Source organism: Anas platyrhynchos, chromosome 19 (assembly GCF_047663525.1).
Source record: "Anas platyrhynchos isolate ZD024472 breed Pekin duck chromosome 19, IASCAAS_PekinDuck_T2T, whole genome shotgun sequence".
NCBI lineage: Eukaryota > Metazoa > Chordata > Aves > Anseriformes > Anatidae > Anas > Anas platyrhynchos.
The window spans coordinates 3,463,850-4,470,538 of record NC_092605.1 but is presented as its reverse complement, the minus strand read 5'-3'; the positions used below and the strand labels follow the sequence as shown (position 1 = coordinate 4,470,538).

Here is a 1,006,689-nt window from a genome sequence, read left to right as displayed (position 1 = left end):
CCTATGCCACGTTCTTTTTGAGCTAAAGGTTTATTCTGCCTGCAGGATGATCAGATCTTTAGAAAACATAACATTCTTATAAACATTTTAGCTATGACCAGATTGAGGGATGGAAAGGTCAGGAATATCTCCACCACCTTTTCAGTTCCATCTTCTAACATCTGTTAGATTGCCTGATAAATACTTGAAATAATAATATAGTTTTGTTCTTCATATCCAATTTTACATAACTCACAACCCAACAACACTGGGGTCTACTCATTAAACATGTGTGCAAGGTTTAGTCTGGCCAAATATTCTACATATTAGAATCCTTTAAGAGACAAAAGTCACGGACTATGACATGCACTAATATGTTATTACTTAAAAGAATAACTAGAGCTAGAAAGACATTAGATATGGCTAAGCAAGAAAGCAAGAAGTTGTTCATCCTGGCAAACCTGGACTGGATTCCTTTTTTTACAAAAGTATACATTTTTCACCTCTTGTGTTTTTGCCTATTATGTCTCCAGAGTCATCTGGAACTGACATCTAAAGCTGCTGTGTCTACATGGGGCTGCTGGACCCAGAGCAGAGACAACCTCGTCCTGGCCTCTCAGATGTCCTGTGCACAGCCAAGCTGACAGTCAAGTTGGACAGGGAGCACCTGGAGGATTGTTTCTGCAAGTGGAAGGCAAAACAAATGAACTTTGTTTTCACAAGATTAAATGTTTGTAAGTTGAAGGGATACGTGAGCACCCTGCTAACATGAAGCAGCAATAAGACATGAATGCTTTTCACAATTTTGCTCTAGAATGTTATATGATAGTTTAGGACTTAGCAAAGGGAAGCAGTGCACTCCATTTCTACACAAAGTTCAAAAACTGTGTTACTTATAAGAGTAAAGGTGGAAAGACCTGTTGAATTCTTTCACAAAGGGAAGTTCTATGCAGCGTGACTTGCTCCAAGTCCATGCTCTGCTTGCTGCCTCTACTTTAGCCCTTTATTATTAGCCTTCTGTCTCTGGAAAAGTTTGACTTGGCCAAAATTGCACAAATTATAAAAATACAGCTTAGGAAACACAAACCAAAGTGTTCACCATTTTTTCTACCCACGATGTTTGTCATTCAAATGCAAAGCGAGCACATAAGGGCAATTCAACATAGTCCCCCAGTGGGATAAAAGATAATGGTTTCAGGGCTAGCAGTGTGAGCACTGGAATGCTAAAATCCTCTCACTTCTCATCTTCTTTCTCAAAATCTTTCTGTAGCCTTAGAAAACAAGGATAAGTCACACAGAGATGTGTTCAACATCTGCTGATAGCTCTAAGTATTCAGCACTTAAAAGAAAAAAAGATTCTGTACACAAGGAAAAATCCATTTAAGTGTTATTAATCTGGTGGTTGTTCTAACCTACTCTGCTAGGACTCAATAATAAACAAGGAAATGTGATGATAAGAAAGGAAAATATTTGTTTACCTAACCTTCCTCCCCCAGTCACGATTTGAAATGATATTGGAAAATACCGGCTTATCACCACTGCCCCCAGGATAAGATGGAGAGTTTTAATGGACTCGTGCAAGAAATTCACAGAATTCTATCTGCAGTAAACAGCTCTTCTTCCTATTCTATCAAAGGCTATTTCAACATCAAGCACCACAGCCACCTCCCCTGGTGAATCCAATTTTGTCTCTGCAATCACTGCTCCCAGATGGTGGATATTATCAGTCAGGAATCTGTTTTTAATAACAACTTGTTTGATCTGTACAGCCTATTGCAAAGAGCAGATCCCTCCGGCAAAAACTATTTTTCACTAATATTTTCCAATTACCATAAAAGAGAGCTGTATAACCCCATCTCAAAAAGATTCTTCACAAATTTCATTTAAAAGAGCAGAAAACAAAAGCAGATACCAGATTAGGACTAGAAGAACTGGATGCTTTCCAAAATCTTGTTAGCAATGGCTCAGGTTTAAGGGGCAAAATCTCCGCAGAAGAAAATAAATGCGTACAACCCAGGCCACCTAGACTCTTGCTCTCGTTTTCCAAATGCAGGTGAAAACTGTAAAACTGTAATTCATTTTAGTTTCTTATTCAGAGTCAGAACTTCAGAATCAGCTAAATTTTGGCATAAGGTTAATAAAAGAAAAACATTATAGCATTAAGTATCATTAGCCTGAGCGTAAAGAAATTATTGACTCACTTGAGCTGAGCTTTACACATCTCTGCCAGAAGAGATGTGGTATCCAACTTTTCCCATACCCTGGAAAATTTAAATACTACAGATTTTCCTGTTTTGGCCAACTCCCTCAGGAAGACAAATGCAATAAATAGAAATGAACAGAACTTCCCTGGTTAAGCCCTCATGGATTTATTAGGCAAAGCTACTTTGTCATCCTTACTTTTTAGCAGCACCTCCTTGAATACATAATTCCATTAAATCTTTTTTCCTGCAGCATCGCTATCCTTCAACACAGCACATTTCAAATGGAAAAAGAGCAAAAACTCAAATGTATTTAGAACCAAGTATAAAAAAAAGACCGAAGTGTAAATGAATGAAATCAAGTGCTAGCTCTCTTCAACCACATTTGCACCAAGATAGGAACTGCAATTTTAAGATGCGTTTCATATGTGATGATGATTTATTAAGCCAGCACAGTAACTTCTGCAGCAGTAAAAGACAGAATGAGTATCACTAATGTTATTTCATATTTACTGATTTGGTCAATATACAGTGTTTTAAAACACTCCCCAACCCCCAATACCATTTAATACTAGAAACTGATTCAGATTAAACCTCTTCCTCCAACATGATCTGAGCATATATGGAAGAATTAATTACAGAAAAGAAGACTGTATTCAAGGTTTGAAGCTAATCTGGCTCTTGGATATACAGATAGGTGGGATAGGTGGTAATATCAACACTATTGCTAAATAATGCTATTTTGCAATAATAATAATAATGCTATTTAGCAATATTGCTAAATAATCCTATCGATTCACAGAATATTTGCAGCTATCAGGATAAGGAGGGCTCCACTAATCATAATCAACTACACATATTGAAAATAATCTGTGTGTTTTTCACACTAAAACCGAAAAAAATCAAAGTTAAAAGACCGGTTGGTTCTTGTTCTCTAGATTTATGATTCCTGTATCAATGCTAGTCTGTTATTCTACTAGATGCAGTATGAATGAATACATCTTCATAGAACGATCTACATTTTGATTCTCAGTTTTTGTATTTAGACACATACACATTTTATATATTTATACATATATAAATATATAAACAAAATCAAAGTCAAGTCCCAATTTCATGTTTGAAATCCAACAGTCTGGGATCAGCATGCATTGAATTTTAATAAATCCCTTCAGGGCAGTTACAGGTTATGAATACAGAAGACAAGTTCTGCACACACATTTCCAGAGCTATATTCTCATTTAAGCTTTTTATTATTTCCTGCCATTAGGTTTTGAGTATAAAAAACCCTTCCATTTTAATTTGAGCTCATACTCTCGATCAAAACCAATGACCAGTAAAACAAAACCTTTACCATGCTATGAATCAGCTCTGTACCTTAAAGCATATGACATGCCAATACACAGTAATACCTAGTGCAAACGGACATCATGGTAAGAACAGAAAGAATTTAGGATGCGGAAATGACAAGCAGCAGTGTTCACAAGAATAACAGACGTTCCAGGACTTCTTTGTTTGCTGCTTTTTTTGTTGTTTCTTCTTAAATATACAAAGTCCAGGAATTGTATTTTCAAGTCACAGATGATGAAAACCACGCTCTCTCTAGGGTATACAGAACTCCACAAAGCAGTATGGAGTCAGGGAAGGAGCTCAACATGCGGAGGAAAAAAGCCTACTCGTAATGTGTTATACCTTCTCCATGGAGAGGTACATCATTGTTTTCATTTATGAGCCCTCAGTGTACACTTCAGAAATCTGCCACGACAAGTTAGGACAGCAAGGTCTGTGTGTTACAGCATCTACATTTCAGCCTCGTTAATACAGGTGATTGCTTAGCGCTCAACTATGCCTGCGCAGTTTCCTCATGTTCTTCTTTTCCCACATTACAATAAAAATTAAGTACTCGCAAGAATAAAAGTGATAGATTTTGTATCAGTGCAAAAGTTTGGAAGAGAAAAAAAGAACTGTGTTTGGGGATGTACATAGCTTTGTTATTAGTTGCCTTCCTAATTCAAATGAACACAATTTCCTCCACAAAGATGTGCAGTGTGTGGAACAAAACGGGAACTTGGGCAGCTGTCTCGTGGATCAGTTCCCTCCTAGTCCCCCATGTAAGATCAGTGAGGAAAGCGAGTAAGAAAATTGCTTAGCTAAGGACTTGCCAGTAACTAGGGCATCAGGTAATCTTAATGGCCAAGCGCTAACATCACCATCTTTCCAGGACCTTACCAATACATACGAATACTTGAGGTATCTTTTTCCTCTGTTCCAGTCTTCTAATGAAAGACCATTACATGAAATCCTGCCAACCTATTTCCCAGTATAATAAAAATTGAGTATTTCAAAAGCTTTTATTACCTGATACCTTTTATAAAAGCTTAGCTAAACAACCACAACCACTAAAATAGCCCCTTTACAGAAGCTCAAATCTATGTATAGTAAAAAGGCTTAAATTGTCATATTCATCAAAACAAATTAATTACATGAATTACAAACACTGAAGGTTCATCTATTATGGAGTTTTCCTTTACAGTTAGCCCAGCACTGGCACAATTGGACACATTAAGGCTCTTCCAAACAGTGAGGGATAAATTCCTCTCATGAGTGAAGTCATGCAGATGATTCTCAGCTGGATAGTTTTCTTTTTTCAAATTGATATTTGTTGTGCTCAGGGGACATTAGCAACACAGCACGCAACAATGGAACCACCACTCCTAATACTTCCTAACTGTTTTATAAAAATTGGTTACAGCTTACATTATTTCTATATTAAAGTATGTGTTAAAAATAAAGTTTTGGCTAATCCTCAGTGGTGAGGGGAATGAAAGGAGACACAGGGATGCCATAGCATGTAGATAGGAAGATGGGGAACTATGTTCCTAACACTCTTCAGAAGCCTTTGCTGCAGAAATTGCTCTCACACGAGTTACATGACCAGCCTCAACTACATGACTGAGAACAGGTAACAAGGACAGAGATGTTGAGGTGAGACAAGAGAGAAAAGTTCTGCTGCTTCCTCCAGCCCAGGACAGGGTATTTTCCTTCTGTTTTTAATGAGGAGAAATGGATTTCTTTGTTTTCATCTCCATTCCTTCATCTATGTGCAGAAGAAACCATTCCCTTATGCATTTCCTTCTTTTTTGATGTAGCATCTGTAATTCCACAAAACATGGTGCAAATGTTTGATGCAGAGGTGAGATGAGCCGTGAAGCTTATAGAAGCAGAGCAAAGCATGCGGGTTTGTACCTCTGCCTGTTGGGCAGGAGCGAGCACAAAGCCCACACTAGGAGAATTCACGAGTGGTATCATTGCACGAAGTTTGCATTTTAGACATACTGAACTATGGTCAGGACTGAGTCGTCGTCGTATGATGAGGTTTTCTTGGTTTTCCAGTACGTACATTCAGTCTACACTATGTTAGCCAATTACAATTTGTTCAGCTAGCACAGTACAAACTGAGCCACATCATTTAACTTTTGGATCATCGTTTATTAAGTGACTAACAGTATGTTACAGACTACAGGCTATTAAAACTGCTTGAATTAGAGTCCTCTTAAAGAAGTGTTTCAATGGACACTTACGTATTTATTCTGGGAAAGCTTCTACCCCCACATCCCACGATTAAAAGCTTACAGGGTACAGATTTCATGCACCATTCTCCCTTTAAATTTATTGAACAGATGGTCACAATAAGAAGCTGCATTAACTCCCTTGATAAAACGCACACCTATTGCAGTTAAGAAAAACATTTTTCTCACCACTTCTATCGATGGAACTGAGCAGCAGCACTGACAAGCATGAAGGAAGCTGCAGGTCTCTTCACATACAGGTTGCTCTAGTTATTTTTGCAACCCAAACTCAATTGTAGTCTTTGGATTAGGGCACAGAAATGGGATCAAACACTGAAGAATCGCTTTCATGGCTCAGTAGGTTTGCTGTGCACCACTGCTCAACTCTCTTCACCATTTTGCGCCTCACTCCTGTGGTGGAGATTACACTCGATAACCCTTAATACAATAGGGCTAAAGCATAATTAAGGTACTTTAAGATCCCCATTAAGGCACTCACAGGAAATGCAAACTATATGATTACTTATCTAATGGCATCCCTGTCCTCAGCATGTCTGTCAGGAATGTGACCCAGGAGGTTCAGGCTTTAAAAGCTCTAAATCTAACTAGACATGGCAAATGGCTTGATACTCTTGTCTGCTCTCAGCAACCAAGCAGTAAGTTTTTTGTGCATCAGAAATTAGTCACCAGTCACTATTAAACTAATAGATTTGTCTTTAAATCCCCAGCTAAAAATGTGCCACCAGTGTCCTGTATTGGCAGAGTTCTGGTGCTTTACTTAGCACAACATAAGGCAGCTTCCTTGACAAAGCCTTGCACGGTATTTCATCAAGTTCCACATATTTGTTTTAAATCAAAACAACCCGAATCAACATGCTTCAAAATTTTGTATGCCTCCACAGAAAAAAAAACACATTATGAATGCAGAAAACAAACTTGAGTACGTGATTCCACTGTTATAGGTACCTAAAAAATAAAAGCACGTAAGACTTCCTGTTACAGTTTGGCTTCAAGAAATACGAAGCTGACAAAAGGAAGCAAAATATAAAAATTATTTTCTCCCAATATATGGCAATAGTTCTGATCTTTATCTAGAAGCAGTTACAGATGAAATACTGTGACCCTTCTGGAGTGATACAACCTGGTTAAATTGCAAGCTGCGCTTTGGTTTTGTCAGGAGCTATAGTAAAGGAAACATTCAGTAAGTTTGATGCGTCTCCTATAAAAACAGCCTCAAGAAAATAAGTAGTGTCAGGTAGAGAATGCCAGGCTGAAACCCAGCCACCATTAAATCTAAAAGGATAGCTAGCTTTTTTTTTTGTTTGTTTCTTACAATGTCACTTGCTATTTGGTGTTCTCCAACAGTCTGAGAGGAAAAAGTAATTTGTATATAAAGACACAAACATCTAAAATGTTGCTTCTTTGGAGGGAAAAAACGTTTTGCTTTGTAGTCTAATGCTGTTGTTTTTTCCTCTTTTTAAAACACAACATTTGCTAGAGAACTGCTTAAGCTACGCAACTCAGTACTGAGCTTTCTCCAAACATCAAGAGTATTCCAGTACCACAAAGTCGGACTTAAATCTCCACAAAACACAAGGTCTGAGCTGAACTTGTTAGGAAGGCATTTTCCAGCCTTTTCATGGTCTATCCTAGGTTTGTACCCCTAAGCGTCTAAAGGAGAGGAGACCTTGAGCACTCCCAAGTAGGTTCATTCTTCAGCATCACAGAGCTCCCAAGCTGTTTTCCTTTTTTCTTTTCCATGTTGCTGAGGGGTAGGAGCAGGAGAGCAGAGCTGACTGTAAAGGTTTCTTCTGCGTATGAAAGCCCTTAGGAAGCCTATGCCAGCAAACGAAGGGTGACTGCTCTCTAGCAGCTGGGAGATACAAACGCAATCACTGAGTTTCTTGGACTGTTCCCAGCACACACCTACCACTGAGGAAAATTCAGTCTGATTAAACCAACAGTATTTAAAACCCTTGCTGTATCATCACCACACTCCCTGAGAGAAGCCAATACCATCACAACAAAGACAGAGTTTTCTGTGCAAAATATCAAAACTATCAAAAAAAAACAATTCTTCACAGCTGGCAACACACGAAGAAAGACTGCCTACATTTTTCTGACAGCTTTTAAGAAGAAATTCACAGCTTAAGGTCCCCAAAATAACTTCAGTCCATGCACATTTAAAAAAATCACAATGCTATGACAACATAGAAGAGTTAGCAAGAGACAAGCAAATTGTTTAATACATTTTCAGGAGATCAGAACACATCACTACAGAAAATTCAATATAGTCAACTCCACACATTCATAAACCATGAGCAAAGCCACAATGATTAGGGTTTGCTTTTTTTATTTTATTTAAAAGTGAAATTCTTGTTGTTCCAGGAGCTTGGGTTTTAGTAACAACAGCAACCACTGCAATCAGCTTAACTGCCAAGGAATGTGAAGTGATGCAGTCGCAGACTCCTTCTACTTTGTTCAGTTAAGTTCATTTCTGTAGCTACCTTTTTTTTTTTTTTTTTTTTTGTGTTGAGTTATTGCACAAAGTCCTGAGCTGGTTGCCGGCTACCTGCTATCAGTGTAAAAGTCGCAATAGTGTTTCCTAGGTACTGACAGATATAACCTAACACCCATTTCTTCAAGAAAGAGAAGTGTTATCCCCATTGTGCTGAAGACCATGTAAGGCACCACTAGTTGAAATGACATGTTCAAGGTCACTAAAAAAAGAAAAGAGTCCAAGTTCAAATCTTACTCTTCCATAACCCTGTCCAGCAGTCCAGGGCCTGACATTCATCTCCTAATTAGAACTTCAGTGTTTATTCAGTTGTATGCTTTCTAAAACTATTATTTTGAAGTACAGAAAAAGTCACGAAAAAAAAGAGAGAAGATGCAACATTAAAATTCATTGCTTTTGACCAGAATCATCAATACCTATTTTTACTCAAGCATGGATCCCACTAGATACCACATAATATTGTCACTGGTTATTATGTTAAATCCCTTTTACCAGCAAAGCCCATCAGTTTATCAGTTGATGTATAGCTGGTAGACATTATTTGACATTTGCACTTCAACCTTGACTCTTTAAATAAAATAATTCCTTTAATACCACTGAAATGATTCCTCCAGGTAGCACAAGAATACTTTAGAAAGCTATCTAAATACATTCTTCAGCCTTGGCACAATCAGATTCAGAGCAAATTTGTTAAAAGGAAAAAAACAAACGTTTTTTAGCCAGAAAAAAAAAAAAAACACATGGATTTATTTCATAACTGTAAGATAAAGCCATATTACAATATATATGTAATTATTTATTTTTTTTCAAATTGTGGTATATGTTTGTACTAGGAGAGATTACTGCAAATGTTTCAAATCTTAAATCAGGCACTGCTTCAAATAAGGTCACTGATGATGGGAAAAAATATTATGAAGATGTGTAACCCTAACTGATACACACATGTAATACAAATGGCTTGGACCTGCACCAGTACAGCAGAGATGACCAATGCTAAGTTGCCTGCAATACAATTGTCAACTTGACTCAGATTTTAAAAAGCACCATCTGCTGAAACTCCATTTCACAAGAGCTGCACCAAAAGTCTCACTCCCAAAGCCGACCTTTCATTTCTCTTCCCTATCTTTCTGTATACCTTCCACCATTAATCCATAAAGCATCACTTACAGACCACATATGCTATTAAATATTGCTATGATAATGCACAGCAGTTAGTTTCATCATCCCAGCATAACTTAAATCATGCATTGCTGGAAGAGCACATCATGATTTAGCAATATTAAATTTCAGTTCAGTCATAGCTTGGATACTACACTGAGAAGTTAGGTTTTCCTCCTAGAAACCAACAGGAACATTCCAAACTTATTCAATGGAACTCAAACTTAACCTTTAGTGGAACTGCTCACATACACATGCCACAACCACAACAGCTCACTTCCAAGCCATATATACATGGATTGATGTCTTAGGGACCATATATAGTAAAAATCTAAACAGACAATCCAATCAGTTCTTAGGCTTACTTTTATTTTGAAATATATGACATTTTGATATTTATATTAACAGAAAACACTTGGAAAAATACTTCTCTGGATTCAAACTGGCTACAGTTTATGCTGAGACAGGAAAACATTTCTGGTCTTAAGAGGTAGCCCTATACCTACAGGGAGCTAAAACACAAGCTGAAGACATTGGGTACAGAAAGTATCTACATTTTTTAGAGTCTGAGACTCAGCTGAGCTAACCAGAAAATTTTCACAGAATGTAATTGTCTTCAAGTTTAGAGTTAAATGCTGATTTAAAATATAAATACTGTACAGTACAAATACTGTCATTAGACAGTATCATTTTCAGCACTCTGTACCTGAAGATCCTCTCTGCAATTAACACAATTTAAGTTTAAAGTCATTTCCTCTGCTGCAGAAAGGAAGCAAAATAGCTAATACAAAGTATTTTCCTAGCGTTGTACTGAATACCTTGTATCAGTAAAGTGTTTTAAAATCTTACCGAATTGGAAACATAGGTAACATACTGTCAAAATGCAAAGTCTGTATTTTCATCAGAATTATAACAACTAGTAACATCCTATTATTCTTTCTCAATTTATAAAGCTGCTTCACTGAAGTGCTGTATTATTTAAGCTGAGATTGTTCATGAACTCCTGTTTCCCAGCTTTACCATTCCAGAGTTGAAAGAGTTCTTCAGACATTTCTTGTTGGGTAGGATGAAAAGGAAATGGGGTTCAGGGCTTAAGGAGGACGCTGAGACCAGGTTGATTGGGTGCTTTTTATAATCATCTTCCTGGTGAACATGGGCAGGGAGTTTACATCTTCCGTAAGTACATTTATGCAGACAAAAGCACCCTAAATCACAATCAAAATACTAACTGTAACCATTACAACATACTACTGATTTCATTCATTGAATATTATAGCATTGTATAGCAGCGATGCACCTAGCCCATGTTTGGGTTCACAACTGATGACATGGGCCAGCTGAGCCAGCCTTGCCTCCAATCCACCTCATTTTCAAGTTACTGAAAAAGTGCCTCAAGAATCAGTCATGCTGAGTTCCTGGGTTCTCTGATGTGAGCAAGCATTTAATGAGATGCCGTTTGCTGCTTTGAGGATGAACCATGCTCTGCCCCACATGACACCTTCCAGCTGCCATTCCCCACCAACTAACTTGCACCGACTCCACCTAAGCTATGTGAGAAGCACACCCTTCAAGTGTGCCTTTTTCCCCCCCCCCTCCCAGTATGTTGGTGAAGATTAGCAGGCAATGCAATTAATTCTTCACGTCCAAACACCAAACTGCATTTGTACAGAAGCAAAAGGCAGGAAGCAAGATGGACTTCGCTGCACGGAGACTGTAATCCTACAGCAAAAGGTACACTTCTGCCAAAAAGCAAGCATCTCTAGCCCTGAGCAGGCTGCCAACACAGCTTAACCCATCCCTGGGTCATATTTGTCCCTCAGCAAAGCTGGCATATCACCTTCTGAACAGGCTTCATACCTTTATAACAAGTTTCAGTATTTATAGCCAAGTGTTTATTTGTTCACCCTGGGTGCTTGGGGATGGAGTCCAAGCACTGGATCCAATACAAAAGCTTTCGCTTTTGAACTTGCAACACCTGTAGCTTGAGGGATGTATGCTTGCTGTACACACACAGAGAAAGATTATTTTGGAAAAGTTTAGAAATCACTTCTGCACTGAAGGTGGAGTTTTCTGACCAATGAAACATTTCCAAGTCCACAAGGTGACAGGAAGGCACGGCTAATTTAGCCATGTTGCCAGACTTCAGAAAGCTGCTTGAAAAGCCCTGTTTGGCAGTCTTGACATATGGAAGGACCCGTGTCTTCTAAAGAGAGCTCCACTTTTCCTCAACTTTACTCCACATGCAAATAAAAACTACTTGGCAATAGTGTGGCCCAGGACACAGGATAAATAAAAACAAGAGCCCATCCACTACTGGGGGTCACCGTCTGGACAGTAATGCTTTGGAACCAAATCAGCTCTTCAAAGGTTAACCACGGAAATTTACTCCAGTTGCTTTTCAGTGCAGATTTGTATCTTATTTCACTTCAGACTAGAGCTTTGCCATTGACACTAAAACTTGCACTTCTAAAACTGATGCACATTTGTATACTCTTGGCTGTGGTGAGTACAATGCAGATGAGATTTGGGAAGCTGTGCTCAGTTCAGTCTCATGTGAGCCCAGGCTCTATGATGGACAATGAGAGGCAACATCTAGGCTGATGCAGAAAAACAGGTGCAATTTCTGACATAAACTCAAATTATTTGGGCCAATTTTCCTATTTAAAAGGATCCTCGAGAGAACCACAATTGTTATCGCAAATATAAGTCCTTACGGTGAAACAATGAGCTCCAATGGACCTCTCAAAATTTAATGTTTATATTTTAATTGGACAAGCTGCAAAATAGGAGAAGTCCTTAACTGCACCTAAGCAGCAGTACTGGCAGAAGACTGTGGAAACACTTAAAATGCTTTCAGGGAAGAAAAAAAAAAAGGGACTGCTGATTTAAAGTCCCTTTTATAGCCATGTTTATTGCCATTCCTATTGTAATGTCTAAGCTTGCTATACTGCATGAGCCTCAGGCTTCTCTTCTCACCAGCTTCAAACTGGGAATTCATAAAGTACAGCTTTGGCCCAAAAAAGTACATGCAGAACACTGCTCACAGCATGCAGACCTAATTACGAAATGTTCACAGTATAGCCCTTTACAAAGTCAGACCAACAGAACTAATAAGCAACCATCTTTGTTATTTAGAACACCTAGTAGCGTATTTCCTCATTACAAAGCTGCAGATTATTTTCAATTTATTGATGTTGTACCATGGAAAAAAAAATGTGATAGCAGCCCAGCAGAGGTTAGATGCTTCTCTGATGTCAGAAGGTCTCTACCCTTCCTGTGCATCTGGTAGAACTCTTATTAATGGGAAATAGAATGGATTTCAAGTCCACTGGATCAGGAAAAAAAAATGGAATAAATGATGTAGCATGTCTAGGGACGAGGCTTCTTTTCAAGCCAGTGACAGATGAAGCAGCCTGGCTTTAGTATCTCACAGGGTCAGGGATAAAATGAGCCCGTAGCAGCTGGAGAGGAATCCCAGTGCAGACAACGTTTTTAACCTCTGCTGTAAGCTTCCAATAGAATAAAGCAAGAGATGATAAAAATGAGTATGTAACGAGCCAGTGTGCCTTGATGGCTCAAGCTAGACTTGACACTGCCAGGACAGCCATATCACCCTGAAATTGTGCCAGCTCTATTAGGGAGCCTGAGCCATGTTACATTCAATGTCAAAACTGAAACAAAACAGAGATGTGCCCTGGATAGCAACTACAGTGAAAGATCGAGATAGCGTGTTCTGTGCTCAGCTTTGATCTGCATATTTCACTTTGCCTACCTTGTTTACAACTTGGATCACACAATGGAGAAGATTCAATGCAACACCTTATTACTCTACCTTCTTTTAATCCAAACAATGAAGCAAGAGACAAGTTCTTAAAAACCTAAATCTTCTCATACCTGCCACATTCCAACCAAGTTATTTCTTTCAAGACCACCATGTCTACTGTGCCTTGATTCCTATTCTACATAAACTCATCAATATTAAATTTGAGATATTAGTCAACAGAATGGAGCTGCTGGCACTATCACTACTCATATTTAGGCTTTGTAGAATTCGGACTATGTTTACTTAAATATATGTCAATATTTATAAATACATATTTGAGCTGCTGTTTATTGTACATGGCTAATTTATTGTTAAATTCAGAGTTCCCATCTCCGTTGGTGCTTCTTTCCCATACTGCCCCTAGACCTACCTCTTGAATTCTGGTTTCTCCTTCTAACTCTCTTCATTATACTCCTGCCTTGTCACAAGGTCACTTCTGCCTCCCTATTCCACTACATTTTTCCAGGTGCTCTCTATCTGCCCATTAATTAGAGCATCCAACTTGTGGGACCAGAGAAGGACAGCAGAAGGCAACTGCAAGTTCTGGGCTGCAGAGAGGAGAGGCTGAAATCAACTGAAAGGAAAACACCCAGAAGTGCATCAATAAATTCCGTTTTTTCCCAGTTATTGCCTAATGGTATCTATATAGATAAGTACACATCTATATTTAGCCTGCCAGTATCGCACATGCACCACATAAAGCCAGAAAATGTCATTCTTCCAGCTTTCAGTCTGGCACAAGTTTACGTATGAGCAATATAACTGAAATAATGCCAGAGAGCAGTTAAAGGAGAGGTCAGGAAGCCTCTGCGTGGTGTTCCACCAAGCCACAAGCTAAGTGTTAGAAAAGCCAATGCAAATACCAGAGAAACAAGCTGGACTTCCTCTGGCTGGTGTTTATTTCTATAATTGTTTTCCCAGATTCACCAAAATGATGAGGGTGCTTACGGGCACTGTGTCTGAGAGCAGAGAGAAACCCCTCACTCCCTGCTTTGACCCTGCAGTGAAGCGCTGCAGCCTGGTACATGCCTGGCCCAGCAGCTGCAGATTTGTATCCTCTTTGTCATGCCCTCACTATCCTACCACGTCAGCCTACATCAGGCTGAAGACAGAAACAGACTAGACATCTTATTCGGTGCCTTTTATTTTAATAGCATCATAGGTAAGGCAGGCTAGCTTGCAAGCTTAAGAAGTCACCCAATAAAATCCACCTGTCAGTATGTTACAAGGCTGTTCTAGCAGCAGTGCTACTAAACAGAACTGTATCAGGACTCTGAGGGATCCCTTCACTCAGAATGAAATCTGGTACGAAGTCTATTGGAGTTGCTTTCTCATACCATTATCTTTATTCAAGACAAAAGGAAGAAGCACATCCTGTTGCCTCACACTTTCCAAGAGCTATTTTGCAACCATTTCTTCTAGTAAGCAACAGCACAAGACCACCAAGTATCAGATCCTAAGTTATCCCTATTTTGGGGGCACAAGGGTCTTCTTCTACTGTGAGCAGAATGGAGTTACATGAGAAGGTGCTTATTAAACACTGAATCCTGCCTCCAGAGGGGGAACAAGCCTGTGGGTAGGCACTGTGCCATCCAAGTAGGTAGGTGCGCATGCCGAGGTAGCCAAGAGACTGCACATGCACAGCCTGGGGGCTGCAACCAGGTTTTCCAACCAAGCTAACAGAAATACCTAGCTGCCCACCCCGCAATGTGCCTCTGCTTCAGAGGACAATGGCCTCTGAAGGAATATCCTGAACTCCAATCATTTCTACAGCCACATGAAGTGATACCTGACCTTTGCAAATTAACAGAAGCAGACACAAGATGGAGAGAGATGTTTTAAAGCAGTGATCACATCATGGGAGCTCTCTACTCAAGTCCCAACAGAAGAGGCTAAAGCTCACTGTTGTTTCTGTAATAGTTTCATCAAAATCAGCACACAGCACCTCAGCCAACTTGGGTAATACTTCTATTTCCATTCTCACAGCAATAAAAATGGGGAAAAAGGAGAGGAACTATTTTGCAGAACGTGAAAATGGAGCCTATAGCAGTGACATACTGCAGAATTTGTTATTTTCTCTGTAGAAATATTTCATGTCATGCCTCTGACCCATGAAAATAGTTTAACAGGGAACATTCCAAACCGATTTTTACAGCGATTTTTTTCCCCTCAGGACTGAAGTATGAAAGTAACCAGACAATTTGTGCAGCTTCTAGTGAAAAAGCTGGAATAAAAAGGCCACTATTAAGCAGCTTTAAGGCAGCTACAGTATACTGGAATGATTACGCATATATTAATTTAATGCCACTTGCTTTCCACTTGCCTCAGTCCTAAAGCGATCAAGATTAACTGAGAAGAGCTACCCCTGGTGATTTCCTTAATCAGCGGAAGGTATATTTACACATAGCACCACATTTTTGTGGGGTTTAAGGAAGAAATACCATTTAAAGAAACACATGTGCACTTTACGTATACATTGCACAGTAACTTTCCCCACCTGCTACACTATTTTTGTTTTATAGGCATCTGTAATTCAAGGAGCACAGTGCTAATTTCCATCATGCATGCTGCAAAGAGCATCAGTTTGAAGTTTGCTCTGTGATTGCCATCTTGTGGCCACACAAACCTGTCTTCCTTGCTGTTCACTGCTCAAAACCAAATCCATCTTGGAAAATATTCACATTTTTGCCACTCCTTGAGCAATAAGGGATAGTTTAGGGCTCTGGCTATCAAAGAATCAGGGTGGAGCTTTTCACTAGGACACCACACCAAATCCCATGAGCCCTGCGCATTAGTTCAAGAAATGATTAAGGTGAGCTGCTCCCAAACATCTGCTCCTTGGCTCCAACAAAAGCGGAGCAGTGGCAGAAGCTGCCTGCGCTTTCCCAGGGGCATGGAACTGAACCATGCCTAATCTAGAACCACCAAAACAAAGAAGCAACAACAACAAAAAATCAGATTCCTTTTTTTTTTGTCATCATCTAATCTTCAGTAATCCACCCCAGCCCAGCTGGCCAGCTGAAGACTTTTCCATGTTGCTTTTACTGCCAACCTGCTGGCTGTCAGAAGGTCATTTGGACAGTCTGAACCACTTCAGCACTCATTACCAAGAAGCAGGTAAATCTTTCTTTTTTTCTTTTAAATACAGCTCGTTTAGCACCTCCAACAGCAAATGACAACAATAATATTAATATTAATAATAGAAATAAACTTCATGACACGTGAAAATTATCATTTGATGACACAAAACACAGCTAGGGACACACACCTCACCCTTTAGAAGGTCAAAAGTCAGAGAGAGATCCAGGTTCAGAGATCATCACAATGGGTCATAGATATGCTGGAAAAAAAGGATTAGATAAGACCTAAAAAAAAAAAAAAAAAAAAAAAAACACAAAGCGAACACAGGGAAAAGGAGGAGGTCAGAATGAAAGATCTGACAATGCAGGGGGAAAAAAAAAGGTCAAAAAGAGAAAAAAATGCCAAGAAGATCCAAAAGAATCCAGGCAGGTTAGGTAACAGAACATCAGACAAAAAGAAAGGGAGAAGTGGAGAAGTCTAGGAAGAAAAGAAGGTCAAAGAAGGTCAAAGAAGGTCAAAGAAGGTCAAAGAAGGTCAAAGAAGGTCAAAGAAGGTCAAAGAAGGTCAAAGAAGGTCAAAGAAGGTCAAAGAAGGTCAAAGAAGGTCAAAGAAGGTCAAAGAAGGTCAAAGAAGGTCAAAGAAGGTCAAAGAAGGTCAAAGAAGGTCAAAGAAGGTCAAAGAAGGTCAAAGAAGGTCAAAGAAGGTCAAAGAAGGTCAAAGAAGGTCAAAGAAGGTCAAAGAAGGTCAAAGAAGGTCAAAGAAGGTCAAAGAAGGTCAAAGAAGGTCAAAGAAGGTCAAAGAAGGTCAAAGAAGGGTCTGAGACAAGAATATTGGCCAACATTAGAAAAAGGGAGGCCAAAACAGAGCAGAGAATGAGAGAAAGGAAAACATCACAAAACCTCACAGCTTACCAAAAGAGAAGAAAACAGAGCAGGGAAGAACAGATTTATTTCTATTTTAGTGTTCATTGGCAGGTGTTATATAGAAATAATTACACTTTTAAAAAGATGCTGTTATCCTAATGATTCACTGCATGATGGCTTTGCCTAACTCTGTTGGGGTTATCTGGTAGACTTTCCTCCTTAGCACTCCGAAGATCTGCAGTTACCATTGTGCTCCAGAGCTACCCTAGTTTTGTCCAACTAGACCAGTTATTCTAATAAATTATATCACAAGCATATCATACCCTGTGTATCACTGCAGATATAGCAAAATACCACAAGACACTTTCCCGCATTTCTTTCTCATCCTAGTATCTTCCAGGTATTCTCTTCCTCAGTTATGCAAGTATTTATTATAAATAACTTCCTCAGCTATTTAAAAACTACGTTAGGTAGAGCTTGCTTTTAATTGACTGAGGTCAGCACTGATCTGCCAAGCACAAAAAAGCAAGGCTCTTCAGGTTCACTCTGCTTTCTAACCACAAGGGAGCAAAATCTACTCTTAAGCCTATTGCTGGTAAGTGGTGATGACTGCACACACGTTGTGTTCCCAAATTTACATGATTAGCAGGAACAGGAAAAGAAATCCTGAATATGCTGCAGCAGGTCAAGCTTTGGATTCCTGTTGTAACCAGATGTTGAAAAACCATAGCATCATAATCTCACTCATAAAACCACCAAGCATTAGCCTAAAAATTGGATTTCTTCCTTCACTACTGAGATGAGCAAAGGGCAGAGATACCTTGTGTTCCCTACACACATCTAGAGAACAGGCAACATGAAGCTCTCAAAAGGGAAATGCAAAGCTTTAGTCTCATTTTTCATTGTTTCCTCAAGCTGTGTGATTAGAGCACCTCAAGTATCTTGCAATACAAGCTTCGTTGTATTCATCTTAAGACACACATTGCTTTAACACCCAGCCAAACCCACCCAGTCAGCACTCCTTTTTCCTACACCACACATACTCCCTAACTTTCAGATTAAAAAAAAAAAGTCTTTACAGACAAAAGGCTCCACAATGTTAGGAGTGAATTTGGCTCTGTGAAAAAAATCTCTGATTATAAAGAAAATAAAGCTTTGCAGTACATTAGAAAGAAAAAAAAAAAAAAAGCAAAGAAAAGCTGTATTAAGAAAAGCAACTAGTAATAAATGTAATCAAAAAAGCCACTCAGTTCTGCACAGTCTGGGCTGTGCCTCAAACACACATGAGGAAGTAGAGAGAGCTCAGGGCTTTTCTCCTGGAGCTGTAGCTCCCTTCAGCCCCCAGCTCTGTATAAGCAGCTACTTCTGCTTCTGCAGTAATTCCTTAAAACAGCACCACACAATATTTTATTTTTTTTTTACTGACCTAGAACAATAAACTTCTTACAGTGGTATGTAATATCCTCTTGCCTCTGGCATAGCCAGGCAAGGCAAAGACAACCTTCCCCTCTGCTGCCCAGTCACACCCTTCCTAAAGGAATATAAACACAGACTGCAGAGCAAATAAACCAGCTATCTTTCATTAAAACCCTGCTCTGAAAGGTCCCCTTGGTTCAAGAAAAATCAAGGGCTAAGTAGAAAGTCATAATTACAATATAAAATCAAGTTTTGGAGGCTACAGAGAGCTGGAATTGGAACTAACACCGCCCTCCAGCCTCACAGTCACTTTACCCCCAGGAAATGGGAATCTTGCAATTATATCTCAGTCTTCTAGCAATCTAGCATCAAGAAGCAAGAAACAGAGCAATGCAACAGAAACACACTTGGGTAAATCCCTAAGCCCAATTACAATAGTGACAATACAGTGTCTGGAGGATTTACCATATATAAATGATGAACACATTAACAACTCAAACAATGAGCATTGTTTAAACAAGATAACAACAAGGACTCCCTTAGGGGACAGCACAAATCATGAGCTGCTTTTCTCAAGTACATTCAAAATGCAATAATATAACTTCCATCAAAGAAAGATAAACACTAAAGTAGGATTAGCAACGGCCAGTATTTAGACACACGTTGTGTTCCCAAATTTACATGATTAGCAGGAACAGGAAAAGAAATCCTGAATATGCTGCAGCAGGTCAAGCTTTGGATTCCTGTTGTAACCAAATGTTGAAAAACCATAGCATCATAATCTCACTCATAAAACCACCAAGCATTAGCCTAAAAATTGGATTTCTTCCTTCTCCAACTTCAGCAGGAAGGTTGATTCAAAACTTCATTGCATCAATGGTTACCACTTTCTCTTCTAACATAAATTTACCTATGAACAACATCATGCAGAAACACTTCTGACTTCTGTCCCTGTACCATCATTGTCATCCTGTTTGAATACCACACATGTATTTCCTTTATTTGTTCTGTTGATTCAATTTTGTGAAAGGATGCCCAACACAGCAACTGTCCACCTAGAACTCGTGACACCAATGGTCCCTGCAACACTCTGTGTAGATTAACCACTACCATTTCAATCCCTTCCCCAAATTCCAGATGTCAATACATAGATAGCACTGAGTAATCCTTTTTCCCTGACCTTAGCCAGAGCCTAACCAGATTAAGCACTGTCCTATTACTGACAGCGTAGCCGAATGATTTATTCTTTTCGCTAGGTTTAAATACCCTCACTTTACTGTATTCTGCTACAGCAATACTGAAGGCAGTGGTTATGAAGCAGTCAAATTACATCCATGGAATCCCTTAATGGAATTCCCCAACAAGGCTAGCTTGGAACGGCACTATTCCACCTCTCCCTAAAAGAAAAACTGTTCAATAATAGTCAAAGATTAGAGACCCTCTATTATCAGTGCAATTCTGCTGAATTACCATCCCATAAAGATGCAATATTGAAAGACACTTTCAAGGCAGTAAGGTATCGTATACAAGCAAGCATAAAATATGTAGCAGAAGTCTGCAACAATAACAAATACATAATGATTCATCCATCTATTTTCTACACAAATGAAGAATTGGAGCAATTAATTTTAATTGCAAGATACAAGAAAAATATTAGTTAAAAGCATGAGAAGCTTGTTCACCTGTTTCTGATCTATTTTTCCATTATTCAAAGGGAAATTATTACACTTCATTTACAGCTTCTAATTTATACGTGCTGACATCATTAATATACAGAGATTACCTAAGATCTTTACGGTCCCTTCCAGCCAAAGCCTTTCTACGATCTTGAAGTTTGACTCGTTCTGCCATGCTGACTCCCAAACTGACAAGTAAACACCAGATCCCAGCCCACAAAATGGAACTGCCCTCAGCTTCTACTTCTAGCCACTACTTAAAACCTAGCAAGATGAGTCTCCACAATGCAAAGTTAAAAGCTTTAGAAAAAAGGACATCAATCACAAGCAATGCTCCTAGATCACGCATGGTCCACACTCCAGTGTCCAACAGGCTGCAAGCTGTCTGCAACTTGCACAGACAACCTGCCTGCTCTGGAGCACTGTTTCTCCCAGTCCCACAGAGCCCCTAGAAGCAGGTTACAGCACTTGCTCCAGCAGCAGCAGCCACCACCTGTATCTGAACACACTCCTTCCAGTAGTCAGTATGAGACAGGACTGCTAATCACCTGTGAAGGTGCGTTGATGCCATGGGTGCATAAGCCTGAAAAAGCACTGGCAAGTGTTACAAGAATGCATAGACCAACTCCAGGATTCTCTCCTAGAAGGATATTTCTTCTGCTGAGTTACAAGAGAGGAGGGCAAGAGGATGATACTAACTACTATTGTTTGTTTGCATTTTTTTTTTTTTGTTTAAAGTTGCTTGCAATATTCAAGTGTACTGTATGTTTAAACAATATATAAAGAGAACATATAGTCCCATTCCCATGTGTGAAAATATTTCTGGAATTTGAAAGTCAAACTGCACTTGTTATCTCAGGCACTAACTACCTACCCTCCTATTTACAGGCTCATCTGAAAGGGACAACCCTTAAAAATATTCAATTTTAATAAATGCATTTCTGCCTATCTTTAAAGGGCTAACATAAACAAATCCGATCTATTTTTCATAATTTTATTCAAAACTAAGGGGCTAGTGCAAAGACTTTCAGTATAAGTGTTGCTTTGGTAAAGACGAAAAGAGCCTACTTCTACAAATGAAAGATGCTGCTATTTCTCCTTAAGACTTGTTTTGAGAAAGTAACTAAAAGACATAGCAGTGCTCTGTCCAGTGTTTGAAGACATTTGTAGTGATAAAATTAATGACATTATTTAGTTGTTTTACTAACCTGAATTTACAATTGCCCTGATAATGCCAGCACTTTCCCATGTGAGCTGCCCTTTTCAAAGGCTCTATCACTATTAGCTTGTTACAGTTGAGCGATTTCAAAGCCCTAACTTTCTGTTCCTGTCATATTTACCATTTTATAATCTTTTAAAGAAAAAGGAAAGAAAGTCTATAAAAGCCTATAAAGTATTATTTACTCAAGAGGCGGTTGGTTTCTTTCAAGCAGTCACTACCTATCTTTCCATATAAATAGAAGTATAGGAAAACCTCATACAGTGTTTCTGGAAAAAGTAGTGTTTCTGTGAACAATAACCATCTTCAATATCACTTTTCTTATACCTATAAAGACTTCCATTACATTTTTTCCCCTCACCCAAAGAATATGGGAGAGCAGGTGCCAGTGACCACACTGTGCATCAGTGCAAGAATATGACATGACACTGAAGCCTGTACACTTAATTTCAGACTTAACCAACTATGACATAAAACAACTAAAACCAACAAATGAAATGAAAAATGTTGAAAGATATTGATCCCAGTCTTGTGTAACATGCTACCACGTTTGAAAGACTGAAGATCACAGGGGATCTTTCCCTATCTGTACGAATATCTGCTTAACGCTAACAGCAAGAACAGCAAACAATGCTTTCCCCAGACAGCATTTTCCCTGGGAGGTTTAGCATGGAGCACAGGGGATACAGACAGCATCTGCAGACAAAACTGCAATAAAACCTCCAGGCCAATTCCTTCTGCCCTGTACTACTCTGATACGCACCACCCCTACAGCACACCGTGCTGCAGCTGCTGAGAGATTAACAAGTTGGGAAGATCTTAGACTCTAGCCCAACACGCAATCCAAACTGATCGTTCAGCCATCAACCGTTCTGCAACGGGTAGACGAAGAACTATTTATCACTAAGTCTGGCTAACTTATAATTGAAAGCTTTTGTTTGATCTATGTTAATTTAATATTACACACTGAAATGCAAAGTGTTCAGGTTCTGGCCATCCTGAAAGCACAAGCTCAAACAGAGGATTACTGGGACACGAGAGCAGCCACCCAGCAGATAACCCTTGTTTACACCTGTATGGACAAAGAAAGGAAAGCAGGAACCCAGAGACACAAAGAGATCCTAAAGGAGGTGGGGGTATGCCTTGCTGATACCTGCCAGCCCTGTGCAGGCCCTTTCAAAGAGCCCGATAGCTTCAGTCTTAACTGCAGAACACTGATATCCACTGGTAGAAGTTCCTATCAAAGAAGTCTTACTCTATTAGTAATAATTTAAACACCTGCCAAGTCTGGGGATTTGAACAAGGTACATGGAGTTACTTTATCAAACTAAGTTCCTTATTGAATGAATGGAGATTCATAAGTTCTGCACATTTGGTATCATGCTCTTACAGTTTTTATCTTCAAGATGTAGAAAAAGACATGATTGCAATGGGCTAAAGTAGGTTTACTTTCCTGGTGTTGTTCAGAATGGATATCTTGCATGATTGAACAGCGCTTTGTTCAATTCTCAAAGCAATTTACTAGAATTGAGAACAGAACGTTTGGTAGAGCAAGTTGGTCAGTCCTGGATGATTACTTCTTATTCCAAAACAATTACAATAAAGGGAAAATGGGTTATGTTGCTGTAAAAATATGACTCCTTCCAAATAGCAGCAGAGAAACACATGGATACACAATCACAGCCGTAGCAGTCAGTACAGGAAACAGAGCAAGTCCATGCTATGCCACGAAAAGCCTAATTTGCAGAAATTGCTTAATGAGCTCCTTTTTAATATTTAAAGTGCTATATAAAGTCGGATACACGCCCCATAGTAACAGGAAATGTGCTTCCCCACCCCCATTTTACATTTGCTCCCTCTGTAGGTTAGAAGCAGCTGATGCAATGCCACACCACGATGCAAGCACTGCAAGGGCATTCTTGGGACTGTACTGTCAGTAAATTATTGGATCAAAGAAAATGAAAAGCCATTGCTTCTCACTGCACTCATTCCATTGCCAGACAAAGGACTTCTCCCCAGCTCTGCAAATAGGGCTTTGTAAATGAAAAGCTCTGTGTTGTGTTCCCCATACTGCTGCACACTATTTACTGTCTGGAACTTGAAATGGGGGAATGAAAGCAGCCTGAATTTTCAGAGGTTTCTGTGCCTGTAAATGAAGCCTATTTGGAAAATTGAGACCTCATCAGTTTCTGTCTGAGGAAGGAGAAAAGGGATAAATTCATTTCAGTCTGTGATAACGCTATGGCATAAAGTAAAATACAATAAAAGTCATTTAGCAGTCAGAAAACAAAGAGACAAGTTAGGACTGTCAAGGTTTTCATTAAGCCACTCAAATAGTCAGCGGAGTTTTAAAATTCACAAAAATATCTTGCTTTCAAAAGTGTTCTAAGCCAACACCCTGCATACATGATTGCATTAAGCTACCAATACATCACCACCTAAATCCTGTTCAATATCACAGGTTTTGATATCACCTGAAGCACACAGGGCCCCGTGTTTCCCTGATACACTTGTCTGGAGAACCCTTATCTGCAAGGAGCACTTGGAACAACTTGGAGAAAGGGAAACTTCCAAAACAGGACTGCAATAATTAAACATTTTTAAGGACTGAAAAGAACAAGGGATTTACCTGTGTTTAGGTCTGTACGAATGCTGAAGATACATTCCAATGCTCACAGCACTCCCCACATATTTGCTAACACCAAGTTCCTCCAGTGGAAGGTGTTCATACACAATAGGAAAAATACAAACATCTTGGAGGGATGTGTCAAATTTGCCTCTTTTCACAAAGTTCTTCTGCATACCAGACTTCAACAGAGCTTGCAAAAAATCATCCACCCCCATGAGTTTACCTCACTAAAATATCCCACCTGCAAGCCATCAGTAACACTTCTGCCCACTGGGCACCAGCCGATCACAAGGCTTCATAAAAACACATTACTTAGTGTTTGCAAAAGTCACATTACTGAAAGAAAAAGGAAAATATTACAAGTGGCAGCCATGTGAACTCTACATGTTGCCAACTCCCCACGTCCCTTCTAGAAATACCGTGCCCAGTCCTGCACTGCCTTACACCTTGTGCCATTCACAGCAATTTCCACAGAAACGTAAAAATGATGGATCACATTCTTTAACCTTCACAATGCACAGATGTAAGTGACAACAAAGTACAAGACAAAAGGAGCAAACTGAGAATAAAAGGATATTTTAACATCTGCTGTCCTCTCACATCTCACGTCTCTGGGCAAAGACTGCCAGCAAGGCAGCTAATTAGCACTAACTCTGGTGATCACTTTTTTGTATGAGTATACCTGTCTACTAAAGAACAAAATGAGATCAAGAGCTTATTTTGAAGACTGGAATGAGAAGCCATCAAGTGGTAATTATTTTGCATTTACCAACATGAAATTGTCTTGGAGAACCTCTCTCTTGTGCTGGTTTTGAACTATTTACTGCTTCTCGGCAACGCTAGTCCAGCAATAAACTCACACATTGGAAGTCCAGAAAAGTTGCAGACCAGTACTTGTAGAGACATTTCTGCTCTTCAATGGTTTTGTCTCAAATAGCTGTATCTATATATACGCTAATTAGGTGCCACTGAAGTGCTGCTGGTTGAATACTAAAATAAAACATCTGCTTTCACCACCCATTTGTACTGAGGAGCACGTTGTAGTGTCAGGTTATTGTAATGTCAGGTTATCATAGTTTATATGCCAGCCATGTACAAAAACAATTACTTTCAAATGAAGCTGACATCATTTGCCCTCCTGTACTGGAGCTGTTCATCAGATGTCTTACCTCTGCCGTGTATCACTTGATTCCCTCTGAATTAATCTGCTAGGTCATGAAGCCTGCTCATTTTAAATTTTTAGAAGATGGTTACATTTTCTTAAACCCTCATCCACATTCTTCAAGTGACTTCAGAGCTTTACACTGGGCTAAACAGCAGACTAGATCAACTTACCACCCCCAGAATGAAAACTAAAGCTGCAGAACTGGACTTTTGCAAAAATATAACCTTCAAAACCCTTCAGGGGCAGAAGACAGCATTTTGTGCGTGCCTAGAGCAAGGGGACTCTGGTCTCTAGCTGGACTTAGAGATTCCATCTTAAAGCGCAGTACAAAAAATACAAACAAAACAAGCTCAGGGCAAAGCCAAGACTCCCGTGCAGAGGGAAGGCAACACATGGCAAAGGAGAAATAGATTTTGTGGAGCAAGTGGATGGGGAGGGGGAGAGACAGGAGGCCAAACAACCAAAAACAATGAAGCTACCTTCCACACAGCAACCCCTTTAGCCCTCCTTTTCCAACCTTTGTCAAGCAATCCCACTAAGGCCTCCCACCCCTTCCTCAACAGAAAGCACTCTTTGGGCAGGGGGGAGGCACAAACCTGTCTCATTATTATTAAACTAAATTTTGCATGAACTCTGGAAAAATCAGAGACAGCCTTGGTACATATATATGTGCTTGGGACCACTTTTAAGATTTAAAAAAAATTCAAAGCTCTGTGCCATTACTAAAACTGCTGCAATGAGATATTACAGTGGCATGTCTGGGGGAAGACTGCTCAGTCTTTTTCCCCTTGCCAGCAGCAGAGCATTAGGGCAGGTTATTAAACATTTGCTTCTTTAAGCAACAGTCCCAGGTTAGGATTAACATCCCGAGCCACAGGAGCTTTTCAAAAGCTATAAATTTCACCTAGGGTGTAGCAACTTGCTCTTTGCCTTTATCCCACCTGTGCTAGTTATATTAAAAAGAAAGAAGGGAGGTTGGAAGGCAAAGATGCAGAAAAGAAAAAATAATTTATCACAGTGAGAAGGATTTAGCCTGCAAATGAGTTTTATCAGAAGCAGGAGAGCCAGAACCCCTTGGAAGGGAAGCCCCACAGCCAGACATGGAACCCACGACCAGAACAGCACATGGGATCACGGCCACAGCCACAGAGACAGTGTCTGAAAAGAGAGCCCAGCGCAATCCCACAGGCTGTTTCACCCACATTCACAGGGATCCAAAAACCATATTGGGACATAATTTCTGCCACCTGACCTAGAGCTCCTCCTGAGTATTAGGTGGCAAAAATCTTATTTCCTGATCCTCAGATGATCCTGGATTCACAGTGCTGTCCCAGCAGACAAGCATCTCTCGTTCCCTATCAGCCTGTACAGGCCTAACCCAGCTAAGCAGTCCCTAAAACTTTTTTTCCCCCCTAATCGAGGTTTTCATCCAGTTGAATATTTACCAGAATAAGAATCCTTCTGCCTGAGCAGAGATGGAAAGATGAAAAAAATACCCTACATGAGAGCTGTGTGTTTGTACGTACTATTAGACAAGAAGAGCATATGAAAAATTTAAATTCTGATTTGAACTTTAAAGAACACCCTGTTCCCCCGGGTAGCAGGGTTCAGCTGAGGAGGTTTATCCACACTGACTACGGTACATATAGCTCTTCTGAGTAAGCATACCAGAAGGTTTTGTTGTTTTTTGTTTTTTGTTTTTTTTAAATAAAAACTTGATTTTTTTCCCCCCTGAAATTTTCCAAGACGCTCACATGTAAAAATTATGAAGCCTCTTTGCAGACCTGGTACAACTTTTTCCCCCCACCTGACAAATGGAGGTCTTTTTTCAGGCTTACAAATCACCCGTTACTCTCTTAGCTTTAGAGGGACCATGTCAGTAAAAAATACTGCAGAACAGATTACCTAGAATGCACTCAGGTATTAGTGACAAGTCTGTGCAGCAGCTCATCATTGCCTTTGCAAGAGCTATACCCCAAACAGCCTGCTGTATCCGTAAATAGGCAATAGGCGCTGTAAAGCAACATTAGGCAACCTCGTCACCATAATTCAGGGAAACACACCTAGCACGGTTAAGAATTACTACACAGCAAGAGCTTGTGGTAGCATTTACACACATCAAAAGCAGTGAAATGGCTCCATACTAATAAGGCAAACTATACAATAGCCTTTTAGAGTAGGGTGTAAGGAATGCATCTCTGCTCCTGCACGCGCTGCTGCAGCACTTCTGCCTCCCTCAACGGCTGCCTGTCTCTCCTGAGCCCTTCCTGATTTTAGAAGCCCTGCAGTTAAGCACACTGCAGGCATGGCAGGGCTTACTCAGTCACATATATACAGTGATATAGTCCCATCAGTACGTTAACATTCATTTCTCTGTTCTTTAACCGTTCATTAATCTGCACTCACAAAAAAAAAAAAAAAAAAAAAGAGCTGTTTCAACACATTACACCAAGGAAAGCCAAGAGGAGCAGCCAGGTGAGAAAGGAGCATGACTTCTCCCTCTTCTGTAAACCAGCAGCCTGCAGTTCAATGGGGATGGCCACAAAGCCAAAACCACCAGCAAGAAACCAGGAATTAGGAAAAATACCAAGAACCGGGTACACAAGAGACGCAATTGCTCATCCTGGCAAGAATTCCCTTCAGCCTGCATCCCCATGGCTTTCCTATTATAAGTCTGAGAAGGCAAATATCTCTCAGGAAAGTGGTCCTGTTTCAATCCGTCTCTGCACGGGCAGTTTCTACAGCGATAATAAGAACACTACATCCCAAACAACTCGCTAAATCTAGATTAATGGAGCTATCCCTAGAGCTTTCAGAAAACACACTTTAGATTCCCTTAGGGATACCTTTCCCAGAACTCAGCTATTGTCAAACTACTGAAACTAAAACTTGAAGAGAAATAGCAGCTCAGAAGGACTGTCTGGACTTCCAGCTCCAGGTCGCTGCAGAGAAATTCACCACCATCACACAAATATACAGATGAGCAAAGCTTCACCCCCCAGAAAAAAGATTCAGAAAAGCATTATACCATAAGGGAACTCTTACCTTTCTTCCCACACTCAGGCATACCTTGACCCAAGCTGAATTCATCCGTAAAAAAGAACCTCTGCTCTGCTTCCACTCAGCTATAGCTGCCTGCCTGCACAGGTGTCCCATCACATGCCACTTCAAGACAGGCTTCTCCACTTAACTTGTCAACTTGGTTTTAACAAGCTCAACCTGTCCTTATCTTCAGACAAATCCATTTACGTAGCTGTTTCTAAAATACCTTGGATGGGCATAGTTCTTTGTACTACTAAGAGATGCTTTTTGACCACTGTGATGAAAAATCTGAGGCTATAATTAAAGAAAAAGTCTGAAATGGAAGAATATGTACTTGTTCCTTCTGAATTCTGTGGGAATAAGACACAGCCTCATCATTATGAAAGCTTTTTTTACTTTTTGAAAGGACTTTGTGCTTCACTTAGAAGGTTTAGAGATGAATGACTGACAGTAAGTAGACCTTCAATGTTTAACCCCATGACTGCTCCATCCAGTGAGCACAAAGAGCGAATGCCAGGCCCCCACAACAGCACAGTGCAAGTGCCTCCTGCTGCATCTCCCCAGCTTCAACCAGAGCACAGGTGTCCAGCCTCTAAGAAATGAGGGATTGCTACAATCTGAACCATGACCCCATAAATCATCATCCAACCCAGAAACACCTGACATACCCAGCTGATATTTTGCTGGGTAAAAACTTCAGAATAAGGCATTTGTATACCTGATTATGGAAATGCAGAACTCCTTGAAATAGTTTTAAAACTCCCATGAATTCACAAAATTGTTCCCCAGAAAATAAATGCATCTCCTTTGTTTAGTGATCTCACTTCTGCTACAACACATGTGTGCGAATGTGCACTCCAGCACTTAATGATGGTTATAAGTGTTATGATACTGCTCTGTGTGCAGGGACTAGCATTTGATATTTATGAAGTCTTAAGTAATTTTGCCTAATAAAGTTAATGAAGTATAAGTTAGTAGCTGGAGTATATCAATCTCATCATTTTCACTACCACTATACATAAGCACTTATGAGTTTATTAAATTTTTATGGTAATGATCTTTTTTTGCAAGTTTTCTTCCCTAACCCTTCTTACTAGGCTGATCTCTGAAAGTGGCACGGACACCTAGAAGATGAAATGCATCTGTAGGTGGCATCACCATGTGTTTCACAGAAACATCAGCCCTGGCTATGTCCTTGAGAGCAAAGGATCATTTGCTATCAAAATGCAGGAAAACTATGAGGGGAGAAACCTAATGAAGCAATGACACGCTCATCAGGAACATAATCTAACTGTGAAGTAGCTCCATTAAAAATATTGGCTAACTTTCCATGAACTTAAAACTGTTATGAGTGTTAACAGCAATTACGTGCCTCATATTTTTAGATTAAGAGTGCCAGCTGAGCTGAAGACTTTTTTTTCCAGGGGACTTATCTAAGTCTGTCTGAAAAACCAAGGAAGAAGTTCCCAGAATATAGATCAGGAAGACAACAAAGCTCAGAAGAAAAAGAGCAGCCTGTGCCACAGAGCTGTGACCAGCGTCAGGCACTCGGACATGCAGAGCTGGGGCAGGGGGGTCCTGTTCTCGCAGAACCCTTCAGCAGATCTGGCTATTTTACTGCTGTTGGAAGTTACTCAAGTCTTCCAGACTCAGGAAAAACTAGAGACCTGACCCATTCGTTAATTTACCATATTTCACCTTCATCTGTTCTTGGCCATGTTTTGCATAAGCACACAATCTTCTGAGCTGAAAATGCTCCTGAAAACATTGGACTTACTCCGTGCAACTAAAAAAACAAATTATCTAAGCCAGCTTCAGAGATTCATATCCTTTCACATCTCAAACACCCACTCATTTATTATTCTATTTGGAAAAATGTTACATGATACTCTCAGATTTTCTCCCTCCAGGAGAAATCAGCATATGGCAAAACCAAGAAAAAAGCATTAAATGCATTCAAGTGAAATTCTGTTCTACTGTTTTAATTGCTCAGAGGTGAAGACATGATTTGCTGGAGGATATATTCAAACAAACTCAGGGAGTTATTACAGCTGCATTATTATTTTTTTTTAAAGGTACGCCCCCAAAAATGCAATTTCCAAAGGTATTTCTTGGTTAGCTTCTGTAGGGCAGAATTCTGTATGTATTGTTACGAGACAGTTGTTTACAGAGACACCCTGAGTTTATATCAGCACAACAGTATCAAGCAATTATTTTAGCAATAAATACAACTGACTACGTTACTGAGCACTTCTTTTAGTTTGTCATTGCATTTTCTGCAGTGCACCGATGTAACCTATAGAAATCGTCATACTGAATCTCTCACATCTGGATTCTTCCAGACATTTTGCTAACTGCTGGGGATTTTTCTGCTGTTTAGTATGTCACTACCCCTAATTATTGGACTTACCCCTAGCATCACCAGAGTTTGTTTTATTGACAGGAATCCAGACAGCTAATGGTCTCCTTTAAGCTGTGTGAAAAAAACTGACTTCTCAGAGATTTGAAGGGAAGTTTACTGCACATCTCTTAAAGGCTTTAATTAATGTCTCATATCCAGAGTGAAGACAGATGGTCACAAAGTGTTTAGAAAATTAGACAAGTAAAATTTCACTGTGGAAAAGCAGCTCTGGCATTATTAAACACACAAGATAGCAAGATATTTATGTAAGTTTATAATAAAGGTAATTATTTTTAGATGGCCCCTGACTATAGCCAACTTTATGACATCCCCCCCTCCCATTTTCCTGGATTGTATTTTCATCCATATTCAGAAGAGATGCGGGAACCTATGAATTTCTGTGCAAGTTTTAATTTTCTGCAACAATCTCAACTTTAGTGACTGTCTTCGCAGAAACCTGCCAAAGCTGACAGGTTAGAAATACTCTGACCTGAACATCAGTTCCCAGAGAACTAGTACTCCTCACAAAATCTAAACACCATATTCATCAGCAGAGTCACTTTAAAGTATCTGCAGAAGGAAAACAGACTGGAGAATGAAAGGAACACCTTAAGTATCATTCCAGAACTGCAAGTCAGTAAAAAAAAAAAAAAAAAAAAAGGGAATAGCAGGTGCATATGCAAAAACAGGCCAAGGCATAACAACCCAATGAGAGAAGCTAATCCAATGTTTTAGAAAAAAATGACAGGAAATCAAGCAACTAAACTTAAGATCCCAGTTCCAACTCAGCATATCATTTATTTCACCTCTGTACCTCTCCCCTCCCCTTCCCCGCGAGACAGACCTAATATTACTTACTATACATGATTACATCCCTTAATAAAGCTCTTTTAGATCTTCAAACTGAATGGGCTGCAAGTACAGATGATTACAATCAAGGAAGAACTAACATTTTTCCATAATTTAGCCCTGCTGGGCTTCAAGACACTGTTTTGAATTATATAGCACCTCCACTTTAAGATTACTAAGTGGACATTGTACCTACAAGTACAAATTGCTATTATGTTAATCACAATAGGATGAATTTTAAGCAAAACACTGGTTTCTCTTCTGACCATAATAATCTGCACCTTCCTGCTCTATGCCTGTCACGCCTTTTACTCAAATACCTTGAGGGAAATTAGAAACACAATTCAACTTTGCCACAGTGAAGCTACAGCATCTTTTTCAAAAATCTACAAGAAAATAAGATCTATAGATCTAGATCTAAAATAACATCTATAATCTCCATCCTACACAGGGAAAGCATATTGTTTATAGTCCTGAATTTGAATAAAAGGTTTTCATAAGCCCTCAGCAACTCACGCTTACTCCAAAATTACATAGTTCTGATTGGAAAGTTTAAGTACACAGTTTTAAAACTTTTCCTTGACTTTATTATAGTCTGTGTGTTTCTGAATTCTTCAGTATCTTTAGAGAAAGCCTTGCTATCAGGCCTGATGCGACACATCACTTAAACCGTGAATAAGAGTCACAAATCTCAAGAGTTTTCCATTCAACTGGAAACAGCATTTAAACTTTGCTTTTTCTGCAACTGAAACCCGTACCCTCGAGGGATCCCAAGGACAGCCTCTGTTCCACAACTACATTAAAGTCGTTATATCCAATTCAAATAGGTCAAGATAAATTTAGACACAGAAAATCAGCATTGTTCTGCCAAACAGCATTCTTCGAGAAAGAAAAAAGGAGAAACACTTTAATTGAAGATTTGCTCAATTTTGACCAGCTATCCGTCCATACTAAATCTTACAATAATTAATCTTAATTGGTATACATCACTTTATAGCCTCGGCTCAGTATGTGGTATAATACACAGCTGAAATACACCAGCACTAAGTGGTTTGAGAACTGACAGCTGGATTATGTTAATATAGATATAAACATTTTTATAAGCAATAAAGGGCTTTGTTAAATAGAAAATTAACTTACACAAATTTGCCTGTTATTCTTGAATCCCATGTGACTGCTATATTTACCCAGACATTTCTTGTGTCTTCTCAATTAAATGTAACCTTGAATTTCCTATTAACAAGGACTTTTCCACTCATTTCCAGTCTTCATCTCAGTACAGTGATCTTGAGTTTTCAGGCACATATTGTAATATATATTATGAAAATCAAATCAGGCTGCAGTCAGTTCAAAGTGTATAATCAGCTTATAAGATTTTGTTCAGGTTAAGGGGGCTCAAAGTAATTTGACAAGATCTGTAACTTAATAGTTTTAGTCACCAGAAGAAAATACACAGGTGCAGACTGCCTCAACGAGTGCCCCAGAATGGGTTAGACTGTATTCCCTGGCATACAAACACAGGACAAATATCATGTCTGAGCACCCAAGAGATGTTCTGTTCCAGAAAACGTAATCTTTGTTCCATGGTCTCATCAACAGAAAGCCAAACAACAGTAGGAAGTCATTAAGTGCCTAGCACATTGCTGCTCAAAAATGCAGTGTAAATACACAATTTAGTGACTGTGTGGCCTACTGAATGCCAGCTGGATGCCTAGACGTATCAGATAGCAGTAACCTGAGCATTTTGTCCAGTACAGCCTTTTACTGCTGACATCCTTCAGAAGAGCTCCATATCCTCCACCAGGACTCACAAAGCACAGCCCCCCTGCCAAAACCAACAAAAAAAGGGGCGGAGAGGGGTGTGTGTGTGTGTGTGCACATTAGGGTGTTACCTGAGACCTTTAAATACTTTGAGAAGCACTGTTAGGTGAGAAACCAGCTTCTTCTCAAGGTGTTCTCTAACTGCCACGTCTACAGCACTGCATCCAGAGAGGAGATTCTTACTTGCTCTCCCTAATCAGCAAATAGCTTGGAAAATCAGGTAGTGGTTGAAGCAGTTCCACAGCGATTTATGGAACTAACTTTCCAAACAATTTTGAGAGAAGCACTCTTGGACCTTGAATTAGACACGGTGAAAATCATTTTGATCCTTTAAACTTTTGCTATTCAATTTCACCACAAATCTAGTTCCAGAATCAGGAACAAACTGTTTCAAGACAGACTTAGTAGTAAACCTAATAATTTAAGTAACCAGTGTTACTCCAGCATCTAGTCAGTCTTTTTTTCCTTTCAGATTTCCTTTCTAAGCATCAGACTAATTGTCTTTAGCTTGCAAAATTGGACAAGATCACAGCCTGAAGGGGAAAGGCTGTGGTGATAAATATTTAATGGGCTACATCAATAAAATTTATTTTGCCAAGGAGAATGGAAGAGGAAAAAGCAGAGAAATAATTCATTAAGAGAACTTCAGCTGAGCAATGCCAGTAAAAAAAAAAAAGCCACACTAGGAAAAAAGGAATTAAACGCAAAGGTTTTAAATAGGTCAGAAGTATAAGTACTATTAACACATAGCAAATTGACAAAGCTGAATTTTTCATTTGAGATGAGTACTGTGATATGTTTATCTAAAGTGCGGTAATTCATCCACAAATGAACTACAAATTAATTGCAAATAAATATCCTGGACACATCAGTAACAACATCAACTTCTTGCGATACTTATCAACATCCCTCTTTTTAAATCTGGTTATTACCTGAAAGAGTCATTACTGAAAACACATTACAAAATGCCACAAACACACTGAGGTTTTTTTTCATTTCTCAAAAGGCAGAAGTCTTCACTATTCTATGTTGAATGCAGCTGTAAGCTATGTTTTGCAGAAGACAAAATACAACAGCAAGAACTAAGATATTTAGTGCAAAGGTTAAACTTGCTTGTTCTCCAGTGCTCCTCATTGTAAAGCTTCATATTTGCTAACCACATCACAGAATTTGTTTAAAATGTTTAATCTCTCCTTTCTTTCTGGCATTATTTGGAAGCATTTGCAGTGACACAACAGCATACAGCACCACACCACACTATGTAACACCTTTTCCATTCGCTTTCCTGTCCCATTCAACCTTAACCACAAATCTGCAGGATGTACAGGGAAGGGCATTAGAAACTGTTGGACTTGTTAACTTAACAAGGCCAGGAATCCCTTAATTCCTAGTCTGAGATCTGTTAACGGCTTGCTATATGGTTTTGTAATACTAGATTCAGAATTATTTCTTCATGGAAAGAATGGAGACACACTGGAAGAAGAGGGGCAGAGAGACAAGTGGATTAAGTGTACTAAAATACTTCACAGCTACTTTCATGTGATTGGTCAATCTAACTTATTAAAAACCTACCTTTTTAGAAGTCATGGCACCTATCTGAAACAAGATGCAGTAGTTTTGTGGATTAGGTCATGCTATTTAAACCTAAGGCTGAAGTACAGAAATTATAAAAAAAAAAAAAAAAAGGCTGAGTCATGTTGAGAACCACAACCCTACTCAGGAGCAGGGCTGTCACAGGAGAAACTGATATATTGCGTAAAGCCATCGAATGTCCAAATAAGTGATTAAGTGCTGCCCTCTAGTGAAGTATCAACCAGTTTCAGCTTCTAGTTTTCTGAAATTCAACAGATTTTCAGTCCCATCTAGATTTTAACTAGATTTGGTTGTAACAGAAAAATCCTGTATCAAGCTTCTTAGTAAAGCGTGCTTATTTTTTTTTCCTCTTCCAAAGATATTTAGGTTTAACACTTCAATAAGTTTAAATACTCTAGTCAGTTTAACACCTTCATAGCATATTCTGCTTTTCCATGATTTGTAAAATGCACCATTAGTAAAGCTGTGTTTAAAAAAAACAGTACTTCAGAGAACACTATCCTGTTTTTGAAAACAGTTATGACAAGTATTTAGCAGTAAACTCATACCTTTGACAGGTTTCTAGAATTAGCTTTCCTCATGCTCAGAGTACCTTCCTTGTAATAACACTTTCACTGACTGCTTAATATCGACCTTCACTAACGCTTACTGGAACACCTTGCTCTTGATGTTACTGCTCCAAAAGCTCCCTCCTGTGAAGTGGACAGATGTTATTAGTCACAATTTATTCTCAAAATAGAGATTTCACTAATGTTGCAGCAGACTCCTAGCCAACTTTTTCCTGTATGTATTTGAAAATACGTGGCCAATTCAGGAAAAACAATGATCAGAGGCACATCAGAAAGAACCAGCAACAGCAGCTGTAATGAGATCAGGATTTTACAACTGATTGAAAAAATCAAATGAAGTAACATTTGGGATTATTCAGGGTGCTTTACTTTCACAGAAAGATAAGAATGGAGTCTTCCTGAAGAATTAAAACCACAGTGCAACAGTTGGTCTGGTGATACGAGACATTAAGCACAAAGGATGGTGGCTGGCGTTCCTCCTAAGCTATAGCTGGCCCACTGCACCAACAGGGTTCTTCAGGTTACTTCTTTGCTACCCTGGTCAGCAAAACCATGTTTCCAGCCACAAATGTATCTGACTGGTGGCAAAGCTCAAGCCAAATGCACAAAGCAGAGCTTACAATTTATGTAAAACCAATACTTGTGTTTAACAGTGGAATACTTTATATTCTCATAATAACTGAGGACATCAGGTATTTCTTGAAGACATTAACTTGAGTAGCCACCATGAAAGTCTTTAGTCATTTGCTTACACAGAACATTGAAAAAAGTTGGAATAACATGCCTGAAAACTTATCAGGTACATTTATTAAGTAAAAACATTCAAAAGCCACAGAAGTTATATTATTTTTCAACTTCCATATAAAAAATTTGCTTGATTGTGTAGTTCCATTCTTGCAGTTCCAGGTTACAACACCTGCGGAAAGATCAGTACAGAGAGATTTGTTAGTATTTTCAGAATATTTAGCCATCCCGAAGTTTTACACAAGATAACCCGCACACAAACTGTACTTCAAGCTTATTTATGTAACCTAAATTTTTGAATATGCAGGCTTAACATGACTTCACAACAGGATCAAGCTAAGCCAGCCCACAGTTGCTTTTACCACCACTGCCCAGGAGTGTGAGTTAAATATGGTCAGATTTTCTTTAAATTGCTGTCAACAGGACTGGGCAAGTTTTGTTAAACTACCTACTACCTTTAAGAGTATTATTAGAAAAGATGAGATTAATAAAACAAGTATAAATCTTGCCCACTAAAGTAGCCCACTGTGTGTACGAAATCCAAACAAGACCATTTCAGATTACACACTAAGAACTTCTTGTTGCCACCTATGAAGTAGTGGAAACAGCAAAACAAAACCAAGATTCCTCAAGACAGTCTTATCAATAGTTCTAGTGCTACTCCTACCTGAGTTACTAGCCCATTTTCTCCTCTATCTTTTAAAAATCTGAATAATGTTTCAGCCTGAAAAAAAAAAGTTGAGACAGGTTTAAAACTTCAGTAACTTGTTGAGCAAACACCGAAAGAAATAACAACTATTCAATAGTTGAAATATGTATGTAGTAAAAGACAATCATCAGGTTAATAGATTTACCCGAAGTGCCATTACAACATGCAGTTCAGATTTAAATAAAGGACAATTACATTACAAGATTTATTCTCATTTTTACATTCTTCCTTAGTTTTTTTTTTCCCTCCCATAAGTTCTCCCTGTCAGACCTCACATTAAAATCAATTTTATCTTAAGCTAGTCAACATACATTCTGATTGCTTTTAAGTATCTCAAAGGATAGAGATTGAACAACCTCTCTGGACAACCTGTGCCAGTGCACCCCCCCCCCCCATGGATGCTCTTCATCCTACCTTCACAGCTAGAACAAACCATGGCAGATGTGGATGCTAGTATAGAAACTCATATCTTGTTTTAGTCTAATTATTTTTTTAAATCAAAAAAAAAAAGGGAAGAACATCCAGTATCTGGCTTTTTCTTTCCTAGTTATTTCAGCAAGTTATTTCAATAAAATTTGATGTAGATTTCTGATTATAAACTATATTTTGCTGCAAACAACTAGATTCATTCCCCCAGGATAGGAAGTCAGCATCACACTCCCTTCAGTAAAATTTAGATCAAGTAGACCAATTTTTTTTTATTTTTTTTTTAAATCATTTACCAGTCATCTGCCCCACCCTGAAAAGGTAAGTGTGCTACCTAGCATTTATCAGCCTAAGTTAGTACATACCTATATAATAAAGCTTTGCCTTTGTTGTTTGCTATAGAGAAAAATCCACTTCTAGGAGAAAAGTCCATAGACTGAGTAAGATAAATTTGTTTTCTTCTGAACACTGGGAAGTTTGAGAATACAGTATACGACGGAATGTGTATCTATTAAGAAATAGGTAACTCATCAGTTAGGAGCAAAAAAAAAAAAAAAATCACATTAAAGTAAAAATTTAACATTTAAGTTCAACACTCATTTCAAATGATCAGTTCTATTCCTATCCTACCCCACTCTAGGTTTTCTACTGAAGAAACAAGGTGCAGGGAACACACTAAGAAATCATTTATTGCACCTAATTTATTTTTGAGTAATTACATCTAAGGAGTAAAAAGAGGCTTTCAAATCCTCAGATTAATTGATTAGCTCATTCAGAATTCTGGTCAACAGTAGATCTATTACCACACAGTAAGACTGTAACAGTTAACAGATACTGGAAAATCAGATTTGTTGCTAAGTTGTTTTATTTAAAGCACTGTAAAAAAAAAAAAAAAAAAGGCATTTTAAAGAAAGAGAAGTAACAGGTGAAGTAAGCTACATTCAGAACATGCTTCAAAGAAAGAAATAATTTTCTTAGATATACGGTCCCTTGTACACATCCTGATCTGCTCTGTCTAGCAAATTCTGCAATATACTTATCTACTCAGCATCAGTTTTATTATATCAACAGGAATTTTTTTCCACCAAGATACCACGCAAGAAGCTGAACATACCAATTTGACAGCCTCATCAGCTTCGTTAGAGGCCACAGCCAAGATTTCCGTGGTAGGATTGAAGGTCACAGATGTAGCAGATGTAACTAGATTCATTATGGCTTTAACCGGTTTAGGATTATTTTCTTTGAGGCAGACATCAGTAGTATATAAGTTTACAACTCCAGAAACTGAACTAAAAAGAGAAATTAACAAAGACTATACTAATAAATAGCACTTCCAGTACATGTTAATTTGTTATCCATAGCCAACATTCAACTTAAAAAAGATCACTGTTCATTATTTAGCACAGTTTGTAATATTCTGTCTGAAGCTTGCATTTTGCTTTAAAGTTTGCAACAGTATTTAATGGAGGGTTGCAAGGAATGAGTGGGGTGACAGTGACACTTACCCGGAGATACTTTTTTAACTGGTCTCTTATATACAAGGAATTTAAAGCAGTGAGAGCTTACTATCAAAGATTCAGAAATCATTGAGCTCTTGTGTGTTTGTTTTTATGCAAAATATGCCTAAAAACACCCTCCGCACAGAACAAGTCTGCTTAAAAATCCTCTTCTGCAGTGGGCTGAGAAAACACATATCATAGAATCATAGAATATCCTGAGTTGGAAGGGACCCTTAAGGATCATCAAGTCCAACTCTTGACACCGCACAGGTCTACCCAAAAGTTCAGACCATGTGACTAAGTGCACAGTCCAATCTCTTCTTAAATTCAGATTGCAGTCTCATTGTAACGAATTGATACCACTAGCTGAAGTTGCACCTCAGCAAGCTTATTTCAGAAATACTTTCAAGCAATATTACAGCTCTGTTGCTGCAACTGAGTTAAGACATCTTTTGCAGTGATAACGTTCTCTTACAGTAATCAAATCAGAAGTATAAGAGTAAACTAGAAAAAAAAAGTGAAAGAAATGGGGCACCAAACTGGTATTTATATTACAGATTATGCAATTTCACTCCATTGATTTTAAAATTCACTGCTTGTCCTGGTTTCAGTTAGGACAGAGTTAGTTTTCCTCCTAGTAGCTGGTAGGGTGCCATGATTTGAATTAGGATGAGAAGAGTGCTGATAACATGCTGATGTTTTAATTGTTGCAGAGCAGCGCTTACGTCAAGCCAAGGATGTTTCAGCTTCTCGCTCTATCCTGTTAGCAGGCAGGCTGGGTGTGCAGCAAGAGCTGGGAGGGGACAGACCCAGAACAGCTGACCCAAATGGGTATTCCATACCACCTGACCTCATGCTATATATATACACATATATACACACACACACACATATATATATATAGGGGTGGCTGGCCGGGGTCGGGGGGGGGGGGGGCTGGATTGCTCAGGGTTATGCTGGGCATCGGACAGGGGGTGGTGAGCAATTGCATTGTGCATCACTTGTTTTGAACACAGTAGTAGTAGTAGTACTATTATCATCATTATTGTTATTATTTTTCTGTCTTAATAAACTGTTTTTATCTCAACTCATAGGCTTCACTTTCCCATTTCTCTCCCCCGTCCCAGAGAGGGATGGGGGAGGGTGAGCGAACGGCTGTGTGGTGTTTGGCTGCCAGCCAGGTTAAACCACAACACTGCTAGACCTATTGCAAGGCAATAGTAATACACTAGGAGTGATACCAGTATTCAGTGTGTACGGTATTTTATATATACATGGAATAAAATAAATGATTATCACAAAAAAGGCAATGGTTCATCCATTCACCTCTACTACAGCTTCATTAGAAGTGAACTTTTTCTGTATTCCTACATTCCTACTCTCCTACTAGCCCCAAACAAATTTACTGAAGAACTTCAAAATGATAAAGAAACTGAAACATCCATGTTACTCACCCACATGCCACATATTGGTTATTTTTTGAAACAGCAATACTCTTTCCTTCCAAAGAGCCTTCATCTTCGAATTTGTGTAGACACTTTCTGCTTCTTACATCCCAAATGAAAACTTCACCTTCCTCTGCAGGATGAAATAGAAGATTACAGAAACCACGTATACAGAAAGCACATTGATTTGTCTGTCTTGATAAAATAAGTTTCAGAAGACAGCTGTTAACTCATTTACAAGTATCAAACATAGGATTTTTTTTTAATGTAAGAATATACTAAAGCAGTTCATTTTTTACCTGATCACTCAGCAAAACAGTTGATTTACAGAAAACAATATAAATGGAATTACAATTAGTACTATTAGAGAGAACACTTACTTGAATAGCTATATACTTTACTGCTGTCTGAAGTGAAAGCAGATGCAGTTGATCTTCCATTTACCTTCATAGTGCTGATCAGTTCCTTTGTCTGTAGGATGAAATTAACAATGGTGACAATGAATCAGGTATTTCAACACCTTTTGTTTTGCTCCCTCAGAGGGATCTTACTACATAAAGGAACCAAACTTTATTTTTAAAAGTTATTTTTCCTAGTTAGTAAGTTGCTATCATATAGCCCTTCCCAGTTGCTACCATATGGCACTTTAAAATATAACTGAAAAAAAGTTCTGGATTCATTATGCACCACAGTAGGTAGGACAATTCATGACAAAGGTACACCAACACACACAAGCACTATTCCAAAAAAACAAGTCCTGTATCATCCACCTTCAAATTCCTATTTCCATACCAAGGCCACTCATTTTGTTAGCAGGGTTTATACAATAAAATGAAACACATCACTGACATAGGGCTTTTTTTAAAAGACAACAAAAAAATCCACAATACTGTGGATTTAACTCCATTATCAGTCCAAAATACAACTTCATTGAAAAATTCTAAACATCCACAAATCATTTTCTAATACTATAGGTAGTTAATAGCTCACTCTCAAAGGCTGTCAACAGTACGTCATACCTGTTTTAACTAAAAACCTAGATGGCAAGCAGGCTTAAAAGGAAAAGGGAACCAAGAAATGGAAGTTAAATGAATAACAGAACTAAAAACTACCTTCATTGACAGCAAGTGAAGATAACCCGAAGTTCCAGTTAGAAGCATAAATGATCCATCTGGAGAGACTTCAAAGTTTTTGACAAATTTGTCCTCCATGCCTTTAAAAAGAAAGAATTAGAACATCATGCTGGCAGAATTTATTCTATTTCCTCAACATTCACATCTACAATGAATAAGCAAGACCTGATCGTACTTCAGCTTTTTGTTTCCATAACATACTGCCCCCATAAACCATGTTATTAGTTAGATGTCACACAAACCTAGTGTTATATCCTTGATGAACTAAAGTTAAACATACTCTAAGTATCAGTACTTCCAACAATTCACTACACTTCCTTTTAAATAAATTCATATGCCATCTAAACGGCAGTTATATCTATTTAACAATACTGAAAAGACTTGAAGGTCTAACATACCTCTTACTTGATGTACAGGAATAATGCTTCCACCCATCATGTCGTACACGTAAAACATTTTATGGTGAGTACCAGTGGCTATAACTTGTTCTCCATCAGCACTGAAACAAGCTTTATAGATCGGAAAACTCTCTAAATAGATGCTCTGTATTTTTGGATTCCTTATACCATCAACCTTCAATAGAAACATCATCATATTAAGGAACATATCACATAGTTCTACAGTAAATTCTTATTGACTCACCAGTATAAGGGAAAGTAAAAACACACCAGATAGAAACAAGTCTCTCCCTTTCTTCCAAATTTACAAATATCCCATGTCTCACCCCTCACCCTATACATTAGGAACTCCCAACCTTTCTGGATTACCTCTTACCCTTCCTGTCTATCCCATGCTTTGTTCAAAATGTCATTTCTAACACACTTTTCCAAATGGAAATGTTTGCTTTGCATTCTCCTTTCCTGCAGACTTGTGGAGGTCAAATTCAACTTGTGTCTATGACCATTTCACTGATGCTGAGCCACACAGAAAGTTCTTAACAGTTACGATTTTTAGTGTTCTGAGGAGCAAGTCAGGAGTGCCCCAGGACTACCTTCTGCAGTACAGTATCTCCATCCCTGAACTAATTTCTCAGCAGTATTACACGTAAGTGGATTGCTCCTCACAATACAGGTTTTACAAACAACTTAAGAAAAAAAAAAAAAACGCCACAACCTCACCAGCCCTTGTTACTCATAAACTAAAAAGCCTGATGAAACTAATTTGCTTATACTCTGCAAATAGCTGGTATGAAATCACTGACTGAAGTCTCCCATTGAAATCTTCCAAAAAATTTCAATTCACAGACATTTGAAATTGCTTTCTAATCACAGACATTACAACCACTCTGTGCATGCCACCAAAGGAAGAATGAAAAGCAAGTCTATCATCCCAGCCTGTTTCAGGTACATTCAACAAAAGAGTATTCAGTATTAGTGGCCATCTACATCATTTCAATTGAAATTCTTCACCTGAAAGAGTGACACGGATCGATCACGTCCAGCAGTCATAACAACTTGAGCAGATGGATGGAATTGCACAGTTGACAATTTTCCTTCAGCAAGACGTTCCTGGTTAGCTGGCAAGCAGCTCTTCATCTAGAAAACAGATCAAGCAGTCTGAGAAAACAACAAAATTTATGCATTTATTTATGCTGATGAACAGTCAGCTTAACCATTCTTTGTTCTATAAGACATCTCAAACTATATGCTGACATTTAGGCAACCGATACAATCAGAACTCACACACACAGTAAGCTTGGTAAGCTGTTTCCACATGGCAGACATAATAAAAAGCTACTTGGACTATTGGTTGTAGCAGAAAGCCTACATAAAACTATCTACATTCTCACTCACCTAAAATAATTGCAAATGAGATGATATAAGAAAGAAAATAATTGTAAATGAGATGGCATAAGAAAATCTTAAGGCTCACTTTTCAAAGACCACTTCAATAACCTCAAAGGTATGGGAGACTTCCATCCTTCCCATACAGATTGAAATCCCAGTAGCAGATATTATTTAAGGATACATGAAGTAATCCCTACAGCAAACAATACACCTCAATTTGTTTCATGCTTTTATAAGGTGACCTATCAAGTTGTGTGAAGTGTAAATATTGAAACATTACGGTTACAGACACAAACAAGAAACTCATGCAGTCACTGATCTCTGCCCAAAGAGCAAAGCATGTATATATAGCTCAGACTAAGGTGCAAAACCAGGCTTGCCTTTACCTCCAAAATACCTCTTGGCAGGGATTCCGAGGTTGTTATGAAATTACCAGTTCTGCACAGCAGATCATCATCATCATCACTGCCACCTAATTAAAACAAAGCATATTGAAAAGGTTAATTCCCCAAACACTCACTGATCACAACCTATAAGTTCCATACAGAAACAATAAATCAAATAAAAGCATGCTAAAGAAAACTAATTAACCCAGCAAATTTTCACACCACAGGAATCAACCGAACATCAAGCAGTCATTTTCTAAGCAGCTGAATAGGAAAGCACAGAAAGGCATATTAGAATTGTAATGGGTTTCTTTACTATCACTTCTAGTCCGCTTGGATTTCTTCCTGTATTCTCTGTCAGCCCAGGCAGGAACTCCTCCCATAGCTCGTTGAAACCTAGCAAGATAATGGTGAGGAGTGAGAAGGATGAAAAGCTTTAATACAATTATTTCTTTCTACACATCAGATACGTTTATGTCTTGCAACACAGATGAAAATTTGCAAGATTACTTTCACTTAAAATGCTATGTGAAGTTCTCCTCAAACTTCATTCAGCTTCCTTTATTAGTGTATTTTGTTAACTTGTAAAATGTGAAGCTAAAGCAAAATTGATACCAAACATTAAGGCACTGCTCTTCAGAATGATGCACGCTTACACCAAGATAACTGAAGCCCATCTGAATTTCTACATCGTTATGCTATGGCTATTCTTTCTTATATTCTATACTAAGTTAAGGTATTTCATCACCCTAATTAAACCACAACAGATCACTACAAATAGTTTTTGGTATAATTTCGTAGAAGAATTAGTTTACCTCTACAAAAACAATTTAACGAAGAGAGACCAAATTCATATTTTATTTACTACTACTTTAAATATTATTTCTGGATATAAAAATACCAGAAGCACCATAAGAAGCACCAGCTCTAAACAATTCACATTAACATGATAACATTTCCATGGAGATCAGCCCACAATGGGACCTGGAAAACCACACACTCTTAATTTAATAAAGCCTGCCAAATAAGTATTAATGATACTTACTGTTCTTCAAGTCTTATTTTCAGCTTTTTCTTGGTAAGAATTTTCTCAGCATCGCTTTTCATCAGGTCTCTCCTGTACCTATGTGTCATATCAATCCTAGAGAACAAAAACACACAGAACACGAAGATCATTCCCGCTGAAGCCCTTTATAGCAACTCCTACCCCCGAGCCTGGACTTACTTTTCCTCAGCTTCATCATCCTCATCCACCCAGGCCGGCGCTTTAGACACAAAAGCGCTTTTCGCTTCATTCTCCACCTCCGAATCGCTGGAGTCTCTGAGAAGGCTCCCTCCATCCTCGGCAGCGCGCTGAAAACAACCGAGCGGCCCCTTTCAGCCCAGCCGCGGGGCGACCACCGCCCCTCGGGGGGTACCCGCACGCAGCAAGCTGCCGCCACCGCAGCTCCCACCCGCCCCATAGCCCTACCCGCGGCGGGCCGGCCAGGCGCTGCAGCAGCTCGCCCTCCTCAGCGGCGAGGCAGTCCCCGAAGAGCAGCTCCTCCAGCTCCCGCTCCGCGCCCGTGGCTCCGGACAGGGCCTGCAGGTGCCGGCCGCGCTGCTCCGCTTCCTCCGCCTCCAGCGCCGCCGCCTCCTCTTCTGCAAGCCGCTGGAGCTGCTTCGCCATCTTCTTCTTCTTCCTGCTGCCGCCCATTTGTGTTTTCCTCACCGAGGGCTGCAGCGGCCCCGGCCCGGCCTCCCCCCCGCGGGGCGCCCCCGGCCCCGGCCGCATCGCTCCTCACGGGGCCGCCTCGCGCACCGACCGGAACCGGAAACCCCGCTGGCTGCTCACGTGACCGCCCCGCCTCCCTCCCCCGATAGGCCCCCGCCGCGCCGCCCCCCCCCGTCCCCTCACTCGGCCCACGTGAGTTCGGCTGCGAGGCGCGGTCACGTGGCCTCCTTTCTTTGCCTCCCTTTCGCCCCGCCTGCCTCGCGTCCCACGTGACGCGGGGGCGGTCGGGCCGCACCACTGCGTGCGCGGGGGCATACTGCACCCCGGGGCGAAAAAATGAGCCGCTTTCCTTCCCAGATTAGCAGAGATACCTCATTCCTCACTATCTATCATAAAATCAAAGCAGTTTTAGGCTGGGATGCTCCTCTTTTTCCCCTCTTTCTCACTCTTTCCCCCCCCCAGATTCCAAATGGTCTCTCCCATAGGTCGGGGGGGGTACGGCGAGCGAGGCAGCCCCATCCCGCGGGGCGCCCAATGAGGGCGCGCGGGGGGCGGGGCTCAGCGCCTGCGCAGTGCGCGCCCGCTCATGTTGTTGCCGTCCCGGCGCAGGGCGCGGGGCCCCGCTCCCCCGGCGCGGCGCTGAACTCCGCGGGGCCGCCCCGGGGCCCCGGCAGGGGCTGGGCTGGGGGGCGGGCGGGGGCGCCCTGAGGGGGCCGAGCCCAGCGGAAGGGGCCGCGGCGGCCGCTGCCTGCTGCCCGCCAGGGCCTGATGGAAGACACAAAGGAGCTGGTGAGCGTCGGGGGCTGGCGGGGGGAGAGGAGCCCGCGGGGTGCGGAGCGGGGGTGGGGGGGAGAGGGGGGCTGCGAGGGGCTGTGAGAGCGGGGAGCAGCGGGTGAGGAGGGGGACGCCCCCCCCTGTATCGTGATCCGTCCTCCTGTCGTGATTCACCCCCCTTTGTCGCGATTCCCTCCTTTGCCGTGCCCCCACCCCTTGTGATTCATTCTTCTGTCGCGACCTGCTCTCTGTCGCGATCCCCCGCCAGTCGCGGCCGTGTTGTTGTTGTGGTGGCTTTGTTCCCGTGCGGCCGGGTCAGCCTCCAGCCCGGTTCCTGAGGGGCTCCCCCGGGTTCTGTCAGCTCCCGGGAGAAGCGGCCGCGTGTGGGAACGCGACTCCTTCAACAAAAGAGGAAAAAAAAAAGTTCAAAGCCCTTGTGGCAGCCGCTGGGATCCTTAACTTGCAGTCCCAGTCAGCTCTGTGAAGGCTGCAGGGCAATTCTCCGGGTTTTAGGTGTTTTGCATGTTTGAGGAGCCGCGTTTGTTTGTTTGCTCGTTACATCTGGTTGCAGCGCTGCAGTCCGGTCCTGACTTGTAGGGAGCGGAGCAAAAAGGGTACGGGAGAGACTGATCTGGAGCGTTAAATGGGAACTAAAAGCGTGTTCTTTAAAAAAGCCGACAGAGCTGATCGATGTGTGCAGTTGCTTTTGCTTGTTAGTTCTGCCGAGGGATCGGTTTGAGGAACCGTGTAACCTGCGCTATAGGGGAACGTAGCTGAGATAAAAATTCCCCTAGGCGGATGTCGCTGCTTTTGCTACAAGAACGGTTCAGGTGTTCCTGAGAGCGTGGAGACCTGTGCACATACAACAGGCTTGTACCCTGGAAATAAGAACTATCTTCATTTTTGCTCCCTAAAGAGCTGGATGACATTAGCGGTGTTAATAATGTTTACAAAAGAAGTTCCTCCTCATTAGCTTTCATTTCTCTTACTTTCTAAAATGTGATTTAATTTTGCAAGGTTCTTGATACCTTCTACATACTCCAACATACCTTCACTTCTCAGGTAAGTCGGCACGCATTAGACCCATGTGATGTTTTGCTGAATCCAGCTCTGAGCACGTAGAAGGAATTCAGGTGTAGCACACTATGGTTTTGGGTTGGTGTTGGGTTTTTGGTTTGTTTTTGTTTTTTAATTTTAACAGGATGGTTAAAACAAAGTATTTGCCTTCTAGACTTTGCCTCTTCCGGGTACTCCTGTGTATAAGAGCTTTGTAAACACATAATGGAATTTGTAACAGATTTTCATTTTTTTTTTTCAAAACTCAGATATTTCACATATTTACATCACCCCTCCCCTTCCAAATTGCCTGCTAATTTGATATATTTTTTTGTAAAAGAGTCTCCCCTCTTCTTGTGTGAAACCCCCTGGGGAAGAGGCTATGGACAAAACCATTGGCAAACAGCAGAAACTGGCTTCAGACAAAATGCTGTCATACATAGCAAATGAAGAGACAGGAAAAACATTTCTGTAATTTTCCAGCTGAGATTTTACTTATTATAAGAGTGGAAGGCACATTTCCAGATAGAGGTGAGTTGCTTATATAAAAAAAATAAGTTTGGTTGGTTCTGATTTCCAGGAATCCCAAGATGTTTAGCTTTGGAGTGTTTTGCTTGTTTATTTTTAATGAAAGCTGAAAGTGTGTTTTCTTTAAATTGGTCCTGTTTGAATTTTCCGTTTTTGTCACGCTCTGAGGCATAAGTAGATTTTCAGTTCTGTCAGGGGTGAGCTAGTATTACTGCACTAAATTGCTCTGGCCAGCTTAAGTTCAGAAGAGTTGTAACAAGTAAGTTTTGTCGTGTCGGTGCTTTAATGCTGACATCTGGAGCTAGAACTGAGCTTGTGGCATAAAACATTAATGAGTGAATTTAAAAGCCGTGCATCAAATTTAATACTGACTTCGAAGTACATTATGGGAAATGTATGATCTGTTAAGGATATGTGATTAAAGTAAACGTGACTTATCACAGACCCATGGCCTGAAGGTTATGGTGACCTCATTGTTGACCTTGGCCTCAAATACCATCTGCTCCAACTTCTGTCACGTTTCTGGGAGTCAGATCTGAGCACTGAAAGAGATGCCTATCTGTGTAGGTGCTGGCAGGCTTCTGTTAAGCTACAGCTCTCCTACTCACTCCTAAACTACTGCCTTTCTGAATTCAAGCACTAAATTGATTCAGAAGTAATGACAATCGTTTTGAGCAGGTTGAGACCTTTCTGTGATTTTTGTATCAACCTCCTTTTGCCAGGGTGTGCTTGCTTGGAGGCAAGGGGTTTGGTCACTTAATAACAGGGTAAAATTTCTATAGCAACTTCTCACCTTCAAAAACACTCTCATAAATTGTGGCAATACTTGAGTATAGTTTTCATTAGAACACTAAAGCAATTTCCAGAGTAAGTATTTGATGTCTAATTAACATTATGTGGTTTTATTTTCTGATTTAACTCTGCGTTTAAGCCCTTTGTGACCATCGTTTTGTGCTGAAAAAGTAGCTACTGTTCTCCGAAAGCGTGTGCTATAATGTGCTGACTAAAATCAACTGTGTAACTATATGCTAAAGGAGTTAAACTAGTTATTAATCATATTTGTTTATAGTTTGCCTTCCTGCTTTTAGGGAAACCGGTTTTCTTAACTATATTCTTTTATCATGCCATTTGCCTTGTGTAATGGTTAATTAAGAGTATTTCTTAAAAATACATCGTTGCCAAGTACTCACAGAGGGGAGAGGAAGAACAGGAAAATGAGAAGTTGGGTAGAATACGAAAGCAGCTTTTTAGGGCTCCTTTCTCCACCCACCCCTTCAGTAAGAACTATGCAAGAACCCCCCCCCAAGCAAATACTCGTGCAGACTTGGATTTGCCAGTCCCGCTTCGCCTAGATCTTGTATCGCTGTGTCTAAAAAACATTCCTGTTGAGGAACTGGTAATCTCACTAGGAAAATAAGCTTAGCCAGTATACCTAAATGTTTGGCCTGTATGTGCATTGCTTCTGCTCGCTGACCTACTGGGTTATCCTGTAGTGCAACAGCTACTGCTCTTTGGCTAATGACTGGTTGCACAGCTCTGAGCTTTATGGTTAGCCAGGCCTCCTGCTCAGAGCAAGCTTTGCAGATGCATTCCCTCACGTTTAGAGGTGAAGAGCACTAATCTGTTTCAATCTTGAGGGAAAGGTAATTTTCCCCCTCAATGTAATTTTTCATGCTAAATCCAGCTCCTGAGAGTAGGAAACGTTCTTTTCTTTGGATGCCTGTGTTGTGAAACATGGGGATTCATCTTGTTATGGTTGGATCAATTTCTGCTACTGTCTCTAGTAGCTGGAAAATGAATTTTAGGAGAAATATTACTAAATGTTGATTATTAAAGCCTGCAAACATACATATAATGTAAGCTTACTCCCCCCCATTGACAGTGATGACCCCCAGTTTTGTGTCTATGACAGGCCACTTCAGCACTGTAACTATTGTGCTACTTTTTTGGGTGGAGGACTGCATTCTCATGGACAGTGTGTCTCAAAATCCAGTGGGAGCACCTGGTACAGTGTAGGCTGTTCTCTTCAAGGCTTCTATTCACAGGGGTGCTGCAGGTAGCAGCTAAGTGCTCCCCTGTCAGATGGTGTGGCTAGTCAGCTGGTAAGGCACGCTGCTGCTCAGCACTTGGAAGAAGACAGCAGGAGTTGCAAGCTGCTGCTGTTACTGAAGCAGATGCTTTTTCCTCAGTTATGGTTCTGTTGGAGACATCTGTTGCCCTTTATGTAAGGATGCAATTGTTGACCTTTGAGTTCAGAGTTGTACCCTAACTATTTTCTGTTTCGGATATTAAAGCTTGGAAAAGAATAGGACCTTTCATTTCAGCAGGAAGGGCTATCAGAGATCCACACATTACTCATTTGTTTCTACAAATGCTGTCTCAACATGGGTTGAAAAGAACCTTAGAGGTGTTTAGTATCAAAATAGAAGTGTTTTGATGTACTCTAGCAAAATTCCAGCATAGGTATTTGCATATTTTCTTCCCTAGCTTCCACCTACTTCTATAAACAAAGTAGTTGGTATTTTTTCTATTGAAAAACTGTGTGCTTTCCAAGTTACACAAAATGTATTTTGAGTAATTTCCCAAGAATTACAATCCAGATAATAACTATAAATTAACATTAGGAATGTCCTATGCAAATTATCTGGCAAGCATGCTTATTTTCTTGCAAAAGCTTGGATGAAAATGTTTTAAAATAACACTGTAGTTTTTGTATAACAACTAGTAAAGTTAATGTTTAGAGTTGCTCATAACTTGAGCTGAGACAATTTGACCGAATATAAAGTAAATGGAAAGGTGGAATATGAGACTTCTTTTGACATTTTAGTTAAGCTTAACTAACTCTTGATGATTGCTCCTTAGAAACCTCTGTAATGCTGAAGAACGATTTTTTTTAGAGGTCCCAATTTCTCTAGAGAAATTGGAAATGTTTTCTTTCTCATCTCTGAATGTTTTGGCAGAGAGGGCTTGGCAGTGATGCTGAGGGTCCAAATGTATGTGATAGCAAAAATAAAAAATAAATTAAAAAGAGCCAACCGTTCTGTTGTGGTATCTGCGATTGCTATCTTGCACCATGCTTCAGCTTGCCTGCCGCAGCCTTTCTTCCTTTCCTCCTGTGCTACTGGAGCTTCAGCTTGCCTCCAGCTTTCCATTCCTGCTCCTGCTCTCACAGTGGGAGCTGTGCTGGCTCTGCGGGGCTGGGAGCAGAGCTGTGCTTCTCCTCCTCCTCCTGAGCTGCACTAGCATTTCACAGCCCTGGCAGCAAAGCACTGGGTGAACAGAACGGCCACGTGTGTCCAGAGGTCTCAGGTTTGAAAAGAAAAAGGGATGTGCTGAGACCACCCCGTGCTGCAGCTTCTGCTAAAGGGTCGAAGCCCTCCTTTGTGTGGGACAGGGCCCTGGTCCCTTAATGAAATGAGGTCAGATGATTGATGGAGGATGCATGGCTGAGGCTGGATATCCTGTCCATGGGTTCTGGTACACCACCAAAATCTGCCCCAAAAATGAGGAGGCAACACAGCGTTACTGCTGTGAATGGTCAGGCTGGTGTTGTGTCTTATTTCCTGCTGCAGGCAATGGTCAAGGAAAGCCAAGCTGGGGCACGACAGAGTTTGAGATTCTGGGGAAGGGAATGAGTCTTCATGTTCTGATCTGTAAATTACTGCCACTTTTTGCAGAACACTGTATCCATGGCAACGTGTTCAACTTCTGTCTTAATCTACGCACACGTGCACACAAACGAATAACTGATCTTGCATCTTGCTGGTAATAGTATCAGTGATAGTGTTCAGGTAAGGCTTGCTACCAGCGCAGCTTAGGACAAGGGTTTGTTCTGCCCTCTCCCTGCGTTTCCTCTGATTGCAGCTGTTGTCCTAGCTGCTTCAAGCAGCTCTCAGCTTCTTCAAGGAGATGTGGAGTTATGCCCTGTCCTAAGTTTTGGTTGGTTTGAATATAACTTTGAGTGGTTGGCTGTGGGGTGTGTGTACTGTTAACATTACATTGAATTTGTTTAAGTTTCAGAGCTGCTTTAAGTGATTTGTGTATCTTATTGTATAATCTTTTATGCTCACAGGATGTGGGTTTTGGTTTTTTGTTAGTGGGATACTAGGATTGAGTCGGTGTGGGAATCAGTTTTCCCTTTTAAATATGAAGAAATCCTTCTATAATAGGACTTAGATCGAAAAGGAGAAGAGAGAATACTATAATAAAAGGATAGCAGGGCAGAAAAAGGCTTGGATAAAATCCAACAATAAAGATGTTCAGGCATATACTCTCTAGGAAAGGGATTTGGGGAATTACTGTGATGAAATCTTAAAGCTATGAATCCAAATGCAATTTAAGAAGGGAAAGTCGAGTCACATTTCTTTTTGTCTACAGTGATTTTTAAATAAAACTAGCTCTTGGATGGGAGTGGGAAGGAAGTAGAAGCAAAGACTTTCTTATTTATTTTTGTTTTCTTGCTGTACTTCATTCCCCTAACCTGTGCTTCCATTGTAGATTTTTTCTTTTATTTATTAATGCCTCTCAATCTTAGTAGATATTGTTAAGAGTAATGGAAATACTTTGAAATTTGTTTTTTTATATCTTGATGAGGGCAGCTCACTTACGTAGCAGTAACCTTGTTTCAGTAGAGCTGTTTAAAATAGTGATCGAGTGAAAGATGTGACTATTACAATGCATGTAGTGGATGTGCATCAGAAAAAGATCAGTTAATCTGTTGTTTATGCTTTAATGTTTTCGGAAATTGCTCAACTGTTTTGCATTCTTCAAATCTGTATGTTTTCACTTGACCTCAGATTTATAGGTTATAGCAAAACTATTATGTAACAGGGTTTTGTAGATGACAGTGGCAAATTAGTCACCTTTCTATCTTTTAGTATTTATTCAGACCCTATTGCCATAGTAACTGAGCTCTTCATAATTGTTAATGTATTAATCCTCAGAACATCCCCGTGAGGTACAGAAGTATTCCTGGTTCACCCATGAGAAACTGAATCCTAGGGAAAATGAGTGATTTATATGTAACCCTGCAAGCCAGTAGTAGCAGAGAGAGCCTCGTTCTTGCTCGGTGGAATAGTGCCCTCCTCATTGAACTGTCTATTCTCTGCCCAGCTTTCTGAAATGAATGAATTCTGGTGAAATTGGCTGCAGCCATCTGGAAGGTGCTCATTTGCATATAAGATCTCTGTGGCTGTCATTAATCAGCACATCAGGATTAATGAACTTTGAAGATACCAAGAAAAAGGAATGTATGGGCTGCTACTGTGTATTCTCAGTGGACCGAGAGAGATTTTTCTTCCTGTTTATCCTAATACCAGAAATTGGCTAGTTTTGGCTCTACTAATACTAATTCAATTAGCAATATGTGGCTCATATTTCTGTGCTGATTGAGCAGTTTGTAGTAGTTCTACATTTAAAGGTTGACTTTGACCGTTGAAACTTCTTAAGTTTGCCTTTGAATTTTTTTGTATTCAGAATGCTCTGGTATTTTTTGTTTTGTTTGCTTTTATTTTTTTATTTTTTAATTTATTTTTAGACAGAACATACTTCACGAACAGAAAGGAAAAGACGCGATTCATTCGGGATGTTTGACGGTTATGATAGTTGTAGTGAGGACACCAGCAGCAGCTCCAGTTCAGATGAGAGTGAAGAAGAGGTTGCTCCTTTGCCATCCAGTCTCCCAATCATAAAGAACAATGGACAGGTCTATACTTATCCAGATGGTAAATCTGGCATGGGTAAGTAAGTGATGCGTGAATACCAAGACTTTGTTTTTCAACCTATGCTGTGATTTCTGAGGGACCAGTCCCAAGTGTTTGTTGCCCTTGAAATTTGACCGAAATAGCTGAAGGGGAGTGGGTTGTTTGGGTTTTACAAAACTGTAATAAGATAGAATTTGAATCTTGCTGTCAGGAAAGAAATAGTTGATGAACATTTCCCCCCTTTTAATATGTGTTGTGTATAAAATTCACACAAGTATGTGTTCTCATGCGCATTGTTTTCGTGCTTTGAGCTCTTCTGTAAGTGTCATTCTGTTCTCTTACACTTGGAAGTATATCTACCCTTTATCTTGTTAATATATACAATATATAAAAATATTTCTTCCAATACTAGGAAAACTTCATTACCACTGATGCATGAAGCCTGTCAGTGTGTCCCTGTTCAATATTACCTAGCTATGAACTGCAGTTTACAAGAAAAATAAAAGGACAGGGAGGAGGGGAAAGATTGCTTTTGCCAATGGGGAAAAATATTTTGGACAAGATTATTAGTGATTAGCAGAGATTTCTCTGGGTAGAATTTTGGATTTGGTAGAAATGGATCGGTTTGGTGCCACCTACAGGACCTTTTTCATGCTGCCTTTGTTCTGAATTTTTACTGTGGCTTTTTTTACACCCCTAACATTTTGTTCTTTCTGCCCTCTGATTAGCTACATGCGAGATGTGTGGAATGGTTGGTGTCCGTGACGCTTTTTACTCTAAAACGAAACGCTTCTGCAGTGTATCATGTTCCAGAAGCTATTCATCGAACTCCAAGAAGGCCAGCATTCTGGCCAGACTTCAGGTAGCGGTACAGACACCATTTTCTTTATATACTTATTATAGTCTGTCTTTGTAAAATGTGTATGCTTGTAAAACTTGCATGATGTTTTTAAAACAACCAAGTCAACTTTCTAAACACAGTAAAATTGTCACATAAATGATTTCTAAGCCAAAATTCAAAACTATATCACTAATGAGCAAATTGCTTTGCTCAGCAGAGCAAATTACACAGAATATTGACTCCTTATTGCATTTCTGCTGCAGTGGTACACTTTTATTTGCAAGAAAAATATAATGTAATCAACAATTAGGCTATATATGTAGTGATTTGAAAATCCATGAGTCTCATCCCTAAGATACTTTCAGGCTTCAGAGAGAATAAAGGTTTATTTAGCACTGTTGTGTTTCCTTTTGAGGATTTTCTTAACTTTACAGTCTTACAAAATGGGATTTGAACTGTTCACCTAAAATATTAATCAAATAATCAGGAAAACATTTCTGTAACATTGAATAAAGGAACTGGACATGTCGAGAAATATTATATCCTATTTCATGCTCATTGCATATGCAACAAAGGCCAAGAAACTGTGCATTGATATAAATTAGATTTAAAAAATTCTTCCTTCTAACCTGCTTTCCAAAGATATCTTTTTTTTTTTTTTTCTAGGTAAAACAATGAGTATATATGTTCTTCAAATTGGAATACTAGTACAAACGTAATCTTTTAGGAGTTGTTTTCCTGTTGGTGTTTGAATGTCATTAATATTATAGGTAGTTTTGTGTACTTGGTCAACTTCCATACCATGTTGTGTTAATTTTAGTTAAATCTACCAGAGAAAAATATGTGATAAATTATTTTTAAAACTTAAGTGTTTTTTGTTGTTTTTTTTTTTTCCCCCCCACAGTGACTTTTTTCAAAAAAGTTGCATCAGAAATATGCTACAGATCTATGGAAATTTTCGGGTTGGAGTTTGGAAAGGCTTTATTTACTTAGCTTTTTGTTGTTGTTTTAGGGTAAACCTCCAACAAAAAAGGCTAAAGTTCTACAAAAACAACCATTGGTGGCTAAATTAGCAGCATATGCTCAGTACCAAGCAACTTTACAAAACCAGGCAAAGACTAAAGCAGGTAATGGCACATAAACATCTTATATCACTCAGAATTTGTTTTAGCTTTGTTTCATTAGCAGCTTCCTAAATGAAATAACTTTCTCTTAACAGCTGTCCCTGTGGAAGGCTTCAGCTGGGGTAACTACATCAATAGCAATAGCTTTACGGCAGCTCCTGTGACCTGTTTTAAACATGTAAGTATTTTTCAATGCATTAGTCTTTTGTGTGTGTTTATGTGCCTGCATGCATGAGAGAGAGAATCCCCATTAATTCTTGCATTTGTTTTTGCAAAACATGCATATCCAAACTTGTTTCCAAGCCTTGGAGTGTGAAACCTGTAAACTGTATGAGTATGACCACTTTTTAAGATACATATGTATATTTCTGTTTGTTCTTTGAATCATTCTGAATGCTCTGTCACACCCATGGTGCATGCTTTCACAAAGAAAAAAAATAAAAGGGGTCTTAAACACTTGTGAAATTATTTTTCAAATGTTCTGGGCACAAAATCATGCTATAGAGTATCAAACCAACTAGGTTTCATGCAATGCTAGATAATGTTATAAAATACTTCTTATACTGGAGCAAGCCCCAATCTATAGGAACTGATCTTTCCATTACATATTTGGGTTTGATATTTTTTTAATCTTGGTTTTTAGTCATTCTTCCTGTCAGTTGTGCTGCTAGGTACTGTAGAAATAAAGGAAAATTGAGCCTCTTCATAAATCTGAAATGAAAAAGTATACTTTTATTTGCATTATAATTATGAATATTCCAAACAAAAGGTCCTCATTCATTCTTGTCATGACAGAATGTAGCTTGGGGAATTAGGAAAATATTTATCAGCATTTGTCTTTAATGTGTTTGTTGAAATCCATTGATTATATGTTTAAAATACTGCCAGTAGTTTCTAGTGTAAAAGTATCTCTAAGTAAAAACTTTCACAGTTTCTTTTCTCAGCGTGCTGTTGTGTTTTTTTTTTTATTTTATTTCAGAAGCTAGTGTTTCAGCTTCTTACACAAGTTTTATTTTGCTCGAGATTATCTGCTGAAAATTTCAGTCAAAATAAACATTTTGCTTCACAGAAGCCCTTCATAAGGGAGAAGAGAGACACATTTTCTGGCCAGTTCTGGAATTCATGCTGAGCCCTGTCAATTCATAAATCAGTAGGAGTTGAGGGCTCTTGGCAGTTGGCACTTTCTGAATAGTACCCTTTATGCTTAGAGGCCTTAACTCCTGCCCAGAACAGAGCCTTGTATTAGTATAGATTCATGAATTTGTATCAAATTCCATGTGCTTAAGTAAGCATGTTTGCCCTTTCCTTTCACAATTATGTATGTGTTGTAACAAGTAATTTCATAAGTACATATCAAAAGGTGTTGTTTGATAATGTGACCTGTGCAATTATAACAGCAAATGCTTCATGCTTAATTAGGATACATCTACAATAGTGATACATTGGTAAATTAAGCTGTAACTTTCCATATGAAAAAGGAGTCAGATCTTCCTTTCTTACTGCTTCATTCATTGACCTGAATAGTACGCCAGTAATGTGAACAGGTACAATACTAATGTTCAGAATGGTGTTTCTTTACTCCCTACATTTTCCTTTTTTGTCGAAGTAAAATGCAACTGCTGCAGTCTCATTTGAAACTTCTACTTTTTTGGTGGATGTTATTTAGCTTTGGAATAGTGTGATTTACATTTACCCTTACTGTAGTTATTTCTATGAAAAGCATTATTTATTATACCAGTCAAAATCTGAAAACACATTAGTACCCTTTTCTTGTTAGATCCCTCTCTCTCTCTCTCTCCCGTTCTCTCTGTTGATAATTAAAATAAAAAATATTCCCTTTGTCTGTCTGGAAAGCTCGTTGCCATTTTTTCAACGTGATAGATTCTTTGATTTGTAAAACTTTGTATTAATTGACGTTTGTTTACAATATATATTATAGATGACATGCACGTTTTGTGTGTGTCCACAAGACTGAGTATATCAAGTTTACCCTGTCCAAGATAAAGGTGTAGAATTGACACTACAGTAAAATAATGATACATCTGCCCCTAAGTTTATTATTAGATGAATTATGTACCTGATTATTTATCTGCTTGGATATTTAATAGGGAACATTGGGATCAATGTTAAAGAAAACTTAAGCAAAATCCCATGTCTTACTCCCTTATTTGTTTGTTTATTCGTTTCATAACCCAGTGTACTTCAGTATTTCAGGTCTGGTGTAATTTTCCCAGATTTGCCATTTTCTTGTATAATGTGGGGAGTTATTTATTCTTCCATTTATCACATTTTAGAAACAAAATAATTGAAATTCTCTTCATTTCTTTTTCTGTACGAGAGGAATTAATTTCAGAGGCTTTTTTGATGCACTTTACGTGGCTTTTGCACTTCCTTGTTACCTTCATTCCAGACATCCTGACATTTCAGCCTTGACTAACACTAACGAAATTCACTAGCAATATTACTGCCATATCTGCTTTCTAGGTCAGTAAACTGAAATAGAGAAGCTGTTTTGTTTGTTATTTTTTTGTGCAGGAAGACTGTGGCAGAGCCAGAATTACAGTTTGTGCACCTTGCCTCTTTTTTATTTGCTGAATTTTTACTCTATTTTGTTATAATTTAGCAATATACATTGTGCTCTGTTTGCTATCTCCATTGGTAACTTGCATTCTGGTTTCATGATCTTAAAGTTTCTACTTTTTTTATACTTTTGCTTTTATTAGCTGAAAGCAAATAGTGATTTGAATCATGCATCAGTACTACTTAATGGTGCATTAACTTGTACATTAACAGTAATTATTCTTTTCCTACTCTGCTGGTGAGACACGTACTTTCTGAAGTTAAGTGTTTTATCGGTCTTTATTCCCGTTGAATTATATTCTGAGCTGAAGTATTTTTACTCTTTGTTTCTTTTGTTACTAAAAAAAAAATTATTTGGGAACATTTCCAGGATTTTGCACTAGGTGGCAGTGCTTTGCTTCTAGCTTTTAAACCATTACACACATTGTCTTCTCTGCATTACCTTTTGTGGGGTTAGAGTTTACACATGGTAGCAGCATTGTATCTTTATGCTTCAGGAACTGGTAGCATTTCTTTGACATGAAAATCCTGATTCCAGTTTCAAATCTGAAATCATGGCAGTATCGATGCCATCCAAAACCTTTAGAAGCAAATAATTTAACCTATGAGCTCTTTGTTCAGCTAAGCATGTGGGGATACTGAGCGCTCAGGCATTGCTTTCAAACCCTGTCAAACAGGACCTTCCTGATTGCAACTTACCTTGCAGAAAAGGCAGCTGCCGCTCACAGATAAACCCTCCCAGGTCATCTCCCGGAGCAGGAAGCGATGAAGCAGATCTTCCTTGTTTGGGAGTAACGTGAAGCGGATCTCTTCGTCATGAGTCTGAAAGGTAAATTTGTTCTTACCTGTAAATTATGGTTCTGCTAGTTCTTATTATGCCAATCCAGACTTCAGAGTTACCATTCCAGCCAGCAGATAAATCAAACTTGACACTTACATAGTGCTTTGATTTTTATTTTTCAAAGCATTGTGCGAATGTTAATTAATTGGACAAAGACAGAGAAGACAATAAGGAAGATGGCTGCTATAGCCCTGGTTTATCCAGTCTTCCTCCTGTAAGAATATTAAGAGTGAAAAAGGAAAAGATGTGCAGTATACCAGGTATACTGTAAACTATCACTTCAGGGCAGTAATGTTATCTGGCTTGTCAGTAATGATGCTACACAGGATGGCTTCCTTCTTCTAAAGGGTGAGCCACATGGATTGGTGTAGGAGAACTAGCAGAACCAATATTTTCACAGACAAGGACAAATTTAACTTTCTGCTATTTCCCTCTATACCAATCCACGTTCTAGAAATAAAAATATTTGTGACATTTCTATTATCGGTTGATGGGAGGAGAAGTGTTTTTCTATACTTTTCCTCTGAATCAACTGAATAGATGAGCAGGCAGTAAAATATTTTTTAATGTAGTGCAGCTGGATTAGGAAATTATTCAGCACTGCTATTTTTGATTGTTTGGACTCATCTGTATCTCTATACAAGGCAACAAGATTTACTAAAATATGCAATTTGAAAAGTTTATTTCCCCATTTCAATTCAAAAAGCTACAAATCTCAATTTAGAGATGATAGTGAATATGCAATAGGACTTGATTAAGAAGCTGCATCTGCATGCTTTGTACATGAAAATAAAGCATCAGCTTGCAAGTTTTCTTTCTGTCTGCCAGATGGCAGAAATGAGCTCTCCAGTCTAGACTGGTGTAGATGGGACATAGCAGAACATGAAGAGACCAGGCTTCAAGAATAAGAAATTTGCATACTTGCTCGGACTAACTTTAATAGGTTAAAACTTGTTTTAAGTTTTGCATGCCTAGCCTCAAATATTTCTACAAGTGAATGGTATCCCCTTTTAAGATAACTTTAGTCTTTAGAGCTACTAGGTGGCCATTGCTGATTGCCAGCAAAATTCCAGTATTGCAATTACCAATCGTTTAGGCAGGATTAGTCCAGTTTTCATCTCCTGTGGCTCACAGCCAAAAATCAGTGAAGTTAGAGGCTATTCCCAGTGAGCTGTGAAATTCTCTATGTTTGCAAAGAACCTTGACCTTGTAAATGAAACACAGCCTTAGAATACAATACGTAACCAGGGGTTCCTTTAACTGTCCCTGTATATGGACATTGAACTGATCAGAATTTACTTTTGTCAGAATAGATTACATTTGATATACCTGTTGTTTTAAAATAGCCAAAATCTGAATCTTCCCGTTCTTAGTGGTCTCTAGCTTAGACTGGCTCAACTTGTTACTGTTAACTTTAGCTGAGTAACTTTTAAGGTATTCAATTCTTTAGCACTGTGCATTTCTTGTATCTCTGCTATACCATCTTTGGCTATCTTTCATGATGCTCTGTTCAACAAAACATTCTTCCTGGCAGAGCAAACTAAATGTTGTTTTTTGTTTCCAGTTTCCTAGGTTCCTTAGGAATTCGTCAAGTTTCTATTTCTTTTTGTTATTAACACATTAGGCTAAGCTTTCAGGACAGTGTATGTGTTTCCCTTCATTATTCATTAAAAAGTGAACCTCGGCCTTCTGTTATTTTAATTTATTATTAGAATAATTACTTGCAGATGATATGAAAGCCTGTTCTTGTGAGAGGATCTGAACCAATAGGTGATAAAACCCACCATAATAAAACTTCAGAATAGACTCAAGGAATAACTTGTAAGCATTTTTCGTGCACATTACTGATTTACAGAATATAAAGATTTTTCTGTCTGTGGCACAAGTATGAATTTGAAGTGCCATAATTTTCTGCTAATAGAGTTGAAGAGGAGTTACATCGTTCTCACTAAAATCAGTAGGTAGCACCTAGTTGAAACATAATGGAACAAAGCTGATCTCTGAGCATATACAGTGTGTGCTTGTGCTTTACAGGTGTTTAAACTTGGAATCCTAAAGCTGGTAGGAAATACACAGTGATTGTAGCATAGCAGAACTACACATAAGCTTTAAATAAATATCCAAATTAGGTTTTCATTGATTATTTTCTAACCATGTTTGTCTTATGTATATCAATTGTCATATTTTATTTGAAAGTTACTCACAAAACACTAATATGACTTAAAAAAAAATTATTATTTTCATGTGCTATAAATAAAGTGGTGAACTGTTCACTTTCCCCCCCCTACCTTAAACGTTAGGCACCTATGGGGACATGCTGGGGTGATATCTCAGAAGGAGTACGAGTGGAGGTTCCAAACACGGACTGCAGCCTACCTACCAAAGTCTTCTGGATAGCTGGAATTGTAAAATTAGCAGGTGAATATATTTTAATTGAAATTATTGAAATACTCAAAATAATTCTGTGAAGGGAGCTGATACTATAGTCAGTAGTCACCTGGTTAGTAGAATATCAGCACTAGTTAGGGTGTCAGTGCTGTATTGCTAGGTTACATGTTATAGCACTATCACTGTCACACTTTCACAGTAGCTTCAAAGAGAGTTGAAAGCATCTGGTTTTTATATTGCTGGAATTCACTAAAAGCAGTGCCAGATGAGAGGATAAGCAATTGTATGATAGCAAGCCTTGTTTAAAAAAAAAAAAAAAAACTTGGTTAAAAGTAAAATTAAAAAATCAGGGTTGTATAGCTAAAATACAAAAAGCACAGACTGTGGGTAAAGAAACAATTATTTCTCAATATATAATTTCTAAAAGTTTATAGTACAATAATTTTAATTTTATTTAAAATATGATAACATAGAGCAATGTGCCTTAAGAATAATGTTCTAGAAAAAGTTCTGGTCTAGAAAATCCAATGTAATTTATACTGAGTAAAGAAATACTAATATTTTTTTTTATATTATTGTTTTATTTCAGGCTACAATGCTCTGCTAAGATATGAAGGCTTTGAAAATGATTCAAGCCTTGACTTCTGGTGCAACGTTTGTGGGTCTGATATCCACCCGGTTGGTTGGTGTGCTACCAGTGGAAAGCCTCTAGTCCCTCCTCGAAGTATGTAAATAGTAGCCTCACTGATTGCTATAATTAAAAAGTCTTTTCTTAATAAATTTGCTTATGGTTCTGATATCCAAGTGTTTCTTTGTTTTTTTACCATTATAATGATTTCAACAGTTAGAAATAAATCATTAGATCTGTTGGAAAAATAAGGATTTGGCTTGCAGTGAAAGTGTTTCTTGTGGTAGCTCCTCTGGTACAACGTAGTTTTTAAGATCAAGGTGGAAGCAGTTAGCTAATCAGTGATGTGAACATGCACTGATTTATATCTATATTTTGTTACTAAATACTTTGCCCTGACATACCCATACATTTAATCTTGGGTAGCATTTATTCTCTAAAGAGGTTTTTGTCATTATTTTCATTCAGGCTTTTTAACAGTCATCTAGGATTTCTTCTTTACATATTCCAGACTATAACATTGTCTCTAACGGACACAATTAAAAATCAGTGGCTTATTTTGTCCCCTTCATTTGCAACAGCCATCCAACACAAATACACAAACTGGAAAGCTTTTCTAGTGAAACGACTTACTGGTGCCAAAACACTTCCTCCTGACTTTTCTCAGAAGGTAAGGCTGATGCAATATCAATGATGTACTGTGAACAAAATTGCAGCACAGAGTGAAGAGCTGAAATATTTTACAATGGCACAGTAGCTCCTTTTGTAGTGAAGATGATAAAGTAGTTTCTTCACTTGAAACAGTTTTCCTGGGTATCTATTCTTCGTTTACCCCCACACTTGTCAATGTGATGCTGTTTGGAAAACTGTTTCCTCTAACAGAAGTAATTTTCTTTTAGAAATTAGTTAGTCTACTTAATTTTAAAATACACCAATTAAAAAAAAAAAGTGCTAATAAGCTACCCTGTGATATAAGAAAAAATAAATCTGATCTAATTCAGCAGTGGTTTTTATTGTGCACTGTTACAAGAAACTAAGCAAAATTAGTTAATATAACACATTTCTAGATGCAAAAAAAAGATGCTTTTAATATTTTTCATCTGCACTAGATTAGATTTCCTGTTTTTAAGTTGTATGGCAGCTGCCTATATGGTATGCTCTAAGTTAACTTAATTATTATGAGATGGTACATAGATTTTAGTAGGAATATAGGAAGTATTGTTTTGTTGTCTTAACATTGCATCTAATAACCTCACCCACCTCGTTTTTTTCTGAAGGTGTTCATTTGTATTTAAAAATAGGCTCTGTTGGAAGCCAAATTAAGTTGGCAAAGTCTTGAGGCAGGATAACATCTATTTCCATTCTGTTCCTTTCTTTTTGGTATATGATGAAATGTTTGTACGTGGTCAGTTTTTATTATGTTTGAACATTCTTTTTCATGCCTCATAATAATTTTAATTCTGTGTTTAAAGATGCCAAAGCAAAAGGGTTTTATGTTGTTAAAATTGTTACTCAAGGTAATTTTATTCATTGTTATTAACTGAACAAACTTTCATTAAGTCAAAAGAATTAATTTAACCTTTATGAGAGCTGTGTTAAGGCTGTACTTGATAAAAGTTACACCATTGTAGGATATATTCTAATTAGTCTTGTGAAAATGTTACATTTTGGCAACAAAATACAAGAGAAATTCATTCGTGTCATTTCTCCAGGTGGATTAAGAAGTTACTTGAATTAAAGGGAAAATGCTTTGATGTGCTTTAACAGTAGAAGACAGATGACTAAACTGAAACATTTTTACATAATTTCTTTTTTCCATTTTAAGGTGTCTGAAAGTATGCAGTATCCGTTCAAAACTTCCATGAGAGTAGAAGTTGTTGACAAAACACACCTTTGTCGAACAAGGGTAGCGGTTGTAGAGAGTGTCATTGGGGGACGGTTAAGATTGGTATATGAAGAAAGTGAAGACAAAACTGATGACTTCTGGTGCCATATGTACAGTCCACTCATTCATCACATTGGTTGGTCTCGAAGTATAGGACATAGATTCAAAAGATCTGGTAAGCCTTTTGGATTTCAGAAGTGTCTTTGGGGGCAGTATTGACTTGGAGAAACCTGACTTAAGCAACACTGCCACTTCATAAAGCTAATAAAACTAGCTTTAGCAATTATCTTTAAAAGTACATAAAATGGGGTATAGGAACTTTTAACAGTTATACTGTCATTCAAGATTTTCAGTTAAAAGTACAACTAGCGTTTTCTACAGTGTTGAAAAAGCCATAAGTTTTAGTTGAGTATAGTATATCAATATCTAGAGGGCTTCAGTCTTAAGTAGTGGTTAACAAGTTGTCTCTGCAGGAAAACCTTGAGCTGCAGTATTCAAGCACAGTATCACTTTTCATGCTGATACCTGGAATTGCACTGTCCTGCTCCACTAGTTTCTCTGTGTTTGTCTGTTATACGCTACAACATGAACAAGTATCCTATGGGATACGATTTTTTCCCCACTCAAGTTTAAGGACTATTTTTTTTTTTTTTTTTTTTTTTGAAAGATTTTGTGGTTTAGAAATTTTTGGGAAGGGAAGATAAAACAGTATAATAGATGATACATGGTTAAGACCCTTATTATCTAAAACACAAAAGTGGCTGTAGTTTGAAATATTTAAGGCTTCTAAATTGAAAAAAAAAAGTCTGTTTTTGAATCTTTCCCTGTTGCACTGTGACTGTGTCCCTTGTCTGAAAGAGAATTTCTGTAAAACAATTCACAAGGCATCCCTTCAGGACAGTTTTAGCACTTAAACTTTTACTGAAACTCATTATAAATAAGAGTAGTTAGAGAAATCAAGAACAGTGCTATTTCCTAAATATAATGTCTCTAGTGGGGTTTCAGGGATTCAGCAGCTGGCAAAAATCAGTTATGTATATGGAATGATTAGACATAATTGTATACAAAATTATATGTAATTACATAAATGTAATTTTCTGTCATAACATAGCTCAGAGAGGTTAACTTGCCTTTTTTTTTTTTTTTTTTGCAAAAGCATCTATTTATTAGTAGCAATTTGGTGATGTAATTGAGCTGTCTTGTGAACACTGGATTTTATTTCTTTTTTCCATAAATGAGGTTGTGTTAGAGTTTTTTCAGGTAGAAGTCAATGAGGAAAGCAGAGTATGTCCCCCAGGTTTTTATAGTGATCTTACCATAAACTGTGGGCCTCCCACACTAATAAGGTGATTGCTTTCTAGTAGTTCACATATTCAGAGAAAAACATACTTTTTGCTCTACTAACAAAACCTCCAATTAACATGTACTCTTATTCCTTGTAGATATTACAAAGAAACAGGATGCACATTTTGATGCACCCGCACACTTATTTATGAAGGTGAGTCTGCTAGCAAGAGCAGTCTTTTCTCTGAGTCAGTCGAGGACCTTTAGTTCCTGGTATTTATAAAAATAGACCTGAAACTACTGTGTTTAAGTCCTGGAAATATGCCGAGAAAAATCACTGGTGTTTTTTATTCATACAGTTAACTCATTTGACCTTCTTAACATAAACAGAGGTGACAGTACAAGTATTTTAATCTGTTCTTTTGACTGTGTGTGGTTTTATATTGTTCAAAGCTTATTAGGTTCTTAGCTTCTGATGCTGTTACCTGATTTTTTTATTATTCTTTTTTTAGGTAAAAGAGGTTGACACAGCTGGAGAATGGTTTAAAGAAGGAATGAAATTGGAAGCTATAGACCCCTTAAACCTTTCAGCAATATGTGTGGCAACTATTAGAAAGGTAAGAAAACAAACGTGTGTATGGGGAAGATGGACAGGAGTCTGTTTTTCATTTACCTTTATTCAGGTTTGAAACAAAGAAAAAATAAATTAATTTTTTATTGAATGCATCCATTAATTGTTTATATGCAAGTACTATGAAAAGGAATATACTCATGTAACTTTTTCATTTTTGATCTCTGGAAATTCAGCCTTATCTTTAATTTGGATGTAATAGCTTGTGAGATTAATTTTCAGGACAGTCTTCTGCTAACTATCTTAAAAATTTTGCAATTCCGTTCCAAAATGAAATAAAGCCTCATCTTGCTTACTTGCTGAAGGCTACGAAGACACTTCAAGGATGATCTTTTCTTCCTAGCATAGTTGAAAAGGACCCCATACATGCAATATTCTTACTAAAAGGGGGAAAAAAAAAATAAAAAGTAGCTGAGCAGCCTAGAATAACCTTACCAATGATTGTGGTAATTATTTTGAATCTTTTTTTTTTTTTATTAATAGTGTGCAGAATATCCTTACAGGTTAGAGTAAACTGAATTATAAAGCTTTAAAAGTAGAAGTGGTGTTCAGAGAAATAAACAAACTAGAGCTCAGTGAAAGGAAATATTCATCTCATAACTTTGCAGTTAACAAAGGTACATTTGACAATAGCATACACCATCGTGGAGACAGGTATGATTTTTTTGTTTGTTTTATTATAATTGAATGTTCTTCTAAGTATTTTCATTATTACTCAGTTATTTTTTCACTCTTGAAACATGGCATGCTTTCTTTCTAGCCTTATCACACAGTTAAAGGTATTTAATGTAAAATTTTGTTTTTCTTTACAAAGGTTTTAGCAGATGGCTATCTTATGATTGGGATTGATGGCTCAGAAGCAGCAGATGGGTCTGATTGGTTTTGTTACCATGCCACTTCCCCTTCTATTTTCCCTGTTGGTTTCTGTGAAATTAACATGATTGAACTAACTCCACCCAGAGGTACATATAGCATTCTGACCACATTTTACTTTGAATATTTTTTCAGTGATATTGTATGTGCCATATGCTTTGTTTCTTAATTCAGTCTACAAAATTCATGTCACTTTTTAGGACTCAAGTCAGAAACAAATACAACAGCGTAACTTCAAAGTAATCTTAAAACAAAGAAAAACTTTAGTTTAGAAAAAGTGAAATTGAACATCTGTATAAATCACTGACTAAAATCTCCTCTTGCTGTCATAAATTGAGGATAGCCACTTGAATAGTATAGCCATGAAGTGAATGGGAAGTGTAAATATGTTAGTCACTGAGCAGTTCATAATGTGTCATTGCTTGGGTTGTCCTGACTGCCAGAGGATTAACAAACATTGTTAAATTATCTCAAGTTTAGGTTAATTGATGACAACGACAGGAAATTTCTAGGAATATGCACAAACTTGAACTTCAGGGAAGTAGCCTTTAGAGCTGTATGCTTCATAATCCCTACTGTAAGGAAAAAGCTGTCTGTCCACTAGCATATGTGCCTATAGAAATATCTTACTGCCTTCATCTTTCCATTTTATTATCTTGCTCCAGCAATTTATAAAGAGGATTGCAATTAGGTGTGTCACAGCAAATGATTTTTATGGATTTTTTCCTTCATTTTCCTTCTTGCAGGCTTCTATTTATATTTACTGAATGATTTTCTAGGTAACTACACACGAAGAAAATAATTTCATATCATTTTCATTACTGCACACTAAAGGGTTCCTTAAGTATTTGTAAACTGCAGTTAGACAGATTTACTGTTTTTTCAGTCAGCTCATTTAGTGAATTTATTGCATAAGAATTCATGGGCATGATCACTCCTCAAAAAATGTGCTGCAGGAGTCCCTTGCAATAATAATCATTGTTGCATGGGGAAAAAGTGTGTATATCAATATCACTTAGTTTAGAAATAAATGCATTAAATGGTACAGAATAGAAAACATTCCCTTTTATGATGACCTCCTTTTTACACTTCAAACATTATTTACACAGTGTGCAAATTGTATTATTTACACCTTACCATACTACTGTTTTTTTGTATTGTGGCAACTTTTTTACCTACATGTATTTTTTCCCCTTTTATTGCAGTTTTCCACAACAGTCCTGTATCGTCTGCTGAGAGACGATTTAAAATCACACATGCATTAATCTAAATGTCATTTGAAAGAGGAGTTAGGAGTAAAATACAGACCATAAAATTCATTAATATACTTAAGCATTTTGTTACTGATTTAATAGGATCAAAATGACCAGAGTTTTAGTTCTTATGATGTATATTCCACTCTTGACATTATGAGCTAGAAAAGGGAGTTTCTTAAATCTGACTACTTTAACACAGACCACATGCACGTGTCTCTGTGTGGTGAGAAGTAAATTAAAGGGCTCGTATACAGATATGTTGGTCTAGCCAGAGGAACTGTACATAAATGAGAAAAGTATTAGCACGCAAAAAGTGATATATTACTACCATTACCAATTGCTAGCTATCCAGCTACATCTATTCACGCAGATACCACATGCCTGATGTGAACACCCTTTTTCAAATTACAGTTAGCTATGTGGATAACTTAAATGAGTTGATATGAAGTTACTGGACTTCTTGTTTGTAAGCTCATTCCTTCCAAACATCTTGATCCCTTGCTGAAATCAGCAGAAGCTGAAGATGCTTAGACACTTCTAAGGCTGAGATTGTATTTTGTGTTGTGAGTGGCAGCTACCTGTTGAGTCTGGCCCTTCAGTACTGAGCTGTGACTCAGTGGGAGCTCTCTACCCACACTCAAATGAGATGAAAGCATTTCCCATAGCTTTCTCCCCATGCTATACCCAATGCACCATGGTTGTTCAGAATGTCCAACATTGCATGCTACCACAAAGAAATCTTTCAAGCTGTTGTTGCTACAAGAGTTAGAATTTGAGAATCTAAGCAGCTGTAGGAGTTGCAAACAAACAGAAAACCAAACAAACCAAAGTAAAACCAAACAAACAAAGAAGTCCTACATCTTTTAGGCATGTTCATTAGATGAACAAAATCTGAATATAAAAGAAATTTTCTTACCTTTACAATAGCTTTTAAGATTGGAAAAAAAATCTTGTAATTTATCCTATTCTTGCTATCTTTAACCTCATTATTTAAGTTTTAAAATATCTCTACATGTTCTTACAAGTCTGTTCCTAACGCATCAAATTTTTCAATAGTGGAGCTCTTTCCCCACAGGAAAGACACTGGATGTGCTTAATTACATGATCTGTTCTGGGTCATTTGTGTGGGGCTTGTAGAGATCAAGGATCTACGTGGACAGAAAGCTTCAAGTGTGAATGATTAATCTTAACATCAAATGACACTTTCTGTATTATCTAGAAGTTCATTCATCTTTGTTGCAAATGGGCAGTGTCCGGTTGATTGTCTTGTCCCTTAGACGAAAGCTCAGAGAGTGGAAGTTTCTGATGTTAATATTTTGCTTCTTTGTTGTCTTTTTAGCCATAACACAGTGCCAATATACTGTTCTTGTTGATGTTTCAATGCGTGAAGTTTGCAGTTGATGTATGAAAATGTTGTTTAAAATTCACAGGGTATGCAAAACTCCCTTTCAAATGGTTTGACTACCTCAGGGAAACTGACTCAATAGCAGCACCTGTAAAGCTCTTCAATAAGGTAATAAATATTATGCATGTGTATTTGAAGTGCAGTTAGTATTTTCTTTAGATTTGTCTGCGTACTCCATGGGATTGACCCAGTTCTTTGAGCAGAATTGGGGAAAACTAGGGCAACAGGGACTCTTTAGAAATAGGAACCGTTTGAGTATAGTAAGCTTGAATATTTCTGAAATGTTAAATACAGGGCAACATGAAACTTCATAAATGATATTTGCTTTGAGTGTGCTTTACTCATGTGTAAACGTGATATAACGTGATATAACATGTTTGTTTGTTGATATTCGACTTGCCAATGTGCTTACTTTTCCAGGAAGTTCCAAACCATGGGTTTCATGTTGGAATGAAACTGGAGGCTGTTGATCTGATGGAACCTCGCCTGGTATGTGTGGCCACAGTAACTCGCATTATCCATCGTCTGTTGAGGATACACTTTGATGGGTGGGAAGATGAATATGATCAGTGGGTGGATTGCGAGTCCCCAGACCTCTATCCAGTGGGATGGTGTCAGCTAACTGGATATCAACTACAGCCTCCAGCACCACAGTGTAAGTTCTGTCATGTAAATAAAAACAGTTTACTGGTCCTTATCGACATGTTATGATTTTCTTAACTGCATCCTTTCCAAGTTAGGTCACCAGGCATTACAAAAATGGAACAAACTCTTGTTAATGCACAGGAGTGCACAGTTCTAATCTCTTCCACATTGACTTTCAAAGTACTTCTCAGCATTTCTGTGGCTAAGTTTTTCTATTTTTACTGCCAAGTGCTTATTTAATCTAGGAAAAAAAAATGTTATTTACTTACGAGGTCTGGAGACAGAATTTATATTACATGAAGTTTGCAAGTATATGTGCTTTACATACTGAATTTAATGGAACTCAGTGTGTTCATAGTTATTCACTTGCATAAGTATTTATGTGAGAAGACTACAGTTCATTTACCTGCATCAACACATGGCCTGTCAGGTCAAGTTAAACGATAATTGTGTTTCAAGAACTGTTAATTGTTTATTGGGAAGGTAATATTAGTTACTGTTAGTAGTTTAATGAGAGGTTTTTTTTCCTCAATAAAGGTGTTCTGCTTTCGTTCAGTCACTACGGAGAAATCTATAGCAGCTTTGACACATTTTGAAGTGTTTTTTTCAAAGTAGTAAACTTTAATTTTGTACTCCTAATTATTTTTTTTTGCAGCATCAAGAGATAACCAGTCAAGTTCATCAAAACAGAAGAAAAAATCAAAATCGCAACAGTACAAAGGACATAAGAAAAGTGGGTGACAAAATAGCATTTGCGTTTTTCTCATTGTTTAAAAAGCTTGTGGTCTCTCCTTAAGTCCCTTTTCTATTTGGAAGTGCTGTTTGTGTGTAAAACAGATGTTAAGCTTAAAGGTGCAGTATGCCATAAAAGGAACTCTTAAAATAACTAAGAACATAGATATCTATATTTAACTTGCAACAGGATTGATACTGTTAATCATCTGTGAATAGTAGATGGATAAATGTTATAGTATTTTCAGAATCCAGACATTATTGTAAAGAATACGTTAAGTAAGTTGCAAGAGTGCCTTATACAAAATCCTCAGGTATCCGTTAATACGGTTTTGACTCTGCTTTTGTAAAACAGATGTAAAAATAAGATTCAAGTTACTTGAATCTGAAAGAACTACATGTAGAAAATTGTAATTACTGTCTAGCTGGTTCCTTTTGAAAAGAAAAAGCAACTTTTTTGATGAGACATCTGTGGGAAGCAGTATGTAAATAAAACTACTTTTGTGTGACTACTTTCAGAGACAATAAATAGCATTGCAATTTGTGACTGTTCTTGTCACAGTAAAACATTGTAATGACAATTTTTAAGAATCTGAGCTTTTTAACAGAACTACTCAGGTTCTTCCCATAGTTATTGTTTCCCTCAGGATCAATTTTTCTTTAAAATCACAACCAATTTGAAGTTTCTTTTGCACAAATGCACATTTTGCATTCCTCCATATTTATTTCCATGACACTAACTGTTTAAGCAGGAAGTCTTTTTTGTATGAGTAAAATAGATGGAGCAGAGATAGCCAGTCACAAGAGGACCTTGTGCCTTTTCCCATCATCGACTGAAAATCAGCTCTGCTTTCTGTCCTGAAAGAAGAACCAGCTCTGCCACATAAGAATGGTTTGATAGAAGTCAGGGGCTTAGTTCAGAACAGTCTAACTATGTTTATTTGTATTTGGAGCATCAGCTCTTTATGCAGATTCTTTCTTTTGGTGTTTTCTTAGAAAGAGTGGAGTGTTGAAAAGAAGGTGCAGTATTTTATGTTGCTAACACATGGACAGATCAGCTACAGAAAAGGTCTATAATCTGTTGTCTTCATTTGGCCTTGCTTCTTGGTCAAACTATTTTCTAGTGTGACAGCCTAGAAAATAATAAAATCAACAGTTTTGGTAATGTTTAAAGTTTGTTTTTTTTTATTCCCCTACAAGTTAGCAAACCAAACTAAAAATCTTTAATAGTCCATAAGGTAACATCTGGAGAGATTTCATTATACAAAATCCTGTTCTAAGCAAGAAAGTTAGGCTTTTCATACTATTAGAATCCAATCTTGACTTCTTTAGGCTTATTTCCAGAGATTTTTTTTGCTATGAGACTTGAGTTCATTCAAGAATAGAACTAAAATTTGAAGTCTGAAAGACAGAACAGTTTTCCCCCATCCCTTTAAAACTGACCTTATAATACAGAGGCTGTTGAAATCTGAACTATGCTATTCTATATATGTGAAGTACAGCTGCTTTCTTTTGAGGTCTTTCTAACTTCTGGCCAGTCTTATCTAACAAAGCATGAATTTTGATGATTTCAATGTTACTGCCATTGCTGTCATCAGAGTTCCAAAGGTGGATTTCTAAGGGTTTTCAAGTGCCTTTGGCCACAGGTCCTACGTAAAGAGTGGGTGTGAGAGGAAAATAAGGTAAGGTAAAATTTCATAAAAATACAGCTTTAAACGCAGTGAGGGGGAAAATACTCGCATACAGTTCAAACACTCAATTGTAAAGTACAAGGTGAACTAACTGCCTCTGAGAAAGTCCTCATTGGAAACATGGAACAGTGGGTCTATAGACAGCTGCCGATGTATCTTAAAGTAATTTGGTTTCAATCAGAATAGTTATTAAATATTTTTTTCAGGGAATCAATTAATCTTGAGGTTACTGGAAAAAAAAATAGACAACTTTGTCTGAGCTAAAAATAAAAACTCACCTGTCACCAATCTCCCTTATTTCAAATCTTTAAATCTTTGACTGGTAGGTGTTGTATTGAAATAAGCTGCATCCACCAATTTTTGTTCTATCACAGATCTAGCTATAACGAAAGAGGCCCTTGGACTGGGACAGGGAAAAAAAAAAGATACCTGAGTAGGACCTGAAGCTAAACTGAGTTATGCCTGTTCCAGCTTCCTACTATCTAAAAAGCTCAATTGGGGTCCCCACACTGAAGCCTTCTAGTAAGAAAAATGTATGTGTGATACCTTGAGCGCATGCATAGTCTCATTACTTTTTTACTTTAAGGGATAGGCTTTTGTTAATGATACGGTCTTTATCTGACTGTGCTGAGAATACTTGAGCATTACAGTGTTTGGTTTTGATATAGCTCAAAGTATTGGAGATGATGTATTAAAGTGATTGCATCCCTGCTATTGTAATGAGCGGTTTCCTCAGTCACGGAATCAGAGCGTCTCCTAGGTAACATAGGAGGAACAGATCCACAACTGGCATGGAAAATGGTTTCATAACATTTTTTCATGAAAGCAATGCTTACTAATTTAAAGGAATTTAAATTTAATTAAATAAATAAATTTTCTAAACACCAAAAGGCTCATCAATGCTCATAAGGCACTATAAAAATGGTAAGCATCATTCTAAAGTAACCATGCGTATATATTTTTAAACCTAGGCTTTAGGAGAGGATAAATCTTGTCTCAACTGGATTTATTTTCCAAGAACCACATTTCCTGTCTCTGCTAGGTACACACACAGAAACAACTACAGCTTCAAACTGTATGACCAGAGGATTGTATAGTGACTGTGTGGCGTAGCTGCAGCAGTAGGAATTTACAGCAGTTGCATTTAATTGATAGCATGATGTGCATAGAGTCCTACCATCCAGTCTCTAGAATTCAGTAAGTAAAAATGTGGTGGTTGAGAAATGGAAGAATATGCCCACTAATAAGGAAATGGTACCATTGTATATGAAGGCCCTCATTTTCCAGAATCTGTGAACACGAAGCAGAGCCATTTCTCAGTTGAACAGTCTGAGTTACCTAATGCACTTTAACCCAAGCGTTTATTGTAGTTTGACTTGATGTTTAGAGAGGAAGATACCAGTTGGGAAGAAACCTGTCAGTTTGTCCAGCCTACCCATGGCAGGTGGGGTGCGGAGGAGCTTCTCTGGTGATGACGAGTTGACTCCTCCTCCATATCGAACCCTTCCAGCACAGACAGCCCCGGAGGCCTTCCAGCCTCCCAGGACTAGCCAAGATTTCAGTCCCAGCCTCAAAACAGGTAACTAGACACATCAGCCTTGCTTACTGCAGAGGGAAGTGATGGACAGGGTGGGGAACTGAGCATGGGCTAGCAAGGAACATGCTGACTCATCAACTCTGTTTTTTTCCTTTCTCTTTCTTTTATTTTATTTTATTTTTTTTTTAATTCCCCCACCCCACCCTTAGAGAGCTTTTCATTCTCACTGATGCACCATATCACTGAATTAATTGTAGTAGAAAAGGACTCTAATTGTTTGAAAACTTAATAGCAGGACAGCTGAAGGTTATTGGGGGACAGAAGAGCTCTACAAAGTTTTAAAATACAGAAGTGCATTCTGTTAAGCCTAACTGAATGGCAGTGTGTTTTGGGAATATTTGACAGCAGTAAGTTAGTGTGCAACATCTTTTGTAGAGAAAATAGCAGTACATAATAGATAAGGAGTGATATTTGCCTTTATGTCAGAAAAAGACAGTTATCTGGGAAAAGATAAACATCCTTGGAGAATGGAGATGTTAGTTGACATTTTGTGAGTTACTAATGTAGAAACTATATTTGAAATTAGTTTGTCCTTTAAGATGAGTCTTTTTCCCTCTTTGCTATAAAATCTGTTCTGTTTAAGTATCAATGGTATAATCATGCAACTATATGAGTGAGCAGAGAAAAACACTAAAATCATCAGTGATATTAAAATTTTATTAAATTTTTATGATATTAAAATACATAAAAATATTATAATTTTGAGCTTATTTAAGGATAGCTTCTGTAATGTATTCACTCTTTTTTTCAGTATAGATTACTATACAAGATCTGGTAGCTTTTCCTCTCATCTTTTCCTATTATGTATGGAAGTATAGCAGATACACTAAATATCGCTGACTGATAAAGTGGAGAGGTACAATCCATCAGACAAACCAGATTGTGCTCTACGTGCAGGACAGTTGCCAGGTTAATACATACAGCTTCAAATTTCCTTGATTTACGTTTTTTAAAACTTTCTTTAGTCTGATTATGCTGCGGTGTTGCCACTTTTCATTGACTGCAGAGTACATCCAGAACAGTTCCTTTGTCCATGTGGTATACTTTCATGGCCTGGGATGCTATAACCCACATGCCTTTTCAAAGCTTGGAGGACAAATCTCGACTCTCTTCTGTGTACCCCCCAATGTTTCTCAGTAACTGATGTACACGAGTAGCAAACTGAAGTAAAAAGAAATGTCTCTTTTCTCTTTTGTACCAAGGATGCTGTAAGCCTGGTGCAGGAGAGAGGATTTCTGGATTGTGTTTTTTGCACAGCTTGTCTTCTCTGACTGTAAATCTACAGCTCAGGTGTTTATTTAGTGCACTGACGTGCACATGCTGAGTTTTGTGTGTCATTAGATCTCTGAATTCCTACAAAACCCTGGTGTTCTTTGGGTTTTGGGACCTGATGCTTTCCATTAACATCTTCAGGAACTTTTCAGATGCCAAAATTCTGAATTTTGAAGTGTTGGGACAAAATTAGTTTTGTGGTGTAGCTTTGTCCTTGATCGAAGGTGTTTAAATAGAAACCAGAAAAAACACACCTTTTAAGTCTAGGGAAGAGGGAAGTATACCCCAACAACATGTAAGCTCAACACATTTGAGGTCAGCCATAATTAATAAATTGCATATCTATTCTGTAACATTTAACACTGCCTTATGTTTTGGTAGTCATAGCTAGGATGTAGGCACTTTGCAGGAAATACCTGTATGGCTTAGAATGAAAGTAGTGGAAGATTACTGACAAGACAGATACCTACTGTAAAACTTCTTGTCTATCAGAGAACTTGGTAAGATTCACTAAATGTCTTTTTCTCCTTTCCTACTGCCACATGTTGGAGAAGGTTTCAGTAGTGCCTCATAGCATTTGGAATACAAAGTGCTTTTGTTCTCTCCGAAGTTGTGCTGCTTCTTCGATGTAGATTTGCAACTTTGAGTCATATGAAATGATCCTTAAGCACTGAAATGCAATTGTAGAACAGCATCACTTTAAAAAGAGACAACAGCCAGTGTCTTGGAGAAGGAGGCTGCTCTGAGAGACTCACCCTACTTGTCTACATATAAACCATCGCTCCGTGCTGTATTGATATTTTGGGTGTAGCCTTTGCTTACGGTACTAGCAGCATACCCAAGTAAACAATTGTGTGTCTTGCGATTTAGACAGCACTTTTGTTGTCTCCACAGACTAGAGCTCTTGATCAGAGCTGGACATAATGCAGGGAGAAGTGGTTTTTTGTTTGTTTTTTAAGGCAAGAGAGTGTGGGCTATGTAGCCAGTGAGAGGGCTTCTGTTAAATAAATGAGGAGAGCTTGTGTTATGTTGCAACTTCTGGACGTTTTTTAATATCTTTATTTTCAAATTTTATTTTTATTTAGCACGAGTGTTTCCAACATGGAAGATGACAGAAAAATAATAAAAGAATTATCAAATGGCTTGTAAGTTATAGCAGGGCTACAACTAGTAACAGGTTATGGAATTTATTTTTAGTTTCACTGCATAATATTTCTGCATTTCAAGGTACATTGATGTGCATATAAACTTTATATTCAGTAATCATAAACTTTAGTAGTTTTCTCATTCATTTGGTCACAGCAGATCATTTATTATTGTATAATCAACCCTTTAATGTGGGTACTGCACCTTTAATGAAAGTACTGGCATACTTTGTTTTCAGTGTCCTTTTCATTGTGCTCATATTTCGATAATTACCACTGTCCATTAGTGAAATTGGAGAAGTAATTGTGACATTATTGCTATTCATAACATCGTTCTTTCTATGTCTCAGGTCTCATTTCTATCTTCTTTATACAAAAGAAATGGGAGAAGATTACAACTACTAAAAATGTCTTGAATGAAACCTCTGGGATCCTAAAAATTTAATGATATATTAAGAAATCCTTATCAATGTTTTTTCTTGTCTTGTATAGACTGTTTACAGTAATCAGGCAAGTAATGTGATTCTGAGATTGGAAATGGCAACTAGTTCATTGTAACTAGGCTAAAGACTAAATTGGAAGTAGACAGTAAACAAAAAAGTGAGCAGTAAAAAAAAAAAAAAGAATTCTTCTTAGCAACATTTTGTTGCCCTCTTAAACCAGAGTTTTAAAATAGTAAATTCTTGGAAGAAAAATTATATAGAGAATATATGATTGTGAATTGCTCACTCACATGTATTAATATTAGAGCATAACAAAGTTCAGTGTAAGGTCAGAAAAGTTCTGTTTTCTGTGGGATATTGCATGATAAAAGAACAACCACTAAAATGCAGAATGTAAGAAAATGGGAAATCTTGGAGCTGTTGCCAATTTAAATTATATAAAGTAAATTTAAGAGCAAGTTTACTTCTTTTCAATGTTACAGATCTTTAATGTTCGTCTTTTGTTTTTAGTGTCTTCATTGCAGCTGAAGGAGGAGTTGCTAGACGGAGAAGAATATAGCTTCCTTCAAGGAGCATCTGATCAGGAAAGCAACGGATCTGCCAGTTACTACATTAAACAAGAACCATAAAGCAGCTCAGAAAAGTGAGGGGCAGATTATTGGTGATAGGAAAAGAGCCTTTCTCCAAGACTGACTGATCTTGTTCCCACTTTGATGGTGCAGTTTGGATGACTGTACCTGGGGCACTTTGCTAACTGTAGAAGAGTTAGACTCAGTTCAGAATTTTTTGGAAGGGCGGGGAAACTATTTTAGTGAAAGAAGATTTTTCAATTTATTAAAAACAAGAATGGACACTTTTGTGTTGTATTTGAAGCTTTTGAAAGAATTTTGTAATATTTTCAAGTTCAGATTTATTGTGCATTGTTAACAAGAACTGAAAATCTAATTTTTTTGGTAAGATTAAAGTTTAATTAGCACGATTGTGGGAAGCGGTTGGAGGAAGATATAGTTGCAAGTACAGATGAACTGTCATGACAAATGAACCTTTTTGGTACAAGTTGGGAGACTTACAGACTCTTGCGAACTGCACTGGTCACGCCTCTGTTTTCTTATGGTGAAAATAAGGCATTTAAGCTCTGATTTAGAGGCATAAATTGTATGTGGAAGATAGTTCTGTAAAGCTCTACTCAGTGAGTAGCCCCAGTTGCAATGGAGCCATCACATGAGGGAGGTTTTTAACTTTTCAAGATGTTTTTATTTAGTTTTAAATGCTTTTTTTTATATAAGACGTTTTGTAATTTTAAAAAGTTCCTTAGGGTCTGAATCAGTGCCCATTAATATCAGTAGCCTTGTCTTCAGTGACTGCAGTGGGCATTGGATTGGGACTATAAAGCTCTTGTCTGTACGTGGATGTGTGTAGTCTTGGAATGCTCCAGCAACTGTTTACAGAGCCCTATGCCAAACTGGAACTTCAGAAAATTCCCACATTTGGAAGATTAAGTTTAGCTCTGAATTTAGGCTAAAGAAACTTACTTAGTAACTCAGGCCTTCCCTTGGGAGTGGGAAGGAACTTCGGAGTATTCTTCTGATTATTTTTTTTTCCATTCAGAAAGACCTAGATGTTTCCTTGCCATCTTAAATATTTATTTCTGAACATTCAAAACTGATATTCCATGTGATTTCAGTTGAGCTAAAATGAGCCAAGCATTGCAAATTAAGAAAAGAAAAAGTTCACAGCCTGCACAGCCTACAGAGTTCCTTTCTTGCTGCAGTAGTATAATATGGAAGTTGAGATTTGGAAAGTATATAAATCATATACAACCTAGCATATAATTCACAAACTGGATTTGCTTATTGCCTGGAATCTTTGTGTCGAGTATCCCATTAACCCCACCTGTTTAACTGTCCAGTGGTTTTAAAGGCAAAAGTCACGCAGAAGGGTGAAAATGGCTAATAGTAAAATACAAAGTACTTTTGCATGAACTCTGAATTATTTGGATTTTATTTCCATATTTTTAAACTTTGTATGTTTATTTAGATGGCTTCATTTATGGAGTTGATTAGTGAAGTTATTTATCAGCCCTGCAGAGCTGTGACTGGAAAAATGTGCATCAAGAGCTTTAGCTTTTACCAGTAAGGTTCATTAACTAAACTCTCAGGAATTAATTGCATATGTTCTATAAGTGCTTCTGGGTCTTAGTAGGTCCCCTTCAGAGCAGTACAATGATCATCTGACTCTTGACTATAAGTTAGGGCTTAAAAAAAAAAAAAAAAGTAATTTTTTTGTTCCTACAGCCTAAGAAATGCTTTAAGGATATCAACCCACATAGCCCCAGGAGACCATTTTTTTTTGTATATTGTTGTTTGAATTAAAAAAAAAAAAAAGTGCATAGAAAGTTGAAAACCAGCAATTTGATTATTTTCTAAAATATTGCTCTAACTTTGGGTACATAGTATTGGTAATATGCACAGGTTTACCTCATTCTATGCAAGAGGGGTTAATTATGTAAAGTTTTGTATTTACTACTGGAATTAAAAAATGTCCTGTATAGCGTAGGAATGTCTGGAATTTTCTCCTCCCTTACTAGTGAAATTTCTTTAATACTGACCCCCTTTTAACAACAGCTTCTTACATGAACAGAATCTGGTTATCAGACTATTACGTTTCTGTAACTTCAGGTGGTAAAGACACTTTCGCTCTCTAAAATAGCCACAGTGAAAGGACTTTATCACGGTTGGTAGACTTCAAATACGTTTTCTCAGATTCTGACCCACGTGACATTTCTTTTAAACAGCCTGGATTGGAGAAATAGGATTAGAGACCATTGTTAATGACACTTTGGTGAGCCTTGATTTTTATTTTCCTGTGCTCTCCATTTATTCTGCTGTAAAATCCAGTTCTGCAAGCATTGTTTTGGTTTGGTAAGTACATGAATATTCATTTTATTATGATTATTATTTTTATTGTTTTATTTTTTTAATGTGACAACTTGCAAATTGTCACAGCTGGAATGAGGTTGGCACAGTCTTGCATTCTTCTCTCATCGATAGCTTCTGAATACAGTAGAAAAATTTGCATTAATTTGTGTTTCATAATGTGAAAACTTGGGCTATAATGAGCAAGGTATATTGCAAAGCCAGGAAACCTGGAACCTTGGACTTCTGCATATTGCCCAGACTCAGAACTTGGTTTCCCAGTCATGTCTGACTTTTGAGCTATAGTCTTCAAATGTGAAGAGGCAAAAATAGCACTTAAGATGAACACACTTCCTGTGTTGGAAGGATAACAGAATCAGATTTGAAGTCTGTCAGTCTTTATAATGTTCTTTAAAAACAGGTATACTTTTAATTAAAACACTAAAGTACAGGAGTTGACTTGCATTCTCAGATACACAGGTGACTACGCTAGAAGTTGCTTGTTGAGACTTACGGATGAAATCTCTCCTCTGTTTCTGAATTCAAAATATACCCACATTGTTTGTCAAGTATAGTGAAATCTGTCCTAAGTAGACCATGTGAGGAATTAATTGAAGTCATTTGCTCAGGATAGGTTTAAGGAAAGGCTGAGCAAAAGTCTTCTAGGTATTGAGAATAGATTCCCCAAAAAGTGGGTTACAGATTGCCTGTGGTATCCATAGTACAGGCTTCACTGTATTTGTAAAGCATTCGTTAGTAACATGGCTCTAGGTATTTTTTATTTTCACTTTAAGCCATGTTACTTGGCTAAAGGAAGAGCAGTGTTAGACATCTGAAATCTTCAATGGGGTCAAACTTCATTATTTGGCATAGCAATTTTTTTTTTTAACCATGAGGTAGCACAAGTTATGCACCTTTGCAGCTGCCCTTCTGTTGCTCAGAATCTTTCTGCTGATCTGTTATTTTAAATACAACTCTTTAACCTTTTCCTTGCTGCATCTGAGGAAAGCTAAAGCAGTTATCAATTCTTTGTTCTACGGATACTAACACGGGTTTCAGTGTTTGTTTGTTTTTTATGATTGTTGTTTTATGTGATGTGAATACCCTCTCCCGTCAATATTTGTACGATGGTGCTAATATATTTGGTAACAATCCTTTATTGGGAAGGGATTTTAAAAAAACTGTGATTTAAACTGAATTTTTCTTCCTTTTAATTTTCATATTTAAAACAAAAAGCCACAGCCATTTATACAAAAGGCGTCAGCTCTGGCCCCTGGGAAAACATTGGGGCGGGAATCAAGATTAAACAGATAGGGTTTTTACATCATTTCTGTATGTATTTGATATATAAATCAATATCTGTACAAATTTAATCTTTTATTTTCTTGGTAATTTGTGTGGTCAATGAGAGAGTATTTAAAACTTTCTCATGCAATGTACATAACTAAGTGAAAAAATGCTTTTGGAGAAATTAATGTTCCTTTCATTTTTATGAGACCGCAGATTTTCAGCATGGATGTGAAAAGCATTAAAATTATAACTTTGTGTACAAGATGAAAATAATTCACTAAATTTGCCTTTTTTTACACAAAATAAAAATGTTAAAAAATCTCTTCCTGTATGTTGTTTTCTTACAGGGGATTGGGGCACTAGATAAGCATTTAATACAGTGCAAGCTTCGTACTTGGCCTTGTATTTCACAGCTGATATAAATAGTTGTGCATCAGGATAGAAATTTTGTCACGGGATAATGTCATTCTTCTCAGTGTAGTTCCATGCTTGAAGTAGCGCCCCCACCCCTTCCCTCTGCAAGTTGGCTTTGGACTGCAGCTGAAGGTGTTTCAGTAGTCTGCAAAGCAACTTCAGTGACCATTCACTGCAAAGTTTTATGCTTAAATACCTGTATAGGGAAATCAGTATTCTAACACCACTCTACCTTGTGCACAGGGAAAATACTGAAATACTCATCCCACTTTACTGAGTAGTTCAATAGGACAAGTCTGTCACAGTAAATGCACCACAAGGAGTTAGTTTGTATCATCCTTTTATTTGATAATGCTGAAAAATGACTAAGCTAACCGTGGTGATAATTGCTCCCAGATCAATGGCTGGAATGAGATGACACGTTAAGAGGCCCAATTCCTTGTGGAAGCTCACTTCACTCATAGATCCAGTCGTGTGCACAAGACTTGAAGTCAACGAGTTCCGTAGGTTTAAACCACAGGTTGATCTCCTTCTGAGCACTTTCTACGGAGTCACTGCCATGAATGATGTTTCTGTGGAAGAAGACAAATACTGTTTTGTAGGAGAAAAAAAATTTAGTAACCTAGTAGTAAATGGAAAAACGTGGATGAAGCACCTAGAGCTACAGGGCTACTATGTCAGCTATAGTACTTAAACAGCCTCACTGTAAGAGCTAATTAAACCTAGCAGGGGGGACTAGGGCTATTTGACTACAGCAGCCAATGCCACTGACTGATCTTACATGAAGCTCGGATGAGTAGCTAATGAGTATTTCAAAAAAAAAAAGTTTTATACCAAGCCATTTTCCTAAGTAGCTGTTACAAAATGCAACCTGCAAATAAAAAAGAATCAGGCTAGTGTATCTATCAATAATTTGACTTTCTTGAAGAAAAGACTACCACTATTAAGTTTCTCAATAACATTGATACTGAGCACACAAACCTTCCTACTTGAATGCAGAAGTCACCACGGATGGTACCAGGCTTTGAGTCTGCTGGGTTGGTTTCCCCTAGCATTACTCTACCAGTTTTAACCACGTTGAGGCCTTCCCATACCTTCAGGGACAAAAAACAAGAAAAAGACAAGACAAACCAAACCTATTAATTCTTGCATCTACAACATTTCAAGGATTAATCTTTAGTAATAATTCACATTTTGTAAAGAAATAAGAGTTTTATCTCAAAAAAAAAAAGTCTAGACTCTCTCCTTAGCTTGTTTAAAGAGGGGGAAAAACATTTAAAAAAAGTTCTCCCTAGATAAGAAATTCCAATTCAACGGCACTGTCATTCCAGTTATGTGAAATACCTTAACAAGCCTTAAAATTACTTGATATGTAAAGCCAACCTTAAAACACTTCTCTTTTGTTAGAAAATGAACAACCCAAAGACTTGCAGGAATGTGTAGTTACATGTATGTTTTCTAGTCACAAGATGAGATGCTTCTAGGGTGGTTTGATTGTTCTGAGGAAAGCATAAAGAATGACACAGAAGATGAACATCTATGGAAGAAAGCAGTAACTAAACTTCTCTCTCTTCCTCCTCCCCCCCCAGTAAAAGGTTCTTTGGGGCAGAAATGAAGCTGTCAAGAATCTTCAAGTATTTTAACTGGCATTTTAAACATGCACATCTTCCTTCTTTTTAATAAAGAACTCACACTAAACTGTCTTAATTGTATTAGTATCACAACTAAGCAGTTTTGTAGCGTTCCTGTAACAACCAGTACATCTTACTATTTTAAAACAACTTGCAGCACGGGACAAATACACTTAAGAAAGCAGTTTCTAAAAAAAAAAAAAAAAAAAAAAAAACAAGCCACATACCATTGCCACAATAGGTCCAGAGTTCATGTATTTAACCAAACCAGGGTAGAATGGTCGATCTTTCAGGTCAATGTAATGTTGTTTGAGAAGGTCTTCAGAAGCCTTTAAAAGAGCAGATGTAACATTAAATATATTGCTGTCAAAATACCATGACACAGAAGACGTTACTAGTGTTAGGAGATGAGTTCCTGCTATAAAATTAAAGGAGTGCAGGATGGGGGGGGGGGCGGGGATTAGGGCCTTCAGTGTTTCAAGTGGGCAAGATTACTTTTTTGTGTTACAGTAATCCTGGGCCAGGAGCTATGGACAAGGTGTCTGATGCATGTTGTTGGCTACAACCTTTCAGTCAAGGTCACTTCATCTCAGGGGCTGCATTAAGCTAGCAGAGCCCTTTCCTTAGGAAAAGGAAGAAAGAGCTCAGGTGTTCGTGGCTGGTAGAAGGCTCAGCCTGACTGGCGTCCAGCTGTTGTCCAGATTCCCGTTGCAATATGAGAACGGCAGCATGGGAAAACGACAGCATAGGAAAATGGTACCTTTACCTATCGTGGCAGCTGAACGAAGGCGTTTAGAAGCGAGCCAGCAGCGCGGGGACTTACGTGCACGAACTTCATGGCGACCAGGCGGAACCCCTTCTGCTCGAAGCGCTTGATGATCTCCCCCACCAGCCCCCGCTGGACGCCGTCGGGCTTGATGGCGATGAAGGTGCGCTCGCAGTTGGCAGCCATGGTGCTGCGGGACACGAATACACCCCACTTACACCCCCATTTACACCCCCACACACGCGTATTCACACAGCTCCCCGTGCCGAGGGGCGGCTCAAGGTCGGCCGGCAGCCGGCAGCCCCACGTCCATGGCGGCGCCCTGCCCGCCCCGCCCGGGCCCACGTGGCGCCGGGCCCGTTCCCGTCCCTCATCCCCTTCCCCTCCGCAGCCACCGGGGCTGAAGCGAGACGACTCCCCCCGACCCCCCTGTGAGGCTCCGGGTGCCGGCGCGGCGCATCCCGCTCTCCCTCCGGCCTCGCCTGCCGGAGGGCCCGGCCACCGCCTACCTCGCCGCAGCCTCCCGCTCCGCAGCCGCCGCAGGAAGAGGAGGAGGAGGCGGGCGGGCGGCTCCTCCTCTCCTCACGGCCGCCCCGCGGCGCTTAGGGGCGGGCCCGGCGGGGCTGGGGGCTCGTCTGCGCCTCCCGCCTGCTGCCGCCAGCCCCTGCTCGCTGAGGGGAAGCCGGGCCGGGCCGCTGAGGGGAAGCCGGGCAGCCGCCGGGCCTCGCGGTGGCCGCGCTGCCTCAGTGCCTGGCGGCCCGCCCGGGAGGGAGGCAGCTGTTGGGGCCTCGCTGTGGCAGCCGGAGGCACCCGGCCTCCTCCACAGCTGCCCTCGAAGCCCCTCAAGGCTCCCGTTCCCTGCTCCTCCTGCCCCCGTTCTCCCCCCACAGGGGTGCAGACCCGAGCACGGGGCTGTAAACTGAACGCTTGGTAAACAGCGGCTAACGCCAGGCATCAAAACGCGTTTTTCACAGTGAAAAGTGAGACGATTAAGGATGTTGAGCCGTGCTAAATCTTTTCTTTACTAGGAGGCCTTGCTTGGCTATTTTCTCAGACAGCCCCGCTGTCTCTTATCAGGTGGTGGCCGAATTAGCTCAGCAGAAGCAGCACGCCTCAGGCCGGCTGGGTGTTGTGTCCCCCAGAAGAGAGATGTGGTAGCTGGAAGCCGGGGAAGTTGCCTGGGATATTTCTTTGGCTAGGATATCAGAAGGTGAAGCTGAAAAGTGTCAAAACATACATGTAAAACTTAACAGTTCCCGAACCTGCACCTTAATGAGAATAAAGAAAAATTTTATTATTTTTTAAAGTGCTTACTAGCTGATATAATTTACAAGCTACGTTTTTTCTTCCTGAACTAGTTATAATTCAATACCAGCACTGTGGCTGTAACATGAAAGCAATACCCTCCGCAGTACGTACGCAGTCTCCTATTGACAGGCAACTTAAATTAGTGAAACTGGAAACGCTGAGTCAGGCAGCTCAGATGTGCAAGAGGAATACTGCATTTCTTCCAAGAGGTGGCCAACTTCCACCTCCTCTCAGTCTAAATGCATTAGACACTAATCAGTATCTTTCTGACAACCCCCCTCACCTCCACGTGAACCACATTTCTTCCCAAATTTCTGTTTTGTAGTAAGCAATCAAGAGAAAGAAACATAATCCTTCAGGCAAAAGTGGAACTCAGGAATACTACTCATCCAGTGCACAGGTTTGTTATGTGTTCCCTTTGTTCTAACAACCTTTAACTTAATTATTTGCCTTCTGTAGCACTGACTATTTTTAGGAAACAGGCTACAAACATCATCTGCAGTTTGGTAGGTAGGGAATTTGTTCCCTCTCCTTAGACTCATTAATTAGCCCTAAGGCAATATAATGAACAAACCTTTTGTTTAACTTAAGAAACAGCAAATATTTTATTTTGGAGCATCTCATTAGGAGTTGGTTACCTTCATAACGTATCATAAGCATCAAATTCAATATTCATTGCAGTTTACTCTTTGAAACAACAACTCACTGTAGGCAAAAATATGGGAGTTTGAACAAGTAGTTTCACAAAACTCCTGCTTTTAATGAATACAGTGTTACAAGGAAATACATTACATTGACTCCAGTGCACTTTTTGTTCCTACATCCCAAACCTCTGTTGAGTGTTTGTTGCAAAATATTTCAGCAAGAGGCTGTTTCCTGTGATGGAAGCAGATGCCTCTACTGAAATAGGTTTAGCATTATTACAAATGTATTTGTTGACATGATTAAATAAATAAATAAATAATGCTGGAGCCACTTATTAAGTATCTTATCCAAAATCACCTTGCTCCTTGCTTTGGAGTTCCAGCTATTAAGGAAGTACGGATGTAGAAGTACAAATGAAGCTAAATTATCAGCTCTGTGGTCAGTACAGCAAACATCACTCCATTGTTCCTCTATGCAATGTTAGAGGACCGCTACAGTACAGTGACTGAAAATGGATCACGCTCATCCATTCTCACATTAATCTTCTTTTCACATAAAAGAGCATTTCAAAAAGCCTGGCCTATTAATCCTTCCTTAAAATGCTAAATAAATCGTGCAGAAAAAAATGAAACCATGTCAATGTAGAGAAGTTATTTTATCATGCTCTGTGTACAGGCACAGCACCTTTTGGAAAGAGAAATAAAGCGTTTTTCTGCACCCCCTTTAGGCATGAGGATTCACTTGATTTGATATCAAGTTCAACCCTCAACATCTGAGCACACAATATATTTACATACCACTTGTTTGACCACTAACATTTTAACAAAATGATGCACCTTTAACACTGAGAGATTTGCATTAGCTTCTATTTACTAAAACCTCCTCTTTGACTTTGGGGAGTACTTCAGGAAAATACATGTTCTGTATTATTAACAAGGAATGTTTTGCTTCTCTGTGTTTGAATCTCACCTCTCTCACTCCCATAGGTAGCTAAAAAGTTTTTAAAAATACAATCCTATCCATAAATTGATAGCTTTTTAACCAAAACAGCAACAAACACTGATTATATTTAATATTCACAACAGTGAATACCACAGGTTTCTGAAAATGGTTTCTACTAGTTGATATGAAGGACTTTAAAATAACTGATAACAACTGATTACAGATAGTAAGGATATCAAAAGGTATAGGCTCAGTTCTACTCATAGATCCATTCATGAGCACAGCTTCTGTAATCAACCAGTTCTTCAGGAGTGAACCACAGATTGATCTCTGTCTCAGCACTTTCTACAGAATCACTTCCATGAATGATGTTCCTACAAAAAGAAGAGGTGGATATAAAATTAATACAATCGTCAAGTGCAAAGCAAAGTCAACTTCATTTTGAAGTGGTCACCATTACAGAGAGAAGTCGTGAGGAACTGTAAAGTAGTTATAGGCATGGAGTGGGCCATGACAGCTTTGCTCATCATTTTTGTCAAAGAGAAGACTGCAATTCCACTTCCACCTTTAGATCCAGTTACATTATCCTGGGGAAGGCAGCTCCACGCGTAAAATGAAGAAGGCTGGAGCACTCTTCCTATGTGTATCACGACATACCATTGGAGCTTTAGGGGCTTCAGTTTAAATCAGTACTTTCAAAATATACCTTCCAACTTGAACACAGAGGTCACCACGAATAGTGCCAGGCTTTGAATCCACTGGATTAGTTTCCCCCAGCATCACCCTTCCAGTTTTAACCACATTAAGACCTTCCCACACCTTAGTAAAAAAAAAAAAAAAAAAAAAATCCATTGAGATTATATTGCAGTAGACAAAGTAGCAAGAATTAATTACACCTTCCAGAATTATTCAGTGCTGTCCATCATAACACAAGTCACCATCCCTATATTCCTAATAGGGAGTCATATTTTATTTCCAATTTCTCTGTCAAATTCTTGAAGCGTTTAGTGCAGTTCTGCCCTTCCCCGCCCATCTGCAACGTACCTTTCCTCCCCAAGGATGGGAAGAGAACTATTTTAAATCTCAGTACAGTAAACAGCCTTCCAAAGTTCTCTGCTCGTTGAAGATCTAAACCTCCAGCTCAACTATTCAACCAACACACTGTTAAAGGAAAAAATTAAAAAAAAAAAGGAAAATTCCTTCTAATTAAATTAGACTAAACAAGATTTTCAAAGTTACTTGAACGTGAGAGTACTGTAAAAATATTTCATCATCACTTCTCAGCTTGATTAATACATGGCATTCCACGGTGTGTTTTTTGGGTGCAGGTTTACTGTTTATCAAAGTTTCAGCTTAAGCTCTCCCTTTTCCCCTGCCCTATTCCTCAACATACTGACTCAAAGGATCAAAGGAGAGAAAGACTGTGATAAAAAGATACATAGAAAAACCAAGTCAGAAGTACATCTTCCAAACTATATTATTTGATTATTTGAATCCTTTCAAAGGTAAACTAGTACTCATTAGGTACCACAAGCTTATTTACAGGTAAGACAACTAAACAGTGTATTTTTCTTAGCTAAGCTTTGTTTTTAAGAACTCACCATAGCTACAACAGGTCCAGAGTGCATGTACTGCACCAGACCATCATAGAATGGACGGTCTTTTAGATCAATGTAGTGTTCTCTCAGAAGGTCTTCAGAGGCCTGCATTAAAAAACAACCAAACAAAAAGCTTCTTCTACGAACTTAAGAGCGTACTGAAATCAAAGAGATTAACTGCAGAGCACTATCAATCCTAAAACATGCCTACACCTCAAAATTCATCATTTCTAGCAACTTCCTGTAAGTAGTTATAGTAAACATGAATTTGAGCTGTTTGTTTTAACCACACCTGAACTCAAAAAAGATCTGTTGCTAACACGGGTATGTGAACTGGTATTTGTTGAAGATATCCAGAGATAGTTATTAGGCATAGGATGCACCTAAAAGAATATTCTCTTCGGGCTAAGGACATCAAGTTACTAAAATTAGCATACTTAGCATGTCTAAAGCATTTAGCCAGAGCTGCGAATTGGAACTTCTCCAAAATAGCCAAAGACTTACCAAAAGTCCAGGTTTAAATTTTCTGAATGGTCAATTTCTCATTATTGTCTGCTACTTTATTTTTAGGTTGCTGTTTCTATGAAAAGGAGATGTGCAAGTTAAAGACAGCTTACGTGTATCAGTTTCATGGCCACCAGTTTGAATCCTTTTTGCTCAAACCGCTTGATGATCTCTCCCACCAGTCCCCGCTGGACCCCGTCAGGCTTGATGGCGATGAAGGTGCGCTCTGCAACAGCAGCCATCGTCCTAGCAAGGAAGAACAAGAGTTGTTATTCCAGGACCAGCAGGCAAGTGTGATCCCAGCCCCGAGTCGTGTGTGCCATCAGCTATGCTATTGTAATGACTGCATTGGCTGTGTCTGCAGGCTGTCACCCCATGATCTGCGCTGATTTGATAAATCAATCACTCCCCACCAGGGTTTTTACAAGCGCTACAAATGTAACCTTAAAACAATAATGGTTTGCCAGATACAGAACTAAGCAATTAGCAAATATTAAATTCAGAAAAGCTCTAAATGGAACCAAAGTGAAGAGCTCTACTGCTGGTGCAGTGAGGGGCTGCCGCCGGCAATTTAGGACAAAGTAGGTTGAATAAATCCATAAACATTTTAATCTATAAACATCTCTATTTTTTTTGGCACACGGTTTGCTGCAAGTACAGCATGTGCACACACAAGTGCAGCCACACACCTGTGCACACTCACAATGCGTGCACACACAAGTGCTCTCACACGCAAGTGCACTTGCACGCTTGTGCACACCCCCCCCCGTGCTCAAGCACACCCCCTTGCACACTCACCCCCCGTGCACACTCACACAGTCAGCCTGCTGCGGGCTGCCCCCTCGCACCGCCCCGTCCCCGTGTGAGCGGAGGGGTTCCCGGCCGGGCCATGTCCCCCTCATCCCCTTTTCGCCCCCCGTTATCCCCCTCGCCCCCCGTTCCCCCCGCCCCGTCCCACCTGCTCCGGCCCCGGCGCTCCCTCGGCGGCCGCTCCCGGCCGAGCCCGGCTTAGCCCCGAGCCGCCCCCGGGGGCCACGCCGCTGCCGGGCTGCCCCTTAACCCTTCCCGGGGCCTCCTTAGGCCTGCCCCCGGGCCCTGATCCGCTCAGGGGATTTGGTGTCGCCTTCCCGTGTCATCCCCCGCCGGTGGCCTGGCCCGCCGTGACCCTTCACCCGCGGACATCCCCACGCGGTTCCTATGAAACCCGGAGTGTTTTTGGGGACGGGGTGGTGCCGTCATCTGCCTGCTTGCTGCTTTTCGGGTTTTTTAAAGTGGGGTGCAAGGGAAATGCTTTGTTGAGCATTGATTCTTTGCAGCTCAATTCCGTTTTTTTGCATTACAAACCATGCACGGAATTATTTCAATAAGCCTCGCTATTGCAGTGTCTCTTTTCCTTTATGTTTCTCCTCTAAAGAAGGCATCACATTTTACATATCAGCTCTCAGAGGCAAACCCCCCTTCACCACTTACCTGTTTCTTCTTGAGGGTTTTACGCCCTTTGACAGATGTGAGGATAAAACATCTGCAACACCCTAATCTTCACGGTGCATGTGCTGCCGAGAGGAAACCCATTCTTGTCCTGTTCTTGTTTCTGAAACTGGGATGAATTTCCTGGGCTTTACTCCTTGGATCTTCCTGAAAGCAAATCAATGTGGGCTCCCCTTCCTTCTGGGCAGGACTGAGCTGCCACTTAACAGGAGTAAGTTCAGCTTTATCAGGAGAATACTCAGAAATTCTAGCAGGTATACTCCATTGCTCCAATACACCTTTATTTCAGATATTTCACATTACTAATGCACACCCTAATGTATGATCCTCACAAAGGCAAAACCGGAATTTATAAATAGAAAAATGCCCCCAGAAACAGGACGTTTAGAAAAATATTTAGTCAAAAGCAGCAATAGGACATCTATTTATAGCCTTCCTAAAACCATGCTATTTAATGATTAAAGCTTAGGACTTGCCGTAAGGTGGGCAAGAGCTGTCTGCAGCTTTACCATAGGCCTGCCATGTGATCTTTGCCAAGTCTTTTAACCTCATTAAATAAGGGTCATCTTTGTCACGTTTGAGATTAATCCATGATTAGCAGAACATGTTGTACATTATATAGTACATAAACCACCACAGAAGTATACTTACTTGTTATGTTTAATATAGCTTCTTTTTGCTATAGCTAGAAATTCTACCAAAATTACTGAGTAGATTGAAATTACATGTTCACCTAAAAAGCGAGGTCTGAGACAGTCTAAATAAATAATCTTCTAAAAGTGGAGAGATCATGGGAAGAGAAAGAAAAATCTTCATTCTTCAATTTAGAGAGTGAATGTATGAGAAATGCCATTACTGTGCTCAAGCCATTCACCCTTTACTTAAAACTAGTAGAGAATTTTTTAAATGGGCCTGAGGCAACAGGCTGACTGTGAATGTCTCCAAACTTCAGGAGAATTTAAACATAGCTCTTGGCTTTTACATTTTGGCCCAAGCTTTAGGAAGATCTCAGATAAAAGCCTGTATCTGTACCACTCCAAACAGACACCTGGTGAGTTCTCGTCTGGACTTGTGTTCTGTGCTATGCACCTCTTGCTGCTCATAACCAGACTGGGAAGTCTGACTTGCTTTGTTGCTCTTGGCTATGCAACTCCTCATTTAGCTACGTATTGCTGCCATTTGATTATTGTAACCATGATCCTTTATCTTCTTCTGGCTTGATTTCTGTTGTGCTTTAAGACATAAAGGACTACAGAACTAATTTCTTCTGGGTAAAGCCCAAGTTAAGTTCTTCTCATCCCCAACTGATTCAATGGCTAATGGTAAATTACAAATCAATTTACTTTCAAATAAATTGATACTTATAGGAATGCACAATATAACTTTTATTATCCAGAAAACTGCTTTGTTTCTCAGGTAGTTCTTTCCCCATGTCTATGAATTGTATTTTACTCTAGTTGTCACCACAGATGGTCACTGTTCTCAAGCAACACAGACAACACTATTGTGTCTCTTGTGCCATTTCTTATGCATGATTAGTTTACTAAATTGACAGACCATTGAGGTTTCTTAATATTTCTGCAAGCAGCTAGGATATACTTTCTTATCTTGTTGTATTTTTAATCCAACCTTGAGTTTCTGATCTCACACTGACTGTGAGGTACACATAATAAAACATGATCAGAATAGTAAGACTACCCACAGGATACATCTTTACACCAGTTGAAACTTGTCCTGGGTAGTTTTTCTAATGTTCATATTTTTAAATATTTCATTTATCCATGGTAGAAAACTTCCAGGTTACTAGACATAAAACAAGAGCACAAATGGAGCACAATGGAGCGCAAACAGAACAAATGGAGCACAAACTCTCTTCCCCCTGTACTCAGTCTGACTGCAACCCTAGCAGCAGCAGCTTGCCCATTCACTGATGGACTTGCTCCAGCTATTTGAAAGAAAACCACATCTATCAATTTTGCTAATAGAAAGAGGATAAAAATAGTATATCCTTAGAGACCCCTTCCCTTAAAGGCTGTCAGCGGACACCTTGACCCATTTTTGCTGTCTGCCAAAACGAAAGTCTTTTGAGCTAATGTATTTGTGCAATTTGCCAAGCATGATGACAATAACTATAAAACCATATAAACAAAAGAGCATTTGCAACAACTCAAGATGATCAGTATTGTTAGCCTTATAATCATCTGCAGTTGTTTACAGATGTCCTCATGTCATGCAGTATTACACATGAATAATGCAGTAAGGTCTAGGTTAAGAGTCCACTGCAATTAGATATGGCCTACCAACCTTGTCCTGAGAGGAGAATGGAATTACTTTGGATATCTGCACTCTTCCTACAAGATTTATTCAGGCTCACTTAAAGAAAAATAACAAACACAAGCCAGCAACCCCCACACCAAAGACTTTCAGCATCTTCCTCAATACAAACTGAGGCAAATGTTGAACTGTGGTACAAAGGGAGAGAGAAATTCTGAAAGACATTGCCCCTCAACACCCCAGCATCAAGTAAAGACAGTAATCCATGGCAGACAGCTGGTAAACATGGAGAAATTGCAGTTTTTCTCTGAGTGGACAACTGCTAAAGAGAAATACAAAATAATATTTTCATAGGGGTCATTTCCAATAATTCAAATGAAAATTTCACTTGAGATGATTTGTGTATGACAATATACTTTTATTTTTTTATTATTTTTTTTTAAGCTAAAATGACTTAATTTTTTGGTCATAATTCAGAGGCAAACAACTTTTATTTCCTTTTGCCATGTTTACAAACAAATGTGTAGTTTAGCTGTCCTGTCTGCATTATATTAAATATTATCTTAGTTTAAATATGAACTATTAGTTATGTCTGAACAGAACTCACATGTAAACCCAACACAGGGGACTGAAATCTTTATCTTTGTCCTTCCTATGCAGAGCCATTAGCTTAGTATGTAAACACAATGCAGTATATGAATTTAAGCATATTTACTGCCTTAGAATCAGCCCAAATGAGGGAAAATACAGTGCAAACCTCTACTGCACTCCAGTGGAAATTACTGCAGTCACTGCAGTTGAAGTTTCATCACTTCTCAAGCTTTTGCATTTTTTTATTTCTGTTGCCGTACTGCTGCTAGGCCACCTGGTTCCTTAGCTCCACTGCACATGAACTACATTCACGTAATGAAAAAAGGTGATTTCCCCAAACGTGAATTGCATGATAAAAATGAAGAATGTGAAGCTTCTCTAATTTTTTATTGAATCTCTGTAGATGTTCTCAAATTTACAGTAAGTGTCTGAAATAGCCGGCTTCGTTCCCCTGACAAAACACATGATCACCATTCCAAACCCCAGGAAAACCAACCTCTCCTGCCAAGCACAACATGTTTCTGAACCATGTTCCCAGTAACAGAGCAGGTTTTCTGACACGAACTGATCAGGCATTGAAAACAAGAGGTCTTTTTGTTGTCGGAAATGAAGAAACACAGAGAACTCAGCTTTGCTGCAGAGCTGCTAAGTCCTAAAAAAATAGTTTTAACTCTGCCAGTCATCCCTAACCCATTCACTTGATCTATTTATGCCTCTGTACATGTAATAAATAATAATGCTTTCACGGGAACTGTTGGAAGGCATTTCTGCAAGTCTATTAAAAGAGAAGGATTCCCCGTGCCACCACCCGCCTGCCCACAGGGGCCGCCAGCACCCAGAGCCACATGATTATGGTTTGGATTTGGGTTTGAGAGAGAGGAAGCTCAGAGTCCTGGTGTGTGGGGAGCTGTGTAAATCCTGCCAAAGGAAGCTGAGGTCTCCCAAAAGGCTTTCGTTGTGAGGACAGTTTCCTGGGAGACTTGGGTGGGCTTAGTGTGGGGTTAGGATCATGATTAGGTAACGGGTAAGGTTAGGGTTAGAGTTCAGGTTTGGGGTTTGAAGAGAAAGAAAGCGCAGAGGTTGGACTAGCTGATCTTGGAGGTCTCTTCCAACCTAGATAATTAGGTGATTCTGAGTGCTGTTGTGAGCGGGGCTGCGTAAAGGCTGCCGAAAGGCTTCTGTTGTGAGCAGTCATGGGAGACTGAGGTGGGCTTCGTGTGGGGTTAGGGTCATAATTAGGATAACAGGGTTAGGGTTTGAAGAGAAAGCACAGGGTGCTGTTGTGTGTGGGGCTGCGTAAAGGCTCCCAAAGGGCATTCAGTTCTCCCAAAAGGCTTCTGTGGCGAGCACTGCTTCCTGGGAGACTTCTGCGGGCTCAGGATGACCATTAGGGCAACGGTTGGGGTCGGGACTTAGAGAGAGAAAAAGCACAGAATCCTATTGACAGCGTCGTTGTATAAAACACTACCAAAAGCAGCTTAAATCCCCCCAAACCCTCCCGTTGTCCGCCCTACTTCCTGACACACCCCCCGCCTCCCCCCTGCAACCATTCCCCTCAGGCGGGGCGCGGCCCCTTCCCCCCCCTCACCCCCCCTCCTCGCCCCCTTCCCGCCCATTCCCCACCCACGTGACCCCCCCCACCCGCGTGACGCGCGGCCCCGCCCCGGCGCGGCGGCTGAGGTCAGTGCCGCGCGCCGCCGCCGTTGCTCTCCGCCCCCCCCCCCCGCCCCGCTCCCCCCCCTCCTCCTCTCCCGGCCGCAGCTGAGGCACCGCCGCGGAGCCGCCTCCACCTCCCCCCCCCCCCCAGCCCCTTCCCCGTCTCCGGTCCCGGCGCTCCCCTCAGAGCCATGGAGCTGGCGGACGGCGTGGTGTACCAGGAGGACCCCGGCGGCCCCGGCCCCGCCATGATGTCGGAGCGGGTGTCGGGGCTGGCCGGCTCCATCTACCGCGAGTTCGAGCGGCTGATCGGGCGCTACGACGAGGAGGTGGTGGCCGAGCTGATGCCGCTGGTGGTGGCCGTGCTGGAGAACCTGGACTCGGTGTGCGCCCACAGCCAGGAGACCAGCGTGGAGCTGGAGCTGCTGCGGGACGACAACGAGCAGCTCCTCACGCAGTACGAGAGGGAGAAGGCGCTGCGCAAGCAGGCCGAGGAGGTGAGGGGCGGCCGGGCTGGGGGGGGACTGAGGGGACTGGGGAGGGACCGGGGTTTGACAGGGAACCGGGGGGATCGCTGCCCCTGATGGGCTGGGGCTGCGCTGCTGTGGGTGCCTGCTGTGAGCCCCCAGCCTTACTCAGCAGTCTAGAGGAGAATCCTGGAATTGTTAAGGTTGGAAAAAGCCTCCAAGATTATCTGGTTCGACCATCCCCTACTGCACCACCACCCACCAAGCCGTGTCCCTAAGCACCACGTCCAACCCTGCCTTGAGCACCCACAGGGATGTTGACTCCGCCACCTCCCTGGGCAGCCCGTCCCAACGCCTGACCACCCCTTCTGAAAACAAATGTCTCCTGATTTCCAACCTGAACCTTTCCTTACCACCTTGAGGCCGTTCCCTCTAGCCCTGTCACTAGTTACCTGCGAGAAGAGGCCAACCCCCTGCTCCCCACGCCTTCCTTTCAGGTAGTTGTACGGAGCAATAAGGTCTGAGTCTTCTCTTCTCCAGGCCAAACACCCTCAGTTCCCTCAGCCTCACCTTGCAGGAGTTGTGTTCCAGGCCCTTCTCTGGACACACTCCAGGGCCTTGGTGTTCTTCTTGTAGTGAGGGGCCCAAAACTGAACCCAGTGCTGAAGGAGGAGCCTGTGAGGCCTCAGCCCTGCACAGCTCACACAGGCCTGGGACCGAGAGCACAGCCTCTTCCCTGCTGTGCTTAATGCCTGGCGGGAGCTGGCCAGCGCTGGGCTCTCTGGGCTCAAGGTTTGACAAAAAGGATGCGCTGCAAAATGTATGGAAATAGGCGCTGTCTGCACTGGTGCTGTGCAGGGTCTGTATCTAAAAGCTGCAGCTGGCAACAGGTGGTGTGGGTTGCTCAATGGCAAGCTCAGAGTTTGGATGCGACTACAAAAAACGAAGTGAAAATGCCAGAGAATTTCCTACTCGTAAACTTATTAACTGGATTTTTTTGTCTGCTGGGTTATGAGGAAATACAATAGAAGGCAGCTGCACAGGATAGCTGCTTTCAGCCCATTGTCCTGCCAAACTCTTGTAGGAAATTGGATTGACAGCATTATCTGTAATAGAACAAGTCATCTTATAAGTCTATTTCCAGACCTCACGCCCCATTCTTGTCTCTGTGGTTGTGCTTACCTTTTTCCAGATTAGAAAAATAACAACGCTGAAGGTGAAGGCAATCATGATGAGGAAAAGTTAATTTGGAAAACATTGTTTGCCCTGTGCAGATGTTTGCATTCAGTATGCCTATAAGTGAGCGAGAAATGTTGTCTTTCAAGTTGCTCCAGAGCTTCAGTAGTTTGCTGCAAACTAAGGTGCTGTCAACAGCGTCCCCAGACTCTTCTACCCATGAACCATTTGTTGTCCTTGTCAGGCATTTAGTTGTTTTACAGTGCTTTCTGGACTTCAGTCTAGAGAGACTGTTGCCATAAATCACTAATTCTGACACAAACTGCATGTAAAAGGCTTTTATTTAAATATATATTTTTATTAAGAGTGTCAGTAGAAGGGACAGATACAGATGTTTTTCTGAACTAGTTGATGAGCAAGTCAATCAAGCTTGAAACCCAGGAAGCACTTTCCAGATTGAAAAAATCAGGCCTTGGGCAGCTGAACAGAAACCATAACAATATGATGAAATAGAATATGGCATATATTGTGTTATTCGGGCTCTTCAGAAGCTGCATGTACATATTTGTACCTCACTGTGATCACCGTTTCTTTGTGTCATGGTAAATTAAGGGGAAAAGAGTTAACACTGTCTTAAAAACTACTACTTGTGCTGCAAGACAGCTCACTGATGCTTTTTAAAGAGCAATTAGATCAAAGACAGCATGTTCCATTGTGAGCACCAGGGTCATCTTTTTGGTATGTGTTGGGATCAGTTCTGCCATACGTTTGTGAAATTGTCCCATAAAGCTTGGTACGTTCATGAGGGGTGTGTTTTATTCAGACTTGATTGATCGTTGTGACTTATTTTTGAATGTTGAGGTAACCTGATGGGTGCTCTATTAGTGAAACGAGAGGGAGGGAACGTGAATGTAGCGCTGTTTTTCTCTGACAACAAGTTATTGGCTTCATGTTTCTCTTTTCTTTCATTTTGGAGGTTGTTTGTGTGCTCTGATAGCAAAATGGAGACCTGTGAGCTACAAAGTTCAATGTTCCATACTGTCTGTTCTGACTACCCCGGAGAAGTAATGTCCCTTCTTTTTACTTTCTGTTTGCCACTGTAGGAGTATTTATTTGTGGTAATATCTCTGGGAAGATAAATGGTTTACTGTTTGAATAGCAATCTCTTTACACCGCTGTCCTAATTTGCCTCCTTTAATTCTTGAACTTAAAAAGAGCTAGGAAATGTTCTGGAAGCTGTTTTCGCTTCTGTTGCGGTGACTTTAAAATAAAGGAAGATTTCAGAAATACCAGACCTGCTTCTCAGTCCCTCAGATAGTAGTCGAGATCTTGTTAATTGCTATAAAGTCATTTGCCTTTTAACATAGTGTGCTTTGTGTAGAGCTGGAGAAATAGAGGAACTCGCTAGTCTGCTGTTCTGCTTACAGTAGTGCATAACTTATCTTCCCACCTCGTAAACGAGAGGCGGCGTGCCCTGTGACAGAAGTGGGAGAGGAGGAAGGGTTTGGAGTTCTGCTCTCTTACCCATTACTTCTGCAGGAAGCCAAAATCACTATGCCACTTTGTACTTCGGTGTGCATTGCTAGCAGGAGTTTCAGGTGGACTTGGAAACAGACGAAATGCGTCACTGTCTAGCAGTGTCAAGCAGCCTAACTTCCCTTTCAGTTTTTCTGCTGGTGGTGGGATTAAGCTGCTTTCCAGGTCTGATATTCAATATGTAGCTGCTACTTCTACAGTCATGAAAAAGGACTCACCACCATGAAGATTAGTTTAAGTAATAGCATGAACTTGATAGCTAACTTCTGTTATAGGTCTCAGAGCTTACTAAAATAGCATCAGCTCTATACTCAGTTGTTTTCAGCTCCACATTATCTACACCAAGTCTAGCTGAGCTGGTTTTTGACTGTTCCTATCTATAGGATACTCAAGGAAGAGCATGCCTTTGGCTGAAAAACTAGCATCGCTGCAATAAAAGTTACTCAAGTCTGTGTCATAGGGTAATAAAGGGCTGCCAAGTAGGTGGTACCCTCAAATCAGATGTGCTCAGTACTGCACATGGATCATGTGACAAGAAAACAAGTTAATATAGAAGGAAACAGAAGATGAAGACACACACAGGAAGAAATGTTTAATTTTGCTAGTGCTATATTACCAAGTCACTAAATGGACATGTGCTTGAGAGACTGTTCAGAATGTATAGTATATGCTTTGCTGTTTTAGTTTGTGATCTGAGTTCATGTCTATTGCAATGACTATTGCTCTAAATTTTATATAATCAATTTTAAATCTGTGTGAAGGCTTCTGGAACTTATTTGCAAAGCACTCTTATACTTTATACTGGAAGTCTTTAAGAACAGGTCAGACAAATGCCTGTCTGAAGTGACGTAGTTGATACCGCCTAGAGAAAATGGGAAGGATTAAATGGGAGTTACCAAACATAGCTTGTGAAGGTATCTCAGGCTTGAATTTCAGCGGTAGGCACATGCAGAAGGAAGTGTGCATCATATCCTGTGCTTACACATCGTTATATATCAAAGTTAGGATGCAGACACCGGCATTGATCATTGCAGATTAAGAGCCTGGAAACAGGATGACCTCCTAAGGACAGTTTGAGCCTTTAGATTAGAGTCTTCTGTAATCACTCATTCTTTTAAAGATGCACTGGTGTCCTTCAACTTGTTCTTCTCTTTTTTTATTTCTTTTTTTTGGAAAAAAGCCCCCAAACTCACTTCTCATTAGATTGGTAAGATACGGCTTTGTGGCCTATGGAGGAAGTTGCATGAGACGAGGAACGCTAGCTTTTCTGTCTGCCTGAGTATTTTGTGTAATTAGCAGCTCAGGTTGAAATAAGAAATCCATATATCGAGTGGCCAGTATGTTCCTATGTGTGCTGCTGCATTTACTTTAAGCAGTGCAGAGAGCGTGCTGGATTTAAGTGTGCTGTCAATGTGTTTGGCTGCAGTGACTGCTTATCTGACTGGTCTTTCCATCCTAGTCATACAGGCTTAGTCAAGGCAGGGTGACCAGCTCCCGGGGCTCTGCCTGGGCCTGCCCCGTCACAGGAAGGGGAGATGAAACAGCGCAGACACACTCAGCCTCAAGGACTTGGTCTGTGGCTTGATCTTGTACAGTTCTCAGCAGAGGGAGAGAAAAAAAGATCCGTCTTGAATCAGAAGGTTTTCTGAAGAGATTTAACTTGAATGCTTACTCTAACAAAGTGAAGGTAAATGAGTGAAAATCTAACAGATCATTTATTTAACTTTAATGCAAAACCACTTCTCTTGCGTGCAGTTGAAGAACATGAGAGGAAATAGGAAATAATGAAGGACTCTGTCCACAGTATTGTGAGCAACAGTGGCATTGATGGCTTTGAACGGCTGCTTAGTCAAAAGTATAATTGTCACTGGCCTTTTGCAAATTCTGAAACACATCTGACTTTAGTTGGTTCTCTGATGATTTCCCAAACAAAGATGTTATAGTTCTGTTTCATAATTCTTCTTTCATGTTTTCCCATGTTTTATGTACCAGACCATGGTGGTATTTAGCCCTGGTGCCAAATTTGCGTCCAACTTTGAAGCCCTCCTTAAAAAGGAAGTCTGCTAAGAATGAATAAGCCAGACTTGACTTGAATTTTCAATATAAAAGGGGCAAAACTATTTTATCATCTGCTGCAAAGGAGAGATTGAGCAAGTTTTAAGTTTGAGGTTTTTGGTCATACGCTGTCAAATTAATATTCCTAAACTTTTTTTGGAGGGCGTGATGTGCAAAGACTTTCACATCTGTCTTTTGGAAGTGGGGGAAGAACTAACTTTTAAATTGCAGAACCCGAAGCAGTCCCACCTGGGTTAGTGTCAGCTGCTCCTCGATTGTTTCATGACTTTTGCTGCAGGCACAGTCATATGAACGCCGTTTGGAGTCCTGTGATAGCCATGTAGAGCTTGCCTGAAAGGAACTCTTGTTCTTCTGCATAGATTTTGATGCATTTGTACATTTGAAGTCATTTTTAATAAAAATCTCTTCTGATGACCGTGCTAAGCTGAAGCCCTTTCATAGGGTAAGAAGCTGTAGTCCATATGTTTGTTAAAACTTACCAGCTTATTAAAAGTTGGTGTGTCAGTGTCTGGATTATTTTTTTCCACTAAATTCTCCTAGAAACACACAGGACATGGTTATATTCAAATCACCTGTAGTATTACTATTTGAAAAGCTGGTTTGTAACAGGCTCACGTGCCTTTCCTTCTGCTTGTGCACTTTGCTTTTCCTTCTGGGTGTTGTTAAAGGTTACCAGTTAAACTGATCCCCAGTGTGAAGATAGCTCGTAACCTTGTGACTGCTCCAAGGGAATCCTTCCCATTAGACACCACCTTCTGCTCAGTCCCATCAAGTGGGTGATTTTCCCACTTCAGGGGGAGGACTGAAGGAAAGGAGGGAAGTGGGCACTGTCCTTTTTCCATTAATCCTGCTGGCAAGATGAAATTAATGATCCTTTTTTAACTTTCTGCCTCTTGCCTAGTATCTGGGCTCCTTTTCTTTGCTTCCATGTGGTATCCAGCTGCAGCTTTCTTGCTGAACCCCATTGCTGTCTGGGCTCTTATTCTCCGTGAGGGCCTCTGGTATGCTTTTCCTCGTGTCATTAGCTGTCTTTGTAGCTTCTCTTCATGCCTTGGCCTTTTTGCAGTGCTGAATGGAGCTCTGTGTGACCTAATCCATCTTTGGCTGTTCGAGGTAGTCTTTGTGCTGCCAGGACATGCTCAATTTCTTCAGGTTTTGGTTAAGATAAATAAGGGGGGAAAAAAAGCTTTTAAAACTTCCATAGTGACGAATTGTTAACTTGTATGTTACAGAATATAAATGCTGATACTTGTTAGTGAGCTCCAGAATGTTGAGTGATGCTCCTTGGTAAACCACAGTAGCAGAAGGTGGTGTGACCAGCACTATTGCAGTGTCTGTAAGTGGTTGGCTAAGCAGTTGACAGATTGGAGGAGATGGTTATTAAGCTTTTGATAAAGACTCAACGTTTTATAACCTGTTGGACACTAGAAGCAATTGGGTGGGGATGGAAAATGTGTGATATTTTTGGCTGGCATTTGGGAGGTGTGTACTGCAGTGGCTGTGTTTTCATTTCATGGCTTTCTGGTGAAGGTGTGCTTCATAGATGTTCAGTCAAATCAAAGGATACTGAGGCCTTCTGTATTCCCATGTGGGGTTGGCAGGCAGTGTGTGAAGCTGGGATAGAATAAAATAATTCATGTTTGTGTTAGTACTGAGCGGGATTCTCTGAAGAAGCTGGTACTTAGATGATGGTGATTATGCAAAGCATGCTGGATGGATGGGATACTTGACCAGTGGACACAAGAGTGAATGTGGGCTGTAGAGGTGTTATTCTGGGAACCCAGTTGTACCCTTCTTTGCTGTGAAGAGCTCTGTATTGTCTCCTACACGCTGCTTGAAGTGAAAGTCTTTCTACTTAAATCTAGGAATGATCGTGCATCTGTTGCTTCAATTTGATGAAATAGAAATGAAATTTGCTCATGCCTTTTAAAGTTTTTTGAACTCAAGTCTAATTTGACTATATTTTCCTGTCTAGAAATTCATAGAGTTTGAAGATTCTCAAGAACAAGAGAAAAAGGACTTGCAGACCAGAGTGGAAGCATTAGAATCACAAACTCGACAGCTTGAACTAAAAGCAAAAAACTATGCTGATCAAAGTAAGTAAAATATATATTGCACCGTGTTGAATGTGATAATAGTGTGTTAGAATTTTGTTCTGTAGAATGGTAACATACGTGCCGAATATCTATACTGATTTGTGCATTTTGACAAACAACTTTTAACTCCTGTGCAAGTTTGTTTTCCTTACAATTAAGGCAAAAAAAAAAAATAGATACATGCATATGGTTTATAATGTGATTCTTCTTCTATCATATTTGTTTTCCTTTTAAATCGTGCTATCTTCTTCTTTAGCAACTTTTTCAAGAGCTTTTAGAACTTGTTTTGCAATCAGTAACAAGAGAATAAGCTAACTTTCTTCCCCACAAATAAATTTGCATCTTATTAAACTGTTGCCTGTGCTAAAAATAAATGTAGTCTTTGGGTTTAGAAGTGTTACTGGATAAGAATACCTCTGCTTCTGATTCTAGTGAGCATTTGTAAAACTTTGCTGAATTATTTTTAAGTCATTTAGTATTTACAGAAAATGAGTTGAGGAAGTGTACTTCTACTTTGAGATGTTCTGTGTAATTTACCAAACTTTGTGTAAGTTTTGGAGAAACACAGCAATGTTTAGTTTGTTTGAAATATGGAAAGTTACAAAATGAATGTAATGTAGCTCTTGGTTGGACTGGTTCTTATCCAGATGGATTCAGTGGTTGATCATTCATTCTTCATTGTGGGTTTTTCTACCTCTAGTTGAGGAAAGGGTAAAGAAAAAATAATAACAAAAAACCTCTAAACCACAAAAATATTCTCTCATTCCATATCTTCCACCCCCAGTCTGAAAGTGAAAATGAAAGCTCTGTTGCTAATCATGGATTCATTTCTTTTTTTTTGCTTTGAGTCTGTTAAGTGTTCAATGAAGGTTCTGATCTTTGTGTTTTCATTTAACATTTTTGGGCACACTATAGAGATGTTGATTAACGTCAATTGATGTTTTTGTCAAACTGATGAGAGGTGCTTCTGAGCTCACTTCTGTTCACCTAAGACGAGTATGCCTGGCTGTTAATATACAGCTTTTATTGCTGGCCCATGCACAAATGCAGTGACGGAGTGTTATCAAGCCTGATCAGGCTGGGATAAGATCAGCTTCTAAAAGCGAGCTGCCACTTGTCGAATAGCTCTCTTTTCCACTGTTCTTTCCTCCTCTGTTTCTTGTCAGCCACCTTCCATGTCTGTAATGCAAGAAGTTAGAGCTTTCTTTTTTCATCCTAAGATATAATAATCTTCTGTGAAGTTTGGTTTTCAGTGTTATGAGTAAGGGTAGAAACGTAACTTTTGAGAAACAACAGAGCTGTATGGAACACTGGGTTTGGCTTATGATGTGGCTTGGTAGCTTGTCTAGGACAACATGAAAGTGTTACAAATATTTGAAATGCTGCTGATGCAGAGTAAGATCAAAGGAGCCGTAAACACAGTTGTGAACACCTAATGAATATTATGCAACTGAACTGATTTTTTTAGTGATCTAAATTTCTAGGGTATGAAAACGATGCAGGTATACAGATTATTCAAGAAGTCTAACTTTGCAGTATTACCTCTTCTATTCCATAGGAAAGGAAATTTGTGTGTCCTATGACACCAAAAATAGAAGTATGTCACTTGAGTTCACTGGATGCAGATATGAACCATCTAGTTATATTTCTTTGTCTCTACGTCTGGTACTGTCTGTGCACTTAAATCAGTCTGTGGTATTGCCAGCTGTTACCACACCGACACTCTGAATAGTGGTGCTGTTATCACCTGTAATGGGACGTGCCAATTCCTGGCACAGGGTGAGTAAGCTAGTGAAACCTGGCCTGGCCCTTCTGGGTCAGAGTACAGAGGCTGAGATAGCGACATCAGTTTATCGGAAAATGCTTCATGTATTACTTCGTACCTAGTATCAGTGGAATGTGATATACTAGTTTACTTAGTATCAGTGGAATGTGATAGATACTAGACCAACCATTTTTACATCCCGTTTTCTTAGGGATCCACTTCCCAATCTCAGAATCAAAGCACTCTTGAGCCTGGCAACCATCTTCGTGAGACACCATGCAGTTTTGCCACAGGCACAAACCTAGGGTTTATGTTTAAGCACTTTCGTGCATATTACATTGGAAAAATTCACCAAGTGGCCGTGCTGGTGTTTGGCTGCTGTTGAACTGCCTCAAAGTATGTGGGAGGTCTGTTTTGTTTTTCATCTGAGAATAGTGGTGTGGGTTTGGTCAAAGATGGAAATGCCAGTCTTGTGAACTAAATGGAGACCCAGGGGTTTATGCCTTGTATATTTTAATTCTTGCTGTCAAAATACAAGACAGACACAAGAGTTCAGATGTTGGGTGACTTACTTTGTGCCTCCTGGTGAAGAATGACAGCAAGAATGAGTCATGGGTTTGTTTTGACTCAAAATAAGTTTTTTGTTTTTTTTTTTTTTTTTGTCAGTAACATAAGTCAATAAGATTTTGACTCAATATCTAGGCTTTTACTTACATGTAAGTTACAGATAACACTGAAGTTCAAGTTGGTAAAATTTCACAATAGAGCTTATTGGCATTTTCATAATTGACTGATTTTTAGAATAAAACTCAATTAAGACATGGGGCTACATCTTTGAAGGTAGTTTCATCTGCTAGATGGTATCCAAACCTTGAGCAGGATAAATAGTACTCCCTTCTGCTAAAGAGTTCACATGTTGCTCCTCACAGAGATTGAAATGCTTTACAAATAAAATGAACTGCTTTGAAAACACTTAATCTCAGTGATCTTCACACTAAAAATAATATTTCTTTCAACTGAAGTATCATGTGGCATTATGTTCATAGCCACATATTTAACCAGCTGGGCTGGAATAAGTCTGCCATTTGAAATTAAAGAAGTGGAAAAGGAAGCTTAGTTTTTGTCAACTAGTTTCTACATTATTGTGGTTCACTTCCCACCCACCACGTTACCGATTTAAACGTTTGCTGTCAGCTGCAGCCTAGACCAGTGACCTACCATGACAAAACATTTCCTGGAGGAATGGGGAAGGGGCAGAGGGGGACAGCTTGGCCTGGTGGCAACGCTGAGAGTGCACGGAGCTGCTGTAGATGGTGAAAGCCTGTGTGGCAGGGGCAGATGCACGTCTAGCTATCACTTGCACAATATAAAGCACCTGATCCTTGGTTTTGATGGGTTGTGGTGGTTGTCGAAGTCAAGTTTCCTGCCAGAAAATAGCAGTGGCAAGTTGCATCCTGGGATATTTTGGTAAACTTTACAACTGCTTGAAGTAGAGCAAAGGTGTAAGGATTTGTGACTTCTATTTGAGTGCAGGAATGTGCTGCTGTGGCATGGCTCTTTGACCTGTCATCCATCTACTCGTCTCATTTTGCACTGCTGCTTTTCTCTGTGACTTTGCATTGTCTGCCCCTCTCCAGCACTGCGTTGGCGGCCTTGGCTGTCATTGTTACCTGTGCAGGGAGCACAGGGAAGTCTGGCCCTGTGGCTAGTGGAAGTAAAAGCAAATTAAATCTCCAGGATCTATCTTCATGATACTTGTCTTGGGATGATGTCAGTACAGGCAGTTTCAGAAGCTCTTGCTGTCAGTCTTAAGAAAAATTTTACTCGGAGAGCAGATGTCTCTTTGGCTTTATTGCTCAAGTAGACTTCTGGATTTTTTTCTCGACAGCAGAGGGCACCTGTGAACATTGCAGGGCTGTGCCAGGCATGGACGTGCTGGTGTTTCTTTCAAATTAGAAGCTTTAACACTTCAATTCTTCTCTTCTCCTTCCCATCCCTCACACTTCAGACAAGTGTCTGAGGCTGACACCAGTCTTTGATAACCCTGAACGACTTTATCAAGAGCTTTAGATAACTGCCTAACAGTTTCACATTATTTTAAGTCTTGATTGTAGCGATGCCACTAGCTCTGCTTGTAACTAGCTTGCAGCTTTAAGAAGTTTCAAATTTCAATCTTGAATCTGGAAAATCAGGCTCACAGAGCTGTTTAAAAACTTGTAGTACAAATGCATACCTTGCTTGTCCAGCTGAGCTCCACAGTGGCACATGCTGTGTTGCTGTGGGTGTTGCTTGGTCTGGTTACTAAATGGGGTGTGAGCCTTGCGGTGCTCCCTTGGTGCCTCAGTGAATTCTGTGGGAGCTAGAGAAGTTTATTCTTTTCCCTCCTTGCATCACTCTTTGGGAATATCAGGTGGCTTGGTTTGTTTGTTTTGTGAAAGGCAACTATAGTGTATCTTGTGGCTTATTGCATAAGTGAACGGCTTTGGGATGTTCTTTCTGGAGGAATAATTTTTCAGGTTAACTTATTCACAAGGATAGTCAGGTTTAATCCCAAGAGAAATTGGGGGAAAAAAAGTCATCTGGATGGATCAAGTGCTTTCTGAAAGTGATGGTAGGCTCTGGGAGTTGAGAGATTTGGTTTCTTTTCTGGATCTGCCTAGAGCTTAAATATAACCAAGGTATCATGCCACATTTGACAGGACAACTGAAGCACAGATAGGTTTCCATACCTCATAAGTTTATCAAACATAAACTTCCTAAGTATGCTTGTTAGATTTTATTTGGAAAAAACTACATATAAAATTAAACCTCTGTCTTCAGAGCTGGGGACATTGTGCCACAACTGTTGGGTTGACTATTTCCCACATCAGGTGACATAACCCAGCAATTGATACTGCTGGCCGTAGGCTTTATTTGGGATATGAGGCAAATGTTTTGGCAGCTGATGTAAACATGCAGATTTGTTTTCCTCCTATGCTAAACAGAGCTGTTGCTTTTACTGACTTCCAGAGATCGCAGGACTGGTTACTGTTGTGAATCTTCTGCAGATGTTTGCTATTCATTTTCATCTGAACTTGCCAGATACCAGCATTATTACAGCGTACACCGAGATGGACATCTTGATATACAATCTGAAGGCACCCAGCGCCAGAGATCTGCTGACACCTTACTGCAGAAGCAATTGGATGTAGATGTGTGTAGTTAACAATGAAACTTTAATATGAACTTTCACCTGTGAAACCTAACATTGGTTTGAGACGTGACTCGTGACTTGAGTATCTGCACACGTGATAATGTCAGCAACTGGTGTGAAATACAGCTGTTGGTAATGCTATTTCTAGGGACAGCTCAACTGGAGTGGTTTTTCTAAGGAGTTCAAGAGACCTTTTTGGTAGATCCTCAAGCTGAGAAGCTAAGGCTTGTTCAGGGGAGGTCTTTATTCCCATGTATTTCTCAAAGACTGAAAGCAGGCTCTTTTCCAATAGAATAGGAACAGAGCATATCAAGTTCTTGTGTTTCTTGATTAATGAATTTGGACCTTAGTTTGCTGGGTTCTCCTCAGCGTTGCTCATCTACATTGGCTTGTTGACAAGGCACAGATACTCCCCCTCCTTCTACACTGTGCTGTGGGTATCGTTTACTAAACTTGAAGAACCGTTCTGTGAGGAGGAGTGTGAGCATCAAAGTGTGCCAGAAACAAACACTTGTTTTTGACTAAAGCCTTTCTCAGTTGCTTGGAGAGGTGACGAGCCTGGCAGCGTTTCAGGAGCTCCCTGGGTACCTCCTGCTGCTCTTGCACCAAGGGGATGTTTATATCCCAGCTCTGCCACTCCAGCCAGAGCATCTGTGACAAGGCACTGCTGTTACGTAGGAAACAAACAAGCTCCTGCCGTGGGGAGTTCAGACCTGAAGGTGTCTGGTACCTTTCCGCTTGAATGCGAGCGTGGAATTATCATCTATACCCCCTCTGTTAGTTCTTTATGCTGTGAAAAAGGTGAAGACCAAAAACAGTGCTATTACAGCTTCAGTTATGGTTCCTTTTTACCTTCTTAGAATAGTTTTCCAATGCTTAATTTTTATGGGCATCTGTGGGCTGCCTTATGTTGAGAAGCTATAGCAGTATCTGGTGTTTCTACGTTGTGGGAATCAGTTGTCCACTAGATGGAGCAGAGGCTACAGTTAGCTCGGGAGGTTGCACTAAGTCACGCTACAAGGCTGGAGGCTAAACCAAAATGGAGTAGAAAATGAGAGCAGTGATTGGTCTGCTGTGAACTAATCTATTAATATACCTGAGCAAAAGTGGTCAGAGTAGGTTGAAATCTTCTGACATGTAATTAACTGCTTGTGGAAATCTATTTTTTAAATTGAGTGGCATGCCAGTGGTTTGGGTGCTGAATTTTGTTATAACTCTATCATTGTTTTTCTCTAACAATGGAGAAAAGCTTTAAAAGCTTTTTTTTTTTTTTTTGTACTCCTACATTCCCAAGTTGTCTGGGTTATCTGGCTTTAAACACAAGTCCAGTCTGCTGTCCTCTGCATTTATGTTGACTCTGGATTTTTTTGGAAAAAGTGACTTGCTTCAGTAGCCAAATGTATAAGCAAATATATTACTTTTCAAAACAAACATCCAAAACTTTCTTCAGTGAAACACTATTTTGGCCAGAGAACAAGGGAGAAGATCCAATTTTTGATTTGATTTTTATAGAAGTTGGCTTGTACATATCCTTGTTCATTTGAATTTCAGTCTCTGTGAGGGAGCCGGGCAGTGCAGCTGTCTGCATTAATATAATGGAAAGGTGGTAGCAGAAAGTTGAAGGAGCGTTTTTGAAGTTATGTCAAGCTTTTGATGATAAATTTCTGTGATTTGGAGGTTTGATTGATGCAGTGGGTACTTGAACAGTCCAGAGATGGCAGCAACAAGATCTTGGAGTTTTGTGTGTTATTTGCAATCAGTAGAGCATTATCTTGACAACGAAGTTACCTGATTTAGTGCCCTATTTTTGAACTGCGAAGTAGATCTGCAGTTCACAGCGGTAAGAGCAACTCGAAGATGCTGGTTGACAAGGAATTGAATTTGCCACTTGTATTAAGAATTTGTTTTCTGTGCTGATTATTTCCTGGTCTTATCACTTTTGGGTTAAATAATTGCTTGACAGCTTCAGTGCTGGTTTCAGGCAATGGCTGATGTCCGTCCTTTAGCAACTTACTATATCATGAGGTCCTACTGGCTCATAGAATCGGTTGTGCTTGGTCTGTAAGTTAACTCTGCTATGGGACTTGCTTTTAAGAACAGATCTGGATGAGAACTGTTCAAGGAGAGCTTTCAGATGGCTTCAGTGCCAGGAAGGGCTTGTCGGTGAGCTGGATCTGTGTCCTGGTTTGTGTAGCAGGAACTTGCCATTCCTCTTGAAGGTGCCACACAGGTTGGATTTGGCATTCTAGCAGGTCTGTTTCTCTTTCTCCCCCTCAGGCTTATCAGCAGTTTGAGGCAGAGGACAACATACAGATGGAGGGTGTTCCAAACTTGGTAAAAGCCATCAGACTTGGGAGGTAAGCTCTGATTTTTGAACAGGCAGGGTAGGCAGCTGTGCTGCTTAATTCTTTGTAATGCTGTCAAGTGGTAGAAACTCCAGAGGCTTGTCTAGTTTAATGTGTAACCTCCTTTTTTTAGGTTCAATTGGTTTGATTTGAGAGGACTTCAGTTAAGACTGGTGCTTCAGGCCATTGAATGTGTTAGGATATTGATAGTGCTGGAGAAGGTTGCAGACAGACCTTGAGCGTGAATTTGTGGTGGTGTGCCAGTGGGATGCTTTCACATTGGCCTAAAAATAGTAGGGTACCTGCATTTTGTGCTCTTCCTTTTAAAGCTGAGTCTTTTTTGTTGTAGAATGTCAACAAAGCCCACAGTGACGTAATATGAAGACCTTTCCATTTTTGAAAGGTAGACTTGCAGCCATGAGCGGTGGCACTCTTTCAGTGTTTATTACATTTTGCCCCTGTAGTATCTATCATAAACTTGCATTGTATCTCACATGATGTAACAAGGATATAATGGCTTTATAAAGCCATTATGACAGAGGTGGTGGATACTTTGCTTTCAGGTTGTGCTCTTGCATGGCAGAACACATGGGAAACTTCATAGGTATGGCAGTGATGGCAGCTAAAGGGTTTTTAGCTTTGTTCCCTGAAGCATTCGGACAATGTGCAGCATCAAACTGATTTCATCAGCTACCCATTAGGAATTCAACATCTTAGGAAACATCAGAGGTGTTTTTAATGTTGTTACGTTAAACAAAAATGTGACCTTTGCTTGGATCCCTGGCTGGCTGGCTCTTTGCAGACCCAGCGGTGTTAGGCAGTGCCGGCACTGTTTCTGCTTCGGGTGGATGTTATCAGGGCGTTTCCAGACTTCCACTCTTTTGTTTGGTGGAGTGAAACAGAGCGGACAACAATTCAGTTTAAATGTGCTTCTGTGTGCCATTGGAAGGCATTTCTTCTGTCTCCTATTTCATTGCTGTGAACTTCCTCTTGCTGCTGACAGGAGTGTTTATTTAATGGTGACTTTATTAGTTCCTCTAAGGTTTGGGGGCCAGAACCTGATGGTCTTCCTCAAAAGTCTTCTAGCTGTTCTTTGCCAGGTGCAGGTATCCTCTGTGTTTAGGAGTGTGGTGATCTCTGATCCCAAGGGAATATCTGATCTCTTCCATGGTGTTTAACTGGAAAAGGGAAGTGTGCTCTTTTGGCTGATGTTTCGTTTGGATCATCTCTTTGGGGAAACATGTTCTGTGTCAAATAGGTTTCCAGTGTTTATTGTCCTGTTGGTATTGGAAAAGCTTGTTTTGAGGACTGTTAATATGGTATCGGAGGTACATAAACTTAGCGTACATCTGCTTGTGGCTGAAACTGCCAGCTGTAGAAGTGTGATGTGAGCATTAAGAAACTGGAGACAACTCCCAGAAGAAAACTGGGAATGAGAAATGCAACTTTCTAGGGCATTCATATTATTTTTAAACTTCTGATATCTAAACCTGATCTTGAGTAACCATTTTTATGAATATATCCTTCTTAAATATTCAGTAACTGTATTTATGTACTCCTGTTTTCTATTACTTGATTTCAGGAACTAATTAAAATTGGATGATAGGAGAAAATAGCGTGCTTCATTATGGAACCGCAACCCTTGTGGAAGTGTTTGCTATGTAGCTGTTTCATCTCCTGGACTCGGTGTTGGTTGCAGTGCCCAGACACCAGTGTATCAAGCGGTTTGGGGGTGCCCCACCATTGTCTCCACCAAACCCTGCTGTGGTTGCCTTGAATCGTAGCCTCAGTTGCCGTCAGGAAGCAGCAGGGATCCACGTGGAGCTCGTGTTAGTTGGTGCGGGGCTGTGGAGGGCCCCTGGGCCTGTGCCGGGGCACTTGGAAACCGTTTCTAGGGAAGGGAGCAGGTTTCACAAAACATGAAGCTAATTAGCAATGCAGTTTGCATTTTCATCATTTCCAGGCCGTTTGCCTGTCCTAAAGCAAGGCCTTGTGCAGCTGAAAGGCTTCCAGGTCTGTGGGGGGGCAGAGAGGCAGTGGGGACTTGAATGTGGAGCCCAGAGATGGACATTGCCAGGAGGAGCTGCAGGCGCTGCTGGGGCCATGGGGAGGTAGAGCTGCTGCAGCCCAGCCTGCATCTTCTCCCCGGGTATGGCTGGGATGCCTCCCATGGGCATTTCATGCAAAATGTAGTTTTTTTTCTGACTATTATGCCTGCCATTTTAAGATACTGGGTAAAATTTTTATGTCAAGCTTTGTAATTACACATTTTGACACTTGTTTCTGTAGGCACTTCCATGGGCTTCCCTTTAACTGTATGAGGAGGTTTAAAATGTCTATCTAAAAATAATAAACTAAATTCTTCCATTCATTAGATATCATTTTTGTGTCCTGCATTGCCTCTCAAAACTGTGCATTGCTGTGTGTATTGTGCTGTAAAATATATGGTAGGATGGAAATACTTTTACATCGCTTCCTGTTATTTGACTCGAAGAGCTTTTGTTCAGTCTGATAATGGTGCAGAATTGGAAGCATTCAATCTTGCATTAGTGTAAATAAAGTTTGATTTGATACTTTTGGTGAGGTATTTATAGGTAGAGTGCAAAAGGTTGTGTCAAGAAACTTAATGTTCTTATAAGAGCGAGATTAGATTAGGAGCTAAGTGTGTTTATACAGATTTGGGTGAACAGACAATTGCGTATTTTGGTTCCAGCATTTAACTCTGGCAAAGGTTTTTTGATTGGAACCTACTTGCAATAAAGCACTGTGCCAAAATACAGATGTATGGAGCCAAAAAGAGATGAGAATTGACTTTCAGTATACCCAGTCAGCAATGGCAAAATGTGCAAATACCAAAGAAAATGCTAGCATTCATCTTCAGATAATGTGTTTGGCAATGAGTCTCTGGAGGTGAGTAACTATAAATTCTAAGTTTCCCAGGAGTATTTAAACAAATGGAGTATGGGAAGCTACTTCATGGCAAATGGAATAAGGGAACTGCAGTTACAGAATTTGAGACTCATCCTTATATCCCATAAATACCATGTCACAAAATACCCAAAGAAAAAGATGTCTTTCCCATTTAAGACTGGCAGCAAGAAGTGTTTTCTGTTTTAATGGGGGGAAAAAAGTTGTTCTTTCAGTTTTTTCCTGAAGGGGAGAAAAAAAAATCAGTTTGTTCCAGCTCGTCTCCTCTTTAATATTATGTAGTTTCTGAAATGTTACTTTAATCTGCTAGACATATCTTTAATTTGGAATGCCTACACAAGTATTCAAATATTTTCTTTCACTGAATTTATTGTATTACTGCATTATTATTACCTCAGTGGAACATGAGTAAATGCTAGCATAAAAGCCTTAATTTCTGTACCACAATGCGTGACTTGAAGCTATTTCAAAATACCTTGTTTATATTTGTACCAGTTAAATGCCTCTGGAGATGTCTGGTCATATTTTAGGAAAGCAAGGTAGAACTTTTACTGGAGCTTGCAATTTTCATCCTAGATTGAGTGTAGCTATATGATGCGGTTTCTGCCTCTTGAGTTTATGTTCATGTGTGGAAAAGATCTGGATTGATACAAGCTGTTCTTGAACATAAAAATCCCCTGTCATTGAACTAGCATCAGCCAGGGAAAATAGTGCTCTGTCTTTCTTATGGGGCCTGCAGTTTGTAACATGGTGCTCCTGTTGGTGTGTTCAGGAAGCTCAAGTGATGAGAGTGTAAGGAGGAACCGATGTACTTTCTATTCTGCTCTTTGCTATTCATTGCCAACAATATTCTTGTCTCTGATTTGTCCAGGATTAAGCAACTAGATCAGAAGTTTTTTAGGTTTATGAATTTAATTTTAATTCCCTTCTCAATTTTTGTCTTCTAGTTAGCAGACTGGAAGAGAGGGAAGCAGAACTCAAGAAAGAATACAATGCTCTTCATTCAAGACACACAGAGGTAGGTCATTATAAAAAGATACTGTAAAAAAGTATATCTAAGGAAGACGTCCTATTCTGAGCAACTGAAAATTATTGGGTATTTAATCTATTCAATGATACTCTGATACTTGGCTATTTATTTTCTTAATGTTGGTTGTAACCAGGTGTCACTTGAGATTTAGTTTTCATCTCATTCATATGCACGCATATGTTTTTTTTTACCATGTTAGTTTGATTATACCTTCTGTAGCTTTCTCACACTTTCAGAATCCAAAAAAAAAAAAAAAGGAATTTGCTTTTTTGTATTTTAAAGACAGTTTTTGAAAGCACACTAGCAGATTTCAAAGAAATAGAAACAAAATCACAATCTCAGTTCTCTTTCCAGCATTTTTCTGTGTTGGTCTTGTAGTGTTGAAGAAGCAAATACCTTCAAAAGTTGTCCTTCTACTGAGCATCATGATCAGAAAACCTTGCCATACTTACAGATAGCTGTTTAAAAAAAAAAAAAAAGTTATTGCTGATAAACACAGGACAAGTTTGACTTTGTCTATTAAGTTAAATAAAAACAAATAGCCATGCTGCTAAAAGAAGATTCTGTAGCATAAAGGGACTTGCAATGTTTTGATTTTTAGCTGCAGGTTGTTTTTCCCATGCAGGGATGCTTACTGCCTAGTTAGCATATTTATTTTAGTAAGGAAATCCCTATGTTCTCTGAATAATTCTGCTCAGTCTGAAGTACTCAAATAGCACAATTCTCGTTCTTCCCTTTACTCTGATTGCTTTGTCTTTCTTATTTGAAAGATCAGATAGCTGGTTTGGGAACATTAGTAACAGAGGGGAATGTGATATTGACTATTTGTAATTTGAAGGATGTGGGGGAAGGAGAAGCAAGCATTAGTGTTGGGTTTGGTTACCTTTTAATACGTAGCATACTCATCTTAAAATTGCTTTAATACTGACAACAGCTGAAAGTCATTTGGAACGGCAGCCAGCATATAGCATTCAAGTATTGCATGACAAGACCTCTGCTTTTCGTATTTTTATAATGTTGCATTTACTGTAATTTTAATGTATTTAAGATCACATTTGTTACTAAATAGTTACTTTAGAATGCTGCAGCTGTTGAAAACTGGAAACTTAAGTAAAACAAGAAGTGACAAAGGTTAATGCTGCTCAGTTGTAGGCTTGCTTCCTTTTGAGTTGAAAGTGCTTCATAGTACTGTGTGCCTTCACAGGTTTGGTTTAGTTCAGTTAGACCCTACGAGTTACTACCACAATAGAAATGGCACAATTTTTTTTTTTATGAAATCTTCTTTTGCAGAGTTTGAGTTAACTAAATGTGTGGGGTACCAGTAATTCAGTGAAATGCTGATGAAACATTCTGAATATCTTTTTATGTAGGTTTTGCTCCAAAATGGACAACAACCTTTGCTGGTTTGATTCCAATTTATTAAATGCTTTTACATCTTACATTCACTTTCTTTGGTGTAGGGAGAAGGTTGTCTTGGGTTTTATTATCACTGAGGTGAATATGTCCTTCCTTCATAAAGAAATGAGTTGTAATGTGATATGGCATATCCATATCTCCGTGCTCCTAAAACCAGGTCTCATGTTTTCTGTGCTTCCTTTCAGTATGCTTGCTTCCTTTGTTCTTCATTTGTTCCCTTGTTTTAGGATTTTTACATGTTTCACCTCTTTCTTTGTTTAGCCAACTTCTTACAATTCAAAACACTAAGGAAATCAGGGTGATGCAGAAAAAACATGTTTTACATAGTTTCTAAAAACAAACACCCTTGCCATAGGATATTTCTGCTTTTGTGTATGTAGACTTTGATTTCTGTCTTTAGGTGACATGTATATATGTTACAAAGGCATACAAAACTCTCAGGCCATCAGCTGACACCTACTGAAATACAACAGTATATATTAAAGATAAAGCATGGAGAATTGACGGGGTAATGGACTTGTAGGCTGAGAAAACTCAGCTCTGGAGTGGAGACTAAGGACAAAGCTCCCAGCAGTACAATTGTTTTTAGAAGGTTAGGGGTCTTTTTAACAGCTGTGACAGTCCTCAGGAAGTAACTAGGTATTCCTTATCTGTGCTCTTAACTATATTTTTGATTACAATTAGACCATTGCCAATTTTGTAATCTGTGAATTTGTGAGACAGTCTGAGGTATGTCAAGAAGATCAGCATTTTATTGCAGGTTTCTGGTGTGTGTTTGAGACTTAAAAGACTGGAAGAGTCTGATAATAGTCCCCTTCTTCCCTCTTCGCCTTTGTGATTTCCTGCTTCCCCTTCTCCCAACAAATCTTCATGTTTTAGGTCTGTGCAGGTCCTAATGCAAGGTATTTTAGCAAATACTCAATCTACTTTAAGCAGTGTTATCAAGCGCACAGATTTAAATACTTCGATCACAATACATATTTCTAAAACCTTTTGTATGTTATTTTTTGTAGGAAGGAGTACTTTTTTCCTTCTGAATCAGCTTCACTGTTGTCTTTGCAAGTAATCTGGTTTTGGTACTTACTGAAATGACAATTGTTTTCCTTTCAGTTGACCAAATAACGAATGGAATAATAGATTTTTTTAGTGAAGATGTTGGCAGTGATTGCTCTGACAGATGTCACATAAAAGATGCAGCTTGCCTGTATTTTCTGCCATCTTAATTTCTACCAATTTTTCTCTATTCTCCCTGCCTTTGCTATTTGCTTCCTTTCATCCTCCTCTGCCCAGCTTCTTTAATCACGATTTAATATCTCAGACTTGGATGGCTTACTCTAACTCTGGACTTCCCTGAGGCTCCGTGGCCATGCTGTCAAGTGCTAGGAGTGCACAGCAGTGCAGCCTGCTAGGGACGGTGCTCTGCATTGCAGCCAAGGGCACCAGCCTGCCCTGGCAGTGAGGCATCTGTGCAGCTGCAGAGGCAGCAGGACTGCCCTGACTTGTTAAAGCTCACAGAAGAGGCTTTAGCCCTCTTCATCCTTCTGTCAAATTAGCCTATGTCTGTCTTCCCAGTTCTACATACACTGGGAGATGAGCTAATGGGTGTGAGTGCCATATATTCTGTAAGCTTCCTTCCCTTCTAAGCCTGTGCTTGAGCTAACTGGCTTGATTTTAAATGGATTAGGGTGTGATAACCTCAGCGTTTAGTTGGCACATCTTAAGGTGGAGCATAGCTAGGCATGTGTAGCAGGTACTTGAGATGTTGGCTTGTTGAGTCAGAACAGAATGCATGAATGCAGCCTGAACGTGCCCTCACATCCTTGTGGTGATTCCCTGTTTAGCTAATGTGCTCTGCTCCCTTGTCTTTCCTTTGCTTACAGCTGGTTTTTGGTTTTCCACTAATATTTGCTGTGGTTTAACACTCAGAATGGATGAGCAATAAAGCAGCATGCTGGAGTTCCTGGATTCTAACTTCTGGAGATATATATTGTTTTCCTCTTCTTAGAGCTGTAAAGGGACAGATGCAGGAAATGGTCACACAGCCATGATGACAGTATGCTAAAAAGCTAAAGGGTTGGACATGGTCTAATTCAAAAATCTCTTAATCTTTTTATAGAATAGAGAAAAAAAATTCTGGTACGGAGTTATAACTTAACTCAAATACAATTTTGTTAAATATAAAATTGACTCCTGTATAAGAGCAGACCTGTTATCTGCACGTACCTTCTGGAGATTGCTTACCTGTGCTGCAAAGAGGTGATGCGCTGCTTCTCGGGACTCAGAGCAAACCCCTAAAGTAGCATGTAAAGGGGCATATTTTCTTTTGCTATGTAGTTGATAGGGCACACTTAGTCTTCAGACACAACCTTTAAAAAATTGTTACATGTTCATTATGCAGGAAACCAGGGCAAAGCACTTCTTACTATTTACTTGCGAGTTGACTAACACCTGTAGCACCTCTCTGCGCAGATTTCCAGAATAAAACTTCTGCTTAAGCAAGCACTTTTTTATCTTTTGGGAAACACAAGGCTCAGATGGTTCGATATCGCTCTTCCTGACACAGAATATGGGCTTAGTTTAATGAAGCATAATTGGGCCATGCAAATTTCTCACTGTTTTGCACTGATACAATGTGACAGAACAGTGAGCCTATCCCTGGCATTGGGTGTGCACTTTGTCAGGTTCAGTTGGATAAACAAGTGTCCTGGGCAGGTCACAGTGTGGGGAAACAGGAAGAGAAGGCTAAATGGAGAGGGATGCTTCCAGCTTTGGCTGAGCCTGGGGACCACACTTGGTGTCTTTGAGGTTATACTTTGGATATTTGTTCCAACGTATTGTTTTTCTCAAGCCTTATGCTAAACATTGGCACCTAGATGTAAAAACCTGGATTTAGCATCTTTACATGTTATTGTAACTGCCAGCAACATCGTCTTTTATATGGATAAAGAAGCATCTGGTTCATCAGTGGGAATGTTACCGAGGTGACAAGCTCATCACAAACCCTTAAAGGTAAAAGAGTTACATGGAGTTCATTTAGGACTCATGTACTAAATCAAGGAGATTCTAAAAACGTCCATTACCTTAATAGGTCTAGATTATGTGGGACACAGAAATGTCTATATATACACAGTTGGTCACCTGTTCCCAAAGGGAAGAGCTGCTTGTGCCAAACCTGGCTGGATCTGCAGGCTGAACAGTGAGCACTGTCATGCAGAGCCTCGTCTGACAGTGAGAGAACTGCCAACTGCTGTCCTCAGGGGGCTGAAGCCTTGACAGGAAAAGGAACGAGAAGAGAAAGGAAGGCATGAAGGAGATGCTTTTAACTCGGTTAAAGAAAAATGCTCAGACTGGGGTTATGGATTTATACACCTTTGTGGCAAAAGAAGTGAAAGGCTTGTGTATATTGAGGGATTATTTGTAAGGGTAGGAATACAAACTAGTGCCAGGATGTTCGTCTTTCACTGAGCACAGAAGTTTGAGGGAGAAAAACCTGTAATATTTCATACTTCTAGAACTTGTCACATGCCGTATGTGTTAACGAAACTGAGTGTTTCTTGAGATGGGAAGACATTGGATGGCTGTTGCTTCTGTTCAAGGGGAATGACTTGAGTATTGATGTAGTAAGGTGTTCAAGCACTTGTTATAGTTGTCTATTTCATGTGCCCTGAAATGAGCGAATAGGAATTTTGAAATACTGTTAACTATGGAAGTTAACTTTTCCAAGTTTTGAGCTTTCTTTAATCCCTTCATCTATTGGTAACTGAGCAATGTATTTAATCACAAAAATGATGAAGAGTGGTTGGTATTTATTATGTTGTCTTTGGAGCAATTGGTCATATTCAAAATACTTGTGACCTTTGGAGGCAGCAAAGTGAGCTGTCAGTAGGAGAAGGTTATGAATGATTGAATATTGACTGCAACTTCTGTGAAAGACAACAGTAGCTGTGGTCTTTTATTTATTATCTGTCCTTTTCTATAACTTTGTAAGAACAGTAGATACTCCATTTCTTAAGTTATCAGTAACATTAAAACTTGAGATAATGGAATATTCTTAACATTCTTGATTGAATTTTGAGCGCCCTGACTTCTAGCATGTTATTTCATGAGACATTTATTTGGGTGAAGATGGTGCACTTCAAGGATATGCTGAGGCTCAGTAATTTCGGTTGAAAGGGCCACTGCATGTCGTCTAGTTCAAATCCCAGTGGTTTTGGAGGGAGTCTTCAAAATTTTGTTGCAAAGGAGCACTTTGAGATAACTTCTCAATGAATTACAGCATTTATCATTTCAAGGCTTTGATTATACCGATTTCTACAAGTTGAGAATCCATGGGCTGTGTCTCACATTATGTGATTTCTGGCACCAGCTGTGTAGCCCCTCATCCCGTGTGTAGGGAAGGAGGGTGAGGAATTCAACTCCTTGCAGAAGATATTCCAATATTGCCAAGTTTCATACACGTGACCCTGGATCAAGGCAGTGTGTAAGCTTTACATAGTTTTTTCTGACTGTGGGGACACGGCAAGCATCTGTACCCTGAATCTGTGGGGAAATTGCTGTGCTGCACTGCACGTGCATGAGATGCATACGTTTGCCTTTCTCATCTTACTTTTGTGTTCTTATAGCTTATGCGCTTTGTGCTGAAGCATGAGATCTATGGATATGCTGCTTTCACCATCAGCATTATTTTCATCTGCAGAGCAATACTAAACTGCTTAGTCCTTTAAATTGACCTGCCCTCTAGCTGCTGTATGTGGGTAATAAATATGATGAGACATTTCAGTAAACAAAAGAATAACAGGCTGAGGGGAGGGAAGAAAGTAGGTTAAACAACATATTTTGTAAAACATAGAAGTTAGACAGATTTTACTGACCCTAGTCTTTTTTTCCCATGTTGTAACTGTTCCTTGGAAAGGTACTAGTTCCTTAGCTTCTGTTCAGTGGCTTAAAAAAAAAAAAAAAAGAAAAACCAGATGTTCTGTGTAAAACTTTATTTTTTAAAAATAATGCTGCCCTACAAATTGACATTTTTCCAGGTAGGATGAGTTTTGTGCAATAATTCCCTTCTATGGTGGGTGGAGGCATACAAACAATACTGAATGGTCTTACATACATTTCAAACTAATTCATGATTGTTTTTTTCTCTGGGATTTCTAAATTATAGACTTGTTATTATGTACAACCCTGCTCAGGAAATATTGGAACACCTGATTTTGATTCCTTGATGTAAACAGGAAAAACAAGAAACATTGGGTAGTTGAAAGTGGAGTTTTCAGTTCTTTTTGATTGCTTCTGTGTATAAGCAAGCATTTAAAAATAATTCAGAAAACAAATGAGGTGGTTGTAGTAAAATGCTGCATTTGTATCGTTTGGGAGGATAAATTTTGTAAGCTTTTGACGGCAGTTAAAGTACATTATATAATGTTTCTCTAAAAATAGCAAGATAATACAATTCAGAGCAGAAAAAAGTATTTCGATTAAATGCAGGGAAAAGATCTGTCATGTAACATTGATTTATATGATGCCTATCAATCAGGATATCTTAAATCTGTTTGTAATATGAGAATTTTAGACTAAGAATATTTATCCATATGTAGCTGATGCTGTCAACTGGTGTGTGCATTGAACTCCTGTCTTAGTAGCCTTGGACACATGAAGCCTGACTTGACAGAAACATGTAGGTGGAGGTTTCTAGGTCTTGCTGAATTTAGTCCTGATGTTTGAACATATCCTCACAAACATATATAGTATTAGTACATATATAGTATTAGTACATATATGTACTAATACTATATATGTACTAATACTATATATAGTATTAGTTGTATAGGTACTTGTTCATAAAGGTGTTCTGAAAGTGCATCCACAAAAGTTGGACATGGTGGTCCTTATTGGAGCCTTTCGAACTTGGAATATTTTGTGATTCTGAGAAATTCTAGTTTTACAGAATAGGTATAATTTCCAGAAAGAAGCCTTTGACATGGCTTGAATATGTTTTGGAAAAAAATTGCACTGAATTCTTGTGCAATATACCTATGATTTTTTTTTTCCCTTTTCTGAGTGCCCTATTAATGTTGAATGTGAGCACAGAAATGCTAAAAATAGTCATGTAGGGTTCTCTCCAGGCTTTCAATGCTCTTCAGACTTTTCTATCTTTCATTCTGAAGATGTGTCCAAATTAGCCTTTTAGAATGATGTGGCAATACCTGCTACTTCTCTCCATGCACGACCCAGATCAGTTGTCTGCTGAGCAGCATTGTCCTTAGGCTGATTGGAATCAGGGTTCATTAAATAAGTCATGACTGCAGGAGTCAGCATGTTGGCCCATGGCTGTCTCTTCACAGAAGGAGAGGAAGCGATCGGAGCTCTTCTCAAGGACTAATCACAGGCACTCCCTCCTTTTTATGAGGAGTCCAACTAGGTGATTTGAAACCAAAGCTTTCTGTGTTCTCTATAAGAGAAGTTAAATTTATTTAAATGTTGGGAGAAAGAGAAGAGATTGCAGATCTTTTGCAGATTTTTTGCAGTTAGGCAATAAAATGTCATGTCAAGCAGATATTCTAATTTACTATAATTAGAGGTTTTAGCACCTAAAATGGATTTGAATATGGTGCTTATTATAAACAAGAGTTTTGAATTTACTACATGCACTTTGGATGCTATTAGGATATTTCCTGTGCATGAATGCACAAGTTCTCTTTTTTTAAAAATTATGGGATTCTCTGCTGGTTTGTGGCCTTACACACTATAATTTTACTTCTTTCTTTATCTATTTAACGTTTCTGAATGCTTTTACTATTTTCAGCATTACAAGAAAAAACTATATTGTATTAGCTAAGAATTATGCAACTGTACTAAAAGCCAGTAGTATTAATTTTACTGTTTCTGTCATTTTAAACAGATGATTCACAATTATATGGAGCACTTGGAAAGAACCAAACTTCATCAGCTAACAGGGGGTGAACAGTTAGAATCCACTACACACAGTAGAATTAGGTAAGCTATTTATTATGCTCTCACCCTGAAATGAAAGAAAAATCCATTCGTTTGTGTTTGCAAGACTTTGTTCTTTAATCCTACAACAACGATTTGGCTGAATCAGAAAGATTTGTTGTATGATTGGAATGCAGTAAGAGAATAGCGTAGAAACTAGTAGAGAAAAGCTTTTGCTGTTGTACTGCTAAACATTAAGGCTAACGTACAAAGTATATCTCAATTTCAGCTTTTTTTTGGTGTTTACATTCAGGTAGGTAGGAAAAAAAATGCCAGCAGCTGTGACAAAATAATTGATACCGTGCTGTTGCTTTGTGTTCAGGTTGGTGGTGTGTATCTTGATACCCACTTGTTCTAAGGGCTCAGTGTGAATATATTATGCAGATTTTGAGCTTTCTAGCCTATGAACTCTGCGTGGAAGGAGGGGAGAAGAACTCCTGGGCTGGCTGTGTCTCTGCGTCGCTGCATAGATGCTGCGAGGAGCCCGGCGGCTCGGTGCGAGGGGGAGGAGAGGTGATGTCATTGCTTTGGAGCTGCTGCAGAAGAGTGGAAAGCTGCTGCTGATGGCATTGTTTTTGTGGCAGCGGCTGAATGACAGACTTTGCCTACAAAGATACACCCTCGGCCTCTGTGTAGCCTTCTTGGTTCCGGCGTTTCACCATGCCAGCACAGCGCCATGAATCCTGGATGCATGCTGCTATTTGTGTTTGGCTTCGTTGGCGGGGCGGTGGTCATTAATTCGGCTATCTTGGTATCTCTCTCTGTTTTGCTGCTTGTGCACTTTTCTATTTCTACTGGTGTGCCAGCTCTGACGCAGAACCTACCAAGGATACTCAGGTACTCTGACCCACTGAACCTTAGCTTCTCCTGCTCTTTCTTTTTCTCTGCTTTCTGTTTTCTTGTCAAACAAAAAGAGCAAGGACAAATTAAAGATGCAAATTGTGCATAAATTTCAAATTCTTCTATAAACTTAATGTTTATGGACTGGGATGTGATAATATTTTTAAACATTCAAATGTAGGTGTTTTTTGCTTAAGCAAGTTATAAGGTCTGTTAATGTATTTTTGTTCTTTTAAGAAAGCTATTGTTTTGGTTGATGGTAACCTGCAAAAAAAATGCTGTGGTGACAATCTCATGAATCAAGCTCACATTTGTTGTATTGTCAGGTACTTGGCTGATTGTGTGTAGCCATAAATATATGCAGACTGAGACCTTGTACTAATACATTCCATTCATTTTTAATCTAAAGAATTGCATAAGAACAGCAAATTGATAATTGTTCAAATACATACTAATTAGTTGATTACGCTATTGAAAAAAAAAAAATGTTTATTGGTTCGTGGGGGGAAAAAAATCTTTAATTATTTAAGCATTAGAGCTCTTAAAGCCTATTCACTATTGTTCAGCCAAATGTTATCCTCTCCTCTTTTCTGTACTTGTATGGCAACCTGCCAGCTCTCTGTCCTCCCTCAAGTTATGTTCTGTGCCCTAGTTGCCTGGAGCAGTACCAGACATACATAAGAATATGGTTACCAAAAGTAATCCTGATATGCTTTTGTACCATAATTACAAAAAGAGAGCAACTGGAAAATTTTAATGTAGCTTTCTGACCTGAAAACTTGACATGCTTCCCACTGTTGGTGAACTTAATTTCAAAAAAATAAAGGGCAAAAACAAACTTTGAGTGTGAAAAATGCTGGAAATGTCCTCTGAAAGAGCCATGTGATGTTCTCCTTGATACACAGCACATGTAGATGCTGTATGGTAGTATGCATTTCAGTTTAGGTCTCTGAGCAAAGAAGGCTTTTTCCAAAGCTTTCAAGTCCATCAGTAGCTTAAAAACCATGTGTTGTTACTGATGAGAATAAATATGCATATTAAATACAGAGAAATAGTGTAACTATCTAGACTGATTTAGTTGGGCTGTTTTTGTTTAAGAGGAGCAAAAAACCTGAACCCATATTCAATAACCCCCAACTCTTAAAAACAAAACAAAAGCAGCACAGCAAAATACAGAGCTTCAGGTTCAGAAAACTTCATTACAGTTCCTACATTTAAGGAGTCAGATAGGTTAAGATGTTTTTGTAATGTGCTTTTCCTTCCCTGGTAAATATTTCATGGATTTGAGTGTTTTTTGGAAGCTGTTCCCCCCCCCCCCCCCCCCCATCAACTCTTCCTAGTAATATATTTTAAGAATTATGGGAATTGGAGCTTAGTTCCTTAGTCTATTATTCATATCAAAGGGGTAAAAACATAGGGTGAAGGAATCCAGTTGTAAAAGAATTGTCTTGTTTTTCACATTAGCCAGCTGTTAAAACAGAGCATCTGGTTGTTTATCGTAAAGGTTCCTGTGAATGCTCCAATGCTTTATTTCAGAATAGTCAACAACCTGTGAATAAGTTGAGATTGCTTTAGTCTAATTAGATAATTTCTTTTAACGCAGGCATCCAGCATCACATAGGAAGCCTTAATGTCCAAAATAAGGCCTCTTTTCAAACTTCATTTACAGTGCAGTCTTGCAATTCACCTGAACAGTATTTTAAGCACATCAAAATAGTTTCAAATAAATTTTATAATGAACCTATTCCACCAGAAAAGCACTTCTCAGCTGAGAACTCTTTTTCCAGTACCTGTTTTGTTTCAATTCTCTGTTCTGAAGACTACAAAGCAAACAAATCTGTCTCCTTCGAACCATTGCTCCAGGAGGCGTTTTCCAAAGCAAGGGGCCCTTCACAATGCATGCTTTATAAGCTTTCTTTTGGACTGAAGGGATTCTTTTTTCCTTTTTTTCCCTGCCGGATTTCTTAACCAATGAAATGTTTTCAGTCTTTTATCATAACTTAAGCTTATGTGGTGTCCTTTGTTCCCTGCATGCATTAGAGTTGTGGGAAATCTAAAGAAAAGCAGCACCTATCACAATAGCGGTAACTGCTGGAATCCAATTCTCTTTAGCTCTTTGGCTATTTTTTTCATGAAAACTTATCAGAGCAGTAACTTTGAAAAATGCAAGCCATATGATGCTTTTTATTTTGTAACCCTGATTAATTTTGCTTTACTTGCTTTGCTGCCTGATTTGCTGTGCTAAACTACTCCTGAATTAACAACTGAAGATGGAACGATATTTATGAAAGACCAAGACACGAGCAATGTGAGAGTTTGAGACTCCTATGACAGGGAATCTTTGTATCTCTGTACTGCAAAGGTTCATGCCAAACCGTTTACTATTAAAATATTGCTATTTTTGCTGACTTTTTCATTGATTAAATTCTAAATACAATCCATTCTTGACTAACTTTCCTTCTTGGTTTAAAATTTAAAAAAGTTTTTCCTATGCTTTTTAACATTCCTTTTTGTGGTTTTGCATATAGCTTATAAGTAGGTACTAATTCTGCATAGAATTGTGTCACGGTTAAGTTTAATTTGTGAAAAGCCTGGTTTTTAAAAAGATGAGGTGGTGATTTGACTCATTATAATGCTAAAATATACAAAATCTCTCCGGTTGCAATATTGTCTGGATTATCTCCGTAGGAATAGTTAACGGCAATATTTTCTCATGAAGCTCAGTCTTCTGCCATCACTTGTGTGCACTTTGATCTTTTGGTCTACAGTATACTGAAAACTTTGCTTGAGCTGCACTGGTTGATTACGGTCCCATTTTTTGCTTCTGTATTTCATTGTTCTAACTCAACAAATACATTGTTTTGTCTCAATTCTATGCCTGGCTGATATTTTTCCTTTTCAGGGCTGGCTCTAGCATCCCATGAATTGCATTCTACACAATGTTTTTGTCTCTTGCTATCAGGAAGTATTAATCTTTTTCTGTTTACTGATACCACTATTGATAGCAAGACTGGATTTGGGAATCTTTTGTGGAAGGGATCAACACACAAAGCTTTGGAACTTCCAAATGTTGTTTGTTGTAGAGAAGGGATAAAGTTAGCAAAGGTAGTGAGGAGTTAGGATGAAGTTATTTATCTTCCATGTTGTTGAAGTAAATCTTAAGCTGTAGTTGATGTAACATTGTCAGTACTGCTACTTATGGAAGCAGTCACGTCATGGCATTGGTTGCTCTTTTCTTGCTGTTTTCAAATTTTTCTGTGGCCCTACAGTAAAGCAGAGTACTGAACTGGTCTTAAAAAGTTAAAACTATAAACTTTTAAGCTGGGCTGGTTTTAACACTTGTAATTCCTTGACCTGTTTATTTTACCCAGTTATACAAATGAATATAATTCATGTGACCTTAAATTTGAACTTTTGGTCGACGTCTTACAACTTTCCCAAATGCTTATATTACTGATATAGTTGTTGAAGCTGTTAGAGAGTATCTTGCAAAAAAAAAAAAAAAAAGTGTTTTGAGTGGCTGCTGAAAACTAATTTTTCTGAAGTAGATATTTCTGTTTTAAACTGCTGTTTGTGTTATGTTTCTGTTAGTTTGCTATAGATTAGATTCAGTGCAATCAATGTTGCTGCCTAAAGCCATGGAATAGCCCAATCTGCAATTAATCAAATCATGTGAAATGTGGAATTAGTATGTGCTGTAATACAAACTGCATATGCTGCATTGTATGTTCAGTAGAGAACAGGTTATGAACATTTGAACCTGTAATTTTACCACTTCCCTGCTGATTTCAGAGGTGTACAGGAAAAGCTATGTGACATCTGAAATAACTGACAAAATCTGTCCTTTTTCAAACAGAAAGGAGCGTCCAATATCACTGGGCATCTTCCCGTTACCTCCAGGGGATGCACTGCTTACGCCTGAAGCTCAGAGAGAAGCAGGAGAAACACCTGGGTCAGAGCACTGGAAATTCCACGAGCTAAGCCAGCCACGGTCCCACACAAGCCTGAAGGTAAGTTGTTAGTGTGGCTGTCCTGTGCATTAGGAGAAACCCCTATAAAAAGGTTACACTTTGCTGCCGGTAGAGAGGAAAATGGAAATGAAAGAGAAGAGGCAGAACCCTGAATCACGTTCGTTTACACGGCTGTGTATTTTGCAAACAAGCGGTAATGCAATTCTTTTATTCCCAAGAGTGTTTTTTCCTGACCGATGACCATTTCTAAAGGCCAGTCACTATTTCTTTACAGCCTAGGTATGTAACTAGGTAAGCAGGTCTGCCAACTCAATATGCTTTTTGGAAGGAAAGCTTTGGCTACAGGCAGTACTCTAATGCAGCCGCTGCCTTCTCTCAGACTACCGTAGAGTTGAGTGACCTAACTTTCCTAAATTAGCTTGTGATGTGATTTCCCTTACGTGTAGCTTGGCTATAATTTCTCCAATTGTTCTGTGTCCCAGCAGTGGGAGGTGGCATAGAGCAAGCTGCAGAAAGGGGAAAAATAGAGGAGTGGTGTTGGTGTGTGGTGAGCTTAGTGGTTGGGAGTAGGGTGCACGAACACAGCAGGAGCAGCGGGCTGCAGGTTGAAGAACTCCAAACTGTGTAAAGACTCAGCCTCCTGATGCTGCCAAGGTGTCCTAGGAGATATGGATGTGCTGTTATTTCTGAAGATGTGTGCAGCTGAGGGGAAATTCCTAAATGAACTTAATATACAGCAGAAGAATACTAAACTGATAATAAATAAAAAGCAATCCAGAAGTAACTGGAACTTGATTTTATTTTTTTAATCTAGAGGTCACATGGAGCTAATGGGAAGCGATGAACTATAAAAAGGTATCAGTGACAACAGGAGTTTGAATCTAAAAAATTGTCACTTACCACACTATTCCCATTGTGCCATCTTGGATTTTAGTTTTCTTGTTCCCTTTGTCCCATGCCAATTGATTTCAACGAATTAACAGAGCTCTTTAAGAGAGCTGACTGAAATACATATTCTTAGTTATGACTAAGAATAGGTGGAGTTGGAATAAAAAGGGGAATTTCTGATCCCATCCTGTGCCCTTAGAAAGATTATAATGGCTACTATACGTCATCAAAAAAAGGTTTCTTGGTATAGTTCCACTCAACTCTACTAGAAGAATGTGGAAAATAATGCAAACTAACTTTTAAAGCCTATTCAGTCAGAGTAAGTTTCTTTAGTCCAAAGCAGATTTATATTTGTGAACATAAAATAGTTCTGAAGTGAACCTGTGGGATGACATGATACATTGAGATCATAACCAGAATTTGAAATTTTTTCTTTTAGTTCTGATTTTTCTCTCTAAATACTTTAACAGCAAGTACAAAGTAAGGGTCTGCTGCTTTCAGGCATGTTTGCAATTCATTGATGGACAGGTATTCCTCGTAAAGTATCACAACAGTAAGTGTCAGGGAGAAACCCAGACTAAAAAGGCAAAGTAATCTGTAGGAATACAGAAGGAACAGTACAGAAGGAACATTACCTTGTCTTCCAATATTACTCAGTACAGTTGTGTATGTTCCATTCATTCTCTTCTACTTATTTCTGCAAGGTATTGCAGGTGAGCCACAACTACTCCAGTTTTAATGATATAATTTTTAAACTAATTTTGCAGTATTCAGGGAAACTGGCAACACTGCCAAAAAGGTCAGATTTGCGAAGTTAGCACTGACTTCCAAATGCTTGGTCTTTGAGATATTCTGATTTTCCTGCACTTCATGGAGTTGCATTTTGTTTTTATTAGTTTTTGGACCAAACATTCACAATAGTTTAATGAGCATTGTTTTTGAGAGTTATCTACTGCATTTTTTTCTTTAGCTAGCTAAGTCAGAAATGTAAAGTATGGGGTTACTTGAAATTCCTTTAAGCAAAGGGCTGTTCTCTTCACTATTTTCTTTGTCTATCAAGACGTGTTTCTGGAGTTTTGTGTGTGAAAGTCAGTGGTCAGTCTGTGCTGCATCAGTCAGTGGATGCTTTTGGAATACAAAGATGTAGAAATGTTTGAGGAGAACCATTGGCTCTGTTAAGGCTTGATTCTGTTTGTATGATCTCTGGATTCCCTTGGTAAGAGGTATCATTTCCTCCTTTCTGTAACTACTTGGTAAAGTATGAATCATTATCCAGTGGCTGAACTTAACAAATTCAATAAACAATTGGGTAGATAGTGTAGTTGTTTTTTTGTTTTTGTTTTTTTTTTTTTTTTGGAAATGGATACCAAATATCTCATATAACACCTTAGAATCTTGGTTTCGTTTTCTTGAGTAACTGTGGAATAATGTATTCTTTTGGGGGTAATTTCAAGATCAATAAGTCAATTGCTATCAATTTCCTAACTGATAAGAAGATATTGAAGGAAAGAGTTTATTTCCATGCTTGCAAATTCCAAGTGGAGATGTTACTATGTGATGCAAGCTTTTCATTTATGCAGATATACACAGATGTGTGTATTCCTGCCCTCAGAAAATGAAGTCTTACCTTGCAAGGAAGTAGCAAAAGTGTAAAATAAATAAATAAAAATAAAAAAATTACAACTCCTAGTAATCTTGCACTTGCAATGAATGTTGCACTTAATGCAAATCTAAGAATGTGTGTCTGCTTGCAAGGTTTTTTGTTTTTTAAGCAACCTTAAACTTCAGCTTCACTTCCTTCTTGAAAAAGGATGCGAGCAGTACAATGAATTAAAGCTTCACAAAATATAAACTTCCTTCTTTCTTGTCATGTTTTGGTTTCCTGAGCTAACAGATGAGTGCTGTTAGATGTCACGGGATGCCTAGGAGCCTTGCTTTCACCTCTGATTCACAAACAAGACCATAAAAGAGCTTTTTGTCAAGACTTGCTTTCCTGCCTTCGTTTTGCATGTAGCAGTCTCAGTATTTCATCTGTTTCCCAAGGATATTTCTCTAACACTTTGGAAAACAGTGGCCTAAATAACCAGTTGGTGTTTGTATCTACAGAGAGATCTTGTTCACTGGTATGCTGCTGTTTAAGTCACGGTTAAGATGCTGGTACAGTTCTATGTGCTGTAGTTCTACACTAGTTTAATGCGTGTTCTGCATCAGTACTTGAGTATCCTCTGAGAGGCTATTTTTAGACATTATACGAGTTTTGGAAAAGCACATTTTAGAGCAGCTTTGGGAAGACTGTCAGCAATTTACTGTGCAGCTAGAAGGATTACTAATACGGGAATACACACTGCTGTGTAATACTTAATAGAAAAGCATCATAAACCTGTTGGTATACTTCATAATCTCAGATTTTAAAATAATATTAAAATAAGGATGTGTATTTTGTAGTTACAACCTCTTTAACAGGAGCAAAACCACAGCCTTAGCTATTCACAGCCATGAATCTGGTAATACTGGCTTAAGTTACTCTTTTCGTTCCTGTTTCTTTAGATCTGCATATTCTTCAGAAAAATGGAGGATTTTTGGCACTTGTTCTTTAGAAACAACTATGACTCTTCTAATATTTTAACTTATGCTGATTTTTCAATGCTAATTCATCCATTTTAGGATGAGCTCTCTGATGTTAGCCAAGCAGGCTCAAAATCTACTACTCCAGCATCCACGGCTGCTTCTGATATACCTGCATTGCCTGCTGAAACTCCTCAGAAGGAAGATGTTGAAGGACTTGCGAAGGGCACAGATAAGCAGAGTGAAAAGCCAGACGTAAGCAAGAATATTGAAGTACAGGTAGCTCAAGAGACAAGAAATGTGTCCACTGGTGAGCCGCATATACTTTTTAGTAAATGAATTATTATGGACCTATACGTAACCCTTAATGAAATGCCTTAATTCTGCCAGAAATGATAAATATTTTTTACTTGATATTTTTAGGAGAATGAAATATTGGTGAGAGATACAAGTCTGTTGTTTATTGGTGGTATTAGTCCTTATTTTTCTAGAATCAGAGTCATAAATGACATTCCCTTGTGAGCAGCAGAAGTAACACTCATCTAGACACAAAAAGTCATGAAATGAGGTAGATGTTCCTTGATTGCTAATATAAAGGAGTGGGAAATAATGACCATTTAGTGATTAGAGAAAGGCCTTCTCTAAAAAATGATTTTTTGCCTATTACTGGTGAGAGTTGCAGCCGGAACTTCAATTCAGTTACAGGCAAGGATAGTGTTTACTCAGTGTGGATGCCAAAGAAACTGAAGCCTTCCAAGAGTGCTGATAAACTACATTGAAATAAACTTCTGCTGTACAATAACTTTCTTAAATTTCACTTGATCTATAAGAGAGACTTGCTTAGAAATTCCAATGTCTGTGCTAGGGTATCAAAATCCATAGATCTTGTTCAGTTGCTTAAACAAGTCTCTGAACACAGATCTGTTAAGTTGATGATCAATTCAATATTAATTTAATGTGTGTAATGTGTGTCACAATTTAAAGTGATTTTTGATTTATGGAGACATACTACTTGATTTTACCTAGGTGGAAATGAAAATGAAGAAAAGTCTGAAGTTCAGGCCATCATTGAGTCAACTCCAGAGCTGGATATGGATAAAGATCTCAGTGGATATAAGGGTTCTAGGTAAGTTGTGTGATGTGATTTGAGTAGGAAAACCAGTTTTAGAAGGTACCAGACTTCAGTTTTCATCTCTTTACTTGTTTTTGAAATTTTAAGACCGAGGTCATGCATTATATAATGAATCTCCTACTTCTGTGACCCTGTTTCTTTCCCCAGATTCCTCAGGAGGTTTTAAGTGTAACAGCAGTTCTTCATTCTGTCACTATACTTCAAGTGAACGTGCAGGGTACTTCATATTACAGCACGCTTAATACTACCTAAATATTCTTTTCATATTTTGAGGGTCTGTACCAAGAGGCCTTTTGCCCTCGAATCTGGGTTTCAAGATATTAGCGTTTGTTAAGCTGACCTCTTGTGATTTTACCCAGCCTTCAAAATCTGGATTTAGGACTGACTCCTCAAGTGCTACAGCATTCTTCAGATTCTGATGGGAGAATCCCATTGCTGGTAGAGTGCCTTTGCCTGAGTCTGCTTCTTGTAGGCATTTGCTTATGAAGGGTAACATTAGGAAAACATATAAAAATAGAATTTAGGACTTTAAGACAAAAGCTTCTAAAACTTTTATTCTGTTTTTATAGGGTAACAAATGAACTACTGGCAAAAAAAAAAAAAAATCTGGAGAAAACATTCTTCAGAGTGGGAATGGACTTCTGCCTTTTTGATATGTTTGTTCTAATTCTTTAACAGCACTCCTACCAAAGGCATAGAGAACAAAGCATTTGACCGTAATACAGAGTCACTCTTTGAAGAGCTGTCATCTGCTGGTTCTGGCCTAATTGGAGATGTGGATGAAGGTGCAGATTTACTGGGTAAGAATGGTTCTTTAAAGATCATGTTCAGAGGAGTTTTCTTTGTTAGTGGAGTGTATAATTGTCTTCAGTAGACTTACTGTTAAGAGTCATTTGCATGAAAATATCTGACTGTCATCCTAAGGTGGTTATTGGAATTATGCAAAAAAATGACATATACTATCAGCCATAATGTTTTTAGGTACTTATAGGGAAAACTGAAATAGAGTATAGTATAATATAAAACCTTTGTGTCAGAAAACATCTTCAACCAAAGTAATCTTCAGTTTTAGGTAGTTTAATTCACGTTATGCCAGTCTGTAATGCCCTGGCTTTATCACAACCCTGTGGAAGTTGTGTGGTTTGTAAGAAAATTGCAGTATAATGCAGTGGTGGTAATTGGAGAATCAAACTATTAATTAAAAGCAGGGGAAGGGGAAGAAACACATTTCCCTCTTTCCCACCAAATGTCTTGCTGCTGCTTGTATGCTAACTGAACAAAGTGAAGGTTTTGGGGACATGCATTGATCAGGAGCTAAAAGGTCATGTGGGGGGGAAAAATGGATCTTTCCATAAATGACTATCTAGTATTATCACAAGTTATTTTTGGACATACCACTGTGCACGCCTCATTTTGAAGTAATGAAAGTTGGTACTATGGAAAACATATAAAATACAGATGCATCTCGTGCATGTGTTAGGTTGCATATAGAAAATCATTAATTGCCCTGTCAGAAGCCAGAAATCAAGATTATTAATAATTTAGAACTGCTGTGTGTGTGGTCTGGATTTCTGGTGGTTGCTTTCTACCAGAAACTTAATATAACGTAGGGGGCATTTCTGCCAAGTATTTCCCACTTGAGTAATGGGCCTAGTCTGAGAGAGGAGTTTTCATGGATGTTATTCTGTACTGCTTTGAATCCTGAGCAGTGAGGACCATCCCATTCTTGCTGAACATATTTCATCCAAAACTCTTGCCCTCTATCACAGGGACAACTAATGGCACATTCTGTGTGCAAAAAAATGTAGGTACCGGAGAAATATTAAGATATAGCAACTTCTGTCTCTTATCTGAATGACAAATTGTTTAAAGAAATCCAATTTCTGTCAGGGTGTCCTGATAATACATACTTTTCCATATGCAAAAATAATACACTTTTTAGAATAATGTAGCAAAGGTTTTACTGTCTTAATTAGCATTTTCAGTAAAACCCTCTGCTATAAATACCAGTATGTGGAAAATGAACATACTGCTATAAATGTATGTTATGCAGAATGTGATCTAATAGTTTGACTATATAATAACCATGTAACTTAAATACAACCATAGTCTGAACTACTTTGTGGTGCTTAAAAGCCACATCTGCATTCAGGATAGTTGGTGTGTTTCAAGCATTTGGCTCCACTTTAAGTGACCATTTATTTTTAATTTTGAGATCTGTAAAAATAGTTAATTGGGATTCTCTAATCTGTTTTCTCTTGGGCTGCATACCCAGGGGAATATTCTGGTGTGTATGCTTCTTTTTTAAAAAAAATTCTTTGAAATCTGTTGCTTCTACAGTTAGGCGTTCTTGGCTGCTGCTCTCATAAAATACATTCTCTGCATTTTTTCCCTGCTTGGTAACTTTTTTTTTTGCCTTTGCACTCTTGGCTTTCTAGTTTTTGTTCTTGCATTAAAAAGGATCCTGAAACCTGTTGGAAGTGATCCTAGCTAGTTTTATCTATGCATACTGGAAACATATAAAAAGCAATAGCTGTTTTATTAAAACCCTTGGACTGTAGTGTAAGGAATTTCTGTAGTTATTGATAAAGTAACCTCAGGTGATCCAAGTTCCTTCAGTTTTAAATGTCATTTACTTCTAATCCTAAACTCTTAGTGAGGAATTTCAAGAGAGGAAATTGACTTGCATATCTATTTAAGTACCATTTCTTGTTATCAAAATATCTTTTAAGTCTATCAAAGTTGCTTGAAAGTTTGTGTTTATAGAATATTTTAAAAGGCCTCCACCATTAAGAGACTTCTTTGTTGTGTTGATCTTGAATTAGCATAATTTCTATTTTCATCAATATGATAACAGTGGGAGGTTTAATTGGAAAATAATTTTGCTGTGCAGGATAAGATGTAAAGTGATTATTCTTCTAAAAGTTGCTTTTTAAAAAAAAAACAAAACTATAACTGACTACTTTATGCATGCAAGCATTAGGGGGTTAGAAACTAATTTCCAGAATTTTAAATAATATTAAATTAGTTACGTAGAGCTAAGTGTACTTTTTTGTAGTAGCATATTTCTTTGAATCTTGTACTGAATGGTTTAGCATTTCAAAGTATTGTGCTTCTAAACTATTTCACAGAAGCCAAGATGAACTTCTATTAAATTACTCTTTTTTGTAAGAGGTCCAACCAATAGAAATGGTTGTGATGAGCCTAACTTTTTTTTAGCATCTTCCATGTAAATCCTGCTTCTAATCACATCACATTTCACTTCAAATTATTGGTGGTGGCTTTGTTTTAATTCACTCTTATTTCATAAATCTAAATATTTTCTCTTCACCCATACTACACCTTACATGAAATATTTCTTGTTCTTGTTTTTGCTCTACATGGAATGCATGGGCTTTAAAGACCATAATTTCTTTGGTAAGGTATCATTTGCTCTGGGGAGGTCTGCAGGGCTTTTGCAATCTGAGCTTTGTTCAGCATGTTTTATATATCATCTATATGCTTTTGAATCTTACATGGTATAAAAGACAGATAAGCATTTTAAACTTAACTTTTCATGGAGTAGTACTTCCCCGATGATGCTTTTTTTTTTTTTTTTCTTTTTGTTTTTTAATTAGTAATACTGTAACATCTTCAAAATGTATAGAATAGGTGGAGGTAGCTCTAGCCTGCTGTCAGCCAAGGGTGCTTTTAGTCTTTAATTGAAGGCAGGTTGAGAAGGTGGAGGGGAAAGCTAATTGTAGAAGGTAGGTCCTGAAACTTCAGATAGCTCAGTTCTCTGCCAAGCTACATACTTAACGTTCAGTTGTTGTTAGACAAAAAGTAAAACATAGCTTGTAAAAATAACCATTTCATCTGCTAATCTCATGTGTTTGTTTCCTTTGGAAAGGAATGGGTCGTGAGGTAGAAAACCTTATTTTGGAAAACACTCAACTGTTGGAGACAAAGTAAGTGTGAATGTGTATGTAAAAAATTCCTGCTCTTCTCTGATACTTTGTTATGCTTCCGAGTAAATCCTCAGATACATGTCATCAAAGAATGCTGAACTCTTGCCACTTCAGTGTTAAACGATAAGCATACCTGCTCAGAGCTCTCCATAGCTGCACATTTTACACATGCAGTGTAAAATGCACATTTTACACATGCAGTGTGTAAAATGTACCTGAAAGTAACCATATACCTGATTTGTCCTTAATTTGTTGGCATGCTTCCTATGGAGACCTGTATTAGTCTCTGAATGTTTTCCGACTTTAACGTGGAACAGAGGTAGTTGTGAAACCCCATGTAAGAGAAGTGCAGAGACCACTCAGTTACACCATAGTAGTACATAACATGATCAGGACAGAAGACAGGACACCAAGTTGTGTGAAATGGGTGGCTGACAGTCTTCCTTTCTACTTCTCATTTAAAAAATCAATAGTAATTTGTATCTTCATGCATGAAAATCTGAAATATGCTCTTTTGTAAGAGCATATAAGTATTTTTCATTTATAGGTAGATCTGGCTAAATACATAACTTAAATGGGTACTCAAGAAACTAAAGACCTCGTGAGCAAAAGATGACTTTTCCTTGTAAGGATACGCATTGCTATGCCCTAATGAGATCAACTTCCTACCTTTTGTTAGAAACACACTTGTAACTGTAGAATCTAATCCATTGGAGGCCTGTTGAGGAATGCAACCTGTAAACAAACTGTTCTGAGTTGTCTCTACTTCTTTCAAATACAGTGGTGCAAATGTATTTTGCCAGTGTTTGAGATTTGTGGAAGGGTTTAATCTGTTGAAGAAAGCTAACTTTTTATAGTAGCTTTATGTAAGAAACTTAAATTTTGAGGATCTTTAAGTTCACGAATAAAGCTAACTTAACTATGAGACCATAGTCAATCCTTGTAATGATGTGTTTTAAATGTTTGTGTAGAAATGCACTGAATGTTGTGAAGAATGATTTGATAGCAAAGGTGGATGAACTGACCTGTGAGAAGGATGTACTACAAGGTGAACTGGAGGCTGTAAAACAAGCAAAGCAAAAGCTTGAAGAGAAGAATAAGGAACTGGAAGAAGAGCTCAAAAAGTAAGTTAAATACCACGGTTATGAAAAAGAAGGAAAAAAAATATTGTGGTATCTAATGCAGCTATTTTTTATTTTGTATTTAGAGCTCGTGCAGAAGCAGAGGAAGCAAGACAGAAAGCTAAAGAGGATGATGATGTAGGTGTATGTGTGCATCTGTATTTTGTATAAATAATTCAGAATTGGATGTTAGAAGTCCACGTGTATTTAGTGAGCGCAGTTAAGCTTTATCGCTTAATAAGTAATAGCAGAAAACTTCCGCCACATTAAGGAAACAGAAGACCTAAAGAGCACAAGTAAACTTAACATCTCTAGCTTTCCTTCTTTCCTCTCTGCCTGTTATTATGTCACTTTCTTCTTGAACTGCTTTTTATTCAGATTAAACTACATTACAAAGGATGGGAGGAGAGGAGGGTGAAGGTAGAAGGTACTGGGTAAAATAAAGTTTTACAAAGCCCCAGTGACTTGGAATCTGGAACTGTGCCCTAAACTGACTTTTGTCTGAAGGCAGAGGCTGACTCTGCAATGCTGTACTGTGCTCCTTTGTTCATTTTGTGTGTGTGTGTGTGTTCAGAGTGATGTCCCTACCGCTCAGCGGAAGCGTTTTACTCGTGTTGAAATGGCTCGTGTTCTGATGGAAAGAAATCAGTATAAAGAGAGGCTGATGGAACTTCAGGAAGCTGTCCGATGGACTGAGATGATAAGGTAAGACTCTTGAAATCTTTGGAGCTCCTTAGATTTCACAAGTTTTTTTTAAAGGAAAAAAACAACTGCAGAGCGATCTGATCAGTAGGCTGAGGCCTTAATCAACCTGCTGCTTGTCTCCCCACTTGTCTTTGAATAAGTTTGTTCTAATGTTACATGCATATAACTTACCTTGTTAGAATGGGTTCTTGATGAAACCTTTGTGAAAATGTGTTATTTCATGTGATGTAAAATAAGCATGCCTTGAAGAAATGCATGTTCTTTAGAACAATTACAAACCTTTGAAATCTTACTATTAATTGGGTGTACAGGAAAAAAAAATACTGTATGCATGCACAAATCTTTAAGTGTGCCAAGTTATCAGCTGAGATATCAAAATACTAACACGGTTCTTCAAGATGGAGTGTAACTCATTTAAGAACTTCGGTAGATCAGGAGGGAACAATTTGAAAACTGCAAGGTTTATTAAATATTAACCAGTAAAGATGCAGTTTGGTCTAATTTGCCTTCTGAACACTGAGTTGTCTGGAAGGGATGATGTAAAAAGAAAACTCAGCCCCAATTTATTCTTGCCACATCCCCTGAGTCAGTTCCATATCCAGTAGTAAGTGTCATTTGCTGCCGCCTGCTGGTCAGGTACAATGGTGACATTTGTTTTTGTCATTGTCTTTGATATCTGTGAGCCATTTTCTCTTTGAGTCTGAGAGAGAAATATGTGTTCCCAGGCAGCCATGGCTTGCTTTTTTGTAGCTGTTCTCTCTTGTAGAAATCTTCTTGGCTTACCTCTGTTTGTGTGTGTGTCTTCAGGAGCAATCACTTTATCATTTATTTACTAATGTGTTGAAAAACAATATTTTTAAAATATAAAGGCAATGATTAAAATACCTTAAAAAGCATTTTAAAGTCTTCCGCTTTCTAGCTGTTTTCGTTGTAAAGTGTTATACAGACTTATCTTTTCTGTCTGCAGAGCACTTGCCAGTTGTTTGCAATGCAAATAAATGTAAATGTTTGTGTTGCTTCATTCTGTGAAAATTTGTATGTTGTGCTCTGGTTAGAAATGCTAATGTGAAGAAATAGGGTTACAGATAGTGAAAGTATCAAAGCCTATTTTTTTTAAATAAATTGAACACTGTGTTCCTTTCCTTTTTATTAATGCTTACTCAGTAAATTTAAAATTCGTCTGTTGTAGAGCATCAAGAGAAAATCCAGCCATGCAAGAAAAGAAGAGATCAAGTATTTGGCAGTTGTAAGTATTGAAACACAACTCACGGACAAAATAAATAAAAGACCCTAACCAATTAGCTGGCACACTTTTATATGTTAGCTAATTATCTTTTGGCAGATAGAGATATCTTAATTGTTCTCCTCTTGTTACCTAGCATGCCAGCTCGGTAAGACTGTTCTTGAAGACAAAATATATCGTAAGCTGCATCACTTAATGAATGGCTGTGCACTTTGAAGTTAAATGCCAAAGTGCTGTAATTTTCCTAGCTGACTATGCACCAGAACTTGTTCTGAACATTTTAATGGATTCTTTTTTTATTATGAAAATAGAAACTTGAATAGCTTGTGTGGATTGTCTTTATTTCAGCTTCCTTTTTCTCTGTGAAGTCTAGTTGACTGTCAAGTTTTCCTTTCTAACCTGAAGCTCTTTAAATCTGAAATGGTATTATTCACAACAAGTTATTTATCAAATAATCCTCTTAATGTTGTGGTTTGCTGATAACTAATCTATTTCCTACCTAGGAGTCTGTGGGGCTTTTAGAATGCACTGTGCATGAACTAATATGCATCATAAGACTGTCTTCTAGCTGTGATGTTCACATGCTAATTTTATTGGTTTCTTATAGACATTCATTCAAGATGAAGATCCCAATAAATTTAATAAACAAATGGGATAGTAAATCTTCAAGAATTTTTAATACTGACATCAGTGTCTGTTCTTTCAGAGTGTTTCTGTGTGTGCAGTAGCTGCTGTGTTGGGCTTCAGTTTTAGTCTTAACTGGCTTGAAGGCTAGCATGTGTAGTGTTTTGCCTGCACAGGAAAGTCAGGATGTATATTAAAAATCTTAACTGTTATCTATCTTCTTTTCCTTTTTTCTTACTCCAGTTTTAGCAGGCTCTTCAGTTCATCTAGCAATACAGCTAAGAAACCAGAACCTCCTGTCAATGTTAAATACAATGCTCCAACGTCACATATTACTCCATCAGTCAAGAAAAGAAGCAGCACCTTATCTCAATTACCTAGTGACAAATCTAAAGCCTTTGAATTCCTCAGTGAAGAGTAAGACGCTTTGGTTTTATAATGCTAGATATGGTCTATCAAGTAATTACTCTTTTAGTCTTCTGAGATAAACAACATTGCTGCAAAGTGAAGTATAATGTTCTCCTGAAGTGAATGTTGATACTTAAGAAATCAACATAGTGCTAACTGAAATACTCAGTGGTGGATGATTATTCTGGCAGTAGTGTTTTGTTTGGCAAATATCACTGCCTTTCATAAAGTGCATTTAGGCACAGGAGGCAGCATTCAGTACACTTTTATTCCCAAGCATTGTAGCTAAGCAATAGCTGTATGAATACTATCACTTGAAATTCGGTAGAAAAATACAACATGAGTTAGGCTAACTGCTATCTGTATTTTTTTCTCTCATGTGCATCTTTTTGGCAATACACAATTTTGGTTTACAACTTCACAGCTTCCTGTAGAAGTGCATAACCTGTGCACTTACTCTTTTTTTTAAGAATACTAACAATAGAGATACTGACGGTAGACTTCCTGATTTTTGCTGCGTATTTCCCAGGTCCCTTAAAAATAGCCTACAGGAAGCCTGGTGTTGTACAGGTGATGTTGCAAAAGTTTGATAATCTGATACTTCCAGACATCTTTTCATTGGAACTTCCATTAAACTCAATAGACACAGAATTTTGAAGAGCCTAAGTAACAGGTTTTTTTAATAATGATTCTTCTGTAGAACTGAAGCCAGTTTAGCCTCACGCAGAGAGCAGAAAAGAGAACAGTATCGCCAAGTGAAAGCACATGTCCAGAAAGAGGATGGTAGAGTACAAGCATTTGGCTGGAGTTTACCTCAGAAGTACAAACAGGTATTATGCTTATGTTTTCAAATATAACAGTAACAACTTTGTTCTGTAAAATTCTAAGAGATTAGGGAACGGTGGCATTTCACAGCTGTTTGAGTGATTCCAGCATTTCTGCTCTTCTCAAATTTGACATTTAAAAGTCAGTTGTCTTGTGGTTTTAAAGAAAACCAGAACTAAGCATGTTTAACAAAATCTAATCAACTAATTATGAAGATTGTACATGTCTTCAAAGGGGAAAGTTTTTCTGATTATTATTTATTTTTTTTTGCATAGGTAGCAAATGGTGGCCAAGGTGACAATAAGATGAAAAACTTACCTGTACCTGTTTACCTGAGACCTTTAGATGAAAAGGATACCTCTATGAAGGTAGGATGTTTGGAGGTATTATACAAGACTGTACTTTGGATGACCTATAGCTTGATGATTTTTTCAGCTTTAGATTTAATTATTTTCTGTAATAAAGCTTATAAATTTAATAAGATTTATAAGTTGTAATAAATCATAGATGAATCAGAACTTAAGGTTCAGTGGAAATATACATAGCTTTAATGTTAATGAATTCCTTAAAGTGGACTGCAGAAAGATCATAATTTTGATATTAGCAATCTTTATCTTTCTGTAGTTTAACATTTAAATGAAATATTTATTTTTCTTTCAAGCTGTGGTGTGCTGTGGGAGTAAACCTGTCAGGAGGGAAAACGCGAGATGGCGGGTCTGTTGTTGGTGCTAGCGTATTTTACAACGATGTGACTGGTACAGATGCAGATGGCAACAAGCAGCGCACAGGATCTCAAAGTAGCTTAGATAGACTAGACCAAGAGCTCAAGGTAAGCTCACCATAAAGGATGTTGAATAGTTTTTATAGTTAAACGCCTTTACTGTGTATTTGTAGATTAATAATATATTTGGTAATCGGTTTTTGTAATAGATTTTTCTCAGGAAATCATCAACCCAAGATATTTAGGATATTGAAATGAAAGACTAAAATATTTTTGCCTTTTTTTCTGTGTCAGCTTGTTGGTAAATGAGGAGCAAGGCAATTTTACATTAAAATGATGCACTGCTTATGCCAGTACTGTCTGTTTTGGAGGGGAAGGAAAAAATTAGAATGCTGAAGTATACATTAGTTTTCATGAGTTTATGAACTTAACACAATGAATGGAAATCACGCTAAAACTTTGGTGTGAAGTGCATTGGGACATCTCAATTGCTGGTGATAGCAAACATGGTAGCTGGCATGTAAATAGCATTGTTTTGTAGCATTATACTTTTTAGCTGTATAATTGTGCAGTTGTAGCTATTTTGTTGTTCTTATACAAGAATAAAATGTTTTTCTTGAATATTCAAACTCCATAGAGGACAAGTCAGTAACTGTAACTTTACAATGGCATTAAATCTATATAAGCATGCGATAAGTATATTTCTGTAGTTGATAATGTAAGATCAACAGCAATAATTCTATTCTTGTTTCTTTTTCTTCTGTTGTTCATGTCTACTATGCCTTTATTTTGCTTCAGGACCAGCAGAAGGAGCTGAAACATCAGGAAGAATTATCCAGTCTAGTTTGGATCTGTACTAGCACACATTCTGCTACAAAAGTTATCATTATTGATGCTAATCAACCCGGAAATATTCTGGACAGTTTCATTGTTTGCAATTCTCATGTGCTTTGTATTGCTAGTGTACCAGGTAAAGACTTATGATATTTTAGCTCCTACTTTTTTTTAAGTGCGTCTTGTTCAGTTTTTCTTATGCAAGGGAAAATCGAAGATCAGTGTGTTAAAAATAGTTCTGTAACACAGCAATAAGAAATGTTTAGTTAAAGGGAAAGCTATTGGATTTCTGCTCTACTGTTCCACTCTTGAATTGGCTCTTGACCTAAATTAACTCCAAGGTAGAGAGATGTTAGTAACTAGGACCAAGTTTTTTGTCTGCTATATTACAAATCGTGCTGTAGTGCCACTGTTTTGTGGAATTAGTTTGTTATTCGGTACAAAAGTGGCTCTCCTTTTTGCCCACAAGAAACATGCAAGTTTAATCTTGTTCAGGGGCAAGGGAAACAGACTATCCTGCAGGAGAAGAAGGGTCTCAAGAAGCAGATCCCAGCCAAGTGGACAAGTCATCTCTGTGTGGAAGTATGACTAGCAACAGCTCTGCGGAAACTGATAGCTTGCTTGGAGGAATAACAGTGGTTGGCTGCACTGCAGAGGGTATTGCAGGAGCACCTATAGCTCATGATGCAAATGGTGGCTCACCAATGGCAGATAAACAGTCAGGTATGAAAACTGTACACATATCCCAGGGGTGGCAAACACCATTAGGTGCAGCTGAGGAACAAATGGTGCATGTTTATTTAGTATAATAGCATGTCTTTAAATGGTGGTGACATAAAAACAAGTACTGTATGGGAAATGGCTTACAAGTCTGGCTTGCGTCGCATATTTGGAGCGGAAAACTTTGTGGAAGTGGTATCAAGTGGGTGTAGACAGTTGCTTCTTTCAATTCCCTTTGAGTGAAGTCTGTCTCATGCCTGGTCTAAAGAACTTATTATTAAGTTGTCCAGTATTGAAACACTGATCTTGTCTTGACAGATGACTCCAAAGGATAAGGGTATTTGCTTTATCCTATGAAATCTTAATAGAGATTGAAGTGAAACCATTTACTTAGTGCATTTGACACCTTGTTGATACTGAAACTTCAGTAGGTTACTCTGTTTCTGATCGGAGGGTTTTTTTAGATGACACATTTGGATTGTGATTGTCTGGTTGTTACAGCTCTTCACTTATGTTCTAAGTATCACACTGGCTGTTTTGAACAGTTCAGAATTCTCTTGCAGTTCTTTAAGTCTTTGTTCCACAGATACTGCAACTGAAAGTAATTCAGCAGATGACAACATTCCAACTGCAGAGGAGGCAACAGAAGCAACAGAAGTAAATGCAGGGACAGGAGAAGACCCAGCTGATATTACACAAACCGGAGTCTACACAGAGCATGTCTTTACAGATCCACTGGGAGTACAGAATACAACAGAGGCATCTCCAGTGTATCAGCCTAGGTACATAGTCAAAACTTACACCTCTTAAAACGTATTTAAAAATAAAAATATTATGTTTTCAGGATCACAGGTGACAGAAGTACTACCCTTTTCCTTGTAGGGGATATTGAGCTTTATGTAAGTAGTCTTGTTATAAAATGTTCTGCGTGCATGAGGTGGTATAGTCTTTTATCTGTGAAATACATAGGATGTGAGTACAAACACCTACAGAATGCAGTAGTGGGTGTCTACCAGTTTGTCACTAAGGTCTCTTACAGACTTGATGGCACTGATCTAGAAATGCCTATTGAAATTTCCTGTTCTGATGTGAAACCGTCATTTTCTCCTGACCAATTGGTTGTTCAAATATGTTTCCTTTCTGAGAATAATCAGAGTAATTACAGCAGTGGAGAAGCTTGAAAGTAAACAGTATTTCAAATGATAGCAAGTTTGAATTCTTCCTCTGTGCATGCAGGCACAACTGTATTACTGGGAGTTCAGGGTGTTTCAGCCTTTCTATAAGTATTTCTCTTACATGCCTCTGATGTTGCAACTCTTCTGCCGTTGCCCTGGAGAGATCAGTAAGACCAACAGGCTTGAACGAAACCTAAACTTTCCTTTTATAAGTAAATGTCCACTTGAAGAAATTCATTCTTATTAGGTTTGTTTGTACGATTGACATACTTTTATGTGCTGTTACTATTTTTTAAATATTTTACATACTTATAAATAACTGTAGATGCCAACAGCAAAGAAGTAAATACCCATGTTATACTCTGAATAATCTGTGCACTTTATTCAATGTATTTTAACTGTGTTTTTTAGCACTGACTCAGAGTTATATAAAGATGTTGCAATTTTGCCAAATGAGCAAGATCTAGTGAGAGAAGAAGCACAGAAAATGAGTAGCCTTTTACCGACAATGTGGCTTGGAACACAGAATGGATGGTAAGAAAATCATAATCTTTTAGATTCATTTAAAAAATTATTTTAAAGGTACTTCTTGGCCCTACAGGCTGGTAACTGTCTCAAGTCAAAATTAATTGCAAAAAGCCATCTAGAGGCAAAACCTTGTATGTTTGGCTACATTTGGGCATTAGAACTCTCAAAGTTTTGTAAGTAATCACTTACAAAAGCAAGCTCTTTTTGGCAGATAACACTTAACTATAGAAAAATCTTTTTGTAGTGAAAGGAATGGTTTAGTAGTTCTTACCATTCGATATTATATTATGCTAGAAAATATTGTCTTTTTTACTGTAGATGTGCCTACAAGGGACTTTGTAATGTTTTAGGCATCTGGAAAAACTGTTCCGCCTGCTAATGTAGCTTTCTTTCAGTCTTTATACAATGTTCAGTGGAATGTGAAAACCTGTCTTCTTTTTAATTGTGGATTTCAGTTATAGGTGTTTTACCTGTTTTTTTTTTTTCTCCTGCCTGGTAGACCTTTCTTAATGCTTTTAATCCTTCCTGATTTGTCTTTGCAGCCTGTATGTTCATTCGTCAGTGGCCCAGTGGAGGAAATGTATTCATGCCATTAAACTTAAAGATTCTATTCTCAGTATTGTGTAAGTCCTGAAAGAATGTCATGTAAATTACAATTAACTTTTGTTCAAGTACATATGAAGTAGATTTTTATTTCCTCCCTAGCTGTTGGGAATGTCAGCTGCCTTAAGTGAACACATTCTTTGAGGGGGGGGCAGCGGAAAATGCTTAGGGTGCAAGGAAAAATAAGAGATCTTGTATATATTGAAAATGCTGTAACTCAAATGTTGAGTTTCTTTGTAGCTGCATACTCAAAGCAGTTAGAGGTTGTTATCCTTGATGTTTCCTTCAAGCATTGTAGCTTGGTATGTGAAGCTATCTGAACTAGTTTTTAAGTCACTGTTACTATCTGCTCTGTTGAGCGGTATTGTAGAAATCAAAACACTCAGGCTAATGCAAATATAAAAAGTATACTGAAATGTAAAATGTATGTTTAAAGTAAATTCTAAACGTTTTTAGAAATGCAATTTAACACTTTATATTCTTGTACCTCCTTTCTCTTAACAGACATGTAAAAGGAATAGTATTAGTTGCACTAGCTGATGGAACACTAGCAATATTTCACAGAGGAGTCGGTAAGCATTCTGTTAGGTCTTGAAACAGAGAAGTTATAATAGTACTTTTTGAAAGAAATATGCCTTTTGTAAACAGTGTTTTGAAAAAGGGTCTCCCAACGTCTGTTTTGCAGATTGTATTGAGAAATCACTCTTACTTCAGTTGCAATCTCAAGTCTGATGTAGATATTCAATACTTTAACCAAGCATAACACTTGGTGTAAGTTCAGGGAAATTTTAAATGTAGCAATTAGGAATCTCCTATTCTCTTCCTCTTGCTCTGAGACACCCAGGTTCTTCTATTTGAAATTGCCACCACAGATTCTGACTCGAAAGTTCCTTTCTATTGCTTAAAGGACTACAGAGTGAATGAAGCGTTGAATGCGGTATATGAAGTGAGAGCCTCTGGCCCACTGCTTTTGTTAATACCACCTTCTGTGCATCCTCTGCCTCTGTACCTATACAACACAGTTACATTTCTTTATAATTTACTTGGCTGTCTGCTGACAGATGCTCTTTCACATGTTAAAGTACTTAACTCTTAAGTACTCTTATGGCGTATTTAAAAAAGTCTTAAAGCACTGGCCAACATTTCTATGCTCAGCATAGTCAAGCAGCAAGTGCCTAGCGTTGTGTGGGTAGTTGCTTGTTATGTGTATATATACTGATGCCTATCCAAGTAAAGCATTTAGCAGTAGGTAACTTGCTGTTTTAAAAAATGTTTTGACATGTTTTAAATGTGAGTCATGGTTCAACCTTATTATATAAAAACAAAGTAGCAGTTGGGATGTTAGTAGTTCATACAACTAATAGCCGCTTTCTTTAATGCGGAGCTTAGACATAAATTTGTATTGACTTACCCAGATTATTACAGTGCTTTTAAGAAATGAAACTTAAGATATTTGTGCTTTTAACTTTTAAACTTATATGAACCTATTTTTTTAATTTTACTTCTGTTTTTAAAGATGGTCAGTGGGATTTGACAAACTATCACCTCTTAGACCTGGGCCGGCCACATCATTCTATAAGATGCATGACAGTGGTACATGACAAAGTCTGGTGTGGCTACAGGAACAAAATCTATGTTGTTCAACCGAAGGCCATGAAAATAGAGGCAAGTTTAAAATGGTGTTTCAAATAAATGTTTTAATGCTTTCTCATGCTCCAGCTCAAACTCCTGAGTAACTCTGGAGAACAGTTATTTTTTCGTGATCACAGAAATAGGCAGACAAATTTGTTTTAGGAAGTAGTTTTAATTTTTCTTAAGTTGTTTTCATTGTTCTCAAAGAGTTTAAGATATGACAAGATGGCTTTTATTTGTAGAAAGTGATTATTTTGGAGTTTAGTTCTCCATTTCAACCTGGCCAGAAACTAGAAAATGTCTTGTAGATCCTTGCAGAACTTGTAAGGCTAGCTCCCAGCTCATTCTTTGCATTCATGCATACTTACATATTCATTATGTTTTCCACCCCCCTCTAACCTTCTCTGGAGTCTGAACACTTTAGAGGTTTGGAAGTGTTAATCTTGAAGGTACTCTCTCACCAGTTAAGGAATGTTTTGTTTATGTAAGGTGTGTAAGCTGTTTTCTGCAGTGCTTTATGTATGCAACTACAGGAAGCTGCTATGTTTTCTGAAAGCTCTTAGCAATATTAGTACTTCAGCTTCTGGTACTTGGTCTGAGATATGGACCAGACTTTCAGGGTGACTGCTTAGCTCTTTGGAAAATATTAAGCACCCAATTCATAAATTCTTTGTGACAAGTTACATATGTGGGAAACCTGAGAGGAAAGAATTCATACAATAAAGAATTGAGTTGTTTTGCTGGTGGATAAAATGTATTCTGCAGGGGTGAGCTTGTATGCAAGAGCAAGGCTTGACAAAACTAGGAGGAAAAACACCTTTGGGGCATATGTATCTTGTGCAGTGTCTGGAGGACCTCACAAAATGGCCTCTGGATAAACCAGATGGAAATCAGAGTAGGCTGGGAATGTTATTTACATAAGAATGTAGTAGGAAACTATGTCTTTGAGATCACGCTTTAGGGCAGGGAATCGGCCTGTATTATTATTACTTTATCAGCATCATATGGTAATTGTCACTAAGCTAAGCAATGTTTTTGCTAGTAATCTCTCAAATCAGGGAGCAGTAGATGACTTGAGAAAATTGCTGATATTGACAGTGTTTGGGTAGTAGAAAAGTCCTTTGTACTCTTCTTTATTTCATTTTCTAATTTAAAATCCAATCTTTTGTAGAAGTCATTTGATGCACACCCAAGAAGAGAAAGCCAAGTGAGACAGCTGGCATGGGTGGGTGATGGGGTATGGGTGTCTATTCGCTTGGACTCTACTCTGCGTCTCTATCATGCGCACACGTATCAGCATCTGCAGGATGTGGACATTGAACCTTATGTAAGCAAAATGCTAGGTAAGTTGATAAGAAACTGTAGTATTCTTACACCTCTTTATGTTTGGAGCTTTCATTTTCTGTTATGAGCCAGTCAATTCCCATTGCAAACAAACCGGATGGGTGGGTGGAAGTCTAGTCAATTCCTGTTTGATGTGAAAACTTAATTTTGGAAGTAGAAGTCTAAGTCTGTCCGATAGGTCTCTAGTATAGTCTGATTCTACCAGGTGTCTAAAGTGTCCTTGGAAACTCGGAACTATTGACAAAAACGGTATTTGGGCAGGAATCAATAGATACAGTAAAGTCCTTCCTCTTTATTACTAGAATGATGCCTCTTTTAGACTGAATGGGAAGAACCCAGTACTTCTCTGCAGAAAATGCTGTTTCTTTTCCAATACAAGTGCAAAATATCAAATTCCTACTGTTGTGGAAGCTAATAAGGCTTCTCATTTTTCATTAATGTATATATAAGAGCAATTTGACTACCTACATAACAAATATAGGTAATCAGGCCTTTGGAAATCCTTCACAACTAACTATTTTGCCATCAGTGTAAGGGGGGCTAGTGTAGCATACATTCCTCTAAGCTTGGCAGCTTTCTTCTGATCCTCTCATAGCATTAGTGATAGTCTTTGAAACTTCTTCACTTCCTGAAGAAACAGTACCATTTATTTTAACAAGCAAGAAACTATTTCACACTGATGAACTCACCATCTTTTGTTTGAAAAACAACAGAAAAAGCTTCCATGGCGCTGCAAGCCCCAAAATAACTTATTGTGCAGCATTGTATAGTTGTTGTTGTATCTTTTTTGCGTTCTCGCAGTTCACGTTAATCTCTTTCTGTATAGGTTCATGACTTTATTCACAGAAATGTTGTAACTTTTATTTTACCTTTACAACTTGGATGTGCTCCTCTGCCTTATTTGTTTTAAGTGGGAGGGAATTACTTGTCAACATGAGTTGGGAGTTGAAGTTAAGATTATATTATGGAAGTAAAATTATTCTTGCTCATAATTTTTGATGAAAAGCATTTTTTGTTTTTAGGTACTGGTAAACTGGGATTCTCATTTGTGAGAATCACAGCTCTTATGGTGTCTTGTAATCGTTTATGGGTAGGAACAGGAAATGGTGTCATCATCTCCATTCCATTAACAGAAAGTAAGTAAAATATAAATGAATAGCACTGTGCAATATGCTGTAGTTGCAAAAATAATTTTAAGGTCATTCAGATGCTTGATAACAGATAGAAAATTTTACTGCCAGGTCTGAATTTTTCAGGTTTTAGCACCTAATCTGTGTCCTTGGTTACAATACTGAGCAAAAAATCCCATCTCCAAAATTGCGCTTCAATTTAAGTGGACTGGCTTGAATGCAAGAGGCACCTTGAAGCCTTAGTACTAGCAGTGTTTGTAGGAGTTGATTGCTTGTAAGATAGAGCTGTGGTGTTGTAACTAATGTTATGATTGCCATATGATCACCGGAGTAGGTTTTCTGTTTGATTTGAGCAAGTTGGTTTTGTAGCAGTACAACTTAGCTACAGTTTTTGAGAATTCTTCACAAAGTTTGTATAAAGGACTGGAACAGCACTAGTACCAGCTGCTTCTAAGGACATGTTTAAAGCTCTGGGAGTTCTAAATGCTTTCTCTAAATAGAACACCAACTTCTAGGTAAAATTCCAATACTGTAGATCCATCTATCTGCTTAAAGACAGACCCTAAACTCTTGTCGTAGACTGAAACTACTTGGGGATGGGGGTGGAAGTACTCTGCCGTGGGCAGTTGAACCCTGAGAGAAAGTGATGGTCCAGTTCAAGGGCAAAATGAATCTTACAGGTTAAGCTTCAGAATAATTTATTTGTAAATTGGTTGCTTGAAGCAAACAACAAAACAACGATTCTTGTCTAAAACTAATAAAACATATGGACAGAAATTTCAGAAAATTAAAAGTAGCGCACTGGTAGTCTTAATTGTACTGTGTTTTGTATCAAAGTTAGTGCAATCTGTTGAGTAGATTTTAGGGTAACTTAACAGTGAAAGGTCTTCATGTTGTATCTGCTTTGTTGAACAGCACATACATGCGTTTTTCATACTGTTCCATTACATTGTCTGTCCATTCAATAAATGTCTTTTTTTGCATTGCATGAGTCTGCTAGGAAGGGACAGGTTTCCTATCAAGGAATTTGAAATAGTTTAAGTTATGCTTTAATAAATTATAGCTCTTAATTTGCATCAAGCTTAATTTAATGTTTCCAGAGGAGTGTTTTTTAAAACAGCGGTGACATGGAAAAAAAAAAATCCCTATTAAAGTTATGTGGTTTAATTTCAGTGTTGTTAGTAGCTTGTGAATTGGAACAACCATTTGTGGATAGCTTGATTGTGGGTTTGAGAATCCTTGTTATAAATATTCAGGGTTTCAACAGCGGTCACATCCGTGCATAATCAATTGCATATCTGAGCTCCCTAGGTCTCATTAGCAGGGCACCTTCCAGATCTGCAGATACTGTTTCAAAAGGGCACTTGAAAACAAGAGTAGTTATATATTACTTTGGTAGTTTCCTGCCAAGGAAAGAGAGAAAGGGGAAACATTGCTAATCAATGATAAACTCTATAGCAATAAAGCACATGAAGGTGACAATGCTTTTGTTGTCCATTTTGTACTGAAACTTTAATAACAAGATGCTGTTCTTTGACTTAATATTGAATCTTCTGTAATTAGATATTTACTGTTTTAGGAGCTATTTTAAGCTCTATCTTATCAAAACCAAAATACAAGAATGGTGGGTTCTCATTAATCCTTCTCCTCTACTGTCGTACCTATCCATTTCCCCTTTCCTCCTTTCTCACTTTAGCTGTAATCCTCCACCAGGGACGTTTACTGGGGCTGAGGGGTAAGTGCAGATCCTGAACAAAAATCTATTTTCAGGCTTCTAATAGCCACTTTGAGGCTGTTTTCCACTCCCTATAGATTTACCCTTTGTATGTTCCTAAATGTTTTTCCACTTGCAGTTACTGCATTGCAGCAGTTTTATGTTTGCTAAATGGCCACCAATCTGCTCAGCAGTTTAGTATATCATCCTGTGTTGCAGCTGAACTTTCATACAGACTTTGTTTTTCTTCCAGCCAATGTGATACCATATCTTATAACTTTGTCATTAATCCACATTGTTTACTGTCTTGTTACAAATCACTGTTTCTTTCACTTCTCTGATAGCCTTTGGAATGGAGATGGCTTGTATGTCTAGCATGAGTACTTTTCTGTTTTAATGCATTTTAAAACTTCTCAGTAAAAATTAGACATAGAATTATAATATGGTAGCTTCTTCATGCCCACAGGTGGCTATTTTTAGTTTTTTCACTTGCAAGGGGATACCCTATGATTAGTTGGAATGAACGTGTCTTTAGTTATGTTATATACATTAACATATTTCAGTAAGAGCAAATTCAGAGGTACTTATTTCCTATGAAAGATATAAAACTTTCACAAATTATTTATTTTCCAAAAGTAGGATATTAAAATTTGGTGATTATGCTAGACTAATAAGAATCCTGCTCCATTTTCTGATGTACTTAAAATAACGAAGCATGCAATCTTTTTTCTTTCCAGCTCTGTCTTGAATTGGCATTGCTGCCCTCCTGTTTCATTTTTATCTAAGTTGGCTTTAGCTTTTAGATGGTACCATAAGGTTTCTTAACAAATAACCATTTCTGTAATTTGTTCTTTCAAGTAGAAAACAGTTCTTTTCTTCTTTTACAGCTAATAAAGCAGCAGCAGGCTCCGGAAACCGTCCAGGGAGCGTAATACGTGTATATGGAGATGAGAATAGTGACAAAGTGACTCCAGGAACATTCATACCATATTGTTCAATGGCACATGCACAGCTTTGCTTCCATGGGCACCGTGATGCTGTTAAATTCTTTGTTGCAGTACCTGGTGAGCTTTTATTGTTATTCCTCAAATTAAGTTGTTTTTCTTTCCTCCTTTGCTTCTTAAGCCTAGAGTTCAGGCGAAGATAGCAAGTATATGAAATTGTGTCCTTGGAAACAAACTTAATACTTTTTGCAAGACTTTTCTGATTCATTTATGCAGTACTGTTTAGTGGGGCAAAAAAGGGGCTGGCCAAAAAAAAAAACAACCAAACATTTTTTTTGCTTTTGTCTGGGGAAAGGTAATGTGGGAACCAAGTACTTGCCTACTGAAAAGGTGGCCAACTGCTAGCTGACACAAGGTCTGATTTAAGAATCTGACATCCTGCAGGAATGAAGAACTACTAAGGGAGTAGTGCCCAGAAGAAAGAATCTTGTTTGAAAAAGCTTAAGTTTTCTAGGAACTGTGGTGCTGGTGGAATTACCCTCTCAGCAACTGCATATACATGGTGTGCTGGAAGTATATGACAAGTTTACTTAATGGGCTGACGTGCTGAATCATTTCGGTTGTCTGAAAAAAGTCCTTAAGTCTGTTTCAATGTCATTCTCTAGATCTGTATGCCTGTGCTGTGAATTCTGTCAAGAGGCACTTAATTCTGACTTGCATTGGGCTGATCTGACTTGATCTCTTTAGAGAGAGGTGAAAGCAGAGCATAGCTAGCTTTTTTTTGCTGCTTGTTAGAGAGATAATAGAATCCAAAGTTAAGTGTATTATTAGGCATTAGGTATGTCAGCCAACAACCGAATTAACAGGTGGTCTAATTCTGTGAGATGGGGCATAAAAATGTGTTCTGTATGTTTTTATACAGGTCAGGTGGTTTGCCCACAGGGTAGTGGTGGAACAGAGCTAACGGGTGATAAACCAGCCCCAGAGTCCTTCAACCAGAGTTCCTTAAAATCCATGTTGGTGATAAGTGGTGGAGAGGGATATATTGACTTCAGAATGGGTAAGAAATACTGAATTTAAAATTAATTCTAATTTCATACTGGAAGCCTTAAATAAGGTCATAAGCCATATAAAAACTTCCATTGTGATCATGGAGTGCATTTCTGTGGTTGCTCAGTATGTGCGTGTTTACTAAGTGTATAGAAGCCTCTTTATTCTCATATACACACACCTTCAATTTCCTCTTCTCCCAGTAAACCATGACCTCTGAGAGACTACTGTTTGAAAAGGCTTATTTGAAACTCTGCTTTGGAGTCATGTACCACCTTACCTTTTATGTATTCAGTCTTATTTTGAAAAGTTAAGCTCTTCCTTCTCAAGCTGCTGAAAAATATGTCTGTAGTTAAATGACCTTTTGTGGTCAGTTTGCATATTTAAGTATTACATGAACAACACTTAAACATGAGCAAATCTTGGTTTGAGGAAAGATGGAGAGAGTAGTTTACTGTTATCTTTAGATGCCCTGCTTATTTTGATCACTGATTTTTATTTTTTTTGGACAGCACTTTTGCACGATCTAGCCAATAAATGATCTCTTGTGCAAGCCTTTTTATTTTTAGTTGAAACTTTTGGGGAAATGTAACAAAGTAAGTGTTATAATTCAATGTTTAGAATCTGCAGCTGGAGAGTTTGAGGAAAAAGTGCCCCAAAGGAAGTCCAACTCCCGATTTAGAACTCCTTTTTGCTTTAATCTGTTTCTAGTGATCTTAAAAAATAAAAAAATAAATAAAATAAAAATAAAAATCCAAACAACCAACCACCCCAAAACCAAAAAAACAAAGGGCCAGCTCAAGTGCTGTTATTCCCAATGCAAAACAAGTTCCTGCCAGTAACCCTGGTGGAGTGTACGTAGGAGGCAGGACATAGCAATTCTGTGCCATGTTGCAGTGAGGTATTGAAAACGCTGCACTTGTTCTAAACAAGCTGGTGTAGCCACATACCAAACGTGCATTTTGCTGTCCTTGTGGCATGATGCAAAGACTTGAACTTAAGCATAGTGTAGTATAAGCTGCATTAACTCAGCCCTCACCACACTAGTGCAGCAAGCTGACTCAAGAGCAAGTTCAGTCTATTCCGTGTTTAGATTCCTCAGAGCTCCAAAGTAGTCTAACCAGAATCCCAGCCAAATTGTGACTTGAAACCTTCCTGAAGTTGTCAGTAAGTCGCCATTTCATCTGATTAAACTGATCTTCTGTACCACAAGACTGCCTCTGTACCAATGTTTATTGCTGTCTACATGCGGTTTTGTTAGTGGTTAGTCGATCACCTTTGATCCAAGTTGGCTCACGTCACAAAGTTTAGATGCAGTTGTAAAAATGCTCATTTCTCTTTTGAAGGGTTATAAAGGAGAGTAGGTTTAAGGATGCCGTGTGCCAGTGTGTGCAGTGTTGTGACAAGCTAGGTTAACTAGAACAAGAGGAAAGAAGAAAAGGACCATTGTTTATCAAACACATGGATGTTGTATTGTCTTATTTGTTCTCAATTACTGCTCATATTTCTAGAGCATTTTGTGGTTTGTGTGTTTATGCTAATGCACTTTGTAGCATAACCATCTCCATTTCCTCCTGAAAGATGCTGCAGGTTTGCAAGTTAGGCCGTTTCTTTCTTGCATCAAAGAGCTAGGGGTAATGAAATGTGTAGAGTTGAGATACTCACAAAACTCCAGTTAATTTGTGGTGGGGCTAGGTCTGCAGAATGTAACTGTCAGAATACTAGGCTCAAAATAATTAGGCAACAAACTTTCAGTTTGTAACTTACATATTGAAGATTGTGAATATTCCTTTAAAGGAGCAAGTGGCAACTACTATCTGTAGTGAGCTGTAGATCTAGATGTCATTTATTTTGCTCCTTTTGGTGTTAAAAATGTTTTTGTCTGTCTGAATCAAAGCTGCTGTTTTTCAGGTGATGAAGGTGGAGAATCTGAACTCCTTGGAGAAGCTCTACAACTAGAACCTTCTGTAGCCAAAGCTGAGAGGAGTCACTTGATAGTGTGGCAAGTAATGTATGGCAGTGAGTGAGCCTGTAGGATGCAGCTGGAGACCTTAAAAACTAAAAAGGAAAAAAAAAAAAGCTTCTGCATGTTTTTTTATTTTGTGAAACATGTTTCACTACATGATGTTGAAGCATTTCTTTGCTGTTTAACTTTATATTGCAAATCTGTCATACCTTTAACTATACAGGAATTAGCTTGTGCTGTTTTACTGCACCGTTGTTACATGGAACAGTATAATGAAATCAGAACTTTCTCAAAACTGGTGTGCACACCATAGTAAGCAATCGAGACATTAGTTTTACTGTACCACAACAATCTAATATAGTTCACTTCTTTGGCAGTCTCACTTGAGTTTGGCTTAATTTCAACTGAGCTTCATTTCACTGTATAATGTATTGAGTAGTAAAACAGCAAAGTTATTCCCAGAGTATTAAAAAAAAAATTAGATGGATTATCAAGGCTCGTCCAAATATTCAGTGAGGGCTAAAGCAAACTGTTTCAGCTTTTGTTTTCAAACTTGGAAAGTCTTGCTTACCTAGTGTATACAGATTAATTTGTTACTTTCATCAAAAATTGTGGGGGGAAAGGGGTTGTATAGAAATTATGACAATATTTAAATAAAACAACATGTTTTCACTGTTGAACCATAAAGTTTGAGAACTGCTGCCCTCCATCAGCAATTTTGAGCATAGTGTTTTCCCATTTCCCTGACATGGATACATGTGAATGACTGTTTCCAAAGTGTATCCTTAGGATTATTTAAATTTGAAAACAATTGCAGAATTCTTGAACCAGGGGATACATTTTCTTTTTCTTGTCTTAACTCCTTATGTCCTAAGCACTAGAATGATCTTCTCTGCCTAGCTGGTCAAACTCATGAGGCACTACATGTGTGAAGGTTAAAGACCTCAAGTAGAGCATGAGAAAAGACTGAGAGTGTACAGGAAAAATGCATTCTGCCCAAGTGAGATTGTAAAGGAATTTTAGCGCCAGATAATAGGGTACAAAGTGTATTTTTTGTAGCTGCATACTCCCATTTAGTCCCACCCAAAAGAAGTTTAACCATTAGCAGGATTGAGTAAATTGTTGAAAGTCAGGAGACTCTAATATCAGGCTGACATTCTGTCTACTCACCATCTATTTTTTTAACCATAAGTGTGAGTTGAAGACTGTCTTCCTTTTACATTGAATTTCCTACATTAGCATCAAACCTAAGTTAAATGCTTCATGACTTCTGTTCTTCAGACTATTTTAAAACCTAGATTTGCTCTTTCATTTATTTGCTAGAATATACAAGTTTGAGGGGTTTTAATAAACATCCAGCATTTACCCCCCAAAAGCTGGGACTGTTCTGTTCAGATTAGCAGAAGAATTAGTAAATTGATATGTGAGAGAACTGAACAGTTTCAGAGGAGTAAATGTAGAAACACTTTTTTAAAACTGCCTAAACATTTTTATGCAATAGGAGCAGTTCTGGTCTATCAGGCAAACATGTGTTTATATATTTTCTTAATTTTTTAAATGAACACATTTAGCTGAGGTCTATTGTGTAAATATATATTTAGGCAGCTTTTTCAAATGCATATCATAGCTGATAAACCAGAAAAACTCCATTCAGGTCTATTGGTTAGATTTATATGTATAAATACTTTTTAAGCAACATATTTTGTACACAGCTGTTCCTCTCGTAAATATGTATTTAGGACATGAACTATGTAGTAAAAAAAAATCCTTATTAAAGAAGTCTAATATCTTGGTAGTATTTTTCTCTTCAGAATGCCAAAAGTGATGAGAGCATGTTGTTCATAATTTGCTTTCCAAATTCATCTTTAATGTCACTCAAACTACTTTGGCGTAATTATGAAGTCTGGGAGCTCTTAAAAAGTATACAAATACAGAAGGTAAACTGACTTAATGCTCTTATAGAGGCCTATTTAAAACTCCTGTAGAAATGTATGCTGAACTTGAAGCACATCTGAATTAACTTATGAAATTAGACGTCTAAGAAAAATGCTGTCTAAACTTTTACAGTTGTGCAGAATCTTCACTGTGAGTGGTGCAGTTTCGTTGCTTCTCCTGTCATCTTAAATTCATTTTTCTTCAGAAAGCACAGTCTCCAAAGCTTTTACTCACTGGTTGATTGTCACATTCTTGTGTTCTCAAAAAAAAACAAACAACCAAACGCACAATTCCATTCCTTGGTTCTTGTATAGCATTTTATTTGTAATTATTAATGAAATTATCAGTTTTCTTTGAATGGCTTTACTGCTGTCAAATAGAGCAGTAAAATCTGGCAAGTGTGTACCTGGTCTTTTGCCAAATGTATCTGGTCCACCGTGCCATTTTAGTCACCTCAGTGGACCAACTTCAGCAGATTTTTCAGCAACAGCTGTTTCTGTCCAAAAGTAGACAGGTTTTTAAAGAAAATAATAGATTAACTATGTACCACTGTGGGTGTAGATAAAAGGCATGTGCACTTCTCTGTATTTCTCATCTAAAAACTATCCCCTGTCCTAAGGTACAGTAGATTAAATGGATCCTTATTCTCATCGCAGTGCACTGGGGTTTATATGCTTCTGACTTAAGGTCACTTTGAATGGTGAGTAAAACAAGGAAAGCCCCAGGCATTGAGATGAGAATACACCCCTAAAAATCAGTCTCCAGAATGTTTATGCATACACTCATATATGATTAAAGCATCATATAAATAGGAGCTAATCTTTTGATAGCTACAGCTTGTTAATAGTTTGGAAACATTTCGAGCACAAAATATGCAGCACATTACTTGCCTGGGTAAGGGTGTTTGCATGGTAAAGGTGAAATGCATTGTATAAGCTGCTGCATTGTCCATTTCTTGTAAAGGTCTTCCTGCGTTGGATCAGATAGAGCTGGCAGAGCGTAGACACTTTATCATAGGCTGCCTTAGTAACAAACAAATGTTAAATCTGTTTTATTATACTAACTGTTCTAAAGAACGTGCGTCTTTTAAAATGCTGTGTAACTGAATATTTATTTCCATGTGAGTATTATAAAAGTTACCAAAGGATTAAACCTGATTTAGCACTCTTGTAAGTGACCCTGTCTCAACAGGGTCTTGTGAAGGCCCTGATCTGTAAAAACAAGACACGGTAAACTCAAATACAGTTCTTTAGGGAAATTAAATGTTTTTTTCTAACAGGGTTATGCCATATTGTAACAACCTATGTTGCACCTCAAAGCATTTTTCTATACACTAAATGTCTCTCCCGCCCTCTAACAAGATTAAGTTTCCTTTATTAATTTTGTTGATGCACATTTCTCAATCTTTTAAACATATTTTAAACATTTTATGGTCTGTAATTTTTGAAAGTTTTGTCTGTTGGACACTTTACGCTGAATTTTACTTGCCTCTGTAATCCAAGATGGATACTACAGCGTTAAACTTGCTGTCTGTTAAAACTTGAGGCTTCTGTGAGCAGAAAAGCTCATATAGCAGTGTAGTTATTTCAGTATTTATTTCTATTATTGAATCCATGGGGTTCAGAATGTAACTTTGTACATGAAATATATATAAATATGTATATGAAACATGCATCTGATTGGTGTTTTCTTTGTGGTCTTGTGTTAAGTTCAAAAGCTTCTGATGCTACCAGAAGGCATCATACTAGCAGCTAAATATTGCTGTCATAAATACGGGTAATCTATTTGAGTCGTCCCACAACTGCTCTAATCTTGGTATCTCATACTGGACCTAAGCAAAAAGCTCTGAAGAAAAACTGCATACACTGACTGGATCCTAAATGCTGTCTTCATCTCTTGTATAGCCTACAAACCTGCTGATTCATAGATTAAGACTAGAGGATGGATAACCACTGAACTGCAGCTCAGGTGAGGTAGCCCCTGACACTGGAATTTATTTTCCAAATTTCTTAGCACCTTACAAAAGAACTGGCTTAATTCATTTAAGCCCGAAAGCACGTTGGTTAGTTACTGCACAGCACAGGAAATGATATATTTACAAGGCAGAAGAATGAGGGCTGGGTGACCGATTTCTCCTGCAGAAGCAAAGCTCTTGGCTAGAACCAGGTTTTCAGTTGTTTCCTGGGTTATCTGCCACGTTCTACCCCCATTTGTCCCAGCACTTTATCTTGAGTCTGTAAGAACTGGCCATGCCACTGAAAATATTTGGTTAACCTTTGTTATAATGTGGTTCTGGTGGCGCCCTCCTTGTGCAACAACATTTTTTCCCCTTGTGTGCTGGTGGCATGTTGCTGCCTTGCCTGTTCCCCCTGCCTGTGTGTGCTGATGTACTCTTGCTTCTCTCAAACCATATTGAAGAGCCTATGTAAAGTTGCTTTTGATTACCTCTAGGATGCAAAGACCTTGTATTAACATACACAGATTCTTTTTGATCGTTTACTGGAATTTTCTTGCAAGATCTTTGCCTTGTTGCCTTTCCAGAACAGATGTACTGACATTTCCCTCAGTGTTTACTCTCAGGATGTGTCTGTTCACATGCATGTCAGTGCACTGTGCTCATAAGAGTGTGTGTATTAAATATGAAGAAGCATCAAGAAAAATCTTTACTGGGGAAATGTTTAAGCTTTCTTCTCCTAGCCCTGCTGTGCATGTGGATAAGTAGTTTGATTCTTCAGATTTTTCATTTAAAAAGTGCCTATAGCACCATAGTTTACAATTCTATCAAATGATATGTGGAAACTGAAGTTTTAAGCTGTGATAAATGCCCCAGCTATTCACCAATGAACATGATGGTAACAGGAAAAACACAGCTTCTGTAGCAGATTTTTAAAAATCTCAGTGGTCTTTCTCCTATAAGAAGAAGCAGCCAACTTCAAATCACAGTATGTAAAATGTTAATAATCAAAAGAAGTGAAAATGTTTGCCTGAATGTGTTTTTTATTTATTGGAAAGTTCTTTGCTGGAAATTAAACCTCAGGCTTACTGAAAGAGTGAATTTCCTTTTTTTTCTGCAATGGGATGTTAAACCAAAATGAGGCATTCTTTTTGCCATCACTTCCCTTTCACCATCCTGTAATGTGTTTGAAAGCTGTTTGAGCAATACAGTCTGTGAACGTTACTTAACTTTATGATCATCTCTGAGGCAGGAGTGCCCCTTCAAGTCTTCTGCAGAAGAATGAAGGGGGCTTTTTGGCCTTGGACTGTGCTCCAGATTCAGGACTTGTAGCAATCTTGCCTGGTTACAATTAACTTCTTTAAAAGACATTGAAGTGACAAACCTAATTCTGAAAAGAATCGCTTCCTTGCTTTTCAAAACACTTTTGTAGAGAGTGGTGTGATGTGGACTGTTAGCTGCTTGTGCCTGTAGGTGGGATGAGAACCCTCAGGACTGCCTGTGTTGTGTTTAAACACAAGGTGGTGCTCTAAGAATTCAAAGGCTCCTTGCAGACCTGGAGGAGAAGTCATTGTGCTGGGGTACGGCTCTTCTGCCTGCCAACATGCAAGTTTTGGGTTTCCTCTAAGAAGGTGGAGATCTTGTGTCAGCGGTCGAACAAAGAAAAGGAGAATTGGGGTGTTTGATCATCAAAGGGTTCAGAAAATTGCTTGCCCTTGCCTTCCCCTTGGTTGTGGTTAAGTTGTGTTGTGGGGATTTCTCTGCCTTGGGTGCGGCCGATCTGTGGTGTGGAGCCCCTGTGCTGGGACCTCTTCAGCCCCTTGCAGCTGGGGCATGGAATAAAAACGCTTCTCCTATTTTAAAGATTATGGGAGCATGAGCCCGGCTTAATTAGGAGGTGCTCCTCTTGCCTCTCTTCAAGAACAGAAGCACCACAGCCCTCCTCCACCCCACAGCCCCAAGGCTTTTGGGCTTGCAGGTGGCTTCTGTGGCCAAGGGAAGGACTGCTGCCTTCCCCTGCTGCTGCCCTCTCTGCACGAGATGTTTGTGCCCGGCGGCTTCTGCTTTGTTAATGGCTCAGGGCTGGGGCTTAAATAAGGAGGAGGAAAAAAAAAAAAGTTGGAAACCGTCCTGGATTCCACATCTGCTTTTCACTTCCACCTTGGTGCAGAGGGGCCGGCACTGGGAGTGCTGTGTCTGAGTGGCCACAGGGCCACCAGAGCTGGGGTTTAAACCTCCCTCTGGGGCCACCAGAGCTGGGGATGGGGTTTTAACCTCCCTCTCTCCCTTCGTGTTGGTGGGGACGGGGCTGCCACCACTGCCTGCCTGTGTCTGGACCAGTGCTGTGGTGGCCAGCAGCCTCTTCACCCAGCTGGGAGCAGAGGGTACATGGGGATGAGTGTGGTGTGTGTGAACTGTGGCTCTCTTTGGGTGCTGGTGCGGTGGCCCTGTGTGGGTTTTTGAGAGCACCAACTTCTAATCATTGTGGTACCCTGGGGGCTGGGGGGCTGTGTGGAGGTGGGGGCTTCATGTGGTGCTGCCACTGCTTGCTTCAGGTCATGGTTTATCTCCCTGGGATGGCAGAGAGACCTTGAGGGATGACAAGAACTGGGGTCAAGTGAGAAGGCCCAGCCAGCCTCCTCAAAGCCTAGAACCAGGGAGGATTTGGCTCTGCCTCTTCATGGGCTGCCTTGAATCCTGGAGACCCTGGGTTCACTGGGCTGTAGGCCTCAGGGCCATGCCCAGGGAAGGCTGGCACCACTTTGGGTGGGTAATCATGTGGGGAAGGGTGTTTACAGCTGAATGCCAGAGAAACACGGCGCTGAGGAGATTTTTGGCTGCTAATTGATGTGCTCAATGAGAGAACAGCAGGATGCGTGTGTGGGCAGGGAAAATTGAATTCTTGTCAAAATTGCCCAAAAGATAATGAAAATCCCCGGGATAAGAGAGAGGTGAGTTGGGTGGCATCCACAAAACCATTACAGCCGGGTTGACTCAGCTTGCAAATAAGCACTGTGTGGGTGCTCCCTACCAAAAGTGCTCTCCTGGGTTTTGGGCTGTGGCCGTGCTGCGTTCCTCCTGGGGAGGGAAGATGCTGCAGCCCGGCCTCTGGCCTCAGGGCAGCTGCCCGTGCTGAGCACCAGGCCTGAGGTGCCTGTCCTGGACCTCCTGTAGGGCTGTGGTTTTCTGTATGTGGGAAGAGAAAGTCTAAATGGGGGGAGGTGGCACCGGGAACATCCCTGGCAGTGCCTGGCCAGTGAACCTGCACCCCATGCTCCCCACTGGTGCTACTGCTTATTGAGAAAGTAAAGATTTAAGGCTTGCAAAGAGGGGCAGGGAAACAGCTTTGCTGCCGTTTGGGTACCGACGTGCTGCCAAAACGACCTGTCGTCAGCTTGAAATAGCAAAGTGGTTGTCTGGCTTTTGCAAGCATTTTTAAGAGTTGTTTCTCAGCCAAATCTCTGAACTTTTCAGGGTGCTGGGAAGGTCATTTCACCATAGCAACCTGGACCTGCGCTAAAGCCCCAAATGTCAACTTTGGGCCAAAGCTGTGGCTGAATCGCTGTAAGTGAGCTGTGAACAGAAGTGGATGTGCTGCCGGCTGCAACCAGCTCCTCTTCCAGAAAGGTGCAGGTCCCCAAGAGGGGCTGCAGCTCGTGGAGGAAGGTGAGTGGCACCACCGGGGCTCGTGCTACCCATGAGTGGCAATTCACTGTCTCTGATCATCTCCGTAACTGACTGTCGTGTGCAGGACCTGCAGCTGAAGCAAGGCATGGTTTAGAGGCTTTTCCATGCTGCTCTTCTCGTCCTCCAGCTGCTCCATCCCCAAATACTGGCCCAAGAGTGCCACATGCCTTCCTCCAGGGAAGGTTGGTGTTTGGGCAAGAGGCACAGCAGTCTTTGTTAATCAACCTGGCTGCTGCAGTTTCCCCTCATGTTTGTACAAATGACACTTTTTAAGCAAATCTCATGCCTCACCTCTGCTGATCTTGGGCAGCTCTCATCACTTCTCCTTTAAAACAAACAAACAAACCCCCAAACTCCATGATGCTGCAAAGCCTGGTGCATCCAGCAGCCTGGTCCCACAGCAGAGCAGCTGCAGTGCCCTGGGTTACCTCCTCCTTGGGACCAGCTCCTCCTGCAGCAACCCTATGGGGAATTTACTCCTTCAAAGATTTTGATGGAAATAGAAAGAAATCTCTCTTGTCATTCCTCACAGCAAGCACTTTGCATCCAAAGCAAACACCAGGGCCAGAGGTTGACGTGTTTGTTTTTCATGTGCTGCAGCCACGCTGAACGCTGGCACTGTCTGCTCGCAGTAGCTGCCCACCTGTCTGTAAGCCCCCGTTTCTGAACCCTCCGTCAGCCCCCCATTGCTGTGCTTTTAGCAGAGCTCAGAGAAAGAAATGCCACAGAATGAGCTTCGCGGGTGCCTGGGATGGCAGCCCCATCTGAGTAAATAAAGTTACATAAGCCAGTAGGTTGTAGCTCTAACTAAACCATTTATAGGTCATAAATCCACATTTCCTGGATTTTATAGCTCCTGTTTAAAAATACAAACAACAACAACAACAAAATAGTATCTGATTGGAATAAGCCTGAGCATTGATCATCCCTTAACACAAATATTGGCTCCAAAGCACTCCTCACCCTGCGTGCAGGCACGCTGCCCCGGCCCTGTGCTGGCAGCGCCCTCCAAAAGCCTGGTGATGCTCAGAGGGGAAAGCTGGAGGTGAGCAGAGCGTGGGGCACAGCCGTGCACACAGTTATTGAGGGACTTGGCCAGCACCACGTCACCATATGGTGACACGGCGATGGCACAAACAAGACGTGCATTGTGCTCTTCCTTTAAATAGCGCCAGCATCCAGAGACTCTATTTCTGCAGGTTTTATGGCTGTGGAGGGTGCAAGAACCCACTGGCTTTTAATAGCTTGGAGTTATTTAGAGATTTTATTTGCCCAACAGCGCTGTGCTTTCTGGGATGCTTTAGGAAGTGTTTGCAGTAGTAATGAAATGTTTCTATCAAACGTCCTCACTTGGGGATTGCTAAACCTTTTCTGTTGGTAGCAGCTGTGCAGGGACTGTCCTGGTCCACTTGGGGCTGGGATGAGCACCAGAGATGAGCAAAATGCTGAGAGCTGTGCTGGTGGCACAAGGACGGGTACCTGGACCACGCCGTGCATTGAGCTTCCAGGGGCAGGCTTCAGTCAGCGTGTTAGCTAGAAGGGTGGCTTTGAAAGCATGGTCTGGGGATGTTTAGGATGCTGCGGGTGACGCTTAAGCATTCATAAATAGTAATTAAGCAAAGCAATGTTGTACGGCTTGTTGAGCTGTCTGTAAATTTTCCCTGGGGTCTGCACGCTTGCTGGAAACTGCATAAGCCTCCAGCAGTCAAAACAGAATAAAATACCCACAACCAGTGCTCGGAGCATTGGGGAGACTCTTCCTAAAAATGACTCCTAGGCTTGACAGCATCAAGTCTGCAAGCTCCAGAGCATGCACGTAAAGTCACTCCAATCCCTGGGGATTAGGAAAGCTGCAAGCCTTGAATCAAGGGCACAAGAAGGAACGAGAGGAGTAGGATTTGGCCCCACAGTAACCTTGAGTTGGTTGTTGAGGGCCCCTGGCACTTGTCCGAGGCCGTGTTTTATTACCACAGACGAACAACAAGTGCAGCAACAACGAATGAAGTGTAAGGAGCTTTGGAAAATGGGGGGAAACGTCTGATTTCTTTGTTCCTCCTCCTGTATGTGGCTCAATGAAATGAGTTATTCACAAGCCTGTGTGCTCCCATTTCCCAGAAGATGGATGTTGGCCTGCCTCTTCCTTGCCATGCACAGGTGTGATGGGCACTGCCCGGGGCAGGCACCGAGCCGCTTGGTTATAACCTTGGTTTGCCTTCTTCTCCCTGCTCCCTCAGGCCGTGCTGCCCCCTGTGCTGTCCCACACATCCCGTGGTTAATCTCAGTTACAACGCTCCGTGCTCACGCGTCTGGCTCAGGAACAGTGCCTTTACTCTGATCCCTGAGAACAAACGTGTGTTTTGGATAGATAAGGCTCCATGCCCCAAAGAAGTCAATAAATAACTGCGGTTGTTAACACGGATCACTTCATTTTGGAAGTCACAAATGATTCACCTTCTCCCCAGGCCCACCTCTGGTGAGGATCAGCACAAGGCAAACAAGCATTTCACAGTTTGTTGGTTCCTTTCTTGCTCTAGTTGCATTTTCCAGAAGTCAGGTCTGGTTTTCTTTCCCCAGGTGCTGCCTCTGGGCTATATTGGGCCAGTTCACCGTGATGCCAGAAGGCATTATATACGGTGGTAGCTGGCTGAAAGGCCTCTGTGTCCTTGCTGCAGGAGATTTCAACTGGAAGAGGGACCTACAGAGGCTCCGGAGGGGTTGGTGTTATGTTAGCAGCTGTGAAGCTTTTTCACTATGGAATTAGGAGTGAGCTGCAGCATGGCAGGCGGGGCACCACTTCAGCTGGGCCTTCTCAGGTCGTGCAAAGCAAGGCAGGACACTCTTACCCATTTTACAGGAAACGTATTCAGAAAACAGTCCTGTTCCCTACTTGTTTACAGTAACTCCTAGAGACTGTTACCACACCTATGTTGGTATTCTGCAGGCCCTGGTTGTTTCACTTTCTCTCCTCGTTTCTTGTGTTTGCTGGTCATTTCCATCCCTCTCTGGACTTTGCCTCCTTGGTTGTTGAGTTTGAGCAGTGCTGAGCAGAGCACATCACATACATCACCGTCCCCTCAAGGCTCTCTGCCACCTTCCCTTGCCTCCTGGTCTTCTCCTGAGGCTGCTCCTCAGCTGTAATTTTTGCTGAGAGCTTTTATCCTGCTAACTTTCAGCTCATGCTGCACTTGGACTCATTTTAATATTGTTACTATCTCAGACCTACTCCTTGTCACGCATTTTGGGAGTAGGCAGGAGACATCCAAGAATCTGAAGCCAAAAATAGAGAGAGAAAATAAAATTGTGACTTTAAAGTTCTTCTGACTCAAAACCACCTTAGTGGGACGCTTCCTTGGCCGTGGCACTGCAGCTGATGTTGGTCTTCTCCAGCTGGTCCCAGCACTGTGACTGTGCTGGACAGGACCGTACTGGCTGTCCCATGAAATCTGAAGTCCTAAAGCAGCCCTGAGGTGCTGCAGCACCCTTTGGTGTGCTCATAGGTCCCCTATGCTGCAGCACTGGGACCTGGGGCAAGCAGGACGAGTTTCGAGAGCAAGAAGCATACCAATGGATTATAAAGTGTTGGGCTGTTCACAGCCTTCTCGCCTCGGGTGCTCAGCTCACCCCTCCTGGGAGGCAGCATCTGCTCCCCACCGTGTGACCTTACCCCGAAGGACGCATGGGATGCATGCAGCTGCTGGGCCTGGTCAGAGAGCCCTGGGGGCATCCACACCGAGAGGTAGGAGAGGCTGTGCAGGGTTTGAGGCAGACGTATGGGGGGTGAAACACAAGGAGATGGCATCTTGCTGGGTACCCAAGGCTCTGAACGGAGCTGAAATGAGCTTTTGCACTGAGATACTGTTTTTAATGGTTTGTAGCTGTGTTGGCTTTGTTTAGGATCATGATGGGTTAAGTCATATATTTGTTTTTAAAACCTGACCTATTTTGTTCTGGTATTAAATACTACCTACTCTCAGAACCAGGCTGGTTTTAAATGTCCTTCTCCCAGTCTGAGCTTTCCCAGTCCCAGAAGAGAATGGATTAGCTGCGGGCTGCTGTTGTGGCATTGAATTTCTCCTCTATCACAATGTCGTAACACTTGAGTCAAATGTTTCCAGGGAATAGCAGCTCAGTTAAATAATTCTGTTTCCGGAGGAATCAAAAAGGAAACTTTCCACTTGATCTCATGCACAACATCCTATATTTACAGAAACTAAATATCAGGCATAAATTGACTTGAGAGGTGCCTTGGAACCGGCTGTGCTATTTTGATCCAGCCCTGCTACTGCCGCTGCCAAACGTGAGGCTGGTGGGAGGGCTGGAGCAGGAGACCCGAGGGGCTTTGCTGGGGGGCACGGGACACATCCAGGCCCCCTGCTGTCACCGCTCCCCCCCTCCAGCACCAGGAAGGGTTTGGACAAAACCTTGGGTTGCAACCAAGCCAAACACCCAGTGCTGGTACAGCTCACCCCAGGAAAGTCCCCGCACCATGGTGGTGGGGTGGATGGAGCCCGGTGGTCCCTGAGGTGGGGCACAGGAGGTGACACTGCATGGCCACCAGCATTGTCCTGCCGGGGGACCGGCCACGTGTCTTCTATTTTCGGTGGTGGCACGCCGGGAGCCCGGGACGCGCCGTCTGGGCTGTTCGCCTCCTGTGGGTTTCGTATTGCCGGACACACTTGCTCCATGCCCAAAGACACTCAAGCGGTTAATTACGACCTAGAGCACTGATGGATCACATCACCGCTATTTTTAGCGCTCTCACTTCTGGTGCGAGGCCCGCATCTATCTCTTTTTGGCCTTTTATTTTCAGTTTCTCGTTGCTGTTTCCTAAACTCGTCTCAGCACCAGGTGGGCAGCAGCTGGTGAATATTTTTGTCTCTGTGCGGCACAACGGGGCTGCGGCGGGGGGGCCGGGCGCTGCCTCGCTCGCTGAGCAGCTGAAGCCGAGCGGGGCGGCAGCTGGGCACAAACCAGGGCCATGTCCTGGGCCAGATCCTGCACCGGGTGCGGGCACGGCTGGGAACGGCAGGCTCAGCTTGCAAGAGCAGAAGGATGAGGATGCAGAAATGGGGTGGTGGTTTGGGTTTGGGGTGTTTTAGGGGGTTTTGTGCAGCTGAGGGGTCAGCTTGGTGCACCCGAGATGTGAATGTGGTACTGGTGTGATCCCCCGGCACAAACTGGTGATGGGATGTGCAGAGGTGCTGGCAAGAAGAGCAAATGGGGTGATGTGGGCACAGAAGAGCTCCGTGTCCCTGCCCATCCCCAGCAGACATCTGCCCTTCCTCCACACCTCGGGCAAGGACCCAGGAGCTGGACGGGGCGGGAGGAGGAAACCTGGCCTCAGGGGCGAGAGGGAGCCGGGAAAGGAAAACCCTCTCACGCCCGGCTGCTGACGGATGGGCCGGGAATAGCCGGTGCCTGATTCCCTAGAGAGCGGGCTCATAGCATGGACATAGATAGGAAAACCCACCCCAAGCGCCCGTCCCTCCCAGCAGGTGCCCGCTCCTCCTGCTCACCCCCATCGCCGGGTTCCCAGCACCTCCCCATCCCCTGCTCCATCCCCTCCCTCCGCACAGCTCCTTCCCTCCCTCCCGCCAGGCCAGGAGTTCAGCTGAAGGTCGTCAAAGGGATTTAAGGCTTTGGCAGAGGAACGAAAGATTTTTGTAGAGCTAAAGCAGCTCTGCTGCTCCCTGCAAGCGGCCGGCCTGTGGCTGTGTGCTCTGGCGGGCAGGCTCGAGTCTCCTGCAACATTTTACAGAATAACAAGGTGTTTCTTGTAAAGTGGCAACACTGAAAGGCCGTTTGCACAGGTTACTGGTGGATGTCCTTGTTAATAGGCACACAGCTAATTCCGATTTAATGTGTGCAGCTCCATAAACTGCAATGCCGGGGTGCAGTTACATTACTGCCCATTCAACACCAGTTAACCAGCAAGAATCCAGAGGTAACTACAGACATTAACTACATGGATTGAGTGTAGGACCGTGTAACCGTGCTCATCTGAGCTTAATAAACCAAGCACAGAGCCCTGAAGCAGAACAAAGGGAGGTAATGGCTCAAGCAGGTATATAAGCACGCAGGTGTCTGGGTGATGAGCACCATAAACGGAGTCCTCTCCTGCACCGTGACAGCCCAAGACATGGGGAATGCGCTCCAGGTGCTGCCACACATCTGGCTACCTGGAAATGAGTTCCTGACCTTATTTATATCTCTCCTCCTGCAGCGTATGCTCAGACGAAGACAGGGACGGGGTGGATGATAGGTAAAACAAGCAGATGCAACAACAGCAGGGGCTGGGGGGAAGCGGAATCTAAGATCTTGCTGGTATCTGTGGAGTGTGTAACTGGCAGGAACATTTTAGGGCTATGAATACAAGCTGACGTATGCATGTATGTGCAAGCAACAATCCTGCTAGGACAGGGCATGCCGATCACCTTCAGGAGAAGGAGTTTGGGGCACTTGTTTTCAATTAAAATCCTTTTCATGTCAGCCTCAAGGATTTGTGGCTGCCATGCATTTTTCTCTTTTACTGTCCCTGCTTTTTATGGCTTTTTGTATCAACCTTGGTGCTAAGATGGGGTTTATTTACTGCACTTTTTATGCTCTGGCTCCCCTGCTGCTGGCTGCTGTTGCAGCCTCTCCAGGCAGGGGGTGAGGCCAAGCCCATGGTTTCTTTGTGAGATGCCACCAGCTGGAGGTTTCCATCAATCTTCGTGCCTAGAGAACCAAGTTTTAGTAGCAAACAGCGGATGGCTGTGATCCTGGTATGAATATCAGAAAGGACCGCGGGAGCCTCCTTGATTGGCAGGCAGATCGCAGCAAATGTAAAACTGTGGTATTTCTGCTAATTTGTTGGAAAGTGCAGGCTGGTTATGTATAGCACTTACACATGCAAACACACACAGATCTGTCTGCAGGCAGCACGTGGAAGAGAAGGCTCTGGATAAATCCCGCGCAAGAGATTTATCTCAAAGCAGACGGCGTGGGAGGGCCAAGGCGCAGCAACATGAGGGGGACAAAACTTAAACCCTTCATTTTCTCCCCCAACCCATGTGCAGACAGGGGGATTGATCCTTGGGACTGCTAAGTGTGATTTGATACATGCCCTGTGTCTTCCCAGCCATTAATTTGGGTGGCAATGGCAAGGTATTTGTATTTTATTAGCGTAAGGATGTTCACCAGACCCCTGGGCAAGGCCCTCTGTGAGGATTGCCAGTCCTCAGGATGTCCCCGTGTCTCTGGATGTACAAACCAGGCAAGGAAAACAGGTCCAAACAGGCAGGTGAGACAGACAGGAGCTGTGCTGCAGCAAGCACCAACTCCATGTTGCTTTTCTAGGTTGGCAACGCAACTTCAACTTCTGCTCATGAGATGAAAAAAATAAGGAGGTGAAAAGCATTAGGTCAGGGCTATGGTGATGGTGAGGTTGGCTGAGCTGTGAGAGGGAGCAGCAGAGACCTCCTCCTGGCTGGGGCTCTCCTCTCACCACACAGATGTTGCACAGAACCCCTCTGGACTGGGCTGGTCTCTGATGCTGTTCAGGCGGCTGTGGCACTTACCTGACTGCCTGCTATTGAAGTGGATGTGAAAATAAAGCAGGTTGGCTATTTTTGATCAATGACTAAAATCAAACCACGCACGTCCTGAAAGGCAGCAGGTACTGCTAATTGAGTGTCCCCTGTCAGCTGGAGGGGTGACCAAAGGGACCCTGTGAGGTGCCAGCCTCCAGAGCAATAGCAAGCAGACTCCGTAACAGCTGGTACAGGCCGTGTGTACACATGGGCACAGAGCATTTGGATAAGACTGCTGCTCTCATTGCCTTTTTCACATGTTACATCTTTTATTTTAGGTTGAACTGACCTTGGAGTAAAATTCCTGAGTACTGAGGAAGAGGGATGAGAGCCTGGACTCACCAATCCTCCAGCCTAACGAATGCAGTCATCGTACCGGTCATAAGAAAGGTGATGGGAAGCTTTGGAAACTGAAGATGATCTGACAAAGACAGGTAAAACTGGCCAAATTATATTTTTATTCTCACTGGCTTATGCAGAATCTGTCCCTCAGGCCCCTGAGTGCTGTGAGCTCCAGCAGTGACCAGGTATTTAGCTGGCAGGTACTGTGGGAGACAGACATCCAGCAAAGCATTCACGCGTGTGCCCATTGGAATGGCATCCGAAAACACGGCTCAGCAAACTTGCTGTCATTTGGGAAACACCCCAGCTCAACAGGGAAGTTTTGCCAAGAAAGAGTTTAAATGCTGAAGAGAAGGATGGAGTTTTTTGGCATGTAATTACATTTGTGATCAGGCTTGCAGTCATTTTTCTAAATATGTCTCTTGGCATTGTGTGACTGAAAGAAAATCTGGGGCTTGGGTGGTTCTTTAATGGTTTCTTACCATTACTGTAATGAAAACCATGCTCAGACGTTAACAGTAAAAGGTCACTGGCAGGGAACTTGTTGCACCTCAGCACCCTTGAGGCTTCAAATACACCAGGGACTTGTAGTTCTCAGCATGTGAACAGTCAGGGCCAGCTCTGCCTCCTTCTCTTCCCTCTCTCCTGCACACAAGAAGCTGTGCTTTGCGTCATTTAAGAGAGGTTTCAGCTCTTTTGGCTGGAGACCGGCCCAGGAGATATGTGCAGCTCCCAGAAAAGCCCAGGACAGGTACCAGCCCCCCTCCCGGATCAACAGCCATCTGCAGGCCTGGGCTGTGGGTCCTGGGCTACAGCGTAGGGCTTAAAACATCCCCCCTCAGGTATTTTTTATCACTCTTTACCACAGCAGGTCTTTGTATATTTATTGACAGTTGGTAAAAGCAAAGCTTTTGTACCCAAGCACCTCTGTTCTCCTCTTCAGCTCAGCCCTTGCAGCCCAGCCAGAGTGAGGGCGAGCTGGAGCACACCAGGCCCCGCAGCTCGCTTGTGCTGGGCTCTCTTCAGACAGACCAAAACCTTGGATCCAGCTGCCCGAGAACGGTGGTGAACTTTGGATCTGAGCTCCTGTAATAAGTACTTGCTTGCCCTGGCTGTTGGCTTAAAACTCTGTGGGGAAAAAAAAAAAAAAAAGTGTTTCTAGGGATTATGTCTGAACTAAGAGTGCCAGTTGAAAGGAGAACCGTGTCCAGCCAACCCTTGTGTCCAGCTCATGGGCTTCTCAGGGGAAATGAGTGACTAGAATGAGACAATGAATGAGATAAATAGCATTTAACTGGTATTGTAATGAACCTTGAGCAGTCTGCCTGTGTGCAGAACCTGCAATTTATCTCCACGGCCGTTCTGTGAGTTTTTAAAAGAGGCTGAGAATTATTCACCAAATCCCCTAAAGGACGACTGCCCAGTGGTCTCCTTTGAAAGTCCCAGCCATGTCCCACTGGGGAGATAGAGCTCCAGGTTAAATACGCCATAGAAAGGCTTGGATTACTTTGTGAAGGGCAGTAGCATGCAGGAGGATAGCAATGTTGTGTGTCAGTACCAGGCAGCTGAGCACGAAGCGATGAGGCTCCGCTACTGCTCCCTGGGCAGCAGAGGTGGCTTTTGGCCCTGCTTGGTGCTGCCCGGCTGCTGGTGGCAGGGCTGTCAGCAGTGGGCTGAGATGGGTGGAAAGAGGAACACTTCTATGGACACAAGGCATCTCTGCACGCTCACTTCTCCTTCTCTTCAGCCTCTAGGAAGCCTCTTGGAGAGTGCTGCAAAAAGCAGAACATGCTCAGTCCCTCCCCTAGGCCAGTGTGCACCTAACCCAAGCTGCGCCTCCAATTAACACCTCCACGGATGAGGCTGGGGAAGATCAGTGGGGCTTTGATTTAATAATTTCCTTACAGATGTTGTCTGCTGAAAGCTGGAAGGGAGGGTCTGATTGAAGGCCATGCTCTAATTAAATCCCAATTCTGCCACCAGCCCCAAGGTCCTGGGTGACACAGCCTGTGGTGTCCCCATCCCCAAGGATGGGCTGGGAGGAGGACAAATGGGACAGTGACATTACCACGAAAGAGTCAGGGCGCAGTTGCCCCACTTGCAAATGTTCTTGCAGGCTTGTAGAGGACAGAAACATGTTTGCAAATACGTGGTATTTGCCAACAAAATGAGATTGCTTAACAAGTAAGAAGGAGAAAAAAAAATGAATGCAAAAGTAATAGAAGACATAGCCAAAGACTTAGGCCTGCAAATGGGATTTTCTCAAATTTTAAATCTGGCTGGGGTCACTTTCCAGTCCTACATGAGGAATAACACAATTTTCACCTGCTACGTAAGATCTAGCTATGGTGTGTCTAGGGGGCTGTGAAGATTAATGGTGTTTGTGCCATACAGTAGACTTTTACCAGATAGCAGTGGATTTCCAGGAAGGGAGGCATTTCTTAAGCCACTGCGGAGAGCTCAGCACAGCCCACTAAATAAGCCGATGACTCCCTTGGCTCCGCTCCTCGGGGCATTTCTTAAAGTGCAGTCCTGGAGCACAGTGTTCTTAAATCAAAGCACAAAAATAACCAAAACAGTATCAAGTGAATTGTAAGAGCTGGCAGAATGGAGGTAATAAACAAGGTTAAAACAGTCCGATAACAATATCCTGTTACAGGAGAAGAATTACCAATATTCTGTAATGGTGAAATATCAAACTTCCTGGTGACAAGGCATCGATTTTCCCAAAAAGGAAAGCGAGAACAAGCTGCAGCAGTAATGCAGCATGTGTGAGCACAGAGAGGGGATAGCTATGACAACACTGAATAAGTATCTCATCTCCAAGAGCTCGAGCTCTGTGACCTTTAGCAGTGTTCGGGATTGTATGTCTGTTTAGGATGTCATTAAACATGACAAGCTTCCTCCAAATGAATAGTGCGTAGAAGTAATTGGAGCAGTTTGAAGGGCCAGATTCCTAACTAGCTACTTAACTAACTTGGAAAAGCTACACGTCATTAGGAAACCCAACACAAAAATCTAGTTTAGCAAAATTTAGTTTTGGATAATAGCTCTTTACCCCGTGTTCAAGTTAATAACCTGGTTTCCATGACGGGCCTAATAGAGGGGATGGTCTTGTGCTGGTCCCAGTGCTTGGTGTGCCATGGAGCTGAGGGCAAGTTACACATGTCCACAAGGTAAATTTAGATCATCTGGAATAGCCCTTAGGATCCAGGTAGTTTATCTCATGCTGAGTAGATGGCTATGTGATCGCTGACAGCTTTGCAGACCTCTGAAGGAGGGAGGGATTGCAGCAGCCACTGGGGCTCAACCCGAGGTTTCGTACTCTAAGGGTGGTGCTATAAGCATGTCTCTTGTGGCCGGGTAAGTTATGAGTGGCATTTGAAATCCACTTTACAGAGTAGAATAAAGAGAGTGAAGAATTGTAAGGTAGCTTGAAGACTGACATTAATTACCCAGTAATTTTCTAGCTGTGATCCATGAAGTACTTGTTGCTGATCCCCAGACAGATGGCTAGTCACATAGGACGGGCTTCTCCTCTTTATTTCCATCTGCTATATTTCATTAAGACAGCTAAAAATAAAAATATCCCTAATGTTATTTTTCCATGCAAGCTACTGCTAGAGTGATTTGATGCAACTGTGACTAGAAGAGTTTCCAAGAGACAAGATTTTCTTAATTAATTTGTGATCCTTGGCATAAAAATTGACTGAGAACCCCTACACAAGACTTATCATGAGAGCTACACTTTCTTCTAAGTGCTATATATCTAGAAGAGTTGGTTCAAAACAGCTTCTCTGATGTAAGGGGAGTAAAGACACAGCCGTCCCTTCTGAGCTGAAGTTCCCATTTTTGCATTCAAACCAGTTGTAGATGGTGACTGCAGAATGGAGATGTAATCAGGGAGATTCTTCAGGCATGAAGTCTTTTATTCCTCTGTGTAGTAGGAATATCTCCAGAAGCAGCTGTTCCTCACAGCTCCAAGCTTCTTTTCAGCCAGCACAGTGCCCCAAAGTGTTTCGCAGGTTGTTTTGTTCTGTCTTTTATGGATTGTTTGCTCTATCTAATGTGTCTTTGCGTGGTAAAGCTGGATTCTTGCACACACAGCTCTACTAACTCCAGTGTTTAGTTTCTGGACTTAGCTAACACTTGCTGTCCAGAATTGAAGGTGAAATCTGGGACTGATACGTTAGGCCTGGGCTATTTTTATTCTTCACTACACAAGTCATTGCCATAGTCCTCCTGAATGCTGATCACAGATGCTTACAAGAGATCAACTCTATTACTTCACCCTGCTTTCAAAAGCCTAAAGAAAGCAAGCTATTTTAAACAGCACAACCCAAAGCACCACCAGTACTACGTCTCAGTGACACTGCCTACAACACAGATGAGAACCTTTGTTCCTACCCCTCCTTTATTAGTTGCTTCTGCTTAGAAAAACAAGCAATTTCCTCACCCTCCTGGCAACGTTCCCATGAGGAAATTCCTCCTCCCAAGCCACAGCCACGGAGCCACTCACACAATCCCTCCTTCTGTCGGATCACGCTGTTTTCCCATTTGCCTGGGCCCTGGCCACGCACCCCAGCCCAGGAGAACCTTTGGCTCCATTCTTGTGCCTGTTCTTCCTCCTCCAAGAGCCTTTATTTGAGTTCCACCCTAAGATCACACTGACTTAGGCCCCAGTTTAGCAAGGAATTTTATCACGTGCTTACGTGTAATTGACTTGGACCTTCAATCTGTTTTTAGCTTATCAGAGCCATGGGTGGGTAAAGCCACCCGTCTACGCACTCCTGACGCCCACGGAGGTTGCCTGTTGACACTGTTGAGTGAAGAGCGCACGGGCCTAAAACTGAGCAGAAACTCAGATAAGGAGGACTGCTGAGCTGGACTCCATCCAGCATGGTGGCACATCTTTTAAGACCTAATTATCTCCACACAACACTGCGGAGGTGTCAGCACCATGGCTGTGACACACTGCAGGTTATTGGGTGCTTCGACCGCAACTCGCCACTGGTGTGTAGTAACCAAACTTGGGTAGTCTGTGCTCTGCTCAGACTTCATTTTGGATATCAGCAGCTTTTCCTGCCCTAAGTCCTGAGTAAGGACTTTAGGAGTAAGCCTTAAACTTTGGATCAGAGAATGTGTCTAATTTTGGCAAAAAGCAATGAGTGCCTCCAGCCCAGAAAAAAATAAATAAAAATCCAGTAATATTAGATCCAGTATTTTATTCTACTTAAACCACAGTGAAGTTTGACACAGAAGCACCTAATTTTCCTGCAGGGCCCCATCACATCAGTACAAGGCCTACAGACAATTGCAAAAGAAGTGGAAAGACGCCCTGGATTTCACTTGGCCCCTTATAACTTTTACCTTCAAAGTCTGGCATATTTAATTCAGATCATATAAAAATTCCAGTGGTGAAGGGTGGGGAAAATTGAATGTTGAATGAAGACTTTTGTTTTCCGGAACAGAGCTGAAATGAAGAAGAAGCTGGGCTGTGACGATCAGATTTCTGCTATAGGTCAGAAGTTCAGTGTATCATCAGATTTCATGTCATGGGGCTGTTCTGTTCCTAATTGCAACCAGCCAGGACCCAGCCCATTGGTGAGCTTTTACTCTGTGCTCCTTCCATAAGATATATACTGTAGTCAAAGTAGTAACTAAATCATTTTAATTGTATTTTAAAAGCAAATCATTACCTTTCAACTCCACAACACAGCAGAAAATGAAAAGCCATGCTGGCTTACAGTCATGTAAAATATAAAAGCCAATACTGGATTGTTGCCGCAGCAAGTTTATTTTGCACAAATTTAATACAAGCATTCAGCTATAAAGCTCTGGTAGCTGTGATCTCTGATTTGAAGGTATCTGGAACCTCATGGTGAGAGGAGCCAAAAGCCCCAAGAAACCGGTCCAAGGGCCCAGACCCCAACCCCACGGATTGGGTGGGGATGTGTGAAATACGGCTCAGCTGGGCAGAGTTGGTGCAGTAGGAGAGAAGGGACCTGTGCAAGCAGCACCAGGCAGTACAAGTCCTGAGTGATCCCACTACATAACTAAATTAATGATTTATACGTCTCAGGGGGAGCAGCTATAGCTACATCTGAAGTTGAAATGAAAAACAGCTTAGCACTTAGCTGATGATCGACTTTTTGAATAATTTAAATTGGTCAGAGACATCCAGGGTGGACTTGTGTAACCTCCTATGGACATCCATTCGTCTGCAGAATTAAAGGAGACAGCGTGTGAGTTGTTTGGGCAGCTGCATCACAATGCTGCAACAACATTAAATTATGACAGAGAAACATGGGCTGTTATGCAAGGATGATGTGGGACCTCGACTAAGAGTCAGGCTGGGGTATCTCAAGTTAATCCAGTAACTAACAAAAATGAATCTACCATTCCTAAAATGACTTTGCATCATGAGTGTCTTCTGCAGAGCACCTCTTACTGCACTTCTGCTCTCTCAAGCTTTTGGAAACCCCTGTCTCATGTGGTGATAGAGTCTTAGAGAAGTTTTATTCTTCCTATGTCCAGGACAGACCATCTTGTGACCTGCACCACATCCTCTCCTTAATAAATCATCTTCTAAACCTTTTCATACTGAAAAGAGGGCATTCACATGTTTCATTGTATTCTGGTTTCCCTGGTTGGGAAGAACGAGGCTCTTGCTGGTGCTGCAGGACAGCTTGGAGATGTAGGCACTGCCTCAGGCTGGGGAGCAGCGCCAGCCAAGAGGAGCAGGACTGCCTAGAAGACACGTCTGTATTCCTCAGATGCTCTGCATTGCTCTTAAAGCCAAGAAACCTGAAGCTGCGGTGGCAAGTCAGACTTCCTCTCGAGATGGAGTCGAGGCAGGCTAATTTTAGCCACCATGCGCTATGCAAATCACCGCTCTGTAGCTGGGTTTATTTTTTAAAGCTCTGACTGCCAAACTGGCTGCAGGGCACAGACTTCACGTGGGTCTTGGAGGTTTGAAACCGGCTCTTTGGTTTCTGGTGCTGCCTTTCAGATGGGGGCAATGTGTGCTCAGAGAGGCAGGCTAGAAAGCACTCTTTCAGTAGGGAAGGTCTAGATGACCGGGTTAGATCATGCGTTGCCTTTCTAGCTGGCTGGAATTAGCTCTTGGTGCTTTTGTGGTCCTACATGTAATTTTTCTTTTTCCTTGAAAACTCCCCTGATAAGCCACACACCGTGGGCCTGCCGAAGATGGTGGGAGTGCTGGTGTGGACCTTCCTGGTAACTGGACCATGCCCAATACCAGTAGATAAAGGAAGCACATCTCTATTGGCTTCTAGGTGTATCCTCTAAATGTTTGGAACATGCATAGAGTTTACTTTAAACTGTGGCTGAATGTGATTTCCTAGGAAAGAAGCATTTCTTAAAAAAATTATTATTAGACTGTGATTCATGGCACTCATTTAAAAGACAGAGGCAGATATGGGGAAGCGAGGCGGGATACGCTTCCAGTAAGCCCAGGCTTTAGCACAGGCAGTAAATTGTTACATTTCTCTTCAATATTAAGAAGATTTAGCACACAGAGTTTCATCTGATAGCTTTCACAATGTCTTTATCATGAGCCATACTGTGACTGAGTTGTAGTTTGTATCTAAAAGAAACAATTCTCTATTATTTCATATCTACATGTCATAGATAGCTTCAGAAAGTTTGCTCTCTCAGCTTTAAGAACAACCACTTCCCTGCTTGATGCCTTACCCATAACTCAAGCAGGTCTGCATGGAGCATGGTTTTGAAAGGCACTTTGAATCCTGGACTCCAAATGAGGCAGGCAAGCAAAAGCAGGAGCTCGATGTCAGCTGTAAAATTAGTTTTAAAGGCACTCCTATGGCCCGTGGCTGATCTGGAGTCTTTGATGTAAGTGCTTAGGATCTGGGGCTTGAACCACAGCGAGTGGTCAGAACTGCTCCTTGAAATCTGCTGTGGACTTCAGGGGTGACTTTGAGAAAAAAATGTGCATAGTATAATGCAATTTTGATAGGGAAGCTCTGAAATATCCCATTGCATGCAGGGCACAAGAAGGGACTGCCACTGTATTCCTTTGAACGCAGGGAGCTAACGCGTTGTGCATTCATTTCCATTTACGTGCACAATCTGCCCATCTTGTGAGAGTCCAGCAGTGCTTAGAGAAAAACACCACCAAAATTAAAACAAATAGCTGTAGGGCTGTACATAAGCCGTGCGGCAGCTCCCCAGCCATTAGAAGGGGGGGACTGGGGAAAACATCTTTTGCTGGGACAGCGCAGGCTCCCCGCAGCTCCCCGAGGTGCTGGGTGACACCGGGGGCTGCCGGGGGTCTGAAGGGACCTGCTTCAACCCCAGCGCTCCTGGAAAGCGCATCTCCAGGGGAAGCGATGCCAGTGTCCCGAACCTAAGAGTGGGGAGCAATAAAGAGCCTCTGTGGAGATGAATGGTGCGTTTGTGCTGCTGGGCGTTTCAGCCGGACGAGCAGACACGCTTGCCTTTCAGCATGGCTACACTCTATTTTTGTACATTTTCTGTGTCATTTCATCGCCGCTCAGCTTCATATTAAATCTGACCTTTCTGCACTTGACTAGGGAAAGGCAATCACTTACTCTGCCTTCTTCAGAGTTATATATCGCCACATACGGCAGATAGATAAGTGTATCTGGAAAAATACGGCTGCATGTGAGACCCGGCAGGAAGAAGTATCTGCGAGCAGGTCAGGATCCACTTACAGACCTCCCAGACCTGCTTGGGCACAAATATATTTTTCAAGTCGGGTATTTAACTCCCACTGGCTCCCATGAAAACTCAGTGTATTGGTAAGCTGCATAAAATCTTTTGCTTAGAACCAGTGGAAAGAGACTTCAGTTCCCCATTCCGCACCGCTGCAGCCAGGCCCCGAGTGAGCACAGTGAGGTTTCTGTGATTTATGATGCTACAAAGAGTCGGGAAGTTTAGGAGGAGGAAAAGGAATATTTCAGGTTTCATTCAGTGGATAGAGACGGATCTAAATACGCTGTTGTGCAGCCCTTGGACTGGAACTGAGACTGTGCACTGCACAGAATAAACATCAGCCAAAAGGAGTTTAGTACCTAAGTGCCTCCAAGTACCCTGGATTTCCAGGGGATAACAACAACCGCACACAAGCAGCTCTGTTCGAGCACCGTCACAGAAACTTCGGGGGCCTCTTCTAGTGAATGCATCTACAAATGACATGCTCCAAGTCCAGATTTGATCTCTTGGCTTCTGAAGCTACCAATTGCTGTAATGCAGTGATAATTCTGAGCTGGTCACGAGGCTAACACAGTGGGAGCAGTACGGGAACAGGGCAGGGCTGTAGTTTGGGTCGAGCCCTAAATATCTTTAAGCCTTGCAGCTGTGTCTGTTCTGTAAGTCCAGGAGCAGAGTAAAGGAGCCTGCACTAAGTGTTGCTCCAAGTGCTTAGGCTTCTTGCTCCTCCTAGCACCGTGGTGTGATGCTGCCCTGGGCAGCAGAGGCACCTGGCTGCTCCTGCCGACAGCAGCTAACGAGCGACAAGGTGACGAGGGTCAGCGGCAGCAAATGCAAGGGCAGGGCTCCCAGCAGGCCGGGGCGTGAACCCGAATCAAGGTCAAGAGAGCGCCTTGGTGTCACAGCTTATTCTGCTCATCTTATTCGTGGAAAAGCTGTGCTTAATGTTGAAGTGATTAAAGAATAATTTAGCTTGATGCGGAAGCATCATTCAACAAAAACAAAGGCAGTTTAGCTAAAATTGGTTTGAAAATGCTCATTAATTAAGCTCATGTAAATCTGCGTAGATGTGGGCTTGCTAACACTCTTTTCCCCCCTCTTCTTATCTAAATGTGACTAATTATTTGTCTAATTATGATGTAATTGTGTGGCCTTGGGATCACTGATTACAGATGCGCTTCCTTTTCTCCCTGCTTTGTCTGAATCCAAGCGGAAGATGGGATGCTCTGCTGGGATGTGCTGCTGCTCCTTTTGGCTGCAGTCTTGACCTTAAAAAAAAGAGAAGAAAAAAGTGAGTAAGCTGAGCTATTTATAGTTGAGCTAATTATTTTGATGTGATATGACAGCAGTGGAGTCTGTTTTCCCTTCACTCAATTAATGGCAATGGAAAAAGCATTCAATACCCTTTTAACAGCGTTCATTGGCTGCAATACAAACCTTTGCTTAATGCTTTAAGACACGGGATTTTGCAGTACGGCGATGGGGGGGCACAACTCTCTGTTTTCTCTGCTTGATGGAGGAGAAGCTGCAGCGTGAGTGGCAGCAAGGAGCTGAAAGGGAATTACTGTTATTAAAGGAAAAATCCATTATTTGGTAGGAAGGTAGCATGCAGCAAGCACATGCAGACTGCCACAGAAAAGTGTACAGGACAAAACTCAGACCTCTTCTAGGATTCTTGGTGGGCTCTAGGAAGGTTGAGGTAGCTCGAGCATTGCTGTTCACCACAGGGGGAAACTGAGGCAGGAGCATACTGCCTTGGTAAAGGTTGCAAAACGATTAAATGGCCAGACAGTAATAAACTTGGTCAGTGGTCTCTGATAAATTCATCAAGAAAGTGAATTTATACTGAACTTGTGATCCTCTTTTATGCATTTGTGCCATTCCCACACATGAATTCAAGGAGGGAGACATTCTGGGCAGCAAACAAAAGGGGGAATGTGGAAGGGACAGAGCAGGATGTCTTGTCAGCAGTTTTTGTTGTCCGTGACTGAAGTTTCAACAACAGAACCCCCCCAAGCACCACGATGTATTTTGTTGGTCTCTGGGGCAGTTGTTAATAGCAGCTAACCCTGGTCTCTCTTCAGGAGCTGGATGAAAACTAGATTTTTATCTTCTAAGATTTGGGAATTAAAAAAAAAAAAAAAAAAAAAAGGCATGAAACAGATCCCTATCTTTAATCAAGACACAGTTTGAAATCGTAGACGCCTGTGAGTTAGTTCTGGTGGGAAAAGCCTTTCACCCATTGAGTTAAAGGCCTGGGGTCTTGCTCCCCCTCCAAGACTCATAAAACAGCTTTTCTTCCCTGCTCCGTGCTGCCCTCGGGGAGCTGTGGCTCGTCCCTCTGCATGACCACAGAGCTCCTGCCAGAGGGCTCGCCGTGCATCGCCGTGCTTCCTTCTCTGCTGCATGAGAGGAAGAGCAAACACGCTCTCCCCTCCTTTTAAGGCTCTGAAAGCTGTGTGCTTCTCAGGTTGCGTTTTGTGACCTTTCAGGCTCTCAGAAAGCAGGTGCTGTTTGTGAAGCCTTTACGTGACTGCCGCTTTGTTTTCATTTTATTTATCTTTTTTAACCATGTGGGTCAGGCAGCTGCAGGTACAGTGCAATATTCATGAGAGGCTCTGATTTATGCAGGCACAAGGCTGTGCGGAGGGATTACAGGGTACTGAATGTTATATGCAGCTTTAATTTCTTTTCATGACCAAAGGATACAGCCAGAGTTTCTCCAATATGGAATTTATGAGAGGCTCATTCATGCAGGCTTTAAAGGGGCCCTGTATCTGTGCCTTGCAAAGGAAGAAGAGCAACGACCGGCAGGGCGCGGATGCGGCTGGGACCAGGCGCTGCACTGAACCCATGGGGCAGCTGAGCTGCAGTTAAAGGAAATTATATATAAAAGCATGGGCAGGGCAATTAGCATGACACCTAAATGGCCTCTGTGTCTGGCAACCAGGCATTTATGCAGCAGCCCCAGCCTCCCTCCAAGATAGGCACCCATTACGGGGGCACCGAGAAGCTCGGCTGCAGCTCGGTCCTGTTCTGGGCCAATTTTGGTGTTTTCCCTAAGCTGCCAGCCCCTTCTCCTGGGGCAGGGTGTGCCTGCAGCTCACCAGACACTGCCCTCCACCAGACATTTGTGTTGTGGGTTATGAAATGGGGCTGGCACATGATGCCGGGTGTTCAGCCTGGGGATACAGCCCGGCAGCACGGTGTGAGCATCGAATGTGCGCTGTGCAGCACTTCCCTGCCTCGGGCACCGCACGGCGATTTGTGGGTACTTCCATTGCACGTGGCTGTTTTGTAGGGAGGGATGAGTCTTTGGAAAGTCACTGGTGTGTTTCTGCAGTGGAACTGAAGCCATCAGGGTACTCTGAAAACTGGCAGTGGGTTTCTGATCGACGACCCCACCAGGCGTTGGTTATAAAAGGTCTGGGCGTTTGTGACCACCTCCAGCTGCCTGGGTCAGGGTGAGGGGAAGCCCTTGCATAAGCCCAAGAAGAAGTCACTTCCAAGTCTGACACCTCAGAGCATGGCACATGCTGTGCTTGGCGCTCTGCGAAGGGCCGTGCATGGTCTCCAGTCCTCTGGTGGCTGCTGCTGGTGCCAGAGCCCCTGAGCCTGACCTGGCCACACGGCCAAAGCCTTGCTACATCCCACAGCCATCTCCTCGAGCTCCTGTTTCTGCACAAGAGGAGCTTTCCTTCGATCTCCCTCTGCCATGCCATCCAGGAAAACAAAAAGGCGCTGCTAACATCTGCTCTCTTCTCCTCCTACATGCAGGCTCTTTCTCGGCTCCCCATTAAACCCCTTCCCACACAGAGGCGTAGGCAGCCTTATGCGCGTACATCTCGGCGTACAATTTCTCCCGTCCCTTGGGAGCAACATTTGCAGTGGTGACTGGTGCGGGTTTATTTCTGTTCTTTGCTACGATTTTGGTTAACGGGCTGCTCGGGCTCGAGCTGCTCCTGCTCCTCTGGTGATCAGACCCTGTACCGAGCAGTGGCAGGGCTGACATGGAAGCTTATGGAGATGCTGAGAGTGGGTGGAAATGGATGAGGCAACGTATGTAGACGCTGCGCATTGCTAAGCTACGCTCAGGTGCATTTACTTCTTCCAAGAGGAGTTACTAAGGAAACAAGGAGCTGTTTTCTGAAAAAAACAGACGGTTCTAATGAGCAACAAAAGCTATGCTTGTCCTTCAACTTCTGCGCATTTGGGCCTGTTCTTTGGTCTCCAGTCATTGAGAGGTGGCTGGCTGGGGGCTCTGCCATCTCCCTCTGGCCCTGGTCCTGTCCCTGGGGCCCCCAGCCGCGGCAGCGTGCCAAGCACTTCCCATAAAACGCACGAGCTCTGAGTCACTCCTCCTCCTGGCAAATGAAACAGGAGAATCCATCTGGGCTCGTTCCATCCTTAAAAACTTGCCATGTTTTGCAATCTGCACATTTTCTCCCCTGATTGGAATGGCTTTGCTTTTCCTGAAGCTGGCATGGCTTTTTTGTTGCAACAAGAAAAATCCCCATCAAAATAAATTTTGCAGAAAAGTTGAATCCGAGAGGTTCAAAGCCAAACTGTGCCAGCTGGTGCACCACGAAGCTTTGCAAAAGGGGCTGTGCTCCCTCCTGCAGCCCTGACCCAACCTTGCTGCCCACTGGGGCTTCGGCATCCATGGGGACCTGGACTAGGGTGCAGGTGGCATGAGTCTTCTGCGATGTTCGGGTTGCCTTTGTGGTGCAGAGGCTCATGTCATGCATGTAAAACTCAAGAGAAGCCAATCTGCATCCCACCAGACACTTGGCCAATAATTGAAATGAGTGATTTACTCTTTGAGGAACAGCGATTATCCTTGGAAACACAGCAAGGTGGTTAACTGCGGCACCAGGCATTAAGAGTTGTGTTGAGAGAACCTCTTCCCAACAGAAAGGGTTTTAAGATAGAGTGTTACTCTGGAGAGAAAAATCCGTTTTCCCAAAATAGAGATCCAAATACCTAGAACAATTCAGAAAATGCTGTAAAAGAAACATGAATAGCAGCAATATTGTTAAGAAAGAATACTTTGAAAGGAATTATAATCCCCAACTGAAGTTCTCCGGTATAGAAGCAAAGAAAAAGATTTTTTGGGGGGGAAAAAAAATCCATATTTCCTGAATAGTGTGTTTAGTTTGGTGGCATGTGACATAATTGTGTATTTTCCCACCATTCAGAAAGTATAATTCCCCAAGTTATCACAAGGAACACTTGCTCATTAAAACAAAAAATCGGAGCTCACTAACTCGGTGCATTTTGCAGTGTGATTAACGTGCTGGCTTCCAGAGTATTTAATTCAAACAAAGGAAAAGTTCAAAGAGAATGGTTCAGTTTATCTAAGTGTATAATTTTTTTCCTGTGAACACAGAAAAACACAAATAACGGTTTCTGTTGTTTTTGATAGACCCACAGTGCTACCAGATTACAGCCAAATGATCCTAAAGACATACACTTTTTTCAGGCTTCAGACTTTGCTATCAAGCAATTAAAAAACAAACAAACAACAAAAAAAAACCAACAGCAAAAGGTGTTGAAAATTAACTCCAGAAGAAAGGAAAAGTTTGTTATGGATGGGATTTTTTTCCATTTTATCTATTCTTGATAAGTCCTGTTACAGCAGGAAGGGGCAGGCGGGTTTTTGGGCTGCCCCTGCCTGCGTCTGTGCTGTAACTGGTGACTGGAGGGGTCAGCGCCTTTCCTATGGAAAGATCAGATTTTGCCTGGGTACTGCCCATTGGGTTTTGCTCTAGAGGCCTGATCCAGTCTGTGAAAAGTCCCCGGAGCAGCTGCAGCTCTGCCGGTGCCCGCAGGGGAGCGAAGCTTGTAGCTCTCCGTGGGGCTGCACCGCTCAGCTCTGTGCTGGGTGAGGCAGGTGGGCTTAGGAGGATGGGGGGTGCAGGGGGAAAAATAAAGAGAGGCTTTTTGATGGGAAGGTTCACAGCTTTCTTTGATGTCCTATATAGTGCTTTATTTATTTATTTATTTATTTTCTGAAGTGTTTTCAAATTACCTGCAATATTGTCACGTAGTATTTCCAGCAGTCACAGTCTGACCTGGAATATCATTATTTTGGAGGAAAACAGGAGAATGAAATGGAAAACAAAATAAGAATGAAAAATACCCAGAGTAAGGTTTCCATTAAATAGCGATTTGGGTTGTCTTCTTGTTTGTTTGATGTCATTATGGTTTTAAAACAGTAATATGGATTAGCCAACGAGCATGGTCACATCCAGCTTGGATCCTGCATTATTTTTGGGGGTGGAAGCCGCTGTCCCTTCCCGGGGAGCCCCAGGCGATCGCTGCTCTCTGGGCAGGCAGCAACAACTGCGGGAGCGCTCTGCTGGCAACCACCTTGGCAAAGCCCTGCTGGATCAGCCTGGGGTCACGGGGTGGTCAGGGCGAGCGAGGGAGGAAAATACTTTAGGGGTGAGCTGGGATTCCCTCTGAGGTCCCAAATAGCACCGGCGGTCTCGCTATTTAGGATGGCTTTAAAGTCGCAAGAGCAAACGCTGCGGGTTTGTACCTCGATGGCCGCTTGATGTCCAGCAGCAGCTCGACGTTACCACGGCTGGAGGCTGTGCAGGTGCTCAGAGCCCCTCGAGGAAGGGTTTGTGCCCGAGGCACGAGGAAGGGTTTGTGCCTGAAGCATGAGCAGAGCGTGCACAGGGGCAGTAAATGTAGGCACGGCTGCAGCACCACCCAGCTTCGGGCTGAGCCCGGCGGTGACTCAGGGCAGCCAAACAGCCCGGTTCTGAAACCTGCGTGTCCAAATCAATGCCCGGCAACCCCGGTTTCGCCCGGCGCTTTTGTTCCTGAAATAGGCAGATTGCTAAAGCCCTGACTAGAAGAAACATCAGCTGAAACCTACAGTGTGCTCACAGCCTTCAATTAAAATATATCTATATTATTCCCTCAATGAGGAATTATCGCTTGAATGAGGAGTTCAAATAAGGGAAGAGAATTTCTGCCTCTTTTCCTTAAACTATTAAAAGGCCTATCTGTCTTTCCAATTTAACATCCCTGGGCATTGGCAGTGTCACAAGAAGCGTTTCAGAACCGAGGCGAAGCTGTAATCCCTCAAGAGCTGGCAGGGAGCTTTTTTCTTTTTTTGGATATTTCGCTTTTCCATTTACTCAGGAGTTTATTGCCTAGCATTTGCTCATTGGATTTGGATGCTGCAGGGAAGACAGCCAGCGGATTACCGGGGACCTGTTTAAGCCCGCACCCTGTACAGAAAGAGTTACTGAGCTGCTGGTGTTGTATCCCAAAATAAGCAGGGCTGTCTCGAGCCAGCACGTTTCTCACAAGCTTTCCCATGAGATACCCCTGTGTCTTCAAAATGGGATTTTCCTGCAGTGGCAAACATGAAAATGTACTCGAGTGTTTTGCTCAGCTATTAGCGGAGCTGACGAGTGCCGCGAGGAAGTAAATAACACCAGATACCGCGGGTATGCGAGTCCCTGGCAGCGCAGGGCTCTGCTCACTCGCCTTCTCCAAACCCTTGCTCTGCCAGGAATGTTTGTGGGAGCTGGGGGCTTTACAGCCAGCGCTGGGGAACACTGGCACCGAGCAAATCTTAAAGTTCACGTTTCCCCACTCATCTGTGTGAAAAAACATCCGTGGGTTTATGTTGCTTCGGCACAGGGACAGAAATGCACCGTGCAGTGCAGAGATACCAAACATAGCTTTTTTTTTTTTTTTTTCCCCAGCCTTTAAATATTTACAACAAATTGCTTGGGAAGCAATCACACACTGTTCATTTTCATTGTTAATCTAATAAAATTTTGAAATCAAATTTTGCAAAAAAACCTGCTAGTAAACACTTTATGGCGAGCTTAAAAAAAAAAAAAAAAAAAACACCCAAAAAACAACAGAAGACCAGCTGTGCTAGCACTTGAGATTTATTTGGGCAATTACAGCTAATAGGAAACGCAAGTCTCCTAAAGAAATTATATTTTCCTCTTCAGCTGTTGAGGAACGCTGCACGGGGCGCTGATGACAGTACGGCAGTGGGTGTGCTGGGGCAGGTGTCGGGCTGGCAGCTCGTTTTCCTGGATGCCCTTTCCCTCCACGTGTCCTCGCCGTGTGTCCCTTCCTCGGCCCCTCACTTGGATCTGGGGCCAGGCAGGAGCCGCTCCGGGCCCTCCCGGGTGCCTGGGGCTCAGGCGAGCACTGGAGCAGCCACGTCTCCCTTTGTTTCAGGTCACTGAGTTTTTGCGTCCAAGCTGCGAATCAGCCCCAGCGTATCTGAAATGCTGCCAGCCTGGCTGGAGATTTGAAAGTCTGAGGAACCAGGAAATCTCCTGATGAAAGTCTGGGGAGGGGGAGAGGACGCTATATGTGCTGTGCGTGCTGTGTGCGCTTTATCTGGGGGTTAGCTTTAAAAAAAAAAAGCTTTTTTTTTTTTTTTTTTTTAATGGATTTGCAAAGTGCAGCTCCATTTTATGCAGACTCCATCTAAATCTGACTACTTTGTGCTAAGGTGCCGGGAAGGCACTAACCCCATTTACCAAATCTTTTCCACTCTGGCTGACCCCCCAGGTGCCCAGCTCACAGCAAAGCACCCCAAAGACCCCCGCCTTGCTGCCCCGTGGTGGCTTCTGGGGCACTGGTTCACCATGGGAGCATCGCCGTCACCCCACATTGGGGTGGGAGCCCTAAAACACAGGGCTGCTCCCCTGGGGAGGAGGTGTGGGCAGGACAAGCTTTGCTTCGCTGGGGCTGAGAAGCGAAGGTCACGGAGTAACCGGATCTGGCGTTATTTATAAGCAGGGCGCTCGCCGCTGAGAGCAGCAACATTTGATCAGGGCCTCTCCCGCGCCGTGCGGGCTGGCCTCGAGCACGTCAGCCTCTGGTGTGCTGCCTCCCTTTCTCGGGGGGCTGAAGGGTGAAGGACACAGGTGTGAAGGCGAACTCATCCCACCTCCCCGCAGGGTTTGTGGCACAGGGTGCGGAGTAGCCGGCATGGATCAGGTCCCCGGGGCTGAAGCATCTTTCATCTACGTGCAAACGCTGAGCTAGCGTAAGCCGGAGTTCCTTTTTAAGGCTTGCTGCCGGTTTGTTCAGTTTAATGATTTCCCCAGGTTGCTTATTTATTTATTTCAGTTCTCCAAAGGCTCCCAGCTCTTTAACTTTTTATTTTTGATGGTATTTTCTGAGTATGTGGTCGAATTAAATGTCCGTGAAAAATGCCTTGCTTAAGAGGATGGGGGGCTGAGTAGCGCTGGAGCCCCAGTTCAGCAAGAAATGTAAGCACTTGGTTACCTTCCCTTTAATTCCACCAGCTCGTTAGGTGCCCACCTAGAGTGAGGTGTGTCCTCGAGTCCACCTCTGCCCAGCAAAGCATTTCAACTTGCTTAGCTTTAACCATGGAGACAAGGGATTTTTAGCATATGCTTCGCTGCTCCCCAGAACTGGAACCGGACCAGCTCTGGTGGATGATTACCCTCACGCCTTCCTAGCACTGCTGGAGCTGTCCTGCTGCTAAAAACATTACCAGCAATAGGATATTTTAGGGAATCTTTGTAAAGTGAAAGCAGCCCATCCCCTGGTAGCACAGGCTGTCCCACAGCATCCTCCCTGTTTTGGGGCTGCAGGGACGATTTCCAGGGCAGTGAAGGGAGCGATGATTTTCAAGTGAGTGATGCTTTGTGGTTGCACCGAGTGTCGCTTGTGCTATATTTAGCTGTTGTTGCACACACAGAGTGCAGGTCCCCAAAGCCTGTGGGTGTTGCTGAAACACAGATAATAAATGGCTCGTGTGATTCGAGTGGAGCCACTTTGCTGAGTACGTCTGAGCCACACAAGCCGCTGTTCCTTTTGCTGCATGGGTCTTGTGGTGGCAATTTCTGAAATTCGGTGGCAATTTTTAAAATACCCTTTCTGTTTTAAGGTTTCAAGCGTGCCTGTCAGCTGTGTGTTTAAGACCAGGCATCATTGGAGGGAAAATTCAGTCTGAATGCTTCTTGGGAAAAGGTTGGCAGCTGATCAAAATAGGCAGCAGAAATGGTCTGAAGTGAATCCCAACACAAAGTGGGCAGCTTGGGGTCTGCGTTGCTTCTTCTGCCATTGCCTAATTGGTTCCTGGGCATCTCAAGTGCTGAGTTTCTCTGAAACATGTAAGACTGACAGCACTCAGACTCTCAGATCAAATTATCCTGGAAAGCAGAAAGGCTCCAAGCCCTGGCTGAGCCAGAAATCGGTATTTTCTGGGATTCAGCAAGAGCCTTAAATAACAGCTTCCTCAACCCAAATTTGGACAAACTGCCTTTTGGATTTCTGGACCAGGGCTGCGCCTTGGTGCAGTTTTTTAGCAGCTGCTGTGAGCACAGGGACAGGGGCCAGAAGGGGTGCCACCATCCCAGGCAGTGGGGTGGGGGTGTTGCCGTGATGCTTTGGGCTCATTCGCTGCTGCTTTGAGTGAAAACCGTGTTTTCCAGTGTAAGCTCTCTCCTTGTTACCCCAAACAAAACCTGCTGGTGGTTGCATCGTCCTAGCACCAGGTGAAGGGCTGAGGATGGGAAGGAAGAAGGAGTAAATCAATCAAAGCAGTCAGTGCCAGTTTTCAGATGGGGGTGATCCAAGCACTGTCCAAACCACAAGAAAGATCAGACCTGTTCCCAGCAGTGCAGCTGAAGCCCGTCCTCACCATGGGACAAAAAGCAAGAGTCTCGATCCAAAGAGCTCTCAAGCTGTGTGGATTCAGGGATCTGCCCTGCTTGGTCACGGCACAGCCCCGCGTCTGTTCATCCCCTGTTGTTTGCCTTGGCTGAGCAGCTCTATCGGTGTAGACTGCCTGCTTTTCTGCCAAGGCGCAGGGGACATTTAACAAATCGCATTTTTTCAGCACATATTCCTTCTCTGCAAAGCTGTTGGCTATTCCTATCTTTTTAAAAAGTCTTAAAAAAAAAAAAAAAAAAGAGTTGTTTGTGGTGCTAATGGTATGGAATGAGCTAAAGCTTTATGCCATTTTTAGTGCTCTTGGAACTGAGAGAATTGGAGGAACTGAAAATATATGCTTAATCGCCCCCAAGAAAGACTGCCATAATATTTTGGGTTGCATAAGCAAACTAAATTGGAAATCTGGAATCTATTCAAGACCTTTTGATCAGGGAGCTTTGCAAGTGCAGAAAAGTAAAAACACAGACAGATGGGGATTAGAGTTGAGCATCAGGAGAATAATTTCCTCTTTTAATTTCAGTTCCGCCAACATATAAAAAGCATTAACAATCCCGTTACGTAACCTGCGTCAGAGCCAGCTCTACGGAGCGGCAGCGCTCGCCGCAATTAAGCCGTTGGTTGTGCTGCCTCTGTGCAGCACAGGGGTTGCTTTGCACGAGCAAACGAACCCCCCCTCCAAAAATCTGGGCAAATGGCCGGGCCAAAATGAGACCTGGTGATGGAGGCTAACGGGAGCTGCAGGGGGCCGGGACCATGGGAGCCCGCTCAGAGATACCGCTGCGGTTGCAAAATCCAATTGAATCGCTTGCAAACCCCAATCCACCCTGTTTTGTCACTAAATCGGCTTCGGTGGGAGGAGGAAGATTAGGCCGAGGAGCAAGCGGAGATATTTTTTGCTGATTGTTTGATAGCGGGAACAATGGGCCGTGATAGGCTTTGTGCTGCTCTTGTGGCAGGGTCGTTGAGAGGAGGCACTGCGCTGGGAGGCTGGCAGCGGCCCCAAGAGCTGGCAGAGCCGACAGGTTTCTGTTCTTGCCTGTTCTCCATGTCTCAGGGTGTTTTTGCGTATGGCGCTGATGCAGAGCGGTGCAAAAAAGTACTAAAAAGGTGGCTTTTTAGTGCAAGGACTGCTTGCTAACTGGACGCAGCTTTTGAGCTGGTTTTGAGGAGTCTGGCACAATATCTGTATATGCTGAGATGGTCCCATTTCTTCCAGGTAGTCAACTTTATTTATTTTTTTAAGCAGGTTTATCTTGCAGTTACTCTTGCTTGCATTTCAATCTCATTACACAAACCTAGGTGGGAGTAGGACTGAAATTCCACAGAGCAGCTCTGCTTTTCTTCATTTCAATTAATATCAGATCTGGGAAGCCAGCCGTATTTTTGGCATCGCTTTTTGTTGCTCTGCATTGGCACGAGCTCGGAGGAGCCTTCAGCCCCCCTGCAGCGCTTCCCAAAGCTGGCGGAGCCACCCCAGGTGTGTTTCTCCAGCCTGCAGAAATCCCAAATTGGCCAGGATGAGCCAGGGGGAGCTCTGGCTGGTGGTGGGATGGATATGGTAAGGAAATCCCTGCCTCTTGGCAAGCCCTGGCCGCTGAACCAGGGTCTGAACCAGCGCCGAGCCCGGCCATTCATCAGAGCCAGGCACGGTGGCTATTTCTGAGCCACGGCAAGAAGAGTCGCTCACGTGTGAGCAGCACTCTGCAGGCTAATTGGCCATGATGAATAAATAACAATAAGGTGGAAGCCTTAAAAAACTAGTTTTACACAACTGGCACATCTTCCCCATTCAAATGGGTTATCCCGTAGGTGCGCATGAGATCACAGCCTGCTATTTAAAGAGGAAACCTCGACTTACATAAATGTCTGATTATGCAACTGTCATGGAAACCAGAGATGACAAAGATGCTTTAGATTGGCTTGTCCATTCCCTCAGAGAGCTGGACTGTTCCTTGCAGTTTATTTTTTGCTCAAGATTTTAAGAAATGATCAGTGACTGCCAGGTGCCGAGCTGGAGAAGAAATGATTTATAGAGAGAGCTGAGTTGTCACTTTTCTAAAGGTGATTTGCTTTGGAAACTCAAGAATAGAAGAGCTTTAAGTCGCATCCAACGGTCCTCACACTAGCTTAGTTCAGCCCCGTGCTTATATGTTCAGCATACCATGGCTTTCATTACTTAAAGAATGTGCCAGAGTCTTAAAGGACACTTTTCTAGTGTTCTGCTTGACCTTTCTTTAATTTTCACCCCCTAACACTGTTGTCTTTCCAAATAATAATCCATCTTTCGCTGTTTCTGCACCCTGCCAGCGCGTTCCTCATGTGCTGCTGTTGCTTAGCCAAGCTATACAAATTTAGCTCTTTTTAATCTTCTCTCATAGGTCAGTCTTTCTAGACACACTCATTTTTGCTGCTACACAGGGAAATCAGCGGAGATTAATATTTTAATCTTCTTTCCCTGTTTAAAGAAACCCCAGGAACTGTGCACAATGAATGGTTTTCCTTAGACTTTAAATTAGTGTTTAAAAATAAATATATTTTTATATGCATTTCTCCACCTTTGCTTCTAGTTCCTCTGTGTTATTGACTTACCTGTTCTTTGGCCTTCTAAGGAAACAGCATTTTAATTATTTTGAACAGATTTAATTTCAGTTTGGTTTCCTGCGATGACCAGAGTAAAGTCGTTACATCACAAATGATGTGGCTTAGTCTGACCTGGGCTAGCCAACCTGGCTAATTCTGCACAATTAACCCGGACTGGTTTTAACCCAAACCCTCTGGACTGTCCAGGTCCCTCCAGAGACTTGGGATTTGGGAGGATGTGTACATGTACGGAGACAAAAGATTAACTAATATTTACTGTCATTTGTGTAAACTGCTTCCTCTTTTATGGTGTTTTCTGCTGGCCAGCAGTGTATTTCGGAGCTTTTGTTTTCCTTGCAGTTGGCCTCATCCTCTCTGACTTAATCCCAGTGGTCACCGAGTGCAGCTTTCCAATCCAGTCATTGATTTTTTTAATTATTATTATTTTTAATTTAATTTATTTTTTTTTCCTGAGGCAGCTGATACAGGGAGCAATTATGGTGGTGATTTCTCTGTAATATGGATCTCAGTTGACCACATGGTGAAGGGACGTGTGCTTATTTTGCACAGAACCCCACTACGGGGCAATACTTTCCAGCCACTGCCCAACTGAGACAGATTTGACCCTAGAGATGAAAATTCAGATTGCAACATCTCACCCCGAATATCGTTCCATCAGTGAGACGGCAATGAAATGTAGTGCTTGTGGCGTGATTTGTAAGACAGAAGTGCTCCAACTATTCATCTTAAATCACAGCACTTGCACTACATATAGGCAAACGGACTTTTATTTTTCTGAGCAGGTCAGATAACTTCCAACCTCTTCTTCAAGTATTTAACGCAAGTTCTTAAAAGCAAGAACCTGTTTCGTTACACTTAAAAGAACAAGCTACCCCCAAGGGAATTTGCTCATCCTCTCCCCATTGCTCTGCAGCCGCTGCCAGCATCGCTGCTCTCCTCTCCTCTGACAACACAGGCGTTTCCGCAGGAATGATCCCTGAATTTCAGATGGAAGAGCCTCCAAGATCCTTCTAAATAATTTCAGCATGAGATATCGTAAGGAAGCTAAAAATCAAAGGCATGAGGGCTTGCATATTTAAAAAGATGGAAAAGGCTCTCAGCAAAATGAGAACCACATTGGCGGGGCTGGGAGTTTTCCCCGGTACAGATTCCGAACGGGGTCACGGGTTCGTCGTACGCTGGCAAGCGCAGATGCCGTGTGTTCAGCATAGGCAGTAATTACCTCTCCTCTTTCTAAATTATGTTATCAGGAAACATCTATATTGTTTGTATGGGTCTAGATTACGCTCTGAGAATAGAATGTTCTCTGCACAAAGAGCGCGGTTGGGGTAAATCAATGAGAATGCACTCAGAAACATCAATTAAAGGTAATACAAGTCTTTAGCGCAGGATCAGGGAGCTAGCATAGTTTGAGATTCCTATTTTCCCAACCCTGCCTTCCTCCCCAGGAAAGCAACAAAGCAGAACTACTCAGAAATTCATAAGGTTTAAAAATAAAACACTTGTCTCTTCTCATCCTCTTCTCTGCTCAGGTTTTCACTCAGTGCTGTTTCCCAGCTCGGTGTGTGAACATCCTGCTGTTCTGCAGGAGATCTCAGTCCTCTGCTGGGCTGGGGCTATGGTTCTGCACCCTGGTACTGGCATACTCACCCCAAAACCCCTGCAGCCCGGTTTGCTGAGATGCCCAGAGCTTCTCCCAGGTTTTGTCCCAGCTCTGCTGCACCCAGGCACCTTCATACCACCACCCAGGAACTGCAGATATCCCAAACTAACGGATATTTCTCAATACAACATAACAGGGCAAACCGAAGATAGAAGCGGGAAATAAATCCAGACCTTTTGCCTTCCTAGCATTTCATACCTGGTGCTCATTTCCAGAAGGGTGAGCAATCTGGCCACCTTTGGACGTAACCAGCAAGGGAGATCTACGTAAATGTCGTCAGCGTGTTCTCTGCTGGTTCCAGTGATTTTCTGTTATTTTGGAAAATGGGAAATTAATGTGAATCTTTCGTCAACCTATTAATTCTGTGTCCCCTTCACAGACATTAATTCAAATGCGAAACCTGAGCCCAGCTTTGAGCCTCCCCTGCACTCGCAGCAGTGCACGTACGGGGCTCTTGTTTGGCTCCATTTGTTACCTACGTGACACTCATCGATCATGATGATTGTGATGGGGATAGGTGGAAAATTTTCCCCTAGCTACTTGGGGGAAAAAAAAAAGGACCTTATGTAGAATTCATAAGGTTTTCTTCAGCTAAGCTAATTATTCAGGAAACCGTATTTTTCATTTCTCTGCAAGAAGCACAGGCAAGCAGATTCCATTCATAACCCAAATACCAAACAGCTTTAGCACCTTCAGTTTTAGTGGCTTATTTTATTAATACTAAGGTGGTGTGGTGGTTGGATTTTTTTTTTTTTTTTTAATGCTTTTCCCTTCGGGCAAAAAGCTGCTCCCTTTTCGTCACAGCCTCTATAATGAATTGCCGTGTACAAAGCCGGTCATACAATACGCAGCAGCAGCACGGAGCGAGAATCTTTGGGAAGAGTTTCCATAGAAACACTGACGTCCTCCTGGCGAACAGGACACCGAGTTCCTTCAATGGGAGGTATGGGGTTTTAAAGGAGCAGTTGGGTGGCAGGGAGCCAAGCCAGCAGAGCTATGACTCTGCATCTCCCAGCAGAATAGGGGGGGTTGGGGGTTCAGCTGGTGGGAGAAAAATAACCCAATTACCCTCGCATTAGCAAAATGTCGGGTTTGATGGTTGTTGCCGAACGGTGCTGCATATACCCTGGTAAATAATTAAACCGCTGACCGCAGAGTGCACAAGAGCTGGGAGCCAAAGGCATAAATACCCAGGGCTGCGAAATAGCTGCTCCTAAAACCTTGTCAGGTTTTGTCACAGATTCCATCCCCAGGAGCCTTAAATTCGGCACAGGGCACCATGACGCAGGCTTAACCCTCCCGGGGCCAGGCAAGGTTGCACCCAGCGGCGCGCCCTCCCCTCCGCTGCTTGTCTTGGAAGCAGACAAGTGTTTTGCTAATGTTCTAGCTCCGCGTTTTAAATAGCCGCATGTCTACCCGGCTAAATGGTGGCAGAGCAGCTCTGTCTGGAAGAGGCTGTTTTTAGAAGGAAAACAGTCAGAGGAAATGTTTTTGCCAGAAATGTTGGAAATGGTACAAAACCAAAAGGGAGCATGCAAACGAGCTCCCCGCGTTGGGCAGGCTCATGAAACGCCCTGGTTCAGAGCAGTGTCTGGGTGAGATTGAAGGAGGGGACAGACCTCTGTTGTGCGACCAGCCCCAGAGCCATGCTAAAGCCTTGTGTCAGAGGCTGGAGCCTTCCCACTAGCCACGGCGCTTGGGCTCTCCAGCCAGCAGTGGCCATGCCCCAGCCCTCTGCACACAGGGAGCGGCTGCCTGAGCTGTCTCGGCACTCCCAGCTTCCTTGAGCTCTTTGGTTCCCTGCTAGATATCTCCACCAAGGGTCAGACAGCCCTTGGGTGCAGCCTCGTGCATCTCAGTTAGGGAGGTGCTACGTGCCATTCTCCCAGATACCTAAATCGTCCTGTGGAGAGCTGCACCAGGTGGGGAGCACCTCTTGCAGCTCTTTTTCCGTTTCTCTACAGCAGTGATACTGCAGGGCTGGCTCGCTGTTTACCCAGCAAATCTCTGTGGTCTGTGGTTTGCTTTGTGAAGGCAGCTGGTGGGAGGGTGAGCTCCACCGGGACAGCACAGAGCTGGGCAGGAGCTCTGCTGCCTGCAGGAGCAAGTGTCATGGTCTTTAACCAGCCCCAGTTGTGCACACTTTTGTTTTTGTGGGCACAGCTTGCATTCTCTCCAGGCTGATTACCAAAAAATGCAAAGCACCCATAACTCCATCACAGTTTACTGGGAGCCTCAGCAGATCTGCACCTTGCAAAATCTGCTCTGGAGAGTCTTAAATTAGGCACCAAAGGCAAACGACTCTTGCGAAGCTGCTGACCTTAACCACTTGTCCTTTGCAATTCTCAGAAAATGTGGCTGTTCATACTGCTGTCATTGCAATACTGAAAACTCCGTGCTGAAAGTTAAATTATTTCCAATCTATATGGTTAGGATGCTACATGACATTCCGGTATGCAATTTTATAGCGAAGACGTCCATTTGCTCAGTGGGCTCCCGACAGGACGTTTGGTACCGGACGTGGAATTGATCTATTTGCAGAATGTTTGCATGGAGATTATTTTGCATAAACCTGTTCAGCAAGATTTGCTGCAGGCACAGGAGGACAGGAGAGACGATAAGTCAGAGGACGTTAGAGAAGTGCCCAGGTTTTAGGGACTCATTTGGACTGTTTCAAAGGATGATGGCAGGAATTACTTTTATGGGAATAGGAAGAGAGGGTAACATGGACCTCCATCTGTCTTACTCGTACCTAGCTCTTTTGTCCATTAGTCTCCAAGGCTTCTGCTGCAGAATCAAAAATGCTCCATCTTGTTTTGTAGATAGGGAAATGATGCCTGAGCAGAATACTGACACCTCTACTAAGAGCATTCCCTAAACACTGGTACGATGGCCTAGGTCAGTGCACCAGACACGGGACAACTTTGTAGAGGCACTGGAGATCAGGACGGATTTAGGATGTAAGAGCCACGTTACTTGAGCACTTCACCCTTACAGTTCAGCTGAATTTGAAGGCTCGTTATGCTTTCTTGATTAACATAATTTCAAAAGGCGTTCAGACAGCAAGGTGATGAACTCAATTTAAATACCAAGCCAGGCTGGACTTGTGGCAGGAAGGGCAGAAAAACTGCCTACAGCATGTGCCCCATGCGATAACTTGGCCAGGGGCAGTGTTGGGGTTGGGCAAAATGAGGACATGGCTGTATTCAGCTGGGTGACCCATGGCATGTGGGGCTGGCACCATCATGGGGGGCTACCTCCCTTTGGAAGATGGGCACCAAAAGAGAGAGCTTTGTTTATATTGGTTTAGGAAGAAATACAGTTAAAGCAGGAGGACATAACTGGTTTGACTGCAATTGTAGCCTCCAAGCACTTTTGTGTGGTATTTCTGCAACAGCGAGCAATAAGTGGAATTATCTACTTGACCGATATTAAACCGGTGCATTGCAGCTGTCACGAAATTCTTCTAAACCAGATCTTTTTGCAGCTCCTTGTATGCCAGAAGTGCTGTTTCTTCCAGGTTACCTGAAAACCTGAGGTGCTGGATGTGCACCCGTTACTGGTGTGGTACATTTGGCCAAGGCCAGGGCACTGCTCAGCCTGGCTGGTTACGAGGCCCTGCGGGACAAACCCTCTTTGCAGACACTGAGCTGAGAAGCTGCACTTAAGGAACCTGATGGACCTTGATCCCTCGCCTTCTGGGCAGTGCTGAACTGGGAGGTGAACCCATCCCTGAATAAAAACTAATTTCCATCAAGGTTAGGCTTATCTGCAGGCTGAACGGGGCAAAGCTGCAAGGATAAGCCATGCGCAGGGCATTCAGCGATGCCTCAGCGAATCCATGGAGGCTTGTGCTTAATGGAGAGATGTTGTGAAAGCTTCTGCCTACTGCTTAAAAACTCGCATTGGACTTAAAATGTGAGAAGAGGGCTGACTCCCTCTCTACATATCTGTAGTCAAGAGTTGTCAAACATGTTGGAGGTGTTTATACCCCAGTGGCTCTGTTTAGCTGAAGCACTCGCCTCATGCTTGCTAGCTGAACCAGCAAAGTCTTTCTGTCTTTCTCTGCACCTGAGCCCACGTGGACGTTCCCATTGGGTGGAGGTTCTGGAAACCTGCAGGCATGGGTCGCCGCAGCCAGCAAACACTTCACAAATTCACTGCACAGATCCATTTCTCTTCCTGGAATTGGGCCTTATGCAAACATCAGTGAAACTGTGTTCTCTGTGATGCATCGTCTGAGCCTTCTTTCCAGCAGATCCTGCTTCTTTTTTGCATCAACTCAGATACTAAATCTAGGACATGGATGCTCAATCCTGCCTTCTGGGCTCTCATCCATCAGATTTGCAAAATTTTTTGTGATACAACAGTAATAGCAAGCTGCTTGTGTTAAATGGCATGCTATCAGGAAAGCCTTTCCAAAAGGGATCTTAGTCTTTGATCATTCTTTCTATTATCAGAAAACAAAGTATTCCTTTTGGTGATGAAAAATGAAAGCCCAGTTCGTCCTTCAGAATGGTGCTGGGTTCCTGCTCCTCAGACATGGCACAGCAAGCCACTCAACATTGATGTTGGATACAAACCCCTGAAATGTGCAAAGTGATAAGCACATCGCTGCCCCTTCTGCACTGGTGATCGACAGCATCTAGCACAGAATAACAAAAAGGAGGAATGCACTTTATTAAAGATGAGCATTTGATACCAAAAATTAAGCGTGGCCATAACAATTACAGCCATCTAGTGGGCAAAAGTTTTGTTTTGCTTTTTTTTTTTTTTAATTAAAAAAAGTATTGATATGCAATTTTAACAGGAAAATATCTGTAAATGGCAGAGGTCCATCAAAGAACTAGCAGAAGGAGGGGCTTGTACCCTTTTTTACTATTTTTCATGAATACATAAAATCTTAAGTATTTTCCTTCTGGCATTGTACTTTGGAAATGTTAGGAAAATTAGGTCTCATCTGGCACTACCATTTTAATGAGGGACTTGCTGAGAATATCTGATGAAGTGTGTTATTGCTCACACTTCAGCCAAAGGGACAGGACTGATTTTTTTAACAGAGATATCCTTTCTCCAAATGGTTCATTACATTTTAAAGTTAGATATGTGACGACAAAACCTTTAGTTAAGTAGATAGCAACGAATCAGCATGCTTCACAGAGTGATTAAGAATCTCTTTCTTCAGTTGCTTTGTATATATTCCTTTGGCTCTTGATGTCATCCATCATTTCAGGAGCTCTTCAGGCATCGAAGGGTATTTCATGTTTGATAGCATCTCTAGTGATTTCTACTGAAAAAGCAAATTGGAAAGTAAGTATTTTGTCTAAATCTTTGCATATCAAAAGGAAGAAAAAGTACATCCCTCTCTTTATCTTACTTTCATATGCGGCATACGGACTGAAACTATGAACTTCAGATCTGAATTCCAAGAACTCCAAAGCATTTTGATTTAGTCCATAATCAAATCTGCACTGGGAGTTCATAACAATGCTTTTTAATCCACCTAGGAGGGAGGGAAAAGATTCTCTATAAGAGGGTTTGCTCTGTTAGAAGTTGGTGGGCTTTTTTTGTTTGTTTGTTTTATTTTTTTTTAACTTCACTTGTACTCAAATTTTTTAAAAACATATTTACAGAACAAACCTTCTTAGAATAATCTCTGCAGGCTTTTGACTGCATGCCTTGGAGTGGAATAACAGGCTATAGGATTTTTAACCCTATGACAAGCAATAACTGGCTGTGAATTTTGGAAATCCTCTTTGGCATGTATTCAAGCCAATATTAATGAAAAACGCCCCATGCCAATCTCATGACTCATCCCAACCGGCAGTTTCTGACACTCATCCCATAAGTCACTGGCCTTCCCTGGGAAGAAAACAAAGCTGCCCCTCCCTTCCTTCCTGCAGGCTCATGGATGTGAACTGCTGCTAAACCGGTGCATCTTTTGTATTGGCGAGTATTTAATTTGGGGTTTGATCTATGGATTTCAAAGGGGAGTTTGTCACTGCGTAATTCTTCTCAACTTGTGAGCTCTGCCGTGCTGAGCAGCTCTGTGGTGCTGCCTGCTGCCACCCCCCATTTCACGTTTAGGGCATGAGAAACTTTTCTGCAGCCAGTATGCGAAATCCTCTTTGCACCTCTGGTGCAAATCTCTCCAAAGACAGCTATACATACCAAATGTTATGCTGCTTCTAAATCCTATGTATTAGTAGGAGATAGTACATACATATATGTGTACTTCATATATTATTGATATAGTGCGCAGATATCCAAGTAACCATTATCCATAGGTAGACAATGTTTGCAAAGGAAAATGCTGTTTTAAGTACCGTGGTCCTGCAGAATCGTGTGTGCTGGGCTGTCTTGCCCTGTGGCCGTTGAGCGAGGGCCTTTTCCCCATCCCCCAGGTGAGAGGTGAGCAGTGAAAGGCAGAAGCTCAGCTGGTCTGATTGTGAATTTCTTGACCTCTGACAGTTTTGTTTTTTTTTAAATCACAGACTTCTCTAAGCATGGGCTGTGCAGTTTAGTGTGCCATAAAAAATCTTAGATAGATACAGAGCTAGATTTGTGATGCAGTTACTGGTATTTCATTAACCTTTATCTTGACAAGTGGAAATAACGCGCTGTGATTCGGGGTAAATTTTTCACTTGAAGAGAAAAATGGAGCCAAAATGGAAGTGAACGGTCTAGAAATTAATAAATACAAATCTGAAAGCACAAATCACCTCCCAGCGGGACCAGGCCGCTTGTGCGCGTTGCTGATGACTGTCTGTGCACTCTGGATCCTGACAGCATGGGTACGAAACTGCTGGTGCCATGCAGCCCCAGGGAAAAAAGTGGGTTCTAGGAGGGCTTGAGCTCAACCCGGCCTCTCTTTGACTGCAGAGTCTGCGGTGGCCAGCAGAGTCCCCCAGAGGAGACAGCAGAGCTGGTGAGTAATAAGGATAACTGATGTTTTTCCAAGTCAAAACCAGCCTGACTCACCACTATTTTGTTTCTTTTATTGTTATTTGTATTGCTCTGATGCCAGACATCAGATCTCAGTTATTGAGCCCAGAGTTTTATCGCTGTATAACAGGAGAAAGTGCCCTCTGAAATGCTTCCAGACTAAATCAGTAGGAGGGGAAAAAAGGAAAAGCAAAACAGCTCTCGCACTGCTGCCCTGTGATTTGGGCCTAAAAACCCTCTTCTGCCCTGCTCCTGAGCAAGCACCCTCACTTACCCATTGTGGCATATTTTTCAGCTGGCTTTGCAAACACTTAGATTTGTAAGTCATTGATGCTGTGCAGTTTTCCAAATCAGAGACCTGCTCAGAGCCCATGTCCCTGGACCCCTGGTGCTCTAGCACTCGCTGCCTGCAGGGGCTGCTCATAGCAGCACCATTCTATCGAGGTCCTGGTCTGAGGGCACCTGAGACTGAAGTGTGGCTGCAGAAAAGGAGCAGAAGGTAGATCCACCACAGACAGAGCTCTGGCCCTGCTGTCCTACAGCAAGTGGCACAGCCTTGGACAGCCACTGTCTGTCCTCTGTTAGGTGAGGTCAGTGTTCCTGGGCAGGGATGCCATGAACATGTCTCTCTGGGGCTGGTATATAACATGGAAATGTCTCTCTCAAGCCAGTGTCTAGCATGGGATAAGCATCAGGCTGTCTGTGATATCCATCAGCCTCTTGAGGTTTTTGTGACACCCCAGGTGTTACCATTGCAGGGAGCAGTCATGCTCACTATTGCATCTGTCAAAGCAGAAGACATCTATCTATACCTTGAAAGTCTTCATCCTTACCCCTAGGATTTTAATAAAATATAAGGCCCTGCATCTGGTAGCATCAATAGAAGCAGAACTATTCCCAGATACAGACAGAGAAATACGTGTACAAACAGAGGGAACCTAGATGTAAGAGAGACAAAAGCTGGCTGGAAGATCAATGCAGGAAAGATTTGTGAAAGGTCTGGGCTTTAATGGGATGAGTAGGATGGGACTTGGCATACATCAAAGCTATTAGGAGCAACACAGAAAAACTTGAGATTTGGACAGTGAGAAGAGGCAGAGGACAGCTGGAAGAGGAGGCTGGGAGGACAGCATGTGGAGGAGGCTGTTTTAGCTTGTGTGCACCACTGGAAGAGTGAAGGCAGCTGCAAAGCCTGGTCAAATGTTGGAAGAAGACAATGTATATATGAGAGCAAGAGAACAGGGTCGCCCAGCAGCAGGGCAGGAGGCAGGGCAAGGTGGTGTTTTGGCCAATCTCAGCTTGCGTCTTGGCTTGGGAAAGCATGCCTGGCATTTTTGTCAGCGGTGTCTCTTGAAATAAATCACCACCCGCTCTGGAGACTTGTGCCTGTGTCTTGAGACAATTATTGCTTTCTTCTAGCCTGGGCTGTGTAAAAATGCATTGCTTCTCGTTGTGAGAAATTCTCATCTCCTTCTGTCAGTCATCTTGTCTCAGCAGGGAAAAAAATCCCCAAACCCTGTCATATCAGAAAATGAGAAAATTATCAATATCTACAGTGTATGTGAAAAATATGAGCTCTTTCTCTATTTGGGAGAATGGATCTCGGTTGTAAAATGTTATAAATGTTAGCAGCTTCTCAGACATTCAAAAATGTTAATGATCCTATGGTACGAAAATAGCTTGCCATAGAGTTCTCTATATTACAAATACTGTCTTGCCCGCTGCAGCCACCTAAAAGACTATCCAGGATGAATGGCCCTATGTGTTGCTTTATGTATTCAGAAAGCAGAGTCAGGATTAGGACGTTCATGCAGACACAACAGGCTCTGATGACTGCCTGCATATCTGGAGTGAGGATCGAGCTTCGGTGCCTGCGATCAGGTTAATAAATACTATCGCCTTCCTCCCCCTGAGCGTAGGAATAAAAACCACCTGACAACAGCTGTATCTCTGAATTGGAGCCCATCAGTGGAGGAAATCTCTGCTTCAGCCAGCTCCCCATGAGGAACCTGGGGCAGCTCCTTCCCCGCTTCAGGCTGCCAGCTCGGCGGGCACAGCTCGCCTCCTTTGGGTGCCCGCAGCTCCTGCCTACGTGCACCTCCGGCGGCTCTGCAGGACCGCGGCTCTGAGTCACATCCCCAGGCATGCAGAGGAGTGGTTTAATTCTATTCCAAACCCAAATTTATTAGCGCTACCTGGAATCACAGGTTTGAGTCTTGGCACCTGCGAAGGCGGCTGGCTTGAGGCCTGTGTGGAGGAACCTTCGCTGCTTCTACGGCACTCCTGTGGTAGGGCTCACAATTATATTTGAATTTGTTCTGCTTTTTCCTTCTCAAATATTTGTCCCTTTTGCTTTTGTGAGCCATCGATTGTTTTGTTTCCCCACCAGATTAGTTTATTCCTCTCACTGGAAGCTTTGGGCTTTTGCAGCTGAATAGAACTCGGGAGACCTGAGCGTGAGGACTGAAGACAGAGCACAACACAAAAAGGGCAGCGGGTGCTCAGCAGACACCACAAACCACTTAAAACGTCTTTTGTTTATTAGCTATTGTTCGGTTAAATATAGCACCTGCAGCTGGAACAATAGGCAGTGGCAGAGGACGGGCTTTGTGTGCACAGGGACTATCACCGGGCGCCGAGGCGAGGCCTCAGCGCATTAGGCCGCAGGCAGAGTGCAGCGGATTTGCCTGGAAAGCCCCCGTAATGCCATTATAAGCGGCCCATTAGCAGAGCTACCGAGGAGACTGCATAAATGATGTCTATCTCGTTGCTGCGAGCCTGCGGCGGGGAAGGTTTATTTAACCAATTTGGCACAGGGAAGGTGGACGTTGGTGGGGCCCTGGAGCCATGGGATGGCGGATGGTGCTGGGGGAGATGGGTCCAAGGCACCCAAATGGGCCACCCACTCCTCTTCCTCCCCTTCCTCCCATCCTGGTCCCTGAGGAGAGGCTTTCCCCCTGCAGATCCATCCCCACACGGCCTGATATATCCCCATCCCATCCCAGCTGGTGTTGTGTTGCGTTGTGCCTGCCCTGCTCCTGGGCTTCCTGCGGCACAAAAACAGGGCGTTTTCAGACACTTAAGCATGTGTTTCCTCAAAACTTGTGGTGGGACTCTAAAGGGAGCTACTGTGCGCATGAAGCCATCCAAAGCTTTTCGGATTCCCCAGCTGAATGAAATGTGAATGTGGGTTTTGTTGTTGTTGTGTTGTTTTTCTTTTTCCGCCATTAATTTCCTCTGTTCCGAAGCAGAACTGAGCTTTCTGATATAATTAGCCTTCCTTTCCCAAAGAAATATAATGGTTTTGAAAAATTGCCTGCATTTTATACACCCAACATCTGGATTTGGTAAAAATTCTGAAACTTCTTTAACGCTACTTGCGGTCTAGAGGAAGGGAGGGCGATATTTAGTTGATGATCTTTGCCCTCGTTTTTAAGAAAAAAAAAAACAAGCCATCAATTCAGCTGCTGGCAATTGAAAAAGCAGTTAGGCTGAACTCTCTTTTAAGTGAACAAACACTTAACGGATCTATTTATACCTGCCCTGAAGCAGACTACTGTAGGTGGAAATGCTGTAATTATTTCCTTTCCCTGCTTTCTACTGTCCTATAAAGATCTCCTGGAGCAGCTTGTTAACAAGTTACTGCTGTACATGGGTGAAATTAAAATCAAACCCAGGTTAACAACAAAACCAATTTGCCTAAAAATGACTAGAACTAGCTGTAACAAAGGTGAGACATGCTTGAAGGCTGCTAAGAGACAGCTTCTGTTGCTTAGCCCCATCTATCTAAGAAGGCTGAGAACTACAAATGATAAGTGTTTGGCAGTTGAGGGGGGACCGGGACCTGATTAGTAGTGATGAGGGGATGCAACAATTCTTTTTTCCCCCGTGTTTTTTTTTTTCCCATCAGTGCATATTTTCAATTAAATTTCCCTCCCAAGGAGTCCCTCTCCTTGATTATCTTCCTGCTTTTCTCCCTTCTCCTATTCCCTGGGTTTATTTCCAGAGGAGATGATCTCTTCCATTCACCGCCCAGGTTAACTCTAGTTTCAGCAGCAAGGATCGTTTAAGCTACAAAAAGCTTTTACTGAGTCCATGTTACAGCCTGGGAGTTGTAAGGGAGTTGTAACCCAGGAGTGTCTGGTCACCAGACAGCATCTCCAGCTGCCTCTGGGCTGGCGTGTCGGGGCTGCGTGCATTCCTGTACTCTCAGTACGATGGCCCCAAGCCATTATGCTTCATATCAAGTCAGGAGGGTCACGGACTAGATTACAGCTGGTTATGGTCCAGGTGGGAGGTGCCGATGAAACAGGGGGAAAAAAAATCGTTAACGCTCAGCATGGCAGCCTGTTCCGTGAAGTAATTTTTAATCTGGAAAATGAATGGAAAATGAAGTTGTTGTTTTTTAAGTGCCCATAGATTTTTAGCACTCTGTGTTGCTATGGGTTATTAGGAATGGCTAGTGGTAATATTTACTATTGTCTTCTGTGATTACAGAGTCCAAATTATTCAGTTATATGAAATAAGCTCTATACTGTTTAGAACTATGAAGGGTTGCCTTTTAGTTCAAGCAACAAGAAATGATGCTTCTGGAGCAAGGGGATGGCTGTGCTGCAAGTCCTGCTGCTACAAATTTCTGCCCCCCTTGAGGCACAAGGGGACAGGATCTGTGAGTTACAAACAGACGGTGCATCTCTAAGAGCCTGAATAGAGCTGGATGTGCTGAGTGCCTTAGTGACACCCTAAATGTGTAACAGCATCGCTCCTTTGGGAAGATGGCAGGCTGCTGGGAGGAAGGAACCATGAGTTGGCTGTGGGGAGGGCAGCAGCGAGTCCCCAAGGAGGGAGTCCTAGCAGAGATATCAAAATCCTCACTATGCCTCAAAAACAAATAGACTGTCTTGATAGCAGGAGATGCACAAAAAAAAAAAAAAAAAAAAAAAAGGTAGCGATTCAGTGAATTTTTACTGCAGTGTATTTTGGAAGATTTGCCAGATGGCTGGCAGCAAGACTTTTAAACTCTGACTTCTTTTCTGAGCCAGCCATATTATCATCCATCAGACAGTCACTTTGGACTGACATTGCAGAGTGTGGCTGTCTCCTTTAGGTTTGCCTTGCTCCTGTTTATTTCTAGCTGATTTATTTATATCTGGAACTGATACAAGTGGCACAATTTCTTTGTTTCATTAAAAGATTCCTTGATCTAAACTTTAAAAGATTTGTCTACAGAGAGATCAAAGTCAACCAAGCGTATGTTTTGCATCCCTGAGTTTTTCTGACATTCCAGTCTTCAGGTAAATCTGGAAAAGACATTTTGCTGCAGAGTAGTAAGCGGTGTTGATGAGGTTAATGCAGAGCTGATCACCGAATTGTTGCGTACTAATGTGTGCCTCTTGTCCAGGCTTCTTAATTATTATTTTCTAAGAGGTGAAACAGTGTTGACAGAGCTTAAACTATCAAACATTTGTCAAGGTAAAACTGAGAGCCAAATGCAAGCATGGAAAATTACATCCCACTGCCCAGCAACTCACAATCAAGCACGTAAAATACGATTTGCACAGCTGAACGGAGGCATTGTCAGGGTGCTCACCAAGGAGCCGAGCACTCCTGAACTTGATCTGCCACAACCTGTGGCTTACTCCTGGGAAAATTGCATGCAGCTCATTCTCTATAAGAAGCTACTAATCCTGGATACCTCATTTATTAATTTTTGGCTGTGAATCTCAGCCCCTCCACATCCCCTGATTTCTAGACCAGCCAGAGGTGGCAGCTGCCACCAGGACAGAGCTGTCTCGCTCCCTGCTGTTGCTGGAGGGCCAGTGGAAACCTTTTCCTCCCAGCTAGCTCAACTTCTCCATCAATTAGCGGGTCTCAAGCATGCGTTTCTGTCCCGTTGCCTGTTACCTGCTAGTGCCATTGAAAGGAAAGGGTGTTTGTGGATGCTTTGAAGATGTAAAGCTCTATAGGATTGCTGCACATTGTTGTGGATTGTTTGGGTATGTCCTGGATATGAATCACCTTGCTCTTTCTGACCTACTGTCCTAATTGAGCTTCGTGTATTCTTCAGGCACTCGTCACTGTCTGTGCCCTACCTTTTGGCAATAAAGCAGCAGCCTGGAGCTGCAGGTGTTTGCCTCGCTCCCTCATTCCGTGACAAATTAAAGGAGATTTAGTAAATGGATGTGCTGAATCATGGATCCTCCCCAAACATGACCCTGGATCGCTGCCCCTTTGTTTTGCTGTTGTCCGCAGTGGGGTCAGGCTAGGACATGGCTTTCCCGTCGGCTATGTGAATTTTACTGCTCTGCATGTTCCAGTAAAATCAAAGGCCTGAGAAAGGGATTCTGTGGAAGCTTTTTTTTGTCAGTGACTTTACCCTCGTTAGTTATCATTTAGAGCACGAGCCTTGGGGCAGCACCAGCACAGTTCCTCCTGTCTGATTATGGGGGCACTACTGCTTCTTCAAATACCTCCACAGCCAGGTGGATCAGAAACACAAGCTGCTTCTGCCCTGCTCCTCCAGCACGTTTAGGCTGGAGACCCTGACCCTGACCCTGACCACCTTATATTTTCTATATATTGAAGGGGGAAACCACCTGCCTGCTCCGAGTCCCCTGTAGTGAGACACAGCCTGGTCACAACCCTTTGAAGAACTTCTACCCCAGGGCTTATCTTCACTGCAAAATTAGCTCAGGCTTCCAGCCAAGGGTGCCCCAGCCTCCCAGCTCTGCCCTCTCCAAGCAGCGCAATGGAAAATTGCCGTCAAGCGACCCACCAGTGGCTGCAGATTAGGGTTTAAACGCTGCTCATGCTGGAGTCGCTGGCGTGGCTGCAGTGGTACAGACGTCAGCCCGTGCTGCTCCACGCTGTGCGGCCCCTGGCCCTCTCTTGAGACCCTCTGTGATGCTCAGCTTGCCACCTGGTGCTGTCCCGGTTCTGCTGTCCCCGCTCGGCTGACAGCTGGGCAGGCTGGTGCCAAACGCTTAGCAGGAAAGGTCTGGGTGGGAACACTGAGCTTGAGCACCTGGTGTCTTCCCTTTTGAGAATAAGCTTCTTGTAAGAGAGGGCTGTCCAAGGTGGCCTGGGCTGGGAGCACCAACCTGGGGGAGCCATGGGCGCTTTATTTTTTGCTGCTGCTTTTGAAGGTTTCAGACCATCTTTTTTTCTATTCAATTTTTTTTTTTCATTTTTCTCTCTTTTTTTTTTTTCCTTCTGTCCTTTAATTCTTTGTGTTTTGCAATAATACAGCACTGTTATGCATTGACCAGAAGAGATCAGATCCTTGATTCTGGCCCTGTTCTAGATCAGTTCTGAATTTCGCATTCTCTGTGCATATTTGTAGTGCTTTTTACAATGAATTTTACTCTTTTACTTTGGGGGCTCATTGGTATCAGGAAACACAATTCAACTGAGCCTCTTTTTACTCTGTGGAAGGAAGTCCTTGAAGAAAGGTTGATCCAACTTAGAAGAGAACTTGTAGGTAGTAGACGCCCAGTCTCTGGGTGTGAAGGAACAATCACGTTATTATCTTTCTGTCATTGGAGATAAACGAGATCTATTCTTCTGGGGGTGAGGCAGGCGTGATTGATCACTAGATAATAAAAGCTACAGTTCCTGGTTAAGGAACAAGGTTGGGCTGTGCAGCTACGAGTGCTTGTGGAGAACCTAAGCTTGAGGTGTGTGCCCAAGTTGCTCTTCATTTCTGAGCTATTACCTGATACTAAACAAGTCCTATATATAAAGTAAAATTTCAACCTTTTCCATATGTGATTTTCAGTGGCTACTAACGAAATACCTCAGTCAGCAAGAAAGATGTTCGTAGTTAGATGAAAGCTCAACCAAACCCTGCCACCTCTGTCACTGCTTCCACTCCTGGGTCCTTCAGCTCAGGGCTGGTGTCACCTGCAAATCCCCCCAGGTGGGATTGCTGGCTAATGATTGTCATTATTCCAATTATTTAGGTCGTGGCCCTTCTTCCACTCCCTCTTTTCACTACCTGAGTGGTGGAGTCAGAAGAGAGATGACCCAAAGGCACAGGTTCTGGTTTGTCGCATTGCACGGAGCTCTTAGCCTAGGGTTCACTGCTGGCATTGCATCGCTCCGTTCTGGAATTGCTTCTTAAAATCATTCTTCTTTCACTTCAGTGCAGAAACCAAAAAACATTCAGTTTTTAAGGATAATCACACACTGATACCTCCAAAAGAAGTTTTGCAGTATGAAGCCGTTTTCAAGAAAATAGATCTCCATTTAAAATACTTGGGGCTGTGTTTGCTTGCTTGTGTTTGCAGGTGCTTTTATTCAAATGGTCTGCTATGAGCATGTATGTAAAGCAATACAGCCCCAGATTTGACTGAAATGAAGTTGTGAGAATTTATGGAAAAACACTTTGTGAGAAAACATTCACAGCTATGTAGCCTTAGAAACTAGCGAGGTAAGAATTGGAGTTTGAAGAGCGGCTATGAATACGGAGAGCCAGGAGATGGAAAAATCACAAGGGAGGAACTGTACCAGCCGGGATGAAAGATGAGAGCTTCAGCAGAAAACTGATGAAGGTAACGGAGCAGGGGAAAGATGTCCTGTGACAGCGGATGGATTTGTAGCATCCAGCCCCAATTGGAGCATGAAACATAAGCTTGCTTGGAGTGGAGTGGAGAAAAATCAATCAGAAGATTTCACATGTGATTGTGAGACTATAGAGAGCTCCAAGACACCCTGGAACACTGCACCATTTACCCTAATCGGAGGGTGAGTCAGCACTCAATTATGTGCAGGCAATTTTATATTCAGTTTTCTATGCGTTGGCGACAAAGCAATTTAGATAATATGGTCGTATAGCAGAATCACCTTCTTTACAAGTCTGAGTTACATTAGCTGAAATAAAAAGTATGTCACTGCTCATTTTCCAGTGTATAAGATAATCATCATGTGGGATCAAGAAGAAATCTCTTCTTCCCATTGCCAAAGCAACATAATTGTGCAACACGGCTGGTTTCTCTCTTCTGAAGTATAAGTTATGGCTACTCTTGAGACTAGACAGATCCACCACTGTGTGCAGATACTGTCTGAAGTCTTGCACAGTAATAAGAGCACAAGATATAATAACTCCTACTGGTTTGTGTACTCAAGGGAAAACATTCTGTTGTAATGAAGTGGGTTGTGTATCTGAAGGTATGTAAGGACTGCTCACTCTGTCCATCACATGTCAAAGACCTGTGATCTGGGAAATAGAAGGATCTGTGTTCTCTCCCTGCCACAGCCTTATTGGAATATAAAGTCACAAGAGTAATGTCCTGGGAGATTTCAAGATGTGGCTCCAGGTTTGCACAATGTTTTGCCATCGGTTCAGGAAAGATGTTATGCTAATCTGACCTTTTTCTTCATCTTTAAGGCACGTATTATATTATTTTGGAGCAATTATACCCTTAGGAACCAAAGGTTGGAGAGGAAATGAGTGATTTACTATGCTTTTAATCAATGATTTAAACTGGATGATTGTTTCAATGCCACTGACGGATTCAAATCTTCTGTGAGCTACTCCTTACATGAACTAGATGCATGAACTGCATTAAAAAGCACTTTGTGCATCCCAGGAGCAAACACTGAGCTGGAATCTTCATTCCATTTCATTGTTCCTGTTGCCATAACTCCATAGACTTTAATGTGAGTTGAGCAAGGGTCAGATATGGAGCATAATGAACTCAAAGAGAGATTTCCATTGGATTTTTTTTCTGTGGATAATACCCTTAAAGACTCAGGGTCAAACATTCATCTGTGATAAGCTGGCATCTCTGTCCAGCTAGCACTCTGTCTGTACTGTACTTCAGGCACCTGAAATTTCCTTTCCCTTCCCGTCCCCCACTCATTCTGTTCTTCAGATTGGTTTTCTGAGCTCAGCATTCTCTAAGTACGAGTGCATTTTAGCTGTCATGGTCAAGTTTACCCACAAATGCTTTTTTTGTCTATTAATTTATTGGACAGAAAAGACCAATGATGCATAGAGAAGTATCTAAACTTATGTTCAGATCTTGAAAGCATTCTGCTTAGAAACCAGCATGTGTTCAGAGCAACTTGGTTTCTGTTCCTCTCAAAAGAAGCACCCTCGGTTTTTTTAATTAATGTGAAGATAGCTTCCAGTGATCTTCCTCTATCCATCACGATATTGACATTTGAACTCCTTTTACTTTGAAGTCACCATCACTCAGATTGTCACAGCTTGACAGCACAGTCGGTTAACTCGGCACTTCCCAAATTGATGCTCTCAGATTCAGTATCAATACATGGGACATTTGGCTTTCTTACATGTGAAATTCTGCATGTCATCTAGTAGTCAGTGACTAAACTCTCAAAGTCCTGGGCCGTGCATAAAGCACTGTTACTGACAGCAGCAGGATTGTGGAAAGGTATCAGAAACCCAGTTAGGGGCCACATGCTCCAGAAGCACAGATTGTTTCATTTATGCTTATCACATAAAAGCTTAAAATACGGATGGTTTCCTACAGAGCTGTATTATTCTTGGTTGCCCTAAATTCGTAGTCAAGAACCAGGTGAGATCTTCTAGCGATGTTAAAATTATATCTTGTTCTGGACTTTATGGCAATAACCGAGGCATCAGCACTTAGGGAAAGGCGACTTTCTCCGGAGCAATATTACAAGAGCAGTTCTTTCACGGACCAGTAAGCACTGCCTCTCTCAAAGATGACTTGGGATAGGAGACAAAAATAGCTGTAGGTCTTTTTTGCTTCCTTATTGCTTCCATATGACAAATGGATCATGTGAGAAACGTTGGCACAAAAAGCAATCCTTCCCTCCCTTCTCATTCAAGATGTGCCTACCTTGTTTTCTTGAAAGGCTAGAGAACAGTAAGGGGTTGATCACATCCTTGCTAAGCCAAAAAAATAAAAAAATAAAAATCATGGCTGGGAGAGCCAAAGGGTGAGAATTTGGAGCAATGGTTTAGCAGTACATCAGGGCTAGCAAGGAGGGGTTGTATTGGCTGGATCTTGGCCTCAATAAATACGAGTTTCCATTTATTTCCAAGAGTCTCCCCTGGGCATTCTCCGTCATATTTTTTTACCCTAAGAGATGATAATCTGAATGTCAAAAATTAGCAGAGCCTCTGTGTTTATCAGGCATTTGTGGTAAACAGACGCCGCTCCGTTACTCCTCCTTGCAGTTTAAGCAGCAATTTCCTTATTTTCATATATTTAATATAGTCCTCAGTTTTTCATATTTAGCATCTCCTTTTTCACATTTAGTATCTCTCAGTTAAAAAGATTGACTAGTTTTCCTGGATTTAGCCTCTCAAGAAATAGATTTAGCAGTTTTCCTGGAAAATGCTAAGTAAGCAAAATTCTTCACTAAGGTCTTAATGAAACCTGCCTTCAGAAGAGACTTTTCAAGCTGCTTTCATCTGTCAGAAATTAAAAGGGCAAAAAATCAGTCTTTTATCTCCAGTGTTTACTTTTGATCCCCATAAAATAATTACGGTGAGCTGTCCTTACAGCTTAACGAGCAGCTTTCTGTCTCTAAAACTGTTCATGAATGGCTGGTGGTAACAAGCAGGGTGAAGCATCTGAAGCTGATTAACTGAGAAGTTAGATGGCTATCAGCTAGGACAGACCTAACCTCATAATTTTATCTGTTAGCAGATACTGCAGAACTGATTGACATTAAACTGGCAGCATCCCAACGCAAAGGTGAACTCGAGGAAAAAATTATATCGGATTTTAATAAAACTTTCCTCAAAGGTCAACCTCTCTAAAGTATAAAATCAATTTTTCTTCCTTCCTTCTTTTTAAGGCCGTTTTCTCATAACTACAGAAAATTCTGATACTCATGAAATATTTCCCATTGCCTTTTTCCCATAACGGTATCTATCTGCTTGTGATCATTCTTTTTCTCAGTATTTTTATTTAGATTCACTATTCCCCATTTCTCTCCTTGTACCTGGCCTTATCAGGATCTGTTCCCCTTTCTCAAAACATCACTTATCAGGTCCCTGGTCAACAACAGATCTTGCCTCATAGCAGCTTCAGGATGCAAAACCTTCTCACTTCATCCTTGAAGATGGCTGAAACTTTGGGAAGAGCAAAGTTTTGGTGCAAAGTCTTTATTAAAGCATGCCAGGCTTCTCCTGGTTTTATTTTTTCCTTCTTACCCAGCAGCTGCCTTCTGTGTCTTGCTCGGGACTCCAGTAACTTTTGCCAAGTAAGCCACACGAGCACCATGCCACTTAGGAAAGAAGGATGTCCTTGTGAGCCCCATGCTTCTGCGGGTCACTCCCCTTTGCTTTTATTGGCCCAGAAAAATAATATGTGTTGTCTTTTTCTTTTCTATTTCAAGCACAATCACTAATATCTAAGAAAGTACCAGCTTAGAAGTATTTTATTTTTTAGAGTGTGCTGACTGCACAGAGCGGGAGGTACCCAAATTTTGTTTCTTCATCCTTGGCATATAAGTTCCAGCGCTTGATAGCCAAATTTTTAAAGTCTTGGCATACCAGAGCCAGTAACATCACATACTTTAAAAGCAAAGGAACTTCTGGTGTGCATGTATGGCTGTGCCCACCCATTTGGGCTGCATTGGGCTGCATCTCTTGAGAATTGGTACCTGGGTCTTTGGGGCTTCCAGGAGTGCTCCAGTGGGGTGCAACATCCCTCGGTGATGCTGGGTGATGTCTCGCAGTCCCAGCTGTTACCATAGCACTTCCCTCCTTCCACTTCAAAGGCTCTTTCTCCCCCTCTGTGGTAGGATTAATGATACAAGACCAACAGACATTTATCTAACCGACAGGTTTGCCTCCCGCCAGCTCTTCCCTGCGTGCTCCCGCAGCCCCAGCACACAAATCCCATTTCTCCAAATTCCGCAGCCCCCTGCACTACGGAACAAGTCCGGGCACAGCTGGGGCTGCTGCGGAGCCAGGCAGCAGTTTGCAGCAAGTCCTTGTTTGCCCTGGGGTAGGAGTCTGCAAACAGGAGTTATCAAACACACATCCTGCCATGTGCACGCCACTTGGCACCGCTGCTCTTGGTCGGAGGTGACTGTTTGCCCCCTTTGCGTTATTAGAGAGGAGCTTGGGGCTCCCCTAGGGGATGTCCTGGCTTGGCTGCTGCTGGGCCAATGCCCCTCGAACTTCTCGGTTTTGGCTGATTTCTCCTCTTCTTGGTTATTCTTTACTCCATCAAAACAACGTTACAGCCAAGCTAATTTTGTGGTTCCCAACTGAAAAATCCTTGTGGTCAGAGAGCTCCCAAAGCCGGGTAACGTCTGCTATGCATGTGCACGCACTGTAACGTGTATTTATGGAGAAATTACTGCTTAGGCTGGTGAAGTGAAATGTAAGAGAATCCACGCTACATGTCAAAATTGTTAAAAATAGATACATGCTGGAGATCAGCCCAGATTGGGTGCTCACACTGGTAGACGACGGAGAAAAGGGACATGCATTACAATCAGCAAATGGATAAAACTGGGCTAGATAGGGATGAATACAAGGCGAAAAGCTTTGCACTTTTTAAAAACCAAAGCCCAGGCTCTCATGCTAAAAGAAGAATTGTATTCCTAAATAGGAAAATGTTAAAAAAGAGACTGGACTATATTCAGGAACATACGTTACAAAGCTTTATGTCTGTTGTGGGGATACACATCATATATTCTGTAGGGGTCAACAACATTCATTTAGTAGAGAGGGTGAAAAGGACCAAGTCGGGCAATGAGTATTCTGAGCCTTGCTTGCTGCTTCTCTTAAATTCTTGTCCATGTTGACAAAGGTTATTAAACTTTTTTCCTGGATATTTTAAGCTCCTTTAAATAACTTGTAAGCTTAAAAAAACCTGTATGTCAGTTTTAGATAATGTATTGATCGATATATAACTCTGGTTTAGATTTTAGAAGATGCTATCAGTTGTTTCAGTAACCTTGGCTTTCTAGTTTAGACTGCAGGGACCTAGACTGTCAAAATTGTAGCTCAGTTCCTGGTGCTGTGGTAAGACAGCCATTGCAGGATATGGCTGTGTGCAAAGATGAGATCAAAACCCTTCTAGTTTAATATAGGTTAAGAGAGTCTCCGTACTTCCAATCTCGCTCTTGCCTCCTTGCAATGCTCTGAAATACTTCCGCTGATTTGTTTTGCTGAGGAGAGAAATTGTCAAGCTTTGCCAGGAAAAAATAGGAATATATATATATATATGTTTAAGATTAATCTCGCAGTTGAATAGTATCGGCAACCTGAGTCAAATTTTGCTGCTGGAGTTGTGATTTTGTATCGATTGCGTTTTTAAAGATTTTTCTAGCAGGGAGAGGCAGACATTTTGTTATTGCTGTGTATTAATCAAAAGGGCTGAAAAATATTGCAGGCCTTACTCTCACATCTTTGTGGACCAAAAAGACAGTTGCATTTGTAAGAATACAAGTCATCCTGGATTAGACTCAGCTTTGAAGTGCTAGTAATTTAACACTACTACAGTTTGGCACCTACTTTTGATGTGTGCTGTGTGCAAGACAATGATCACTGCAGTTTAAAAGTCAGAATTTGCTTTTTCAGACCAATGAGGATAAACCGAAACTTTCCTTGGACCCCTAGAAGGGGACTTGATGCTTGCTGACCTACAGAGCTTATTTTTAGGGCAATTACCTGTCTTCAACATTTAACATAATATTTTTTCAATAGCACGCAATTTTAGCATTGTCTGCATTAGAAGCTTCTTTTTTACATAAGCCATAGAAAAGTACCTCACCATTTTTGCAGCTTTACGGGATCTCACAGCAGTCTTGATTACACACGTATTAGCTTTGTATTTTTAATTCAGCTCCTAATGTTTCTCATGCAGCGTTAAAGCCATTCAACAGAAAGTTTCTGCTTTTACAACCGCTCATTTTGTAGCAACTCAGCAGCACAGTTAGTCGGTTGGTAAAGCTACTTACTAAAGCTCCCCTGAAAACATCGATCTCCCAGGTTGTGCAGTTTTTCCCACTTCAAAGGGAAATCCGCTGCTGCTGCCTCAGTTAGCGCAGAACTGAGCAAAGTAACATGTTGAACTGTTTACGGAAACAGCTGATGTTATCTGCCAATTTGTTCAATGTTTGCCGTACCGGTGAGATTTCTAATTTTATAAAAAAAAAATGCATTTGTCTTTTCAACCGTTCCGGTAGTTATTTCACCCTCTTAACTTTTGTGGTAGAAGTAATGACAACTTGTTCAGAGCGAGAAATCCCAGACTCTCTGGACCTGGCTCCCTGGCTGTGCTGCAGTGACTCTCGCTCGTCTCCACTTCGCCAGGGCTTGGAATTTTCTCATCACCACACCAGTTTCCAATTTGGGGAGCATGGCGATGACATATGGCCCCATTCGCTTTGAAGGTGCAGGCAACCCTTCACAGCGAAGAAAAGTGTGAAGGATTGGGACAAAAAAAAAAAAAGCGACTATTTTGAGCCTGAATTATGATTTTCACATTGTTTGCAATACTGCAATCAATCCTAGTAACACCCATATTGATGCATCTGAATAAAAACTATGTTTTGCAACGGGTGAGGCCTTCCAGCAGGACTTTTCGGCAGTGGAAAATCCCCACTCTCACCCTCGCTACCTTTTGCTTCCTTAACACTTCACTTCCCACCCCCTGCGGATTTTAACCTCCTAAGGGTTAAAAAAACCTCGCCATTTCTTCCCAATATTTCCCAAATCACTCCAGGGGCCGGCGAAGCGTTTGTGCCAAAATGCTTTATTGTGACACGAGAAAAAACACCACAGAAACCCCACAGCCGCCTCCTTGGACCCCGGCTCCTGCTCTCGCCGGCCGACAGCAGACCCCCGGCGGTTCGAAGGGGAGCCCTGTGAGGAGATTTGCCCCGGGTTCCTGTCAGCTTCACCCCCGGGGGGGTGGACGAGGGGCGCTGCCGGCCGCCTGAGGGGGACGAGGGGAGCGGGGCGGGCGCCCGCCCGCCCCGCTCCCCTCGTCCCCCTCAGGCGGCCGGCAGCGCCTTTGCCCCCCCCCCTCCCCCTCAGCATCAGGCTTTGACGTCGTCCTCCTCGATACCGAGTGACCAATCAGGCGGCCAGCAGGGCGGGCAGCCAGCCAATCGGTCAGCGTTGCTACCTGGGGGGAGTATTTTTAGCCTCGGCGGCTCGGGTAGGGAGGGGGGGGGGTGAGGGAGGCTGCGCCCCTCCTGGCCTGACAGGGGCGGCTCGCGCTGAGGGGGGCGCCGCCATTTTGCGCCCCCCCACACCTTGACCGTGCCTCGGGGGTGGCCGGAGGCTCCTCGCTCCTGCCCCGAGGTGCCCGAGTTCCCTCCCCAAGGCCCCGCAGGGCCGTGACCGGTCGCTGCCGAGGCCCCCGCGGGCCATCAGCGCAGCGGCGGTCATGGGAGATGTAGTTCGGCGCGGGGCCCTCCTCCCCCCCACCCCCCCATCCCCTCCCCTCCCTGTGGAGCTGAGGGGCGCGAGGGCAGGCTTTGACGTAGGCGGTGACGCAACGCTGTTGCGAGGCGAGGAGCGCGCTGACGTAGAGAGCTGCCCCTCCACGCCGGGCTGGGGGGGAAGGGACGCGGCACCAGCAAGGGGGCGTGGCCTGGAGGCGGTGGGCGTGGCCTGGAGGAGGTGGGCGGGGCTAAACCGGGCGCCGGCCAGCACAGGGTGGTGCTGGGGGGCGTGGCCGGGCGGGGTTGTGGGCGTGGCTAAGAGCAGGGGGCGTGGCAAGGGAGGGGATATATAGGGGCGCGCGGCACGGCGCGGCAGTAGCAGAAGGAGCCGAGCGGCGGCTGCCGGGCGCGCACGTCGCGGGGGTGTGAGCAGCGCAGCCCTCCCCCCCTTTCCCTCCCCCCCCTTTTTTTTTCCAACCCTCCCCCTCCCTTTTTTTTTATTTTTTTTTCTTTCTTTTTTTCAATCTTCTTCTTTCCTTTCCCCTCCCATCCTGCGGGAGCCGGCTCAGTTCGGCGAGATGATGATGGGGGCCGGGTGCTGAGCCGCACCCCCCACCCAGCCCCCCCCTCAACCCCAGCACCCCCGCACCCTTCCAGCACTCACACCCCCGCCGGGACTGTTTGCACTACCCCGCACACCCACCCGGGTGAGTACCAACGCCTCAGGCCGGGGGGGGGGCCGCGGCAGCCACCGCCCGGCCCTTGAGGCGGAGGGGGGGGGGGGGCGCTGAGGCGGGCACGGCCCCACCGTGACGGGAAGGGGGTGTGGGGGGGACACACCACAGGGGCTGGGGGAAAAAAAAAAAGGGAGAAGGAGCCCCACAGGGAATGGGGCTGGGGCTGAGGGCACGGCTCGGAGCCTCCTGGGGCCGGCTGGGCCCCTGCTGTGTGAGGGGCATCGGGGGGGGGGCTCGAGGCCTCCTCGCCCCTTGTGCCCCCCGCTTGTCCCCTCACGGGGCCCTGCAGACGCTCTCCTTCCTCCTCCTCCTCCTCCTCCTCGGTTTGCCGGAGCTCCCCGGGCCGTGAGGAGAGCCCCAACCGCCGCGTTATGTAACGCCCCGGAGCGCTTGGTGGGCCCGCAGCCGTCTCGGGAAGATTAAAAACGGCGGCAGCAGCAGCAGCAGCACCGCAAAATAAAAGTTGGGCACGGCCGAGCTGGCTTGTTTGATCAGCTGCTCGTGGCCCTGGATCCGTTTTGGGGCGTAAGAAAAATGTATGGTGTCTGCCCGGCGCGCCTTGAAAGGATCATTTCTTTCCTAAAGGACACGGAGGCGGGGAAACAAAACAGATGGATTAATAAATCATTTTTTAAATGCCCCTTTTAACCACCCAATCAGCTTTTCTGCGCTGATTGTGTCCCTTTTGTAAATATCTTCTGTTTGCCCTTGATCTTTTCCTTATCCCCACCCAGTGCTGATCCAGCAAACGTTTAAAGGTCGCCTTATCTTACAAACTATTCCCATACCATGTTGGGGAGAGCGCAAGTGGCTTGGAAATAGGGTTCCAGGCTTTAAAAGGAGATTATTCGGAGCAAGAAATAACAATGTAAATAACAAAGCTTTTTTTTTTTTTTTAAATGGGATTTTTACCGACTTTGATTTCTTTAATCTTCAGTGACAGCTACGCTGAATTTTGTTCGTGGTGATGCAGTGCAGAAAAGCACACCCTTAATTGAAATTCTTGTTGAGCCTTTCACTTGAGCCAAAAATATATTTTTTTTGTTTCACTGGAACTTTTTATATAAAGGTGTCTCCCGTGGATGAATACCTTATATTAGGGTATTGCAGGATTTTCATTAGCAGGGTGTGTGCTAATACTGGATTCTAGTCCCTTCTTTAACTTTAGATAGCTAATTTCCCTTTTGTCCTTTGAAGGGCTGACAACCATATTTTATATTAAATATAAAATGGAGTCCTAGAGAAGGAGAAAGCCTCAGCAAAAACAATTGCCTATGAAAAGCCTTCTTGGCTCAAGTAACTTTTTGAAATCTGGACTATAGACAACACAAAATATGTATTTAGCTAATATATTACATTTGACCTATAGAATAATTAGTAGAAAGAGAAAAATTAGGGAATTGATCTATTGTAATCATTTTTGCAGTCATTGCCACCCTTGTGACGGCAAGTTCATGCATCTATTTTGTATGCATTGACTGCATTATCGTTTTAGCTGTTCCGAGGAAAGGCAGAATTGTTATATATGTACAGCGGACATTTTCTCTTCACGTAGTGTAATTTCGCCAGCGCAGCATAATTCACAACATAATTTCACCAGTTGATGTGAATGGTCGGCTTGGACCTAAAATAAGTGCAACGTAATTTTAGTTATTTGGGTGAAGTCCTCTAAAGCAACTGAGAATATTTTTATATTTCTGCAGCTTACAGCGTGACCAATGTGTTTGCAAACTTTAAAATGATAAATGAGCCTCGAACTTAAGACCTTTCAAGCTAAACTAATAGTCCAGCGCTAAATTTTGCAGCTGAGTACCATAAATCATCCAAATATGGGTTGGTAATTGAACCCTTGACAGGCCTGGCAGTTCTGTGATGTCTTAAAAATTATACTTGCTGCTTTGTGAATAACTAAAGTGCAAGCTCATGTGATTCTGAAATACCCCATGCTGTATATGTAAACACATGCCTAGTGCATCTTCTGCAGTACTGCTTGTAAGTCACACCGAATGTAGTTGACACCCTCACCTTTTGCAGGCATGAACATAAATAGTTTGCAATTTTTTTTTTGTTTGTTTGTTTTTTTCATTTAAAAAGGAACCTATTTTATGCAAAAAGTGAAGCTAAAAGAATAGGCCTTGGAGCTTGAGCTTACGCTGTCCTTATTTGGATGTGTTTGCTTTTGTTTTTTCTTAAAGGAACAAGAACACTCAAGGTGAAGGATAATAATCTACTAGAATCAGCACTTTGAATGAAATTTTGTTTCCCTGTGGCATCTTGAACACTTTCTTCGTGTTTCGAAACAGACTCAAACCTTTGTGGCATAGCAGCTATGCAGCTTGAAATCCAAGTAGCACTCAATTTTATTATTTCATATTTGTACAATAAGCTTCCCAGACGACGTGTCAACATTTTTGGTGAAGAGCTTGAAAGACTTCTCAAGAAGAAGTATGAAGGGCACTGGTATCCAGAAAAGCCATACAAAGGATCAGGGTTTAGATGTATACATATAGGGGAGAAAGTGGACCCAGTCATAGAACAAGCATCCAAAGAGAGTGGTTTGGACATTGATGATGTTCGTGGCAACTTGCCTCAGGATCTTAGTGTTTGGATTGACCCATTTGAGGTTTCATACCAAATCGGTGAAAAGGGACCAGTGAAAGTGCTTTATGTGGATGATAATGAAAATGGATGTGAGTTGGATAAGGAAATCAAGAACAGCTTTAACCCAGAGGCCCAGGTGTTCATGCCAATTAGTGACCCAGCATCTTCAGTGTCTAGTTCTCCTTCTCCTCCCTTTGGTCACTCTGCTGCTGTGAGCCCAACTTTCATGCCCCGCTCCACTCAGCCTTTAACCTTCACCACTGCCACATTTGCTGCCACCAAGTTTGGCTCGACCAAAATGAAGAATAGCGGCCGTAGCAACAAGGTCGCCCGCACTTCTCCCACCAACCTTGGCTTGAATGTCAATGACCTGTTGAAGCAGAAAGCCCTTTCCTCCTCCATGCACTCTCTCTACGGGCTTGGCTTAGGCAGTCAGCAGCAGCAGCAACAGCAACAGCAGAAGACTTCTGCCCTTTCTCCTAACGCAAAGGAGTTCATTTTCCCCAACATGCAGGGTCAAGGTAGTACCAGTAGCATATTTCCTGGTGACAGCCCCCTTAACCTCAGTCCTCTCCAGTACAGTAATGCCTTTGATATGTTTGCAGCCTATGGAGGTCTAAATGAGAAGTCTTTTGTGGATGGCTTGAATTTTAGTTTAAACAACATGCAGTATTCTAACCAGCAATTCCAGCCAGTTATGGCTAACTAAAAATAAAACAGAAGTGACATACAAGTAAATACTATTGTACAAGTTAAAATGCACGTACCCAAGGGTGTATCTTTTTTTCCACCTCTTGAGATTTTTTTTAAGGCTTGTAGTATGAATACATTCAAGCTTGGTTAGATAAATACAACATGCATCATTTTTTCATTTGCCAACCAAGCACAAAATTATTTTATACTGAAATGTACATTACGAAAATATACTCTCAAAATATGGCCTCTTACAGTATTTAAGATATAGCAAGGACATGGCTGATTTTTTTCATGTGTATATATATATATGTCCACAAACATATATGTATATATATTTCAAAAAATTGGCACTAATAAGTGGGTTTATTGGTCTTTTTCTAATTGTATAATTTAATTTAGTACAAAGTTTGTAAAATATCAGAGTATATATATTGTTTCTACAACATGGTATTGCATTTATATCTTTTTACTACAGTGATCTGTGACAGCTGCAGCAGCTTCATGTTGTATTTTTTTTACTGAAATTGTAAGATATCCATCTTAAAGACATCAATTCTAAAAAAGTTGTGTACAGAATATTCCTTAGTGGTGGAATTAAAATGTACGAAATATTTGCTTTTTTCAAAAGAAACACAAATTGTATTTTCTGTTAAAAGTTTAAAGATTTTTGCTATATATTATGGAAGAAAATGTAATCGTAAATATTAATTTTGTACCTACATTGTGCAATACTTGAAAAAAGGTATAAAAGTATTTTGAGTCAGTGTCTTACATGTTAAGAGGGACTGAAATAGTTTATATTAAGTTTGTATTAAAATTCTTTAAAATTAATTGACTGTTGTGGTCTGTTTTTACTGTTCTGCTGAAGATCAGAGTGCTGCGCTTCTTGTGTTGTCAGTGCTAATGATGCAAAAAAGTCTGACTCAGTGCATCACAAAGGAGCGATGGAAAGGGTTGCTGTATTGATGCACCACAACAATGGGCTGCTTACCTAAAATACTTCTGACAAAGCACGTAACCTGATTAAATGCTTGCCTACAATTACTTGAGCAAATGTTCGCTTGTTTTCCATAACTGCAGCTTACTGAAGTCAGGAGGTTCGTCGTTATTTTTCCCTTGAGAATTAAGACTACAAGCGGTGCGAATGTTGACTTGTCGTGTGATGTGATGTATCGAGAAGGTACTCAGGTGATTCGGTGAAATTCCCTGTCCATGTAATCAGAGCGGATTGGAACTATTATCTCGAGAGGTCCTAGACCAATGCATCAGCGTTTGTTTCTGTATTAGGGATTAATAGCTCAGAAGCTAGGCTGAATAAAAGTGCTGATGTACAGTTTACTAAAGTCATTGTAAACTTCCATTTTATATGCTCTATTAAAGAGAGAAATGTAATGCAACTACAATGTGACAATCTAAGGTGTTTATTCTAGTGGATTTCACCAATTTTAGCTTAATAGATTTTCAAAACATGAATGTGAGTGGGAGGACAGATTCCAGAAGCTGACAAAATAACTCAGCTTTTCCATGGCTATTTTGAAGTTGAATCCCTTACTTTTTTTCTGTGCTTTTGACAAATAGTGTTCCTTGCTAATGGATGTTGTCATGGGGAAGAGAAACTTGCTTATTTAATCCTGAGCTCTAAAACAGCAATTCATTTTCCTTCCTAGCTCTGGTTGTACAAAGAGGAGATGCATGCTAAGTGGATTGTCTTTTGGCTCATAATGGTGAATTAGAAGCTACTAAAGGAGTACAGTATTAAAATTATCCAAACGTTACTGTTCTGAAACAGGCATTTGAGACAAAATCAGTCTTGGCCTGCCTGATGCACTTGGTTTTATAAAAGGTGTAAACTTGCCCACCAGCAGCACCATGCCACGCTTAAAAACCCAGTCTGGTGCGAGAAGAGCAGCAACTTGTTGGAAATAGCCTCGTGCTGTAAGCAAGGACAAGCATGGTCTGCAACGCTGCTGTGAGGTCTTCGGGCAGGGTGCAGCTGTGACGAAGCATTGCTCTAGCAAAGGGGTGGGTTGGAGATGGGAGGCTGACAATGCTATCAATTTCTAATGCCATGACAACCAATTCAAAAGCAATAATGGAGTGAATATTTTTTTAGGCATTCATCTGTTTGTATTTAACTGGCTGCTTTTTATTGAGTTTGCCATCTGGTTTATCTTTCCACTAACAGCACATCAGTGGACAGAACCATGCTTAGGAGTGTTTCACTAATTTTGAGTGGGTGATTTTGCTTCTAAAAGGGACAAGCCACTGAACGGTGTCTAAAATACATACATATGTCATAATTACTGAAACATGGAGAATGATTTGTGTATTATTTCTATCTTTATGTCTAGACTTTAAGACTTACTATAATTAGCATTTACAATATAATAACTAAACTGCCTAGGAGGTTCAGCAGCTTTGATAGCAGAGACTGTTTTCAGTGTTCCTGTGATCTGAGCTAAGATCATTTGTTTTAAAGGTCATCCAGCAGTACTACCTTCTTTCCATTCTGATTTGTTCACTTTCACCATAACCAACTCTACAATAAAAGGCAGTCATTGCCTTGAAAGGCAGTCTGGAAACACAGGTGGTTTTTATTATTTTATTTTTTTGGTGGGTGTCTACATGCAGCAGCTTTTAATATAAAGATTTTAGTAAGCAGGTTTCTGTTGTTCATAGGTTGTTCATGGTGCTTTTCAAGGAGACAATCTGGAGAGCAAGCTTGCAGTTGAAGAATGCAAATGAGAATATTTTTAATCTGTTCTCTTACTCCTTATTAGAAGTTAAAGATTTTATTGTTTTCTGTTCAGTCTACTACATCCACTTATTTATCTTTTATTAAAGCTTAGGGCTGAATTTGTTAGATCAAACATTGATGTTGCAATATTCTGTTTTAAATGAGTGCCAAGTCAATCTCATTTAATGTGCACGTGCCCAGCTTTCTGTTCTTGCAGCCCTGCTCTCAGGTAAATACATTTGCTTTGAGACAAAGGGCCTAAATGGAGCGAAGGTGAAAAAAGGAAGCATTTGCTCAGTTGTGCAAGTTCTTTTGTATTTTCTGTTGTGAACATGCAATTTACTTCCTTAAATTTGCTGGTGTAAGTTAAACCTCAAAAGACATCTTTTATTGACAGTGAAGAAAAGGGTAAAACCCTAACTATGCATCCCCCTCCATGATGTTTAGTGCATCCTGTCTCTTCATTCAAGGCCTCCGACCAAACACAAATTTAAAAAAAATATAACCTTTAAATGTCTGAAATAGCAATGGATTGGTGTTAATGCTTAACTTCTGACCCATAACCAAATTCAGTTGTGTTAGCATAAATTCGTAGTGTTAAAGAAATTAGAATTGCTATGACAAACTAGTGGCAGTCTCTGAGGTCCACATCTACTGTAGCATATCCATCTCCTCCAGTATTTCTTGCTTAAACCTGTATTTTTATATAGATCTTTTAAAAGATATAAAGTTATATTTTTGAGGTATTTCTTCTGCTTTTAGAAAATGTCAAAATCAATACTCATCAGTTTTCCACTGCATGGTTAGTTTAATAAAAAAAAAAAAAGTACCCATTCTCTTTTTCTACAGTTAGGATTAAACAAAATGAGCATAAAACCTAAAAAGTAATGATTGTTTGCCAGATTTATAGAATTTGACAGAGCTAAGCCATGCCTACCTAGGAAGACAATGAATGTTATGACTATACTGAAGGTTACACTAATTTGCTTTTAAATGTAAGATTGTTTAAATGATCGTGCTACATTAAAACAAGGTTAGTGTTCAGTCATTGGTTCAGAAATTGATAAGTGATGGTAGCACTTTAATCTGTAAGGCTGACTCAATTCAGTACAAGTTGATTACTTTTGAAAATTGTAATCTGGGATCTGTGAAATTGAGTTCAGAGGCTTCTTGGCACATCAGAGCAGGGAGGTTTCAAAAGCAGCGGTACGGGCTGTGCGTTTGTTCTGTGGATACATGGCAGGCCTTACTCTTGACCCCGGGAATCTAGTAGCCAAAATTAAATTGATCTGATTATTTTCTCAAAGGGGAGACAGCTAATGGGTAGTTTACAACACTTTGTGCTTCATTGCCACATCATGTTCTCAAAGGTCCATGCTGCAGCTGTGAACCCAGTGGACGCAGGCTGGCCTGGCATCGCACTCTTGGTGAGTACAAGTTTCTGTAGTTCTTTCAGCGTCAACTAAGCTACCATGACTTACACAAATTGAAGACTAGGCTCAAGCCACAGAAAGACCCATCTCTGCTCTTCACCATGCAAAATCAGGAAGCTCTGAAACACCATATATACCATCTTGCTACAGCTGAACATGGCAGCTGATCGTCCAGCACAACCACATGCCCAGCTGGCATCACTCCGTGCTCCCCCTGTACTGCAACGTGCAACAGCCTGGTACTGGCAAACAGTCCCACTGCATTTCTGAAACGTAAGTAACCAAACAACTAGCTGTTAAATCAGCTCTTTCAACCAGCATGGGATCAAAACAGAGTTCGTTTACTGATCTGATGCCCCAGACTGTTCTATTAACGTTTCACTAAAAAAGACCTCAGTTTGTGTTGGTAGTTTTGGAGCAGATGAAGCAAACCGACGGTTCAGCATTCTTTTTTATATCATCAGCAAGTTGATTTAAATTGAGTGTACAGAGTTGGCTGCATTCCTCTCATGAGCTGCATAAAAAGTTTGCTAAATCGAAGTGCCAGAGCTGTAAAATCCTGCTGAAGGGATTGTTTCCAAAGATCAGTGAGAGGAATGGTTAAACTGTTACCGTGGCAGTGTGTGTATGACTTTTGTCCTCTTGGCTTGATTTTAGTGGAGGTAGTAAGGAGTTTTGCCTTGCAGAAGGGAAAAAGCATTAGGACTTGGGAACATAAACCACATTCCCTTTGGCACTGCGCGTTCTTTACCTCACAGACAAAATATGATCAGTGTGCGGAACGAATAGCAGGTGTAAAATATTTTTAGAAAAACCTTGGCATACAACGCAGACATCCCTCAACCCCCATCCTTTATTCTGTCATCTTTTGTTTGTTAAAAACAATCCGTAATATTGATGGATGCGAGTTTGGTGGAACTCGCTGTAGTTTTCATTTGATAATTTAGCACTTCAGAGGCCTGAAATTGGAGATCCTCTCCTCCTCTGAGAGCCGAGACACCATTACATTTAAACAGTCTGTCAGCTCCGTGCCCTCTTGGAGCTCGTTGAGCTGCTTTCCCTTTTCCCCTTAGCTTGAAGATTACCCACAGCATAAAACAAAAGAGGACTCTGGGAACGTAGTGCCTTAATTACTGTTCAGTGCCTTGGCGAGCTTCTTTGAGATGGTTATTTCACCAGGACTGGCTAATGCAATTAAAAACAACTCTGGAAATCCACCTTTTTTCCTTGGCAGAATATATTAATTGCCTGCTGTACTCATAACTCCTTCCTTTGTCTTTTCTGCCTCTCCCACAGCACCCTCAGAAGGACTGGCTGGCACACCGCTCCGGTTGTTTGCTGCCTCGCTACTTTGCTGCGCCAGGCTTTCATGTCGTTACTCTTTTCAGCCAGGCTCTACTTCTCTCTGATCTCATCTCTTAAATTACTCTGTGCTCTGTCACATAGCAATGCCAGGAACTGCTGTGTGATGGCAAACATCAGCACATGAGGCCCTGGCCACCCAGAGGTTCCCTAGCCCTCCGCCATGTGTAGGCCGGGCCTTACTTGACTTCGCTTTATCTCGACAGACAGCGTAAAGAATACAGCTAAGAATTACAGTAGATGATCACAGTCTTATGAAACGGGGTGAATTTGCTGCTTGGGCAGCCTCACTCAGCAGTGCAACAGCCTGGGAGTTTTTAGTCATGTTGACGGAAACGAGAGGTGGCAGCTTAGCGGAGAACATGGGACAACAGATGACAACTCGGGCACCCCGCATTTCAGCTCTGACTCTGGGCAAGTCACTGCCCTTTTCTCTGTTGGTTTCCTCCTCTGGCTCCACTGAAATTCCGGTGTTAGACATTAGCTGGCTATTGCTGTCAATAAGGAACTTATCCAATTTGTCTGTGCCACAGGAACATCTGAGGCTGACCTATCGTTCCCTCCTTTTACTGCCTTCAGTTGCTGTGGCCTCTGAGAGTCTTCTCCATAGTACAATTCAGTTAACGTATATTACATGACCTTTACATTTTATAATAATAAAATAAGGCATGCATATAAAAGTAAAGCACTTAATTCTCATTGTCCATGCTATAGAGTCTGATTCATCCGCCAATGGAGCAGAAAGCCTCCAGAACAGTGAGATCTCACATACCGACTATTGTGATTCTTTAAAAGAATTTCTGTGGGTGTTTCTATAGATATAGAAGTATATATTCCTCCAGTACAAATCATGTGAAAATTTTACACCAGCCTACTCACTGAAGTTGCTGCTGGTCAAAATTAGACTTGCATACAGATTTTACAAACTAAAACAAATTCCCCTTTGATTTTCATTAGACCATAATATTAAGCATCCTGTGTATGAGCACAGAGGCAGGGCTACAAGGTTTTGCCTCTGGCTGTGCTATGAACTGTCTGTGCAGTTTTCAGCAGATAGTTTCAGCCTTTCCAGAAGTGGTTTCTGTATTTTTGAGCCTATACTTGAGCTTTTAACTCCCTGCTGAGTCTTGGATGCTGTAGATAACTGCACCATATTTCTGAAGTCAACAGGTTCCCAGTCTGTCTGTATCTCTCAAGTTTGGCCAGGTACATATAGCAACTCCGTTTGGCAATTTAGTGGGAAATTTAGTGGGAAGAGTGCACAATTCCTAACTACAGTGAAAAATATTAACACCTGGGGCAGTTACCTAATTTGCAGATAATATGTGAATCTCATGTTATATTTATGAACTGCTTTGAGACACAGGGCATATTTTACTTAAGAATGATTGATTTTTCATTTTTTAGTAACACATAATGATGTTCACTATTTATGTCTTCTAGACTGTTACAGTGCTGTCCTTGTTTCTGTATTGTCAAACCAAATCACTTGATTCAGGCCTACAAGAATATTTTAGAAATTATGAGATAGCTATAAATAATAATCAACCTTGCATCGTATTAATTTATTTTCTGGGTATACATTTAAATCAGTTTCAGAACTTTCTAGCTTTTCTCCACAAGACTACTGAGAACTTAATTTTTAGGTGAAAATTTAGATCCATAGGATATCACAGGTTCCTAAGGACTGGTACTTCACAGGAAACAGGGATAGATGTGAACTCACGAGTGTTGGCATTTAACCACAGCTGCTGAATTGAATCAGATTTCTAAGCGATACAGAATGACTGAGACCACCACTGCCCTCCTGTTTTCTGCCTCTCTGGTGCTGATGTGCAGTTTGCATTACAGATTTCACAGTTGGCAGTGGCAACAACCAAAGGCAACTAACCCAATTTAACTCATACAAACTGACAAAAGACAAATGCGCAGAGATCAGCCACACCATCTCTGACCTCTCAATCCTGACCTTTAAGGAAGGTCTCCAAAATTTCTTCAAAAGACAATCTGAGTGCTAAAATTCCTGACTCTAGGATATAAAAATCACACAGATATTGATTGCATATCACATTATAATTTTTGCTAGCACCAGCCATCCCTAGGCAGTAATTATTCCCGTCTCTCTCACCCTCTCTTTGTGCCATGAATGACATTATCAGCTGTCCTCTGGCTAGTATCCTCCCTTTGATCAACAAGAACCAATCATCCTTTCCCTCAAATTGCCTAATTCGTTAATATAATGAAGTCTAACTCGGAACAATTATTCTCAACCTGTATTTAGCTCTAAGGTTATTGCTTCTATTTCAGACCTAAGGAAGCCTTATGTGCCTGAAAGCATGTCTAGTTTTCCAAGTATGCCAGCTGACCTAATAAATGATGTCCCCTCTCCCTGCCCTTGCCTCGCTTCCATCCGACACCATCCTTGCTACGACGCAGTACTGCACCTGCTGCCCTTACTCCTGCTCAGCTGAGTCTACAAATGAAGGCAGAGCCTTGATGAGCTATGGGAGGTAGTCTGTTACCCCAATTAACAGAAGAGAAGTGTAAGCATTGTGTGGTAGAGCTGCTTGGCCCTTACAGGCATCCATCCCAGCTCCTCTGAGGCTGCACTGCTGGCTCTGAGCGCGTCTCGTGGCAGGAGCTGGGGGAGGTAAGTGAAGCTGCTGGTGGCACTGGGGCCCACCATTTCTTGCTCTCTCTCTAGATTTAAGAATTCAGTATTTGGAACAGCTTACTCACCCAAAATCAGTGAAATTAAGGCTTTCCGTTTCATTCTCATATCTTATTCTCTGAAATTCCTAGTTTTTTTTTTTTTTTTTCCATCAATTTTACTCTCTGTTTTCCTTCAAAGTCTTCCTTAAAACTTACTTTTCCTCATTTCCTTCCCAAACCAAGCCTCTTCCCCATTCAGCTTGTCTGAGGTCTGTGCTTCACCATGTGTAATTTGCAGCGTATTATCTGATTGAGACTGTAATCTCTTCAGGGCAGGGCCGTCTCTCTCTGTACTCACAGTTCCCTTTGCTGCTCTCTGAGGTTGAATAAGAAGGACAGAAATAGCAGAGTATACAGACACTCCCAAATATACCGTGTATTTTGTGAACTGTGTTTGGGAAGCAAATTAAAGAATGATTTTTATTAGTAACATGGTTTGCACTGCATCACAGGAAGGTTGAGAAGAAGTAGATGCTTCAGGCAAAGAAAACTCCTTTGCAAAACGTTTATGGAACACATTAGTCTAAAAATACCCATGCTTATGGCGGAGAACAATGTTCCATTGCTGATCTATAGCGAATTGTCAATGGCAGCACTGCACACTTCAGTCACACAACAATCCTGCTGTGAAAACGTTGTGTGCTTTGTCCCTCTCCTGCTCTGCAGCACCCCCCTGCACCCCACCATGACCAGTGCCAATGCTGGTGCCACCACTGCTGTCTTGCTTGCCCCCTGCCATGGCTTAGTTCAGGGAGGGGATGGCCATGGGCACCTGCCACAGACGTGACTTCAGGGAGGGAAACCTTAAATACGCCTTTAATGGCCACTGAAACTTTTCTTCCCTGTGTGTGTGCTGTGGGTGATGTGCTACGTGTACATGCAATGCGGTTTGGTCAGATCTCCAGTGAGTTTGGCGTTTTGATGCCTGCACAAATGGCTTCCACGTACTCAAATGTCTGCCTGATGAATCTAGAAAACGAGCGATATGTAAGGGGAGATGGGAGCTGTGAGTCTGACATTGATATTACTCTCCCAAAGCCTGAGTGCTTAGAGCTGGTGGTTTGATTCTTTTTTTTTTCTTCTAGAGAGACCAGAGTCCATTTAATTCTGCAGGGGCATTGCTGTTGGTGGCAGCCTGGCCCCTTCCCTGTCCTGGCGTTTACATCGCCTTGAACAAAAGGCTCCTTCTGGCTGGCAGCGCTGCAGACGGGCTCCCCCTTTGTCTGATTCCCAGTTGCTTTTTGGGAACAGCTAGCTGTGCTCCAGTGCCTGGCTTTGAGTCCCTTCGGCAAGTGTTTCTGTGGGGCACTGTCGTCTTGGGTATGTCGGTCTCTTTTCAGATGTGAAAAGATATCTGTATTATCTGCTAGCAGTTAGTCATCTGCTAGCCAGAATGGAGTTGTTTTCCTTAAGGATGCTTAGGATCACATAACTCTTGCAGGCAGAGTGGAAAACATCCGTAGATGTCGGGATTAGTCATATAACTGCTGCAGTTATCTTCATCCAGAGTCGCTGCTTTCGCTCCCTGTTAGAGCTGCAGAGCTGCAGGGTCCCCAGCCTTTCCATAATGACATTTATCTGGGCAGGCTGAAAGACAAAGAAGAGCCAAGGCTGCACAACCTTTAGCCAGTTATTTCTTCCTTTACTTGTGTGTTGTTTGTTTTTTTTTCAACCACATGATAAATCATGCTGTGGAGAGCTGTGAATGAAAGGATATGAGCTGCTAATCGTGCTCGCCAGTTTCTTGCTTCAGGCAGCTGCTTTGGCTTCTCTGGGTCTCCATTTCCCATCAGCACAAGGTAGAACTGTATTTCTGTGCCTGGCAGAGGTGTGGTGAGGTTTGCCTCTTGCTCCAGAGCTCCGGGTGACTCTGGGGTACCTCCACCAGCCTCGCACCTCCCAGCCCTGCCTCGTGTCACCAGCCCTGTCCTAGAGCTGTGGGATGGGGGCAGAGGAGAGCTGGAGGAGCAGCTACTGGTCAACTACGAGCCAGGGATGGGAGAGCCACAGGCACCATACAGGCCACCCTTGTCCTCCTGTGGTGTGTGTGACACTTTCCACCACCTGAGAAAGAAGATGATTACTCACTGTTCACTTCATCTGCATGATATCCTCTACTTGATCAGGATAGGCCTAAACTGGGCCTTTATGCTTTATGGGGATGTTTTCAAGGGAGCCGATGCTGAGTGGGAGTGCGCAGCAGTGACTGTTGAAGGCCGCGGCACAAACCCTTTTTGCTGGGGGTGTCCAAAGCCGAGAGGTTAACCCGTGTGCAAGGCTGAACTGTGTCTTAGCAATACAAGGACAAGTAAGTGAGTTAAGGTAAAAAGAAGGAAAACTGGGATCCAGTCAATGTTATTATAACCCTTAGAAGTTCTCAGGTGCCGAGCAGGCCGCAGAAGACCACCAGAACCCAACAAAACCTGACTGACTCAGCCCAATGGTCCCTCCACCAGCACGGTCAGCCCAGGCTGAACCTTGCTGCCGTGAGAGGTGCTTGCTTTTATGGAGGTCAGGCACCAGCAGGCCTCTTGTAGAGCAAATTCCTTCTCTGCTCACGTTTGTGAACTGGAGGAACCTGAAGGACTGGTGAAACAGGGACCCTGCAGCCAGCTGCTGCCAGGACTCCCTCGGGGATTTCTCTTCTCTCAGTCCTTCTGAAAAACGAAGCAGCATTTGCTTCGACATGGCAATTGGCCCATGAGGCACGGCTGGATATAGGATGCACTAAAAATATATGTGACAAATGTAAACATTGACTTTACCAGGGTGGCAGCCTGCCTGCCAAGAAGCTTTGGCTCTGTGAGCCCAGCGGTCGTGGCGCTGGAAGGAAAAGGTGCTCTGGGCTGGCAGGGCAGCGGGAAGGACACTTTCTTCCTCCGGATTTTTTGTTTTGCTTTGTTTTTTAAAGCAAGTATTTTAAATTTCAACAGCTTCACACATCAAAATTGCAGCTTTTTGCTGATTGTGTTGTAGTAACCACATTTCAACAGGTAGGGGAAGAAAGAAAGAAGGGGGCAAAATAAGAACTGAAGAAAGAGGAAGGAACTGCAGAAGAGGGAAATGCCTCCGCTTCCTCCCTCCTCTGCTGATTGTTTGTTTGGGGTTTTTTAGACATGAAAGTTAACATAAGGATTAGGAAGGAGCTTGTCCGTCCCCTGCTTGCAGCCAGAGGCAGGCTCTGGGTCGTGGTGCTCCGGGAGCAGGGGACCGGGGCCGGTGACCGCGGTGCCACGTCAGCATCCTGTGTGCTCCTGCCCTGTGACTGCCGACAAAGGTGGCCATTGAGGGGCTGCAGTGCCTCCTCCGAGCAGTTGTGCTGTGGGAACGGGGCTGAAAGGGCCAGCTGGGCTCCATGCAGGCAGCTGATCGGGCACATGAGCCTGCTCGGCACTTCCCTTCCCTCCAGCTTCCCACCAGAAGGTCTGCAGGGCGCTGTGCGGGACGGCTGAGGCTGTGGTGTGCCAGGCAGGTGGGGGCCAGAAGTGCATATAAATGGGCTCCCTGGGTGAGCAAGCAATGTTTGCTTCATTTTTTGCTGTGTCTGACACAGCAGAGGACCATAAAGCTGCCCCTTCAGATGCTGCATACTCAGCTGCTCTTCTCTCTGTAGCTACTGGAAAGGGTGCATGGGGCTGCGAGCCCTTCGCTTAGTGTGCCCTATATGCTACATGTGAAAAATTTGGATGCACGAGGCCATTAAAGTCAATGGAAATATTCTGATGGCTTGAGGTAGAGAGGAGCTTGGACCTTGCTTTGCCACTGAAAAACCTCTGATGCCAGGGGCTGTTCTGGGCAGATGGCAGGCAGAGGAGCAGCTTGGCCAGAGCAGGGAGCTGGTTCTTGGGACCAATGTGGGTCCCAAGGAGGGGCCTGCAGCTCACTGAGGGTGAAATCGGAGCCTTGCACCCCTAAAAGGGGATCCTGAACTGTGCCCTGTGGGGCTCCAGGCCTGGAGCAAGCAAAGATGCTTTGTTATAGCAGGGCTGGTCCAAGGGCTGGGCTTGAGGCACGAAGTTTGGAGGGGACCACAGCAGCAGCACCTGCAGACCTCATGCCATACTGGTGGGGCACAGGCAGAGCACAACAGCCCCTCCTCAGGGACCTTTTGGCTCCTAACTGCCTTTTTTTAGGCAGGGAGTCTGAACTGGCCTGAAGCAGGAGAACTGATACGTCCCCCAAATGTTACCTACAGTCCTGCAAGGGCAGACTCTGGTTTTGCGTGTAGGAATGCTGAATTAAAAAGGATGAGCAAAAATCCCTAGCAGCCCTGCTTTCCTGCACCATGTCTATCATTCATACCCCGTAGCACTCCAGCTGCCCTGCAGAGACCTGGCACAGCCGCTTCATTCTGTGTCAGCCTTCACCTCCGATGCTAACAGGAAACAATCCACAAAGATCAGGCGCTTCAGTTTTGCTCCCCTGGGCCCCAAAATGAGAGCACACCCCTCCAAGCAGCCACAAAGCAAACAAATGGGCTTTTCCTCCACCCCTTGATTTTTTTGTCAGCTGAGGATGCAATAGCAGAATGCAGGAAAACGTAGCTGTTTATTTTCCTCCTTTGCAATTGCTAACTACAGACATCCCCTATGTGCAGCTCCAGGAGTGAACAAAATGATTCTGTTCAGACAGTCTCTGCTCCAGAGCATAAAGTTACTCAGCATTTGCAGCACCAGGCCATTGTAGATGTTTTTATTCTGTCTCTACTTTGCACTTAGACTGACATATTATGGATGACTCCAATTAACAGTGCATGAGCATAAACAATGCTTTACTCATACATTACAAATCGAAAGATTTTTTGTGTGTGTGCTTGCAAAAACGTATTCGTGTTCAGAATTTCTTTATGCAAAGCTGAAAGCACCTGAGCTCCAGGCCGGGGAGGTTTGGGGAGCGGGGTGGGGAGGAGCTGGCTGCACCATGCTGTGCAAACAAACTGCTGGTTTTGAAAGCAGACCTAGAGGAGTTTGCAAATGCATCTATTTAAGCAAGCAACCCATCTGCTACTACCAATAATGGATGCACAGACCAATTGGGTATTTGCTCAGCTCACAGGCCAATGAGTTTTGTGTATGTTACATGATTTGCACAAATCAATAGGTAGTGTAGACACACATGCCCACATCTGGAACACAAGCCATGAAGGCAGGGATTTGAACAGTGACCTAGTTAGCACCTAGCAGCGCCTGGATCGTCAGGGTGAAAATATAATATTTTTCTTCTTTTTAATGAACTGCTAGATTTTATTAGGCAGCCTGTACCAATGCATGTTTCATGAGGCTGCGTGACTCCTGCAGGATGCAGCTACCACAAGAACTGGGCTTGGAGCTGCTTCAGGTACCTGGCTGGCCAAGGAGGAAAGCTCCAAATCACACATGAATGCAGCACAGCTGGCTGAGGACCTGCCCCGCTCCCAGCACTGCCAAGTACGTGGCCGTGCCTTCCGATTCCAGCTGTGGAACTAGGGAAAGGAAAGCTTTATACAGGAAAAGAAAACAAGTTAGTCCCTTATGGGACATAACCACCCCCAACGACAGAAATATGTGTGGGCTTCTCTGAAAAGTGCTGTGTAGTGGGGAGCTATACTCGGAGCTCCTTGCAGAAAAGTAAGACTAGGGCTCGTCTCCTTGAGATGGAACTGGGGCTCTGGTGGCTGTGGCACACGTGGGTCCCATCCATGTGCTTCAGATTTCCTTAAACTGGCAGATGTGGAGCTCCTGAGCCCTTCAGGGTGTCCACTGTCCCCGTTTCCCATGTCCATCTCCCACCAGTTCCTTCTGTGGTGGCACCTCACATTCCAGAAGTTTCCTTTCTGCCAGAAATATTTGTAGAAATTATGCTTTATTATATATATATATTTACCACGCTTAGGAATGCATGCAGAAATTTCAAGGGGTCTGGGAGGTGTGTGTGGTGCATGTGTTTGCCCTGGAGCTTGATGGAGGGAGCTGCACTCCCCCAGCAAAACCCAGGAGCAGTTTCTGCAATACACTGGTGGGAAAGGTGGAGGCCTCAGACTTCGATTTTATGACCTTGAAGTGCCCAGAGGCTCAAACCCGTGACAAAAGTCTCGCTGGTCAAGGCAATTACTAAATAGGAGAAAGGAGGGTGGAACACGAACCTCTCCTCTCTCCAGATTACAAATGTAACAACCCGTGAGCTGCAATAATTCTGCAAAAGGTGCTCTCAGGAGTGTTTTTCCCAGTGAATGTAGTCATAAATAATAATAATAAAAAAAAATGCATGCGTGTATTTTACAAAGCAAGGGAAAATTTTCTTCCTCTTCAAGCCCATAGTCTGCAAATAATTTGTGAACAAGAGAAGCAGCTCCATCTATCTTGCGCTGTATTTGTTACAAATCATTTGCTCATGTGTAAATCTTCCTGCCAGGGCAGGAGCAGCAAATCCTCCTTCAGTCTTTGTCCTCTGAAAAACTTTCACTAAACATGAAAAATTGAATGAAAAAGTAGCAGGTGTGCAGGTGCGAGCCGGGATAGATGCATTCCCCGTGCCCTGAGTGAGTGTGAAGCTGCTGCTGGCTGTGGGGCTGGGTGTCTGCCTGGCACACAGGGCTGAACTGAAAGGGCTCGTCATTTTGCAGGAAAACAAAAGCCAAGCCTAAAAGGCCACCCCCAGTACCTGCTTCCATCCATAGCCTGCCTAAAGCAAGCAAGCAAATGGCCACTATCCATTTGAAATACATTAGAGCATCCCATCTGGAAAAAAATATCTAAATTTTTAAAGCTCACAGCAAGTCCCTAGATGGCAACACTGCTCTTTCTGACCCTGGTATAGTGTTGTGAGCCTTGTCGTGGTTGACAGATCTTTTAAAGCTCCTGCTTTGGAGATTATGTGATTAAGCGAGACCTTAAACTTCCACTCACAAACAAAAACGAGAAAAAGTATATGTGGTTAGTGCTGGTGGGGGCAAAGAACAGCTGAAAACTGTGGTTGCTGCAAGGATCTGCAATCTGATGGCAAATCAAAAGAACAACCAAAACTGCTGCGAATTTATCCAGCCAGGTGGCAAGCAGTAGGATGCAAGGAAATGGTTCTTAGTTTGCGCCAGGGGAGGGGTAGATTGGACATTTGGAAGAATTTCTTCATGGGGAGGATGGTCAAGTACTGGAATGGGCTGCCCACGGCTGTGGTGGAGCCCCCATCCCTGGGGGTGTTTAAGGGACATGACTGTGGCATTTCTATGTGGTACTGAAGGACAAGGCTTAGTGACAGGACTCAGCAGGTCGGGTTGATGGTTTGACTTGGTGATCTAGATGGCCTTTTCCAGCCTAGATGATTCTATGATTCTGTGGAAAGAAATAACAGGATTTTAAAGCCAAGTTCATGATATTGCAAGTCATGACTCATGAATCCTAAATGCTTTGAGCTGTCTGTGCAGCTGAAAACCCAGACAAGTAAAAACTGTCCCATCTGCAAGCTTGTCCCCTCTGCAAGCTCTCTGTGGGTGAGGAGCAGTTCTCCATCACTGCTCACAGAACGCGGCCCTGTGAACGTAATCCCAAGTGCAGACATAGGTTGGACAGTCAAGGAAAAAAAATGCCCACCCGACCCTGCTCCAGATATTTTCCTGGAAAAAACTATCAGAGACCTTAAGGATGAGTACACCTTTGATGTGAGTCCTGTTTCTCACACCTGTTCAATCTGTAGATCTAAGAAAGCTATTAGCATTTCGCTTTTAATCTGTGTTTGTTCACTGCTGAGTCTGTGCAGGTCTGCCCTGCCTGTGCACAGCCCTCACAGTGCTGCAGCTCCGCTTGCACGTACCCGTGAACGGCTCTTCTTTCGCTTAAATGCCAAACCGACTGAGAGGAGCAGCAATTTAGTTATGCCAGCGATAAGATACTTTTGCTCGTCTCTTGATTAGATGACTTTTCGAGCCAGCTAGCACAGTGCAAATTGTGAATTGCAAATATTATAATCAAATATACAGTTTGAGTTTCATCCTGAGTTAATTACCTGAGTCGTATACATCTGTTAGCTACGATAAATTACAGCAGAAATGGAGAATTTGATTGCAATATTCACTCTTTGGATTATCTGCAGGTCAAGTATTATTCATTGAAGAGATTCATGAATAATTTTGAATAACTGGACCAATATATTTAGAAACCAGACAATCTGCATACAGGGAGACAAAAAGCACCAAATAAATTATACATTGTGTCCTTTTCTTGCAGCTCTGCAAATGGATTTTGACTGCCTTATCACACTGCCGACTATATCTATTTTTTCCAATAAACCTCACATTTCTCTGCTGTATCGCTTACCAGGCAAGGATGAAAGGCAGCGAAGCGCGACCCCAGCCATCCAGCTCCGCAGGGGTTGTTTTCCCCTTAGAAAAACCTAAATTATACAGCAGAGTGTCTGTGAAACAGTTAAATTGACGAGAGCTAGGCAAATCTAAGCACAGTAGGTGAGAATATTTCACTTTAGGAAGGGAAGAAACCGGGCGGGTGCAAGGCGAGAGGCAAGGCCCCAAAGCGCGATGCCACACGCCATCTTGTGTCAGGCCGTGGGAGCAGCTGGATGCTCCTGCCCCAATTTCCAGCCTTCTGACGTCATTTCAGTGCTGGGGGACGAGGGGGGGGGGTTGTTTGTTTTTCTCTACATCCCAAACATTGCAAAAATAGGAAGCTGTGGCTGTGTGGGATCTGGGGTTTGTCGTGGTGGGCGCAGCAGTTGTGCGTGTGTATGGTCAGCTGCTGGTGCTTGGGTTTGTCTCCTGTGACCACAGTGGTATGGTTGGACATCACTGGACAGGATCTGGACATGAACTGGACATGGAGAGCTCTGCTGAGGGCCACAGGTTGCAGAGGTTCTGGTCTGTGCTGGCCCCACAGCCTTCAAAGGGTGTCCTGGGACAAAACGCAGTCACGGGTGCGTGTCTGAGGCTCATGTGTAGCTTGTGGCTTTGTTTCTGGGGGGGCTCAGCCCCGGCTTTTCCTTCGCTGGAGCACAGAAGTGTGGTCAATCCCCATTGTGGTTATTCTTGCTGAGTTTACCATGCCGTCTGTGGGATTTTGGAGGCACTAGCAGGGAGCAGAGAGACAGGGACTCAGACCGGAGGGCAGCGCAGCTGCTGCCCGTGCCACTTTGGGAAGCAACGGGGCCAGATTTACATTTATTTTCCTACATATTGCCAATTAGCATGTATATTCCTGCAGGTGATAGAGATGTCTGCTTGGCTTTTCCAAATAAACCCAGGTGAATGAGAAGTAATAGAAATGAATTTGCTTTCAAGTTCCTAAATGCTGCTGGCAGCTGTTATCCTTATGCATCAAACTACCTTTGAAAATCTATCTGTGACGACTCGGAGCAGCCCCTTGCTCCCCAGGGTCGTGGGGAGAGCCTGGCCATCATCTGTGTGGCCTGAGCTGAGCTCTGCTAGGGGGGTTCAAGGCAGAGACCCAGAATTCAGAGAGCAGCAAATTGAGGGGAATTCAGTCCCAAATCGTCTAGGTTTCCAATAAGAATAGCTTGTTTGAAGGTATCACTGCAATGCGAAGTTACAGCTTGTTTTTCCCCCCATGTATATTAATCAATATTGTATTTCATCTGCTATTTTGTCATCTTGTCACTTGGTATTACAGTGTCCTTCTACAGCTCCTCTGTTGGCTTGTCTTTTTGCAGTCCTAAATGACTTGGTATTGACAACGAAGCTGGTAACCTGCCTCTCCAATCCCTTTCCAGATCATTTCCATTAAGCAGCCCAGGCCATCGTACATGTCCCCAGGGGACTCTGCTGATGACTTCCCTTCATTATGAAAGCTGACCTTTCATTCTCACCCCCTCTTTCCTTTGTTTAACCAGTCCTTGGCTCAAGAGACTGCTTTATGTCTCACTACAGGACAGCTAAGTTTCTTTAAAGATCTTGGGTGAGAACTCCCCCCAGAGCTTTTCCGAAATCCAAGTCAGCTCTATCAGCTGGACCATCTCTGTCCTCATGACTGCTTCAAAGAGTTACAGAGCACTGCTTCACCCCCATGAAGTTTGCAGACTAGACTCTTCCTTTTTACACCACACTCATTCATCTGGTGAGTTTTGTTCTCTTTTACACTTTCTACCAGACTTGCTGAGTTCTTGTGACCAGTTCCCGGGAAACCTTTTCTAAAATTAGCCCCGTGTTTGCCACCTTCCAGCCCTCCGGTCCTGCAAAGAAGCAAGCAAAGGTTATCCGCTGCAGTTAATAGTTAAGCAATTTCTTATGTGAGTACTTTTACCCTTGGGTGAATACCATCTGATTCTGGAGATTTATTACTGCTATTTTTTTCTTTATTTCAAGCAGTAGTGGAAGTAATGTCCTTTACGCATGTTACAGTACCCACTTTGATCTGAGCGTGCTAGGAGTGGAGCAAAGGAGGAAAAGAAGGTACAGACTCCTTAAGGGGTAGTTCCTTTTCATGCCAGTTAATCCAGTCCAACTACCGTGTCATCGTGCCAGTTTAAGGTGTAAAAATGCTCTCCCTCCTCCCTCTTTTCCTCATTCTCTTTTCCAGCCTCCTCCTTTCCTCCTGCATTTCTTGATTTCACTGTGACAAATGAGAGGGTAGGCATTGCCGGGTGCGACGAGACCCATGGGCCTTTGTGTCCTGTAACCCCCATGCAGAGGTGGCACCACGGAGGGTTGTCTGAGCAGAGAGACTGATAGACCCAGAGTAAAACACCAAAACTGGAACTTTCTGGCTGAAATCTGAACTGCAGAGCAGCCTTTGCGAGACCTTCCATTGAGTTTCTAAGCTCTTGGGCCTGAATGTCATATCATTTGCCCAGCCATAAATAGCTGTGAATTAAGCAGGCTGTGCTGCTTTTTTGGCTAACAGATATGTCCAATAATGCTGCAGTGTTATCTTCATATCCCACTGGTGTTTGCATTGTAGATCAGGAGCTCAAGCTGGCATTTTTTTCAAGATTTAAAGAGCTGGCAGAACATTTATTCAGTTGTGCAACCTCCATTCACAGTATTTCTCAGATCCTGAGCATGAGGCTCATTTTTTGTCCTTTGACAGCCGCTGTAAATCAATAAGGCAGTTGGAGGTCACTTGTAGTCAATCAGTAACCAGAGCCTGCGAAGGGGAAAACACTAAATATTTGGTATAAAAACACAGGCTCCAGGCTCGCAGCTCTGGCTCGGGGTGACGTGCTCACAGCTGAGGAGCAGCAAAGGGCTCTCACTGACTCCAGCAGCTCCCAGCACCCGGGGCCTCTGGAAACCTGGCTCCGCACAACCCTGATGTAGATATCCAGCCCGGCCATAATCTTTTCCTGGCAATTGGCTATATGAGAATTTCACGCTATGTGCACACGGGGCGAATTTCAGTGAACCAGGCACGAGGTGCTTCATGTGGAGGAAGCAGGGCTCGTGTTGCATGGTGCTTGTTTGGTGCCGGTTTGATTCCTTCTTTTTGCAGGAAGCCGTGCAGCAGCTTTGCTTCAGCCACCGCCCTCAGGAGCCCAGGCCCACGGCAGGCAGTAATTCTTGCAGGGGTCCCTTAATTCCCTTTGAAACAAATGGGAGCTAAGCTCTTAAATACCCCTGCCATCTGAATCATGTTCCAGTGGTGTCACCATCTCTGTTTGCTCCTACTTCTGGAGCTGGTTGCCCATCAAAGCTTCTGCCTGACCTCATCTCTGACTCCCACAACGCGAATATTTCCTCTTTCTCAATTTCCTCTTTCCCTTGACCTTAGCTGCTCCAGGGTTTGTGCTGATGCAGGCCCCTACCTCTGAGAATTACGCAGCCACCTCTCCGTGCTTGCTCCCTTGGGGCCCTCACACCCTGTGCTGCCAGGTCCCATAACACGGGCGTGCTCTGTCAGAGGCTTCTCGCCGTCACTTTTTTGCTGGTATTTTGTCCCTCTGCTAATAGAGCTCGGCTGTGCAGATGGTTTGCACAGTAACCTGTGACTCATTTTCAGATCCATGTGCTGGATGGTTTCCATTCAGCTGTAGCAGCAGGGTTTGCAGATCAATGCGTTGCACTTTTCATCGTCACTCCAGACCGGGAGGTGGGCAAGTGGTGCTGGTGCCAGCAGCTCTGTGCGCTCCTGGATCACTCACTGTCTGTGCATTCCTGCAGCTCGAGGGTCCGGCACACCTCCGGCTCCATCCTGAGCCCTGCAGAGGTCCCTGCAGGTCCCTGTCCCTTCTCCCTCTCCTCCCACACATGAGCTCTACCTGCTGCCAAGCTCGGCACAAGTCCCAGGACCTGCAGACCTCCTGCTCTGCCCAAACTCAGTGCCAGCCCAACAAACACAGGTGGGTGTCCATGGAAATGCTGCTGCTCTCCATGCTTGGACACGTTTGACTCAGCTCTGCCCCAGAGGCTGCTGGCCTTTGCCATGTGCTTTGGAGAGGGTCTCCTGCCTCCAGCTCCACCACCATGTGCTTTCCCAGCCTGTGTCCAGGCCAGGAGAGAAATTGAACAGGCTTTTCCCTTTCTCTCACACTTTTGATACAAACTGGCATTTCCATCCAGCTTTCTGACAACCTCAAGGTTGCCTTGAAATATGCACCCTAGAGAACAGGACAGAAAACTGTGTGAACAATGCGAGAGGGATTTTCTGATCAGGAGCTCCGTGCAAGTACCTATTAGCCTTGCAAGGGCTTTAACTACATCCTTCAGCGCTTGGCCCTGTGCGTGTGCTTTCCTCGGGCTGGCTGACTGGTCAGACTTGAATTTTAGGCTTCTTAAAGGTTTAATAAGAGGCTGAACTAAAATATTAGCTTCAAGTGGCAAGCTAAGCTCTTCAAGGTCAGAAGGTGGTGAGGCTCTGCTCATGGCAGCCCTGTGCCCAGGGGAGGTGCTGCTGGGGTGGCCAGGGATGGATTTCACCCCGAGAGGGGATGCCTATGGCACAGCTCCTTCTGCCTTGGGGAGCAGCAGTTCTCAGACTGCATTTAGACATAAGCACGGTAATGTGCTTGCTGGAAAAGCCATGCATCAGCTACTTTTTGCTCTCAGCAGCTTTTGCATCCCAGCTCTTCTGGAACAACCGGGTATGTCTCCAGAGCCGCTCAAACACTCCCACACTTGCAAAATCCTTTAGCTTCTGGAAGAAAGAACCATATAAAGCCAGTCTTTATTAAACCTCCATGTTCCAATGCCTCGGCGTTGGAAAGCGTGGCAGGAACATACCACTTCCTACAGCTTCCTTGTATGACAGATGCCACGGCCTGGGCTCGGGGCAGTGGGACTGGCACCTCTTGGCCCCAGGAAGGAGTTGTTATGAGATACAGGCAAATGTTATGAACCTTTAATTGGCGTTTTTCTCACTTACGCATAGGAAAGGTGCAACACAAAAAGCAAGTGGGTATTTTCTTGGTCAGCAGTCTGATCCAGGCTCCTCTCCCTCCCACCCAGCTTCTTCCAGAATTACACACGTAAGCAGAGATTTAGATCAGTTCCTGTTGCTGGAGCATGTTGGATGCAGCCCAAGCCCAGACCACCAGGAGAGAAGCCCAACCCTCTGCCTCCTTGGGGTCCCTGCCCATTGCCTGGCTGCTGAGCCCAAAACCCACCATGAAAACTGGAGTAGGGCTCCACTTTTAACTTCTCAATTCACCTTCCCCACTCTTAGATTTCTTTCCTGCAACCCCTGACAGTTGCAAAACACCCGATGTGTGCAAGCTTTGGGGATGTAGAGGCTTGTATGCGATGCTGAAGTGCAACATCTGCTTCTTTCATCTCCTTCTGCCAGCCCTTATCATACATGGGTGCGCAGGAGCGGGCAGGGCCCCCAGCCCACCCGTTGGATGTCAGCATGGAGCAGTGCTCACTGCACCTCCCTCAGCTCCCTGAGGTGGGGCTGGGGGCTGCTCCAGCCCTCGGTTGCTTTCTGTGCCATGGTGGGCACTGCAGTGACCCAACCAAGAGGTGCCTTGGGTGAGGTGACCCACCCCAACCAAGAGGTGCTATGGATGAGACTCACCGTGTAGCCCTCACGTCCCACTTTGACGGGCAAGGACATTCCCCAGTAGAGGCAGGATTTTTCCAGGATCAACCTTTTCTTTATTTAAGGATTTTTACATAGGCAAATGTTACATTTTTGGGACACACAAATGTTAAAATGTGTATATGCAAGCTCACACCCACAGCCCACACCGTCTTTCTTGGGGTTTTTATTCATGCACATATGTACAGTGGCCTAGCACAAAATGTTTTCCATCATTTGAAAGCATGCCCTAAAAGGCTCAAATTGATAAATATCTTTAAACTGTCTACTGTGTGTGTCCGTGTCTATGCATTTGTGCTTCACTGGCTTTGTGTCTGTGCACGTGTGAAAAGTCTGCAGACTGTGTATTGCACTTTTCTATTTTGGATTTCATTTTGCTTTTATTTTACTTTCTCGCCTATAAAAACAGGCTTTCTGATGAAATTAAGCAATAAATCACTGCATGTGCTCAGATGGAAAGGATTTTCAAAAGCAAAACAGCTGGCAGCACACTGCCATCCTCCTGCCTTGCTCTTTGTGTGATAGACAGACAATATATTGATTAAAACGAAAATAGGAAAGTGCAATAGAATAAGGGTGTTCGCTGACATTGTTCTTATGACAGAAAAGTAATTTCAGGGGTGAGAGTGTGCCTTGGGCTTCTACACGGACCTGTTGTCCTGGGTTTAGGATAAAGGGAGTTCTTCAGTGGGAAGTTTTCTCAGGTAAGGATTGCCAGCAGGTAGTAGTTGCCATTCAAAAAACGAGGTACAATCCAAAGGAAACTGCTAGGAATTAAAATAAGCAAATTCATAACACATAGATTGGTTAAATGTGCGCAATTGTAAATACAGACAATAATTTACAGGCTTTTCTCGTGAAATATATTAGTGCTGCTATGAGGAGACAAGAGTGTGACTTACTTATAATGACTTACCATAACATTTCCATACTGTAAATGAGACAGATTAAGTTGACATTATATATTACTTAGCTGTGTACCAATTAACTACACAAATGCTATGAATTCCGTCATTTATGATGGAAGCTATATAAAAATTGTATAATTACTGCAGTGAGTCATCTAGTTAAATGGCATTCCTATATGGACAAATTGATTTCAATGCAAGATTAATAGCCTTTTGCTGCTGTCTTACGTGCTTGCCAAAGACCATACTACATTGTTGCTAAGCATCATTAATGGATTAAAATAAGGGTTCTGCATAATTCCTACACTGTATCTTCAAACAGCTCGTTTAGTTTGTGCACTAGCCTAGCGCTTGTTAGCCCTACATAACACACAGGTCTGGGAGGCTGACACGTGTGCAGGAGGTTAATGTAATCCTAAGAACTCTTTCAAAAGCTCGCAGGTTTTCTTATGGATGACTTCGCGGAGTTTCCGTACACGCCGGATGCTGGAGGTCCCCACAAAGCTGTCTGGCTGTAGGACAGCCATGCCATTGTGGACGTCTCCCATGATGATGAGCTGGCCATCCACTGTGGTCATGTTGGGACACGGGCAGCTCCAGTCCATGTTCAAAAGCGTGATTTCTAGTGGTTCCTTCCCCAGGAATTTTAATCCCATTTTTTCATCTTTGAGAATCTCCTCCACTGTCACCAGGGCGTGTCCTGAGTCTTGATCTTCGGTCAGTTCTGTGATGCGGCCCAGGATAACAAAGTCGCTTTTGCAGAAGCTGGTCACCAGCTTCTGGCGTGGCTTGCAGGCTTTGCAGTGCGTGTTCTTCGGGAAAGGGCACATCTCTTCACAGGCCTCCCGGCTCTCAAAGTTGTTCTCGTTACCTCCGCACCCGCCGTAAATGAAGGACTGGCACTGCTTTGTCAGGCTGTTGTAGGCCCACCTGGGCTCGTAGGCTTTGCAGTGGCCTTGGAGGGCTGGCAGATTGCAAATGTTGATCGGGCCGTTCATGCACGTTAACATACAGTTCTCATAGGTCTCAAAGTGGTTGAGGTTGCTGTTACAGTTCCCGTAAATGAAAGTAAAGCAGTTGTTTTTCTTTGCGTCATAGTACCACCTGGTCTGCTCTTCTCCACAGTCTTCGCTGTCTGGTTGCTTCAGGCACTCATCAGTTGGAAAGTGTGTTTTGTTCTGGGAAGCTTCTTTGGATGTGGGTTCTCCTTTGATGACTGACAAAGGGAAATCAGCCCTGAGAAGGCCACCGCTGTTTTTGGCCGTGCAGGTGTAGATGCCTGCGTCTTGAAGCTGGGTGTTGTAGATGACCAGCTGGGCAATGTTGGTGACCACAACATTCCCTCTGACGTGATTTGGCTTCATGATGACTTTTTCTTTCCCATCAACCTGCTTCTCCCATGTGATTTCTGGCTTGGGCCTTCCTGTAACATCGCAGAGGAAGCTGACGGTCTCTCCCACGTAGACAGACTGATGGACGGGGTTGTTCACGAGAGCTGGCGGCAGGATGTCGATGATCGTTGTCTCAGAATAGGCGGTGGTAGGGCGAGCTGTTGTTTCTGCAGGGATAGGGCTGGTGTTCGGCCAGGTAAGGTGGTATCGACAGGTGACTACGTTCAATGTGATGCCCTTGATGCAAGCTTCTGCATCCATGTAGCACTTGTTGTAGTAGGTGAGCCCGTCGGAGGCACAGGTGAAGCTCGGCTCCTTCTCACACCTGTCCTTGCACTTGCACACGGGCTGCCCGTCCCAGATGTCGCACTCTGAGCCTTGCTGGATGCACATGAAACGGTCACAGGTTGCCTCTTTGGGCATTCCCACCGGCCCTTTCTTGCCCTTGACGTCCATGTACCGAGCCGCCACGCAGCTCTTTGTCCCACAGACATTGGGACAGCACTTCTCAAAGGTCTCGCATTCCTGCAGGGTAAGAAAACAACACAATTACTGGGGACAGAGTTAAGTCCTCTTTAGAGACCCAGCAAGCAGAGACCCCTGAAACTTTTAAGGTTTCAAGCTCAGTGGACCCAAGTCTGTCACTTGATCCCAGACTTGGTGTCCCCACCAGCAACAAGTGTAAACCTCTCCAGCATCTCCCAGGAGGTGGCTAACCACGTTGGGGGTTCTGAAGTGCTTCAAGAGAAGCCTCTAGAGAAGGAAAAGGTATTGCTATTTCTTAAACACTAACCACATCATAAGTCTTTCCTAGAGTCACATGGACTGCTCGACTACAGAACTAACAACCCCCCTTCGGCACTCCAAAATGCCTGAGGACAAGCCCTGAGAAACAAGAGCGGATGGAAAGACTTATCATATGGCTGTAGGCAGTAATCCTTCTTATTTTCCACAGAAGTATGTAAAGTATTATTTGAATTCCCTGAGACTAACAGCCTACTCTTGGAGGTGAAACTGCCAAGGATTTGTAATTGTTCACATTGTAGAGGAAATAATAGAATACCTCAAAAGTAAGGAAATTCTTGATCCAAAAATATTTTTTCTATGGTATTTAGAAAAACAAACCCCAAACAGCTCATTATGGCTTCTCTGTCCTATTTTAGTCCTATTTTCAAATGCAGCATCGCTATTCTAGTAATTTATTACACCCCATCTTAGCTACAGTCAGCTCTAAATTGTGGTTAATTTTAGGAGAATTCTTGTCTTCTCTACAGAAAAGGTATTTGATATGTGTCCACTGAATCACAGCATCCGTTTCATTAGGGATTACTTTAAGGGACCATGAACATTGCTGCCATGTACATGACAGGGCACGCTTCCACCTTCTGTTAAACATCTGCAACCCCCTGAAATCCAGCGGATTTCTCTGTAAGTGAGAACAAAATGTTTTTTAAGCTACCAAACTCAATAGTTTCCCCTGAGTCCAGTATCCTTTCCTTATTGGGAAAAAGATGACCTAATACCATAACTCTTTCCCTATTTCCAGCTGCACATTACTAGGTTTCAGAAGCAAAGTTGCAAAACGGTTTCAGCTGAGGTTAAGGAGCATGGTTTAGCAAAGTCAGACTCCTGCATGTGAGTTCCCAGGACTCTGCTCAGACAAGGCTAAAGTGAGTATTTTTATCCAGTGGCTTCTGGCTTTCAGGTTTTGACCAGTAAATTATTAAAGCAATGTCCTCTGCTGCTGCTGGGTTTTTACAAGTCTTTTAATATTCATTGCTGCACCTGGTAGTTGAAATAAAGAAGGCTTTATCGGGACTGATGAAAGTAAAAAGAACACCTTCGTTCATAACACATGGGATCCATTGGAGAAAATCTCTTCATTTACTAGATGAGCCTCTTTCCCTCTTTTTTCTTTCTTTTTTTTTTTTTTTTCTTCTCCCCACTACTTCTAGCACTGCAGAAACAACATGGCTGTAGAGCACGAACCAAATGACTTCTTTCTGCACGGTACGTGTGGCAGTCAGCCTGCTTTGGGCTGCAGGAGCATTGCCGTTGATGTAAGAGGCAGGAAGAGCAGGTATTTTCAGATGCCAGCTTGAGCTGGCAGTGCTGACAGGTTGAAAAATGTTTTTTAGGGTGGTAAGCTAAGCACAATTTGAGCTGGGAGCATCACAGAGAACATCTGCTTGGTCATTTTAACCATGCCCCTGTTCTGCACTCTGAGCACGCTTTATGTTTCAAAGTGCAGAAAGGGCTGATGATTTAAATGTTAAATCAAATGATTTCATACAGAATTCCCCCCCCCCCCCGGAATATAAAGCATTGATGATGGCTACCGACAATAAAGAACATCGTGACACTGCTAAAATACTGTGGATTGGCCCCAAGGCATGCTGAGTTCTGGAGTATCAAATTCTGATGTTTCCTTTGACAAGAAAGCAAAGAAAATGATCAAACAGAGTGCCTGCCGTACCCACAGCAGCATAAGTGACAGCTGCCACACACCTCCCCGCTTAACTGATAATTCATCAAACCTTTTCTATTTTATATAGGTCACGGGTCAATTAAATGCGTGCATTGTCTGGATCAAGTCCAGCACGGTGCTGGTTCCTTGCTACATGGAATAGAAAGAGACCGTGGTGCAAGCAAGCAAGTTCACCACCAAAACCCACCGCCCGCACCGCAGAGATACAGAAATGTGCATCACTCACCAGGTCAGCTTCGCACTCCCTCTTGCAAGTGCTCTGCGCGTCTACCCACAGGTTGGGGTTCATGTCATTTGGGCATATCCCCGCGTGTGAATACCGTATGGGAGGTAAAGCTCTCCCTTGCAGAGAGACCTCCAGAAGCAACAGGACGCTGCTCTTCCCCAGCAAGATCCACATCCACCGAGTGAACGGCGCCAACAACATCTCAGAACTTCTCCAGGGCAGTGGCAGTGACCAAGCTGGAGGTAGTTCTTGTTTGCCTGGGGTTGCTTGTTTTGGTGAGCCTTAAATTTTTGAGGAACCCAAATGCACCTGACTTCTATAAAAGCTTCAGCAAGCTCCTTTGCTGCCTCTCCTGATAGTGCAGCTTGGTCTGGACCTCATTGGATTAAAGGTCCTAGGAAGTTACCCCCTTATTTTAAGAGAAATGCTAATAGTCTGAGCAGAGTTAGCTCTATTTATACCCTGCCTCTGTTAACAAGTCAGAAAAAGTAAACTTGATTTCTTTGACAGGCACACGCTTCCTATGTCCTGGTGGCAGTCAGACAGATTTGTTGCAAGAAAAAAAAGCTGGAAAGAGTTTAAAAGGCTGGAACTGGCACGGTGGGACCCCTGCATGTTTCTGAATGCAGGGAGGCCTTCTTAACCCCTTTAGACCTAAAGTACTTCCCTATGCTAAGAATGGCATTTACTTCTGAAAGGGTACTTGTCTAAGTAACAGGGACCCACGATCAGGGGATTTCCCCACGGCAAGGGGCTACACAATCACTTGCTAAAGGGAACAAGTAATAGGATTGAAGCAATTAAAGCTAGAATATCATATTTTAACAAAGGAAGCAGGGAAGAAATAACTTATTTAAACTTAGAATCTGCAAAGCAGAATGTCTTCATAACCCCCCCCGGCGCTCCTCCGGGCTTTTTTTTCTCTGTGGTGTGGAGATTTCCAGGATGCTGCTTTTACTGCTGCCCTCCAACCCCACCAGCAAGATGTTAAAAGTGTCCCTGAATTCCTCCACATTTCCTGACAGCGAGATCCCGTCATACAGTGCATTGCTGACCCCTTTAACGGCGACAACAAAAAAAATAGTAGAAGTTCAACTCTATGGAAACCTGCATAAAGGAATGTACAGCATTTTTGCATTGGGGGGTGGAGGGGGGGGGGGGGGTTGGAAATTCAGTCAAGCTGAGTTTGTCGTTCCCTGATTATTACAGCAAGGGGCCGATCCTGTTTGTGCTGAACACTTGCCAAAATGCAGAGGCACACGGCAGAAGCTCAAGCTGCTCAGCACCTGGCAGGATTAGAGCCTCTGGGCTGAATTCTGGGCTGGCTTGGCCGGATCCTGCTGGGTGCCCAGGGCCTCCTGGGAGGACCAGGTGAGTTTGCATCCCAAGAGGGGTTCAGGAGGGCCGGGTTGGCAGCGCTGCTTCAGGAGAAGGGACCATGTGGGATGCACGACCCCTTTTCTACTGGAGTTACTCATGTAGGGCTGCTTTTTGTGGCTGAGCATGGGCCCAGTTCTGCCCAGTGGTGGTGTCAGCAAACCAGTGTGACCAGCAGCTGCCGTGGACAGGCCTAAATGCAGGCAATGCCCCAGGAACCGGGGTCCTGCTCCTCCCTGGTGCATTTACCTGCCAACGTGTCCCAAGAACATCCTCCAAAAGGAAGGGCGAGCAACCCAAGAGAATCTTCCCCCAGCTCTGGCATTTCTGTGGCACCCCAGGCTCATGGCAGAGGCTCAAGCAGTTGGGATTTATGTGACCGCAGGAACGATATGCGCAGCATTTGCATTTCATATGATGTGCGGAGAGCAGTTGTCCAAATTAGCTATGTATAAAGAGTGAAGTCAACCACCAGGCAGCAGTTTGCAGTTGATTTATTCTCTCTGAAACTTTAGAAACCTGCACGACACTTGTACAAAGTGCGGCTGTGCGCAAAATGTTTTATTCAGTACTTGTTTACAAAGACAAGCGCAGCACCCTGCGATGCCTAAAAAAGCCAACCCAAAATGACACATTCCCAAGAGGTACTTAAAATTCTTACAGCTCTATTAACAACAAAATCACATGTATTAGTGGTTCTGTTGACTAAACAAAGACACTTTATATTGTACGACTGACTACAGACAGGCTTTGAAACCAGCTGTACGTGGGTCTGGCCGCGCGCGGCTGTCCCGGCGCTGGAGGTGGTGATGTCCGGGGGGGTCTCATCGACAGCTGCTGGGTGTGCAGGGGATTTGCCCTTCGTCCATGGGGCTGCCACCATACAGAAGTAATTTTTTTCCCTGCCACCCCCACCAGGGTCCTCTGGGGCTGTTTTACCCCCTTGCCATGATGGGCCAGAGGTGGGTCTGCAGGCAGAGCTCTGCGGCCTGGTGCCACAAAGCCACCTCCTCTCCATGCTGACAAGACACCCTGAGGGTCCACCGCAGGTGGGACTTCCTTGAAGGAGGAAGGAATAACACTGTCTTATTTATTTTTCACTTCCCAGACTGAGGATGGGTTGCCCAGAGGCACTTTTCAGCCATGGGGGAGCAGAGCAGGGCTTTGAAGAAGCAGTCGCAGGCTCATGGCATGTGAAGGGAGCAGTCCTCTGCTTTGCTACGGCCGCCTCCATCCTGATGGATCTTCTCCAAGGACAGGTAAGCCCCCTGTGGCTTTCTGCTTTTGGTACTTCATTTTCATATTCAGCATGTGCTGGCCAGGCTGGTGGAGCTTAACGGGGGCTGGTTAACCATGGAGTCACAGAATGTGTTGTGTTGGAAGGGACCTTAAGGAGCAGATGCATGGGACATGCGCTCAGCTGACTGAATTGTGTCCCTCTTGCAGATCAGTGGTATCATTCAAGGAAAGGCCACCTGAATGTCTAGATTTGAGATATTGTCACCCCAATGTTGGGTCAGCATTTGGCACAGTTGAGAGCAGCAGGGACATTCCATAGGAGCCTGGATGACTAAGAAAAAAGGTAAAGAAATTATCCTTAATGATAATGATGGTTTTGTTGGGTCACTGTAATATTATATACGAGGCACAGGAAATTCATGTTAACTAAGAAATCAGGCTTTCAGTAAACCTTTTTCATAGGAAGCTTCTTAGGGAGTCAAATCCTGCCTTAATCCAATGGAAATGGGACAGGTGCTGTGCCCCCTCCCACCACTCCAGGAACAGGGAGCACTCAGCCCTGGAAGGATCTGTCCCTTGGCCACTTGAACCCTGCCAGCAGAGAGAGGACAACAGCACCATAAATCCCTCCGTGAATGCCGCCAGGCAGCTCCTGATGTCAAAGGAGGCTCCGAATAACCCTCGCCAGCTGTCCCATCCCAGCCAGGATGTCACAGAAAGGCTGCGACACAGCCACATCCTGGAGGTGACACCAGCATGTAGACAACCCTGGGACAGCAGGGACCCCAGCTGTCCCAGCATAGGTTGGGAGGCTGATGCCCTTGGTGTCTTCTGGGTTTCACTGAAGGCTCACTTCTCACCTGGTTTAAATTAGGGTAGCTGCACAGTGGATCTGACTGGGTACTGCAGGACAACACCAGCTTGTGACAGCTGTGAATCAGAGACTGTCAAAGTGCCTGGGCATAGTTTTTCTGTTTTTTTCTTGTTTATAAAGTATCACGCATTTTTTTTCCTTTAATATAAGAAATAAAATAATGCTTGTGCTCCGTTTCTCTAAACAATTCTGTTATGATCACTGAATTTATGGTTTATCTTGGCTTATGGACTCGGTGCCAGATACTGCTGTGAAAAAGCTCTTCCTAAATTAATTCACACCTTAGAAGAAACCCCGCTACTGCCCCAAAATCACCCTTTCTGATCAAGGTGTTGATCTGAGGCTGTTGGATGGGCACCTGGGAAGAGCTTCCTTTGGCTCTCCCATGGACAAACCTGAGCCCTGGTGGCACAAAGCATTGACCCTGCTCTGTTCCCAGTGGTGGGGACACATGGCACCCATTTGACCCTACACCACAGCCCTGAAAACCCTCCCAGGACACACAGCCTCCTGGTTAAGGCTGTTGATCTAGACTTGCCTTAACTGTGCCTATTTTAATTAACGATAATTTCTTTGTCCATTTTCTTGCTCTTTCTAAGCTCTGATGGGATGTCCCTACCCCTCTCTGCTGTGCCGAAGGCTGCCCCAGTGTTTGGCGTGGCCCCTTCCAACTGAGGAGGGAAATGGGATTCTCTGATGCACAAACAAGTATAATTGTGGTGTTGCTGCTTTTTTTTTTTTTTTTTTTTTTTTTTTTTTTTTTCTTAAACCACTGCTAAAGGAACAGTAAACTGTTGATGATATTTATTAGGCAAACTGAGCAATCCTCATCTGGAGTTACTAAGCGGACGGCGGATAAATGTGCTGGTTTTATTGTGGAAGGGCTCTTGGCAGGAGCTGCCACCCTGCAATGTTCGACCTCCCATCTCCCATTGATCTCTGCCTCGGCGAAGGGGCCCTTGCAAATTCGGCCTCTCGTGCTGTCTGGGCCGGCCGCCACTTGACGCCAGCTCTGCCAACACAAACACAAACCGCCCCCTCTCCAGGCACGGCTGCGATCCAGCGCTGCCGCCTGGTCGCTTGCTTGCCGCAGCTGCGCCATTGAGAGCCCCAACGGGAGGGTTTGGCTGCCTCGGGAGCACGGTCCGTAGGGATGGAGCCCTCAGCTCTGTGGGTGCAGCCTCGGAGGGCAGCGGGGTGCTGGGCTGGCTCCTGTCCCTGCCCCGAAGGAGGGAGCTGGCTGGGCTGGAGCCATGAGACTCCGCTTGTGAGACCTGCCTCAAGCAAAGCCTGGGCCACCGGTCCCACACAGGGCATCCGGGCACAGCAGGGCTGGTACCAAGTCCCTCAGACAGAGGACTAACACCTGCCCCACCTGCAGGGACCCTGAGCACACAGGGAGCCCTGGGGCAAGCTCTTCTGCAGCCCCACCACCACCAGTCATGGGCATCAGGTGGCTTTTGTCACTGCACAGATGCTAATGTAATAGAAAGGAAAAGTTGTTTTTAAAAAACTGCCTCATTTAGAAAGTAGCAATGTTCCATTCTGTATATAAAGCTTACTGCATTTAGGGTGGATAGCCTGACATTTTAGAGGGAACGTCCTCGCCAGATCCCCTTTGGAGCACAGCAGCCGACCTCTTGCCTCTAGCAGTAATGCTGCTTCCAAGCCCACGTTGAAATCCAGAGGATGACTCAAGGACCTCAGCTTTAGCTTGCTTTAGCTTGTAAAGGGCCAAATCTCCCCCCTTAAGTGCTGCAGCACTCCCTTAGCTCCACCAGGACCTGCTCAGAGCCTGGCCTATTGGGGTTGCCCAGGGAGCCCAGCCTGGCTGCACACTGCATGCGGCCACTTCAGGGCTTGAGGCCTCGCAACTCCTCCATGTGCCCTGTGCTTGAGCTGCACCTTTGTGTGAAAGGGGGCAACGAGCAGCCACCACCCCACAGCGACAGCCCTCTGTGCTGCCTCCTTCTCCCCCAGAGCAGCTTTTCGCCTGCCTTAGAAGAGCACATCTCGTGCTCGCCCTGGCCATGAGGCTGGCCGAGCCAGCAGGATTTTCTTCCCCACGTGAGGCACCTCTGAACATCAAAGCAAAGGCAAAGGCTGAGATACGCAGAGAACTCTGGAAGCACATGCACATGAGCAGGGGCAGATTTGGGCTGAGGGGAAGCAATGGTGTGCCTGGGTCCTATTTTCGGAGCTATTTGTATGTGTAATTAGCAGTGGAAGCATATTTCAGATTCCCCCTAGTTAAGATTTTTGTCAGCGCTCCCTGTAAGCGCCCATAGCTAACAAGAGCTGTTCTGACTCCTGAAATAACCCATCTGAGCAGATAACAACGTGTAAGGACGGGCTCGGGGAACCAGGACATATTTAGAGCAGCGATCGCTCACCGAAACGAGCCGCTGTATCTGTGCATCCCGCCTCATGCGCAGATGCTCAGTAAGCAGAAGTTAATGTAGTTAGACAAAAGGGCTTAGTTTGGGGGGAAAAATCAATAATGTTAGGGAGTTTATTACAGGGTTATGGGCCACCTGCTAGAACTCTGCATTAGGCCTGCATTACGTTGTGTTTCAGTGCGAGCTGATGGCATTGCTCTCAGGCGAGGCTAGTGCCAGAATTATTATTTTATGCCTCAGCAGATGGCTTCTGCTCGGGGGTTTTATCTTTGAGTGCAGACATACGACTAATCATCATTTGCTTTCTCTTTCTCTGCTAACGTAAGCTGGGCAGGAAGCAATTGCCAGTTTGATGATGGTTCATTATTGCTAGGTTTATTCTGTCTGAAACAGCACAGTGAGAGGCAAAGAGGGTACAAAGGCAGATAATCAACCGGTTATCAGTGAGATATGTGGAAAGGCTGGGCGCAGGAGCCTGCCCTGTGCCGGCCTGTCTCCCTTGCTCTACCAGAAGCAATGCCTTAGGTATCCCACAGGCAGTTCAGGCAGGCTATGGAATTGGTGTCTGGGTTGTGTGAAGATTGCAAACATCAAATGCTGGGAATTAATTCATCCTGCTGTCCATCAGGAAGGTTAGCTTGAATAACAGCACGTTGGGAAACGCCACCACCAAATCCATGGTGTGCAAATGGGTGGAGATATTCCCACGTCTTGCAGCACTGCTGTTCCTGCATAAGCCATGGTGTGCTATCCTCGGAGGTGAATCAGTACATTTGTGGTTGCTGCTGATCTTCAGTTTTTCTTGTTTTCAGTTCTGTTTGAATGAAAATTCAGAATAAAAGTGCCGGTACAGGCCGCAGGCTGGGTGCTCAGCACATCTTTCACCAAAGCACGTGATGTTCCTCCAGGAACGTGAGTTAATTTAGTACCACGTGTACTGCTGTAGGAGGCTAATGAATACTATTAAACCCATTGCACAGATTCACTCCAGTCTGCAAATGACCCTAATTCAACTGCCCTTATTTATTTTAAGGAATTTAAAGCCGGGAGGAAGTCACTTGCTGAGAATCACACAGCAGCAGCCATGAAAGGCCGCAGTCCGAGACCCTGCTTCTAGCCCCACGGGCACCATTTGCTTTTCAAAAGGCTAATTCAATATAGAAATGTCATGTTGCTTTTGTTTGTGATGTGAGTCAACTTATGCAAACAGTAAGGTTTTAACCCGCTGTGCAAATGCTGTTACACTTTAATTTAACTCCCCCAGCTCTCATGTTTCCTCCTTGAAAGCCCAGAGTTTCTCCTGGTTTGTACCGCAAGCGTTAATTCCCATAGCGTGAAGGCACCAGCTCACCATCACTCTGAGCTGCTCCTTTTGGAAAGTTTATGAACCTTTCAGCAGACTGAGCCGAGAGTTTGTAAGGTGAAAGACAACTGCTGCAAATTTGCTTGCTTTTGTGCTGCAAGAAGTCAGCTCCAGCCGAGCAAAGACTTCACCAAACCACTGAATGTGCAGCAGTTTGGAAGCCCTCACTGTGGCTGGGAGCCCCTCCAGGAGATGCAGCGCAGCTCCCAGCGACTGGGCTCGCCATCAGGCAGCGGCCGCTGGCTTCACCAGACAACCTGGAAGTCCCAGAGCTCCTCCGAGGGTTTGGTATCCAAAACTTAGCTATAAACAATAATTAATTCTCACAAAATGGAGCTATTTCCATTTCTGCAAAGATCATGAAAGCCTTTTAGCGTCAATTCCGTCTTCATGGAATTTAAATCTAAATTAGGACAAAAATCTTTTTAACTGAGGACTTATTGCCTTCATTTGGCTTTGCTGCTTGTCCGCGGTCCTGGCTGTGGCTCTGCTGGTCGAAGCTCAGCCAGGAGCAGCCAGCCCCATACGTGGGGAGCTGGGCATTTTGGCAGCCCTACTGAAAGGTGAAGTGCTCGGCTTCAGCCTGCAGTGCCCTGCTTCACCGCCAGCTCCAAGACATTGTGTGCACTCAGCAGAGCCCGAATCCAGATGAAGGCCATAGGAAGAGCAAATCTCCGCTGGGCTGCTGACACCACTACTGGAAATGCCCAAAGGTGACTAAGTGCAGCTCTGGTATAAGCAGGGTGCACATCTCCTGGCATTCAGCTGGCAGCAGGTCCGAATGCAGGCTGGAGATTTTACAAGCGCTGTCTGCAAAGCAGCAATGCTCTGCTTCCTTTCATCTTCCTAGTACGAGAGACTCCTGCCTGCCCTGGGAACGGGCTGTTTGTCTGCACTGAATGGCTTTTTTCATTGTTGCTCTTTCCCATTTCAGCTAATTCAATGTACATTTTTATTTTAATCTTTTCTTGTTTGTGGCACGACGCGTCCACCTGCAGCCTGCACGCAGCGGGGTTCAGGGAGCTGCAGCATTTTGCTTTTCGACGGCAGCGTTGAAGAAAGATAACCAGCCCTTGATTGCCTGATGTGATGGTGGCTGGCAGAGCGATTGTAGGTAATGGTTAAGAGATTCATGTGGTTTAATTGTTATAATTTTCCTGTCTAAGGAAATTTTCCTTCCTAAGGCCCGCGTGTTGGGCTCATTGTGTTATCTAACCAATTGCTGGGATTGTGTTTTAATGACAGCCGCAGCAGGCCTTCTCTGCGTACTGAGGTACAAAGGAACCGTAGCATCATTAGAGGCAAGTGTTTCAAACGTGCTCTCTAATGGCCTGATTTTTCTCCGATTGAAGGCGATGGTAAATATTCTCCTCATTTCAAAGGGGAGCGGGGTGAAGTTGCAGCCAAACCCTCCTGGAAATCCCACCCAGCGCTTGATTTTCCTTGACCTGAAGGCCAGCTCAGTCAGCTCTGCTTCTACAAAGGAGCTTTCAAGAGTGATTTCAGCCACTGCTGCAAAGCCACAGGATGACCAAGCCCTCCCAAGTGCTGGTTTCTCTTCTGCAGCTGTCTGGACAGCATCGCTTTTGCTCTCTCTTTGTTGATATTTAGGGCAACAGGATTCCTAATTATGTACTTCAGGCCGGTGAGGTGAACTTGGGCCAGACTGCCTGTAGTGGGGTGGGAGGATGTGGGGTACCCTCACAGGACCTTCGGCTTTGTGTGCCTCAGGCATGACAACAAGTTGGCCTGTGTGCCTGCAAAATCATCAGCTCTGCAACCCGTGGCTTGAGCTGTGACTGTGTCTTCCCATCCCAGAGGAAATGGTCTTCAATTCAATGTTACGCTTTTTTCTTTTGTGTTTCCATGACACTGTGGTTACAGATCTCTCCCCAGTGTGGAAAAATACAAATTTTCCATACACTTATTTCCATATACTTAACTAACTTATTTCTAAAATCAATCAGATTCGTCAATCAATATTGTCTACACAGGACCACTTCTGGCACTGACTCGTTCTGTGAGCTCAGACCATTTACTCCTTCCATGCCACAGCTTCCCCCTCTCTGAGAGGGGACATAAAACTCACACGTGATTTGCAAGTTTCTCTTGTGAATCCCACCACTCTGCTTGCTATCACCTCAGAAGCAACGTCTGGTTGCGATGTGTGACTTCCTGCAACCCCAAAACTGCTTGAAAAAATTAAGTATGCAAAAAATTAAGTAAGTATCTGCAGCCATTCGTTTGTGTGTCTGGAGCCACAGCCTTGCTGTGAGAGATCAGCACTTTTTTTTTTTTTTTATAAAAAACTTTGCCATGGCTAAAAATCTAATCATGTTGCTGTTTCAGAACATATACTTGGTTTGCACTCTCTTAGCTCCTTCCCAATTTGTTTGAGGAATCTCTGGCGTACCAATGGGGTAGCCATAGAAAACCAGGTTAGCGCACAGTAGGGGCTTTCATGGCCACTAATCTTGATGACAAAATTATTCGAACAAACACTTCTTGTGTCACCAATATATATTATGTAAAACCTTGTGACTTTGATTATGTGTCTATAATACAGATTAGTCTGTTTGGGTGTTTGGTGCTGACCTCCAATAAGCTCCTAAAGTATTAGCAAGAATTTGCAAGTGACAGGCAGGCAGAGGTGCTGTTCTGCCTAATCCCATTCTCAAAACTCTGACTATATATGTCTGAACAGTTTCTGTTGCTTTCCTTAAAGCACTGGGTTATTTCTTTCTCGGCCCCCTCGCAACGGCCTTTGTCCTTCTCTCCGCTGCTTTGATGTATCACAAACGTTGAAAGATTTAGCTAACCTTATGGATTAGAGCCAGGAAGACAGCGAGAACAAATTTAGAATAGGAGGCAGAGAATGTACCAGCTGGGAGGTGATGCTGTCAATCTCCATGGAGACCTCTTTAGTTACAGCTTTGCTAATTACTCTGTTGAATTGTATAGCGTCTGGTTGAAAGCCCATCCAAGTCAATGGAGAGTTCCTAATTGACTCGTAGCTTCAGCTGGCCGTGTCTCAGGACCATGAGGAGTGCACAGGGCATAGCTCCTAAGTGTGTCTGGTTATGATTTGCATTCGTGGTTTTCCCCTTGACGGCCGAAATGCAACTGAAGGAGAATTCAGACCTTGATGTGGTCTTCTGCATGGGGGCAGCTTCTCCTAAAGAAATACACAGCCCTTCAGAAACCAGCTTGCCTTAGCAAAACACTTGATGTTTTGCTAACGAATGCAGGTGAACCATCTCCACTGTCTTGTTAACAGCACGTGGACTTGCTACACCTGCAGGAAGTGAACTGGGACCAGATCCACAGAAGCTTTTGTTCTCCAAACACTCAAGTAGGACATGGCCCTAAGCAGGAGCCAGGCATACCTGTACCCCGTGTCCCCTGAAAAAGCCAATTTCATGGCTTGGGAGAGCAAGGTGAGGGACTACAGACATGGACAGAGAGGAATTCAGCCAGATGCCTGGAGAAAGGCTAGGCAGCCACCTTGTTGGCTCAGCTTTTTGGGTTTGGACACCCCTCAGCTCTGAAGGGACCAGGCTCCACGACTGCAAACAACAACAGCCCTCAGGGGGAGAAGTTTGGATCCACGCACTGCAGCTCAGGCTTGCCATTACTTGAAGCCAAACTGGCTTTAGACACTAATCCACTGAACAATTTCCAGTTGTTATCAAAATCTACTGGACTTCTTAACCACGAGTCCCTGAGCTGATGTACCACCTCCCTCAGGTTCCAGTCCTCTGACTTGTTTGTTCAGAAACTATTTATTTGTCCTACAAATAGGAACAGTGTTAAATTAACAAACAAAAAGAAAAACAGCCACACACCGTGCCTGATTTCTAAAGGGATTTAGCTGTCTGAGCAGATCCTTCTCCTGCAGATCACAATTCTCCCCCAAATCAATGAAATTTTCCAACACCCATCAAATTTCAGCCCTGCATCACGTCCATTCTTCGGGGATCTTCTGTTAGGATGTTGATGTAACTAGACAAGTCAAAAGAAAGGCAAGCAGTGTGTTCCCTACAACTTCACAATTCACCAGCGTGCTGAAAGCTTTTATTTACCTCAGCAAGAACTGAGGGGCTTAGGGAAGGGCCTCAGCTGCCCTGTCTCAGGTGCTCATCTTGTCTGACACGAGGCAGCTGGAAGTTTTTGGGTTTGAGGCTCGTTACCTTTGGCTGCTTTGGCAGTAGGTGGAACACAACAGGTTTCTCCAGAGCACAATTAGTGTGCCCTATTCTTGGGTGCCTACACAAAGATGAGATGAAGCAGGCTCTGGGGTGTGTGTGTGTCTTCCTTCAGGCACACAGTGAGCACTGGATCAGGCAGACTCAGACCTGACAACACGGGGCTTTGAATTTAACCAAGTTCTCCTACAGGCCCTCAGTCAGGGACTTCCATGGGGCCAGCAAAACAAACAAGTATAACACAAACTGCTTCTCCTGTGTGACTTTGACTTCTTCTTCTGGGCCCCTCTCCGCCGCATTCAGACACTCAGAGAAAGGCCCAAAGCTAGCATGGTTAAGTTAGCTTAGAGCTAGGCAAATACTGGGCTAGACTTTTAGTTTATTATATCTTCATTCTCCACCAGTCCTGCTTTAGTGCTATAAAGCTTTAAATCTGTGTGTGTATGCCTGTGCTTCAAGCCCGCGCTGTTGGGTTGGGTGGGGACTGAGTGCCTCAAATGTGATTGTACGGCTGTATCTGCGTTCACCAAGTAACTGGGAATTAAACCTTTAAAAAGATGTTTAATAATAACCTTAAACGACTGAGAAGTCGGTTAAAGGAGCTGGGGAATTAAACCTGCAATGCAAAGGGAGTGAAAAACTTTTCAAGCCTTAAAACAAAAAGAGGGGCACAGGCCTAACGGACAGACCGTGGTTTCTCCAAAAAAGGAGAAAAGAGCCAATACAGAAGTCGGGTCCCAGAAGCTTGCAAAAAGGCAGAAATTAAAACTAAGCCAACAGAATCTGGAAAGCTTGTTCCAAGGACAAAGAATGGCCCGACGCTACGCAGACATGTCCCTTGTGGTTACTCCACGCAGCAGCAGGATGTCAAAGCACGGGACATTGAGCGCTGCTTGGCGCTGCCTTTCAAGTTCCAGCACTCCCACTGCTGCCCACAGTCCACCCAGACTTCACCCACGGCTGGTGGATACAGATGCCCCTCGGGTGGTGAATGCACAGGGAGTGCTGAGCACCTGTAAATCACAAAAACCCAAATATCACTTATTTTGTCTCCCCCCCACACACTCTTCCTGTGGCTCAGAGCAGCAGCTCGGTGTTTCCGCTGAAGTCCAGGGACTTTAGGAGGCACATTTCGGAGGCACACTGACTGCTAGCTTTTGGGCTGGCAGCACAGCACAGGGTGCAGATCCCAGCAGCATCCAAAGAAGACGGCCAGCACCCTGCAGCCCGCACAGACCCTGCTGCCCACAGTACGGAAATACATGTACAGGTGTGAATGGGGGCTTGCCAGGCATGGGCACAAAAACGGCTGCCATATGGTAAAGGGGAGGGAAGGAGCAAGGAAAGAGCATGCTCTCGGCTTGTCGTGTTTCTGGTATGTGCATGCTAGTGCCAATAAATGGGGTAACACATGTGAGTTTGGGCTGAGGCTCCAGGGCGCAAGGCACAGGCAGGACAGGCAATGGCGGCTAGAGTCAAGCATGCTCGCTGCTAATCCTCTCCACACAGTCTTTCTTGCGAGAGGAAATCTTATGACTCCAGGGAGAAGTACATTGTGTAACTAAGCAGTGGTGAACCCGAGCTGCATTTAACAGGGCTTGGCACAAACACTGGAGAGTAGGATACTCATCCCCGGAGAGCGTGAGAGAGCCTGTCCCCGTGCATCGCCTTCGAGTCCTTAAAAGCCCTGGTGGCGGCCTTGGGAGAGGAGCTCAAGCAAAAAGAAAAGCCCCATAACCCTAAACAAATCCGCTCATTGAGCGGGGCTTCCCTTCCCTTGTTACAACATTGCATAACGCCCCTTTGCACTGTGCAGAGTTTTGAAATCTGCAGGATCAAAGCTGTATGGAGACACTATGGATGTGCTGGGGAAAATTTAAAGGCGTTTTACAACCACAGAGAGAAGTGCAGATCTACACTTCGGGCCCTTCTTGCTGTTCCACTCTGACACCTAGTGGCACAGAGCAGTTTTACCCGTGGTCTACGATAGGGGTTAATTTTTCTAGGCCTCATCTTGCTCTCTTTGCTTGAATAGATTTCCCCCGTTGGTCTGAGGTCATGTACCACTTTGGAAGAGGCCTTGGAAGAGGCTATTTTGCCCCTTTATCCTATTGTATTTTTTCCAGGTTTAATAAGTTGGGATTGCTTAAAGCTGTCGTGGTGTGGTAGAGTATTCTTGCTTCCTATAAGATATGGTCACTTGTTCACATTTGTGTGTGCTGTGTTTGAGTTTCACAGCTGCATGCCATGATTGCTAAAGACAGGCAAATGTGGTCATGGGTGCTGACCTGGGCTGAGAAGTGGGATCATTTAAGACAGCTTTTATTGAAAAAGAAAGTTTAATAATAATAATAATAATAATAATAATAATAATAATAATAATAATAATAATAATAATAATAATAATAATAATAATAATAAAAAATCTAGGTGACAAGTGTCCAGGTGAAGGCTGGACTCCAGGTCCCTGAGGTCCGTATTTGCAGTTGTCACTAAACATTAACAGAAGAGGAGAAGTCTTGTTTGCAAACCATTCTCTAAGCCAAGCTGTTGTTCATACAGTTGGTTGTGTCTTTCTGTACAAGCCAAGCACAATTTTTGCTAAGCCTGTTGCAGTCCGTTGCATGAGATCAAAGGCATGTGATCTGGTTTAAAACAAATGCCTCTGAGTCACGGTGTGACCTTTGTCGTGCTATTTAAAAACGTCGCCTTTGCTGCTGAACACTGGGGCTGCACAGGGACGCTGAGCACCCGCGTACCCCACAGCCTCGGCTGAGGAGGGATGCCCAAAATGGTGTTCATGTTTAGAAGTGTACTGGGTCTGGCTGGGATGTTAAAACATGGTAAAACCACCACAAGAAGTAGAAAAGTCTACATTCAGTGGGCCTCAGCCTCTCCCGACTGATTGCAGTGAAGTTCGCTCCTCTACTTCTGTGTTTTGAAGCTTCATTTATGGTGGTAACCGCTTGGGAGCGGTTTGGGTGGTAAATGCTGCAGGCCTGCTCTGCGTGTTATTGCCTCTATCATAGCAGGAACACGGCTGTCCAACGTGTCTGCAACACAGGTCCTAAATGAAGTGGTGGGTTCAAAATAATGTGACAAATAAGTGCTGAAAAAGAGAAGCAATGAAAAATAATTAAAAAATCACCTTAGCGCAAATTTCTCATTGGTGACAGGCACTGATGCCAAAATAGAAACCCTGGAATTGACGAACGCCCCAGCCCACGCTGCAGTGATTTAATTAGTGCTTTAATTGTACCCAGAGGCACACGGGCTGGGAATTATCAGGGGGTGCCCACGGGAGCTGCGGGGCTGCGCTCTCCACCGGGGGCTGCTGAGCCCAAGCCCCAGCCCCATGGCTGGAGGGCAGGCGCAAGGCCGGAGAACCGGCGCAGGCAGCGGGGTGTTTCCACCCTACAGGGGCCGCTCCGTTCCTCCGTTCCCTTCCGAGGCGAACAAGTCGGGAGAAAACCGTGAGGAAAGGCGAGGGGAGCCCGGCCCCGGGCCGCCGCCACCGCCCGCTGCCCCTGGGCACAAGATGGCGGCGGCCGTGAGGGAGCCCGCGGCGGCGGCCCGGGGCCGGGGCTCCGGGTAGCGGCCCCGCAGCCCCGGGATGGCGGCGCTGAGCAGCGCCTCGGAGGAGAGGGAGCTGCAGGAGCGGCTGCGGGAGGCGGCGGCGCTGGGGGACGCCGAGGAGGTGCGGAGGCTGCTGGGGCTCGGCGTGGACCCCAACTCCCAGAATGAAGTCGACGGCTGGTGAGGGGCGGCGGGGAGCGAGGGGCTGCGGGGGGGACCCGGCTCCCCGGGCCGGGGGTGGAGGCGGCCGCGGCTCCTCGGTAGCCCTCGGCCCGCGGTGGGGAGGCCGCTGCTGCCCGTGCCTCGGGCAGGGGTTTTGGATGATGTCGGCTCTGGGGTTTCCAACGTCAGTCTGGGCACCCTGCGTTGATGTCGCTTCACCCCAGCCATTGCTGCTTCGAGGACGCAGTGGTTTTGCGGTTTACTGAAAAATGCTAACCTCAGAAGGCTTTGGGGTTTACGGCTAAAGAGGATCATAATGAAGGGAGCCTGTCCTCCTTCCACCTGCAGCCGCCACCTGTTTGTGCTGGGACCTCTCCTTGGGCTTCACCAGCACAGCTCACCCTCAGCCTTGCCCCGAGAACTTGGAACACAACTGTTAACTTCAAAGATAAAATGTGATGCAATGAAGGAAACTTTATTCCCAGGTGTCCTGCATGCAACCCAGGTGAATCGTTGACTGGCAGCCAGGAGGATTCAGGATAGATCAGAGCACAACCCCTCTGTTTCCTTCCCCCAGGACGTGCCTGCACTGGGCCTGCAAGCGGAACCATGCCCAGGTGGTGGCTTGCCTGCTGGCTGCTGGCGCGGACAAGCAGATCCTCACGGCCACCGGGGAGCTGGCTGCACAGTTAACTTCGAAACCAGACATCCGCAAGATTTTGGGAGGTACTGTTCCTGTCTTAAAAGCACTCTAGAATTTGTGGTCTTCTTTCACCCAGATCAGTAGACTGGCAAAACTTTGGGTAGGACTACAGTATCTAATTTGATAGCTCCCAGGGAATAAACATGTATCACGTAACTTCTAATTGCTTTTTGGTCTGTGAGTGGAGCTTTCTGAGCTGCTTTGACATTAGTATCTGTCCTGTAATCATCACTCATGTAAGAATTTAACTTACTGTAGAAATCTGAAGCAAGAGAAAAGAAGGCTTGGATATGGTATCACATTCACTTAGCTGAAGAAATATTTGGTTTAAGATGCTGGCATGGGTCATAATAAACCATTTGCAGTAGTGTTATTAAAAGCATTGCAAAATTAGATTTATCAAAGAACTATGGGCCCTTTCCTTCAAAAATGCTAGAATAACACTGCTAGATATGACATAATTTCCAATGGTTATTTGTAAAAATATGTTTGTTTTTTTTTTTTAATTTTATTTTGAAGCTATTTGCCTTCCAGGTGTTACATGCTTATGAGAAATCAGTATTATCCTTGTGTTTACCTCAGAATGTGATGTAGTTTTAAGAAACAACAGGAAAACTGACTTCAAAATGAGAAAGATGCATCCAATAACTTGGTGGCTTTTTTCTCTCTCATCCCCTACCCCCACGTTTTTGAATTTCATTAATAGAGGAAGACAATGAATGTCAAGGAGCGAAAGATTTAAATTTGCCAGTTGTTGCAAACTATTTGGCCAACCCACCATTCCCTTATGTCTATACTGAAGCAAGCATTCCAGACAGCTTGGCAGAATCCCAGAATGAAAGTGCTTCCATCTCTTCCGCTTCCCAGAGTGAAACTAGTCCTTGTTCATCAGCAACTCAGGTTGAAGGCATATTCACACCTACATCATGTAACAGCGACGATGGTTTTCCTGCGCCAGATGCTGCGGAACAGCTGTCCAGCCCCTCAGCACCTACCCCAGCACCAACATGCAAAACGCCTGAAGTACCGAACGGCCCCGTTTGTCAGCCACCCTCGTCTCACAGCGAAGGTCTGTTTTCTCCTGTAGCATCGAATGAGGCTGTACCTCAGCAAACTGACAGTTCGCCTACTGGTCCTGCACCAACATTTCAGCCCTTTTTCTTTACTGGAACTTTCCCGTATAACATGCAAGGTAATGAAGTGCAATTTTCATCCTTCTATTATATCCCATTCCATGTTTTTGTTACTGATGGAGGTAGGGATTCATTCCACATTCAGAATAATGTTGAACAGAGGTAGAGACGTTAAGTTCTTTGGCCAAAAATACACAATAATACATTGATCATTTTTTTTCTGCATTCCAAAGTAAAAATAACTGTTGTACTGTATCTTAAAAACAGTAAGTTTCCAAACTTTGTTTTCCACCCATTGAACAATCAGTCGTTGTGACTGAGCAACAGAAAATCTCCAATTTTGCAAAATACCATATAGCATAAAATGCATCACAGGTAGTTTGGTAGCAGCTTGACTTTGTGACTGGATGGGTCAGATTTTTAGCATTGCAGACATGTTTCCCAGTGTATTTCTGCTCTCTTAACCACCAGTTGCTGGTGAAATGAAGGCACAGTATTTCTCCATGAGGGAACAGATGTTGTATTATAAAACCTGAGCTCAAAAGATAATTGTAATACTTTAGTGTTAGGGGTCTTGTTTGGTTGGTTGTTTTTTTTAGGGGATTTTTTTTTTTTTATTTTCAATCAGAACTTGTACTTAAGGTGAGAGTCCAGAATCTCAGAGACAACGACTTCATTGAAATTGAGCTAGACAGACAAGAACTGACTTACCAAGATCTGCTCAGAGTGAGTTGCTGTGAATTGGGTGTAAATCCTGAACAAGTAGAGAAGATAAGAAAATTACCTAATACACTGGTAAGAAAGGTAAGAATTGAAATCAGAGATTAATTTGACTCTGCAGTTTTACAGAGAAGTTATTTCTGTAAAAAGGTTAGCAAAACACGGCATTGTGTTAGAAACTGATTTAAGCTTACAAATTCAAAAGAACATTGGACTTGCCTTGTAACTTCATCATAACTTGCTTAAAACATTCTTGTCAAAACAATTATTTCAGCTCCTAGAGCGTATGGAACAACTAGATCAACTTTTAATGCATGAGTAACAGTGCATTAGCATGCTTTTAGTATAATTGCTGTGTATTGCTTCAGTGTTTGCTCGTCTCGAGAACAAATAACAAGGGGAAGAAATGCCACAAATTGTTATGTGCATAGTTCAAAGATATGCTATTAACAAAGAAACATACTCTTACGGTGTAAAAACACCTATATTAGGTGTTCTGTAAATGAAATGTGTTCGGTCACCTCTTAAGTTAAGTGACGTGCATAAACAGTCAAATCATGAGGTTCAAGGCAACAAAACCATGCTTTGAAAGTGTGTACACTGGTAGGAAGTTTTTATCTTTATGTATTGCTGTCATTGGGTATAAACTCCCTAAACTTTAATTTTTGCTTTCTTCAGCTATTATAAAGTAAGACCAGACATGTTTGATATGTTCAGAAGTTGTTGTTCTGTCTGTTCTTTAAAAGGACAAGGACGTGGCCAGACTTCAGGACTTCCAAGAGCTGGAGTTAGTTCTTGTGAAAAGTGACAGCTCTCCCTTCAGAAATGCTGCATCAACCTTGACTGAGAGACCATGCTACAACAGTAGAGCATCAAAGCTGACTTACTGACTCTTCTAGATACATTCTAGAATACGAAAACTTGGTAATTATATGCTGCTGCCTTTTGAAGGCAGTGAATTAAGCATCTATGAAACCTTAAGGTATTGTTAGGGTTAATATTTTAACTAGTAATTTATCTTTGATATTTAATAACCCCTTTGCTTTTATTTTTTTACTTGATACTGTATTCAGATAAAGGATACCTCATATGTCTACTAAAATCACATGCTTCCAGTGCCCTTCAGTTCAGTTTATTGATTGTATTTGGCAACAGAGGGCAGCAAAGACTGAATCGTTGATGCAAAAGTATGTTGAGCATTCCCACTCTGACCAAATAAGAGTCATGGAAAAGACATTCAGGAAACAGTGTGTGTATATGTATGTGTTTTTGAACTTCCTGCTTAAGTTACAATGCAGAGGTATTTGTCGTACAATGAACGGCTGCTCTCTAAAAATGTAGGATTCCTTAATCTCTTTCCCCTTCAAAGTCTTACCAAGATGCTATTGTTTTCTTTCAATTTGCTTATAAGTTTGCAGAGAAGTGGAATGTCACTTAAATACCAATGAATACTGAGCAGTGTTTTTTGAATTCGAGAAGGGTTTTTCACATTCACGTCTAGGCCCAGGACTCCAGTGCAACAGTAACGAGGACAACAAGCATTCTGCATTTGTAAGACCTGACTGTGCAGCAGGCAGTTACCTCAACTGCCCTGTGCAAGCCAACCCCATAGGCACCTGCACTTGAAGCACAGCTGTACCCCAAGTGTAGTGCTATTTAAAGAAATGTTTGCTTCCTGCAGCAGCGTGGTGCTGGCCATGCTGCTTTTAGACACGAGCTGGTACACATGCAAGGTACTGCATCCAGCCTGTGCCAGTGCTAGCTTCCAACACCACACCATGCTGCAGTGTGTGACATAGACATAGCCTTAATCTCCTCCACCTAAATACAGTTCCATAGTATGACACCACTGCATCTACCTTATGAGGCTAGGAATAGATAATGCTATCCGGTGACAGAAGAAAAAAGCTGTTACTGGCCTGAAAATAAGAACAGTGAGGTAAGACTGCCCACCTTTAAATACTTGTTTCTTTCCCTTACAAGAATATTGCAACTTAAGTGAGGGCATCCCTTCAGTTCCACAAGATATAAAAAAAACCATTTTTTCATTAAGAAGTATTTAAGTTGTAAAGCAAGTTAACGCTCCTATTCAAAAGAAAGCCCTTATGTTTCAAACGGTAGAGAGGGCATCATAAAGCTGTGGCTTTTGTCTTTATTTTCCCAACCATTTGAGAAGACCATATATTAGACACACCAAAAGCCAGTACTGTCAAGTAGCGTCTGTATAGCCCAGCCTCAAAGACCAGTTACAAGGTGTGTGGTTAGCTTCTGCTGTGTGAGGAGCAGGAGAAACACAACATACCTATATGCTTGAGGTATCACAACTCTAAGGTGCATACTATGCTCCTGATTAGCCATACTAAACTGGAAACATACAATTGTTAAATAACCTGCAATTTTACCATCACTTTTAAGCAGTGTCAAAATTGTTAGCCAGACAAGTACCTAAAAGGCTGAAGGCCTCTAAGTGTTTTCATGTGATTTTGGGGTGGAGGGAGAGAAACATCTGGCTACGACGAGGACTGCTTAGCTAGCACTGAAGCAAGTCAGTAATGAAAATATTCATAAAACCACAAATGGATGGCAGAAGTCATCATTAAAACACACCTTGTTGGAGTCCCTCCTTTTCAGTCCAAATTTTCATTAAGGTAGTTGACTTGCAGTATGCTGAAATATTAACAGCCTGAAACTTCTTGAGCTAATGCCAGCATTCTGCAAAATTAAGAAGCTTTTTGTTTTCTCTTATACCAAAAAACTAACACAACAACCTTTACACCAAAAATGTTAAAAGGGTAATAGGGAGCAGAGTTATTTTTTCTGAACCTGAGGGTTGTTTATTTTTTTATTATTTGATACCAATTTTCCTTCAATCTCTGCTTTATTAAGCTGCATTAGAGCAGATTCTTTATACACAGCTGGCAGAGTTTGTTGTATGATCTGGATTGCAGTGTTGACATTGAGACCATGAATAGTACAATCAACATGTTTTGGTAGGAGCAGTATGGCTGCTACGATTTCTTAGCTTCCTGTGGCACAGCTGCGTTATCATTGAAGCGACTCCTCTAAGGGAGGTTAGTACAAGCACGCATTTCAGAAAAATACAGAAACCTCTTCTGCCAGCAGAAAAGATGCTTGAGTCTGTGTTCAGGCTTTCCATTAAGTTACTTGGGCTTAAAATTCTTGTGTTAGTGGTTTGAAAATAATTACCATCCTTTCCCACCTGCTCCATATTACAAGAAATGCAACTTAACATGTTTTCACTTACTTACTCTAAGTCCTTCTCTGTCCAAGAGCTGGGCTACTTTAAAGCCTGATTCAGCTGCTGGTAAGCTAAAAAGTATGACACAACTTTTACCTAACTATTGGTAAACTATTTTACCTAACTATTTCTCCCATTTTGTTTTTCTTGTAGGACAGGAAAGGAACTTTTATCTTAACTATTTATCTATCTTTTCAATGTAGCTTGGAGGCTAGTTCAGAAGATGTGCAATAACTGTTTGAAAACCTGTACAGTAATAGTTAAACGGTTTAAAATAAAACTGATTCCTTTTCAGTTCCTGTACTTAGGACATCAGTGTAAAAGACTGCCTCCACTAATTAATGAACATTCAGCTATAGGAGCAGCTGGTTTAAAAAAGCTTTATTTGCACTAGTTTCCACAAAGAATAGCTGTTAATGTGATTAGACTAAAACTTTAATTATGATTTGACTGTAATAATAACAATAAGTCTATGCATTTCAGAGAAATATTTTTATATGTTTTATGCAGTTTGATAGACTCTAAGGCACACTAGCTAAGTTTCGTTGTTTGGTTTTCTTTGGACAATACATTGGTGGTAGTAACAACTGAAACTAAGTTTACAAAACTTACTGTTCTTCCAAGGACAACTTTTGCTTGCACTACAAACTGATACTGAACTGACAGTGCTACTCTTCAGTTCTATTAAAATATTGGTTGTTTAAAATATTTACATGTCTTCCCTTTTCCTTGGCTGGGGGGGATGGGACAGGGGACACAAAACAAGTAGGGTAGATGTTAAAATTTTATCACAACTTTGAAAAATCACAACGCAATATGTTCTGAACAACAAATAAAGGACTCATCAAGGTGCCAAGCCTGTATGGCAAAAGCATGGGGGAAGTGCTTACCTAAATAAGCTACATGTTTTCTGCACAGCATACCTGGAAAATCTCAGATTTTATCTTGAGCTTGAGCTCTGAAGATGACACTTTTCACATAGACAAATGTATTGTGGAGACATTCACTGCATTTAAATCTGAAGGAAATTACTGGAAAGGCACCATGTTTCCTATGCTTTGAAATACAGAATTTTTCCTTCATCTTCAATGCAGCAGAATCTCCACTATTAGATGTGCCAAAATGTGAATCCCAGCCTAAGTTACTACAAGGTTCCTCATTTTTTACTATTTGTACCTGTCCAAAGTAAAGGAAACTGCTGGTCCCCATAACAATTATAACGTAATTATAATTACAAGCAACGTAAGGTGCAAGCAGACATTTAGCCAATGAAGTAAGTGACACATTCATTCATGCAGTGGGCAAATCCTGTCTCTTCCTCAAGTTTAGAGAGGAAAAGGTATTTGTAAAATGACAGTATTAGAACTTAACTGTAATTTTACCTGCTTTCACTCACATGAATTCTCATGTATTCCCAATAAAAAGAACAGCCTCCTTTCTGCTTTGCCCACATACCCACATCTTCTTTGGAAAAATAGAGTCAAAAAGGGATCGTGGCTGTCTGCAAGTAGTATCCCAGCTTATCAGAAAAGCAGTTCTCCATTTCACCAGAGGAACCGACCTGCAGATCCTTTTTAAGTGCACTTCCACAAACAGATGACACAAGCACACCGACATCAGCACAAGCAACAAAAGTGCTTTGTCCATATATGACTACAGTTACCTACAGAATCAAGTCCTGAGTATTGACACGAAGGATAATGTAGTTTTTAAAATGTGAGTTTAATGCGTTACAGACACAGCACTGAAGTACACTTTGTCTCACTCCTGACTAGGACACATAGCATGGAGTTTACCAACAAGATCTACATTTGCTTGTGCTATAGCCTCATGAGAAAGCCCAAAGGATGTTTCTTTTACCTTATCTGTGGCAACATGCAAATTGTGCATGCCTACCGGCTGCATAAAGTTGTTACGTAATGTTCAAAACTGATACTACAATGCAAATGTAAAGGCAAGCTGATGGTCAGTCTCAGCAGTGGCATCCTTCCGATACTAGTATAGAAGTTTATCTGTTCTATAAATGCTTAAGGCCTACGTTTTTATTGTGAGATTTCTGTAACCTCTTAACCAATTGCAGAATAAGCCACACCATAGGGGACACAGAATCCAACAACAGTAACTGATGGGAACTAAGGGTGAAAGGAAATACTAACTGATGGCACAGAAAAAACAAAGACAACCACCCCAACCACCACAGAATAACTAAACATCCAAATTAGTGGACTAAGCTTGAAGACATGAATAAATTTATTAGGAAAGAAACTTACTTGATATTAAATGTTCAATGACAGAGACAATCAAATTTGTAACAGAAATTCAAAGATACTTTATTTCCATTTCTTGTATATCAAGAAGCTAGGAATAGCTTAGTTGTAAAAATGGGATTCATTTTAGTTCGATTCACACAAATACTAAACATTTATTCTTGTGTTTTAAAGTCCAAGAATGAAAACTTGCAATTAAACACTGAGCAAGCCATGTGTTCAGGTTATGTTGGTTTCTTATCTTAAAAAGTCTTAAAGAAAAAAAGGATACAGGACTTATATTCTCAGTAGCATATGTGCTATCAACACATCTTTCTGAACTCTGGCAGGAAACACCAGTCCTGAATTAAGTTTTATAAAAAAAAATTCTAACTCAACTTATATTTTTCTACGCCACTACAGCTTTCTTTCACCTCTTTTTAAAGCAGATCTTCATTTTAAGCTGTCTTCCGCCGTCTTCGCAGACTCTTCACGTAGTAGTCCTATAATGCAAAATTTTGGGAAAACAGACAATTAGACAACGTAAAAAGCATTTAGTTTACCAATTCCTATACACTGGCCCAGTTGTTAGCTGTCACCTTAATTCTACAAAAACATCATAATTGAACAGTATCAGCTTTAGAAGCAATAATGTAGCACTAAGTTTAATGACCAACATTACATGTTCAAGGGTTCCTAGCATAAACAATGAAGCTCTACTAATGGCTTATGTTGCAAGAACCTCATTTATCAGCTGCATCTGCATCATTGCTAGTTCCTTATTTCAGGAACAGAACTAAAACAACCTTGTGCAAAAGTAAGGAAGCTACATCAAGAGTGGGGAAAACACTTCCAACTTTTCTTTTTGACACAGTATTTGCATCTCCTAATGTTAACAGTTTTATTTCCAACAAATAGGTTTTCAGCATACATTCTTGCCATGAACATTGTAATTATCTTGTGGCATTTGCCTTTTATTTACATTTGCCTTAGAAGTCTGTTATCAGCCATTCCACTTCTCTGTGCTATGGCTGACTGCAAATTCTCCTACGCAGTAGGAAATATTAAACACATACCTCTTAAAGACTTGAATTGCATTGAAAGTAACAAGGCGATTATTATGTAGTGTTTATTGCATTTTAAACTCTTTAAAGATATCTAATTCTGGGCACCACTGCATCCCTACACACAGTTGAAAGAAAATTCCATTCTGTTAACATCAGATTTACAGTATTCACACAATACACAAAAAGTCCTTTTCACTATCTTGAAAATCAAAAACACAACAGTAAGCTTAAAGATTACAGGCAACAGCATTCAAACATGGATGTGGGTAGAGAAAGGAGTACCTGGCATGAGTACCTGCTTAGTTTGACTGAATCCTTGATTTTTAATTTGGCTTTTCATGGGCCGCTCACAACACCAACGCTGTGTGAGGTATGGTAGTCAGCTGCAATAATTCATAAACCCTACACTTCCATCAATCCAATGCTACTGGCTCTCGAGTTACAGAACAAACTGCATTAGAATGCAAGGCAATAAAGCAAAAAAAACTAGAAACATCCTTGACAAAGAAATACTAGCAGTTTATATAAAAACAAAGTAGTCCAACATGTGCCTCAAATATTAAGTATTAAAGCAAAAGTTTCTGCTGATGTACCAACACAATATGGACTTAAATACAAAAACAGTGCAACTTTTTTTTAAAAAACGATAACAAAATCCCTAAAAATAAAAAAAGGATAATTAATTTTTTTCTATGGTGACTATATTACAAATATGTCCCAAAGAGGCACACTAATGGGGGCACGAGTCTGCTACAAAATAGCTGAGACAAAACAATGTACCTCAAAATGTTTTGCAGGACTACACTGTCTTTTCCTTCAGAAGGTGCTTTAGTATGTCTTCTTACTTGGCTTAGTTCCATCTTCATCTGTGCATACTTACGCTGCACTGTTAAACAGTAACAAAAAGCCCTAATCAAAGTTTGAAATAATGCACTTACCTCTGTCTGATCTGAGGTCATATCAGATCAGTTTTAATTGGACTGAGTGTCACCTTCAGATTTAATGTCTTCACTGGTCCCATTGACCTCATTCTTAGTATCACTCTCCTTCGAGTCTGTATTTGTGTCTTCACTCTGTTTTTCTCGACTACTGGACTTCACACTACTTTTTTTATCATCAGATCCCCTCTTTTCTGCCATGAAAGAAGACATTGACCATGGATTTCAAAGTAAAAACAAACATTGCACATGTGAGATACATTGCATACAAAATGGGTCAATTATTTTCTATATAATACAGTAGTCTATAGTAATAGCAGTAATAATCAAAGTTACAGAAACAGGCTTCAAACTACCATCCTGCAATGGACAGGGTACCAAAAAAAAGTCAAGGGGACAGTAAGGGCAGGGGGAGAAGGACAGATCTAACAGAGGCAGCTACGCAGCTGTCTGCTGAAATATACAAACTGGGGGGAGCGAGGCAGTCAAGAAGTTAGGCAAATACGATGCATGGCTATTGGCTTCCTTACTTATTATAGGACTCTGTGTCCCCAAGTTTAATTTGTGATGTGTATGGACAATGCATAAGCGCATTACCAAATAAGTCAGTCTTTACCAAGTTAAAAAAAAAAATAGCAACCCCAAACAAACAGGAAACAAACAATACTTAAGAACAGTTTGCTTTGTAGGTGGGGATCACAGTAGAAATCAAAATTAACTTTACTGGACAGCGCGTCACATAAGCTGTATGCTTGTCAGCATTATTTATTCTCAATTCTATAAAAACTGCATTTTTAATTCACTCAAAAAAGGCCTGGAAAGACAGTTTGGAAGGTACATAAAAAGCAGTATTTTCCAAACACAAAGAAGAGCAAAATGGAAAGGACCCCACAATTTCATCATGAATTAGAAAGCTGACTGGCAACTGAAGAGTTCACTACACTGCTGAAAAAACACTTGTCTTTCCCTCAATAGTCTTCAAAGGAGGAAGGAAGCCAGAAGTAAAAGTATTTCCATGGAAAGAAAAACATTCAATAGTAGAGCTACATGCCTCAATCTGTAAATTCAGTATTTGCAAATTTAATAAAAATAACAATTTCTCCTCTATTACTACACACCATAATATTAAACCTTTCATTAGTAAAGACACTTCAGAGAAAAAAATAAATAAAAAAACAACCTCTCAGACATCATCATATAGAACAACATTCATGCTTGTTTTTCTGATTGTTCCCTGCTATCTGGGCAATTAAAATAAATATAAATAAATAAATATATATATATCCCCAAAACAGGAGCACACAGATTGAACACTCTGAAAGTTACTTTAAACAATGTTGTCACCTAGACTGGCATGATACACACTTTTATACTTCAGAAGACAAAACAGAAATTAAGCTCCGTTACAGAAGCAACATCCCAACTTCACTGTTTTTAATACACCACCAAAGGGAGCGGGAAACCCCCATGCAGAAATGAGGGCAACTGCCTAAAAGCACTACTACTGAGGTTTCATCGGAAGCAGCACATCCAGTGCACAGTGCCTGGAGAAAGCACACAGTGACGTCCAAAAAACTACCTGGAGAACTACAAATTTTGTATCTGTCTGCCCTCGGTTTTGCAACTCCGCAGGTAGATTGCACTCTAACTAACCTTGTTAAAAAGTCTTCTTTTTGTGTCTTATAGGTATCTCCGATGCACACGTAGATCCACTGAGGAATAGTAGTCTTGTTTCCCCGCAGAGGACTAGTAGTCAGTCCAATAATCTTATCTTCTGTCCTATGTAGATATGGTAGATCTTAATAGCCCTATGGATGTGCAGTGTGCAGGGTTTTGTTTTGTCTTTTGTTTCTTGAATTTGGTCAGGAAGGATTATTTTGTTTAAGGTTAAAAAAAACTACTATTAACCTGTGGTACGAAAGACGAAACTCTTCTAACACCTTCAATAATAAAATAGTGTTACCATAGCAAACCTCCAGTTTGCCAAGCAGAACTGATCAAGTGTATCCAACAGCCCAATCAACTAAACTTTCAAATCCTGGAGCAACTGTTAAGTTCCTTCACTTCATTTTCAATCCTTCAGATTTCTTTCTTTAAAAGCACATACACTTAGTTTGCTGTGGATACTATGCATATAGTACCTTAGCTGTGATCTATTAGGTAAAATCATGTATTTACTTTGCTTCCTAATTCAACATATGCACATTTTTCTGTTCGAGCTCATGTGGGAAACTGAAATGTTCTTTAAGAATTCTTACCAAGATAATGTGAATGGTTTTACTACTCAGAATGTAAAGTCAGTTTGTTAAACATAATATCCTGTATTACCAACAGTTTGAGTGTTTTGACATTATTTGCTGAGGTTTAATGACTAACATGAAAACACAATCACAAATTCAATTATTTTTATATAAGTTTGTGAATCCAGAAGGTAAAGGGCCAAGTAAAAGTGGTCTGCTGGCAAGTTAATCCTCCGTAAGATGAAGGTACTTGCTAAGCAGATTTTCTTTTTCTCCGCTTATTTATTCCACCTATGCTGAGGTTAGTTTACATCAACAGTAGTTACATTAATGCTCAACACGTCTTTCTGATTGTCAGTTTCCTCTCCTTTAGCAAATGTCTCCCTGTTCCTGAAACCCAAGTCAGAAATTGTGTCTCCATTTTTACATACACTGTCTTCTTATAGCCTTGAAAGGTCACAGCATTCCACAGTATTTTAGTAAATAAGAAGCCAGGACTTCTGAATTTTCAAAGTATGGCACTGATTTACTGTGTAACAGTGGGCAAGTCTTGGGTAACTTGCTTTTATTTTTTCCCCTCTAAGTCATGTTTTCATGTTTATAAAGCAGTTTGAGATTTCAAGATGAAAGGCACTACCACATGCGTTAAGTCAGGCCTTTGCTGCTGCTTACTTCTGTAATTGCAGATCAATGGTATATATAAAGACAATTAAATTCTGAAGCCAATATTCCCAATGGAGCAGTAAACGTAGTTGAGACTACTAGAGTAGCCAGCCTCACGCTTCAGATATATGAACCCCTAAAGCCAACTGCTGAATTAACTGCCTACAAAGCCACATGGCAAATGTGAGGATGTAATGGTGTTTACAATTTCATCATATAAATTCAGTATTTAACACACAAGTGTTGATCGCCTTCCCTGCCTTTCTTTCTCCCTCTCACTGGAGGGAGGGACACAAACTTCTTCAGCATTACAGTCCTGCTCTACAGCCTATTCATATTTCTACAAATGTTATAGTTTAAAAAAAAAAAAAGTTATTGATTTTCTCAGGTGGAAATTTCATCACAGCTCAAGCATCACCCCACTGTTCTCATATCTGGAGGAAGAAGGTAGCAAGCAACAAATAAAATGGCCAGCAAGGAAATTGGTCAAGTTTAAACGAAAAATACTGATATGCTGAAGAAGGTTCACTAACTCCTCTATTTATGGAAAGATTCAGGAGAGAACTGCAAAGCCATAAATGCAATAAAAAGACCAAATTTGAATAAATACGTATAGTTATTTATATGGACAGATACACATAGAGTACTAAGAGGACATTCTTGACCAAGTACCAGAAGTCTGTTCATAAAATAGGCAAAAAAAGGCACAGCATCAGGTAGGAAGAAAGTAACAAATGGACAGATACAGGCTACGATTCTGTGTTTGAATTTAAACACTACACATCAGTTCCACTGCCAGCAAGCAGGCAGCAAAAAACACTTGCCAATAAAGGGCAAAGTAAAATCAGAGATGAATCAATACTAAAGATGTACTGTGATATAAATCTGAAAAATTAAAATGGTCCAAGAGAATCAGGCAACAGAAACACACGAAGCATCACCTACATTTCAGGAATTAATCTGCTGAAAAAAAAAAACAACATGGAAAAAGGTACAGCAAACAGGCCTATGCAATCAAGAAACATGCACATAGCACCTTTCATCCCAGAGAACCTCAAAAGTACCTTAGAAACATAACAGAATTGTTACATCCATTATTGACAGTCAGCTCTGATGATGAAGTGGGGTGGCTGTTTCGGAGTGGACATTAGTCAGTACCCCAGCAAAGCCTGTAGTTTAAGCCAGAAGTTAGTACTATATTCCTCCCGAAGTTTCCAAAGACTTTTGAAGTAGGAATTTAGCAATGACAATGCATTAACGTTTTTTTCACCAAATGCAAATCTCTCATGTTTTCTCTGCAGCTCTTTTAAATACTACTTAAAGGTACAGCTTCAGAATATCAGCCTTTGATGAAGCAGTTCTGTGATTCTGTGATTCTGTTGTACATGTATGCACTGCTATAAAGCATTCTGAGCACTAGCAGTACAGCATTCCTTTGAGACTCACCTGAATACTGACAAGGCAAATCTCACTTCATTGAGGGGAAAAAAAAGGGGGGGAGGGAGGCAGGGGCAAGCAGGAGGGAGGAAAGGAGAAGACTGGCAGGGAGAGAGCATGGAATTGTAATTTAGAGCATCAGAGAAATTCTGCAAAGATTTATCTTGGACTGCAGTCATAGATTGAAAAAAAAAAAAAAAAAAACCAACAAAAAACTAGAAGCGTAGTTAAGCAAGAAAAGTAAAGGAACATGACAGTGTATAGAAGTAATAGATGCTACAGGTAGAAACACAACTACAGATCTCTCACAAAATACATACCAGTAAAGGAAAATTACAGAAATACCTGTTAACAATAAGAATTCCCACTCATAAAAAACCTGATTACAGTGCAAATATTTTTCTAAATGTAAACAGGTCAACAGGTCTTAAAATACATCACAATCCTCGCACACTTAATTTGCAGACAAAAGTAGTAAAGCTGTAAGCTTTTAGAGACTACTTAACAGATGAGAGGAGGACACCAGGGTGTATGTACACACGCACGTGCATTAACAACGACTGGAAAGAATAAAATGCTTCGAATGGGTTAACAGCAACATATACAGCTTATAAAACCAATTCCAATTTGATGCTAAGAAGAACTTTCAGTCCCTGACAGAAAGACAACAAGCTTTTGAGACTTTAGGAAAATATTGTTTACAGAACTTAATATTAATTTGGTCTTCACACAAACATACCTTTTTCTTTTGACTTCCTGTCTTGTTCTCTCTCTCTGCTTTTGCTTCTGTGCTTGTAAGATTTCCGATCACGGCTTTTTGACCGTCTCCTGTCCCTGCTGCGAGACCTATGTTTCCTTTCTGATCTATCATGGCTTCTGCTTCTTCTTCGGTCACGACTCCTTAACATTTAGAAAAAAATTGTAAAATACAAATGTCAGCGGGTACTCAGAATACACAAACTGTTCTTGGTTTACACTTACAATGCATTGATTATTCATAAAAAACAGGTATTTAAAACAAGGCTTAGCATACTGTATACAAATATTTCTCAGTAAGTAAGACCTGGCTTCACATTGCCTTCTTCATCTCAAACATCCAACCACAAAAATCTTAAGAACATCCACCACTATAAATTAAAATCCAAGGAAAATTAAGAGAGTATAGAGGGGTCATGGAGAAAAGGAAATCAATACCAAACCAGACCCTGTCCTCTGGGAATATCAGCATACTCAAAGCTCCTTCATTCACCACAACAGTGTTATCTACTTCCAAAAACAGACGGAAGACAATAAATATGCATCCAAACCTGTTTATCCCTAGAACCAGTAAAGCATGTCTACAAATTAGATAAGAACAGTGAAGCTAATGAATCAGTGATGTGACCCAGGCTGACAGATAAGGTCCTCACAAGATTTTAACATCTGGAAAAGTTACGTGAAAATATTTTGTTCCCATACCTGCTCCGCCTTCTTTCTCTGCTTCTTGATCTTTTGTGGTCTCGTGAACGGCTGCACCTTCTGTCAGATGTTCTGCTTGAATGTCTACTCCGGGAACGACTCCTTTTACGCCTCTCTCTATCACGGGCCCTCTCTTTTTCTTTTTCTTCCTCTTCACGTCGCCTCTTCCTTTCCCTCTCTTCTCTTTCCCGTTCCCTCTCTTTCTCTCTCTCTTCTCTTTCTTGTTTCTCTTTCTTTAGCCTGTCATCACGGTCAGGTTCTTCTGTTCTTTTTCGTAACTTTTCCTTAAAGAAAAGTTCGTGGGAAGAAATTAAGATTATTCAAGATAAGTCATTCAATATGACTTAGTTCAAACAATCTCAAGATGCAGAAGTTTAAGCTTTTAAAATATTTTAATTCTGTCCAAAGGACTGTCTACCCAGAAGCACTTTCGAAAAATCACTGAAACTTGCCTCCTTTCTCCTGGAAAACACTTTTTCTTTTGCTTGTCATTATTACAAGAACACAGGCCATACAGATGTTAACAAAGGCCACATAAAACTCCTGAGTTTACCTCTCTACTTACATACAGTATAATCACATAAAATGAAGACTATCAGTGCAAACAATGCTAAATGTGCAGAGCAGGATTCCATTTCATTTTTATATACTATCTTCGGAGTATTTCAAACACTTGAGGAAGTCCAGTGGCCGGCCTTCTCTTTACCATAGGAATCCTCTGAGCAATTTTTATGCTCAGTAACTTAAGACATGCTTACTTTTAGGTCTTCAACAGTAGCTTTTATTTTGGCATAACCCATGTGCTGCTTTCCCATCAAGTGGTCATCTACCCTGGACTGTGCATCTCCTACAATTAAGAAGGCTCCACAAACTTCGCAAACTTCCATCTGCTTCTCTTGGGCGGCAAAGCTCTCAATTGTCTGCAAAAGAACATATTAGATGAAAAAAAAAGAAACATTATTTTTTTTGGACACGTGATAGCGAAGATCTTTACAACTTTACTCTCATTGTTGAATAGCACTAATACTTTAATGCTTTTTAATACTTTACTAATATTGTTGAATAATTTTCACTAGTGAAAACTGAAATTCCTCACTGCATACTTTGTATTTCGAGCATCCTACCTGCTAGGACAAACAGTGCAAGGACAGGCTACAAATGGCTCGCATGCCCATTCCATGCGAGCCACAAAGAAAGAGTCAACTAGAAAACAGCTGAAACAAACCTTATTCCTCACTGCAAAGGATTAGTTATCTGCAGCTTCCTAGCAATCTCAGGATTAAGGAAAATAAAACTCAGTCTTCTCTTAAAGAGTTATTTCTAACACCAACTGATGAGCTTGAGTTGCGGTCACCAGCTCAATGTCCAGGCGGCGACCAGTGGCAAGGGATATCTCTCAAGGGTCTGTATGGAGGCTGGCACTATTTTACTATTTTAACATCTTTGGTGGTGACACAGACAGTGGGCTTAAGTGTACCCTCAGCAGATTTGAGGATGACACTGAAGCTGGGTGAGCAAATAGCTGTGTGGTGTTTGGATGTCTGACAAGTTAAAACAACAAGAGGCTACACTACAAAATTTAACTAAAATCTGAACTAGTGTAAGCCAAACGCACACCTCTAGAATTGCTGTTTAAGTACTTTCGTAATTTATGCGCATGAAAACCACTCTCAAGACAGCACACTGAATCAGCACACATAAGCATCAAGTCACTGTCTAATTCTGCCCATAACTTTCACACTTTCAGTGCAAAGACAACGTTCTTAGGGATCAAATGTTGCACCAAATTTTCAAGTACAACTGACAGAACTACGAACATGTTACTTACTGAAGTTGTAGACCTCAGCAATTCTCTTTCTTCTTTTAGCTGTTCAACAAGTTTCATCATTCCTTGTGCCTCTTCCACCTTCCCTTCTGAACCTAGTTCTTCAATCTGAAGGACAATAAAAAAACTAATTATTAAGCAAGTAATGAAAGCAAGAGATCTGTTATAGGGTATAAAACTCACCTGTTGTAGTAGTACATCAATTTTGTCAGTTAACACCTGAATCTTCTCTTCATTTTTACCAGTAGGTCCCGCTGCCTGCGGAGCAGTAGAAGTGTGTCATTCATTTATATATATTTAAGTTTAAAGAAAAAGACAGCAATTTGTATGTTTCAAAGGTATTTTCTCATATTCCAGACACGTCAGGAATAACTTTCTCCTCCATCTTATCCCATGAAGACCAATAATCATCTATTCTAACATAAGAAACACCTCTCAACACAGAACTTGCTTCACTCGGCAAGAGTAAACTATTCAAGCTAATTCCTCCAAACAAAATTCCCTCCTTGAACATAACATTTGAGGCCAAGGTAAAGAGAATGTGAAGGTGTTACCTAGAGGAAAAATTATTTGCCTCAATGATTCTTCCAGACTCACCCCAGAAGACTGCTGATTCTGTGACAGCGCCAAACGAGCATGACCTCTTCTAATCCTGCGTTCTACTTCTGCAAGTAAGCTTTGTAAATAGCGCAAAAAGTCTCTTTCATAGCCCACTTTCATAAAACGAGAGCTCTTCTCGTACCTGGTGAAATGTTTTTAAAATGAAAGGTCACATCACTTCATAGTACACAAAAAACAAGCGACACATTGCACTGTTTTAAATTGTTGCTGGAGGTAACTGAATATTATATGTTTAAATAAATGTTTATGTAGATGAATAAGCAATTGGTTTCTCATGGTTAGCTTGCTATTACAAATTTCAAACATACTAGGAATGCTATGTGCATTAGCATATTGATCAGCATACTTACTGTTTACGCAGATTTTCATCATGAATCTTTTCACAAGGACCTAAAAAGACCACACAAAAAGTTTAAGCTTGCATTCCTGACTGCCGAATTCCCACATCATTGGCATTTGTTTGCGCACCTAGACAGAACAGATATTTTAACTGTTCCCAGGGATTTTATATCTGCATTTCTGCTTCTTTTGCTTGGAGTTTCAAAGAAAGAATGCCAATATGTCATAGTAATTAGAAAAACAAAGGAAATTCTGAATGACTTGTAAAATTGTAATACAAAACAGAATTTCCAGATCTTTCTTTGTCAGTAAAACTACACAAAAAATATTTTGAGGCCTTTAAAAACGGAAAAATTACATATTAAAGATGATCTCATCAAGCATTTTCTCAAACTCCAAACATTGTTCTTTATAATAAAAATAGATAATTAAAGTATTTATCTTCAGAGTAAAACTAAGAGGTATGTATCCTGTGATCATGAAGGGTAGCCATGCTGAAATTCTCCCACCCTCCTCAGTCTATCAAATTCTTCAGTGGACTTGGAATTTAACACTAAAAAAAGAAGCAAGTTTTTCCTAGTGGCATTCTCTAAACTACATGCTCACATACCATAGCTTGAAAGCTGCACATAACTTAGAGAAGGCCTTAAGCAGTAATTATTACAGTACAATTCTCTCAAGTTAATAAGCTCAAAAACAGAGTGACATTAAAATAAGTTAAAACACTACCCAGGTAGCATAAACCAGATTAGGAGACAACGTGTTAGGAGAAGAAAACTACTCCACATCCAGTAATTTACCTTACACCATTAGAAATATATTTTTCCCACTTAGAAGTAGGATTGGAAAAAATATTAATCTTAATATATTGTGTCACTGGCAATCCTTAAAAAGGCTATTTCCAAAGTGTTTTGACAGAGCATTCACCAGTAAAAATATTTACATAGAGAAGTTCAATTGTAATTATATTTACATGAATAAAAATGGCAAGACAGATACACTTACCTAAATCAGAACGGGTATTTGTGAATAATTCAGCTGGGCAAAAGCCACAAAGGTAGTATTTACAAACCTGAAAGAAGAGGGGAAAAAAAAAAACAAGTTTTTTTTTTCCTCAGGAATTGACAATTTTAAAGTGATCTTTTCTGTTTTCTAAATTACAGTGTAGAAAGACCCTCTGTACCCTCTGCAAGACTTCCAAAAATTTTACCCGCATACACCCCCCTATCTTTGTGTTACTTGGCATCAGCAAGTGCTACAACGTGCATCTTAATGACAAAACACCAAGAACTCCAACTCTCCCTTGACACAATGGTGTTACTTAATTTTACTGCTGAATAGTTAAGTTAACAGGCATAACCTATTTGTAACTGCAAGGTAACATGTTATTTTGAAAAGACTGAAGTATTAAAAAAAAACTTGCAGTGCAATTCTTTAACTGTGAAAACGCCTGTCATGGAAGCAGGACAGCAAGTTGTCCTCTGCTCACCTGTAAGAACTTTGCATTCAGCCTCCATTCCTTCAACTCTACTGGCTAGGTAACTATAAGACACCAGCACTCAAAGCGAGAGGCACTGCCTCAGGGCTGGGGATTCTGGTGTCAATTATGAGACCTAGAAACACACAAGGTAACTTCACGAAATATTCAAGAGCTTCCCTGCACTTCAATCTAATGCTTTTACAAACTCCTACTTTAAGAACGACGTGCAAAGAATATATTGTGTACTTCTGAAGACATGCACAGAAGACGTTCAATGTTTTTTTTATACAGATTTATACTCATCCATGTACATCAGCTTAATTAGCAGAGTTGGTCAGATCTTGAAGTTCACACATCTCCTGTATCCATTAGAAAAGCCAACTGGATTCAAATCAGGAATACTTTCACCCTTGAGGGTCACCAGAGATTGTGAACAATTATTTATTTAATAGACCCTTCCCCAGACTTGATCACCATTAATTTTTAATGAATTGCTGATCCAAAATTAGCCTGTAATTTTTTCTAACACCTCCTATACGTTACACCACTTCCTAATATTCGGCAAATCTAGTAATTGCTACTGGGTATTACAGTAGCTCTAACACACTCACGCTGCGGACAAAGAACAGCAGCATACTATTTCCTAAAAAGTATTTTGAAGCATCTGAACAAGTGGGTGTGAGTAGGGATCCGAGACCTACCCCACACAACCACCTCGCATAGTGCCTGTGACACCAGTTGTTCAAATTACAGTGATTTATTTTTCCATGCTAACTGCCAGACTGCAAATCAGACTTCGGAGGTTAAAATTGGACTGACTGCTTTGCAATTACACAGGAACACAACCAAGCTTTCTACAACAGCCTGTGGGCGTAAAAAAAAAAAAAAAAAAAAGGAAAAAAAAGTAATTTATTGCATAATTTAAATACTGCTCCTGTGATCCAGGTTAGGCCAATGTGGCACTAAATACAGCAGGCAGTAATAATTTTTATAACCACAACCCATGCTTGCACTGAAAATAAAAAAAATACTTAGAGATCTATGGAAAAAAAGCAACAGCGTTAACCAGCCAACCAGAAAACAACAAAAAAAGCTAACTCCCCAACAGTAAATAGTCTCAAGCCTAGATGGTTAAAAAAAAAATATATCAAAAAAACAAAAACTCTTTTACTCTCTGCAGCCAGGCCATGCAGATAACACTCCCTTTTTCTGAAGTTCACAAAGACAGAGCATCTGCAGAGAACTACAGCAAGACTGGGGGGGGGGGGGGGGGAAGCTAACCATATCTTTAGTATAGAAGGAAAAAGCGAAGTGTGTTTTTATCTTAAGCTTCCCCTCACTTTAAGATCAACACCACCGTCAGGATTTCAGAAGCAATGCCTTCACTCCAGAGTTGGTTCCAATCACTTGCACTTCAGCTAATTCCTCAACTAACCATGCTTCAGTGACTGCAGCTACACAGAAGAACAAAAACCCCTGCCCAGCACAACCAAATCAGTAAAGTAGCTCTGTTACTGCTACATTACTAGCTTAAATGTCAGAAGCAGTCAGGCTTTAACTCATATCCTCCGAGACAGCAAGCTGTATCAGCTTCAAGTTCCGCTTTGCTCTGGTGCTTTTCATTGATGAATCCTCAGGAAAGGAGCAACACCCAGGCTACGTGTGCAAGCAGCAACAGACTGACCAGTAATTAAGTGTATGCTAGTATCTTACCCAATACACACCATGGTCTCAAGGGGGAAAGATTTTGACACTTAATTGTGCCTCATGTTTTTTCCAAGTTAAGAAAGCAAGCACCTCTCACCTGGGGTATGACCAGTTTTCCTCAACTAGCCACCTGTTTTCTAGGAACTTTTGCTCATCTCCCACTTTTAACAACAGAAGACAAAGATGGATTCGGCACACGCAATTGTGTCTCTTCTTCAGAAACAGCTGCAATGGCATGGATGAATTTCTCGGAATAACTTGAAATTAGTATTTAGTAAAGCAGGACATCTCCCAGAAAACTTTGGTTTTCAAAAGGACTATCTTCTTAAAAATCATAATAGATATATGAAAATAAAAATGTTAGTAAAACAATTCTCTCCTCCTTATTTTTTCTTACGTCTGCATAATTTTATCCAGAATACCCACAGAGGACCCAAAGAGGACAAACCTAAGAGAACATGATACAGCTTCTTGACAAAAGAACAGTTTAAAAGAAATCTATTTAGACTTAGTCTGTTGAATTCAAACCCTGCTAAATATTTCACGTGAAACACAGTGAAAAAGCATCTTACCAGAATTTCAACACAAAGAGGTAGGAAAATGTCTTACTTATACACACATATACATCTCACATGGCTATAGGTTAGGTGGCTGTTTCTGTGATGTCACTGTGGCATTTCTACAAAGCAGCACCATAGCAAAACCAAAACAAAACAAAAGCCCAGCAACTAAGGCTTTGTATATATGCCAACAACCACTAATTAAAGTTTAAGTATCTTCAGGTCATACAAAAGCTATATGGGGCATAAAAAACAATACTTCCAAAGCATGAGTGGAAAATGAATTTGTCTGAGTAGTATGACTATACTTTGGGAATTAACTCTAATCCAAGTAAAACTGGTGACTGCAGATTTAAAGTGGCAGAGCCATTCTGAAAACAGCTTTGTAGTGGCCTTACTTTTCACCTGCTTTAAGTGCTGTCTGAAGAAACACTGAATTCCTGGGGAGAACCAAGAAAAAAAATAAATCACTGACTGCACAAACCTTTCAATATCAGTTGCACTGCCAATGCAAGATTGACTGGTCCAGAACAGAAGCATCTTGAAAAGCTGCACGAGTAAAGCTGAATGGGTCTCCCTACAACCAGGCATCACAGCAAACGTGCAGGTGTAACACCAAAGGGCTACTGTTTGGAGACAAAATCTCAAGTAATAGAGCTCTCCAAAAAAATGGCAAAAAATTCAGCACCTGCTAAGAGTGGACTAAATTCAGCACCTCTTAAAAGCAGCTTATGCAGAGACTTACTCGCCCTTCTTTGCAGACATTCAGAATTATTGGCAGAGGCTTTGGCAGTAAGTCATAAGACCACCTAAGCCTGAAAACCTCTGAAACAATTTATAGAGAATAATTAAAAACAACCACACAAAAATCACAATTTTTTTCTTCTCAGGAAGACATGAGGAAAAAGAAATTGGACAATCTCACTTTAGTGTCAAGCTGTTTCAAGAAACCAGACTGCAGATGAGCTCCTCCGTTAAAAGAAATAGCATTTCCTATTTCTAGGATCTCCTTCCCTTCAGTTTCATTTTCTTGACCTCACAACCAAGTACAGGGTCAGTGAAAAGGCACTTCCCAAGAAAAACTGCTGGGATTAATCAGAGAATTTCCTAGGACACAAAAAGCACAACAATAACAGCCTGACCATATTCTGCTGGGAAAGAGTTATAGGAAGTCTTCATAGCTGCATGCTCAAAAACTCCACAAACTGGTCTGGAACAGTTTTGAAACTAGCAACAAGAAGAGCAAAGGGAAAATTATTAGAGTCAGAAGTCTGACAAAACAAAACAAAAAATTTAAATGACCTTATGAAGCAGCGCTTCTGGAAAAAGCCTCTTCTTACCAGCTGCTGGTAGGAAGAAGTACCAGAAGCTGTAGTGACCACCACTAGAATATGTAGCTTAAACTTGTGTCAGACACTGTATTAAGTATTAAAGAAAATCACTGAAAAGTTGCAGTAATTTTCTGCTAGCTCTGGATGCTATGGTACCTAGTGAAGTCCTTGACATTCTCTCCTCAGAGGCAGCCTGCAGAGAAATACTGGTATCAGAGTGGTTTGGGCTGTGTCTGCCACAGTTTTCTCCCTCCCTCGCACCTATTTCATTATGTTCTTCAATTGGTTTTGCTTTGATGGAAAAACATTAATTGAGAGAATCCTGCAGCTATCTTAAAACTTTATCATCCAGGGTTAGCTTCACTTTATGTTACATCTGCCTTGACAGGCTGGAGATAGCTACCAGCCAGCTGCACTTTACAGCTGGTCTTAAGTAGTCAATCACAAGCAGGAATAGAAAGGGCCAAGAAACGGCTGAAGAAGCACAGAGCCATTAAAGGGCTGAACCAGAGGTGATATGCTTCAAATGGCATTACTCATCCGGAGCTTATCAGACTGCTGCACTTAGCACTACTCAGAAGTCATATGGAAATATATTCTGTATTTGCATAAACAGGACAACAGGTGATTAGCATGGCTACTTAGCCATGCAGGTAACGAACTTTTTTCCCCCAAAATTATTCTGATGACTCTGCTATCAAGAAGCTGGACTGAGCAGAATGTTGTCAGCACTTTGTTGCAGCAGGATTAGCCGTGGCTTGCGTCTCAAAGCCCTCAGATGTCATACATGTATCTCAGTAACACACTAGAATGAAAATGGACACTTGGAACTCTCCACTTCATCACAAATTTACTAATCCTTAAAATCCCTTGGAGATGGGAAAGTAGCATTCACTTCGAATTGTGAAAGCTGGCATCAGAAACAGATAGCTCATCAAGAGCTGTGACCAATTCAAAACTTTCCCCCAGACAAAAGCTACCGACAGCTCTACACCATTAACACTTCTGTACTAACATGCTCCTGTTCTACAAGAGTAGAACTGTAGTAAACAATTCTACAAGCACATTCCTTTAGGCACACAAGACCTAGTAAAAAGGCAGAGAACAATATCCAGGTTGTAACCTACACAACAAAAAAGAGAAAATTGCTTCATGTGGACGAGTTCTTTGAAGCCTTACAGTTCTCAAGCACCACAGGTTTTGTAAGCAATGCTCCCCCACCCAGAACAGCTAAGTCTTTCCCCCAAACTGGCTCTTAAAGATAACCTTTCCAATAACAATATTCTACCCAAACAAGTACAAATTAAGTCAAGTTCCAAAAAAATAATCAAAAGAAAGAGGAGTAAGTTCCGAGCTTCTAACTAGATGCAAACCAATTTAGGTCTTCTGGCATTAAAAAAAAGTATGTAATAGATTGTAAACAATTGACACCACCAAATCATATTTTAAATATAGAATCTGTATCTTGAAAAATTGTATGCCTATCACAGATAATTGCTCAGTCATTTGTCTGTAACTGCTCTCCATCTCTCCCTACTTTCTAAAATGCTGTATTTACCTTGAAGAAACCATCACAATCTCAAAACACTGCATGAAGCGCAGGTAGCCAACGCTTGCCGTCCTTGAGCTGTAGAACAGCCTCAGAACTCTCACACCATCACTCATCGACTTGTCTTGCATAGGTGGCACAATAAACAAGAATGCTTGAATCAGTGCAGTTTTTTAGTTACTGTTCCAGAAATACACTTTGTCACGGATACGACAGTTAGCAGAAAGATTAGAACACATGCTACTAATAATTTCCTGCTACACACAAAACAGGAAGCCTTTATGCCAGATCTAGAACTGATCATCCAAAAAGACGCTGGAATACTGAAATATACAGCACCTGGGATGGCAATGTCTTAAGATTAAAGACTTTAGTCACGTAGAAGTTATAAAAACAAGAATTTAAAGGCTTTTCAATATATGATGAACACATTTCATTAATACTGCACATAAATGCTCAGCTATCACACTGCTTTCATAACTTCCTAACAACCTATTCCTATCTTGTATTACATTGCATCTTCTGCAGTTTTGTTGTTTGTTTGTTTTTTATCTGCCCATCCGTAAGTTACAGATGATAAACAGGGATGAGCTTGTTTTTGGTAACGTTCCACATCTAAAAATTGATGAAATGTGACACAAAATCTTAAATTTTGGTATGAGAGCACAACATGCTTACAATGAAAAGACCCCATGTTGACAGATATGTCATTTTACCAGAGGGGACACTACCATGCATTTAACCTGAAAAATAAAACAGCAGTCAAGTAGATGAGTGGATGTTACTATTTGAACCTTATCTGCAATTGCTGAATGTGTCAGCACTCCTCATTTAATCGTTATGGGATGCAAAGAGTTAAAAGTTGAAACATCTTTATGTTTTAATAGCAGTGAATTTCTGCTACAAATCCATCAATTGACTGTAGCTATCTATTAACACATTCCTCCTTTCAGAGAGGTTGTGTTTAATAACGGTCCTATAAATCTCATAAATAGAATCAGGAGTGGCACAAATGTAACAGCAGCTCCTGCAAGGCTGAAGCTTAACCCTCGGCCTGTAAAGTTGCTGCTGGCCTCGGAGAGAGCACAGCTCTCCACTTTCTAAATTGTCCAAGGGGGACCTGGAAGAATAGACAAGGCCCTGTCTCTAAAAATAAACAATAAAGAAATGAAAAACACCTTAAAGATAGATCCCGATAGTTAGACCAAATATCTTCAGCCTAATATAGTTTAAAAAAATCCCTTTTTAAAGATAGAAGTCATCTTAACCAGATTCCGGCTCAAGCCATTTACTTCCTATTTCCAGGGCTGAACAATCCCTATTTGAGTTCAGAATCAAAAGAAAGTATTTAACTGAACACCCAACTGAATAATGATCTTTGGTTAAAAATGTCTAGAAGGACATTAAGAAATTCAGACTCACAGTTTTCTTCTGACACTAACAACTTAACTACATAGCAGCATTTTTCAAGCAGGAATTATTTAAAAAAATGCTTGAATTTTCCAGTCTAAAGCAGGAAAGGCATCTGTCCTTATCTCGTGCACTCAGAGAAACACGTGTTTCAACCATCTCTAAAATAACACAAGTTTTGTTTGAAAACATAAAATTCCAACCCGTGGGATGCAGATGCAACACAGAACAGCCAAAAGCAAGGATTTCTCCCTTCCGACACAATTTGGAAACATCCCAAGAAAATACTAAGGTGGGAGGAGCCCCAGGTAGTTCAACTGCACACTACTTGCAGCTTAAACTAGAGCAATTCCTACCAAACATAACAAACAAGCTATTCTAATTGTGACGCTTTTTTTTTTTCAACATATACTGCAACACACAGCTACATCATGAACGATGAAAAAAAAATATATATATTGCAGCAGAATTCTCATCTCTCCCAAAGAAACAGATAAGGAACTTTGTAATTACTGCTGATTTTTTCAGAAGTCGGCTGCAGTACCATTAGGATGGATGTCAATAAAAATCGTCATTCACTAAAACTCAACTATGTCCCAGAAAAAAAAAAAAAAGTCCCAAATAATACAAAAGAAGTCTTGTCTGAGCTGTTTATTGCAGAATACGAATGACATCATGATGTTAATGAAAAAAACATGTTAAGTAGTACTAAGTAATAACACTATTACACTATTTAGCCTAGTGCCCATCTCCTTTCCCCTTTCTTGACACTGCACTATCCTGACTGACAAAGTACAAAAGGAATCAAGTTTTTGTTTGTTAAATGCTGCTTCAAAACTCGTTCTTCGCTATCCTCCAGGCCGCTCAGTCAGGCTGTCTGCACCCCAACCTGCGTGCTTCCTCCCCCAACACCACGTTCGGGGCGAGATCCAGCGACACTTGTGTTTCAAACCCCTAACACCCGTCCCGCCTCCCTTTGTACGAGCCAGCAAGCTCCAAGGAAGTTTTGTTTCAGCCCCTAACCAGCCTCATTTCAGCGCCCCCAAACACACCCCGCTCCCTCACCCCCCCCCCAAACTTCCCCATCTCTCCACCCCGCGCCCAACACACCCCCTTTCCCCTCACACTGAAACCCAAACACAAGGCCCCAACACCACCCCATTCCCTCAGCCTCCCTACGGCGGGACCTTCCTCCTCCTCATCCTCCTCCTCACCTCAGGGCTCCCGGAGCTTCCCGCCCCGCGGCCGCCATGCAGGAGGGCCGCAGCCTCTGAGGGCCGCACCGAGGGCCCCGCAGCCCCGACCCCAGCCTTAGGAACCCCCCCATCGGCCGGCACACCCCAGCCCTGTCCCTCCGCTGTTGCCCCCGGGGGCGATGCGGGCCCAGGGCCTCGCTCCTCGCTCCCGGCCGGGCCCTGAAGGAGGGCGGGAGGGGAGGGGAGAGGCGGCCCCGCGCCACTCACGCTCTCGTGGTCCCACCGCACGTTGCTGCGCTTCTCATCCGGGGCCAGGTTTCTATCCCGGCCCATAAGCTCATCGAGGAGCTGGGCGGCCGATATCATCGCGTCGTCCGGGCCGAATCCTCGCCGCCAAACGCCGGCTCCGCGCCGCCTTCTCCTCCCCGAGCGCCCGCGCCGCCGCCGGAGTGACAGAGACAAAATGGCGGCGCGGCTCCTCGCCCTGCCCACAATGCCCCGCGCGCCTGCCAACCGCCTCTGCGGCCTGGCCTGCTGCGGGGCAACGGTGGCGGCCTCGTGTGGGGCGGCCGCCGAGCCCCTCACCGATTCCCGGTTACCGATTCCCGGTTAACCGATTCCCGAGGTTTCCTCGGAAAAAGGCTGTGGGGTCGCCCCGGGTGCTGCGGGGTGCGTGAGCGCCCGGGGGGCCTGCCGGCGAGGGGTGCTGGAAATGCTTCATGTGCCTCAGGGCACCTGAGGTGTTGTTTTTTCCAATAAACGTGCGCAGTTCTTTCAAACTTGTCCTCACGAGTCATGCTTTTTAATAAAATTTGCTATTTTTTTATTAGTCGTTTTGGGTTCCCTTTGCTTTGTCTGTATCACCCTGAAAGAAGGGGTTTATTCCATGCAGGACTTTGTTACTGCACAAATGGAACACTGTTCTTTTGTTGTTGCAATGATGCTATATGGTTACAAGTTACTGATTTATATTTTACCACATTAACACTCCATCAGTTTCTGTTTGTTTTGTTTTGTTTTCCTTCCCCGATGTGACTCTGTACATTATCATTACTGAATTTCACCTTTATAATTTTCAACTATTTCCCACTTCCTCAGAATCATTTTCAGCATCCAAGCTGCATTAAATTATTATTATTTTTTTAATTAAATTGTATTTTCCAAAGACTTACAAGTCTGTATTAGTGCTGACCCTGTAAGACCCCCAGGATTCATAGCAGCCTTGTTCAGAATCACTGGGGGCTTTCTGCAAACAGCGTTGCCTGCAGAGTTCCCTTTCCAAAATATGCCCATAAACCCCCCATTGCACAGTACCACAAGGCACTGCCAGGTTCTTCTAAACTTCGCAATTTTCTAGTAAGATAATGTGAGAAAAATCTCAAATAATTTTCTTCAGACACGATCTTCTGTGAAGCTATTTTATTCGCAATTGCAATGGCGGGCATCCTGTCAATCAGGAGCACATTTTAGTAAACAAATCCTAACCTTTTATTCCCTATTACCCGATGCTTGATCACCTCCCCTGTTTCCTCATTGGCTGAGTACTACAGGTTCACAAGCTACTCAATGCTCCTTTATACCACATATGTATATTTTTTCTTTTTTTTTTTTTCAACCCTTTAATTTCTCCTTTCTTATGTTTTGAGAACTTGTGATCTTTGTTTTACTGTTCTCACGCTGCTCATCCTGTTTTTCTCAAGCTTCTACCTTATTTTGGAACAGTGAAGCCTTCTGCTGTCCACTTATCTACTTAGCATTTCTCCTTATTATGACTATACAACTACCTTGGAATACAGAAAATTAGTTCTCTACTGCAAAAACACAACTTTGTTTCTCACAATAACAACCCATTTGAACAGTTGGAAACACCTCATTTAAATCAATGCAACACAACTGGTATGAATCCTATGTCTTAATATTCTCCAGCCTGGGCTTGTCGGACGGATGGGAGGTGGGTGTTTGCTTCAGAAAAAGGGAGCAGAATTGGGCTGTTTCTTTTGGGCTAGTTTCTTTTTATCACTCCAATTGCGTTCAGACACCAAAGAGAGAGAGTAGCTACCAAATGGGGGTCCTCGTCCTCATGATTCCTGCAGGTGTCCCTGCATGGAGAAGTGGCCAGGGTTCTGGCTAAATGCCTGCCTGGAGCCTGGAGTTATTGTTTTGACTCTTTAGAATCGTGATTTATTATTATTATTATATATTTTTTAAAATAGTTCTGCTGACTCCTGAAGCTTGCCTTAGGACAAATCGAGAACAATCAGAAATGGCTTTTCAAAACGAATACTGTTACCAACAGGTAACCTTTCACATTGATTTACAGGTAGACTTTAGGGATTGAAGGATTCTCACAGACAAAGCAAACTCCCTAGAAAAAGCCAACTTCACAATTTGGGAGCCCACAAGAGCAAAAAGGCCAAGAGTTGGCGGCCCAGCGGGCAGGGCTGCGAGTAGGAACTAAAGCTCCAGGCCGGGGTTGTCACAGAGAATAGCGTCCCCCAGCAGAGTTTGGGGAGCGGGGCGGCTCGGGGCGCCCTAAAGCCGGCCGGGGGGGGTGACACCCTTCGCAGGGAGCCGGGGCCCGGCCGGGGGATGGCTCTCGGAGCTCGGGGGGGGCCGTAGCGGCCGGGGGGAAGCCGCCGAGGGGCCGGCCGCCATGGAGACGAAGGAGCTGCAGGAGCGGCTGCGGGAGGCGGCGGCTCTGGGGGACACCGAGGAGGTGGGGAGGCTGCTGGGGCTCGGCGTGGACCCCAACTCCCAGAACGAAGTCAACGGCTGGTGAGGGGCGCGGGGGGCTGCGGGGACATCGCTGCTGCTCGGCGAGGGGCTAGGGGGAAATGAAAATATCAGCCCCTCGCCGGGCGCTCCCCTGGGGGGGTGTTAGAAGAGAGGAAAGGGTCAGGGAGGTGTCGTTGTTGGAAAAGTGTCAGGAAGGAGGCTGTGGGTGCTGCAAACCCCAGGTGGAAACCAGCTGCTTTGCATGCCTGGGTGCCTCTTCAGGTCATTGTTCTCCAGTTTTTTTTGGAGAATGTAAGGCAACAGAGCAAAGTAGCCATCAGAAAGTGAACTTCAGCTTGCCAGCAAGCGTTGCGTTATAACCAGGCTTGTTTTATTAACTTCTAAACCAGATTTGAAGAATGCTTTCCATTTTACATGGGAAGTTGCTGGCTGTTTCAGTGACACACAAACTCTTCAGCTGACAACCCTAAACCCGAGACTTTCCTGCAATGTCCTGTCCCGACACTTGTAGGTTTGGGACTGCATCCCAGACCCTTTGGCATAGGAAACAGGATGCGCTCAGGCATTTGCAGAGGCTGTTTTCCTGAAGTTAATTCAGGCTGTAATTTCCCTGCTGCGTTGTGCTTGAACTTCTAATTAAAAAAAAAAAAAAAAAAAAAAAAAAGGAAGAACAAAATTAAGAAAGCAGCTGGAGTTTTACAGGCAAAAGCCTGACCAGTAACTTTGAGAAATGTGGGACACCGACAGCTTTCAAAGTGTGAGGATTAAAACTGGAGCTTGTAAAAATCAGTGATTCCTAACACTGAATCAGTGTGGTGTGTAGGATAAGCAGCTGCTTGTGGTCAAAATTAGTTTGTATCTAAAACCGTCACTTAGCAAAGAAATCTGACATAAGTATTTTTAAAAATAACGATCTGGTCATTTTTAACTGTGACAACAAATGGAAGTTTGCTGTTATTGAAGCCTGCTTGTTGAATTTAAGTTTTCCCAGTGAGCCTCTCAGTATGCCTGATGCAAAGGTGGTGCTGGGGCTGAGGGTAGGTATTACCCCTCTGTGTGAGACTGTACAAAATGCTCAGGGTGGATTCCAACATGAGGCCAGGGTTGTTGAGGCTTATGGACCTTCCAAACAAACTACACATGCACATGTTGTACATGTGCAAGGTCCCACACAAATCCTGGGGACTTAACATACAGGAACAGCTTATAATCCTCACTGGAGGGTCATCACGTGAGCAGTAAAAGCAAATAATGGCACATACTGTGCACTTTCTCCCACCACTTTGGTCCAAAGGAGTTTATGACTCAGCAGTGTGCCACTTCTGAATTTATGGAAACTATTCACACTTAAGGAAATATTTGTGAGAGGTCCAGAAAGCACCACACAGCAAAACCACCCTAACCAGGTCTGAATTTCTTGAAGCTTGTCTCAGATTTTGTGGGAAGTTAGGAATACTTTCTGCTAACAAAATTATTTTATCCCATTTTAAAATGGTACTTCCTATCTGAAATACACAGCCCAACCACGGAGATGGAGTACAGGATTCTATAGTATTGTTAGCAGTGTCAGCTCTTTAAAAGAATTGGCAACACAGTTCCTAGGATCGTCTGTGAAGAAAAGAATGTGTACACATATACTGACACTTATGACACTTCAATTAGACTTAATTCTACATAACAACACTTGCTGCAGTGACTAGTGCCATTACCTTTAATTCAAAGATACTTTCTGTCATCAAGGTGCATTAATTTTAGTAAGAAGAAATTGTAGAAATAAGCTTTTTGTTTTGGGTAAGTCAGGCTTAAATCAGAATACATAACAATGAACAGGGTTTTGCAAGTTATTTTGTCCTTTTGTGGTTTTGTCTAGCTTGTACCCCTCCAATAGATCAGAGTCTTTATTTTCTCCCTTACATCCTTTTATACATGAAAACTTAAAAGAACAGAATTTTATATACCAAGTTGGATGTTATTGGTCAAGACGCAACTGCAGTATATTGACTGTGTTTCTTTCATGAAGAAAAAAAAAATTGAAATTGACTTTCAATTGAAAGTTTTTTCCATTATAAGTATGTCATTTAGTTCTGCTATATTTTATTTGATTCTTCAAAAAAACAAGCACCTTGGAGAATGGTTGTGTTCATTTTTTCTAGAAGAGTTTTCTTCAACTAGAGCTAGAACATTAAAAGGTAAAAACTAGAGAAAGGTAATACATGACTAGAACCTAAGATAAGGAAAAATGGCAAGAACTGTACGGCAGGGTATATTATGATGTGTAAGTCTACAAAGTCTATAGTACTATGGCTAAGGACGTCTTGAACTTTAAAAATACTGCTGTAGTAACTTGGTATCATGAGCATTAGAGCAAAGGAAAACTACATCAGCAGGTGTCACTGCAGGCTCCAAAACCAGCGCGAATTTGCAAGGGGCATTGCTATTAAAACTGCTTTTATGTTAGACATGCATTAGATCTTGTTCTAATATGCAGCAAGAATGAGTGGAAATCAGTCTGCTGTAATTTAGTATTTCAAACAGTGTTAACATCTTCCATGTGCAGGACTTGTTTGCACTGGGCATGCAAACGGAACCATGCTCCGGTGGTGGCTTACCTGCTGCACTCTGGTGCCAACAAGGAGATCCTCACCAAGAAAGGAGAAAGGCCGGTCCAATTAACGTCAAAGAGGGAAATTAGGAAGATGCTGGGAGGTAAATCTATTGCCTATGGGATACGTGCTCTTTAAAGATGATGGGAGGAGGCAGAGCAAAGCACTTATGTTCCAGTGTTATTTTGCATTGCCAAATACCGTGTTAAGTTTTCATAATAACTGTGGCTTGATCTCTAGGGTGTTTGCTTAGCGAGAAACCAAAGTTTAAGAAAGGATTACCAACAAATTCCACACCCAGCTAGCCAAGTCTTTTTCCTTTCATACTGAGAAACTGTAAAAGCTATTTTTTTGAAAAATGCCATGATTAAATCAGTCACAGATAGATGCAGATTCAATTTTCAAAAGGAGAACAGGGGAAAATATCTCAAATTTGTATGAAACCCTTACAGCGTATGAGCAATAAGTAATTTTCCTGTTATTCTATGGAGTTTAGACACTGTTCAATAAATTGAAAATTAGCAGCCTGAAGAAACAGCTCATTAAAGCATATTGCAAGAGCATTTTTGTTGCATTTTGTAACTGCTGGAGTGGAGTAGGCTGTGCTGCAAGAAGTGATAAGTAATTTGAAATATGGTTGATTAGCAACCTTTCTCTTCCACTTTGTATTCCTTTGTCTTTGTTTTCATTATTGTCTCCCAGCTGTTGAATTGCTAATGTTTCAGTTCTCCCAGGACTGTGTGTTCTTTTCCCTTTATCCCCTGCCTTAATATCAAACATTATATTACCCTTTGTTTTTCATTGCCTTATACATTATGAAGATGATAGCATTATACCACTAGAGACCATGTAACAATGTGCTGGCTACAGATTAAAAATAAATAAAGGCTTAAAAAAAGGCAGTATTTAGAAGGAAATAGCACCCCCAGAATTATTTGTATTGGATTCTTGGATAATGTTGTTTTGTTTGTTTTACAGTGGAAGATGATGAACTCCCAGAGCTAAAAAACGATTCAGAACTGCCAATCATCCCTAATTACCTGGCTAACCCACCTTTCCCTTACGTTTATAATACCATGAGTAACAATATTCCAGATCCCTCTGTGAATGGGAGTATCTCGTGTGCAGAATTGCAAGATCCTGACTCTTCTCCCTTACCCGAGACATGCACACAGGCATCAGTACAGCAGGAGAATGCTGTTCCTGAGGCAGCAGGCAGTAAGGGAGCTGCACCATCTTTGCCCGGAGGCTGTGCCGTACCACGATGCTCAAATCCTGCCGTGCAGAATGGCCCCGTTTACCAGACACCTGCATCTTGGAGCAGAAGTCCTCCTTCGCCAGTTGGATCGAAACAGCCTGGACCTCAGCTAGGGAACGGCCCCTGCACGGGGCCTGTTCCAACGTTTCAGCCGGTTTTCTTCACAGGAGCTTTTCCACTTAATATGCAAGGTAACAGTAAAAGCCTTTCTTCTCACCTTTTCTTAGAAATTTTCTCACCTCGGACAGTGAAAATGGACTAGTCAGCGTTACATGTACTCACAGTACTTCTAGAGGCTTTCAAGTTCTTGTGCATTAGGCATCCAGGAAACATTTGAAGGGAATTTAAGAGGCAGATATGTTGTTTTTGCTGGAACTGTTATTAAAATATTGATGAAAACATTTGCTGTTTGTCTCAAATGCTATGAAAGCCTACAGAAACTAGGGTAATCTACTTCTCTAAATGACATACCCTTCACATAAAGAATGTGTGTAACCAGTCAGCTGGAGAGAATTTCGGCTGGCTCAATCTGCAGAAAGACCTGAGTATTGAGATGATCTATCATTTCTGTTGGTAAATATTGCCCGCCCAAGCAGGGATATTGTCCAGTAGTTTGCTTTTTGGGGATTCTTGTATTATTACAAATGATAAAAAAAAAAAAAAACACATGGCTAATAGAATGTAGAAATATTTAGTACATTTTTTTTCAATTCTTTTACACATCTGCCTATGAATGTACCTTTTTATTTTGAATAGAACTGGTGCTTAAAGTTAGAATACAAAATCCTAGTCTTAAAGAAAATGACTTCATTGAAATTGAACTGGACAGACAAGAACTGACCTATAAGGAACTGCTCCGAGTGAGTTGCCGTGAGCTGGGTGTTAACCCTGAACATGTACAGAAGATCAGAAAATTACCAAATACAATGCTAAGAAAGGTAAGAACTCTTAATTTTGAATGCAGTAACTTATAAAAAAGATTTTTAGGTTACCATCAAAAGTAGTAGTTCATTTATCACCTGCATTATGCACGTGTTGCAAAAAGTTGACTAGTTTGTAGCAATGCTCACTGTCTTAGAGACTAAAACACTGAAGAGGAGGAGTTAGGTGTTTAGTTGCGTCTGTTAGTGCGTGTTTCACCAATGACCGGTGCACTCAAACAGCACTGTAGTGTTTTTATAGTGTTCTAGATTCCTTCAGACTTCCTAATGGTCTGGCCAAAGTTCCATAACAGTCAACTGCAATGTTTGCAGAAGGCATGCGTAAAACAGTCACCAATTTTTATTATTACTATTTATATTCTAAGTGTTTCATGATTGGTCACTTTGAACTGGGCAACTAAAAACTCCCTTTAACTTTCAGCACTTAGTAGTGGTTTGTCTTCCTATTAAAACGTTCTTAAGTTTCTTTATTGTTTCCTTCCATAAACACTCAGTATTGAGCCCTATTTATATCTGATTTCTCCACTACATACTACAGTGCAAAACCATGCTACTGTGACTTGTTAGCAGTGTTTAATGGGCCTGTAGCACTTAACTGAGTTTTTCTAGTTCAATAAGGACTGTACACAGTCCTTTTTTAAAACTATTTAAGAAATATTCTGAGTGCAGGTCTTTGAATGTAACTTTTTTCACTTCTGTGACATTTACCTGTTCAGCAGACAGAAAATGGACCTGCTGACCTGTTTTACTGATTAATGGTTCACCTCTCTTTCACTCTCAAATGCCTCTACAGCATTGTTAGCTTCAGTCGTGGAGCTAATCTGATCAATACTGGATTAACAGACTCCAGTGTACTGCATCTTCACCGAGTACAAGATGACTTATTATTTATTAGTCAAAAAATGGAAAAGGAAAAAAAAAAGACTTAAGCAATTCTATCACTTAGCAACTTAGGTTGCTGTTGAAGGGAGTACCTCCAGCTCTTGTTACTTCAGACTGTCTTGGTAGGATTGCAGGACACTTACTGATCCTTGTGCTGACACAAATTTGATTCTACTGAATGCTGTCTAGCAGCAGAGTACTGCTGCAGAGGCAATCAGAGCTCGAGCTGCACTGGGGGAGGGTGTCTTCCGTCGGTCTCTAAAGACGCTGCTGAAGCCAGCTCAAGGATGGTGTTGGTGGGCTGCTCTAGAGGAAGCTGTGTGCAGGTCCTTCTTGAGTGGATGCAAGAAATCAATTCATAACCTTCTAAGAATTACCAAAAGGGGGAAGAATGGGGGTTGAGGTGGAGATCAGCAGCATATACTCAAGGAATATAGCATGCAGTAGATCTTAGAAGCACAATTCCATTTATCACTTGCACTCCCTGTCACAGTGTTGCACTCCTTCTACAAACAGACATAGGCAAATAGCTGAATTGGATCCCAGAACAAATATAAGATGCAACGGGATGTCTGCTTTCCAGTTTACTGTAAAGAACTGTCATATTTAGGGATAAATACACACTTTGTTTTAGTATAAGCCTACTATTTAATTTACTTCTGCTAAATTGAACATACAGTTTATCACCTAACAACTGACTGTATTTATTTAAAGGACAAAGATGTTGCAAGGCTACAGGATTTCCAAGAACTGGAGCTTGTTCTAACAGTAAGCGACAAAAACTTCCTTTTCAGAGTCCCAACACTTTCTGAACGGAGTGGTTATAACAAGAAGGCATCAGAACTGACATACTAATCGTTTAAAGAATAAAACAAAATATTTGTATCTCTCATTTTAAAATAATATTTGAAATACAGTATCTATAAGGGCTAATGATGTGAAAAAAATCTATTTTGTTAACCTTGAAATAAACTAAAGATGTTATGCACAGTTACAGCCTCTAGTTAATCTAAGAGTAATTAGTCTGATATGAAAGTAGGTTATGCAAATTATGCAAAGGAAGTATTGGTAACAATACCTGTTAATGCAACACTTTTCCTTACAAAAAAAAAAAAAAAAAAAAAGATAATCTTGAAATACTGTAGAGGTAGCAGCTCTCAGGGAAAGGCTTACCTTAAACTGTTCTAATAATTTGCTATAAAATAGCAGAGGTACTCATGCTAAAAAACCTGCCACGAAACCCATTTAATATTTGTACTGAGTCCGTTACCATTAACACTCACTTTCTAAATCATTTATTTTTAGTCAGATCATATTTAGAAGGAAAAAACCAGGAGGGTTTAAATCTGTGGAAGAAGCACAAAACTATGTCTAGTTTAAATACTATTAAGTGACTTATTACCTGTGATTTCTTAATACCTGTTTACACCTTTCCCTATTTCTCAGGTTGAAACAAAAAGTGACCATGATTATCCAAATCATAAATGTGCTCTCAACCAAAATCATAGATCCATTTTATTGTTGTCTGTCAATATATGGTATTGACATGTGCAATTTAAAATACTATTTTTGTTACTGTATTGAAAATACATTTCTCCAATGCTGCTTTTATGTTCCCCTTTGGAAGCACAAGAATTGTAATTTTATTGACTTCTTACACCTACATTCCTGAGAAAAATCATGTATTGAAACTTTAAAAGTTGCCTGTGTAAGAAGAAACTAATGAAATGCCCAGGGTTTTCTGAGCTAATATTAAAATCTTGATGTTCCTATGCAATGTGCTATTTTTTTTTAATGACTTGTGTTTACCCATATTGCTTACTGAAAAAAACACTATTCTTGTTCCATAAAATTCAAAATCAGACTGCTGTGATATGAAATTCTGATATAAATAAATTCAAAAGTATTTAAAACAGCGAGATGGATTTTATCTAACTTTTTAGGATTTTAATATTTACTCAGTCATCTGCATTTGAGGTAGAGTTGTATTCTGATAGCATAACTGTGAAGTATGTACTATGAATTAGATAAAAGAACTAAAGTACTCGATATAAACAGGCAGACAGATCATACCAAACTGAATTTCCCACAGCTTGTCTTCTCCCCTCTTCCCTCCTCCCTGCCCCTCCAGTTTCTTTGGAAACTACAGCACCAAAGGACTTTGTTTTTGCGTTGTCTGATAGAGTTTACAGCTCAAATTAGCTGTACATTGCACATGGACCTGTGAAATGGGTCTTACAGCAGTAGCCTGCAGAGAAGGGACCCACCCAAACTAGCTGGAGGAAGTGCTGAGATGAAAACCCTCTAAACTCTTACCACTCTTCTCACAGAAGATGACTCCCTCTGACTGGCGTTAGGTGTCCTCCACAGCCTTTTCTCCTTTCTCGGAGACAGGGACAGGAACAGAAGCCGCTCTTCCCCGGCAGTCAGAGCTGTCGCCTGTATTACAGCTAAGACAATAGGAACTGGTACCCAGGTTTGCCCACGCTCTCCCATCCCGTGAATAGTCCTCTGGGCGGTGGGAAGCAGCTTCAGCAGGAGTGAGTGAGCACACAAGGGGGAGCCCTCTCCCTATCTGCTGTGTAGGGAGATGCCCAGCGCTCACCTGAAAGCACAGAGCCGTGCAAACACCCAAATTTCCTGCATCAGTTACCTAGATTGAAGCTCGGTCTCCTAAGGACAATAGCAAAGCATTCTGTCACCACAAAATAGCCTCTTGTGAAGGCATTAGAGGTCAAATGTGGTCTGAGTCATCGGCAATATTGATTTCTTATACTAAAATGCTGGTGGTATATTACCGTATATTACCTTCTGTATAATGGAATAATAAAGTTCTTGTTCCTCATGTCATGCCTTGTCTATTGCGTTGTCCCTGGCACACAGAACAGCCGTGGTTTATGCACCGGCTCTCTAAATGCCAGCTAAATCCATAAAGGTACCGAGCTGTTGTGGATTAACTAGTTAAAAGTAATGGAGAAAAGCTCAGCTGTTAGGCTGATTGCCTTCATTGTTACACTAATAATCTTGTGCAGATGCTGATAGATAACTATGCATTCAGAAGAATATTTTTATACATTATGCAGTTTATACACAGAAGATACTATTAACACTCCTAACTTAATCTGATAAGTGTATAACCATTACATTACTGTATATGATAAATAATTCATTACTTTGTGCATTGCTATGTGAAATGTTAATTTCAAATGAATGCTTGGCTGCAGATTTCTTGTTTCAGTTTAAGAAGTATCGTTTGTAACAATTAATAAATGATTATTTTTTGTCTTCTCAAAGTTTTTTTTTGGAACTTTACTTATAGAAAAACATAACTTCTTCTTGCCAGGTAGTTTTCCATAGTGCTTCCTACACCACCTAGGAAGTGAACAACTAAAGTAAAGGATATTCTGTCAGGTTCTAGAAGCACATACTGCTTAAACACAATACTCCCCATAATTTGAGGAGGTTTCTCTATCAACAATAAGGTAGATACTTCTGTACAACAAATAACATTATTTCAGGTGATAAGTGTTGAAAGAGTGAAATAATATCTACGCAGAATGCATGTTCAGCTTAAGCTGAGGCTTACTCATGGCAACTTCATACAGGAGAGGTAGAACAAAATGGCAATACTTGCGTGCTTATCATGTCCCTGCAGGCTGGGCTCTAATAACCTGGCAGAAATTGCATAATTATTTACATTAAGCCATATCTGTAGCTTTAGTTTTAAATACAAATTATTCATAACCCTTAAGTTGAAGAAGAATTTTATAATCCTCAAGTTTCACTAGGTAGGGATATCAAAGGTCCTGGGATAACTCACAGACTTGAAGCTGACGTGTTCAGCTCTATTCTCCTGCAATGAGCAGCTTGGAACCACTCAGAAACTAAACATTCCTTCACTGTTTTTTCAAGCTGAGCTACTGGGTCTGTCTTTCCACTTCAAAACCAATGAACCCTTATACATAAGACACAAAACAGGTGTATTTTGTACCATGAATATAATTTACTAATTATAAACCAGAATACAGTACATATTGCCTTGTGATACATACATTTCCTTGGCAGAGTGCTTGGCATTCTTTGGGAAAGAAGCATATAATAAAATATTTTATAGAAAATATTTAAAAATATAAAATTCACTTTCTGGTCCTTATAATTGTAAAATACTTTGTTAATATATCACAAGTCCACTACAAAAACTTTTGTAAATTACAGTACATTCACAAGTCACTTTTGTGGCAAGTCAGTTACAAAAAAAAAATAACCAAAAAAACCCTCAACAAGGGGTCATCTTCTCACGCTAGTCCAGCATCTTTAGCCATACTGTAGAAAATACCCTTTGATGCTATAAGGTTTGCAGGTGTATCAAATTCAGCTATGGTTCCGTTGTCTAAAACGAGAATCCTGTGCAAAACAAAAGGTGGCAGTAAAAGACATGTCAGAATTCCTCACAGGAAATGTGATACCCATTTCAATCATAAAGCAAATACTGCTCTAATCTTTCTCTTGACTATTTTGCTCAATTACTTTCACACGCTGAAGCACAACAGATGATAGACATTCTCCCTGAACTGCTGTTTGACTTCAAGAAGTACAGCGCAATCACCATCTCCCAGAAAAAAACTAAATATGGTTCCATTGGTAGCTTTGTAAAACATAGCACTGCAAAGCCATGGAGAGGCTTTGGGAAACGACTTGAAAAAGCTCATTAAGTACAGTAATAGGGTTTGAAATAATTAATACAACAAGTGAAAAGGTTACAGCAGCTGCTGGTTAAAAAATGGATCCCTACGTTTGCTGATAGTGCCATTCATGCAACTGGGTAGTATCTCTTGCACAGCTTTTGTTAATGAATTAGAACTTATGCCAACAGTAGCAAAATAAAGCCCAGATATCCTAGGATTATATGGCTTAAACATCGTTGCTTATGTACTATCTGACAAGAGCACGAGCGTGACTATCTGGAAACAAATCAGACCCTGCTTCACATACCCAGCACACTGGCAAGCCCCAACACATGCACCATTAAGTGTTTTACCTCGTGTAATCCATAATTGTGTTCAGCCTGTGTGCTATTGTCAGCACCGTGCAGTCTTCAAACTGAGTCCTAATTGTCATCTGGATAAGATCATCTGTCTCCAGATCGATAGCTGCCGTTGCTTCATCTAGGATCAGGATTCTCGTCTTGCGAAGCAGCGCCCTTGCGAGACAGACGAGCTGCCTTTGGCCAACACTGCAAACAGAGACAAGGCTTTCACAGAGGCCCCACTGCTCCTTTGCTCTCCATTGTTCAAAAATCTCTTGTTCTGGAGCAGATTACTCATCAGATAAAGTTACCGAACAAGAAAAAAAAAAATATTTAGCTAACAGCCCAGTCTGTCAGCCCTCAAGGAAAGAAATACACATTGCAGCATTACTCAGCTACCTTCAGCATGTGTTTGTTCACTGACTTTATTATCTAGCTAACCCAGTACTTAGAGAGCCACCAAATGTCCCCTTTCAGTCATTACATCAAAAGTCAGGGAAATTAATAATTATAATGCTTCTGTCTGAGTTTTCAGAAACACGCACAAGTGTAACAACACTGGACATACACAAACTTTAAAAAAAAAAAAATTCTGAGGCTGCAAGTCCTTTCTACCATCAAAGAAAATAACTAGGCAGCCCACAATACCCCCCTACAGCTCCCCAGACACTGCCTTCAAGTGTCTCTGCGGGACAAGGAAGGAGCTGGATGTCCATCACACACAACCTGGTTACACTGTGGTCTCAGAAGTCAATACAGCATATCCAAGCATTATGTTTTATCATACAATTCACATCTTTCTTTGTGGATCTCCCAAAATAATAACAGCAAACAGCCATTGCTGAAGTGTCAGTATAGGCAGAGGAGCAGAGGACTCTTACTCGGCACAACAGTTACATGTTACGGCAGCATTTCCCTTCCTACCAAACCATGGATAAGGGATTGCCTATTGATAACACCCTGACATCCTGCAATTTCTTTCTATACTGATAAGACAAGATTTTGGTTTGGGAGAAATTCTTCCCAGTAGCAAAAGAGAATCAGATAATTCCTGGAAGAGGCAGAAGAGCAATAACATGTTTGAGCCTTACTGGTTTTCTTGGAACAGGAATTGGTGGCCAAGTACTTTAGGACACAATAAATTACAGTGTAAACTTGTGCTCAAGTGTTACTCACTGTTAGAGCTGAATGAAAGCTTAGTGTATATTTCTAATCCAAACATTCGTTACCTAAGATTTTCTCCACCTTCTGAGCATTCGTATTCCAACATGGATGGCTGACTGCTGACAAACCTCTTCAAATGAGACAGTTCAAGAGCTTTCCATATTTCTTCATCTGAATACTTATTAAATGGATCCAGGTTCATCCTCAGTGTTCCAGAAAATAGAACAGGATCCTGGATAGAAAACAAGCTTCCATTAGGCAAGTGCTTTAGCTGTGTTAAGTACAGATATTAATATACAAGTTATTAAGTGTCTATTGCATTGAAGGTGGGCCACCTTCCAGTCCTATCCACTATGAAAATACATCACATTATACACAGACTCTAAAGATATTTTACTCTAAACTCTGTTTTATCACCTACCATCAGCTTGTGAGGTGGCAGGACAGGACCACATAAGGAAATACAATGACTTGTTTGCATGAACCCATTTTTTGAATGCAACAAAGCATTTTCCTCTGTGGTTTAACTACTATTTGTGGTTTGATAACCTTCCTTTATTGTGATGCACAGAAGGTGTACCTGAGGAATAATCGTTAGCCTCGATCGAAGGTCATGGAGGCCGATCTCTGAAATTCTCACACCATCAATTTTAATTTCCCCTTTTGCAGCTTCCAGGATCCTAAAGAGACAGAGTGTCATGGAGGACTTCCCTGCTCCAGTTCTGCCAACAATCCCAATCTACAACAAATTGGAGGATTAACAGCAATGCATATAGTTAAAAACAAAATACTACTACCACCACCAAAACAAAATGCCAAGGTTTCTCTCAGAGGTTTTATACAAGATAGGAATCTAAAAAAAAGAATGTAACCACCCTTCTCTAGAAAACTGTGCCATACATTACAATGTATGTGTTGTCATTCCCATAATTATGTATAAAGGCCTACAATCATCCTACATGAGTTTGGGCAATTAGCTGGAGTTCCCATGTTAGGGATTACTTACATTAGCATAACAGACAAGGAGAAAAATTAGATTTTTAGATGGCAATTCAGACTTTATCATAAGCACACATATCAGAACTCCAGAAGGCAATTGTCATTCTATCTGCTTAGTATAAGGATAAAAATGTACTACAAGGCGGTCCTGCTTGAGCAGAGGGTTGAACCAGATGACATCCAGAGATCCTTTCCAACCTCAAACATTCTGTGATAATGCCCTCTCCTATTAATAGCCTATTGACTGGAGGACTTTCCCATGCTAGTTGTTCTGTCAACAGCACACAAACCCCAGTACTTTCAATGGAAGCATGAAGAGAATTGCCCAGAACAAAGACAATTTCCCGATTAAGAAAGCAAAGAATGTCATTTCCTTCCATGCCAAAAATTTCACAGGCAAAGCCAGATTGTGGAAAAAGCTGGAATTCCTTCTCCCATCTACATCTCCTCAGAAAAGCATTTTTGTCACTGAAATTCTGTCACTTGCAATCACTGGTGCCTCCTACGCGGTAACACGACGCCAGCCTAACTTTTAAAGTCCAGAAAGACCCACGCAGTCGGTTCTATTGCTTCCTGCCTGGAGGATGCTGCCACAGTCGTTACTACTGGACATCTTATGTGGTCTGCACTACTGAGGCAGCTGTTCACGTAGCCCCTGTCCTTTATCCGTGGTTGTCACTGGAGGCCCAGAGCAAAGTTACAACAGAGACATGGAGCTGGTTACTCACCTTCTCTCCACCATGCACTTGGAGGTTTAGATCCTTCAGCACTAGGTCCAGGCCCTTCCTGTACCTCACTGAATAATTCACAAATTCCAGCTCGCCCTTGGATGGCCAGTCTTCTGGGGGACTCTTATCCTCAATTATCCAGGGAGCCTGAAGAACACAGAAATTAGGAACACCTCATACAGGTTAAAAAAATTAATAATTCAAACTCAGACACAAACATTAGCATTTATGGGTTACTAGAAATACATGTATAACTGATAATTGAATTTCTAGTTACAAATTAAAAATAGTTTCTTAAGCATCCACCCATTTTGGCCATTGTTGTGAAGTTTACAGGAAAAAAAATATATCTGAGCATATGAAGTCAAATCCTCACCTGATATAAGTTAACGTTTTTTTTTTTCCATTAACATCAACAGAACACTATCTGTTCCATGCCATCTCAAGGCTCTGGCTTATAATATATATCTCACATCTTGTCTACCTTCTTTTTTTCTTAAAGATCAAATATTTTATCTCCAGAAACTTGCACTGCAGCTCTCCTCAGAGTCTTCATTTCCTAATTCTTAGTCTCCCATATACACAGGGATAACAAAACCCACCATGTCCACAGAGCAGCAGATTTCCCAGCATAGCTCCATCTGCTACCTTTAAAAGTATTTGGCAACAAAAGAAAATGATCGGATGATTTTTCTGGATTAGGCAGTGCAGTGTTCCTGGAGATGTTCTTCTCTCAAGGGAGAGGAGGTCTGATTAAGCTGATTAAATATAAATACTTTTGAAAACATGTGCATAGACTGATAATTGTAGTGCAGCTGTGCTCAGAGGCAGGATCACAGCACTATCTACGCAGGTAGGACGACACATCAAACACTTCAAACCCAATGGGAGCAATATTCTGATGGTGAAAATCATATCTGTTACGCTATAGCCACTCACACTAGCAGAAAATGAGATGCTAAGCACAGACTGCATGATAGCAGCAATAATTCAGAGCTGTGGTAGCATAAATTACAGTTCAGAGTGTGACATTTGTTCAGGCTAAACGGTAATACTCTCAGTGGAGGAATTCTCTCTCAAGAGTCTGAAGAAAGACCAGGTAAACATTGCGTGTTAAAATTTCGCCATGCTTGCTAGTGAACGTGCTGGACTCTCAGTAGCTGACCTCTGTTTCAGTTTCTGAATACTCTTTTATTCTTTCAACAGCCACAATGTTAGTTTCAAGATCAGAAGTCATTCGGACCATCCAATTCAGAGACAAGGTCACCTGGAGAAGACAAGGAACAAAATATTGTCCACAGAGGAACAACAGCAGATTTAACAACAAAAGTGGATGCTGTTGTTAAGACATGGATTCACACTGATATTACAGATGGAGTAATTACCTTTCCATTGACATTAATACAGATACTGGAACAGGAAGTCCACAGATAACCAGGCATTCATGTGAAGAAGCATGTGTTTGAACAGTGCTTTAATAATTGCCCCCCCAAAAAAGTTGGTGTCAAGTCATTCCCCAAAGTCATGTGTCTCACTTGAAAACTGCTAACAGCAGTCCTGCACGCTCATTGTATCTAAAAAGCTTCTGACAAGAGCAAGACCATTAAGTCTGCTGAACTGTTCATAGGTTGGGTGAGTACAGTTTATCTTGCTATTTATGAATCCTGTTGATCTCCCTGTGATTACCCAAACATACAGATGTTCTACATAGCAGGCAAAACATGGGACACCTTAAGTCCATGCTGCTTAAATGAGCTGTTGTTGGCAGTTGCACCTGACATTCTTGGGCTGCTTGCACGCTGCCACTAGAGATACTGGGGTGCAGCACACTCCCAGTGCTCCCAAAGTGCCCTGAACTCCTACTGCATGTGGACTTACTGATGGCCTGTCAGCATTCAGTGTAAATCTCTACTGTTTCCAGATATTCCACAATTCTTTTTTATTATTTTCTTATTAACTCCAACTTAGACAAGTACTTCATTACTGCTAATTTATCAACAGAGGGCTATAACACGTACCTGTAATGCGTAAGATACTGAAAGTCCTACCAAGCCAGCATTCAGACTGTTTTTACCAATCACAGCAAAAAGGGCAGCAAAAAGGACAATACAGTTCCCCACAAACTCAACTCGAATACCCAGCCACCTGGTCAAAAGGCAGACATAAGAAGAACGGTAAATGCTTGCTTGGACCTGTTGTGCAAACACAAAGAACTAAGCAGAAACAAGAAATTATATTCCTCTATACCTATTTGATACAATGCCAGGATAGTAACTCTTCTGATTTTCATCCACCTTCAGATCGCTGATGTCTACAAAGGATTTCTGTCTCTTGTAGGCTCTGATGACGCTGGCTCCTGATATTGTTTCTGAGAAGTGCGAGTAGATGGGAGATCTGCTCACAGACTCCAGACGCTTCAGCTGACGGGAGGTAGCTACATAGAATCGCTGCCATTTTTTGGAGAAAGTTGAAGGGTATATGAAATACTTACTCTTTTAATTATCAGCTAAATGATTATTAGGTTAGGGGATTATTAGGTTAAGGATTTAAAAGAGATTTTTAATGATGCACTTAAACCCTTAAAAGTATTCCCTATAATTATGAAGTATTTCAAGTCAAGTTATCTTTGTTTCATTCCAAAATAGAGTTTTGGATGACTGCCATTTCTATATACTGTAAGATGAATTTATCTATGTCACTTTAAATTCAGGTAACATAGCCTAACAAAATGAATGCATTTGTAGGAGCCTCATTTTCCAAGAAAATGAGCATGAATTTGTACCTCCATTATCAGGTCTCTGTTTACATACTAACATATGCTTCATTTTTGCTCAGAAGTCAATAAAATTGATGCTATTTTCAGCATTTAACTCCTCTCCACCTTAACAACTTGTCAGTATGTCAAATACATGCACACTTCAATATATTAAAATGCACTGCAGTTCTATCTCTAACAGTAGGCTTGCTTGTTATTACTTAAAAGCAAAAAAAGTTATGCCATTTTATGACTATGTCCCACAGGAGACACCTCCTTTATTGAGAGAAGTAAATAATGTTTTGCCTACATAAACAGTTACTTCAGATACTGCAATTTTACCCTAGATTTTTCTTAAAACACAAAAAAACACAAATAATGCAGTAATAGCCACTACGATGGTAGTGAGATATTTTTCTAGTTACCTGAACAAAGAAGTACAGAATTGCAAGTGGAACTATAACCACAGCAAAGAGCGGAGTACTTGCTATAATCACAATCATTGTCGATAAAGAGGTGAAAAATGTTCCAAGGAACATCAAGATGGTCGGTGGGATGACTTCATCAATGACATAGATGTCCTTTGAAAAGCGGTTGATGATTCGGCCGGTTGGAGTGGTGTCATAGAAGGACTGGGGTGTGTGAAGTTTGTTCTCCAGCAGAGCCGTGTGAAGCGTCCGGGCTGCATTAATGCCTCCCATCGCCAGGGTGAAAGAGGAGACGAACACTATGAGGCCTTCCAAGTGAAGAGATGTGTTAACCAGAGAGCATGATGTACTCGATTTGCAGCTCTTTGACTCTCAAGCAGCTTCTGTTGTGCTAGAAGCCTCTTTGCTTTATTACATATTCCAAGTCCACCTCCCTCTTACCATGCACATCAGCACCGTGGCATTGTGATCACTGCTGCCTTACAGACACGAATATGCCCCATGGATTTCACCGTGCTGTCCACACAAGACAGATGCATAACCATCTTCCCTCTGCAAGCCTCCATGAAGACCTAATGCTACAACTTCACCCCAACCTCTGTCTTTTCTGCACCTGAGTTTTCACAGTCTCACTCCAACTTTTCTCTCCCAGGCTTCCATGTCACCCATGGAAACCCCTCCAAAGGCTTCACAGCACAATCACAAGTGGGGGACCGAGCTCAGACTTTCTGGTTCCAGGTTTCTTTACTTCCCTTGCTTAGGATAAGATTTTGCTGGCAATTTTGGGCCACCAGCAACTAGTAAATGGCTTTCCCATCTAATTCCTCTTTGATAAGTACTAAGACATCATGATTTTTATCTGGCCTTACCTTGCAAGAGGCCCAAGGCAGCATAGACTCCAATTCGCATGGATGTGTTGTGCTGAGTCCCGTTTATCACTGGCTCGTTGGTCCAGTCACTGAGCCACACATTGGCCCCAATCGAAGCAGCATTTTGACAGCAGTATAGGAAGCATATAGCTAAAGAGATGACAGGGCTGACAGCCTTCATGTATTGCCAGAACACTGTTAGCTTTACCTGCAAAATCACACCAAAGCTGGTTTGTACAACTTACAGAATCAGAAGTACAGACAGAAAAAAGAATCCTTCAGCAGAGAAACTGCTGAGTTCAAAACTGCCCAAAATCTAACAGACCGCAGAGGGTCTCCATGTCAGGGGGGTAACTTCCTAAACAAGTCAGAAACTTATCTGAAATATTCTTTTCCTCCAATTTGATGAACTGTATTGTGTTAGTTTTGCGGGGTTTTATTTTTTAAGACTGCTAGACAGGGCTGGGAAGAGGTTGATCAAATAGCTGCAAAGGATGGGTAACAAGAACAGCAACCAAGACTTTCAGGCAAAAGCAACTTGTCAGGCATATCCAGCTCAGGACTACTTAAAGGGCCTATTCAGGTCCTATTTTAGGCCTCCATTCAGGTGTCTTCACAATAAGTTCTAAGGTAATGCAAAAAAAAAAAAAAAAAAAAGCAGATAGGCAAAAAGACAGACTCAGGACACAACAATCTCTAAAAAGGCTTAAGGAAAAATAATTTAGAGAACAAGTGTTGCTGATTAGGGACTTTAACAGCTAAAATAATCCACAGAAACAGTCAATGAAATGTCTGTGCTATGAAGCATGTACATCAGACAGTAAACAGGACATGCTGAGTGGTAGGACACCTTCTGAAGTGGCTGAAGTTGTAGGAAGGGGCTTTCTTTGACAAGATCACCCTGTTCCTTTTTCATCCACTCCTTCCTGTCCCTGGATTTTATGTCTTTATTCCTATCTTCTTTTTTTCCCTTTTCCTCTCTTTTTTCTCTATTCCTGTTTTACTCGCTGGCCCTGCTCGCGGAGAGTGCAGCCCATTTTGTACCCATGAGCATAAACTGCTCCTGAGGATGGTGTGGCAGGTTGGCAGGTATCGTTTAGACAGAACAGATCCACTGGCACGCAGCAGGCAGCTGGCTCGTAGAACCCACTGCTGCAGGTCATCAAATACCCAGTGCTGCAGCTGGACTTGCACAGCAGCCAAACAGGTTAAAGACCAACAGTGCTGAAAGCTCTGCAACGTAAGGACAGAGCTGACAGAGTGCAGTGCTATGCAGTATCAGGTGACTGTGGCAGGAGCTGGAAAGAAAAGAATCCCTTCCTAACTACACAGCCTTTGCCAGGTGCAGAACTCCCTGCCAAAAGCCCTAATTTGAAGGATCAGTGGCCACCAGATTAATTCCTAAAACGTGCTGTCATAATTTATACAATGCATTTAGCAGAACTGGATCAAATGTAAAAGTAAAAAAGATATTTTTTCAAGCAGGAAAAAAAGGAAAAGGAAGGGGGAAAATCACACTATACCGTTCCCGTTTCAGTGGTTTCTGCCTGAATAAGTTTCTCGTTAGGATTTTTTCTTGGCAGAGGAGGCTCAGCTGGCTTCTTTTCACAGACTCTCCGTTTCGTTGACATTTTGTTGGGACATTCTCCTCCCTCAGAAGATATTACACTAAGTTGCCTAGTCAAAACAATAGAGTCATTAGGAGAAAGAGGGCATATTGTGGCTGTGCTAAAGCAAGAATGGGATGCAGCAGACTGGACTTCATCCCAGCTCTTTTGCTCTGTTCCCATGCCAGCCTCACTTGCAGATATGGGTGTATGTAGGATCCTCATGCATGTATTCAGTAATGCCAGAACTATAGCTCCTAACAAAGGCTGGACACTTTGATACAGGGCATTAGAGTCCTCATTGCAAAACAGGCTTTTCAAAGCTAACCCCCGAGTTTCTGTTTTCACATCAACAGTAACTGGAGAGTGTTCCAAGGGTATGGTTATTAAAAAAGTTGCTTTAAGAAGTTGGTTCAATTTGGATTAAAAAGAAGATTGCAGGAACAGTTGTTTGATCTTTGCTTGTTCTTTCACATTTACTTTCAAAAGGACTCTAAAACAATTTATTTTTAAGAGGAAACGAAGTCGCAGACTGAGAGACAGTATTTGATTAACATCTTTCAGATGTGTTTTACCCCAGATACAGATTACAAACACAAGAGGACTTCATGTTTACCTAAGGAACTGTTTGCGGGCCTCGTTCGTCACAGGTTCGTTATCTGCCAGATCGGTGTGGATGCTGAGGGTGTCTTCAGCTAGCAGGACCTCTTCCTCTTCCACCACTGCAAGACAAGATTGCATCTCAGAGTTTCTGCTGAGTAAAGCAGAAAGCAGGGAAACAAGTGGCCAGGCAAAGCAAGGGTAACGAAAATCAATAGCATAGCAGGAAAATCATAGTACATAATCCCATCATTAATCACCCCCAGTGGCAGTAGTCACATCCCTTTGGTGCATCACTTTACTAAATTGCAGAGGTCTTGTGAGGTAGATTGGTGACCAAATGCATTTACATCTCATTGCCTTAGTGCATCCAAAATGCTAAGTGATAGTGTTATAGTTAGTTCTAGCTCAATTTACATATAGAACATGCTCTAGGCATGATCTTGGGATGGGGTCTCATGTCAGGACCTACTGAAAGCCTCTGCTATTGCTAAAAGCTGCCATGCATGTTCCTTTCTGCCTGTCTGCTGAGAGCACAGTGCTGCCATCAAAGACCGTGAGAACACTGCCACACAAAGGAAACATTTACCAAAATGCTTTAATCTTGCAATATTTCATCAGCATAAAAAACCTTAAAGGTAACCCAAGATTAAAATATCATTTAACTTGTGTGAAAAAAAAAAAAAAAAACACACACCACACACAACATGAAAACAAAGGAAAAATACCAAATTCTGTGTAGCCCTTATAATGGCAGACCCCAGTTTGTTCTTTCCTATTCCATTTTCCTGCTGAGCTCAACCTTGTCAATTGTAAAAGAAATTCTCAACTTTAAAATAATTTCAAACACAAGAATCATTTTTTCTAGGACAAATCAAATGAAATCGTTGAACTAAATTTATTTGGGAAAACATTTATCAATAAAACAGAACTGGCCAAAGACAGCATTTCTTATAGAAGTGCAGAAAGGAAAGACAAAAGCCAGGATGTCAAGAAGGAGCAGTGGACAGTATACAGAGAAAGTACCTGTCATCTGGTTGACAGAGAAAGACATATTTTAAGAAAAAGCAGTACTGTACTTGTTAGTTCATCCTCTTCGATGCCTTCATCAAGTGCATAATTTCGAAGGAATTCTGCAAAAGCCTTGTTTTGTTTCAGAAGGTCTTGGTAAGATCCCATTTCAGAGATTTTGCCATCTACCAGGACAATTATATGGTCTACCTGAGGCAGGAATCCAATGCCATGGGTCACCAAAATACGGGTCTGGATAGGGAAAAAGAGGAAGAAAAAAACAAAACACACATCTCTCAGTTGTTGTTGAGATTGAATACTGCAGTGCATTAATGCTACCCAACAAGTCAAATAATACTGCATTTTTGAGAGAGGGAGTGAATTATCATCTTAAGGTGAAATGCCAAGAGAAATACACTGCCCTTGTTAGTCAAATTAGCTTTGAAAAATCTACATGAACTTACTATGCTTCCTACTACATGCTGATATAGCCACAAAGGGAAGTAAAACAACTGAGTCATCACTCCCCTCTTTCCCACGTGCTAAGTTTCTTTGCCCTCTTTCCCTTTTAAGCACTGAGACAGTCTGAGAAGATTGTAACAGGAGTAGAAGAGGAAGCAGAGAGGTTGTAATTTGGCTGCATACTGCCAAAGATTTCTGTAAAATTAGTAAGCTGTTGCAACTTCTTCACTGTGCCACCTCTGAGTAACAAGCAATACTGAGCTGACAACCTCTACAAGTTCCTACAAATGTCTTGATTTTGGACATTTAAAATAGTTGGGGTTTTAAAAAGACAGAACAGGTTTTTGCCTCTACATGTTCTGACTAGATCACATCACTTTTGCACATACCTAAATAGCAGCTCACCACAGAATCTGTGCTGTGGAGAAAAGGTGTCTGCACTGCCAATTAAACACAGAAATTCAGGAATGATTCAGCACTAAAGCCTCGGTGGTGAAACAACTTTCCCGTTACCCATTAGTGTTTCAGAGCTTATGTGCATTTGTAAGAGAATCTAAATGTCAGCTTACTTTTCCTTTAAGTACCCCATCTGGACCAATAACTTTGTCAAAGATGTGCTTTGCAACATGCGAGTCCACAGCAGAAAGAGGGTCATCTAACAGGTAAATGTCCGAGTTACTGAACACTGCACGAGCAAGGCTCACTCGCTGCCTCTGGCCACCGGAGAGGTTGATGCCCTGAAGGGAAGGAGAGAGCAAAATATATCACACCACTCAGTTCAAACAACAGCTATGACTTTTTATGGCTCATACACCACCAGACACATGGATGCTAAATGAAACATGAGATGCTGAAGAGAATAACGCACTCAGAGCCAGGGAAAAGAACAGAACGCCTCTAAATCTGTTCGCTGCCAAACTTCCACTCACCCAGCAATCTGCAGACAGAATAAGCCTCTCACTTAATAAGCTCCTAAAGGGAGCTGTTAAAACTCAAAACAATGAAAAGGAAGACTGTCAACAAGGACATAAAATGAAAACACTCAAAGCAGGGCTGCAGCACCTGGAATGTCTTCCACGTCTCTTATCTTACATACAAATCCATCTATCCACCCAACTTCACGAAATCCATCTCAGATTTAGTGGTCTATGAAAGAAAGCTTTGTTGGCAATCACTGACGTAAAAGTTTCTTGTTAAAATGAGATGTTAAGGGATGATCATATTACTTCTTTTACTTGAAGCACACCATATGTTTCCTCCCTTTTTATCCATATGGGAATAGGAAGGACCTCAAGTACTCTGGCCAGATGCACGCTTACTGTTGGACTACAAACGGAAATGCTCTGATCCACCAGGGCTCGGTGTGCAGTTATGTGATGCAGTACAAACACTCAAAGTTAGGAACACGTTTAAGTCCAACTAACTCCCAGAGAACTGCCTGCATGTTTCAGCGCTGATTGTAATAGGGATGCTGTCGTAAAGATCAAACCAAATCAAGTGCTGACTTTACAGTGTTCTCTTTAGCTCAACAGAAGAGGAATCACCAAGCAGGTCTGACTTGAAGAAAATTACCTTCTCTCCTATCTCAGTCTGATCTCCTCCTGGCAGCACTTCCAGGTCAGTTTTTAAAGCACAGGCCTCCAGGACATTTTGGTATTTTTGTTCATTAGGAGCTTGGCCAAACAAAATATTATCTTTCAGTGTGGCATTCTGGATCCAGGCTTGTTGAGGCACATAAGCGACAGAACCCTAGAACAAGATAGGAGAAAGGCAACTCCAGTTTATTATAAGCATCGATTCACGCTTACAACTCTGATTAAGATCTTCAGCACACATATATAGATCCTGTTTGATACATAACCAAATTGTACATATGTGTACTAATTGCTGATCTACAGTTGATGGAATCAAGAAAGTCATTTCACGTAAAACACAAGTAAACAGATGTGGACAAAACCCAAATAAACACACAGACAAGCTGACACAGGAGCAAACAATTTCATCTCCAGCCTGAAGTGCACTGCAAGCAACAGTAGGCATAAGAAGCACATTTCTGTAACACTGCTAAATGGCATTAGAAACAATACCAACCTTCACAGCCACTTCTCCTTCCAGCTTTTCCATTTCACCCAGGAGCGCAGACACCAGAGAAGACTTGCCACAGCCAACATGGCCAACAACAGCAACCAAAGCACCACTGGGGACCAACAGATTTATACTGTGGAGGAAACAGGCTGGAAATTAATTAAATATTAGTTTACTAAAGACATTAGAGGTCTTTAAATGGCCTGAAATACACAGTGACAAATCAGCCTGACCTCAGCCTGACAGGGTATAGTAAGCATAGCTTGGTCACTGGTTTCCTCCTCCCTTTCTCATCTACAGTCAACTGCAAGCAGAACTGCAGGAGTAAATGGAAACCCAACATTAATCTGTTTTGTTGGTTGTAAATCAGTGGGATTGGTAACAAGCCTTTGCTATGTCACATCAGTCCATCAGCAAATCAAACAGGGCTAATAAGCCTTTTGAGAGCAATCTTCCAGAAATCTTTTGGGTTTGATTTTAAAAACTGGGAGCAACTGTGCTGAAGCAGTGAGTGAATACATCACATCTAAAAATGTCCAAACCATTTTACTAAAATATTCCCAGTGCTAATAAACAGGGTTCACAATTACAAAAGACAAATTAATCTTTCCCAGTAAAAAAAAATCCTTGACTGTTTTCCCCATGATGTCCTAAAAGGTACTGCTTTAGGTCCCAGTTCTGAAGGTGATGTGGAAGTGACTGATGGACACAGTCTCTTTGCCTTTAGTGTCTTTCACTAATGAAATCGACCAGAACTTCTGTTTGCAAAGATCCTGATGCAGAACTGAGGCTTTAATGCTTTTGCAGATTCTTCCCCAGGAGGTAGTTGATATTTTGCACACTGCAAGAATGCTTTGTTTGTTTGTTTTTAAAAACATGAAAGCAAGAAAATTCAAAAGCAGTGTGCTTTTTTGTTGTTTTGTTTTTCCTTCTTCCCATTATTCTTTCCCTCTGGCTGAGGTTTGCCTTACTGCTATTTTTAGGAAGTCACCAATTAATTTTTAGGCCCAGGTAGCTAGCAATTTGTGCTGGAGATGCATGGTTCTTTCTGATACAAAACCCAGAACACTGAAGTCAACCTGACTGTAGATTTGGTTGCCTGAACCAAAGCAGCTCCTTTGAGCTCTAAGCCTCTTGCTGGCAGGTTATCCATGAACAGCCTATTAATGTAATAAACTCAGCACAGCATCACGAGCTGCTCAGACTAAGAAGTCTATGAATACTTATCAAGTTTCTGTGATTTTGATCTGGCAACAAAGCATAACACAGGGAAGTATATGCTTCCAGGCAAATTTTGTTTGTATTCATACAAATAGGCTAAAGAGTGAAATGTACTCCTCCATAGCCTGGAAATGGCATATGTATAGCCACAGGGATGAGCCTGCTACAAGAACCTTAAAAGAGACTACTGTTCACATGCCCATGAGCTAGAATTAAACCCAAACCCAGACATCAGAACTGCCTTCATAAGCAATCAGATCGATTTAATTTGTCCACTGCTTCAGTTAAAACAACAACAACAACAAAAAAAAGAAATTTACCTAGCCTTTCTGTCCTTTAATAGACAACTAGTCTAGGCTGGTTGCTGTGGAGTTAAAGCTTTACAGCACTGTTCTGTAATGCCTGAATACTGTGAGGTGTGAGTATTAGCTAGGTGTTTTAAAGTCAGATGAGATGCACTATGGGGCACGTGGTAACAACCTCTCCCAGAAAAAAGCCTGCAGATATTAGCAGATATTTTTCAAACAGACCTTCCAAACGCCAGAAAAAAGGGAAGCAAGTAGATGTATTGCAGTTGCATAAAGAAATCTTACTCTTTCAAAGACGGCTTAAGGTCCTTTCCCCAGCTGAACGTTGCATTTTTAACACAGATGGTATAGCCTGCATGACAAAAATGCAACAGAGAAGGCAGGAAAACTGTTACACGGAATAGCATGACTGAGAGACTTGCACACAAAGGAATCTTTACAGGTTTCATGTACACTGCAGTTCCCTTTTCTATTGGTATGGGAAGCACAGTCTTGTGATTGCACCAGGTCACAAGACGGGAATGCTCATCAGAGTGAAAATAACTGGTTGCAGCTTAAGCTATAGACAGTGAGCTTACAGACCTATGGAGCAGAAAAGTCCTGCTTCACTCTGTCCAGGTGAGGCTAGTCCCAACATTTGCTGCTCAGAGTAGTTCTAAGAATCCGTGTGCAATCATTAGCACAACTGTACTTGAGAAACCACTTTCAAGTCAGTAGGAGACCAACAGCATGCTGTTGGCTTTGATGATTCAGATTAAATTTGCCTCTGCACAGCTTTCTGCTTGCCACAATAACAAGTCACAGATCTGCAGGCTTTCTTCACCTCCTGTTGGAGCGGTGTGTAACAATAAGCACGTGACAGCTACACAGCCATCCCTCCTCCTCCTCCTCCTCCTCATCATCACACACGAGAGGTTTCAAACTGTAGCATCCCCAAAGTCCATTACAGAAGAAAACACAGCTTTCCAATAGTTTGCTCATTCTTTTGGGATATTGTGCTTGCAATAGAATAAAAGAGAACTCCTGTTTATATTCCTGACCATTTGTGCAGTGTGAAAGGTGTGAGAAGGTCTTGTTGACCCCAGTCAGTGGATGCACTTCATTATTCAGTGGCATTAGCAACCATTACATTGCAGATGCAAACTCAGGCCCAACAATGCAGTGCAAAGCTCAAAGATAGAGCCAGAAGCTTTTGTAATTTCCACATAGTGTAAATGACAAAACACACATTCTTCAGAGAAGAAATTAAAAAAATAAATAATATTGTTATCATTTTCTTTTTTGCTTTTTTGCTAACTCAGCCAGTCCAAAACAAACACAAGATGCTTGTTGTATTAACATAGTTTAAAAAAATACTGATCTCTTTACCTGGTGCAATCACTTTTGTTTCCACACAATTTGGATCAAGCTCATCATGACTCAGGAACTGCTGAATTCTCTTTAGGGAAACACTCGTCTAAGAAAAGAAAGCAGCATTATTTTGTCATTCTTTTAATGGGGACTTAATGCTCTTACTACAGAAAAGATAAGCATGCAGAATGGCTTAAGCCACCCCATGGGCTTCCTGAGCAGTGACTCATTCTTTCCCTGCAAGTAGTCTTATGCTGAAATTCATGTTTTTAACTGTGAACTTTATTAGACGAAGCTACATTCATCTGAGTGAAGCAAAATTTACATATGTGAAATGCCACGCACACAAGCTTACTCAGATGTCTAGCTTTCTGATACATGGCAGCACTAATGAAAGCATATTGGAAAGAAAGCTAGCTAACAGGCAGATATGTGGCAGCTCTGCTTTCCAGAAATCAGAGCTATCTGGTGTTCTTTGTGTCTGAAAGAACTTATGCAGCAGACCTTCCTTACCTGTGCAATGTTGCTAATGACTTGTGGAAGCATATTGAGGGGAAACTTCAGGATATTAAACAAGGAGAGGGAGACAAAAGCCTTTTCTGCGTCCAGGATATTCTTCTCATCCACTGAGACATATACAGCAAATGTTGTCAATGCTACCTGAAAGCCAGAAGGTGAGTTTACTGCGAGATGTGTGTAACATTTTGACATTTTAAAAAGCAGTCAAGCACGGAGCATATTAGAAATAAACGTATCAACAACAATATCAGGAAAATTCTCCATATTTGACCTTTTCAACATGCTTGTCATATGAGTAAGTTGATATTTGTTATCAACAAAAAAAGGCATGCAGAATGAAGTAACCGTCAGATTACTAATGGCTAACATTTAGGTGAACTAGGAGCTTTAGTTGGTGAACTACAGAACCCTGGTAAATTCAAATAAGTGTTTATCTAGCTGTGGTTTGGCTTCATTTCCAGCTCCACCTAATCAAATTTACCCATTGTAAACTGCAGGCTAAGCAAACAAAATTTACTGATCAATAAGAAAGGCAGTAACAGCCAAGTTATTTGCTGGTTCACTGTATGGCAGGGACCATGCATTGCAAAGGTACCTCCCTGTGCAGTACACCAGCAGTGAGCAGGCAGAGGAATGTGCACTGAACCCAACTTGAAGGAAACATGAAAGAGGCATGATCTGGAGGCCGTTAAGAACGTTTTTACAGGGTTGGGCCTTTGATCTTGAGAACTGTTGGCTAAGAACATTTTTGACAAAGCACTTATCTGAATGTTTTTATGCATGCAAACCAAAACTCTTAATGCAAAAGGGATCGTGGTGCAAAATAAAGAAAAATGAGGAAAAAAAATCATTTCAGAATTGACAACGTGACATTCAGGCTTTATATTTTTACATTAAGACTTTTTTTCCTAAGGTAGTAGCATAATTTAAGAGCTCCTTCTCCCACCAAAACAGAGCACTGTAAGAAGAAAAGCAGAAATGAAAGCGTAAGACGCTGACTCGACCGACTCAAAGCTTTTTGGCGAGGACTCTTATACACAGGTATCTCAGATGTTTCAAATTCTAGTTTCAATTTGTTGCGGGAAATACTTTGAAGTGGTTGGAAATTCTCCTGAGACAGCTATTCTCAGCTTCCACTGGCAGGCTTTACCAATAAATACTTTGATACTGATTAACAAATGGGCTCTAGATAAATAGAAACCTTGCTTCAAAGCACATGAATAACTTTTTTTTTTTTTTTTAATGTATTTATATATCATTCCAACTTACAGTTGGCAAGTAGAGGGCCTATTTACGAACTTCACATATCCTTCAATGATATGCTTGTACAATTAAAAAAAAAAATCATGCAAATTCAACTTACCAGGAATGGAGCGCTGATCCATGCAAAGGTGGACAAGGAATTGAGATAGGCAGATTTTTTCAGAACTCGCAGCTCATTCCTTCGTATCTCCAACACTTTTTCTGAAAATGATGGCTCCCAAGCGTACAGCTTCAGCACCTTTATGCCACCCAGAATCTCATTCATTAATTTAATGCGGGAATCTTTATACCGCATTTGTTCTACCTAGATTATTGGTAAACACAGGAGACAGTGTGTCACAGGAATGACTAGACGAGAGCTTTAAACATGTTGTCTCATAGCTGCGATTGTCCTTGGGCTATTTCTAAAGAGGATGCAGAAGGAGATTAAAGAAAGCCAGACCATTATCAGTAAACTCACTGTGCAAGTCTGTACTTCCAAAGAAACCAGGAATCCAAGAAAATTGTTGAAAAGATGAGTATGAAAGCCTTCTAGTCATCTTCAGTGTTAGGAGTTACATTTTCAAAACCACCCTTACGAAAGATTCAGGTGTTTCATAAAAATACTACCCTACTTCCTTTGATTTCTTCAGATTTTTGTTCCTGATATACATAGTTTTATTTCTCATGGGATCCCTTGAAATTTGTGGTTACTCCGAGTTTATTTTTCTTCTATACACTAGAACACAGTGCTTCATTCAGCTACTTCACATAAACCAAATCCCTGCTCAGCAGTACGGACAAAATGAAAAATTGTGTTCACACACACCTAGTTATGCATCTCCAAGCACCTTATTGTGGGCAAGGGAAAAAAAGGAATGCTACTATTAACTTGTTAGCACCAAAGAGATTTAATGGAAAGTCTGGATGTCTCTTTAAGGCATGTAATAATGCCACTCTGTTACTAAGGCTGTGTTTAAATACTATAATTTATACTTGTTTTCCAGCTCTTACCCTTTTTACATCAGTAGCTTGATTTCTTTTAAACCTTTCAGACAGCCACTGATAAGCTACACAGCACAAACTACTTATGAGAGTTTTGTAGCACAAAGCCAGAGGGCACTATTATATTGTTTTTTCAACCTTTCTTGACTAGAGACTAAGTGAAGGGGGGAAAAAAGGAATAAAAGATATTTTTAGCTCAAGATAATAATTCAAATTTAGCCCCAGCTCAGTAGTGATGAAAGTCAACACTGGCCATTAATACAAGAAACAAGTTGCCACATTTCTTTTTCCATCTCTAAAAAGTCATTCATAGCTCAAAGAATTACATCTGCCCTTTCCCTAGATGTTCCTAGAAGCTGCCATATGAAGGGGATACGGAGATAAAAACTTCTTGCTAACGCCAAAAGCTGTTCCAGCAGCATGAGTCAATGACTCAATGCCACACCTTTGAATAGCATTTGATTCACTATGGAAAAACTACTATCTGAGAGGATACAGTTATTAAACTTATCAGCACAATCTTACTTTTAAGTCAAGTAGTGCGAATGGCACCTCAGAAATGGCCAAGACACTGCTGATGCCTTCACTTCTCATAGCACAGTTAGAAATCTAGATAATACCACCTTCTCTGCTGGTACCTTACCTGGAATGCTCTGGTTTTTATTGCTATTGCAGAGTTCAATGGGATAAGTAAAACCATCACAGCAACTCCTGCCAGCACAGAAGGCCCTAAAGCCTTGATTGAAAGAAAAAAAGGTAAGTTGTTGTTGTACCCAAGTGCTGCTATCCCCTATGGCGAGCATTAAAACAACAGCAGGTTACAGAAACCGAAACGCTTTGCCTCACTGGTGAGCATTCTGCATAGGCAGCTGAACTCCTCCTGGTGAAGTATTCTGATTCCACACAACAACGAGGAGACAGAAAAATAAGACAACATGTATCCCGAGTTACCATTACACCAGTACTGGTGACAGCAGAGTGCTTTGTGATTTACCTGGTAAGTGGTTCCCAGTGGGAGGGGAAAAAAGTCTGAGCTAACACAGACACAGAGCTATTGAGCAAATCTAGAAAGGAACAAACATGCTACAGAGAAGGGATTTTTTCCACTGACTTCTCCCTGACCTAGGGAACTGTAATTACTGAATTAACCCAGTGCCCTCAATATGGATAAGAGCACACACAAACCGCTAACTACTGCAGCTTTATGGCTCTTGAGAATAAATCAGTATAGTTACATTGGTGCTCTTGCTTTACACAGATTAACTGCAAAGAAACATTTTAAAGAGGAAAGTCAGTGCTCTAACCAAACATGGAATAAACAAGAAACTTAACTGAAGCAATGGAAAAAAATATGTTTATTCTGGGTGAGATTTGTTTCACGCTGACTCACGCAAAACTTCTTGTTATGGCATAATATGATTGTATGATTGTTTTTTAAGCACTCTCCTCGAGTTCTCATTTGTATCTACTACTGGGAATACAGTGATGAGTCCAAAACTGCACCTATCAAAGCATCCTAGGGACAAAGGAAATATAAAGGCTACCTTTGGCTTCAGATGTGTTATCTTGCCTGTCAGCTGAACAAAACAACTACGAAACTAATCGATCTTGTACACCACTGAAAGTTATTTTACCAAAACCAGGCAGAACAATAAGCTTATAAAAAAAGCAGTGGTAGGTCAAAGGATCAAAAATCTTTATACTTGTACGTCATTTAAAAAAACAATCTGAAGAAATGTGACAGTGTCTGTACCTGCCAGAGGAAATACAAAGCTAGAAATATCTGGAGTGGTGCAGACCACAACATATTCAGGAAAGTCACCAGATCCATGAAGCGTTGGGCATCCACTGACATCAAGTTGACAATTTCTCCAACAGTAGATGAGCGCTTTGCTGAGTTTGTGATAACTAAGGACTGAGAAATAAGAGAGATTCTTTGGATTCACAATCTTGACACATATGAAGAAAGATAGAAAAGAAATCCTCAAGAATTAAGAAAACACAATACTCCCCATGAATGTGATTCACCAACAAGAATAAAATGATTCTCACATACATTAATTCTTAATCTACAAAGAAAAAGACTTCATGACATGGTTTGCTTGTGTTTGTGTTTTGGCCCACAAAATGCTTCCAGTCTTACCTTTCTGTATATCACTCCAGTGATCCCAGTTCTCAGCCTCAGCCCAGTAACAAAGCAGTACTGGAAATGCTGGTGAAGTATGAGAGTCTGCAGCACAGCGCAGGTAAACATCAAAGCTGCAATCAAAAATCCCCACCAGGCTGGGGCATCTTTGTTCTTAATGAAGCTGATTAATACACTGTTTTTCAGAACATTAGGGAAGGAAAAGGAAAAAAAAAGAAAACATACAGCAAGTTTAATGGGACATAACAAAGCTTCCCTCAGCTATGGCATCCTGCCACATCCTCTCTCTAGCCACAAAAAGTAAACAGCTCTCCAGGATGCAAGCTGAGTTATGACTTCAGCCAAACAACATTGCAAAGATACAACAGCAAAACCTGAGCTTTGCCAGTGAGAAAGTCCATTTGTAAGTGAGCCCGTAGAAAATGAAATATGACGAGAAAGTCTAGATTTCCCCTGCGATCTGGTGTTCAAACACACGGCTCCGTGTCTGGGCTTTGCCAAGCAGCTCCACAGGGCAAGAGGTGAACAATACATTGTAGGACACTGCAGTAAAGCAGGCAAAACCAGCTTCCCACCCTCCTACCCAAATACTCTTCCAGCAGCCCAAGCACCTCTGCCTGGGGTGCTTTCCCACAAAAAAAAAAAAAAAAAGCTAGATTAAAAGAAATCCTTCAGGATGGATGCACAGGAAGTTCTCTACTCTCACTTCTTTTGGTAAAACTGTAGTACTACTAAACTGGTTATCTTTCATTAATAACCATTTTTTACTGCAGACAGCTGCTCTCCCTGTAAGACCTGAACAGCTGTCATGTAACAAACAAGCAGAACAACGTATTGCAACGTCCAGCATTCTCAAAAATCACATTTCTGACTCCAGACTATTGACCAGAGAATTGAATTTTCAAAATAAGAGAGGAACAGATTTGGGTCCCTGATTCAGATAACCAGCAGGGGGGAAATAACACTTGGAAACTACTAGGGAGGCCCAAAGCCTTGCTTTAGAAGCATGAGGTTGCTTCAGCTTCAGATCTGAGATCTTCCTTTTGCACAACACTGTTCATTCATGCCTTACGTGGACAGCTTCAGAAGAAAAAACTCTTCCTCAAGATTCAGCAATCCTTTTAGAAACAGAAAACTAATTTATGTGTAACTTGCCAGACAACCATGACTTCTTCATTTTCTTTTGCCACTAGAATTGCAGGAGTTTAGACTTGAGCAGAAATTCCCCATCATATGCCTTGAGATATCACTGACAACATATCCAGGAATTTATGCAATTTTAAGAAATTCCCAGAATAGACTATAGTTAATGTGTTCCCAGCAGGAAGCCAGCTGCCTCCTCTTCACTAGGGACACTGGAAGAAGACAGACTGCAAGCTATTAATGTCACCATATTGGGCTGGACCCTCTTTTCAGCAAGTGTCTGGGTATGTCACAAACCACCCACAAAACAACACTGTCTCTGAACACAGCTCCACATTATTTTAAGACACTGGTACAGAAACAGAGCCTTCCTTTCTCCCCTTCCCCACATTCACCTATGGCCCCCATCCAAACCCTTCATGCATTAACAGGACCATGTGCGTTCCCATAGGTTTGGAAACAAGAAGCGATGGTTTGGTAGAAAGCAACCGCCATTCTCTGAAATGCTTCATTATGTTTTTGTTAGTTAATGGTTATCTGGCAACACTCTCACCTCAGGAATAATACTAACAGAGAGAAAAACGTGGGGATTGTGCAGATAGCCTTATGGATCTGAATGACCAGTGTCCCTGAAGATGGAAAATAGGGATGTTCCTCATTCAGGGAGAATCTGAGGACATACCAGTTTTGTCAAGCTCTTGCTTTTTTGTTCCTCTTTTTTTTTTTTTTTTTTTAACCATTATTTTCTGTTGCTTGGAAATTTACTGCACATTCTCATCACTACATACTATTAAGAATGCACAAGCTCATCTAAAGTCTCCAAAATCTATCCCAGATGATAGCAGCACTGCCAAAGCACCACGTACTTGAGCATCACACTTTATTTGTATTGTCACACTACAGCTGCCACCACCAACAGCCCATATGGGTATCAGATATACAGAGACTACTGGATCCAGCAAGAAGTGCTCTGCATTGATTTCACAAATAATCTTTTAGAACTGGGAAGAAATTACTTTGGACTGTTGCACAGCACAACAGGTAATTTGTAATCCAAAGCTGTCTATTGGTGATGGGTGATTTATGAATCTTTCATTTCAAAGAAGCTTGTCCAATTTGCAGCTTAGTCCACAATAAAGAACTCCTGTCTCAGGGCATTTCAGGGGGAAGGTGGGGAAACTTACACATGCAGCACTGTGAGGGAAACTAGTTGTGCATTTCAAAAATAAATACTGCTTGCCAAAGCCAAGCCTCCATAGCAAATGCACATAGAAACTACTCACACAGTAAACCAACCTTAAGAGCTGAGGGTTGACGAAAGAAAGTAGGTCTTGTATCAGCTTGAAGAAGGAGCCGATTAAGAAGTATGGTCCAAAGGTCCTCAACAAAGCTTTGAGGAAGGAAGGCTTTCTGTTGTGCTTCTTGTCTCTAATCAGAACTTCTGCCTCGTCTGGACCATCACCAACATGATTTAGCACGTGGTTAGATTTCTTCCTATATGTCACATCTTCTTTCCTAGGGGAACACATCAATCAATTAGTGACAACTGATGATGAGAACGTCATTGCCCTACGTGCACAGCACTGCAGTGACATCCAAAAACCTAGCTCCTTTCTTTGCTCTGCTACAGCAGGACCTCTGGCAAGATCTGGACACATTCAGGGAGAGGCCACTCTTGTGTGATGAGTCTTGATTTCCTTTATTTTTCTGCATAACACCCTTCAAAAGGATGAGGTGCGCCCCACAAGCCAGAAAGCCAACCACTTAGGGATGAGAATGAGGCCCAAAGGAGTAGGAGATGAATGGCTGACTTCCTTTGGCAGACAACTAAATTGACCTCAAATCTCCAGTTTCTTCTAAAAGGATCTTCTAACAGCTGGTATTTACATGCCACGAATAGGCACCCTCACCTAGTCCTTCTGAGAATATTCTTTATTTTGTCACTAGCTGCACTAAACCTTTACCTTTATCTGGTAGCACAGCTGCTTTCTGAGAAGTCTGAGTCCCTCTGGAGACAGGCACTGAACCTCATGCCAAGCTGCGAGAGGAAGCAGGCACAGCCCACTTCAGAGTTCTACTTTCCCGGGACTTTTTCAACAGAGTACAAACCATAGTGCAAAACAAAAACCTCCAAAGCTGAGCTATCTCTGAGATCTGGGACACAGACGACCAAGTTCCTTCCAGAAGAGAAACTCTGGATTTAGCTGCCTAAAGTTTACTCAAATGACAAATCAAGCAGTTAAAACTCTGTTAACTGTCTCCGAATGCAAAATAAGCCAATAAAAGCAAGATCTTCTGCAAAAATCTTTGAGAATGACTAAGGAAAATTTCACCCAAAAAGTTTGTGCTGCTCTCCAGGGCTCTAGGCAAGTTTAACAGCGGAACCTCTTGGGTTTAGGTGCCTGACTCCTGTAGCCTATCAATACAGATTGGGTGCTCTGAAAAATTACCTCCTCCGTGAATTACTCTCAAAGAGCAGCCTGGCAGCTTTTCTATCAACATGTCCCAAATTGCTGTGGAGTCTTGAGGGCTACGGGACCTAAAGAATAATTCCATGAACGTCAGCCAGGAAGTTTAAATCCCAAATCCAGGTGGAGCAGAGGAAAGGAAATGCTAGTCAGGGACACATAAGCCTTATAAGAAAGGACAGATGGAAGAGAGACCCTAGTGTTGAGAAAAAAGGCATTTGAAAAATAACTTGCAAGTACTACCAAGTGAGGTGGGATTTATGATTCTTCATAAAGAGCATGCAGATTTTTTTGGAGCTGGCTGGCTACAGAGGCTGGTAATTCCAACAGCCTACGAGAGTTCAGAATGATCGCTGTGGCTAACAGCTCGCAGGTAGAAACTTGTTCACATCCTTTCAAATGAAGGCATGTGCAAATCCCAATTTCTTTGCAGTACAGTTTGAGGGTGGGGTAGGGGAACCTAAACCAGACAGAATTTTTTGTTTTATCGCTTTGTTTTGTTTCAGACGAGAATAAACAGTGTAGTCTTTGTTCTTCCAGATCAAACCTGGAGAGTTTATGAGTAAAGCTTTATTTTCTGACAACCAGGCAGTTACAACACATTGAAGGAGAAACAGGACTACTTGCCCATGGCTTTGTGCTATTAAAAATGTTTATTACAGTGAGCTAACAGCAATGAAATAGATCTCTTGCAGCAAAAATCCCAAAGGGAGAAAAAACACATCTAGTGTTTACTATAGGTAGCTAGGTGAGGCCAGGATTTCAGCAGTGTGTGGGACTCGTCACACCCAGTTTTTTCTCCAAGCAAAAAGCATGTGCGTGGCTTCCATTATTTACAGCTGGGCAGATAATAAATGCTGATTATCTCATGGGAAACACATAGCTTTCTCAGTGGTAATGACAAGGCACTATATCTTCAATTCATCTACATAAGCAAAGCCTCTAAAATCAGAAGCTAACTAAAAAGTGAGGTGAAATAGGTTCCAGTGCGCTCTCATCCTTCCAGCACAGCTCCAGCTTTCTCAGAAGCAGCAATGCACTTACCAGTAAAGTAAGCAGAGACTTCAGCCATACAGTCAAATGAGCAAAAGCAAAAGGACTACTAGCATGCTTTATTATTATTGTTATTATTATTATCTATAATAATGATTTGAATCCACAGTGATCTGACTTAAATCCAAACTGATCTATTCTGTAACTCATTAGTAGAGAATCAATTATTAGCAATTATTTAACAGTAATTCACAAGGGTGCTTTAAAAGAGCTGTGAAACAATATGCAAAAGGAGTTTTGTAGGTTTAGGTAAAATAGGAATATGATAATCATTACAATGAAATAAGTCTGAAGCTTTAGCTATGCCAGAATTGCAACTGATTAATTTTTTAGAAAGAAGTCATTACCATGTACACTGCAAATATTTTCCATGACACTTTCTACACATACGGAATTGAAACGGCATTTTAATATCATAAAACCTTACCCAGAGCAGACCTAATCAGCAGAGTTTAAAAAAAAGAAAAGCCTTTCCAATGGCTTCCAAGCAACTACCAATGATGTTATTTGACATGAAGTAATTAAGAATGCCTACTTATAAATGGAGAATAAACAGAGCCACCCAGCTTTCAGAGTTACTTGAAACAGCAATCCAGAGTACAGGGATTTGCTTTGTTTTTGCTCTTTTCTCCACCTCAGGCTCATTAATGTAGTCTCCACAGAATTTTACCTGAGCTTAGTATAAGCCAGAATTTATGGCTGAATTCATTGCCAACTGGCCCCAGTTTGTATGAATGATTTCCAAAACGCAATGAACCCCATGACAAAACCCCAGACACAGTTTCTGGTTTTCCAGCAAAAGTTTTCCTGGACCCCAGGCACTTCTGTAAAATGGCTGTGCTCTTATTATATGAAAGCCTGGGGGACTAAGATTCATGTCTGGGCAGCAAGAGACCAGAACCCAGACAATGCACGTTATTCCACACCGTAAAAGTAGAGACATTAAGTGAACAAAAAACCAAATCAACCAACCAACCAACAAAAGTAAAACCACAACACACACACACACACACAGTACTAGGGGACAAGCTGCTGGTGTTAGTGCTGGAAATCTTTCAAATTTTAGCTGTGAAGTGGAACTCTCCACATCATATTTAGCCTTGCCAAAAAGCTTATGACTTTCCTAATATTATCACATAAAAGGGTCTTTCCAATTTGGCAAGGATATGCACAGAAAATAACAGAGGAAAGCTTCCATATGGAGAAGAAATCTCCACAATGAAAGGAAATGGAAGGCCAGGCATCCTCCTTATTGACATTTTTCATTTGAAACACACTATTAGCACATCTATTTGTTTGGAGACGTTTTGGACACTAACCAAGGAGTTAGGAACAGAGAAGGAAATACAGTTACACAATAGGTAACTTCTTAAGATTAGACTGGGACAGAACATGCAATAAAAAGGATATCCTCTCCAGCATGGATGCAACTATATGCAAGTAATTCTGACCCTCATTCCATTTCCACCAGAGATCATGGGAATTCTGCTGATAACTTCTGAGGCAACAGGAGCAGGGTCTCAACTCTTAAAGTAGACTATTCCTCTCCCTATATATACACCAAACACTTCACTTGTTGGGATAATTTCATACTTTTATTGGTAGGAAGTGAAGAATTATTTACTGCTGAGAGCCTTCAGGCTGAAATTAATGTCAGGCCAAACCCTCATGATGGCGATAACCAAGAATTCCTTTTGTTTTATGGTGCCCAGAAGTTGTGTTCTAACATGCCTAGGAGGGATGCAATTATAGGGTTACACATCTACCAGCTCAATAATGAAAGTTATTCATTTTCTCCTATCCAACCAACTCATCCCCTTCTGCTTATACATCTTCAGCCTTTCTCCACATGGTAAATGACACTACCTGCCCATGCAGATTTTAAGCACCTAGTTAAAAAAAGTGTGTAGGTGGTACAGAAGCCCCAGAGGGCTCTTGCTTGCCTCTGCCTAGACATATTAAAATAAACCAATTTGACTGTTAATATTAATGAGGAACAGATGGAATAAGAGACAAGTGCCACGTTTATTTGGCTCACTTCCAGGGATGAACAGCTCATTAATGTTGAAATGACTCAGATCAATCCCCATTCGCAGAACTGTTCGTATACTTACTGTTTACACTCTGCTTTTTCCTTGTCCCATTCTTTACTTAGTTGTTGTACAATACTTTTTGAAGTATCTTCTTCATTCAGTGACCACAAATCCTTATCTTCAAGGGGTCTTTTGTAACCAAGAATTGCCATGCTGCATATATGGAGAAAAACAGTCCAACTCAGTTTGAAAAAAAAAAAAAAAAAAGCAACTCCTAGCAACAACTCTGGGACTAGTTAGCTAACAAAAGCAAGAAGATACATCTCCACAGAAGAAAAGTGATAATTATGCCTTCATTTCCCTTTCCTCATCTCTATGCTTGCACTTAAGGAGAGGATACTACATAGTTTTCATTACATGTACATTTTTCCTAAAGTGGTATTTTCAATAAAATACAACAAGAGCCAACATTCAAAAGCCTTTGAATGAAACTGTGGTGTTAAATGAATATACTGAAGATTTGGAAGTAAAAATAACGGAGTCTATCTGAATTAACTGTCAGAAGTGAACCAAATGCAAAAGTAAAGCTCACATAAATTAAAGGAAAATCAGATTACTCTCTCCAAATAAATGAAAACTACAACTGTAAGTGAAATTTTGCCAAGGGATAGAAACATCTAGTTGCCATAAATCTCTACAGGAAAGCTGAAAATTCAGAACTCTAGAAATTTAGAAAGATCTCACTCTAACTAAAATGAATTTTACAGGGCTGTTGCCAGGACAATAAAGCTACATGGATGGAAGAGAGAAGATCTCAACACTCTCAACTACTAAAAAAACAAGTCTTAACATGACCTCTGGTAACTATGCCACTTCTTTATCATGGAGTAAAAGAAAACACAATCTCATGTCTGGATCTTTAATATCATCCCATATTACAGCAGTATCATCAGTTGGTAATAATCATTTGTATATATAACCCAGTTTCCTCTTGCACAGGAAATGTCCTCATTAAAAAGCATTCACCCATGAACCTGAACAGGAAACAAAATGCATCTCAGCTGGGTGAAAAGTTGCCACTATCACCTGCAAGTGCAACATAGTCTTACAACTTCTTTCAGGTCACACTCCAGCATGCGGTAAGACCACATAACCAGACCGCATATCCTATTAGGCATGTCAAAACTGTTACCATACTTTTCAGAAAAGAAGTTTGGGAAGTATGAGCACTCTAAAAGTGGTTTGTAAACGTGTAAATGGTAAGAGCGCTGACAGTGCTGTGAATGAAAGAGCATCCAACATCAATTACTTGCAGGGACAAAAACCTCCATGTTGGTAACTCTGTACAACACGTATCATAAATAGAGTTTAGGGCTGTCAGCTGTCCAACACGTTGAAAAGAGAGGCTCACCTTGTAAACCACCAAAACGTCAATCTTGAGAGAAAGCCTGAAGTTAACTCTGGAGATGGATTCTATGGTAAAGTTATAGGGGGAAAAAAAATCAAGATATGTACTATTACTTCAACAAGACAACAGCTCACTTTGATCAGTTTTGCTCTGTTATACGGTATATTATATGTATGTACCTATGTCCTAAAAGGACATAAAAATTGATTTATTTCATTTCCCATGTCATGCAGAACTCCTTTCATCTTTAAAAATTGCTTAATATATTGCCTTTAAATCACACTTACATAAAGGGAAACGTCATTCTACAGTTTCTGAAATTTTCATTCAGGAAATGAACTCAGTTTCTCTTTCAGTCTGGCTCAAGAATAAATCTAATTATAGAGACCATTTTATGAAACGGAGAAGAAATTTAACCTGTGACACCACTGATACCTTCTGTTATTAATGTTTTTCCATATCTATTTTCAACACATATAAAATTGGTTTATTGGGTCAACCCTGAGAGACTTCAGCTAAATGAATGTTAAGCAGGTAGAAAACCATCTTCATAAAAATCACCCTTGGAGTAATTAATACTACACTTTAGTTTTCATAAACGAAATTTATGAAGCAGCAAGTAGGAGAGTTGTTTTTACCACACAGGTTTCAGTCATTAACAGTGGGATTTGAAGCCTTTTTCCATGATGTGTTACTAGTACTCTCCATACCTATTGCTTCTTAAGGGGGTCACCAAGTACAGCTGGAATCTCAATGACAATCCAAAGCTTTTTTCAGTTACAAGTATTTTCACTAGGACTCTCAAAACATTATATAGTCTGTAAAGTATAAGTAATGCAAATAAAAATACTTACAGGGTCTGTATTGACAGGGGAAAAAAATGGAGGCTTTTCTTTAAAACATGAAAGAATCAACTCAATGATTATCAAAGCAAAGTAGATGTAAAATGTGGCAAACCTGAACCTTTCATTTACATGGCCCTAAAGGGAAAAAGAAACACAGTAAATGGTTGTTATTATTGTATTTCCACCCACAACACACATAGACACACTGTCTGTTTCAGCTTCTTTTGGCAATCCCTTTCTTCCCCTACAGTTGAATACTGTGAAGTAGCTGCTAGCAGGAATTATCTTACAAAAGTATGCACATACTCCGTAAAGTGCCTAAGAAAATGCTTATCTCCAAGCTTTTCATTAAATTCTGTCAACTTCAAAGTGCTTATGCATCTTCACTGAATGCAGACACCCTCTGGAATCGGGACTACATGACATCCTTTTAAATTACCTCCAGGGGTTCTTGCCAGATCATGTCGTAAGCATAGAAATTGTCAACCCGGATCAGAGAACATACATTTTCTTTAGTATCTTCTCTCTGACAAGCAATCAATGTCAAATGCTTTCAGAAGAAGCTACAAGAAAAAGCACTGCATTGTATAACAACAGTTCCATCTGCTCTAGAGATATTTCCTTTCCCACTCATTTGAGTATGCAGTTGACTTAAAACTTCTTGCTATGAGTGCATGTCCCTTACACGGTTCTTTCATAACCCAGTGTCATTGTGAATGCTCTCGTTGTTCACTTAAAACTTTTAGTCCTTAAGTGCAAGAGAAAGAATATTTATTTGGTCCTCGACAGTTGCAAAAACAAGAGGGATATTACCCACAGATGTTCTAAGGCTCTGCACACAGAATTTTAAGATGATTAAGGATTCAAGCATTTATAGTCCAATATTTGTAATTATTCACTAGTACCACAATTTTAAAATTGACTTTAAGTAGTGTACAAGAGGGTCTCACCGTGATTGAGGCTACCCTCTGAAAAAGCTCTACACAGATTGTCATTTAAGGTTTGATTCAGTTTCTGCTGGAATATTTACAACAGTCTGACACAGCAAGATCCTTGGTAAAAGGATAACACTGCTAGTAGTTAAAAAAAAAAAAAGTATAAAAAAATCACCAAACAGAATCAACACTGATTTCACTGAGGAGAAGCAATCACCTTAATGTTTTCCACATACTTCCTTTCATTCCTAGTCTTTGATGATCTAATCACTGAAACAATCTGCTTTGCCCTACTTAGTGAAATTTGTTTCTGTGAAAAACAACTTTCTTACTGTGGGAGAACCTGCTATGCTTTCAAATGGGAATCATAACAGCCCAGGTTTCTTTTCTCTCCCTCCAACTTTCTGGTCTCTATTTACAGCCACAGTTGGAGTCAAAATGCTGTCCTCACCACATTGGGCACTGACAAAAAGAAAGCCTCTGGAGTTGTATAATATGGTCAAGCTGCCGGAACAACAAAGGAAGGAACATTATTTATTAAAACTCATTATCTTCGATCACTGCCCATTCCTATTGAAGCATGGCAGGGGGCTTGAAAAGAGAAAGGGAAGGGGAGGAAAACAAATAAATAGTGAGAGCCTGTTCATGCGTGTGTGTGTGTGTGTGTCAAAGTATTGGTACAGCCCTCAGATGTCTATCAGGTTTCCAGTACAGCCTTGGGCTAAGCAAAATCTTTGTGACATTGCAGGAGAAACCCCAGTTCCCTTCAAGTTAGACCAGTCTGAGTCAAGGCAATGGAACCAAATTTCTCTTTCTGGCAAAAGCCAGCTTCAGGTCTGACTCCAAACTTGGTGATTCATTCCCTTCACAGAGATGTTAATGCTACATTTCCTGTTCTCCAAGTGCTAACAAGGATGGCATGTTACCTGTGCTGTTGTAGTCATGATCTTAGACCGGAGAGGCCCCACGGCGCAGAGCACAGACAAAAACCAGAAGATAATGAGCACCCCAGAGGACTGAACTCCTCTCAGTCTTTCATATTGAATAAGCAATGTAGCTAACAGCTGTGAAAAGTAAGTACAGGAACATGTGAACACAATCCCATCCCACTGCTCCCCTTTTTCACACTCTCATTGGCAGTAGGACCACTTTGAAAAAAGGCCCCATCATAATTTTACAGAAGTCAATGATAAAACTTCCTCTGTCTAAGGGAAGCCTTGAATAACTCTATGAAATAATTTGTTTTTATCACTTTCAGAGCCTCTGCTACATAATCCAATTTTTAAACCAGACGTTGTACCTAGGGCCACACGCAATTACACTTTAGCTATAAATATATTAAACAAATTTAAGACCTGCCATTTCTCCTGTCCAGATGGACAACCATGACTCGTCTAGAAAACAGCATTAAAAATAAATTAAGCTTACCAAGGGAATTAAAAACTTAATGGGCAAATTTTACAGCTTTATTTTTCACACAACGGCCCCAAGCCTGTTTGTTATCTTAGGTAAAGCAAATTTGGTCTCTGTTTGGTGGAGGAACAACGAACAGATAAAATAATCTGACGAAGTCCAGTACAATACTGAACAATGCACAAGCTGAGCTCTATCATATCTCCCCATTTAGGCAAAGTAATACCCAAATTCTCTCCACACCTGGATCACAAGCCTGGAGAAACAGATGAGAGCAAGGTGGGAGAACAATCTCTCTATTATAAAAATTTCAATTTACATAGGTAAGTCTGCATGAGAGAGATGTCTAACTGTGGTCTTATCAGTTGGCAAAATTTGTTTCACTAATCCAAATACTAATCATTCAGTTAAGAGAGCACAGGTTTAGACAATAAATGTAAAGGAACCCCTTTCCTCCTTCATGCATCTAAATAACAGTTTTCTTACTAGTCCCAATTAACAGAAAACAGCTACGAACCATAGTGATGCCAACAATCAAGGGAGTCACAAAATAGACTGGTGGTGGCGTTCTGCTTTGCAGGAGCTCATGGAAAGAGTAGAAGAGATCTGCCCAGCTCACGCACCACAGCAGGACACCGAACAGCTGAAAGTAGTCAAACAGAAACTGCATTTGGTAAACTCATCTCCAAGGGCAATCACATGGCTAGCAAAACCATTACGATTCAAAGATTCCCATCGAGACAGAAAAACAAAACACTACTACAGTGACCAGCTGCATTTAGCCTAAAGGAACTGTCCCGCTGCAATCAAACCAAGGATCCAATCTCAACTGTTTTGCAAGGGATGTGCAAACAACTAGGAGAAAGATTAATGTAGTTACCTGTTGGGTTTTTTCTTTTTTTCCTCCCTTCCCATACTAGTCAGTTTTAATTAGAAACACGGGCAGCATGTAGATTAAAGGCAGACATGCTCTGAAGCAGATGCCTGGAATTTTTCTCCAGGATAACCCAATTCTCTCATGGTCTATGGGAAGTGACTTGCTTGCTTTCCTTAGACCTAGCCATTTATAAACCAGAGGAACTGTTGACATCAGCCATCTCTTAGGCACAAGACGCAGACAAGTCACATAGCTGTTAAGTGGGTAGAGTGGCTTGAAAAAATACTTTCCTGTGCTTATTTTCACAATGAGATGAAGTTTTCACTACAGTTACCTTTAGGTCTTTGTTTTGCAGCTTTAACTGGTGTTGGCTCACCAGTGGTGAGCTCTTTAAGTGGTGTTGCTCTTTTCTGCAGAATAATAAACTCCTCACTCCACACAGAAAGGTGTGCTCGCAGGATTTCCCAACAGATGAGCTATCCTTTCGTATGCCTCCTCAGAAATCTGTACATGTTTCCTATCAGCAAGTTCCCCCATAAACCAGAAAGAATTTTGTTTAAACCCTACCTGCAGTGTTTGCTTTGACACTGAATTAATGCTCATGAACTAAAAACTGCAGGTTACTTGCAGAATAGTGCAAAGACATCTTACCGTCTTGAACCTGCTCAACACGGAAAGCACGATGTACCCTCTTTTAGAGTGCTTTAGGTAGAGAAGATAAAAGGGTAACGCAGTCCACAGATAAATGCTAGGAATCCATGCTAGGATGGTATTCTGGAAACACGGCGTCAAGTCTGGATTATCAGTGTGTATCGAAAGATTTGAATCCTGGAGAAAAAAAAATGAGACAGTTATTAACAGAGAGGCAGAAGCACTGCCAACTGGAACATCTGCTTGAGGAAGTTGTATGCAGATTCTGCTGGAGATAGCAAATGGCCTTAGTAAAAGCTATTCCAACAGCTTGTGGTTAATCTGCTATAGTAAAAGGCCTAAATACAGTTATAAATACTGGCAGAAGCTTAAAAAAAAAGAGAGAGAGACTTCTGCCCTCCATCTCAGAGCAGCACACACATTTTGTAGCATACAATTCCATCGTTTGTCTCTTTGCTAAGGCTTAGTTACAGGTGATGATATTACAACATTGCTCAGACATTCCCAGCCTGGACTTTGCAGGTGCTAAATCAGAGTTTTCTCTCAAGGCAAAACCCTAGACTTCGGAACTCATCCAGCAAGAATGTCCAGCATTGGAGAAAACAACCGGATTTAGATCAACAGTATGCCTATCTAGAGGAAAAAAAAAAACACATTTGACTAAAATCTCATCGTTCTTGCTCATATATCTCTAACAATTACTACTTCCTTGTTCTAAACAAAGGTGGCAGGAATGTATTTTACATGCAAGTAGGAATATGGTTTTCTTGACAACATTGCAAGAAATGCTTTCCATTAGTGACCTAGTACACCATAAATGTCATGCAATTTTTAACTAAGGATTTGAATGCACCACACACAAGCACACAGCTATAAAAGTTCAAACTAAAATAGAAATTTCAGTGTAGTTAAGGGGAGCCTTTTTTTAATCAAATCTACTGGAAATTCACAACTTGCAGTTTGCCATCTGACATGTCATCTCCAATGTGGTAGATAATTACTTACTTGCAGGAAATGTAAAATTACTTTCTTGTATCAGTAACAAGCAGATGATAAAACCAAGGCATACTTGAACCACAGATATCTTATCTTTGTGCTAGAATCACTTACTTGTACGTAATTATTTTTGGGTATGAGCTCTCGGTAGAAGCATGTTTCAGTTAAGCCATGCTTCTTCTCCCCACCCCGTACAAATGAAGGGCTGACTATGTCTGAATGTAAATTCTGAAGAAGTATTTCTGAGCCTGCTTTTGTTTACCAGTCCCAAAGAGATGAAATGCTGAAAACAATGGCTAATATTAGAAGTGAAGAACCACAGTGTGCTTACAACCCTTGGATCTTGGCAATGATCTGTCAGAAGGGCCATGCATCACTGCATCCATCCACTTAATACACTTAAGAGGAGCTCCTAAGTACAATGAAACTACAAAAGCCTTGGCAGGTTGCAGGACGGTTTGGCTGAACTCTAACAGTTTTGTCACTCAGTACTTCATTTTTGGCACCACTGAAAGATGGATGGCAGAGACCTCTGGAAGCGACAGAGGGTGACACAAATCCCTTGGCTGTGCATCCCAACTGCACCCTTTAGTGCCACGGGGTCACTATCTCTCCAGCCGAGAAATGGCTCCTTTGAAGGCACACAAGCACCCAGTGTGGGCCTGGGGAATAAAAACATTTCGATTTCCCTAAACGGGTTTGTCCAGACCTAGGGGAAACCATTCTTGAATCAACAACACAGAGGCAATTACACTGCAATTCAAATACAAGATCAAAACCAAACAAAACTCCAGCCTTGTATTCAAACTATTTCTGTGCTTTCCTCCAGTGAGGCGGTCTCTAAAAGAAAGATGACATTTAAAGAGGACCCACTTTTGGCTCATCATCAAAACACTCTGAATGTGACAAGCCCCCCTAGCAGCTCCCCTGCCTGGGGCAGGAGATGCCCTCAGGAAGTTTGGAGCTGAAGGGCTCTTCAGTTCTAAAGCTGGTACTTATCTACCATTTATTCAATAAAATACTCGCTTCCTCTTTAAATTAAATGCGGTTTTGCAGTGTCTTGAGCATGTTCGCATTCCTGCTCTTTTTGCTTGAAAAAAATCCTGGGAAAATTAAAACTGAAGAACAGCAATAACTGGGCACAGAATAAAACAAGGATTCTATTTACAGGAACATTTGTAGAAAAAAAAATTAAAAAGCACACTTAATTTAAACCTTTCCTATAAGACCAGGATGCCCAGAAATGGCTTTCTGTCTGACAGCCACCTAGAAGCTGCCCCAGATGTCCATTAACTTCAGACTGAACACAAGCTGACTATTGTATCCAAGACACAGACTGTATGGCTGCCAAGCCATTTAAAGGTTTTCATTAACTCTTATTTCAACTAGGCAAAAGACTTGCATTTTTGAGCATATAAATACAGCTGGCCACAAAACAAAAATTATGTCCTAGAAAAACATCTAAGATTTTGAAATTCAGCTGAATTATCCCTAAGAATGAAAGTGGAACCTTTCCAAAATTATGTGAATGTACAACCAGCACCCACTCCACAACCAACAGGAGCCTCCTGCTTCAGTGCTTGCATGGCACTTGGGAAAGGGAGGTGTGGACCGAAGGAGAAACCTGCAACCAAGGTGGCAGACCTGACTACCTGCTCTTTTGGTAATGCTTTCCCGGGTCCAGTTACACCCAGAACCTGATCAGTGAGCTTTCCTGGAAGAGAGATGTTTCTGTAAAAAGATCCTCTTTCAATGAATTGGTGTTTTCTGACAGCAGACTCTTTCCATTCTTGCATACAGTAAGAGGGTTTTTTGTTAGAAGTCAGTACCTAAAACATTTAAGAAGTGTAATTCCACACCAATTACCTCCTTCCCCTAAAACTCTTGCTAAAACTGGACTGTAGTGAACAAATGTGCCATACCTTTCACAATTATGTGAATAATGATTTGATTTTTTCTTTAATTTTTTCTTTAATCTGGGAATCCAAAAGATGCATTTCTTACCAGGCTGCATCTATTTATATACAGAGCTGACAGTTCCACTCTGTGCTATAAATCACCGCATGGAAAGTGTATATCCCAACATATACGCCAACCCTAAACAGCTCATTTTTTGTCAGAATACGACACTAAGGCTCAAGACAATCTATCCCAACCAAGCCAACGTTGTTAAATATTGCTAAATATCCTTTAAATCAGCAACCAAGTCATGGAACTCCACCCCTCAGAACAAATACAAGAAGCAAGGGCCAGAGGGGACCAGATCTGACGCCTACCTTTAAGGCTCTTGCCTTAACCTGGCTTTACCTTTGCTTGTTCTGAACTCTGTCCTGGTAAGCAAGGCAAGCCAAATGCTGCCTGCATCCCATTCTGACTGAGAATAAAAATGCCCACCTTGGGCTGTCTGGGTTTGAGGTCTTTGAGCTGGCTGCTGAAGTTGCCTAGCACACACATTCCCCAGCTCACAGCTCTGTGCTGTCCCCAGAGCTGCTCACCTCCCTGCGTGCATCACAGCTCTGCCTCAGGGCCCATTCAGGGAAAACCCACTGGAAACACTTCAAGCAGCTCCACAACACAGGGCTAGGGTGACACAGGGTGAGGGTGACCCAAGAACCAGCACTTCACATGAGGCACATGCAGGGAAACACCACTTTCTCTGAAAAGTCATCCCAGAGGAACCAGAACAGCTCGCGTTTCCACCACAGCTACCATCAGCCGGCTTCCCCACAGGCAACACAATCTTCAGGGCAACAACCTGTGACTCCCACGTGGCTCCTCAACGCTACTAAAGAGCTCAGTGACAACTGTCTAAGCAGCAGCATTCCCTTGGATGCAGTACCATGGATCCAGGTGGAGGCTCTGCTGGTGGGACAAGCATCACAGAAATCCCAACCTGCTGTACTGAACTGCCTGGAGTCACAGCTTGCTTAACCCTGTAACGATACTTGAATGTAACAGCAACATCCATGGGAAAAAGATCAGAGGTGCTCATTACAGCTTCACAGCAGACAAGGGGTCTCCTGGAGAATAAAACTTACAGATCAGTGGGGTTTCCTCCTGGCCAGCTACAAATATCATGGATGTTGCCCCTTGCAGCATCTTTCCATCATACCCGCCTTCCAGTCACAATCTTTGGATAAACATGACCCTCTGTGCAGCAGGGCTCACATTTAGATGATCAGTTTTAAGTACACGGTCTTGATTTACAGGACGATGTTCAATAAGGAAAGCCCTGAGCAACATTAAATCTGTTCTAATACTTAATATTTTCTATTACACTTTCCCCTCTGGAAAAGAAAACTGCTATTGAAAAGGCCATTTTTAAAACTGGTAATGGCCATAAGGGAAACAACTGTACAGAGCAATATATCTTGGGCTTCTCGCACATCACCCCTTACAGCTTTCAAAGAAACAGAGGAACAAACAGAGAGCCTAAAGCTGCACTGAAAAACAAGCAGTGAAATTCCCATCTCTCCCTTTCCCAAGCCCCCATGATGGTATTAACGGAGCATGCTGCGAAAGACCAGTTACGGTTCTGGTCTTGGTTTTAAGTTTAAACCAACTCCTAGTCTACCACAGAAGTTTAAAATAAAAGTGCCTTCCACTGGCTTGACCCAGCAAACAGCTGATGCTGCAATAATGCTCCTCACACAGCCTGCAAAGGAAAGCTTCCAAACCCTAGGGAAGACTTATCTTTTGTAAACTCAAGCAGTTATCTTCACTGAATAGATAAATTAATACGTGTTTCTCCCTAAGAATACTACAGAGCACAAAGAATTGCAAAAATGGCAGGAAACACAAATTCATTCTTTATCTGTTGGGAATGTGAAGGCCACTGTGCTGATGTCATTCACACTGTCCCAAGGTTAATATGTGCTGTACCATTGATTCTCTGCCGGTTATCACCAGTCAGTAGGCTATTTAAGATTAAAAATCAGATTAAAAAAAAAAAAAAAAAAAAAGCTGGCTGCAAAGATACACAGGAAAAGGGAAGTGAATAACTGAAAGTAACAACTCTTCCCTGCAGCAAATGACCATGGAAATAGCTTCTCTTGTAGAAGAGACTGACAGTCAGGACTTCAATGCAGAAAAGACTTCTTACCCTCTTGCCCCTAGATTTATTAAGTATCCTGCCAGTCAGTTTCACTTGCACAGCCTGGCAAAAAAATAATTATGGTTTGCTCTCAGCTCTATTGCACGGCATCCTCCTAAACACGAGGACTGCTCTGCAGTTACAGCTCTGAACCACAACACCAAAAAATATCTGGGCTCAGTCTTAGCTACAGCACAGGCTTCATCTCAGCCCGTGTCTCACCTCCCTCTTCCAGCTGCTGTCCATCCCCTCTGCTTGTTCCCCGCTAGTAAACTCTTCAGGGCAAACTCTAGTAATCGTCTGAGAGCACAATTGCAAACAAGCTCTCTGCTCTACTTCTCCAGAAGGCTGCCAGTTTCAAATGGCCTTTTCAGAGCAAGATCATTCATCTGCATTTCCAAAGGCACAGTTTCACCCTTGTGCACAGAAAGAGTAACACGCTTCATTAATCCACAGTGACTGCGGCACAACTCAATTCCCTTATGTGATTACACAAACAACTCCCCCCCCCCCCCCCCCTTTAAAACAGGGCAAAAGACAATGACATTCTCCACTGCAACACCAGAGCAACACTCCTTGGAAAGAAGATGGGGCTGAAAGTACATGTTTAATAGTATGGCAATAACCAGAGTGGTTTTTTGTTTACAAAACACACCGCAACACTTATCTACATCAGTGAAGGCCAGCATGCCGGACACTGAACTTTCTTTTCCAATGGTAAATTTAGTGGCTTATTTTAAGAGATCAAATAACCTTGCACAAGATTATAGCCTGTACAAGGTAGCTTATGGTCGTGGACTGAACATCCAAAAATCACGGTAGGCCACAGAGGTGGTGGCCTGAGGTGACAGTCACTGGGGGAGACCAAGTCCTGAGGGAATTAAACCCAGCAGCAGGCTGGAGGGCAAGGCCACGCTGGCTGCTAACGAGCTTTAATGCCAAAATGAAGCCTGGCTTATTGCTCCCAGAATTGCCCTAGGCTCACCTAACACAGACGAGCACTTGCACTCTACCTACCTTCTGGGATTAATCTGCATGAACCATACCCATCTCTCAGTCTGCAGACCTACTTATTTCAGTCATTTTTATTCAGAAAAAGAGCAAATGCCACAGTCTTGCCCGAAACCATGACAGTAGTTTCAGTGAGAAAAACCTGGCAAAGCACCGCTACGGGTATCACCATCAGGAAATGAATGCTCTCCCTCAACTACTCTCTCCCCTTCTTCATAAAGGGAAGGCTGGCCTTCGGTGTCGTGAAGTCAAAAAATTCAGAGATAAAGAAAAGATGGAATCAGGTGACTACAGAAAAGGAATATGCTAATCACAGAATAAGGTCCTGGTACGTTGTCTTACCCCAAACAAACTGAACGCAAAATTTCTATCCAACACCAGCTGAGCAACGTGAACGTAAAGCTTAAAACTTGATTTTCAACATCTAGAAAACCTGTATTTCTAAACTAATCATGTTTAACTATGATCTATACAAACATCCTGCAACTGAACCTGCCCAGGAAGCGCTGATATGAAGAGGAATGCCATCATTAAAGAATTTCTGTAGCCAGCAATAGCCCAATTGCAAAATGCTTACAGTAACGACACACCAAATACCCAAACAAGGCAGAACTTGCACACTTTGCCACAAAGAGGCTTAGACACAGAAAGTTACTATTTTTATTTTTTTTAGGTCACCAACATTTAAGCAAGAGTTACCAATTCTGTAGTGGGACAAGAGAAAAAAGGGGAAAAAAGAAGCAGACAATAGTGTTGCTACATATGAAGATTGCTAATGGCTACAATTTTCCATTCAACAGAACTTCTGATAGTAAACTAGTTTCCCGGAGAACATATCTTGCTTTTTCAAAGGAAATAAAAAATAAAAGCCTAAAGTTTCTTTTTTTCCTTTTTTATTTTTTTTTATTTTTAATGCTTTTTGTTCCACTGTCTGCTTTCACCTCCCATGTCAGTAATAGAAAGATGATATGCAGAATGCAGGGAATTTTTCCCTTTGATTTTCCCATGTTTCCAAATATACATAATAGCAAAGAGAAATGAAAGAGGAAGAAAACTGTGTGTAAGGGGAGGAGGAGATTCTAGAATACATGTTTTTCAACTGGGGAAAAGGAAGAAATGCGGATTATACATTTTTAATTGCATAAACATCAAACGTATTTCTGTATTCTGAGAAATTTTGGAAAAGAAAAATAAGTCATTATTTGTGGAACCAAATGACTTTGAAATTCAGGAAAACTCTCGTGAAACATTTTTTCTCCTCCCTCTTCCCTCATTCCTCACCGTGGTCTGATTCAGAGCTTTATGACACCAACACGTGGTATTACTGCAAAGGATCTAAGTTCTACTGCATTGACTTTGCCCCTCACGCTGCCGTCACGTTAGCACAGGGACGAGGTGCCAGCTCACACAGGCCCAAGACAGAAGCAAGGCTGTTGGTTGTGTAAAAGCATAAATGCGTTCCTCTGGCTGCTTGCCTGCTATGCTGTCCTTCAGCTCTGCCAAATAACGTGTGACTGGATAATGGCCCATCATATTCGCGGCAGTATCAGGAGACAAATGGAGCATTAGCTCACTGGAAAAATCAAAGATCTCATTTAATAGGTTTCTCAAAGGAATTTTTTTTTAAATTAAATTTTAAACAGTAAGAGCCTCTTCATTTTAATATATTACAGATTTACATGCACAGAAAGGACTATATCTCCAGTAGCATAGCAAATTGCCTACCAGGTAGGTTAGCCCCATCTTAAAACGCTTTATACTCCTAACTGGAGCGATTAAGTGAGCTCCATTTTAAGGAGCTCCTCAAGTATGCCACATTTTATTTCAAATATTTTTTCTCAGGAGGCAAACTTTATCGAATTCCTAAGTCCCAGCCACTTCAGCTTGTACGTACTGACTGCGTCACTTAAACTAAAAAGTCAGAGCTGTGACCAGGGAGAAACAGCTGTGTCAGAAGCTGACGAACATATCTGACCTTGGGATTTGCTACAGATAGTCTCCTTCTGGGGCTTTAATTCACAGTCAAAGCAAGGAGGGACCTTGCCTCCCTACAACAGGATCCCAGTTCCATACCTGCTCCACCCTGAGGCACCCTCAAGCTTTACTGTGCCAACCCCAAAACCACACGAAAGGGAAGGACAAGCGGGGCTTTAGGACCAAAATGCCTTCTGGAAGCATCTCCCACAAAGCAGCATGCAGCTGGGCACTAAGGACTACCCTGATTTTTTGCCGTCAGCATGCTGGCTTGAAGGAAATGGCAATCGCCAACTCCCTTTAAAAACATGAGCAATCACATTCACATATTCCAGTGAAACAAATGTCATTTTTATGAGCTTCATTAATTGGCAACTGCCACTGAGGGACTCCACAAATCCTCGATATTGGCAGCTTTCACTGGCACTAAGTTTTGCTCACAAGTTTCAAATCCAGACTTTGTCTCTCCCAGACAGATTCCAGTGCAGTCTATTACTGTTCATGCACAGACGAATGCTAACAGGTCCCTGCTAATGCTCCAGATCTAATAACAAATATTTATACTTTTCTTGACATTGCAGAATCTGATGCCCATATCCTTTATTAACAGCTTCCATTCAAGTCAGTTCGAGAATGTTAATTATTAAGGATTTAAACATGAGTACTCAATTGCTTTTAAGTTCAGGATGTTACCAACACAGCCACCCTTTGCGAGAGAATAACTTCCCAGACCTGACGTCTGAAGAGACCACTCAAGCCACGTACTTTGATCGCCGACCTAACACAAGACAGAACACAGACACCCGACACGATAGTCTGTGGAGAGATTTATGTAATTGGGAGCCTGTTATCTGAAAGTGAATGCAGTTAACAAAGATTATGTGCAGGTCTGTGTCATTTTAAAGGATCTATAAACACTGAACTTTCTGTGTTTATTATAGCGTGGCAGAAGGGGAAGCTGATGTATACAGAACAGCCAGTCCGGATGATGCCACCCTACTGCTGAATCCCTCCTCTGCAATGACCTGCTACCACCTTTCACTTCATTCTTCCTCTGCTGGAACTAGTTGAGCTGAAACAGCAACAGAATAATTGAAATGTTAGGTGTCAGGTTTTATTATTAATTTAGGGACAGGTAACATAAGCTTTTTTGTTTTAATAAACTTGTACACGTGTTACGAGCACGTTGTTTGTCATCTCCCTTGCAAGATGTATTTTCCCCTCCTACACCTATTCTAAGTCATCTTGAATTGAAAACAGAAACGTAAGCATGATACATGAGGAAGCAAGAAGAGAAATTATGCAGAGGGGAGAAGGGTGGCACTGTGAACTAACAGGGCAGGAAGCTGCATTTCCAGGGAACGGCATGACATTTAGTCCAAACCCAACCAAATTTCACAAAATGATTCAAAGTGAAGGACTATCTGCAAACATAAAGGTTAATGGGGTGCTTGTGTTCGGATATATGAGACTCTCTCAAAGACAAGTCTGAGGTATTGTTTACTTCTGAGAGTTGCTGCAACTTCCTGGTGAATTACTCAAGAGCCTCTGGATGTGCAATGAGACAGCACTCCACGTGGGACAGAAAAAAAAGGAAAAAACAGATGTCAGGATACCAAGACACAAGTAGCTGAGAAATCCGAGCTCTATGGGCTAAGCAAGATCAAGAGAAACAAGCCCGGATCTCACCAACAACTGACTAGAAGCCGTAGTCTCTCATACGAGGTACTTTGTCACTTGTCCTTTTTGTGCTGAAAAAAATAAGAAAACAGAAGCTCCTCCTTATGCCTATGCACAGACTGTTTGTAGGTTACAGTGTCAATGCAACCCATCATCCCAACAATACCCGATACTGCCGAGATGAAGTGGTTTATCCCAACAGCCATAGTGCCAGCTCACACCCAGAGAGTCTGAGCCACAGAAAGACAAGTTTGTACACTGGAGCACAGTTTGTTTTTCTAAGCTCACGTTGTTTCCTCACCTGCCCAAAACACTCCTGCAGCTGAACTCCCCCTGGGAGACCACCCTGTTCGCTTCTGGGAGGAACCACTCATGTCCCACTGCAGCAGAGGACACGAGCAATAAAGCAATAATTCAGCAGTGTCTGCTTCTCCAGTACAGAGATTGTGGGTCACATTAATTGGTACATCATTCCAGCAGTAAGTATGTGACAATAAAACAGGAGGTAATTGTGAACAATAGTAAATAACACACCCACACAAGATGGTCCATAGGTGTGTGCTATCACATTTGCCTCTTCCAAAAAGGCATTCAGCATGGGAATACAACCAGGCGGTATCGACAACTAGCTTCTAATTCCCAGGTTAAGTGTACAGTGTATTTCTAAGTGTTCAGATTATGAGATTGCTCGTACTGCCTTTTGAAAATAAAATGTCCTGGTTGTTTCTCTTTCATATATAGAATAATCTATATTTGTATGCAGATTGCATGTTCAACAGGTAAAGCAGTAGCTAGAAGCCAGAAGCTTTCATAAATTCCTAATGTGACTGAGAGTGTTTTCCTTAGTTTTTCATTTCTAAAATGGGTTGAACAGGAAATTATTTTACCTCTGTGTAAACACACAAAGCCAGCCCCTCGACATTTCCAGCAAAATTCCCCACCCTGCATCAGGGTGAAGAGTTGAAACCTTAACACTTTCGATAAGCCAAAAAACCCAAGATAAGTCAATCATCTCTTAAAGTTGATTTAGCTAAAACTAAATATTTTCATGAGCTAACTCTGAACTGTTTTGTTTTGATTCTGATCTCCTTTTAACAAGAAACTATTGTAGTTGGTTTAAACTCCAGAATGAAGAACTGTTTAAATTGGAAGATTGTGTTTCCTTTCGCTCGAAACAGTTTTAAAACTGACACCAGTATGCCATTCAGCTTCCAAAAATATCCAGTTTGTTTGGCAAAATTTGGGGAAAGAGTTGAAGTTCACCAGCTATGAAAAAGTGACCATTTAAACTAGTTCACATTTTATCAAAGCCTGGATCTGAACTGCAAGGCTGAACACCATCAGTTTATGTGCACAGGCCAGCAACTGCCTTTCACCCTGATCTCCCCTTTTAAAGTGTACAGCTGAGTGGAAACCCCCAACTTTTGTGGACATCAAGATGTCTGCTTTTTTATTGAACATTTGTGCATTTGCAAAGCAAATTGTTTCAAGGTGACTGCAGGGTCATCTTCATGACCATCACGTACAACCTCTCTCATAACATCAGTTCACAGCGTACACCTCCTGTTAATAGGGAAAATGCCCCTGGCTGCCGAAAATAGGGTGTAAGACTCTTGGCTACTGAGTCCAGTTTGCTGGTCACTGGGTCACCTCTTCCATCCCACAAAGTTATTGGGAAGCATTTTTAAAAACAATTTGGGAGATGGAAGGTTGTTCTGACTCTAAACAACTCCAGACCAAGTATTTTGCCCATTATTCATCACTGACTTACCATCTCATAACTAATGCCAATGTTGACACTGCAGGGCAACAAGAAATCAAAGCTTCCTTCCCTAGAAACTCTTCCCCACAGTCCGAAAGCCAGGTACACAGAATAAGATCAGGAGGAACCAAAATTTAAGTTTGACAAAACACATTTCCATTACTGGAGTAACTGGAAAAAAACACCATGTCTTTGAAGTATGAAATCACAGTAAGCTGAAGAGTAATAGTGTTCATCAGCCAGCAGAATATTTTATCAAAAGAAGGCAACAGATCCTGTTGAATCTCAAGAGACTACTGGACTTTGATGTAAGAGCGTTTGGGTGGACCTAGCCAGAAGAGTCTTGCCCAGCCTTGAGACCTAAAAGAAAAGCTGGACACTGCTCACGACCTAGTAACTCATAACCTTGCTCCTACGGCAAGCACTGAAGGGACAGGTTCCGCATTCAGGTGAATGGCACTCCTCAAAGAAAGGGAAAGTATTTCATTTCCTTGTTTGAGGTATGCTGCTCTTCACTTTTCAACCAGTCTCTCTTTATTCTTTAGTAGTAATTTATGTTTATGTATAAGCATGTGATAATTACACAAGTTTCTAGAGAGCCTTGTAACACACCTGACACCTTCTTTACAGACTTGGATAGAAAATGCATTCCTCTGCTAATCCGAACTACCAAATTTCAGCCATGTTCCAGATTAACTGCTGTTAATCATACTGGTGCTATTACTTCCAGCAAGACACAAGGTATATATTTTTTATCACTATTTATGTTTTGTTAAACTTATTCAGATCTCATCATCATTTAGGCTATACAGAAGTGTTCATTAATTAAACCCCCTTATCTGGATTACCTTTATATTACTTTCTGTAAATTTTGTGTTGAAAAGCCTTGGCAATGTTACAAAAAAGATAAACTGTCTGAGGGTAACATACAACAGACACTGCACAGCAAAGTAACAGTGCTGCACAAGGCAATGAACCAAAGTACTAAAAAGCCTGCATAACTGCTGGAACATTTTACATTACTGTATCAATAAATAGTTATCAAAAGTTTTCAGCACCAATAGAAGTTGAAGCAAGCCTTCCTTGAGAAGCTAAGGCAAACTTCTTGCAGTCAATAGCTAGCAAGCAGTGTTGGTCTGTTTGTGCTTGTTCCTGTTTTATAAGTGTTTATAGTAGAAATAAGAGCTGAAAATACTTGTTTGAGCAAGCTTATCCGCCAAGCGCTGTAGCAGTAAGCGTGCAGAGTGCTTGGCAAGGAAATATGAGATTGAACAAAAAATGTAACCAATGGCTCAGGACCTAAGTCCTCTTTTTAAAATGCAATGTTGACAGAGATTTTAACAGATAATTAGTTATCTGAAGACAAAGCTCAGCATTAAGTCTTCAGAGCCAACTACTTGTTGCTCTTGTGTTGCTCTTTAATACCTTCCTAGCAGTTATTAAGAAGAGCTTCATCGCCAGCCACTCCTTCTCATTCCTGCTGGTCTTTTGTTGGAAAAAATCCCTCTCGAGTTAAGTCAACTTAAGACAAACTAACATGCAAAAAAACGTGATTTATTGAAAGGCAGCTCCAAGTTCTCCACACATGCTCAAATCCCCATGACTTCGTAAGGTCTGCCTGCACGGAACAGGAGAGAAACAACAGCACGCTGTTACTGGACCGCGGAGCAACGCTGCACCGAGCACTTGCAGCAGCCAGCAGGCACACACGGCTACAGCAGCACTTCCCAAACTTTCCTGCTTGCAGCCCCAGCACCTGCTCCAAGCCCCTTTCCAAAGGGCTGAAGGCTCCAGTCTCTAACTCAAGCCACCGCCAGCCTTGGGATTAGCTGCCAGGAGCCCACCACCCTCCAGCAACGGGGCGCTTGGCAGGCAGCACTCTGATGGACATCAGCAATGCCAGCACAGGACCCTCGGAGAAAGCAACGATCGGGAACATCACTATGAAGCCCAGCTGTTGGCAGAGCTGCAAAACAGATTCGCACCCCTTCAACGGAGCCCAAACGAGAGAGCTGTGACCAGCCCCAGCGCTAGGCAAACTCGGCAGGGCAAGCCCACGGAGAGGGGCTGCTGAGGATGCAAAGAGGATGCACCAAAGTCCCGTTGGGAGCCTCCAGGGAGTGCTGCCCACCCCCAGCGGGGACCCCCGAGCCCGCTTCCCGGGGAGCCCCCCTCTCTCCTCAGGGGGGCCGCTGCCAGCCCGGCCCCCGCTCCTCTCCTCGGAGCGCCAGGCGCGCTGCTTACCCAGAAGCGGGACCCGCAGAACACCTCCATGGCCACGGCAGGGGGAACCGAGCCTCTCCTCCTCCTCTTTCTCCTCCTCCAGGCCCACGCCGGACAGCGGGAGAAGCCGGCCCCGGCCTCTCCTGGGCGGGCCGGGGCTCGCCGGGCCCGCACCTCCCCGCCCCCGGCCCTCCCTCGCTCCCTCCCTGGCGGCGGCGGCGGCAGGCGCCATGGCCTCGCCCCGCTGCCCTCGCCCCCTCAGGACGGGAGGCGCCGGCCCGGCCTTTATCGCCTCGGTGAGGCCGCCTCAAGCACCCCTCTGTAGCCATTAGGGCCGGGGAGAAGGTGCCAGGTCTCCCCTCGTGGGCATGTGGCTCTGGGCACTGAAAGGCAGGCGGTGCTGCCAGTGTGGGGCTTCTTGCTCTGTGAGGGTGGCTTCCCCATGGAAGGATCAATCCCCTAGGAAGATGTTTTCTTTGCTCTGTGCCACCTGTGGAGATAAATAGGGTCTGCTCTTGGAGGGGGACACTGGCAATTCCCACATAGCGGGCAGAGATAGGGCTGAGGGGCTTGCACATGTCCCCGGTCACCTAGGGATGTCTGCTGGCCACCTGGGTTTGAGGCTGTCCGTGTCCAGCCATCCAAGCTGCTCAGACCAACATTTACATCTCAGAGACACTCAGTGTCTCTCCTCTAGAAAGGCTTGAAGTGTGGTTACCTCAGCAGCACCACAGATGCGAAGAGAGAGCAGCAAACCCAGGCCCAAGACCTGTGCTTCTGTAGCACAGCCCCTGCCACACAGCTCTGAAACCAAGGGTGCTGGACAAGAAAGAACAGATGGCTGTTCATAAACAGTGTTGTACCCTGAGTCATGGACGTCTGGAATCTCAGGAAAATGGCCTTAGTTCCCTATTTTTTCTGTTTATTTGTTTTTTTTTTTGTTTTTTTTTTTTTTCTTGTATTCCTGCCTGGCTGTAGCCTAGCCTCGCTGGTATCCTGCTAACAGGAATCAGGAGTTCTCCAAGCTACATTTAAGCCTGGCCACTTGTGCAAGTGCCTAAATTATTGTCTATCTGCAGCCACTTCCTTCATGCTGATTGCATCCTCTGTAGACATTAGGCTGAAGCAGTGGCGAGGCTCTATTTTAAAAGCTTCCAGTCAATAAATTTCACATATATGTATAACTAATAGATTTTGTAGTGCACCTTGTACACAACCTGGCTTTTACTTCCTCACAATGAAAGAACACTGTTTGCTTTCCTCTTGGACAGGACTTGTCCTTCAGCATTATTGGCCTTCCAGCACCTGCTGTTTGTTGACCTGCTTCCTGTAGCATCTGGTCCAATATCATCATCTCACTCAAATCTCCCCATTGTCACAAATCTACTTAAATATCTTAAGAGTTCCAGTGTCCATGGTGAAGAACCGTCAATAAGAAGGCTGCCATCAAAAATTTTCAAAAGAGGGAAGAAGAAAGATGAGAAGCCCAGAGTTGCTGTGCACCCCAAATATTTCCGTTCTAAAGAAAAAAAAAAATCTGCTTATCTTTTATGCCTGGGCCATTGACACTAGGTTTGACACCCACTGGAGGTGGTGTTATTGGAGAAAGCCAAATGCTTTCATCTAACAGTGCTAAGCATTTGTTCTAGCCATTTACTATAATCTGGCTAAAGGGACACAGTTATTTTTTGCTGTAGAAATGACTGAACTTACTATTGTAGCAAGATAAGATCTCACCCAAGATTAAATTCTTGGGTGTTTGCCTGCAAGATTTGAAATCTCAGACTTATCCAGGCTAATCAGCACAATCACATTACAACCTTCTGAAGGAATACTTACAGGAACCCTAGCCAACTGTGTGAGTGAGATATTGAAGGACACCGTGTGCTCTCTTTGCAAATCTGACATAGGAACTTCTGTTCAGTGTTTGTTCATAGTGAAAGTTTACAGGAAAGTCAGCAATAGCTAGGAGTTCTCCTTTGTGGTTCTTTAAACCTCCTCCCCTGCAATTCGGTGAAGTTTAGAAACTTGTCCTAAATTAAGATTGGTTTTAACATTACGAGATGTCACAGGTAAAAAGTACCTCAAGAACAGTTACCAGAGGCTGTGTGTACAGGAGGGGCGAGGTTTGTTTTATCAGTGTACTGTATGGTTCCACGATATGTGCTATGTGCCTTAATCCCTGATTAAGATATTGACTTCAGAAGGAATGCTCCACTGTATCTGTAGGGAAAGGTCCTGTATCAGGGATTTTCCCTGGGTCTCACAGGATTCTAAATTAGGTGGGATAGATGATTCTGCCTTTTGCTTCATTTCCTAGTTTGCGGTGGGCAGCTTCTGCCTTTGGTAGCAGCTCATTAAAGAGGGATGGTTCTGCTGAGTGGGTGCAACGGGGGTGCCAGCTCACCTCTTATGCCCCTCCAGAGCTCACGGACTGGAGGAAAAAGTCCAGTCTGGACCTCACAGCAGACCCTGCCACCTTGCATTGACTTCACAGTGTGGTTATGGACTTCCAGGTGCTGTCTGTCAAAAAAAAAAAGCTGGCAGAGAAAGAAAAAAAAAAATCAAAAGCAAGAATGAAAGAAATATTAAACAGTCTGACAGATAAGATGGAGGGAAAACTTAAAAGCTCCTGGGAAGGGCTATGGTGAAAAATTCTGCTGAACCTGCTGCAAAACAGAGCCTGAAGCACTATCACTCTTTGGTCCTGTTTCCTTTTGATGATGGAAGGAAGACGGCTGTACCTAGAACATGTAATCACTCCTGTGATGTTCCCCAAAACGCAGGCTGGCTACGTAGAAAAACTCAATGGCACCTTTTGTATAAATGTCAGGAAGGTCATGAACTCACCTTTTCTCACCATATCTTTATTCTGGGGAGTGGCAAGATCAGATCCGAGTTCATTCCTTAATGTATTTGCATCCTTTTTTCCATGGCAGCTGCATGCTAAAAGGACTTTTCACCTGCTAACTTGTAGGGCAAGTGTTCAAAATCAGCGCAATCATGAAAGACCTAAAAGGCACACCCAAGGCCACACAGAAGCAGGTTAGCTATAAACTAGAGCGATTGCTGGGCAGAAAGGAGGTACCCTGAGAGAAAAGCCACTTGTGTAAGCACAGTGACAGGTAAAAGGCAGGCAGCTCTTCAAACCCTCACCTCATGATGACTTGCAAGGCCCTGAAAGCGAAGCATGACCTACTCTCAAGGAAATCAGCATAAAGAAGGACTTTTAAGGGTGAGGGCTGGGGAGGGCTTGAATTCTGGGATTTACAGCTTTACTGTTAGTTGACTCCAAGTATCACCTTTGTTCTCTGCTGAACAGCACAGAAACTCCCTTCCTGAGACCTGCAGAGGTGTCACGGATGATAGGAAAAACAGGCCACTATAGCAGCATTTACAGCACGGCCCTATAAATTCACTTGTTAGAAAGAGGATGACACCGTGTTTTAACAAGTAAGATACGGACTTGCAACAAACTGCTTAAAGTCAACACTGCATGAGTAGCTGAAGATTTTTTTTTTTTTTTTTCTGAAAATATCAGCGCTGTTGCTTATAGTGTTTTCTTCTAGCAGCAAAGGATTTGACTTTCTTTCTTTCTGGAAAGCACGATGGCCAGTTTAGAAGTCCCATAGTTAAAACAGATGAGGGAGCAGGCTGGGAATACACAGCCCTCAGCTTTTACTCACAGCTTCACCCTTTGCTTTGGGGCATTTATCAGCTGGATGGCTTTGTAGGAGCAGAAGGCAAGACCTTTCCCCTGGCTGGAATCACAGAGGTGGCACTTCCCTGGAGAACCAGTGCAGGGAGAGGGACCACACCACATTTGGCCTCCAGCTGCTTTGTAAAGTCCTCCTGTTAGCTCTGGGGTGAGGTGGGATCCGCCCAGTGCTCTGTTGGAAGAGAAAATGGTGTACGCATGACTCCTCCAGGACACTGTGTGTAATGCCATCCTCCCCTGTTCCGTGAGTGCTCCCACATTTTGTGCTCCCACATTTTTTCCCTGTGAGCCATGAGCAGAACCCGTACGTGCTGAGAACCAGCCAGATCGCCCCAAAGTGGTCCTGGAGCTGCTTCAGCTGTGAGCAGCTGAATTCTGAAGGCACTGGGTGTCTCTGTCCCATTTTAGATAATTTCACATACATACTCTTAAGTGCCTAAAGAGGTTAATTAAACCCATGGCAGGTGTAACACACCTCAGTTTGTGGGTGGTTTAGCTGCAGAAAGAGATTTGAGTGATGAACAAACAGACACAGACAAGCAGCACATGGCACTCGAGCTTACTGAGGCCAAGGCCCAAACTAATCTATGTCAGTCCCCAACACACTTGCCACAGGTTATCCTCTCCCCCTGCCAGTTTGGCCACCACGTAAGCCTCTCCTAGTTTTAATGGGCTGGAGCCGTTCAGGATTTCATCACAAAACGGGCTCGCAGAAGTCACGGTGGCTGCAGGAATCCCGCTGTGAATGCAGGATCCTGCTTTGTTTGAATGAACAGGGAGTTGTCACTGGCCCTCGGCCACACTGGGATGGTGACACCCAGCAGAGAGGCTCTGTGCTGCCTTCGCCTGTCTCAGCTCGGCACATGCTGCCCTCCGCAGCATTTTTAATTTGCAGAATGACTCCAGCATTAACTCCTTCTTGATTTTCCCAAGAACAGCTGGAATCTACCTTCTCTTTCTGCAAAATAATTGTCAGCACAATAAGTAATTAAGTGGTTTAACCGTCCTTTTTATTTTCCAGCTGGAGCTTAGGGGTCTTTGGTTGCACTATTCGCACTATTAAATAGGTACTGAAAGATAATCTATTCAGGACCTTGAGGACTTGCCAGTTAAAGCATCCGGTGACTCAAGCAATAATAGAAATTGCCAGAGGGTGTTGCAACATTATATAGTGCTGTAAACACATCTGAAGCATAGAATACAGCACGTAGAATACCCTTAAACCCCAATCATCCTCAAACGCAAAAACGCCAGCGAGGCGGTGGCTGGCGGCGCTGGAGAACACGCCAAGCCGAGCAGAAACAGCAGGACCTCAGGTGCAGCCTTATCTAAGGCACACAAACATCCCAGCTAAAGCACTTCGTGGCATTGCCATCTAGTGACAAGCACTCCGCCAGCGCCCAGCCAGCACGAGCCACGCAAGGCAGGGTGATTATCCTCCTCCCATGCTGGGCCAAGCAGAGATTAAACTGTCCAAGCCCACGGGTCGCAGATGCTGCTGCTGTGTGCGAGTGCCCACGCAGAGCGGCCACGGGTTGGCACACACAGGGAGATGTGCTGGGCTCTGCGTTTGAAAATGTTTCAAGGCAACATCAGCACATGCAGAGACAAAGAAGCCTTTGAATTGCTGCCATGGCCTCTGAGATGCTGGACAGCCCTGGGATCATCTCTGGATGCGCTGTTGTCTCCTGGGGCTTTGCTTGAGCCCAGGCACAGAAATGCTGCACATCAGCCTGGCTTTGGGCAGCTCCTGCCAACACCAAGCAATGCGTGGCTCTGTGGGCTGCCACAGAGCACCTGAATCTGGGACAAATCCTTCCTCTCCTCCTACCGTAGGAGGGGATATTTATACATTTAGCGGCTGGAAAACCCCGCAGAAGGAGAAACCCTCCTCTTTTGCACCGCGCTGCTTCTGTCACACCGAACTAGGACACGAAGCAATTCCCCAACAGGCAGAGCTACACGGCAGGGGCTTTCTGACCAAAACCCCGGGCAGCCCGAGCTGTATCCCTATGCCCTGGCCGGCAGTTCGCCCAGCCCAGCAGCTCTCCCCAGCTCGCTAGGTGGTAGCAAAACGCTGCGCACCGCGCCGAGCCCTGCCCGCAGCCGGCACCGCGCCCCCTGCCCTGCGTGGGTCCGAGCCCCCCCCAGCTGCAGGAGCCTCCCCCAGGAGCCGATCGCAGCTCATCGTTTGCACGCTGCTGGTGGTAATAAAGGGAGCCAGGCACGTTTCTTTAAATCGCTTTTTATTCCTTTTTTTTTTTTTTTTTTTTTTTGATAGGTAGGGGTGATGTACAGATGGTGTCTAAATCTTGTTGGTGTGTCTTTCTTTGCATCTCCAGAGCATCTCCCTACAGAAAGGCTGAAAGGCTTCTTGTATTTCTCATGCAGCTACTTGCAGGGTTTTGCAGAGCTCTGGCATAGGGATGTGGTGAGCACATAGCCCTTCTGATGGGACACTGCTCTCCAAAAAGGAGGATGGCTGGCCAAACTCACTGAATTGTCTGGACTAAGCCAGAAACAAATTCAATCTGAAGTGCTACTCCCCAAGAGTAGCTACCATTACGTAGAAAACAGTCTAGTTCCATGTGGCATCCAGATTATCCACCGAACAGAACAAAATGCCGTGCCCAGGCTCTGGCAAGTTGTGAGCATACCCACAAGCAGCCAGCCGGGGTGGGAACCCTCTAAAAACCACAAGCAAAACTCAGCAAAAAAAAAAAGCTTCACACAGGAATACTCATGAAAGCCAGCAAATAAAATAAAATAAAATAAAATAATAAAATAAAATAAAATAAAAAATAAAATAAAATAAAATAAAATAAAAAATAAAATAACCCCCCCCTCCCAAGTTCCACCAATAACCCACACTGAAAACAGAAGAATTTGATTTCCCCTACAAGAAATATCTGACTTCCCCTCAACTCACCTGTGTGCAGAGAGGTGCGAAGTGCCCACAGCTGCAGACTGCCCTGCTTTTGGGGCTAGCCCAGCTGCCCTCAGTGCCATCAGGATCCTCCAACCTTGTGGGGTTGGCCCTGCAGCCTGCACCACAGGGATGCAGGACAGAGCTCACCTCTGGAGTCCTGCTCTGCATGGCTTTCTGTGGGATTTTGCATGGATCCACATTTTGTCTCTGTTGAAGGGCCAGTTTTCTTCCTACTGCTTTCTACTTGGAGATAGATATGAAAGGGCTTCCACCAAAACACGCTCTAGACAACATAACTGCCCTGGGTGCCAGCTTTTGGGTTTAGGGTCCCTCTGGCTGCAGAGTGATCGTCCCGGCTGCATGGCCAAGCACTTGGTTTCTCCCTCTAGTGGCTGCTCCTCAGAGCAAAGGAGACAACTCACACTGGGACCTGCCCGTAACCCCTTTGCTACAGACCCCTGAAGAGTTCAGGGCCAGATTTTTCTGGTGGTACCCAAACAGCACCTGGGGGCTGAGCCCCTGCTGCCCAGCAGCTCCTGGGGGAGCACCACCACCAGCCCTTGCTTTGCAAGCAGCCAAACAGCTGTAGGAGGGATGGAGGAGAGGCTGCAGTGCTTCAGGCTGGAAATCCTGAAGTTATAAATGTGTGGAAGAGCCTGGCCTCTTTGCACAGCCACCCTTTTACATGGGCAGATGAAACCTGCCCCTTCTCCGGACTCCGTCCTCCCCGGCTGCGGCTGTCCTCACTGCAATGCCGGCAGCCTCCTCCGCGGTAAGCAGCGTGCCAAATTTTGCTTTGCCAGCCCCGTGCAACTGCAGAAGCACCACTGACGGGCTCCTTGGTTAGTAAAACAGCACGCCCTGGGCAGCGTGCTGGGCCGGATTTGCTTGTGGTGCCAAACCAAATTGTTTCACAAAGGGCCGCCGTTTCGCAAGGCTTCTTTAAACTTCCCATCTGCTGCTGCTATGCAGTACCTATGCCAACTGTCCACAATTAAAACATTCCTCAAGATTTGATCTGAATGATACAGATTATCATCAACAACAACAAAAAAGGGAAGTGCACATGGATGTTCTTTTCAAAAGCTTTTAATAGGACACATTTGTTTTTGTCATTTGTAAAGATTTACACTCGTTTTTTGTCTTTTTGCTTTTTGTAAAAAGGAACATTTTAACCCAATTTTGCCCATGAATACCACCTTTTGTTGCCCTGACCAGAAGACCTTGTTTTGGCCTATATACCTGATACAGTATAACAATATATTAACTATTAAATACAAAGTTCTATAATATATACTAGGTTGTTACGGACATTGCAATGGTACTGTGCCTACTCTAGTCACCTTGTGTAATAGTGTACATGGGTTATTATAGCCAAAGGGGCAGAAAAGGGGAGACTGGGGCATAGCCTAATTTACAATGGTAACACTTTTGTTTTCTTTTTTTAATCTTTTTTTAATTTTTTTATTTCCTTGAACACACCTTGTGCTGAGTGCAATCCACAGAAGTCAAAAACAGTGTTTTCTTTGCCCTCCTCCAAAATATCTACAGTATAAACGGCCTGTAACCGAGCTATGAAAAGTCAGTCCTATGTGCAAGGGGCTGTAAGAATGGAATTTACATTTTTCCAGACACGTCTGCAATCTCTCTCCTTCCTCCTGTGTCAGCCTGGCAATGGCAGAACATCCTCCTCCTGCCTGTATACAGTAAATCCACAGTATTAAAGTGCTGGTGTGCTTGAATGAGCTGGATAGCAATGCGACTACTTTGCCACCAATATGGGCTGAGTTCTGGGGGTAGATGTTTTATATCAGTACAGTCCTTGAACAGTAATAGCACTGCAATATCATAGAACCTTAGTTTAGCTGCTTACTTCTAAACACAACCTGGATGCAGGCTCTGAAACTAAGCTATAAATGTTGTAATACAGTAGGTCTGGCTCCAGGTTTATGAAAAGAAAATTGTAGGTAGAGCTGCTTCTGTTCCCAAGATGCTATGCAGACTTTTAACAATTTCTCTATAGATTTCTACAAAAATATAAAAAATTCTATCAACATAACCATTCTACAGAATTCCTGTGGATTTTGTACATTTTGATTAAAAAAAGTCAAATTCTATAAAACCCCCCCAAAGGTATTTAAAATTATCTGAAGATTATTGCACGCACTGCAGTACATTTGTATTTGTTTTTCAAAAGGGCGTCTAGAAAAAACTTATCTGGTTTAGAAAACAAACTATTTTACATGGATTTATTTTCCTGACTGCATCACCGTACAGGATTTTTTATTGGCTAGTCCTTATTGAATATTCATGTATGATGTAAACTTTTTGTTGCTTACACAAACCTTGTCAGTGGGCGAAACCCCAAGTCTTGAAAATAGAACAGCCTTTAGACTTTGTTACATTTGGAGTTGAGCATTTGGATTAACATCACATCACCGTTTTGTGCCACGATTACAAGCTAAAATGCTGCATGCTTTTTTATCAGGAAGGGACTGTTTCATTCCAGAGATATAAACACACACCTGATCATTAAGGAATCAGGGTCAGCAATTTCAGTGGCCTAGCTATTTTCCCAAATTATTTAGTAAACGTGAAAGGCAAAGCTAAGGCTCATTATGAGTGTAAAACCAAAAAGGGATTACGAATATTTCTCAGGCTTAATACACTGTAATTTTATTATTTCCTTAAATATAATCTGGGGGAAGAACTGATGAAAGGTTTGTTTGAAATCATTGCTTTAAACGGGCTTAGCTCTGGATTTGGCCAGGCATATCAAAGAGAGTCTTCTCTGTGTGGGCCCATGGTGAAGAGGGGAAAAATGTCCCAGCCAAGAATTAATCTGTCTGCAGTAAATAGTTCAGAGTGTTAATCTTCGTCCTTCAAATACACCGAGTGCCTGACTTCCTGCTGAAGTCCCTTCCATTTTCACAGGACATGTAAATCAAAAGGGATTGTTTATGGAGGAAACTTCTTCGAGTGAAAATAAAGGAGCTTAAGACCTGACACAGGCTGTTACGTATAAACAGCATCTTTTCCTGGTGTACATACTTGAAGCTAATGCAGACACATGTAGTCGTAATGGTCTAATCTCCGAACGGATAAAAGGCTGTGTATCAACATCTTTAAGTGATTTGAAAAGATCAGTAGTGCTCAAAAAGTTACAAACTCCTGACTGGTAGAATTAGCACAAATCCTTCTCGTGCTTGTGCTGGTTTAGGGACGCGATCCAGCAAAGACTTATCCACGCATGCCATTTTAAACCTGTGACTGTTCCCATACTTAAAACCATGCCTTCAAAGTCTTATTTAGCCTACATCTTAATTTGATTTCAGGGAGGTTCAGTGAAGTTAATGTCTGCTTTCTATCAGTCTTGTGAAGAGCAGGATGAGTTGAATGGGGCCAGCCCCCAGTGATTTCAGGCTGTGCTGTCTGCTTCTGTGATTGCTTTTTGCAGAGGGCATTAGCGCAGAAGCAAACAGTTCATTTCCTAGATGACTGATGCTAAGGACATGTTAACAAAGTAAGGACACAGATTCCATTTTTGTTGACTTTGTATCATGAAGTTGCTGCTTAAGGCTTTTGCTAGATTTGCTAAATAAAATTTCAGCAGGGTTGTGTCAGTTAACTCCAGCAGTGGTAGCAAAAAACCCTCAACAACCATTTCAGTACTCACAAACTTCCTTCCATGCGCTCTGTAAAATAACTTTCAAACTGTAATAGGCCTCGATTCTGCTCAACACATAAACATAAGATGATCAACTTCAACACAGTTTAAGCAAGAACTTGAGACAGGTGCTCAAGCACACTGCTGTCCTGGGGGACTGAAGCCACCCAGCTCAAACCCTAAAGCTGGCCTTGTTCTCACCTGTGTCCTGCTGCAAAAAGGGGGCTCCCCTGGGAACAGCAGGCTTCCGCAGGTGTGGAACTCAGCAAAAGCAGCAGCCTGTCTCCAAGATGCTGGAAAACACTTCAGAAGTGACCACAGGCTTTTGTTGCCTCGGTTTCCTAGGCACATATGAAAATTATCCGTTGACTTGATTTTGCGAGCCACCAGTGGATGATCTATAATAATCCTGTTATAAGTCAATATTGTGTAGTGCCAGCGTACAGTTGGATTGGCTCTACATTCACAACCTCCAGGTGTATATCAGCGTGTTGTACATTCCGGGTTTTGTGCACCTGTTTTTTTCTCTAGATGTCAATTTTACACAAGATTCGAATATTATTTGGTTTAAAAAAAAATGCCACTGCATTTTTATACTATCCAAGCAAGCTTTTCTTTTTTCTTTTTTTTTCTTTTTTTTTTTTTTTCCTTCAGAAAATGACTTCAGTCCAAGGGGAAAAATAAATTACATTAAATAATTCTTATTTACTGCTGACTGTGGGATACATTTCCTCTGTAATGCACTAATTGGCTACATTTTGTGCTTTGCAAAACAAAATGAAACCCAAACAAAACAAAACAAAAAAGAGAAGGGATTAAATATATATTTTTAGGTTAAAATATTCATAAAAACCAACTTTATCTCAGAAATATTCTGAGATACATAAAATAGAGAAAAATTAAACGAGTCTTTAGTCACAAAATGTACTACATCCCGCAATACTAGATTCAATTAATTTAATAAAATATAATATACATATAGATTCTGCACATTGTATTGCTTTTACCTAAGCAGAACATATGCTTAAGTAAGCGTGATATAGGTTAACCACTCTTTTAACCAGCTGGTTCTTTAATCTTTCTTTGGAAATTTTTTACCCAGTGCCATTTTGGAATACAGAGTTTTTGATTTTTTTTTTCCTATTACATGAAAGGAAGAAAACATTTGGCACCAACAGAAAAGTAACTCAGGGGTCCATTTCCGTTTGATCAAAGGAAAAGCTAGGAAGTGTCAACAAGTCTTTCTTTGGGGTAGGAGATGTTGACATACTGTCTGGAAGCAACGAATCCCCTATATCCATCGAATCCTTGGAATCACACGATGGAGCACGCCGTCTCAAGCAAGTATCTCCACTGGCAGGTGAGATGCTGTGAGGTCCTCTAGGTAGCAAACTCTGTCCGTCGGGTGGATCTATAGATATACACGGAGGGCTCAGTTTTTTCTTCTGCCGTGTTCCTTGCAAGCCTTCCATTTCACTTACCACCTGACTTATGAAGCCAGAAGAGCTAGATGTGGAATGGTGCTGAGGGCTGTTTTCCATGGAACAAATCTCTATTGAATGTCTCCTTTGATCATCTAACCAAGAGGGCGGTTTTTTTAGAAGACCCTGGGTGTCTACACTGTGGTATTTCTTCAGGTCCTTCAGTGTAACGCTGCCGGTATTGCCCACGTTCCTCTTAGGAGTGAGAGGCTGAGCCTCTGAACAGGCACTCGAGGCTGTGCAAGTTTCTGAAGTGAAAGGCTCCGAGGAGCTGTTTGTTTCAGATACTTCTTGGTCCACTGAATCTCCAGGTGTCTCCTGATACGAGTCTGCACAAGCACACGATGCTGGTGCCTGCTTTGAAATGTTATACTGGTTGTGGGAATGCTGCTGCGTATGAACGCTTGCCCGGCTCCATGCGGCCAACTCTTTCGCTTCTGAGGGCATCAGGGCACCCGATGAGTCCTCCCGGGGCGCAGCAGGGACATTTGGGTCAGAGAGTTCACTCACCTCGGTGTGGAGGTTCTCCTTGCTATCCAAAGAGTCATTCCTTATAGCCATCTGTACGGAGCGCATAGGGATCGGGGAGGAGGGGAGTTGCCAGATGAGAGAGACAGACCAAACAAAGGTTAGTACAAGCAAGGCACAACATTTACAGGGCACCAGCTCTCTGAGATACCTCAGCACAGACCCGCTGGCTCCTACAACTCGGCCTGCACTGTGCGTTCTAGCAGTCCCCATGCCTCAGTGACCTGTGGGCTTATCCCTGTCTAAGTGACAGCACAATTTGACCCTTTATTCCTCATAAATGGTTAACCTCAGCTTTCTCCTGTAAGAATGAAGGACTGCAAAAACTGAATGCCCCCACCCAAACTTAGACACATTCTTGTTATGCAAAGGATGAGGATCTATGGCAAACCACTTAATAATTTTTAGCAGTGCAGGTATAAGGAGGAGAAGGAAACTGTGAAAGTGAGCCTGCATATTCCCTTCTCTTGCTCAGGTGGCGCTGAGGAATGGAGCAGGATCCGCAGGGCCACTGCCACCAGAACAACCAGTCTGTGCCCACAGCAGGGCAACAGCCTGTCCCTGGCTTTGGGACAGCTTTGTTCCTACCCGAGCCACAGCTCTGCACCATTTCACAGTGTGGGAGCTTGAAATGCAGGAGATGCAGAAGCTGGATGGGACCATCTGTAATTACTTCCACCTATTCTGATGCTTGGGTCCAGGCTTTTTAAGGCACATTTTGCCTTGGCTGTTTTGAGCCCTATGCAGCATCAGTGCCTGCTGGCAAAAAAATGCCTATGGCATGGTTTGAAGGCTTTGTCTTTCCACTGCATTGTATCCCTTGCCAAAAAGGTTTATAAATCAGCCACATTAACTGGCCCGTAAAGGCAGCATCTCAGTTTGAGAAGACTCTTAAATGATCTTAAAGATTAAAAACTTCATAAAGAAATTTGGAGGAGATGCATACAGCTGGTCTCAGTCCTTTAGAGAAGTGTAAGGAGATGAAATTCTTCATACTAAGGAATGTTTTTGTGATGAATCACCCCCAAAATGATCTTAGAATTTTTATAAAAATTGTCCCACAAGGATCTTTTGAGCCAAATGATCTCTATTCAGGCAAAGCTCTCATCAGCTGCAGTATGCACATGTGTGCATGCACGAACACCAGAGACTATTGTTACATCTGCACATTGGACTCCCTTTGTCGTCTCTGAGAACTGAGAGAATATTTAATATGGCAAATGATTTTGTCCAACACTAGCTAATCCTTTCTAGTTAAAATTTTACACTGTCAGACTGGTAACTAACCACACTCAACAGTGGAGCTAATTCTGGCCTCCTCGATGCCATTTGCTTTGGGGAATGCTCGGGGAGCAGAAATCATGTTCATATCCTGAGAAGAGACACAGACCACAAAAAAAGTAGAACAGAGCAGCAAAAAGTAATTATTGTCATTACTTTTGCTTGTGCACCAACCTGTGTTGCATACAAAGACAGCGTTAGTCAACACCAATTCTTTCTTTCCCTATGATACAGGCATCTTTGGTAGTTGTTAGAAGTGACTGCTGGTATAAAAGTTCTACTGGTTTCTTTCAAAACAAAAGGACCCTCTGCCACCCCACTGGTGTGTACACCTCTAGTAGCCACAACTTGGTGTGGGCTACACCGTGGACACACAGTCCTGGAACCAGCAAATCAACCTGGTTTTAGTTTCAGGTAGAATTCCCCTGGAGAAAAGCATCTGCACTGCCAAGGAGCACATTCCTCAGTGGGGAGCTTGGCTTTACACCTTCTCTCAAAGTATCCGATCCACTCATCTTCATCTGCGAGTGCATTGCTAATTGCCAAACTTTCCAGAGTCTAAATGGCATGGTACTGTGGGGACTGTGTCCATCCACTCTACAGCACTCTGAAGGGAAAGGGAGGTTAAAGACACGGGTGTCAATGGTGGAGGAAAGTGCACGGACCAGGTATGTGGTGGACAAGATTTATCTATGCACAAATTTAGGATAGAGAGGGGAAAAGGGGGAAGGGAAAAGAAAGAAAGAAAACAAAAAAAGAAAGAAAAGAAAGCAAATCAGAATTACATGCAATATATGTAACAGTAAGGAAAAATGGGTACTGCAAATCAAAATGCTTTGCTAGCCTGGGCTATACCGATGTGCCAGTAACACATCAGTGGCGGCAATAACAGGAGCCAAGCAGAGAGCACTTGAGCAAGCAGAACTGCCGGGGGTGTAAAGGAGATTTTACCTCTTCAGAGACCCAGTTTCAGTGTCTGGCCATCTAGATTACAATTAACTCTAGCAGCAATTATACCGTGTTGCCAGGAGCAACTTCTAACTCCCATTAATGGTGCTGGGAGCTGCTTGCTACTGAGGAGCAAGCCTTGGGCAAACACCTCGCTAGCTTTCAGAGGGATGCGACTGGCCTGCAGACCATACCCGCTCACCATCCCAAAGCCTTTTTCTTCCTGAAAGGTCACTCCAAGAGCATGGTTATGTCACCGCACGAGCAGAGAGAGGAGGGAGGGGAATAAATTAATTTAAATGTATGAAAGGTTTTAGAAAGAGAAGCCTGCAAAAATGCGAACAAAATTAGGTTGAGGAAGATGGCTAACATGGTAATTTATTCTAGATAGATCAGTTCAAAAAGATGGGTCTGTTATTCATTAGAAAGCAAGAGAGAGTGGTTATGAACTGGAATCATGACATCAATTAGTTTCCCCATTAGCAGTGATTGGGGTAGCTGGCCATCCCTCTGCAAATGAATACATGCTAGGAATTTCTTATGTCAATTTAGTATTACAGACTAATGTAATTGTTAACCTTGGTACTTCACATTCATTTTTAGAGCTTAATGAATCAACTGTCTAATTTGTCAATGGTGATTAAAAGATGAAAGAAAGGGGAATATTTTCATGCAGGAAAGAAATTGGTTTTGAAAAAATAAAACCAATCTACTCTGTGTATATAAAATCAGACACAAACTAGTGAAGAAAGCAGAGTTTGGGAATCAGATATGCCTCTGGTCCTGATCCAGCAGCACAATGAAATATGTTTAAAAATGTGAGAGTGAAGCACAAGTTCAAGTATGCTACTAAAAAGGATAAATTTAAACTTATGTTTCCAATCAACCAGACTGGAATCTTTGATTAGATCTCTTAGATCTTCGGTTGAATCGGGGCTTAAATCAATGCCAGGCAAAATAACAGAGATAAAACCAGTTACAAAATAAAATATGTTCTGTTTTGCATATACTCAAGCTTTTCAAAAGCACATAGGAGATTTAAAAGGATCTTAATTTTCAATTCTCACTGTAAAAACAATGTGCTTTCCATGATGGTTTTGCATACAATGAGATATCCAGCTGCCTTTTAACATCTTTCCCCTTTCAAGAAATGAGAGGAGTCAGAGGAAGGGTGGCCTGGGTTGGAGTTTGCAGTCACTGTGTCCTTTCAAGCACTGAGAAAATCACAGCAGTTAAGAATTAGTTCCTTAACCCCAATGAGCCCCTGGGGAGCATTTGGCTGCATTTATGAAGAGACCTGAAAAAATAAAGTGCTAACATCGTGGAGAACATTTAGGCACGTTGCCAGAGGAGATGATACGCATCACACACATTCTTTGGAGACCCCTGGATGGCTTTCAGATCAAAATCCATCAACCTTTTTGTTATTTCTGTAGGACAATTACACTTCTCCAGAGGTTTCTCTATGAAACCCTCCTTGAACTTAAAATATGGGTAACCTGAAAGCATGGCAATATAAAACCTCAGCTTACCTGTCTGCGGAGTAGCCTCTCAGCAGAAGGAGAGTGCACCGGCTGGGAAACCTGGGATTTGCTCTCCCAGACCAAGTGGTCGTGAGCTCTTATGTGGTGAAAATGGTCTTTTGGAATTTGCAGGAGAGAGCTGGTGTCTGCTGGCTGCGACTGCACTGATGCCTTTGAACCTTGCAAGAGGAAGAAGAGAGAGGAATGTGACATGTTTCTCTGGTGACCTTTCAGAGAAAACTGCTCCTTTGCGTCTTGGATCAGACAGGCACAGCAAGAACACTGAATTCAGCAAACAGCTCTCCATGACTGGAAAAAAAACTTCCACCTACTAATAAATTATTCCAAAATGGTCTATTATTTCATTTTTCTTGGCATTTTCCCCTGATCCAACTGGGACTAGCTCCTGTAAAGAACAGAAGATTATGAACTAGAAGTTCATCTGGACCAGCAATTTCTACATCCCTGCATAAGGGCCAATAACTTTGCAGGCAACCACTCATCTCAGCACTGTGGGGATCTACTTTTGAAAGGTTCTGGAAGAGGATGTCCCCATACCTGAGTGTAAGCAGAGGTCGACTGCTGAGATCTCATTCCCAGCATACACACTGGGAATCAAGTGGAAGAGAACCACACCTGGCAGCTTTCAAGGCTAGCTTTACAAAGCATCCCAGGAGAAGGAAATGCATACTCTCCAGCCTCTTTCTGACCCTTTGTGGTTGCTGGCTACTTCTTCTAAAAGGTTTGAAACTCTGCGTGCTCCCCCCACACGGGCTCAACATTTTTCAAAACAATTCATTTAACCTGGACCGTATCCCAGAGAATCTCATTTGTCCTGGAATCTTTCCCAGAACAACAGCCCCATTACGAAGGAGTATTCAAACAAATACCTCCTGCAAGTGCCAGTGTTTCTGACAACAAAACCTTTCTCAGCTTGAAATATTGTGGCTTAGTCGTGGTGATTTATTAGAGGTGCCTGGCACCTTCTCCTATCTTCACAGCACTTTACAATATTACAGACTGTAAACAGGTAGGGGTGACTCCCCCCCACCCTGAAAAACAGTGACATTGCAGGTAGAACAGGACAATGACAAATATGCCAAGATTCAGGCACCTTACCCACCTCCAAGCACTTTGGCCCAGTTAAGATGGCTGGAATTTCACCAGCAGGAGAAAAACACAAAAGATTTAATTGCTCAGCATAGTTATGAATAAGATATCAGCTTTACCTTTCCAAAATACTTCTACATTTCAGCAGAACCTTTTTTTTTTTTTTTTTTTTTTTTTTTCCCCTGTGGATTCACAAGGGTGCAATGCCTGCCCCCATAAGCCAGGACTGTCAGATGGGGTTACACAGTTCTCCATGCTGGGAACTAACTGCAAAGTACAATCTTGAAAGGAAGGACTCAGAAATTACTCACAGGATGAGTGTGTCTGAATTAAGGGTCAGAAATACAGCACTGGAAACTCCCACTGTAGCAAACAGTATTTTTTTTTAAAAAAAGGTCAGGAATTATAACTCCAAGGAATTCCTTGGCTGTTACAGAGACCCATAAATTCCATCTCCACCAAAGGTAATGTGAGTTCTGCTCTTAATTTCAGTGGGATTTGACCAGGATTTCAGCTGCACCTTTTACATTATGTGAAAACAGATTCTTCAAAGGACAGCTCTCGACCTTGAAAATTTCATATTGTGGCAGAGATTTCTCACAACTCCAGATTCATCTTCCTCCGTTGTGTCCGCATTTTCTTTCTGCTGTTCAACAGTCACTATTCATCCAAGTTCTTATTACTATGCAAATTTCAACATCTTATTTCTAATCTGCTCAAATCTCCTACCATTCTGAACAGTGCTGAAATTATGTTCTGCTTAGAGGCTTTCAAATGACAATGCTTGTAAAAACTTCTCTGTCTTATCTGTGACAAATGTCTAAAATGATGGCCTACTAAGAGCACGTACAGGGGAATTAAAGACAGCTACATTCACTTACCAGCCAAAGGTAACCCCTAGGAGACAGTAAATGAAAATATAGTGATAAGCACTGGAGGCAGCTCAAAGTACAGGTACAGAGGTGTATATAGAGCCCTCGGTATCTGCAGCACACTGCATCTAAGAATATCTCTGAATTTAGCTCTAAGGCGTGCATCCCAACCACGCACACTGAGAAGGACAATCCTACACTCTCATTTTTCCATTCATCTCACACCGAGCTCTCTCTCAGTTCAGCATGTTTATGTTCATTTTACAGGCATTTAGAGACACCGTTTTCCCTTCTTTCACAGATGTTCCCGTACAGCGCTTCCAAAACCTCTACAGCAGGTACTGCTGCAAAAAAATAAAATGGGCACAAGGAAATATTGTTCTGCTGGGATTTTTGTTCCTGGACAACAATTAGCCTGGGTAAGATAGATGAAGCTTGGGTCTTGTTGACTGTGACCATGCCAGGGCACGATCAGCCAGGCCAACAGCTCCCTGTGCCACCGCCAAGCTCGGAGGAGAGGAGCAATCCCTTCAGCCTCATCTTTGCAAGCTGAGGGGGCGGCTTTGCAAAGCCATTCCACACATCTAGGCCCCCCCCAAGACCTTCCTAGGAACCGAAGGCAATTTGCTGCCTCCTATTGACTCGCTTGGACCCCCCCAGCCCGCGGCGGGGGCAGCTTTGTACCTGATTGGGCCTTGTGGTGGGTCGGAGTCCTCTCGGCCAGGCCAGCGGCGCAGGGCCGGCAGCGCGGCGGCTGGAACATGTAGCTGTCGTTGGGCAGGGAGCGGGTGCGCCCCACCGACGGCTTCCTCACGCTCAGCAAGTCCTTGTCTGGGGACAGCGTCAACGTGTCGTCCTTGGAGCGGAGATCAGCCTACGGGGAGAGAAGCAGTGAGGAAGGGAGGAGCCGTAGGGTCGGGAAGAGGAGAAGTGCCCAGAAACGCTAGCGACAGCCATTGCAACCAGTATGGCACGATGGGCATGCACATCGTCAGTATGCACGGGTGGCACAAATGGATCTACCAGGAAGCTAAACCCCTCGGTTGGTATTGTCGAGAAACTGTCACACGGAATGGACCACAGAAACAGAGGAAGCAACACTGCGGTAATAAACCATGACTATTTCGGGGGTACGTAAAGAAGGCATCATGCCTCAAGGCCAGCGGTAGTCACATGCTTTGCAAAACTTTGATCCTCTGCAATAACGATAAAGCTTTCTCCATGTTCCCTCCTCTGCAAGTCAGACTTTTGCAAAGTTTCCCCTTCTAATGACAACATCAACAACAAAAAAAACAACGGAAACCAGAAACTCACCAAAACTATTTTACAGAAAATATCCTACTCTGGCTCTCAGCACAATTTTATTGGTTGTCTTCTCATGTTAGGAATAACTAAACCCATTTTATTGAAAGGGATAAACCTACTGCTTCGGGGTTAAAGCCATTCTCTAATTAGAAGGGATCTAACGCAAGCAAGGGTTATTGTATATGTGTTGACTGTGGGGTTTTTACAGCCAAGGAGTCTCTTAGAATGGGCAGCACTAGATGCAAAATCAAACGAAGTAGATTCAGGTCTGATTTCATAAAGAAATATATCTCCATCCCAGAACTGTTCCCGGGTGTTCTTGTGTGTGACAGTGTTAGAAAAATGGAAGTAAAGTCAACTTTCCTGTTCATTTCTAACGAAAGAATTATCTCATCTTTAAAACATCTCTATTGAAAACCAGAGAAATCAGATGTGACATTGTCATTCGATACAGTATATTGCAGAGCGTTTTCAGAAAACTTTAAACCTTATTTTTGGACAAGTCTTTCATTCACTCAGTGCACTGCAGTTATTGCAGTTTTTCCAAAATCAACGTTCTGAGGCTGGTGGTTTTTATGTTTGGTTGTGGTTTTTTGCTTGTTTAATTTTGTCCTCTAGTCATAAAAACAAAATTACGCTGTGGCATTTCATTCGCACAAAAACACATAATGAGATTGAACAGGATTTACAAAAAAGAAAAAAAAAAAGAAGAAAAAAATAAAATTTAAAAAAAAAAAAAAAAGAAGACTACTTGAAAAGTTAATGAAGGAAACAGGTCTGCACTGTCACTTTCACTCCTGGGGAATCTGTCCATTTGGATCTAGCTGGGATCTACTCATGATCTAGCCCAGATACAAGAGCCTACAGGCTCTTGATCGAGCAAAATCTGTGCTGGTAAAGCTGAGACTTGGGTTGGGAAACCTCTGTGTTCCTCCCTCCCTGCCTTCCCCTTCAGAGCAGTATGTTTATATTATTTAGCTTTCATATTATTTAGCCTAAAGCAAAAATGATGGCCTGAAAGCTGAGCTTTCAAATTCAAAACCATTTGGGTTTGAACTCGAGAATTTGGATTCAAGATCCTGTCCAAACCCAACCTTTAATGAGCCTCTAGGTTCATTGACAGGATCCAATACCACAGAGGACTTGTTTCCAGCTTCTGATCATCTTGGGACAATCTCATGAGTGAAATTCATGAAAACCATTTAAAATGGCTGCAAAATGATCCTCTGAGTCCAGCTCGCAAGCAGAGCAGTGGGAGCACATGACTTTTTGGTTCACTGGCAGTTTTGAAAAACAAACATGTTGTTTTGGCTTGACTGAAAATCAAATTTCAGTTTTCTGTGAACCAAAAAAAAAATAAATAAAAATCCCTAACCAAATCTATTTTGAGTCAAACAAAACATTCTGTCTGAGGTAGTTTTCAGCTAATGTTGTGTATAAATGAAGTACAAAAAATGCATTTAGAAAATATTTCAACAAAAGATTGCAGTTTTTCAGCAGTTTGGGAAGACATCTTGACCACTTTGTTGGTATTGACACACAAATTCACTTTTTTTCTTTCCTTCTTTCTTTTTTTTCTTTTTTTTTTCTTTTTTGGAGAAAACCTCTCTTGGCTATATCCTTGAGACTTTACTATGCTGTCAAACTGGCTTGCTTATAACCTGATTCAAAACTCAAATAGGTATCTCCTCCCTCCAAACTAACTAATTTTGAAACAAAATGTCCCACACAAAACGTTCAATGCAGTTTACAAAATCTTTTGTACATGATGCCATGAAGCATGATGGGAAATATTGTCACGGTTTAAGAGGTGTTTCCCAAATAAGTATTAATTAGGATGGCATTTGACTAGAATGGCAGAAAATTTATCAACAACACAAACATCCAAAGGCAGGTACATGAACAACAACAAAGAAAACAAGAATGATCCAAAAATGTTGGAAGAGGAGTTATGTCTGTTGTACAGCAGAAAAAAGCACTTGACTGCTACACAGCTAAAAATGTCTAATGTTTCAAAGAGGAGATGGTTAAGGCAGGGTTCAAAATACTGGTTACTTCATTCAGAAAGAGACAAAATAATCCAGACTTTATTTTTTTTTTTCTCCAGTGAGATGACTGCGAGTAAGAATTCAGAAAAGCAGCATCTCCGAGAGATCCCCATCTGATATTTGTAAAATAAACAGTCTGGCCTGAATCATGCAAAAAGCCTTGTGGTGCCTGTGTTCATAAAGACAAAAATCCGTTACACACCAAAGGGTTGTGGATGACCCCTCTGCAGAGGACACATGAGTCATTAGCTCATGGGTGTCTCTTCCACGCAGCATCACTGATTTGTTTCAGATGGAGAGGAAATTTCAACCTTGATGCTTTCCAATGCCTTTTTTTTTTTTTTCCTTTCTCTATTTATTTTACTTGTAGAAAACACATTGTTTTTACGTAAGACGCCAAAGGAAAAAAAAAAGAAATACTTATTTCTCGCAGGGAGCCAGCTTTGTGGACAAAGAGTGGTACCAGCCCAGGTCCTAATGGCATTAAGGACAACGTCCTGTTCAGGGGGAAGGTTGGTGCTATTTGGAAATGTGCTTGAACTAAGAATGCCATTAGGCAGGTGTAGGGAGGCAAAAGCAGTATTTCGAACCCTGTAAACATCAGACTATACAGTGACCAGTGTATGTACATTGCTTTCCAGAGCATTAAGTAAGTGTGTGTAAGTATCATCAGGAAAAGAGTCATCCGTCAGAGCTAAGGACCAGGACTTTTCAGAGAGAATATCTGACGTCAGAGACAGAGCCTCCATCTCAGCTAGAGGGATCTAAAGGGAGAGATGATTAAACATAAGAAACCAGGACACAAATCTTCAGAGAAAAAAAAAATAAAAGTATCATAATCTAAACACTTCTAGACGCTAAAGCAATATCCCTGCAGTGGGAGCAGCTATATCATGCACATTGTTACCAGGGACAGAACATTAAAGAAACAGAATATAACAAAGAAATGACAAAAAGAGTGGGACGTTCATACTTAAATGCTTACCGATGGGTTGCGAGGGAGTATAAAACCACACGCTAATGCTAGCATTATATTTTGTTGTTCTTCTGTCTAGGTGGAGCAGCAAAAGTAACATTGCTTTCCTACTGGAGATACTTATCCTCCTGGCTGGGATCAAGCACAAGAGGCTTCATTACCTTTTGCCTTCTCTGGAGCGGTTCCTACCCAGCACCTCTGCTGTTTTTGTGGCCTCCAAGCTAATCTGGTCGGATCCCCAAGGATTCCTCAACACCAAAGCCATTTCAAGGCTGGGGTATGGCACATGCCTTTCTCTGTGCTCCAGGAGGGCATGGAGACCTCTCCCCTCCCTGACAGCCAGCTGGGACCATCGTTAACTTCCTAACGACTCAACAATGACAGTGAAATCATTAAGGCTTGATTGAAATTCGGAAGGTCAGAAGTACCTTACTGAGGACTTCTCTGGGCTTTGTCCTGCTGGTGAGCCTTCAGCACCTGGGGAAGCACCAAACCTGCCCTGCCAAAAACACCAGCTGCATCCCTCAGCCCCCAGCTGCCACCACCGCTCTATCCCCACCAGCTTCAGCACTCCTGCTGCACCAGCACATCCCTGCTGAAGGCATTCAGGGAGAATGTCGATAAAGATCTCTCCACAGACACAGAGCATTTTTCTAAGAAGCACGAAATGTTTTGGAGAGAGAATCCCCAGCCTGGGTCTGTGTCTGCAGCTGCTGTGTCCGTGGCAGCAGGCAAGCAGCGCTGGAGAGGACATTTCACCAGGTCACAGGCAGCCTGGACATGTCCCAGGTGCTTCCTTTTCATTCCCCATTTCTCCCTGTGCATTTTTTCCTCCCTACCCTCTATGCCTGAAGTCTTTCAACAGCAACATTTCTTCCAGCAGAAACCACAGAGGCCCAGATCTGCTGCTGTTAAGTTGTCAAAGGGCTCTGAGTTACCTCACTCAAAGAAATTATATTGGTGGGGTGAAATAAATCCAGTGACGAGTGAACTTTGAGAGTCCCAAAACCTTGGCTACAAAAAGCAAGAGGGTCGGGCTCCTCTCATCTAACCTCGGGCTTGGTAACTAACGTCCACTGGCAATGGATGAGAGATGCTCTGGGGGACCTCCTGGCTTCCCCCAGGGCCCCCAGCCAGGCAGGACTGAGCAGGCTGCCAGCACGAGGACTGCAATCCCTAACGGGGATGCCGATGGCTCATGGGGACACATCCAGCCCGCCGACTGGAGCTGGGCTGTGCTGGAGCGTGGTGGGCGCCGGCATCTCCTGCCCAGCAGAGCTGCTCTGCTGGGAGCTGCCATTCGTCAGGTTGCTTTCAGCAGGTCCCAGCGCTGCTCTGAATTCCTGACTTGCCCGAGAACATGACAAATGTTGTGAACGGAAAAGCCAAAATGTAAACAAAACAGCCCTCCTTTCAGCCTCCCCTCTCCCAAAATTGAATTTGAGGCAGTCAAAACATTTTGTTGGAAACATTCAATTGATTTATATGTTTTTTAATTGCAACAACAACAAAAAAAGTCTAGCTTAAATTTGAAAAGAAAAACCCACTGCAAACTGAAATGCTATATTTTTTCATTACATAAAAATGTCAAAACAAAACCTTTTTTTCTTTTTTCTTTTTTTTTTTTTTTTGCTGCAACAGCACTTTCTGGTGAAAAATGTTGTGGCAAAAAATTCCCAACCAGCTCTTGCTGCGATTCGCACTGACCCTCAGCCTTCCCCACCAAAGCTACCGTCTCTGTTCCTCCAGCAGCTCTCAGAGGCAGCTGCTTCCTACAGCTTAATAGACTTCAATCTGGAGAGCGATAGGCAGCAATCAGAGGGAGACATGTTCTCCTGCTATATAAAGACCTGCAGTAGGATTTCATTTTACCTAAGCTTGTTCCTTCCCTCTAATGAACCACTGAGTTGGATAATTTAGAGTGTCAGTGAGCTCGTAAATAAGCACACTGATTTAACAAGAAAACTTCTGGCTATTTTTAGCCAGAACGAAAAGAAATGAAGAAATACCGGAATTTGCTGAATTCCAACTGCAGGGGAAAATACAAAAAAAAGGTATGTTTGAATTATTATTATGGTTACTGCTGTGAGTTAGGGAAAATATTTGCTCTAAAGAATGACATGCTTGAAAAAGAAGGAATTTTATTCTAAGAAGTAAATGAACTGATTTTAAATAAGCACTACAGCATGTATTCAAGAAAGTACTGGAGCACGCCATTACTTAAGTACATCGTTAAGGGCTGCCTCGCCTTCAGAATTCAGTGTGGATCAGAGATGAGGATCTAGTTCACAATGACCCACTTGTAAGAAGCCTCTGTAGGAAAATCATTCAAAACTGGATTTTCACGTAGTGTAAGTACGCACAAGATGCAGAGATCAACTTCTGATCCCTGCCAGCTCAGGCTCCCCTCTGGGAACAACTCAAGCTGTCCTCCAGGCTCCGCAGTTGTGTCCTGACACTGCTGTGGAGCCCTGGGTGAGAGCAAGATGCCAGACACAAGAACCCCACTGGAGGATGAAGATGGGATTTTGCACATTTTCCCTGCAGCACTCATGAACAGTAAATCCAATGAAAACCTTCTTACTGTGTTGAAGATGGAAACTCAAAGCCTGTACTTTTCCTCTTGCACTGATACACAACTTCATAAAATCAGATCTTATCCTGACTCTCAGAGAAAAAGCCAAAATGATTATCCTCCAAAATCCCTGTGACTGCATTACATAAAAGCAAAGAATTTTAACTCTCTATTAAAGGTCTCAGTCAAATCAAGTTTGGATGGAGACTTTTCAGGAAATTAGGAATATTAACCTGGTTCTCAGAGTTGTAATATTCAGGAGCAGGGAGGGCATAATGATGGCACACAGAGCCTGACAGGTTGTCCATCAGCTTCAGCTCTCCTTCCAGAGATTCCTGGATCAGCAGTGATATGGTATCAAACAAGTGCCTTTCCTAGGAGGGGTGGTGTGTAGCATGCAGAAGGGTAGAGCAAGCCAAAGAAAGAGATAAAATTTGAGGGACAGAGACAGAGGGAAAAATGTACAGTGTAAAAAAAAACAAAAACAAAACAAAGCAAACAAAAGAGGAAAAAAGAACAGAAGGGAGAAAAAAAAAAGACAAACATTGATGGAGAATAGCAGTAACAGAAACAACAGGACAGGCAAGGTGAGGCAGGAGAGGAGAGAGAACAGTGCAGTAATATCACAGTGAGCAGTGAAAGCTTTCTCCAACATCACGAGAGATGGGACTGGAGGGGCTGCTGTGTCCCAAACCCCTCAGCCCTCGACACACATGGCTGGATCCTGCTGGTGTCTGAGCTGTGTAACGGGGCTGTTTTCTACAGGACACTACTGCTGTAAGGTTCAAAAGTCCATGCTTTTGAGCAAAAAGGGCCTAATATCTGACACCTAAATCCATATCCTTGGTCACATAAACTAAAATAACCCAACTGGAAGAGATGCTGAGCATCCTGTCCATGAAAGCTGCAGAAGCCCAGGACAGCCACACCTCAGGTCACTCATTCATGTGCCAGACACGGGCTGAGGTGCCTCTGTTGTCCTGGCCAACTTCAAAACATCTGGCCACAGCACAGACAGCAGGAGGGTGCGCAGAGCAGGACCCCTCACACACGGTGTGGCAGCAATTTAAGCACCTTTCATGTAGGAAATGCCTAACGTGTACGATGAAATGAGGACCGTCATTACAGTCAAACAGCACACAGTGCAAAAATCTTGGGGACAAGGCAAGCAGAACAGCATGCTAACCACATGTCCTTGCAGGGTCATGTCCTGGGAATTGAATTCCTCTACTGTCATGCTCAAGCATCAGATTTGTCCTGAAGATTTTTGGCTGGGACCTTAAATAATTGGAATAAAGTCTCCTGGAGGTTTTCAAAGCCTCTGTTTGGGTGGAAGAGCAAGAAAGATGTTCTGGAGATTTTGACAAGAATAAGCCCTTCCCAATGCCACCTTCACAAAGGACAGGTTGAACAGGCTGAAGAGCTGAAAGCATCCTTCTCATTGATTTCTCCTGCAATTCTACAACCTCTTTTTTTGCCAATATGAGTACTGATGCAGGGCAATAGAGCTGAGGACAGTTTGCCAGCACTCTGCTCAACGTGTACAACAGCAGTTGGGACATGTTGTTTCTTCCTAGAGGCTGTAATGAGCCTGGATTTCCCCATATTGCCCTGAACTCCTTTTTCTTGTGCCAAAGAGCAGCTTTGGACTCCATCTCAGACATCAGTGACTCCTAATGGAACCAGAAATCGCCGGTAGCTTAGGAACTGAAACAAAGCTCAAGTAGGGATTTACTCTTTTTCACTCTTGGACTAAAGATCATAAATGAGTTTTTCATGCATTAGAATACTCATTAGTCCGCCGCAGGCAGAGGCCAAGATATGCGGTTGTGAAATCATGATGTAATAAAAGCTAATGAGGTCTGTGTAGAGTTTAACCCAATTTGCAATCAGCTAAGACTAAAAAAAGGCTGGACCATTTTTCTTGTATAATTCCAGTGCAGTTCCCTCCCAAAGGACCCGTCTGGGTCTTGACCTCACCTCCCTCATTCCTCAAACGGAGTCATCATCCAGAAGCTCTGCTTTGCAGAGACTTGCTGCAGCCGTAGCAACTACCACGTCAGGGCCCTGCTCCTGCTAATGGGAGTTTTGCCACCAGTGCTGGTGAGCTCAGGTTTGCGTCCCCCCTGGATTATTCTATTGTTAAAATAATCTTTTCTTACACGCTTGATTGTGGGGATGGATTTTAAGTTGAGGCTCTATAAAACAAATTTATTTCTTAAGCAAAGATTAGCCAAGTTTTATTCCTCTTTTATGTTGCAGTTTGTGGCAGCACTATTATGCTCGTAATTTTGCTCTTGCAAAGAGCCTAGCCCAAACTTTGGATTAGAGCAAATTTAGAGCAAGCTCTGAACTTGGTGGCTTGGGCACATCTCCAGAACAAATTGCAAAGCTCTGTACCTCCAAACAGATGCACCAAGGTGGGCTGGAGACCTGCCTAGGGTCTCCTTCCTGGAGCACTGGCTCCAACACCTTGCAGCAATCCGTCAGCAGACAGCGAGGAATCCAAGCCCCTGGCATACGGTACACCCGCTCCTTCATTACCGACTCGTGCATGTCTTCCCTTAGCAGGCCAACCCCTCTTCACCCTCCAACTGAGATTCTCACCATAGGGTAAACTAATGAGAGCTGAGAATCCACCTTGATTTGCATGGGATTGGTACATCCTCGGGGGCTCTCAGGTCTCTCGCCACCGACACTGCCTGTCCAAGCAAAAATGTCCGAGGGGCTGCGATGGCCAGGGCTGATTGTCTTCATCTCCATCTCCAGTTCTGCCTCGAGCTCTGCCTCCTCTTTAGCCTCCTTGTTGCTCTCCTCCAAGTGCTTCATGAGCACGGCGATCACCACGTTCACCAGGACGAACTGGGCTGTCAACACGAAGGAGACGAAGTAGATGGGCGAAATGACGGTGTTGTAGCAGGTGGACTCCTGGTCACAGTCTCGCAGGGTGTCCTAGAAACAAGGGGAGAATGGCTGAGGGGTGTGAGGAGGTTCCAGCTGGCCAGCACAGACCTCTGCCTGTCATTTGGCTGCGGTGGGTTCTCCCTCCATGCAGAAAACAGAGAAATTTGGGCAAGTTTCATGTCCAGAGTGACAAAATACTTCCAAGTAAAACCTCATTTCTTCTCCTGTGTTAGTCACCATAAGCAGGCTCAAAGGAAACTGTCCCTGGGGAGCTCAGCAACAGACACTGACATGCTGGTGCTGTAATGGCCTCACTCGTTCCAGTGCCTCGCTTTGGATAAGCCCATTTTACAAGGTTAGAAACCAAAAACAAGAATGTGGTGCATGGACTCAGGGCAAAGCAGGGTGCACTACAACCCATCGGCTACCCCACAGTAGCAGGGCTTGCAGACACCCCTTCCTCAAGCTCACAGCTCCCTGGTGGGGTTTAGCCAGCTGACATTCACCATGGGCTACAGACAGACAGAGCAGCAATTCCCTCGGCCCAGCTGGCACCCCGGGCGTTCACAGAGCAGGTTTCTTCACAGTGACTTGACTTTTAGGCTGTCCCCTAAGACTGACTCTCTCCCAGAAACATGGGTTTTCTCAGAAAACAACAATAAAACCAACACACAAAACCAAAAACCACAAAAAAGCAACAGTAATTGGAGACTTAAGAAAAAAATAAATCATAACTCATCTGTTACTGAACTGAACTCATGCTACTTGAGACATGTGTCCCTTTGCTTTTATCCTGTCTCCTTAAGGTGCTCTCTCAGGGTTAAGAAAGGAATCATACGGGGTGTCCAGAAGCCTGCAACCATGGCATAACCACAGGCATCGCGCTGCTGGGCAGCAGGGATCAGGACCATTGTTGAGAGCAGCAACAGGCAATGCCGCTTCCGTGGGTCTCTTACCTTCATTATCCCATTCCAGTTGTCCCCCGTGGATACCCGGAAGAGAGTGAGAAAGGCCATCCCGAAGTTTCGGAAGGTGGCATGCCTCCCCAGCCCCTCGCAGGGGTGCGTGTCGTCACACTCTGCGGGACCAAGCGCAGCAGTGAGACCCCCGCTCGCCCCCGCGCCCACCCCCTTTTGCCATCACGGCGCAGGGCAGCACTCACCGAGGTCTCCAAAGAGCTCCACTCCAAGAGCTGCAAATATGAAAAACAACAACATGAAGAGAAGACCCAGATTCCCCACCTGGAAAGAGAAAAAGAAATGGGGGGGAAAAGAAAAAAAAAAAAAAAAAGAAAAAAAAAGAACATTCATTGATTTTTTTGTTCCAGACCTGTTTCTTGCTGTATTCTTTAATCCAAAACTTAAATTGCTTCGGGGGAAAAATGACCTCAATGTGAGGACTGTATCTCAGACTGTGCTTCGGAAGGGAAATGTGAGTCTCTAATGACAGTAGAGATAAAATGATTAGCATTCCTCCGCAATAAGAAATCAGCTGTGGGCCAGAGGAGATCTGGTGTGCTGTGGCAGTGGGTTACCTGAGGCAGCGCTTGCATCACGGTGTCCAGCAGGGCTCTCATCCCTACAGCCATCTTCAGCAACTTCAACACTGCAGAAAACACGGTCGTAATATGGTAACGGCAGCATTAGTACGGAGGCACAAACTCAGCCCCCCTCACAGGAGCCACAGGTTTATAGGAGGAGAAATGTGAAATGATGGCAAGGTTCTCCATGAGCCACTACAGCTCCCGGCCCTTTGGCATCGCTCCTGGTTGCTTGGATACTATTGAACTCCTGCGAGCAGCAGCATCACCTATCCTGAGACCTGGAGAAAGCACTGCCATTCTGCCTGGCTTTTCCTTTCCCTCTCACTGAGAAGGACAATTCGACACCTACCCAGGAACACAGGAGCAGCCGTTTCACCTGATGCTGGCTCCAGCTACCGAGCGGAATAATGAGGTTTAAAAGGTACGCACATGTTCCCTTCTAGCTGCTTTAAAGCTAACAGCTGGGGCGAGCTGCATCCTTCGCTGGCCTCTTACACCACTTTGCACACCAGGTGTACTTCCAGCTTGGGTTTTGAATCTAACAAAATACATGACAGAGAATATCCTTTCCCCATGTCATCTCTGTTGGACCCAGCTCTTTCTTCCCCTGCACTGTGAGCAGTTGCTTTCCCAGCTCTGGGGCTACTTTCCCACTTCCATAGGCTACCCACTTTCATATATGATTCACTGAGGAACTGATTTACACATCTCTTCCAGAAGGCTGCATATCCAGTTGGAAACTGCTTATATTTTTAATTCTGAAAGGGATCCAATGCACAGGAAAAACACTTTTTTCTCCCTTGAGACACAACAGCACTTCATTTCTTCTCTCGTTGCTTAGATGAGGACTGCAATCATAGCAATTATGCCTCAGAGCACAACATTGCCCTTCAGGAAAGGCTGGGAGCACTTTATTAAGGGCCTGAGCACTCACATTTTTCCTCTCCATCGTTTGGACCTGAGACGTCCCTGTTGTGAAAAATCCAGCCCTAAGGAAGCTGGCTTCGCAACTCGGGTACGTGTCATTACAGTTCTGAGGGGACAGATGGATGCAGAGTGATGAGGCATGTTTTGTCACAATGTGGTGAGATGTAAAGTCCCACGGGAAATTAAATTTATTAGATGCTTGTCTTTTAAAGCCAATGTACTCAAGCTTGTGTTCTGTAATCCCCGTCAGAGACGAGTTTGATTTGACTGGCATAATTTCCCAGGTACATCTCTGGGAGTTACAACCACAGCTATTTGTCCTTTATTTCTAAGCTCTCAGTCTTCAAGTCCTCTTAAGATAGAAACACATGGTCAGTTGGCTCAGCTTTTTGGCTCCTCGCAAGTATTTTCCCCCATTGTTCTTTTATTTGTTTACAGGCTGTTGATGCCAGCAGCTATGCACACTGCGATGGGGATGTGCCCCAGAACTGTTTCCCAATGCTTAACTCTCTCCTGGAGGGGACCCTGCAACCTCTAACACAAGCCAGTTCTGCTTAATTTGTCTCACCTCGAGCAATCCTGAGAACCCTCATGATTCGGATAATAGTGGGGTTAATTGGTAGCGAAGCATTCACCTCAATCTCTTCCAAAGTGATACCCATGATAGACAGCAGCACAATTGCCAGATCTAATTGGTTCCATCTGGAGACAACACAAAATGAAGTTTAACATCTACTAAGAAGCTGGCAACAGGAGGCAGCTTGTTTCACATGAATTCCAGTCATTTCAATGGTTCTCGCACTCAAATGAAGCTGCAGCATTTTTCTGAGGGTATTATACAAAAGCAGTTATGTTATGAAATCATTATAACTAATGCAGCTTGTTATAAAATCAGCTAACAGCCAACGTTATTCTCGACTGAAGGGAAACAGAAACAAAGCAGGGCAGTTTTCTACCCAGAGGCTGCAGACCTCAGGGGAGATGCTGCAGCCTCTGTTGGCCCCTTCCAGACATGGCACTCGTGGACCTCGGCGTGAGCTTTACCCCAGAAAGAGGTGAAGCCCGTGCCCAGTCCTTGGAACAAAAATTGCACCGGGTGAAGGAAAGACACCACGGATTCCTGCCGGGTCAGACAGAGATGTAATCCCAGCACAGAGAGCCGAAACGGGGGCAGACGTGTGAAACCATGCCCCTGGCTGCTGAATGATTCACATCACGTCCGGCTCAGTGCCAGGGCTCTTGGTATTGACCTTGAAAGAGGTGAAAATGGGAGGAGAAAGATTTACCATTGACATAAAATATTTATTTGTGAGATACGAGAGCAGAAATTTAGAAAAAGCAGCCATTTCATCTGCTGCTCAGCATCTGCACAAAAGGAGGTCCTTTTGCTCTTTGATTTCTGCTCAGGAGCAGTCTCTCTTCCTTGGCACAAATTCTGCCACTTCACTCAGTCCTCACGATTCTGTGGACACGCAGTCGGTGTGACAAGGGAACCAGACAGTCGGTGAGTGACTTGCTCCAATTTTGTCCACCCACCAAATCGGTGCAAGTCACTCTTCTTCACATGCACGCTCCTGTCTCCAACTCACATCCTAACTGTCCGCCTACCCTGGTTTCCACCAGCCACACCAAAAAGCATTTCCACGTGTTAGATGCTATCACTGGGAAGAGTGCTGGGGTCTAAGCTGCTGAATTTGGGCAGCTGACTCTAAAAACCCGCAGCTGCCCTCATGGTCAACATGTAGCTTTAGTTACCTGTCTTGGAAGAAGCGACGAAACCCAAAGGCGATAAGCTTGAAAACAGACTCCAGGACAAAGATAACGGTGAAGATGTAATTGCAAATCTTCAGGGCTTCATCGAGAACCTGGGATGTGGACACAGCACCGCAGTTAGATGCCAGCTCTGCAAAGGGGCCGTGCTGCCCTCAAACCTGCCCTCTCCTGCTTTCACCACAGCTCCTCAATTCCTAACTACAGACAAAAGACTCCAACCGCAGCCTCTCGCAGGATGAGAAATGTCCCAAGGAAAAGTTCCAGTACTCCAGGGAGTGCACAGATGGCATTTCTGCCTGGCCCTGGCCCACCCAACATAATTTGCGGGATGGGGTGATATTAACAACCCAAGGCATGACTCAAAGCCCACAGGGACCTGACTGCTGCTGGCAGGAACGCAGCCCTGGCTGAGATCACTTGGGTAAGTGATAGGAACTGCTGCATTTGCAGCTGTCAGCAGCGCAAAATCCTCGTGCTCTCTGCAGAAAGCTGAATTTCATCCCACGTGCTCGTTTGTGTGCTGCTGCGGGAGCTGTGTGCTGGCTGGGTCTGTACGAGCCTTTGGCCAAATGGCTGCTTGGTGACAGCCTGTCCTTTACTCCTCACCTTGCGCTTTTGGCAAGGAGCAGGTCATTGGGACAGCAAGCCAGCAGGACCGAGCAGCCTGGGTATTCCTCTGCCACCCTTCCCTCTGCAAGTGTCCCAGTCTGGCCCATAACTACAGGCACCTCCTGGCTGGGGCAGCTTTTGCACCACCGGGAGCTCCATCAGAGCTGATTTCATCCCAAGAAACATGCCTGCAAAGGAGCACTGCAGTAGCAGCATTCTGCATGGCCTCTTAAGTATCTCATCACCAACATGCGAAGAAATCATTAGTTTGGGTACACAGCTTTTTGGTACAGTTAGCCTCTTAAATATCTGTGGGATCCTCACCATCAGTTACCCAGCCCGGAGCAACTGCGGGGCCCTGATTCGGCAAGGCCCTCAAACATGTGCATGGCCCTCGCCGTGCTGTCATCTCAGCACAGACCGAGTTTGGAGTTATTACCCAGATGCTGCATACCAGAGGCTTAGAGACAAAATGTTATTTTCCTAAAGAAAATTAAAAACAAAAGCCTGCCCAACATTTTTATAATACAAGAGAAAACGTAGCTGCAAAACGACTGCGGTAAGATGCACGCCCTCGAGCAATTCCAATACGAGCTCCTTAGCCAACAACCTTTTTCATCACCAAATGACTGAATCATGCAATGAGCCTTCCAAGGTATTTAAAGGTGACCTGAACAGAAGAAATAAATTGGGCTTGTGCCCTTTCACTTTTTGGCTTCTTTATGATAGGTTGGAGGATATTTTTCCCCTCGCTTGAAGGTCTTTTTTTTTTTTTTTTTTTTTACATTAAGTATTCAAGCTCTGTCTAGTCTTGAAGAATACTTCTTCCTATTGTGTGCTGTATTTATTCATTCTGAAAGTGGCTAATAAAAATAAGTACACGTTATATGGGAAAGGCTTCTATTTCCATTTCATTCTTACGCGCAAGAGACTTGACAACCCAGGACAGGCTGTTTTTATTTTCAGAATATGACCAAGACTCAGGAGCTTAGCACACTAATATATTAAAATGTATTTTAGGGACCAGCATGGAACCCAGTGCCTGTGAAAGTTAGGCTCTACAGGACTTTGGAGATTTGGTGGAAACATTTCAAAAAGGTTTCACAAGTGCATTTTTTTTTCTCCTTCATTTGTGGGAATATTAAGTCAAATGGAAGACTTTAGTGGTGATCTCTTCTACCTAATGATACAAACATGCTCCTGTCCTCATTTTCAGAGCAGTCAGCTTGCACTTAACTAGAAGGGAGAGGTGCAACAGGCTCCAGGTACAGATGGCCATGGTCTGAGCTGGAAGCCAGATGTAGGACGGGTATTTGCAGTGGTGCCAAGGGATGATTTGGACTTAGTGAATGGGACCCTGAGGTCAAACAGCAAAAGTGGCTGTAACTGTGCCCACCAACCTCATCCCACCATGGTTAAGCTTGTTATCCCCTGCTTTGTCCCCCTCTAGCCCGGTACCTTTGGCTGCTGGTAGTGCTCCATGGCCATGGTGATCACGTTGAGGCCGATGACGCCTGTGATGAACAGATCCAGATAATGGCTGGTGCACATCTGGTGGATCAGGAGGCGGAAGCGGGAGTAATCTGAATAGTAGGGCTTGCACTGTGCTTCTGCAGCGGGAGGAGGAGAGTGGAGAGGCACGTCAAGTCATTTCTCTGCGTCTTGCTCAAGTCAATGCGCCCTCACTTTCCAGACTCCAAAGATGATAAATTCTACACCGATTACAGCAACATGCTGTCTTTTTCTTTTTTTTTTTTTTCGCCCTCCCTTGCTGGCATGTTACCATTTTTAATACACAGCAGGGCTCCCGTCATCTTACATCCATTAAATGTCTTCAGCGGGACATGCGCTATACTCAGCCTTATGGCATCAGGGATGAGGTGAGCTGGGATTACTGTGGTGCTAAGGAATGCTTTCACCGTAGGGAAATTTCAACAAAATTTAAATTAAAACAACATTTTTTTTGAGCTACTGAGCTTAGAAAGTCCCCAAAGTATCCAAAAGCCCAATTAGCGGTCAGATTTTGGGGACAGATTTTAGTAACAATGGCTTAAAAATACAGGGCATTCAGTTAGCGGTGGTCTTTGAAAGAGAAGTAATTCAGTCCTATTATGCTCTTTGCAATAAACTGTGGAGAGAACAAAATTCAACACTTTGGCTGTCAGAGGGCTGAAAAATGGTCCATAAAAATACCAAGGAAAACTGATCCGTCAGCCTTAGTGATTAGAAAATAACGATCCTCCATTTATACAAGATTATCAAAGTACAGATTTCACTGTTCAACTCATTCCCAGGTTGGGCTGCTGCAGGGACGACATGCTCTTTAGACCTCGAATGTTCCTAGAGATAAACTCATTTACTCACCTAATCTCTAATGAGGAAATGCCAAGGCTGAGTATATAATTCAGTACAATTTTCAAGAAGGCATTATAATGCAGATTGAAGTGGAAAGGACTGTCTTGAATATGTCAGAGTGTAATATTACTCTTCTAATTAGATGATCAACTGGTTATGAAAATTATTGAGCTGTAAGAATTACACGGCTTGATATTTTGTGCTGCTGAGCAAATGTACAGTTTGATACATTACTCTGAGCAAAAAGTCAGGCCAAGGGAAGCCGTGAAGCCCAGATTTGGGTTGCCCTCAGGGAAAACTGAGTTTAGAAGATTAAGTTTTGCCTGGAAATAGAATTTACTTTGTCAATAGTCAATAACATTGCAATCAAAACCATAGATTTAATGGTTTCATGCGCTCCCTGCTTCATAACAGGATCCTGAAAATCAGAGTTTTGTTCTCTTCGGTAGAGACAGGCTTTTCCCCTACAGCCCAGGGACCAGAGAGACAAATCCTTTAGCAGTTTTATTCTGTAGGGGTTTGGAACGTCCAAAATTCTACCTCGGTGTCAACACATAAAAGGCAGTATTAATATTCACTTTCTGATCTGCACTGTGCTTTAGGTGATCTGTACCGGAGTGCTAAAGCACGATATCGATGAAAAGGTCTGTAAAATGAATTTTCATGCTGAATCTATTGAGTACTTACAAAAAAGCAGACTGGTAGCTGCTGACTCACTCATAAGACTTTGTCAGATATCTCAGAATCTGCATAAATCTCCATAAAGTCAAGATATCTCGATCACATTATGCTAAATTATGAGTAGCAAATTAACTAAAATGTTTGAATACAATTAAGTTAGGAACAGGACCTATTTTTATGAACCAACTTATCATCGCAGAAAGAAACACCATAGTAATTGGATCACTTACTTCTTCTACATTTATGTATAATTCACATTCAAAGAGAAAAATGTCAATGTTTCTGCCTTTTCTTGCAGTGGATTTACTTATGAATAATTACACTGGAATTCAAATTTTTCTTAGCTTTGATTGACAGGTAATTCCAAATCCTACAGAATAGCACCGATGCTGTTAGAACAGAGAGAGGATTTAGAGAGAGTTTCTAAAATGTCTCCTGTGCAGGGATCCTGCACCTGGATTAGTCAGTGCGTGACCTTATAAGCAGGGTTGTTAATTGCTCATCTATCTGCAAAGGCTTCTCCCCTCTCCCAAACACCAAAGCTCCTTGTCACCTTTCCCAGCACGTCCCCAAGGTTTCCAGAGCCAAACGTCTCTGGCTGCTGCTGTGGTGGATGCAGCCTTAGAAAATTACCATCGTCAAATGCTTTGTCCTTCACCGGTAAGTTTGTTAGGAGGGGATTTGTCAACCCTGTTTATAAATCATACCGCCACTCACTTCGCTGTTCCCCGCATGCTGGCCATGCATATTAGTGCAGTACAGAAAAGTACCTCGAGGTGATGCACACACAGAAGAGCATGCTGTCCGAGCACCGTGGACAAACAGCTACTGTGCCTAGGTAGGCAGGGAACTTTCTGGACAGATGAACTGCTTTTCTTGCTGCCGTATAAACATTATTTTTTTAAGATGACCTGTGCATTTCTGCACATAAATTGGGTATTGTTCATCTGTAATTATCCAGGTGCGAAGCCCCTGCCCCCTATCACACAGTATCCTTTATAATTATTGCAATAAAGATCTAAACAATACCAACATCTTGGGAAATACAGACATCTGTTAAACTCCAGGTGGTGAACTTCACAACTAACACAACACCACATTACTGTACTGTTACAATACACTGTGTCAAGAACAACAAGAGCTCTGGGTTAGTCTCGGTTATTACTGGAAAGGTTAACTGGCTTCCCGGCACACATGGCATTAAAGAAAAGAGTAGAAGAGCAAACAAACAAAAGAAAGAAGAATTGGCAGAATGAGAATGTGAGAAGATGGGGAAATACAGCAAAAGCCCACTACGAAACATCAGGCTGGTAAACAGGATGTAAATCAAGCTGCTTCACTGTGGCTGGAGGCCAGGAGTGGGGGCGAGAAGTGTCTCGGATTTAGGTGGAGTTACACTGGAGAAAAGCAGCTCAGGGAGCGGATCCCAAGCAATTTCCTCCTGGCCCAGGTAGGAAGGTGATTTTACAGAGAGATTTTTGGCCCAGAGAACCCTTCCTGTCCCTCTGTCCTGGGAAATGGTCTCTATGGGGCAGATGCCTGTCACAGTGGCACTCACTGTTAGCTAATCATTTTGATGGGCTCTCAGCTTGACTTGTTTCCCAAGCAGACTTTCTCTGCTCCTCTTTGCATCATCCCATGGGATCATGGCTGTGGGCGATGCCTGCCAAGGGCTGAGGAGTAAAAGGCAGCAGCCCACAGCAATGCCAGCCTGGATCCTGGGCTACCCGAGCATCTCACCATGCTGCTCCCTCGCTCCCCAGTAAAACCCAATGCCGATGCCCCCAGAGATAGCCCTTAGCTAAGGCAGTTCCTATTGCTGCTGCACAACAAACCTTCCCCATTCCTACCCCTGTTCTGCCCTCTCCAAGCTGAGCGCGTGGCTCCAAAACGGATGGTGCCACTGCTGGAGCGGGGCTGCCTCCCAATATAGCTCTGTCAAGAGAGAAATTGCCACTTTCCCCGAAGTGGCTTTGCAGCCGGAGCTGCGTGGGCATGGGAAATTGGAATTCACGAGAGTGGGACAATTCCATTACAGTCTCCTCTGGCTTTTTCCTCCTTCTATAATAAGGGAATTAACTCCTTTGCAGCTCTGAGTGTATCTGGAGGACGGCAGCAAGGCCGTGAGCAATGAGCCCATGACGCAGCCGGATTTACAAACTGTATAAAGAACATTATTAGGTTAAAAAGTAGTTTGCACTGAAGGAATTTTTTTTTATTTAAACACAGCATTTTACTTGGCTTTTATTGTACTGAATGGATTTATAACAAAAAAAAAAAAAAATGGAAAATGATAAATTATTTCCACTGTGAAGTTTCCAGTTGTGATAGAATGTAGAATTCGGGGGGGAAAAAAAAAAAAAAAAAAAAAAAAAAACAGAAAAAAAATTGTAATATCTCACTACGCACCAGGCAGCAGCGCACGCACACAGTTCCCCATCTTATCTTCACATAAAGAGAAAGGCAGCCCTTTGTAACTGCAGAGATGTGTGGAAGTGCTGGGATCACAACCTCAGGTTTCCCACTGAACCCCAGGAGGTTCATCTACGGCACCCAGGATCAATTCCCTAACGTCTCCAGCAGTCGGGTTCAGAAAGAAATCTTTCCGCGCGCTCACGCCAGCGCCTGAAGAGCAGCGTGGTGCATTCACCGAGAGGGGATCCAAAGAACAGGCAACAAAAGGCAACACAAAGCACAGACCTGACAATCGCACGCTTTTTAAAGGCAGACTCCAGAACTCTTTCTGAGTCTGCACAGGATAACAGAGGGGTTTGGAATGAATTCAATGCCTTAAAAATCAAATAAAATACCATAAAACATACTTGACGTAACTGTACGACTAGAAGAGGAGTCACAACCAGACAGAAAGAACAAACAAAGAAGCCCCCAAGCCCAGGGCAACCCCCAGTGCTGCCCTGAGGGCCGGTGGCCAGTTTTGCAGAAGAGAGAGACCGACAAGAAAAGCAAGAATGAAGGCAAAGAAATAAAAGTACCAGAAATGGCAATGGAAAGGAGGTTCAGGGTTTATGAAAGCATGTTGTGATAACTTCCAAAGGGCTCAGAAATATAAGGGTGGGAACCTCTGTCCCCCTGAGTTATCCTCCCCAGCCAAAGCCAATCGCCCTCACCTGCAATTTCTATTTAATCAAAGCTCCCTGCAGCGTGTGACAGATGGATGGAGCCCTGTTCCCAGTTCAGGCAGTGGGAGACTTTTCACAGGTGAGAGTTTTAACAGCACAATTTTTCCAGCACATTATTTTTGTCGAAAATTACAGCTATATTTGTTTCTATGTTGGCGCCTCTTTAATTATTCAGGCTAATATTCTTAAGTTATGAATTAAACAAAATGCTTGCCAGATCAAAGCTTCTTCTAAAAATAAAAGGGGACAGGTCAACGCCAGCGAGCAGCGGGTCAGGGTGGTTAGCACAGACTCCGAGCGGGTTCCAGCACAGCTGCCCCATCCCTGCAGGGCTTGGAGTGGATACGAGGTGACATCTTTATTTCTTTTAACTTACAAGATGCTCATGGGTGGAGCAGCTCTCTATCAGGCTGAAGAATTTACCAGTTTGGCAGCACTACAGATAAACCCATGTCCCTGCTGAGGGCTGGTGCAGATCCGCACTATCCTGGATTTTACCCTGCTGAAAAATACTGTGCCTCCCTGCTGCACAGCCTTTGTGGAGCAAGGAGCGAGGGCTGGCGAAATAACAAAATGATCTCCCTAAGCCAGACTGCCTGCCTTCCAGAGACACTCCTGCAAGTTATTCAGAGACTCCTCAGTCTGTGGTTGGAAAGCTAGCATAAACAATAAAGGACCCCTTTCATAGTCCAGACATTATTCTCCGAAACAAAACAAAACAAAAATTAAAAATTAAGAAAAAAATAAAAGAGCTATGAAAAGTCTGACAGTGCTTTAACGAAAACCAGAAAAAAAAAAATGACTGAAAAACATAACGTGATTAAGGGATAAATTAAGGATTTGCAAGTGTCAGTCCTGAGCCAGGTCTGCAGACCTGCAGGTCAGAATGAGACGCGTGTGCCATGAAGTAAGCAAACGAGCTTTGCACCACACACACAGTTTAGTGGGATGCCTCACAGCAGCGTGGCCAGCCGTTAGTTACACAGCACTGCCATTCAAGTGGGACGAGACGTGACGACTTCCCAGTACCTTGCACTGCACTGGCTGTGCTCTCCATTAATACATCATCCAGCATTAGATCTAAAAGAACGAAACGGCATTAATCATCCGGCAGGACACGCGGCAAGACTTCCCTTCCCCTTGAGAGGTTCCTACGGCTCTCGCGCTCTCCACTGCCTCTACCGCGAGCATCTCCTTGCAGATCCTCTCCTCGCGTCCCATGGAGGGTGGGCTCGGGCACACGGGCTCATCATGAACATTGAAGGGCTCTTGTGCTTTTCCCGCGTACACAGGTGGAAGCCCAAGAGATCCCTGAGAACGCCCTGGCTTGATGGTGGTGGAGAAGGAGACGCTCCTGGAGGACAGACTTTGTACCTGAGGTGGGGCACGCGTCCTGCTGGGCACCTTACAGCAACCACTCCTGCACTTGCCTACACCTCACCAACCAGGATCCCACACGCTCCTCTGCTTTTCAGACTGGGTAACTGCATTTGAAAAGTCTATGAAGAAAAACAACTGTTAGATGTCTACACCTGGCTACATGAAAAATAGACATCTGTAGGTAGACTCGGGGACGCTCAGGAAGCCCTGCTAGAAGGAGCCCCCATGCAGTTGCTGGCACGACCAAAGCCTCATCTCGGTATCTGCTGCAAGTTCCCACCATGCAGAACGAAGCTAAGCTGTGACATCTGCTGTCTTCGAGGGCAAAGCCGGACACGGTCAATTAAAAACAGCATTTTGCTGGACGTGAATTGGGAAAACTGTTCTGAAGCGATTTGGAGGGCTTTAGACTTTGCTCTTCAAAGGTTTTTATGGCGATTGAATACTCAGCAATATTTGATCCTCAGTAAAATAGCTGTTTATTGCCTCTTTAATTAGACATTTCATAGGACTGAATGAATAACTACATCTCCAAGGATGGTTTGTGATTCCTTCCCGCTGGGAAATTGCCCAGACTTACATCTTTTCATCTAGTTCCTCTAGCATTATAAATAAGGTCATTAATAATAACTAAACATCTATTTTTCTTCTACGTCTGCCTTTCAAAACTGCGACTTTAAATAGGGATCTTTCTATTCACTATTTAAAAGCATTTTTCTAAACCATCAGCCTGAAACCGTGTTTGGGAACTTGGACTGACCAAAAGTGCTTTCTAGGCATTTCCTTGGTGTGAAAACCAATTCCTTCTACCTGGATCCCACTTAACTGAGAACAGTCTAAAGTGTCCTCCAGCGCTCTTGAGGGAAGCCTTCGTCTTTCCACTGAGCGTCGAGGAAGCCAGGCTCTCGGCATAAAGCAAAGTTTGATGTCCAGAGGCTGGTGTGAATAATCCTATCGGTTACAAAACCTGTGAAGCTAATGGGACTTAAAGACATGGGAAAGTGCTGCGTGAGTGCTGAACCGAGAAAGGCTGAGACATGCTTGTGTTTCATGGTTGCACAATTAAGCCTGTCACAGCTATTAAACACCCCTTAGGTTATTCAAAAAATAATAATAAAAATAAAATAAAACAGACTTAATATTACCAGCATTCAGAACAAGCACTTGATCAGACAGTCTCTTAAACAGTACTGAAGTCTGTCAAAGATAGAGAAGAGATGCGAAAGGGGACACGGAGTGAGCAGCAGGCGGACGGACCGGGGAGGGAAAGAGTGAGGCCATGGACACGAGGGCAAAGGAGAAAGTTCAGTCACAAGAGAGCATGCGAGAAGAAAAGTACCTCTGACCTTGACCCTCTGGCTGACATATTCCTTCCTTTTTCAATCAAATTTAAAGAAAAAGAAAAAAAAAAAAAGACCAAAAGACAAAGATAGATAGACTTTTGACAGAGTGGAGGTCGAGCATCCTTTCACATTTAAAGCCTCCTCCAGGCAGGGCTGCAAGCTTGCACACTGAGCTTGGCGTTTGGATCCGTTTGCATCAATGCCATTTTGCCTAGTTAGTTACTCGCCTCAATTGCTTTTTTTTTCTAATCTGTATTTCTCAAGCAAATGCATTGATATGTTTCTCTAAGGGGTTTTTAAGCATTACTAGAATGAGATGGCTCCATTATTTTATTACACTCTTGAATAGCAGTGGTGCTACTCTACCAATAAGTAAACCTGTTTGATAAATGGGACAGGTAGCATCACTGTGGCATTACAAGGCTGTAATAAACCAAATAGTGAATCCAGTTATCAGCAACAGTGCTCATGATTCATAAGATTTACGGTGCCATCCAGCACTGCTGATCTTTGCAGTTGTCACTATTTGTGTAACACTGAGCTCTGCTATCCAAGAAGCTCCAGGTCTGATTATTATTATTTTTTTAAATTTAAATAACCTCCAATGGAAAGGTCATTGCAAATCACGCAGCTATTAAAAAGGCTTCCATGGCTCCTAGCTCAGCCTAAAACAGCACTATTTCCTTCATGCAAATTTCATAGCTGGACATGCTTTTAGGAGAAGAATGATCACCAGACGCGGGGCAGGGAGGGGAGGGAGGAGGGGATTGTGTGGAAGGTCAAGCAGGACTCAGAAAGATGTGGAAAGACTACCGACCAGCCATCTGTTTCTCCTTACTCCTTCTCTTTTTCTCCAGCCGGCGAAGCCTCTTCTCCTCCCGCCTCTTGGCTTCTTCTTCCTCCTGGTGCTGCCGACACTTGTGGAAATTCTCCACCACGACCCCCACGAACATGTTGAGGACGAAGAAGGCCACGATCAGCAAGAAGGAGATGAAGTAGAGGAGCATCCACGGGTTGTAGTTCATGACTGGCTGCACAGGGGAGGAAGGCAAATATCAACTGAACCTCAAAAAGCTGGGAGCAAATGATTACAGCTGCTACATCCACAGCCTTGAAAGTGGGTGCCCCTTAGGTCAGTGTGCTCTGCTCCTCATGAAAACTAGAGCCTTCTGAGATGTTTTGACAGAATACTGCCCAAACACAAAGCACATAGAGGACAGAACCATGTCTGTTCTGCCAGCAGCAGAACAGTCACCTTCTTTACAGCTATTGTCTCCCTCACTGAAAACTTGTTCCTACACAAAACAGTTTTCTCCCCAAATGCCCAAATTGCTTTAAAAGGCCAGCCTTCATTCTTCAACGAGTGTAGTTCTCCTGCAGTGGCCTAGCTACACTGATTGTGTGGCAAAATCTGCAGCAAAAAGGCTGGCTCTGAATCCAGACTTTTCTCAGGGCTCCACGGCACACCCCAGGATGTGGCTGCCTCCTGGCAGCTCCCAAACCCCCAAGCAACAGCATTCTGCAAAAAAATGATCTGAAGCTTGTGACCTCCAGCAACCACGTACCTGCTGGTCAACTCCCACAGCGTCCAGGCCATCGTACATGATATCCACCCACCCGTCCTTGGAGGCCAGAACAAAGAGAGACATCAGGGCCTAGAAACGCACAGAAAAAAAGTTACACGCAGTTGCAGTAAAGCTTTTTTTACCTGTAACATTTTACTCTTCTTTGCCCTTTCCTGTCTGGGGATTGTCATTACCTGGCTGATAATGGGACACTTTGATGACCAAGGTTTCTCCTAGCAGCAAAACCCAATCAATGTCAGCACCCGGTTCAGCAATGAACACTAATTCAGAAACCACAAAGCCGAACACAAAAGCACCTTCACTTCCACCCTCCAGGTTTCTACTGCTCCCTACTAATTAGTCCCTGCCACGCAGCTAAAATAAGGCAGTGTCACAGAAATGGTTGAAAGTGTCCGGCTCTATTAGACAAGCCCTTCTGCAAGATATATTTGGTTTGTTATGTAGCAGTGAAGCAATTAAGTACTCCACGAAGCCACATGTGCTTGTTCTGTTCTGAGAAGAAGTGTATGCCTGCTTGGAAACACCACCTTTGGGATTTACAGAGACAGAATGCTGTGTATGTGAACTGAATATTTACTGTGACTGGTAGTGCCCTGTAAGAAAATCCCACGGGATAATAATGCACAGGTTTTAAGTCAAGGAGGTAAAGGAGCAAAGAAGCAGATTACCGTTCTATTAATACCTGGCCGAGATTATCAAAATTATACTTGTGCCGGACCCATTTGTAGCTTGCTTCTGCACAATCCGATTTATTTGTGATGTTTCTGGTGTCCTCCCCCTGGCAGACAAAAAACTTGCCTTTGAAAAGCTGCAAAACACATAAAGAAGAGAGGAAAGGTAATGGCTCGGACCACAGGATTCCTCTGCAGAGGATGGGCATTTCTCATGGGGAATTCTGCACAGCCCATGCAGCCCAGATTAGTTAAAGGAAATGGCCTTGTTCATGTGGGTTATTGAGTATGAGCACAGCCTGTATAATACGTACCTAATGAGCAAATGCATGACTTCACACCATTTAGGACACCCACCTGGTGCGTTAGGTTGTGTGGTTCAGTGGTCTGAGACCAGCCAAAAGCCTGTAGCTGCTGGGTCGCCAGCTCCAGCACAGCCCGGGCTAATCACTGGGACCACTCCGCGGCTGCTGGCGACACACGGGATGCCTCCGGCGGCTCAGCCCAGCCAGTGATGCTGGCTGCAAGAGTCACCGGGAAATGAGGCGTAACGGGGGCCCTGCCAGCCACGCAGGTGGCACTAAAGAGGCGCAGTGCTGAGCTCTGCTCCACTTTGTACAGGTCGGAAGGGGACATGCTGGAGGGAAGCCGACTTGCTGCAGCTGATGTTGGGCTCTTGCTGTGTGCAGGGCTGGCAGCGCTCTGTCTTGGATTTGAATGCTGTTCCCCAGCCACCACCGGGCTCTGCAGCCCTGCAGGGGACTGAAAATATTCCTCACTCAGTGCCCAAAGAGTCGAGCCCAGCTGGGGCTGGGTACCTGATCCTGACCTTGCTTCTTTTGGTGTAAACCAGGAGAGATGCAGCTCCTGGGGAGTTAACTCCTGATTTACACCCGCACAAGGAACACAAACCTCCGTGTATTTAATTCTAGAGCTGGTGCTTCCCACAGCCAGAACAGAAAGTGGCAGGGGAGCAGGACTGCTGCAGACAGGGTGATTGATGTTAGCGGAATGGATGGGCTCGGAGCCTGCAAGACATCCAACAAACCTGATTTTATTTGCTGACAGAAGCTATTGACATTACTATCACTGATTTTGGGGAAAGTGGCAACCTGCTCTCCAGGCTTCTTAGAACACTGCTTGGGTATACAGAGAAAAGATGCTGACGCTTTTTGATCTGCTGTTCATTTCAAATATCAGTAGAAATAATAGCGAACAAGACAAGCCCACACATTACTCCATGGGTTTCCTGCAGAAATCAGCAGCGGCAGAAGGATGTTCTCGAGGCATGCAAAGTTAATCACCACTCAATGCAATCATAAAACTCTGGATGTTAGAAGAGAAGCATTCCCTGATCTTTCCATGGAGAAACACTATCTGTTTGTAAGGCAGGCGAGGGAGATATAGCCTGCACAGATCAAAAAGTTTTAATTAAGCAGGAAGGTAAACAACTGTTTTAATATATTGTCTATAAATACAATTTCTTCTGGAGCTGGACTGTAATGCCCGTCAGATGGGAGCAGTAACACAGCTACTAACTGGGTTTGGAAGCAGAAAGCCCAATTTGTAAAAGTGCTGCTCGCTGGCTGTGCTTCAGTTGGAGCTATGGATTCCAGCATTTCTGAAAGTGAAAGACCAAGCGTTTTTGCAGTGTGCTTGTTTATCAAGCTGTTTCTCGTGTCCGATGATGCCTAGCCACATGTGGACAAGCGGCACAACAAAAGGAGTCTTGCTAAGAGGAAACACCATTAGAAGCTTGGAAGCCTAGATTTTTGTAGCATAAGAAATAAATTAACTGTAGTTTGATCTTCTGCTTATATTTACGTGGGAAAACCAACTGTAATTTTGAGAGATCGTCTTTTTATAGAAATAGTTACATCCTTCATCTTACACCTAATTAGACATAAATATTAACAGAGAATTTTGCTTCCTGAATACAGGCTCAGTCTTGCTTGTGTCTACCACTTAAGCACATCGATAGTCATGACAATTTAACAGAAGACTGCAAGTCACTAGGGGAAGCAATCACAATTAGCAGGGAAGAAATTCAGAGAGCATACTGCAAGTTTTGTTGTTTGGCATAAATTTTCCTGTGTCTGAGTTTTATATTGTTTTATGGGATATGCTTTGGTTTATGAATCTGTTTAGTATAATGGATGGATGTTGTTGTGCTGTAACACTCAGCCAATCTAGCTGCTGTGATGGTTATGGATGGCACGATTTTTTCCTCTGTTTATTTTCAATGCTGTATTTATTATTTAAACTGTATATTAGTATAAAATATTATATAAGACACCTTTCCAAAAACAAAGCAAAACAGAACTGCTTTCCAAAGCTGGTCATGACAGATCAGATAAACTTCAGAGAGAAATAAGTGTTATGTCAGAATATTTATACGGAACAATCTCTTCTTCTCAGTTAATGAGAAACCAATCGCATTGGAAACTCTGCCACTTTTTCCCCTGGGTTCCTGCACTCCTGGGACTGAGGATATTGCTAGCAGTGCCAGCAGGAAGCAGACTCAGAAATTTCTATTTCTGCAAGCTTTCAGTTATACAAACTGTCAGAACCTGAATGAATCTCCAGGTCAAGGTCTCTCTGGAGTTTACAAACTTAAGATTTCATCCTTGAGAGTTTCAATTTCCCTATTGCTTTAAACCTAGAAGAAAGGTGGAGGGGAGATGTCCCCACGTTATCTCACAGACTGAACAGGAATGGGATTTAACAGTTTCCCGAGCAGAGTTTTTCTGGCAGTACATGTGGTGCCTCGAGCCTGACCTTTCTGTGGTGTGGCCAGGGGAAGAAAGTGGCGAAATAGCTTGATTTATGTCCTGCTGGAGGCAGAGCAAAAGTCCTTGTGGTGGGGAAAGGATGAAGAAAGCCCATTCTGTGCCTCCAAGGGGGTCATCACATCAGCTTTTGTACCACTGCATGCAATAGGGAAGCTTCAAGAAAGTTCAACACATCAAGTGACACACAGCCAAGACTGGAAAGTCAGGAATAATCGTGTTTTGAGAGCACTGGAAAGGCCACGCGGTCCTGCTGAGGTGTGGACCGAGAGCTGCAAAAGCCCTTGGGTCTGAGTCATTCGGGGCTGTTAGCTGCAGCAGAGTGAGGCATTCAAAACCAGCACACGTTTCTAGAGCCGGCTGCAAGACCTTGACAAAGCCAGGAAGAGGCAAAGCCAACCTCAATAACTGGCTGTAACCGCTGCTACTTCAGCTACAGCTAGTGACACACATAGGCTGTAATCAGAGAGTTTTTAATGGGTGACCAGTAATGGGAAATGTGCCTCCTCCTCGCTGGAAGGAAGAATTCCCCAGGAAGACAGAACAGCCCCATGGGTTTGGCTTCAGAAAGGGCACGTGCTGCTACTGATACCAAGCTGTGGGGCCACTTGTGGCCTGCTACACTTTCTGTCTTGGTGCCGAGGCATACAAGGGACTCACCTGAACTCCCAGGATCCCAAAGATAATGAAAAAGGCGCAGCAGATGACCACGATGTTCCCAATGGGCTTTAGGGATGACATGAGAGTCTCCACCACCAGCTTCAGTCCTTGGGCTCGACTAATGACTCTGCGAGGGCAAGTAAGCACAAAATGTTAGTCCTGATCCACCCAGTTCTGCCTCCCCCCAGAACAGAAGACCTGTGGAAAAGACAGCATTAGAGATTTCTTAAGAATGGCAAATAACTCAAAAAAAACATGATGAGAGAACCTGTGAGATTGTTGAGTGTTTGAGGGAAAGGGCTCTCTGCCTATCATACAACCTTGCATGAAAGAAGAGAGGTAAAGCAGCCACGAGAGAAGAGACAGACCAGGAAGGTCAGTTGAGGAAAGGAAGATGTATAGGCTAGCCCCACGTTGTTTAAACTCAGAATGATGATTTTTATCTAACCTGCTGTCTATCCTTGATCCATCTCCTGATCAACTTCTTCTAGTTGCCACTCATTACACCGTATTTAAGGCTTGGCATTTTCCTGTTCCTATTAATTGGCCCAAAGAGCTCTCTAGTTTCCAGACTTGATCACAGCTTCCCTGGGAAGCTGCCTCTTGTTTCAGTTCATCCACAAGCACACCCCTTTATGTCTGTAGCACGTCCAGGACTGCAGAGTCCTCCCAGAGTGCACTCCTGTGTGGTTTTAGGCAAGGCTCTTGATTTCCCTGTTTCAGCCTGGAGAAGTGAAGCAGGTGTCTGTGTGTGCACCCACAGTGCTGCTACGTAGAGACCTGAGCTGCCCCTTGGTTCCACCAGCCTCAGCTTTATACCTGCTGTACAACCCCAGCTACAGAACCAGTGCTGTCATCCAGGTGGAACTTCACCAGCGGGACTGCAGGAATCTCACCTCATTTTTGTAGTTCCTCTCTGACTGGTACTGCACAGAATCTCCTAACAGAGGATTAGCTTATATGGAAAGGTTGGGGGAGAATAATGAGCACATCACCAGAGAAGCTTGTTAGAATATACGTATAAAAGAGGAGAAACTGTACTATACTCTCAAAGACAATATTATGATGAAAGGGCAAAGCTTGTGAGTGTTACAGAAGCCATCTCCCCATGCTGGGCAGGATGAACACGGTATTCAGGATCACAGACATGAAGGTGGAGAGCTGGGGGACTGACAAAGCCATCTGAAGAGGTTGCACACCTCCCCCCTCTTGATGCCAACTGGAGTTAAGCATTTCACTAGCTCTGTAAATCAGCTTGTACTGATGCCACAGAAGCTGTGCTCTCCCGGAGCAGAAATAGCTGTCTGCTGCGTCAGCCTGATGGGGGGAAGCGCCTGTGTGCTCCTGGGTACAGGCTGGTGGCTCCTCTGAACACTTGGCACTCAAAAGTGCCACAAACTTCCCCACCTTCTTGTTTCTGCCTGGTTCTCTCTTTTGCCATCAAGTCTTCTCACCGCCTCTGCCGTTTGGCCCCAAACCCAGCTGCCCCGCCTGAAGCACAGCTTGGAGTTCTGTTGTCTGGAGAAAATCCAATTTCTTCTCCTCTCTCCCCCTTTCTGGTCTCTGGTGCTCCCAGCAGAGGTCCCCATGGACACGTCCACATGCCCGACATGCATGGCCTGAGCGTGTGCTTGCCTGACCCGGGCTGGGACCACAGCCAAGCCTGCACGAGCCCTCTCCTGCCCCAGAGCCCACAGCTCGAGCAAACTGCGGCGCTCAGCGCACAGGCACCGGTTCTTTCAAAGCCTCTTGGCTTTAAACAGTATCCTGAAAACCTAAAAATTATTTCCCTTTTTTCTGGTTAAATATTTACTCAAAATGTCAAGGGTAAATCATCAATTATCCTCTTAAAAAAGAAACAGATGGTGATATTTTTATCCACTCCCTTACCAGTGAAACACAAAAGGCAGATGCTTCTATTACTCACGCTGGGTGTCTCTTCCAGGTAGCTGGTGTGGCTCCTTATTTCGGACACCTCAGCTTTCCTGATGCTCAGACCGGGGGTATTTTAGGAATTGAGCTGCGGGAGAAGGGCTTATAAAAGGCTCAGAGAGAGAAGCAGCTCGAGGCTGAGGTGCTCCAGGGGATGGCGTGGAGCCCATGCAGCCGTGGCAGTGCAGAGACCAGTTGGTGTGGGCTGCCAATGCTGTCTACAAGAACTGCTCCAGGCTGGGGCAATTACGCTGCTGCTGTCATGTCACACCTGCACCGAGGCTGAGAGCTGTGCCTGATTCAATGGGGTGGCTCATCCAGCCCAGCAGGCAATGTCTGCAGGGCAAGGACTCCTCTCAGTCCACGTCAGCATACAGGGCCAGGCAGTCTGAGCTTGAATCCCAAACTTTGGGATCCTCAGATGGTCCTTCACAGATTACCCTTGCACTATCCTTGGTGATATATTACAACTGCCAAACGACAGATGGGAAACTGAGGCACGGGAGGATCATGGATATGCTCCCAGAGTTCTGCGGGCACTTCATGTCCAATGATTTCAGTAGAAATTAGGCATACCGGGATCTTGGCTTAGGTATTTTGCCCGCAGTTATGCAAGATGGAACGGAAGTCAGGCTTTGTAAATTGAAGGCCTGTGGTCTAGCTACTGGAGCATCCTTAAATTTGGGGGAGCAAGGAAGAAATTTAGCCTCCAGAATCTAAAGCTGATAATTTTCTCCAACGGTTATTAACGAAACCTATCCTAGAAATAATAAAGTGATTTCCCCTGTGGTATACTATTTGGTATCCAACAGAGATAGAAAATAGGAGGTTTCTCATCTGACTTAGCAAAGTTGCGTGTATTGAGAAAAAAGGGCTGAAGAACTGCAGCATTTGGCTGCTTTCAGAGATTTGATCAACCAGGGAATTCCTCAAATGAGAATGCATGAGGGTAAAAGCTGCCACCAGTCTAGCTCCATGCCAATGCTGTTTCCAGCCCTACGGAGAGAGAAGACTTTGAAAAGATTTTTGAAAAATGATAGTTCTTACTAATGAAAACCTTCAGACCTTGGAGCTGCCTCAAACTAAGGGCCTGATCCAATGTCGAGGCAAGTCCGTGCAAAGTCTCCTGCTGTCTCTCTTGAGAGTCTGATAACTCTCTCAGAAGTGCCAATGAAATCCTCAGCATTTCCAGATTATTAGTGTCAGCTCCAATATGTCAACAGACAGCATCCCTGTGCCTCATCAATATTGCCCGAGATCCTGCTGATATCAGGCTTGCAGACTCATCCTGTCTGATCCGCCACTCCTGCAATTTGTTGCTGAAGGATCCAGCTGATTTGGAGCCCTCCGGACGTGCCAGAGCCGGAGACTCGCTGATGTTGCATTCAGGGCAATTCCCATCTGCATTAAGTGTATGACAAATAGGGAAATTGAAGTTAGACCGTTTTTTTTTGTTCGTTGTGAAGAAATGCTAATCCCTCGAGCTCCTCCTGGTTCTGCTGGTCTCAGCGTTCACAATGCTGTCAAACCTCTTGTGTGAGACACTCCAAAACCACTGCCAGCCTCACCCCAGCTGGATCACATTTCCTAACGTTAAGCCTGCTGGTCTGATTAGAGCACTCAGATGAAGAAGGAGCACTTAGATGAAGTAGCAGATCAACATTAATGAAGGCCTTCCTCCACAGATTAAAAAAAAAAAAAAAAAGCAAAAGGTGATAATATGACAGGGAGAAGTGAGTCTATGAAATGACTGTTTCATACCGCAATGGTATGAAGAGTGAATAATTTATCCATCTGTTTTGAAAGGCAAAGCCCAGGCGCTGCAGAGAGTAAAACAGCACTGAAGTCCAACCAAATTAATTCTGAATACATTTTCAATCTTGATTTCTCTTGTATCTTAAGCTACAACACTTGATCCCAACAAGAGCAGGTTGAACGCATTAGGAAGGAATGTTATTGTATAAGCAATCCCTCTACTGGCTGAAACATCAGAGGGTCATGGAAACATCTTTAAATGTCACTCCTTTGTGAATATATTTTTGGAATTTTGGTCATAAAGCTGGGCTTGAATGCTCATGGATTCAATTTGGAGGCTGATAATCAATCATGCAATCAAAAGCCAGTGATTGGCACGCAGGCCAGAGCTTTTTTATGCCTGTGCAAATGGCACAAGCATGTGTGGCTCCGTGTGCTGCATAAAGCAGCAGGGTTGTTTGCACGGGAAAAAAACAAGCGACAGAACAAGGGAGGTCTTTCTGCAAGAAGAACCCCTTCCAGTTATCAACCAGAAAAACCAACGTAGAGGCAATGAGGGCTGTCCCTGCCCTCAAGACCGGGGTGAGAGCTGTGGCTGCTCACTGACAGTGCCCTCCCTGCATCACCATCCCCAGGTGCCTGCAGGATGGGAGGGCAGCGGGCGGCCAGCTCCATCCCCCAGTGGTGGGCACGAGATGCTGCTTGGAAAAGAAAACCAGTGACTTGACCTTGATATGGGGACTAGGGCCACGGCATGCACAATCCTGCTGCCGTCCTGCACCGATCCAGCCTGGGATCATGGCAGGGACACGGAGACCTGCGGCGGAGCGGGACAGCCCGGATGCACATCGCCGAGGCAGATGGGTTTCCACAGGCGGAGATTTACGACTTAGTGAAAAGTCCCCGGTTTGATGGCTGCTTTTTCATTTCCTACAAATCAAATTACAGGGGAATAGAACTGATTGTGAACATATTTAGGGAATGGGCTTGTTGCTGTCTTTTTGCATTTCCTTTGTAGTATAAAGCAGTGTGTTGGCTGAAAACATTCAGACACTCTTGAGAAATCATATTGAATGCCAACAGGAATGGAATAGCAATGGAAGGACCTAATCCTGCACATGCTCCAGATGGCAGGTCTTCCTCCGCCCTGCAGCTACTCCACGGTTTATTCCCCATAACTGCAGACTACTCATGCACATAGGTGACTGCAGGGAAAGACCAGCAAATGAAGCCTCAAGTCCTGGCAAGGCAGCACACAGGCGTTAGGGTCAGACAGCGACCCTAGCAGGGCTCAGCACAACACAAACATCTCCCTCTAGATCCGATTTAACCACACCACCTCCAGAGAGGAACTTGCATTCTGCAGCTCAGAGACAGGAAAACGATCCTTGTTTTATTCTGAGATAGCCTGATTATTTTGCAAGTTTTCTTAATGTGAGTCAAAAATCAGTCTAAACAGAAGAGCAGAACAGATCCAACAAACCAGAAATCTGGCAGAAACTCCCCCCAGAAACAACAGTTGACATGGAGATGCTGGGGGACACCTGAAGAGAAGAAATTCTGAACTGGAGTCACATAGGAAGACAGCCTAGTTGTGTGGCCAGAGAGATGAACCACACCAACAGGAGATCTGTCCAGATAAAAATGATTAAAGCAGCTCATGTCCTAAAACTCTCCAAGCACAACATACACATTGCCCAATTTAACAGACACTCTTTCAAAGCTGTTAAGAATATTTGAAAGATACATAATGTATGGTCATGGCTATTGTTATTTAGACTTATTATTCACACAAGGGTAGTAAAACAACATCCTCTGTCAGAAGCAGAGTCCTTTTTTTGTTGTTGTTGTTGTCCTGAAAGAGAAAATCCTGACTCAAAGAGAACCTTTCATGAAGGAAGCAGCAGTACGATATGACAGGCACACAAAGATGCTTTGAGCAGGAAGGTTTATTAGCTGCTGCATAACAAGAGCAGCAACAATGGCATTAAAGAGGGACTGCATTTAGCATGGGAAACCTTCTTGCCTTGGAGTATGGGACCAAACGGTGCTGCTCCTGGGGCAGGTTCTTGCCCAAGGGGCGCCTGCCCCAAGGCATGGGATAGTGCCTGCTGCCAGCGCTGGGGGAGCGAGTCAGAAGGACAACTGCTTGCAGCTTGTCGGGGCAATATATAAAACAAGTATCTCCTTAAAATTAATGGGGAACGGAGGGGAAAAGGCTTCTTTGCATTCTAGGTTAAGCAACAGTTTAGTCTCTGCTTCCTTAAAAATGATCTGCCACCTGCTACTAATTTCCTTCTTTGTTACAAAAGCCATTGACTGCCTGAAGGAAAGGGGGAGAAGAAGCTGTTAAGCTGCACTTTACACAGAGCAAATGAGAACACAAATAGCAGGGGATGTGTGTTTTAATGAGCAAGAGAGGCATTGATCAGTTTACTACTGCACTTGGGGCTGGTCCCAAAACTCAGCGAGTGCCCGAGTGCCCGGAGCCCCTTGCGGCTCGGCGGGACCCACGGCCACTCATTGTCTGGGGAGCAGCAGGAGGCTGGGCACAACACGCCGTGCCCTTGTCTCGCCTGCCCCTTCCCTTGCACGAGTGCTGCTGCTTTGCAGCAGTGGCTCAGCAACCCCTTGGGCACGCACTTTTCGGTCTTCCCCATCCTCTGCTTACCTTAAGGGCCGCAACGTCCTCAGCAGTCTCAGAACCCTCAGCATCCCCAGGATCTTCGTGCCGCTGTCGGACACCATCGAGACCAGGATGTCGATGACCGAGATGAGAACCAGCACCCCATCCAGCACGTTCCAGCTGCTTTTCAAGTAGGCTTTCTCCCCAAAACACAAGCCTAGTGCCACCACCTGCCCGGACAACAAGTTGCAACAAATTAGGACTATTGCATCCAATATGTTTTCTCCAGTTAGCAGCCTGCTGAGAGTGCATTATTTACAGATACAAGTCTGTGAGTCCATTTGCTTCCCAGTATAGAAGCCTAATGAGACAAATCAGCAAAGTGGTATATTGCAAGGACTGTAAAATAACTCTGCAGATACATCCCAGATTGTCCCTGGCAGCTGATGTATTTTAAATGCAACTAAGCCTAGCTGCACAGAAGTGTTTCTAACATGTTTAGATCTGGCATAAAAAGTTTGATTGTGTTTTATTTCTATAGACTCCTGGAGTAAAGGTTCAGAGCGGCTGACCCACAGCAATCAGTTACAAGCTTTGCAAATACAGAAACTAGAGAAACTTTCCATAGAGAGAGCAATTGTTCTGTGAGATCATTATGAATTACACAAGAGAGATTTACAGCAGTGGGTTTCTGAGCCTCCTGCCTCAAACCCAGCAAAGAATTTCAATGTGCTTAAGTATCTTCCTCCTCAGGAAAGCACATAGCTGCTTAGGTTGTTGAGGACAATGGGCTGTTGAAGACAATGGGACTTCCATGCATGGCTGAAGTTAAGCATGTGCTCAAGAGCTTTGCTGAATAGGGAAGGATTGCTGAATTGAAGCATCCCATTGCTCATATAATGGTGTAAATCAAGAGCAACTTCAGTGAAATTGTTCTGATGTAAAACGTGCTCAGAATAAGGCGTGTGGTGGGTATTTGAATATGATTCAGAAGGGGAAAATATTCACCTCGCTCATCACTGGTAGACCTGGAAGTTTTGCAAGCCCAATGTAATAAAATATCACTGATATAACACAGACACACATCCTCCAGCTTCATTTACCTTAACTGTCATCTCAGTCAGGAAGATAACCGTGAAGATGTAGTTAGAGAGCGTTAGGAAAATCCGTTCCTATAAAAAAAAAAAAAGAAAGAAAAACAAGGGACAACATTTTACGTCTCGCTTTCCGCAGCTCTACGCCTCCCTGCGCACATTTGTGCGGCTGCTGACTGCTCTGCAGCTTCTGTGCTGAACCAGGCCTCGGCCTGTTTGCTCGCGGAGCGGGGAAATCCAAATATTTAGACAACCTCGCTGCGGGCGGCCAGGCTGTGTCAGCACCATGGAGAGGGGCAGCGGCGCAGCACCGGCCCCTCCACCAGCACCACGGCAGCCCCCAGGCCGCCCGCTGTCCCCCAGGCCCCCGGCTGTCCATCCCCTAGGCCTCTGGCTGCCCCTCAGGCCTCTGGATGTCCCCCAGCAGACACCCAGCCATCTCACACCCTTGGCACATCTCTCCCTGCCCCTCACCTGCGGCTGCCGCCGTGCAGCGCAAATATCACCGAGCTCCCAATTCCCCAGTAAATTAAGTCAATATTGGAGCGGCTGTGCTGCCGGGCGAGCGGGACCCACGGGAGGCCAGAGCACAGCTGGCATGAGCTGTCACTGCTCCACCGAAGCCGAGAAGCTCCAGGGGTTGGTGCCAGCTGAGACCTGTCCCCAGAAGGGTGAATCACTCGCCCAAAGCCACAGGCAAGACCTGGGCACGAAGCCCGGCGGTCTCATCTCTCCATCCCCTGTGCTATCCACCAGACCATGCAGTCCTCACTGCCACTGTTCTGAAACAGCAGCTAGCGATTACAGATGAGGCCATGGACCGGTTCCCTATCTGTAGTTAGCAGAAACCTTTCTTTTTTAATGATGACCATTAAATAAATTACACTTTTCCCTAATCCCTAAGCAATCTCTGACTGCCTGTGCTGAGAAATGGATGGCAGACAGTGGAAGCTGGAGGAAAGGTGGGGAGTGCGCATGTATACACGTGTGTGTACAATTGAACTGGCCCTGGTTCTGCTAATGACAATTTTGGATTTATTTCTGCTGCTCTCTACAGAGCAGTCCTGTAAGAGATGCAGATCTCTCACTCAAAATGAGATGCAATTTAAACAAGACAAAACACCTTGGCAACTCTCTCGCTTGCCAGATCATGATTTACTGAAAGTGACTCAGGAACCACAGAGTAGCTTGTTTCCATCCTGGGCCCATAATTAATTAGGTGCTAGGCCTGCACTGTGATTGCAGGAGCTGTGATAGGGAACATCTCCGGCCGCCCGCTGACTGCCACACAAAAGACGGCTGCGAGGGCGAGGCGGTGTGAGGGAGGAAGAGGGTAGGGACCTGCTTGTGGTGCTGGAGATAAAACAGCAATAGCATGGAGGAGACTGAGGATATTACATTCCTCTCTGGCAAGCGTGGGGCTATTTTGAAGGATAATCTCCACGGCCCATGTCGCGCTCTCTGAAATGGGGAGCGCGTGTTGGCTAGCAACAGCATCCCCTGTTCCGATAAGCCAGCTGAAACTGGGGCAGGGAAAGAGAACTCGCTTGAGCAAGCTAGAAAATCCACAGCTCGGGGAAGCCAAGTACAATTATTTTAAACAACTCAAGCTAAACTAACTCTCTCCATTTCCAGATGAAAGCTCCATCAGTGCGGGCAGGGGCTGGGCACTCCTCCTGGCTGCCTCTGCTCAGCATCAGCATCCCCCTGCTCCTCTCTGCTGCTCCCAGACCACGGCTCAGCTCAGCTCCTGCCCCAGGTGACCCAGTTCGGGTCCCTTGGCTACAACCTGATGCTGAGGAGCCTCACACTGGTCCCTGTCCCCTTTCCTCTCTGCACTCCGCCAGTGCCTGGGGACACCACAGCTCGTCCTCCCTCTCTTATACAGGCAGCAATGCTGTTTTGTGCTCCATGCCATGGGCTCCTCTGACTGCATGTCACACCGCTCCCTTCATCTCCATGCAGGTTCTGTTCCTTTCAGAGCCAGCCCTGGTGAATGGTGGCTCTCAAAGGACACAGCAAGGGGCTCCAAGGAAGCATTTAGGATCTCAAGGGTGTCCCATTTGGGGAACAGCAGGGTGATTTCCTCTTGCTAGATTGGCTGGCAGGGAGTCCTGCTCTTGTCTCACAGCTGTGAGTTGGTGCTCCATGGCTGCACAATAATCAAAAGAGGAAAAAAAAAAAAGTGGATTTAGGGGAAGAACCTCCGGGCAAACTAATTCAGTAAGGAGGACTACTAGGGAAAGCTTAAAATAGGCAGAGAGCAGCCACGACTCCAGTTTTAAGGTCTAACATTGAAGATCCATGAAAATGAACAGCCTGACACGCCTACGACAACAAAACAGGATTCTATACGATTGCGATATGAGCAGTCTTTTGCAATACATCAGCAAGAGCTCAGCATATATCTCAGCCGCAACCTATGCTAAAATAAAAGAGCAACCGGATGATCCTACCCCCCTGATTGATGGAAGGTGGTGCTGTGAGGGTCTGGTTTGCAAAATCATTACACAGTCAATTAAAGCAAAATGGTTCAGGGAAATGGAATTACGGTGCACATATCAATTCGGTTTTGCTTGTGTCACAACAAAGATCACAGACAAAAGGGAGAGAAAAGTATGAAATGAACAGTTTCCCCCATTCGCTTCGCACCATACATACGTGCCCGTGAACAACAGATGGATGAAACGAATATTGTGCTGAGAGAGGAAAAGTGTTTGAAGGTTGATCAGAGAAGGAAACCGAGACAGATGCCATGCTTATGCCACGAATTCAGACCTCGATCAGACTTGCAGAAATGGGCTATTATTAGGGGAGCCTCGGTATGTGGCAGACCATGAGCTCTGCTCTCGTTCTTTGAACGGACTCTGGAGAGGGACCAAGAGAGCTGGGAGCAGCAGCCCCTGCGCACGGAGCAGGGGATGGTGAAAAGCCTTTCCTGGGACAGCATTACCCCGGTAAACACTGTACTTAATTCAACACATATGCTGGCAGCTTCCCATTTAAAAAAGGAAAAGAGAGAGCCCAAATGCACGGCGGTGGGGTGCAAGCCACATGAGCTGGCTGCACGAGGAACACGCCAGCCTGGAGCACTGAAAACATTAACCTCAAACTCACAGCGCTGTGAGGCTCGATTTTGGGTCGTTCCATGGCAATGGTAATGCAGTTGAGGAAGATGATCACCAGGACGATATGATCAAACATCTTGTGCGTGATGATTTTATTGCACATCAGACGGAATCTGCCAAGGAAGAGGGAAAAAAAAAAAGACAACACACAGACTAGCTGTTAATGCTCGGCTGGTTGGGGACGAACACGCTCCCGCCTGCGCAGCAGCCGAAGCACGGCCGGGGAATCGAGCACCCTGTTTGCACAGCAGATGAGCCACAGTCTTGCAACCCCCTCCCTGGCAGAGCCCCATGCTGCAGGCAGATCTGGGTAGGAATAAAAAAGGACCCGAGCTACAAAGTTCGATGCCAAATTTGGGCCACAAACTTCAAGCCCCGGTTAAAGCCAGAGAGGAATCTGCTCCACTCGGAGTGGAGCAGCTGCTTCCCCAGCTTGGACAGGCAGCCAGGTGTGGATCTGGCCCCTGCCTGGTCCGCAGAGTTCAGGTTTAACTTAAATAAAGGAAGAAATACCTCCAGCAAGCGTGTAGGGGTTGAGTGAACACAGAACAAAGAGACAGAAGCTATTTATTGTGACAGATGGCTGTACACTGACCCGGGATTTATAATGCCGTATTACATTCCCCTAAGTCTGTTTCTGAAAATCTCTCTAATCTTGCTATGAATGAACTCGAATGCTGTCCAGGGCCCACCAGCTCAAAGGTGGGAAACCCTCGTTAAGCGTGGGTTAATGTCCAGAGGAAGAACGAGAGCCTGGAGCCCAATTGTCCCATGGCCGGGCTTTGGGAAGGGCAGCACTGGGGTAAGGAGAGGGCAGATTTATGGGGCTGGTGGGAGAGGGAGGAAGGGAGGGGAGGACAAAAGTCGGGGCTGAGGGGAGGTTTAGCAGGTGAAGGAGGGCGCTTTGCTGTGTTGTACATGTGCACCAGGTGCAAAACTAGATTTTTCTGCTTAATGCAGATCCTTTCCCCCTCATTTCCAAGTCTCTTTGCTCCACTGAATAAAAAACGTACAGAGCGCTGGCATCAGTGACAAAGCCCTTGCCATGCCCAGGCTGCAGACCACCACCAAACTCGCCCATGCCAGGGCTGTGCCTGCCCCAGAGCACCCTGTGGTGTAGGGACCGCCGAGGGGACACGGGTGGTGAGCCATCGCAGCGGGGACACCCACGCCAGGCATCCTGCTGCTATGTCAGCAGCCTTACCTTGAGTGAGGAGCAAAGATGTAGATGGACCAGGAGTCTCTCTCTCTGCAGCAGGCAGGAAGACGTGCCCGGATCCAAGCCTTCACACGGTCCCTTTTGCTCTACGAGGAAAATTTACAGCAGAGACGGAACAGGAGGGAAAAGCAGAGAGAACAGTTAAAACCCCCAAAGCTCCCAAGCAAAGGATTCCGGGCCATTTTTCACTAAACAAATATCCCCAGGTACTCAGTAAAGCCAAAGGAAAATGATCTTTCCCCAAAAGACCTTCAGGGGATGGAGCTCCAGAGGCCGGGTGAGGGCTGTGCTGGTGCTGAGAGCTCATGGGGCCTCACCTTGCTCATGGTACCTTCCTCCAGCACACGGCTAGCCAACAGGATGGACTTGGTAAGTTAATCTTCTGTCCCAGAGGAGAAATAACCTGCTCAGATCAGCCACAGACCCTCCAGATTCTTGACAGACGCTTACCTGAATCTTCTGAGTTGTTTTTTGTTTGTTTGTTTTTTAAATTATGTATAATGCCTATGTCAAAAGCTATAACAGCAACAGAGGGAGGGATTCCTGCTGCTTGCTGGGTCAAGCCCTGTGGCTGTGCACCACTGGAAAGCCAAAGAAGCCATTTGGGACCTGCGTTTCAGTCCAGGAACATGATGGCAAGCATCTGCCTCTCATTCGGCATGAACAGATTAGACAGCAGATTATGAAGCCAGAAGGGAACATCGTGGCCAGCCTGACCTCCTGGATGAGCACGGGCCTTCCAACTCCCCCGAATTAATTCCTACTTGAAACCACAGCACATCCTCAGCCATGCACACGTATGTGTTAGACTACCAGGTTATTTAAGGCCAGGAGGGCAGATTGTAGTGCTGTGGCCAGCAGGTCAAGTAAAGACACAAAAATCTCAGTGCCAAGGGGAAGAAGCCTTGTCCCAGCTGTGACAGCCTCTCGATTAGGTCTCCTTGAATTCTCAGCCACAGATCTCCAAAGGGAGGCCAGGATTTTTAAGAAAATTATCCTGACAGTGCTGTGAACTCAGGCACCACCAGCAGAAGCCACCCAGCACCCGGTTCCCCAGCCAAACTCCTCACCCATCACACCAGGGCTTCCTCAGCCCTTTCCAATCGAAGCACCGGGAGACAAACCCGCAGACCAGTGTGGGCAACGTCACCGCAGTGCTTCGCGTTGGCAGACAAATAAAAATGAATTCTCACTCACTCATTACCCTTATTTCCTCACTGCCACATGGGCCTGAATCTGCACAGGTGTGGGAACGCGGCTGCAGGGCTCCTGGAAGATTATTTTGCAGGTGTTTGGGAACGGCGCCGCGAAGCACAGAGCAGGAACTGCCGCTGGTGCCCAAGGAGCAGGGTGAACCGCAAGGCTCAGGCACTTGTACGCATTTCATCTTCAGAACGGGGAAGGGGGGATTCTGTGCTCATTTTGAGCCAAACTGTTAGCAATTTGAGGTACTCTGGACTGTAAAAATGGGATTTGTTAGGGTAATTGAGTGGAATGGAGGAAATGCTTTCTGCTCCTACATGTACTCAGCCAGGGGTCTCATTAGCGATGGGTAATAGCTAGTGTAGTGCCCATCTTAATGAAAGCACTTGGTGATAACCTGAACCCTTCAAAAAATGAAAACAACCTTGTGAAAATTACAAGAGAAGCCTGCATAACAAAAAAGCTGGGTTTTTCTGCCCCTCTCCTTTGGTTGTCCATCCTTCCCTCCCCTTCTACGCACACACGCCCCAGGCCATGGCACACCAGTAGGTTTTGGCCACATCTTGGCTGTTTTCACATTCCTTTTCCAACTCCAGGCAAGGAATCAGAAGTGCTCCCTTCACTCTAAGCTGTATTTAATAGAGCATGCATCCTGGGGATGTGTTATCCCTCCTAGCAGCCTAGACTGTTAAATTATCCAAGAGTTAACAAAGGTAGAAAAAAAAAAATAAAAGGATAAAATCGTGTGTCTGTTCAAAGTTGCAGCAAAAGCAGTGATTGCTACCCCAGCCTCTGGACGTGGAGTAATAGCTGCAGCTCGGTCCAGTTCATTTTGCGAGCTGGAAGGTTTCCAGAAGTATCTATTATTCAAAGCAGTTCTGGTATTTATCATGGGGATTTGTAGTGAATGGTAATGCGTCAGCAGCACAGAATGCTTCTTTATATTCCTTTTGTCCAATTTTAATGCCAAAGATATTTTGGGGTTTGTCTAATTGTTGCAGCTCCGAGTTCATGGGCTAAATCAGATAACAAAGGCAGAAAGCGATCTTCCATCGCGTCCCTATTCAGTGTGTCAACGCGAGGGCAGCCGTGGCTGCAGCTTGGCTGCTTTGTCCAGGGCTGAGTGCTGTCCTCCGGTACATCCGCATAAATCTAAAGTCAAAGGAATTACTCCAGATTTCCACTAGTGAAACAGCCCAGTTGGGTAATTTGAGCCAAATGTAAGATATTTGCGAAATAAAAAGCGAGCTCTTCCAGCCCAAGTCCCATCAAACGCTTTCTCTGCAAGGTCCAGACACACATCAGCCGCGCACAATCAGCCTGATTGCTGCTTAAGCCCGCATTATGTTCGAAGCAATATATCAATTATGTTGTTTAAATCACATCTATTTGTTCATAAAACACACCTGGGCAGGATGAATAAAGACTGGGATGGGGGGGGGGAGGAAAGAAGAAAACTACTCCTTAATTTGGGTGCTGGTGGCTTCACCAAAACCCAGCCGCTCACAGCAGCAGCCCCCCCACCAACACGGGGCCGGATGCGGGGGCACACGGGGCCGGGGGCAGTGATGCTCGTTGATGGGCTGTGATGTTGCCTTCACCCCACACCTTCAAACAGCCCCCCCCAGCCTGTGCGAAGGAGAGCTGCTGCTAAATAGCTTCTTTTTTTTTAGGACTTCCAGATATTAATGTACTTCTGAGGGCAGGGTGAAAGGCAGCTGGCATTAAAAGATGACTGATGCACTCCTCCGAGTCAGGGAAAGGGTTAGATTTATAAAAGATTTATTATAAGGATGGGGGGGAACCGTTGAAAAACGCACTATGAGCAGCAACAGACCTCCAGGCAAGCTTGAAGCTGCACGGAGGCACTCGGGACCTGATTATTTGATTTTAAATATGCAGTAGGGGCAGGCTAGGATGGTTTGGGTGAACAGCTGGACTGCACATCACAGGAAAAAATGCAAAAGCTGGAGTGAATCCGAGCTGTGATTGCAACATGCAATAGGGATTTTGCCCCTGGGAGTAGGGGACACTTGGCTCTGTCCTCGCTTTCCACTCCGAGCACTCGGCGTTTGAGTTTTTCTTCTCTCTGCACACACAGAAATTTTACAGCTGGCATGTGCAGCGACCTGTAACACAGCCCGGATCAGAGATCTGGCCAGCAAAGGTCCCCCAGCAGATCCCCAACCTCAGGTACAGCCACACAAACCCAAGCAGGCAGCAGATCGCCAGGTCGGTGAAGCTCCTTGTCTACATCCACACCCCGAAGAAGAGATTTTTCCTCCCTAATTTTGTACTTCTGGGGAGAAGGGAGATCAGGGGCCCGATTCAGGCCCCTCTGAGCAATGTAAATTCAGAATCAACTCTCTGAAGGCAGTGGGGCTGCACTAATATAATGGGAGGCTGAGAGATCCAAACGAAGCCTTTGCACCGCCTTTTATTTCTGTGCAGAGGCAATCAAAACCATCCAGCAAGGAGAGCTTGTTAAGCTTTGTTGCAGAAGGGCATATTTAGGATTGCTTTGATCTGAGTAACAGTTGAGTTCTTTTCTTCTTCTGGTGGTAGGGGAGTTTTGAATATTATTTTTTTTTCTTTTAAAAAATAATGACATTTTTTTCTGACTTTGTCAAAGCTCACACAGGGGCAAAGAAACCCCCAGAACGTCGGGAGGCAATCACAAAGGGAAGCTCCGCAACCTGGGGACTCATTTCACTAATCTAAGCAATATTTTCCGATCCGTCTGGTTTAGCAATTTGCAGTAAGTGCATATTTCGGAGCACGGGGAAAGGCAGCCGCCAGCTGAGGATGTCCCAGCTGCCGAGTGTGGAAGCACCACGGGCAGGGGCACGCTTTATTTACCCCGTTTTGTCTATTCTTTCCCTAGGCATTTGCTTCTGAGAGCTCCATGGAAAGGGCAGGGACCTTTGGTCTAACCCTGCGTGGCCAGACCTCAGCACGCAGAAAGAAGACATTTAATTTCCCCTAAAAGCAGCCACCGTGGCCATAATAAAAAATTAAAGCCACGCATCTTATTCAACAGCTTGTCAGCGCTGGCTGGAGCTGCGGGGATGGGTGGGATGGGAGGGGGACAGGAGGGACGTGTCCCATCACAAGGTGTCCAATGCAAGGGCAGCTGCTGGGGGGAAGGAAGGCACCTGCAGGATCTTTGCACCAGGTGAGCTGGAAAAAGCAGCACACGTTGGACATAAAAACCATCCCTAGCTGGCTATAAAGAGCACGGTCTCCTGATCACTTCCAGTCGTGCTTTTTCAAAAAATAATTACCTCTCCTATTCTTAAAAATTCAATTTATTTTATGGAGGTTAAAAACCAGGTTAAGACAATCAGTAAAAATCCCAGGCTGAGGATCCATGCTGGAGATGTAATGGGATAATGGCTTGTTTTAAAGGCGATTTACGGCTGAGTGACTCCATTCTGCCAGCACAAACTCTCTTTCTTCTCCTGTTCACTCTCTGGAGTCACCACGGCCTTTTGCATCCCTTCACATGCTCCAAATCCCATTTTCATTCAACAAACTCAGTGAAATATAGTAAAATCATGCCCACAAGCTACAGCTCTTATGTTCTCAGCACCGCCCCAATTACCATTTCATTGCTGTACCCAAAACCCATCAGCTTCACCCAACGCAAACCGAGCAATCCCCCAGATGACCCACTAGACCAGCACGTCTTTAAACCCAAGAACGAGGTGAGCTGAAGCAATGAGAGAACCTGAAAACAGCTGAAAACACCCCAAAATGCCCCTGCCATGAGGACATCCCCATGCACACGCCGGGGCCAGGACTGTGGGTATCCTCCATCCATGCTGCCCCACGCTTCCCCTCCTGCTGCTGGAATTTCTGAAACCCCCCAGTCCCGGTGGCATTTACACGATTTTGGGCAGCAGCAGCACGTGGCAAATTACGTGCCTTGATTTGGAAGTGCGGATGCAGAGAATATGCAAAGCTGGAGATGCCTCTCTACTATCTGGCGCTCTAATCAGCTCAAAATTACAGCTGATTTCTCTTCTCCCGCTGCCATGCTTTTAGCTAACGTTTCCTAAATGGCACTTTTCAGGCCGCTGAAAAAGAGACACTTATTGGACTAATGCCTCTTCATACTGAAATTAATGCAAAGCCTTTGAAATTACCACTGTCTCTATGGGACTAATGTCTCCGTGGGACTTGTGGGCCAAGCCCTGCCCTTGCATTGCCTGTTGATGTCAACAGAAATTGTCTGCTCCTGTGTGTGGGAGCTGAAAGCCAAACAATGGCTGGGGAGCAGGGAAATTTACTTATTGAATATAATAAAAAAATAAGAACAGAAAAGCATACGATCTTAGAATAAAATTTTAGAATCATCTAGGTTGGAAAAGACCTTCGAGGTCACCAAGCCCAGTCACCAGCCTGACCTGCTGAGTCCAGTAAGGGACACTAAACCGTGTCCCTTAGTGCCACATCCACACATATTAAATTCCTGCAGGGACGGGGGCACATACTGCCACGATGGGGGCACGTACTGCTGCGATAGCATTTGATCCACGCCTTTTCCTGGAACCTGATATCTCCATCCAGAGCCATCTGATACGGCACTGAAACACTTAACATAACGCCTGCCCTTCTTCTGGCAGCATCCACGGCCCGATTGCTCCTGGTGCTCTGCTGGTGCCCCTCAGCCTGGGCTGGTGGTGACACCCACCTCTTGCAGTGGCCATGGCTTTGCACCCACCAGCGCGCTCCCGAGACAGGTGCCGATAGCACTTGGTCGAGCAAAAAAAAGCCAAAAGTAAGCACTTGGCACTTCCTTACCATGTTGCCTTCATCATCACCATCATCGCAGTCCTGCCGGGGGTCGTCCAGGTGGAGCTGGTGAACCAGCAGGCCTGGAGAGGTTTTCCCATTGCAGTCCTGGTGCTCGGAGGCGGAGGTGCGACTGCTGTGCATGCTGCTGGTCCGGTACAGGGAAGGCACCTGCAGGGTGTCCTGGAGGTCGAAGGAGCCTTTTGTTTCCAGCGACTCCATGCGATGAGGTAAGGAGCCGTTGAAGCTGCCGGCCCGGCTGGAGCGCTCCTCGTCCGAGCTCTCCCCATCCTCCGAGCTCTCCTTCCCCTCCCCGGAGAGCAGGGACCTGCGCTCTCCGCTCTGGCCCCGCCGTTTGAGGCTGGGCGCCCGGCCGATGCTGTTCCAGCTGGAGCGGCGGCTGGTCCAGCTGCTGCCAGCACTCCAGGGGCTGTGCGGGGAGCTGCGGGCGCTGGGCTGCGGGAGGGATGGGGACAATGTCAGCACCGTGCCACCCACCTGTGCCGGGCTGTCTCCACTCGGCTCGAGCACACAAAACAACCCCGTGAGCCTGGGAGATGCCCGTGGAGCACCCACAGGATGCTCAGGTCCTTACTGGGGACTTGAGCTCGTAGGCAGCAGGGTCCACGGAGACGCCGCTGGCCCGGCGCGACTCATGGCCCTGCGCGGCCTCGCCAAACACGGCGCTCTTGGGCATGGGCATCGGCGTGGCGGCCGTGTGGATGATGAGCGGTGGGGTGAGGCTCTTCTTCAGCTCCGGGTGGTCGCTCAGGGCCATCACTGGAAGACACAAGGGGTGTTTAGGTGCCCCCCTCATCCTGGGGCACAGTCACAGCCTCCTCTCGGGCAGGCGGAGCAGCTGCATGAGGGGTGTTTGTCCTCTGAGCTTCAGGAGGACGGGGACCAAAAGCCATCTGGGGAGCCGAGAGCCTTCCTCTAACATGGCAGGGAAATAGTGAGGGGTAAGTTGGGAATGGGATCAGGCACTGAAGAGAAAGGGAAGCAAATCTGTTATCTGCTGCCCCTCAACCCTTCAGCTGAGCCCTGCCAACTCCTCCCCTGGAGACCCCTGCCCATGTTGGGCTCCATCTCTCCTCTCCATCCTCCTCCTTCCCCGATTCCCCCCAAGGGCTCCTCCACTTGTGCCCCTGCAGGGATGCTCCAAACACCCAGACCTCATGCCTGGCACTGACAACACGTGCCCAAATGCCATTGCCTCTCCCTTTGCAGCTTGCACTCCAACCCCGCAGCACAAGCCTGCTGTGCGCCAGGATGAATGCATCCTCCCCAGGAGGGCTCTCCCCATCCAGGACACCCGGTTTTCACAGCAGAGCAGGGTTTCTGCAGCAGGGACAGGTGTCCCGGGGCTGTTACTCACAGGCTGGGTTCGACAAGTTTTTCTTCAGCCCGGCCTCCTCTTCCAGGCTGCGGGGGAAGAGATCGCCCTCCGAGTCGGACTTGGAAGCGTCGCCCTGGAGCAAAGCAGAGAGCTTCAGCAGGGAGGAGGGAGGGCTGCACCGCACGGACACCCCTCCGACAAACGGGTTCCCACTGCCAACAACACACCTACGGATCCACCGAGTTTTGCACCACGATGCAACACCACCTTTCACAAAATGAGGCATGCACATATTTATACCACAGACTAATTAACCTCCTACCAGGAAGACAGACTGCCTCTGATTCCAAACGCAGTCCCAAAAAGGGATCAGAAAAAAAAAAAAAAAAGAAAAAAAAAAAAAGAAGAAAAAAAACACCTCCAGAAAGCATTGCCTATTTTGGGGTTTCCTGGAATTGCACATGGTGTGGATATGAGGGAAGGATTCTGATGAGCAACTTTGGGACAAAAATTGACCCTACTCATCTCTCTCAATTTCTGTAGCATAGCTTAAAGCTCCCTCTGCATGGGCATTCACATGGCTCTTTCTAGTGATGCTTCGACAAAGCAACTGAAGATTCAGAAGGGACATGAGGGACCCTGACTTTCTGTGTAGCTGATGGAAGAGGCTCCAAGAGGTACCTGATAACAGCTGCCCCTGAGTGGCCACGCACCCTCCAGCTGCAACATAGCAGAAGCAGAAGTTTGGGGGATTTACACAAATTCCACTGCATCTTTTCAAATCCTGAGAGCTGCCGAGGACACGTGCCCGTCCTCAGGAGGGGAGGGATGAGGTTTACCATTTCTCGCAGCGTGGTGCCTGGGCTCTCGCTCAGTCTCGTGGCACGGACCCACTTAGGGACCTCCCTGCACGATTCTGTCCATTGGCACTGCAGAAAGGTGCTTAGGGTGTGGTATAGTCAGGACCCATCCGGCAGGAAAAGGTGCTTGCCAGAAGGATGCCCATCCAACAGAGAAGGATTTGGGGCTGAAAACACTCAAATGTTCTGGCAAAGGGCACCAGACCCCGGCGTGAGGCACATCAGGAGGGAGGAGGGCAGGGAAGGGAGGCAGGGTGCCGGGATGAGAAGCCAAGCAGACCCTCACTTCAGCTGGGAGAAACCAGGAGCCCCAGAACCCCCACCCCAAGGCCAAGCTGCACCCCGGGAGCCCCTGCGGAGGTTTGGTGCTCGGGTTCCTGGTGGGAGAAAGGCAGAGGGGCCCCAGCCTGGAGGAAAGCTCAGCAGCACAGGGCCAGAAGGGAGATGGCCTCCGACACCACGTCTGGTGCTGTGCACCTCTTGGTTAGGGCAGGGGTCAGCTCTGCTGCTCCCCACCTGGTTTGCTAAACACTTAGGGTATTTTTTTTTTTTTGCTTTGCTTTCTTTTTGTTTCTTTTCCAGGCAGGCTGGACACTCTCAGACACAGTTTTAAAGCAAAAGAGAGTGCGATGCGAAGAGCTGGCTCTTCCCTTCCCCTCCTGAGCACTCGGGACTGCCGTGCTGTCCAGGGAAGGCCGCCCTGCAGGAAGCAGGGAAGGTCAGGAATGCACCTTGCGAGAGGGGGCCGTGAAGCCAGGCTGGCCCGAAATTCGCTGGATTTGGGGCTGTCTGGCTCCAGCGAGCACGGGCTCCAGCTGGCTGCAGGGACGCTCCCGCCGCCGGCTCCGCAGCTCCGGGGGCCTGCCAGGAATTACTCACTTCTCCCTAATGGGTTATTAAAGGCGAATAAATAATGGGAAAAAAATCTGACGTAATTCATATTCCTGGAGTGCTCCTCGACAGCCCGGAGGAAAGTTTTAGGGTGCACAACGAGACGTGTGCCGAGGGGGGGAAGCGGAGCCACGGGGGACTCCCCCCAGCACCAAACCCCACAGCAGGGGGGCAGAAGCGTCCCCTGCGAACCAGCAAGCGCCGCGCCCGGGGCTGCTGCCCGTTACCTGTTCTTGCACTCCCAGCTTGCCTTTCTGGATAGAAAAGGGGTTAGGAGAGAAGAGGGGGTTACAAGAAAATGGGGGTAGGTCGAGAAGGGCCCCGCGGCACTGTGGCTAAGGCAGTGTGTACCCGCGGTGCCAGAGCGCACTTGGATGTGATGGAAAGGGCTTTTGTGCTGAAGTTAAAGCCAGATGTCTCAGAGAGGGCAGAAAGGGAAGGGGGTGGTGAAGAGAAAGATGAGGTCGGGAGACGAGTGAGGCTCGGGGCGTGCTGCACTTAGGAGATGTGCAGCTCACTGCTGCCCTTTGCCACCTGCTCATCCCGACCTGCTCCATGCTCAGGAGAGTCTCACCGGGACCCCACATCACAGCTGACCTTCCCTGGGCACCCCAAAGCATCTTCCAGCGGTGGCTGCCTCCATCCCACCTCATCCTGCAGAGCGTGGGGCTCCTGCACCCACAGCCGTGCTGCTCAGGGGATTGACTCCAGGTCCCTTGGGTGCCAGGAGCTGCTCCCAGCATCGCCGCCCACACCTCCACGGCTGTGACCAGGCTGCGAGCACGCTTCGGACCAAGCTGCTGCAAGCCCCATGGGCGAGCTTACCCCATTTTAGGGCCGCACAAAAGGGTCGGCGAGAGCTGGGGCCGGAGCCCCATCGGCCACCCCAAAGCACCCACCTTCGTTCCTGCAGCTCCCCCAGAGAAGGACGGGACTCAAAACCAAGGCTGACTTGACAATGAGGACGACAAAAAAGAAAGGAACGACACCAGCCCAACAACCCCCAAAAGCACGACAGCTACTACGATGGGAAGGGTGACCAGGCACCACGAGGGGACACAACCACGGGGGGCACGGGTGGGCTCATGCGCGGGCGTACGTACCGCCGCCGGGTCGACAGGCAGCTGAATACAGCTCAGCTGCCCGCTCGCGTCTTCTCGCTTGGAGATCTCCTGAAGGAGAAACGGGGGCAGGGAGGGGAGGGGGAAGGAAGGGGAAGGGGGGGTTCAATTTTCACACTTTCAACAGCAGAACGGAGCGGGGAGTCAAAAAAAAATCAATCAATCAATCTGGGTAAAAACGAGGAGAGGCGGGGAAGGAGAAGGGCCGTGTGCGGCCGTGATGGAGAGCCGGCTCCGCGGGGAGAGGGTGGAAGACCTCAGGTGGAGCACAGCCCTCCAAAGAGGCCAGCCTTACCTTTAAATTAAGTGTTTCAAACAGAGAGCTTGATTCAGCTCCTAAGTGATAATTGTGCTAATGAAACACCAGCTAATTATTGAAAACACGATATTTTTTTTCCTTTTTGCAGCTGCATAATGGGATCTCTATTTATTACGCCGTCATTAAGCAGCAATGGAGGCTTTTAATGAATGTTTGATTAACACAGTATCAGTCCTCTTACAGCCAGGTAAAATACCTCCAGCACCTCTTCACGGTGCCAGAAATCAGCATTTCCTGGCCCACTTGGAAAGCCCGAGGTATTTGCACCCTTCCGCTCGCCATCAGCCCCAGCAGCACTTGGGGAAGGTGGCACAGCCCTGGGCGCATGGTGTGGGGCACCAGGAGGCACAGGGTACCCCCTCCTCAACTGCTTCTCTAGGTGGCAATGCCATTTTGCCCTGCTCTAGGCCGGGATGAAGAGTTTAAGACTGATCAGTTTGGGGGCTGAGTGGGAGAACAGTGTCTTGCAAGCCATGCGACGGACACTTAATTTAAAGTCTGTGCTTGTAAGAAAGAGAGAGGTGTGGACTAGCCATTGAAAGGAAACACGGAGACACTTTACTCTCACAAGGACAACCCCAACAAAGCGGATAGGAATGCAAAAGGATGCAACAAAAACACCATCCCAAAATCTCTACAAAGGGAAAATGAAGAAGTCTTCTTCAGAAGAAGAAGTCAAAGCCCTGTTTTCTGCTGGGCCTGCTGCTACACCCAGAGCGTAGGCAGCATCCTTCCCGCAGGGGCCAGTGGGCATGCTGGGGGTGGCCCTGGGGGGGACACAAGGCAGGGAGCGGGCCAGAGCCAGGAGTGAGGGAGGACAAGGGAACACAAGACTGGGAGGATCGCCAATGGAAGAGCACGCTTTGGAGATAATATTGTCAGGAAGTCCCTCAGGAGAGGAGCTTTATGTCTGACAGAGAGGAGTCATTGTTTGCTTCGAAGAGAGAAATCCCGAGGGCAGGGACCTGAGAGTTCAGGCAGCGATTTCAAATTAGCAGCTCCATCAAACGGAGTCCCCTGCTCACCTTCCCCGCACGAACGCCAGACCCGAGTTAAATCAGAGAGCGCGCGTCCAAAAATAACCGCGTTGCATAAAGTCCTGCGTGTGCCTCTTGCACGAGAGAAGCAGGTTATCCAAAAAAAAAAAAAAAAAAAAAAAGGAGAGAAAAGAAAGGGAAAGAAACTCAACCCTGCAAAATATATTGCTCCATATTCAAAGTTTGGAACAGGTCCTTTTTGTTTCCCAACTGCTTATATACATCTGCTGCCTAGCAACTGGGGCTGCAAAGCCATGCACTAAAATTAACGAGGTGCTCGCAGATTGAGGGAAGGCAGTCAAGGACCAGGAAGATAAAGGCAGCAGCCCTGGGATTGAGTTTCAGCCCAGACAGCTGAAGGAGAATGGAAAAACACCTAACTCAGGAGAAGGACTGAGTGCAACCACTGGAGAGAGATGCAGGGGTTTGTTTTCAGCGAGAGGTGATCTCTCTATTAATTTTGCTTCGGAGAGGAGCCTTTGTGTGCTCGCTAGCAAAAACCAGAATGAGATGTGTTGGAGGAGCAAAGCTGAACAAACACAAAGCTGCAAGGCCGGAGCTGGCGGGTGAGGGTCTGTCTGCTGCGGCAGCGCTGGCTCCCACCACGGTGAGCTCAGGCTCCTGGCCTCGGCATGTGCTCGCTCCCCCTCTGCTGCAGAGAGCTCGGCTTCAGCCGAGGTTTGTCTTTATCACATTTCCATTTACTGGGGGAGCGCTGAGAGCTCAGGATAACAAGGACGTGGAGGGAAGGTGATTACTAAAACACCATCCTAAAAGGCTGAGACATCAAAGAGCACCGTAAGCAGAGTCGCAGATTACGCAAATCAAGTGCAAGCCCGCTGAAATTGCCATGGTTGGGCAGAATTAGCCCCAAAAGGCACAGAGGGGTCTGGGCTTCGGAGGCTGTGCTGGGTTCTGGTCCCTGCGCTCAAATCTCGGTCACAGCACGAGGAAGATGTACCCACAAGGACATGGCTGGAGGAATAAAATCACAGAGCATTAAGGCAGGGCATGACCTTACAGCGAGCCATGACGTGGGACCAGCTGGCCGCAAAGCGAGCGTGAGAAATTGCTGCCCAGTGCCACGGGCGTGCGGGGGGCGCGGGTGAGAGCGGGCGGCGGGCGAGCTCAGGGATGCTCATAGCGTGGTGCTGGCCAAGGGTGTCACCGCCCTCGAGGACTTGGGGGGCAGAAAATGGGACAATGCACTGTAAGGCAGCGAGACACAGGGGCTGTGGGGGCTCCTCCACCGAGGTGACCTTTGGAGAACCAATTTGCTAGCCTGAGCAAAGGGTCGGTTTCAAAGCTGTCATCACTCCACAAGCAGCAAGGAGATTTTACCTCTTCTTGCTCAGGCAAGGGAACATTGAGCTATTGAGGAGAACCTGGCAGTGACCTTCCCCTCAGCTGAATGGCAGGGGGGGAGTTACTGAGAGCAACAGCTACAGCAATAACAATTAAACAGGAAAGCACCAACACAGAGAGAGACGATACAGACAAAGAGAAAAAAATTCTTCTAGCTATCTTCTCCTGGTACGACCCCATTAATGTAACTCTAAACTGCACTGCAAAAAAATAATAATAATAATAAAAATAAATACGGTTCTGTGCACAGCCCTTCATAGGCTGCTCGGATAGGGTGATAAGCAACCAATCTTAAATAATATTCAGCCACCCCAGCACGCTTAATAAAAAGCAGAGATAACGTGTAGAAGCACAGCCCATACAAGCAGATCCCAGTGGATGGTTTTAGGGTATATATTCCTCCCTAAATCCTGGGTAGGGTGCAAAACCCCCTCGCTCCCACCAAGCATCTCCGAAGTTGGACAACCCCTGCAAGGCAGCGGGCATGGAAGGTCTCCATGCTGGGGACTGGCTGCCACGCTTGTTTGTTCCCAGCTGCACAGTTTGGGGGAAAAACGTGCAGCTCAAATCTACCCCCCCTGCCCTTCATGAAAGCCCACAGCTGCCCCGTGGAGGTTCCCAGCTGGCAGGGACAAAGCCCCATTCAAGTTAAACTGGGGAGAGCACCGCAGTGCTGGGGACGAGAGGAGCTCCATCAGCGCGGGCCATCAAATAAATAGGCAATCAGACTAATCTCCCGGCAGCCTGCGTAAGTTTTCAGGAGGGGTTTAATCTAGCTCACAAGCACGGCAAGAAGCGTTTCAGAGACACTGTCATAGCAGTTATCCCAGCCGCAGTGCCTGACTCACCGCTGACTTCTCCCTCCTGCATTAACGCTAACAATGCCTTTCATTTAAGCCCTTCGCTTAAAGGGCTTGCTGAATTAAATTGCACCCTAGCTAAGGAAAAAAGAAGGGGAAAAAAAAGAAAAGATACATATATATTTTTTTCCTTCTATTTTTCCCCACTTCTTTTCTTGTACCACTCCAGCAGTACATTGCTGCCCATTTCAGAAATCAAAATTCCTGGGTCTGGTTTGGAGGCCCTGAAAACTTCAAAGGACAGCGAAGGCACGAGCGTGAGGACATTACCTCCGTCTGGAAACCCTCCACCAGGATGGCCACCAACAGGTTAAAGAGAACATAATTCCCAAACGTCATGAGAGCAATGAAGTAGAGAGCAGCCCAGGAGGAGGTAGATGCCATGCCGTTGTAGAGGACCTTGTTCCAGTCTTCCTGGGTCAAAATCTGCAGAGAAAACGTATCAGGACAATGGAGACACCGGAGAACAGCGCACTGGGTGTCTGCTCTGGGTGGGCAGCCTGACACACACAGGCACCCTGCTTTGGGGCTGCCACCCGTAGCTATAACCACAGTCAGTATTTCTGCCTCGGGGTTTCTCCTCATTAACCTGATTTACTTGCTAATACGGCCTGAAACCCCTCCATCCCCTCCCTCATGGTGTAAGGCCCTCTCCCTCCCATGGCAAGGAGTTTCGCTAAGCTCTATTGGATACTTTGGAAAGCATCCCCAGCACTCGCAGCCCCAAAACCCACACGAGCTGGGTGCTTTCTGGTTTGTACCTGGAAAACGGTGACGATGGCCCAGAGCAGGGAGTCGAAGTTCTTCCTGTCGGGCAGCGTGTCGCCGTCTCGCTCGGAGGCGAACTTGCAGCCGAAGAGGTGCATCCCCAGGATGCTGCAAGGCAGAGCGCGGGCTGAACGGGGCCGGCGGTGAGGAGCAGCCACACGGCAGGGCTGACTGTGCCTCCTGACTTCAGCCGGGTGATTTTATTGATTTTTTTTTTTTTTTTTTACAAGATGAATCATTCATTCAGTGAAAATCATACCTCAAGATCATGCAAACGGACTGTGAATTTGGGTCAGACCTGCCACATGGTTTCAGCCAAGAACTGTGCCTGATCCTTCTTTTTCTTCTGCTTTGTTGTTGTTTTTTTTTGTAAGTCAAAACATTCTGTTTCAACATTTTCTAAACAAAATGTTTTGACTTTCTGTTTTGCAATGACACATTTTCAGCAAAACAGGCTTAAATTGAATTAGGAAGACAAAAAGGGTTCCTGTGAAATGCCTCAATGAAACCTATCAAGGGACCCACAACATCTTTCCTGATTCTGACAAGAAAACAGAATACCTTTCATTTCAGACTGATGCTAAAAGAATCATTTGTTTTCCCCTGCTCTCGGCCAGTAACCTGAATAATCAAATTATTCACAGCTCTGCTCGGCACCGTGGCAGCAAACAGTGTTTCAGAGCAAAGTGTCTCACTGGGGAAAGGCACATTGCTCCACGAAGGGACGGGCTTTTGTCAGCCCTCGGCTTGCAGGAGAAGCAGCTGCTACCAGGGCCAGGCTCTTTGTGAAATCTAGACCAAAACCCAAAAATTCAGGGTCACGCCAAGCTTTTTTTTTTTCTAACATCCCTGCTGCAGATCCTCTCTTCTGCACAGAGGCCGGGCCAGAGCACGAGCACCAGCACAGCTGGCTGCATTTTAGGAACGCTGCCCTTCTCCTTGGCAGCATTTTTAGCACCTGGCTTTCTGCTTAGCTGTAAGCAACAGGACTGCTGTCTTGGGGGGATGTCAAGGAATCCTCCAGCCGAAAGATTTTCCTTGCAAATCGTCTTGCAAAGACAGATGTCTCAATTGGCCGGAGTTAAGAGGAATTATCCAGCAAGCCGCTGCCAGCACTGGCCAGCAATGGGGCTGCTCGCTCAGACGAGCCCTGGTAGGGACCCCTGAGCACCCAGAGCTCATGCACCAGGGCCCCATGTCTCTCACCCAGCACCCACCTAAAGATGAAGATGAAGAGCATCAGCAACATGCAGAAGGTGGCCACGTTGTCCATGGTCTTCATGAGGACGACGAGCTGGCGCTGGAGGGCCGGCATGAAGCGGACCAGCTTCAGCACCCGCATCAGCCGAAAGGTCCGCAGGACAGAGAGGCCCCCCCCCTGCTGGCCCACGATCTCCCACACGCTGAGGGGGGGAAAAAAAAGGTCAGTAGGGGATGAGAAGGCCATGCCTGACGCAAAGGCACAGAGGAGAGGAAGGGAAGGAGATGGGGGAAGAAGGATGGGAAGCGGGAAGCCAGCCCCGGGCAGAGAGGAGCTGCCAATGCCTCCTGTGGGCTGGATGCTGGCCAGGCTCACAAGGAGCAGAGCCCCACCGGAGTGTCAAGAGCACGCCTGCAAATCAGCGGCTGCAGCTGCAGGTGCAATTACAGCCTTTGCTCGTGCCAAAAGCCAGACAGTTACTTAATTGGGCACTGGTTGTGCCACTTGGATGCTAGACTTCCCAGGACATTGGGATGGATAGCTCTCTGTGCAGGCTTCTCTCTAAAATGGCCATAAAATAGCCCCAAGACGTATATTAGTAATTGTATCTTTGTGCGTTAATTTACAGAAGTGACACGGGAAGGTATTTATGCCCACTCTCCATTATTTTCTGTTTTAATGAACCAGTCAAACGAGGGGAAACACGCATAAAGCAAGCTCTGGTTGCATACCTAATCACCACGATGATCCCATCAAAGATGTTGTATGGATTCTTAATGTAGCCGAAGGGACCGTAAACGAGGACTTTCAGCAGCATCTCCAGGGCAAAGAGGCTCGTGAAGACGATGTTGCTGATCTCCAGGGCATTGGTAAGCTCCTCGGGCTAGGGAAGGAAGGGGAGGAAAGGGACAAGATCAGCAGCTCCGACCGCTCTGTTTGTTAGGCATGTGCACGCTTACACCTGAAATACATCAGCCCACATAACTGATGGAAACGGTGTAAGGAGGACGTGGCAACAGCTTGCTGAAAGCCCAGGAGAGAGCAGAAGAATGGCATTCGAGTATTTAAGTTTTATACGTCTGTTGTAAGCTGGGGAAGTAAATCCAGACATGGACTTCACGTAAAGCGCAGCTTTAGCACCACCACGGGAGGTTTGCATCGCAGCATCACGCACCAAGGTTTCATATCCTCCAACCCTCCTTAAAAAGAAAGGAAACTCGGATGGTTCTCATGTAAATAGCATTTCAAGCCTGCCTTTTTATTTAATGTCTCATCAAAAGATTTAAGCTGAGATTTTCAAGAGCAAAAACGTTAGGTGTTATGCCTGAAACGTCTCAATAAAACCTCATTATCAGCAAGCCCTGAATTCCCCTCCTGCAAAAAGGGCACAATCCTGGCATTTCAGAATGGCAATCTAAAAATAGAGGTATGAAAAAACACAAACAACAAAACCCACAACAAACAGACTTCTCGTAATCTTAGACCTAAATTAATACTTTTCATGTTTTTCTAGCATATTTCACAGAGGGTTCCCAACAATGCCTGCAGACACCGAGTGCTGCGCTTTCCCCGGCGGGTGGGCGAGCATTATTGGAAAACATATGGCAGAAGACAAAAACCGACGGTGTAGTCTGTTCAGGATCAGACTCTTCACCGACAGGAAAGGCCGGAGCAGAGCCTGCAGCAGCAGAGCCCTTCTCCCCGCGTAACCCCAATGCACGGCCCCAATTTCATGACGCACGGGTTTAGGGTGGCTGCGCCAGGCGCAGAAGCCAAGGTGTGATGTGCATGGGTGGGATGCTGACTGTACCCACCACTTCCATAAAACACTTTTATGGCCAACAGCAGCAACAAAAACTTCCTACAGCATGCCAGGAGCTGCCAACGCCTGGTCACGGGGCAGCACGAGCTGCAGAGATGTCCCAAACCCAACTCCAACCCAGCAGTGTGGGAGCTGCAAAGGGGTGGCTGGGGACAGGGTCACCACGTTGGTCACCGCATCATCAGCCATGGTTCAGAGGCTGAGAAACCCCAGTAACCAAAGCTTTACAGGCATACACTGACAAATAAACAGTTAAACCCACACGGGCTTTGAACTCCCTTTGTTTCTGCAGTCGATGTCTCAGCATCGAGGCCAAGCCCTTTTAGCTCAATTCCTCCAAGCCCGGTGTGATGGAAGATGGGGACCTAAACCTGCCTGCTGCTGTCTCAGCACACACAACCCCCAGGGACCTGCACTGATTCCGGTGGGATGACAAAGCAGTGGTGCCAGCGTAGCAAAGCGGGAAATGGCTGCATCAAAAAGAAAAAGTATCTGAAAAAAAGAAAAAGGGGACAGTGAGGGGAGAGCTGGAATGTTTCCTGTGTCTCATACACGCTTGTGGAGGAGCAGATGCCTCGGCCAGATTTGCCAAGCACACACCTGACATGATATAGAGCTGAAGTACAAATGCTCCCGATATTAAACACCGTGCTGCTCTAACATTGCATACCTCTGGGAGCACCCAGACACAAAGTCACAAATAGGCCAAGAACCTGTATGTCGAGTTGCACCTCAGGATGATTTCAAATAGCTAAAAGCCTACATTAGTCAAAAAAAAAAAAAATCAACTCATTCAGAAGCACCCTGACACCGTGGTGCTGCTCTCATTACTGCAGCAACACTGTTGGGAAAAGCAGCGGGTTCTTGGAGGCTTTCCTTTTCGGTTCCTGGAGGCTTTCCTTCTCGCCCTTCAGCACCGCTAACCCAGCACGGAGGCTGGTGTCACCCAGGGCACCACGGAGCTCCTGGCCCAGCCTCCAAACCCATCAGTGTCGGAGCAGGGAGCGCAGAGGTTGTGGCTCGTGGCACCAGGGTGCCCACAGCCATCGGGGGCACTACTGCTGGCTGCCGCCCTCCCAGCAGGGTCAGGACCTCAGCCTCCACTCGGAGAGGTGAGAGGAGATGAGTTCAGGGAAGCCAGGGGTGGGAATCAGCAGGGACTGATTCTGCTCATGGACAGAGAGGGCTCTGCTTTCCCCAGAAGCGGAGACGTTGTCCCCAAGGAAAGCACGGGCAGTGCTTTGCCCGATCTGAAAGGACAGCTTCTCCCGACTGTTTTGGAAACCAGAGGGAGCCAAAATCAGCTGGTGACCACAGCCAGACCCCCACAGCCAGATCCACAGCACCGAGCCCTACTACAGCATCATGGATGTGCCACCGCAGTTCCCTGCTGCTGCTCAGCATCCTGCGCCCCGCAGCCCCAGCTCCCGCTGCATTTCCCCCCCCAAAAAAAACCACCAGGACCCTGCTCCTCCTCCACACACTCCTACTTCCCTTGCAGGAAAAGGATATTAACACTGGAGGCATTGGGTTGGGGAGTGGGATCTCCTGAAACAGAGCTGAGAATAACCCGGATCTGAGATGAATGGCCAAGACAGGTTGGAACGGGAAGGGAAGAGGAGACTTCTCCCCTGGGGCCAGAGACCATGGGGAGGGAGAGGCAAGGGAGGAACGGCTGCTCCAGGCACTCTAGGGCCACGGAATTACTTTGTCCTGGGAAGCAGCAGGTCCCCGAGCAGCGGGTGGGGGTGACATGAGCTACTCGAGGGGTTTCACAGTGTGCTCCCAGCAGGGGAGTCCCCAGCGCACAGCTCCCAGGCCTCTGCTCAGCTCTGGGTCCCTTTCCAGGGACACATCACCACTGCCAGCCCTTGGGGCGCTCGCCCAGGCCCTGGCCACAAGTGCTGCTTTCACACACACGGGAATTATTTCTGCAGATGGAAGAGGGCTGAGGCTGCGAACCTGCCGCAGGGGACGTGCATCCCGGCTGGCAGCAGGGCTTCAGGCCCCGGGGGCGCTTCCGAGAGCCCCCGCTGCGGGATTCCCGGAGAGCTGCAGACATGCACAGATAACAAGGCTGTTTAGGAGATGCTGCTGCCTTAGAGAAATCAAAAATGCGTCTGAGGCATCTTTCCTTAGACATCATTAAAATACTGCAGGGAAGTGGCTTCTCCGTCCCATGGGAATTAAAACTGTCAGCCGATCCGAACCAAGACAGAGGAGTTTCAGATGTGGGGAACTGAAACACTGCATCTCCAAACTGAAACACTGCGTCTCCAAACTGAAACACTGTGTCTCCAAATTTCTGCGAGCCCTCCCTCTGTTTCAGTCCCTATTCCCTTATCCATTTGCTCTGTACTGTAAATCATCTGAAATTAAAAAATATAAATAAGTCAGCTTGAAGAACACGAGCTTTTTGTTCCCCAAACGTTCAAATGGATGTTTCAAATATCTCAGACAACGTATTTCAATAGATTATTTTTTGACGCAAGTTCACTGAAACAGCTTCCCTCCTACAACCAGCTTCAATTTTGATAACTTGCCATTTTCTGGCACCAGCTATCTCATCAAACCAGGACTGACCAGCTCTGGATGTAACACACCTGAGTGAGCCTGCGCCACCCGGCACATGGCTGGAAGAAGCAGCTTGCAGCATCTTCCCTGCAGGATCCGGCAGGCAGGGAGGTAAGCAGCATCGATCCTTTCACTAAGCGATGGATTTGGAAGAAGGAACCTGTCTGGGTTTGTTTTGTGTTGCAGGGAACCACAGCCCCGTGTAGGTCTGCACGCTCAAGGTGCAAATCGCACAGCTTTGCACCGCACAAAGCCTCCTGCACACTGCTCCATCACGGCGCATCTGCCGGAGTCACACTTTCCATTAAGAGAAGAGCCTGCTAATTTCCTCATCAGTAGCAGCAGTGACTAATTAAAAGGAAAGCATCCTATGATTAAATGAGCAGCACCCAGAAAGAACAAGATCCAAGCACACCTTGGGCATGGTGTGGAACACCAGCTCTTCCCACGAGTCCTCCCCATAAATACCGAATTTCGTCCCCAGGACATCTCACCCCGCTGGACACACAGACGTGGTGCCCTGGATAAATCATCCCCTGTTAGCTCTGTGCCTGTGCAGTGTCGATTTGTTGATGTACCCAAGAGCATGCTGATGAGCTCTGGCAGCACACACCGCGGGAGAGGACAGCGTGGCACCTCTCACAGGCACCACACAGCAACCGAGCACAGCGGGGAGGAGGCTGGGGCACAGGAGGGGCGAGAAGGGCTGGAGACCTGGGGACTCGGAGGGTTCACCCAGATTTTGGCTCCACCAGGGGAAGACATTTATCCCATTCACCTCTCTGCTGATGCTTCCAGATGCTGGATAACGTTATCTCAGAGCTCAGCCAGCACTGTCCCCCTTTTCAGCACTCAGATATAAGCTACAATGCATTATTTTGGTGTTTTGCATTTTTTTTCCTTGTTAAACCAACTAGAAGTTCTCAAGCAAGGTTTCCAGTGGCAGAAGGGATGGGATGGGCTGGATTTCTATCTAGGTAACAGGGGGCTTTCCCCTCGCCCACAAACACGAGACAAAAAGCCCTCTGTCCTGCACAAAGGGATGCGTGGGGTGGCCGGGCAGGGGCAGGTCCCCTCTGAGCCCAAGGTTCCACTGCTGTGAGCGGATCCAGACCAGCAGGAAAACTTCGAAGCCATTCAAAGGACTGCAGAATAAAACCCTTCTGAAAGCATTTCCATGGCAACTAAAGCAAAATACCACAGAAAGAAAATAACGACCTCAGCTATTTCCCAGGAAACACCGACAACATTTTCCTGACTCATCACTTGCAGATTTTTTATATATATACACACAAGAAAAATCGCACGGGTCACGCAAACACGCGACTCTCCACGCTTCTCGGCCTGACGCCTCCCATCAGGATCCTCCCCACCCTCCGCATGTGGACACACCACATCCACCTCAAAGCGGGAGCAAGACCCTAATTCCTGGGGCAAAAAGCATGGAATTCAGATGAAGAGAAGCAGTGATTAACCAGCAGTCTGAGGCGCCCTTCCCTTGCCCTCTGCTGTGCCTGATTCCCCAGCATTTGGGGCTGGCAGACCCCATAGAGCCCCGGCTGCCCCAAATCCACTTCAAGGCCCCCCAGTAAGCGCCGCTCCGCTCAGCTGCAGGCCCGCTTGCTATTTTATAAATAGAAGCTGGATCCGCGGATATTTTCAGCCGTGACATTCATTGTCTTTGAGGCTCCCTGGAAGGATTTGGGCGTTAGCTTTAGTCCTGGTTTGGCCGCACCAACCTGCGCCGCGCTCAACCAGCGCCTGCTGTGCTGCGATGCTTTCCCTACAGATTCTTTGTCCCGCCAACCTAAAAGAAAAAGTTTCCCTGGAAAATGACTTGGGAAGCAGCCGGACCTCAGCCCCTGGGTTTGTCACCGCTTGTGGCCGTGGACCTCTCCTGCTCGTCCCCATCCCTCCCAGCTCCAGCCCCCAGCTCTGGGGAAGGGAGGCACCGCTGTGATGCCCAGGATTTAGAGATGTTTGTGACACGGGAACAACTTTGACAGAAAACCAGACGAGCCCAGCTTCATCCCATCACACCATGGGAAAGAAGGATTCTGCTGGAGGCTGAACGGGAGCTGAATATTTCATGCCACAGCAATACCATACGAAAGGGAGGCAGGCAGCTTCCATTTCGGGGAAATCGGAGCTGCCTGCACCACAAGGACCCCCTGCATCACCTCATCTCCTCCTCATCCCTCCCCTACAGCTCACACTGCCCCTTCCCACCCAATCTGGGGCAGGCAGGGTCTGGGTGTCATGGCTGTGACCCCCAATTCTGCATGGGGCCATGACCCCACATGGGGCCGTGTTCCCTGGCACCCATCACACCAGGGGTGCGGTGGGGACCTCACCGAGCCCGTGCCCTGCCCGGGAGCCTGACAAAGCCACAGACCCGTCTCTCCCCCTGCACACCCCGAGCTGTGCTCTCCACACCCGTCTCTGGAGGCACAGCAGATATTCTCGCTTGAACTCCTTATCTCTCCCAGCTTGAGATTTCCGGATGAATATTATCCCAGAAAATGCAAGAAAAACATGAACCGGCTCATCCCTCCACCCAGGTTTCGAGGGAGCTTAAGCTGAACAAAAGCTGCATTTCCACTTGGTCACACCTTGTAAGTACTTGAGATTTAAAGCCCTCTATTTCTCGTTAATCTAAACCGAGTTCCAAACTTATCTCCCCATTAGTACTTGAGAGGTACCAAGGGGAGAGAGGGAAAAAAAAAAAGAGAAAGGAAAAGAAAGGAAAAGGCTGCCTGTACAGCTCCTGCCCAGTTCTGCTGAAACTGGGTTTCTGGTGCCGGTAACACTATCTCTAATGCTGACAGGCGTCCACGGGGGAAAGCTGGTAGAGTCCTAACATCAGCAGAAACCCCGTTATAACACAGAGCTGAAACCTGGTGGGGAGATGGGAGCGCGAACTGAGTGGGCACGAGGGGCTCTGCAAGGACACGGGTGGCCGTGGGGCACCGTCTTTTTTTTTTTCTTTCTTTCTTTTTTTTTTTTTCTGGCTCAGGGAACGCCGCAATAATCAAAGTCAGAGCAGAGAGAAAGGCCCGGCTATCTGTGGGGAGCAGGGACTTGTCATGGGCACGGGCAGCGAGCAGGTCTCGAGGCACACAGCATTTTGCCGTTTCGCCGAGCCGCAGGCGCTTCCCGGCGCTGCCGGAGCAGAGATAAGACGAGGGTGCCGCCGGCAGCTGAAACAACAGCTGTAATGATACGATCTAAGGCAGCCCGAGCGTTCCCAGCCTCTGAGCAAAATTAACCGGAGAGGATTGACACTTCCAGCTCCCCATCCGCAGAGCTGAGGAAAACTTCAGTGGATGTCAAGGAATCCACATAGGTTCATCCCTAAAGCATGCGGAGAGCTGAACTGCCTGATAAAAAAAAAAATCATTCATTTTCCCACTGCACGAAAGCTCCTTTAATTTTCAAAGGATGCAATCACCAAAACCAGGATAAAGCCTACTTTATGGGCAGGGCCCCGTTTTTAGCAGATGTGAGGACCGTGGCACCGCCGCGTTTTGCACGGTGCCCTGAAGGAGCTTGGTGAGGCAGTCAATTAACAGACACAAGTTCCTACAAGACCTCATAAACCCTTCAAAATGCCAAGGAGCGGAAGAACCCCTGAGGTCCGCAAAAAGAATTACCCCCAATAACAAACGGAGAGCCGGGTTTGAAGTCAGTGATCCTGGTGATTAACAGCTCTGATGACTTCCATTAGCATTGATTCGACTCCCCCAGTCTCCAACAACAAACCGTTAATAAGAGTAATTTCTGCTGAAGCGGGAGCTAATTGAATACAACACGTGCAAATCTATAGGGCACCTTGTTTTCCTACAGCCTGAGCGCCCCGTGCAGCTGTAGCACTGAAAAATTGAGTTGAGGCTAGCTGCAAGCCCAGCCCTGGGCAGAGACAGCGGGCTCCGGGGGAGGAAAGCCTCGCTGTGCTGCCAAGGCGCTGATCGCTTGGCTGAGACGAGCTGGCACGGGGCTGGAGGGATGTGTAATGGAGTTAAATAGAGAAATGGGACCTGCACCAAAGGGGAAGTGGAGCTATCTCGAGGAAGGAAAACGTGCCTGAACGTGGGACCCCCTCGGCTCCTTGGAGTGGGCAGAGGCAGTCCAGGGAAGGGGCTGTCTCCTTGACTTCTCCTTGATTTGGAGGGATGCGTGCACTTGCACAAGGGCCTTCCCGCATCAAAGCCTAATGAATCAGGTTTATAGGGGGGAAATCATCAAACTACAAACTTCAAAGTAAAAAAGTCTAGCAAATAAGCGGGTGCAGAGCAGCCAAAACACAGGGCGAAGGAGGTGGACGAGCACTTGATAAAAATCTCATTTTGGCATGCATGGATCTCATTTTGGCACCCACGGATGTCCAAGGAGCCACCTCCCTGTGCTCAACACAGCTGCCCTCTGCCACCACTCCCGCGTCCAGCTGCAGCACGTTCAGCTTGGGTGCTCCTGAGCACCTGGTCCTGGGAGAAAAGTGTTTCTGATGCCCAGAGCACCCCCGTTCCTCCAGGCAGCACGCACAAAACGGAACCAGCAAGTCACTCGGGGACTGACTTTTATCCCTGATCTCCAACTCATTATCTGGAGCAGCAGTTAATGTGTCTGGGGCATGGGCAGAGCATGGGGAATGCAATAAAAAGGGGACAGGAGCAGGCACGGCACTGTCCCCATGCTGGCAGCTCCATCTCTCTCTCAGCCATGCCAGGAGGCACAGACACCCAGGCTGGGGGCTCTGGCCCTCCCGCCCCATGCAGGGGCTGAGGATGCTGCTGAGGCTGCTCAGACCTCTGCAAAATAACCCCAGTGGCTGAGCCAAGCTCAGTCTTGAGTCTCTGCCCTGCTACAAACATTTTATGCATTCCTTCACTCAGCCTTGGCTTAAGACCCAAAGCAAATCCTGAGGTCCCCAGGCTTCCAGGCAGGTAATAACTTTCAGCTACCTTCTTTCCTTCCCACTGAATTCAGGCAAAAGCACGAGCACGTATGTGCCTTTTGGGTGACCGTTACAGATCCTTGAACCCGTAGCCCCTCCACGCTGGCAGGTTTTCCAGCACAGCTGCAGGTACTGACCCTTCTGCCCCTTCCTCCCTCCATCATCCTGGAGACCTGAGAATTTGATGCCGATTCGGGAGGCTGCCACGTTCCGCAGCCTCTCCTGTTTACATAAATAGGTGCTTTAATCCATTTTGCCAGCAGGCTTTCCTCTGGCACAGATGGCTGGTATTTTCATGGCGCGGCAGCTCTCAGATCATGACGTTCCTGGTGACAGCTGTACATCAGCTGTACCGTGGCGCCTGCAGCACGACCCACAAGGAATTAAGCCTCAGATACCACCGTGAGCTCCCAAACACCAGCATGGCCTCTTCCCCCGTGGAGAACAGCCTCCCGTGGGTTATGTGCTCGTCTCCTTGGGTGCTGTCCCAAAAAGCCATTCGCCCTCGTCACCTCTCCAATTTGCTTTCCCAAAATGAACAAAAGGATCCTAGAGGCCGGAACCAATTTCCCCTTCCTTTACAGACCCCAGAGTTTTGGCCCAGCCTAGATCCAAGTCCCCAGGAGCTCCAGCCATTGTGGCTTTGGAGGACCCTCTGGCTGGGATCTCGCCTCCGTCTCGCTAACAATGGTGCAACACCGCGGAGACGGCGGCTGAAACTCAAGCGCTATTTAAACAGACGAGTATGTAGGGTATAGTTCATACCGCGCGAGTTCAGACAAGGAAAATCGGCACAGCCAGGCAGCTCAATGCGAACCAGATTTTAAAAACAAAAACATAAACCCCGGGCCCTTCCTTAAGGAAGCCCTCACTGAATTCTTTCCCCTGCTCAGGAGTCCAACACCACGCCGTGTGCTCAGCCCTCGCTTTGCACTCCGAGGAAGGACTTTAAGAAGCAGAAAGCAGCACATTGTGGAGCGCAGCCTGGCTCGCAGCCAGGGCTGGGGGGGAGAAAAGCAGCACACAAACCCTCTGCTTCAGCAGCACATTTCCCTCCTGCTCTGTGGCAGAACAAGCTTTTGCAAAGCCCTCGCCGTTTGAACCCGCAGCGCTACAGAGTCTCAGCTTCCCTAAGGCGAATCAGTCAATTGGTTCAGCAGTGTATTTAGAATCCCCCAGAGCCTCCCCTTAAATCACCTTTATATTCCTCTACCCCAAAGCTAATAGTTTCTACCTGCATTTTGCTTCATCTCCGTAGAAAAACAAGCTCTTTAGCAGTCACATTAATAATCCGCGGCAATCTGGTTGTCAGTTCCCTGATGGAAAATTTCACAGTGCTGCCCAGCAGCGGCGGCGGCCACGTGCTGAGTGCTGCGCGCCCCTCGTGCCTCTGCTTTCCTCCCTCTGCACCCCGCAGGGGCAGAGCTGGGGGGCACGGGGAGGACGGGCAGCACCCCAGGGTGCACAGCCCAGCCTGGCCGGGCACTCAGAGCATGCAGGAGCCTCGTGGAAGCAACCTGATGCTGAGCTAGGGTCAGTGAGCTCCCTGTCTGAAGGAGCTTAGAGAAAACCCTGAGCCCCCAGCCATGGTTTTACCGCTCTCCCCTGGCTACAGCGGTGAGCAGCTTGTGTTCTGAAGCCCAGCGTGGTCCCAGGACTGCTGAATCCCACCCCACACTGCTAGGGAAACAGGGTGGGAGAAGCCCTTCTCCTCCCACCCCAACCATCCCATCCCTCCCGGAGCACCAGGGCTGCTGGTGGGTCCTCTCCCCTCTGGCAAGGTGCTGGTAAGCAACGGCACCATAAAACGTGGCCCGAAAGGATTTATCCTAATATAGCCTGGTGTGCCCCGGCCAGCCTCGTGTGAAAAGCCCACAAGGTAAATATTCATTAAATAAGCAGAGAGCTTAATATAGAAATTCAGGGAGTGAAGTACTCTTCAAGCCCCCTCACTTCTCTGCAAACAATCGGCCAATGAAGATAAATTTGGTGAGGCTGATCACTTGCACTTCCAGGCAAGGCTCTTGTAAAAGAGAAATCACATGTTTCAGTGTTTATCAGCCCCGCAGAAAGGCCTGGTCCAGCATCTCGCCACTCTAATTCCTGCTCTCGTAACTGTCAGATTATGAAGCTGCAGACTGTAAGCCTCCCGAGTTCACAGAAAAACACCTCTCAGCTCTCCGCCGCCACTTTAAGCAGATGAACTAATAAAAACAGCTCCGCTATTCACTCCACATGCCTGGGAGAAAGGAATCTGGAACGGCAGTGGCTTCAAAATACCATCACAGGGAGCAACCACCCACAGTGCCTGGAGTCCCCTCGTGCCTATCTGCTCCTCACCCAAATCCGCCAAATCACCCAAATCTTCTACCTGCCTGCAGGGGCTGGGATTTCCCCTGATCCCAAGGATTAAGGGGCTGTTTCCTTTGTGGTGTTTGATGCCAGGAGCTCGTCCTGCCATCTATCCAGGCGGGCTGGTCCCGGGTGCACGCACAGCAGGAGCCTGCACCAGCATCTCCTGAAGATGGGCAACGAGCTTTGACCACCCTTGGGCAACCCCAGTGAGGCGGTGGGCAACAGAGCCACCGCGGCTCCGCTGTCACCTTCCAGCCACTGGAAGGAGAAATATGAAGGAGACAAGCTTTATAATTAAGCAGCCTCATGGTGAGCCTCAGGTGAGGCGGGGCGGGCGATCCCAGCAGCGCAGAGGGCACGGCCGCTTAATATGTGCTGAGAAGCGAGGCTGGCCAGCCAGACTGCATTAGGCCGTCAGGGAGAAGGCGCTGGTCGGAAGGGACACATTCAGCACACCCGAGCCCCCCCCACATCGCTCAGTCACTGAGGCATTAACGGCACGGGAGGACACGGGGACTGGGAGCCGGGCTGGCACGGGGCGCTGCGGGCAGTGCAGAAACGCCTCCGCGCGCAGCGGCGAGTGACTGTGCAAATAGAAAACGTGCCAGGATGGGGGAGAAGTAAACAAGGATGACTCCAGAAGCAAGGGAGTTCCCAGAAGAGGCTGGCGCAGGGACAGGGCTGGCTGTGGCTGGGAGGGAGAGCCCCGGCACCCCGTGAGCAGCACCGTGCTGGCTGCCGGCAGCCCTCGAGCAGCGGGAGGCACGTAGCGAGGTTTTGCAGCATCCCGGCTAATAAACTCTTCCCCCCAACGAACCGTGCACCTGCAGGAACCCAGGAACCAGCCCGTCCCGTGCCCGTGCAGCATCTGTGGGGCTCAGGGCACAACACAGCGCAGGAGCAGGGCAGCACCCCGGGATTCAGCCACAAAACCCGAGCGAGAGACCAGACCACGGCTTCTGACAGCAGAGCTCTTGTCATCCTTATAGAGACGTTTCCAGGGTGGCAACTTCTTTCCTTAATGACTACATTCAGGGAAAAGCTCGCCTAGCTGACAAGCAGATGAGAGGCTGGAGCCGAGGCAGCCTCTTGCCTGCAAGGACCGAGATAATAGAGCGGAGGAATAGCCAGCGCTGAGTCTATTTTGGATTCAGCACGCTGCTGCTGGAGCGTTCACCGGGGAGGCAGAGGCATTTGTTACATCCCCCCTGGGGACCACACATTCAACACACGCTCCTGCCCGCAGCTGCACCGACCCCAGCAGCTGCCACGTGGCAGCGGGCTCAGCACGGAGCCGATCCCAAAAAATGAGGGATGGGAAGGGACCTTGGGACATCCCCTCGTCCCATCCCCTGGGGCTGGGAGGGAGCTGGAAGCGCCGAGCCGGCTCACCTGCTCGTGGTACTCGATGCCCATGCTGAGCGTGTTGATGAGGATGGCCACCATGATCCCGCGCCCGAAATATTTGCTGTCCACAATCTTGCGGAAGGTCTCGCACACCACGCGCCAGAAGGCCAGCACCCTGCCGGCGCTCCTGGCCCGGGCCCTGCCGCGCTGGGGGTCCCGCTGGTCGCTGTAGTGGGCGTCCTGCGTGAACTCGTAGACCCCCTCCTCGCTGTCCGAGTCCGCCGTCTCGTTGTCCGTCTGCTCGGCCTCGCTTGCCAGCGCCTTCAGGCAGTAGGGGCAGCCCTCGGGGCTGCAGGAGCCGCCGTCCAGCTTGGTGCAGGGGCTGGAGATCTTGCAGGAGCTCGGGCAGGGAGCTGAAACGCCAACGGGGCAGGGGAGGGTGGGCTGTTAGGCAGGGTGGGAGGCGGTGAGAGAGGTCCCCCTGTGCCTGATAGCACCGAAAAATTGTCCTCAACACGACAGGTGTTTGTGAAGGGGAAAAGGGCTCCCGAGCAGAGGCAGCTCTGATGCCATCAGCAAGTGCTAACGTGGATGTGGCTATCCAAAGGACACCCCAGCCCTCAGTTAATGCAGGGAGCCACAGCCACCTGCACAGCCAGCCCTTTCCTCACTCCTCACGGAGCATTTCCCAAAGGGTTAAAGATCCCCAGGCCAAGCTCCTGCTCCCTGAGCACTCTCTCCCTGCTCACTGCCCCCAGCAAGCCCCCAGCCCAGCACCCGTCTCCTTGCACCCTTGGCCGTGAAGGCCGGGAGAAATCAATCAGCTCCTCCAGCCCTGGCACTCTCTGAGCTGCAATTAGTGGGAGCGCCGCTGCCAGCAGCCTCCTTTCCTGCTCCCGCTGTTTGCTGATGCTCCAAAATCCCCAGCTTTCCCCCACGGCAGCTCCCAGCTGCCAGGTGGCTCCCCGGGGGACAGCAGCAGCGGGATATTCCCCGCACCGCCAGCTGGCTGCTCGGGGAGAGGCGAGCTGCAAAGCTCCCGACTCCCGCACAGCACCACCAGCACCAGCCCAGCACTGCAGAGCTCAGAGCCCTGCTGCAGGTACGAGGTCTGGGCTGGGGGAAATTGGCTTTTCCCCATGCAGGTCCCACCTGGAAAGGTCAAACCCCGAGGTGTTAAAGGCCACCGTGGCAGGAGGGGGGTGGCACGGACTGCCTGGAAAAGCCTGGCCTGGAAATGCTGCCTGGAGGCCAAGAGGGTTTGAAGGAGGTTGGCCTGAGCTCCCAAACCTCAGGATGTGGAAGGGGAAAGAGCGCCTTGCGGTGAAGGTACGAAACCCTCGCCTGGGGAGAGCTGCGTTCAGTTCCTGGCGCTGCTGCAGACTTCCTGAGCAAATCGCTCAGGGCAGATTTTTAATGCTCGGCATCTGCGAATGCCATTGAGAAGCCGTGAAGCGCAGACACCCCCTCACCCCCATCTTGGGGCCCTGCGGGGTGTGCTGAGCCTCATCCCTCCTCGGTCCAGAGCCCCCACCAGCCCTTGCCTTTTAAAGAGGAAAGGACTTGGCCATTTGGAAGCAGCCAGGCTGGGCTCCAGCTCGGCGCAGTGTCCCTGAGCCAAACTGGAGATGATTTGGGGAGTGCGGGGATCTGGGGAGTGCTCTCTAGTTGCAAAATAAATTGTATTTTGGGGGGAGATTTTGAAGGGGAATAAAATAGCTTCAATGAAAACATTCATATCCCTTATTTTTTTTTTTTTTGCAAGTACAAAGCCTGGAAGTTTGCAACCTCCCTCCCTGTTTTGTCTGTGATGCATTAGGTAGGTTGAAAGACTCCCGCTGGCCTCACCTGCAAATCCATCACCTTTATCCGTAACGTGGACCGAAAAGAACCCTGCAAAGACGTGGGCGAAAGAGAAGGCCATCAGCACAGCGCTCACCTCTCCGCCACGCAGCCCCACACCGACACCCAGCCCCGGCACTCACCCGTGCTCTGCGTCTCCAGCAGCTTGTGCATGGTGCTGTACGGCCCCGGCGGGATGTTCAGGCTGGTCAGCGTGCTGCTGCCGGCCCCCACCGCCGCCTCCCCCAGGCTCTTCTCCTTCAGCACCTCGTGGGAGGTGCTGGGGTGCACGGTGGGGTACACCTTGCCGCCCCCCATGCCCTTGGGGACACCTTCTGGGCTCGGCAAGCCGAGAGCTGTCTGCGGCAGGGCCGGCCGGCAGCGCAGCGGCTCCACGTGGCAGTCGGCGTGGTAGATGCTGTGCACGGACTCGGTGGGGCCGGGAGCAGCGCCGGGGTTCGGTGCCGACGGGGGCAGCATCAGCCGGTTGGTGCCGTTGTGGAGGGAGCCGGTGTCCACGTCGCTGATCTCCGGGCTGGCACGGGGCGCCCGCAGGTTGCCGTTGCCCAGGTGGTAGTGGTGGTGGTGGTGGTGGTGGTGGTGGATGAGGTGGTGTACCGAGGACCTCTTCCTAGCCCGGCGCTTGCCGGCGTGCCGGTCGGTCCCCGCCTTGCCGGTGGGGCTGGCGAGGAAACCCATCCTCACGCCTGCCACCCGGTAGAGCTCCACGAGCTGCTTGCTGCCTTTCCGGGCGATGTAAACCAGGTACTTGAGGAGCTCGTCGTAGCAGCTGCCCGGCTCCGAAAAGCTGGCCAGGGTGCTGGCGTTGGACAGGTAGCGCACCCGCTGCTCCTTCATCAGCTGGCTCTCGCGCTGCTTCGTCTCCGAGAACTGCGTCGCGATCACCACGAGGCAGAGGTTGATCATGAAGAAGGAGCCCACCTACGGGGACGGGAGCCATCAGAGCCCCGTGTCCTCAGCTCTGCCCACCCCATGGCCCTTTCTCGCCCTACACCACCAAGCAAGGAGCAGGGGACAAACCCCATCTGGCCCCGGTGTCACCCATTGAGGTCCACCAGCCAGTCCTGGTGTCCCCCATCAAGGACCACCAGCCAGGACCACAGCACGCCTGACTCATCCCCCAAGACGAGCCCCCCTAGGTCCCCACCCTGGGGACTCCCACACCAGGGCTCTATGGAGGACGTCAGAGATCAAAGGCAGGAGGAGATAATTTTGACAAAAAGCTTTTGCTCTTTTAAGATCGTGTTTTTCTCCCTCTGCAGACAGCAGTTGTAATTATCGCAATTAGTGGCATTACGATGAATGCGCTGAGCCCTCCTGATAGGAGCGTTTTTTCTGGCAGTGTGTGGGTAGCTTGCGAGCAGATCCCTTTCCCCTGCTAACGGGATTTGCGGGTTACTGTTACGCAAGGGCAGCGGCAGTGTGCATCCACAGCTTGGAGATTTTATTTCCAACCCGGGTTTTCACGAGGTCCTGCTTTCTGCAGATGCCAGCCTGGAATCTCTGATATGCTAATGGGCTGCCACAAACTGCTAACAAGACCCGCACGGCACCCGGGAAAGCACTGTTTGTCCTTCCTCTCTGCTGTTGTGGTGACGCAGAGAGCAAGGGATTGCTGCTTTTTTGGGGGAAGCTAATAGATGAACCAGAAAAAGCATCGTGGGCTAAACAGCCTCCTACCTTCTCATCAGGGTTTGAGGTCTGGCTTGATGAGGACCAGAAATCCCCACAATGGTCTAAAGGAGGACGTGCAGCTATTTTGCTGGATTTAGTCCAATTAGACAGGAAGAAAGGGACTCATCTCACTTATCTCAGCTATATCTGCGCGAGGCACCTAATGATCCTTTAGAGTCAAGAGAGGAATAGGCACATCAAGTCTGCAATGCATCTAATTTATTTTGAATGTCTACCTCAGGAGCAGATGAATCAGCCCCTTAAAGCACCTCTTTTTCTCCCTTGACGATAAAGGGAGTCTAGACAATGAGCTCCTCCACTCGCAGGAGACACCGCCGCTCGCGTAGATGAAGCCCATGGTGGAGCCCACCCCTCCGAAACTCTTTGTTGGCTCCTCTGTGGGTGGTCTCGGCTGACGCTGGGAAGCGTGGGTGGGCTGTGGGCACTCATCCCTTCCCTCCTTTTTTCCTCTGCTCTCTGAAGTCTGGGGCTGCTTTCCCTAAACATCCCCTCTGCACCGAGGCCCAGCCAGCGGGGCTCTTCGGCACGGGGAAACCTCTGGGCAGCCTCCTCCCTTCCATGGCTCGAGACCTGATCGGGGAAATTTCCCTGCTTTTAAACTTAAACTCAAGGAGGCAGCTAAGGGAGATGACCTTGGAGGACAAAGAAAGAAGCAGGAGGAGCACCAGCAGCGCATCTATCATAGCTTACGTGCACCTTCCCTTTGCAGCTCAAGGCAGCGCCGTGCCGAAGCTGCACGTCCTGCAGCAGGCTGGTTTCTGCTGCGTGGGACCAGCCTCACATCCCCTGTGCCATCCTATCCGCCTGCTCCTCTCAGCCACTCCACGCCCTCCACAACACCAGGAGACCCCCCCGTCCCCGCGAGGCCACTCACGATGATGAGGAGGATGAAGTAGATGAAGTTGTAGAAGGAGTGCGCGTCCATGACAAAGTACATGATGTCCACCCAGCCTTCCAGCGTGATGACCTGGTGGGGGCAGGAAGGGAAAACCAACACGGCGAGGCCCCGTTACAGCACCAAGAGAACAAGCAACATTTCTCCTGCCTGGGCCAATTCAGACACCCCATAGCCGGTCTGGGAGCAATACGGGACAGCGAGGAACCAAATCCCACTGCCACCAGTACCAACAGCCACATTGCTGGTGGCGCCCAGTGAGGGCTGCATCCAACCCTTCTTTTCTGGCTGGATGAAGGGCCAACTTTGCACTTTGCAGAGGGAACAGCAGGCATGAGGCCACGGTCCACATCAGGACACTCCTCCTGCACCCACACAACATTTGGGACCAGACTTTTGCCCACGAAACCATCATCAAAGCAGGCATCAAGCTGTCTCCCTGCCATTTCGAGCATCCTTGTGCTACTACAGAAGGGCTTGCTGGTGCACCACAGCCTTGGGAAACAGGTTGCAAAGCCCCACAACATCTGGAGAGGCACCACCAGCCATCCCACCCCTGCTCCGTGGCAGTTTTCACGCCAGGCTCACCTGGAAGATCGCGATCCAGGCGTAGCCAATGTTGTCGAAGTTGATGGCGCCCTTGAAGGGGTTGTGCTCCCCAGCTGAGCAGTTGGTGTAATACTGGTTCCAGTTGACACAGGAGGTGTTGGTGGTGTCGTTGTAGGAGTAGTAGTCCAGGGTGCACTCGAGGCCCTCCTCCCTGCGCGTGGGGATGCTGCGGCAGTAGCGCATCCCGTTCTCGCGGGGCTGGGAGCAGATGAAGGGGTTCTCGTCCTCGTTCTCGGTCTGGTAGTACCGCTCCAAATCCACTGCGTAGGGGCTGAAAGGGGCCAGACAGGGCTGGGGTTTGCACGCCGACTGCGGGCAGTCTGGCATGATAACGACTGAGGCGACAACACAAAGTGACATCTTTTATTCTGCATCGTCAAGGGGTTTTTGTTTGTTGGGTTTTTTTTGCTTAAATTCCCCTGGCCTATCTGCAGCCCCTCTGGGGGAGATGATGTCCCTGCTGGGGCTTAGGAAAACCGAGGCAGTGCACTCAGTGGGTTGCTGGTGGGGCTGGAACCCCTGCTCCCTGCCCCATACAAACTCTTCATCAATAGAAGGGGCGAAACAGATGGAAATAGAGGAGTAGAAAAAGGAATCAGAGGAGGAGTGGAAGAGGTTGGTCAGACTGCTGAAGCACTGCTGTGCCGTGGCTTTAGAGCGACCCCTCTGATGGCATTATGAAGAGTCTCTCCATCTGGAGGACCAACAGCATTGACCTGGGGCTCTCAGAGCAGGGCTTAGCCCGGCAGCTCTTCTCTGAACCCTCTTTGCTGCACTAAGACGGAAATTGGCCACTTTAAGCTCCTGTATCTCCTGTCCCAGTGATGCTGAGCACAGCTTAGGAAGACTCTATGCACACAGACCTCCCAGGCCTTCCTAAAACCAGAGGCACGGCCTCCATCTACAACTCAGTGCCTGTTCAGCCCATAGATAAGCTATAAACTCCCTCTGCGGGTGGCCTCACCACAACAAGCATGGCAAAAACACTCAGAGAGCTGAAACAAGCCATGGCCGGCCAGAAGCTGGCTGCTTGCAGAGCAAGGAGCTGTCTCCTTAATGCCGCCAGTGCTCCCACTAAAGCTCGCAAAGATATTTTTAAGCCTAGTTCAGCCCGCTTAAATCCTGCAGAATTGCCTGTAATACCCTTCAGAGCTTACCAAAACCCCTGGAATTCTGCCTCAATTAAGCAGCACCCAAACCTGTAGCTCGGTTGGATTTACCCAAGGGTGAAGGAGTCCCCCTGCCCTAATGCCATTTAATTAGCGGGGTCCTGCCCTGGTAATGGTTCCCTGATTTCCCCTGGGGGACACAGCCTGCAGGGGATGGCAGGTGGTCAGGGGACGTGTGGGAGAGGATAAGAGGTGCCTCCAGGTTTGGGAGCCCATCGGGATCTTCGGGTGTGCAAAGGGAGAGCCTCTGCCTTACACACTCGTGCATCCCGGTGTGGATCCAGCTGGATCAGTGCCGGGGAGGCTGCGTTTGGAGGCGAAGCACTGAGAGGTGACATCTTTGGAGCTGCTTTGCATCTGAGAAGCCCTAATTACAGTCCCAAAGGCTGCCAAGCTGGGATGCTCCTTGCAGCGCTGGGCTCCCGGCACTATTTGCAGCACGGCTGCTGTATGTGAAGACAACCAAATCACCGAGTGCAAACCTGGGGGCTGGGATCTGTCAAAAATTAGCACTTTTAGGCAGGGACTGTCTCCAGCTCCGAGACTAAGAAGCGTCTGGCATCGTGAAGTGCGTGCCCAGCTCCATCAGCCTCCCCTGGGGTTCAGGTGGGACCATGAATGCCATAGCAATGAGCACTCCCAGCTGCTGAATGGGATTCAGGTCTCGGCACCCTGACGAATGCCGAAAAGGTCACACGTTAATGATCTGCTGAATTTAGAAAGCCCCGACTCTTAAGCCTGGCTGTTTTCTTGGAGGCTCTTATCAATCACCGAGGCTTCCCAGCGCCGGCCGAGGGCGAAGGGCAGCACTGTGGGATGTGAATGGCAAATTGCTGACCTGACTCCATCTACGTGCACCATGGTGGGATCCGTGGTGGCATTTTGGAGCCGGGACCATGCACAAAGGGCCGGGGCTTTCTGCTGGAGGGCAGCCCAGATGCCCCCCATGTTCCGGCCACAGGACTCACATGCTGAAGTTCTCGGGGAGGAAGCAGCGATTCCTGAGCAAACCCGCCCACAGCTGGACTCCCACGATGCCGAAGATGAAGAAGACGAAGAAGCAGAGGAGGAGGACGTTCCCCAGCATGGGCAGCGTGTCCAGGAGCAGCGTCACCAGGATGCGCATACCTGAGGGGAGGACGAAGCGGTCACCAAAGAAGGAAAATCTGCACTGAATTTTCTCCTTCCATCCACGGCCTCCTGACCTTTTCCTTATCCCCTCCACCTACACCCTTCCTTCCCCTCTGTTCTCCTCATCCCCTTTGCTGCAGGTCCCTGCAGCTTCCTGGCCCCACCACCAGCCCAGGTACCCCCATCCAGCCCGGCCCCACTCCTGGGCACACAACCCACCTTCCCCTCTCCTCTCCCTTCCTCCATTCCCCATCCCAAATCCTCTTTTCCTCTCAGAGTTTTCTGCCCATTACCAGCCCCTTTCCTTCCAAGATCCGGCTCTGACACCTCCCTTGCTCAGCCCTATTGCTTTCCCCACTCAGGCTGTATTAACATTCCCTTCCCTTCCTAACTCCTCTCGTCTACCCTAAATCCCCTCTCTTCCTTCAAACACGGGATTTTCTCTGGCAGTTTATTCTCACGAGCTCAGGAACAGCCAGTTCTGTAACAAAGACAAATTGATGGTGACTTCAACTTGACATTTACACACAAAAAAATTGATTTTATCTGACATCTCTGTAATATTCTGCTCATCTCTCTCTCCCCTTCCTTCCCCATCTTCTGCATTCTCTCACTCGCTTGCATTGATTTTCATTTAAAGGAACCCTTACTATTGCTCCCTTTACTTTGATACTTCAAGAAGCTTTCTGATGTTGTCGTCTCCTCCATCAGGTTTCTCCTTTCACTCCTCTAATGGGGAGCAACCACCATGAGTCAACTCCTAATTGACTGGAGCGACTTTCCACGGTTGCTGCATTTATCATCATACAAAACCCTCCTCTTGCTTTCCCCACCTTATATTTCTATCCCATCATACCTACGTTGCACAGGAGCCAAGACGAATTACCCGGGACTTGAAAACACATTAAGGGAGTTACATCCCCGGTCAGACGGTGGCAGATAAATTCAGCCAGCCGTCAGTTCAGCAACAGGGAAAAAAACAAACATCACAGAGAGGATTCGGAGGGTACCGTAACGCCTGAACCAGCAGCAGCAAACCAGGTTGAGTCGGGACAAGACAAATAAACAGAGCCCAGGCAGTTCCAGCACAGAGCTGGAGCTGATCAGTGCTCATCGAGGTGCAGGGGTTCAGGCTTGGAGGTAATTTGGCTAAAACAAGGCTGAATCCAGCACCACAATGTTGCAGTGTTTCCTGGTGTTCCCTGGGTACTTCACAAGCCTCAGAGCATCGCTGCACTCACAAGAGGCTGTGAATCCCCCAGCAGAAGGACTCAGATGCTTTGCTTCCCAGGGAGAAAAAGGCTTGGATGAATTATTTCACATTAAAACCAGTACCTCGGTTCTTAGGACAGGTGAGAGATCTTCTCTAGGGTGAAACCAGCAGGTAGAACTGCACATGGCCATCAGTTTGAGAGTGGGCTATGCTAAATTTACAAAAACTGGGGCTCTTCTAGGCTTGGAGTACCTGGATGGGCACCCATGCAGCTCTGCAGGCAAGGGATGCTGCACGGACCAGCTGTGGGTGGTGGAGCAAGAGATGCTGCATGAGGAGGCTCCTCGGTGCCTCCCAGGGGCTGCCTCCAGGCACGACACGATTTCTGTGTCCCAGCTTCTCCGGGAAAGGCTGGGGGAGTGCAGGGAGGGCTCGGATCCCTCTGCCCATGCTGCATGGGGAAGGCTGCTGGCTCCCCGCCACCTGCATCCCTTCATTTGTTCTTCCACCTTTGGGGCACGGATATAAGAGATTTATAAAGGGAAGAGCAAAAATCCAACTTACTGGGGACTCTGTTAATGGCCCTGAGAGGCCGCAGGACGCGCACGGTGCGCACGGCCGAGAAGCTGACGTTCTGCAGGTCCAGCGAGTACTCCAGCATCCTGCAAGGCACACAGGGACGAGCGTCAAGGGTCTCCGGGATCATCAAACCGCCCGCCAGCTGCTCACCGAGGGAATTTTACTGCCTCTCTCCCCTCGGAAAGGTTTACCAGAGGAATTCATTAAGGGTTGTTTATCGGAATAAAGTCAACGAGCGCACACAGCCGGGTCTCTCGCCTCTCTCTCATCTGCTCTGGTTGCTGCTTCTGCACAGGATCCAGGGCAGAAGCTTCTCAAAGTCCCTGCTCACTGCGGGAGGGAAATTGCCAGGCAGAGCCCTGTTTATAATGACGGATTGCTCCCATTTCACAGCCCAGCACAACGAGGCACCACCTTCACCTGACTTCACCCACGGCTGCAGTTCACCTGTGGGAGCCCCTGGGGCAGCCCAGCCCCATCTCACCCTGCTCACAACGCCTTTGCTCAAGCACAGCAGGGCCACCGGCTATGTCACTGCTGGGATTTGGCCCTCATCCCGGAGGAAAGCACGAGAGACCTGCCGAAAAGCATCTCTGAAGAGGCAGAGCCAGGCAAACGCGACGACAGAACCGCGAGGCTCCCTGCACAGCCGGGCTCCTGCTGCTGCAGGCAACCACAGGATATTAATCTCTTCCGAAAATTATCAAGTTCCATCTTGAAGCGAGTTGGGTGGTTCCCTCCCTCCAGCTTTGATGGTTAGCAGCCTAATTTCCAGCCTCAATTTATTCAGGGCGAGCTCACATGCATTTGCTCTTACGCCAGCGCTGCCTTTTAAGTTGCTCCTGGAGCCGTTCCGTGTCGCCGGTGTTTACCCACCCGACGTATTGACAGAGCACAAAGCACATCTCCCAGCCTCCATTCTGCAAAGCCAAACAAAGCCAGCTCTTCCAGCCCCCTCTCACAGCCAGGATCTCTGCTCCCAGCCATCTCCACCCCTGTCCCAGCCTGGAGATTTGCTCTTGGTGTGATCCCCAAAACCTACAGCTCCACACCTGACGCAGTGATACCTCACCCCATTTCCCTTGGTAGGCTCCAAGGATGATGATGACAAACCATAGCCAAGACCAAAGCAGCCTCAATAAATTCTTCTGACCCTGACTTCACTGACCCTACTCCGGAGCTGTGTCCCCCCCAAGGAGAGCCACCAAAGCTTCCCCGGCCTCTAACAGCTCTAAAATACCCCTCGGTGTTCAGAAATAAGATTTTCATATGGTTTGCAGGATTCTGGTAAAAAGCCCATGTCGAACATACTGCTTTTCTTTCATCCGTAATTAAAACAGAGGCGAACAGCAAAATTCAGAGCAGCACATGATTATTTGCACCAAGACAAATCGTTTTCTGATTAATGACAGCTCCAGACTCACTCCCCGAGATGAGCGTGCTTGTAATCTGCAAAGGGCATGTTGTAGAACGCGGTTTGATTTAACATACTAAAAAACAATTATAATGTCAAATTAAAAAAAAAAAAAAAAAAAAAAAAAAAGGATCCCACTACCTTGAGCAAAGAGCTCAATACCAGGACTGGGAGCAGGTGGGTGCGGGGGAAACAGTCACCAAAAGGCAGCACCAGCAAGCACCCAGCAGCTCAGAGGTCTCCTCCCATGCACAGGAGGGATCAATCCAGTCCCCGGCCAGCAAAGCTCCCCAAAGAGAGCAAACACCAGGATGCTGAGCACCGGGGAGGTGACAGGAGCATTTACCCGCCCGTATCGCATCAGCGCACTGAGAATCCGCGGTGTAAAAAGCCCACGACAAAGCTCCAGCTCGAATGTCATTTCTGCTCAAATGTGCGAGCACGATGCCTGTCAGAGCCTCTGCTGTGATCCCGAGTGCCCAGCAACGTTAACAGTTCAGAAAAACGCTCGGCATTAACTAGGGTGGATCCGCATCAGACACTGAGACTCATTGGAGAGCTCGGCAGCCCCCGGTCACCGGAGTTATTCAGAAAGAGGAAACATTTCGGAAACATTTTGGACTTTCTAAGAATACCACCAGAGCATCTGCAAAGCCAGGCGTACGACGAGCTGCTGGGGGGGGGGATTCATGAAAAGAGCTGATGCAGCCTCTGGCAAGCACTCCTCCCACAGGGAGAGGTGCTGGGACAGACGGACAGACAGACAGACAGACAGGGCACATGAGGAGTGGCTCCGGACAGAGCAGGCAGCAGGAGCCTGTTCCCATCCCACCTGGGGATGGCCTGGCAGCTCGCTGGGCTGTGTCTGATCTAAATGGGATGTAAATGCTGCCAGGCAGGGCTGCGGATGGAGCTGTGCCCACAGCCGTGAGCTCTCCACCGGGAGCCCCCCGCAGCGCCCTGGGTGGCCCCATCCTGCCCCCCTGCCACCCGCAGCACGGGGACAGCCAAGGACCTGGGGACATGACGCAGGTGGGGACGTGACCGAGATGACCAAAGCTGCAAGGTGACAGCCCCCACCTGCACTGGGGCCGTGTCCCCAAGAGCCGTCCCTCACCCCCACAGCTCTCCCGGGATGCAGATTTACGAAGCGCTAGGAGCTCTCCAACCCCGGGCACACAGACGTCCCTTATCTACAAAGCGCAGCAATGGGTGGATGATATGAAGCCATCAGCGCTGGGAAAGACAAAGGCGAATTATTTAGGTGGTGCCGTATCTGGAGAAAGCCGGGATGAAATTTCCTCCCGGCCCTCGCAGGCTTCGCCGTGCTCTGCTTTTCGCTCAGGCGTTGCTTTCTGAGCCTCGCGAGTCTCACCGCATCCGTGGGCGTTGTTAATTTGAAAAATTTCCATTTTATTCCAGCCCGACGGAATAAAAATAAAAGCGGTGGAGGTAGTGCGAGCCCCTGGATCCGGCCGTGCAGAGGCACCGTGAGTCCCAGCCAGGACACCTGAAAAACGAGGCTTTTGGAGCAGCAGCAAGTTCAGCTCAAGCTGAAAAGCTGAGAGAAACAAGACTTCTCTCTCTCAAAAAAAAAAAAAAGTCTGAAAACTTCCCCAAAATACCCCTTTTTGCAGGTAGGTTTGAGTCAGCCGGGCTGTGAGGGCGGCTGCTGAGGGCTTGCTGCAAACAGCAGCCTCCCTGAACCAAGGCTGGCAGGGAGCGCACCAAGGCGTTCACCAAAAGCACCCCACGGCCAAGCTGGGACCCCCATGGGGACACACAGAGGTTTGGGGTCACGGCTGGTGGCTTGGCTTGGTTCTGCCACCGCTGCCCCCCGGGGACAAGGCAGGAGGCTCCCCGTGGCCGGCTGGCAGCACTGGTGTCGTTGAGGGCCGGGCACGGCCTCTGCTGCAGTCGGCAGGGAGGGCGGCTGCACATCGGGTAATTGTGTGTGCAAATCACCCGCTCACACGCACAATTACCCCACCAATCACACGCACAATTACCCCGCTGCTCACACACACAATTACCTGACCGCCGGCACCGCGCAGCCAAGGTCCCGGGGTGCTGCTCCAAGGTGCCCCGAGGCACTGGAGACCACTGTGAGCAAACAGAGTGGGCACAAAAAAGTAGCTTTCGCCCCCACCTTTCTATTATTATTTTTCTATTATTATTATTTTTTTAAGGGACAAAGGGGAAGGAGGAGCCTTTGCCCCGTGTCACACCAGGAGGCTGCAGCAGGGGATCCCACACCCCGTGCTTTGCCTTTCCTCCCCATGCCCACCCCGTTTGCTGAGGTGCCCTGGGTGCCTCGTGCGGCTGCAGCACAGTTCGGAGGAGCCCTGCCTGCCTCTGAAGCACAAAGGCACCAAGAGATCAAGGCCACGGGCTGGGAACATCACCCCCAGCACGCATCCTTTGGGTACCACGGGCATGGGATCGATGCTCCCCACAGCGACCCACCTGGCAGAATTGTCTCCGTGCCCAATTTCTGGCTAAAGAGCTTTTCAGAAACCGTCCTGTGCTTTTGTTTCAGGTGGAGCAAGGGAACGCAGTGCGTCTCTTGCTCTCTGCTACCCACGAACTCGTCAACGCTTTCTGCAGCATATCTCAGCCCTGAAACTCAGCACTCGAAGACAGGAGGGAGCAAGACATCCTTAAGAGTTGTTTATGAAAGCTTCAGTGGAGCTAACCCTTTAATACTGCCTTCAGCACAGGGAGAACAAAAAAAAAGAAAACAAACATTACAAGAAGTGCTCAGGAAGCAAAGGGAAAAAGAATTGGTATGTCTGCTTCAAAAGCAAGCGGGCTGCCAGCCACCTCCAGCCCCAGCTCCTCCCGAACTGTAAGCAAAATATTCCAGAAGTGTTTAACTTTGTCAGAAAGCCCTCTGAGAGGCCCGTCACCGCTCCAAGGAGCAAGGCGCAAACGGGACACTTGGCCAAACAACTGGCTGAGCGCAGAGGAAGAGCAGAGCCGCGCAGCTCACACACAGATGATGCACAGCCCTGCCTGCGGGGGGGGGGGCAGGAAGGCAGATGCCGACCCAGAGCCCCAGAGGAGCCCTGCAGGCACCAAATCCTCACCTGATGCAAGCCCCCCTCCTGGGGGAACGCCCAAACCGCGAGGTTTTGCTGCTTTGTGTTTGGTTTGCTGAGCACGGTTTGGTTTTTGGGGCAGAGCGTGGCTGTGGGTCCCCAGGGGGCCAGGAGCATCAGCACCCCACAGCCACGCTTCGCCAGCTGAGCCTGCAAGAGATCCTGCACATTTCTGGGTGTAAACAAGCACCCGTCCTTGGCACTTCCACTTTGTACGCCGTGAGAGGTCGAAATCCCATCGAGCCACCCTCAGCGGGAGCCGGCACACAGCGCCTGGTAACCTTCAAGCGCTCCTTGAAAAAGCAAACTCCCCAAATCCTCTCCTTCAAAATAAAGGAACATAATTATGCGATTCGTCACTTTTTTTTTTCCCTTTCCCCACACAGCTCCGTAACCTCCAGCCAAAGCTGTGCTTCACCAAGCGGAGTTTTGTCTGTGTAGCGCTCCCCTCATCTGCAGCAAGTTTTGCTGTAATTACAGAGATGTGTTGCAGACATTACACTCTCTACAATTAGTGCTAATTGCATTACATTGTCACAAAGAAGTCATTTATTCTCCATGAGCTCATGAGATTGGTCTGGACAGTTTAACAGAGCTGAGAAGTACTTAACGGCACGCTGCGCAAGTGGCCAGCCCAGCACCGCCCAGCGGCACTGCCTTTGGGGCAAATACGCAAGAAATTGGTTCCTCTGCGACCACAGCCCCCGGCAGGGCCAGAAACTTCTCGAGGAGGGAGGGTGAAATGGTTGAAATGCCATTTTTTTTCCTTTTTTTTGGAAGCAAGCCTGTCCTAGGCTGGTCACGGTTACGAAGGGTTTCCGCGGGAGGTCTGCCCGCAGGGAGGAAAGCAGCGGGCAGGCAGAAGCAGAGCTTTGAGCTGCCTCCTCTGCAAGGAGGTTCAGGGGCAGGGGGAGATTTGGGGCAGGCTCTGAGGGGTGAATGGCTGGGTGAAGCCCTGCCATGAGACCCACGTTAAAATCCCAGTTGCTTTATGGGGTATCTAACAAACCCAGAGAGGCTCAGGGCATTGCCCTGATGCTTGCTCTCCTCCACAGCTCAGTCCTGGAAAATTCCCCAATTTCCCCACAAGCCTGTATCCTGGGATGCCCCAAGCACATCACCTGCACCGTACCCCCACTTTACTGGGTTGGGACCTGACCCTTGGTCTTGTCTTTGCCTTTTGGTCTCGTCCTTAAGGTGTTTTCTACCTACACCTTCACTCCAGGCTCTGGTCCCCTGATGTCCCCTGCTATGGCAGCAGCCCCGGTCCTGCAGCTGTCCCCAGCACTTGGCACCGCAGGGGGACAGCGAGGGGTCCCTAGGACAGCAGCGATGCTGGAGCAGGAGGCAGCGGGGGCCAGGATGGATGGGGAGGCTGGGGGAGAGCAGCGGGACGAGCGGCCGCAGACAAACCCCGCGCGCACCGAGGGAAAGGCTCTGCCTTCGCCCCTACAGCCAGTTCGATCCTTTGTCAGCTGAATTGCTTGTGACGGGGTCCAGATGGGAACAGCTCGAGCACAAAAAGGAAAGGCCGATCATTTAGCGAGAGGCAAAGCTGACCTGGCAGCAGGCACCAAGGCGGGCAGGCTGCGAGGCTGCGAACTGCTGGAGCTAATGAAGCCGCCGCGCCCCGGGGGATGCAGGTGCCCGAACCCACACCCAGGGCTCCGTGGGGGAATGGGGCTGAACCCAGGCTCCCATTCAGGTGCAGGAGGCAGGCGGGCAGTTTGATGCTGAAGCACAGCACAGCTATGTAGGAATTAGGGCAGGGTTAGGAGAGCCTGGAGGAACAGCAGCAGACACCCAGCATGATGGGGGGCTCGTCATGGGCATCGATATAACCTGGGCTCCAAACGCCAGACAAGCTAAAGAGGATGGGAGAGGGCTGGGGGGGCAGTGCAGCACCCCCAAACACGCCACCCCCACAGCACAGCACAGCACACTCAGGTCCCCTTCCTCATCACGCTTCATCCTGCTCCAAGAAATCACAAAGAACTCAAGAGGAATCTGGGATCTTTCGGCCCCTCCAGCAACAAGTTCCTAGGGGCGCACTGGGAGACCTGCCACCCCCTTACTGGTTGTACTGGGCCACCTTCGCGGTGCCCCCAGCTCCCCACAGGGGCGCACACCAGGGGCTGTAAGGGAAGCCTGCAGGCTCCTCGCCCTGTACGGCAGACGGCAGGCGCCCCACTGACACCCTCGCCTGGGAAACGGCCCAGCCTGGAGGGGCCCCGCTCCTTTCCAGGAAAATCCAGTAAATTTGATCTGCAGCTCTATCAAAAGCGAGGAGGGGAAAGAAAAAAAAAATTAGAAAAAAAAAAAAAAAAAAGCGCCATTTTCCCAAAAGGTCTCTGGGCTCTTGGAGGAGGGAGGGGAGGCGAGGGCCGGTGAGCGAATCCTGTGCCAAAAAAACTCAGCGCCCTGGCCGGGGGCCAGGCACTTTTCATGTGGATTTGCAGCCCCAGCCAGGAGATTCTCGGGTGCTGGAGGAGCCTTAACTCAAACCAGGTGCCTCGGAAAGGAAAACGCTCAAAAAGGCAAACTTGGTTGCTTTCCCTCAAAAACAACAAAGAGGGCAATCACGCACATTTCACTGAAATATCCTCCCTGGAAGGCAGCTCTCCGCGCTTCAAACAATCTGCTGAACACCCCCCCCCGTCGGGCAGCCTGCATGAAACCCAAGCCCCCAGCGCCGCGGAGCCAAGCCCAGCGCCAGGCAGGGTGGCCGCACGGCACGGGACATGCATGTGCTGGCCAAAAACTGCAGCAAACGGCTCCTGCTGCATCCCCAACAGTGCTTGTGAGCCAAACATCACCAGTACACTGCCATCACCGCCACCAGGCACTGGAGATCTCTCTCATGGGTGATGGAGACAACCAGCGGGTCCCCTCTGGGCTGGTGTCCCTGCTACAGGAGAGGGTAACGGCCTCACATTGCACCAGGGAAGGTTTGGAGGGGATATCAGGGAGGATTTCTTCATGGAAAGGGTGGTTGGGAAGAGGTTGCCCAGAGGTTGCCCGACTCACCCCGCGATGACGATGAAGAAGTCCAGGCGGTTCCAGGTGTCTCCCAGGTAGCATTTCTTCCCGAAAATCCCCAGCGCGATCATCTTGACTATCATTTCCACGGCAAAAAAGGCAAAGATGAAATCGTCGAAGCTCTGCCAAAGGAAAGGGAGCGGGATGAAAAGGGAGCGGGACGAAGGGCGCACGGCCCCGCTGCCGGCCACCGCAGCTTTTTGCTGGGTGGGGAAGGGTCCTGAAGCCCTCCCACCCCAAAGCCACGTGTGCCCGGCCATACCTGCAGGATGCGGCAGCGCGGTGAGTCGCAGGCGATGTCCTCGCAGGGGTGGAACATGCCCAGCGTCACGCAGTTGAGCAGGATCACCAGCATGCTCACCCGCTCAAACCAGCTGCATGGAGCGCGGTCAAGGAAGCAGCGGTGCCAAGGGAAAAGAAGGGGGGTGATGCCAGCAGGACCCCAAGGTGTTTTGTCCCATCCGGGACACCCCACATGCTGTCTCTCCTCGCCCTGCTGCTCCCCAGGTTGGTGCACTTAAATACCACAAGTTTTCCATAAAACTCCCATCAAACTTTAAAATATCCTTTTCTTACCCCTTCTTCCCTCACCTCCATTTGGCACCAGGCACAAAGAAACACCCAAACGCAGCACACCAGCAGTCACCGCTGAATCAAAGACAATCCTTGTCTTTCCAGCAAGGCGCACGCCAAGAGCTGCTGCCCAAGGGTCAGATTTTGGGGTTTTGCACGGAGACCCTGCCTGCTGTTTGGTACCCAAGTGGCAAACCAGTGGCATGTTTTCCCCGTGGTGACATCAGTGGCCGTGGCTAATGTGAAAAACGCTATAAAATTAAAGTTGCATGGCGAGACTGCTGAGTGCTGATATGATGGATTAAAAAATTAAATTAAAAGAATGATATAAACTTTTAGAAAAAAACACGCCATTAATTTCCTCTCCTGGCATTTCACAGAAAAGCACTTTAACAACATTACAATTTTCTATTAACTATGTCACAGCTTATCCCAGGGGCGTTTCCCTGCAGCCAGTGATTGAACTTTTCATTCCCAGTCCAAATTAAGGCTGTCAAAAACATTAACTGGCCGCCTAAAAGGCTTAGGGCTGCCGTGAGGCCCCACAGAGCCCATCCCCTGCCCAAACGTTGCCTCTCAGAGCAACGCCGAAGAGCTGAGCTGCTGGGACAGGCTCTGAGCACTTGCTTGGACAGAGCAAGGCGCGTTGCTGCAGCAAATCCTCCTGGGGAAGCTTCGAGCCTGGTACTGAATCTCTGCATCCTTCTTCCAGCCAACTCCTGGCTGCCAAGGGCAGAAGGACACGAAACCAAGGACCTGTCACCACCGGGGTTATCTGCCAGCACCAGGGCTTCCAGCTGCGGGCAGGACGCTCTGGGTCCCGTTGTATTCAGGAATATTTTAAGCCTTGACCTCCAGCTGCAAGGGGGAAGGCAGAGCACGTCAAGCGGGTGCCCCAATCCGTGCCCGGTGTTGGGGACGTCCTTGCCTGGTGGCTGCAGGGTCTTCTATAGGGCTGAAGCCTGGAAAAGTAAATTTGGAGGGGAGAGGCTGGGTTGGAAGCTCTTGGCCCCTGCTCCACGCTTGCCTTTGGGCTGGATCAAGCCGCACTTTAGGCAGGTCCTCGCCGCACCTTCAACACCTTGCAATTAGAGGTTTGCATCTCATTTGAGGGATAACAAGGACACCACGCTGCAGCTGGTGGGTGCAGAGCCCTGGAGGTGAGCCTGGGACGTGTCTGGTGAGGCCGACCAGCCCTGGCACGAGGCAGGCAGCGCTCGGGGAGCTGCCAGCAGCTCGGTGCCGGCACCCAAACGAGTGCAGCCCCCGTCAGACGAGAGCTTTCACTGCGATGCAGAGCTGGGCGATGTTTTGGAGCCCGTGCTGTCGCGTTATCGGCCTGGAGAAGGAAAAGGTGTGGGGGAACCAGCAGGTGCCTGCCCGGTGGGGCGCAGGGCCGGAGCACGCGGTGCCGCAGGACGACCCCACTCCGATTCCTGCGAAATCACACGGAGCTGAGTCACCGCCCGGTCCCTGGCAATCTGGATCCTTTAATCTGAAGAAATGTTTACAAGATATCGGAATAGAAATTCCGACTGTCAGGTTGCGGCTACGGGCTGGAATATTTATCCCAAATATAGCCCTGCGGGGGCACGCACGGAGGGCGCGCTGCAGGAGGGGGCAGGAGGCTCCGGTAGCAGCCGCGCCAAATCCGCGGGCGTTCTCTGGCCTGGGGGGGCTTGGAAAGCATCCACGGCTCTGCCAGTGATGAACTGCAAAGCCCTTCGAGAAAATCAGGAATTAAAGAGGAAAAAAAAAAAGCCTGCAAGATCCCAAATTGGTGACAGAATGAGTGTGCGTCTGACAAGGGCTGCGCGAAATATTCAAGGCTCAGAAGGAGCCCGCTCGGTCGGATGGGAACCCGACGAGACAGACGGACAGATGGAAGCTTCCCCAGCCAGGCAAATCCTTGCAAATAAATTCTTTCCCGGCGGCAGAAGACAGGCCCAGCTCTCCTCACGTGGCCGAAATGAGAACATGACCTGGGTGGGTGCCTGGTCCCTGCCTTCACTGCCACGACGGGCACCCCAGCTCTGAGAACAGGCACCCCTCGGGTGGAAAAACAGTCTGGGGAGAGGGTGGCCAGGAGCAGGATGGGATTTTATCCGCTGCTGGTGTTTTTCTTTGCCCGGCTCTGACCGCAGACCCACTTATCAGCACATCGCTCCCTCAGGCAAACACATTTTCAGTCCAATATAACGCTTCTCCCTGATTAAATATCCCCGGGGCAGGGCCGGCACAGGAGCCTGCTGGTGCACAGGGCGATATGTTAATGTGCAGCTGATAGATCACAAGGTTGGGGGTTATTTTATTTTATTTTTTCCCTTTTTTTTTTTTTTTTCCAGCTGAATGGAACTTCAAGCTCTTTCTTCTGCTAATGGGATTTTCAGAGCCACACAAAGTGCTGATGGCTATGGCTTTGTACCTACTGTTGTTTGAGGGAGAGGCTGACAAAGGAAAACTTCAATTAGCAGCAGCAGAAGGTGCTTTATTGAATACTGCTTGCTGCTGCTGCCTTGGCAGCGAAGGGGCAAACCAAGCAGGCAGCACGGGGCTTAGGAAGCCCCACACAGACCCCACTGCTCCTTGCCACGCTGAGTGGCACCGCATCAGGACCACATCCTGCGCCAAGGCACTGCTGGTGCCGAGCTGGCCCTGCGGTGGCTGTGCCCTCCTGGTGCAGGGAACCCGTGTCACACATGCACGACCAATACTCAAAACAGTCCTCTCCATGCCACGGGACGCTGGAGAGTCCCCGCTTTTGGGGTCACCTGCCCACCCCAAGCCATTCTTAAAACCCCACAATTTTACCATCGGCTTGGTCGGAGCTGACACACTCACAGGTGCTCCCTTTCCAGAAAGATCCAGCAAGACTTTTGCCGTGACCTCTCTCTGAAATTGTAAATAATGAAAAGCACAAGAAAATAAAAACCCCCAGAAGCCAAGCGCTTGCGAGGAAAGGAGCCTTCACCCTGAACGAACGCCCTCAAACGCCTCCCCCCGGCGCCACCTGCGTGCGCACGGCTGAGCACGACCTCCCGTAATTAAGAGGCAAGAACCCAGGATTCAATTAGCCAGCGCTACCCAGCTTAATATAATCAAAAGAGAAAGATATTGCATTATGCTCGCTATGATTCGGTTGCAGAAGTTTGGATCAAATTTGCCAGCAAGGGAATTAAAAGGGACGATGCTGCTGGAGGGCAGCAGCAGCTGCAGGCGCGCTCCTTGGCACGGGGATGGCAGCACCAGGACAGTTCCTGGGCATTTCCCTCCTGCCCTGCAAAGTTTTTGCTCTCTGGGACAGCTGCTGCTGTTCAGCAAACCTGCAGAAAGTGCTGGCGAGGCCTGGAAATTCTTGTGCAAATGTGATGCGAAAATTGGGTTGAAATGACAGCCTTCCCCTGCAGTGCCACCGAGTCCCACCAGCTTAGGAGCGACGCCGGGATAAGCCGCAGACGTTAATGAGAACGGAGTTTTAGGCTTCGTTCCTATCATCAATTCCAGAAATAGCCCCTTTGACAAGAGCATAATGGGACTTCCAGGGTCTGGCCTTTGGGGGAGAGGGAGGCGGCAGCCACCAAAATCCTAAAACATTAATTCAGGCCGCTCGCGAGGGAAGTGAAAAGCCCTTAGAATTAATCTGCCTCACGGATGGAAATAAAATATATGGAAATAAAAACCCCTTCCCAGCTCTGCCACCCACCGCCCAGGCCACCAGGAGAAGGCTCCGAATGTCACACCTGGTGGAAAGGTTGCAGGATTCCTGCCGCAATCCTACCCCAACCCTGCACAATTAATTGGGGTTTATTTCATTTTTTTAATGGTATTCCTTCAAAATTAAGGGCAGCAGCCACGTCGTGCTTCCAGCACATGCAAGAGGCACCGCAGCCCCTGGGAGCTCTCCAAACATCATGGTGCCACCCCGAAAGCACGGCCATGGTGTGGGGACAAGCAAGAACACATGAAGTTTTGGCAGGGATGGCCTCTGGGGACATTGTCTGGCCTCTTGTGCTCCCCCCTTGCTCTGCAGACTGCTTCCCCTCAGCCCTGGGAGGTTGTTTTAATTCTTGCAGCTTTGCAATTACACCTGGGAAACCCAAACAGGCCGATTATTCATGCCACAGGGTTTGAAATTTCGTTTCATTCAGTTTTCCTTGCAGCCCTTGCAGGTGCTGCACTGTGGCACCCCCCGCACCACAGCCATACCGAGACCTAAAGGCAGCCAAAACCCCACAAAGTGCCCCCAAAATGCCACTGGCACCCATCAGAGCGCAGAGGAGGTTCATCGCTGCTTGGCAGGGAAGCAAAACTCTTTAATAGAGGAAAATAGGAATTTCTGGGATTAATCGTCTTAACCGCCTTTTCATTTTCTCCCAAAGATTTCAAACCTGTGCTGCCAGAGATGCTCAGGGGAGGCTTCCCCCTGCCTGGGAAACGCAGCTGCTGCTCCAGGGGAGCGTGGCGCCTGCTCTGCAGCACAGAGGAGCCTGCTCAGGTGATGGAGTGAGAAAGGATGCTGTATTTGGAGGGGCTGAAGCACGATAAAAGAGGTGTTTTGTCAGAAAAAGGAAAAAAAAAAAATCCTGACAAGGCTCTTGCTTGCCTGACTGCTGCAGAATTGTTTCCCCTTTGCCTTTTAGATTCAAACTTCAAGCTTTTTTTTTTTTTTTTTCCAGCAACCAAAAGGGTTTAAAATCTTACTGCTTAAAGAGAAAAAAAAAATGCAGATAAAAAGAACCCTGCGAGCTGAGTGCCTTGCATAATCCCCAAACTTCAGGAGCTGGAGCTTTTAAGCAGAGCCCTGCGTATCGCTGGCAATTAGCTCCTGAGCTGGGAGGGCTGGCACGGCCACCAGCAGCCCGGCCACGGGAACAGCCCCAGAGGGGGGGAGCGGTTTTTGATAGGAAATTAAATAACATGATAAAATCCCAAGCTAGAGCACTTGGGTGTGAATTTAGCCCAGATTCCCATTGCTGTCCTGCTCACACCTGTCCCACGGAGGGGTGCGGGAGAGGCATGGCGGAGGCTTGGGACACCCGTTAGGAACCGCAGGGAGCCCTGGGTCCAGCCTCCCACACCATTCCCAACATGCTGCCCTAACAGCACTCAGCAAAACCCCAACCTCTCACCCTCTCCATACCCATCACCTTTCCAGCACCTTCTGCTGACATTTCGGGGCTGTGGGGTCAGGCTCCTGTCCCCACCACCCCATCCCCTGACACCCCATCCCTTGTGGCTCCCAGCCCACCCCGTTAGGAAGCCCCAAGGAGCAGCGCCCTCCCCAGCAGCTCATGTGTGCCGTTTGACAAGATGCTGTCGTGAGCAGCAAAATCCTCCCTGATGGACTCCCCCGCTGCAGGAGGAACCGAGGGTCACAATTTAGAACTCGCTAAGTACGCCGGAGCCACCACCGGTGCTCGATAATATATTTAGGGCTCCTTCTCCCACCACGCCATAAGTGTGGAGTGGATACACACTCAACCCCCAAATACACAGCTTTTAAACACACTGGTTGCAAAGTTCCCCTTAAAAAAGCCTGCCCTTAGAGCTCGCTGGTGATGGATATGGCAGAGCAGCACTGCTGGCTGCTCACCCAGGAAATATTCCCAGCAGGACGCTCCGCCACCTCCCAGCCATGCACGCTCGTGGCGAGGGGGAAACCGAGGAAATCCAAGAGCTTGCTGCACCGCAGCTTTCCCTCATGCCCCAGCAAACAAGTGCAGCAAGCTGGTGCTCGGCAAGGCAAAGCCCCCGTGTGCACAGAGCCTCCCGCACAGCTCCGGGCACAGGCTGCCAGCAGCAGGGCAAGGGTGCCCCGAGGAGCCCCAAAATCATCCGTGCTTCCTGCAGCGGGCAGTGCCCGTGCCCTACAGCCTCCACCTCGCTTGGGATATTTGGGGTACTCCCAGGTTTCCACCGTCCCCGATTCAGCTTGCTGCATTGCCCAAGACCAAACCGTTATGCAAGGCTTCCCAAACAAGTTGCGGCGCAATCTTTACAACATCCTACACCGACACGTCGTTGGGATATGTCACATATTTGTCTTATTTTGTTCCTTCTTTGTCCTTTTTTTAGTCTCCTTCTACTTTTTTCCCCCTTGGAAGTACGCTGGTTCCCATGGCAACAATGATGTTATGGGCATGGACAGAGCTCGGTGACGTCCACGAGCCGGGTACGGGGCGGATTTATGTAACGCCCGCGGAGCTCAGGAGCGGCAGCGATGCCTCTGCGCGGCCGCACGCGGGGCAGGAGCGGTCCCGTGCTGGGGACTCCGCAGCGGTCAGCCAGGCTCAGACCGAAGCAGGAAGGATGGAGAGGGCAGGGCGGAGCGGAGGAGATCCCAAACACATGGGATGGCAGACTGGGATAAAGCGGAGAAAAATAGATTTGTGCGTTTAGGGTGTTTGCTTGGAGAGCACCCCCTGCACTTCGCTGCTGGAGCAGAGGGCAGAGCAGGGTTCGTGGGGGCAGGCAAAGTGGAAAACCCCTGCAGCCCCCGTAAACAGGCAGGGAGCAGCCATGGGAGGCTCCTGCAGGCTTCAAAACCTGAGCAAAACCAGCACATTTCCTATTTTCCCATTTCCTATTTTCACCAGCCAGTGATTTACGCCCCTCCCCAGGGCAGCGCACAGATGGAGGGGACGTCTCCCTCCTCCTCCTCCTCCTCCTCCTCCTCTTCCAGTGGTGCCCGAGGAGGAAGCTCCCAAAGCAAGGTGCTGCCGTGCCCAGCACCAACTCGAGTCCCCCACTGCCCACGGACCCATCCAGAGCCCAAACCCCTCTCCCTTCACCCCTGCATCCTCGGGGTGCCCCCCCAAACCCTGCCAGCAGCCCGCACGCGCTCTCACCAAGCCCCAGCCTATTAAAAATACACGAGGTGAGCGCATGAAAGATTCATCCAGGGCAGGAGGTGTCGGCAGCTGCAGCGGGGCACGCAGGAGCTGCACAGCTCGGCGGGGTCAGCAGCAGCCACTGATTAGTGCAGCGATTCCCTAATTGCCCTAACAAGGGGGTGGCAGGAAGTCAATACAGCGAGGTATCGGGCCGAGGACCACAAACCCGCCTGGGTGATGCTGCTGCAGCTGGAGAAGGGAAGGCAGCTCGGGCAGAAAGGGAATTCCCTCTGCTGAGACAGAGCCAGGGAAAGCCTCGTAGGGAAGAGCTGGTAGGAAAGGAGCTGGGAGCCGAGCACGCTGAACAAATCATCTCCATATCCATTGGAGATGCACGACCAGCTTCTACTCCCAGCCCTCCCAAGCCACCATCCTTCTGCAGGCACCTGGGTGAGGGATGCTCGCGGGTGAGATTTGAGATGGGGAACAGAGGCACCGGGCACGAGGGGTGCTTGGGGCTGAGCCTCCCGCAGCGGCACAGCTGGGAGGAGGAGGAGGAGGAGATGCTGCCCCTGGTGCCCAGGGGCCAGGTTTGTCGGATGCCAGATCTATGAGCAAGTTCCTTGCCTGGATCTCCAGAGGCAAGCAGCTCCGGGGCATTTCCAAGAGGGCATTTCTATTCATTTTTACCCCTTCCAATGAGAGGGTACAGCTCAGGCTCGCCTCTCCCCACCACCTGCCCTCCAAAGAGCATCTTCCAGGCCTGGGAAAGACAGAGGCTCCACGCACTCCCTCCTTTCTGGAAGCGATGGAGCTCACACCCTGGGGTTTGTCCGTTTGCTCTCCATAGACAGGGTGAAAACCAGCTTGGGAATGAGCAGAGGAACAGCTCCGGGCAGGGCAGGCAGGGCAGCGGTGTTACAGTCCCCTTCCCTGCTGTGCCAGCTCCAGCATAACCTGGGAGCGCCCGGCCACGACTGCTGCGGCAGCTCCCTCCTCTTTCCCACTCTGGTATTTTAATCGCAGAAGGGCATGAGCTCAAAGCCCCCGGGGAAACCCAGCCAAGCTCTGCAAAAAGCTCAGAGGACAAACCCAAGGACAAACCCGGCATCATTTTAACCCTACAGACCGAGGCAGGGCAGATGCTGTAGGCACCAGCATCGCTGCCTCCGAGGGATGCAGGTGACACATAAAGCAGATCAGGGGCTGTACCCCGGGTCCCCCCAGTTTTCCCTGCACTGTCACCAGCGCCATGCCCTGGGGACACCATTTGGGGCTGCTCCACAGGGCAATCCCTGGGGATCCTCAGTTTCCACAACAGCAATGATAACTGAGGTGACAGCCTCCTCCAGGAGCCCACGGGAGCTGTACCCAGCTACCCAACTACCAAGCCCTTTCCACTTAATGGCTTACAGCAATTAACACCGGGTATCACTTTCCATGCAAAGGTGTTTGCATGGAAAAGCTTTGGGGCAACTCGAAGCACCCGCAAAGTTTTGGCTACATTTTCGAACCTGGCTTCCAAAAAAAAAAAAAAAAGATATTTACAAAGTCTGAATGACGACGAGTTTCCAACTGGACTGCTTCTGTTTCACTTGGAAACGGAGCCAACGTTTCCTTTCTAAAAAAACACCAACACAAAATACAATCTTTCACTGCAGGTTAAGTACTTAATTAGACATAGACCATCTTGCACACTTCAGATTTTCAAGCCTAAGCCCAAAAATACAGAGTGCTCCTCAGCGCGTGCTTCCACACCTGGGTGAGCATCGAGAGCATCACCCTGCAGGCGGGGGCAGTGGCAGAGAGCACCTCACACGCTGCTGGGGACAGAGCTGGTCCCCCCCCAACAGCAGCATCATTCCAAATTTCCCTGGCACCGAGGGGATGAAGAGTTTGAAGCAGCGGGTGCTGCCCGGGCACGGTCACGCCGTGCACAGCTCCCCAGCAGCGCTGCCCTGTACCTGAATCACTCCTCCAGGTGTCTGCAGGTGACATCCCTGTGCGTGAGCTGAAACATCCTGATGCCGTATCAAAATATCACGGTGACTGAGTGTGACTAAACACTGGCACGGGATCAGGCTTGTGCGGGACAAGGCAGCGCGGCGAGCTCGCTTCCCAAAGTTTGCTTCCCCAAACTCGCTGCCTGTGGGCACAGCACAGGGGGTGCCTGCGCCAGCCAGCTGGGGGCTAGGGCAAGGCTCCCCCTCCGGCTCCTTGCCACACTCTTGGTCCAGTGTCTGCTCCCCATGCACAAATCTTTGTGAAACTAAAGAATTTCCACAAAATAAACCCCTGCAGTTTCTTCTCCCTTAATAAGCCTTGCTGAAACAACTGCAGGCTGCAGCTCGTGCCCTTCACTGCCCTGCCCCCTGCTCTGCCACAGCCTCACCTTCCCCTCCTGCTCCCCATCCACTTCTCACTTCTGTTATCTGCGGCTGAAGCTCTCAGAAACAGCTGAGAAAGCTCCAGCCTCCCCGTTCCAGCTGATCACCGGTACCTCTCTGTCCCAGGTGGTTTAATCGTCTGCCCTCTAATGCAAAATGTGTGTTCCCCTCCTAACGAATAACGCGAAAGGCAAGGAGGAAGCAGAAAATAAAGCCATCGTGGATGGGGCTATTCGGTGTTTGTCTTCTTCCTAATCCCATTACTGCTCTGGAGGAGGTCTGGGTGTTACGGCCCCATCTTCAGCAGCTGCTCTGCTTTCCCTCTGAACCCTGGAGACGGGGCCCTAATGAATCCCACAGCCAGAAGCAGGTTTTAAGCACCATAGCAGCACCTCCGACAGAAACCAGGCTCGGAGCATCTCGCAGCCCTGATACCCATCTGTTCCCCGAGCCCTGCCGGTGCCGAGAGGAGGGCGCGGGGCGGGGGAACCCAGCACTTCCAAGCGCTCCCCATCCATTTGCACCTCATCAAATTCTCATTGCCTTTGCCTGGAACAAGTGCAGTGACCGCAGCATCCCTGGTTACAAAAACCATCGCATCTGCAGCAACCTCCAGTGCCGCTGCCGGGGCGCAGCACGGGCAGAGCTGGCCCAGGACACGATGGGGGCACAGGAGGCAAATGCCTGCTGCAACCAGCACCACGACGGGCTTACAACTGGGTGTACAACCACCCCCCATCCCCTCCCAGCCCCGCAGGGCTCCCACCCCGTGCCTCTGGCTGCGTGTAAATGCTGCGGGGAGCCGAATTAGCAGGAGCAGAGCAGCTGGGGGAAGGAGGGCGGCTTTGTGCGCCTTGCCAGGCTGCTTTGCTCCTGCCTTCCTCCTCTGCGGCAGCCCAACCTCGGGAACATCCCAGGCAGGTGACATCTATAAAACCCCCCAGCCTGCCCCGTCCTTCCCAAAGCAGCACCATTTCCTAGGAGGAGAGCATCCTGCAGGGCCCGCCGCAAGGCTCAGGGGTACAACTGCCCAGCCTGAGCCAGCATTTTGGGAACAGCTCCCCCTCCCAGGCTTGTCCCCAGGTCACACTTGTTCAGATTTGGGATTCCCACGAAGATCACCAAACGCAAAGCTTGGCTTGTGCACGCGTCAGCATTTATTCCTGGTGAGAGTGACCCTGGAAACCTTTCCGTCTGCTCAGCTGAGCGAGCCAGACTGCATTTTCCTTTAAGGAGCATGCTAAATAATTTCATTTTTATTGCTAAGTGCGTATATATTTGCTAAATAACTTCCAAAGGTTGGGGCCTGACAAAGGGGCTTTAAAAATTGGATCAACTTTTGCTCTCCAAGCCTGCCCTGACCCCAGGGCAATCAAAGGGCACTGACCTCACCTGGGCAAAACACAGCTCCTCCTGCACAGAAACCCTTCATCCCCGCTTAAATTCAGAGGAATTTGGATGAATCTGCTCTCATTAGCTTCATCTCCTGGTGTCCTGGCAGGACTCGTGGCAGTGCCAAGCGAAGGCAGCTCCTGCCCCACGCCACATCTGCAGGCCGACGGAGCCCGGCTCCTTCCAGGTTTCACCCCAGGGACCTGACCTGGGGTCTGTTAAAACCAGGCCATTTATTTAGGTGCTGAGATATGGACTGAAACGGCTAAAATTAGCCCGGGAAGTTGCACTTTTATGGCTTTCTCATCCCATGCCTCAGTTTCTAAAACCAGGGAAGAAAAATCATTTCTCTCCCAGCCTTTCAGAAGCACGTGGAGATCTTCGGGTGGCAGTGCGCTTCGGTGCAGACGTCTTCATTATTCTTCCCCTCCACAGAGCAGCGTTAAATCTTTCCCCATATAAAGTCATTTTCTAAATTAGGTAAAGACGGTGAGTTTTGCGCTGAGCACATGTGGATATTTTTATAAAATGTTTAAAACTTCTCGTCTGACTTCTCCTTCCCTTGAAGGACAACGCTCTGAATTAAACCCTCCTGTGACCCCGATTCGTTTCGCCCTCGAGTGCTTGCGAGCAAGACTTGGCCAAGAAGTAACGTTAGCGAGCTCCAATCGTCACGGGTAATAAGATAAATAATAGAATGGCAAAAAAAATAATAATAAATGGCAAAGGTTGGGGACACGCGCTGCTCGGACTGCCTGGGAAGAGCCAGGCTGGGGATGCTCCGGGACAGTCCCTGGAAGGTTTACCCATCACTTCGGCTACCCAGCCCCAGCCAGGCGAGCCCCCACAAATCCCACGGCTGAGTTCCCAGCATCGTCTCCAATTTCCACCCAGCATCATCTCCAATTCTCCAATTTCCACCCCTTCCTCCCTGCGCTCTGCTAGGAAGCCCCGCAGCCACCTCTGGGGGTCCACACCGTGGGTCCCGGCCGTGGTGCGGGGCCAGCAGCGGGTGTGGGGGCCCCGATCACCTCCCATGGGTCCCGTACCCGGCCCTGGTCCCCTCCCGTGGGTCCTGCACCCACGCGGGCAGCTCCAGCCACTGCCTGGGAAAGGGCGAGCACGGTCACACGCCGGGAAAGAGGGAACCAGCGCCAAGCTGGGCAGGGCTGCAGCGTGCTTAACCCTTGGAGAGCCCTCCTAAAGGGGGAAATGTTGGCCAGGTACAGGGGTTACGGTGCTGGGAGCTACGTGGGGAAGGGATGGAGCTGCCCTCGGTTGGGAAATGTGGTCCCTGCTGCCCAGGGACTCGCTGCTGCCCTGCGCTGCCAGCGGGGAGAGCCCAGCCCTGGATCAAGGAGGCTGAAATGCCATCGGGTGCAAGGAAAGGGGGAGCGAAAGGCAAAGGGGGAGGCAGCAGCAGAGCCACGGGGTGCTAGCCTGAGCAGCTTGGTGAGCACACAAACGTTTTTACAAGGTGCTCGCCCTCGCCAGGGGCTGTGCCCCCCTGGTTGTGGCGCAGAGCCGCGCTGCCACGGCACGGCCGATCCTGAGCACGGACGGCAAACACGGGAAAGGTCACGGTGCTGCGGCCCTGCGAGCTCAGGCAAAGCTGTGTCAACAGGGAAAAGGGCTGAGCTGAGCCCAAATAAGACATCGGGGCTGAGAACCACGCCTGCAGGCATTCGGGGAGGTTTCGTGCCCTAAATACACGGGACAAGGACCCGCGGAGAGGAGGGGACCCGGAGCGGGGCCGGAGGTGGCAGAGGACGGGCACTCCTGGCACGCACCAGCCACCACAGCTCAACGCCAGATTTTCATTCCCTGCTACAACTTCCTGCTCTGATTTTTGTTATTTTTAACATTGCTGCTGCAGTATAAATATCCACCGGGCAGGACGCTCGCCTGCGAAGCTGTGGGTCCATGCTCCAGCTGGGGCAAACCTTATGGCTCGACTTCTCTGAGAGACGACCCAAAAAGCTGGAGGGGAGCCAGAGAAAGGGCTGACCCGTGGAGAAAGGCCGAGGGAATTAAATCCTCTGAGCCCTGTGGCTGCGGGGGCACCGGCAGGGCCGGAGGTGACGGCACTGTCCTGAGGGGGGGGGGATCAGCACCCCAAAAAGTGCCCCATGTGCCGGGGGGAGCAGCCCGCAGAGGGAAAAGGGGGGCAGGAAACCTGTCCTAGCGGAAGGTTCCCCAAAGCAGGGGGAATTTCTGCCCCGAGCTGTTTACTTCCCATATTTCTGCACATTTCCCTCGTGGCTAATTGGGATTCAGACGCAATTAGCACGGCTGCCACTCACCAACCCAGCGCGGCGGCACCGGGACACCACCGGGCACGGGGGAGGCACCTGCGGGGGGACAAAGCCCTCCGGGACCAGGCAGGCTCCCATTGCCAAGCCAGGAGAAATGACCCTCCCTGAGCCCCTCTGCCCCCCAAAACTCCCTCACCATGGGGAGATTCGGCCCCCAGCAGCTGCCTTTGACCGCCACCCCCATCCCCATCCCTCCCATCGCTCAGACGCGCCTCTGAGCGCCGTCAGCTCCCCGGCCCTGATTAATCGCCCATAAAGGATAAGTGGAAACAGGCTGCTAGAAAGGGGGGGGTGGATCTTGATATTTAATTACCGTGGCTGCAGGGCTGGGCAAGGAGGGCGGCTCTTTTGCTCCCTTCTGCAGGGTCCCCCCCCCTCCTCCAGCTGCTCTCTCTGCCCTGTCCCCAGCCTGGGGATGGCTGCGGAGGGGCCGGGACCGCTGGGTGCCTCCCGTGGGACCTCAGAGCCTGCTCTTCCCTGTGACAAGCTGAGCTTTTGGTGGGTGTCTTAAGGGTTAGCCCCAGCCCGAGGCTTGGCACAGGGCATCCTCATGGATTATTTATGGCTCCTGCTGTGTCTCTGCCCCGTTTGCAGCCCCCATCGCACCCACAACTGCAGCGAGGACCAAAATACCCCACAAAAAAGGTCCAGACCCCTCGCACTGCTGTGGTTTTGCACCTGAAAAGGAGCTGGAGGAAAGGGGCCCTACAGCTGGCCTCGTTTTTCCTCCAGGAAGGCTCACAACCAAATCAATCCCCCAAGCACTGGCAAGGACACACTCAGACCCTAACCCAGGAAAAGACCTCAAGGACAGGAGGATCTGGGGGCAGTTCGTGTCCCCCCACAGCACCCCCCAACCACGCTGCACGTTTGTGGGGTGCTCACACTGAGAGAGCAGCCCTGGCCCCAGGGCACCACAAAAAAAAAAAAAAAAAAAAGGGGGAAAAGGGGACAGGGAAGGGGCGAGTGCCCCCCTGCCCCGCTTCCCACGGGAGCCTTCGGGAACGGCGCTGCTGAGAAATTCGGGGACCGGCTGCAGAGAGCAAGCTCGGAATTAAAAAGCTGCAGCTGCTCAGGGCAAAAACCTGGTTCTCAGAGCCGCATCTCGCCCCTCGAAGGGTCAGAACCCTGCGGAGCGAGCTACGTGTCCGAATCAAAGGCGGCCGCGCTCGGAGCCATCCAAGCAACACAGGCGGGCAGACGGTCTGCAAACAAACAGCGCGAGCCAAAAAGCACCAGCGGAAGCGGCGGGGGGAAGGAATTCTCTGCACTGGAAGGAGGTTGTGATCTGGGCAGGCCGGGGAAGGAATGCGGTGACGTTCGTCAAGCTAATAGATTAGATAAATTATTCATGGGTAATTTGTTTGCCCCGCTCTACGCATGGGAGAGGCGCAGGGGAAGCAGCACCGAGGGCTGGGCAGGAGCTGGAGGCTTCAGAGCCCGAGGAAACCTGGGCTTTGGGTGGGGTGGGATGCTCGTGGAAAGCCTTGCTTGGTGCCTGGGGAGGGAGCAGCAGAGGAACAATGGGGGCTGGGGATGTCCCACAGGGAAACGTGCTCCGGCAGGGCCCACGCCTGCCCGCGGGAGGCATGGCTCCATCGGGGCACGGTGCCACAGCGGGGACGGCCAGGGACAGCATCCTGCATGCCCTGCTGCCTCGTCCCTGCCCCCCGAGACCACACCTGCTGTCCTCACCACCCCACAAGCTGTTCCACACCATCCCCATCCTCACCCCGACACCCAGTCCTGGGAGCCCCCCAGATTTTAGCCGGGTGCAAGGCGCAAACGGGCACGGTGCAACGGGACACAGCGCGTGGCTCTGGGTGAGTGCAGTGAAATAAAGGCAGCAAACCCCTGGCACTGGGGGCCAACCTCTCCCCACAGCCCCAGACAGGTTATTTCCAGAAAGCACAGCAAGTGGCCTCAGGTAAAGAAGGAGCAGCCCCTGGGTGTCTCTGCTGCTGCTGCCGCCCCCCTGCGCTGCAGGAAGGGGGCTGGGAGCCCTTAAACACGGAGAGCCCACCAGGTGTGGGTTTGCCACCTGCCCTTTGCAGCTGCGAGGGCTGGAAATACCATCGGAGAGAGTTAAAATGGGGAAAAAAGAAAAAGAAAATACATATCGCATGCAGGACTTGAGGGGCAGGCCTTCCTGCCCCCCAAAATCACAGCCTGCCCTTGGAGAGGGCGAGCAGAGAATTGCTGCGGCACCCGCTGCCCCCCGGCTGTGTCCCTTTTTGGGCTCCCCCAACCCACGGCAGCGGACCCAAAGCCTGGCCCATACAAGCAGTGATGCTGTCTCCCAGGCACCTCCGTGTGCTAAATCCTCCTCCGAAGCACCTCGCCGGGGCAGGGAGCCTCGAGCACGCCGTGACCCCGTGGGGAGCACGCCCCGCGTGCCAGCGCCTTCCCGCGCCCCGGCCCCGCTCCCAGCCCCGTGTGAACGCGACTCAGCCGGCCTCTTCCCCTCTGGACAGCCGCTCCCAGGGAGTGATTTCCTCTGCATCGCCGTGACCCCGCTCCCCGGAGAGCCTCGGCTGTCCCTGGGATCCATTCTCAGGCTTATAAAAACCGCAGCCGGGGCCGGGGGCAGAGCGCGGATGGCTTTGGGGACCAGAGAGGGATGGATGCGGGGCTCGTCCCACGCAGCCAGAGCCCACAGCAGCAAGGGATAACAGATGGGTGCTCGGCCGTTCCTACAAACCAGCCGTGCCCTTGGTAGGTCACCCGTGCAGAGCGTGAACCCGTTCCCCGGGGTTATTGTTAGAGGTGAGTGAGAGGCTTAAATAAAAAGGTGAAGCGGCAGCACCGAGCGTGGGGACACGCTTCCCAGGTGCCTGGCCAAGGGGATGGGATGCACCAGGAGCGAGCCGGGACCAGCTCCGTCCCCGTCCCCACTCCACAGCCCCACGGAGACACCGCAGAGCCCCAGCCCAGGCTTTCCATCAGCTCCGCGGGGTTTTACGAGGCCCCGGGGACCAGGGAGGCTGTTACGTTAGCAAACCCCCGCCCGGGGAAATAGCAGGTGTTGAGGCACAGCCGCTGCCAAGATCACATTATAGAGACGTACGTAAATATTTTAAGAAGCAAAACACAAAATAGTGGGAGCAGCAGGAAGGTCGCGAGCCGTGGGACCGAAGCCAGAGAGCTGCCAATTACAAATCCTCGTCTCACGTCACCCGCTGGGGAGGACGCGCTCCCCGCAGTACCCACGGGGCTGACACTGAGGCAGGACAGACCTGGGGGGCTTCCCAACCCCCCCGGGGCCCCCAACCCAGCAGGGAGCTGCTGGGGAAGGGACGGGACCACGGAGCCACTGACAACCCCCAGCCCCTAGTGCCAGCCCCACAGGGACCCCCAGGGACATCCCCACCTCCGCCACCTCCCCAGGCACCCCGGGGGGCTCAGCACCACCCCTCCGTGCCCCCCCAGAGCCCTGCTCACCCCCCGGGAGGTGGCAGCGAGGCTGGCAGCCTCCTGGGTGGGGGTCTCCATCCCACATCTCCCCCTCCCCATGGGGGCAAGGGGCTCGTGGGATGGTTTCCCCCGCTTTGGGGCCAGGAGATGCTGCCAGCACCGGCTGCTCCCCCCGGGGAGGACGAGGAGAGCCGGGGCTGGGGAAGAAGGGCGTGTGGGGAGGGAGCAGCAGGAGAAAGCCAGCACGCTGTGAGCCTTCCCCACCCGCCCTCCCCTTCCTGGCTCCCTGCTCATGGCTTTTCTTGTGTCTCCAAGATAAATATTTCGGCTCTTTCCTCCTCGCAGCGCTCAGCAGCACCGTGCGCTAGCGGCTCGGGCACCATCCTGCCCCGGTGCTGGGGCAGCAGCAGCCTCATCCTGCTCCCTCTGAGGGCAGCGGTGACACCCAGGGGCACCAGCACGTGCACAAGGTGCTGCCCTGTATTTTGCAATATCATAAAATAAATAACAAATAACACAAAAATGGGGCTGCGCACCGCCCCGTTATCTGCTCAGCAGCCCCCATTCGATGCCAAACCCAGCAGAAAGCCCTGCGGATCCCCTTCGGAGGGCAAAAAGCGGTGAGGAGAGGGGCCTGGCTGGAGGTTGTGCAAGAACCTCCCCAGCCAAGCCCGGGCTGCTCGGTTTGGCCGGCGCTGTGCTTGGCCGTGCCGCCGGGGCTCGTGTTGCAGCGAGGCCGGGGACGGGCTGCGGCTGCCAGCGCCCGAGCGCGGGCGAGCGGGGCCGTAACGCGAAGCGACAGCGTTCACTTGGTAATGTGAAGTGACAGCGTTTACTTTCTGCCCGCCACAAACACACGTGCCTCCAGCCCCACAGCCCGCCCGGCGCCGGCCATGCCGCTCCGGAGGCCCCCGCGGCCCCTCGCCGTGGAGGATGCTGAGCCCAAATCCTCGCTGGGGAAGCGAGGAGAGCATCGTCCTGCCCAGCACCAAGATTTCCCCCGTGGGGAGCGAACCTCGGCACGCTCAGGAAATGTTTTTTTGGAGCAGCCCCCACACCGCCGGCTCCCTTCGCTCGCAGCTTTTGCTCGGGCAAGTGTGTGGCACCGGGGCTGAGCGCGCTGCCAGCTGCTCCCCCGGCTGTCCCGGCAGCTGGAGCCATGGGAACACAGCAGAAATCACGAGAAAAGCGTAAAAAACAGAAGCCAGGCTCTCCATTCACACCACAGAGCCTGCCTGGAGGCGATGGGGATGCGCTCGGTTCGCCCAGACCCTCACCCAGCTCAAGGAATGGAGCGTGGGGCGAAGCACCAAGGGGGAGGAAGGTCCCACTGACACCCCTGGCCGTATTTTTCCAACCCCCTAACCCTCCTGTGCTGGCACGCAGCCTCCAGGAGCTGCCATCAGCTCTGCCTCCTGCCCCCATCGCCGCGGGGCTGGCGCTGGCTCCTCCGCCCCAGCTGCAGCGGGGCCGTGGGAGGTGGGAAGGAGGCAGCGAAAGGTAGCGAGCGCGGCACTGAGCCCGGCCAGAAATAACCTCCCGAGCCCGCCAGGTTTGGCTGCCTTTCCCCCCACCTTCCTCCAGCGCATCCGGCAGCGTCCTGGATTTCTAACCTGGAAAAGGAGCGAGGGGCTGGGAGGAGCAGCAGGGAGGGGAAGGGCACCGGGGCGAGCTGCAGGCAGCTCTGGGCAGGGCTCGTCCCCTGATGGTGCCCAAGGTTGCCAGCACAAAAATTCTGCCTCCCATTGCTTTTCCTGCACGTCTGAGGGCAAATCATCTCATCTGCACCTCCCACAGCCCCTCAGGGCTGCAAACCCCGAGGGCTCTGCAAACCCCACGGTCCCTGCACGGCCACAGCTCGCCCCAGGCGGGCTCCGGGCAAAAGCATCCCAGGAGCTGCGTGCTCCCAAACCCTCAGCAGGGCTGTATTAGTTCAGTCACGCAGCCCTATTGATTCAGGAGCATTAATTGGTCTTCACTGTTCAAATACCGGCCTCAATTAGAGCCACTTTTCCTTTTTTTTTTTTTTTCCCCTGGATCTCTCCCCTCGTCTCCGTTAAATACCAGAATACCTCCACTGGCCTTGGGGAGAGTCGGTGTTAACTGTACATTTGTATCCAATTTACAGTAAGGCTCTTTGCAGCCTTAATGAGCACGCCTCTAAAGAAAAGGAGACACACACCAAAAAAAAAAAAATAAAGGACACCTACTGCAGGAGATGCTCGCTGCCAGGCTCGGTCACTGAGCGCCTGGGGGATCGGGGAGAGCCAGCTCCCACCCCGAGCGAGTCCCAGCTCCAGGCAGCACCCAGCTGGAGCGATGAGGGACACCACAGCCTCCCCAAAAAGCTGCCCCACAACCCCGGGCACGACCCCGTCCATGCCCCACATACCCCAAGGAGAAGCGTGGCCGCGTCCCGCTGCCCCACGGCTCTGCAGCCCCGCGCTTCGCTCGCCTCGTGCCAACCGGGAAGGCAGCGGCCCTTGAAGTTGCTCTAATTCTCATTATTTCCTTCTAGTGATTTCCTACCCGCGGCATCCCAAGCCAAAGCCCGGGAGACAAGGGCCAGGATTTCACATTTAATTAAGCCTCGGCGAGCTGGCTGCAGCCCTCCTTTGCGGCCACCGCTGCCTCCGTCACCCCCAAACCCTGCAGTGGGGCCGGATGAGCTCGTGGAGACCCCAACCCTGCTCCTCCAGGCTCCTGCACACCACACCGATGGCCAAGGCTGGGGTACATCCCCTAGAGCACCACATCCTAGCCATGGCGAGAAGCCCAGCGGTTGAGTTTTACCCCCCTCCTTCCCCATTTTTCTTTTTTTTTTATTATTATTTTTTATTTTTACTGGCTGGCTGCTGGTTGAACGGAGCCTTGGGATTTCCAGCCCGGTGCCAAAAACACGCTGGGAATCGCGAGCTGATTCGTTAGGGTAGGGCCGGGGAGAGGCTGGCTGCACTCCCCGAGTTGTGGGGGGAAAATAAACGCGAAGATTTGTCAGATGCACAAATGCTGCAGCACACCAGGAGGAGCGAGCCCGGGGGCAGACCCACAGCTACAGGTACGGGCAGCAGCTTCTCCACCAGACTCCGTCCCTGGACAAGGCCAGCAGCATGGACACCCCCCCGAGGCAGCCCCCCAGTGCCAACATTGCTGCTGCAGGGGATGAGATGGGGTCTGAGGACCCCAGAGCCAGCAGCCAGGGCAGCCCAGCCTCATGATGGGGTTCCTCGGGGATGGCACGGCCCCAGGACATCACCTCGCCCCTTCCTTTGACCATTTGTCGTGGCTTCCCTGCTGATTTTATTCTGAACTCCAAACCATCCAATGTCCGACCGCCCCTGGGCGCACGGTGAGATATTCGGTGAGATCTGGGGGCAAGGGAAGGGATTTCCCACTGGCACGGACCAACACACCCCAGAGCCTTGACGGGTGGGCAGAAACACACTGCAAGCACAGGAGCGGCCCTGCTGCCAGCCTAAGGTCCAGCAGAGCTCTTGGTGCAGATTTCCAACATTTTTAAAGCCCGTCCATGACAGTACCAAGTTCCTGACCAAGACAGACCCACAGATCTGCAGGGGCAACCTGACCCACCCCACAGAGCCACCTGCACACCGGCCCTGGGCCATGGCCACTGGCTCTTCTGCTCTCCAAAGTGCCCGCACGAGGTGGTTTTGATGGCAAGTCTGTAAAAACAGGGAAAGAAGGGCTGTGTGTGCTTGCAAGAAGCACTTCAGCAGCTACAAACGAACCAGCTCCTAAATTTTCCAGCCCATTAGTGGCAAATATCAGGAAAATGTTTAATGGGAAGCGTCGTGGTGCGAGTGCTGCGCCCAGCACCTGCTGCCGGGGCCCCACCGTGGGGTTGCGCAGCCCCATCCCACCCGGCCACGTGTTGTGGCCACAACCCCCCCGGGGATTTGTGCTGTCCAGGGAGGAGCAGCACTGCCCAGCCTCTGCATCCCACCAGGAAAAACCCAAGGTGGGAGCCTGAGGAGGAGGAGGTGACCCTGGGGAAAACCAGCCTGCGGGCTGCCTGCGAAAATCCTGCTGCGACACCACCCTGCCCGCAGCAAGGCAGGTTTCCAGCCTCCATCCCACAGCACCTTTTCTTATTTTCCCCCATTCAATGAGCCCATCAGATAACTAATTCTAATGATTTCCACCCCCCGGACCTGCTGCCCTCATGACAAACCCCCAAGCACCGTGCTCCTGCCCTGTCCCCACCAAACCCCGCTCCCTCCCCGTGCCGGGGGTCTCCTCGCCATCCCAAATCCCCTTTGAGATTTCGGCCACGCAGCCCCCGGGCACAGCCCTGCCTGCAGCGGGGTCACATAGGGATAAGCCCCAGCACCTTCCCCGAGTGGAGATGTACCGGGGCGATGCTAAAAACCCTCCCGTTTCCATGGGTACGTGAGGCACATGTTGCTATGTGATGTGCGGCCCGTCACCAAGGCGACGGCGGGATGTCACCGCGCGGGGCTTATTAGTTGCCATGGCTATTAAAAAGCGCTTGTCCTCTGGGGACCCCCAAGGACCAGGGCCACCGGCTTCCCCCAGGAGGCCACCGAGGTGCCGGGTGCCCGGCGGGTCCCCATGTCCCCCGAGGATGCAGTGCTGGGCGGCTGCGCGCTGGGATGGAGGAGCCCAGCCCCACAGCCCCTGGGGAGCCTCCCCGTACCCGAGCAGGGCGCACAGCAATAGGGGTTTGTTGGCCATGGTGCAACTGGAGACCCCAAAACCCAGGGAGCACGGCGAGCCCACAGATGCAGCCCTGCCCTTAGCACGGCACCGCTTTGGAGACAGATCCGGCCCCAAACCCGCAATCACCAGGCAGAAACGCATCCCCCACAGCACCTCAGGATAAACACAAGCACCACCTGCACCCCAAGGATATAACCCACAACACAGTGAGACCCCTGCCGCCCCATGCAGGACTCCCCCAGCTGATGGGGGACCCACTCTTTGCTCCCAGGGACATTATTCCTGGCAATGAACCCCTGGGGACCAGTCCGATGGCCCCAGGACCCCCCTCCCTCCGCTCACAAACCCCTTCCCAACAAGCTCAAAGTGAATTTTCTTTTCCCTTTTTTTTTTTTGTGGCCATATAAACCCCCAGGAAAAATACTTATATCCTTTATTAAATAAATTAAAGCTATTATTTTCTCGTCATCTCGTTAGGTTTTCTAGGAAGGATATAATTTTTTTTATTTAACTCCATTGGACAAAAAAAAACCACGATCAAAAACCTATAGGAAGGTATATTACCCTGTAGTGGAAAATTAGATTCCTCCTACACAATACTATAGGATGATTTAAATATAATATATAGGAATATAACATGTTATTAAGTTGTATAGTATCTTTCTAGAAAGACCTCCAGTATAGGACTCTCAAAATTACTCCCAAAACCTATTAAGTTTCAATCTAGCCCAGCTGACTCCCTTTCCATTCCTTTCTGCGAAGCTTTTCCTGAAAGGTTGGGGTTTTAATCGCGCCTCTGAGCTCTGCCACCACCTCGCTGCGCTCCTTGGGGCACAGCAAACCCCAGCAGAAAACCCCAAAGCAGCCCCAGGATGGACAGACGGACGGACATGGGGGTGGACGCGGCACCGCTCCCCCCGACAGCCAGGAGAACACACGAGGGGCAGGGGGGCCACAGCTCGCTGCAGTCCCCTGCTTGATGTAATTCTGCATCTCCCCATGACCGAGTGCCCCTGTTCCTGCCCCACATGCTGGGGGTTCAAACAGTTCCTGGGCACATGCCCGCGCCCGTCCTCTCCCCCTCTGCAAAATCAGACGGGTTGGGGAGGGAAGTTGCCTCTAGCTGTTGCCATAGAGACTCTGCGGCTCAGCGCGGAAAACCCAAATCTTGTCAAAAATGGCAGAATTTAAGATTTTAATCGGAGAGAACACACAGGAGGCCACGAGCAGCAGCTCACATCCTCGCCTCAACAGTTTCTGCCTTCAGCCGTGGCTGCCCTGTGCCCAGCGGCGAGCACAAGAGCCTGAGGGGCGAAAGCCATGGGAAGAAAATCAGGGGGAAAGGCAAATCCCAGAAAAGCCCCAGCCCAGAGAGGGCTGGCAGCACACCACCATGGATGTGCGCTCTGCCTGGGGATGCCGGCCCCTCAGCAAGGTCCTGGCTCAAAGAAAAAGGGGGAAAAAAAAAAAGAGGGAGAAAAGTTCAAACGGGCCCCGGAGAGGCAGGCGGCTCGCTGGGGTTTTCTCTCGCCGCTCGTGGCCGGGCGGAGCTGGGGAACAAGAGCCCTGCGCCAAGCTGCCTGCGCTCCGCCACCTTCATCCGCTGCCAGAGCAACACAAAACCCAGCACCACGAGCGAGGCGAAATGTTTCCCGGAACCTCCGCTGCTTATCCCACAGGCTTCACCTCTCAGCCAGTGCAGCCAGCGACAAAAAAAAAAATAAAATAAATACAAATAACGGAGCGAAACCCCAGCAAAACCCAATTCTTGGCCACGAGCGCTGGCTGGGAGCGCCTCGCCATCACTCCTCGCTGCCACATCCTCCCCGCTCCCTCCTGCCCTGGCTTCCACCCTGACCGCAGAGTGGGATAACTCACTGCCCTGGCATCCCCGGCACCCGGCTAAGACAAACACCGCAGGCTGCAGGGCCCGGAGCATCCCCATTTCCACTTAAAATTTGTGGTGGATGCAGTGACCCCCTCGGGGACAGGGCGGTGGTTTCACAGGGTGGCCCCCGCGAGGTGCAGGGGACGAGCAGAGCCGTGGTGCCGAGGGGAAGGTGGTGGCGCCAAGGGGGTGTTGTGTTTCGGGGCTGGGAAGGTGAAGCCTGAGGGATACCAAAACAAGGGACTTCAAAAAGGAGCAGTGTTGGCTCGGGGAATATTGTTGTATGAGCTCAGCCGCTTCGGACGGATGGAAAAAATCACGCAGAAGCCTCGGCAGGAGGATGCGGCGCGCGGGGGCCGAGCACGGTGCACGAGCACGGGGTGGCCGCTGCCACCGGCCCTGCTGGACACAGACCCAGGGGTAGGGGGGACTCAGGGACCCTATTTTGTGCACACTGAGGTGCCACCAGCACGAAGATCCTCGTGCTTTCTGCTAATCCCAACCCCCCTGGATGCGCCCACCCCGCCAGCAGCTCCCCGCGTGGCCCAGAGCAAGAGGCAGGACCTGGGCTGGGCAGGATGGTGCTGGGCAGAGGGCGCAGACGGGGACCTACAGCCGGGTTCCTGCAGCACCAGCTGAACTTTGGGAGTGAGGTGGCTTGGGCCTGAAGGTCACTGGAAGAGGAATTTCACAACTCCTCTCTGCACCTCTGCGTTAATTCCACGCTGCCGTGCCCTGCTCAGCACACAGCGGGTACGCACACACTCCCATGCCTTCACACTGTGGTGTCCCATTCCCTCCCCTGGCTCCCCAGGCCAATCCTGGGCACAGTTTTGGCTCTCCACACCCAGAGCAAGACCTTTGCCCCCAGGACCCCTCTTTCTGGCTGCCCCCAGCAGGGCAGCCGGCCACCCACGGGCACAGCCCAGCACGTGCATCACCTCAAGATGCAGCCTCGGGGCGCAGGGTAGCACCTCCTGTCCCTAAATAAAGCCTACAAAAATCACTCCAGATAGGATTCACCGAGCGCAGGGAAAGCCTCGGGGCTGCTCCATGCCTGGCACCGAGCCCTGCCCGCCCCGGTCCCCTCCTCGGTGCGCTCTCCGCGGCCGCCCCATCCCCCTGAGCAGCTCCCTCGCCTGCTTTCTCTCGCCGTGCCTGTGTGTGGGTGTATTTGGAAACGAGATCTTTCCAGCTGAACTGCAAAATGAAACGCAGAGATCACAACTCCTTGAATAGATTCATCACACACACACACACACACCAACCCGCAGCCTGCCCCCGATGGGAAACCAAGGCAATAGTAAAACTGCGAGGTGGGAAGTGGAGGTGTGGGGAAGGTAAAAGGAGGGGTTTGGGGAGGGGAGGAGGCGCAGAACGGTGATTTCAGAGCATCCTTTCTGTCACAAAGGGGATTCGCGGCCGGATTTGCAGCTTGACCACGACCTGCCCAGCCCTCCGAGCTCCTGGAAGGGAGACAACCCAGCACCACGGGGCTGCAAGAAAGGAGAGAACAAAACAGAGCAAAAAGCCAAGCCCAGAGCCCAGCTGCGAGGTTTGAACGTCCGCTGCTGGAGAAGACAAATCCCAGTTACCGAGACAAGGGAGGGCAGCGTCCCCACCCATGCCACGGGTGCCCACGCTGGTGCTGGGCTCCTCAGCTGGTTTCCAGCCTGGTGCCGGGCAGGATTCCCCCAGGCCAGCCAGAGGGGGAGGTTTCCAAAGGGACGTGTCCCTGCAGGACGGGGCGAGCAGCTGGGAGAAGGAAATGTCCCTTCCCCTTCCTTGTGCACAGGGGGAGCGGGCAGCAGTGCCCACCCCAGCACCCACAGCACAACAGGGTTTGGTGTTACACCCCCTGGGACACCTGAACCAGGGAAGCTTTTGCTCCTCTGCACAGATCCGTGGGTTTGTGCCCCCTTGGGAAGGGCAGCAGGGCTGTCTGAGACCCCCAGCCTGCCTCACCGAGGCATCCCCAGCCCACCAACAACTGCCCAAAGCAGGCAAAAGCTCAGGGAATGGCTGGAGGCACGAGGAAAGGGGCTGCAGCTGTAATCCAGGCAGTCTCAGGACCGAGGGGCTTCGCCCACCCCGCTCGCTCCCCCGAGCCCGAGCCGCCCCCAGCCCCGAGCAGTCGGTGGGGTCAGACAGAAACGCGATTTATGCGAGGCGCAGGCCCTCAAGATTTATGACATTGGCTCGCGGTGCAGCACAAACACGTTCACATCTGCGAGCGGCCGGGTCCTCTGTCAGAGGAATTAGGAGCCGTGACCCCAGAAGTCACAGCGAGTCTCTAAAGGAGCATCAGAGACAGACCTGCGCCGTGACCCCGGCAGATTGCGGTCTCGGGGGCATATCCTGAGACGTATTTATGCTCCTCCAAAGCCAGATAAGTCAATAAGCACATACAGTAGCAGTTACAAGTCAGATATTAATTTAATTCCTCTCCTCCCTGCCTGCCCAAATAAGCATTAATTCAGCGGAGCACGAGGGCCCCACTATTCATCATCCTTACCGGGCTCTCTCTCCTCTCCAGTTAAGGTAGCGTTGCTGCAGCCAGCCTGCCGGGAGAGGAAGGCTCCCAAAATTCAAGACACCCCCAAAACCAAGGCACCTTACACCTGCACCGCCAAGCCAGGTGCCGCCAGCCTGACCAGACCTGGGTTTTTCAGGCTGTCACTGGGTAAGGCTGAAGGGAAGGCTGGTTACAGCACAGCGCATCCAATGCGTTTCAAAGCCTCGCTCAGGGCTCAGCAGAGGGAACATTTGCTTCCTACGGCCCCTGGGGTGGGGAGGGAGCCAAAATGCTCCCCCCCAGGAGCCCGGTCTCAGCCCAGTGCTGCCAACGAGCCCCGTTCCCGATTAACATCTCGGCTTGCACAGCGTGGCTGTCAGCTTCACGCCAAATAAATGTTTTGGCACCGGGAGCCGCAGGCGTGGGGGCGAACCCTGCCCTGCAGAAGGGAGCTGTGTCCTCGCAAGGGGTTAACGATCGCTTCCTAATTGAATTAACAAATCATTAACAAGTCCTATCCGCCATCTGGGCAGGGGAGGGCTCTGCCTTGGGCTGCTGCTGTGGCCGCCAGCCCCTTGGAGACCGTCAGTGCCAGGCAGGAGAAGCTCCAAACCCGGCCTGTGTCGGTTCTGAAGCCCAGAAAATCCCAGGGGGGGCACAAAGCGCAGGGATGGGCAGGGGGGTGAAGCCCCCTCCAGCCCCAAACACTCATCAGGAGCATCCCGAGGCAGGTTCAGAGGATGCGCCGGGGGAAAATCTCTTGGAAGAGACCCAAATGAGAGAAGTCTAAGGCTGCTTTGCTACCGGAACCCTGCGAGCGTGGGGCTGGAGCGTGGATTACAGCAAATCAATCCCCTTTGCTTTCTGAGCTCGTCCCTGCCAAGTTCCCAGCTCCCTCCCATCACCTGCCCGATGGGCTTCAGCATTTGGGTTTGATTTTGTGCTGCCCCCCAGGAGGACACCCCACGTTCCTTGGATAAACTTCCAGGGCACGGATCCCAGCAGAGGGAGAACCAAGGAGGGCGAGAGCAACGGGGGTGGTTTTGCACCCCCAAACCCACCCCCAGCCCTTCCTCCTGGGAGGCGCATGAAAAATTCCAACAAAACCACGCTCCAGACGCCGGGGCCAAGCCGAGCCCCGTCCACTTGTGGCTGCAGGGTGCCCCCGGGACGTTCGGTGGCAGCATCCCCACATGTGGGTGTCCCCACAGCCCCGCTCGTGCTGGGGCAGCGACCAGCACCACGCCACCGCGGGCAGAGAGCGAGCCCGAAACTTTCTCTCGGCCAAACAGTCAGGGTGAAAAATGTGCTTTTTTTTTTTTCCATCCGCTCAAAGCCTCTTTGCCGAGGCTTTGGTAGGAAGCAGATGTGAAAGCATCCCAAAGCACGATCAATTGTTACTCACTCGGTTATATAAAACCATGAGAATTTCCTCCTCTCTCTCTTTTTTTTTTTTTATTATTATTTTTCTTCGCGCCAGGCCGGATTCCTGGCTGAGAGGCCGAGGCTCGCGAGTGCAGCCAAGCCAGGTTGGGGGAAACCTCCGCGTGCATCACCAACCGAAAGGAAAAAAAAAATTCCCCATCTAGGTCGCTCAGCGGAAAGCCAAGGCGCTCCGCAGCCTCCGCCAGGGGAAGAAAAAGCCACGCTCTGGCCCCGGAACAAACCCAGAAACACTCAGGCCTCCTAATTAACTAGAAAATTTCAAGCCCTCCAAACCACAGCAAGGCTTCAAAGCCCTCCCAGCCCGGCTGTGGGTGCTCCTTCCCCGGGTCCCCGTGCACGGGACGGGGGCTGAGGCTGCCCAGGGAAAGCGACTGCGGGATCCGCGCACAAAGCCAGCGTGGGGGCTCCTTTGGGCCAGAGGTTTTTCCTCTCTCCCTCCCAGCAAAACACAGTAAAAATGGAGGGCTAAGAGAGACACGGGTTCGAGAAGCCCAGGCAAAGAAAAGCCTGATCTTTTCTGCGAGGAAATAAAAAAAAAAAAATAGCGAAGAGTTTAAAGGAGAAATGGGAGAGAGGCATTTTTTCAGCCCGGTGCCAAAACATCTGCAGGGGGTGCGCGGGGCGTGGGGGGAGAAGAAAGCAGAAAATTTTGTATGCATCATAAAATCCTGGGCATTTCTCGAGCGACTCCAACACCACCCAGTGCTACCGAACCGGGGGGGGGGGGGGGGAGCACAAAAGGATGGACTCGAGGGCAGCGAGCGGCTGAGGGGTGCCACCGGCATGGGGCGGGGGGGGAGCACTGGCAATGAGAGGTGCCCGGGGGAGTCTGGCCCCAGGGATCCAAGCCCCAGGAGATGCAGGAGGCTGGGGCGAGCCGCCCCCTCCCCAAATTAAAAGCAGACTGGGGGCATCTCCTCATAGGAATCGTCCTTGTGGATTTCCTGCCGGGGGGGGCTCGGAGCCGCGGCAGCCCCCGGTCCCCCCCGGGGAAGCCGGGTCCCCGGGCTGGGATGACATAACCAGCATGGGCTCAGCCCTTTGTCTGCGCGCCGAGAGGGAGGGAGGGAGAGAAAGAAAGGAAGAAAAGAAAAGAAAAACTTCTGGAAGTCATTACAATTCCTCTGCTCCAGTCTCCTTTTTGGCAGACGGATCCCTCAGCCCTCCTCCTCCCTCCCCCCCCCCCCCCCAGCCCGGCTCAAAATGCCAGCCTATGATTTTTAAATGAGAAAAAGCTGCCCCGTGCTCCAGCGCTTGGATAAACTCCTACACAAACTTCCAGATGTGACACAACAGCCTTGGGAGAGGGAATTCGCCGAAGAGAATCTCCCTTCGAAAACACACCCGCGGAGCAGCCAACGGGGGGAGCTCCCGGAGCTGGATGGATGCGGGGCAGGAGGACTGGGATCGGTGTGTTGGGATTGGGATTGGTGTGTTGGGATTGGGATCGGTGTGGTACCGAGATTAGGATCAAGCAGCTCCTGGCTTTGCTCAGGAGGCAGCAGTGAGGGGGCTGCCGGCCGCCGCGCCGAGCCCAAATTCTCTCCCGCAGGGCTCCGAGCGGCGGGGAAGAGGCTTCAGAGTTATTTGTCCCTTGGGAAAGGAGGAATAAATGGGGAAAAAAAAAAAGGAAAAGAAAAAAAAAAAAGACACCACGCTCGTGCTGCCCTTGCTAGAAGGCAGTGAGTCCTGCTTTTTCTCCTGATACCACTGCATGGGAGGCAGAGCAGCACATCCCCAGCCGTGCCCCATCCCAGTTCCCCTTGTCCCCACGGGCAGGGAGGGGACGTGAGGACCCCCCCCAGCCTCCCCCCCCAGCCTCCAGTTCCCTGTGAGCTGCAGGGAACGGGGCTTCTGCATCCCCCTTAAGCAGGAGGCGCTCACCGGTGACCTGGTGCCCGCAGGAGAGGAGAGAAGCGAGCACCAGGACTGAGCACGGGGCGGGTGAAGCCACTGAATTCCTCCTTGGCGGGTTTTTAAAACAAACAAACAAAAAGAAATCTTTCAGTTTCAACCTCCCAAAGCAAAGCACCTCGGTTCACTGCACCCCGAAGCGAGCTGCTTCACAAACCTACCAACAAAGAGCACTAACACGAGCAGCAGCACCCAGCCCGAGGAGGGGACAAGGACCTCGTGTGGCCCCGTGGCACGGAGCACACCCAGCCGGGGAAGCCCAAACCCCAGCAGAGCTCGATGGGCTCGCGCCCCGTCCCACCACGCTCCGGCACGTGGGACACACGGATACGGGCATGGAGCAGCCCCAGCCGGCCGCACACAGCCCTCAGCCATAAAATAAATTTAAAACCTAAGGTCCAGAGGCCGTGAGCTCTGCCCCAGGAGGATGAGACGGGGCCGTGCCAGGCATCCTGCGGGGCAGCAGCTCGGTACAGCCAAACCGCTCCGTGCGCAGCCACCGGGGAGAGGCAGGTTGGAGCACCAACACCCCAGGCCCTCCGGTAACTCTGTTATTTTCCTATTCAGAGCTCTTGACGCCACGCAGCAGCATCCTCCCCGCTTCCTCCAGCCCTGCTCTTCAATCACCGTGCAGCTCTCGAGCCCTAGCCTCGTTTCTTGCCTCTGATCAGAGGAGCAGCCTGGCACAGCCCCTGCTGCAGCCTTTCATCCTCCCAGCCTTCGTGGTGCTTTTATCCTATAAGGGAAAGTCGAGTAGAACCAGCTTCCCTCCTCCTTCCCCCCCGGGGACCCCCGTTCCGCCCTGCCCACCAGCCCAGCCTTCCCCAGCCCCAATGCCCCCAGCCCCAGCTTGGTGACCCCGCAGCACGTCCCATCACCTCCCTCCCCTTTGGGGGCCTGGCCCCAACCAGGTTTTCCTTCAAAAACCACGCCGGGGCGGAGGGGAAGGAGAGCTTTCCATGCTGAGAGTTTTAAGGTTAAAAACACAACGTTTCAGGCCCTGGAGCATTCAGTTTCTGGATCAGGACAAACTCCTCGACCTCTTTCTAGCCCTGAGGGAGCAGAACGAGAGCCCGGCACAGGTTCCCCCATCCCCGCTCCAGACCAAGGGAGAAACAGCCTCAAACGGAGGATGCTTGGAGCTGGAACAGGGTAGAAGAGCCTCACAAATCATCCCGGCAGGACCCGGCATCCCTGCTGACACCCAGCCCGTCAACCTTCGCCCTGCCTCGGCCATCACGGCCACACAACCTGCCTGCAGGGATGGAGAGCAGCATCCCAGTGGCATGGGGATGTGACAAGCCCTGGGGACACCGCCAGCCTCAGGGACACCAGCTGTCCTTGCTGGGGCAGCGAGAGGGCTCTGGGTGCAGCAGCAGCTCCAGCACCCGCTGCCAACACCTGCAGCACCCATCCTGCACACAGGGACAGCCACGGAGGGCAGGGGGACATCGGGGAGCAGGCAGGAGGTGGATTTCCACACAGCCTCACCCAAAAAGAGGTAAAAATGAGATGAGAGCACGGAAGGAGCCCCCGAGAGCCCCTCCATCGGCTGCCAAAGGCAGTGGGCAGGGAGGGCTCCTGCCAGCCACGTGGCCGGGCACCGTCACTCCTCCCCGAGCAGCTGGTGGCAGCAAGGACTGTCCGAGGAGGCGATTATAGGTTTGTGGCACCAGGGCACGATTCCTAGGAGATTACGGCGCAGGAAGAGTCACTTTTTCACTTTTCTGGCCCACCACAATAAGCAAGATAAAAGTGTAACATCTAAAAAAGCAAAGGGCTGCGGAGAGCCAAACCCACGAGCAGCACTGCTCTGGTTAACCTGGTTAAAGACCACTTTCTCTTTGCTTTTCCTGAATAAGCTCCCCCAGCTGTGGGTCAGCGGCCCAGAAAACACCCAGCAGCTCACAGCCACCCGACCCACAGCCCTGCGGCATCGCTCCCGGGGCTCCCAGCAGTTCGATTTCCCCGTTGGAAGCGAGAGAGGAGGAAAACGCCAGCCCCCGGGGCTGTGCCCAGCGCTCAGCCCTGCGCACAGCAGGGTGTGCAGGTGCCCAGGGGAGGCTTTGCTGGTAACGCTCCTCTCCCAGGGATGAAAGCAAACCCGCTCATAGGACAAGACGCATTTTAAGCCATTGCTGGAGGGAGCGGGGTGGAGGGGATTTTACCCAAACCAGCTGGAAACGTTCAGGTGTTGACACCTGCTTCAAAACAACACCACTGGGGAGAGGCGGGGGGTTGAAAAAAAAACGTCCATAAATCAGCTGTCATAAATTGCATTATCCACCAAAGGCAAGGAGAGCACCCGGACTCGCAGTTAATATTCCTCCCCAAAACAGAACGCTCCACAAAGTTTGGAGATTTCCTAAGATGCTGAAATAAACGCAGCCTCGGACTGCTTGGCTGGTGTGAGAGAGGTCTGGGGGGAACCGCAGGGAGCATTCATGACTGGGAAGAGAAATCTTGCTTTTCTTCCCCTCCTGGGGGACATTTTAGGAAAGGAGGCAGACTGCTTATCGGATGAATTACTGCCGAAGCTTAACTAAAACAATACCCACAGCTCCCGCAGCCCCTCACCCGGGCACAGCGACCTCAGCCCCGACGGATTTACTCCTGGTTTGTGTGAGCTGGGAGCTCTCGCCCAGCTCCTGCTGGCCCTCCATGCCCTGTAACATGTCCTCCCTGCTGCCGCACAGCCTCTCCCACTCCAGATGTGGGGTTTCTGCCCGCCCGTGCTCGGCGCTGGCTTTTGCACGGCCCCGGGAAGGTCCCGCTCACCCCGGGCACGGGCTGCTGGCGGGCACCATCCCCTGCTGGAAGCCACATCGCCTCCTTTTATCCCCCTGTAGGATTTTTCTTCCTGCAGATCACACGCCGGGGCTGGAGTTCGGGGCTGGCAAACCACGCGCGAGGCGAGGAGCCGTGCGCTGGGCGCGACTCAACTCCAAGGGAGGCTTTCAAGGCACCGAGACTGCAGCAAGAAGTGGCTTCTCTATTGTCTTTCCCCCCCCTCCTTCTCTTTTGAAAGCTTAAACTTGACTAAAGCAGCTCGGACACGGAACCTGTGCAGAGCAGACGGGGAGTTTGGAGGGGACCAGGAGCTTGTGTGGGGGCACGGCTCACCCCAGGACCCGGCCGACGGGCACCCCATGGGACCCCGCTCCCCCCACCTTTTGCCCGGACCCCACCGAGCCAGGAGCAGCCCCTGGGCCACGGCAGCCCGGGAGGGTTTGGGGAGAGCGGGCCCTCCAGCCGGCCCCACACACCGTGAATTATTTAGGGACCCCGCAGGCGAGCAGCGACCCAGCCCCTCTCCATCCCCCCTGCACCACCGCCTCCCCCCCCCGGCTTCATTAAAACCCCCAGGGAAGGGAGCGGGTAGCCTAAAACGGGTGAGAAACGGGGTCAGGGAGGAAGGGGGGTTCTGCAAAGGGGGGGGGGGGGGGGGGGGACGATGGGGTTTGGGGTCCCTCAGCGTGCCGGGGAGAGCAGGAGAGGAGCAGGAGGAGGGGGCCCGTTCCCCATCCCCGGGGGAGCTCGGGGATTTGGGGAGGGGGGGGCACAGCGGAGGGGACCCCCCCAAGCGGGACGGGGCGAGATGCACCCCCTGCAACAACCCAGCAAACTTCCCGAGAGGGCACCGGGGTAGGGGGGGGGGGCGGGGGCGAGCTGGCTCCATCCCCTCCTAAAAATCCCAGCCGAGGGAGAGGGGTGGGGGGGGGCAAAAAAGGGAAGGGGGGGGGGATGCTGGCTTACCTCGCCGCCGGCACCTGCAAAGGATACGGGTTACAGACCAGGCGGAGGCACCAGCTCCGGGGCCGGCTCTCCTGGCTCAGGTAGAAGAAGACGACGGGGGCCAGAGCCGGGTAGGGCAGCGCCTCCGCCTCCGAGCCGCCGCCGCCGCTGCCGCCCCCCCCGGCCCCTTCCCCGACCCCAGCCCCCTGCCCCTGCCGCCCCCCGGCCCCGGACAGGTCGTTGAGACGGATGAAAGTCTTGCTTTTGCCCGGCTCCGGTTCCTCGGTGGCCGCTCGCTCTCCAGCCTCGTCCATCCTCCGGCCGCGACCCCCCCCGGGGGAGGGTGGGGGGGGGTTGGGGGGGGGGGAGCCGGGGAAAGCCGGGGATGGGGAGGAAACCTAAAGGGGGGAGCCCATCGCGAAGGGGCCGGGGGGCTTCAGCTCCGGGGCTGCATGGCTGGGGGAGCCGGGGCCGGGCCCCCCTCGCCCTGCCCTGCCGGCTGCGGGCTCCGTAGCTCCTCCTCGCCGTGCCTCCGGGGGGGCCCGAGCCGCGGGAGGGGAGGCGGCGAGCTCTGCCCCCCCCCCCTCCCTCCACCACCACCACCTCCTCCTCCTCCTTCTCCTTTTCCCCTTCTCCCCTTCCAGTAGCCGGGGTTGGGCCCCCGGGGGAGGCTCCCTAAGGGCTCCGGCGCCCCCCCCCCCCCCGCGCCCCCACCAGCGGCCCCCCGGGGGGGTGCAGCCGCCGAGGATGCTCGGGCGGGCGGCGAGCGGAGCGCTGGGCACCGCTGGAGCCCTCACTCCAACTTCAAGTCCCGGCTCCTCCTCCCCCCCCCAGCCAATGGAGGCCCCCCCTCGGCCCCTCCGAGCCCCCCCATTGGACGCCGAGGCCGTCAATCAGGGCTGCACAGCTGGACGGGCAGCGCCCCCCCCCCTTTACCATCTCCATCCCTCCCCGGCGCGGCTGGACGGGGCGCACGGGGCGCGCTGGGGGGGGGGGGGGGGGGAAATGAGGGTCCTGCCCCCCAACCAGCACCACCGTGGGAGGCCGGGACCCCCGTGCTGGAGGCCGTGGGGCTGCTGGCAGCGGGGGCTGCCCCCCCCCGGTGCGAGGCACACACGGTTTGCAGCCCCCGGGGGGGCGATGGGGGGGGGGTCACCGCCGTGCCCGTCACCGCCGGGATGGCCACGGGGAGGGGGGGGGGGCGGCTGCCGGCGCTGTGCCCCCACCAGCACCGCCCCACACCCAGCCCCGCTCCCTCAGACCCCCCCCCAAAGCGCAGCAGGGACCCCCAGCTCCGGGGCAGAGCCACCCCCGACGGGCACAGCCCCCAGCTCCGGCCCTGGGGGGGGGGGGGTCCAGCCCCGCCGCCCCCGGTCCCCCCGCTCGGAGGACGCTCCCGGAGCTCCCTCTGCCGGTGCGACGCCGCCCGCTGCGGGAGCCGGCCCCGACGGCGGGCACCGAGCCCCGAGCAGCCCCCGGGGAGCGGTGCTGGTGAGGGTGGGGGTGAGAAATCGCCCCCCCAGGCTGAGCCCAGGCTCCGGTTCCTAAAGCTGCAGACACCTGGAAATAGGTGGAAAGTTCAAGGAGAGCTTTCTCGCCCTCCCCACCGCCACCTCGCCCCACGTCGCGCCACCACGAGCACCCCCCGGTGAGCCCCAGCCACCCCAAAGAGAGAGGGGAAGATGCTCGCCTGACCCCAAATGCCTTCTGCTGGCCTAGGAGCGTGCTTGATCCTGGATTCACAGCCCCTGCTGTCCGGCCTGAGACAAATCACGTTGGTTGGCAAAACTTCAAGGGCCAACAAACACAGCCAGGCTGTGCTGCAGAACCGCCAGACGGCGTTTGGGGAGGGGAGGTGGAAACCCCACAGCACCAGGATGGTCCCCAGCAAGCCTGGGGGGGACGCAATGTGGCAGCACACGGCCTGTGTGACACCGGCCAAGCAGAGAACCCGTGGCACAGGGGGTAAGGAAGGGGATTCCCATCGATCTCCCAAGTTTCTGAGCAGTTCACCCCTCCAGACACTGCTGTGCGCACCCATGGGGAGGGCGCAGCTCAGCCAGCTTTGGCCTCTCCCCACACCTACCACAGCAGCCAGGACACGCAGACACCACAGAGCACCCCCAGCACATCCTCATGCTGTAGGGGAAGCATCAGTTGCACCCCAGGACCCCCCCAGACCACGCAGAGGGATATCCCAGTGCACCCTACATGGGCACAGAGGGTGACACAACGCTACCCATGGGTCCCACCGCACCCTAACCAAGCACAAGGGGTGACACGGGGCCACCCACGGGTCCCACCTCGCCGTACCCATTTCCCAGCACTACAAGGGGGGGGACAGCAGGGGGGAGCCCAGCGGGGGTCCTGCCGCCACCCCTCGCAGAGCACGGGGGGGGGGAGCAGCAGCAGCTGGGCTGCGGCGCACAGCGAGGGGCGCAGACGCATTTGCATGTGCAAGGTGCAACGTGAGATCAAGCAATTTCCTCGCTACATATGTACAGCCCGGCCACAGCTGCTTTTGATCCGCTCCTCTTTGTGTCCTGATAATGTACAGAGAGCCTTTGTGTGGCGTTCTGTTTATTTAAATGGATTGGGAGCAAACATTTTTTTTAAAAAAAAGCCGAAGCTTTGAGCCTCTAAGTGGGTTACCAGATTATATGCTGTCTCCATTTTAATTACATTTGGCTCGTTTTGTTTATTGCGTACGTTTTCAAGAATTATGCTCGTTGCGAGAGCTGGAAACATCTTGCTTTCGGAGGTACCTGCCCTATAAAGGGATCCAGCAGCACACAGGAGAGCCCACGCAAACTTTCCCATTGCAAAGAGCGCGCTCTCCTTCCAGCTAGGATGGAAAAAGAAGGGCTCCACGGGGCTGTGCATCCTCAGAGCTTGAAAGGAAGCCTCTGAACGTCAGGAGGATGAAGCCAGGGGGATTTGGGCATCCCCGTGCTGCAGCAAATGGAGGCGCTGAAGGGCAGGGGTGCTCGATGCTCTCCCCACACCCCATCCCCATGGGTACAGGGTAGTGCCCCAGCACAAGGCATCTCCCCCAGGAGCCTTTCTCCCCCCCCCCTCACTTTGAACCAGGAATTTGCCCCCCCCAAACCCACGAGGGGTTCGGCTTCAAGGCAGAAGTGGAGCAAGCGATCAGGGAGAGGGCACGCGGCTGCGGCCCAGAGCCCTGCCAGAGGGGTTGGAAAGCAGCAGCAGCCACCCTGGAGAGCAGAGACGTGCGCTCAGGGATTTGGGATGTAAATGAGAAGAAGTTTCAATACAGCCTAAGAAACTAATGAGGTCACATTCGCCTCGCACGCGCCGCCCTGGCCTCCTAATTAGACCGAAGATAGCACAGGGGAGAGGGATGGGGGTGAGGCGGGGACAGGGCGGGCGGCGGCAGGAGGTTTAGGGCTGGGTGGCTTTGGAGGGGCTGCAAATCACACCCCAACACCAGCCGTACCTCCGGCAGCTCGGGAGCTAACACAACGCCCCCCAAATTATGCAGAGCACCACAGGGACAGGGGCTGAGCACCCCGCTCTGCCCCCGATGCCCAAGGAGGGAAGGAAGGCAGCAGCCTCACCATCAGCCTCACCATCCTGCTGTGCTCCCCGCTGCCATTTCCATGCTTTTTCAGCAAAAAAACACACCGCATTTCGCTGGTACTTCTAGGAAAGGCATCACAAGCATCTGGGGGGGAGCTGGAGGCGGGTGGGTGCTCACCCAAGGTGTCTGTGGTGCTGTGAGGGGGGCTCAGAGCCAGCCCCTGGAGGAGGAGGAGGGGGGGGTGCGATGGAGCCAGCCCCAACCCGGGGACTCCAGCCCCGTGGGAGCAGGTCGCTGGCTGCTCCGCTGCTGACACGCAGCTGCGGTAGCTGTGGGTGATGTTAATGTGACGGGGGGATATTTCTATCAGCTCCGGGAGCTGCAGATTGAAGCCATCCAGGCGTCTGGCTCGGGGCCGGGCGATAAATCGCAGCGAGGCACAGAGCTCTTCTCACGCCTCGGAAGCGGGGAGGAAACACACGTCTCGCCTTGGTGCCACGGGCTGGGGCAGGGCAGGGCTCCCAGCAGCAGCTCTCAGACACGGGGTGTTGCTGGAGTGCTCCGAGGGCTGCCCCCAAACCCCTGTGCCAGCATGGACACACCGCGTGCCACGGGGCCGTCCCATCAGTGATAACCCCATGAGAAATGCCACTTGCTGCATCTCAGCTGGTGTGACAACGGCATGGGGACAGCACAGAGCATCCTGCCCGCCTCTCCTGCCCTTCTCCCTTCCCACCGAGCCTGTCCCCACACAGCCCCAGGTCCCCATGGGGTCTCTCCCCTGCTCCTCCCAGCCCCGGCTCCATCCATCGCAGCCGTCCCGTGGTGCTCCCATCCATCAGCGCCCACCTCAAGAGCCCCCAGCCTGAGGGTTTCAGCACATTCACTCCTCAGCACAGCGCCTAATGACCTGGGAGGAGCAGCGAGAGCCCAGCCCCACGTTCGATACAGCCCGAGATAACGGCTTAACCCCGCATAACCCCACCCGACAGCTGCTTTTTCCCAGAGCTTATATTGCTAATTCCCTTTTTCATCACCGCTCCCTCACCCCCCTCCCTCCGCCCCGCAGCAGCCGTCCCTGCGGTGCCACAGCTGTGGCCTTCGCCCCGAGCATCCCACGGCCCCACCAGGCACCCAGGGCTCTGGGCTTCCCAAATCCCCCCCACCCCCAAATCCCAGCCCTGGGCACCAGCAGCCACCCTGGAGGTCTCGGTTTCATTTAGCAATTGCTTCTCCCAGCTGCTAGAGGCTACAGGCAGGGCTCCATCTTTTATTTTTTTTCCTTTTTAATGAATATTTTTATTGTTCCTCTCCATCTTTATTAACCAAAGAGCCAGACAAGTAGGGAAAATATACTACGGCACGAAGCACAACCACTGCGCAGGGGGGACGGACACCACTGGCGGAATCCGCTTGGTTTGTGAAGCAGAATTACCAATTCCAGCTGGGGACCACTTATTTTTGGCTGATGACCTGCACTTTCCTGCATGATCAACGTTTGCACCTCGACCGTTTGGTGCACAATCAATCCGTGCCTGAGCAGGGCTGAGGTTTGGGAACTGCTGCGCCTGCAAGGACAGGGCTGCGGCACCGACACCGCTGAGAGCCTGGGCACAGCGAGAGCCGAGCTCTGTCCGGCTCCCGGCACTGGGATGCAGATGGGACCACAATGTAATTCAGAGTGGAACCCAGTCTTCCAGTCCAACCCTCCTCCTTTATCTTTAAAAAGCCTCATTTTCCTTAACAACTGCCACTACACCCAGGAAACAGCAGGAAGGGAGGGGATCGGTCTGTAAAGGCTCCCCCGGGAGGTGGGTGGGCATTTAGTGGCCAGATCTCACCTCTGACCCTCAGAAGGAGCAAAGAGCCATCAGCCCCACAAAAACAGCCCCCCCCATATGGAATTCAGGGATTAATCCTCGCACCCACAACAGTTTTGGGGCTGAGAGCCCAAACACCACATGGAGACACCAAGACACAAACGGGTGCATTGGAAAGGTCGCTCAGAACCAGGAGTTATTCCTGCTGCTCCACCAAGACCACGTGCTGTTCTCCCAGGGACCCCACTGCAGAGCCTGGGAAGGAGCTGAGCACACCCAGCACTGTGCTGGATGTTGGCCCTATTGAATATTTTCCAGCATTCCCTGTGAATTCAGTCGGGGCTGTCCCCGTGCCCTGCTGAGAGGCCCCGGTGCTGCGCACCAGCAGCCGCGGCGCTCCAGATTGTCCCCACATCGCTCTGAAGTGTTAGTGCACAAACAAAGCACGGCTTTCAAGGAAGAGGCAGCCTTCAGAAAGGGTGGGGAAAAAAAAAAAATCTTGACTGAAATCCAGCCTTCTGCTGTGCCACTTGCCAGAGACAGCTCCCCGCCTGATGCGCGCATCCATCCTTTGCGGAGGGCTTGCCCTGCACCCCGCAGCACCGTGACACCGCTGAGCCCCGTGCACGGTGAAGCCCAGCCTTGCCACGTGTGTGTCACTGCTGCTGCAGAGATCTGTTAGATCTGGCTCTGTTAGGCCAGATTTTAGGCAAAAAATCTCTATCAGGCACATTCAGGCAGGCTGCATCATGGTGCTTTCAAGCAGGTGCCCATCGGGACACCCAAATTGGCCCCACCGGGCGCACACGGGATGGTGATGGGCACCCAAGCAGATGTGGGTTTGCAGCTCCAGTACCACACTCCCAAACCTTCCCCAGCCATCCCAAGCCCTCGTTTATTGCCTTTTCCTCCCAGGATCTTTGTCAGCCATCAAGAGCCGCCGTTCCCAGTGCCTCCTCTCCCCACCCCCTCGCGCTGCTCTCGCCTTTCATCTGGTTCCCATGCAGCGCGGGTGCTGGGAGCCAGCAGCACGCCAGCACCGCTTCTATCAGCAGCTCCCACTGTAATTGAATCTTCAAATCTTGTCTGACAGGAGGAGACAAGAGGGAAACGAGGAGCTTGCTGCCGAGCCCCACGGCCCCGAGTGCTGCGGTGCCCGTCAGCGGCAATCCTGAGCGCACCAGTCTCAGTCCCCAGCAGCGCTGGAAGCGCTGCCAAAATCCCCCTGAACTCTAAAGGCATGGTCACAGCTCAGGGTAACCCTGGAGAAGTAGGGAATAAAGCCCAGAAATGCCAACCTGAGCCGTGAGATACCAGGAGGCCGCAGTGCAGCAGCCGGGGATGGGCTGCAGGGCTCAGATCTCAGCTCGGGAGGGTGCGAAGACCTCGCTCAGCACACGTGGATTCAGTGGGAAAGAGGAACCTCACCAACAGCACACCCACAGTCACCTGCAGCCCTCCCAAACAGCTCCAGAAAATCCCCCCCAGCTCTCCATGCAGAGAAACCGCAGCAGCCAGGGACACTCGGCAGCGCTCCCACCTCCACATCCCTGGCATAAGCCCACCAAGAGCCCCCCCCCCCCAGGACAACCCTCACCCCCCAGCTCTTACCTGCACATTTAGGAGCCTCAGACAGAGCATTTTTCCCCCCCAGCACTGCAGCAGCACCTGTAGGGCCAGCAGCCAGGGGAAGAAGAGCCCACAGCACTGATGGGCACCAGCTGGGTCAGTGCTAATTGGGAAGAGGTGGATGACCTGGAGGTGGGGCTGCCCTGCAGGTCAGACTCATCAGATCCCCCCTCGCCAGGGCTGTGCTGTTGGTGGGGGGTGAGGGCACCAAATCCCAGCCCTGCAGCATGTCCCAGACCCAGGTGACGGGTCCGGGAGGGGGCTGCACCCATCCCAGCCCTTCCCTTGTCCCCAAACCACAGCTTTTCCTGCTGCAAATGACCCAAATGACTTTAAAATAAATGAATATTAAATGAACATAAATGAGCGTGGATGTTTCCTGCTCTGCTGAGGAGATGAGCAGCAGGAGGATGGGGAAATGCAGACCTCGGGGGGCTGGGAGGAAAAGGCTCGGGGCAGGAGGGAAGGAGACCCCCCCCCCCCCCCCAAGCTGGCGGCACGCGGCTGCCTGTGGGGTCCCTGCTTCCAGACACCCTCGGGGCCAGCAGGAGCCCAGATTTTGGGTGCCAGGAGCCAGGGCCCTTGCTCTGCGCTTGGCTTGGTTCTCCACCAGATGCCACCAGGCACAATGACACTCACAAATTAGGGACACCCCCAGTGCCACCAGGCTTTCTGCACCCCCTTTTTCTCCTTAGCCCCCTCAGTGCCCCCGCTCCAGCTCGCCCGCACCACCCCTTGGTGCGGAAGGGGCTTTTTATTTTTTTCCCTCTCACTTTTTTTTTTTTTTCTTTAAGACCTCTGCTGGGAAATCTTTGTAATTAATGGCCCTTTAAAGTAAAATATAATTAAGAATAATGTGGAGCACGCCGGAGTCTGCCAGCAGCTCGCGACGCAGGCGGCTGGTGGGGAGCGGGCAGCCGAGCGGCTCCGGGTGCCGCACGCAGCTGCCTCGCCCTGCCCTCATTTAACACAAAAACAATCCCCAATTCACCAAAAATGCCAGATTTCGCTGTCACATCCATGGGGATGCTGAGACAGATTTTGGCCTCTCGGTCCCCTGGGTGCAGCAGGACGGGATGCTGAACCCCAAGCGCTGGGACAAGGCATGACCCCAAAGTACCTGGGTGCTCGCCAAGCTGTGACGGCACAGTTGGTGCCTTCTTGGGTAGAAAAGCGTTATTCCCACACACTTCTCGAAAGCCAGCGAGGGAGAACCTGCTCGCTGAGCTTCCAACAAAACCTGAGCTCCCCAGTCACCCTTTTGCAGGGAGCGGAGCGCCGCAGAAGCGTGCAAATGAGGAATGGCTCATTTAAATTTAATGCTGATGAGGAGATCTTCCTCCTCTTTCCAGCAGAGAGCAGATGTTCTCGCTTCGCACAGGCAAGGCGCCTCTAAATCACTTCCCCAGCACCGAGGTGGCTGCTGATGTCATTGTTTATAGGTTGTTGGTTATTATTTTACAGACAAACCTGACATTTTCCCTTTTAAAGATACATTGGGGTGGATGCTGGGTTTCTGCCACTGCAAATATCCTGGCAGTCCTGTCGTCAGCCTTCCCTTCCAAGAGGCAGGATGCTTTCCGTACAGCACATAATTAAAACAGCACTTTGAATTTTCAGCAGCTTGCAACATCCCCGTGATATACGGGAACGCAGGCGCTGCCGAGCCCAGCCCCGGAGCCGTGCGCGAGCAAGGCGTGCGCGCATGGACACCGTGCCATGAGTGTGTGCTTGTGCAAAAGTGCAAGCACCTCCACGTATGAGTGCAAAACACGTGCAGGATGCAGGAGGGGACGGATGGGAGAAGTGGCCCCAGCGCTGGCAGCTCGGTGCCTGGGTGCTTTGAGCCGACTCAGCCCCGTTCGGCTGAATGGCACCGCCCGGCCGTGCCCAGCCTTGGACACGGGTCCTAATTAACTTAATGAGTCCCCCTCGACACGGGCTGATCGACTGTGGGGTTTTAACCAGGCTGGTGGCACTGCGGGCTGCAGGGGTCATGGCTCAAATGGGGTAAAAAAGCAGGAATTTGGCACTGCCCAGCACTTGTGGGCACACGTGGCCAGGTGCAGGGATGCTGGAAGGGGGGCGCAGCCCTGCAGAGCCCCCGGGGAGCCCGCTGCTGGCCCCATGAAGCTGCTCCTGCTCCACACACCAGTGCCAGCCCAGCTTTTCTTCCCCTTTCCATCATTTTATCGGGAAATTAATTTATTTGGGAATGTCCCTGGAAGGCAGAGAGCCATGGCTGGGGTGCAGCCGGGGCTCTGGGAACCCAACCCACCAAAAAAGCTCCAGCAGAGCCCCCCTGGGTTATTCCCACAAGCAAACAGGGTCGGAGCATGAACGCTTCAACTTCTGCAGCTGCCAGAGGCGGGCGCCTTGCCCAGCACCATCCCACTGGCCCTTACTGGTGTGACTGGGACAGATCCCACCTGCAGCAACGCAGCAGCAAGCGCTCGGTGCTCGGAGGCAGGCAGGAGCCAGGGATGAGAGGGAGGAAGGTGCCGCACCGCTAACCAAGCGAGGGGAGCTGATGACACCAAATTGGCTCGGTGTTGTTGGGTTTGATTACTTTTTCTTCTGAGGTCTGGCTTCTATCTGTCATTGATGTTACGTTGCATAACCAGGGATAAATCTGAATGAAGTTAATACCCACGGAGCATGGTGCCGAATATTCATGTACTGGGAACCAGAATGAGGCAAATGTGAATCTTTATTACCAGTGGAGCTTGTTAAATATTTATATTTTCTGCTTGAGACGCGCTGTGACACACGCAACTCAATTATAATATAACTAAAAACCGGGCTAAATTATAGATAAATGGCAACAAATGAAGGGGGGAGGTCTGAACTTCACCATGCCCCGGGGTGGGGGGGGAAATAACAAACTTGGGAGAAGAGCAATGTCCCAACAAGGCCGTGGGGACCTCGGCTCGCCCTCCCCAGGGGCACATTTCCAGCCCTGTTCCCCCCATTTCTGTCCCCCCTTGGTTGTCCCCCCAGCCCGCCGGGGTGCCCTGCTCCACGCCTGCCTCGCCAGTGCCGGCCGAAGGGAGCTGCGTGTAGGAATGGCCTCGTTTTGCCAACAGATGAAGAACGTGCCATTTATTGAGGAAAACAGCAATAGAGAAGGCAAAAAAAAAGAAAAAAGAAAAAAGAAAAAAAAAAAATGGGAAAAAAAAAAAAACAACAACATCAACATTGGAATTTAAATTAAATTTAAATTACAACTTTGCCAAGGCTCGTGACCAGAATCCCTTAATCCCGTTTCTAATCCTGCTCCCTCAGAGCCAGCAGCCCCACGGACCCCAGACCTGCGGGGATCCGACTCCACGGCTCTGGTGCAGGATCGGACCCGGAGCAGGATCCAACCCGCGGCATCAGCAACCGGGGTTTTAATTCCCTGAGCTCCCAGCCACGGCGGCTGCGAGCAGGCTGATGATTAGCAGTAATAACGCTAATCATGGCAGCGTTTCCCGGCGTGGTGGCTGGTGGAGGAGGCTGCTCACCCAGCCCTGGTGACCAGTGGTGGGCTGAAGGATGCTGAAGAAGCCCCCGCTGGGAACGCGCTGATCCCTGGCAGGGCTGGATCAGATGGATCCTGCTCGAGGGGAGACAGAAACAGGACCCGGGAGGTGTTGGGTGATGTGGCGTGAGTGATGCTGGCGCACCGGGGCGGGCTGGAGACCTTCCTGGAGACCTTCCCCTGCAAGAGCTCGGCTCCTGGAGCAGCCTCCCTGCGGGCTGCTGGCCGCCCTGCCCCACGGGACTGATCCTGCCCCCAAGGCACGGGGCTGGTGCCCGGCTGCCGGGCCGCATCCAGCCCCCGCGGCACAGCTCTCCGTCGGCACGCGGGCTGGGATCTGGCCAGGACGCCGTCCAGAGCTTTTGTCTTTGTGTACTCCTTGTAAATTAGATTTTGCTCTTTGCTCTGTTGTCCCTGCCAACCCCTTAGGAGCTTGGAAATAGCTTGGTCCCCTTCTTCTCCCCCTCTAATTTCCATTCCTTCACCCAAACGCGGGTTCCCTTTCGTGCCCGTTTTCCTCCCAGGGTGGGAGGTAACGGGTCTGTGGTTGCGCGCGGACAGCTCTGCACCAGCCCAGCCACAGAAACTTGAGTTTTAAAGCTTGTGGTGGCAAAAAAAGAGCCACAGAGTGGTACAGCATCCCAAGCAGACACCGGGCATCGCACGGGGGAGCAGGATCTGGCCCCAGGGCAGGACCCAAGAGCTGCCACCGTGTTCCCAGAGGAGCAGGACCCTCCGCCCCGTCACCCCCGTGCTGACATCAGTGTCGCCGCTACCAGCACCCTGGATCTATCCAGGGCCCCGTGCCTAATTTGGGATGCGGTGGACATTTTTAATCTGCTGCTATAAATATTCATGGGCTGTCAGCTATGAAAAAGGACCCTGCCTCCTGCCGTGCTGCCCTGCCGGAGGGGACCAAAAGGGAGAGGGACCGAGCCCCGGCTGGCCACCACGGGAGCTCCCCATGCTGGCTGCTGCCTTTTCCCAGTTTTCTATACCCCAGTAGGGGATGGCTGCAGGAGACCACACGGCTCTGAGTGGTTTCCTCCTGGCAGTGACGTCCCCGGAAAGCGCGGGGGCGAGCGGCGGCACGCGCGGGGGCCGGCTGTCAGAGCCTCGAGTCCCGCAGAGCCGCAGCTCACGCCTGTCACAGCAGCCTGCTGAGCTGCAAAAACCCAACAAGGGGCTCGTGCTGCCTCACGTTCCCGCTGTGCAAAGCCCCGGGGATCGCTTGCTGCCAGCTCCCACGTCTCCACCTCACCAAGGTCCCCGCGGAGCCTCCGCTGGGGTGCGCAGCCTGCCCTGAGGTGTACGGAGAGCTGAGCGAGTCCTCGTGTGTGTGCTTCACCCCAACACATCGATCCAACCCGGCCTCTAGCACAAACTAAATTAGCTGCCTTTAATCTGGAGATAATCACATGAGCCCGTCCCAGATTTGCGGGTGGTGGGGATGGAGCAGGGTGAGGAAACCAAACCCCACGTCCCGCAGCAGGCTCCATCCCACTGTATTCCCAGAGCCCCCCTCCCCAGCACGGACACTGCCCTCTGCAAACGCCCTCCCCCGGCCTCTGCAAAGCCTCCAAAATGCACATTTCATTTAGATTTAATGCAATAGTTGCAGTGGTCAGTGAATACCACAACCGTATTAGCAGAGGATTAATAGCCGTGCCGTGGCCAAGTGTCTACTGCCTGATCCCGGCTGCGTGCGGGTGGCCGAGCACCGGCTCCCCCTGCCCTGGGGACTCGGGGGGGGGCTCCTTGAGCCATCCCTTGCTTGCTTTCCAGAAAGACCCCTCGTGGCTGAGGGTCCCAGGGTAAAACAGTGACGTTGGTGCAGTGCTCCCAGCACCATCCCGACACCGACCTGCAGGCGAGGGCAGAGCCGCTCGCCCCGTCCCCCTCGCGCTGTCCCCAGCTCCCTGGCACCCGCTCACGTGGAAAGTCAGCTTAAAAAAACACAAAATAACAACAACTGAGCAAGTGTTTGACAGCTTCTGCTGCAAATTCTGCTTTTCACGAACGTTGGCGTCGCTCAAGCTGGATGGCACGAACAGCTGGGTGGGGTGCGAAGGGAGAGCGAGGGGGGCCGGCCCCAGCACCGAGCAGTTCCTTGCACATGTGGGGCTCCAGCCCCACGCCTCCCACCCCCAGCCCTTCCTTACATCTACCTGCCCTGAGCTGCCAGGGGCTCCTCTAGCATTTTGGGGCACAATGAGGCATTTCCATCACTCCAGCACAGCACCAGCGCTTCTCAACCTCCGCACCAGCACCGCTGCAGCCCCCAGCTACCAAAACTTGCCCGTTTATGCCCAAAATTGCAGGGATGCATGGGCTAATCGGCTGCTCGGGCATGAGCTGATGGGGTGCTCAGGTGTTGCCTAATTGGGTGCTCAGGTGTTGCTTAATTGGGTGCTCAGGTGTTGCCTAATTGCCCACCCATGTGTGCAGCAATGGGGCGCTCAGGCGTGAAGCCATCGGGCGCCCGTGCAGGGAGCAGAAACCTCACTGGTTCCCCTCTCCTCAGAGGGGCTGGAAGCTGGGGAGGTGAACAGCACCCACATACAGCCCTGCAGGAATTTTGGGGTGGGAAGAGTCCCACTTAGTGCTGACGGGGCCCTACAACACCCTCCTTGCTCTCCTTCCCCCAGACGCACCATCACAAGTGGCAAAGAGCTCCCACAGCCATCGGGATCACAGCACTGAAGGAATAAAAGCAGGGAGACCCTGAACCAGCCACTGATGGCACCACACCAGGGAACATTAATTAGGGGGAAAGCCTCATTAAAACAGCGAGGGTGGCCTCAGGGGTGCGGGAGGGGGACGGGGAGCACACATCAGGGCTGCATCCATGGGGACCCCAATGGGGTGCGAGGGGCTTCAGCCCCTGGAGTGTTGGTGGCTGCTGGAGAGAGGGGATGCACTGCTGTGTGCCACAGCCAAGGGAGAGAGACACAGATTATGAGGTTTAAAAAATAAATAAAATGAAAAGGAAGGGAATCCCTGCTCCCCTCCCCGCCATCTCGCTGGTGCCCCTGCACCCTCCTGAGCAGCCTAATGACAAAACCAAGTGTTTGTGGGGAAAAAGTAACACACGGGGGCTGCTCAGTGCAGTTTGTGGTGGCTTTTTTATTTTTTTGGACAGCTCTGCAGCTGGAGAGAAGAGGGAGCAATTGAGGGGTGCTGCCTCCCGCCCCCTGAGCCTCCCCAGTGCGGCCCCATGTCCGTCACCAAACGCAGGGCAGCGCCCCAGGACCAAGTGCCACAACAGCGTTTGTTTGTCACGGAGAACCTCCCTTTTTATTTATTCTTTGACTGGTCAGCCCGATTAATCCTGACAAGCCCTTCGCAGCGCATTTTTGCCCAGTGGCTGCTTACGGAGACGCGGTAACCAGCAGGAGGGTGCGGGATGAAGGCACCCCATGCCCGCACCCCAGGGTTGGGGGCACTCACACGGCTCCACGGTCACCCCGGCCCCGAGCCCTGGGCTCCCTGGCTCTCAGCAATGCCCTCCTGGCCCTGATCTGCTCCGAGGGCTCATGAGGATGGGAAGCATCGCTCTGGGATGTCACATCAACCCCACAGCAAAGGTGCCAAGTTGAAAAACAATCACCCAAAAAAAAAAAAAAAAATAATAATCCCCCAAATCCAAAGAAGCAGCGCACAAGCAGCCGTCTGCTGAAGCCAGCGATTTTCGCCTGGGTTTCCAGAAACACTTCAGTTCTTAAACCAACGGGGAGGGGGGGGAGCTCTCCCCTTCCACAAGCACAGAAAGTATTCGCAAGATGAGGTGCAAAATTCCTCTCTGACTTCAAAGGCGTTTCTCCTGGCCGGGTACCCCGAACCCTGGCACGACCCACTGGAAAGCTCCAAAGGCAGCCGCTGCCTTTTGCCATCTCCCAAAATCCCTTCGTAGGAGGGGGGGGCGAGCACCAGCCCCGCAGGGCTCCATCAGCAGGATGTGGATGGGACCCTCAGTCCAGCCTCAGCTTTGCGGGGTAAGCTCAGAGGAAACCTCCCTTTTTGCTAACTCTGCCCCCAAGGCCAGTTGTGGGTTATTTTTTCGGCTGCCTTGGGCTTTCCGCAAGCAGAGGCAGGTGCCAGGACGGCAGAGTTTTTGCATGACTCCCACACTAACAGCGGGATTTGGGTTTCGTTTGCTTTCTTGTCCCTCTACGAGACGAGGAGAGTGCAGGTGCAGTGGAGGTGCCCCCCCCAAGCACCCAGGTGGTTTGGGGTGCTGGGGAACCAGGGCTGAGCCCCCCCCGAACCTATCAGAGGCTGTCCTGGCCAGCAGCACCTCTGCTCCCCGTGGCAGGGGCTGTTTTGTGCTCCCACCCACAGCAGCTCCTGCTTTGCACCCAGGCTGGCCATGGTCTGTCCCCCCCAGCTGGCCGTGGTGTGTCCCCCCCAGGCCCCAACGCTTTCCAGGAGGGGCTGAGCCATGGCCAGGAGCCCCCCAGCTCATGCCCAGCATGACTTTCAGATGTGTGTCCCCCCCAAACACATTCCCAGGTCCCAGCCCGGTGTCCATCCATCTCCTCCTCACCCTCCTGCTGGCAAACAGGGTGTCGGGGTGGGGGGGGGCTCACTGGCAGAGCAGCCCCCGCAGCTCCTGGGGCGAGGTAACGGGCAGGGAGCAGGTGAAGTTGCTGCAGAGGTAGGCGGTGGCTTTCCCGTCCTTCCTCTCCAGGGACGAAAGGAAAGGCAACTGGCGGTACAGGAACCCGGCACTGTCCCCGTCTGCCAACATCAGCACCTGCAGGAGAAGGAAAGGGAGAGCTGGGGGGGGGCACAGCCGGCTGGTACCCCCTGTGCCACCCAAAGACAGGGGGGACAGGAACCAGCACCCGGCTCCTCCTGCCCCCCAGCTGCCTCCCAAAAACTCAGCCAGCGGCCAGCACTGGGCTGGGGGCTCTCCCAGCTGCCGCAGGAGCAGCGGCGGGGCTGCCAGGATAATTGGCTTTTGCCGAGTAAGAAAACATTTGTGAAAGCCTCAGGCCTTGTGGTCTAACAACGGGAACGGCCGGCAGCTGGCCGGGAGCCTGGCCCCAGCACGGGGACACGAGGGGTGAGCAAACACGGGCCCCGCAGGGGCTCTGGAAGCAGCAGGCGGGCACCGAGCGGTGCCTGGCCCAGCACCGAGGCGCTCAGCCCGCCACCGAGGGCTGCAGATCCCCCACATCCCCGTCCTGCCCCCGCTGCCACCCCACTGCCCGGCACGGGCTGCCCCTGCCCCGTGTCCCCAAGGGGGTGGCCGTGTCCCCAGCTCGCCCGTCCCGCCCCACGCACCCCTCATCTCCCCTCAGCCCCTGCCCTGCCCCATTGCCGGCTCAGCCCCTGCTCCCTGCCCTCCTCCCTCCTCGCCTTTGTCTGGAATTAATTCCAGGAGTGATTAATTACCAATTCACGTCCAATCTGAAATTCATTATTCATTTTTCTCACATGCTCCCTAAGGTCCTCTTGCGGGGCCGGGATAAAGGCGAGCCAGGGAGCTCGCACGCCGCGGCTGAGGAGATAATGGGATCCTCCGTAATTACCCTAAAGACCATTAACGGGGCCGAGTTCTCAACCAGGAGCGGGATCCAACCTGCCTGGCCCCATCCTGCCGCCAGCACCCCGGCCCCACTGGGCAAACGCAGCCAAGGAGATGCCAGCAAAGGGGTGGGTGGCATCTGGCCAGGCTGATGGCCCTATAAGTGTCACGGGGAACCACTTTGGGTCCTCAGCCCTGGCAGCACCGCTGCATCCCCGCAGCGGCCACCTCCAGCCCCGGGCTCCTCCACCCGTGGGTGCAGGTTCAGATGTAGCGGCTCCGGCGCCCTCAAAGCCGTTTTACCATCGGCTTCTCATTACGGCCAGACTTTCCATGTGAGGTTTGTAAGGAATTAATTACTGGAGCGACCTAATTAATTGTTTGTGTTCCCGCCGCCGAGGCTGGCCCCCGGCGCCCTGCCGGCACCGGGGAGCGGGGGCGGCGGGGACGCAGCGCTGACGTCTCCACATCCCCGGTCCCCAACGCAGCCACGTCCCCAGGGAGGTGACTCAGGGCTGCAGGGAGGAAGGAGAGGATGAGGATGGGAAAACGAGCAAGGAAAAGCCCTTTTTCCAGCCAACCCCAGCGGGCAGCAGCCAGGCTGCTCCTGCTGGTCCCAGCCTTGGCGAGGGTGCTGCTGAGCTCCTGGCTCTGCCCGAGCCCCCAGAGCCGGGCACCCCCACCAGGAGCCCGCTCGGATGGGCAGCAGCGGCTGCAGGAAGGCAGCACCGGGCTCCTGCTGGCAGCGCAGTGCTCTCTGTGCCTGCAAACTGGGTCACTCGCTGTAATCCTTCCAAGGGAGAGGAATAAAGCGGGAGGAGGGTGCGCACGCAGCACCAGGAGCGAGGGAGCGCTGCAGGGGAGCTGGATGGGGTGCTGTGGGCAGAGGGGGCTCTGGTCACTGCACCCTGTCCTCCAACAGCACCACTAAACGCTGCTGGGCGTCCACAGGACAGCCTCTGTGGGCTGTGCTGACATGAGGAGAGGTGAAGGAAGCGCTGCTGACAGCTCAGCTCAGCACAGCTCTCCCCATTTGGGTTACAAAAACTGGGACTTTGGCCCCATTGCCAGCCTGACGCTGCAGCTCAGCCCCAGGTGCAGATGGAGCTGGCCCAGCAGTGCCACGAGCGCTGCCCCTCGTCCCCTGCCACCTCTCTGCCCCAGGAGAGCCACGCAGGGCTCAGCCGTGCCCCTGTCACCAGCAGGAGAGGACGGGAGGTCCCCAGGACAGGACGAGGATGGGGCTGCTTTCACTACCTTGTTGGGGCTGAAGACAGAGTGCACGCAGCGAAGCATCTCTTTGGTGTCTTCTCCTTGGGGGTCTCCGCAGATCACCACCTGTCCAGAGACACCACAGATGGCAGAGGTTTGGTCCCAGCAGGCTCTGGTGGCCCCACAGCACAGCTCAGCAGCCCCAGCCCTACCTGTTTGAGGGTGTGGTGGAAGACGGCGGTGGCCCGGGCCATCTCTGGCAGGGCTAACGGGATCTTCTGCAGCCTCTCGGAGAAGGCAGCCAAGATCTGCCCGGCTTTTTCCACCCACTCGGCGTGGCCGGAGTAACAGGCTGCTCGGAGCAGGTTGGTGACGGTGACGGAGTTGGCGTTGGGCTCTGCTCCGTCCTGGTCTGCGGGAGGCACAGCAGCGCCGTCAGCCCCACGCCGGGCATTGCCCCTGCCCTCCCCGGGGCACAGGCAGGTCCCCCAGCTCACCGTCCTTCAGGCGGAGGAGCAGAGAGGAGTCGCCAGCCTCACTGGAGAAGTAGGCGAAGCCCTTGGGGTCCCAGAAGAGCTTGTCCTGCGTGTGCTGGAGCTGCAGGGCCCACTCCAGCCAGCTCTGGTCCAGGGAGGCTTCGTAGAGGTCAAAGAGAGCTTGGATGACGAAGACGTAATCCTCCAGGAACCCCTGAATGGGGACAGCGCTGCAACGGCAGGCGGGGAAGAACATCAGGGCCTCCAACCCTGCGGGTCCAGCAGGGCAGAGCCCTCCCCACCAGCACCTGTGATGTGGGATTTCCCTCTCGAGCTCAGCAGTGGCTGTGCCAAGTCACCGCACGGCTCAGCCCTGGCTGAGTGCGGGTCCAGCAGCAGCACGGGAAGGCTCCTACCAGCTCGGCAGGCGAGGAATGCAAAGGATTTGACCTTCAACCCGTGGGCTGGGTGACACGCTCTGCACCACTGCTCACCTCTGCTCCACCGCGCTGTCCTCGCCCCGGTAGCAGCTCCGCAGCAGCCTCCCGCTGGCCGGGTCAAAGAGGTGCCTGCGCAGAAAGCCGGCCGCCTGCGCTGCCCGGCTCACGTACTCCTGCCTGGCCAGCGCTGCCCCAGCCTGGGCAAAGCCCGAGATCATCAGTCCTGCGTGGGCACAGGGACAGGCTCAGAGGGGCTGCGGCAGCAGGGAGCAGTGGGTGCGACTCGTTTTCCTTTAAATGATGCTCAGAGTGAAGCTCATCCCCCCCTGACACGCGAGGCAGGCCCAAGGCAGCTCAGCAGCTCTTCCAACCACGGGGAAAGTCGCTCGCTATCTCCGAAGGGAAAGGAGGAGCACTGCAAGGCCAGCAAGAGCTAAGCCTTAACTTGCGGGTAGGAACTGGGCTTAAGAAAGTCTGCAGCACTTGGCTCCACGCTGTAACTCCAGCTCAGGCTCCAGCCCCAGGAGCTGTGACCCTGCGGTTATCACCCGCTGCAGGACAGACAGACAGCCACCTGTGCTCACCCTGCTGACACAGGGGTGGGCACGGACCCAGGTCCTGAGCCCCCGTCCCCATCCCCTGGCAGCCCAGCCGAGCAGGCTGCGCCACGCAAAGAGCTTTGCTGCTCTCTGCTGGCAACAGGGGAAGAAGAACAAAAAGAAAAAAAAAACAAACCCAAACCAAACCAACATCCCGAACGTGCAGCAACGTGCATGGGGCTGAGGCCCCCCCAGGACCCTGCTCACCATTCCACGAGGCCAACATCTTGGTGTCCAAGTGGGGCCGTGGCCGCTGTGCCCGGGCTGCCCGCAGCCTGTGCTGGCTGTCCCGCAGCAGGGCGCTGAGCCGGCCCTGCTCCAGCCCAAAGCGGGCGGCCGTCAGCTCCAGGGAGGACCGGATAATGAGGACGTTCTTGCCCTTCAGCTCCTGGTGGGGGTCCTGCAAGGAGAGCCCCGTTCTAGGAACACCTCCTGTCTGAGCAGGGTTGGACCCGCATGCCTCGGGTGGCTCTGATGTCCCCCGTGTGCAGCGATGCTCGCGGTACTGAGCAGGTCTTGGCTGTCCCTCACCTGCATGGGGCTCACGTTGCCATCCTCCTTCACCCCGTAGTGGTGCATGAAGACATCTCCCAGGGTTGTCCCCTCAGCAGCCCCCTCGACCGGGTCGGGGAGGAGAGCCCGGATTTCCTCAGCCCCCCAGACACAGAAAGCCCCCTCTCGCTTCTCGCTGGATGCAGCAGTGGGGTAGGAATCCGCATCTTCTGCGCTGTAAAAACCTCCGGCCTGGGGAGAAAGCAGCAGAGATGTCCCAGATGCTGGTACAACATCCCCGGTCTGCAGCAATCCATCATGGCCCAGACGGGGTGAGCGACCCCCTCCGCTTGGCCCAACTCGGGGAAGCACCCACCTGGTCGCTCAGGTCCCGCGAGACATAGAGCAGGATGTCCCCGACAACATCAGCGAAGAATTCATCCCCGGAGATCTGCGGGAGAGATGAGGCGGATGGCACTCTGCAACACCACAACAGGCACGGGGAGGAAAGAGACACAGCAAGATGTCAGGGCCCCGACGGAAAGAGCTGGCAAAGGGGAGAGGCACATCTGAATGTACAGGGACGTTAAACACGGGGCTATTTGGGGTAAGGTCTCTGACATGGATTACAGGCACTGGATAGCAGCCCTGGATTTACACCATGGTCTGAGCAGCAGGACGTGGTGCTGACTCTTACAGAGAGTTTCCTTTCCTCAGGGGCTAAGCTCATGCAGCATTCCTGTCTGGATGAAGGGCAGTGGATAAAGGGGAGGATGGGAGCACTCAGATAGGCAACGTTTGGGCCCCAGCCTTGACGCTGCTCACACCCCAGCCCAGCCCAAACTCGGGGTGCTGAGCACACCCCACAGAGGGGCACGGTGGCCACACCTGGAAGGCTCTGCTGTAGGCAGCCGCCAGCTGCCCCTGGTCGTACAGCATCTTCTCGAAGTGAGGGACATGCCAGTGCTGGTCGGTGGAGTAGCGGTGGAACCCCTGCAAAGACCAAGCAGATGTGTCCCTGCTGCCCTTCTCCTGGGCACTCCTGGGGTTTATCCGCAGGGCTTTCCTCCTACCTGCCCGATGTGGTCATGAATGCCCCCGTGAGCCATCATCTTGAGGGTATGCAGAGCCATCTGCAGTGCCCGCGCCCCTTCTGGGGTGGCTCGGTGCAGGGCCCAGTAGGTGAAGAGGAAATTCAGGTTCACTGCAACACAGGGACAGAGCTGGAGGCTGAGGGCCAGGCTCTGTCCCCCGGCACGGCTCAGCTGCAGAGCCCAAACTGACCTGGGGTGGGGAACTTGGGGGACTCGGAGAAGCCACCGTACTCCTCGTCGTAGGAGTTGGAGAGCTGCTGGAAGCAGGTGGCCAGCACCTCCTCGGATGGCGGGGGTGACTGCTGGCCCTGCACGCGGATCTGGGACATGGTTAGCAGAGCTTCCAGGATCTTCTGGCTGCTCTCCAGCAGGGCGTCTTTGTTCTGCCTCCACTGTGATGCAGGGAGAAAATCAGCACTTCCATTTTTTCCCTTTCTTTCTGCTTCATGCCCTACCCCTAACTGCACCTTCAGCTCTCGGTGCCCTCCCCAGGCCAGCCCAAACCCACCCCCAGCCTGGCCATGGCTCTGACACCCTCTCTGTGCCACTGCTCCTCGTGCCTCTTCCCTCCCGCACGCCCAGAGCGATCTCTCCGCTCCCCCTTTGCCTGAGCACTGCCTGCCCCGTACCTGCTCTGCGACACGGAGCAGCAGAGTCCGAAAGCCAACGCGGCGAGCGCTGTCCTCAGGAGGGAAGTACGTCCCCCCTGCAAAGGGCTTCAGGTCTGGAGTCAGCCAGACGCTCATCGGCCACCCACCTCCACCGCTGGTAGCCTGAAGGAGGAATTGGGATGTGCAAAAACCCCATAACAGGTTCAGCTCACCCCACGCTGGTCCTTCTCGAAGGGAGAAGGGCAGAGCCTGCCCGCTCCTCCCCTACCTGCACGAAGGTCATGTACACTTTGTCCACATCTGGCCGCTCCTCACGATCCACCTTTATGCACACGAAGTTCTCGTTCATAATCGTGCCGATCTCCTTGTTCTGGAAGGACTCCTCCTCCATCACGTGGCACCAGTGGCAGGTGGAGTACCCCACTGCAAGCAAGCCCACCCGCTCAGGCGAGGCCCCGGGGGGGGTCGCTCAGAGACGAGCCAGGCTGCTGCGTGCCCCCACAAACTGCCGTGGCAGAAAAACCTCCTGCAAGCACAGGCCTCACGTGCCTCCTGCTCCAAAGCTGAGGACTGAGGTGGCCAAAAGGCCCCTGGATGCAGCCTCCATACAGCCAGGGCCCTAAAAGCACGGGGCATCTCTTGCTGGAGGAGAATCGGTGCCCAGCACCTCCACCTGCACCACCACCCGCACGCAGCCTGGCTTATCTACTCCTTCAGGGGTGTTAAACGCGCCTTGTTTTTGCTCACCTGACAGAAAGATCGGCTTGTTTTCTTTCTTGGCTTTATCAAAGGCCTCCTGACCCCAGGGGTACCTGCGGAGGGGAGGCAAGAAGTGGGGGGCAGAGCCTCTGGGCTCCTCTGAAGCTTCCCGAGGAGCAGCAGCTCAGGCACCCCAAGCACATCGGCCTCGGCAGAGGGAGGACGAGGCGGGGAGGCGAGAGGAGCTCTTACCAGTCCACGGGGTTGTGGGCGTGCTGCAGGAGGTAGGGGGACTTCTCGTTAATCAGGCGGTTGGTGTAACGAGGGGGGCCGGGCGGCCTGGCTCTCCCCGCCGTGGCCATGGCGATGCTGCCCGTCAGAAACAGGGACCTGAGAGAGGGATGGGATGGGCAGGAACACAGCCACGGCCCCGCTCGCTCCCCTCTCACCCCAAAGAGAGCCGTGACACCCCCAAAGAGACCCATGACACCCCCAGGGAGAGCCGTGACACCCCCAGCCACCTGGGTGCCCCCTTTTTGGGGTGCACGTCCCCAGCACGCTCCCAACCCTCAGCATTAGGGCAGAAGCCCCTCAAGGGGGTCCCCATCACCCCACACGTTCTGCCTTGGCTCTGCCCCCCCCTCACAGCCCCAGCGCCCACCCAAGGCAGCGTTTTAGGGCCGTGGGTGATGGGGTGAAGCCGGGTGGCACAGGAGGGGTAGGAGGGGAGCCATGAGAGCCTGCTGGGGCTGGGGGCACCAGGGTTTGGGGATGGGGGGCTGCAAGTGGGGTGCAGGATGGGGGGGCAGGGGGACGCGGAGCCACGCAAGATGCAGGGCTGTAGGGACACGGGGAGGATTTAGGGGAACGCAGGAGCGGTGTGGGGTGTGCAGGCAGGATTTGGGGGAATACAGGGAGTGCAGATAAACGGGGAGGATTTCGGGGAATGCAAACGGTGCGGGGGTGGGGGTTTAGGGGCTGCAGGGGGCACACGCAGCATTTAGGGGAAATGCAGGGGGATGCACAGGGAGCAGCGCCCGCAGCACGGGGCAGGATCGGGGCAGCTCAGCAGGGACGGGGGGCACACGGGGGGGTGCTGGGGCCGCAGCTGCCGCCCCCACCCCAAAAAAAAGTCCCGGTAGGGCCACGGCGGTGCCCGAGGGACCCGACCCCAGCCCCACTGCCCCCCCCCCCGGTACCTGCGGGCCCTGCGCAGCGGCGCCGCGAACATGGCGGCGGGGGCGGGCCCGGCCGGGAGGGAGGGGTCGGGCCCTAAAGCGGGGCCAAACCCACAAACAAGGCCTCTGGGCTGCGTGAGGAGCCCGGGGGGGCTTCACAACCCCCGTACCCACCCCTAAATCACCCCCCCGAGGTGTAAAGAGGCGGCACGCCACAGCTGGGTGGAGAATTTTATTGTCGTACGGGCGCTTGATGGGGGCCTGGGTACAGCCGCAGAGCCCCCGGGACCGTGCACGCACCGAAGCGAGAACGCCTGCCGCCCCCCCACCCCCTAAATCCCCCTGGACCCCCCCCCCAAAATCCCCTGGATCCCCCCTAACATCCCCCTGACACCCCCCGAGCCCCCCCCGCCTCCGCACCCCAACCCCAAGCAGCGGCTGCAGGGGTCGGGAGCTCCCGGTCCAGGCTCTGCTCAAGGCTCCCGGGGGGGGCTCCAGGGATTTTTTTGGGGGTACAAAGTCCGCTGAGCACACAGGGGGTGTGGGGTCGCCCCCCCCGGCTGGTAAATAACACAGGTGACAGCAGAGCGGGGCCGCGGGGCCAAGCGGAGCAGCGGCATCCAGGAGAGCGGGGAGAGCGCGAAGCATTCGGGGGGACGAGATTTGGCGGGGGGGGGGCACATTTTGAGGGAAAAAGGAGCAGAAAGGGATAAGCTCCAAATCCTCCCCGTCCCCCGGGACTGTCCCATAGCGCAGCCGGCAGCCCCAGGGGGCTCCATGCAAGCGCTGCGGCAAAAAGGGAGCGAGAGCGTGGGGCCGGCACCGGGACCCCCGCCCGATGCGCAGGGCCCCAAAAACGAAGCCCTTGCCACGGGTCCTCCGCCGGTGGCTGTATTGGGGGCACCCCATGAGGCCGGGCTCCTCTTGCGGGTTCCATGCTGGCTGCCTGTGACCCCCCCACCCCAGCACGAGGCGTCCTCCGCTGCGGTGAGCGACCCGGCTGCCCTAAGGGTCTGTGCAGGAGGAAACGCCAAGGGGGCCATAACAGCCGGGGAAGGGGCGAGAGCCTACACGTGCTGCTGGTCTGGAGCCTTCAGAGGAAGGGGTTGAGGCCCCCCTGCGAGGCTGGAGGGGCCGGGGGGCCGCTCAGCGGCAGTAAGGGCTGCGGGAGGGTGCTGGGGAGCTCGGGGAAGGGGCCGGCGCCGGCCTGGGGGAAGGCACTGGCGGAGGCGGGGAGGGCGGCGGGGACGCTGCTGAGGGGCAGGGGCAGCGAGGCGCTGTAGGTCATGGCGTTGACGGGGAGGCCGGCGGGCAGGCCGGGCACGGGCGAGCTGGTCCGCATCTGGTTGAGCGTGGGTTTGGGTTGCTCGGCGAGGCTGAAGGGGTTGGTGGGGGATGGCGTGCTGAGACCTGCAAGGAGACAAGGGGATGCGTCAAGGCGAGGTGCGTCGAGGCAGCTGCGTGTCCTCCACACCCTCCTCCTCCTCTTCGTCCTCCTCGGCCTCCACCCCAAGCGCCCTTCTCCCACCCAATGCTTTGGGAACCCCAGGGAACCCCTGGCACCCCGGGACCTACCTGAGAGGAAAGGGTTGCGCGTCTTGGCTGCTTGCGGCGGCGCGACCAAGGAGTCCAGGTTGACCAGGGAGGAGGCAGCGGGGCCGAGGAAGGCCTCGGGGGTTTTACAGTCCTTCCGCTCCTTGCAGGACTCGGCCAGGGAGTCTGCCAGGTTGGTGAGGTCGAAGCTCTTCGCCCCGTCCTGCTTGGTGCTGGGGAACAGGTCGCCGAAGGGGTCCAGCTCTGGGGCAGGGGAGACGAGATGCATGAGCCACCCATGGGATGCCGACAGCGATGTGATGTCCTGCCCTCATCACCCCCCGGGGCATTTCGGGGCACATCTTGCCAGATTGCAGCCTCTCTGCAGCAGGGCTGAGACTGCGGCACCATGGGAGGCAGCAGGGATCAGGGACGGGGGTGCCCACAGGGACCGGGGCTACCCCCTGGGCTGCGGGGCACCCGAAGGCCACGGCACGGGTGGCTGCACGTGGGGACGAGCTTTGGGCACGCCAGCAAGGAGCCATGCACGGATGCAGGAGCAGCTCCTGGCTGGCCACGGAGCAGCCTCCTGGCTGGAGGCAGGGGTGGAGGAACGTCCCCACCAGCCCAAATCGGCCCCTGCCCGTGTCCCCAGCGCTTACCCGCGGGGCTGCTGGACTTGGCCGAGGAGGGCGGCTGCGAATGCTCCGGCTCTGGCTGCTCAGCCGCCTCGGGAGGTTTTGCAAACAGGTCGAAAGCGTCCCCCCCTGCAGCTGGGGGGAAGAGGTGAGACTCCAGGAGGGGGGCGAGCAGGAAGGCGAGGGGTGGGAGACGTGCGGGCGTGCAACGGGGGCTGCGGGGATGGGGTCAGCAGCGCCCACCAGCCCACGGGGACTGGGATGGGCACAGCAGGAGCTCGGTCCCGCGCAGGCAGTGCCAGCCAAGGCAGCGGGGACAGGGCCACCGGGATGGAAACAGCACGAGGAGGCCGTTTTAACAACCAGTGTTTGCACCCAGGGCTGGTTCTGCTCTCGCCCCCTCGGGGACCAAAAGTCAGGGCAACTCCCTGTGCGTTTGGGGCAGCGGAAACAGGACTGCCGCGAGGTGGGAGGAAACAACCGAGGAGGAACCGAGAGCAGCACCGAGCTCTGAAACCCACGTTTTTCCTATAAACAGCTGCCCACCTGCAACGTGGCAGGTGCGGACAGCAACCGTCCCGTCTCGGCGGGCACGTAGGGGAGTTTCGGGGGGAGCACAGCCAACAGGTATCGGGGGTGGGGGCACCACCCCACTGCGGGAGCGCTGCGGTGGCTGCCACCCACTCCCATGGGAGGGCTCCGTTAACTGTGCCACGTTAATTAAAGCAGACTATTGCAGGCAGAGAGAGAGCCTAACGGTACCCTGAAACCTTCGGCACACCAAGGAGCAGGCAGGTCCTGCAGGAGGTGCTCGCGGAGCTGGCTGCGGGACAAGGGGCACCCAGGACAGCAGCACCAGCCAGCACCGTGCACGATCCCCAGCAAAACCAAATCCCTGCCCGAGGACTTACCAGGGTTAGGGGGCGGCTCAGCCACAGCAGCCCAAGGGTCGGTCGCTGGCGCAGCACCGGAGCCCTGGGCAGGAGGGGACGTCGTCCCCCAGGGGTCCCCAGGAGAGAAGCCAGAAGGGGCGGGCGCCTTCCCCCATGGGTCAGTGGCAGCGGGGTGGAAATCCCAGGGCCCGGCGGGGGTTTGCTGGGACGAGGCGCTCGCCTGGGGCAGGGGCTCCCCGCTGCCAGCTGGCACTGGCACCCAGGGGTCTGTCGTGCCGGTCCAGGCTGCCGGCTCCGCTTTGGGTTTCACATCTGAAAGGAGATGAGAGGAACAGGGTGGGGGGCAGAGGGATGCTGAATGTTAGGGACGCACCCGGGGACTGTGGCTTCCCACCAGCATCGCCACCCAGGCATGCAGAGGACGGGGCAGAGGTGGGGGGAGAAGCCAAAGGTGCTGAACGGGTGGGAACCGGGCAGGGGTAGAGGCCGTGGAGAGCACCGGGCCGCTGCCCCGAGCTGTGGCAGACGTGGAGCAGCCCCTACCTGGCACGTCCCACGGGTCGACAGACGTGTGGCTGGAGGGGGCTGGCACCGGCCCGAATATATCTGCCAGCTCCAGGATAGAGGACTGCGAACAGAACGGGAATAAAGGCGTAAGGGAAGCACAGCACAGACCTGCCAGCCCAGACCAGCAGGAGCTGCATGTGCGGCCACCCAGGGCCCTGGTGCTTCACCTGGCTTTTCTTCATCTTATCCTCTTCCTCCTCTTCCTCCCCACCCTGGGCAGTCTCCTCCAAGGCTCTCTGCAGCAGGGAGTTCTCCCCTTGCCAAGCCCTCACCTCCTGCGGGGACAAGGGACAGGGCCGTGAGCGGGCTGGGGCCCCCCAGCCGACACCTCCTCCAGGAGACAGACCCGGCGCAGGAGCTGCCACCGCATCCCCAGAAAGTCCCAGCATCCGAGCAGGGGTAGCTCCTGCGGGGCCGAGCCCGCCGGGAGAGCACGCAGCGAACGTCCCCGCAGGAGCGAAAGCAAAGCAGGCGCCGGAGCAGGGCCGGCAGCGGGGCCGGCGGCCGCAGGAGGCAGAGAGAAGCCCAAGTGCAAGAGAGAGGAGCACCCGGGGCTGCGGGGCACAGGTACCTTCTCGTGCTCCTCTTTGCTCAGCGCGAGCGCTAGCTGCAATTGCCTTTCTTCGTCTGTACTGGAAAGTGGAGGAAGTGGCTTCTGCCAACAGAGGAAATGGGGTGAAATTTCAGCTGGGCCTCAGCTTGCCGAGCGGCTCGGTGGTCGCCGTCCTTGCCACCAGCCTCCAGCAGCCCCTCGTCTACCTGCGCGGCGTGCCCAAGGGCTTGCTGCAGCCCCCAGCTCTCCAGCCCCTGAGCAGCCTGGGCTCGGGAATCCTTCCCGTCCCCTCCTCTGGGGCACGGACACTCAGACCCAAGGCAGTTTTTGGAGAGGGGCCGTCCCCACGCCACCATGGCAGCCCCGATCACCGCCCCACAATGCTCATCCAGGGCTGGGAGCGGGGATGCCTGGTGGGGGTGCGCACGTGCACGGCTGTGCACGCGTGTGCGAGCGTGTCTGCGTGTGCACAGCCCAGGGGGGCTCCGAGAGGCAGCGCTTTCGAGAGCATGTTCCTACAGAGCTCATGGCAGCAGCGAGTGGAAGCTATAAATACTGCATTTCCAGGACTAAAATAGGGATACACACATGCTGCTCAGCCTCCAGAAGAGCCACCAGGCAGGGGAAGGCAGGCAGCAGCAAGCACTGCCTCTGAAACGTGTTCCCTGCCCCGGCAGGACCGAGGACGTGATGCTGGGTGCCAGCCCCCCAAGGACACTGCCCACGTCCTTGGTGTGCCCGGCCGTCCCCGCACGGGCTGTGCCAGCCAGCGGCAGTCTCAGCCGGTGTGCAAATAAAGCCCAAAGAAAAGGGGCAGGAAGGAGAGGGGACAGCCCTGGGGGAGGCTGCACAGCTGGGGCTGGGGCTCGTTTGCTGCCCGCATCCCTGCTTGGCTCTGCCAGCTGGAGAGGAGCAGCCGCAGGCGGAGGCAGCCGTGCCCCATGCAGTGGGATGTATCGCCTCTCGACCAAGGCGAGAGAAACGGGACCAGAACACCTCAGTGGATGAGGGCAGCTAGGTTTGGTGTCTCAGCCTTGGTGCTGTCCCTGCAGGCACAAGGATGGGCAGCACGAACAGCCGGTGCCCTCGCTGCCTGCTGGTGACTGGGATGCAGGCACAGCACGAGCAGCCCAGTGCAGTTATGGGGCTGTGCACAGCCCTCGGGCAGCCCCATACCCGCTGTCCTCCACAGGGGCTGAGCCCCCACAGATAATCCTGGGTGTGGGGCAGACCCCAGCCCCAAGGCCCTACCTTCTCGGCCTCCTCCCGACTCATGGCCAGAGCGAGCTGCAGCTGCAGCTCCTCCTCGCCCGTCGTCTGTGGCCTCGCTTGCTCCAGGTCAGAGGCGAACCGTGGGGATGAGGACGATGCTGGGAGAGAAAAGAAGACGAGGTGAAGGAGCAGTGTTAGGACATCAGGGAGGAGACCAGCCACCTGTCCAACAGCCTCCCCGACCCCATCCACAGCTCCACAGGTGGTTTCCCCAAGGGCCATACCCCCTAATTAACACCTGCAACCACAAACGAGCTGCACACCGCAGCCGAGCATCGCCACCAGCACCCCAAAAAGCGGAGGGGGAGCACTGGGTGGGCGCAGCAAACCGCACACAGCTCCCACCTCGACCCGCACGCAGCTCCCACCTCCTCCCCGCCGGGAGCACTCACAGTTGAAGGAGGAGGGCGAGCCCCGCGTCCGGCCGTAGTCTTCGCCGTAGGGCGATGCGCGGCGGCCGTAGGCGGCCTGGTGGCTGCCGCTGCCCATGCCCTCGAGGGCCATGCGCTCCTTAGTCTGCAGCGCGTGCGCCCGCTCCTGCTTCAGCCGCTCCTCGTCCTTGAGCAGCGCCATCACCTGCTTCACCTTCTCCCGGATGTTGATGCCCTGGTCCTTGCCGTCGCGGTCGACGTACTGGAAGTCCTTCAGCGTCTGGATGGTGTAGAGGTTCTCCCGGCACTGGTGGGTCACCTTCTCGGAGCCGGTTTTGATGAGGTAGTCCAGCAGGGTGAGGGCTTTGTAGACGTGGCGCCAGTTCTTGCCGCTGTCGTTCAGCCGCCGCCAGATCATGCCCATGACCTCGGCGAAAGCCACCGTGTTGAAGGTGAGGTCGGCGATCTCCGACATCAGGGAGCTGGGGGGCCCCCAGGGGTCGTTGGAGGTGGCCTCCCGCACCTTGATCTCCGCCTCCGAGTAGTTGTGCACGATGTTCTTCACCTGACGCCGCAGGGCCGAGGTCGTCATGGCTGCGCCCTGCCCGGGGCCCGCCGGCGGCGAGCGCTGGTGGCAGGGAAGGGACGGGCGCTCACGGCCTCACTGGCACCTGCAGCGGGGAACGGGGACGCAGAGACCTCAGCACCAGCCCCGTGCCACCAGAGCCCCCTCCCAAAGCCCTCAGCCGGCACCGAGGACGCTTCTCAAGGTGGAAGGGCCCATCGCCACCGCGTCTGACGCTCACCGAAAGCAGGAGGGATGCAGGATGCTCAGGGTGGAAAAAAATATCTTAGAGAAAACCGATACCTAGCACTGCAGAGCTGCCAAGAGATTTGGCTTCGGATTCAGCAACATTTGGATGAGCTTTTACCAGGCGCTTCTGCTGCGACGAGCACCCACCTGCAAATGGCAGCTCCCTCCCCCAGCCCCAGGCTGCCTCCGGGCCCCAGCCCCCTGCAGCGCACGGCCTGGGGGCTCCCCTGCACCCCCCGAGGCTCCCAGCGCCGCCAGGACACGCTGGGCGAAAATAAAGGCCTGGCGTGACTCAGAGCCTGCCCTGACAGCTTTGCTGAGCAAACTTGGTGATTTTGCTTCTAGGATGGAAACACGTGCTGCTGCGGGGTTGCTAGATCAGGGGGCTACCCCGGCGCCAGGCCAGCAGACAGGGCGGATGACCCAAAACCCGCTGCAAAATCCCCAGATCCTGCCCGAGCCTACCCTGTGCCCATCTCCTGGCACGGGTGGCTGCTGTCGAAACGCACCCACGAGGCTCCCGGCTGACTTTTCCCCGCATCCCCTTCCTGTGGGGTGGCCACAAGGCACCCACGGGCACCCTGACGCTGCTGCTTGTCACCACGGGTCCCTGCCGTGCCACCAACCAGGGCTGGCAGGGCCGGGAGCTGCCCTGGGCCCTTGCTGCTGGGAAATGCCCATCCTTCACCAGCCAAACCACGTGGCTCGTCGTTGTCCCATTTTCCTGTGACCCCGTCACAACTCTGTGCCCTGCTCCACGCTAGCCTCACCCACGGGGCAGTCAAACACCACGACCCTCATTGCCTTGGGGGATCAGCAAAACCAAGAGGCAGAGAGGCTTGAAGCAGGCTCCCCATTGCCGGGCTGGGAGCTGAGCTGCTCGCTGAGCTCCCACCCCAAAACTCACCGGCAATGCTTCCCCGCTCCGCGATAAGGCTGCCGGGCACAGGCCTATCTCCCCTGCCCAGCCCCGAACGCGGCCGCCGATTACCGGTGCCCGTCCCAACACCCGGCTCACGACGCCGGCGCCTCCCTGCACCGCAGCCACCACGCTGTGGCCGGCCTCACCGCGGGCACCGGGCTCTCCAGCCGCCGCAGAACCGCGCCGGGGCCGTGCCGACGTGCCCACGAGCCACGCACGGCACCCGCCGCGCTGCCGTGCAACCCGTGCAACCGGTCCTGCACCTCCTGCTCCGGCGGGACGGCGGCACCGCGGCACCGCCGGCGACGTCCCCGTGAGTCAGAGCAGCCTGGCACTGCCACACTCGCAGGCGGCCCGAGTGTCTCTCCCCCAACGCTTCCCTGTATTGATTCCCTTTCGCAACGCTGCTGCTCGGCGCGGCCTTTGGATCCCACCAGGAGAGCCTGGCTTTGGGTGGCCGCAACGCTGCTGGCGCGGAAACGCCTTCGGGACGAGGGCAGCGGCGCGGCAAAGTCCTCCGGGACTTGGCTCCGTGCTCTGCTTTCCACCGCCACCCAGCAGGAAGATAAAGTCACGCTTTCCAAAGGTGCCACCGGCCCAGCAAACACCGGCGTGCCCGTCCATCGGCCTCCGTGGAGGGATGTCCCCTCCTGTCCCCAGCGGGTCCCCCCCTAGCCTGGGAGAGCCCCAGCCCAGTGCCACCAGCTCCGGCACCGCTCGTCCCGGCCGGAGACCTGGTCCCAGATGGATTTCACCAGGCTTCTGCGAAGTCTGCGTGGATAGAGCTGGGAAAAGGGGTTGGGACAGCGGGTGGAGGAGCACGGCCCTGGCTGGAGCGCTGCCAGCGGCGTTGGAAGCAGCGGGTTTGTACCCAGCCCGGTGTCCCCCCGGAATATAAAGGCAGTGAAACAGAAGCTGTGCAGGAGATAAGGCAGCAGTGCCCGGCAGCTCATATGGAATTACTGCAGTGACCTTGAGCTGGAGGCTGCCAGGTGGGAGAAGGACACCGGGGGCTGGGGACAGGTCCCCATCGCCCGCGTCCCGGCGCAGGGCACTGCGGAGGAGAAGGGGATGGGGAAGGGGGGGGGTGGACACAGGGGTGGGGGGCAGGAACGGGGTCAGGGGGGAGCAGGAGGGGCTGGGGGCACCCGGCGGGGGCACGGGCAGAGGGGACAGGGGCTGGGGACACCCGGGGGGGGGTCGCTGGGTCCCCGCTCAGGTGCGGGGCTGGCAGGGCGCAGCGCCCGAAATGGAGGCAGAGCCCCCCGGCGGGCAGCACCGGCGGCTCCAGGGGACCGGCGGGGACCGGCGGGGACCGGGACCCTCCCCCGGTGTGCAGCGGGACCCCGACACCCCCCTGCCCCCCCGGTACCCCCCGGTACCCCCCAACCCCATCCGGGCCCACGGCGGATCCGCATCCCCCCCCCTTGCGCTCTGCACCCCCTGCGGATGCTCGGGGCCGTCCAGAACCTTCCTCCCTCTCTCCCTCTCTCCTTCCCTTCCTCCCTCTTACCTCGGCCGAGCGGCGGGGCCCCGCCGTGCACGGAGGGGGCCGGCACCGGCACCGGCACCGGGACCGCGCACCGGGGGCCGGGAGCGCGCAGGAGGCGGCCGCAGCCCTCCCGCTGCCTGCTGCGAGCTGCCGGGCAGGCTGGGCAGGTCCCGGCTGCCCGCCTTAACCCCTTCGGGGCCGAGCGAGCCCCGGCCCGGCCCCCTCCAGCCCTTTAACGTGGGTTCTCCCCCCCCGCTCCGTGTCCCCAAAATCCTAAGTAGCGCACCCCCCCCCCCCCCGGGTTTGGGGGATGCGGCGCCAAGCCCCTGCCCCGCCGCATGCGGGAGGCGGGGATGCTCTAAATGCTCAGTCACTGCCCCTCGCTGGCAGGCTGCCAGCTCGGTTTTTTTTATATATCTATTTTTTTAATATTTTTTTTCCCTCCCCCCTTATTTTTAGACAGGAACCGGCCATCCCCAGGCTTGGAAGCGCCTCTGAATGATGCTGACCTCCCCCCCCCCCAGCAATGCAGCTCCCTCTCTGGTACCCAAGGCCGCTGCCGCCGCCGCTGCAATTTGAGTTCGGCAAAATTTTTGCCCGGGATCTAAATTTGGAGCGGCTTCTTCCCCTGCTCCGAACAGCTCCCAGAGCCTGGCTCGGGGAGAGAGGGAGGCATCAGATGACATTACAGAATAAGTCATGTCTCTCGATTGCTTCAGTGCCACCCCCACTCTCCCGGCCTCTGCCTTCCATTTTAATCAGTGACAGGCCTTCAAGTAGTACGGATATATATAATCTTTTTTAATATCACTGCCATTTTCCATAACAGAAAGCATCTCCCGGGTGCCGAGGCACTGGGGAGGGGATCACACCCCCCCCGTTGTTTCCCCCACCAGGGAGCGGACCCACCTCACCCCGAGCCCTGCCTCAGGTCGGAGGAGGCATCAGGGCGGCCCTGGGCTTCCAGGGGCTTTGTGGATCTCCTCAGCCCGATTTCCCCGGCAGGCTCAGGCCAGCTGAACACGCACCCAGTCCCACTCCCGGCTGCGGCCTGTGGGAAGAGCACTGCCATGGGGTCAGGCAGGAGAGCAGCCGGCTGGGGCAACCCCAAAGGAAGGCTCCCACCGTCCCGCTCCTGGGGATTTCTCTCTCTCTCTGTTTTCCACAGCTCAGCGGGGGCAGAGGGCCCAGGAAGGCAGCTCGATGCCCTTCAGGCACTGCCTTTTCCTCTCCCTGAGGAGAATGTCCTAAAAGCAGCAGCAGAGCTGTGCACACATAGGGCTTGTTGGGTGGTCTGCACCCTCGTGAAGGAAGTGGTGAACCAGCGAGGCTCTAAAGCTGATTTTTCCCATCTTTGGGGCAAGCTGGCTGCTCACCCAGGTCCCTCCTACAAGTGAGAACCTTCTGGAAACGTGCTGTCACCTTCCACGCACGTTTTCCTGGAAACCCCTTCCCAGCCTAACAGCGGTGGTGTCTCCAGGCCCTGCATCACGTGTTGGTTCTGGTATGCAGCACGCAAGGCCAGGGAGGTCGCTCACCTCAGTTACGTAGCAAAGAGCAGGAATTATTAACACTAATACAAATAGTGCCCACGTTTGGGGGAGGAGGAGGAGTGCTCTCCTTGCTAGGACGGGCACGATGGGGCCTGGAGCACCCCCGCGTCCTTCAGCACGCAGGGCTGGCCCGCTCACCAGGGCTGGGGCTCCAAGCACAGAGCCCACAGCTCAGCTCACAGCAGGCCCCTAAATGAGGGGTATACGTGTTTCTAAGGGTGTGTTTGGGAAGCTGGTTCTAACTTCACCCCATTTCCAGTCACGTAACTTGCGCCAATCTGTGTAAAAAATAATAACGGAGCTGGCTCAGAGATACAGCAGCCAGGGCGCAGAATGTTGCACTTGTTGGCCCAGCCCAGCCCTTCCCCTGCTCTGTTTGTACATTGTCCCCAAGGAGGTTCTTGTCCAAGGCTGTAAGAGGCACTGGCAAGATTTATGACAAAAAAGTATAGACTATTCCCAGCACACAGATTTGTTCTCCTTTGCAGAAAATCTCATGCCACCAGCCCCAGGCCTCCAGGCTCCTCCCTTGGAACGGGAAGGAGAAAACAGCATCTGACATCCTTCCATCCTTTAGTATGTGACTAAAGGGACATTTTCTTTTATCTGTTTTCTTACGAGCAAGATTTTCTGGGAGCAGAGGTATATGTGGAGCCTGGTTTCTATAGGCTGGACCAGATGCATGGGCTTTGCCATCTTTCAATGTGAGACTGCCAACTAGAAGCATTCCTGCCTCTGAGACAATCACGTTGTCTCTGTTACGTGCAGACTCCCTCTTGTCTAGAAGACAGATGGCTTGAGCTGTTTGAGTTGGGCATATTCACAAGCTGATAATGATCTCCAGGGAGGCAGGAGCTATTGTCAGAGCCTGTGAGACACACCCCAACTTCAGGCCTTTTTCCTCTCTGATTCTCAAAATGTTGCTGAAATTCTCACTCCAGTAATGCTGAGCAGAGACATTCCCTTTGTGGTTCTGTGCCCGCTACGCCAGAAGAGGCTCCGTCCTTCCACAGAAGCAAAATGCTCCTTCTCACCCTGCTGAGAGAGAGCACCTCAGAACATGAAAGGTCTCACCTGGCCAGCAGAACAAAATAAGCTACAGATTTGCCAGGAGCTGAGGGAAAGAACAGACACATTCTCCAGAGATAGCAAAGGAGTTAAAACAAGAAACAAAAAGAAAACAACTCTGCACAAGGAAGTTATTTGGTACTGCATGTGGCTCTGAGACGCGTGTCGGTGTGGTTTCCCATGTAAAAGAGCACGTGCCTGAGGCACACATGCCTGGTGTAACCGTGCAGCCATGTACAGAATTTGTAACAGTAATGCTTAGCATGGATATGAATCTGCTGTCTAAGAACCTCAAAGGTATCGTGAACCTCAATTAATAATCTACATTGATGTCATTTATTTACAGGGCCAAAGCCTTTCTGGGGAATGCTGTCCAGCTGCTTGAGCAGGAAGGCTGCACTTCACCCACGTACGGTGCCAGGTCAAGGGAGACCCTGCTTGCCCTGCCTTGGAAGTCTGCTTCGACCCAACCCCATCAGCAGAGCAAACAACATTAAGAATGGGTATGTTTCCACAAAAAAAAAACACTCCATTCCAGCTGTGAAGCACAAGGAAACCCAGACAGAAAGGGGTGATAAGCAGAGATGCACACGCAGGCTGATAGAGACAGGAAGGGTGGCTCTAACACAAGGCCCAACCCTGCTCTCCATATTTATAGCATGAATTTCACTCATTTTAATTCAGGAGCGATTAGTCTTGGAAGTAAGCAAGTAAGAGTTGACTCAGAATGGGGCATGGGTACATTAGGCTGCATAAAGAGAGACTGCATGATCAGCACATAAATAGTTACGTGTGTAAGAAAAGGCAAGGTGGCACATCCCTCAGAATACTGCATTTTCACTGAGATCCTGAATGCCCCAGAGAAGCCGCTGTCAACAAGTCCTGAGAGGAGACAGGACAAGCAGTCAAGAATATGATCAAAACCAAGATGGATTTTTCTAAGCTACTGTCCAAATCCTTGGGCTCATGAGTACAAGGGACACCCTACTTGTTTTTCAATCTTGCTTGGCTAGCAAGCAAAGACTGACATCTCTCACCCTGACTGGCTCTTTTAAGTTTTTCTTCCTTAGTAGAGATACCAGTGTTTCCTAGTCTTAATGGTTCTGGAGCCTGTGATATCTCTTGCCTTGTCTCTCATTGGCAATTGACCACCTGCAGAAGTAACAATCCCGTCATTACTTCAGAAAGAAGAATCTCCACTGGATCTGTGTAAAAATGGTTATTTATTTAACTCTATGCCTAGTTACAAAGTGCTTTGCTCTCCCACTTTATAGTGCCCTTTTTCTCTAGCTCTTCAAATAAAGAAACCATTTTGCTCACCATTGAATCCAGCAGCCCATAGACCTGCAGCAGAAATTAACAGAAGATGGTTGCAGTAAAAATGGATGATGAAATCTTGATGACACGACTGACAACACAGAGATAGTTTCTCATGCAGGAGCATATAAACGTACAGACATGCACACAACCACATAAAAGTGGCTGCCTGCTAGCAGATCTTAGCTCTAGTAATAACTTTTCTGGCTATGAAGTGTGTTTAACATTATCTGAGATACAATTAATTCTGCTGATCCCTCAAGAGTCCGCAAGCATGCTAAAGGCATCCCAGATAGAAATCCCGCATGTGGCTATGCAATGCCTGGATTTATGTTAACAGGCTCCAGGCTGGAATAAAGGACATCCTACCTTGTATTTCACACTTACCGTGCCACAGAATTACGGACATACATTTGTCAGTTTTCTGAGTTTAACAAAATGCTTACTGCTCCACCTAAGCTTCAGCACAAGCAAAACAAAGGTAAAAGCTTTGGCCAGACTCACTTCAATGTAAAGCTTTTCCTGGTACGTCCCATACAAAATAGGGTCCACCTGGTCCTGAGGAGGTTCAATGGGGTCTGTAACTACAGCTTCCACACGTTGTGCTACCTCTTTCACCTTCTGTGATGAAGTGGAAGATTTCAGCTTTTTCTCATCTTTTACTTTTGACTTTCTGCTGTTTGGAAATTCCTATTCAGTGACAGAGGAGGAAAAAAAGGGCGACAGATCAGAACACCTTTCAGATTGCAGCAAGATGCACCCAGCAATCAGCGCCTCTTTTGGTGGATTGGAAATCAGCTCAAACTCAGGATATGCAGCCTCAGAATGCACCGCACTGTCACCAGAACCCAGTGATCAAGTTTTCAGCAGGGATCCCAGCACTTACCTCCTTCTCTTTCCCTGCAGTCTTAGTTGTTCTTTTTTTGTCTTCTCTATCCTTACCACAAATTGACCTTCTCTCTTCTTTTCTACTGGTTATTTTGTCTTCTTTTCCTCCTTTTATAGGTTGTTTTACTTCCACTACAAAAGAAAGAATTCCAATTAACCCAAAGCAACATTTTCACGTCCAGACAGACAAGCCTGCTGCACTTACGCACTGTAAGCATATTATTTTTGCCACGTATTTTGCTCTTTTTAATTCATCTGAGCTGTACTGCACTGAAAAACAATGACCTTGAAGAGTACTTTGTTTAAATGAACAGGTCTCAAACATACATCAGAACAAGCTTATATAAGAGATAAAAATGTGATAGATTTTTTCAGTTAGTCAGTATGAAAAGCAGGGCCAAAATCCAGCTAAATTAAAACGCTTATTCGTTTTTCTCCATGCATGTCCGTGTTTTTAATACCAAACCTCAGATCACAACTATTATCTCACACATTGCTGTTTTTTCTGATGCGTTTTCTTATAAAAGCTTTGAGGGGAAACAGCTGACGTTGCTGTTTCAGCTGCAACTCAGCAAGTTTTCTGGATTGCCACCAGTCCATGGAATCTGCCTGCTGTGCTAAAAGCACCATTTACCTGTTTCCTCTGGAAGAACATCTACACAGGTGTCCTTCTCAGGCAAGCCAAGCAGGGATCTCAGCTTCAGAGAGTGACTCACCAGACCATCAATTGTTTCACGCCACAGCTGGAGACTGAGAAAAGTATCAGAAACAGAAGGGAGACAGCACAGCAACTGGGCATTTTGGGGTGGAAAGGTAGGAGCAAGGCCATCTTCTTTTATGGCAGAGCAGCTAAGAGCTGCTCTGTCCAACTAAACCAATACAATCGCACCTAACATCTAAAAATCTGGGCAGAGAGAAGCTACTTTACTTTCCTTGGGTTTGCACGTCAACAGGCTCACATGGCCCCATAAATATTACTGGGTAACTAGGTCTCCTGCTCTTCAACATGACACACTGGTAAATCAGCACTGATCTGCTGCGTGTACTGAGAGGAACCCGCACTCCTGTGATTTAGAAGCAGCTAGCAGCTGTTGGTATGTTTACAGTCTGAAAGCTTGAGCAAAGAAAAAAGAAACTGCATGAGGGAGGATACAGTTATCTGAGTAAAAGGGTACAGAAAATTACCCAAAGATTTCATAAACATATCCCAGAATAATCTTGCCAGAAATAACCTTGTGTACTCCCCAAAATTACATGAATATTCTAAACTTATCTCCAGAAAGAAATGGCATTTGGGTCCTAGACAGCTGCTACAATTACTCTATTAAAAAAAGCATTAAAAAAAGACTTCTAGACCTCACATAATTACATGCGATCTGCATCACAACACTTCCAACTGAACTTGTTAAGGCTGTTGATCGTACAAGGCATTTATAAGCTTTGTCTTGCAAAGGTAACACACCAGGTTTGATACAAAAGGTCTGACTGGGTTGGCCTCTCTTCAACACCCAGCTCCAGTGCTGCCTTATTGAGCTGGGTCAGTGCTTCTTCTCGCTGCTCCTCCTCCGGGATCAAGTTTATAGCCTGATGTGAGAGAAACAAAACACTTCTCAGTTCTCTTTCCCAATCGTCTGGTCCCTGACCTCAACGGAACACACCACAGATCTCTTCCTGGACACCAGTCTGAAAGGAGGTTGCACTGGGCACTTGCACACCCAGACATGGCTGGAGATTTGGGCAAGGAGCACAGGTTACCCAAGATCTGAGAAGCAATCCCAGATCTCCCAAGTTAGATTCACCCACTGTAAGCCCCTCTGCAACTCTACAGGTAGAACAAGTCTAGCACGTTAGAAGGCCTTCTAACAACACAGAACTCCTCTAAGAGCAGAGAAGCAGCAGAGGTTTCCAAGAGAACACTACAGAAAAACTGCTGACAGAATCCAAACCACTCTTGCTTTAATCTAGGGAGGTCTGCATTTTATCCACAGCCTGCCGTGAGTGCCCGCTTAGAGCTCTGATGAATAGGGAGGACTCTCCAAGGAGAAGAGCCCTTGGGGAAGCCACAGGAGGCTTTGGGATTAAGCCTGCCCCCCGCATTCAGTTCTGGGATGACAGAAAGCTAATGGGGGAAGAGCTTAAAATATTTATTACATTGTCTGGTTCTCTTTTCTTTGTCACACAACAGCCCTCAGAGCCTCTCTTGGGAATTTCTTTACAAGAGCACTGAGGGTGTGGTCAGCAGAGCTGATGTGCTTTTCTTTAACACACGTCATAAATCATCTCGAGCTCAGAGAACATTGGAAGCAGACCTTTGGGTGGGCTCATGCTGGGGTACGCCAGGCTATTTGTAAGGAAAATGAAAAGCCCATCGGTTTGTCACAGCGCCAGAGGGAACAAGGGCGACCACCTGCTTAAAGTCCTCGAAGGAAAAGTTCCACGCTGAGGGGCCTGGCTCTTCCTCTTCCACCTGTACTTGACTCAGAGTCACATCGAGTGAGTTCCTCCAATCTGGGATCTCTGTCGCGCTCCACTGAGTGGAGAGAGCCTCCGAGACGCTCTCCTGGAGCTGCACGTCCTCCACGCTGCTCGTTGAGGGCACCTTCTCCTCAGAGGCTGAAGGGACAGTCATGTGCTGTCTCCACAATTCCTGCAGCTGCTTAACCACTCGATTCTGATAATGCAACTTTGATAACAGGGGAAAGGTAAATAGCAAAATGCGTTGTGCCTTTCCTCTACAACACTCATTGTTCAAGCCACTATGGCAAGCTATGTCAGCCCCCAGAAAGCCACGGATGCACTAGCCCCACAGGTTTTCTTTCCCTGCTGTTTCACCCGTGTAGCCCATTAAATAGCAAGCCTCACCTTGGGATTCTTCCTGTGGAACAACTCCTCCTCTGTGACATAGGCATCCACAGGAGATGGGGTGCGCTCTGGGGTCCGAATTCGGACAAGAAGTTCCTTCAGAGCCTCTTCGGCTATGGCAGCACCCTCTTGAGCAGCCAGGTCAGACTGAGGCAGCACAACAAGCACAACATGAGTCCCCACTCCGTGTACAAGTGCACAAGCAAATTCACACCCACACTGGTAACTACATGTATATTTTATACAGTATTACAAGGAAAAGAATAACTGCAAACCCCACCACACCAAGCAATACTTACAGAAGCTTTTCAAATAAGCCCCACAAAAAAATCCCCAACTAAATACACTTTTCTATGCATAGTGTAATTTTCAATTTATACTTTACTTGATATCATACCATATTACACACAATCCTATCCCCGCTAATTAATGAATTTAATTACAAACAGAAAAATCTTCTTTAAAAGGACCAATGTGAACAGTTCAGGTGGCATAATCACATCTTCATTAATAACATTACAATAGACCGCAGAGTTCTTAGATTTTATTTTGCAAACCTGCTTAAATACGTAAGACCTTCTGTAAATAAATAATCATCTCACTCTCAGCCTTAATTGTAGAGCAATGAAAATACCATGTCTTCCACTCCCTCCCTTGTCCTCTATTTGCATATTAAGTTCAAAGCTCACATTTACACAGTTACATGCTTGGTTACCTCCAGTTTCTCTCTGAGGTCAGCCAATTTATCCTCATACACAGCAATTCCCCAAAGGGTCACCTGCAGCAGAGCTCCTGCTAATAACAGGGGATGTGTCCTAAATTCCCAGGACTCGCTGAAAATGCCAGCTCTCTCTGACTTGAAAAGAAAGACAAACTTTCTAGTTTCTCCAGGCAAAATTACACCTGAAATTAGAGAGAAAAATGTGCTGCTCTGTAAGAATCCACCTGATTAACACAGCTCTTTTCCAATGCCCACTGAGTGTCCTCATCTCTTCATAAGACTCTCCCCATAGCTTAGCTGGCTATCACACCTCATCCAACAATTTTTCTCTCTCCAGATTTACACCAGTCACCATGTTACTGAACTGGTATTACTTCCATTGCATGCTCCTTTTACAGCAAAGCTCAGTACCTTCTCTTGTAGATCATACCCAGTCTGCCATCAGAAAGTGATTCACTTCTCAGCTTTCCACCCATTTACATTCAGAGCAGGAGCAACCTCCTTTCCTTCAAGTCCCATGAAAAGGATCTGCCTCACACACCTATTTTGGTGTGAGTCAGCTCTGACAGCCAGGGTGGCTTCCTAAGAAGATTCACCCAGGAGGCTTGCTCTGCCATTAGTCAGACTCAGCAGCTCAGATAACACCTGAATATGTACTCTCTGCTCCGTGCACAAAGGTCTCAGAGCTCAGCAGTTCTCATACCTGGTCTGGCATCAAAGTAAAAACACTGCATCCGCTTGGTTTCTCTGGAGGGAATCTGCTGGAGAAGCCTCCTCCAGTTATACCAGACGGCAGCTGTGCCATCGTTGCTCACCGTCAGGAAGCTTTCGGCTTTTTCACCAGCCACGGTCTCAAAAGTGAGACGGGCAGCAATGCCAACTATATGCTGTGAGGAAGAGAGAAGGACAAAGATAACAATTTCTGCTCTGTCTTGCCTGAAGTCACACCACAAATAAGGGGTTGAACATCGGTTGGAGAACTTGTAAGGCAGGTCCAATGAAGTGGCCATTATACAGAGTGCACCTGGGAGTCTGAGCATCACGCCACAGACAGAGCCATCACTTCTGCTTCCAGACCTCTCTGGAGCAAACGCAGGGACACTCTGTTATGCTCAGAATAAATCCCCCATTCTCCAGCCTGGGAGTGACACTCATTGTACAGCCGTGACTCGGGAACTCAAGCAAGCTTAGCTCAACGAAACAATAAGAAGTGCACAATTACCCTGCAAGAAGTGATGCAGTTGATCCAACGTGCAGGCTGGCCACAGAAATCTAAAGACGGACCCCATACTGCTTCTGGAACCAGATCATAATAATCCCCTAAGGAGTCACTGCAGAAGAAAACAACAACAAATGTTTCTGTGGAGTGAAATTCACTTTCTGACGTGGGAGAACAAATGGTGGCTTACAAGACCCTGTAAGAAATAAACCCCTACCTAACCCCTACCTAATGCTTTTCCACAGAGCTCTCTCTCATCCCTGCAGATGTGGCAAACAAACTCCAACTAAAGACTTGCCACCACCAAAGAGGACAGGACAGCCAGAACAATAAGGAGAAGAATGGTATCTGCTTAAGGAAGGCTTGAGGGTACGACTGAATAAGGAGAAAAGGGGTCCCTCGTTACAGACGAAGAGGGCAGGGGAAAAGAGACAGACCGGTGATGGAAGTGGAAGGCTGCAGAGGGACAACCAAATGGAGATCATTTAGAGCACAGTCTCCACCCCGACCGATGTAAGCTGAGGAGCCACACAGAGGCAAGACTGGAGGAAAGGCCTGAGAAAACTTCCCTGACTCTTGCTCCTTAGTCATTAGGCCACACAACTCCTAAATCTGTCGATTTTAACATTGGCACATGCCTCTCACTGTGCCCCTGTGCTCTGGGTAAGAGCAGCTACAGAGATCCCTACAGATGGATGGTGCACACCCCAAATTGTTTATTACTGTCATGAAGTAAAACTTACAGGGTCTCAGAATCTTCAGAACTGGTGGAACATGGAAAAGACTGCATTGAGACAGACGTGAAGGGCTGCCCTTTACCGATCACCTCCAGTCCGTCCAGATCCTGGATATACAGAGAAATGACCAGCCCTCTATTTCTCTTTCATATAGAAAAGTCAAATACCGGGCAAATGTACCAACTGAATCAGGTAAAGTGAAGCTCAGATACCTCACTCTTAATAGTTTCTAGATGTACCCAACAGATGTGTAAGTTAGACAGGAATTAACTGCTTCTGAGTCTCCTGAGAACTGTATTCCTCACCACAAATGCTTCATGGATGGGAAAAGTCTCCTTCTCACATTATTCTCATCCCAAGAGCCATGCTTCGGGAAGAAAAAGGTGAGGTCTATTCAGTTTTTAAAAGGAGAGGCTAACTGCCTTCAGATTTTGTATGCAACCACATGGGGAAAGGTGTCTTCCTTCCGCCCTGAGGCACAAAATCAAAGTCCTGCACCAGTATTTGGGGTTTCTTTTTGTTGTCCAGGTCTTCGCAGCTGCATGCTGCTGGTTCAGGGTCCTATTCTGAGGCTCCCAGCCCAGTCCATGCATCACTTAGACAGGCCAGACATCTTTCATGGCTGTGGCCCTTTGGAAACGTGGAAACTGCTAAGATCAGTACTGCGGGGCTAAGGTTTAGATTCCTAATGCTTTTTCAGATCCAGTCCTTGGCAATTTTATGTTATTGTACAGCATTTCATTAGAGGTGAGAGACGCAAAGAATTTTCATGCTCCTCTAGTCTTACCGGCTTATAAAAGTCTAGCTCCTCTAGGACAGATTTTAGCTCCTGCCGTCGGCGCTTCAGGAAAAGACTCTTATCCCAGGTTAGACGGAAAGGGATCCTCTTTGGAGGCTTCAGACCTGTGGAAATACCCAAGAGCTCACTATCTACATACCCACATGCCTATGTATTTCACTCATGTCTAGTAGTGTGAGTTTCATTCCAGCAGTGTCCTGGGCGCGTCACAGAAATTACAGCACCACAGCCTTTCATGCAGCAAGCCTACCTCTGGATTACTGCTGGCCTGAGTGACGGTGACGAGCAAGTAGCTCGTGCTACAGCTGCCAAAAGGGACGACAATAATGGGAGCCTCCGCACTAGGAATGCTACAGCCTCTCTGCAAGGCTCCCTTACCCGTTTCCATTTGCACAGTGTGGGGTTTCCCCACGTGAGTGACTGGCGCTGGGTAGCCCCGCTCCCTCTGAGTCAGGGTCAGCATCAGGCCGGTGAGTTCATCTCCGATGCGCTCGGGCTGCCTCCAGAACTCGCTTCCTGTTCGGTAGCCCTAGGGCAGAAAATGAGGCTCCCACCAAGAATTTCAGAGATGCTGAGAAGAGAGCTTCCTGCTATTTTCACAGGGACTCGAAGCTAAAAGGAAGGTGGTGTCCAACACTGCTTGTGAGGATATTTTAGAAGTCTATAAATTATTCCTTTTCTGCAGGGTAAGCCAGAATTTTTAGCAGGCTGCTGTCAAAGACAAAAGAAGACTTTCTTCTATCTAGTGCTACACACAGGTTGAATGATACTAAAATAATACAGCACATAAATTAGAATCTTGGAAAGAATTATAAATGTTAAAAAAAGTTACCATAGGGTACTCCCATGATCCTCCTGACATACCCATACCCCTTTCTCTGTGTAAATTCCTAAAATTCAAACTATCTGATCTTTCTGGCCCTGAAACAACTATGGCACATCCTCAGTACAATGTCCAGGGCATGTCACTCCTGTAAGGATGACGAAATGGCACAGCCCATGTACAGCAGCTTGTTAGCAAGGAGCCAAGGCACACCACCACTTCTGTCTGGCTGGTACAGATGGCACAGTTCGTGTTTTCATTTTTAAAATCACCGAAAGCTCTGCCTGCATACAAGGCTGAAGGACTCAGAGTGAATGACTTAGATAAGTATCTAAAGGCAGAGCTGCACAGATGTTACTCACAGCACCTGCGCCTGAGCTCTTTCACAAGAGCAGAGCCATCAGGATGCAGAACAAGTGGGGCTCTCACCTTTCCAGGAAACAGGGCAGGGAGACTGCGGTCAATGAGGTCACGTTCTTCCTGGATTTGTCTGTAATCCTCTGAGATGCTCATCAACAACTCATTTTCCGGCTTCTGAAGAATTTCTGTAAAGAAGGAATATCAAATGTGCTGCGCTTCTTCTGAGCGTACCCTTTGGTATTGTGGCTAGGTGTAACCCCATATACTGTCTCCTATCAGGTCCCCTGTCCTTCCCCCAGCCAGAACCACCAGCTCACCCCCCCCACAGCACCCAGGGCCCTCTCCAGACCCCGGCACTAGCAGTGTGGGGAGCCTGGAGAACCTGGAGGCAGGCTGTAATGGCAGCAGGACCAGCCCAGGTTGGCTCTGCCCACTGAAGTGTGTGGTGGTGCCACCAAACAGCCCCACGTCCACGCAGAATTTATAGCTCAGCTCCTCTCACCTCCTAGATACCTCTCCTGCTTTCTCCTGATGGCCATATTACGGTGCCAGTTCTGGAGAGCTCTGTGCTCTGATGGTGGGGCCTGACAAACCTTTTTCTTTCTCTCTCCTCCATGTTCTTCTTTTAAAACTGCTGCAGTAACATCTTTACGAGGAGCTTCAATAAGATCTGCTAGCTGAAGAGAAATGAAACATGAAATTGACTCTTAATGCACACAATGCTAATGCAACAAAAAACGGGACAGCAGAGGAGAAAAGAATTCTTCAGACTGGCAGCACCTTCACCTCATCACTCTGTGAGGAATTAAAACATGGCATTAGGAACACATTCAAAAACAGCGGAGGGATTTAGCTGAGTAACTGGACTCAAGCTCTGGCATTGCTGCATCACCAGCTGTTCCCATGCTGATGCCGTCAGCAGGAGCAGAAATGGAAGAGGAAGCCTCTGTAATTCTTCCCTCTGTGACCTCCGCCTGCACACACGACTTCAAAACCTGCTGGAGCAGTTTCTCTGAAGGCAAGCCCCACAGAGTAGGACAAGGCAGGGAAAACCACACCTCAAGCCTGACCTGTTCTTGATAGGTGCTGAAATAAATCATAAAGTACTTTACACATCACATTCCACCTCTAGAAAAGCGCCGCACAGCAACATTTTCGCAATTTTAAAATCCAACCTGAGTGTTTCCTCTGGCCAAGGCTTCCATCTTGAACTCCTGCAGACTTCCCAAAATGTGGTGAGGGAGAATCTTTTCACAGCCATCACCAAACTGTCCTGGTCCTGCAACAGAAACAAACAAGCAAACAACCCCCGAGACAGGTGACTAAAGCTAGGCTTGACAAAACCAAAAATCAAAGGCAAAATGTGGAATTTAACCATACCAGAAAAACTCTGCTGTTCCTCGGGTACCCTTGGGAAGACAGGATATGCCACCAGGAGATGGGCCTTCTTTTTTGTCTCTTTGGGTTGATATTTTCGAATGAGGAATTTCCTCCTAACTGGAATTCTCCCATCGTCACGGGGAAGGTGTGGAGCATGGAGCTTCAAAAATAACCATCACGATGCAATTAGTGACATACTCACTCACCTTCATTCCTTCTGACCCTTCCAGGACACACAGACAAGTCCTATCGGTGCACGCTGCTCCTCCTCAGAGAGGCACGTTACCTGACTGCGGAAATACCAGTTTAGTTTCTACCTCACTCTTTTTGACTCCGCATTATAACTGGGACAGGGAAAAGAGTTTTAAATTGCTTTCCCGGTAATTTTCTGCTGTGTCACTCGGTGTCAAATGCTTCCACTCACATAGCTTGACCCGAGTTTTGGAAAGCAAGCGGTGGTAGTTACTAAACAAAATACTCTTCTCATTAGATCAGGAAGTTGGAAATGTAGTTCCAAAAGGGCAGGTGAAAAGATCGCGTCAGGATCAATAACCTTTTACTTTTAGGGACTGAGCCTGATGATCTGACAAGTCATAAAAAGCAGCACAGGCAAGAGGGAATGAGAACTGAACTCTAGCAGTCGGTTTTGGTTTAAACGAATGTATAGAACCCTCTGTTAAACACATACACACACACAGAGGAAGTTTCAGTGAAAGTAGCTTTTTCTATGAGCAAAAATACATACTTTTTCCAGGTCCTCTAGCTTAATTGCAAGTGCTTGGATGTCATCTCCTCGCAGAACGTATGGAACAGGCTCTGGCTCCTCTGGAATCGTTGAGACAGATTGTTCACATGCCTTTTCCTTCTTGTCTGAAACACAGAAGGGAAGACCTCTCCTTCAGTCTCCCGAAGAAACTTCATCTTCCTCTCAGCCTGCCTCAAACCGTTTTTCCAGCTGAACTGTTCTTTTAAGGTTACGCGGGACAATTAAATTCAGCATCTCTCACGCCTGGAAGATCAAAGTTTAGGAAGCTACAAGGGCCAAAGTGGGTCACTGGGATTCAGCTGGGTCACGCACTTTGTTCCTGATGACAGCAAATTGATGAGATAAATACTCCGTGCTATCTGCACCGGGAAGAAATCTCAGACAAGTTTCCTTCCCCAGTTCCGAGCACAAGCACACGACTCCAACGCATCGGCCACGAAGCAAAACTTCACCTCAGAAAGCCGCCACCCCTCCAGAGCACCCAAAATGCAAAACCCCCTCCAGACCCGGGCACGGAAACTGCTCAGAGAGACCCCAGGGCAGGAATCAGCTGCAGGCAAGGTTGGGTTGGTTTTGTATCTCGTTTTATTTTTGACCTGTAAGTCCTTCCAGCACCTCCTTTACCCACAGATACACGCAGAGGAGCCTCCCTGATTAAAGAAGGCGAAGGGAAGGGGACAAAAAGGGGAAGGCGCCACCTGAGGCCTGCTCCCCCCCCGTGCACTCGGGACGCGCAGGACCCGCAGCACCCCCACCCCCCCACCCCCCCGGCTCCAGCCCCCTGCGCCCCCCAGGGCCGTGCCCGTACCCGTGGGGGTCCCGGCCCGCGGCTCCTTTCGGCCCTGCCCCGCGGCCGATCCCCGCCTCCGCGCCCCGCGGCCCTGCGCCTGCATCCCCCGGGACCGCGCCGCGTCCCCACGGCAACGGCAGCACCGAGAGGAGCCCCCGCGGCGCCCCCTGGCGGCCACCGGGCTCGGACCTCCAAGGGGGGGCCCGGCCTCGTCCCCCCCCCCTGCCTCAGGGCTCGGAGCCGCGGGGGGCTCCGCGTTTTGTCCCCCCCGCTGCCTCCGGGCGTTTTTCTCAGTCAGCCTCCGGGCTTTGTGTCCCCGCAGCCTTCACGTTTTGTCCCCCAGCAGCTTCTGGGCGTTGTTCTCCTCATGGTTTTGTCCCCTGCCAGCCTCCATGTCCCCTCCGTGCCTTGTCCTCCGTCAGCCTCCTGCCCTTGTCCCCCCGCAGCCTGAGGCTTTGTCCCTCAGTGGGCTCCAGGCTTTGTCCCCAAGCCTCTGTGCTTTGTCCTCCACGAGCCTAAGGGCCTTGCTCCCTGCCAGCCTCTGTGCCATGTCCTCCATGAGGTGCCGTGCCTTGTTCCCCCGCAGCCTCCGTGTCTTGTCCTCCATGAGCCTCAGGACCTTGTCCTCCAGCAGCCTCCTGCCCTTGTCCTCCACGTCCTTCTGTGCCTCGTCCCCCGGTGCCGGCCGTGCGCTGCAGCTGGCAGAGCAGCGCTGGCAGCAGCGAGTCCAGCACCGCCAGCCCCTGGGGCGTGCAGCGCAGACCCCTGGGGGACAGCAGTGGCTGAGCCCCAGCCCCACACAGGGACCCCCCCGGCCCCACACAGGGACCCCCCCATCCCAGTGCCCCCAGTACTCACCGGCCGTCCAGGAGCAGCCAGCCCTGCTGCTGCAGCGCCATCGCCTCCCCCGGCCCCCCGAACACAGCCCGCAGGGGCAGCTGAGGGGAGAAGAGCCCCCAGCGCTGCAGGGGGTCGTTAGCGGCGGCTCGTTAGCAGGGATCCCCCCCACACACCCTCTGTTGGTGCCTCACCTGCTGGGTGATGCCCTCGTCCGTGCGCAGCCCCAGGGCGAGCAGCTCCTCCAGCCTGCGGGCACAGCGGGGTGTTAGGGCCGGGAGGGCCGGGGTGGGGGGACACACGGGGGATGCCCCCATACTCACTGCTCCAAGGGGCTCAGCGCCACCCGCCTCCGGGTGCCGTGCCCGCGGCTCTGCACCTCCCTCATCCAGGCGTCAGGATCTGGGGTCTGGACGCGGGCCTCCCGCTGGCGGCTGCCCTCACCCCATGGCACGAACCTCCCGTGCGCCCCTGCGATGGCACGTGGAGGAGAAGGGGGTGCAGGGGGTGCACAGCCCTGTGCCCCCCCCTCTTGCCCTGCTGCCACCCTTCTCCATGGGCTTACCCGGCCCCACGCCGACGTACTGCTCGGCCCGCCAGTAGGACAGGTTGTGGGTGCTGAGGGCGCCCTGCGGGACAGCGGTGCGGTGGGTGAAGAGGGGCAGAGCCTGCTGTGGGGGCATAAAAAGGGGCTGGAGGGGGGGGGGGGCTCACCTTCCTCGCAAAATTGGAGACCTCGTACTGGCGGAAACCGGCGGCCGCCAGCACGGCCCGGGCGGTGTGGTACATATCAGCCAGGAGGTCCTGGGGGGGCGCGGGCAGAGCCCCCCGCCGTACCCGTGCCTCCAGCGCCGTGCCCCGCTCCAGCGTCAGCTGGTAGAGGGCCAGGTGGTCGTCGCACAGCCCCAGCGCCGCCTCCAAGCTCTGTGCCCAAGCCTCCTGGCTCTGCCCCGGCAGCCCGAAGAGGAGGTCGATGGAGGTGCGGCCGGGGAAGAGCCCCCGTGCCGCCTCCACCGCCGCCCGCGCCTCGTCTACGGTGTGCTCCCGGCCCAGCAGCCGCAGCTCGGCGGCGTCCAGCGACTGTGGAAGGAGCATGATGGCAGCAGAGCTGTGTGGGGCCATGGGGGGATAAAGGGGGACAGGAGGGGACAGGGGGGGCCCTCTCACCTGCACGCCGACCGAGAGGCGGTTGACGCCGGCCGCCTTGAAGCCAGCGAGGCGTGCAGGGCTGGCGGAGCTGGGGTTGGCCTCCAGCGTCACCTCGGCTCCAGCGGGGAGGTGGCCGGCCTCCGCAGCAGCCTCCAGCACGGCGGCGATGGTGTGGGGGCTGGCCAGGCTGGGGGTGCCCCCGCCGAAGAAGACGGAGGTGACGCTGCGGGGACAGCGGGGAGGCTGCGGGTGGCTGTGGAGGGGGCACCGGGACCCCCACCCCGGGACCCCGAGCTGGGCACCCACCTCTGCACCTGGCCAAGGCGGAGCAGGGTCCGCGCCTCGCGCACCAGGCAGGCACGCACGGCCGCCTCGTCCACCGCCGGCACCACGTACTTGTTGAAGCTGCAGTAGGAGCAGTGCTTGCGGCAGTAGGGCCACTGCGGGCACAGGGCGAGCGTGGGGGGGGCAGCCTGGACCCACTCTGGGCACCCCCGTGTTGCCCCCAGGCTCACGGCACGCACGCCGTGGGTGCCCCCGTTGGATGCACGGCGCAGAAACCCCCATGTGCAAGCCCACCAGGTCCCACCTGCAGCCCCCCTCCGTGTGCACCCCCGAGGTCCCACGAGCAGCCCCCCCTTAGGCGTGCAAGCCTCCAGGTGAAACGCGAAGCCCCCCCAAGTGTGCACCCCCCGCTTCCCACGTGCAACTCCCCAAATCGCCCTTGTGCGCACCCCCAGGGTCCCCTGTGTGCGCCCCCCACTTCCCAAGTGTGCCCCCCATGGTCCCCACGTGCAAACCTCCCCGTGCGCCCCCCTTGTTCCCAGGTGCCCTTCCCTTGTTCCCGTGTCCCCCCCCCGTTCCCAGGTCCCCCCCCGGTCTCTCACATGCACGTAGAGCGCGGCTGTCACGGCTCCCCCCGGAGCCCCCGGTTCCGGGCCCGGCCCCGTTCCGGGAGCCGAGGCCCCCCCCGGGTCTCCCCCTCGGGGCCGCCCCGCAGCGAGCGCGGCCGCGGCCGGGCGCCAGCCCCGCAGCGCCATGGGGCAGCGGCACCGCTCCGGGACCGCCCCCGGGCCAGCCCCGGAAAAACGGGGGGGGTGCTAGGAGGCAGCAGGGAGCCGCGTTTTGCCCGGTGCCGGTGGGAATTTGCTCGGGGAGCTTCATTTCCCCGGTTCTGAGCCCAATTCGGAGTCTCTCCCCGGCTTGAAGCCGGATTCGGAGTCACTCCGGTGTGTTGCGGGTAGCGATTCGCAGTCAGAGCGCCCGCACAGCTCCCATCCTCAGCCTCCTGCCCCGCTTGGGAGGAGAAAGCTCCTGGGCAGGGTGCGGGGGGCAGGGGGGCAGCACCCCGAGGTGCACCCACAGCTGGGGGCTGGGTGCCCCGAGGTGGGGCGCGAGGATGCAGCCACGCTGGGGACCAGGGCGATGGGGAGCGGGGAACGGGGAGCTGGGTACCTGCAGCACCCCAGCAGGGAGCTTTGGGGCTGGTGTCTGCCCCATCCGGCCCCGCAATCCCACAGCTGCTCCCCGCTGTGTTCCCAGAGGAGGAGGAAGGGGGTTGACGGGGTGAGGTGTTGCGTTTTCTCCATTTTGCTATTAATAGAGATGAAAAACGCCCGTGACAAAGGGGAGTTTCGCAAAGGCCACGGCCGCAGATTCCCGTTCCCAGCCCGGGAGCGGGTGTCTCAGCGGCACTGCTGACGCAACCCTCACCGTGCTGGGAAGAGTCCCCGCTGCTGCTGGGGGTTTCCGAGCTCAGCGCTGGTGCTATAAGACAGGCACGGGCTGTGCCCAAGCCCAGGAGCTTGTGCATGAGCCCAGGCGCTGAGGTTATGCTGCGAGCTGCGGCCGGCGGCCCTTTTCCTCCGGTGAGTATTGGCGGCCAGAGAGCTGCGCTGGGAGAGCAGCTGCCTCGAAAGCCTCTGAGGTGGCTGCAAGACAGGGAAAATGCTCAGGGCAGGGCTCAGGGCTTGTGCTCGCAGAGGGTGCCGCTGCTGGGAGCGGGGATGGGGGTGCTGGGGGTCTGCACCCCCCGTGCTGGCTGTGACCGGCACTCGACGCGTCTCTTTGCAGGTCTCCTACCCACACAAGCCAGCGTTGATTCGTAATTCTGCTCGTATCAGCAAAGCCCAGGGACCCCAGACTCGGGTGAGTACATGGGGCGCTCCTGGGGACCAGGGGCTGTGCGGAGGGTGAAGGTGTCAAACAGGCACAGGAGAGAGGCCTCTCGTTGAGAGCCAGCCTGTTAACGGGGCCCAGTGCTAACATTCTCCCCCACTTTTCTTTTCAGAAAGCAGGCACCAACCAAGGTCTTTTTGTCCGATTGGTCTGCTTCCATGGGTAGAACCCACAGCCCAGCTTGGAGAGCTGAGACAGAGACCTCGCTGCCACCACACGTCTCTCCCCGCGCACCGTTTCTCGTCACCCTGCAGGGAGAATGGCAGCCTGGAAGGCGAGGAGGCTCGGTCGCTCATCGTCTTTGGGAAGGAAACAGGGGGGAGGCAGGAAAGGAGGCCGGTGAGAGTTGGCAGCGATGGTATCTGCGTCCCAGCTGGGGTGGGACACTTACGGCGGGACAGAGAGGAGCTGCGCTCTTCCACGTCTCGCCTGGGTGTGTCATGGTTGGGAGGAACCAAATAACTCCCGTAAAAACGCTGTCCCGGGTATTCTCTGCTTTGCACTACTGAAGGGACAGGAAGTTTGGTATTTCTGTAAAATGCTTTCTGTCTGTCTCATCCAAAACAATAAAAACATGCAACACCGAATCGATGTTGGAGAAGTTTTATTTGTGGGTCACAAGGCCCCCGCGAGGCCTGGGAACAGGGCTAGCTCTTCCAGCCAGCTGCAGGGAGCTGCTTCCTATGCAAAACCTCTCTCTCTAAAGCCCCTGCCTTTAATTTCAAGTTTATCAGGTGTGTTGTTTCACCAGGCAATATTATATGACCCACGAATCTCAACAGCACCCAAGCAGAGAAGGTACTCACTGTGTGAGGCTGTTGTGACTTAAAATACCAGTAAAAATATCTTACTGACATCTGTTCAGGCCTACAAAGTCCTCTGAAATGGCTGTAGCCAAGCTGCTCAAAGAGACACAAGGTTTTAGAACCTTCACAAGGTCTCACAGTAACAGGACAGGGTTCCAGAAATAAGCATCCCTTCCTCACACCGCAGTATTTCTTTTGGCAGAGAAACAAACCTAACTGGGAAAAAGAGGCTCTCTGTTTTGTTAACACGGGAGTGCCACCGGGCTGACGGCAGGGAGAGAAGCCCTCCAGCGCTGGTCCTGAGGCACAGGTGAAAAGCAGACAGAAAGCTGGCTGAAGCAAGACTGATTTATCTTTTTTTTTTTTTCTTTTTTTTTAAATTCTGCCTTCCTGAGCTCAGAGCTGAAGGTGCTTCTCCATCTGCTCTCTCAACTTGTATTTCTGAACCTGCAAGAAAGCGGAGGTGGAGAGGCTCAGCCAGCAGCCAGCGCAGGAGGCCGTGGCTTCCTCCCTGCCGCAGCCCAACTCTTACCTTGCCCGAGACGGTGAGCGGGTACTGACTGACAAACACGACGTGCCGGGGGATCTTGAAATGGGAGATCTGGGGAGAGAAAGCCAGCAGCTACACAACCACCAGGAACGGCGCGTGCAGCCCACGCGCTGCTCTAACAGCCGCTGAGCGGTGGCCAGCCTGGATCACCGGCTGCTCCCAAACACTGCAGATCGTTTGCAAAACCATTTGCAAATCCCCAGCTGCTGCTGGGTGTGAAGATCTGGCAGGGAACGGAACAACTGGGCATGCAGGAGCGCAAGACTGACCTTCCCCTTGCAGAAAGCCTTAATATCTTCCACGGTGCAGCTCTGCCCGGCTCTCACTCGGATGCAGGCACAGATCTCTTCTCCCATCACCGAATCCTTCACGCCAACCACCTGGGTGGGACAGAAGGACGTGAGAACCCTGCAGACATCCCTGTCCTCCCACCTCTGCTGGGCCCACGAGCCCTCACCCCACCATGGGATGCCCGGGCAGGGGCTGGGTGGCTGTACATCGGGCGGTTTGGGCTGCTAGAAATCCCAGCAGAGCTTTCTGCGTGCCTTCAAAGCCTCCCGGAAGCATTTCCTTGCCGTTTGGAGGAGGAAATGTGTCACAGCAGGCACCCAGACGCCAGCACCTTCAGAGTGATAGGAATCAGGGCTGAGTCAGACCCGTAGCAGGGGCCCCGTCATCTCTCTTTGCGCTGCCGTTTCCCCAAATGCGAATATGGGGCAATGGGTTTTATGACCAACGAGGAGAGTTGGGAGGCTGCTTCAGCCGCCTGCTTTGGGATCTCCAGAAGAAATGGCAGGCGAGGGATTAAGTAGAACGAAGGGATTTTTTGGAACCCTTCCAATGGCAGCGTTCAGCCCACTGCTGCCTGTGACACCGGCACATCACATCTCTCCAAGCAGGGCTTGGGCTTCCCAAGCTCCATCTCTGAATTTTGCTCATGGTATTTCACCAGAGTCCTACTGTCATCCCCTGCCTGGAACCAGGATCTCAAAATCCTAGAGACACGTCAGTCCTTTTGAGTCCAGAGCGGTGACATAAGGCCCTAGAAACTACATAAACAGGGCTGGTTTGCAACCCATCTGCACGGGGCCTGTTCCAGGGAGAGATGCTAGCCTGGCACAAGCACAACACTTACTAAATAACTGGTTTATTTATGGGGAAACTTGTCTGGCACAAAACCTGGAGGAAAACAATCCCAGCAGATTGGGAGCAGCTGCTCAACGTTGCAAATCATTTCTGTCTTGTGAACGGATAAAACTGAGTCTAACTCCTCGTCTCCAGGGACTCGTTGGAGGAGTCTTTTTTTGATTTAGGAGCTCAGAGTAATTAATTTTCAGTAAAAACTGTCCTCTCAGTCTGCTTTCCAAGTAAGAATTTCAGAGGGCGTTATGAAAGCGGACAGGCAGCTTAAAAACCGAAGAATGGCAGTCGTTGCTCCACAGATGTGAAGCTGTTGCACAAGGAGTTTGCCTGAACTCGTGTGCCCCGCACCACGGAGAGGAAAGACCCAGAAGCTCTGCCTGCCCCTTCCTGTCTGCCAGACAGCATCACGCTAAAGGAGAAGCTGAGAGCAGAGGAAGCAGGCTCAGGCATCTTTGCGCACAGATTTCCCACCACATAAACCACTGCTGCTCCCCCAGTCCCGCTCCCTCTCGCTCACCTGCACCTCCTCCACCTTGGGGTGGGTGTGGAGGAACTGCTCGAGTTCTGCTGGGTAGATGTTCTCTCCGCCCCGAATAATCATGTCCTTGCAGCGGCCGATAATCCTGCAGTAGCCGTGCTCGTCCAGGCAGGCGATGTCCCTGCAAAGACACCGCAGTCCTCACCCTACCCCAGAGAGGTGGAACAATGACTGGGACGCCCAGCCAGCCTGCTGTGGGGGCCAGGTCTGATTATTTGGAGGGTAACGGGTGAGAAGCCACCTGAACACGTGGAATAAACTCCTGCAGAGCTCAGAGAGCTCCTGCTACAACCTCCAGTCATTGGCAGCGTCTCCACAAACACCCGGGCTCACTCCCACTGCTGCCGTCCTCGTCCCTGCTGCACAAACCCCAACCCTTCCCCTCTTGGAGGGAGCACCACCACACAAAGCGTGTCCCAGCCTCCAGGAGCAGCTTGCACCGAGGTGCTGGAAGCTCTTCTGAAGTTTCACGGAGAGGGACCAACAGATCAAAGCCCTAAATCTGCTCAGTTTTCCCCACCTTGGAAGTCCCTGCCAAACCCTTCGCGTGCGCCTCGATCCCCATCCAGTGCCACCCTGCAGGACAGCCTCAGAAGGGCAGGTTTTCTTGCAGACTCACCCCGTTTTGTACCACTTGTCATCGGAGACCACTTCTCTCGTTCTGTCGGGGTCGTCCCAGTACCCCAGCATGACGCAGTAGCCACGGATCTGAAGCTCCCCAGCGGTGTTCAGAGGCAGGGGCTTCCCCGTTTCTGGATCCTCGATTTTTGCCTACAGAAGGGGAAGAGAAGCAGGGCCCTCAGGGTGCTGAGCCAGGCGTTGCAGCAGGCACCCCAACGCCAGCACTGGGGCTGCTGCAGACGGAGGACCTGGAGCAGGCGGGGACGGCCCTGTTCACCTCTGTGTGGGGCATGATGTACCCCACCGTCGCGGTTCTTCTGTCAATGCTGTCATCGGGGAACCCCATGAAGGTGACCGGGCTGTTCTCTGTGGTCCCGTAGGCAACCTGTGAAGAGGAGAAAAGATGCCTCAAGGGGAAAGGGGGCAGCGCAGCTCCAGGCTTGGGAAAGACGAAGCCAGTGACGACCACACGGGAGGGGGGGGAGGATGGGAAGAGGACATTTTCATATGTCCAGTTACTTGGAGGCTGGCAGAGCCTGCCCTCCTCTTTTTTAACCTCTGTATGTCTCCCCAAGCCCTGCCCTGTTTACTCCCTGCCTTCTCTGCCAGATACTGAACTTGCCTTTGTGCCCTTGCAGACATCTGCTGAAGGTGCTGAGCTCACCTTGCCTCTTCTGCAGCTCGGGGCACCTCGGACATCACTTGGGGAAAAGCCTGGAGCCAGCAGTGGGTTCCTGTGGGAAACCACGTGCCCCACCACACGGCTGGTTGCTCCAGATCCTTTTGTGCAGACATCAGCTCTTGTAACCCTCCTACGGGCATCACGAGGCTGCACGGTGCTCAGTGCAGCTGCATTTACAGATTGAAAGCCTCACAGCAGGACAAAAGCTGCTCGCTGCTAACCCTCCCTCAGCGCTAATCCCAGCGGCAGGCACCGAGTCACCTCGGCTGAAGGTCACTTGTTGGGAGGAAAATTCCAGCTCTTTATGCCCAACTCCGTGGCCCGTCGAGCTCAGCAGCTCGGAGGCGATGGGAGGCAGGGAAGAAGTGCTCTGGGCACCTCCAGCTTCTGGAAGCTGCGTGGCAGCAGGGGGATGTGCCGGAGTACTCTTCTGACCTCTCCAACTCACTCTGTCCGTTATCACCAGTGGCTGCTTTGTTGGGAAAGCATGGCTGGGAAAGGGCTGATGCAGGAGGGTTTGCTCCTTTTCCCTCCATGTCTTCAAACTGAAATGAGCAACTCCAATCCACTGACCTGCAGCAGGGCCCTTGCCCTTAGGGCTCCACGTCACACTGGGGGGAGCACTTGGCTCTTTCTGCTCCAGGCTCACGCTGGGCACAGCCTGCCGTAACGTCTGCTGCTCCTGTTTGACTACACCGGGGTCAGCGTGAATCTGAGCTGATTGGTGGGAGCCTCTTCTTAGCCAGGAATCTGGAGGAGATCGTCTCCAGGGTGCTGCCGGGACCATCTGGAGCAAACTGCTCTGCTAGGAGCCTGGCAGCCCAAGGGGAGCGACTGTAAATAGGCTCCTACCAGACGTAATGATAGCTTAGCAGCCGGGGAGGAAACCTACAGTGTTTAATGCTCGGAAAGGATTTCACTTCCACCCACTAATAGAAGTCCTGTGGCTGGATCAAATGACTGACGAGACACAAATCCAAGATCTCAAACGCTCATTAAAAAGCCCAATGCCTTTGTTTTTCTACTTCACTCTGCTGGATGTATCAGGATATCAGCCCCAGGATCCTGGCCAAACCCTGACTCAATCCCTTCTGCCTCCCCAGATCGCTCCAGCCCTGTAATCAGAGGCAGCGACACGCAGATCCCTCGCAGGGTACTGCTGCGGGTGCCGGGGCACTTTGGGCTCCGCCAGCTGCTGGCGGCGTGCCCTGCACCGCGGGCACAGCCACACGCTGGGGATCCGCGCCTTGCCCTGTGGCCTGTCCCCATAAACACCCTCACGCCTTCGAGGCTGGAGGTGGCACGAATGTGTCACCAGAAACCCCACTGCCGGGGTGAGCCCAGGGAAATGGGCACCTCCTGATGCAGCCCAAGGAGCTGCGTGGGTCTGAAACCTCCCCCCTGAGCCCCCAGCTGGAGCTGCTCCCTTGCCTTTCTCTGCCAGCAGCTGGGCACCACCACGCTGCTCCTGTGCTTCTGCACTTCTCTCTTCAGGCAATATTGCTCTCCGGATAGCACTTTCCTCATCTGCGTACCCTGGGTCCAGGCAGAGGCTGAAGCGAGCCCTCTCGGTGGCCCTGCTGTCCTTCCCTCCCCTCGTCGGACGCGTGGCGCTGGCTCCAAGGGCTCCTTCCAGCCCAGCCGCAGCTCGTGTCAGCACGAGATGGACCCAGGCTCCCACAAAACCCCACGCAGCAATTTGAGTTCGGAGATAGCCACGAAGACTCCGAGTTTTCAAGACCCAAAGGGACACTTAATGCTCATCTAGCCTTGTCATCCCGTGTAATTCAGGCCAGAAAACCTCACCCAGTAATTTCTGCATCAGATCCATAATTTCCACTGGAGCTATATCTAGTGTCAAAGCAAAGCTTTTAGGTGGCAAAGAGCCCGGCTCGGACTCTTGGCTTGGAGAGGAGCTGTGAGAGAACAGAATAGAATTGACTTTAAAGCTTTTTTTTTTTTTTTTTTTACTGCTAGGGCTGCAAGTGACCTCCCAACACCCAGCGAGCCGATCAATCCTGCCTTCAGCGATGACAAGGACAGCTCCAGCACAAACTGCTGCCTAACTTGTTCCTCCTGACAAGAGATTCATTCTCCGTGAATCCCAAGTCTCTGTCTAAACTGGGAATAAAAAGAGCGTCTTAACAGGACGGTGTTTTTTAGAGCACATTTCAAAAACATTTCCTGCTAGCACTGTTTAAACAGCGGCCACTGTGGAACAGGCAAAACAGCGCGAAGAAGGCAGTGTCTAAAAATTAAAACCAAAAACAATCCGACTCCAGTCTCCTTGGCAAACACGCGGACAGCAGGCTGACCTGCTGGGTAGAGAGGGGACTCTGAAGACCCTGGGTTTTTCCCAACCGTGCTGTTAATTTATTGCAGAGCTTGGAACAAGTCTCACCAGCTCCGTGCTCACCAGTTTTCCCAAACCCTCGACGGCAATAAAACCAAACGCTTCCCCTGCGCTCTGCTGCTGCCCAAAGGCTGCAAGAAAAGAGCAGGTTCAGCACCGCAGCACCCCAGGAGGGGTTACGCCGGGTGGAAGTGGAGGGGAAGGCTCTGCAGGAGGACCTGAGGGCCCTGGAGGGGAGCTCTCGGGACCCTCTGGTTCTGCCATCCCCGAGAACGGTTCCAGGCCTCGAACCACCAAACTACAATGCACAGAGACTGAGCTTTGCTGAAGACAATGCTGGCCTCGGAAAAGAGAAGCAAATTGAGCATGAAATAATAGGGATTTTCAGACTTCAAAGAGGGCGTAACAAACAGCGGAAAGCAGCCTGACAGCCCGAGATGTGCTACGGGACCTCTGACAAGCTCTCTGAACCCTGCTCGGCGTAACATTTCGGATGGATCTCATTATTCCCAAACCCATGCTGAGTGTTTTGTCTCAGATATCTCCACCAAAGTTAACTACAGCCCTTCCCTCAGCAGCCAGCTCCAAACTGCTCTCAGCTGAGCAGTGATCTCCATTCACTTGCCCTGAGTTTTGCTGTCCCCGGGGGGCGTTGATCTCATTGCTTTGGAGCTATCCCACCATCCCGGATTGTATTGGAATATTCCTGCACCTTCAGGTCAACTTTGCCACTGCAAAAACAACTTCTGATCCCATCCAGCCTGTGTCACATCGAGATTTCATTTCCTGCCACAGCAACAGTACCATCTTTGTGTCAAAGCACCGGGCCGCAAACAGGCAGGTCTTGTAGGGCGAACCAAGGGTGGCCACCCCGCTGGCATCTCTCCCCACACAAATTGCTGCCAAACAGGCCCAGTTTTGGACAGGGCTTTGAGAGTTCCCAAAAATATCAGGTGCCCAAAGTGCTGGCTTTGTGTCGATGCACGCAATGGCTTCGCCACGGGAGGAGACCACTGCAAAAACGGCAACCCAGCTAGCCCGGGCCAGCTGAAAGCTGGCCTGCTGTGCCTGGCCGGTCACTCCTGTACCAACTGCTCCCTGCGGTCTGCAGTTAAAGCTTCCTCTCTTCTTTCCAGGCTGATCAGAAGTCTCAAGGCTTGCAAGTATCCCAACAGCCCCGCCAGCACTGCAGAAACACCGCCCAGAGGCAACCAGCAAAGGCACGTGCAGGACCTCGGTGTTTTTTTGGCAGCTCGAGGGAAGGGGGTGCGAGGGGATGAACTCCCCCTGGTGCTGGGGTGCTACTGCGGTTAGGGAAGTGGAGTAAAAGGAAAAAGAGAGAGGGAACACGAAGAAACAATGCCTTGAAAAGACAGAAAAGCATTGGTTTGGGGGTGTGTGAATGCTCAGAGCCGCTGGAGGAGGAAACTGGCCCCAAAACCTCGGTGTAGGGGGAACAAACCCCATCAAAGACACAGCTGGAAGCCTGCTGTCCTGTTGTTTCCATGCCGTGTAAGAGGTTACCATTTGAAATGTTCTCACAGCGTGCTCCTACAGCCCATGCAGCTACTGAAACCAGCAGCTTGTCAGCTCCGCCAGCAGCAAGGTGGGGCAGGACGGGTCCCTTGCTTTGGCCAGGGCCAGGCAGGGATGCTGCTGCCGAGCGGGGCTGAATTTCTGTCCTGGGAACAGTGTGGACTCACTGCTGGGGAGCATTTGGGAAAGTCAGGAGCCTTGGGGGGCTGATCGGTGGCGGTGTGCTGCTGGAGAGAGCTCCGGTGTCCTTCAGAGCGGGCAGGTGTGCAGAGGAGAGCAGTGCCAGGCAGAGCAGCGACCACCTGGGGATGGCCGGGGCCCTGGGGGGGCACAAAGCACAGCCAGGAGCTTCCCAGGGAGGCCCAGGGCATTGTGCTGTGGTTGATCAGATGGCAGATCTGCCAAAAAAGAAAGCCTGGGCCCCAAGGCCAGATGCACTGGTGCCACACCAGGAAGGTGACTGCTACTGATACGCACAGCTAGATCCGGATCCCCTCCGAAGCTGCAGAATCAGGCTAAAGCAAGCAGTGGAATATTTTAACACGGAGTAGTACATGTGCAGCTGTCTTTATATACCAGAGCTGTTCATGCTAACAAAAATAAGGATTAAACATGGAAAAGACCATCTCCAATGTTGTATCAAAACAGCCCTGACCTGCAGCAGCAAAGCAACACCCCAAATCTATATTTATACTGTTTCAAAAACTGTATTTATTTGCTCAGCCTGCAACGCCTCCAAGGAGGAGAGGAGGGGAGGCCAACGTCTGCAAACGACTAGGCACTGGGAGTGTTTGCAGAACTGTTAATCAATTAAGAAAGAGAGGATGGCGAGATAATCCCGCCTCTCCTGCCATGTCCCAGCAGCACCAGTCCCAGGGGAGCTGCGAGGTACGGGGCTGGCTGGGACCCATGTCCCTGCGGTCTCCTGCCCCTGCAGAGGGAGGGCTGACACTGCTGCCATTGTCACCAGCAGACTGCAAGCCACCCCCGGGACACGAGCGGGGCGCAGGCGAGCTTTTGAGGATCTCTGCGTGTTTGCTGGCCAGCCTGACTCATCCCCCGGTCAACGAAATCCAGCGGGGGAAGGCCAGGCAAAACACAACCAGCTGGGAGCCCAGGGGCCTCTCCCCGCAGCCAGGCGAGGTGCCAGTCGTGGCAGATGCCAACCAGCTCCCGCCGCAGGAATGTGCTCACCGAGGCATGGAAATGAAAAACACGAGGGGGAAGAACTTCCCCTTTTATTCACCATTTGCGCCTGGAGAAAGGGAGCCGCCGGGCAGACACCTTTCCCCCAGTAGCGCTGCCCTGCTGCCACCCCGCAGCAGGACCAAAAATAACACGGCATCCTCCCACCTCTGCTGTGCTGGTGAGGAGCTCTGCGGGGCAGGGACACCCTCCCACCAGCACAGCATCTGGGCAACTACCTCCCGGTAGCACCACAGGGAAACGCAGCGCTTACCTGAGCCCACAGCCTGAGCTCTCCAGCCACAACGTGCCTGTCCATGCGGGGAGAGAGGCTCCCCAGTCCCCATAGCCTGCAAGCTCAACCCTCACAGAGATAAAGGGTGAAAGAAAGGGAAATGTATCCTTGGAGGAAGAAAGAATAGAGCGTGGTTTGAGATCTCCATGGTTTGGACTCTGAAAGGGGTCTTGTTCTAGGAATACACATGGGTGGAATGCATTTACAGGTGGGGTTTGCAAGGACCTCACCGGCTTTTAGCTCCCATCTGACCCAGGCTAGCAGAAATCTCTGCAGAGATGGAAACCTGTCAGCCAATCTTTGCAAGGGGATAGGAAAACCAGGGATCAAACATCAGCTGCGCTCAGGTAGGAAGCACAGATCCACTTCCTGGCTTCACTGTCCAACAGAAACAGGCTGAACCTTGAATCTCACTGATCAGTTGCTCTTGCACAGCAGAGCTGGGACACAACTTTCAGGAGCTGTTCAACAGATGGATTCGAGTCAGCCCAAGGCAGTTAGACCTGCTCAGAGAAAAATCAATCAGTAGAATGAGAATGTTTTAGAGGTGAATTGTTTGCTTTTCCACTCTTTCACCCAGCTCCCTTTACCAATGGCACACACCGGAGGGGCACTCTCAGTCCTGATCAACCTGGAGCAAAGGAGGAAAATCTGGAGGGGTCTGTGCACTTCTTTCACTGCCTTGAAGTGCTGAAGGCACTCAAGAGAGAGATTCCAGCGACCAAAGCACGTGCCCAACTCAGTAGCTACTGAATCAGGCTTAAGCAAAAATACCGATCAACATTATTTTGCTCCAAGAGTTTTAAATTCTGCAGTAACCACAACTAAGCGCTGCAGCAGGTCCCTCCGACAGGAGCCCTGGGGTCCCACAGTGACAGCACCTCTTGGGGGATGAGGCAGGGAGAATTATTTCACGTTGAAGCGGGCGGCGAGGCCCCAGCTGCTCACCAGCAGGGCATTGCACGTGGGGACTGACACACACTGGAAGACCGACATGGCCTGGTTTGCACCGAGCTGCCCCGTCCAGCCAATGCCACCTGCCTCATGGGCTCCCCAGCGCCGACATTCCCACCCCAGCAGCTGTCTCTTTCTTCCCCAAATTAATCACGCCGTGAAAACGCTGCTTAACCTGGCAGCTGCTGCTGGAGCTGGGGCTGCCAGGCCCTTTGCATAACGCCTGGAGCATGCTCGGTGGCGCTGCCTCATTCCTCGGCGCAACAATGGAAAAACCCAGAAATCTCGGTGAATAAGCCAGTCTGTGTCCTAAGGCAGCCCTTGGATTTCCTCCCTTTCTTGAGACTGTCTCGCCTCTGCAAAAAGCTCCACTGGGGCTCCGCGGCCAGGCTGAGCAGCAGCGAGCTCAACAAGCTCGCAGTTATGTGCCGGGCTCCCAGCTGTTTGCTACAGCCAGGAACTGGCTGCAAATCAGTTCAAAATGTTCCACTTCCAAACCCCACCCCGCCACTCCTGGATCTCTCCCCTCACACTCCCAGGAGCAGGCACTGGGGCTTTTTTTTTTAACTGCTTTGCTTTGTGTGTCTGTGTCGGGAGAGCAGGGCAGCTCCCGTGTATCAGCACCCCTCTGCACCACCACATCTTTCAGCGGCTCCTCCAACACGGCCCCAGTCCCGCTGCAATTCCCTCCTGCAGCTTCTCCATCCCTTTACCCCTGCCCACAGCTTTGTCTGGTTGAGCACTGCCCTGCATCTCACCAGATCAGGCCCGCTGTCAGCACCACCGGCCGGCGTTTCTTCCTTCAGTGTCCCGTCCACCAGCCTGTGCCTCGTCACTTCCCCGCAGGCTCTGCCTCTGCCCCATCCCTTGCTGGAAGGCAGCGGCTGCTGCTCCCCATTTCTACGTGCTGAGAACCCCCCCTCGTGTCACACTCCACAGGGAAGATGCGGCAATAAATGATAAATGTGCTCCCTTTCCTGACCAAGCTCCTCGGTCAGCCTAGACCTGAAGGTCTTCAACCCAAATTTTGCATCGCAAAAGCACCTCCGGGGCTGGTGACCACGGGCACGGCACTGCCTCTCTCCCCTCTGCTCCGGTCCCTCCTTGAGCAAACTCCTCTGAGATCAGCAAGACAAAATCCTCCAGGACCCCTCCTCTGTGATAACAGATAAAGGTGTTTCTCCCCCCCCAAAAAAGCACTTCTCCCCAAACCAGCCTAGGCTAAAACACAGCCTAGGAGCCTGCTGAAAGCTTCAGCACCTACGGCCACCCAGGTGACTGCGAAGAGCAGCAGCGCTCCTCGCTGCGCACCCTGGGGCTGCTGCTCAAGAGGAACAGGTCGCTTTTTCCCCGCTGATAGATCTGGGCCCCACTTGGCTCAGCAGGGCCCAGGGGTTCCCCACAGAGCAGGTTTGCTGACCATTTGCCTCCCTGCTGCAAAAAACACCCCTGCACGGTGACTTCTGCAGCGGAGCCCAGCAGTGCCGAGGACATTCCAGCGCCTGGTGCCAAGGGGTTAAGCTCGCAGTAAGTTCCCAAAGCCACTTGCTTCCAACTGGCTGCTGCCTGCGGTTTGTGGGAAGGGATTTTGCTTTTTAATAACGTTATAAATAGGGCTGTGTTCGGCATGCTGCAAACCCAGCCACTCTCTCTCTCTCCCACCCATCTCCCTCCTCCTCCTCCTCCTCCTGCTGCTGCTTCCCATCCCGCCGCACCGATTCCTGAGCTGAGCATGGCTCGGTCGGGCTTCTTCCTCGGAGTCCTCCTGGCGTGTCTCGCCTGCAGCGTGCAGGCGTGTCCCCCGAGCTGCCACTGTCACGGCGGAGACCTGCAGCACGTCATCTGTGACAACGCTGGCTTGAAGAAGATCCCCAAGGTGCCCGAGCAAACACGGCTGCTCAACCTGCAGAAGAATAATTTCCCCGTGCTGCCCACCAACGGGTTCCGGGACATGAAGAAGTTGGTGTCCCTTCACCTCCAGGGCTCGCGGATCAAGGAGATCTCGACAGGAGCCTTCAGGGGGCTCAAGAGCCTGGTCTACCTCTATCTCACCGACAACCAGATCAGTGTCATAAAGCCAGGAGCCTTTGATGACCTGTCTGAGCTCACCTACCTGTACCTGGACCAGAATAAGATCCCTGACTTATCCAAAGGGATCCTCTCCCCTCTCGTCAACCTCTTTATCCTGCACCTAGGCAGCAATAAAATCCAGGAGCTGAAGCCAGGGGTCTTCAGCGGTGCTAAAGACCTGCGCTGGCTCTTCCTCTCTGACAACTCCCTCACCAGCCTCGTGCCCGGGGCCCTGGAGGACGTGGAAAACCTCGCTGTGCTGCACCTGGACAAGAACCAGCTGAGCAGCTACCCCGTGAACGCCATGAGCAAGCTGCGGGTGCTGGAGGAGCTGAAGCTTTCTCACAACCCCATCGAGGTCATTCCCGACAACGCCTTCCAGTCCTTTGGGCGGTACCTGCAGACTCTCAACCTGGACAACATGAAACTGAAAAAGGTGAGTCCTTTCTCTTTCCCTTTGCTCTGGATGGGAAGCACAGGGCTCGATTCTCTTTCCAAAGCTCTCAGTTCGTTGTCCCTCCCCCAGTTTGCAGAGGAGAGGGGGGGATCCGGGCCTACAGACAGCGAGGCACAGCTGAAAAAATCCCTCACCCAGCCCAAGCGAGGGATGAGAGATGCACCCCACCCTTTTGGTGGGGTGTTTGATGCAAACCCAAATGATCTGGGGCTGATCAAACTCCTTGGAAAGGCAGCACATTCCCTCCTGAGCTGGAGCTCACACCAGTCATTGGGAAAGTATTTGGGGTGCTCCAGGACAATCGGCAGCCTTCCAGCATCCCGAACTGGGGCATGGGATGAGAGCCAAGCATCCACCTTGCACACGAGGGGCTGAAGGGCACTGCCACCTCGCAGAGCCGAGCTGCCCGGCCTCCTTCGTTCAGCCGGGTGCCCGCTGCTGGCTGCGAGGGGGAGATTCCTCAGGAGGGGCCACGAGCAGAAGCTTTGTGCTCACGCCTTGCAGACAGGTAGACCTGAACCTTCACCTTCACCTCCCCCCCCGCCTCCCAGCCTTACACGTTATAAAGAGAGGTTTGTTTATTGATGCTCTCTCTCAGAAGCAACTCTCGCAGCACCTCACAAAGGGGCCCTGTTCCCACTAGGGAGGAGGAGGGACATTCAGGTATCCCGGCAAAACAACCCCCTTCTTCTTCTGTGAGGAAGCATGACCCAAAGTCAGGAGCATCGCACTCAGGGAACTGCTGGCATGGGGACCTCTGAAATGCCAGGCAGCAGGGCAAGAACAGAGAGGAGCACGGTGCAGGAAGAGCAGCACCCTACAGCCTAGGTGCACCTTGTGAGGCTGGAAAGGGAGGGAGCCTCCATGGGAGGAGAGCAGTTCTCCCTGGGATGATGCTTGGCCAAGACGCACAACGACAAAGAGCAGCCGGGTAAGGCAGGGCAGCACTTCACAGCACAGCAACAGCCACTGTGTGCAGAAAGATGGGATGAAATAGGGAATTTCTTGGCAACAAAGGGCAGCCCAAAGGGTCTCGGGGTGAGGACATCACCTGTAAGTCAAAGAACAAATCCACCGAGAGCTACCACAGAGCATAGCAGTCAGTACCATCAGTATTTGAGCCCTTGCCCACTCCAGAAGGGGAGTAACCAACCCCAAACCCAACCCGCTGACCTCCCTGGGGGACACACTACACACGCTGTCCCACCGCTTTCGTAGGTTCCGTTTCCAGGCAGTCCCATCATGCACAAGCCAAAAGTTGCAGCACTGATGTCCCACCAGCTGTACGGGCACCAGGGTCCCGAGTTTGGTGTTGAAGAAATCTGACTAACTCAGGGTGCTGGGGTGCTCCAGAGAATCAAGGATTCAATTTTGGTTCCATCCAAAAGCATTAGAAAAACTTGAAGTCTATGAATCTTGTCTTGTGTAGCAATGATCTTGTCAGTTAGAAGACCACCTACAATATTCAGATAAGGACAGATCAAGGAACTGCTCTGGTATCTGTCATTCCTTATTCAGGATGCTTTCGAGATTCCTAGCTAGACAAACACAATCTGCTCTTTGATGGTGTCTGCAGCTTCTATGAAGTCAAGGAAAATACCTTTCTTTCCGAATCTTCTAACCCAAAGCACGATCCCAGATCACAACAGAGCTTGAGGGACTCAAGACACAATTATGCAACAGCCAAAAAAGAGCTGGAAAAGGTTCTGACACCTCAAAGAAATTGCAGAGGTTTGCAGACAGATTTATAAGGACTGGCCAGAAAGCAAGGTTTAACAATTCTAGCCAGCAAGGAAGATTTTTTTTTTCAGTGACCACCTGGGGACAGGGCTCTTTTGCAGCCAGCTGCCTCCTTTCCTCCCCAATGTCCTGATAAGACACCAGTTTACTGGATCAACGCTTACCAGTGGTGGCCACTGCAGCTTCTGGGCTTTTTTTTTTTTTCCCCTCCAGGAAAACAAAGTCCCCGTGCCAGCTCTGAGCTTCCTCTTCAAAACTTCAGCAGACCTCATATCCAAATGGCCCACATGCAAACTCTGCAGACATCTAATAGCAGACATCTAATCACAGGGGCCACATGACCTAGGAAATCACTTTAAGTGCTGCTGACATCTGAACTGCAGCTCTTTTTCCTTCATAAAAATATCACCCTTAGCTTTTCCTTGTATGATTGCAAGGTTTTAGAGCTGATCAAGTGCAAAACCATTCCATGTGACAGTCACAGCCTCTGTGGCACTTGAGCAGAGCAAGGATGGCCCTCGGGCTGCTCTGCAGCTCTACAACCACAGAATTCCCTTTCCCCTGTCACCTGGGGGCTGCAAAAGGAATCACAACAGCAATCCTCCATTCAGATCACGGGAAATTCACCAGTTTCTCATAAATGCCCCTCTGGCAGGAAGCACAGCAGCTGTTACCTGCCTCTTCTCATGGGGCTGGGAGAGGAAGGAGAGGCTGAGATGGAGCCCCGCTGGCCAACCCAGCACGCAGCCGGGGCAGGCAGGTTAGCACCCTGCTGCACAGCATGTCAGCATCTCACCATCAGCACCATAAAACCCACCACCACCAGCCCAGCTTTGGCCCCAACAGCTCCAGCACTTTGGGATTCTCTTAGCTAAGCTCCAAACCTATCCAACGCTGCTTAATTTGGAAGATTGCTGAAGCTCACAGCTCAAAATAGCACCTTTCCCTCTGACAAGCTTTGCAGCTTAGAGAGCCTGAACACTCCCTGGTGGTCCTGTCTGAAGCGTGACTGGAAGCACAGGTCCTCGACTCGGAGGGTTTCTGGTAGGCCTGGCGAATCTCCTCTCTGCATTTTTGAGCAAGCTTTTCCCTGTTTTGAGGCAGAGGGAGGAATGGCTCTTCGTGGCCAAGGTCGTGTGTCAACAACTCCATCTCCAATTCATCACCTCCAAGAAAGCCTGTGTTGATGGGTTGGCTTTCAAGAAGAAACTTTCCAACCCGAGTAACCATTGGCTGTGAAAACCAAAAACAAACCCAGAAATGAGTCCTGAAGGAAAAGAGAGGAGAGGGCTGCAAAGCTGGGGCCACAGACACGCCAAGCTTCATCAGGGAAAGCCCTCCCTTAAAGGCTACCCATTAATCAAGAAAAGGCAGGTCTTTTGCAGCATCCCTTGCAAAAACCTACTAGAAATGAGAAAAAAAATAATGGAGGAGGTTGAGGTGCTGGAAACCTGCCTCTATTTCTGCACTGCTCCGATGCCAAGTGTAACTTTCCACTCGGAGCCCTTGGGCACTGCCAAAGTCTACAGGCCCCTCAGACGCCACAAACACTCCCTCCTTCAGCCGTTCCAGGACAGGGCAGGCACCAGGCACTGGGAGGGTTTCCAGCCTTGGAAAGGAATATACACAGAAAATACCTTCTTTTAGAATGGAGAAGGATGGCTCGAGAATTAGAGAGGACTGGCAGACTCTGCTTGATTTAGGGGTGTAGCTGCAAAGGCAATCCTGCATGGATTTGGGATGCAGCTTTCTTCAGGTAGGAGACTGTCCAGGAACCCCCAGCACAACACCTCTCCCGTAGCTTTATAGAGCTTCCAGCGAGCCAGGACTCTCCCCTCTCCTCATCCGCTTGCTCTCTGCACACTTATGCCACTGAAAATCCTGAATGAAAGCACTCAAGGACCCGGGAAAACATCTTCCCTCCTCTCACTCAGCGCCGCTCAGCGTAAACCTCTGTGCTTAGTTTGCAGACAACGCGTTTGCTGGTGTGACCGTTCTGAAGACAGCTCACCTCGAGAACAACCGGCTCACCCAGCTGCCCCGCAACTTCCCCTTCGACAAGCTGGAGACCCTGACGCTCTCCAGGAACGCCTGGCACTGCACCTGCCAGCTGGCACATCTGCGCAAGTACGGCACCGCTCGCCTCCTCCCTCCCCTAACTCCTCGGGCTCTCCCCAGGCTGTGCTGGGCAGGAGGGGATTGCCGAAGGCTGCCACCAGCCCGGTAGCTCTCCCTGGCCTGCCACATGTGTGTGTGTGTGGTGTGAGCAGCGCCCTCGGTGTGCCGTGCCTCTGGTAAGCTCCCTGTGTTCTTCCTCCTCGTGTTCCAGGTGGCTGAAGGGCAACCGCACCCGCACGGAGGACACGTGCTCCACGCCCGCGCAGTACCGGGGGCAGTCCATCCGAGACACCCCTGCCCTGCGCGCCTGCAAGCTGCCCACCAAGAGGTCCAGGAAAGGAAGCCGTCATTAAGCACGTAAGAGGGCTCCCGGAACCCTTTCTCCTACCCGCAGGGCGTAGGCACGTCTCACACGGGCACGCAGCTAGCCCCAGGGCCAGCGGGGTTACTGGGGTTTTTGACTTAGATGGCAATAACGCTGAGATTTGCCTCAAAACTCACCTGCTGGCGCTGCACTCAGAGCTGCTCCATCTCCTGGGAGGCGCTGGACTCCACACGCTCTCAGAGCAGGGAATGTGCCTGGAGCAGCAGGGAGGGAGTCAAGCCCATAAAGCAAACACCGAGCTAAGGACAGGCCTGGGGCAGCAAGTGAGGGTGAAACCTGTAATTAGGTGTCAGATGAAGGGTGGATTTAGCCCACTTCCAGCCCTGAGACGGGATAATACACACCTTACCTCCCTAACTGAGTGGGGATGCTCAGCCTTTCGCCCCAGTGAAGGTGCTCCCAGGTCTGGTTCAAAAGCAAGACAAGGCTGGGAAATCTGGCCCCAGGCTGCCCAGCCCACGTCTTCCGTAGGAAAACAAATATCTTCCAGGAGGAGCAGCTCCCAGCCCAGCACCTGCCTTTAACAACTACTGGTCCATCCAAGCCACTCAGGTATTCATAAACAAAGGCTGGTGCCTTCAAATGAATGTCCCAGAATAGGGAGGAGCGAGACGGTAAATACCCATTGAATAAGGTGTGCTGGGCCAGAGGGTGGTTCAGGAGACGGGGCTGCCTTCCCTTTGAGCAGCAAGCTGCTGACATCTACCAATCCAAACACAAACCGTGAAAAAGTAGCACGCAAACACCTCTAACAACTGGAAAGTGCTAAGCATTCAGTTCAGAGCACGGAGCCGCAAGAAAGCCACAACTGTCATCACTCCACCCCGAGCATTTTTCTTTTCCCCATCCCGGGAGGAGATTTGGAGCTTGGATGGATTCCAAAGGACTTTGGATGAGCCTGCAAATTCGTAAGCTTTTGGGAAAGGAAGGGAGCTTTGCCTATTTGTTAAGTAAAGTACAGTGACCCTGCTCTGCACTGTAGGAACAAGAGCTGTCGCTGTGCCCTCTCACATAGGAAAGGACCAGGCAGGAGCCCAAGGCCCAGGTATGGCCGTTTGGTCACCGAGGAGGTGTGTGACAGAATGGAGAAGGTAAATTTATGACCAAAATGGCAGGGATGGTGCCAGCGGCTCCGAGCCTTCCTGAAGTGATTATTTATCTTGTAGTGCCAGAGGCTTTATGGATCAGACATGGAAATACCAGGCGTTCCATATAGGGCGGGTAAAGTTCCGCACTAAAGATGGAAAAACTTCAGTTTCCTAAACCACAATGCTTAAATGTGTGTTATTCACAGGCCTGGCCCTTCTTAACCTTCTCTCCCTGTCTGAACTCAATTTCAGTTCACTCCTCTATGAGGAGAGTAAGAAAACCATAACAATACCTGGCTTTCCCAGAGCACCTTTTACCCAGCAAGTTCAGGAGCATTAGTGAAATGAAAACCTATTTATTGCGGTCTTGCAGAAGACAAAGCTCGGTGCCCTCGGGTGTGAGTGCCAAAATGCAAGCACACAGACCCAGTTCAGTGCAGTGACACAATTTTCAGGAGCATGAAGCAACTCTGACCTCACCGTGCACCTCCTGAGAGCCAGGCAGCTTTCCCAGCTGGGTTCTACAGGCACAGGTACACGTTTCAGAGCTGAATGGTGACTTGGGTCACTGCACAGGAACCACGTTTCAGAGGAAAAGCTGTTTGGCATTTTCTAAAAACTCTGCCTGCTCTGGAGTTTCAGAACTGGGGCACCAAAACAATTCACTGCTCCTGAACTCCCTTGTTAATCTTATTTCACTGCTCTCGGGTTTCTTCCTTTACAAAGGAAGCGCTCGCTGGCTACGAACTCTTCGGGTCAGATACTCAGGAGGCAGATAACCAGTTGGCAGAAGAGGCTGGAGACAGGACTAACACATCTCCTCTGTGGTGGGAACTTGTTACGGCCTCTTGACCCCTAATTCTTCACTTTCAATTATGGGCTTCACTCACTCACTGAGCATAAAAACAAACAAAAGCTCTGAGTTTATTTATGTGCTTAGAAATGCCCTTAACCATGTGGACATCTCCTTTGTTTTTTTTTCCCCTAGCAGGCCCTGGTATGGCCTGTCCTGGCGACCGGTCACTCCAACCACCAGAAAACTACTGACTTCCGAGTCCTTCCTTAAGCTTCTCCTACCTGTCAGGAAACATATCTGATATATCCCAACACCTCCAGCCTCCTCCGAATCCCCGCTTCTCTGCTGATCGCAGGATGGAATCCACCTTCTCAAGCTTTTCCGACATCTATGTATTTTAAAAGAGGCATTTTTAAAACCTAAACTATGCATGAGCATACTAAGACGAGCTAAGCTAGATCCTGCCGGTAAAACACAGTCATCTTTCCCCGAGGCAAGGTAACCACAGCCCTGATCAATCACTTTGTTTTGATTGATCCTACAAGCAAGTAGGAAGGCAGAAGCGTTCTCCCCCAGCTGCTTGATCAGGAAAATTGGGCTCAAGCCATGCAAAAAGACTCCTCTGCCTACCCCCGGAGGGGATCCCTGCAGGCCAGGGCTGAGGATGATAGGGGAAGCGATGCCCAGAGCTGCCCTTTTGCTACAAAAGGCAGCGATTTCCCTAAGTCAGGCAGAAATCTTGAAGCGAAGCAGTACTGGGAAAGGCTGAAACTGAAGCAAGCTGAGACTGGATTCCCTCCCACCCTGTGGGGTCTCCCAAGGTACACGCATGTCCCAGAGGAGAAGGTGTGCACCGTGCTCCAGCACCCCTCCTCCTCTCTCTGCCCGTACTCCAGAGGATCTAGCAGGACACCAGGATGACTGTGGTTTATTGTCACGGCTATCACAATGCCACAGTTGCAACTTAACTGTGTTTTTTAATCCTAAAGAGTTATATAAATATATGTATATTTATTCCTCTGTAACTGAGTGTAAATGACCTTTAAGAGGATGGAATCTCCTCTGTTTCCTACATAGAAATCAAATTGTATATTTTCTTATGTACATCTTCTGTATAAAGCTCTTGCTGCAAAGATGAATTCGCCCAGTCTCCCGGTGTCTGTCTGAGGGCTCAGAAGTAACATGAGGCTGTTGGTACAAATATAGACTTAATCCTCTTTATCCTACGGGCACAGTGACTGTTTGGGAGAGGAGGGCTTTATTATTTTTCTTTCTACAAAGCAGGAACGGGTGACACCTAACGAGTCCCGGGCAGCTGTAGTAATGTCTGAAAATATTTTGGGAAGCTGAACTCTGGCCTACTATAAAAATAGGTGGCTGTCATCTGACAGAGTCCAGGGGATGGCACCGGCTGGTGTTTTCAGCTCAGCATTAAGAGCTTCACATCCAGGAAAAAACTCTGGCTGCCTCTGAGACAGCCCCAGGACGGATGCCCTGGCTGCTCCTGGTTCACCCCCGAGCACACAGCCATGCCTACGAGGCTGCTGGTGCTGGCGAGGGCTGCATTTGCCAACAACAACAGCCTAATCTGACGCCAAGCCCCACGTGTTCAGCCACCACAACAGAATCCTTCCTCAGCGTTGGCAAGTGGTGTGGCACTGAGGCAGAATTTGTTTCCTTTAAAGCAAAACAGAAAAGCTCTTTTTTGGCTCAGCCATTTGCTCACAGGCTGCAGCATTCCCCAGCACCTCAGAAAGCCATCACCCTGCGTGCCAGGGCCCCTTTGCTGGCGGCCTGTCCCCTCCCCATGCAGGACACGCTGGTGCTCGTGTACAGGCCCGCGGGTGCGTGGCCATGCAGCGGCCCAGAAGCACGTCCTCCCACACGTGCTGCAGTCCTGGCAGTGCAGTGCCTGGTGCCACATGTCTGCATCGTTCCGTTCCCACCTTCAGCCTCCCAAACGCGCGGCAAGCGTGAGGTTTTATAGCTGCATCCAGCCCCAGTGGGGAAAGAAACCCGACAGCTCCGCAGCAAGACGAACACACGCGGCCACCCCCAGCAATACAAACTAGAACCGCCTCTCCCCAGACCATTCATCCTTGCGGCGTGTACGAGGAGACACAAGGGTTTATCAACTTTGAAATACACCAGCAGCAGCTCAGCTGATGACATTAAACAAAGCATCTCTTCTTACAAGGCTTCCTCCCCAGACGCCCCAGCAGTTAACAGGCAGAATTCCCCTCCTCCCTTCCAGTCCCTCTACATCTTCACTCCTCAGCCCAGCCTCGTGTCCCCGTTCCCATCACACCTGACCCCTGCAGCTCTGGCACAGCTGCTGTCCCGAGGTGCACAAACCCAGAGTCTCAGCACAACAACCGACCCTGACAGCTCTGCTCACAGCAACCATGACTCACCACAGTCTCTGGCATGTGCATCTTCGTTAAAATCATCTTCATGATCTCAGGGGGCACAGGGGAACCTGCAATAATTCCTAGAAGAAAGAGGAAAATATGAGTGTCTTGGAAACCATCTGTTTATTCACAGGAGCAGTCTCTCAGAAGGTTCCGCGCTCCTAGATTTAAAAGCTGGCAAGACCTTTGGGATACACTGGTTCCTGTCAAAATACTTTCTATTTTTATGGATACAGGTCCTAGTTATTCTAGACGCAAAAGCTGCAGCAAGGCCAGTTTCCCTGAATGAATTAAGGGTTGGCAGAGTTCACTTATTAGGAAAATAAACTCAATAACACATACCGAGTCCAAGCTGCAGTTCCAGAAAAGGAAAGTTTCAGAGCAGAAAGAGGCATAGATTTTTAGCAGGACAAACACTCCCATAGATCATCTACCACCACAAATACAAAAACCTTTCCATCTGACTTAAGCAGACGAGCCGTTTTGGGAGAGGGCAGATCACATTTTCACCTGTTCAAATCTCTCCTAGGATGACAGAGCAAAAGAGCGGGGCAATATATAGGCTTTGCTGGAGAACAAGATGAGACAAGGATCATTTTTCACGTAACAGGGGCGAATAGATAATCTGCTCTAGGTGTTTCTTTATGCTCCAGCACCATCTCCTCCCTGTGCTGCCATTGCCTCAGAAAGACAGGTGGCATCCCTGTTTCAGCTGTCATGCTCAGCTATTTCTGAGGCTGTCTGAGATGAGAGAAAAAGCTCACGCACACGTTACAACACGTGCTCCAGTATTTATACGAATGACTTTAAAAACAGGCAGGAAACTTTAGGTCAGAGAAAATCACAGAATAGTTCTCGTTTTAGATACTGCACCAGCTTAAAGCACACGAAGTGTCTGCTGCCACACAGCGGTGGTTGGTGATAGAGAGTTGAGCAGCATCAGGCTTCCCAGCTTACCCCACAGCAGACAAAACAGAAAGGTCCTTCCCTAGACTGCTTTAAGATGAAAGAAGAGGCCTAAAAATACAGAGGTCTTGAAGGAAACCCCAAGGAAAGTAAACGTGGCATCAGGTTAACAGACTCACACAACAGAACTTTGTCCTCCAGGAGAGTGATCTGTTCACACAGCTAAATATAGCCTCCCAGCAGGGGACCAATAATATCCAATTTCTCAGTGTTTTTCCATTTTCTGTTTGAGTTGTCAAACTTACCTCCCCGGAGAGACGACAGGTCGTAGGAGTCAAAGTCTGGCTGGGAGAGCATGTCTATAAACATGGTTGGCGTGCCATGTAAAAAGGAGCATCTTCAAGAAGGGAGAGAAAAGGCAAAGCTGCAGTGTTGGAACCCGGTGCAGTAACAGCTCCAAACCCTGCTCCCATCACACTCTGGGCCTCAGAGGCAGTAGCACAGAGGCAGGCACAACACAAGAGCCTCATCGGGGTGTAAATACATCCATCAGGGTGCATGCACATGTGTGCATATAAAAATATACAAATATAGACATAAACACAACCACAGCTGCTTTGCTCTACAAGCTGCATGTGAAGCACAACCCGGAAACGCGACCACCTCAGCAGCAGAGCTACATTTGGAGAAGAAGGGCAAGTGGCTGGGTGTAAAAACACAGCAGCCCTAACAAACCAAGAAAACAGTTGACTTTCTCTAATTCCTGGGAGAAAAGCAGTGTGACAAACTCCCAAACACAACTGCAGAAGTGCCCTCCTGCAGAGCCTTTGCAAGTATGTGCACCCGCAAACATGCCTCTCCTGCTGTGGGAAGGAAGCGTGAGCAACAGGCTGGCAGGTGAGACAGGGGAAGAAAGCACTGCCACAGGGCACGGAACTCCTCCGTAGCAAGAACACACAAACTCTCACTTCTCTTGAGACACTGCCTCCAGTGTCGCCTTCCCCTCGAAACTCGGAGCTGAGAAGATGCAGGAGGAACCGTGCAGAGCCGTCACCATGCAGCCTCCCACCGACGCCAGGCAATGATAGAGGGGCGCAGGGAGGCAAACACGATAGTCCTGGGATCAAGCCAAACAAAGACAGCAGTGAGGAGACGAGATCTTCCAGTCCCTGCCTAGCCCATCTCACTGCTACAGCTCAAAGACCTCAACAGAGGAATTTCCTGCGTTCATCTAAAAATTGCTGGAAACCTGACATTCATCTGTGCTCCCACTGGATGAAAATGCTGCTCTGATGCTTCTTGCCTTGAATTAAAATTAGTTTAGGATTTTTTTTCACATCAAAATTTCATTCTGGAATTCTGCAATGTCGTTTCTTTGCTGGACTGCTGGACTTTTTGGTCGGGTACTGCTTACATGTTACTTTACAATATGCCAAAATATACAGTGGTAGTGCTATGAAATATGCAGGATATGGCACACGGTTTTAATTTTATTGTGTTTTTTAAAACACCAAAAGCTCTCAACACCGACTGAAACAACCCATCTATTTTTTTTTTTGATTAAAGCTGTTGTGTGAGAAATAACTACTTCAGAACTTCAAAAGAAAATATTTGCCTTTAATGATTTTTAAGAGGAGCTAAAAATAGAAAGCTTCAACAAGGTCATATCCTGAGTACCACGACTGTGTACATGACATGAAGGAAGCCATGTAAAATAGATTAAAACCTCATTCAATAGAATTCAATAGAATTCAAAGCTGGCATCTAGAGCCTTGTAGTTGTTTGAAATGAGTATTCACCAAAATGAGAAGCAATCCACTTCACTATTTTTCCCCTACAAAAATGCCTTTTTTTTTTCTCTCCAAAAAACTTCACATGAAACTAAAATGCAACTTCAGTGCAACTCCACTGCAAATAAAAGCGTTATGTGGGAAGAACACAGAAGGGTCCTTCCATCTGCTGGCTGTAAGGAAGGTGACCTGAAAAGCATGAACTGTTTGTTAGAACAAACTCAGCCTTCTGAGAGTTTACACTTTCCAAACTTGCCCAGCACCTCATTAGTCACTCAGTAGCCCTCAGTACCAGTTGTGGCATCCTGCCCTGCGGCTGAGCAAGCACCAACTCTCTCCACTCAGAGACCATCCTACCCCTGCGTTCCCAATGAGACCCACCTGCTCTGTGATCCCCAGTCTTTCGCCAATGATGTTGCCATTATTCACAATGTTCCTATGAGAGAGGGTGGCTCCTTTGGGGCTTCCTGTTGTCCCCTAAAAGACAGAGAACATTCTGCAATGAAGTCACCTTTTTAGAGGATGAGGTACGAGTGTTCTTTGGGGCAATTTCCCAGGCATTTTCCCCAGGTGATTCTGGGGTGATCTTTCACTTCATTCTCCATTCTGACCAGAGAGACTTTTTTTTTTTTTACCAGCATCTCAGTCCCAAATCAGGCAAGAGAAAAGTGGCCCAACTACAGCTGGACAAATTCACACAACACCTCGTGCCAAAAGGCTGAGCAGGAAGAATAGAAGTAGAATGGGAACAAGTCTAGAACACACTCTCCATCCTACAGCAGAAGGCTAAAAAAAGACAGAACCAGGACTTGGTCTAAGAGTGCAGAAGGCAACGTGATGCTCAGCACCTCACACAGTTCTCTCTGCCTCCCCACTTAGGAACCCAAGCACAAGCCGTGGAGCAGCCAGAAGCACTTACTGAAGTGAACTGAATGTTGATGGGCTCGTTGCAGGACAGGGTCTGCTGTAAGGCTCTTAACTGCTTCACGTGGCTGCTGTCCCCAGCCTGCATCACCTCGTTCATGTGGAAGGTGCCAGGCAGCTTGGAGTCCACCATAATGACGACAGATAAGTCAGGCAGCCTGGCAGAAAGACACACACCATCAACAAGAACAGAGAGAACAGAGAGAGAAGAAAACTGTCTGGATAGCCACATGCCAGCCGGGGCAAACTTCCAGGACAGCCTAACCTGTTCTCTTCAGATGAGACCAAACTATCAGACCACAAGAAAGAGAAGTACATTAGAGCAGTTCACAAAGGGTACGTGTATTCGAGGAGTCTTAAACCCATTTCTAAATCTGAAATCTAGTTTAGAGGGGAGGAATCATGTGCAGGATATTCAAGTGAGCCACCAAGAGCCACTTTAATTGCTGGCAACAACAGCCAAAGCCCATACAGGGAAAGAATAGCGATGTCAAGGTCCACAAAGTTGTTGCAAGCTTCCCGCATCAGTACCTAAAATGCTAAAAAGAGAGCTCTCTGCACAGCTCCTTCCTCCTCTAGAGCCTGTGATGTGTAAATGAGAGAACACGAGGCAGGACACAGCTGTGAGGTCATTGAAAAAATACCAGATGTACCTAACTCACCTTTTACTCTTTATTCCCCCTGGACTGGAATTTTCTAGCTCAGGACATGACTGCTTTAGAATATCATAGTATTTCTGTGATTTAAATTGAGTAGGAAACACCAGTGCCTTACAGCCAACCTGTGAAGGGAGACAGACACTCATAAGAAGTCATCCTGGGTTGATGTCAGGACATGGTAAAGAGCAGTCACCACTGATGCAAGAATGTGCACAGCGCTGTAACCCCACGTGGCAGGAGTTAGCCATTAACACTTCAGGGGGATTTTCTCCATGGCTGCTTTCTCGAAGCACATGAGCTGACTCCCCGGACTAAACCTGGAGCTTTTTCACGCTTTCCCAGTAAGAGCTGTGGTACGGAAAGTTAAAGATTCATGGAAGAACACGTAATAGGTCTTTGCAGGGTGAAGGTACAGCAGCCGCCCTCTCTTAGCTGGGTGTTCATTTTCTGTTGGCCAAGAAGCAGAGCTGCAGCCCGAGGTTCCCCCGTTCACAAAGGATCAGCGCTGTTCATTGCACTGCACAAGGCAGATGACTGATTTTTCAGATTTGGAGTCCCAACACTAACAAAAAACCCAGCCCCAAAATAAAAACGTGTCAGCTGTTTTGAAAATTAAAACATTTTTAATTCATCCTTTACATGTACATGATCCTGAAACAACGCCCTTTAATTACTCCAAGAATTTTTCAGCAGATGTGATTTGCTGAATTTGACCCAGATCTGCAAACTGTTTTCATCTTCCAAAAATCCACTCTTGTCAAATAAACTATTTAAGTAAATTATGTACTTGGCTGTTTTCGTTATTTTCCCAGGGTCCATGAAGTAAAGCGACCAAGGCTATGCCAGCACGTTATTCTTAAGTACCCTCTGGGGTGTGTCAGAAAGGAAGACAAACATTTGCTCAATTTATGGAACAGTCTGCCTGGAACCCAGGGGACTGTGTCTTTTCTGGGATGGTTTGGGGCTTTGTAACTTTTCACTACTAGTCACTTCAAACTACTGTTCTGATGTAACCGGCTTTGAAAAACAGATGCTGTGTGAGGGGAGAGAGCAAGGCAGATGCTACATGAGAAAAGGGCTTTTAGTCAGGCACCTCCTACTCGATGTCAACTAAAAGGCAGCAGACCCTTTTTCAAAGGACCTGTCATACGAAAGCTGTCAACGGTTCACTTCACAAAGTCCTGGAAACAACAGCAGCAATCAGGGAGAATGGCTATTATTCGGTGTTTGTTACTCTATATACTGGAGGGTGGGAACCTGATGTAGCAAGAAAGAGACTGCACAAGCTGACATGATCCAACAGGCAAAGCTGAAAAATCCTTAGGGTTTTCATTGTGCAAAGAAACAAATACGATCAAATAATTAGCAGTGGTGAAGAAAATCAGAGATTCCAGTGCCAACGGAATCTCTGATTTTACAGAGGAAAAGCTAGGAAAACTAGAAAACCTGCAAGGGTGAGACAGGAGTAATTCCCAACGGAGCTGAAGCCCATTCTGCTCTCACCCCTTCAACACTTCAGGTTTACACTAGAGAAGAAAATCAGAGCAGAATCTGACACAAATAGCTAGAAAGGAAAACAAAAGCTAAGTCCTACTGGAAAACAAATAAAATACTGACACTTCAGGAGAGATGCACAGGATGAAAGTCATAAACAGAGCCAGGAAAGGTAAACTTAAGAAGAATGCAGAAGTCTTTTATCAAAGGGATCAAGTGGCAGCCAGAGAACAGCAACAGCTGGGACCACTACGCTGCAGTGTCATCCCCATGGTCACTGTGGTGGTGTTCCCTTTGCACGGTCAGCACCAGCTCTGTTCTCTGCCCAGCTCTCCCTACCTCTTCTTGATGTACTGAAGTGCTTAACTAGAAGTTTACCTCTGTACCGTGCCCCTACTACCCCCTTTAACAGACAGCTGTTTTTATGATTTCTCGTAAGAAATCAAGTAGCAATAGCAGCAAGTGCCACACAAACCTTCCTGATGACAAACTCCAGCTCACGGGCCTGATAGGCGGGATTCACGGACACCTGAAGAGGGAGAAACAAGAAGGTTAATCAGTTATCCCTGCCTTGAAAACCCTCTTCCCTAACGCATACTCCACTAGGAAAATTCTCCCAGGGACAAGTCACAGTCAAAGCCTCTCCTGTCTGAGATACAGAATTAAGAGCTCACCACCACAAGGATCTCACGTTCATTAGAAAAGCAAGCTGAATCCCATGTTTGCATGGCAGGCAAGCGAATAAAAAAAAAATACAGAGAAAAGATTTATGTGAGGTCACATAAACCACATGTGAGCCACAACAGTTTAGGAACAGACATGGGCCTCCTTTCTGCCCGGCAGACATTCAGTACGCTAAACTAAAGATGTTCAAAACTCAAGGACAATTCAAATTTCTTAATGGACAGCCAGCAAAATACCAGCTTTGCCTTGTACAGCTCCCAGCAGAGGCAGTAGTGGCCACTGGAGCTGAGCTGACCACCAGGTTCCCACTGAGCCACGCTCACGCACCCCGTTACTGTTTCTTAGCAGACACTGAGAGGAACAATGTTGAAGTAAACACACCAGATGTGATACAATCTTTGCCACAGAGCAGTGTATAAATACGACATGCTCTGGTTAATGTACCAGGTCGTACAATCAAATGAAAATTTGGGGTGTGGAGGTTGGGCTAAATTTTTAAGTGAGCATTTGTACCATGAAGCAATACAAGTCCTATTTAGGAGGGACATAAATAACCGACAGCTGTTTAGGACAACAGCATGTCACCTAAAAATTGTCCTAAAGGCAAGCATGTTTCCATCTATAATTGTTTACTGCAAGCCATTTGCCAGCAGTTCACTTCCTTCTGCTCCTTCCTCTCAGCTCTGCAGTCTGCTTTCCTGCATAGCAGACGACGTGCTGAGGGCTGCACAGCTCTTGTTTAAATACTGGTTTCAGTTAAGAGCTAACATGCTGGGTATGAACACGGAAAATGTGTCAGACATCAAACTTTTCCCTCCAGCATAACCTATTGCTTTTTTGTCTCCTTTTCCTTTCTCAATACACCACTAAAAACCCAGAAACTCAGACTCAGTAAGACTTACCAGGATAATTCCTGCCTGGGCAGTTGCAAACTGCATGAGAACCCACTCGTATTTATTGGGACCCCACATTCCTAGCCGGTCTCCTTTCTTCAGGCCAAGAGCCAGAAGTCCAGCTGCTGCTTGGTCCACCTGTAAAATACAAGACAAGTGCCTGAGGATCTCAAACAGCATGCATCAGGGGATATTCATTTCCAGGCACTACTTTCTGGGGAAGAACCATCACCTTTGCAACTGAAATCAAACAGAGCATGCCTCTGCTGCACAGTCTGTCAGCTTACTGCTGCAGCAATATTGTATTCTGGTTGTAAAAGTACCTCGTGTGGACGCTCACCTACTTGTCATGGCACTGAAAAACATCAAAACTGCCAGGAGGTGGATCAGAGTGCTACAATGAAATGGTTCGGGCAACATAAGGGTGATTTATAAATAACTCGGTGGGCCCATGGCACCTCAGGCCATCAGGGAAGAGACAACATACAGATGGGCTTGTGATCGAGGGGTGATCCTGACCATGGACCCCACTGCACACGTTATCCACAGATGTGGAGCAAGCCAAGAGGTTAAAGCCTCTCTGGCATGGCAGACAGCACCATCTTCCCCCGCTGTGCCAGCCCAGAGGGGTTTGCTTCTGTGCTGCTTTTGCTCTGCTTCCACTGCCGTAAGCATTCCCCCAGGGCACTTGCCATCATCCACAAGTCAGTGTCACGGAATCACAGAATATCCTGAGATGGAAGGGACCCACGAGGACCACTGAGCCCACCTCCTGGCTCCACGTGAGACCACCCTAAAAGCAAGCTGTATTTCTGAGAGCATTGCCCAAAGCTTCTTGAATTCTGGCAGGCTCGCTGCTGTGATCACAGCCCTGGGGAGCCCATTCCAGGACAGACACAGAGCACTGGGCACTTTACTTGCTCAGCAGTATCCAAAGGCAGCTGACAGCCTTCACTTCTGCAAACATCCTCCCCACGGTCACACGGGTAAACCCACAGGGTGGCACGTGGTGTTGCCCACTACATGGTCTCTCTTGAGCAAAGGAACACTTACTACTAATAGCTGAGCTACTGGTCCACATGGGTGGGTGAAACGACATATTCTGCCTCTCTTCAAGCTGCTGGATCAGGTTCTCCATAGCCAACATGCAGGGAAATAGAGGAAAAAGACTTCCTTTGTACTGCCGGTGTTGGCCAGCCAGCGCAGCCGCCGTTGGTTCCTCTCCATCTTCCCAGGTCATTACTGCCAGTGAGCTGGTGCACGGCAATGGTGAGCTCCACACAACGTTCTGCCACACGGATCACATGCACTTGACTTCATCTGGGCCTCTGACATTGCCCAGGTCACCGGAAAGCACCTCCAGCACAGCTAATTCCCTTGGGTGCTGGATGCCCCTCTCCATGGTGTCCATGTGCCCTGAGGGATGCCTTTCCTGCAGGAGTCACCTGCAGAGCGTGAGGGCTTTGCCCCTTTTCCAGTTGCCTTGTCAGTGCCTCCTTCCCTAGAGAGGGATCCCGCTGCCTGGCTTCCCAGCCCTTTAACTCCATGCTACTGGCCCCGTTATCCCAGCATCACAGCAGCCAGGTGACAATGTGCTCACCTGGACAACAGCTGAAATCTCTTCACAGATCTCGCAGCTCACCCTAGGATAAGTTTCTTTCCTTACCAACCAGATGACTTCTGCTTCCACTGTTTTTGGCCTGAGCTGGCTCTCTGCTTCTGCTGCAGCACCTGGTGCAGGGGCTGGATCCGATCTCGAGGCATTCTCTTCCCCTGAGGGCGCTCGATGGTGCTGACCAACATTTGCTAGGTGCACAGCAGACCCCAGCACAGTGGGGCAAGCTGTAAATCTCTGGCATTGTCAGGGGCAGGGCACACCTTTGGTAAAGATTCTGTCATTTTTTCATTTGTAGGTTTCCACACTTGTTCACGGGAAGTCTGTAACCATTGGAGGTGACAATGACAACTGTGCTAAATCCCACACACCCTGTCACCCAGAACTGTCCTGCCTCAGGGCAGGATATTCTTAAGGGTATTCTTAACCCACAATCAGGAGACAGAGCAATAGAATCAGGCTGGTTTGAACAGCCCAGGGATACGCCAAAATCTCAAGAGAAGGGGGAGGGAAAGGGGAGAAAGTCCTCCCTCATCTCCTCCACTGACTGGCTCTCCGAGGAGAAAGGGAAAATGTGTAATCGTTACTAGTTTCCAAGAAACACTTCCCAAAGCAAGATGACGGAAATGCTGAGTGCAAATACCAGATTAGGCTCACAACCGGTACTTCTATCATCTCATAAGCCCATGTTACACAGCCCAGCAAAGTGATAAAACCAGAAGCCACCTTAAAGCAATGACAAACAGCGAAACAGGAAGCACGCCCAGCAAGGAAGGCGTTACATAACACAACTCTGACAGCAAACTTTGAGAGCAAATAAATCACTCTGGTGGCCAGCAAGCATTAAACAAATACAATTACAGCAAATTATAAACAAATTTGTTCTCTCTAACACCCTCCGGTCAGACCTGCCATTACCCCAACCCTTCGCACCCCACGCTAGGTGCCACAGGGGCTGTTGTGGTTTAACCCAGCAGGGAGCTCAGCACCACACAGCCGTTTGCTCACTGCTCTCCCAGTGGGACAGGGGAGAGAATCAGAAAGGGGTACAAGAGCAGGAACTCGTGGGTGGAGGGGCAGTTTAATAAAAAAGAAAAAAAGAAAAAAGAATTAAAAACAAGTGATGCACAATGACTTTGCTCAGCACCCTCTGAAAGACACCCAGCCTGTCCCCAATTGGCAGCAGCCCCCCCAGTTTCAGGGCTGAGCCCTAAGGCCATGTGGTGAGGAACATCCCTCTGAGCAGCCCGGCTCAGCTGGCCCGCCTGTGTCCCCTCCTGGCTCCTGGGGCACCCCCGTGCTCCTCACTGGCAGGGCAGCACGGGGAGCCCAAAGCCCTTGACTTTGCTGACAGTTGCATTCGTGCTAGGACCAGAAATCCCGACACGCTCAGGAGCTCTGCAAGTCAGCGCAGAGTGACACAAGAGCTGGAGTCTGCTCGGGTGACAGAAACGTCATGACTCAGCCCACTCCAATTACAGCCACTGTCTGTTAAATACAAAAGTTCCTTCTGAGATGTGAAGTAAGCACTTTACTGGGCATGACTCACAAGGAGGACAAAGGCAGCACACACCCCTCATGTGCTCACCCAGGCCATGCTGTTACTGTGGGCTCCGGGCCAGGCCAGGGATGCACACTGGACAAACCTCGCTGCTGAGCTAAGGGCTGAAGCCAGCTCTGATGCCTCCACCGTAGCTGTTGCTGCCAGAATCTGGCTGTTTGGGCTCCCTGACAGGCGAAGCAGACGCTCACCTCCTCTTTGAACTGAGCAAACGTTTTCCGAACCCCATCTCGGACGAAGACGAAGGCCTCACGGTCAGGAAAGCGCTCAGCCGTCTGGTCCAGGCACTGGCCCACGGTTTTGTTTAGAAGCGGAATGTCCACGGCCCCCTGGACATAGCTGTTGGTCGCCCGCTGGGATGCAGCAGGTCTCCTTGTGTGCAGGGCACTGGGAAGGAAAAGAAGGTATGAAATAAATGCCAGCAGGGTTTTCTCTGCTGTCACACACCCCCAGAGCTCTCCCTGCCCCCTGACTGGGGTGATAATCCCAGTTTACCTCACCGCCGTGGTAACACTGTAATCTAAGACCCAAACGGTTCCTAAGCCACAAGGTTCAGAGCAGGGCTCTGGTTACAAAAGCATGTATTTTCTTTTTTTTAATATAACCCATCAATGCAATCCTCCCTGTCTGCAAGGACTATCAGTCTGCCTGCAGTACCAGGAGTTTACACATGAGGGTTAAAAGTCTTGGCAGTTCATCCCTGGGTCATCTTTTACAGCCTTTCCTTGCGCTGTTCCAGCCTCGGTTTCTCTGCCTTGAGCTCCACCCAGATGAAGGACCATAAAATACCAAACCGAATCACCAGGCAAAGGTGGAAGGTGTTTGTTTGTGTTTTTCTCCTCCCCAGAGCTCAAGGGCTCACTCTCAGGAGGTGCAAACAGTGCATCCCACTGAGGTAAGCAGACAGCTCTTGCTTTGCATCAGCTCCAACAGCATTTCAGCAGTCGGCTGTTAGAGAATCAGAGGATCACAGAGGAGCTGAGGCTGGCACAGACCTCTGGATGTCACCTGCTCCAGCCTCCTGCCTGTGCGGGACCACCAAAAACTAGCTGCCCAGGACCACATCCAGGCAGTTTTTGAATGTGTCTGAGGATGGAGACTCCACAACCTCTCCGGGCAACTTGTGCCAGAGCACGGTCACCCACATGGTAAAGGGAGGCTTCCTGACGTCCAGAGGACCCTCCCGTGTGTCACCTTGTGCCCGCTGCCTCTTCTCCTGGGGCTGGGCACCACAGAAATAAGTCTGGCTCCGTCCTCTTTGCAGCCTCCCTTCAGGTACTTGCAGCCTCCTAAGAGAGAAGCTCCACTCCCACCCCCCTCCTTGAGCTCTCTCCATCTTCCCCCTGGCCCGAGGAGCCCAGAACTGGACCAAGCACTCCAGGTGTGGCCTCAGCAGTGCTGGGCAGAGAAGGAGCCCCTCTCTCAGGCTCCTGGCAATGCTTTGCCTCAGGCAGTGCAGGGTATCATTAACCTTCCTTGCAGCAAGTGCACATTTCTGGCTCGTGTTCAACTTGGTGTCCACCAGGACCCTCAGGGCCTTTTCTACCGAGCTGCTTTCCAGCTGGGTGGCCTCCAGCACGTCCTGGTGCCTGAGGTTATTGCCCTCGAGCGCAGGGTTTTGCATTTCTTCCTTTGCCTCCCTTCGGGCAACAAAGAAAACTGCTTCTGACATCTCTAAATATCTGGATGGGTTATTGATTTGTCAGTTTCCTGAGAGATTGTAAATGGCTTTGATCTTGCTACAATACGAAAAGGTGCAAATAACGTGGAAGGTGTAGAGGAAAACCTGTGTGTAGGCAAATTCCCCGGAATGGCTTCCCTCGGCTGGAAAGAGCTGATGACTGAGAAAGTGAAAGTTAAAATCAAAGTCAGAGAGACGTCATCTGAACCTTCCCCTAGAAGGCCTGCAGAAAACAGGAAATTCTCATCTCACAGAATAAAAACTGCTTAGAGGAGTTCAAAGAAGTTGAGCTGTACCCGAGAGGAGCTGGCGAAGTCAGGGGCTGTGTACGCAGCGCTAAGCGGGCTGCGAGCACTTCACTGTCTCTGTGAAGTGCACTGGAGAGAGTTTATGGTCCTGAGGACAGCATCAATAAAACGAGGAGCTAGCAGATGGATGAGGGGAGGGAGCTGCAAAGATAATAAAGCAGGTGTGCGGGGTAGAGGAGCCTACACCCACCACAAACACTGGGAGGACAACACGGGAGGTGTTCCAGCAGAGAACCTCGGCAGAAATGGCACGACAAAATACCTGAGAGGGGAGCAGAGGAACTGTATTTGAGGCCAAACTGGAGAGATGCGGGCAGGGCAGTAGGAAAAGTGTTTTCAAATCATTTTGGCTTTCCCTGAGGTCTGCCCACCAACTGCCTCGCTCAGTGGAAAAGCCGCAGCCTCCCCTGGAGCCACAGCTCGCAGAGATGCAGGTGCTGCCACTCCTCTCCCTGCTTTCTCACCACTTGCTCCTGCCCTGAGCCTTCCTCCACCCAAGCAGCCTCCCAGCACCCTGCAGGCCTCCCTGGGCTCTCTTGCCTCCGTCCTCACTTCTTCCCTGCTTTCCTCCAGGCTCTCAGCTTCCCCATTCCCGATGCAGGTGACCAGGAAGGACAGGGTTAAGGAACACATTTGGGGCACACAGTGCTGAGGCAAGGTCCTGCGTTTAAAGCCAGGGGGCAGATCTGTGAGAGGAAAAAAAACAGAGCAGCCTGAAATAACATAATGGCTGGGTACAATGGTGCCAACTTTCTGCAAAGACTCGGTGCTATTTACTACAGGAGATTTGCCTTCCTGCCCACGAGATGCAAGCAGCAGCATGAAGCTGCTTCCTCTAAAGGGTGAGCACAACAAGCTTTTAGCTTCCAGGCAGGGAGTTCTGCTCTGAGAGCTCAGCGGTGACTGAACCTCCTTCCCCGTTCCTTTCCGGGGATGGAGAGCTCTGCAGCTCCCGCTCACTCCACTCAGGCAGTCGTTTCTAGCAGTCTTGTAGGGCAATTTACACTAAGGCTGTACAAGGGTCACCAGAGAAGGAGAAGGGAGGCCACAACCAAGCAAACATTACAGAGAATTATCGTTTCTTGTTTGAAAGCTCCTGGGCAAGGCAGGTATAAAAACCAGAAGATGAAAGAGAGTTCTGAAGAACAAAAGCCTTTTATAAAGGTTGAGAAATCTCTCCCTAACCCAAGGGAAGGAGGAACGTTCCTAACAAAGCAATAAAAACCACCCCAGCCATTGTCACTTGCTGTCCGTGACCAGGTAAGCCCTCGTGCTGCTGGAGAGAGCTTTTAGAGGAGCCGCTGCAGTTTCTGGCACGTTGGAGGTGGAAACCACAAACTGTTTGCAACGACATTAAGTGGCGGGCACTACGGCCTCACCTCTCTGAAGCCAGGTCACCTCCAGCTGCAGTGGAAGCAGAACCTGTCCCTGAACACAGCTCCAGCTGCAGCACAGAGAGAAGTGGCTCCCTCCCGTGCTCAGCTCCCGCAGGAAGCCTGGAAAGGGCAGAGAGCAAACGCTGACTGGGCTGCGCACGAGCCCTTTCACCAAGTGTCCTCCCAGAGCTCACCTCGAGCTGAGTGGGCTGAGGGCTCGGGGCTTTGCTGGGCAAACAGAAGCATTTCATCAGCTGCTCGGTTCCTCTTGGGACACAGAGCAGGGGAAGCGTTACTAATTAGCAGGGAAAAAAAAAAAACAAAACAGAAAGTTGCTCTGCCATCTTTCCCTAGCATGTGACTGACCAAAAATAAAAACAAAATAGACTGAAGATAGAAAGGAAAACTGTGAGAAATTCAGTCCAAATGCAGAGGGTCCAAAGCTGAAGCAGTTTCATGCCTTCTGCCACCAGCCTCTTGCTCTCCCAAGCTCCTTGCACAGCCTTCTGCCGCTGGCAGCGAGGGTGAGTGCCACACCACCAGGACCTGACAAAGCACAGACCAGACCAGGCCTCCTGCTCTTACTCTCTCCTTTTTTTTTTTTCCAGGCCTGAAGAGCCAGAGGGTTTCACTGACCTCCCAGCAAGCAGAATTCCACCCTCCCTCCATATGTAATGGTTTGTTTTCTCTGTGCAAACGCTGGAGTCCCTCCTGCAGTCCCTACAAAGTGCAGAAAAGTTGAAGGGCCCAATCCTCACTCACAACACGCAAAGCCAGAGCCAAACACAGCTCCTCCTCCAGTCCTCACAGCTCCCTCCCTGCCCCCAAACGCGGGGACAAAAGAATGTCCAAGACCAGGGAAAGATTTCTTTATAAAGCCCTGCACTTTAAAATCCTTCTGCGAAAAGCCAACAGTTAGCCTCGGTGCGAGAACACGCGCAGCTCATTCTCACTAGTCCCAGCCGTTCACACCCTCACTTGCAGCTTTAAAGTTAGGGTCTAAGGCGCCTCGTGCTCATAACCCAGAGCCACGACCTCTTCTCAAAGTGCCTCCTCACACGGCCTCTGCAGAAACACTGAAGAAGCAAAATTCACAGCTGTCACTTGTCAGAGTTCCCTGAATTCCAGGCTGATGTTGCAAGCGCTTCAGCGTTTCCATAGCACGCATTTCTTGGCCATGGTGTGGGTCAAAGAGAGGTGTGGGACAAAGCAAAGCAGGGCTCTGGAGGCACTGCATGGAAGGAACAAGGCAGGCACGTGACCCCTTAATTACCAACAGCACCGTGCTGAAAAAGGTGCCAGAAGCAACAGCGAGTGTTGAACTGGAAGAGTGCTCCGAGAGGCCTCTACGTAGAAGGGCCCAAAGGATTTAGAAATATTTGTTTTGTTCCTCTTTGTTACAGAAGACAAATAATTCCCCCTCCACCTTCCCCTAGGAAACAGCTGGCACTGCTGGAGATAAAGGAAGCCTGCTGGGCCTCGCTCTGATCCTACGGCAGCTCTCAGATCCCTGCCTCAGCTGGAGGAGAGCAAATAAACTCCACGTGCTCCTGGGTTTCAGCACGCTGATGAACACTACTCCTGGGGAGTGCGTGCCCTCTTTCAGCAGCACATTCCAGCAGCAACCAGCCTGCCGCGCTGCAAACAAGCCAAGCTCATCACCAGGCTGCCCCTCACTCTAGGAACTTCAGAGTTCAGCAGCGTAACTCGACAGAGACCTGGGGAAAAGCAACTTCCCTCCTTGGCGTGCATGGAGGGAAGGCGGGCAGCTGGATCCTGGCAGCTGGATCCTGGCACTCCTGCCTGGCCGTGAGCAGCAGAAGCCATCAAACTTAATAAAGCACTCCTGGCTAATCTCAGGGGCTATGTATGAATAGCCTGGACTAACATTTTATCGCTGTTGACAGAAGACAAGCAGTTTCATTTTTCACCTTTAACTCTTCCTGTCTCTATAGAAATTATCAGAAGAGCAGCACGGGGCAGAGGCATCGGTGTAACCATTTGTCCCACTACAGGGAGTACACCAAAAGCTCCAGCTTTGCAACCGGGAGGGACGCTGACCTGACCTGTGGCATTCCCCCTGCATCTATATAAAAGGCTCTGCCCTCCCGTGGCTTCGGATTGAACCTGGCTACAGAGGTCGTGTTTGGAGAGGTTCACAGGCTCCTCAGCCAGCTCCTTTGTTCTGGAAAGTCAACCGCGATCATCTCCCTGAAACAATAACTTCAGGGTCTTTTATGTAACGCGACTGCAATAAAAGGGTGGTGAAAGCTACCTCTGCTCTGCAACGCCTTGCCTCTTCCTTGCTCTTTAAAGCAACTCTTTTGACAGAAGGTTAATGGGGTTTGATTACTGGTTATTTTGTTTGTTTTAGCTTGAGGAATGACAGTCTCCAAAGCTTTAACAGAGTCCTCAGATCTCAATTCCATCAGACAGCAGAATACTTTCTCCACTGCGCCTCTTTCCCTTCCACCCTCTTCCTGCCAGAAGGACAAGCGCTGCCTGATACTAACAGCAGAATTTTAAAAACGTTTCTGTTCCTAGGAGGAGTTTACTCCTTTAAATTTGCATTGCATCCCACTGCTTTGGGCTCCTGCCCCTCAGCGCCACTTGAAATTCTAGTCTGGAGCCCAAACCGCAACAAACTTTGCCTTGCTTCTCTTCTGACCCCGTTTCTTGAGAAGAGTATTTGTGGTGGCAGTCCTGGCCCCGGCACCACCTCACTCCCTCTGTGAACCCAGCTGAAAGGAAACACCTGGACCTCACGTGTGAAGAGCAAGAGCTGCGCCTTGTGGAGTTACTCCCTGCAAGCCATGCCTCCTCAGGAGGATTACTCCCTGAATTTCAACTAATATTCCCAAGCCCCTTTCCAAATCAGTTCTTTCCCTTTTGCTGTTTTCTCCCAAGAACTCGCTCTGAGAGGCAGCAACGAACAACAGCAATCACTGGCCAGGCTCCAGAGCTCCACGGTGCCAAGGAGCGGCTGGCACCACGTTGCCCCTCAGCACCCTGCCCACGCTCTGCAGGGCCCGGTGCCAGCAGGGATGCTGCCCTCACGGCAGGGTGCTAGGGCAAGAGGAGAAGCCGCTGCCCAGCTGCCCAGCCCCAGGCACACGCTCCCATCCCTCTGCACACTGTGCTGGCCTCATCCCCGCTCCTTGTGTCCCCCCCCTCCAGGACAGGGCCCCTGTCTCCTGCTGCTTTGGGGGGGTTATTGGGAAGCCACGAGACAGTGACACACGTTTAGAGGAAACCCCCAGCACTCCGAGCTGAACCTGACCTCTCTACACTGCGACCACCCCCAAATTCCCTGTGCCCTCTACCCCCACCTTGCACCACTGCTCCTTAAAGTCCTTTACAGCCCCTTAAAGTCCCTTACAGCCCTTAAGGTCCTTACAGCCCCCTAAGGTCCGTTATAGCTCCTTAAGGTCCCTTAAAGTCCCTTACAGCCCCTTAAGGTCCCTTATAGCTCTTTACAACCCCTTAAGGTCCCTTATAGCTCCTTACAACCCCTTAAGGTCCCTTGAGGTCCCTTACAGCCCCTTAAGGTCCCTTAAAGTCCCTTACAGCCCCTTAAGGTCCCCTATAGCTCCTTCCAGCCCCTTAAGGTCCCTCACAGCTCCTTAGAGCCCCTTGAGGTCCCTTCCAGCCCCTTGAGGTCCCTTCCAGCCCCAACCCCACCCCCATCCCGCAGCCCCCCCAGAGCTCCCCCGTCCCTACCGGCCCCGCAGGAGGAGCAGCGCCCGGCGGGGCAGCGCTGCGAGCCGGGCGGCGGTGGCCATGCCCATGCGGCCGGGGGCAGCGGCAGCCGGGAGCCAGGCGGTGGCAGCGGCGGCGGCGACCGGGGCGGGGGGGGGGCCGGGCCGGGCCGGGCTGGGTCGGGCGGGGGCGGTGCGCACCGGGAACCGCCTCGGCTCCGGCCGAGCCTGGCCCCGGGGGGCTGCGGAAGGGGCTGGGTTAGGGAAGGGGCCACCCTCGGCACCCCCCCGGGTGCTTTCCTGGGAGTGGGGTAGGATGGGATGGGATGGGATGCGGGGACCCCCAGCGCTCCCTCCGGCTCGCCGCCCCCCTCGGCGGTGCCAGCAGGGGGAGCAGATAAAGAAAGGATGGGGGAGCCCCAAGGGGAAGGCTGCGTGGCCCAGGGTGGGGGGCGTGGGTGCTGGGACCCCCCAGCCCCTGCCCATCGCCCCCCTGGCCTCCACCACCACCCCACACCGCAGCCCCGCTCCCTGGTGCTCCAGAGCTGGGCGGGCTATGGGGGACCCCACAGCAGCGCTGACACTTGGGGTGCACATGCGTTGTCCCCCATGGGACAGCCCCGACAGGCTTTTTGGGCACGGTGTGGCACGGTGGCAAAGCCCAGCTCGTTTTGGTGGAAGGGCTGGGGATGTGTTTGAAGCCTTGATGGCCTCGCAGGCAGGCTGCCAGCGCAGGGCTGTTTCTCGCTCGGCCACTGACCTATGGGGTGATCGCCGGCACTCGTTCTGCTTCTGGTCCTCCTCCCACGCTCTGCCCGGGTGGATGCGGGTTCAGCAAGCAGAGTCTGCACGGCACGCTGCGCTGTGCTGAGCACGAGAGGGCTCATGAGCAAGGGAATCAGTACTGGCCACAGAATCAGCGTGTCTGAGGCATCAAAGCCATAAAATATGCTCGTAACACAGCCCCGTAGTGAAACGCTGACTGCCACATCTCCCCTCCTGGCTGGTTGGTTTTCGAAACAGACTTTGGATTTTCCCTCATGCACGTCTTGTTCACAAAGCACAAGGAGTTTGCTCAGTGGTAGCAGTGACAGCGTTTTCTGTGGTTGGAGGAGGGGAAATCTTTGTCTTTGAAATGTGAAAAATTGGCTGCAGCTGTGCACAGGGCACTGGGCAAAGCTGTGGGAATCTCCTCCAGCCCCTGACCCCCTCTCTTCGTGTTTTTGCTGTTCCTCCACTCTTTCTCTTGCAGAGCAGGCAGATGTGCCCCTTGGTATGATTTGTCTGCCTCGTGCAGGTTTGAAGGCTTGTTAGACAGACACAGGTGTTTGCACATGTCAGTCCCGCTCAAATCTGTCAGTCCCACTCAAATCAGGCGCTAGGTGAGTTTCTGTGTTTCTGGAGATGCTGTAAGGCCACCTGACAGCCATGGCCAGAAGTCATCTCCTCCACTGCTGCAGCAAAGCCCAGTGCAGTTAGCTGTATCTGTACTGCAGGAGCAACAGCGTTGTGCTTGGTGTTGTTTAACCACTGAGGGGAAAAAAAAAAACACAACTGTGATCTAAAAAACCCTCACCTTAAAAACAAACAAACAGAAGTCATGCTGAGTTTCAGGCTGACCTTTCTTTCCCCACTCAGATCACAGCTACTGAGTGAAGGCCGGTTAGGTATTAAAGAATTGCACGGGAGTTAACGTGACCTTCGCGTCTGGGTACGTTCGTCTGAGATGGTCAAAGCCTGAGACTTCGAGATGGCAGCCTGGCACGTAACACTCCCCACGCCACCGAGTGATAAATAATTCTAATAAATTTAAAAATCTGCCTGGAAGTTAATCACAATAGGTGGCACACACTCCAGGAACTCCAGTCTCTGCAGCCCTGCACATATGAAGGCATTTTCTACATGTGCAAAAGGTCTCGCCCAGGTCCCCTCTGAAAGTTGCTGAGGCACAGGGGAGGTTCTTGCGTAAGCAGACCTCGCTTTTCTCACAGCAGGGCTCTGTAATGTCAGCTTGCCACTGGGAGGTGCAAAAACCTGCTTTTTAAACCTCCAGAACCTCCTGGGTGGGAGCACGTCAGCTTCAGGCAAATTTCATTACGCTTTCTATAAGACGAATCCGTGTTTGCTGTTTGTGATGCCTTTGCTCGCAGAATCCTGTGATCTCAGTTCCATCTGCGCTGAGGTGAGCAGATCTCAGTGCTGGGAGAGGCCTGGAAGCAACTCAAAGCCTCACCAAGGAACCCAAGGGGCGGATTGCTGGAGCAGTTCTGAACAACTGTGCCCGATCGTGTACACCACAATTTGCATAGGGGCCAGCAAAGCCAAGCCTGGTACTCGCTGCAATCCCATTACTGGGTGATACCAATTTGGCTCTGTCCCCGGCTCCTTTTTTTTTGACTTTCCCAGCGGCGGGTCAGGCGAGGCAAGAGAGCACTTTGTGTAGTGCTGGAGTTCTGGATAAAGGGAGGAGTAGGAAGTGCAGAATTCCTCCTTGTAAAGAGAAACACCTTGGTGCAAAAAAAAAAAATAAAAAAGACACAAAAAAACAAGCGTGGCACTTGGATTATGGACACCATGAAGAAAATGAAGCGACGGCAGCCAGTGAAACAAGGCACCCAGTGCTACGAAACAAGGCACAGATCGCTCAGCTTGGCCATGATGTGCTGGTGAGGACGCTCCGAAGCGGCAGCAGCAGCCAGGTGCCGGTGAGGAGGGGACGCAGGAACCCTCGGAGCCCCTCTCCGAGCCTCCGAGCAGCCGGGGGGCAGCGCTGCGGCCCCGGGGAGGAGGAGGAGGAGAGCGGGAGCCGAGCGCGGCGCTCCGGGCCGACAGAGGGCGCTGGGGACCCTCCTGGTCCCGGAGCGAGGACGTGGCCGCGGAAGTGGGTGGCGGGGAGCGGCGTGGCTCGGCCTGGCCCGGCAGCTCCGCGTTGTCCCGCTCCGCATCGCTCCGCGCCGCCCCCCGGCCCCGCGCCTCCCGCAGCGCCGCCCGCGGCGGGGCCATGGCTCGGGGAGGCGGCGGTGGTGGTGGTGGCAAAGCGGGGAGCCTGAAGGATAAGCTCGACGGCAACGAGCTGGACCTGAGCCTGTGCGATCTGAGCGAGGTGCCCGTCAGGGAGCTGGTGAGCGGCTGGCGAGCGGGGAGGTGCCGCCTGGTGCCCCCCGGGGCTTCGGGGAGAGCCGCGAGCCGCGGCCGGGGGTGGCCGAGCTGGCCTGCGGGTTGGTAACGTGGCCGGGAGGAGGGTTTGCGCCTCCTGGTAGGGAGAGGTTGCGCGCTGTAAGCGCAGGAATCCTGCCTTTCGGCTTTAAAGGCAGGATGCTGAGTCCCGATCCCGTAAGGAACAGCCTCGGGGAGGAAGCTGAGGGCTGGGGGGGAAGACTGCAAGGAAAGTAGCACGGGCGGGCCGGGTTTGTATCTACCTGCGGGCCCAAGTACTTTGTTTCTCTTTCAGGCTGCACTTCCCAAGGCAACTGTATTGGATTTGTCCTGTAACAACCTCATCTCCTTGCCGGTAAGATGCTGGAGGGAGCCTTTGTGAAGATCAGGAGGGTCTGCTAGGAAATATTCAGGAGAGATAAGCAGAGATTCACTGGGAGGCTTGGAAATGGCCCTTTGCTCCTCCTGGGGTGGCTGAATGGCACTGCTGCTGATTTGGGGTTAGTACAGGTGGGCAGCTTTTACTGAGGCAGGTGGCACCTAACGAGAGAGAGAGGGCAACCTGAACAGAGAGGTTGCAGCATCTCCCTGCCAAAGGATCCCAGTGCAAACACAGACCGCTTTCCTTGGCAGTGGGAATTCGGTTTTCAGTTATCCTGCTGCACATCACCACGTTCAGTCTGTGTCCTGTCCCACTGCTACTTCCCTCGCTCTTCCGAGAGATTTTCTTCCAGCTGCCCTCCTGGGCTAAGTTGAGAATTTGCAGCTTACGCAAGGTGCAGCCTATCCCAGCACGTTCCCTGCTCAGGTTCCTTCGTTAAGATGCTGACCGGATTTTTCTGCTTTTTGTACCTGGCTTTTAGTCAGACTTCTGTAGTTTGATGCACCTGGTGAAACTGGACCTGAGTAAAAATCGCCTTCAACAGCTGCCTTTGGACTTTGGCCGCCTGGTCAATCTGCAGCATCTGGACCTCCTGAACAACCGTTTAGTCACCCTGCCAGTCAGCTTCGCACAGCTCAAGGTAAAGCTGTTTGCTGGGCAGTTACGTAAAGCTTTGGGACGCGAGCCAGGGTCTTGTGATCCTTCTCAAGTTGATTTCTCTGGTAAAGCATCCATCCTGATGCCTACCCATTCCAAAATTCATCTGTCTCTGCACCACAGCTCAGTGGAAATTATCTCCCATCTATTGAAAACACCTCTGCCTGAGCCCTCTGCTTGCCTTCCATACCTGTTTCGTTCTTACGAAGTGGCTCTTTGCTTCTACTTTGGATCTCTTAAAGAATTTCAGGAGTGTTGTGCTGTTTGTCGTCAGCTGCTTGCTGTGTGCTCTTACAGCCTCCCCTTTGTCGTTCCTTCCTGCAGAACCTGAAGTGGCTGGATCTGAAGGACAATCCCCTGGATCCTGTTCTAGCTAAAGTAGCCGGCGACTGCCTGGACGAAAAGCAGTGTAAACAGGCTGCTGTCAGGGTAAGGAACCTGCTTGCTTTTATTCTTTTTTCCTTACTTAGCTCTGTCGGTGGAGGGCTCTTCCTCTTTTTGCTTAGCAAGCTGGGCAGCTGCTGCTGCAGCACTCTGAAATTTCTTTAGCCAGTAAGGTGCTGGTTCACTGCACTGACTTCACTGCTTCCGTGCCTAGAGAGGGAAAACACCAGGCTGAGCAGGACTCTCCTCCATCAGCAAGGAAGCAAAGGGACACTCAGACAAAATAATCCCTGTGTAGAGTACAGCAGAGTACAAAAATCTTTGGAGAAGCTCTGGGAAACTGCAGGGTCATGTAAACAGTTACTGCTGGGAGTTGTGGAGCAAGAATAGTTAAAAATCTGTGCCTGTGTTACTGCCTTGTACTGCTTGTTGCAAGAATTCAGTTTGCTGAAACCAAAATTGTTCTGTGATCCTCTGTATTGGCTAGCATCGTTTGCCATGTTTGCTCTTCTGACACACAGACCTGTTTCTTAACTGCAGAGGCTCATTCAGGAAGGGCTGAGCTCTCTCCAGAGCTGCACCTGCAGGGCTAAGGCAGCTGTGTGCAAACTTTGGGGCTGGTTAGACCCAGCCGAGTGTCCTCAGCTGCGCTCCAGCTGTTCTGATTTGAACTGGCTATGCAGTGAGCCTTCTGCAGAGCTCTCAGGTTGTTTTCTTGGGCCTTGAAGGTACTGCAGCATATGAAAGTGATCCAGTCTGAGCAGGACCAAGAAAGACAACGGAAGCTCCAAGCAGAGCGAGGTAAGCACAAAGTCCTCACACACACCTTGCTGAATTCTGTTCTCAATCTTTAACATGTCCACATACAGATACCTGCTGGCTGGCAATCGATGTAACTGGCAGAAGTTTGTGTTTCTAACTATCAGGGAGTCCTAGGGTAGGAGAGCCAGGGGGAGAAAGATAGCCTGGGATCACTGTGCTGTTTGTTGCCTGAACAACACAATCTCGGAGTGGTTTGGGTTGAAAGGAACCTCAAAGATCCACAGGCAGGGACAAATTCCTCTAGACCAGGTTGCTCAAAGCCCCATCCAGCGTGGCCTCGAACACATCCAGGAATGGGACATGTTAGGTCTCTAGTTGGAACGTTCTGTGGGTTGCACACAAAGTATATGAAAGAAGAGCACAACTTGTTTTAAGGGAAGCCTAAATCTGAGGTAGCAAGAGGGAAGATATATAATAAAAAACAGCAACAAAAACAAGCACACCACAGGGATTATTTAACTTCACAGAATCAAAGAATAGCTAAGGGTATAAGGGTGCAGTCCCCATGCTACAGCAGGTTGCCCGGGATCCTGTGCAGGAATTTGTTTCCTCATTCCAACTGGGAACAGATAAGCAAATAATAAGGAAGAAGGCAATGACAGCTCTTTAAATTAAGGAAAACGCTTCCTATTAATCCCCAGAAATGGAGAAGAAACGTGAAGCTGAACAGCGAGCCAGGGAAGCTCAAGAAAGGGAACTGAGGAAGCGGGAGAAGGCAGAAGAAAAGGAACGCAGAAGACGGGAGTACGATGCCCAAAGAGCTGCAAAACAGGAGATGGAGAAGAAAACTAAAAAAGAAACCGTGCAAACCCGAAGTAAGTAGTGTCCACAGCGTGTCCAAATAAAGACTGTGGTGTGATGTTTTAATGTATGCCTTGAGCACTGCGTAGGCAAAATAAGCCAAGGAGAATGAGTAAGACCACTGCCATAGAATTGCAACATATTTTTAGTGTGCATCCTCTTTTTGATGCCAGATTTGCTTTTATGTAGCCCAGGTACTGAGAGTAGGAATGGTGGGGAAACAGTGTAGCAGTACAGCTTGTTAGAAGCCTTACAGCTGGACAGCTGTAGCTGAGGAAGATACTGTTGCAGTATCTGGGGTGAACTGAAGAACTCTCGAGAACTTCTCTCCACTCCTTTCTTAGATGTACTGAACTACATGGTTAAAAACAGATTTCGTGCAACACAGAGATGCTTTACTCCCTTTACCTTCATGGGCAGAAGTGAAAATCTCAAACTTCTCATGTAAGTAGGGAGGTCTTGTGTATTTATTATCAACCAGAGTTATGTGATGAGGATTCATAAGACAACCGTAGCACAGGCTACAGCACATTACCTGAGCAGCATGTTTCCGAATGTAACCATTACAGATATTTGACTAAATCCTCACATTCTTGATCTTGCCAATGTTCTTGTTACAGAGCCCGCCTCCAGTTCTCGTCCTCCTCAGCTGCCCCGGCACAAGCACTCCTGGTCACGGTCAGTGCTGAGGGTCCTGCTGCTGGTGCTGCTGTGCATCCTCTGTACCTTGGCTGTCTGCAAGCTGACAGAGCTACGACATCAACCGCTGTGCATCAGCGTGAACACTCTCTATGAGGATGTGGTAGCTGCTGTGCAAAACCATAAAGCCCTGCAAAATCTGCTACACCAGAACTCACAGCAGTGATTGTCCGGGACGGGCACTTGCTTCCTCAGCATCTCCTTCCACCATCCATGCAGCCAGAATTCCTATGGAATTGTGTTCTGATGAAACTGCTTCTAATCAGTCAGCATCGATTTGCTGGTCCACTCCACGTAGAGCAGAGTTATTGTTTGGATCATCTTTGCTGTGCATGTTTCTCAGTTGGCCTGTAAGCTCTTATTTGCCCAGATTAACTTGCTTAAATTTGTTAATACTTCTTGCCTCCAAGGAATTTTTACCTAGATTGTGAGATCCAGAAAGTTGCTAATTTATAGGAGCAGGGGAAAGAAATACAAAAGCCTTACAGTTATCTAGGTAGCTATAGCTCTATAATGGAGGTGTAAGTTTTGTAATACATATCCATTTCTTGCTCTCACTTCTATTAATGCTAAAAATCAGTGATATGGCTGTATGGGGTTGATATATGTAGGCCTCCTCCGGGACCAGTTGCAAGTTTGTGGCATGGCTGTGCATCCTTCTGTTGGAGTGAAGAAGCTGATGTACTCTTGAAAACAAGCTGAGAATTTTCAATACAACACTTTTCGCATCAATTTGTCTCCACTGGATGTTTATGTTGCTAATGCAGAACACCCCTTGTTTTCATTGTAGTTAAGCAATTTTAGCCGTTTAAAAATAACCTCTGACTGCACACAGTAACTGCTCGTTTTAGCCAGCTAGCACCAACAAAGGAGCTGCAGCTTAAGAAGGGCTTCTTGCCAGTCTGCAGACTTTTGTGTGTGTAACTAAAGGGGGTCTGACCCTCACAGAAAGGCAGGGGATGGGTGGCTGCCTGTAGCAGCAGCAGGCAGCACTGGGTGGCACTGTTGCCGCATCACACACGGCCTGGCAGAACTGGACTTCACCTTGGGACTGCTGCTGCAAAGGCTGGGAGGTTTGGCAGTTTGTACCTAGAGAAGAAAACTCAGCTGTACAGAGGCCTATTAATTATAAATAATCTCTGTAAGAACAAAACAGAAGTTGGTCGTGTCCTCAAAGAGTTCACGAGCACTAAAACCAATTGAAGTGCAGACGTAATGGTGCGAGTGCAGGTTTCAGAATAGCCATGCTCCAAACTCCGCTGAGACGCGTGGACATCAGTCAGCAGAACGGCTCCCTCTCCACTGCTACCTGGACTTATTGCTGATTGCAGCACTGCACTGCCAGGAGGAGCAGCAATTACTCTGCTCCACTCTTACTGCATTGCCACGAGTAAGCCATCCATAGCATTTCGCATCAAGGTCATCACTCAAACAGTGAGCCCTCAGCTTTCCATAGGCCAGCGATAAGTTCTCTCACAACCTTGCAGAAGAAAGCAACAGCATCCATTTAAGCTAAAGGGAAGGAAAGGCTGCCAGTCTCTCTAGCTTAGCAGTACGTATGTTTTCCAAGCTTCCTCGAAATAGCTTTGGTATTTAACTCACTATGGTCTTTAAAAGATCCTTGCTTAGTATCTGGAAACGTTCAGAAACATTGCAAACAGCACTCAAAGCAACATTCCCCCTCTGCATCCATTCCTCTCAGCATCTGGCAGGAATCTGCTGCTCTGCTATCTAAAAGAGAGCGCTGCTTATGATAACAATTGCAAAGCTATATAGATTTATCAGTTCAGGTCAGAAGTATGCTTCTGGCTGCACAAAGGTACCTGCTGAGTGTGTGAAGCTGTCATCGCTTAGAGTTTTTTAATTTGAAAAACGTTCCCCCCTTCCAAAGGGTGACTTCCACGCTTTGGACGCACACGAATTCACACTCGGCTCTCATCTCACTAAGTGCCTCTGGAGCACAAGACCTCAACCGTCCTTGGGTGCACATCAGTGCTGATGGCTTCATGGCCAGGCAAGCGTGGTCCCCAATCTAATTAAAAGCAAGCTTTTTTCTGCCAACTGTTTAGACCTCATAATTCCAACACATGTAATCAGATTTCACGACCCTCTATAGATTAAGCTGTCTGGAGACTGCATCAGGGCAGTCTAAATTTAAATCCGAAAATTAGTCTTACTCATTCCCATCTGCCACAGCGGAAAACTGAAAAAGTCTGTTTTGTGAGGTAAATTTTTCCCCCTCACTAGAGCAGGTGCTGCGGCAGCACCATACTGCTTTCAGTCGTGTTTTTCACACTAAAGAGAGAAGAAAACTACTTGCAGTTTAGGACACCAGCAGCAAACACTCCTTTCAACAGGAGACATACCACAGTCACAGAACGGCTTGAGATGGAAGGGACCTCTGGGGGTCATCTGGTAACACCAGACTACTGTCAAGACAGCACGTTAAGAAGCAATGAAAAGCATTGTACAAAATGATTTATTTCCTAGGAAGAGCTTTTGATAAATAGAAAGGCACCATCAGTGCAGTAAGCATGTCCATCGCACGCTGTTATAGAAAACATTCACCGTCTGTGTGTGAAACCCAGCCATTCCGCAAGGTTATCCAAATTTCTTCCACCATGATAAAAGACTGTACGTGGTTAAAATCTTTAAACTACCAGCGATGACCCCACGTGTTACCTAAGCACATCTTCCCAGAAGGGAGCAGAATATTTAAACCAGGGAAACCACAAAATCCTCCTTCACTTGGGCTACCCGGTGGCATCCAGGTAGAGATCAGGGTCGTGAGAAGTCATCTGCAGATAGATCCGCCTGGAAAGTTCGGGTCCGATCCGGCGGGAGGTGGCTGTCACACCTTCACCGCGGCGCACAAGGATATTAGCCAGCAAGTTCTCCCGCTCCTGCTCTGAGGAGCATCTACTATAGGCCTACAAGCAACACAAAGGAACCATGGCATCAACTATTTGCACCCAGTGCTCAAAGAAAATAAATTAAAAAAAAATCCCAGCTATGCACCTGTGACAGCTCTACGCCTTCATTTTTCAGCTGGTGCCCCTCCAGATCTCAGTTGGGTGGGTACCAAGGAGTCAGCTCCTTCACTACCTTACTAAACAGCTCACACAGAATCACTGTTATCAAAATTGTTATCAATTACAGGATTCCTTCCGCCTTTGCAGTAGTTGGCTGTCTGCACACAGTCCTCAGGGTTCCTGAGGCAGCCTTACCTGGTCCAGAAGCTGAGGAGAAGGGTATGCAGTCACAACAGCCTCGGCCATCTCCAGGCTGACCCGGTTAAACTGCTGTATCTGCCTTTTCCAGACTTCAAAGAGGCCCTTTCCAGAGGGATCCACCTTCACGCCTCTGCACCACTTGTTCTCTAAGTAGAAAGAGAACCCCGTATTCTCCTGCTGTCGCCTACAGACAATGGATGGAAATGCAAATGAAGCCATGGAAAAATAAAACAATAATAAAAAAAACAATTCCTGTATCTGCTATCACATTGACAGAGAGAGAGCGCATCTCTTCTTGTGCCAAGCTATTACAGACACCACTGGCATCAAATGATAGAAATGTGACCCTGTTTTGCCTACACACATTACCTATTTCTTAGTCTAAGGCCCAGATTTCCTGTTGAAAAAGAAACAATCCTGTAGCAGGGAGCAATTCTGCCAGAAGCCAACACGCACACAAAGCGGCAAAAAAGAATTCACTTTTTGACTGCCAGGGATAATCAAACTCTTTTAGATGTCATTTTTAAAGACATCTCTTTTCATGGCTGAGATGTAATTCACAGCAGCTGCTGTGATAGGAATGCTAAGACTGTGTGAGACTACACAAGAAGGTTTTCTTCGCTCTCACCGTGTAGCATGTTGCTGCCTTTCTTTATCAGCTAAACGTTTAAATGGTGCATTCTTGATAATGTCTCTTCTGGTTACATACGGAGGAAAAGCTCATACTGTGAGTTAAGCCCTACTCACATCCCCTTCCCACTCTTAAAATCAGACTGAGATCAAGACCTTCGCTTGATGCCAAGAGACTACAACTCGAAATCAGGGTCTCTCCTCACCCCTGCTGCTCCCTCCCAGGAATCCTGAGAGCAAAGCCTTTCCAAAGAAGATAGGCCCACGCCTCATTTCTTTACTCACTTGTACGGTGCTTCAGCTACAGCTTTTGAGAACATCGTGGCAAACTCTCCAACCTCCTCCCAGCTCGCAAAAAAAGTGACTGGGACTTGTGTGCACAGCTGCAAATCCACTAAGGCCTGTGAACATCATTGGAAACAGCAATGGAACAATTCACCTTCTAACCTCAAACCCCATGCCTGTCTGGAAAAAAAAAACAAACAAACAAAACCAAAACAACACAAAAATAAAACGAGTCATAACATCTTGCTCTAAGTCACAACCACCCACTCCCTCCCCATTTTGGAAACTGCTCAAGGCACAGACGTATTCAGGGATGCTTTGACTCCTTAATAGCAGCCGAGTGCCATCCAGCTGACATCGCCCCTCGGTGGAAGGCTCCCGTTACACGCAGGCCACCAGGGCAGCAGTGACGGGCTTTTATCAGTGGGCCACGAAGTGAGAGAGATGCTAACCAAGATTCGCATTTTCCCGCCCAAAATTTAGGTGAATGAAACCTGGTGGAACAGGGGAGAGCAGGTTTGTATCTGAGTGGTGGGGAATTGAACACAAAGAGCTCTGTCCACAGCACATAAACTAGTGAAAGCTGAAGGTCCCTGTCCAGGAAAGGGTGTGAACAGGTCAAATGTTCCAGGGGTGGCAGACAGCAGAGACAACAGCTGCCTGCCTGTTCTCAAGGTACTCACTCACTTCTTCCACATCCAACCTGGATATTTCCAGACCAGAATCCTGAACTTCCTTTCTCCTCTGCTCGTCTCCTTCATTTCTGTGCACTCTTGCCTGTTGCAGTCTCTTTTTTGACTGAGCTCTGAGACACCTAAGAAAACAAAGATAAGATTGGAAATTCCCTTCAGCAGAAGCAGCAGGACCAGGCTGCTGTGGAGTGTGAGACAACTTAGTACCAACAACCCCTACTGAGGGACCCTGAATTTTAAGGAAAACATCAAGGACCATCAAATCCAAGAGCATTATATCTGATTAACAAAATTCCTCAGCAGCAATTCTTTGAAAACTAGAAAAGCACACCAAGGAAGTATTTGGGACTTCTTTTTTTTTGCCATCCTTATGTTCTTCCCCAGCTATTTGCCCTTGTTCACTGCGGTGACAGATTCAGTGGAGCTTCGCTTCTGTTCCTACACAAAAAATAGCGGAGCACTTCTGGGTAGGAACACTAGTCACACTCCAGTCTTTGCTAGAAGGAGTTAGTGTAAACATCTGTGGCATTCTGCAAGGCCAGAGACAACGCAGAAACATTTGGAGGGAAAAAAGTCTCACCTGAAATACTTTTCTACTTCAACTACTGTCATTGCCAAAATTTTCCCAGGCATTTTCTTCAAAACCTGAGCTACAAAGCTCTGCAAGGTCTCCTTCTGTCCTTCTGCACAGCCCTGGGCCTCCTGCAAAGATCAACAGAACCATACTGAGTTACGCAGGCAACCCCAGGAACCTAGGGCTCCAATTCTGCAGATGGAAAGGTCTGCTCACGGGGCTCTTTGGGGACAAACAGACAATACTTGATGTAGTAATAAGCTATGGCAGAAAACAAACCAACCAACCAAACCAACCCACAACATACTTGACCTGGAATATCTATTAGGACAACGTTATCTCTTTAAAAATCTGTGAAAAACAGTAGCTAGGAAAGAAAGCTTGTCAAAACTCTGCATTATACAGCCCCGATGTGTTTGATCAAGTACGGGCTTCTAAAAACAAGACTTAAGGTCTACTGGAACCACAGTTTCCATCCCACATCAAAACCATCCCATGAAAAGGGATGACAAGTATCACCTCTCAGCAAGGCACATTCAGTGAGCATGACAGCCCTACGCAGCCTTACTTGCTTGTAGCCGCGAACCATGGACAAAAACTCCTCCAAGCGAAGCAGAACCAGAACGTTTGGCTCTTCTGTCCACTCATCACCATCTTCAGTCTGCCAAATACAAAACCAAACAGCCAGAGCATCACTCTGTTTGTAACTCAAACTCACTCAAACTGGCACTCCCACTCAGAGCTCTGAGACAGGGAGAAGTTTGGAGGATGCTCACGTGGGTTGCTAAAGTGCAAATAACAGAGAAATTAAAGGGCAAGCATATCAAGATTCTGTCCTCGCACCTGAGGTATCACAGCCTTTCTCCTCCAGGTGATGCTGCAGGGAACAGCCTGCCTCTCAACCACACAGGAATAGTTTGCAGACTGCAAGGCAGCAAGGACCTGTGCACCACCTTCTACCTGTAAAATAGCTGAAATTGATACGTGGGTCAGGCTTCCACGGCAAGAGCTAACTGCCAGCACAAGGCAGGGGAGGGGCAGGTAGCTGAGAGAAGCACCTGGATCCAGCACCACCGTTATGTATTTCTGGCACTCCCCTGGCCGCTGAGCTTTCAGTATCTTGGCAAGGGTCTTCTTCCTTTCCTTCTCCTGCTCCTGCTCCTTCTTCCGCGCTTCTCGTTCCTTTCTCCTCTGCCACGCAGCCTGGCGCATCGCCTCCCTCTCCTTCTGGCTGTATTTTCTCCTTTTCGGAACCGGGGAAGTTTCTGCGCTGCCTCCGCTCGGCGGGGACCCGCCGGGCCGGGCCTCGGGCTCTGTCAGGGCAGCTCCTGACAGGCCGGGAGCCGCCCCCTCCACCCCTCCGGCACCGTTTGCGCCTCCCCAGTGCCTGATTTCGGCCCCCAGCACCCCGCCCGTGCCGGCCTGCCCCCCGCCGCCAGCCGCCGGCCGCTGCCCGCTCCCACACGGCCCCTCCCCAAGGGCCGCGCTCCCCTCCGCCGAGGGCCGGCCGCGGGGCAGCCTCCTCTTCACCCGCTCGGCCAGAGGAACCACCTCGGGCTCGCTGTCGCTGCTCAGCACCACAACGGCGCTTCCCCACGCGGGGGAAGGCGGCGACCCCGGCCGCGGGGACGGCCCCGACGGCGGCGACCGCCCCTCAGCGCCCCCCGCGGCCGCCGCCATTTTGTCTCCCCTCAGGAGAGGCAGCGGGAGGGCGGGCGGGCGTTTGCCGCGCTGAGCGCCGATTGGCCCGAGCCCTCGCGCACACCGCCCATGCTGAGCGCTGATTGGTCCGCGGGAAAGCGTGCGCGAGCGCTCCGGCCAACCGCCGCTCGCCGCGCCGGAAGAGGAGGGGAGGCGGCGCCGGGAAGATGGCGGCGCTGGGGCGGCTGTGTGAGTGAGGGGCGGCAGGGCCCGGGGGGGGGGCGGAGCGCGGCGCTTCCTTTTTATTCACAAAATAACTAAAAGTCACGCAAAATGTAACCCCGGCACCGGCCGCTTGGGTTTTGTGTGTCTTCTGGTACAGTCAGCCGGGCGGTAGCTTAGAACTGGGGTGTGTTTGCCTCTGTCACTCCCCTTCCCCTGCCTGCTGACAGGGCCCAGAGCCCGGCCTTGGCGTAACGAGTACCCGGAGCTTGGAGTTAACGTGATTCATAGAACAAGACTACAAGATTTCTAACTCGCTGACCGTCTGTGGTAACTTAAGACTAAAAGAATTCGGAGTTTTTCTCAGAGGGAGGAAAGGAGCGCGTTTTGTGGTGTGCTCTTACCTGCTGCTTCTGGGGTTGAAAAGAGTTCAAAAAATTTTTTTTGAAAAGTTTGGAGAACTTGGGTTTGCCAGCTAACTGCGTGAAAGGAGGAACTGCTGAGATCCTTCCAAAAAAAACCCAACTAATTATGTCACAGACGTGTTCTACAAAGAATTTCACCTGAGGGTGAACAAAACCAGAGCGTCAGCCTTCCTGATAAGAAAACCACAGTGTTTGCTGTCAGTGCCCTTTTTTTCCCCAAATGAGTAATTTTGTGGTGTGAACGATGCTGTGTTACCAGACACAACCTCTGACTGTAACAACTGACTTCTGCTTGACTTGTCCTGGTTGTAACTCAAGGATTGGCACAAAATGCTGACCCTGTTACCTTCAGGGTAACAGTTCTGGATGTGTTGACACATTGTTTTGAATTGGAGTCTCTTCACTTATAAGATTACAAAATATTTACTTAGTAACTAAATAAATGCCATTCAACTGAGGGTGAAACTGAAACAGAGCTCACAGTTTGTTTTTTCTTGAAGCAATATAAGGCCAATTTGTAGCAGCTTGTGATTTCTGTAGCACAATCTACAAGGCCTTTACCAGAAGTGATTTTGTTTATGTCCTGATCCTTTTATTCTTGTCTGGGTAGCCGCAGAACTTGAGATGTCATCTCTTTGCAGAAGATTTAGTCCAGGGTGGTCTAACTATGATTTATCTTGGAAGTAACTATTTTTTTTTTCCTCTGGGCTTTTGTTTGCCTTTAGTTTTAAAAACTGTATAAACTGATATCCTTTAAATCTGAAAAAGGCACGTGTATTCATTTTTTCAGCTATTTTTGTTGTTCTTGCTCCAAATCTAGTTCTGAGTGTTCCGCAAACAAGCCTGGCTGCTGTCCGATGTGCTTCTAAGAAATCTGGGGGCAGCTCAAAAAATCTGGGTGGCCGCAGCCCTGGGAAGCGCTACGGAGTCAAGAAAGTGGAAGGTAGGCCAGGCAGATACTCTGCCCTTACGCGTGTTTCGTGGCATCCTTCACGGGTCAGCCCCTGGCAGGGGCGGTAATTGCAGAGTAGGAGGCGGCTGAGGCGCTCTTCCAGCAGAGAGAGGAGGCTCAGCGAAACCTCCTGATCCAGGGTGGGCAGCAGGAGGGCAGCGTGAGTCAGCCTTCCTCCCCAATGGGCCCATGAGCAGGCAGCCAAAATTGGCTCCAGAAAACATGCTTTGCTTCTCCGGAGAAGCTGGGAGGAGGGCGTGCTGTGGGACACCGAAGAACTGAAGTGCGTTTTCCCCCCATGCTGGGTTGAGAAGCGTGTTTACAAAAGGGAGAACTGTGACGCACAGCTGAAGCCAAAGTACAGATCCTTACAGCTAAGTGCTTAATAATTAGTGAGTTTGCTAATGAAAACATATCAGCATTACAGGTAATAAAACTAATGCCTTCAGCAAACAGAAAATGCCTTGCACCCCAGGAGCAATCTTTTCAAGGACTAGAATTGCTTTTTTCCACTGTATATCAGTTGCCCTCTGCTTCACCCCAACAGCATTTTTGTTTGGATGCTTTCAGCATTTGAAGTCATTTTTTCCATAGAAAATTTCCACAGAAAGCTGTTTTTTTTTTTTTTAAGTCCTGGAGCCATTAGTTTTCCGCTAGCGTCAGGGCCCTCGGGGAGCTCCATTTCTCCACAGGCTGACTCCGTCGTTCTGTTGCAGGCGCGTTTGTGCACGCAGGCAACGTTTTGGCTACGCAGCGATTGATACGCTGGCATCCAGGGGCTTATGTAAGTCACTTTTCCCTCTTCCTTAGTACTCGGAACAGCAGCCCAGAACAGCCCACCTCACTGTTCCCTCTCTCTCAAGCTGTTTTTTTAATTATCGTTTCTATTATTATTTCTTTTTTATAATCCTGAAATTGGGTTTCATTATTTGGTATTTCTTAGTCACAACCTGCATGAAATCAGAGCTGTGCCCACATGATTTAGGAATGGACTGAGGGTTGGAGAGTTGGGTTCTTATACTTTAGGGTGGAATCAGCATCTCATAACGAGCTCACGCTGCTTGCTGCAAGCAAACGGCCTTGTTGTCTTCCATTTTAAAAAACGAAGCAGCGGATGCTGCTGAAGTCAAGATACAAACCAAGGCGGGCAGATGATCAGATCTGCTTCAGTAGCAACCTCCAGCCTTTCCCTCCCAACGCTGTGCTGGTCCTTTTGCAGGTGGGGATGGGCCGTAACAAGACGCTCTACGCGCTGGAGGACGGGATCGTGCGGTACACCAAGGAGGTGTACGTGCCTCCACCCCGCAGCAGCGAGAGCAGGGAGGTGATCTGTCGCCTGCCCAAAGGCGCCATTCTTTATAAAACCTTCATCAGCGTTATCCCCACGGCAGAAGTGGGGAGCTTTAAGCTGGTCACCATGCTCTGAGGCCCCTGATCCGTGTGGGGATGGACAGGAAGGTGCAGCTGGGGCAGACCCTGGGCTGCCAGCTGAGGAGGACGAGAGTGAGAGTGTTCCAGCTCTGAGGACACCCGTTCGTGCCTTTGCTCTCTTGCTCCCAAAGCACACGGGGTTGGAGTTCAGGCACTGAAGAGATCTGCTGGGTTTTGTTAGAGTGCTCAATAAATGCATTGGAGTTCTTGTGGGTCTTGCCTGTTTGTAGGGTGTTACCTGTGTTGGTTCAGTACGTGGAGCTGCCTTCCCCTGGAGAACCCCTTCTGTTGTTCCACTGAGTACTCCACTCCAGAATTAGCTTTATGACGATACTTGTCCTATTAATAATTCCCTCATATTCCCTCAGTAGTAATTTTTACTCGTTTTAGGCACTGCTGCTGTATTTGTATCATAGCTCAGCGCACTGCAGGAGAGGACAGGTCCTTTTCCAACTGCACCCCAGGGAGCTAGATTTTTGCTAATGTCTAACCCACCTCACTGATTACCTCAAATAGCTGGGAGCATTCCTTTTTCTAACTCTGCGAGGCAAATTCATACTTCCAAAGCTAATTTGTAACTAATTTTAGAGTGCCTGCTAAGATGCACAAGTCAGGGATGGTGTCAGAAGCTCAGCAGCTGGAGGTGCCTCGTAAAGCCATAATCCGGAAGATTGAGCCTTTTGTCTCTCCCAAGCCCTTCCGCAATGGCTTATGCTACTTGAAAGAAAGGAGCCCAAATGCCTCGTGGCCGAGCTGATCTCATTTTATCTACAGGTTGTAAACAATTTGAAACATTGGCTCTGCAGTAGAAAACAGATTATCAAAACTGGTAGTGTAATGACATCAGTAGATTGCCCTGCAAAAGATGAGTAGGTAAACTCTGTCAGCACGGATCTCCACCGGTGCTTTATGTCCTTCACAGAGACCACCAGCATTTTGCCTATGCTTTGTCCTTTCCCAGGTTGCACATCCATTTCAGCTTGATGGTCTGTGTTTGCACGCAGCACTGAAAGAGATGTAACCCCTGGATCTCGAGCATCTCCAAACCTTTCCCTGAAGTCCACACAAAGTGGCTGTAAATCAGAGGAACGCTGCTGTGGGAGCACGCAGCAGTGCCCCGACACACGTCCATTCTGCCACTCACAGGTCAGATTCCCGCCTGGTATCTGCTGCGCTGATAAAGTAAACAGTTTTATAACCCTGATAAAGTAAACAGTTTTACAACCCGAGGGAAACGTGAAGTAGCACAACACAACCACCCCGAGGGCTGATGCCCTGCACTTGGCGGTGCCTGCCGCAGCCTCACAGAGGTACGGGACACCAGCTGCCTCGAGGAGCTCTGGCTGAGCAGACCTTCACCTTTGCTTTGTTGCTGTGCAGGACAAAGCAGCCGCTCTGGCGCCTTTGGTAACGGTGCGTGTGCCAGAGAGAAGCACACGCGGCCGGCCCTGCTCGTGGCAGGCACAGCGCGGTGCTCGGCGCTGGCCTTGTGGCTGTCCTCGTGCTGCGGGACGGACATCGCTGGCTGGGTCTGAATCGCCTGCATCTCTCCCAGCCGATCAGGAATAAGGGTGAAGGTCTGAGGTTTGGCTGTTCCCTGCAGATGAGAACCATGTCCCAGGCACTTCTGTCGCTGCCACCAAGGGAAGGAGGAGCACGGCGAGGCTGAGGCCTCACACTGCGGTGTTGCGCTGGGTTTGGTAGCTGAGCGGGACCGGGAAAGGGTCTGGTGCACCACGTCTGTCTGAGGTCTCTGAGATGATTGCTGGTCCTGAGAAAGCTGGAGGGTGCCGCAGAGCGTGCTCGTAAGGAGGTGGCATCTGTCGGGGAGAGAGGAAGAGCATCAGAGCTGGTCAGAAACAACCAGAAAATCACCCCCCTTCTTCTCAGGTCCGAGACACAACCACTGCCTGCCTGAAACCAAACTCCTGCTCTCCCAAAAAGAGTAGGCTGAGCACCTGGGAGATGGGACCTTAGCACGCCTCTGCCACACTGAGACAGAAAGCCAGTGGCGAGGACACAGCGTGTTCCACCCGCTCTCCTGATACAAGGTTCCTGTTTCTTGTCCCAAGGACTCGTCACCACTTGTTGCAAAGCCAGAACAAAATTGACTCCTGTTAACGCAGGGCTCAGCTCCTCGGCTCCAGGCTGCCTGGGCCTTACCCCCCTGTGCCTTCAGTGCTCATTTCAGGGCAATATCATTAGTTACAATCCCAAACACTGCATGCCAAGTGCTGACTATTCCAAATTCCGTGATGCAGCATTAAATCCAGGTAAATCAGTGATCTTTCTGTGCTCTACGGGTTTCAAATATTTCTGTCCCGCGTTAATGAATGAGGTCTTTTTGTTTGGGAGTCTCTTGGGATGCTGCCACAGGACCTACTTGGCAGATGCACTTGCTCTTCTCTATTCTGTTGAGGGAGTGCAAATCTTACATGTGGTAACAGGCAAAGCCTTTGGCTCGTGGATAAGCCATAAACACTTCAAGATAACAGCGAGGGGCCTGTCAGAGGTGCCCCGTAGGGAGAAGGGAGCAAGAAGCCGCGGAAGCCTTACGGATCCAAAAATAACATTCCCAGCTCAGACTTGTACGGGTCTGCTCTTTCATCAGCAGTTCTGCCCTTACTCCCAGCACAAGCATTTCTGCAAATGCACTGAGGGAGATGAATCATTAACTGGCACAGATGCACACAAAAGGAGCCTCCTGGTACACCGCGTGCCTCTCCCTGAGATAAAGGCTATCGGAGAAAGGCAAGTGCAGAGAACAGAGTCCACAGCTACTGCAAGCTGCTGGAACAAGAGACAGAGGGGAGCGGGGACTGCCCCTGGGGCTCTGCCAGCCAAGAACACCCTCGGGCTCACCTCCTGGGAAGGCTCTGCCCACAGCCCAAACCTCTTGGCGATCATCTGGTGGATTTCCCGCTGGCGGTCTTTCTTCCGCACGCTCTCGTAGCTCGGCAAGCGGGGCTGCTCCCAGGAAGGCAGCTGGTAGCTGCTGGGGGGCCCGACACAAAAGGGCTCGTCAACCTGGGAACGCCAAGCCCAGAGAGAGATGTCAGCACCGCGGCGGCTCTCCGCTGGAAGTTCAGGGCCTGGTGCCACCTCAGGGTGCTTCACGTTCAAAGCTGGGGGTGCCATTCCTCGCCCTCTGGTAGAAGAAACCCACGTGCCCTCCCAGGGGGTAATTACACCACAGCCACGCAGCGCAGATGTGCTCTGCAGGATCCCAGGCTCCAAGAGATCGTGGCCAAACACCTCAGGGCAACGTGGAAGCCCTGTGGCATCCCCAGCCCTCCTCTGTGGGACCTCACATACAGGCAGCACTTCCCAGAGCTGCTCCTGCTGCCTCACACTTCTCAATACACCCCAAGAGCTCCCCAGAGCCCCGTAACCACAGTCCCCTTCCAAGTTCCTCAGGACCTTTGCTACCCTTTTCCCCCAGCTCCCCGTAGGGACAGGGCAGCCTCCTCACCTGCATGCCAGGATTCTCAGCAGCGCTCTCCAGCCGCGATGCTCCGCGCTGGGGCCCCACAAGCCGCTGGCTGCTGCTGAAGTATGGAGGGGGGCAGTCCTGGAACGAGGGGTCGGGAAGGGAAAGATGAGAGCGAGCCAAAATCCCTGCGGCGCAGCTGGAGGGACAGCAGCATGGCCCCAGAGGCAGGTTTTGTTCAGACTCAGCAGAACGAGCTTGCTTGGGGGGCCAACAACAAAGACCACAACCACCCAACCGCCCCGCCAGCGCAGATAAGCATCACACGCTCAGGGTTACAGAATTTGTAACGCTGATCTGTCGAGGGAGTCGGCTCGGAGTAACGCAGCAAGCAGATCTGAAGAGCAAGAAACGTCCTGTTCCTGAACAGCCTTGCTCCACCTAAACTCAATTCCCTGCAAACGTGCTGAGGGAGCAAGCAGAGATTCTTTCTATGGAGAGGAAGAATCCTGCGGATGCTCCTCGTTCTCAGACAGGGCGGCTCACAGCAGGGAGGAGAAGGGAAAGGAACAGACGCAGCAAAGCAGGCAGGGGACACCGAAAAGCCAGCCTGCTTCCACTGTGGTTTCTGCTGGGGCCGTTAGATTTCCCTTCCACTCAACAACCTCTGCGTCCCCTCTTCTCCAGGGGACCCTCCTCCCGAGCTGCCGTCCCTGCTGCTTTTAGAGGCCAAGCTTTCCCCGCAGCAGCCGCTACCACAAAGGCCATGCTGGCAGCACACGCCGCTCTTTCCATCGGCAGCTTCCCCGCTTGAAAGGCAGCCCCAGGAAATTACAGATGCGAGTGAAAGAGCTTTGTGTCTCGCCGCTCCGCGCCCGGGAGCCGCGCGCAAGAAGCCAGTTGCTGGGATGCAAGCGCTGGAGAGCGGCATTGTCTGCCTCTGCACCGAGCCTTCCAGCCCCCTTCCCTGCTGGGCCCCTGCACTGGAAAGCAGCAGCCCGGAGGAGCGCAGCCCCGCACACGAGGGTGCCGGGGGAGGAGGACAGCCCCCTGCGAGCAGCTCGGGGAGCTGGAGGCGTTGCTGCGGGCTGCACGGCCGGGCACGTGTGGGTGGGTGCAGCGGTCAGGCCTCGAGGACCCCAGCAGGTGGAACGAGAGCCGGGGTCTGGGGTGGGGGTGGGACCCGCAGGTACTCACGCACTGGCCGGGGGTCTGGAAGAAGCGGCAGGAGCAGAGGAACTGGCAGCACATGGGGTCGCGGTGGTACAGGAGCAGCAGCAGGATGAGGACGGCCACGATGAACACGGACGTGGACACCGCTGCCGGAGGTGGGACAAGGAGGGCACAAGGGTGAGCCGAGCCGGGCAGGGCCTGCCAGCAGCTGCCCCCCTTCCCCCCCTGCGTTTCTGGGCACAAAATCATCTTGGAAACAAACCGCAGACACCGGCTTTGCCTGCCACCCAACCCCAGGATGCCAAAAGCCCCGCTTGTCCCCCCACACCTCTCACTGTGGGGTCAGGGGCACGGCCCAGGGCTCAGGGGGCTCAGCCCCAGTTCTGCACCCACAGCTCTGGGGGGAGGCACCTGCCCGGCTCCAGCAGCTGCAGGTCCCCAGCTGGGGCTGCACAGCACCGGGTCAGGCCCCCAGCCCTGTTTCCAGCCCCATTACCCCATTCCCAACACCGTTCCCAGCCCCATTCTCAGTCCCATTCCCCTACTCCCAGCCCCATTCCCCTGCTCCCAGTCCATTCCTCTGTCCCAAGCTCCATCCCCAGCCTGTTCCCAGACCATTACCCCATTCCCTATCCCATTCCCCTGTCCCCAGCCCTGTTCCCCCATTCCCAGCCCCATTACCCTACTCCCAGCCCATTCCTCTCTCCCAGGCTCCGTCCCCAGCCCCATTACCCCATTCCCATTCCGGTTCCCCCATTCCTAGCCCCATTACCCCCCTCCCCTTCTCCCCGCTGCTCACTGGCGGCGATGACGATGGCCAGCACGTTGCCGTCCATGGCGGCCCCGCCGTCCCCGGGGTGCGCCATCCCTCCCCTCAGCCCGGCCGGCCCGGCCCGGCCGCCCCGCGGCGGGGCCCGGCCCTGCCCCAAGCCCCGCACCGGCCCCGGGCCCGCCCCCCGCCCGCCGCCATTGGCCGCCCCCCGCCCTCCTCCGCCTCCTATTGGCCGCTGGAGGCACCAGGGGGCGGGGCCGGTGGTTGCCATGGAGACGAGGCCCGCAGGGCTGGGCCCGCCGGGGAGGGTTGGGGGGGGGCAGCCCCAGCTGATTAATTAGTTAATGAGTTAATTACCGCTCTAACCAACAGGGGGCTGAGCGGCCCCAGGAGTGCCTGAAGCATCACCCCTCCAGCTCTCATCCCCTTCCAGCACCCCAGTAGCCCAGCACAGCACACCACAGTACAGGAGATCGTTATATTTGGGGCAAGGGGCACAGCGCAGCCATCCCCACACAGGGCTGGCGGCCCTACAGAGTGCTGACAGCCCCACACAGCACTGTCAGACAGCCCCACACAGCACTGTCAGACAGCCCCACAGAGTGCTGACAGCCAGCCCCACACAGCACTGGTGGCCCCAAGCCAAGCATCGCCTCCCCTCGCTGCCCCCAGTCCCGTCCCCCTGCAGCCCCCCTGTCCTCAGTCCTCAAGGGCAAGGAGGTGGCGAGGTGACCCCGCAGGCAGCCTGAGTGCAGCCCCGCAGGAAGGTGGCACAAAAGTCTCTGGAGATGCTGCGGCTGATGTACAAGCAGAGGATGGAGTGGACGAGCTCCAGTGCCCTGCCCCGCAGTGGTTCCCCTGCCCCAGCCCAGCCACGGGGGCAGTGTCTTGGTCCCAGTCGTACACAAGCTCCGTTGCAGTCCAACAAGCCCGCCGAGCATCTTCCCAGGGTGGAAAACCAACCGCAGCCTTCCCTCCATGCAGCACTGGTCTTTGGGAGAGGAACGCCGCAGGCAGGCCCCGAGCTGGGAGGTGGATGGGAAGCAGGGGGCTCTGCAGCTCCCTTGCCCCAGAGGAGGCAGCTTCTGGTCCCTCAGGGAAGCAAGCAGATGGCAGAGAGCAGATGGAGCCAGCTGGACCTTGTCTCGCTTCTTTGCTTTATAGCCAGGGAAGCACAGCAGATCCTGAGAGCTTCTGCTGACCAGGGAGAAAGGAGGAGGCTGGGCCATGGCACAGGACAGCTGCCGTCTCATCCGCACCAGGACATCAGCCACGTGCATCGCGTTTTGGCAGGGGACGTGAGCAGCCCGGTGCCCAGAGCCTGAGCTGAAGCAGAGACATAGGCTGCAGCATCCCCAGCAGCTTACTGGGCTTAAACTGCTCGCCCAGCCAGGGCCACCACGCAGCAAACACCATCAAACATTTGGCACAGTCAGGCTGCTGCCTTGGAGGGCAGGCAGCGCCCCACAGCCCTGGGGCAGCAGGATGTGGTTCCCCATCAGCCCCCAGCAGGAAATGGGGAAACAGCAAAACAATAATAATAATAATGGTAACAATAATTAAAAAAAAATGTAAACAACCCAGCACCCTGTCCTGTACCACCAGGACACCCAAGAGAACAAGGTATGTTACAGTCTCAGGGGAGATGGAGACACAAGGACCGCCCGGCCAATGCGGGGTCTCGTCTCTATTGCACTTTGCATCGTATATATTTCTCTCTATATATTTATAAAAATACAAACTAAAGGGCTGGGGTCGAGGGGATGAGATGCAAGCCCTGGGCCAGCAGCAGCTCCATGCACATGGCAGGTTTCGACCCATTCTGCTTCCAACTTTCCCTGCGTGCCCTGTCCCTGGAGCACAGCCTGCAGCACAGGGCCTGGTCCTGCACAGATCCACCTGGGGCTGGGCAGCGAGGACAGGGTGCTGAGTTGGTCCGGAGCCCACCCCCCTGCCAGCCTCCCTTCCCAGCCCGTCTCACCCCTTCCCGAGGCACCAAAGAAATGAGCACGCAGCTCCTCCAGCCGCCAGCACCACCCGCACCCTGCGGTGACGGGCGCCCTGGCACCCTCTTGCCTGGCCAGCAAGTGCCCGTTCCTGGGGGAGGCAGGCAAGGCACCTCACACCTCCCTCTCCGCCTAAAAACCCCACAGGAGGATTTCCCTGGCCCGCCGCTTCCCATACTCTTTTCCTCGAGTAACTACGGTGTGAATGGCACGGGGTGACGCAGTCCGGAGACGCCCCACGCCGGTGACGGAGGATGCTCCTCGCTCCCAACGCCGCCGCCCCCCCCGGCTGCTCCTGCTACCTCAGCCTCCCGTCAGGTTTGACGGGCCCCAGTTCTGATTTGGGGTCCGGGGACAGTGAGCTCCAGGAGGTTTTGCTGCAGGTCTCCAGGGAGGAGCAGGACGAGGAGCTGCCTACGCAGACGTCTGCCACGGCCCAGAAGGTGCTGATGGCGCTGTCTGCCCACTCGTCCAGCGCCCGGCCCGTCAGCTGCGCCTTCCCCGCCGCCGCCGCCTCTGCCTCCTCGGAGCGTGGCAGGTTGAGGATCCCCCCCAAACCCTGGAAGCTCTGCTCCATGTACTCGTTGCGGGGGGGCCCACCGTGCAGCCAGTTGCTGTCGTCTGGACGGGACAGGGAGAAAGAGATCAGCAGTGTGGTGATGTCCCGGCAGCTGGCTCTTCCCTACAGCCCCCAGCACCCCAACCCCTTGCAGCCCCGTCCCCCCCATGCCAAGGAACGGGGATGCAGCTGGGGTGGACCCGGCTCGCCTGCAAACGGGCTCACAGCCGCCTAGCGGCCTGGTTTGAGAGCTCACAGGGACATGGGGACACCACCAGGGAGGTGGCGCCTGCCTTGCAAGCCGGAGAGGCCAGAACCGGGGGAAAAAAATAAATAAAAATCACAAAATCAGAGGGGTTGAGGCTGGAAGGGACCTCTGGAGGTCACCTGGTCCAACCCCCCTGCACAAGAGCCAGGCATGGTTTTTCCTTAAGATCTACAGCCTTAAACATTGGCACGGAACACACAAAACAATGCTTTTCACCATTTTTTTCCCCGCAGAGAGACCCCAGCCCCGATTCTCCAAAGCACCCTCACCTTTCCTGAGCGGCTGCTTGCGGTTGAAGGTCTGGGGCACCACCAAGAACTGGTTCTCCCCCAGGGGCTCCCAGAACTGCAGGAGGCGGATGGTCCAGACGCCGGGGCGCAGGGGGCGATTGAGGGGGGGCTTGTACTGGGTGAACTCTGTCTCTGCGTCCACCGTGATGTCGTAGGAGGTGGCGATGACGTACGTGGGGTCGATCCACACCACCGTGGCTGTCAGGTTGGGGCCCCGCGCCCACTTCTGCATGGCCACCGGCTCGTCGAAAGGCCCCATCAAGCCTCCAAAATTGCGGAAGAGCCTTTCCTTGGGGTCCCACTCTGTGCCCACCTGCAGGGACGAGGCACGAGGCGGTGGGACACCGGGCAGGCTGACACAACCAGCTCAGGTTTTGTGCTTCACCACCTTTTAAAGTGGGAAGGGCACAAGCTTTGGAGCCCAAAGCAATGCACACCCAGCCTGCGCTGCTCCCCTGCCTGCCTGCACCACGTCAGGGCCAAGCAAGCTGCAAGTGATGCCTCCTGCAGCCAGAGGTGCCGGCACCAGCAGCCTCAGTTTCCCCCAAAAGATCCCTTCAGGCCTTTCCCGAAGGATTAGCTCCAAACTCAAGCGGAATTCCTTGACAAAAATCCACTCTCAGCCCTGACTTTAGCACACTCTGCCCCCCTCAGCATGCAGGCTGGGGAGAAAAGGAAAGGTGGCACAGCATGGAAAAACTGGGGACAAAAGACAAAAACAGGTGCTGTGAAGGATACTTTGCCCATTTACCTCAAGGTTTTGTAGCCGGTTTGCCTGCCCTCCATGACCTGCCAGCTTCAGAGCTCCTTGGGGCATCATCCACACCTCCAAGGCCTCTGCCTGCCCCGTGGCCATGTTCTGCACCTCCTGCATCACCAGGTACCCCTGGAAGCGGTCGTCGTAGAAATACAAGTGCACGCTGGACGGGAAACCACGGGGCTCAAACCTGGAGAAGAAGAACCGGAGAGGCAACAGGCGTGAGCATCGGCGTCCTCCTGGCAGCAGCAGCCACCACTTGGAGCCCGGGCCAGGCTGCAGCACGTGTCCCACCTGCACAGCTTCTCCTTCGGGGCCAGCACGGAGGCGGCTTTGCGGAGCCCCAGCCGGGAGAAGGCAGTGTAGAAGGTGAGGGTGACATCGCTGAGGCCACTGAGGCCGTCCACGCGGTCGTAGACGTTCTCCCAGTAGGCCTTCAGGGCCGGCGTGTTGGGGGGGTAGCTGCCGTAGAGGTGGGTGTCCAGGATCTCCAGCACCTCCTGATTCACTGTCGACTCGAACTTGCGGGCGAAGAAGGTGGGTCTGGAGAGTTGCTGGAAGAGCAGAGGCAATGTCAGCGGTGGTGGTGGCACCCGCTCTGCCCTCCTGCCTCAGCGGGGCAGCCGGGAGGAAACATGCTGGGAGCCATCCTGCCCCCTCTGACGGGGCAGGGTAAGGAGCAGCAAAGCACAAACAGCCTCTGCGTGGGATCCTCTGAGGCAGGATCAGTGGGAGCAAACGGTACGGTTAGCGGTTACGTGGATGGGTTCTCATCTCTCCCACTGCCTCCCCTTTAACTTCACTTTCAAGGGCTGCACCTCCCCCAGACCTCCCTTGTTCAGCCCACATCTCAGCTCGCTGAGAGCACGGCAGGCGGTTCATCACAGGATACTTTGTCCTGCCAAAGAGGACAGCACTCTAAAGTGTTTTTTTTTACTGAGCAGGCATTTGCCCCAAGTATTAAATCTGCAGGGAAAGAGGAGGAAAAGGAGAAAGCCTGGGAAAAGGAGCAGCACTGCAAGCAGAAGCCTGGCTGCTTCTGAAGCATTTACAGACACGTCTGCACGAAGCCCCACTCCACATGGAGAGCCAGTCCTGCTCCCGGCCCTTGCCAGGCTGGGGTGAGGCTCGTGCAGATGTGGGGAGCAGTGGGACAGCACCCAGGGGTGAGCCCGCGGGGCAGCTGAGAGAGAAGTGCTGGGGACAGAGACAGGGAAGAGGGGAGAGAGCAGGAGGAAGAAGGAGGATCTTTTTCACCTGTAGCCGGAGGAAGTCCTGGGGTTTGAAGTCATTTGGGGAGCACCCGCACCAGTCGACTATGTGTTTATATTGGCACTTACAGCCCAGCTTACGGTTCCAGTTGGTCACCCTCAGGTTGTTATCCACCAGCGTCTCGCAGGCGTGGCTGTTCTCCAGGACCGTGTGGAAGAAGGACTGCGTGAGGCAGAGAAGGGACAGGAGACCCATGGAGGTGGGAGGTTAATGGAGCCCCCCTACCCCACGCTCAGAGGAACACAACAGGCCCAGAGAGCTCCTGGACAGAGAAACCTGTCCTGATTCTGGCACAGGGCAACCCGTAAGAGATGAGGTTATACACATGCATCAGACTTTATCTAACTTTGTCTGCTCCCCTCCCACTCTTTCACACCTGGACCTGGGCAAAGGAGGCACAAAGCTGCCAGAGCAGAACCAGTGATGCCCTTCACAGCTGCCTAGGGCAGGGATGTTAAGGACAAGGAGAAGAAAAATCCTACCAAAATCCTACCAAAGCCAGCATCACTTTGTTTGCCTCCTTCCTGGGGAGAAGGAATAAGGCTGAAACGAGAACACGGGAGCCCTTGCAGCGATGCTGGCCCCAAACCTGGCTGCCCGTGTCCTGCAGACACCCACCTCGGCTGGCAGCAGCGTGTAGGTGTAGAACTGCCGCAGCTGGGACACCAGCTGGTCGTCCGCGTACACCACGTACTCCACGAAGCTGCGCGTCAGCGAGAACCAGTCGGAGCCCCCATCCACCACGATGCCCTCGGGGATGTGGCGCTCGCCCAGCCGCCACATGTGGGAGTCGCACTCGTGGAACAGGCGGTCCAGGCCCTGCTTCTTGATGAACCTGGGCAGGGAGATGAGGGTGAGGGGCTAGGGACACAGGGTGGCACAGCTGGCCACACAGCAGCTCTGCTCCAGCTCCGGTAGCCACAGCCAGAGCAGCCCCGCAGCCTCCTGTTTCTGTTTTTCTCCCCAAATTCCCACTTTTCTGTTCCTCCAGCTCAGCTCTGCCCCTAGCTGGGGTTACCTGGCATTGTCTCGGCCATGAGACTTCAGGAAGTTCTTATCTCGGTATTTGGACAGGAACATCACCAGCTCCTCGTTGGTCCTGCGATGCAAATTAGGAAGCGTGAATGGCTGCTGGGATAAAGCAACCCAGTAAACATTGATGCTGCGAGAGCCACCAGACACCGGGAGCCTCCGGCTGCTTGGCAGGCGCTGACTCAGACCCTTATCCCTTCGTGGGAAGGCACAGCCCTGGTCCCTCTGCTGTCTGGCGCCTGCTGAGGGTGCACAGCCCCGATGCGCGCCCAGATACACACACGTTCGTGTTGCATTCCCCTGCAACACCCCAAGAGGAAAATACAGCCTGTGAGGTATGGGCCGAGCTCCTGGGCAGATGGACCCAGCCTTGCCCTGGGGCACCAGCACATGGCTGCCATCTCCAACCTCACCCTCCCACACTCCCTGCTCCTCCCAGCAGCGTTAATCCCAGAGCCTGCTGGGGAGCCACGCGGCCCCAACCCTCCCGCCGTCCTCCCCTGACCCAGCAAGGCGCCCACCTTGTGGGGTAATCGGTGGCGCTCAGGTTGATGAAGAAGTCCCAGGGCCACTCGGAGAGCTCCAGCAGATCCTTCATGCTGCGCAGGTACATTTTCAGCAGGCTGGCACCTCCCCAGATGGTCACCATGCGCCAGGGCGTCACGCGGATGTTGGGGTAGTGCCGGGCCAGCTCCACCGCCTCGCGGTGGAGGTAGTTGGAGCGCTGCGGGGGAACAAAGCTCACGGTCAGCAGGTGCTCATACTGCCAGGGACCCCCCCCTTCCTCGTCCTGTCTGTGCCTTGCTGCCCTGAGCAGCATCTGAACCGGATCCTGCAGCCCTGCAGTGCCCCAGCTCACTGCACGGCTAAACTTCAGGCTGCTGCTGTCAGGGGCTGCTCACGAGCCTCAGGGAAGGGCAGCCAGACCCCATACAGTGCAGGAAGGGCTCAGCCACCCCTCTGTGCTGCTGTGTCCCTTCTTGCTGTGCTCTCAACCAGCCAGACAGCCCAGCCTGCCTCTGAAGTCCCCCCCGAGCAGCAGAGGCAGCTCCATGCAGCAGTAATCCTATGACCTACTGCTGCCTGCCCAGGGCACAGCAGCCAGCTCCTTTCATTTGCTGCTGAGAAAAAAAAAAGTGGGCAGCCAGGACGGAGCTGATTGCCTGACCCAGATCATCTTTTCCTTCCAGCAGGCAAATCCACAACTCTCCCTGGGATGTGAAAGGAAGCAGCACTGGGGGAAGGTGAGCAAAGACCTCCTGCTCCCTGCAGCCCCAAGAGCTGAGCTCCCCCTGCTCTGGGCAGGGCGAACACATCACAGAATCATAAAACATCCTGAGCTGGGAGGGACCTATGAGGATCACTGAACTTGACTGGGGTCCTACCTACCCTTTTCTGGGGATGCAGAGAGCTAAGGGAGAGTCACAGCTCCACAGGCAGCGAGGACAAACCTCAAACCTCACCCAGCCACCTCCCCGGCACAGGAGATGCTGCACCTCCGTTTAACCCCCATCCGGACCTATTATGGGCTGCTTGAGTGACAGACCCGGACACTGCCAGCACAGCCCCTCCCCTCCTGCCTTGCCCCCTGCCACGCACCTTGTCCACGTGGATGTAGAAGAAGTGCTGCTGGTGGTACACCGCCTTGATGAGCCGCTTCAGCTGGCGAATGGCCCTGCCGTGCACCACCAGCATGTAGGCGATGCGCACGGGTTTGCTGGGGGGCAGCTGCTGCAGCCGGCTCTCATCCCACTGGATCACGGGGCTGACTTTCCCTGGGAGGGAACGAGAGGAGAGGGATCGCAGTCAGTCATTCACTGGCACTGGGCACACCGCTGCCCTGCCACACCAGGGAGATCCGAGCGGGGCAGGGGATCACAGGGAGCAGAACGCTGTAGGAAAAACCCCGTAATGCCACAGGGCACACGTGGCAGGACGTGTTGGGAAGTGGGGGTGCCCCCTCTGGTCCCTCAGAACAGAAAATGCAGCCGTGCCCAGCTCCGAGCCCTGCAGCCGCTGCTGGCCGGGACGAGCAGCCCAGCTTAGGGAGGCTGGCACAGCTTTGATAGGATTACACAGGCAGCGGTAATCTGGGAATCGGTGACAGATTGAGGCAGCTTTTTGCCAGGTGGGATGGGCGGTCACACAAAGCAGCTGGCCCACGTGCCCCACTGGGACGTTCCCCATGCCCGGAGGCACCCAGGACCCCTGATTAGGACTCACCTGAGAGCTGGCAGTGGCGAGGCACAGACAGGGGCATGAGGTTGCCGGCGCGGTGCAGACACACCACATTGGCGATCTCCTGTTGGCACTGCTTGCTGCTGGCCCGGGCCAGCGCCGAGAGGGCGTCTTTCCCCGTGATCTCGCACTTGGGGGTGAAGCTGTTCTCAGTGGGCTGCGGAGCCCCCTCCACGCTGCCCGTGTCACCCTGCTGGAGGACGGCCAGCTGGGCGTCCCCGCGAGCCTCCGTCAGGTTCCTTCGGCTGGAGGCGTCCGGCGCAGCCGGCAGCCGCCGTCCTGCTTTGTGCCTTGCCGTCACGGCTCTCACCACCTTGGACACCGGCACCCCGGGGCTGTCCGGCCGTCCCCGCCACCTCCCGTGCTTCCTCCCGGCGCTGCCGCGGCGCCCCGCAGAGCTGTCCGAGTCCTTGGAGCCATCACTGTTCTCGGGCAGCCTGGCTTTCTTCTGCCGCTCCTGTTCCGGGGGGATGCAGAGAGGACAAGGCGTTAACTCCAACAGCACCCAGACCCCTACCTGCCAGCAAGGGAGACCCCGGCCTGCAGACCCCGTGGTCACAGCACCCGGGACACAAAACCAGGACATAACTCCCCGTGAGGCTACACGGATGAGGTCAGTCGTGTCGGCACCAGCTCTCTGCCTTCCTGCCATCCTCCAGGGTCCCACAGGAGCAGGGACATCCCCAAAAAGAAGGGGGTGAGCACAGGGCTCCTCCAGCTGCTGCTAGCTGCTTTACCAGGTGGCAAACGGACCAGCTCCTCGCCCAAGCTTAAAGTCCAACTTCTCCAAGCCCAAAAGTCCAACTTGGAAGGGGTCCCAGCAGGGCAGCACGCAGCCCCTGGGGCTAACGGTGCTGGAGCTGTGTCAGATGAGGTCCTGCCCGTGCTGCCTTCCCCACGCCCTGGCTCCCAGCACTGGGCTGGAGCGGGTGCTGCAATCGCCAGCAAATCCCTTCAAGGAACCCTCCCATGGAGCCAAGTTTGTGTGTAAAGGGAGCAGTTAATTACGCTTCGTTACCTCCGCCAGGCCGGCTGATTAGCAGAGATGAGCTAGCCTTGGGGAGAACGGGGAGCTGAAAGCACCTGGCCAGGCCTGCAGGTGAAGGCAGAGCCAGCCCAGGCTCCCTCAGCTACCTGTGCCAGGGCAAAGCAGCCTCCTGTAACCCTCAGGTACCCAAAAAGGGGCCACGCAGCCGCCTGAACCCCATGGGGCTGGGATCAGACGAGCCCTCTGCCACTGCCAGGCACCACGCAGGACCTTCTGTGCAGTTACCAACCTGTTTTCTCCATAGGAGCAGAGAGGCAGGAGTTGACCGAGGAGCAAAGAGCAAGGCTCTTCCCCAAACTCCCCCCATCCCTGCAGGGAGAGCCTCTGCCCCGCCAGCACCCGCCGAGTGCCTGACCCCAGGCACGGCCCCTGCGCAATGCCCACGCGTGGCTGCAGCCCTGCGGTGCCCCACAAGGAGCCCGGCTGCCGTCCCCAGCAGGAAAACCCTCCCAACCAGCGCCAGCCTTCCCAAAGCTGCTAGTTAACGAGCTCCGTGGCTTCTAATTACTGCCCCGTGCAGGCAGGGAGCAGCCCCGGCCACGTCGCGCTGCTGCATTTATGGCTGGTGTGCAGGGCTTCTGGCAGGGCTCCCAGGAGGGCCCGCAGCTGCCTGTCCCTCCTCCCAAAATGCTCCCAGCTGCCTGCCAGAGGTCGCTTCCCCCATCCTGCCTCTCCTCTGCCTCCTCCCGATGCCAAACACAAATTGGGAAATAAAAGTATTGGTGGGGAGGGGAGTTACCACTGCCTGGTGTCCTGCAGGGTTCTGCCTGGGCCTGGCTGACGTGGGTGTCTGCCAAATACCTGCTCCTGTCAGGCCAAACAGACGCCAAAACTTCCCAAAGCCACCGGGGGAACCTGCCCTCAGCTGCCGTCAGTTCAGCAGCAGCAGCTCCTTAAACCTCGCCGCTGAAAGACTCAATCACAGCCCCTCAAAACAAGTTTTTCGGGGAAAAAAACAGCAAGAAGGCATCTCAGGGGAGCTGCAAGCACCGACGTTTCAGAGGAAGCCTCTCCAGAGGCCGCTGTGCAAGGCTGACAGCAACACACAGCCCCAGAGAGGTGCGTGGAGGAAGACGGGAGGCGAAGGGGGAGATTGAGGAGGTGGCTGGGCCCACGGGGACGTTCTGCACTCTGTGCCCAAGGAGCCAGCTCCAGCTGCTCGCATGCCACTCCGGAGCCTTCCAGGAGGAACTGATCCGACTTCTGCTGGTCTGGACGCCACGAAACGTCCGTGTGGTGAGTGCAGGGAGCCTCCAGGGCCTAGAAGAGGCACCAAACCCAAGCACGGGTGCCTCCAGACGAGGAGCCGGGCAGGCGGATGCAGGGATGCCGTGCAGACTCCAAGGCCAAGGTCAGGAGCCAGCCAGGAGACGCGTCCTCCTCCAGCTGGGGGCTGTGAGGCAGCCGCAGCCCCAGCAGGGCACAGAGGGCTCGGCGCTGCTGGAGTGAGATGATTTGATAACCTGCTCCAGCGAAGGGCAAAGCCCGAAGCCAAACGAATCCTCACACAGCCTCTGGGCAGCTCGCAGCAGGGAGGCAGCGGGGACGGATCCTGGTGTGGAGGAAGGGAGCCGCTCGTCCCGTCAGCCAGCAGCAGCACAGGGATGTCCCCAGCATGGCCTCCAGGAGATGTGGCTCACCCGAGGACCCTGAGGGGCTTCAGCCTCTTGCACAGCCCTGCCGAGGTTGGGACCCTGCTGCCAGACCCCTGGTGGCACTCAGAGCTGGCTGGGGACAGCCCTGCCTGCTCCTGTCACCCCCTCCAGGAAGGGGCAGTGCCCATCAGCAGGAGGGAGCCATTCACAGCCTGAATTGCTATTCTGGATCCCAAATTTCCCCAAAGCCATCCGAGGCTGTAAGGTCGGGGTCTCCTGGGACAGCTCGCCCGCGTTCATCTTCACCAGAAACGCCCCCGGGGAGCGGCGGCTCCTGCAGGTCTGGCCAAGACGAGGAACTGGAGGAGGGCAGGGACACGAGGAGCTTTGCTGGCTGCGGAACCGAGGCTGACTGGACATTTCCCAGCTTTGTGCTGCTGGAACAGCTCAGGAAGCTTCTTGCCTGCTCCTTTCCCAGGCCCCAGAGCCGTCAGCCTGCCGGTGGCGAACCTGAGTCCAGAGCCGTGGCCAAACGTGTCGGTGCCCAGTATTGGGGAGAGACGCGGGGAAACCAGGCGAGGACGCTCCAAGAGCCAAACCCCCGGGGATGTGTGGGGCAGGAGGAAGGGCAGGAGGCAGCCCAGAGCACAGCAGCACCCCGGGGGCCTTCCCAAGGAGGGGGGGACGGTGCGGAGAGGGAAGGGAGGCTGGGTCACAAAAAAAAGGCGATGGGGCCACCAGGCCAAGCTGGCTGCCCTCAGCCTCACGGCTCCTTCACAGCAAAGGCTGCTCCGGGGGAGGTGGGAGCCTGCTGAGAGCACGAGGAGCCCACGAGGGGCAAACAGCCCGAAACTGGTGGCCGACGTGGGGAGTTTGGTGGCTGACATGGCCAAATTGGTGGCCAGCACAGCGAAATTGGTGGCCAACACGGTGAAATCGGCAGCCCAGCAGCCAGGAGCCGTGTCGGGGGTGGGAGCAAGGCGCCCCCTGACCCCACAGCCCCCAGCTCCCGGTGACCCCGGCCCTGCCTCAGTTTCCCCAAGCACTGGGGGCGTTCGGCTGCGAAGACCCCTTCCAACTGCAGGGACCCCCGGCCCCTCTCCGCCGCCGGGTGGGAGCCCCCAAACATCCCCCTGAGCCCCTGGGGACCCCATTCACCCCCCCATTAACCCCCTCATTATCCCCCCCACTAACCTCCCCATTACCCTCCCCATTAACCCCCCAATTAACGACCCCATTCACCCCCCCCAAGCAGCACAGCCTGACCACGACCCCCCCCTTTCCCCATCCCCACATGCAAACACCCACCCTCCCCCCCAACACCCCCCACCCCAAATTCCCCTAAATCGCCCCAAATCGCCCCAAACCCCCTCGCAGCCCCCCCGGCCCCTCTCCAGCCGCCCCCCCCGCGACGCACCTCGGCCGGGCCCTCCTCGTCGAGGCCGGCGGAGCTCCAGAGGACGAGGCCCTGCAGCAGGAGGATGCCGAGGGCCGTGGCCAGGGCCAGGCGGTAGCGCCGGGCCAGCTTCCGCGCCCGCCCGCTCGCCACCATCGTCACCGCGGGGCGGGAGGCGGCGCGCGCACGCGCGGGGAGGGGCGGGGGGGAGAGGGGGGAGGGAGCGCGCATGGGCAGGGGGGGGATGGGGGGGGCATGGGGGGGTGCGTGTGCATGGGTGTGCAGTGTGTGTGTGCATGCATGGGGGGCCATGCATGCATGTGTGTGTGCATGCACAGGTGTGTGCACGGGTGTGTGGATGGGTGTGTGCATGGATGTGCATATGTGTGTGTGCATGCATGCATGGGTGTGTGTGTGAGTTTGTATGCATAGGTATGGGTGTGTGTGCATGGGTGGGTGGGTGTGAGGGTGTGTGTGCGCATGCATGGGTGTGGGTGTGGGTGCATGCATGTGGCTGTGCATGTGGGTGTGTGTATGGATGGGTGTGTTTGGGTGTGCATGGGTGTGTATGTGAGTGTGTGCATGCATGGGGGTGTGTGTGAGTTTGTGTGCACGGGTATGGGTGTGTGTGTGCATGCATGGGTGGGTAGGCGTGACTGTGTGTGTGCATACATGGGTGTGTGTGTGTGTGAATGTGTGCGTGCATGAGGGTGTGCACGTGCATGGGGGCATTAAGAGGGTGTGTGCACTGGGGGTGCATGTGTATGTGCACATGCATGCGTGCATACTGGGCCATGCATGCGTGTGTGCACAGTGTGTGTGTGCAGTGGGGTGTGTGCACGTGTGTGTGCACTGGGCTGTGCATGCCTGCCTGTGCGCAGTGGGGTAAGAGTGTGTGCTTCCATATGAGTGCACCAGGGGGTGTGTGCATGCATGCATGTGCCTGCCTGTGTGCTGAGGTGTGTGTGTGTGTGTGCACGGGGGTGTGCACACCCACACCACAGCACCCAAAGCGCCGGTGAAGCTGCAGACCGAGGCCGGGCGTTCCCTGTGCGGTGGCAGGCAGCCACCCTCCCATTTCCTCCCTGCCTCACCCGCTCCTGGCCCTGAGCACATCCCCAACAGCCACCCAACAGCCACCAGGTGTAGACAACACAAAAACACAAGTTAAAAAAAAAAAAAAAAAAAAAAAAAAAAGGTGCAATTAAAACCCAAACCCAACCAAACCCCAGCATGAAGCAGAGCCCAGAGGGGCGGTAGGAGGAAGATGCTCCCCGCGGTGGGGTGCACGGCCCCGGGGTGAGCGGAGGGAAGGGGAAGCGGTGCCAGCAGCGATAGCAGCGCCCTGCGGTCCCGCACGTGTTTCCTGGGCAGTGCTGCGGCCACGGCTGCGCGCAGAGCTCCAGGGGCAGGAAGGTTGGGTAAGGACGGGGGCTCTGGGGGCTGCTGATAGGGCCTGTGGGGCTCGGGGGCTTCCCCTCGTGCTGTTTGGGGCCAGGGTGAGCCCCCCCGGGATGCCTCCCCCTGCCCGGAGAGAAGGGGGCACCCTCCGGGGGCTCTGAGCAGTGCCAAGGGGAGCGCTGCTGGGGCTGGAGAAAATACAGCTCTTGGGATTTTCAGCTCTTAGTATCACCCGAGGAGGTTTGCAGAGTCCCCAGCTGGGAAATCCGAAAGCCTCGGTGGGCGGCTTCCTCAGCCCCACAGCGCCGGCTCCCCCGCAGCCCGCGGCTATCCCTGCCTTGGCGCCGTGGGGAGGGAGCTAATTTAGGAAAGCCGCCTCGGTCTTTCGGAAAAGCACGAAGCTACCCCCAGACAGAGTGTTATGGGACCGAGTTACCCAAAAACTCCAACTGCTTCATCCTCCCGTTGGCAATGCAGGGCTGTTGGCACTACCCGGGGAGCAGCAGGTGATTTGTTTTCCCCTGCGTGCTCCCAGCCCCATCAGGGCTGCTCCTGGACATTTCTGGGTGCCGACAGCTCCCGGCCGACCCCAGGAATAATTCTGGCTGCCCAAAGGGGAGCAACCACTGCGGCGGTGCCTCGCTTACTTCCCCCGGTTCTGGCAGAGCGGCGATGCTGCGCCAGGCTTCAACAAAACGAGCACAAAAACACCCAAACAACGCTTTATAACAATTAACAGCATTAATAATTTTGCCCCAAATGAGTCCGCCAGCGCTCCTGGCTGATGCACAGCGAGGTGCCAAAGCCCAGCCTGTTTCCCAGCACGTGGACAGCCCCGAGAGGGGCAGGAGCTCGGAGGGAGCTCAGCACCGGTGCTGGGCTGGGGAGGGGGAAGGCTGCGTGTCGGTGAGCCCGTGCTGCTGCAGCTCGTGCCCTGATGGAGCTGGGGTCCCCCCGCTGCTGGGGATGGCACGAGCAAGGTGCCAGCTCTGCTTCTGGGGGGACACTGTGCAAAGCGTCCCTCTTGTCGTGGTGCAAAATTGTAGCACAAACACAGCTGGAAGCGGCGTTGGATGGTATCAGAGGCTCGGCTGCTTTTACTGATAGAGGAGGGATGTTTTATGGAGAACAGCACGTTGAGAGGGTGCCGAGAAATAAATAGTCAGCGAAGCTGAGAGGGAGCTCGGGGCTGCGGGGTTTTGGGGAGCTGCTCGCCAGCAGCTGTTCAAGAGGGATGGGAACACCTCTGCGGTGTCCTTCGGAGCACGGACACGAACACAGAGGCTGGTTTGGGGCTGTCCAGGACACCAGGCACCACACTGCGCCCCTAAGCTGGGATGCCCGAGGTGCTGGCAGTGCCTGCAGGCACAGGGCAGGTGGACGTAGCATTTCTCCCTGCCCTGCTCTCGGGAGCTGCCAGCTCTGGTCCATCGGTGCGAAACATCAGCGCGGGGCAGTGGGGGCACGGAGACAAGCAGCCCACCCGCAGCTCCCAGCTCCTTTGCCTGGACAGTTTTGTCCATCTGGACAACCCAAACCCTTGGGCTGCTTTCCAGTCCCGGCACCACGCCGTACCAGGCATGAGGGCTCCAGATGCAGGGGGACGATTTCATCCCCGTGCAGCGCCCCTTGCACAACCTCGTCCTCTCCGAGGCTGCTCCAAGGTAGCTCCAGAGCCTGTGGGAGCAGCAGCTCCCTTGGGGAGCCGTCTCCTGCCCAACTCAGCATCCGTCCCGGTGTCCCCACGCATGTCCCATGCCCAAGGTCCCATGCAGGGCGGTGGTGCCGGGTCCTGAGCCCTCACTGCGCCGCACGCTGCCGGGCTGGAAGCATGTTGGCGTAGAGCTGCTCCTCCTGCTGGGATTTGCGCACCATGGCGTAAGTGGGCTCGTTTTTCTTATCCAGATTCTGGGATAGAAAGGAAAAAAAAAATATTAAAAAGGCAGTTTTTGCAGGTTTACCCAAGCAAAAGACCCTCCACCTTCTGCTGGAACATCTTGTATCCTTTTGGAGCAAGCGCAGGGAGCACGAGGCCACCCATGTTATCTGCTGACATTGTCCCCACCAGCCCTGTCCCTCTGCAACCAGCCCCAGCCCAGCCTCCAGCTGAGCCCCCCACGCAGCGGTGACAGCCCCAGGCCGGGTGTCCCCTGCTGCTGCCTTGTTCCCCACCTGGCTGGGCCTCTTGACCTCCGTGTAGTCGGTGGCTGCGTTTGCCGAGGGGCGCAAAGCCTCCACGTTGCCATAGGGCTGGCTCTCGTCTGCACTGTCTGGGTGCCCAATTTCTGCGTAGTGCAGCACGTCCGCTCCCTGAAACACCACCGAGAGAGGTCTGGGGGTGCTCCCAAGCTCCCTCCAGCTCCCCAGCTGCAGGGGTGGACACCTCTCCCGCCCCACCTTTCTCCATCATTGGGGCTGGGACAGCGGCAGGAGCGCCGCGGGAAAATTCACCCGCCCGACCCCAATTCCCCTTCCCAGGGTTTCTCTGTGGCAGTGGCACAGGATCGCTGCTCGGCTCTTTCTGCCGGCAGCTGAGCCCTCAGCATCCCTCCCAGCTGAGCCCAGCTGAAGCACACTAAGCCGGCAGCCTGAGGCTGGGCTCGGGGCGCAACCTTTCCCCCTTCCAGCAGAGCCCGGAGCAAGCAGTCCCGACAGGAGCAGGGTTTGCCTTACCACGTTCGGCGTGCCACGGATCCTGTCCATCTCCACAGCTGCTCCTGAGAAGGCTGAAACACAGATGTGGTCGGACACAGACAATGCCAGAGGATCAGAAACATAAAAAAAACCCACACTGCTGCTGCCAAGCTCAGTGCGAAACGGGAAGGGGGCCTGCTGCCCGGTGAGCACCTGAAGCAGCTCGTCAAACAAAACCAGGCCCCAGCCACCAGCTGGTGATGGCCCCTGCTGGCCCTGCCCTCAAACTCTGTGCCAAATCTGCCGCAAACCTGGCTACAAAGCCAAGCACGCTGCAAGCTCGTGGTGCGAGCACGTTGCAGACAGGGCGCACGGTGCCGTGCCGGGCAGCACCCATCCCACCAGCTGCCTTTCCCCATCACCGTGGGGACACGACCCGTGGGACGGTGCTGTCAGAGGAAGGAGAGGCCCCCCCACAACTTCCCTTGCTCACAAAGCAGAGAAGTCGCTCGGTGGAGGTCAGGAATTGGGTGAGTTAGTGAGGGAATGGGGAACTGAGAGAAAAAAACAACAGCACGTGGCACGAGGGCCTCGCTTACCCTGCTTCCTTTTCCTGGACAGTACCACCAAAACCCCGGCAGCAACGGCGAGCAAAAACAGAACCACTGCGATGCAGGGAGTGAGGACGACCAGAGCTATGTCCAGGCTGCAAGAGAAGAATTTCTGCCCTCGCACCTCTCGGCTGCACCCAGCAGCAGCGGGCACCGTGGGGCAGGCGCATGGGGCCACGGCCAGAGGGTCACAGCCATGGGCAAGGGGCTCGCCTGGGGAGCAAGGCAAGCAGGCACGGTGGTCCTCAGCCTGCAAGCAGCAGAAGCAGGTGGGACACTGGGTTCTGCCTCATCCTGCTGCGTCCTGAGCATTTGGAGGAGCGCTGCCTCTTGGTTTGCTCTGGTTCAGCTCCACTCTTTGGTGGCTTTGTTGTAACGCAACGAGGCACGAGGCACGCTGTGGTGTGTCACCGGGGCTGGTTTAGAGGAAGCAGTTACCCCCGAGCACAGTGAAGGGAAGCCTCAGCTTTCCCAATTCTTGCATCACCTCCAACAGTCAGCAGAGAGGGGAGGAGGCTCCGTGCCCTAGCCCCAGGCTCTGTCAGGCAGCCCCGTGGGACTGTGCGGCTACAAAGCAGGGCCCAGCTCAGCCCGTGCTTGGCTTCCCACGGGCAAACAGCCCCACAGAGCTGGGGAAGGAAACGGGGCCAGGGCTGCAAGCAAAAACCACTTCTTGTATGGCCAGGGCCTGCGAATTGTTTAAGCTGCAGACGTGGCTGTGGGGGGCCGAGCAACCCGCGGTGCTGTGACTGCTCCCTGTGCGCAGCGGGTAGGGTGGAGAGCTGGTTCCTAAAGGCAAGAGCAGGAATCCCTAAGGGCAGCCCGAATGGCCAGGAGTGAGACAGCCCCGCAGACAGCTCAGGGAGGGAGGTGGAGGCTGCTCACAGTGCGGGCTGGCAGCTGGCACCCACCTGCGGCCAGGGGTGGCAGAGGGGCTGGCTGGCCCCTGCATCCCTTCCTGCTGGGGAGGTAGCTGCGTGGAGCCCGAGGTGGACCCAGGTGAAGTGGCCAAGGTGGAGGGCGATGCTGTCGGAGTGGGAACTGTAGCTAGAAGAGGAAAAAGGCTCAGCCAGGCTCCCTACCTCTGCAGGGGAAACACTGTGGGTGTTGCAGTGGCTTGGAGAGAACCTCACCATGCTGCCGGGGCACCCTGCATCCCATCCCCTCTGCTGCATCCAGAGCACTCAGCCCGAGGTGTGTGGCTCTAACCCCACCCCTGGGGGGATTGCAGCGGGATCCCAGCAGTCCCAGTCCCCCCAGCACACACCCCCCCGCCCCCCCCAAGCAGAGTTCAGGCTGCAGGAAGGGGCCCCAGGCACCCTGTGCGCCGCCAGCACCGACACGGCACGGAAATGGGGTGGGAGCCGGGGCTCCCCAGAGCTGGCAGTGAGGGCAGGAGGGCGCAGGCAGGGAGAGGGCCATGGGGGGAGAAAGGGGCTACAGGGCACGGGGAGGAGGGCGATGCACCACCGCCATGGGGCGGCTGACCCTGCAGCTCCAAGAAGGGGCCGTGGAGACACCTGGAAGACACCGAGGTGCCCTGAGGACCCGTCCCGGCGCAGCCCCATGGTGCATGGACGCCCACCTCCTCCCACAGCCCCTGCTCCTGGCGCTTCTGCTTGGCCGGGGGGGGACACTGACGTCGGACCTTGGGGACCCGCAAGCACTGACCTGGGGACACGATCACCTTCACACCGTCACTGTCATCAAACTGAAGTAAGGGCTTTCGCACCCCGCAGCGGTAGGTGCCCGCGTCCTCTGCCTCCAGGTTCTGTATGGTCACGGTGAACACCCGCTGCGTGCGATTGTCCCAGATGGAGAACCGGCCCCGCTGAACCTGGGGCTTCTTCTCCGAGGTGGCGATGATGTAGTCGTCATAAGCACAGGTCCTAACTGTTCCCGGTTGGCACCAGTACTTTGAGTTGTTCTCGTAGCCGTGCTGGTACGAGCAGGACACCGAGAGGGACCTCCCCAGGTGCCCACGCACAATGCCAGGTCCCCTCACTGCCTGGTCGCCTGCCGAGGGGCACGGAGCCGTGCAGGCGAGCAGCAGCAGCAGCAGCAGCAGCCTCAGCACCCCCAGCCCCAGCCCCAGCCCCAGCAGCCTCGGCATGGCCGTGCCCGTCCTGACCTCCATGCCTGGAGCCTCCCGGTGTGGCTGCAGAGCCCGTCCCGTCCCCGGGGCCGTACCTGGCGGCCGGGTGGAGCTCGGCGACCGCTGCTTCCCCCTCTTAAATCCCCCTCCTAAATCCCCCCCACACACCCTCCTTACCACCCTCCCACCCCTCTTCTTCCCCTCGAGGAGACCGCAGGGAAGGCTGGATGGAGCCTCGACGCGGTGCCCGAGCGCTTTATTGCGGCGGCGGGGGCTGAGCGCTGCGAGCCCCGGTGCTCAGTCTCTCCGCAGGCTCAGCCACAGCACGGTCATGCTCATGGCCACCAGGGCCAGCAGCTGCAGCCCGGCCAGCAGCGGGAACCAGCGGAGGCTGTCACAGCGCCCCGATGGCACATCCGCACCCAGGGTCACGTTACCCGCGCTCCGCGGAGCACCCGTGCGCAACGGCGTGTCCGTGCTCAATGGGGAGCTCCTCACACCCGGTGTTGGTGGCCATGAGGTGGCCCAAAAGAGGGCATCGGTAGTCCCCTGTGGTGGTCCTGCAAAGGCAAAGTGGGCCCAGCTGTGTGTGCAGCCCCCTGCTCTCTGCCCCCGCTGCGCCCGGGTGTCGCCACCTCCCGCAGCCCGCCCCCAGCCCCGCACCGTGCGGCCGGGCACTGGGGCTGCGCAGGGGACCCGCAAGCACTGACCTGTGGACACGATCACCTTCACATCGTCACTGTAATCAAACTGAAAGAAGGGCTTTTGCACCCCGCAGCTGTAGGTGCCCGCGTCCTCTGCCTTCAGGTTCTGTATGGTCACGGTGAACACCCGCTGGCTGCGATTGTCCCAGATGGAGAACCGGCCCCGCTGCACCCGGGGATTACTCTCCGAGGTGGCGATGATGTGGACGTCAGAAGCACAGATAGCGATCGTTCCCGGGTGGCACCAGAACTTTGAGTTGTTCTCGTAGCCTTGCCGGTACAAGCAGGACACCGAGAGGGACCCCCCCAGGTGCCCACGCACAGTGCCGGGCCCCCTCACTGCCCGGCCGCCTGCCGAGGGGCACGGAGCCGTGCAGGTGAGCAGCAGCAGCAGCAGCAGCCGCATGGCCAGGATGGCCTTCGGCACCCGTCGGGCAGCCCTCTGGCCAGACGTGTTCCTCGGTACCTCTCGGGGGCTTCGCTTCCTCTTTTGCCCATGGCTCAGCACCACTCACTGGCGGGGGCCAGGCTCAGTGGCCGAGGTGCTGGTGTTGCAAGAAGAGGATGTGGGAAATCAGCTGACAGCAGTGGAAACTCGAGTTCCCATGCAGCTTCACGCTTCCCATCGCCCCGGGGAGGCCCCCCGGTGGGTGCAGCCCTGCCCCTCCCCACCTCGCTGCTGTGCCACACGGTGCCTCCAGCCAGAGGGGCACACAGCGGGGTCTGCACAGCGATTCCCTGAACCCCAAACACGTCCCAGCCCTGCTGCCCCGGCCAGGATGTCCTCTCCCATCCCCTAGCAGCAGCCCCCCCAGCCTCCTCCTTCCTCTTTCTCACCGACTGGCTGACCCTGTGGTTTGCTGGGCAAATCCCTCAGCAGAAGGGGAGCTGGAGGAGTGGGTAACAGGATGGGTTAACAACCGGCTGGTGGGTCGGCCTCAAAAGGTTGTGGTGCCTCCAAGGGCTGTGGTGCCTGGGTTACACCAGGCTGTTGGCCAGTCTGTGAGGTTCCCCCAGGCTCCATTCCGGGGCCAGTTCTCTTTAATGTTTTTAGAAATGACCCGGATGCAAGGTCATTTTGTGGGTGATTTGGGGCACTGAGGACACCCCTTGATGGAGACACGGCTGAACTGGCCCTGACCTATCCCCAAATCCTGGCCCCACAGCGGGCTCTGTGCAGACCAAGGGCCTGTCCTGCTGCTGGGAACGAGCCGAGGGGCGAAATGGGAAGGGCGCAGCGATGCTGGAGGGACCTGCAGGTCAGCCTGGAAATGGGTGTTTGGCCCCATCCAGCAGGGCTGGCGCTGCTCAGGGCTCCTCTCCCCTCAGCGGGGCTCAGCCAGGTGCTCGTGTCCCCCCCCCCAGGACACCAAGTCCCCCCAAATGGGGCTCCCTGCACGGCTCCACACACCCACATTTGCAGCCCCTGGTGCCCTGACCAGCGCTGGCAGCTGGGGGAGGATGTGGACAGACAGACAGACAGACAGACAGCTGCAGGATACCAAGCTTTATTGCAAAGTGCATTTGCTCAGCAGACACGGGCTCTCTGCACCCCAAACCCTCCCCGCTGCAGCCCTGGGGGTGCCGGCAGCGCTTTGGGCTTTGCATTGGGAGAGGTGCCTGGTGCCGAGCAGCTCCCGCTGTGGGGCGGGTGGCTCAGCCCCACAGGGTGTGGGGCAGGGGGCAGGGGGCAGGGGGATGCTCGGGGACCGTCGGGGCGTGCAGGCTGCCCGATGCCCCGGGCAGCTGCAGGTTTCCCCGGGGGCTGCATCTCCTGCACAGGTTCCTCACCCACACGGCCGTGCACACCAGGACCAGCACCACGGGCAGCTTCAGGCTGAGTAAGAGCAGGAGAAACGAGATAATGATAGGGATTGTACCGGGTCTGGGCAAGGAGGACGTGGTCCAGGGCATCTCCACACCCGGCAGCCCTGTGGGATGTGCTGGGAGCAGCCCAGCCGGAGGCAGGAGGCTGGGACAGCGGGGACGCGCTTGGGGTGGGGAATTGGGGTGTCCCCGGGCTCTGTCTGTGGGCAGAAGCTGTGGTGCTGCTGAGATCCTCCCGTGATGGATCCGCAGCCTCTGGTGAAGCTCATTCCCATCCTGCAGCCCCCCTGCTCCCTGCCCAGCTCAGAGCAAAGCGCCGGTGTCTCTGCAGGGGAGCACCCGGGGACCCCACTGCCCACCCGCGGCGCTCCCTTAGGACCGGAGGAATTCATTTCCTTGCTGTGTGCCGTGTCTGGGCCTCCCCATGCTCCTGTCGTGGTACAAGGTGTTGGTGTAGAAGTTCTCATCCTCCAGCTCTGTGTCCTGCTGCACGGCGTCCTGCTGGCTCGGGGGCGGTGTGTCCCCGGGGTCCTGGGGCAGGGCAGGGGCTCAGCACGGCACGGCCGGGTGCTGCAGGGCTCCCCGGTTCCCTGCTGCCCGTGCCGGGGCTCTCACCTTTGTCAGGGTCAGATCATTGTCGTAGATGCTGTCCAGCTCCCTGGCGAAGGCAGGCTTGGAGGGGGTCAGGGGGGGTTCATTGCGAAGGGGCAGCGTGTCCCCAAAATCCTGCAACAGGCAGCGGGGTCAGGGGGCAGCCGGCCCCGCTCGCTGCCAGGCTCAGCCCCACGGGCTCCAGCCGTGCCCCCGGGCACCCACAGGAGCCCCAGGGCTGCAGCTGCAGGGGGGGTTCATGGAGACCGGTGGTCCCGGGGGGGGGGCTCTCTGGGCACTTGCCATATGGTGCGGCTGAACCCAGTCCTTTGGCTTAGATCTCACCGCTCCCAGGGGTCTCTGGAGGTCTGGGGGCAGGAAGAAAAGTCATGGCAAAGCAGCACAACCCACAGCACAACCCACAGCACAACCCAACACACAAACCCCCCCAGCTCCTGCCCCGCTCAGCTCCCCAGATGGGTCCCGCTGTGCCCAGGATGGGCGCAGTGGCACCCTTGGGTGCCCTTACCTTCCCTCCTCCTCCACAGGGCGTAGACGAGCCCGGCAGAGCCAGCCACAGCCAGCAGGGAGAGCAGCACCGCCGTGGGCACCAGGGCACTCCGGGCTGACATGGGGGGGCTGGAGGCAAGGGAAGAGGAGCGGGGCTGTTTGCCTCCCCCCTCAAAGGCTGGCGCTGTGCTCCTGCAGCCCCCTGCCCACTGTGGGATGGGCCACGAAGCAAGGACACCAGCCCAGAGCCCCACTTGGGTCTCTGCTGCTGCGTCACCCCCCAAAAAAACATCTCTGGAGTGTCCCCATGAGCCCCCTGGTGTGAAGACCCTGCAACTGAGAGCCCCCCCCCCGCCCCGTGGTGCCCATGGCTCACCCCGCGGCAGTGGCGTTGGTGCTGTTGGCCGTGGAGAGGAGCTCGGTGGTGGCGTCGGAGAGCCAGGGCGAGGGGGTGGTTGCAGGGTTTGCAGGCACAGCTCGTACGGACGCATCGGGGGTGGTCCTGGGGGGAGCTGGGGTCCCCCACGTCCCACCAGCAGGAGGTGAGCACTTGCCTGTACCGTGCCCAGCCCTTGCCCCTGCCCTGCCGGCGTTCCCAAGGGATGTTCCTTCCCTGCAGCTCCCCGTGGAGAGGAATCTCTTTGGATGCCAGGGATTGAGGCTTTCCCAAGGCTGCAGGGCTTGGTTCTGCCCCTTTTCCTCACCCAAAAGCTCAGATTTTGCAGCCCCGACCTGCTTTGGTTTGTAGAGGCCGGCTGGCAGCAGCTCTCTGGCTGCAGCACCTGGTGCTGGGAGCCCGAATAATGGCCCAGGACTGGCCTCGGTGCTGCAAACCCCTGCGCATGGCTCCTGCATGCACCTATGAGCACCCCTTAACGAAGGGACCCATCATCCCCACCACCCTGCCACTGGTTTATACTGGGTGCCAACCAATACAAGCGGAGCCGAGCTGCACCATCTCTCCCCGACACAACCCAGCACCTTCCTTCCCCCAAAAATGCTTTCCCCTACAAAAAAACAACAGAATGCCAATGCTCACCTGGCAAAACCCTGACGGTAACCGGTTTCATGATGTCCCTGCCTGCCCGCTCCACCCCGCACCAGTAGCTCCCGGCGTCCTCCTCCGAGAGCTCCTCCAGGGTGAGCAGGACGAAGCAGAAGACGTGGTTGTCGGTGATGGAGACGCGGCCGCGCTGCCGGGGCACTTCTCGCCCCGCCGTCTCCACCACCTTGCGGCAGGAGTCCCACGAGGCCCCGCGGCACCAGTACTTGTTGTAGCCCTGGTAGCCCGGCCCGTACCAGCAGTTCAGGGTCAGCGCCTGCCCCACGTGGCCGCTCACCTCCCGGGGGGCAATGAGAGCCTGGCACGCTGCGGGGAAACCAAACAGTGATGGAGAGGAACCAGCCCTGGTCCCCCCCCAAGCTGCCCCTCCTCGGCTCGCTTTGGAGGGGCGGTGAGAAATAAGCACTTTTGGGGAGACCCCATCTGCCTGCTTTTAGCCCCAAAAGGCTGCGGTGATGGGAGGCTGCGGCTCCGGGGCTGGTACCCGAAGGGGAGCCCGCACTTCTAGGGGGGGGCTCAGCAGCTCTGCGCCCATCCTCACCTGGGAGAAGGAGCCAGCCCCAGCCCGGCCACATCCCCATCATCCTGCTCCACTCCGGGGGCCCGCGAGCATCAGCAGCTCTCAGGGAAGTGAGAGGTGAGGGCTGGGAGGCAGGGGATGCGGGGCTGGTGCTCAGCCCCTGCGATCTGCTGCTGCTGCTGCTGCTCCCTCGCTCGTGCGAGCGGCGACCGCAGAGCAGGCGGCTGGCCGGGTTATTTTTGTCTGGAAGAGTTTCACCACAGGGCTGGGGGGAAAGAGGCTTTGGGGTGCTGGGGCCACCCTTGGGTGCAAGCAGCACCCAGAAGGGGCTCCCCTCACCTGCTGATTCCCTCCCCTCGCACAGACCCAGAGCCCCCGAGCAGAGGTGGGTGCTTGGCAGGGGCACAAAAGGGGCTGAACCCCAGCCTGGCCCTCCCCTGCCCCCCGGCATCCTTGTGCACCACAGGAGGAGCTCCTTTTCGTGCCAGCCTCCTGGGTTTTCTTCCTCTTCCTAGAACCGCCGCGCTCTTTCCATTTCACCACCAGGTGCCTACGGCCCGGTGATGGGACCTGCTCCAAGCAGGAGCTTTCCTGGGGGCTCCCCAGCCTGGGAGAGGAGGCTGAGACCCCAAAACCCCTGCAGGAGACCCGTGATGGGGCCAGCACTTCTCACAGGGCGCACACACGATGGGACCCCACAGCCAGGGCACTGGGGGCCATCCCAAGGCCCCCTTTATCCTCCCCACACTTCTTTTTGGCCCGTTTGCTCTCCGTGAGGAAGCAGAAGGAAGGGAGCCTGCAGGTGAAAACCCAAACCCAGCAGGGCCGTGCAGGAGCGGGGTGACCGCAGCATCTGCAGCAGCGTCTCCTCCATGGGGCGCCGGGACAGGGCGGGGGACAGAGGCCACATCTCCACCCCCCCTTCTTCCCCCTGGGCTCTTTGTCACCACACAGGAGAACCACAGAGGATAAAATAACCCCGGGGCTGCCTGCTGGGTGCTGGGCTCGTCCCATCCGAGCAGCCCCCATCCGAGCTGTGTCCTCCGGTCACCCACAGCGGGGTGCTGGGCTCCTCGCCCCTGCTTTGGGGGCGTTTGGAAATGTCACCGATGCTGATCTTTGCTCATTTAATGCCTGGAAACGGGATGGGGAGAAGCAAATCTGCTGAAGCAAAGTGCTCCACAGCCGCCCGGCCCCGCACAGAGATCGCTGGTGGGGGGGAGCCCCTGCAGCCCCTGCCTGCTGGTTGTAGGGTTAGGGTTAGGGTGAGCGATGCGACCAGGCGCTGCTTTTACCCAGGGAGATTCTCTGTCAGGTCTTATCTCTGGTCTTAACAGAAATGGGCAGAAATTGAATCGGCCAAGGCATGAGCAGTGCATGGAGAGCCCCACGGGTGCTCAGCCCTGAGCCAAAAGCCCCTCCGAGCCCCCGTCCCACCTCATCCCACCGCAGCCTCTGAGCTGCAACCTCTTCAGCGACATTTCCCAGCTCTGGATCCTGTTATTGAATCGGGGGGCTTTGAAGAATAATGTGTGTGCTTCAGGCCCAGCTCTCAGGCGCTGCTTTGTCAGCTTTGGAGGAATGGTCCCTGCGAGGTAAGGGGAACCCTGTAATCACCAACGGGGCTCCCGCAGGGCTGGCGAGATCTGATCTGATCCCTCTCTTCTGCTGCCATCTCCAATAACTAAAGCCAGATTGTTCCCAGATCCCCTGATTTTGCATAGAAAAGAGCCCTGAGGGCCTGGCTGGGGCCAGGGCTTCCTGGGGGCTCTGCCTGAGGCTGGGCTCTGGAGCAAGGAAGGGTCGGGGGGCCGGGGGTCGTTCCTGCGGGGGTGTTCAGGAAAGTGCAGAGGGTGAAATTCTGACTCCTGCCTATTTCCCAGGGAAGGAACAGCCCCAGCAGGGCTCACATCCCCTGGGACCCTAGAAAACAAGTATGGCGACGCTTTCTCCCATCAAAAAGTGCCCCCAACAGAAGCCTTTGGGTACACCTGAACTCCCCAGGGGAGCCTTTACACAGCCCCACAAGCAACTAGACTGTGTGTCTTTGCTCTTTCCAAACAACCCTAAACGTAACCCTAACACTGAGCCGAACCCCAAGTGGAAGGCATCTCTGGCCGAGGGCAGGAAATAGAGAGATGAAGCGGAGGCCCACTGCAGGAGTGAATGCGGTAAGCTGTCCACCATGAACCACACAGACAACGCTGGGGCTGTCCTTGTTCGAGTATTACTGACACTTCACTTCTGCTTTTAAGATATTATTTCACTAAGTATATTAAGTAAATACTAAGTCCATTAAAGGGACCCATTGCAGCTATTTATATAACAAACTCTACCAAGTCTTGTATTACTCCTTCCCTACCCTGGGCTCTTCTTTCCCGTTTCTTGCCTTTCCACTCCAGGGAAGGACACAGCGCTCCTCCTGTTCAACAGAACCAAAAACCACCAGCTTTAGATACTCTAGGGTTGAACACTGTAGCTGTTACTTACCTCTTACTATTCAGAGGGAGTTTCTGATTTCTGGGAGTAAAGATGCAAATGAAAATAAAACACTGACCCAAGCAGCGTTCTGTCTGTGCAGAGGATTCTTCATGAAGTTCTTCAGTGCCTTCAGTCCAAGCTGACGTAGCTAAAGGTGGCAGAAAATAACCTGGGAATTTTGTACTGAACGCTGAAGAGCAAACATTTTCAGATTGAAATTCTTCCTTACACTTCAGAAGTTGTGAAATAGATGCCAACTTTTCCTCACAGCATTTTAAGAGATAAGCAAAATACATGCCCCCTGGAACAGATGTTTCCATTTGCAGAACATACACACGTTATCAGACAGCTGTTTTCTCTAAATGGAGAAGTCAGGAAGTGCTTCTATAAATGATATAGTCTTTATTTTTTTTTACAACTCTTACGCATTCCTGTCAAATGTAGGTCTTACAGTGACACGACCTTTGTACATTTCAGTGTTTAACAAATACTGGTCTCATTCTGCCCTTAAATTGAGAAAGTCAGGTATGAAAAAAGTCTGAGCAACATCTCAGAGCTGTAAAGGATAGAAAGGTTAGTAACATCACCTTATGATTTGAACTGTTGCTTTCAAGCCTGCCCTCTACTGGGCCAAAGAATTTCTGCTGATACTTCACAGTATTTTAAATGAGCATCTTCACATTTACTTTGAGTCGTCACTAAGATAAGGAATCTGAGGCTTTTTTTTTTCCTCCCCTCCTTAAAACAGCAGTGAATGGAATTGTTTATAACATGGAAAGACTGTGGAGTCCACATGATTGTGTTTTTGGTAAACAGCGACGGATTATACAAGATGAATCGTCTGTCTGTTCCTCCTGATGGCTGCTTCTTCCGAATTCACATTCTCGTTATGGATGCTTTAAACTGCAGCAAACCGTGTCCAGACTTTGAACTTGGTAAACAACCCTAGTTAAATCCATTCCACTATTTTTCCTGCATACAGTATAATCTTAGCCTTCCCTAGTTTAATAAACTCAATCCAGGTTGGAAGATTTTGGAAAAAAAATTGTTTACTCTTAGAACAGAGGGTTCTTTCCCCTCCTCAGCTTTTCTAAGAAACCCAAACCTGTGTAGAAGTCAGCTAGCAGTGCAGTTCTTAAAAAAAAAAAAAAAAAAAAGGAAAAAAACATAACAGGAGCGTAAGCTCTTGTCCTTGCAAATAGTTCAGTTTTCCTTCTAAATGCCAGTTTATCAAATACTAGTTAGTATTTGATTCAATTTGCAATGCAACACAAATAATCATTTATGTGCAAGCACAACGCCCATGTCCTAGGATGTATTTCTGTAGGGTATAACTTCACATCCATTCATAAAGGTACTATCCTTAGAGCAGGTGTAGTGAATAAAACAACGCTTTCTTCGTAACACAGGAATCTTTATTTTGTAGGCAGCAGATACATTGTGATGGGTCAGACCTACCACAGGAGACACAGATCCCTGCAAATCTACTGCAGATCCTGAGAGGGCGCCTGAGGCCTGGGGATGGACTGACTGGGAGCAGCAGGAGCTACGTGAAGAGATTCAACAGGAAGAGGAACCACAAAGCGCAAGGGGCTGATGCTAAATGTAGATAAGGCTACGGTAACCTCCACAGGCAGCAGCAGAATTCCTCTACAAGAATAAGTTTGATGACTGAGCAACAGCTACTTATGCCTAAAATTGGTTGTGAATAGGACACTTGCTTTTGTGCTTTAGCAAACACCGGCTGAATGTTTTGAGTAGGTACCTACACATTGTGAAATACAGCACAAAAGTTAGTTGACAATAACCGGTGGTGAATTTGCTCTAGCTGTTTTCAGAGCCATGGGCTATCACCTCCTCTGCTATAATGTAGACCTAATAATTTGTAATAATTGTAAAGTAAAATTCTGAAGGCTTGTTCAAGGTACACAAGTAACTGCACTTTCAAACCCTTCACCTTGAACAAGTATTAGATAAAACCATAGCATTTCCTACAGGGGATGTCAATGGTATTTTCACACAATTCTGCTTTAAGTATATCTGATTCAAAAGATACCAGCAAAACCAAGTATCTTGCATATTGTTTTGGTTCCTCAACTACCATTATTCTTCAGTGTTAGGTTTTCACATAAAGCTTATGAACTAGCTATTAATTATTCAAGTATACGAATACACTAACTGAAAGCAAATCAAGTAATTTGCACACCAGTGCCCAATTAAGCTTACAAACAATGTCACAAGTTCATGCCAAGGAATGCAAAATAAGCATGCAATTGCATGCACATCTTGTATGCCTGGTTATGCTGTTAGTTCTTTAGAAGTTCAATCTTAGAACTGTGAACTGGAGGTCATCTTCCCCTGAGAATTACCCAGTTTGTACTTGCACAGCAGTAAAGTTACTGTGAATCAAAAATACAACCTTTTAGTACCCTTAATGTGGTGGAAATACAAGAACTTAATTACATGAAAACTCTGCAAAGGCGATCTTAATGTTTACTACTCCAAGAGCCAGTATTCACAAATTCTGAGTCTTGTAACTGTTCACAGGAGGTCTGGATTCACTGCTCCCTGGGTTCCGAAAGAGCAAAAAAAAAAGATTATGTAGTGAGTATTAAAAGAAGGCATCTCCTTGTTTGAAGCATCGCCTGTGATTTTAAGATACAGTTCAAATGTGTCTAGTTCATGCAGTGGTGCAGAAAAGTAACTGCCAATTAGTACTGCTAATTAAGACAAAATGTTCTTCTAAAGGCAGTAGCTCTGAGTACTTGCAGAGATATCCCTATAAATAAGGCCTAGATTTTGAGCCAGTAGAATCTTAATATCAATGAAAACTTACAACTGTTTGTACGTATATAAAAAGGGGAATATGTATATATGTCATGTGCATGTGGGGAACTTGCCATTCGATTAAAAATGTATACAGTGATATATATAACGTGATCTGGAACAGGAGCATCCTATAAACATTTTCTGTTTTGAAGCAAAGGTAGTCCTAACACAATTTTATGTAGCAGAAGTCTGCAACTCCATTTAGTGTCACTGAAAGCTACGGAGCGAGCAGAGGATGGGGGATAAGTCACACTGTACGAAGTACTTCTTGATCTGGAATAGGAGACAAAATACCAACTGCAAGCATTGTACATTGTAGGACCCAAAAGTCTTTCATAGAAATTTACTAATAGTTTGTGTCCATCTAAAAAAAATATACTGTCTCACTTCTGTTACGGGAACGAAGAGCTAACATGGAACGTGGCATATGTAGACGGAATTTTCCAGAGGGACTTCAAGGGGGCTTTTGATTTGGCAAAATGACTTCCTGGCAACAAATGAAAGCACTGGACTGGACTGGATAGGGCAGGGGAAGGAAGGAAAAAGGGTTACATGTGCATCTTAAATTTGTTTCTATGTTCAACTGCAGTTCAGGGACTAATGAGCAGTCCCAGAGTCACCCATTTGCCCAGAATAGAAATTAAGCACCCTCCTCACCCCCAAGACAATACTGTAATCTAAAATAGGCAAAGTGTGGGTACAAAAATAATGCATATGACCATAACTCATTTTGATTGTCTCAGAGATAAGTAACAGTATCTTGTGCTAGTGACATCCAAATCCCAAGTAAAAAATGCCAGCAACTGACAGAATGTCTCTGCCCCTATCAGATACAAGCACTGCTCTACAACTAGTTTCAAAGTAAATCTAGATCATAGGCAATTGCTTGAAAGTTTTTTGAGGAAAAGAATCAAGCTAGGATAGTTCACCGTATCAAAATTGTTAGAATACATTACTATTTTAAAACATGATATTTATAAAAACATGAAAAAAATGACGACTGAACAGAGATCACAGGTCATAAGAACTTACCATGCTTTTAGGAAGGTGGGTATTAATTACTTTTATAGAAGTGCTATTTTCCAGAAACACCATGTAGCTATGAAGATTCACCACTAAACAAGAAAAATGCCTCAATGTACTCCATGACAATTGAAAACACAATAGCTCTCAGCAAAATTAAGTCATACGTATGGATTATTTCCCTAAGCAAACTGATTCACTAGTGATTATAATCTGGAAAAGCCAAGACCTATATACCATTGCATTATCAAATGTTTCATTAGAAACACCACCAAATCAATGTCAAACACATTACTTTATTTGTCTAGGATGATGTGTCCTATTAGGTACAAAAAAGTACTCTTCAATTTGCCACAATTTCTTAAAAACATAGCAATCTATTGCCTACAGGTAGGAAAATTTTAAATGTCAAATATATTTATGTATGAATAAATAGTACAGAAATATTGTGAAGTCTTGAAGAGATGCAGGATATGTTAAAATGCTGTTAGAAGTTGAGATTTTTTTTCCTTTCTGCATTAAAAACACAATGCATACAATATGCAGCATTTTTTTTTAAAACGTCAAGGACAACATAAGCTAAATGCAACTTTTTTTTTTTTAAACTTTAAGAAGCATAATGGATAATTGTTTTCACATTGAACTATTATTTTTAATTTTCACATATAGGTTAATTGACAACATTTCTATGTACAAAAAAACATGGGTTTTGTTAGATAAAGTTATCCCAGAAGTACCTGTACACCTGAGCCTGTAAGTATAAGAAAGTGTGGTCAGTAGCAACATCTTTAAGAAAAGTAACAGAAAAGGTTCTTGCATAGCAAGGTGTGAGGTTAAACCCAAAAGGAGCTTATCCATAAATCAGGTAAATCCCAGATCACTGTAGAACAGAAGTTAACTGTGAATTAGTGCAAAAGCTAGTCAAATGGTTGAAGAGCTGCATATAAAGCATGGCTGATAACTGTCGACAGGTAACACGAGAAAGTCATTTATGCAATATGAAAGTCATAGAAAGAAAAACATCTGCAAATCGCATCCTCTCTTGACTTCAACTTATACCCCCTACTAGCACTCCTCATACAGGAAACAATGAGGCCATCCAGAATGCCTTTCAAGGACATAATTATACTTGGTACTTTACATTCTTAGGGTTCTTGGCAAAATATCAATTCAGCAGTGGGCAGTGACATTTCACAAAATACTTCCTACCGTGTTATCTGTTACAGTAATTTTGGCACCACTGTAGAAATTTTATAAAGGGATAACAGCTGCTTAAGAATGAAAAGTTATAAATGCTACCTTTGGAGCAAAATAAAGTCAGATTTCCCTGGCCACTTCCCCCCCCCCAATTACTTGAAATACCTATACTTCTTAACAGATCCCCAAAAGTGTTACAAACATATTAGCGCACACTCAAAGACACCTACATGTGTGGGGAGAACAATTATCTCCATTTATTTTGTTTCATATACATCCATATTTTGAATTTTAATACAAAAGAAAAAAATTAGAATCTGACAAATGTTTACAAACAAGATACCTTCAAATAGATTTTACTCATTTCAGTCTGGTGCAGAGTAAATGACAAATTGTACTGTTATATTCAAGGCAACAGAGTCTGTAGTCCATGACCACTTAGCCCAACCTTTATGCAAGCTTAATTGTTTTTTTTGTTATTTTTTTTTGATCTACCATGAATGATAAACTCATTGTTGATTCCCAGTTCTGTGTGTGTGCACATGTGTACATAGCAGCTCCTTTCATAGAAAGAAAAGACATCTAGAGGTCTTCTTGTACTTTTACCTACAGGAATCATGTTAAGATACAGAATGGATTACATGTAACCGGGGCTGGATTTTATAAGAAAAAATAATTAGCTGACAAATGAGGGCAGCAATAAAAAAGCGTCTTTTTTGCAACAATAAATAAATACAGTCAAAGTTTTCTGTGTGGACTTTAAACCAGCTTCTTCACTGAAGAACAGACGTGGCATTTCCATGGAGTTAAACTTGACCCCATTTACTGTATCTTTTTTTTCTTGCTCTCTTTCTCTCTCTCCTTCAACAAAACAAAAAGTTTTCCTGCTTCTGCCACAATAGTACAACAATTTGATCTTGACAAGAAAGTGGTGCTGCTGATTTTTATTTCTTTGTCCTTTGGACAAAATAAGCCAAGAATATAATTTGACTGTTGTGACCAATAAAAACGCAGTTTACATCAAGTCTTGTCAGGATAACCTGACTAAAAACATCTGGCTTCTTAATTAAAAATTTTCAGACAACCAGATTCTTGCTCGTGTGTTAGGTTAACACGCTGAACTCTAAGAAGCTGTAGACTGCAGTTTGTTGTTATGGGACCTGCAGAATACAGAAGAAAGTGAAGAATTAAGCACCCTTCATTTTGGAAGAACACAGTTGCTGCAAGGTGTTGCCAAGGGTAAATCAGTAGGAGGGAATTACCACTATGTTGCTTCCATTTTTGTTTTTAAACCCTTCAGAAAAAAAACATTTAAAATATTTCTGAATTCTACGCACATTTTCACCTACTGTATACCACTACTGTATATCTTACTACTTGTAAAATGCAGTGTGTCGCTGGAATATTCCAAAATGCCTGAACTTAGTTTTACTCTTATTTACATAACAGTAGTCTATCAAAAGGAAAGCAAAAAGACAGTAAGTGTGAATATTTATAATAAGGTGTATTTAGCTTAAATTTATTCAAGAAATCTTTGGATTAACTTAATAGAAAAAACTGAACCAGGCGTATTAAAATCACATTTTTTGCTAATCAGAGTTCAGCAAAACTCTTTGACGTTCACATTTTTATTAGTGACTGAAAATAAAACAATAAAATACATGTTTTCCAAGATTAATTTTTCATTTCTATCAATACAGTATTCCAGCAACGGGACATTTTTTTTTCTGTTGATACATTTGTGTTTACCAGCAGGACTGCTGGTAACAAAAAATAAAAAACAACATTTACTTGTTAGACAAATGATCTGGATTTTAGGGCAGTTTAATGTCATTGAATTGTACAATAAAAGAAAGTGACCCCAACATCCAGTTCTGATTCCAGTTAAAAAGTTCAGACTAAAGATATCACAATCTGCAAGAAAAGAAAGGACATTGATGGTATAAATGAAAAACGGTAACAAAAAAAGATGTAGCAATGAAATTAAGAGCGAGCAGTGGATGCTGGATAATCAGCTAATGCAAGATGAAAGAAACAACATTTGAGCACTACCTGGTAAAAACATTACTATAATATTAAAGGGGAAAGGAAAATGCTGGACTAATCAATTTTGTCTCACCCTTTCTCATTAATCCTACTCTCGCTAGATTAGAGAGCTTCCACAACGAGTATAAATTGAATCTTTCAATTCAGTTAGAAATATTCATGTTGATCCTGTATTACTATATTAGTCTGGCAGTCTGTTACAGTTTTGACTGTTACCGTCAGATGGACAAAGTTAACTATCATGCACATACAGATTTCTGAGTAATGCTGAAAGGCATTCAACATTCGTAACTCAGTTGCAGTTGGCTTATGCTGGAGTACAGCAGTAATATAGGAGAAATCTGTATAGTCCACTAGTGTTTTGACTAAGCCAGTTTTAGGAAGAGCTGTACTAAATGCCACATTATAATTTGACTAGTGCAGTACAACTCCCATGTACATGCTACTGTAGACAGAATTGGCAAGCAATAGAAAAATCCGCTACAGAGCAGCCTATTCATTTTCAGGAACATTTGTATTAGGAAAATATTCTACACATCAGTCTACAGAAAAGCATTCAGAACAAAAGTCTGATGTTAAATAGCCAAATTTGAATTGTATTTAGTTTTCCATACCTTAAAGACTATTTATTCCCTCTGTTTCAAATATGGTAACACAATGGTAAATATGGTAAAATAAGAGGAGGTATTAAAAAACAAAAACTATTTGAAATGATTTCACTGGCTTACAAGCCTCGCGAGATTGTCTCTTTTTAGCATCTGAAAAGGACTCAGAGCAGAGTAGAACGTCATCAAAACTCAGAACAGCACATTTTATGTCCTGCTGAGAAATGGTTCTCATTAAGTTTTCTGCAGCAATGACTTAGTGTCATTCAAATTTTCTACACTGTACTTAATTTGTGTCTAACAGCTTATTTTGAACAAACATTATCTCAAGTTACCTCATCAAAACAATATTTAAGCCTTAATTCTGACTGAGAATAATAGTTGCCTATTATAGAAGAATTTTTTCTTCTTGGAAAAGTAGTTGTCCAGGCAAGTGCATGGAGAGGTAAATCCCTGTATGAATGTAAGGTAAGCTTATAAAGGTATTAAGGAAGTTTTAGGGGACAAGAGAACATCTACGATTAGGAACACTTCAGCTTACCTGCTTGCCTTAAATCCTTTTAGTTTCTGTACAAAGAATGACTCAAGAACTTCTGCACATTGGTAAAAAGGGGAGTCACTTGGATTGTAGTAACGACAGTTATCAAAAATTTTGGTCATATCTGCCACAAACTCTGTGACCTTTTTGTAGTAACGTTTCAGTATTCTTTCTTCCATGGTGGCAAGGTCTTTAAAGAAACCAAAGATTATTAAAATGAGACATTTTCACCTTCAAGAGAAGTTTACATTACCAGAATGCAGGAAACAAAGCCGATATAGGTTAGTTGTATTTCCAGGAATTCTAGTTCTGACATGGTGACAACCAGTAAATCTCCTTCAGAATAAGCACTTACATGTGAATGTCATGTGCAGCTAAATTAAAATCCACATATCAGAGTGACCTTGGAGAATCTGGGCTCTTACGGGAAGCTGTTTATTATTTTTGAAGAAATTAAGGAAAAAAAACAGATTGTCTGACTCTTGTACATTATTTTCTTCATAGCCCTCACTGAGACACATTTGTGCATACAATAGCTAGCTAGCTAATCCTTCTGATAATTTTTTATTTGAATTCATGACTTGCTTTGAATCAATTATCAATTTTCACAGGAATTCACACATTACCACATGGGACAAATGAAACAGATTTTAAGTGCAGAATCATGCAAAATGCTAGTGCTTTCACTCTTACCAACTAGACGCATTAATGGGACAGGAATAGCAAAGTAAGCAGTAATTATTCTATTTTAATGGAAATGTAAATTAAAAAGAGGAAGAGGAATGGGAGCTGAATTAGAAATATAGCTTTCCAAACGTATAGTTGCACTTTTAGCTGGAAAAAACCTGACTTGCCTCTGGAAAACGCCCTTAAAATGCTTACTTCCAGTAATGTCAGAACACATGAAAACAGGTGGGCTGGATTACCTAGTGTATTTTACATGTGCATATTTACTTGTCATACTTAAAAGTGTATTTTCCTGCCAGATAAACGTGAAAGGGCTAAAAGCACTTTTGTTTACTTCATTCAGCCATCATATGCTTAATTGTATTACAATTTCGGCTTTCCTTATAAACTTTAACCCATCAATTATGGAATTCAAGTTGGTTAGCAGTTTCATAATAGCACAGCCTAAAACTGAAACAGAAAATGACAGTTACTATGCAGAATATTATTTTCAGTTAATTTACTACAACTCTGCCAGGATACCAAATTTAACTTCCCTATTTCTAAGGTTAGTCAGGAGTAGGTGAGAAAAATCAAATGATGCACCAGCTCTCATCTAAAAAAAATGAGAAGTTTCTGGTTCTGTAACTGGAAGGAAGAGAACAGCTAGTAACATCATTTCTTGCATGAGGCAGATTTTCCTATGAGGTTTCACATTCAAGCGTCCATCTAGCTTACTAGCAGCTAATTGGTGAGGTCTGATGAGATGAGAATAAAAACACTAAGGCTACAACATCTCTTCCACTTCTTCCGTATATGCAACATTTAAACCAATTCTTGTTCATATAGCTGTAAAGATAAATTACAAATAATAAAAAATTAATTATGTCAGTGGGACACCACACTGTCTCAGTTTGCCTGACTGAAAAAACTGTATCCTGCAAAACATATCTTCAAGATCCCTGAATGGAAATTGCCAGTGGCTAATGAACTTGATATTCAGAATCCCAAGTCTACTCACTCCTCATTCATCATGATATTATTCAGAAACACTTACCCATTGGTTCTTTAATAACACCATAATAATCTGGTGCATCATTGGGATCTACTGGTTCTAAGAACGGCCATGCCATCTTGTGAGCCTGTCAGGAAAACAAGATGTAATTACAAAAAGATTAAGTTAAATTAGTATCATTTAGTAGCTAAACATTTTAATTAAACTTTTATCTGTTGGGGTCTAGAATTAAATTTAAGGAAGAAATGCAGCATTACATGGAAAGGTATGCAGCCTTTCAGATAACAACTAGCTAACGTTTTAAAGCTCAATGTGAGAGACTGAGTGGTTGGTCTTCACACCATGAAATAATAATGTGAAATTCAGAGGTGACAGAATACTGTACAGAACAGGCTGCCTACAGAAGTATGTTATGAATCTACTGACAGCACTTAGCACTTCACACATAGAAATGGGACGTTCTTTACACTTAGAAGTACTCTAGAATTAATTTGTTTCCATACACGGCTGTAAAATACAGGACAATGCAAAATATTGCTCAAGATTTTAAAACATTTCAATAAAATAATTGTGCAGCAATATAAATTCTTTATAGTCATAGCTCAAAAGATGTATCTGGTAGTGATGGATAAACCAAAATATAATGTAACAGACTCATACACGTCTTATAATCAATTAGTATGCCATCACTTACATGGTGATAACTAATTTGAGAACAGAAGTTTGCACCTTATGTATCTGCTAGTGGCAGCTAGGCTACCACTCTGCCTTTTTATACTCTAAGTAAACCTATTTCCTTTGAAGGCCTTCCACTGTAGAGATTGCTCACTGACTCAGAAGCAGTGATAGTCTAATTACAAATATTCCTCAGCACAGTAATGCCAAGTCAAATTTACAGCTGACACAGCATTGCTCAAAAAATAAAGGCCTTGCTGTTTCCTTTAAAAAAAATTCCAACAACAGGAAGAGAAATCAAAACTTACTCTGAGATTCACTAGCTATGTCTTACACAGTGAAGCATTCCACTTCGCTGCAATTTTTACTCTCACCTGTAAAGAACGTAACACTCTTCTTAAACCTTCATAATCTTTATCGGTTAGCGGACTGAGTACAGTCATGGCATCTTCTGTGGACTGACATTGCGGACACACATATTCATCAATGAGATCTGCCTCACTTTGTAAAATACCAACACAGCGCCCATGATACCAGTTCTGACATCGGTCGCAGCCAATGTAAAATCTGCAAGATCCAAAAAAAATGTTAGTGGCTTGATTTATTTAAAAGTTGCATTTAAAAACATAAACCTGCAATCCCTTGCACACAAGCAGATACTTGGCATGATCAAATACAACAGCGTAACATGTGACATTTCATATCGACAAATTCTAATTACACTATTCAAACTACTTTCTTTTTTTTTTAATTTACAAACAGGCTAAGCTACAGACCATTTCAAAATTAGTTACTAAGTTTTATACTATGCACTTTCAAGCATTCAAGGTTTCAAAAACCCCTTATCTGCTTTAGATCTGAAAGGAACAGTGTAATGCCAGAAGTCTCACCCAACCAGTATTCCAAAGCAATTCAAGGTACATATTGTGCAAACTCAACTACAACTGGGGCTCCTGTTTCATTCTGTACAAACATTTTTCATAGGGAAGCATCAGTCTTGTGGTCGAATACTGAAGGGGGAATTTATGACCCAAAACCTTACAAGAGGAGATACCAACCATACATTCCCACATAAAAACTATGCTTTCTATCCAGATCAGACTATAGCACAAAAACAAATCCACTGTATACTACATTTGTCATTTAATCTAATTCTCACGTGTTAAAAATAAAATAAAATAAATCAATCCCAATTTAAAGCACGTTGCGTTTTTAAAAGAAACATTTTGACCACCTTGAAAACATCACTTTTCCTACATATTTACCGCATAAAAACATTTTTGGAAAGGAAGACAATTACTGCAAAGGAACTCGTATTATGAATGAATACAATATATGCAGAATAACTTCGTTTTGCTTTGTAAGGAACAGGTAACCAAAGTCAGAGCAGTTTGCTACCTAAACATTAAATAAGAGGTTCTTATCAGAACTCACTGTGACTCATCATAAGGTGTTCTGCAGATACAGTACAATTCCTCACTGCTGCCCTCTTGTGCCCGTTTACAATCATTACAGATGTACACATCCATTTTCTTAGCCTCCTTTTCTGTGATGCCAACACATTCTCCATGATACCAGTTAGTACAAAGATCACAGCCAATATAGAACCTAAAAGTATTCACAATGAAAATGACAATGTAATTGTCATTTCAAATGGCATGGCACTTTTCCCTGCATTTCTCTCTGTTGCACTTTCTTGCTGGCCCTACTTTGTCTCATTTTCCCTGCTTCCTAGCATTCTATCCTTACAAGCTAACATCTCACGCTGCAGCTATACTGTCAATAAGGTCACTTGGGTCAATTTTAAACTGTCAGTTCATTAAAATTCACATCAATATGTAACCAGACTTTGACAAAGCTGGGCTAAAAACGTGTCTCCAATGTGTGTGTGAAAAACTGTAAAAGGCACAAAAAGACAAGGCCAAAGAAAAAGATTTACATTTTCAAAACTGTAGCTCAAAAGCCACTTAAACATTCATTTAATATTTGAAAATGTAGGTCTCAGTTAATTTAAAAAACAAAAGCAAAGCGCAAACACCAACTAGGAGTTACAAGTATACTACAAAGAACATGCATACCAGCCATGTGTAGGATACATATTGGTATAACATGATACGAAAGAAAATTGTGTCAGGACATGGTTGTCATAATTTTAATTGGGGGACGGGTTTGTGGGAGTGGGATGGCTGAAAAACAGAGATATTCAGCTACTCAGAACTGCAGCAAATTGGTATGTTGACCATTCTTCAGAGACTAACGTCTGCTCTCAGACAGCTACGTGACGGAACCAGATATGGCATGACACAAAGTGAAGGGAACCAGGTACAGAATCATGTGGATGGGACCTTGCACAGAATGATGTGACAAAACTGTAAAATATTATGCAAGGATGTTTGACATTTTGTGTATGGATTCCTCAAAACATACCCGTGACTCATGACAATCAACCAGATGGGCAAAGTTACACATTCATTCTCTCTGCCTAAGCAAAAGCAAGCTGACTCAACCTCCACCTTCCTAAATTTGAGAGACCATCAAGCTCCTGCAATATGCTGATTTATTGGTTACTGTGCCTCCAGCCTGTCAGTCTATAAACACCAACCACCAGACAGCATGCACCAGTAACAGGACAGTAGCTAGGAACTCTTCCACAAAGCAAGCACCTCTAATTTCTTGGACGTCTGCCCTGGATACTCCAAACCTGCCTGTGCTCTTAATTTTCAGTCAGAAAATCCTAAAAACTGAACAAATTAACCTTCCATAAATGACACCTAGATACAGCTCCTTCTTTACTCAACAACAATTCAGTCTAGGTCCTTTTCCCAAAAGGGACCAGGCCTAGTTGCTCCTATCTAGAGACAGATGCTGAACCTTGCCACTAAAACATTGAGCAGGCTTCACATTAACAAACTGATTGGAATACAAATAAGCATCTTCAAAGGATACCCTTATTGACTGTCCTCAGAAACAACACAAGCAAAACTCTACAACCCTGGTGTGAAACAAGTGAGAACTAAATATAAGAGAATTATAATAAACACCATGCAGAATGACTTTTGTGGATTTATTACATCCTAATGAACATATAGGGAATTTCTAACACACTACAAATTATCTTTTCAAGCTGCACATCTGTCTTCTTTAGGGTAGAAAGTAGACACCAGCACAAACAGGAATATCTGATGCCTACAAGTGTGTGTATGCACATACACACACAAAAATGTTTACCAGGAAATGGTTTTAAAATTTGCCTAATCATTTTCCAAATAGGAAAACGATAATCTAGTTTAACAAAACAGTCACCATTTGTAAGAATGTAACATTTGGAATTTATGAGATGAGCAGCAGAACTGAATCATATTGCTGAGGATACCTCTAAGTTATTAACATTTCCTTGTCTTGATACTTTATTCCCTGCATACAAGCATAGTTCTTAATTCAAGCCACCAAAATTCACTCTGACCACATTATTCATTGGCTTACTCAAATGCCCGCTGAAGTCACCAAACAACAATCAAATTCTTTTGCTCACAGAATTTGTTCACCTCATCTTATTTTTGTGACAATTCTATTGCCTACTAACAACAAAGCGCTCATACAGACCTGTGCTCAGTATCACAACACAACGAGAGCAGATACCCTCCTAGGTTTTCTGTCATTAAGTAAACTCAACACAACATTTTAAGTGAGATAAGTGAGATTCGCATCCTTTAGAAACAATAGCAAATTACAAACCAGGACACCAGAGTGACGAAGCACAGAGAGCCTATAGTTTCTCACAGCGATGCAAAACTGTAATGGTCAGAGTTACTGAACACCAAAGGTAGAGAAAAAAAAAAAAAGGCCTCAACTTCATTTAAAAATAACAGTAATTAAAAAAAAAAGGCTAGAAGGAACTTCAGGAGATCATTTAGTCCTCACCCTGAATTTGGGATGAAGAACAATTACTGGAATGAAAACACTACTCCACCCCTGTGGTTCATTTGTGTTCGCAGGATTTAAACCACCACCAAAGGGTATTAATTAATACCTTTTGGTATTGTCACTCGTTGAGCAGGTAAATACTCCCTTGGAACTAAGTCAAATTTATTTCACATAAAACTCTACACAGCTATCAGCCGTTAACCATTACTAACTAACAATGCTAGTTAATCACTTCTAGCTTAAGCAGGAACGCATAACACTATCCCACTGCAATCCACTCAACCTTCCACCACCACTTACTAAATTTCTTTGCAAACTTTGCATATAGCAATTCCTCTTTCGGAGGAATATTCTTCCTTGTGCATGACCAGAATCAAACCACAGAGAACCACAGTTTTCACTTTGTCAAATGCTTGCGTGTTCAATTTTTGACCAAGCCTGGGACACACATTGTAACACATGAAAACCATTTCTACCTGAAACACTGTCCAAGTGAAGCACAGTCCAGTAACTTGGAAACCCCTTTACTAGCTAGTGATTTACCAAAAAATCACAACCCACCATTTATTGGAAGACGGTACCAAAACTATTTCTAATGAACATCAGACACCTGTTCATAGGAAATTGCTCAAACCAAATTGTCACTTGCTTCCGAGGCAGAGGCAAACGGCAAAAGAAAGAATAACAGAGCGGAGGAAAAGAAAATAAAAAAGAGTATGTGCATGTCAGACAGAAAGGTCATACAATGGAAACATGCAAACAAGTAAAAATATAAATCACATACGTTAATAGTATAAATCAAGTATGTTAATAGCTTTGTAACTGCTAGTGGAAAAGAGAAACTTTATACCTTAGTGATCACTGCAATAACACCTGATACTCTATCTCCAGTTCTAGAACTAACTTATACTACCAGCTAAATGCTAACCTAAATCTAACAATCCACAGTAAAAGCCCAAGGTGTTCACTACTCACTTAGACTCATCGTAAGGCGTTTTACAGATGCAGTAAAGCTTTGTGTCCTTCTTTGTTTCCTTTGAGGTAGTAGAAATCATTTTCTTTTTCTTGGACTTGGAAGCTGACGAGTCTCTCTCCTCATCTCGCTTTCTCTTCTGGGAGGATACTGGCATTGGGACCGTGGTGGAGGAGGAGGAGGTGACGCTGGCTGCATGTTGCTGTGGTGGCGGTGGCAGTGGTGGTGGCGGTGGTGGTGGGGTGGCAGCTGCTGCAGCTGCCGCTGCTGCGGCTGCTGCTGCAGCAGCAGCAGCTGCCTGGGCTTTTTCTTTTTCTTTCTTAATTTTAGTCAAGTCTCTCTTTAGCTCCTCCTGAAGTATATTAAATGGATAAATAGAGAGGGAAGCACTTCATATGACTATTCCAGAACAGAATTTAAAATCTAGACAAATCCCCGTGAATGATCAACAGAAAATAATTTAAGACATTTAAATGTACACATTTTTAAAATATTCACAGCCTACAATTCATACAACATTAGCAGGTGATGCTCTTGGCTTACTGTGACCCATTGGCTGCAGTATATCAGAAACTGTTTCAGGAAACAAGTTAATTTCATCACAGATGAGAAACAAAAAGCACGAAAGGAACATTACTACCTCTGCAGAGATCCATGCATACAAAACCAGAACTTCCTCCTATGTTTCCTTAAAAGCACACTGAGAAAACACGAAATTAACACCAATGTCCCCAGCTTAAAATCACATTAGTTTGAGAGTAACTGTCCTTACCTGCACTTCAATTTGTAGTTCTTTGTCCAGAAGTGCTCTTTTTTTCAATATTTCAGCTTTCAGCTGTTCTTTATGCTTGAAAAGTAGAGCTGACAACTTGGAAGCATTCTGTTTACTACGCTTCTGTTCCACACTCTCTTCTCGTTTTCGTTTCTTAGCTGCCTGCTTTTCTTCTTTATCTATCTTATCCAGAATATATTTCATCACTTGGTTGCATACAATCATTCTGGTGATGAACGAAAGAAAAAGTACATTGTGCTGAGCTGCCTATTAATTCCCAGTTGAGAATGCAGAATAATTTGTCTAGTCTCTGCAAGTTGCAAGCTGAATTATTACATTTCTTAAAACATAAATGGTAGATTTAATAACATATTATTTCCACTCACTCTTATTTACTAGATCACCCCTTTGAGAGATCAAGTCAATACTTTGGTTAAAGAGGGCTGGTCCCAGTTTCATTTAACTGATTTGAGTACTAATCATTCCTCCCCTTCCCCTTTAAAACTCCAAACAAGGCTTAGAACTTCATAATGATCAGAGATGTTTTCACTGAGTTCAGTTTCCACAAACACATTTGAAAGAGCTGTGTTTTTTATTTATTTTTTTAAATTCTTATGTGGGATAAAAGCAAGTTGGAAACCTGTAGCTTGTTCCAAAACATAGATTTTTACCCTCTACTGAGCACCAAATATTGCAAAGGTTTTATGTTTTGGCATGAGGATTGACAAATATTTTTCAGCTTATAGAACTGAATATTATAAAACAGTTCCAAATTTCTTCACTACTGACAACTCATGGTTCTTTTTTCATGTTTGTTGTACACCCAACTACAAATCTTTTCCCGCTCACTTGTTCTGTACGTTACACTTTTGCTTTATATTTCAAGAAGATGAAAGTGCTTTGATTTCCCTTTCTGTTCTATTTTAAACTTGTTGGAAAACTAGAAAAAAAAAAGAGTAAGATACCAAAAGTAAATTTCTGGAAGAGAAAAACGCAGTGAGGAGGAAAGACAACTGTATAATGGACCAAGTTAGTTAGCACTTTTTTTTTTTTTTTTTAAAGACTGACAGAAATCCAAGTCAAAATATCAAATTGGCTATCTGACACCATTAAATGAAGAGTATAGGACAAAACTTTACCTTTTTATGAAATTGTGAAGCAAGCAGCACTTAGTGGTACTGTTGTAATCAACTAAGATTGCACCTTGATTTGATAATCAGAATTTTATAAAAATGCTACTTTTTTCTTAATAGCTGACAGCACACACTTGCAGTTATCCAACTGAAACAACTACAAGAGCAAGGCAATGTCAAAATAACCTTAAGACTATTGGCAAACACTTCAATTTTGTGTTTAGCAGCTTCAGGTGTGAAATCTCTTAGCTTGTTGATTAGTACTATCTTCTAACTCTTCAATTCCTTCTGCAGAGTGGGATGTGAGATGTACAGAATTAGAATGAGACACAGTAATGCCGAGGGACAAAAATGGAAATAAACTACCACATTAAAGGACAGATAAAAACCAGGATTTTCTGCAACAGAATGGTTCATTCTCCATTCCATGATCTTTAAGGATGGTTTTTACCTTGAATTTAAAAACTGTAGTCAGCTTCAGACACAAGCATGCAACACTTAACTTTAAAAACATGAAATTAAAGTGAAATTGAGAATATAGAGGATTAAATTATTTAAAGTTAAGAACATCATTTTGAGTTACAGCTCTCACCAACTACTTTCAAGTGTTACTTTAACCAAATTTTACATAGCAAAGTCTCTTCAAGGAAGTTTTAACAAATCAGTATCTTATTATAGACTGTTAAATGATGTTCTAAATGAAAAACTTCCACATCTAAAGTTGCACCATGATGCATATTCACCTCTGATTTTCTTCTCTCTCAGCTGGAGTCAGGGTCTTCTTTTGTTTCAAGTGTTCTATGACAGCATTCTGTTTCATAACCACCTGTAGGATGATAGAGAATCCAAAACAAAATGTGAAAATTCTGGCCAGTATTTCACAATACTACTGGGAAAACCAGGACATTTCCTGAGATAAAGGAAAAAATTGAAGTATTATTTATTTCAGTAAGTGACAACATGAAATGAATTTTATCAGGGCAGTACTTGCTTAAAGCAATTATTTGAAATTCAAAAATTTTAAAAATTAAATTAAAAATTAACACCACCTCCACCCCCAGAGTAGGATATTTTCCTTATGCAGAGTTTAAACCTAGGGACTAAATGTAAGTTGACAATATTCTTCAGTGACTTTTTTTTTTTAAGGTAAGAATCTATTATATATACATACACACATATATGTTGGTTTTTGTTTGTTTTTAAAGCCCCGCAGCCATCCAACAGCATTACATTTCAGATACCTCTTTGAAACCTCAGTTCCCTATAGCAGGCAACAAAAGTACTGTACTTGTGTTCTGATGTTCTGTTGTAGACTGATGTTCTACATCATCTCTCCTGTCTATAACCTATCTTTCCTGAACTGAGAATAAATATATATTGTCCCAGCAGCTAGTGATAAGTTGAATCAAGGTGTCAGAAGACTGCAAACATCATACAACTGACTTGATGTGCTGAATTAACTTAGAATATTTCATTAAATTGCCAAAACCAATCGTGCACTAACTTTGAAAGAATCAAATTAACTGCCTATCAAATGTATTAACATCGGTAACAAGAACAGGCATTTAAAATTAGATTTCTTTCATTAATTAAGTTTTAATTTCCTTCTGTTAACTTTACCTGTTTCTGGATAATGTCACTTTGATTAGAAGCCTGAAGGGTGTGCTCACGTTTAATTTCTATCTGTTGCTGCTTTTTCTTCTGTTGCTGCTCTCTGAGCTGCTGAACTCTCTGCAGCTGCTCCTGAACACTAGCTGCTTGTACTGTTACCACATTCTGAATCTGGTGAGCCTGTACTGGGCTAGTTTGTTGAATCTGAATAGGTAACTGAAGCTTGATCTGCTGGGGCACACTGCCTTGTTGGGCTTGTATCTGAGCCACAACATGTGACTGAAGCTGAGAGAGAACTTGGACTTGTTGCTGAAGCTGAGGCACTGTAATAACTTTTGTTGGAGGCTGCTGAAGTTGCAGCTGAGGACGAGTTGGGGATTGCACAGGAACCTGATTTAAACTTTGAGTAGTTGGAAGGGTTGAGACTGAAGTCTGAACCTGAGGTTGTGATTGCTGCAGCTGAGCTTGAATTTGTATGGGAGCATGGGGCTGCATCTGAATCTGTTGTTGGGTTGGAGTCTGCACCTGAGCTGGTTGCTGGGGCTGGCCTTGGGACTGGCCTTGTGGAAGGATTGCAGTCTGCGGCTGACTCGGGACTTGCGCTGGAGATTGCCCTTGAGCCTGGGTCTGTGCTGGCGACTGAACTGGAGATTTAGACGATTGTGCTTCAGGCGTGACTGGAGAGTCAACAGATGCTGGAGTTTGAGATTCAGGCTGGGTCTGAGTTTCAGGCTGAAGTGGTGGCTGTGCTGCCTGAGGCTGGGCTGGGGTCACAGGCTGAGCGCTCTGATTCTGCGCTTGAGGCTGGGCTTGCTGCTGACTCTGAGGCTGTGGCTGAACTGATGGCAGCACTGATGTTGGCTGTGTCTGTGGAGCTTGTTTCTGTTCTGTAGCTGTTCAGGATTAAAACAAATATTTCACTCACTTCAAATGACAAGTCTATGAGCCTTACTAAAGGTGAACACTTTAAAATTACTGTATAGCTCTATGCAGAAAGAGCAAATTATTTATTGCCTTGTAATGTTTCTAACAAATTTACTTTTATAAGATACCTTCTCCAGCTGCACAAAAAGGCCAGTATAACCTAAACGGAAGTCTTTTTTTTCTGCTGAAAAGAACAATGCTTACCTGAGGTTGAAGTGGAAACTGTTGTTGTGGTTGTGCTAGCTGTAGTAGCAGCTGCTGGTAGTGGGGTGAAAAGAAATCTCTGAATTGTACCATTTGGCATAGCTGCTTGCATAAGCTGTTGTCCTGGACCAGGTATTACAGTCACACCCTGAGGGATTAATTGTAATTGACCAGTAGTTTGACCTTGTCCCTGAATTACCACAGTTAATCCTTGACTGCCACCCTGAAAAAAAGTTAATATTGATGTATTAGTGATACAATTCTTAGCAAGACCTTCCTCAAAATCAGAAGAATTAGGATTTCAGATTTCAGAGGTCATTACTTTTACAAAAAAATTACTGCATAATATTTTCCTAAAACCCAAAAGCAGCATCCAAGATCATGAAATAGTAAAATATTCTTCCAACAGTTCTATCAACAAATTACTGGGCTGGGGATAGTAACAAATATTTTCACCCAAATATTAACAAGAATCCTAGCCAGAAAGCAGCTAAAATGGAAAATCTTTGTTCCTAGAATTTAAAAACAAAGCAGAGCATGGATAATTTTAGACATTAATCACTTCCTCAAGAATCCCAACCATTTTATGTAAAAATTCTCTGCAGTGCAAAGGTTTCCTCAGTGGCTGTCAGATCCAGCCCAACTGTGAGCTTTCATGACTGACTATTCTGTTTGCAATGTGTTATAAATTTCTGTTGCTTAAGCTGATGCTCTGGATACCAGCTTTCCAGATATCACTAGTGTATACAGAAATAGCTATGCTTTCATAAAGATCAAATAAAATTTAATCATTACGATGATTTTAAGAAGTTATGTATGGTCTGTCTCAGGACAGTGCTCTCAGTTGAAATAGAGAGGGCAGGGTATCACCATAACACCTAGGTGCTTATTTATACATTCTGTGATTCCATAGAACAGAATGAGGTCCCTACAGAAATTCTTCCAAGTCTTAGAGAATGGAAGTGAACTCTCTGACTCTTGTACATAGAAAAATCTAAACTGACCACAAGCAGGCCATACACTACAAAGATATATATTCTATAAATATTTTTAAAGAATAGTTATTACGGTAATTCACAGAAGCCTGTATTTACCCTATGGGTGCTTCTAAATTTATTTTTTGCCTAGATTTTTCTACTTCATGATCTGAGCAGAAGCTCTAAATACTCCTTCCTCCTCCAGTTCCAGAGACTTTTTCTTCTGAGACTGAGGACAACACAAATCAAAACCGAATCTTCATACAACATCAAAAGACAAGGAACAAACATTACGTTCTGAAGGTTTCAAAAATAGGCCATAAAAATAATAATTACATCCCTTACTGCTGTTAAGGCAAAGATATTTTTCTATACTGGTAATTTTTCCTAATGCTAGTTATACTACTAAGGAATACAATATTTAGAAATACACTGTGTATATGCTTCTTTCAGTCTGTAATTATGCTATCAGTTATCCTAAATGAAGGCTGAAACATAACCAAGAATGTAAAAATATGATCAGATACACTCACTGCTGAAATCAAGAGACCTGTGAAAATATATTGCAAGCATTAGCACATTTTCATGCCCAGAGGATCTAAAATATTTTACCTGTCCTTGTGTTAGTTGTGTGAGTTGGGCCATAGTAAGTTTCACTTGTCCCTGCTGAGGTCGAGGGGGCTGCGATGTGGTTTGTGGCTGTATTTGCTGAGGTGGTGTTGCAGGACTTGTTACTGTCTTCTGTCCAGAACTGGAAGAAGCTGTGCTGGTACTAGAAACTGCTGTTGAGACAGGCTGACCTCTGATTATCTGAGTCACCACCTGCTGTGTCTGACCTGTAAGAGAGTAATTTGTGATAAAAAAATCGTTTTTAGTATTTCAACCATTAGCACTGCAAACCTCTGAACCACAACTTCTTGCAATAGTGTATTATCAAACAAGTGAAGCAAGCACTCCAGTTTGCACATAAATTTCCATTAGAAACCATTTCTATGATTGACAAAGGTCTACAAAATGTTTCTATTTTCATTCAAGTAATGTACTTACGAGGAACTTCAGCTTTTTTTTTAAAAAAAGCTGAAAAGGTTTTCTCAATACAAAGTTGTTCTAAACTTTTTTCTTCCAAACAAATGGACTTAATTTTAACCTGTACATTTCCCAATATTGATGGTTAATACTTACAAAGCCTGCAACCAACATATTTAAAAGCCAAAAAAGAAACACTTGTCAGAAGTCAAGCATTGAAATGAGACATTTTTGCATTGTGACATACGATGCAGAAAGTATTTATAACAAAACAAACCATGGATTTTGCACTGGAAATTTAAATATCAAAATGAACCTACTGGCTGGAAGAATACCTTGTTGCACCACTAGAGGTGTTCGAATGATGGTTTTTCCAAGTGTTGACTGCTGAAGTGGTGTGCGTATTACTGTCATACCAGGACGGAGTGGTGTCCCTTGCATTACCTACACACATCAAAATGGAGAGCATATGTAAACTTATAAGGATGCATCCCCCTGGGTTCTTTTAAGTATTTTTTTTTCTTCTTTTAACATAGTAAGAAATGAGAACACAGAAGTAGATCCAGTATTTTTTCCACTTACGCCCACACTAATAAGGCTTACCAAGCTAAGATACTAATTTTTCAAATTGGAGAGAACTGATGTACCTCCTGCCTCCTGGAAATAAAGAATCCATTAACATTATTTCTGATTATTTCTAATTATTTTTTTTCACTAAAAGTAATATATGTTGAAATAATAATATTAATATATATGTTGAAAAGTGACCACAAATAACTATATTACATATTAGTTATAACATCTGCCACTAACTTAAAATATACATATTCCAAATTTTTGTATTAAATAATCAGAAAGACATCTTACTTGTGAAGTACTTGTTGTTCCTAAAGTCCCTGTGGTATTTGGCCTAATTGTTACAGTTGCTGTCCTTGGCTGGAATGAAGTGAATGTTTGACTTGCACCTGTTGTTGATGGAATGATGCCCAATACCTTTTGCTGAACTTGAACAACACCTAAATAAAGTAAAATTGAGAATTCATTAGTAACATAATTGCCAGCAGAAGAAGTAAATACAACTCCAGGCTGGCATTCAGAAACCAGTCTCCAGGTTTCTAGAACACCTTTGAATCTTTTAACACTTCCTGGGAGAAGCTTTGTCACATTGTAAATGGAAGCAGAATTATACTTTCAGCTACATTTGAAGTTAAGCAACAGGTATTTTAGAAAAGATTAAGGAAAGAGTGAATCTTCATAAAGATCAGTTTGATGGTAACTGCAAACAAGTCCTTGCATGACATGGTGCCACAAAGTTAGTATTATACAACCATTAAGCAAAAGTTACAGTCTGATTCATTTAAAAAGGAGGAGACCAGTTTAAGCCTTTCACCTACAAGCTCATAGTGCCAAAGAAAATTGATATTGCTTTTTCTGTCACCTAAGAAACTTCAGTATAAAACTGGTAGCCTTCATGATTTCCTCAGACGCTAAGGAGAATGGAGACAGAGAATCAAGCTTTTCTACTTAATATACATTCATAAAATCTCAAAATATGAAGCTCTCTTCCCAAGTCAAAAAGGAAAATGCTGATCTTAATTTGGAACCAAAATACAGGTATTAATAATTAAGAACAGCAGCAGGTTTTTTTTTTTGAAAGTTATTTTGTTGGTAATATAATGTAGATAATGAAAAAAACATGCTTCATTCCACATTCTAAAAATAGAGCTTCTAATTTTGTACTATGAAATGTAAAATAATTTACAGGCAAAATACTTGCATTTTTCCCCTAGACACACAAATATGCAATACAGGGGGAACAAGCTCTAGAAACTCTTACATAAGTTTTTCCCCCTTCAAGACAAAGTTTACTTCACTGGGAAAATAGTGTCAATGGAGAATTAAACAGCAAGCTGGAATACATTTCAATTCAGTTCCCCTTCCCCTACCTCCTTGAGTTGATGGCACATTGACGGCAACAATCTTGCTGTTTGCAGGGAGTGGCAGCTTAGTTATCACTTTCCCTGCCATCGTTACTGGACTGCCTGAGATCTGGAAGGTCTGCCCTGTGCTGGCAATGGTTGTGGCTGAAGTGGCAGCTGTGCTAGTGGCTATTGAGGTACACAGAACAGTCAATTTTAGAGCAGAAAAATTAGTCAAGAATATGACTATTTTCAAGTATGAAACAGCAAACTTCAGGATTATTTTTACAGTGTTTTCAAATGTATCATTCTTGCTTTTGTAAAGACTTTTTAGGAAACAGTACATTACAGAATAGAATGCTTTCGTCATCAATGATTACTGGTAAAACAGCTGTCAGTCATGAGAAAGGTCAGAAATACAACTACCTAGCAAGTCTGAACAAAGAAAAATTAGACAGGTTTTATTTCAGAAGTGTCCTGCTGATATAGCAAGAGAGTTTAGAGCAAAGATGACACAAAATGCAGTAATGCTATATTCTGGAGATGTAGGTGTTGGATGTAGGTAGGATGTGTGCTGGAATTCATCCTAGTTACACGTTCTTTCCATAATGTACAGCTACTTACCTGTTGAAGACTGGCCTTGTTTAACCCAAGTAGCAAAAGTCTGATGGAAATTCTTGTTCTGTTGGAATGTTACTGTAGCTGGAGAACCCACTTTTGTAGTAAGGACTACTTTTGTTCCAGTGGGAACTGGGCCCGTTAAAGGGCCTACCACAACTTTCTGTGGAGTTGAGACAGTAGTTGCAGTACTGCTGGCTGTAGTGACTGTGGGGACCACGCCTGCTACAGGTATCTGCTTCTGCTGTTCCAGCCGTTTCTACAGAATTTAGAAAAAAATTAAATGAAGAATTTTCAGATTTTGGAAAAAAAAAAAAAAAAAAAAAAAAAGGCTGTCTTGTCAGTACTGAAAAATAAAGGACCCTGGTAGGATTTTAGTTCAGGTTTAAAGGAATGAAGAGTAAGCTCTTTGAATATCCCAAAGCACGACAAGCACACAGACTCCTTGACCTGCAGAACTACAACTCTGCTTAGAGTACGCAACCAGAAATTTTCCTTTATAGCATCTTTAAAATCCTCAGTTTTTGTTAATTTCCATACACATTTTAAAGAAAACATATTGATTAGCCACAGACTAATCCAAAAGGTTAAGAAAATAATCGAAAAGTATTTATCTAAACTTGGCTTTGACAGTGTGCATACAGCCTCTATGTACTTCCATAAGCGATACACCGTCAGAGTTCATTACTGGCACTCTCAAGTTCAGAGCTGCCTGTACTGAGATCCTGCCACAGCTGGAGAAAGAAAGGCTATCATCCTACTTCACCAAATGAAACATCAAGATTATAATTTTTAAAATTATTCTCCGTAAATTCAATTTGTAACTTGCTTAAAAAATCAGGTTTAAAATCCTTCACCTCATCCAGCAACATTCTCTGCTGTGACTGTCAAAAAGGTACTTTGAATTTAGAGAGCCACATTACAGAGGGGCAGTATCAGTCAGGTCTATTACAATGCCAACTATTTAATTACATTAAGATAGAGAAAAACATTATATTTATATTTCGGTGATTAATTATCAGTACATTGAGGTTGTTATTGCGAATCGGAAAAACTCATTCACTAGTAATGTATTTGGTTAGGGAAGATGTAATGAAAACATGCAGGATGGAAAAAGCACTGCTCTAGTTATACACACATGTAAATGTGCATATACAAATGTGTAACTGAATTTTATAACAAATTCTTTGTGGGCTTCATTTGGCCAACTTTAGATAAGATAAAAATCAAAAGATTCAATGTGATTAGAGCATGGAAATAAATTCAGCTGTATTCCCAAGTCAGCTATGTACCAAGACACCTTTCTATTAAACCACACAACACAGTTGATCTTACCTGGAGACTAGTGTTTCTCAGATTTCTTATAAAATTGGGAAAAAAATAGATTATTTTTTTAAAGTGTTCTGTATTAGGTAGAAAAAAAATGGGAATCTAATTATTAAACAAATGTTTGCCTTAATGTTGTTTCAAAATAATGAACGCATACAGGGGGAGCAGCACTGTTTGATGACTAAGAGAAGCTGGCTTCCCAGAACTTTGAGTTTCTAAAACTGAAAAATGGTGCAAGACAGGTGGGACTACCAATAGCTCCCCCACCTGCTGGGCAGCCAATCGTTGCTGTTTTAGTTGAGCCTCCAACTGGGCCTTGAATTCGCCTGCCTTCTTCTGTTCACTAACCTTAGCCTGTAGTTCAACTGCCTGTGCCTTTTCCTTCTCCACCCTGCCAAAGACACACAACCAAAAAAAAGAGTTAAACCATCACATAAAATCCATCCATCGACCTAGATTCATTTAGGAACATCTGTCATGTCTGAAGATCACTGAGAACTGGTCACAGTTTTAAAAGTATTTTGAAATAAGCTACTGAAAGTGCATGCAACATTCCTGAAATACTCTGATGCAAAACTACTACAACACCTTACAAGAAGCTATTATCCAAAACTGGAATTCATAATTATATCTGAGACTGAAAATATGATCTATATGTCACCATTAATTTAAAACAATTCTTCTCAAGGGACTCAAAGTTGTTTCAACACTTAAGTATGAAATATTGAAAATACTTTATTGACTTGAATATCCTCAGACTGAATTCACCTCTACTCAAAATACTTCTATACAATTTTATTTGTATTATAGAAGTATTTAAACACACACTGTTTGAAGTCACGCAAAAAGTAGCCTAAAACCCGTCTTTCCATGCTTTATAATAATAGCCTTTTAGCAATACAACACTGATTACTTCATAAGACTGGAATAATTAATAAAAAAATAGCTCTAACAAATCTAATATACCTGCATAAATTCAGTTTTAGTATTAGCAAACAATTGTTTTACAACTTTAACCTAACTTTAACATAACAAAAGGCACAGAAAAAAACGCAACACTCAGCTACAACCAGTAAAAGCTCATCTAGTTTGTGCTATCTAGTGGGAACTTTTATTTAACATGCACACAAAAATAAAAACCTTTTAAAAAAAAAAAAGTTTGAGTTGGTTTACCTTTCAGCAAACGCCCTGATCTCCCATAATTCCAATTCCTCTTCTGCCACCCAACTTTCAATTATAACAGGGCCTGTTTGCTTGGGTGTTTCTGGCCGTTTTGGCCTTAAAGCACTTGATCGCAGTCCCTTCCTCTGGGGTGTTGGAGTTTCTTTAGAGAACCGTCAAAACACACGCATTAAGCTCAACCGTAAAACAAAACTGAAGCATAAACCAAGATTTAGTATCTGTCCCATTTTAGAAACAGAAATGCCTTCCAGCTTCAGAGAGATCAAGTCAGTTTGTTACATGCATCATTTGCTTTACACAGGAGAATGAATAGTTCATGTCAAGCTATATTTGCTCCTATGATCATCTGAATTAACATAAAGGTCCAGTTACCTTAATTTCTGTAGGAGCTTATGGGGAGGGGAAAAATGTATAAACAAAGGTACCTTTTGGAGCTTCTGGCACACCAATGGGACAAATAATTTTTCTTATACAGTACTCTGACCGGATTCCGTATGGGCCAACATCTCTTCGCTTGATTATTTCCGTTGTTGTAATTTCTGTTTCAGATGTTTCTACAACAGATTAGTCCTAACACGTTAATAGCAGAAAACAAATAAAAGCTGAACCTCCTATCAATCCAATACACTCAAGGTAAAGAAATAACAACTACAGTGCAAACTGTTCGCTGTTAAAATCTCTACCTATAGATCTATCAAGTGCCATAGCGAACATCAAACCTTTACAGAAAGGCTTGGAATTAAAGTAATAATCAAAATTAACAGCAAGAGCTGTTACATTAGGAAACACAGAAATTTAAAGAAAAGATACCTGTACGTGTAGTTCCTCCCCCAGGTGGAGCTTTTGCAGCCATATCATCCCATTTGAGACATGCCCACAGTAACCGCAACATAAGGCTCACTCCAGCCAATGATTTCACTGTTTGAAGTCGGTATCTAACAAAAGAGCATTAATTATATTTTAAAGTAAAAATGTATTTAATAAACCTAACCAAACCAATGAGACAGGTCTTCTGTTCTACTTTTACTGAACAATATATACATTTTTTTTTAAATAATAGCAAAATTTATAACAGCTCCACTCTAGCCAACCATGCAAGAGGTTTTGATTTTATAACTCAAGGAAAAGTGCTCTTCGAAAATTCTAAGAAGGAAGTTCAGAATTAAAAGGTAGGTAAAGGGTTTGAACAACAGCAAAAAACAAAACAAAAAAAACACAGTATGGTTATCCAATCCTAGATGTAAAACTCGTGTCACTTCACAAACCCCAAATTTATTATGGACAAGAGCATCAATATCCAAGCTTATTCAAATCAATCCAGAGTCTGAACAAAAAAATCTAATGGAAGTGAACCCCATTTAATTATGGCTATTTGAAGATTCAGTGGAAACAGTATTCTTTAAAATACTCCGTCAGCTTGATGGCCACAGGTAAAACAACGCTCCATTTCCACTCACTGCTATGAGAGTTTATGAACTGGAAATTTTCTGCTGCTTTCTTCTCATAGCTTCAAAGGGCACAATCAAATAACTGTTTGATACCAGAAGAGTCTTACAGTGACAATGTTTTATAGTCTGCTGTGTGGCTTGGATATATGACATTTTCTAGAATAAAATGGGAAGCAAACCTGAAAAACGGAGTGCCACAGATACCTCAGTGTTCTGGTACACAACTTAACTGGCCCTTAGATTTCTGTATGACTTCACCTACACTATCAACAAACTGAACTTGTCCTTGTAAAGATCTTCCCAACAGAAGTTTCTGGTGGCCAAAACCAGATAAGGATTCTCTATTAGTGCTGGCTTTCCTAAATTATAATTTAACTATGTTTATTTTTGTGGAACAGGGCTGCTCAAGAACTTCTTTCAAAGCCAAAAATTTGAACATAACTAAGTACATACCTCCAAGTGATCCCAAAAGTTGGTCTTGGGGATGGATATGGCCAGATATCCAAGGCAGGTTTTGCATTATAATTGAAATAGGGAACTTCTCTGATCCCTCCTCTTCTGGCCAGCTTTTTTAAGTCATCATTAGGTAAAACAAATATGCTTTTTTTACTGCTTTTGGTTACAAATTTTCTGTAAGATGGCAAGGCAGTTCCAGAACGAGTTTTTTTGGGTCTTGCAAATTTCATTAACTTCACTTTGTCTTTTGTAGAATACTCTTTGCTGACAGTCATGGAAGTCACCAATGTGCCTTCTGGGGTGGTCAGCGAATCAGTTACTGTTGTTGTAATCACTGTTTTACTATGCTCTTGTACAGAAATGACATCAACATTACTGTTTGTAGCTGGAGTGGTAAGCTTAGTTACAGTGGTGGTGGTAGTTACAGTGGATATGGCACAATTTTCTGTAGATGATACTACTGTTGTTTTCTCATCGTTAGATGCTAGGGTCTCTGCAACTTTAAAGACAGTCTTGGATTCTGTAGAAACAGTTGATGTTGTGGTAGTCACCTCAGTAATAACAGTTTTTGTTTTATTCTCTCCATTAACATTTTCCACTTTGTATGCCTGTAGACCATTCTGATCAGCAAAGTCACTACTCAAACTAGATTCCTCACATGACGTTACAGGCGATGGAGCAACTTTCTTCTCCTCACTAAGTTCAGTTTCCATAGATTCTGTTTCACTACTCAGGTTATTTTCTTTACATAAAGTATTTGTTGGTGTGGAAGCAGCACCAATAAAGGCAGCTCTTTGAGGAGAAAGCTGTTTTTCTTCAGCTTTCTGCACATACTTCAGAACTTCATCTGATGGCTGAAGACTGTCTCCAGCTTCAAACTCAGGTGAATTCTGCAGAGATGACTTTGGGTCCATGGTATTTTTGTTAATTGTGTCCTCTGTCGTTATATCACCATTCATGAATGGTTTTATCGAAGATTCCCTAAACGGCAATGCTTTTACTTCATGCTCTTGAATTGATTTATTAATATTATTAATTTTTGGTTCAGTATCATCTCCTGCTGTAGCTTCACAGGTATCTTTAACTAAGCATTCATCATTTGATAGTACTTTAGCATCACTGTCTTTTCCATTCATTTGGAGTGCAGATTTATCTTTTTCTAAGTCCATCTCAGTTACATCATCTTTGTTATTCTTTTTGTCAGTAACATAATTTACATTTGTTTGATCAAGGTATTTGTTTATGGCACTTGCCTCCACTTTCAGTTCTTGATCTTTCTTTTGACCATTAGCCTCTGTTAACTTAGAGCTCAGTAGTTCCTCATCAACTTCTGTCCTATCTGCACGTTCCAGAGTTTGACCTTCAAGGTTTCTTTCAGAATTCAGTTCTGTCTTAAGTGATTCTAAATCTTTACTCACCAATTTTTGGTGAAATCGAATCTTATTTTCAGATTTACTTTCAGTCTTTCTTGGAGTAACGTTTTCCCCTATTTCACCTTCTTGTAAGGATGTTGGTTCATAATGGCTTTTTATCGTACAATTGTTTTCTGGATCTTTGCTCTGCTGTTCAGAATTCCCTTCTGAGTCTGTTTTTTCTAAAATGGCCAGAGCATCTTTTCTACAGCTGCTTTCAGTTATCACTGGCTCTGAGTTTTCACATTCACCCGGAGATACTCTGGCAATAGGTAGGTTTTGTTTCAAAGGTCTTTCATTTGTTTCCAGAACATCCCATTTGACTTTACCATCTGCATTTGTTTGTTTCAAGCCATCCACAAAGGAAGTCTCACACTCTTTAAGAGCCTCTTGTCCTTGACATTTATCAGCAGTCCCAGGTTTGGAGTTGTTCTCTTTGCTATCATTCTGAACAGAGGACTCACCTTCAGAGGACTGAGGTGAGTCCTCATCCAGTAGCTGCCCTTCTCTTTTTGATAGCCTATTTGTTGAAGGCAATGAAGGCTCATCTAGCTCCTCAGTTTTTGTACAAGAGATGCTGCTGACTGGCAAGCTGTCCTGTCTTGTATCTTCAGTTTGGATTTTATCAGAAAGATAGGTTTGATTTTGGGAAGACATGTCAAATTGGCTTCCTTCTTTTACTTTTCTCATTTGTAGCTCATCTATTTTTTTCTGGGGACTTACAGATTGAATGCCTCCATTTTTAGCACTAGCCTCCAGTTTCATCCTTTCTAGACGTTGTTTTTCTTCCAGTGTAAACTGTTTTATTCGCCTCTCAAGTAGTCCATCTAATTTTGATGATTTTACTTTCCTTTTGTAGCAAGTCCTTAAATGAAAACCTTCGCTGACATTGATTATATCAAGCTTACAATGAGTATCCTCATCTTTTATCGGGGATTCAATTTTCACATCATCAATATCCATAGGCTCTTCCTTGATGACTTTATCATTTTCTCCATCAATTTCTTTTTCCACTGTGAAGAATAATTCCAAATCAGTAAACTCCCCTAACAATGAGTACCAAAAGCATGTTCTTACATTAAGTACTAAGAATTAAATGCACCTTTTAGCACATTAATACATTTCAAGAAATGGGAACGAACACTCTATACATTTCTACAAGGGATAATTAACACTTAATTGAGACATTTTAGATGTCTGGACAAAATCTGTTACAGTTTTTTTTAAATAGTTATTTATGAGGTCATACACTTTTACACACACAGTGTTGCAATGAATAACTAGCTTTGTAACAATTTATGTATATCACCTTTGTCTTTTGCATGATCTGAGTTTTCAGAATTTGTATCAGTTTCTACTTTTTCTTCACCTGACTTTTCTTCTTTGACTTTCTCCAAGGTTTCTGAAGCATCTGCTTTCTCCTTTGCTTGCAGATCGTGAGAATCCTTTGTTCTATCTTTCTCTGCTTTTACCCTTGTTGAACCTTTTCGTTTATCCAAGTTGCATTTTTCATCTTCATTTTTTGCTATTAACAGATTAATTACATGGTTTCAGTTATTAAAAAAAAAACAACAACAAAACAATCACCTGCTACATTTTAATGTATTTTGGTTTACCACTTACATCATTTGCACATTACTGAAATTCAGAAATACAGTACAGTATAGAATTGTAACATCACAGATTAAGCTTCCTGCAATACTGAATAAAAAATACCTAAAGGCCCACCAGGGATAAAATACTTTGTTTCCACTATTGTTTCAGGAGTTCATGTTCAGCTTTTCTGAGACAACTTTTCCAGGAAATTAAATATCACTTTCTGAAAAAAACAGCCTAATAAAAGCATTCATTCATATGCTGAAAATTCACAAATAGTTTTCAATAATTTTGATTTCTACAGATAAACTGAGAATGAATACTAGTATTCAAGCGATTTGATGCTTGGCACTGCAGTGTCCATTAACTTCAACTGAGAAAGAAAAATAAATCTAATTTAACAATCACACAAATAACACAAAAAGCAGCAGCATCTATTTTGTGTTTGACCCATTTAGAAACTACATGGGAAGTTTTACTTCAGCATGTGATAAAAGAAGTTTTGATATATAACATAACGAGAACCACTGTTTTCTGAAACGTAAAAGGAAACTCAAGAATTACAAATAAGACTTCAGCAGTTCAGGATACATTCTAGAAGTTAACTGTGCAACACACTTATTGATCCCAAGGTTTTATTTTAAAAGATATAAGGTGTTTTGAACTTTCTAGAAAAAATCATTTTTCCCCCCTTACAACACTGTAAGACAAAATTACAGACAAAATTGGTTAATAGTATTATGTCAATGTAGAAAAAGAGATGAATACGTGCACCAATATTTTAGGTATTTTTTGCATGTGATTATCTACATATTTATCTAGTTTACATAAATCTAAAGGTGTACAATATTACACACAACTTCCTAACTGAAACATTTTTATGTAGCTAAAAAACTGTCTCTGACAACTGAACCAACTATACTGACAATAATGAGTAGAGATCCATGAAACCTTCTCTGGAACACTACCTGGAACAAAGTCTACACAAGAAACATTACACACATGTAATTAACTGCAAAAGCAACAAACGGTAGTATGTTAGTAATTAAAAAGATTCTAAGTGATGCAGACACTTACTTGGTAGCAACTTTCTGTAATTTGCATTGGTATTTCCAGGCAGCTTGGGCATAAACCTATGGACATGTGTTTTACTGATCCAACTCCAACCACCATATCCTGTTACTCTATACTCCTCTCCTTTCTGTTTCCAAACCTGTTAAACATTTTTAAAACATTAGTTTTAATGGTGCTATTTGCTGTTAATGTATGCATTAATTTAAAAACATCAGATGTCTTTGGTTTTTTAACCTTTTAATTTACTTACTTTCTCAAGCAAACTGAAGTTTGTCAATATGCTATCTACGTTATTTATCATATATCATTATGTATCATGTATCATTTTTCAATATGTATCTGCCAATCATCTGCCAATTCTACCACAGCAACAGCAAATTGATATTTTCTTCATTTAACAGTAAGCAGATATTTACCTAAAAGCTGAAAGATTATATAACTTTTTGAATCAACCGGTATGTCTATTAGAGCAAATAAATTTAGAGCGAAGAACCACTACAATGAAAGTATTTACCATCTTCTGTAGAAGATATGTTTACCATATAAATGGATTTCTATTTATATAACCTTCTGAAGTAAAGGTAGCTGGTTTGGGGGGCAGGGTGAGGAGGGAAGTGCTGGAAACAGACACAGACAAGATTCCAATATCCATCTAAGACTCTTCCATTAGGAAGGAGTGCATTTTGCAGATAATCATCTGCCAAATCAGGAAGTGTAGCTAAGACAGCAATGAATCTCAAACTTTCCTCATGTCAAGACTGTGTGCTTTAGTATGTGGGCATGGCTCCTACCCCAATGACAGGGAGTAATGCGCTAATTGACATTTATGTAAGTCCAAGAAAATAGAAAAAAAAAAGAAATTGACAGTTTGGTCTTCATGCAAAATAAAACCTTACCTGATGTTTGACAGGGAACGTGTATTTCACCCATGTAGCTTGCTGCATCGTTTCTTCTTCTTCTTGTTTTCTCTCTTTTTTTTTCACTTTTTCTTTTTCTTCTCTTTCTATTGCTGTCATTCTGCGTAATCTAATAAACACAGATGTAAGTACTTTTGAATATATTTAAGCACAGGATCTTGTAAACAAATATAAGAAGTCAAACAACATACATGTACTAACCGTAATATGAACACTACTTTTTTTGGCTATTTTGATAAGGCAGACAGCTGCCTGCAACCATACCTACATCAAAAAGTTAATTTCTTCTTTTACAGAGCAATGAAAAACGAAAGACAGACTCTACCAAACTCAGTGTGTTGAAAGTTGCTTTTCTAGTCTTCCACACTTGAAGACTAGCTCAGAAAGAAAACAAACTTGCTTTACAGCAGCAGGGACACTACTGAAATCTTTTCATGTATTTTCAGTTTTTCTGCTTGAGAAAAAACACTATTTTTAAGTGCTGAATACAACAGACTGAAATTGAATGTAATTCATACAGGTATAGAAAAACTAGTAACTGTAAAACAGCGAAGTTCTCATACTCAAAAAAGATACATGTATAATGTATATGAGATATACGTATATATAAAAAAATATTTTCATAATTTTTTACCTAGTGTGTCCCAAGGATTCCCGCCAGATTGGCAGCATGACAACTGGTTTAATTGCGCATTCCAATATAGCCAGAGCTAGTGCAAATTCTCTAGGTTTGCTGCACATCTGAACAGCCTTAATCCAGTTAGACCTAAATTGGAAAAAAGATAACCTGAAATATATACATGTACTAATATAGCATACTATGTTAATGAGATTTAATGGGATAAAATCTCCTATATTCTAATACTTCACTCAGATGTGCAATTCTTTTAGTCATTCATCATAACACACAAACACATTATATTTTAATTTACTGAAGCATGGCGCTTGGAAACCACCAATTTCAAAAAGCAAAGACCACTGCTCGTTAATGCTATTAGCAAAAATACAAGAGAAGATTTTTTTCATTTATTAATTTACCTGTGGGAAGCCCAGTTAGGGTGAAGGAATGATGCCGGGATATTGTTTTCTAGCTGGATAATAGTTAGCCTCAAAGTGGATATGGTAAGAACTTTGGACCCATGTACAGACCCATTCCATTTGAACTCTCCAGCTGGAGTCAGACAGAATTTATGCGAGAGATGTCGTCTCTTGTCATGGTCCTCCCTGTGCTGGTGCTTGTTCAATGCAAATGAATTCGTGGCATACTGATTATGATAAACACGATACTTCCCCTCTTGCCCTAATTTGAAATAGTTGTTGATATTTCCTTTCATCACAATTTCCTTCTTTGCATTCATTCGGGAGACTTCACCTTGAGAGTTGACCACCAGAACCTTGTTAAAGAAGGAAACATTTGGGACCTTTAAAAATCATTCTGTTTGATTACTCACAGTATAAGGTCTCAACTGCCTATATGTAAAGTTCATAAAAATATCTTGCATTAGTTTGCAGAAGCAAGTAACTTTTAACCAATATGTTAAATATAAGTACTTCATCACAGATTGCATATAGAACTAGGAAGATCAACTTCAACAATGACAAAAAAAGCCACCCAGGCTCTTCAGGAGGTCAAACAGGAACCTGTTTGGCTGCTCTGAATTATGTCTATTGAGGGAGATGGCTTTGGGAAAATAGCCTCACTAAACTGAAGTAAACTAAAGTGTCTGTGAAACACCTCCTGGGTAAATCACAGAATTCCTACACCTAGCTAAGCCAACAAGTATTTCCAAATTTGAAAACATGGCATGGATAACAACACTGCTCTAGCTACTCATAAAGGAGTTCCAAATCAGAGATGTTTGTGATCAGATAGGCTCACAAACACAGTTGCGTTAACTTATAATGATAACCAGCTAACAAAAATAAAATTAATACACCAAACAACGACAACAAATAAGTGCAGCTAATGCTTAACATTCAAACATTCCATTTCTGGAGAAACTGAGCTATCTCATAACACAAACCTACAGCCACACTAAAGATTTATACCAAATGACAGTCATCTGAGAGCTTTCACTTCAGTCTGCATCCAGAAGTGCTACAATTTTGCAATGATTGTTTTTAAATCAACATAATCTGCCAGTACAGACTTGTGGTGAACTGGAAACTTGGCTATTACCCAGGTATTCAAACAATAATCAAATACAAAACACTACTAAGTCACATTTTTGGCACATCAGTTCTGAAAGACCTGAAGACAAAAGTGGGAAAAAAACATATATAACTTACTGCTGGCTATATAGTAAACAATTCCCTAACTTACGACCGGTGTATTAAAGGAGAGTATGCACACTGGTCACTGGTGTATCATCGTATAGATTTAGAATGCAAGAACAAAGGAAAAGGGGAAAAAAGCTTCTGAAACAACACTTTAAGCATTTGCTGATTTATTATTTTTACTTTTTTTTTCATGACCTTTACAGTCTGCCAAAATCACTTTAAAAAAGTTTAAATACTTTAAAAAAAAAAAAAAAAAACTATGATTGGTTTTCTGTTATACTTTTACTACTACTTTGGTTTTTCCTTAAGTATACAAACCTCTCTGCCTTCTTTATATAACTTATTTGCTTCGTGTGCTGCAGCAGCAACCTGTTGGCTTTTCATCTGGCTCAACTTGCTATCTGGATTTCGTAATCTTGTGAGCATTCGTGTCGAACCTGGCGTGCCTTTTCCTGTGCCTGGAGAATCACTTCTTTCACCGTTAGACTTATCTCCTGCCCAGGAAAAATAAAAAAGCTTTTAAAACAAACCTAAAAACTAAAAGTTTTCTGTTGACTTATGGAAATTATAAAGTAAAAAGATGCATAACATGAAAATAAGAGATCAAGCATGTATTTTTTTTTTTTTTTGCCTCTTTACCTATGTCATCTGAAGTCTGGGATCCCCCCTCTGCATTTTCAGCATCATCAGGCATCTTAACGGAGTCATTCTGCACAGAGCTGAGCTCACTACTGTTGCTGTTCTCAACATCTGCCTGTAGAGCTGCAGCAGACGCACTGCTGTTGCTGGGGATCATCTGACCAGTTTCTTCTACAAAAGAACAACTTCATTTTTAGTTTTCCTTTAAAATGTATAGATGCAAATTTCATTTTATATTTTGGATGAAAAATTTAAAGTCAGATGAACATCTTTTGCTAGACTGGAGAGAAATACCCATAAAATATAAATTCCCTTCAGAGCACTGAATCCATAAAAAGATACTTTATCTTTTTGTTCTGTTTAAAGCAGTTTCAACTTTTACAGTTCTGAAGAACTGAAATCTGTATTTGGATGAATGAATTTGAAATACAAAGTGTATTTTTTTCCCCTATAGATGCACACACTGCGAGCCCTCTACTGAGACTTTGTTTTGCTTTTAAGATGCAGATTTTATGAAATTTGGTCTTCCTGCAGTTTGATTCTCTCGATTGTATCATGCATTAACTGTTCCTCAAACCACGACCTTTTCCCTTCCCCATCTATTTTCCACTGACTTTGATCATCTCAGCACATTAATGCTAAGGAATTGTGATTTCCTTTCCATTGGCAACACTCTATATCTAAACACTTCTACAAACTTAAAATATCAGCTTTTCTTACAACCTGCTAGGTCTAGATAGTGCTTCAAGCTCAGTAAGACAAATGCATTCTCAGTCCTCAGCTGTCCTTGTTACTGTCTGGACAGCTGTGGATGTTACTGCCACCTCACCTGTCAGCACAGCACACTGCCCGAGCACAGTCTTTCAACCAAACCATCAGTGAATTGCAGCTATCTAGAAATACCACTCTCTTCCCTGTAAGAAGGCACCACCCTTTCCAACAGCAGTATCTTCTGAATTTTGTGCAAAGACATTGCTTAGATGTTTAAAAAAAACAACAAACAAGATTTTTCTGTTTTTAGACCTCTTTCAAAACATCAAGGATTCTGTTATCTTTAAAAGAAAACAGACCAAAACCTTCCCTGTGTGAAATGTTCACTCCTAGGAGAAAGGTCATAAGATCTGAGAATTATTCTCCAATTCTTAGAAGATCCTGTACCTAAACACAACTTGATTTCTGGCTCTTCCCAACAGGTGACTGACATTATTTGGTCTATTTCCCTTCTTAGTAAGAGAAAAATGTAACCGTTTGGTGCCTGTTGTTTGGAGGAGAAAGGAAGCATCCAAACTAGACCCGAAAATAAAAGATTAATACCGATGTTACATTTAACAAGGATTGCAATAGATATTTTTGTTTAGGCTTGCAGTTTAATCTTATTTTCCTCTCTTTGGGGCTGGCTGCTTTACTGATACTGGTTCAGTATCTCTCCCTTCCTCTGAGGTAAGAGTCTCAGACTGAACTTTTCATAACAGAACACAAATATCACTATAAATGTAGTAAATTAGACCTGAGGAACAACCCCCTTCACAAAAGACACATGCATACTTTCCTACAGACGAAGTCCACTAATTTAAAACCAGGTTAGCAGCTTTGGAAGGAGAAAAGTAACAGCAAAAGTGTATTAAAGAAACACCTTTGCATAAAGTGATTTTTTTTAAAAGGAAGCATGAACCCATACATGTGTCTGGAACAAAGTTGTAGGATACAAATATTCTCCACTAAATCTCTATCAATTATTTAAAACTTTAAAATGGAATAAAAATGAGTACAAGCAGAAGTATGTGATCAAATGTCTAAAGTATATGCTTTTAGTCCATGCAGTAGCACATTTTCTGTATTTAAAAAGCATACTGAAAGGCTCCCAGATTATGGTTTCATCTTAACTTTCATTTTCCCCTTCTATGAAAAGTATTTATTACAAAGTTGAGACGCATCCATATCTACAAGTTTAAGTGAAATCTGTACCTGAACAGAGAACTACTTCTGTAGGAGAAGAAACATTTACTACCAGTTTTTCAAACATCACACTGTGGCTATGTTACAATTTGATTATTTTTGTATTTGCAACAACTGAAAAGATGAGTATAAAACTCTGCTCATTGTAATGGTAATCAGCTGTTTAGAGTAACTTTTGGTTACGTAGTAAAGCCTGTAGCAGAGTATCATTCTAAAATAATACTGTGATAATTTACATTACACCAAATCAAGTCCCATTCATTCCTAAAGAGTTTTTTCTTTAAATACAGTATATTATCACTTTACAATCACTGACATGGCAGAAGAAAACACTGTATAACACAAGAGCCTCTATGCATACAATTCTGAAATCTGTTTAAAATTCCCAGCAAGCTTGACAATTTTATCTTGAGATCTCAGTGCGATGGTTTACTTATGTGAGTGAAAATACTTTGTTAGTAATTTATACAGTAAATGAGAGGTTAAAATAAGAGTCAGCAGCAAATTAGAATTTGAAATAAATTTTGATAGGATGCTAACAACCATTATGGATCACTGTGCAAAAATAAAATATAGAGAAAATAGAACATAAAAAGCTTAGCCATAGTCATCTTTGGAAGGCATGGAAACAAATGCTGATGTCATGGAGGACCACAAGTTTCCAGAACTAGTTGCAAGAAAATTAACTTTGAAATGTTAATGACAACGTAGCAGTAAAGGATGGCACTGCAAGCAAACAGCATGAGTGATATTCGCTGTGAATGGTTTTAGTGAACAAACCAGATAGGAAAAACTGAACAGATTACCCAAATTACAGAGGCATTGGTAACAGTGCCTTCTGTACCTGAGAGTTCCTGAGGGAGCTCTGATGCCACCTTCTTCTCTGCCATGTTGTTGCTATCAAGGGTTTCTGACTGACACCCCATTGCGTTCTTCCCTTCAGAGCAACTAGTCTCTCCTGCAGAAGGATTTGTGTTGTTGTCGTCAGTGCTTGATGTCACAGAGTTACTTTTATCCCCAACGACTGTTGCCTCTATAGTAAAACGCACAACAAAACTTTAGGGATATTCTTTATTATGTTTTAGGATGTCATTTGGGGTCACCCATAGAAAGCAACTTCAGTTAATTTGTCTGTTTGATACTGCTGAGCTTTTTTTTTTTCTTCTCCCCCCTGTATGCTAAAGTCTTGTCTAACACTCAAATTACTTAATTCTGATGAGGAAAGCAATGTTAAAAAGTTTTGTGTAATACTGCTTACTATAAACTTGTTGATCACACTCTGTCAATGTCTACTGTACCTCAAGCCAAGGTATCGACAAGCTAGCTGTATTTAACTTGAAAAGAAGGAAAACTGGTGAAATTACTTAACAAAATAAACAATTATAACATACAATCACAAATAAATTAACAAATATTTCTTATTGCTTAAAAATAACTTAAAGAATCAGACAAAAATATTCTAACTTCAAGAAATGTGAGGATCTTCTTAGCTGAAGCATCAATCTACTTAAACGAAGTTGTAAAAGCACAGTGATAGTTCCTTTACCTTCGGTTTTCACTTTTTCCACATCTTGCTCAGTGGGTGTTTCCTCAGTTTTATCCTGGTCTCCAGATTCTTCTTTGCCTTTATCTGTATCTGTCTGGTCATTCTCACCATCACTCTTGGCTTTCTCTGCCTCATCAGCTGGTGTGTTTCTATCTTCCCCTATCTCTCCTCTCCTTGCTCTGATAACCTCCAAAATTTCATCTACAATAAAATGTATGTCATCAATATACAACAAACCACCACCTACAAAGCCAAGGACGAAAAAATAACATGGCATAAATACTTCATTTAAGAGACAAAAAAGTAACATCCAACTTATCACTTTTTCCTCCTTAAAAGCAACAATTCCAAAGGTCTTATAATCGATTTCTCAAATTATACATCCACATAATGATGACAAATTCATTTCTAAACCAGAATATCAAACCTTCACGCCTTCCCCAGAACCAAAGTTCAAACCTTCCCAAGTTTATAGAGCTATTTATTGTTCCAAGGTACATTGATTAACTTCTGGCAGGGAAAGATATGTGTTCCTCCACACTTGACATAATATTGGAGCAAATATTTGAGCTTCAGTATTTTTGCCATTCCAACTCCTATTCAATTGTTAAATGTTTATGAGGATGTATATACATGTGTATCAGACAGTAAATCAACAAACATTTGACAGTTAACAGCCCTACTCCAACACTTGGAATGATCACAATCTGGCACACCCTAAGCAAATCAAAAATCTGAATCATTCAGGACATCCTGGAACACACGATGTAGACACAGGCCTGCAAGAAGTCATCACTACATATCCAGGCTGGTACAGCAGCATGATGCTTCTCTGGAGCTCCATACTCACTATCCAACTGTGGATAGTGGGAACAGTGTTACTACAAGCACTGACCAGGCTCCAAGCATTTGTGTTACATTCATGGAGTGGGATGTAAAAGCATTTCCTGCCACACATCCATTCATTTAGTCATAAGTTTTCCCAAACAAATCCAGCTAACAAGATGCTTAACATTTTGCTAAAAAACACTTCCTTCAGGTCAGTCACTCACTATAAAATGAATTTGAAGTCAAAAATCCACGCTAAATCAAAGAAATGCAGTTTGATACAAACAAGCTATCAAGTATAATCTGTAATTAAACTGTTAAAAAGGACAGTGAACATCAAAAATAGTTATTCTGGCTAACTGATGTAAAAATCTTTCTGTATGTCCAGAAATCTACCTTTATTATTTTTTTAAATACAAGAACTTTAATAACACACTGAAAATAACTGGTAGTGTCACATTAGCCCAATAAGCACTTTACAATACAATAAATATGAGCTACTATTAGATTCAAAGTGCAACATCTATTCCTGTTAGCCTGAGTATGCTTACCATTTGCTGCAGAAAGGAAAGACTTGTTGCTGCCCCGTGCTTTATTAGTAAGGTCCTCTGTAACATCCATGTGCCGATGAATTTCTTCACGCATTTCTTCCAGAGTTTTGCATAGGTCAGCTTCCCAGTAATCTTTGTCTAGGCATTCAATTAACTCTGCCAGCTGTATCTTTGTGCTATAGTACCAGATTTTCTTATCTTTCTCACTTTCTGAATCTTCCTCTCTATAAGAGTATTTTTAAAATATTAATGTTTAAATATCTGGACAAATTACAAAAATGGTTATCACCCTACTTTTTGCAGAGAAATATTAATGCCAACACCTGAACATGAATAAACAAACAGAAACAAAGCACATGAGGACACTCATATACACCCCCGTATCCAAACAATTTCTCGCTTCCCTTCCCTTTTTCATCAGAAGTTCTCATGACAACTTGCTCAGGAGAGCTTTTGAAGAGTCTCCTTAAAACTGGTTTGTCAAATCTGGCAACAAGGTTCATTCTCGTTATATTTAATACTACTGTAACCGGTAATCTACTAAGTCTTGAATAATCTGAAATGAAAGAGTACTTGTCTCCAGAATCCAGAAAAGGTAGTTTCTGGCTGCAAATTCAGGAAATTCAGGAACTTCATATTAATAAAATATTTTCTATTAGCATCTCTACAGCATTCACCTGTGAAAGCACCAGAAAGCACATAAAACAAACATAATACGATCCTCTGAGATGAAGGAATTTCCACGTTTATTATCTGGGGTACTTCATGATAGCATAAAGAAAATTACGAGAGGAGCACAGCATCAAGAGGATCTTGACCAGGCCATCGGACCCAAATGTGCTCCATACATTTTTTGACTAGCAGGCTCTCCCAGAGCTTCAGGAGGACACTGCACATGGCTCTGTGGGAGGCTGCTTCATTCCAGCCTGCCTCAGCAGCTCCCGGTCAGCAGCTCAGCCCGCCCGTGGGCAGGACCACTCATGCAATACAGCCCTAGCACTCCCCATACTGTGAATGAGGTATGAGGCAACACCGTGATTTATAAGCTTGGCCTTCATATGTAAAAGAGGCACTAAGCTATTGCTACACTTGCCCTACCTATTAGCCCGTGGCTCACTAATAACCCTAAAACAAGTTGTCAGTGGGGATGGAAAGCTGATTGTACTTTAAAAGATCTAACTTTATAATTTTTCCTCTGTATTCCTCTCTAGTGGCTGCCTCCACGTGGCTTATACATTAAAGATGAGAAAAATTGGCCTCAGATTGTCAGAAATCTGAACATCCGTAAGGCAACTTGTCATCTACCAGAGGATTTGCCACATCCTATTTACAGAACAACTGCAATATGTGCAGAATGCATTTAGAATAACACTAAAATAAGATGCCCATGAACTTGATAATAACGACAGTACAAGTCAAAATTAAAGTACTGATTTGCCATGACCATTGTTACAAAACAGACTGTTTTTGTCTTGCTCATACAACTTGGTATATTGCAAAGAAATGCTGTGATTTCACTCTGAATGGCCTTCGTTCATGAAAAGCAACTAATTTTTCTACCTTACCTATTTACTCACCTAGACTACTGTTAACTTTTTAGTTTTAACACGTTAACATGGTAAATTTGAAGAGTTTTTGAGAAGATATCCCAACTCAGAAAGAATGCCCACAGACTGCCCTGATATTACACATGTCAGCTCAATATCATTTGAGCCAATGAATATTCTGTAGAGTTTCACATTAAAGAAAAATTGACATTTAAGCTACGTTTCCTCTAAGCTGAGAAATATAATTCCTAACAATAACAGCAATGGAAGCACCTTTATTATAGTTTGTGGGCAAAAGACACAGAAAGAGAAGAGAAAGCAACATGCTTAAAAACTAAAATGGAAGGAGAGAGGAGATCGCAAGAACACAGCTTAGAGAGCAAAAGGAATGAAAAAGGTCAAACAAAACACTCGACAGAAAAGAGAACTGAAACAAAACAGGACGAAAATGAAGGGAAAAGTCACACCTTCTGAACTGTGTTGCTATTTTCCCTGGCAAATGCCTGATGAAAGTGGCAAGAGCAAGGTGTTGGCAGAGCAGCACCGGTAAGGCTGCAGCTTATGAACACAGCTGCTGAACTGTGCTGTTGATGAACTTAAACTTTAATTGCTTCTAAACTCATCAAAAGGCACCTTTACCTTCATTTTGAGCCCCTATCTTGTCGGACAATTATTAGCTATATTCATATGCCATTTATACCTCTTCTTCCACAACCTAGTTGTGCAATAATTTGAACACTTTATATAAATAGTCCCTTATCCCTTCAGGAAAGGAGGCTGTGCTAGCACCCACTGAGCACTCCCAGTGCTTCTCTGACAAGGGAGGCACCATCAGCTCGCTGCTGGGTGACTGCTTCGCCTCCAGGGCACTCAGTCCCATATATTGTGAGGCTGAGGGAGGGAGCAAAAAGAATTACGTGAGTGTTTCCTACCTTTTTGTCTCCTTCACTGCCTGAAGCTATTCACTTAGCAGGCCTTACAGGCGACTTCTAACACTGATAAAAATTAGAACATGGAAGATGCTAGAAAATGGTAATTAACTGTTTTTGAGGTAGATACACCCTTTCCTGAATCCCATAGCAATACAGTTAAAAATTGCAGAATTAATAAAATTGTTTAAACTAAGCTTCTTTTAAAATGAAGATTTCTTTACTTTTTTTTTTTTTTTTTTTTTTTTAAGTGGAGAAAATAGAGGAGGACCCACTGAGAACAGGAACAGCACAACAGATCTAGCAGAAACAAAAATCTGAAACTGTTTTTGATGGTTGAGGCAGGTACAAACAGCACAGGAATAGCAATTTGTTTCATTGCTGATATCAAACGAGGGCCAAACAACCTTTCACCACCTTGCTTCATAGACAGTTGGCAAACCCAATGCATCTCAGTATTTGATCTGTTACATCCATACTTTTCCAAACTTATAAATCTTCCATTTGTTTATAGGGAGAAAAAAAGAGGAAATTACCACATTTACCAGTAAAATAATCAGTTGTTCTCTACCAACAAAACATTAAGATACTGTTACTTAAAATGCAAATTGGGAAGCAGCAAAGTAACTTTATCTGAAAGTAATTTGATTGTCCTGATTTTCTTGATTTATTCCTTATTCTTCCTTCAGAAACATCATCCTAAATTTGTAAACACTGAAACAAAACCTCAGGAATTATCTCTTGCTTTTTCATCCTGCTGAGATTTGCTCCAGGGTATGTATGGGAAGAGAACCTCTTCACAGTGCCCACTTTTCTCTATTTGTAAAACAGAAGAGGTGAAAAAGGGAAACAAAACCACAATGATGGGCTTAAACAAGTGATGAACATGGAAGTTAGAGGCTCATTGAACAACAATAACAATGTAGAAAACTCTTTAAATAAGAGAAAAACGTTGGTGTGATGGTAACATAACTATCAAAAAGGGAAGTGGGACAGGAAGTAACATGCCCGAAAAAACTTCTCTGAAAAAAAAAAATATAAAAAAATAGGATTTCAGTTCTCTACCCCTCCCCAGGCAAGACTTAAATTATTTATTATTTTTTTAGATTTATTAGTTTCCTCTGATATAGTTGGTCACATGGCATTAATTCAATTTCTTTATTCTTCTTAATAATTTCATGGATCTCAGGTTTTAACATTTGGTGGTTATTCTACGAGTTATCCTTCAGTTAAAGACATCAGGTGTGGTTTGAACTTGTTCAATACACAGATGTGCAAAATGGTTCCTTTTGCAATACAGCATGGCTACTGATCTAAAGGATATTAAAAACTGACAATACAGAGTTTAATATCTATGTGAATTAAAGTTGCATTTCCCTGGAATTTAGTTATATAGTAAATGCTTCTGTTCCATTATGCAATGGCTTTAGCATGAAAGGCACATTAGGAGTAACTTCAATTATGTTTATGCTCAGTGAGAAGTGCAGTGGTTGATCCTGTATATCCCACATTGTACTCTTTAGGAGTGCCACTGCTGCAGGTGCACCCAAATGTCTGTGTATGTGTTTCTTATTCTCATTCCGTTGTGCTGGTTTTACCCAGTACATCCATCAGGACAATTTGGGAAATTTTTAATCCGAACCACATACTTCTGAAAATTTGTTTTTGCAGAATGCACAGGTACATTTACACTAGCAGAAGGCCTGGTATCTAACTGCAACAGGAAGGACAGATAACTTCAACTCAGATAACCTGCACGAGAATATAAAAGACAGGAAATAATTAATGGGTGAACTGCACATACTCTTCTCTTTGAAAGCTAAAATATTTTTCTATTTATGTTTTGAAACATTTTATCGCTAACAAAAAAATCAGTAAAATTAAAATCTAATAAAATTTTCCTTTTGTTGTGTGGCTTTATTCTTATCTATTTTTGATTTTTAATAGAATAGTGATGTGTTTTCTCATTAAATAAACTCCCCATTAGGGCATAAAATTTCTGTTAATAAAACCTGATTTACCATTTCTGACATAAATCACTTGCCCATTGAACTCTTAACAGGAATGCAAAATTATTTTTAAAAAAAATTCCATACATGCAACCTTTGAGGATGCCTCTGCTATTGCAATAGAAGGTACTACCAAAAAAAAAAAGCATAAATTGAAACAACTTTCACATGCATAGACTTATAAAAATAAAGAAGCACCTGCATGATTTGTTTCAGTTCAAAGTATCTTGAATATATCAAACATCAAATACTCCACTCCATTGGGGAAAAAACATTGTTTCACAAGTTTAGTTGAAGACAATTACCAACCTACCTACATACTGGGGTGAGGGGGAAGCCTGCCTATTTATCTTAAAATCACCTCCAGAGTAAGTGATTCTATTTTTTTGTTGTTGTTCATGTCGTTAGTTCCCAGATTTGTAATGGTGAGCAGAATAAAATCATTCTGCCGGTGCAGTAGAGCATTAAGGCAAGCTTATTTTTAGAGCAACTTTTTCCTTCAGAGCTTGAGACGAAAGATATGAAAGCCATGCACAGAGGAGAATATCTATACGCTGTTCAACTAGAGCAAAAAATATTAACTGCATGTGCTTCACAACCAGGTTTTTCTCCTTTTTTTAAAAAAAAAAAAAAATAAATAAAATTGATTCTCAAAGACCTGAGGAGTTTGTCCTTCATCTATAATTCTCCTATTTTCTTGTACTCTTCTGTAGTTACCAGAAGAGACCCTCTTTTTCCTTGTCCTTTGGAAGAGAGAAATGCTTTAATTACACTTGCAACGATCTCATTCAGATTTTATGCTGAAAGTAATTGTTTTTTTGTTTTTTTTTTGTTTTACTAGATTTTCAACTCACAGAGATTGTTCTTGGGTTAGAAGATTCAACAGACAGGACACCAGTGAGCAACATTTCATCAAGACAAGACAATCGTCCAAATAAATTCCAGTGTAATGTATGCAACTGTCTGCTCCATGGAACAAAAGCAGACTAATAGCATACTGTTACAGATCAGTTACTTTACTGCTTCCAGACTCACTTTGACTCATGAAAACCACCTAGGAATGCTCCACAAATACAATGCTAGGTCCAGAGACAGTACAGCTACACTCATTAGTTTAGTTACAATCCTATCCAAGTTCACCCAGGATGCCAGAAACTTCAGATGCACCATTACATCCACCTGATCCATCTGAATGATAGAGCAGAGTACTAAAAAGTGGCAAGAGCATAAAAAATTCCCTGCACCTTTTAAAAAACTACCTGACACCACTACGGTATTTATGACCTGGAAAAAATTAAAAATATATATATTTTTTTAAATAAGCAAAAGAACTTACAGAAAAAATGCTTAGAGTATCAGCTAACAATACATTAGAGAAAGGACATTTATTTTTAAAAGGACAAAAATGAGGACTTGGAAGTGTATGGTTTAAAAGATGTCATCTCATACACCCTTATAATCCCTTTCAAAAGACACTGGCTGGTATCTTAACTTCCTATGTAGTACATCTAGTATGAAATTCCGTTAAGGTATCCAGCTCTACCTTATTTTCTCTATAATACCGAATGGAAAATTGTATTTCAAGAAATCCAGAAAAAGCTCTCTTTATTCTTCCTAAAATAACCATGCCATTAATTGTATTTCAATATTTTGTTTCTCCTTCATTAATGAAATGATTACATTAGAACGGTTTTTATAAGAAAACCATGTCTTGATCTATTTTCCTGTCCAAAAAAAAAAATATCTTTATAGCCTTAAATTTAACTTTTCAGGTACATAATAGGGCACAATGCCCACACTCATGAGTTTGGTAATTTTTGGTGTTTATTACATCAGTATCTCAAAATCAACCACAAACAGGAAATTGTTTTAAATGGTAGAAGACATCTTGAAGGCAGGCACATCTTGCCATTTCAACTTTGTTTCCACCTACAGAAGAATTTACATATAGTATCTTCCCTATTTCTGGTTAATAGATCTGGTTAATACCTTTTCTCAAGTGACTCTGAGAGTCTTAACTTCAAAGGCAGACCACCAAAACAGTGCAAGTATCCAAAAGCCAAATACTACCCAAGCAGGTGACAGTCATCTAGACACCGTGCATTGGCAAGGACAGTTAAATGACATTTCAGGAACTTTTACAGAAAACTGGAGAGTTCTCATTAAAACTTCCTTTCTTTTCCTCATATTCACGTTTTAGACACATTAAAATATAGCCACGGTCCTTGTTTCTTTTTACCCCCTTTTATCTCCTTTGAAGTTATGAGAATATTTAGTTTGTAGAAAATAATGGAATAATTATTTGGTCTTTAGAGTTCTATTTACTAAGAAGTAATGGTCTTATCTAAAGGAAGAATAATTTTAAGATGGAAACAGGAACTTACAGGATAGTCATTTGTAAATATACATTCAATACCACACTATTCTTCAGAAAACACTAAATAATTACTTTACTTACATAATGATTCTTCTGTTCAGGAACCAATATTTCCGTCTATGCCTGTCATATCCAATTGGTTCATGCCGAATGTATGGTTTATTTTTTTGGATTTCAGCAACACAGTCAGTTACTCCAGGCACCTTATGTGCTACGCAGACTTCACACTGCCATTCATCTTCTGGTACCTCTTCGAGAGGTGGTTTCACGCACTCTAAATGGTACACAGCTGAACAAGTTTCACAGCAAAGCAAATCCCCAAGTTTGTGACAAACCCTACAATGATCATCATATTGAATAACACCTTCTGACATTAACTCTTCACGTGCAATGTTTGTTGTAAGAAACTGATCCACTAAGAACTGCAGAACTTTGATTTTATTCTCTACTGGTCCATAAGGATAGTCCTCTGTCTCTTGATAAGGAAGAACATGATGATATTCCTTGTCACTCTCACAATATACCCGCAGAACCTCTGGCCACGTCATTCCATCTATGAAATACAAAGTGGAATTAACGCTATCTTTGAGGTCAGCAGGTCCAAAGGTAGTATTTGAAGTGTCTTCTTCACGTAAAACTGCTTTTAAAAGCACTATATGCATCTCTGCCATAAGTGTGCACTGCTCTTGACTTACCAGAGCAGCACAGAAGTCCTCAAAACGAAAAGGAGAGAGGCGTAAAACAGTGCCAAAGTTCCTTAGTACCTCATAGATGGCAATAACATTCATTATATGCTCACTAGGCACCATTAAGTCCTCTGAGGATTTTGGAAACTCCAAAGGTGGGATATCTTTTTCTTCCAATATTGGAGAACGAGGGCGATGCACTCTTTGTCTTCTCCTACCTGGAATTAAAAACAACAGTAAGACTTTTGCCATTCACAAATCAACACGTTTAATATCTATCATCAGTGACTGTGTCAAACCTTGTAAACAATTGCAAATTAAGGATTCACTCCTTCACAGCCACGTAAGTGATAATCACTTAACAATCCCATAATTTACAAGTATAAAAACAAAACACACAAGATATGCAACTGGAGTTTTGCTTTAAAAAGTACTTGCATTTCCCATACAACATATACCTATTAAATCTTTCAAAATGACATCTAGGATTTCACTTATTTAAATTAGTTAAAAAGACACTTCCATCACCCAAAGTATCATACCAGGAATTTCCCCATTGTCATTCAACATGACTACTTCATCATTCCTTCTCAGAATTCTAACTTTCATCGTGAAGAATCAAGCTTCAGATAACAGGTATTTTGTATAAAAATTATGCTAGCTATTTTCCCAATCAGCATTAGTACACAAGGAAGATTATGTCAAGCAGACGTCTTAGGATATGAATTCAGTTGAATTGAAACAAAAAGAGAACTTAAATCACTATCCACTGCTTTCTAACTAGAATATTCCTCCTGGATATCAACAAGCCAGAAACAACTCAGATGTGACACCAATGAAATTACTTCAGAAATTCTTAAATTCTTTTTCAAAACAAACAAACAAAAAAAAAAAACAACAGAAGTGCTTCAATAAAACAATAGAGAGCTCCACTAACTGGAAGAAAAGGCACTAGGCATAATTAATTTGGTTTGTTAGATGTGATGCTACACTTTCCTGTCTTTACAGTATCCTAGATGCCAAGCACAAGTAAAAAGAAAAATTCAGACAACCTCAAACTAATTAAACCATCATCTTGGTTTAAAACCAAGAAATAAGATGAAAAATGTTTTAGGTCCTCTGATAAACATACCACGACTCTAGTAAAAAAGCATACTTCATATTTGTCAATTCTACACAGAGAAGTGATCTACAGGAAGGATTTGATTCACAGAGAAAATATCCAAATGAAAAATTAAGTTGTCCATAGGAGCAACTTCGTATGCACATGTCAATAAAAAGTGACATATTGTACAATGTACAATCTGAGACTGAAGAGTGATACAACCACTATTTTGGAATTTCAAAATTACTGCTAATTTCTTGATCGAAGTCTGTGAACAACAGATCCCCCCCAAACTAGTTCAAAGAAATTAAGGGAGAATTCAGTTCCAGTCATCTTAGATGTTACCATTAATAGGTAATGGTTCACCTTGGCATTTGTTCAACCCGCCCTACTCCCTCCTACGCTTCTCCCATAAATATAGGAAATACGTCTAATGGGGTGGAGGGGTGGGGAGGAAAAGATGCTCTGCTAATGCATACATACACACAAATAAAGATCTTGCTGAACTTGAAAATATTATTAAAACTTTACTGCACTGGAAAAAAAATACCAAAAAGGAAAGCTAAATTTAATGAATATCTTGATGTAAAAAATAATTTGCCAAATGAATCCAAAAAAATCAATAATTGAGCAAGTATAACAAGACAGAGCAGGTACAGCTTCCCCTCTCAGACTTTAAAGATGGGAATGAATCTTAAGCAGCAAACTAGGCACTCTGAAACACTATAGAAGATGAACTGCCAGATGTTTCCATTACAGAAGTAATGGGTCAACATCTTCTGCATATAAAAATAAATGTCCAAGTTCAGTTGAGTTCTGTGGAAAATGAAAGAATGCTTGTGTGACTGTGTTCCAGTATGCGGCTGCACAAATCAGTGGAAAAAGTTTAATCATGGCAAACACAGGAAAACACAGGAGTTTCACAGCCACAGAGCAAGCATTCTTACAGCAAGAAATATCTACATTAAATCCAACTTCTGCACCATCATGATGCTTAGCTGTATGCATACAAAGTAAAGTTGGTTTAATTAAAACAGAACACACACACAAAGATAAAATTACTTTAGGGTCCCACACTTCCCTCAACATTGCATGATGCTATAGGGCCAGTCCTAGCAGGCGGTCTTGCAAGACATCACAGATAATCCAAAAATCACTTATGGTCTTCTCAATGTCTAAATGTCACGAAAAGCTGGCAGAAATATAAACTAGGATTCCTTCCAGGGTTTGCAGTTTTAGCAGAAAAATATTTTGCGTGTCACATGGTAAAGTCATAAAAGAATAAGGCCTTGAATAAAGGAAGCAAATAATGATGAACCTGACTGGCTTAAATGAATCAGAAGCAACAAAGCCAAAACAAAAACCGACAGTTTCAGGCAAAGATAAACAAAAATGTACGAACATTGCTGAAAGCAGCAAAGACTACTTATTTCTTCTCATTCCTCGAGATTTTTCTACTCTGCAAACATTACGATTCCTTCTTAGATTGTTTTCATCCTTCAGTGAAAAAACAGACAAACCATATACCGTCTTCCTGATGTCTCTTTCACAAGAGATAAAAACTGGTATATTTATGTTACGTCAAACAACAGGAAAAGCAAGAATTCAAACCTTAATTGCTACTATTGCTACAATTTTTTGAAAAGATCAAAATAAATTCTCTTAACACTTCCTTTTGAAAAGGAGGTGCACAAATCCAATTACAGCTATATAACAAAAATGTTATCAGGACACAAAGTACATCAGTAAATACCATAACAAAGTATTGTACTTTGGTTCAAGAACAATGTAATCAGCTGACTGTATTATTCACACCACTCTACACCTTCTATTTAAATCACCTTACATATTTTCATGTTTGTTTTGGCACAAAGCACAGAAATTTCAAAAGGAATTTTAATATCTAATAGGTTAGACAATAAGGAAAAATATTGCATTATAAAATGCATGCTTCATTTGAGAAGTTGATGTTATGCCCGATGGTATGCAGCACAGTTATTATATCCTACCACTCAACACTCCCAATCCATACCATAAATCACACGCCGTATCTCAAGGGCTCCAACTAATTTCTCCTTTCAGACACTGAGCTGCTTTGAACAACTCTGGACTGCACATAATCTGGTTTCCAGAGCTAAACAAGGAAAGTATTCAAAGATGCAAAATATTTTAGAAAGAAATAGTACCCAGACATATTTCTCTTGAATGGTTTGGCTGCACGGTATTTCAGATCTTTCTGTGCTTCCCTCCCTCCCCAATTTCACTTTCAATTCATTACTGATACTTGCTGTATCTAGTCTGAACAGAACTTGGAGTCAAGTAGAGAATCACAACGTGTGATCTGGAAATTACGAAATTCCAAACAGTTTGCGCTTAAATATCTTATAGTTTGATGTGTAAACTAATCTCAAAAAACCACCCCTGACACCTTTTACAACAAACAAACAAAGCCAGCTGAAAATGATAAGATGCCCTTTGGCAAGGGGCTCATAAATCTTAGCGCACTCTAAATGGCTGTTGAATTTCAATTAAAGGTATAGGCCAACTAAATATGGTATCAATAGCAAGTGCTATAGCCTGGTTTGTACTGAAATTGTCTAATTTTATAGGTTGAGTGTATTCCCTTGCTACTAGCATAAGGAACTGAAGAGGGGAGAAAAAGAAAATTACAACTTCTGGCACTTTGGAATTAAGAATTGCAGTTTGGGACTCCAATTAACAACTTCAGGCTCGTTTGTACTTCTGATAACAATTACTTCAGTGCTGTTTCTCTGTAGGCTGCTGATAATCCATACAGTTCACACTACTTAAATGAAGTATCAGCCTCTGTGAAGGTTTCTGAAGCTCACAGTTCACATTCAGCAGACTGTTCTTCACAGACACTAAAGAAAAATTCCCCAAATTTTGAGAAAAATTTTTTACTACAATAAACTCATCCAACTTTTCTAGCTCTTTTCTAACATGGTGTGATAATGTAAAATGTGCCTAAAAATAAGTCATTTTCAAACATACAGTATTTTCTGGAAAAGCCATCCACTGCCTGGATTTGACAGTCATTATCAGACAAAAAAAAATGCTTTGGTCTCTTTAAATATGGTATGGTCAGAATATATATATATAAATAAAAGAGAGCCTGGGACTTGGCAATTTTTGTAATCGTCAATTGTCATGGATTTTTGCCTTCCATATGGAAGCATGAACGTTATCTGTAAGAAAATATGTTAAGTGAAATTTAATTAAATTGATTAAAAAGTAATTAGTTTAATGACCTCAATGTAAGTGTTTGAGACAGGTGCAAACTTGTATAGGCTGTACAGTGGAAGATTACATACTATTAAACACGCATTTTGATTTGGGATACTGCATATGTGCATCACATTCATGTATTTTAAATAGTATATGAAAGTAAAACGGCATAATGTAAATTCAGTGCAATGACTACACTGAGCACTCAAAAAAAGCGGAGTTGGCTTTTCTTAAATTTGTATTACTATATCACCTACTGCTATTAATATTTCTCAATTCAGCTTGGTATAGTTTGAATAATTGAAATAATTTTTATTATTTGCCTGAAAGATTTACCAACTTTAGAATTCCCTTCTCATAGCTTCAAGTTTTTTTGTTTGTTTTACATAGAAAATGTAATATTTGGTAATGTCAGACTACTTGGTCTGAAATAAGAAAAATCAAGAGGATTCCAGAGCAGGTGTACAAGAAGTTCTCCTTTAAGCACCATCACCACCGGACTAGACATCACACTGTATCTAGGTTTATCTTACCTTAATTAAAGAAAGTCTATCTGCTCACACTGAAGTTTCCCTAAGTAGACTCAATTTTTTTTTTAATGTAAACTCTATACTTTCAAATTAGTTTCTACATATTAACCAGATCCCTGAATCAAATTCCACTTTCACGTTTGGGCCAGAACAAAGTAAGAAAATGTCCACTTCTACTCCATTCAAATTCCATAGCTTAATTGGAAGGATGAATTGAACTGCCAATAGCCTCCTGCTGCCATGACTGTACTACTTGTAGCACCCAGACCATTTTGAGTGTCTCAGAATTATACTTTTTATCTAGCATATACTTCTCTTAAATCGCATTCCTTCACTAGTCGTCTCCAAAAGTGATGAAGTAGCCTGCAATACTTGCCTCTCCCTATTTTGAATTCTTTAGTTGAAAAGCTGCCTGTAATTAAGATTAAAGAGTAAACAATTTTATTCATATGGCATATTTAATTATAGATATTGATAATTACAGTCTACGCTTGCCATAATCTATTAAAATAATTTATATTACAAATATTCAAGCAAAACCCACTAATGATATTTGAAATACAATGAAGTCACTGAACTGGTGAAGTAACAGGCTGAGCACCCAAAATCAGGATTTAATGAAGCACTTCAAAAAATAAAGTCTTTTAAAAAAAACTCTTGCTGTATTTTTGTTTATTATTCCAGTCTATTCATCTTGTTTGGTTTAAATGCTGGCTTGTTTTGAAATTTAGAAATCACTAGGAGTTGAACAGGACTAAAAAATCATCTCCATTCTCATTTACAGACTGAAAGTTATATCTACTTGTTAACTCTTTATCAAACGAGGATATGGAATTTAAAAAAAAAATATTCCCACTATCTTTATCAAATCTCCTATTTTATGTAGCCAGTTTTTAAACAGGATTTGAATGAACTATTTGCATCCATGTCCAGAATATTGAAAATTTATACTGACTAAATATGACTTTGATGCTTTGTACTTTAGTTGTATGCTGACTCCCATACACACATAGCCTAACAAAAAAATCACAACAATCCAATTGTGCCTTGTCTCACTTACATAACCTTTCGCTCCAGATGGACACTGGTAGTAAACACAGCTTTTCAGCCCAACATATTTCAAGTAATGGACAGGGGAATGGAGGTTCTATATAGGAAATATTCTGCCAGAGCCACTGTCTTGTTTAAAAAGGGAGAGTGGTAGCTGCACTAGTGTGACCTTAAAAATAAACACTGGCTCCAGCACTTCTTGCCTAGAAAGCTCACATCTAGTGTCATTTCTCTTCTCTTAAAATTCTCCCCTCCTCACAATTTCTCAGCACTTAGAAACCAAGACTCCTGCTTAGAGCCTGTGTTCATGGTTGCAATGGAGAGGATAAACTCGGTAGAGTAAAAAGGAAAGAAAAGGCAGGCTGCAGAATTTCAGATACTTCACTTATCTGTCACAGAAGGGGAGAGAAAAAAAAAGAACAAGAAAAAACCTCAAAGGCACACTCCACATAATTAATGCCAGCAAGTAGAAAGGTTTTCAATTTGTTCGCAAGAAGAAATAAAAATAAATTCTGGCTTCAAGTTCCACGATTTCAGTCAAACTGTGCTACTACTATATGAACCTCCTTCGTTAGTAAAATAGAACTGGGTTAGTTTTGTGCCTCAGTGCCTGAGTCACTACAAAAACCTCCCAACATAAAGACCAACACACTGGCAATTACACGATGTCCTGGAAGCATGAGTAGCCTACTTCCTCCTAGAAACTTTGGCTTTTGACCACTCTCCTAAGACCCAAGGTCTTATTTATGTTATGTTTTAATAAACCTACAGTAATTGGGCGTTTCCTACCCTACTCTGCACCATTCGAGTTTCAAATGAGAATGTGCAGCAACACACAAGGACTTGCCAGACATCACTGAAAACATTTGATAAAAATGCTAAGAAAACTTTTTTTTTTTTTCCTCCATCCCCACATGGCAGAATGCAAAACCTGAGTGTAGCTAAAGGTTTGTCACAGCAATACCCAAACTGGTTCCTTAATTAAAAGTAGACCTCCTGGGAAAGCTTTGCTCAGCTGACACCAGAGAGGGAAAAAACAGTATGATGAAAAGGAATTAGTTTAAGATGAGAACAATTTATGAGAAACGGTACCAACAGAAAAATCAAAATTTTCAAAACACTTTTCAAAAACTCATTTAAAAAATGTCTACAGGACAACCAGCATGTTTCCAATATTCGTAAGTTAAATAACCAGTTCCAGATTTTATTTTCTGAAGAAATAAGATGCATCTGTAACTCTGTTTTTAAGTGCAACTCCAATTTGAATATTGCTCCACAACAATTGTACCTGAGTTATTTATTTTGCCAGGAAAAAGGAAAAATCCAAACAGCTTAAATTTAACGATCTAAGCCAGCATTAAAAATGAGCCATACCAAGCCCCATGAAAGCTTAGCAAGTTGAATCACAGGGGAGAAAATAACCAGTTACTAGACTAGATCCCGAGAGCACTCATCTCACAGAAATTCTCGACATGTGCTCCTGAGCTAAGGATGACTACTGCCTTGTTTTGTGCAGAACTAGGTCTTTATATTCTTTAAAAACCTAGTTGGATGCTTCTGTGATTGTTTTTTCATTTTGTACACATCAGTGTACTTTAAACCAAACAGGAGCTCTCTAATGATTGTACATTAAAATGGCCTTCTTCTACTGATTGTACATTAGAAATGTGATTTTTCAACATCATAGTCATCACTGCGATCTCAGTAGGAACCAAGAATATAAAATCCCTATATCCTAAAGCACCATTTTAACATTTGGATAACCATTTAACATTTGGATAGTGCAAGACACGTAGCAAATGAAATTCCACACTGCCATTCTAAGAAGTACTCAGTCAGACTTCTTTTGTGCCTAGAATCCAGGCAAATTACAGTAATTTTTAAAGAAGTATTATTGTACCCATTTTCAGGAACATTCTGACAGACAATTTCTTAGCTGGGACACACTCTGGATACGCTCTAACCAATTTCAGAAGTTAGTAGCCCCACGAGCTCCTCCCCGATTCCACTAAAATCCACTTACTCACTGTGTGATAGTTTTACACAACACAAAGGTCGGTTAGGAAATTTTACTGCAGCCCTACAAAGGAGTTTGTGCCACAGAACCACCTGCAGTGCATCAAGTTATTTTACCTTTTTACCCTTAAAAATGTATATAATTTGATAATGTGCAGCATTTGCTGCACAGAATTGCTTACAAAAATGTTGACAAATACTCCCTTCAGATAAAATGCAAATTTGCATGTGTGTACAGCAGAACGAGCCACTAGCTTGGCCTTTTAAACCACTTCTTTGCCAGGACTTGAACTTGTCTTCCACATTTTTCATGATTAGCTGGATGCACTAGCGATAGATTACATATCAAAGTTTAGGATCTTAAACTGTAAAATAAGAGCATGCCAGATTTAGAAAACCGGTAAGATGTTTGGGAGGCTGGCAAATCTTCTCCCACAACAAACAAAAGAGGCTGCGTATCTTACTACTGCATCTCAACGTCTCCACTTAACTCTTCAGGAGCACGAAGATATAAAGATATTTTAAATATAAAATTACTACAGACACACTAAATACTGCACCTAGTCTTCTGTTAAATTCTTTCATCCTGAAGATCAAAGCGAAGTAACTGGTTAACAGCAGTGATGGTCGATCACTGTAATGCTCAGGGACAGCAACATCCACCCCCCCCCCCCAAAAAAAAAAAAGTATCTTAAATGACAAATTGTTTCACTCAACTCTACTGTTGAGTATCAGTTTGGTAGACTAATGATTATCTCAGCCCAAATCTAGAAATGCAGCTCTTCCTCAAGCTAGTTTTCCAAGATTTTGATGAAAAAAACGTTAAAAAAAGGGGGCTATCTAGGCGCCTTCATTAAAACCTTCTTTTAAAATCCTGCAATGTGTGGAAAACAATGCAACTGAGACAAGCCTAAATAAGAAGTTACAGCAAACAGGTAACTGCAAACAAGTTCAGTGACAAGGTATATGGGATATCCATCCTAAAAATGTATCTACCTTCTGGGGATACAAAGGGATAACAGAGAAAGAACATCCCACGCAAAATCCTTCTACCAAAGGTCTATCCAGCAGAAGGAAAAGCAATCAAACATCATACTCATTCACACAAACTTTAACTACACCACTATTAAGCATTACATCAAAGGCATTTTATCATTTTGAAGATTTTCTTTCCCTAAATGCTTGAATAATGCTAGAGTAATAGTTAATCAAGTCTGAGATGTATCGTAAGCATCACACAGAGCACAAGAATCCACCCTTACTTGGCCAGAGACATTGCACTGTGCGCTTTTAATCCATTGTTAAGAATGTAAGGTTGAAAAAAAGGAAATATTCCATTACTTAAATTGGATGCGATTTAAATGTAAAATCTTGGCTGGTAGGACAAGTTGGTATTGCAATTTTTCAATACCCTGCTTTAAAAAAATGAACTCAGCCCCCAAAGCCCCATCCTGATGGTTGCAGCAATTCAGGCTGCAAGTGATCTAGAGGAGATAAGTAGAGAACAATCGCTCCTCGTCTCTTCTAGCAGAAAAAGAAAACAAAAACAAACCAGTGTGCACAGCACGATTCTGTTGGGGCAGTTTAAAACAAAGGAGATGGTCCTTCAAGCTTCACCATTAACTACAAGAACTTTAGTGTTGTATGTTACAATTTATCTCGTTTCAAAACAAATATATGAAAGAAGAAAAAGATATATGAAAACCAATTCTGGCTTTGAATGCACCTGGGTCAAAGAGCACTGGAGCCTGGGAAGGTGCTCTGGAGGTGTATCACTGTGTGCCTGCCCTACTTGTAATGCTTTCTCTGTGCTGGCCACTGTCAGATAAAAAGATACAGAGGTTACATGGATCTTTTTCTTGCCTATTAAACTTGTTCTAATGTCAAGTGTCTCTTCTTGGATTATGATAAGACCAAGATTTCAATCGGTGCCAAAATCACAATGTAGGCATTTATTCAGAAGAAACAAAACAGACTGAGCTCATCAAGTGAAAAGTTTGCACCTTCCTCCTTGCAAAAGTGAGAAGAGAGAGGCCTTTAGGCCAATACTGAGCTAAATGAGAACTGCCAGCAAAAGCCAAAACAAGATTGATTTTAACAATCAACACTCAGTTTAAGAAAAGCACACAAGGATGAAAATGCTTACACTTACACTTATTCCTAAAGTTAACTGTAGTCACCTTGATGAAGTAAAAAATAACCATATAAATTACCAAAATGGTTTCTGATATACTTAAATACCACATAAAACCTGTCTGTGCTTGCACAACAATGAACACAGACCTATCTTATTTGCCAAAACTCTTAAGTACATTTCAAAAATTGAATACACCCATACTTCGCAGAATTCATTTTAAACCTGGATGTTCATGTCAAAGATACTTTCCTGACCTAGCCAATTAAAATCATAAAATATTCTTTCCCTGACAAAAGGGCTCTCAAAACAGTTACCAAGTAACCAAAAAAAAGTAAATGAAAGTTACCAGAACAGAAAATAGAGCCAAAAGAAAGTACAGACATTTTTCTTCTGCAAAGCTACACCTCAAACTTAAGTAACAAATATTAAAAAAATATAAGGTACTTGTTAGAGTTGGCCTACAACCAAATTAAACTAAAATTAGTCCCCAATTTCTAAAGTAAATACATAATTATGATTTTTTTTTAATTAATTTAAATTCCTGTGTATAGGTATGCAGACTGAAAAACAACCGCATTCACACAGTTTTTTAAAGAACTGTTATGAAGTCTGTTATAGTTATAAAGGCTGATACCACTAACTCACTAAAATAAAACCAAATGACACATTCAGTACTCAGTATTTCCCCCTTAAAAAAAAAAAAGCTGCTAACTACTCAAAATTACACTTTTTTTTTTTTTAAGATGCAATGCATTTACACAAACAACCTGTTCCTGCCCCCTTCCAAATGGGCCGAATACTTGTACAGCAGCAGTGTTTGCTATCCTGTAGTCCAATTCAGAAACACTCCTAGGCTACGCCTAAATTTAACTACTCTCCTGGTTCAGAGACTTTAAAAAAAAAATCCTGAACTTGATCTCCATTCTGGAATAAATTCAAATAAACCCAAAGTGTTAAAGTTTAGATAAAGAATTTTTGAAGCTTGAAAACCACACAGCTAGTGCACTAATTATGGACAAACAGAAGTACAGGCCTTAAAAGAACTGCGCCCAAATTTCCTACTAGAGGTTAAAAAAAAATTAAAATATAATCTCAATGATGTTTAAAAAGCTTTATGCCAAACGTGAGTTTTAAAGGTTGCCAAGTCTTGAAATAAATGAAGAATTTAATGCCAAGACTTTTGACTCAACCTCCAACTTTTAATCTTTGTGTTTAAGAATGCCTCATTAACTAAAACTAGGTTTACACCCTTGCAATGAGGCCCAGTGCACTTTTCCCCAAACTATAACAATGCAATCTCCATTTTGAACAATGCACCTCATTTCCCTCCTTGGTAAGCTAGTTTTGTCTTAAAGCCAGTAAATGCTGATTCCAGTTACACCTCTGATTGCAAAAGCCTGCAAATTATCAGTGCTTATGGGTTTTCTAGGCCACTCCAAGTTGCATGTGCTTCCTTTCAGCAGCAAGTTATATTCACAAGCACAAGCCATCCTTTCCTGCACAAATTTGAAACGACCCCTTTGCAAGGCATGCATCTCGTTTCCCTTGTTTATAAGTATTAAGTGAACGCTCCGTACACTTTTTATACTGTTTGCAACACGTCCTGGTGTACCAGGCATTTCTGCAGTGACCAGGATCACCATGCATATTTGCAAAGCATCCCCTTGTTACAGCACGTCCTGCCCTCCCTCCTTCCTTCCTTCCCTCCCTCCCCTCGCTGCATGTGTTTGTAAGCACCTTCTACTGTTCCCTGCATCCGTGGGGCTGCGAGCGGTTAATTTGCATGCCCCTACTCCCTGTGAGTGCTTCAGGCATCCCTCCCGTCCCCGCACGGGAGGAAGAATACAGGCGGATCGTATCTGCACACCCAGAGGGAGCGTGTGGGGTGCCCTCGGCTCGTTTCCGTTCATCCCCCTGCCTCTCTACCTGGGGTGCTGCTGTAGGTGCTGTGGCTCCTGAAGCTGCTCTCAGTGCAATAACTGGCATCGTCTTCGTCCTCCATCTCTTCAGGGTAGTCAGAGTCGTCGTCGTCCTCCTCCTCCATGATCTCCTCCTCCTCCTCCTCGTCGGAGTCCTGGTTATCCTCGGGGTCTCCCTCCTCTTCCTCCTCGGACACCATGCTCTCCTCCTCCTCTTCACTCTCATGATCGTCGTACACCACTTTGCTGATGCTCCTCCTGGACGAGGCAGCCCTGCCTTGGCTGTTGCAGCTGCCTCCTCCGCCTCCTCCCCCTGCTCCTCCAGCCCCAGCCCTGCCCCTACCCTTACCGCTGCTGCCTCCCCCACCAGGGGTGCTGCCGCCGCCGCCGCCTCCCTTCCTCTTGCTGCCCCCCCTGGGGGAGACGCCGGCGGAGGAAGAGGCCTGGGCAGCCCCGGCCCCCTTCTGCTTGGGCCCCGCCGTCTCCGCCTGGGCCGAGGCCGCCCACCTGCCGCGGCTGCTGCCCCGCTGCCGGGACCTCAGCCCCCCGATGGGGCCCGCGGGGGCGGGCGGAGCCGGGGAGCTCGCCTGAGCGCCGGCCGCCGCCGCCTGCTGCTGCTGCTGCTTGGGCGGCCTGCCTCGCCGGCCCCGCATCTCTGGGCGCTGGCCGAGAAGGGAGGGGGGGGGAAGGGAAAGGGGGAGGGAAGCGAGGCTCGGGAGGGCGCTCCGAGTCCGGACGGGCTGCTACGGGGAAGCTCCCCCCCCTGCGAGGGGCTCCGGGCCGGGGAGGGGGGGCCGCCGAGCTGGGAGGGCCGAGGGCTCAATCCGAATTGCCGGCGTCCCGCTCCGGATCGCCGCCGGCCGCCATCTTGTTTCTTCGTCTCTGCCTCGGCTCGCTCCGCTCTGACTGGGGGAAGCGGCGGCGGCAGCAGGCCCCGAGCGCCTCACGTGACCGGCGCCGCCCGCCGCCCGCCGCCAGGGGGCGCTGCGGCCGCCGCCCGCCACAGCCATGTTGGGGCCGGCGCGGTCGGGAGGCTCCGTGCCCCTCGCTTGCCCCCCGCTTGTTCCAAAGCCCCCTCGGCACCCTGCCCGCCGCCTTCCTCTCACGCCGGGACGGAGCGCTCCGCTTCCCCGGCCGCCACACGCCGCCACCTGGCACGAGCTGCCCTCAGCCCCGCCGTCCGTCGCCCCCCCCCTCCCCTCCCCTCAGCCCCATTCCCCTCAGCCCGGTTCCCCTCAGCTCCGCCGCCCGGCTGAAGCCGCCTCGTTCCCCCCTCAGCCTCCTCATACGCCCCTCGGTCCTCTCTACCCCGTCGCCCCCACACCTGCACCACGCCGCCCGGCAGCGCTCCTCTCTCCCCGAACTCGACCCGAGCCCTCAGCAGAGGCGCCCCCTCGGCTCCACGTCCCCCCCCCCGGCTTCAGCCGCCGGCACATCCCTCAGGGGGCGGCTGCCCGCGCAGGTCGGTGGGCAGCGGGGCTCCCTCCCCGCCGCTCCGGCCCGAGCCGGGGCTCTGCCCCTTCCCCGCATCGCCCGCCGAAAGCGGAGCCACCGGGGAGCCCCTCAGGACGGGCTCCCCTCGCCTGCACCGCCCTGAAGGGGCGGCCAAACTCTTCCCCCCCCCAGCCCTAACACCTGCCACGTTCAGGGCCCGTGCTTTAAAGCTTCAGCTTTTAGGGAGAAACTGGAGAGCTTGGTGATATGGCTTAGTGGAGGACTTGTTAGTGTTAGGTCAGAGGTTGGACGAGGTGATGTTGGAGGTCTCTTCCAACCTGGGTGATTCTGTGGTATTAAAACCCTACTGCAGCTCACCGCGATCGCTATAAAGTGAAACAGACGGGGAAGATCGCACAGGGCCCCGCCCTTTGCTTAATCTACTTTCTCTGAAAAAAGTGTCTGCAGTTCACTGGAGCACTACGAGACAGAGATCAGCTTCGTCTATTTTGTATTCCCTCATTTTCCAATTTGCCAGAGACCCCAAAGGGTTACAAGTCTACACAAACCAATTACCCTATAGGGTTTCTAATACCAGAACTTGAATTTGAGGGTACCTTTCCTGAGCAAAAGCTCACAAAGCACACAAAACATCTTACATTTTTTTACTATCAGCCTTTTTTTTCATACATAAGTCTCCGAAGTCTTGTCTTTAGCAAATAAACATGTTCACACTCCCATTTTCTCTCAGCACTCCACTTACATTTCTGTGTGCCGCGCAACCCAGTACTGGTCATGTCAAAAGCATGCCAGCTGTATATCCAACATGTAATTTATTTTGCATTCTTCTATAGTAATTTTTGAAGTGCTTTTTGTTCATTAACTTGTTGCTCAGGCTGAGAAACAACCTCATTAAACCCACCAACCTGCTGCAGCATCAAGCATGTAACAATGTCACAATGGCACCAGGCAGCAGGGTTTAACCCAATTTGCACTTTTCTATCCGGGTTTCTATCTTCATCTCTTTTATATTCAGTTACACTCTTTTGTATTCAGTACTGCAGTTGCACAGGCTTAGAGCCATGTCTTACACACCCTCCAGATGCAGCAAAAGCAGTAGACAACATTGCCTAACCCCATTTACACCTTTATACCCCATTTGTATTCTGAATCTTTCAAATTTACACTTTGATTGCTTCTGATAAGCTAATTTTAAGCTCTTACAAGGTTGCAAAATACTGTGGTAACTCTTCAAATCTATGAATACAGAGATACAGGTTGTGTATATTTCACTATGTCTGTGATCTTGAAAAAACCCCACCTGTGAACTCTGCCACTTGTACACTACAAATCAAGCAAGACTATGTTGTGTATCTACTACAATAATACTCAAACAGCCTGTAGCATCATGAGTCCTAGCATCTGTAAAATACTGAGGGTTTTGCATATCTGTAATATATATAAGGTGTTAAGAATCATTTGCTTTCAAATACTGTAAGCCAGAATACCCTCTCTTAAATACCTTACATGTAATCAGCTGTGATCTGGAAGTGCTTCACTAACGCAAAGAATTGTGATTCTATAGCTGGAAAAATGGATACATGGAGAGGTATGTTAACTTCCAGAGTTAGGGCTATAAAGTAGCCCGTTCTAGTGCACAGCTTACTGAGAAATCAACCCTAACCCCTTAACTTACTTGCCTACCTGTGTCTTAAGACAAAGCATCTGCAAAAAAGTTCCCTTTTTTGAGTCTGTTGGCATAGTTCAGTGAGCATATTTACAAGTGAATTGAATACAGCAGGAAGAGGAAGTTTAGGTAAGAGGTTCTATACTGCCTCTGTACTTGAGACAGATGGAAAGGCTTATTTCAAAAAGCATTTTGGAGAAGATAATAGCCAAGTTGTGTTCCAAGCTGTTATCTGGATGGGTTCCTTTCTCCAACGGTAAAGGAAAGAACTTAAGAACTTTCAGCTGGATGATATTAATAACCAAGTCAGCATAGGCTCTTGTTTAAATTATTGAGCTGCTTCTGTCCAGTCTCTCTCTCTAAGTTATCTCATAACTTGTAATTGGTACTGAAGTATTCTTTTCTAGAGCCAGTTACATGTGCATTTGTAAGACACTAATGGTAGGACTAGAGTTCAGCTGTAGACTAAGTAAAATCAGAATCAGGAAGCAGGGGCATTTTGCTGATGTTAATATATAACCAACTACCATTTTGTTTAGGATAATGGAAATATGAAGTGTATCGATACTGATACGTTACACTGATATTTACCTGCTATTCTGGACATGTATTTATGTACCTGTCTTTTCTCATGTATTTTATATTAAACCTCAAGAAATCTAGCATTAATCTAGCATCTGCTCCACTTTGTTCAGATAAACGTTTAGTCCTGCAAGTAGCTTATAACAAATCAGTTTTAAGTGAGTGGTGATTCAGAAGAACAATTCAGTAGCAGTCTGTATCTGTAATACTCTCCCCAAACATGAGATTCATAAAAAAAAAAGTGATTTTTTTATGCTTCTCTTCCTTTCCCTCAAAGCTCCATCTAAGTATCCTCCAATGTCTTTGCCAAGAATCAGATGGCAGAAAGGATGTTTGGGTAGTCATACATCATAATTACATATGAAAACATAAAGTCTCATCCAGTCAAAAAAGAGCTTTTAATACACAACTCCCCACGTAGCCAGAGTAACCGTGTTTTCCCTACATAGAAAACTTAACTTTTCACATCCCCAATATGGAGTGCTAATACATCCTTGTCATAAAAGGAATCAATATAAAATAAGTGTTGAGAATTCATTTCATATTCAAATAAGTTCCAGCACTTCAATAGAATATGCCTGAGAGTCTTTCTGGCGTTTAATTCTCTGTAGTTCTCGCAAAGTTCCTTCAATTTTATTAAGTTCAGAGTAGAATCGTACCTAAAAAGAAAAAACAGACATTTACAATAAAATCGGTTTTAATTCTTCTCATGTGTAGTTACACTGTGCATTTATCTTCTGTTTTACATAGTTTCAGATATTCAACCCAAGTAAATATAGCAGCTTTGGATATCAAAATGAGGAAGACGCCATTTCATGCTCAGGAATAAACATACAGTAGAGAATAAACTTTTGTTTTTGATTTATTATATATTTGTTGTTCCACTCCCACCCTGCCCTGCATAATCTTAACAGTCATATTTTGAAACTACATTAAAATGAAATCATTATCCTAGGAGATGCAACTTACTTGGGCTCTCACAAACTTATGCAGGTTTGAAAGCAATCCTTTTGCTTCTGGTAGCATCACCATAACTGTGAAGTGAGCATCAAGTAACAGGCACATCCAATCCATAACCTGAAGACAAACAAGCAGAGTGAGACATGTTTTGCTTTACAAACCGAACTCCAAATTGTTAACTTCTTATACAAAAGGCACCTTTTCAGACTTGAAGGCAATGTATTTATTTTCAGATGGAGAAATGCATCTTATATCTGACTCCATCCAGGTTGTATTAACAGACAATACCTTATGCAATGAATGTAGGTCTCAGCTGATTTTAGACAGTCGCAGCTACTCAGTCAGTTACACACTACAGAAACTGAAGGAGGAAATCTTAGAACTAGTTTCTTACCTGATTTATAGTTGGGCAGAGCACTCCAGGGAGAGTGGTATTAATTTTTTCACTGCATTTCACATACAGGTAGTGTAAGTACCTGAGAAACAGCTGAAAGAAGAAAAGTCAAAATGATTTTCAAAAGCAAACGTACAAGACCTAAGAGTTTTATCCTGCACACAGCAATATTCTTTTAAGGCTGTTCTTTTAACATCCCCCATGCCCCTCCAAAATGCCTCTAAGCCAAGCATTAAAAATCAATTCTATGGATTTTTTCCACCATCTATAGGCTTGGGAGTTCGAAAACTCAGTAATATGCAGTGTAAAGTGACATTCAGTAGTAATCTCTGTTCCAGCATTTGTGCAAGTGAAATTGAATTCAGGTGCAGAATTTTCTATGAGTTTTGCTAAGAAGAACCAACAGTAACAATTTTAGTCCCAGTTTCACTTTCAGCAGCCAATAAGTTGCTAATAGTCAGAATCAGGTCAACATTACCTTTTGCAGAGCACAAGGCAGAAGATTTATTTTTTTTATTTTCTATAAACTTGTATCTCTGATAGTTTAGTCGGTTCTAACTCCTCATTATTTTAATAGCATCCAGATTAAGAAAAGGTACTATATTTTCCTGATACTAATCAAAATATTTTTCAAGTAGGCTTGGTCAGAAATGGGGTTTCTTTCTTACATTTTTAAAGTTAGACTATAAAAATAGTAGAAGTTATTTTTTTTTCCACATGTATATGGAAAAAAATAAATCTTAGTCTCCTTGTTTTCATCTTCATGTACTAGTTTATATGATTCAGATGCCAGTAAGAGCTGCAAGTTTCCGATACATAATTTAAAAAAAAAAAAGAACTCTTCCCTTTCATTCCCTCCAAACAATAAGGATATTTAAACTTCTTTGTTTTAATATACTTACAACAGCTTGCTGAGCTGAAAGGTCTTTCAGATGAGGCAAGAGAAATGTTTCACTGTATGCTGAATGGAGAACAGCATTTCTGTGCAGTATTATTGAGAAAATATAATCACAGAAAAAAATATACTGTTTTCTGCAAACTGAAATAAACTCTAGTTAAAGTATTTGTGCATTATGAGATCCTGTTATAGCTGTTTATACCTCCTGTGTTTCTATCATGAAATAAATATAACAAATAAAACATCAAAATACAGTTAGTATGAATGCAGTTCTGCTTACTGCAAGTAAGCGACTAATGTTTCAACAGGGAAACATCAAACCATTGTCTTAAAGTTTTTGGCTATATTTTTATATTAATACAAATTTAAATTGGTATACTTTCTAGAATTTTATATTAATATTCTAAGTTTGTTTTTTTTTTTTTTAACCACATATAAACTTTCCTTACAAGAGTTGCTTAGAAATTCTTGGCAATAACAGAAGATAATTACTTTAAGCAACATTAAACAGACATTTACATGCATACTGCACTGACTTTCTATCATTTAAATGCAGAGGATACAATAATGCTGCCTTTCGTGGTCCAACAGGGCAGAATTCAACATCATCTGTTGTATGCGTTTCCTTTGAGACTGTATTATCACAACTGTCTTCTTCCAGCTCAGTATTGAAACCATTTTCTACAACTTCAGTCTTAACTTCTTTATGCTTGGGGTCAATATCAATGTAACAGATTACAGATTCCAGATTCACATCAGTTCTTTCAAGATAGTCCTCACTAATGCTGTAGAAGAGAAATTCCACACAGATTTAATACTTTTATTATTAGCTTTAAAAACAGCAATGTCATCCGCCCCACAATAATGCATTAACTCTGAAGTTTTCTAGAAAAGTAAGAACAAATACCAAAATATAAAGTCTTGCAGAATGGATAAAGGCCGTAAGATAATAGCTAGTATTTTGTTATTATTAACCTTTAACAATACATGTTCTGTTTATGTATTCCAACAGTATAAGTTACTAAAAAATATTTGACATTTTAAGACATGTGATGAACAAGATCTGATGTTCTGAATATGAAAAAAAATCTTTTTGCTGTGAAAGCCCGGAGAAACAGTTTAGACTGTCTTTTCTTTTGGTTACAGTGTCTAAAGATAAATTAATCTTTATCTTTGTTGTCGATCAATTCATCCTTGTGACTGGAGAACCTTTTTTTTGTGGACACTATGGTGAACACGAAAGAGTTAACTTTTTATGGACTTCATAACCAGAGCTGACAATTAAGTATGATAAGCAACAAAAACACATCTGTAACAATGTGTGTAAACAGATGTGCCATTTAAGCCAGCAATGTTACCAAAAGGCACATTCATTTAATTACCACTTACATAGTTTTTAGAATTAATGCATGCAACAGGCATCTTGTAAAAAGCTCGTCAGTCTGCAAGACTTCATACACTGTACAGAGAATTACTAATTTTATGCATAGTACTGCTCATCAATAAATTAAAGCTTTCCCTCCCCCCCCCAAATAAAGGTCTTGGTTTGGTGAAGAATTAAAAAAATTAAAAAAAAAGGATTGAAGGAGTGATTTCAACTTACCTTAAGAATACTTTCAAGCAAGCATAAGTAATTTCTTCAGGAATATCTGGGAACCTTTGCAAGCAAATTTGTAAAAGATGTACATCTTTTTTCTCCAAAGCAACAGCCATCAAGTCTGGACACAAACTGTAAGAATATGAAAAGAATAGGCTGCACAGTTCACACCCACTGAAAGCTATGATAAAAACTAAGGTAGAACTATTAATCTTGTTTTAAACAAAAAAAACATCTGGGAAGAGTCAGCCTCTTCAGAAAACAAGCAATAGACTTGCAAATAAACCGTGTATAAGCTCTTAATAATTCAAGGAGTGCTTTATAAAGAACCAAATTCCTAGTAGTTTTTTGTTTTTTTCCTTACAATTGAATTAAAAAAATAATCAGGATTGTCACCTGTAAGATAGCTCTCGTTTTTGGACCATCTGTAACAGGAAGTTTCGAGGGTAGAACGCTGGATCTGTTTTACACCTGTTTATAAGAGCAGTTATTACACATCCAATGGTGGCTTGGAAATCTGGCATCTGTGCTTTCAACAGCAATTGTCTTAATTCATCTTCAATTACAGTTGCAGAAGTATCCTGGAAATAAGAAATAGTATGTAATTCCAGTGTACAATGCACATGTTTGAGAACTGTTACTAATTAGACCAAGTAGAAAGACTTTGGAAGCTAAAAAATTCAAGCCTCCCCACTCTTTATTTTGGTAGTCTGTTCCAATCATGTGCACCAAAAGCGATTACTCACTCTGAAGTTAGGTAAGTAGTATCTTTCAATAAGAGCTTTTTTGTCTCCTATTATTTCAGTAATATTACCAAGATGCCCAGTCAAGGTTGAGCTTTAGGTATGTTCACACAGGAAGGGACGTAGATTGCAGTGAGATTTAAAAGGGAAGTAAAACCAGAATATGCAACTACCATACCTTGTATGTTAACCAGTTGGCATGGTGGATGAAACTAGATGATCTTTAGAGGTCCCTTTCAGCTCAAAGGATTTTATGATTTAAAGCTCAGCAGCACCCTGGGACTCAACTTCAATACTAACACATCAAATGGTATGTTGAACCAAGTTTGATAACCTGTATTAAAGTATGTTCTCCTACTTGTTTTGGAAACAAGTTAGGATGTTGTCTTCTGAACACGTTAAAATGTTTCATTATTTTATGCGATAGTCCTAGAGACAAATACTCTACGATTTCATAGACAGATTATTGCTATATTTATAGCGGAATTCCTAGCATTGTGACTTTCTAGATCACAAATATCTGGAAAGTTACAAATACAAACATTAATCTAAAAAAAAGGTTAGTGGAGTTCAGGTAAAAATATCCTCTCACTTTATTTACTGCAAGAGAGCATATTCATTCAAGTTTCACAACTCAGACAGCTATTATGAGCCTTGTACTGCACTGTTCTATAACATATTCCCAAGACAAGATTTAAATTTCAACATGCCCAAATGCTATTCTTACACAATAATAATGCAATCATCCAACACAACTATTGAAGGCATCTTCTTCAGCTTGATATGGAAAAAAAATAGAGTAAGAGACACCTGGAATATTCTCAGTGTGCCTGAAAACTAATTCAGGATATTTGGTATACTTACTTTTATATTTTTTAAGATCTGCCCAACTTTAGAGGTATCTGACTGTACTTTAGTAACACTGTTCCTTCTTGATCTTAACTATAATAAAGAAAAACAAGTTTTTATTCAGCTCCAAAAAGACAGTACATATTCGAGGATTTCAATCAAGATAACCAGAAACATCATGCATCAGTTTGCTGCAGAGATTAAATTTAGCATCCAGCCAGTTCAGTTCCAGAAAGCGTTAGAAACAATGAGCGACAAATACAGCGTTAAATTCCCTTGCGCAATATTACCAAAGAGTAAGACTAGTGATGTTGGGAAGAAACTAATACAAGCCAAAAAACCTCATGTACTCCTTGTATTAACTTACAGTCATTTTGGATTCAGATTTTAGAGCTGTAGACTGTTGTGGCTGAAAGGAAACCACAAGCTCTTCATCTCCAAGGGTATTCCAGTTTACAAATGAAGAAATATCTGTGAACACAAAAATGAAACTACATGAAGTTAACACTTAAAACACATTTATTAAAAATATAAATGTATTAACTTCTGATATTAACAGTTTTTTTGTTTGTTTGTTTTTTTAAGTGTAGTAATTTTCTGCCAAGAAAATGTCCTGTTTTATCTCAGCAGTGAGTAATTCTATGAGACTTGTTACATACTGCTTAGCTTCTGGTAGAAGAAATGTTATTACACAATTTATTATGAACATTACTTGCATCATTTTCAGTGCAATATTAAGTTAAATGTGCTTCCATAGTTTCTTAAAGTTTACAAGTTTATGTTTGTCATTTCCCTATTTAGTCACAAGTGCTTTGAAAACATAATTTATTGAAGAGACACTCTTTATTCTGTTTTTGGTGCTTGTAGCTGGCACTTCAGTATTTTCAATAGTGCCAATATTTGAATCACACTTAAAGTGAAGCCACAATAAATTCAAATATTGAAGAATACAAATGTTCTCAATGGCAGAATTTAAACAGGTGGTAACAGGATACGCTGTTAAGATTTAATATACTTCTATAAAATCTGTTAAAATAATTTTCAGACAGGTTCTTAAGTTTTCCTATTAAAAGATCTTCTCACTGTAATTAAAAAAATTCTTACCAGAAGCTTGACTGTCCTTGAGCTTTCCCACAGCAGCTGCCAAGGATGAAGTTTCACACTTGTATATAACTACTGTTAGCACTTTTCCATGAGTAAAAAAAAATTTTTCCCCATAACACCACAACTACAAAATATTAAACACATAGTTAATGAGGAGAGGAGTAAAGAGGCACATTTCTGCACAAGCTGATGTTTGACTTTTCAGTTGAATTTTGCAGTAAGAAGTTAGCGATCAGATGATTTTAGCAGTTATTTTTGGTAATGTTAACATTTTTTAGCACGTTCATTAACAACTGCTTCTAAACACAGAAGTGAGTTTATACTCACTTTCATTGAGTATTTTCCAGGGATGCCTTACAGTGACTGCTCCAAGGCACTGAGTCCACTTGATATATATTTTTTAAATGCTCTCTTTTGTGCAATTTTGACAAAATGACAACAACAGTCAGCTGTTCTATTTCACTAGTACATTTACTAATCAGGTGTCAGTTTACTTATTATCAATTGACACCTGAACATTCTGAAACACGGTTTAGGAAGGCCCTAGGATTATTCAGACACTCATTTTCAAATTGTCTGAACACAATAGATACTGACTAGGTATTCTGTTCTCACCAAACAATCAAGGCCAACAGAAGCGAGAAGGTACTGAATTACCAGAGATATTGCCAAAAGGCCACCACTCTCCTGTTTAGAGATTTGGACAAAAATAGCTAATCAGCTGGGCAATACTGATTTTGTTTCAGAGATTGCCATTTACTGCTCTTCCAGACAGAACTGCAACTCTGAAGCCCACTTGTCTTAGTTACTATTATGCTAAATGCATCAGATGAAAGCTTAAGGACAACAATAGATAGATACTCACTTGTCCACTGGTTCCCAGGGGCAGTTCCTTTGAAGTTTGTAACGTCTGAAATTTTGTATTCCATATTGTTAGGCATTCTAAGAAAAATGAGAGAACTTAGAAATCCAAAAGCAACACAAATGCTACATTTGCTTTTGCTGCTTTCTGTTATCTACACGTCAGAAAATAGAATTAACTGTTTCAAAAATAGCTCAGCTTAATAAGCATTAAATCTTCAGAAATGTGTCATTCCAGTTATCTCTCTTAACAAAAAGATTTGAGGACTACTTAGTTTTCCACTGAAGAACTTCAAATAAGAAGCTGTAATGAGAATGATACCAGTCAGTGCAGTTTCCAGTCACAAAATGCTATGTTCAGTGGCCTAACTTTTAGTGATCCCACACTTCAAAAGTTTAGCCATGAGACTGGAGTATTGTTTCACTTATTTTAGATACCAATTTCTTATGGGATATCAGGTTTATTTCCCCCTGCATATGTCTTCTTTCCCTTCCCCTTGAAAAGAGAAAGAAAGCCTTCTTTCTCTTCCCCTTGCTGCTTATTCTCAGTTGTTTCGCTAACGGCAAAATACTTTTGTGAAAGCAAATACTGAAACAGCAAGTTTAATCTCACAAACCACCATGGCATTTACTGAAGGTAAACGTTATCTTTCGGCTAGTGCTCTCAATTGCGAAGCTCAACTATACATTAGTTTTAAGAGCAAACTATTTCATTTAAAATGCAATAGTTATAGCAATCACTGAAGAATCAAGACCATCATTTCCTGCTCTGCCTGGTTTAAAAACAAAAACAAAACAAAAAAAACAAACAAACACCTGTTGCTTTGTTTTAAGAATGTCTTAGAACTTAAGACACATTCATATGTTTTTTCTAGTTACCTTTGGATTCTTCACCAGAAGCTGCTAGACTTCCTAATACTGCAACATGGTCTTTATCAACAACAACCAAAGAAGTTCCTTTTAGAACACTTCCAGATATTGAAAGGTTTAGTAGTAGCGACTTGGACAGAATTTGCTCTTCCCCTTCACCATTTTGCTGCAGAGGTATCAGAACCTTATATACAGAGTCATTGGAACCTGTCAGAGAAAAGAAATGGCAAAATGGCATTTTTATGTCTGTCACTATGGAAAAGTGATTTGATATGGTATGGCTAGAAGACCCCCAAAGGGAATAAAATCCAACAAGCACGAGAAGAAATACATGATATTTAAAGGACATGTTATGATGCAAAGCAAAAAAAAAAACCAGCACAGCTATCAGGAAATCTTTAAGGTACAAGCCATAGCATTTAAGAACAGGAAGCTTATTCAACCATTATGAGAGTTTAATTACTTATTCTACCACTTGCCAGTTTAGAACATTTAACAGAGAAGAGCAAGAATATGAAACGGTAATCCACAGATATCAGAACTTTGTCTTTCCACATAATTTCTTGTTTTATCATCACATCCCGTTACAAAATATAACTTACACAAACACAGAAGTGTGATAATTTGCTTTTTTATATATGCCGTGAAACTCAGTGGATTAGATGATTCCTGTTGTTCAAGCTTGTATTTGTGTAGACTGTTCGTCTTAAGTTTCTGTACATAGACAAAAAAATCCCCATCCTAAAACAACAAGAAAGTTTCAATTTATAGAAGGAAGAAAAACACAAGTTCGGATATTAGTACTGATTATACTTTGAATCTCATATACAATTAGCAATTCATGTTTGCTACGGTACACACACCCTAATTTAGAAGTGTTTGCTGACTCAAGTACATAGAGCAAATTCTGATTTGATGCAACAAATGAATTCACAGGAACAAACAGGGAAGTAAGAAGTCATATGATTGTATATAGTTTTTAAACTTAATCGATCTCTGAAGTTCTAAGAGCCAGGTTCCCTGGCCCTGGAAACACAACTTCAACCGTTGTATCAGAGATGATACACTAGGATTGGATAATGCTTTCCATTATAGCTCTTAAAATCCAGTGAAACAAGTAATCTTTTTTAGAAAGGGAACATAGATTTGCTGCTACAAAAGTTTAACAGAATAAAAACAACTCACCTTCTCAGTAATGAAAATTACGACAGGTTGCTGACCTTCCAGGAAAGCTTCACTCCACCTAAGAAATGAAAGCTGTATGAACCTCTTCTAAATTCTGGGATTATACCTAAGTCATATCATATTACTTAGGCAGTCTCATGTTTTTTATATCTGTATATAAAAAAAAATTATAGGCTGTAAAATAAATGCATTAAAAAAGAAAATCAACAAACCAACCCCAGTGTCCTGACCTTCAGGTTATGTCTCTTCCCTTCACATAAAAAGGGTACAACTTTCAACATCATCGATTCTTCTGATCAAGAAGATTCCTAAGGTTGTATCACTTACTTGATAACTTCATCTGAGATAATGTTTTCAATTTCTTGTTGTGGGGCTTCCAGAAGAACATCTAAAGTTCGAACACCACCTCCTTTGAACAATACTAATGGATCCCCATGGGGCAGTGAATGTATTCTGTACACATCAGCTGAAAGCTATACAGAAAAAAAAAGTAATTTGAGTTCTATGTTCGTCAGTACAGTACCTTGAAAGCCAAGTGTTTAGCATGGGATTTTTTAAGAGTTCCTTCAATAAAGGGTAATATGAGGATTGTGAACCTGCAAGATCCCAATAATGCCAATTTTGTGAAACGCTCTTAATAATCAAGATCACTAACAAAGAGCCATGCAAATACCCTAATGAATGGCACATTTCTGAATGGTATCAGAAAAAGCATAATTAAGGTTAAGGAGTTCAAACAACCATTTATACACCTCTAATCACAATGTGATTACACTTTAATCACACTGATTTTACCAGCACTATGAAAGTTAGCAAGATTCAGGATGTTAACATAGAAGTGAACATACGTAAGAAACTTACTGTTGCTTTAAATACTTTGTCCAAGTTAACATCTTCATCCTTCCAGATCCTTAAAACCTTAAAGAGAAGCATCGCCTTTTAAACACAATAAAACAGTCACATAGACTTTTCATCATACAAAGTAACAGCAATTGCACGTTACTGAAACACAGGAGGAAAGTATACAGTTAAGTATTCACAGTAGCCTTAGTAAAAACAGACTTGGAAAGTTTGCAGGGGAAGATGCTGACACAGAAACAACAGGAATACAAATACAGCTTGAGATCTTGAACTTGAAACAAAGGATAGGAAAGAATGAGGCTACGAAAAAGATACAGCAGAATTCTAAATGAAAGTAGATTAAAGTGTTGGAGACAGATTGAGGTACAGATGACCTGATCTGGAAGAGAATGTTTTAAGAACAATGAAAGGTCAGGAAGAGCATTTCATGAACAACAACAAACAAATGTTCAGCATGTGCTGAGTAAACACTACCAGAGGTACACAAACAGGAAATGTTTAACTGTAAGACAAGGATGTAGGTCTGAACTTTTTCAACACAATGATCGTGCAGCTCTAAACTGTTCATGCAACATATAACTTCTTCTTTGAGAACATACGTATGAGGCATTCTTCACTGGGAATGCTTCAGTATCTAAAGGGCCACTGCATAACTGGTGCTCAGTCATGTCACCAAGCAGACTATGCAGAGTTCCACGCATTTCCAGTTAGCTAAACACCAACTTCTGAGTGAATGAAGGTAGGGAAAAAGTCTCACTACATTTTTTTTCGCTTTAAGAAAAGAATCTCACCTTGTCATCATGAACAGCTATATATTCATGAGTTTCAAAGTTGCATACGACTGGACTTGTGATAATCTGCCCATGTTTAACTGACCAACAGCCTAGTGGCTTCTGATCTGAAACCTAGAAAAAAAAATCAAGACAAAGACAGGCAATTAAAGTAGAACACGGTACACATTGGGGATTTCTCTCATGGCAGAAAGAAAACACAACCTAGCCACACCGGATATGAATGAGAACATTAAAATATGGAAACTGGTATGCTAACAGGACTCAGGACTTCTGCCTGGGCAATGCTAACTTTAATATTAGAAATTTCAAGGTAATATCCAAGAGCTCTGGATTAATTAACAACTTCTTTTCACATGAGAAATATCTTTGACCTGTAACACTTAGACGGGCTTATGCCATGAAGCATAGGCAAGATACATGGCACGAACATTACTTTTAGCCACAAATATAAGTTGCTTTTACTCACCAATATAATTATGCACAGGAAAGCACCTCTTCTATTCCCACTTCAATATGCTGAGATCAAGAATGATGACTTTTACCGTCTAAAATCATGTTATGTATGAGTTAGATTTTGCTGCTCTGAGGGTGCTTATCTCCCTCTCCTCAGACTAGGGCTATGTTGGACATATTTACCAATACACTTATATTTTTGCATGTTCTAGTCAGTGGCACTGAATATCTGAAAAGACTATATTGTAAATTTGCTAGGATACAATCCTTAGTGCCATGACCACGACAGCCAAACAAGAAGATAAAAACAAATGTTTGATGAAGTTTCATGCAACGAAATATATACACGCACTACAAAAAAAAGCCAGCATAACAGCACTTTTTCATTTTGTGTGCTGCAAGCACTAAACCTTTGGCTCTCCCCACAGCAGGGCGGCAGCTGACAGCCGCACACAACACGCGTCACCCTGCACACCAGGAGGCGCGACATCCCCTGCTGCCTCGGGATGCGAGCGTTGGGAACGGAGAGAGAGAACGAGCAAAAGAGCCCAGCAAACAACCGCCCAGGGCTAGCGCAGAGCCGGTGCGGGGAGGCGGCACGAGCAGGCCTGGAACGAGGCGAGGCCCCCTCACGCCGAGCCCACGGGGCCCCCACACTCCCCGGCTCTAGGCACGGGAGGGCAGCGGGCGGCTGGGCCGGGCCGGGCCGGGTGAGGGCTCCCCGGGGGCACCCCTGAGGCGCTGCGCGGAGCCCCCGGCCCAGGCCTGAGCAGGTGGCGGCTGCCTCCGCAGGGCTGCGCCGTGCCGGGCGTTACCTTAAAGAGCGTGGCCGTCCTGCCGCGGTCGGTGAGCAGGACGTGGTCGGGGCCGGGGCCCGGCTCCAGGGCCAGGATCCCCCCACCCTGCCCGACGCCGCCGCTGGGCCCCAGGCCGCAGAGCGTGAAGGCCTCGCACAGCGCCGCCATCTTAGCGCTGCCGCCACCTATCGCGAGAATCCCCGCGTCTCAGGGGAGGGCTGGGGGGCACGCGGCGCATGCGCGGTGCGGCTCGGCCCCGGGGGCGGCGGAAATGGCCGAGGGCGCTCGGCACGGGGGCGGGGAGCGGAGCGGTGGGGACCGTGCGCGTTTATTGTTATTTTTTAGCCGAAATCCGCAAAAATGTGGGGTTGAGGGTCCTGCCTCTGTCTTTGCAAGGTGTTGGGAGGTTCTTCCAAGGGATATTGCCAAAGAGCAGAAAAGCGCAGCGCGTCCTGCACGTTTTAGTTGTGTTTCATGCTCAGATTACTCATTACTCGGATTATTTCCCGTTATTTCTCCAGACTTTTGTAGCGTTGTGTGAGCGCCTCATTGTGCAGAAAAATGCATCAATTTGCGCAGGTTAGTAAAGGACATCAGGTAACAGGCATCGGTAGTCTGCATCTACACAATAAAGTGCTGCTGGCTTTAAGATTAAATTAATTCAATGTCTCATTAGATAGGAATTCTGTAAAGATTTAGCAGTGGAATCTGTTCTTTCTGCAAGAGCACAAACCAGCTCCACTGATTTTAATTGCAAAAGGATTGGGTCCAGTTTTTTATCCACTTTGTAATGTGTGTGCATGCATTAGTTTTTTATCTGTAAATTTTGAAGAAGTCTTTGTAATACAAGCTCCAAACATAAAAACAAAGCTAACAAAAAACACCAAAAGCACAAAGAACAGTCACAAGTGCAATTGGGTGGCAAAGGCTCAGCCAGAGCCTTGGCTGTCTGCAAGGTGAGGCCCCAGCACACTCATCCCAACATGATCTTAATGCAAAGCCACCAAGAAGTCATTGCCGCAGCACTGTGTGGTTTCTGGCTCATTTGTGTGGTTACCAATGCCATTAACTTGGATTGTACCTGGATGTCCCCGTCCCATCCAACACATGGGCACTGCTGCACCCCATACTTCACAGCTTCTTCCTCGTGCCAGGTGCATTGCGTTGATTGCCTTTAGGCATGACTTTACATTTTGCACTGTCCTCTGATGTCGTTATCGCAATCCTGTGTCAGCATTTCTTTAGCTGGTCATGGGAATCTACTCCAGTGACTCTTTCAGCCCGTTTGGGACGTGGTACTGATCACCTCTGCAACCAGAGCTGCAAAACGCCCTGCATCTGGCAACGTCGCATCACCCGCTGCTGCGTGCTTTTGGCTGGCTGTGATTCATCTTGCAAAGCAGCTGTAGCAACCCGATAGTTTACAGGGTAAATCCTGTCATTTCTACCTGAAGTGTTTTTGATACATATATTTGTTCCTTATTTCCAGTCCTACGCTGTTGTGAAGCACTTCTATACCGAGTAAGCACCTAGAAATTTTCTGGGGCACAGAAAGCTTTATGCGTATGGAGTAAGCCCTTGCTTAAAAAGTTAAAGAATCATTGTACACATTGTACACATGACATTTCCATTGACTGAAATGAAATGACTTGAGGTACGAAGGAGTCTTGTCTTTGGAGAGGTTCCCAGTGTTCTCTTTTCCAGTATTTACTACAACACTGCGCTGCAAAACTCTGCATGGAGAACTAGAAATGGCTCCCTACTGAAAAAATTCCTTATCAACCAAATGGTCATTTACAAATGAATGGGCTAACCTGAGCCCGAGGGGGCAGCTACCCTGATAAAGTCTTTAAAAGCTGAGGAGCAACAAGACCTATCAGATGTTAAGCGGTTTAAATTTCCCTTACAATGCCAATTCTTTGTGCTACTTAATTTTGAGGAAGTGACTTGCAGAGCTGGTGGTAGAAATGTTAATGGCCATGTTCCTTGCCAGAGAAGAGTAGAAGAAAACAGCCACACTTGTAAAGAATACTTGTTGGTAGTTTATTTACAACAAAATGCGAGGAAAAATACAATATTAAAAATAATAAATAACTAGGAAAAATCAAAAACTAACTGAAATGGATGAAAAATATGACAATCAAATTCTCCTGCTTAGCCTTGCATTGTTTAAAATGCAGAGCAATTCAAAACTTGGTCCTTCTTTGATGGTAGTAATGGATTGCCTAATGTAGCTATCAGAGCTCTAAATAAAAGAAATGAATTACTGGACATTCAGAGTCATGTGGAATTATCACAGAAATGAAATAAACCAATGAAATCTGTTTAAGTGACACCACAAAACTACAGGAGATTGTAATTCAATGACCATGCTGCTCATTTAAAGCAAAACATTGTTAGACGTAGTTAGCAATTTTAACTTACACATATAAAACCAAGTCCAAACAATGGAAACAAAAAAAGCTCCTATTGACAAGATCATGAATTCTCTCTTACTGCACTAACTCATAAAAAGCATACACGTTTGGCTTATTTCAAATGATAACACATTGTTTGGAAGTTATAGTGCAGCAAGCTTCAAAGCAGTTTTAACAAATCGTAGCGGTCTTGTTACAAAATAAGTCAAGGAACAAATATCTCCATTTCAAAATCTCTACAGCAGCAGTTAATGCAAAATGGCTACTAGATGTCACACAATCACCTTCCATAATAATAATAATAATAAAAAGTCAAAGAATAAGGTCAAATACTTTCTTTCCACAGGATTTATCCAGTCATTTACAAAATCAGCAATTACATTCATAAGAAATCCCATTCAGTGTGTGTTTCAGGAATGTGCTGCTTCTCATAGTATTTCCTTTCCTAGGTGCCTCCTTTTTTAATTTATGAGGAGGTCTGCCCTTCTGAAGATTGCAATTGCCAGTTATTTTGTTACAAGTGTTCTACAAGAAATATATATAAAAATATGAGCAAAGCTGGGAGAAGGTTTTAATAGAAGCCCAAACAAAGTAATCACATTATTTACTCTGAACTGCATTTTCCTTGGTGAAAAAATCCTTATGAAGTCCTAGCAGAATTATAGCATGTCATTCTTCTTTCACTATGGCAGTGAGCAGTGAATACACAGCTGCTGTGCCCATTCACCTTTGCTGGGTGCCACCATACTCTCTACAGATGTATTCACTATTTACATCATTTATTTTTGCAAAAGAAGTAATGAATACCTGCAAAATGATATTTTTCTCCTAATAAAGATGCTTGAAAATGCAGTAGAAAGCATTCTGACAAAATCAGTAATGAAAGCAACCCCTTTGCCTCAAGATGTTACCCAAGCATTCTGACCTTCCTTTCCATTTCACGTTGTGTGATTTTGTGGAATATTCCAGAAGCTATCCTGCTTCAAAACCAAAATAAAAAAAACACAGGAACAGAGATGATATTTAAACTTCTTATGGACAAACTGGTTAATTACTGTCTGGTGGGGAAAACAAAGTAGAACATGGCAGAGGTTACTAACATCGATGATGAAAAGCCTGGCATATTTCTTATCCAAAGCAATGAAGATATCTAGACTTTTTTTTTTTTTTTTTTTTTTTTTTTTACCTTCATTAGTAAGCAACGTGGATGATCATGAACCTTTTTTTGGCCAGCAATGAATTCAGGCTGTTTGGTCAATAAATCTGGTACTCCTCAAGACCAGCACTGCCTGGTGGAAGTACTACGGCAGCAGCACATGCCGATGGACACAGCATTAATGGGTCTGGCATTTTTTCTGTGACACGATCAGTGTCTTTCTCCTACATGTCTGTTACACAGCTACAAGATGTGTCCTGTTCAGGCATGTTAATAATTTTCATACATGCCTTACCTCCCAAACCTACATGGTGTGATAATCATCCTATCCACATGGGATTTGAAATGAATCAGTTAAACATGAGTAAAGGTATAACTGCTTTGGTCTAGTAATCTGTAACAAACCCAGATGCCAAAACCTCTATAGAAACAGTAACACGTAAGCACAAGGAAATTACGACTAACTAGAGCTGGGCAATTTTTCCTTTGACAAACAACAAATTAATTGAAAAATAGACTTGCATCAGGTGGAGCAGACCTAAACTATTTCTACATAGTTAAATTCAGGAAATAAAAAACAACCAACAACAGTTTATCTTTTAAACGGTTTCCCTTCTCTGCCAATGTCTCAATCTTGCTACTAAATAAATAATAAAGATTAGACCAGTTATACTCATTATTACTTAATTTGCACACTCTTAAAGCTGAAATCATAAACTAATGCAATAAAGTTTTGTTTGCAGCATCACAGCGGCTTTTTTTTTTTTTCAAACAAAAAATCATCACCTGTCAGCTTACTAACTACACAGAATTACAAACTCTGGGAAGAAACGCAAAGCAAAACATGGACAGTAAGTGGGAGGAAGCATGAAGTCAGACCATAGCTAACCTACAAAGAGCTTCTGGATTTTGCTAGCTACAGGGTTTTAACTATTAATCAAATATACACTTGTTCTCAGTGCAGGTTGACAGTGGAATTACCTCTCCTGCTACTAAAACTACCCTATAAATACCACACATTCAACATAACTTCTACTGGATCTACAGCCATTGAGAAGTTCAGTGCATTTAAGCCAGTCAAATCATTACATTGTGCTGAGAAGATGGCACAAACGTCCTGTACAGGTAAAAGGCCATCCCCAAACTGATTGTTCAATATTCAATGATAGTTCAGCTCTGGAGGACTCTCTTCTCTTTATCCATGTACCACGTCACCAGTGGTACAAAATACCACCCACTTTGATCGTATCATTCATGTAACAGCTATCATTCACTGGGAATTGAACAGCAGCTTATTTAATGTCTACTACAGCTACCCATCAAGATAGATATTAATTAAATAGCAATTTGTATGAAAGAGAACAAAGTACCCCAAATGGGGGTCAGAGGGAAAGTTTCTCACTGAGTTTACATTTTGAAAAGTAAAGAAGGAAGGAAGAGAACACTTTTGCAATTCATTTTTCTCTTCCCCCCTCAATCTACACTTCCCTTCTGGGAAGCATCCATTCTAAGTTTTAATTCCTGAGATTGAAGAGTGATTTCACATGCAGACCAGGAGGTCTTCTGTTTCCTTATTGTCACCCTACATGGACTGAACAGCCCCACGATTCATTTGCTTTTCCAAGTGACTTATTTTATTCACTCCTTCCCTAAAGGCGGTGGTAAAGCCTGGAACTAGCTTTTTGTTAGTAGAGATTGTGCTGTTTCGGAATGGTGAGAGCCAGGAAAGAAAAAGGATATCTCGTATTTTCTTTCCTTTACATTCAAGGTCTTACAGGGTAACTACCACTCTTCTTTCAGTGAGAACAAGACAAAATTCATTGGTTTTCCCTCTCAACTGGCTCAATTTAGCTGCTTTTTCTTTCTTTCTTTTTTTTTTTTTTTTAATTTGTACATGGAACATCATTGGAACACCAATATGAACTTAAGAGATCACAAAAGGAAAGCTATTAAAATACATTATCTACAAGAAATAGGTGGTTTCTTTTACAAATTCTGTGCAAGATAGAAATAGTTCAATGGCCTCAAAGTCAGTATAATTAATTACAATTGGGGCTTCAATACAGTGATATTTTAGGTTTGAAAAGTTTCATGTTTGTTAGCTAGGCCCCAAATCCTGAGTCATATTAAGCAAAATATGAATCTGAGTGATTGCTGTTGGTGTTCACGTACAATGAATTGCAGGTCAAAGGTTTATGAACATACATGAAAAGCCTGAGAGTAGGATGGATTTTAAAATCAGTTATAAAAGAAGAAAATTGGAGCTTTTTTATCCAGTTAACCCTGCATTCTGCTTGGCACAAATTTGCCTCAGAAGTCCTTGGCAGCTTTACTGAGCATCTATTCCTAATTATAAATGCTATGACCTAGATGTGGATTTGTACGTAGAGATACTGCTACAGAAAGATTTATTTTCTTTTATAGGGTTCTCCTCAGACTATTTCATTGTAGGTCAGTAAGATGCACCATATGGCTTGGAACACTGCTTTAGGAATATATAAATTACATTCTCTTGCATGCGCTTCTCTGAAGGTTTTAAGGATCAAGCCTGAGGAAAGAAGCAATCTTTCCACAACAGTGAGATTATCTGAAGCAAAACAAAACAAAAAACAAAAAACACGAACAAAAAAAAAAATCCAACAAACACCAACCAACCACCATGACCTTTCTAGAAACTGTATTATGTTACTCTTGCTGTGGTAGACATGGCTTATCAGGAGGAATCATGCTGAGTTAATTTGAAGTTTTTTTTTCTCTGGATCTGGAAGAGTGAGCGTTTCTGGAGCAGACTTTTTTCGAGGCCGGTCTTTGGGAACTGTTAGGAATTCGGGAGCATCTGTGGAGAGAGGAGTTGATGGAGCACTAGATGGAGCACTGCGGGTTGAAGAAGGCATGGAAATGTTAGAGATAGCTATTGCAGGTGGAAAAATCCCAATTTTCTTGTTGGTAGCTTCCTGAGTTGCTCGTTCAAACTCTCGGACTTCATCCATTGTCATGTCTTCAATAAGAAGAAAAGAAAGACAAATGACATGTTAGAATAATTTCAAATGATTTAATTAACTCAGTTAAACTACTTCCAACCAAATTTCAAATCAGAAAGTGATTTCTTATCATGCGTATCATTCAATGATTCTCCATATGAATTCCATCTTATTTTAATGCATTGACTGGAGTACAATAAAAGGCCAATGTAAAGAAAACGAAGTACATTAAGCACGTGCTAATGGTTCTTCTATCTGGGTCTGTGTCTGAACTGAATAATGAGTGCTATATCAGGAACTGATGGAAAAGTCAAGCCATTTCACAGGCAATTAAAGAATATATTTAGATACACAGTCAGCAAGTAGAATTTTTCAGAACTTCAAACAAAACAAAACTGACTTTTTTTTGTTTGTCTACATTATGAACACAAACTGACAAATGCCTGGCACTGGTTTGTTTCCCTACTGCAATTATCAATTATCAATTATCAAAACTTCTCTCTCCCCATACAGAGCTTCCAGTGACTTCCAGTTACCATTGCTTGCACAGAACTGGGGCATTATGCTTTTCTACTAAGAATGCCTAAACAATTCCCTCAGACCTGATAGTCACAACACATTTTCCAACATCCCTGGAAAACAGGCAAAATGAGATGAAATGTCAAAGCCACTTTGCTATGGAAAATCAGGTCCACAGGATGTTTCAGAAGTAGTGAAAGTCTTCTCATGCAGGTGACCAATGTGTCACAGTGCTGTAGAAACCCACAAGAGGGCAGAGCAATCCCAGCATAAGGTTTTCTAAACTGAGCTGTCCAAAACTTTTTTTTGATAAAATCCTAAATGAATGACATCTGCTGCAAATGGGTAACATGAGAAAAAAAACATAATATGTATGACATTCTGAAACCTGCTGCTTCATGCCTATATTGCCTCTAAGATGTCCACTAAACCAACTAAAATAAGTTGTATGGTTTTCACTGAACACCACAGTAAATCTGTGTTTGAAAGAATCACACAATTAAACTCAAAATATTCAAACTACCCCAAGTAGAACAGAGCAAAATCCAGTATCTGAAAAATACTGATTGAAAGAGCTGACTCCTACCAAAGACAAAACAGAAACCAACAACCCCTTCTTCCCAACGCATGAGAATCTGCCCTGTAATATTTCTTCTGAGTTCTTTCTGGGTAATTATTTTATAAAACATAATAAATCTTTGGGAGATGTGATTAAAACCCCGTGGGAGTGTGGTAGGATATGGATAATTTATGCTTCACAATCAAATAATAAAGAACTAAGTTCTGCAAATGATAAAGACATTACTGCTATCATTCTCTACTCTTTCTCATCCATTGTTGTCAGTTTGTGTGACATCTTTGTAAATCTTGTGGTATATGGCATTCCTTTTCAAGACTACAATTTAGCAGTTTCATTCAAGTTTCATTAAGGCATTTAATAGATTCTCCGAGTCCTCAAAGCTCAAAAAGGAACCCAAGCAAACAAACAAACAAAAAAACCAACCCAGAAATACAAACACTAGCATTTTAATCAACACAAAATTCTGGCATATCTGAGTGTCTGAGCCATGGGACTGGCCATAGAGCTTACCATACAAAAGGCAAAATGATGTATTTTCAGTACATCGATACTTTTTAATATTAGCCAGCTGCATTCATCTGTAGCCTTGGCTGCAGATGTTAGGTAGAAGAAGCTTTATGTTGTATTACAACATGATGTTAAATAAACAAAACCAAGCAAGTTGCCAGCTGCCTTCTCTCCTCACTGCAGATTACATTCCAGGGGCCTTTTCAGCCTACAGAGCTGTGCCAGTGCCAGTTATTAGGAGGGAGGACCAAGTTCTTTTCAAATCTGAGATAAGTGGTGGAAATAAACAGGTGGTCTGTTAAATAAACAGGAGGAACTGTGTCTCCAACACCTACTTGTGTTGGAGATAGATTTGAACCTGATTTGCTGATTTACACTCTATTTTGCTCTGTAACAGTGTGTAGTCTTTCTGAACTCAAACTGTTTGAAAACACCCCAACAGCAAAGGGAGACCATGAATTTATCTCAGCTATTTTTGATTGAAGACTCCTATATAAAATAAAACAAAGCTTGTCTTAAATGAATCACAGTGAAACCAGACAGGATGATTTCTCAGCTTACTGGCCATTTAAGTGAAAATTGATTGAAGTCTTACTACAAGGTATCCTCCAAGACTGTATATTTTAAATTCAGACATGAAATACTCATTATCCCTTCAGCTGAATTTTGCTTTTTAACTTATACTCACCTTAAATTCACCTCTATTCTGATATACTCTCAAGTAAAACAAGTCCTTGCCCTGAGCTTAGAAGGCTCAGACTGTGAAATATATCCCTGCTCTTTCTTTTTTTCATAAATGACAAATTCTGTCCTGACCTCAATGGTAATTTTGCCACATGGAAACTCAGGATGGCAAATTTCATACAAAGCCAAATCCTGAAGTGTAGAGCCAAAGTCTATTCACTGAACAGGTAAGGAGTAACTTTGATGCCAAGGAACTGCAGCAAAACAAACACAAGAATTGTCCTCCTGTTTACCCTGTAGATAACATCTCATACTGGTGAGAATTTTTACTAAGAACAAAGGATTTAGGACTTCAGGCCGTGCCCCACAATTGTTACTTGAGTAAAACCATCTCTGCTCTGTTCACAGAAACAAAGAAACAATAACATTTTTAGAAGCAAATATCACTGCATCTTTTCTATTTGCAGATACTAATAATTTCCAATGTTAGGCATCCACTTGAGGTGCCTAAATTAGGAACCTGCATTCTTACGGTTTCCAAAATCTGAATCAGAGCACCTACACATCAATGTGCCCTTTTTCACAGATTGCTGGTATATACTTCTGAAAGTATTTCTTCTCACCTTGTTGGTAGCTAATCAATGATGACATTAAAATTAGTGAATAAGTCATTAGCTTTCTTTCCTGGTGAAGCAAAGAGTTTTATTATTCCCACAGAAATTTTCCACTCTCCATGTTCCTGGCTTTTTGACTGAAGAAGTCTGAACTCTTGCATTTTTATTTTTTTTTTAACTATTCAAATATAGAACGTAGAACTGACATTTAACTACTGCTTTATGCATCCAACTCAAATTAGAGAATTTTGTTTTCCCCGAAGACAGGGACTTGTATGCGAGCCCAACCCCACCCTTTCTTACATCAGTGGCAGTTTACAGTGCAAAAGAAAGGATTGCACTTCATGGAGAAAGATTCTGTTCCTGTTGAGGCAAAATTGCCCAAAAATTCCACTGACTGATCAGCAAGATCAGTTGGCTGTTCTTCTCTGATCTGTGCAGGTATATTACTTAAAGATGGGCAATATGTTTTAAAAATTGACATACTCTTGCTTTGGCATGGCTCTCTATTTCATCCACAGTAGATGAATGTTGGTTGCAAACTTTAATGTTGGTTTTTTCATGCATATTTTTCTCGTATTCTCGAACATCATCCATAGTCATATCTGTAAAAAGTTCAAAATTGTTGGCATTTTCCATTGATTCAATGCAAACTTAATTTCTTAAGAAGGTTCTAGGAGTACATAGTCTTTCAGCAGAAGCCAAAAAGGATTTAAAAAAAGCATGGAGCAACTAGCTTTATGAAATTTGACTCATAAAGGTAGTTATATCAGCCAAGGAAGGTGTAAGAAGGTTAAGTCAAAGGGAGTCAGAGAACAGGAAGGAGTGGAAATTGTTTGGGAGAATCTGTGTAGCATAAGGTAGGCAAAAAAGTATTGAAGTGCAGGCCTTGGCAAAAGCCAAGATCTTCTAAAAAGATTTTAGAAGATCCCTTAGAATAAAGGACAGATACAGAAATATTGTAAAGATTTACTTACCTTTGCAGGAACTTTCTAAAAGATTTTATATTATCTTTGCATAGTGTGTCTCAAAACCAGCAAACAGTTTTACTGTTAAAACACACATCACCTCAGATTCCAGAAGCTAACACTTAATTACACCAGAAAGTGGATTAATAGTGAATATGTTAATAGCTTTGTAGCCTCAAGCCATTTAATGCATTATAAAAATTACACATACTTTACAAATAAGGGTAATTCTACTGGTAGGATCATTTATCATTGTCTAGGCATGCCTGATGTTGTCCAACTTGCAAGTAGTATGTTAAACGCTTGCTATGCAACTCAAAGCAATCGTTAAAGATTTAAAGACGTTTTTGTCGTAAATCATACTTCTAGTAAAAACATTCAGAATCCAATTAGCTGACTTGTGACCTTACTCTTCTGAGTATTTTACTTGTGAGTAAGGTATAAGTGAACACAATGGCTGTCACAATTTTGGTCCATTCTTTGCAATTATTTCATAATTACGGAGCTTCATGAAAATAGACATCAACCTTTTATACATACAATTTAAATACCACTTTACTAGCACAGTACACTTGGAAATGTGTACCATTTTTGGTAATGTACGCCATGGTTCTGTTCTTGAGGCTATTGTTTTTCTCAAGTTGATTATGTGCCATTTGGATTTGTGCACTTTATATCACAGCACTTCTTGTTATGCAATATGTGGGTCGTGATGCATTTTATGAGACAGCTCTTAAGGAAAGATATAACTTCAGCTGTTATATTAGTAGCATGCTGTAATACTTCATCAGTGAAAATGGAGTGCAATCTAAAATTTTGACCAATATAAAACAAGGAATTCCACTAACATACTCTTTCAACTTATTTTTTTTTTTCCCCTGTTGTCTGGAATGGAAGACGAGCTGATAAGCCATGTAGATAACATGCTAAGATGCATTTTGCCAAGCAAAGAACATGCTCTTTATTAGTAACTAACATTCTGAAAGTAGACTTTTCTTAATAAAGCTAAATCCGGTTTATTAAACAAGACACATTCATACTTACAGTAGCAGTAAGAGTAATCAATCAGTAATATCAGTAACAGTATGCTTGATAACTGATTTTAATATACTGGTTACTTGATTCAGTTTAGCTGACTTGCACCATCTCAGTCTTTCTCAAACTTTAAATTGAAAAGGTAATAATTTACGGCAAGCAGACTCTTTAAAAAGATAATGAAATACTCGGTTCTAGTCAGCAAGTCTTACCACCTGCTATTCTCAGAACACTGCAGAGCTATAAAGGCAGTAGACAGCACAGAGAGTTACCTAAATTAACATTCTGCACTTTCTTTTCTTCTTCTTTTGTAAGCCTTGCTATATATTTAATCTTTATTCATATCTATTTTAGAAAGCCAAGATTTTTTAGGTTTTGTACTTCACCTGACAAGTACATACTAAAATTACAATATATTATTTAATAAGACACATCATGACAGTAAAAATCCACAGATAATTGTGTACTGAGGTATTTTGTTTGTAGAAGCAGTATTTTTGACAGGGTATATTAAGAGTTAAGAATCTGTGGCTAAATATTTTTGTGCCAAAACTATTCCATGTGTTTAATTTCATGATTACTCTGTTGTCATTTTTATCAAAAGCTCTGCTAAAGTGCAGATCACTCTTGGCTTCTCAGTACTGTTACTTTGTCTTGTCTTTAAGAGGTATTCTGGGGGCAAATTTCTGGGCTCAATTATTGTGTGAAGTCAGGCTTCTTTATTTAAAGTCATCAGTTAAAGTTTCTTTGTTTTCTTTGATTATTTTATACATAAAGTCAGAACAGTACATATTAAAATCAGTCATGGTTCTAATGTTATAGAAACTATTACATTTTGTAAGAAAAGTCAACACAACTGCATCTGTTCTGAAAAATAACTGAATCAATTTAAATCAGCTGTCAAAAAGTCAATTTAGAAAACATCTTAAGTGATCTACCCAGGGAAAAAATTTAATCTCTATTTTTTTTTCTGTTTTGGGGAATAAACAGCAGAAGTATAGTCTAGTCAGGTAACTACTGTTCTCAAAAGTCTTTATCCTTATGAATGCACACACACAGGAGACTTCATTTTGTACAGGAAAATAGTAGATCACTACATTTCAGGTAAGAAATTTATATATATATATAAATATATAAATATATAAACTTAAAAAAAGCTCTTGGAAGTCTTCCTTACTGGGTATAAAATTACTGCATTAGTTTATGGCTACACAACAGAAGTAATATATATATTAGTAGATTTCACTATTTTTATAATCATTACGGCACAAGCTTTTTCATGCACTATTCAATTTATAAGATATTCTCAAAGATATTTATATTCCCAAATAACTATTATATGTTAGATGGATATTTTATCTTCTACAACTATCTATGATTATGGTTTTATCTTACTGAAAATACACGTACAAAGGACAAACCCTGTGAACTTATGCCCAATACTACAGCTGGTGCATGGATTCAGAACAGTTTTTGCATGCAGCTGCTGTTCAATCAGACCCAGAGGGTTTTTTATTTATATTCATTTTTCAGAAAGGACATTAGAGTTCTATCTTTCCGTTATTGCAATCCATATTATCACTTTAAAACCTTCATAAAAAGCTGAAAATGTGTTAGATCAGAGGCCCTAGGAGTTTGCAGTATGGAAATTATTAATAAGAAGCTTTAATAAAACCTGCATGCAGCTCTCCATATAGATGACTCTTGGCAGAGACAAGAGCTTCTATCTGCCTACAGTGCAGGATGACTGGACTGATGTATACTCTGAGATGCATGGGATATAGAGGCATCCCTGTATGATGCCTACCAGCTGCCAAAAATACAATCTATCCTTGCTAGCAAAGAACCTGCCATAAATGAACTCCGTATGTTCCAGAGAAACTGAACGTATTTCTGTCTCTTTCATGAACAACTTATGCTAGGACCTGATGGTCTATGAAAGCAAATGGAAAATTGTTAATTGTGATACGCTTTTTATCTCAAAGAGCTCAATTTGGAGAACACTTACCATACCACTCATCAACCCAGGCAAATGCCTGCCGGTGACCGATCAATAGTATATCTCTGACCACCTGTGAAACAAGGAAAAGGTTAAATATCTTTGCAGCAACAAAACATTTTAGGAAAGTGACAGTGTTGACTTTCAACAAGATTTAATGTGAAAAATATTCTGTCAGTTTTATCTCTAAGAAGACATACCCTAGAGAATCAGACATCCTGGCTCTGAAGGTCTTGTAGTCCAACCTCCCACTCACAACGGAACTACTGCCAACGCTGGATCACATCAGCGTGGCTTTGACTAGCATGGGAAGCCATTTGGGAATATGTACTGAATCTCATAATCTTTGGGAAAACAGACTGGAACTCTTCCTTTTCCTTATTAATTCTTTGGATGAGTAGAAAGTCAACCCTCTGAAAAGTATTATCATTTGCCTGTTGTGCCATTCAGTAATTCATTTTTTACTAGACTGATTGGAAAGCTCTCCCACTATCTGTAAGAAACACTGTACATCATTGCAACTTGTACATTACTCATTTATACTCACAAATCCTTTAGGTCATATATTTATCACAGCACTGAAAATATTACTGATATTTTTTCTCAGCCTTAGACCCAAGTAACTCCAGGCTTTGTCAAGTTTACACTCAGAGATGAACTCTTTGGATTTGCTCCAGATCTCTCAGACCTTGAGAGAGATTCAGCTAAGCCTCCTACCTCCAACATAGTCACAGTTATATTCCTGTGCAGGATAGTACTCAAGTTCTGCTTACGTGAAGGATAAGAAACAGCTCTTGTTTCACTGACCTTATGTACAAATTGTTCTACTCTGGTTTGAAGTCCCCAGACTTCAAATTTCACAGTCACAAGTTTGTAGGAACACATAATTGGCTGATGGGTCTCTCTCCAGCCTTCTTTTAATTGGCCTCTTCCAGTCTTCTGTGACTTGAAATATTTAGGATCCTGCAAAACAAAGCAAATATACTCAGAAATCCTGGAGAAGTCTTCTTTGTCTGTCTGCTAAAGTAAATGTTTTGGTAAGATATAAAATATGAAAACACTAATAAACATCACGAAAAAGTAAAATGAAATGGGCTTAAATGAGCGCCAGGCTATAATAACGTCCAATCCTGTCTTTTATGCCTGTCTTTTATGCCAGTGAATTGATGGCATTCTTGGAAGCTACTTTGGAGCTCATTTGATCTAGGACATTTTCTACTATAGGAAAAAATGTTATTGCAAGTCATTCCAATGCAATGCACTCCAAGTGTCACTTACGGCCTTTGGAAGCAATGAAGCAATGTTGTTTCTTTAGGACTTGTTTTTACACTGCTCCCCCGGTGTGACTTACAGGTGCTTTTTATCCATGCTTGTCTTCATGAGATCATGTCCAGTTTAAGCTTTGACGCATCAACACTGATGCGACCCTGGCTGATATTTTGCAATTTTAAGTGAACTTGTATATCTAGATTGCTGGCTAAGTATGAATCTCCAATTTGGCTATTTCTATTTACAACTGAGTTATGATGCTTTTGGGCAAAACTATGAAGCACTGATTTCAACACTGGCTGTCTTTAACCAACTGTAAAATCTACCAGTGTTCACCTGTGTTGCCTTGCCTAAAGCTGAGATCTGGGAAGCTCTTTTAAATTCATCCTTTATTAGAAAAGCTGTTAAACATTTATCTAAGTATGCTTTAATTATGTGCTCAATGGAAGATGATCAGAAAAAAAAACTAACAAATCAATAAGGCTACTGGGATTTTAATTTCTTCTTTCCATTGTGATCTTCCATACCATACATACCATTCAGCACCATTCCTTTTTTCTAGTGTGTGCAGTTGTCTCCTGACTTGGCTTCTGTTTTATTTTTATTTTTATTTTTTTTTTCCATAAACTGAAGCTCTGTCATTAAAGCTTATTTACAAAGTTCTAATGAGGTGACAGGCTTCCTTCTCTGTGAAAGTCATTGCTTTTATTGCTGACATGTTCTTTTTCTAAATAGAAACTTTAAACTTGCAGTATAATAAAGTTTCAAAGTTAAATCACCATAAAAAACAATTCAGCATCATCATATATCATAGCAACATACCACTGTATATCACAACTCATAGTCACATGCTGTTGCCATTCTTCGCACTCAATAAAGCTTGACCTCAGATTGATCTAGATATTTTCTGGTTGAAAGAGCTGTTTTATAGCTGATTACTGCCTGAAGCAAGCACTATAATAATAATAAAGTAAAAAGAACTAAGATGTAAAATTCTAATAGATGGTTCCATAAGTAAAGAAATAGATTGAAGAAAGTATCATTTTAAATATTCCCGCAAAATACTGCAGTATAAAATAAGTATTTCTAAAAAGGAAAATCAAAAGAAAATAGTAATTTTATGTAAGGATGGTCTGCTGTTTCTTACATACACATACACTGGTGGGATGAAGCCATTGTCTTGATTAAGCACTCTGGATCACCCTTTAATAATACTGAGTGTTATGCGGGGATACTTTTATGTCGGTTCAGTGATAATCAGATCCATAATGGAGTAACTTCAATACAGTCCAAAGAGATTAATGTAATGAATTTGAGTTGCTACCAAACTTTCAAAATCCTTAAATAAAAATTAAATAATGAACAGCTACGCTGCAGGACTGCTCAGTCATAGATAAGACTTGTGTCTTGTTCAAACCGCAACAACCCTTGGTTTTAGTTTGTTTGCTTATTTATTAATTAATTTAATAAGGTAAACCCAGAAGACAAGTGGATTCATAATGGAAATCCTTTTTAAATTGGTGGCCCCCAAACAATCCATTTACTGTAATGCAGTTCACCCATGACATCACTCCTAGTTCCAAACGCTTTTAAGAGTGCCCAGAGATGGCACTTTTACTTCCCTTAATCACGTCCATTTTTCTTGAAGGACATGCTGTGTAGTCACAAATTGGCTGGACAGCTTCAAGCAAAGAGCCAGGCAATGATGGACAGTATAGGCAACTTGTATCTAATAGCTTTAATGGGACTGCCTGCCTTTCTGAAAACGTTAACATATTGGTACTACAAAATTGTAGACTGATGAATGGAAGCCAGGAGAAAGAAAAGAATCCGAGAAACAGATTTCCAGACTGCTGTATGAAAGTTCAGTGTGTTAAAGACGTTACTGTGTGCTTGCCTGGGTGAGTTAAAACCTGGTTCACTGGGAGCAGTATGTGAAGGCTGTGTATAAGCTGAGAAGTGCAATGTGAGACACACAGCCACATTAAGCAAAGTGAACATGAGAGTTTAATCTCTTCGTCATCAATTCAAAGGGCATAAATGTTTTACAGCGGTGAGTTGCCCTAAGTAAAATTAATATCACTGGCTGTTTTACCCAGATGCTAAAAAAAATTAGGTACTTACAGTCTCAGATTATTTTAGAAAGATGCTAATTCTTGCTCAGGAGTTGCTTGTGCTATGGTTTATGTGAGAAAGTATTTAGAGGAAGAATTTCCATGTGTTTCCTTATATTTAAACCTTTATTTGGCCTCTGCTGTTCGTCACAGCCACAGGGAGCATCCCAAGCCAGAAAGACCTTTGGTGTGACCAGGACTGCTAATGTTATACTCTTCAGCATCTGATCCCATTGAAATCAATGAGAACATTGATGTGAATGCCACAACCCAGAAGGATTTTAAATGCCTAACTCACTGCTTTGAAATCTCAGATTAAGATTCACAGCACAGAACCCTTTCTGCAATTAGGCACATCAGGTTCTTCTAAAAAAAAATGAAGCAGTGATGATATTTTTTTATTAAATGTAAGTAGAAAAAAGTACCAGTACACAGCACTGCTCCTCCTCCTGACCTTCATGTTGCAGCTGATTAGATTAGTCAGGTAGGACAAATTAGATTCCTGCATCATGCCCACATCTCTCCAGGTCCTGGAGCAAGCGCTGAGCAGTCCCCATACCAGATCAAGGATTTTCCTTTTTTTTTGCCTGTGAAAGGTACAGCAATTTGCCTAACACATGCCAGAGGCACCAGGCTGAAATAAAGAAGCATACTCTCTAGGCCATGAATCATGGCAAACAGAAGCCTGAAAAACTTCTATCAGTGACTGGAAACCAGGCAAGCTGATCCTACATCTGAAACCGTATTCATGTTATTATTTAGGTCATCTATTTTATGTGTACCTTATTTTTGCCACCCATGCCTTCCTTTCTATAGAACCCATCATCCAAAGAACACTGCCTCTGTTCACTATTTTCCTCTTAATTTGTCTACTGGCAAAATCCTCAATCTGTTTTAAATGTAATGGCATAGCAAAAATCTTTTTTGTTTAAATAACCTTCCTGTGCTTTTATCAGACCCAATTTATTAGGAAAGCCCATCTGGCAAATCCTTTTGCTAAAGAGGAGTAAAACCTACTCTGTATTTGTAATACATTATTGCCAGGTGCAGAGTGATTTAAAAATAGCACTTCTGCTAACATAGCAGAAACATCATTACCTGTGAGCTGGGCTTATTTGAGAATAAAATATAAAACTACAGCAAAATTAAGTAAAAGCCGCAGTGGGATGGGTACGGTTCCAAACATGGCACTCTCCCCGTGTTTCTTACTTAGGTCACATCTGTCAGATCCCAAGTCAGCACACTTACAGTCGGAGATCCCATTATTTTGTATTTAGCATTTATTTACTTAGTGTACCCCACGGACTGCAGACATCATTGTCATCAGATGTGGAACTGTAACCCCTGCTCCAGGAGGCAAGCACTGATGTGAAAATTCAGCACTGGCTTGTTGTAAGGCCTTTTCAGATTTAATTCTGAAATGTTATTTTTCACTTGAAGTGAAATAATTAAACACTTTTGTTGCTTATAGGAATGTAACTTCCAAATCTTAATATGTATACTTTCCCTTAACTATGCCATGGTATCAGGCATGATTTGAAGATTCCATACTATTCTGCTGCTAATAGGACCGCCCTCCCTTTGTCTGTAAGGTGGAAGGTGTATGAGACACCTTGCTCATCTCATGACTGGTCTGTCTCAAAAATGACTTGCTGTTTGTATGGTCATTTTAGCACTGAAAAGATCCTCAAGCTGCATATGGTCTCCACAGGTGAAAGTGCATTGTGCTTACGCCATACATCCTATTCTCTTACTGGATGGTATCCAAATGCCCCCAGAAAAAGATTCTTCCAGCCTTCCTTCTCATGCATGGATTCATTTTTTTCAGACTCCTATTGAAATATATTCCACCAGTATGCTTTTTTTTTTTTTTTTTTCTTCCCTGTTTAAGCTGAAAACCAATTTGTTTGATCTTGAATTTCAGAACCAATCCTTCATGGTTTTAATACATGGGATCTGGCATTTCACCGTCAACTCTAGTTGCTAGGTTTTGGATTTTAGCTTACTTAGCCTAGTGCTCTGGAAAGCTTTGTTGATGTTAAGACGCTACTATAGAGATTTATTTGGAGTAATTTTTAAAACACATTTTTTTTCTCTTTTTGAATTTCCATAAAAAATGTGTTTTCTGGAAGAGCCAGCTAAATACTTAAAGAATTATAAATACAGGGACAGTTCTGAGGTGTTAAATTATGATAATCCAGTCAGCCTTTATGTGAGCTCACAGCTGACTTTAGTAAGTAAAAGGGTATTTTCATTTGTTTTTATGTCCTGTACTGAACTATGGTACTGAAAGCTACATGCACTCACTGTGGGAGCTGAGGCAGCTGCATTATTTCAACCATCAGAGTTTTCTGGATAAGGCATGTGATGGATTCAGAATGTGACAGATTCAACCTGGACAGTAGAAAGCCGGACCTACTACAGTGCAGCTGTGATAAAGTCAAAAAAAGGCAGCAATTGAAGAAGGAAACTGCAGCAGCTGCACAAAATCTTTCTATTTGGAGGTAGCTTAAAAAGTTTATTCCATGTGTCCAACTCAACTGCTTTGTTATAAACAGGAAATGAAGCACTGCTAATTCTGAGAACTTGAATATAGCGGCAAAGAACATTTTGCTCAGTATCTCATATCTACAGTAAATGTTTCATTTCAGTGAATGATTCACTTGAGGCCCTCACCCTTCAGCACAGCTCAGTTTTGTTCTTTTCTATAATTTAGATAAATATACATGCCTATATGGGGAATATGTGATGGCTGGCGATACTTACTCATTGATAGTAAAGTCACAAGGAAATAAGACAGATCCTCTTACCTGTAGGATTGTACTTTCTTTATAAAGATATAATTCTATTTTCAATGTAACACGTTCATTCAGATTTGGAAATGTATGACTTTTTATAGAAAAACAGGCACACCTATTAGCTTAGATCTAGATTTAAGCTTTGTCACTTTAGAACCCTACTTTTAAACATCTTAAAACATTAAGGGGTTTTAGGTCCATGTTTATAAAAAAGCTACATTTATGGTGTAGGAGCAGTGGTAAGGACTCTGGGGGTCACTTACCAATGAGGTTCATAGATGGTCATTAAGTTAAAATTAACAAGCATTATCTGCTTTGGGATATCCAGAATTCCTGCAGTTACACCTCCTGCAGTCTTCTAAAAATGCTTCCATAGAGGACAGAGCTGGACTCTGTACATGTCTGTAATAGCTTACAAAACTGTCTTCTGAATCATTATCCACATTGTGATTTAAGTCCTTTGTGCATGCACTGACAGATAAGCCCTCCACTCTTAAGGGTGTTCAAATCACTTAAGTGATTCTGGTCGAGATCACTCAGTATTATTGGCAGAGGTTCCTTCAAAATGTTCCTTAATGCAATGACAACCCTTCTTAAGCCTCCAGCTAACTACATTTTGACTTTTCAATGTCTGATGCTTTGGGTCCCTTGGATATCTCATGAAGCCTTCAGTGGTAACTCCAATATTATTGCTTCTATTAATGATATCTGTGCAATATATACACAACCATATCATTTGATTATATAAATAAAACGCTAAAACTGCTGAAGTTAGTTGTGAAGTTAATCAGTGAATAATTTGATGCACAAGTGCAAAGAAAGGTTGCAGTCAAAATGTAGAAAGGAATGAAAAATTTAAGATTTTGACACAAACAGCTTACCAAGGACAAGTGAACGCTTTAAAGCTAAAAATAACTGAAATCACAAATACTAGCTTAATTGCAACTGTGTAATTAGTACTGCTTGATCATATCAGAAAGCCACCTCTATATGTAGGCTTATTAACAAAACCCAAGCAGGTTAAGTAGTGTACAAAAGGTTTAAATTATTTAAGCTACTTCTCCAATATACGAGTAATACTGTTAGACAATGAAAGTTGCCATTAAAAACAAGTATATTTTAAATTGAAGAGGGACGCATTTTAATCAGGATATAAAAGAAATTTAAGGATTATTTCTGTAAGTATGCTGACCCTGATACAGAACTTGTTTAATTTTAAGCATGTGAAAGAGCCATTGAAATGAAGAGATTACTGACATGCCTGAATTTAAATCATTCTCATTGCTCTTTCTGGATCAGAGTCAGAACACTTATCCAGTCGGATCTATTTCTTAATCCTGAGGATTGTACTTCACTTTTAATCTTTAACCTTAGTATCAATTCAGATTAAGTGATGTAAAACCAGCTAAATTATTGTTATTAGTGTAATTAAAATACCTTTTAATTATATCTGAAACTGTTATTTAGAAAACACAGACCATTTCTCGTTTATATATAGTTACTTTTTTAATACTGTTATGATTGAAAACAGACAGAAATTACATTTACAAACATTAAAAATATTTTTATAGTTCCTAAATTATGTAAGAGACCTCAGCAGGAATGGGAACTTGGCTTCATGTTCATCATATGTTAGCATAAAATACAGAGTTTGTAAACTTTGGAATTCACTGAATTCAGCTATTATTAATTCAATTATCAATTACAGTATGTGCACAGTTAAATGCTAAGGTGTTCTCATTTTGTAGGAATTCTGAAACAGAATTTGGAAGCCAACATATAAGTCATCCATCGGTACAGAAAAAACAACAGATGCTGGTCTATTTTTGTTGTTTAAAACCATAAAAAAGATTCCATTTTGCTTTGAATAAGGTCTCTAGATTTGTCTTTGAAATACAACACGGATTCAAACTCTTTTCTCACCTAAGATGAAGCTGGTTTTGTATATCATGAGATTAATCATATGAAAATTATGTTTAATAGTTAGCTCCAAAAAATGGGAAAGCTGAAAGACTAGATGTTACCATCATGTTTACAATTTGTGGAAGTGCACACACTAAAATGAAAAATCTTCCATGATTTCTTTAAAACATGGTCAAATACTGATACGTTCAATAACAGCAATCATTCCTAAATGGAACCGGACAATCATGGAGTTCAGATAAGGTGATGGGACCAATAAGCTGCTTCATGAGGTGTTACATAATTTTTGGTATGTAACAGACTGGTTTTATTACACAAGGAAACTAATAAAATTACTTTTCATTCTACCGTAGACCCAATTTTATTTTATGACCGGGACATAAAATTTCAAATAGGATCTATAAATAGAAGACAACAAGCACCTGACTTCTTAAGTCTGAAAAGCATGTCTCCTATGGTATAAAAATATATTCATTGGCAAGTCTTAATTTTCTATCCTAAAAATGACTGTGTAGTCTCACTTTGTATAGTCAAACAGCTGCCATACTCATTGCCAGCTATGAATATATACTTGGCTCCAGAGGCAAATCATATCTCCAAAATGAAATGCAAGCATAGATCTGATCACTTCTCTCTAGTTACTCATTCTGAACCATCGTTTTTTACGTCTGATGTCAAAACATTAAGACCACATCTTCGTTTGCATGGTTGTTACTGAGTTCAGAATAGTTAATTGCATTGACCCCAAAGAAACAGACAAACAATCAAATATACATGGGAGCAATTTTCAGGGAAATTTTAGAACAGCGAATGCGTCTGCTTGCCATTGATACTTTTTAGCAGATTTATTACATTAGGTAGTATGCTTCAGTCCCTCTTGGTCTCACGTCATGGTTGCCCCTGAGCAACTGCGCATCAGCCCTATTCTCACTGCAGCATATTTGTCCTTTGCCTCAGGCTTAGACACTTCACATCTTCTTTCTTGGGGTGGGATGTGGATAAAGAAACCAGTAATGTTTAAAACTGCTCAGATCTGCAAACAATTAAACGAGCTTCCCAATTCAAAGAAAAATCTTTTGTATTTTGAATGAAAAGGACACAAACTGATAAGGATATAAAAGCAATTCAAAAAGTTGGAGTCATCTGTAAAAGAAAGTGCCAAGCAATCTAGATAGAGAGGTTGCTATCAGCTTCCCATTTAATCAAAAGCTTTTAAAATTCTAGTGACCACCATAATTTCATATCAAAGTAAAATTGTTTTGATTCCTATCAAGGCTTTACTGCAGCCTCTTACATTCCCTTCATCATTTCACAATCAAGTTGTCTCTTACCTCTGATTCTTTGTAATAGCGCTCAGGAATTTCATCACTGGCAATATCAATAAAGCAGACTTCTCGTTCCAGATCTTTAGCTTCATTGTCAAAAATCTGCAAGAGTTAAAGAAACATGATACTAACAGAACAACGTACTTATAAAACACACCTGGAATGAGGGTTAAAAGGCATTTTTGATAACTCGCGCAATGAAACACTAACCTGCCTGTGGGACACAGTCACATTCTCTAGCCTAGGGCTGGTGCCAGTGTATGCAAGCAGGCAAAGGAAAGAAAATGGATGCTATCAAGATCATATGTAAGTAATGTGTTCTTATTATTTCTTTAGGATCTGGCCTTGAACACCAAGTCCCTTGTTCTATGCAAGGCAAATGATGGGCATATATGGAAAATACTCACTTTACAGCACAGTATATTTCTGTGACTCTATCCATAATTTAATCATTTAGGTATCTTAGTGACCCATGGGACTTAGGCTTTGTCTGCAATAAATGTTCACTCGTGATTTTGGAACTTGGAAATAAAAGGCTATCATGAACTGGTGCCATAAAATTCAGGGAAGTTGTGCATGCACTGTCAGGATCAGTAACAAGCTAATAATGTTTTTTTTTTTTTCCTTTGGGGCACAATGTTCTACAGCTAACATTTCCAGGAAGCATAAATATTGTTTGTTTGTTTTTTAAATACATGTAGTGAACACTGTTCATTTCATTTCACCTTACAGAAACAGTTAAGTATACAAAATGCCAACAGCTATTCAATAACCAGAATGCTACTTCAGTATTTCTGAAAGAAACGTAGCCTCCCATATAAAGCATTCAAAGTGAGCAATGGAGTGCAGTGAACTAGTGTACCAGCTGGTAAGAAGAACATTGCTCAGGAAAACATAATTCAAATAAATGAAAAGCTAGTTTGACTACAACTTGAATTTATCTTGGAGTGAAATTGACTTCACCTTTCTCTACTGGAATATAAAAGGCAACACTGAATGCTTACTGGACTGGATATAAAATGTTAACATCTGAAACTGCAGAAGAACAGAATGAAGGGAAACTCTGGACTGTTTCTATGTGTATACTTACTTTGTTCCCCAATCCTTGTTTTGCAAAAAAAATTATGTTGATTATTTGAAAAACAATTGAACTCAAAGGTCCTCTCCCTGTAACGTTCTTTCTTAGTATTGGAATTTTTTTTGATAACTTTAACATCTTATGTATATAATATAAGTTGGGTTTTGATAAGCTTCTTTGCTTTCTCTTCCCCCTTCTCACCCCTCCAAGAAAATCCAGGTATACAGTGCAGCACCTTGACAAAATCAGTTGAACTATTTCTGGAACAAAATGCATTTCACTATATACTCTGAGCTTTAAGTAAAATAACAGAAATTTCTCTTAAATGGGCATCTCCAGGTCAACTTAAGCCCTGAATCAGCACCTGGTTTAAATATAAGCCTAATACCGTTAAGCAGATACATAACTTTGCGTGTTTGCAAGGATCTAAATGTGGACTCTTTCCCAATAACTCACCTGAAGATGCACCCTGCTCTATCACAGGCTTGATCTACATACTGCACCTCTAACTAATGTAATTTTGCAGTCTTTCTCTCTCTTTAAAATGCTTTGCTAGAAGTGCAGATGGCAGATGCCATTGCCAATCTGTCGAAATCAGGATGAATTTTTAGCTGTTTCAGCTATGCCTTATTTGCTACTTAGGCACTCTCTGACCACTTCCTCCATTCCAAAAGTTTGCTGAATGACATTCTCACTTCTCTGTGCTAGCAGAAGTTTTTGTCTAATCATTTACACTTCTCCCCTTCTTAGATTGTCCTCGTAAGATTTGCAGACAGAGATGTAATCTTCTCATGCTATCTGCACTAGAAAATAAGAAGTCATTAGAGAACAAGACTGATTTCTTTCTTAGCTCTAATTCTCTTATTGCCTCTCCTAGCCACATAATCTGGGATTCTCTTAAAACCTGTAGGGAGGATGGGTTTATTGCGTTTGTGATCAAAGAGACTAGAGAAATTTAGAAGTTTTAAGGGAAGAGATTAAAGGCCACGGAAAGAAGCATAAGGCTCCCAATCTGTGCAACTGTATTTGCAAATGTGCAGAAAATGAATGGTGAGAACAATCTGTGTCCTTAAGATGATGAAGAAAGGCAGAATATTAAATATTATATTGGAAAGAATTGGACATGCTTTGCATTTGGAAGCCAGATAATTAACGGAGATTGAAATACACAATCAAATGAAAAACAGGGCAACGTTCAGGCTGAAGTGTCTTTTATGGCTGGTTTTCTTTTTTTTTTTTTTTCGGTGACAGCTTCTTTAAAACAGACTAACATTTACACACTTCCAATTTCTCAGAGGAATAAAAACGCATGAAGAACATTATTTAGATTAATTCACCTACAGAATGACAAAAAGTGGAAGAGAGGCTTTAATTGGGTCATTTTTACAACTGTCAAGTTGTTCCTTTTGTGGAAAAATGTCAAAAAAAAAAAAAAAAAAAAAAAGGCCCTGGCAGATGATCCTAAGAGAGATCACTCAGGACACTGCAACAAAACAAGTGCTGGTACATTTAAATTTCTCTCCTTTGTTTCCTTCATGGCCTGCAATGACATGTCCTAGCACATACTTTGCTGGTGACTTCTCTTTTCCCTGTAGCCGAAGCCAGAACATTAAGATTGGGTATGAGTTGATGGTAAGAAAAAAATAATTCAACCCTCCCAATACAAGCTCCTTTCCCATTTTTCTTCTTTTTCCTTTTTCTTCAGGCTAAATTGCTGACTTCATTCTCATTCAGATGTAGCTAATCCTGAAGTTAACTCTTATGGACAATCCCCAGAGCTAACCTGGTTTGGCTATAAATAGTAAAAAGCCAGACACAGCCGAATTCATTGATTAAATTCACTCTGGCCAGCTCCTGCTACGACTCCAGGGTCAACTGTGCGCTTGTTTGCCTTGGCTTTGTTCCATAATATATGATTCTCTCTTGTGATGGTTTGTTTGCTGTCACTGAGAGGAGAAAAGGGAACTGCTTTTTTTTTTTTTCTTTTAAATAGCAAGGATTGCTACGTAGGATTACTTTACTATACAAGGAGTTTGTGGTCAGCAGATGGTAATAACGCTGGTAATTTGCATTTTAAACACCAGCACAAACAAGACAGGAAATTTCCTGTGGAAACTGTTAAATAACAGATCGACTCTGAAGTAAAGACAAGTTGTCAGAGGTGAAAGTGCTGAAGCAGCCTGTATAGAAAATTCAGTATTCTAAGCCAGTAAGCTTGAAAATGGCTCTGGCTTTCTCTGGAAGCAATTTTTCCATCCCCTCTTAGGCTATGGGTGAGAGATCTCTGTGTTATCCTTACTTGTTATGTTAGATCCAGATAGTCAGCCACTCATCAGCAGGGAAATGAAATGGGTAATAGCTGAAAGATTTTCTTCTAAAACAGCAGAACACTTCTAAATGAATTACAGGCAGGTAATATGGGAGCAAACATGATTATCAGCCTGTGTGCTAAGTCATGAGACACCCATACCTGTCAACACCCAAACTTAAGGCAGAAAGATTACACCGTTCAATATACAGCACGTGAATGTAATTTATTGAAATGACAATTTCTATTATAAATCAAATTTCCTCTTCTGTTAAATCCTTATTTGAATCAATATCTCTGCCTGAAAGCATTACTCTTCCTTCTCCGCCTCCCCATCTCCGCTGCCCTGCCAGCAATGCCAACAGCCAGCCCAATAACCTTAAATCTCTTGCCAATATTTGGACATTAAAAGGTAACAGCCTAGTGGGATAGGCAGGCTATGACACGAATAGCATGACAAAAATATCTTTATACATTAGAATTTGAAATTGTATTAGATTTATATCTGATTTTCTGACTACTACATTGATTCATTCAATGTCATCTAGCTCTAAAAAAAAAGGAAAAAAATCAGTATGTGTCTAGGAGAATCCCCAAGCTTAGATGCATATATGCAACAACATATGCTCATTTTTTCATGCAAATATTGATATTTCACTGGAACTTTCAAGTTTTCTTTGTATCTTTGCTCATCCCTGAAATGTAGTCAAACTATGCAACTTGCAGTTATTGAGAAATTTGTAAGATGACAAGTGCTTTCTGTGCCTAGAAAACATATATATACATCATTAATTGGATGGTTTAAATCTAGTTTTCATAGTTAATGAATAGGCAGAAGTATAACTGCAGTAAGGACTGCAAGAATAAGCTATTTTTTTCTCTTAAAAACAGGAAAATCTGGCACGAAGCCTACTCTCCAACTTGAAATTCTAATCTCCTTAAATTGCCATCATCAGAACTGCCGGCTAGTCTCCAATTTATTACAACAGCATCCTTTAGCAAGTATTGTCGCCTGGTCCACTTTAACTCTCATTTTTCTTAAGCAAAATTTGGTCCAAACTAAAAAAAAAAAACCACCTATTCTGAACTTGTTCTATGGAGTTTTATTCAATGTGTAACTTTTCTGTAAGTCATGTTGAAGCCCAGTACCCCTAAAATCCAATAATTTGCTTTTGAGATTTACTTTGGCAAGGATTACAGGAACTGACCGATTTCAACCTCATCACTGGCTAAAACTATTGATGTGGGCACACATAATTGGGAGCAATTCTTCTATGGAAAAAGATTGAATCCCTTCCTGACAGCAGTAAATTTAGCTCACTGAATGACAATGTCACTGTCTGCCCCAGCGAGGAAATCACAAAGGCAGTTACATATTTATAAGCAACCGTGCTCCCTGCTCCTATTTGTCTCCATGTCACGACTCCTCTATGATGCCATTTCTCATAAAATATCCATCTCTTATAAAATATCTCATTTAGGTCTGTATTTTCTGAACAGATAAATGTAGTTTTACATAATTACACCGAAGTAGCTATACCCGAAGACCATAAAACACTGTCAATAATATTTACTGGCATTAGCTTTTTAAAGTCACATCTATTTCAAGTGCTGGATTTACTCAATAACTTCAGTAGTTCACCAAAATCAGGAAGCAGAGGCACCCGTTCACATTCTCTGACAGTAGGGGCCTTAGGTTGTGTTTCATTTTCATTGCAAATTATAGAGGAGATAAACACATACTCAATACCATCACACAGAAAAAGTTCAGGAACAAATAAAATTATCCCCCCAAATGAGCCTGGTTTCGATTTTGATTTGTTTTGCAGTGATGCCTAAAAGGTCCCTGAGGATATCTGCAGAGCGATGACTTGTAGTTCAGTGGAAGTCAGTGTTTCATGGCAGATTCCTTAAATAGTGAATTTACTTTTAATGTATGTGCTGTATTTAAGTTTGTTATCACGTAGTTCCACGACGATAAAACAGGAAACAAAAATGGAAAAAAATACCCTAAAAAGAGCAAAACTAGATGCAGCTTTTCTTCTTAAAGAACTGTAGTTAAAATTTAAAAAATATGCATATTTTTTACTTTAGCCAATGTTTTACAACCAGCGCTTCAGAAATACACACTGAAGATGAAGCATGATGAATGCCCAGTACCGTACACTGGGTCACTTCCAGGACTGCAGAGTTCGAACTCACTGATGTCAGTGAGGGCGCTGCAATTTACAGGGGCTGCATATCATACGCCAGCTATTAGCTAGCTGGTTGTAGCATGTTCAAGCTATTAATGTGTCAAACGATACTGATGTTAATTTATGACTATCTGGGATACAGAACTGCCTCTTGTTTTCATTTGACAAATGGTCATTTCGAGACATGCATTTTCAACGCTTATTTTTGAAAGGCAAGAAACAAATTGATAATTTATTTTTCTTTTCATCAACACAGAATTATCGCTGCAGCTCTGATGACTTTATAAGCATTACTGAGAAATATACTTACAAAAACTTGGCCCATTAATACCCATACTTTGTCATCTTGAAATATAACTGCCTCAAAAACTTTACTCCACAAGTTCATTACTCTTAGGAATGTAATTCTTGCTAACACATATCATGTCCCTTTTTAACAAAAAGAGGACTATGCTATTTTAAGGTCTTGCATGTTATTTTTTAATAATGAGCCAGCCATTGAGTTTTTCAGAGCAAAATGTCCTGCTACAAAATGCAAGGCAGTGTAAGTTTTTACCATCATTTATAACTATCTGATCATTTTTACAAGCTGTACTTTTTCACTTTCCCCAGACACAATCAGATGGTAAAATTCATTGCCCAAATATCAGAAGAAATAATTGCATTACTAAAAAAAACGCAAACAAACAATCAAGCATAATGAACCTTCTGCAACAAACAGGAAAACTGAAATGTCTCTGATTCAGTGACTTGCTTGAACAGTATCTGCCTTCACTTTACAATCCATGAAAACCACAGACTAATCATTTAGTCACTAATGAGCAGTAACTCATACCACTCCTGCCTGTGATTTCTGACCATTTCATTAATTAGATAACCGTAACAATTCTCTACTGTTGAATTTACAGTTTTAATATTCAACGTGGAGACTTCACATATCCGTATTCAAATTCCCTAACTTCTCCTGTGGGCAGAAAAGTGTGCACAGAGTGATTAACGCGCACTGGTACAGCTCGTCCCTGTTCACTGCGGCTGTGTCTTGTAGGCACCTGCACTCCCCTCTCCCCAGCACTCCCCACTGCCACCTTGCTTTAGGTAAGCAGCTGAAGCAGCCTGTGTTGCATTTAAGGGGAAGATGCAACAGGGAAGCAATGTTCTCATGTACTTTGCAGATGCCACCTACAATGTCACTTATATTTTACAAAAAATTATAATTTTTAAGAAATTCCATTATTTAATCTAAAATAATAGTAGAATAAAAATAAGCTCTCTCTTTTTTTCCTCGTGAGAAGAAACACTGAATAGCCTAACTCATTGGTCTAGTTTCTAACACTGCTAATGAAGTACTGTTACACCACACTGCTATCCTGCTACCTGTAAAGCGAGGTGGCAGTACCGTACTGATGTGTTCATAAAACACTGGTTCTGTTTTTTTAAAGAGGGAGTTGCCATGCAAACATAAATGCAATACAGCAAAATCAGATGTGCTCTGGCACTAAAAATCACAAGTGGATGGATTTATGGTACTGCACTACTGCCATCAACACAAAGTTCATTAGTATTTTATCTAAGTTACTCTTTTTGGCAATGTTCATATTTGTGCAAACCAAGTGCAGTCTTTAACAGATCATAATAACAATGCTTTAAGCACGTTTAAAATAGCTTAAAATTATGGCAAAGTCTGAGACAGAAAAATTAAGTTCCAAAGCAGGAATCATTCTCTTTCACTAGTTACTTCTATCAAGATAGTTGGGAAGAAAAATCAGAAGGATGTTTGCATCAAGATATATTGCAGTAATTAGATAGAATCTTACCAGACAATGCAACATATTAAATAAAATAATAATACACTAGTCTCCTAAATGACAACAGGAAACTGAGAACATTTATATTGCTTTATTCTACTAATCAATGTAATTAGCTTTAGTATCCTCATATCTAATTATTGCTTTCTACAATCAATATGTGCTTTATTAGATAGCATGGAAATGACAAATAGATCAGAGTTCAAAAAACTTTACGATCTCAAAATCTAGAAATAGTTTAGTGAAAATCTGCCATGCATTATTACCCTCATTACTGTAATATTAAAGTTCATTCACTATATTTTGCATTACATCTGCAAATTTTACCTGAGTATTTTTTGGATAAGTTCTTTTTCAGCCAAAGACAATAGCTGCAATGAAGAAAAATACAACTATCTACGGAGATCTCTAGAAATGGATGCTGTAAATGGATCCCTGTTGTTTTCTGCCTTTGAAAACACAGTGACACTTAATCTAAACTTGTCTGTTACGAAGGAAAAATACACTTTGCATTTTCTTAAGTGAGTCCCAGTCCTGATGTGTTCAGTTTAATACAAGTCTCCCCATGGGCTCCAATGGGCTCTCAGGTCTCTCCACATTTATTAACCTTCCTGCATCTCAGTGCTGTACCACATCTGTGTCACCAGGTAAATGTCACTGGATCAACACAAAAATATGTAGATCTTCATTGGTTTACCCTGTTTGCACTAGCACGTAACTCTCAGAATTACAGTTCTTCTAATTCAGCTTCTTTTTCTCCCCCTCACTTCAAATCAGGGTCAATTAAAGATGTTAATCTTGGCAAATATTTGCCTGGACTATGACTCATGTTCTTTATATGAAGCTGATAAAACATAACTCCACTGGTACTCCTGTTAAAATTACATTTTGAAGACCTGGATTCAAGAAGCGTTGATGTTCTGATTTACATAATCTGAGTCTCCTACCTGTGTTACTTTCATCTCAAATTCTCTGGCTGGGACTATTCAGAGCTTGATTCATAGTATTTTAGCTACAAAGCTGACACACAGAAAAAAATAAAATAAAATTTACTGGTTAAATAGCTTCAGTTCTTCCTGTCAGGCATCAGTACAGAACATGTCTTCTTACTGCTGATATTACAATGTACCAGAAGACTAATCTACACCCTTCTGAAACCAAAGGTGTGGGCTTGCTTTGAATTAAAGTGCTGCCAAAAAGTAGAAGTGAACATTAAAAAGTGCATAAATTACATAATGCAGAGCTCAGACAGTTGGTAATATAATACACTTTTTTTCCCCTCTCACTGATCTAAATCTGTTTTAGTCTTGCAGTGGCTGAAAGCTGTTGGTGTCTGGTGGTTAGTAGTCGATCTCTGTCACGTTACCACTGGGAAAGTGTCTGAATGCCAAAAATATGTATTCAATTAGAAGTCAAACTGGCTTCAGACTAGATGTTAGAAAAAAAATATCTTTATCATGAGGGTGGTCAAACACCAGACCAGGTTTCCCAGCAAGGTGGCTGATGCCCCATGCCTGTCAGTGGGCAAGAGGCATTTAGAGATTCCCTCGATAATGTTGGAGCTTTGGGTTAGTTCTGGAGCAGTCAGGCAGTTGGACTCGATGGTCTTTGTAGGTCCCTGCCAACTGAACTATTCTAGTCTATTCTAAAATTATACCTTGTTCTTTTACATGTAATTATTCTGCCATAAGCAGTGCAACAGCCGTCAGCCTCATCAACACAGGCCCAAGGCAGTGAGGGACACAAAACTCCCATCTTAACCTTAATAAGCTTGCTACAGGGACATCTCTGGGAACTAAAAGACTGTGTCTCAGATCCCTTTAAAATCTGCTTTACTGCCTTGTTCTTTCTCATGGAAGAGTTTAAACACTGCTTCATTAGGTCTCTGTATTACAGATCAATTTTCCAGATGTTTTAACCTGCATTTCACGCCTGTAAGAAACTTCTTCCCCTAAGTCTGCAACAAACAGTGATTTAAAGCATGCCACCATCAAACATACAGAAACAGATTTGTGTACTCATCCAACGGAGGTATCTTCATGTGCCTGGCTTTATCTAACATAACTCCTTTCTTGCTTTGCTCCCTGTCAGGGCAACAAGATGTGAGTGACCTCCTACCTTCTCTTCCTAATCAACATTTCCGCCCAGCAGCTGCTGGCTACTCACTCCCATCCTTCCTCCATGGAGAATTTCACATAGTTAATTACCCGTTTCATCTCTAAGCTCTCACTCTGGGAACTTTGTAATTTTTGGTAAGTGATTGCCAACGGCATCACCTCAATAGCCCAGCTGTTGCTCCCTTGAAGTTGTTTACAGAGATCTCATCTCTGACCATTGTTTAGTTTCCTGCTTGCTCTAGCAAACAGCTCCTTTGATTTCAACCCCCTTCACTCAGAGAGAATAATGTGAAACAGATAAAGTAGAATCCAATTTAAAAAAATAATCTTTTCTTCATTCTCCATAAACGCTCATCAATACTAAACTCACATACATAAACCATGTTGTCTTTAGAGAAGGAAGAGGTAGAAAGTGAGATGCAGAAAGGAAGTTGGGTACACGAAACTTTCATCTCCTCATACTTTAGGTAACTACTTTCCAAGCTGACAAGCTGCTTGTGTCCAGGTAGGTGCAGAAATACCAACCTGATAAGGCCTTTTTCTCAGACTGAAGGATTCAGAATAGACTGTGATTAATTAAAATAATTAAATTAACTTTTGCAAAAGTCATCATACTTACGCTGTCATTGCTTCCTTTGTTGTCCTCATATTTTGTCTCTATATGAATGGAGAATTTAGGCAAAAATGAACACTGCAATAAAAGAAAAATATGTTTGATGTGATAAAAAATATGCCTGCATCATCAGCTGACATATCAGTACATCCTGTTTGGTACTGGCTTTCTTATTTTTATTTTTTTTCAGATTACTTCAAGAAAAAGTGTCAAATTTTATACAACACAAAAGTAAAGGGATTTATGATTCTAGAAGGCTACAGAGGTTATATCTGAAAGTTGAATACTAAAATGAAGGTATAAATAAATTACTATGAGTACTCTGGAATAACTAGATACAACAACTTTCATGCACACTATACACAGGAGTACAAATGTCCTGAATGTCTTGCTGTAAGTGCAATACCTGACCATCTCAAGAGCATCTAGATACTCACCATCACAGATTAGTCTATCCTCCATAAAAAAATAATCCAAGGACTTTTCACTAGCTGCAGGTTCTAACCAAACAGTTATAATATTTTAACATGCAAGGTTTCTTTCTTTCTTTTTCTTTTTTTTTTTTTTTTCAGTGGGAAAGGAATTTTAGTATAATTTCCTATTAATTAAATGAAGATGGATTATGAGTTGCCATGGCAAGTCTTTTATACTAGACCCAAATTCCTCTTTGGATAATAATGCAAGAAAATTAGGAATGCACAAATGTTGTGGTTTTTTGTTTGTTTGTTTTCTATCAAAATAGTATTTCTGTATTTTATATCAGAATAATATATATACATATATATATATATATTTTTTTTTTTTCTGTGGATTACTTAATTTAGTTGGGTTATCAAGACTAGAGTTTATAATACTAGGCAACATAATTCCAGTGGAGGAAATATTTCAAATATCTTTAGCATTTCACAGTTCTTTCAATTCAATATTTCAGATAGGCAGATAGAGCTGGTATCTAAAAAATATCCAGAGGATGTTGGTTGAACAGCGTCTTTACTGTTAGTCAAGTCTTTTCTTGCATTAACTGCCCGTGAAACCCAAGTGCCACTTCCTTGTATGATGCATCACTAATACCCTATGGCAAAGCGTCTTTGCAAAGACTCTGCCTACTTCACGCCTTGTACATACAGATTATACAACGAGGACATTATGATGCCTCAGTGTTCACACTGCTCTTACTCCAAGTTAGGACTTGATAAAATTTGCAGAATTCTTTTAAGGGATGGACGGATGACTAAGAAAGGAGGTGATTTTGACGGCAATTTACAGTGCAACCAAATTGAAATGAGAAGCCACCTCCTTTGAGACTAGAGAAAATATGTTCCCAATTCCGTGGATCTCATCTAAAAAGCCATCGTTCAATCTCATTTGATCACAGGATATCCAGTATTCATGAGCACATCTACAGCCAGTCATTGGTGCAAAAAAGAATGATAGTTTTACCAGAACAGGGTTCTGGTGCCATGGACTACACGGATAACAGATTCCTTTGGGGGAGGAAGGAAGGCTCCTGGTCAAACTGTCTCCCCATTAACATAATGAAATATTCCCATGTAACATGTTGCTGCTGCAGATGCACAGACCACACAGGCTTCTCTTCAGATCATATAAATCCGAAAATCAATCCCATCTGAACTGTGACTAGCTCTCAGCTATGCAACTTGTTCATTGAGTAAATACATGGGGTGCCAAAAATAAAATATAAAAAAAATTAGCAAGTACAAGATGGGGCAAGTTCAATGACAGATCTACTAGTTCCTTATTACTCATATTTTGTGGGCAATTAAACCTTTCCTGTATATACATCTCAAAGTGCCAGTTGAAAATATACAATATTTATAAGCATTTGGACGAAAAGACTCCAGATATTCTCCAAATTGAAGTTTTACCATGTAACTCAGTATTTTGCTCCTGTTCTGGCAGACAGCTAAATGCCTCAGCAAACAGCAGGACTCACATGGAAAGAAGTTTATAACAATAACAACAACAACAACAATAATAATAATAAACATTGAGGTTTGTCATAAGGAGGGGGGGATGAAGATCCTTGAATTATATTAATGCTGGTTGGAAGGAAAGATGAAAAAAAGGGATTGATTTTAAGAATTGTATAATCAAATGCTCTTAAATTAATAAAAAGTTATAAATGTATTGCTACAGGAGATATGGAATGACCCAGCATACACAGAGATCAACTAAAGGATATGGAATGACCCAGCATCATCTAAACCACTGTTCATTGTCACTCTGAGGGTTCATATTCAAAAAGTATAAAACAACATTCTAGTTGTTTTCTGTGTTTGCAGGAGAACACAGAAGGTTGAAAAGGTAAATTACTACTGGAGGTGGATTATAAAACGCGGATCTTAAAAAAAAAAAAAAGAAAAAAGATATATATATAACCTAACCACAGACATCTACTGCACAGCTTTTAGAGAATTTGGAAAATAACTCCATCAGTGCTTGGATGGTGAAAACACGGGTTATGAATTTCAAAAACTCCGCATACGTCAACCTTGTATTTTACAAAGATCTCTAACTACTGGGATCACAGTCCAGGCATACAGAGCTCCTGCTGACAATAACCTGGAGCTCTGCATATGGGCATCCCGTGGGAAAGCATCCTTGAGGAAATGAGAGGAGCCTGCCAATGAATACAGTTTGTTTTTATCTGCAGTTACCAGTACTGTTACTGAGTGCAATAACTGGTACTGCACTACTACAGACTCAATACCTAGGTCAGAATAACAGCTTTTAGGAACATTTTCACCAGAAGTAGTAGAGATGTATGCCATAATATTATAAAGTCTAACAGTTTACTAGCATAGCATCTGCATATCTCAAAGTTTTACTTACACGTCAGTGTCAGTTAAGTATCCACCCTCTTGATTTGAGGACTAAAATTTAATTTTCTTTGTGAAACGCTTAAACAAAATCAACACCCCCGAACCAAAATCTAGTCTTTGATACAATGGAAGCAGTGGATGCACCAGCGTAAGGGCCATCAAGACTGTAACGCTTAAGCAGATTGCGTATCTAGGTTGGAGCTTTGGGAGTGTGCAAACTTTTATGTAATACAGTCTGAGTCTAGGAGTTTGTCCAAAACCTCAGAGGCTATGGAAATTGCTCTGACTATGCTGACCTTAATGGCTGTGGGTTGCAGAGTTTTCTCAGCTCTCATTCAAGAGGCAGCAGGGTCCACCACAAGACTTGGTGCTGCATTTATGGCCCCATTGTCAGATTTGAAAACTCTACAGCATCTTTCACACTTACAGCTCATCAAAGCTAACATCCTTGCTGAGGGAATTCCTCATCCCTGGTCCTGACTGAAGCATCTTTGCTTATGATCTAACTCTAGAAATTCAGTTGTTGAACAGAGTACATTTTTCAATTTTCATGCGCATCGTTCTTTATAGAAATAGTTGCTTTTGCTTTTAAGTCACACAGTGATGGATGAAACGCAAAACATGAAAAACCTTTGTGCTGTTGATCCAAAGCATGGGAAATTCTGAGTAAAGCCAAGTGACAGATTTCCCTTTTACCTTGCAATCTAAAAACCAAACCAACCAAACAAAATGAACCCTACTATTTTCAACCACTGTCTACCACTTACCAGCACTGAGTCAGATCACAATACTTTGAAATGCAGCCATTTTATATATTGAACTTTAGGCTGTATTAGGCTGCCTGTAGCAGTTCAGCAAGCCACTGCTTGAATCTAGGTGTTTCCTGTAACCCTGAATCTAAACTGCAGAAAAAGATCTTCTAGTCTGGTATTTCAAAAAACAAAAAAAGAACATGAAGAAAAGACTCAGAGTACTACAGAAAAATTACGTGTCTTTCACCTCAAACCACCTCATTAGAAAGTAGAAAGCCATTTTTTTTGCACAAAGATATCAAAGGTCAACCTTCCTGTTTACTAGTAAAAAGGAGAGGACTATAACAATCTAATTTGAGATTGTAGATGGTAACTTGAATTTACCTCCAAATGAAATCCAAAATTCAACAAAAAGTACTGGATTGCAAATACAGCTCTCAAAAACTGAACGGACTGGCAACCACTGTTTCAGCAGCTGTGGGGGGTCTCATTGGCTTTCAAGAACACTTAGCAGGGTCCAAATTTTTGAGCGTTTCACAGAATGTGTCTCATGATTCATCAGCTGCACTCTGACTAATTGGCAGAGGGCTCTGGCAGAACCAGAAAACTGTTTATGCATCATTCAAAAGACTTTATTACTCATGCAAAAAGTACTTTTTTTTCTACTTGAGTGGCTGCATATTTACTTAGCCAGGGATTAAAAGTGTTATGCAACAGTCAGAATCAAACTTGGGAGCGAGTGGTAGGTAATAAACCTGTTGGTAGGTTTTTTTTCAGAGCACCACTCCCTTTTTGCTGTGCCTCCCCAGGGCGTGTGTTCTTCCAGCACAAACCTGGCAGGGATCGATACGCTGAGCACGCACTGGAACGCACGGGACACCATTTCCAATTTTCCATTTCATTATCTCTACAGCTTGCAAGGTGCCTCTTTAGAAAAAAGAAACAGCAGCAAATTGAATCTTTAATTTAAAATTAGGCTTGAATTCTAGAGAGTAGTCCTAGTGCCTTCAAAGTCCCAGGGTCTTCAATAAGGTTGCTTTGAGTAACACTTTCAAAGGAGGCATCTTGTATTGTCACCTCCAGATGTTTTTAGATGTGTTATAAACTCCTTAAAAAATTACTACAATCCAGTACACCTGTGACACTCAGAAAACAAATAAGAAAAATATCTTGGGTGCTTTCTTCCTCTTTGTGTGTGTGGGTGTTTGCGTCTGTTTGTTTTAAACTTTCTGTGTTTGGCATCCTTGTTGGAAGCACCAGGAGAGGATTAAAGCTCAGGAGAGTAAGCAGTGAAACAACCGTGAGTCTGTACTTGTAATTACCACACAGAAGCAGGGGTATTTCCAGATTAAAATAAAGTCAAATGCAAGCAGCATACGGCAAACACATCCTGCAATTGGATTTTCAATTCACTACAGATAGCCTCTTGAAAAATGAAAGGCCTATTTTTAGGTGGTGATTGATTAGCGTTGCCATAGCAATAAGAAACACTTACAAGAACAGGGTACAACCTAAGTGTGCCAAAACACTTGCCAAAGCCTTAAAGAGACAGTCAAACACATATGGTGTTTTGCAAGCAGTTCAGGCAGAAGACTGTAAAAATAACCCTCGCATAGTAACTACATCCGAGGTGGCTGAAGGAATTCCTGTGGTTGCCAGTAAATACACTGGACAGAAGGGAACTGAGAAAGGTTTCTTTGTCCTCTCTAACCTGGTTCGTGTGAGAGCTATTTTACTATTTCACCATTTTTGGGGGTTTCATTTTCCATTCAGTTTCTTTCTGCCGGATGTTCCTAGAACTGAACTGCAAGGCACCTCAGCACTGCACTTCATTCCTCCTCCTGCTTCTGGTGAATATTAACCCACCATCCTTGGAAGATATTTTTATGCAGTAAAAAATTAAAGCTTTTTTTTTTTTTTTTAAGCAGCAGAAGTATATCCCTCTAAATCTTAACATAAAAGCTTGGGGAAGCAGACATGGCAATGTTAATGGTTCTCTCTGATCTCCCACCACTTTTCAGGCTGATTTTTTTTTTTTTTATGGTCACATTTACATTAGGTAGGAACACACAACAGTGCCTTACGGTGCCATCTCCTTGGAGCAATCTGAAGCACACAGTAAGTGAGGAGCTACAGAACACAATGAGGTGGGACTGGCCAAGCAGAAATAATTCAAATTTTTTAAACATGAGATCTTTTAGATACCACATCCTTTGAATTCAAAACTTTTGGGTGCTGTTTTAGAAGTCAGTTGGTAACAGCATTTCTTCACTGAAGATCAAAAACTGGAAAAAAAATAAAAAATGAACAGAGTCCCTTCTGCTTAACAGCTGGAGGGGATGTGGGGACTAACGGGGAGTGGAGGGTGCCCTGCAGGAATACCCAGCGCTGCCACAAGGCCCAAGGCAGGAATGCAGGCAGTCATGCACACAACAACCTCAAAGGAACAGGAGATATTTATAAATGAGGAGGATGGATGGAAGGGGAGCAGCGGTGTCACATGGAGATTGCCGATGCCTCTAGCATCTCCTTCATACATGGGCACAGTATCCTGCTTCCTGAGGAAGAATGGAAGTGAGAAACAGCGTGTGCAAGTGAAAACGGCAGTCCCATGAACCAGAGAGGGGGTTGGATTGCTTTATAATAAGCCAGTGGTGGAAAAAAGGAATTGTTCCAGGCAGTTTGATTTATTCTATGAAGAAATGGATGATTTAATGGGCTTAAACTATTAAATAAGAATAAAAGATTGTTGTTTTCTAAAAATATATTATTTAATTATTGTAATACTGCAGAGTTCCTTCCCTTTGCTAGAATCTCTCAAGCAATCAAATCTGTGTTTTACTAGAATGTCACCAGTTAGCCTGCAGTCTCAGTTTTTGAGGGGATTGTGGGTTAGGGAAGGGAGAAAGGAGGAGGAATTGTGGTAATAGCTTTGCATTAGGCTCCAATCCTGTAATCCAGACCCTGCTGCATTTTTGATGCAGATCCTTCATACACTCAGCTGGAGAAAAGTTTCTGCACTGGAGACAAGCCTGATGTGCTGCATCCAAATTTCAAGCAGTGGTAATCAGATAAAGAGAACACAGGAAAAAAAAAAAAAAAAAAAAAAAGAACAACCAACCAACCCTTCAAATTCCTTGCAGTGTTTATCTGAGGCTTTTTTTTTTCTTTCCCCCAAGTCATTTGATTATAAAAATAACAATTACAAAAACATTCCTTCCAGATAATTTACTTCATGGATAAACTGGCAGCTAAGTGAAGCACATAACATGCCTGTTCTCAAAAGTAATCAGAAAACAGCAGGTCAATAATGGAGCATTTAGCAACTATCACTCTGGGGCCGTGACACATAGCAGTCAAAATGATTATATTTGCCTCAGTCATTTGCTGTAGAAGAATTAATGTCACTTTGATATATCATCAAAGGAATCATTGTCTCCTGTTTTCTGTTCCATAACTGTTTTTCATAAATATTCTGAATTTATGTCCTATACTTAACTCAATTTGAACCATAGACAGGTTGAAAGAACTCTTCCTGCAGGGAGTAAAACATGCCATCTTTAGTCTCCATCTTGTTTTATATATTCACAATTCTGAAACTAATAGTTGTCAGGGATTATGCATAACCTTAATAGGATAAAATCATCCAGCTGTTTTTAAATTTCAGCCCCAGAATTGAAATACTGCTAACAACACTGGAACTGTTTAGATCAGGCAGCAAAACTATTTAAAGTTATCCAAAGCAAACACTCAAACTGCATCGTCTTAAATTCTGTTTGTATTTTCCCTTTCTCTGTTCTCCTTCCTCTCTTTGTTCAGAATCTCAACTGTCCCTTGAAGAGGTCACATGGATATGTGCTGCTTATTGTCTAACAATAGACAATTGCTATTAACAATAATAATTATTCACAATATAAAGTAACAATAACAATAGACGTAGGTTCTGAAACTCAGTTCTGTGCAATCCCTTTTCATTTAGTTTGCAATAGAGACGGATTTGCTTTCTAGTTAATTATTTCTAATCTAGCTGGACAGCCTCAGAAACAAATGAGTCTCCTGAGAGTTCATTCTTGTCCACACTTCTAAAAATAGCAGAAATATTTCGCACATTTGTAAAAGATATGTATTTGCAAATGCAGTAATTGGCACGTAAGGGTTTGTTGAGAGCAGCAAGGCATCTTTTCTCCATCCTCCAAGTGAAAAAGGTTCCAGTCTGAAACTAGCAAAGGAATTACTTCTAAAAGCCAGCAGCTAAAAGCACCCAGTCCCCCAAAACATGTATAGCTTGACAGTAGGCACCCACCAGTGCCCAAATTTCCTAATCACTCACTCATAGAGCAGAGCCTTGGAGGTTACTTCTGTAGCTCCTCCTTTCAGCTGTACCTCAATACAGTGCAAATTTATGAACTTAGCATCAACCTAATTACAACATTAAATTAACTTGTAAGTAAAAATTAAACATTTGGTTTAGCAAGCTATCTAATCAGGTTTCTAATTGCAAGATCAAAACCAAAGTAACCCCCCTTCTAAGTTTAAGAGTCAGATTAATAATTAGACTTTCTCACTTAAAGTCCCTGCATCATGCCCCAGCCACTAAAACAAGGGTTTGAACATTAAAGCAGTATCTTATTCTCTAAATGGTACCCCCACCTCTGGATGACTTCTTTTGGCTTCAGCGTTGAAAGGAATTGCTCTCCTACTTCCTCCTCCTTTTCAACAGCAGGAAGCCAGCAACGATTAGCTCAAGGTTTGATGCAGCATTTCTTGGGACATTACCCGTGTCTCACCTTCCTGATAGGAAGTCTTTTGTATTGCAGTTTTAATGAGATTGTCCTCCGCAAACAGCACAGTATACATTTTTAAATGCTCTCCTCGCATCACAATATTTCACATACTACACACCAGAAAACATCACTTGTACAATCATTCTGTTAAGTTCATTATCTTAAGTGTGTCATTTGCTTTACACATTATTAACACAGCTGTAGACCAAGCAGTCATATCCTGCTGTTTGCTGTCAAATTTAGAGGCTTGCTGTGTAAAGGATACCATTCTTTAAAGCAGATGTAATAGCTGGACCCAGATTTTAGACAACAAACATCACAACACTCTGATTTCCATTTCTGTTGTCATGCATCCAATCACTCCTGGCTTTTCACACTACCATTCCAGAGAAGAGTATTCCAGAAATTATTCTTAATGCCCGCTGAACTTTTTTCTTATAACGTCATGCAATTTCAGGCCCTCGAGGTGGCCAAATTAATGAAATCTGTACTATTTCACAGGCAAAACAGATTTGTGAAACTAGTCTGTATTGAACCACTGGAAGTCTAGTGCATGTGTTTGCATCCAATTTCTCAACAGCCTTCATATTTTACAACTGAAAGCCCTTAAGCCTTTCAGCAAGCTTCAGTCTGTCATTCACATCCTCTTCTAAATCATTAATGCACGTTGAAATAACACTACTGAGCCTTTAAGATCCTTGCTCTTTATTTATAGTGGAACTTCAGTGGAAAGGTATGATTTTTCCTTTCCAGCAGTATCAAGTACTTGACTTGATAAGATTGTTTTATTTATCCAGTTGTTGGCGGACCTTCAGAATCAGTTTTCCTTGAAATGAGGCTCAACTTAATTCTTTGGATGTCCCACAGACCCTCTAGAGAGGATTTACTATCTTAGGAAAAGAGTTTCCGAGCTATCTTGAATATTCTGGGGAATATCTCAGCTGGCTAATGCCTTCTTCCAGAATTCTCTAATAAATATAGATCAAAATTTAGACAAATATTCCAGACAAGCATTGGAATTATTCCCAATGGTATATTTAACATTTTTGTTCTAGATTCAACAGTTTGAGGCAAGACATTATCTCTATTTTCCCTTGAATACCATTTCATAGTCTACCAGCTCCATCAAGATATACTTTAAGAAAACTGCATTTCAGTCAGAAATCTAATCTCATCCCAATATTTCCAGTTCTGTTTCCTTGTACCTCAACTCCCATAGGCAGTTATAATGTCACTAAGAGACTGTTTTGCCTACCTTCTGCATTTGTAGACCAATTTTTCTTTACAAGTCTACTTAATCCTGCTCTTGAACACCTCCTCAGGTGTTCACCTCCCTTCTAAACACTTTGACTGAAATGTGTTTGAGATGTTGTTTCATCAGTTTAGGTAAAGATCACCTCCTGATTCAAATTCTTTGAGAATCACTCTGCTCTTTGGTTTCGATAATGTATTGCATTTCAAATTCAGACAGAAATTTCTTACTGCTACCACTCCCACTTGTCTCTTTCAGTTAAAGAAAAAATTCACATTCAAAAATTGTCTCTATCACCTAAAGAAAAAAAATGTACAACAGAGTAACAGACATCAATGTGACATAGTACGACATCTTCCCAGTTTAAAATTAAACTTACTACCATAGGTTTAAGTTCGTAATTACTATAAACTCAGATAGGCCTTACTGAAGACACCTGACAAAAATAGTTCAGAATCTGTCCCCTAGCTACTACAGTCCGTGACTGGACATGTGTTTTTTTTTTTCTGATTATCAAATTAATTTTAATCATTAAACACGGCAGAATATGTAATAAGTATCTGCAGTACATACTGAAAGCCACAGTTCAGTACTTTGGGTTTTCAAACTTGTCATCACATTTTCAAGTCTAAGCATTCAGCTTTTGGATCTGAACCTTCCAATCCCTTTGTTTTGACTCTTTTGCATTTATCACACAAAATTTTTCTCTTTTTATTTTTTACTGGTTATAAAAAAATGCACAAACATTTCAAACACTGCAGAGCTAACAAAAACAATGGATTACATTTTATCTGTAACCAGAAACTCAATCTAAATCAAGGCAGAAGTCCTTTTGCCTGGAATTTCCTTACCATCTCCGCCTCATCTTCTAAAGGCTGCTGAAAATTTACTGTATATTATTGAGGCCAGTACATTTAAAACAATTTTTCTCATGATTTATGTGCTATATTTTGCCTTAGCTCTGCTAGAGGGAATAGCTGATTTTTCTGGGCACCAGGCCCAGATTATGTTTAATTTCGTCTACGGATCATACAGTTTCCCAGATACTATACCAGAGATGAACATTTTATAAGTTAATAAAACAATAAATAAAATAAAGCATGTTCTCATGTCTCCAACTAATAACTGGAACCTTAAAAGCCTTGCTCTGTTTTATAGAAGTTTTTCTATATTGCAGTTAGTGACTAAAAATATATCAAATTATTCTCAAATGATAAAAAGTAAGGTAAATAATTTATAGGAAACAGTTCAGATTTAACCTTTGATTTCTTAAACAAATAGCTAAAATAAGTTCCACTATCAAAGGCATTACGTACTACTTGTATTAATGAGGATTCAGTTTGGCTTCCACTACTATAGTTCATATAATCACATTGTATTTTTAGAATAAAAAGAAGAACTTACTGTGTATTCTGATTTCCAATTGTTTCCAATTGTCCATTTGTGAAAAAAAAAAGAATGGTGAGAGAAAAGAAAAAAAAAGAAATGTCAATAAAACAATGATGCAAGATTCCTGCAGTAAACATACATTAATCAACAAAGAAACTTCTGTCAGTTAATCTACTGAATTTTATTTGACTAATGTCTATGGAACAATAGAAGGTACAAGTCCGCACGGAATCTAAGCATCTGATGTTTTCTTTGCAAGAAAGAAATCACATAAGATAGAAGATTCCAGTTTTTAACCAGCCATAGTCTATAATCTTTGTATCCGTCACTCAGTATGTACCTTAGAACTTCTGAAGATAAGCTGAACTATCCCAAAAGTACATGTTATTAATCATTCCTTACCTGTGATTGTATAAGGATAATAATTCCATGCCTTCTCTGTAACATAAAATATTTTGGGAACAACTGCTCTAGCCCAGCTGGGTAGTTTGCTGAAAATAAAAAGAAAACAAGATTAGAATATGTTGTAACTGTAGAAAAGAAGATACTTCCAAACATGCTTATAATCTGTGTTTCACAGGGCACAGTAATACCTAGACTTCACAATATTTCCATCAAATATGCATTCTTCCTTAGGTTTCTCCATGAGTGTACACGATGCCACGGCAGTTTGTTCGCCTCTCAGAACAAGCAATATGGTGCCAGTGACCCCTGATCAGATCTAACTTCAGGTACCAATGCAGGTTTCAAGAATTTGCCTCCAGCCTTTGGTCACGGAGGACCCAGCAGGTTAGACCTTGCGAGATGTGTCCGTGTCACAGTACCCATAGCCACAGGGAGGCACTCTTTAATCAGAGTGACTAATGGTGCTGGTCCATTTCCATCTTGACTCCATTATTTGTTCTTACAGACTGTTTCTTCTTCCTCCACAGTCTTTGCTGGCACACAGACCCTTATGTTCAACTCACCTCGTGTACACTTTTTCCCCATGCTGCCAACACCAACTCTCAACTATGAAGCTTTTATGTTAAAATTAGCAAATCACTCAGAACACCTCTGTGACGCTGGCAGGTGGTATCAGTCCCGTTTTGCTGATGGGGACTGCAAGAGCGAAGAGAATTAATGGAACTGATGTCATAACTCAGAGCTCAGTCTGTCAAGAGATCTTATCAATGCCGTGGTACTACAGCAGGGGAATAAGAAATGAAAGACATGGAGATGGATGCAGCACATAAAAAGATCATTAAAGGGTAATTAAATAATACTCTGGAAAATCAGGAGCATTTTATTTACCATGCATCTCAGGTGTCTCATTTCCAGAATTCTAGTCACTTAGGGTACCCAGTAAGTGATGAACAAACATGCACTTTAAAGAGAAGGCAAGTTCAAGCAAATACACCATCCGAGCCTTTCCTAATGACATCAATTACGATCACTTAACCTGTCAGTAACAAAGATCCAGCACTAGCCACTCAAAAAAGGCAGACCATTGGAGACTGCAAATCTCATTTTACTTCAGGGACTCAATTAAAATTGTGTTAGTCTGGCGACGTGTCGAGAGATCACCCAGGCTAAGACCAAACCTTTACTGAACCAAAGCAGACAATTTCAAACCTCAATTTTCCAACTGTAAATGTTTCAAACAGCTATGCTCAGATAACCGTGTGTGCTGAAAGTAAAATAACTTTCCATGTTAGCAAACTTCTGGGGAAAATACAGAGTTTGGATCATGAAGGTTTGTTTAACCATGATTTAGCTACACATAAATATTGTATTTGTCCAGAGGCGATATGCAGACGTTAGCACATTATCTAAAGATTCAAAGTCAAGTGCATTGACTTTTGCTCTTTGATGACATTGCTCAAAACCACATTTTCTTTCTTCTCTACAGTCTTTTCAGCAGCATTTTAAATACTGCATAATAGGCTTCATTGTACCAGGTCTTTTGGTTATTTTGTCAGCCTTTTGTCAGTATCTTTTTATGACCATCGCTTTGCTGACTCCCTTACCCCTGCTAAACTTCACTCTAATTCTTAAATAATAAATTCAGACTTTCAAATTTCTGGAAACAACGCTCCAGCAGGAATGGAGAGGCAGTAAACAATTCTGAATAGAACTAAGGCTGACAATGACACTAGACAACTGTACAAATAAGGTCTTTGCTAATATACTGCTACTCATTTTGTGCTTTTATATTTTTAATTTTTTTATTTTGGTGGCACAGATATCCATGGATCACATTCTCATTGTTTATTTCTTCCTTCCCCAAATGAAGTTCAGTCTCTCAGCACGTAGAAAGTGCTTCTTAAAGGCATTCCAGCCAAACCCAGTGTAAGAATTAAAATATTAGCAGACAAGAAAAGATAAATGAAAATAATGCATACATCTTTCCAAGAAACCATCACTGAAATACAAAAGTTCAGATTTCCTCAGGGAAATCAAAAAAACACTAGGAGCATTATAGCTACAGAAGCTTTTGGCTGTGAAATTGTGATGCTTTTAGCTCTGAAACTGCAGCTTGCTGCTTGTCTTGAACAACAGTGGAGGCATAAATACCACAAATATAGCTAGATCTATGTAGGCACTGAAGATAGCATCTCATTTGTTCACGAGCATGTTGCAAAGCACAGAGGACAACGCCTATGATTGTGTGAAGCTGCCCAAACCCCTATGTTGCTGGTTTCTTTGGAGGGATCACAACTTAGGGCAGACTGGTGTGAGAAGGTGTCCTGTGCTGAATGGCTGCAAAAACAAATCAGACCACCTGAAAAATATGGAGGCAAAATTTTGAAGACCAATTGCTTGGCACATCATTTAAGATGTGCAGCAGTGTAAGAACGGGATATTTGGGCCAAGATCAGCTGTGCAAGCAGAAAAGGATGCCTGTTCCTGCCAATTCAAAGCCAAAACCATCAAGCCAATACACAGTTTCTGCATCTTTTCATCCCTGAATTTAACCATGACAAGAAAAGTAATTTAATTTACACTAATGACTGGAAAAGAAAAGTGGGGAATAAAGGGAATCAAAGATTATTAACACCGGAAAGAAAGATGGAGGGAAAACTGTACTCTGTAATACCTAGTATCTCTGCTTCTTATCTCATTGGGGCTGGGGTAGATTTGGCAAAGCATTGCAGATTCCTTGAGTCCTCCTTGCCTTATTGACCCTGACACTGTTCTGGGGTTCTTTTACGAAAGAATCATGCAGTGTTCAGTATCTCTTGTGGGAAAGGCTGTTATCCAGTCCAGTGGAGTAGCAGGAAAGCTACGACAACTCATATTTTCCATAGGACTTGTTTCCCAGAAAGTACTTTTGGTTGGACTTCTGTGGCACAAGGGCAACTTGTAGCAGGAAGGGCAGGTAACACCTTATCTCTGAATGCATTGTGTTAGCCTTATAAAAACTAAGTTTTTTTTTTTTTTTTTTTAGTTAGGTATCCCCAAAATGGCTATTTAAATAGTGTAGTTTCCATGCTGTAAGCATGATGGATACCACTGCAGAAGCAGCCGTGTGGCTATTTGTAGCCATACACGTAGCTCTCATCTACAGAGGCATTACAGCAATGGTAATACAGTGAAATAAGTACTTGACCGAAGCTCCTGTACAGTGGTACAGGAAGCGGTTTAACTTAAATACCATAAACTCACGCTTAACAAAGGCTCTTGTAAGGTAGTCCCTTACGAGGGAACTGAGTTTGGAGTCAAGCAATGAGGTGTTACAAGGTCTTATCTGTAAATCATCATCAACTGGATCAATCCTAATCCCTCCAAAGTCAAGGGCCATGCTACCAGTCTGAAAACAATTAAAGCATCCCTCTTAACGCAGAGGAAACCCATTGGATTTCCTCATTAAAAAAAAAAATAAACCGAAACCACAACCGTTATAAATTCAGACTTAAGTTTCTGCCAAACCACAGTGTCATAGAAGCATATAGAGGTTTCTATTTCACTAATACAGACCTAAGTAAATGGAAAAATCAAGACTTTCCAAAACAAGTTTTAATTTTAAACTCTTTTGCAGTTATCTGACTGGGGGGGGGGAGTGTGGAAACTGAGCTTTATGCAGCCTGTTTATATGTAGCTGCACAGAAGTTATTACTTTTGATTGTTCATTTAATAACATTTTAAAAATCATAAATAGACTATGCTTAGATCTCATAAGAGTGTGCAGTAAGGAGAAAACACAGACTGTCCTTAAAAGATATGCATAATGATGACATATAATTGCGTTTGTTATCTTAGGACACAGATAGTCTCAAAGAGAGTGCGTGAGGGACAGAGTTGCCTATCTCCACATTCAGCTACAGGACTCCACATACTCTCCACACACAGCTACAGTCCACAGAACAGGACTGGTACAGGAGGAAGAGGTGCCTGTCATTAAACCTGACTTCAAACATCCATAGTAGATGAATTTCCCAAATTTGTGGGAAATTTGAAGGCATGTGAATCTTCTTTCTCAATGTTCAGACCCATCTTTGGGTCTGGGATCCTCTGGTGCATTGCCTGCCCTGCCAGAAGCAGTATGCTTCCCAGGTATGTCTTATTCTGACTTACTCTGAAGTGGTGATTCTGAGCATGATCTTCAAGTGCCTAATTCCTTACTTCTTCATAATAGGAAGAAAAGAAATATCCAGAAACATAAACAAAATTTCTGGGAGCTCTACGACAAGAACAAATTTATTGATTTTTACTGCCTTATACATAGCCTGTGAGAAAAAAAAAGAACTACACTCACAGTAATATTGAATGCTGGCAAAATATATTATCAGAACGTATGTGTGTACGAGTGCAATGTTACTGGTGATTCAATTTAGCCTGAGTTCAGGTTAGATATGTCAGGATTGCAATGGAGGAGTAACTTGCAATGTAGAAGCAAGAGCTATAGTGTTCCTGTATCCACAATCAAAGGCTGCAGAGCATAAAAAGTGTAATAAAAATGAGGCAGGCCAAGGGGAATAAAAGAACATCAGAAAAGCAGCAATATTCAATTAGATCAGCAATAATAAAAGTGGCAGCAGATTGAGCAATATATTTCACAGGATGCAGACATATATATTTAAATAAATATAAATATAAAAAAATCTCAGTCCTTTGAGTGTAGAGACATTGATTCACAGCAGTATAATTTCACCATAGGAAGAGACATATTTCACTTTAAGAAATGATGGAACTTTTGTGGTAACAAAAGCAATTTTTTTCCCCATCATGTCTTCCAGCCTGTCATTTTAGTACAGCAGTTCATAATTGTGCAAGACTAATGCTACTTCATAATGTCAATTCACTTTGCTGTGTCAAATCTTTTATCACCAAAAATGGGGCACTGGTTTTGCAAAAATATTATGAAGTGAGAAACTGACTATATCAAGACCCAGAAGGTTAATTGCTACCCTAAGACATAACATTAATTATCAGCTAAAAAAGCTGTTTAGAGTTTCCTTAATTTTAATGCACCTCTCCTATGTTCAATCTACATGCAGTGGATGATGAGCTAGGAATTCTGTAAAAACAAGACAAAACAATTTTTTTCCTTTTGAAAGAAAGTAAGTCTTCTTTAAAAAGAAAAATCCTAATACTTTAGAGTGTTTCATGTTAATGCCTTCAAAGGCTCTTATGATGTGCTATAAACATTAATGTATTACTTTTTGAATGCTTAAAACCATTCTGATTTTAGTGTCAAGATAAAAATAGAATCCCCAAATGATTAAGGGATGCAAGCCTGACTAACTGTTTAAGTCTTAAATGGGATGTAGGTATGGCAATGATTCAGGTTAAGTGAAATTTAATGGAATCAACATTAGTAGTGTTTACTCTAGAAATTATAGAGTATTATGCTCACTTAAAGTCAAGTAGCAAATATGTAATAAAGTCAGAGTGGAATCCGTGGGCCCATAAAACCCTTAAACCATTTTAGTTTTTTGTTTGTTTTGGGTTGGTAATTTTGGAAAACAGAATGACAAACAGTTAAGTGGAAGAAAACAGAAGTTCTGATTTTCAGTACATCTCAAACTTCAAGTTAGAATTCTTTCTCTTTGAAAAGGTACTCTAGAAGAAAGATCGACTGATCTCAGTTTCAAGCATGGGTCTATCCTCAATCTCTTAGGAAGCCGCACTTGTTCATGAGAACCTATTCTGCTTGAAAAAGAAAGGCTACGGCCTGAGACGGATATTCATGACAAATTTTTATTACTGCCCATGCTAAGAGAAGCAGTTCTATGCACTTGCCTGTTGAGATAGACCCGTTTTTCTGTTAGCTGGCCATTGCCATGATTCGGATCTTCATAGGGCTCATTCTGCACCACTTCCACACCTTCACCTCGGTCACTCTGCTCATGGCTGTGCTTGCTTATCATGTACAACTGTCCAATTCTGTACTGCAAAGCAAAATCAAGAACAATGTGTTAGCTTTATCTAATACACGAGTATTCATAAATCAATGTCATACAATGATATATCAGTATGTGCAAATAAAAGGTACTTCAAGGGATGAAAAGCAGTTTTTTGAAGCCTCATTCAGACTTATGAGCCAGGGTCCTCCCATTATCTAATCAAATCCAGGGTACCACTTGTAGAAAAAATAGGAAAAGTACTAAATACTAAGTACTTTTCCAAGTACTTAGACAAAGAAGTTTTAGAAGAGTGATTTGGCAATATTATTAACATAAGTCTGAGCACATAAATCTGTTTTATATAGATTTTCAAGTTACTTAGGAAGCCAAAACCCAGGAGCTGCAATTACAGAGAAGTAAATTGTTGCAATGTCAATTAACTTTTTTTTTTTTTCCCCAGTATGTCTGCATCTACACTTGGGCTTTTGTCTCCAGAGCAATGTAACAAAAATACATCTCTAAATCTTCATTAGCAAAGTATTTAGATTAAATTTTACTTTCCCATACATTTTCTGTTTTCAGATTTTACTCTTATTGAAGTTCCTTCCACATTCTTGAACATACCATGGTTCTTACAACAAACTGTCTTTGGACCTAACCAGTTTTCTCCATTTGGATCCACCTCTCTCCCAAAGTAATTTATTTAGGCATATACATGCCAATCACTTCAATTACGTCAATCACTTTAAACACAAAGGATAGCCTGTGAATTTAGAGAATGGCTCGGCTACTACACAAAGTTGCCATGTACTAGCTCAGCACAGACAAACAAAAATGCAGTGACAGTCTGACCTCAGAAAATGGTGAGATTCTTATGATTATCACATATAAACAGCAATCCTACAATGTACTTTACACTAAAACCCCAAATCAAAAGAGATTAAAAAAAAAGAGCTAAACAAAAAAAGCCAAACCACGAGACCTTATTAACAACTATCAACAAGGTGGCCTTGCTAAACAAATCAATAAGAAGTAGGGCTGGGATTTCCTTCACGGCACTCAGTGGACAGAATAGCATAGAGTTCCTGCTCCTTCCTGGAGCCACACACTACAACAGTGAAGCAAATGATTTATATCAACCAAGTGCCTTTCAGCTGATAATTCTGAGGCACTAAAAATGCCTCAAGTTTATAGAAAGTTCTTTAAGAATAAAAGGGTGCCCTAGGGTAGGAGTGATACACCTTGGATCTCTAGGCTAATTCGGTAATTTCAGTGGATTCCTTTTTCATTGCTTTTCCTCAAAAACCTCCTCTCACTGAAGAACACAACCCACTCTTAAAACTTGTTAGAACTAGTAAAGATGAAAAAACAGCAAGAAGAAAAATAAAGATACCGTTGTCACAAAACTGGAGTGTCATACCAGTCAAGCCAATTACTTGTGAAATTGTGACCCTTGCAAAGTTTGAAAATCAGTAAATCTCGGCATTCCTGCTGGCTATGCAACTTAGAGCTGCCCAGAAATTTCAGTTATGCATCTAATGTTCCTTCCTCTCCTTTCTCCTCATAATTAGAGAGAATTGATGACTTTTTGTTATTTGAATGATTGTTCTTTCTCTTTATAGCCTACATAACTCTGGAGAACCTACTCTAGATAAATCAGTGTATAGAAACATTCCTAAGATATCCACTAAAACAGCAAGTAGAATAATGCTATTTAAACTATTTGATGTCCTGCCTATAACTTCAGCTTCTTCATCTCTCGTATCTCTTTCAAACAAGATGTACCCATTCAATAGATGAGCACTAGAATGTTTTTTCTTGCTAATCTAGTTATCTTCCTCAGTCTCTACTGAATTCCTTGCTTCTCTATCTCATCATATTTTAAACATTTTGTTCTAAGCTTCAAGGCTCTGAAGAGCTGTCACCCTCATCACACACTTGAACCGGTTTCATGAAAATCTGCCTTCTCCACTTCACTAATAATAAATGAACGCACTGGTACGCAGCCAAGGCAAAGTTTGTAGACAGAGCAAATACATTTTATTTGACCAGCTAGTACTGCTGGAAAAGGGAGAACTTTCAGGCACTTGAAGCTGTTCTTCAGTTCCAAAATCAAAGCAACATACTTCAAAGCTGAATAAAAGCTGAGGAAAAAATGCCCTGCTTTAATTAGATATGTATCAATCAGACCACCTGAGAGTAAAGATACTGCCTGAGGAGTGATAAGGATGTTAGAAAAGAGGAGAGGTGATAAGGTGCTTATCTTCTAATGGAAAGAAAGAGATCAGTAATTTATAGCTTGTGAAACATGAAAAGGTTAGCTAAGGAAAGGGGGAGAGCAATTAAAATTTGCCATGAAGCCAACATCACTACTGAGATGTCTATTGAGATTTTTTTTTCCCCTTCCACTTTTAGTCCCCATAGACACATGGACAACTCACAGGAAACTCTGGAAAGCACTTCACAACTGCATGCATCACTGCATGCTTCGATTTCCTACTTCCACTCAGTCCTTTGCAATTTTAGTCTCAGTTTTAATGGTCAAATACAGATATCTCACATGGGGTTTTACAAAGGCATTCACTTGCTCCAGAGTCATGAATCAGATACCCACCTATAACAACATGTTTTGCTAGGAGAGTGATTGTTGTTCTTTCATGGACCCATACTACCATAAACTGCAAGCAAAATATCAAATCACAACACCTGTAAATCACTCTGAGCACATGGTTAAGAATGGCTAAGCTACATACCTGCTGCACTGTTCAGAAGATAATCAGCAGTATCATGTAGAAATTACCTTACAGATGTTGCACAGTCAGTGCTTATAGAAAAGTTCTACTTGATGAGACTCAGAATTGCATGTATTCCACTTACCCCTCAGATCTCACAGAATGTATCAAAGGCAGCCCAGCTTGGCACTTGGGAGATGCTGAAGAGAACTGAAGGCACCGTAACTGGTGCTGGACAGCTCTTCGGCAGCAATCTTACAGCTACTCGCCTCTTCCCAGGGGATAACTTTGGATTTGACACCAATCAAGTGAAAATATCTTCCCTTCAGTGCTATTGAAATAACTGTGCAGTCCTGCCAGCAAGTAGCTGCATTCTGTGAAAGCGGCACACTTTTACATGCATTTTAAAGAAGCTAACTTAGCTCCTCTGTTTGCCATTTATTTGTTGTTATCTAGTTCATAACCTTTTAATCTAATTCTAGACCAAGATCAAAAAAGATTGGACCTAGTAATAATTCTATTATTTTACCAAGCCAAAGAATACAGAAGTATAATTTCATATAAAATCTTCTTTTAACAAGTGTATGTTTGTATTTACATGGATAAAAAAACAAAGCAAAGATGTGTATTTTAGAACTTGCTGAAATTTAAAGGCCTGAAAAAGCCTTCACAGCTTTTTCTAAGTTCCTATCAATGTTGTAGAGAAATAAACACTAAGAAACATTTTATAGCAGTAATCAGGAGTCACCATCCCTGCCAGGATAAACTGATACACCACTATTATTTACGTTGCTCTAGTCACTATGTGAATTTCGATGTGCCTAGCTGCAAAAGAGTCTTCCAGGACCACATACAGTGTCAGGGAAGTCAGTACAACTTCATGCAGTGGCACCTGACCTGTATTTGGCTTGGGAGAAAAGCTCTTCATCTGAGAGCTCTTCAGCTTAATGGAGGAAAATTTCTTCGGTGTCAGAGGCAGAGCTTCAACAAACAAATGCACTGAATATGGAGTTGGAGTTTTCTAAGGATATTGCTATGGAGCTTTTGTACTATACTTGGCGTTTAACTCCTAACGAGGTAGACGTTGGCTCACCAGTGACTTCTCTTTTTCTTCAGCTGGCAGATGGTGTTTGCCTACTGGGAGTTTAATCACACAAGAAACAAGGCTTATGTCAACAACAGCGTAATGATGGTCAATCAGATTTTGTTTAAACTTGTAAGTGAGAGTAGAATCACTTTTGTGGGGTTCTTGAGACAGAAGAAATAAGAGGTCCACTCTACACATCTTTCATTTGTAAAACTTCCATTGTCTTCAACAGAAGATGAATAAGAATCCCTGTACAAACGTGGCCATTTTTTCCTTTCTTTTTCCACACCACAGCCTTTAGTTCTGTCAGACTGTTTTGTTAGCAGCCTAATGAGAAGAACAAATTAGGCTATAAATGAAACTTGCTCTCAGCGTTTATTATGATGTGTTTTAGCTCTATGACAAGTCTTGTGTGAAATCAAGTAAATTCTTCAAAGCTTGATCTAGTCTCCCTTAATGTATTTGAGGAGAATACTTTCACCATTTCTAATTTAATGGGGCTCCTCCCCTGCAGGTTTGCCAAGGAAAACTGACTGACCATTACTCAGGTTTTGATCTAATGCTAGTCTTTCAACAGAGCCTCTGATACAGCTTTTCAAATGTTATGTGGACGGCAGAAAGTATCATTCTCTCAAAGGATAAATTACTACAAAGCTATCCATAATCTGATTTTTTATACCATTCCTTTAAATTCTTAACTGAACGCTCACAGAAAACGTAGCAGATGTAACACTGGCTTCATCTTATACGGCAATTATTGTATTCAAAAGAATCATTGAACTCTTTCATCTGCACTTTTCTATAACTGGACTAAAGCATCAGGGATGGTGCTGCCAATTCAATTTATGCGACTTATTGTTCCAAGCCAGGAGGAAGATCCCTCCCTGTAGTTAAAAACCAGAGCCCAGGAGATGCAGAGTGCCTTTTATACTTATTTAAGGTAATGATTGTTCAGAGCACTGTATTTTGACAATGGAAAATATTTCTCAGTGATTCATGCTAAAACACACCAGTGGCTTCCTGGCCTGTCCTCTGAAAACTACAAAGGTAAAACAGAAAAAAGTGAGACCAGCAGTAACAGCTAAACTGAAAGAGACGTGTTCATGCACACGTATGCTCCTTTCAGAGGTAGCTGTCAGTGGTGGAATCATGCCTCCATTGATAGCAACAGGCATTTTGTCATTGACCTTAATTCAGCAAAGATTTACATCTTGCAACAAAATGTAATGAACCAATTTCATCCTTGGTTGTACCTATCTAGGTACACTGAATCCAAGGGCATTGGTTATGGTAAAAAAGTAGGAATTTCCTTAAGGAATTCTGATTTAGAGAATGCTGAAAACAATGCTTAAACTCGCAGAAAACAATACTTAAATACTTAAAACTGACTGATATGCTTGGGATTTCCTTTCATGTCATAGTCTCTGGAAGACTGCGTGCTCCTCAGTGAATGCATTTCAAGACTTCGTTTAAGGCTGATTTTTTTGCTAAAAAGAATAGCAGAAATATTACTCAGTATAATCATTTCCACGTTTAGGATTTTTTAAAACAAGTACTGTCTATTCCTCAAAGTACCACCATGAGATAAGCATGGTGATCCCCTGAGAAGCTCCTTGTCCAAATGTGCACAACCTGTCACTCCATGCCATCTCTTAACAACGACTTTCTTAACAGAGATAATTTCTGGAATAATTTGCTTGAAAATGTATTTGTTTGAGTACATATCTTTGTTTAGGAGGATACTCTGAAGTTTCCTTTTGTGTGCGCTTTGGTTTGGTTTTGGAAAGTCTTGTTTTGAGGTCTCAGTGAAGACCTAAGCCCCACACTGCCAGATTTTCTGCCTCAGAAAATGAAAGAATATACGAAGAGTTTACAGTTAGATATTGGAAATGGGCAAGAGAAACATTATCCTCATTTTATAAGAGAAATAGATACAGAGATTAAATTAATACCTCAACATTAAATAAAAAAAATGTGATAGAAGAGGGAATTTTGCCTCAATCAAGCGATCCCCAGCTCAGTGCTTTTACCACAAGACACACCTGTAAATTTTTTCAATTCTAAAAAGTAATTACTTAAGTAAAAGTGGTTTGTCTTATCTCACTCAGTGACTGTAAATCCTTCACATTATTGTTATTAGACATCATTCTGTCTGCCTTCTGAAACGGGAAATACCTAATGCATCCTCAGGTTAACGCAGAGCCCTCACATGTGGGCAATTATAACAGCGGCTGATCGAGCACCCAGATTGTGCCTTCCCATCCCTGCACTTGTGCAGATGATGATTCAGAGCTATTAAGAATAATTTAAGAAAATCTTTTCCATGACACAAGCTCCAGGTTCTGACAAGGTGATTTATCTTCCTTGTTATTAACATTCCTCGATTAGTTTTAACTAGCAGAGAGGAATGCACGATGTGTTACTGTTTGATATTTCACGCACTGGCGGATCCGCATCAGCTCCTCCTGGGCCTACTTTTGGAATTACTTTCCCTTTCAAACTGCCACCTTCCCTGCTAGACTCTGGCTTTCAGGGTGAAGAAGCGAACACCTTGCCTTATAGCATACATTAACTGCCACTCAAGGTTGTGCTGAAGGACATTGCTAGGGAAGGAAATCACTGCGGCTGGACACATTTCTGCCACTGCCATCACCGCTCTCTCTGCCCAGATAGCAATGAGCAGGAAGAAAACGGACTGTCACTGTCAACAGGAACTTTGAAGTCTCTCTCATGTAGTACAACTTACCAGTGTGAAAGTAGCAGCTTGTATTTCTAAACTAGTGGTTTTCCTGCTAGAATAACTACATTGTAGGCTAGGGTCATGTGAAAAGAGTCCTGCTGGTTTTGACTCCTGGGAAACTGCAAGGAAAGCATGAATAGTAAACAGAGAGTGCAGAAGGGGGGTGTTTTGATAGCCCTGTGTAATGCCTTGCAGAGATACCCTGTCTGCTGCTGAATTGGAATTAAATCTCATTTAGCCTGCCTGAAAAGCTCTGTATGTTGCTCCGTGTGGAGTCTACACTAATATATTATTTGACCTCTTGTATCTAAGCTACGGTGTTTGGAGCAAACCAGGCACCTTTGTGCTGTGTTCACTTTGCCGTGTAGAAATACCCGAAGTGCCAAGAAGTTTTTATGAGCTGTTGTTTTAAAGTGGCTGTCTCAAGGCACAAATACAAGAAGGTAGTTTCAGAAGCAACAGTAGCTTTCTAAAATATCATCTCCAAAAGCAAATCTATGTTACCTATGCAAGAGAGGAATCTTCTGAAAAAACAGAAGAATTAACTTGTTACAAGAAGGAGTAAGAGCAAAAAGCTACCTGAGCGACTTGATCTAGTTACAGACTGAGCGAGCTGCCAGTTAAGCAATGGCCATAGTCCCAAGTGTGCTGTGATTGAACCCATCAGAGGTGTGCTCTGCCTTCAAGAGCAGTTACAGCAGCATCTGAACCAAAAGCTGCAACGGAGAAAAAAACAGCAACGGGAAAAATGTGCATTTAAGAAAAAGAAGTCATGTGAGACAAAAACAATGCTCATTAACTATCAGCAGGAGAAATCACATTTCAAAGGGTTATTTTGTATATTTATGGGATTGAGGCATTCCTCCTCAGGACAGAAACCTGCATAAAGTTTCCGACACCAATTGACAAATACAGAATGTATTTCTGGCAAAATGCTGTCCCTATTACAGGATGTCCACAGCTTCACCGCAGTAGAAAGGAGGGAACTGACCTTGCTTGTCTAATAGCATAAATTAAAGCTATGAGTGGAAAACACAGAAAGTGTTGTCAGGAAGGCCACAGCACTGGGCTGCACTAGGATACAATAAATGGTTTAAAGTAAAATTTTCACTTTAAAAATGCAGCCAGATGACCAGGCTTTAGAGAAAGCTTTAGCAGTAAGGCTGTAATAACCACTCTAAACGCCTAGGTCCTGAGATTTGAATGTAAATATGATGCAGTGTACAGTTGGAGAGCCTTGAACCAAAGTTATTTAGTGGTGTAAATGTTACTTACACTAGTAATATATAAAGAATCAGACTAGTTAAAGTTTAATGTTGAGCTTGAAATCTTTCTTTCAATTAATTCCTGCATGCATCAGTGATTCATGATGCACTACACATCTGCTGACTTGCATCAGCAGCGTTTTTTAGCATTGCCCACATTCATGGGAACATGTTTTTGTAGCCTCACAAATAAACAACTGCAGCAGGAACAGTTGACTTTTGCACGCTATGAAGTGCAATTCTTACTGCTTTCATGTTTGCTTTGCCTTTCTCAAGGAAGAATTTACATTTTTAAATTACTTTATCTGTTAAAATTCCTATGCATGGAAGTTCAGCAGCAACTAACAAATAGGATGTTCAGTAAAATAGTACCCTTTCCCCAGTATTTTCAGCTAAAGACATGGTCTCCTCTAAATTTGAAGCATCCTGGCACATTAATGGCTTATATCCTAAATGAATGATACTGCAATTAATAGGACCAGGTTCACATCTGTGATTAATACATGTACAACTCTGCTCATCTCAATTTCCACTGAAATGAAAATTAAGTTGCAAATTTTCAGCTTACACGCAAATACGTTTTGCTAAATATAGCTCATGTCCTGTTCAAATGCTAGTAATTTTGTGTTTCTACACCAGCTGTGCTATTGAAAAAAACCAGCTGTTTATCCTGAATGTACAAGCTCATACGTTTTTTAAGAATCGGTTTTTATTAACAATATTCTGCAGCGAGTCAGCTGTTTAAATTTTTCAACTGTTTACACTATGTGCTTTTTACATAATTAGCAATAATACTTCATTATTTAGGTTTATAAATATAAATATATTTCCTACAAAGGTTGCATGTAATTTTTTGAGACTGTCCAAAATATCCTCTGTTCACAAAAACAGAAAGAGGAGCTAAAAGGGACTTACTGTGTAGCTTGACCACTTACAATCAGTCAATTATGCATACTGAAATGCTCTCTTCACATCTGTTGTTCCCTATTTATGAGTACCTGCTTCTGATTAAGCCACAAGTATGTCATGTTTTTAATTGCAGCTTATTCCTTTTTAGGCAAAATTCACTTTGGCTTAGAGTGCACAACTGGTTTGATAACTATCAAATACTATTGATGTATTTTGTAAGTCAATACAAAAGTGTGTTTTATTTAATGATAATTCATTCATGAGATTGCAGTTAATCTGAAGACTGAAGCTCAAAGAGCTGTTCATTCAACTTCTTTAATTTTAACTCAGAATACAGTAAAATGAAGTAAAACTTGCAACATAGTTTTGGAGAGTTTACAACATTTCTTTTAGTAACCAAAGCCCACACTTCCTGATATTCCAGGAAAATACTATTTCCATTTCAGATATTCCACGAAACGTCAGAATGGAAGGGCACGGACTTCCTCCCTGATCCTGTCACTGATCCCTTTCCAGCAGCACGCACTAGCCCCGCGTACAGGGTGACACAGCAAGCTGGTTTTCTTGCAGTGAGAAGTCACATTCTCCGAGGATTAGTGGCAGTGAGCAAGAAACTTGCTTTATTAAACCAGACAGCAAGAACTCTATGTGCTATTTCATTGAAATAAAAAAGATTTAGGGGGAAAAAAAGGAGAAGAAAATAAACTTATGTGTCATGCATATTAAATGCATTTTTGTTGGCTAGAGAAAGGAAGTGCTGCAGAGGACAACAGCAGCTAGACAATGCAATGCACCGAGAAGCTTGAGCCACAAAGCTGAGTTTGGACACAAAAAACAACTCCTCCAAACTGCAGGATTTATTTATGTATTTATTTAAATTCAGCCCAGTTTAAGTTGGGAGTACTCAGAGTTGCACAAGTACTTTTGACCCTTGAAAATTCAATAGAGTACAGAACCAGGCTTGGTGGCTAGGTTTATCTTTAACTACAAATGGACCAAACACGTGTGCATCTATTCATATTTGTTAGAAATCATTTTTCTCTTTTTGCATGGCTAATGGTACTTGATTAATGTTTAAGTAGAACTTATTTCCCCTCAGGTTACTTTTCTCTAATTACTCTTCAGTAATTACTAATTTTTGTGACTTATAAAATCTGTTTCATGCTGAAAATATCAACTTCCAACTACAGATAACTTGATGCTTTCAGGAAAAAAAATCCATGTAAACTTTGAATTTAGAAGCATTGAAGAGACTACAAAGGATTTCCTAAGCTTTGTCACAATCAGAGGGGAATGATTCTGCAGTTATGTTTTTTTGGCAAGCAAGTTTGTGATGATGCATTTTAGCCAATGAAATTCTGCTTATAAATATGGACTAGGGAAAACTTTTTAGGATACCAAACACAAATGAAAAAAAAACTTAATATCAGAATATAGGACTTACCACGTACAGGCTAAAGAACTGGATAAATTCAACCTGCCTTCTAAAATCTTCCTCAGAAGAAAATGAAACAGACGATTTTTGTTTGCTCCTTCCAATTAAACATTCTGGACCATCACAAAGCTTCATCTTACTTTCTGATCTTCTGAAATCTGATTTTTAAAACACACCAGTTTCATGCCTGCATCCTGAAGATTAAAATAACAATTGGTAGAATTGTGTCTTCAAATAGCTGAGGGTTCTGTACGGGTCACTCCTGCATCTCTGCACTTAAGCTATAGATCAGGGTGATGAGAATATTGAAATTATCTACAATCATCTGAGGAAAGGGAGTACATAAAAGCAAGACTTGAATTATATAAGAAGGAAATGAAGACATACTTTCCACTCCCAGATTTATAAAATACAATGAAATCTGAAAGCTAATACCAAAAGAAGGCAAAATTTTGCCACTGCAGGTCACTAGGACAAACATTTGCAAGTCAAATACCTACTCTATAAATCTGTAAGTGACAAAAAGCTTTTGTTGAAATAAGTTGCCACAGTGACAACTTACTACTCCTGCACTGATTTCTTTTGTACACTTATGAAGTCAATTACATAGTAAGTAAATTTTGTGTAGCAATCTGTTTGCTTGCTTTTGACTCATAGAAAAATCAAAACCACAGCTGCATAACTCTCAGGCAGGCAACCTGAAACTTGCAGCAGGAGGCAATACAACTGTTTGTGATGCCTGGGGAGGGCACGTGCTGGAGCAGTGAGGATGCTCGGGACAACGTGCCTGCCATCCATCATCTTTGTCTAGGCTGATGACAGAACACAGCGTTTGAAACTTCTCCCCCCTGAAGCTGCAAGTGCTTTTACAATATATGGATCAGTGAAATTGCCGCTTTCCAGCACAACAGATTTTGGAAACTCTTACATAAGCACAAACAAAATTTCCTGGAAGGACCAGATTCCTGACTGATAGACCCCACAGCTTCCAGATCAGACATTCTTTCAATATTACATACAGGGAGGAGGAAGGCAAAGAATGACTGCCAATGGGCTCTATAGATGTAATTCAACTTTATCATAATACAGAGATGTGGAGCTATATGGCCTCCAGATGTTTGTAACAGATGGTGTCACAACATTCAGCATTCCAGCAGCACTCATCGTTTTTTGCTGTCCAGTGTCAGACCCCAAATGAATCCCACAGGGAAAGTCAAGAACATTACAAACACAACCAGCACCTCCTCTGGAAAAGAACTTGCAAAGAATTCAGTGCAAGGTACAGAAAATTACCACAAAGTAGCAGATGTTAACCAACACAGAAGGAATTACAAGGGTTCATCCTACTTAGGAAGATTAGAGAAATAAGATCTTGTATCTGTATAGCGCATGAATTTTAAATATCCTGCTCCAAAACATGAAATGCAGTATTTTTTTTTCACAAGTGCTTTTAAACATCATCTGCAAAATGCCCATGAAAACTTCAACTGATATCAAAATCATGCATACCGTCAGCCGTAATGCATTATAAATAACACAATTATTTTAACTGATGAATCTAGTAAAATGAACGACTGCAAACCAATTTATTTAATTAAAAAGTCAAACACTTATAAGGGTGAACTATCATCCCCCCAGCACTGCATGGCCAAAATATGTAATCATACGGATACACAGAAAGATAAATACCTTTTAGCAGTATTAGAGTGATAATACTTGGGATTAAATGGGATATCATTTCTGGAGCTATACAGCAAATAAATACATCTATATTCCGCAGACACACTGGCTCTTCTATTATACAAGAGCTGTGAATTGTAGCTGGCAATTTATCAGTGAAGATATGCAATGTGTCAGAGAATCCAATGCTAAAATGGAGCCACAGAAAGATAGCAGAGAACTAAAATGCTGTTCTAAGACAGCTATTGCTGCCCTGCCCTGCTGGATATCAGCACCAGCTGTAATGATCACCAGGGCCAGCAGAAGACTGAGTAGCTCCTGCTTCTGTGCCGGGCTGTGCTCTCTTCTACATGGCTTTTGTAGCCCAAGTAACAGATAAGGCAGTTCCTCGGTACATGTAACTGAGAATATCTTTCTTTCCGTCCCCAAAAAATGTGCTTTGGTGTTCAGACTTCTGCTACAGAGAAGTTTCCATAACACCGCTTCAGCTGGAACAGATCCTGCTGGACTCAACGGGAAGACTGTCCCGTTGACTCCAGCAGCTTTGGACGTAAGCGAACAAGCAGCTTTCTGCACTTCTACTCCAAGTTAACCACTTCCTCATTAGTTAGAGCCAGCTGCGTCATTTGGAGCGTGTCCTTTGGGTATAACAGTTTGGGCGTACAGTAGCACCAGGGAATAAAGCTGAAAACCATAACAACAAAATGTATAAATAGATAAGATCTCTTTATAGCGAACCTGGTTTTCTTGCTACAGTCCTTCAGACCGCAGCACTGCTCAGCAATAGTCATGTGATGGCAGCTTATGCAAGCACTCTGGGCTGTGATCCGCTATCAAAGCCACATGGTTAAAATGGAAAACACACAGCCCAAAGACTGCACATGCACACACTTCAGAAAACACTGGTTTTACACAAAAGTCAGATTAATCTGGAGTGTTTCGCTGTAGACCTCAATCATTAACAAAGCAAACAAACGAAGTACAAAGGAAAAAAAAAGAAAAAAGAAAAAAAAAAGCACAACAGCAGGCTTAGTCTAAAAATACAATTTAAGAGATATCATTGCTTCCTCTCCTGCTACCCAAACAACAAACTCTCAACAAGTCATTGGTTCAAACTCGCAGGGAGGAAGTGGTTGCTGTAGCAATGGCAACCCAACGAAAGCTCTTTGTCTGATGCGTTTGGGTTTTTAATAGCATGCAGAAAGAGCTGGCAGCAAGAACACAAACTTGTTGCATGCCGGCACAGCTCGACCTTCCACTAGTTTGCGGTCTGCTTCTTCAATTAACTTAGTACTTTTCATAAAAATAAAGCATAAAGTGTATAGTTGTTTTTTTTTGTTTGTTTGTTTTTTAAACATACGCTATGTGGCTGTAAATTATTCCTTAGGAAACACAAAAAGGTAATTGATGGAAAGGAAAGGAGAAAACGTGAATAAGTCTCACTAAAAATTAGTCTAAGCTCAAACTGATCTCACAGACCGGTAATGAAATTTTAGTCTAACATACTTAAATGCACGTGGTTCAGTTAAACACCCATAACATAGCACACAGCAGTACGGCTGTAAAGTTCAAACATTGCTTTTATACTGTTTCAGGTTCTGCTTCTGGTATTTCTACATGCACGTGACTGTGAAAAATTATTCTGAAAGAATTTTTCATTCTAAAAACTTCATGAACTACCAATTTTGTTAAACAAATAACACTAACATTTGATGCGAATACTCAGTGCTTTATTTTACAGCTCACAAGCTGGGCAAGAGCATGTCAAAGAATTTCCTGCCTTGCAGACCTACGTGGTCTAGTGCAATGTTTCTCAGCTTTGTTTTCATCTTCTATGTTTGAAAACTCTTGAGGGTGGGAAGGGAGTGAGGGACTGTCAACACTACCTTCTAGGAGTTCCCAAAAAGGGGAAAATTCTAGAATAAGGTATTTGAAGTGGGCTTGTGGTCTGCAGTTTGCCTAGGAAGGTTTTAGCTGGGTGGCCCAGAGCAGAAGCACAGGGGGAGGCTGTTGCAGCAGGATCTGCGCAGTCACTTCCCAGCCGCTCGTTCATCTGTAGGACATCCCTCCTGTTCTTCCCTTCCTCGCATTCACTGTGTAGAATGAATGGAATGAATACATGTAAGGCATGCTGGCGGTTAATTATCTGACTCTGAAACCTGGATTTTCTATTCTGCTCTCCCCCCTCACGCTCAGTGTGGACTGCACAATTCTCCTGAGAAGCAGATAACCATCTGGGCAGGCAGCAGACTTGGAATTCCTCGCTGCCACGGCTGAACTGCTACCCAGCACCTCGGAAAGACAAATTAAAGCTACACGGTGTCACTGCAGGGTGGGCTTATTCTTTGGCTGCATCTTCCTTGATCCTCAGGATCTGCTCAACCTGCTCCCCATCAAAGCCTGTCCCTGTCACTGCAGCCAGGCTGACAGTACCGTGAATCCTGCCTTCTGTGCAGGCTGCACACAATTAGTTAAAAGTGAATAAATGCAGAGAATCCTACTTGCTGATTGAAAGGATAGGAGCAAGACATTTGCTGGCTTAACCGGCCACAACTGTCAGTGAGAGCCAGCTCTCAGCTTGGCTCTGTGGGAAGCTCAGCAGTGTGACTTTGTCGGAGCCAAACGGCTGTCTTGCTGTGAGCACAAACGCTGACAAGTAGGGCAATACGTGGAAGGAAGTCTGGCATCTCCAGTGGGACGCATGCATGCATACAAGTTAGGGGTTTCTATGCTGAAGGCACACACTCGGTGAGTCTGCGAAGGCTGCCACGTGCCCTTTCTCTTGCTGTGATTCTGCATAGTTCCCCGACATAATCTGCGTGTCAAACAGCTCACACCAAATAAGCAGATATGATATATAAACAAAGATTTCCTTTACTTTGCAAAGAAAAAAAAAAACAAAACACAACACTCCAGGTATTGCATAAAACAGAATAGATACTTCAGGAATCTTAAAAATAATCCTTAATGCCAAAGAATGTGTGTGTGTTGGGGGGGAGGGAATCACACCAAAGTTGGACTGCAGCTTATTTGAATTGCAAAATCAGTAGATAGCATTTTAAAATATTTAAGATGTTTAAAGTGAAGCCTGGAACTAAACTGGGCACAGAAGAACTGAGCGTTGTAAAACAAAGTTCATTTAAGGAAAGGAAAGATGCAAGGCTGCGTTCAGGGCTGCCAGATGACAATACAGTGTCTTCATGTCATTTTCCCATGACACTCGGTGATGTTAAAGCTACAGGCTGGGAAGCATGACTAATTTATTGCTTTATTTTCTATTCTTTCAATAATTTCTAACACACAAACACACAATGAACATCAACACGGAACACAAAGCCTTAGATCTGACAACCAAATAAGCCTCCTAAAAAGAGCAAAGTAATCCAATTTAACTCAGAGGATTTTTTACAACTTTTTTTTAAATTTTATTTTTTTTAAATAAAACTTTCACAATTCAGAGGATTCTCATTGCCTACTTCTTTCCAAGCTATATTATAACAGGTGGAAGATAGGAACTGAAGTCAGAGTTTCAGTTTTGGATTTTCCTTTGCTAGTTTTTCCTGTATCACCTGCCTGCCAATTCTGCCTTAAACACCTGGGAATCCCACAGACACCAAATCTAAGCATTACCTGCTGCCCTGCTATTGGTACGGGTCCAGCAGACCCGGTATCATATCGGATGTATCACACCTTCCTCAAATTCTTTTTTATCTCCAAAACATGTCAGGGAGAAAAAGGAAGATTATACAGCATTATAGATCTGATGGCCTCTTGGTGGCCTCCTAAACATAATTTAGAAAGCTTTCTGAGCTGTACTGACAAGAGGCCTGGGTTCAGAATCAGATAACTGCAGCTGGCTCCCTGAAGGTCACTGAGCTTTCTGCGCCAGACAAATCAACGAACCAAGCCTTCGTACGCTGCCTTAATTCAGTAAGGCTGTTTTCTTAAGAAGCCCTTATGTTTTATTCTCTAAGCCATAACTTATGCTACAGAAAGAGAGACAACATATATAAATTTTCCTCTTCTGTAGCTGGAAGACCCAGCTTCAAAATTAGAGGCTTGCTATTTATGCTGTCATTCTAGTGCATTATTTTTCCACACACAATTGCATGTGGAAGCCGTGACAACCCCAACTATTCCACAAAAGATTTCTCTGCCACAAAGTGAGCTACTAATACCAAAGATGAGTTTTCCTAAAAATAAATAATAATAATAATAATAAATAAATATATACCCCTCTGGAAATGACAGGATCTACATCTCACTACACCAAGAAGATAAAACTAGCTTTAGTTTTTCACTTACTACTAAAGGAGATCATGCACGGCTGAAATACTGCACTGTTCTTTGCCATTCTTTTTCTAGATTATTTTATTTCCCTTTTTATCTATTGGTGAGATTTATATCACAAAATTATCAACCTATAAAAAATGGATCCTTTTAACTTCACAGCTAAGGTGTTTGTGAAGGCAGCACGATTTAAAACACTTCTCCACATTCCAGTACGTTCGCCACATGATGAACTGGGATGTGCCACTATGGCATTACCAGTTCGTCTTCACGAAGACGTGTCCAGGGCAGCAACAGAGCACAATATGCACTTTCACAAGTGTAGCAATGCAAGCAATCCCAATGGAAAACTCGCAGAGACATGCCTGCCTCTCCACTCATCCATAGATCAGATGTTTCATTAAAGCCATCCAACTGACTTTTCTCCTCCCGATGACATCAGAAAGAAAAAGTGCCATTAAGTGGATTCTCACATGCCTGTCTTGATTTATGTGACCGTCAGATATTGATTTCAAAATCGTTCTCCATATGCCATGACTACCCTGTGCGTATTCCTAAAATTCTAATTGTGCCTGCAAGAAGACAAAAAACCATGAACAAAAATGTTATATTTCATCCTTCCAGAAATTCACTAAAATATAGATGAAATTCCTCTTAAATGAACAGCTCTCACCATTAGCATAAAGATCTATTTGATTAACTATTAAGCAAGAAGCTCTGAGAAGAGGAACAATCTTAAATTTTCTTGAAACGAAAGGTAAAACGTGTTTTTAGAAAGTTATATGAAGACGATGCTAAAAGAAAAGATTTAAAGGCTATTATTTCATTTATGAAAGCAATTGAGAATAATAATAAAAAAATAATCCAGGCATTTACTGCAGTGCATGGGCTGATTTGTTTGAATTTCTCTGTGCTACCATGGCTAGAGCGTTTCCAACAACCAAGCTAATGTTTGCTGGTAACTAAATGCAGTATTGCTCTCAGAAGCGTACCTGTACTCTCAGCTCCTTAACTTGACTTTTGTTTAGTTATTATTTTTTGGAACCAAAGATAAGGCAGCTTATAACTGAAGCTAAAGAGCCACTCTGAACTCCTGGTGATTGGTATTGCACTGGAAGGTGGTCACTGTCTTGCTGAAACTGCCCTAAAATATCATCAGCAACTGGGAGTTTCCATTTAAAACTGCTCCGGCAGTAACTCCGGAGAAGCTGTGTCAGTGGCTGTGTTGTGTATTGGCGAGCTGCACTGTTTATATTGCTAGCAATGATGTTGATACTGTAGCAGGTCATTGCCAGTTAAGTAAAACACAAGTTTATGTTACCACCAACTATTTACTTTAACGTTGACATTGGCAGTATATCGGGTAAATAAGTAGCAGTATTTTTCTGTTATTAGATTGTATTTAAAATTTACGCCATCAGTAATGGTAATATGAAAGCCAGCCACTTACACTGAGCAGATACCTGGTTAAAGTATAAGCAGAGGAAGTAGCAGATAACCCATCATTAAACTTCCTGACAACTTCCATTAGAAGAGATTGTTCTCCTGGTGGCAACAACTGCGAAATTTTAGTTGCATGGATGTTTTGTTGCATCTGCTTTAGGCTCAAAAAACCAAAACCAAAACAACTCAAGAATGCTTCCATTGCTTGTATGGATAATGGTAACTATTAAATTAAAAATTAAAAATAAATAAAGCAAGAAAATATCAATGCATTAAAAGTAGATGATGTATTTTTCCCCTCTGGAAGGCTCTTGTGCCTACGGTAGTCTAGGGAGGGGACAGGGAAGCTGACAGGCATGCAGCCTCTGCAGAGCCTATCTTATGCTGTTTGTGTGAAAATCTATTCATATTTAGCCCCTTTAAGTTTAAGCCTTTGCAAATACATCTTCATATACTCAACAGAAGCTTTTCACAGCTTTCCAGGTGAATTAACAAAATACTGTGTTCTTACCGCACACTCGCAAGCCTCTCATAGATCCTACTATATCTAGGATATGTTTTCCTTGTACATTATCATGCTGTTTTTTTTTTTTTTCTATTGCTTATTCTCTTCAATCATATGTTATCATGTACGTTTTAAATGATTATTTTATCCATTACCCTCCATTATCTCAAGAGCAGAAGGCTGCACAGTGCATCCAGCTCAAGGCTCCAACACTGATAATACAAAGGCTCACGCGAGGCCACATGGAGCTTGCTTTCTCGGAATGGTTTAAAACCACCCAAAATAATTACAAAAAAAATAAATAACTACGTCTAAGGAAATCTTATCAAGATTGTAAAGCCACACACTCAATAGTTAGAGAAAAAATGATGGATGACATTGAATATTAACGCACTTGCGTGCATAAGCACTGTGGCACAGTTAAATTATCGGGTACTGCTTTTTCTCCCTATTGAGGTAGTTGCCTACTGATGTAGATGACTGTACACAGGGCTTCTGCTCCATTTGCTGATGAGCTTAGAAACACTTGGAAAGGAAAACTGTGCCAGCTCAAGGTCATACGACTTGCAGAATCCACATCAGTGCATATCCTCTGGGCATCAACAGCACAACAGGACCCAGTCATGATGAATGGGGATGAGAAATTGCAGAGATCAAGAAATACAGGTAAAACAAGGCAAATTGCTTAAACCCAGATTCCGAACTGCTTGTTCCTCATAATCTAGGTAGCACTTTTGACACAAGAGGTCTGATTCAAAGAAGTGCTAACGCATTTAGCTAAAATACTAACATTAAAGTAGCTAAAGTCAGCGAGAGCTGTGATTGGAACAGGCTATGTAATTCCACTTTGAAAAATCAAATCCCAAGCATTAAAGATCAAAATCAGTGAATATTTCTGACTCTAACATCTCAATAAAGACATTCATCATCTGTAAAATTAGAAAATTTTTAAAAGAATAATGAAAATAAATTGATTAACGTTTTGTAACACATTCAGACACTTCAAAATCACTCAAAACCACCATAGATAGTGAATCCAACTTCAGATATGAGTAGTAAGTTACTGGAAAAAAGACAAATAATTATATTATTTTAAAAATGGTGTTCATTTGAGCACCACCCAGCCTTTCCAGGACACAGTTTTATGAAGAATACATTCAGAAAGCAGGCAAACTAAAATTCTGCAGGCAATATTAATTTAGGCACAACTTAATTCTAAGTGTTTGCCCTTGGACCATGATTTTTAAACCTGTCTATGTTGATAAAAACCAAAATTATAATTTAATTTCTGTTCTGGAACCTGTGAAAAAGGGGATAAACTGGTTGAAAGTGCAGTGGGTATGAACTCGGCGTGGCAGCTTGCAGATGTACTTTTTCTGCTTGTGTTGCCTTTTTTTTGTGTGGTTAAATAATAGCTTTCAGTTTTCAACTCTTATCTTTTGGATGCGTTATATTCATGTAACAGAAAATAAATATCACTATTTTGACCCTCTGATACTTTTCCCCCAAAACAGAAGATTAATACAGAGTAGGGTAGGCAACTGCAAAACTTCATTTTCTAAATGGGAGAAGCAGCAAAATTAATTTTGAAAGCCACTTCTTTCAAGGCTGAAAGCCTTTGTACAAAACTTCATCCTGGAGTGATATTTTCAGCTGTAATATAGGGGTTTGTAATGGAAATGCTGACAGGCCCATAATTATGGCAGCACTAGCGGGCACCACTATAATAGTATATCAGATAGGCATACTAGTTAAATTCAATACAAGGTATCAAAAGATGTTAGTGTCTGTCCTCATTAAAGCAGCACTTAAAATTCCTTTTAACCTCCACGACTCAAACTACTAATTTGATGTTCAGAAGGACATATACACTGGTGCTAATACTTGCAATGAATATATCCCCTTAGTACTTCAAATTGAATCGGTGGATCATCCTAGATGTTCAAGGTAATAGAAAGTGCTAAAAATAAATTATAAGAATAATGAACATTTTATTTTACAGGACAAACTGAAGCCATATAAAGTAATATAAAAATGACACACTAGTTCCTGTGTTCTGTAATGTTTTAAAGCTTCTTTTTATATCCAAATATGCAACTATATATCTGTGACATGGTTACATCTTGAACACTAAGGGGGGAAAAGTTTTCTCACCTCTATTCACTGGCTCTTCTTTGACAGTTGTTGCTAGATATTAGTATGAAATTCCTGATACCTACAAATTCCATGAGTGCAGAGAGCTGAAGGTAAGGACTGAAGGTCCAGGAGGGTAGCTGGTGCAATAATATGTTTGCTGCCTATATGGATTTTAATTTTGTTAATCCCACCAAAAGCATTCAATAAATTGGTAGCATAACACACACGGTAAATTCTATTTCCCTGATGTAGCAATTCAGAAATTTCATCTGAGTTGTGTCCTATAATAATGTTCTGGTTTTCAATAGATGCAGGAATAGTAGCAAGAGGTTCCTTTGAATTATGTCGGGCCATGTACTCTACTATTTCACGATTCCCACAGCCTCATACCTATTTCTGTCCCTGCAATAAAGTGCTGAAAAACAATAGAGTGAATTTACCTTTCCTGCATCTAGCCAGAAGAATCAATTTCTTGAGCAATGTTCTTCTGAAACAAGCCCTTTTTTCACGCATAAAAATTTCAATAAAACATATATATTAAAAGTGTGTGTTACAGGCTGTACAAATCTAGGTAGACAGCTCTTATCAGGTGAAGGAAAGAACAAACGTCACATTCCACAGAAGCCTGCCTCGCTGGAAATGGGATTGATGGTGTTTTTGATGACAAGGTAGAGAAAGAAAACATCTCGCTGAACAGAAAGTACTTTCCCATGGAAAGCTGGAATTGTACTATTTTGAGTAATGCCCTATTTAAACACAGGGACACCCTCACTCTGTCACTCACACAAACGTGATTTGCATGTTTTGATGGCTTGCAAATCTGTCTCAGACTACAGTAACGTCTTACAGAAGATGATTCAGAAGATTGTTATATTTGCATATTTTTCCATTACTGACACTGAAGGCTTCCAGGGGCCATCGGTTTCAAGACTACAGCCTGTACAGAGAGCCTGATCAGCAAAAAGAAAAGGTCCCAACATCTACTGATGCCATTCTTCTTTGAATGCAGAGCATAACTGAGTCTGCCTGAATGTGCCCTTGTGGCCAGGGAATGTTTTAATTTTCTTATAAAGAAAATATTTTTTCTCCTGAAGAGGACAGGTTTTAAGATTTTACATCAACAGAAGACAATGAAATGGTTTATGTTCCTGAACATGGATCCACACGAAGAATTCTTTCATGACTACTATCTCACTTGCTAAAGAAGACAAGGCAATAAAGTGACAGAAAGGAAAAATATGACAGTGCTTACCAAGCACTGCTGATCTCTCATAGAAATCTACTGACTGGAGAAAAATTCAGTTGGTCTTGTGCCATTTTATCCATATTCGTATCTTTTTTTTTTCTTCTTTCAAATAATCTGTTCCACAACTTCATTAAAAGTCCCTAAGAAACCCTTTGAATTTTCTAGCATAACTTGGCCCTCTAACAGACCAGATTTAAAGAACACAACCACGGTAATCACATGCAAAAATGATTTGTAGTACTTTGTGGGAGAGTAAGACAAAGAGCACTCTCTTGAATCATGAAACCAGGTGTGCTTTTTTTTTTCCTGGCATTGTGCTATACAAATGGTAATAGGGAGTTCTTCAGCATTCCAGGAACAGAACATAAATACATAACCTGAAAGTACATCTTCCTAATGAAATCTCATGCTCTGTTCAAATGCTGTTCAACTATTATGTTGCTATCAGCATTTGATTATACACTTTTATTTGCCTTGCCCCTGCTTCCTTCTGAGCAGTATATCCAACCAAGACACCTCCCATGTAAGTGTGTAAAATGGAAATATGGCAAAGTTTTGCAGTGGCATATTTGTTTTTACAAGGCCACAACATTTTGACATCACTATAGTTAGTAGTCCACAGAAACAATACTTCCTTTATGTTTGATCTTCCCTTAGATTTGCTTTCGAGCTTGTCTTCTTATTACAAAATGACCCATCTTAATTATAATTTTTAACACAGCTGGTAAGAACTTGGTTCATTGATCATATTGCAAACTGATTTAATATATTATTGCAAACAGAAAACACCTCTATTAAGGTAAATCTTTAATTCAAAATTAATAAGCCTCCAGACATATCCTCGTTTCCCACTTATAGATAAATTACTAGGTTGCCTTCGACTGTACCTCAAATCAATGGGTTTGTACAGAGAGTGGTTCAGTTCAGAATTTGTCCACACACAGATCTTCATTCAATCAATTTTCTCTTAGGAATATATTTTTGCATTCTTAAGAGAAGGAAAACTCCCACCGACTTCACTGTGAGTAGAAGGAGGCCTGAGAAGGGCACTACTCTTGCTTATCAGCATACTATAGGAATGCTGTCAATTAATTACACCATATCAACTGCTTGGCTGTAGATAGCGTACATGGTGTGCTTTTCACTTACTGATTTACAGTCAGTGGGAGGAGGATATAGCAACAGAATAGGAACAAATCAAAGTTAAACATGGACACAAATTTCTCTCTGTTTTAATGACTGCCAATTCTGTGTGCATTGGGCATGAACTAGGACTGTGGGGATGAAACAACAGCAGAACAATGTTTGCTACTGGCAGTGACAAAGCCTGGATAAACAAAAGAATCATGCCTCATAACACAGTACCCTATTAAGTTTAAATGATATGCATCCTACAAGAGCTAGTATCTAAAATAAAGCAAATGTTGTTAATTCATGTCAGAGATAAAACTGACAGAAGAGTGCTCAACTCCAAATGGAAACTAAAGAACATGACATACTGCCAACCGGCACTTGGCAAAACAACTTATAATATAAGATGGAAATACTGTTGCACACCACTAATAAACATTCCTTGCCAGCATAATATTAATAAAAACTCTGTGATTCTAACTGCTATCATTGATACATCTTGGATTCTCTTTAAGAATCAGCCCCCAAATAGAAAGTGATTTCAATGAATAAACATTAAAAAAAAAAAATCACGAATCTTCTACAAAGGTTGTGTGCTTGTATGCAGTAGAGCAGGTAGCCATGCTAAAATATACATATATGCTCAGAAATCTAATGGGAACTTTGTCTCTTTGTACTAACAATTAATTCAATACATTGTGTTGACATTAAATTCAGATTACACATTCACCAAGTAGGACAGTAGCTGTATTAATTTGCTTTTCCTTTGCTTTCATTATTTCGACATATTGAACAGAAAACCGTTAGGCGGTATGGGGGTGATTTAGGGTACGGAAGCAAAGAAATGAAAACTTTGTGAACAGCACAGCATGGATGAATAAGTATTGAGGGAAAAGTTCACTCTTCAGCAAAGAAAAGTCATGTTATCAGTTCTCTGAAAAAGATCAACAGGTATGTAGACAAAGGAGACCTCGCTGATATGAGCTCATTTGATTTCAGCCTGTTTTTCCAAGGTCACTCCCCAGATGTTCTAAAGAAACTGATTTGTCACAAGATAAGAAAGGTCCTTATTTGGATAAATTATGGCTTAGAAGATACAACACAAAAGTAAACTAGACAAATAGTTTTGAATCACTGGAGAGACACCAGTGAAGTCCCAGAGGGATTTGTGCTAGGTTTTAAAGCGCTCAACATGCTCCTTAGCAATGGTAGCATATTCATCCACAACTTATCCAAAAATCCCCAATGAACAATATATAAAAAGAACAAGCAATAACTTGAACCCAACAGCCATGGAAAGCTACATTTTGGTAATTAACCTCCTACAACAAGGATTTAAAAGATGGAGTGGGAGGCATATTATAGAGAGTACAAAGTGGAAAAAAAAGGAGAGAACACAGAGCAGAGAGGATACAGAGTTACTGTGATCACTTGCAGCATCCTATGCATGGAGAGAAAGTCCTGATGAGATGAAAAGCTGAGTAACACTATCTCCTTCACCCTAAGGGCAATGGACATCTGCAACACCCACTTAAAGTCCAAACGCACCACTGGGTCACCTCCCCTGCATGACTGATGGAAGAATTCAGGGATGAAAATGTAGGCTACACCATGGTGTTCTACAGACAGGAACCAATCAATCCCCTGTTCACCACCAGCCAGTTCAGATCACGCAGCTGTAATTATTGTTTCTACTTCAGAAAACATATAAATATACTACTAGGAACACAACACTTAGGTGAAATTAGAGAAAACATCTCTAAACTCTACAGAGATGAAACAACACCTACTCGTTTTACCAGTACATGGTTCCTTGGGAATACAGATCAAAAACCTTCAGTCTTGGGCTAGTTCGTTCTCATTCTTCTAAAATGCAATATGCACTACAGTGCTGTGCTACCTTAAGGTAATAACTAGCTTTTAAAGTTGTTCTGAATCTGCCTGAAAAAGATCCCACACTCAGTACAGTAGAATGGCTTTACGGCACACCCAAGTCTTAATGTTTTCATGACAGCGACTCCCTAACGTCAACTTCCTCAGCAGCTTTGTTAGAAAGATCAACTTAAACACCAATTTTCAGCAAGAAGTGATACACGGAAGAGTTTATATAACTTTTGTGTTTACCAAAAACCACTAAAGACTTAACAGGATCAAAAACAACAACTCTAATTCATCAGTCTTGAGCCTTTCATGATGTCACTATAAATGCGCACGAACATTTGACATTTGAAGGCTAAAAAAACCCTCTTTAACTAGTATCAATATGCAGGTATGAGAAATTGTCAAAAATGTTCACTGATGCTTTTTATCTTTTAAGCTTGGATAATGTTTTTCCTCCCCAGTTTTCTAGAATATCATCAGTAGATAGAGTGTACTGATTTCCTCTGGAAAGGACCTCTGGGACCTAATTTTCAGCTAACTTTACATGTCAACTTGCAAAGTTTACTCTGCCTTCAAAATTGTGTATGTGTAAACCTGACATATGCTAATAACTTGCACACATCAATCAGCTGCATGATGAACTGCTATGTAGATGAAATGGAGTGAAAGTCCTTTTCCTTTGAAACCTTTGACTTAAAGCTATCAGAAATACAAAAGAAAAATAAGGGTTTGCAAAAATAAAAAAGCCAAAAATGTACCCCAAGGGCTCTGTAATTATCTTTATGGCAGTGATAATATGAGAAAATATTTAAAGAATGGTAAAGCTTTCATTAATTGGCAAGTCTATTTCTTTTCCTGCATAGCTTTCTTACACTTCTAGTAAAAAAGAAAAAAGGAAAATGGTTTTAACTGTCACCTGATAGAGCACATGAATTCTGTCTATTGCTATACAATCTACTTACTGTGCTTAATTACTACTTAAATTCCTTCCTCTGAAAAATGCTATCTCTTTATTTCCTTGTTCTCTTCCCTTTCACTGCATTTTCTTTTAGCAGACAGCATAGGTTAAAATCCTCTTTTGAACCAAGAGATAAGAAGCCAGGGAGTATTTGCACTGTGCTGCCTAACCTGGAGTTAAGAAGCAACATGCCAGAGAAATGAATACTCCGGGGAGAAAAATGTATCAGGAACCACCTACCAACACTAACATAAAAATTCACACTAGAATTTCACGCAGAGAATTGTGACTGTTAAGAAGAAATATTAAAAGATAACTGTCTAAGAAAAGCACAGAATAACCAGGTATGAACTCGACAAAATGAAACCTGGTAGACACAATGGCAAACCTTTCATATACATCAAGACAAAATTCTGATGTGTAACCGATGAAGGCTTTGCTAAAACAGCATCCTGACTCAAGACTTTTTCTCTAGTACCCACATGGACTAAAGTGATTAGAAATGCTAGTTACGTATTTCCCAGGTCAACAGCATATTTCAGACAAGATTCAAGCAAGGATTCTGTGACTTTCAGACTCCATGCCAGCACCAAAAGAAGGCAGAGGTTCTACATCTACACAAAGACCAGGCTAAGGGGCAGCTGAAGAGGGATAACTCAACAAGACAGGTCAAATCCCAAGCTTGATGTTGAACATCCATGTGGATGTGCTGATCTAGGACATAAATGATACCAGACAGGATGTACTATTTTGTAATAATTGCAGCATTTTTGTTAATATAATTTGGGAAAAAAAAATGTTTTGCAAATTCAATTCTTAACTCACTGTTCTTCTGAAAGGTTTGGATTGGCTACAATGCTGAATTCCTTACCATTGAATACGCATGAATACGTCAAAGACTAATGCTTCAGTGCATACTTACTGTTACATGGAAGTTTGTCAGTGGCCCTAGGGAATGTCCACTTTTCTGTACCAGTGAAGTCAATCAGCTGCTACCTATAATGTTAAGCCTCGAAAGCTGAAGTAGCTGTCTTCATTTGCAAGCCTAACTTCCCAATTTGTTACACATAGAAATGACCTGCAGACAAAGATGTTAAGTATAACGACCTGTGGAAAGGAACAAAGTAGCTAGAAGCTTGTAAAAGGGCTTAAGGACCTCCTTGTAAAGCCTTGAGATGTAAACTTCAGCCTTGTGTATACAGGAAGTGATACTGGTTTAAATAATATTACCATTTCAAGCCAATGTAAACCAGCTTAAAACCAAAGTATGACAAATCATACCGCTTTCTGACCCTTTTTCCCCCCCCCCCCGGCTTTGCTTTACTCATTGGGCAAAATACAAAAGGAAAACTGAGGAAAAACCTTGAACTGAGTTAAGGAGAAAAGCTATATATGCATACAACACCTCTTGATAATGAAAATTCATTTTTTATCCTGTAGCTATATTAAAAATTGAAGGACTCGTTTTTTGTTGGATACAAAATTTAAGAGAAAAGATGGAAGTCTGACCACTGCTTCTAGAAAGAGCCCCAAAAGACCTCAACAGGAGACTGCTGTGCAGAACTTACACAAGAATCTCTACTCTGTGCTTTACTGTTGACAGTTACACCAGTCACTTGCCTTTTGTATGGTTTTAATAAAATGTATTTTTGAAATGCCTTTCAAAATAACCATCCTACCCTGACTAAAGTGTTCTTACTTGGTTACTTAATAGTCTAAAGCATATGACTTTTTGCAGCAAGTAGAGAGTGTGAAACAACACTGCCATTTTGAATTATTTTTCACATTTTAGATTATTTCTGACAGAAGAACCTACAATCATTTTTGTTTTTGTGCCTGAACAGTTTTAGGAGAAAATAGGATGATGCCAATATGTTTCTATTCTTTTACTCTGAAGAATTCCCAAGGCCCAAATTACTGATTTGTCTTAGGCTTACTTTCAAACCACTTTCTCCCCACGGAACTCTGCCACATGCAACATGGATAAGGCTCTCAATGACAACTCCCAAGTTTTCCAACAGCTGCTATCCTTGTACAGACAAACAGTTGATAAAGAAAACATCGTTATATAGTTTTAAAGCAACATGTGAGATTAATTATGTGGTTCCTAAGAAGTCATACAGCTCAAGCACTCCATATTGTGATGATAACTAAGAACTCTTAAAGCAAAATTAATTTACTACTGCAATTCCAAAGTATGCAGATGAGAAGTTGCAGAGTAGAGATAAACATTCACACAAGTTACTTATGTACTTCATGCAGGAGTGAAATTAAAGTTTCTACACTTAATTTGATAAAAGTACTATAATAGTCATAACCACAAAATACAGTTACGTGGAATGGCAAATAATTTTTCTTCCAAGTTTGGTCATGACAACATAAAACAAGTACAACGCTTTTGAGCCTTCTCAGTTTCTGCTGCTGTGACAGATGAGAAGGAATCTAGGGCTGACAACAAGAACTAGATCATCAAAGCTGACCGAACATAGCATAAATCATTAGAATACCCGCAAATGCTCTTATCAGCAAAGAATTTTAAAATATTACAGCAAAAGTTGGCTAATTCTCCTCCCCATGATTGAAATACAAAGTGCACTATGTATTTATTATGTAAATATTGTAAAATAAGGGCTGAACTATGGCCTTTGCATATATATTCAACTTTGATGCATTCCAGGTGGATTAGCATACAGGTAGAACACATAGGAACATATTCTGGGCTATGCTGTCTCTAATGTCAATGAAATTCAAGCCAGAACTTGACCAAGTTGAGTCATCAGGGTAAAACAACAGATCAACAAAAGAAGTACAGGTTAGGGAAACCAAATGACAGGAGGAAATGGAGAGAGATGCCAGTGTACAGAAAGAAAAATCTAGCAAGAAAAGACTGTTCTGAAAGATTGTGAAATATATTTAGTGACCAAAACAATTTGCTCTACAACAATGCACAGTATACAAATTTTAAAAACATCTTTCCTCTGCAGACAGATCTGTACATGCAGTTACATATTTTGTGGTATGAACTGATACGGAAAAAGGATTTGTTAAGGGACTTAACCTAGATGCAAAACTGAATGGGAATCTTCCCGAGCTTCCTGAGACTTGTTCTGAGCAGGTTCTATTTTAACCTAATAAACACTGAGTTGCTAAAAAAGTGTTTAGATTCCTGTCAAACATTTTTATAAACACTGTTCAAGAACTTAAAGAAGTGCTGGAATAACGCACAAAGGCCCTCTTATGCTCGCCTCAGCTCTCATGTTTGGTATTTGTTATTTTGGGATATCACATTTTTTTGTGAGGTAGGGCATTAATTTTCTGTTCCATTTGTAACATCCTTTCAGTTCTTTAAGTTTTTAGGTAAAAGACTTGTATTACATATTTTACCGATTTTATGGGAGTTGACAAAATTTAATCAGAAGCTATTCTTACAGCTTTTGACAGTGAGAGAGAAGGTTTGAATAGTTTTGCCTTTGCAGGATGCGTGCTGCCAGCACCAGGAAGGTGGGTGTAAGCTTACAGCAAACTAAGCTGCATTATATTACGGTAGGGAAAACCTCAAAACAGAGGAACAATTCCTTATGGTGGACAACAGGGGGAAAAGAAGAGATGGGATGAGGTCAGAAGGCTAATATGAGGAAATCATATGGAAACAGCAGCCACTGCTCCTCAAACACTCTTAAGGAATTCAAGCTTTATTCAGGCTGTGGTTCCCAGAAGAAGGATGAGCTATAGACACCCCCTATAGAGAGCATCTGCTTTTCTTCCCCATAGGAAGATTTGTTTTCTGGAGCCTGCCGTGGAGAAGATTCATTGATTGCCACTGGCATTCCTCAGACTGCCACAGCACAAGTCACTAATGTTATTTACTCCAGTTCTGACCACTAAAGACAAATTGACATGTCTGAAAAAAAATCTTTGCGAAAAGGCAGGATTAGAGGTATCCACATTTAACTGGCATTATGCTTGCTGCACGATTAAATAAAAACATAACCACCTGTTACACTTATTTCTGTGGGAGTATCTATTTTCAATTATAGCATTTACTATCCGCCCTCAAGTATGGCAAGTAACACCATGGTAACATAAACACAGTCGTGGCTGCTTGAGAAAGTTAAATTATAAATAGCAATGTATAGCCCATGCAGTCCTGGAAATAAACTAACTAATCCATAGGCATTTGTTACTATGACATAACATTTCCACTAAAATGTTGTTTGCCTCATCTCAAGCCCACTCAAGATAGATTTAGAAGTTTGGCATCACTTGACTGAGTGAGTTCATGTTCATACAACAAAAGAGCAGAGATAGTGGAGAAAATAAGGAATAGCAAAACAGTGGAAAAAAATGAATAAAAAAATTAATAGCAGGCTTTACTCTGCTTCCACAGAAGTTAATAGAAAGAACTTTCTATCCGAACGTATAACAGAGTCCCTTTAATATAGGAAAACATGTTTTTATACTGAATCACTCCTGGAAAAAAAAAAAAAAATTAAAGCCAAAAAACCCATGGGCTTGGCCGAGCAGCAAACAGTTTACAAATGCAAACAAACTCAGCAACCCTCTCAAATCCTCGAGAGATTTCTGAACTCAGCACTCTCTTTAGCTTCGGCCTAGGTGCAAAGATCTGCAATAACCCATGGAGTGCTGAGATTCGGGCCCGGTCTCTGTACCCCGAGGGGAGCCGAATTACCAACTGCTGGAGCCTGGAGCTTGCTGTGCAGCTCCTGGTGCCCAGGCCGGCAGGGCAGGAGCAGGAGGCTGCTGTTGTGCGCGGTGCCTCGCTGCCAGCTGGCCGCCCGCCTGCTGTGTTGGCCGGGCTGCCTTACTCGGGAGCCTGACCAAGGCCTCAGCACTGGGATAACGAAAGGAGAACTGGAGATGCTAAGAAGTTAGGGTTGAAAGTTGAGGGAGATGATGTTACTTCTAAGTTGCGTGGCGTGAGGACAGCGGCCATTTTACTCTGTGTAGGCCCCAAGACATTGTCATAGGTTATACACAAACCCAAGGCCTTAGTCTGGCTGTGTGAAAATGTCTTTTAGGTTAGGCAAGAATTATAAAAATTTAGATATGTCAGCTTGATTTCTGGTTGAGAACCACAGATTTGAGACACCTACAAGTTTTCCTTCGATTTACAGCCGTTGGTTAAAGTCTGCTTTCAATAAGACTGGTATAAAGCTGGAACAGATCAACTGCAGCCAGGGGAATTATTTCAGATTTACAGCATGCAACTAAAACAGAAAAATTCTCAGCATTTCTGTTCTCGAAATGTGCTGTTTTCTCACACACGTTTGGTGAAATCTTGGCCTCTCTGACATCAGGGAGGGATCTCTCAGTGGTATCACTGAGGGCGGAATTCTGCTGAATAGTTTTCCTTTCACGCAGAGTGAAGCAAAACAAAAGCTCATCCAGTGATGTAAGGAAGTTTTACATCAAGTCTACACAAGAAAAGAAGCAGCCTGGTTACCTAAGGCTTGCATACTTAATCTTGTATACATTTCTTACGTTTCTGTATGTCCTTCATTTGGCTTATGTCAAGTCACTGTACAATTAATTTATTAAATAATTTATTGCTTCAAGGTCAGCTAACTTGCAATTTCAAAGAAAACCTGAAAAAAAATATCAGATAAATAGCTGCAAAAATTTATCAAGCATCTTTCAGAAAATCTCCTAGGACTAACTAGTACATTCAAAGGGTCTACCAAGTAAGACTACTTAAAAAACCCTTCTACGTACAACCAGGAAAAGCACCAGCTTGGCTTGTATAATATTTAAGCTTAATAGTTAGAATAGAATAAAATAGAATTATTATTATTGCTTTTTTCTTTCTGACAAATACAAATGTTTGATCCACAGCATACGTTGGTAGCCTTTCAAGTAACATGGTGACACTAGCACAAAGGGTTATTTTTGTATTTTAAAGTAACTTTTATATAAAACAAGAGCAAAAAGCTGAAAACATATTCCACAATTAATTGTGTTTCTGACATCAGTGAATGACTGTTAATCAAGCAATTGAGCAACAGTATGTGTTATACTGGAGTGTCATTATCACATAATTATTTTGTCATGCACTGCAATAACATTTTTACTGAAAAAAAAGTCAAACGTTGTCATTAATTGGGCAGCACATTAAACCTAATATGACATTTAGTGTGATGAAACGGAAAATAAAGCATACTCAGCATGCTCACAGAAAACAATTCCCACAGAGCCTACGTATTCCTTAATCACTTAGGCAAGACTAATCTTAGAACAGACACGTAGAAGCTCCTAAATAGCAACCATGAATTTTCTGTTGAGCATACGAACAATTTTTTCATAAACCCAACCTACAAACATTTATGCATGTGACTCAGGACATGACTCTTTTTGCTCTAAATTAAGTATTTGCACAAGTATACGCAAAAGCTAAGCGTGTGCACTGTAAAGCCAGCATTAGAACCATACAAATACAATACTAACAGAATCCAAAACTGCTTCAGCATTTTCTGACCACAAACAGGAAAAAGATGGGAGATAGAGAATTTTTTTCCAAGAAAAGCCATTAAAATGTCATTCCTACAATTCAGCACTCTGCATTATACATTACAAAAACAAAAATAGTATTTTAATACATATCCAAGGATTCAAAATTGGCTGATCACTTATAACCAAAATTGGGAATAGAAGATGAACTGAGAAGGAGATAAACAAGACTAAGGCTAGACTAAAAGCATTATATATAAAAGCAAGTTAAGTTCATGTCTAGTTTCTCCCACCTACAGACTATAAATCCATCAGCAAAGCCAACGTGAAATCTAAATTACCTCTACTTCACTGCTTTTTAAACCTAGTCAGCAATCCTTGGGAGCACTTTTCTCCTTATTTTCTAGACAAATGCAGACTTTGCACAGTATGTCTATGCAAAGTTAGTAAGACTTCACTTCACTGTGAGGGTTGTCATAGCAAATGTGTGAAATGCCATTTTGCTTCATTTTGGGATCAAGGCATCAAGTGTTACAAAATAAACTGCTGGTCATGACAGATGCTCTATGAACCAAAGAAGAAAAGGATGAAATATATGAAAAAAATATTTTTAAAAATGTAAGTAATAAAGAAGTTTTCTGTGAGCAAGGATACATAGAATTATCTGTCACCCACAGTTATTGAGTATATTTTGAGATAGATCGTGTATTATCTACCTCCATCCTTACAGTATTTAATGGTTGCTTGTGCGTTAGACATTCAGGATGGAAAGCCTGCATACATTGCAGCATCTGTACTGAGTCGGTTCTGTGAGGACAGCCTGGGGAACATACTTGTCAGTCTACTAGGCACAAAGCAGAATACTGTGAATGAATCATCCTTATATGCTATGGGTTTTTCGTTACCTGACTAGGCAGTCTTTCGTTCAAAGGAACATGATCTCTAGCAGATTTAAACAATACGAATGCCTACCAGATAAAAACTGAATACTCACGAAGGAAAATAGAATTTTTAACCTTTCCTGCTTTTTACAGCAATCTTTTTCTTCCTATAATCTAAAAAATTTTAAGGGCTATTAGTCTCCTAACATTTTTAACATGTGCACTCAGTCAAAAAGCACATGCAGATTGGTATAACCATGATTTCTAAACTGACATTTAGATAGATGAGTAAGTTAAACATGCTGGACTAAGGGAAGATGTATTTGACATACCACAGTTATCAAACTTCAAGGTGCTAATACAACTATTTATGTTCGTTATTAGGTACACAAACAGAAGTGGCCTCAGAAGTGCTGATCCTTTACAGTTCGCATCAACTCTTGCAAGAACTCCGTGCCCTCAGCAACTGGAAGTTCATCCCAGAAAATAAATAACAACAAAAAAACGGAAAGCACTAAGTTTTAAAAGCCAGTATTGACATTCTGTGTCTTTCTCTCCCTGCTCCTTAGTTTCCAAATGTACATTATGGTTCAAAGACAAACACACTTCATGGAAGTTCTTGATAACATCACAGCGCTTTAGCTAGAAAATGTCACAAAGAAAATAGAAAACACTATCGAGCTGCATTTTCTTTTAAGAGAAATGCAAAATTTGGCCCTATAGTTTGCCAACAAAGCCACCAAATCAGACATGCAGCATTATTTGTTATATATATATATATACACACACCCCGTGGAGAAAACAAGTGTTGACAGGGAGAGACAGAGATAGCAACAGAGATGAAGAGAGATGTACGTCAGAGTTTGGAGTTCCTTGAGGAATATGTGATCCTTTCCACTGAAGGAGTTTTTAATGATTTACACTGAAACCTTAAGAACAAAGGTTTTCTTGTTTCTTTCACAGAGTTGTACTGCAATGTGCAAATGTGAGTGAAGGAGAAAACTTGTTATTTTCGGTCTCCTATTTTGCAGCTGAGCTCAGTGCAGATTTGACACCTGCCCTGCCCTGCTCTCAAAGCTCTAAAGGCGACTACAGCTGGAACAGGAAGGCCAAGCGAAAGCAAGGTACTTGTTTTGTCCCACATCAAAACACAATTCTCACTTTCAACTGTTCATTCTTGCAGCTCATCTGTGTCAAAATAAAATGAAATAGCTGGTCTTGTTTGGTACTGGAAGCTCACTACTGATGCTTTCTTCTTCCTGTATCACCTGTTATGCTGTTGGGATGATCCTCTCCAGCCCCTAAGTTTTTGGGTCAGTTTAAGGTCACACAAAGGCCTGGTGATGCGTTGAGCTGTGGCTGCGCCCAAAGTCCAGAGTGCATCTGTTTCCTGGAGAGAGCCTTACCAAGGATTTCTTCTGAAAAGTGGGAAGATGTTCATAGAGGGGTTGAGAGCTTTTCTAGATCAATAATTAACCCTACTCCTCAGACAAATGTACTGGTGCACCCCCAGTATTAATCGTGAAGAGAAGGTAAAAAATCTGGTGTTCCTGTAAGGCACATCCAGAACGAATGATTAACTAGAGTAGAAAGTCCGGTGCTTCTCATAGCACTTTGATTATCTTTTAAAGGAATCAGTGTAAGACTATAGATGTATTCTAGCTGTTTATAGTTTAAATTAGAATGAAATTGCACAATAAACCTTGATTTTTCCTGGACAACATTGGCTTAAAATTGCCAGATTAACCTTCTAGGCAGAGGCCATGGTCACGTCATGGTCCAACTATTTGATTTACAAGTAATTAAAAGTGTACCAAGTTTGAAAAGCTGCTTCACCTCATGCTTGTTCATAGTCCTCTTCCTTACAATCAACATACTGATTTTTCAGATGTTCCATACATTTGCATATTCCTGAAAACATGTTCCTTGGTTATAGCAGGAAAATAATTTAAACAATGCATGATTGACCAATATTTAATCTGTCTGCATTAACTGCAGGGTGAATATACGTAGTTTGTCCTGCAGTAGGTAACTAGTTTGAGAAAATGTTTTACACTTTATACTGTACTTAGGGTTTTTCTACTATACATACATATAGTTACGTCCAAATATCGTAACACCTGCAACTCTCAGGGCATAAAAATGCTTTCTCAAATGCTTTCATTGAGCTGTAAATCTCATTCAAAGCATGCTCTAACAAGTACCATTTGTGCACAAAACAGTAGACTCTGAAATGTCTCAACGAAGAAACGTACACAAGATTGAGAGAATACAAAGAGTGTTTACACACGTGTTGCTGAAATAATTTTATGTAAATAATCCACACTGGTAAGTTCATAATGCTTGAAATTTTGAAACGAGCTAAAATACTGGATATGTTTGTTAAAGGAGTAATCACAACACCTCTAAGGCCAGAATTTGTTAATGTTGAAAGGCTTTTTGTTGTAAATCATGATGTACATTTAAGAACCCTTTGCAGGTCTCTGCTTGTTTGTATTTATGACAATACAGCTGTTCCTGCATAGCTCACTCAGGCAGTGCTCCCCCACAGATCAGCCTTAGCTTTTATTTAAAGCATAGAATGGGAGCAATTCCACCAGCTTCAGCAGAGATAATCTTGGTTGAGATAAAGAACAAAGGAAAGAAGAACCTTTCTGGGTGTTTTTGTTTGTTTGTTTTGATCTTAGTTTAGATACTAGCCATACATACATAGCGCTGAACTAACAGAAACGTTGACAGTCATCTCCATTATCAAGAAAAAAAATCACTACCATTTATTTTATATTCAGCTTTAAAATACATGCAAGCTAGCTTTGCATCGTTATTAGCATTTTACAGCAGTAACTACTCCATTTTCAACAGGATCCAGCAAAAATGTCTTTCCACCTACTCTTCTAAAGAATATCACTTTCCACACAAATCATCAACTTCACTGTTCTTCATCTCTTCTAAAATAAAAGTTCAGTAAGATGCTAACCTCTCAGATTTGTTCTACATTTTCACAGGAAAGTAGCTCTAAAGCACAAAAAAAAACCCACCCCACATATAATCCTTCCCGTGAAGAAAAACATGATGGAACTATGATTTGCAATGAGACATGAGACTGAGAATTTTTTGGCATCTCAGCTCTTTTCAATTGCTTGGCGCTCCCTTCACTTGCTCAAGAATGTGTTTTCAACAGATGATACTTTAGAAAAACACAATGTAGCCTATTATAAGATTCTCTCGTATGATGGAGCTATTTGTAAGAATGAACTAATAAATGAAAATGTAAGAAGAAAAATAATCAAGAGGCAGGCTCATTTATTAATTGCAGCTGGGCTGAAGATTGCAACATATCCTAAGCAATTAGTGCAATAGATTTTACTTGCTTTATGTATGATGAAAATACATAATACATACTTGCATTATGCATTTATGAAAATGAATGTCTTTTTGTAATTTATGAGGTCTCAGTTTAAACAAAAAGGACTGAATTTGCACTCATGCCTCCCAGAAGTACCACAAATGAGGTACAGAGTGACTTCTAATTGGCAATCTTATTGGTTTATTCAAGCAACAGCTATATTCTGACCTAATTTGCAAAATTCTTCCAGCAGTTGTTATTATTTTGCTTAGAAGTTAACATGACATTTCCTTTCTCAAATTATTTCACGGCTAATTGGGCAGCTTGTAACAATATATATATATAATATATGTAACAGCCCTAAAGAATTGTCAATAAAAGCACAGTTTAATGAGTATGCCTCAGCCTTGATTAAGTACAATAGCGTGGTGCCACAGCATCTCAGCAAGCGCTCTTGAAGCAACCTGCCTTTGGTGCTCATGGATGAGGAACAAAGATAAAATCATAGATTCCAAGATGCACTGCTGCCTCCTGTATCCTAGCATAAAATACACAGGAAGAGTTAGGTCAGTGATCAACATTTCTTAGGAAATATTTTATTGTCAAGAAAGCACTTGACATCCAAGCTGACAGGTAAACAAACAAGGCTTCCATTAATATTTGAGCATCTTATCTAATAGGGCAATCAATGAAAGAATGCCCCAAGCAGCCTCTGCAGCAGCTAAGGAAAACCAGCTGTACAGAAATTCCTGTCTACATGATCCGATTATTTGCACAGAAATGGCACAGGAAACCACTCCGGTTTTGGTGACAACATAATGCTACCAACTAAACAAGGAATAGGTATCTATCTATATCTAAATAGGTATCTATCTATATCTATATAGGTACCTATCTATATCTCTATCTATTTACGGATAACCAGTAAGTCAGTGCTAAAAAAGAAAGCTGTTCAAAGAAGTGCTTTTCAATGCATGTGTAAGGTGCTCAGGCCAAAAACCAGAATTTTCACAGCAGAAAAAACAGAGTTGTAAAGCCCAAGTAAGGAAGGCAGCACAAGGAGGGAAGCCAAGCAGCTGTGTAAGTAACAACTGCATTTTTCACATACCTGTTGAAACCTATAACCTCAAGAATACTTTGGTGCTTGACTCCCACTACAAGCTAGGTACCTAGGTGCCTCTGCAGATCAGAGCCTAATGTGCCAAACCTGTGAGAAAAAGCATAACCTTCATTTCCACCAAATCTCACTTAATTTCAGAGTGACTTAGTACCTTGCAGAAGACAGTTTGGGCCTCTCAGAACCAAAATGGCTTCTGAAGGGCAAGCACTGCCCCTATGCTCTCCTGAGGACTGCATAATGCTTCACCTGCACAGTCCCAAAAATATACATTATTGGCAGTCAGTATGAAACTAGAGGTCAAATAAGGTAACACCTTCAGAGACTGTAGAAGACGTCACAAAAATGCACCACTGTGAGAAATACATTGCAGGACAGTTTTAGGACATAAATAATACCAAAAAAAGTCTGACAATTTTAAAGTTTTGTCAGTTTTACAATTAATAATGAAATTCATGCTAAATACCAGACACACCCTAGGTCCCTCAAAGTCATCTCAGCTGCAGCTCTTAGATTAGATGGATGATTCAACATAAAAGAACCTACAAGATACATGAGCATCTTTACTAATTTTGTAAACATTCTCAAGAATGAGAGACTTCCAACACCTTCTGCCTCACTGCACATCAGCCATACCTGTGTAGGGAGCTTTTCCACCATTTCTCTATCTGGAAATCTTATTTAACGAGATTTTTTCAGAATACATCTGTTCCCTTCTGATGACATAATTAAATGCTATTAACTAAGTGTGGTAGCCTGAGGGCATTGGGAAGTGGCTTGGATAAAGTACTGCCTATACTACAGTAACACCAAACCAAGTAAAACTCTGTATTGAACAAACACCACCCAGCATCACATTGTGTTTTATAACTGGGTTGGACAAATGCTTGAATTCAGAACATTGCCTGTTTACCCACACATAAGTGGTGCTTTTAGGTCTTGCTCCCAGAAGAAGCACAAGCAGGCTGGTCCCAATTTGGGGTTGAAACTCTAAATTTTAATAAGCTGTTAATTTGCCCCATCTGAAGACAGGGACAGAGGGTCCAAACAAGTGCTGTGCAGCACCAGCGAGGAGCCCTCTGCACACACTGCGAGGAGGAAAACCACACCGCGCAGCAACACCCTTGCTCGTGGCCATTTAAACAAAACCCACGAGATAGTTTGCAAAATAAATGTATTTGGGTATAAATACGGGGGCAGGGGGCTGTGCACCCGTGCTAACCACCACCACCACCCCCCGCCCCAGCCAGCGCAGCTTTCCCGCGCCCGCGCGAAGCAGCGCGAGGGGCGTGGCCAGCACCGAGGGGGCGGGGCCACCGCAGAGGGGGCGGGGCCAGGGCGCCCCCTGGCGGCGGCGCGCTCGGGGGGCTCCGGGAGCGCGGCGCTGCCCCGCCAAGCGCCTGCCCTCGGGGGCCGCTGCCCGGCACCATGTCGGCGACAGGCGACAGAGCACAGAGGGGCCTTTCGCTGCCTGTTGAGCCCACGGGCCCGCTGTCTGTGGGCACAAGCGAGTAGGCAGCACGGGCATCGCGGGGGGGTGCTGCTGTCCTAAGGCAGCCAGCTGGCAGGTCACACGCCTAACCCCTAACGCGGGCGTTAGGATGGGGACACAGTGGTTTGACTTTCAGTTATTTCTTGACACGACAAAAAAAGTTTGACTAGGAAATTACCGCTAGCTAGCCTACCTGTGCCAGAGTTTCAGGCCAGTCCCATCTGCGAGGATATTTTAAGCAAAGGTGAAGATATTTTTAGAATCTGGGTTTCGGACAAACGCTTTACGAGGCACGGGATTTCAGCACAAAGTGTTCCCTTGCCAATATGCTTCAGGTCCTTCTTAAAGGTCTGGCTGCAAGATCGTTCTAACACCTGGGCGCCACAAGGCTTTCGATACGCTTCACTTACCTTCGTTCCTGCGGGATTCCTTTATTTTGCAATAACAACACGCCTCTCCCGCCAATCCTACCGCCAAGTTTGTTACGCGAAGGAAAACCGCTCGGTAAAACAGACACGACCTCAACTTGCCTTGGAAGAGCAAAGCCTGGCTGGGTGAGAGCCTGGCCGCCAGCAGCGGCGGAGCTTACCTCCTCAACTGTCAGAGGCATGCAGATCCGGTACTCCTTCATGAGCATATTCCTGCTGCCTCGGTGCGCACCGGCAAACTGGGAGAAAAGTGGTTATTTCTGCACGATGATCACGCCAAAAATAAAAAATTAAATTAAAAAAAAAAATAAAAAATAATCAAGCCTCTTTTCTCTGGGCAGCGTGTCCGCAGGAGGGTAAGGCGACCATCCAGGAGGGCTGAGCGGGCGAGGAGCAAAAGCGACAGAAGCGAAGCCGACAGGAGCGCTCCTCTCTCGCAGCCCTTCCTCCTTCAGGCTGCGATCATGTGAATTTCCCACACGCACGCAGGGCTGTGTACAAAGAGCCCCAACCCCGGGCGCCGCCGCACTCTCAGAGCCATCCGTCGGAAGCGTGCGAGAGCGGCAGCCCCTGGCGGCTCCGCCAACACCCGCCCGGGGCTCCGAAAAGCCCGGAGGAGCCCCCAAAAGGCGGCGGGGAGGCTGCGGTGCCAGACAAAGGCTCTTTCTAGCGCTTCCGAAGGCGGCTCCCCGCTGCTCACCGCTGGGCCGAGGGAAAGGGGGGAGGATGCTGGAGGGGGGAGGCGGTGCGGTGCGAGCCGATGCGAGCTGGAGGCGAGGAGCGGCCGGGGCTGGGGCTGGAGCCCGGGGCACGGAGCGGCTGCAGCGGCGGCCCCGGCGGGGCTGACATCACGGAGAGGCAGGAAGGAGGGCGGGGGGACCGGGGGGAGTGAGGAGGAGGAGGAGGGGGGGGGGACCGGGGGAGGACAGGGGAGGACCCGGGGAGAACCGGGAAGAACCGTGGGGGGGAGTCCGGGGAGAATCGGGGGGGTCCGGGGAAAACCGGCGGGGGGGGACCAGGGGGGACTGGGGAGAACCGGGGGGGACCAGGGGGGAACTAGGGGGGCTCCGGGCAGCAGCAGCCTCTCAGGAGGCTTTAAACAACCCGGAGGGGCCAGGCTGCACCCCGCGGGGGTCTCTCCGAGGTGCCCCCCCGAGGTACGGCAGCGGTGCCCCCTTTGGGGCGCTCCGTGGCACCCCGCAGAGCCGCAGCCCCCCCGCGGTACGAGGACACCGCCGGCTGCAGGGCACGGCGAGAGGCGAGCGCAGGATGTGGAGGCCTCACCCATTTCCCCTCTGGTCAGCGCCTCGCTGTCGGCCGGCGGATTTTGCAACGCAAATAAAAGTGGGTTTTGTGTCGGCTGCTGGCTTTCAAACGCCACGCACGGAGTTCGGCGAAAAACCACCTCCTGCCTCGTTGAGGAGCAACGCCAGGGCCATCGGGGGGGGCCTTTCCTTCCCTTTCCTAGTTTGTTGGTTACATCTTTTATTTTAGGTGCTTGCTTTTCATTGTATTTCTCCAAAAAAAATATAAGCATTATTGCAATTCAGCCTGATACGCACACAAACCGAACTCTGAAACTAGCAAAGAAACCTGAACTCTTACATAACTGCGCGGAAATCATAAAACATTTGTAGCGCTGCTTCTCCTGTAAGCAAATGGCTATAGAGCACGTATCGCACAGCAGCGCTGTGACTGCAACATTAAAACATAAAGCACTGTATAGATAATGGTAAAAGACACCAGCATTGAGAATTCCGTTATTTGCAAAGATAGAAGTGATGAAATACCATATTTGGGGCAGTTAAACATGAATTTGGGTCTACAATGAAATGTGTTTCATAACAAGAAAGAGCAAACCCCCTCATTGGTTCCAAATGTACATTTCAAAGCGATGTACACAGTTTTTAGCCCAGAGAGGACACAGTGCCATCTCCTGGAGCTAACAATATCACTTTTCCGTTCCATCCCATTAACGGTGCAGTATTTCACACACCCTGACTTTCTGGTGAAGTACAAACACCTACACAAAGAGAAAATCTGGGAGCTCTCCTAATAGCCTGGATTTTCAACTGAGGTATGAACAATGCAGTTAATGAGTCTTCTATTTCAAATCTGACAACAGCCATTTATATACATCCACCCTGTAGCTATAATTCATAGTGTTGGCAGCAATATTCATGAAACTTATATGAAAAATAGCCTAAACAAGGCACTAACGGCAATATTACCTACAAATGAGAGAGATCCAAATTCAGATCCAAAATAATTACAGCAATTTTAAGTGATTTGTTACTGGTTACATTAACTGGGGAAAAAAAAAAATCACCTGGATTTCTGCTGAAAAACAGTGTAAAAATTTGAACTGCTTCGCATAGCACCTTGATGCTACTCAATCTCTAAATAAAATGGAAATGAAAATTATTTTCCATACCCACTGCAAAACATTCTTAAATCACCCCAGACTTACTGCCACAAACACAGCTTGTTCTTGTGCTGTCTGCACATACACATGGAGGAAAAAACAGTGACCCCAGCAATAACCTCTACAAGTCCCAAATATGACTGCTGTCCTGGGCCTCTGTAAAAAGCATGTTCATCAAATGTTTTTAGGGGACATGCTGAGAGAGGAAACTTCTAGCTATAGCTAACCAGGAAGTTGCTGCTAAGCATGCCTGCCTGAATTTTTGTTATTTTCTGTGAATTGTCAGAAATTATTGTTCTTACCTCTACAACATGCTCTCTGTGATCGGTTGGAAAAATCACCCTTCTTTCATTTCTGGCCTAGGGGAAAAAAAACAACACAAGCATTTTAATGCATGCTGAACACTAATTCCAGGTGGAGTTGTCTCAGTAAAATGCCAATTCCTAATAAGACTCAGTAAAAGTCAAACTAGTTCGTCAAGTATTTTACTAAGAGCTTTTAAAAAAGCTCTTATTTTATCTTTATTTAAAAAAAAATAAAAATATTTTTGAACCATTCAGGATTTTTTTTTTTTTTTTTTTTGCATGGGATGCAAAAGCTGCATCCTCAGCTTCCATCATATCCATGCAGGTAAGATAACAGCCGCAGCACACATTGCTTCTACTCGTCTTTTACTCACTCTCTGAACTAGAACCAGTGTCTGGATATTCAGTGAGATTAGCATCTGCCTTTTAATTTCCATGAAAGCCATCACTATCCATACGTGATACATGCATGCATTTTCACTACTTAAATCAAATAATAACTAGAAATGATTAAGGATAATGGATAAAATGTTTGAATTCACACAGAAAGTGATGCAAAGTCCACAGCCTGTGCTGTAGCTTCATTTCCCCCTTGCTAATTGGAAAGCATATATGAAGTTCTCTCACAAAATATGGTATCACAGCCCTGAATTTCTCAGTTGAGTTACCCTGACCTTACACCAGCACAGCTGATATAGTAATCAAGCCTTAATTCTGCAGATAAAAGGCTCAAGCTGTTATCCTCAATACCTCTTTGCCACACGAAGGTTTTGTTACAGCACAGACTACACTTCCAGGACAACTTATGCTTTGCTGCGAGCTTTAAGTAATGCTCGGAAACACAGTGCTCTCACTGAGGAGCACTTCCCTTGCAGTAATTTATTATCAAACACCAAGAACTTTGTGGGGACGCCCGCAGCGACAAAACCCCCCCTCACCCGCCGAGCCCCACCTGGGGCACTGAGGGCACTGAGGCGGGGGGCGGCCTCACGCCAGGGGGCCTGCGGCGCGGCCGGGGCTGTCCGCGGCGCTGCCTGCACGGCACAGCACGGGGAGGGGGGCCTTCGGCCGGGCTGCCCCGGGCGTGCCTGCGCGCGGCGCCCGCCCGCTTCCGGTGAGTGTTGGCGGGGGCCGCGCAGCGGGGCCGCGGCCATGGCGGAGGGCGGCGCGGAGCGGGCCGATGGCCGCATCGTCAAAATGGAGGTGGATTACAGCGCGACCGTGGACCAGCGGCTGCCCGAGTGCGAGCGGCTGGCGCAGGTGCGTGAGGGGAGCGGGAGGAAGGCGGCCGGTGAAGATGGGCTGAGTCATGGCGCGGGGCGGGCTAGGCCGCGGTCGGGTTGAGGCCCGGCAGGGCCACGGGGACAGGACAGGGACAGGGGCAGGCAGGGCAGGGACAGGCAGGGTAGGAGGTGCAGCCGCAGTAGCCTCCTCTCGCCCCCCGGCCCCGTGCTGAGGGCTCCGGAGCTCCTTGGGGAAGGGCAGAAGCTGAGGATCCTAAAATCCTGGAGTCATCAGGGGTGGCAGAGAGCTCCTCGATCGCTCGGTCCAGCCGTCCCCCTACCACCAATGTCACCCACTGAGCCATGTCCCCATCACCACGTCCAGCGTTTCCTTGAACACCCCCAGGGATGGTGACTCCACCACCTCCCTGAGCAACCCGTCCCAACGCCTGACCGCTCCTTCTGAGCAGAAATGGCTCCTCATTGCCAACCTGAACCTCCCTTGGCATAACATGAGGATACTCCTTCTAGTCCTGCCGCTGGCTATCTGCAAGAAACAGGCACCACTTCAGCACTTGGCTGTCAGTGTGCAGCAGGGGGAGATGAAGGCAGACGTCTGGCTGAAGCCTTATGAGTGAGGCAAAGGGACAGGGCTGGGATGGGGCTGGTTTGCTGCAGGGATGGGGATTTTCGCTGCTGCCACTTTCCACCAGCAGCGTGGCGTGGCAGGCGCATGGCAGGTGCTTGCTCATCCTGCTCTGCGCCAGCGATGCTTTGGTGTAATTGGTCCCGTGTCAGGTTGGGCACGCAGCTCTTTGCACCCGTGTCACTCGGTTATGTCCGTGCCCCAAAAGACTGGAGTGGGGGGCCAGGGCCATGGCAGGGTGCTGAGGAACAGTCTGCCGAGCACACATGGGGGCACACCCAGCCACAGCCACTGAGCATGTTGCTGATGGGGTCTCAGAGGGAATTGTGCACGTGGTGTACCGTATCTTGAGATTTCTTTGGGGCCCTGCTATGTAGGTTAGAGGTTTTTACACATCTCAAACCTCAGAACAGTCAGGTGGGATTTGCTTGTGGTCCAGTAGGATGGCATTGGATTCCTTACACGCTGCCAGTGCTCTGCGAGATCCATGTGTGATGTGAGAGGCACACTGGAGTGTAAAGTGTGTTGTAGGATTTTAAAGGCCTGAAGATAGGTAAACTGCATCTAATGCTGTCTGACAGAAGTGCATGGAGAGTAGGCACAGATGTTTGATCCCACCAGCAGAGCTCTGCATAACTATGGGCACAGTGGCTGCGCTTCATTGCCACGGAATTCTGTGACAGTCTGACCACATTCCTGACAAACCACTGTAGAGTTTGCAAGAATTTCAGTAGGATGAGGTACGCTTTAGAAGCAGATTTTCCTTTTCTCTCTTTTGTCATTCACCTCCTTGTTTCTAAACATTTTGCTGTCCCAGAGTTGTCATGGGCTGTTATAAATTCTCCCAGATAAACATTTTTTTGTGAGATACTTGCTAGGAAGTACAGTTTAGGACTTAAGAGTACTTTATGGTAGCATATTCTCTCTGAAAAAGGCCAATATAGTTCTCAAACCCCAAAAGCAGGACTATGGTAATTCCATGCCTGGACTGTAAGGTGTGTAGTGCATGTTTTCTGTAATATGTTGTGACTAAGATGTGATGAATATGGATTAAAGTAACAGTGTTGTTTTTTTGCAAAGGTATCTGCTTGCATATCTGTTCTCACTTAAAGCTTTGTTTTGGTTAGGAAAGAAATCAGTCTTATATCTAGCTTGGTGAGCATGAGCTAGCCAAACCTGTCTGCAACTTGCTGGGTTTCTTCCTCTAGACAGACAACTTCTAGCTTGTGTTAGGCAAACCCGGTACCTTTCTAGTTTAATCTGTGCATTTAGCCACATGTTTAACGTTAGGGCTGTGCATGTGTCTTTTTTTTTTTTTTTTTTAAATACATAGAAATCAGTGCACAGGCTAGTCTGTGTTTTTTTTTTTTTATAATTTTTTTTACTTACATAAGAATGGGAGTTTCTCTCAATTTAAACTGACCTGTATTCTTCAGTCATAGTGATAATTCTTTTACTCTGTTATATTAGGAGGGGAGACTGCAAGAAGTCATTGAAAACCTGCTCTCCTTGGAGAAACAAACACGAACGGTAAGTAGCATGTAGCGTGGAGCGTGTCTGCTGGGCTGGCCTACAGCCCGTATCCCCGTGTCCCACTGCATTAAAGCTGTGAAGGGGGTTGGGGTATCAGTCCTTCTCTTTTGTTGTTCTTACCAGTGAGGCTAGATGTAACAGAAATTTATTCTTTGTATCGTGGAAGTGCAAGTGATAGAGGCATGCAGGCTGTTCATCCCATCACTAACGTGCTGTTTGTTTGTTACAGGCCTCTGACATGGTTTCCACATCACGGATCTTAGTGGCTATAGTGAAAATGTGTTACGAAGCTAAAGACTGGGATGCTCTTAATGAAAATATAATTCTTCTGTCAAAGAGAAGAAGTCAGTTAAAACAGGTGAATAAAATCGTATTTGGAGCTACATCGTATATATCTGATTCTTCTCTGTGTGCAGAGACTTCTGACTTTCCAGCACCTGCCAGAGTACACTGTAATTAGATTCTGCTGACATTTTTTTGTAGACATATGAATACCAATAATGAAACTCGTGTCTGGAATTAATCTGTCTTTACTTTGTACCTGAGCTCCATGTGGTTCATCTTGCCATTCTTGACAGCACAGCTGTGCCTTTTTGCATGACGGTGCTTTCAGACAGTAGTTCATCTTTACAGTCTTAGACAGTCTAAGTTGTAGACGTATTCTTAATTTTTCATGTTCGCATGTGGTGTACATTAAGTAGTTACTGTGATTTATTGTGATGAAATAAGGTATATACTTCACATACTTGCTTTTGAAACTGTCATACTCTGGAATTCAGTTCTGTCTGAGAAATCAGGTATCAAGATAGCTGGAAACAATTGCATTTAAGAAGGTGCAAAGTGTATTCTGCTCTGTGTTTATGTAGTGCTTATCTTTGAGTGTTTTTATTTGAATGCCTTTGAGAAACCTAAAAATATTTTTCTTGTCTGTTACTGTACTAGGCAGTTGCTAAAATGGTCCAGCAGTGCTGCACTTACGTTGACGACATCACAGACTTACCAGTCAAACTGCGCTTAATTGACACGTTGCGGATGGTTACGGAAGGAAAAGTAAGATTCCACAGAGTAGATATTTGGATGTATTATTAATACAGAATTAAAAAGTGCCGTTTATTTTTCACTTTTTAAAGTGTTATATATTCGATTTTGTTAGAGAAATGGGCAGTTTAAATTAATTTCTTTTGCACTTAACAAAGTTTTATGTACAGTTACATTAACCACAAGTGAATTACTTGTGTTCAAACATCAACTGTATGTCTTAGGAGGGTTGTGGTCTTAGAGTTTATGCTCTTCTTTGGAAAATTCCAATATTTAAATCGCCAATTCTGATTTCAGATATATGTGGAAATTGAACGTGCTCGTCTGACAAAGACACTTGCAACAATAAAGGAACAGAACGGTGAAGTGAAAGAGGCTGCCTCTATTCTGCAAGAATTGCAGGTAACTTGCCATGCAACTCAAAATTGCATCGGTAATCTATGAGCAGTCAGTATTAATTTTTATTATTGTTTAGAAATATAATCAGGTACATCTGCAGAAATGTCTGGAATGAGATTAACTGTTACGAGTGAAAGTGTAACTCTATTTAAACTGCTTTTGTTAGTCTAGGGGTTAAATTGCATGGAATATTTTCCGTTTGGAAGACAAATCTCAATTCGCTAAGTATTGCAGTGAGTTTAGCGTTAGTGAATTTCTCTCATGTGAGTAGGGGCTATAATTCAAAACTGAGTAAGCTTTTCTCCATTTTCACTTACTCTGAAATAGTTTTTTTTTTTTTTTTTTGAATCATGTTACGCTTCTCTATTTTACATGATTTGACTTTGACAGTACTAAACAGTTAATCTTTAATTTTAGGTGGAAACCTATGGTTCAATGGAGAAGAAAGAACGTGTAGAATTTATCTTGGAGCAGATGAGGCTCTGTCTAGCTGTAAAAGACTATATCCGCACTCAAATTATCAGCAAAAAAATTAATACTAAATTTTTTCAAGAAGAAAACACGGAAGTAAGTTGTTGGAGGATTTGTTTTTCCCTATTTTAATCTAACATGCTTCTCTTCGGGTCCAAGTGTATTTGAATCTTCTGTTTTCTGGAATCCATTTGGATTTAATTTACATGATTCATAGAGCTGTCTTAATTCTACTGTTTGATACCGTTTCAGAAACTAAAATTAAAATACTACAACCTAATGATCCAGCTGGATCAACATGAAGGCTCCTACCTCTCCATCTGTAAGCACTACAGAGCCATTTATGATACTCCATGTATTCAAGCTGAGAGTGAAAAGTGGCAGCAGGTAAAAAACAAACAACAAAACAAAACAAAAACACTACATACAAAATGTGTGTATCTTCCTGTGACAAATATGCATTTCATTACCAGATGAATTTACAACAGATTAAATAGCTCTTAAATCTGTTGTTGTTGTTGTTGTTATTTTTAATGGCTATCTTAGCGAATTGCATAGTTGAAAACGAGTATAATAAAGTTGATTTCAAAAGAATATTTATAACTAACATTTTTACTATATTGTCTTTGAAATCTTGAGATTATCTTTTTTATTTTGCGGAAGTGCAGAAATTAAAAACAGCTTTGCAAGTAGTCTAAATGATACCGTTGTGTGAGCAATATAAATGTTAGGTATTTAAATTCTTTTTAAGGTATTTATTTGTAATGTTCAAATTTCAGTTAACCTGTATCAATTTACCACTGTGAAGGAAGGTTCATTTCTACAAGATTACATCAATTTAGCTTTTAATATGCTTAACTTAACCCTTTTACATATTAAATTCTAAACTCTGCGAGTAGTTTTCTACCCTTCTGTTTAATTAACACTCTTTTCTACTGAACAGGCACTGAAGAGCGTTGTTCTTTATGTTATTCTTTCACCTTATGACAATGAACAGTCTGATTTGGTGCACAGAATTAGTAGTGACAAAAAGCTAGAAGAAATCCCGAAGTATAAGTAAGTGCCCTTTCTAATGTACAATTCTTAGGCCAAAAACATTTCTTACAGTAGCTGTGCAAATGAGATCTGTTTATGTTGAGTCTGCTGTAAACATTTCAGAATTTAATGCTGTATGAAAAATACTGCAAAATTTTCATGATTGTGCAAGTTAAAAGTTAAAATAAACGTTTCTGTAAGAAAAGAATCATTATTAGAAACACTGTCTGACGTTAGCTGCCTCCTGCTACTGTGAAGTATGAGATTGTACTTGTGAAAAACAATGAATATTAATGGTAATAAAATTAAGACATTTAAAGATACTTCGCTAATCTAGTTAAGCATGAAAAAAACCTTATTGGTAAAGGATTTTAAATCATCTTTACTAAACCATTTAGAGACCTCCTCAAACTATTTACCACCATGGAATTGATGCGATGGACTGCCCTAGTTGAAGAATATGGGAAGGAATTGAGAGAAGGATCCCTTGACAGTCCTGCAACAGATGTTTTTGGCTGTACAGAGGAAGGTGAAAAGAGATGGAAAGATTTAAAGAATAGAGTTGTGGAACATGTAAGTATGGCTGATTCTTTAAGAACTAGCTATGTATGCTATGCCTGAACTAAAAATACCTTTTGCTTGACATATTTTGTTCACAAAGGTGTTTTCTTTTAATGTAGGAAAGCAGCAGATAAGTTGCATTTTCCATTATATTACATTTTTCAATGTTTTTATTTGTTCATACCTGCATATTATAGATAGGTACTTGGCACAATGGCCAGAAAAAAAAAGAGCACATTGTGCTGAAATTGTGCGATTTAGCATTCAAATGTCAGTAGAGCAAAAACTTAAGTCTTGTTTTGTATTATTAATAATTGGTTAATTTCATTACTTAATAATTTGTCACACAGAGACTATTACAGGCACCTATACCTATTATAAGCACCTGTTGGTCCACAGCTCATTTATGTACTTTATGCTGGACTGCCATTAGAGCATTATGGCTCCTAATCTGCTTTTAACATTGACTTTTATATTTTTGCAGCCTGCTTCAATTATTTTTTACACATAACCCTCTACTCTGAACACTTTTATTCCAGAATATTAGAATAATGGCTAAATATTATACCAGAATTACAATGAAGAGAATGGCACAGCTCCTTGATCTGTCCGTTGATGTAAGTATTGCCTTGCTTATACTCCTTTCATAAAGGGAATAGAAATGTATATGTGTGTGTGTTTGTAAAAATATAAGTACTCAGCAGAGTAACATTCTCTTTTAATTCCAAATTTTGGTCTCTCTTTTACACTTACAAAGCTTTGAAAGTAGTGCCATAGAGCATCATTGCGTTCTACTTCTGCATTGTCTGTAAAACATAGCATTGTAGAAATACACTGCTTGGAAGAAAAATTCTCAGGATTTATACTTCTGTGTTTATGAATGTTCAAGGATATAGTATCTGTTGCTACTTGTGCATATATCTGCCTTTGTATCATCTTTCCAGCTCTCCTGGCATCATCCTTAGTTTTATTCCTCTATTTGTGATACCAGTGCATTTCAGCTTTTACCAGGAAGAACACAGTGTGCTGTAGTGATTTACACAGAGTGTTAAATGAACTTTAGTTATGTGAAAAGCAGTGGAAAAGCCTGCTGGGGATAGTAGTATGTTAATCCAAATATTTATTACTTTGTCTCTACTACTCAATGCAATACCCCGGATGTATTTTCATGCCTTTATGGGAGTTAAAAAAAAAACAAAAACACAACAGTTTTTCAATTCAGACAGCACTGAATGTCATGATGCATGTGCCCATATGGCAAAAGCTGATGATCAAAATTCATTTATGCTCAAGGTCATATTTAAATGTTGGAGCTTCTTATCTTATATTTCAGTGGGAAAAAGCGCTTGTCAATGAGTGATTAAATTTGATTGAAGATACAGGATTTCTCACCTGTAATTCGCAGGGATTTTCCTGTCTTGCTTGTTACAAGGGTTGGTCTGATAACTGTGTTGCCAAGTACTCCAAAGTGTAAAAGTCTGTTGGTGTAGTACATTAAACTTTTAATTTCATGAAAGATAATCAGATATAGATCAAATGAGGGAAAAAAACACCCTTGTGAATAGATGGTGCTAGTAGCTTGCTGTACCTATGTGTAATATTAAAGTATTGTGTTGTTTTTTTAAATACATTATTACCACAGATGGATTTCTTTTAAGTATAATGACAACCTCATTCCTTGTGCTTTAATGCTGTTTGGGAAGAATTCTGATGCTTTGAAGATGAAAATGCTGTTTTCTTGACTTAGTGCTGTTTGTCTTTGCAGGAATCGGAGGAGTTTCTGTCTAACCTAGTAGTTAATAAGACCATCTTTGCTAAAGTAGACAGGCTTGCAGGAATTATCAATTTTCAGAGGCCTAAGGATCCAAACAATATACTGAATGACTGGTCTCACAAGCTGAACTCACTAATGGCCCTAGTTAACAAAACCACGCATCTCATTGCCAAAGAGGAGATGATACATAACTTGCAGTAAGGTGCCTCAATAATCTCAGTGCTTTTAAAGAAGGCATTAAATCTTCATAATAGAGACTATTATTACAGTGTGTATATGTTTTTTTTTCTCCCTGTCAAACCTTCCTGGACTAAAATTTAGAACATAATTCCCGATGACAGTTAAGTTCCCTTGATTGTTCAGATGTTTTTTTTGCTACAATTGGTGAAAGAACATAATAAAACGGTATTGCCTGTATAATAGCAGTCTTGTGATTTATTCTTTTCTATTTATACCTGTATCTGTCTAATGCATGATTCCGTGGTTATTTTCATTTTTGAGACTGTGACTGAGAGGACATACTGTAAATAAAACAAAAGTCTAGGGTTTAATGGTAGTATGCACTGAGGTAACTGATGTTAATATTATAACGTTATGTCAGAGGTCAAAATAAAGGCCTGCTAGCTTCTTAAACAATGCATTGGATATGTTTGATCATGACAGTATGGGATTAAACCATTGCATTCATCTGAACTTTGTAATTCATCTCTCCTCAATGTACCCTCAAAACCCCCTTAGTGCTGTTTGCTTCTTAAGATTCTCATTTTGTGGATCAAAGGCAAAAATGAATTAGTTTGAATATCCTTACTGTAGAAATTGTATGTGTTTAAGGAGTCTGTGTTGAAGAAATATTATCCTTGGATAATTATGTAGTAAGATTAAAGTTGAGATCATTTGTTCATTAGAGGACACTGGAGGAATTCCAGGGGAATTTTCATGCTGGAGAATCAAAACTCGTTACTCTTCAGTCTAATAATCAGACATTAATGACTGCCTAGAAACAGATTACTTTATTGTTTAATAAGCTGAAGCATTGCTGTTGCTATCTAACCTAAGGTCTACCACTGACTTGTTTGTGGCAGAAGGTAAACCACGTAACTTCTGATAGTTTCCCATGGTTGGTGCTTCTGAGGGATTTAAAGGAAAATATAAAGATCTAGTGTGCTAGGACAATAAAAACATTGCATCTCTTACTGCAATCAGTCTGGAGCTTCTATTGGGAAATACCTCCTGTTGTTTTGTTTTCCAGAGGTGAAAGATGCCTGGTGGCATGTTAGACTGCAGTGTCAGTGAGGCAATTCTGTGCTGAATGTGCTATGTGTTTATTAATTGTACATGTTAATTGTAATGGTGTTTCCTGTATTTTGAAGTTAGACATCACAAGTGAAACTGATTGAAAAATGAGTTCTCTATATTGGAATTCAAGAAATGCCATTTCCCAGAAACAGGAGTGAACGCTATCAGAGACTGGAAATTGGTTTTCTGAATTTCCTGGGAAAGCAAAAGTCCGAAGAGAAAGGGGGAAAAAAAAGCAACAGCGTAAGTTTGAAATAATTAAAAAAGTTTTGTTTTGAAAAAGTAGAAACTAAACTATAGCTGTGATTCCAAGTGTGCAGTGCAGCTCATGGGAGAGCCAGAACTCTAGGGCTTTTTGGCTAGCAGCTTTCCATTAGCCCTGAAGCAAGTGGGGGTTTCTAAGTTTCCAACTCTTCCAGAATTTGTGCCACACCTTTCAGAACTCTGCTCAGATCTTTGCTTCATGGCAGGGAGCCTAGTAGCCCTAAGTGGCCCCAGGTTTTCAAACTCATGCTTTTTGGCAAAGAGCCTAGATTCTCCAAGGTCCTTGGCATGGCTCCTAGCTTCACGGAATAGGGAGAAGTCCTGTGAGCAGTGAGGATTTACAGAATTCTGACTTAAGGGTAGGGAGACTAGATGTATTAGTACCTTCTGTACAGGGCTTCCTTGCAGTCCCCTGGAGGTTGAACTCTAAATTTCCGTCAAGAAGCTGTAGTTTTCAGGATCTTAAAATGTGTAAAAATAGAATTGAACTCGGCTTTGTTGCATTTGTTGGATTTTTTTTTTTTTTTTAGTCCTAGTATTATAATTAGTCCCTAGAAATATCACTTGCTGCACTTCTGAGGATCTGAATCCTGTCAAGTCTCATGATGCTCAGCAGAGATTCATTGTTTTTGTCCTCCTCATGCCTCCCCATTGTGACTGTGGCATTTCTGATATTTCCAACCGCTACTGTTGTTTTTCTTCTGCTCCCAGACTCAAATGCGATCCACCATTCTTGGTCTTCTTGGGCAGAAGAGCATGCTGCAACCAGTACAAAAACTCAAATTCCTCAGCAGAGTCTAGTACTCTCCTCTTGTCATGAAATGCCATTAGTGACCATTGCACAGGGGGATTCCAGGAACTTGGGACAGTTCTGGAAACATGAGTAGTCAGCATATCTGTGTCTATGTCTAGCCTGTGCTGCGGGAAGACCTGGTTTCTCAACTCAGCCTGTAGAGTTGTAATGGTGTGTTTGATTGCAGAGGTTGGAATGATGGCAACTTCCACATAATACCCAATAAAGACAGAGAAACCTCCTACAATAGCAGTTAATATATTAAGCTTATTTCCTTAAGTTATCCTTTAATATTGGCATTATTCTTTAATATTGTATTGAAACATGTCAATAAAAGCCACGTGAAGTCCTTTTCTTCCCATGTATTGTGTGACTGCTTGCTAGTGGCATACCTCCTGTGCTGTTACAAAAGAAGTGGTTCTGAAACCCAAGTTTAGTTATATTATGGTTCTGTGGATGTAAGACTCATCCATCAGGCTAGTTGCTTTATGATTCGAACTTTGAGCAGAATTTCCAAGGTTCATGAATGCTTAGGATCAACAGTCCTCATCTTTCTATCTGCTAAAAAGACTATGGAAGAGCTTAGAGGGGGTACCACAGGGAAACAAATGCAGTTACTCCAACCTTGCAGGCTCCATGGCAGTACTTGAACAAAAGTGCTTGGCAGCCAACCCCACCAAAGAGCTCTTGGCTCTCTCTGTAGCCTCTGGCATGACCACTTAGGGTTTCTGCAATACAATTAACAAGTCCACAAAATCTAAACCTACTTTGTATGGGGGCAAAAAGTTTAAGTAACAAGATCCTAACAAGCAGTGGGTGTAGGGTCACAGTCTCCACATTGTTTTATACACGGCACTGTTTCAGAGTTTGGGGATTCCCCTGCTGCCATCATCTTTTCCAAGCTCCTTTATGGGTTGTTTTGGCAGTGCCGAGTTGCCATTGTTTTTCCAGCAGTCTTTGCCTTTCAGTGCTTTCAATTTGAGAAGTTCAATACAAAAGAGATAGCAAAAAGCAGGAAAAGTGATGTCCATCACTGAACAAATCTTTCCAGCTGCAACTCAGTCACTAGATATGCTTTCAGTTCTAGTACTGTATAAAGAGATGCTTTCTGAAAAGGGATTCAAAAGTTAATGATAGCTTATGTGAAAAATAAATTAAGCATCTTTCTGTATCACCCCCAACCTGAATTCCAGAGGGTATATGGAAGATTTTATATAAGTCATTCTATTTTCTACTTTTTTTTTTTTAAAGGAAACTTTCCTTGCATTTTATAACAGAAAAAAATCTATAATACAAAACTACACTAGCTACTGAACACGACCAACCTCCAAATAAAAGCACTAATTCTACTTCAACAGCCTAGTCAAAGTTAGTTATGTGGTCTCACCTTTATCTGTTTCACTATAACTACCCTCTTCCTCTCTGCAGGGCACTGCCTGGCCTGCCCAGCACCCATGGAAAAAATGTTTAACTCACTGCATGCCATCTAGGCTCACCGGGGCCGGTGTCTGAGGCAGGCAGCTGCTGCAGACCAGCAGCGATGGCTCAGGGCAGGTTCCGCAGGAGAGGTTTTGTCCTCCTGAAATGGCGTCTGCTGGGTCGAGACTGGGACCAACGACGCTCCCCTCCGGCACAGCATTCAGTAGGGCACTGAAACAGTCAACGATAGCTGTAAAGTCGAATTGAAAAGTGGATTGATTTAAGTCTGAAGCTGCAAATGCAAAGGATTTCTTCAAATTTATTTCCTTCTACATTTACATTTTTCTCTCTTTATAAATGTATTGCTGATGAATATTGAAAATACTCTTGGGCGCAAGTATCTTCTTGCAGTGGCAATGCATCAGAGGCTCGGCTGGTGGTTATTCTTCAAAGAGCTAGGAGGCGTTAAATGTAAATTTAAATATAAATGTATTTAGGAAAATCCAATACCAAAATGATCTGAATCTTCTAATTATTTTAATTAAAGTAGAAGGAAGAGCTTTTAAAAACACTGGGATCCTGGTTTTTCTGTTTTTTTTTTTTTATGACCTTTCTGAACACGCTGAAGAAAGCTGCTTTCCCTCACCATTTGTCCTAACTCCTGGTGGCCAAGGCACCGTGAGGGGCACCCATCTGCGGCCTCCAGGCCAGGAACGCCCTGAGAAACCCAGTTAGCAGCCCAGCGTAGGTACAAAGAACCGATTGCCAAAAATGTTTTGAAAACCCAGCTACCAGGGAAGATTACTCTGTGAATATAAAACTGTTACGCAAAGCACTTTTGGGGATTCACGCGCAGCGAGTGACGCGCTGCCACCCATCCTTCAGCAAAACCAGGCGGAGGTTTCCAACCACGACGCTGGGGCACCCAACTGCGGCCTGTGCAAGTTGAAGAGCCGAAATTAAGATTAAATTATTATAATTTAAAGCCAAAACCCGGGGAGAGCCCCGCTGTGCTCCCCACAGGGATGTGGTGTCGCAGCTGACCGGCGGGCCCCGGTACCCTTACCTGAGGGCTGGGACCCGCCGGGCCTGGCAGCTGCGTGTGGAGGCAGCGAGGCAGGACTCCGGGGGGCAAAAAAAATTAAAGAAATAGAAGAAAAGGGGGATAAAAACAATAATAAAAAAAAAAAGCAGGATCCCAGCTCGGCGGTGCCCCCTCGCTCCAGCCTGAGGGGCCAGCTGTGGGCGGCGGCCGCAGGCCTCGCTCCGAGGGGGTGGCGGCGGAGGCCCCGCTGCCGGTGGCGACCCTAATCCCGGCCCCAATCCCGCTCCCAGTCCCAGTCCCAGTCCCGGTCCCAGTCCCGGGCCCGGCCCCGCCGCCGGGGGAGGGCTTTCCCACAATGCTTTGTGGGGCCGTTGACAAGTGGATCCAAGATGGCGTAGAAAGTAATGACAGGTAAGTCCGGACTTCCCCAGCCGCCCCCCGCAGCGGGGCCGGGACCGTCGGGGCCGGGCCTTGAGGTGCTCGCCGGGAGCCCTCAGGGGGCTGCGTGAGGGGAGATCTCAACCCCCACACACCGCCTCCTCCTCCTCTTCCTCACCGCCGCCCCTCTGCCGGGCCCGGGCGCCGAGAGCGGGGGCTGCGGGCGGGCCGGGGGCTGAGCGGTGCCGGCTGGGGAGGGCCCTGCGGTTGTGGAGGGGCCCTGAGGCGGCCGCTCGGGGGTTGCAAGCGGAGGGGCCCGCTTGGAGCTTTCCCCCCCCCCGCTCTCCCCTCCACGCTCCGGGGGTGCCGCGCTCGGCCCGGGAGCCCTCAGCAGGCGGCGGGCGCGGCCCTGAGGCCGGGCAGCCCCGAGGGCCCCGGGGTGGGGGGGAGAGAGCTCGGGGGGGAGCGGGGCTGTGGGGAGAGAGGGGCTGAGGGGGGGGCTCCGTCAGGCTGGGAGGGGTGGGGGGCACGGCGGAGCGAGGGGGTGGGGAGGGAAAGGGCGAGGGGGAGGCCGGGAAAGGAGGTAAAAAAAAATAAACTTTTTTTTTTTTTTTTCTTTCTTAAAGGCTGGCGTAGGGTTTGCTGAAAGGATGGAGGAGTAAATTGTGAGGATTTAGCAGCTGTTTTTTTTTTTTTTTTTTTTTTTTCAAGCGAGCCCTCCGAGCGGTGGAGCGGAGGCTTGGCCTAGGAGCTTGTGGGTCTGTTTTCTTCAGGGAGGCTTTGTCAGGGCCGTGTGGCTCCAAGTTGGGAGGGCCATGGGGATCCCGAGGCTGCCCTCGGTACAATGCAACTGTTGTGAAACTGAAAATAGGAAAGTTCGTACCCCAGGTTGCAGCCCCGTGCCTTTTTTTTCTTTTGGAGGGGGGCAGATCCCCAAGTAGGGCTGCGTGTGATGCTACCCCTCGTGAGGCATTTGATGGGTTGTGTCCTTTTATTAATTTCCAAGCAATTGAAGTTGTTTGGTTCCAATGCAGTGGTAGTCGAGCTGTTGTTTGGTTATAGTAAAGCGATTAGTTGTTGATGGAAATTAAGATATAACTGCAGGGAGACAGTTGCAAGGTTGTTTTCCGATTAGTGACAAAATGAGTAAGAGTTAACAAGGTAATAGGATGCTTGTTTTATCGCAGGCGTGGGGAGCTTGTGTTGAGGTTATAAAATCACAGATTCATTTTCCATTTCAGCAATTAAATGATTCAGTTGTAAGACCAAAAATATTCTGGAAATGCAAATCCGTATTGACAGATTCAATATATCATAGCTAGTCTTGTTGGGATGGCTTGATTTGGTGAGGTCTTCTGATGTTAGTCTTCCTAATAAATCTTGTAACTGAAACAAAGGAAAAGATAAAATATTCCCTCTTTGTTTTTTTTTTTTTTTTTCTTTTCTCAAGTACACATTCTTTTGTAAAATTGAAAATATAACCAAATTAAATGAGATGATACTTGGCAAGTTTGTGGCATTTTCCAAGACATTGGTAGAACAGAGAGGGTTTACAAAAATGTGTTTTAAATTCAATTGTTTCAATATTTTTAAGTTCGATTTATTTTTTTGATGGCAAAGCATGGTTGACTGGGACAGCCTGGGGATGCTGGACTGCTTGGTGGTGCACAGCGGTGAGGAGCTGGTTTGGCACGTGCAGTTGGATCTTAGATGCGGGCAGAGCGTTGGAGTGACCGTCACCATCCCTGCCTCTCCTTGGGGTGCAGACTGAGGGATTCGGGCTTGGTAGGCTTGGCTCTTACAGCATACAAGTTGTGAGTGGCAGAGGTTACGTTCAGCTTTCTTTGTTGAGCTTTAATTAGCAGAGCAGTTTTTCTTTATTGGTTTGTGAAGGGACGTTTTGTGTTTTACTACTGATAAAATTGAGTTCTCTTTGTAATATATTATGAAAGCACAAATTACGTTTTTCTTGAGCTGAAATCAGAGTTCTCTTATCACTCCTCACCTATGTGAATTTTTTACTTAAACTACAGAGCGTGTATTTCCACTCCTTTAATTTGTGTGGACACTGTGCCTTTTCCACTGAGTTTGGATGAACTTTTATGTGAAAGAGAAGAAAGAGACATTTAAAACGATGGCTCGAGGACTTGGAAGGTTGGAATAGCAGAGTGGGTTTTTTGGGTTGTTTTCGTCTCTCCCCAGCAGAGTAGAAATTGAAGGGAGACTTGGAAGCTGCATTTTAGTCTGTGTTTTGGCCCGGTTCTGCTGCGTGATCCCTCGTAGATGATCCTTTCACTCTGAGGAATCTCACTAGCTTCAGAGAAGGTGCTCCTGGGCTTCAGGATCTCTATTTGGAGATCTGGTTGCAGGATAAGGGCTGTGGCTTGGGGACAACTTGTGCTCAGGGGTTAGACTCATGGAGGAATGCCCACCTCCAAGAAAAATGTAAGTAGCAGTGGCCAGAAGGGTTGAAGAGCTAATATTTCAAATTGACAAAGAACAGGCTTAGTGATTGAGGGATCTGGACAGTCTTGATGCAAATCACTTCACCTGTTTATGCATCTTTTTGAAGGAATTTAAAATAGGAATAGTGAATCTTACCAACTTGTGGAGAGTTGACGCCTGGGGATGAAAGAGGCCATACAAGAGCCAGGCAATATTATTACTAATGTTTTCCAACACTGTTAATTTAATAGTCTGATGAAATATCTTCTCCAATGTATGCAATTATATTTGTTACTAAAATTGGCTTGCAATTATAGCTGGATATTCTTTCTGACATTTAGTGTTTTTCTTTTTTTTTAACGTTGTTTGGTACCATTTCTGTTTGCTACTGCACTTCAGTCTGGGTGTTCTCATTCTAGCAATGCAGCAGCAGTTACTGGAGCAATTCAGACTATTAGTCGAAAGCCCTTGAATCTTTCACCTCACTGGTATTCCCTCTTGAGGTCAGTGGTACCTAGTAGCGGGAGTGAAATCTCAATTAGAAAAGTGTTGTGTGATAATTTAAGTCCTGTCCCCTGCGTGCAGCCTGAATAACTTGGGACAGCCATGGGAGCTGGCTTGGAGAATGAGGAGGGATGGTGGCGTTCTGCCCTACTGGAGGGGTGCAGGAGCTGGACAACCAGCATTCCCTCAGCCTTGGGAAACAGTAGGCCAAGGATTATAGCAGGTGTAAATCCTGGCCTTCCCTTTGACTGCCCTTGTGTCTGGGAAAGGGGGTCCTCAGCACTCCTCTGTGCCCAAGGTTTCTGCCCCATCACGGGGGAGAAAATAGCAAATTCGCTATTCGCAGTCCTCCCTTCTGCTCACCTATCGTTGCTGTTTTGAATTATTTCTCACTTCTGTTGATGAAGACCCTGCTATCAGTATGTGGCATTTATATTTTTGTCCCTTTAAATGAATGTATTATGGATCAGATTATCAGAACTAACAAGGCCTTCCTTTTTTTTGTTCTTGTTTGTCTTGCTGTTTCTTCTGTGGCCTTTGGCAGTAATCATCACTTCTCTTTATGTATATCAGTGACATATTTCAAATATCATACTTTATACGTTTAGTTTTGTAATTCCTTTGTAGACTTCTGCAATTGTCTTTTTTTTTTTTTGGGCCCGCAAGGAAGGGAAGAGAGAATACTGAAAAAGAGACTGCTTTTTCAGAAGTTAGCACAGAGCATTGGTATGGAATTAAAAAATATATATATTACTAAGGAATGCTTGGTCTTTTGGAGATTTTGACTAGGAAAGTGAACGCTTGTTTTCTTCTAGTGTTTGGGAATTGGTGGTGGAAAATAACTAAACTTTATAGATAGTGAAATTAGGAGTCTGCAAGGTCAGGCTGCTCTACAGAAACAGGCCTGCTTCTGGTGATTGTATTATGGTGGTATTGATATGTAGCTCAAGGTCCGTATTCCAAAACAGTCTCGCTCGCTGAGCTTTCATCTCCTTTTCACACAAATGTTTACAACATGAGGTTTCAACCAGAGGCAATCACTCATGTGAAACTCGGAAAAGTGAATATTACTGTTGGAAAAGGAGTCCTTAGGAATGTAAGCAGGCAGATTGTAATTACCCATGGGTGCGATTTTTTTGTTGTTCTTGCATTTCCGTTGCACTGATTTTAAAGTTCAAAGATACTTAATGTGGCCAAATATTTCTCTGCATTTTTATAAGCAAATTCGTTGTCATCAATCTGATATGTAACTGGTTATTTACCCAGTCTTTTCTTGGAATCCTCCAAAATAGTAAACTGCAGATTCACGACAGGAAAGCCAGGTAAAAAAACAAAAACAAAACCATATAGGTTTCAATCTTATTCCTTCCTAAATGTAATCTTGCTACACTGAGAGGTTCCATTTCATGACTGAAACATTTGAGTGGTTGCTATTGCCCCATCTGTGTCCTGAAGGAGCACCAAACCGTCACATTTTCTAAGCTGCTTGGAATCTTCGTCAGATGTTGGGAGGCTCCTTCTAGTCTATCCCTGCACTCCACAGTATTTCCAAGAAGCGGTAGGTACGCAGTGCTGCTGAGTCGGTAGGAAGAGTTTTTGTAAGTGATTTTATGTAAAGAGATGTTTACGAGTTGTTACTGTAAACTGCTGGGTGTTTGTTTCTGTTAGTCTCAGGAAGTACCACTTGTGCTAAGAATGGCATGGCTGAAGTGGATGGGTTTTAGTCTTTGGGTTATATGTGGTCTGGGGAAATACGTTTCATCATCCGTTCTGCTTGTAAGCAGCAGGAAGGCTAACGATTCGCAGAGTGCTGATGACTAAACGCTGGAAGAAAAGGAATTGCAGAACGATGTTACATAAAGAACTCTAAGTGTTGGAGGGGCAGGAAGTAAAGGGCAGAAATGTGAGCAGAGCTTGGCTTGGCCTAAGCTGGTCCTGTTAGGGTAAGTGTTATTTAGAAACAGCCCTTCAGTCTGTGAATTGCACTTTTTTCCCATAATTATATATTGCAAAAATACTGTGTTCATCAAAACACTAAAAATTACACTGCCTAAATGTGCTTAGAAAGATTTTTCAGAGCCCTTCAGACCCCACAGCAAAAGGGAAATACGTAAAAACAAGAGTTGTTTTTGAGAATCTGTTGTTAGCAATATGGCACAAGTGTTTAATTTGCTGGAAAATATTTAGTGGTTCAGCAAACCAAGAAAGTAGCAAATCTTTGTGGACATAATAAATGGAGAATGCCACAAATGAAAAGCATGGTGGTTTTGGCAGCATATAAAATAATGCTTCTTCCTTATATATATCTTCTTGCTTAAAATAATCTATATATTTTTTAAATGATGATTTCATTTTGTCTTGGGGTATTGTGGGGGGGAAATGGGCAGTATGCTTCAGGTCCTAAGCATCCCATCTGAATTCCCCATGAGCCAATTGTGATTCCAGACTGCTGCCTTGCAGCTGATCCTCTTCCATCCTGGGAACCAGAATTTGTTGGGCTTTTCTCATCCTCTCCACAGGGGGGTCATGGAGGGAAAGGTTTTTGTACCATACTTCTGCATCTGCACTAGCACAGTGTTATAGCTGGGTGCTGTGGATGTATTACACAAATTATGGTTCTGATTATAGTTGTTGGAGCTAATGGTTTTGAGGTAACTATACTTTGGCCATACTTATGACACTCTCGCATTCGGAATGGTGCAGGACACTTGTTTTGATGTTTTAACTGACTGATGTTACTGTATGGCTGTAGTTGTGTGTATATTTGTTTGGCTAGGCCAGATGCTGTTTTGTGTTTGTTTTTTTTTTTTTTTTTCTTCCCAAAGCTTTGTCAGAATTATTCTATTAACCGCAGTAGGATCATTACTCACTGCTACTGATGTCTGTTCTTCAAGTGGAGTTTAAAATACGTGGCTGAATCTCTAAAGCTCATTTCAAAAGGAGTGAGTAGGGTGAACACCACTGGGGAGCTTGCATTGATTTGGATACCAGTTATGGGGTTTGCTGTGCAAGGAGAACTGGGAATCCATGTCCTACTCTCAGGAGAGTTCTAAAATTAAACGTTAAAATTAAAGGAGAGGAAACAGGGAAGTTATAAAAGCATTATCTGGATGCAGGAGGGTAATGTCATTAAAATATGGAGTTAGAAGACCATTTCCCAAACCAAGCTTAGCCATATTATGCTATTTTATGCCTTATTATTTGAAGCACAGTCATGTAGCGATGGATTTCAAAGGTTATTTACAATAAGGATGGCGATTTTTAATGGTGAAGGTTAGTAACTGCTGTGAACTTCCCAAACAGCACAACAGAAGCGTCACACAGTCACACAATAGGTACGGTTTGGGGAAAGACATTTGGAGTATCTGTGGGTGGCATCCTTGTGCTATTAAATCGGGTATGGTGTGACCCTTTTGTGCGATGCATTGTATGAACATGTATCAGAAAGCTCAGTCCCAGTATTATTCAGTCCTACAATAATGTGAGTTCATTGTAATGCTGTGATGAGCACTTGAGTGTACTGAAAGGAAACTTCCATGTTCTGTGTCACAACCTTCTGGCATGTTTCTGTGTTCAGTTTGTGCGCCGTGCATTGTTAACTGATATTCAGCATGAAGATTTTTGTATTCTTTTGCCTCTTGAATGGATTGAAAGAGTTTTGCTTCTCAAACAGAAAATGAACTTAGTGTTGTGTTTTTTTTTTGTTTTTTTTTTTTTTAATTCATCCAACCGTACAATATAAACCTGTAGCAGCTGCATTCACACTGACAAACTAAGCTGTGATTTTCAGGTAGATTTCTTAGCCGTGGATGTGGTGCTTTGCAATACTGGGACGTGTTGAGACTGGAGAAAGTCCTTGTTTGAAAATGTAAGTTTGACACTTGAGAAAAGACTCTTTCGGCATCACTACAAAATCCTTATTAAGCAGAGAAGACTTGGATTGAGCCACTGAGCTTTGGAGCTGTTTCTTTTTTTGGGGAAAAACCAGCGAGTTTGTATGGGGTTTTCCAAAAAGGGAAGGATTTACTGCGGTAAATCATTTCCTAATTTTAAAAATACTTTTATTGCTGAAATCCAAATACAGGTTTATTAGTGAAAGCTGAAACTCGAACACAGGACAAAGTTAGGAACTGCTAATTCTGCTTCTGTCTCTGAGACTGATTGAATTTGTGAGCTTTGGCAAATGAAGTATGTAAGACTGTGCTGTGTGAGTGGCAAGTTCAGTGAACGTCCTGGAAAAACTTCTGTGACATACGTTGTTGCATTTAGGATTCTGAAATATTCATAAATATGATGTGTTGCATGTTGAAATGATGCTTGGGAATCTTCTTTGACTCCCCCTTGCATTCATTGGTGGTAGGGTTCTGCACTCACTTGGCATTTTGAAAATTAATTGACGTGTTTAGTCATATGTGCACAGATGTAGCTGTATTTCATACAGCAGACATATTTCAAAAAGTACTTTTGGCAGTCTTATGACTCAGTGGAGAAGAGTATTGGTAACTGCGTGACTGTGTGAATGCTTCAGATCAATGGCATTCACTTTTTTGGTCAAAATTATTAAACGTTGCATTGTGAAATGTGTGGACACTTAGGAACAAGGCCTCGTTTTGTTATTCAAGTGTTTAAGAAGGAAGAGGTTCTGCCACAAGCAGGTTGTAGTTTGAAAAGCTGCGGACTGTGATCTTTTAAACAGCTGTTTAGGATATGAATGCTGTGCTCTCCTGCAAAATGTGTTTGAGTTTGGGAGTTGTAGGTTGGTCCCACTCCATGGAGAGTTAGCTGGCTCTGCTGTACTGATTCTTCCCTTTGTTTTTCTCCAGTAAATTTCATTAAGAGAAGCAAAGATTAAATTACTTTTCGAATGCATTTTTTTACAGTAAGTAATTGGTGATGTTGTTATGGGGATAAAATGGTAACCACAAGACAATATTTCAATTAAAATACCCTCATCTTGGATAAGTGTGAGAAACTGTACCCAGAAAAAGTGGTAAGAACATATATGGAAAAAAAATAATACATGGGATACAAACTGCTGCTGTTAGCCGGTTATTATGAAAGATTGTTTACGTGAGGATTTTCTATGAAGGAGCCAAAAGAACTTTAGGTGGGGCAGAAGCACCGCCTATTACATGTTACCTGATGTACTATTACATGCTCACTCATTTCAGTCGGGTGTTACTTGCCAAATTCTAGTTATTTGCGTTGTGATTTCCCATGGTAGGTGTCTGTCTCTAGCTACGTTTCTGGACGCTGTGAAGGGCTCTGCCAAGATAATTGAGTCTTTTCTAAAATTTAGGTAAAAGTGAAATATTTTCTGCTCACAGTAAAACAAACAAACAAATAAACAAAAAACCCACTCCCCTCCCTGCCCCAAAACAAACAAACAAGCAACAAACTTATGGCTATAGCTCTGCTTTGCAAACAGATGAGATGTGCTACGGTGTGACATTTCTGCCAAGGATATGCTGCTAACCAACCCTGCGAAAATCTGCTCAGCATTGGTTAAATTAGTTATTTGGGCAAATCTAAAAGATCATCCTTGCAGTGAATATGTATCAGCCCGAGCTGAACGGGATTTCCGTACAATTTGAAGGCTAGGGTTTTGCATTCCCCCAGATAGCTCCCTGGTCTGATTTTGGACACAAATGAGAGCGCAGAGAATTCCCCATCTGTATTCCCAGTAGCCAGTTCCTCTTTCCTGCCGCTCTATCTTCGTGCAGCACCAGAGGAGGCAGTGACTTGATTTAGACAGCACAAATTGTAGGTATCTGCAGGATATGTAGAATAAATGTGAAGATGGGCATGGCTGAGCAAGTAGATTGAGGTTGGAAAACACTGGTGTTAGAAAGAGAGAAATGGAAGGGAGGCTCCATTGCATGGACACGTATGAATTACTTTATCATGCCAATACAGCTGTTGGGTAGAACAAAATTTTGTTGTTTGCATAGATTGGAAAGTTTTTAATACACGGAGTAGGAAATAGGGAGGAAAAAAGAGACAATTCACATTTAAGCTATATCTTTGCTATATTTCATTTTCTGTTTTTCTGATGAATGGCACCGTGTTGTGACACAGAGAAATGCTGAATACTGCAGCGATTCCCCAAAGTCAGTGCAGACACTGGGCCTTCGGTCATGAAGGAGTCCATGGAAGATGTGATGGGGAAAGAGCACTTCTAGTTGTCTTAATCTGAATGTAAGAAATTCAGAGAAACTTTGGCTTTAATATTTTTGATTGTCTCAGTTATTTGTAAAAATGGGAAAAGAAGGGTAATGATGTTTTAACACTCGTATTTTGTTGCAGTATTTGTAAGCATTACTGAAAAGCTGATGAAAACATGAAAATGCAGTTCTGTGAACCAGATTTGAGTAGCATGGAGTAAATCAGGCCTTAGGCTGCGTGCTGGAGTATTTAACTACACATTCATTAAGCCTCAGCCTCTGCTCTGCCTGATCATGGAGCCACTGGGAAATGTAGTGACTGAGTAGTGCCTTTCAGGGCTGTAGCGTAACGCAGACACATGGGAGGGCCAACACAAGCTTGTGTTGAGAATTCTGGTATTACACAACTTTTGGGTATTGAAGTATTTGTAACAATTTTAATGTATGCAATATTTTCTGGGTTTGTTGTGTGTAAATAGGACTCTTGTCTCTGTCAGTTAGGGATGGCTTTCTGATGAGGTCAAGGCACGCTGGGTAGGTGATGTGCTTTGACTTGCTGTGTCTTTTGCTTAGTTCCATCAAGATAGGTAATGCTTTTAGACAACGGTGTTGAAAACATAAAACCAAAAATGCAGGAGGTGAGGATATTCAGGATCTTCACCTGGTGGATAAGGTGGTTGTAAGTGCTGAGGCCAGGAGTTAATTTTCAGATTTTGAGCCAAAGATAGCCAGGTTGTCTGTGTGTACATGCTGCTTCCATCCGTCTATCTATAGTTTGTCCTTTTTGCTGCTACTTCCGAAGTGAAAACAGATTAGTAGAGATAATAAGGTGTTAATAATCACTTAATGAAATGTCTGTTCTGAAATGGTAACTGGCATGCAATGAAATCTAACTTGTTACCATCTGTGATGTATGTGAAGTGATTTAAAGAGCACAGAGGGTTCAGATGCAGAACTCATTTGCTCTTAATCTCAGTTGCTGCTATATTTGTGGTGCTGTTGTTACGTGAATGGTAAACCACCCACAGATGCTTGTTCCTTTTCCAATAACTGTGGAGGTGTTTGTTCTATGCATGAAGTTTAGAGGATCATGCTCAAGGCTCCAGTTATGTGGCCAGAGCTCCCTTGTCCTCCTAATTTACAGTCCTGTCTTTGTGGAATTTTTTGGGTGTGTTTTAAGAGGAAGGACAATTGAAGAAATTAGTAGTAGAGGGCGTCATGAACATCTTAATTCTTTATTATTTTTTTTTTCCCCCTACCTGAACTCAAGTGTATCATGTTCTTTAAAGGCAAAGTAGCAGGAGTTCTTGCTGCTGTTATGCTATATAATAAAACCTTGAAAGAAGCTTTCCTCGTTCTGTATGCTCCATTTCAGATTTAGCATCATTTTTGGCATGTAAAGTAGGGTCATTTTGCCTGGAGTTGTACAACATTAACCAGAGTAATTCAGTTTCTGTAGAAAACTGATTAGATAGTCCTCTCTCAAGGGTGGAGACATTGTATTTGTTCTGTAAGGTGTGCAGTACATTACTGAGTGCTGTGTAGAACTAATATTGCTGGCTTCAGCCATAACTGCAAGACATGGGTGCATAACAACTCTGCAATTATGTGTTGTGTTTTTTTTTTTTTTTTTTAAAAAGGGCAAAAGCACCTTTTCTAATATTCTTTTCTGCATGAAAGAGGCACCGTCCTTTTTCTGTATTGTGTTAAGTCTTTCTTATTGATGTAGTGTACCATCATTACCTACTCTTACTTCGTTAAATGATTTCTTAGTGTGGGATTATTTATGATGGCTATGCCATGACATTAGGAAAGTGCATTTTTTCCTCTGTATGTCTGTAAGTGGCTTCTGTGCTATATTTCTTCTTGTAGGCTTGAGTAAGATGTTTTTTGTCTTAAGGCAAAGTAAGTTTATTCTATATTTTTACGTAAGGAAAGTAAATACATAACTTTGTTACCCTTCTGAAGGCAGCTGAGTGGTGTTGCAGTATACTACAAAAACAATTACATAACGCGGTGTAGAGGTACAGGCATGCCTTAAGTAGGGATCACTAGAGATGCCAGAGCAGCTATATAATGTGGTTTAGCAGTAGATAGGTTTATTATTCCCTGCTTTATTATGTGGACTGACGCACACAGCGTGTTTGCTGAGTCTCAATAGATGAACTTCAGTGACCCATCTTTATTTAACTGTAGTGTTGTCACGATCACAGGTAAGGTAGCCAGCAGTTTTGCTGTGCAGTATACTTAATGTATTTTACTTAATCCAGATTATACAACAAACCCAGATCTTTCCGTGCCTGTGTAAATTAAAGTATGTAGTCAGTCTTCCTGATAATTTTGAAGGAGAAGATGACTTCAGCCACAGGCTTGTGTCTTCACCAGCTATAAAAAACTTCCCAAATATTAATTTCTTGTATTACAGAAATAATTTGCACATTTTTGAGGCCTTCATATGTGAATTGCTTTCATCTCAGTTCTACCAGAAACAAGCTTCAAAAAGTTGTGCAAAGTTTACTGCTTGTCTAAAACATTTGGAGACTGCTTTAGTGAAAGCTGGAAACTAATGGGTGGATTCTTCAGCTAACCTAATGAATGCAATTCGGGGTTTTTATTATTACAGGCAAGAGAAATAAGATTTTTCTTTTACTAGCAAACAATATTTTGGAACAGCACTCTCTGTCTGGGTAAGTGGCAGCTCATGGCAAGAATTGTTGGGGTAAATGATCTCTTTGTATCCATAAGAAACTGAACAGTAAATTTTCCTTTCTCCCAGTGGACTTAATATCCTGGGTCTCTTGTTACATATTTTTCCTAAGGCTTGCAGCTTCTTTGAGACCCTTTGGACTTCTGTGAAATTCACGTTGGCCTTGAAGTTCAAAAGTTATTGGGAAAGGGCAAAGCAACTAGCCTCCAAAATAAATCTAGCAGACCTCTTGTTTCTTAAAAGCAATTGCTGGGACACAATGATAAAACAGCTGGCTCTTCTTTAAGAATTACCTGGATTTATTACTCGTTCTAAACTTCCGTCCAGTTTATGGGAAGGGCTGACAAATGACGTGCTAGGAAGCAGCGTGGTCACCGTATGCATTTCCTGAGCTGAATTCACGCTCTTCTTTCTCGGAGCCTGTGTCAGCCAGACTGCAGCAGGTGATGGAGCTGGAAGCCCTCTCCTCCTCTCCTGCACTGGGGTGCCAACGGGATTCCTTTGGCAGGGAATATCTGGGTGCTCGTTTCTTCCAGCAGAACTCTTTAAAGGTTTGGCGTTGCAATGGGAGGCAGCTGGAGAGGCTCTTGCCCCTCCGTGTTCCCCATGGCCACGGGGCCCGTTCAGCGCGCGAGTCCCAGGATGTGGTGCTGGAAGCGGAATTCAGCTCCCTGTGAGCTCCCACCCCTCGCACTGTGGGGCTGCGAGTTGAACATCATCGCTTTAGCATAAATCTTTACAAGAGATGTTAATGTCTGGTTAAAATATGCAAATATTTACTGACTTGTCTACTGTTTGTCAGCTTGGCATGCGAGACCTTGGATCTGATCCTTCTGTCTTGGCAGACATTGGGAATTTTGCCAATAACATTAATAGGAACAGCATTGTGCCCTCTAATCTGTTTGTTTATGAAATACAGCAGGAGTTATCTGGCTAGATGCTGTACAGTGAATTGAAAAAGCATCTGTTTGAATTTTTTTTTTTTAGGAACTGGCACTTACTTTAACTTACAATTATCTTCGTGTACGGATCCTTTGGTTCCATCAGAACACTGTGGCGTAAAAGTGCAGAGTCACGAGTTAAACCTCTCTGAAATACTAAAATCTTAGTTTGCGATTTTCTCATCCATGCTGATTTTTAGTTTGCGCTTGGACTAATCAGGCTGTGGAGTAATTCTTGAAAAGCATCCCGTGCCCCAAGCTTAGCACTAACTGGCTGCCTGGATCACACTGGTCACAGCTCATCCTCTGAGCCAGCCCTTTGGCCTTCCCCAGCCCCCTCTGCAGATCTGGAGGGGAAACGTGCAGTTTTACTTGGGGATTAGCGTTTAGTTACTCTGTCTGTATTCGTTTACAAAATCTCATTGGGAAGAAGGTGAAATGCTCATTAGGAATATTGCTCCCAAAAATTGTTAGTAGGGAATGAATCCCGCTCAAATCTCAGCAAAACCAAAACAAACACCAGGGGCTGAGTTGTACCTGTTGGAATTAACCAGGTCTTCTAAATAATAGGGACAGCAGATACTTTGAGGAAGTTAAGCTGGATGGGACTTGGCCTTCAAAGAAACGTAGATCAGTCAGTTTCCTACTCCTGAAGGAGTTTTTGGAAGGCACAAGGTGTAAAGCCAGGGTTCAATGTCTGGATTAGCTCGTGAGGAAGAGTTGTGTCAACTCCTGTATGGCTCCAGTCAACACGAGGCTTACAGGTAGAATTTGCAGGTGCTATGCTTAATGTTATTTAAATATCTTATTAAATGCCTAAATCAGGAGCCTTCCTTTAGGCAGTGGCACTGCTGTGAGATGATTCAAAGCTGAGAAATGCTTTGAATCGGCTGCTGATGATAAAGGCGCTGTTGATAACACATTGTGGCTGTAATTCTAAGGTAGGTCCACCTGTCTGAGACGTGTAGCTTCAGACAGTGGGAATAGGCCTGTCTGCTGCTTCCACAGAATTCAGAAGACGCATTAAAATTTGCTATTAGAATAAATTATTACTCAAATTTGAATTGCAACTCTTCTGGCGTGCAGTTCTCCAGCTGCTTTGAGAAAATGAATAATCCTGACATTTATTCTGCTACATGCTTAGGATTTTAATCTCAGTTTTACAGGCAGAAAAACTGAAGTGCATAAGTAATTAGCTCAGTTTTGCGAAGAGTTGGGAATACGGCACAGACCTTGTAACACTTCTGCTTTCAAATGTAATCTGCAATCATTTCTACTCTTGGAACGAGTGTAGAAATTCCAGTTTTACATTTGAAATTTTAAACCAAGAAACACTTGTAGAATTCCAAATGATTTTCCCTTAATAAGTGTCTCCTTTCCTTGGATGTCAAAATGTTAAATGTTCTGAAATAATTTTAAGCATGGGTAGGTCATGTACTATAATAGACAAGATTTTAAAAAGGCATGTTTTGAATTCACATTCACACGATTTAAGTCTTAGTAACTATATTAGACACAGCTTAGGGGACCCAAGCCAGGAGGATAGGTTTTCAGAGTCAGTGGGAAGAGGTGAGTGCCCCCAAAGAAAACTTCAGAGCAGCCGGACTGGATCTGAAGTAGACAGTTCAAATACCCAATAACTGTGCGTGTTTGTGTCCGTCTGTGTGGGTATTTATGGAATCAAAATGAAATCTGAGAGCATGAATTTATCATTTCAGCTACATTGTCTGCATGCTATTTTTTTATGATTAACTTTTTTTAAACAAATTACGCTGCAGTGGACTCCCTGCCTGTTACGTCCCATGCTCTGTGACTTCAGTGTCTCTGAAGTTACTCTGAAATACCGATGGTGTGACTCAGTTTAGTGCAGTTATCCAAACAGCCTGGTCCTGACTGCTCTGAACTCCACAACCTGTGGATCACGTTAAGGTCAGTTGTGTTCCCTAAAATGCCCTCTAAGTCTACAAATTGACCAAAGAAGTTGTGCAGCCTCAGCAGTACAGTAGGCCACTGCTGGGCGTGTAAAACCTAGCTTCTTCTCGAACTACTTCAGTATTTGGTGAAACAGCCAATATGGGATGATTGATAAATACCATGTTTTCCTTTTTTTAACATGGTGCCATGCTGGGGAAGAAAGGAAGAAGGGCTGGGTAGCACAGCTTCCAAATGCCTCTTGGTTACGCTGGCCAGGTCCGTTAGGGTAGGATGTGTGTATAAATACTTGTGCTGGAATAAACACACAGAAGCTCTGCGGAGACTTCTGGTCAAAGGAATTTTGGTTCTATGTCAGCCGGGAAGTGAGGAAATCAAAAATACAGCAGAGTTCATGAAATCCTCTCTTTTCAGTCCCCTAGGAGGAAAACAAAGCATGTGAGAAAAACATCGATTAACTCTTGTGTTACTGGGAAGGAAACCTTAAGTTTGTAAAATTCTGTGCCATCAAATTTTAGTAAAATTTTTAGTTATATGTAGAAAGGATCCTTGCGTAAATGGTATAACAATACCTAACATTTGTATAATTAAAAATATGTGCTTGTTTAAGTGATCCAACTGAGTGCTTTTAATGTTAATATAATTACTCCATAAATGACTTTTCTCACACACACAGAAATGCAAAACCTACTTCATGCTTGTGTTCCTCCACCTTGGGGAAGATTTGTAAAAAAATTCTCATCTCCATCAATGTAAATGTTGTAAAAGAGAACATGGTTTCAGTCAAAATAGTCTGCAGAAATCAGATTTCCTTTGCATGTTTGTGGTGTGATGCTGAAAATCAAGTTTTAGGAATGGTGTCGAGCACAGAGAACACTGTCATAGGATAAATCAAACTTGTTGTGAATGTTTCTACTGTATATTGGCTTAGTTATGTGTTAATGAGAAAAGTGGGATGATGAAGAGTTTTTCTTGTATGGAACTTATGTTTATTTGACTATTGGATTGACTTCTTAAATGTACTTGATCTTAGATTGCTTAAAAATACCCCAATATGAAGTATAAAGGAAGTCTTTAGCAATGGACTTTTGAAGGGAGAGTTATTTTAGTTATTTTCAATGACCGTAACAGCTGATGGATCATCATGAAGATTGATAGCCTGCTGCTTCTTAGCAGACCACATGAGAACTCTTGAGTTTTCCTCTTTTGGTTACCAGAACACGTTTTTGTCAAGTCAGCTTTGAAGTGTCTCTAGAGACACAACATTTATTTAAACACATCAATGAAGGGGTAATATAGATGGGGATTAGAGGAAGGGTTTTGCTTTTCTACTGGTGGTTCAGGCTGTGGATAACCGCTTGTCAGAGTTTATTGGTGGATGCTGTTGTCTCTATACAGATTTGTATCACAATTGCTTCACCCTCCCCAATATTAACATCAAAATTATTCAAGAAATTCTGTTGGCAAGGGGCGCGGAGGTGGTGGTGTGGCAGGGTTTGCTCAGACACGAAAACAAAGCCCTCGATGGAGGTTTGCTGTTGACCTCCCATCCGTGCTCACCTGTCCTGTGCCTTGGCTTGTCCTCGGGTGGGACAGCGATGCTGGGGGAGCAGAGGGGGCTGCCAGAGCAGGAGCTGGGGAACAGGGAAGGGATGGATGAGGTGTATCCAAAATAGCAGTCGTGTTTGCAGTGAAGAACCACCAGCAAAGTGCGTAAAGCCGTAAAACCACTGCTTCCTTTCGTACAGGCAGTCATGGGCTTAACTGTGGTCTTGAATTAGACTCAGAACTGAGAGCCAGGAGGGATGGAGGTAGGAGCATGGAGAAAAGAGTGGGAAGAGGTCAGGTAGAGGGGGATAGGGAGTGGAGGTGGCATATACCGGCGGGGATGTGCCGCAGCACCTTGAGGTGGGATCGGAAGTTGGTTGGCGACTTGTCCCTGCCATCATGCAGCTAACCAACGTTTTGTCGTCCCCTCTGCCCCCACTCTAGGATTTCTGTCCCTGAGTCATGGCAGACAGAAGACCAGAGAAGTCATGTGAACAAGCATGTGAATCCCTTAAGCAGCAGGATTATGAAGTGGCAGTGAAGCATTGCACAGAGGCACTCCTTTCCCTCAGCCAGTACCCCCCAGCTCACCTCCCGGAGGCATGCCAGGCAGAAATCGACCGCATCAAAATCGAGACTCTTCTGTATAGAATTGCTTCCTTTTTACAACTTGTGAGTGTGACTCTTTCATAGTATCTAGTGAACTGGAAAGAACAATCGAGTATCTTGTGCCATCAGGATTTAAGTAAAATTCAGCATTTGCCTGTAGTTGGCATGTTGGTTTGCCACAGAATTCTTCTTGCTAAAACATGTTTGAGGATTCTGTCATGTAGTTTTCTCCGATCTGTTTATTTTTCAAGATTGGGACCTCTAAATAGTTTGGGTCTGAATCACAGTTCCCTAAAAGGGTGGAGAAAAATAAAATAAAAATAAATATATACATAACACAACAAAAACCCAACAGCCATAAATATATTCCAGGAAGGAAAAATAACTGGTTTTAGAGTATTACTTTATGTTCATATAATTATGCTGAATTACGTACCAAATTACCTTATCTTTAAAGAACATTAAATTCAGGTTACAACTCTAGATGTTCAAAAAAACATTAAGAAACACCAGAAATCAGGCAACCAGTTCATACTTAATTTAGCTGCCTTTGCATAGCCTCACAGTAGTCTTTTAATATTTGATCACATACTAGCTTTCCATTGCTAGGCTAGAGCATGTCTGGTGAAAGACGTAACTTTTAGTCTCTGGCAGGTTTTTAATTGAAATGTGAGAACTGTGAGCTCTGTGAAGGTTTGTAAAGTCAAGGCAAGAAGCATATCCCTGAATTGTAGGTGAATCCATTAACCAAAAACACGACCTTCCCTGAATGCTCTAGAGTGCTACAGCTCCTGAAAGGAAAGGATGTTAGAGTGATTAATATGTTTTAACCTACATTTTTCCTTACCCTTCTGTTTTGAGAACGTTATCACAAGTTTATAGGACCTTCTCCACCCTGAATCTTCACATACTATGGGTATGAACAATTCCATCCCATATGGTGAAGTGTGGCCAAGTTGTAAGCCCTCTCTGGGCAGCTTTAAATGAAGTCATGCCCATCTGATGAGGCAGCATTTTTAAACTTTCTTTAAATAGACAGCTGCTGAATTTGACTATTCCGTGTGCAAAATGAGAATTGGAAAACTTCGTAAATTAAAATGTGACCTATAGTATAGCTCCTCAGGGGGAAGATTCAGTAATAACTAAGGTGTTTAAATTGGAAGTTGTGTTACTACAGATTGACTTCTCAAAATTATTTACATAGGGTAAGATACAGTTAGAGGCTTAGCAGTTCTGCATTTCTGACCTGGATGCCTCTGAAAATGTTATGAGGCACTTCTCTGAATGTTCAACATAGTGAAATTTGTTGCAGCAAGCCGTTAGGGGCTTTGGAAAGTTCTTGTAATCAAAATCTTTTCATTAAAGACTTGAATTACATAGATACTTAAAGACTCTTTTCTTTAAAAATCTTAATTTTCCTTCTTATTTTTACTAAAAGAAGTATTGTTTTAAATCACCATTGATAAGACAGAGTAAAATAAAGTACACCTTACAAATGCCAACAGTGTACTAGTGCAAGTTTAAAAAACAGTGTCTAGAAAGAAAATTTTTATATTTTTTCCTAGGTGTTGTGAACCACCTACAAAATACATACATAAGCATATACCTTTGCACATTCATGTACCTCTTTTAGAATGTCCATTTGCTGAGAATTTGAGGAAAAGGTCAGCTTTCTAAGAATTCATTATATTATATTTGACATGTGACTGATGTTCTTTACATGTTCTACCCTGGAAAAAAACGAGGTAATGGGTTCTTAAAAGTTTTAAGAAACTTCTAGTTGAAGCATGTAGTTGTTTTTGCTAACTGGAATAATGCTATTTTTAAACTTTTCGTGTTTTACCTTTCAGAAAAAGTATGGGCAAGCAGATGAAGACTGTAGGCATGGTATGCTTCTTTCTTTCTTTTATTCCTTAGTGTTATAAATTGCAGTCAGTTGTCTGAATTTTAAAATCTGGTGCCCAGATTTGTTAGTTTGCTAACAATGGATGTTTTGCTAGTTTAAAATTGTGTATCTGTTTTATAATACTTTTTTTCTACTTTATTTTTTTAAGGAGATCTCACAATTTTCTAACTTATGTTCAAGTACCAGAACTAAAATACAGCTGCCTTTGGCATAAGGGTACCGTTTGGCTAATTTTAGCGTACAGATATAGGACAGATTGATAGTGTTTGGATTTTTAGGGTGGTAAAGCCAGCTGCTTGTTCCATCTTCCTTCCTAGGGGCATTGGTTGATACTTAGGTTTGTATTTCAGGTGCTGATTTGGGGGGAGGAGGAGAAGGAATGATGTACTTGGATCATATATGTGCTTACATACATGCTATTAAAGGTTCCAAATGTGTGGCAATGTCACGTTTAAGTTGTGTCTTCCATGTTATGATGCCTTGTTTAATTGGGGTATTTTTAAAGGAATTAACCTTGCTAATATTTTGTAACTGATTTATAGTGCAAGTGACTCAATACTTAGTGAGGACTCTGAGTTTGGTAAACATTGGATCAGAATTTATCAGTTAGATTTGGAAGGAGAAGCGGGGCAGATCCCACCTTTCAGTTTTTATTTCCTTAACTATTCACAGATTTTAAAGGAAATTTCCTGAAGCCACAGTTCTGTTGCATGGACTGTGTGATTGCTCTTGTGACATTCCTGCACTAGCAATGAAAGCCTTTACACTGTGGTGTTTTTTTGTTTGTTTGCTTGTTTTGTTTTTAAGTGCATTTGTCTTCACTGATGCTAAGTCATAGTGGGGGTCTGCAGACTGCTTATGATGGTTCACAAAGCATAAGTAGGAAAAGTAAATGTAATTTCAGTAGGTATAATTTTCCCCCATAGAAAACATTTAAACAAATTTTAAAAGGCTGAACATCGCTTAATCAATGCCATTCCTAAAATAGGTTTGTTGTCTTTAAAGCTGCTTCTTGTTCTAGCTGTTGATATGTGCCAAGGGTGCAATATCCTGACTAACCTCACAGTTGTCTTTTATGGTGGCAAATAAAAGTCAGAGAGAGACATATGGGAAGATGAATGGTGGTTAAAGGAGGTAGGAAGTGGGATTCTGTTTAATGAATAGTGTTCTCATTGATGAGATCTGATGGGTTTGTCATAAGGGTAGCTGACATTCATCCGTGGAGCCTTTTTCTTCTCTTGGCATGTGTGTCAGAAGTCAGTATCTCAAAGGAACAGTAGCATTAACTGTATTTTTTCTTTCTTTTGCTGGATGCACGTAGAAGTGAGTGGAATAGGAACACCAATCTCTACTTTTTTTAATCTGAAAAAAGTAGAGAAATTGGCTTTCAAATGTATATAAGCAACAACAAATTGTTACCAGTGTGATGTTAATTTCCTTAATTCATCCCAGCATGTTCTGCACTTATTTTTTCCAGATCTAAAACTGAAGACATTTGTCAGCTTCACACCATATTATTTCCCTATAAAAAGTGTGGTTGTGTATTTATGTACTGATTAAATAAAAATTAACAATTTGATTGGGGTTTCCTGTGTTGTGCTGTTATTGATTGTAGCCCAGCATTTGATGGCTCAGAGTATCTGTATCGTTTATGATCCTGAAAGTTCTTGGGTTTAGTTTTCTTTGAAATATCCTTGTGAAGAAAGAACCTTAATATGGACTGTGTTTCCTTGATGCTTACAATTTTTTTTTAAAGAGAATGTTTTTATTCAAGCTGCTGTCCCATCTTCTTACAAGCTTTGATGTGTTGCATTCCTGTGACTATTTTATTTTAACCTTGAACGATAAATATGTTTTGGAATAAATTGAGAAATACATGTTCCTTAGTGCTTGCACTGTTGTAAGGAATGATGACAACTTAGAATCTGTTAAATTATTCCACAAATCTCTTAACAAAATAAATTAGTTTGTGTGTTGTAACTTTTTATATGCAACTGCATGTTTTAACTTGGTAGTACTGGGTGGTTAATGCTACGAAATATCATAATTGGACATCTAGTCTTTGAGGTTAAAATAGCAAACTGCCCGACATGCTAAAGCTATTTCTGGTGCTGCTGCTTCTGATTTGGGAAGCAAGCTCTATTTTGGGAACTGTGGTCAGTATCATCAGAGTGGTGAATTCAGAGTAATCTTTGTGGCGCTTTGTAAACATCATTTAGTTACCATTTCGATTTGAAGGGATGTCTGGTTGTTTTTATGTGTTTTTGTGGAACTGTTTTTTTTCTGTTGTTTCATGAGATTTTTTTGTTAATGACACGAATGTCTGAGTGAGGAGTTTTGATTTATTCTAAAATGTAATGCTGAAGATGTGTTGGATGTAAGATTCCTGTTAGTACTAAAACAAGCTGTTTGCATCGAAGGTCTGCATGAGTAGCAGTGTAAACACAGATGTTGATGTTGCCTGCAATAACACTAATACATATTTTAATTCTGTAATTTTAAACAACTGTCCCAGGCTCCTTTTCAACTCACATGCGTAGCTTTACTAGCCTTTTAGTTGCTCAGAAATGCACTGCTTTTTCTGGACAGTTAATACACATGATTAAGTGTTATGCCTCCTTGTCTGAAGCCCGACTGTATCATGAAATAAATCCTTTCACTATTGGAAGTGTCAATGAAAGTGTCTGTTTGGCTAGCTATCTGATCCAGTGCTAGAAAACATTAGGAAAGTTTTCTGTTACATGGAGCTTGTAAACTTCTGGACTCAAACAATCGTTCCTATATCCTGCACTTTACAGCATAAGTGAATAAAAGCCCTTTTAAAGTAACAGGAATTGACCACGAGGAGGTTAGCTATATTTGGAAACTACAGGGCATGCTTTTTGTGAGCATGAATGGATCTTCCTGAGCATGTTTGTGTTACTGAAAGGTTGTTGGTTGCTGGTTGTTTTTTTTGTACCCTTTCTGTGAAGAGGAGGTCCTTTGTGTCTGCGTCAGATATTTGAATTTACCATTCCCATATTTAATTTTTGTCTATTTTAGCATGTAAACCTTACAACCTTTTTTTTTGAGCTCATGTGCAACATTTCTTAGATGGTGTGAGACAAGTTTCAAATTAATATTAGGCATGAGTAAGTAATGCTTCCTTTCCATCCAAGCTGTGTATTTCACAGAAGCCACGGACTTAACTCAAATTTCAGACGTTATTTTCATGTTAAAGGTGAAGGAAAGCTGTAGGCTTTATTTAAATGCATGCTGTGATGAAGCTAATACTTGCTGATTTGTGTTGCAGTGCTGGGAGAGGGGCTGGCCAAGGGAGATGGATCTTTCCGTGCAGTGCTCTGCTGCATGCATCTTAAAGGGAAGCTGCAAATTGTGTCTAATGTTCTTTCCAAATCACTGATGGGTGAATCACTGGTAAGTGTGTTTGCTGTAAGCTATGGAACTTAGAACGGAGTTTTGTTTCCTTTTTTCTTTTGGATGTATTTAATAACAAACTTCTGAACATGTGTTTGACTGACAGGTTGCAACAAAAATTTTTTTTTATTGAAAAGACAAAGATAAGTCCATGGGCATGCATATTTAATAAGGATACCGTTGTTGCATTGCCAGTGTCTTGGAGTTGGTACAAATTTTGAAAATTTTTTTTGGTTGTTGGCTCTGAATCATGAAGAAATGCAAAATAATTTGTGTATTTGGGCAATGTAATAAAGTAATGTAAACTTCAAACTTTTATTTTGTTTGGATTGCACCTGACACGATTTTGTGTGCGCTTAATAACTTCAGCCTTTGAAGCAGAAAGAATATTGCTAGGATTATTAAATAGGTAGCTCACAATAAGTTGTTAGAAAAAGAAAAGCTTATCAGGGATAAAAACAAAGAAAACAAAAAAGCCTTGCATTTCAAGACAAGAGGAAGGTTGGAGTTTAAAGCTTCTATTCTACCTTTACAAGCTTTGACAGTTCAAGGGTGTTCTTAACCCCATACATGTAATTAACAGTTTTGACTCATGTGTGACTACTCACACGGGGAAAAGTAAGGACATACGTAAGTCTCCAAAGGATAATATCCTTTTAATTTCTGTAATGCAGGTTAAATAATAAGCAGTTCTTTACCATGAACTGTTGGTGGTGCTAAATCCAGAAAAATGGCCGTAGCACAGCCAAGAGCAGCTCCTGTCAGACTGAGGAATGTGGAAGTGACATCAGAAATTGTAGGAGAGCCCATTACCTTGAAATGGGATGTTGGGAAGTAAAAGCAGGGAGAATGAGTTTGCTTTTGAGGTGTATCAATGCATAAATGTTGCCTTGTAATTACACATTGCCAAGTTATTAAAAATTTATCATGTTCAGTATTAGTTAAATGTAACTTGTATTTTTTCCTGTACATTAAAGGAGTTGTGTTGCTACTTAATAAGTTATACAGAATCAATTTCCTGACAAGATACTTATGAATTAACTTTTTTTCCTGAAAAAAATATTAATTAAGCCAAAAGATACAGAAACACTGAATGATTGTGCAGTTCAGTAATTAGATATTCACCTAGGAAAGGACCTGAAATGAGCTGAAATTGTCTTGGTGCTTAACTTAATCAGTGGGGTGATTCTGAGGGAGTATTCTGTTTGTCTGTCCAGAATACATCCTGAATTTTTTTTCTTCTCTTTCTCCATCCCCTGCTGGTAGTTATTTTTATGTAAATAAAAGATTTTCCTCTGTCTGGCTGCTGTTTTCTAATGAAAAAAAAGTTTCATTGAAAAATTGCTGGCAAGATCAAAGGAAACTTGCCTTCAGAAAAAAAAGTATCAGTAAACTAGCCAAAAGCTCCTTATCGTAGGAAATGTGCGGTGTTGCACAGGCTTGTTTTGAGCTATTGTTGTGTAAAGAAAGCCATCTTCATATATAATCCCAGAGTTTTTTCCCAAAGCAAAACTTAAGAAGTTTTAACAACCTTTAGGTCATTAGATGCTGTTTTCAGTGGGAATATTAAAATCAAAAACTAACTTACTGACTTCTGTCAGTGTGTGAGAGGAGAAATGAAACAAAGTTTTGGAATGAATTTATTGAAGAGCTGGAATCCATCCAGTTTCCTCCCCAGTGACTTAAGAAAATGATTCTTGGTAACTTTATTTATGCATTAATACATTTAAGCTCAGCACGTTCAGTTTGCAACCTTTCTTCTGAAGAAGTGAAAAATCACTTTGAAAAAAACCTGAGTGTGTGAATTTTTAAGTGTATAAATTTTCAGTAATTTTTGCTGCTCAGTAGCACCACAGTCAAAACGTGGAGAAATCTAGCACATGCAGTGGGACTTGATTAAAGTCTTGCATGAGTTTTTGAAATAAAAACACAGATCTACACAGATTCTTTTCTTCCAAGTTTTGCCTTATATGAGTGTGAAATTGTTGCACACTAGCTATCTATTTCAGCTAAATTGACTTTTGAAAGAACTTAATTCAGATGTGCTTGGGTCTGCAGTTATTTTTCATTACATGGCTTATCTTTGCTTTTTAGTAAAAGCTCTGAAAACGACCCAGTCTACATCAGAGCAGAAAGAGTTATGAAACAGTAGAAATCGATAATCTGTGAAATACATCCTTAAGAAGAAGTGAATCCATTGCTGCAACGGCAGTGACAGTTCAGTTTATCGATTCCTTCAGAGATGAAGTGTTTCAGTAACTGCAGCACATGGCTGATGTATAGTGCTTTTTGTCAGTAGCTTATGAAGTGCTGTGTAAAGGCAGGCACTACTACTATCAACATTTTGCAGATGAAAAACTGAGGCATAGAGATGTGAAGTGACTTGCTTAAGGTCACCCAGCAGGCTGGCAGCTAAAAGTATAGATGTAGAGCATAGAGACCCTGTCCATCGGGCTGTCATGCCTCCACGGCTGCCTCGTATACAGAGTATTGCTCTGGAGAATAGCATTTAATAAGCATTGTAGCTATTAATACTTGTTTTGGGTGGTAGCCAAACTTTGTAAGAGTTTTTTTTTTCCAAATTGTTCTGTGTATGCTTGTTCTATGTTGATATTCGCTGCAAATCTGGTGCTGTGTTTGACCAGGGTAAAATTCACCTTTTTCACCGTAGTGTTTGCTCAGTGTTACGTAGTAGTATGTCATTTAAAATTGTGTACTGCAAATCAAATTCATGTTTCCTTGTTGCCCTTCTCCTTGGTGGTGGAAATGAACTTTCTTGCTGTTGTTTAATATATGTGAAAGTTTGAGGTTGATAAATTAATGTTCTTTCTTCCTCCCCTTCTCCCCCCAGAACGGGATGGTAACTAAAGATCTGACACGACTGAAAACACTTCTTGCAGAAACAGAGGTAATAATGAGCACTTTATTGGAAAATAATGAGTAGTAGCAGATGCAGCTGAAAAGCTTGTTTTGATGTGTCCTAGGAGACTGGGGCTCGCTGTGAACATACTGGTTCAGATCTGTTGTTTCCACTGGTGTGTTGGTCTTTACCACCTACCTTTTCAGCTGCCTTTCATCCCAGTTTTGCATGATATATGAGAAAATAGTGAAACATGCTGATAGGCTAAAGTAGTGAGTAGAAAGAATTCAAAGCATTTAAAGTATATTATTTAGGTATTGTCTTTTTCTCATTGATTTGGGTTTTACTTTTAATGTAAATTGAAAGATGAAAGACATCTCAGTACCGCTTAGGCTTCTGACCTTTTAAATTTTGATTGCAGTCCATGTTAAAATGATCACAGAGTGGAACCCTCTAAAATTTTATTTTAAAGATGAGTGAACTCAGTGTTCCAGTCAGAATCCTTTTATCAATGGTAGCAATTTAATAGTTAGGAAATATTTTTGTAACTAGAAGTGATGTCAGACTTCTGAATGCTTTTTATTGATTGTTCTGAAACACATTTTTGAAATCAAAGAAGCCAAAGTTGTTCTTATTGATGAAATTGTTTTGTGTTTCTTTACAATTGTTTTTTTTTTAATAATTGTAGGCAGCTGGTAAAGTACCATCAGGATATCATGTAGAAGATTTAGAAGAAGGTATGTAAATCATTTCCAAAGCTGCTTCATCTTGTGGTGAGAAGACTTGAAGATTCTTGAATGTTTAGCACTGGATAGCAGTTAGAAAGGAGAAAGCAGGCTTGACTGTTTATCTTGATGAACTCTGGGGACTGAGGTAGAATTTGTGTTCAAATCGTTTGAATTTGAAGGCAAAAGTTTCTAATTATTGGTCAAAGTGTTGTAACAGAGCTTGCTCCATTCTGCAAAATCTTTGAAACTTGCCTTCATACCCTTTAATCCTTTGTTCTAAATTAATTTGTTAGGGGGTAGACTTTTTTTTTTTTTGGTGGATGTTTTTTCTTGTGAATACAATTTGGGTTCATGTTTAAAGACATGGTTCCCTGGACAGTTACTATCAGACTCATAAATACTTGGCTATTGGACAAGTAACCTGACTCTTGACTACCCCGCAGGGTCCCGGGATGGCTGGCAGTTCCGCCCTCCACCCAGAGGAGTCACAAGCAGTGAAGAATATACACTATGTAAAAGGTAAATTGAATGCTTTATACCAACATTCTCTAAGGCATCATAACACTTCCTCTTTATTAAGCTGCTAACAGAATGATTAGGAGGTTAGGAACATGAAGGTACTTGTTAGAACAGGAGTTGATTAATTCACGGGTTTTTGGATGGGTCAGTAGATGCAGAGCCACCTCATTTCTTCTGTAAAATAAAATCACTTGCTCTGTTGTCATAGGAGTAGTTTGAGCAACATTTTTCTAGTGACAAGGCAGTATCTTTCTCCCCTCCCTTTTTTAATTTGTATAATTTCAGAGATGTGACAAGTTCACTTCCACAGACAGCATCGTTAGCAGGCTGAAGCACAGTGAAGTGTACTTTGACAGTAGATAGGGTGCATGCTTTTGGAGAAGTAGGATGAGTAGATGAGGTTTATCTTCAGATAAAAAAATGTTTGCAGTTTCCCTCCGGATCTCATTATGTCCATTTTGCCTAAATTCATATACGTAGAGGTGAATTGCCTTGCTGAAAGTCAAAGTGCTTGTGCTTGTATTGAGGTTTCTTCTCCTTCTCTTTTTCAGTCCACTAGGCAAATTTTCCTGTGGTTTATATTGATAACACAGTATTACTTACATAAGTAGTTACAGTTAATACATATGGTGAAAAACAATTATCGTGCACTTCATTCTGCCATATCTGTAACTTATATCTTATTATCAGCGTGGGTAGCAATCTGACTTGCTTTTTAGTTGATACAACTGAATCTGCTGAAATTGGGTGTGATTTTGTAGAGTTGCTAAATCCTGCCAGCTGTTGACTTTTAGCAGATCTTATGCATAATTGACATTTAAATTAAAAAAAAAAAAAGTATAAAAAATTCATGATGACTGTCTGAGCAGCATCCATACCATGTTTCCAACCTCTGCTCTGAAACGTTTTTCCACGAAAGCTGTGATTAGCTTTACTGGTTACCTTCTTATGCACACTACTTATGTTTACAGTGAGAAGGATGTGCTTTTACTCAGCAAATCCGTATGAACAGTAGCATTCCAACCATGGATTAAATATTTTAGCTTCCTTATAAGGGGGCAGTTACAAGTACTGAATATGGATTTTTTTGAAGTTGTGGTTTATTTTTCCCCTGTGTGCCATAAAGCAGTAGGAGTACATCGTATTTATTCTGGATAATGAAGTTACAGAATAACAGCTGTACTAAATAAGAAACTAAGCATTTAGGGGAAAACAAAGTGTCTATTAACACTGAAAATTTGGAAAATTAGCATAATGATGACAATTTTTTAAGGTAATATGCTTTCTTATTAAATAATGAAAAGGAAAAACATTTTAAAGTCTGCTGGATAGCTAATAAGAACAGGTCAACAATTTATTTTATGCTTGTGCTCCATTTACTTTGGGGCATAAAGATCATAATTGTACTTTAGCATTTTAATACATCAATGCAGTGCTGAATTTGAAAATGTGCAATACAACGTTGAAACTGACTACCAAGAAAAATATTTTAATTTAAAATATATTAAGCAACATAGCTTGAGAACACCTCTAGTAATAACATAGTATATATCACGCTTATTTTATTTGCCATTTGGGCACTTAAACCTTTAAATAGTTATACCATTCCTTTAAGAAATGTGTATGCTAAATCAAATTACAATCAGTGATACAAGTGTGTCCTGGTTATCCAAGTATTTTTGCTGCAAGGTTTTCATGTCATAGTCAGGTATTATTTGTTTTTGTCAGATAGCTCAAAGTCACATTCTAATTCACATTATATTTTACATTACATAATAATGTTTACTGTGGAAAGGTTATTCAGTCACCGATGATGTTCGGCTATGTTCTTTGATGTGGGGTGCTCACTTCTGTATTCATTTAGCCTTGGAGTATTGGTCCTTTTGCTTTTGCAGTAAATCATCAGTGTAGGAAGAGGTTCTTAATATAAGTATATATATTGGTGTCTACGTGAAATTCAAATATAGTTGTGTTTACAGACTTCCCATCGATTTAATATTTTGACAGAGATCAGCATTCATGACTTTATTTATTATAAATGTGATGCTTGCATTAACACACAAACCAAAACCCTTCTGGCCTGGTCTGTATCTCCATTTTTAAGGGCTTCACTTTTGAAGTATGATTAAAGTGCAGATACTGCCTTGTGTTTTTTAAATTTCATGCAGCACCTAATTATAAAAAGTAGTTCATAATCTATATAGGCATTTAAGTAATAGTTGGCCCACATTTGCAATAAATTCTGAGAATCTGAGAACTAGAATGCTTAAATTGTGCATAGACATTAGGAATATTGTTAATTTTGATGCAACAGCATGTGTTATTACATGAAAAATGGACTTTTTTAATAAATCCAGAACCGTTTCAAGGAGTAGATCTTTTAGAGTCATGCACTCTTCACCAAGAGGATTAAACCTTTTCCTTGAGAGATCATTTCTGTGTACGTGTATTTAATAGAAAAGACCACGTGATGTCACTGTTGCTCTGGGAAAAACTGCTGAATGAGCACTTAACAGCTAATAGCATTAACTGTTGGAGGCAATTATGCTATATCTTCCCTTATTACAGCATTTTATTCATGTTAATACAGTGCCTAGCAATTTCAGGGATGGTCCATGATCTCATGTTAATTGCTGTACAAACACTTGATTATTTTTCTTTGAAGCTGGAAATTTCGTGAGAAGACTTGTGTCCCCATATGTTTCAAAGAAATTTGATATATTTCACTTAGCAGTAAGAGAGGCTGCTGCCTCTCTTACAAAAAGCTGTGTACATTTATATATTTCCAAATTAGTTCCCATGGACTAGAACTGCCTTTAGTTCAGAGAGAGACTTCAAGAATGTCCTTCTGGCTTTAAGAGTAAAATCTTGATAAATTTCATTTTTTAATTGGAGACCAAAACATTCAAGGCATAATCGTTTTTCCTATTTTATGTAGATTTTTAGAGCAAGGGATCTGCAGGTACGGTGCACAGTGTACTTCAGCACATTCCCAGGAAGAGCTAACAGAATGGCAAAAACGATATGCTTCCCGCTTGATCAGATTAAAACAGCAGAAGGAAAACAAACAGTGTTCGGGCAGTTATATGGAAACCTTGATTGAGAAATGGATGAATTCGTTATCTCCTGAGAAAGTGGTAAGAAAATATACTACTTCCCTATGTGCTCATATTTAAAACTAACAGATGAGCCTGTTTTTGGCCCTTACTATCAGAGCTGGTCGAATTACTCATTACCAAGAAATTGTCAAACCAATTTGCTCCCCTTTCCGTCCTGCCCTGTGTCTTCTTGCAAAGATACCAGAGACTTGGTCTGATTTCTGCAAATGTACTTATTCTTTTCAGGAATTCAAGGAAGAGTTTGTGAATTACAGCTTGTGGATTAATCAGTGTTCATTTTGCATATGTATTATTCCCAGTGCAGGATGAGTCAGCCAAGTCTCATGGTATTGTTTCTGTTCTTTGACTGGATAGCAAAACTTTTTAAACCGGAGAACAATAAATGGTGAAGCTTTCATGATTTACTGGACGATACTGTTTGTGTGTGGCTCCTTTTTTTTTGCCTGTAGCCACAGGCTCTTTTATGAAGAACAGCCAATCCCCAATGTTCAAAAAAGTTTGAATCCTGAAGAGCAAGGGGTATGGCTATGATCAAACTCAGCAGCTGTTGGGAATTCCAAAGAATGTTTTTGTGACATTCGACCAGCTCTACTTACCACTGACCCTAAGGAGTTTTCGGTCCATCTATTGTTGATTAAAGTCTGGGAAGAGTGGACTTCCTGCAAAATGGATTAATGAGTAGAAAGCCTCATTCTAGTTTCCTGGTGTCTCTAGAATTCTCATTGATGTCATTGAGATCTGGGGTCTTCTGGAAATACAGTCTTTGGGCCTCATTGCATCAGATCCTTCTTTCCACATGAAATCATGTTCTATTTTAAACATCTACAATTAAGTTGGATTTTGAAAATTAAGTCCTGTGGTTAATTGTCCATAAATGGTTGTACTCTTTTCTTGCATAGTATGATCTAGTGGATTTGTATTGCTTATCTCTGAAGTAGCACATATTTTATTTAATTCCAACGCAGGACTTGCATCAATCCTGCACAATCTGGGAGGCCATTCTTTTTACTTTGTTCAAAAATACCTTTTCCTAAATGCTTTTACTTTGGTATTGGCTGTAGAAGTTTAATATTATCTTCTTTTTCTTTTAATCTAGCTTAGTGAAAGTATAGAAGGAGTGAGAGTAGAACATAATCCTGAGCTATCAGTAACTGTTACCACCAAAAAGTCTCATCAGATGTGGACATTTGCTCTCACTTGTAAGGTAGGATAACTTATCTTTTGACATTGAGTTGATAATAAAAGTTAGAATGTGGTCCATAGGCTTTTGTGGTTAGATTGCATAATACTTCTTTTTAAAATAAAACAATTGCCTAGCACCATTCCTTCTCCAACAGCCCTTGTGATTATGTATCGAGTGCCCTGATTTCTGGGAAGCAGGCAGTTCTTGTACCTGCTTTATCAAGTTGAGAATTCTTATAAGCTCTTATTGTCTGATTGCGAATGAACATATTCCTGAAATAATCTTGGTTTTTCAACACACTTTACTTCAACCCTTGCATTTTCTTTATAGCCTGCAAGAATGCTGTATCGAGTGGCATTGCTTTATGATGCCCATCGTCCACATTTCAGTATCGTTGCAATATCTGCTGGAGACAGCACTACCCAGGTATCACAAGAAGTTCCAGAAAACTGTCAGGAATGGATAGGAGGAAAGATGGTCCAGAATGGAATAGATCATTATATATACAAAGTCAGTATAGCCTTTAACACAGAAATCTTTGGAACTTTTCGCCAAACTGTTGTGTTTGATTTTGGATTAGAACCAGTCCTCATGCAACGAGTAATGATTGATGCTGCTTCAACTGAAGGTAATGTATGAAAAAAAAATTTTTGAATAATGGAAACTTTTAATGTTTTTTTCATGTTTCTGGGCAGATCAGCATCTGTATTAACAGCTGTTGAACATCTATCACTATACGCTTTGTTCATCCTCACGGTTAGGAATATTAAGCGGTGGACAGAAGCTTCAGAATGTGTAAATTGGCTTGGACTCAGGGGAGTTAGCTACCTTATGACTGTTGCACCATGTACCAGGATTAATCTTGTCAAAATGCTAGGAATTTCTAGTTCAGTATGTGTCTGAAGGGCAGCACAGGAAGTTAAAGTATGTTTATGTTTTTATATGCATTCTTGGATTGATGAAAATGTTAAGCATGTAGAAGGTCAGTAGAAAGATGAAGCATTTCTGTGACAATTCATTGTTAATTAAGGAAGACTATCTGAGAGGTGTCGTTTTTTTTTCTTGCAATGTCTGACTGGAGTTGTCAAAGGCAAGAGGCAAAGTTTAGGCTTGTAAATCAACTTGCTGTAACACCAATTTTGAAAATGCAAAGAAAATGTAACTTCTTTGTGTGTATTCAAGTTAAAAAAAAATGTTACCTTGCAAGTATTCTATTGGGTTACTTTGTAAGTATTCTGTTTATGAAATTGAGCTGTGCTTCTCACTTACAAAGTAACTTCTTTGTCAACTACTGAAATAACTTATCAGAAAGATGTCAATGAATTGAAGGATGTTGAACTACAGAAAAGAAGGAAGAAATTTGACTTATGGCAAAAGATTAAGCGAGCTAAATATAAGTCACTGTGTCACTTGGCAACAGGCAAGAAAGTGGGATAGAGTATGGTAATTTTCTATGAAGATTTCAGGAAGAAAAACACCAAAAGAACAGAATTCTAGCACTAGGATGTAAGCAGGAAGAAGGAAAAAATGGAAGGAAAAAGAAAGATAAAACAAAGCAACAGATTTTTATTCCTGGTATTTATTTACACATAAGAGGTTAATGTTTCCAACACTAATTAGAAGAAACTGAATAGCAAATGCCAAACTCATGAACTGACATGACATGGTATAACGTTGGTATCACAGTGTTTTTGTTGTGTTAGTGGATATATTTTGGGTGGCTGTAGACAATGTTTGGTCTTCTGCTTCTTGTTTAACCTACAAGGTACCTGAATTGAGCGTGTACTGAAAAATTAATTTCCTAACTTTAGTTTTCTAACTTAATATCATGTTAGGTTACATTTCCAACGTTGTGCCTAGCAAACTAATTTTACACACACAATACAGATATCTGCAGAATGCACATATGGTGCTACAGATCTTTTATTTTTAAAGGCTTTCAAAATGCTGCAAATGCAAAGATTTCTTGCTGCCTATTTCATTGACTTGTTTTTGTTACCTTCTTAATTTCATATTACATTTTGTAAAGTTCTTCATTACGTTATATTTTCAAAAAGAGATGATGCAGTTAGGCTTTACAAGCACATTGTGATGGCAAATCCTGCAAAGTTACTTGCAATTTTCTATTAAAAGTGCTTTCCTTGTTTATCTGTATGCTTTCCATTTGCTAGCCATAGAATATTTTATTTTCTGGTTATGTATTTTCTCTGTTTTATTTGAGAGCCTGCTTGTTCTCTGTGTACACCTGAAAAGTAGGGGTGATAAGTTTAGCAATGAATTTACTAAAACTGTTGTAGGCAAAAGAGAGACGTACACTTGGTTCATTCTCTCTAATGGGATTGTTTTTAGTAGTGTGTGTTTGTTTTGAAAACAGAGAGAGCTTGAACTGACTTCCTTTCCCTGTTACGTCTCCATATCCAGATCTTGAATACTTGATGCATGCACGGCAACAGCTACTAACCACAGCTAAGCGTTGGGATTCTACTTCTAAGACTATTGTAGAATTTGAGCCTAATGAAACTACTGAATTGGAGAAGAGCCTTCTTACCAGATACCAAATCCCTCTCTCTGCTGACCAGCTATTTACACAATCTGTCCTGGACAAATCATTGACCAAGACCAACTATCAGTCACGGTTGCATGACCTCCTTTATATTGAGGAAATAGCACAGTATAAGGAAGTTAGCAAGTAAGTAATACATTTATAAAATTATATCTTACATACTTGGTGCTGTCCTATTAAAATGATGATGATAATCTTTTTGTTTTTTTTTTAATTAAACTTACATGATAAGTTAAAATATTAAGTTTTCTTGTTTCTTAGAGATAAAGCTGAATACGAGTGTGAAAATAGAAACTTTAGATGAAAGAGACTAGCAGTTAATGAATATAATTTAATGATGCTCACTTAAAGCAAGTTATACATATCAGTTGGAGTCACTGAACAGCTGTTGCACAATGTTTTGCTAGTACCTGTAAAAATAATTTTTGCTTGTAGGTTTTTTGTCTCTCTGTGAAAAAGAAATGCATCATTTTTTATTTTTATTTTTTTTATTCCTTGGTAAAATCATTTATGGCAAAGTAATATATAAAATCTTTGTATACAAACCATTCAGGGAGGTTTCTTCCTTTTTTCCTTTTTAAAATTCTTTTTAGAAAAAAAGGTTGAATTGCACTTAGCTCAAACTCTGGTCTTGTGGTGAGGTGGCAGCTAATATCTTGTTCTCTAAACAGGCTGAAAGCTAGCTTCTGAATAAAAGTTCCTAGTAAAAGGCATAGTATACATTTCTTGTTTGTGTATTACAGCCATTACCAGTTGTATTTCTAATGTTCATAAGGCAGAAAAATGGTACCATTTCTTTTTTGTATCTCAAATGAAGCGCAGTACATTTGAACTCTGCTTTGTATCTTTCATCTCTGCTGTGTTCTGCTTTTGAGCTGGAATCTAACATAGAGAGGAATAATGCTTGAAGATTCCCCAGCATGCAGAAATGTTCTCCATCATACATATTTATAATCACTTTTCTAAGGCTTTTTAAAACAAAAGTGGGTTTAAAGTAAACATTATGAAATATAATCCAGAAGTAGGCAGTATTTTTACACAGTGAATTTTCACATTAAGTATTACGCTTCTGTTCCTCATAGGAAAGCACACAGCAGCATGCCTGTAGAAACGAAAGAATAAGGAGTGCATTCTGTGTAATGCTTCCCTTTTGGTTCACTGATAAGTTTTTGCTGCTCTTTTTCAATCTGGTAGATTAGTAAAAGTAAGTTTTAATAATGTTCTTGAAATCTTCTGTTTTGATACTGCTGATGACAGAAATATTCTTTTGATCTTGTAGCTGACCCACTTTATTGCAGCAAGGCTCGAACTAACACACTTTCCTGATCCTCTGTGGCTGAGATCACACACATGCTATTCTCTAGTGAGGTGCCAGGGTTACAAGCCTAGAAGAGGGCCCAGAAATACAAATGCAAGTGGGTTGTAATACCTCTGAAGTGGTGTCATGAGTCAAAATGTTGATGAGCTGCTACTCTCTAATGGGTTTGTGTATGCATCTCATAAAAGCAGTGGAGTTGTCAACGCGGTCTCTTCTGGCAGGACTGGAATAACATGAGTGTCTGCAGTTCACATTGAAGTGGATTGTTGTGTTCTAACAATGCTGCTGATGACTTCTTGGTTTCTGGGATAACATTGTTTCAGACTTTGGGTCATCACCTGTATGAACATTAGTGAGTCTGTGATAATACATAGCAATGTAGAGCTCCTTCCACGCTTTCTGCTGCCAGACTTGCAGAACAGATTTATCTTAAAGGCTGTGCAGTCTTATAATACTGGCTTTAATGGAAAATAAATTTGTTTTTATCATTACTATGTATAACAGTTTATCAATGCATAGGTAAATGTCATACTGCACACCTTGTCTGAACTGTAGATATAAATGTAAAATGAAATATGTTGAATTTGCTGTTAAGAAAATGTTATATGTGGCTTTGTTCAGAATGGCTTTACTTGCCATTTAGGGATTTATAGTCTGCATTGCCACTGGATGGATTTATGATATATCAAATATTTACTTGATTTAATTTGGCAGTGCTTGGAGGAACATAAATTCCTCCCAATAAAAATAAAATCTCAGTATAAAGACTGTTGGTTTTGTATAAACCTCACTGAAATCTTTTTTATTTTAATAAACCTTCAAAGCAAAGGTGAGGAATGGATGGAAGAAGCAACTTTTGACTTTAAAATAAGATCCTTAGATGATTTTGTAGTTTAACAGCTTGCCAGAAGGTGTCAGCTTACTCACTGGAAATTGTTTGATAACCTGTAAACTTCTTATCTCCTTTAGCACAATAGAATCAGTTTAGTCATTTATAAAGACAATAATTTGTCTCAGCATGGCAGTACTACTGTTCTCCAGCAGGCTTCCACAAATCAGAGTTTGAGATGGTACATTTTTAGCAGCCTGGGGATTTGGTTTTAGGAAGTTTTTATGGGTATTTATAAAATAAATTCACAACGGCACATGATTGTATCTTAGTAACAATGCAGAGCTCTTGTTTATTCTGTGAAATCTAATCTATGCAATATGGTAACAATTATCTGACTGTGGTTTGAGCTGTTTTAGGTGTTGCTGATTCACTGATGGGCACTTCAGAATATTCTAGCACATTAATACACAAAGTTTGTTTTGTTTTGTTTTTAGCACATGTAGAAATTGGAAGGATTACACTTAAATCTTACATTTTCTATAACTGCATTCTTTTGAGTGATTGCTCCATGAGCTACAGTTAAAGCAACCTTTGCAGTTAGTGATGAACAGAAGGAATTCATGTTCAGTAGGATGACATCTGTTGCTTTTTCGGGGTGGAGGAATGTGAAATGTGCATCTGACTTAATTGCCCGTATTATGTAAAGAAGCAACTATTTCCACAAGGGGGCAAACTTGCAGTTGTTTTTTTTCTGGAAGACTTTTATGATTTGGTAAATATGGCAAAATATATTCAATGTTTAAATTCCAACAGAGATGAAATGTTGGATTTCATTGTTACGGGCTTATGGTCCCTGATAGTACAGGTCTTAAACTATAACCACGAGTTCATTAGTTTAAAATATGAATTTTAAGAAGATGAACAAATCAAATAAAACAGGGTGAGTATCATAAGAAAATATTTTTTTCCAAGAAATTTTGTTTGTGAAAACCTTTGTTTTTTACTTCTTTCTGTAATTTGTCAGGAAAAAGTTGCTGATAATCGAACGTTAACAGGAGTGACAGATTTCTTTGTTATTTTTAAAATCAGGTTGAAAAAATGTTTTTAAAAACAAGCCAGACACTCTAGGAGGAGATTACTGTGTATTGGTGAGAGGTCGATAAAAATCATGTGTTATGTATGTGACTTTTTGAAAGTAGGAACTACTAGAAATGATTTTTTTAAAATCTCTGGTTATAGGATGAATTTGCTATTAAGAGGAGTTCTTTGGATAGATGGCTTATGTGGCAGAGCCTGCAATGCCATTCCTTCATTTTAGATAAAAATGTCTCATTTTTACGCCCACATTGTGATTTTAAGGAAGCATTTTAATCAATCCATCTCAGTTGTAGAAATAATACCATTTCCCTTTGTCAAGATGTAGATAACCTTTTTTGGTGTGTAACCTGGAAGAGATACATGGAATAAACAGGAATTTTAATCTGCTGTCTCTCCCTGAATACCTAATATATCAGGGAAAATAACATAACCTTATAAACTATTTAAATACAAAGTTTTGCTGCTTTGGAACATGCATAGCTTTTTTTTTTTTTTTTAAAGCTTTGTTGAAGTTGATTCTTTTACCTTTGGCTGTACTTGTTTGTTTAACAGTTATATGCTCAGAATCTAAGGCAGTGAATCTTTTCTGTTTGCATGAAGTCTCCAGATCTGAGCATTTTTTCTGCACTGACTAGATGTTTTCTTACTTAGGTTCAACATAAAAGTGCAATTGCAGATTGTAGCAAGCTTCATGCTCACTGGGGTTTCTGGAGGTGCAAAATATGCCCAAAATGGACAACTTTTTGGACGCTTTAAGCTCACTGAAACGCTTTCAGAAGACACTTTGGCTGGACGGCTGGTGATGACCAAAGTCAATGCTGTTTATTTATTGCCTGTCACTAAAGAGAAATCAGTACAGACCCAAGGAACCAAAGAGAAGGTTTATGAAGCAGCTATTGAAGAGAAAACAAAAGATTATATCTTCTTGAGGGTATCCAGGGAATGCTGTGAAGAACTTAATCTTCGGGCAGATTGTGAAATGCAGGTAAGGCTGAGTGGAAGCTGTTTTGGCATGTTTGAGTTGTGTCTTTTTCAGCTCCACCCAAAGTAATTCCTAGAAGATACGGAAAGGAATTTTTCTATGCCTCATCATACAAAGAAAGTAGAGCACAGATGAAAATTTCAGATGGGTGAATTTTATTTATAAATATGTGCATATACATCACCAGAGTCCTCAGGAACCTTTTCTTAATGAAGTCAAAGGAGGAAGTTTTCTATTGCTATGATTTTTTTTCTCCAATAAAAATCTCTGCTCCTCTTGATGTAGTCAACTATAGAACTCTCCCTGTGGTAATTTGTATCTTGGGCTCTTGATTTCGTATCTTCTCATTCTTGTGTTATTGTGATTTCCACTACGCCTGTTCCTAGACCTGAGGTGAGATTAATTTTTAGTAAGATCTGTTGAGGCTATGAATGGGCCTTGTGCTGCCTTCTGAGATCATATCCAAAACAAAAGGAATATTGTCTTTCAGTGGAAAAGTTTTGAATTTACACTGTTTTCTTGATGAAGATGATGAGGGTTGTATAAATGGAGGCATGAGGAATGTGAACAAATACTTTAATGATGCATATTCTTTGTTTCACAGTGGTGATACTTGCCTCCAAGGCTGTCTCTCCCTTGACACTTAAATATCTGTCTTGGAGGCATTTGGTCACAAAATGAAGAGTTCTAACACTTTTGCTGGATAAAATTGTGTTGGCAGTAAGATGAAGATTTTGTGTACTTTATAGTTGACATGAAATGGGTGGGGATAAAATCTGCTTTTAAATGACATAGTGTAGTTAGTGCATGAGGCGTAAGTGGAAGTACACGCAGGGGAAGACGAAGCTTTAGTTAAGTTAAATACTTGCAGTCTTCCCACACATTCCCTGCTTGTCTGCTATAGAACTTGTGATCAGCTTTGTTACTAAATTGTAATGACCTCAAATTAAGGTCACTGGAATTGCTAGAATTGAATGTATTTTCACCAAATAATTCTCTCCTCCCATTCATTTTGTTTTGGAGAAACATACAAGAATAATAATGTCTTAATTTAATGTGGCTAATTGGCCTGGGAAGACTTATGTTCTTCTGGGCTCTTGGTTTTGTGTTTGTTTTCTTAAAACAATAATTAAACCTACTAATTGATTCTATCAAAAACTCCACTGGAATGCAAAATGAGCTGGAGCTTCAGTAACTGGCTTGTTTTCCTTGTAAAACTTAGCCTGAGGCAGCAAATCTATTCTCCATTAAGATTTGGGTCCTAAGTTTGTTTGTGAAATCATGCAGTACTTCATACATACATCAGTGAACTGGTGGTCAAATCCATAAGCGGTTACCTATATTTTAATGAATCACAATTGTAAAGGAAGTTTTTCTGATAAAGTACTGCCTAAAGATGTGGAAAGGGATCCTTCAGGTTAGAACAGAGTGTATTACAATTCGGATGTGTAGGGTTTGTGTTGAAGATGGAAATCTTGCCATTGTCTCCAGTGCTTTTAGTAATCCCTATGAGATTGTTAAGAGCAATTTAGTCAACGTTTATTTTTGTATGTTTTGGATAAACTAATGGTCTTATTTTCCTTTCTTCTTCTAACAATTCATCCTTGAAACTTCCTCCTAATTGACTTGGCTGTTGTCCTGTCTTACCTGTAATAAACACACAATTCTGGCTCTGATCAAGTGCACTGCTCCTAAAGGTGGGATGGAATAAACTGCTGCTTTAAAGCCCCTTGGCTGCTGCTCTTTTTGGTGACCAAACTAACATGAGACTGTTTTATTTTTGGAGTGGATACTCTGTTCTGTGTCGTCTTCTGTGAAACTGGCAATGGATTAACTTCCTTTCCCACTGTTTTCTTATTCTGGAATGTTTATTAAAGCAGGTTACATGCCTCTCCTACACAGATGGCCTCATTCAGTACTGTGCAACAGCAAATATAACTATGTGATTCAATCCAAACTGCATTAAAAACAAAACAAATCACAAGCTGTTAAAGAAAGTGGAGAATGCTGGTAGATAATATGAGGCATTTAATGCCAAGCACCTTACTTGGACTCAAAGAAAAGGCCATTAAAATGTTGCTCAGATGAGCATTATAGTTTGTCTGCATTTAAATTATTGCTCTAATACAGGGTGGTCTCTTGTCAGCCTTGGGTCTTTCTGAGCACAGACGTTTTTCCTCTTGCTTGGAAGCTATTCCTAACATCTGCAGGATGCTGTCAGGCAGACGGATCGGCCCTGGGTAGGCACGGACAGGACACAGCATGGAAGGAAGCTCGGGGTCACCCTCAGGCACAAGCCGTCGCTGTTGTTCTTGGCAGGTGCTAAACCACGCTGCTTTTAAAGGCCTGGGTCTTTCCTGAGGCACTGGTAGGCATAGGCTGGAACAGAGAGGGAAAAACTTCCTGAGTATTCATGTATACTATTTAAAGCAAAAGTTTTCCTAGCAGTTACAGTAGTTTCAGTGAGCTCCAGGTTGTTGTACGGATCCAGTGCTGCCCTTTTCTTTAGTTACAGTTATACATGTTGCTGTAAAACGTGATAGTGAAAATGAATATTTAATGTCTTTATACCTGTGAGAGATGGGAAGTTAACGGCTACAATCTGTACTGATGCAAGCAGATGTTTATTTACAGCAAAGCTAGCATTGATTTTACGTGCTGCATAATGGTGTGAACAGTGTGGTTAGATATACTAGAAAAAGGAAATGCTAAGAGCTGTGTTTTGCAAATACTATTGACAGAGATGATCTTAGAGTAATGAAGATTACACGTACACAAGGCTTTTACAGGTCTGATTCCTGTGGCTGGAAGTGACTTTTTGGGCAGGTAATGGGGCATTGGGTCCAGGCAGTACACCCACAGAGCATAGAAAGTACTGGAAGGCTAAATGGCTCCGCCAGGGGAGGAGCTTGTGAGAGAAGGTAACATGGCTTGGAATGAGGCATGTTGTCACAGTGCAGAGAAGTTCTTGTCCGTACATGAAGAAAACTTATTTCAGTTGGCTGGGACTTTGAATTAAAGCCTTCACAGAAGCTGTTAGAAAAGACCGTTTACAAATATATTCTGAGTCTGTTGAGCTTTCTGACTGGTGGCAATAATTGTCACGAGACTCAAGTGTGATTAAGAAATAACGGCCTCTAATAGAGGAGAAAACAGGTCTGAGAGCAGGTCTTTGCCTTGGTCATCTGACGTGAGTTTGTGTGACTGGGGGTCCCGGGGGGCTGCAGCTGGGCCCCTCATGCCCCTGGGCCTCTGGTTGCGCCTCAGCTTCCTCGCCTACTGGGCCACTGCTGTGTGAGCTGCTGCTGCCTGGTGGCCCTGAAAGTGTCAGAAAGGTGCCATGAGACGTTTCGGGTATTGCCAGGGTGTTTTCTAGGTCACCAAGGGGTGCTTTTCCTGGACAGGTTGAAAGAATTTGCCTGGCTGTTTGTCAGCCTGGTCACAGCAGTGTAGATCTCAGAAAAGTGCTTACTTGCTATTACTTAATTACAAAATGCTCGTTAGAGTTGTAGCACGGTAATTACGTGAGGATATAGTGATCAATAACAATGCTTTCAAAAAAACCTCTAAAAATTTCTGTCAGTTACGTGAAGTTCCTCAGCAGATTGAGATGTTTTTCTGTGATTTGTTTTAGTGCAATTTTTTGTCAAATTATTGATATAGGCTTCTCTAGTAGTTAACATTGGGTCTTTGGCTCAATGCTCTGATCAGATCACTTGATTTTGGAGAGATTCACAGTTGCAAATTTAAATGTGTGTAAGTTATAAACTGTATGGATTGTTTTTATGAATTCTTTCCCACAGAAACTATTTTTATCTGGTCATAAGATTTAGAAACTTTCTTTACTGTTTTAGTGTATATACACTAAATTAAATAAATTTAGTGTATAGTGTATTTAGTGTATATAAATTAAATAAATTTAGTGTATATAAAGTAAATTCACTGTCCATTGTTCAGTTCTAAATTTAACCAGGGACGTTAATACGCTCTGCATTTTGAGTCTAACTTTGTACCCAAATTTTATTGGCATTTTCTTTTACTTACTGGCATTAAAACACAAATAATTTAGGGGACACACAAAAGTATGTATTGATAAACAATTACATTTTAGAAATTACCTTTTGGAGAGTTCTAACAACTCAACACAAGTGACAAATTGTATTATACCAGAACATTTGACTGGAATTAAATGATGTTTGGATTTTATCTCTGCTGGTCACAGATCTGATTTATATCATCTGTTCATCTGTAAAAGTTTCCGGTCCATTGTTCTTTTCAGGTTGTTCTTACAATAAGGGATGGAAGCTTACATATTTAAAAATGGTGTTTTAGGAAAATAATATTTTCAAGGAGTATTTTTTATATTCCAAAAATAATTCCAAGGACATTTTCCCTTTTTTTTTTCCCCCTCTCAGAAACTGCAGTGGAATCTAATCTTAAAATCAAACAACAAAATGATGTTACAGAAGATGCTGTATTTTTCTTAGTTTCAAAGCAAAACAGGGCAAGTTAATTTTATTGGAAATCTTTTGATTGATATTTGTTGTTTTCTTCTGAGAATCAGTAAGTTGCAGGAAGATAAAAATTTATGATATGCAGCCAAGTCTAAAGAGTGTTATCTAAATAAATCATTCTTGTTCATCTATTAATTCATTCATTTTGTACTGTAGGTTGAACTTCAGTTTCAGTTAAATCGCTTACCCCTCTGTGAAATGCATTATGCCTTGGACAGGATTAAGGACAACAGTATTTTGTTTCCAGATGTCAGCATGACTCCCACCATACCCTGGAGTCCCAACAGGTACAAGAATACAAACACTTTAATATCAAAGATCGTATGGTAATGCAGTATTGAATTTCTCATAACAGATGGCTGAAATCTGCCCTAGAACAGGAAATATGTCTTTCTCTTCATTAATGGTGAGGATGGTTCAGAGAAGGGAGTGAAAGTGTTCTAAATAAAACAAGAAAACCGATCCTCTGAGGACTAGAATCTGTTGATTGTTTTTTTCCCGGAGGTTGAAATGTGATGTTTAATAGGCATTGCAGTTGCATTGTAGCTGTAGAAAACAAAACTCCTATGATTATTTACTGTTCTGTTCTTCATTGAAAATATGCACTTTATAGAAATGTAAATACTGGTTACAAGGACTGTGCTGTGCAGGATCTTAAGCATGCAGATTTTCATTTGCATGAGCAACCATTAATACTCTTTGAGTTTGATGCAATGACCCAAATTTGTACATATCACTGAAGGGGATGGGGGGGGGGGGAGAAAAAAAGAAAGAAAGAAAAAAGGGTGGGGGGAAGGGTATGGGAATAAGGCTTAGAAGAACTAACACTGCACTTGTAAGCAGTCCTGAGATTCTCTGTACACACGTTTTATAGTTTCCTTTATGAAATATAAACACGCACGTTATATAAATACTTTTGAGAAAACTTAGAAGGATGCAGTAATGCAGTGAAAATAGTTTGTCTCAAAGAGGAAATGTAGGGAAGAGAAACGTGAGGCTTCATGGCTCAGGGAGTATGGTCAATATTCCTGGTGCATGGGGAAGGATAAAAAAGGCATGGAGTTTCTGTACTTAGATGGACACCAGGGAAACGAGAGGTATGTGGAATTGATAGGCTGTACAGCACGCGGGTAGTTGTGTTGTGTCTTGGAGGTGAGAATTAAACTGTGTGATTGCAGCGCAGTGCAAAATGGAAGATAGCTCAAGAATGAAAAGGAAGGTGATCTGGCCAGAAACCTCAGACAGCTAGACAACCTAAGACAAAAATTACTGAAAAAAGTTCAGTTCCTCTTTGGAAGTGTAGGAGGAAAAGAGATGATGAAAGGGTGGGTGCAGTGTTCCTGGTGAGGATGATTGCTGCACGTATCAAAGCTTTGACAGTAAAGGCAGAACGAAGGGTTTTGCACGGAGCTATACTACAGAGCTAATGGAGGACAATGACAATCTGTTCACTGACTTAATTAAGTTTTGGGTGAATCTTGCAGGGAAATAGTATTTAGGAATAATCTAAAAGTAAGCAGTGATTTCAATAAAAAGGAGGTAAGTCAAGTAAGCTAGAACTTTTTCTGTTTTATGCCAGGAAATTTGTATTTAGAGAAACTTCCATGGTAGTTGTAATTGATATAATTTATTTGTATAATGGCTTTATATTTTTATATACGTAAATTACATATGTAATAGTTGTAGTTGTGTTTAAGTCAGTGTAATTAATGTTGTTTTTCTCCATGTGGTGGCTTGGTTTGCCCTACCTTGGGATTCAGTAGTTCTGACTGACTCAGAACTGTCTTTCCCTATGTTTTTCTTATATTTTTGTTTTACAACTCTATTACTTTTCAGTTTTTCTTAGATCGTCCTGCAAGCTTGTTGTTCATAGCTGTCTTAGAGTTGACTGAAGTCCTAAGTGTTCTCTTTATTTTACTCCCTGTTGGTAATAGAAGCTTTCCTGATCTGCAAGAATCATAGTGCTTGTACCAAAGCAGATCACATTACTGAAGTATGGCCATATGTGCAGCAGTGACAGGTGTTTTTTACTATGCATGTCTACTTTTAAATCTGTCACTGGGAATATTAAAAACTGTGTCTACAAATCTTTAACCTCTTACACTCATTGGAATTCTCTGAAATCATCTTTCTGTTAATGCTGGTATCACTAGCTGGTTGCAGCAAAAATCCGTTTTTTTTTTTTTTAGACTGCTTTCCCATTAGAGGTATGTTTTAATGATTAAAAAAAAAAGTTTGTAATAAATTGGTGGCCACTATTTTTGTTTGTTTTTGAATTCCATCCTAGCTGATATTTACCAAGCTCTGAGGTTGTATAAATGTTGACTTTTAAAGTTGACTGTGTAAATACTGATGCGAATAAATGTAACTAATGTTACATTTTCTGTAGTAATAGTAGGAAAAACTTGCCTTTGTTATCAAGTGATCATGCAGCATGGACTTTCTTCTAAAATGTGCACTATGCAGGGTAATTATTGTTAGGTGAGATAGTGTAAATTGAGACATAGTTGGATTTCTTTTGAAAAAATGATTTATTGCAAGTAGTATCAAGGTTTTGTGATTCAAGCATTTGATTATTTTGCTAGATTTGTTCTAATATGACTCAGAATGACAGAATCAATACATTAGCATATAGACTCTTCCTTGAAAGCCCTTGAGATCTTAACTCATTTCATTTCTCATTGACTGTATTCATAGCTTCTGATTTTAAGCTCTTGTCTCCTTTTTGAACAGACAATGGGATGAGCAGTTGGACCCTCGACTAAATGCTAAGCAGAAAGAGGCTGTTCTGGCTATCACTACTCCACTTTCAATACAACTGCCTCCTGTTCTTATCATCGGTCCCTATGGGACAGGAAAAACGTTCACTCTGGCTCAGGCAGTCAAGCACATACTCCAGCAACAGGATACTAGGTGAGATGGGGCACTAAACATAGAACAAATCTTGATTAGCAAAGAAAATTCCATTTTTTACTTAAATTCAAGTGAAAGGTAGAAGTATAGAATTTCCACCCAGCTTAAAAACAAAACCCTAGCCATCCGTCATTGTTTTGAATGATAATGTAACTTTGTAGTCTTAGCCTGTATTTTCCATTCAGAACAAAACTTGTTAAAAGTGATGATATCTAGAATGACTGTGATTCACTTGACATGGAAAGTTGTACAGTATGCTAGACAATAAAAGCTGTTTCTTATTTTAAATCAAGTCTAGATTAATAATTGTGAAATAATTATTGAAAAACTGTTTGAACTTTAAATCTTTTCCTAACTAAAGGATTTGAGTTAAAGGGCTGAATCATGCGAACTAGAGTAGGTTAGTGACTAGTTTCATTAAGAGAAATGTGCAGGAAGATGGCCAGTTTCCTTTTTTTTGTATTCTACTGCTTTGAATTGTTTTCTGTTTCTTCATTGCTTTTTTATTTGCACCATTTATTCCAGCAGGATTCTCATTTGCACCCATTCTAATAGTGCTGCTGATCTCTACATAAAGGATTATTTACATCCATATGTAGAAGCAGGCAATCCCCAGGCAAGACCTCTCAGGTATTTTTTTAAGGCTTATTATGTATCTATAAAATACTATTCTTAAGAAAAGGTGTCTATAAAAAAAGGTTAAAGAACTTCTAAAACATAAAAGCATATTGGCATTACCAGCAGTGCTTTTAAAAACATAGACTAAAAGGAATGTGAAACATTATCAACATCATTTTGGGCCATTTGTTAAATATAAATAAAGACATCCTTTTTTAAGCTTTTATTATTCTATTGATAAATGTGTCTTTCCTAACGAGCAAACTTTTGATATGCTCCTCTAAAAGCTATTATGATAAAAATAAAAGGAAGTTTAAATGTATTTTAAATTCTAGAAGACTTTTACTCATGCTTACTATTTGGAAGCTTGGGCTACCCACCTGGCTTTTTGAAGAAAAAAAATCTGTTGACGTAGGAGCTACGTATTTAGAGAATCATGTGAAAGTAGTTTGGCCTCTTCTGATCAGTGAGTTTGAAGTAATTGCTTGTATGATTAAATGTATTTGCCATGGTTATTTTTTGGGGGCTTAGTTAAGAAAGGAAATGAAGAAGGGTTGGAAACTTAAAGTACAGAAAGGGTAAAACATGCATAGAAATATTTAGGGAGTATTTATTTATGGGCAGAAACCCACTCTTGGGAATATTTGCACAGATAACACAGTATATAAGACTGCTAACTTGGTATATATTTTTTAAAATTATGAGCATCATTTTCTCAATGTCAGTGCATGACTATTATTTTACTAAGAAAATGACTGTTTACTTGCTAGCAACTAAAAGCCATTCTGGACTTAAATTTTCTATAATGTCAGTAAAGCCACTGAAGTTATGTGAAAGGGCTAGATTTATGACAGGTGTAAATTCTCTTAGGTTTTCTGGCTTTAGTCGCCATGTGACAGACACTGAGGATCTGGCCAAAAAGAAGGCAGCTAACTTCTGAAAAGTTACCTTTAATTTGGTGTGTTTTAACCCAGATTGCCTTAAGGCGCTTTGTAAAGCACTTTGTGATGAAAAGCATTTTGGTGTCTTAATTTTGTAGTGGGAAAAAATGTGCGTAATTTACACTTTCAGGAATATTGAACTGTGAATTAACAGAACAAGATGTTAAAGTTAAATACAGATTTATTGTGGTTGCCAAGCTTTTGCTACCTTCTTTCATGTGCTATATTCAGCTATATAGTCTGGTCTCAGATGTGCTTATGAAAAACATGTAAAAGAAAAGCAATTTTTTTCCCAATAAGGTTAAATATATACATATACGCACACATTTGCCAGGAGTATTTCAGTGCATAATGCAAAAGCCACTGTAAGTTTTAAATATAGCTGTCATAGTGTTTGTTATGAATCCTTCTGAAAGTGCTGCGGTAGATTGTGTGACATTGTTGACGTAGTCATGATACCTTTATAGGAAGTTCTAGTTTTTGTAAATGGAGGTATCTCTGGAGCTGTATATATATTTATATATCCACTGGGGTGTATGTTTGTAAATTATTTTTAAAATATTATGGATACTTGGGAAGCATATGTTGTTTGAAAGCTGACTGCGTGTCAACCTGATCTGGCAGGATCAGGGTCAGTCTGTTTGAATTGAAAGCTAGAATTATGTTATTTTCCTTGCAGAAAATCACTTGTGGACCTTTCCTATTGACTGTTGTCAAGATATATTTTCGAATTAAAATCATTACTGTTAGTTTAAACAGGGTGCCCTAAGCCTTGTGCTGTTTTATAAGGGAAACATAAAATGGAGCAGGAGAAGTGAAGTATCAAAGCAGGATGTGCTACTTGCAGTGTTTGTGTTTCCAAAGGGCTAAGCAGTTTGCTTTAGGTTTTTTATTTACTCTGCAAGGGATGAGCTGGCTAAATAGTATCTTTGCTAAAAATGTTGCCACAGGTTAGCGGGGAGCACCATATTTACGTTGTTTTTAAAGAAGGAAAGAAGGAAAATTAAATATTTAATATTGAATGGGTGCTGAGAACTACATAAATATTTCTGTAAATTTCTGTGGGTCAAATGCACACTAAATAATCACCCTGTCAATGATGTGACATAAACATTAGAAGCTTGGAGTTTGTGGGTTTTGTTTAAATATCATGTTGTAAATTTGTACTTTTTTTTCCTAACAAAATAATTATATCTGCTGTACAGAAAACATAAAGGCAAATGAATAGTGAGAATTTATGTTGAGTGTAGGCTCTACACCCAAATAAAGTGCCAATGAAGCTCGGAGACCAAATTCTTTAGTCCTAATACCCATAAACAAATTTGTACCTTGGAAAAAAAAAAATAACACTGGCTATGATTAGATAATGCAGCTGTTTAAGGGACACTCTCCAAAACCTGTCTTTTACTTTAGACACTTGACAGTGAAACATTTTTTTATACTTACGTAGATTAACGCAGAAGCCTTTCTGAAAGGGAAAGGGGAAGAAAAAAAAAAAGCACGAACCTACAGTTAGGAGAAAAGAGCCTGCAATTAAGTGCTTCTGTTCGGTGCTACGACTCTTGATTTTAAGTGTGCTGAAGCAGGCACCTTAGAGGGTGAGTCAGAGCAGCAGAGGTAGTAATTGGCTTCTAATTCGTACACCCTTTTACTCCGTGGATGTGCTTGTCTCTCTCCATCAACTGTTAGTCTTCAGGAGGTAGGCTCCTAAGGTAGGCACCGTAGTTAGATACTTCTCATTACTCCTAAAAACTCCAGTGAAGATCTAGGAAGCAGAGAGCAGCAGTTTCTCTGTGTGGTTCTGGGCACACAGTGGTTGAGGTATCTACTGTTTACTTCTATTTATTATATAAACTGTAACTGTTTATTACTATTATTTTACTTAAATATTTCAAACTTAGTTGTATACCATATACTGTTAAAAGGAAGGAGGTTGATAGTGCTTTTATCTATTTTTAATCTCTGTTCTTGAACATATTATTGCTGATTATCAGCTTGGCAATGTCAGAACAGAAGTCGGTTCTATTTAAGATATCTTTACTGAAACCTATCCAGTTCACTAGCTGTTTTTTTTTAAATAACTTGGTCATAATGTACTTGTGTCAGTATTGCATGTAGCATGGAACCAAGAAGCTTTAGTATGCGGCAGCTAGTTTCAGAAGATGTTAAGGGATCACCACCTTTTCCACAAATTGTCCATAGTAAAGTTTAATACTGAAAATAGAATTAATTTATCTTATCAAATGCTGTATTTGTAAAATAAATGCCTCTTAAAGCAATTCCTTTTTTTCTTGAAACTCTAGATTTTATCCTATCCTCAAAGGAGGATTGATTTTTTTTTTTTTAATAATAATAATTAAAAAAAAAAGTTATTTTTTCAGGTTGTAAGGCAGGTTCTTCACTTGTGTTCTGCACCCCAAGGAATATACTTGTACATCACAATGAGCCTCTCTGTGGAGGGGAATCAAAAGAAATGAAAGAGGAAATCAGATGCTTTTAAATTTTCTTGAGGGTTCTTGGGACTACTTGATTTTTTTTTTCTTTTTCTTAACTTTCAATAGAGGCATGAAATGAGACAGCTAGATCTCTTTCCTCTAAGCCTCTGTTTTTCTTTTGCTTGAGGGTTTTCAGGTGAGAAAGAATCGTACAAAGTCTGAGGAGCTGGGATTGGAGCTTGTCCAAGAAGAGTTCTTTAGAGCACAGCCTGAAGGGAGAATCCTGGTCTTTTTATCAAGAACTAGGAAGAGATTGTATTTTCCAGTTCAGAACAGGAAAAAAGACGTTTGGTAGAACATAAATGTAGTCCCCATTCACCCTCTTCTCCAAGGAGAGAAGTAGGAGTCACTTCTGTAGGACAGTAGTGCAGATGAGACTCTGTTCCATCTCCATCTGAGGTTCTGACTCTAGACTGCCTTTTCTTAACTTTTAGAAGTATATTTCAAGGGATTCAGGAGCAGTCCGCCTGAAATGTGAACAAGGAAATTATTGAGTCTTAATTGCTGATACAAATTTGCTGCTTTTGCAAATAGTCTGTCATACAAATAGTTATTTTGATGGAAATTTATTAGTAGAAGCAAAATGCGGAAGAGTGGGAAAAACTTAGGTTGGCTAACATTTAATAAAAATAGTTGGGGCCAACTTCTGTTTTGGCATAATTGATGAAGAGTTGGTGGAGACACATATTTGATCTTTTTTTTGTATATTTATTTTTGATCATTGGCTAGAAATTGAAAATTTTTGTTGTAAATATACAGATTTAGAAATAAAGGGGGTATGAATTTCCAGAAGAAATGCGGATTCTGAGCATGTTAATCCAGCATTAGTAAGTACAGTGGATATATTCAGCGCTTTTGTTTGCAGGAGATTAAGTCCCTGATCTTACGACTTTTCTCATTCAATGTGGTTCTCTACGTATTTGCCAGTGATTTCACTGCCTGTGGCTTGGATAAACCTAGCCTTCAGGGTTTTTACTTCTCCACAATTAAAATCTTGAGGTGAGGCACAAGATGTGAGAAAATACAGTCACGTGTGAGTTATGGCTTGGCTTTGTTTTTGTAACTGTAGTTGTTGTACCTATAGCTGCATGCTAATAGATGTGTTGCAGGTGCTCCAGGGATAGTTTGATTAGTACCTGCCTGACTCTGCTGGCATCCAGGCACTTTGCTTTTACAAGTATTAAAAAATTAGAAAGTTGGACACTTGCTTGATTAAAAAGTAAGGGTATGTTGCAGGGTGAAATCTTTCTCATTGCGTTGAACTGGTTTAAAAAAAATGTAGTGGGTTTCTCTTGTTATAAGAAAAAAACTAATCATGAAATTACAGTAGGTGTTATTAGCACAAAGTGCACCTGAGAAGTCCCATGTTCAGCGTGGCTTACTTATATCACGACATCCTCCCAGTAGTCACATCTGTCAGGTGCTTTTATGCCAGTGGTGCATAATAGCTCTGGGATACCTTTTTGATCTCACATCAAAATAAAATAAATTAATGGGTAAGCAACAATGCAGTTTGAAATGCTGTCACCCAATCTGTGAGTCACACGTAGTTGAATTTGTGTAATGAAAGACAGTGCATGGTATAATAATGTCTAATAACCATAATATTTTGCATTTCAATAGCACCTTTCATCCAAGAATCTCAAAGTGCTTTACAAACATAAACTCACAATAAACTCATTAATCCTCACAGTACTCCTGTGAGATGGTAGGTAAGTATAACTCTCAGTTAAGATTGAGAAAGTGAATCATATAAAAGCTGACTGTATGGCTGGGATAAATAGAACAGCGTTATTTTGCTCCTGCTACCTACCTTGTTCTAGCAATTAGGCTCTGACCATATGTTTTTACATTGATGTAATAAGTTTATCAAGTAAAGCTTATCAGTCTGGCTGATAAGAAATAAATAAGCTGATCCCATTAGAAGATTCTCGGTCCTGGAATGTCTCAGGAGTGCATCAATTGCTCCTGCACTGAACCCAGGCTTAACTGATGCCATTTGATCACCAAGTGTCAGTTTTGGTTGGTTGTGTTGCCATTCAGATTACTGCAGTGCATTTGCACCTCTTTACATTTCATTTTGTGCGCATTGTCCAAAATGGACAGTTACCTGTATTTTCACAAAACAAATTCATTCTAACGCTAATAATTGTTTCACTTGTGTTACATGGAACTGAGCTGTAGTTTTCAAATGTGAGTAGATGTATGGTATCCAAAGTCCAGCCATTGCAATCATGTTTTGCACTTAGGTGCATAATTTAACTTTTCCCAATACTTTGCAATGATTTGGGATTTGTAATATGGGTGCAGGAGAAATCTAATTGGAAGGAAATGAATAATGAATAGATAAACAGCAATGAGTCCCATATTCAGAACTTAAATTATTTGAAACTGTTTCATCTTAATTTGCTTTGGAAATAAGTTAAAATAACTTTAATTCTAAATAAGAATGTACTATGTTTTCCTGTAATTTAAAGATTCCACTTGAGATTTGCAGTTCTTACTTGATACAGATTATATTTTTGAGGAACACCACGTAGAGAAGGCCTTTGACATCTTTATCCAGATCCTCAGCTGGTGACCCCTGTGGAGTTAGTTGCTTGTGCTGTATCTTCTGGGGCGTAGCCTTTGTGTCTTCCCTGTTCTTCTGTTTAGCTAGACTGGCTGTAACATTTCATCATTTAAGAATAATTCATCGTTGATCTCATGATATGGTGATTAAAATGATTTTAAATGTCATGGAAAGATGTTTGATGTCCAGTGCTCTGCTGACAATGTCCCGATATTTTAGACCAAGAAAATTTTTCTTCTTGGCACTGTTTTCTCATTCTTTTATACAGTATATCAGAATTAAGGCCCTTTGTGATAAAACAATAAATTTATATCCTGTTTGTTTCTTAGAACTTTGGTATGTGTGAAAGGGAGTGGGTGATTTTATTAATGCCTTTTCAAAAAAAAGGCATTAATATGCCTTAATGGTAATGGTCCTACAGATGAAAGGTGCAGACCACTGCATCTCTGTCACTTTCAAGACTGTTGGCTATTATATTTTAGTTAAGGAAATTATTTTTTTAAATGAGTTTACTGGCAGATAAAAATGATACTAATATGAGGGTCACAGTTCTCAAATATATGAAGAATTTAGAGATTTCTATATGTGAATTAATCCCGGGTAGCTATTCATATATGTAGTATTGCACTGCAGCAAATAAGGGAAGAGAATCAAAGATATTTTAGCATGTAATTCGGCATAGTAGTGATGTTTTGCTTCCCAAAGACTCTTATTTACCAGAAAACAGAATACTGGCATTTGAAATAATTAGGCTGTCTCTGTGTTCCAACTGTACAGAAAATAAGCCCCCTTTTTATTTTCTAGGGTATATTTCAGAAATCGCTGGGTAAAGACTGTCCACCCAGTTGTGCATCAGTACTGTTTGATTTCAAGCACACATTCCACCTTTCAGATGCCACAGAAAGAAGATATTCTTAAGCAACGAGTAGTAGTTGTTACGCTAAATACATCACAGTATCTGTGTCAACTGGATCTTGAACCAGGTATGATAATTTCTAAATAAGAAATATCCATAAGGTGCTTTGGGAAGCATCAGTTCTTCCAGTGTTAGTAACAACTATTCTTTCTGTTCTTTACCCAAATTTTTAAACTGTTCAAAAATAAAGTAAAAAAAATTGCCATCTCAAAATGTTTTTTTCTCTCTTTCTTTTTTAATGAATAAATGTCTATTACAAAGCTATAAAACTGCTGGCTTTCAAATGCTTCTTTTTCTTATTACTAAAGAAGCAGTGTTATGTATGATGTGGTGTTTCTGAGATCCAAGAGGGAAAATTCTATTTGAGATTCTGACTTTGAATAGTGTGCTCATTAAGTTCTTTACTCAGTGGAGCATGTAAGCATAAATACACACGCAGAGCTTTTTTCTTGTTTTATGAATTGTTTAGCTTTGCAAACAATTCCCACACATACAAACTCATGCTATGTTAACATGATACATGCCAGTTGTTTTCTAAACTGAAATATCGTAGGCTGATTTACTGGGACAGAGGCTGCTTCAGATTTATTGTTTACTTTATCTCCAAATGAAATCCATCTGGTTTTTGGAGAATGTGGAATTTCTTTACAAAAGCTATTAAAGTTAGCTTTTTATGGTCACATTTAGTCATTTATTGCGACAGAGAAAGCTAATATAGAATTTAGGGTACATATTTTCAGGTCTTTAAATGGGAGTAACTGCTTTGCCTGACAATAAGCTGTAAACAGTCATGTCATGGTAATGTGTGTGCAGCTGTATGAAACTCATGTTTTCTGAAAAAATGCTTCATTTTTATGTATGCAATCTTACTGGGGTGGTACACTGAATCTTCTAAAGCAGTGTTTTAAACCTTAGTATATAACAGTATACAAAAATATTGATCTTCTATATCTATCCAGAATTTACCTTTCATAAAATCTAAGCTTCCTGTGGCCCAGATTTTTTCATGTGCTTGTTAACCAGCGCATAGATTCAGCTCCCCACCTTTTGGTCCAACATTATCATAAGATTGAATTTTAAATTTTTCTTCAACTTCTGTTCCTTTTTCCCCCCACCCTCTACATTCTGTAAAGCCCATACTCAGCAAAATGTTTAGATATGTGCGCAATTTCAATTAGAATTTTAGGATATATAAAGTAATTTAATAGGACTAATGTACATGAGGAAAGTCCTGTTTGTGGTCATTGTCCAAACCTCTTCAAGAGTAATGCTAATGAAAAGGTTTTCAGATTTGAGAAACCTTCTGAGGGAGGTCTGTTGAGAGATATTTCCTCTGTGCATAAAGAGAGCTCAGATAAAACACTTGTGTTAATTTTAAGTATATTGGAAGAAGGAGGGAGATCTGTGGACTACTGTTAATGTCACTGACAGTTGATTGTTGACCATCATTGGCCATCTGAAGGGTTTGAAAATTGTGTAGTTTTTAGTAATTGCTAGAAATTCATTTGTGTAAGCCATACTGATTTTTTTTTTTTGCTGGTTTTGGTTGCCATCAGAATGTAGAACTCTTAGTCCAATTTCTTGTATTATTATCACTGTTTATTTTATCATATCTCAAGTTTCATTTATTTGCTGATATCTGTTTTACAGGTTTTTTTACACACATTCTGTTAGATGAAGCTGCACAGGCTATGGAGTGTGAAACTATTATGCCTCTAGCATTAGCTAATAAGAACACAAGAATCGTCTTGGCTGGAGACCATATGCAGGTAAGAGTTACAGATTTTTTTTTTAAATATAAAGTGTGTGTGTGTGTATATATATATATATATATCTAGTGTGTGTGTGCGTATATAATATATATAGATATATATTTATGGAGCACATTTATGTGCTCCAAATGTCCATGGTATGTGAATATCTCTGAAGTAGACTTACAGTATTTCTGTAAAGTGAGAATATATTGTTGTTTCCATTTTACAAGATGAGAATTAAGGCACAAAGACAGTGAATGAATTGCGCAAGGTTATATAGGAAATCTGCGATACAACAGACTTGGACCCAGTCAACCACTGAACTATATGCAAGTAAAACTTAATTGTAAGAGGGAGGTGCATAAAATTTACCAGCCATATAAGAGACAGGAATGTCAAGAAAAATTCAAGGGTTGTTATTTACATAAGATATGGTGATACTTATACAGTCAGTGTAGTAATTTCTTTACGACTGGGAGTCCATGTTGATTTTTGAAAGAACTGAAAAATATGGGCAGTGTATTGTGGTTTAGACAGCTTTTTTTTTTTTTTTAATGTATTGGAAACATCATAATCTGTTAAGGATTTGAACTAGTAAAAAGAGGCAAAAGAGGCAAGCTGAAGCTGACCAGTGCCTTTTATTTATTGTGATGTGCTTAGGAATTGTTTGGTTTAAAAAGTTTACAGGAGTTTAAAATACTTGTTATGCGTGCCATTTTGCAGTGTGCAGGCCTGGGAAAGAATGCCTAGAAAAGTCATCCTTACTTGTTTTGTTGATTTTTTGATTTAGGCGAGGTCTATTTGTTTTTATATATTTGCCTTTAATTCTCTTGACAGTTCTCAATGGCAATGAAGTGGATGTTTGCATTGCTATAAGTAATTAACTTAGAGTAGATTTCCCACCTACCAGTATCACCTCTATCATACATGTGATTCTTCAGGTCCTGCCTGTGATGTCTGTCTTTTCGTTTCCTATTTCGATTCTTCTGCTGCCATTACGTTGAGTTTGCACATCCTGCTGCTGGATCATTTAAAGTAATGACAATAGTAATTCCAAGGACTCTCACATAGCACTTTTTAAATACAGATCTCAAAAGTACTTGTTAAGAGGTTGGAATCCTTACTACTTCAGGCTAGAGCTCACAAGTCCCAGCTAGATGACTAGAGTTAACTCTGGCTTGCATGTCTCAGGCTATGAGTGTAAAGAGCAGTTTTATAGCACAAGTTCTCATGGAAGTTATTCTGCGAGGCATTTAAATTTCTAAAGCTGACATCTGAGAATTAAAAAAAAAAAAAAAAAAAAAAAAAAAAAAAAAGTAAAGCTCAAGCTCAAAAGTAAAGCTCAAACAGATTCTGAATAATATGCATTCAGAAAAACAATGGATTGGCTTAATTCCCAAGCTTTTGAATTTTGATTAAAAGTTGTTTTTTCATCACCCTTGTTTTGGATTTTCTTGCTATAATAGATGGTGTTTTTGTTGTAAAACAAGCCCAGTAGTAGTTCTGTGTATTAGTAACTGGGCCACCTTAGTTTATGGACTGTTCTGTGGATGGTAGTTTTTTTTTTGGTCATACAGCTCTCTGCTTTGAGTTATTCATCTTTGCAAGCCACAGAGAAAAGACCTTAGATATAAGGGTTCTCTCTTTTTACCTAGTTATTGAATGCCTTATTGTTCCTGTAAGAGCATGCTGGTCTTTTGTCACTTTTACAGTAGGATTAGGCATTTCTATGGAATAGTTACAAAATGCTTAGCCATGGTATATGTCTTCTAACTATGAATGTATAGTTATAGTAAGGTTTTATTTTTGTTTTGATGCAGAATACATGTCTTGGGAGCCTGAAATTCTAAGTCCACGTATTTAGTTACACTTTCTTTGTATGTGTGTGTCTGTTACAGCTCAGTCCTTTTGTCTACAGTGAATTTGCCAGGGAAAGAAACCTGCATGTTTCATTGCTTGATCGGCTCTATGAGCACTACCCTGCAGAATTTCCATGCAGGATCTTGCTGTGTGAGAACTATCGCTCCCATGAAGCTATCATCAAGTAGGTGTGAACTTTTTCACTGTATCATGCTTTGACTGGTGTGAGTGAACAAAACTTACCCTCTGTGCCGTGCACAGCTGAATGAAGCATTACAAATTTCTGTAATGAAATCTTAGTTGTTTCAAAGGTAATTAGAGTAATTCCTTGTTACTAGGTTGAAATTCAGACATCAGAGATTCATCTAGATACCTGTGTTAGAGTCCCTCATTCAGGGAGGGATGCTTTGGCTGCAAGACAAAGAAGAGCCAACTTTCCCTTTTTAACCATTATACTGTATTTGGTAGGGTCTTTGAGCTGTCAGAATGTTAGAATTACTGGGGTGGATTACCTTGGAACAATAAGCTATGTACACTATAAGGAACATACAGATATACAACTATGAAGAGAAAAAATAGGTCAAAATTTGGGTATGTTTTTTTCTTATTGTCTTTTGCTTGTTACTTCTTTCAAGACACATTAATCAGTGGTTTTGCATTTTTATGCTATGATAAACTAATGGCTGCTAGTGTAATGAGCTCATCCATGAGCTGTGCTAGAAAGAATAAGTGCAATCATGGGGAAAAATGCTAAAGTTTAAATCCTGAATCAAATATGTACTGAGGGATATTGTGTTGGTATCCAGTCATACTAATTAGGTTATCACTGTGTTCAAAGCAAGGGCAGAAATATTTAAGTGCACTTGGGGATTCAAAAGTGATAATACAAAATATTTTATTACACAGCTTGATCTCTCTTCATTTTATTTCTTATACATTCTAGACTTCCTCTCAGTTTCTAGAAATTTTAAGTTATAAATGAGAGAGAATCTGAAAGGAAAGGGATTGTTTCAGCTTTTTGTTAGAGATCATTTCCATGAAGTTGACTCACAAACTTCAGCACTTGAGGTTCGGACAGTGTGTTCCTGATTGTGCTCTGTACACATAAAATCTTTAGTAAATATATTTTCTAAGTTCAGCAAGTCTTAGTAGATGTAAGGAGGCTCATTGTCCAGCCTACCTATGGAAAACCAGTCCCTGGCAAGAAGTGCCCCTTATGCCATGTTTCATCACCAGAAATTGAGTGTGAAACATTAGTGAGAATGTTAGTAACTTTGTCAAGCTTCAGATTAGGAGAAAATACTGCATTTGGAAAAGCATATTTTAATGCCTTCTGTAGTATGGGTATACCAGTTCAGAGAATTTGCTTGGAGATGCTAAATAGTAATCAGTGGTTTTCCTTATGAAGTATTTTGTGATTGCATATTTTACCAGTGAAAATTGCATATTTTAGCAGTGAGCTCATATGTAGACTCCATATTTTATTCTGTTTTGCCTTGCTACAGTTACACATCTGAACTTTTCTATGAAGGCAAATTGATGGCAAGTGGAAAGCAGCCAGCACACAAAGATTTCTACCCTTTAACTTTCTTCACAGCACGTGGAGAAGACGTGCAGGAAAAAAATAGTACAGCTTTTTACAATAATGCAGAGGTAACTCTTCTTTGGTTTAATTCTTGATTGTTTTCTTAAAGCTCCCTTACCCCAGAATTTCTTGGTTTATGCTCATTGTGGGTGGAAGGCTTAAATTGTTGTCTAATGGGAGAGAGAAACATGAAGTTTGCTAAACATGGAGTAGTGAACATTGGAATTGTAGTAAACATTTCCACTAATTTATCTTCTTTTTCTCTTTGCAAACTGCAAGCTGCTTACAGTTCTCTTAGGCTCATTCTTCAGGATGTCTTTCCTGATAATTTTTGTGACAGTCTGATGGATGTATCTTAGCAACTGAGAGTAACTGCAATTTGAAGTAAAACTTAAATTTCTTCTACTGTTGTAGAAATGTTCCCACTCAGATAAGAGTTCTCTGGAGTAACATTTCATATTTGCTTGAATATGTTTAGGATTGGTGTCTAATTAATTGTGTGCAGATGAGATTTTTTTTTTTCATGAGAATTTATTCTCAAAATGTTTATTTCACACTTACAGGTACTCTTCAAAAATTATTTTTTATCATTCCTTCCTCTGAGGCCAAAAAATAATAATAAAAAAAAAAAAGACACATAGGTGCATTTCAGCCTCCAATGACTTCTGGACACATCACTGAAGGCATCTGACTGCTTTCATCAGTGTACTCGTATTGCTTTGCCATTTAAAAAAAAAAAAGTTGGAAAAAAATGCTTTAAATATCTTCAGTGGCCCAGTAACTGTCTGAAAATTGTGAGTCATTAATAGCTACAGGCAGAAAAGAAGGACAGCAGCTGCTTAATCACCAATATAAACTGAAATTCAGATGATGAGGGAGATTTTTTCTGTCTGGCCTTTAATCGAAACTTGTATCGGGGCATTTTATAGTTCATTGGTGCATATATTAACTATCAGTCAGGAAAATAAACTTCTCTTTTTGGTATTAACTCTAAAATGTTCTGTATGGTGTTAACTCAAACCGAATATCCAGAAGCTATACTCTGTCACAAAAGCTTACCAAAGTATTGGCAGAAGATCCTTATGTTTGTGCTATGCTTTTTACAGGTCTTGAAGTTTGTTCTAATATACTTTGTTAGCAGAATTAGCTTTTAAATATGAAAATTTATATTGTGCAAAGTTATATTCAGGACTTGCTCAAAACCTGCCAGATACTTTCACTGTATTCTGAAAATCTGAAATATAAAAATAAACTATTTGTTCTTTTAGGATTAATAAATTGTTTCACTTTATTCATTTCCTCTTTTTTTTAAGAATTCTAAATCTTTCAGTAATCTTTCCCAGTTTAGATTCACTTTTTAAAAATACATACTTAAATGAGAATGTCATATAGTCAGATGTTAGATTGTAAGAAGTCAGTGTGAAACAACAGATTTTCAGCAGTTAAGAAATAGTATGCTTTATGAATATCATTTATCTATACCCATTATGATTTATATGGTTTTTCATATTCCAGAAATATCTGTGAAAGCCCCTAGAATTCACTTATCAAGTTGAGGAAGAAAAAATATAAAAGCTAAAAGCAATAAATTTAGTTTTAAGACTCCATTCTCACGGATAAAGATAACTGATTGAATAGAGAAGAGAAGAAATTTAAGAGTATGTAAGGCTCTTCTAGGAAAGACTGCTTAGCTTCTGTTAGGAGAGTGAGCTTGCATTTGTGATGCTGAAGGAAAGTTGCATTCATCAGTTATCATACCTGAAGTAGGTAAATAAATACCGAATGGCACTGAATATTTATTGAATGAAAAATTGACATTTATTGAATGACATCAAATACGAGTATCTTAAAAAAATATAAATAAAATCGACCAAAATTAAAAAAAAAAAAAATATATATATAAATCCTCCAAAATTCAACCAAACAACCAAACAGAAGTCACTATGCCTGGCACATTTTGGCAGGAGGTTGCTTTGAGCCTGTGTCCTCATAGGAGGTGTTTTTTCAAATTTTATTGTTCGTTAGTCTTTTCAGGTAGCACCCTTAATTATGTTTCATTGAGATGAAGTAGCAGTTGATGAATAATCTGAAACTCCTGATTGTATCCTTTGGAATGGGAAGTGAATGTGCTGTGGTATACATGGTCTCTTTTCTTGAATTATCAAACCGAAATAGGACATACGTAAAATCCAGAGTAAAAATTAAATAATCCCCATCTAGACAGTATATTTACTTACAGAAATTAGATAAATATGATCAGAAAGGTTCTACAGCACTTGACATTTTAGTAAGATCATAAGTATGAAAATTAAGGTTATTAATATCATTTCCCAGTTTGTACTTTAAAGCTGACATTTTTGTGGAAAAAATTTAGTTCAAGGTAAAAAAAAAAAAAAAAAAAGGAATGCATAGTAAATACCTTAAATGAATTGTTTTAATACATAATATTTTAGAGTATCAGTATAGAACACAATAGTATTATTGCTTGTTCAGTAAGGCTGTGTGATGCTGTGTCATTTAAATGTCTTAGGGCTTTAAAATTCAAATTCTTTTTCCATATCAAAGAATGATCTTCATTCAGGCATTCTTTTAAGAATTCTGACTTTCTTTTAAGGTGTTTGAAGTAGTAGAGCGTGTTGAGGAATTAAGAAGAAAATGGCCTGTTGCCTGGGGCAAATTGGATGATGGCAGTATAGGTGTCGTAACACCTTATGCTGATCAAGTGTTCAGAATTCGTGCTGAACTTCGGAAAAAAAGGCTTTCTGATGTCAGTGTAGAGAGAGTGCTAAACGTTCAGGGTAAGTAATACTTATAAGTCTCAAAGATATGCTAAGGAAGTTTAGCATCTGACTGTTGAAGTTAAATAAGATGTACTAAAATCTTAAAGGGATCTGAACAAAGGGAGACCTGTGATATAGCCCATGAAACTGATGTGTCAGAATGAAACTGGCAAGTTTGCTGATTAGATGTTATTCCAACACAGAATAGCAAAATAATAAACTCATGGATATATATATATTCAAAAACAAGTTCAAGTGTATTTTAAGAGTAAAATGATTTATTGAAAACTGTATTTTTCTTGTAAGAACAGAGTTCGAAATAAAAATACGATAAGACTTAGCCTCAATGCTTTACTGATTTTCTGCTTTTCTTTTTTCTTCTCTCTTTTACTGATTTTAGTGTCCACAAACTTAGAGGGGTTTGTCCCTATCAATTTGATAACATGAGAATTTTGTGTAGGCATAGCCTGTTGCTAGGTTGCACTTTTAGTCAGTAATAAACAAAGGAAGATAAGTAACTGAGTGACGGTGAGTGGTGTGATCTGTTTTTTTTTTTTTCATGGTAGTTACATATGCCATATATAAGCCATGTATTCGAGAGAATTGCTCAATATGAAACAAGATATGTCCAGAGCAATTTTTTACTTTAAGATAGAATAAATAAACGCAAGATTTGTTGTTGTCTGAATGGAAACATTTTAAAGATTATTAGAATTTCAGAAAGTTCTGGAGTGATTAGTATTGAGATGAAAAATAATTTTTTTATAGAGGAAATATTCTTGTAATAGAAGATGCTATTTATAGTGCATCTTTTAAAAATTTAAATCTTATTCTTGCATAAAGTTCTTAATGTGAAGGGTAGCTATCAATTCTTCAGAATATCTAGGTGTGAAATCTGGCTGGTAAGTGCAGTGGTCTGATTGTGTTACTAGCAGAAATAGCTAAAATTATCTCAGACACTTGTTTTTTGTTTCATTTTAGGAAAACAGTTTAGAGTGTTGTTTCTCAGCACAGTACGAACGCGGCATACGTGCAAACATAAGCAAACACCAATTAAAAGGAAAGAGCAATTACTGGAGGATTCAACAGAAGACTTGGATTATGGTTTTCTGTCTAATTACAAACTTCTCAACACTGCCATTACAAGAGCACAATCCTTGGTAGCTGTGGTGGGAGATCCTATTGCTTTATGTTCCATTGGAAGATGCAGGTACTTTATAAATGTTCTTTACTTAATCAAAACCACGAATGCTAGAAAATGTTTGTATGACTGATGGATTTAAAAAACAATGGATGTTCTTTTAGGTGCCATACAAGACATGACATATTTTTAGATTCTTAAAATAACCATGTAATGAATGTGAAGTTCCCCACATTTATATCCACGGAGATGCCACAATGAAGGCAAAGCATTAGTTGTATACCCACCTCTTGCAAAGGCTTGAGGCTGCAGCATGATTGCAGCTTGTCCAAAGGGTGCTGCTGAAGCTTAAGCCTGAGACTGAGCAGGCAACTGTAACTGTGTGTAGAGTGAGCAGTGTCAGCCTGTGCTGCAGTAATTCCTGAGATGCCATCTACCAAGTATCCTCTGGAGCTGGAAGTATACAGCCATGCAGGGGCTGCTCTGATTAGTACATCTAGAGGCAAGAGAAGGGATTTTTTTTTTCTTTTTTAAACAATGCTAGTGAAGAAGATGGCTACATATGAGAAGCAGAGCATTTTAATATCTTCAAACAAATCTGGTTCTTCTTGTTTTGTTCTGTTTTTACCTTCTCATCCTGAGTCAGTATTATCATGTGTAACAACCTCTGGAGAAAGAGCGGTCTACCAGCTAGTCATTGTCTCTTATGTATTTACAGTTCTAATCTTTACTTGGCATTAACAATTGAAGATGCTTCACTTTAATTTTTTTTCAGTATACTTGTAACAAATAGAAGTAATGTAATTTAATAATTTAAAGTTTAAAAAAGTTCTAATGTAATTTAGGATTTTTAAGTTGAAAGTTATGACAGTCATGAAGGTAGAAGAATGAGAAAAATTGTGTTTTTGTGTCTTTGTGACACTAGGAAAAAACTGAACAAGATTTGAGTGAATTTACTTTTTATAGACCTAAATGAAGAAATGTGCAAAATGCTAAGGGATGTAAGCAGTGATGTTAAAGATACCAAGTTCTTGTTCTTCAAATATTTCTTTTTCAGTGGAGGACCTGAAATGCTAAGATGATCAGAGATAAGCCCTGAGGCTTTTTTTCTGGAAGAGAGGAAGCAGTGCACTGACTGCATTATTATAATAAAACTAAAAATACGTATTAGTCAGTTGTTACATATACATTGTATTCTACTTTCCTGAGCAGTATTCTTCTACTGTATTGAACATGGATATGGTTTTCAAAGATTAGAACTGAAAAGCCCAAGTGAAACCTAAACCTTTGTTTATTGCATTTAAGAAATATAACCTGAATTTAACTGCTTATCTGCTGGGGCCATGTCAAAAGTAACTGAAAAGTAGCAGTTGTACTTTTATTTTGGTTTTCCCTTTCAGATCTGATGTAGTTTAACTGGTCAGGAAGAGCTCTGTGTTCCTGAGCACTTGACCCACAAGTGATGAGTGTCTGTTACTCTGCTCGTGCAGGCTCCAGTTCACTGACCTGCACAGCAGAGATGCATGACTCTGCTCTGGAGGTTGCTGTGATGCGCTGACTGAGATCGTTGTTATTACTTCTTCTGAAATTGCCCTTAATTGATATATTTTACTTCCTTTCCCCACTGTCAAAACGCACAATGTTACCTAAGTCTGGCAGCTAGTTAATCCAGTTTAGCACCTAGCATCGCTTTTGGTTCTGTAACTACCTAAGTACAGCTTTTGTGGCATGGCAATTTCCTTTAAGCTTTCTAACTCCCAGGGGAGATGATGATCTCTTGGATTTTCACTTGGGTCTGGCTGCTGAGGTTTAAGTTAGATAGTGAAAAGGAACCCAGCTTTCAAATGTGGGAGCTCGGCAGTTTCTCTACATATGGCCCTTTCAAAATATCTCCATGCAAAAGCTTGTTAAAATACAAATAGAGTAAAACAGAACATAAAACAGGTTACCTGTTACCTAAGTGACAACGTTGGCAGTTAGGGATTGTGTTTGCCATTCTAAGACCAGCAGCTGTTTATATATGTATAGGCTGTTCAGAATTACAGAACAAAAAAGATAATTAAGAAACAAGGAGGACTGGAGCTTTATTAGGATGTATCTCAAGCTTTGCTTTCAATACACCATTGTCTTGTATCAATGAATAATTGAACATTCAGTCTTTGAAAATAGTGCTGGAGGGGCTCAGGCACTCTGCAGGAAAGATGGTTCTTTTTTAGTACAACGGGAGTATAGAAGTCTGAAAGAAGTGACATTTCGTTAGGAAAAACAGACCTCAAAAAAGTTTAGAGAGTACTTGAATTTTATAAATATTCTAATACCTGTCAAAATGAGTCAAGACTCTGTAATGATAGTTGTAGAGAGCTTTGTGAAGTATGCCCAGGGTAATCATTACATTTCTGTGTGTTACAATCAGACAAGACAGGGCTGTTTTGGCAGACACTCCCTTTAAACTCAAGAGCACACTGGAAGACAGAGACAGCAGTATTTTATTCTCTGTTCTTACACCCCAGTACAAGTGTTCCATGTGCAGAGAGACTGCTTGGGGCATTTTAAGCAAAAGTGTATGGGTCCCAGTGGATTTGTGGTACTTGGCAGTGGGTTTGGTGACTGAATTGATTAATCAGAGGGAGTTCCATCATTAAAGCATCCCAGTGAATTATTTCATTTTGCTTTTAATCTTCATTTTAAATGTTGCAAGATATACTTGCCTTAAAGCAAAATTAAGGAAAGGAGCCATCTTGCACCCTGAATTTTAAAAGAGCATTTCCTGCCATACAAAATCATGACAGAAGATGGGCTTTTAGGGAAAACTATTTTGAATTCTTAAATACACTAGTAAATTAGAATATTCTTTCAAGAAAGACATCTATCCTTTTCCACAAAAGGCAGCTATTCAGCAAAGTATGACACAGCTATTAAAATCAGCGTGCAGCAGTCTGTCATTTTATAGGTTCGGTGAGACACCATTGAAGTAAGCTTGCTTATTGCCCAGACCTTATTATTAAAGGGTGAACTGCAGTGAGGAACAAAATGTTTAACTTAAACCAAACCAAAATCAAACTAAAACAAACAACCAAACAACATAAACCCGTTGGTAGGATGATGTGGTACCTGTAAAAATGAGCCTTGCTGCTCTCTGTATGGTGCTGTGAGGGTATCCTGGGACAGGCGCTGTTGTTGCTATCTTAGTTTCTGTAGAAATTGTGTGTGTAATTGAAATACGTTATATACTCTTTTATTTGACATCTCATAATGTACAAAACAGTATTGGGTTGTTAGCAATTATTTATGATCATTATATAATAGAGCAATTAAATATAATTATACATATTGTAAATATTTATCTACTATTGTTGTTTTCCCTCGGTCCTTTAATTTTAATCTGTGTTGGAACATTAAGGAGGGGAGTTAGTCAAATGCAATGCACCTCTTAGATCATTGTCTTTTCAATCCTTTTTTAAAACTTTTTAATTACTCTTGATTTATTTATTTTTTTTCTAAGAAAATACTTCTATCATTTTTTTTCTTTTGAGTCATATCTTTCGACCTCATTTAAATATCTTTTAAGTAATTTCTCCCAAAAAGTTCCTGGGGGGGGGAGCAATGCAAGTCTAAACTTTCTTTGTAGATCCCTATATAGATGTTAAAAATGAAAGGAATTTATAAGCAATAAAAAGCCATGTCATGAGAAAGCAGAAGACAGGGAGGATTCTTTTTTTATTACATGATTTAAATAACCCCTTCACCCCCTGAAAAAAGTTGGTATAGAATTACCACAGAGAAACTCATATGTCATCTGGCTCGAAATTTCTTCCATCCTTTACAGAAAGATCTGACATGCAATAAAAAACATGGTTTTATTTGTCTTCCACCAGAGGACCTCAAAGGCCCTCTAGATACTTCGGACACATTAATCTTTATGCGACTCTGAAGAGCTTCACAAGAGTAGTTTTGAGGAGGGTATGTAGCAACCTGGTGTTTGTGACACTGGAACCGAGTGATCTGCCTACATTCATAGAATCTTCTGGGACTGGAAACCATGCCAGTGACTCTTTGAGCTTTAATAAATTTTGTAAATCAGATGCCTTCCAGAATTTGAAGCATTGTATTTACTAATATTCGGTCTTTCAGGGAGAAATTCCACGTTAAGATCTGTCCCCGATGTTAATATTAAATGTGGTATAGACCCAGTGCTGCAATCTGATCTGCACGGACAGACCCGTATGTCCATTAAGTGACTAGGGAGCTTTGCATTATGCTCTGGGGTACAGATAAATGGATCAAGTTTCAGGATTGATGGCTGGTGTGTAAAAGGAGCATGCAGGAAAGATAAAAATTGACTTGGTTATATAAAATCAATTTTAATTTTAACGGCAGCCATTGAGTCTTACTCCTTTTTATTGTTTCTAAAAATTGTTTCCATAGGAAATTTTGGGAAAGGTTTATTGCCCTATGTCATGAGAATGAAAGTCTCCACGGTATCACATTTGAACAGATCAAAGCTCAGTTGGAAGCTTTGGAGTTAAAGAAAACCTATGTGTTGAACCCACTGGCTCCTGAGTTTATTCCCCGAGCTCTTCGGCACCAACATTCAGCGAATACCACCAAGCAGCAGCAGTCGCCACCAAAGGTAAAGTTTCAGTGATGATGAACTTTGTAAGGAAGTGGAAGTGAATGTAGAAATGCTTATTGGGAAATGACGTGAAAATTTTATGGGACAAGCTGTTATTTTAAAATGGCATCAGTGCAATCAGATACAAATGCAAATTCTGCAGGGATGCTCGGCAGTTTCAAGGGAGGGCTCTTGACTTCAGTTGACAGTAACTAGGGGTTGGTAAAGCCTTGATCCCTTACTAATACATATGCATTGGGTCACTTTGGCTTGTTCGTTGACTGTGTTTCAAAGATTCTGATGAACTTCAGTCATCAGTCTTAGCCTCAGTGGTTAGAGAAGCTAAACGAAACTTCAGAACCAGAGACAATGCCTATCCCAAGTAGCTTCTGCTGACTGTACCGCCAGCAAACAGCAGGTTGGTGTAAGAGTGCCAGGGAGTAGAAGGAAACAACAAAATAAGAGCTGCAAAAGATTTGATCTAAAAATTACACATAAAATTCATGGGCTTACGTAAGATAACTTTGATTTCATTTAAAATACGTAGTCATACAGTATGATGCCTAGATTATCTCACTGAAAATGTCCTTCAGAAGGCCAGATCTCACCAGCATCAAGAGAGCAGATAGGTGCAGTTACCGCTCAGTGATAATTTTCTCATCTCTTTTCATAAAAGTAGGTGAAGAAATGATAAAAATACAGTCCTTTCTTCCTTAAGATGATAAAAAATAACACTGAATTTTTAGAGCTGTTTTATGGTATCTCAGCAATTAATTATTTTAAATAGTTCTTTGTAGTTTATTTCAAAATTGTTTTAGTTACAATTAATTAAATTGCGTGTAGAGATGCAGGTAAAATGCAGGTTGTCAACTTCTATGATGAATTCTGTTGTACATGAAAGAAGAAATGTAAATGTTTTCCATAGCTTTGCATTTTTGTTGCAGGCTATATAACTGAAATGACATTTTTACCACTTAAAAATAAACAACCAAACTAAACAAACAACCCCTCCCAACATTAACAATACAAAATAGGAAGCCTTCCCTTTGGCAGTCTGTCCAAAAAGAGATTTTGTAAGCGATAACGTTTGGTTTCTTCATCTAGATGCATTACTTTCAGAAACAAACACCAGATTTCTAAAGCATCTAGCGATGTGTCAAAACACTACACTTACAGAAAACCATAAATTAAAAAATTGTCTTTAAACAGTCATTGCTACTGTCTTACTTCTCTTGAAGACTTTTTAAAAATATCACTGTATTGATACATTTTTATTCCGTAAATTAGAAGAGAAGCATTTGAAAATGCAGATATAATGCATTTAAAAAAAAAAAAAGTGGGAGTCCTAAGAATAGACTGTTTTTTTCTTCCAGTCTGTTAGTAAACTAAACACATATGCAATAGAAATCAGAAGGCCCACTTTGAAACTGCCAGCACTGTATTTTCTGTTTTAACTGAAGTGTTTTAACCATCTATATAACTATAATGAAATCTCTTTCCTCTAAATACAATTGACAGCTAGCATGTACAGAAGCAGACATAAAGCCTGCATGTAATACTCAAATGTATACAGAAAGTGGCTGTGATAAGTGATACGTTTCCCTTTGCTGAAGTTTTAAAAGCAGATAGGTAGCTTAGCTTGCTTTGGGCCTACAAAGTACAGTATTTAATATAAAAAGTTAAAAGGCTAAAATCCTAGTGCTGATGTATTTTGTACTGAAAAATGAGAACAGTGTATCACACACCGTTTTGTGCTGAGTTTATGGACATTCGTGCATTTCAGATCTTGTTTTATACAGGCAGTGAAACGTAGCTTTGTAAAAATGGCACATTCATATTCAGCAGAACTGCTCTTTTTATTTTTTAAGGATTTAAAAAAAATACATTTACTTAAGGTTATTAAAAACTTCTGTTTAAAAAAGAAAACAAGTTTCAGTCCTGTCACAGAGAGCCAGGCAGCTAGGATGGAGATGGCAGTTCTGGGCAGTGTGCTGCACGGCCCCAGCGCCTGGGAGAGCATCTGCCTTCGGCCACGTTTGCGTGGCTTGGCCAGGGATGGTGGAAGTGCAGAAAGAATAGCAGAATTGGACAGGCACAGCCTTTAATAAAAGGTGATGATGTGGAAACCAAGTTTTCAGAACGCGGAGCTTCCTGCAGGGTACTCAGCATACAGAAAATGAGGCTCTGAATTTCACAGCTCTGCCTACTCCCGCTCACTGCCTGTGTTCCAGCTTTTTGGCCTGGATTTGAGCACTTAATCAGGATGCATCATCAGTGAGGACCACAGGTCTGGTTAAGTCTCTGGAGAATACTCCCTGCTCCTGTCTGTTGACTAAGGGGGGATTAACTGCCTGGAGTTAGGTACCTAAACCTCAGTGTGATTTTCCTCCAGATGCCTTTAACAGTTATGGATAACAATTAAGTTTTTAACTAATTATCATAAAGTCATTAAGGCATCAGAACTATTAAAAGAAAAAAGGGGAAAAGGCAAAGCCAGCACCTCCCTCCTCCAACACAAAAATGGTCCCAGTTCGTTTGCATTTGAAAATCTGATACGGTTACATGCTGAGGCTCCTGTTTAACAGGACAGCAGTTCTTTTGAATTTGTTACTCACTATTTTGCTTTTAAAAATATATAAAGCACCTATAAATTACAAGTATGGTAGGTAGAATAGAGATTTGGTATGCTTCTGTGCATCTGGCGTCATGCTAGCTGACAACATAACAGATAGAGAAATGCTTTGTATTAATCATGAGTGATCGTTAAGGAATGTAGCTTCTCCAAGTTTTGTTTCAATTTGCCTATTCAGTAAAGAGAACAAGATTCAGATTTAAGTACTGTAATGTAATGAAAAGTAATTATTAATTTATTTTTGAATAATTCTCTTATACAAGGGAAGGAGAAGGGGGATTCAGACACCAGTTCTTTAATCTAGTTTATGCATGAGTCAACATTGTCAAACAACCTGTCTTGGTATCCTGACTAATTTGCTCAGACTGCTGGAAAACTGCCCAAAACTATCTCCTGGGCAAGAGAAGTTTTGCAGCATCAAAGGCTACATTTATTTTAAATTTGTGGAATTATTTAGGTCCAAATTAAGTACAATATTCTTCTTCTGCAAAATACTTTATAACATACTGGCATTAGACTATGTGCTCACATTTTATGAATATTAATTACTTAGTTGATGCTGTAAACTCATGAACTCAGGAGGGGTAACTTGGTTCTGTTAACCTCCTTTTCTAATGTACAATTCATCAGGGGAAAACAGATTAATTCCCTGGAGTGCTCTGGTTCCATATTGCAATTTTGGGGTGCAATAACTAAGGGGTAAAGATCTAGAAGTAGGTGGCATGATACAGGGTAGGGAGGTGATTTCTAAGGAGCTTGGTTGAGCAACTGCATAAAACTGGTGGCAGCTGCTTAGTCTCCAAGGTTCTTGAGGTGGAACCTGGAGAAGAAAATAGACATTTCCATTAATTGCTGCCACTGAAGAGGAGTGCTGAGGGTTACGTTAGCACTGGGTGCTGCTCCTGAAAAAAGTGAAACAGCAGGAGATAAAATAATGAGAAACGAAACCCAAAGAAGCTCATGGTAACTCTCCTTGCATCTGAAGACAGGCCTTGGGAGCTAGCATCCCCAGAGGCATTGGTGATGACTCACTGGTTAATTGAATTATTGGCATTTAAGTATTCAAGTTTGAGAATTCATAGTCAGATGATGGAACTGTACAATTGAACGTATGAGAATAAAATGTTCAGCTCGTTTCTTTAAAACTATCTTGTATTTGATTCAATTACAAAATTCACTTGAAATAATAAGCAATGCTTTGTTTTATGTGAAGTCTGCAAAGCATTACTATTATCATTTTTCCTCTTTTAAGGGCAAGGTCCATCTTCATAACCAGAACGACCATTTCCCACCCGATGGAATTGGTAAGTATCTGCTGCTACTTGAAGGAATTCCTCCAGCTCACACTGATTTGGCTTCAGTCAAGTTGATAGTAATTTGACATGAATAGAGTATCTGGTCTACTCTATTTGAAAGCCATTTACCTCTTGTGTGCTCTTGGGAAACAGACTATAAGACTGTTAAGTGAACATTAGGTATTTCCAAGGCTGTTCCTTTACAGGTATTGTGTGCACTGACTTTATAGCTTTATCACAGTATAGACATTGGACTGTTTAAAAAATAGCTGTTTGACATACCTGATGTAAAATGCTGTACTGGTGTATTTGCACTGTAAGAGTTAGGACATTCTATTGCATGCAGTGTTATACGATATATTTTGAACTTATCTGGATATATGACAGTCCAATATATTACTGAGCGCACTTTTTTGTGAGATAGCATGCAACAGCTTAAGAATTTTGTTATTAATTTAAAACAGCATTAATCTAAAGCTTGTCTTCCCTGTTAAAGAAAGGAGGATGATGGTTTGATGCAGTGTTTAACGGCTTCTCTTCCTGTCAGCATGTTTAATTGGTTTGGGACATTCTTCAATGCAGTTACCAGCGACCTGTTTTCTATATCTCAACTCATACTTTCTGCCTCTTCAAATTTCTGAAATTGTTTACAGGGTTTGATATATGATTAATGCTTTTTCTCAGTATATCAGACCTATCCTGTTAATGTTGCCAGTATGCTTTATAAAGATAGATGCTATTAGGATGAAAAAAGAAAGTAATAGACCTCATTCTCTTTTTTTTCTTTTTTCAGTTCAGCCCAATCCTTCTGTCCTAATAGGAAATCCTATCCGAGCATATACTCCTCCCCCTCCTCCTCTGGGACCTCACCCCAACCTGGGGAAATCTCCAAGTCCTGTTCAAAGGATAGATCCACACACTGGGACGAGTATTCTATATGTACCTGCTGTCTATGGAGGAAACATGGTCATGTCTGTGCCTTTGCCTGTAAGAATTAATTTCTTTTATTCCTTCCCCATTTATTGCATATAAAAGAAATCAAACTATTGAATATCAGTTATTGAATATTTTGCTGATTGTTCCAATATTTCACTTCAGTTGTGTGTCCTTAGCTGTTTCTGTGACTGATTCTACCAAGGACCACCAGAAAAGGAGGACTTGAAAATGTCGTTTCCACAAATAACTCCAGGCAGCCTAAAAGCAATTTCATGTTAATGCCATTTAGTGTATTTTTTTCAGCTCTAGGCATAGACACACCAGTGGGATCTCTCATCTGACTTCAGATACCTGCGTGTGAATTAATTGCCTAGTCCAGTTCTTAATCATTGTAGAGACGTAGGCGATTTAGACAGAGCTTGTTTTTCTTTATTGGCTTTATACAGTTTAAATCACCAGCTTTGGATGTCTGCAGTGCAAGGTGTCTGAAGTGCAGTGATAAGAAAAATAAGCATGCTGGGATGTTTTCCCCTTCCAGAACTTCATAGTGAACCTGTTTCGTATCCAATCCCTTTCTTTATGGCATATGAGAACACAGTGAAGATCCCTAATCAGGTCTCTTGAGCTACATTTCGTATGGAATTTTGCATTATGTATAAAAGTAACCCAGCAAAGCTTATGTGAATTAAAGAAGCACTCTCTGATTTAATTCTAACCTTTAAAGCCATGTTCTAGGTGGAAAATGGGGAGGAAAGAACAAAAGCTTCAGAAGTGATGTTGTGGAGTAACATCTGTATTGTCTGTAGGAAGGAGATGGAACTTGCCATGCATATAGGCTTAATGCCATTCCTAAGCATTTGCATACACCTCATTAGTTTTTTTTTTAATAATTACTTGCATCCTCTACTGAAATATAGGTTATGGCTCCCATACAGGGGACTTGCTGTAGGAACTCTAGTTTTGCTTGTAAGTTTTGGATCAACTGGAAGCTATAGATTGATTTTCTTCTCTAGGTCAAGTTATTTTCCTTTTTCTTAGCTTACTAGAAATCTACATTTGATGGATAAAATTAAATGGAATAAGGCCAGCAGCTGTATTGCTGTCATGCTTGCTCACATTATATTAATATCAAGCCAAGATAACTTGAAATTTTTGTTTTATTGTTCTAAGCTTAGTATATCTTTATTTATTTCCAACCAGAAGAAATGTATTAGGAGAAAGTTTTGTAAGCTCACTTTCCCTGAGGATGGACTTTTAAATAATTAAGTTGGAAAACTGAGGTACTAATGAGACAGCTGCTTTTGAAAATAAATTTATTGGAGGTGATTTGAGATTGCACAGATGCAACGGCAGCCTAAAGCTAAAGTTCAAAGTGCATACTTTGATGGCAAATAGAAATTTAAAAAAAGAATTGCATGGAAGTTGTTACATTTTAAAATAAGTAGGGACCGAAGTAAAATGCATTTAGTTCACAGAAGATAAAATGATCTCTTTGCATTGTTTAAGTCAGTTTCCATACTGGTGTAAAACATGAGGAGGTTGCCTGCTGTCATCAGTAAAGGATGCTTCGTCAGCCTGAGTGTTGGCGATTCCTTTCCCAGCACTCTCCTCTTATTCATATATTTGCCTTCTTTTAATAAATTCCCTACAGGGCAAGATTGAACTAAGTTGATCCAGAGCTGTCTTCCTTTGCATTGAATTTGCAGTGAATGTAAAATGTTGTAAAGATTCCTGACTTCTTTTACATGCTTTCAGGAGGTGGATTTTACTTCAAATAAATAGGAAGACAATCTGCAATGCATGTATCACACGTAGAGTAGACACTCTGGAGTGGCCCTCTAATTCTTAACATGCGGATAGTCGGTTCTGCCAGTAGTCCAGCTAACTTCACTAAGTGTCTTGTGGGTGCAGAGGTATAGTATGCCCACTCATTCTGTGTTACAAGTTTACAAAACTGGGTGATAAAAGGACCATAAGAAATTCCTCAAGTTAGGGGGGTTCATTTCTGTTTTCACCCTAACATATAGCTTAATCTCTCTTCAACTACAAGGAGACAGGGCTTTATTTTTTATAGCTTCACCAACTTCTATTTATTAAGAAACTGATGTAAAATTTATTAAAATATAATTTGTACGTCAACCTTTGCACACCTAACCTTAGCACCACTAAAACAGGAATTGGTTTCAGTACAAGAACACTTGCCAAAAATAGTCTTCCAAAATCTTTGCTCTTTGCTCCTTGCTGCTAGGCCTACATTCTTGCTATCCCTTTCAATAGCACCTGTAGCTGTGTTAGTGTGCCAGGTCATCTGATGCACAGAAAGCTGGTTCTTACTGATGTCATTATCTATGTGCTTATTCTCTTACTTCCTTTAACGTACCTTACCAGATTGCGTCTTTTTTTTTTTTTTTTTTTTTAAATTATGTAGGTACCATGGACGGGGTATCAGGGTAGGTTTGCAGTTGACCCTCGAATCATAACTCATCAAGCAGCTATGGCATATAATATGAACCTGTTACAGGCACATGGGCGTGGGTCTCCTATACCTTATGGCCTGGGACATCATTCACCAGTTAGCATAGGACAACAGCAGCAGCTTCAGCATCCAGACAAGGAGCAACATGAACAAAGTCGAAATGGTGAGTTGCTGAAATTCCATTGTAAGTTGGTTTCATTTTGAGTAAGTTTGTAACTTAAGTAGGGTATAGTGGAAAATGATTTTTTTTTTCTTTATTTCTCTCTTTTAAATAGAATTGAAGGATATACGGAGTTGAGGGAATAGCCTGTGTTTTGCCAGTACAAATAAAATAACTCAAATATTTGTGGTATTCGGATGAGGAAGTAAGCAGAACAGGGGGGAAGGAAGGGATATATATTAGTTGTGTTTATGTTCTGCACTTCAGTGATAATTTCAAATAACATCAGCAGTAGTTAAGTTGGGAAGAACTACTTATTGATAATTAATGAACAAAGTGCAGAGATTAGAGGAAAAGAATTATTTGGGTAAATGACATTTATTTTAATTACAATTAATTTGGGTATTACATTTCTGTGGTACTAGTAACTGTAAAGTTTCCTGTGTCTGGAAAAAAACAACAAACAAAAAATATCGTTACTCCATTATAACTAGTTAATAAATTTCTTACATGTTTTTAGGTAAAAGTGAAACCACTGTTGGACCTGAAATCAGTAAAATTCGAACACCTGAGAAGAAACCCGTAGAATCGAAGCAGGTTGGTTTGCATTGTTTTTTTAATATCCCTTCTCAAGGTACTGTTCCGTTTTTTGTTTTGTTTTGTTTGTTTGTTTTTGAGATGAGATGCTGTCCATCTCTTTTGGACCTCTTCATATGCTTTTTTCTTTTTTTTATTTTTTATTATTTGCTAAGTAGAATAGTGACAGTAGAATTACTTAACCTTCTTTCAAGAAGGGAGAAGAATTCAAATTCATGTAGTGACTGTTAAGGAATTAAAACAAATGTATTCCTGAGTATATGACCAGTATATAGTGAAGACTATATTTGTTCTTAAAGAAAATAGTAGTTCTGTGATATATTATGATGGGGGGCAGGGGAGGAATGGCACACATTTTGTAGAAGCTTTATAGACTTTATTTATTGTTAAATGAATTAATGAATTTATTAATTCTTGAAATTCAGTAGGTAAATTTTCCATTCTCTTTTTCTAGGTTGACTTAGACACAAATTCTCAGAATAGAAGCCCGGAGTCACGTTCCAATGTTGCTTACCCTAATGCTAAGTTTCATCGCAAAGATAATCTTAACCCCAGGCAGCTGAATCTACATCTCACCCCACCCCACTCACAGTATGCAGTTCCCAATCGCCACTTCCAGCACCTGTCACAGATACCAAGGCAGCCATATCCTCTGCAACAGCAGCAAAACCTTTTAAGTCAACAACAAAATCATTTGCCTGAACAACAAAACCAAATGCCACCCCAGCAAAGCCAGGTAGTTCAGCAGCATAATCATTTGAATCAACAGCCTCCACAACCTTCGCAGCTTTCCCCTGCTTACCAGGCAGGCCCCAGCCAATCTTTTTTTAATAACCCAATTCCCCACCGACCACATTCTCCTGCTGTAGATGCTGTGATTTCAGAACAACACCCCCCACCTATGTTACAAGAAGTCAGTAATCCTTTGAGGCCTATTGCACAGCACAACCCTGTTCTGCCAACCCACTTGAACAACTTCATTGAAGAGAATCCATCAGGAATGCCCTTAGGGGACACTTTAGGTAGGTGACTTTTTCTTTATTTAAATTCAGTGTTCAGTTATAACTACATTGAAGTGAAAATGAAGGAGGTATTTACCTTTCCAGGCATATTGCTCTGAATTGGGTCATTGTTGGGTTAGTTTCCATAAGTAATGTCATTGAGCATAATTTGCTGCTTAAGGCATGTTTGAATATTCAGCACTTTATTAGAAAAATTCATGTTTATATGATTTTCCGTATAATTTAAATAACCAGGTTATACACTGCAATGCAGTTAGTAGATAATAGGCCCTGGAATATACTGTATAAAAAGTATTTTTTTCTGACATAAAGATTTTTTTTTTTAAAGGGACATTAGATAAATTTTTTTTTAAAACTATTTTTATAGATCGTATGCATGGAAATGTAGCTTTGGAAACAATAAGGCAGCAGCAACAAGCCAGGTTACAGCAATGGAATGAACATAATGCCTATCTCAGTCAAGGCACTATTCCATATCAACACCATCACCATCCTCATCTACCACATCTTCCTCAGCAACCAATTGGATTGCATCAACAGCAGCAAGTTAGGGCAAACTGGAAACTTGCCAGTAATACAGAAGATGAAACAGAGGCAACATATTCAAGGTATTTGTTTACTGAGTCATCAGAGCTTGTATAAAATTGAGCAGTGGGCACCTATCTGTAACACTGTGATCCAAGTACAAGGCACTAAAAGGTATTGCATTTTGCTGCTGTTATTATGAAGGTTAAAATAGTTGGCAGGCTGACTTACAGCTATGCTTTTACTATGTGTTATGCTTTATTCTGTTTATTGGGTAGTAAAGCTGTAGTGAAAAAATACATTTATGGAGTATCTCAGTGCTGTATTTATGGAATAAGTAATGGAAGGAGAGTAACAACCTTGTGCTTATAAAGATGGTATCTGAGTGTAGTTAAGGCCTATTAAGTAGTAAATTCTTCAAATTGAATTAGTCATAAAAGGCAGATTTCTGTGCTTGAAAAAAACAACCCCCCTGCCCGCAACGCTGCTCCCCAGTCAAATCCAAACTTTTCTTCCTTTTTAAAAAGCCTTTTATTTTAAAGGCAGATTTAAAAATATGCTTATTCTTGAGATGGAGCATTAGGGGCCAAGAAAGAAAGCTGTTGAACATAAACAGAAAAATAGTTCTTGTGGCCATCAGCTTTAATCATGTATATTGTAAAGGCCAGATTTTAAAATTGCCTCTGTTTACTGTCATCTCCCACTATGCTTTATTTTCCATCTGGTTTGTTATAGCCATGGTAAAGCCTCTAAATGCTCTCTTATCTGACTCCGTAAAGTGCTGAATTGTATACTCCCTTCCTTCTGAAGAAGTTTGGAAATGTATTGTACACGTGAGGGGAATCCCTGATTGTTCTGTTTTTTAGCTTTTAAGGGGTTAAAAATTGATTTAACTGTGGGAAGTGTTTTGTATAATAAAGCAGGAAATCCTTACTTTGGTTGTCTCTTAAGAGATAACAAAAACTTGATTCTTCTGACTGAAAAGGAAATCTCAAGAGTTATTAAAACTTTGAAATGATTCAGGTAGGTATTTCATCCAGTTAATCCTCTTGTGCCTAATTTCTGATTGCTCACAGTCACATCTTTTGAAGTTAGGGTCAGCAGGCTCAAAGATGAGTATATTTAAATCCAGTGGTTTGTGCTTTGAGTTTTCTCAACCGCAAAAAGAGTGGGATTTTAGAAAAACTTTTTTTTCTTTTTCTTGATACATTTATTCTGTCAATACAGATTCCAGGATTTGCTCAGAGAACTGTCACACCGTGATCAAAGTGAAAGTCGGGACTTAGCTGAAATGCCACCCCCTCAGTCAAGACTGTTGCAATACAGACAAGTTCAGCCCAGAAGCCCACCAGCACTCCCTTCTCCTTCCTGCAACTCTAATCACAGTGGTCACTTTCCTAACTTCACTGAAAACAACAGAGACATTGAAATACCCAATAACCCAGCATTTCAGCAACATTTACCCCAAATATACAATCCCCCTTTCTCAATGCCATCTGAACATATAACCCCATCTCCCTTGAAATACCTGCAACCTGATGGATCGTGGACTTATGCTAACCTACAGCAGAATCACCTAATGGGGCAGGGCTTTCATTATGGTATACCTCCATTGCCCCATAGGTCCCAGCAAAACCCTTTTATACAAATACAGAATCATCAGCATGCAGTTGGTCAGGAGCCATTTCATCCACTCACATCTCGAGCAGTATCTGCTTCTTCGCTCCACAGCTTAGAAGAGGTAGGCATTTTTGTCTGCTTATGCAATTGTCGTGTCATTTTAATATGAAATTATATTTTGAAGTGGTCATGAATGCAAAATGCCTCATATTAAAAGCTCACACTGGGGATTTCTTTGAGATAGAATTTTCCTGCAAGTCTTCTGTGTTCACCCTGGGTGTATTTGTGGTTCTCATCACTACAGGACTAACGTTTTCTCTACTAAATGGGAGGTCTTGGCTTTTTGAATATTATTCAGTTTTTTGCAGTCATTGCTCAATTATGTACAAGTCGTTTGTCTGGAGTGCAAATTAACCACACCTCAGGTGGAGACCCATGAGATGACTCTCTGGAAGGTCAGCTTGAATCAGCCAGTCAGTTGACTCAGTGTTGAACTGAATGTGTTTGAGTTAGTTGTCACACTGCTTCTGGTCTCAGGTTGGTATGGTTGTTTAAGCATGCTATGAAACCTTGTGTAGTAAATCCCACCTGGCCTGAGCTAATGCTGTGTAAGCCATTCTGTGTATTTTGGGGGCTCAGTGTTGCATACCAGCGCAGAGATACCCAGCTGTGTAGCATGAGTCTGGGTCTAACACGAACCCTGCAACCCACGAGGTGGCTCTGTCTCTGTCAATCTTTTTTGTTCTGGACTTTAGGGAAGGTAGTGTAATGGGATGTAGACTATGTGAGCACATAGAGCCATGACAGGTCATGTTTTGAACAGGGGTTTTTAATTCCCCGTTGGAATTTGGAGTGCTGAGGAGTGTATGATATGCAGATATGGAATATGCTGGAGCTGGCTGTATTACAGGACTGGCAGAATTAATATTCTCAGATAATCTTGCACGGACTGCATGTGATGAAATATATGCACATAAAGTTAAGTGGCATGTCCTGTGATATGTTTATGTCGAAGTTTTTAGAGTATCTATGATATGTGTTTGTTACTATCCCACATGATGCATGTTTCATTGCCTTTTAACTTCTGAAAGTAGAAAAGATCTTAGATTTTATGTGCCTGAGCAAAATAACTAAAATTGAATGCCAGTACATTTTTTACAAATTTTTGTATTCTGCAGATCTAGAGAGGTTAATGGAATCCTCAGGCCCAGCTAGAGCTGTAGTAAGATTTGCTTTTATAGGCATTTAGAAATTCTTTGTCTCAGTCCATTAAGCCATACCACCTTGTATAAAATCTAATACTTTGTGACAACATTTAATGCCGTCAGTACAGCGGGATGTAAGAACAATGGCTCTTCAGCAGTAATAAACTAATAAATATTCCTACAGAGTTTGTGACGGCTCCTGCTATCTGAAGACAAATAGAGTGAGTCTTTATGTAATTAGTGCAAATTCATTTTAGTTCTCATTACTTCTTCCTTTCAAAATGTGTGACAGAAATGCAAAATGCAGTAAAAACGTTACAAGACAGAGACTTGCTTGTAAAGTTTCCAGGAGAGCTCCTTCAGCTAGCAGACAGGACTGAATTGCATAAAGAAATCAAAATGCAGTTTTCGGTATGTTGGTAACAGAGATCCCTCATATGAGGCAGGTTTCAGGAGAGATGTTGTGACCTTTGGTATCCTTACCAAGCTTTTTTATTAAATAAACTAATACAATGGACTTGCTTTGAATCCTGAAAAGTCTTTAAATCTTGAAGCCAACAGGTTAATGGAATTTCTACCATTTTCATTTACATGATCTACAGGATCTTGGAAGCAAGTAATTTTTATGGTTTCAGATAAAATTCTTTGCCTTATTTCTCTTGAAGTCATACACTTGTCCCGAGCATTCATTCTGTGTGTGTATATGCAAAATTCAGTACACAAATGTATCGTGATTGGCCGAATCTTGATATCATTAATTTGCCCTCTGGAAACTAAAAGCCATTTTTTCCTCTGTACATTGTAATTGATCGTTTTCTCTTGCTCTTGTATGTCTCTGTACTTCCTTTATATCATTTGTAAATGCTGGGTATTCTTCTTCTCTCTATATGATTCATTTCCCATGTAGGAGTGTAAGATATAAAGGTTGATAAAAATCTTAGTTGAAGCTCCTTATGCATCCTTTAAAATCCTGCGTCTGTTTCGTATGGTTAAAATATATTATCAGTGACTGCAGTATACAACGTATAATTTGAAGTGTATTAGTATTTTTTTCTAAATGCAAGGCATACTTTTTTTGTAAGACATGGCATGGAAAAAAAACGGATGGAAAAATAGCATTTGCCACATGCAGTTGAATAAAAGGAGCAAAAGGTCTTTTTTTTGTTTTGTTTTTGTTTTTTGTGTGTTTGCAGTATGAACCAAGAGGACCAGGCAGGCCGTTGTACCAAAGAAGAATTTCCTCTAGTTCAGTCCAGGCTTGTTCTGAAGAATTAAGCACTCCTCAAGAGAGTCTTGGTCAGTGTAAAGAGCTTCAGGACCACAGTAACCAGTCATCTTTCAACTATTCATCACCTGAGTTGTGGGTAAACTCTTCCTCATCTGCCCCGTACCCAAACATTCCATGCAACGGAGCCAACAGAGCAGTTCCGCCCCGGGAGTTGTTAGGTAGGTATAGACTTGATCTTTGCTTTTCTGCTTCTCTCTCTGCTCCAGTAAGTAGACTATTAAGGCTGGATTAAGCAAGTCTAAATGAAAGGATGTATATATTTTTTGTCCGTTTTCACAAAATGTTTTCTGACATTTCTTCAAGACTTGAAACTAATTTAAGCAAAGATTTTTGAAGTATTTATTCTTCTAGTAGTTAAAGGCTTCCTAAGTGTAACCCTATTTTCATTTTCTGTCTTGTTCATATTCTGGTACGTTGCTGATGTCTGAAAAAGAATACGGTTAAGTATTTCATCCACTAAATGCAGTACTGTTTCTTAGTCTTCCTACAAAAGTTCTAGTTAACCCGCGTATTCTCTTACAGTGGTTTCAAATGCAACTGAGATTTTGCTAAAAAAGGATCTAAGGTAACTGGTGAGAAGTATTTGCACGTTATCTGTCTCCAGAATCAATAACCTTCTTTGTTGATGTTACCGTCTGGCGGGAAACTGTATTAGGGAGTTCTGTATTTTGTGGGAAATTCTAATACTTCATCATTACTGTGATGAAGTCTAAACTTTACCATGGAAGACATGGCTTCCCTGTTGGTAGTTGTGGTGCAGATCAACTTAATGGAGAAAAACAAAATAAACTTTTCAGTGATAAAAAGGCTTTGCAATTAGAGACATGGCTTACCGGCTATGATGATGATATTTGAAGTTCACGTGTGTTTTATAGTGTTAAAGGTTAATGACGAGTATCTTCAGTGTTTCTGGTTACTGTTTTTTAATCCATGAAATAAAAATCCACAAGAAGGAGAAGCTGTGAACTGGTCCTGTGCTGGTATTCATTGCCTGGGAGTGAGCAATCATGACACCAGACAGTTCAAGGGCTTTTATTCCCTGTACATCAGAAATGGCTGTGGCACAAGTATTCAGTTACATCATGTTGGATTTATGGAGAGTGCAAGGAGAGCTGCTGTGAATTGCTCTGTGTTGTTATAAGCAGGCACTTTTCGAAATTGCAATTTGAGAGCTTGATTTGAAGTGTTCTTTCTCTTGATAGGAAGAAAGTGATTTAAGTTCTTATTCAATATGTTTATCTTCATATTTTTTTCTTGTGCTAGACACTTCTACCACACTTAGTTTTCGCCTCTAGCCATGCTTGTCATTAGTTGTCTTCTCTTGAGTGCTATAGTTATTTTGGGGGAGTTATTTTGCTTGTGTTCTGGTTTTTTTTTTTTTTTTTTTTTTTTGAATCATAGCATCCCTAGTAAAAATGTTTTGCTTATGTTCCTTCCATATCATTTTTTCTAAGGTATTTTTGTGTACTTTACCAGAAACAAGTTTGTGTGCAACCCTTCCAGTGAGAAACTGAACTGTATAATCATGTTTTTCTACTTATGTAATCATTTGATCGTACATTCCTGTATGTGCACTTCAAAAATAACATTACGGATTTGAAGATGGAAATAATTACAAAATATGTGTGTTGTTCAACTCTTGGGCTATTTTACCTACAATGTATACCTGCATTTCAGTATAGTTTCTCTAGCTATGTAAGACAGCAGAATTCCCCAGACAAAATTAAGATACTTCATTAGGATTCAGGAAATTCACTTGAAAGCAGTTTTATACCTGTGGTTTTAGGTAAATTTATTTTTCTGGTAGTTACAGAAGTTGTTAAATGTAGAGCAAGAACATATCAATTAGAACTGCATTCAGACAAAAATATCAATAATTAGTTGGGTAACATTCAGAAATCTGTGTTGCTGCTTGAGAATGAATTATATATGGTGCTGTAAACTTTAATTTTCACCTATTACGCTCTAAGGCAAGAAGAATGAAATACTCTTTGTACTATCTCAGTGGATAGTGTTTAAATTAGGGTATATCCCATTCTGAAGCAGCCTACCTTTAGTGTATCTGCAGAATCTACCTGTGCAGAATTGCAGGTTCAGTGTTACTACCTCTGTAGGTACACGCACATGGAGAATATGTTTAATAATGTCAGTCTTCTCGGCATTGCTGACGAGGGTAATACAAGATCCAGTAGCTGGAAATAAAGCCAGATAACTTAGCAGAAATTTCCTTGGACAAAGGGTGATTGAACACAGAAAGTTGGGGGTGCAGAGGGGGCTGTTACCAGCAGAGATGGTTTCAGTGTTGCTCAGTGCTTCCTCTGAGGTTCCTGTACATGGATTTCCAAACTCAGAGTTGTTCACTTAGACAAAATCTGCTTTCTCCTTTCACAGCTCCACCGAAGACGGTCAAGCCCCCAGAGGAACATCTGAAGGCTGAAAACATACAGCTCTCAAATTCCTTCAACTACAACGTGCTGCAACATCTTGGCCAGTTCCCACCTCTCATGCCCAACAAGCAGATCGTCGAATCCAACAGTAACAGCCAGCAGAACGCTGGTGGGAGCAAGCCTGTCATGTCCTACGCAAGTGCTCTGCGGGCTCCGCCAAAGCCCAAACCTCCTCCTGAGCAGACAAAAAAGAATAGCGACCCTTTGTCTTTGTTTCAGGAACTTAGCCTAGGTAGTTCATCAGGTAGCAATGGCTTTTACTCCTATTTTAAATAATCAGATTATTTTTTTTAGAGAGAATTTAATTTTTATTTGTGTCAGTAGATCTAAGATAGTTGGGGCTTCACCTGTAGCTGCAAATATTCCCTTTGTTTATATTAGTAAATATATCCTCACCTAATTGCTTTGCTGCTAGACTTGCAACTAATTTTTTTAATTATATTCCATTATTTTGCATTTTTTGACGTGGGTCGTTTTTTTGGAAGCTTTCTGTAGGAAAACACACATTATTTTTTAATTTGTGTAATGTTAATGATGTGTTGCATTAAACTAGCAGCTGAGAGGTTACCTGTACAACTTTAAAAAATAATAAAAAAAAGAGGGAAAAAAAAAAAGAAAAAAGAAAAAAAAAAGAAAAAAGTTTGTCTAAATTGTATTTAAAAAGATTGTAAGTAGCATTTACATTTATTCAATAACATTAGCATACTATGCTGGGTTTCTGTACCAGAAATGGCCAGTTAATGTAAAAATGTATGTTATTTCTGCTTAAATTCATTTAATTTTTTTTTTTTTTAATAAAGATGCAGCATCTTCTAAATACTTTCAGTTTTATCAGCTTTTTTGTGAAGGGATGCTGCATTCTCAGACTTTTCTAGTTTTAGATTCTGTATGATGTGGTATTGTATTTTCCATTCACTGTAGGGTAAAGTAAAGGCATTCTTTGCAGACACCTATGCCATTGTTTGGAAGCATTCAGATAAAAAGTATTGGTATACTTAAAAAGAAAAAAAAAACATTAAAAACAAAAAAAAAACAAACAAAAAACAGAAGAAAAAAAACAAAACACAAAAAGAAACTACAACAAAAAAACAAAAACAAAAAACCCAAAAAAACTCTACATTTTATTTTTGGACAAGCTAGTAATATAAGCTTGTTTGAAAAGTTAATTTGATAGGTTTTTTAAATGAATCATGAAGCTGAAAATAAATTTTTAGGTATGTTGGTGCTTAGTAGATTTAATAACTATTTTAAAAAAAATTGCGTGAATTTAGTAAAATACTTTTTTGTTTGTTTGTTTAATTTTTTTTTCCACTATGCATGTGTAAATGTTTGTAATCTGGCTTTTTCTTCCCCCCTTCTCCAGTGGTATAAAGAATTGTGCCGCTTTAATTTTTTTTTCCGGTAAAACTTTTGGTACATTATTTGATGTTTACATTAAAATGTGACATTATACAAGGAAATTCAGATATTTTGCTAACTGTTTTGTTTGAGGAACATCATTAAAGAAGAGATTTAATGTTTGTCAAAGCTGTATCCAAATTAATCTAAATCTTTTGGGAGTGAGAACGGTATCCAGGTTGTTTATCTATGAGTTCTGCTAAGTTCTCCACAAACCTGGCCCTTTAGGAGTACAAATTTAAGCAACAACAGCAACAACAAAATCCAACCAAATTATGGGATATTTAAAATTTAAAGAGACAAGTGTGAATGAAATTGCAGAAGATAATCTTTGCTCGTAAAGATTTCTGGTCTTGCACACTGTTCATACTTTTGCAACTGGGGAGATAAAGGGGTGTTTGCATAGTTTCTCCAGATAAGTAGTCCTCCTTTTACACTTGAATAGATAACTTTAAATCTGGGAAATACTTAATTTTTACAGGGACTGAGCTGGGTTTATTTGCAGTATTCCTCCACTTATTACATACAAAAATAAAAATTTATAGGCTGTGGGGGGTGATTTCAGATTTTACAGCTGTCCGTGGGACACCTTACAAATTAGCAGTGTCTGCTGCTGTACTCAATCAGATTTTTGCTCTGGTTACAATCATTATTTTTTTTTGCATTTGACTTCGTGTTCTAAGTCAAGGGTCTTTACATAATGGGGCTGATTTAAACTCAGTACACTGCAGAGGTTTGCATATATATATATATATTTTATTATAAACCTTTGGTTCATGATTCAGAAATGTATCTGATTTTTTTTTCTGTAAAGAAAAAGCACGCATAATTTGTTAATTTATTTCCTAATGTCTATACCAAACAGAAGATGCTGGGGGAGGGGAAAGCCCCTGCCAAGTTCTGGTTAGCACTTCAGCACGTGGCATCAAATAAAGAAGACCCAAAATGAGTAGAGGCCAAATTCTACAGCCTTGGGGTTTTTGCCAAGCTGAAGATTTCAGGAATAGGTCCATGGGAAATTCCCTTGTGAGGGCCGGGCATGTGCTCTGAATATGTTAGCCTCAGACGTTTTATTTCAGTGGAGCTTTGCTGGTTCTCCACTGAGCACCTGGCACTGCTCTGAGAGAAGAAAAATCTGTGTGCCTGAATGTTATAGTCTGTGAGGAGCTCTTGGTAAGATGTGCAAGACTATGACAAAAGACTAGGTAGGGTTCAAATGCACTTCACTTCGCCGAGTTGGCATTGTAATTTCAGGGGTTTCAAAATCACTCATTTATATGGAGCAGTCTTTTGATTCTGTTCACCATATTTGAATATTAAACTAATAAACATCACTTGTTAATTTACTGCTATCTGTGAATTAGTTAAGGGGGAGATGGCTGCATCTCACCACATTCTATTCTGTTTCGCACTGGCATTTTATCTATGCTGAAAATACTATAAAGATACTTTCTCTTACACTTTCAATTCTATAACCTCATGAAAGTCCCCTCAGGTTTTGGTTACAGATTTTTGTAAGTGTTCTCCCCCAGGAGTTTGGGGAGGGTATGGTGGAGATCTTCAAACAATCAGCTTTGGATATATACAGAATGAATCCATTGTATTTCTTGAAGTTAATATGCTTCTGGAGAAAAAAAACACACATTTTTTGAAATGTTTTGTCTAGCCCTTACATCATGTGTATAACCCTTTCATTTTTAAAGTAAATTGCTCGGTTTTTAGTGGAGTCATAGTTGTTTAAAAAACAAACGACAACAAAAAAACCTGTATTGTAAACTGTTTTAGGGTTTAATCAAACTTATAAAAAATCAAATTAAGCCCATTAAGGTGGCTCCAGTGGGCATGGACTCAGGCTGCACTGTAAATATGGAGCTGTTGCAATTACAGTAAAAATTTAAAAATATGGGTGTAGTTTCTCAGTTCGTGTACAGCATCTCAACTTAAAGGAAATGAGTCTTGGACATTTACACTGAGTACTTGGCTTCTTGACTTTTTTTTTATAACTGAAACATCGTATTTAAAAGTACTATACATGCCAAATCTCATGCTCCTTGTCCAGGAATAAACATCCACTGTTTTCTGTGGAAAATGTAAATGACTTTGTCCAGACCTAAATTTAGAAAACTTGTATTTACTAGCAAAAGGCTCTGGTTTTATTCAGTTTAATTTCATTTTTTCATGAGGAAGATCTGAATGCCTCATGGGAGCTTGTCAGTGTGATTCTAGGAACTAATAAAAAATTCAGATTTTTAAAAATTTGAACTCTTTTTTTTTTTTTTTTTTAATTTTAAATACAGCTTCTGCCCTTTTAAAAGCTACTTAATGAATGGAATTGGTAGATGTTTCCCATGTACATTTGAAGACTGAACTCATAAAATAGCTTTAAACTTGGTCTTGGTAAGTCAGAAAAAGAAACTGGAAGAGATCCTGCTCCCAGCTCACTTCCATATGGGCAGAGGTCACTTGGAGCTGGATTCTGAAGCAGTGTTTATACTTCTTGAAGGTATAGGACTTTTGTTTGATGTCTTGGGTAAATTTCATTATGGCATCAGATATGGATGTGCTAGTCCATGGCTTGTCTTTTTTCTTGCCTGCAGTTGTCATCATGTTTCTGAAAAGAGCTTTTCTGCTGCTGAAGTCTCAGGTAGAGCTTTCTTGGTATGTTCCTGTCTCCCTTCATTAGTTCTGTGGCTCCCATATGTTCTTCTGTTGCGTGCCAGTCCCTCAACTCTGCGGGACACTCAGGTGCCGTTGATCCACCTGGAGATGTGTTCTCAAGCATATCCACAGTATCAAGATAAGTGTGTCACAGGGATACATCCCCTCTCCATTATGTCTGGCATAAATCTTTACAGTGTTTAGCAGCTACTCACATACTATCCTTAAGTGTTTCACAATACAACTAATAAATATCTCTTATGCATAAAAGCTGGCTAGTTAGAACCAGAGCCCTTTCATCCATATTTTCTCCTTGAAGTTGACATCTAGTATATTTTGTACCATTATATTTAATTGTATGGACTATGGCACTACTGACCCATAACAGCATGTGACTATTTCCACTGACCTTACAACCCCCTTGAGTAATATTCCCTACTTTGATTAATTAATATTTTGTTCCCAGATTTGTCAAGTTCAGCTGTTTTTCTGCAGAGAATATGCACTATAAGCAGTTCTTTTGCTGTCTGTATAATACCTCTACTGTAAGTAGCACTGAGAGCAGTGTTTGACCAGACAGAATTTTTTTTAGAGTGAAGCATATCAGAATCTGCACATTTCCAAAGCAATAAGCTCATAATGCTTCCTGCTCTACACATATCATCATTCAACTCACTTCATTTGTTTTGTTTAAGTTTCTAGTTTTCCTAGAAAAACTGTGGACAATTAACTTGTCAAGTTGGCTGGTGATGATCTATGGTGCCTATAAAAAAGATTGTACATCATATTCCTTAACATGAAATATGGGCCGTTTCTGCTGGGATAGCAATATTTGCTCAAGCATCTTTTTATTTGGTTGTGTCAGGAACCAAGGACTGAGTCACGCAGTTCTTTTCCGTCATTCAAGAAGAGTAAAACGATTCACAGCAATTGTGGTAGGAATGTCAGCTGGGTGCAGGGTTTGTGGCAACTGCAGTTGATATATGTTGAAAAGTTTTTACTTCAATAGAGGTCAATGCATGCTTAAAAAGCTCTAATCTGAATTAGCCAGAACTAGGCAAAAGATGTTGTTAGTCCGTTTCCCATAAGATTTGCTGTCTCCTGATGGGCAAATACGCAAGAGACCTGCTGTAAGAAGCAATAGTTTCTTCGGAGACAGAACATATATTAAATGCAACAAACTAAGAACATTTTTGTCCTATGTGGTGGTCAAAATCAAGCTGTGATGCTCTTTTCTTGCCCCTTGGTGATAATGGAAAGGAGAAATAATTTGAACAGATGCATTTAAAATAGATCCTATTTCTGTGTGTGAAGTTCATGGGACAGAACAGCCTAATATTCCAGCATTTGTTATAAAAGCAATGTAACATTCACCATGGGAAGCTAACATCCCTTTTAGATGAAGTTTATAATGAGGTTTAGGTTTAGTCTATAAACAGTTTCTGCACGTTGGTCAGGTTTCTGGCATGCAAATGTCTGACTGCATACTGGATTGTACCCAAGGATTAGTTTGGTGCTAATCTCCAGGTCCTTCCCTGGATCTGGCAGGGCGCAGCCCTGCAAGCAGTCCCCTGCTTATGGCGATGACTTCTTGTGTCGGTATGTTCCTCAAGAGCGATCAAGCCCAGGAGAAGGTGCCCTTCTGCAGCAGAGCCGAGGCTGCGGATCTCATTGCAGGGCTGGGGGCAGAAATTCTCAGCTCTTGGGGACTGTCTGGAAATAATTTCCACAACTGGGAGAGAAAAGAAGTGATAATCACAAGGAAGTGGCAAACACTGTATAGGTTGGTGCTTTTCAGATACAGACTGCCGCAGGGTTTTGCACCAAGGCCTCTGCCTGCCCCCTGTCCTGTAGGCCGGGAGCCTGGGGAAGGCTCCGTTGGCCTGCGCTAGGCCGCTCGCCTGATCCGCGCTGCTCTGAAAGCGCAGCTGGCTGCTTGCTAAACAGGCGCTTTCCTTCGTCAGGGGTGTTAGTCTGGCACCTTTTCTGCACGTTATTCACACAACACAGTGCTTAAAAACAAAAGAAGCAGATTCTGAGCCTTGCGCCTACAGCAAACGTTGCCCTTACACAAACAAAAATCTTCCTGACTTCCATCGCGCTGACTCTCAAGTTTAGCACTTGGGCTCTGTGATGGGCAGGTCTGAGCAGCCAAAATCTCTGCTGTGTCACGTGAGGAGCAGGAGGCAGGCAGCGATGGTGGTTTTATGAGTGGCAAATGGCCAGTTCCCAAGTGACCCATGACCATGGCAGGGCCAGTGCTCAGGCTTTGGTGGTGGCTGGTGCTAGTCACTGGGTCTGTGAGGTGTTTTCTCTCTCTCCCTTTCTCTGTCATGCTGGCTGCTGCCTCCCTTGGCTTTGGGGTGCCATCGCAGGTCCCTTGCCAAGTGTTTAGCAGCTGGGTTCCCATCCCCTTTCCACTGGGATAACTCCCTGAAGCAAGGATATTTCTTTTGTGATTTCCTGCTACATTCGCGAAGCTCTGTTGGCCCTGCTCTTTGAAAATGCAGACTTGTTACAGCTCCTCCTCCACCCAAAATTTTTATTCTTTTTCTCTGTATGAAGGCCAATTACTTTTATTAACTCTCTTGAAACACATTATCAGCTCTGTGGCAGAGAGATTTGGATATGGCAGAACAAACCTGCTGTAAGAGCAGTGCCTTCCCTGCTGTGAATACCAATGACCAATTTAATGGACGAGTCCCTCAGCCACATTTCTTAATATCTGGAAAAGGAAAATGAAGTCATCCACACGCTCCTCAGTCTTGCAGGAACCATACTGAAATAGTGAATGATCAAAAACCCTCTTAACTTACAGCAGACAGAAAATAAAGCTTAGTGAGTTTAAGAGCTTCGGGAAGGCATCTAGCTCAGCTGCCAGCATTGCTGTCTGTGGGTGTAAGCTCTCGCTGCTGGGAGCTGTGTATTTTCTCCGACCCAGGGGTAAAATGAGCGCTGAGGGGCTGTTGAACCTCTGAATCAAGACCAGCACTCAGTGGGAATCTTTCCATTGCCCTCACAGGTGCTTGGATGAAGTGTTTCAGCCCTGGAATGAAGGGACACATATGGGGAAGGTGAGACCTTGCAGGCTCTGTTTATCTGAAATATGTGCATTCTTGCTGATGACTATCAAACGTAACTGGTCACATCTTTAGGGGGAGTATGCAGCTCCTTGCAACATATTGGCCCATCAGGATAAGAAACCATCCAGAAATTACTTTGTCACTGAAGCAGCATTGCAATAAGCAGCTGATGCATGGGAAAAGGGGGGGGACAAAGGGTGTCCATGGGGCAGGGGGGATGCTACCGGTCCATGTGGGGTGATGAAGCTCAGACCCGTATCATCAGACCTCAATTATTTCAACCCATTGCATCTAAGTTAAGGTTGTTTTGCTGGTGATGGCTGAGCTGGGGATGCCTTTGTGTCTGCCAACTGCTTTGCTTACATTAATCTGACGTTGTGTATTTGGATATCCCAGCCCGGGTCAGTCAGCGCGGGAGGCGATCCAACTTGCTTTTCTGTTGTGGTAGCATGTAAAGGATCTCCCTAGAAACTGGTCTCTGTCTTCCTGTACAATGAAAGTGCAGTTTAGGCATGTCAGCTTTGTACCAAAAATAGGATTTCAAAACCGTTTAGCATTTCACTGTGGTGCAGTGACAACTTGAAGACTTGCACCTGTCTGTCTTTATGAGAGACAGAGGCAGAATTCTCCAGCTTGCACCCAGATATGAACACCAAGGAGTGCTTTAGCCCAAAACTTTATAATATGCACATTATTTGTAGTGCCTCTTAACTTCAAAGAGCTTGAAAAATACTCACGCAACTTCACAAATGGCTTGTATTCTCGCTGACACTTCCTTGATGGGAAAACTGAGATGTGCCTGAGGCTGGCTGCAGTGGAGCCAGGGGCTCACAGCAGGGCCAGCCCCTCACACCAGCTCCAGATTGCCGTGCAATTTCTCAAAATGCTGGCATGCAACATGATTTCAGATCTATATAAAACGGCCAGAAATTTTCTGTTCTGATTTCTGCCTTTTTTTTTTTTCCATTCAGAATTGAGGACAGTTAATTGCAGAGGGAAAGAACGTTTCGGTTTCCTTTCCTCCTGCTTTTTAAATTATCTGGTAAAAAAAAAAAAAGCAAATACTTTTTCCTACTTGAGGGAGAAAAAAAAAGGAGAAAATGCTGAACAGTTTCTAAAAACTGAACTGCAACTGAACTGCAAACAACCAAAAACTATAGATGCCTCTCGGGCTGGGCTGGAGGGGCCAGGTGGGTGTATGGGGCTCTGCAGCACGGGCAGCACCGCTCGCCCGCGATGCCTCAGGCAGGGCAGTTCAAGTGTGCATAAATAGCATTGCACTTCTGTAGTATTTTTGGGGCTGACTCTCCTGGTTCCTCTCTTTCTTGTCTGCTACTTTGCAGGATTTTTCTTTGTATGTATTTTTATATACCTATGCAGTGAGCAAAGCACAGTATTCTTAATAAGCCTATTCACGAGGAAGAAATGAACGCTACATACAGTAAATACCATTGAGAATTACACTTAATACTGGACCCAGCAGAAATTGATGGGCCAGATGATTCATCCATCAAAATCATTTTCCAGAAAATCATGCTACCAGAAGATTGTGCTTTTTATTAAAGGAAAATATCATTCTTAATTTTTAGTATGTCTTGGCTTTGCCATCAAAGTTAAACAGAAATTGCATTATTTTTTTTTTTGGTGCTTAATTCAACAGAATGGAGCTGCAGGGTGTAAATCAGTAGGTTAAATGTTTATTCCAATGCTAGGCAAAGTCTTTTTTTTTTTAATTATTTTATTTTAACAGTTTAGTAGAACAGCATAAGGTTCTCCAATAGATTTAGGTGGTGAGCTAACCCTTCTCAGGAGGCAGAGGAGTATGGCACAGATGGGAGATGGACTCCCACGGAGCTGAAATTTCTCACAGAGTGTCTGAACAAGTGAGGAGTAAAGGCTTGGTATCCCTTAAGCTCTTCAACTCTAACTACACTGCACACCCCAAGAATGCTGTCTCCTCTGCAGCATGAGTTGTCTCACGTGCACTTTTTCACCCAGCTGCATTGGCACAAGGCATCCACAAATTGCAAATCGCCCCTCAGCCTCCAGCAGGGTGGAGGTGTAAAGAGAGCAGAGTGCTGTTCACCCACACTGGTGCTCTGAATGCTCTCTCTTCTTTCCTTAAAAAAAAAAAAAAAAAAAAAAAAGCAAAACCACAAAAAAACAACAAAGCGAGAGTTATAATTGAAGAAGCCTTGTTTCAATCATGACTTAGTTAACGGAGTGCACATTGTATGGTGAGATCAAGACATTTTAAAAAATATAAATTTTTTCAAAACACTCTGGCTTTTCCCACGGGTTGGGGAACATCAGTGCTCTGGTTCTGCATCCATGCAGGTCTCCCAGGGGTTCTGGGGGAAGCGAGGCAGCGCAATCAGGAGGAGGACGATTCCGAAGATGAAGAGCAGGACGAAGGAGGCACAGGCACAGGCAAAGGACCAGGAGTAACTGTACTCAATCCAGACTGTCTCCTTGCTGTCAATCATCCTTTTCACAGATTGTCTCATGACTTCAACAGAGATGATGATGCAGAGACCTGAAGGAAGATGAGAGCAGTGGGTTGAATAACCAGCTGTCAATTTTTCATCCTTAACCACCTCATCTGCCTCTTAGCATACAGGAATTGCAGTGAGATTCACAGGTGAGTCATTGACTCGAATGTTTGAAGGAACCAACGCCAGCAAGTACTCAGATCTCTGCTATAGCCTAGGCTATGTAAGTCAGCCGGTGACTTGTTGAGTATTACCTTTTAGGAAGGCTTGGATGGGAAACTCAAAGTGATGAAGGAATAATTGCATTCCTCAGGGAGCTTTTCCAAAAGTAGAATAAAGGTTTTATTGAGGTGACAATTTGCACCTCTGTCTTTCAGTCACTGTGGCATGTCAAGGAAGTGATAGTTCATGTAAAAATGTGATCTTTGTATTTTTGGGAGACAGCTGCATATCTTGGGCCTGGATCAGCTGTTTCTTTGGTTTGAACCTTAATGTGTTATTGTGCTTAGACTAAATGAGATGGAATAGTGACTGCAGCCAGCACTGAATGTGTTAGAAATGCCCATTTTAAAAGTAGTTGGAGAAAATACAGACAGGCTGCTGGGTAAAGCTGAACAGGACATTTTCAGAACTCTTCAACTGGAGCTCCACATGGGGACTTGTAGTCTCACTGTAACAAGGAAAACAATGCCATTTTCTGGGCATTTTCAGAAGTGTTTCCATCCGCCCAGGGTTTATCTAAGTTTCTTGATATTGTACTATGAGCCAAGTGCAATTAAGTGACCCTTGTACCTGCAAAGGTGTAGAACATGGATGCTGGCTTCAGCAGGTAGTCCCTCTTCTTCTGGAAGGATAAGAGGACGCAGATTGTTCCAATGATGGCAAAGCCAACACTGAAGATGGCAATGGCTGCAGCTGAAATGCTGTATTCTGCCAAAACAAAGGAAACACAAAAAAAAATTGTGAATGTCTGCAGATTTTGAGCATGCTCCCATCAATGGTTGTGACTTTGCAGAAGGTCACTCAGAGAAAAATGTGTCCTGATGCTACAGAAAGGGGACTCTGATGAATCTAGTATTTCCCTAAAATAAAAGCAGGGGGAAATATTGGCCAAGTATCTTTGGAATGCAAAGGACATAGAAACAGAAGAGGGGAAAATCATTTTATTAACACTTACTGAAAGACCAAATGGCACCTGTGTTAGCCTGAAGAAGCTCTGGACTGGAGCCATTTTAGCTCTGCTTCATGGATGTTATTGCTGAAGGCTTCTGGGCTCCACGCTCTCATTTCTTCCATCACTCCACACTCTGCTCTCAGAGTAAATAAGCAGCTCTGTGCTATTTTTGTGCTAGGTCTGTACTGCAGGGCCTCAACAAGGCCCCTGTGCACGGTGCTGATGCTGTACCAGTGCAGGACATTTGTGTGCTTCAGAGGGCTCAAAATCTGAGCAGGCAACTGAGGCAGGAGGCCAGAGGTGAACTGTTTGCACAGCCTCTTTATGTTTTTTTAATATATTTTCTTTAAGAAAAAGAATTCCAGCTCTATGGAAACTCAGCTTCTTCAGGGCATAGGATTAAACCCTCCATAAAATATCCTGCTTTTTTGCTAAACCAGCTAAGATGCACAGTAGACACTTCACCCAGCCGAGGCACAGTTCAGTGCCTGGACGGAAGGGAAGAATCACTAATTAAATAATTCAGGCCTTCATTTACATATTTCATTCGTTTTCATATCAGTTTAAGATTTAGCACATGTAGCCATGCATGAATATCATAATATCTGATGATATTTGCCTTTCAGCCCATTTAAAAAAATGTGTATTCCAGGCAAAATCATGAAGAATCTTTTTGCCTGTTACTAATTAGCTCCCATCAAAATGGAGCTATTTCTGTGAAATGGAAAGCATATCGCTCTTTGTTCTCTCTGCTTTTCATACCACTATTTTACTATAATTTCTTAGATGTTTCTCTTTTTGGTTTTCTTTACTATGTGCTAGAACTGCCCAAAACAGTTAGCTTCAATGTAAAATCATTTGCTGTAGCTTAAGCTTTTTCTTTTACTCTAAAGAAAAAGTTCTTCCTGATTTTTTTTTTTTATTTTTTTTTCCCTGAAATAACAAAGAAGGCATCAGATAGGTCTTTAAGATCAGATGGCTGGACCTAATAGTATATCAATAAACAAGAGCAGGTAGCTCAGGTATATGCTCTTCTATTAATGCAAAATTCCCAGTCTTTCCTGTCTCAGGCAATTGCTTTTTTAGAAAAGCCATGTGCAGGCTTTTCTACCATTATCATTTCTACTGGAAACAAAGCAGACTGGTTAATATGTGTAATGTAATCATCAGCTCCTTTACTCCACACTAAAATATGTTGTGTGGCAAAGTGGAAAGGAATTTCTTCTTAATGAGAGGGCAAGAATGAGAGCAGTGCGTGCTGAATGCTAAAAATATTTGGCTTTATCAGGGACTTACTAGAAATGTGAAATTTGTCTGTGGAAGGCAGTTTTCAAAATCCATGCTGTGTAAACACCAACTATATGTCTTTATAGGATCTCTGTTCCTTCCTTCCATTGATCACTCTGGCTTTCACATGACTTTCATATAAAATCAATATCAAGCATAAAACTCCTAATGGTCTCCACAGAGCCTCTCTACTTCTTTTCAGGGTCAAGACTCTGCTTTGGGTTGAGGTTTATTTATTTAGATTTTATTAACCTCTTCTTCCTTCCATGGTAAAGTCTCGGAGTGTCACGGATAATGCTGATGTGATGTTAGTTTTATGCTGGCAAGACATTTTGCAGCATTTGTGGTGGTGTCTGATAGAAATTCCTCTACTGCGTTCAGTGGAGCCAGGATTGAGCCCTCATTTCAGGTTCCCCATCACCTTACATCTTGTGTGCACCTCAGTTCGTGCAATGGCAGGAAAAAGTTTTCAGGATGATTCTTACCTTTCTGGGTGGTTACTTCAAATATCTCCGAGCTCTCTCCTGGAGTAAAGTGCTTGAAGTAGGAGCAGGTTTGTTCTGAAAGAGAAAAGGAAATTTAATTTTGTGCACTTGGGAACCTCTGATAAAATGCAGTAAAATGGATTTTGCTTTTTACTAATATATCAAGACTCATGGTGTTTTTAGGGTAAGAACTAATGGGATCCCATTTCTGCTGCAGACATCCAGCAAATGCTTTTTTTAAGAACAAGAATAGCAGCGGGAGACCGATCTCAAGGATTTGGGCCTTGATCTATCAGAACACTTCAGGAGGTGCTTAAATGGCCCTGACAGTTGTGCTTCCCCAGGTGTCCTCTTGGGAACATTTCCCACAAAAGAACGATGTGGAGTCAAGCTGCCAGTTTGACACCTTCCTCTAATACCTCCACTTTGCTTGACATGTTGTGTCAGTCATTCTGCTTCAGCTGAACCCCAACCCGCCAAGGCTGAGCGGAGGGGACGGTGACATGGAGAAATCCGAGCTGGCTCTGTTTTATTTGGGAGCAGACAAGTGGCACGTGCCTGCCAGGCAACCCGCTCTGGCACGGGCATGGCCTCTGCTGCCTCTTGTAAGCCTCTCCTTCCAAGAGCTTTGCACACTGATTGCTCTTCTATTTAAAGCATGAATTACAGATAATTTTTCTCATTCTTTCTTAGGCCATCACTCATCCCTGCCTCTCTGTGGCTGTGTTTCCTGGTGATGAGACCTGCCGTGCCCGCAGCAGAGCTGGCGTCTCCACTCACCTCCCCTTGTCCCTGCCCTCCTGCTCCAGAGCGGCACTGGCTGTAGGAGGGTCACCGCTCCTGTGGTCAGTCTGGGCTCCAAACAGGGGGGTGAAGTGTCCCCATCCACCTTCTCCCTCCCTCTCCTTCCCTTCTCCAACCTGTAGGCCCCGCATGGTAGCGACTTGTAGGGAGATATGCCCCAGTCAGCAGCCTGGAGCAGTTTGCTTTGTGGGGAGGGTCACTGTGGGGGGCCCAGAGGTGAGGATGCTGCAGTGTAGCAGAGCACGTGGTGTTTTACTGAAAGGGCTTTTTATGGCTGTCAAACCAAAAAGATAAAAGTTATCTGAAGCTGCAGACAAAAGGCAAGGGAAGGCCATACGAGTCAAGGGGAAAGAGGCTCTCACAAAATGTGGCTTCACCAAAGTTCGCTCCCATCAGAGCAGTCTGCTAAGTTGATTTGATGATAGTGGAGTCAGTGGGAACTTACTGGATTTTCCTCATCTGGACTTCATGTGAACATGCTGCTGGGTACATGGGGTGTTTATAGCGGAGTTAGAAGATGAACGGGGATTGAGGCAGCGGGATGGGGGCACGTTGGGTGGAAGCAAGCTGGAAGCTGAGCCTCTCAACAGCATACATGGAATTTTGGGGTGGATGTAAACATGCAGGAGAAATACTATTTCAATTAGATGGATACAAGTAGAAGAACAAACAGTTATAATCTAGTCAAGAAAATCTTGAGGCTTTAAATTAGAAGAATGAAGCTTCTCGCTGGCTTTTGCTTTCTGCACCTGCTTTCTTGAATGAGACACAGGGCAGGACCAAAACGCTCAGCATATGGAACTCGGGCTGTTTTGAAAGACCTGGCATGGCAGGGCAGCTCGGGGCTGGGCGTATAAAGTTCCATTGGCTGGGGTGCCTTGGAGATACTCAAAAGCCATCTGGATGAGGTCCTGGCCAGCTTGGTCCAGGTGATCCCACTTAAGCTGGGATTGGGCCAGATGACCTCCAAAGGTCCCTTCTGACATCTGGGCTCCTGCCTCAGCCACACTGAAATGTGTTTCTGCATGTGCAGAGCCAGCTCTGCTTTCAGCATCCCAGTGGGATGGGGAAGGGTCTGGCCACCACTTAGTGACTTGAAGCTTTGGCAGCAGTGGGGTGAGGACGAAGGGTGTCCTCACTATTTATAACCTCTTTAATTGAAAACTTGGAGGGGTACGGGACTGGGAGAACAGTTGCTCACAAGGAATTTGGCTGGAGCTGGGCAATCACAGAGTCACGCTGCACAGCGCCAGCTCTGATTGCACTGTTCTGCCAAGCTGGGCTGCAGAGAGCCTGCTCAGCACCACCCAGCACCGCTCCGGCACCCTCTGGTTTGACTCCCATGAGATGGGGATCGTGCCAAGGTTGCACGAAATACCCACCGTGTGTGTGCAAGGGGCCACTGTTAACTCCAGCATCTCCTGTCTGTTAAATAACGGAGCTAGTGCTATCTTCCAGGAGGTGCTGGGAGGAAATCTGTGAGGACTCTGTGGTCCTGCCCAATGTCCCCTCCGTGCTGCCCCAGCACAGGCTGCAGCCATGGGCCGATCCTGAGCAAAGCCCCCAGTGCAGGGTGTGCTGTGGGTCTCTGCCTGGAGGGCACAGAAAGCATCTGTTGTTTATTTACAGCATTAGTTTCTCATGGCAAGAAGATACCAGAGCACTGTATGTTACCTGGGAGGTTCTTTTTTTTTTTTTCTTTTTTTTTTTTTTTTCTGTCATGTAAATGGCAGATTTCAGAGTTACTGATTCAAGATTTACTTTCTCTTTCCCAGGAGACAGGGCAATTCTAAAGCAGTGTTTTTGGGCCCATTAGTGAAAGATTCCTCTGAGATGCTGCTGTCTACTTAATTTTAAAAGCTGACTTTTATTTCATCTGCAGCTTCTCCTTGCTGGAGACTAGGTTAATGTTCAGCTCTGGCGTCTCCTGACCTGTTCTTTATTAACTCTGCAAATGACTGGAGGAAACGTAGTTGAACTCAGAGCTCAATATCTAAAATTGCAAATTTTGAGGCTCAGACTGGAGGCTGTATGGAGGCTGTGTGCCTCTGCCAGTGTCTGAGTGGTGCCTGTGGCTGAGTGTCCAGGTTGGTGACCTCAGTTTGGGGATCCTTTTCTTCCTGTGCTAAAAGGGAGTGAGGAGGGATGAAACTGAAATGCTTCATCTTGGATTGACTGTTTTGGCTTTTAATTAACTCTCTGAAAAGGCTGATGTCAAAGGAAGCCCCAAGCATGCTGATTATCCAAAGCCTGAGGTGAAGCCATCAGTGATGGTGTGATGGGGGCTGCAGCATGTGTGGCTGTGCCAGATAAACCAGTACAGCCCAGTCCACCCTCCAGTCTGCAAAGGCTCAGCAGAGGGGGGACACATGGAAATCTCTTTGAGACAGAGAGAGACTGCTGGCAGAAGGAGCTGCCCCTGTGTTTGTGGCTGACAGCACAGCTCTGCAAAGGTGTGATCGATGTGGCTATCATATAAGTGGGTTAGCTCTAGGGAAGGTGCTTTTGGAAAATGCATTTTGATGTGGGAAAATATAGCCAGATTGCTTTTGGTGAAGTGATATATTGTTTTCAGTTTAAAGACACTTTTGGTGCTCTGCTGAGCTGGGAATATCTATATCAACAAGGTTCCCTATTATTCAAGGCACTTCAGTCCCTCTCTGGTGCCATCATGAATTAGAGAAAAGCCCATTTGTGTCACAGCACATTTACATAATGGATAGGATTTAAAATAGGTTTTATAATGGATAAAAATTTTGTGGCGATCTTTGTTTCTCTCCACCCCTAATCGCATTCTCTCTGCCACGGGGTCACCTCCGTGTGCTGATGGGACCAACCCAGGAGCTCGGCAGTCATTGAGGCCGCGGTGAACTGCAGGGACACACTGTGTGCTGTATCACACACTGTCCTCCCCGTTCCAGGTCAGCTGCCCTTACAGCCCTCCTGGCCCCTTCCCTTCAGATTCATCACTCCTGGATGACCACTGTGAAGGGGGAAACGGGACAATTCATCACCTTATTCATGCAGGGCCTGCCTCTCCTGCTGCTCACAACCATGAGGCTGCACGGCACCTACTGCAGCCATGAGATGCAGCAGAAATGCACAGCACTGAACTACTGCTGAGCCTCAGGGGAAGGACATGCTGAGAGCCCATGAGATGTCTGGGGCCTGCAGGGTTTCCAGGTGGCAACCACCACCCACCAGCGTCAGAGTGACAGTCTGGGAAGGGACTGGAGCACACCTTGCTCCTGAATCTGAGATGGACACAAGCAGTGTTGTGGATGGCGAGAAAATCCAGGATGAGCGATGCTTTTAATCTGAGGTCTCCACTTGTGGTAATCCTGGGGGCAGGACCTGCTGCTGTGCTTGGAGGAGGTGTCAAGGTGGGGACTGAGCATCAGAGGGGGAGGCCCTGGGCTCTGAGCTGGCCAACAAGCCTGGGGAAGGGCTTTGAAACAGAGTTTGGGGATAGTTTAACTTCATACCAGTCTTGCAAAGAGAGTTCCTTGTATGGACACAGGCAACAAGACAGCCCTGCTAACAGCCAGCTCTGTCTAGTACTTTTCCTCTCTGTCTCCATCTCCCTGAGCCCCTGTTCCCATACTTACAAGGTCCTCTTTAACCTGCCTGCAGCACACTTGGCTATAGAACATCCCCACTGCTGCACAGGAACACACATTTTAGGACAACACTTACACTGGAGTGCCTGGCAGTGGATGCAAACCATGTCCCACTCAGTGGTAAAGTGCCCCAGTGGGCCACTGACCACCGTATTTGTCTGAATTTTCCCAGTTTTAATGACCATCCCCCTGGTCCTTTAATTTCTTACAGCAGGACACTGAACCCTTTCCAATTTGTCAGCATCCTCGCAAGAGCGCTGTAAAATTTAAAAGCTCTGCCTAAATCACAGATCTGCTTTGTGGACTGCAAGCCAATGCATCCTGCACATTTTGCACTGTGCTGAGCTCAAAACCTAATAAATAATGCTAATCGTGCCATCCATTTCCTTCTCAGGGAGTGACTGGTAAATGGTTATTAACGCAGTGATAAATTCTGATGTTTCTTTTCCAGTCCTGGCAGTGATGTCTGACTACATCTCACAATTTTCAGGAAAACAAATGTCCACATCTCCTTTGCTCCCTGGTGGTTCATTCACATTTTCTTGACCGCTGCAGGTTTCACAGCCACGCTGTTTTCCTCCTGATATCTCTTCCCAGAAGTGTGAAATCAATCCAACACATACCGTGCGGGCATGGCGGCATTTAGCAGCCCTGACTTGCAGGGACCAAGCCCTCCCCACCTCCCCATGTGGGGTTTTCCGCCTGAGCAGAATGGGGATTAAAACTATTCTATAACAGAGGTGAGAAAGCAATGCCCTTTCAAGCCTCAGATGCTGCTTTTGACACAGGACACCATCTAACTTCCAAAATATCTTTAAAAACTGAGGAACCACACCAGCCTTTCTTGTATGGGCTCAGCCTCTCCACGAGCAGCCGTTTGTTTGTGGTGCCCAGCAGAAAGGCAGTGCCGGGACGTGACCCATGCCAGTGATAGCACATGCTGATGTCTGTCAAAGCCAGGAGCTGCTTTCGTGCTGCCCTGGCCGCAAAGCTGCTTTTTGGAGACAGCTGGATATTTATGAGCTTTATATTTACCCTGCAGTTGTGCACTTTGGGTGTTTATCAACCAATTTCTATGATTTTCCTTTTGTGGGAGTTTTGCTCTCCGTGCGAGGAAAGGCAGAAGATGTTTCCAGGCGCATAAGTACCTACGCGAGAGACATCAAGCACACGGATGACACACTCCCAAATTTGGTTAGAGGCAGCTCTGAATGCAGCAGCTGAGCTCCTCTCTCCAGAATACATAATTTGGCCAAATAGGTAAAGAATCGCAGTAACATTCAGCAAGCACAGGCAGCAAGGTTTTTCGCAGGAAATTTTCAAGCATGTGCTAACATATATATTTTATTTCCAGCAGCGAGGCTAGCGTGAAGGCAATCCTGTTATTTCTGTTCTGGAAGGAGTCCAGTTCCCTATTAGTCTTCTAAAACAGCAGCGCGGCTCAGTCACGGATGGGGAGTGTTGGTGCACGCGGTGTGAGCGGTGCTGACTTTGCGATCCGTGCACGTAGCGAGCTGCTTTTACCAGGGGAATGCCATCGGCTTCCCAGTAAGCAGCTGAGCCGCTCCCCATCGGCTGCTCTGGGAGATCATGGAGAAAGAAAGGGGTAGGGCCAGGCTGCCACCCCTGTGGGTCCGGGGTGCAGCAAGCTGATGAGGGATTGAAGCTCAGTTCGTGACTTTTTGGAAGTTGGCAATGCATCCAGCAGCTCCCTGTTCCTCCCTGCCCTGAGAAATGATCGTTATTGAAATAGCTCAGGGGCAACCTATTGCTGGCTGTGAGCAGGCTTCGAGGATGCAGGGATCAGGAAATCCTAAGGACCCAGCTATGTCTGTTAGAGCCACTCCTTTAAATCCTCTTTCTGCTAAAGCTCTTGCCCGCTGCCATCAGCATGCCTGGGTGCTGTGATACCCACTGCTGATATCAGTGAAATTTCCTCCATCCCGATTCCACTCTGATTTCCACCGTGTCTGATCCTTTTCCCCTTCTACCCTCCCCTGTCATTGCACAGGAGCTGATGACTCAAAGACATACGTGCAAGGCAGCACCACGCAGAGGTACAAGGAGAGGGAGGGAAGCGAGGTGAACCCACAGCCCAGCACAAGAACACAGCAGCGTGCAGCCCGGTGCCAGACTGCGAGCCGCGGGGACACGGGACGTATTTGGTTCCGCCCCGTCCTGCAGCCTCCTAAGCAAAGCCTGGCGGGACATCCCGTGCACGGGTGTGGGGGGCTGTACGTACCTCCTGGCAGACTTATGGGCCCGCAGCCCTTCTCTTTGGGACCTTGCTGCTGCACATAAATCTGTTTTTTGCAGAGTCGCCATAGCCCGAAATGAGCCGCTTCGCAGGTGGTGTTGTAATTCTCCACTTTGGGGCTCAGCACGGCCCAGTGGTCAGTCACTACGGCCGCGAAGAGCAGCGAGACGCCCACCAGCAACACGCAGAAGGTCAGCCGCACCTTCAGGGATTTGCTGTCGTCCATCCCTCCTCAGGCCAGGGCTCCTGGGACCACCACTCCCAGGTCGTGTCGCCGGGGCCGGGGCCGCTCTGCTCGCCCGCAGCAGCCCCGCGAGGGCTCCCGAAGTGCTGGCACGTCTGAGCCTTCGCAAATGTCAGCCCCAGCTGCTGGGCTGTGTCAGCCGCTCCAGCCAGGAGGCTATTAATGCACGTAACGAGGAAAGCTCAGCTTTCCGTCCCGTCCCGCGTTTGTTTTGGATTCCCACGACCAGGCGGGTGCTCCTTCAGAGTCGCTACCACTGCCGCTAAAAGGCTCTAATCTGCTGACTTGCAGCATGCCCAGAAATAGGCATTGATAGGATGATTAACTTTTCAGCTAGGTTCTAAAACATCTGTGTTTATAATAGCGTTGGGACTGAGTTCAGTCTGATCCTAAATAGCTTAATAACAGAGCCAGAGCCTACAAACCGCCTGCAGACTGTGGCCATTCCTGCACGGAGAGGTTCAGAGCTGGGAGTCTGCCTGGAGCTGAGCCACTGGCACAAGGGCAGAGCATAAAGACCACGGCAAAATAAGCTAACTTATTCATTGTATTGTTTATTCTTAATCACATTCAATTTTGAATTAACCTAAGGTATTTTGAGTGGTCTGGAGAAGTGTGTTTTGGTTCCCTTCAGAAGGAGCTAAAGGTTTTAGACCCTGCTCTTGTTATATTTAAGGTTCAACTTATGAAATATTATAATGTATATATATATATTATAGTGTATATTATAACATGTATATAATATATAATATTAGATATTATCCCAATGGCAGGGAGGTTGGAGCTAGGTGATATTTAAAGGTCTCTTCCAACCCAAACTGTTGTATGATTTTCTGATTCTGTATTGCAAGAACATATTTCATCAAATTAAGTGAAACATTTTCCATTTGAGAACATTGGATCAAAATGATTCGGCATTCCTCCCTCCTTATTTTTTCTCTGGGAACTGTTGACAGAATTGATTTCATTTCACGTTTCTTCTGCATCTCCCAGGACTGTGCTGTCCCCAGGGCTCCCACTTCCCTGTAGGGTTCGCCTTGCCCTGACCACAGCACTCAGCTCCAGGTTGCAAACTGAAAAAACCCTTTCCGACAGCAACCCTCTGCTGTACCCATGCAGGAAAGGCTTCAACAGAAATAAAACACTGCAAATTTTCACAGAGGTGAAGCTAGCAACTTTTGCTATTTTTGCAGTTGGTTCATTTTTTTTTGTTGTTGTTCTCCTTTTGTTTCTTTTGCATATTTTGTTCTAATATCAAATCTTTCAAGTGCTTGCTTTCCCACCACCCAGGTTTGCCTCAATATGTAAAACAACTCCAGTGGCTGCCTGGCACATCCTTGCCTGTTTTTAGGAAAGACTCCTGTTCCCTGGGACCCAGATGTGCCTGGACACAATCTCTCTCCTTTGCTTTAATATTCCAGGTGATTTTAAAACTAATTTGATGATAAAGTCAATGCAGAGGCTATTGTGGAGGTGACATTACAATTGCAATGTCAAACTAATGAGAGTGACAGCACCTGAATGTCAAAACAATGGTTAAAAAATGTCAGTGGAAATCCGCAAATATCATGTTATCATGTCAAGATAATGTCAAAGCTGCTTGAGTGCTGTTTTGTGAACACCCCAATTTGAGGTCAAAATACAGATGCAGTGGTAGGAGCTCTAATTAATGAGGACAATCCAAAGCAATGAGTGAAGGGTGAAAGGTGAGTGTAGTAAAAGGGGAGCATTTGTGCCGATTCCCAAAGCTGGTTTTATACTGGAAGTAACAGACCGATTTGGGGAAGTGGCAGGGAAGGGCTGGAGCACTGAACAGTGCCACCATAAGGAGGGCACCAAGGGATTACTGCAATTAATTACAATTACAAGGTGCTGAGGGCCTTTCTCCCTTACCTGACTCCCACTTAGCCCCTGGCACTTACATTTTCCTCAGCAAGTAGCTCTCTGCAGGGCAATTTTCCCTGGGGTTATTTCCTTTGGGATCAGCTGAATGTCACCGCTGATGTGCAAACAGCTGGTGGGGACCTGTGCTTTGCAACGCGTTGCATTAATTGTAGCAGGCAGAGGAAGGACCTTCTGCTCCAAAAGTGGATGCTCCAGAGCTGGTTGTACACATTCAATACACTACCCACTGGCTGAAGGAATTGTGTTTCAAGTGGTTGATGCCACTGTGCTTTCTGAGGCATAAAAAAATTATGATGTCACACAGAGAGAAATATTAGAGGCTTGCATTTCTATTTCCTTAATCACAGCCAAGAGGTCACATGAAACTGGAAAAGCCTAAAGGGAACAGACGTTAAAATAGAAGAGGAATGCATAAAAATGGTAATGCCTTTTCTTTTGAAGTAGTCTCTTGTTAAATTTCACTAGGTGTCAGTCCATCCTGGGAGCCGCATCCTGACTCCACTTCCTTGGTGCTGCCAACTCCACTGATCCTCCGCAAGCTGAGTATGGAAAGTGTTTGCAAATGTGGGCACAAAGCAAGGCTTTGGATGCTGAGGAAGCAAGTGCTAATGATCGTGCTTTAGATTAATTACAACCTACAAGGACTGCAGGGGTGGGAATTCATTAGTTTTTTTGTTGGTGTAGGTTTTTGTGTCTCTTCTAGTGTTGGCAAGGATCACGCTTTCTGCTGTCTTTCAGGTATCCTGACCTGGAAACATTCCTCAGGGTTTGCTTTTTATTTTAATTTTATTTATTTATTTATTTAGTTTGTTTGTTTGAATTTCCTAAATATACCCAGGAAACAACTAAAATGAAAGTGAGTGTGAGCAATTCTGAAAGAGCTTCAGTGCAAGAGACACCTCACATCGCTGCAGATAAGGAGAAATATCCCCAGCCCCAAAGGGTGACCTGCTGCCACCCATCCCTGGGAGAGAAACCCAGGGATGTCTTTTGTGGGGTTGTGCATCCACAGGCTCTGTTCTCCCTACACTCATGAGGGATTTCTGGCAAAAATGTCTGGCAAAATTGATTTCTAGAGGAGCAGGCTATAGGAGGCCCCCAGGGCTGTCTGCACACCCAGAAGACGGCGGTACAGCATCCCTGAGGAGCAGCTCCTGCAGTCTCTCTGCCTCAGCTGGTGAGTATTTGCATTCAGAAATCTGTATCACATGAAAAATGAAAAGAGTATTAATGAGGACCTGTTGGGAAGCAGGGAGGGTTGTAATTAGTGGCACTTTAACAGCAGCAAGCAAGAGAGGCATGGTTGGTTGTGTTTCTCCACTGGAGAAAATGCTACATGAGGTGTCCCAAGACCAGCCACTGCATTGTTTTATCCCTGGCAGAGGCGTTGGCTTGGCTCCATTCCCCAACATTTGCACATTTCTGTATTTCTTCCAGGCCAACCTCACTGCTTCCCGCAACCAGCCTAACCAAATCCTGCAGCCCCCTTGCAGAGCAAGAAGACCCTTACCAGGTGAGAATGACCTAGGGTGGAGCAGATTGGGCGTGTTCTGAGCTCAAACACAGTTTCAGCAAATCTGGGGCTGAAATCCTTTCTTCACAGAAGGAAAGAGGAAAACCTGTGTGTGTTTTGGTTTGCCATCCAAAAAAAGCAGCCCCCTGCCCATCTACCAGCCTGCCTCTCAGCAGGACAGGTCCCACCGAGCACGGGGCTGGCCGTGGCTTCCCTGCAGGCTCGGTGTCTTTTGGTAGCACTCGCCTTTTTGGTCGGCAGCTCTGGCGAAGCCGTAAGACGAGCTGCCCCGCAGACAGGTGCAGAGGTCTGTTTTATTTTCAGCACCTCCCATGTTGGTTCGTTTTCTTGGTCCTCAGGAAATGCCACATCCTCCTCGCTGGCCTCTTTTCTTCCAGTTTCTGGAGCCACGACGACTCCGCCTGTGCTTCCCCCTTGAACAATATCGCTCTTCATTAAATCCCATGTATTTCTGAGCTTTCAGTGGCTCCAGGTCTGGGTGTAGAGGCGTCTGGGCAGGCCGTGCCACAGGTCAGGCGGACACAGGCATGCACGCTGCCTTCTTCGTTAGTCTGGAGGTGTAGGAAATGGGAAGGAAAAGTTAAAAGAAGTATTTGAAGGAGACACCTAGCAGGCACCTTAACCAGAGTGTGTCTCATTTGGGCCATGCTTAAGCTGGAAAATAGAAGTTTTTTCCTGGGTTTCCTACCCAAATGCCTGGAAATGCTGTGGTAGCTTATCCTGGAGATTCCTTGGTCTGTGGGACCACAAGAATATTGTTTTCTCTCATATTCTCCCAGTAATACTAACCAGCTGCAATCAAAACAGATAGAAATGTGAAAAAATAAACACAGCTCGGAGGATCTGGAAGTTAAAAATCTAGATACCTTTCTCCACACAAACCCAAATACATTTAAAATGGTTTATTTAAAAAGTAAGGATTAAGTACATTATACACGGTTGTGATTACACCAGCAGAACTGAAGCACAGTGGCAATAACACTTTAGAACTGCAGACAGAAATGTAACCTCAAGGGACGTGATATATTAGCCCTTGTGGATATGTGATCCATACAGAAAGGAAAGGAAATATAAAAATAGTTTATTGTTAGTTGAATGGGCATATGAAGTGATTTCTTGTCTTACTCCTATTCTGTGTAAGAAACCAGGAAGAGAGGGCTGACTATACCTGAAACATTTTTTTTATTTTTTTTTCTTATAAAATGGAATCTGATCCAATAGCATTTCTTCTTAGGTCTGCTGTTACAGCATGTTACAGGCTATTACCAAAAGACCGATATCGTTAACGATATGATGATGATATCTGTGGGCCTTATGGAGAAACTGGGGCTAGTTTGTGTTAGATGCTGTCCAGGGATGAACAAAGAGATGTGCAGGAATAGCAGAATTTTTTTGTAAACTGTCACTGTGTGATTTCAAGAACAATCCTATTCCTTTCAGATACATCACTACTCTTCACGTCACGAATACTGCAGATTTTTCAGCTTTGTCAGGACCAAAGTTTTCTACAGGAAAAGTGAGTTTTTGATTATTTTTTTTTTAACTCTAGTTGTTAGATGAAACAACAGCATGCTGCAGTTTGACATAGACCATGATTTTCGGGACATGAAATCGCAGTCTCCATCCTCCCCAGTGCCACACGTCCTGCTCCCCGTCACCCCCAGCACCCTTGCTGCCTGCCCGGGCTGTGTGTCCAGCATCACCCTGGGAGCACTTCCCTGCTCCGAGTGGTTTTAAACACATTCACTGGCAAATGGTGACTCAAAGAACAAAGCCAAGGCGCAAAGCAAACCTCGCACCATCCGCTCTCGCTTCAATGGACAAGAGTTTAGAAAAAACAGCCTATATCTAGCTCCTGGTTTTAAAGGGAATGGTTTTATTCTTAATTACAGTAAACACGGATGAGGACTTATTTCTAACTATTAGTTTATTAACACAGTGGGAAACAAATAGTTCTGGGAAATTGCACTTGAAAAATACATTGACTATAATTAGATGTAAATTAATTAGCACTTAGTATGACACACTAATGAGACAGAAGGTTTTTTCATTGCAAACTTCTACTTCTATCATAGCTAATCAAAGTATTTTAATATTACGAAGTCTCCAAAAGTAGGAAATAATTTATTGTTTGAAAGCATAAAGATTCTTGTAAAAAAAACCTTTCATCAAGAACTTTAATAATTTTAGAATTCTTTTACGTTGCCCTAGCCGAAAAGTAGGTAAAAAACAGTTTTCTCATCTGCCTCTGTTTGATTTTTTTTAAAAAGCTTGTGTAATATCTTTCTTCATAGTGTGTTGATACAGAAAGTAGCACAACATTTTCTACTTTTAAATAGTTCCCATTGCTCCGTTCGCATTAGCTCTCAGAGTTCAGAGGTCTGAAAAAGGATCCCAGCAGAGTTTTAACCTGAATGGAAATTCTTACCAAGCAAGGATGAAGGCTCCAGCCCCCCTCCGCTGGATGGTTTGCCAAAGAAATGCTGCCACTCTGCCAGGCTGAGGGCAAAACTGAGCAAAACAGCTAGTAGGGGAAGACTTTCACTTAAAATTGAGAATTGTGTCTTGGTTCTTGCATGGAGAGAGGGTTAAGCAGGGGTTACTTGGGAGGGAGAGGCTCATCTTTTGGGGATGTTAAGGCAGCTCCTCCAGGGTTTCGCTGGAGGACTTGGTTCCACCGGCTGAAAGCCTCACATCCAAACCACCACCGCATTGTGACGCTGCTGCCACTGCAGGGTGAATTAAGACTAAAGAGGTTTTAACAGTTTGGCTGATATCTCCCAGCATCAGCTTTCCAAATCATGCTTTTTCCTTGTCACCATGTTTCTAGTCTTCTGGTACCAAAGTTTTTCAGGACAAAAAAATTACAGGTATATTCAAAGGAACCTACAGGAGCTAGATGCTCCTCTCTCATTGCCCCTAATTCATCAAAGGGGAATCGGGCACCTCATTCTCATATGGCTTGGTCGAGTGGTCACTAAAATTAATGAGTACTGTCAAATTAAATTACCTTAAGTCAGGCCCTTGAGCTTTGAGAATCCAAGCCTAAATGTAAAAATGAAAGCAGAAGTTTAAAAGAAAGAAAAAGATTTCAGACCCTTTTAGAAACATACAGAAGCAAGGGTGCAAATCAGTCTCCCCCTTAGGTGATGCATAGAGTTTCCTGTGGGCTCTCTGCACATAAGTAGATTCATCGTTACAAAATAAATTAAATTAGGCTGAACCATCATTTCCATCTAAAAGCAACTATACCTTGCACCATGCGGCACTTATTCATAATAAAAAGAGTTTAATAAATATCTCATAAACGGTGATTATTTTTGTTCTACTTTAAAAAATACAAAGTCGTCATCCATTCTGTTAACGCTCAGTTCCCATTGCTGCAGGAAGTTTTGCTAGTCCAAACGTTATTAGCTTCTCATCTTCTTACACACATTGCTCAGGTATCTTAGTTTCCAGTAGCGTTAGTGTTGCACTTGTGAAGCAGTAAGGAAATTGGGGATGCAGTCGCAGGGAACCGGCGCTGTGCCCGCATGGGCCGCCCTGGCTCAGCTCTGCTCCTCGCCCTGGCTGTAAGCAGTCTATAGGGGCCTGCTCCTGACAGACAGCACTCAGCACCTCGCCGGATCAGGCACTAGGGCTAGTCGGAATGAGAATTCAAGTTTTCTAAATGTTAGGCAAGAAATGATGTTTGCAAATATGCTCAAGTCCCACCTACTTTAATCCTTCCCTTGCTAGGCGTTTCGCGCTGCACCCACCCTTGCGTCCCCCACCCGTGCTGCCCCGAGGGATGCCCTCCACCCCCAGGTAGGAGACCCTTACTGCCCCGTCAGGGAGTCTGTAACACTCAGCACACGGATGCTTTACAGTTTCAGTAGCACAGATCAGTTTTAGACAGTGTCGCCTTCAAAAATATTCTTCTTTTTTTGTTGTTTTTGTTTTTGTTTTTGGAAAGAGGCAAAGCTTACGCTGTGTCAAATGGAAGTGGATCACTTGAGGAGTAGTTTGTATTCATCCTTGGGCTTGGTTATAAATTATAGTTGCAAGTTTGTAGTAAGGGATCTCAATTTAGAAAAAAAATAATCATACAGCAATTCTTCTGTAATCCTTTAAACACACCGGTGGCAAGTCCTTCGCAGTTTCTCCAAGACTTTGTACACACTACAAAAGTGCAGGGACATGAACTACCTTCATCTCGTGACACCAAGAACTGAAAGAAACAAACTCCAAATAGCTTCAAAAAAAGCTACAAGCGTGTAACATCTTTATGTTGGTCCAGAGGTTCCCCACTTGCTGCCTCAACACATGCCACAATTAAAGAGGTGAGAGGGTATTTTCACATCGCTCCTTCTCTTTCATGACAGATCTGTTCTGTTTTGATAATTCTTCAGAAAGCACAAGGAGTGAAGGTACTTCAAACAGGTGTCGTTCTCCTGTTGACCATATTGACGTGGAGTCCTTCCTTAAATTCCTTCTGAAGGAAGTTGTGAACCTGCAGAAAACTGGCTTCTTGGTCTGCATTGTAGCTGGCAGCCGTGGTAACCTTCAAGGGCTCTCTGGAAAGGGTATACATGGAAATTTCGTTCATGGGAATGGTGCTTGCTATCTTCATGCCAACCGGAGAAATGTCCCTAGACGGAGAAGGCTCTGTAGATCGAGAACTGGATCTGGACCTCCGCCTCCTGTACCTGTAACTTGGCATCCTGGCGTAAGGAGAACTGGAAGAAGTCTTAAGGAATTCCCTCTTGGTCTTAAACCTCAGCTCTTTGTTCTTCTCAATATAAATGTTCACAGCCAGAACACCTATGGTTTCAGCCACGATAAAAGACAAGGCTCCAAAATAAAAAGACCAACCATAGTTGTAATGGTTCTTTTTGTCCTCATCTCGCTTGTCACTTGGGTCACCTGCATTGCTTGATATGTAGACAATGATCCCTATGATGTTACTTAGTCCTAGAGAGAGAAAAGCAGAAGTCAGTTGTCATGTGGTTGGACAGTTAAAATACAAGCCATGTTACTTTCTGGACCTGAATGGTTCTAAGATTATGACCAGGAAATCGCATTACATTTATTTACTCTTTTATTTATCTAATTATTTCATTTATTCTTCAAAACAAAAAAAAAAACAAAAACAAAAACATACCCACATCACGTGCATCTAAATATTCTAAAAGATTCAGCAGGATTTGTCCCCATTTCTTCATTGGCATGGCGGAAAGGAAGCAGCATATGGGAGCTCTCTAATATTGTTAGTTGGGCTTCTAACATTCAGAATAGTAATAAAAATACATTTTGAGCTCAGGGCTATGGCTGTTCACCTCGATCAAGATAAGTTGTCTTCCACCTTGTTGAATTTTCATCTGAATGTAGCATGCTTAATCTGAGCTTCAGGGAAGGCTATTAACAATGTGCCTGACTCTCTCAGATGTTTCTAGTGTGAAAAACATGCTCACCTAGCATAGGTGATTTTTTATCTGTCACCATATAAGAGGAAAAAAACGGTCCTGGCTATAAGAGTTGCCTGATTCAGGTTTTTATTTCATTATCTAATGTTCAATAAATGTAAGTAGTGTACAAACTGCATGTTATTTGCTTTAGCTTCCTGGAATTTCTTTTTCAAGAAAACTAAAAGCTTCTCTAGAGCTTTGAAAACATTTCTTTCTTAAGAAATGTGCCTAGCATGATGTTGGTCATGCTCTCATTCCAGGAAAGGGATACAGGGAGAGATCTGCCCATGAGATTTTCCATGGGAAGCATCCGTCCTTGAAGCCTTGTGGCCAGCCTGAAAGCTCTATCTGAATCATTTTCCTTGGGCTTGCCTTCATCAGGAGTGAGCAACACAAATGGGATTTCCTGATTTTTATATCAGCAGATCAGCAGTGTAAAGCTGCAGGATCACACAATGCCCACTGCAATGAGAATGCCCTGAAAGAATTCAGGCTTTGGGAAGGAAATTCAGGGAGTGGAAGAAGAGCCGTGGATGTGAGGTGGTGTCCTTCCTCCTCTCCTCCCAGCTGGACTCAGAGAACTGATTGCCCCGTGGTATTTTTGGGTCCCTGCCCCTGACTAGGCCACGCTGGGCATCTTGCTGGGCTGGTGGCTTCTCCACCAAGTTGCACTTTTGCATTTTCAGTCCCAAAAAGGCAGCACTTCTTAAGGACTCAATTTAAGGAGAACATACCTGCTGCAACAAAGAGAATCCCAGCGCTGAGGATAATGTTGTTTTTGCTGTTGTAAATCCTCCCTGCTCCGACACAGAGCCCTCCCAGCAGCAGCAATATTGTGCTCAGGATGGGGAACACACTGGAGGCACGGACGATGCCTGCAGAGGAGATAGGAAGCAAAACATGACAGACAGTAATCATTTCAGATACCTCCTCAGGTGCTAGTGCAGAGATGACAAAGTCTCCAAACCCCTGGCTTTAGCTGCAGCTACCACAGATCTGCACTTCTGGGCAGGTTTTTGGGAGACAAGGTGGGTGGCCAATGTAGTGGGGCTACTCTCAGTTGAACACTTTTAATCTTTTCAGCTTTTAGGAGGAAGTCCAGTGTTATTGCCACCAGAACATTGCTGATAAGTAACAGCAAGTGCCAGCATCACGCAGGGAGCGGCACTGAAAAATTCATGGGCTGGCTGCGAATGCTGCAACATCTGGGGACGGCCTCAGCAGAGGATCTGCTGCTTGGCACACCTGTAAGGTGAGCACAGCTAACAGCCCCTCTTTTCCTGCTGAGTATTTAGGACTTAGAAACCTTTCAGATTTCTGTGGGAGAGATTTTAAGACGTGTATGCTGGATGTTTGTGTTTACTTTCCTGACAGCTAAGTGGAGTTGTTTAAAATTCTATATGCTTCAGTCCATTCATCAGCATGGGCTATAAAATCCCTGCACAAAAACCTAAACCACCGCTTTGGGCCAGCTTTCAGGGTAGGGTCATTTCTAGGCTAGGCAACAATGGAAAGGGAAGCGGCAGGGTGGAAACAAAAGGACTGAAGAAAGATGAACAAGTGCTAGAAGAGAGAAGAACGTGCTGTATAAACCAAGGGGGAAAACCTGGTAGGAGCTCCTGAAAGGGGTTATGCTGTTACATGGAGAGGAGCTGGGTTATCCTGTCATGTGGAGAGGATGTATTTGAAGAAGTGATCAGGTACAGGACAGTGCTGTAGACAGCAGGGTTGCCCCAAAGCCAGGGGGAGATGTGGGGGCACGTCAGCAGGAGTGGTACAAGGCAGAGATGCTCGGGCTGGGGGGCAGAGGCTGGTGTCAGGGAGGGGTGCAAACCTCATGGCACACTGGGAGGATGTGGGGATCCCCAGGGCTGGGTGCATGTTGAGGAGCAAACTGCCAAAAAAAGGCCATCTGGAGCATCAGCGGCACGGCCTCTCCCGGGTGCCATCTTCCCGGGTGCCACGCACTGTGAGCGGCACTGCTACCTGGGGAGGAACGGCCAGATGCTACAGCTGATGCTTTCTCATTTTACTTTTGATGGCCGTGGCGTTCCCAATTTAGTGAATTGCTTTCTAACGATTCCCCTGGTGACCGGTGGCAAAACTCCCGCTGACTGCAAGAGGGACAGGGCTGGGCATTTAATAACAGCATTGCTTTTGTGTGCGCTGCAAAGCCCCCAGGAGCCCGAGCGACAGGCCCTGGGCTCATTAGGATGGTGCAAAGATAAAGCAAAAAGACAGTCCCTGCCCGGGAAGCTTGTGCCTGTATCGATCTGCAACAGCGAGAAAAGTACATCTCCTACCAAACCTGGCAACGGCGCTGCACGCGTCCTTTACCGAGGGGGCATGTTCTGACCGCAGCTAAACCCAGCTCCGTCAGACGCGTTATTATTCACAGAGTGTTTTGCAATAATTGGCACATCCAAGTAACGAGGATGTGAGGTCACTGATCAAAGCCCGCTGAGGGCCAAGAGCCCATTCTGCTGCCCTGGGCGTACCCCTGCATGCAGGCAGAGGTAATGGTGCTCTGACTTCTGGGTCAGTTTTCAGAGTCAATTATTAGACAAAGATTCGATGTCAGGCTTTGTTTGTGCTCCCCGACAGGGAGGCGCCCCAAATCACTGTCTATTGGTGTCCTGGAAAAAGGCTGCATAGGCTTAAAATCTGCTGTGGCCACTCCTTCTGGTTGTTGTTTTCTGTATTTTATCTTCAGGCTGTTTATACTGATTTTAGTTAAATTAAAGGGCTTTCCTAAAATGCTTCACTGATATTGTCAGAAGGGACTTCCCAGACATGCCAAATACACTGGGTGGGTTGTATTACATCTAGCAAAATGCTCCAGAGATAATTTTTCTGTATTAGGTAATTAATGTGAAGAGAAACAAAATATACAGCGGTCTCTTGGGTACAATGGGGACTTTTAGCTCTGAAATTTAAAAGGAGGCCCATAGGTACCCTGTAGAATTTACATATTTCTCCCAATACTGGTAATAAAATGACAGCACATCAGAAAACATTAAGGGAATCTGGTTTTTGCTCTCTCCCCTGCTTTTTTTTTTCCCCTTGTTTACCGTCCTGTCTGTTTGCATTGGCTGCCGCTCGGCGCTCCGCGCTGTGACACCTCTGGGGAAGCGCCGCAGCGGGCTCTGCCGCTCAGCCCGCAGGGCTGCGGGCGCTGGCCCTCCTCCCGCTTTCCTTCTCCTCCGAAAGCAGGAGGTAGGCGGCTGAGGGAGCTGAGCAGGAGGAGTTAAAGCTTCTTTGCACGTGTTTGTAGTCACCGTGGCTCCTGTTCCTTTGATTTTGCAGGGAGCAGCCTGAAAAGAGCAAAATCCAGACTCCTGCTCCTACCCATGCTCTGGAAGCCTCCTAGAATCAGGCATTTTTTTCACTGATTTCAGTAGGGTTTTGAACTGGGGCTCAGTTCTGCTAACTCCATCTCTTTACACTTATCTGGAGTCTAGGTTAGCTCGGTATCTGTGGAGCAGGCTGAGAGCCCGCATGCTGCCCTGTGAGTAGCACAAGATGCACACAGGGTTGGTGCCTTCATCTGAGCAAGGGCTGCCTGAACAGGAACCAAAGTTTTCCCTTTCACCTCCCTTAGGTGAACAGGAAGGGTTGCCCCCATCATGGCCCTGCCAAAGTCTGGTGGCTAAAAATCCTGGTGGCTGATACAGGGACAGCAGGTTGCAAAAGTGTTGTAGAGGGCAAAAATGGTAAGGAGAGCATCATGTCTCCTGTAAATGGGATGTGAATACCTCTGTGTCTCGTTAGACAATGATTTCGTCCTTATTACACATACATATGACCTCATTTATTTTTGATTTAGGTACATAACCTTTCAGCAATCTCTAAAACAACTGTATTCATTTTAATTGAAGCAGTAGTTTGCTTCCTAGAAGTGAAAGCAGGGGAATCCTATCTGTGCAGAATATAGAGGGTGAGCTCTCCTCCAAGGGTGGAGTGCCTGGATCCTGATTTTGCAGAAGACATAAAGGGTTGGGCCAACTGGCTTTTAAAGCTTGCACATAGCCACTTTTGAAAACAGCTTTTAGGATCATCAGTCACAAGTACACTTACAAACAATTTACCCATCTCTTGTCTTACTGAGCAGCTGTAGACTGTTTTTCCCAGTTCTATCTTTTCTCTAAATAAAGAAGGCATAATACACTTTTATCAAGATGCTACTTAATTCATCTTTCCTTTGCAGTCCTTTTACTAATGATGTTTCTTTCCTAAAGCTGACTTGGCATCAATTTCACATTAGTTCCAAGGCTTTACATGAAGGATAAATGCAGCCGTGCTCATATTCTGCTAGTCTGCCATCGCCCAAGCACTGAAATCATGTCACCCAAGCACTACAGCTGATCTAAATTGACAAGAGTAAAGATGAAAAAAGATCCAGGTTTTCTGGTAAGCAGACTCTTTCAGAGAGATTTTTTTTTTCTTCTTGTCTTAGCAACCTGAAGTTGTTTCCCAGAAGTGAGCAGAAGGACAGAGTGGTTCTCTAAGTGGTGTTTCAGGTAATTAATAGCAGTGTAATTGAGGAGCATTTTGCTTTGCTGGATGTCTCAGCCAGCAGCCTCATTCATTGCTCCCTGAAGCCTTCCCAACACCTTGTGAACTGCAGTTTCTTTCTCTTGTAAAGGGCATTGCTTTCAGCTCTGCTGGTCAGCTCTTTTGTGCAAAAGAAACAACTAGGCAAGGCATCCAAGGGGAAGGGGAAATCTAACTGAAATTTTGCAGGATTCATGAAGTTTCACACTCAGGTTCCAGGACGTCGCATATCAACTGAGCGAGTGGTCACTGGGGGGAAGACGGAACAATTGTCCTTATTTCAAGCACCAGATTGGTGGATGAAATAACTTCTGTGAGGGCTTTCACACTGGCACAAAGCACCAACGGCTGGCTGCCCATGCAGAGAAGCCACAGCCCACATTCATACTGAGATTTTGCTGTTATCTGCAGAAATTTCAGCTTCCTTCCTAAAATGCAGTAATTTCACTGCATGGGGAGGTAGCTCAGAGCAGCTGCAAAGGATGAGGCTTGCATAAGGACTGGATTTAGGCAATAGGAAAAGCTTCCTCATGGGCAGGAACCCACTCCTCAAACCAATTTTAGTACAGTAACCAGGTAAACGTTCCCTCTGTAAAATATCCTCTCTAATCTGGGAATGACAGCTGTGGTTTTCATTTTGATTATTTCCATATAATTTTAAAAGAACAGGCACCACAATTGTGTAAGTTACCGTGGATGAAGGAAACCCTTAAAACGAAGGTCCTTGAGGGAGGGCCAGGCCCTTGCAATAAATAAGACTGTGACTGTGCTCTACAGAAGAGACACCCAGGCAAGTCTCTGTTGATCTGCTAGTTCTGTGTACAAGGCATTACTTTTCAACTTACGGAGAAGGTACTCTGAGCTGTCATGGTCATAGTCATTGTCTTCAGGGAAGTGGTTGATTCGGAAGCAATGTCCTTTGTAGATTCCTAAATGGAAACAAAGCAAACATAACATATATGTAAGAGGACCAGGTCGATGGGCTTCTGCCAGCTCTGCTTTATTTCCCTTTCCTATTTCTGTGGAGAATAATTTACGTATGCAACTGATTCGCCACTGATCTTTTATGCCATCAAGAAACCATCTCTTGGGTCATAAATTTTGGGCAGGTTGGCCTGAAGCCTGAGTGCAGGAAGGGAGAGCCAGGATTCCTGTGTTCTTTTTCTGAAGTCTGCCACTAATATAATTCTCTTGAGTTTTTTTAATCTCTCTGTGCTTTACTTTCTTAGTGCCCCGCTTATCCTGCAAGGATACCGAGTTTGTAAAGCTGCTTTTTGTTCCTGGCATGACTGTCACTCTGGGTCCCTGCTCCAGGGCTGGGAATCCACGGCGAGGCTGGGCACCGGTACGGTGCTGGTCCCCACTGAGGTGCTGCTGTCCCTTATCAGAGCTGCTGGGCGTTGAACTGTCTGACGCCTCTTCAATTACTCTCGAGGCTTGGAAAACAAGTCCATAAATCTCTTCCTGCTGCAATTTAAACCCCTATGTCCCCTCAAGGTTGGTTCATTTCCTAACGGCATATTTGCTTAGTTAACTGGGCGCCTGTGCAGCAAGTCAGGCCATGAGCGTGCACTCCTGAGACCTGATGGGGCAACACCGGAATCAGATGGATGAATCCCACACTTGGCTGAACAAAATGAAGTTCAGCACTTTGTCCATCTGCATAAAGGTTTGCATCAGTATTTTGTCTTACTTTCTATCACGATCGTACCTCGCCGCAGCCGGTCTCAGCTGCAAGCTGATGGCTGAGTCTGCTGCTGCAGTGAGCTGCATGGGGAGGTCTCCCCAGAGAGCTTCCTGCAGGAGAGAAGCCCTGAGGTGTGATTCTGCCTTGGTGCTTTCATTATTCATTAACCAGCACTTTCGTGCTCAGGAGCATACATCACCCAGGATGAGTTATCCTCTGCACAGGAGTTTCAGTGCTTACAGCTCTAGCTGGCAGAAGGATTTAAAAACCATCAGTTAATACTGCTTTAACAGAAGCACAGCTGCAGTCTGTAGGATATAACTGTGGATTTATTTCACTACCTATTACCAATGATTACAAAGATCTCAAAAGAATTACTAATCCGCAGGATTTCAATTGCACCCTGTGAGTGTCAACTGCAGGTTTGCTACTACAGCGCATTTAATTCTTCCAGCAAATGATGTAGCTACTCTAATTGTGGGAACGGCTCAGGCTTTCCCCGCACAGCTTTTCAAAGGCTGTGAACAACACGTAAGTGGCTCACGTTGGGTGTGGAAGTGACACGCTGGTGCTGCCCGCGAGGCGGCTGAGAGCCTGCCAGCCGGGCGCTGCTCCTGCCGCTTGCCTCCCGTGCGTCCCTCTGCCATCGGCTGCTTTCTGCTCCTTGCAGATCTCCAGCAAGGCAATCCGAAATTCAGATTTTAAATATCCCACCGCTTGTTTTTATGGAAGCTCACACAATGAAATTAAATTCTTCCCAGTGTAATAGGGCCCCTGAGACTGGATGGTCATTTCTTTGAGCCTCTTCACTATGGTGGGCTAATTTAGAGGAAATACATTCAGAATATGACTTTTTCTCTCCTATTCAACAAATAAATCAATTAAATCATCTTCTCACCCTAATTTCCTACAGAAACAGGCCTTTCAATGACTCTGCTTTTGTGGATATAGACTGGTCTGTCTTTCTGTCTGTATGCACTTCTTCAATAACTTTGAATTTAGTTAATTTTTCCAGAGCTGATAGAAAAGCAGAGGTTTCACAGGTAACAGAGCTCCCACAGCTTCCATGTGAGCAGGTGGGAGCTCTCTCCAACTGCTTCTGCTTGTTGTCAGACACCAGAGCTCAGGCAGGGATGACAGCCCATATAAATGTCCTGCTTCCAGAAACTCAATTAAGAAACAAGAAGACTGAAACGTTCCCCAAGCATCTTGTGTCAGAGTACTGATGGATTGATGGGGGGGCTGGCCTCTGTAAAATGGCCTTATATTATTAAACTTCTGAATGAAATGGGCCCCTTAGCAGAGCTTCTCTTACAATGAGTCCATGAAGCCATCCCTTCTGCTGCAGGGCAGGATGGGTTGTGTTAGTGTCTGGGCTTCTCCAGTGTTGAGGCTGGAGACCTTTATTTCCTGCTCCTTTATACCCACAGTCCTTCACATAGAAGAGTATCACCAAGTCTGGTAGAGGTGGAAAAAGATAATCAGTCCCAAACAGAAAATTGTAATGGTGCTTGAGAGTTCTTTCCCACTTCCAGTTTTTAGGGATTTGGTGATTGGTTGTTCTGGCCAACATTGTCATAAAAAGCACAAATGGCTGTGAAATTTGGACATGTATCAAAGCCTGGGAATCCAAAATATTCTTCCCAATAGTTTTGCTGTTGTTAAGATCATGGATCAGGGTTCTCTTCAGTGCCTACAATACTTAATAACTAATACCAGCCACAGACTGGGTAATTTTTTCCCATAAACTTAATAGGTGTCATATCTCAGTGACAGCTTATTAAATTCTTGGTGAGGATTGAAGTTGCTATCAAGAACTCTTGTAGTCCACAGTGTATTGAGGGGTCTTTAAATCCCCAAAGTACCAGAAACAAAGTTTTGCTAGGAAATGTAACAGTACTTTTTTTTTTTTATTTATAACAATGGACTTTGAAACTCAGATTTGGGAAAAATTAAAAGTAGCTGGGCTGGAAGCTATTGAAACAGTGGTCAGCTTGAAAAGCACAATCTTACTTGTACTTAAATACAGAAGTAGCACACCTCTCCCCAAGTATTGGTGGAATACCCAGCTCCATGCCCTATCATGTAAAGCAATGCAAAAGAAAAAAGGAAATGCTTGTATTAAATTCACTAACAACCACTCTACAGTATCTACACAAGGTCAGAACTCCTTGAAGCTCTTCTCAAAGACTTCATGGAGGATGCCTTGAAAAAATACATAGACAAATGTGGCGACTGGTCCCCACTCAGTAAAGGCACCCACAGGCTATTTTCCACACCAGGATGTGATGTGGAAGGGTGATTTTTTTCTTTGCCTTAGAACGGGGATACAGTCCCTTAAATCCTTTGGAGGGGAAGATGGAATATTTAACTTGTACTTCTGTATCCACTAGAGAGAGATAAATAAACTGCAATCACTGCCTAACAGGTACTAAAATATTGAGAAGCACTTCTGGATACCTCTTGAGAGTAAGATATAACATCCCGCCGAGATGCTGTAAGTATTATGTCTTTCTTTGAATGATTACTGATATGTTTAAATGATGCTTTTAGAAATACAAATATTAGAATGCATTTTTCTCCTTATAATAATAACTTCATTCTGCATTCAGAGCCAGGACTTCAGGATCTGGGTTAATGATAAGGAAGAGGCAAATTTTCTGAAGTGTTGCTGATGCTGTAAGATTTTTTTTTCCCACTGGTTGCAGCATACTTAGTTGGCATTTAAAAACTGCAAATTGTTTCTGACTCGGCTTTGCTCTGTGTTCAAGGGCTTCTTCTACAAAGGTTAACACTTCTCAACCTCACTAAGTGTTCAGATACCTATAATCAGAATGTGACGTACTCAGATAATATGATAAGGGGGGGAACTGTAGTGCCTAATCAAGATTAAGCTTTATTTGGGGGTTTGGGATCTCAAGTACACAGAGTTTTCAACAGTAAATCAAAGCAGTGATCACAATTTATGCTGACATGCCACCTTTTCCTTGATCTTTCCCAAATAATCCTTCAGTAATGCTGCCTGTATTGTTGCGGAAGTGTTAGATGGGGTTATACATTTTGATCACTGAGAGCAATCCTTAATGCTGTAGGATGCAAGCTTGACTAAACTTTTTTTTTCCTAATGTTGGATGCATTACATGATCTCATCATTGCTGGTCATACTATCAGCCATTTCTTCCAAACATCCATTTCCCGTGGTTAGTATTTGTCAGTGACAACATTCCCCGATGCCCTGGAAGTGTTTGCACAAATCAGCACTGGAAGATAGAGTGCTTAAATGTCTGAAGATATTTGTCAAGGCTGTACTTTTATTCCCCACCCCCCCAATCCTGAAAAACGTACCCAGCGAGGTCTTTCCAAAACATAGTGTTCTGTTGTCATTTAAAATAGGTTTTCACCAAGCAAGACGCTAGCAGCTTTGCAGCAGAGGACCTTGTCTGCGGGGTACTTCTGTCAATAGCAATTTCCATCTCCCTGCTCTGAGCACGAGCTTTCGGGAGGCGATATCTGATAGCGGTGGGAGACACATGAGGATAGATGGGTCTAGCTGCTGCCTCCTCCATCAACAGCTTCTGCAGAGCTGTTGCTTCATTAACCATTTCATCTACCAGCCATCTCCGCCGCCTTTGGTGGTAAGACTGTGCAGGGAAATAGCAGCTTGGGGATTTCTTTGAGAAGCCTTTCTGGTTTTCTCACAGGACACCAGGCATTTGCTGCCTCCTTGGGTCAAACTCTCTGCTGCCAACATGCCACATTCCTGTAGGTCTTGAGCAGCTACAGATACCGAGAGCACACCCGTGCACACTATTAATAGAGTTAGGCAGACTTTTCTCCTTAGGGAGGGTCTGGTGGTGGAACGATTGCTATGAATGTCAGGGCAGGAGTGGTTGTGTGGCTGCACTGATTACCTGCAGGCAGGTAGGCACACCGAGCAACCACCCAGCCCCAAACCACACTGAGCAGCTGATTTCTTTCTGGCAAATGGGGGTCTTCTGGGACGGCTTGAAGATATGTAAGGAAATGGTTTTCAAGATCATTTGCCAGCCTGTGTTTCCAGTTACAGCAGACACAAGCTGCAAGGAGCAGGCTGCGTATTAAACATAAAGCAATTAGCAGGGAACCACTGGAAATTTGGGCCACTGGCTCTGCCTGTTGCATTTATTCTGTGATTAAGCACTGTGCTTTGGTTCTAGAGCAGACCATTAGCCTGATTTACTGCAACACTGCAATATCTGAGTGTTTTGATAACAAGTTCTCGGAATTTATCAGCACAGAGCAGGCTGACCGACAGCACCACAGCCTGTACCTCTGTTTTACAGGCAGAGCAGGGCTTTTGTAACTGAAGTTGCCTGAAGACAGTGTCCATCTGAGCAAAGCCACACGGGACTGGGTTTCCTTAATGGCATGGCTTTGCGCTTCCCTTGACAGAAGTGGAGAACCTCTATTTATAGTGAGCAAGAGCGTTTCAGGGCCGGACTCTGCCAGGAGAACAGAAGCAGTTCTGTGGTCGTCTCCTTAGGAAGGCTTCTCTGCTGACAAATTGTGATATCTTTTGCAGTGTGATTTGAGCAATAGTGAGCAAAAGAGAGCAGACATGCCAAAAACGTTCCTCTCCGCAAAATTTGCAGTGCAGCATCTATCAGTGCTCTGTGTTCATTTCTTTGATTTTCTACCAGCACAACCCCTCTGCCTCACTGGGCTGACACACAATGGCAAATGTTGCTGCTGAATTAACCTTCTTTTCTCTTTGTTCCTCATCACAAAATAACTGCTGTAAAGAGGAATGGGTGGTGCACCCCCTTTTACTTTCAAAACCTGCCCTGTGGTCAAACCGGGGCAATTTCGGGCCTCTCCACACAGGCCACAGGCAACAGAATTAGATTTTTTCTTCCTGTAAATTGACACTTTCTATGTTAATTTGTCCAGAGTTTGATGATTCATCTCCCACTGTTTGCTGACAATCTCACAGGTCTCTCTTTAAGTTACTTGAGCAAGCGGGGCTCCTGTGAGCCTCTGCCAGAGGATGCTTAATGCTGTTATTGCAGAAGAAATCATGAAGTATTGATGCAGATCGTGTGCAAAACACACCCCGCGTGAATTTGCTACCCCACGTTACTGCTGTACTGCTGCCTTCATCACCGAGGAGGATGGAGCCAGCAGAGAAAGAAGCCTTGGGAGGTTAAATACCCATTTATTGGGTGTCTGCCTTCGGCTGTTGCGAGATCCTGGTGAAGCTGGAAACTTGGAAGTATAGCTTGTTTTTGAGACAGATGCTGGCTGACACCTCCTGAGTCCTGACAGTCAGGGAGATTTTTGTCCATTTGACAGTTTGTATTTTTGTTTCCTCCTGAAGGTGAATTTGATGAGGAGCACTGCCAGCACCTGGGGTTATTGTCATATTTTGCCAGGGTAGGTCTTGTTTTCAGAAAAATGCTTGGGACCTAAAAAGATGGATAATTCACTTATTTCTCATTGTGGGGACCGGAAATGCTAACTTTTAAGGAGCAGGGATAAAGGGCCCAATTCAGTGCTGTGGACTCAGAGCTGTGTCTCACCTACTAACGGTGATATCTGAATCAGGTCTTCTCCCTTTCTTTGCTCCTACCTTACTTTCTGGGCAAAAAGAAAATGATTTAAAAACATTGAAATGTATGAAATTTGCCCCACTTTCTTCCTTAAGAGCTGTCAGCTCTAACAAACCCTTTGGGTTCTGCTTTTGATCTATTTTCAATTGTCTGGTGGGCAAAGTAGAACTCCTCCTCAAGTCTCTTATTTTTTTATTTTCTGCTGTGACATGAATTTCCCCCTTCTGCAGTCCCCCCCGGTGCTGCCTGCAGACCCTCCACTGCTCACTGCTTTTCATCCCTCCCCTCAATGCCATGTGAACAGCTACCAGTTGCTTTACCATTAGCCTCACTCCACTTCTCTTACCTCCCTACAGTAATTAATGCTCCACTCTGCATTTATCATACACTCGCTATGAGAAAAGAGACTGCCTTATGCCACCAGTATTTACTCCAGGACATTACGATCTCCTCTCACCAGCCTGTCTGCACTGTCAGATCCTGTTGCCTTTTCTTGGTTCTCCTCTACAATTCCCAGCTAAAGCCCTCTCTGTTGGAAACAGAGGCAGCTCACAGCTTCTCCTCTCGCCGTACCCCTGCAGAACGAAGGGTGTGCTGCTCTATTTCTTGCATTGCTTTTTTCTGCAACAGTCTCACAATGCAGTAGAGTTCATGCTCCACATTTCTGAAGAGCCATCTCTGCTGACTTAGGTGCCGATTTCAAAGCCCTAAATAGCAACTGGCAAGGTTTCTGCTTGGGCACGGTGGCCTTTGTGTCACGACCCACCCCGTTCTCTTCTAACACCCTTGAGTTTCCCATGGCCCATGTGGCATCTTAGCTGATGTCCTCCAGACATTGGTGATGCTCACCACTGCCCAAAGAAGTTAGGCATGCAGGAGACCACACCTCACTTGGGTGGTGAAGACACCTGCTGTTGTGTGGTCACTTCTAGTTGCTCATTGAGCAGATTTGTTCATGCTGCAATCCAGGACATAATGCCCTGAATACCACCCAGTAAAGCATCTCCGGATCCTGGAGTACCTACGCCAGAAGGCATCCAGGCAAGTGCCTACAGAGGCTCGGATGGTTTTAATTCACGTGGGTATACACAGCCTCAGCAGCCGACCTTCTGTTTTCAGCTGGGTAAATATCAAAGATGTTGTGGATTTGTATGTCTGTATACAACATGAACAGATGCAGAAATGACGCTTTGCCAAGGACTTCTTTAAAATTCTACGACAGCCTTTTGTTCCATTATGAGATTTTATTTGAGACCTTGAGTGATGTTAGGAAATCTGTGGCAGCGAAACTCATTTCCCGAAGATTCACCTCACCTGCACATCTGGGAGCTAATAAAACACATCACAGTGTCTGGCTGCTGTCCTTTGAATTCTCTTCAGTCATTACAAAACTGCTGCCAAAAGTACTAAGTGTCCTTGTACTACCACAGTGAATACCAATAGTATCAGGGAAATGCAGGACAGCAGCAAAGTAGATAAGATTTGATTGTATGTTACACGTTGTTTTGTGCTACTTCATTTCCATTTTCTTCGAGTGTTCCTCTCCTAAGCCAGCATTTTGACCACAGAAGTCATGACTGGGGTTATTCAGCAATGCTCCTGTTCCTTTCCCAGCTGCCTCTTCTTAGCCAAGCTGCAGATGAAATAGTGCAGTGGATTATTCCACCCCAGAAACTCCTGTACAATGCTGACAGCCTTCTTACTACTCTTTGCTTTTTTTGCAGTTTTCTTCCTTATTAACTATATCCTTCTGTGCTGCTTCTTGGACAGCAAACTGGGGGAAGCTTTAGGGGGTTCTGTAGCTTATTTTAATCTTTTTTGTTGCTCCTTTTTATGGACCTTACTGACGGAATGTATCTGTTTTCTAGGAAGAATCACTGACATGCTTTCAGCCCTGATGTTCAGGTTGCATTTTATATCTGCACAGGAAAATAGGGGCAATTCCCCATCCTGGGTATGAAAAGATTTTTTTGGAGCAACGTTGGTTACGGTGTTTGAGGAACTTTTTAGAATCAGAGCTGTTAGCCCTGCCACAGCGAGTGTTCCCATGCCTGGCTCGGTCCCAAGAGACTGTCAACGTCTCTAGCTGTCATGGGGCTGTTAACTCACTTTTCTACGTCTGCTTTTCTACATACCACAACGCCCCACACTCTCTGTGTTCTGCCTTCACACCTCGTCTCATCCCGCATCTCATGTGGCAGTCCTTTAGCCCGGCAGCCCAGAAGTTTGTCTCACCACTCATTTCCGTACTTTGCTTCACTGCTGCTTTGCCAAAGCTGCTTCTGGGTGGCTCATCTAATTATTCTTTTAAAATGATTTGGAGCTTGGATAGAAACCCCCATTAGAGTTTTGTAGCTGGCTAAAATTGGTCTAACACGTCAGAGGTTGGCGTTGGCTTCTCAGGTGAGCATCTTCACCCAGCAAGTCCATCTCCAAGGAGTTTCCTGCTCTTTATTACATTCTGATCCCAAATGCCTTAATTTAACGAGGTACTTATTATCAATAGTGCTTTTGGCACAATGCATCAGAGACTTGTTATTCACAGTTGTAACTACACGGTGGCCATCATAGCTCCAACACCTTAGACAGCAGCAGGCAATCAGCTGTGCTGGCCTATGTGCTAGCTACAATTCAGATGCATCTAGATTTGGCCCCAAACCTACTTTTCTCCCCAGTGCTCTTGACCCTGGCATACATTCACTGGTACTAAGGCTGCTCATTCAGGCAGATTGCTGCCAGTCTATCAATCATTACAAGAGGGCTGAAATGCCAAATTTTACCGGATGCAATTCTGAGAACAGATAGTCATTTTGTCTGATGAAGCGTTCATATGCTGCAAAATGACAAATCGTGTTTATTTTCACATTGTCAAACTGTGCTTATTTCCTGTGTTGGCACAACTGGAATCAAGTTTCCCTTAAGGGATAGTTTGGTTTTCATCCATCTGGTTTCCCTTACTTCAGTATGCCATCAGTTCTCCCTCATTAACATGGTGATCAACCAGGGCTTGATGGTCTCACCTCTTACAATCACAGCATGTCTATAAAGCCTGTATTGTGGCTTATCACTACCTGGGGGAGAAATTTAAGGAAATGGACATTCACTAAAGTCCCTGCTGAATTTATAATTTGAGACATAGTCAAGATCACATCTGGGGAATAAATACTGTTCTTGAACTAGATGAAGTATGCCCAGCATGTGTGTGATGTTTTGTCCCCTGTATCTTCTGCCACCTCAACTTTCAGACACATAGAGCCTTGAGCTCTTCTCATTCTTGATTCATCATAGATCCTCTTAAGCCTTTTTTCAGGTTTCTTCATTTTGCAACAGACAGGGTTTGCAGTTGTCATACAGAGGTCTAAAATTTAAGAAACAGCTCTCCAAAACGAGGACCCCGGTAATCCTTGGGGGTGTGTGTTTCAGGTAAGGATGAACCTGACAACTTCTGTAATGGGAAAACTCTTCAGATCTAGTCATTAGGAAAATGGTTCATATTATTGATTCTTCTTAAGCTATCTCCTAATATAGCAGACGCTTACAGGGCAGCACGTAATTACTTCTCTGCTTACAATCAGCAATTGTCTACTCTAACAGCAGTGAATGTCTCTAACTTTGTGTCTGGAACTGAACTCTTCTGGATCTTCTTTGCTCAGCTCTGTGGGAGCAGGTTGTTCACACACCATGAAGGTTTTTCATGGAAAAAAAAGAGAAGATTACATTGGAAAGTAGTATAAAGGAGCTCATTAGTTTAATTTTAGGAATATGCAGAATATTTGGACACTCCTGGAATCAGGTAATCTTCCAGTGTCTCTTCAGTCCATGGAGATTAGTCATAAGATGATGGCATTTAGAAAAAACATTTGGATATTGAAGAAGCAATAGGGATATTTCACTCCATAAATCACTGTAGATGAAGGCAATGCTTGCAATATGCCCGTCTTCATAATGCTGCGACCTTGAGTTGGATGTGCATTCATTTTGGAGCATGTCTTCCTCGTTTCTATGCCAGCTTGTTGAGTTATACATAGAAGCAAAACCTCTAGAGATTGATCATGCACAATCAGTGATGCGGGACTGAAACAAGGCAGATGATGACAACGGGGAATCTAAAGGTTAGGAGAAAGGGGTGTAACTGCCAGGTCCTGCTGATGGCTGGCTTTGGGAAACTCAAGGCAAAGGTTTCAAAACCGTCTGCATGAGCTATTAGTGGCAAAGGCCTGTTAGCAGCGGGAGGGTGAAGGGTGCAGCTGTGGCTGGGCCACCTCATGTATGGGACAGGGCAGGCTTGTGCCTCAGGGGGACCTTGCGAGGGTGAGAAAACGATAAGCAGCTCTGTGGGAATAAAGACCTGGGGCAGGAAAGAGTGAGCTGAAAAAGGAGGAGGAGAAGGAGCACTTTGGGACAGAGTGGGCAGAAAGCGGGGTGCTTTGCAAGGGAGGAGAAAAGGAAGCGGGGGAGAGAGAGCTGAGGAGGGTGGTGGGTGGCTGGAGGCGAGGAGAGGGCCTAGGAGGAGAGTGGGAGCTTGGCAGATTGGTGGTGCCTGCGGAGACGGGGACCAGATGGCAACCTGTGTCCTCTCTGAGTGCCGCTCTGCCTGCACTCACCTCCCTGCACGGGCACCGCCTTAGTCAGGGCTCATAGTGCTGCCAGGAGGGGCGGGCAGGCACAAAGCCACGGCCTGATGAAAATTAAGAGCCTGAAACATAATTCCTGGGATTGTTTTAAATACTTACAGTTAACAAATGACCCAATAAATAAAAATGGAGATGGCTACCAAGTAGGTCTGTTTAAATGAACACAAGGAGAAGAGATTTGATTTGGATCCTGCGCCTGAAACTTTCTATTTCCTAATGCAAGTGAAACAGTGACAAATAAAAATGAGACTGCAAAAGCAGCATGACCTCTTAAAGCTTTAATTATTCATTGGAACTGTTTTCTCTTCTGCTGAGACTGAGCAACACATTTAAGTGGGTTTCTCTCAGGTTTGTGGAAGATGTAAGTTCCTTGTTACACTGGCTAATAAATACCACTAAGCACGATGGCCCGACAACATTTGTAGAAACAGCATTTGGGAAAATGTGTTTAATGAATCAGAAGTGCCTTAATCTAGTCAGTCTTGAAAAGCAAAGCATATCATGCAAAATTACAATGCACTAAAGCACAGATGCATGAATATTTTATTGTCGAGAATTCTGAGTTTCCATTCTTCCTTCTTTCAGTATTTCAGACTGCATTTTACTATGCAATTTCTCTACCTGTATTGGGGAAGGATAATGGTGGGAGTAGCTCTGGACAAGCCAATCTGAGATATCAGACTGGATTTTAAATGATGTATTGGAAAGTCCCAGCCCTTACCAGCATCAGGCATGTCTCCCCTTGTAACTGGAAATGCTTGCAGCTGTTTGTGTCCTAGGATGGCATGGAAGTGACTTGGAAGTTTCACAGCTGGGAGGAGAAAACTGAGAAGTTTTCCTTTTGCTGGGATGAATTTTCAACAGTCAAGTGCCCTGCATGCCTGGCCTTGAGGCTGCTGTGCCACTGGCTCCATCACAGCGCTCCTTCTCCCTCCAGCACCTTAAAAGTATGGAGCATCCACCAGAAACCACTAGGTAGGGCTGATTGTTAATTAGACTTGAATTTCTAAGCATTGCACCTGTGAGAATTAGCGCCTGCCCTTTTACTACAGCATCCCAGGGACCACGTTTCCTCCTGAGATTTGAAAGCAGGAGAGGACCAGCTTCTCGCCACCTTGGCAAGCTCTCCCAAGAGGTACGTAGCAGCTCTGGCCGCCTGGGAACTGAGCCATGCTCAGGGAGAGATTTACGACTCCTCTCCCCTTCAGACACCCATCTGGCATGACGCAGGGTTGAGCTGCACAGCAGCCATACGGGTACTCGGGGTCCCCATGCTGAGCCCCCCCAGCAGCTCGTGTCCCCTTCCCCGCAGTCATCCTGGCAGAGAGGCACAGGCAAACGAAGGGCAGTTTTCCAACACCCACATCTCTTATTGGGGCCTCATTCTGGTTCTTACTCAATCTTTACAACTCAGTGATATGTTGCCAATGTATTTTTGCCAAGGAGACAAAAATATGTCTCCTCTTCCCACTCCTGCAGCCTGTGAGAAATCTCGGTTGTGTGCAAAGAGATGTAGATGTGTGTATAAATGTGTATTGGGGTGTGTGTGTGTGGAAATAAAGTTTCAAGTAATTTATTTTCCCATTGAAAGTTTGCCTTGTAGCCAGGGAAGAACTATTTTCCCCATGTGTAAATTTGGGTAGAAAAACTGTACTTTGAGCTGAGCAGAAATGGCAGCAGGTGCAATGGAACTGGGAGGCTGAAGCTTCGTCTTCCCATCAGCAAACCTTTTACTGCTCCGTGTCTCAGGTTCTCCTTTCTAGTATGTAGGCATGATGGTTTATAAATAATTTGGGAATTTATGGGCCAAAGAGCCCTATATTAGCAAAGCTGTCTAATAGTGGGCAAAGAAGAGAGGCATAATCCTTTCAAGGTGGGTCTCTCTCTCTTCAAAAAGTGCTTGAATAGCCCCAGGGGCCAGAGATACCCCGGGTATTTAATATGTTAACATAAATTATCTTTTAATTAATCATGACTCTCCCACACAGCCATGGTTTGGGATTCTGGCTTTGCTCTCTGGGTGGTTTGGGCACTTTAAAAGCACTTGGCATGAAGAGGGGTGATCGGAGGCTTTTTCCTGAGCTCCACAACAACTTTGCAAACTACGTGCTCCAGAAAGGTTTCTTTTTCCTCTTTCCCCTCCCTTTTCCCCCAAACCTTGCATGACTTCAAGGCATCAAATGTTAATGAAAGTTTGCCAGGCTTCAAGGTCTGTGAAATGGAAGTTAAAAATTCTGCGCCATAGGATGGCTCTAAAAATACTCGGCGTGTCGAACTATCAGCTCCAGCAGCTCTTCTGCACACAGCGCTGCCGACACATCAGGTCTTTCTCTCCTAAGCTCTCAGAGACTCATCCCGGTGATTACAGATCACTAATGAGCCACGGAGCGGATTTGCCAGGCTGTGGGCCTGCAAAGCCTCCTGGAGGGCGAGGATCTGGAGGTGTCATTTAACTCTACAGCCAGCAAGCCCCCGGGGACACAAGCCATCCAGGTGATTCCCAAAGTGACGGCCATCCCCTAGGATGGGCCCCAAACCCCGGCCTTGTGGGTTTGTAGGGTTGGACTCCATCGCAATTGGGGTCCGGCTCCTGAGCTCAGCTCTTTGCTGTCGTTTATTGTGCAGGGTACCTGGGTTTGTAAGCTGGGCTTCTACCTTTTAGGCACAGCAACACCTATATCTTTGGGGATCTGCTCCGAAGCCCTGTGGAGCAGAGGAGCTGTGCTGCCTGGAGATGTGAACGCTCTGCTGCACACAGTGCCACGCGCCTTGGGCGATCTGAGCTTACGTGTCCTGCGACCTGGAGAATTTCTCGCTCTGCAGGTGCAACTCCCCTGGCTTCCAAGGGGCCCAGCAGAGACACCACTGTCCCCGTGCAGTTTAAAGGTTATTTATTTATTTATTTATTTATTCCCTTTTTCCCTCACAGTGCTTTTGTGTGTGGAAACCTGGGAGCTGCTTTCTCCCGATGCTGCCTCCTTTCCAAAAAGGCGCTTTCTCCCCGCGAAGCAAACGATGCTCCGGAGCACAGCGATCTGGATCGTGACTTCAAGCGCGATCCTGGCTGCGCGGTGGTGCCTGAACCGTTCCTATCACGGGAGAAGCCACGGGGGGCTGTGACTCAGCCGTGCCTGAGTCACGCGTCCCCATCCCGCCGTGCTCCCGGGGGACCGTGCTTCGCCTCCACCCGTGCCTTCGTCGGCGATGAACCACGGCTCAGGCCTCGGTGAGGTGGTTGGGCTCCAGACCGCAGCCTTTCCCTGCTGGTCTGTGCTGGGGTTGGGGACAGGGACAGCAGGAACATGTCCCTGGGCTGTGGCACTGCACCCATGGGGGGATTTGGAGCAGGAGTGTGCACAAGTTTGGCACGAGCAGGCTGCCCGGTCACACACCAGCCCTGCGTAAGTGCAATCTGAGCCAGGCACAGGCTGCTGTTGCTCAGAAAGTCACTAGAAATAATTCATGTACGTGTGAGTTAAAATTCTGCTTAAAAATCACTCTATGCCTTCAAAGGTAAAACCTGCAATACTTGCAGTTGATGATAGTGAGTTTCATTTTCCTAGGTTCTTGCCAGCTGCTAAGGTAAGCTTAGATCCTCCTCCAGCACTTCCTTGCCGTAAGGATCTTTCCTCAAGCAAATCTCTCTGTGCCCAGAGCTGGCAGCAGCGGCTGCACGTGTGAGTGCTGTGAAGAACGTGCCCCTTGGATCAGCCAGGTGAAGTCCTGTCCCAAACCCTGAGACGTGTGGCATTTCTTAAGTAAAAATAATAAATGTTCTTCTCTGAAGGATTTTGAAATAAACTTGTAAATACTGAATTAATTCCATCTGTCAGTATGAAGTGAGGTTTTGGAAAGCTAAAAGGTGCAGGTTTGTGCGCATTAACTGTGTGAGCTAAAGCACAAAAGGAAAATGCTTTTTCATCCTTATGAGGTTCTGTAAATTGTATTCTATTCTTAGGAGAGTAAACACAGTGTTTAAAAAAAATCTAATAACTTAAACCTTGCAGGAAAAGTTGCAGGAGCAATGGGAACCTCTGAAATGATAAATGTATGAATTTATTCCACTGCCACTGTGGGGTTTTAAATTAGTTTTATTTTTCTTTTATTTCTTCTGGTTGACAAGTTGTGTGGTGCTGCTATCCAGTTATAATATTTCTAGATAAGAAAATCTTGAAGGTCAAAAATTCTGTTCTTAGTTATTCTTGTATAAGGTAATGTTCTTGTGTCGGTGACAATGCGGAGTGATCTCATGTCGCCATGGGTACCTGAATCATGCAGAAATCTGTCTAACAGCAGAGTTCTTCATGCCTATGCCCTCCCCTTATTTTGCTGTAAACAAAAAAATTAGATATCTGTAAGAAAAGCTTCTTGTCTGACACAAATGGACTGGAAGAAACGCTCGTCTTAAGAAAACACATCGTGCCAGTGGTCCAATGGACTGCACCCAAGCATAATTCTGGGGGATGAATTAATTTGTGCTCTGCTACAAGCAGAGAGATTTTTGCCACTAATGCTCCGAAGTGCAACCTGAGTTCAGTGTGTTATTAGCGTGAGTTGTAACATCTGTGCATAGATGTTGAAACAGCCAAATTTCAAATAGGCAACTCTGTCCCCATGGCAGCTTTGACAGAGGGGATGCACAACAGTTTCAGCTGCAGATATAAAAGGACCAGCAGCAGGAAACTGGAAAACTGTTAAATCCAGATTATGGGGGAGAAGTGAGAGCAGCATCTGCCCGCAGCTGATCCTAGAAGCACATGACAGGGAAGCACAGAAGCACAGTGAAATTAATGTTGGGGGGGGGGGAGGGAGTAAAAAAAAAAAAGACAGCCTTAATTATGCCTTTCCATTTTTCTGCAGATTCAGTTCAGTGCTCCAATACCTGCTGGATGTGTCTTTCCTTGATAGCTTTGTAACATCTAAAGGAAAGGAAAGAAGATGAAGAGGAAGCAAAGTGTATGGGCCTTGATCACGACAGTGCTACAGCCCTCTGGATGTTAGCTCTTCCACGTGCTGTAAGCAGGGAAGTTTTTGGTCTCTTAAATCGCATTTTGAGTCAATGGATCACGTACATGAAAGGCCTGGAGCAACAGCTTCTAGAGGATGACAACAGGGTTGTGGATCAAAACTTGTGCCTTTCTTTATCGATGGAAGAGACTCAAGTCTAAATTTGTGTCTTTTTCCTGAAAGTCTTCATTCATGCAATCTCATTTTAAAGGGGGAAAAAAAATGCACACAAAAAAACAAAACACATACAAGAAAGCAGACTCTCCAGGAAGGAGGATCAAGCAGTGCAGGCTGTGCATTTTTCTTGATAGCAGGAATTCCTTTTTACTAAACATTTCTGGCTCCAGTGGTGTGTATCAGCCAGGTAAACCAGAGCCCTCAGCTGGAAGTTTTGGGCCTGCAGCTTCTGGGAGCAAGTCTATGTGGTGGAAATCAGATAAACCAGCTTGTGCACACTGCCTCGCTGTGAGTTAGGACCGTCCTTGCATTTTGCTGTTGTACAATCAATCTGCAGAATAAAATCCTTTCTTTTACAGAGTCAGGGGGCTTAATTCAACCCTGGCATAAATGGGCAGCTAACAATGGGCCAAGCTCAGCTTGGATGTTGCTCTAGTTAATTAAAAAGAGTAGCATCGGGGGCTGAACTTGGCATGGAGTGTTTAAGTGACTGGCTTCAGAGGCAGGGAAGAAAAAGCCTTGCTTAGCTCTCTGCAGCCCGCTCTTCAAATGCAAATTAACCTGTCAACATCTGCATGTAGCCACCCAGGACAGCTGCAGAAAGGAGCTCCCAGCACCCAGGAGAAGGGCTGGAAATGTTTAGTTCCAAACAGCTATTTTCTAAAATAATTTCTAGTAAATAAGAATACATTTGAAGTGGTAAACGGAGCATCTGCTACATGCAACGAATGGAGGACAGCATGTGAAAAGAAGCATATGTCAAGTATGCACTTCAGATGCATTGACTGCTTGCCTCCAAAACAGAGAGAGCTTAACCATATTTGCAGCAAACACGGAGTAAAAATTACTGCTGCAACCCAAGGAAGAGCCTCAATAACTGCAGAATTTTCCCTTGCTGGAGGAGAGAATCTCAGTGTAGTGCAGCCGCTGCCAGGCGTCTTTTCGCGAGAGACACAGCAGGAATGCCAAACCCAGGCGGCTTTTGTTTGGAGCAAACAGCATCCCTTCACCCGTACGTTTAGAAACCCAGCAAACCAAGCCAGGGCTGGAGCCCAATCACACCAGATTTGGCTCGCAGAAGATAAGAAAACAGCCCTGTGCTTTTTCGAAGCCTCTTCGATGGCAGAGGAGACTGACATCCGTACTCCGACTGATTCAGCAGCGTCTTCAGCAGGAGGCGAGCTCTGTGCCGTGGGCAGGGGTGTGCTCGTGGAGCAGCCCGTGTCTGCAACACACAGCGACCCAGGGCAACGGCATTTCAGTAGCTCCTCAAGCCCCATATCCTCAGGCAAAATCTTCACTGTCTTCACTGAAGCTCTTGCTTACAAAACAGACACAGGGAAAGGCCCTGCTAGCAGGCAAGAGAAGGGAAGGCTGGATTTCAGCTCGAAAAGGTGCAACTTTTCTTTAGGAAGCTGCATGCAGGGAGATCTCACTCTTTCTTTCAGTGTAACAGGCCATAGGAAGCCCTGCCCAGCTGGCTGACACCTCCTTTTAGTGAGGGGAATCTCCCCACCATGCCTGGGGCGTGCTGCTGCTGCTTTCGGCTCTGGGCTCTGGGGGCTGCCATCTCCTAGCTCCCTTTAGGAGAGATGGAAACCAGAGGGGAAACAAACCCCGAGCAGCTTCTGCAGAAACCACGTTGCTACGATGATGTGGTATAATTAAACAGGAGTCAGAAACCCCACCTCCATAAAAACCCACACGAAGGAGCTTGTGCCAACACTTCTACTCATCTGCAGGTTTTTAGCCTGAATCAGGACCGAGCAAATAATGAAGATATTTGACAGTACGGGTCTTCATCCTAATCACCTCAGCATACCATGTCATCATACAAATGAACACAAACCAAGGGATGGGCAGTGGAAGAGAAACACCTCTGGAAAATCTAGAAACCCACCAGACACAACTGCTGCTCCCAGGGAGAAACTCAGGACTCAGACAGCGCTTCCTACCCATCAGCAGCACCACCACCTCTTTGCTGGGTTTTGCTTCGATACTTCCTACCCCCAACCCTGGGAGCTGCAAATATAGAAATGAAAACCCTCTGTTGTAGCTGTGGTGAATGGCCACGGCCCAGCGGTGGAGCTGGGCTCTTAATCCCCTCGGCCTGCGGAGCGGCACAGTGCGCAGCCGAGTGCGTGTCCACCATGGCAACAGTGGAGGAGCTCCAAGAATTCGATTTCCACCGGGCCCCTGGGCCTTGCCTTGACATCTTCATTGTTCCGCCGTGAAATAAATATAAAACACTCCAAGGGTAGCGTAAAGGCAGCACGAAATATGGAGAGCTATAGAATGGGGTTACCTAATGGTTAATTTAGGAAGGAACATAGCATTAAAAACGTATGAGGGTGGCTACATATTGATGCTGTATAAATATTTAAAGGGATGCCTCTCGTAAGGGCAGTGTTCCAAGCTACACCTAAAATAACGTGTGCAAAGGAAAATTAAAAGAATATTTCACCATTTGGACTTGTTTATCTGCCTCTGAAAGGCTTTTTCAGTCCAGCTACTAAACATTAGTATGGGAAAGGACATCAGACAAAACTCATTTTTGGTGTAATTCTCCCCAAGTCAGCAGAGTTAAACTGAAGATGATTTTCCTGGCCTTTTAAATAGAGTGTAATTTTCTCCATGGTTAGTTATTAAATGCTATAGAGAGCGATTGCTGCTGCTGTTGGAAAGGCTTTCTGGAGAGGTCACCCTGTCCCATGAGAATAACACTGGTGACAAACCAGGAGGTTTGCAGTTGTTACGACAGAAGAGTCCCTAGGGGCTCTGACCACACCACAAACTGCTGCCCAACCCAAAGCTAAGTCTGTATGTCTGCTGGGAGCTGAGCTACTCCAGCTGGGCATCCACACCAACACTACAGGAATACTGCCCATAGAAATTGCTTTAAACTTTGGAGGGACCATTGCAAAGGATAGACAAGTGGACGTTAGGGCCCAGCTTAATCAGGGAGCAAATATTCTCTAAACATGCATTCTGGGGCTCTCCTGCTGTATGTTGCCATTTGGGGGCTGGTTAGGTTTGCATCCCTTTCACCAGCTGCCCTAAGCACTGGTCAAGAAAGGCATTCCTTGTGCTTATTTTGGACTCCAATTCCTGTCACCTCACATGCACATGGACCAATGTAAAGGGTACAAGAGTGCCCACCCAAGCACCGACTGCATGTCCTCAAGACATGAGGGACGTTATCAGGATGGTAAGTCCTAGACCAGGAGGTTCTTATTCCTGACCAAGGAACCAAATTACACAGATGAGCAGGAGCCAAGCTGTATTAACCCCCCTGCAAGGTGATGTAGGCAGCTCCCCACCCAGCACATGCATTTCCAGAGTTGCTCTTTGAAGGCACCTGGGTTTTCTTCTCGCCTACACAGGTTGCACAGCCGACTGCCTGGAAGAAATCGGAAGCTCAAGTTTCAGGCAGCGCAGTGCTGAACTTTGGGTCTTGCATCATCAAGATAAATCTCAGCTAAACACGGGCCAAATCCAGAGAATTATTTAACCATTTTACAAAAAGCCTAGCTAGAAAGACTCTTGGGATGATAACAGGGGACCTCATAATTTATGTATGTAGTATCTTCCCACTGGTAAAATTAAAATGCAAAATAGTATCTAAACAAAATGGTTAAGCTCTGTCCCTTGGGATAGTTAAAAATTAAATGGGCAAAGCATATAGCAGAGGATCTATTCTTACACTTGTAGCTCTTTGGGCTAGATTATAGGTATTTTCTCTCTCACACGGCTACAATGCTGAGCTCCAAGAAAGGATTTGTCTGTGTAATACAGTGAGGCTCAGCAATAATTACCCATTGTGCTATGTGATGAGCCATCCTTTTGGTTCTTCAGTAACCCGTGCACCTGGACTTTAACTAAAACCAAATAATATGCACAGAAAACATTTTTATGTAAGAGGAGGTGAACATCACGAAAAATCAGAGAGCCTTTGTATGGCATGCCAAACTGCTGAAGCGAAAAAATGTCTTCAGTGAAAGGGCTCAGATGTGAGCATGTTTCAGTGCACAGCTCCAGGAAAAAACTCTGATAATAAATGTGAGCTTGTTATCGTTGCTTTTCAGTGGGAAGTAAAGCCGGAAGCAGGGTCGTGCTGGCTAATTGAAGCTTACATTTTCATTCAAGCACTGCATTTTAATTATAAACTGGTGACACAAGTGTCACTTAGTTCTTATCCTGTTTTAAGTGTGCATATGTATAAGAAATATTTTCAGTTATTAATTTATTCTTGTGATCATGTTCATTATCCTACATTATGTCTATCAGGCACGTGTCTAATGACATGTTTGATGCACGCTAATTCTTATGCCTCTTTTAATACAGGCCTTACATACACATTTTAGGCTGAACACGGTGCCAGTTGGCCACCAAAACAGGTGCACATTAATGCTATAAAATCAGCATTAGTAGCTGCAGACCCATATTCTGGCCAGCTGCAACCACTTGCTCAGCCCTCCCGGGGCACAGCAGCCGTGCCAGAACCAGGGATAACCTGCGGGAGCGGCTGCAGCCAGCGCCACAGCCTGGAGATGCCGACAGCGTGGTCCTGGCCACCAGGGTCTGGCCCCGATCCCAAACCACGTGCCCGTGGTGCAGCTCCTGTGTTGGAGCCTCCTCCTAGCCTGCGAAGTGGAGCAAGTATTGGCTTTGCATGGCCAAAACCCTAGTACGACTCTGAATACGGGTGGAAAATGTCTGGCCTGTTTTTCCTTCTCTATGGGGTTTTGCTGCTGCATCCAAAGATTATCTTCAGCTCAAACACTGCCATTTATATACAGAAATTAAAATAAAGTACGGAAAAGGTCATTGGGAATTGGCTACCAAGAGGCACAAAGTAAGTCATTAAAAAGTCAGAGCAGGACTGCAAGTAAAAACAAGGGGAATATTCTGATTTGGCAAGTTATGAAGGTAAACCTCTTTCAAAGCTACTGGATGGAATGGGATAGCTGCTTTTTTTTTTTTTCCTCCTAATTTTCTATCAAACTACAAAGAGGATTCTATTTTAATAAGCACTACCATAACGGGACATTGCAAATGAGAGGTTTGAATGGCTATAATTAGAAGCAATGCTGTGAATGCAGCACCTTGCATTACCCCTAAATACTACATGCTTTATTGCAGGTCTTGCATCTTTAAGGATCCCAAAGCACCTCCCAAACTGTCTGCACTTGCCAGCGCTAAAGGCAAGGACGAGAGTACAGCAAAATGTGCACAGCAAAGGAGAAAAACACACCAACCTCCGAAGCAAACCTTCATCTACCGAGGAAAACCGCAGGATGTTTAATCTCATCATTAGCAGACAGCGGCACGGCCTTGGATAAATATTTTTGGAACCCCCTAAGTAACTTAAAAACCGAAATCCTATTGACTCCCAAAGCAACGTAAGCTTCAAAGACAAACCTTTTGCTGGAAATACGAAGAGAGTTCATAAGCCGCACTCTGAAAAGATTCCCCGTCATCTCAAAGGATCTTTTGTTGACAGACAAAACCGTGTTTTCACAGCGGGCAGAGCTGGGGGGACGCGGAGCTGCTCTGAGCCAAACGCGGGGCTGGCAGCTCCGAAGGCTGAGCCAGCGGGCTCAGCCCCTTGCCAGGTTCACTGGCTTGGGCTCAGCACGTGCACACGTGGAGGGGCTTTGGGATTGGGATTTTTTTTTTTTTTTAATAAAAAAAAAAAGCGAAAAAGCAGCATGGCAGTTCTTAGAAATAAATTACCTAGTACGCTGATAATAGCCATCGCTGATGGCTCAGTGAGCCATAAGATAGGTATATGCAATAAGTCGTATTTTAGATTTGATTGTATTTAGGCAATGTACCTCTGGCAAGATCCTATTTCAAGTCATAATTGCGACATGTCATGGTTCCTTTTTAATGCCTTGCAGCAACAATAGATAAGCTATGCCTCTAGGAAGCAAGGAAGACACAGTAACAATCCCAACATTATTGAATGCTATACTTTTGGACAGGAGAAAATTTTCAGGCATCCATATTCTACACCAAATGACATTATTTAAAACACGTAAATGGGAGCAAACTGATCTGAAACCTGTGGCACAGAACTGGCAGAAGCTTAAAACAGTTATTAGCTAATCAGAAAAAAAAAAGAAAAAAGAAAAAAAGAAAACACAACACCCTGGCAGCTAAATGCAAGTGGCAATTCATCGCAGACCTAGGTACCCCTCAAGTCGGACGGGGATGCTTGTCGCCTCTGAATATCTTTGAAATATTTGGCAGCAGTGAGCTAACGGGACTGTCTGAATGAGAAGCATTCAAAGGGCAGATCTAAGTGGCACAATTCCAAAACAGCAATTAAAAGGGGGAATGCTTGGAAAAGAACAATAAAAGAGGTTAATTCATATCAGTGTCTGGCAATCCGCGCAGGAAATCCTATCATTCCATAACGTGCTTCGCCTTTGCCCACCTCTCTGTGTTATGACAGCGTGCCTGTAACGTGGTGCTCCTTCACATGCCACGGCTGACAAGAAGGGGCTCAGCTCTGTTGAAGAACTGACCACGCTGCTGCTAAGCTCTCCAAGCAGGAGCCTTGTAAACACATGGGAAATGAAGTCAGACAGGGAGAGAAGCGAGAACCCCAATCTCTTCCTTTTTGACAAGTCTATGTTCATATATTTTTATTTTATTTTTTCATTGGCAGGAGGGCACGTTGATGCTTGAGAGTTAAGGAAATTAAAAATCCTGGATTTCTACCTGGGGCAGTATCTACCAATTTTCTAAAGGCAGACTCTTGCACTGTTGTTGAAAAGCTAATTTAGACAGTGCCTTTTTAACAGAAGGAAAGTTAAAACGTTTCAGCAAGGAGGGGGAAAAAGAGGAAGAGAACAAAGATGTTCAGACTGCTGGGTGCCACGGGAAGGAGGAGAAAGAGGGGCTGGACTATCTGCCAGGCTACATCAAGAACCACTTCAATGATTTCACTGCATTTGACCCACAGCTTGCAACAACTGGCAAAAACTCCCCCAGATTGAAAGGGAAATCTAGCTAAAGTCTGCTGGGCCAGGCCATCCATCCTGCAGGCAGCTTGCCCTGGGGCCTGCTATTTTGAGAGGATAGAGAGGCCACACATCATTAATATTATAATAAATCCCAATATAGGGAGAGTCACAGTCTCAAATTTTGCTCTGGTTCCCAGCACCTCTGTGTGCACCTCCACACAGCAAACCATCACTCCGAAAGAAAAAACACAAGCCAAAGGCCAGGAAAGAGCCACCTTCCACTCCAGAATATTTAAGGTAAAAATCTGACGTGCTTTTGGAGTGAAGACAAATAAATAAAGGCAATAACGATGTGGGAGCAGAAGAGGGAGGACAAACTGCATTGTAATTTAGCTGATCAAAATATGCCGAAGAAGTAAGACACTTCAGTGCAAGGCAGAAAATAGAGAGGAGCCCTGCATGGCATTAGGGCTGTCTACAGCAAACAACCTTTTGTTCTGAAGTCATAAATGTGTAGCAGCCTCTCAGACATATGGGCAGTTGTGCATTTATCCTGTTTATTTTACTACTCCTGTGCATCCTGCCTTGCCATCTGTTGGTAAGAATTTGGATGCTGAACCGTAAGTCTGCGACATAATAAATACCAGTAAACAGAAATCCAAAATGAAGATAAGCACAAAGTAATGTTTTGAAGCGGGACCAGTTTTTCAGGGTGACAAAAACGTTGGAAAGTATGATTTATTGCCTGAGATGATTCTTGGCTCAGAAAAGATGGAGCAGCAGGAAAAGGTCCAATTGAAGGGACAGATCTACGATCCCTCCTCTTATATTGGCTTGCTATTGGCATAATTCCACCAGCTTCCTAGAAAGCACTTTAAATTGACGTAGGTGGAAAACCAGACTTAATCCTGTCCCTCAAGGAAGACATGCTTAAACAAAATGTTGCATGTATAAAACATAAGTTGCAAGCAAAACGCTTCAAAACCAGTTAAACTAGAGCTCACATGCCTTTTCTGAGCTGGGCAGCCCTACCATCACGTCCCAGTTTCTCCACATCATCTTTTCCCTTTTATTATGAGTATGGGAGGAAAGCGGATGGGAAGAAGGCAGTCATCCCTCCCAGTCAGGGACAGAAAGCTAAAGCGACTGGCCCCAAATCACGCAGGAAATGCAGCAAAGCCCAGCCTCCTCCTCCGTCTCCATTTCCATTTCTGGGACGCAGAAGTCACCTCTCAGCTCCTTCACACACAAACCACACAGCCACCAACTCAATATCTGGGTGCGCAGAGGTATTAATAACAGACTTCATATTACACCGAGTACATAAGTGCTTTGACTGCGTCAAAAGAATTAAAAAAGGAGATGAACACGCTAGCCTCTCCTCCTGATGTTTTTCCTCTTTTCCCTGTTTCTGTAAAGATGTACAGAGCTATGGAGTGGAGGTACCGGACATGCACTCCTTCTCCCCCCGCTTTTTAAGGAGGTTCACGTGTTTTGCACCTGGCAAGACCGTGACCAAAGCTATAGCTTCGACAGTGTGATCTGAGCAGAAGCATTGTGGGCTGACACCACGAATGTGACAGCATCCACTAGAGAAATAATTCCTGTGTGGGAATTTTACAGGAACTAAACCACATTGTCACATTTGCCTCTTTTACCAGTTGACACTAGAGAGAGCCAGCAGAGCTGCCAGGTGGCAGAGCAAGCCCTGAAGGGGTGCAATGGCCACGAGCTCCTGCCACTATCTAAAATAAGTAATAAAAGCCCACGGCAGAGGGGTCAGTAAAAGGTAATGGCAGCTGGAAGAAGCCCAAAGATTACATTATGTTACATTGCAAAGGTCACTGAGAACCCCAAAATGACTTACTATGGCTTTGACAGATGCTACCACAAATGCCATCTGCCAACCAGATGCAACACGCAGTATGATTACACACAGAGTAAAAAAAAAGTAGCTACAGCACACCACAGCCACAGGTATCCAATGCGCATAGCCCAGCGCATCCCTGACTCTTTTCACATGACATTTCTGAAACTTAGGTAAAGCGACTATTATCCACATTACATCTTGCACAGATGAGAAAGCTTTACAGCTGGATTACAAATACGCTTTCGTGGGTTTACAGCCTTCAGGGAGTATTGCTAATGCACAGAAAGTCTTTGGGTTCCAAAGACTTATAGCATTGGGCTAGCCAGCACACTGAGGGCCACAGAAAAAACCCAAACCCTTGTGTAGCCTGATAGCTCCCTACTGGCTATATAGTAGATCAAGTTCAAGAAAGCAAATTAATTCATTAAAGCAACATATATTCAGTCAATTAGCCTCAGCTCTCTGTTTCATACAGTGTCTCAGGAAGAATGGATGTTTTGTTACATCAATACAGTCATCTGAGATCCTCTGTTACAAATGTTCAAAGAGGTGTAATTAGGAGATATGTTTTATTTTTTTTTTGAAGAGAATAGCTAATCCCTTAATCCATCTTCTGCTGACAGTTCCTCCAGCAGAAAATTTCTCAGTATTCTAAAATATGTTTTACTACGGCCAATATTTTAAAGAGATTGAGCTCTGTTTCCCCAAAGATTGCTCCAAACTCAGAAGCTCTCTCTAGCAAATGGAACACAACAGAAAGAAATTAACCTAAAAAGGCTGTCAAGAATCACTCAATCACTTTCTGACAAAACCCCACTGCTTCAAACACTGTTGAAAAGATGTCGGTGGAGCTCTAAGAATTGCATTTAAAAACAATCAGTGCAGCACGAGCACTTTCTCAGCAGCATGTGTTTTACCAAGGAAACAGAGATGGTATGAGCAGATAAAGAACGAAAACACAGGCTGAAGCTCAGAAGAGTCCTTCTCTAATGTGTTTAAATTTGTTTTGAAAGATTTTTGGAAAGTAGTTCACCTTTCGGGACCTATGAAGCACACACAATACATATATATATATATATATATATAAAACATGCAGTACGTGTATATATATATATATATATATATATTCCAAGAAACGGGCTCGCATACACGGAACGAGTTTCCATGGCAGAGACACCCATTTGTGTATTCTCCACGTGCAGTCACTATGTTTCATAGTGTGAACACAGGCTCATACGCCTGCAAAGGCTGAGAAGCCCAACCATCTTTGTGCCTGTGGATGTAATCTCAAGGGTCTTGTCTGATATTACAATGATATAAAATTTGCTCTTGGACATGTACAACTTTGGAAATAGCATTTGAATATAAAGCCTGCGTTGTATTTAGTTTATTATAACCAGTGGTGATGCTACAACTTCCTCGCTTTGCTCTGAGAATACTAAAGAATATTCATTCCTCTTGGATGAACCATGAATTTGCAGCACTGATGGATGGCAGGCTTCCTTTATTTGCTTGCTTCAAACATTTGTATAAGCATTTTTATTTTGTTTTCAAGAGTATCCATGGAAGCAGAGCATGCGCGTGCCACAGGCCCTGTGTTTGTGCACCTTCATCCAAGCCAGAAGACTTGCAAATAATTGTGCAAATGTGTGTTTGTGAAAGTTTTAAAGTTATAAAAGATTCACCGAATCCTCTCTCCTGATCATAGATTTTCAGCTACCCAGACAGGAAGGACAAATGCTTCCATGTGAATTAAACGTCCAATCTCACCACTTAAAAATAAACGGCAAACAGGGAATACCGAATGCAGTAGACACAATGGGTTCAAAGCAATTCATATTCTGAAGTGTTTAATAAAATACTCTTTGAATAAATTTAAATTACAAGTACATTACTTGATTTCATATCTAGATGTCACGGGGCCTGCAGAGCTCTCTGTTTGAGCAGTCCTATTAACTTCAGCATGATTGTTCATGAAGATAAGCAGTTTCAGTGGATAAAGTGGTGCTTTAAAATCTTTTTTTTTTTCTTTTTTCTTCTAGGTAAATACTTTAATAGCAGATCCTCCTTATGAGTAAGACTGCGTGAAGCTTACATAGTAGTGCTGGACATTTACTGTAGGAATAAGGGCTGCTGGAAAATTATAGTGGTTTAATCCTCCAGGTTAGCTTGACCACAACGGGATTACTCATAAAACACAGCATCACCCTCTGCTGCATTTGCAAGACTCTGTTCTTCACCTCCTGGACAGTGAGCCACGTGAAATGGGGCTGATTTCTCTTATTATTTGTCGGCTGGGGTGCAGACTTTGGCTGTGGCCAGGATGGATGCATGAGGACTTCACCAGAAACCTCACTCCAGTGACAATTTGCCTTTAGCCATCAAAATTGCAGTTAATATAGGTCCGGTGTGGCCCCAGAAAACCAAAACCCAACTTTACCAGAGAACCCCTTGGCCATTTTACTGAGCTCCGCTGCAAAGACTCGCTTGAATAGCATCTAATTCTGCTGCACGCACATTCATATCAAGAATTACTTTAAACAGTTTCCTACCTAAATAATTACCCTAGCTGTAAGTTTTAAATCCATGCAGAAATACGGGTATTGTTTAAAATCCACTCAATGAGCCTCCTACCTCCACCTTTGACAAACATACTAAAGGAACAAAATTGGGATTGTATAGGCGAGAGTTTGACTAATGTATCATTAATGCCGCTTCTTGAGTGACTAAGCTCCATAGTAGTACCGGCTACGAGTGCTGAAACATGATTTTGTCCCCAAGACAACCGCAGCTCCAAACAAAGACAATATGCTGGATCCCCAAACTCTATCACTCCAGTCATTGTTACGATGCCAATTTGATTGCTATCAAGTTTTGATAGCAGTTTTGAAGTGCTATCCCAAAGAAGAGAAAAAGAAAAATGCTGAGGAACACCTAACAAATTGGTTGGAAGGCTATTCTTTTCCTTTCTGTTTCTGCAATTCTGTCTGAAATCTTGGAATTCGGGATACTGAACGGGTGACTGTTCAAACACACAGAACACAGATTGGTTCATGGATATAGTTGAGAAACATTTTAATGGAAATTTTCAACTGACCTGAAATTTACTCTGTGTAATGCTTTATTCATGTCAACAGCAATTTAAGAGGCTGTTCAAGATATTTCCAGCCTTTGCACATTTGTGTCTTAAATATGTCTTTTTTTGAGATGAGAGTGAAATGGTGCCTAAGACCACTACAACAAATTAAGTTGGCTTTCATAATTATTATTCCAAAATTAAATATATATATATATATCTAAAAATAAGTTTGAAGCCAGACCATTTAATCATATATAAAAATCTGTATAAAAATATAAAAATCTATAACAGATTTATAAATCTATAATTATTTTCTTGCTGTGTCTTCTCAGGGTTGTACCGATTTCTTCAGTTTTACTAAAAGAGCCATCCACTCACAACGAGTGGCATTCTGAAACAACCCAGGAGACGGTGTTTTAAATTTGCTTCTAGAAATGGTTAAATTCTTTTGTGAAACAGACGAACCTTTCCATGTTGAAATCGAGGTCCCATGACATGGTTTAGAACACTAATATTTTCATGCATCTGTATATTTTATCTTACAATGACAGACCATATGAAAATGTAGGAGAGAACGTAGCCTCTGTTTCTCTTATCTGTGAGCAGACGATGGTTTTCTCAAATTACTCATTCTGAGCACATATTTGACAACTTTGTAATTTGATTAAGAGCACTTGAATTTTGCGAAGAAAAGCTCAATTGACGTTGAGGGGGTCACATGAAACACTTTCTTGTTGCCTGAATTGATGAGGGTTTAAGGTCTCTCCGCACACCACTGCTAGGTGCAACCTTTCCGCAAACACCCCCGTGGATTGAACGTGCTCGGGAAGGCAAAGGCAGTGCCCTGGAGCTCAGAGAGCATCACAGGGCACCGCTTGCGACCCTGCCCATTCCTCAAGACTTCACCGACTTCTCGTTTTATAAAGTTCTGACTTAAGCTCAGTGGAAATCCAGGCGAAAACTCCATTGCTTTCGGCAAAAGCTGCACTTGGTTTCTATGAATGAGGTTCCTGGAGGACCATGCAGAAAGCCTGCCGGCGCTAACCTCCAGGATTTCTCCTGGAGACAGCAGGCCTGGTCTAGCACAGCATGCCCGGCACCTCCCGTAAGACGCAAACCAACTTATTTTCCGTGAAATGCAGAGCCTGGGGACACTAGAACAAGCCCAGCTAAGCTCACAAGATTTGGTTCAAGTGAAGGATGCTCAGCATCTCTCAGGCTAACTCAGAGGCTCTCAGAGGCAAACCCACATTTTCCAGGTGTCGCAAAAGCCCATGCCGAGAGTTACATTTCCTTTAAGCATCACAAAGCCAAGCGTTATCATCACCAGAACAACTTAACATTTTGGTAATTCTTTCCCTCTTCCTTGTCTAAAAATACTTTTGTGACCTGCAGCTTTTCTATGTATGCATACTATTACTAGGTAGCAAATCTGATATTTTAAGAGAAAACTACTTCTTACACTGCAGCCTTGAATGCTTAGGAAAAGGAGAAGATGTGAAGAGATGCGACAATTGGGTGCTCCTACAATGCCACGGCCTTTTCTGAGAGAAAAGCCCTCAGAATAGATCTGCCAGTCCTTCAGCTCCAGCTGGACTCCTCTGGGCTGAGCCGTCTGTCAGTTAGAATAAAGCAGGGAACCGGGTCTGGAAAGTTCATGTGTGCTAAGTTGTGCTGATTGAATTAGGTGCGCTGCAGCCGCTGTGCCAGGCGCTTTATTGTACCAAGGCAGACTCCGGCATATCCCCACCCCACAAGCCCCAAAGCAGCTCAGGGAAAGCCAACAGCTCTCCTCACTGTGCTCCCTGGTACCAGCACCGCTGGATGAACCCAGCAGCGAGGGGGCTCAGCACCCTGGACCCCATACCCAGTGCCATGGGGACCTGCCCACGTCCCACGCCCACAGCTCCACGCTCGGCGGGCAGATGTTGCTTCCCATCTGGGCTTTCCTATCAGCCCTGCCAATTCCTCTGAACACCCATGTGCTTCTTTGTGCCGGTAGCTACCCGCCACACCTCCTCTACCAGCCCATTTTCAGAGAGCCACATGTTTGGCCTCTGCGGGGAACGGGGCATCATGCCCCCCACCTCAATCTTTTGGTTAACATTGTTCAGTGCCCGACCCTTGGGCCGGGTTAAGTAACCCCGAGCCCACGCTGAGGCACTCAGACAGCAGCAACACCTTCACACGGGTTCTTGGTGTCTCTGAGGGTGGACAGGGAGGAACTTGCGTTCCCGCTGTCCTGCCCAAGAGCTGCGGCTGAGCCCCCAAACCCCTGAAACCAAAACCCTGGGGGCGCACCAGCCTCGAAGCCTGCAGGGCTCGGAACCCCCAAAAGCCCCAAACCTTCAGGATTCTCCCCGAGCCCCGCAGCCCCCGGGGTCCCTCAGCCGGGAGCTGTTGCTGGGGGGGGGGGGGCGCAGACAGCCGCGGAGCGGGGCCGCCCCCCCGGGCCGAGCTCCCCGGGGCCGAGCTCCGCATCCCGCCGCCCGGTTCCCATGGCAATCTCGGAGATGCCGGTTGCCACGGCAACGCCATCCTCCTCCTCCTCCTCCTCCTCGGCCGTGTCCGAGGCAGCGGCTCCCGCTCCGGCTCCGGCTCCGGCTGGGCTCTGCCCGGAGACCCCCGGGCACGGAGCCGGTTCCACCCCCCGGTTAAGCCGCTTCCCCCCGGGGCGGCCCCGGTACCTTCGAGGCAGCAAATCCTCCAGAGCCCCGAGTGCGTGAGGTCTCCCCTCGCTTTCCTCGGCGGTCCCTGCGCTTCGTCCGCCGTGCTGTTGGTGCCGTTGCAGATGTGCGCGCTGGAGTAGAGCCAGTAGTCGGTGCCGATGGCGATGGCCATGAGGCTGAAGGCGGCGAAGGCGCCCACCGTGGTCAGCAGCATCTGGACGCCACGGTCACACCACCCCATGGTGCTTCATAGTCCCCGGGGTGGGGGGGTGGGGGGGGGCGCACGACACCGCCCGGCAGCGGCACCAGCACCGGCACCGGCACCGGCACCGGCACCGCTACCACCGGGAGCAGCAGCAGCCGCCGCCCGCGGGAGGCAGCCGAGTCACGGGGCGGGGGGCGGAGGCGGCGGGGGGAGCCTCCTGCCTGCCTCTGCCTGCCTGCCTGCCCGCCGCCCCCCGCCCCACCACGGGGCCGGGCTCCGCCGCCAGCCGCCCCCCGCCCCGCCCCGGGGGTGGGCAGCGACCGCCCGGTTCCCCCCCGGCTCGGGGATGAGGGGCTGGGGGTGTCCGGGGGTGTGCGCGGGGGTCTTGGGGGCGCGCAGCCCTTGGGAACGCGAGGGGTCGGGGCTAAAGGTGCTGCAGCCCCCCCCTCCACAAAGCCCCTCCATGGTACGGGGGTCTCAGCCTCGCCGTCCTCCCGCAGCCTCGCTCCGCTGGCAGTTACGCAAGGAGGTTGGAGGCAAGTGGGTGGCTTGCTGGTTTTCTCCTCTTTGGGAGGGGATGGAGAGAAACCGGCACCTGGCAGTATTTTCTTTTGGAAAACCAAGGGGAGAAATATCTAAACATTATTATTTTTTATTTATTTTTTTTAAACCACGTTATCCTGCCTTCCAACCCTGACTCCCATCACCGCGAGCTGACAAGTCGGTCCTGCCTCCACCTCATCCAAGTGACAAGCCAGATGAATGGGAAGCCTTCCTGATCAGCTAATGCGTTTGTGTGGAGGGAACGTGGCAGCACACCAGTTTTATGTATATGAATTAGGGAGTGGGAGGACAAGAGCTACAAACCCCGAGAAATACAGCGCTCTTCCCGAGCAGTGCGTGGATGGCTGCAGGTGCTTGTGTGACTCCACCGCTCAGCATACCAACGCAGAGACGCTTTTCAGCTGCTCGTCCTTTTCACAAAAACTGGGAAAGCAAAAAGCAAATACAAATTAAAAGCTGGTCTTCACAGAGACTCGACAAGTTGCTCAGACACAAAGCCCATAAACACAGAAATGCTCCGAAGTTAGATGCTAGGTTTAAGTGTATAAATTATGCTTTACTTTTCAATTGCAGTTTATAGGTCCAATGGTGCCTTTGCAAAACCACTCTCTAAATTAATGTCTCCATTAGGGATGGAAGAATGAAGGCAGGTAAACTCAAAAGCAGAGTGAAGCCTCGTTCAGAAAAACCGAATCGAGCATTTAAATTTAATGAGGTTCAACAAACTTCTCATTTTAAATATATGCTTGTACCTGTGTGCTTTGGGGGTTTGGACAGAGAGGGAAAATGAGACAGTGAAACAGCAGGAATGAAGCTATTTCCATAGCTTTTAAACCTATTGAGCCTTAGTTAATATTATTTATTTGCATTACAGTATTGCTCATGGCCGGCTCTCCCCGGCGAGGAGCAGTGGAAGGGCTGAGCGAGCTGTAGCTGGGGCAGTGTGCCTGTCTGGTGCAAAAATAGTCTCCCGTGCTCCCAGTCCAGACGTGCAAGCTGAGGCAGGATGAAACGAGGTTGGTCTGGTGGCTTCTCAGCTGATTCTGCCAGCAGAAAGGGGGGACACAACTCAGGGGTTTTCCATGGGCTGGGAGCCACCAGCCCCACGGCACCCATCTCGTGAAGTCCTATGGTTGTGTGAGGTAACAGTACATTAACAGAAATCATTAAAAAAATCACTTGTTCCTCTCCCCCTCCCCCAGCACTTTCCCAAATAAAACTGTTGTTTCTGCTTCTATCACCCTGCGAGAGCTCTCAGGCTCCTAAAGGGTTACAGAGAAGCATCCAAGACAGGCAATCATTTTCTGCCCAAGCTATCTTCTTTAGTTTAAAAATGTTCTCTATTCTTTTGAAATGCATGAAGTAGATTGTGGGAGAGCTAATATTATATTCCACTACTGAAAGCTGGTGGAGTATTTTACATTGATGTCTGGCTCTAGTGATTTTCTAAGGATTTTGAATTCATTAAATCCAACCATTGAATAATCTCCATTCGTGGCGGAAGGAAGGCAAAAGTGCTTATGCTCCTCAATAGCAAAAAAGCATGTAGTCTTTTCTTAAATGTGAAAGCTATCTGACCCACTATATGTAGTAAAGGTTGCCCATCATGAAACCTTTGATTTGCAGACTTTGCTTGTGATACAGCCTTATAATACTGCTGTTGAATTTAGCAGTAAAACAGCCTTGGCAGGGTGTTTTGCACTGCAACAGCATCCTCCATCCTCAATCAGAATTAAGACCCAATTGTTCTAAGCTAAGAACAGACGCAGAAACTCATGGCAAGGAGAAGAGAAAGCCCCACGTCTTTTCTCTGTAATTTTGCCCTCCTCCCCCCAGACTTCACAGTGCAAGGGCATGTGTTCAAACCCAGAAATATGTGTATATATATATATTTACACAAGAGAAGTGTTTTCATTCCTTGATGTTGATGCTCAAAGCTTTAAATGAAATCCTGTGACTAATCATTTTATTTCTGAACTGAAAAGCAGTTATTTTGGTGATGAAACTTTGGATTTAAGTGAATTCAGTGAGAGCTGTCACTAACAAAGTTCTGCCCCAGAGACACCACTTCTATCAGAAGAATATCAAAAACTGCAAGATGTTTCCATTTAGGATTACTGCTTCTGCTGCTAATTGCCAAACATTGACTCTAATACACTGGATTTTTTTTTTATTTTATTTTTTTAAATCTATCATCTAGAAAAACAACACTAGGATTTCACTGCAAGAAACTTTGGGAAGTTGCTGAAGAAAAACTCCAGGGAGTTCTTTCTCAGAATGAAAATAATCACTTCAATTAAATAGAGCTTTTGATGTAGATACAGCCTAACTACCATCAAAGCCTGGAAAAGATATTTCATTCTCCCTTGTCCTTTCTCAGCTTTTAGCTCTGTGCATGTGAGAATGACTTTTAGCATCTAGGAATGTCCTAAAGCTATGAGCGCATCACTATAATTGAATATTGTCATCTCCTACAGGTCTTCATATCTCTCCTGTCTAACCTGATACTGATATTAGGAAAGAAATCATTCTTAATCATTTCCTTTAGATTATGCTGCATATGAAGAATGGGAGAAATGTTTTATACATTTTGTTCTGTGTCAGATGGTCTTTTATACACAGGATGGTGGTGGGATTTTCAACACACAATGTTAGCGAAGATCTCCAGCCCCAGCAAAGAACCTTCCAGGACTGTGGGATGTGGCAGAAGGTATCATTTATGTCTGAGGTGTATTTAAGAAGGAGAAATATTAAAGCTGTTTATGGAGCTATATTTTCATATATTTTGCTTCAGATGTTGCAGGTTAATGTGATACCTACTGAATTACATTTGGGACACCTTTGCAGAGCGGGATCCAAATGACTCGCCAAGTTCATAGAGACAGTCTGTGACAAAACAAAGGCTGAATTCAACTTCTGAGGCTTGGTACAGTACCTGACCCACTGACCCAGCTTTTCCTTGTATTACTGTTCATTACATACTGCAAGGATGTAGTGTCTTTTGTCTGGGGACCCTGCTCTTTTTGGAGGGTCTGCTTCTTCCAGCACAGAAAGGCTGACAGAAGTCACCGTCACATTTCATGGAGATGACCCTAGAAAAAGGTGAATTTGAATTTTGTTTGTGGAGTTAAGGCTGACTTTCTTCTTTAGTCCTATAAAAGATCATCTGAAATCAGCACCAGTAGTTTCAGGTTGTCTTCCAGAAGTGAAGGAACGTCTTAAAGGAAAAATATTGTCACTCCCTGGCCACTTGAGGGGCAACAGCTTGGCTGTGATCCTATTATTCCTTTTAATATATTAAATATTCTTTGGCTTAGTCATGGGAAGCGAAGCAACACAACTGCTTTCTAATAAATAAAATGTGCTCAGAAGCAACTCTGAGGCTTTCCAGATAACTGCATTTTGAGTTTGCCAGGAAGCCAGATGCTGCTATTGGAAAAGTAGCTGCCATGGTTTGTCATCCGAGCCTAGAAATTGATATCCAAGAATGATATGATGAGACAGACTCGATGACAGCACTGCTCTTTCTATAAATAATTTGAAGAAAACATTTTTTCATTTCAAAAAATGAAAAGTCTCTTTTGCTAGAGACTTGCACAGCAAACCAGAAAATTAAAAAGGATAAGCATGCTGTGTCTGAATGGGGCCATCAGAAGAACACAACATACACAATTTATATAAAAATATATAGAAGCTCTCACTCATTTTACACTGCATAGGCTGTATTTTTCCCATAATACCAATAGTTATGAAACTCATTATCTTTTTGACAATGGAGAAATGGAATATTAGTCTTTTACTTGCTTGATCATGTCAAATGTCAAAGCAATTTATGAATGCTTGTCCTTCAAATACTCATCCCTCCTGCTAAGATTAAATATCAATAGTGCTCACATTCAGCTACAGAATGAACTAATATTGCACACATCTCTCAGATCTAAAGTTCACCGTGCCCGTTACCTGTCACGCGATTTCACCTCTCAAGTCCTACCTCTTGTCCATATCTCAATGGCTGGAAAATTCATTGTGGTGTTAAATGCTGCATTACAGATTGCCTGGAGCGTGAGTTAAAACTATGAGTGGGGGGTTACTCAGAGGATGTTTAGAAAAGAGATATAAGGGGAGCAGAAGGAAGAACGATAGGGCTTGAGCCTTCATTTTGCAGTATGCTCCAAAGGACTTAGAGACAGCATGCCAATGAGATGCTACTGGAAATTTCTAGCACAACAGGTCTGCTTGAAGGGCAGTGAAAAAAACTCACTGCCTTTTTGATGATGGAGAAATGCATGTGTTGACTGAGGGTTTATCCAGGCAAGGTACTGTCGGGATGAACTGCGCTCATCCTCGGGGCAGTGTCCAGAGCAAAACACCAGTGAGCAGTCATTTCTCCTTGGGAACAGAATGGGGAGTATGGTACAGTGTGGAAAGGAAAAAAAAAAAGCCCATGAGGTTTTCTCATTCCACCCGTTATCAGTCAGTTCTAAGGAATAATTATATACCTGCACATACCCCAGCAACAGGCTATTTATATTACACAAAACCACACACTGTTACTCCACACAAACGTACGTGACTTCAGACAGACTAAAAGATGAAATAGGAAGTCAGATGGCACTGTGATTGATTGCACTTCTGAGGTCTCGAAGCCTGTGCGTACACATCCTGCTGCTCACTGCCGGCACTCCCAAGCACCAGTCCCTAATCATTCCACAAACAAAGAACCATTAGGCTCTTAAATATTCTTTTATATAAATATATATAAAATAATAATTAAAAAATCCTCTTTCCAACAAATTCTCGCAGCGCTACGGGGGAAGGTGCTGTGGCAGAGCGCACCACCGCAGGCTGACGGGCACAGCGATGCTCGCTCAAGTCCCATCAAGTGTAAAATGAGGCAATCTGTCGGGGAGCTCGGCGTCTCCAAAACAATGCATCACCCGCACGCCCAGAGGATGGAGGAGAATCCCTCCTGACCACTGAAAGGGAAATTGCCTGCTGCACTTAGATTGCATTTTAACCTGAAAAGGAGGTCTCCAATGGAAACGGGTTAGGAGGCGGATTAAGTGAAACAGGTTTTTAGGATAAGTCTTAAATACTTAAATCAATCATAGCGTTCTACATTGAATTTGTCCGCTGAACTGCCTGAAGTAAATTCCTGAGATCTGTCTAAATAATTTTGAGCTGATAATACAGCATTCAAGTTGAAATTCTGTTGCCCAGTGGAAGGATTTTCTTATTAGGATTTCAGCCGATTATTCACAAGAGAAATGGTCTTTTGGGAGTACACCCCAGTTGCTCACTTGGAAACGTTTTATAAGCTCTATCTACTAAGAAAGGAAATTGGAATGTGGAATTAAAGCTAGCCATTATTTCTGAGAGGTTAGTGATCAAACAAGCCTCCAAAAGTACAAGGTTTATCTGATCTTCCCTTTGCTCTGACCCTTTTATTTCTACAAAAGGGACCAGGAAATCATTTAAGATCAACTTGCTGCCAGAGCTAGAACTGCAGCCTCTGCAGCTGTGCACAAGTTACCAAAAAATGGTCCTGATCAGACATGCCAAACACATGTGTCCAAAGAGTTCTTTAGCCATCTGAATCTCTGCCCAGGAAATGATATTGAACCAGATAAAGCTGTACTGAGAGACTCCTAACTCCACTGGCCTGAGATTATCTAAATCGAGAGGCTTTAAGCTGCTCTGTCAAGGATCCCTCATTGCATTTCTGTTTTCAGCACTTGATGTAATCGGTGCTTTGATAGAGACACCAGCCTGAGAGAGGGAGATGGCAGGTGAGGCACGGGGAACCTAGGGGAAGCTTTGCCATTGTCTGGACGAGAAAAGCAGAACTTGAAAACCACTCCTAATCACCAGCTCTTTGAGATGTGCTGAAGGCACAGCCTCTTCCAGCACTTCTGCTTTCATTCTAAATCCTGGCTATTCCAGCTAATCTCAGTATTAGCTGAAACTGGATGACACTTTGCTCTCCTGGGGAGCCTCCAGAAGTCACATCTGAAGCATCAGAGGTGAGGGTTGTCCACAAACCTTCATGTTGCCTCAACATGGAGGAAACCTGAATGGTTTGAAACAGCTGAACAGCACCAAAACTCACATATGCTGATAGGAAAAAATTGAGCTAGAGAAGCTCCCTCCAACCTCAAGTAGAGAAGGCGTCCTAAAAAGTTCTGCTGCCTGCTACAAAGAAGTTGCCCTGCTCCACTCCAGAGCCAGCTGGAGCACAATGCCACCTGTAAACAGCGACATTAACTCTGAGCTTATTAATAGACTATTTGTTAGAATGCATCTGCCTTTATATATATAATCTGGCCATGAGTAAAAGATGCTTCAGATAGTTGATTTGCTGCCTCCTAGTGTTTAAGGCTCTACTTCATGGTGCCTTAGTAGGAAATAGCAAAGCCCAAAAACTAGGAGGAGGAGCCTGGCACGAGTTTATGGAGCCCCAGAGATGTGGAACACGCACCTCTTCCCTGTTTAGCGATCATGTCCATGTACATGGACAGAGAAATCCTTCTCTGATGACTACTGTGCGATAGCAGCAATGAGGAGAGGAAAAGCAATAGTAACAACAATGCACTGACATCGTGTTTTCAATGAGCTATAAATACGGCCAGCAGAATGCCATAAAACCTTGCCACACGCATTTCAGCAGGATTGTAATTCGTGCTGTGAATTTTTAGCTACGCTGGTGTCTCAATGAAGTATTTTATTTGGGTTAAGTAAATGGCAAATGGTGTATCTATTGATTTTAGGTCTCTTCACACCTCAAACACTGCCATATCCCGTAGTGACAGGATTGTGGGATTTTTTGGACAAAGAGCTCTATAATAGACATTCGGTAATAAACTGTAAATACAGAACATTTTGGCTACTCTGAGCTGATGCCATCAGTTTGGGAAGTGCTGACTAGGGGACATCAAAGGAGCTGGGGACAGCAGAGACCAGGCCCCACAGTGGAACAAACAAAATCACACGCTTCCTGCCCCTGAGCAGCAAAGGCAGGAGGACAACACCAGGCAGAACCTGCAAAAGCTCTCAGCACCCATGGGTGCTGTGCTGGGCCAGCGCTGCCCTTGAGGGCTTGCGCAGAGCGCTCAGGAAGCAGGAGGCTTTGCCCAAGGGAGCACGAGTCTCTGTGGCTGGAAGGTAAAACTGCTTGTGGAGAAAGATGACAAATTGCAGCAGCCTGAGTTGTGAAAAGCCTTGACAAAATATTTAACGTGGGGAAAAAAAAAAGGGAACACTTGCCAATTGCTAGAGCCTTCCTAATTCAGATTATTAGATGGTTACTGGCACTGCTATTAAAAGACGCTGTTTTCTGAGCGATCTGTGCAAGGAAGGGCTGGAATACACCTACGGGTTTTCAGTGTACCTTCAGCTCTGCTAATAGAAAAAATTTCCTCTCAGATGAGATTCAATTATTCAATTTGATTAACAAAATAAGTAATGTGCTATTTATTTTGTGATGTATCCAGTAAATATGTGCCTAGGAAATTCAATAGATAAATCTCTAGATACTCTTTTAGGTTAATCGCATTATATTTATTTATTTATTTTTAATATCTGTCTATGAGAACGCTGTTCAAGAATGAGGCTTTTTTTTTTTTTTTTTTTTTTTTTTTTTTTAAAGCAGCAACAACAAAACAACATGAAATAACAATCCACCAAACCTAAAAAAAAACAAAAGGAATTAGCTTTCCACTGAGCTCCACACAACCATGGTGCCGTGTGACCAATGCTACTATAATTTACCTAATAGAATGAGAAAATAACAATAGCTTTTCTGGTTGGAAAAGTAAATAACCTCTTTTTCATAGCAGAGACCCATTACAAGGTCAACATCTACTGTCAGACTTCACAATTAGGCTCATTAAAACTGTCATGTTAAATCGTATATTTTTCTTGAAAGAAGAACAACACTTTCAACAAGATTTTTTTTTTCCTTTGGCAGAAAGGGCCTGCTTTGCTTGAAATTTAAACCTGTTCTTAGAGGGAACCAGGAACCCTAAATACAAACCTCTGCTTCTGCCCTACATTCTCTTTTTTTGCATTATTTGGGTGACTGATTATATCAAATGTTTTTGCCTTTTTTACTGGATTTATTAAAAAAAAAAAAAAAAAAAAAAAAACATCTTTCACAAGAAAGCATTCCAACAAGACCAACGTTAATACAATGGTTTCTAGGTAGCAAGGAAAAAACCCACAGCATCTTGACTGAACAGGCTGGCAGATGTCGACTTTTTACCCGTAACTGTGATGCCAGTAATGCTTCTGTAAAAAGGTGTGTTCCCGTCTTACAAGTGTTAAAAATGGAAAATAAATAGGAATGGCGAACATTGCATGCCAAAGATTACATGCAAATGATCAGAAATTCAAATCCCCTCTCAGAGGGGACATTGCAGGGGTAATGAGAAGATGCAGAAGCTTTTCAATCTCCAAAATCAGTCCCACATGCAACATTGTAGAGGCAGACGAACCAAATGGGGCAGCATGGGCGGAAAGGGTTATTTAATGAGTATTGGCTGATGAGACACCCACAGACACCCCGGACCACAGCCCTGCAAAAGAAAGTACCAGAAGCCATTCCAATTTGCAATAAACTGATTATGTGCCAGGGATTTTCTCGTTGCTGAGACAAACCATACAGCTTTATTTATGGTTCTTTGCACATCTGCAGCCCGGTAGATGCAGGAAAGGGCACATGGGTTTCCCATGCAGTGCTGTGGGAATTGGAGAGCACGAGGCAGTGCTGGGCTTCTGGCAGCCCTCCCAGCCCCACTGTAACAGAGGGTATTAAATGGAGTAAAAACCATAGAGCCCTCGTGTTTTGGTAACAGGCAAGCAAGCAGCACAGTGCCATCCTCCCAAGGTGCTGCTCTAAGGGCTGCTGAAAGCCCTGCGGACAGAGGGCTGGGGATGTACAAGCTCTGTGCCACCCTGCACAAGCATCCCAGAGCCACTCAGGATGCTATAGGGGATGTTGTGGGGACCACAGGGGCTCTCTCTGGCTTCTGATGGGCTGGAGGCGAAGGACAGGAAGTTTTGGTTACTAAAAGTTTGCGTATAACCACCTCAATTATTGTACAGAACTCTGCCCTGCTCACAGTAACAGCCAGATCTGGCTGCAAACACTCTCACACACCCATTCTCCTACCTTCAAGGCTTGCAGGGGGCTCGCAGGCTGCACACACCAGCTTTTCGTACTTCAGTAGTATGGCCAGTGCTCATCCCACAGTGCCAAGCCAGGACTGGAGAAGGAAGAGCTCCATGGGAGGAAAGAAAGGTGAAGTAGATTTTATTCAGTTGCTAAAAGCTTGGAGTAAATTGCAGTGTTGTAATTGTAGGAGTTGAGATAGCCAGAAAACTACATTTAGTATTCCATTTTCCTGCTTCCCCACCCCCAAGGCATTTTTTCCTCAGTGGGGGAGAGCACTAACAATGACTTCAATAACAGAATAAAATTTAAAGCCCAGATCTTTCCAATTCTGCTCATTCCTTTAAGCTATTCCAGTCCCCTTTATGTTTTTCCTGCATACACACATCTGTCTTCTTCAAAGCCTTAACCATCTCTGACACACCTGACCTTTCCAACCAAGCACAATGGCTAGATGCAAAGAAAAAAAAAAACCCTTTACTTACTGCAAGTAACTCTTTGTTTTGCCAGTCCCACGCCTGAAAATTTTGCTGCTGCAGGAAGTAAAGCGGTGAGCAACCTTTCCTTCTCCTTTGAAAAATGGAACTGTCATCTCTTAGAGGGAAATAACAGCTTATCTTTATTTTGTCAAACAGACATGACTTAGTTATTAGAGTCTTCTAAGAAAATGCTACAAGAAGAATTAGGACAGCGTTGTTGCAGAAATGCCAAGAGTTCAGAAATTAATTTGACAAGATCCGGGAGATCTCTGATATCTAATTAAACTTTCTGTGACAGCTGTGTTATGTAAATACTGAAGTTATATTAAAACTAAAGAATCAGGTAAAAACTATTTTTCCTATTCAATTAGGAGACGGTGCAGCCGTTCAACAGCCACTACTCTGATTAGGCCGATTCACTTCCTACCAGCAAGTACAGTTTCATCTACATGCACACAGAGTTCATCCACTTAAATCAAGAGATCCAATGAATTTAATATATTTGCGTAATATTACTACATATTTGGCTGGAGTTTATACAAGCACCTCTCTCCTCCACTTAGTGAATGAGGCCACACGCTGCCATATGGTAGGGCACACGCAGCTCTGGTTTTGAAGTTCTTAGAATAATTTCTGTAGGAAAACCTTATTACATAGACGAAGAATTTAGGCCAAGAGGAATTATTGCTAATAGATTCTGACCTCAACAGCCTGTAACGCAGGCTGGCTTTGCACTCAGAAATGTTTGCATCAACCCTGTATCTCATAGCTGTGCTAAAACATATCAATTTATCATTTAAAGAATCCACTACATCCATTAGTAAATTGTTCTAATGGTTAATTATCAGCAGTATAAAAATGATGTGATTATCCCCAGCTTGAGCCTTCAGGGGCTTCACCACTGTGTGGATTATAGTGCTGCAACTCCCATTCAAAGCCATCAGCTTAATGGAAATGCAAAAAACACTCCTGAAACCAAAGAGGTTGACTCCAGTTAGCCAGCATCTAGATGTCAGAGCATCCAGCCCGAGCTTACTGGGTAAACAGGATTCAAGCATAAAACATGGCCCGAGTCCATCCCTGTTCACCTCTCACTCTGCCATGGGCTTGGTCTTTTTGGCCAAGGAAAGTCTGCACATCCCCAGGGCCAGGTGCCAGCAGATGTGGGGCTGCAGAGCAAGTTGCTAAGTAATTTTATCAACACCAGTTAATCCTGGAGGCCACAACTCTGGCACATGAGAACAACCAGGATGTGTGTTTTGTGCTAGAGAATGGGATTAATAACCCCAGCTTCGGTGCTTCCATTGGAGCTGTGACTGGGAGCAGGAATCCAGAGTCCGCTTGTGTGTCCGCTGGACCTGTGCACTCATCTTCAGTGAATGCAGAACAAAGAACAATACTCAAAAGCTGCACTGTACATATGAAGTGTTTGACACTACAATAAAAGATATAATTGGTTCTGTTACCTGTGGCAATTTCTAATTGATTAGTGGTGGTCTTAGCAATGGGGTTGGCTGGAGGGAAGGAATTTGCCATTAAAGCATCTGAAAAACTCCAATAATTTTATTTGCTCTTCCTCCTACCCCAGATTTTCTGATGCAGAGACATGAGCATTAGTTGAATTTCACATTCAGTTTGTTCTTCGATAGACGAATATTCATTTTTTAACCAGCATTTTCTCCCCCTTGGAACCTCCAGCTCTTTCCCCCATCATCTTTTCACATTTATTCTCTATTTAAGAATAATTTTCAGCTTGCTTGGCAGAAAGCACATCTGAGGGCTGCAGGTCCTTTGGGGCCAGCAGTCACCTCTGCTCAGGCAGCCGGAGGGGACACATGCACTGCTCCAGCTGTGGCCCCAGGAGGAGCAGCAGCACCACCTCCATTACCACAGTCCATGAGCTTCTCCCTACCTGTTTATGCTAAAGGGAAATAAAGGTAGAAAGATTTAGTTTAGTTTACATTTTTTTTTTTAAACAATTTTTTTTTTTTTTTTTTTTTAGTGATTTGGAAAAAAAGTGAAACCCAACCTCCCTACCACAGTGTTTTTTTTATTCTGGAGGCAGAGGGCATCAAATCCCATAAGCAGTTTTCAGTGCTCTTGCCAAGCACAGCTCAGCAATGTTACACCTCACTCAAAACAGCTCTGTTCCTTGGTAGCCCCCAAACCCACAGTGACTAATGAATAAGACAACAACGGGTTGTTGTTTTACTTCCCGTTCCCAACACTCATCCTGCATTAGGCTCCGTCATTTCACAGCTCCCCTGATGTAACACGATGTGGCAGAACATACCCTGATCCAGAAGTGAACCCTGATGCAAGGCAGAGCAGATGCCTTGGACTGAAACTGCTCCTTCCTTGCATTTACTACCTTTGATCCACGTTTTCTGCTCGTGACAGGCTGTTAAATAAGTACAAGTGACAAGGCTTACTAGGAGTTTGTTTTTCTGCAGCTTGCTTTCTTTTCGTTCAGCTCTCCAAGCGAAGCATCTTGATGACAAATACACAAACTCCATTACCAATTAATGATTTTAGCCCTCTGTCCTCTACTCCCCAGTGCCAGTTCTACACATTAGCCTGAGTAACATTCAAAGATAATTGTGTTTTGTTTATTTGTTTTGGGGAGTAATGGTAATCAGACAGGCAAATCCCAGTCCTTACCAAAGCTGTAATTCTGTTTTCAAATGTTGCCTGCTATAAAGAGAGCTAGAAAAGCACACACTGTAGATGCTTGAGGTAAAAACATTACTTTCCTTCTTTCAGTCTTAATATTTTCCTCTTCCAAGAAGAGGGTATTTTTCTTAACACCTAGGGCACTTTTAAGGGCAGGATTTCTGCAGACTCTTTATTCATTTAGTCACTTCTTAAAGCCCACCCTTATTGTATACTGCAGTTAATAGAAGTGAGAGACTGGTCTTTGTACCATGTCAGACCCAAATGGTCAGAATAACACATTTGTACACTGAGATCCATTTCTAAGCTTGAAGAAATGTTTTGTGACTATTTGCAGAAGTAGTTACCGACTTTGTGTACCTAAGCATCCAACACAGCTGAAGCATCATGAATTTCAAATGTTGGATACTTGGGACCTTTGCAAGCAGGAAGCTCAGAAGTGAGATGCTCTTAGGAACTGAGGTAAATCAATGCCTGAAAATGCTGCAAGTCCTCTGTGGAAGGCCAACATTTGATTAACAGAGTGCAGGCAGAGGCAATACAGCCTGAGCACTTCAGCACGGCTGCAGAGCAGAGTGAGCAAGGGGTGAGCTTCAAACAGCCTCAGCTTGCTGCCTTTGGAGATGCAAAGCCTTGCTGAACAGCCGTGACCGTGCTGCATGTTAACCGAGGAGCCGTGAGACACAGTTGGCAAAACATATTAGCCTCTTCCGCTCTGATAATTAGTTTAGTGAAAAATTATTGCATTATCTGTTTGGTTTCACTGGAGACCAATTGCAGTCTTAAAAAAAAAAAAAGAAGAAAAGAAAAGCTCACATTAGGTGCTTTTAATAAGACAAACTCTATCGTCTTTCCAAACAAGATTTAACACTCACTCACCACGTGAGTAATTAGCACAAGTCAGGTTGGAGGCCAAAAACATTATTTAGTAATGGAATTAATTTTGCTTAGAAAGAAACTGCGTTCTGTGGATTTTAATGAGAAGTGTCAAGGCAATGCATTTAAAATGCTGCAACTGCACTGCTAACATGGCTCTGGGACGTGGTTCAGATTTTAGCAAATACACTCCCAGCCTCGTGGTCAACATTAAAGATTTTGCTCCAGCTAAAAGCAGGGAGATGTAATCCTAGCAGGGCCATATTGCACAGCAGGTGTTCATCTGCAGATGGATTGAAATCAATTATCAGCATTGACTGCTGTACCACTGGGCAAGAAGTCTGAGATCCTCCAAATTACCCTCAGATTGTCCATATTTGCATCCCAAAGTGGTGCTGGAGACAGTTTTCCAAGTACAGAAAGCCCTTCCCCTACAAGAACAACCTGTCTTTTTTTTTCCAGGAACATGACACCAAGCTGTATTTTCTTATGTGCTGCATTTTTTTTTTCTAGTGATACAGTGATACTTATCAGTACAAGGGATTCAGAAAAAAATAGACTACGTTCAGCCACCTCCAGCAAAACTAGCAGAATGCACTCGACAAAACTTGTGCTCTGTAATGAAATTCCTACGTAGGCATTCAGTGCTTAAGAACTAGGACAAACTATGCTGTAAGGAGCAGAATATGTAAACATGGCAAAGAGCTTCATTTGATATGCTGGCTTCAGAGGGGTTACTTCCAGTTGACGGCAGCGTAAATGAGACCAGAATAGCACCCATGCCCACCAGCAGAAACACAAAACTGGCTTTGTATAAAAAAAAAAAAACAAACAAAAACAACAACAACAAAAAAAACAACATAGAAACATCCCCCCCAAAGGTCCATGCATAAGGTATTTTCAGAAAGGAGGTGGAGTGTTTGCACCTCTGCCATGAATCCATTCAGATCCTCTTGAGTGGTAGTTTAAGAGACAACAGGTCTGGAGACAAACTGCCAGCTTGCAAGCACTCTACGGACTTGCCAGCTCAGCCCCGTGGTAATTCTGCAAGTGCAGTGGTGCACGTGCCATGCATCTGCAGCACAAACAGCATGGTGGGAATTTTCATCAAAATCAGCCAGCAGTGACAAATGGAAAAAAAAAAAAAAAAAAAGATAGAAAATAGAAGCAAGAAGTATGGCATCTCACTGCTGTCTGAGTGGTACTCCTGGGAAGACAACAGGATGGTAGCTGGCCTCTGGGGTAGGTTTCCAAGCCCTCTCAGGGACCCTTCAGCTCCAGGACATCTCCCACTAAGGTGCCTCCTTGTGGCACAAATTCTCATTGCAAACCAGCTGCAGAGTTGGGAGTTAGAGAAGGTGCCCAGCTCCCCCAGCAAGGCTCCCAGGCCCACTTGTTAGCCAGCTGTGCTGGTGGCTAGCCCAGCCTGTGAGCATTGGCCAGGGCACCCCTCACCAGAGCAAACCCATGGGCAGGGCCGCAGCAAAGGGCTCGCCATGGCAATGCTGGCCTGGCCCAGTGCAAGCAGCTTTGCTCCAAGTTCACAGCAGCACAGCCAAAACACAGATCTCTCATAGCAAGGCCTGAACAAAGCCTAAGCACAAGACAGCCCGACAGTCCTGAAAGAAGTCAGCGATCTGAGGAAAATGGGTTTGTAGGTGATGCAGAGCTCTCACAGATCCACGCTGGAGCTGCTGAGCCTCTTCATGTCTGCAAAACCTACTTTCTGCCCGGGTCACAAATGAGGCTGTGTTTCCTAGAAGGCAGCTTTGAGGGTTTTGAGACTCCTGGAAAGCCGTGACACAAGCAGCTGGGGCAGGACCTTTGCTAGTAAAACCAGCAGACTTACATGTAGCTCTCCACAGCGTGTTCAGCCTCCTTTCAGGCACTTGCCCTCATTTCTGAGCTGACCACCACATCAAGCAGCCATCCCCACTGGTGATGCTGAGCTCCACAGGCTGCTTTTGTACTCTGGTTTTACTCATCCTGACCCCTCAGGCACATTCTCCAAAGGTAACCTCATTGCAGGGGCCTTATACCGATAACGTTAAGCCAGCAGCAGCTGGGCCAGGCAACACACAGCAAGACGTGTGGGTTGCTGCCTCCTCCCCTGCACCCTTGGCACATCCAGACAAGGCCCCAGCTCCCTGCCAACCCTGGGAAAAAAAAAAAAAAAACAAACCCAAAAACAGATCTGCCCAAGCCAGGGTGGCAAAATCTCAGGCTTCAGACCAAGAATAATTACGTCCATGAAAGCATTTCACCATCCAAAATGAGTCAGTCTATTTTTTTTTTTTTTCTAGCAGCCACCCTGCTTAATGAAGGCCTTGAAAATTTGACCAAAAGCAAGCGCATCACCTGAAAATCAGTTCTGTGTTCAGAGCTTATGGACCAGCGAGAGCCCTGTTCCTGGCAGCTGTAGTGAGTTCAGCCAGAAAATCCTTTAACTAATGACTGGGGCACACTGAAACCCAACTAGAATATTTGACTGGGGAGAAGATTAGACATTTCCATTGTCATCTTTAGTAAAACAGAGACCTATTAAGGATTATGTGGCTGTTATGGCAAACTTCAATTGAAATGGGATGCTACTTGTCTCATTAATATTTCAGATGTGCTTGAATGCACTATGGCAAAAAAAATATATTACTCAGAAACAAATTCAGGTAGGAAGAAAAAAACAAGTTTCATTAAATAATGAACACTCACTGTACTAAACCATCCTGAGATTCAGCCCAATAGTGTCAAAGAAAAAGTCCCGGTGTTCTACTTATAAGGCAAAATTACCTATTCATTTAGGAAAAGTAATCATGCTCAGTTAGACACACCAGACAAGCATATGAAAAGAAAAATTGCTTTGAAGCTGCTCCTGATAGCAAGCCTAGACAGCTTGAGAAGAAAACTCTGCCACGGAGGTTTTTTTTTAATATAAAAGTGTACATTAGAAAGTCTATTAAATAAGCGGTGTGAATTGGCAATCTTTTTGTTGCGTAACATTTCTGAATCTTTATGAGAACATTAATGCAACATAGTTCATTTTGCCAGTTGAAAACACGTCCCAGCTGAAGGTATTCCTGTGAGCTGGGTATTAGCAGGGGAGAGCAGGATACACCCCCACTGCTGTCCTGCTTGCTTGGAGCACAACCTGCCAGTTTTAGGAAGGTACAGGGCTGGGAAGTTAGCTTTCACCTTTAAAGCTTTAAACTACTAGTAATTAGTCAAACCTGGGAGGGAAGCCTTGTTACATAACTTTATCTGATCATGATAAGAATTGAAGAAATAAGGATTTGAGCCAAAAGCTTCCACATGGATCTCAGAGGATCCAACTCTGCACCAGGATTGGGACTTTTATCCTTCATTTGGGATTAGGTGGAACCCCAAAGCCCCAGCTGTAACTGAGCCTTGCTGCAGTGGAAGATGGATGGAGGATTTTGCAGCACGGCCCATCCACACAGGAGTTTACCACCTGATTACAGCACTCTCTGGCTGAGAGGTGGAGGAACTCATTAATGTTTTTAATTAAGGTATCCCTCACTAGGGCCATAATGGTTTACTACAGCCCACCTCCTCCACCCTGCTCCTGTTCAGGGGGCAACATCTCTCATTTCTATCCACATATGCTCTATAACCAAGAGACAAATAAGATTATGTTTTTGAGCTCTTTCTCCATGTGTAGTGAGTGAATTTGCTGAACCTGCCTCATCAGGTAGCATTTTATTCCCTTCTTACAAGAGTATAAGCCCTTATTTTTTTTTATTTTTTTTCCCCTCCTCTCACAGAAAACCTTCTCCCAGAGCTCTTCTGTTCCCTTGGTCACAACCTGGTTACGCTTATATCAGGAGAGCTTTTCTTGCGAAGGCAGGAACATAGAAATAGGTTTCATAAAGTTAGCAGAAAGCAGCTTTTCACTTCATACCAGCAAACCCTCTTACCTCCTTCTAGGCTCACTGGGATAATCCAAGGCAAAGAGGCTCCCACCTGCCCCAACAAGCAGGGAGCTCACAGCAGCTGAGCTCACCAGACACAGTTCAGTAGTCAGTTTGACCTTTTTTTTTTTTTTTATTCCCAAGCAAGAAATTCACCTGTGGAGGCTCAAAGAGCAGCCCCAGTGGGTTCTCCAGCAGCACAGGGCACCACAGGAGACCTCAGCTGAAGCCTGAGGAAGCTCCTGAGAAAAGCAGAGTTCAAAACATGTGAATACGTGATTTATTTTTTTTTTTTTAAGCTAAATTAAAAAGCACCAGTGCTAGACCAGAGAAGACGACCCTCACCTGAGCCATTGCCTCCACCCTCCCAGCAGGGCAGCCTGCTGCTGCTGCTGGTTTCTGCTTCTGCCAGAGCAGAAACCCCCTCCCAGGTGCCTCATTTCTCACTGCAGACCTTTTATAGCCTCACCACTTGCTCCCCTCTCTTAAGATATGACCAAACTCGAGGGATTTCACCCCTAAACCCGAGGGATTTTGTCTAGTTGTGGGGTTCAGTACAGACACACTGCCGTGATGCTGTGCACTGAGAAATCAAAAGCTTGTAAAGTTTCGGGTAACGCCACAGCTTCTTGTGCCAGGCACTCAAAGCAAGCTCGTCTGCCACCTTCTGTTCCTGAAGGGATATTACGGTCATGGAAGAATATTTTCCGATTTTCCTTTGTGCCTGTAGGCAGCTCCAGTAGGTAGGGAGTGATGCGAGGATTTCTCCAACCAGAGGCTGGTTTCTGGCTCCCTACACCTGGCCAGGGGCACAGCCACACTAATTGGACACGATAAGCAGGAGAGGCACTTGCATTTCAGTGATAATTGGCAAACAGAAGGAGACAGATACACGATGAGTGCCAGGGCCATGGTTTCCAGCGTGCCTGCCCAGGCATCTCCCCCAGGTACGTCTGATAGTGATGGGAATTTCCTCCCGGACAAAGCCTGGCGTGGGTTTGCATTACAGCAATGCAAACTGACGGCTGCATATGGCCGTATGGCTAAACACTGGGTTGCCTATAGCCATATCGATGAATCACAACGCTTGCTTCGTGATGGACTTGCTTAATCAGGCAGGAATAAGCCCGGCTGCTGCCGAGCGGGCATGCAGGAGTGCTGCTGTACTGTCCTCGGGGGGAGCAGGGATGGGCACAAACCCGAGAGGCTTCTGCTGCATCCCCAGGCTCAGTGACTGAACGGCTAATTGAGAAAAATAATCAGGAACAATGACTGCTCCACAATGGCGGCAAATTGGGTTGGTGCTCTAAATGGTCCTCGATTGCTCTGTACAGATGCTAATTGGAATAGTTCCTTTCTGCAGCGCAGTCAGCACAAATCTCAGAACCCGAGCTAGCTTCTCTTTTTTGGCAAGCCATCTGTCATGCTAATACACCCCGCTGCTGAGCGCTGATGCCTGGCTTTTTCCTCCAGCACCGTTAGGAAGAGAGGGTGCTGCGCCTCTCCTGGCCCTGGTGCTGGGTCCCAGTGGGCTGTGGGTGCTGTGCAGACCCCACAGCCTTCCCCCCAGCTGTGCATTGCCCGGCCCTGCCTGCCGTGATTCCTGCCACAGCACCCAGGTGCCCTCCTGCAGCAGAGGCCTGCAGACTTCAAAATTACTTTGGGAAGGAATTGCAAATAAGCCCCTCTGCCGATGCTTTTCTTTCCCAGGGATTGATTTATCCTGGTACCTATGATTGCATCTCAAGATGCATCTAATGATTCATTCCCCTTAATAATACAAGCAGATATTGAAGAGGTCTTCAGCTTCCTGAGATGGGCTCTTCTAATGAGAACAATATTCTCATTTGTTTTCTTTTCAAAATAATAACAGGGAAACTCAGGGGGATTCTTGGTCTCAGCACATCCTTAGTTTATGAGGAATTTGTTGAGCTCTCTGCCCCTGCCATGTTCAGCAAGCTGCTGATGGATGTGGGAGGATGTGCTCACCCAGGCCCCGTACAGACTTTCTGTCCCATCTCCTCATCCCCAGCTTTGTCACATCACTTGGCCAGGTCATTTCCCTTGTTCTCCCTGTCCCAGGCTGTCCACAGCTAAGCTGCTGCCCACCTCCCCTGTCCAATGTTGCAGCTGATGCAAGGCAGCTTTTATTAGGGCATTATTTACTAAGGGGTTAATTCTGTCCACACTGAGCCATTCAATTCTTATCAACAAAAATCCATGCATTGTGTGTAGCTGTGTCCCCGAGGTAGTTGCAGAGGCCCTGCAAATCAAAGTTCAGCTGCCAGAAATCACACCAAAGAGGTGTTTATTGATGTATCCCTTTTGCCAGAATAAAAGCTGCTCCATTATACAAAAAAGCTTGAGTCCTGGAGCTACGGACCTGCAGAAGGGCAGGATAGTCTCCCTGGCAGGCTCTTCCTCCTTTGGGGCATTTGTTCCCATTCGGGTCTCTTATATCTAACAACGTGAGCACTGAGTATCCTCAATGCCTAAGCAAAGGCAGGAATATGGTACCTTTTTCTTGATAAAAGCATGAAGGCAGCATTCCTACAGAACGGGAAATAGGGTACAGTGAGTCTTCAGGAATCATATTTGACAGCATCTGGTGACTGGAGCCTAGCACCTGCAGTCAGCATCTCATCAAGGGGCTCCTGCTGGATTGTGTGCTCAGAGTCACTGGCAAAACAGAAATACAGAGCAAAAATGGTTATTCAGCTCCAAAATGCCCTCCATGATACGTGGGGTAGGAGGGGTGGGAAGATTTGCTGGAGTTGTTGAGGCCACAGATGAGGTGGGTTGTCAGGCTCACAGGGATGCTTTTACCTGGGTATTTGCTTCTGTATTTTTACTTTTGTTTCTCAGAAAGCTCCTGATTCCTCGTCTGCCCCATCCAGCACAAGACTCTGTGATCTCCCCATTCCCCCTGCTGCTTTAATTGCCTCCTTTCCTTCTGCATTCTCCATTTCCTCTTGTTCAGCATTGCCTACTCGAAGGTGCTGCATTTTCTCCGTCACAGTACTACTCAAGTAGCTCTTCAAAGGTCCTTCTTTCTGCCCTAAGGACCTTTCATATTCTATTCCCATTCAACAACATTTTCTCTGTCTGCTAACAATTCATAAAACTTTCAGCTTTTTGTTGTTGTTGTTGTTCCCTTTCTTCCTAAGAAGTGGTTTGTGCAATGTCTGCAGTGCTGACTGCGGGTGTTTGTGTGTGTATGTAACTTTGCATGACCTGTCATTCTGGCTCCATACCTTCTGAACCTTCAAGACATTTCATCTTGATGTAGAATACAAGCTGGAACAATATCCAAGCACTACAGAGTCACTGAAAAATAGGGAGCTGGATAAAAGAAGCAGAGGATGCTAATGCCCCTCCTAGGGGAAGGATTGTTGTGGGAGCGCACCTCCACCAGCCATTGAATCAATGCACAGGCCCTGGATCCATCAGAAACCAGGCTTGCTTTGTTGTTTCATGGCTTGTGAAAATATCAGTAGTTTCCCTAATAAATTTTTTCACGTCCTTGAATGTGATTTTTTTTCACAGCCCCAGGTTTTCTGCTGATTCAGCAGCATGGCTGGTTTAACTCAGAGCAGGAACATCTGTGGGAGATGGCACCATGAGGGTGCCCAGCACGGCACCAAAGTGGGTGCACTGCCAGGATGGTGATGGTATCGGTTACCTCCACTCTGGGCACTGCTTACTCCCGCAGCAACACTTTTTGCCACTGACTTCACCCTTTGTTGCTCAAATTATTTGATCTGACTGCGCACTGGACCACTTCTGCAGCAGGTTTCCCTTGTTTTGAAAATGTTACATTAGCACCTTCCTGTTCTTAAATAACTATTATGTCTATATATGTCTATATACATGTATATATAGAGAGATGAGTCTACCCGGTCTGTTTTATTTTATTATTATTATTTTTTTAAGTATTTTTGCTCCAATAAAATCCTGATAGCCTGTGGATTTACACCTGAACAACAGCTCAAGCTCTGCATTGAGAATCTGAAGAAACTACTTTCTGCAGGACGAACATATCTTATAGAGGGCAGCACCACTTTTGCCTCTCCAAAAGGAGCATCCCATGCTTGCTGCGCACCGCGCTGCCGGAGCTGCTCAGGTGCCTCCTGGCTCGCTTCCCTCTTTATTCTCGAGCACAGTTCACTTCTCCGATTTAAAATAGCATGTCATACCTGCCGAAAGCAGGGCTCGGTGCAGCTGAGGAGCCCTTACAGCATTCCTGGGGGGAGCTGCAGTGCGGCAGGGCCAGCAGAGGGAGCTGCGCTGCCGGCCTGCGGGGCTCGGGGGGCTCCGCTGCAAAACCTTCCACGGTGAGGAGCAGGGCAGGGGGCAACCTGTTCCACAGGCTCATTCTGCAATATTTTTAACTCTAAAAAAAAAATAAAGAAAGAAAAAAAAAAAAGAAAAAGAAAAAGAAAAAAGATCCAGGTGTTGGTAAAATTAACAATGAACTTTACAACCTCCCATCTCTTTCAGGAAGGAAGAATGGATGGGTATTTTCCTGTGACTGTTATTTAATTATTGATCCCTGCCTTGCCTGAATACAAGCAGTGGAGCTGCCAAAGCAGCATTCATCACCCTGCCAGGTGCTGTTCCCCTCTCAGCCAGGCAGTGACAGCACCTCTCAGCTGGGCGCTTGGCATCCAGGCCCCCTGACACAGTTTGCAGAGGAAAAGCAAATGTTATCAATGCTCCATGCTGAAAAGCATCCCAGCCCGGGCAGGGAGCAAAGGGGTGGTGCTGAGCCCCTGCTTTGCCTGTGGATCCCAGCTGCTGGGAGCCCACAGGTGCAGGGACAGGCAGGAGACTCCCATGCCTTGAATCTGAAGCAGCTGGTTTTAGCCCAGCTTGTGCTGCAGCTCCCTGCACAGGCAGGAGCAAAAAATCCTATGGGGTGTTTAGAGGAACATGCAAGTGGCAAGAAGCCTCGTGATGCTGCCTGCTACCACCCAGCCCTGCCTGAGACCAGCCCCATGAATGGTGCAGTGTGTGCTGCCCGTTGCCATCTCTGCTACGGGGCTGCTCTGGGGGCTGTTCTTGCCCAGCTGTGGATGTAAGCGCATGCAAAGTGCAGAATCAGTCTCCGCAGGGTGGATATGAGGGAATCATCCTGGCTACTCCTAAATCACAGAATCACAGAATCACAGAATCTCTAGGTTGGAAGAGACCTCAAGATCATATTTCAGTCCGTGGGTTTCCCTCAGCCTTGTCAGCGAAGCTCCCTCGCAGATTGGATGCTGCGCAGAGGCGGGCCGTGGGGAGCTCTCTGCATCCATTTGCATCATGAATATTTGATGCCACAAGTGCTGCAGCTGGGATGCCGCAGAAGCCACGGCTCTTCCCATGCCCTCTGCCAAACCTTTCAGTTGGATTTTGTCCCATTTCACCTCCTCTGGCCCAGCAGTGTTTTTGTCTGCTGGACTGAAGGGTCCTCTCGTGTCTGATGCCTTCTGTGCTGCGATCCAACTTCCCTCTGATGTTTTAAATAGCTGGTGCTTTGTCTCCTTTTCATTGCAAATCATGAAAAATGTTAACTCTCCTCTCTAAGAGAGTAAGAAACAGAGACCAAGCATTCTAAGGGCTTCTAAATCCCACCAATCCACCAGAATTACCCTTGCATCTTTCCTGTGGACTCCCCCAGTGATGGAATTTGGAGTTCAATTAATGGCCTCACCTTTGAACGTCCCAGTCTGAAGGTCTCACAGCCTTGACCAGGAAAAGACAAAGGTCCACATCATTTATGTGCCAGTCTTTTAATTGAATTGCCTAAACAGGCCCCAACCATTCCAAGTTTTAATTATTACTCCGAGCAAAATTATACCTAATTTATTCTCAGGCATCTTTCCTGACATCTTAAAACAAATGGGCTGGGCTGGTAGATCTGCTTGTACAGAACTTTACGTTGTATTTCATCTGGCTGAGCCTCCTCACACAGCCTTTTTTGGGGACTTCAGGGCATAACCATCCCATGGTCCTTCTTTAATACAGGCCACCTGGAGCTAACCTTTTTTTTTTTTTTTTTTTTTTTTTTTTTTTTGTCACATCACAAATAAAGCACCAGAAAAATAAGAAGAAAATAAGAAGATATAGTAAAAGCACAATTCTTTGTAGCTATTTTTTTCCCTTTGTCTCTGTTTCAGGCTCCTCGTTTTCCTGGGGGTTCAGGTCCCCTGGATGGCCCTTACAGCACTTTCTATAAGCAGCTTCAATTTCTTTTGCACCTGTAACATGGGAAGGGAGTGTCTTGCTCAGTGCTAATCACCATGCAGGGCAAGCAAAATATGAAACCTCCAGCAAAATATTATTATTTGTATGCATACTACAGGAAGCACGTTTCATCCAAAGTTCCCAATGTACCAGTGTGCCTGTGAGGAATATTTCTTCTTTTTATAAATGGTCAGAGAGCCCAGACATGGTTTGCTGCGGAGGGGTGTTTTCCCCTCTTGCCCCGTAGCATCCCTTGCATGTGGCAGTCACCTCCTGGTACATTCTCCCATGGGAAACAGCTTGGATTTGTCCCCACGTATTTTCCTGGGCCAAATTAAAGTGTGGATGTTGCTCCTGAGCACTCCCTCGTAACACACAAGGAGAGGGACTAATGCCTTTGTTGCTGTAGTTCAACGCTCCATCTTCGCTCCTCATACAAAGTGATTCCTGGCTTGGTTTTGAGATGACAATTATTAACACACGCTTGGAAAAATGCAAATATGTAAGAATTGTTGGGGGGGGGGGGGGAGGGGAAGGGGAAGAAAAAGCCTCCAGGAGTGTGGAGGTGGCAGTGTTATAATCTCAGGCTGTCATGGGTTTAACGTTATTAAACAACTCCTTAAAATAGCAGCCATAAATTTTCCTGTGCAGAGCTCAATCCGGAGGGGCCGTGGCAAACTGGTGCTGTTGGAGGTTCTGGGCACAGGAGACAGCCACAAAACCCCAAAGAGAAGCTTTTGTAGGGTGTTCTGGGGCCCCATGTCCATGGCAGATGGGACAATGATCTTGTCTGGCTGGCAGTGAAGCTTCGCACCATGGTGGCCCAGGAATCAGCCCTCACCCAGTTCTACCAGGCTCATCCCTGCTGACATGAACAGAGTTTCTGCTGCATTTTTAATTGCAGAAATGTATTTACATGAATAAAATACAGCTCAGTTGGGGATATGACCTACTTTTATATGGAATGATAAAACAACTGAAGGTTTTATTTTTATTGCATTTATTTCAACTGTTCTCTGTCAGACAGATGCTGAAGCAGATCAATAGGAAATCCACAACCATCAGGCTGCTTTCTTCTGGAAGTGATCATGTTTTGATTGAGATGACTGTGAGCTGCTCCATTTCCATGATGCAGCCTGTAACCTTTGGATCAGTAGAGCAGTTTTGACAGCATATAATTTATACAGGGATAAATTATTTGATGTGGGTGGGGAGAAGGGGTTTTCATGTACATGCTCTGCACTGCTAGTAAGATCCTCTCTGGTTACCTAAATTATGAATAATACTACTAAATAATATATATTTATATTGTCCTGGACAAGCACAGGTCACTCTGAAATTCATTTAGCACTGCAGGAACTGGGGATGCTCTGTCAAAAAACAGACCCTGTAATTCCTGCGAAAACAGAAACTGCCATTTGCTTTTTAATGCTAAATAGAAGACTGCACTCAGGTATTTGAACTTGTCCAGCACTGAGGCAAAGCAGTTTTCAAAGCCATGTTATTTCAATGTCCCTGGGGGCCTGTGGATGGCTCCTGGGGAGGAGGAGGTCACCGGTCCCTACTCTGGCCTCTGTCACTGGCCTCCAAGCCCACATAATTCCTGCATTTGTCCCTTGTCACCTGTCCCAAGTGGGACAAACACAGTCCCCATCTCACAGGGAAGGGTCACAGTCTGCTCACACACCTTTCCTCCTGCAAGAGCTTGCACAACGGGAGCACTACTGACAACCTGTGCTGGGATGGCAGCACGCTGAGACTCCAGACACGGCTACTTCTTGCTCATACACAACATAAATAGCTCCCCCTTGCTTTGGAAACATCCCATTTCTCCCCCAGAGGTAAAACCAGGCAGCTTATCTCCAGATAAGCAGAATGACATTTTGGTACTTAATCAAATTAACTCTCATTAATTAAATAACACCTTTCTGCTTTCTTCACAGACTTTCCCCCTGAAGTTGCAGTGGGAAGCTGGCACGTGTGAGGATGCCAGGTGGACATGAGGACCTCGGGGTTGTATTTTTGTGAACAAACACCCCATTGAAGACATTATCACTGCAGCAAAATCAGAAATGAGAGGGCATTTCCCTCTGACACCCTCTCTGTGCCTTCCATTTCCTCTCTCGCAGCAGCCCAGAGCCAGGTGCTTGCCAACACACACGTGCTTAGCAGAGTGCTTTGCTTTTGCTTGGCTCTGGCCATGATCCACATCCCACGGGATGTCAGCGTGTGCCTGCACACTTTGTTGGTTAGCAGCAGAGCGCTGAACCTCACATGCAGCCTCACCTCGAGGACTGTGTGCAGTTTGGGGCACCACAGTATAAGAAGAACTTAAAACTACTAGAGAGTGTCCAAAGCAGGGCTACAAAGATGGTAAAGGGTCTAGAGTAGAAGACGAGAGGAGTAACTGAGGTCATTTGGTTTGTTCACCCCAGAGCAGAGCAGGCCGAGGGGAGGCCTCATGGCGGCCTGCAGCTCCCTCACAGGGAGCAGAGGGGCTGGCGCTGAGCTCTGCTCTCTGGGGACAGCGACAGGACCTGAGGGAGCAGCACGGAGCTGGGACAGAGGAGGGTCAAGTTAAGGGTTAGGGAAAGGTTCTGCACCCAGAGGGTGGCTGGGCACTGGGACAGGCTCCCCAGGGATGTGGTCAAAGCACCGACCCTGTCAGAGTTCAAGAAACATTTGGACAACACTCTCAGACACATGGTCTGATTTTTGGGTGGTCCTGCGTGGAGCCAGGTGTTGGACTCATTGATCCTTGTAGGTCCCTTCCAACTCAGGATATTCTGTGATTTGCAGATTTACAGGTGCTTGATGGTCACTGGTACTAGTTAAGGCAATGTGGACTTTGCTCCAAAACGAGCAATTTAAACAGAAACCAAGCAAGCCTGGCTTGAGCAAATAGGCTGGCTTATGCAGCCCTGTGAGCAGCCTGAGCTACAGCAACCTGAGCTTACGCAGCTGCAGGAGCCACCCAGCACCTCCTCTGCACCCTCACACGTGGTTTTCCTTTCAGAAAAAAAAGAATGCATTCTGCCTGAACATTAAAGATTAAAAGCAGCTGCATCTCATCACAGCCAGAAGATTTATTGGGAGCCGATGTCAAAAATGATGGCTTATTGGGGAATAAACCAGAATGCTGGCATTGTGTATTTTCAAGGCATATAAATCACAACTTGCATGGGAATAATCCACCTTTCAGTGGAAGTGGAGAGAGGGGTGAGGTTTAGGGATTTCTGAGATTGTTCAAATAAAAATGCTGGACAGAGCCTGCAGAGCACTGTGGTACAGATTGCCCAGGGCTTGAAAGCATCCTGGTAGAGCCAAGATATTTATCAAGTACAGCCCTCGGGACTGGAGTCTGCAATACAGCCAAGTGGGGCTAACCTTTTGGTTGAAATACTGCTGCAAATAATCTGTAGATAATAATAAATTCATTTTCCCCCCTACAAAGTGAATTGGCCAGAGGCTCAAGGATGAAGTGGTGTGAAAACAAGAGAAAGGGAGGAGGTTGGCACACGACCAGAGCTGCTCTGACCTGCACTAGCATTGGCAACCAGGTCAGGGATGCAGACAGCATCACGACCTCTTCATGTTTACTCTGGGCTCACCTTCGTGGCACAATCCAACACAGCTGACTGCCTAAAGGTTCTTCCTCATGCCACCCAAAATGAGCTGGGGACATGGTTATCAGAGGACCCTGCCACAAATCAACATGACCTGCAGGTATGGCACACACCTGCAGCCCCAGGGGAGGGCTGGGTGATTAGCAATCCCACACCATCAGGAGCAAACTCTCCAGTCCTTTAAAATTGTTGCATCCCGGTTTACAACCAAAGACATGCAGGGTGATCGCCTGCCCATTATGACTGCTGCCCACTGAGGTCCTCATGATCCAGAATGTCAGGTATATAAAACCTTACACAAAAAGAAAGCAAAGAGGCAGATCTTCCCTTTCTATAAGGTACTGTATCCATGGGAACAGGGTGCAGTTTGATAGCCACACAATAGTGACAGACAAAAGACCTGCGGTGCAGAGGGAGAGGTCAGCAGAGCACCCTGACCACAGCGGGGCACAAGTGGCACTGCTGGGCACTCAGGGTGCTGGGGACACCCTCCTCTCCACCCCACATCTCACAACTTTATCACGTGCAGCGAGCGATGCTGCAGAGGGGTATGGAAGAGCCCAGCAGGAGGCCGTGAAACTGTGAAAGTGGGGAGGAAAATGCTGCTGCTTCTAGTCAGGCATGATGTCAGACTCCTATCTCATTTTATTTATTTATTTTTATTCTGAAATAAATACATCCCATAAGGACAGAAGAAAGGAAAAACAAATACTCTCAATTACTTCTTCTTCCCTTATTAGTGGAGGGCCATTGACCTGGGTGGCTGTTTGTCTGCTCACACAGCGCTCCCACCACACACACATCAGTTCTGCATCATTAACAAGCTAACAGCAGGGAGGAACAAGGCTATTTAATTTCTTAGCATACCTTGAATAGCCCATGGGGCTAACTCGTGTTTGGGAAAATGCATACACAATGCTGACAAATAGCATTTATAAGGCAGAAGAACAAGGGCTCACAAGCAGGGCTTTCTCCACTGGAAGCCTCCAACCTGCACACAGTGTTCCCAGGCCAGCTCCTCACCCTGCCACAGTGAAGCTTGGCTGAAACCCACCCCAGCACAGTCCTTTCAGGGCTGGTCAATGTGGATGTAAGGGCTCAGGTCCCCAGCCCTGCTTCTGTGGAGACAGCAGCAAGTTTGGCTGGAGTTCACTCTCCCTGGGCTTGCTACAGCAACGACTTCATGCATCAGAGCAGGGCTGGGCTGCTCCAAAACTTGTCCAAACCTCCCCACCCCATAGCAACAGCTTCACAAGCAGCCAACCCAGCAGGGTGCCTGGTCTGCACTCCTGCAGGCTTGGAGTTCCTGCCTTACCTTAACCTCCCCAGTGGCTCTCCATGTCCACTGGCACATGCAGGTGCAAGAGAACAGCACCGGAGGGTATTTCAGCCACATCTTTATATATCTACATACATGTAGATACTTCTTCCACTGCACAAAAAGGAGCTCTGGAGCTATAAGCTGCTAGAGCAGCAAATGAAGCAGAGCACGCCCCAGCACAGCCTCGTTATTCCCAGCTGCTTAATTATTGCTCACAACTGGTCTCTAGTGAACCTCTTGTATCCTCTCCCCACAAATCAATGAGGTTTTTTAGGCCTCTGCTAACAGCTGCCTGAGCTGCTCACTGCTGAGCCCCATTACACCTGGGGTGTAGGGACACCTTGGTGGCAAGGGGCAGGAGCAAAGCCTGTATGCTGGGAGAGGGGAGCTTCCACTGCCCAGGAGATACTGGCCAGAAACATGTAATCCTGGGATTCTGATTCCATGGGGAAGCTGCAGAGTTCAGCAGGGGCAGGGAACACAGTGAGCTGGGTGTGGATCAGGCAGCACTGGCGTTTTTTTAGCCTTTAATCCCAGTAATTTGCTGTAATATTATGGTTCAAGTACCAACGGCTATGTGCACAAAGGGTCTGATACCCATGTTGTTCATGCAAAACATAAGATTTTTTTTCTTCAAGGAGTGCAGACAGTTCTCTACGAAACATCACAAGAGCAATTACCTTCCCGCATCCCTGTGAGCAGTTTGGCTCATCCTGCTGGGGTACAGCAGCGGAGGTTTGACTTTAAGCACCCCAGTCCTGTAGGTGTTAAATCTCTAATTTAAATGCTAGCTTATCCCCAACCCTTGCTTTTCACTTACTGCAGTTCAAGAGACAGACACAGGACAGTGTGAGGCTGGCACAGAAATTAGGGTGGGAGAGAGACCAAGGCAAGTGGAATTATTTGAGGATGTGGTATAACAGAGATTAAGGTAGGGTGAGGTGGTCAAATGATGAATAGGCATCTCCCCTGGGTACTCATGTTATATTTTGGCACTTATTGCCCTGGAGCACACCAGCCACAGGTTCTGTGGCTCACTTGCCCCACCAGCCATGCCTTGTTCATGTTCCCTGAGATGGCATCGACCAGCATGTGGGCAGCAACACCCACCCCAAGGATCAAGGATCAAGGGCTTCCCCAAGGATCAAGGTTTCCTATCCAAACACAGCATTTGCTGAGCAAACAACCACTTTTGACAAATTTCTGACCACAGTCCTGTGCTTATGAAGGGCTCATGCTCACCAGGTAAATGTGTGAACTCCCAGGCTCACAAATGGAGCCAGATGATGACAACCTCCTCAGCGAATTAAAATAATTACTTTTCTAATTCGCTCCTAGGCTCTGCTAAACCCTCTAGGGCCTCGAGGAACACGTGAGGTTCTTCCATGCCTTCTGTTTGTGTAGGCAGATGCTTTAAAGTGAGTAATTCTGTATTTAATCACTACAAAGGAAAGCTCCACAGCGGGACAGGGATGTCCCAGGATGCTGGGGAAGGATTAACCACGCTGAGCAGCGTGCCCACATGGGGAGGCAGCCAGCTGGGACAGCCCACGTGCCCCTGGGCAGCAGCGATGTAATTCTGCATCTGTGCAGTGCCGAAGGTCTCCCTTCCAAGATGAGATGAAATATAAGGGACCCATCAAAAGGAATATGCAAAGGCAGAAACCTTTGAGGCACTGTCAAGCCATAACACCAAGCCCAGCAAACAAACTAGACTGAAACCATCCTTCCTACTGGCAGTGGGACTGCACCAGAAGCATGCGGACACGTTGTGCCCCCACGCTTGGCCCTTCCTGGCAGCTAATCCCTCACAGCACGCTCATGGTTTTAGTATGAGGACGCAGACACGTGGGGGAAGTACAAAGAGTAGGGATAAGCGTAACTGTATTCACGGAAAACTGCCCTGGTTTTATAACTTAGCAAATCAGGAGTAGAAGATGCTAGATGACTTTACTTGCTTATCTGAAGGCACTGGAGAACACATTGTCATGTTCGAGGTCTGGCTGGATATACTCTTACAGCGAGGTCCACAGGACAGGTGTCAGCATCAATGCAGATAGCGGCTGCTGCTCAAGACTTGGATCCAACTTTGGAGTAGTTCATGTGAATAACAACTAATAATAAAGCAATGCAAATATTCATTAAACAGTATGCTACAAATGAGGTCAAAAATGCGTGCGTATATTCTATTTGTTTTAATTACAGTAAGACAAAACCAGCTCAAATATACCAAGAATCCCCAGAGGGTTTTGTTTTGCACAACGGAAATGTTCAGAAAGGCTCAAAATAACAAGACCAGAACTCAAGGTTGGAGGAAGCTCCTTCTGCGAGGCGATGAGCTTGCAGCTGGCACAGAGCACGTGAGGGAGCGCCACGCTGTTGTCCCCTGCCCTGTCTGATGGATGCTCTCAGCCTGGCAGCGGTCAGTCTTCTAGGACCAAAGTGCATCATATGACAGCTTAAAACTTAAACCTCAAAATAAGTTCCATACGCACACACATACACACAAAAAAAGCAGCTAAAATTGCATTTTTTTCCTGCAAAAGTAAGACATAGACTAACTACTTTGCTATTGTGGACTAGTGCCATTAATTTCAGCTGTGTCACTTCACACCAGTTTGGAGTCTTGCCTTTCACTGAAATAACTTGCAGGGCCTCGCTCAGATGGCTGTGATTTTCCTAAATTCTGTGCCTGTTTCCTATGGGAAGGTTTTAGGTAGTTTTCCACTCAACCCTGCACTGAAATCCTCCCAGTCACTCTTCAGACCTCATCAATGGGATGGTGGAGGAGATGTGGGTGCCTGAGCCACCCCAGCAGCACGGGCACCCCTGGCTGCAGTGCCTCTGGCCCATGTGGGATGGGGAAGTGACACTTTGCAAATGGCCACTGAGAAAACCCAACCTGCTTGGATCTGAGCCTGCTGAGGTATAGTCGAGAAAGATGGCTATTTCCCATTGCAGCCTGGTTAAAAGTGATATCCAGCAACGAGAGGTATTGACCAGTAAACATCGAATCAAGACAAAATTCTTATTTTTCTAGTGATGACTATGTCTTGGAAATTTACACAGATCTTTTAGGCCTGCTGGTGCTGAGGCCAGTGAATCTACAATTAAATGAAAGCCAAATGCACAAACTTTTGCAGCCTACCTAAACCAAAAAAATACACTTGTTTTTTTCCTAGTTCTACTTTATATTCTTTTTTTTTCTGCGCTGGAGTCCAGCCCTGGATTTGTCCCTCAGGCAGAACTGCTGTTTGCTCAGTGGGAAGTGCTGGAAGAAGAGGGCTTTGGAGACATTTCAGTTATGTAGGGAAGAATAAATAATAAAAAAAAAAAGAGACCAACAAAGAAAAGAAAATATCCCAATTCCCTAGGTTACATCGTTGGTTATATAACCAATCTCTATGGTTATATTTACACTCCTATAAATAGAGAATTGCCCTGAAAGAGAGGCCTAAAAATGATGAGTGGAGTCAGGACAGTGACCATCGGCTGGTGGGCCCGGGGAGGCACAGGGGAGGCGATGCTCAGCACGGGGATGAGGACATCTGGTCGTAGTCGGGGCACTTGAGCAGAGCTGGGTAGCTGCTGTTCATCTGCAGAGAAGCCTCGCTGGAGATGTCCGATGGGCTGCGACCCCGTGCCCATGCATCCGGGTGCAAGAACTGCCCCGAGTAGTCGGAGCAGTTGCTCAGGCGGGGCCGGTAGAAGCCAGGGTGAGGCCGGTAAATGTCCTCGGCGGTGTATCGCTTCATGAACAGGTACACGGACATCACCCCGGCGCTCTGGAGGGGAGAGAATAAAAACAGATGGCTCTCTTTGCCCTGCTGATGGCTCGCAAGTGCTCACGAGGAAAGTTGCTCCCCTGCTCTGTGCCACGGGGCCCTACAGTAAACGTGGAGGCCCAAGCCCATCTCCTGCTCCTCTCCTTTCACATACCGCATCAAATCATGATCAGCCGTCCCCTCACTGCTCCAGGCATGTGCCCCATTATATGTACAGAATCACAGAATGATCGAGGTTGGAAGAGACCTCAAGATCACCTAGTCCAACCTCTGACCTAACACTAACAAGTCCTCCACTAAACCATATCACTAAGCTCTAAATCTAAAACAGACAAAGCTCATTACAGGGATGTCCCAGAGCCACCAGTACCTCTGTGAGAAGGAAGGAGATGGCAGAGAATGCAAACGACCAGCCATATTTGTAATTGAAGAATGTTTCTGAGTCCTTGGTCCTGTTGAGCATCTCGTCATTAATGCTGGATATGTAGAGGACCAGCCCCACCACCAGGGACAGACCTGGGGAGAAAGCACGGAGGAAGGCAGTGAGAAACACTCCAGGGATGAAGGTGGTGAAGCAGCAGCTGCCTTTAGGAGCAGAGTGGCAGGTGAAAATGTAAAACTGTGGAAGGGGGCTTGAAATAACCAGGGAAGGAGGCTGCTTTCCCGCAGAGCTCACCCAGGGCACTTCTCCCATGTCAGTCAGAGCGTTACGTGCTTGAGCGTGTCCTCCCACGCTCCCTGTGCACAGCCAGGAGCTGGCTTCAGAGCTCGGCTGTCACAGCTATTTGTTTAACACTCGCATGATCACATAAATAAAACACCCTCTTGGCTCGTGAAGAAACATCCTATCTGAGGAGTTTGAAGTTTCTGTTACCACCTCGCCACAAGCCAGAGAGCATCCTCCATGCCCAAGGGTTTTCCGAGGAGCACTTTGCTCAGCACTACTCACCCGACAGGATGAAGAATATCCCCGACACGAAGGCGAGGATGGTCCGGTGTGGGCGGACGTGGCCGATGTTGCTCAGGATGAAGCCGATGAACATGAAGAAGAGGCTGACCAGAGGGAAGGGGGTGGCAGAGCGGATCATCTCTGGTGGGAGAGGAGCAGAGGACAGGTCAGGGCCCCAGGGTCCTGCCTTGCTGCCAGGTTGATGTGGGTGCATGGGTGGGTGGATGGAGAGTGTTCAGCAATGGCACAAAGGGATTTACTGGGAGATAACAACCTTTAGATGCCTTACAGGATGTAAAGACCCCACAGAATCACTTACTCAGGACATTGACTGTGGATTCGGATGTCAGCTGGATGTTCATGGGCATGACGTATTCTATAGTGAAGCACCGGCCACGCTCCTCACCTGCAGCAAACAGAGACCGAGTCAGGCCTGCAGTCTGCGTATCTGCTTGTTTTCGGGATGGGGGGGGGAAGGGTGCCTTTAAGATTAATTTCAGTGCATATGGCACACTGAACAGCATGGTGAATAAAATCCTTCCTCTCACACTGCCCTGTCCAATGAGCTTGGGATGAATTTGTTCATCTCCTCCCAGCTTCCCAAAGCAGTGGCTGCAACCCCATGACATTTTGGATCTGTCAGCCTGAAACTTCAATTCACTGCGTTTTGTCCAGCTCCGTCCCCTCAGCCAAACTGCTTCATCAAAACCAGCACGAGCGGAGGAGACGTTTCATCTGACCTGAATCCCAATGTCACAGGGACAAAGAAGAGATTTGAGCAGCTGCCCAGATTCTGGGATGGATGGAGGGAGCGAGGGGTTGCAGGGCTGCTGCCTCGTGGGCAGCAGGGTCCTGCACTGCAGCAACAAATCATCCCAGTGCCTGCATGCAGTGAACGGCAGATTCATCCATCCGGCTGCTCCAGCCAGCCATGGGGTGACTGCAGCACTTGCAGGGGCTGTGCCTGACTCTGGAAGCAAAACGGGCACAAACCTCTCCAAAGCCAGCTTCCCCCAGCCCTTCCCCATGACAAGCAGCAAACGCTGCCCCAGCAGGGGATGTTTTGGGTCAGGAAGCCATACCTGCCAGGAAGCAGACCCTCCAGAGCCCTGCATGCAGTGACAGCTTGATTTCGGCCGTCTGGTTCTGGGGCTGGACGATGCCCTCCTCCAGGTAGAGCCAGTAGTCAGTACTGACGGAGATGCCCAGGAGGCCGAGGCCGCAGACGGCGAACACGCTGCTGAGCAGGGTCAGAGCCTTCCTGCCGCATGCACTCATCCCCAAAAGCATGGAGGGGGCAACGCCGCGGGGAGAGGGGCTGGGGTCACTGGCGTCCACCGATTCCGTGGGAGAACAGAAGTGTCCAAAGCTTTGCCCTCTGCCTTTGACGTAGGTGGAGCTGAAATAAGCCATTAAACAAATCACAGGGGGCTCTGATGGTTGGGGAATGAGTGAACTGCATCCCACCCCTGGCTGCGCCCTGCCCACGTAGGCTGGTGGGTTTGTGGAGCCGGGGGCTGGCTGCAAGCAGCTGGCAGCAGCAGTTGGGTTGAGGCCAGTGGCTGCTCAACCTCAGGCCCTGCTTCTCGCCCTGGGTTTAGCCAAACCTCAGTGTCCAAGAGCTCCTGCAACAGGGGCAGCATAAGCTTCCTGCGCCTTGGCACAGGAACTGCTGGGGCACCACGTTAAGACATCATCAAGATCACTGCCCAAACGACACATGCTCCTGCACAGCTCAGGTCACCACAGTGTCCCCACGATACTGCTATTTTTCCTCTTCTAGGGTAAAAAGCCACAAGTGCCAGTGTCAGCTGGGCACAGGCTGAACAGGCACAAGTGGAGCTGGTGCTTCGGGGGAGATGGGGAAATGGGGCCAAGATGCTGCAGCCAGGCTCTGGGCAAGCATGAAGAAAGGAAGCAGAAAACCTTCCCTCAGTCCCTACTTTGCTTATGGGTGGAATATTCCTTTTTTCTTTCATTTTCACTAGTTTTTAATTCTTTAATTTTTGCTAATTTGTGGAAGTTAGCAGTTCTCACAGTGCCTTGCAGGCTGATAAAGCATCACCAGAAATTGCACTTCGGGTGCAGCAGAGAAGTATAATTAATAATGAGGGATGCAAGGGGAAAAGACACGCTAATGAAAGACTGGAGGAATAAGAGCAAGAAGGAAAGGATGTGTGAGCGAGATGGTGTTCTGGGGAGGGGAACAAGGCAGATAGCACTGTTGACTGCTTTTATAACGATGACACGAATAAATGTGGGTTGTGTTTATTTTCTAAGGCACATCTTGTTCAGCGCTGCAGACAATAAGGAAAAAAAGTCTGGCTGGACAGCAAAGCCACCAAACTTAACACAGCAGCAACAAGGCACATTGTCCTTGGGCAGATTCCTTTAAAAGTGGCACAGGCCTTGTTCCTGCTGCGGGAAGTTTTGTGGAACAAGTGGGAGATGGCTGAGGACAGACCCGGAGCCAAGCACAGCTTCCACTCACTGCACCCGACAGCGTGGCAGGGAAGGCAGAGCCCGCCTGAGCAAACACAGCACTTGAACAGCCATTCCCAAATAATGATGGCTAAGTAGCAGAGCTGAGGCACGCTGTGTCGTGCATCTCCCCAGGTGCCAGGTTTTGAGCCCATGCAGGAATAACTCGCTGCTGTCTGCATGCACGCCCTGTGCTCAGTGCCACAGCAGGTGCTGGGGATGGAGCTGTTTTGGGGATGAGGCTGGCTTGGAAAGGAGGTCCTGCTGCTGTCGCTGTGGCAAAAAGGATGGGAGCCAGAGGGTAGGAGCCGAGATGGCAGTGCTTGCTGCGCCGACACACCTGGGTGGATGAGCAGACTGGATTTTTCTTGCACCTCTGCTGTAAAGGTATCAATACTTACAGTGACTCGCAGAGACGCCAAAAATCCTCACAGCTTGCACTTTCACACTTGAAAGCCTCTGAAGATGCTGCTCTGCCATTGTTCCCTCCCAGAAGCAGACGATGCTCTGACAGCTATTTCGGAGCAGCAGCAAGCTGGGCTCTTTTGGGGAGCTCAGCTCTTGCAGCACACACCCCTGGGTAGCCCCCATACACATACACCCCTGCAGCTGGTCCTACACACAGCCCTGCCTGCACCTCCACCTTGCTGGGCAGGGACAGGGAGAGAAAAGCTGGGAGTGCTGCTGGGAGGTTTCAAAGTCTTGGGAGAGCTCGAGAGGGAAGGAGAGAGGCTTTTATTATCACATACCGCACCGAGGGCAAAGCAGACAAGTACATCTCAGTAGGAAGCAGATGTACTTGCACCCTCAAGCGCTGCAGCCGCTCTGACAGTCCTCTCCCATCTGAAATCAAGGATTTGGCTCTTCCTACGTTCACACCGAGCTGCTTCCCAGAAGGTACCGACCTACGGGAAGGGGAGTGCTGTCACTTACAGACAGCCCAAGCAAATGCTCCTGCTCCTGCAAGCTCTCCACCTTTGCCTTTGCTAAAGAGGCTCATTTTTAATGTTGTTATTTGTTTTCTCCAGCTCAAGAAATCCAGGACGTGTTCCCAGCAGTGACTGTGGGTATTTGTGTTCTGTCCACAGGCTGGGCACGGCAGCAGATGGGCACAGCCCTCAGGCTGGTAGAGGTGCTGTGGTGGGGACATAGGGTCCTTTTTAGTCCTATTTACCTTCAGCTCCGTGTCCCTGCCACAATGTCCCTTTCAAGCCAGGCACACGCTGCTGTCTGCACAAGGTGCACTGAGGAGAAGCCCAGAGCTTTTTTCCTTCTTCTCTCTTTTTTTTTTTTTTCTTCCTTCTTTCTTTTTCCTGAGGAACAAGTAGGCAGCAGCTAAGGAAGAAAAAGAAGTTCTGGGGCAGAGAAGCACATCCTGCAAAGGTAGCACTGCACCTTGATTGTTCAGCAGCAAATAGAACCTCACTGTCAAGGGAATGGGCTGCCATAAAGCTGCAGTAGATAGGACACCACTCTAGTGCTTTACTGGATGGGAATGTGTCCTTTCCCAGCCCTGCACAGGTCCAACAATGCGACCACGCAAAACGCAGATCCTCTGGCTCAACTGTTCTCCTCCCTAACTTGTGACCATATTTTCTAGTTGCCACATCAAAACGAGCAGTGTTTACTACAGGATGCCTCATCCCTCTTGGCATTTCGATGCCAAAATGGTAAAAGGAGCTGGAATCTATTCTTGGCTCATGTATCATCAAAAAAAGGTCCTTACTGCACTTATTTTGTTGTTGTTGTTGTTAATAAGGCACCAAAAATAAAAGTAGGGAGTATGTGAAAATCCAAATAAAGCCATTCAGAGGGAAATAGATACATACGTGACTCCTTTGCTGTCTACCAACAGCAGGGATTAGGAAATAGACTGGTTTGGCATCATTTATATTGGTCATTGGGGTGACGCTAGCAGCAGGAAGAGGGCTCAGGCAGCAGAATCACGCCTCTCAATTGCCTCATTTCTTTTCACTCTCACACTTCAATTTCCATGTAATCACGGGTTCATTAGAGAGCAATACTTATTACTGCCGAGCTGGCAAATAAAATCAAGGCTGATGAAGAGGGGGCCGGGGAGGCAGGGACGGTGCCCCCAGCACAGCGCTTCCCCCCGTCCAGTGGTGCTGGAATTAGCTGGGCCCCAAGAGAAAGATTTTTCAAGGACAAAAAGAGAAGCTGGCTTGGTTTTCAGCAGGGATTTAGTTCCTGGTAACCTTTACAATTTGTGCAATGCTTCATACAGATGAAAAGGTGATGCTGTTCGGCTTCCAACAGTATCTGTATTTTAAATTTAAATTAATATCACCACCAAGATGTCCAAGAAGCAGGACCTGAGAATGGTTCCTGCTCCTTCAGCCACATTATGCCTCCTTGTGGTAGCCCAGGAAATGTTAAAGGCAGCCTGCAGTGTAGCCTGCAGGCCTCATAATGAATTTCTTTTTGTCTTGGAGCCACAGCATCTGATGGGGAGTGCACATGCCCCTTGCTGGGACTGAGCCCTGCAGAAACCAAAGTGAGCGTTGGCTTTGCAGCCACCCAGGTCCAACAGCGACTTTGAATCCTGCTCTGTGGTCACAGGTAGAAAATGTTGTCCTGATCCTGATTTCCGAGCCCAGCCCTCACTGCTCCAACTCAGTACAGGTCGCTGCCCTGGGCTATGTGGAGGGGCTGGGAAAAGTAAATGTCACCGTTGAGCTGCCTGGGCTGGAGGAGCCGTATCAATACCTCTCTGCTGGTGAGTTCAGTGTAACAGCGCTCCCTTCTCACCTGGGTGAGGGGAGAAAGAGCAGGGCTGAGCCAGGCCAAGCAGGCAGCTATTGATTTCCAGGAGGCTAGAGCACCATTTCTAATTTTCCTGACATTTGCGGCGCGGGGAAGCGCAGCCCAGGTTATTGGAGGGAAGGCTTGGTTTGCAGCGGGGTGCTGGGATCCTAACAGCCCCGCTGCAAGCCAGAGGCAGAGGCAGCTCGGAGTTAAGCCATGGATCTGGAGCGGTGGGAGAGGAGAACACAAAGGAGGAGGAATGAAACCTGGAGAAAAGGGGATAGGAAACCCACTGAGTGTGTGAGAGATGTACAAAGAGCGCCGGGGAATGGCACAAGAGGAGAGCAAGCTGCGGCGGAGCTGAACTGAAAAGAGCAGCGCCCACCAAGCTGTGACAAGAAAACTGGGCTGGCTAAAAATAAAGGGCCTTCAAGTAGCACGATCTGCTCCTCAGGACGCAGTGCAGGCCACAGCGTGGGCAAGAACAAATAGGTCATGGAGAGGGGCTCGCTCAAACCCCACTGCTCACAGCTGTGAACGTGGGGGCAGCCAGGCACGGGTGGTCACTAGCCCTTGTGCTGCCCAGCACCATGCTGCTCCCTCTGGGCTAATGCCCCAAAGCCTCACCTGGTCATCTGTGACCCTAATGCAGTAGGAAGGTGGTGGTGCAACCACATAGTGGTGGCCACTGAGCTCGCAGGGCATGTGGCCCCACGCTGGTGCTCTGCGTGAGCCCGGCCACAGCACAGATCTCACGACACGTATTGTAAAGGAGGGCATAAATATATAAGGCAGCTTTACAGAGCTGCATTAGTGTCACAAAGAAATGTGTCGGCTCAGTTTCTGAGAAAGAAATTGCATATTGGAAAAAATAAGTACAGAAATAAATCTTCTAGATGTGGAGGAGGTTTAGCCCGATATTAAGAAATGAAGCAGTCCAGCTCATGGCAGTGTGAACAAACGCTAGTAACTGCTCTATCCAGCAGCCATAAACTTCAAAAGAATCAATACTGGACTTGAAAGCTTCCCTTGGCTGCAAACAGTGGTGCTGCGCTGCCAGCCCGGCACGGTGCATAGCCATTACAGCGGGGTAGAAACACAAGCATTGACTCAATCAAGCACGCTGGGCTCACAGGCTCTTAAGAGAGTTGTTTGTTTGTTAAAAAAAAAAAAATAAAAAAAAAAATGGGGAAGACTGGTTATGAGTTAAAGTCTAGCTTAAGTCCCACCACTGATAATCCTATCGATTTTTTGCTTGTCATCAGACACAAGGAACACCTGAAAAACAATTAGGATTAAAATCTGCGGCTGCCACACACTGTTAATGGTCACCAGTGACAAATTTTATGATGGGGTTACTGAGGATTTGTCTTTTAACTGCCCTTTCTGTGTGGACCAGATTTGCAGCTGAGCCCACCTTCGGCTTGAGAACCATAGACAAGGAGATAAAACGATATTCCCAAGGTCACAGGAGCAGCAGCTGAGATTTACCTCCCAGCCCCAGACCTCTAACCAGATGCTTTCCCGAAACGGCCGCCTCCGCCGTGCCCGCGCCGCCACGCTCGCTGAAGCGCTGGCTCTGTTCCAGCTCATTCACACTAATGGCTTTGGATGATGCCAGCGACTTCCAACAAATAAAACCATCGACCGAACAGCCCCCCCGGCCCCAGCACAGCCCGTCTGCACACACTCATTCACTCAGTCTTTCAGAACCCACAAATATTCACCCCCCAAAACCTCCCACCGAGCATCTCCTCCCTGCTAGCGGCAGCGCCCGCGTGCCTCATTTCTCCTCTGCTTTTTACAGCTCTTACCTCTTTTAACACCAGCCGAAGCAATGTTGTCACAAGGGGAAAATCAGCGATGTTTGCTTCTGAGCTCAGGTGCTGGCAGAGCAGGAGGGGAGCTCGCAGCGAGGAGGGGGCCCCAGCCAGTGCTTTGGCTGCACGGTGCTCGGGAGCAGCTGGACACAGTGAGGCTTTGGTGAAGGTCTGGGGCCACAGGAGAGGCTCTCTGCCCCGAACTTACTCACATGAGGGTGGCACAAGGCTGGGACACGGGGACAGGCAGATGGCAGGCAGGTCTTGCAGCTCCGACCCTGTGGTTTTGTAGGAAAGCAGCACATGAAATGTGTTTCTCAGGAGGGAAATAGGAGGTGAAGCACAGAGCTTGGAATATTGCCCATGCACTCAACTCCTGTTCTTGAGGAACAAACGGTGTGTATATACACTTTCAAAGTTTCTATCATTAGCAATAACTGACACCTTTCCTTACTGGACCCTTCCCAACACCCTTCCACCCCCTGCATATGAAAGCTGGCACCCATTAGTCACCCACTGCACTGTGTCAGTGCTCCCCGTTGGGGACACGACCCAAACCACTGGCTTCTATCCTCTACAAAGAGCTACAAAGCGGGGATATTTAGCACTGCAAAGCAGATCAGCTGGGGACTTTGCTATAAGATGAGCAGAAATCTCACTGCAGTGTCATGTGGAGCTGTGCTTGCCCATTAACTTCTGCATGCCATAAATCACAGGGTGCAATTGATGCAACCTGATGATCCTGTGACCCTCTTCTGGCTTCAGCTTGGTGCTCCCCTCAGCTCACCTTGGCTGGCACGGATGGAGCCTGAGGAAAGGCAGCAGCACAGATAAATGATGGCAACGTGATCTCCTGCATACACAGCCGCTGGGGCAGAGCAGCTGGCTCAGCCATGGGCATCCAGCTCACCGCGGGACCGGGGTGAAATACTGGATCTCTAACAGTTGGTTTGTGTTCACTTGCACTTGTCATTTAGGATGGTATGAAATCCTGCAACAGTCTTGTGTATTAAAAAGAGGAGAAGAAATCTCTTCCTTGCATATGACAGCTTTTCAGTGTCTCTGTGTCCTTCCAGCAGCAAGGCAGGTCATGCAGCTGCAGATCTTGGGCACCTTTTCCGTAAGATATACATGTTTTAAACTGAGGTGGGTATGGACAGAGAGCACATACCAGTGTAAGGTTTTCCCTCTACCCTGCAGGCACCATGAGTTATGAACACGACTGCAGGAAGCTTCCCTGGGCTATGAGCTTTTACTGCTGCAGGACATCTGAGGACAAGCCCCAGGTACGAGCCCAGGTTCCAGCCGCTGCTGAGCGGAGCGGGGCCAGCACCCCCGTTTCCTTTTTCTCCCCTTAATGGCAGTGTGTGACAGCCTGAGCTAAATTAAGCAGCGCTGGGAGGAAAAAATAGCATCAGGAGCAAATCTTCTGCCTCCCCCGTGCCTGTGCTGGGAGAGGCGATCCCGGTACCTGCACAGGCAGCTGCGGGAGCTCCCCGACACGCAGCTCTCCTCCGCAGCGCCCACGGCTGCACGGCTCCTGTGGATATTTTCCATACGATAAGTGAGACAAAGCAAGGAATCCCCCAAGCACCATTTTCACCTCTGAGCGAGGAAGGCTGCAGGCAGTGGTGCGATGCGCAGGCTGTGTGCGTGCTGGCTGCAGAGACCTGCCTGTCCCAGCTTTGCCACAAAGCCTCCGAGTTCCGAAACATCCCATAAAGAAAGAGGAGGGCTGCAATATCCACACCTCGGATGACCATCTGAAAGGCCGTTAGCAGCTGTCATTAAACCTGGTTACCAAATACTGAGGAATTCAGGACCCAGTTTCTGATACACCTGGGGTGTTGTCTGGGTGTACAAGTCCTCACGTTCAGCCACGGAGCTGCTGCAGAAGTTTGGTCCCGTCTTCACACAGGGAAGGTCTTTGCCTTGCGTGGCTTGTTGGGTTTAATAAGGAGGTTATGTGATAATGAAGAAAATAATAATCATTTACACCACATCTGTTGGTGGCAAGCTTTCCAATGCTCTGATTTTAGCAAAAATTCATTGCCAGTGCCGGGCTGTAGCTGAACACCCAGCAGAGAGGATAGGGAAAAACCACGCAGGACACAGCAGCCTGCGCCCAGGCAGCAGCAGTGGGGCTGGAGGAGCGGGGCTGGGGGGGCCCAGCCCAGCCTGGGGTCGACATCCGTGGGAGCAGCTGGGGGAGAGGCTTGGTGTCACCCCTCCGTGGCCAGCACCTCCAGCAGGTGAAACTTGGTCTGAGTGCATGGAGGTGGTCTTCACCTGCACCCTGCTCCTGTCCAAACGCTCCCTCCGTAACATCACCGCTTGTTCCTGCAGCGCCTCTCCTCCACCTCTGCATGATCTGATGTTTTCTACTCTGTTCAGTCTGAAGGGTGTTTTGCAGGTTACTGTAGGACAGTCGGCACACACGGCAGTGACCCAGGGAGGTCGCTTTCCTCTTCAGCCATCCCCACTTCGCTTGGAAAAAGGGCAGTTTTGTGCAGATTTGCTTCCTGCCTGTAGCCCACCATCTCCATACTGCTGGAGGGAAAGCTGCTTCCAAGCAGCAGCTCCAGCATCAGGACGACTTAGTGCAACTTTCCAAGTCACCCAGTTTCCTAGGTCAGGTTTGCTGCCTTGCTTCTTCCAGGGTGTCCCAACGTAGCTGGGAGAGAGGACCATTTTCTACCAACCATCAGGTCAGTGCTGCTCTGAACATCCCCCCGAGAGCCACCACAGCCGAGCTGCCACAGCAGCAGGAACCAGGGATAAGAGCAGGGCCGAGGATGGCAAGAAACAAAAGCAAAGACACTGCTCAGGTTGGGCACTTTGGCAATGCCGAGGGCAAAGCTTTTGCATGGGACACAGCACCCGCTGAGTGACTTTGTCCTGGGAACAGGAACACTGGAAAACTCTTCTGATCTGCATGTGTGTAAGCAATGGGTGGTGATTTTGTTTTTTTGCCTTTTTCCCTCTTTTCTAATTCTCCACTAGGTGAAGCTTCATCTCCTCCTAATCCACGGCACACCAGTGGGAACATCTCACCTAGGCCTGACGTTACGGCACCAGCCTCTGCTGCTGATTTTGAGTTTGCCCTCTGCCTTTAATAGCTGAACCTGCTCAGAGACCTCCCTCCCTTCTCCACCCAACTTCCTGATTGCCACCAGGTGGGAAGCCTCAACCTGCCGTGCTCCCAGCTCTGCCATCCCTGATCCTTGCTGACTGGTCCCCGTGGATGTGGATTTTCCCAGGAGCACTGGCCCTGCACAGAGTGGGAAAATGGATCACCTGCGAGTTATCCTGGGTCAGTGCTTGCCATCTGCCCACACAACGCCCCCTCAGTGCGGCCCTGAGCACCACTCCAGCAAGATTTTTCACCAGTGAGCAGCGATAAATCTTTATAATAAAGGAAAAGCAGCAAGTCCCATCCCCCAAAGGGACCGGCTACAAACCTCACTCACCTGTAACAGCACATTTTCTGAGCCTGACAATGCATTAGCTTGGCTCTTGGACAAATCCCATGTTCCCAGTAAATATTTTACTGTAAATGTCAGAATCTTGTGGCTGAGCAGCAGTAAAAATTGATGTGACTTTATTCCAAATCGCATTCCCAGAACACACCTGGAACCCAAACCTCCTTTAATTGCAGCAAGATTAAGACTCACAGGTAACTTTTGAAACCAGGACCTAGGCTCTATCACCTAATTATTTAAAAAATGCCACCCTGAAACCAGGGCTTTAAATCTTTCCAGCTGGCTTATGAAAAAGCTCCCGGTGCTTTCTGTAGCTGTACACTTGCGCAGATCACAGCTCGCCGATACTGCTAAAGCCTCTGTGGGCTTGTGAATTATTTCCCTTTCTTATCTTCTATTCCCTTCCCTCTCCATAACAGAAGCTGAAGCTGCAAATGTTGCAGGACAGATGCTGCCAGATGGGGATTCATTCAGCTCACTGAATATATTCAGCAGCTACAGAAATACAAGAACAGGAGAAGCAAGCGCACAGAACCTTCCCTGTCCCTGGATGCCACAGGGAACTGCCGCACATTGGACGAGAGGAAGGTGAGACGGCAGCGAGACAGGCTGCTGGGAGCCACCCCCAGCCCTTTGGCTTTTTCTGTGGCTCATGAAGGTTTTGAAACTGCCCCTAAAATTCAGCAGCACATGAAATTGGTGGGCAGATGAGATGGAGACAGGGGGATGGTCCCCTATCTAAGCTGCCTGCTGGGGTCACGCCACCGGCACCTGCTGTTACTGCGCAGAACTCAGCTCCAGTTCTGCTTTCCAGTGCCCTTGCTGGAGCTGTGCTGCTTCCAGTGACCTCAATGCCCTCGCTGCCCTTCCCAAGGCTTGCCTGCACCATGCAGGCCACCTACCAGCCCGGTGCCCTCTGCCCCAAGGAGGCTGGGGTGTGTGAAGGACAGCGATGGGGACAAGTCAGACCCTTTGGGCTTGGGACACCACCAGGGAGCCTCCTGCTGTATCACGCCTGGAAGCCACAACCCCAAAAGTGCCACACGTCGGGGGCTGATGAAGTTTCACCAAATGCCAAGCAATTAATCAACAGCCAAGCTGCGTGTCAGAAACCCTCTCTGCTCACTGCTCTGGTGGCTGAAATATCACATTTCATGTGTCACCACCTTTCGCTGGATATGAATAAGTGGTGTGAGGAGAAGTGAAGACTGGCTTCACATCCCCATTCGCTTGTTCATATGGCAACCCATGATCCAGCAATTTTTTTCCCCCTCTACTTTACTTCACTTAACAACCAGGTCAGATTTATGTCACGTAGCCTCACGTGAATTCACACTGCCCTCTCCAAGGGGGTTGCTGCACTGGAAACCACTGGCAGCCCACGACTTCCAGTGGATTTTATATTCCCTGTGAAAAACACACTTCTTTCCCCCAGATCAATGTCCAAAAGTCTTGGGTGAAGCCCAGGGATGCTCACAGCATCCCCGTGTCCCTGCTCAGCCTGGAAGAGAAGCAGCACTGGGGTAAAGAGCCTGGGTTTATAGGTTTGTGGCGTGCTAAGTCCACCGTGGGGCTTTCAGACGGGGCTCGTGTGCCACCCAAAGGTCCCATCGCTGCTGGGCCAGAGCCAGGCAGGAGGGCACATAAGGCTGCGGGCACCTTGTGGGTGCCAGGACCCCCGGCACAGCCCCCGCAGCAGGGTCTGAGCCCCCGGGGAGCTCCGGAGGGACAGCTCCCACCCCGACGGGGATGGGGAAAATAATGGTACCGATCCCCTACAACCTGCCGCCCGTACCCGATCCCCACCCCCAGCCCCCCCCCAGCCTTCTGCTCGGCATTAAACTTTTTGGTTTTCCCACCCAACGCGGGGAGCCCCGCGAAGGGCGCAGGGCTGTGCGCCCCAGTGCCCACCAGGGGCGGCATGGGAAGGGTCCCCCCGTGTCCCCATGCCCTCCGTGTCCCCAATCACCCCCGTGTTCCCCCATTCCCCCCTCCCGGTGCCCCCATCCCCGGCACTCACCGGCCCCGGGGCTGCTCCGTGCCGTGCCGTGCCGGGAGAGCCCGGGGAGAGGAGGGGAGGGCATCACATGGCGCCGGCGGGGCCAGCCCACCTCCCTCCCTCCCTCCGTGCCCCCTTTCCCTCCCCTCCTCCCTCCCTCCGTCTCTTCCTCCAGCCATCCCTCCCTCCTTCCCCTCCCTCCTTCTCCACTCCCCCTCCCTCCATCCCTCCTTCTCCACTCCCCCTCCCTCCATCCCTCCTTCCCGCTCTCCATCCTTCCTTCCACCTCCCTCCCTCCCTCCCCTCTATTCCTTTTTCTCCCTCCCCTCTATCCCTCCTTCTTCATCCTTCCATCCCCTTTCTCCCTTTCCTTTTACCCCACCGCCTGTAATTTTCCCCCCCCTCATCCTTTTTTTTTTTTTTTCCCCTAT

At 44.6% G+C, this 1,006,689-nt stretch overlaps 35 protein-coding genes and 8 long non-coding RNA genes across 136 annotated transcripts; 17 read left to right on the top strand and 26 right to left on the bottom strand.

Moving 5' to 3' along the window:
• Positions 1-36,357: 36,357 nt before the first annotated feature.
• On the bottom strand, positions 36,358-45,546 carry UTP18 (UTP18 small subunit processome component). Its single transcript, XM_005016046.5, has 14 exons — positions 45,173-45,546; positions 44,927-45,054; positions 44,747-44,842; positions 44,018-44,097; positions 43,702-43,787; positions 42,938-43,063; positions 41,927-42,101; positions 41,508-41,608; positions 40,776-40,866; positions 40,405-40,528; positions 38,566-38,740; positions 37,817-37,959; positions 36,984-37,040; positions 36,358-36,488 (listed from the first exon to the last, which is right to left on the bottom strand). Exons 1-13 carry the CDS (start codon positions 45,473-45,475, stop codon positions 37,016-37,018), a joined length of 1,653 nt encoding a protein of 550 aa, XP_005016103.3. The 5' UTR covers positions 45,476-45,546; the 3' UTR covers positions 36,358-36,488; positions 36,984-37,015.
• A 427-nt stretch (positions 45,547-45,973) lies between these two features.
• On the top strand, positions 45,974-81,262 carry MBTD1 (mbt domain containing 1). Of its 12 annotated transcripts, XM_027471703.3 has the most exons (19): positions 45,974-46,204; positions 47,586-47,776; positions 51,451-51,564; positions 53,310-53,511; positions 54,204-54,343; positions 55,329-55,443; positions 55,536-55,618; positions 61,162-61,279; positions 61,839-61,973; positions 62,459-62,547; positions 63,703-63,937; positions 65,205-65,260; positions 65,559-65,663; positions 66,492-66,639; positions 69,237-69,319; positions 69,632-69,866; positions 70,512-70,589; positions 73,667-73,858; positions 77,247-81,262. In XM_027471703.3, the coding sequence occupies exons 4-19, from the start codon at positions 53,358-53,360 to the stop codon at positions 77,363-77,365; spliced, it is 2,085 nt and encodes a 694-aa protein (XP_027327504.1). In that variant the 5' UTR covers positions 45,974-46,204; positions 47,586-47,776; positions 51,451-51,564; positions 53,310-53,357; the 3' UTR covers positions 77,366-81,262. The 12 variants fall into 12 exon arrangements, 10 of the variants coding, with proteins under 10 accessions (XP_027327504.1, XP_027327503.1, XP_027327500.1 ...); XM_027471702.3 differs by lacking the exon at positions 51,451-51,564; XR_003501258.3 differs by lacking the exons at positions 47,586-47,776; positions 51,451-51,564 and having other exon boundaries at positions 69,632-69,700.
• A 416-nt stretch (positions 81,263-81,678) lies between these two features.
• On the bottom strand, positions 81,679-84,722 carry LOC101803622 (nucleoside diphosphate kinase). Its single transcript, XM_027471708.3, has 5 exons — positions 84,262-84,722; positions 83,810-83,942; positions 83,214-83,315; positions 82,337-82,449; positions 81,679-81,927 (listed from the first exon to the last, which is right to left on the bottom strand). The coding sequence occupies exons 1-5, from the start codon at positions 84,705-84,707 to the stop codon at positions 81,810-81,812; spliced, it is 912 nt and encodes a 303-aa protein (XP_027327509.2). The 5' UTR covers positions 84,708-84,722; the 3' UTR covers positions 81,679-81,809.
• A 924-nt stretch (positions 84,723-85,646) lies between these two features.
• LOC101803962 (nucleoside diphosphate kinase-like) lies at positions 85,647-96,053 on the bottom strand. 3 transcript variants are annotated; one of them, XM_038165191.2, is made up of 5 exons: positions 95,796-96,053; positions 88,863-88,995; positions 88,249-88,350; positions 87,354-87,466; positions 85,647-87,021 (listed from the first exon to the last, which is right to left on the bottom strand). In XM_038165191.2, the coding sequence occupies exons 2-5, from the start codon at positions 88,989-88,991 to the stop codon at positions 86,904-86,906; spliced, it is 462 nt and encodes a 153-aa protein (XP_038021119.2). In that variant the 5' UTR covers positions 88,992-88,995; positions 95,796-96,053; the 3' UTR covers positions 85,647-86,903. The 3 variants fall into 3 exon arrangements, with proteins under 3 accessions (XP_038021119.2, XP_005016093.2, XP_027327510.2); XM_005016036.6 differs by lacking the exon at positions 95,796-96,053 and adding an exon at positions 90,220-90,925; XM_027471709.3 differs by lacking the exon at positions 95,796-96,053 and adding an exon at positions 89,708-90,151.
• SPAG9 (sperm associated antigen 9) lies at positions 94,795-158,013 on the top strand. Of its 8 annotated transcripts, XM_072025729.1 has the most exons (31): positions 94,856-95,255; positions 101,989-102,109; positions 113,288-113,358; positions 114,741-114,773; positions 121,685-121,779; positions 126,473-126,626; positions 130,140-130,350; positions 131,067-131,166; positions 131,851-131,972; positions 135,062-135,119; positions 136,091-136,243; positions 136,327-136,378; positions 136,815-136,945; positions 138,135-138,191; positions 139,056-139,229; positions 139,921-140,050; positions 140,321-140,413; positions 140,707-140,874; positions 141,565-141,736; positions 142,096-142,323; positions 142,907-143,102; positions 143,907-144,029; positions 144,566-144,646; positions 145,131-145,198; positions 146,143-146,291; positions 147,430-147,601; positions 148,625-148,738; positions 150,429-150,467; positions 151,334-151,510; positions 152,313-152,450; positions 154,352-158,013. In XM_072025729.1, exons 1-31 carry the CDS (start codon positions 94,950-94,952, stop codon positions 154,465-154,467), a joined length of 4,002 nt encoding a protein of 1,333 aa, XP_071881830.1. In that variant the 5' UTR covers positions 94,856-94,949; the 3' UTR covers positions 154,468-158,013. The 8 variants fall into 8 exon arrangements, with proteins under 8 accessions (XP_027327063.1, XP_071881832.1, XP_071881830.1 ...); XM_027471262.3 differs by lacking the exon at positions 114,741-114,773 and having other exon boundaries at positions 94,795-95,255; XM_072025731.1 differs by lacking the exon at positions 142,096-142,323 and having other exon boundaries at positions 94,855-95,255.
• Positions 158,014-179,147: 21,134 nt separating this feature from the next.
• LOC139999082 (uncharacterized) lies at positions 179,148-181,002 on the bottom strand. The gene is made up of 2 exons (XR_011804128.1): positions 180,048-181,002; positions 179,148-179,878 (listed from the first exon to the last, which is right to left on the bottom strand). It is a non-coding gene; the product is annotated as an uncharacterized lncRNA (long non-coding RNA).
• Positions 181,003-200,509: 19,507 nt separating this feature from the next.
• Positions 200,510-215,953, top strand: LOC139999083 (uncharacterized). The gene is made up of 2 exons (XR_011804129.1): positions 200,510-202,808; positions 215,700-215,953. It is a non-coding gene; the product is annotated as an uncharacterized lncRNA (long non-coding RNA).
• Positions 215,954-217,255: 1,302 nt separating this feature from the next.
• Positions 217,256-221,741, top strand: TOB1 (transducer of ERBB2, 1). The gene is made up of 2 exons (XM_027471281.3): positions 217,256-217,583; positions 219,809-221,741. The coding sequence occupies exon 2, from the start codon at positions 219,943-219,945 to the stop codon at positions 220,921-220,923; it is 981 nt and encodes a 326-aa protein (XP_027327082.1). The 5' UTR covers positions 217,256-217,583; positions 219,809-219,942; the 3' UTR covers positions 220,924-221,741.
• Positions 221,742-228,539: 6,798 nt separating this feature from the next.
• Positions 228,540-251,807, top strand: LOC106015881 (uncharacterized). Of its 6 annotated transcripts, XR_005260057.2 has the most exons (7): positions 245,966-246,854; positions 246,973-247,096; positions 247,982-248,143; positions 248,264-248,382; positions 249,077-249,511; positions 250,626-250,776; positions 250,964-251,807. It is a non-coding gene; the product is annotated as an uncharacterized lncRNA (long non-coding RNA). The 6 variants fall into 6 exon arrangements; XR_005260055.2 differs by having other exon boundaries at positions 248,264-249,511; XR_005260056.2 differs by having other exon boundaries at positions 247,982-248,382.
• Positions 237,806-248,341, bottom strand: WFIKKN2 (WAP, follistatin/kazal, immunoglobulin, kunitz and netrin domain containing 2). Its single transcript, XM_005016028.6, has 2 exons — positions 248,141-248,341; positions 237,806-245,951 (listed from the first exon to the last, which is right to left on the bottom strand). The coding sequence occupies exons 1-2, from the start codon at positions 248,339-248,341 to the stop codon at positions 244,440-244,442; spliced, it is 1,713 nt and encodes a 570-aa protein (XP_005016085.3). The 3' UTR covers positions 237,806-244,439.
• Positions 251,808-262,700: 10,893 nt separating the features above from the next.
• LOC101789398 (ankyrin repeat domain-containing protein 40) lies at positions 262,701-269,858 on the top strand. Its single transcript, XM_027471717.3, has 5 exons — positions 262,701-263,353; positions 263,913-264,061; positions 264,745-265,230; positions 265,800-265,975; positions 266,638-269,858. Exons 1-5 carry the CDS (start codon positions 263,211-263,213, stop codon positions 266,779-266,781), a joined length of 1,098 nt encoding a protein of 365 aa, XP_027327518.1. The 5' UTR covers positions 262,701-263,210; the 3' UTR covers positions 266,782-269,858.
• Positions 269,859-271,377: 1,519 nt separating this feature from the next.
• Positions 271,378-291,719, bottom strand: LUC7L3 (LUC7 like 3 pre-mRNA splicing factor). Of its 10 annotated transcripts, XM_027471713.3 has the most exons (13): positions 291,485-291,719; positions 282,990-283,056; positions 281,996-282,035; positions 281,622-281,766; positions 281,208-281,282; positions 281,028-281,132; positions 279,958-280,131; positions 279,200-279,483; positions 278,481-278,641; positions 273,455-273,595; positions 273,244-273,349; positions 272,759-272,824; positions 271,378-271,899 (listed from the first exon to the last, which is right to left on the bottom strand). In XM_027471713.3, the coding sequence occupies exons 1-12, from the start codon at positions 291,581-291,583 to the stop codon at positions 272,800-272,802; spliced, it is 1,422 nt and encodes a 473-aa protein (XP_027327514.1). In that variant the 5' UTR covers positions 291,584-291,719; the 3' UTR covers positions 271,378-271,899; positions 272,759-272,799. The 10 variants fall into 10 exon arrangements, 8 of the variants coding, with proteins under 8 accessions (XP_027327514.1, XP_027327513.1, XP_027327515.1 ...); XR_003501260.3 differs by having other exon boundaries at positions 272,759-273,349; XM_027471712.3 differs by having other exon boundaries at positions 271,378-272,824.
• A 1,981-nt stretch (positions 291,720-293,700) lies between these two features.
• ANKRD40 (ankyrin repeat domain 40) lies at positions 293,701-302,930 on the top strand. 2 transcript variants are annotated; one of them, XM_072025739.1, is made up of 6 exons: positions 293,701-293,992; positions 296,511-296,659; positions 297,535-298,005; positions 298,571-298,752; positions 300,352-300,405; positions 301,968-302,930. In XM_072025739.1, exons 1-6 carry the CDS (start codon positions 293,871-293,873, stop codon positions 301,992-301,994), a joined length of 1,005 nt encoding a protein of 334 aa, XP_071881840.1. In that variant the 5' UTR covers positions 293,701-293,870; the 3' UTR covers positions 301,995-302,930. The 2 variants fall into 2 exon arrangements, with proteins under 2 accessions (XP_071881840.1, XP_005016100.3); XM_005016043.5 differs by having other exon boundaries at positions 293,702-293,992; positions 300,352-302,930.
• A 690-nt stretch (positions 302,931-303,620) lies between these two features.
• On the bottom strand, positions 303,621-351,909 carry ABCC3 (ATP binding cassette subfamily C member 3). 2 transcript variants are annotated; one of them, XM_027471310.3, is made up of 31 exons: positions 351,749-351,909; positions 337,989-338,165; positions 336,978-337,103; positions 335,974-336,111; positions 334,122-334,247; positions 333,271-333,332; positions 331,941-332,072; positions 327,602-327,820; positions 325,160-325,337; positions 324,770-324,931; positions 323,660-323,752; positions 322,133-322,336; positions 320,764-320,910; positions 320,269-320,356; positions 319,186-319,252; positions 317,378-317,504; positions 316,859-317,035; positions 315,856-316,023; positions 314,893-315,076; positions 313,830-313,935; positions 313,130-313,283; positions 311,607-311,814; positions 310,735-311,045; positions 309,802-310,001; positions 309,573-309,699; positions 308,720-308,821; positions 307,555-307,701; positions 306,408-306,566; positions 305,893-306,059; positions 304,676-304,870; positions 303,621-304,041 (listed from the first exon to the last, which is right to left on the bottom strand). In XM_027471310.3, exons 1-31 carry the CDS (start codon positions 351,776-351,778, stop codon positions 303,933-303,935), a joined length of 4,590 nt encoding a protein of 1,529 aa, XP_027327111.3. In that variant the 5' UTR covers positions 351,779-351,909; the 3' UTR covers positions 303,621-303,932. The 2 variants fall into 2 exon arrangements, with proteins under 2 accessions (XP_027327111.3, XP_071881737.1); XM_072025636.1 differs by lacking the exons at positions 303,621-304,041; positions 304,676-304,870; positions 305,893-306,059; ... (9 more) ...; positions 314,893-315,076; positions 315,856-316,023 and having other exon boundaries at positions 316,897-317,035; positions 317,378-317,520.
• An 8,284-nt stretch (positions 351,910-360,193) lies between these two features.
• Positions 360,194-490,039, bottom strand: CACNA1G (calcium voltage-gated channel subunit alpha1 G). 10 transcript variants are annotated; one of them, XM_072025594.1, is made up of 40 exons: positions 489,486-490,039; positions 456,587-456,698; positions 456,313-456,446; positions 448,756-448,853; positions 446,816-446,975; positions 444,658-444,949; positions 444,049-444,141; positions 441,602-442,400; positions 441,465-441,509; positions 439,662-440,029; positions 427,296-427,447; positions 426,581-426,766; positions 425,357-425,471; positions 424,866-425,021; positions 420,997-421,065; positions 420,121-420,147; positions 418,182-418,275; positions 417,399-417,583; positions 416,813-417,259; positions 410,789-410,889; positions 409,574-409,697; positions 406,466-406,534; positions 405,408-405,592; positions 399,050-399,176; positions 395,612-395,737; positions 394,909-394,998; positions 394,161-394,374; positions 391,650-391,700; positions 385,903-386,054; positions 383,818-383,927; positions 382,631-382,764; positions 381,127-381,197; positions 380,755-380,833; positions 380,549-380,670; positions 379,296-379,640; positions 376,922-377,062; positions 373,767-373,901; positions 370,469-370,658; positions 367,812-367,981; positions 360,194-364,083 (listed from the first exon to the last, which is right to left on the bottom strand). In XM_072025594.1, exons 1-40 carry the CDS (start codon positions 489,749-489,751, stop codon positions 363,229-363,231), a joined length of 7,389 nt encoding a protein of 2,462 aa, XP_071881695.1. In that variant the 5' UTR covers positions 489,752-490,039; the 3' UTR covers positions 360,194-363,228. The 10 variants fall into 10 exon arrangements, with proteins under 10 accessions (XP_071881695.1, XP_071881696.1, XP_071881697.1 ...); XM_072025595.1 differs by lacking the exon at positions 420,121-420,147 and having other exon boundaries at positions 489,486-490,038; XM_072025596.1 differs by lacking the exon at positions 420,121-420,147 and having other exon boundaries at positions 394,182-394,374; positions 489,486-490,038.
• Positions 490,040-503,059: 13,020 nt separating this feature from the next.
• Positions 503,060-512,453, bottom strand: SPATA20 (spermatogenesis associated 20). Of its 2 annotated transcripts, XM_072025679.1 has the most exons (17): positions 512,309-512,453; positions 511,362-511,499; positions 511,158-511,222; positions 510,679-510,833; positions 510,429-510,572; positions 509,990-510,191; positions 509,779-509,909; positions 509,594-509,698; positions 509,082-509,156; positions 508,745-508,957; positions 508,421-508,613; positions 507,669-507,837; positions 507,196-507,404; positions 506,911-507,110; positions 506,744-506,824; positions 505,354-505,459; positions 504,568-504,709 (listed from the first exon to the last, which is right to left on the bottom strand). In XM_072025679.1, exons 1-16 carry the CDS (start codon positions 512,338-512,340, stop codon positions 505,403-505,405), a joined length of 2,169 nt encoding a protein of 722 aa, XP_071881780.1. In that variant the 5' UTR covers positions 512,341-512,453; the 3' UTR covers positions 504,568-504,709; positions 505,354-505,402. The 2 variants fall into 2 exon arrangements, with proteins under 2 accessions (XP_027327141.3, XP_071881780.1); XM_027471340.3 differs by lacking the exon at positions 505,354-505,459 and having other exon boundaries at positions 503,060-504,709.
• A 266-nt stretch (positions 512,454-512,719) lies between these two features.
• Positions 512,720-521,599, bottom strand: EPN3 (epsin 3). 4 transcript variants are annotated; one of them, XM_072025682.1, is made up of 10 exons: positions 521,364-521,598; positions 518,136-518,785; positions 517,723-517,841; positions 516,490-516,573; positions 516,086-516,193; positions 515,895-515,979; positions 515,370-515,663; positions 514,483-514,593; positions 513,863-514,084; positions 512,720-513,697 (listed from the first exon to the last, which is right to left on the bottom strand). In XM_072025682.1, the coding sequence occupies exons 2-10, from the start codon at positions 518,704-518,706 to the stop codon at positions 513,381-513,383; spliced, it is 1,911 nt and encodes a 636-aa protein (XP_071881783.1). In that variant the 5' UTR covers positions 518,707-518,785; positions 521,364-521,598; the 3' UTR covers positions 512,720-513,380. The 4 variants fall into 4 exon arrangements, with proteins under 4 accessions (XP_071881783.1, XP_027327142.2, XP_071881785.1 ...); XM_027471341.3 differs by lacking the exon at positions 521,364-521,598 and adding an exon at positions 519,836-519,968; XM_072025684.1 differs by lacking the exon at positions 514,483-514,593 and having other exon boundaries at positions 521,364-521,599.
• LOC139999072 (uncharacterized) lies at positions 520,393-526,603 on the top strand. Its single transcript, XR_011804104.1, has 3 exons — positions 520,393-520,842; positions 524,310-524,466; positions 526,286-526,603. It is a non-coding gene; the product is annotated as an uncharacterized lncRNA (long non-coding RNA).
• MYCBPAP (MYCBP associated protein) lies at positions 521,917-536,767 on the bottom strand. 6 transcript variants are annotated; one of them, XM_072025678.1, is made up of 21 exons: positions 536,644-536,767; positions 535,815-535,939; positions 535,070-535,229; positions 534,865-534,968; positions 534,192-534,366; positions 533,759-533,874; positions 532,885-533,035; positions 532,495-532,610; positions 531,714-531,814; positions 530,974-531,082; positions 530,455-530,638; positions 529,746-529,933; positions 529,031-529,177; positions 528,573-528,851; positions 527,631-527,752; positions 526,803-526,918; positions 526,167-526,300; positions 525,785-525,970; positions 525,284-525,307; positions 524,754-524,845; positions 521,917-523,930 (listed from the first exon to the last, which is right to left on the bottom strand). In XM_072025678.1, exons 1-20 carry the CDS (start codon positions 536,726-536,728, stop codon positions 524,801-524,803), a joined length of 2,667 nt encoding a protein of 888 aa, XP_071881779.1. In that variant the 5' UTR covers positions 536,729-536,767; the 3' UTR covers positions 521,917-523,930; positions 524,754-524,800. The 6 variants fall into 6 exon arrangements, 4 of the variants coding, with proteins under 4 accessions (XP_071881779.1, XP_071881778.1, XP_027327140.3 ...); XM_072025677.1 differs by lacking the exon at positions 521,917-523,930 and having other exon boundaries at positions 524,461-524,845; XM_027471339.3 differs by lacking the exons at positions 521,917-523,930; positions 524,754-524,845 and having other exon boundaries at positions 525,168-525,307.
• RSAD1 (radical S-adenosyl methionine domain containing 1) lies at positions 536,403-539,686 on the bottom strand. Of its 2 annotated transcripts, none has more exons than XM_072025686.1 (9): positions 539,499-539,686; positions 538,918-539,051; positions 538,630-538,834; positions 538,177-538,542; positions 538,028-538,091; positions 537,786-537,933; positions 537,657-537,711; positions 537,484-537,587; positions 536,403-537,323 (listed from the first exon to the last, which is right to left on the bottom strand). In XM_072025686.1, the coding sequence occupies exons 1-9, from the start codon at positions 539,649-539,651 to the stop codon at positions 537,044-537,046; spliced, it is 1,509 nt and encodes a 502-aa protein (XP_071881787.1). In that variant the 5' UTR covers positions 539,652-539,686; the 3' UTR covers positions 536,403-537,043. The 2 variants fall into 2 exon arrangements, with proteins under 2 accessions (XP_071881787.1, XP_038021484.2); XM_038165556.2 differs by having other exon boundaries at positions 536,403-537,390; positions 539,499-539,685.
• On the top strand, positions 539,628-541,376 carry LOC119713140 (uncharacterized). 2 transcript variants are annotated; one of them, XR_011804103.1, is made up of 4 exons: positions 539,628-539,840; positions 540,215-540,479; positions 540,685-540,759; positions 540,902-541,376. It is a non-coding gene; the product is annotated as an uncharacterized lncRNA (long non-coding RNA). The 2 variants fall into 2 exon arrangements; XR_005260077.2 differs by lacking the exon at positions 539,628-539,840 and having other exon boundaries at positions 540,161-540,479.
• Positions 541,377-581,366, bottom strand: ACSF2 (acyl-CoA synthetase family member 2). Of its 3 annotated transcripts, none has more exons than XM_072025681.1 (16): positions 580,867-581,366; positions 573,235-573,430; positions 569,877-570,005; positions 568,766-568,819; positions 566,800-566,918; positions 566,133-566,295; positions 565,595-565,690; positions 564,392-564,540; positions 563,729-563,820; positions 562,521-562,597; positions 544,725-544,832; positions 544,446-544,597; positions 543,806-543,947; positions 542,415-542,525; positions 542,128-542,196; positions 541,377-542,042 (listed from the first exon to the last, which is right to left on the bottom strand). In XM_072025681.1, exons 3-16 carry the CDS (start codon positions 569,943-569,945, stop codon positions 541,992-541,994), a joined length of 1,452 nt encoding a protein of 483 aa, XP_071881782.1. In that variant the 5' UTR covers positions 569,946-570,005; positions 573,235-573,430; positions 580,867-581,366; the 3' UTR covers positions 541,377-541,991. The 3 variants fall into 3 exon arrangements, with proteins under 3 accessions (XP_071881782.1, XP_038021208.1, XP_071881781.1); XM_038165280.2 differs by lacking the exon at positions 580,867-581,366 and adding an exon at positions 580,129-580,283; XM_072025680.1 differs by lacking the exon at positions 580,867-581,366 and adding an exon at positions 575,585-575,637.
• Positions 553,083-561,245, top strand: CHAD (chondroadherin). Of its 2 annotated transcripts, none has more exons than XM_005016082.6 (4): positions 553,083-553,958; positions 557,683-557,846; positions 558,049-558,194; positions 560,302-561,245. In XM_005016082.6, the coding sequence occupies exons 1-3, from the start codon at positions 553,185-553,187 to the stop codon at positions 558,188-558,190; spliced, it is 1,080 nt and encodes a 359-aa protein (XP_005016139.3). In that variant the 5' UTR covers positions 553,083-553,184; the 3' UTR covers positions 558,191-558,194; positions 560,302-561,245. The 2 variants fall into 2 exon arrangements, with proteins under 2 accessions (XP_005016139.3, XP_005016140.3); XM_005016083.6 differs by having other exon boundaries at positions 560,299-561,245.
• A 1,409-nt stretch (positions 581,367-582,775) lies between the features above and the next one.
• Positions 582,776-587,739, top strand: LRRC59 (leucine rich repeat containing 59). 2 transcript variants are annotated; one of them, XM_021269939.4, is made up of 8 exons: positions 582,776-583,227; positions 583,558-583,617; positions 584,126-584,284; positions 584,626-584,730; positions 585,414-585,486; positions 586,149-586,322; positions 586,653-586,752; positions 586,929-587,739. In XM_021269939.4, the coding sequence occupies exons 1-8, from the start codon at positions 583,108-583,110 to the stop codon at positions 587,101-587,103; spliced, it is 966 nt and encodes a 321-aa protein (XP_021125614.2). In that variant the 5' UTR covers positions 582,776-583,107; the 3' UTR covers positions 587,104-587,739. The 2 variants fall into 2 exon arrangements, with proteins under 2 accessions (XP_021125614.2, XP_027327144.1); XM_027471343.3 differs by lacking the exon at positions 586,653-586,752 and having other exon boundaries at positions 582,959-583,227.
• EME1 (essential meiotic structure-specific endonuclease 1) lies at positions 584,106-594,139 on the bottom strand. Of its 4 annotated transcripts, none has more exons than XR_011804099.1 (9): positions 593,480-594,139; positions 593,265-593,392; positions 592,990-593,082; positions 592,428-592,549; positions 591,843-591,969; positions 591,156-591,271; positions 590,235-590,424; positions 590,026-590,138; positions 589,799-589,937 (listed from the first exon to the last, which is right to left on the bottom strand). XR_011804099.1 is itself a non-coding variant. In XM_072025685.1 (8 exons), the coding sequence occupies exons 1-8, from the start codon at positions 594,099-594,101 to the stop codon at positions 584,881-584,883; spliced, it is 1,413 nt and encodes a 470-aa protein (XP_071881786.1). In that variant the 5' UTR covers positions 594,102-594,139; the 3' UTR covers positions 584,106-584,880. The 4 variants fall into 4 exon arrangements, 2 of the variants coding, with proteins under 2 accessions (XP_071881786.1, XP_027327495.3); XR_011804100.1 differs by having other exon boundaries at positions 590,026-590,116; XM_072025685.1 differs by lacking the exons at positions 589,799-589,937; positions 590,026-590,138 and adding an exon at positions 584,106-584,895.
• A 13-nt stretch (positions 594,140-594,152) lies between these two features.
• On the top strand, positions 594,153-597,304 carry MRPL27 (mitochondrial ribosomal protein L27). Its single transcript, XM_027471344.3, has 4 exons — positions 594,153-594,311; positions 595,530-595,652; positions 596,378-596,445; positions 596,881-597,304. Exons 1-4 carry the CDS (start codon positions 594,290-594,292, stop codon positions 597,085-597,087), a joined length of 420 nt encoding a protein of 139 aa, XP_027327145.1. The 5' UTR covers positions 594,153-594,289; the 3' UTR covers positions 597,088-597,304.
• A 530-nt stretch (positions 597,305-597,834) lies between these two features.
• Positions 597,835-602,780, bottom strand: LOC139999071 (uncharacterized). The gene is made up of 5 exons (XM_072025687.1): positions 602,495-602,780; positions 601,720-601,841; positions 600,565-600,663; positions 599,955-600,119; positions 597,835-598,912 (listed from the first exon to the last, which is right to left on the bottom strand). Exons 1-5 carry the CDS (start codon positions 602,736-602,738, stop codon positions 598,766-598,768), a joined length of 777 nt encoding a protein of 258 aa, XP_071881788.1. The 5' UTR covers positions 602,739-602,780; the 3' UTR covers positions 597,835-598,765.
• A 151-nt stretch (positions 602,781-602,931) lies between these two features.
• XYLT2 (xylosyltransferase 2) lies at positions 602,932-615,119 on the bottom strand. Its single transcript, XM_038165278.2, has 11 exons — positions 614,950-615,119; positions 610,875-611,346; positions 610,251-610,426; positions 609,173-609,375; positions 608,638-608,718; positions 608,238-608,454; positions 607,605-607,781; positions 606,642-606,901; positions 606,342-606,537; positions 605,570-605,903; positions 602,932-605,094 (listed from the first exon to the last, which is right to left on the bottom strand). Exons 1-11 carry the CDS (start codon positions 615,082-615,084, stop codon positions 604,772-604,774), a joined length of 2,574 nt encoding a protein of 857 aa, XP_038021206.2. The 5' UTR covers positions 615,085-615,119; the 3' UTR covers positions 602,932-604,771.
• A 1,917-nt stretch (positions 615,120-617,036) lies between these two features.
• Positions 617,037-621,823, bottom strand: LOC113845523 (CMRF35-like molecule 9). Its single transcript, XM_072025704.1, has 6 exons — positions 621,246-621,823; positions 620,486-620,621; positions 619,563-619,669; positions 619,003-619,055; positions 618,502-618,639; positions 617,037-618,237 (listed from the first exon to the last, which is right to left on the bottom strand). Exons 1-6 carry the CDS (start codon positions 621,709-621,711, stop codon positions 618,130-618,132), a joined length of 1,008 nt encoding a protein of 335 aa, XP_071881805.1. The 5' UTR covers positions 621,712-621,823; the 3' UTR covers positions 617,037-618,129.
• A 74-nt stretch (positions 621,824-621,897) lies between these two features.
• LOC106014292 (CMRF35-like molecule 5) lies at positions 621,898-622,937 on the bottom strand. The gene is made up of 2 exons (XM_027471347.3): positions 622,380-622,937; positions 621,898-622,229 (listed from the first exon to the last, which is right to left on the bottom strand). The coding sequence occupies exons 1-2, from the start codon at positions 622,777-622,779 to the stop codon at positions 621,967-621,969; spliced, it is 663 nt and encodes a 220-aa protein (XP_027327148.3). The 5' UTR covers positions 622,780-622,937; the 3' UTR covers positions 621,898-621,966.
• Positions 622,938-625,094: 2,157 nt separating this feature from the next.
• LOC101801768 (CMRF35-like molecule 9) lies at positions 625,095-628,068 on the bottom strand (the record flags this gene model as incomplete). The annotated part of the gene is made up of 5 exons (XM_072025883.1): positions 626,906-628,068; positions 626,341-626,670; positions 625,678-625,813; positions 625,321-625,430; positions 625,095-625,159 (listed from the first exon to the last, which is right to left on the bottom strand). Coding segments are annotated over exons 1-5 (1,071 nt in total), but the record flags the coding sequence as incomplete, so codon positions are not given.
• A 2,129-nt stretch (positions 628,069-630,197) lies between these two features.
• C19H17orf58 (chromosome 19 C17orf58 homolog) lies at positions 630,198-630,978 on the top strand. Its single transcript, XM_038165553.2, is given in 3 exon segments — positions 630,198-630,300; positions 630,792-630,830; positions 630,833-630,978. Coding segments are annotated over 3 exon segments (288 nt in total).
• A 3,667-nt stretch (positions 630,979-634,645) lies between these two features.
• Positions 634,646-691,593, bottom strand: BPTF (bromodomain PHD finger transcription factor). Of its 19 annotated transcripts, none has more exons than XM_038165226.2 (32): positions 690,813-691,593; positions 678,198-679,020; positions 671,255-671,478; positions 669,876-670,076; positions 669,174-669,362; positions 666,374-666,544; positions 666,053-666,228; positions 664,493-664,848; positions 664,089-664,220; positions 663,434-663,563; positions 662,541-662,676; positions 661,177-661,392; positions 658,453-660,880; positions 657,362-657,486; positions 656,977-657,105; positions 656,543-656,693; positions 655,637-655,760; positions 654,047-654,299; positions 653,450-653,611; positions 652,371-652,519; positions 651,824-651,947; positions 651,090-651,313; positions 649,501-649,723; positions 648,382-649,265; positions 647,505-647,587; positions 645,629-645,854; positions 644,859-645,208; positions 641,394-641,567; positions 640,334-640,526; positions 639,327-639,411; positions 637,607-637,793; positions 634,646-636,328 (listed from the first exon to the last, which is right to left on the bottom strand). In XM_038165226.2, exons 1-32 carry the CDS (start codon positions 691,456-691,458, stop codon positions 636,322-636,324), a joined length of 9,681 nt encoding a protein of 3,226 aa, XP_038021154.1. In that variant the 5' UTR covers positions 691,459-691,593; the 3' UTR covers positions 634,646-636,321. The 19 variants fall into 19 exon arrangements, with proteins under 19 accessions (XP_038021154.1, XP_071881717.1, XP_038021151.1 ...); XM_038165223.2 differs by having other exon boundaries at positions 635,133-635,574; XM_038165234.2 differs by having other exon boundaries at positions 635,133-635,574; positions 648,898-649,265.
• A 3,294-nt stretch (positions 691,594-694,887) lies between these two features.
• Positions 694,888-707,086, bottom strand: NOL11 (nucleolar protein 11). The gene is made up of 18 exons (XM_072025625.1): positions 706,893-707,086; positions 705,622-705,735; positions 704,831-704,887; positions 704,297-704,442; positions 703,970-704,027; positions 703,387-703,525; positions 702,794-702,991; positions 701,919-701,995; positions 701,054-701,177; positions 700,317-700,420; positions 699,965-700,042; positions 698,754-698,938; positions 698,364-698,489; positions 697,324-697,545; positions 696,765-696,843; positions 695,863-695,955; positions 695,478-695,585; positions 694,888-695,167 (listed from the first exon to the last, which is right to left on the bottom strand). The coding sequence occupies exons 1-18, from the start codon at positions 707,040-707,042 to the stop codon at positions 695,054-695,056; spliced, it is 2,172 nt and encodes a 723-aa protein (XP_071881726.1). The 5' UTR covers positions 707,043-707,086; the 3' UTR covers positions 694,888-695,053.
• A 5,216-nt stretch (positions 707,087-712,302) lies between these two features.
• Positions 712,303-796,746, bottom strand: PITPNC1 (phosphatidylinositol transfer protein cytoplasmic 1). Its single transcript, XM_072025627.1, has 10 exons — positions 796,557-796,746; positions 757,125-757,273; positions 751,302-751,390; positions 750,915-750,922; positions 739,886-739,957; positions 729,770-729,865; positions 721,142-721,297; positions 720,344-720,407; positions 716,819-716,937; positions 712,303-713,445 (listed from the first exon to the last, which is right to left on the bottom strand). The coding sequence occupies exons 1-10, from the start codon at positions 796,602-796,604 to the stop codon at positions 713,440-713,442; spliced, it is 807 nt and encodes a 268-aa protein (XP_071881728.1). The 5' UTR covers positions 796,605-796,746; the 3' UTR covers positions 712,303-713,439.
• A 3,452-nt stretch (positions 796,747-800,198) lies between these two features.
• On the top strand, positions 800,199-808,225 carry PSMD12 (proteasome 26S subunit, non-ATPase 12). Of its 2 annotated transcripts, XM_027471670.3 has the most exons (11): positions 800,199-800,385; positions 802,465-802,524; positions 802,757-802,885; positions 803,470-803,577; positions 803,863-803,967; positions 804,382-804,531; positions 804,688-804,822; positions 805,379-805,491; positions 805,869-806,043; positions 806,571-806,648; positions 807,797-808,225. In XM_027471670.3, the coding sequence occupies exons 1-11, from the start codon at positions 800,278-800,280 to the stop codon at positions 808,004-808,006; spliced, it is 1,371 nt and encodes a 456-aa protein (XP_027327471.1). In that variant the 5' UTR covers positions 800,199-800,277; the 3' UTR covers positions 808,007-808,225. The 2 variants fall into 2 exon arrangements, with proteins under 2 accessions (XP_027327471.1, XP_071881727.1); XM_072025626.1 differs by lacking the exon at positions 807,797-808,225 and having other exon boundaries at positions 806,516-806,624.
• Positions 808,226-812,890: 4,665 nt separating this feature from the next.
• HELZ (helicase with zinc finger) lies at positions 812,891-896,350 on the top strand. 7 transcript variants are annotated; one of them, XM_072025623.1, is made up of 31 exons: positions 812,891-813,033; positions 829,686-829,913; positions 831,701-831,737; positions 835,049-835,173; positions 838,025-838,081; positions 838,722-838,770; positions 839,205-839,280; positions 842,219-842,417; positions 843,496-843,603; positions 843,913-844,210; positions 846,004-846,271; positions 850,045-850,378; positions 855,046-855,176; positions 857,623-857,802; positions 858,331-858,432; positions 865,233-865,411; positions 866,995-867,113; positions 868,997-869,142; positions 870,464-870,611; positions 873,158-873,341; positions 874,305-874,533; positions 878,890-879,094; positions 882,961-883,012; positions 883,797-883,990; positions 886,368-886,578; positions 887,096-887,172; positions 887,627-888,194; positions 888,562-888,802; positions 889,947-890,460; positions 892,738-892,990; positions 895,224-896,350. In XM_072025623.1, exons 2-31 carry the CDS (start codon positions 829,704-829,706, stop codon positions 895,553-895,555), a joined length of 5,826 nt encoding a protein of 1,941 aa, XP_071881724.1. In that variant the 5' UTR covers positions 812,891-813,033; positions 829,686-829,703; the 3' UTR covers positions 895,556-896,350. The 7 variants fall into 7 exon arrangements, with proteins under 7 accessions (XP_071881724.1, XP_027327465.2, XP_071881725.1 ...); XM_027471664.3 differs by having other exon boundaries at positions 858,328-858,432; XM_027471665.3 differs by lacking the exon at positions 812,891-813,033 and adding an exon at positions 813,078-813,098 and having other exon boundaries at positions 858,328-858,432.
• An 8,181-nt stretch (positions 896,351-904,531) lies between these two features.
• CACNG1 (calcium voltage-gated channel auxiliary subunit gamma 1) lies at positions 904,532-914,911 on the bottom strand. Its single transcript, XM_005016095.6, has 4 exons — positions 914,523-914,911; positions 907,857-907,931; positions 905,703-905,840; positions 904,532-904,954 (listed from the first exon to the last, which is right to left on the bottom strand). Exons 1-4 carry the CDS (start codon positions 914,761-914,763, stop codon positions 904,728-904,730), a joined length of 681 nt encoding a protein of 226 aa, XP_005016152.1. The 5' UTR covers positions 914,764-914,911; the 3' UTR covers positions 904,532-904,727.
• A 217-nt stretch (positions 914,912-915,128) lies between these two features.
• Positions 915,129-929,098, top strand: LOC113845561 (uncharacterized). Of its 3 annotated transcripts, XR_011804070.1 has the most exons (7): positions 915,129-916,202; positions 917,152-917,424; positions 917,525-917,863; positions 918,124-918,199; positions 919,661-919,736; positions 924,751-924,919; positions 927,906-928,111. It is a non-coding gene; the product is annotated as an uncharacterized lncRNA (long non-coding RNA). The 3 variants fall into 3 exon arrangements; XR_011804069.1 differs by lacking the exon at positions 927,906-928,111 and adding an exon at positions 928,124-929,098 and having other exon boundaries at positions 917,152-917,863; XR_011804068.1 differs by having other exon boundaries at positions 917,152-917,863.
• CACNG4 (calcium voltage-gated channel auxiliary subunit gamma 4) lies at positions 919,108-960,593 on the bottom strand. The gene is made up of 4 exons (XM_027471672.3): positions 959,925-960,593; positions 929,067-929,150; positions 924,402-924,542; positions 919,108-923,173 (listed from the first exon to the last, which is right to left on the bottom strand). Exons 1-4 carry the CDS (start codon positions 960,145-960,147, stop codon positions 922,635-922,637), a joined length of 987 nt encoding a protein of 328 aa, XP_027327473.1. The 5' UTR covers positions 960,148-960,593; the 3' UTR covers positions 919,108-922,634.
• LOC113845560 (uncharacterized) lies at positions 939,182-948,113 on the top strand. Of its 2 annotated transcripts, XR_005260115.2 has the most exons (5): positions 939,182-941,105; positions 941,183-941,265; positions 943,060-943,356; positions 943,694-943,845; positions 944,991-948,113. It is a non-coding gene; the product is annotated as an uncharacterized lncRNA (long non-coding RNA). The 2 variants fall into 2 exon arrangements; XR_005260114.2 differs by having other exon boundaries at positions 939,185-941,265.
• Positions 960,594-968,301: 7,708 nt separating the features above from the next.
• On the bottom strand, positions 968,302-978,364 carry LOC113845565 (uncharacterized). Its single transcript, XR_003501257.3, has 3 exons — positions 978,144-978,364; positions 969,845-969,953; positions 968,302-969,248 (listed from the first exon to the last, which is right to left on the bottom strand). It is a non-coding gene; the product is annotated as an uncharacterized lncRNA (long non-coding RNA).
• Positions 978,365-991,148: 12,784 nt separating this feature from the next.
• On the bottom strand, positions 991,149-1,006,404 carry CACNG5 (calcium voltage-gated channel auxiliary subunit gamma 5). 3 transcript variants are annotated; one of them, XM_072025726.1, is made up of 7 exons: positions 1,006,280-1,006,404; positions 1,000,772-1,001,055; positions 994,793-995,109; positions 994,030-994,116; positions 993,711-993,851; positions 993,132-993,277; positions 991,149-992,761 (listed from the first exon to the last, which is right to left on the bottom strand). In XM_072025726.1, the coding sequence occupies exons 3-7, from the start codon at positions 994,998-995,000 to the stop codon at positions 992,504-992,506; spliced, it is 840 nt and encodes a 279-aa protein (XP_071881827.1). In that variant the 5' UTR covers positions 995,001-995,109; positions 1,000,772-1,001,055; positions 1,006,280-1,006,404; the 3' UTR covers positions 991,149-992,503. The 3 variants fall into 3 exon arrangements, with proteins under 3 accessions (XP_071881827.1, XP_005016153.2, XP_071881828.1); XM_005016096.6 differs by lacking the exon at positions 1,006,280-1,006,404 and adding an exon at positions 1,001,565-1,004,110; XM_072025727.1 differs by lacking the exons at positions 1,000,772-1,001,055; positions 1,006,280-1,006,404 and adding an exon at positions 997,366-1,000,657.
• Positions 1,006,405-1,006,689: the final 285 nt, after the last annotated feature.

What these genes read in the sequence shown, in the direction of transcription:
- LUC7L3 (XM_027471710.3), bottom strand. Translation starts at nt 291,583, where the DNA reads ATGATATCGGCCGCCCAGCTCCTCGATGAGCTTATGGGCCGGGATAGA. An exon ending in TGCTGAGGTCTACAACTTCA is followed by an intron (nt 280,132 to 281,027) that starts GTAAGTAACATG and finishes TTCATCTAATAT; the next exon opens with GTTCTTTTGCAGACAATTGA. An exon ending in AGAGAAAGAAGGCGGAGCAG is followed by an intron (nt 278,642 to 279,199) that starts GTATGGGAACAA and finishes CTAAATGTTAAG; the next exon opens with GAGTCGTGACCGAAGAAGAA.
- WFIKKN2 (XM_005016028.6), bottom strand. Translation starts at nt 248,341, where the DNA reads ATGTTGTTGGCGCCGTTCACTCGGTGGATGTGGATCTTGCTGGGGAAG. An exon ending in GGGAGTGCGAAGCTGACCTG is followed by an intron (nt 245,952 to 248,140) that starts GTGAGTGATGCA and finishes CTTACCCTGCAG; the next exon opens with GAATGCGAGACCTTTGAGAA.
- EME1 (XM_027471694.3), bottom strand. Translation starts at nt 594,101, where the DNA reads ATGGCGGCGGCCGCGGGGGGCGCTGAGGGGCGGTCGCCGCCGTCGGGG. An exon ending in GAAGTAGAAAAGTATTTCAG is followed by an intron (nt 591,970 to 592,427) that starts GTGAGACTTTTT and finishes TTGTTTTCTTAG; the next exon opens with GTGTCTCAGAGCTCAGTCAA. An exon ending in GTAGCTGAAGCACCGTACAA is followed by an intron (nt 590,425 to 591,155) that starts GTGAGTAAAGAA and finishes CATTGTCTGTAG; the next exon opens with GCGACAGCAGGAGAATACGG.
- TOB1 (XM_027471281.3), top strand. Translation starts at nt 219,943, where the DNA reads ATGCAGCTTGAAATCCAAGTAGCACTCAATTTTATTATTTCATATTTG.
- UTP18 (XM_005016046.5), bottom strand. Translation starts at nt 45,475, where the DNA reads ATGCGGCCGGGGCCGGGGGCGCCCCGCGGGGGGGAGGCCGGGCCGGGG. An exon ending in TAAAGTATATAGCTATTCAA is followed by an intron (nt 40,529 to 40,775) that starts GTAAGTGTTCTC and finishes TTCATCCTGCAG; the next exon opens with AGGAAGGTGAAGTTTTCATT. An exon ending in AACCAATATGTGGCATGTGG is followed by an intron (nt 38,741 to 40,404) that starts GTGAGTAACATG and finishes TTCTCTTTTTAG; the next exon opens with TTCAGTTTCTGGAGTTGTAA.
- LOC113845523 (XM_072025704.1), bottom strand. Translation starts at nt 621,711, where the DNA reads ATGGAGGTCAGGACGGGCACGGCCATGCCGAGGCTGCTGGGGCTGGGG. An exon ending in TCCGTGGCACGCCGAACGTG is followed by an intron (nt 618,640 to 619,002) that starts GTAAGGCAAACC and finishes GTGGTGTTTCAG; the next exon opens with GGAGCGGACGTGCTGCACTA. An exon ending in AGGTCAAGAGGCCCAGCCAG is followed by an intron (nt 618,238 to 618,501) that starts GTGGGGAACAAG and finishes TTTCTATCCCAG; the next exon opens with AATCTGGATAAGAAAAACGA.
- LOC139999071 (XM_072025687.1), bottom strand. Translation starts at nt 602,738, where the DNA reads ATGGCAACCACCGGCCCCGCCCCCTGGTGCCTCCAGCGGCCAATAGGA. An exon ending in TCCAGACCCCCGGCCAGTGC is followed by an intron (nt 600,664 to 601,719) that starts GTGAGTACCTGC and finishes CCCTCGTTCCAG; the next exon opens with GACTGCCCCCCTCCATACTT. An exon ending in GGGCAGAGCCTTCCCAGGAG is followed by an intron (nt 598,913 to 599,954) that starts GTGAGCCCGAGG and finishes TCTCCCCGACAG; the next exon opens with ATGCCACCTCCTTACGAGCA.
- XYLT2 (XM_038165278.2), bottom strand. Translation starts at nt 615,084, where the DNA reads ATGGTGGCGAGCGGGCGGGCGCGGAAGCTGGCCCGGCGCTACCGCCTG. An exon ending in ACCGGCTACAAAACCTTGAG is followed by an intron (nt 605,904 to 606,341) that starts GTAAATGGGCAA and finishes TCGTCCCTGCAG; the next exon opens with GTGGGCACAGAGTGGGACCC. An exon ending in CAAGCAGCCGCTCAGGAAAG is followed by an intron (nt 605,095 to 605,569) that starts GTGAGGGTGCTT and finishes TGTCCCGTCCAG; the next exon opens with ACGACAGCAACTGGCTGCAC.
- ABCC3 (XM_027471310.3), bottom strand. Translation starts at nt 351,778, where the DNA reads ATGGAGGTGTTCTGCGGGTCCCGCTTCTGG. An exon ending in TAAAAACCAGAGCATTCCAG is followed by an intron (nt 322,337 to 323,659) that starts GTAAGGTACCAG and finishes CCAATAATCTAG; the next exon opens with GTAGAACAAATGCGGTATAA. An exon ending in GAAGGTGGAGAAAATCTTAG is followed by an intron (nt 304,871 to 305,892) that starts GTAACGAATGTT and finishes CTCTGTTTGCAG; the next exon opens with TGTTGGCCAAAGGCAGCTCG.
- RSAD1 (XM_072025686.1), bottom strand. Translation starts at nt 539,651, where the DNA reads ATGGCGCTGCGGGGCTGGCGCCCGGCCGCGGCCGCGCTCGCTGCGGGG. An exon ending in CAGCCGCGCTCTACGTGCAT is followed by an intron (nt 539,052 to 539,498) that starts GTGAGAGACCGG and finishes CTGTGCCCGCAG; the next exon opens with TGGCCCTACTGCCGCAAGCA. An exon ending in GCGCTGAGCCCCTTGGAGCA is followed by an intron (nt 537,712 to 537,785) that starts GTGAGTATGGGG and finishes CTGTGCCCGCAG; the next exon opens with GCTGGAGGAGCTGCTCGCCC.
- NOL11 (XM_072025625.1), bottom strand. Translation starts at nt 707,042, where the DNA reads ATGGCGGCGCTGTGCGAGGCCTTCACGCTCTGCGGCCTGGGGCCCAGC. An exon ending in CAAGGACAGTCAAGCTTCTG is followed by an intron (nt 700,421 to 701,053) that starts GTAAGAATTTTT and finishes TTGTGTTCACAG; the next exon opens with ATATTTCTTCATTTGTAAAC. An exon ending in TTTCAGCTCAGCAAGCTGTT is followed by an intron (nt 695,956 to 696,764) that starts GTAAGTATATTA and finishes TTCTTCTTTCAG; the next exon opens with CTGTTTCTCAGGTACTTACA.
- CACNG5 (XM_072025726.1), bottom strand. Translation starts at nt 995,000, where the DNA reads ATGCTTTTGGGGATGAGTGCATGCGGCAGGAAGGCTCTGACCCTGCTC. An exon ending in GAGGGTCTGCTTCCTGGCAG is followed by an intron (nt 994,117 to 994,792) that starts GTATGGCTTCCT and finishes TGTTTGCTGCAG; the next exon opens with GTGAGGAGCGTGGCCGGTGC. An exon ending in ATCCACAGTCAATGTCCTGA is followed by an intron (nt 993,852 to 994,029) that starts GTAAGTGATTCT and finishes CTCTCCCACCAG; the next exon opens with AGATGATCCGCTCTGCCACC.
- ANKRD40 (XM_005016043.5), top strand. Translation starts at nt 293,871, where the DNA reads ATGGAGACGAAGGAGCTGCAGGAGCGGCTGCGGGAGGCGGCGGCTCTG. An exon ending in CAGAACGAAGTCAACGGCTG is followed by an intron (nt 293,993 to 296,510) that starts GTGAGGGGCGCG and finishes TTCCATGTGCAG; the next exon opens with GACTTGTTTGCACTGGGCAT. An exon ending in TTTTCCACTTAATATGCAAG is followed by an intron (nt 298,006 to 298,570) that starts GTAACAGTAAAA and finishes TATTTTGAATAG; the next exon opens with AACTGGTGCTTAAAGTTAGA.
- MRPL27 (XM_027471344.3), top strand. Translation starts at nt 594,290, where the DNA reads ATGGCGGCGCTGGGGCGGCTGT. An exon ending in GGCGGCGCTGGGGCGGCTGT is followed by an intron (nt 594,312 to 595,529) that starts GTGAGTGAGGGG and finishes CTCCAAATCTAG; the next exon opens with TTCTGAGTGTTCCGCAAACA. An exon ending in GCTGGCATCCAGGGGCTTAT is followed by an intron (nt 596,446 to 596,880) that starts GTAAGTCACTTT and finishes GTCCTTTTGCAG; the next exon opens with GTGGGGATGGGCCGTAACAA.
- LOC106014292 (XM_027471347.3), bottom strand. Translation starts at nt 622,779, where the DNA reads ATGCGGCTGCTGCTGCTGCTGCTGCTCACCTGCACGGCTCCGTGCCCC. An exon ending in GAAGGTGATCGTGTCCACAG is followed by an intron (nt 622,230 to 622,379) that starts GTCAGTGCTTGC and finishes TTGCCTTTGCAG; the next exon opens with GACCACCACAGGGGACTACC.
- CACNG4 (XM_027471672.3), bottom strand. Translation starts at nt 960,147, where the DNA reads ATGGGGTGGTGTGACCGTGGCGTCCAGATGCTGCTGACCACGGTGGGC. An exon ending in CAGCTCAGAGTACCTTCTCC is followed by an intron (nt 924,543 to 929,066) that starts GTAAGTTGAAAA and finishes TCTCCTCTGCAG; the next exon opens with GCATCGTCCGTGCCTCCAGT. An exon ending in GATTCTCTTTGTTGCAGCAG is followed by an intron (nt 923,174 to 924,401) that starts GTATGTTCTCCT and finishes TTCTCTCTCTAG; the next exon opens with GACTAAGTAACATCATAGGG.
- LRRC59 (XM_021269939.4), top strand. Translation starts at nt 583,108, where the DNA reads ATGGCTCGGGGAGGCGGCGGTGGTGGTGGTGGCAAAGCGGGGAGCCTG. An exon ending in GAAGCTCCAAGCAGAGCGAG is followed by an intron (nt 585,487 to 586,148) that starts GTAAGCACAAAG and finishes ATTAATCCCCAG; the next exon opens with AAATGGAGAAGAAACGTGAA. An exon ending in GAAAATCTCAAACTTCTCAT is followed by an intron (nt 586,753 to 586,928) that starts GTAAGTAGGGAG and finishes TTCTTGTTACAG; the next exon opens with AGCCCGCCTCCAGTTCTCGT.
- PITPNC1 (XM_072025627.1), bottom strand. Translation starts at nt 796,604, where the DNA reads ATGCTCATGAAGGAGTACCGGATCTGCATGCCTCTGACAGTTGAGGAG. An exon ending in TGCCTCTGACAGTTGAGGAG is followed by an intron (nt 757,274 to 796,556) that starts GTAAGCTCCGCC and finishes TTTGCTTTGCAG; the next exon opens with TACAGAATTGGACAGTTGTA. An exon ending in TAGAACAATTTGTACATAAG is followed by an intron (nt 720,408 to 721,141) that starts GTCAGTGAAACA and finishes CTTGTTTCACAG; the next exon opens with GTGGTCAGAGATATACTATT.
- SPAG9 (XM_072025729.1), top strand. Translation starts at nt 94,950, where the DNA reads ATGGAGCTGGCGGACGGCGTGGTGTACCAGGAGGACCCCGGCGGCCCC. An exon ending in CTGGAAGAAGAGCTCAAAAA is followed by an intron (nt 136,244 to 136,326) that starts GTAAGTTAAATA and finishes TTTTGTATTTAG; the next exon opens with AGCTCGTGCAGAAGCAGAGG. An exon ending in CGAAGGCCATGAAAATAGAG is followed by an intron (nt 146,292 to 147,429) that starts GCAAGTTTAAAA and finishes AATCTTTTGTAG; the next exon opens with AAGTCATTTGATGCACACCC.
- MBTD1 (XM_027471698.3), top strand. Translation starts at nt 46,184, where the DNA reads ATGGAAGACACAAAGGAGCTG. An exon ending in TGGAAGACACAAAGGAGCTG is followed by an intron (nt 46,205 to 53,309) that starts GTGAGCGTCGGG and finishes ATTTATTTTTAG; the next exon opens with ACAGAACATACTTCACGAAC. An exon ending in TGGCCAGACTTCAGGTAGCG is followed by an intron (nt 54,344 to 55,328) that starts GTACAGACACCA and finishes TTGTTGTTTTAG; the next exon opens with GGTAAACCTCCAACAAAAAA.
- EPN3 (XM_072025682.1), bottom strand. Translation starts at nt 518,706, where the DNA reads ATGACGACCTCGGCCCTGCGGCGTCAGGTGAAGAACATCGTGCACAAC. An exon ending in TGAGCCGCCCCCTAACCCTG is followed by an intron (nt 514,594 to 515,369) that starts GTAAGTCCTCGG and finishes TCTTCCCCCCAG; the next exon opens with CTGCAGGGGGGGACGCTTTC. An exon ending in CAAGTCCAGCAGCCCCGCGG is followed by an intron (nt 514,085 to 514,482) that starts GTAAGCGCTGGG and finishes CCCCTGCCCCAG; the next exon opens with AGCTGGACCCCTTCGGCGAC.
- CHAD (XM_005016082.6), top strand. Translation starts at nt 553,185, where the DNA reads ATGGCTCGGTCGGGCTTCTTCCTCGGAGTCCTCCTGGCGTGTCTCGCC. An exon ending in ACAACATGAAACTGAAAAAG is followed by an intron (nt 553,959 to 557,682) that starts GTGAGTCCTTTC and finishes CTCTGTGCTTAG; the next exon opens with TTTGCAGACAACGCGTTTGC. An exon ending in CAGCTGGCACATCTGCGCAA is followed by an intron (nt 557,847 to 558,048) that starts GTACGGCACCGC and finishes CTCGTGTTCCAG; the next exon opens with GTGGCTGAAGGGCAACCGCA.
- PSMD12 (XM_027471670.3), top strand. Translation starts at nt 800,278, where the DNA reads ATGGCGGAGGGCGGCGCGGAGCGGGCCGATGGCCGCATCGTCAAAATG. An exon ending in GGATGGTTACGGAAGGAAAA is followed by an intron (nt 803,578 to 803,862) that starts GTAAGATTCCAC and finishes TTCTGATTTCAG; the next exon opens with ATATATGTGGAAATTGAACG. An exon ending in GAAGAAATCCCGAAGTATAA is followed by an intron (nt 805,492 to 805,868) that starts GTAAGTGCCCTT and finishes TAAACCATTTAG; the next exon opens with AGACCTCCTCAAACTATTTA.
- ACSF2 (XM_038165280.2), bottom strand. Translation starts at nt 580,196, where the DNA reads ATGGGCATGGCCACCGCCGCCCGGCTCGCAGCGCTGCCCCGCCGGGCG. An exon ending in ACATCATGCCCCACACAGAG is followed by an intron (nt 544,598 to 544,724) that starts GTGAACAGGGCC and finishes CCCCTTCTGTAG; the next exon opens with GCAAAAATCGAGGATCCAGA. An exon ending in CCAAGGTGGAGGAGGTGCAG is followed by an intron (nt 542,526 to 543,805) that starts GTGAGCGAGAGG and finishes TGTCCCACCCAG; the next exon opens with GTGGTTGGCGTGAAGGATTC.
- BPTF (XM_038165223.2), bottom strand. Translation starts at nt 691,458, where the DNA reads ATGCGGGGCCGGCGAGGCAGGCCGCCCAAGCAGCAGCAGCAGCAGGCG. An exon ending in CACCTACAGCAGCACCCCAG is followed by an intron (nt 679,021 to 690,812) that starts GTAGAGAGGCAG and finishes TTTTAATTCCAG; the next exon opens with GTAGGAGAAGACAAAGAGTG. An exon ending in ACTTTTGGGATCACTTGGAG is followed by an intron (nt 657,487 to 658,452) that starts GTATGTACTTAG and finishes CTCTTTTGTTAG; the next exon opens with ATACCGACTTCAAACAGTGA.
- MYCBPAP (XM_027471339.3), bottom strand. Translation starts at nt 536,728, where the DNA reads ATGCAGGCGCAGGGCCGCGGGGCGCGGAGGCGGGGATCGGCCGCGGGG. An exon ending in AGCTAGAGGACCTGGAAAAA is followed by an intron (nt 535,230 to 535,814) that starts GTATGTATTTTT and finishes TTATTTTTGAAG; the next exon opens with CTCCATGCTCCACACCTTCC. An exon ending in TTACTTTGATGCCAGACCAG is followed by an intron (nt 529,934 to 530,454) that starts GTATGAGAACTG and finishes CTCTAATTTCAG; the next exon opens with GTGTAATTTTGCCTGGAGAA.
- LOC101803962 (XM_038165191.2), bottom strand. Translation starts at nt 88,991, where the DNA reads ATGGCTGCTGTTGCAGAGCGCACCTTCATCGCCATCAAGCCTGACGGG. An exon ending in TGGCCATGAAACTGATACAC is followed by an intron (nt 88,351 to 88,862) that starts GTAAGCTGTCTT and finishes TTTTTAATGCAG; the next exon opens with GCCTCTGAAGACCTTCTGAG. An exon ending in CTGGACCTGTTGTAGCTATG is followed by an intron (nt 87,467 to 88,248) that starts GTGAGTTCTTAA and finishes TTTTTTACTAAG; the next exon opens with GTGTGGGAAGGTCTTAATGT.
- CACNG1 (XM_005016095.6), bottom strand. Translation starts at nt 914,763, where the DNA reads ATGGACGACAGCAAATCCCTGAAGGTGCGGCTGACCTTCTGCGTGTTG. An exon ending in GCCCATAAGTCTGCCAGGAG is followed by an intron (nt 907,932 to 914,522) that starts GTACGTACAGCC and finishes TTTCTCTTTCAG; the next exon opens with AACAAACCTGCTCCTACTTC. An exon ending in CATGTTCTACACCTTTGCAG is followed by an intron (nt 904,955 to 905,702) that starts GTACAAGGGTCA and finishes ATCTTCCTTCAG; the next exon opens with GTCTCTGCATCATCATCTCT.
- CACNA1G (XM_072025594.1), bottom strand. Translation starts at nt 489,751, where the DNA reads ATGGACGAGGCTGGAGAGCGAGCGGCCACCGAGGAACCGGAGCCGGGC. An exon ending in CCTGGATCGCGATCTTCCAG is followed by an intron (nt 444,142 to 444,657) that starts GTGAGCCTGGCG and finishes TGCCCCCACCAG; the next exon opens with GTCATCACGCTGGAAGGCTG. An exon ending in TGCCTGTCGACCCGGCGGCG is followed by an intron (nt 420,148 to 420,996) that starts GTACGTACGCCC and finishes TTTTCTATCCAG; the next exon opens with AAAGGCAAGCTGGGAGTGCA.
- LOC101789398 (XM_027471717.3), top strand. Translation starts at nt 263,211, where the DNA reads ATGGCGGCGCTGAGCAGCGCCTCGGAGGAGAGGGAGCTGCAGGAGCGG. An exon ending in CATCCGCAAGATTTTGGGAG is followed by an intron (nt 264,062 to 264,744) that starts GTACTGTTCCTG and finishes TTTCATTAATAG; the next exon opens with AGGAAGACAATGAATGTCAA. An exon ending in TTTCCCGTATAACATGCAAG is followed by an intron (nt 265,231 to 265,799) that starts GTAATGAAGTGC and finishes ATTTTCAATCAG; the next exon opens with AACTTGTACTTAAGGTGAGA.
- SPATA20 (XM_027471340.3), bottom strand. Translation starts at nt 512,340, where the DNA reads ATGTTCGCGGCGCCGCTGCGCAGGGCCCGCAG. An exon ending in CGCGGGACCTGAGCGACCAG is followed by an intron (nt 508,958 to 509,081) that starts GTGGGTGCTTCC and finishes CTTTCTCCCCAG; the next exon opens with GCCGGAGGTTTTTACAGCGC. An exon ending in TCCACCACACCCTCAAACAG is followed by an intron (nt 506,825 to 506,910) that starts GTAGGGCTGGGG and finishes GTCTCTGGACAG; the next exon opens with GTGGTGATCTGCGGAGACCC.
- LOC101803622 (XM_027471708.3), bottom strand. Translation starts at nt 84,707, where the DNA reads ATGCCTGGCGTTAGCCGCTGTTTACCAAGCGTTCAGTTTACAGCCCCG. An exon ending in GAGCGGGAGGCTGCGGCGAG is followed by an intron (nt 83,943 to 84,261) that starts GTAGGCGGTGGC and finishes CGTGTCCCGCAG; the next exon opens with CACCATGGCTGCCAACTGCG. An exon ending in TCGCCATGAAGTTCGTGCAC is followed by an intron (nt 83,316 to 83,809) that starts GTAAGTCCCCGC and finishes GCTCTTTTAAAG; the next exon opens with GCTTCTGAAGACCTTCTCAA.
- HELZ (XM_027471664.3), top strand. Translation starts at nt 829,704, where the DNA reads ATGGCAGACAGAAGACCAGAGAAGTCATGTGAACAAGCATGTGAATCC. An exon ending in CACTGATGGGTGAATCACTG is followed by an intron (nt 835,174 to 838,024) that starts GTAAGTGTGTTT and finishes TTCTCCCCCCAG; the next exon opens with AACGGGATGGTAACTAAAGA. An exon ending in TCCCATGAAGCTATCATCAA is followed by an intron (nt 869,143 to 870,463) that starts GTAGGTGTGAAC and finishes GCCTTGCTACAG; the next exon opens with TTACACATCTGAACTTTTCT.